Source organism: Panthera pardus, unplaced genomic scaffold (genome assembly GCF_024362965.1).
Source record: "Panthera pardus isolate Hobbes unplaced genomic scaffold, ASM2436296v1 HiC_scaffold_12, whole genome shotgun sequence".
In the NCBI taxonomy this organism is placed as follows: domain Eukaryota; kingdom Metazoa; phylum Chordata; class Mammalia; order Carnivora; family Felidae; genus Panthera; species Panthera pardus.
Genome location: NW_026526677.1, coordinates 111,459,278 through 112,578,950, shown reverse-complemented (window position 1 = coordinate 112,578,950; position 1,119,673 = coordinate 111,459,278). Strand labels below are relative to the sequence as shown.

Sequence of the window (1,119,673 nt, the reverse complement as noted above, 5' to 3'; positions counted from 1 at the left end):
GATTTCTTTTGGAAATCTATTTTGTTTCCTTTGTTAAGCTTTTCCATCTCTCTCTCTCTCTCTCCCTCCTCTTCTCTGTCTCTTTCCTGCCCCACCCCCCTTTTACCACGGTCTATATATGTGGCTTTATCAAGCTCAAATGCATTTTAAATAGTTGTTGGAAAAAGCACGTGCAAGAATAACAGTATTCTGCAAACTTTAACGGGCGGATACTTGAAATATCATTCACTCATGTGTGTGTCAGCCCCCCTCATCTGCGGTTTCCCTTTCCAGAGGTCAGCCGAGGTCCAGACCCCACGAAACCTCCTCCTGCCGAATCTTTGGAAAGTCAGCAGTAGCCTAGCTCTGTGTCACCGTGCCTGCGACCGTCCTCACGTCCTACCATCTCATCTGGCAGGCATTCGCTCACGTCAACTCCTCATAAGAAGCGTGAGTCCAGCAAGATATTTGAGAGAGAGACCACATCCCCATAACTTGTAGTACCGTATAATAAAATTGTTATAATTGTTCACTAGTTACTGTTGTCAATCCCTCAATGTGCCTGGTTCATAAATTAAACTTTATCATACACTCAAAGGTTCATTTATCATCCAATCCTAATAGTTACTTTTGCTTTCAAAATTCTGTTTTCTCTACAAAACCAGTGGTTCTAAGGCATAACAATACAGACAAGGAGAATATGTTTTAGTGGTGGAAATAATGAAGGAGATGAAATATAACTGATTAAAATCACAACAGACTTAGAACAGAGACAAGATAAACTGTCTGCTTTAAGACAGTTAGCAAAACGATTTCGACCTATGCTTTGGCTCAGAAAAACCGGATTAAACTCAGTTTATTTTTGTAATTGAATAAAAGATAATGTTTCAATCGTTGGTGCCAAAAAATTAAATTGAATATTCATAAGATGACAAACCGTGGTAAATTTTCTTAGTTCCGAACAATTTGAGGGACCTAGAATACCAGCACGGTTACAGAATATTTTATATCAAGTCTGTGCAAAATATGCCATTAAATTATGACTACTCATCAACAAAAAGCACATAATTTTTTGACCCATTCAATGCCTGTCTTTTAACAATTAAGTTTTCCTCTTGTTAAACTCTGTCACATCTTTAACTGACTCGTTTGCTACATGTATCGTATTTATTCTTTTATTCCCATTATTATTAATAGTAAAATAATGTGCAAAGACTTTGAAAGCACCTTTTCTTAAAAGTATCACATTATCTGTGTTTAAAGAGGGAGGAAATGACTCTGAAAATATGTCTCTTAGGAGACTTGAAACTTAATGATTTATTTACTCTCTTCCAAAACAGCATTAATGTCTTCCTCTTCCCAATTATTAGTGAGGGAGCCCGACCTCTGAGCATTGTTCTTTCTCAATAGGCCATAGTACTGAGTTCCTTCTGGTTAAGTACTTTTAAAATTGTAACTGTGGGGTGCCTGGGGGGCTCAGTGGGTTAAATATCTGACTTCGGCTCAGGTCATGATCTCACAGTTTGTGGGTTCAAATCCCCACGTCAGGCTCTGTGCTGACAGCTCAGAGCCTGGAGCCTGCTTCCGATTCTGTGTCTCTCTGCCCCCCGCCCCCACCACTTTTGCTCTCTCTGTCTCTCTCTCTCTCTCTCAAATAAATAAACAAAATTTTTTCAACGAAGAATAAAATTATAATTGCAATGGCGCATACTAAATAAATGTATAGCATAAAATTATAAGACAACTCTTCTCTACTTGGTACCCTCAAATCGAAGCCCATTTCTATTTCCTGGGTCCTAACTTGAAGACAGTTACAGCACATGGCAATACAATCATAAACCCAGGGGTGTTCAACGTATACTACACTCTTTTACTCTGTGTGTAATGTATACGTACAATCACCACACAGTGTCTAGATTCCCAGGTAGCGATGTCACATACAATTCATCCAGCTGACATACTCTGAGCGCTAACTTCCAGATTTGATCTTTAAGAACTGGGTTTGTTGCGACGACCAGCTTGACTTTTTGACAGCTCACAGAGCCAGTCAGCCAGTCGGGTAGTCTGTCGCGTCAAGCGTCCGTTTTCTTTTATTTCATTGAATTGACCAGTGATTCCGCGTCATAGAATGAGTCGCTGAGTTATGCATCCGCCATGGAGAAGAATCGCTACATCTGGAATTTTTCTTCAGCTTAGTTGTACGTTTTATTTCCATGTATCCGTTCTTGAGCTGCAATATCTAAATTTAAGGTTTCAAAGAGGAATATGTTGCCTATCCTGCAGGATTCCTTCTTAATCGATCTGGGATGTCTGCCAGTCTCCTTCAGAATGCCTTGCTTTTATCTTTATAAGATTGGCTTACATCCAGCGAACTGTCATACTTTGCGTTCTCCTCATACCTTGGCATTTCTCGAGCAAGAAATTGGTATTCGGGTCTTTAATGTCCCTTTCCTGGAGTGAGAATTTTATTTCAATCAAGAAAATATTTTCTAATATTTATGCCCCTTGGAATTCCATATTATACATTTATTCTTTTCAGCTGAGCCCATTTTGAATTTATTAATGACAGTATTTAAAACTTGTGCATTTAATCCTTATTAATGACCAGATTCTTTTTTTCTAGCCAACTAATTTAACTCTTCTGATGTGTAATTTTCCTACATTCAAGGAGTTGCTTTTGAGGGGTTGAGACCGAGGCCATCTTTTGCGTTCTGAAATCTCAGTTATCTTTTCTGACTTCCCTCCCTACTTTTTTTTCTACAAAAGAAAATAACATTGCACCATGGAAGAGAAATAAGCATCAAAAGTCTTGCACAAAATTACTAATGCAGTTTACTTTTTTAAAAAATGATTATTTACCTATTTTGAGAGAGAGAGCAGGAGCAGGGGAGAGGCCAAGAGAGAGAGGGAGAGAGAGAATCCCAAGCAGGCTCCACATGGTCAGCGCAGAGCCTGACAGGGGGCTCAAACTCACGAACCGTGAGATCATAACCAAAGCCAAAATCAAGAGAGAGACACTCAACCAACTGAGACACCCAGGAGCCCCAATACAGTTTACTTTTAATAAGCTAACTTAATCACATCATTAGACACTAACCCTAATTTTTCTCTAAGATTTTTTTTTTCTTTTGAGGTCTCAAGGAATTTGTTTCCTGTATAAAGGCAAGAAGTGTCCCTTGTTTGAAATTGTTAAACATTTACCAGTGTGAGACTGTTTTGACAAAGTGTGGACAATATTTGCCTGTGTCATTGACATAATCTTACAAATACATTTTCGGTATTCTAATTAAAGAATCCTGCAGTGACCCTAAAGTCTAATATAATGTGGCATCTTTGCAAGGTCATGATGTGTGTTTCACGATTATATTTTTTAGGTTTGAGCATAGGCTAATAGCAAAGCTATGAAGAGTCAACACTAATTCAAGTTGTTTCTTGGCCATTTCTGTTTTAGGGTTGGCTGGAGTGACACTCCAAACCTCTCAGGAAGGTTGGAAGGAAGCAGCAACCTTGTAGAGTAGGACAATCAATGAGACGCAATTTCAGAATGGGCCGCACAGAGGGAAACACAATAAAAATTTAACAAAGAAAGGATGTGGGATACAATACCAAAGAAGTAGGTCATTTCAAGGGAACAAAGGCAAAAAAAATCCAGATCTGTCCAATTTATAGTTCCTTAAATGGCTTGGCTTTAAAATCTGCTTGGGCGCCCTATGTAAATGTCGGAAAACTAATGTGCATGGTAATGAGGCCATAGGAGCAGTGAAGTATCTGTGTGGAGACCCTGTCCTAATGATTAGGAAGATAAAAGCATGGGAGTGGGAGACCTGTGGTAGGGGTGAAGGTGCAGAGACACCGAGAGATGATCTGTAAACACTTGAAGACCCAATTTACAGAAGAGTAAACAAACTTTCCCTCCTCTGTAAAGCATGGAAAATTAGCGCAGGGGGCTGGCTAGGAGGGACATTCCAATTATTACCCTGTTTAAAAAGCACAAAAAAACCTAATGTGACCTGTTTCAGAATAGAATTAAATGTACCTGGGGGTGCCTGGGTGGCTCGGTTGAGCGTCCGGCTTCAGCTCAGGTCATGATCTCGCGGTTCATGGGTTCGAGTCCCACGTGGAGCTCTGTGCTGAACGCTTGCTCAGAGCCTGGAGCCTGCTCCAGATTCTGTCCTTCTTTCTCTGCCCTTTCCCCACTCGTGCTCTGTCTCACTGTGTCTCTCAAAAAAAAAAGAAAAAAGAATGAAATGTACCTGAAGATAGAGGTTGTTGTTCTGTTTTGTTTTGTTTTGTTTTAATTACTGAAAGCATTATCATGGGGACTTGGTAAACAGCAGGAACATTAAAAATGAAGTGGCTTCACCAAGGACAAGTTTTGGAAACTTTTTCCCAACTCTAGGATATTGTCCTTTTGTAGTTAGCTCCCCCCAAAAAATTATTTAGTTTTTGGACAATAATCCTATCATATTCGGCACAGCTGGGAATTTTAATAGTTCTGTTTCAGGTCATTTTCAAATGTTTGTAGTTATTAGGAGTGTTGGCCAGACCCCCAGGAAGCACAGCAGCATTCTTAATATGGCCCTAAGGCATATGCAGGACAACCTTATATTGAGAATAAAAAATATGCAAATTAATGATCTTAATCTGACCAACACCTTGAACAGGGCGATGACCACACATATATTTTTCCCTAATGCATTAAAGTTGACGTAATTGTTTTTCTAGTGCGATATTAATTTTACCAAGCTTGGAAAGTTGTTGAATTCACTTTTGAGGCCAAACAAAACTGCAGAAAATATGAAAACATTAAGGCCAATAAAATCTGGTATAACTTACTTTGCACGTTGTTTTGAAAATACTCATGCAGCAACTTAAGGAACTATAATAAAACCAAGGGGCCATCTCTGAACAGCCAAACTAGGTGTTCCAAAGATCATTCTCGAAAGTCTGTATACTTCACTCTGTGGGAAAACTTTAGGCCCTAAGTCAGAGCTGGCTTGGTCTTACTTTGTGCATCATTTTAAGCAGATCAAATATGAGGTTTCTCTATTAAGTAGCAAACTGGAGGGTGAAACACAAGAATAATAATATGGCAGAATTGAGAGTGAGAGAGGACTTTTACAAATGTATACAAGAAGAACCTAGAACTCAGTATGGGGTCTGTGCCTATTTACTATGCTTGCAAATATCCCGATGTATCTCTTTGGAGCTCAGAGATATCAATGGGATGTCCATTAATTGAAAAATATAACAATGGTGCTAAATTACTGTGAATACATTTGAATTCCATTGGCTATATTCTATTTAGTAGGGTAAATTTTTACATTGTCAATATAATGGAAATTTACTTTTAAAGATCAGATATTAGGGGCACCTGGGTGGCTCAGTGTGTTGGGCATCAGACTCGATTTTGGCTCAGGTCATGATCCCAGGGTCATGGGACCGAGCCCTATGCACAGCATGGAGCCTGCTTGGGACTCTCTCTCCCTCTTTCTCTCTCTGTCTCAAAAAATCAGATATTAGTATTATGACATATATGTATAGGTATACAAGTTAACTCCAACTTAAACCAAAGCAATAGTTGGTTAGCATTTGTACAAACAAATTTTGTCAGAAAGCAGCATTGCAGATTTTGAATACTTAGTTCTCACACACCTTTGTCTAAATAAACACATGAGGATTTTGTTAATTTGTATAAACAATACTAGAGATGAATTTTCATTGCTGAAGTGAATACGGTTCTAGATATGTGGTTGGTAGGAAATGTTGGTGAGACTCCCGTCTGGAATGAACGAAGTATAAGAATTTAGCAAGGTTAGCAGTCGAATGCCTTTGGTGCAGAGCACGGTCTTGACCAGACCCCATCGGACCTACATTCTCTCGCTTCACAGAGTTCCTTATCTCCTGAACTAGGTACAAGGCCAGCCAGTCCTACTTCCAGGATGCCACTGTGTTGACCTCAGAGTAAGTCTGTCATGCACGGCACCGGGAGCGTCTAAGCAGAATTAGACTGTGCCCAGAGCGGCTGTAAGAACTGGTTATTTGTTTTGTACTTGTTTACTAGTAACGTTTATCTGAAATAAAACAATTTGTGGGAAAGTTCCAGGGGGAAGAACATTTAGCCTTCATCTACCTTAACCCATTTTATTGGGTAAAAATGGGTCGCATTTACCCAATAAGCCTACCATTTGCTTCATGACCATATTAGGTCAGTTTGCAAAACAAACATATGTGATATAATTGTGTAAGCACACTGTATGATAGAAGGCCAATAATTTTGCAAAAAAATAAAATTCTATTACCTAAAATTTATATTATGACCACCTCAAATTTTGATAATACTGGATAAATATGCAATTATCTGTATTAAAATCAAACTCAACCTTTTATTTTTAGTAATTTAGAGTTCCACATAGCAAAGAGAATACACTAGAAAGAAACCTCACAAAGAATATTAGATAACTATAAAAGACTTTTTTCAAAGAGTGTTCCTTAAAGCACACATTTTATAACATATTATATTAATAATGTTCTATAATAAAATAATTTTCAGAAACACTACGTAATTTGCCACTCTTAGATAATCACAATATACATCAATTTATTACAGGCTCTGAGAAAGTTGTATTAAAGAATCCTGTTTAATTTTGCTTAATCCAGCATTTCCCCAACATATAATAGTGAATTAGAAGGAAATCTGACTTGGACGGAACTTTAAATTGAATTCTATGCTCAATATTTGGGTTGGGCACTCATAAACTAAACTTCATATATTTTTTAAAAATTTTTAATGTTTATGTATTTTTGAGAGAGAGAGAGACAGAGCATGAGCAGGGGAGGGGCAGAGAGAGAGGGAGACACAGAATCCAAAACAGGCTCCAGGCTCCGAGCTGTCAGCACAGAGCCCGACATGGGGCTGGAACCCATGAACCATGAGTTCATGACCTGAGGCAAAGTCGGACGCCCAACCAACTGAGCCTTCCAGGCGCCCTAAACTAAACTTGATATTTAAGAAGACTACCAGAAAGGTGAGGGACATGAAAATACTGAGTCACTAAAACAGAAGACATTGGAGAATACATGTAAAAGTAAGTTTCTGCACATAAAATCGTTGTCCTGGATAGGAAAGAGAAAATCTACTTGGCGTATTTGGCAAACAGTACGCCGCATATCATCAATTCTAAGATGCATTTCATTTTCTCATTTTGAACAGCTCTACAATCAGGACAAACCCTTGGTGTCTCTCAAATGCTCTTGGCCAGGGGCAGTCATAATATGGTCGACATCACTTGTGGCCTCTGGTAAGAGTAAGAACACGCAAGCATCAAACTTTATGAGATGGTGTTTGTGGATAGAAGAACGTTTCAAAGACAATAGTGGAGCATTTTGTAAACAAATGCTGTATTCTCGACACTCTTGATGACTCAGAAAATGACATTATATGGAAAAATACAGAGTTAAATCTTTCTCAACCAAAAAATTATTCAGGAGAGTTGGATTCTGAATTGGAACAAGCTTCAGGGATACTTAAACCAGTGTATTCTGCTAATAATTTCATTTTTATTTATGCACAGAAGTAATTTAAAAAATTATGTATGAATAAGTTATGTATGAAAATTATGTATGAAAGGGTTCTTTGAATAAGCATAACATTTCTAAAGATAACAAAGCATTGATTAGTTTAATTAGTAGTTTAATTGACAGCTTTTTTTTCTTTCTCAAGGGTACACAAAATAATGGCACATCTTAAGACTTTACCTTGGCTATGTTTAATTATGTTAATTCTCCAATGGATGCTAGAATTTTAAAATATCTGTCTTGCCATCAAATTTCTCAAAAGAATTCAACAATTTTTTACTAAATAGCTTTTATTTTCAGATAGACGTGTGTTCAGACTGACCATTTTTAGCAAGTCATAGAGAATTGATCAAACTGAAATATGTCTATACAATAGCTACAATGGCAATACTTGGCCTAAAATTTGGGCAGCCCAGTGGATTTTTGCCCCAGTGTGTTGGTTGGCGCCTGATAGGGATGATGGTGAAAACAATGAAGTTGACCAAAAAATGTGTTAAAGATTTACTGCCATATGAATCTGCAATTATTTGATAAGCACTTGGCCAAAAATCTGATGCATGCATTTCCTTTCTAAAATCTGCGATGAGATTTTTGTCTGCGCTGATGCATTAAGTGACTGAAGCTGCTTCCAGATTTTTTGTTTTGTCATTCTTCCTCATCACTGACTGCTGGTTGTGTTACACTTCAGTAGATTTGAAATTCAGTAGTAGGAAAGCTATGATCGCCAAAATACATACATTCTATTTTATCTATTGTATGTATTTTCCTCTTTTATAAATCAGCAACTTTAACATTTTCCTTTTAGCAGAGAGTTATTAAAAATGAAAACCCTATGGGAATGCAAGCTGGTGTAGCCACTCTGGAAAACAATATGGAGGTTCCTCAAAAAATTGAAAATAGAACTACCCTGCGACCCAGCAATTGTGCTACTAGGTGTTTATCCACGGGATACAGGTGTGCTGTTTCAAAGGGACACACGCACCCCCATGTTTATAGCAGCACTATCGACAATAGCCAAAGTATGGAAAGAGCCCAAATGTCCCTCGGATGAATGGATAAAGAAGGTGTGGTATATATACACAACGGAGTATTACTCGGCAATCAAAAAGAATGAAATCTTGCCATTTGCGACTACATGGATGGAACTGGAGGGTATTACGCTAAGTGAAATTAGTCAGAGAAAGACAAATATCATATGACTTCACTCATGTGAGGACTTTAAGAGACAAAACAGATGAGCCTAAGAGAAGGGAAACAAAAATAACATAAAAACAGGGAGGGGGACGAAACAGAAGAGACTCACAAACATGAAGAACAAACAGAGGGTTACTGGATGGCGTGTGGGAGGGGGGATGGGCTAAATGGGGAAGGGGCATTAAGGAATCTACTCCTGAAATCATTGTTGCACTACATGCTAACTAATTTGGATGTAAATTAAAAAAATAAAAAAATAAAACAGGTTAAAAACTACAAAAAAAAAAAAAAAAAAGAATGAAACCCCTAGCATATATTACGGGTTATGCCTCAGCGCAGTAGGACCATAAAATCCTTCCTTGTCTCTAGGAAATGCAGTGAATTAATAAAAGTGCCACCATCGTCTAGTGTTTCTCCCTCCCCACTTTTCTAATAAAAATGCAGAGAGAACATTGAGCGGCTCAGGCTTGCTCTAAAGAAAATAGGGATTTACAGAGCAGCTGTGTGTGGATTACGAAGGAAGAAAGGCATCTATGCTGGGAAACACGAGCATTAAAACATTCACCTCGGGGCGCCTGGGTGGCGCAGTCGGTTAAGCATCCGACTTCAGCCAGGTCACGATCTCGCGGTCTGTGAGTTCGAGCCCCGCGTCAGGCTCTGGGCTGATGGCTTGGAGCCTGGAGCCTGTTTCCGATTCTGTGTCTCCCTCTCTCTCTGCCCCTCCCCCGTTCATGCTCTGTCTCTCTCTGTCCCAAAAAAAATAAATAAAAAACGTTGAAAAAAAAAAATTAAAAAAAAAAAAAAAACAAACAAAAAAAAACATTCACCTCTACGGAGGTGCCACTGTGTTCGTCTGCAGCGTCTACATTAGGTTCATCTCGGCAAGAAGAACATGATGGATTTGGAAAATATTAAATTATCCTGATTTTTTCACTTTGTCTGGCAGTTTTTTTCCCATAAGGTCAACTAGCCGATCTTTAGTCTTTGTGATTAAAAGTGGGATGAACGTATCACGATAGAGACGCAGGTGTCCTTGTCCTCCAAAACCGTGTTAACATTTTGTCTTGGCTATGTCATTCCGATGGATGTGGTTAGCCAGCAAAAATTTAAGGGGAGATGCTTGGCATCTTTTCACTGCTACCTTTTCACTGCTCAAGTAACTTTGCCAGACTGACGCGCCAGTAATTCCATTCTGAAACAATGAGTTATCCAAATTTTCTGCTGACGTTGGCTCACACCGCCTTGCATGACACATTTTAAAAAGCAGGGTTGGATTTGAGGTTTAACTGTTGAGAGACCTGAGGAAGGAGACCGATAGGCTGAGAGAAAGGGGGAGACTTCTGGAGACAAGTGACGTAAAACTGCATAGATGAAAATCCTCCTTCCTTCAGAAAAGCTTTAGGAGAAGCGCACATGTAGGTTAAGTTTTAAGATACAACGGCTGAATGACAAAACAAAGTCAGATCTACTCAAGGACATCTTGGGAGGACAGTGCATCGTAATTAGGATCCGGGAGTGTTTCACAGACGGGACGGTTGCACATGAAGCCATGTGAAATGGCACCGGTATGAAAAGGTAGAGCATCATTTACGGAAAAAAGCCCAGGTTCAAAGGGTTCAAAGGGCGATCTCCATTACATGTGATCTCAGCCTGCTCACTCAAAGAATACTTTACTCATCTGTGGAATGGGAAGATAGCATTATATCAGAGGTTGATTGTATTAGTGCTGGGCACAGGGAAGGCGCTATAAAAGTAAAGACTACCATTTTTATAGGAAAAGAAGTTCACAGTCCAAAAAATATTAGGGTAGCAAGCAGAGAACTTTTTTGGGGGGGTCACATAAAGGTATTTGGTGTCTGGTTACTTACGGGGAAAAGACATGGGAAGATATAAGGGGAGAACTGGAGAAAATGCAGGAGGTAAATTGGGTGGATTGTGGGGCCCAAGGAATTAAATATTCATTTGTTAAGTCATCCAACCAGTATTTATAAAACATCTGCTGTGGGCCTGGCATTGTTCTAGTTGCTAGGGATATGACAATAAACTAAACACTCCAAGAACTAGCAGTCACCTGTAGCTGGTCCTGGTAAATACCTACCAAGTTATAACAAGAGCTACGAGTAGAAAAGAAAACAAGGGGTGGAAGGAGAAGAGTCAAGAGTTTAGGATGGTTGGGGGTGGGGGGTGGGACTTGACATTTTAGACAGATTAGCCAAGAAAGGTTTTTCTGAGAAAGTGACTTTTTAAGTAAAAAGCTGAAGGAAGTGAGACAGCAAGGCATGCCCATATCTGAGGGAAGCACATTCCGCAGAGGAAATGGCAGCTGCAAACACCCTGTGGCGGGAATGTCCTGCCATGTTCCCAGAACCGGGAAAGAGGCTGGTGGGCTGGAGCCGAAGGAATAAGTGGGCGAGTCTAGGGGCAAGGAGTGGCCTTGGGGGCAGATTGTTGGAGGGCTTGGGGGGGCATAGCACAGACCTTGGCATTTCCTCTGTGAGATGACAAGTCTGGGTTTTGAGCACCAATGTGGTCTCACTTATATTTTAACAAGTCCATCCCGGCTGCCGAGGTCAGAATGGCTCAGAAAAGGGACGTAGGTGTGAGAGAAAGGAGGTCAATGAGGATGCTTTGAATCTCACGGGTGAGAATTGGTGGTGACTGCTGGGGTTTGGGGTGGTTGGACGTGTCCAGATTATAAACGAATTTTTAAGCAGAACCAACGAGATTTGCTAGTGGATTGAATACAGGGTATGAGAGAAAGGGAAGAGTTTAACATAATTCCAAGAATTTTGGCAACGGGAAAGATGGAGAACACTGGAGGAGACTCGGGTTTGGAGGGATTATCGGGATCCGGGGTGGGGCATGGCAAGTTGAAAATGCTTTGTAGACATCCAAGGGGAGATGTCGAACAGTTGGACATACAAGCCGTGAGATGGATAAGATTACTTAGGGAGTGGTTTGGACAGGAAACAGAAAATATCTGAGGACCGAGGCCTGTGAGTACCAACCTGGAGAGCTTGGAGAGATGAGTAGGGACCGAGAAAGACTACTGAGAAGTGGCCAAAAATGCGAGAGAAAAAGATGCTAATGTGTGTTCTGGAAGCCAAGTGAAGATGTTTCATATTAACCAGTGTATGGATTGGAAAAGCAAAGGAGCAGTAAAGAGACAGCGAGACATCTAAGAACATTTTTTACAAATTGAAGGAAAACGTATATGTTCCCCAGGAGAAAACAGTGGTGGGAAGGCCTCATTAGAAGGAATTAACCAGAAAGAACAACAAAGCAAGTAGCAGTTTTTCAAGGCAGAGTAGGGCTGACCATCTGCACTAGAATCACCTGAGATGCTCATTAAGACATGCAGGTTCCAGGCACCTGGGGGGCTCAGACTCTTGCTTTCTACTCAGGTCATGATCTCACGGTTTGGGAGTTCGAGCCCCACGCTGGGCTCTGTGCTGATAGCATAGAACGTGCTTGGGATTCTCTTTCTCCCTTTCTCTCTGCCCCTCCCCTGCTCTCTCTCTCTCTCTCTCTCTCTCTCTCTCGAAACAAAAACTCGCGGGGCGCCTGGGTGGCTCGGTCGGTTAAGCGTCCGACTTCGGCTCAGGTCATGATCTCACGGTCCGTGAGTTCGAGCCCCGCGTCAGGCTCTGTGCTGACAGCTTGGAGCCTGGAGCCTGCTTCAGATTCTGTGTCTCCCTCTCTCTCTCTGCCCCTCCCTGTTCATGCTCTGTCTCTCTCTGTTGCAAAAATAAATAAACGTTAAAAAAAAAATTAAAAGAAAAAAAATAACTCGCAAGTCCCTGAATGAGAATTTTTCATGGAAGACTAGGAATTTGTATCTTCAGAAAGTTCTACAGACGATTCTTATACATGTTACTAAGAGTAACGAAAAATTTAAATAAGGGAATAGATCCCCAGGAACAGTTTAAAGAGTCACATGTACGTGTGCAAATGTAGGTTGTAAATATGGAGATGAGGTGACCAGTTTCAGGCTCCCACCCTCATGATCTACATTTTTATCCAAGAACAGGATTAGATTACAGCCACACAGGGAAGAAATGTACTGCTTTGACTTTCAAACTTAATATCCTTTCTCCCCGAATGTATTACAAAACTCAAATTGGCAACATTTGTTTTTCCATTTCGCTTCGTGCTCTGTGGGGGAGGAATTGAAAATTGAACTTTGCAAGGCCTCCTGTGGGCTCGCTGCTGCCTCCAGAGCACACGCAGACGACAAGTACAGTAGAACCCATCATTACATCGTTATTCCACGGATGCAGCGACGTTGCAGGTCAGAAAGGATCTCCTCTTCCTTCACGCACGCACAGTGCACGCACACCCACGCACACAACGTGCACGCTCACTCACGTGCACCTGATATGCAAGCAGCATGTGCAAACCCCTACGGTAGATTTTCATGTTGGGCTTATGGAAATCCATTTTACTGCCTCGTGAGTAATTTCAGCTGCTTACGCGTCCAAGCAAGTTTCTACCCTAATCTTCAGGATCCTGAGAGATCTCAGCTCTCACGGAGCTGATCAAGGACTGGGTGTCCATGAGATGTCCGGCAGCGTGAAAAACCATCGTGTCCATTCCTGGTTCAACAAACTCTGATTGCGTGTGGGGAAAGTGCCAGGGATGAAGGGGAATGGGTGATGTCCGAAATCAAAAGTGAGAATTGTAACAAGAGCCTCTAGTAATTATCTTGTGCTTTCTGGGTTCTGAATACTGTCCCCGGTAGTTTACATTCACTGTCTGGTTTTATCTTTTTAGTCCTATGGGGTAGAACAGATGAAGAAGCTGAGGCCCATTGACCCCAAGGTAGAAAGTGACCAAATTAGATTTACAGACCGGTCCGTGAGATGGTCACTTCTGTTTTTCCACTTTGCCATCCAAGCAAGCTCTTTTGGAATGCAGCGTGACTACTGGAGTTGCCAAATTGTTCTATAGATCCTGCGTTACAGTCATATGTGCCACGCCACTCGTATGTTTGCATGTTAACCACGCAGGAAATACCTACGAGGTGCATCATGGTGGAATAACTATGGTGAGGTATCGATCTAAAGAGACTGAAGGTCCAAGAGCAGCCTGCTGTTGTTCAGGAATTCAAATATACAGAACCACAGGGACACGAGAGTTGTAATGTCCTTACAGATAGACTTTCTCCGGCTTACTGCCTCTGGGCATCCAATCCGACCCTCCCTCTGGGCTCTAAGTCACTCGGTGTTCTTCTCACAAGGGATGGATGGTTACCAGCTATGCTGCTTCAAATACCTTTCCTGGCTGAACTTGTCCTCAAAATGGATACTCTGAAGGGTTAGTAGCCAGATCAATGTATCTCAAGTCTCAAGTTATTGCTTCCTTTATTCTATGTGCTTGATTCTATCCATAGATGGTTACATTGCCGATTGAAGGTTTCTCCCTCACTCCGGGTAGATTTTTTCCTACGCATCAGAGGTTCCCCCAGTCATTTCTTCCTTCTTCTGACATATCCCTGTTACCCTGACATCGGTAATGCTGCTGTTAGGCCTAAGGAGGGGTTCTGGGATATAGGAAAATGAGAATTCAGATATGGAGGCTTTAACTGGGTGTTAGGTGTAAGTGATGAATCCCTAAATTCCATTCCTGCAACCAAGGCTATACTACATGTAACCAGAATTTAAATAAAATTCTTGGAAGAAACAAAGAAAAGAGACGGAGGCTTCAGTCTCACTGCCGCCCTTAACTCATCGTTGGGTTCTTGGAAGGTTTCATATCTTTCCTGAGTCGTAGTCTCATCATCTTTAAAACAAAGTCGTTTGACTATCTTTCTGTCCTTTCCCTGTCTAATATCCCATCTTTCTGCGATGATTCTTTTCAAAAATACATCCAGAGAACTATGCATTTCCCTTGCCTTAGTTCTGTCTCTAGCCAAAGAAGGTGTACATGCAATTCCCTATGAGGATAACCCATCAGAGGCCATTTTATAAAAAGCAAGACATTTTTGAATGCAAACTTAGTTCGAAATCACCTATAATTTTTCAACACAGTGATAATCACTTCTTACCTCTCCATGTTCCTGTTTGCTTGCTTCTTTGTTTTCTCACTAAAATTAGGGCCATTTTTCCTTTTGCATACTGCTTTTTTTCCCTTCAATGTATTGTCCTTAGTATTTACTTTCATTAAGTCATGTGAAAATACCATTTTATTTCTGCATAAATTCCCAAGCTAGTGTTCTAACCACACTAATGCAATCACCTCTGTGGTGGGACACTGGTTTGTTTTCAATATTGCGTTATTTTGAATTATAATGTACGAATATGTGTCCATATATATAGATGCAATGGTTTCATCAATAACATAAATTTCTAGAATTGGAATCACTGGTCAAATATTGTAAATATCTGTCCACATGAGCTGGACCCTCTTTCTTTCCAGCCACCTTTCCTGTCTCACTCTGTTCCAGCCACATGCACTTTGCTGCTGTTACATCGTGCGAAGGTCGTTTCTCTCTCAGAGACCTTGACCTCACTGTTGGTTTTCTCCACCCTCAGGGCATCTCTGTCTCTAGATCTCAAGGCTCACTCTATTCCTCCATCTATTCTGTTCCAATGTCACCTTCTCGGAGGAACTTTCCATGCGTCTCCGGTCCCAAATAGCCTCTCCCCCGCCATTCTCTATCTGCTCCCCTTGCTTTTGTCTAACATACGTTTGCCACCGAAAATCATGTTGTTTAATTGTGTAACTGCCTCCGTGTACTTTTTACTGTCCCCCTTCTCCTTAGATTAGAAGCTTCCCGAGCGGAAGAAGTATGGCTATCTCTTTCCTTCTGGTATGAATTCCTACCACCTAGAACCCTGTCGAGCATATACTAGTCGCTTACTTAATATTCTTCCAGTGAATTATCTGAATTTGTCATTTACCCATTTGTCTTAGTCTGGGCTGCTATACTAGAAATAACGCAGACTGGGTGGCTTGTAAGCAACAGAAACTTGTTTCCCACAGTCCTGGAGTGTGGCCAATCCCAGATCCAGGCACCTACAGATTCAGCGTCTGGTGAAGGTCCTTTCCCGGTCCATGCATACCAGTCTTCTCACACTGTCCAAACAGGACAGGAGGGGTGAGGGGGCACTCTGGCATCTCTTTTATAAAAGGGCATTACTGCCCTGATGAGGGTTCCCTGAGCACGTCCCAAAGACCCCACCTCCTAATACCGTCACACTGGACTTGAGGGTCTCGGCAGAGGAACTTTTAGGAGACAAAGATATTCAGCTCATAGCATCAGCTCTCTTTGCGGATGTTTCTCTTTTCGTTGTAGAGAATATTTCAACAAAATAAGACCACTAACCTTATTAATCTCATTTCAGTGTCATTATGCTATTAATCTCAATGTAATTATCTTATTGTAATAATAATCCATCTATATATCCCCTAGTTTTCCTAGTTAGTTTTTTGTTTTTTTAGAGTGAAGAGTGGAAGAACTTTTTTCAAAAAATTTTTTAATGCTTATTTATTTTTGAGAGAGAGACAGAGCATGAGTGGGGGAGGGGCAGAGAGAGGGAGACACAGAATCCGAAGCAGGCTCCAGGCTCCCAGCTGTCAGCACAGAGCCGATGCGGGGCTCGAACCCACAAACGGCGAGCTCGTGACCTGAGCCAAAGTCGGACGCTTAACCAACTGAGCCACCCAGGCACCCCTGGAAGTCATGTTTCTATAGCTGTTATTTTATGGTTCCCTTCTATAATATTACACTCAAAAAGTCCGCAGCCCAGTAACTGACAAATATTCACATATTATTTCTTCCAGTTTCTTTATTCCTTTTTCTTGCTTCATTCTCAAATTCTGGGATTTATTTTGATGCATGTCATTTGTCTTATCTCCCTTCTTTAAATTGAATACAATGAAACCCAGAAAGAATTTTAATAAACTATTTACCGACCCAGAGTTCCTCCTGTGAATATGTCCCTGGCTAAATGAGAGGAAAGAAATGCAGTTTGGAAATTTCTTTTTCTTCAGCTTAGTGTGTCTGCTACTGATTACAGATGTATTCCTTTCTCACACAGCAGCCCCTGGAACCATTCTGATATGAATGCAGGGACAGCAATCAACTACAAGATATAACCAGAAAAGCGGTGAAACCACATGTTTCTTAAAATGTGGCTGCTGTTCCTGGGGAGGTGTTTGAATGTCGTTCTGTCTGCTTGAATGTGACACCGTGTGTGTTAGTAATCACGCATACGTGATCTCACTTAGTGACTTCACATATTTACCCCGCGTTGCAGGTTTTACAGACGAAGAAACTGATGCTCTAAGAGGTTAAATAACACTCCCAAGGTCGTATGGATAGTAAGTGGCAGAATTGCGGGGGGCCTGATAACAAAGCCAATGATGAAAATTGCACCTCAAATGTTTGCACGACCATAGGAGAGTGTACTGAGCTAAGTCTATCCCACAGGTCTTTCTGTCAGGTACTCACAGCAATAATAACACCTATTTGATGGGCAAGGTGATTACGATTTAGGCACTTGCTCAAGACCCCACGACGCTATGTACACTGTTTCTCCTTCTTTGTTTTTCTTTGAAGATGTTATTTAAATTCAAGTTAGTTGATATATAGTGTATATTGGTTTCAGGAGTAGAATCCAGTGGTTCATCAGTTAGAGACAAAACCCAGGGCTCATCCCAACAGGTGATGCCTTCATGCCCATCACCCATCTAGCCCATCCCCCCCCTCCACCGCCCTCCATCAACCCTGTTTGTTCTCCATCATTAAGAGTCTCTTGTGGCTTGTTTCCCTCTCTGTTCCCCCCTTCCCAATATGTTCATCTGATTTGTTCCTTAAATTCCACATATGAGTAAAATCATATGATATTTGTCTTTGGCTGACTTATTTTGCTTATCATAAAACCCTCTAGTTCCATCCACGTTGCTGCAAATGGCAAGATTTCATTCTTTTTGATTGCCGAACAATATCCCATCGTATATACATATCACATCTTCTTTATCCATTCATCAGTTGAGGGACATTTGAGCTCTTTCCATTTACCAACACTTGGCTATTGTTGATAGTGCCAGTATAAACATTGGGGTGCATGTACCCCTTCAAATCACTATTCTTGTATGCTTTGGGTAAATACCTTGTAGTGCAGTTGCTGGGTCATAGGGTAGTTCTATGTTTAACTTTTTGAGGAACCTCCATACTGTTCTCCAGAGTGGCTGCACCAGTTTGCTTTCCCACCAACAGTGCAAAAGGGTTCTCCTTTCTCTGCATCCATGCCAACATCTGTTGTTTCCTGAGTTGTTAATTTTAGTCAATCTGACAGGTGTGAGGTGGTATCTCATTGTGTTTTGATCTGCAAATCCCTGATGATAAGTGACGTTGAGCATCTTTTCATGTGTCTGTTTAGCCATCTGGATGTCTTCTTTGGAGAAGTGCCTATTCATGTCTTCTCGCCATTTCTTAACTATATTATTTATTTTGAGGGTATTGAGTTTGGTAAGTTATTTATAGATTCTGGATGGTAGCCCTTTATCCAATATGTCATTTTCAAATATCTTCTCCCATTCCATAGGTTGCCTTTCAGTTTTGCGGATTGTTTCCTTCGCTGTACAGAGCATTAATCTTGATAAAGTACCAATAGTTGATTTTTCTTTTATTTCCCTTGTCTCTGGAGGCGTGTTGAGTAAGAAGTTGCTGCAGCCAAGATCAAAGAGGTTTTTGCCTGCTTTCTGCTCAAGGGTTTTGATGGCTTCCTGTCTTACATTTGGGTCTTTCATGCATTTTGAGTTTATTTTTGTGTATGGTGTAAGAAAGTGGTCCAGGTTCATTCTTCTGCATGTCGCTGTCCTGTTTTCCCAGCACCACTTGCTGAAGACACTGTCTTTATTCCATTGGATATTCTTTTCTGCTTTGTCAAAGATTAGTTGGCCATACGTTTGTGGGTCCATTTCTGGGTTCTCTATTCTGTTCCATTGATCTCAGTGTCTGTTTTACTGCCAGTACCATTACTGTCTTGATGATTACAGCTTTGTAATACAGCTTCAAGTCCGGAATTGTGATGCCTCTAGCTTTGGTTTTCTTTTTTAACATGGCTTTGGCAATTGAGGTCTTTTCTGGTAACATATAAATTTTAGAATTGTTTGCTCTAGCTCTGTTAAAAATACTAATGTTATTTGGATAGGGATTGCATTCAATGTGTATATTTCTTTGGGTAGTATAGATATTTTAACAATAAATGTTCTTCCAATCCACAAACATAGAACGTTTTTCCATTTCTTTGTGTCTTCTTCAATTCCTTTGGTGAGTGTTCCATCATTTTCAGAATACAGATTTTTTACCTCTTTGGTCAGGTGTATTTGTAGATATCTTATTGGTTTTGGTGCAATTATAAATGAGATGGATTCCTTGATTTCTCTTTCTGCTGCTTTGTTATTGCTGTATAGAAATGCAACAGATTTCTGTACATTGATTTTATATTCTGCAAATTTGCTAAATACATGTATCAGATCCAGCAAGTTTTGGTGGATTCTGTCAGGTTTTATACATAGACTATCACGTCATCTGCAAAGAGTAAAAATTTGACTTCTTCTTGCTGGTTCAGATACCTTTTAATTCCTCTCTGTTGTCTGATTGCTGAGGCTAGGACTTCTGGTCCTATGTTGAACAACAGTGGTGAGAGTGTTCCTGATCTTAGGGGTAAAGCTCTCAGTTTTTCCTCACTGAGGATGATATTAGTTGTGGATCTTTTGTATATGGCCAGAATGAATCACATACTGGGCAATAAGTCTGGCCGCAACAAGTACAAAAAGTTGAGATCATAAGCATGCATATTTTCAGACCACAACACTATGAAACTTGAAGTTAGCGACAAGAAAAAATTTGGAAAGACCACAAATACATGGAGGTTAAAGAACATCCTACTAAAGAATGAATGGGTTAACCAGAAGATTAAAGAAGAAATAAACAATACATGGAAGCAGATGAAAATGAAAACACAACAGGACAAAACCTATGGGATGCAGCAGAGGCAGTCCTAAGAGGGAAGCATATAGCAATACAGGTCTTACTCAAGAAGCAAGAAAAGTCCCAAACACAGAATATAAGCTTGCACCTAAAGGAGCTGGAAAAAGAAGAACAAGTAAAGCCCAAAACCATCAGAAGAAAGGAAATAATAAAGATTAGACCACAAATAAATAATATCAAAATTTTAAAAAAAAGATAGAACAGATCAATGAAATTAGGTGCTGGTTCTTTGAAAGAATTAACAAAATTGATAAATCCCTAACCAGACTTATCAAAAAGAAAAGAGAAAGGACCCAAATAAATAAAATCATGAATGAAAGAGGACAGATCACAACCAACACCACAGAATACAAATGATAATCAGAGAATATTATGAGCAATTATATGCCAACAAACTGGGAAATCTGGAAGAAATTCCTAGACACATAAACTATCAAAACTTAAACAGGGAGAAATAGAAAATTTGACCCATGACAAGTAAAGAAATTGAACGAGTAATCAAAAATCTCCCAAAAAACAAGAGCCCAGGGCCAGATGGCTTTCCAGAGGAATTCTACCAAACATTTAAAGAAGAGTTAACATCTATTCTCTTGAAGCTGTTCCAAAAAATAGAAATGGAAGGAAAACTTCTAAACTCATTCTATGAGTCCAGCATTACCTTGATTCCAAAACCACACAAAGACCCCACTAAAAAGGAGAATTATAGACCAATATCCCTAATGAACACAGATGTAAAAATTCTCAAGAAGATACTAATAAATCAAATCCAACAGTACATTAAAAGAATTACTCACCACGATCATGTGGGATTTATTCCTGGGCTATAGGGGTGGTTCAATATCTGCAAATCAATCAACGTGACACTTCACATTAATTAAAGAAAGGATAAGATCCCTATGATCCTCTCGGCAGATGCAGAAAAAGCACCAGGCAGGGGTGCCTGGTAGGCTCAGTTGGTTAAGTGTCCCTCCAACTCTTGGTTTTGGCTCAGGTCATGATCTCTAGGTCATAGGATCAAGCCCTGTCAGGCTCTGTGCTGAGGGTGGAACTTTCTTTGAATGTCTCTCTCAGCCCCTCCTTTGCTTGCTCTCTCTCAAAATAAATAAGCGTTAAAAAGAAGAAAAAGCATTTGACAAAATACAGCATCCTTTCTTGATTAAAAACCTTTAAGAAAGTATAGATAGAGGAACATACCTCATATGCTGCATTGGTCCTAATAGGGCTGTTTCAAAATACCTTCACCCTTTGGGTAAAAGTGATTTTAGTGAAGGATCTATGTAAACTAGAGTAGGCTAACTCTTATAACATTGAGACCCCCAAATTTATAACGGTTCAAACGCAATTAGGGTGCTATAAAAACTAAATATGACCATTTTTAAATGATCACTCATTTTACAAAGTTGCACATTAAAAGGAACAGCATGTCTTGGAAAAATAGAGATGGGAAAGACCCTTTGAAGCCTATGGAGCTTTGTAACTCGAATGCTCTAAACAGAACACTAAAAACAAGAAGAAAAAATATTAGTGCGTTCAAAACACGTTTGTAACTACATGACATCCTGAAAAGGGAAGACTGGAGAAACAGTAGAAGTGTCAGCGTTTCCCAGAGGTACAGAGGACGGTGACATGGATATGTTGGAATACACGGATATTTTTCAGCTCTTCTCGATGACACTACAGTGATGGATACATGTCACCTACTTTTGTTAAAAACCGCAGAATGTTAAGAGTGAGTCTTTATGGACTTTGGATGTAAAGTATGGACTTTGGATGATAATGATGTGTCATCGTACATTCATCAATGGTGACAAAAGCACCAATCTGATGTGGGTGTTGATAGTAGGTGGAGCCTGTGTACGTGGTGGGGGTGGTCAGGGGTAGATAGGATCTCTGTACTTTGTACTCAGTTTTGCTGTGAATCTAAAACTTTCATAACAAAATACTCTCAGGGTTTTGAAAAGAACAGGTGAAACTTCTAGTAAGTAAGAAAATACTTGGAAGGTAGTTTTGAAAAAGTGGAAGAGTAAAGGTAGAAGGGTACGAGGAATAATTGAGCTTCAGTGTCACAGACACAAAGACCAAGGAGACCATGCAACGTTTGTGATGCAGAGCAGGTGACCAAATTTAGGGCAAACGTGGAGTGGATGGAAGTCACAGTTCTGTCCTGTTCTGTCACTCTGTCCAGCCATGTTAGTGGAGTTAGTGCTCTGGAGCTGTTGTTCCATGACACGAACCACGAACACACGGGAGAAAAATCACACGCAAAGACATCACCCGGGCCTGATTCTCATCATTTCCCCATGTGGCAACCTTATAGGAGCTAGTCCATCGTAGAGACTGTGGTAGGACAGACCGGAGTGCTCTGTTCCTCCCCCAACCTACAGTAGCATTCCAGTGAACCGGCAGGGTGTCTGGCTCCATCCATCCCTCTCTTATCCTGAAAACAGGATAAGAGACTTAGGGATACCTCCAGGGGGCCCTTGGACTGATCTCCATTTCAAGCACCCTGGAGGAAAAAGAGGTCAGAGAAGCCTTTGTAAAAGATTTTCCTGGGCCAATCCTTTCTCTCACTAAATCAGATGACTGGATTTGCACTACACGTACGGGCTTTCCCTACAAGGTCTATTACAGTATCACTTGCTTTGTAAAGAGATGGTGGTCACATCAAAACTCATATTCCTAGAAGGGTCAGTCATGAATATTTACACTGTATACTGATGGCAAGAATTTAATGCCTGATGTAAAAAAAAAAAAAAAAAAAAAAAAGATGTCTTTTTTAAAAGATCTTTTGTTCTTAAAACCTTCTATTGTGATACCTTAGTGTTGGGACCGTGACTCGAGAGGTGAGGTCTCACACGGTACAGAAAGGGATTCGAAATCTGACTGCACCACATGTCACCTGTGTGATTTGGGGCAAAAGGATTGATTACGCTGAGCCTGAGGTTCCTGGTCTATAAAAACGGAGATGGTCATACTTACCCCATAGGAGTTACCCTGTAACTCACCTCTGTAAGTTACAGGCTCGATGAAAAGGCCAAAGACTTTGGAGTCTGAATAAGTGACTCCAAACGAAGTGGTGTTAGTTCTGGCTCTGCCATTTATTATTCATGCAATCCCTGGCAGATTATCTAATCCCTCTACGCTTTGGTTTCCTCACCTACAAAAGATGAATAATGAGAATACGGCATATCTGCTCTTAGGACGGATGGGTGTCACCTAATAACGTGCCTAGCGTTTGCATCCATTTAGTAAGTATTCATCGTTTGTCCCCATCAGTGGGACTCCTGCTCTGGGTGTTGGAAGACAGCAGTGAGGACAACATCCGCGTCCTTCACGGAGATTACCTTCTATTTGGAGTTAAGGAAAGGAGGTGAAGGAGATACAAAATAAACAAATAAACAAATAAGAAAAACTTCAATAGTAATTAGCAGGAAAAAGAAAAGAAACCAAGAGATAAAATACAGACTGACAGCGAGGGGAGGGCTACTTTCCAGAGGAAATCATCCTTCACGAGACGGTATCTGGTCTGAAAGCCGAAGGACGGGGAGGAGTGGAAGAAGTGAAACTGAGAGGAAGGGCTGACCGGGCAGAGGACAGAGTCAATGCCCAGGTGGAGGCTGGAGGCACGTGGAGGTAATGGGCCCACTGCTCCCGTCCAGGTGAGACGCGTTGGTGTTTTAGAACAGGAGGGCGCAGGTGGCGGCCGGGGAAGACGGGGCAGGCCCAGAAATGGTTTGGAGGCCTGGTCCCTGGAAGGTGTGCGGTGACTGAAAGAAACAGATCGATCAGGGTTGACCCCTGGAGTCTTCCCCTGAATCACGCGCCGTGACAGCGGATTGCGCGCGGTGGGTACGTTTTAAGTGGCACTTAGGTTCAAATCGGACACCGAAGCTGCTTTGCGTGAATGAAGATCGGATGAACGCAATAATTGTTTTTCCTTTCTGAATAATTCCCCTCCCTCGCTCTGCCTTCAGTTTCCCTTTCACCTTTTGAGGGGGCTTGGAAGCTTCCGGGCTCAAATGCTTCATTTTTTCTTCTCCCTGTTACTTCCTGTGGGGATCTGGGGCCACGGTGAAGCAGATACAGAGAATACAGGGGGTATTTAAGAAAATAAACACTAAAAGAAGAGACTTCTGAAGACGATGACATCAGTGCCATGACCTGTGGAGTGCTAATTCATCAAGCCTTGAAGTGAAAAATAAAGAAGGTAAAAATGATGTCGTTCTTGGCTTTGCTCCCAGTGTCTTAAAATGATGCCTCCACTGAGCCACCTGACAGTGTCCAGAACCTGTAAGACTATGGCATTTCAACAAGATTTTCCCCCACCTCCTTTTTGATAATTGCATGCTAGGGGAGGGGAGAAAAGAATTCCTCACAGTATGTAAGTAAGAAATGCCAAAGTTGGGGGGTGGGGAAGAACTGCCAGTTTTCATGATTTCCCTTTCTCCCAATTTTCCATACTCTTCCCCTTTTGGTAAAAGAAGGGAAATAATTCTCGATGAGGAACCCTTCAGGTCCCACCAAACTGTAACGTGAAAAGTACAGTCCTCGCCTTTGCCTGTGCGTCTACAGGCGTGCTGTTTTCTTCAAAACAACTTCGCTAATGCTAAGATTGCTCCTTCTCCAAAGAAATGTGTTAATGGTGAGATAAATACAATTAGAGTTGAAGATGAGAGGGACAGTGGGAACAGAAGGTACTTAATCATGCAAAGGAGACTTTCCTTAAGGCTCGAAATCCCCTCCCTGCGGTCCGCTAGGGATAAACCAATCATAAAACACACCAGCGTAATTCATTATGACCCTTCAGGATTAATAGAAATTTCAATATAGCAAAATATTAAACCAACGTCTTTTAGCAAGTTTAAATGGGAGAATGAACGAGCCCATTGTAAGTAATCATGCTGAAACATCCACCGATATAGTCGACCATAAAAATATCACCCCAGAAAATGAAAATGAAATACTTGTCTGGTCCAGATAATTGGAGCAGTTAACATGCCAGAGACTCAGGCATTCAACCTAGATGAATATAAATTATTTATGCCTAACTCAGGGTCTCCAAACTGGAAGCTTCATCTTTAAAACTGTAGTTTCTTGGTGGGGGAAGAATGTGCTGGCTTCAAGCTTTGTACCTCACAATGCTTTCTAACAGACTCCCCAGTGTTTGTTTTACGTAGGCAGTACAACTGTTTTGCCCCAAGGTAATCCTGTGCTCCTCCGGAAATTACTATTGTTGAGGCTTGGCAACAGCTATCTATTTCAGAGAAGTTTATTCTTCAATATCAAATTATAAAAACAAATGCCTCTTGTGTGGGTAATGACACTCTTAAGTATCCTACTTTTGATAAGTTCAAAATGCATCATACATATAAACAAGTTAAGTCCATAAAATGCCATTTTGATCATCAAAAGTGCATTATAGAAGCATCTTAGGCATTGTTTTCCTGCAATTTTATTCTATGCTTAAAATTTCTTTAAAACCAGAGAAATTGGCATGAATAGATCATGAGTTACATGTAGGGATCCCTGGGAAGTGTATGAAATGCTTCTTGCCATTAAGGTCCCAGTATAAATGATTACAAGTAGTGATGGTCAGCATTTCTTAACGCCGTGAGTTTCTTAGTAAATGGATGTCTTGTCAGAAATTTTCTCATCTCCTCTCTCGAAAGAGAGAAAGAAAGAAAGATAGAAAGAGGAAAGAAAGAGGAAGGAAGGAAGGAAGGAAGGAAGGAAGGAGGGAGGGAAGGAAGGAAGGAAGAGAGAAAGGAAGAGAGGAAGGAAGGAAGAGAGAGAAAGGAAGGAAAGAAGGAAGGAAGGAAGGAAGAGAGGAAGGAAAGAAGGAAGGAAGAGAGAAAGGAAGAGAGGAAGGAAGGAAGGAAGGAAGGAAGGAAGGAAGGAAGAGAGAGAAAGGAAGGAAGGAAGGAAGGAAGGAAGGAAGGAAGGAAGGGAGAAAGGAAGAGAGGAAGGAAGGAAGGAAGGGAGAGAGAGAAAGGAAGGAAGGAGGGAAGGAAGGAAGGAAGGAAGGAAAGAAGGAAGGAAGAGAGAGAGGAAGGAAGGAAGGAAGGAAGGAAGGAAGGAAGGAAGGAAGAGAGGAAGGAAGGAAGGAATAGAGAGAGAGAAAGGAAGGAAGGAAGGAAGGAGGGAAGGAAGGAAGGAAGAGAGAGAAAGGAAGAGAGGAAGGAAGGAAGGAAGGAAGGAGGGAAGGAAGGACGAGAGGATGGAAAGAAGGAAAGAAGAGAGAAAGGAAGAGAGGAAGGAAGGAAGGAAGGAGGGAAGGAAGGAAGGAAGAGAAAAAGAAAGAGAGGATGGAAGGAAGGAAGGAAGGGAGAGAGAAAGGAAGGAAAGAAGAAAGGAAGGAAGTAAGGAGGGAAGGAAGGAAGGAAGAGAGGAAGGAAAGAAGGAAAGAAGAGAGAAAGGAAGAGAGGAAGGAAGGAAGGAAGGAAGGAAGGAAGGAAGGAAGGAAGGAAGAGAGAGAGAGAAAGGAAGGAAGGAAGGAAGGAAGGAAGGAAGGAAGGAAGGAGGGAGGGAAGGAAGGAAAGAAATGAAGTTTCCTCACCTCAGTACGCGCTGATATAACTAAGATAACTTCTGCATGGCCAGTCTTGGGCCACGTGGCAAGCCGGAAGAGTGGAACTGATACCCAGTGGTGTCGAATGAAGAGGCCGGTACTTAATGCAATGATGCCAGGTTCAAGCTCCCACGCGCGTTCTCCCACAAGTGCTTTGTAAAGAGAAAAACCTCCAGGTTTTCTGATCTGAAATGCAGATCTCAATTCTTTTGCTCATGTTGATACTATCCTCTGGTTACCAATAACGTACTTTTTCAGATTTGCTGCTGCCCCCTACGTATTCTTAGACTCGGCGTGAACACCAACAGTGGACAAAATTTGCCATCGGGAATGGCAGGTATGGTCCTGACTTGTCCCAAGGTGAGTGGACTGTGTGCGTGGGACTGGCCTGCAGCAGCCCCATTAACATTTCTGGGACCTGTGTTTCTCTATGATTGGCAAGGACACGATTTATTGGTAGCAAATATATTACTGATCCTTATGTTTTATTGATTTTTTTTAATATTTAATGTTTATTTACTTTTGAAAGAGAGAGACAGACAGACTGTGAGCAGGGGACGCGCAGAGAGAGAGGGAGACACCGAATCCGAAGCAGGCTCCAGGCTCCCAGCTGTCAGCACAGAGCCCGACACGGGGCTTGAACTCACGAACCGCGAGATCATGCCCTGAGCCGAAGTCACATGCTTAACTGCCTGAGCCACCCAGGTGCCCCTCTAACTTAAAGACTTTAAAATTATGCACTTAAAATTTCATCTCATGGCAACTCTGCTATTTCTTTGTATTTCATTTCATATTAGAAATCACATTTAAATTGATGACCCATTTGCTGTACTCATGGATGGTGTAAGGCTCGTCAATAATCCATAGACACACTTTTGCAGGGGATTGTAAACTGCCATTTTCCCAAAGTTTTGATTGGGAATGATGCTGAGCTGGGCACATGACGTCATAGCATTTGCCAATATGTAAACAAACAGCGCAAGGATCAGCTGGTGTCCGCCTAAAAAAATAAGGTAAAGTCTCTTCCTAAGCTTGTTAGTTCTGAAAAAAAGTGATTATATATTTTGTATGTGTTGGTGGATAGGTCGATCATGTGAGGGCAGTCCATGCAACATGAGAGCAAATATTTATTTGATAATATGTATCAACGCTGCTTTCTGAAATTGTCAGGGGACTGTACTAACTGCAATCCTGGCACTCTGCCTGGAGGCAGCAGCTCACAGAATGCCATCCATTCCTGTGTGTGTTATGCATGCCACTGGGGACTCACATTTGAGACTGTGGAAGAACCCCTGGGTTTGAGTTTTGTTCTTTTAACTTGTTAGCAGAATAGTGTTGGACAAATCAGTTAGCCTTTCTGGGTATCCGTTTCTATGTTTCCAAAATGCTGTGTCAAATAATTTGGAGTATGTGTGAGCGCTTTGCAAGCTCTAAAAGCATTACCCAAATGCTAAACGCTTTACTCCCTTTCGAGGTGTAGATAAAGGGACGGAGGGAAAAGAGACTGTCAAGTTGAATCCCATGTTCTTGCATACACATCATTTAAAAACGGATAACCTGTTGTGTTAAAATCATTAAAAGGATTGAATATTATAATTATACCTCTGACTTGCTGTGAACTCATTTATTGCAGCATATGTATCTTAGGTGGATTTTTCAAAGCTGATGCAGTTGTTCCCGCAATGTTTTGTGAGAAAAAGAGCAACTGAAGGAAACACGGATGTCGAGCGCTCTGTGCTTTCAAAGGCAAGAGTGTTTCTTGCTAGGTCGGTGGGATCAGGTAACTGCAAAATAATCAGTGCTTTGCTTCGTTAGCACAGATTTAGTCTTGTCTCCACAGAAACCTGGAGTCTTCAAATACATGGCTTCCTCTCTGAAATTTACTTACATACGTGTCAAACATTATTTGTAAGGGGATTGGGAGAACGCTCTCCAGCTAAAATTCTAGCGACCATAACATCTCTATCCTGATGCTGTTTCTTTCTGAAATTTACTTACATACATGTCAAACATTATTTGTAAGGGGATTGGGAGAACGCTCTCCCGCTAAAATTCTAGCGACCATAACATCTCTATCCTGATGCTGTTTCTTTCCCCACATTCTACGTTTTATGGTGAAGACTTAAGGAGAGATGGCCCCGGACCGCGCAGAGCAAAAATTTTAAGACCCAAGACTTGAACCCTCAGCCTGTGGAGGCAAGGCTTTGGCTGAATTATAAATTCAAGGTCTTACACATTAAGAAGAAAATGTGTGTGGCACTAATGTGACTCGTAGGGGTGCAGGGCAGAAGCTGCACGACTCCTTGGGCCTTTGCCCTGGAGGCTCTGCTCGCGGTGAGGCTGCTGTGATCACAGAGCTGGGGGGCTCGTCCGGAGGGCACCGGGGACCACACTCTTCAGCTGTCACCAGGTCCCTTTGCTTTCCTTTGCAGGACGTTTTAGCCTCCTGGGGAGTAAACCTTGAACTGAGTCCAGTTTCTGGTTTTTATCCTCCTTGATCCGGGACCCAGACGCTGGTCTGCTCTCTTGCAGGTACTTGAAGTTCATTCTTTAAAGGGGGCATGGAAAGAATTCCTGGAAATATGTCCCTTCCCTTCCGCCGTCTCCTGCTTGCAGCAGATGTGTGTCGGAGGCAAGTCTATTTCTGCTTTTGCTCTGATATACATTTTCCAGTTCAGATGGATCGCTGAAGCCACACACAGTTTTTCAAGGGCGTATTTCTTTTAACAGCAGAAGTAATTCATTTTCGTAAAACATGAGCAGGGAACCTGAGGGCTGAGGAAAAAAATTCTAGCTGGATGTTTTCCTTCATTTAGGCTGGGGATTTCTAGAAATATGGACCTATGGCTGACCTTCTCATTTTAAATAGCGTCATTGTTACTTACTTATTCAAATATGCGGACGGTGGTGTGGATGGCAGGGTAATATTTTTATTGGCGTGAAAACGGAAAGCTCTGAGATATATTTAGCTCTATTTTACTGCTTATTATTTCTACATGGCCTGTGTCCCCTCTTAACCATAAAGAAGCAATCAAGTGGGAAAAAAAAACAAAAGGCTTCTCTCCATAATTTTAAGGACAGTCAGTTCAACTCTAGCCTTTATTCACGATCCAACAGGTATAGTGCACTAGGTTGAGAAAGACTGAAGGGAAAATGTGAAAAGCACAGAAACCGTGGTCTCAGGTTAAAAAGCTTCAGCGACTTGCCTTTGTACAAATAATGAAGTTGGACTCTCTTAACGTGGCCCAAGCCGCTCGCCATCTGGACTCTGCCTTTGTCTCCAGCAACGGCTGTTCTCACTCTTGTCCTTGCTCTCCACACGCTAGACCCACTGGCCCCCTTCCCTTTGCACGAACACGCCAGGCCCTTACGCAGCTGGGTTTGCTCACATGCTGATTCCAGTGCGCAAACACTATTCCTCCACTCTTTCTGCAGGCGGCTTCCTGTCTTTTCGAGGTCGGTGTTAACGCAACGCGGGAATTTCCCAGCTAGCATCTGAATGCACTCCTACCCTTATCTTCACTGTTACGTTTTGAGTTTTCTCCACTGTCCTTACAGCTCTGTCGATCTCTGTGTTAGTGTTGTGGTCCGTCAACTCTGTTGTGTTCCTTCTCTCCGAGAGGTTGTACCCTGTAGTGGTTCAGAGCACACGGTAGGTTCAAATTCTCGCATGACTGCCTACCCGTCCTACCATTTAATTCTTCTGCCTCGGTTTCTTCATCCGTAAAGTGGGGCTAATAAACCCCCCCCCAATCTTTTTTAACAGCCCATACTAATTTTGCTATTTTTTTAAAGCATTACAATGAAGACATTAAATTATACATTCATGTGGTGTGTGTGGTCATGGAATTATGAAATAATACTTCTAGAGTGATGTGCCGACAAAGTTGAAATTTTTCTCATTGAGTAAGATGCAGATTTCCGGTTAGGTAACTGGTTTGAAAATGGTTTGAAATGAGCAAAGGGTCCATAAAGAAGTTATTTCACAGAAATCAAAAAAGGCAATTACGTTTTCGCATGGATAAGTTAATGTCCAAACCTGTGGACCCGGAGTACAGAATATACTCTTCGATGACAGAACTGGGTTTTTGTAAGCAGCAGCAACTTTACATAAACACTTCCTGATACGTGTATTGAAGTAACATTGCATGAAGGTGAGCAGTTTCGTGTTAAAGAGTTACAGAATGGATGTGGTGTTCGCTACTCATTTCACATTACCATTTGCACTCACCTACCTCCCCCGGTTTATTAAGAACTCAGACAAGCACATCATTTGGATATTAATTTCTCAAAATTTAAACTAAGTGAATTTCTTTTGACTAATTCTTTTCCAAATCCTGGAAGCACATAAAAATACTAATGCAAAGTATTCTGCAAAGAGGTGGAGATTACTGAGTTAATACACACAAATTATTTACAATAATATTTCGTGTGCAAAAAGACCTCAACAAATCGAGCTGTTATTATCACGTGATTGGCTACATGACTCTCCAGTGTCATGAACAAGGTGTGGCACGTGTTGGCTGCTCACTGAAATCTGTAAAATGAATGAACAAACGAATGAATGAATGAATGAATGAATGAATACATGAGTCACAAACAAGGGATCAATCCATAGAACTCAGGCTTGACGATCCATGCTCCTGGGTGCTAGGTACTTTCTACCATGTTTTTCTGTGAGTTGGGGTAAATGAATTAACCTTCTTTCACATCAGTTTCCCAACTAACAAACAATATGTTCAGACTAGGTGACTCCAAATCCCTTCCAACCTAAATATTTTATGATTTGGGCACCTAAGTGGCTCAGTCAGTTAAGCATCCGACTTCAGCTCGGGTCATGATAATTACGGTTCGTGAGTTCAAGCCCCACGTCAGGCTCTGTGCTGACAGTTCAGAGCCTGGAACCTGCTTCGGATTCTGTGTCTCCCTCTCTCTCTGCCCCTCCCCTGCTCATGCTCTGTCTCTGTCTCTTTCTCAAAAGTAAACATTAGAAAATTTAAAAATGTTATGATTCTACATTAGTCACGTGGGCCATGAATTGAACGTTTTACTTTCCTTAGAATTTAAGAATTCTCTAAAAAGATAAAGCATCCCTCCTGCCCCAATCTTCCTGGATCTTTAAAGGATTTCTGATTATCTGGAGTCTACCCTAGGCACAAACAGAACTCCACCTGATTCAGTCCACTTGAAGAGTAGTCTTCTGGAATTTTCTAAGGATTATATAAGACCACAGCACACAAAAAATGAAAGAAATTAATATTTTTCAAGTGACTATTACATTACAGTTCCTATCGAGGGTCCCCTGCATATAGTTTATAATTTAAGGCAACAACCCTACAGTGTAAGTACATTTATGCCCATTTTACAGATGATGAAACAGACATGGATTAAGCAATTTGCTGGTGCTGGAACGTGAGTCAAACCCCTTTTGGAATCTGTGTTTTGTTCTGTTATTTTTTTTTTAATGTTTATTTATTTTGGAGAGAGAGAGACACACATACACACAGAATCCCAAGCAGACTCCAGGCTCTGAGCTGTCAGCACTGAGCCTGACATGAGGCTCGGACCCACAAACCGCAAGGTCGTGACCTGAGCCAAAGGTGGTCGCTCAACCGACTGAGCCACCCAGGTGCCCCCCTGTTATTGTATTTTAAAATTGAAGTATAATTGACATATAGCATTCTAATAGTTTCAGGTGTGCAACATCATGATTACATATATGTGTATGTTGCAAAATGAGCACCACGATAACTCTGGGTTATTGTTATACTTACGAAATTCTTTTCCTTGTGATAAGAACTTTTAGGTCTACCCTTTAGAAACTTTTAAATATACAAGACTGTATTATTGACCATAGTCACCATACTGTATGTTACATTATTATTATTTTAGATTCCACATGTACGTGAGGTTATATAGTATGTGTCTTTCTCTGTCTGACTTACTTCACTGTGCACAATACCTTCAAGGTCTTTCCATGTAACTAGTGGCAAGATTTTCTTTTTTCTATGGAAGAAAAATATGTCAGTGTGTGTATACGGCACATTTTCTTCATTCATCCATCCGTCCACTGATGGCTACTTAGATGGTTTCCATGTCTTGGCTATTGCACATCTGCGATGAACTTGGGGGTGCAGATATCTCCTCAACATAGTGATTTTGTGTCCTTTGAATGCATTTCCAGAAGTGGAATTGCTGGATGACATGGTTGTTCTATTTGCAGTTTTCTTGAGGAAACTCCATACTGTTTTCCACAGTGGCTGCACCAATTTACATTCCCACCAGCAGTGCACGAGGATTCACTTCTGTCCACATCCTTGCTGATCCCAGTTTTCTTCCTTTTGATAACAGATAGCCATCCCCACAGGTGTAAAGTCATATCTCATTGTGGTTTTGATCTCTATTTCCCTGATGATGAGTGAGGTTGAGCATGTTTTCATGCGTCTGTTGGCCATCTGGATGCCTCCTTTGGAAACATATCTATTCATATCCTCTGCCCATAATGTAATTGGATTGTTTGTTTTTTGCTCTTGAGTTGGAGGAGTTCTTTATATATTTTGGATATTATTCCCCTATGAGATGTGTCAGGTGGAAAAATCTTCTCCCACTCTGTAGGTTGCCTTTTCATTTCTTTTTTACTGGTGTCCTTTCCTTAGCAAAAATTGGAAGTTTGATGCCATTTCATTGGTTTACTTTTGCTTTTGTTGCCCTTGCTTTTGGTGTTAAATCCAAAAAAATCATCGCCAAGAAAGATGTCCTGGAGCTCCCTGTCTATGTTTTCTTCCAGGAGTTCTATGGTTTCAGGTCTTATATTCCACTCTTTGATTCATTTTGAGCTGATTTTTGTGTGTCCTGTAAGCTAGTGACCGAGTTTCATTCTTTGGCACGTGGCTGTCCAGCCTTCCCAGCGCGATTTGCCAAAGAAGCTGTCCTTTTTCCCTTGTGCATTTTTGGTTTCTTTGTCATAAATTAATTGACCATGTATGTACGGGTTTATTTCTGGACTCTCTATTCTGTTCCACTGATCCTGTGTCTGATTTGTGCCAATACCTACTGTTTTCATGACCACAGATTTGTAGAACTTTTCGAAATGAGGAAGTGTGATGCCACCAGCTTTGGTCTTTTTTCTCAAGATTGCTTTGGCTGTTCGTGGTCTTTTGTGGTTCCATTCAAATATTAGGCTGTTTGTTCTATTCCTGCAAAAAAAATGCTATTGGGATTTTGACAGCATTGGCATTAAATCTATAGATCGCTTTGGGTCGGTGTGGTGGCAATATTAAGTCTTCTAATTAGCGAACCCTGAATATCTTTCCATTTATTTGTGTCATCTTCCATTTCTTTCATCAATGTTGTATTGTTTTTGATACACAGGTCTTTCACCTCCTCGTTTAAGTGGAATCTGTTTTAGAATGAACAACTGAACAAGAAATGATAGGAATGAAGGAGTGGGCTAAATAATGTGTTTCCTTAAAGAGAACAGTCTATGTAAGTGTGTTTTCAAAGAGAAGCAGAACATCCCTTTGCATGGAGTTCGGTAATTCTCTGTTCAGGTCTTCACCTTAGCTTCAACCACACTCCTCCCTTTCAGATGATTTCTGAGACTCTTACCAGATTTTCTCTATCTAGGAGTTCCAGCTGTAAAGCACCAGAGAATGTAATTTGAGCAAACACTTAGATATTCTTACATACACTATAATCTGAGACCCACTAATCTAGTCTTTAAGGTTCTTCCATTATTTTTTTCCTACATTCCCCATCGTCCAGTCTGGCTGGACTTCCCAATCTACTCAGCTCTGTGTTTGTCCTTTGTCCTTTTGTTTTGTCTTCTCAAAAAATGTTGGATCCAAATGTTGTCTTGTTTTTACACCTGAGCTCATGGATGTTGTTAGAGGAATTGCCAGGTGGGCAGATGGAACCCTCCCATGAACTGTGCTCACCAACCCAGATGGATTCTCAGGAATCATTGAACTCATCCCTCATCTTTTCTGTTCCATTGTCCACACATTTTTCATACAAATACACTTTCATCCTCTTAAAGCCTCCTCCTTTCTGCCTCCCTCTTCTTTTCTGAACACGCTGTGCTCACTTGTGACCTTGGACCTTGGCCCACAACTCTCGCTCCGTCTGAAAGTCCAGCCCTCTTCCTCCTTTCCTGGCCTGTAGCTACTTACATGAGACGTTCCCTTTAAATGTTCCCTCTGTAGGGAATCGTTCTGGAGCTCCTCAGGCAGACCCAACCGCCCTGTCCTTTGAGACACTGTGAAGATTTCTATTATAGCACCACATGTATCGCCCAACGTGGGACCTTTAGAAAGTGAAAAGGTGCTGGCAAAAATGACATTATCTAGCATGTATAAATTAGGACTGTCCTGAGAACATTGGAATGTGTGGTCTCTCTGTGTATAATTCATGTATATGTTTACCTGACTGTCTTCTCCCATTCGTGTCTTCATCAACAGTGCTGTTTTTACCTTTTTACCCCCAACTCCAAGCATCGTCCCCGGCCCCTCATCTCTGGTTGGCTGAGTGAAGGTTGGGTCTGTAAAAAGCTCCAAAGAACAAAAGGCATTGGGGCCCGGGCACCCCTTGAGGCTGGCAGGGAGGTTTTCTCGGTTTCTGTTCCTCTGTCTTCCTGCTCCTCACTTCTTCCCTGGAACATTATTCATTCTGTTTATTCTTCATCTTCTGCTTTTGTTCTTTGCTCTTAAGCTGGAGACCAGGAGTTGGAAAAGATACGACCAGCGATAGCTCTTAAATGTCAAATAAAAACATTCCTCTCCTGAGGGCTTTCATAACATCGAATATTTTTTTTACTTTTGTTCTCTTTCAGCAAATATTTTTGAAGAAGATCAAAGATATTTTCCCCATAATTGCTGTACCTAAATTACTTTTTTTTTCTGTGCTCGCTTTGAAGGAAAACTGGCCAAAAATACGCTGTTAATCTTGGTCTCCTAATGCAAGCTCAGTGAATAGTTATAAAATAACTTGAACTGTTGACCATGTTCTTCTCTCTTCTCATGTCACTGTACTCTCAGCCATCCACCAGTGTAGCATGTGCTGAGTCCTGAGGATAGGATGCTGTGGTACATGCCAGGGATTCAGAGATGAGTGAGACATAGACTCTGTCCACAATGACGCAAGTAGTTGCCTCTGAGGGTTTAAACCACTAACTTCAACTGCTTCTTTCATCTCACCCTTCCCCCCCGCACGTTAGAACATATCCATCAGCTGGAACATTTGCCAAACATTTCTTTGGGAACTGACATAAACCTCATGGCAATAACTAATAAGATCAGCATTAGTTTAGATAGAGGTTGAGGTGCTCTGACAAAAAGGCTACAAAAGATAATGGTTGACTGGCAATGGGTGGGGGTCTACAAGGTGGGGAGCAGGGAAGGATTCCAAAGGCGCACCTGGAACCTTGGAGGGATGATGGATTTCTTCATGAGTGTCACTGTGGCGATGGCTTCACAGGTGACTATATAGATTAAAACATACCAAATTGCATAGTCTAAGTATGTGCAGATTATTGTATGTCAAATATACGTCAATAAATCTGTTACAAATATTGTAGCTCAGATAAGATGGGGGTTTACTTCCCTCATATACATGTTTGCTCTACGTAGTCTGTCATAGACACACAGAGACCTGAGGTCACTCAGGAACCCAGATTCCCTCCATCTTTTTGTTTCTTCGTCTTCCTGGAACGTTGTCCTCACCTGCATAGTCTGTGTTGGTTTTCTGCTGTGCCTTCTGACCTCCTTCATGAGGAGAAAAAGGCACACATCAGGGAAAGTGCGTGGTCTTCAATCAGAGATAATGTGGAAGATGCACGTATCCCTTCTACTCATCTTTCTTCTCCCGAATTTAATCATAAAGCCACAGACACCTGTCTGTGAGGGAAATTGGGAAATGTGGATCCTAACCAGATGACTTTGTGCCCAAGGAGAACTCTACTAGAAAGGAGGAGAGTGAGAAGGAGGTTTGACGAAGCAACTAGCCCTGTGTGCAGTGACCTTATTTATTGAGCGTGTACTCTGTATGAGGCCCTGTGTTCACTGCCCTAATATATTAGCTAATTTGTTCTTCTCAGTTCTTCTGCGAGAAAGATGGGACCATTCGACCTACGTAAAAGGTGGAGTTCATCTGATTCTGCTTGCATTTGCTCCATATATTTTTAAAAATTTTGGGGGCACTTGGATGGCTCAGTCGGTTAAGCTTCCGACTCTTGTTTTCAGCTCAGGTTGTGATCTCACAGTCGTGATATCGAGCCCCACGTCGGGCTGTGCACTGACAGCATGGAGCCTGGTGGTATTCTCTCTCTCCAGCTCTAAACCCCTCCCCCCCTCTCAAAATAAATAAAAAAATTTTTTTAAGTTTTATTAAAAGTGTTTAAACTAAAGAAAATAGTTTACTCATGTGTCCTACCTCCCACGCCTCCTCTTGCAACAATCAATCTGTTCCCTGTATCTATGAATTTGGTTTGGTGTATTTTTTTTAGATTCTGCATATAAGATCATACGGTATTTTTCTTGTTCAGTCTGACTTATTTCACTTAGCATAATGCCCTCAAGGTCCATCCATGTTGTCACAAATGGAGAGATTTTATTATTTTGTATATATGCCACAATGTCTTTATCCATTCACTCATTGATAGACACCTAGGTCGTTTCCATGTCTTGGTTATTGTAAATAATGCTGCAGTGAACATGGGGGTGCATGCATACTTTCAAATTATCATTTTTGTTTTCTTTGGATAAAATCACAGAAGTAGAATTGCTTGATCATACAGTAGTTCTAGTTTTAAGTTTTTGAAGAAACTCCATAATGCTTTCCATAGTGGCCGCACCGATATACATTACCACTAATGGTCCATAAATGTTCCCTTTTATCCACATCTTCAACACTACTTGGTTTTCTTGTCTTTTTGATAACAGTCATTCTAACAGGTGAGGTGATATCTCCGTGGTTTTGATTAGTACTTTCCTGATGATTAATGATGTTGAACATCTTTTCTTATACCTGCTGGTCATCACTATGTCCTTATTGGAAATATGGCTATTCAGACCTTTTGCCCATTTTTAACCAGTTTTTCTTGTTTGTTTTCACCTCTTTGCTATTGAGTTACATGCATTCTTTACATATTTTGGATTTTAGCCATTTATCAGCTATATAATTTGCAATTATTTTCTCCCATTCAGTAGGTGGCCTTTTCATTTTTTTTTGGTAGTTTCCTTTGCTGAGCAGAAGCTGAAAGTTTGATGTAGTCCCACTTGTTTATTTTTGCTTTTGTTGCTTTGGATTGAAAAAGTATCACCAAGATGTATGTTACGGGCCTTACCGCCTATGTTTTCTTCTAGGAGTTTTATGGTTTCAGGTCTTACATTTGAATCAATTCATTTTAAGTTGAATTTTGCATATGGTGTAAGACAGTGGTCCAGTTTCATTCTTTTGCATGTGGCTGTCCAGTTTTCCCAACCCCACTGTATATTCTTGGCTTCTTTGTCGTAAATATTGACTGTATACGTGTGGGTTTATTTCTGGGCTCTCTACTCTGTTCTGTTGGTCTATTTATCTGTTTGATGCCAATACCATACTGCTTTAAGTATTGTAGTTTTGTAGCATTGTTTGAAATGAGTGTGATGCAACCAGCTTTGTTTCTCTTCTGTAAGTTTGCTTTGGCTATTTGGTTAATTTTCACTTTAATTGGGATTTTATAGAGGAAAATTCTTACCTGTTAGATCAGTGGTTGGTGATTTTTTTTTCTATAAAGGATAAATAGTAAATCTTTTACCTTCAAAGCATGTAAGGTCTCTGTCACAAATACTCAAATCTACCATTATAGTGTAAAAGGGTCCATAGACAATATGTAAGTGAATGAGGACAGCTGTGTTTCAGTAAAAAATTATTTTCAAAACAAGGGCTGGGCCAAATTTGGCTCCCAAGAAGTATTTCCCAATGCCTAGATAAATAGGAATTTTGGTGCAGTGCAGGATATACTAGGGCACACTGATATTTTGGCCACACCTCGTGCACAATGAGAATGATTTGTTTTCAAAAAAATTTTTAACGTTTTTATTTTTTTTTGAGACAGAGAGAGACAGAGCATGAGCAGGGGAGGGGCAGAGAGAGAGGGAGACACAGAATCTGAAGCAGGCTTCAGGCTCTGAGCTGTCAGCATAGAACCCGATGTGGAGCTTGAACTCATGGAGTATGAGATCATGACCTGAGCTGAAGGCAGACACTCAACCAACTGAGCTACCCAGGTGCCCCGAGAATGACTTTTATCTACATGTGTTGCCACCTTGATTTACTGCTGACCCAGGGACACAGAGCTATAACCTGCATCACAGCCATTGCCCTGAGCCAAAGACTTTAACTCTCAAATTTTATTATTTATTTATTTAATGTTTATTTCTTTTTGAGAGAGAGACAAAGGCAGAGCACAAGCAGGGAAGGGGCAGAGAGAGAGAGAGAGAGGGAGACACAGAATCTGAAGCAGGTCCCAGGTTCTGAGCTGTCAGCACAGAGCCTGACACGAGACTTGAACTCACGAACTGTGAGATCATGACCTGGGCAGAAGTCAGACCCTTAACCAACTGAGCCACCCAAGTGTGCCAACTCTCACATTGTAAACTCAATTTCCAGCTTGGAAACATTCCCAAGCAAAACCTGTTAAGTCTTTTTCTCTACATATCAAGAAATGATTGTGAAAAACTGAACCTCCCAAGAGGTTGAGATCATGTGACTTAGTTTTCTATTTTCATCCGACACCATCCCTTCCAGCACATTCTAGGCTCTATGCCTTGTTTCTTCATTAGGTCTTCAACAGTCTGTGTCTTCTGATAATTCCCCCAGCCCATTAATATTCCCATTGCTTCAAATTTGAAGACTCTTTCTCTCCTCTCTGCTTGGTCAATCCCCATTCATCTTTTAAGGCCATAGGGCAAATGGTACCTCTGTTCTGAAGCTTCTCTGACTGACCCTCCTCCCACCTGCAACAACATATTATTCTTGTCTTATCTTTACTCCTAAAGAATGTCTTACACCATCATGGAGTTATCTGTGCGCATGTCTGTCCTCTGATGAAGAACAAATACCCTGATGAGCAGAACCGTGGGTGTTCATTTTCCTGTGTTGTGCATCCGGGATGGTGTGGGGGGTCACAGCAAACACAAAGGGCGTGCTCCTGAACAGGTGAACGAATGATCTATTCTAGTGGCATGGGTGCAAAAACGTCATTAACCTTATGAATTCTAGACGAATTGCTATGCTTTATTAAGATATGTTAAAATGACTCAAGGATTAATAAAAGAGATGATGACCTGGCCACTTCCCCTTTCGGTTCACAAGCGAAAATGATAAGTGGTAAATTTAGAAATTTTTTTCATATTCTAATTCTAATTCTTTTGCCTGGCCATTTAAAAACCACCAATGGTTGCTCATGCTCCCTCAAAATGAGAGCCAAAGTGTTTCGCACATTGGCTGCACATTATTGTTACCTGGGAAACTCTAAAAAGATGCTCGAGCTTGGGGGGCGCCTGGGTGGCTCAACTGGTTAAGCGTCCCACTCATGGTTTCGGTTCAGGTCATGATCTCACAGTTTGTAGGATGGAGCCCTGTGTCAGGCTCTGCATTGACAGTGTGGAGCCTGATTGGGATTCTCTCTCTCTCTCTCTCTCTCTCTCTCTGCCCCTCCCCCACTTATGATGTCTCTCTGAAAATAAATAAACTTAAAAGAAAAAAAAAAGGTGCTCATGCTTGGAGTCCAACCCAGACCAATGAAATCAAGATCTCTGTGATGGAGAGACAAGAATCAGAATGCTTTGACTCTCATTGGTGATCACAATATATGCAGTCCCCACTATGACCCACAGTGAGAGTTCTCTCCCTTAGTTATTTTGCACGGTAAAAGGTTTCATGTTAACTCAAATGCAATGGGAAGTAACATGACCTACCTTACATATTATAAGGATAAGTGCAGATGGTCGACAGGGAAGAGTGGAAGAGAAGTGGACCAGTTAGGAGGCCATCAATATAGGAAGTTATCGTAACACTCCTTGATTCTAGACGGGAAAAAAAATGTTTCCTGCCTAATTTTTAGTTACTCATGTATTTCGTCTGATGACAAAAACACATTTTGAGAGCATTCTAGTAAATTGCTGTTATATTGTGCATATATGTCACATTTGCCATGCCATATATCCCCTTTTAATTATTGAAGGAGTTCAGGCACACTAAGCATCAGAAGCGTTATATAATTATGTCTGACGTGCACACACCTCACACGTGTAATCTGAGATAGCCACTGCCTTATAAACTTTTATGGTGCATTTTAAGGCATGTAAAATTTAATATGATTTTGAATAATCACTTTCACTTAAATTTCAGCAGTTAACACGCACACAAATTAAAGTTTATTAAGAAGGTAAATGCCTAATGAGCAGAAGGGCAAAAAACAATGCTGCTGAATTAAGAAAGAAGAATTTTTATTACACATTTCATTATGTTCGGTGCATTGTGTGATTTCTGCACAGCGATGCTTACGACTGGTTCTCCCAATTCTTAAAAGCCTGCCAAGATGTGTCATGGAGCTGCGTCTTGTGTTTCTCTCCCGATCTAAACGATCCTAATTGGAACATCCTCTAATTGGAACGTCAACATGGGCCATATGGATGTCCCACCCATTGTTCACCAACCAGATGTCTCCTGAGCACCTACTATCATTAACAAAATTAGCCCAGTCTCTTCCATAATAGACAATAGAATCTGAAAGATCCACTGTCTGGTAAATTCATGCATTCATTAAATATTCATTGAACTTCTGCAATATTCAAGGTATGTCTCTAAGAGTTTGGAAACTTAAAATGGAATCTAGCATGAACACACATACAGAAAACCAGTTCTGAAGTCACGTGTGACAAGGAGTTGGAGCACGTATCTGAATCAGCAGCCCCTAGTCAAAATTGTTATCTATCAGAAGGCAGGAACATATCAAGTGCTTTGAGAGTATAGAGGAGAGGGCGATTATATCAGCTGGAGGTATGTGGGGGGTAGGGGTGGTGTTGGGAAGCACTTTGAGAAGGTGAAGTGATCAGTTGTGGACCCAGAAGGATGAGCAGGGTTGTGTATCCAGAAATAAGAGGGGTACCTTCCTTCTAACGCTGCCATGGGCAAAGGCAGGATGCAGCAAAGCCCAGAATTAAAGTAGAATTGTGTATGACTCTCGCAAACATTGTGTGACTCAAAAAGCAGTCCTATTTCCTCAAAGGCTCAGTGCTTTCCCTTGAGAAATACATCTACTAGGAGTGACAGTTTTCTTGGAAGGTTTGGCACTGTAGGAAAAGGGACTCTGATATCAAAACAGCCATTCCCCCCCCCAACAAGATATGTTTAAAATCAACAAAAGCCAGCTTGTTTGCCCCTAAATTATTACTTGACAAGTACAGACTTGCTTCATGTTAGTTGTTAACCAGACCTGATAATTTTGACACAGGGAGGGTTATTTTCCTGTGTGTGTGTGTGTGTGTGTGTGTGTGTGTGTGCGCGGTTCTTGTCCTTTTTTATTTCTGAGTGCTCTTCAATATTGCATTTATCCCAAGGTAGTCTTCTGTTTGTCCCTGTGCTGTGTGGTCAGCCCGGGCAGCGTCAGTGAAGCAGAGGAGTGCGGAGTTGATGGGAGGACCACGTGGAACCTCACGGAAACAGACAACCATAGGGCCACCCTTCTGCAGTGTGTTCTGTGGGAGGCGCTCTCCAGAGAACCTGTCACCCACGCACACAGTTACTGCCGCCCTAGCCAGGTGAGGTAAATACTGTCCTCTGTCTCTTCTGCAAAGAAGAATATCGAAACTCAGGCCACTCTAATGTCTTTCTGAAGGTCACATAGTTAGGGTATGACTAAGCTGCTGCTCAAACCCAGGTCCACCAACAGCAAATACTCATCTCCACAGCACCCTGCTGTTTCTCCTCAGAGTTCAGACCCTGTGCAAGGCTCCACTCATTTGCCTCAATCCATCTTCAGGCTTCAGTAGGAACAGTGCCCAGCTTCCCTAATGGGCACAAGACTTTTTAAACAGCCATTGTCGTTCTGTCTGAATTTAGTTCTCTCTCAAGAACCAGGCCTACGCAGGCAGTCTTTAGGGCCAAGGAGGCATTGGGAAGAAGCCAAAACTCATCCAACAAAGGAGGCCATGAGTAAATCAACATACTGATGGCCTGGGTGTGTGTGCTGTGCAGTATTCCAGCAGAATTCCACAGGAGCAACCGAATGGAACTCCGGAACAGAGCAGTCCCTGCAAGGCAAGATCTGAGGTCTGAGGGGAGTGTGCAGGGTGCATCCCTGGAAGCGTGACAGCAGTGGAATGCTGGACAAACGGTGGTTGCCAGAAGTCATCGATCCTTGTGGAAAGAGCTTTTACACTTCTGGCACTCTCTTTCTCAGGGCCCGAAACAGCAGTCTTCCAAGTGGCAAAACTGGTTCGTAAGAGAACATTAATAAGGAGACATGAGAGGACAAGACACGAAGTCATCATGGCCACAGTGAAAGGAGAGCTGGGGTTGGAGTTGGAACAAGGTCTGGAAGGGCAAGATCACAGGGGACTGTGCTGAGGTTGTGGCCAGCGGCCTCTCCATCCAAATGCCCAGCCTTACTGAGTCATGGCGTCTTGGCCCGGTGCGCACAGGACGGGCATCTGGTGAGCATTTCTGCTGTGCCATTTCTTCAGCTTCTGCTTGCCTGGTTATCATGCAGTGTGATCACTCTTTATGTCAAGAACCAATGTAAACCAGTCCAGTCAGGGCCTCACCACTCACGATCAATTTCTAAAGAAGCTTAAAAGGCTTTAGAGACAACACAATTAAGGGAAGAACATTTGCTGTTAAAAAAAAAAAGAGTGAAATTTGTCATTAGGAAAATATTTTAGACTCTGAGGTCAGTTTGGCAGAAGAATAATCACCAAGACATCAGCATTTCCACGTCAAAGAGACTCCAGTTCATGAAGGAAGGACTGGCCCAATTCTGCACTGCCGTTTTAGTTAATGGAGCTCACAACTGTCTATGACTGTAGGGAGGTCAATTCTAAACTCATGTGACACACAAAAAAATTAATAAATAACGATAAAAATGTTTTTCAGGGGTGCCTGGGTGGCTCAGTCAGTTGGGTGTCTGACTTCAGCTCCGGTCATGATCTCACAGTCTGTGAGTTCAAGCCCTGCGTCGGGCTCTGTGCTGATGCCTCGGAGCCTGGAGCCTGCTTCAGATTCTGTGTCTCCCTCTCTCTCTGCCCCTCCCCTGCTCATGTTCTGTCTCTCTCTCTCTCTCTAGCAAAAATAAATAAATATTTAAAAAAATTTTAATGTTTTTCAAATTCCTAGAAAATAATATTCTACACCCCAAAATTGTTTTTAGTAAAATATTAGTGAACATACAACACTAACATATTTGTATGCAATAACTAAATGAAGGAAATGTTTTTACATGTGTATGCAATACCAGCATTTTCGTATGCAATACCTAAATAAAAGAAGTGTTTTATGTGTTTGAGATTGTAAGTGGGCTACCACAAAAGGCTATTCCTGTCTTTTATTTTTAGAATGAGAGCAATTTTTTTAATAAAGTTTATTTATGCATTGAGAGAGAGCATGAGCAGGGGAGGGGCAGAGAGAGAGACAGAGATAGAATCTGAAGCAGGCTCCAGTCTCTGAGCCATCAGCACAGAGCCCTATGTGGGGCTCGAACCCACAAGCCATGAGATCATGACCTGAGCTGAAGTCAGACGCTCAACCGACTGAGCCACCCAGATGCCCCAGAACAAGAGCAATTTTTTTTAAATAGAGTCTATTTATGGATTGAGAAAAAGCATGAGCAGGGGAGGGGCAGAGAGAGAGAGAGAGAGAGAGACAATCCCAAGCAGGCTCCGTGCTGTCAGCGTGGAGCCTGCCACAAGGCTTGAACCCATGACCGTGAGATCAAGACCTGACTGGAAATGAAGAGCCAGATGGTTAATGGAATGAGCCACCCAGGTGCCCAAGGCTTTCCTTTCTAAGAAGATACAAGGAGAATGATTTAAATTTGAAGTTCATTTAAGTGGACAAACTTGGAGGCAATGACTTGCACTACGCTTAACACATGCTGATTATGTTTCTATGACTGCAGTTTTTGCCATACTACATTTCATGTAAAATAATTATGCCTTGATAGCATCTTAATAACTTTTAGTATGACTCCATGAGTTATTGGATCTTTATGTAGGAAAAACTCCGTCATTATTTTTTCTTTGTAAGAACACATAAGTTATCTTAAATGCATTCACTTCATTCTAGAGGTTTAATAGTTTCGAAGTGTAGTGATCTTAGAGACGGAGCGATACAATAGGAAACAAGGCACAGACTTTGGTCTCAGGGTTTACAACATAGAGGCAAGGAAAGAAAACAAAAAAGTCACTGTATGTGCTGCACTTCTAGCATAACGGACTCATCTAAATCTGAGTGGAAGGAGTGGGCCTGGCTATCAGGGATACTTTAGGATCAATGTGCTAAGAAGTAGAATGGTTTGGGTAGGAAAAATGTGCTACCATTTTGGGCACCTGGGTGCTACATAGGACAAATCTACTTATTCATCAGTTAATAATGGCTTTATATTTCTGACCAGCATCTCCCAGTTTGATGATGGAGGCACACTACCTCCTGCCTTTGCCAGCCCTTAGGAGAGGCTTATGTCCTGCTCCAGGGAGCTCTGGACTGGAGCTGTGGTGAGCTGCAGGTGCACGGAAAGGTGCTACCCACGTCTGCTCCTTCTTCTCTACTCTTCTTCTAGGTCGGTATTTAGTTGGAATTTTTGTAAGAAATGATATGGGGTGTGGCAGGGGCATGGTAGCTCTCAGGGGCCGTCACATAAACACTGGTGAGCCACTGTTTTTACACCAAATTGGTCTATATTTTCTTTGTGTACATTGCCCATGAAACAGTATTTATGCATTTGAAATTACAACAGATGAGAATTCTCTACATTTGATTACTATCAGATGTAGTAATCAATCCATATGGCGGAGAAATACACTCTACTCTCTGCTTAAGAATTATTTATAGAAAGTTATATTATAGAGAGAGGAAAGCCAAAATAGAAAATATGTAGATAAAAATAAATAGCATGGAAGCAATATTAGTGTTTGTTCCAGTCAAAGTGCTTATATAATAATAATGAGAAATACCAGTTACAAATAATGCATGCAAAGCTATTTTGTGTTTGTGTCTAATTATTGTCAGGGCTGTGTAACTCATTAATAATGGGAAAATGGTATCAAACATTCGGACGGTTCCGCCACTGTTTATATTTGATCCATAAGGTCGAACAATCTTTGTCTTATGATTAAACAAGAGAATATTTATTTCTAAATGATGTTCCTTAAAAAATGGTCAAAAGGCATATATGCAAAATGGGCCCATCTGAAGTATGAGACTGTCAAAACAAATTCTTCCAGGAGGGATAAGAATACATACATGATTTAGCTTGATAAAAATCTAAAAGTTGTTCAAAGTTATTATCCTTCAAGTGAGAGAATTTATGAAAAATGCAAAACCAGGGGATGGTAATTGGAATAAATTAATTCGATTTGATTCAAATTATATATTAAATATGCATTACGTGCTCAGTGCTGAGCTCATCATGTCAACATTTCTCTCTGTCCTTTATGTAGATGGTTTCGTTTAAAAAGGTCCTACTTCTTTACAGATTTACAGAAGCAGGAGGCATTGAAAGGCTGAATTTACTATTTAAAGTCACGAAGACACTCGGTTTAATTGTGGGCAAATATACTGAATAAGAGGACAATATAATAATAGTAATAATCAGAATCATCACCACAACCACCACCGTCATCATCACCATCATCACCATCATCATCACCATCATCATCACCATCACCATCATCATCACCATCATCACCATCATCATCACCATCATCATCACCATCATCATCACCATCATCACCATCATCACCATCACCATCACCATCATCATCACCATCACCATCATCACCACCACCATCATCATCATCACCATCACCATCATCATCATCACCATCACCATCATCATCACCATCATCATCATCACCATCACCATCATCATCACCATCATCATCACCATCACCATCATCACCATCACCATCATCAGCATCAGCATCATCATATAACAAATTGGAACTTTTCCTAGTAATGCAGTTTCCCATTATTGTTATAGACACAGGTAAACCCAAACGAATGTGTCTGCATTCAGGAAACACAAAAACATCAGGACTCAAGGATCTACCATTGAGGCAAAAATGCCCTGGTAGAGATCATTTTTTCCTCTTTACTACATTATGCACCTCATACTTCATTACCACATTCTGTTTCCTTTTTTTGTTACCAAAGGAGAGTTGACACACAATGTTACATTGCTGATAGATGTACAGCGTAGTATTCCTCCAGTTCCATTTAAATGTTGTGCTGTGCTCACCACAAGTGTAGCCAACATCTGTCACCGTGCAACACTATTTGCGACACTGTGACCGTTTTGCCTATGCTGTGCCTTTTATTCTCATGATTGATTCATTCCATCCCTGGGAGTTTAAACCTCCACCTTTTCATTACTACATTATTAATGCAGTCTCTTTAACTGGAACATCATACTTTTTGGTTTAGGATGTGTTTTGTTGCATTCGTGGCTATTGAAAATCCCAGATGAACCTATTCCGTGGGCTGCTAGACAGTTCAAGAAGGTTAAAAGCCAGGTAGAGATGGGGGTAGGCAACAAAGAGCAAGAACAGGGCAAAGAAAATGGTTCAAGCTGATTGGTATGGGGTCCAAGTTTAATTTTATTGACACCTTTCTTTTAGTGCTCAGGAAGCTGGGCCTTATTTGAAGGTGGTTGTAGATTTGGCCATTGGATGAGTAATTGCTACTTTTCCCTATGAAAATCTGTTTCTGAAATTAATGGTATCGCTTGCCACGAGAGGTAGATAGTTCTTAAAACCTTTGCAGAAATAAAACTTAGGTAATTTGACATTAACTATAGTGAGTTTCCTGCCTGAGCCTCTAGTTTAACATGGAGGCCTTAAGAATGGGCCAATGTTTTCCAAGAAAAGATGCATTGTTATACTTCATCAATTAGTTTGACAAATCATTTAGCACCTCCTCTGGGCCAGGCACCAAGCCAGGCCCTGAAATTGGGTGGTGGGTGGAGAAGATATGCTGCTCTCTTGGAATTAAAGTCAGCCCTTAGATCCTGATTAAATGTTCTTATGCCACGTTATTCAGAGGCCCATAGTTTGCATCTATTTCCTCCCATTCATGTTACAATTCCTTTCTACAGAATTCTGGACTTCACACAGTCTATTTTACCATTGGTTTTCTGTCAACCAAGTTGCTTCAAAGAAGTTTATTTGGGAAAATACACAGGCTACTCACGAAATGAAACTAATAGGGCATGGTTGAATTTTCCAAACCTCAGTGGAAAATTAAACTGAGTGTACCCTGAATTCTACTTCTGAGTTTATTTCCCAGACTGATCTATAAGCTCTGCTGAAAGGCAGACTAACTTACTTATGGATCAATAATAAAGTTCAGGAAAGATGGATGTTAATGAAATGGCTGAATATGAAACACTCTAGAAACTTCAGTAATGATTGCTGTAAAGTTGAATAAAAATATCATATTTGGTGGCAAAATATATAAGCAAAAGGAATTGACACAGAATACATTTTTAGGTATTCGTTATGAGCTACAGATTTTGACCTAGCATTTGAAGTCAGTCACTTCTTAGAAATAATCTTCCAACAGATTTTATGACTGTTACAAAATAGAATATATACATAAAACCACCAAGAGCACCCACATCTTTGCCTTTTGCAGGATATTAGTATGGTATCTTGACATAGATAAGTCTTGAAAATGCCTAATGCATCCAAAAGCCCTCCCGGTTAGTGGGGATATTCACAGCGAGACCGATGAAGAAATTGGCATATCCAGATGAAGCATAGTTGGGTGGTGTTCATCCGTGAACCCTAGATCATTTCTCTGCTCTTTTGCAGGCTATTCCTGTGAGCAACAGGGCTCAAGCCCGTAGGAGACACCACAGAAAATGCTTTAAAGTTATCGAACCAAAGGGTGAAACAGTTGAGATTTTTTTTTCCAGCTTTCCATCTGTCATTGATTTGATGGCTGCTTGCGAGGACATTAATTTTCTGGCGCTTCTGGCTTGCTCTGCGTGTCGGCCACGTGTGTTCCCTCAGCCAGAAAAATAAAAATAGCCCTTATGTGATTGCAGTAAGAAAACTTGATCTTTTAGAGGTGAATTCTGAGGGGATATGAACACTGATACCACAACATCTACTACAGAGGCACATACCTGAAATACGTCTGTCATAAGGCAGATTCAAGCTGGCGGGCCTGGGTTTGAACGCTGATTTGCTACGTAATCTTGATTAAAGCTCGTAAATTTTTATAGCCTCGGTGTCATCTATAAACAAAAACAATGCCTCCATTAAAGGACACTTGTACAGATTAGATGGGACTATGAATGTATAGATTAACACAGAACTAAGCATTTATGACAGCCTAATGACTAGAAACTTGTTGTTTAGTGAAGTATTTACTAAGTATGTACTATGTGCCAAGCCCGTGGTAGATGTTAGAGATGGAGATGAATAAAACAAATGCAAAACCTCATGTAGCTGTGTTCCACTGGGAGAGATACATAATATTATATGGATAGAGAAGGTGGAGTTTAGAGACGCATTGACTTGCCCAAGGTCGTGCGGCAATGAACCCCGAAAACGGGGATTCAGAATCAGCTCTAACTCTGATGCATGTGCATTTTTGTAATGCATAGTACCACCTGCCCAACACACCTGTTAAGAGTAAGATGGTTATGGGGCGCCTGGGTGGCGCAGTCGGTTAAGCGTCCGACTTCAGCCAGGTCACAATCTCGCGGTCCGTGAGTTCGAGCCCCGCGTCAGGCTCTGGGCTGATGGCTCGGAGCCTGGAGCCTGTTTCCGATTCTGTGTCTCCCTCTCTCTCTGCCCCTCCCCCGTTCATGCTCTGTCTCTCTCTGTCCCAAAAATAAATTAAAAAAAAAAAAAAAGTTGAAAAAAAAATTTTTTTTTTTAAAAAAAAGAGTAAGATGGTTATAAGGCATGTGTCAAAGTGGGGTCCATGCAGAAAATGAGGTCTCTGGAACGAGTCATTAGAGGGCTTGCTTGCCTGGTGACTGGAGGGAGGGGGAGGTGGGGACTTCATACACATCCTTGCAGCTAATGACTGCTGCGTGGTTGGCTTAGAATTTGGAGGAGTAAGACTATTTGGCAGAAGATACACAAAGTTAAAGGAGAGATGCCATTTTCTGTTAAGCAGAAGAGACGCCAGCTGGGTATTTTCTCCAGATGCTATTCCTTGAAAACAGAGTACATACAAGTAGCTGGAAACAGCAGTCACCCTTTCCAGGGCACCCTGCTGGATGGGCTGAGCTGGCACAGAAATGGGACATTTTCAAAGAAACGTAGTTTTATTATCTTCAAATATATCTGTTACTGCTAGGAACGGGTGAATAGGTGAGGGAAAGAATGTGACATAGGGAAAGATAAAATTCAGCCGAAAACCATGCTTTTATATTTTCTATCGCTTTGCGATCTTGGGCGTGTTTCTTTCACCACTTTGATCCTCAGTGTTCTGTAGCATTGAGATTATATTTGAAATCACATGTATTTCATAAAGCTGTTATAGAGGCTAACCTTGATAATATGTATGTTACCTAGATCTCCACCAGCTTGGTTAAAAATGAAGTCAAATAAACATTAATAGAACTTTTGCTAATTCCATATTTTCCTGCCAATTTTCTGAATTCTTTAAGTGGTGCCTTTCTGTCAGTTTTTGCATCATTCGAAGTTGCCACGTGCTCCAGGCTTTGGTCCCCTAAAACTGCACAGATGTCTCTGGCCTCAACCACTTGGAGAACTCTCTGGATCTCATAATGTCCTTGGAGTGCTTAGAAGATGACAGTCATGTTAGGAATGAGAAGAAGACCACTCCCTTCTCCAAGCTGGCTCAGTTGAGAGAGGTCCAACGTCAGGTGTCTGGGCGCCTAAATGTTGAATAATTAATATATCCTGTCCATCACCCCCGCTCCCACCCATGTCTCCAAAATCATACTGGTGAACTTCTTTTACATCACATGGTCAAAAGAGGGCAGAGCCAGGAGGATTCAGAGTCCAGTGTGGCTTGCCGAGCCAGCACCCTCAAACACTCAACTGCATTTGCCTGACCGTGGAAACAGCCTTTCAGGTGAGATACAGCAGGTAACGCTCCAGAGAATCCAAAGAAGACCCTGTGCCTTCCCCCCGCTGGCCTGTGATTGCAGAAGCTCCTGGTTCATGTTTGGCATCCAGCTCAGTGAGGTGGATGCTCACCTCGGTGGGTCTGTCACCCCCCATAAGCCTTCTGTTCGCCAGGCTGGGGCTCCAGATCCCACACCAGATCTTTTTTTCTGCCATGTTCCTATTCTTTCCAGCAAACATATCTTCCTGCCACTATTCAAGTTAGAGTGACAATTCTCTATGAATTTTCATTGTCTTTCCCTCCTTCCCCCTCCCCCTAAAGCTATAATTTTTGCCTTTCTGATTTCACAGTTCCCTAACTTGGGGATCCCACTTCCCGAGGTTATGTATTAAATCCGCAAAAGAACATGACCTAGGACCCCGTCTACTGGGGAATCTTGATTGGAGGGAGTTAATCTTAGATATTCAGGTCAATTCCTAGACACGCCCCAGGCAACAGTCACAAGAATCCGGTTAATTGTCTAGGCTCTGCTTCTCGAGCTCAACTTTGAAATTGTGGTCTTTGTTCTTACCTGGTTTCCTCTCTTGCACCTTTTTATTGCCCTCCCCAAATGCCTTCATATTAACTCCTGTTTGGACTGAATGCTTGCATTTTTGATTAACATCTTCCCAAATACCCTGTCTGTTCAGCCTCCTAGATCTTAACCACTGTCCCAACCCAGACAACCAGGAAAATGATTACTACTCTTTTGGTTGTTGTATGTCACTACTTACTGTCAACTGTTCTAACTGTTCAGCCCACAAAGCTTTTTTATGCTTACATCAATACCTCTCACTCAATAACCCCTCTGGCTCTTGACTCATTTTTGCTTTATTTCCTTGCCTCTTATTTCTCCATATAAGCCACTAGATTTGGTGACCAGATGTTACATTCCCTGCCCTCCTTGTATCTTTAAATTTTTTTAATGTTTATTTATTTTGGAGAGAGAGCGTGAGCAGGGGAGAGACAGGGAGAGAGGGAGACACAGAATCCGAAGCAGGCTCCAGGCTCTGAGCTGTCAGCACAGAGCCCCACATGGGGCTAGAACTCATGAACCGTGAGATGGTGACCTGAGCCGAAGTTGGAGGCTTACCTGACATAGCCACCCAGGTGCCCCTTTTTTGACTTTTGATTAACCTCTCAGATCAATTGGATTTTAGAATCTCCTCACACACGGACTCATCGAGTAAGAGGTACTCTAACACCTCTCTCCCCACTTCAAGGTGGGTATATACTTAGCTTCATCGAATCAACCCATCACAGTATGCATCCGGAGACTGATTTCGATTTTCTAAATCTTTGCTCCAAATCAAGGCTCACACTTGTTTTCTATTTCTCTCTAGAACTTGAGGAAACAGTATCAATCCTAGCCCTGATCTTGCCCCCAGCTTCCATTCCCCTAGCTAATATCCAGCTGAGCCTAGTAGAGCCCCTCCCAGGAAGCCTAGGCGATTGCTCAATAGATTGCAAAAGACTGTCTTCAAGGAGGAAGGAGAGGCAGGAGAAGACCAGGATTTGTGGGACACGGTCCCGATCTTGTATGAACTTCCAATCTAATGAGGACATAAGATGACAAAAGCCCCTGTAATGCTGGATGGGGTGAAGAGAGAAGTGCTCCTTTGTCTCCCGGTGATTATAATGAAGGAAGACATTTCAAATGATTCTCGGAGATTAGGTAGGTAAGAACAATAGTTGATACAGATGGTATAATATAGTCAAGTTCGAATTTAGGTGATCTGACATCTGTGCTTAGCTCTCACTGTTTTCTAATGCCTCTGCATAATATTTAATAGGCGGGGTGGGGGGCGGGGGAAGGAGAGATTTCTTCCAGGAACAAACCAACAAAGACACACAGAGCTCAGAGCCTGCTCAATTTGGTGGAAACAGATGATACATCATCTGAAATAGCAAGAGATGAGACTAGAAATATATTTGGGACTGGTTATTGAGGTCTTTGAATGCTTTGCTAAGAGTTTTGAGAATAATTTGATCCTTAATTGATGCAGCAAAGTTATGCTGAACTAGGTCTATGAAGTATGAGGTTTTAGGAGTGTGTTAGTGAATAAAACAGTGTTGAGCCAATGAGCAGGAGAGACTCTGTTAAAGTAATTTCATTTCAGTTGTCAAGAACAAAAACAAATTTGAGTCAATTGCAGAGATGATGTGGAGTCAATGACATATTCTCTGAAAGAATGGATAGTGATGGAAACCATAAAGATGGAACAGTATCTGTGGAGGTTAGAGTGAAGGATTGAGGGTGGGGTGGAGATTTTGAGTGTATCTGTCCACTTGGAGGTAAGAGAAACCGGGGAGGGATAAATTGAATAAGAGTAGGGATAATTCAAAGGACAGTTGTATAGAACCTAGTGGGAAATAGGTGCAAGATTGAACAGGTAGAGGTCTTGACCTTACAACAGAGTAAGGCAGTTCCTTTACCAACATGGGAGTGAAGGTGGTAAAGATAGATAAAACTATAGCCACACTTGAGCTACAAGAGGGAAATTGAGGACCTTTACACGTACTCATTACTGTTTTTTAAACGAAGCAGGCTTTGTCATTTCCTGGAACTATCAAGGGATAGAGTTAAGGCTTCAGGAGACTTTATGATGATTGTTCTGGAGGCTAAAAGAGGGGCTTGGCTCGAGGTGGGTGAATGAACCACAAGTACACGTGACGAGCTCACAAAGAGTTTCATGAATATTGCCTTGACCACAAAGACAATCGAACGAAAATAACCTCTCAATAACCTCTGAGCATGTAGAGTAGCACCCGGCGGTAAGGCGAGTTCAATATTTTTATCTTTCAAAAGCGCTGCTGGCAAGAAGAAGTAGCCTAAAAGCAAAAAAGAATGCAAGGTGTCGTTATCCTGGAAAGTCAATGACGTGTAATGAGAGGTGGTTTTGATTTGTCTGCTTTTGAATGCAGGGTGTAGGTTTTACAGGTTTGGGGCATGGAGTTTTGCATCAATATGATATGTTCTGAAATCCAGGAGGCTGTTCTGCAAATGATCCCAGGATTTTCGCTCCTCAGCGCTATTGACCATCGGAAAACCAAGCATCAGAGATCGACATTTCAGAGCAATTTCCCTTGCATTAAATACCGCGTCTTCTTCCCTTCCCATTTTTCCTTCATCTCTCCTTCCTTCTGTCTTTTTGCTGCTGTTAATGTAAAGATTCTTCACATATTTTAGTGAGATTTTGATCACTCTTGTGGAGATTACAATCTCTTCATTGGCTGATGCCTATAGGATTATCCTAAGACATTTCTATAGCTTCACTTTTTGATAATGTTTAGTATTATCAGGCAGTGATATTCAGAAACCATCAAATATCATAAAGCAAAAATTGAATGAAGAGCAATGCATACCTTAAAGGATAGGGGCCTCCGTAACCATATCAAGACCAATTCCATTATGACTCCCGTCTTAGTACATGGCTTTGTTTTCCTTCAAGGATGGTTGAAAATCAATGCTCAGCCTGTGATTGGCCCAATTTAGAATTTCTCAAGGATTAACATCATGTAGCTTTTTTCTAGCTTGGGCATGGATTAGTAAATCTTCTGGTTGACATGGAGAGAAAGAATGCAGAAAGAAAATTTATTAGAAAGTGAAGTGGACCTTGACTAATTAAAAAGCAATAAAGAAAGAGTTTGGAGGACAGTAGCTGGGGCTGTGGTGTCAAAGACTGTAGGGAATCGATATCTTACAAGGTGTAGGGTTATAGTGTTCATGTTAAGCGGAACCATAATTGCCTCCCAGGAGTCCCTGAGGTATAGACAGCTGGATTTTCTCCACGTTTAGCCCTGAGGTGCTGAGGTGATTTTTTATTTCCTACCAAGTTGATTCAACATTCTAACTGCATTTAAGGTTTTCTCTAGACCCGTGCTCAGCCCTATTAGATGTAATGTCCTCTTTTTATAATAATTCTCTACACCAGTGCTCAGCCTTATTAGAGTTAATGTCCTCTTTTTATAATAATTACTTTTTTATGCCTGCTTTGCAATTCTGAAGTGAAATTAATAGATAATAACCAATCTACAGGCAAAATTTTCAAAACTCAATATAATGCCGTGACTATATTTCAGGGGCATAACTTCTCTGTATTTCAAGGAAGTTGGTATTCTGCCTTGTTATACACCAAGAGTTGTTTGTTGTTTTGGAAAATCATGTCACCAGTGGAAATACTGGTTATAGAATTTGAGGAGGCCACACAACGGTAGGCGTCTGCTTTTAAAGTCACAGATTCAAGGGTTTGACTACTTCAATATTCTTTAAGTGCAAGAGTGTTTATAGAATTAAATGCACATTGTATTATATTAAATTATTCTCTTTTATTTCTCCTTTGTATTATATATAGAGCACATTTTTGCATTTTTGAAATTTTGCCTGTAGATGGTCACCTCTTAGCTTCATTTTAGACTAATTAATCAGGCTGGACACTTATTATGTCCAAATTCAATTGGGGATGAAAGGTCCCTCATGCAGTTATTTACAGATTTTAGGTTCCTGTCCACTGGGGGACTGATGGCCTGTTTCTTCTACATTGGCCTCTCCGTACATTCTGCTAGAGCAGGTGATATGACAGAGGGAGAGAGAGGGAGAGCGGAAGGGAGAGATATCAAATATCGTATTTGATCTGTTTTAAGTTAGTTACTGCCATTCCAGTGTTATTTACCATCTTTCAAGGAAGATGTTTAATACTTGCTGAAAGAACGTTGAACATCCAGGTGACTTCATCAACATTTATGGAATAATACATTGTGGTGGAAATATTTCTCTAGGAGCCCCAAACCCTGAGTTCTAATTCCAGGCCTGCCGATTACTGGTCCATTCACTGGTCACATAACCTTGGGCCAGTCACACCATTTATGATAAAACAAGAAATAGTCTCTGACTGTGTTTCCTGATTCAGAGCTCCTAAAATGCTTGTAATTTCCTGAGTAATAGGGGTGCTAAGAACATCTTTTGTTCTAATATTTGGTTTTTGACCCTGGTTCCTGACGCAAGAGCTCCTCAGACCCTTGGAATCTCCAGAGTGATGAGTGTCTTTTTGTATGCTAATGAGATGAGTAGTGTCTGAGAGCCCCTGGATAGCTTCAGGGTGGTGGCTGGTCAGCAGAAAGACCAAGCCAAGTTTACAGCTTGGAACTTTCAGGCCCATCCTGCATTCTCTGTAGAGAAGAGAAGGGGCTAGAAATTGAGTACATAGTTGCTCAAGCCTGTGTGATGAAATCTTCATAAAAATCTTTAAACTATGCAGAAACCTAAGCTGCTGGGTTGGTGAATCTATCCATGTACCAGGATGATGGTGCACTCCAATCCCATGGGCATAGAAGCTAATTTGTTCAGGACCCTCCTGGACTTGACCTCATATTAGTCTTCATCTATATCCTTCTAATAAACCAGTGAACATAAGTGGGTTAGACTTCTGGGTCTGAGCTCTTCAACTGTGCAGTCTTAGCTAATTCTAGATAGTTAGCGTCATAACTGATTTGTAGGACATATACTTGGTGTTGGGAGAGTTGGAAAATTGGTCTGTGTGCGAAAACACCCCTCCTTTTGGTGTCAGGAATGTCCTGTGGGTAGATGAAAACAGGAGCTTCTGTAATCGAACTAATGTGAATTCGTTGTTTAGTGAGTCACAGGTAGAAACACACCAGGAGGTGTTACACAAAGGAAATTTTATTTGCAGCAGATAAGGAGATCATGGGGAATAGCTTCCAAAGCTGTGACTGCCCAAGTGGGGGTGAGTGGATTTCTTTTATTTAGGGTTTGGATGAGTAGTCAGCATGAGTTTTGTCATCCTACGTAGAGGCGGGCGTAAGGTGCACGGGTACTTAGGAAACATGCCCATAAGTGCATTGTATGTTAATAAAATCTCCTTGGGTGGAGACTTTAACATTATGAGGTATATGTAACTGCCAGACACTCCATGGTCCATCCCTGCTGGTGTGAGTCGGTGGTTGAGGTCAGATATTGGTCTAGGTTGCCGGATCTCTTCTTGTTGTTTGCCTCCAAAAGATAATGTTAACATTCCTGGGAAGAAAGGGGGTCCCCAGGGTCCTCTGGTGACAGTTTTAACCTCCTTTACCCTATGGGGTGTGGTTTCACTTCCTCTTAATCTTTAAGCCTGTTTTTGATCATTTATATAAAGGAAACCGCAATGGCCACATAAATTCCTAAGGGGTTCCTTCCAAGATGGGTAAAAAAAAAATTGGTTGTGAAGATACTTTGACAACTGACATGTCAGACAACCTCAAGGAGTTATTATTACAAGTACCATTGTTTCTGTGGGGAAGGGCCTTCCAAGTTCAAAATAGCACACACATAAATAAACTTGGGAAACACAATGTTCTTGTATATTGGGAATTTCCTATATTTAAAACCAAAGTTTAAGGGGGAAAAAAAAAAGAGGTTAGAGTGGGAGAGAGCCAAAGCATAAGAGACTCTAAAAACTGAGAACAAACTGGGGGTTGATGGGGGCGTGGGAGGGCGGGCAGGGTGGGTGATGGGTATTAAGGAGGGTACCTGTTGGGATGAGCACTGGGTGTTGTATTGAAACCAATTTGACAATAAATTTCATATATTAAAAAAAAAAAGCAACCCAAGTTAAAACAGATAAAATTGTCTGTGTAGTTCACACATACGTCCTGATAAGGAGGTTGGTGTGGAAATATTTTTACTGTGGTTAAATTTTAAGATTTTTGCCCGAATTATTTTTCAAATGAGATTCTCATGCCATTGAAACAGAGAAGAGAAAAGAAAGAGGAGTGAAGCTACAATATCTATGAGATTTGACTTCACTATTACAAGGAACCCACAGAATACTGAGTATACGATTAGGCAATTAATGAATATCTTTCCCGTAAGGCAGAATAAACTTAAAGTCACAACCATGGGGGTGCCTGGGTGGCTCAGTCAGTTCAGTGTCCGACTGTGGCTCAGGTCATGATCTCATGGTTCAGGGGTTCAAGCCCTGCATCAGGTTCTGTGCTAACAGCCTGGAGCTGGCTTCGGATTCTGTGTCTCCTTCTCTCTCTGCCCCTCCTGTGCTAGTGCTCTATTTCTCTCTGTCTCTCAAAAATAAGTAAATATTTAAAAAAATTTTTTAAGTCACAACTATATAGCCATAGGAAATCTCATACAAAGTATAGGAGAAACTATTGATTTTTTAGTTTGCTGCGTAGCAACAGCACAATAAAGCAATCAGACACAGTGACCTCTCAAGATAGCCTTCAGTGCAGATCAATGCAAATACTTGTACTCCTCGCTGTCCTCATATTCTGAATCAAAATCGTTTTTGAGTACCCATGCATATGGCACACCGTGTCTGTCATGGAGACCTTTTAGACATGATTCAGGAACGAGCTCCTCAAATCGCAACTTCGCCAATCAAGTTAGCAGGAGAGGCTTTGTTGTTTCTGCAAGAACTGTGTGAGTCATTTATGAAAACCAACTTTTAACAATCTGAACTAAAGCTTTAAAAATTTTTGGTGTTGAATATAGAATCCAAGCCTGATTAACTACTCACTCCTAAAAATTCAAACTCCGGATGTAAGATACAGGCAGAGAACAACAAATTAGCAATACTGGTCAAAATACATGCTCTGAATTTTCTGGTGTTATGACCACGGCCATCATTATAATTATCATGACTACTGACCATATATAATCAGTGAAGCAGTATGTTGTTTTCTGGGTTCTGCAAATTGCCCTATTGCCTGAAAATATAAAATCCAAAATTAGTTTTCCGACAGATGATGCGTGTGGGAATTTTGAAGATAAATGGATTTTCTTATAATAGGTGCCTATTAAGTGGGGCTGGAAGTTGAACAGGATAATAAAATTCTTTCATTTAGCTTGTGTGAACCTAATTTTTCCCAGGGCTGCTCTTTCCTTAGACTTTTCCTTTTGATTCTTTAATCTCTTCTCTCCCTTCATCCACACATGAAATAATAATATTCAGGGCAGTATCTCATATTCTCCTTCCACTATATAACCTCTCTAATGTCTTCCCATTGTTTAGCTTCCATTTACACTCAGGTGATACCAAAGTCTCTAGATCTTTCCCAGGCATCTTTCCAGACCAGTACCTTTAGTCCATTTCATTGGTTCTAATGACTCTTTATACAGCTTTAACCCATCGCTCATTTATGTGGACTGAGCACACTTGAATCTTTTACCTCACCTTCTTAGAAGGTATAGAAGAGGTATTTCAATGTGGAAGTAATCCTCACTAGTGTGAGAAAATAAGAAACAGAGTTATCCATAGTATTTGAGAAATTCCTGAAAGGCCCCAAGCAAAAATCAGCCTGAAATCGACTGAGCAATAACTACTACAGTGAATTGTTGAAAAAAGGCCAGAAAGAGTTCTGAGGGTGAACCACATACACACACAAAGAATTCCAAGGAGAGGAGAAGGGCCCAAGGGGGATCTATGTGATGATTTGAAAACTTCTATTCAGAGCAGAAAGTAGTATTGGGCCTTTTAATGTCCTTATTTTTTATTAAAAACATTTTTTTTATCATCAGCCCCACCTGCTTCCCAACTATGCTTGCCTCAAATGGTGAGCTACACAGGGATTTCCCATCCAACAGCAATGATGAGCATAGTTCTTGGCTCTGAGAGGAAGAAGAAGCCTCACCTGTAGAAGATGAGCTGGCCGCCTCCGTGTGGTTGCCAGTTCCAAATCCCATCCCTTCTGCACAGCAACTAAAGGCAGGCTCAAGTAAAAAAGCACTTCCCCTTGAAAGAAGAGGGCTCTTAAGATTGCTAAGGAAAACGATTGTCATGAAACAGAGGCCGTCAACAACAGAAAAACTACCAACCAGAGAAAGAGTTGCTAATAGAAGCAGGAAAACCCTAAGAATAATTGCCATCCTCAGATATTTAAAGGAAGACACATATGTTGCATCCATTAGACATCTTTATTATCAGGCCTCAGAAACAAACTGTGGTACATTTTAACAACTAATTTATCAGAAGTATATGAGGAAGCTCCTAGAATGGTTATGAGGCTATAGACATCCAGGATTAAAAATAGAACAAGAACTACAACAAGGGCAAAGGCAGGGACCAAGCCCTGAGAGTTCTTGCTCTGCAGATATGCACTTTCCAGTGAAGAGGCCTCATGAGTTTCTGTTTCCTTGATTTTTTTGGATTAATATTCATGTCACAGGAGAGAGATGATTGCCTAGCTTAGACTGCACATCCACCCCTTGGTTAGGAGAGGGCAGGGACCTTGATTTATAGTTCCATAAAGCCCAAGTAAAATGGGGGGAGAAGTGATAACTCAAAATAAAATTTGTGAACTAGAAAAAAAATTAATTAATTGTTAAAAATGAAAAAAAAAAGCCGGCGGGGGGGGGTGGGGAGGGCGCACCTGGGTGGCTCAGTTGGTTAAGCATCCAACTTCGGCTCAGGTCATGATCTCACGGTTCATGAGTTTGAGCCCCACGTTGGGCTCTGTGCTGACAGCTCAGCTTCGGATTCTGTGTCTCCCTCTTTCTCTGTCCCTCCCCTGATCATGCTCTCTCTCTCTCTCTCTGAAATAAATAAACATTAAAAAAATGCAACATTGGTGTGCTAGTAAGGCAAACACATTCAGATATCAGAAATATAACAAATACCTATAAACATCCATGAAATGAGAATAGCAAGTTATGAAAAAAGGAGTCAGTAAGAATTGGGGAAGATAAGATCACCACTATTTTAAGAAATTGGTGGATTTATGCTAACACAGAATGGACAGAGTTTAAAAGTGAATTTTTGAGCTACGTGATTGGGCCAAGGGAATTCTCCTGGAATGAAGTTCTAAAGTACAAAGGGAAACAAAGGAATATGTTCTAGACACTACCTAACGGAAGTTGTTGAAACAAAAGATAGAAAGATTGGTGGAGAAGTAATAAAATTTGTTGTATAATAAATTCATTATAGTTTAAATATATTTTCTGATTTCTACCATCATTACTTCTTTGGCCCACAGATTATTAGTGTGTTTCTGAGGTTAGATTTCTGTTACTCAATTTCTAGTTCAGTTGTACTAGGGCAAGAGAATATCCTCAGAATGGGTTTCAATTCATTTAAATGTGTTGACTCCTGTTTTATTGACTAGTATATGGACTACTATGTTTTTAAATATTCTCGGTATACTTGTAGAGTATTCTGCCCTTGCTAGATAGTGTTCTATAGATGACCATGTGTTGCCAAATTTATTAACTGTGTCGTTTAAATCTACATCATTATTTATTATTTCACATCAACTTTTGTTATTAATATAAGTATGTTATACTTTTGTCACTGTTATTTGTGACTTGCACTGTTCAGTGTACAGGTCTTATGTCAGATTTATCCCCATAATATTTCACATTTTGGAGGCTATTGCGAAAGTCACTTTTAATTTCCATTTTGGATTATTCATTGCTTGTATGTAGAAATACAACTGATTTTTGGACATTGATCTTGTATCACGTAAACTTGTTCACCTCATTTATTAGTTCTAGTGGCATTTTTGTTGATTCCATAAGATTTTCAAGTGGACAATTGTATCATCTATGAATAACAAATATCATTTTTTTCTTTTCCAATCTACACTCATATTATCTCTTGCTGTTGCCTTTTATTGTACTGGAAAGAACAAATACTGAAGTTCTTTCCAGTAAAATATTGAACAGAAATGATGAGAGTAAATGTCCCTGTCTTGTTCCTGACCTTTGGAGGAAAACATCTGGTCTTTCACTATTAATCCACTAGCTGTAGATTTTTACAGATACCCTTTGTCAGAATGAGGAAGTTCCCATGTGGTCATAGTTTTCTGAGAGTTTGTTGTTGTTGTTGTTTTTAAATCATGAATGGATGTTGAATTTCTTTCAAATGATTTTTCTGCATCTGTAAAGATGATCCTATGTTTGTTTTAAATCTATTAATGTACTGACTTACTTTGATTGCATTTCAAATGTTAGACCATTTTTGGATTTCTGGCATAAAATCTACTTGGAAATGATGCATATTATCATTGAAAATGCTGTTATCATTGAAAATCCTACTTGTTATATTTTTCTTCAAACCTCTCTGTCTGGTTTTTGTGTCAGAGAAATATTGGCCTCATAGAATGAGTTGGCAAACATTCCCTATTCTTTGTTTTTCTGAACATTTGTTATAATTGGTATAATTTGTGACTTAAATGTTTGCTAGAATTCTCAATAAACCTCTCTGAGTCAGGAGGCTTTTTTCCTAGGAAGATTACCAGTTACCAATTCAATTTCTTTAAGAGAGCTATTCAGGTGGTCTCTTTCTTCTTAAGTAAGCTTTGTCCAAGCAATGTGTCCATTTCAACTAATTGACCAAATTTACTGGAATTCAGTTGTTTGTAACAGTCCCTGAATTGTTTTAAAATCATGTGGCATATGTAATGATGTCACCTGTATACCTACTGATTTTCTGTCTGCTGGTTCAATCAATTGCTGGGAATGTGAGATTGAAATACCAAATTATAATTGCGGATATGTTTATATCCCCTTGCATTTCCATCAGTTTTTATTTCATCCTTGACACTGGTATTTTGTATCTTTTCTCTTTTCTTTCCTTCCTAGAAGTTCATCAATATTAATTGTCTTCTCAAAAAAAAAACAACCCATATTTTACATCATTGACTTTTCTATTGTTTTTCTGGTTTCCACTCCTTGATTTCTAGTCTGAGCTATTATTTTGTTTATTTGTGTATTTGTTTATTTGTTGTATGTTCCTTTTGTAGTTTAATTACATGAAAGTTGTGGTCATTTATTTGAAAAATTTCCTTTTTTATGGTATAAACGTTTATTGCTATAAATATGTATTTCAAGACTGCTTTAGCTGCATCCCACAAATTTTAGTATGTTGCATTTTCATGTTCTTGAAGTAAAAAATACTTTGTAATGCCTCCTTTGATTTCTTTGCTATCAGAAGGGTGTTCTCTACCATACCTCTACAGATATTTGGGCATTTTCAAGAGATGCTTCTGTTATCACATGAGTCCATTATGCTTTGTACAACATAGGTCCTTACAGATTTACTGAGGGTTGTGTTGTGGCTCACAATATGTTCAGTGAGCACATGAAAATAACATATATTCTGCTGTTGCTCTGCAGAGTGTTCTTTTTTTTTTTTTTTTTTTTTGCGGAGTGTTCTATAAATATTAATGAGGTTGACTTGCATTGGGTCTTTCATATATGGATGGCTTTTATGATTTCGAGGTATGAACTTTCTATCCCTCCTTTCTTGAGGATGTTTATCAAGAAACGATGCTGTATTTTGTCAAATTCTTTCTCTGCATCTCTTGAGAGGATCATGTGGTTCTTGTCCTTTCTTTTATTGATGTGATGAATCACATTGATTGTTTTGCAGATATTGAACCAGCCCTGCATCCCAGGCATAAATCCCACTTGGTCATAGTGAATATTTTTTTAAATGTATTGTTGGATCTGGTTGGCTAATATCTTGTTGAGGATTTTTGCATCCATGTTCATCAGGGAAATTGGTCTGTAGTTCTCCTTTTTAGTGGGGTCTTTGATGGTTTTGGAATCAAGGTCATGCTGGCCTCATAGGAAGAGTTTGGAAGTTTCCTCCCATTTCTATTTTTTGGAACAGCTTCAAGAGAACAGTTGTTAACTCTTCCTTAAATGCTTGGTAGAATTTCCCTGGGAAGCCATCTGGCCCTGGACTCTTTTTTTTGAGGGGGGGCTGATTTTTGATTACTAATTTGATTTCTTTACTGGTTATGGGTCTGTTCAAATTTTCTGTTTCTTCATGTTTCAGATTTGGTAGTGTATATGTTTCTAGGAATTTGTCCATTTCTTCCAGATTGGCCATTTTATTGGCATATAATTGCTCATAAAATTCTCTTATTATTGTTTTTATTTCTGCTGTGTTGGGTGTGATCTCTCCTCTTTCATTCTTGATTTTATTTATTTGGGTCCTTTCCTTTTTCTTCTTAATCAAACTGGCTAGTGGTTTATCAGTTTTGTTAATTCTTTCAAAGAACCAGCTTCTGGTTTTATTGATCTGTTCTATGGGTTTTTTTTTTGCTTTCAATAGCATTGATTCCTGCTCTACTCTTTATTATTTCCTGTCTTCTGCTGGTTTGGGGTTTTACTTGCTATTCTTTTTCCAGCTTTTTAAGGCGTAGGGTTAGGTTGTGTATCTGAGACCTCTCTTCCTTCTTTAGGAAGGCCTGGATTGTTGTCTATATACTTATGACTTATGACTGCCACTTATGACTGCCTTTGTTGCATTCCAGAGGTTTTGGGCTGTGGTGTTATTTTCATTGGCTTCCATGTACTTTTTAATTTCCTCTTTAACTTCTTGGTTAAAGTTCTTTAGTATTCATTCTTTAGTAGGATGTTGTTTAGTCTCTAAGGGTTTGTTACCTTTCCAAATTTTTTCTTGTGGTTGATTTCAAGTTTCATAGCATTGTGGTCTAAAAATATGAACGGTATGATCTTTATCTTTTTGTACTTATTGAGGGCTGATTTGTGTCCCAGTATGTGATCTATTTTGGAGAACATTCCATGTGCACTGGAGAATAATGTATATTTTGCTGCTTTAGGATGAAATGTTCTGAATATATCTGTAAAGTCCATCTGGTCCAGTGTGTCATCAAAGGCATTGTTTCCTTGCTGATTTTTTGATTAGATGATCTGTCCATTGCTATAAGTGGGAGTTTTGAAGTCCCCTACTATTATGGTATTATTATCAATGAGTTTCTTTATGTTTGTGATTAATTGATGTATATATTTGGGTGCTCTCACATTTGGAGCATAAATGTTTACAAATGTTTACAATTGTTAGGTCTTCTTGGTAGATAGATTCCTTAATTATGATATAATGCCCTTCATCTCTTGTTACAGTCTTTGCAAACCATAAGAGACTCTTGGATACCAAGAACAAACTGAGGGTTGATGGGGGTGGGGGAGAGGGGAAAGTGGGTGATGTGCATTGAGTAAGGCACTTGTTGGGATGAGCACTGGGTGGTGTATGGAAACCAGTTTGACAATAAATTATATATAAATAAATAAATAACAATAAATAAATAAATGACAATAAATAAATAAAGTCTAGATTGTCTGATAGAAGTATGGCTACTCCAGCTTTCTTTTGTCAACCATTAGCATGATAGATGGTTCTCCATCTTCTTACTTTCAATCTGAAGGTGTCTTTAGGTCTAAAGTGGGTCTCTTGTAAACAGCATATAGATGGATCTTGTTTTCTTATCCATTCTGTTACCCTACATCTTTTGGTTGGAGCGTTTAGTCCATTGACATTTAGAGTGAGTACTGAAAGATACAAGTTTATTGCCATTGTGTTTCTTATAGAGTTGGAGTTTCTGGTGGTGTTCTCTGGTGATTTCTAGTCTTTGTTTGCTTTGGGTCTTTTTTTTTTCTTTTTTTTTCTTTTTTCCCTCTTTTCTCCCCTCAGACAGTCCCCCTTAAAATTTCTTGTAGGGCTGGTTTAGTGATCACAAACTCCTTTAAGTTTTGTTTGTCTGGGAAACTTTTACTCTCTCCTTCTATTGTGAATGATAGCCTTGCTGGATAAAGAATTCTTGGCTGCATATTTTTCTGATTCAGCACACTGAATATGTCCCTCCACTCCCTTCTGGCCTGCCAAGTTTCTGTGGATAGGTCTGCTGCAAACCTGATCTGTCTTCCCTTGTAGGTTAGGGACTTTTTACCCTTGCTGCATTCATGATTCTTTCCTTGCATGGGTGTTTTGTGAATTTGACTATGATATGCCTTCTTGATGGTCGGTTTTTATTGAATCTAATGAGGGTTCTCTGTGCTTCCTGGATATTGATGTCTGTGTCTTTCCCCAGGTGAGGAAAGTTTTCCCTATGATTTGCTCACATAACCCTTCTACCCCTATTTCTCTCTCTTCATCTTCTGGGACCCCTATGATTCTGATGTTGTTCCTTTTTAATGAGTTACTGATTTCTCTAATTCTTATATCATGCTCTTTTGCCTTAGTCTCCCTCTTTTTTTCTGCTTTAGTATTCTCCTTAAGTTTGTCCTCTATATTGCTGATTTCCTGCTCTGCCTTATCCATCCTTGATGCCCTGGCATCCACTCAAGACTGCAGCTCAGTTATAGCATTTTTTATTTCATCCTGACTAGATTTTACTTCTTTTGTCTCCGCAGAAAGGGATTCGAATCTATTTCTGAACCCAGCTAGTGTTCTTATTGTCATGATTCTAAATTCTGGCTCAGACATCTTGCTTGTATCTCTGTTGATTAAGTCCCTGGCTGTCGTTTCTTCCTGCTCTTTCTTTTAGGGTGAATTCCTTTGTTTCATCATTTTGAAGGAAGAAAAGGAATTGATAAGCTTAAAAAAATAAAAAAAAAAACTAAAAAACAACACACACATACACAAAAGTCAAATAAGTGATGCTAGATTCTAGGTGTATTTTGGTGTGGTTATTGAAAAAAGCTTGATAGATGAGAGAAAAGGGGTGGGAAGGAAAACCTTTGAAAATTTGAGAAAATGACTACAATTAAAGAGAATAAAATGAAATGATGGAAGTAAAAAAGAATTTGAAAAACTTACAAAATAAAAAATATAGTAGAAAAAATAAAGAAAACTATTTTTAATGAAAATTTGAAAAAAAATAAATTTTCTCTCTTTCTGTATTCAAGAAAAAGAAATGAAAAAGAAAAAAAAGAAAATTGAGTAGATGGACCAGTGAATACACTGAAATACAATTGAAATTAGCTCGTTTTCCCCTAGAAATCAAGCTATGAAGTGCTTATTGTCCATAAACTAAGCAGGTGGAGAGAATCGTGTTCCTGAAGAGCAAGGTTGGCCCACTTGGACGGGGCTTAGTGTAATGGCTCCATTCTCCACTAGATGGCGCTGCTTAGCTTACTGGGGTGGATTGTTGTGGGGCCTGTAGGTGCGTAGGTGCATGCGCGGGAGCAGTGAAAATGGCGTCACCCAGCTACCCAGTTTCTAGTATCGGAACTCTCTTCTCCCTGACCAGCAATCGCGCACCCATCCTTTGTCTCCAGCTTCCACCCACTCCCCGCTTTTACACTGTCCGTGACCAAGCCTTCAGGCTGCCAGGCGGCACCTCCCTCCTGAGTTTTATCTCAGATGCGTCTGTGTTTCCTGCCCCCTTGCGTCTGAGAGACTGTGGCTTTGACCCACTCAGATCCTCTGCAGGAGGGTCTCACTTAACGACGACCAGCCGGGCGCCCCATGAAAGTTTGTGTGATCCTGTAGCAGCAGCACCTCAGGGATTATGGAAAATCACAACACGCATCTGGCACCAGCCTTCGCCCTTCCCACCAGAGCACCGCCAGGTATCAGCTGTGGAGTTGCAGACTCTACGCTCCCCCTGTTTATAGTCTGAATGGAATTTAAACCCTCTCCTTTCTCCTTTCTCCCTTTTTAGTTCAGTCCCTGTGTCTGTTCCCACTTTTCCACTTTCTCTGTGGCTGCTTTTGAGGGGGGGCAGTGATTTTCCCAAACTCTCCCCCCAACCCCATCTCCGTCCTCTCTCCACAAGCAGAAACAGCTTCCAGCCCTCTGTGGCTTCTCTCTCCCCCAGTTCACCTCTCCGCACCATGTACGTGCAGAGTTCTGTGGTTCAGGTTGTGCAGATTGTTGTGTTAATCCTCAGATCAGTTTTCTAGGTGTGCAGGATGGTTTAGTGTTGATCTCGCTGTATTTCATGGATGCCTCCTTCATTTCACTTTTAAACACATTTGTCTTTATATTTCAAGAGGGTTTCTTGCAGACAGCTTAGAGTAAGTTCTTGTGCACTTTAAAAATTAGTGTAACAGTCTCTTTCTTTATTTTTAATGTATGTTTTAAAAATTTTTTATTGTTTATTTATTTTGGGGAGAGACAGAGTGCAAGTGGGGGAGCGGCAGGGAGACACAGAATCTGAAGCAGGCTCCGGCCTCCGAGCTGTTAGCACAGAGCCTGACGCAGAGCTGAACTCATGAACTGTGAGATCATGACCTGAGCCAAAGTCGGATGCATAACTGACAGAGCCACCCAGGTGCCCCCTCTGTCTTTCATTTAGGGTGTTTATACTATTTATACTTAATGTAATTATTGATATAGTGGTTTTTAAATGAGCAATCTTGCTATTTGTTTTTTATCTTATTCTATTTTTCCTCTTATTTATGTTGAGTACAACTCTTTGTTGTGTATTTTAGTGGTTGCTTGAAGTTTTATAGAATATATCTTTAATTTCTAAGTCTTCGTGTGATATCATACTATTTTACATATAGTATGCAAGCCTTATAATACTGCACTTTAATTCTTCATCTGGCCTTTGTGCTATTGTCATAAGTTTTAATTTTACATGTATTTTAAACTCCATAATACTTTATTATTTTTGCTTTAAAAATGACTAAAATTTTAAAGAGATTTAAATAGTAAGAAAATATTTTGTATTTACTGATGTGGTTCCCAGTTCTGGTGTGCTTTATTCCTTCATGTAAATTCAAAATTTTGTTTTTCACTATTTTTTTCTACAGCCTGAGGATATCCTTCATTAGACATGAATGTCGGGGCACACGGATGGCCTGGGATGGTGGGATCAAACCCCACATGGGGCTCCATGCTGAGCATGGACTTTGCTTGAGATTCTCCCTGTGCTTCTCTCTCCGTGACTAGTATTCTCTCTCTCTAAAATAAAATAATTTTTAAAAATTTATTTATTTTTATTTTTTCTTTTAAATTTTTTTATTGTGGCAAAATAAAAATAACATTAAATTTACCATTTTAATCATTTTTAAGTGTACCTTTCAGTGGCATTAAGTATATTTACATTGTGCAACCCTCGCCACAATCTATCTCCAGAAACGTTTTTGTCATCCCAAACTAAAATCTCTATTCCTTAAACTAGACACCCCATGTGTCCTTCCCCCAGCGCCTTGCAACCATCATTCCACTTTCCGCCTCTGAGAGTCTGGCTACTCTAGGTACCTCGTTAAGTGGGATCCTATAATATCAGTCCTTCTGTGTGTGGTTTATTTCACATAGTGTAATGTCTTCAAGGTTCATCATCTGTTATAGCATGAGTCAGATGTTCTTTTCTTTTTAGGGCTGAATATTCCATCTTGTGGAATATTTTTGTTTTTCCACTCATTTTATTTTCTCCATGTTTATCCATTTATTTGTTGATGGGCCCTCATTTGCTTCCACTTTCTAGCTCTTGTGAATAATGCTGGTGGGAATATGGGTGTGCAAGAACCCATTCAAATCTCTGCTTTCCACTCTTTTTTTTTAATATGAAATTTGTTGTCACATTGGTTTCCATACAACACCCAGTGCTCATCCCAACAGGTGCCCTCCTCAATGCCCATCACCCATGTTCCCCTCCCACCCACGCCCCAAAAAATGAATGTCTGCTGGTGATGAATACCCTCAGCTTCTGTATGTTTGAAAATTTATTTGGCTTTTCTTTTGAAAGATATTCCAAACAGTAGGGATTATATGTTGACTTCTTTTTCCTTCAATGCTTTCAAATAAATACTATACCAGCATTTATAAGGTTGTGTTGTTTTAGATGAAAAACCTGTCTTTGACCTTATCTTTGCTTTTCTGTATGTAATGTGTCTTCTTTCCCTGGATGCTTTTCAGATTTTCTCTTTTAAAAAAAAATAATTTTTTTTTTTTTGAGAGTGAGAGCGCACATGTGGGGGCGCAGATAGAGATAGAAAGAGATAGAAAGATAGGGAGATAGAGAGACTTCAGTAGGCTCCACACTCAGTGTGAAGCCAGACATGGGGCTCAAACTCACAGCCTGACCTGAGGTGAAATCAAGAATCAGATGATTAACTGAGCCATCCAGGCACCCCTTAGATTTTCTCTTTAACCCTGGCTTTAAGCAATGTAATGATCATGTACCTTGCTGTTGCTTTCATTGTATCTCTTGTGCTAGGGTCTGTTGACTTTCTTGGATCTATGACTTTACAAATTTTCAACACATTTATAAAAAAAAGTGGCTCTTATTTCTTCAAATATTTTTGTCTCCTCTTCTTATCCTACACTACCAATCTTTAAGGGATTCTGATCATAAATATATCTGTCTACTTGAAATTGTGTAAAGGTTTATAAGGTTCTGTTCATTTTTTAAAAATCTCTTTAAATCCCTCTTTCTGCATGGTTTTTACTGCTATTTCTTCAGGTACATTAATGTTTTCTTTTAAAATGTCTAATCTATCTTTAATACCATCCAGCTTAGTTTTTGACTTCAGACATTATAGCTTTCATTCCTAAAAGTTTAATTTAGGACTTTTTATTCCTTCATGGGTTTAATTAACATATCTAATATTTCCTCTAGCTTCTCGAGCATAAAGAATAGAGTCACAATAATGGTCTCAATGTCATTGTGTACTAATTCTATGCCATCTACCATTTTTTCTCATCTTTGTGGGCTGTATTTTCTCACATCTTAGTCTTGCAGGTAAATTTGTATTGAATGCCAAATGTTATTAATTTTACCTTATTAAGTGGTGGAGTGCTACTCCTATAAGTATTTTTTTAAGTTTATTTATTTATTTTGAGAGGGAGAGAGTGAAAGCTGGGTAGGAGCAGAGAGAGAGAGGGAGAGAGAGAAACCCTGTACTGTGAGCATGGGGTTCAATCTCCCAAACTGTGAGATCATGACCTGAGCCAAAATTAAGAGTCGGGTGCTTAACTGAGCCATGCAGGTGCCCTTCATATAAGTATTCTGGAGCTTTATTCTAGAACGTGGTCAGGTTGTAAAGAGTTTGCTTTTCCTGAATTTTGGTTTTGAATTTGCTCTGTTAGGATAAAACCAGTGCTTACTCAAGGGTTCACTTTTCTCTATTATGAAGTGAGACCTTTCTTATAATTGTAACTGATGTTCTCTGAATTACGATTTTCTCTTCTACCTGTTGGAAACAGGCACTATGCCCAGCTGGATGTGAGTTTCAGCCATTATTCTATTTCTTCACACACACCTGCTGGGCAGTACTCAAGTAACACTCAACGGGACAGTCTCCAGGCATCAGAGCTGCCTCATCTGATTGTGCCCACAGGGAACACAGCCCTTCCCTGCTTGATGTCCAGTGTCTCGAGTGCCATTATTTTATATATTTTGTTTTACTCCTTTTCCGTTATTTAATACAGGGCTGTAAATCTAGCCTCTGTTTCTCCATCTTAATTAGAAGTGAACACACACACACACAGTTTTTAAAACATAATTTCCTGTGTGCCTGGGTGGTTCAGTTGGTTAAGCATGTGACAGGCTCCCGTCATGATCCCACGGTTCGTGAGTTCGGGCCCTGCATCAGGCTTTGTGCTGGCAGCTCAGAGCCTGGAGCCTGCTTTGGATTTTGTGTCTCCCTCTCTCTGCCCGTCCCCTGCTCGGGCTCTGTCTCTCTCTCTCTCTCTCTCTCTCAGTCTCTCTCTCTCTCTCAGTCTCTCTCTCTCTCTCTCTTTCTCTCTCTCTCTCTCTCGCAAAAGTAAATAAAAATTTTAAATAAGTAAACCCAAATTTTCGTGTCTTACTTCTCACTGATAGTGCACACCAGCCACAGGTGAGCCATGCTTCTGCCCGATGTGTGTTTTCCATGCTGGTGTACAAATTTAAGAAGTGGGTTCTACACAGTGGGTTCCTATAGAATTGCAGGAACCACTTCTGCTCATGGTTCTTTGGCCAAATCGAGTCACACGGATTTGCCTGCTGTCAAGAAAGCAGGACTGCATATAACCCTCTGCAAGGAGAGTTAGTTCATGTTAATGATATAAATGATCCTTTTCACACAATTTATTTTCTCTCAACTCTCTCTGTTAATGCAAAAGGAAACTGATTCAAATAACCAAATCTTCCTTGCTCTTAAAAAAACCAGAACGCTTGCATTGCTTCAAACATTTTTAAAAAATGGTGGTAAAATACGCATGACATTTGAAGTTTACTATTTTAACCATTTGTAAGTGTGCGATTCAGTGGCACTGATTTCATCCACGTTGTTGTGTGGTAATCATCACCATCCATCTCGAGAACTATTTGCATCTTGCAAAACTGAAAGTATGAATCTATTAAACGATAATTCCACTTTTCTCCTTCCCATCAGCCCCTGGCAACCGACATCCTACCTTCTGTTTCTACCAATCTGATTACTCTCTGTAAGTGGAATCCTACAGTGTTCATCCTTTTGTGACAAGCTGATTTCACGTAGCGTAAGACCTTTAAGGTTCAGTCGTGGTATAGTGTGGCAGAATTTTATTCTTTTTTAAGGCGAAGTACTCTTCCTTTGTATGTATGCCCTAAATTTTGCTTCTCCAGTCATGTGTCAGTGAACACACACATGGGTTGCCTCCACCTTTTGGCTGTTGTGAGTAACTCGCTGTCAACATGAGTGTACAAATAGCTATGTGAGTGTACAGATTGCTTTCACTTCTTTAGGGTGTATGTCCACCTAGCAGTGGAGTCACTGGATCACATGGTAATTCGATTTTTAATTGTTTGTGGAACCTCCCTACCGTTTCTCATGGTTTCTGCCTTTTTTTACATTCCCGCCACAAGGGCCACAGGGATCCTAATTTCTCTTCATCCTTGACAACACTTATTTTTTGTTTCTTGTTTTTGATGCTGGTGATCTTCCTGGGTATGAAGTGGTGTCCCACTGTGGTTTTGGTTTGAATTTTCCTAATGATTAGTGATGTTGAGCAGCTTTTAATATGACTCCCTGACATTAGTATATCCTTTTGGGAGAAATGCCTATTCAAGTTCTTTGTTCATTTCTAACCTGGGCTATTGGTTTTAGAAGGATTGAATTTTAAGAATTCCTTATATATTCTGGATATTTATCCATTATTGGATGTATGATTTGCAGATATTTTCTCCCATCCCATGGTTTGCCTTTTACCTCTGTTGATGTGGCTTGCTTTGATGTAAAAAAAATTTTAAATTTTGTCGTAGTCTGATTTATCCATTTTTTATTTTGTGGTCAAAGCAGTTTTTTTAAGACAAAGGAATGAAAAGGAAAAAAGTTTCATTTACATAAGGTTTAGAGTCTTTTGCATTCTGAAAAGTTCACCCAAATATTTAGACTTTAAATACAGTTGCATTATAGTGTAGGAAAATTTTAATGGAGGCATTTAGCATGACCCAAATACATCTTGATTTATCCATATTTTTTCCTTTTTTATGATGTTTAACACAATGAAAAAGAAACACTTAAAATTCTTCTGGCATTACACCTTTAGATTGTCAGTGCACTCAAAGGGCAGACATTCATGAATTTCAAAAGCCTACAATTTTCTCGCAATTTGACTGGAAGTGTTCAATTTGCTATATCAGTTCTTCCATTTTTCTGATTGGAGTAGAAAACCGAACTGACAAGATGTATTTTTGATACTTTATTTTTAGGTGATGCCTGGGACTCCCAACTCTTATCCCTTCGTTGGCTTATAGTATATGCTGTACTTTTTTCAGGAATAGAAGCAACATAGGAAAGCATTTGGTGTTATAATCACATCAATCAGGAGTGTACGTAAAACTAATATTGTCTGTTGGTCATTGAATACAACTTTAAGCATTATGCTTTTCCTTTTTATTTATTAAAAAAAAAACTACTGGGGCGCCTGGGTGGCTCAGTTGGTTGAGCGTCCGACTTTGGCTCAGGTCACGATCTCACGGTTTGCGAGTTCGAGCCCTGCGTCGGGCTCTGGGCTGATGGCTCAGAGCCTGGAGCCTGCTTCTGACTCTGTGTCTCCTTCTCTCTCTGCCCCTCCCCCATTCATGCTCTGTCTCTCTCTGTCTCAAAAATAAATAAACATTAAAAAAAAAATTTAAAAAGAAAAAAAAAAAACTACTGCCCCAGGAAATTGTTTTCATATGAACAGACTATTTTGTATATTAAGAAACGGTAGAGAAAATGATGTTTTTGCCTGGAGTGTACTTAAACGTCCTTGTGTAATGCAATTTTATTGATTCTCTTTGACCAGTGTGTCCTTTGCCCAAAATTTAAACAATAACGTTTATGGAAATGCTCTTAGTATTCCCAGAACACACCTTGTTTGCTCTTGAGACGAAGCTTTAACATTCAAATAATATGCTTTCTACTGTTAAGAGCCAATAGGTCGTTAGGCCAGTGAAGAAAGGACAGTTGCAGAGTTACAGGCATGTCATATATAATAGGAGTAAAATGTCAGGTGGACTTTCTTGGGGTTTTTTTTTCCCTACATTAAAATCGGTGAATCAGAGGAGTTAGGGTATTGAGGAATAGAGGGCCAGGGTTGCTTTTTCACTTTTCCTTGCATTTCTGTGTGTGTTCACCTTTGACATTTCTCTTCCTTTATTGGATATTTGTATATCTGACACATTTGCAGTCTCATCTGGCTTTTTATACTTCCCTCAAGAAATAGATGGTGTGGGGCTCCTGGGTGGCGCACTTGGTTTATTATCTGGCTCTTGGTTTGGGCCCCCGTCACGATCTCACGGTTCGGTGAGTTCAAGCCCCACATCTGGCTCTGCACTGACAGTAAGGAGCCTGCTTGGGTTTCCCTCTCCCTCTCTTTGCCCCTCCCCACTTATACTGTCTCTGTCTATAAGTAAGTAAGTAAGTAAGTAAGTAAATACCTTTAAAAAAAGGAAATAGATCTTAACTTGATGTAATTTCCATGAGAAAATTAGCCTACTGACTTATGATCTGAACAAGGAATATTTGACTGCAGGCGTCAACAGTTCAACATTACATTATGTTACAATTGCATTTCTGAAGTTCGTGTTTCTGTTTTAGTAAAGTCTCTGTCTTAAAATGGCATTCAATAAATGAGCATTCCCTATAACTTTGTAGGAATATTTGTTTGAATTCTACCAGTCCCGTATTGCACTCTCAGACCGACCATTTTGTGTGGCCTTGCTATGTGTGGAAATACGTATTTAGGTGTGAAGAAAACCTACCTCATTTTACTCTGAACACTAATGTCGTCTGATAATATCACTCAAAAGCAGACATTGTTGTTGGAGACCGAAGGAGAGGGGGGAGTCATCTCTAGATGAAGAATAGTTTTCTTTCCATTTTGTGCCCTTGGAGGAAAACACCAAAACACTCTCACCTCCACCACATGAGTGGAGACAATGTCATAGCTCAGGGAATTATAGTTGCTTATGACTGGTTATAAGTACTTTCCTATTAACCAAGTTTCCATAATGAAAAGTGTTAAAGGAACGTCAGACACGGAAGTCGTGCCAGCACCACATGGAGGGAATGTGGGTAAGAAACGGGTAAGGTGTCTTGGGAAAAGTTAAATTCCATTCAAGTTGAAGTTGTACTGCATCTAGGATTAACATTCCAGAATTTAGAAAACGGGAAAGTTGTAATTTGTTGAATTGTTAACTATACTGCTTGATATTTATTTAATTCAACCTAAGAATAGAAAACGCTTCCCTAACGTGCCTGTGTCCCCGGTCCCGGTTCAAGGACTTCACGCACGTAATCATTTATTCTTTTATTACCTCATGAGGGACAAGCAATTCTTATCCCCACTTTACAGCTGCCCCTGACACGCCTGGAGTTCCAGCACTTTGCTCAGGCGGACCGGGCAGGGCCGCCAGAGACAGTGGTGCGGGTTGTGCGCATGAAATCCAAAGTCCACGGTCCTCACAGGTAGGTCGTAAGGCCTCTTAGAAATGGCCCGTTAATAACTGGAACTCAATGCAGGTACTCCATATGGTATATATTACTTTCAAAATATTATGAGACAGATCTTCAGGTTTCATTTGTTACCTCAAAAGTTTTCTGATATATTTTTTTTATTAAAAAAATTTTTTTTGATGTTTTTGTTTATTTTTGAGACAGAGAGAGACAGAGCACGAGGAGGGGAGGGGCAGAGAGAGGGAGACACAGAATCTGACGCAGGCTCCAGGCTCTGAGCTGTCAGCACAGAGCCCGACACGGGGCTCGAACTCACACACTGTGAGATCATGACCTGAGCTGAAGTCGGAGGCCTAACCGACCGAGCCGCCCAGGCGCCCCCAAAAGTTTTCTGATATTTTAACAAATAATTTTTGCCTCTCATCTGCCTGAGACTGTGATGTCACAGTTATCCTGTGGTATTCCCAGGCCAGGACTCTAAGTCGGGGAGCTGACTGTCACAGGTTCGTCATGGAATTTCTCCCTACTGCCATTGTCTACAAACTTCCAGGTGTAGCTCAGAGTATCAAAGGTTATGGAAAATGTTTTTGATGGAAATGTGTTCCTTTTATATTCCACATATAGTATATGAGATATTTACTTTTTGGTTACTTCGAAAAAGCTGATAATTTACTACTCGATAAAGAAGTAGTCGAGAAAGGAGAAGATACACCTGTGAAATTCGATTATCCTCTTACACAACCAGACACTGTATTCTTCGGGTAGAATTACGTGAGTGAGAGAATCAAGTCTTTCTGTTTTATGCTTATATATTCCCACCAAATTATCGCTATTTTTCTCTTAAATTTTCATTTAAATTCCAGTTGGTTGACCCACTGTAATATTAGTTTCATGTGTACAATGTTGCGATTCAACACTTCTGTGCATCACCTGGTGCTCATCACAGCGAGTGCACTTCTTAATGCCCATCACCTGTTCTCTGCCCCCCCCCCCCCCCCCCGCCGCATCTCCCCCCCGGCCACCTCCCCTCTGGTGCCCATCAGTGTGATCTCTGCAGTTAAGAGTCTGTTTCTTGGTTTGCCTCTTTCTCTCTTTTTTTTTTACCTTTGCTCATTTGTTTTGTTTTTTCAATTCCACGTATTAGTGAAATCATATGGTATTTGTCTTTCTGTGACTTATTTCGCTTAGCATTATACTGTCTAGCCACATCCATGTCTTTGCAAACGGCAAGATTTCATTCTTTTGGATGGCTGAGGAATATTCCATTGTGCGTGTATATATACCACATCATCTTTATCCATTCATCCATTGGTAGACATTTAGGCTGTTTCCATAATTTGGCTACTGTAAATAATGCTGCTATAAACATTGGGGTGCATATAATCCTTTGAATTACTGGTTTTGGATTCTTTGGGTAAATACCCAGTGGTGCAATTGCTGGGTCGTGGGGTAGTTCTATTTTTAACTTTTTGAGGAACCCCCATATTGTCTTCCAGGGTGGCTGGACCAGTTTGCATTCCCACCAGCAGTGCCCAAGAGTTGCCCTTTCTCTGCACCCTTGTCTACTCCTGTTGTTTCTTGTGTTGTTAATTTTAACAACATTCTGCCAGGTGTGAGGTGGTATTTCTTGATGGTTTTGATTTTCATTTCCCTGATGATCAGTGATATGGAGCATCTTTTCATGTGTTTGTTGGCCATCTGGATGTCTTTTTTGGAAAAATGTCTATTCGTGTCTTCTGCTCATTTTTTAATCGGATTGTTCATTTCCTGGGTGTTGAGATTTATAAGTTCTTCCTATATTTTGGATACTAACCTTTTATCCGATATGTCATTTGCAAATAACTTCTTCCATTCTGTAGGCTCGCTTTTAGTTTTGCTGATGGTTTGCTGTGCGGAAGCTTTTTATTTTGATCAAGTCTCAAAGTATCTCTATTAATTATTAAATAAAGGCCTTCTGTCCACTTGCTTTCAGAGCTGTTAATTACATGGCTCCCTGCTGGTTCCCACTCGGAGTTTGTTCCTTCTCAAGCAGGCATTCTGTTCTAGAACCACATCTCCATTTCAGCTCAAACATTACAGCTTGGTTTGGACCACCCGCATATTTTTAGCCCTCCTGGTTTATGTGATTTTTGCACCTTTCTTCATCTTGGGGCCCAAGATAAGGCGAGTAATAAGCTCTGAGGCTTATGAAGTGTGCAGTTTTATTTCTGAACATCTGCCTCATTATGAAAGGAAGTCCCATTTACTTCCGGGAGTTTCTGTAAGAATTGGGTGATATATGTTTAAAATACGCAATGTAGATAAGAAATGTGTATCGGCGTGTCTGTTTTCTGTGGCCGCCATAACTAAGTGCCATAAATTGAGTGGCTTAGGACACCACAAATTAGTTCTCCTAACGTTTTGAAGGCCGGAAGTCCGAACTTGGCGCCAATGGGCTCAAGTTAGGTTGTTGCAGGATTGGTTCCTTCTGGAGGCTCCAGGGAAAGAGCCCTTTCCTTGCTTTTTCCAGCTTCCGGAGCCTACCTGTGTTCCCTGGTTTGTGACTTGCCTTCCATTATTCCAACCCTTCTCCTGTTTCCTCCTTCATCCTCTGTAGTCAGAGCTCTTTCTGCCCTCCCCTTATGAGGGCACTTGTGATTACATTTATTATCAATATAAGTAAGCCTCCATAGCATGCACATCTCAAGAGCCTTCCCTTAGTCACACCTGCAGAGTCCCTTTTCCCATCTAAGTAACGTTCAGTTTCTCTGGACCAGGGCATGAGCATTCATTATTCAGCCTACATGCAGAGTCTTTTCAGATCCTCTTTCTTATCCTCAAAAATGTAAACATAGCTGGCTTCACCTCAGGGCGGCCCAAAGAAAGTCCATCACTGACAAGCATCCCAAAATATTCCAACATACCCTTTTTTGGGAAACCCTTTAAAATCATATATACGACATCCTGGACATGTTCTGCTGTATATTCCAAAAGTTAGCAGTATCTGCTCTCCAAAAGCCGCCACGTTCAGATCTTTAGATAATATTCTGTTTTTCCAAGGGGCTACATCACATGACATGTGAGGGACCGAACAGCCAGGGAAGATGGTAGGGTGACCTATATTTTACCATCCAAACCAGGATACCTTTAAGAGGAAAGAGGAAGTCTTAACAATGACACTGAAATAACAAACTTGGACTATGTTGGACAAATTAGAATATATAGCTGTCCTACCCAAACAAAGGCTCCAATCATTGGAGTCCCTTTAAGAAAACTACTCCGCTCTGTCATTATTTGGTTCGTTAACATATTGAACAAAGTCTTTTATGTATTTATTTATTTTGTGGAAGATTTTGAAAACACTGAGTGTACATAAAAAGCATGAATTCATTGAACATCCTCCAGATCAAAACCTTCTGCTCTTCTAAAGGCAGTGTTAAGAAAATGAAAAGTCAAAAACCACAGGGTAGGAGAAAATATTCACAAGACATTTATGTGAAAAAGGGCTTGTAGCCTCACTGTTTTTAAAACTCTTGCAACTTAATAATGGGGCAAACAACCAATTTTTTAAATGTACACAGAATGTTAGTAGACATTCAGCAAAAGAATATACACCCAGGACTTGAATATACATGAAAAGATGTTCAATATCATTAGTCATTAGAGAAATAAAATTGTGATAATGAGACAGTACTACCCACCTGCCAGAACAGCTAACATTAGTAACACTGACAACCCTAAATTTTGTCAGGTATGTGTAGCGGCCAGAACACTGCTGGAGGGAATGTGATTCCATTGACATTTTCTCAGTTTTTTTTATAAAGTCACACATACAAATACAGTGTTACCTAGAGATTCCAATCCTTGGTATTTTCACAGGAAAAACTAAAACATGTTTACACAAAGCTGTATACATGCGTATCTTAAACAACTTTATTTAAAAAATTTTTTTACTGTTTATTCATTTTTGAAAGACAGAGACAGAGGACAAGCAGGGTGGGGCAGAGAGAGAAGGGGACACAGAATCTGAAGCAAGCTCCAGGCTCCGAGCTGTCGGCACAGAGCCCAACGCGGGGCTCGAATCCGCAAGCTGTGAGATCATGACCTGAGCTGAAGTCGGAGGCTCAACCGACTGAGCCACCCAGGCGCTCCTTAAACAACTTTATTTTTAATGGTGTCAAAGTGGGGACACTCCTGACAGTCATCAATAGGTGAAGGGTTAAATACATTATGGTTTATTCTCTCAGGGGAATACTAGTCAAAAATAAGAATGATACTCACAACAACCGAAATGAGTCTCACAACTGTCTCACTCAGCAAAATCACCACCACCACCACTAACAAAAAAAATCAAGACAAAAGGATATGTACAGTTGATTTTATGACTCCTTTTGTTGGTTACAGTTACTAGTGATGGATGGAATGCAAATTGGCGGTTGCTTGGGGTTAAAGGTGAGGGTTATTGTCTGGAAAGAGGCAGAGTGAGATTTCGGGGGTGATGGAAAAAGTTCTGAATGAGGACCGGACGGGTGGCCACAAGAATGTATAATAAATTCATCAAAACTTGTTAAAATGTTTACATAAAATGGTTACATTTTCATTGTATGCACATTAAATTTCAGTGTTTATCTTAAAACATATTTGTAGCTATTTTTGTTACAAAAGTTATGCGTTTCATTCTTCTCTGGAATTGAAAAAATACGAAATAAGCAAAGGAAGTGTGACAGAAATAATCCATTGCTCAGAATACACACAGGAATGCGGTCTGATCGCATAAAAATACCACACCTACACATCTTTTGGTCTTTCCTTTAATCTTCACTCCCTGTTTATTGATTCCTGAATTGTGTTGAGTTTCAGTCTTCCTAGGGTCAGAGGCGGCCTTCCCAGTTGTTCCTTAGACGTCATATTTTCCCTCAGGAAAATAAAAGCAAGATCTACTTTTCAGGCTTAATCCAAGTCGTGCTCCCTCATTTGTAATGTATAAAAAACGATACTCAGTTACTTATCGATACTTATCGTTATTTAACGATACACACAGCCCAACTTAAATACATTTAGATTTGCTATCAGAGAGACTCTTCCAAGGTTCTGTATTCCACCTCGTGATCTCCAATCTGCTTCTAGATTTGCTTCTTTTTAAAAAAAAAAAAAAAAGACGAGCTAAAAGTTTATTTTTTTAATTTGCAAAGTTTTATTGAAGTATAGATTGACACATATTATCCTGTCAGTTTCAGGTGTATGTCACCATAATGTGAAAGACGGTAATTACACATCATAACGTGATGCCCCTGGTAAGTCCAGTCAGCATGCAAAGGTATAACACTGTTATTGACTAGATTTTCTATGCTGTGCTTTATACCCCGATGTCTTATTTATTTATTAACTGGAAATGTGTACCTCTCAATCCCCTTCACCTATTTTGCCCATTCTTCCCACCACCTCTCTGGCAACCCCCGCTTTGTTCCCTGTATTTATGAGTCTGTTTCTATTTTGTTTAGTTTGCTCATGTGTTGTTTCATTTGCATGTACGAGTGAAATTGAATGGTATTTGTCTTCCTCTGACTTATTTCACCTAGCGTTGTGCCCGCTAGATCTATCCGTGTTGTTGCAAATGGCCAAATCTCGCACTTCTTTGATATCTTGGTAATATTCCATGGCATATACACCACATCTTGTGTCCATTCATCAGTCAGTGGACTCAGGCTGCTTACATGTCTTAGTGACTGTAAGTAACGCTTCAGTGATGATAAGGGTGCATGTATCACTCCTGTCCTGTTAGCCTTCTTTTCATTTTTGTCTTTGTCCCTTGCCTCTTGGCCTCAGTTGAGTTTGGTCGTCAGCTTGCTTCCCTTGGGCACAACTTCAATTCCCTTTGCTTGTTGCGGGCTCTAAAAACTACCCTGAGAGCCTTCTCCTGACCTGCGGATGATTCCTGGTCTAGAGTTCAGTCTTTATTCTCGGAGTAGAGTTTGAGTCCAAACCCCAGGTGCCTTTGATCCTTGGGGAATTTCCTTTGAATTGTTATTCTAGGCTTTCAACACTTCTTTCTCCCTTCAGTTCTCTCTTTCCTTCCCTCCCTGTCCTCCAACTGTTAGAGCCAGAACTCTCTGTTGGAAGTACATCTTTGGATCTTGTAAGTTTTTTGGTTGCTAGGCTGCAACTCAGATGGATCCAGGGACACCACGGTCAGATCCACTCGCCTGAGATCACTTTACACCTCTGTTGCTTACTTGTCTTGAACTCTAATGTCACTGGCAGCTCTGGGCTTTATTCACAGGGAAAATGCACACCGTTCACTGACAGGCATCTCTCACCCTTGACCTCACCTCCCGTTTCTCCTCCTCCTGAGCATAACAACATGGCAACAGGCACCTTGTGCTGCTTTGTGGATACTTGACCGCTGATTGAAATCAAAGTTGCTTTAATTAAATGTATGCATTATAAAGTCTGTTATACGATCCCCTCATGTACGAATGGATAACTTAAATGGAAATAATCATATTTTATTTAAAAAAAAACAGTTTTGTGGGTGAGGTTTTGTAAACCACTGCTTCCAGATCAACTTTTTACCTTCTGAATGTTGATCCTTAACACTAGCTTTATTCTTTTTTTCCTTTTATTATACTCCAGAGTTCTGAGTCTCTATGGACAGGGTACCTTTTAAACAATCATTCACAGCAGTTCTTCAGCGGTAAATATAAGAGAGCAGAAGAGATGAGAGCAGCCTATCGTTTATATTTGTGTTTGTATTTGTATTTGAAGTTGTATAATGGAGGTACTACCATACATTAATATTCAGACTTTTGGCTTGGTTTACTTCGCTATCAAAAGAGAAAAAGAAAAGAAAAGAAAAAGACAGGAGATTTTACCTGTTTCTGTCCAAGTAGTTTTATTTGGATCTAAATACATACCATTTGTAATGTGTAAAAACATCTGTGGGCACAAAAGCACTATACGAATGCCATCTATTTGATTATATGTGCTATGAAATATTTAATCCTTTGGATCAGAACTGGTGGGAATAGATTTATTTGTATTCTAAAAAGCCAACAAATTCACCTAAATAATTATAGGACAATTAGATAATATTTCAATCAAAGTCGATTCAGTACCACTGAAGATAGGGGTTTACCCTGTATAAAACTTACATGTTTATATATACACCAATGTATGTGGCTGTTGATCAAAATCATTTTTATAATGGAAAAGGTGGACACAATCCAATATTAATCTTCAGAGATTGGGTAAATTACCATGAGATAGTCATTTAATCTACTACTGGTATCCTTTGAAGAGAAATAAGGAGAAAGGGTGAGAAAAATGGCCACACTGAATAAGGTAAAAAAAAAAAAAAAGTTGTAGAACTAAAAATAAGCACGATCCCACTTAGGCCAATGATAGGTAGATGGATAATAGATAATAGATAGATAGATACATAGATACTTAGACAGACAGACAGATAGATGTGGAAAATCTCACACACACGTATGTATAACAATGTTTGGAAGGATACACAACTGCTAACAGTTAACTCTGGAAAATGAAAATGCAGGAAGTATTTCACCGTTATTGTTTTAAGCTGGTTATTTGCATTTTGCAACATAAAAGTACATCTTCTGTGATGAATATTTTAATTCAAAAACCAAATAAAAACAAAATTTCAATCTCCAATACCTAAGCCATATTTTATTTAATCATAAACAAACACATTAGGCAGAGGCAGAAGATTGAATTGCAAACTGGACCTGTTGCGTTAGGTAGAATTACTTGGCCTCAATAGTCTCTGTAGGCCTTCTCCTGCCAAATGTCCCCTGGAATCTGACCTCCCGAGCATCCAAATACTTGTAAGTTCTAGAACAAATCCTACAATTACATGCCTTTTTGATTTTGTTACTCTGGCATGCTATCTCAGGAATTAGTTTCCCTTGTCTGTATCTGCATAGGTAGTAATAGTCGTTCAGGATTGTGGCTCATTGTCAAGGTGTCAAGGAAGAACTTACCAGGATTGGACACCCTTGGTTCATGGTGCTGTAGTAACCTGGTATATATCTATCAAAGCATTTGCCTCTGTACTGTCATTAGTTACATGGTTGATTTTACTGCACCTGTATTATTGAAAGAAGGAATTATATCTTTTAATTTGGTCTCACAGTACCAATCTCAAAAAGCATTTTTTAAACAATTGAATGAAATTCTATGAATATCTTGACTTTTCATTCGGTTCCTTTACCAGTAACAAGGAAGCATGAGATAATCTCGATTTTCAAAATGCACTATTCTATCATATTTGCACTTTTGAAAAACACTGTCAATAAAAAATCTAGCTGAAGAATGCTGGCAAGTTCTTGGAGGAACATGGAGTGAAGGACCTGAGTATATGTCTTGCTAATTTATATTAGCTTCTGTGAAATGGAAAGACTAAGAGTTGCCTTTCAGGATTCTTGTGTGGATGAAAGAAAGCACTGAATGTGGCAGCTCTATGTAAATTATTATGAAATAAGGTATTACTGTATTTAATAAAAGTAACATAGATTTAGAAGGACTTAGTTATCCCTTAAGGGAATTTGCATAAAGAGTACAAATATAGGGGCGCCTGGGTGGCTCAGTCGGTTGAGCGTCCGACTTCGGCTCAGGTCACGATCTTGCGGTTCGTGAGTTCAAGCCCCGCGTCGGGCTCTGGGCTGATGGCTCAGAGCCCGGAGCCTGCTTCAGATTCTGTGTCTCCCTCTCTCTCTGCCCCTCCCCCGTTCATGCTCTGTCTCTCTCTGTCCCAAAAATAAATAAACGTTAAAAAAAAATTTGTTTAAAGAGTACAAATATATTATACTTCTTACTTACTGTATACCTGTCCCTTCTGGCCTGATGTCCAAATTTGACAATCTTTTTTCTACTTTTAAAATGTAATACTCTAAATTGACGTTGTTATAGTACCAGATATCAAAACAGGATTGTACAGGAAATTGCCAATAACTGTTAGAGAAATGAAGCTAATTACTATGCTCCATACTTTTAGCACAATGTTGAAATCTTAACAAAACACGGGAGGAGGTATTCTCATTACCACAGCAACGATTTTCAAGTTTGTTTTGCTTTTCTGAAAATGTAACCAGTCGAGCACAGTTAATTTAACTTGAGCAGAGTGAAAAATTGATTTTTTTTTTAGCAAGGCAATTAGGCTTCAAAAAAATCAACTTAAATAATGATAAGCACAGTTTAATTTGTTTACAAATCTTTAGGAACTGTCTTTTGAGTTATAGCCAACAAGGAGTGGACTATAAAATATGGAGAATGATTTGGCTGGTGGACTGTCCTAATACTTTTTGGTTGTTCATTTGAAATCAAAGACGGTTGGGGTAAATTCATAACATCCTTCGCTTATATCATGACCTCAGTGATGCTTGCGGACTGTTCGCCAATTATCGACACACTTAACATGATCCATTCGTCTGACTGAAAATAGATACATTTTTTTCTTAAACCTGTATATAGTCCAAACAAAAATTAGGTACATATGACAGTATCTTTGAAATTGGGAATGGTCAAATTCTATTGTTAACATAATCAAGAACTATAAACAAATAACAGAGATGGAACGAGGGATGATGATATTTGAATTCAAAAATTATTTCACTGAAAGTTGTACATGTGTCCTGGCACTTCAATCCTAAATTATATGAGAAAAAGTGAAATATTGATCATATGTCTCATAACACGATTATTTACCTACTCTATATTCACCAGGGTTCCCTTGGTATTTTCAAGTTATGCATTCCTATTTAAGCTAAAAAAATTTTTTTATGCTACCCTTCTACCTTCTGACCTTTTCACTGTCCTCAGTGAATTTTCTGTCCTAGAATTTTCTGTCCTCAGCTCTTTACATGATTGACTCCTTTTCTTCCTTGATATTTAGTTCAAAGGTCTTATTCCTTAGAGTCCTTTCCTGATTGCATTTTTGGAAACGCCCCTGCCTCCTCTCCCCAGGTACTCTGGCTTTCATTAACTTGTTAAATCTCTTCATCACACCACAATCTCTCAGCAGATGATCCCATTAGGGCAAGGGTCAGAAATCTAGGAAGAGTTAGAGAATGAATGAATGAATGAATGAATGAATGAATGAATGAATTTATGGATCTGATGACTTATAATTTCAGTCTGTGAATACATGTATTTTCCCATTCTCTGAAAGAAGCAAATCAAACACCAGTGATATTTATTGAGTGCCCTCTATGGGTTTGAGATTTTTTTAAAAAAGTATTTTTATCTTTTATGTCCTGATTACGAATGTGATACTGAGGCACAGGAAATGATGGCAAACAACAGAAACAAGCCTAGTTTACAGGCATAAACTGGCTACATTGCTATAGTTGCATTTGCGAGTTCAGGGAGAGAGAAATCAATGAGGGCTGGTCCAGTCATCGAAGGCTTCATGGAGAGTTCAGATCATCCTCAACGTGTGCCTTCTTTTACACGAACACTCAGAACTTTGGAGAAAATTAGGACTCTCACTCTCTTTTCAGCTACTCTTATTTTCATAGGCCAAATTCCTTCATAGAAGTAAAAAACAAAAAAATCTGAGCAGACGTAGGATACGTGATCCTTTGCCCGTGTGTACCCTGCTAAGGTCATTTGAATCCTCCCTGATCTTATTGCAGTAATGATGCTTTAGTCGTCCTGGATTCAGGAAGGACCAGCAGCATACAAATGATGCCTTTGATGCACTGTCAGTGCACACACCCAGGTTTAATGATGGAAACTATGGTTGCTACATGATCCCCACATCCCAAAGGACTGCTCAGCTCCTTGCCTCTGACTATCAAAACATTCTGCCTTTCAGTTTCTTTCAACATCCTGGTCTGTATCGAGCCTGTGATAACTCATTTTGTCAAGAGATCAGAGGGTAACACATACACTAATTATTATTTTTAAATCATGGAAGATAATTGAGAGAGAAACTCAGCGGCGACTTTTAGACAGTAATACATATGCTTTCTTTTACTAATATTGAAAGAATTTCTGTTTCAGTAAATAACAACAGTGATCCTGTAATCCTACCAGAGTTACTACATGCCAGGCACATATTTTTAAAGCAGATTCTTTTGTTTCAAAGTATTTAAAATGTGTAAATGTTGTAAATTCATACTAAGTTGGATGAGTCCCTAACTGAACTAAATTAGTCTTTGAAATCAATTGGTTACTCAGAGCTCTAATATAATACCCTGAAAAGGCGCAAAAGCAAATTAGACAATCTGGTTGATGGTCAAACAAGGTACTTCACTTACAAATCTGTTCCTTCATCCAACTCTACGGATTTTATGTTTGATGCGTTTCAGTATTTATAACACCCTTTCGCTCTGCCTTGGTCGACAGCAACGTAGTTTCTCTCTTTCAGGGGCCTGAAACATTAATGGACTCATTTGAAATGGATGGTTAACACGCAAAATTGGGCTGTCATAATGAAAAATGTAAATTCACGTTCTTTCACATCTCAGCCTAGTGAGCCTTCTTCTCTAATGCTGCATAATCAGAAGATGATGAACTTTGGGGTTAGATCAGAGGTCAAATCCTGACTCGTTTATTTCCTCCGTGACTGTCATTAAAGTGACTTTGCTTCTTGGAGCTTCAGTTTCGTCGTGTATACAACAAAGCGGAGATAGGAAAGAATGCTCCCTATGTCAGGTGGCATTGAGGTTGAGAGAGCTTGGTGGAAATGGGGGCACTTGGCAATGTAATCCAGCACTTCCCGCCTTCAGACCCAGCCCCACCATTACCACAGCTGCCCGAAGGATGGAAGATAAAGACTTTTGGACACAGGAGTGAATTTTTGTCAATGCTGTTACCAACTCTGCCTTTAATCTCAGACAAGTATATTTCTGGATTTTAGTCACCCACTGTGTCAGTAACAACCTATGCCTCTCTGTTCCCCGTTCACCTTTCATTTTCTCGCTTCATCAAGTAGCGGGCGCTAGAAGGACACTGGAGGAGGAAGGGGACCTCATTCCTGGTTCTGGTGTATACTTACTGTTAGCGGGCAACTTGAGGTCAGAGCACAGGAGAGCCATTCAGTGCAAGATACCCTGGACCCCAGAGGACAGGTTTCTAGGGAAATTCACCAGGAACACCCCCCTCCTGCCCCCAAATATCCCTACCATCCATTGGCCATCCCACACCCTTTCCAAAGATGTCTAGGTTCCAGGCCTGGGAGGGTGTAGGAGGCTGTTCCGTATTGGTCCTTTCTTTGGTTACTCTGTCTCAGCCCTACAACTAGAGGCTATTTCCTGTATCAGCTGTTTTTCTATTCTTTAGAGTTCTGAGTTTTACATTTTGTGCTTAGTAGGTAATCCACTATATTAATATTTGTTTAAAGTTGGCATGCTCAAATTCCATCTGCTAGTTAGCACACTTAACAAATGATTAGGTTACATTGCATCACCAGTGAGTTTTAAAAAACAATTTGTAGCTCTGATATTCAATAAGAATTAATGGAATATGCACATATTTTTACAGAAGCGTGCCTCGTGGATGTGTCCTCAGGAAGCCAGTCCCTGGTCTAGGCATAGGTTATTTTTTTATATATATATTGAAGGGAGCAATGTGAAACTGGGAAGACCCACGAGAAAAGGGACTGGAATGGGGACAAAAGTAGAGATCGGTGGGTTTGAATCAAAGATGATTCTGCTTGAGAATCAGACCAATTGGTTTACATTCGGAGTTCCCAAATGGTGGTAGTTGAAATGATCACCTGAGGAATATTTGAATAACAGAGATCTACAAATCTTAACCCAGTCTGCCTGAATCAACCTATCTGGGGTTGGCAAAAGGCCTACGTATTTTGAAAAACTCCCTAGGTCATTCTGATACATTGTTCCTCCCCATCACCATGTACTAGTCAATTTGTAAGACACTGCTCACTTGGCATCTATTTAGCATGTGCAAGGAGCAGTTTGGACGGTGGGCCAAACTGTCCCAGATGCTGTTGGCTCAAGGAATTTGTTGTTTTATGGGAAACAAAGAAAAGTATACTTTTAACTAATACAAAACCCCTACTCTGTGCCAGGCATTATGCTAAGCGTTTTGCTCAGATATCTCCTTGAGTCTTGAAAACCCAGTGATGTTGGTAACGTTATGACAACATTTTATAGATAAGGAAACCGAAGCTCGGAAGTTGAATCATGTTTCTCATTAGAGACACTCAGGAGGCAATATCAGGACTCAAAGGAGGAAGAGAGAAAATCTTTATGCAGAGGGGCCATGAAGCTGGCACACTGATACTTTTGAGTTCTCCACTGTTTTCTTCTAAGAAATAGAAAACTTATTTGAAGCCAGGATCTTGGCTCTTTTTCTTTGCTTTCTTTTAATTCATGACATGTTTCATTTAATTATTGTTTGGTATTCCTCTGCATTTTTTTCATCTTGAATGGAGTCTTGGATCAAAGATTGAAAACCCAAATAATTCATGGCCAAAGGAGGCTGGGTGTGAAGCCAGGAGTGGGTGGGAGAGGGAAGCAGGAGAGGGTCACGGGTGGATGTATGGTCTCAGTGTAGCGACTCCTGACTGCAGATGTATTTCCATCTATTGTAGGGGTCATACAAAAACAGTCTGCTGGAAGCTCCCAAGTTCCCAGACCCATCTGATTGTGAAGGGATGTTTACAGAGCGTCATTGAAGGTAACCATTTACGAACATCCTAGGTCAATTTTAAACTTCAGCTATTTGTGGATTTCTATTGCAAGATTTCCTCTGTGGTGGATCCTGCAGTGAGGTACGGAGAGTGAGACGCAGTCTTTGGGGTGTGGTGGAAACCATTGCATAAAGATTCCTGGGGCCTGTGGCGATCCCCTTTGCGGGGGCTTTTCTGTTCTCTGTTCATTCATACGGCCCCTCAGCAGTAGAGAAGATCCCGATAGGGAGGTCTACCTGACTTCAAGCCCATACTGTATCCCCTACATAAACATGACATCATTTATAGAAATTTCTTCACAGATGGAGGAGGGCTAAACACAGGTGACAAATTTGAAAAATAATAGCATGTCCAAGAGAGAGAAATAGAAGAGGCACAACGAGCTCACAGAAGGCAAGGTGACTGGGTTGGAAAAATCAAGAAAAGATTCAAGGGGCTGACGTTCTCTGCAATGGGTGTTGGAAGGTGAATAAGCTCTAATAGGTGGAGTTTGGACAGAAATAGAGGCAGGATGAACAAACGGGCTGAAAAAGGAATGTCTCCATGAAGTTCAGGGAACAGGAAATATAGAATGTATTTGAAACTTACAGTTCTGGGTCATGAACAGCAGGAAATCACTACGTGTGGATTGCCGTCTAGACACAGGCTGGTAAGTTTATGAGCAGGGAGGTAACCATGGCTGGACCTTTTCTTCAAGAAGGACAGTCACGTAATGCGGTCACTGTGTTGTAATGTCGAGAGAGTGCCTTAGGTGTGAGATGAGAGAGGCGTGTGCGTGTGTGTGTGCGTGTGTGTGTGTGTGTGTGTGTGTGAAAGAGACAGTGGGGCTGGAAAGATTCTCCAGTAGATACAGTGGAAGCATAATTCATAAAACCTACTGGATTAATCCATTAGACTTAAAGCAAAATGAAGTCAGTGATACTTGCAAGAATCTGAGCTGCATAACTGGGAACATGTGAATTTAAATAACAGACAAGTTGGGGCACCTGGCTGGCTCAGTCCATTAAGCATCAGACTTAGGATCAGGTCATGACCTCATGGTTTGTGAGTTTGAACCCCGAGTCGGGCTCTGTGCTCGCAGCTCAGAGCCTGGAGCCTGCTTCGGATTCTGTGTCTCCCTCTCTCTCTGCCCCTGCCCTGCTTGGGCTCTCTCTCTCTCTGTCTCTCAAAAATAAATAAACATTTAAAAAATAATAACAAAAGTTAAAAGAACGTCTATGTGAGGGGTGCGGGAGGAAGTTGAGTGAGGGAAGTTGACAACCTTCGTTAGTGACACATTGAAGTACCATTATAGAGATTCTTAGGAGCTAGAAACGTTTGGGGCTCAGAGAAGCATACAGGGTGTTCCAGGAAGATGTGTAGGAGCCTTTAGTACAGAGGGATGGTGTCATGTCACCGCAGCCTTTGCAAGTATGGAAGGAAAACTGTACAAAGAGGACATGGGTGACCATTCAACTTTGGGAATGTCCACGATGAGGGAATTAGTGATGGAAGTGGAGCTACAGAGGACTGTGAAAGTCAACAGAGTCCAGAACAGCAGGAGAGGACCGTGTGGTGGTAAGGAATTTGAGGGAGAAGAGGGAACAACGTCGGGGCTTGGGACCAGCCGTTCCTTTTGGCGACGTTTGAAAATGCCGTTTTAACAGTTGAGGTGAAAACCAGATTGCAGGGGATTCGCTTTTATTGGCTGGTGAGGAATCAAAGGCCAGGACAAGAGCCTGATGGTTCAAGCATTCTGATTATGAGATGTAGGGCAGAAGTAGGGCGAGGCTTGCATAGTCAGTAACGTCCAGGGAAGACGCTTTCAAGGTACAAGTGATCTGGGTGTGCTCAGGGACAGAGAAGTATCTTGATGCGATAAAGGACGGATGCAGGCGCTTAAGGGTGAGAGGGAGACATCCAGGTTAGAGCTCTCTGTGGAGCCGGAAGTAAGTTCTGTCTCCAAAGGCCGTTTCTGAATGAGGAGAGCAATTTTCATACACCTTGGCAAATTTGTCTTAAAATGGTTGGCTTGTTTGTGGAATATTCTCCATCTTTCTCTCATGCTCTTTCAACTTTTTTATTGGGAGAGAGAAATTCTGAGACTGTAAAATATCCGGTAGGTCCAACATATCCGGCTTTCCCCTCTAAACGAGCAGTTCGCATGCTGTATAGTCCCTGCCACGTGGGGACACCTTATGGGCTGCTGTCTGATTCTCAGAAACTTCTCAGCAGAGAGCATTCTTTAGGAAACTGAGGTCAACTCATGGCACGGTTACCCTACCCAGAGTGCTCTTGGCTTGGCAGAAATCCCTTTTTCTTAAATGCCTGCCTAGCGAACTCATTGGCAAATAGATGTTGAAAGTGCTTGAGCAGTGGACGCGGAGAGATGAATGAGTGTGGCCTCCATATGGTTTTCCCTGCATCAACCAAACTTCATGTGTTTTGGGATAGAACACTAGACATTCCTTCCTAACCATCCTGAACATGGTGAAATTGGTGTCCTGGGGGGTGTTTGGCATGGCTATGGAATTGTGATGGGCAGCACGCCTTTCTGATGGTCAGGAGAACATTCCCGATGCTAGTGAGGAATGAGAGTGAATTCTTTGACAATTTCCTCAGGTCAATGGAGCAACACTAATGCTTGGTAATCGATGACAGGGCAAAGCATTGCCTCGTGAGAAATATTTGGATTTCCTGGAGGTTGCTTTCATATAGGAGAGTCTGTGGGTTACACAGAGGGAGTTCTCTGTTCCCATGTGGGCTCACTCTAGATGGGAGAAGTCAAGGTGTGTGTGTGTGTGTGTGTGTGTGTGTGTGTGTGTGTGTGTGTGTGACGTGTATTCTATGAAAAAGTAGGACAAGTGTCTTTTAGTACATACACCCCATTTCTGTAAGTGGGCCTCCGTGGCCCCACAGCCAGAGGAAGGTGCTGGGCATTATTTTCACATAGAATCCCAGTGTTTATCTCACTACTGATTTTTTTTTTCTCCACTGTTTTTTTCGGAAATCGCTCATCAGACAGGCATGAATTTTTCTTTTCACTGGGGAGTATTTGGGTGATGTGTCCCAGATAAGGAAAGTGGATGAAAGGCAAGAAGGAAGGAAGGCTTCTCACCAGATCTGGAGTGCTCAGAAGTCAGAGGGATTGCAGGGCCAGCACGTGAACCCGGGGGCAGCCCCTCCATGGCACGTGCGTTGTTCGCCACGCAGACGGACATCCGTTCCGACTCAGGACGCGGTGTCCCCCTGACTCACCCATCCGTAGCTTCATTTATTCGCCCTTATTTATTTGCTGATTGTGCTCTTACCAGCTGCAACTTCTTCATGAGAACTTCACAATATCATTGCGTCTTCTCTGGCTTCTTTTGAAAGTCTCAACAGTCTTTTTTTTCTTTCTTTCTTTTCTTTTTGGATTTTCATCAGAGGCTTTATTTTACAATTCCTTTTCTTGATCTACAGGTGAACTTTCTAAAAGCTGCCCCAGTTCTGCTAGAATTTCAAAGTGAAATTGAAAATATCTGTCTTGTTTTAGGATTCGGTTCAGTTCCATGTTACAGATACGTGATCATGGGAATTAATAAAGTACGAGTGGGGACGCCCGGGTGGCTCAGTCGGTTGAGTGTCAAACTTCAGCGCAGGTCACGGGCTCATGGTTCCTGAGTTTGAGCCCCACATCTGGCTCACCGCTGTTATCCTGAAGCCTGCTTGGGATTCTCTGTCCCCCTCTTTCCACCCCTCCCGCTGGTGGAAAATTCATTCATTCGTTTAGGAGGAACATTAAATATATCACAAGGAGGGAGGAATAGTCTTGTACCAGAAAAACTGTGCTTTTCTCAGAAATCCTCTCTACCTAGCTCACTGCTTGGCTTGTGTCACACCAGCATCTCTTTTTGCGAACAGGGCTGGGGACGGGGGATGTCGGAAGGTCAGATTGCGATTTTAAACAAAATTAGAGCTCTCTTAATGAGGAAGGGAGGAGTGCTAGCAGACAGCATGGCCAGTGTCTTTTATAAGAACATCTTCTCCCAGCCTGCCTCGGACTCTGTGCCTCCCTCTCTCTCTGCCCCTCCCCGACTTGCCCTCTGTCTCTCTCCCTCTCAGAAATAAATAAACATTCCAAAAAAAATTTTTTTTAAAGTATCTTCCCCCCCACAAAAAAATTCTGTTTAAGGATAGTTAATAAGTAAAATGACATTTGGTAAGAAAACAGGGAGAAATAATTCAATAAAAGCAAGTCAGAAGTTTTGATCATGTTATGTTAGGTGATGTTATATTATATTACGTTGGGCAGCAAAGTGGATTAGACCCATCAAAAAGATATGAAAACATAGTGATATTTATTTATTAACCTAATTTGTGACATATCACTTTTCTGTAACATGTTTTGGTTTCTAGCCCGAGGGACTTTCCAGCTAAAACTACATTCTTTTGTTTATAAACAGAATTTCCTCTGAATTCTTACTCATTTCTTTGACTTCCGGACATGGTTTTCAATAGCAGCATTCAAAATGAAAAAGCCCTTTTATCGGATTTAATTGAGATCAGTAGTTGGCCCATTATTTAAAAGTGTTCTTCAAAATAAGAGATCATGAACATTGTGTATATGGGTTTTTTGTTTGTTTGTTTTTTCATTGTAGAAAAATATACACAACATAAATTTTACCATTTTAAGCCTTGTTCAATGTATAGCAGTGGCATTAAGTTCATTTGCAATGTTGTACATCCATTACCCCTAGCCATTTCCAGAACTTTCCATTATCCCAGGTGGAAAATAACTCCCCAGTACCCCCTTAGTTAGCATATTTTCAAAGTTCATCCATGTTGTAGCATCTATCAGAATTTTATTCTTGTTAAAGCAGAACAGAATTCCATGGTACGTAAATACCAACTTTTGTTTACCTGTTCATCTGTTGATGGACATTTGTGTTGTTTCTGCCTTGAACTGCCATGGATGATGCTGCAGAAGGGGTGCAAGTATGTGTCTGAATCTTGCTTTCAGTGATTTGGGGTTGATACCTACACGTGGATTTGCTGGGGTGTATGGGAATTCTGTGTTCGACTTCTTGAGGAACCACCAAATTTCCCACAGTCCCCGTTCTTATATTTCCATAAGCAATGCACAGAATTCTGGTTTTTCTACATGTTCACCAACGCTAACTTTCCATCTTGTTTTTTGCAATGGCCCTGCTGATGGAAGTGCAGAGATAGCTCATTACTTTGATTTGCATTTCTTAGTAACTACTGATATTCAGCATCTTTTCATGTGTTTATTGACAATCTGTATGTGATCTTGGCAGAAATGTCTGTCATAATCTTTTGTCCTTTTAAAAACTGGGTTTTGTCCGTTACTTTGTTGTTGAGTTGTAGGAGTTCTTTGTATATTCTGAATATTAACCCCTTATCAGATACGTGATTTATAAATATTTTCCCCCATTCTGGGGCTTGCCTCTTCACTTTGTTGAGTGCCTTCTAATGCACAGAAATTTTTAATTTTGATTATTGTCCAATTTACCTACTTTTTTTCCTTTCCTGCTTATATCTTAAAAACAAATTTTCACCTAAAGTACACAAATACACATGACTCAGTCAAACTATGGAGGAACAAAGACATTTTATTGTGTTTGAGTTGTTTTAAATTTTGTCTGTACTCTGGTAAAATCTATTCCTAGTCTATAATTTTTAGGTTCACATTTTGTAAAGTCAAAGGGAAACATGGTGAGTCACTCTGGAGGCAGAATCCTTTACTTCATATTTTAATTTTTATTCTTTGACTTTCTTGCCCACACTTAACTTTACACCTTTTTAAAAATTTTTTTATTTTGTTTTAGTTTTAGCAACTCACTTTTTCTTTTTTTTGTAGTCTTTCCAAAGCCCTGAACTTAGTTTCACGGGGATTAAAAACTCTCTTTGTACATACATTTCAATAGATTATACGGCTGCTTCTCAAAAGATCTATATAAATGCCCTTTATTCCCTTTCAGTGAATCTTTTGTTAAATACAGTAAAATTGAATCATTAGAAACAGTGAGATAAAATGTACTTTTGTATAAAACATAAACCCTAATTCCTCATGATTAGATGCAACAGATACGACATTGCAGCTCAGTACATATAAGGCTAAGCAAATATACCTCAGGGAAAAATGAAAAGAATTACAAAATCTGCCCAAGATGTCCACCGAAAGTGTGCACATAGACAATCAATATACACATTATGCATTATTATTATGAACATTGTTATGTTCATAACTCTGTCATCCTGTAATTATAGCTGAACACAAACTGTGAAGGAGGTAATAATGGACATTAAGGACCTACATGCAGCATTTGAGCGAGCACTGTATACACCAGTGTTTAAAGTTTCAGTGTGATAAACGTGTTTGGTTGCTGTTTTCGTACAGTTTGGGTTGACATTGATGCTATTCACAGAAGATAATGTGTATCTACAGAAGTTTCTCTATTCTGTGTTAAAACACAATGGGAACATAAAAAGTGATTTTGAAGCAATTTCAGTGAACTCAGGATATTTATTTTCAACTTTTATTTAAAATGATGTCGGCGGCCCTGCGTTTTCAGAAACCGGTCTTCAATCGGTCAGCAGTGGTTGGTGCCAACCATGTTCCCTGTGAAGGAAATGTTGGTGAAAGAAATAGATGCAGGATCCATGAATTTCTTCTCCATGAGTTTTCTTTTGAAGGAAAATAAAATGCAAAATGTTCTGTAAGATTATTATGGTGTTTGGTACTAGCTTTTCACAGATGTACAATATTGAAGTCATCACTTATGCCATTAACCAATGTTGCTAAATTGTGGGAAAGAGGGTAACTCTCTAGAAATTCCATCCTTCCACGCTTATAGTGATTGTTTTTGCCTTTCATTCCGCTCTTCTCTTCCAATGAAAAATATGTTACCTTGTTCTCTTTACATGGAAGTGTTAGCATTATTAAAAATATATTTATATCAGACACACAACGCCATCATCAACCACAGCTAGAATCAAACTAATTTTTAAACTTTTATAAATCACAAAGAATTTATTTTGTAGCTTAAATATTCCCAACAGAAAGTGTTTCCACAGGAGGCACTGTATATCAGCAAGCAATGACAGTATGTCTACTCAGCTTCCATATTGTGACTTACTAAAGGGGTTATTTTTCAAATTTAACATGTTACCCTTTATATAATTCACAGTTTTCACCATGCCAATAATCACATGGTTTGGTTTAGCTCACATTTTTTAATTCCAAGATTTTCTTCATGAAAAATGCAGTACCTTGATTCAATTTCTGGCACAAACTCCTTAATCTTGGTAACCACTTTCAACTTTTTTGAGGGGCACCTGGGTGGCTTAGTCAGTTAAGCGTCCAGCTTCGGCTCAGGTCCTGATCTCATGTCTTGTGGGTTTGAGCCCCTTTCGGGTTCTGTGCTGACAGCTCAAAGATAATTTTTGAGAGAGATGAGGGGAGGGGCAAAGAGAGAGGGAGACACAGAATCTGAAGCAGGCTTCAGGCTCTGAGCTGTCAGCACAGACCCCGGCGCGGGGCTCGGACCCATGAACCGCGAGATCATGACCTGATCTGAAATCAAGAGTTGTATGCTTAACCGACTGAGCCACCCAGGTGCCCTTCTTGGTAACTACTTTCAATGAATTCCTGTCACTATTTGTAAGCCATCGGAATGTACTTTCTCACAAAATGTAAACGTCAAATCATAACAGCTGACCCTGTTTATATGTTTGGTTGTTGTGGCAACATCAAATTATTATGAAGGATTCTAGACACTCTCAATTTCTGTACTTATGTCGCTTATTTCCAGCCAGTGAAGATCAGACAGCAGTCCAGCACCATTGTGACCACACTTTGAGTAGCACTGGTTTACATAATATCTCAATTTATTGTCTAATTACAGTCACAAGTAAAACCGGACAAAGTCCATAAGGAAATGTACAGCTGTCAACTGGTCAGTGTCAAAGGAAACTTAGATCTAGTTTCTTGGTGGAAGAAAAGACAAAGAATTCGGGGCTCCTTTTCATTTACCCCAGCACACACTCCAGTAACAACTATTTACATTCCTCCTACATGCAAAATATTCTTACCCCTCCAAGAGTGTCATCACGTTGTAGACTCAGGCTCAGATTCTGGGATCTCATCATATAAACAAGTCCACTTGTGGGTGAGGTTTCTATGGACCATATGGACTGAAGGGTCTTCCATAAACCCACGAGAGCTGTGAGGCAGGACCAGAATAATGATGACAAGTACTCCTGTTCAAGAAGTGGACAAGGGAAGGCACGTAATGCTTCTTCTTCAGCAATGATACCATCCAGCAAGCATGTTAACAGGTTCTCGTGGCCTGTACTTGGATGTACTTGTGAAATGGGGGCTAACTTCCCCCAGAGGGGGCACTCTGAGACAATAAGGAGGAAACCTCAGTGCTCTTCATGTCTAGTCTCTGAAATCAGACTCGGCCCTGTCTGCTTTGCTCTGTTGGTTAGAGGTGAGCTGCTAGTTCATCTCCACATGCAAGTAGAGGGGAATTCGGTTCCTCTCCTAGAGGAGAGGAGGGTCAAAGAATTTGTGGACATTGGCTAAAAGCACTTTGGAGGTCATCCAGAGTCTCTTCATTGGAACTACCTCTATCTCTTTGCTCTAAGCAGATACAAATTCCTTTAAAACTTTGTGGGATTCCTATGAATTTCACTAACACAAATCGATGTCACAATTTTGAAATAGATGAAAATGCATGGCAGAAACATGATTTCAATCACTCTCCTTTATCAAAAGAACTTCACAGCTCAAGTGCCCAGGAAGACCAGATTGGCACAATATTTTTTTTTCTGTCAGAGGGAAAAGAAAACAAAAGTCCTCTTGTATTAATGTGTTTAGAGTTGAGAATTTTAGTAATAATTAAATGGGTACTTCTTTATAGCAGGAACCAAATCTCTTTCACTTTTTTTTAGTGATTGAAGAAAAATCACACCTGCCAACAGGTTGTTAGGGAGCTAACCATCCTTCTTTAGAAATACTCAGAGAAGCTACAAGTTCTGAAAAAGGACACACTCTGAGGTCCTGCATTGGCTTGAGAAGAAATAATGAATGGGAAGTACACAAGACACAAATGGGAATTCTGGAGTTGGTTTGGAAGGACCTGTTGATGAGAGACAATAGAGAGAAAGAGGACTTGGAAGTAAGAGACAGTGAGGTAATTGCCAAGAAGTGTCGATCAACAGATTTGTCTCATGTTAAAGTTGTTGGCCTCCCTGTGAGATGACACTCCTTAATCTTGCCAAATTTTCCAAAAGCCTAGTATGTGCAAACGTCTTGTGTGAGATTCCATTCCATACCCACATTCGTGAGAAAAGAGGGGAGTTCCTTGGGATATGGGCTCTGATGGTGGTGAAAATACCGTAGGGGCAGCTCTGTGCAGCTGGGATAGACCAAGAACGTAGATCCCTGGGAATGTCCACAAGGAAACCTGATGGGGGGCAGGTCTGGGCTGCTTACCGTGTCACCGTTTTACTTTCCACAGCAACCAACGTGGTATCTGGAATATCAGAAGTACTGTATAGTGTTTGTTGAATAAATGGATGGATTAAAGACAGTGATTTCTGTATGGTTTAAAGCACTAAGCAAAATCACTTTGCAACTGTCACAAGTATTAATATTAATTCTCCATTGATTGCCCTTTCTCCATATGGTGTTGAATTATTAATTTAAACTGTCTGCGTGACATATTTCTTTGCTCTCTATAGAGCTTTGCTTTGTTTGAACAATTTATTCCCTCATCATATAATGCAGAACTGATTCAGTGAAAAATTGATTATCTACCTTTGGTGAGGTGGTATGCTCAGACACTAAGCCATACTTTTCTCTCAAAGAAAATGTCATGTTTAACATCAATATGTTACATGAGGAATTATGGTCAGAAGTTAAGTCGGTGTTTATTTTAAGAGATCAGAACTTTGAGATTAATGGTGGCGTCTCGTATGAAATCTAATCCCCACCTATCAATATAGAACTATGGCTGTGGGAAGATGCACCCTTTTCTTTGTCGTCTCATTGGGCCAGCACAAAGGAAAAATAATTTCTCATGTTTCCACAGTACCACACCCTGGAGGTAAAGTTCACAGTTCTGATTTTTAGTTTTGCAATTCTAGGGTTCCCCTAGGTGGTCGTATGTTGCTTCCAAACATACCCTCACCTTCTCTTGCCTGGCAGAAAAAGAGAGGGCTTACATACATTTTGCATTTTTTTTACTCCCCTCTTCAGTAATTAGTGAATGTAAAATAAAATTTGATATATCTTCAAAGGCAACTCAACCTTTGATTAAATTAGATGTGATTTAATATCACTACCCAATGACCTGATTCTTATTCACAAAAAACTGAAAAAAATAAACTGTACGTATTGAATAGTTACATTGGTAGATTTCATAAAGCCCATGTCACTGATTCATCAGGACTGTCACATACAATCTTAGTCTCTTACGCTGAATTAAAAGAACTGGGCAGTCAAATACTATTCTAAAAACTCACAGAGGTTTTAGGGAGTAGTTGTTACTGGGAATATGTGAACTTCAGCTGAACGAGTTACAAAACAGAAAGAAATGATCATTACTTATACAGAAATAGTAAGCCTCACTCATTTAGTGGAGAAGCTGAAAAAAGAAAGTGAAGGAGTCCCACTGGGAAATTCGTTCCAGTGAATTGGCCCTGAGACAGCTCCCCGTGTGCCTTTATTCATTGCCCAAAGTAATTGAAATAGATTGTATCCTGAAGCACTTTGGGGTTAAATTGACCCATCGAAAACCATTTTACTTTTTTCATTTTTTTTCTTTTTATCTTGTAAAATCGGCACATTTTCAATAATAAAGCAGGGTACCTTGTTTTTCTGTAAGATACTGAAATGTGAGCACTGCGTAGCTGTTTTTGGTATTTATGGAACTATTTTGTTTTAAGAAAACGAACTTGAATAGAACTATGTCTCCATGAGATCCTATTTGATTACATCAGAGTTTTAAATTGTGAAGCTCCGAAAAAATTAATTTGCACTTATCTTGAGAACATCCTGACCTAGTGCAATCGATGGCAGGTAACAAATACGGTATCTAAGGATATTAATTCCTGCCTTTGTTTCTAAGGGATTCTTTCTTTATTATTATAAAATACTGGAAGATATTTGATGATGTCTATCTGGGATGGAGTAAAGAACTACCTGGCATTGGGATAGAAAAAGAAATAGGCAGTTCAGGGAGGGATCTAGAAAGAGTAAAAGCAGCCAGCAATGTAAGTGGCCAAAAAAAGATGAGATTATTTAATATATTGTCACTAATAAAAGTCCTATTTTATTTCTGATTCTAAATTAATAATGTGTCTGATTAAAAAACTCATCATTCGATAATATGATATCAAGACTCTTTTTGAGTATCCAAATAACGAAATGGGGATGGATGAGTGGCTTTTGACATTTAATTCAGATGGGTACATCATTTTGATTAAACATACTTTAGAAGTTGGCTTATTCAGTTAATGGGTCATGTTTCTGAGGGAAGATGATCATTATAACTGAGTTAGTTATATATAGCTCGTTCTGTATATGAATCATGTTATATGTGGAGCATATACACAGTTTATATAGAGATATATATTAATATAACTGTTGTCACAACTGAACTATTTGCCTCAACTGTCATCAAGTTTTATTGCAGTGTAATTTGCATGCAGGCCACTGCGTATTGAGAGTGCGGTTAGGCAAGTGTTGATAAATGGATAAACCCAGGCCACCAACACTACCATCAAAATATAGAGCATTTTCGTGACCCCTTAAAAATCCCTGTGTTTCTTTACAGTCCATTCCCTCTATCTTTTCCTGGACCCAGACAACCACTAATACACTTTCTCTAAGAATAGACTAGGCTTGCTTTTCTTAGAGTTTCCTATGAATAGAATCGTATATTATGGGGTCCTTTGTGCCTGGCTCCTTTTGCTCACATAATTTTGTATATTTGCTTATTATATTGTGTATTTCCATAATTCGTTCCTTATTGCTGTGTAGGACCCATCGTGTGGATACATTAGTTTGTTGGTGTACCAGCGGTGGGTACAGCTTTCTTTCCAATTTTGGCTATTACGAATAAAATTTCTACAAATAACTGGGTATAAGTCTTGGTGTTTCTACAAGTCTTCATTCCCTTTAGGTAACTACCTAATAATGGAATGGCTGGATTATAAGGTCGGTGTATGTTGGCCATTGTAATCAACTGCCAACGACTTTTCCCAAGTGGTTATGCAATTTTGCATTCCCAGCAGTGAGGTACAAGGGTTCTCGTTCTCATGACCACTTAGTATTCTGTCACTCTTTTTATATTAACCAGTAAGCATATAGTGGTGTCTCACTGTGGCTTTAAGTCAATTTTCTCTGATGACTAATGATGTGGAACATTTTTGCATGTGCTGAGTGGTCATATTCTATCTAATTTTGTGAAGTGCCTCTTCAATTTTTTGTCAATAGTTTATTAGGGGTGTTTGTCTTCTTATTGATTTGTATTACAAATATTTTCTCCCAGGATGAAGATTGCCTTTTCATTTTCTTAAAGGTGTCTTTCAAAGAGAAAAAAACGATGTAGGTGAAGTCCTTTTTACTTAGGATTCCTACTTCTGATATTCTATCTAAGAAATCTTTACCTATCTCAAAGCCGAAAGACTTAATCCTATATTTCTTCTAGAAGTACCATAGATGTGGCTTTTACATTAGGTCCTGGATGCATTTGGCTTAGTTTTTGTGTAGGACATGAGGCAAAGGTGGAGAGTCATTTTTCTCTCTAGGAATATGCATTAGTTGAAAAAAAAAACTTTCATTTTCCATTGAATTATGTTGGCACCTTTACTGAAAATCATTTGACATGTGATTGTAATTTGGGCCTCTCTATTATATTGCATTGATCTATGTGATCATTTTTATGCCAAGACCACAAAATCTGGTTTGGGAAGTCTTGAGATCTATTGTGCATATCTTTAATTTTGTTCTCAGTCACACTTGTTGGCTATTCTCAGTTCTTTACATGTTTATATAAATTGTAGAATGGCTTATCAATCTTTACAAAAAGAACTAGTATCTTGGTTGGGAATGAGTTCAATCTAAAGATCAGTATGTAGAGAATTGACACGTTAACAGTATTTAGTCTTCCAATTCATGAATGTGATATGCCGTTTGGTTTGCTTGTTTTCCGTCATTTTGTCAGCCGTGTTTTGTGGTTTTTAATACGCATGTCTTACATTTCTTGTCAGATTTATCTCTTCATTGATCATTGTATGTTGGCTTCGTATTCTGTGATCTTGCTAAATGCACTTAATTTAATAGCTCTTTATTACTATTATTATGATGATGACAAATTCATTAGAATTTCTATGTAGAGGACATATCTTCTGCAGAAAAAGCAATTTTCTTTCCTCCTTACCAATCTGCATGACTTTTATTTCTTTTTCTTGACCATTGCACTGAGTAGGATCTCCAGGATGATATTTAACAGAAGTGGTGAGAGCCAGCAGACCTCTATACTTGTCCACCCCTAGGAGGAAATATTCAGACTTGCAACTTCATGATGTTAGCTCGGGGATTTTCCTGGATGTTCTTTATCAGATTGAAGAGGCTCCTTTCCATTTCTAGTTTTCTGTGAATTTTTTATCATAAAACATTTTGAATTTTGTCAAATATATTTTTGTCAAATGCTCGCCTGAGATGATCATATGTGTTTTATCCTCTATTCAGCTGGTATGTTCAAGTACATTGACTTTTTGAATGTTAAAATGACCTTGCATTGCTGTTATAAACACCATTTATGTGTGGTGTGTTATCCTTTTCATGTATTGTTGGATTTGATTTGCTAACATTTTTTAAAGGATCTCGGGTTCATGTTCATGTGGGATATGGATCTGTACTTTTATTTTCTTTTAAATATTTATTTTTGAAAGACAGAGAGAGAGGGGGGGAGAAGGGCAAAGAGAGGGAGAGAGAGAATCCAAAGCAGGATCCACGCTCTCAGCATGGAGTTCAACACAGGGATTGAACTCATGAACCATGAGATCGTGACCTGAGCACAAACCAAGAGTTGGACGCTTAACCGACTGAGCCACCCAGGTACCCCTGTAGTTTTCTTACAATATCTTTTTGTTTTGATATCAGAATAATGCTTGACTCATAAAATTATTTGAAATTTTTTTCTTGGTGATTATTTCATTTTTATAATCATTTATATTGTCCTAAAAGCAAAGGTGAGGTTTCCAGATCAGAATGAAACTATTACAACTCATAGCAGATGAGGAGGCTGGCATGCACAGAAAGAGAGTTTTTGCGCTACAAGAGAGGAAGGGTAAAATTATGAATCTGGGGGTCTTTATGGGCCACATACTGCCCAGATGCTACCTGCTCCTCCCAGAAGAGCCAGAGAAACCTGACTTCCATAATACAAACAAACACTCTCTGGAAGATGAGTAAGAGCGTCCTTAGTTTATAAGTCTTTGGAATGTAATGGATAGCTCAGGGACCCAGTCCCCTGTGATTCTTTACTTACTTTGGGTTTAATACCCTTAAAATAGGAAAAGCTAATGTTTCTGGGGGGACAATATGAATTATTCTCCTTTTATAACTTGTCAATTTCCACTGTTCAGGAGGCTGAGGCTGAGACCATTTCTATAATGACTAATAATGTCGAGCAACTTTTTGAACGTTTATTAGCCATTCAAGTATCTTTGTAGAAATATCTGTTCAAATCCTCTACCCATTTTTAACTAGGTTTGTTTGAAAAAGTTGTTGAGTTGTAAGAATACTTCATACATGTACACAAGTCCTTATTGGATATATTTGAAATTGTTTTCTTTCGGTTGTGGGGTTGTCTTTGTGCTTTCTTGGTGGTGTCCATTGAGACACAAAGTTTTCAATTTTGATGAAGTCCAGTTTGGCAATCCTCTCTTTATTTTGCTTTTGGTCTCATGTCTGACAAATCATTGGCTCACCTGAGGTCAAAAAATCTACTCCAATAATTTCTTTTTTTTTAATTTTTTTAATGTTTTTATTTATTTTTGAAGGAGAGAGAGAGACAGAGCATGAGTGGGGGAGGAGCAGAGAGAGAGGGAGACACAAAATTCGAGGCAGGTTTCAGGTTCTGAACTGTCTGCACAGAGCCCAATGCAGGGCTCGAACTCACCAACTGTGAGATCATGACCTGAGCCGAAGTCGGATGCTTTAACCGACTGAGCCACCCAGGCGCCCCTGCTCCTGTAATTTCTTTTTTTTTTTTCTTTATTTCTTTTTAATTTTTTTAACGTTTATTTATTTTTGAGACAGAGAGAGACAGAGCATGAACAGGGGAGGGTCAGAGAGAGAGGGAGACACAGAATCTGAAACAGGCTCCAGACTCTGAGCTGTCAGCACAGAGCCTGACTCAGGGCTCAAACTCACGGACTGCGAGATCATGACCTGAGCCGAAGTCGGACACTTAACTGACTGAGCCACCCAGGTGCCCTGATGTTATGTCTTCTTAAGTAGGCTTTGGTAGATGTTATTATTCAAGAAATTTTTCCATTTCACCTCAGTTGTCAGATTTGTTGGAATAAAGCTTTCATAATATGTCTCATTGCCCTTTTATTGTCTGATCTATCATTATGATCCTTCTTTTTTTCCTGAAATTGATCATTTATGCTTTATTTCTTTTTTTTCTTGATCCTTATAACTAGCTTTTTAGAAGTGTATTGAATAGGAAAAAAACTTCTGGTTTGTTTTTCTCTATATCATTTTTACCATTTTCTTGTTAATAATTTTCTACTCATCTTTTCCACTTCCTTGCTTCTACTTTGTGATTACTTTGTTTTCCTTTGTATAGCTTTTTAAGATGGAAACCTAGATCATTGCTCTTGGATCATTTAATTATCTTTTTAAAAATTTTTTTAATGTTTATTTATTTTTGAGAGAGAGAGACACAGCACGAACAGAGGAGGGGCAGAGAGAGAGAGAGAGAGAGAGAGAGAAACTGAAGCAGGCTGCAAGATCTGAGTTGTCAGCACAGAGCCAGATGCAGGGCTTAAATCCACCAACCATGAGATCATGACCTGACCTGAAGTCAGACGCTCAACTCACTGAGCCACCCAGGTGCCCTGGATCATTTAATTACCTTAATATAAAAATTTTAGTCATAAATGTCCCAGTACTTAATTACTGCTCTAGCTGCATACCATAAATTGTAATATATTCCCATTTTCATTCAGTTCAAAATGTTCTCTTCCATTTTCTTTTTTGGCCTATGATTACATCCAAGTTTATAGTTATTTCCCAAATATTTGAGTTTTTCCAGATATTTTTCTGAATTGGTTTTGAATTCAATTCTGTTGTAGTCAAGAGAACTTTGTATAATTTCAATATTGTAAAATTCATTTAAGCTTGGTTATGGCCTGACATGTAGTCTAGGTGGCTGACTATTTCATTCATGTATATCTGAAAACAGTATGCAATCTTCTATTTATGTTTAGAGTTGTCTATGAAGGTCAATTTGGTAAATTATTGATAGTGTGTTTTGTTTTATTTTTTAAGTTTTTTAATTTATTTTGAGAGAGACAAACAGCATAAGCAAGGGGTGGGGTAGAGAGAGAGGGAGCCAGAGGGAGAGAGAGAGAATCCCAACCAGGCTCCCCACTGTCAGTGCAGAGCCTGACATGGGGCTCAAACCCACAAAACCATGCAATCATGACCTGACTAAAACTGAGAGTCAGATGCTTAATGGACTGAGCCAGCTAGGTGTCCCCTGATAGAGTTATTTTAATATAATCTGTTGACATTCTTTCTACCTGTGGGTTTCAGATTGTTTGGTTCTCCCCTACTTTACATATATTTTCCCTTCCCAGCTACCTGACCCATGGATTTCAAACTTGAGTGTCTGGCATAAAGACACCAGCCTTATGGAGACTGTTTATACAGATCCCACAGTGACTTTAAATCTCCTAATGCTTTTCTAATTGAACCTTGACTTTTCTAATTGAACCTTGACTTACACACCTGTTCGGTCTTTTTAAATTTTGTCTACTGATTTCCACTCTTAATTATTTTTATTGTTTTAAGATGTGTTTATAAAAATGTGTTTAGAAAATTATTTGTAAAAATAACTTCAAGATAGGATGGATGGATTTATCTATTTATTGTTTCCGAATGGCACTTGAAGCCATCAACCTTCCAGGGTTATCTTTATTTAATTCTGGAATTAAAACAACTCAAAGCGGAATTTTAGTTTCTTATACAAGCTGTTCACTTCCATTTTAACCTCCCTCTGTGGGTGCAACTTGTCTGGGTTAATAATAGTATTCACCTCTTCCCCCTACACTTGATAGGCCCTGGAATCTAATTCTCGTCCCCAGGTTCTCAATGCTGTCCATCTCTCAGACTCTCAGCCAGTCTCTGTGGGGAAAAACAACCCCTATAGTTGGCCTCTTTTCTTCCCCAGATACTAAATAATCATGCACTATTTTACTGGTCCTTTGATGACCTCCTACATTTCGTTTAAAATTTTTTTTCAGTTATACTAGTTGCTTTCAATCAGAAGTTTAATCCAGATTACCTAGACCATAGTTACTGGAAGCAGAAGTCCTATGTAGTTGAATTCATATTATCTTTGTGTGTTAAATGTAGCCAAGTGATCATATCTTTCTTTTTTAACAGGTAGATACAAGCCAGTTCATTATAGGGTGAGTTCTGAACCCAGATTCCTTGTGTTTTTTCTTGGCCGTACCAATAACAAGCAATGTGACATTGCCCAAGCTACTTAAATCTCTCTGCTTTGCTTTCTTCATGCAATTCTCTTGAGGATTAAATAGATGAATCCAAGTTCAACTGTGAGATTATTGACTAACACATTTCAAGTATATGATCAATATTAGGTATTATTATTAGGTGTGAATTTATGTTAAATCCAGCCTGACTTAAAGTAAAATCAAAAGACGGATCCAACGTTATGAGCAAGGCAGCTCATTTTCGTTTCATTTTTTGAGATAGTCTATTAAAGAGTAAAGTTTCAGGTTTGACTAATTTATTGGCTAACTTCAGCCCCGTACCACCAAGAACTTCCAGATGCTAATGGTATACGTTCTGCATGCTTTTGATTTCCCTTGGGAACCGAATATATTACAAATAAGCTTTTCATTTTGTTCCAGTAAGATCTGTCCCCATGGCTTATCATCATGCCCTGACTCCCGATATCTGTATATCTCTTAGCACCACCACTTGGATAGTAAATGCTTAAGGTTAAAGACATACACACCTTTATGATAGGACCTTTCTTTATATACCTCTTTCTGCCTTAGTGTTTTATCAGAAAGGAAATACAAGTAACCTGCGTAGTCTTTCCATTTTTTCTCTTTTATATATAGAAACTCAATATTTCTGCATTGGGCTGAGGATTATCATGGCTTTCCTGTGTCTGTAAAGAGAAAGAGCCCTACGCTTTTTTTTTTTTTTCTGCCAGCGATCACAGGCTGTGACTGTGGCAGAAAATATATCAGGGCATGTCTCAAAATGTGGCAGAATGGATCATAAAGATCCAAAACTAAAGATCAAGATCACATTCTTCTCTTGTTTTTTTCTAATAGAAACTGTGAAGACCAGCGCAAAGGAAACACAGTCATATTGCTGGTATGTTCTCATTAGCAAATAGAACTGAGAGACTGCAGTTTCCATAATAGGCTTATGTTGATTCAACTTCTCCCAAGTCGACAGAGATTTTCACTCAGAAAAATCATCTGAAAACCTCTAAATATAGTTCAAACAACGAACATTTACCAGAATAAGAAGGATAAATCCTAGTACGGGTTCTATATGGATTCTCATTATTTGCACAGAACGCTAGGCTTCCTTTCAAATTCTGTACAGAAGGTATTTCTTGAGAAATGCTAGCTGAACCATTATGGATGGAGAATATTCTGCAGTCATTTAGAAAAGTAGAGGGATATCTGAAATAAAAGAGAAATGAATGATCTGGCATTTTCTTCAGGTTATACCCTCTGCCAAACAATTTTTCTTCTACCCACCTGAGTTTGCTACATCATGCATGTGAGTAGCAATGTTGGAAAATACCACTTAGAACAATAGGTTCTATTCAGGTCATTTCACCTTTATATCTTTCCAAATGTATGGGGAACATTTTATTTTTCCTGAAATTGACATTCCGCGGCCTCAGAAGTGAAGAAACTATCTTCCTCCCCAAAATCTGTGGTTTTTGTTCCTAATACCAGGAGTGGTTATGTAGGAGCTACCCGTTTTCCACCTGAAGTATCTGATAACTGATTGCACCCATCAGTCTTCTTCAGGTTGCACGTGACAGTCACACAGCTTGGGGGAAAGAGGTGGTGTTTTTTGTTTTGTTTTGAATTTTGCTGCTTTAACAAAGCTACAGAAAACCATGGCTGTGCCTGGCACTCCAGTGCCAGGTGACTGGGGAGGGTATGTGGAAAACACCAAGAATTCTTCTCCTCTCTTTCTTGAGAGATTCATTCCCCACCTGCCCTCTGTGAAGTAGCATCCAGGTTAGGGTCCCTTGGCGCTCCAGACTCACATCTCTTCCATTGGCCTCTGAGCAGACGCCGAGACCTGCTTTCCTCCATCTCAAGGTCAGAAATCCGAGTGGAGTGTGGGTTTACCCAGCCTTGGTCAGGGAGCCGGCCCGAGGTCGTCACTGTCACCTGGGCTGGGGATGGGGATCCATCTCTCTTGCCAGTACACCCAACGAGGGGGCCGTTCTGTTGTCATCACTCAATAAAAGGGATGTCCACCTTCGTTTATTTCTGATGTGATTGAGGGATTGTCTGGCTCTTCACTTCTTTAAATGACCTACATTAAACAGGCATGCATTTCTTTTGATTAACCACCTCTTGTCTATTTTCACGTTTTCAGTTTCCAAAAAAAAAAAAAAAATAGTGTCTAAGAGCTTTGTATGTGGTTGGCCATTTGATTTTTTCAAGAGAAACTGTGACGATCTGCCCTTATTATGACATCAAGAACTTGGAGAGCACCTAATGATAACACAATGAGGATAAGGTGACTGGGAACTCAGATCTCATAGCTGAAGCCCCAGGGCGGGAAGCATTCTGACTTGCCGAGTATTTGTGCACGTCTGTGCTTTCTACTCTCGGAGGGACGACCTAGATTTTGCTTGTCACTTCAGTCTTGTCCCTAAACTTTCCAGATTATAAATATCAACTGAAAAGCTTATTAAAGATATAGGCTCCCTGGCCCAACCTCGGATCCACTGGAAACATCATCTGTATTCTTATAATCAGTCAGGTCTGGAACAAGTGTGGTTTGTGGAAGGTGAGCTAGTGGGTTGCCTTGTCATCGTCTCTCTTAATGGAGGAATCTCTCTTACTGGTTTGGACAGAACCCGGAGGGATCAAAGTGGACTAAATGCAAGGATTTGCTTTCTGGTTGTTCAACTATTTATGTATTCTCTTACTAAAGCATTTTTTTTTCACAGTAAACAACATTATTTTTGGTTTTTTGAATTATTCATAAGTAACCTTGTTAATAAAAAGATACATATTCTCTTCATCTGTTCGTGGAAATGTTCTCTAAAACTCAAGATAACTACTATGAACATTAGAAGGTAGGTTTCTGTTTACACATTTCTTTACATGGAATAACATCTTTGATCTCTATCAAAATCCTGTGAGATTATTGGGATCAGTAACTTCTGCTTTTTTAAAATGTTGATTTATTTTAGAGAGAGAGAAAGAGAAAGTAGGAGGGGGGGGGGGAGACAGAGGATGCGAAGCAGGCTTTGTGCAGACAGCAGGCAGCCCAATGTGGGGCTTGAACTCGCAAACTGTGAGATGATGACCTGAGCCAAAGTTGGATGCTTAACCAACTGAGCCACCCAAGTGCCCCAGTAACTTCAGCTTTTAAAGGAAGAACAACATCAAATTTAGAAGAATGAAGTCATTGCTTCAGTTGACAGAGTTGGTGTCCACAGAGCCAGGGTCAAGCCCTGACCTTCCTCCCCCAAATCCTACCCCACCCCTCCAATGCCTTACTCCTTCCTTTGATGGCAGCTGGTGCTCTGCCGACCCCAGTTCATCTTATCCACTCATAAAATACAAGCAATGATGTATTAGAGATTTGTTGACAAGATGAAACGTGAGATCAGATTTGATAGACATCCAGAAAGTTTGAAGAAAAGTAGGGGGGAGAGGATTTGATTCTTAACAGATCAACATATAGTAAGTTTTATGGAAAAACATAAAGATCTCAAAGCATCAGGAGAACAAGAGACCAGGTCTGGCTCTTCCGGGAGCTTCTAGTTTGATTGTGAGCCACTAGTATCACTTTTTGAGGTTTTAAACTTTTACTTTGAGGAAATGAAGAATATAGACTAGATTAGCAGTTCATTCTAAAGACACATTTTTTTTTCATTTCAATTCAAGGTAGTTAACATATGGTGTAGTCTTGGCTTCAGGAGTGGAACCCAGTGATTCATCTTTTACATATAACACCCAGTGCTTATCCCAACAGGTGCCCTCCTTAATGCCCATCACCCATTTAACCCCCTCCCCTCCATCCCTCCAGAAACCCTGTTTGTTCTCTGTATTTAAGAGTCTTTTATGGTTTGTCTCCCTCTCTGTTTTTATCTTATTTTTCCTTTCTTCCCCTATGTTCATCTGTTGTGTTTCTCAAATTTCTCATGATAGTGAAATCATATGATATTTACCTTTCTCTGACTTATTTCACTTAGCAAAATACACTCTAATTCCATCCACATTGTTGTAAATGGCAAGATTTCATTCTTTCTCATCACGGAGTAGTATTCCACTCTGTGTGTGTGTGTGTGTGTGTGTGTGTGTGTGTGTGTGTGTGTGTGTGTGTATACACACCACATCTTTATCCATTCATCAGTCAGTGGACATTTGGGCTCTTTCCATACCTTGGCTGTTGTTGATAGTGCTACAATACACAATGGGGTGCATGCGCCCTTTCAAATTCGTGATTTTGTAATCTTTGGGTAAATACCTATTGCCATTGTTAAATTTGCTGTCTTGTAGGCATCGTCCATGCTTGGTTTCTGCTGGACCAGATGACTTTCCCCATGATCTTTCTAGGAGCCCATACGTTTTAATGTAGGTCAGCAAACTGCACCTTGAGACAAAAACAGATAGGAACAGAAGGTGGGTGAGAGGTTATGTTAGTTGCAAGAAATCAGAGAAGGAATTATAGAAGTTGGAAAATGTTTGTCCTGTAGAGTGAAGTGGCAAACAATTCCATATTCATGAAGTGTTTTCAACATGAATGTTACCATCTTGGCCAAAGAAACTACCCAAGAAATGATTTTGAAATGTGCATTTTTCTTCTCGCCTATGGGATTTCAATTTTCTTTCTTAAAATGCCTAAAAAGAATCTTCTTTAGAAAGATATAGTTAATCTGGGGCACGTGGGTGGCTCAGTAGGTTGAGTGTCTGACTTCGGCTCAGATCATGACCTTATGGTTCATAGGTTCGAGCCCTGCGTTGAGCTCTGTGCCGACAGCTCAGATCCTGGAGTCTGCTTTGGATTCTGTGCCCCCCTGTCTCTCTGCCCCTCTCCCGCTTGCGCTCTGTCTCTCCCTCTCTCAAAAATAAATAAACATAAAAAAAAGATATAGTTCAATAAAGCAGAGGGACAAAACAGAAGACAGAATGGGAAAATTGTTAACCTCATCACATAATACTTGCACAATGATTCCCAAAGAGGCAAGAGCTTCCAAACCTCACTACCTGGGTTCCCATTCTCATTCATTAATTCATTAAATACCTACTGAAACACAACCTTGTCTAGCAAATAATTTCTCATCTCAGTAAACTTTAGAAGCCACTCTCTCTAGTGTGTATACCGCCATAATACAACAGTGCACAGCAACGATTAATTTATGTGTCTGTCTTCCTTGCTGTAAACACCACAAAGTTCCCATGGAACAGAAAGTCAGTTCCTAATCCTTCAGTGAAGTTGAATGGAGGCCGGGATCTCAAAGATCTGCAAAACCCGTCTGGAGCTTTTTTAACATAAAGGACTTTGCACTGATTTTCAAGCTCACGCGGAGAATAACCTAGCTGCATTTAATGCTTCTCAGTTGGGGAATTGTATGTGAATTTTCCTTTACATTATGTATTTTGTGTCTGCTACATACTCCATCACTACCATCCATTTATTATTATATCCTAAGATAGCATATGGTTTCTCTAATCAGAACTTTTCTACTTCGCACCAAATGTTTTTTAGTGCACACTGTCTTGTATTTGATGCAGAAACTTACAGTACAGGGGTGCCTGGGTGGCTCAGTAGGTTAAACATCCAACTCTTGGTTTTCGGCTCGGGTCATGATCCCAGAGCTGTGGGGGCGAGCCCCACATCAGGCTCCCCGCTGGCAGTGCGAAGCCTGCTTGGGATTCTCTCCCTCTCCTTGTCTCCCTCTGCCCCTCCCCTGCTCATGCTCTCTCTCTCTCTCTCTCTCTCTCTCAGATAAATAAATAAACCTAAAAATTTACAGTCCAATGTTGATAATGCTTGCCTTTTAGTGTGTGGCCTGTTTAGTTCAGAACAGTAATGGGCGGAGAGATGAGCTAACCCCAAGCACGATGGCTGCGGGAGTTGTACCCTAAGACCCCAAGACCTCGAGCTTTGGGTTCACAGCCTGACAGAGTGACAAGAGGAACTGTGGGCCCAGTCACGGGGGACTTGCTGGCCACACTGCGGATATGCGGCCTTCCCAGAAGCTACATGTGTATCCTCACGAGACACGGTAAATCTGGAGAAGGGAAAATAATACATGCCACAGAGGGGGACAGCAGGCACACGTGTCAACCTTGGCTGTGGCACTCAGGGACGTGATAAAAATTATTCCCCTGACAACGTTTAATCGCCAGCTGGTCTGTATGCAGACATGAGGCCTGAAGGAATCGAGGGAAAAAGAAAAAACTGGAAGGAGATCCACAAATACTTGAGATATTGAAAGTATTTGCATTAACTCTACACTCACGTGTTTAAGATCATAAATAAAAGAGGAAATCGAGAGTATGCATAAAGCAACAAGATGCATAGTAAGTACCCAGGTAAAATGTTAAAACAGAAACAAATACAACTTACAGAAATTTAAAGTATAATAAGGTGATACAAATGAGGGCGATAAAAGTGTTCTAACATTGATTGTGGTGATGGTGTACAACTCTATGCATGTATTTGAAAACACTGAATTGTATATTTTAAGTAGGTGAATTGAATAGCATATGAATTATATCTCAGTAAGACTGGTGTGTTTCTTTAGCAACGTGGTAGGATTTATTCCGTTCTTGCCCAACGCGACAACCAGTTTCCCAGAAAAGAAATTCTGAACCTGAGAGAGACAGAGACAGAAACAGACAGAGAACAGACAACGTTAATAACGTGAAAGAGATTAATTAGGATGGAATTTTTCTGCTACTATACATGTGAGTTCAAAATTAGGAAGAACGTGCTGCTCAGAACGTACTTGGTATTTCTGGAAGACAGTGTCCTGAACCAAACCCGGAAAATTGGATGAGAGCAGTTCGTATGCTGATTATATATTTGCACTGTGTACCGAGCAGATAATTCTGTACCCTGAGGTTAGTAGGACATTAAAAAACTTCTCTTCCGACTTTTATAAAATATTTGAAGTATAATTTGCATTCAAAGAAATGCACAAATGTTATGTTTGTAGTTTGATGGATTTTGACAATTGTACGTATCTGCCACCCACGTATTAAGATATTTCCATCGCTTCGGAAAAATCTCTTGTGCCCGGTCCCAGTCAGTCCCATCTTCAACGAGAGACATTAATTGTTCTGAAATCTTTCACCACAGGTAAGTTTTTACTATCCTGTTTTTATGTTTGTATATGGATTTTTTAGAAACAGATAATGAGAATGAAGTTTGTACAAGGCTTCTGTCATTTAGCGTAATGTTTTTGATTTTCATGCACGTTGTTGAGGGGTTTATTCTCCTTTGGTGCTGAATAGTATTCCATCATATGGAAATAGCACAGTGCATTTATCTGTTCTCTTGATGGGGTGGACATTTAGGCTCCTTTGTGGCTTTTCACTAATTTATTTATTTATTTATTTATTTATTTTTTAAGGTTTATTTATTTTTGAGAGAGAGACACAGCATGAGCAGGGGAGGGGCGGAGAGAGAGGGGGACACAGAATCCGAAGCAGGCTCCAGGCTCTGAACTGTCGGCACAGAGCCCGACACGGGGCTCAAACCCGTGAACTGCAAGATCGTGACCTGAGCCAAAGTGGGACAGTTGACCGACTGAGCCCCCCAGGTGCCCCCTGGCTTTTCACTAATTTATATAAGGTTGTTTTGACACAGTGCATTCCAGGGTTTTTTTTTTTTTTGGTGTGTGTTTATTTTTGTAATTTCATTTCTTTGGGGTAAATGACTACATTCATGAGAAACTTCTAGACTGATTTCCAAATGTGTACCTTTTTATATTTGCACCAGCAACATGTGAGAGTTTCAGCCACACCACTCACTTGCATCACTTGGTGTTCTTCACCTTTTTACTTAGTAACTGTTCTAGTTGGTAGATGATAGTATTATGTTGTGGCTTAATTTTGCATTTTCATTTTTTTTCATTTTTTTTAACATTTTTAATTTATTTTTGAGAGACAGAGAGAGACATTGTGGGCAGGGTAGGGGCAGAGGCTTCAGGCTCTGAGGCAGGCTCTGAGGCAGGCTCTTCAGGCTCTGAAGCAGGCTTCAGGCTCTGAGCTGTCAGCACAGAGCCCGACGTGGGGCTCGAACCCATGAACCGTGAGATCATGACCTGAGCCAAAGTTGGTCGCTTAACCAACTGAGCCACCCAGACACCTCTTTGCATGTTTCTGATAACTAATAATGTTAAATACACTCCTGGGCTTATTAGTCAGTGGTATATACACCTTGGTGAAATGCCCATTTTTATAACTGGGTTGTTTTTCATTATTTCATTGTAAAAGTTGTTTATATATTCTTGATTGAAGTTCTTTGTATGTTATACTCATGGCATATTTTTTCCAGTCTGAAGTTTGTATATTCATATTTTAAACAGTATGGGCAAAATATTTTAATTTTGACAACAACTTATTTTTAGTTAATGGTTTCTCTGTCCTGTTCGTGAGCTTTTTTCCACCCCAATGTCAGTCCAAAGTCATGAAGCTAATCTGCATCAAGCTTTCAAATGTAAAATTTTACTTTGAGGTCTTTGGTCTTTCTCAAATTAATTTTTTTGTATAGTGTGAGATATGGTTTAAGGTTCTTTTTTTTTCATGTATAGCCAGTCATGCCAGCACAATTTATTAAAAAGAACTTCCTTTCCAATTTTATTAACTGACCCTTGGTTGAAAGTAAATGGATTGAATAAGTGTCAGTTTCTTTTTTAATTGTTTTATTCTGTTAAATTGATCTACTTGTCTATTTTTATGGCTATGGCAATACTACATTGTCTTGAATCAATGCAGCACTATAATAAATCTTGAAATAAGATAGTGGTTTGCCAGAAAACCACTTTTTAAGATTTTTTTAAAGATTTTTTTCTTTTTAAGATTATTTTAGCTGCTAGGCCCCCTTTTTCTCCCCTATCGAAAATTAGTGGAGTTAACATTGCAACAATATTGAGTATTGCAATCCATTGACATGGTATATCTTTCTCCTGGTATTTTGGGATTTCTCCCTTTATTTTTCTCTTGATTAACTTCCACTCTTATCTCTTTTCTTTCCTCCGCTATGCTCACTTTAATTTTTAAAATTTTATATTTCTAATATCTTAAGGTAGAAGCTTAGATCATTGATACTGTGCCATTATTCTTTTCCTAATACAAGCATCCTGTTAGTTTTCTAGGGCTACAGTCAAAAGTGCCACAAACTGGGCAGCTTAAACGACAGTGATTTTTTTGTCTTACAGTTACTCGTGGAGCCTAGAAGTCTGAGATCAAGATGGTGGCAGAATGAGTTCTCTGTGGGAGCTAGGAAGTAGAATGTGTTCAGGTCTCTTTCTTGGTTTCTGGTGGTTGGCTGGCAATCTTTGGCGTCCCTTCCCATGAACACACATTATCCCAATCTGCACCTTCATCTTCTTGTGGCATTCTTCCTGTGTGTGTGCTTGTGTCCAAAGTTCCACTTTTCATAAGGACACCAGGTATATTTGATTAGGGACGCGACCTACTCCAGGATGATCATATCTTAGGTAATTCCTTCTGTAGCGACACTATTTCTAAATAAGGTCACAGTCTGAGCGGTCTAGTTTAGGACTTCAACATATGAATTTGAAGGGAACAGAATTCAAGCCATAGTAAGCATTAAGTTCCCTTCTAAGTACCACTGAACTAAATCTGAAAGATCCTGCTAGGTTATATATTCATTATCATTCAGTTTGACATATTTTCTAACTTCCATTTTTATTTCTTTCCTCACCCACGGATTTAAAAATGTTTGTGTACTTTTGAAATATTCATTTTTTTCTTAGATATGCTCTTTTTATTGTTTTCTAATTTACTTCTGTTGAACATTCTATATGTGATCTGTTTTTAATGGCTTTTTAATATTTAATTCTAATATTCTGATTAGAACATGAAACAACATACATATTGAAAATGTACAATTTGATAAATTTTAAATACGTATGCGTCTGCCAATCTTTATGAAAATCAACGTTATGAACACATCTATCAGTCTCTTTGTGATCCCTTCCTCCCTTCCAATTACCAAGTAAACAGCGATCTCTTGTCTGTAACTGCAGATAGTTTGCATTTCTATATTTTTATGTAAATTCTATCAGACAGAATGCACAATTTTTTGTCTTCTCTCACTTACCATAAATACTTTGTGATCTGCCCATACTTATGAACAGCAGTTGGTTCTTTTTTATAGTTGACTAGTTCATCCATTTACCTGTGGGTATACCTTCAGATTGTTTTCAGTTTTTGGTTGTTACAAATAAAGCTGCTATGCAAATCTGCGTACTGATCTTTGTATGAGTGTATGCTTTCATTTATCTTGAATCAGTGTCTTGAAATGGAATGACTACACATATGCATGTGACCACACATTGCCAGGTATATGTTTAAGTTTGCAAGACACTGACAAAGTGTTTCCCACAGTGGTTCTAGAATTAATATTCCAAGCAGTGGTGTATGAGAGTTACATTTGTTCCACATTTATGACACCACTTGATGTGATCGTACTTTTTCATTTCAGACTATCAGAATGACAGTTGTGCAGTGGTATCTCATATTTTGGCCTTAATTTGCATTTCCTAATGATTAGTTATGGTGAGCATGTTTTCCTACAACCTATATATACTCGTCGGTGGAGGGATTTTCTTATCTTTTACACACTTTCATTGGATTATTTATTTTTTAATTACTGACGTTTAAGAGCCATTTATGTATCTTGGATACAAATCTTTTATCAGATATATGATTTGCAAATATTTTCTTTCAGTCTCTGACTTGTTAACACATTTCCTCAGCAGTGTCCTTGAAGAGCAAAAATTCCTAATTTCAATGAGTCAGCATTCATCAGTTGTTTTTGTTTTCTGGATCATGATTATGTTGTTCCAGGTAAGAAATCTTTGCTTAGCCATCGTCACAGAGATTTCTCCTATATTCATGCTAGAATTTTAATAATTTTACATAGTAATAACATTTAAATTTAAGTTTTCCATTTAGATCTCTGACCCATTTTGCATGACTTTTTCTGTATGGTGTGAGGTATGAACTGAAATTCTTTTTCTCTTAATGTAAAGATATCTAATTTTTCTCACTTATTTTAAATATGTTTATCTTGCTATACCATAATGCATTTTTAACAGATGGTTTACTTCTATTTTTGGATTCTGTTGTTTTATTGACAGAGTGTTGGCTTTGGTTCAGGTAGGCAGGTTGTTTATCTGCAGATAGACTTGACCTTTTTGAACCTGTTTTTAACCTTTGGTAGGACAGGTCTCCAGGAGCATTTGCTGTAAGTCTAGATGAGCTCTTCTCCCATGGCGGCTTTTTATGATGTACTACATGCTTGGAAGCTGCTTTTTACTGCCTCCCTAACTTGTACAAATTCCCATAGTATCTTATAGCTCCTTTTATTTCTTTTCCTGGTAGTTGTTTCTTGCACATCCTTGTGGAGCTCTGCCCTCAGCATGTGTATTTTAGTGTTTGGCTAAACATTCAAAGATTCATCCTGTGAAGGTTCTGGAATTGTTTTTCCGGCACAGTTCCCTTTTGTCTGGTACTCTGCCCTATAAGTTGCAGTCCCTCCAGGAGCCCGACTCTCATTTCTGCTTACTGAACTCAGTGAGACCACTCCATTATGAACGGACTTCCCTTCCTTGTACTTTAGTCTGGAAAGTGCTGCCTGGAAAAATGCAGGAACTTTCATGGAACTGAATTTTGTCTCCCTTCTTTCCGGGTTTGCAATTCTGTGCTACATGCTGTGAAACCTCTGAACACATTTACTTCATGTACTTGGTCCACTTTTATTGTTGTTTTCTGTTCAGCTGATGGTAACTTCATCATGGCTGACAGACGTCCATAAGTTTTAAAACAACCAGATTGTTTAGTTTCTGACTCGAACTACTTTCCCTGACCCAGCTTGCACTTCTAGTTTGTCTTACTCCTTTTTCACCCCCTTAGGACAGTCTCCCTTCAGTCCTAAAATAGCATTTTTAGTGATTTGACTATTTCCTCCATTTCTCTTTCATCAGGATGCATTCTTCAGCCATGCTGCCAAGAGCTACCCTGAATCGATATTTTGTTTGCTTGAGCAATTTTACAGGCTCACATACGTGACACCCTTTTCAGGCTAGGTCTAAACAATAACAGATGAGCACTGTTAGGTTAGATAGAATTGTTAGATTTTGTCTTTTAAAGATCTTTGTCTTTGAAGCCCTGCCTTTCTAGATAAAGCCTTGTCATGATAACAGATAGTAAGCAGTCCAATTTGGGGATAATCTTAAATACTAATAATTAAGTCCACTTATAGGGCTTGCAGGGAGGGATAAGAGAGAGGGGACAGGTGGGCTGGCGTTAGTCACAGGATGCTCTTGCCAGGGGTTGGTAGGAGTATGTATACCACGAAGTCGCTGGAACATTGAATGGTTTTGTCTTTAAAATGTATGGATCTGCATGGAGTTAACGTTAGATTGATTTGTCTGTGATCTTATCTTAGACCCTATGGATTTCATTTGACCGGTATTAAAAGAGTTTGTGCTTCACCTGTAATGTCCACAATGATGTGGTCTGGCACAGTTTACGTGTTGTGAGAATCAGGGTACACTTCACAAGTTCACTTCTCCATTTCCCATAGCCCAGATGCCGGAGGGGCGGTTGCATTTCATCTACATGCAAGAGTTACTAGCTGTGTTCTGGATATTGTGTAATGGAATTTAATTCCAAAGCTTAGAGAGAAATGAAGTATAACCAAATTGAGAATCTTAGGAAAATGTCTTTATGATTAATAATATTAATTTTCTGAAAGCAATTCAGAATTATATTCCCAGTACCAGACGTTTATTGAATGGATGAATGAATGCAATTTTAAAAAGGTTATGAGACAAGAGACGGGAATTGGTAATGTGCGTAATCTTTTATCCTTGTAGACATAATTAAGTGAAACATAATGTAGACACCTGAAGCCTACAATGTAAGAAGCTATATAAAATTAAGATACCTTAGATAGCTTCTCATGAAGGAGGTTCGAATCATTGGAAATGATTTGCCTCTTGGTTACAGATCTGATTGGAATAGGGGAGAGAGCCAGGGATCAGGAGTTGCATGGACAGTGGTCATTAGCCTGGTAGTCCTATAACTAGTTGTAAGACCTTTGGGAAGTAATGTTTCCCTAGTCTTCATTCCTTCATCTGAAAAATGGGTGGATTCCTATGAATGGGAAGAGAATTAAGTGATTGAGTACATACGCTGAACACCTTACAGCTGCTCAGAAAATATTACTCAGCTTTGCTTCTCTTTTCATCATGGCAGTCAATGTATAAATATATTAATACTTGCTTGCTAATAATGAAGATTTATTTGTTACTCTGTTTAAATGCAGATTCTCCCTATGAAAAGTGAAACTTCTGAGGAAAAATAGGAAAGAGAGGGCAAAAGAGAGGGAACAGAGAGGGAAGGCATAGAGGGCCATACAAGGAGGTCAAGTTCCACCCCAGATGAGTTACATCTCGTGCACCAAGTTTTGAGCACCTGTGGAAATAAAAACTCTTAGAAAAATTGGTTAGATTGTCTTTGTTTATGTGTGATATCATTCATTCAGTTTATTCAACTAGCATTTGCCATTAATTTACCAAATGCCAGACACTTTGCAAAATGCCAAAGATAAAGGAAGGGATTGGAAAAAAAGAGTTTTTGCCTTTATCAACCTTAGATCCTAGCAGGAGAGATGCATACAGGTGCCTGAAGATTCACGTTATGAAGGAGAAGAGTAATTGCTTTGGGGACAAGTAACAAGGACCCCTAAGCTGGAAGAGGACATCTTAGGAATCTTTTGTGTGGAAGGGATATTTGAGCAGAGGACTAAGCATTGTAGAGTTTTCTCCATCACAGGATGGACTGAGAAGCGAGGGGGGATAGTATTCTAGGGAGATGAGTATCTCCACAAAGACCCCGAGAAAGGAGAAGGTGTGGTTTGCACGGGACTGGAGCAGAGCTAGCATGAATGGACGTCGTAGTTCACCAAGGACAGGGCAGACAAGGAGACCTTAGGTGACGCTGAAGGAAGCCCAAGACTAAGTAACGGAGGGTCTTGTCTGCTATGTTAAATATTTTGGATTTTTTTTAACGTTTATTTTTGAGACAGAGAGAGACAGAGCATGAACGGGGGAGGGTCAGAGAGAGAGGGAGACACAGAATCTGAAACAGGCTCCAGGCTCTGAGCTGTCAGCACAGAGCCTGACGCGGGGCTCGAACTCACGGACTGCGAGATCATGGCCTGAGCTGAAGTCGGCCGCTTAACCGACTGAGCCACCCAGGTGCCCCAAATATTTTGGATTTTAAGAGCAACAGGAAGCCACTGAAAGGTTTGAGTCAGGTCAGTGCGAATGATTTGTGCTGTAAGTCAATCCGTTTCTGTGCGGCGGATTGCATATGTCTGAAGATAAAAGAGAGTGTTTATGCAAAAAGGGCCAGGCAAGGACAAAGATTTGTGTTAGGGCAGTGACAGTGGGGATGAATGGACCAGGATAAGTGAGGAAGGGAGTGAAACATTAGCATCAATAGGATTTTGCCCAGCAGGAGAATTTGGCTTCAAAAGCCCTCCCAAACCTCCTCCTCCTACCTCCTTACTTGGAGAAGTTCTCTGCATTCTTTTAATTTAAGTTCAAGCGCTACCTGCCTTTTCACGACCTCTCTCTCACAGGCCGAGTTATTGGATTATTTTTACGGCACCTGGCAAATTGAGGGATTTTTAAGGCAGTGGATTTCAACCCTGGGTACACATTGAATTCATCAGGGGAACTTTTAAACTCTTGTAATACCTGCCCCCCACCCCAGACCAACTCTTTGTGAGTGGGGACAGAGCAAGACTATTGCCTGAGAGCTCTCGAGGTGGTTGTAATGTGTATTGAGGGATGGGAACCAGCACTTAAAGGCAGGTACCGTATTGGCATTTGGGGTTGTTTTTGCATCAGGCTGCACCCCCACTATGGCTGAATCAGGACTGGTTCCTGGGGCTTAACACAGCAATGGTACATCTGAATTTATTGCTATGTATTTAAATAAATCCAAGTATGCCTCTTGAATTCTTTTTAGTCACTTGAGGCTTCTCTGCCCATGAAAATGACTGGGAATAATTCAGGGGAGATTCAGGAAGTATCTGCCCTAGAAACACCTCACTGAGGTAGAAATAGACATTTAAAAGGTATAAAAAGTGTGTAACGATTGCCAAAATATGAACATTGTTGCCCGAGGCAATACACCCTGGTGTGGATTTTTATTCTGAGCTGAAAGACAAACATTTTTTTAAAAATGTATATTTCAATAAATGTACATTCCTGTAAAATACCAAGCTGATGGGCTCCTTTGACCCTAATACCCCATCTGTTCGCAGGCACAGAGGCAATCTCTAGACTTACGGGCATAGGAAAGGTACAGACGAATTTCTTCTACCCGTCCCTGCTTCTTCTAGCTTGGGGAGGAAAGCATAGCCTGGTTTCTCTGAAAGTCTTATCATATTACCGGTTTTGGAATGACTCTACAGCTTGTCTATTACCGCAATTCATGGGAATGGATTTCACTGTCTCATAATACAGCACCTGTTCGGTTTTTAAAGAAGCCATTTGATCCCATCATAAAGTGACTGCCCGATTTAACAGGAAGCCAAATGGTTTATGGGAAGGGCCCCTGAGAAGGAGCGGAGGGACCCTTTCCATCCCAACTCTAAGACTCTGGCCCCACAGGGAAGTGTCTGAACACTGTGCAGATCGGTACGGAATTGAATTAGTGCTGGCCTTCTGCCCTCTCATGCTCACACAAGATGTGCTCTTAGAGAACGATGCTTCTATCAAGGAGGGGACAAAGGACCAAATCAGAGACCTGACTTAGCTCTACCAGCCTTCCTGTCAGGGAAGGCAGAACTCGGGAAGGGAATCGTAATGTGAGGACAGACTTTTGATGGAGACACAGGTAGACTGAAATCAGTGGAAGATGAAGACTGTGGCCAAACAGTCTGGGAGAACTCAGGGGTCTGGTGGAAATGAAGGTAGAGAGGGGTGGGGGGAAATGACAGAGCTGGGGCCAAATCCAAAGCAGAGGATTGAGACACAGTACAGGCAAGAGGTTGAGAGTAAGTGCAGCGGCCAAGCTCGAGGGACCTGCCTCATGTAAGATCCTAGCACAGGGTGCAGCTGTACCTACTCAAGTCAAAGCAATAGGCTTTGCCATGATTTTTTTTAAAGTTTATGGATCTCCTAGGTCTCAAATCTGGTCTTTCTAACCATGTTAATACCCTGTTCCATTCTCAGAAGCTTAGATCCATATTGCTGGTCTACCTCTGAGGGACTTCATGGCATGAGATCTGTTCACTAGTATTTTTTTAAATTTTTTTTAATGTTTATTTACCTTTGAGAGAGAGAGGACACAAGCAGGGGAGTGGGAGAGAGAGAGGGAGACACAGAATCCGTAGCAGGATCCAGGCTCTGAGCTGTCAGCACAGAGCCTGATGTAGGGCTCAAACCCTCGAACCATGAGATCATGACCTGAGCCAAAGTTGGACGCTCAACCAACTGAGCCACCCAGGCACTCCTGTTCACTAGTCTTATTCTTGGTTTCTATACCCACTTCCTATCATGATGTGACAAATTACTACAAACTTGGTGGCTTAAAACCATATATGCTTATTTAAAAAAACATGTTATGGATGGGAAGACTTCACTTTTTTTTTTAAGTATGCTCTGTGCCCAATGTGGGGCTTGAGCTCAAGACCCTAAGATCAAGAGTCTCGTGCTCTACTGACTGAGCCACCCAGGTGTCCCCCACCTCCACCAACACACACTTAGGATCTCACAGTGTCTGGGGGGGCGCAGAAGGCTGGGCATGGCTCAGCTGGGTACCCCACTCAGGGGCTCCCCGGCTGCAGGTAAGCTACCCGCAGGGGCTGCATTCTCGTCTGCATCCGTCTTGGGGAAGAATGCACTTCAGGCTCTTTCGGGTTGTTGGCACAGCTAAGCCCCTTGCGGTGGTAGGACCGAGCTCCTCAGCTCCTATAGACCACTCATAGTTCCTCCGTCACACAGTCTTTTACGTCCAGAGCACGTTTGTTTGATATTTCAGGCCAGCTGGGGGGGGGGGGGGGGGGGGGGCGGGATGTGTAGTTTCCGGTCTTTCCGCTCTCTTCTAAGGGCTCACCTGAGTCTGTCCCAACTGCCCAAAGTAATCACCCCAAATTAAAGTCAATGGACTGGAAACTTTGATAATACTTGGGAAATCCCTTCACAGAAGTACTAGGCTAACTAGCAGGCATCACTAGTAATCGGTAACCAGGTATTCTGGGTGCATGATAAATCACCCCCACACGTAATGAGTCAAACAACCATCCTTTTATTATCTCTCATAATTAATGCGAACCAGGAATTTGAGAACGTCTTGGCTAGGTGGTTCTGGTTTGGGATGTCCCATCAGTCTGCATTCAGGATGTGGCAGTTTTTGATTGTGGTCCCCAGTGAGCTTTTTTTCTCAGTGTATTTGCCTCTCTTTCTCTCTCCCTTTCTTTTTCTCCCCACCCTATCCCTGCAGCCTTAGGGATTCAATATACAGCGTCTTTACCCAAGTTTGGGGGGCTCCTCATGGATTCACAGTATCAGGGAAGCTTACTGTTTACAAGGGGGCTCAGGGCCCCAACACGAGGCCTTTACTGAGTGAAATGGAATCCATGTCACCTTTTCAAACCAAGCCTAAGGTGTCACCTAGTGTCACCACATTCTACTCGAGTCCCAAACTTGCCGTATTCAAGGAGAGAGGAGTTCTATTCTCTACTCCAGAGACATGACAAGGTGATAAAAAACCATGGGGCATGGGAGATGACATCAGGACCATCTTCGTCCAGTACAATATGCTCCAGGCGGGGAAAGCCAGACCTGACAGTGGAATATAAAATGTGTATGAAGGATTGCATGCATATTCACCTATTTAAGTCAAATAGTAACATCAGAATTGAGGCCACTTTTTAAGGACCTGGATATTTTTATGAGCATAGTGTTTATGGTTCTTTGCATATTTAAATAGGCAGCTAGTTCAGTATAATGAGATATTGACACTTTTATGTGTCCTAGACCAAAAACAATGTCAAATATTCACAGAAAAAAAGGATCAATTAGTAAATTCTGTTAAAGGCTGTTGCTTTGGAATGTTCAGATGAAGACATCTAGAAGGCAATTTTTTTGTTGTTGTTTTTAAAGAGTCTAAATTTCAGGAGAAATACCAGGATCAGAGACTGCGGTTATGGAGCACTTACAGGTGTCACTGAACTGGCACCAGACCAGCACTCTCGTTTAGACTTTCATCCATACGGGAAGATTTGAATCAGATTCTCTGCATGAATGGGATGTGGTTTGTGGTCATTATTGTCTGTTAGGAGGATTCTGTCTGCTGCATTCAGTTGGCTTTGCTTCTTTCCACCTTCTTTCCTTCTTTCCAGAATCTCTCACGATGATTCTGTGAGAGGCTATGTTGGTGTCTGAGAAGCCAAACCCAGACTCAAGCCCAATCTTTCTATTGGTCCATCACCTTTTGAGGCCAGGGATGTGCCTATCATTGCTGCCGCTATAAATGGTGGGTTTTGGTGTAAAAAAAAAAAAAAAAAAAAATTAGGTATATCTTTGATTCTGGCCCTGTTGGATGTCACCTTTGTGACCTTGACCTAGTTATTTAATCTTTAGGAGCCTGTGTTCTCATCTGTAAACTTGGGAAAATAATGCCTGCAGAAATTATACGAGATTGTGAATATAAAATGTAGAACTGTACTTGGTACACAGAAGCTAATCAATAAATAAAACCACACTTTTCTGGCTTAGTCTGGTGTGTAGGATGACTAGTGGGGAAAAGCACTGAGTGTCTGATCTGAACATTTTGGGCCATTGTAAATGTGTGTTGGCTCAAATGTGAGTTAATTCTTGAATTGTGAAGCTTCACCTGTAGCAGTGTTCTCTATAGTTAAGAGTCTGTTTCTTGGTTTGCCTCTCTTTCTCTCTCTCTTTTTTTATCTTTGTTCGTTTGCTTTGTTTCTTAAATTCCACATACGAGTGAAATCATATGGTATTTGTCTTTCTGGGGCTGACTTATTCTGCTTAACGTAATACACTCTAGCTCCATCCATGTCATTGCAAATGGCAAGATTTCATTCTTTTTATGGCTGAGTAGTATTCCAGTGTGTATATATATTCCACATCTTTATCCACTCATCAAGCGATGGATGCTTGGGCTGTTTCTATAATTTGTCTATTGCAGATAATGTTGCTATAAGCATAAGGGGTGCATGTATCCCTTTGTATTAGTGTTTTTGTATTCTTTGGGTAAACACCTAGTAGTCCAATTGCTGGATCATAGGGTAGTTCCAGCTTTAACTTTTTTTTTTTTTTAAAGTTCATTTATTTGAGAGAGAGAGAGCCCTGGAGAGGGGCAGAGAGAGAATGAGAGAGAATTCCAAACGGGCTCCATGCTGACAGCAGGGGTTGATCCCACAAACCATGAGACCATGACCTGAGCTGAAACTGAGAGTTGGAGGCTTAACTGACGTAGCCACCCAGGCACCCCTCCATTTTTAATTTTTTGAGGAACCTTCATACTTTTTTCCCAAGTTGTTGCACTAGTTTGCATTCTCACCAACAGTGCCAGAGGGTTCCCCTTTCTCTACATTGTCATCAACCCTGTGTTTCTTGTGTTGTTGATCTTAACCATTCTGACCATTTCAAAGTGATATCTCATAGTTTTGATTGGCATTTCCATGATGATAAGTGATGTGGAGCACCTTTTCAAGTATCTATTGGCCATGTGAATGTCTTCCTTGGAAAAAAATGTCTATTCATGTTTTCTTTCATTTTTAAATTGGATTATTTGTTCTTTAGGTATTAAGTTTTCTAAGTTCTTTATATTTTGGATAGTAACCTTTTATCAGATGTCTTTTGCAAATGTATTCTCCCACTCTGTAATTTCCCTTTTGGTTTTGTTGATTGTTTCCTTCACTGCCCAGAAATTTTTTATTTTGATGTATTCCCAACAGTGTATTTTTGCTTTTGTTTCCCTTGCCTCTGGAGACATATGTAGAAAGAAATTGCTATTGCCAATGTCAAAGAAGTTACTGCCTGTGTTCTCCTCCAGGATTTTTATGGTTTCAGCTCTAACATTTAGGTCTTTAGCTCATTTTGAATTTTTTGTGTGTGTGGTGTAAGAGAGTGGTCCAGTTTCATTCTTTAGCATGTTGCTGTTCGGTTTTCCCAGCATCATTAGTTGAAGAGACCATCTTTTTCCCATTACATATTTTTTCCTGCTTTGTTGAAGATTAATTGACCATAATAGTTGTGGATCCATTTCTGGATTCTCTTCTGCTCTTTTGATTTATCTGAACTCAGTTGAGAATGTTATTCAGTCTTCTAGATCCTTGATGATTTTCTGCTTAGGATTACTCTGACTGATTGAGAATTGGGCATTGACATCTCCAGTTATTGTTGTTCATTTTGGTATTTCTCCTTTCAATTGTGTCAATTTTTGTTTGTGTATTACGGTTCTTTGTTGTTAGGTGCATACCTGTTTAAAATTGCTATGTATTACGGATGAATTGACACTTTTGCTATTAAGACATGTTCTTTCACTCTATTAACTGCTTGTCTTAAAGTCTGTCTTTTTTGTGTAAAATTATAGCCACTCACTTAGGGTTATCATTTGCATAGTGTATATTTTCATCTTTTTTAACCCTTAACTTTTTGTGTCATTGAATCTAAATTGTGTTTTGTACCCATTACATACAGTTAGGCTTATAAAAAAATCTAGTTTGAGAATGTCTGCCTCTTGATTGGATTGCTTGGTGCATTTATATTTATTGTAATTTTTACTATGGTTGGATACACACACACACACACACACAATCTTATTTGTTTTCCATGTGCCTTGTGTAGTTTTCTCTTTGTTCCCCCTTAGTGTCTTGTTTGTGCCAAACAGATAAATTTTAGTATTCCATTTCATTAATTTTTACTATATTTTTTAAGTCATTTTGTTGGTGGTTGTTCTAGGGGTTACAGTATGCATATTAATTTAGCACAATCTACTTTAGGTTAATACTAACTTAATTTGGTAAAATGTGTAAATTTCATTCTAAATTATTTCCATTTCATCTCCCTCCTTTGCACTATTATTATTAGATATATCACATCTACATATGTTGTAATTCCAGCGATACAGTGTTCTTTTATGCATTCAACAACATTAGGTCAGTATTTGTCCTTTTTTGTATTATAGTCTCTGTTTGACAGCAATGATAATTATGTGTTTTCTTGAAATCAGATTTTAATTTTGAATGCTTAAACTGTTATTGGTGTGTCATTTCCTCATATTTGTTAAGCATGTTTGATAAATGTCAACCTTTACACCCATTTTTTAAAATTTTTAACATTTATTTATTTTTTGAGAAACAGGGAGAGATCGAGCATGAGCAAGGGAGGGGTAGAGACAAGGAAAGCAGAATCTGAAGCAGGTTATAGGCTCTGAGCTGTCAGCACAAAGCCAGAGGCAGGGTTCAAACTCCCAAACCATGAGATTTTGACCTGAGCCCGAGTCAGATGCTTAACCGACTGAGCCACCAAGATGCCCTGTTTTTTATACCCATTTTTAATCTTTAGCTTATATTTTCCACTTCCATAGGATTTTAATATTACAAAGACTATAGAAACTTTGGGGGGTAGAATGAACTAATCCAGATAAGGTGATTTCATTTACCTTTGAAATAATTCATATATTATTATATTTTTGAAAATTCTCAATCTTAGTATCTTACAAAAATTTAAAACATTTTATTTGAATGGCCCATCACTTAATGTAGAAATTTTATGGCTGTGTAACTGGACCTGAAAAAGTGAATTCTTTTCCTCTTTGAGTAAGTCATATCAGTTCTTCAGACCCTCTTCACATGTCATATATTTCATAAGTATTTCCTGGTTCAGATTAGGTCTACCAACTTCTCCCTTTTCTGAACTTCTAGGAACCTACTATTTTATTCACCTGGTTATTATTGTGCTGCCCAATTAATTTTTCCTTTTACGTTTATGTTTCTAAGCTTAATCATTGTCTCAATCTTTAGCACTATCATTATTATGAACATGTATTCAAACTTTTACAAGTGTTTTACATGCATTACATTGCTGAATATTTTTTAAGTTTATTTATTTATTTTGAGAGCGCAATCACAAGCAGGGGAGGGGCAGAGAGAGGGAGAGAGAGAATCCCAAGCAGGCTCTGCACCATCAGCACAGAGCCTGATATGGGACTCCATCTCATGAACCACGAGGTCGTGACCTGAGCCAAAGTTGGCTCCTTAACCCACTGAGCCACCCAGGTGCCACTACACCACTGAATATTTAAAGCGCCTTTTTAATGTGGATATTAAGTGATATTTGAAATATTTAACAACTTGTAAATCATGAGCGCTGGCCACGCTGAATGGATGTTGGCCATAAACAATTTTTACAATCATATTGATGGGCATTGGTGTAATATCACCTGGAAAGGCATTATTATTATTATAATTTTAATTTTGTAGATCTGTTGCTTGAAAACAATCTATAGTGCTTAGTCTGTGCCTGACAGAAGGCTCTGAAAGTATAAAGATAAATGAGAAAAACATGTTCCTTATTCCCATGGAATCTATATGCTAGTTGGAAGGACATAAATAACAAATAGTACCCTCTTTTTATTCTTATTTCCAGAATTTACCATAATGACTTCTGGAATAATAGACAATCAAAGATATTTGTTTGCTAGTAGTAATTACAACGATGGCCCTGTTAGGAGTTAGGTTCTGAAGCAGCCAGTTTTCATGTTAATAAGTGTTTTAAACTGTGCATCTGACCCCGATATATTCTGTACATCTATAAAAATAAATAGGAGAGAACAGCAAATAGGACTTGATGGTGAGCTTGTTTTCTATTTTAGTGGCTAATCTCTGATAAATTAGCAAAAATAGAAATTGCATTAGAAAGAGCATGAAACCCTGTTTTACCAAATGGATTCTACTTACCAACCCCATTATTAGATAGAACTGCATGCTGAGAAATCGTATTATTTCTTCAGCCTCCATTCATATTTGTAAAGATAATGAAGCTGTGTCAAATATTTATGTAAACCCATTAGAAAGCTCATTTTTAAAATATTGTCATAAATAATCATTAAATATTATTAGTAGGCATCGTCATTCTGATCCAAACCGAAGTGCTTTAAGTATTAATTAGGTGTTCAGTACCTAGTTAAACTAAATTAAAAATCCATTTCAAATTAAACATAGAGGTACTAAAAATATTGCAGAAGCAAAAATAGTCTTGTGGGAATAGAACAGTGAACAGAGTGCCAGGGCAGGGCCTTCAGTGTGGCAGACTCTGCTAGGCGTTTCTGGCCACAGATCTCCTGTCATATGTCTCTCCCCCTGTTCAGGACAGTGTTTCGTACACATCCAGTATCTTAGCCCCTATTTATGAGCATTGATGTATCATCACAGAACATTGTTATACTTCCGGAAGATTGTCTGCTCTTCTTTCTATTTGGAGAAGAAAGCCTCTATTTTAGTCCCAAGGTGGAGAGGTCATGAGATGTGGAGTCAAAAGACATTGACTCAAGTCCCTGCTTTGCCATTTCTTAGCTCTTGGACAAGACATTCTTTGAAGCTTCCGGTTCTTTAACTGCTCAGGGGGGAGAGCAGTCACATCCACTTACTGACATCCCAGAGGTACTATGGTGATTGAGTAAAATGCAATGTAGCTGCATGAAATGTAAAACTAGAGACATGTATAACATTACTTAAACAGTGGTGTTTATTATGTTATTAAATACAGTGACTACATGTTATTCAGTCACCTCTCATCTCATTTACTTTTCATATCCCCCGGAGGTAGGCATCACCAATCTTGTTCTAGAGACAATGGAAACTGAAGGTCAGAGAGGTTAAGAGACCTCCCAAGTGTAGCAGCAGAACCAGGACTTAGAACCAGGTTTGTTTTTTAATCCAAAAATCAGTTCCACAGCTCTTCTGTATGTTCACTGAGCCATGTATAGTCAAGGTAAGGGGCAGGAAGCCTGGCAGGTGGCAGGAAGGAGAGGTTGTGTCTATGAGACTGGAAGTAGGCGAAGCATATGCCTTGCTTTAAGGAAACTGAATTTAGGAAACATCCTAAAATATAGAAAAATGAAAATTAAAGATAGATACTATGTTTGTACTCAGATGACTTTCTAAGGTGACATGACCAGGGACATTTAAGAAGCTATTTCTTGTGTATAAAACAATGTGCATCTGCAAACATGGCTTCCATATCCTATTTATCTGTACATACCACACCTCTGTAATGCTTTGTCAGGTGAATTACTTCCACTGTTGGACACGAGTTAATCTCTACCCCCTCCTGAGTGGGAAAGATATTTTTCTTATCGTAGATCATAGGTATTGTTTTCCCAGATCTGGGTATGGAGCGGAGGACAGTATGTAAATGTGGTTGTATTAGTTTTCTATTATGGCTATAACAAACTACCACAAATTTATTGGCTTAAAACAATACAACTTTATTCCCATAGTTTTGGAACTTAGAAGTCCAAAATTACCCAATAAGGGGTTAATACCCAAAATATATAAGAAACCTCTACAACTCAACACTCTAAAAAACTATCCAATTAAACTATGGACAAAAACCTAAATAGGTACTTTTTCCAAAGAAGACATCCAGATGACCAACAGACACATGAAAAGATGCACAACATCACACTACATCATCAGGCAAATACAAATCAAAACCACAATTAGCTATCACCTCACACCTGTCAGAATGGCTAAAATTAAAAAAAAAAAAGAATAAGTGTTGGTGAGGATGTGGAAAAATAGGAACCCTCTTGACTGTCAGTAGGACTATAAGTTGCTGCAGGCACTATGGAAACAGCATGGACATTCCTCAACAAATTAAAAATAGAAATACCATACTGTCCAACATTTCTTCTACTGGGTATTTATCCAGGGAAAACGAAAGCACTAGCTTCAGAAGATATATGCACCCCATGTTTATTGCAGCGTTATTCACAACAGCCAAGACATGGAAGCAACCTAAGTGTCTGTCAACAGATAAATGGATAAGGAAAATGTGGTTTATGTATGCAATGGAATATTACACAGCCACAAAAAGGATGAGATCGTGCCATTTGTGACAACGTGGGTGGATCTAGACGGTATTATACCAAGTGAAATAAGTTGGTCAGAGAAAGACAAATACTGTATGATGCCATATGGAAAACCATACAGTGTGGAAAACCATACTGGTGCCTTCATTTCTGGCGGTAACAAAGTTCTGACTTAGGGATACCTGTTCCTCCCTTGCCTTTGTACTCTGGCTGAGGAGCATGGCCAGGGAAGGCTCATATGGAACCCTGTTGACGTAGAGAGAAGATGCTACTGTGTCAAGAAGATTCATTTCCCTTTCCTGGAATTTTTCTCACTCACTTCCCAGGGTGCACACATTCCCCAGTCAGTGTCATTTTCTCTTAGGACTACATCTGTGATCTGTATGTGCAATTGGTAATTTGTCACAAAGGTTAGCCCAGTTTATCTAGATTAATCCTGCTATAGATTCATCATCAATGACTTCAAATGGTCTCTCCCTACTGGCGAGCAAGGTTTATGTGGCCTTCATCAGCGCTTTTGATGTTGTATCCAAAACAAAACCAGTCTTCACCATTTTATTCCAAACGATGACCTTTTGTCAGCACTTTGCTTAGGAAATGGAAGCCCACCGGACGCAGATGTCACACGTTGAACTGACACACACCAGCTTCTTTCTCTGTCTCTGTGCTGGTTAACGAACAATGCCCCCCCCCCCCATTTCGGTGCAAAATGGTATTATTGCTTCTTTCGTCTTTCTTCTGTGGGATCATCACAGTCCTGTTATTTCCACGACCTTGATGGTTTATTTGGCAAGTCTCAACGAGCTTAATAACAGAACAAAAAAAATAATAATAATAACCAGAATGGAAATTAAAAACACGTGCTCAGAAGTCAGAAAATCTGGATTTGAATCCAGGCTCCTTGACAGTTTTCTGAGCTCACCTATGACTGTCTACCCTCATCTGTAAAACTGGATAGTTATGGCGTACTTCCTAAGGGTATTGAAAAAGATAAACGGAAATGATGGACACAAAGGGCTTTCAAGAATGCCTGGCATGTGGTCCACACTCAGGAAGTTAGTTCTTGTAGTTATTACCCTTCCTACCCAGCCCATATTAAATACTCATCAATGTTGTTTGCTGTGCTGTTGTGATTTGAGCTGAATGGTTTGGAAATCAAAGTCTACTTATGTTCCTCTCCGATAGCTTATTATCCATGGGATACAGTCCCAGCAGGATGTGACGCCCGTCCCCTGCTGCTCCATGCACTCGGTTTCTCTACTCCAGCCATACTGGGGCTTACTGAAGCTGCTTATTTAAATATTTCTAAGCTGTTTAAACGGCAGAGTAAGGACTCACCGCATGCAAGCAATTATTTGTGTCTTTATTATCATTAGCAACAGCAAGCTTTGCCAACTGTCACCTGTCTTCCTCCGTGGCAAGCCATTCTCTCTGTTCTGAATGCCTGTTGTCAGACTGAGTCTGACACCCCACTGCAGAGTGCTTTCCGTGTCTTTAAAATAAAGCCAAAGAAGAAGAAGAAGGGGTGGCATTGATCTGTGAAAAGAATCACACGTTTCTTGCAGATTTCTGGTTTTAGTTTTCTAGATTTAATTCTCGAGCTGTATTGAGATGTAAGTGAGAAATACCACAGTGTAGATTTAAGGTGTGATGGTTTGATAAACATCTATGTCGTAGAATGGTTTCCACAGGAAGGTCAGTTGATGCATCCATACATAGCCTCATCTAGTTTCCCTTGTTCCCCTAGGCCTGGTGCCTCTATCTCTCAGGTTTGCCTCATTTCCTGAATCGCTACTTGGCCCACAGGACTGGGCTCAGGTGCGAACTGTTAGCTGGAAACCTTCCTTCTCTCTGCCAATGGCCGTCAGCTCGCCTTCCCAGTGCTCCCATCCCACTTTAACTCTCAAAGCAGATATCGTAGCAAACTGTGTCCGGATGTTTCCCTTTGAGCAGACTGAGTTTAGAAACTGGGGTTTGGGGGTGCCTGGGTGGCTGAGTCAGAGGCACCCTCAGTCAGGGGGTGCCTGGGTGGCTCAAAATCAAGCGTCTGACTCTTGAATTTGGCTCAACTCGTGATCTCCTGGTTCGTGAGTTTGAGCCCCTTGTTGGGCTCTGCGCTGACAGCTCGGAGCCTGCTTGGGATTCTCTCTCTCCTCCTCCCCAGCATGTGTGTGTTGCTTTCTCTCTCTCAAAATAAACAAGTAAACATTTTTTTTAAACAGGGCTTTTCTCATCTTTTCCCCTCTGCTTCTAGAAAAGTGTTAGCCACTTAGTATCTCCTGATGCTGACAGAATGAAGTAATAATTTGGAATTATGATGAATGAAAAAAATGAACTGATTGTGAGTTGGGAAGAAACCCAAAGGAGGCTGAACAAAGGGGCGGGGGGGGGGGTGGATGAAAGAGAATGGGAATCGTTCCATTTCCAAAGTTTCCATCCACCTTTTATTCTCAGTAACCCTGTGTGTGACAGTCTCACTGGGGCCACCAGGCATGCCAGTCACATTCAGTTCCCAGTGAGCCGCTCAACAGTGTTTATGAAGCCTCCCCCCCACCAATTCTCAGAACTCAGAAGCGGTGAGATGCCCACGTTCCCAGCAGAACAAGTGGCTTCTTTCCAGGGTGACAAGCCCATGTTGTGGTTTGCTCCCAGAGATTCTGAGCAGTTATGCGCATTCCTCCTGCTCCTTTTCTCCTAAGGACACCTACTTGTGGGGGAAACTCTTAGTGGTAACTCTGTTTAGGAAGTTAGAGTTTCTTAAAGAAACACAGAGAAAGAAAATGATAATAGATCCCTATGGATAAAGAAATAAAGTGTTTCTTATGGCTTTGGATAGATGAGACCATAGCCCGTGTCACTCTGAGAGCATATGCTTGCTGAAGAAGGGACTCAGCCTTTATCGATGGCGAACTCAAAGATGCCTTTTAGGGAAGAACTTCTTTTCTGTCGCCTTCTCGCTTGTCCTAGATTCTTGTTGCTGAATGCTTTTCAGAGGGAAACGGTTACTTTGAACTAAGGAAAAACAGTAGTTGTAGTTAAGTCTGACGTTTAAGCTTGACATCGGTAATTCTTTGAATATCGTTGGGCAGAATATGTTATTGCTTAGACATCTGTCCTTTTATTTTAAGAGTTCTTTTTAACCCCACTATCAGTGGGATGTGTTGATATAATTACTTCTTGCTTAGAGGGGGTAGATTTTAAATAGGGTAACTCGATAATCTGCACAGTAATTTTTGTATGTGTGATGGTGAAACATAAAATTTTATATGTCATAGTCTGTTCCTCTATCGTTTCACACCCTCTAAAACTGATTTTCAATGTATGCATTAATAAAGTATTACTGTGTTATATTTTTAATTTTAAAGATCCTAAGGATTATAAAGTGGAGTGACGTCTGCCACAAGATGTGATTCCCCAAACGTGGCCTGAGACCACCTGACATCCTAACGTTGCGAGTCAATGGCTGGTTCAACGTATCATAATATACCTTAGGGAAAATCATCTTTACTTGTTTTTACACCAGACACCGTCGAGACCACAATCCCTTTTCTCAAGGAATTTATGACGCAGCTGTTGCTGGAGAATGACTTATTTTCATACAATTATAAGCTAAGAAGATAAAAATGTAATAACAGCTCAGTGGCTGGTGGAAAACCAAACATCTTCATGGTTTAGTGTCTGCTTCAGAAAGCAGGTGCACTACGTACCTAGATGGCAGGGAGGAATTGTGGAGAGGTGCCTCAAGCTAATTCAGGATCTCTTGTAGAAAGTCAAAGGGATCCAATTGACCACCGTCAGCAAATGCTCTAACCATTTTTCATATCTCTCTCTTTCTCAGTTTCCCACAGACCCCCTAACTCTCCTTCCTTCACCCACAAACCGGCCAAGCTCTGATCCTGACATAAAGCACAGAGAACTCTCTGCTGGCCCTCTGTTACCTCCAACTCTCATCGTTTTATTACGGACATCCATTTAGCATCTGCAGTTTCCTTAGTTTGTCTTCCTCTTTTACATCATCTTTTTCTCTTTCTCTTTCTTTCCTACATCCTCCTTTCTTTCCCTCTCACTGTCAAATAAGGCTGTTTCTCCCTGAAAGTCTCCACAGTCCTCAGTGTCCTCTTCTGGATCCCTGAAGCTTTATACTTCTCCGGTGATGGAATTAACTCACAAAATACACCTGACATGAGATGGTGCTATGGTATTCTTCCCCCAAATTGCCAAGAGTCACTGTGATTGGCCTCCTGTCTGATCAGTTTGGAATGGCCTCAGAACAAATATAATGATAGATGAGGATACGATCAGATTTAATCAAGTTATGAGGTCTTCCTAAATGGTTTTTTTATGTGACTGGTGATAAATCAACATACTGAGAAAATTAAGATGAAACACAGTCTCTGGAGCCATGTTTACTACCTAAGGGATGCATCCTTGTCCAACTCAATGTGGAGACTTATCAAAAAAGCCACAAAGTATTTCATTTCCCATTGATCCTTGTTTTTAAACTCCACAAAAACATGAACAATCTGTGTGCCATAAAAGTAAGTTACATTTGCTTAGTAAAACCAAACAAAGAGTTCGGCCATGATATAAATGTAAATAAAACAGCAAAAAATATTTCTTTTTTTAACATTTTACTTATCTACATGAGCCAGGCTTAAATGATTCTGACCTATCTAATATTGTTTAGTGTTCCGGATGACTTCTATTTTTACCACTAAAAGAAATGTTTTTCACTTTTAAAGACATGAAATTAAAACTCACAAATAATATACATTCGTACCTATGTATGGCAAATATCATTGTCAAATATACATATACACTTGTGAAAAATATTTTTGCCAAAACGTTTGTCAAAAATATTTACATGACGAATATATTGCACAGCAGGTTCCTGGCAGGGAAGCTGCCTTTTCTGCTGCTATATGGGCACATGCAATCACGATTGGCAAAGCTGTGTCAAAGAAATGGAGAAGTCAGTAATCACCCCAGTGGGTGTCATAGTGAGTTGTTTAAAAACCAGCTCATAATTGATACCAAGTAAAAGCACTGGGCACCCATTAAAATACGACGTGATTGAGAAACAAAGTACACTTGAAACTTTCGAAAGGAAAAAAAAAAACCACCTGATTTTAAGACTTGCTCTAAAGCTCATTAATCACGACACTGTCATATTGGTGTGAAAGGAACAGAATATAGAGTCCAGAAATGGACTGCCACGAATATGATCAATTGATTTTTGGTAAAATCGTCAGGGCTGTAAAATAGAGAAGGGCTCGTCTTTTTAAACATGGTGCTGGAATAATTGGCCGTCTGCTCGCAAAAACATGAACCTTGGCCTATACTTCACATCTTATGCAGACATAAAGTTATGATGGATCATGGGCTTAAATGTAACATATGAAACCATAAAAATAATAGGAAAAAGAGACAGTAGAAAATGTTCATGCCCTTGGGTTAGAGGAAGAGTTTTTAGATATGATACTGAAAGCATAATCCTCAAAAGAAACAAACTGACAAATTGGAGTTTATAGAAACTTAAAACTTTTGCTTTGTAAAAGTCATTATTTAAGAGAATGAAAAACGCATGTCACAGGTATTTATAAATTATATTTCAACACACAATTTTTATTCAGAACATATAAGTAATACCCTCCATAATAAATTAACAACCCAATTTTACAAATGGACAGAGACATTTGGCTAAAGAAAATCTATGGATTGCAAGTACTTATATAAAAAGATTCTCAACATTCAACAATAGGGAAATGAAAATTGAAATCACAGAGCTTCCATTCTAAACCTTTTAGAACGGTTAATCATAATAACAGGGGGATACTTGACAATTCCACGTGCTTGCAAGTATATGAAGCTACTTAAATTCTCCTGCTTTGCTGGTAGAGATGCAAAATTGCAGAGGCACTGTGGAAAACAACTTGACTGCCTCTTATAACATGAAGCATGCGCATACCACATGACCCAGAGATCTCACTGCTACATATTTAGCCAAAAGAAATGAAAAGTTGTGTTGGCAGAAAGCCTGTGTGCGAGTGTTTACAGAAGTTTTATTTCTCGCACTAAATACGTGGGAACAAGCCAGGTATCATTCACTTGGTTAATGGATAAACAATCAATGGTGCATCTACAAATGAACGACAGCTTAGCCATTTACAAAGGAAAAGGACGTTCTGGGGAATCTCGTAGTGGCAGAATGTGGGGAAGTACTTTAAGAGCAACATAAGATGTAAATATGTGGAAAGGGCGCAAATGCAGTGCCTCGTGGCCGAAGGTGAAACAGTTTGTGCAACCTAAATAATAATACTGGATTATAATCCAAAGAATAATGTAAACATTTTTGAGTCTAAACTGATATACAAATAGCTGTAAGAATAACTTAATGGAAGAGAATGGACAATTCTTCATTATAGAAGAAATACAATGAATAAGTGTGGAAAGAATGAAGGACATAAAAACATCTCCATTAGAATACCACGGTAATTCCTGGGGGCACCTGGGTGGCTCAGTTGGTTAAGCATTCAAGTACCTCATTGGGCTCTGTGCTGACAGCTCAGAGCCTCGGTCCTGCTTCAGATTCTGTGTCTCGCTCTCTCTCTCTGCTCCTCCCCCACTTGCTCTCTCTCTCTCTCTCTCTCTGTCTCAGAAATAAAGTAAACATTAAAAAAAGAAGAACACCATGGTAATTCCTGCAGCAGGCAAGATCCAGAAATGGATGCTAAAGTTAACAGGCAAAACCTTGAGGATAAAGAGTGTATTTGCCTAATTTCAAAGCATTTCCCACAAAACAAATGTTAACTACAAGGAGAAAACATAGCAACTTTACGTTAGAAGAATATGGCACATCATTTAACCAAGTGATGAAATTGAGCATCAGCAGAATATAATCTGTCAACATCATGTGCCTCCAGAAAAGATGCACTTAGGCACTTTGCCTCTGTGGCGTTCTTTCCAGTAATGTGTACCCTCAGTTGAATTATGAGAGAACGTATGACAAAGCCAGATTAAGAGACCTTTTATAAAATAATTGACCAGGACTCTTCAGAAATCTCAAGGTTAAGAAAGAGACCAAGGAGCCATCACAGATCAGAAGAGAGTAAGGAAACACGATAGTAACAAGCATTGAGGACCCTGGACTAGATCCTAGTGCAGGAAAGGACATTAATGGAGGAGCTCGTGAGATCCCAGTAGAGTCTCTGGTTTCGTGCAGAGGAACATAGCCATGCGAACTTCTTAGCTGTGGTGACGGGGCTGTGGCTCAGTAAGGTGTTGTCTTCAGGAAAGTCTGCATCACTGTTCAAACACTCTCTGCTACTTCTGTAACTCTTCTGTACCTCTAATTTTTTTAATTTGAAAGAAAATGGAAAGTAATCTTTAATCTTTAAATTAGGATTTCCTTTTCTGGGAGTCTCTTAAAATCAATAGTCAAAAAGATTATGGGGCACCAGGGTGGCTCAGTTAGCTACACATCCAACTCTTGGTTTCCACTCAGGTCATGATCTTATGGTTTGTGGGATCGAGCCTCGCGTTGGGCTCTGTGCCGAGAGCATAGAGCCTGCTTGGGATTCTCTCTCTCTCTCTCTCTCTCTGCACTTCCCCCACTCATGCTCAATCTATCTCTCAAATAAATAAACATTAAAATAAAAAGACTATGACCCAGAAGCAGAGCTACTAGAAAATACAGGTATGTGATAAGCCACATAACAAGACAATTCACGAAGATGCTGTAAGAACCAAGAGAAAAGTTAAGTGAAAAATGTGAGACATTGTTACAGTTCATGGAGCGGAATAGAAGGAAGTGTCTCACCTTCTCCAAGATTCTGCCCAGGATTTCGTAAAGCTTTATTTTGTAAATCAGCCAGCTGCCTTTAACAGGGCAACATACAGTTAGAATGGAGTTGGTTTTGTAAGTGAACCGACAAAAGGTCCTGAAAAGAAAGAAGAATTAAAAGGAGGTCCGAAAAAGAAAGCACCTGTGGAAAGACATCACAGATCCAAACAGAATAGGAACAATCCCCTTTGAGAAAGAACATAGCCACTGTGGGTGCTGGAGTTTCCCCTTAGACCATAGATCTTGACATTTGACCTAACTGATCTTCAGATGTGACATATCTTTTTGCTTGTCCAAAAGAAAGGACATTTGCTTTCCTTTTGTAGATTTACAAATGCAAATATATATATCCAAATATATCACTAGTTTATTAGATTCAACTCTAAAGAAGCATGTTAAAACAGCACTGCTGTCCAGAACAATAAACGTGAGTTCACCTTGTACTGGTGCCAACATCTCCCAACTGTGTCCCTTTCAGGCCATTGTTTCCATTCCCGGCTAAGAAAGCGCAGTCAAAAAGGTACCCTGAAATCGTCAAATTTGGGTCCTGATTTCCAAAATGCCTATGTGTGGTCCTATTGTACAGTTTTCGTGAGGCGAGAAGGAGCTGAAAGCTACAACCCTCTAATCATGGGTTGGTCTTTCTGGCCACCAGTCACCATCTGGCACCTATCTGGAGATCCCAGTCACCTGCCACCAGTCATTAACATACAAAAGACTCTCTTATTCCTCAGCAGATTCCAAGGATTTTAGGAGATCTTCTTCTAGCCTCCTTCTAGCTGCCACTCAAAATGACAACCAACCTCTCTTATTTACTGCAGCTGTGGGCTACCCTTGTGCCCTCGCTCATGAGCAAGAGAGGCAAAGGTGGCAATTGAGAAGAGCTCCATGTCCAGAGAGAGGTGGGACTGACCACCTCTTTGAAACATAGCTTAGAACAATAAACAAGCAGTAGGAAGGACTGGTTGAAAAGATGGCCAAGGGGAGGACATGACACCTTTTTGTGGTAGATAGCATCTGCAGTCTTTATCACTACTAAAAGAACATCTGATCTGAACAAATATCAGCAGTTACAGAATATTTACCTAGGTGAAAACCCGAGCTTTCTTTAGCAATAAATGCACCTATTTATAAATCTGAAATATCAGGGTAGAGCAGGAATGAAACCAAGGTTACTCCAGTCAATAATACATTAATGGTGTCTTACTGATTATATGTATATATATATATATATATATATATATATATATATATATATATATATATATATATATATATAAAAGCAGAGAGAGAGAGACAGACAGAGAGACACTTTGGCCCCAGTTTATGGCACAGATCTCCTAAAATCCTTGGAATCTGCTGAGGAATAAGAGTCTTTTGTATGCTAATGAGGAGACTGGTGACTGGGATCTCCAGATAGGTGCTAGATGGTGGCTAGTGGCCAGAAAGACCAAGCCATGACTACAGGGTTGTAACTTTCAGCTCCTCTGTCTACAAACCCCACCCTTTGGAGAGAAGGCCTGGGGATTGAATTCAATCACCAATGGCCAATGATTTAATCAACTGTGTGTATATAATGAAACCTATATAAAAACCCATTTGTAGTGTAGTTAGAGGATCATCCTAGTTGGTACACACATAAGTGTGCCGGAAAGGTGGCACGCCATGGGAAGGAATGGACCTACCTACTAGGCACAACCCTCCCCCCACTGAATACCTTCACCTACATTTTTCTTCCCTTTAGGTGTTCCTAATGTGAATCTCTTGAAATAAACTAGTAAACATAAGTAAACACGAGTTCTATGAATCCTTCTAGCAGATCGTTAAACCTGATGAAGGACTTGTAGGAACCCAAACTGATCAGAAATATGGTGGCCCTCTCTACCAGGACTTGTGAGTGGAGTCTGAAGGGGCAACAGTCTTATGGAGCTGAGTCCTTGACCTATGGGGTCTCCACTAACTCCAGGAATCGGTGTCAGATTTTAATCAAATTGTTGGACACCCAGATGGTATTGGGAAATCTGAGAAAGTGGATATCTCTTTCTTAATCTGACTGCCTGGATTTTAGCCTGTTCTATTAGTGGAAGGAGGGGGGAAAGATTTACTGCTTGAAGGTATCAGTAGGTTTACAATTCATACTTGTGGGAATATGAGCGAGAACATGGAGAGGTATAGCCACTTCCACCATCACCAAAAGAACCAGGGATCAACCTTTCCCACCTCACCCCTACCCTTCTGTCTTGTGGCAGGACTCAGGTGGCCAGAGACCAGCATCTACCTCATTGAAACCTTGGAGTGATACTCAAATTTGCAAGATGCAGACTTCAGTAAACTGTGAAAAGAAAGGGGAAAGAATCTAAGGGGATGGGATTTTTCTCTAAAGAATTGACATTTTTCTCACAGATGGAGGTCAAGATTCAGAACACGAGGTGAATATGGAAGGCACATGAACTTAAAGTAAGAGGAGCGAGATTAGGAATCAAACAAGCATTCTCAGAGGAAGCCCTATTATGACAGTCCATTGTCTTCAAGAGTCTTCGTCCTTGATATTCAAAAAAAGTTCACATTAGAGTCTTAATTTTCTTTTTTCTTTATAGCAAATCTCCTTAATCCTTTTCATATTATCTTGAGCTCTCTGAGGAGAGGGACTCTGACTACTTAACTAGATTACAAATTGTAGGTGAGGAACACTGTCCATGGTGAAGACTAGAAAGGATAAGCAGACTCGGGATCCTCAAAAAAAAAAAAAAAGGTGCAAGAGATATAGAAAGAGGCATTCTGCTGATGCAGGATGATTTTGGCTGTGGTCCTCTCATTGGGGAAGAGAGAGCACGTGGGGGTCTCTGTGTTATACTTGCTCTTCATGATTTGCTGATGCATTTCAGTGTTCATTCAGGGTTATTTCTCTGGTGACAAAGGGCCAGTCCTAAAAGGGAATTTGGGACTTGACATCCTAGATATTGGGAAGGATCCATGCTTTGAGCGTGTGTGTGTGTGTGTGTGTGTGTGTGTGTGTGTGTGAAGTGTCTGAATCCATTTTCTCTGAACATATTTGGGGACCACAAAAACAGTCAAGAGTTCCTAAGTATGAGAAGTGAGGTTGAAGGGGAATCAATATTCGTGTGTTTGTGCTACGTAACTCTCTGTGTGTGTTGAAGCATGCATGTCTGTATTTTAGTCCTAGATGACAAATTTTACTTTGACATTTGAGGCAACGGATGTAGGATAGATTGTAATAAACGGGGTGATCTCTAATTAGTTCAGTGCTAAATTATGGAATATTCGAATGGTCTTGCTCCTGGTGGGAAAGTGGGGAAATGACAGCAAGTTGAGAATTCTGTAAAAATTGACTCTGATGTGCATGTCTTAGCTTCCTAAACTCTTATACATTATGAGGGCTAAGGCCGTACCTTGCGTACTTCTTGTATGTTTTTGCTACCTACCCATAATAATAAGCATGTAATAAGCCCACATCTAATTAATTAGTAAGTTGCCTGAGTTAGGGGCACCTGGATGGCTCAGTCGGCCAAGAGTCTGACTTCGGCTCAGGTTGTGATCTCACGGTTCATGGGTTCAAGCCCCAAGTTGGGCTCGATTGTTGTCACTGTGCAGCCTGCTTAGGATCCTCACATCCTCTGTCTCCCTCTCTCTGTTCCTTGCCTGCTGTCACTCTCTTTCTCTCAAAAATAAACATTTTTTAAAAAGGTGGCTGAGTTAATAATAGAGAGGTATTATATAAATAGAACACTCAGATGTTCAATATTTGGCCAGTGATGGATGAGGGTTTTAAAAGAGCGTGGAGAATATTTGTTAGGAAATCTGGGTTTACGACTAATTGGATGCATAAATTTGTTTGTGTTTAAAATTGAAATTGGGCTAATAAAATCAGTACAATTCATGTTCACTTTGGTCCCCAAATTTGCATTATCTGATAAGCAATAGAAAATGTGAAGTCTAAATTCAGTACGAAGATAAAGTAAAGATTTATAATTTCCTTTTAATGAGGGAGTCAATAGTGTCTGAAGAAACCTAGACTATTACTTATTTCCCAGAACAGGATCCTCACTGAGCCTGGTGTTCCTCATGAATAAGAGCCTGTTGTCTACAGAGACACGACTTGCCTTTGAATTTCAGATCTGCCACTGACTATCTGTATGAACTTAGGCAAGTTTCCTAAACTTGCTGTGCCTCAATTTACCCTCCATAAACAGGGGTAATAATAGAAGCCACCTGTTAGCATCCTCGTGATGATTAATGGGTTGATTAATGGATTAGTACATGCACATGCTCAGTATGTAGAGATGGCCGGGCACAGATTAATTAATCAAAAATGTTATTCGTGAACAGGAGGATTATACTCATTTCCTGTTGCTCCTGTGGCAAATTATCAAAGTTAGAGGCTTAATACAAGTCCATTTTATTATCTGACCACATGACTTTAATATCTTACAATATTGTCTTTTTATCTATCTGTAGGCGACACGTCTGATACAGGTCTCACGAGGCCAACATTAAGATTCCGTTGAGGGCATTCCTCTCTGTAGGCTCGGGACGAGGATCTGTTTCTCTGCTGTCTGGTCTTGTTGTCAGAATTCACTTCCTTGTGGATGTTGGATCTAGGTCTCTGTGTTCTGGTTGGCTATGAGCCTAGGGCCATTTCCAGTTTCTGCCTCATTGCTTGGCTCATGGCCCCCACCCCCTATGTTCACAGGCAGATGAGGTCCTTGTCCTGTGGCTCCTCTTACACTCCTTTCGTGGCTGTAATCCCCGATGGGAAAGGATCTTCCCTTTCAAAGTTTCATGACATTGACAATGAGGAGCCCGCCTGGATGATCCAGGATCACCTTCCCAACTGGGAGTCCAGGCCCTGAATTGCATTGCATCCCTTTGTCCTTTGAGGTCACGTAGTCACAGGTCCGGAGACCGCTGTGTGGAAATCCTTCCACTGTTGAGGGGGGTTATTCTTCTGCTGCGGGTGGTGATAGCCTTACAGTTGAGGGCAAGGTTTCAGATCATTGCCGTTGCCAGGTGATCAGCAAGGGGATTTTTCGGTTTCTTGTATGTTTTTCAAAGTGGGAAGGAGGAAGTGACCAGCTACCCTGGGGTCTCTGTCCCAGGGAGTGTTTATAAAATATTCTGCTGACACATTATTTTTGTGAGATAACAGACATGAAATGAAACAAAAAAGTGTGTATAGGAGGGACTCATGGCTGTTTGTCAAATAAGACTGATAAATAAAGCACGTTCAATCTGATTTTTTAACGGAAGATTATTTACTACCCTTAATATGCTAATGTCCATTGTGACTTTCTAAAAGGGATGGATAGTGTTTCCTAATCTTATTTGACTACAGAAATTTTATTTTTATTTATTTCTTGAGGGCTTCTGAATTACCTTTAGAAAGTGATGGTCTAGGCACTTGGCATTCTAGCAGTGTACTTGGCAAGCAGTGAGGACAACATCTCATTGCTTACGAGGGAGACTCTACTCTGGACATATTTAAATGTTGTCTTAGGTATAACATCCTCTTTAGGGCTTATTTTTCTTTCAAAAGATATGAAGTATTTTCCCATAGTTAGTGTATTTGGAAGCATTTTTTTAATGTTTATTTTTGAGAGAGAGAGAGTGTGCACACGCACAAGCGGGAGAGGGTCAAGGAGGGAGGGAGACACAGAATTTGAAGCAGGCTCCAGGCTCTGAACTGTCAGTACAAAGCCTGATGAGGGAGCTCAAACTCAAGAACCCCTAGATCATGACCTGAGCCGAAGTCGGACACTTAACTGACTGAGCCACCCGGACACCTCTCGAAGCTTTTGTACTAGCGGACATAGCCAATGCCTTAATAATAATTATTATCAATGTTGGATATCCTAGCTGGGTTGAATATGTCCTAGGCACTGTGCTAAGGACTTCATGAGTAGTGTTTCACTGACTCTTCATGACAACACTTATGACGTAGGTACAGGAATTAGGGAGAAACTGAGACTCAGCAAAGTTACAATAGTAACTATTAGGTTGCTTGACTATGTTGTTTCACGGCATGTCCTCCTTCTTTCCATGTTCTACTGCCAGTGTAAGTGTTATTATAAATACAGCACCTGATGCCACAGTAGACTTACAGGCGGTTTTTCTTTGGAAGTGGATATTCGTGACTATGCGGCACTCTGAGCATAAGGTGGGCATGTCTAGATATGCCCCAGATGTGACAGTCATTGCTTCCCTGCACCTGTCCTTTTCATGAGAAACTGCCTCCTCCCCAAAGCCTCGTCTGGCTTTCTTCTACAACTCCTCATCTCCCTCTATCCTCTGACCCCCACGGAGATAACTGTACCAGGTAGAGAATCCAGGCTCCAGAATAACCAATCCATGAACTGGTCTGAGCCAATTAGATGATTTCTTGAGACTGAGTTGAGTCATGTGGGAACTGAGCTCCACTAAAGAGTCATCAGAAAAAGGACCTAGTATGAGGACCTGAATGGACCAGGGAGATGGGTGCCTTCTGGAAATGGCATTTGAAGGAGGTTTCCTTTCCAAAACTGAAGAGACTGGAAAAGACAAATACAAAAGAGAATATGGATTTCTACAGAGCAGGAGAGTGAGAATGTACAGTTTTTGTGAAAGGCTGAGAGTCCCTGTTGACCGGGAATTCTGGCCTATCGGTCAGAACCACCTGGTCACTGGGGAGGGCGATTCACCAAGCTGCCACTGCCTGATTAAAATATCCTGCAAAGTCTTCAAAATTCCCTTAGTGTTATTTTTCCATTTGCTGAGCAACGCTCTGATTTTAATTTGCTTTCCCACAGAGGCCTAACAGGTGGTGAATGTGGGTGACAGGAATATTCCTCACAGTGATTTAATAAATCAGCATTCAGATTGGTAAATCAGTCTTTCCTCAAGAGGGTCAGAGAGGATCATAAGGTTTGGTCACCGCTAGATGAACAAATTGTTATGAACCCTGAACCCCTAGGGGTGCTTGGTGGCTCAGTCGGTTAAGCCTTTGACTTTGGCTCAGGTCATGATCTCATGGTTTGTGGGTTCGAGCCCCGCATCAGGTTCACAAAGTGGGTAGAGCCCGCTTCGGATCCTCTGTCCCCCCTCTCTCCCTACCCCTCCCCCACCCATGCACAAGCTTGCTCTCTCTTTCAAAGATAAATAAATGTTTAAAACGAAGAACCCTGAACCCCTTGAGGAGATGAATGGCCAGATCCAGTCCACCACCTTGGAGACCTGAGCTGACCCCAGAAAGCCACACACACTCCTTCAGTCATGAATCAGTTCAGCACATATTTGGTGGCTGCTTCCTGCTCTAGATGTTAGACACCTTGTCGTAAGCTGAGCAGAAGTGCACACGGGCCTCAGAGAATTTAAATTTCAGAAAAAGGGAACAGACAGCGATTTGTTAAGGTAAAGAAATAGATACAGAGACAAACACCGAAACAGACAGGAAAAGTATCGGTGTCAGGAAAACTAAAACGGGTGACACGTCGAAGGTAACTGGGTCTCAGCTACCTCGGAGGCAGAATTCAGAACTGGTGACAGACATGGCCTTCAGACACAGGGCCAAAATTATTTCTGTGATCGTAGGCAGTCGTCTTAGCCTCTCTGTGCCTCCGTTTCTTCCTCTGAAATTGAGGTTCAAAACCATAGGATCTCCTCGTAGGTCTGTTACTAACAGGATTGGGCTCATGGACGGAAAGTACTTGGGATTATGCCAGGATTGTGGGAAGAACTGTGAAAGTGTGGGTGGTTACCACTGTGCCTACTTCTCTTCAAAGACATGTAGTTGACTGGACCCAGGGAGTTCCCCCCCCACCCCAAAATAAATAAATAGAGACATTTAGTGGAGATTTGAATGAGCAGAAGGGCTGTCCTTTTGAGTCATGCAGTACATTTCAAGAAGAGGAAAAAGCTGGTGCCAAGGCTCAAAGACAAAAATGCAGGTGGCCCTGTTCAGGATGGAACGGAAGGTCATTGTGGCCAGAGTGTGGGTGGGGAGGGAGTGGTGGTCTGAGAGGAGCCCCCTGTGTGGTAAGCCAGGCTGGGCCAGGAAGGGCCCGTCAGCAGTGGGTGGGATTTGCTTTGAAAACAATTACACTCGTGTTGCTGGGAGACTAGATAGAGAGGGTTATGGAGTTAGAAGAAGAGCAAAGATGGTCGACTAGTCAGAACACTCTGTCAATAGCCTGGATGCGTTGTGCCCATTTCAGAACCAATATGTGTAAGGGCTTTACCGTGGAGTACCTCAACCTGTATGCAATGATGTAGTGAGCAATGAAAAGGGAAAACAGAAACGCAGAATCTTTGTCCTCATGCAGCATTCATTACATCATAAATCTTAACTCTGGGCAAAAAAGCTGTCCCTTGGGGATCCCCACCCCTTGTCCTGGGGCTCATCCCAAAACTAATCAGTGATATTTGTGGGACACCCAGGGCTGTCATTATATATCTCTCTTAAAGATGCTCAGAGCATATGGACGCCATTCTTCCCATTTGGAAGGATCCTTCATCATTCCTTCGGTTTGTAGAATGATGGCTTAGGTATCTATTCTGGGTTTTGTCACTGTGGTAATGTATCAAAATGTGTGCATTTCCACCTGGGTCAAGAGTCAGCTATGTGTGGAAAGTATGTCATTGTTGCTATAAGACAGGAATTGTCAGGCTCTCCATTCGGTGGCTCTTCTGTCCTTCTTGTGTGCTCTTGGCACAATTTCCATAGTGTAGTCGGAAACATTTCTAACTAAACAACGTCAAATTGGCATAGATTTCTAGAGGTTTATTTAACAGGCAGCCAAGTGATTTTACTTCAAACCTAGAACCTAGTCTCATTCTATTTACTGTTTTGAAAATTATTCCGACATCAAAAACCAGAGTTTCCAAACTCTTGACCTGTCTGCTTGATCTATTTAGATCCCATCAAGTGATAACTCAGCTCTCAAACTGTTCATTCAACTCTGGTGGTTTCCTTTCCACTCATACCAAAAATAGATAGATAGATAGATAGATAGATAAAATAAGAGTGAGATATTGATTCACTCTTTTCCTTCTTAACAATAATCAATTCATAAAATAATTGTGAAATAGCCTATTTTTTGTATCAGTAATTATTTCTGGGGCTTAATTTTCTGCTCAGGACAATTTTTCAAAGTCTAAACATTTCCAAAAGATTGTTGAAATATACTCTAATATATAAAAGGAGAATGTGTCTTAAACACACTCTCCTCTCTGCAGAGATGTGGGAAGGCTGGGGCCTAGCTGAGGCTGTCTTGTCTGCCTGAACTCTCTTCTTCACACGGATCTTACAGGCTCTAAAACACACAATTAGAGATTAATTAATGTGTTTATCTATCTTTTGAGGTCTTCTTTAAAAAGCAATTAGTGCCGTAAAGAACTAACTCCTGCTGACCTAATATTTGACTTTATTCCAACCGGTAAGGGCAGGGCATTAGAAGACATGCCTAGAGCTTGGAGTTGGGTGAATAGCACTCAAAGAAGAAGAAAATGCTTAAATAAAGTGAAGACAAGAGAAACACTTGCCTTCTTTATCACAGCAATGGTTTGCATTTCCCAAATGGTGGCCATCACATACCCACTCAACCTTTTCAGTCCACAGCCTTGAGCAGAGTTTGTTATTGAACAAGGATCCCAACATAGTCCGATAAAGTTTGGATCATGACTCTGTTCTCTGTCTTGAGCCCTGCTCTCTCTCACTAATACTTTGGAAAAACCAAAACCCAAACCTCGATATATAGTTTCACTATTCAGGGCCTCCGAGAAGACAAACAAACAGGTGGCAAATCCAGGGAGAGGGGGCTGCATGTGAGCAGAGAGGCGATTGGATTCCGTAAATATTTAAGTGAGAGTTGCCCCCCTGTGACTGGCCAGCAGGAGCGATTTGGGGGGACCTCGGCCACCTGCCGTAATAAGTGCCCTAAATGCCGTGGAGAACAATGAGGAAAGATCCGCAGCGTTCTGATCAAAGCACGCAACATTCCGCATGAACACTTTGCCCTTAAGTGAAATCAACCCTGCAGTCCATATGGGGGAAGCCTCTGTAGATCCTTACTGCTGTCGGAGCAGATGGGTCTGGGGATGCACATGTAGCTCTCTGTTTTAATACCTGCAGGCCTGTAGGCACGTGCACACACACGTGCACACACACATACACACACGCACACATGCACAGACACCAAGGCACCATATGGTGCTGCCTGTTGACCTTTGAAACATCAAGCTACCAAAATACATATGCTTATTTTAGGCATAAGGCACATCTGCTTGACTTCTAATGAGAACTATCATCACACTCAATAGTCTGTTTTAACTTCTGGTTTGCTCCCGAGCCCCGTTTCATATGTTTACTACAACCTGACTGTCCTCAGTAGCCTGAAAACTTTCTCCCCAGAAGATACTCTGCTTATATCCAGTGAGGCAGGAAAATACAGCTCAATTCTGTTCTTTCCCACATCCTTCTAAAAGCACAGGCGCTAGCTGGGTCACGATTGTGAATTCATAGCAAACCCGGAGATGACTGTGGTCCGGTCGGCCCTCCGAGACCCGGGCAATAAAGACTTACTGAACCCCGGCGGTAGTAGGCAGAAACTTTATCGGACTAATGCGGCTGGGCCAAGCTAATCTATTGATGTTTCTCATGACATTGAGCCAATGTAAATCTCAGAGTGAATTCATTCACTTACTCACTTATTATAAATTATTCCAGGGCTTCGCTTCAGTTATTCAGTGAACATTTACAGAACATTTAATGAGAAGTAGCAATAACAAAAGAATAAAACCACTAACTTCGTGTGCCACTAATTCGCGTCCCGAGCTGACACTATGCAAGGACTCTGCCATAGTCTGTCCGCTCTGTGACAGCCATATAGACAGGCACTGCTCTGGCCGGGTTTACGCAGGGTGTACACATCGTAGTTAATATGAAGAAGCTCCCAGTCTGAAGGAGGTAAGACTTACGCATAAGCACTCGTGAGGCTGTGTGGTATGGGCAACACGTGAGCTCACAGAAGCTGGAGAGAGTAATCTGGGTATAGGGGATACGGAGTAGGGGTTCCAGAGGTTTCATCTGACCTGAGCTCCAAGAACAAGTAGAGCCATAACATGTCATGATCGGAAAGACAAACCTCTCAGTAGGAGTGTAGGCACGCGTGAAATTCTAAATCTAGGACACCACAGAAAACATTTTCTCCCATTAGTGGGAATAGCAGAGCTCTGCAAACAAGCAGTGGGAGAGCAGTAAGTTAGCTCATACGATGAGCGGTGACTATTGAGCGACTCTTCCACAGGCAGGCATTGTTCTCTGCTCTGGGATGTGGTAGGAAACACAACATGAAGCTCATATTCCAGAAGGGCATGCGACAAGCAGCTTGCAAAATGGCCCCAGTGAGCCCTACCTCCTAGAGGTCATGTCCTTATGTAATCCCGTCACTCTTGAGTGTCCACTGGACCTAGTGACTTGCTTTGAATGACAGAATGTAGCAGAAGAGACAGGATGTCCCTTCAGAGATTATGTTACCAGAAGACTGTGATCCTCATTTTGCTCATTCTCTCCCACCCTTCCTGGCAGCCTGTGAGGGGAAGCCGGGTGCCTCACGGTGAGCTGCGCCATGGAAAGGCCCACGTGGCCAAGAACTGGCCAGAGGGGAGCTGAGTGCAGCCTGCAGTGACTGAGCCTACAGGTGGCCCCTCCCCAAGTTAACTTGAGGTGACTGCAGTCCTGGCTGAAAATGTGATCACAGCCTTGTGAGGATCCGTAAGCCAGAGATAACCCAAATGAGACCCGACTTCCTACTCCACAGAACCTGAGACCACACACATTTGTTATTTGAAGCTGCAAAGCTTTCGTGAATTTGTTATGCCGGCATAGATACCTAACATAGGGGAAAATAATCTCTCTCTTTCAATCTCTCTCTGTTTGTCCTACGCATACATTTAACCTTATCGTGACTTAGAAGAAAAGTCATATAAGATAGAGGGAGCCACCTGGGAGCTGGGAGTTTCAAGGGAGAAGCTGGAGGAGGTCGCGTTACAGTTTTGTAGAGAGTGGTCAGCGACGGCCACTGCGATGATGAGGTATTTGAGCCAAAGCCTTAAGGAGGAAGAGGAAGTGGGCAGGATGGATTGCTGGGCTACCACAGTACTGGGTAAAGAAGGCCTCGTGTAGTACCACTTTGGACAGCAGTGTGTGGGATTGATTTGAGCAAGTGCAGGAGGCCGGTGTAGCTACCGGGGCAAGAATGGTGTGGAAGGGGCTGATTATCTGTGAGGTCAGAGATGTAGTGGGGAGACGGAATATGTAGGGCTTTAGAGGATATGGTCAGGCCATTGGATTTAATACTGAGTAAACTGGAAAGCTTTTGAAGGGGTTTAAGCAAAGGAATGATGTTACCTGAGTTACATTAACATATATATGAAACTGATGGCTTTATACCATGTTCTAGAGGAAGGCAAGGGAAGAGGCAAGGATAGTAGTCAGGAGCCCATTATAATAATCTTGCTAAGAAATGATGGGAGTGATTCAGATCAGAGAGGTAGCAGGTGGTGGGGGGAGAAGTTAAGTATATTTCAAAGGTAGAGAAGACATGATTTTTGGATGGATTAGATGTAGGTGAGAAAGAAAGAGGAGTCAATAACGAATCCAATGCCTTGGCCTGAACATCTGTAAATGAAATTTCCATCTACTCTTTTGGAGAAGACTCCTTAAAGAGTAGGGTTTGTGAGGGGTGGGTTGAGTGTTGTGCAATCAGGACATTTTATTTTTACCTATAAAGTTTAAGAGTTACTTCATAGGCATCCCTGGAAAGATGGCAAATAAGCTTTGGAGTATGAGTTTGGAGGTCAAGGAATCTAGGCTGAAACTCTACGTTTGGGGACTGTCGAAAATACAAGACAATATTATGAGGCCAGTGCCTGCACTGCATAATTTTAAGAGGTACCACTTTCTTTTGGTTCCTCAGAACAATATTCATACGGATACTGTGAGAATTAGGACACTGGAAATATGAAAGATAGTCACCCTATATGAGACAGGATGATTCATCTCAGGAGTTAATGATAGAAAAGAAGGAGAAAGGTCTATAGACTGGACCCTGGGAAGCCCAACATTGGATCTTTGGGAGCAAAAACAGACTAGCAACGGAGGCTCAAAAGAGGACGCCAGCAATGCAGGCGGGACGTATCAAGGGAGCCAGGCAGAGAAGTTGTGTCAGGAAGCATAGAATAAGCAACTGTGTCAAAGGCTATGGAGAGATTTAACATGATTAATATAACCACTGGACTGATTGATTGGACCGCATGGAGATACGTTTGTACACTGGTAGGAACAACCCAGCAAAGAGAAGAGAAAGTCAGATGTGCGGAAGGAGAGTCAAATTGTCAGAGGGAGGGCCTTGATTGTAGGACAAGTGAGGTGCTGTATCCATTGCGCCGACGTGATGGTTGGTGCTGAGGAGAAAGCAAGGTGTTCATCCACAGAAAAGGGGGGACCACACAGTAGGATCAGTCCTTGAAGGTGGATATGTAGCTGCAGGGGCCTGTGGGATTTCTCTTTTGATTGTGAGTATTTTGTCCGTGGAACAGAAAGCACAGCTCCTGAGAGTGAGGCTGGGAGGGGAGGAAGGAGGTGCAGGAAGCGTGTAGAGACATAAGAAGGTATCGAACTGCCATGTCAGAGAGAGGAAAAGTGGATGGACCAGTGGCAGGGCTACCCCATAGCTCCATGGGCCCACCCGGTGCTCGTCCGGTCTCACTCAGGGTCCACATGTGAAGTGAGACCAATCAGCATGAATGCATGTTTTTCTGCAATGTCTCCACTGTCCTGGAGCAAATGTAGGTTAGGTGGAAAGTGGGATTTAACCAAGGGTTGGGCTTTGGCCAAGGGAATGTAACAACCTAGAGAGGACCACACAGGTGGGGATGTAAGCTGTGTAAGGACAGAAACAGAACAGAAGGATGAGAGAGAGTGAAAGAGTAGTAGCATTGATGGGTGGTAGATTCTTAGAAAAAGCTAAGGGGTCAAAGCTTGCTGGGGTGGTGGTACTGGAAGGAGCAAGCAGGAGCGATGGAAGATGGTAATTAGTGGGTGAGACCCAGGCTGTAGAAGCCGGAAGCCCCTTCTCCATGATGCTCTCTTCCCCGAGGAAGGATAGGTCAAACCAGTGTGCCCAGAAGACCCATCCGATAGTTACATGCATGGCAAGAGGTGGACGAATATGTACGGGACATTCCAATAGCAAAGGTGATTTTTTTTTTGACAAAATGTTTAAGTTGCATTGTTTTATACTCATCTCGTCATTGGAGAGTGTTCCTTAATAGTTACTCTCTGAAAAAGGCAAAGATAGATTTCCTTCTCTAGAGCACCTGCAGCTGGTCTCTTGTCAGTTGTTCAAATATCATTTGCCAGCTGGTAATGAGACAAAGAAAATAGTGCTGCCTGGGTGTGCGGTGACATCTTATACCTGCAGGCTGTGTGTTCAGCCGAATCGGTAGACTTGCACGCACTTGGGATCGGGCACCCCTTTACGGGCTCTGACTTCTTCCACTGCAGGCTTTTGCAAAGCTGTGTGAGTGAAGCAATATATTTAATGCCCGTAGGAAAATATCATTGAAAGGAAACTCGAAAGCCATCCCTTTATTAAATAGAAAAACTATATTTCACAAATGATTGTGCTGTGGCATAATTTATAGCTTTACTTTCAATGTCAGTATTTGAACATAATGTTAGGAAGTCATAAAATTAAAACATACAGAACTTCTCCCCTGATTTCTCACCCCATAGAGGTTGCTAAGTGATCTCAAGAATACGAGTTTCAGATACTGTTTTTGAGATAAGCCTGTCCGGAGGAAAAGGACTCCCCTGTTTTAGTTACAGGCTCTCTGAAACTTAAGATGTAAATGCATAGGGGAAATAAAGTCTTCCTCAAGATCCAGACTTGCTCTACCCACATTTAGAACCATGTAGATTTAAATAAAAGATATTTATATTACATGACAGATAACCTTATTATAGGAAGTTCTGTTGACCTTTTCTTCTGCTATCCTCCTCTCAAAGATAATAGTATATTAAATGAGAGATATTTGTATTTCTTCTGAAATGACCTAAGATCATTTTTTTTACTCTTTGAATATTAATCAAAGTTAGGTCATTGAAATGTCATAAGCAAAAATTTTCTGTCTTCTAATGGGATCTTGGGAAAGACTTTCACATTTATTATTATTATTAATTATATTTTGGCTTCTCTATGGAATTGTGGGCATAACATTAAAAGATCTTCACTAGATATGACATAGCTCTCTGAGGCAAGGGTACATCTGGCTAGCCTCAGCGTGGAAGTTCCAAAGGACTGTAATAGAACTGAATTTTTCCTGTCCTATTCCTCAGAATTGTTGTGAAGAATTACAAACAAAAATCTCTGTTGAAAAAGTCTCAAAGAAGGAAAGGAGGGAGGAGGGAGGAGAGAGGGAGGAAAGAGAGGGAAGACAGGGAGGGAGGGAGGGAGGGAGGGAGGAAGGAAGGCAGGCAGGCAGGCAGGCATAACTGGAAGAAGCAAAAGAAAAGCTAGGTGATGGAGAACATTGGTGACCCGTTTATCAGGAAAGTCTTAGCACCCTGATTTTCAGTGTCTGGAACAGAAGACAGTAAAAGAACGAGGGCTGCCAAATAAGGTAGTGCCCTTGAGCTGTTCCAGTCAACTGGAATATGTTTAATTATATGTCACTTATTATGTTTCCCTAAGGAGGGAAATTCAGGCATTTTTCTTCTCCTGTCAAATTCAGAAAGTTATTCTTTTTACCGAAAGGGATAGAAAATAATCACCTATCTCTAAGTATGAATATGAGTGAAAACTGGTGTAGCATTGCATCACTGCGTAAGTAATTGAGATTTGAATACATAAACGAAAACTGTTTCTAGGGTAAGAAGAAATTAGCAGCAGATATCATGTAGGATGTTTTGGGACGAACAAATCTTAGGGCACATTAATAAGTAATCAAAGTTAAAAGGAACTTTGATTAATTCTAGGTGATGATTGAGAGTATCTGCAAACCGTTCTTTGAACCCTGGCTGCTGGAGGAGGCAATCCCAGGATACTCAACGTGGTCCCAAGTGGTATAAGAGAAGGAGAGAAAAACAGTAGACCTTGAGCAACACAGCACGAATACCAATATTGCTGTCATGCCTATGGCTGCTACCATAGCAAAGCCTACAGATACTTAAGCAGTTGCTGAAAGTCAAGCACTATCATGACATTTTACACACATTAATTATTTAAGGAAAAGGAGACTGTAAACTTCATGAGAAAAGAAGACTAACGCTTACTCAGCTTTGTAATTGAAGGCATCCAGTACAGTACTTGACATAGATTAAGGACTCAATAAATGCTGTGGAACCAGATGAAAGAATACTAGGGCTAGAAGAAAGCTTGATTCATGCTGCCCAAGGCCTTTTGCTAGTTCTTTAGTAAGAAGAGCGGAACAGTGGTATTGGAATATTAAATGCATGCTAGGTCTTCAGGGAAGACAAGCCCATTCTCTCCCTGAAAAGCCTGACCTAGTGCGTCCCATGCTTGATCTTTCAAACTTGCAGCAACTCATACTCCTCTGTTTGAGTTCTGAAATGCCTTCTCAGTCACCTCCCGAAATGTCAACTTGTCCCAAGAGAGTAAGTTATCCTTGGCTCTTATCTGTTACCTGTGAGACCCAGTGTGTGTATGTGGCAGGGAGTGGAGGGCGGGAGGGGGGGCTTGGTAATGCTCTGGGCATCAGATAGAGTACTTACAAGGCATTGCCTCAATAATGAAGAACAATTGACTCTGGAATAAAGGCTGTTGTGATTTAGTTCTCTGTGGCTGAGAACTCTTAAAAAAAAAAGGCAACCTTAAAAAAAAAAAAAACAAAGTGTTTCCATATAACTGCATTCCATTACAGAGGTCAAGAATATTTAAAAAGAAATTTTTTTAATGTTTATTTATTTTTGAGACAGAGAGAGACAGAGTAGGGGAGGGGCAGAGAGAGAGAGGGAGACACAGAATCCGAAACAGGTTCCAGGCTCTGAGCTTTCAGCACAGAGCCTGATGCGGGGCTCAAACTCATGAACCACGAGATCATGACCTGAGCTGAAGTAAGCCGGCCAACCGAGCCACCCAGGCACCCCAGACCTCAAGAATATTTATAGGAGTACAGAAAATGTCCCACATCAGCAAAGTACAATTCTCAATATCTAGCATCCAAAAAAATTACCAGCCATGCAAAGAGAGAGAAAAAATATATTAATAATGAGGAAATCAAGAAATGACACAGATGTACCTCATGCCTGTTAGAATGGCTATCGTCAAAAAAAAAAAAAGTTAGAGAGGGAGGGAGCTAAACCATAAGAGACTCTTAAAAACTGAGAATAAACTGAGGGTTGATGGGGGGTGGGAGGGAGGGGAATGTGGTGATGGGCATTGAGGAGGGCACCTGTTGGGATGAGCACTGGGTGTTGTATGGAAACCAATTTGACAATAAATTTCATATTAAAAAAAAAAAACTCTCACAAAAACACAGAAACAAAACCAAGAGATAACAAGTGGTGGTGAGGATGTCAAAAAAAAAGGAGACCATGTGCACTGTTGGTGGGAATGCAAATGGTGCAGCCACTGTGGAAAACAGTATGAAGGATCCTCAAAAAGTTAAAATCAGACCTACCATATGATCCAGTCATTCCACTTCTGACCGTATACCTGAAGGAGAGAAAAACACGATGTCCGGTGCATATCTGTCCCCCTACATTCACCGCAGCATTAGGTATAGTAGCCAAGACATAGCAACAACCTAATTGTCTATCAACCTATGAATTGATAAATGGATCCATACACACACACACACTCACACACGATGGAATATAATTCAGCCATAAAAAAGGAGGAAATCCTGCCATTTGTGACAACATGGATGGATGCTAAGTGAAAAAAGTCAGAGAAAGACGAGTGTGATCTTACTTCAATGTGGAATCTGAAAAAAAAAAAAAAAACACTCATGGAAAAAAGAGTTCAGATTTGTGGTTACCAGAGGTGGGTGCAGGGAGGGGGGGGCACTAGAGGAAGGTGGCCAAATGGTACAGACTTCCGCTTACACGATGATTAAATATCGAGGACATAATGAGCAACATGATGATTATAGTTACCGCTGCTCTTTGGGATTATTTGAAAGTTGTTAAGGAAGTAGATCCCAAGGGTTCTCATCACAAGGAAAAATTTTTTTTTCTCTTTTTTTGTTATCTATGTGAGATTATGGATGTTATCTAGACTTCCTCTGGTTATCATTTTACACTATATGTAAGTCAAATCATTACTATGACCTTAAACTTACACAGTGCTGTATGTCAATTTTAAAACAGTTCAAAAAAGCATAGCAATAGATAGGATTCAAATGAAACACAGAAGAAGAAAGAAAGAAAGAAAAAGAAAGAAAGAAAGAAAGAAAGAAAGAAAGAAGGAAAGAAAGAAAGAAAGAAAGAAAAGAAGTAAGGAAAGAAAGGGGAGAAGAGAGAAGGAAGGGAGGAAGGAAGGAAGAAAGGAAGGGGTATCTCATTGAGCTGCAGAGCAATTTCAGTCTAACGTACATGGTCAGAATCCCTGAAGAGGAAGGCCAAGAAAAATACTTGAAGAAATAATAGCTTAACATATTATAAATTTGGTTCACCACCATAATCTCACAAATCCAAGGACAGCAAAAAAATCCAAGAACAAGAAAATGAAACACGTGTTAAACCAATTACTCTAAGCCAGTGATAAAGAGAAAATCTTAAAATCAGCACGAGAAAAAAGGCACATTGAATAGCAGATAGGGGAATAAAGATAAGAATGCAGCAGATAACTCCGAACCAAAAGCTTACACAGGGCAGAAGAGAAACAGAGTTTTCGATCCATGTGCTAGAAGCTGGCCCATGGAAAATTCTTCCAATCCTCAGATGGCTAAAATATAAGTAGAGCACCCACAATACAAGCCAGAAGCCAGAAGAGCAACATGCTAAAAGGGGAAGAAACATAACACCTCACAACCCAAAATTCTTTACCCAGTGAACATATCTTTAAAAGTGAAAGGTAAAACAAAGGCTTCTTTCAGACATCAAAGGTGAAAGAGTTGATCACTAGCGGTCTTACACTGGGAGAAAACTTAAGGGAGGAACTCGTAGCGGTAAGAAAATGACGTCGGACAGAAATCTGCATCTTCACAGGAAAGAAACGGGCACCAGAAATGGTAAATGTGTTGAGTTGTAATGGGTTCTCCATTGTAGGAATGGCTCCATTCTGGCATCACATCTGGATTCAGGGCGAGAAAGCAGAGTGTCAGACGCTATCCCTTGACATAATATGCCCCCGGACACTTAGTACCAGAAGTCTACTAGTAATGGAAGAGAAACACGGTTTTAAACCCTACGTGCCAGAAGCTGGCCCGTGAGAATGTTTTCCAGTCATGAGATGTGTAAAATAGAACTGGAGGGTTTCATTCCTATTGACAAGTAGTCAAATGCAAATTTTCTACTTTTAGTCCTGTAATTGATATAACCATGTTTACAGTTACAAATGTAACATGTTTTTGGATGTGCATTTTTGGAGAAAGAATTGTATCGTAATTGTGCTTGTAGGGCAACACCTGTGGCAATTCAATTCTGTGACTCTCTACCATAACCTCATGTGAATCTGCTAATTATGTGTATATCCCAACATTTCAAACTGCATCAGTATATCTGACACATTTTTTTTTTTTTTCCTGATGAAGCCTGGTCCTTCCAGAAAAGTAAGAGGCTTGCAAAATCACCATCAGTACAGTTAAGAGAAGCCCTACCCGGACTCACCAATAAATGATTGCATGTAAACAGGAGAGTGATCGGATTAAATGCTGTGTTGTTCAGTGAAACAGGGCAGCGATTTTGCATGTTTTTGGATCGATCTTGAGCAGGATTTCATTTCAGATTGATTTTCTACATTATGAAAAATTAAAAACAAAGGACAGCTGTAGTGAGGAAGAGCTGAATTATCTTTTTACTTTCTCTATGGAAAACTCTATTATGATGGCTTCATCATATGAAGAGATGACCCAGTGTATTCGGCCAGAAACTGTAGAAAAGAAAGAGTATTCTAGAGTACAATTAAGTAATACAATATGACATTATTTCCTGAAACTGACGACAATGTGTCAGCTTTTAAAATTGATAATTGGCTTTTATGTTCTAAGTGTACATTTATTTTTATGTCCCATTTTGTGATGGTTATTTTGTTTACATTTCTTAGAACTTCACCTTAACTGGATAATCGTTTAGTCCCACAAAACCTGTGTCTGTGCCACAGCATAGCCCTGGTGGACATTAAACTTTGGTGGGGCGCCTGGGTGGCTCAGTCGGTTAAGCATCCAACTTCAGCTCAGGTCATGATCTCGCGGTTTGTGAGTTCAAGGCCCGCGTCGGGCTCTGGGCTGACAGCTCGGAGCCTGGAGCCTGCTTCGGATTCTGTGTCTCCCTCTCTCTCTGCTCCTCCCCCACTTGTGCTCTGTCTCTCTGTATCAAAAATAAATAAAAAGTGTAAAAAGGCAAATTTTAAACTTTGGTGTGGTGTCTCCCTAGACCTGTTTTAAAATGCAGCTCTCGTTTTAGACATTTTTGATGGAGGTTTTAATGTGTCTTCTTTAGTTAATTATATCAGGGATAGTATAATATAGTCTATCCAAAAGGAAGTTAGAGATGAAAAGAATTGTTTGTTAGGGAAAGGAAGGTGAATTCACATCGATCCTGGGTCTTACCAAGCTGAATGGTAATTACCGGATGAAGGATCGCATAGAATGTAACTTAACATTTGCATGTTCAGGAGTGATAGCCGAGCTGGGTGACTCTATTTTTATTTTCCTGCCAGCCATGAAATCCTGCTTTTCCCAGAAAACCCAGGTGTCGTCTGGAGCTCTGGATCCTCCGGAAAGGTAGGTTTTCTCCAAACACCCTTCCCTCTCTCACCCGTGGTTTCTCTGCGTCACTAGGTTTGTCCTTGTGCCAGTAATGTCTGTTGAGCTCACATCACTCAGGCAAAATTCTGCCCCACTACAGATTTCCACAAAATGTTCGCTCATCCTAGAACATTAATGAACCACTGTGAGAGAATCTGGGACTTTGTCCCGCTAGAATTCTCACCCCCATCTTTGAGCTGACTGTTGACACGTGGAACTTTTTTGACAGGTTCCAGGTAGAAACACAGCTCGCTGAAAGATGGATGACGCCGACGGGTCCCAGAGTCTTACCGTGGAAGACCACAATTCCCCATCACACCAGGCGAGGTGGGAGGAAATTTGCTTCTGTCTCACCCAGGGACATTGTTCTGGAATTACAGGTTCCCCGACGTACTTCCCCAGAGCCACCAGGAAGGAAGTGCTCACTGCTCGTGAAGGATTCCCTTGCCTGTTTCTAAATGGGTACCAGTCTTTGCGGTGCTGACTTCCTGGTTAGGTCAGGCATGATCTATCACCAGAATTTCCTGTCCTTATGAATTAGCGAAGGTCACACAGAAGCAAGGACTTTGTCTTGTTCGCAGTTCAGAAGGATGGAAGGTTTCCTTTCTCCTGTGCGATCCAGACGAGGAGCACTGATTGGTGAGTATCCAGTGTCGCCTCCAGAAGAGAAGATGACCGGGCAGGAGAAAGTTAAGTTTCCTGCTGAGCTTTGAAGTTCAATCTCTTGACAAAAAAAGATTAAACTGGATGGAGACGCTTTTCCACCTTCCACACACGTACAATAGACACTCTAAGATGATCACTTTAGTCTTCTTCTGTGTAAAAATGTTACATGCGGAGATGCTGGTGGTCATGACATCACACCGGAAGAGGGCATAATAGGACTTGTCCAGCAACTGCCTCTCTCTTCAAATTTAGGACAGGCCTGGGCCCCTTAAGTCATGAGGTGTTTGCTATTTCCGAGCCAAACTCGTTCTTCAGCGAGTGCCATTTCTACCTGTAAACGTGTTCTCACGAGCCATTTACAAAGCCCAAAGGAGAATATGTATCAAGAGTTGAGTGTCCCAGAGCCACTATATGAGGCATCGTGTGTGATGTTCAGGGTGTGCACACATTTCCTGGGCACACGTATCTACAGAAGGGGATAGTTATAATCTTTTTTTTGTTTTCTTTTTACCAGATACACTCTTCCAATGAGTTGTTTCAGAGGAACGCCTTTCTGTGTTTGGACATTCATCGGTAAGAGAGCGCGTTACGTGTCATTTATCTGGAGCTAGGAATTGACATAGGTGGCATACAGCTCGATAGATTAGTTTGTTATTTCTGTAAGTAGAAGTATTTCTCCTGGTGCCCACTGCCAGTTGAATCTCATGTAGAGAGTGAAGCAGCCCTTGGTCAGGTGAAAAGAGGAGAAAAACAGTTCTCTTGTGGTTTATGCAGACTTTCGGATCTTCTCTTAGTGAGTCTGTTTATTTAGTGTGACTTTAAAACGACATCGGATAATGTTTATGGACTCCCCCCTTCCGCCCTTCCCATCCCAGCCTACCTGCACTGAATGGCTAGTGGGGAATTTGACACCCTGGGAGAACTACTCCTTCTAACTATGATGTGTAGATGGGATCGGTAAGGACGGGGAAAAGTCTAGTTGATGCAAAAATGCTTCACCATCTGCTTGCCCTTGTGCCTGAAATTACTACAATGGATGGTAATTTACATAGATGGTAAAACTTTGAATGTATATTTATTTCTAAGCAGAATACCCGTCATTGACCCAACAGTTCTATCTGAATAGCCAGCAGAAACTAGAATGACTCCATACTTTTTTTTTTTTGAAATGTTTATTTTTGAGAGAGAGAGAAACAGAGCATGAGTGGGGGGAGGCACGGAAAGAAAGGGAGGCACAGAATCTGAAGCAGGGTCTAGGCTCTGAGGTGTCAGCAAAGAGCCCGATGTGGGTCTCAAACCATGAGTGAGCCGTGAGATCATGACCTGACCTGAAGCTTAGCCGACTGCGCTTAGCCGACTGAGCCACCCAGGTGCCCAATTCCATGGTTTTAAACGTCATGCCTTAACTTGGTATAAAGGAGGCTGGAACAGACGCTCGGCTTTTAAAAGGTCATGGTTTAGATTCGTGAGTTCCAGCCCCATGTGTGCCTTTCTGCAGTCAGCATGGAGCACCGTTCAGTTCCTCTGTCCTCCTCTTTCTCTGCTTCTCCCCCACTCACACACGCTCTGTCTCTCAAAAATAAATAAACATTAAAAAAAATAGTAAAAGGTCATGATGTACTCTGGAGACCTCACCTTGTATACACCTGCACTCTCTGGTCTGAGTAAATTCCTTTTTATCAGCACCTCCTGACTTTGGCTTTGATTACTTAAATCCATCTGCCTTGGGATCTTGCCTTGGCCCATTTTTGTCTAATATCTCTCATTTCCTCTGTCCCAAAATTCAATTCTCCAAGACCATTTTGGTTTGCTTTCTGGCCTTGATTTTGATGATTTGTCTCTCTTTTCTGTAATACTGGAGATTTTTAAAAATGCTGTAGCAAGGACAGCTTCACCCTCTGACACTTCCTGGAGTTTTACAAGGTTGCCTGCCGATGCCGTGAGAAATGGAGAAAAAGATTTTCATTCAGATGTCCGGGGAAACCAATGACTTGGGGGCGCTCCTAGTATGTCAATGGAGAAAGATCAGTAGTCCTTGGGGGAAGGATAGGAATCTAGAAAACACTTTGTCAGTTTGGTTATTGCCAGGAAGAGACCCTGCCCTGAGTAGGTACTGACCTTGCAGGGTCAGAACTCGCCCACATGCTAGGCCCAGGCTTAGAGGATTTCTACAGGGTTCACCAGCCGTTTCTAGGTAGACGAGACCCACCAGTAGATCTCACAGCTCCGCCTGGACTGCGTGTAAAGGAGTCACCACCACTGTTTGTCTCCTGGTAATTTGCCGGGAGACCCTAACCCCCCTAAAGCACTGCCCCATCATCGGTGATCTCTGGCCTTTGGGAACCACTGAAACATCTCCACGGGCTGCAGAGTTTTGATACAAGAATTAGAGTCTTCCTCGCTCCTTCTTCCTCTCAGCTCAAGTGTGTTCCCTTTTGTGGGAGTCTTGACCTGCTGTTAGGTACAGTTAGGGACCTCCTCCTTCTTGCCCCCAGGACCCGTTGTGCACATTGTAGTTGTTCTTTGTTTGCACCCATGCCAACTACTATTTGTTGAATGAATTACCTGTAACGGTGTTCCGAACTCGCAGAGCATCTTTTCCAAAGCTTCTAAGGTAAACGCTTGCCTTATTTAGTAATGCTGCTCTTCTTTAGAGGTGATGTATCGATTAAAATGTGGAAGTCACTGAGAGTGGTCTCAAAAATTTGCATTTCCCGTTTCCTGCTTGCACTTTGGTTTTGCGGTATCCTTTCTTTTTGCTGTTCATTTTCATTGCAGGAAAAGCTAGGAAAAAGAAGCTCCTGGAATACATCCTTATCTTTTGGAATTATTGCATAGAACATTTTGAAAAAAATATATATTGGCTCTATTGTACTTTTTCAACCATAATCATACTCAACCTGTGGTAGTTATATAAACAAATGAGTGACGCAGATAACAGCGTATCGTATCTAGTTCCACAACTGAGCCTCCTGACTTTTATGACAAGGTGTGTTACTTTGACAACGTTTGGGATGAAACCTGATATCCACTGCTTACTTTTCCGAGTACATTTCTCTTTTGGTACATAAGCCTTCTTGCTCTGGGCTTTACACTTGAACTTGGAGATTGCAATGGATGTCTTAAGTCTAGTTTTCCTCCCAGAGACTGGCTACACAAAATTAGGACCCTGAACAGCTGGCTGAACTTGCACTCCTTCCAAGGGCAAATTCTTCTAAGTTATTGTATTGATTTAATTTGCATTCAAATTGCTCAGAATTTTGGCGGTGTGTTTCCACTCGAATGATCTGCTATCAAGTGGAGAATGAATAGATGACATGTACAGACCTAAGTGTGGAGCTGAATCTTAAAATATTTACCGATTTTAATAGAACGATATTAATACCATAACAAAGGGTAAGCTATTGCAGCAAATGGTGGTTTAACATTATTTCTTAAACAAATCCTGGGAAGTGGCATTGATTGTGAATTATCTTTATGCATTTGGTTTTATTTAGCATAAGAATTCATGATACAATTTTGTTAATCTGGCTTTATTGAGCTTTAATTATTAATTTTTTCACTGTAATGAAATTATCATTTAAATCAGTAGTTCCTTTTGATGCATATTAACCACAGGATGCAGTAACTATCATTTAAATGTTCACTTTATAACGTGTGATGTATATTTAATGTGTGATATGTTTATTATTCTAACCATCTGACTGCTTAGAATACAAATAGAAAAAAACCCTTTCATTATCTGTCTTGGCATTCCTGCCAGTAGTTGAACCTGCCCTGGGACCTACTGAAAATGTTAATAGTCAGTAATATTTGAACCATCATCTGTCACCACGCGGTGCCAAACCCTGCACATGTAGAAGTTGCTTTTGGCTCTTCTGGGTTAAGAGAATGCAAGTGTTTCCTAGAGCACATATACTTAGATCGCCTGCAGGCTCCACGGACTACGTTCACTCTATGGTGAAATTTGTCTGTAGTGGTATATGTGTTTATAAGTGAAATGGATTAATGGCTTTGTTTTTTCAGGAACTTCCTTCTTTTTGCTAGTGTTGAGGCAATATCGTGGAGAAAAACGTCTCTATTTTACGGTGTGGCAGATGGCAGGAAGCACAGTGCTAACTATTTAACAGGTGCTCAAATATTTTATAAATAAATAAAAGGAGGGAACATGAATAAATGAAGTAAGCAAAGGCACGCGGTGGAAATATACCAGGTTCCTGACCTGTAGCAGAGAGACAGAAATCAATCTCTTCTTGTTTCTTCTTCAAAGAGATGAGGATTAAAGTAAACGATGAGATGTGAGCATATTACAGTGTTTGCAGTCAAAAAGAATAAATAAAATCACAATGTAACTATTGTGGTTTTCTTGTTTGTTTGTTTATTCTTGACAGAGAGAGTGAGACAGAGCGTAAGCTGGGGAGAGTCAGAGAGAGAGGGAGACACAGAATCAGAAGCAGGCTCCAGGCTCTGAGCTGTCAGCACAGAGCCCGACTCGGGGCTTGAACCCACAGACCGTGAAATCATGACCTGAGCCAAAGCCAGACGCCCAACCGACTGAGCCACCCAGCAGCCCCTGTAAGTATTGTTTATTTGCAACCAAAGGGCACCTAGAATTACACATTTAATCCTCAAAGATTTTTTTATGGTAACCACCAATATTATAATTTTGCTGTATTTGAGAAGGCTTAAATGAATTTTCTCTGGTTTAAACACCATGTTTGTTAAACCTCTTAACACAAACAGGCCTGTCAGATAGGCACAGTCCTAGAACACTGCTCCCTCCTTCATACGACAACTGAGCCAATATTTAGGATTTAATTAATTGGTTAATTATAGCTCCTATACTCTTAAGATAATGCTGCTTTTTAGTTGATTAATTTTCTTTTTTTTTAAGACTTATTTATTTGTTTGCTTGTTTGTTTGTTTTGAGTGGGGGGGCGGGGAGAGCAGAGAGAGAGAGAGGAAGAGAGAATCCCTAGCAGGTTCTGCACCATTAGTTCAGAACTCATTGCAGGGCTCGATCCCATGAACTGTGAGATCATGACCTAAGCCAAAGTTGGATGCTTAACCAGCTGAGCCACCCAGACATCCCATGTTGGTCCATTTTCTGATTCCTCCATTGACTGCTTCAGAAATGAAGGTAAATATTAACCATGTGTGTGCTCTGAGAGTGCTGGGGGAAATAGACTAAGCAGTGACTGAGAGAAACCACGAGACATCAAAGAAAGGTCAAGAAATGACTGGATACCAAGAGTGCATGGGCACTGTGGCCTCAAGGGTTCACAGAATTATAACCGTCGTATTATAACTTGGTAACTTGGCACGGCGTTTTGCATCCTGAATGTTTATAAATTCAATTCAGTCTTTCTAGAATAAAACACAAACAACAAAAAACACAAACTTGAGAAATGCAAGGTTTTGTTATTTTATGAATTCCTTAAAATTCTCAGAACTATGACATGAATTATATTTCGGAAAAAGTTCTCAACTCAGTAAGGAACTTGTTTTAGTTGAAAAAATGTCTTCCTTTTCTAGTGAGTATCTACACTCTATGATGATTACAAGTATTGGATAAAATCCATTAAACTGAGAGAAGCCTTGGGAAGAGATGAGAGCCAGTGAAAGAGGCTCTAGAAAGGCACGATAGTGACCCTTGGTTATGGGGGCACGTGGTGGAGGGTGAGGTAGGCATGCGGCAGGTTATGGATTTTCCGGGAAGGGCCAAACTATGTTTAGGTGTGATTACAAGTTATTGGACTTTGTCCATGTGACTAGTCTTATTTTTACAAGACATTTTTTCTCGAAATATCACATAGAAGACGTGACCTGCTTATCCAGAGATTTTATTTGCTTTTTGTTTGCATGTGTGAGGGATAAAGCCACTGAGGTGATCCGAGGGGTGGAGCTGGTAGGAGCAGAATGGGGACACCTCAGGATGAACTCAGTAGGATAGTTAAGAACCTTTTCAGTTGGGAAAGTGAGTTTTGACTGTCAATCATCTCCCTATCTCCTTAATACGAGATGCTCTTAATTACTTCCTAGACTAATTGTTCTCCAAAATGCAGTGATCTTCTGAAGAACACCTCTGATCAAGAAAGTCCTCTGGTCAAGAAGCTTCACTGGTTTCCATTGTGTATTGAACAAAGTTAAGGAGGAGGAAAGAGGTTTGTTGAATTTCTGGACACTTAACATAATCTCGTGTAACCTTCAGCAAAATTCTATGAAGCAGGTAAGACTGCACAGGGAGGCACTTGAGCTTTACTGGAAACAAAGCAGCCTGACAGGAGAGTCTGTGAAGCCCAGTACTCACGTACCTTGCTCATGTTGTCTCCAGAATCCGTTAACGTCCGGGAGATTTTTCAGACATATTTGTTGAATGAATGAATGATGTAGGACTGTGTTTATACCCTATACATTGGTCCCTACTATAGTTCATACCCCTACTTAGCACTTACTTGCTACCCCTACTATGGTTGTGTAGAAAAATTACATATGCAAGACTGGGAAAATAGTTGACTGTGTTTTCCTAACAGGCTTCTGAGATCTGACTCTACTACTACCCTACTGAAATTATACAGGTGGAATTTTCTTTGCCTATCTCTGATTTCAGTCAGAGTTTCAAGCTATGGGTTTCAATGTCTGTGATTTCCTGTTTCGGCATATTTAAATTAATGTGGGGATGTGAGGGCGTGTGGGAAGCCATCAGAATTCAGAATCCCTCCAGGTTTTATACATTTCCCTTCTCTATAACAGTTGTTGTGCTAAAAATAATCCTAGGAGTTGCTGGAGGATGTTGTTAAAATGCATATTCTAATTCAGTAGGTCTGGAGTCGTGGACTGGGATTCTGCATTTTTAACACATTTTCAGGTGTGGCTGGTGCTGTTGGTCCTTGGATCACAACTTGAATAGCAAGATATCGGCCTACTTGTTATAATCTTTCACAATGCCGTCAACATTAGTATTTGTTTTAAGAAAACAGAGAGTTAGCTTGTCACGTGTAGGTTTCTTAAAGGGAATGTCTCCTGCATAGTTATGTTTGGTAAGTAGAAAGCGGAGAATGAGTGTCATCTTTGTTTCTTACCGAGTATACAACGAAGGCACTATAAAATGTTGGCAAGTCGATCACATGTAACCGTAAACCTCATCAACATTATCAGTAAACATATGACCCAGGGATTGACGTTAGGTAAGAGTCTGTGTAAGTAGCTGGGGTTCAGCGTGTGAAAGTCCAAAGATGTCAGCAAAGTGCCAGGATTATTTTAAAGAACGAAATCTAAGGGGCACCTGGGTGGTTCAGTCAGTCAGGTGTCCAGTTCGTGATTTCAGCTCAGATCCTCATCTCACATTTCATAAGATGGAGCCCGTGTAGGGCTCTGACAGGGTGGAGCCTGCTTGGGATTCTCTCTCCCCCTCTCTGTCTGTTGCTCCCCTGCTTGTGCTCTCTCCCTCTCAAAATAAATACACATTCTTTTTAAATTAAGGAAAAAAAAGAAAGGAATTTAAAAGCAAGGACAATGTATAGGAGAAAAACATAATATGAGCAAAAGAGATGATTGCATAATTTGTCAATTTCTTTTTATTATGGTACCATGCTACATATGGTGTAACACAACAGAATTAGAGGGCTTCTAAAGCTTGAGTCTTCGGTCTGTGTTGTTTGTAGCTTCACTTTACTCTCTGGGCTGTAGTATCTTTTAGCAAATGCTTTACTGTTGTAAACAGTTGCAATAGCTAACCAGTTGTGCTAAAGGGCCTTCTGTGTATAATTACCAATTTAAATAAATTTACTCCGAGTATGTGAATATTGGAATGGCCTTTGTAGTAATAGCAAGGACAACCTTTAGCATAGAGGGTGAATTTAAAAATTGTTTTTAAAACTCTTGTAATGAGAATAAATTGTTGAAGAAAAATTGAAATTTTCCACCAAATTTACACCACGTCTCTAATGCCCAACTCTAACAAAAACAAGTCATTCTCCTGATAAGAGTTGGGGATTTTCCAGCAAGATGTGGGCACTGAGGAATGTGAATCGTGTTCTCGGTCAGGCAATGCAGCTTGAAACACATAAATTTATGAGCAGGAAAGAATGTAAAATGAGTAGCAAACAGTAATGTCTAGACACGTGCGAGCAGATTTTAGGGTTCTAATAAAACTCAGTTGGTTTTACATATACTTTAATCAAGTATAATGATGATGCCAATGATTGTTACAATAATTGAGAAGCAGAATGGTGTGGTGGAAAGAATAATAACTGAGGAATTAAAAGACTCGAATTTCGGTTCCAGTCCTGTGGCTCTGTGATGGGTACACAGCCCGTGTATAAGCCTCAGTATATGCACTTGCGTAATAAAAGGACCGACTTGAAGGGTTCTTTTATTTGTAACACTTGATTCTCTGGGATCTGTGGCAAACTCTATGTCCACTCTTGCAAGGTGTATGCTTAACAATGATGTACCTTTATTTGTAAAAGTTTTTTTTCTTTTTACAAAGACTGCATTCCCTTCTTTCTTTGTTTTCTATATTACCCCACCCTTGTCCATTAATTAAAAAGAGAGATAGAAAATATGTTCTGCCCTTCCCTTCCCTCCATGAATGTAATAAATACGGTATAGGACAGAAATTATGTGAAGACACACACAATAAGTGAGATAAGTATGAGAAGTATTCAATCAGATCATCCTGATCAGAGAGCACTCAGAATGTAAGTGCATGTGGGTTGGCTTTATGTGGAGGGGGTCAGGGAATGTTTGTATGAAGGTTTCAAGATCTGCTTAGCATCTTGGAAGACAGGAAGGAATTGAATATGCTGGGGGTGAGGGGTGGGGGCTCACTCTAAGTAGGGAAATAATGTACTTTAGAGATCTGTTTAAGGAATTCGTCCTTAAATATTTTTCTCTGGCCTTATTTCTTCCCTTCATTCCCCTACCTCTCATGTCCTTTTGTTTTTTCAAATCTCACTTTTATCTTCAAAGCCAAGTTATATATAACTTTGTGTGTAGAGCCTCACATAAGTTCTAGACTGTGACTTCCCAGAATGCATTATTTCAAAAACTCTTTCAAGACATGACAATAGGCATAACATGGGGAAAAAATAATCATTGTGTTGTAAGGATTAGCTGTGTACATCATGAAATCACAAAAAATGAGGGTAAGAGAAAGGTTGTAGAAAATGAAATTGAATCTTGAGCTAAAATCTTTAAGGAATGAAGGACAGTTATCTCCAGGAGTTAGTAGATGACTCAGATAAGGAGCCTCAATCTCATGTCAAGTGATTCCAAGTTGGGAGTTTTTAGAAAGGACAGAAGGGGACACTTGCCATACTCCAGGTTCAAGGGTAAGGGGAGAACAGTGGAGGCATCGTCTGGTCTTGCCAACTTAGAACAAGGGTTATCCACCCTCATCCAGGTCTGGAGGTGAGAGGGGTAGGGGAGAGGAAACAGTCCATTTTTGAGTGTGCTGTCAAGAAAGCGGCATCATCAGTAACACACTCAAGTTTAATTGCTGCATTAAGATGATAGACATTTTAGAGAGGAGACCAAGACTTTAGGGGGTCTTTCTGATGACTGAGTACAGGGCCCAAGAAAAGGGATTCTGGGTGTTGATAAGTAGAAGTTTATGGGGTTAGAAAAGAAGATGTATAGAGTCATATGGTTTTGGCAGTATGAGTATTGATGATTTAAGTTTGCATAGTTTTTCTTAGTAATGAGAATGGAAACCCAATTGGAGGGGAATAGGGAAGACTGAGAGATGAGGAAAAAGATACAGTGACTCTGGCCCCCACCTGAAAGACTTTGGTGTTGAAAGACACAGAGAAAAGAGGGCACTAGCTCAGAGGGAATGTGACGAATTATTTTTCTAACTTGGAGGAAAGAGAGTATGTTTATAGATGATACAAAGTCCCTTGAAGAAAAAGATAAATACTTTATGTGGGAGAGAATGACAAGAGAGAGGGTTCGATTGGATGAGGGGAGCTGGACTCCAAACCGAAGTGGATGGATTAGGCTTTGATTGAACAAGGCTACTCTATTCAAGTACTTCGTACAGTTTTTATTTAATTCCAAGGAAAACTGAATGATACGAGTGTAATTATGATCCTCATCTTACAGATGAGGGAGCTGAGTCATGAATCAATGAAGTAAAAATTTACCCAGTGTTGCACACCCAGTAAGAGGTGGAGTGAGGATGCAAATCTAGGTTGATTTGAATACAGGTCATGACATGTCAGTATGGCAACTCTCACTTGGTTGACGGTCACAAGGAAGATGCCTGTAAAAGTCACAGCTGGGCTGACAAATTTGGAAATGGCTACGATAATGACAAATATTATTAGCATTTTCCTAAAATCCCATTTTGCCTCTAATCTGCTCAGTTATTTTAGTCAACGTGTTCCTACACTAGTCACAGAACAACGAATCGACACGTAAGGATACTCGTTCTGGTAGAGCATGGCATTCTATGGAGCTGCAGGTTACTTGGAAAAGCCACGTAATTAATTCTCTAGGGAGCAATTTGAACTAAAGGAAAACAAAAATTCCAAAACTGGATGAGAGACCGTGCAGTAGGTTCCTCAAGAGTCCTATGACCTTGTTCTTCTGGAAAGAGGTAGAGGGGACGCATGGTGGAAATGCTATTCTTTCAACCAGTTCAAACTTAAATATGCACTAGTTTGCTACTGTGGCCACAAATATTTTCATAATTTTGCAGTTTAATTATTGACAAATTCAAATGTATCGTCTTCAGTAGTTGACACGCGTCTTTGGAACACACGCATTACGTAGAAGGCACCAAACACCGTGCGGTTTTATAAACTTTGGTGTCTTTGTTAACCCTCAGTCGTCTTGTTACAAGTCCATATGTCAGCGAGTGCTGCAGAACTCAGTCCACTAGCATGTGTTGGTCTGTAGGGTTTTGGAGAGCTGGGACAATGTCTATCTTTTATGTTGTTTTATTCTTAGCACCTGTCATACTGCTTCCTATTAGGTGTCCAATCCATATTTATTAAATTACAGAACAATGCACGCTGACATTAATAAGATATCTGTAATTCTGCAATAGCTTTAGCTTTCGGGTGATTTCTGGGAATCATGTGTCATCTCATTTCGCTCCAAGGGATCCTATATATCTACCAAATGGATAAAATCTATCTGAGGGCAACAGTAAGTGTTTAGTACAGATGTTACAAAACTTGTGTCGACACAGTTTTCAAGGGATAGGGATTTGTTCGTTTCAAAAACAAAATTCACAAGTAAAAAACTGAGTTGTGTGTGTATCAGAAATATCTCTGTGCCTGATGTGCTCAGTTTCTGTTTAGATGTTAGTGAGACAAATAGATATGATAATTCATTTTCCCAATTATTGATTCATTCATTCACAGAAAGATGCGATCTAGGAAAACAGTGAATTAATTATGAAACAATCAAAACAAAAACACTTTTATCACTAAAGACATAATACATAAGAAAGCAGAGAATTCTTGTTTTTAAGCCATTACTTCTAATCACAGGGAATACAGTGACAATGAAATCTCAGTGGAATTTGGTATGAAGTCATATTAGAGTAAGATATTTATAATATTATAAAAAATCCCTCAAACTTTTTGGGGTTCATATTGTGTTTACACAATATTAGAGTTTTTTATTTTACTCATGGAAATGGGTATTTCAAGAAACTCAAACTCATGCAATAGAACATTCAAATTAATCTTGAATTTACACAATCAAACTAATGTGAAAATCCAAAAGATAAGGGAAAAACTTAACATTTAACATTTTTTTCTGGAAATATTTGACTCATCCATGCGTTTCATGCTTCTAATGATGCTGAACATTTATAGCTGCTTTTCTGGACCAAGAGTTGACTATACTTTGGTAAAATAAAAATTTTCACTGGACTTTGGAACAAAAAAGACTATAAGTACAACACACAATCATATGAATCAACTAAAACAAATGGCCTACATGTTTTATAACATTCAGTCCAAAATTACTCAATTTTATGTCAGCAATAGAACATTGTTTTACTGATACTATTAGCCACGTATTAACACAGATATTCTAAAAGAGGCTCTCACAATAATTTTGTCATGTTAGGTAGATGCAAAGTTTTCTGTCCTTTTTGTATTGGAATATAAATTCAATATATCATGACTACCGAGGTCTCAGTGATAGGGATAGCACTTCTAATCAATTGTCTTATTTGTCTGAGATTAATTCAGATTTGGAAAACTTCTAGTTATAATTTTTGAGTTATTTCTTGGCAGTTGATACGACTTACAATAAACGTCTTCACCTGTCAGAATTGCCTTCAGACCTACATTCCCTTAGTTCCAGTTAAATATAGAAATTTTAGTCCCATAGAGCTCCATTCCTGCAAATCGTTTTCATATTAATACTGTTAATAGGAAAATAATCTATTAAGAAGAACACTTAGAATTTAGGGGTGCCTGACTGGCTCAGTGGGAAGAGCATGCGACTCTTGATCTCGGGGTTGTGAGTTCGAGCTCCACATTGGGCATAGAGATTGCTTTAAATAAATGAATGAATTTAAAAAAAAATGAATAACACTTGGAATTTAAAAATAATTAAATATTAGTTGAAATTAGATAATTATATATTAGAATAATTGATTACTTTTAATATTGCATCTTTGTTACACACCTAACAATACATCGTTAAAATTATTACTTTATACAATCTTATATCTTTTAAAGAAGCTGAGAGAGAAAACAGAACATGTATCTATTTATAGAGTTTGTTTTCATTAACATCTTATTTATCATTTCTAGCTCTCCTAATTCCTTCCTGTGGCTTCTTTCCATCTTGTGTCATTTCCCTACCCTAAAAGCTTTGTTCTCACCTTTTCCCCTTTGTGTTACTACCAGATATGTTACTTTTCTATTTTTGATAGACCTGATAATGCAGTTTTATACATCGTTTTTATGTAATTCCTTTTCAAATCAGTCAAGAGAAGAAATATGAAATGATATTGTCTTCTGTAATTACCTGTATACTCACCTTTTCTCGTACCTTTGTGTGCATGTGGTTTTAAGTTACTGTTCATTGTCACCTGCTTTCCACCTGAAGAACTTCCGGTAGTAGTTTTTTGCAATTCATGTCTGCTAGCAATGAATTCTCTTAGCTTTTGTTCATCTGGAGACGTCTTTAGCCTTTATTTTTTTAAGTTAGTTTCCTCAAACAAAAAAGATCTCCATTGGCATTTTTTTACTTTCAGCATTTTGAATATGTTCTCCCACTCTCTTTGGTGTCCATACCTTTCTGGTTAGAAGTCAGCCATACTCTTGTTGGGGTTCATTATACATAATGAGTCATTTTTCTCTTATTACTTAGATTGTTTTCTTCATCTCTGGCTTTCAGCATTGTGGCTATGAAGTGTCTGTTTGTGAATCTCTTTGGGTCTATCCTCCTTGGAGTTCATTGAGCTTCTAGGATGTTGTAGTTTGAGGTTTTTCAAACACCTTGGGAACTTTTCAGCCATTATTTATTTACATTTTTTATCTATTCCTTTCTCTCTTCTCCTGATACTCCCATTACACATACGGTGGTGAACTTACTAGTACCCCACATTTCTCTAAAACTCTTATCTCTTTGCCCTTTCTTCTGTCCATGCTTCATATTGCATAATCTCCATTGCTGTCTTCAAGTCTATTAATTCTTTCTTTTACCAGCACCAATCTGACACTAACCTCTCCTAGTGAACTTTTCATTTGGGTTATTATACTTCTAAATCCAGAATTTTCACTTGGCTCCTTTTTATAATTTATGTATGTTTATGTTCTCTGTTTGGTAAGACATTGTCATCACACCTTCCTTTAATTCTTTTTTTTTTTTAATTTTTAAAGTTTTATTTACTTATTTTGAGAGACACAGAGACAGTGCAAGCAGGGGTGGGGCAGAGAGAGAGAGAGAGAGAGGGAACCCCAAGCAGGCTCCACACTGCCAGATGTAGGGCTTGAACCCACAAAACTGCAAGATCATGACCTGAGCTGATAACAACAGCCAAATGCTCAGCAGTCTGTGCTACCCAGGTGCCGCTGGTTTTTTTCAAATTTTTTCTAAAGTTTTCCTTTAATTCTTTAAACGTGGTTTCCTTTGTTTTCTTGAACCTATTTACAATCAGTCCTTTGAAATCTTTGTTTTCCAGGTCTACCTGTGGACCCCTCAAAGGCAGTTTCTATTACCAGCCTATTTTCTGTGTATGGATTAAATTTCTCCATTTCTTTGCATGCCTCTTACATTTGTTGTTGTTGAAAATTAGATAATACACTGTAGAAACTCTGGATCTGGTCCCCCTCCTCATCCTCCAGTCCCCGGGAGTTGTGGTAGTTGGTGTTCACTTGGACACCTGTAATTTGTTAAATCACTTGGCTAAAGTCATCGTGCGGTTTATTTCCACAGCAGTGTGTAGTATCTGACGTTGCTGTTCAGATTTGTTTTCTCTCATTTTTAAATTTTGGTCTGGCGACCTATGTTTCGCCCTGAGATATGCCACTTACTGGTCAAAGGTTAGATTTTCACCCTTTACCTATGTGTGTGTGTGTGGTTTGGCACCTGCTATTGTAGTTCAGGGAGTTTACGTTTTGCCTCACATTCAGCCAGTGACTGGTAGTTTGGATGTCTCTTCTCTGAGTTTTTTGTTTGTTTATTTGTTTGTTCTTTTGTTTTTCTGTAGGTGAGAGGATACAGTCTTCCACACTGGCAGGGATGAATGTAACTTATCAGGAATTTCGTTTAAGCTGCTTCTTCTATTGAGGATTCATCCTGGGCTGATGGGTCCGTGTGCAGTTTGGGGAGTTTTCAAGTCTGTCGTGTGTGCAACTCTGCCCTCTTCTAAGTGGGTACAGCCTAGGGCATGCACAGACTTCTTGACCCCCAGCATGACTGTGATCCCAGGAGGGCTCCTCTTGGCTACTTCTTTTCTTGCCTCTACAAACATATGACGGTTCTAGTCTTTTTCTTATATCACAGAGCGTCAGCCTTCTCTTAATTACTTTCTACACGATCTCCACTGTTTTTGACAAATTCCTTAAGCATGGAGTTCTTCACTCTACCAGACGAAGTCAGTCCCCTCAGGTAGAGCTTTGGAACTCTTGGTTCTTACGGCCTTTATTCCTGAGCTGGAGTCCCATGCCATTGCACTGAAACTGAGGATGGGGACCCGCTTCCCCTGGAAGGACACTCCTGCTCTAGGAGTGAGTGGTTGCCACCTTCTGGTCTTGTTTTACCTATCCCACAACAGAGCTTTCGTTCTATGAGTGAGTTGGGGGTGGTGGCAGTCAGTGCCCACTTGTTCCCAGCCTGCCACACCTGGTGTGGATCTTCTGGTCTGCGAGTGGAGGCTGGGTAGGGGGAGGGAGAGCTGGTCCTCTTGGCCACACTTTCCTGGAATAAAGCTTCAGCAAAAAACGGGCCAGTTGGGCTGGATAGCATTGCTGGTAGTCTGCCCCTCCTGAGGTAAAACCAGAGCGAGACTGGCAGGTGGCATGAGAAGCAGTTCCAGGGTTTTTGGCCATATCTCGCTGGGGTACGGCATTGGTGATTGAGCTTCTGTAACGAGGAAATTGTGGTGGTAAGTGAGCTGGATGTGGTTCTAGTACCACAGATATGCACTTTAGTACTGAGATTTAGCCCACTTTTTTGAATGAGTGTTTTTCTGTTTGCTATATGCTCTGAGGGTAGTTTCCAGAGACTTTCATGTGTGATTGTTATATAATTTTCATTAGTTACATTGTTATTTTGCTGGCAGACGTCCCGCCGAGTGACTCTACTTGTCGCTGGTCAATGGATTTTTGACAGACGTCACAAGGTTGTTCAATGGGTAAAAGATTATCCTTCGAGTAATTGGCCCTAGGGCAACTAAATATTCATGTACAGAAAAAAAGGGAGAGAGAGCTTCTACCATTAACTCACATCATATACAAATACTGACTTGAAATGGATCATAGCTCTAAACATAAAAATATACAATGATACATCTTTTAGAAGGAAAACTTCGAAGAAAATCACCGTGGTCTAGGACTAGGCAACACTTTCTTAGAAAAGTCCCCAAATCATGAGAAAATGAAATGAAAAATCACAGATTAGGAGACTCTCTTCACAAAGCATAGGCCAGAATAAAGTATAAAAGTCTTTAAACTCTATAATCCAAAGGCCAGGCACTCAACTCAAAATGGGTAAAATAATGGACAGACGCTTCACAAAATAAGACGTGTGCATGACCAATAAGCCCACTGTAAGTTGTTCAAATTCATTAGTCATCAGAGAATCTCAAATTAAAACCACAGTGAAATACCACTATTCACACATTAGAATGAACCATCTTAAATAGACAGACAGGGTTTGGGCGGATGTAGGCCATCTTACATGGAATTCTCATATATTACTGGTGCTACAAGGTCTTGGGAAAACTTTTAACACTTTCCTATAAAGTTAAAGACCTATGTTTTGACGTAGCAACATCCTTCCTAGATATTATTACCTGGAGGGATGAAAATACCTATCTCCACAAAAACTTGCCCATGAATTTAATAGTAGCTTTATTTCTAATAGCCAAAACCTGGAAATAATCTCAATGTCCAGTAACAGATGAGTAGGCACACAAAACATGTTTTACCCGTTTAGTGAAACACTACTCAGGGACACATAAATGCGTGCCACAACATGAATGCACCTCAGAAACATTAGTTGGAGACAAAACCAAATTGTCACAAAGGGCTGTATATTGTGTGATTCCATTTAAATGAATTCTAAAGTGGCAAAGCTAATCTATAGTGATAGGAAGCATATCAGTGTGGCCAAAGTGAAGGGATGAATTGCAAAAAAGAATGTGAGGGGACATCTGATGGTGATAAAAATGGGTTTTGGAAAGGGTTATGTTAATGTATATATTTGCCAAAACTCACTGAACTATATACTTAAAAAGGAGGTGTTTTTAATATAAATTATACCTGAATAAATTGACTGAAAAGTGGTAATACGGTATAGCTACTAAGAAGCACAGTATGATTATTACAAACTATTTTGTTATATCGAAATGTGAAGCGTACTTCACTAAATTTTTCGAATGACATTTAACAAAACAAAACAAACGATGCCAAAAATGCACTGGGGACAGCTAGAGCAGAGATGTACTTACCGAAAGCTAAGTAACAGTGATCAGTAAAAACAGAAGTTGAATAAAACCATTCTTCATTTGAGTGTCTCCTGAGCATTTGAGGGAGGAAAGGAGAATAAATGAATTAAAACTGTGTATTATTTGTGCTAGGTTTTTATAAAGGAAATGTCTAGCCTATTTAGAGTTCTACAATTTTGGTTCATGGTTCAACAGTAACTAGCACCTCTGACTTGAGGTTTTGTTTTCATGATGATGATAAATATCTCGAAGCTCATTCTGGTTTTGATTATTATGGTGTTTCTGATTTCGTTTCAAATCCCTATAAGATGCCAAATAATTTTAAATGCCTATTTTTCTGAGGTATATAATTAATATGTTTGCACACACATTTGTGGAATGTAGGAACTAATGCAGATTTTAACCAGAGGACGTGATTCTTTTGACTCTAGTTATTTATTCAAATGAGTACACATTGAGCAAGCCATCTATTCCTTAATGGTGATTTTTGTTCTGTCCCTTTTCTTATTATAATATCCAGATGTGAAAAAAAAGTGTTTATATTCCTTGTCCTTTCTAGCTTACTTAGAAGAAACAAATCTGACGGGCAAAATAGGTAAAGGGAATTAAGGGAGAAGAAGGAGAGGGGGAAGAGGAGGGAGAAACACATTTGGAAAACAATCATTTATTCTTTCTAAGAGGGAAGAAGGGCAAGCTAACACATATGTGTTGGAACTGACAACACCGTTTTGAAACTGGGACACAAGTGTTCAGACCATTACAGTATTATTTAGCATTGTTATTTAATATGATACATTATTCTTGCCCCTGGAATACATCTCTGACTCTTTAAGCCTGAGTTAGGAGTCATCAGGATATTAGGAAACCCTGTGCATTTCATTATAATTCTGCATTAAAGAGTCTTATCTTTTCACTAGGTTGTGAAGGTGGGAGTAAAGTTTTACTCCTCTCTCCACTTCTATAACTACTACACGGCCTGGAACATTGAACTGATATATATTTCTTCCTGAATTTCTGGGAGAAGAGCCTGTGGAATAAAGCATCCACAGTCCAACAGGAGCACAGTTGGTTAGAGGCTGGTTAGAAGGTTTTCCATTGATGAGATTGAAGAACCAAATGCATCACCATGGAGTTCCCAGCTAATGCCACTGTCAGTTTTCAAGCAAAACCTCTCTCTGCGAGCTCACCATCAATTTTACATGAAGTAATCACAGCAGGTATTTGTGATATTTGTTTTTCACTATAATTGGAAATAGCATGGATACGATGTCTTAATTCATGTAGTAGGGGCAACATAGGGTAGTAGAATGGTAATTTTCTTTCACAATTGTAAGAGCTAGAGTTCATCTGACCATAATAGTAGAGATTACTAAAATAAAAAGATTCTGTCTACAACATTGTATTCCCATAGCTTTGAAGCATATTAATAAATTTTATTAATTATAAATCCCAATTTTCTATACAATGGCTTGATTTCCCAAATACTAATCACAACTGAATCCCAACACCAGTCAACATGGTGGTTGGTATTGCATAATGGTTAAGAGCTTGACCACTGGAATCAGACAGATGTAGTTGCTCAATTAAATGATAGCACTTATTAGCCATGTTACCTCAAAGAAATTGCTTAGTGATTCTGAACCTCAGGCTCTTTATTTGTAAGATGGAACAACAGTAGTACCTATATCTTGGCATCATTGGGTTAGTAGGTTAAATATCCTACTGCAGTCTGTACAGTATTTGGCACAATACCTGGTAGAAAATCCTCCATGAGTTTGGTGTTTATTGTTATTATTTTTAAAATAGTCTAATGCATAATTAATATAAAGGAAAGGGCATAACATATAAACAAAAGCTGAATGAAGTATCATAAAGTAAACATCAGTGCCAAGAAAGGAACACGTGCATCAAGAAAGAGAGAAATGAATAGAGCCCAGGACCCTGTGTTTGTCCTTCCTGATCACAACTTCCTTCCTCCGGTCTAGTTTTAACAACTATCCAGACTTGTATGGAAAATATTTTCTTGCTTTGTTTGAGTTTTTACTACCCATGTACGCATTTCTAAATAAAATTCCTGTTATTGACCTTTATGTAATAAAGAATCTCAAAAGTCAACAACAGAACCAAACAAACAAAAAATCTAATTAGAAAATCATCAAAGTACATAAAGAGGCATTTCACTGATGAAGACATCCAGATGGCAAAGGGGCACATGAAGGGATGTTCAACGTGGTTAACCATTAGGGGATTGCAAATGAGACCATTACAAGAGATCATTACACAACTATTGGAACCGTTAACATTTAAGGAAAAAGATGACCACAGCATTTTCTAGTGTGTGGAGAAACTGGGTCTTTCATACATTATAGGAGCAAATATAAAGTGTGGTACAGCCACTTTGGGTGACAGTTTAGCACTTTCTTAGAAAGTAAACGTACACTTTCCATAACACCTATCCATTGCACTACATTTATCCTGGAGAAATGAAAATTTATGTCTACGCAAAAAGCTGTATATGACTGTTCAGAGCAGCTTTATCTGCTAGAGCCCCAAAGTGGAAATGACCAAGATGTCCTTCAATGTGTGAATGTTTAAATAAACCACAATACAGGGGCACCTGGGTGGCTCAGTCAGTTGAGCGTTCGACCTCAGCTCTGGTCATGATCTCATGGTTCATGGGTTTGAGCCCCACATCAGGATCTGTGCTGACAGCTCAGAGCCTGGACCCTGCTTCAGATTCTCTCTCCCTCTCTCTCTCTCTGCTCCTCCCCTGCTTGCACTCTGTCTCTCTCTGTCTCTGTCTCTCTCAAAAATAAATAAACATTAAAATAATAAATAAATAAACCATAGTCCATTCCAAACAATAGAATACTACTCAGCAATAAAAAGGAGTGAACTACTGATAGACACAACAACTTGGTTGGGTCTTGAGGATATTATGCTGAGTGAAGGATATTATGATTTCTAACGGTTACATACTATTTATGTTGTATTCGCAATGTCAAAATAATCTAGATGATAAATAGATTAGAAGCTGCCAAGGATTAGGAATCATAGAGGGGGATGGGGTGAGTGTGTCTTTAAAGGCGTCGTTCAGTTAGTATCTTTGTGTGATTGGTAGTTTTGCTGTTGTAGAAGCGTAAAGGACACAGAGGTGCACACACACATATTATTCAAGTGCCACTTTCTGGGTTTGGTACTGTACATAAGGTTATCGTAACACCACAGAGAGAGCAATCACTGGCAGCTTCCCAGGATTCTCACAGATGCATTTGGACCCAAACAGAAGGTACCAAGTAAGACTGCCCATTGTGACTCACCGTGCAGATTTTCACAATTTCAACTGATGGACGTCCATGAAACAAAAAATAGGGGCGCCTGGGTAGCTCCGGTGGTTAAGCTGCCGACTTCAGCTCAGGTCATGATCTCACGGCTCATGGGTTTGAGCCCCATGTCAGGCTCTGTGCTGACAGCTCAGAGCCTGGAGCTTGCTTCAGATTCTGTGTCTCCCTCACTCTCTGCCCCGCCCCTCTGCTAGCGCTCTCTCTCAAAAATGAATAAAAACATTAAAAAAATGAAAAACTAAATAAATAATAAGAAAGAAAACTGTTCTGGCTTTTGTTTTACCTTTCTTATCTTTCATGTTTAAATCAAATTTCTCTAACTAAAAACAGATATAAAATAATACAATAAAATTAGCTGGAATACCATGGTTGCCATTAGTGGCTATCTGATCTTTGTAAAATCACTCAGCCTCTCGAAGGCTCCCTTTCTCCATCCCTAAAATAGACTAAATGTACCTACTCTAACAGTCTTACTAGAGAAATTGCAATAGAAAAATGTTACCTGTAACAAACACTAAGTATGTGTGTTATTATTGTGTTTCCTTATTTTCTTCTGAATAAAGATAGAGCTGGCCCCACATATGCTCTTCTAATAGACCAGTGGAATTTATTTAGGTGTTTAGACTGATGAGCTATTACCCCTGTTTTCATTTATGATTCTTTGAAAATGCCCAATGTGTCTTTGTAATTATTCAAATGGCTCTTGATTCTTCTTAACTGAAGGTATACCATACAGTTATTAGCATTCAAGAAAGTCTGAGCAAATTATGCGTGCCCTTGATTTACATTTGGTATTTCCATCGTTGGTTAACGACTGGAGTTTTACAAATAAACAGACATTAATAGGAAATTCATTAATTAAGGTAATCTTAACAATACTTTTGAAATTATTAAATGCTGGTGGGCTGTATTAAGATTTATTTAGTTCATTTGCAGTCATCGGTGACTGGTATTAAAAGAGAACAGAGTCAGATTTTTTATTTTGCATCTCTTGAAAGTGCAATGCAGTCACATTTAATGCTTTCACGCATTAGCAATTACAGTTGGGGTTAAATTCATAGGCTAGCTCTCCCATTTCCATGCAATCGCAAACAGTACTATTATTGATAAATGTGGTGATGGCTCTTCTCTGTTTTGTGATATAATTGCTCTCTTGTCTTCACTATAGAGTTCCATCTAGGCTTGGTCATATTTTTCTTTTAATCCAGTATATGTATGGCTAATTTAGGGGGTAGTAATGGAAGAATACCGCACAGGCTTTGGCATGAGACTTATTTTTTCAATATTTATTTACTTTAAGAGAGAGTGGGGGAGGGACAGAGAAGAGGGAGAGAGAGAGAATTCCAAGCAGGCTGTGTGCTGACACTGAGCTCGAACTCAGGAACTGTGAGCTCCTGACCTGAGCTAAAACAAGAGTTGGACGCTTAACCAGCTGAGCCCCCCAGGGGCCCTGCATGAGATGTTTTTTCTTTTTTTATTAAAAATGTTTTTTTTTAATGTTTATTTTTGAGAGAGAGACAGAGCGTGAGAGGCGGAGGGGCAGAGAGAGAAGGAGTCACAAAATCTGAAGTGGGCTCCAGGCTCTGAGCTGTCAGCACAGAGCCCGACCCGGGGCTCGGACTCACGGAGTGTAAGATCATGACCTGAGCTGAAGTCAGACGCTTAATCGACTGAGCCACCCAGGCGCCCCCCTACATGAGATGTTTTGAACGCACCCACTTATTACTAGCTATGAGACCGGGGTAGGTCATTATCTCCATGCCACGGGTTCTTCAACATTAAAATACAGACAATAGTAACTTTTTAGAGCTGTTGTAAACATCGAAAAGACAATTCCTATAAAGCACTGGGCAGTAGCTGAAGAAATGGTACCAATGATGATAGTGATTATCGTTATTTCTGACGCTATTATTATGTTTATTAGATCCTACGTATCAAAAAGGCAGGAAGGAGCCACATGTACACACAAGAACTGTTTAAAGTGCTCCTGGCCTACTGTCGCTCCATCAGTGTTTTGTTTTTGACGGTTTCTTTTCCCTAGATCAGTGCTGTCAGTCCTAATTTGTAAACTCTTACGGGGATGGAGCCACATCTCTTTATCTTACTCAATAAATCCACATCACTCTGACAAATATTTCTTGATTATGCTGCTGATTCAGCTGTCTTGTTTCCCCTAATCCAGCCGAGGACATTCTGGCACGCCTTCTCTTTTTGCACATACATTAATTCAAAATGAAAGAAAGACCATTGCCGGTTCAGTTGACTTGGCCCGACACTACCCCTAAGCTTCATTTTTGGATTAACATGGGCACTTTTGCCATTTCATTCTTTCTTTGGCCCCTTCTGCTATGTAGGATTTCAAGATGACGATTCCCTTTGGACTTTTGGCTGAAGGCACCTGTCACTTCCAATTTATTATTTCCTTGATATTTACTCACTGCAGGGCCTTTGTCTCCACGCAAGTGGCTTTGGTAGAGGGTACACATCTCTGTGATAGCAAGACAGATATGATGCCTGATGAGAAACTTAGGAAAATGAAAATACAGGAGGGCTATTTTAGAGTTTCAGAACCTCCCATTGATATGTCTTATCAACACTGCTATTTGAGTTTCTAGCAGGTATAATGCCTATGACGTACCTCCGGGGAAAAATATTAGTCATGGAAGGCAGGTTTACTTGCAGATGTTTTATCCAGCATTGTCTCCTGCATCACGTGACCTGACTTAGGATGATATTCATAACCTGGAAAATTTCATACCTTTGAATAAACAAAGGCTGGCATGCCTTGTATGAGGGAATAAACAAGCAATATCTATGAATATAACTCACTCATTATTTTGACTCATGACACTTGGTGCTAAATTTTGTTTGTACTTCTCCTTAAAAAAATGTTCAGAACATCCAACACCTTTCTTCCCAAGCAGGTCACCAGTTAGATGCTTACCATCCAGAAGCTACTAGCTTTCATATCACTTAATTCTGCTAAAGATGTAATTGTGAACTATTGGACAAATGATTACAGGCTGTGAAGCCCAAAACAATTGAGAATGTGGCATGTTATAGTTGGGAGAGCAGCGGACTTAGAATCAGGAGTCTGAGCATTTCTGTCTCCTGAATTTGTGACCTTAGTCAATAAGCTTCTCTGGGCCCATGAAATACGTGCTTCCCCCCGGATGACAGAGATCTTGGAAGATCTATAAAAAAATAGTAGATACGGGGGCGCCTGGATGGCTCAGTCGGTTAAGCGTCCGACTTCGGCTCAGGTCATGATCTCACGGTCTGTGAGTTCAAGCCCCACGTCGGGCTCTGTGCTGACGGCTCAGAGCCTGGAGCCCGTTTCAGATTCTGTGTCTCCCTCTCTCTCTGACCCTCCCCTGTTCATGCTCTGTCTCTCTCTGTCTCAAAAATAAATAAACTTTAAAAAAAATAAAAAAATAGTAGATACGAAAGTATTTAATGTACACAGCAAATTTGTTCTTTTGTGATCTATTATTGCGTGAAAGATTTCATTGTTTTTATTTTTTTTCTTTGCGATTATGGCCTCTGACCTCTACCAGGCATTCCTTGTGCTTTACTTTTACGAGCAAGCATTCAGTAATCCATTCATCGCCTGTTTTCGAGCACTTTCTGGTAGTAGGTGCTGTGGGTACAGCAAAATCGAACCAGCAGGGCCAAAACTAAGCACAGAAAGGACCCTTTAGCAGGTGACGGCATCTGGATGTTAAGTTTCAGCGTGTTACAATTTCATTAGTTTCAGTATTAGGTCATTAATTCATTAATTTAGGGCTACAATAGGAAAAACTACAAACAATTGTAATGCAAAAAAGATAAAGCTTATCTTAAAAGAATAATTAGTTTGAAATAAAAACAGTAACATGTGGGGCGACCGGGTGGCTCAGTTGGTTAAGCCTCTGACTCTTGATTTTGGCTCAGGTCATGATCTCAGGGTTCATGAGTTCAAGCCCTGGGTCAGGCTCTGTGTGGACATTGGGGAGCCTGCTTGGGGTTCTCGCTCTCTCTGCCCGTCTCCTCCCCACAACTCTCAAAAAAAAAAAAAAGTTTAAACATAGTAACATGAAGTTTACACTGAGAAAAATGAAATGTATTTTTTAAGTATTTTTTAATGTTTATTTATTTTTGAGAGAGACAGAGTGCCAGTGGGTTAGGGGCAGATGAGAGGGAGACACAGAATCCGAAGCAGATCCAGACTCTGAGCTGTCAGCACAGAGCCTGATGTGGGGCTCGAACCCACGAGCTGTGAGATCATGACCTGAGCCGAAGTTGGACGCTCAACCGACTGGGCCACCCAGGCGCCCCCAAAAATGAATACTTTAAAAGCTATTTTCTACATTGTGCAAGCAACCAAACACACAAACCCATGTGGCTATAAATTGAAATATTTAGTTCATCAGCCTGATGGTCATAGCGAACATGTCAAGGGATCTGAAAACGATGGCATTTGTCACATCTACCATGTCTTGAAGAAGCTGGGTATCTGGAAGGTTATGGAACAAGTATCGCTGAAGATGAAAGGACTTTGCACTTTTATCAACTCATGTGGGTTTCCTTGAGAAGACGTACAAATCAAGGTTTGCGATGAACGGCTTGCCCCTCCACACTTCGATGAGCATGAACAATATGGTCCTATGGGCAGAGAGTGGTCAGTAGGACTGGACGTCTCTCACCCTGACATCCCATCATCAGCACACACTAGTTGAGCTGAGTTATTTTTTACCTCTTTTCCTTGGGAGAAGAGCTGCTGATGTGGCTTGAACCCTCCGTCCTGTGCGTCTCAGCCTTGTTGTCCTGCAGATCATATGGAAAATCAAGGCAGAGACACAGCTGCTCACTGGACAAGGTCTCCTTACTTTTGAAATCTCTAAGGAGATTTTTCTGCCTAAGTATCGCTTTCAACAGAAACTTTACAGCAGGCTTTTTGTGGATGTTGAGTGAGTGAATCTAGAGATGACTTCTGTCACCTAGAACTTTCTAGTTCTGGAAACGGTGCTGGAGTCCAGAGGTAGTGCTGAGTGTGTGCAGTTCACGTGCTAGAGTCCAGAGGTAGTGCTGAGTGTGTGCAGTTCACGAGGAGCGAGGTCTTACTCAGTTACCCGGCCGGCTCTGGCTCTCTGTTTTTCTTTCTTTTTTTTTTTAATTTTTTTTTTAACGTTTTATTTATTTTTGAGACAGAGAGAGACAGAGCATGAATGGGGGAGGGGCAGAGACAGAGGGAGACACAGAACCGGAAGCAGGCTCCAGGCTCTGAGCCATCAGCCCAGAGCCCGACGCGGGGCTCGAACTCACGGACCGCGAGATCGTGACCTGAGCTGAAGTCGGACGCTCAACCGACTGAGCCACCCAGGCACCCCACTGGCTCTCTGTTCCATTTTCTGTAACATATCTCTTAGATAGATGCCTTTGCCTCTTTGAGTATTTATTGAGCAGCTCGGTGCTGAGGGTATAGGAGTGGCTGGAATTCTTTAAGTCATCAGAATGCTTTCAAAGGCACTGATACATAATTTTCCATTATTCTATGAAATATATTTCATACAGGTGGGGAATCTCACTCTTTCCAACATACAACATGCTTATTTCTCCCGTTGTGATTTTTTTTTCCTTGTAGAATCTTCTTTATCTGGCACACCTCCTCCATCCACCTGAATATGTAAATACCATCTGTACCTCAGGGACAGAGCTCAAATCTCACCCACTCCATAAATCTCTCCCATTTTCACTATTCCAATCCATGAAGCTCAATTCAATGTATCATCTTACTGTTCAGTTCCCCTTTGTTAAAGTGTGTTAGTTTTCTTTCCAGTTACAATGTAAACGCCTTTAGTTTATAAATTATATCCTGTATCCCTTTTGCTGATCCTCAGAACTTACCTAAGAGTTAACTGCACAAGAGATAGCTAATAAACACCAATTCTAATTGCTTAATCAGTTTTTAGCTTTCAGCACCCCAAATGCTCCAACAGATGAATCAGGTGTTGTTTCCCCAAATAACGCAATTGATGGACTGCTGACTCTTGACTAGATCGAGTATATTTCCTCTTGGTTCTGAAGTTAAAAAAGCAACAGTTGAGTATTCTTCTTATGTTTACCTCACAAGGACATTCAGTAACTAACCAGATAGTCCCCATTAGCTGTTGCAAACAAGTAACAGTTTAACAGTGTTGCACTGGAAGGACCCATGACCTGGTAATTTTGCCCAATGAGAAATTGTTTCCAACTTGAGCTCCAATGAGAAATTTGACCTTTCAGTAAATTTTTACTTTTAAGTAAAAGCCTGCTCGGAAAATGTTGTAGAGAATTGCACAAAAAAGGAAGAAAAGTCCTTACAAAGTTAACAAGCAAAACAGGGAGCCAGAATTTTTGAATAACATATTGAAAGCATCAAAAAGGCATTTAAAGTCTAAAATTTGAAAACTGGTGCAACGTGAGACTAATTGAGAGTTAGGTTTCTCAGAGGGGTGCCTGGGTGGTTCAGTCAGTTAAGCGTCCGACTTCGGCTCCGGTCATGATCTCACGGTTCATGAGTTCGAGCCCGGTGTCAGGCTCTGTGCTGACAGCTCGGAGCCTGGAGCCTGCTTCGGATTCTGTGTCTCCCTCTCTCTCTGCCCCTCTCCCGCTCGTGCTCTGTCTCTCTCACTCTCAAAAATAAAATAAACATTAAAAAAAAAGAGGTGAAAGGTACCCTGAAGAGACCAACACAGGACAGAGGGCTTTGGGGGCAACTCTGTCCTTTTCTAATTTTTTTTAAAGTTTATTTATTTATCTGAGAGAGAGAGAGAGCACACAAACAGGGGAGGGAGAAAGGGACTCTCAAGCAGGCTGCATGCTGGCAATGTAGAGCCTGATGTAGGACTCGAACCCACCAACCATGAGATCATGACCTGAGCCAAGATCAAGAGTTGGACATTTATCCACCTGAGCCACCCAGGCTCTCTCTGTCCATTTTTAAAGTGAAGGACTCTCCATGCTGTCCCCATCCTGAGACATGGTATGTATACCCATTTCCACCTGGGCAAACTCTTCTGTGAAGCCTCTGGCACCCAGAGTGAATAAATTCAGGTACCAGGTGTCCTCAGAGGACGTCATGTTAATAAGTGTTATTCAGCAAGCAGTAACTACAATTGTACCACTTTCACCGTAGATTATAAGTCACAGTTTATTAGTTCATAAGATAACTTATTCATTTATTTATTAATGCACTTATATCTAGCTTTCGATAAAAAATTAATATGTGACGGCTAGGTCAAGAAAACTGTTCTTTAGTTTTGACTGTGCTACAAACCAGTGCCTTTGGGCAATTCAGTCAGTCTTTCTGGGGCTCCTCAGTTTCCACATCCGAAAATAAAGGGATGAAGTGAAATGATCTATGACATCTCTTCTTGCATATTTCTATACAATGCTCTGATTTCTTTAATATGCTTAGCAGGAATCACCAGAAAGGGCTTGTTGTGAATAAAGTATCAGATGAAGAAGGAGGCTATATAAATGCAAAGTAATAATAATATAAATGCAAAACAATAATTATCCCTGAGATCTGCACTTTACTACCAGTGGTGTCATTGGTAGAAGGTGATTCATAGAAGCACAGCCGCCCTGATTAAGGCAATAATGAGAGAGACTTAGAGGGAGCAGAGCTAAGTAAACACAGCATGAATAAGCAATCACTAAGTGGTGGCAAGCTCTTTAAAAGTCAAAGCTGCAAGGAAAGAATGAATTTATGGTATCCAAGCATGGGGCCCATCATGGGATACAACGAATAGAAATTTGTAAGGAAATGCAGGCTAACCATGATCAAATCTCCACAGTAACATAAAGTCCTGTGTTTTGGAGAGCTCAGAACTTTATACATGGCTTCAGAGAGTGAGACCATTGCAAAACTTGCAAGATTCCACAACGAACTTAACTTCAAATAGAACAATCCTTGTTAATCTGCTTCCTTACCTCCATCAGGGCCTTGGCAGATCCCTAAGGAGGGACCAAAGCTGTTAACCTGGCTGCCTGCAGACTCTACTTGATGCTAACAGTCTCCGACCAAGATGCTTTCTCTCTAGTGTTCTCAGGGACCGGGCTCTCCCTGCTCAGTCCTACGAAACACAGCTTGAGACTTCAACTCCCATAAATGTGTGGCAGTGGGCTCATTGTAGGTGGGGGTGCGGATGGAGAGGGGCGGAGGAATAAAAGGGAATGAACACATTAATTCCTCTGTGGCTTGCCCTGTAATAAAATGCAAGTTCACAAACCACCGTGCAGATGGAAATATTCTCCTCGGGCTTCACGGATGGTGACCACCACACCCTGTTCTCTAGACTTGGATAAGCTGGTTGAACAACTACAGCTCAAGACATTTACCTGATGATCTTTTCGAGAACTTCCCTTATAGTAGGGACTTTAACCTGTCATAGAGTTTTATATGTGCTATTTATTCTTGTCACATCTTTGTTTTATTCATTTAAAAAAAAGTTTGTAGACAATGTCATCAAAGGCAATTTAGTCAAGTCCTTAAGTCTTTGTCTCAAATATGCCAATAATAATTAATTCAGTCAAGTCAGAAAAAAAAAATTAAATGAACTTCAGTTAAATTACCAGTTGGCACGATTGTATTTTTAAAAAAAGGTTGGTGGGGATTTTCACTTTAGTTAATTGTTTTGGCATACTGTAAGAGTCATACACAGATTTTAATTCAGTTATTGCATTTCATATTTAAAGTACATAATTACAATAAATATTAGTTTCTAGTTTGATATTCATATTTCTTTATATTCTTGTATATATCTTTTGGGAGATTAGCCACAAGAAGGATTGGTTTCTTTTTAAAAATAATTTATTGTAAGGGGAGCCTGGGTGGTGCAGTCGGTTAAGCGTCCGACTTCAGCCAGGTCACGATCTCGCCGTCCGTGAGTTCGAGCCCCGCGTCAGGCTCTGGGCTGATGGCTCAGAGCCTGGAGCCTGTTTCCGATTCTGTGTCTCCCTCTCTCTGCCCCTCCCCCGTTCATGCTCTGTCTGTCTCTCTCTGTCCCAAAAATAAATAAAAAACGTTGAAAAAAAAAATTAAAAAAAAATAATTTATTGTAAGATCAAACAAAAACGCAGAAAACCACACAAATCAAATGTGTGGTGAAACAAGCAAGTGAAGAAACATAACTTTGCAGTCACTCTAGAAGCGCCTTTCCTGTGACCCACTTCTAATTTTAATCCCCCTCCTCCCCACACGTAACCAGTATCCTGATTTTTATAGTAACTGCTTTCTTGTGTGTGTTTGATTCACGCATACCTTCCTAGACGCCATGTTTTAAACCTGCCATTTTGAAATTTCAATGTAATGTGTGCTTTAGGTAACCATCTGGTTCTTTGCTTAGAGGATGTGGCATCTGTAAAGGTTTCCATGGCCTCTGGATTTTGCAGGTTACATATTCACGGTACAGTCCTTGTAAGAAAATGTACCAGAACGATACGATCTCTCTTTCTCCCCCTCTCCTCTGCTTTCTCTTTCTCTGAGGAGAGATTACATCAGTACACAAGGAGAGGGGTGCGGTCATTAACTCAAGAGGAGAGACCTCACAGGATACTAACTCTGCCGGCACCTTGATCTTGGACCTCAAGTCTCCTGAACTGTGAGAAAATAAATTTATTTTGCTTAAACCCCCCCAACTGTGGTATTTTGCTATGGCAGCCCAACCAGGGTGGACCAAGACCATGAGTATTGAATAACCACCTTTCTAAAAACCAACTATTGCCATAAATGGCCAGATTGAAGCTATCCACATGACTTTGAGAATAGAGTTGCTAAGGGACCTGCACAAGTGGTTCATGAGCTACATCATGTGTGTATATCATCATTACACGCAACCTCTTTCCCTTGGAACCTTTGTTTCTCTTAATCTACAACTAGCTGTAGGTTTCACATTTACCCCTAACCTTCGTGTCTCTGATTCCTTAGTGGTTGTTACTGTGCTCACCCACGCATTGATTTCTCAGGAAGAAGTCTCTGCAACAATGGTTCCTGAATTCTGGCAATAGGATACCACTGTTCTGTGATTTGCTGGGTATGACCCCCTGCCCTCATGTTTTTGTCTACTTCCCTGCAACCCCCAAGAATCTAGAATATGCTACTCCTCTTTTCTTGTGGCATAAAGTGATATCAATGAAAATTTTGATGACAAACTCATGTCAAGTCACATGCCCTTGATTTCAGGATATTTTTCTCTTATTCTTTACTTTAAAAAAAAAATAGTAGGATAGATTTAATTTTTCTTTTCTGGCCAGATCAAGTATTCTCAGACATGGGGTACATTCTTTCAATGTATAGTTTCTTTTCTATTTCAAGATATTTTTATGATAGCCCCTAGTATTTATTTTCTTTAACTTCTTTCTTCAGACTTCTGTTTTTTTTTGTGTTGAATTATTCTTGTCTTCCATCAGTATTCTTATTTTTCTTTCAAACAATTTTATCAGTTTCTTTGTATGTATGTATGTATTTAATGTTTATTTATCTGAGAGAGACATACAGCATAAGTTGGACAGGGGCGGGGGGGGTGGTGGGGAGGCGGGCAGAAGATCCGAAGCAGGCTCCAGGCTCCGAGCTGTCAGCACAGAGCCCAATGTGGTGCTCGAACTCACGGACTGTGGGATCATGACCTGAGCCGAAGTCAGATGCTTAACTGACTGAGCCACCCAGGTGCCCTCCCAATTTTTTTTTAATGTTCATTTATTTTGGGGGAGAGAGAGACAGAGTGAGAGTGGGGGAGGGGCAGAGAGGGAGACCCAGAATCCCAAGCAGGCTCCAGGCTCTCATCTGTCAGCACAGAGCCTGACGCTGGGCTCGAACCCACAAACTGTGAGATCATGACCTGCACCGAAGTCGGATGCTTAACTGACTGAGCCACCCAGGGGCCCCTCGCCTTCTTTGCTTTTCAAACATGTTTTTGTTTTAATTTGTATGCTTTCTGATGTCTTCACTCCTGTGTTCCTTCTATTTTATTCTTTCCACCTGAAGTGATCTGTCTTTCCCTTTGTATCTAATTATTTCCTGTGCTCTGCCGTGTCTTCAGTTTGTACATTTTAATTGGCTCATTTTGAAATAATAGTTACATATCCAGTGTCATTTTTGAGTGTGTTTGTCTGGGGTCTGGGTGTGCTTCTTGTAGGAATACCTTCTTGTCTTGTTTCCTTTGTGTTTATAATAACAGGTGTGGGATTTAACCTTACACATTTGTATTATTCTTTCTCGTGTGATATTACTTTTGCTGAACTTTAGAAGGAGATGTGTTTCAGGGAAGTTTTTCTTATTTTTTAATGTACTTGTTTATTTTTGAGAGAGAGAGAGAGAGTGGGAGAGAGAGCGCACATGTGCAAGCAGGGAAGGGGCAGGGAGACAGACAGAGAGAGAGACAGACAGACAGACAGAGGCTCACATTCCTAAGTGCAGAGCTCGACCTGGGCCTTGACCTCATGAACCGTGAGATCATGAACTGAGCCGAAATCAAGAACCAAATGCTTAAATGAATGCCCCCCCCCCCCACAGGGCGCCACCCCCCCCAATCCTAGGCAAGCTTTTCTAACTTCACAGAACTTCTGTTGTTCCATACAGTGCTTAGAAATAGAGGGACTTTCTTTGTGAGAATCCTGAGCTCTGCTTCACTTCCATCTCCCCCCTTTTTTCCCCCCAGAACTTTCTCTTTCTTCCTTCTCCGCTAGTGTGAGCTTGCTCAATTTTAAATCCACTTCCAGTAGGTTTTCATCAGTATTAGATCCTATCCTGGAAAGGAAGGGGTTCAAGGGCAACAACGAAGCTAACATCTTATTCCCTTCTTACAGTGGGCCCATCGCACCTGCTGTTGGGTGGGGGAGGGTTCCTCCCTTTGCAGTTGGCTTTCTCAGATTGACCTGATGTGTTTTCTAGCAAATACTCATTGCTGCTGTCAGATTCTTGTATTTCAGGTCCATCAGCCTGCTTGCTTGGTTTCCCGTTTTTTCCCATATGGATGCTAATAACATTCCAGTCATGTAGCTGAGAAGATGTTGTGTGGCACCCTCCCTAGAGTTTTGATTTTGCCATTCAGGTTCTGTGTCCATTTTTTATGTGGAGATTTGGAAAGAGTCAAAAATGACGCTGCCACCATTACCGCCTTCCCACAACTTGTCAGTATTGGCTCCTTAGCCTACAATTCTTCAGATGCTTATTGTTCTAGTACTAGGCCATCTCTAGGCATTTGGTTATGAATCCTAAGATGAGCTGATCTATTTTCCCACAACTACAGAGCATGGTGTTCAATTAGGTGGGAAGTCCTGACAGCAAGTTAAAAGGAACATTGACCTTGCAGCACATGGGACAGCAGACAGAACATGGCTTAAGCTGGGGAAAACGTTTCTCAAGGGCCGATTAATAGGCATTGAAATCTGACTTGTGCTTTAAAGAAATTGTTGCAAAAAATAGTCAGACATATGCACACACATGTTGACAATTTTCAGTACAGTTCAGGGTAAATAAATATTAATAGATCAATGGATGCATTCTAGAAGAACCTATATGTCTGTTAGTAGGAGATAAGTGAAAACATGTTATGCAGTCACTGAAAATAATGATGTCCAGCTATACTCAATATTTAAGGGAAAGAGCTCTATAATTAACCATTTCCAGAATATTATTATTTTTTCAATTTGTTTTAACTCTCTATAGCATTCAGGATCATTTTTATATTTTTATTTTTATTTTTTATTTTTTTAAATGTACATCCAAATTAGTTAGTATATAGTGCAACAGTGATTTCAGGAGTAGAGTCCTTAGTGCCCCTTACCCATTCAGGCCATCCCCCCTCCCACAACCCCTCCAGTAACCTTGTTCTCCATATTTATGAGTCTCTTCTGTTTGGTCCCTCTCCCTGTTTTTACATTATTTTTGTTTCCTTTCCCTCATGTTCATCTGTTTTGTCTCTTAAAGTCCTCCCATGAGTGAAGTCATATGATTTTTTTCTTTCTCTGGCCATTCCCAGAATTATTAAACCAAAATGATGTTTACACAGTCATTGTGTAGATATGCACACATACACATATATAGAGAAAGACTTAGGTGATATAATTTTCGTTGGTTAAAAATTGTTTTGAGAATATTTTTTGCATGGCTCTCTTTTTCCCCATGAGAATGCATTACTTTTATATCCAAGAGAAAGAGGTGGAGACACAAAGAGTGGACATGCATTGGCATTCAACAGATCTAGTATCAAGTACAGTCATCACCATTATTTATGGATTCTGCATTTGCAAATTTGCCGATATGCTAAAATGTTTTTGTAACCCCCAAATCAAAACTCAAAGCCCTTTCCCAGTCACTCACAGACACCTGCAGAGCAGTGAAAAATTTGAGTTGCCCAAAGAGCATGTTCCTAGCTGATGTGTGAACAAGTTGACAATTTGCCTACTTGTGTCTGCTTTTACAGTGGAAACAAGCAAATACAAGTGTGATGTATTTAGTGCCATGTTTTTATCATTTTTTTGCTTTTTTCTTGCTAACTTCTCAGTTTGGCCTTGAGCATAGTGCTGAAGTGGGGTCTCACATTCCTAAGTGCAAGAAGGCTGTTGTGTGTCTTCCAGAGAAAATACATGTGCTGGATAACTTTCATTCCAGCATGAATACGTATTTTCCAGGAATTCATTGTGAAGAAAACAATAATATATATTAAATAAGTTGTCTTTAAACAGAAACACACATAAAACAAAGTAATGATCAGTCAATAGTGTGACCAGAGGATTGCAAGCATCTAAACCCTAGGAGCAAGAGGTCCACATTTGCTAATTAAGTGGTCACAGTCACTTTAGAGAACACAACTACTATGAATAGTGGGAATCAATTATATGGACTTGTCAAGTGCTAGTTATTTAGCCTTCCTGGGACTACATCTACACGTGCAAAAAGAGGTACTTCTTCTTGGGATTTCTGGGTATTAAATATCATTGTGTATGGAGAGCCCATGTTGTATGGTTAACACTGAGCGCATATGAGACTTCACTCACTCCCTTCTCGAACTCCCTCACACCATCACTGCTACTGATGATTTTTAACTCTGCATACTCGTACTATAAACAATTGTGACCAAGAACGTACTTTATCTTTGTTGGAACATCTGAAGCCTCTCACATTTACAGAACTTCCCATGGTGGATCATGGGAATGTGTGGGAGTGTAGCATGTGTAATGTAAAAGTCATAGGAATCATTTATTTTTAATTCAATAAAGTTTTTTTTACATGTTTGACATAGGAAAGTATTCCTGAATGCTATCTCTTAAGGAGAACATGGCCAATGATATTTGTTTCTGCTTAAAATTCTGCTTTTTTTTTTTTGGCTTTGAATTTGCCAAGAATGACTTGCTTCTCTGTGGGCAGTTCTGAACCCTCACTTTCAATGTGACCAGTTCTGGCTGATGAGTAGCAGATGTGTCTGAGTGCAGATAAGGGAAAATAATGACTCAACTCCTAAAAATCCCTAAAGATGAGACTAGAACTAAAGCTAAAATAAAGAGCAATTTCCTACCTACCAATCCTTTGAGAACCTATTTGTTAGAGACCAGCCTGTGGCTGAACTGGTAGCAGCTGTATTTAGGAATTCTAAAGTCAGTGGGATTTGGGATGAATGATTCTGGGGATAGTTTAGTGAGCATAAAAGAAATATGACCACGTAGAATCCCAACCAGTTTATAATTTTTTAGTGCCTTACAAATTATTTCAAAAAATTCATCTTCCATAAGGTGACTTTGGTCAGTGGGTCAAATGGCCAAAAATATATGATATCGTCTTCCAGATTTGGAGTTTTTCGAAATTACTGTGTATTAAGGTGTATCTTAGAGAAAAACAGGGATTAGGAACTTTAGCTATGGCCTACGGCAGAGCATATACACAGTACATTTTAACTTAGTACCGACATATAGTGCTGGTGATGATAAAGATTCCTTTATGCATTTATAACTTGCCAGGTATTAAGTAGATCATATGTTGAAACAAATGCCTCACTTCCTTCACCTTCCTTGGAATGTAATCATACGAGAAGAAAAACATATTCTGTAGGAATTTTGTTGTCATAAACTCTGAAACGAATTTGTTCTATTTTTGATCTTTTAACCTCTGTTGAAATAGCTAATTTAAAAAAAAATTTTTTTAACGTTTGTTTATTTTTGAGACAGAGAGAGACAGAGCATGAACGGGGGAGGGGCAGAGAGAGGGGGAGACACAGAACCGGAAGCAGGCTCCAGGCTCTGAGCCATCAGCCCAGAGCCCGACGCGGGGCTCGAACTCACGGACCGCGAGATCGCGACCTGAGCTGAAGTCGGCTGCTTAACCGACTGAGCCACCCAGGCGCCCCGGAAATAACTAATTTAGGTAGATTCTCCAAATGAAGAGAATAAGAGTTTAAACTTGAATATAAGGAAAGAGAATGGTTTGGTGAATGTGAAATGATGTAGTGATCGACGGTGAACAAAGGGTCGTGATATGTGACATATATGCATGTGCAGAAATATACATGTTCAGGATGAAGGAGAAGACAGACTTCTCGAGTTCTGGGGACAGGTGAGATGGGAATTATGGAGGTGATCAAAGGTATGATACAGCCAAATGCATCATGAAACTGTAAAGTTGAATCTAGAACAGAAGTATCTCACAATTACAAGTTACATTAAAACAAAAGTTAAATAGAATGCATATTCTAGGAATCCTTACTGCTTTTTACAGTGGTACCAACTATGCCGTTTGGAATTCTGGTCAGAGTCACAATAAAATATTGGATTTTCTTTGTTTTAAGATGAAAGATAGTTGAAATTGCTATTGGATTGTTGTCCTGCTGGCTATTCTAGGGTAATGTATCAAGTCACTGAGGACATTATTTTGTACAGCTTATATAAGAATAATTTTTTATTGGATTTCAGTGAGACCATCAGTTTTCAGTTCCAGTAAAGAAATACTTTCAAAGTTATTGGTGCATGTACCCTTTCACTGGATGCATACGCTCCTAGCAAAATCTGGGGAGACAGGATATTTAACTATGGCCAGACAGAACAAGAACACAGTGCATTCTTAATTTTAGGAGCATTTTCTTCCCTTATCACTCAGAAGAATTTTTAATATATCTATTTTGTTTTAAACTCAGTATCAATCACAGTAAAAATCATATAAAAGAAATAGAAGATTGTCATTATCCCAAAAGTTTATTACAACAACTGAGTGTTACAACACTTAAGGCTATCAGATTTCAGTACATTCAACTAAGCAAGGTCACCTTGACCCTGTAATTTTAGTGAAATTACATTTAGTGCCCATCTAAGATTTAATACCATTCTCCAATACTTTTTTTTCTCTCCCCCCTCTCCCCCCAGCTCTTTATAAATCTCTTGATATTCTTGGTTCACCTGTAACTTCAGCCTTATTTTTCCAGTTTCTGCAGAATTCTCATTACTTAATTTACAACATGCTATGCTAGGTTCGCCTGCCCTGGTGTGGCCCATCATTGGAATATGGCTCTTTTCATTACTGATTCACTCTCTCCCTACATTATCATTCACAGAAGAGGGTGTTCTTGGGTTTAAGGCAATCCAGTGATAGTCATTATCACAAAGCCACAGAGAAGATCCATTAAAAATTTGAATATTAGATATTTCTAGGTAAGGAGAATAGACTGAACATTTGTGTTTATCTCTTTCAAAACTATATTAAATCATATATATATGTGTGTGTGTGTATATATATATATATATATATATAATCTAACAACATATATACTCTCAAGTAAAAAGAGATTATTTCATTATCTCGAATAAACTTTATTATAGCAGTTTTAGATTTACAAAAAAAAATTTACAAGAATAGTACAGAGGTTGCCATATGTCCCATATCCAGTTTCCAGGGTAAGGAAGCAGAAACACCTATATTTAACAATATTCATTATTTCAATGATGAAGTAAACGGGAGATATTTTAACTATAAAATAAGAATAGAATGCTATTTACAACAGCAACAAAAATATCAGCAAGAACTTTTGCAATTAAAAATAGATTACACACATTTTAAAACAAATAAAGAATTCAAGGAAAAAGTTTATGAATAAGGTTGAGGAATTTTCCGAGAATAGAAAATATGTATGTATATATTCACGTATATATGAAGATGGATAAAGGAAATATAAAAGAAGCTAATTGTAGGAGGTCAAACATCTGAATGGTAGGCATTTCAAGAGGAGAAAACAGATGATACAAAGAAGGAACTCAGCAAAGAAATAATTCAAAACAAATTCCCGGAGTTTTTAGATGAAAAGGGCTCATTGAGGACTAGCACACTGAATGAAACGATCACCCAGGCACATTAGAGATAAATGTCAGGGCACTGGGGTACAAGAAATATTCTCAAAAATTTCCAGAGAGACAAGAAGCCTACATAGAAAGAATCAGGAATCAATTTGGATCCAGAGGTCAAGTATGTACTGGAAGCTGGAACATTAAAAAAATAGCTTCAAAATTCTGGAGGGAAATTATTTCCAAAAAGGTATTGTGCTCAATGAAACCTATTATTTACAAGTGAGTAGAGACAGAACGGGCATTTTTCAAAAAAAGCCAGCCTCTATACGACCCTCCTTAGGAACCATCGAAGTATGTGTCCACAGAAATAAAAACAAGAAAAGGCAGGAGGAGAAAGAAAGCAGGAAGAGGGAGCCCCAGGCAGGACCGTCCTGGCGGCAGGGGCTCCCCCGGCGGCTGGGAAGTGCCCACAATCCCCCACAGGAGCCATCTCTGCCGCCCCGCGGCAGGTGCGTCGAGGCGCAGCAGGTGCATCGAGGCGCGGCCGCAGGGCATCGGGATGAGCGCCCTGCGCGAAGGGATGTCTGGCGCCTTCCGCAGCCTTCTCCAGCGGGAAGCCGTCTTCGTTGGAGGACCGTGGCCCAAGCCGCAGAGCCGGGGCCCGGTCGTGGTCCGGGTGGGCCAGGGCGGGCTTTCCCCGGAAGACAGACGTGAGCAGAGCAAGCGGCACTCTGCGCTCTGTGACTTCTTCGTTAGGTGTGAGTCCCGATGGCCGCGCGAGGATAGGACGGGCTCGGATGTGCTGAGCCAGGCGGCGGCGGCCCCGAGAACGGCAGGTCAGGCCTGCGGCGCTGCAGGCGGGACCTACTTCCGGAAGAAGCCGGCCTTCGCAGGCTCTCGGGTTCTGGTTCTGCGGCCAGGCGCTGCCTGGAACGAGAGGCACCTGCGTGCCAGGTGCCAGAGGCTCCTCCTCCCAGACTCCGCCCACCACCGCGCAGGCAATCCCCGCTGCTCGTGGATTCCTCGCCCCGCCCCGGCCCCCCACCCCCACCCCAGGCCCCAATTAGAGCCACTTCGTGGCGGCACCTAACTCACAGGCCCAGGCGCCTGGAACCTCTGTGGCCGGAACGCTGAGTGTGGGCGGGACTTCCGGAAACCGGGCCCAGGGAGTGAAATGCGCAGGCGCGGGCTACAAGCCCAACCGCGGAAGCCTCTCAGTAACCCCCAGAAGTGCTCGTGTGGTGATATGGCGCTGGGGCTACAATCCGGGTCCTGCCTGAGCTTCAGCAAACGTTCTAGGCCAGTGCGGCCCTAACGCGTGGGTCCACGGTGTCCACAGTGTGCAGGCTCTCGGGGGTCCCCTTGGGGGGCTCCTCTGGGGAGATCACGTCTGCGGTCCGTTCAGCCCTTGCCTCCAGCGCAGGGGACATGACGCCCCGTCTTCCAGTCGCTGCTGTGGACCGAGTTCTTCTCGGGATGTGAACAGGTAAGACTCCGGCATGTCGATTGTGCGCACGTTTGCAACTGGTGGAACCTCTTGATTTACCTCTGTGGTTTGGAGACCTGGGGGCTTTCCGGGGGAAAAGCTGAGACCGCCGGATTTCGTGGAGCGCGAGGGGACGCTGCGGAAAGAGCCGGGAGCCCCACGGAGGAAGGTGGCGGAGGTGGTGAGCATTGCGCGTCCACACGAGACTCGTCCGCCGAGGACTTACCGGTTCGTACCTGTAAGATACACCAGCCCTAGGTTCCTTTGCGTCCCCTGACCAGATGACGTCAGTGCCACCTTGCCCTGCGCCCCCCCCCCCCCCCCCCCCCCCCGGCCGCGTCCTTGCAGCAGCTCCAGGTAGTGGGATGCTGGACAGGGGTGCAGGGCAAGGATGGGGGCTGGCGGGGCAGCCTCTGATTGACCGGGGTCACACCCCCTCCCTGACTTCCTCCCACCTCACTTTGCTGTTTGCATTTCCGCTGTTAGAATAGAGTCATTTCTTTGTCAAGATATAGGAGTTTGGTTCATAATTTGGGTGGTGAACAGGGATCCTTTCTATAGTCCATAAACATTTACCAGAGATCTTTATAGAATGTGCTAATTCAGTCTCCTACCATGTATTGAGTGACTTCTGTGCCACGTAATATGACAGGCACCTGGGTTGTGAAGGTAAATGGTATAAAGATGTGTGATCTGAGAGTTGAGGTAGTAGGGGAGGCAGTGTATATAATTGTGAACACGGGGCACCTGGGTAGCTCAGTCTGTTGAACTTGCAACTCTTGACTTCAGCTCAGGTCATAATCTCACAGTTCAGGAGTTTGAACCCCATGTCCAGCTCAGTGTTGACAACTCTGCCTGGAACCTGCTTCGGATTCTGTGTCTCCGCTTCTATCTGTGCCTCCCCTGCTTGTGCTCTCTCTCAAATGTTAAAAATTAAAAAAAAAAAAAAAAGTAAACTTGAAAAATAATTGTGAACATGTATATAGTGTAGTGGATTTAATATAAAGGTAGATGCAGGTTACAGAGCTGGGGGGGCAGTCATCTCAAATTCAGGAGCAGGGGTTTTTTGGAGACCTTACTGAACACCATGTACACAGTTTGAGGAGTGTGTAGCAGTTTGGCTGGACAAGTGAGGTAGAGCGCTTTAAACATGGAGGGCAGATCATGCAGAAAGTGACAAAACTAGTTTCTTTAGTAACATGCAAGAGATTTCATATAATTCATCACTATGGTTGGTATATTCCATACAGTTCTTGAATAGGATTTGTTATTTGAGTGGGGGTACAGACAAACAGTGGAAAGTAGGTTTAGGGATATGTGTATCAGCCTTACAATCTTGAAGATCTGATAAACACCTGTATCACATAATGGATAGTTCTTTTTTTTTTCTTTTTTTTTTTTTTCTTTTTTAATATATGAAATTTACTGTCAAATTGGTTTCCATACAACACCCAGTGCTCATCCCAAAAGGTGCCCTCCTCAATACCCATCACCCACCCTGCCCTCCCTCCCACCCCCCATCAACCCTCAGTTTGTTCTCAGTTTTTAACAGTCTCTAATGCTTTGGCTCTCTCCCACTCTAACCTCTTTTTTTTTTTTTTTTTCCTTCCCCTCCCCCATGGGTTTCTGTTATGTTTCTCAGGATCCACATAAGAGTGAAACCATATGGTATCTGTCTTTCTCTGTATGGCTTATTTCACTTAGCATCACACTCTCCAGTTCCATCCATGTTGCTACAAAAGACCATATTTCATTTTTTCTCATTGCCACGTAGTATTCCATTGTGTATATAAACCACAATTTCTTTATCCATTCATCAGTTGATGGACATTTAGGCTCTTTCCATAATTTGGCTATTGTTGAGAGTGCCGCTATAAACATTGGGGTACAGGTGCCCCTATGCATCAGTACTCCTGTATCCCTTGGATAAATTCCTAGCAGTGCTATTGCTGGGTCATAGGGTAGGTCTATTTTAATTTTCTGAGGAACCTCCACACTGCTTTCCAGAGCGGCTGCACCAATTTGCATTCCCACCAACAGTGCAAGAGGGTTCCCGTTTCTCCACATCCTCTCCAGCATCTATAGTCTCCTGATTTGTTCATTTTGGCCACTCTGACTGGCGTGAGGTGGTATCTGAGTGTGGTTTTGATTTGTATTTCCCTGATAAGGAGCGACGTTGAACATCTTTTCATGTGCCTGTTGGCCATCCGGATGTCTTCTTTAGAGAAGTGTCTATTCATGTTTTCTGCCCATTTCTTCACTGGGTTATTTGTTTTTCGGGTGTGGAGTTTGATGAGCTCTTTATAGATTTTGGATACTAGCCCTTTGTCCGATGTGTCATTTGCAAATATCTTTTCCCATTCGGTTGGTTGCCTTTTAGTTTTGTTGGTTGTTTCCTTTGCTGTGCAGAAGCTTTTTATCTTCATAAGGTCCCAGTAATTCACTTTTGCTTTTAATTCCCTTGCCTTTGGGGATGTGCCGAGTAAGAGATTGCTACGGCTGAGGTCAGAGAGGTCTTTTCCTGCTTTCTCCTCTAAGGTTTTGATGGTTTCCTGTCTCACATTCAGGTCCTTTATCCATTTTGAGTTTATTTTTGTGAATGGTGTGAGAAAGTGGTCTAGTTTCAACCTTCTGCATGTTGCTGTCCAGTTCTCCCAGCACCATTTGTTAAAGAGACTGTCTTTTTTCCATTGGATGTTCTTTCCTGCTTTGTCAAAGATGAGTTGGCCATACGTTTGTGGGTCTAGTTCTGGGGTTTCTATTCTATTCCATTGGTCTATGTGTCTGTTTTTATGCCAATACCATGCTGTCTTGATGATGACAGCTTTGTAGTAGAGGCTAAAGTCTGGGATTGTGATGCCTCCTGCTTTGGTCTTCTTCTTCAAAATTACTTTGGCTATTCGGGGCCTTTTGTGGTTCCATATGAATTTTAGGATTGCTTGTTCTAGTTTCGAGAAGAATGCTGGTGCAATTTTGATTGGGATTGCATTGAATGTGTAGATAGCTTGGGTTGTATTGACATTTTGACAATATTTATTCTTCCAATCCATGAGCAGGGAATGTCTTTCCATTTCTTTATATCTTCTTCAATTACCTGCATAAGCTTTCTATAGTTTTCAGCATACAGATCTTTTACATCTTTGGTTAGATTTATCCCTAGGTATTTTATGCTTCTTGGTGCAATTGTGAATGGGATCAGTTTCTTCATTTGTCTTTCTGTTGCTTCATTGTTAGTGTATAAGAATGTAACTGATTTCTGTACATTGATTTTGTATCCTGCAACTTTGCTGAATTCATGTATCAGTTCTAGCAGACTTTTGGTGGAGTCTATCGGATTTTCCATGTATAATATCATGTCATCTGCAAAAAGCGAAAGCTTGACTTCATCTTTGCCAATTTTGATGCCTTTGATTTCCTTTTGTTGTCTGATTGCTGATGCTAGAACTTCCAGCACTATATTAAACAACAGCGGTGACAGTGGGCATCCCTGTCGTGTTCCTGATCTCAGGGAAAAAGCTCTCAGTTTTTCCCCGTTGAGGATGATGTTAGCTGTGGGCTTTTCATAAATGGCCTTTATGATCTTTAAGTATGTTCCTTCTATCCCGACTTTCTCAAGGGTTTTTATTAAGAAAGGGTGCTGGATTTTGTCAAAGGCCTTTTCTGCATCGATTGACAGGATCATATGGTTCTTCTCTTTTTTTTTGTTAATGTGATGTATCACGTTGATCGATTTGTGAATGTTGAACCAGCCCTGCATCCCAGGAATGAATCCCACTTGATCATGGTGAATAATTCTTTTTATATGCTGTTGAATTCGATTTGCTAGTATCTTATTAAGAATTTTTGCATCCATATTCATCAGGGATATTGGCCTGTAGTTCTCTTTTTTTACTGGGTCTCTGTCTGGTTTAGGAATCAAAGTAATACTGGCTTCATAGAATGAGTCTGGAAGTTTTCCTTCCCTTTCTATTTCTTGGAATAGCTTGAGAAGGATAGGTATTATCTCTGCTTTAAATGTCTGGTAGAACTCCCCTGGGAAGCCATCTGGTCCTGGACTCTTATTTGTTGGGAGATTTTTGATAACCGATTCAATTTCTTCGCTGGTTATGGGTCTGTTCAAGCTTTCTATTTCCTCCTGATTGAGTTTTGGAAGAGTGTGGGTGTTTAGAAATTTGTCCATTTCTTCCAGGTTGTCCAATTTGCTGGCATATAATTTTTCATAGTATTCCCTGATAATTGTTTGTATCTCTGAGGGATTGGTTGTAATCATTCCATTTTCATTCATGATTTTATCTATTTGGGTCATCTCCCTTTTCTTTTTGAGAAGCCTGGCTAGAGGTTTGTCAATTTTGTTTATTTTTTCAAAAAACCAACTCTTGGTTTCGTTGATCTGCTCTACAGTTTTTTTAGATTCTATATTGTTTATTTCTGCTCTGATCTTTATTATTTCTCTTCTTCTGCTGGGTTTAGGCTGCCTTTGCTGTTCTGCTTCTATTTCCTTTAGGTGTGCTGTTAGATTTTGTATTTGGGATTTTTCTTGTTTCTTGAGATAGGCCTGGATTGCAATGTATTTTCCTCTCAGGACTGCCTTCGCTGCATCCCAAAGCGTTTGGATTGTTGTATTTTCATTTTCGTTTGTTTCCATGTATATTTTAATTTCTTCTCTAATTGCCTGGTTGACCCACTCATTCGTTAGTAGGGTGTTCTTTAACCTCCATGCTTTTGGAGGTTTTCCAGACTTTTTCCTGTGGTTGATTTCAAGCTTCATAGCATTGTGGTCTGAAAGTATGCATGGTATAATTTCAATTCTTGTAAACTTATGAAGGGCTGTTTTGTGACCCAGTATATGATCTATCTTGGAGAATGTTCCATGTGCACTCGAGAAGAAAGTATATTCTGTTGCTTTGGGATGCAGAGTTCTAAATAGATCTGTCAAGTCCATCTGATCCAATGTATCATTCAGGGCCCTTGTTTCTTTATTGACTGTGTGTCTAGATGATCTATCCATTTCTGTAAGTGGGGTGTTAAAGTCCCCTGCAATGACCACATTCTTATCAATAAGGTTGCTCATGTTTATGAGTAATTGTTTTATATATCTGGGGGCTCCGGTATTCGGCGCATAGACATTTATAATTGTTAGCTCTTCCTGATGGATAGACCCTGTAATTATTATATAATGCCCTTCTTCATCTCTTGTTACAGCCTTTAATTTAAAGTCTAGTTTGTCTGATATAAGTATGGCTACTCCAGCTTTCTTTTGGCTTCCAGTAGCATGATAAATAGTTCTCCATCCCCTCACTCTCAATCTAAAGGTGTCCTCAGGTCTAAAATGAGTCTCTTGTAGACAGCAAATAGATGGGTCTTGTTTTTTTATCCATTCTGATACCCTATGTCTTTTGGTTGGCGCATTTAATCCATTTACATTCAGTGTTATTATAGAAAGATATGGGCTTAGAGTCATTGTGATGTCTGTATGTTTTATGCTTGTAGTGATGTCTCTGGTACTTTGTCTCACAGGATCCCCCTTAGGATCTCTTGTAGGGCTGGTTTCGTGGTGACAAATTCCTTCAGTTTTTGTTTATTTGGGAAGACCTTTATCTCTCCTTCTATTCTAAATGACAGACTTGCTGGATAAAGGATTCTCGGCTGCATATTTTTTCTGTTTAGCACACTGTAGATATCGTGCCAAGCCTTTCTGGCCTGCCAAGTTTCAAAGGAGAGATCAGTCACGAGTCTTATAGGTCTCCCTTTATATGTGAGGGCACGTTTATCCCTTGCTGCTTTCAGAATTTTCTCTTTATCCTTGTATTTTGCCAGTTTCACTATGATATGTCGTGCAGAAGATCGATTCAAGTTACGTCTGAAGGGAGTTCTCTGTGCCTCTTGGATTTCAATGCCTTTTTCCTTCCCCAGTTCAGGGAAGTTCTCAGCTATAATTTGTTCAAGTACCCCTTCAGCACCCTTCCCTCTCTCTTCCTCCTCTGGGATACCAATTATGCGTATATTATTTTTTTTTAGTGTATCACTTAGTTCTCTAATTTTCCCCTCATACTCCTGGATTTTTTTATCTCTCTTTCTTTCAGCTTCCTCTTTCTCCATAACTTTATCTTCTAGTTCACCTATTCTCTCCTCTGCCTCTTCAAGCCGAGCCATCGTGGATTCCATTTTGTTTTGCAATTCGTTTAAAGCGTTTTTCAACTCCTCGTGACTGTTCCTTAGTCCCTCGATCTTTGTGGCAAGAGATTCTCTGCTGTCCTGTATACTGTTTTCAAGCCCAGCGATTAATTTTATGACTATTATTCTAAATTCACTTTCTGTTATATTATTTAAATCCTTTTTGATCAGTTCATTAGCTGTTGTTATTTCCTGGAGATTCTTCTGAGGGGAATTCTTCCGTTTGGTCATTTTGGAGAGTCCCTGGCGTGGTGAGGACCTGCAGTGCACTTCCCCTGTGCTGTGGTGTATAACTGGAGTTAGTGGGCGGGGCCGCAGTCCGACCCGATGTCTGCCCCCAGCCCACTGCTGGGGCCACAGTCAGACTGGTGTGTGCCTTCTCTTCCCCTCTCCTAGGGGCGGGATTCACTGTGGGGTGGCGTGTCCCGTCTGGGCTACTTGCACACTGCCAGGCTTGTGTTGCTGGGGATCTGGCGTATTAGCTGGGGTGGGTGGGCAAGGTGCACGGGGGCTGGAGGGGCAGGCTTAGCTCGCTTCTCCTTAGGTGATCCACTTCAGGAGGAGTCCTGTGGCAGCGGGAGGGAGTCAGATCCGCTGCCGGAGGTTTGGCTCCGCAGAAGCACAGAGTTGGGTGTTTGCGCGGAGCGAGCAAGTTCCCTGGCAGGAACTGGTTCCCTTTGGGATTTTGGCTGGGGGATGGGCGGGGGAGATGGCGCTGGCGCCTTTGTTCCCCGCCAAGCTGAGCTCTGCTGTCCGGGGGCTCGGCAGCTCTCCCTCCCTTTGTCCTCCAGCCTTCCCGCTTTCCGAGCAGAGCTGTTAACTTATGACCTCCCAGACGCTAAGTCGCGCTTGCTGTCGGAACACAGTCCGTCCGGCCCCTCCGCTTTTGCCAGCCAGACTCGGGGGCTCTGCTTGGCCGGCGAGCCGCCCCTCCGCCCCGGCTCCCTCCCGCCAGTCCGTGGAGCGCGCACCGCCTCGCCGCCCTTCCTACCCTCTTTCGTGGGCCTCCTGTCTGCGCTTGACCCCGGAGACTCCCTTCTGCTAATCCTCTGGCGGTTTTCTGGGTTCTTTAGGCAGGTGTAGGTGGAATCTAAGTGATCGGCAGGACGCGCTGTGAGCCCCGCGTCCTCCTACGCCGCCATCTTCTCCACTTACCATGGATAGTTCTTAAACCAAGCCTTGGATAGCTGATGTTTCAGTGCCATTAGAAATGATCCAGACCTTCTTGGATTAGTCCTAACTTCTACACATTTCACTCTTGTTCCCATCAAATATTCTTAACTCTTAGTTCTAGCCTCTTTCATTTAAAAAAAAAAAATTTTTTTTTTACATTTATTTATTTTTGGTAGACAGAGATAGAGCACAAGTGGGAGAGGAGCAGAGAGAGAGGGAGACGCAGAATGCGAAGCAGGCTCCAGGCTCTGAGCTGTCAGCCCAGACCCCGATGCGAGGCTCGAACTCACAGATCGCGAGATCATGACCTGAGCCGAAGTCAGACGCTTTTTTTTTTTTTTTTAATTTTTTTTTTTAACGTTTATTTATTTTTGAGACAGAGACAGAGCATGAGCAGGGGAGGGTCAGAGAGAGAGGGAGACAGAGAATCTGAAACGGGCTCCAGGCTCTGCACAGAGCCCGACGCGGGGCTCGAACTCACGGACCGTGAGATCATGACCTGAGCCGAAGTCGGCCGCTTAACCAACTGAGCCACCCAGGCGCCCCTAGTCTCTTTCATTTTTAACTTGAATAACATCTGTTCTCATTTTAACTGTTTGCTATTTTTCAAAATTTTTGTCTTTAGATATTTTCTCCTGGATTCCAGAATTTCCTGGAATCTTGGATCTTAGGGTTGTTTTTGACCATCAGTGGTAGTGATGCAATAGTAGTAACCTTTTATTTTGTTGTTGTTGTTGCATTTGGCACTGATCTATAGGGAACCACACACAAATCACGGATGTTTAAAATTCCTAGTGTATTTTCATCTCCTGGATACCAGATACCAGTAACATACTGGGTCACTCTAACCAGGTATACAGTTACATTTTCAATTTCACCTAAAGGATAGATGTTGATTAGGTAAGCATTCTTGTTTTTCCACACATTGGTATTTTGAAATTTCAAAAGTAATGTAAGATTGACTTGGCTACCTTCCAAAATAAAAAGAAGACCAGAAGCCCTCAAATAATGATAGGTATGGTTCCAGTGTCCACGTTGACATCTAAAGAACTTTATTTGGTGGTAATATCTCTTGTATGGTTACATAAAATAACTTACTTTACTGTTTGTGTGAGAGAGAGACAGAGACAGCATGAGCAGGGGAGAGGCAGAGAGGGAGACCCAGAATCTGAAGCAGGCTCCAGTCTCTAAGCTGTTAGGACAGAGCCAGAGACACGAAGCTCAAACTCACGAACTGTGAATTAAGCGTCCAACTCTTGGTTTTGCCTCAGGTCTTGATCTCACAGTTTGTGAGTTGGAGCCCCGCCTTGGGCTCTGTGCTGACAGCATGGAATCTGCTTGTGATTCTCTCTTTCTCTACCCCTCTCCCATTGCCTCTGTCTCTCTCAAAATAAATACATAAACCTTAAAAAAATTAAGTAACTTACTAGCATTTTTAACACTCCATAGGATGAAATATACATTATTTTCCCGTTAAAAGCTAACGAATCAAGGAAATTTCCAGCTAATTGAGAAATACAATAAAAATATAAATTTTGACAACATGCTTTAATTCTGCACCAAAGTATCAGTCTTAAAAATAACAGGAAGTATTTCAAAAGTATTTTTTGCTGTTCATGTAATAATCCTTAATAAAGTCATTACCTTCATTACTATTCTGAGGACATTCTTGTTTCAGGATCTGAAGCCACGGGTGAAATTAGTGCAGTGGAGTGCTCGATGCATTTAGTAAAAACTTAATAAATAGTAATTGATTGATGAAGTGTCAAAGCAGCTTTATTTTTTCCCCTTTGATCGTATCTACTCTAAAACACCCAATGGAAAAATACAGCTATTCAGTTGTTACATTATGCTCATGCAAAAAAATTAACTTCATATGAATGTAAAAATTACTTCAGAATTGACTCAAATTGATTTGTATACATAGACACGTCCAGAATATAGGTATACTTGTATTTAGTTAAGCTGTATCTGGTTATATAATCACTTTATTACTTCTCAAACTGTATCTTAACATGTCAAGGAATTAACATTTGACAGGAGTTAAGTTTTGCAAATCTTGATAATTTATAGGTAATAGTCACAAAGGCTATGTTATGAGAAACAAAAATTGTCACAGGCGTTAAAAATGACTGATTAGCACTATAATTCTTTTTATCAGAATTGTTAAATGCTGGCTTTCCCTATTACAGCCTTTTATATTACCTTTTAAAACTAATAATTTAATCAATATGATTTGATTAGTATGATTAATTCAAGTCACTGCAGTATGGTAAGGGTCTAGTCTTTGGAGCTCAGTGTCTGAGTATGAATTCTGGCTTTGCCACTTTCTACACCTAAGACCTTCAGCAAGCTATTTAACCTCTCTCTCAGTTTCTTTTATAAAAAAAAGTAGGTATAACAATATTCATTTTATAGTGTAGTTATGATAATTAGGTTAATGTTTATAAAGCACTTAGAATAATCCTTGGAATATAGTAAACTCTATGTAAATGTTTTCTCTGTAGTAATGTAGGTAAATGAATAAATTCTCAGTGAACAAAATTCTTACAACACTGAAAACTGTAAAGAGGGATTCAGTGAATCACATACCAAAACAGTTTCATTACCAAGATAGAACATTTTGTGAATATTATTTCAGAATTTTCTCTTTGAATATGTATGAAACGAATAATGGATTGATAACTTGGAAAGAAAAATAACTTTATAAGAAGTATTGTTGTATGGGCTTTCTAAAAATAAAATAGCATTAGATATGATTTTGAGTTTAATAGATGAAAAGGAAACTAAAGTGTAATTGATATAATTGCCAAAGTTCAGATAGTTAACTCAACGCAAATTAATATTTTATAAAGGATCCCTCTTTTAAGAAAAGAGATTGTAAAACTCATTAACATGTTAGAATCTTTATTTTTTAAATCTGTTTTAAATGACTTGTTATGAGAAGTGAACTGATTAACCTTCCCATTCATTTTTTTATACTTCTTCCCCTTACCAGTATTTCCTCCTTGCATTTCAAGGATTCAACCAGAATTTATCTTTAGGGGAGGACTAGGTGGCTTAGTTAGTTGAGTGTCCGACTCTTGATTTCTGCTCAGGTCTTGATTCCAGGGTCTTGAGATTGAGCCCTGCATTGGGCTCCGTGCTGACGGCTGGGAGTCTGCTTGGGATTCTCAATCTCTGTCTCTGTCTACCCCTGCCCTGCTTGTGCATGCATGAGTGGTTGCACTCTCTAAAAAAAAAAAAAAAGATAAAAAAAAATTAACCAGAATTTATCTTGAAATTAATTAGCGTGTTTGTCTTCTGTGGTGTGTTTTGTGGTATTTTGCAGCTTCGGCTCTCCCTTGTGTCCGACGACCTCTCTGATCACTTTTCCTGTTATGCGTGTTCCTGACTATTTCAATTGTAAGAATTACCTTCATGTTGAGTCATTCTCTGTCTACACAAGTGGTTGTCATCTTTCCATTTGTTCTCATTTATTTTACTTTAGTTTTTGCCTCCGTAGTTACTGAGATCACTCTTATCTGTTCTCCTTATCATCGATTTGATTTTTAGGAATGTCTTGTTTCCTGTTGTTTCTAACTTATTAGGTAAGAGTCAATGCTGTGTTTGTTGTCAACATTTTCCCTTGGTCCCCTACTTATCATTCTGATTTTAGTATGTTTTTTCCTTATTGAGGTCTTTTTTCATTTGTTACATGTATATTTTTGAGAAATTATCTAACATGAGGCAATTGAAAAAAACCTCCTTCTATTGCTTGAGTTACCTTTTCTTCCAGACTGGTTTCTTCATTTTTCCTTTGTCTGCCATTCTATTTTGACTTCGTATTTTTGCTGCACCATGCCTGTCATTTGTATGCCATTTATTTTCATCTTGTGCATACTCTGCTGTGATTCTAGAACGTCTGCTTGCTCTGATAAAGTTATGGGTAAGTTCTCCTTGACACGGCCCCATTTGTGCTGTGATCACTTTATCATCCTTCGGAACTACAGGAGCTAGAATCAGGTATTGCTTTGAAGACAACTGTTCTGTAGTTTGAGGGTTGAGTGGAAAATGAAGTGGTAGGCCGATTGAAAACCTGTATTTGCTCTCTGTTCTGAGATCCTGTTACGTGTGACCCCACACAGGGCTTCATCGGGATCCACCAGTGGGAACAGGGCCTGGAAGCTGGCACGTCCTGGTTATTGTTCTTTTTACTACTAAGATGTTGCTGAAACATGTATGGGCTTCTGATAGATATTAAGGGTTTTTGCCTTACTGATTAAGTTTTTTACAATTTCCTATTTTCTCCCTTGACCTGTATCTCTACAAACTGGAGGGTATTCATGAAAACTCTGAGAATTTTTCAGTCATAAACCTTGTGTAATCATGTTCCTTCCCTTTCTTTAATTGCTGTGTGTATTTATAAAATCTAGCCATCCATCCTTTTATCTGTCCATCAATGTTTTAATGACAGGAAACTCTGTAATGCTAATTTATTTTGCCATCGTTAGTCCCATTTTATTTCTCTTTATTTTTTTATTTCCCAGTTCTTTTTTCTTAATTTGTCCTTGTTACAATATGGCTTGGGATTTGGCCCACATTGTAACTAAACTTAATGACTCTTGACTCAAAGGTTTAAAACAGTGGTATGAAAACACTGCTTTTAGCCAAAATGTATACACAACCTTGAACCTGGAGTATTTGAATTATTGGTGGTACCTCCGTGACATCAGTGCCATGATGCATCATGATGGCGTGTCGAGTTCATTACCCAGTTCATTACAAGGATCATCATGAGGACAGGGGGAGCTCAGTTGTTCGTCATTGGTCTTTCCCAGGGAGGTAGATCGCCCCATCACTTCATGCCTCACAATGGAGCAAGCACTGCTTCAACTCGCAGAGGTTTACACACAGATGATGGTGACTTTTGGGGACAGTCCTGGACTTTGTTCTGATGCTTTCAGTGTTTAGACTTCCAGTAAGTAGAAGTGTGCTATAATGGAGTAATCAGAGATTTTTCTGAGTCAGATAGACTTGGTTTCAAACCCTGGATCTATTAGCTCTGTGATCCATTGTAAATTCTTTGGTCCCTGTTTTTATTGTGTGATCTGTAACTTATCAAAGCTATTTGCAAGGATTAAATTAGATTAATTACATGTGCACAGCACTTGAAACATTGTAGTTGCCCAATAAATACTGTCTTCCCCACTATTCATTTATGACTGTTTTTAGGATTGTTAGTGATTGCCTGTCAGTTCTATTCTATGGTAGAGAAAAGCAGTAATTGGTCTTTTTTTCCTCAATATTGTTTTAGGCTACCATAAAATAGATTTTGGCATCAAGGAAGGCACACATTTTAGTTTTGCTCTGTTCTGCCTGATCACGTGCTGTCATGGGAGTCCTCAGGACCAAGGTTGTCAATTACACTTTGACAAGGTCTCCACATAGGCTCTTAATCCCAGAGGTGTAGTTTAAAGGGTAGTAGTTAGGAGGCCAGATTTTGGAATCAGGTCTCTTGAGTTTCATTGTAGGCCACACCCACTTGTATTTTGGTCAACTTACTCTTGGCATTGTGTACCTCAAATTTTTTCATTTCGGCGGTAAAGTGGGCGAATAGTTGTTAAGTGGTTTTTATGAGTACTCAGCAAGCTAATTCATGTGAATTGCTTAGCATACTGTGTGACATGGGGAACATGTAATAAATGTTATTGTCTCTTACCACTAGGGGCATTGTTAAAAGGAAGATTCAGTTCAGTGGTTAACTCAACATTTTCTTGATATCTTCATTCTTATAGGTAGGATTAGCTGCTGTCTCCTTTGTAGCCCCAGCTAATGTAGTATATACTGCTATGATAGCATAATTGACATTTTATCACACCTTCCAAATTACCTATTGTTTCCTGCTCTCAGTCTGCATACCTTAAAGGGCAAATACTACATTTATTCACCTGTGGATCTTTGATACTTGGCACAGCCTAGTATGTAATACGTGCTTGATAGGTGTTGTGTAGTGATTAAGAATGAAAGCTCTCGAGAGAGACTGCCTTTGTTTAAATACTGGTTTGGTCATAGACTAATTACTTAATATCCCTGTGACTCAGTTCCCCTTTGGTAAAAGAAGGGTAATTATATGCCTACATCATTGGGTTGTTACAAAGATCAAATGAATACATACACATGCAGCGATTAGAGCAGGGCTTGGCCTATTTTGAGAGCTCAATAAATAGTAGTTTTCAAACACTTCTCTACTGTTGTAAAGTTGAATTGGTATATGAAAAGAAAATGGTAAGGCATGTCATGGTCTAACATGTAAACATGAAAGTTTCAAGTCCTGACTGTCAAGGGAGTATTACAGGATATTTCCTCACGGCCAGAACAAGTCCAGAGTCCACATTCAGAAGATTTTCTTCATCTCTTGTTTATCTTCCTCTGGGAAGGAGCCATTTTTTATCACTTCATAATCACGTGAACCTGGTCTGCCTTCTTCTCTCTGCCCTCTGAGTACTTGCTCAGAGTCCCACAGCTTTACTTGGGGGACATTGGTTTCCTCTTCCTGGCGTTAGTCTGTCCTGACTTCAAGATGGCGACATTTTCTGGAGACATTACTTTTTCCCATTGCATTCTTTCCTGACTTCACAGATTGGGCCTTACCCGGTGAAGAGACCCACTGGCTGTTTCAGTTTGCTGAGCTTTAATTTCATGGTCCACTAGGGAGAAGATTCTTTGATGTTATTCCTAGTAGCCATTGGAATGGGGTGACGCAGGGTGAACAGAGCAATAGAGGAGATTTATGTTGACTTGTGATGTCTAATAGCTGGCCATTTGTGGCAAACAATAATAGACAATTCCTTAGTGGAACAATTTTAATCAAAAGCAAGCAGTATTACCTTCATATTTTTCTCCCTTATTGACTGTTTTCAATTTATATTCGTTCTTAGTATCATTTGGTCAGAATTGGGAATATTGCAATTTAAAAATATATATATATATAAAAATCTCTCCCTGTTTTATCTGTATGCATACATAAATATACATGCATGTATCCTTTTCTAACCCATTGAGCCAAAAGAGGGGAATTGTTTTGAGGGTATGAATCATGCCATTGATTTCACCATCCCTGGTATCTAGCACAGGCCTATTATAGATAGGATAGGCATACCCGGTAAATGCTTATCAACTGAATGAATACAAGTTTTCTGTAAGGTGGTCCATTTCGACTCACTGAACACTCTGAATATTTGCCGTGTTCAAAGCCCAATAGCAAGCAGTGTCTCCTTCGTTTCCCAGTTAGTCCTCCTCATAATCTTCCCATAGATCAATTCTGTTAGTCTCCTTTTATAGAAAGAGAAAAATAGACCAGCTAGGTTAAAATCACATCCCCAGGACCCAGATTAGGGTATGTTTATAAATGAGAATGGCCAAAGGATCCAAGATTTCTTACATTTTTTTTGGTGACATAAGATAACTTCATGTCCATACAGAAAGGCAAGTCCAGTTAAAGCGTTTATATTTGCATGAGGTAATTATACAAGTGAGTACATGGAAACTACATTTCACGCAGTACACCAAAGCAGCGGAAGTGAGCTGTGTGTGTGTGCGTGCACGCACATGTACACATGTTCATAGAGGCGTGCATATATATTTTAGGTGAGCGAGTTTTTGTAAGTAATCGGTTAGACCAGAGGGAGGATCCAATTGGCATATAATGAATGTTGAGGGAGATTCAGAGAGAGGGTTGATAAAGATCTTAAACTCTAGGCTGAATAGTTGATATTTTACGAGAATGGATAAGTTCAGGATGGGTTCTTCTGCGGTGCATTAACAGCATGAATAATGCATCAGAAGAGCGCTCTGATCCTTATGCACAGTAAAGGTCTTTGGGTCGAACTCAAAGCTGTCACTTCATCTTGGCTTGCTTCGGGTTCATTGTAGTTCAGAGCGTTGTGCTGACTTAGCACAGGGGTCCTTTTTCTCTTGCATACCAATATTTCACATATTTAGTAAGCTTTTACGTATGTTTCGCCTGATACCTACTTAAGCTTGTTTCCGGAGCATAGTCCTAAGCAATCAGCAGTCCCTAAATGACTATCTGCGGGACTTGTGAGAATGCTCACAACCCAGTGAGCTGGAAGAATTTCCTGGAGGACTAGAAGCATATTGTAAGACCAGCTTTCAGGATCCTTGTGGTTTGTCATGCATTCCTGAGTAAAATAGATGGCATAAAATATTCATTTAATACAACCTTGCTTCATGCCTTTGGGGAGGTTACAACCCACTGTAATTATTATTAGCAGACCATACATCAACAGATAGGTAATGAAAGAAGTGCGGGACTTAAAATTACAGCCCAAGTTTAGTCTCACCACAACTAACAGTTACCAGAGAGGGATTTTTGAGGCCACAGATAACCTAACTGTTGACCTAAGGAACCCTACCAAGCAAGACTCTCTCTGTACATTTTGTTTTTCTGTTGAGATTGTTGTAACTCAGTCCTTTTGAGACCATAACTCTCCATGATTTAGTTCTTTTGGTCCCATGCCTTACTCTGTTTCATACTTTATGTTCCCAGTAATGCTACATAAAGCTTTCTGTAAGTTCTATGCTCTTTCTTGCTTTAGTGTTGAGAATAATGCCGTCCTTTTTGCTGGGAATGTTCTTTCTTCCTCTTATTCTTTCAGATTCAGCTCAGTTTGTCATGGCCTTCCATGACTGTAAAGACTGGGTGTGCCCTTTCCTTATCTGATAGTTGGTTCTCATTTTTGTAATAGTCATATAACTACTTTTTATGTTTTTTTTTTTTTTCTTTTGCTGGGTCAGATTCTGTGTCTTAATCATATTTTTAACTCTCAGTCCCTAAAACAATTGTAAGCACAGTCTTGGGACTCAGTAATAGTTTGTCGAGTCATTAGCTTTAGGTTGTCCCACTCCGTGCAGGAGGAGTTCCAGCTTGAATATTTAAGGAAATGTTTCTGGAAGACTTGATAGACAAAGAAAGCTTTTTACTCTGTCTTAACCAGTTAGATCCCAAAGATCCATCAGGGAGATAGCAGGGTACGATGCTTACATAATAGAGTAAGGTCTTTATAATTTGTTGGTTCCTATAAGTGAATAGTAAAGACACATAGCTATAGGTGAGGGTCAAATACCAAGAGTTGGTCAGGATGCCAACATTTAGTCTGGGAAGGAAGATCTGAGTCTTAGGGATGTTGGGACCTCATTTGTGTCTGACACCTGTGAAAGTTAGACCCTTAAAAAAATTTAAGGTCAAAATATGGCAAAACCTACCTGGGAGACATGGCTGGCAAGGCAGCAGACTGATTACAGTGGGTTCGACACATTGTTGTGGACACAGACGTTTTTGAGCATTTTTTTCCAAGGCCTAGTGTCTGGATCCTGAAGAGTCTCCCACGTTAAAAATTGTGGTGATCGTTGAGCCTTGATGTGACAGCATGATGGCAGGCTGGAATCTGCTAGGATAAGGAGGAGGGGTCAGATTCAGGCCAGAGTCTTTTGTAGGGTCCCATGCTGAGAGTTTGAGGGGATTAAGAATTCTAACTTCTGAATGCACACTTGAATGACTGATGTGGAAAGGCTGTGTTCAGAGGTAGAAGAAAAGAATTGAGATTCCAGATAAAATTCTCCGGTGGTCATTTTCTTGGGACCTGTCCAACATTGTTGCCGGAGATGTGGCTGTGATTAAGACTCTGGGGGACACAAGCAATAGATGGATCAGAAGGAACACAAGTGGAGAGGTTCATTCAGGATGTTTCGGAGACGGTGGTGACTGACGAGGACCTCCCCCTCCTCCTGTGTTTCACAGTTCCCGGTGATTTGTCTTTCCTCCTCCCCGAGTTTCTTAAGGTTTGATGAAGAAGTCCAACCAGATTCAGAACCAGGTTATGAAAGAGTCTTCAGCAAATCCACTTGGTGGTGTTCCATGCAGATTCTTGGAGAAGTCGCTGTGACTTACATCGTCTTTTATGGTAACTGTTGGAAGAGACCAATCTTTTCAGCTTGAGGCTTCCTCTAGTAGGAGACAGAATTTTTGCTTTATTCCGCGTCTGTTGAAAAATGGGAGCTCCTCACCCATGTGACTTTGCTTTCTTTCCGCTCTGGTTTCAACATCGTTCTCGTTGGCTTAGGTCGTTGATTGACATTGTTTCTTCAGTCTGTCTCCCTATTCTAACCATGCTTTGGTTTTTTTCCTACAGATTTTAGGACTCTCATTTCATTGTACAGGATGACTTTTAATTTAACAGTACTCGTTAGTTAGTTCTGTTGGTTGAGTTAGTTCTGTTTACCAAGGCTTCATCCTCCTGCACCCTGGGACTGCTTGTCTTTGTGTAAGCTGTCCTCCCTGGGCAGAATAGAAAAGCCATAAACTACAGAAAACCTTAGATAGTACTGATTTGGTAAAATTTAGATTGATAACTGATAGTTTATATTTTGATAAGTTCTGACAAATTCTCTCTACATATCCAGATTTCATGGGAAAATTAATATAAAGACAAAGTGCAAACAAAAAAGAAAAAAAAACCATTTTATCCAGGTTTTTAAAAGCCCCCCCCCCTTTTTTTAAAAAAAAAGAAAAAAAAAAAGCTCTTCCTTCTCCATGGTAAGCACTGAGGCCCAGATATGTTAATTCAGTTCTCTGGAGCTGAGCCGTTGGTCAGAAATAGAGGGGAACAGACAGCAGTCTCCAGTTTCCTAGTTCTGTGACCACAGGGACAGCCTGGGTCCCTTTCTCTGAGCTTCTACCTTTAAACTGATAGCGTGAAAGAAATTCCATTCTTCAAAATGAAAGAGAGTGTTGCTTTTGTGTAACGTTACAGTTCCTTTGTAGCGCTAAGAATGTGTTGTAGAAAATATATCATTCCCAACTGCAGCAGCATAAAAGATAAAATACAGGGAAATGCTCCCATTTTTCTAGGTTACCTGAGCAGCCAGTGTGCACATTTGGAATAGACTTGCTGTTTGGGGCTAAAACCAGCGTTTTATAGCATTTTTGGATGTCGCACATCTCACTTGGCTTTAAAGTTTGCAGTGTGTACTGAGAGGCATTTCTGTGTCTCTTGTTTAAGGCCTTTTAGGGAATTGTGGAGATGTTAAGTAGTTCAGGAAGCACGTTAGTACACTTGTAGATAGGCTTGAAGGTCATGAGAAATTTGTGTTTTGTCATTATTTCACTTATGTAGAAAAATGTTGAAGAACTCTCAATGTGCCCCAATAATCGCACGTTGAGCTGCAGTAAAAAATTACTAGTGGCTAAATTGTTGTAATTTTTATTTTTATATTATTGTGAGTTCAAAAGCAACCTGCCTTATGATCTTAATTCACCCTGTTTCTTTTCTTAAATGCCTTTCGTAATTTTTATTCCTGTTTTCAAAGGTTGGACAAAAGCTCCAACTAGACAGGCAGGCTGCCTTATTTGTTAAGCTTTATTAAGCTTTACAACACATAATATACTTTATTTCATGCCTTAGCCCGAGGCAAGCGTGGTAGTGTGGGACTTCGGTCTTTTATTGAGAGCGTACAACGCTCTGTCTACAGGCTTCACACACAATCACAAATAATGTTGTGTTATGCAAAGAAATTAAGAAAAAATGTAAGTTTGACTTTCTGATGCTGTGCGACACAAACATAACCACCCATTCTGCCCACGTACCTGTGTCTTTGGTTATAAAACAGCATGTGATAGGAATAAAAGTTAATTGAATAATTGCTTTTGACAGTTTTTAGTTCCGCATTTTTGAGGAATTGAATTAGTTTTGGACATAGGCTGTGTTGAGTAAAAACTCTCTGGGGCACCCGGGTGGCTCAGTCGGGTGAGCGTCTGACCATTGATTTTGTCTCAGGTCATGGTCTCACGGTTCGTGAGTTTGAGCCCTGTGTCTGGCTCTGTGCTGACAGTGCTGTGCCTGCTTGGGATTCTCTCTCTCTGCCCCTCCCTTGCTTGGCTCACTCTTGTGCGCTCTCTTTCTCTCTCAAATAAATAAATAAAAACATTTAAAAATTTATTTAAAAAAAACTCTAAGAAGGTAAGTGCAGAGCTCGGTGCCGTACCATCCTCAGATTTTCCCAGAGCCCCCAGTCTTGCCCCCTTTGCCCTATAAACCCCCCTTCACTCCTGTGAACAAACTGTAGTGCCTGTAATACCTCAAAGAAGGATCGTTAGGGAGGTGTTTTCTAGAAAATGTTTTCCAAATGGCGTATTTAACTAAAATACTACTTCCCCATTATAGGTAGCTTTAACTTATTACATATTAAAATAACAGACCAATGGAATAGAATAGAAACCCCAGAACTAGACCCACAAAGGTATGGCCAACTCATCTTTGACAAAGCAGGAGAGAATATCCAATGGAAAAAAGACAGTCTCTTTAACAAATAGTGCTGGGAGAACTGGACAGCAACATGCAGAAGAATGAAACTAGACCACTTTCTTACACCATTCACAAAAACAAACTCAAAATGGATAAAGGACCTGAATGTGAGAAAGGAAACCATCAAAATCCTAGAGGAGAAAGCAGGGAAAAACCTCTCTGACCTCAGCTGCAGCAATTTCTTACTTGACATATCCCCAGAGCTAAGGGAATTAAAAGGAAAAATGAACTATCGGGACCTCATGAAGATAAAAAGCTTCTGCACAGCAAAGGAAACAATCAACAAAACTAAAAGGCAACCAACGGAATGGGAAAAGATATTTGCAAATGACATATCGGACAAAGGGCTAATATCCAAAATCTATAAAGAACTCACCAAACTCCACACCCGAAAAACAAATAATCCAGTGAAGAAATGGGCAGAAGACATGAATAGACAATTCTCTAAAGAAGACATCCAGATGGCCAACAGGCACATGAAAAGATGCTCAACGTCACTCTTCATCAGGGAAATACAAATCAAAACCACACTCAGATATCACCTCACGCCAGTCAGAGTGGCCAAAATGAACAAAACAGGAGACTATAGATGCTGGAGAGGATGTGGAGAAACAGGAACCCTCTTGCACTGTTGGTGGGAATGCAAACTGGTGCAGCCGCTCTGGAAAACAGTGTGGAGGTTTCTCAAAAAATTAAAAATAGGCCTACCGTATGACCCAGCAGTAGCACTGCTAGGAATTTACCCAAGGGATACAGGAGTGCTGATACATAGGAGCACTTGTACCCCAATGTTTATAGCAGCACTCTCAACAATAGCCAAATTATGGAAAGAGCCTAAATGTCCATCAACTGATGAATGGATAAAGAAATTGTGGTTTATATACACAATGGAGTACTACGTGGCAATGAGAAAGAATGAAATATGGCCCTTTGTAGCAACATGGATGGAACTGGAGAGTGTTATGCTAAGTGAAATCAGAAATACAGAGAAGGACAGATTCTGTATGTTTTCACTCTTAGGTGGATCCTGAGAAACTTAACAGAAGACCATGGGGGAGGGGAAGAAAAAAAGTGGTTAGAGAGGGAGGGGGCCAAAACATAAGAGACTCCTAAAAACTGAGAACAAACTGAGGGTTTATGGCGGGTGGGAGGGAGGGGTGGGTGGGTGATGGGTATTGAGGGGACCTGTTGGGATGAGCACTGGGTGTTGTATGGAAACCAATTTGACAATTTCATAATAAAAAAATAAAATAACAGTAAACTGAATTATTAGGAAATTAATATCACCCTATGTTGCTTATTTCTTCTAAGCATTGTATTTTATTAAAAAAATTTTTTTTTCAATATATGAAATTTATTGTCAAATTGGTTTCCATACAACACCCAGTGCTCATCCCAAAAGGTACCCTCCACAATACCCATCACCCACCCTCCCCTCCCTCCCACCTCCATCAACCATCAGTTTGTTCTCAGTTTTTAATAGTCTCTTATGCTTTGGCTCTCTCCCACTCTAACCTCTTTTTTTTTTTTTTTTTCTTCCCCTCCCCCATGGGTTTCTGTTAAGTTTCTCAGGATCCACATAAGAGTGAAAACATATGGTATCTGTCTTTCTCTGTATGGCTTATTTCACTTAGCATAACACTCTCCAGTTCCATCCATGTTGCTATTTTTAAAATTTTTAATGTTTATTTTTGACAGAGAGAGAGCGTGAGTGAGGGAGGGGCAGAGAGAGAGAGAGAGAGATAGAGAGATAGAGAGAGAGAGAGAGAGAGAGAGAGGGAGGGAGGGAGACACAGAATCTGAAGCAGGCTCCAAGCTCTGAGCTGTCAGCACAGAGCCCGACGCGGGCTCGAACTAACAGACCGCAAGATCATGACCTGAGCCGAAGTTGGATGCTTAACCGACTGAGCCACCCAGGTACCCCAACATTTTAATATTATAATACCTTGGACTGTTGTGGAAATAATTTTATCATATATTACCTATTCTATTGAAATGCATTTTAAAAAATTTAGTTTGATGTAATCAGATATGACTGTTGGAATTAATCATTGTCTCCTAGTTTAGCTGCCTATTTTTATATAGTAAATCATTTCTTATTGTTTCTATTGATTATTTTACTATTGAGACCAAAAATAAAAATAATAAGGATTTCCATTGGAATGGAAAAAATGCTAATCTTCATGGGAATGAGAAAAGAAGAAATAAAGTCTCAGGTATTCATTCCTAAAGCCAATTATGAACTAAAACAACAAACTTGATAGCACATTTTACCAGATTATTTTGAAGGCTTTAACAATTTATTTATTATTAGGTATTTCCCTGTGTCTATAAGCATGTGCATGGTTCATCGATTTTACGCATCCACTCCTGCTGTTTCTGGAAATAACTCTCTACTTCAAAATGTATTCTAATCCCCTATCAAATTGTTTGAGTTCAAGAAAAATCATGAACATAAAAAAACGGCAACTGCGTTATCAAACTTATTTTTCTTCTCGAAGGGAAGGGGACATGTTAATAGCAAGTTGTACCGGTCATAGTTTTTTTTAAGTTTATTTTGAGAGAGAGAGAGCAAGCACAAGTTGGGGGAGGGGCTAAGGGGGGGGAGAAGAGAGAAGAATTCTGAGCGGGCTTTGTGCTGTCAGCACAGAGCTGGACGAGGGGTTTGAACTCACAAACTGTGAGATCATGACCTGATGAAGAGTTGGACTCCCAGATGAATGAGCCAGCCAGGTGCCCCAGTCATACTGGCTTTTAAAAAATTACGGGATACAGGGGCGCCCAGGTGGTTAGGCGTCTGACTTCGGCTCAGGTCATGATCTCACGGTTGGTGAGTTCGAGCGCTGTGTCCGGCTCTGTGCTGACGGCTCAGAGCCTGGAGGTTGCTTTGGATGCTCTGTCTCCCTCTGTCTCCACCCCTCCCTAGGATGTGCTCTGTCTCTCTGTCTGTCTCTCTCTCAAAAATAAATAAACATTAAAAAAAAAGTTATGGGATATAGACAAAGTTGATTTAGTGTACCTTCTTAACCTAAATTAATGGTCTTATTACCGTCTGCTTCTTGCTGGACCCCCCATCCAGTCCACCTCCAGAAGCAACTCCAAACGCTCTATCTAGAGCACCCCTACGTGCTAACCAAAGATATTTCCAGTATTTTATTGTGAATGTTGGGTTGGTTAATGATATATCAAGTAATAGCAATAGTCCTGACTTAATGAGCTGTCAACGTGTGGTCGGCATTGTACCCATCAGTGTATCATGTGTTGGTTTATTTAATCATCACAAAAATTCTGTGAGATGGTTGCATTATTCTCACTTCTCAATGAGGAAATTGGGTCCAGAAAGGTAAAGGCAGTGAGCTCCAGGGCTGGGATTTGAATTTGGGGCCGTATCGTTCCAGAGTCCATTGTCTACTCAGTGATCAATGAAACACCAGGCTGATCAGCTCATCTAGCGGTGATGTCAGTTCTATGAAGTACCAATAAACTGTTTCCATCCCCTCGATGGCGATTTGGAGACACGTAGGTGATGTTCTGGTTGTGACCATGATTGTGAGGGGTGCATCTGGTGCTGGTGGGGCCGGTGGAGGTAGAGGGCAGTGTTGGGCAAGGGCGCCAGACTTCCCGCACTTCTTGAGACAGTTTCATGCAAAAAGAACTTCCTCATGACCTGCTGAATTTTGAAATTCAGGTATCCACGAAAGTGAGGAATTTGATCACTTTTACCTGAGCCTAAAACCTACCTCTGCTTTACATATAAGTGCACATTTTTGCTTTTTTCTCAGTTTTAATATACACTAGATTTTCAAGGATGCAATCACCATACAAATTGAAGGGAGAGCATACTTTTTTCTTGAGGGGTGGGAGTTGTGCTTAGAATTCATGGATAGCAAGCCAATTGTGGCCTTTCAGTTGTCACTAACGCTCATGTATATCTTTCTTAGGAGCCGTCACATCCTGTGATTCTACAAATAGATGCTCGAATCTGCCCGTTCCATCATTTTTTTCTAGTATAGTCATGCCTGATGATTTAAATGACATGATGCATTTTTTTACTAAATTGCTTTTATTTTGTTACTGTTTGTATTTTTATTTTCTCCTGCAAGTTACATTAAGTGCATAATACTACTTTTCTTTAAAGAAATTAAGTGGGTAGTTAGATTATGTTACCTACTGGTTTCATTTTTGCACAGTGAAAAGTGAAGGTTATGTGAAATATTTGGTGAGGTGAAGTGTGTTGGGTCTGATAACCACCATTTCCTTGTCACTCCCTCCATAGGAGGGCCTGGTAAGCAGGAAGTAATGGCCCTTGATTATAGGAGCAGTTTCTGTCTTGTGGGGTCTCTACAGTCTAAATTAACTTTTTCTCTGTCCTTTGGGATGTTTCAGGACCCTTCATTATCCCAGCTGCTAATTCCTTGTTACTTGTACTGTAGTGAAAACTATGGTCTGGAGTCTAGGAGATGAAGCTTAAATGCTAGTTTTCATACTTTTCATTTGGGAGACTGCACAACAATTTTCATTTTTATGAAGCTTGTTTTCTTCATTTAAGAGCTAGAAGCCAGGGGAGTGTGGCTGGCTCAGTCTTTAGAGCGACTCTTGATCTCAGGGTTGAGAGTTCGAGCCCCACGATGGGTGTAGAGATTAGTTAAAAAAAAATCTAAAAGCTAGAAGCCAGTTTTCTATTCGACAAGATTGTGGTAAACAATAAACAGTAATTATGTGCTCATAAACAATAACTGACAATGATGTGTGTGTGTGTGTATATGTATTTATATGCACCACATAGGGTCTGTCACTGAGTTTTTAGTTAGTTACATGACACAGTTCCTCCTGAATCCCACCCAAGGAATAGTTGTACATTTTCTTTGCTCTGTGTGTGTGTGGAATGTCCTTGTTCCCTGGTTTTGTTCTCTCTCACGAGCTGCCTGCCTGCAGTCCTCTGGTGCGGCCCCTTTTGCGGTTCTACAGATACCAAGTGTTTGCTGACATGTAGCTTAACGGGCTGTACCGTTTTCCCCAGAAACTGGACATTCGGGAAGCTGGGGGACGGCTTGTGCTCCTGACTGAGGAGCAGGGCACTCTTCTCCTTCTCCTTTCCCAGCCAGGAAGGCCGTTCCCACAGGGTTCAAGACAGGCTTACTGTCTCCAGTGCAAATGATATTCCAGCCCCCAAGGAAGCCGCCATAGTGTGAAGTCCTTGAGTGGATGTGGAAGGAAGGCGTGAAGTGTGGGGGACGTAGCAATTTTACTTTTAAACCTTTATTGAATACCATTTCATGTGAGAAAATACACATGGGATATCACTCGTTCAGCAGTAGGAATAATGACAGTACTAATGACAAAAATGGTGACCCTTCATGAGTCTAGGTGTTAAACAGTTAGCTAGTCACTTTAAATGTATTATTAGGTCGATTAGTACATAGTAAATTAGGTGGTGAATGTGGTTGCCCCACCATTCTACAAATAGGGAAATGTGCCTCAGTTCACCTGGTTTATAAACTGCAAAACTGAGATTTGATCCTGGGTCTGTCTGATCTGAGACTCCTGCTCCTTCCAGATCTAATGGAAATCCCGATCTGTAACGTACATACATCTATGGCATAAGAAGTTCTCTGAAATATAAGAAGTTCAAGTCTGTAACTTTGGTCTTGTCAGTTGATGAATGAATAGATTCTTCTGATTACTGAGTTTAGAAAATAAATTGTTAATTGACCTTTTTTTTTGATGTCTCAATAGTGACTTTTTAGACATTTCCCAAAATAGCTTTCAGTGAACAAAATTTCAGAAGTCTCAGAAAAGTACACTAAGGTAGTACTTTTGAAACTCACTGCACTGACATAATAGAAAATAAAAAAATAGTGATTTTGATTGTAAAAGCATAAAGAAATTGAATTCAGCTTCAAAGGGATGCTGCAAAGGACTTTAAGGGTACCACCAAGATTTTATTAGACCACGGTGATCTGCTTTGGAAGCCTTTGAAGTTAAATACCCCTGCGAAACTTGAAAGTATACAGCTTAGAACCCAGAATAAAACTGCTGGGGGCCTCTCATCAACTACTTAGAGGAATTTTTGAATTGGCAAAGAAAATCGTATTTGGACATTGTGTGCGTTACTCAGAACAAATCCTAGAGAATCGACAAATTGTTGAAACTTAAACTGGGCCTCTCCACAAGCAAGCTTGTCTTGATTACATAAAACACTCCTCTCTCCTTCGAAAATGGAGACATGTGTTCAAAAGTATGGGCTTGAACCTTAACATTGCAGTTTATTGGCTGTGTGGCTTTGGGCAAATTTAACCTCTTCACCTCTAAATGTTTACATCTTTAAACCAGGGTACCAGTCCCTACCTCCCCTGTAGAGTAAGAGGTATTAATAATGCTAAGTGCTTGGAATAGTGAAGAGCACACAGTGTATCTTCCGTAAATCACTAGGAAGTATGCTTTTCCAGATTCAAAAATTCAGGAATAAAATCAGAATTTTTGAGATGCATTGGAGTCCAGAGGAAACACCCGAGTATCATTCTGCCTGATTTTATTCTCAGAATTCTTTTTTACTTAACAATTATTTTTCATCCTAACATAATGGGTAATCCTAGAAATTTTTATTTTTTCAGGTCTCACATTCTCCTCTTTATTTGGGAAATTAGCTCATATGTCGTTTGAGATACAAAGTATATTTTTGTATTATAAACTCTTACTATAGAAAATTTTCAATTTTGGAAAACAGAAAAAATTCAATGCCCACACCTCCAAAATAACTTTTTAAACATTTTTATGTCCTTCTCATTTCTTTTTCTCTATGTATTTGCACATTGTTGATTCAGTAAATATTTGATTAGCCATTTAATAGGCCTGAACTGTTAACCTAGGAACAATTACTCAATGCCTTTTTAAATTTTGCATTTTCACACTTTAATTCAGGGCGTCTCTTTTTATCCTTAATTTTTTCAAATGTTTATGTGAGTGAGAGGCAGAATGCGAGCCGGGAAGGGGCAGAGAGAGAGGGAGACACAGAATCTGAAGCAGGCTCCCTGCAGGCTCTGAGCTATCAGCGCAAGCCCGACGCCTGGCTCGAACCCAGGACCTGCGAGATCATGACCTGAGCTGAAGTCTGATGCTTAACCTACTGAGCCACCCAGGTGCCCCAAGGACTTCTCTGAATTAACACAGTAAACTGACAGTGTAGGAACTCAGATTTGGAACCTTCCTTGATGGTATTCAAGTAGTCCCTTTGGTTTTCTTCTTCCATGTAAATGGGATTAACTTCCTTTGACGCTATTTGGAAATTTTATATAAAATGTCTTTTAGCTGTGATTCTGTGCTACCCCCTAGGTTTATGTTGGCCTCAGATCTCCTGAATGTGTGTCTTTAATCTGGCCAGCCCACCGGTGTCCTGTTAACCAGTGCAGGTACTGGCAGAACCCCCAATCAGCCTTCTTAAGACCACTGCAAACCCCCTGAAATTCTGGACCATATTTGGTAATTTTACAGTTACTTTTCCTGTCTTTCCTGTGGTATGCTCATGATTTACCTTTTTTTAATTATATATGCAAATAATTTTACCCCATTAACATAGATCTAACCACATTGAATTCCCCTCTTCCTTCACCCCCAGATTTTTTACCGGAGCCTTCAGCTGTGCCTTAGGGAAGCTTTTATTCTGACCAAGCTAGTAATACCTGTTTGCAGCCAAGTAAGATCTTCCTTCCGGAATTATACTGTAGACCCCTATCCTCCTGCTATCCAAATCAAGTCACTTTATAGGAAATGAAAAGGAACAGCTGTGAGATCGTGAATGCCAAGTTTAATTAAAAAAACTTTTCATTTTCTAGTACTCCGTATACCCGAATGTGGATCCTGTGTAAATTGAGAGGTTTCCTAATTACTTAGCTCAGTAATGACAGGGAAGGCTTGGTTCCTACCTGGACATGGAGGTGCCAACACAATTACTGTTGCTGCACCAGTGACGATTCCTAATTTACCGTATGATAGTTCCACCAGCTAAGTGTCTGCTTCTCAGGTCTGATTTCCATGCAGATTTCACAGTTACAGTCTTGTTTACTGAGAATACAGCATATTTGGGAAATACGTGACAACACAAGACTTGGGTTATAACTTGATGAGCAGAGCTCAATTAGACAAGCCCCAGATACTCAGGATTGTGGAATGCCTTGGTATAAGACACTGTAGAGGTCTTCTGTTCCTCCTAGAGCCCCGTAAGGGAAGTTGTGTGGCCATCATCACAGATCTAGTAAACAGTGAAGCCAGGCCTTGAACTCCAGTCACCTAATGCTTGTGGGTTCCAGGTCCAGTGTATAACCCTTTAATGAGATTTGTTTTGATTATGCACCTTCAGCGTACAGATCCTGAGAGTCAGGCCCTTGTCACTCGTGTGTTATAGGTAAGTCTGGAAAAGATACCGACTCCATCAATATCAGAATTTTAGAGAGCTAGAATAACGACTTGCATGTGATTTGTATTAATGAGGGAAAATTGCATAGTGAAAAATAGAAGAGCGGTAATTGGGAAAGATTTACTGTTCCTATTTTCTTCACAATTCCAAAAGGGAACCGTTTGTTCTTAGTTTGTGATAAAATTGTACCGTGTGCCTTGCAACGACCTTGGAGTTGAGGCACTTGAAAGGTAGGCTCACTTTGCTGTTTCGGCGTCTCAGCCCTACATGTGTTCTTATAAATTCTACTTATTAATAAGTGTACAGCATTCAGATACGCTTACTTTGTTTGGTCTTAACACAGTTTAGGTACACCTGCTTCAATGATTTTTCTTGATGTCTAGAATTTTACTTTTATTTACAAAGCAAATGTAAAGGAGATAAGCATATAGCTTCTGTTTTCTTTCAGAATTGGGTATTCATGCAGTGTAAGAGTAGATGCTCACAATGTGTTTGGTTGAAATCTGTATCTAATTGAATGTGTCATAACATGAGATCACTTTTACCTTATAGGTAGGATTGATTGGTTTAGTTTTCAGGGACATTGTTAGATTTATCAGTCTAGAAACATCTGTGTTGTTTTTCCTCTTTTCTCATGATGATATTCACAAATAGTCCTCTAAACAAAGTACTAATCAGCTTAGCACAGCAACGAACATGAGTGGTACCAGGTGCAGAGAGTCCTACGGTGTTGCCTAACTGAGGTTCCTGCCTCCCTGGGACCATCACTCAGGTTTAGTCTCCTGAGGGATTTTGCACAAGGGATAAATAAGCATGTATCCTAGCATTGTTGTAAAGCAAAGTTTATTCCACAAATCCCTGGTCCTTTCTTAATTGTGACTTAGCTTCCATGGTCTAGAAAAGAGTCAGTATAATATGGGGCTTAAGCACTTGATGTTGAAGGCAAGCTGCAGAGTTTGAATTCCAATTCTGTTTTGTATTTTCCATGTGATTTGCATGTTATTTCACCTTTTCGCCCTAAAATACACACCAACTTCATAGCTTCTCTGCCCGAACTGAATGTAGAAATCCATGTGCAATGCCTAGCCCATGTGTGGCACGTGGCGGGTGGGCAATAAAACAATGATGATTATCCTGCGTAAGGAATTTTTTTCTCACCTTAAGCATTGACTCCCAGAGAGCTTGTTGGGTGAAACTGCCTTCTGCTCGTGGAAAACGTCCTGGTGTGTTTCCTAGACTGAGTGCCTGGACCCAAAGTGAAAGGGAGGTGGAAAGAGAGTGAAACGCTAGACTCGAGGCAGAGAGGGCTTTATCAGGATCTACAGAGTAAGACTGTGTGCTTGAGTTTTGACGTCTGTAAATATTTTTCATCCTACTTGTGAGAGTTACATTTCTCTAGGGAATGCTGTGGTAGGTGAGGATCTTAAACATTTTTTCGAGTGACCTTTCTACTTGTAAAGAAAACTAGGGCAAGAGAGGAAGAGAAAACCTCCATTTGTCAACAGGATCACAGTGCTGAGTAACAACAAACTCACTGTATCTGTCAGGTTGAAAAATACAGTTTATAAAGCCTTGAGAGGCTTCCAAAGGATTAAAGAGCTAACTCCTTAAATTTTAGTTTTAAGAGGGGCAAAAGATTAAGTAGAAATGTTTTTGTTTTGTTTTTATACAGTGAACTCTGTTTGCTTACAGCCTCAGCAAGGGTGCAGAGTTATATACATTTTACAAGGTTTGGTTTATTTGAACATATAGACTGGATTCAGCCAAGTTAAGGTTTCATTGTATGTTATTGTTATATCATAACGTTTACCAGGAGAGATACTTCCAGATTTGTTAAGCGCCGGAACATTTATTAACAAGTGTGCAGATGGTACGTTAGACGCCTCAATACGAGGCCGTTTTACCTCCGAGGGGGAGCACACACACTGTGTTCGCACAGCACTCGTATAAGCTTATTTTAGAGCGTACTTGCCCTGTAGTATCGTGAGGAACTGTCTGTGTGTCCGGGGCACAGAGTGAACTCTGCGTTTGTTGAGGCAAGGTGTTAGGCTTTTCTCGTTGTTTCCCAGAACCTGACATAAAAGAGCTTCTTAATAAAGTTGTGCTACATATTGAGCTGTTGCCTTTTAAGAATAAGGAAGATTAAAAAGTCTGCTTCTATCTAAAATCGAGTAACAGGAACCAGATTTCCATTTGAAACAATGAAAAAAAGAGACAGAGTACAGGAGGCAGTAGTTCTCAAGACACTGGACGTCAGCCACTGAAGGATGCTGATCCCTGAGAGAAGAGGGGCCGTGGGGTGAGTCCTAGGATTGCCCCCAGCCATCTTGTGGGCAGAGCTCCCTGCCACCGTGTGGGGAGACAGCCGCAGGGTGGACTCTGCCTCTGAGGAGTAGAGGGGGAGCTGGGAGAACAGAGACCGGACTGGACTTGCGGAGTGTGGGCCACAGTGCCGAGGAGAGAGCTGCAAAGAAAGAAGGCTCAGGCCGTTCGCAGAGGACCTACCTTGCGCATCTGGCAGGACCGTGGTTAGTATTGTGTATAAGGAATTACCTGGGAATAGGGTAGGAGGATTAGAGGAAAAGCATCCACCTCTCACACGGGCTCTGGAATAGTACCTGTTTCTACCGCTTAGAGGGGAACTTGGGATCGATGATGCTTTGGGTGGAGAGCTCAAAATGGTCTTAACCCGACAGGAAAGTTATTTGATCTGAAAGTAAATGATGCTCTGTTGCCTCCATTCAAGGCTTGAAAGCAAGACCCAAAGACTAAAACTATTTCCAACAGTTGACCTTGTGCAGTTTTAGTGTAAGGTCTGGTGTGACGGACAGACTCCAATGGGCTCCCTCCCGCCCTGCCCCCCTGAGTGTCCAGCTCCTAGTATTGCCACCATTGTCGGGTTCCTCCCTCATTGTACAACTAGGAGGGTTCTTGGCACAACCTGAACATCCCTGGAAGCAGATGGTTTGTAGCCCAGCCCCCGGATGGGAAGGCAGCTCAAGGGAGACCTTGATGGCGGGGTTGTGAAATCCTGAGCGGAGTACCCAGCTAAGCCATGCCTGGGTTCCTGACCCACAGAAACCAAGAATGCATTTGCACACGTTGCTAAGTCTGTGGTAATTTCTTAGGCAGCATAGTAAACTCCTGTTTTTGACATCCAGACATCACTACCAGGTACCAGAGAAGTAGTGAGAAAAGTCAGCCAACGCTGACTGAGGAGCGATGCAGATGACAGCATCAGTAGACAAAGGTCACGACAGTATGATGGCTTCAGCCTCTGTGTTCAAGGAACTCTGGGAAGGACTGAACACGGGAAGTGTGGACACGGAAGATACACAAATGACCCACACTTCATTTCTAGGTGGAATGGGGGGAGGGGTTGCAGACGACACATTGTAGAAGACAAGATCAGTGAGTTTGAAGATACAGCCCCGGGACCTGCGTAATGAGGCACACCAAAGATGAGAAGGTGGAAAATACAGTGAGCACAGCGTTAAGGAGCTGGGGGATGACTTCAAGTGGCCGGGCCCGCATACAACTTGAGTCCCTGATGGACATTTCTTTTCCACGGTGGTGGCAGAGGTGGTTGATTTGCAGGCTGCTCTCTCGGCGGGTGTCCGAGAAGCTCACTCTAAATCTGTACTCATCAGTACCTTTGCATCTGGCTCTCAGGCAGTGGGGTTTATTTACGATAACGCCGTAGCAGTTCTGAATTATTTACAATGTTGATAGACTGTGAGTGTCCTTGACGTGATTTCCATTTCATCATGATCAAGCTTCTGTTACTTAGGTTCCAAGTAACGCTCAAAACTGCATCAGCACTATTTTTGTTGTCTCTCATCCATTCCTTCTTTCTAACGAAGTGCCCCTGGGGAATCGCCTCTTTCCTACTTTGAGCCCATGTGGACCACATGGGGTGGATCCCCCCCTCCCCCAGCCCCACAGGAGTTCCATGACGGGTTCTACCTCCTGGCTACAGTGGTGGGTTCCAGACTCACGTTTCCACCTTGAGGCTTATTGAGATCTTGGACTGAGACTCGGGCTTCACTGGTTGGAAGAGAGAAGCTTTCTCTTTCCCACCAGGCGCAAAGCTGTGATTGGAGGTGAGTGCTGCCACAGCCTTCTGTAACCAGAACTGATAAGGTGACATCCCATATGAGAATGAGGCTCAGGCCGAAGGCTGTAGAGTCAGTTGGAGGAGAAGGAGGACGACGAAGATGATGACCACCACCACCAATAACAGCCTTTTGGTTTTAGCCAGTTTATGTCAGGTTTTCTTTCTCTCATAATGGAGGGATGTTAAGAGGAACACCTTTGTTCACTCCGTCTCAGATCTGTGATCTGTGACCCTGAGAGAGAAGGGCATGACTGGGGCCCACTGCTGACTCGTACACACCTTGGCCAGTTTTCTGTCAGACATGTGTGCACACAAAGGACAAAAGATGTGGAGAGGTTTGCTTTTAACTCAAAATGAGGCATGGCCGTCGTACATATTAGGGTATTTGAAGAGTGAGGGGACGCATTCACTAATTATTATGGATGTAATCATTTCATTTTGCTACTGGTTTCAAACTGGCAAATACCATGTCAAACTGGGTGAGTATGTGTGTGAACACCTTGTCCAGGTCGTCTGTCCCAACTTCATCTAAGGAGACCTTATTTTAGAAAACCAGAGCTTTTGATCACTTGTCTCAACCAAAACTCCAGCTACTAACTGTTTGGTTTCCTAATACTATTGGCTCAGAAACAAATTCCCGATGCCCTTCCCTGCTGGCGAGCCCTCCCGGTGTTAGGTTTTGGGGGGTGAAGCTTTGTGCTTCCCCTGGAGCCTGGAGGTAAGTCTGGCAGGTGGGATCATTTGTCAAGATGGAAAACACAAGTGTAAATAGTGCTTGACAAAGTCATCTAGGTGTGTCAGGCCTGGCCTTGTTCTGTCTGAGATAATCTTCATAAAGTAGTGTAGTTTGATGGGGTAGCTACCTAAACCCAGAAAGAGAAGGTCTCCGCTGAAATCTGGGTTCTTCCTTTCACTACCGATCATATGAACTTTAGTATCCCTCCTCTGCCTTATACTGGGAATTCCAACATTTCCCCTGCCTAGATCACCGTGTTATTTAAAAAAATTTTTTTAAATGTTTACGTTTGAGAGGGAGAGAGAGAGAGAGAGAGAGAGAGAGGTGGGGGAGGGGTAGAGAGAAAGAGTGTGGTGGGGGAGGGGCAGAGAGCAAGAGAGAGATAATCAGAAGCACAGAGCCCAACCTGGGGTTCAAACTATCGGACCATAAGATCATGACCTGAGCTGAAGTTGGACCCTTAACCTGCTGAGCCACCCACGTGCCACTCACAGTGTTATTTTAAAAATATGATGAAGGCACCTGGCCATCTCAGTTGGTAGGGCATGTGACTCTTGATCTCGGTGTTGTGAATTCAAGCCCCGCACTGGGTGTAGAGATTACTTAAAAAAAAATCTTAAAATATATTTTAAAAATACGATGAGATCGTTCTCTTCAAGGGCTATATAAATACAAAACATTACACTTACTGTTTATTTTCCTTTTATATTGCTAACTTGACTTACTGTTAATTTTTAACACTCTGGAGCATCAGTAGGTAATGGATGTTTCACTCCTTTCCTAGAAAACGAAAAACTAACATTGAGGCTTAGAACACTTAATCAGTAGTGAGTAGAAGAACCCGCAGTTCATTTGAGGTGCATTTTCTATAAATATTGTCAATTCATCATAGTTGCTATATTAGTAGTTCATAAACTGCTTTCCATCTCATTCACAGAGCATAATACACAAATAATGATCAGTTTACTTTTAAAATCTTGGATATTCAAACTGTTGAAACGTATCTATGTATTATCTTTTTTTCTCTTCTGTCATCTGTTTATTTATATCTGTGTATATCTGTGTGTGTATGCATATGTAGTCTACAGTGTACTAACAGATTTATATCGATACCGTGCTTCTCTCTTTCTCCAAACTTGACATTTTAAGTGTTTGTAATTATCATGGGAAAATATCTTCCCAATCTAAACTTGAGACATTCAGAGAAAGAGCAAAAAGAATTTGATGCCACAGGATGTCTCTTGCCTAAGACTTTACAAACTTTGGCTATACCAGCATTATGATATAGATGAGTTTCCTCATCTATAAATTGAGGAAAGTATTTGATTGCATCATTTCTAAGGTACTTTCCAAACCTCAAAGTTGATAGCACTTTGATTTTCTTTTCATTTGGGGCTTACTTTCAGACACATTTATGCCTAGAAGTTGCTTTTGTAAGTACATAGCTCTGAGATTAAATCTACCAATATCTTTATGGTGTCTTTTGCTGGAGTATGTGTTGCTGATATTTTCAAACACTGGAAAAAGCAAGTGAAAGAACTAAGAGCAAGCAGTAGCAAACAATGGTTCTTTATTACGTGACACCAAATAAACAGGCCTGCAAAACATGAGGCTCTTGAAGATGTAGACTGTATTGAATAAAAATATTGCCAGGTAAGGAGTTTCTATAAATGAATGTAAGAATTGACTGGACAGTGCAATGTTTAGCCCAGTGACTTGAATATTGCTGGTGTGTTTCTTACGGACTTATTCTAGAAGCAAAACCAATACTAGTTATTACTAACATTATTCATACTAGCAAACATTAATTATAGATTTGGAATTAAAAACTGATTTCTTTTTTTTTTTTTTTTAAATTTTTTTTTTTCTTTTTTTCAACGTTTTTTTATTTATTTTTGGGACAGAGAGAGACAGAGCATGAACGGGGGAGGGGCAGAGAGAGAGGGAGACACAGAATCGGAAACAGGCTCCAGGCTCCGAGCCATCAGCCCAGAGCCTGACGCGGGGCTCGAACTCACGGACTGCGAGATCGTGACCTGGCTGAAGTCGGATGCTTAACCGACTGCGCCACCCAGGCGCCCCTAAAAACTGATTTCTTAAAACAGTTTTCACAACCATTTTTATTTCTTATTAGAACAGTGTACCCACCACTAATAAACAAAACATTAAATAATAAATGAAACTAGATACCTGGTTATGAATGAAATGTAACCAATTTTTGCCAAAATTTTTATTGAAATATTTTTCTTGCATAGATCTTATCTACTTGGTAGTATTTGCTTAACATTGAATTTGAAATATTTAGACAATCATGTTCGTGATGCTCTTTTTTGTGTATTCTGAGTAGACTTAATACGGCATTTGTATACTCCCATTCATTGGGCAATCTGATATCAGTGTTAGCTGCAAAGAGGGTGGAGTCATAACCATGTCCAAAGCTAACATGAGTACTTACAGAAACTTCTAGAGAAAAAAATGTGTTTAGTTGTTTAATTACCTACTGTGTGTTTGTACTGATCCCACTGAAGTGAATGATCTGATTAAGAAAAGGTGCACTACAGAAATCAGCAGTCAGGAGGAGGAAATGCCAAGGCAGACTTGGGGGCGGACTGTCATTGGTCGCAGTCACATGGGACGTCGGTGGTAGAGCATCTGTGGTGAGAGTCAGAGTTCGACTTTCGTGAGGAATCCTGAAAGCTCTTGGTCCCTGCTGCCAAAAAAATGTTGTGTGAAATTTCACATGAAATGTTGTGTGAAATGCACATACGGAAGAAAAAGTAAAGGAAGGGAGTTTTAAAAAGTTAAAATTTTGGTTTTGAATACAAGTGAGGGTGTGCGTGAGGGACGGGCAGAGAAGGAGGGAGGGAGAATCCTAAGCAGGCTCCATGCTCAGCACGGAGCCCGATGTGGGTCTTGATCTCACAACTGTGACATCATGACCTGAGCTGACATCAAGAGTTGGACGCTTAACCAACTGAGCCACCCAGGTGCCCCAAGGAAGGGACTTTTAAATTGTGCTTTTCCTTTTGTTTTTAAGGGTCTTGTGTTTTAATGTCTAAGCCTAAACAATCAACATTTAGCTTTCAGAGTGGAAAATCATTGCTGAATCTCTATGACCTGATAAATTCAGGGCAAAATGATTGAACACCTACACTGTGTTTGATACATTTGAAACTGGTTACAAAAGATGAATCTCGTGGATGTAAGAAGATAGCTGAGAAGTGTTTCTTAGGCATCTTCAGTAGAATTTGAAAATTATATGAAGATAACGGGACTGTAGTTTGAGGCTAGGAGAATACAGATTCCCTCAAAACGGGAAATGCACAAGTTGGGGAGGGGCAGAAAGAGAGAATCCTAGGCAGGCTCCGTGCTCAGCACAGAGCCCGACATGGGTCTTGATCTCACAACTGTGAGATCATGACCTGAGCTGAAATCAAGAGCCCAACGCTCAACCAACTGGGCTGCCAAGGTGCCCCAAACATTATTCTTTTTAAAGTGAAGAGTTCCGCGGCATCATAGCGTTCAGAGACTCTGCCACTGTCCAGTTCATCATCGCCGTCGTTACTCCTGGAAGAGCCCTGTACCTGTTCCTCTCGGCCAGTTCGTTTCCGTCCTCCCCCCGCCCCCCCCAACTCCCCGCATCCAGTCTCAGGCAGCTGCCCATGTATTTTCTGTCGAAATGGATTCACCTGTTCTAGATGTTTCATACAAATGTCATTGTAAAATGTGTCATCTTTTCTGCCTCCCAAATTAAGTCATTTTTATCAGAATAACATAGTATAATAAACCCAAAGAAATTTTAACAGCCTAATAAAGACGGAAATCTGTGAAATTGAAATCAATGTTACATAAGAAAAAAATCAAAATTTGTTAAAATGAATCAAGTCAGGTGGGGAGAAAAAGAGACAAAGCAGTGTTAGGAATAATTACTGATGTAATAGAAATTAGAGAGTTAAGAGGTAAGAAGTTTCTATAACATTCTTAAGGTACACCAATAGACATAAATGAAAAGATCCTAAACTTACTGCTACTGAGAGAAATGAGATTAAGACCATTGTGAAAAACCACTCAGCAAAATGAAGACACCTTACTTGGTTAGTCGGTGTGGAGCTTTGCCTAATCAGTTTGCAGAATACTTTGTTTTTTTGTAAAATTGAACACGTACATTCTTACTCTCTGGTCATTCCTTTATTAGAAATACCTTAAAGGAGTGCATGGGTGGCTCAGTTGGTTAAGCATCCAACTCTTGATTTTGACTCAGGTCATGACCTCACACCTTGTGAGATCGATCCCCACGTTGGGCTTTGTGCTGACAGCGTGGAGTCTGCTTGGGATTCTCTCTCTCTGCCTCTCCCCTGCTTGTGCACATGCCCTCTCACTCTCTTACTCTCTCAAAATAAATAAATAACAGTAAAAACAACACACAAAAGAGAAATATACCTTAAATTTACTGTCATATTTATGTACTAGAAATATGCAGAAATGTTCATAGCAGTACTGAATGTAATAAAAATAATGGAAATAGAACCAAAAAGGAAAAAATCCCTTGGTAGACAAGTAAATGAGATGCGTATATGAAATAATTGTGGGAACATCATCTTAAGTGAAAAGCAGGTCACAGAAGACTGCACCCAGCATGGGAGGGTACCCAAGTAAACACAGTATTTAAAGATACATTTGTGTTTCAAAGATTGCGTAGTAATGATCAACACTGAGTTTCATGATACAGACCATCTGGGGTTTGGGGCCCAGGAGGACCACAATGGTGGATTCAAGGCTATCTGTAGGATTCTTTTTCTAAGGTTGTAAGTTCACAAATGTTACTTTCATTATTGTAATTCATAACTTATGTAACAGGTAGATGTGTGATTATGATATATTAGATTTACACACTTAAAAAAGCGATAATATTTACAGAGATTTGTGGGGAGTAAGGTAATGGGGGAAACTATACTGTCATACATTATGCCCAGTAAATGTTGGCTGTTACTATCACTTTTCTCTCAGAGGTCTAAACGTTTCTAACTCTGTCAGTAAAAAACACGTTCATACACAGTTCTAACATATTTATTTTTAAATTATGTTAGTACCACTGCTCTAAGAATTCTATTGGACCAATAAATATAAGTATATAAAATATCAATAAAAATATATGAAATAAACAATATTTTTAAATTAGTAAGTTTTATATATTAATGGTAAATAATACTAGTGAGTGTAGATTTCTGTTTCTAATAGTGCCCTATATCAGAACATTTTTATTTACTTTCTTTATAGAGTGTTTAGACACTTAATGTTTTCATAATGTGAGCTGACAAACTCACTTTAGGACAGAAAGAAGCATGAACTCTTACCTGCTTTCATTTGCATTATTAGGAATTAGTCTTTTTATTTATTTTTTAAATTTTTTTATTTTTTTATTTTAGAGAAAAGGATAGAGAATGTTCATGTGTGAGCCGGGAAGGGGGGGAGTGAGAGAGAGAGAGCGAGAGAGAGAGAGAGAGAGAGCACGCGCGAGCGAGACACAGACAGACAGTGAATCCCAAGCAGGTTCCACACTTAGCTTGGAGCCCAACGTAGGGTCCCGGGAGCCTGGGACCATGGCCTGAACCGAAATCAAGAGTTGGACGCTCAACCGACTGAGCCACCCTGGCACCCCAGGAATTATTTTTAATGTGTAGTTTCTTTAAAAAATTATTTTAAAGCTAATTGTCCATTGTTTGAGGATTGACTTCATGAAACCTGATACAAGATTGCATAAATCCGTAATAGCTTGCAGTGTGTAGCACTATGCTGAAAATGAGTGCAAGTGTGGGGCACCCATCCCTCCAGGAATGGCCACCCTTCCTGAAATTGTGGCATGGGTGTGCTTCAAATACAAAGAGATGATTCACGTTTCAGTCACAATAGTAAATGTCAGAAAACTTCTGTTTTTAAAATTTGGATGAAAAATACTTTAAGTTCTAAGTCTTCCATCAGTCACTTCCTGCAGGTGATTGTCTTGCTGGTCTCCACTTTGGGTTCATTAATGTCACAAGTGAGGAAGGCTGGCCTACCACCCAGCGTCCAGGCTTCCGTAGTGGTGACTTTTACCTGGGGGATCATTTGCGATTCTTTGAAAGTTTCACTCGCCTGCTGTCTAGAGCCCAATTGGTTAAAGTATTTATCCATTTAACTGTTGATGAAACCAACTCTGTTTCAGGCAACGTGTTCGGATATGAAGACGCTTCAGACATAATCCCTGGCCTGGAGAAGCTTTCAGCCTAGTGGGGAAGCAGGTAAGTGAACAAGTACAATGTCCTTTGCTAAGCACGATGGTGAACACTATTGCTGTGATGCCGTGAAGTCTGCTTATCTTCATGACACTTCGTGAGGTCAGTAGGGTGCCTGATCTTACTTCATTGTGTAGGTAAAAACACTGAGAGGTCATCAGAGTCACATAGGCCCCAGTACTGTCACGTCACTGTCCTAACCCAGGGCCACTGGGTTTTGAGGACCATGTACCTTCCACAGCTTGGTACTTGCTGCATCGATTTCCTAAACCTGAGCACCTGTGAGAGAAATGTTGTGCCTTTCTTTCAAAATCCTGTTGATTCTTTTCCTCATAAGGATCTAAATATGAAGTTTCATATTTCAAGAAACATCCTGATGAAATGAGGAAGGAATGATGTTGATAATCTTGGATGGATACACGAGAGCTTATTAAAAAATTGTTACTTGTTATGTGCAAGACATTTCTGTAGCCAAATGTTTTAAATTGTCATCTTGAGCTAAGCTTCATGATCTCTTTTCAAAATGTAGCCAGGTCATCATCAAGAACAAAGTTGAGATATTAGGTTAGTGTTAGAAATCCCTCTTGCACCAGCTAGGGGAAAAAAGCCTCGTTAGGTGATTTTAACTCTCACTTTTGTGATCGTGCAATAGGCATTCTCCCTACTTTCCACTAGTGCTTTGTGTACTAGTCACAACAACAGAGCCATATTTTCAGAAGCAATTTAGTTAGCCAGAATTCTTTTTTTTATATATATATATTTTTTAACGTTTATTTTTGAGACAGAGACAGAGCATGAACGGGGGAGGGGCAGAGAGAGAGGGAGACACAGAATCGGAAGCAGGCTCCAGGCTCTGAGCCATCAGCCCAGAGCCCAACGCGGGGCTCGAACTCATGGACCCTGAGATCGTGACCTGAGCTGAAGTCGGACGCTTAACCGACTGAGCCACCCAGGCGCCCTTAGTTAGCCAGAATTCTTAAAAAGAACTGCTAATCGCCCGAAAGAATTTGCAATCATTAATTAGCAAAGAAAGATTACAGTAATGAAATTATCATGAAATTTAGAGAGCATGAAAAGCATTTCAAAAACATATTTTAGAAATTAATTTGAAGGATAGTGATGATTTCCTATTAAAACCTCGATTTGAGTATAATCTGTTCTGATGAGCTTCTGCTTTTGAGTCTGCATAGGAGAGATTTTTCAGGAGAGAATATTTCATTGAAACAGTTTTAACATTGAAATTTTCAAACCATCAATCTCTTCTTCATTTTCTCACATCATTTGGTTACATTCGTAAATCATCTAAAATGTTAAGCTTAGGATATTAGGATCTAATGTGAAATAAATCACCACTGCAATACTTTTTCTAAAATTTCATGAGTTTGTACTGAAAGAAAGGACATGTGATAAGGGAAAACCCAAATACCACCTTGCATTAGGTTGAGTAGGGTTTAAATAAAATATTAGGCCTCTCTGTTTCTTCCCCTACACTGACTAGGAAGGAAGTTAGGAACTTAACTAAAACGTCCTTGAGGTCCGTGAGGTGGGTAGAAAAATGTGGCCAGGTCCGGGATGCTCAGTGGTGGCTCGCCTGTTGTGTTGCAGCTAAATTTTCCCTGTGTGGTTGTGACATATCCTTTCCCAGCCAGAGCATACAATAGGTGCGTTTCATCAAATTTCCTGTGTCAGACACAGAGAAATACCTGGGTGCCGATCGTGTCATCACGTCAGAGCACAGAACCTTAGAAACCACCTCCTCTGGCTGCTTTGTATTTCACATTCGGGAAGCTGGCTCCAGGAGGTGAGCTGTTGCAAAGCCCCTGACGCTGGAGAGGAGAAGTGGAGTGAGAACCCAGGACGCTTGTAACTCAAAGCGTTTTCTCCTCTGCTCTCTTCCTTTCACTGGTGTTCCTTCTGTTCCACGTGGAGCAGATGGTCCTGAAGAGACAATGTTTGTGAAAAAGGACAGACTCTGCGAATGTTTAATTTTGATTCTTCTGTCTCAAGTCTTCCACGTCTGTAATTTGATGCCCTAAGTGGATGTGCTTTGACCTGTTACTCTTGACGAGCTCCCTGGGGAGTGTGCGTTCAGCCAAGCCCGTGTTCACTCATCAGGAGAAAACTAACAGGGATTAACACGCTCCCCACTGAGGTTGTCTCCTTCTTCCACCCTCCACCCCCACCACCTAATCTGATTTCACCATAACCCAAACCCTACATGTCTACAAACAACTATTCCTTTAGGAAACAGACATGGGAACCAGAGGCAGACCCCAGACAGGGCCGTGGTCAGGTCACAAAACTGTGAACACTTTATGCGAGATGCTTAAAGAGCCAGCGTGTAAAAGAGCATGTCTGCTGAGATAGCAGAACGGCGTCTTCTGCTGGGCCGCTTAACTCGCATCATCTCCCTCTTGGCCCTTCATCTCCCTCCAAAGATGCAAACCTCTGAGCAGCTCTGTCCTCTTGGGAGGTATGTCATTCTCACTAGACTTCTGTTGAGCCCCTCGTACCGTTGTGAGCCTACACTCTGCCACTGCCAGGTACGTGGGACCCTGCCCCCGGGGGACACGCTGAGCTGTAGACAGTTGTGCCCCAGAAATCAGCTCAGTCTTCGGCAGTCGCGGTGTAGTCGGAAAGCCGTAACAAATCTATTAGAAGCGTGATTTTTTAAGGACATTTTGTCTTTTACTTCAATGTACTCATCTCTAAACTTCGTGTTCTGTTATTGGCCTACTTTTCAAGAAAACTAAGTAGCACTGTTTGGTCCAGCAATCATTTTTCTTAAATAATAATTTAATTCTGATTCTTTCCATTGCAAAGCTAATAACACACATTTCATGATGTGAAGTCCTTTTAAAGTATCAGCATGCAGAAAATGTTCTTTACCATTTTAATTAATGTGGCTGTCATATTCCAAATATTCTGAAATACTTTCAAGGGGTGTGAAGTATTAGGTACATAAATAAATAAAAATATTCATTGTTGCATTTCATTAGCACTCAGGCAATGAATAGAAAAGGAAATTTCCATAAATTGATGTATTGAATTTTCAGCTCATTCACTGAACTCAACTCTTTGAAGCCTGTAATTTTCCATCTCGAGTATTCCCTTCATCAAATAATTTACTTCTTCCTTAATAAGGCTCAACATTGAGAACGGCAGCAACTAGTGAGGAAGGGACATGTGCCATGTGTGTCTGTGTCTGTGGAGTGACCTGCGTCCAAAGTAGATGTTTTCTTTGTGGATTTATGGTAGAGGTTATGGCGTCACTGGTGTTCTGAGCGTGACGGGCGGGACAAAGCAGCTGCTCCTGGACAGCAGGTGCTTCTGGCGACAGCCGGGGGATGGGCACAGGTTAGTGACCAGGTCCTGCTCTCACCCTCACCCACACCCACAGCCGGGAGACGGGCAGAGGTTAATGACTAGGTCCTGCTCGCACCCTCCACTGCTGAGAGGACTCACCTCAGAGCAGGAAAGGTTCCCTTCCTGCCTCCTCTCTCCCCCTTTCAGATTTTCCACCATGTCCTTGCGTTGGTAGAAATGAAGGAGAGAGCCAGCTGGCTGGGAGCCTGGAGCCCTGACTGCACACCTGCAGGGTGGAGGGAAGAGGGTTGCGTCAGGCCTGTGAAGGGTTAGGACAGTGACGGGCTCGGAGATTGTGACCCATGTCCTAGAGGGAGCTTGCACGTGGATATCCACCTTGCCGTTGTTTCCAGTCGGTACATGCTGGATGCACTTACACGCTCCACAAGATGATGGGGAAATACGGAAAAATGGGTAGATAACTGCCTCGTGTCAAGTGGATAGACATAACAATATAAAGTAGAAAAAACTGGAATTGCTAAAGAATGCGCGAAGTGAGTTCACTTAGGTAAGGTCACAAAACACAGGTCACCCTGTACAGTGGTTTACGGAACAAGTAACAGATAGCGATGGGGGGTTACTTGTAGGAAACATGGTGATGGATAGAATTTAGGAAAAATTCAGAGGGGTTTCACCTGTACCTACTATTTGTTTCTTAAAAAAAATATGAGTCAAACATAGCAAAATGTTGTGGTTTATTATAGATGAATGGCCAGTGCGTTAATGCTTATTTTCTTATTGTCTATTATTGGTCAATATTTGAGTTATCCCGTAGTTTTAAAAAAGACATACAAAGAAGTCCGGTGCTCCTTTTCACGACTCCTCGGTGGTTCCAGCGCGGGCATGGGCACCCGCCTCTTAGCCCTGGTGGTCGGCTCTGTTCCCGGCTCTGATTGTCCTTGCATGGACAGGACAGGGAGATGTCCAGTGCCTCCCACGGGAAGGCCCTCAGGGATGCTCCCTTTGTATTGGTGATAACGTTTGGCCCACCTACAGTACACATTTGTTAAATACATGAAAACCAGTGATCTTAGGCAACTGGCAGCCTATTTTTCTAATTTTTCATATGAACTTTGTATTTCACAAATGCTTTGAAGTTTACTGGTTTCCGTTTTTATGGGTAAGAAAACTGTGGCTCAGATAAATGAAAGTTGCTTAGGGTCACCTGTTTGTGTCAGTACAAGATACACCTCCCTGCGTCCTTTTGCCTGTGATGCTCTACCACCCACGGTCAGGGAGGGGTGTCAAAGGCCTCCCTAACCAGCGTACACAGTGCAGACTACTGTGCGGGGACAGAGACCCTTGTGCAAACATTCAAACTCATCATAGACCTGTCATCCCCGTGTACTTGTTAGAACATCACCTGTCATCCTTCACAGCATCACAATTTGAGGTATCAATTCTCTCTTTATCTTCACACTCAGGAGAGCAGTCGGCTTGCTCTTAGTTCGTCCTGAGCAACATACTTGCTACATGCTGTCCTAGTTGGCTGGCAGTATTTTAACAAGGGTCTTGACAAAATATTCCATCAAAAAGGAAAAAAAAAAAAGACAAGACTGATAACCATTTAAGGACTGTTTGAAAGATTTAGGCATCCTTACAGAAGAACAGATTTGGGGGAATGGTGAAGTTTGTTGTTTTTGTTTTAGTTTTTGGTCAAATTCTCAAGCTGTCAGGTTAAAGAAGATTCGGGCGTAATCTTTGTGACTTCTAGAGCAAAATGAAGACTGCTGATGGTTGTTACAGAGAAACAGCTTCTCTCAAAGTCATGAACTTGCTAACAATTAGAATGGACATTGGTTTCTTGTGTCTGATAAATGTGTTGGGATTTCCAGGTACAGGATCGTGACACCAGCATGCACACCTAGCTGGCCTCTTCACTTCCTTTCCGGTAGAAATGCTCTGTTTTCTCTGGACCGATTGCCTTCGCTAAAGTCTCTCATGAAACGTCTACAAAATGGCAGCTTACGAGACATCTTTGTCTCACTCCTGATTTTAGCAGAAGTTCTGTCTGTGTCTGCATTAAGGAAATCTGTTTTTATTTTTACTCGGGAATGGGCGTTGAATTTGTTCAGTGTCCTTTGACTACGGTAATCATACTGTTTTTATTATTTATTATTTATATTTTTGAGGGGGGGCAGGGTAGAGGGGGAGAGTGAGAGGGAGAGAGAGAGATTGATTTTTAAGCAGGCCCCCTGCTCAGTGCAGAGCCTGACACGGGGCTCAGTCTCATGACTGTGGGATGATGACCTGGAGTGAAATGAACAGTCAGGTGCTCAACCCACTGACCACCCAGGTGCCCCACAACATGGACTTTTAAATCTTCTGTTTCAGGGTTATTTTCCTTGTCATTGTTGTTTCTGACAGTTGACTCTTTTCCATTGATTTTTACGAAGTTGCTACCTATTTATCTTTTTCAGGGACTTTTTAGAGGAAACAACTTTGTGGTGTAATTACTTGGCTGGATTTTTTTTGTTTCTAACTCATCTGCTCTATTACTTTTCTATTTTATCTTTATTTTTTATTTCATGCTTGCTTTCTTATTCAAAAAGATGTAACTGGTTTTTTAATTTTTATTCCTAATTTCTCTTGATTTGAGTATTTAAAATCATGAATTTAAAATTATGAATCTTGTATATCACTGCTTTCATTGTATTCTGTAGATTATGATTTATGTATTATCTTTATCATTTTCTAGCAAGGCTGCATCTAACTTTTTATCCCTTCATTAACTGAAGCTAATACACACACATGGATAGCATATATACGCGTGTAAATTTCTAGGAAAGATGGTGTCTTGGGTTTTTGTTTCTCTCTTTGAATGAAATTCCTATAATGTTTAATTTATGATAGTTAGGAGGCTTTTCATAATCCAAATGTTAAATTTTTAAAATATTTAGTATGGATTTGAAATGTATACTTTATCATAAGGATGCAAAGTTTGATAGATGTTCATAATATCTCTTCCGCTTATTGTATGCTTTAGGACTTCTGCATGTTTTTGCGGTGTCTGCATGCCATGTCATGGACGGAGTGGCATGTTGACCATAACTATTGGTGCCATTCTAGATATTTTTCCTTGCACCTCTTGCAATTTCTGCTCTTAAAAAGTTGTATTTTGGTTCATAGATATTGCTAATTGTTGGGCCTTTATGCAAATTGTGGTTTTTAGCATTATAGAATGTCTTATTTTTGGGGGGTAAATGTCTTTGGCTTGGGTTCTAAACTTTTAGCAAACAAAATCGTAACACAGATTCTTTCAAAAGAAAGATTCTATAAATCAACTTTATAGAGGTTTTTAATTTACTAGCTATAAAATACATACATTTAAAATTTATATTTTGATTTGTTCTGTTGAATTTATATACTTGATAAGGACCACCACAAACAAGATACAGAACATTTAGATCATTACCCCCCAAATTCCCTTTTCCCCTTGAGTTGTTTTCTGCCCCAGGTGACCACTACTAATCTGCTTCTGGCCGTTTATCAATCAGTTTTGCCATTTCTAGAATTTTATGTAAATGGAATAATATGCTGTATAATTATTTGAGGCTGCCTTTTTTTAGTGAAAATGATATTTTTGAGATTCATTAAAAATGTAGCAGGTGTTAGTGGGTCCCCTCCCCGTTAATAACTTAGCAGTATTTCATTGTATGGAAATATTCTAATTTGTTTATCTGCTTACGTGTTGATGGATATTTGGGTTATTTCCGGTGTTTAATTATTAAGGATAAAAGTCCTATGGATATTCGTATGTATCTTCATTTCTTTTGGTTAACAATTAAGAGTGAAATTCCCAAATTATATAGCAAGTGTTTTTTTTTCTTCATAAGAAACTGCCGACCTTTTTTCCAGTGTGATTGAAAGATTTTACATTTTTTCCAAAGTTAAAAAAAAAAAATCACCATGACTTCATGTCCATATCAACACCTGTTACTGTCACACTTTTAAGTTTCAGCCATTTTAATAGTATTAAATGTATTAAATTAAATAGTATGTATTAGTATCACATTGTGATCTTAATTTTCATTTTCCCATTGACCTATGATGTCAACCAGTTTTTATGTGTTTATCGGACATTAATATATCTTTAATGAAATACTGTTGAAATCTTTCTTCGTCTTTCATTAGGTTGCTTGTCTTCTTGTGAATAATTTATTAATATGGTGGATTAAATCTTTTGGTATAAGTATGTATATATAAAGAGAGAGCAAGAGAGAGCTTAGAAGTTTATAAGTATGTAAGAGAGAGAAAATTTTCTCTCCATCTCTGAACTACCTTTTCATTTTTATCGCAGTATCTTATAAAGAATAAACATTTTGGGTTTTGACGATGGCAACTCAGCATGGCACCTTCAGCTTCTGGGTATCAACTCTACTTAGTGTTTCTTTTAAAACCACAAACTTGCCACACTTTCCCTTGCCGAAGGCAACTTCTACCTGATTCTCTTCTCTGCTGCGATCTCGTGAGCTTCCTCTCTTGCTTTTGGGCTTTTATATCCGCCATTACGTTACATTATCACAGTAAACTCTGTCTCAGTTACACTGGATGCGTGCACTGTGGGTGATAACAATATTTGAATTGCTTTTGTTTACACAGCACACACACACACACACACAAAGTTTAGGAATTAAAAGTCAGGTTGCCTCCATTATTACACCACCTTTCAAAATTTGAATTACAACTAAAAATTTAGTAGCACGTTGATAGTCACAGGGAAATTATGTCATTTGTTATTACCACTATTTGTATAAGATAGGCAGAGAATTAATTTTAGCTTCACTTTATAGACAAAAAGAAAATCCACATTTTTTTATTTCATATTCCCACGGTTGTAAAGTGAAAATGCAGAGCCAGGAATTCATGATATACTCTTCCCAATCTACTGTGTTGATCCTCGATAGCTATTTTCCCTTTGGACAACTCTAACCTGTGTTAATGGAACCAAGAGAATGATACTGTAAATAGAGAAGGATTGTCTGTACTGGAACATGGCTCAGAAGTACCAGGTAGAAAGACAGAATCAAAGCAAGAGAATTAAATGTGCCAGTGAGTGAGTGAGTGAGTGTGTGTGTGTGTGTGTGTGTGTGTGTGGTGGGAAAGAAGGAGGAGATAATTGTGTGGGGATTAAGAGGTAGAGAGAAGATTTGATTGGTCAATTAGATTTCACAGTCTCAACAGTGTTTTCTAATTCATAAACTTTACGCTTACTTTTATTTACTAAGCCAAAAAAGCATAATAGCTTTAGTACAGTGGTATCAGGTGACCAGTGCACAAATTGTTGTGAGCATTCCTTTTTCATATTAAGGAATCATTATCCTAAGTGAAACTTTGCTAAGGGGCTTACCTGACTTTTATTTTCTGAAAGTGGTTTAAAGAGAAAGAAGAAATACAGAAGATGTTTTTAATTTTATAGAACCATTGAGATATATTTATTCCTCCAGATGTATTCGTGTAGACTATGAAGACTGATGAGAGAAAGTGGGGGTGAGAATCACAGCGAGGAATTCGTTCTCTGACTCTGCCCGTCTGTTGGTATGTGGCAACCCCTTACATAGAAATGGTTACATTTGTGGCCACTTAGCTCCTGACGCTGATTTACAGCTAGAGTCTCACAGAGTGGATTTTCCGTTGCCTAACTGCGATACAGAGACACACATAGATGTCGCGGGAGATGGGTGATCGCGCACAGTCGTTCTGATCAGGTCGGGGTGCTTGGTGTCTCTGTTCAGTGGCCTTCACACACAGGTCTGCCCACAGGCTCTCAGGAGCAACTGAAAACCGGCATAAAACATTACCCCACCTCCCCTCTCAAATTCAGTTTATGCGGTAATATTGCTGGTCAGTTTTAATAGTGGTTCACTTAAGAAAGCAGGGGTTCTTAAATAAAAGATTTTGTGATGGGATTAAGGAGATGAAGCTTATTTTACTTAATTCAAAAATGGGGGGGAGCTCTTCGTATGCGTAGGGAAAGGATGTAGAGAGGAGGAAAGGGACTTTATGAGAGGGGAAGACTGTTCTGACAGTTAAGGGGATGTTGCAAATATTAGCAAGATACAAATTGACTGTTTTTAATTACACATCCGTTTTAGATGATTCCAACTTTGTAAGGTGGTTTCTCATAAAATTAAATGCAGGCATCTATTAAAGGACTGTTTCTTATGTTTTCACTCGTATGTGCAAGACTCAGAAGACTGAGGGGAAGAGGAAAAAATAGTTACACACAGAGAGGGAGGGAGGCAAACCTTAAGAGACTCTTAAATACAGAGAACGCAGGGAGGGTTGATAGGGGTGGGGGAGGGGGAAAAGTGGGGGATGGGCATTGAGGAGGGCACTTGTTGGGACAAGCGCTGGGTGTTGTATGGAAATGATGAACCACGGGAATCTACCCCCCAAAACCAAGAGCCCACTGTACCCACTATATGTTAGTCAACTTGATAATTATGTTAAAATACAAAAATAAAAATTTCTGTATATATATTTTTACATTAAAAAAAGGACTATTTCTTAAAGGTCTTCTTTCTACCACCAAGTCACAGAACCAAACAAACTGCCTCCGGTTATTTAGACCTTTGAGGTATAATGATTTCATATGTTTCTTTTTACGGAACCCTTACCTGGGGAAAGGGGAAAAATAACAAACATGCATTCCTAGAGAATAAGCAGTCACTACACAAGCATTTAACCCTGACGTGATGATGTGACTCTGAAAAGCCGCAAATGAAGATAACGAATAACTTTTTGGAAACTCGTAAGTCTAGCATTAAGAAATCTTTTCAATTCCAGATCCGTTTACTCCCCTGAAAGTATCCAAGCTGAATTCTTTTTTAATTCAGCATCTAAGCTGTCTGTGTAGGGCAAGATCATTGCTACCAGTGATCTCTGTTTGTTGACTGTTGCCTTAACAACGAGCCTTTCATTGTTACATTGCAGTTTTAGAAAAGGTCTCTCCTTTTCTGTTTCTCCTTTTGAACCGCTTCAAGCGTGTGCCATTTAATGAAGTAGGGAGAGCCTTCTCCCCCTGTATCTGCGCCCTGAGAATCCCTGTCCGGTCCGGTAGCCATCCACCCGACCACATGACTGCGAACATGTCTCAGCAGTTTGTCGTCACGGAGGTTCATGCCCACGGTGGCTGGTTTTGTGTTCACCTACACAGCTCCCTGCTCAGGTTAGCACACCCAGAGGGGAGAAGTGAGCCCTTGTGTTTTAATTGATTCTCTGTCACACAACATTTCAATTTAGAGAATCATGGAGAAAGCTACGCACACAAAATACCCATATTTAGGTCTTGTTTATTTAAATTATTTGTGTAAACTGATCATGGGAAGTAGCTGATTCTGTTTTGTGCTGAGCAGATGTAACTTCAGAGAAAATAATAATTTAATCTTCCAGATTTTTGCAGTCAGAACGAGGCTGTGTCGTGGGAATAGCTGAAATCAGATCAGCCGTGGCCAGAACCAAACGTACATGAGAAATGTAGACACTGTTTTGCTGATAAAGGTTTTAGCAGAGGAGTAGAAAATAAATTCCTGCTTAGGTTAATACAAAATAGATCAAATGATCAGGGACCATAGTGGTTTCCTCCCGACCTGCTTCCTTGTGGGTTTTCTCTGTGAGGGTGTCTGGTAGGTAGGCAGGGGGTGTGGCGGGTAGGGGGTCAGGTAGGTGCCCAGAACTGAGAGAAGATGGGGCAACCCTGCCAGGCTGCATTTTACGGCATCCTGTCGGGTCTGCCGTTTGAGTGGGCCTGTCCAGGTAGAGCTTGCCTAGGCTTCATCATCAGAGAATTAAAGAAAGGTGACCTTGTTGAAAGAGAAATGCCTGGTAGAAAGTCAGTTTTCGCTTTATATCAGCCTATTTGCAAACTTCATAAACCTTGTGCGGGAAGAGCTTTGCAAGGGCAGCTGGATCTGAACGTGGCGTTGTGGTGCTTCAACACTCGGAGACCGTTTGGCCACAAAAGTTTGGAAAATTAACAAAAAATGGAAGCAGTGTTTTTTTTCTTAGGAATGGTTCAGAGAAATGCTCAAATTGCCATTTCTGTAAAGAAGTAGTCTTAGCAGAAAATTTTATTTTTAAGTCTTGTTTGTTTTAAATGAAAAAAAGCCGAGCATATGCATTCATGTGGCATCTTTATTTCCAGAACTTTTAAATCTACCAATAGAATTAGAAATACTGCACATTGAAAACACCATCGCAGAGTGTTTTTACCCTGCATTCAGTTTCGTGAACTAGGTAGAACACAGAGTCCTTGTGTGTAAATTGGGAATGATAATACCTTGCTCATGGGTGGTTTTAAGTTTATTTATGCTTAATTTTTAATTTATGAAAGAATTCCTTTCGGGGTGGGATAGTTGCCACGATTCTTTGGTAACCCCAAGTAAGGATCGCCAGTATGCATAGGATTAGTGGTTGCAAATAACAGAAACCAATTCTGCTTTGCATACAAAATGCAAGCTCTTTAGTGGAAGAGCATTGAAGAGATCATGGTATTTCCCTGAATGCCGGAGGACCTGACGACCGGTGTGGGGACTCCTAAGGGAGGAAAGGCAGAGGTAGGATCCTGTCAGAGAACTAGTCTGCTTAGGACACCTCCGTTCAACTCTTAAAGGAGATGGCTCCTGGAAAATAGTTAGAGGGGTGCCTGGCCCAGGAAAAGGACTTACTTAGGTAGGATGGCCAATTACTACTTTGATTTTGAAGAGTCATTTGAAAGCAGAACTTTAATGGGGCAGAATGGGATGGAGAAAGGAATGTCTTCATTTTGGACTGTGAGATGCTGCTCTGAGAGGGATAATCTTTGGCGCAGAACTGGTTGTCCCCAAAGCACTAGCCATGGGGGAGTCACAGGTGGAGGACTGCACCCACGCTGCCATCCAGTTACGTGCTCGGGCCACTTCTGTCGTTTTGTGTCAGGAATTGTGCTCAGAAAGGATGAAAGAAAATCATCAAAGTCAAGTTAATATTCTCTTACTACACTTCAAGTGAAGATATCCTTTGTGTGGGAATAAGCATTTTTGTAATTAGATAGCGACAGACAAATTGATTGGCGGATCAGTGGAAAGCATTTTTAAACGATGAGAACAAAAAAGCCAGCATCGTCCTTTAGGAGAAGCGTGAAAACAGATACTGGTTGGAGATGGTTTTAAAAAACTATGACTGAAGACCAGTGACTTCTGTCTACTGTGGACAGATGACAGCACCACTATTGAGTACGGGAGTAGATGCGTGCCTATGCGCTTTTAAATAAAATGTGTCTCTTTTAAAAAAAAAAACATATTTTTGAGAGAGAGAGAATGCGTGCGCGTGCACAAGTGGGGGAGGGGCAGAGAAGGGGGGAGAGAGAGAATCCCAGGAAGGCTTGACATGTCAGCACAGAGCCTGACGTGGGGCTCGAACTCACCAACCGTGACATCATGACCTGAGCTGAAGTGGGACAGTCAACCGACTGAACCACCCAGACTCCCTAATAAAATGTATCTTTATGTGAAAACACATTGAACGTCCAAATATAATAGAAATTCTGTGTCCTTCTGGTTTGCAGAGGGTCTCTGGAGATATAGTTTGACATAACTTACACAGCAATGTTTAGACTCTTTTAATTTTTGATGTGTCAGGGGAAAAATGGGGAGATGGGATAAAACTTAGGGTTTTTGGATTGTCCTGAACAGTACAAGACGTGTGGTCTGTGAGCCAGTTACGCTTCCATGTAAAGGAAAGGGTATTGTGGACCCACTGGAGATCAGTCAGTCTTAAGAAATTGTTATTATTCCTCTTGATGTTTCACCTGTGGTTTTGAATCAGATTTAAGTTCCCCCCATTTCTCAGTTTTAAACTAGAAGTGATACCGTTTTCAGGAGTCCTCTGTGGAGTATTATCTTACACAGTAATAGTTAACATTTCCGCCCGGGTGCCTTTCCTTGTATGATCTCTAGGAGGGGTGTATACGATACAGCTCATCAGAGGGAAATAATGTTTCTTTCTTGACCTAGCTACTGCAGTCTCTCATTCCATACCTGACGGTGATGGTTACATTTGTGAATGTGCCACCTGATGTCCTTGGAATACTGTAGCTTTAGAGACGTTTATACACCGACTGTGCTAGGAAATTATCTAGCTGAAAAGAATATCCAGTTAACTGGATTAAGAAAACTAAAAAACCAAAAACCAAAAACACATAACTATGCTTTATTAATTTATGATAGAATTCCTTTCAGGGCCTAGATATTTGCCACGGCTTTCAGGCAAGTACAGCTAATGCTTGCCAGCATACATCGGATTAATAGTTGCACATGACGGAAACCAGTTCTTGTTTGCACAGAAAATATCTGGTGGAGGAGTTGAACAGATCATGGCGTGTAGCTGAATGCTAGAGAGCCTGATGTGGGGATTCTTTTTTTTTTTTTTTTTTTAACGTTTATTTATTTTTGAGACAGAGAGAGACAGAGCATGAACAGGGGAGGGGCAGAGAGAGAGGGAGGAGACACAGAATCGGAAGCAGGCTCCAGGCTCCGAGCCATCAGCCCAGAGCCCGACGCGGGGCTCGAACTCACAGATCGCGAGATCGTGCCCTGAGTCGAAGTCGGACGCTTAACCAACTGAGCCACTCAGGCGCCCTGACATCTTATTTAATCCAATCACCAATAATCCATCCTGGTCTTACTCAAGTCATCCATAGCATTTTACAAAGTTGATCAGTTGTTGTCTCATTTTCATTAACTGATTTTTTCCTCTTCTCATTGGCCACTCTGTCTTTTCTTCTCCCTTCTTTTATCTTGCCAGCCTCTAAATACTGTAATAGTCCAACACCCAGTCCTTGGACATCCTGTCTTCTCTGTCTGCTCTCACTTCCCAAGAGATCTTATCCAGATTCAAAGATGGCCCTACCATAGCGAGGCTGATGACTTTCATCTACTCCTAATTCTGGCCCTACACCCTTCTTCCCTCACCTCTTCCCTAAGTAACATCTGGCTCATTCTAGCAGTGGCTCAAGTCACAACCCTTTTAGCTGTTCTTGACTTGGGTTTTTCATTCACACTCCAAACTCAAACCATCAAGAAAAAAAAAAAATTGGATACATTCAGCGTCTTACCATTTCTTTGTTTAAAAAAACAATTTTAATGTTTATTTTTGAGAGACAGAGATAGAACACAAGCAGGGGAGGGGCAGAGAGAGAGGGAGACACAAAATTGGAAGCAGGTTCCAAGCTCTGAGCTGTCACTGTAGAGCCTGACATGGGGTCAAGCCAAAATCAACAGTTGGATGCTCAATTGACCGAGACACCCAGATGCCCCAGCATCTCACCACTTCTGTTTGTTTTTAAAAAAATTTTTTTTAATATTTATTTATTTTTGATAGAGACAGAGCACAAGCAGGGGAGGGGCAGAGAGAGAAGGAGACACAGAATCCAAAGCAGGCTCCAGGCTCTGAGCTGTCAGCACAGAGGCCGACACGGGGCTCGAACTCATGAACCGTGAGATCATGACCTGAGCCGAAGTTGGATGCTTAACCGACTGAGCCACCCGGGTGCCCCAGCATCTCACCGCTTCTAACCACCCCCATTACTGCCACCTCTGACTCAGCCGCCTTCATCTCTCAACCTGGGAGTTCTAATGATCTTCTAAAATTATCCCCTCGCTTCTATCTTTGCCCTAGCCCAGAACATACTCCACACAGAAGTATGAGAGGTCTTTGAAGTTGTAACTTAGCACATACTGCTTTTCAGTTTGGAATCTTCCATTGGCTTCGTATATCACTTAGAATGAAATAAAGATCCTCACCAGCCATGTACCCCTTATGAGGTCTGGGTCCCGTTTGTGCTCTGGTCTTTTTGTCTCCCACTCTCCTCCCCATCACCTGTTGCACTCTTCCTGCAGTGGTGGCCTTACTGTGTCACGTTCTTGCCAGTCCCACTTCTTCATCAGTCATCACATGGCTCTTGTGTCTTACTGTCTGGTTTCTTTTGCCCTTACCCCACCCTATTCTTACTCTCTTTGTGGTTTTCTCCCTCCGTCCCTTCCTCCCTCCGTCCCTTCCTCCCTCCCTTCTTCTTTCCTTCTTTCCTTCTTTCCTGCGCTTACCCCACCCTATTCATTCTGTCTCTGTGATTTTCTCCCTTCCTTCCTGCCCTGCAGATTGGTCTCCAGGGCCGTCTTATCATATGACCTTCCCCTGATGGATCTGCTCACAGTGTGCCACCGGCTTGCTTCAGCTCTGGCATTCCAGGTCTTCTCTTCTTACAAGAGACCATTCCCTGACAGGTGCAAAAGCAAGTCATGAGCTCACCCGCTTTGTATCTTTTTCCTTGCTGTTGTATTTTCTTTACCAGCCAGCACCTAAAATAGACGATACGTAAATGTTTCTTAAATGAATAATACTGGGCACTCAAATCAATGCATTTCAACTATATCTTAATGTAGTATTAAACACATTCTTTCGATATGAATTGCTTTCAACTAAACAAATACTGTAAGAAGCTGGGAGCTCAGAACTGTACCTGCATCATAAAGTAGGAAGACATTTAACTTGAAGGTCAAACTCAAACTATGGAACATTTTTAAGCTGCACATGTTCAGGAATAAAGATTTTACGCATATCACATCTAAGAGCTAGTGATCTGCTTTAATCTGATGCTGTGAGCTTTTATCGAACCAGGACTGCACCTGCATTCATGGCACAGAAGCAGATTCTCCTTGTGATTATGGTTTCATGATTTAGTCCCCAAAATGAGTATGTTCTTCGGGCTTTTTGTTTGTTTGCTATTAGCAACCCTGAACCAAGTTCAAAAAACTTGAAGTTATGGATTCCAAAATGAGGCAATATAAGCACTAGGAATAAAGAGAATCTTCAGTGGCATTATTAATCACACGTACTGAAACCACACAATGCAGATCCCACTGGGTTATACTTTACCTCCCTGGTAGAGGACCACCTGCTTAAATACACATTTTTGCCCACCTAGTAGTTTAGTTGTTGTGCTAAGTACTGAAAGGGACTTTCAAAAAATGTAACTCAGTAGGAATTTCTGGGAAGTTAGAAGGATCTGGAGGCATGCTAAATGCTGAGGTGATTCTACAATGATTAAAACACACAGAACTTGTTTCTTGACTTTATGAAACTTATACATAGAATAAGACCATCTTTGTTCTTTTTTTTTTTTTTTTTTAATGTTTATTTATTTTGGGAGACAGAGTGCAAGCAGGGGAGGGGCAGAGTGAGAGGGAGACACAGAATTGGAAATAGGCTCCAGGCTCTGGGCTGTCAGCACAGAGCCCGTTGCGGGGCACGAACCCTTGAACGGTGGGATCATGACCTGGGCCGAAGTCGGATGCCCAACTGACTGAGCCACCCAGGCACCCCAAGACCATCTTTGTTCTTAAATGAGTTTACATATGAGTGATTGACAGATGTATATATGTGTCTGTTACAGATTTTGTGATGAGAACAATAGTGGTTAAAAGATGAAGGGATTCAAAGAAGAGTAAGGTCCACTCAAAGCCCATGAGTAGAGAAGGCTTTGTAAGGAAGTGTTATATCTACCTTGGAAAATAGCATGTTGGCATTTGGTGGATTGAAACAGAGATAGTGAAATCGAGTGGGGAAAAAAAAGGAAAGAAATTTCTAAGTATACCTCTTAGGAACATTAAAGATTAGAGGACTACAGGGGAAGCCATTACCAGTAATGCCCGTTCACTTAATTTTTACTATGTATATGACCATGTGTTTGTAATAGAGTGTGCATGCTTACAGGATTATACACCATTCTGAGTTAACTTGTCCGGAAGTACGATAGAGACCTGTATTAGATTTATGTTAGCATTGAGCTCATATTACTAATTAATCAGTAATTAGCTGATAATTAATCAGTAACATAGTTAATGTTCGTAATTAACTAATTACTAATATTGCCTTAGTAGTCAGTGAAACATGATGCAGTTCACCAAAAGATATTGTGTTACTATTAAAGAAGGAAGTAGGTTCAGCTTTATTTTTAATACTGCATGGTAACTAAAGTTTTTTTTTATAAGTGATTTTATTTATTTGCTTAAGTTTATTTATTTTGAGAGAGAGAGAGAGGAGAGAATCCCAAGCAGGTTCTGCGTTGTCAGCACAGAGTCTGATGCAGGACTCAATCCCACAAATTAGGAGATCATGACCTGAGCCAAAATCAAGAGTTAGACTCTCAACCGACTAAGGCACCCAGGCACCCCCACCTCCTAAATTATTGTTATTTTAACATGTAGAAAGTTGGATTGTTTTTCTCATGGTTATCAAATGTAAGTGAACACCTTAGCATTACAAAGGAAAACATACGTCTTTTATATATTTATTCAGTAATAACTTATTCACTGCCTGCCATTATAAGACATGTCTTTAAAATAACCGCTGTGCTTTAAAGTTGATTTCCCAAAGTGCTTCTTGAATAAATAAAGAGATTAATTGATAAGAATGACTATTGAGAATTTAAGAAAGAGCTAAAAATAACAATGGCATGGCATATTTTACCCATTGCACTGGAGAAAAAAAGTCATATCCAAATCTGGCAAAAGTATATGGAAATGAGCCTTATCACAAATAATCTTTGGAGTATAAAGTCCTATAGGAATTTTGGGAAGGAATTTGGGAGTATTCAAATTTAGGATGTAGATAACCTTTGACACATTTTGTGAATGTATGTTGAGATAAATATATTTTTTGGTAGAAAGTATTATAGGATTTTTATGTGGTTATAATAAAAATATATTTAATTAGGGATTAAGAATCTACATTTTAAAAATGTTTTTCCAAAAAATAATTCAAAATAAATGATTAGTATCATAAGTCCACTCCCCATGTCACTGGATCACTTTGTTTCTATTTGTTTTCCACCTCCTTCAATTAATAATGCTTCTCTGTGGAAAGGAATAGATTTAAAGTGGCTTAAGTTAAACCTTCAGAGATAAATTTATATATATTTCCTCACATATGTTCATGAAGTAAAGGGGCAGTAATCCTCAGAATATATTCTTGGATCTTTGACAAAATTAAAACTAAAATGCTGGTGCTAATAAAAAGCTCCTATTTAAAACTCTTGGCGCAGTTTTTCTCCCAACTTATTTTCTGCTGAATCTGTGCTTTTCCTGCCAACTGACTTCCTGATTTGGTGCCATCTCTTTGTAATGGACCGGATTTGTTGGTAGGATTTGTCAGGGAGCCCTCATGACTCACCCACGCTGAGCACTGATAGGTAATAGGCTTTAATTTAGCAAAGTTAATGGACAAGAGTCCTAATTAGGACCGTAAACTCTCCGTGAGAGCAACTGACAAGACGTTAAGCTATTCTTGTTTAATTACTTGTTACTTAACATCCTTAAAGGTAAATATGTTAGGATTCAAGAGAGTGGAAGGCCAAGCCATCTGTTGACATGTACTCTCTTGTTACTTAGTGTGACTAATGTTTGTGAATTTTGGATGCTGCAAGATACTAGGGAGCCAAAGAGAGCTTGTAGGTGTATCTGTGTTTTTCCTTACAGATGTGATCTCTCTTGCTAAGAGTCGAAACACTTACTATTCTGTTCTTTAATGCAAGTTTCAGTTGCTGTGTTGACCCTACTGATTCCCTCTTCGGAATTCTTCTTTTTTCCTCTTAAAATACCATTCATACCAATGATAGTGATATTATTCAATTCTATTTATCTATTTCTCATACATGACAATATTTTAAAATCCCATAGCTAACATTGAAAATACTTACAGTATAGGATAAAGCAGTGAAGTTTTCATGATAAATCAAAAAGCGTAAGTTAATTTTATTCAACACTTATGTGATTTCTCTGAAGTATGGAAGTCGACTAAGCTGTCTTTCTGAAAATTCTCCAAAGCTAAAAATCACCCTCCTAGTGGGACTAGGGTTCATACTGTCTTCCAGCTTTTTCCCACTTTAATACTGTCCACGTTTTAGTATTGTCATATTTCTTCATGGCCCCATGTTGGTGTACAGGTAGTGATGTCCACGAGAAAAAACCCATAGCACTGGTGAGGAGATAGTGATGGGGACTTGATTCATTTTGATAGCAACGAGTAGTTTTTTGAAAACGAGAACATGCAGTACATTTCTGAGTTACCTAACTGATTAGTCATCTTATTAGAGAAACAGGAGTAATAGAAAATTTGAGGAAAAGAAACTCTCAAATGGACAGACAAAAAAAAATAATTTGATCTGATATGCATGATATGAAAGGCAAGATTAATGAAAATGAACAATTTTATAGGAATAAATGCAAATACCTTATAATTAGTGTACAAAAGACCCCTACCCAATGTTTTATTTAATAGAACTTGGTGTATTTTTATTTTTTGACTTGAAGTTATTTGTGCATTGCTCGTGGAAAATGACTAAATGGTGATTTAATCTGGGGCTGGTCTCATGGGTTGAGAAAGTGTGCAGGGTGGTGGTGCATGGTAGCATCTGGACAGCTTGTGGGGAGGGCGTTGGTGGCAAGGCCAGGGGAGTGGGTGACCCTTACTGTGTGGGGTGTTTCCTCTTTGTGTCTACATTATCACAGTAATGACAGAGTAAGATCCTATCATTTCTTTTTTTCTATTTTAATTTATATTTTAGTTAATGTACAGTGCAAGATTGGTTTCAGAAATAGAATTTAGTGATTTATCACTTACATACAACCCCAAGGGCTCATCACAACAGGTGTCCTCCTTAATTAATGTCCACCCATTTAGCCCATCCCCCATCCACTTCCCTCTATCAACCCTCAGTTCTCTATTTTTTTTTTTTTAATGTGAAATTTATTGTCAAACTGGTTTCCATACAACACCCAGTGCTCATTCCAACAGGTGCCCTCCTCAATACCCATCACCCATCCTCCTCTTCCTCCCACCCCACATCAACTCTCAGTTTGTTCTCAGTTTTTAAGAGTCTCTTATGGTTTGGCTCCCTCCCTCTCTAACCTCTTTTTTATTATTATTATCATTTTTATTTATTTTTTTTTGTTCTCTATTGTTAAGAGTCTTTTGTGGTTTGTTTCCCTGTCTCCCCGCCCCCTTCCCATATATTCATCTGCTTTGTTCCTTAAATTCCACATATGAGTGAAATCATGATATATGTCTTTCACTGATTATTTCACTTACCATAATACTCTCCAGCGCCATCTATGTCATTGGAAATGGCAAGATTGCATTTTTTTGATGGCTAATATTTCATTGTGTATATACCATATCTTCTTTGTCCATCAGTTGAGGGACAGTTTGTCTATGGACAAACTCCATAGTTTGGCTATAGTTGATAATGTTGCTATAAACATTGGGGTGCATGTGCACCTGTGAATCAGCACTCCTATATTCTTTGGATAAATTCCTACTAGTGCTGTTGCTGGGTCATAGGGTAGGAACCTTCATACTGTTTTCCAGGGTGGCTATACCACTTTGTATTCTCACCAACAGTGTGAGAGAGTTCTCCTTTCTCTGTACCCTTGCCAACATCTTTTGTTTCCTGAGTTGTTAATGTTAGCTATTCTGACAGGTGTGAGGTGGTATCCCATTGTGGTTTTTATTTGCAATTCCCTAATGATGAGTGATGTTGAGCATGTGTCTGTTAGCCATCTGGATGTCTTTGGAAAAGTGTCTGTTCATGTCTTCTGCACATTTCTTTTTTTAAATAAATTTTCTAAGTTTATGTATTTATTTTGGGGGGGGAGGGGCAGAGAGAGAGGGAGAGAGAGAATCCCAAGCAGGCTCCACACCGTCAACACACAGCCTGATGTGGGCCTCGAACTCACGAACTGTGAGATCATGACCTGAACCAAAATGAAGAGTCAGATGCTTAACTAGTTAGCCACTCGGGTGCCCCTCTTCTGCCCAGTTCTTAACTGCATTGTTTGTCTTTTTGGGTGTTGACTCTGATAAGTTCTTCATAGATTTTGGGTACTATAACCTTTCATCAGATACATCATTTGCAAATAGCTTCTCCCATTCCATAGGCTGCCTTTTAGTCTTGTTGATTATTTCCTTCACTGTGCAGAAGGTTTTATCTTGATGAGGTCCCAGTAGTTCATGTTTGCATCTGTTTCCCTTGCCTTTAGCAATGTTTCTAGTAAGAAATTGCTCTGGCTGAGGTCAGAGAGGTTGCTGCCTATGTTCTTCTCTAGGCTTTTGATGGTTTCCTGTCTCACATGTAGGTCTTTAATGCATTTGGAATTTATTTCTTGTGTATGGTGTAAGAAAGTGGTCCAGTTTCATTCTCTTGCATGTCTGGTTTTCCCAGCATCATTTGTTGAAGAGACTGTCTTTTTTCCATTGGATGTTCTTTCCTGCTTTTTCTGAGTTGACCGTATAGTTGTAGGTTCATTTCTGGGTTTTCTGTTCTGTTCCATTGATCCATGTGTCTGTTTTTGTGCCAGTACCGTTCTGTCTTGATGACTACAGCTTTGTAATATAGCTTGAAATCCGGAATTACGATGTTTCTAGTTTTGTTTTTCTTGTTTAGGATTGTTTTGGCTAGTTGGGCTCTTTTGTGGTTCCATACAGATTTAAGGGTGGTTTGTTGTAGCTCTGTGAAGAATGCTGGTGGTATTTTGATAGTGATTGCACTACATGTGTGGATGATTTGGGTAGTATAGACTTTTTAACAATATTTGTTCTTCCGGTCCACGAACATGGAATGCTTTTCCATTTCTCTGAGTCCTCTTCAACTTCTTTCATAAGTGTTTTGTAGTTTCCAGAGTACAGTTCTTTTACCTCTTTAGTTAGGTTCGTTCTTAGGTATGTTACTGTTTTTGGTGCACTTGCAAATGAGATCAATTCCTTGATTTCTTTTTCTGGTGCTTTATTATTGGTGTATACAAATGCAACAAAGTTCTGTACATTGATTTTATATCCTGCAACTTTGCTGAATTCATGTATTAGTTCTAGCAATTTTTTGGTGAAGTGTTGTGGGTTTTCTACATAGAGTATCATGTCATCTGCAAATAGTGGAAGTTTGACTTCTTCCTTACTGATTTGTATACCCTTTATTTCTTCTTGTTGTCTGATTGCTGATGCTAAGGTTTCCAGGATTATATTAAATAGTAATGGTGACAGTGGGCATCCTTGTCTTATTCCTGACTGTACAGGAAGGGCTCTCAGATTTTCCCTGTGAAGGATGATATTAGCTGTAGGTCTTTCATATATGGCCTTTATGATGTTCATGTGTTCCCTCTATCCCTACTTTGTGGAGGATTTTTATCAAGAATGGATGCTGTATTTTGTCAAATGCTTTTTCTGCATCTATTGACAGGATCACACGGTTTTTATCCTTTCTTGTATTAATGTGGTGTATCATGTTGATTGATTTGTGAATATTGAACCAGCCCGCAGGCTGGTAGTATCTTGTTGAGAATTTTTGCATCCAGGTTCACCATGGCTATTGGCTATAATTCTCTTTTTTACTGGGGTCTTTGTCTGGTTTCGGAATCGACATTCTGCTGGCCTAGTAGGATGAACTTGGAAGCTTTCCTTCCATTTCTGCTTTTTTTGGAACAATTTGAGAAGAGTAGGTGTTAACTTTTCTTTATATGTCTGATAGAATTCCCCTGGGAAGCCACCTGACCCAGGACTCTTGTTTTTTGGGAGATTTTTGATTACTGATTCAATTTCTTTGCTGGTTATTTGTTCAAAAGTTCAATTTCTTCCTGTTTGAGTTTACAGTCCTATCATTTCTGTTAGGAATGGAGAATTCAATAAATGAGGCTGCCCTAGCAGGATGCTCCCCTTAACGCTGGGGACTGTCATTGTGATCTCAATTTCCAACCGCAGATATCTGCATGCATGTTTTATAGACTGCTTACTCCAAGCACAAGATGTCAGTTCGGAGCGCCCAGGGGGCTCTCATGAAAGGCTCCGGCATCCTCCTTCCTGTGTAGGATAATCCGAGGTACACGTTTGGTGCCATCACCCAGAGCTTTTCTTACGGATTAGTCTCCGACCACCCACTACGCAGGCCGCTTTAGTAATTTGCTCTTTTATCTGGTATCCCCTATTCCTCCTCCATTTCTCCTTCTTCGCTGTATCACCAGTGTTTCCTGTACCTGCCAGAGAAGCTGTTTGCACTCCTGTTCCTATTTTAGAATCTGCTTTTCAGGGAACCCAAACTGTCATGCACTAATGTGGCCACCATTCAGGCTCATGCCTGTCTCCGAAGCCTGTGGCCTTTTCACGATGCCCTGTGGTTTTCCTCCAGATAAATGGCTCCGGATGCTCCTTTATTCTGGAATCACATCATGTGATTCTGGGCCTGACATGGTCACATTTATGATTTTGAGCTTCTCTGACCAATAAAGAGGTGCACTGCGATGTTTTGTTCCCACTCTTCTGAGAATAATCTGATGTCTATTATTAATAACATCGCCCGTGTGCTGAACTAGCCATCCTGTGTGAGCTGGTTTTAGAACAAAGGAACTTCTGAAAGCTTGGCAGAGCTATTTGTTGTTTTAGTCAATCCAGCATATTTAATATTCGGAGGAAATGGTTTACTCGTAAATTGCCTTTATTACCTGTCACTGCTGGGACATTATTTAGACACCATTAACATGTTTGTGCCATTATTTTCATTTTTGCTTAGAGGCATTTATGATTTCATATGCTTGAAAACCCAGGAACTTTTTTTTTGCCTGTATATATATTGTCTAATCTCACTGAGTTTTCTAAACTGGATTTCAAATGGATCTTGTTTTTTTAAATAGATGCAGCGAAGTTTGTCTTCATTGAAGAAGACAAGACTATGGAGACTAACCACATGTGTAGGCATGACTTACTTTTATTCTAGATTATGTCAAAGCATAACCAAAACTAAATGACATTTGTCAGTGGAGTCTTTAAAGACCTTTTCCATTGCAAAATTCTGAGACAGTAGAGAGAAGACTTCGAGTGGTTCCTAGTTGAGCCGTATTCCACAGAGTAGGAAAAAGGTGCTGTTGTCATTTTCATTATAGTTAATCTTATGATCCTATTTTGTCCAAGAGTTTTATAAACTCTTCACGGGAAGAAATCCCTATCTCTTCTATAAATCCTGGAAAACCAGCCAATCCTCAAGGAGAGAAAACTTGCCATCTTACGAAACTGATGCATTCCTTTGCAGACATTTGTATTTCGTGCGATTTCTTTCTTACGATTATATTACTTAGCTACCACTAATTGGTCCTAATTTTACTCCTGGTATCACATAGTAAAAAAACAAAACAAACAACAACACACAATCCTTAGAACTGATGTCTTTGGGTGTGAAGGGTGGCTCTTATTTCTAAATCTTCTTCCATCCTCCCAGTAAAGTGCCGTCATCGCGACAGGCAAGTCAGGTGTGCTCAGGACTCGCTCTGGCCCTTTCTTCTCATCCAGGAGTGCTGGGCTTCTGCCTCCGGGAAAGAGCAAGTCGACGTGAGGGTGTACCATGAAGCAGAACGAAAACGAACAGTTCCCCTGTTTCAAGGAATAGAAACAGAGTATTGATTGGCTTATGCCACTTAAAATATTTATAGCTAATAGTATATACGGGTGATCTGTGGCTTGGCGTTCGGTGCCATCGAAGGCCTTTCTAGTTTACGCCGTCAATCACACTAGAGTGATTTCTCCTGCTTTGGTTGTATCTTCCAGGGGAATGTGGTAGAATGAGCCTGTGGGACCACTTTCTCAGAGTGACACAAAGCAGAATCGCTTTTTAACTCTGTGTTTTGAATAGACATCAATGCCATCCCTACTGGGACGGGAACTGCGTACCCATGGAATGTACTGTTTGAGCCCGGTGACACCACGTTGACTGGCATGCATAGTTTGAGGCCCTTACATAGAAAGTAGACCATTGGGGTTCGCGAATTCAACCTTTACTCTAAGATGGAGCAGTGTTACTCCCTCTCGCTTCTCAGTTGTACGTGAGACCTGGCCTTCTCTCACCTGACGCCTTTAAGGAAATCAAAAGAGAGACAAATGAGAAGGGATGTGTCAGGAGCAGCGTTTACAAATTTGTGATCACACATTCTTGCTGGCACTTCGTGGTCTAAAAGTTCTTCCTACCTCCAGAACTGTTTTAGGATTCCCCATCATTCATATCTCGCCAGGCCAGTCAGCTGAGTGGTTGGTAGAATGAGGGTGTTAATTCCATGTTCCTCTCATGACAGTGCTCATTTATCACTCTTTCCACTTCCTTACTCTCTGCTCTCCACCTGCAGTAATCAGGGTTTTGTCCTTGCAAGTATGTTACGGAACCAGGCTGGAACGTTGGCGGATAAACTAAGCGGCACTCGGAGATCTTGGTGGATCAGAGATTTATTTAACATCGGCAGGCCCAGAGGAGACCCTTTCCCCGAAGATCTGAGCCCTGAATGCAAGGGGGGAGGGTAATTTACAGTTGTCAGCTTCCACATCTGTGGGGGTTTTTGCCCACACAGCAAACAAAGGAAGAAGACACCGGAGGAAGGGTCTCTAAGCTAGAGACCAGAGTTTCTTTTGGCCCCATCGGCCATCTTTGGCGTACTTCATTTACTTCTCCAACAATTACACTGGTGTTTCTTTTTTGAATGCCACTCATGGCCTCCAAACGGATAAAACTTGGTTGTATTTGGCTCCCTTCCTGCCTCTTGCTGGATCCTTCTCTATGATGAAGTCTGTGCTCAAATGTCACCTTCTCTGACAGGCCTTCACTAAAAGAGCTCCCACCTCCATCGCCCTTACTACATAATGTTTCACATATTTGTGATTCCTTGCTTTCATAGCTTGTTTATGCGGGCGTGGTATACACATATGTATGTGTGTATTCACGTACACACATAATTTCATCTCTCCTTTCCCATTAGCAAGTAAATTTTAGAGAGGAGGAAGGATCTGTTTACTTTTTCATGGCCATGTACTCACTGCTAATAACATGATATGAACATAATAGGTCCTTAGTAAATACGTATGGATGACTAAACGTGGATAGGACGTGGATGTCATGAACACATTCATGCCATGGGATTTCATGTCAGGTAACGCCTTCCTGATTCACTTTATGTGAAAGTACAGGTTTGGTCGAAGAGTTCTTAATTGGTAGGATTAGAAATTCTTAGTGAGGTAATTTTGGTATCACCTTTGTGGAATAAATTATACCTGACTGTACCATCAATGACCTTCAGTTTAAATTTATGTACAATGGAACAAAAAAACTTTAAAAACAACATGTGAAAATCAATATTTATGCAGAGACGTCTGGATTTGTGTTATTTCTCTACACCCAACTCATCACCACTACTTCTTACTTGATTTCACTGTCTTTCCCCACCATTCAACTTAATTTTCATATGAACAACAGCTCTTTTGTATTGTATATCCCCTTTCACATACATTTAAATTAGATCAGAGACTTAACCTTCTAGCACTACAGGACTTAAAAGCACAAATCGGACTCTTGGGGAATTCAGGTTTAGCTCTGGAGGCAGAAGTGGGACTGCCCACCAGCTGTTACTGAGGAATGTGCCCTAGGGAACAGGGAGACTTTTGTAAGGAGAGGTTTAGTTCATTAGAGATCTGGTAAGAAAACTCCCGATGTATCAGTTTAAAATTTTTTTTATTAATTTATATTTACTTAGATACAAAGAATATAGTGGATTGGACATTTTAATATCAGTCTTTTAGCAAATTAGATTTAGGTAATTATATGAAATGTAAATGGAAAATATTTGCAGATAGGAATGCGTTTGTAAACTTTTTATTTTAGCCAGTTGTCCACTGGATGTTTCTTAGGACTTATTTGTTTGTGTACTGATTCAGCAAATGCTTACTGAATATTTCCCCTGCTAGTCGGTCTGTAGGAATACATCGAAGAACAAAACACAGATGTCTCTGATTTCCTTGGGAAGATGTGCTGAGGACCTTCTTTGCCCATCCATATGTACTCTACTCTTTTCCAGTCTAAGGTCCCTCCCGGGAGCTGACTCCTGTGGCTGTTAGACAGCTTCTCCGAGGCTGATTGTGAACACACAGGCCTCTCTAGGCGGCCGGCTCCACATGGCTTTCTTTTTCTTAGTCCTTGTAACCTTCCCATCCCTGATTCTTTGAAACCTGGAGGCAGGAAATGGTCCTTTGCTAGGAGACCTGGGGGTCCTTAACTGTCCCAAGTGATCCCTCCACCCCCTACTCTGAACCTTCTAGTAAGTCCTTTATAAATTAACTCCTCATAAATTATCCTAATTTAAGTGTGCCATCCATCTGTCTTCCATTTAGACTTTTTGTATATAAGATTCTTTGAAAAGTTTTGAAGTTTCTTTTGAGTTATGAAAGATTGAAACACTTTGGCAAATTTTAGTACCGATTTTATCTTAAGACAGTCTTGATTGTGCTTTGCAAGTTTGGCAACCAAATGGACTGTTAACTTGGTTAATTACCAAGAATGCCGTAATTACTAGAGTAAAAATCAAACTTGGCAAAATTTAAGAGGCTTGCTGGAGCATTTTTAGAGTGCGTGGAGCCTAAAAATACTATTTAAGGGTTTAGACAAGGATAAAGAACTGTAGGCCAGACTCAGGCATGAGTGTAGATCCATAGTATTAAGTAAAAGGTTAGCAAGTTGTATTTGGTATGTGTAGTGCTTTAAATTTTAATGAGTCATAGCTAATTATGTTTTATCAGATGAATGCAAAGATGGTTCAGCATTAAGAAATCTGTTAATATGATTTGTTGCATTAAATTAAAAAGAAAATCCGTATGAACACACATATGCTCAAAAAACAATTGAAAAATCAAACCCCAAACTATTCTTTTTTTTTTTTTATTCTTATTTTATTTTTGAAAGAGAGAGCAAGCGAGCACGCATGAATGGAGGCAGGATAGAGAGAGAAGGAGATACAGAATCTGAGCCAGCCTCCGGGCTCTGGGCTGTCAGCCCAGAGCCCGATGCAGGTCTTGAACCCAAGAACTGTGAGATCGTGACCTGAGCCGAAGTCGGATGCTTAACTGACTGAGCAACCCAGGCGCCCCAAACCCCAAGCTATTCTTAAGTTGTAAAGGGTGGAAATAGCCCATCTCTTGTAAATATACAACTCTGCCACTGGTATTATGTTTGATGTCTACATATTGGATGCATGCTCAATAATGTTAAGAACAAAACAGTATCCAACTGGCACCGCTGTTGTCTAACTTTATAATGGAGGTCTAGCTATTGTAATAGATCAAGAAAAATAAATAAGAATTATAAATATTTGAAAAGGAAAGATAAACTAACTTATTTCCACATATTATCTTAAAAACCTACAAAACATAGACAATAATTTATTAGAATTAATTTAGAAATTAATTTTGATGGAAATAGTATCAACAAAAAAATCAGTAGTTTTTTCATTCCATTGGTAGGAGTAATTATTTGAGATCTATATGACAAAACTACCGTTTACCATAGCAACCAAAAATACCACATTCCTAAGAATAAACATTAAAAAAAAAATCCTACAGAAAATAGAAGACATTTAAATTTTTTAGTAAAGGTTATACAAACAGATTAATCAGTGAAAATATTCAATGTTATTATCTGTTGCTCCTAAAGTATTCTCTATATTGAATGCAATCCCGGTCATACTAAATCTCTACATCATGTAGAGGAGAAAATGAGAGAGGATAGCAAAGTAAAACAAAAGACAAAAACAACCATGGTCAGGTACTGAGGCATGTTGCAAAATCAAAAGAATAAAAATAGAAGGGCAGTAACAAAATAGACTACACAATAACAGTGGGAACAGATTAAAGCCTCTTGAGTCATACCCAGTGCAGTAAGTTCCCTGACATGTTTTAAGAGAGAACACAACTTCAAAGCAATGGAAAAGGAATTTATTTTCAGGGGCAAATGCTGATCTATTAGAATGAAACAGATTTCTGATTTGTGCAATATTAAAAAAGGCATACCAATTTAAAAACTAATTCAATAAATCACTGTAAGGATATTTTCCACAGTATTTGGGTATGAGAGGCCTTTTTCAGTAGGTTACAAAACTGAGAGCCATAAAGAGATATATTTACAAAATAATGATTGTAAATATAATTTTAAACACTTTGTTAGGAGGCAGATAACTTGAAGTAAACAAAAACAAAAACAAGTCCTATCTTGTAGAAAAGATGATGATTTACAATTAGTCGTATAGAGGGTTTCCTTAAATCAGTAAGAGACCTATAAACAACCCAACAAGAAAAAACAGGCCGGGACTGTAACTCTTCACAGAAACTTACAAGTTTCTTAAGCCTACTTATAGTGAAAGGTATGAGAATTGTCATAGCATTCAGATTTTATGTAATCAACAAGATTTTCAAAACTTAAAACAGTAACTTGGTAACTTTCAGTTGAAACAAGAACAAAAGTGAATATTAACTTTCAAATATTGATTGGATCTAATGTTTAGAAAGTAATCAAGAATTTTTTTTATCAAAATAAAGAATGAATTTTCTTATTCCCTCTCTCTAAAAAAAATTACGTATTTTGCCCCCTCCCCCAAATGTTTATCGCAGCAGTTCTCCTAACAGGGAAAGTTGGAAATTACCTAAGTATCCATCAATAGGGAATGTTTAAATAGTTCTTTTTTTTTTTTTTTTTTTGAGTTTGTAATATAATCAGAAGCCAGTGGAAAAACATGGGAAGCAATTTATATTTACCTGTTTGTCTGTGACAGATTTTGTAAATAGCTGATGTTATCTATGGTGCAAGCTGTAAAATCACCTCGCTTCATGTGCTTGTGCATAGACATGTAGGTAAATAAATAGAAATGCTGCAAACCTGCAAAATAATTTTGGATGTTTGGATTTTTTTTATGTATTTCCTTGCCTATGGAGAGCATTTTCTTGCACAGTTTGTAAAAACCTGTCAAAGTTTATGCCGGCATTTTTGTCAATGAAGGAAAATGACTAACTTCATCGGTAATTCTAGTTACCTAATGTTTATTATAAGTCTAGTTCTCACATTCATACTTTGGTACCACGCAGTGAACGCATATCCAATTGCTGTGCTCGATTGTTAATTTTGTCCATGAGAAAACTCCAAGAGGTAAGAATATTTGCTAAAGTTACAGGGCTGGTATGTGTGAGAGACGCTGGTAGCCACTATCACTAGTTTATTTTTCTTGAAAAATAACATTTATCTTGCCTTCAGCACTTTCAATGGATTGTAAAATAGAGAGTATGATAGCATGATAGACCCCAGAATGTTGAAGAGATAAATAGGCTCCTTTCCTTCCCATGAAAATTATAAAGCTCTTGTCCACCTGATTATTCACAGTCATCCACTATGAGAATGGGAAACAGTGTCCTAGCAAACGCAGCATGGCATGAACCGTACCGGTCTAGATGGCACTTGATTCTAGGCTGCTTGAGTTCGGGGGTGCGGTTACAGACACAAGACGTTTCGGGTGCCACCGTCATATGCTGAGTAAGACGGGCGTGTTAAGGATGGAGTCTGAAGTACAAGTGGGTCCCTGGAGATACTGCTTGTGGAGGACGCAGGCGGGACTCTGATGCTGAGTGCCCTCTGTGCATGGAGGCTGGGGAGGGGGAGGCAGGGAGGAAGAGCCCGGGGGAGCCTCAGCCAGCTCTGGCCCGGGATTGGCCGCACAGGAGTGGACTCTTAGCTGAAATGGCCAGAGCGTCGCCAGGTCAGACAGGCGTTTGCTGGGCGCTGCCGTGGGGAGTGTGGCGTGGGGCCCAGTGCTACGGTAGATCTTGAAGGGGCTGTGTTTGGAGACGCTCGGGACACTGCTCCCCTGTGCCTGGTCCCCTTTGGAAGGGACATGTGAGAAGCGCACCTGCCTGGCTGCCGCACCGAAGGACAGTGCTTTGTGGCAACCTTCGCATGGAACTTAGTGAGTACGCCTGCCTCTTGTGTCCTTGTCTCCAGACAGTGTGCTGTGATTGCGACGTGCTTGTGTTGTGTCTATAGCCCATATCCGAGATAGTTGTGAACAATACATGAATTGGTACGTTACTAATGAATGAGGGTGATTCACCCCACTGAGCCCCCTTGGTCTTTAGACCACACAGGTAGGAGGTGGTGTCCTGGAGGAGTGAATTCACACCTCACACGTCTAAGGGCATCCCGTGTTGTTAACATGCTCACAGTGTCTAAATTACTGAGCCATGAGGTATTTGAGCGGGTGGTGAGAAAATCACTATATGAATTTAATTGTTTTCCCAATTGAAAAAAAAATACCTGTTGGAGGAAAATGTGTTACTTTGCTGTAGTGCTCTTCCATAGCCAATGGACAGATTTCTTCGCATGTGTACAAATGCTTTTTAATCATCAAAGTATATGACTGGCTTAGAGATACTTAATATTTTAGTGCCACCAAATATCTTTTTTAAAGAATATATCATTTCAGTGACTGTATAATAAATAAAGCTGAAAACTGTAATTCACTTATTTTTAGCCAAAAATGATTCCAAAGTTACGTTAAGTCATCTAAATGTAAAAGCTGAATTATAAATTTTTACTTAATTTTTCTAGTAGACTTAAGAATTTCTTTGTATTTATGCTTTAAATATGTGTTTGTAGGGATTGTTGCTACTATGGTCTGAATATGTGTGTCTCCCCAACCCCCGAATTCCTATGTTGACATCGTAACTCCTGAGGTGATGGTATTAGGTATTCGGGAAGTGATCAGGTCATGAAGGGCAGGGCCCCTATGGATGGGATTACTGTCCTTCTAAAGGAGGCCTCAGAGGGTACCCTTGCCGGCTGTGCCATGTGAGGATACAGCATAAACACGGCTGTGTTTCTACAACTGGAAACCCGTCCCTCACCAGACACTGAACCTGCCGGTGCCTTGATTTTATATTTCCTAGACTCTAGAATTGTGGGAAATAAATTGCTGTCTCTTTTTTTAAGTTTATTTCTTTTGAGAGAGCGAGAAAGAAAGAGGCAGGGAGAGAGAGAGAGAGAGAGGTAAGGGGATAGAGAGAGAGAAAGAGAGAGAGAGGGAGGGAGAGAATATGAATCCCAAGCATGCTCCACACTGTCAACACATAGCCTGATGTGGGGCTCAGTCCCATAAACCATGAGATGGTGACCTGAGCCAAAATCAAGAGTTGGACACTCAACCTACTGAGTCACCCAGGCACCCCCAAAGTTCTTTTTTAAGCCACTTTGTCTATGGTATTTTGTTATAGTAGCCCAAATGGACTAGGAAATTGGTTAAATTGATTAAATGTGTTTGAAATGTATTTATCCCTGTCTCTACCTCATTGTCTGGGACATTGCCACATACACAGAATGATCAAAAAATATTTGTTAACTGAGTAGTTGCTTACTTCAAATATATATTGTACTCATAACAACTTTTAGATGCCACCGACACCCAAGGATATATTAGAGGTAAATTTGCCTTAAAGGTTTCTTTATCAAAATCCTATAACTGTATTATTAATTTCATGATAACAAAGATAAAAAATGTTATGATACCTGATTTATGTCTCTTTCTTATATTGGTCTCTGGGAATAGGGCATCTGTCTTTCACATCCTTGTGTCATGAAAAGTGGAGATCTTTGTGGGGGGGGATCATCAGCACTTAGCAGTAGTCTTCAAGGGGAGAGTCTCTGGGGAATCCCGCAAATGACGTTTCTCTCACCTTTTCCATAAACGTTGCTATTTGTGTCCCCACTTAATGTTGTGCGCAGTGGTATTAGCTCCTCTCTGAAAATTAATTCTCATGCGGAGTTTGGCATTTAGATAATTTAATGGAATGAAGAGATGTGGTAAGTTGACCCTATGTATTAGGATTTTTCTTGGTTTACATCTGCTGACTGACAGGTAGTGACCTTACTCTCTTGTCCTTCCTGCACCTGTATTGATAACCTAATAATCCTGTCCAGCGTGGTAATGTTTAATTGGAATGTATCAGCTAATATAGCATATCCATTTTTGATAAATTATGACATGAAATACAGTTTCTATGACAATATGTTAGATGTTTATTATATAATATATAAAATAGAAGTTCAGAATATAAAATATAATGTAATATATTATGTACTATAATATAACGTATAATATGCGTATATATATTATTCCCTCCTTAGCTGCAGAAAACTCACCCACTGCCAGAAAAAGAAAGTTATAGAAGCTCCTGGGTAATTTCCTTGGATTCTTTTCGCATTTCCCTCATCCTGCATTTCCTATCAGTCTTTCTGTGACTACAAACCTTGGCTTAACACTGGGAATCTAGCTCTCATTCTGTTTTTGGCCCTCTGGTGTTTATACTTGGCCTTCCTGGAGTTTGGCTCATGGCCTCGCACTTAGACTTGTCTTCTGGTTTGCTTTTAGTGCCAGCCCTTGGAAGCCATTTCAGGTGCTGGTCAGTGGACAGACTTGCCTATCAGGTCATTTTTCCTCCATCACTCAGAGGAATGTATATACACAAACAAATTAGGACTCTTATTATTTTATAAGAAGAGAAGTCTTCATGAGAAAGAGACTAAGGCAGGTCTCTTTCACATTGATTATATTGAATTGGCATTAAGATTTGTCTCTGGACTCAACATCCTTAGCCCCTTCATTAAAATATGCTTTCTCAAGATGTGTAAGTTTCATATTATTCTTGGACTCTGGGTTCTGTCTTCTAACTTCACTGTGATTTTACTCCTTGCCTTTTTTTTTTTTTTTCTTTTTTCTTGGATAGTGTGTCACTGGTTACAAACTCTGATGAGCTAGTCTTGTTATCTGCAGGAGGGTAAATATTTTATATTTTAAGAAATTCAGTGACTGATTCAAATACTTGAAAATATATCAAGAGAGAATTAAGCTTTCTTTGTTTGATACTAGATAGAACTAAGTTCTGCAGAGGTGTTCTGCCAAAGATTTCTTCTGGCTCCTGTCCTAGAAGCCTTCTGAGAAAAGTCAACATGTGAACACTTGACTGGGGCAGTAGATGTTGACCTCTGCCCTGCCTTCGTCTAGGAGTCTTACCTTAAGCAAGTCCTATCACTTTTCTATGCCTTGGTTTCCTCATTGGTAAATTGGGTAGATGAAGAGAGAGTTTTAATTCTCTTGATCCTGGGATCTAGGCTTGGGAAGAATGGATTTGTTCTGGAAGATGGGAGCTTACTTGTATTTCTGTACCCTCTGAAGCCAGGATCTTACCTTCACTGTTGAATGCACCCATTCTCTATTTCTGGTGCCTGGTACCATGTGTTAAGATCCTCCAGTCCACGTGGTAACAATGAAATCACAGCAGATCTTACGTCCCAGAATACGTCCTGTAAGCCACAAGGTTCCAGACTACAGGAGAAAGAATGTGGCTCAGAATTTGGTTTAACCATGTAACGGCCTTTGTAGATTAGAGTCCTGTTTACCATTTGGCTCATCCATTGCCACTGAGCTGCTGTGGATCAACTCTGCCCATCTGTGCTGTGTTCTAACCAAAAGGATGGGAAACTTCCTTTCTCACATGGTGTGGATGTGCCACCTGGGATGAAATGGAAATACTGGCAGTCTGGGGGTCATGTTTCTCATTCTCCTCTGCTTTTGTCTTTCTTTTTTCTTCTCTTCCCAGTATTCCCCGTCCAGGTGTTTAATGATCTTGCACGGCCCTTTTCCGATTGAGGTTCTGGAGTCTGCCCCAGAATTCCTTTTTCTTCCTTCTTCCTCAACTACATCCCCTCTTGGCTAGTGGTTTAGAGAGGAAGCCACACATTAAACTCATGTCTATTATAAGTGAAGGGCTCCAAGTTTCTTAAGATAACTTACTCTTCGGAGGTGTCTGTATTTTAAAAGGAATTGACACCTCGGAAAAGGCTAGGCTAGGCGTGAGATATATAGGCGAGGCATATATATATATATTTACAGAAGAGCTTTTCCAGAGCCCCATAAATCATACCTAAGGATGCCCAGCACATTTGCTTACTTTTATACTTGTACACAGTAGAGTAGTGACATTTAAAACATAAAAAAGTAAACGGTCTCTCAGTTTTACCAGTTGTTTTGTTTTCTATGAAAAGACCAGTTGCTGACCCTCTTGTGTCCTTCATATTTCATCCATTTCTTTTACTTTTGTCTCCACAGTGGAAGCTTTGTCTTTAACTCCAGGCATTTTAATGACATTCTGCTGTTTTTGGAATGACCGTGTATTGAAGGCTTTAGTATTCCGGGAAATTTGAAAACTATGTTAAATCAAAATTTAAAATGTCCAGCAAGCACTTCTTTATGGGTTTCCATCTTTAAAAAAATCCTAATACTCAGCTATTAGGGTAATCTTCCACTCAGTCCAAGAGAACACAGTGTTTAAAAGTTTTCAGCACACATGTCTCTCTTTTACTGCTGACAAAGCTAATGATGATGATACCTTGGCTCCCTACAATTGTGTGGAGTTAAGTTTTTAAAAATGCTCTGAGTTGTCTTTTCCTGTCGTCTTCCTTGTTTTCTATTTTTACTGGCAGAAGAAATTGCTGTTCCTACCAAAGGAATCATTTTAGTTGGGAATGAAAGTTTGAGTGGAGTTGGGTCTGTGTGGCCATGAACAAAGGGTGCCAGTAAACTTCATATAAACAGCATGTATGAGAACTCTGTCCTTTTCGGTGACGACACACTTTCTTCACCTTCCGAGCCACCACTGACCATTGGATCCAGGGAGAACAGTGAATAGTCTCAACATTGTCTGTGGTGGTGGTTTTGACAGTATCCGATTACATCTCAGCAAGACTCCTCACTGTCCTTGTGTATCTTCGTCAATTCATGCAGTCCACCATTCCATTCTGTAAAATTTATTTTTAATTTTCCCTCTTCTTCTGTTCTCATTGTATTTTCCCTTTTCCTTATGCCAAGCCATCTATTAGCCAAACGGTATGGTCAGGTTTAAGGGTTATGTTTGTCTTGATCTAAAGTTTCTAGTTTGTGGTATTCTCAAGTCAGGTGACCTTAGGTAGCTTTTACAGGTTTTCTGGGACCCCTGTGAAATAGATACTATTATTGTTCCAGTTTCATAATAAAAATTGGGACTCAAAGTGTTAAATAAGGTGTTCAAGCTCTCACAGCAAGATTCAAGAGTTTGTGACTCTCAAGTCCTTGATCTTAACAATTCCCGTGTTTTATGTGTGTGTGGCGGTGTGAGGGCAGGTGCTAGGAAGGGCGAGGGGGTGGCTTAATCCTCTTTATGCAGAGAGAGATAGTAGAACCTTTGAGGTTGGGAGGGAGGCTTTAACCCTTAGCATTTCTAAATGCTTTATCTTTTAAAAGCCCATTCACTCTCTCTCCTGTGAAGGGCCAGTGTCCTATCTCTAAGTGATTTGAGAAGAGGATGGTATGTTTGGGGAACTGTTTTTCACTTGAGGCTACATGTTAGATTCAAGAGGGCAGGCGCAAGGTCCCCTTGTCCTGTGCTGAGTCACATGGCCCCTCGTTGACGCTAGGTGGGTATCAACTGAGTGAAAGGGTGCAGGTTATAGATGTTGGCCGTCGAAAGTAGACCTAGGACATGAATGTTCAGGATGCCAGGATTCAGGCAACAGAATGGTCGGAGTTGTGGGTGCATGCTAAATTCTGAATATTTCTCTGAGCTCTACTTGGGATGGTAATAAGCACACACCTGCACACACACACACATGCACTCACACACCCCTTATGAATCATAATCATTAAAAGAAAATACTAATTATTTGAGTGGTTGTTAGAAGAGTCAGAAAAATGGAAGGAATTGTCATGTGGACAGCGATAAGCTGCTGTGCAAATTTCTGATTGAATTATACCCTAAGGCAAAGATAGTATGGCTGAGCCCTTGGAAATATTAAAAAACTAATTAACAGGGATTATATCTTTAATATTCAGATTTTACCAAGTATAGAAGCAATCTTGAAAAATATAAAAGATTAATGTTAAATTTGTGTTCGTTTCTTCTCCTCCAGCTCCTTACCACCTCTGCCGTTCACCAATATTTGGTCCCTTTTCTCTCCTAAAACCTTGGATAACGTTCTCCCTTGACCATATTTTTTTCTTAAGCAATTAGCCATTTGAGAATTATAGCTAGGAAACAATTATCCCCAGAATGCATGGGAATAAAGTCCCCAATGTTTCTTTAGTTGTCAAGCCTTTAGCAGTGCCAAATTATTTTAGACTTGTGATCAGATAAGAATTGATTTTCCAAATTAATTGGGCAAGTTCCAGTTCTGGTTGAAAAAAAGTAACAACAGCAAAAAGATACTCTTATTTTTTAACACAATTTTTTAGAGCGGTTTTAGGTTCACAGCAAAATTGAGGGGCAGGTACAGAGATTGACAATATGCCACCTCTCCCACACATGCATAGACTTGCCCATTGTCAACATCCCCCACTAGAGCAATATGTGTATTACAGTTGATGTATCCACATTGAAATGTCATAGGTTACTGTAAGGGTCATTCTTGGTGTTGTATATTCTGTGGGTTTGGACAAGCATGTAAGTGACATGTATCCATTGTTATGGTGTCCCATGGAGTACTTCTGCTGCCCTGAAAGTCTTCTGTGCTCCACCTGTTCATTCCCCTGTTCCACACTGGCAGTCACTGACCTTCGTCAGGAGATCTATGTCTCCATAGTTTCGCCTTCTCTGTAATGTCACTTAGCTGGAGCCATACAGTATGTAGCCTTTTCAGATTGGCTTCATTCTCTTGATAATATGCTTTTAAGCCTCTTGCATGCCTTTTTAGGGCTTTGTAGCCCCTCTCTTTTTAGTGTAGAATAATACTCCACTAAATGGATGTATCACTCATTTACTGAAGGACTTCTTGGTTGCTTTCAAGGTTTGGCAATCATGAGTAAAGCTGCCGTAACCATTTGTGTACGGGTTTTTGCGTGAAAATATGTTTTCAGGTCTGTTGGGTGAATACCGAGAAGTGTGATGATTGAACCAGATGGTAAGGACATCTTTGGTTTCGTAAGAAATTGCCACATTGTCTTCCAGAGTGTTGGTACCAATCTCTTTCCCATCGGCAGTGAGAGTTGAATTGCTCCACACCCTCACTGGTGTGTGTATTGTCAGTGTTCTGGATTTTGCTTGTCCTCACAGGTGTGTGGTGGCATCTGATTGTTGTTTTTATTTCCCATTTCCCTGATGACATAAGACGTGGAGCATCTTTTCATATGCTTCTTTGTCATCTGTGGATCTTCTCTGGTGAGGCGTCTGTTAAGGTCTTCGGCCCAGTGTTTATTGGGTTGTTTTCTTATTGTTGAATTTCAAGAGTTCTTGGTATATTTTGCAAAGAGTCCTTTTTCAGATGTGCGTTCTGCAGATTCTTTTCCCAGTCTCTAGCTTATCTTCTCATTCTCTTGACATTGTCTTTCTCAGAGCAGAAGTTTCTAATTTTAATGAAGTCCACTTTATCAATTATTTATTTTGTGGATCACAGGTTTGGTGGTGTTGTATTGAATAAAAGTCATTGCCATACCCCAGGTCATCTGGGTTTTCTCTCCAATTTTATTTAAAGACAAGTAAATATTAAGTGAAATTAACCTCTTTTAAATCTCCATAATCACATCTGAGTCCTTTCTCTTAAAGCAAAAAATAAAAAGAAGACAGCACATCTTTAATATTTCATACCACGATGCAGTGATAGAAGGAATACTTGTCACACAAGTTCAAGTTTAACAGTCACCTATATATGAGGGTGAGATGGTCTGTTTTGTTATCTAAATTTTAGAATATAGAATAAAAAGGAATTAACATTCCTTGCTTATTTTTTATCATTAAAGTTTCAATAAACAAGATGCATGCTGGGGGCACTCTTCATGTACTGAACATGATAACAGTGCTAAAAATAAAAAAGTACTAAAATAGCCCTTTTGCCTTTTTTAAATATGTTCACTTTATATAATGTTAGCAGCAGTTCTGTGATGTAGATATTTTTATGTCCGTTTTAAAGGTGAGAGTATTGGGTTTCACGGAGGTTCCCTGGGTCTCCAAGGAGATGTGGCTCCAAAGTGGCTATCAGTGCTTATTGAAGTGAGTAGTGTGACTGTTAGCAGTGGTCGACATACTTGGGTTTAAATGGCCACAGGGCCTTCGGTTTTCTCACGTGAAGCACAGTGTAGATGTGGACGGCTGCTGGCCTTGCCTCAGTGGCCTGAGAGTAACAGGGCTGAATTCTCTGCAGCTCTGTGCCTCCTCCCTCTTGGTGACACAATGGCAGTGCCGGTATAGACACTGTCTTTCTGGAAGTTCAAAGAGGAAATGGAAGAGTAGAGGGGAGAGTGGTTCCTGTGTCAGGAAAGCAGTCTTTCTCTGAACTCTAATCCATCATGGATGGGCCACTTTGCAGTCTTCAGCCTCCGATGATCCTGGGATGGTCAGTGTTTACCTTTTCCGGGTCTGCTACAAAGGACAGCAAGGAAGAGGTGATTGGGAATGGGGACAGGAGAGCCAGACTGTAGTACCTGTCACAGTGGTACATTCACAGTGGTAAACTCCAGTGTCAGACGACCAGCTGTGTTTTTTAAAAACATACAGGCCTTCCAGATATACACATATTGTCCTTCAACTCTACGATCAAAATAATTAAGGAAAATAAAATTGTTGCTATCCAAAAGAATTCTTGTCTTCCCCTTATACAAGTAATTATCTCTGTACACTAAATATAAACATGACTTTATTGCATTTAAAAGGGATACTGGTCTAACTTAACATATCAGGTGTAAATTTTTTTTTTTATGAGGTATAACTGATGTACAATATCCTGTTAGTTTCAGGTATGGATCACAGGGATTTGATATTTTCATACATTATGCACTGATTCCTTGGTAAATCTAGTTACCACTGTTACCGTATAAAGTTAGTAGTATATTATTGACTATGTTCCTTGTACTGTACTTTTCATCCCCATGACTTACTATGCTTTAATGTTTTATTTATTTTTGAGAGAAAGAGAGAGAGAGAGCAAGCTGGGGAGGGGCACAGAGAGAGGGAGACAGAGAATCCGAGGCAGGCTGCAGGCTGTGAGCTGTCAGCACAGAGCCCCATGTGGGCTCGAACTCAGGAACTGTGAGATCGTGACCTGAGCTGAAGTTGGACACTCAGCCGACCAAGCCACCCAGGTGCCCCTGACTTACTTATTTTATAACTGTAGGTTTGTACCTCTTAATTCCTCCTCATCTATTTAACCCGTCTCTCCACCCCCTCCCCCTTGTCATAACCACCAGTTTGTTTCCTGTATCTGAGTCTTTGTTTGTTTGGTTTTATGTGTTGGGTTTTGTTTTTCAGATTCCACATATAAGTGAAATCACACACTGTGTGTCTTTGTCTGACTTCGTGCAGTTAGCATAATGCCCTCTTGGTCTATCCATGTTGTTGCAAATGGGAAGATCTCATCCTTTTTTTTTTTTTTTTTTTAAGTTTATTTACTTTTGGGAGAGAGAGCACGTGCACACTTGGACGCACAAAAGCTAGTTGGGGGAGAGGCAGAGAGAGGGGATCCCAAGCAGGCTCCATGCTCTCAACGCAGAGCCCAACATGGGACTAGAACCCACGAACCATGACTGGAGCCGAAGTCAGATGCTTCACTGACTGGGCCACCCAGGGGCCCTGAGATCGCATTCTTGGTGATGGCTGAGAAACTATAAATGATTACCAGAGGTTATTTTTAGAGGAGGATATGTGGTCCTTTGTGTGGCTGAAGCTGTTCATTGGTCACAAGCCTGTCTCCTCTTCTTACAACTCTCCCCTTACAATCACATTCCTTTGTTGAGCCTCCCTTGCCGTTAGCTGTGGCCTTACGCCATGTTCCAGCTGCTGGAAGTTGCCCAGAAGCGAGGTGTGGCACCTTTCAGGGTGAACCACATGAACGTTCTGTGCGCCTCCGTCGCGTCGCTCGCTGTCCACCCAACTCTTGTGGCAGACCCTGGTGGTTCTGGGAAGTGGGGGAGCCACCATGTGGGAAGAGCTGTCTGCAAATGAGAAACACTCACATGGGTCCATCAAGTGAGCAAAACATTAACATTTGGTGTGTTAGGCTGAAATTTGGGGGTTTTCCAGTGAGAGCATTTATAACACTTCAGAAACAGTTATGTTTGGACAAGGGAAGGAGGTAAGAGAGCTCATTTGCAGTCAGGTTTGGCCGTGGCCCAACCTTGTGCAGAATCACCCTCAGAGAGAGAGGCCTCTAAGTCAAGGCTGGTGGTGCCCCCTCAAGAAGGACTTGGCTTTGAGCGTCCCTGCTCAGCTCAGTCCATGCAGACCGTTAAAGTCTGTCCCACTGAAGCTTTTTTAAAAATTAGCTCTTGTTCGAAACTGTGTAAGTAAATCACAGTAACAGTTCGGTTGGATTTTCTAGGCCAAGAAGCCACACAGTTAAAATCTGTGAATAGATATAAGTATATACTTTAATATATCACTTTTGGCAAATATTTGCAGATGTGTTTGAAAAAAATACTTTGTAAAGCGTGTGTTTCCTGACCTTTCATAGCCTGGGTGTTCTGGCTCTGCGTTTATTTCCTATAGGAATTCCATAATGTCTAGACATTTATGAACTGCTAGATACCAGATTTAATGGCATCGTGATAGAACATTGTTGTCAGTGGCTTTCTGAAGAGGCTGGCTTGAATCTCTTGGAGGGCGTATTAAGCTCAGGTTGATATTAAACTTCCCGACTTGGGCACCTGCCCCTCCATACCGGGCAGTTCCCGGTCCTAGTTCCTTGAGGACAGGAGCCTTGTATGACTCATCTTTGTACTCTGAAGGCCTCTATCATGCCATACCCACTGGAGACATGCAGTGGATATTAGGTGATCAAATGAGTAAATGACTTAGGAATGGGTATAAACTGTTACAGTTCTGTTTCTGCTCTGATGGTTCATTTTTAAAGCATTCAGTTTCGTAACAGAGATCAATACAATTGAATTCACAGTTCAAATGCTGACATTCATCAGTGAAGTAATTTGCGATGACATTATGAGAACTAGCATTGAACATTTAACTTCAGGTGACCATAAAGAGAATGTGATCTGAAAAGAAAAAGGTGTCAGTGAGCCATAGCAACAAGCGTGCTCGCAGGGCTAGTGGTGATGGTGATGGGAAGAGGAACCTGTCACACGCTACTCCTCCCTGTGTTGGTCGTGGTCCAGGCTGCCGCGTGAGTCTGCCTGCCTCCCTTGGTTCTACCTGGCATCCTTCCTCTGGGCTTGTGTGTGGAACACGTGACGGCATACGTGGGAACAGAGAGTGTGGAAGATCCAGAAGTCGCCTGTCGTGGTATCCGGGAGCCGACCAGATCTGACTCCACCTGAGTTTGCAGCCCGTTTCTTTCTGGCTTGTCTTCCACCATCTATTCCTCCAGGTACAAAACTCTAGAAACCAGCGTTTACGTAAACGTGTCCACGTGGAAGGCCTAACCCGGGCTTGACGGTCTAATGACCTCCTCCTCACTGTGCAGATTATGGCACGAATGGTCAAAGAGCAAAGGGGGTGATTGTAGAAGTCTTCGGGGGCAAGGCAGACGGGAGCACGTATCTGTGATGGCTTTATGGGCCACCAGTAATCAGGGATTCATCAAGAAGCAACTATTGTGAACCACAGAAAGAGACGTGATATTAATAGTCGCTGGAACTTCTCTAATACCTTTAGGTCTTCTAAAAACCCATTGAACGAAACCACTCTGCACATCCCCAGAAGGCTCTGCTCATTTGGCGAATGGGAGCAATTCAGAAATAGTTTTATGCAAACTAAGGATTGCTGGGATAAACAATAGTGCACTCGTTTATTCTTCCCTTGGAGTCCCTGCAAACTGGAGTCGGGGGGGATGGAGAAGGCAGGACACAGAGCTGGCTGCCTTTATCTGGTGGCTGCTCTCATGTCCTGCCTCCTTCTCCCATAACCCGGGACGTGGATAGACGGCAGCCTCGATTCTTCCTGCCTCCCAGCACAGCAGCCCCTCGCCGCCCCCCCCTCCCCCCCGCCCCGGGAGCAGCCCCAACCCTGCCACTTTGACATCGGCCACGGTTTGGCACGTACCTGAGGGAGAGCAGCAGTTCCCCAACACTAGGCGGTTGTCTGCGCCTTCCGAGAAGATGCTCTGAAGTTTGGCTCTTCGGAAATGTGACCCAGAAATTGATGTGCAGAACGTTGAGGGTTTCTTCCTCAGTGACTTGGTCCTGTGAGCAGGATGAAACCCAAGGGACAAAGTGCTGTTTGAGTTCAGTTTCTCTGCACACAGGTTATTTTATGGAGGTTTCTTGCGTGCGTCCGATGTCTTTAAAGTGCCTGTGTGTGTGTGTGCAGACACACAACTTTATGAAGAACGGCCTTGAGAGTGCTTTATAAAAGAGGCTACGGAGAGATCAAAGTCATGAAGGCCAGGCAAACGGATAGTGGAAAACAGATTTCGGGGTCAGTCAATTCTCTGCTCTTCCTTTCCTCCTGTTAGTTGGCCCACATCCATGGTTGGTCTACACAGTCGAGAGAGGCTTCTGTAGGAGCTTCTGGGGGAACCATATGAGGTGCATCAGTTGGGCCACCCAGCCCCTCTGCTTCTCCTGACTGATGCCCTGAGCATTGCCCCAGAATCGCAGGATCAAAGTCTTTCCGCCCATTTCATCTGCATTCCCCTCTGGGTGTGTGTGTGTGTGTGTGTGTGTGTGTGTGTGTGTGTGTGTGTATGTGTATGTGTATGTGTGTGTGTGTTGTTCATATGTATGTGTACATTTAGCAGCCACAGCCTCTGCAGTCAGAAGGTGGACGCTTCCTCACTTGGAACCTGTAAAAGTGATCTATGCAGGGTATAACATTAAAGTCTCAGGCGAAGAAAAAATAAATCCTCCTGCTTCACGTGTTTCCCAGGCTTGATGATGGACAATTTTCTTTCCCCAATTCCTCCTAGCCTAATTATTCCTATCTTTGTGCCTCACTCAGGTTTGCAGGACTTTGCAAATTGTGGGCACTTGATTGAAGCCCATTTACTCACCGCTGTGCTGCACAGAAAACTTGCATGGCGAGGTCTGCGTACTGGCCGTCCCAGCCCTCCGCCTAAGACTTCATTCTTCATCTGATTTCCTGTTTGAATTCTCACCGTGCCGTAGATTCATTATGACATTCATAACATAGAAAATCTCAAGTAATTTTTGGTGTGGATTGTTTTTGGTTGGTGTACATGTAAGTATGTATGCATGTATGCCTATTATGTGAAGCCGTATCACTTTTACGTTTTTATTTTTGAAATTTTCAAATGGTTGAGTTGGTTCTGTGTTAAAAAATATTCTCAGTTATCCTAGGTCAGCAAGCAGATTTTCTCTTCGTAACAAGAGAACCCATCCTTGATTTCACAACCCCCAAGAGTAACGTCTGGGTTCTTTTTTAGGAGGGCACAGTTACCAACCCCCACCTTCTTCCCAGATACAGAATGTCTTCTACCCGTGCTATGTCACTATTTTCTACGAACCTTTTTGTGACGCTCAGTATGTTTCATTGTGCCATATTGATGTATGTGCTGGTGTCCTCTTCTGAACTCTCAGTGTCCAGGCAGACCTGTGTCTTTATGTTTCCGTGCCCACTAGCACGATGGCTGACATGGGAAAGTGCTCACATGAGGCCCAAGATTCTCTTCTGTCTGTTCCTCTTGTTGATTGAAACTCAGATGAGGGAAAGCAATGATAGGAGGAAGTTTCTCTCAGCTGCTAATAATGAGAAAGTAAGGTAGGTGCTTTCTGAAAACCGCCAGACAGAAAGAGCACCGTGGAGGTTGACACTCCGGATGGCGTCCCTGGTCCCGGTGCGGCAGTGCTCACGTGCGCCCGCCTGGCCCCTTTTGCAAGATGTCACTTCTTATTCTGGAGCGAGAATCTTGCTCTCGCCCGTTCCAAAAGAACGTCTAAAGCATCACAAGCAGAATAGACTCCTTCTGGAGCCAAATCACCCAACGTGGGTTTCAAGGAAGCAGATCAGGGTAAGGTGAGAGGCTGGAGAGAAGCAGCGGCGATAGAATCGCAGCCCTTTGGTGGCTGGAATGTGAAGGAGGTGAACGGCGTCTGATGCCGGAGACCGGCCCTCGCCGCGATCCTGCCCCCCACGAGGAGACGCCGTGTGTCCCCGAGCCTGTGTGAGCCTTGACCTCGTTCCACTCACACAGAGGAGTCTGTCTCTTCTCGTAGCTGCTGGACAGAAACGCGCTTAAAGTACATCTTTTTCTCGTGCTCATTGGTGCCGTTCCCTCTGCCCAGACGTCTTGTTGTCTGCTGGAAATGCAGCAGATAGAAGCACACTGCCGGCCGTGCACGCTGTGAAATGTGTGGGCTCCCATTCACGGCCAGGAGGCCCGGAGAGCTGCACCGTCCTCAGGGGAAGACAGGCCCTCCAGGTGACCACGGCGATGGCCAGAAACCAGGCCCGGAGAGCTACACCGTCCTCCGGGGAAGACAGGCCCTCCAGGTGACCACGGCGATGGCCAGAAACCAGGCCCGGAGGGCTGCACCGTCCTCCGGGGAAGACAGGCCCTCCAGGTGACCACGGCGATGGCCAGAAACCAGGCCCGGAGAGCTGCACCGTCCTCCGGGGAAGACAGGCCCTCCAGGTGACCACGGCGATGGCCAGAAACCAGGCCTGGAGGGCTGCACCGTCCTCTGGGGAAGACAGGCCCTCCAGGTGACCACGGCGATGGCCACAGGCCAGGCCCAGAGAGCTGCACCGTCCTCCGGGGAAGACAGGCCCTCCAGGTGACCACGGCGACGGCCACAAGCCAGGCCCGGAGAGCTGCACCGTCCTCCGGGGAAGACAGGCCCTCCAGGTGACCACGGCGATGGCCACAGGCCAGGCCCGGAGAGCTGCACCGTCCTCCGGGGAAAGACAGGCCCTCCAGGTGACCACGGCAATGGCCACAAGCCAGGCATCGGCCTCGTGCTGGCAGTTGTGAGTGCCTGGCACGTGGTCTCTTGTTAAGTCTTCCCCACAGTGCCCTGAAGAGAGAGCCCTGCCTTCTCAGTTTCTCTCGTGGGGAGATGAGGCGTGGAGCAGTCAGGGCGAATGTCTAATGTAAGGAGAGGTAAGCACCACGGATTCACAGCTACACAAGTGTGACGTCAGAAGCTGAGCTCTGATGCTTCTGTGCTGCTTCCTGGTGTGGGATACACAGACTGAAAGGATGGAACTTTTGGACCATGCTTGTCCTTCCCTCCTCCCCGCCTCCTCTCCTCCCCTCCCTCCTCTCCTCCCCTCCCTCCCTTCTCTCCTCCCCTCCCTCCCTTCTCTCCTACCTTCCTCCCCTCCTCCCTTCCTTCCTTCCCTCCTTCCTCCCTGCCTTCCTCCCTTCCCTCCTCCCTCCCTTCCTCCCTCCCTCCTCTCCTCCCCTCCCTTCCTTCTCTCCTACCTTCCTCCCCTCCTCTCTTCTTTCCTTTCCTCCCTTCTTCCTCCCTTCTTTCCCACCTTCCTTCCTGCCTTCCTCCCTTCCCTTGAGACACACAGGGACTGTCCCATGTTTGGTAGCAGATCCTATTGGTTGTCATTACATATGAATTTTAGGCAAGGAGGTACCCTCCTCGGTACACACGTGGCAGAAATACTCTAAGCTTTAGACTTTTCACTGTAATTAACAGCTGGGGCTGTAACTATTGAGGACTAGAGAGAGATCAGCAGGACAGTAGCCACAGGAAGAGAAGTGTGAAGAAGGAGAGAAGTGACTCAGAGTTTCCTGAAATTAGAGCATTTTTAAAATGTTCATTTTGAGAGGGAGGGAGGGATGGGGGGGGGAGAGAGAGAGAGAGAGAGAAGGAGGGAGGGATGTATGGGGGGAGGGACAGAGAGAAAGAGAATCCCAAGCAGGTTCCATGCTGACAGCACAGAGCCCACCATGGGGCTTGATCCCATGAACCTTGAGATTGTGACCTGACCTGAGCCAAAATCAAGAGTCACATGCTTAACCGTCTGAGCCACCTGGATGCCTCCAACTTAAAACATTTTGTAGACATTTTTTTTGACATTTATGTTCTCGTCTCTAAAAGTCCTTAGGTATAAACAGTGAACATTTCTTTATCCGTGAAAATAGCTCTGTGGTTAGCTCATTATATATGTGGTTAGCTCTGTGGATCACTGGATCCATCTCTTTGATCTACAATTGATGTAATTTATGGACCTTATTTCGCTGTCTTCATCTAAAAGGAACGAATTTAGCCTGAAGGGAAGACGGAATGATTATCAGTGGGATACTTGGCCCCAGTCTACAGAGGATGGAATAAAACACGACAGAAGTTAGGACGAAGAGGGGTCTAACAGGGAAAAGCTTTTATTATCAGAATGTATTAAGAGCCCGCTTACATGCTGCCAACAGAGCAGTAAAACGTTGTGGGGTACACTGTTAAAATGTATAGTCAAGTTTGTTTTAGCTGTATAGCCTATTAGAATTAATACAGATATGATTTTGATATCACACATTCCGTTTCTCTGTTCAATAATTATTATTCAGTTCTGTCATTATAAAGCTGGACTATACAGTTTGGTAGCTAATAGCCACTTGTGACTATTGAGCAATTGACAGGTGGCTTTTCTGAATTAAGGAATTCTGTAAATGTAGAGCTAGAACAAACAATCCTAAAATTTGTATGGAACCACAAAAGACTCTGAATAGCCAAAGTAATGTTGAAAAAGAAAACCAAAGCTGGAGGCATCACAATCCCAGACTTTACCTCTATTACAAAGCTGTGATTATCAAGACAGTATGGTATTGACACAAAGATAGACACACAGACCAATGGAACAGAATAGAGAAGCCAGAAATCGACCCACACACATATGACCAACTAAGCTTTGACAAAGCAGGAAAGAATCTCCAGTGGAATAAAGCCAGTCTCTTCAGCAGGTGGTTCTGGGAAAACTGGACAGCGACATGCAGAAGAATGAACCTGGACCACTTTCTTACACCATACACAAAAAGAAACTCAAAATGGATGAAAGACTTAAATGTGAGACAGGAAACCATCAAAATCCTACAAAATCCATCTTTGACCTCTGCTGCAGCAGCTTCTTACTTGACATGTCTTCAGAAGCAAGGGAAGTAAAAGCAAAGAGTATTGGGTCCTCATCAAGATACAAAGCTTCTGCCCCACAAGGAACACAATCAACTAAAAGGGAACAGACAGAATGGGAGAAGATATTTGCGAATGACATATCAGATAAAGGGTTAGTATCCAAAATCTATAAACAACTTAGCAGACTCACTACCCACCCCCCCCAAAATAATCCGGTGAAGAAATGGGCAGAAGCCATGAATGGACACTTTTCCTAAGAAAAGTGGCCTACAGACCAATGAAAAGATGCTCAACATCACTCATCATCAGGGCAATACAAATAAAAACCACAATGAGATACCACCTCACACCTGTCAGAATGGCTAATATTAACAACTCAGGCAACAACAGATGTTGACTAGGATGTGGAGAAAAAGGAACCCTTTTGCACTGTTGGTGGGAATGCGAACTGGTGCAGACAGTCTGGCAAATAGTATGGAGGTTCCTCAAAATATTAAAAGTAGAACTACCCTAAGAGTCAGTAATTACACTACAAGGAATTGATCCATAGGATACAAAAATTCTGATTTGAAGGGGCACGTGCACCCCAGTGTTTATAGCAGCACTTTCAACAATAGCCAAATCATGGAAAGAGTCCAAATGTCCATCAAAGTGGACTATTAGTGATGAAGAAGAATGAAATCTTGCTGTTTGCAACAACATGGATGGAACTGGAGGGTATTATGCTAAGTGAAATAAGTCAGTCAGGAAGACAGATACCATATGATTTTACTCATGTGTGGAATTTGAGAAACACAACAGATGGACTTAGGAGCAGGGAAGGAAAAATAAGATAAAAACAGAGGGGGAGGAAAGCCATAAGAGACTCTTGAATATGGAGAACAAACTGAGGGTTGCTGGAGGAGGCAGTGGGGGTGGGTTAAATGGTTGATGGGCATGAAGGGGGGCACTTTTCAGGATGAGCACTGGGTGTCATATGTAATAAATGAATCCCTGGGTTCCACTCTTCAAGCCAAGACTACACTGTATGTTAACTGACTTGAAAATAATAATAAAAACAACCCAAAATCTGTAAATGTAAAATACACACTGGATATTGAAGACTTCTTATGAAATAAAAGTATAAAATTCATCATTGGCAGTTTTTTGTATTCACAAAACAAAATAATAATTTTATCATGAAAATTATAATATAAATTGATAATATTTTGGATATTTTGCATTCATTAAAGTATATTATTAAAATTATTTTCATGTTTCTTTTACTTTTTAGATATGGCTACCAGAGAATGTCAAATGATGTGGGCGATGCGTACGTGGCTCATGTTATAATTCTGTTGGACATTCCTGCTCTGGATTTTTCTCTTCTTTCTGTTCAGCTCCATATAAATATTTTGAGTAATAAGTAGAATTAGATGATCAATACAGTTTCATTTGGCTCATGGGAGAAAACAGCTAAAAAAAATTGACCCCTTAGTAGATGGAATGTTTGCTTTTTGTAGAAAACAAAATACATTTCAACAAAGATATTTATATTTTACTTATTTAAAAATTTTAATTGGATTACAGGTGACATACTATATTAGTTTCAGTTGTATGACACAGTGAAATCAACATTTACATACATTACAAAGCGCTCACAACGATAGGTGTAGTTATTATCTGTCACTGTACAAAATTACTGTTTGTATTCCCTGTGCTGTGTACTTTTTAACCCCATGATTTATTTATTTTAAAGCTCAAAGTTTGTACCTGTTAATCGCCTTCACCTCTTTCACCCATATCCTCTTCTATTTCCTCTGGCAACTTCCAATTTGTTTTCTATATTGACAAATGGTTTTGTTTTTGTTGGTTTGTTCATTTGTTTTTTTAGGATTGCACCTATCAGTAGAATTGTATGGTACTTTTTGTTCTCTGACTTATTTCACTCAGTATAATACTCTGTAGGTGCAACTCTCTAGATTGTTGCAAATGGCAAGATTTCATTCTTTTTTGTGGCGAGTAATACTCCATTGTGTAAATTCCACATCTTCTTTATCCATTTATCTCTCACTGGACGCTTAGGTTGCTTCCTTATCTTGGCCATTGTAAATAATGCTGCAGTGAATATAGGGGTGCATATATATTTTCAAACTAGTATTTTCATTTACATCGTGTAAACACCCAGAATTGGAATTACTAGACCATATGGTCTATCTGGTTTTACTTTTTGAGAAGCTTGTACTGTCTTCCATAATGGCTGCATCAGTTTACCGTCCCACCAGCATTGTACAAGGCCTGCCTTTTTTCTGTGTCCTTGCTAGCACCTGTTACTTCTTATCTTTTTTTTCTTTTTTCCTTCCAATCTCCGTGTGTACAGTGTTACATTAGTTTCACGTGTACAATAGAATGGTTCAACAGTTCCATATATTAGGGCTCATCAAGAAAAGTGGACTTTTAATCCCCTTCACCTGTTTCACCAATCTCCCCTCCCATGTTCCCTCTGCTGATCACGTGTTTTTGTTCTCTATAGTTCAGAGTCTGTTTTTTGGTTTCTCTCTCTCTCTTTTTTTTTTTCTGCCTTTGTTTGTTTACTTTGTTTCTTAAATTCCACATATGATTGGAATCATATGGTATTTGTCTTTCTGTGATGGACTGATTTTGCTTAGTACTGTGGTCTCTAGCTCCATCTATGTTGTTGCAGATGGCAAGATTTTTCTTTTTTATGGCTGAATAATATTCGATCGCACAACTTCTCTATCCATCATCTGTGGATGGACACTTGAACTGCTTCCATAGTTTGGCTATTGTACATAATGCTGTGGTAAACATAGGGGTGCATCTGTCCCTTCAAATTAGTGTTTTCGTAGTCTTTGGGTGAGTACCCAGAGTGCGATTGCTGGATTGTAGGGTAGTCCTATTTTTAATTTTTTGAGGAACCTCCACACTGTTTTCTGCAGTGGCTGTACCAGTTTGCATTCCCACCAGCCCTGGAAAAGGGCTGCTTTTTCTCCACATCCTCACCAACACTTGTTCTTTCTTGGGTTTTTTATTTTATCCTTTCCTACAGGTGTGAAGTGATACCTCACTTTGGTTTTGATTTACATTTCCCCGATGATCAGTGTTTCGTATCTTTTCATGTGTCTCTTGGCCCTCTGTATGTCTTCACTGGAGAAATGTCTGTCTCTTCTGCCCATTTTTTAATTGGATTGTTTGCATTTTGGGTATTGAGTTGTATAAATTCTTCATGTAGATTAGATAATAATCCTTTATCAGATATGTCATTTGCTAATATCTTCTCCCATTCAGTGGTTTACCTTTTAGTTTTGCTAATTGTTCCTTCATTGTACAGAAGGTTTTGATTTTGATGTAGCCCCGGTAGTTTCTTTTTGCTTTTGTTTCCCTTGCCTCGAGAGACATATCAAGAAAGATGTTGCTATGACCAGTGCCAGAGAAATAACTGCCTGTGGTCTGTCCTAGGATTGTTATGGTTTCACATCTCACATTTAGGTCTTTGATCCATTTTGAGTTTATTTTTGTGTATGGTGTAAGAAAGTGGTCCGATTTTATTCTTTTGCACGTAGCTGTCCAGTTTTCCCAATACCATTTGTTGAAGAGACCGTCTTTTTTCCATTGTATATTCTTTCCTGCGTTATGAAAGATTAATTAACCATATGGTTGTGGGTTTATTTCTGTATTTTATATTCTGTTACACTGATAATGTGTCTGCTTTTATGCTAGTACCATATTGTTATGGTTACTACAGCTTTGTAATGTAACCTGAAGTCTGGAATTATGATACCTGCAGTTCTCTTGTCCTTTTTCAAGCTTGCTTTGGTTCCATACAAATTTTAGGATTGCTTCTTCTGGATCTGTGAACAATGCTGTTGGTATTTTGATAGAGATTGCATTAAATGTGTATATTGCTTTGGGTAGTATGGATATTTTAACAGTATTTTTTCTCCAAATCCATGAACATGGAATGTCTTTCCATTTCTTTGTGTTGTCTTTACTTTCTTTCATCAATGTTTTATAGGTTTTTAGTTCAGATTTTTCACCCCTTTGGTTAAATTTCTTCCTAGGTATTTTATTTTTTTGGTACAATTGTAAATGAGATTGTTTCCTTAATTTGTATTTATGCCGCTTCATTATTGTACAAAAAAGCAATGGATTTCTGTATATTGATTTTTGTATCCCATGTCCTTACTGAATTCATTTATCAGTGCTACTGTTTTTTTTTGGGGGGGGGGATGAAGTCTTCAGGGTTTTTTATATAGTATTATGTCATCTGCAAGTAGTGAAAATTTTGTTTCTTCCTTACCAATTTGGATGCCTTTAATTTTTTGTTGTTGTCGTTGTTATTGTCTGATATCTCTGGCTAGGACTTCCAGTACTGTGTTGAATAATAAAAGTGGTAAGAGTGGACATCCTTCTCTTTGTCCTGACAAAGAAATGTTGAGGTATGTCCCCTTTAAACCTACTTTGTTGAGGGATTTTTAATCATGAATGGATGTTGTACTTTACCCAATTTTTTTTTTTTTTTTTTTTGCATCTACTGAAATGATCATAGGGTTTTTATCCTTTCGCTTCTTGATGTCATGTATCATGTCGATTGATTTGTGAAAATTGAACCACTCTTGTGTCCTGGCAATAAATCCCACTTGATCTTGGTGAATAATTTTTTAAATGTATTGTTGGATTTAGTTTGGTAATATTTTGTTGAGAGTTTTTGCATCTTTGTTCATGAGATATATTGGACTATATTTCTTTACCTCTCTCTCTCTTTTGTTGTAGTATCTTTTTCTGGTTTTGGTATGAGGGTAATGCTGGCTACATAGAATGAATTTGGAAGTTTTCCTTCCTTTTCTGTTTTTTGGATTAGTTTGAGAAGAATAGGTATTAACTCTTCTTTCATTGTTTGATAGAATTCACCTGTGAAGCCATCTGGCCCTGGGCATTGGTTTTGGGGAGTAATTTGGCGTTCAAATTTTCTGCTTCTCCTGTTTCAGTTTTGGTAGTTTATATATTTGTAGGAATTTTTCCATTTCTTCTAGGGTGTCCAGTTTGTTGGCATACAGTTTTTTATAATATTGTCTTACAATCATTTGTATTTCTGTGGTGTTTTTATTTCTCCTCTTTCATTTCTAACATTTGATCTCTCTCTCTCTCTCTCTCTCTCTCTCTCTCTCTCATAATGAGTCTGGATAGAGGTTTATTAATTTTGTTGATCTCTTCAAAGAACACGCTCCTGGTTTCGCTGATCTATTTATTTATTTATTTTTTAGTTACTATATAATTTATTTCTGCTCTAATCATTATCATTTTCTTTCTTCTGTTGGTTTTGGTTTTGTTTGTTCTTTTTTTTAGCCCTTTTATGTATAAAGTTAGTTTATTGAGATTTTTTTCTTGCTTTTTGAGGTAGACTGGTATTGCTAGAAACTTCCCTCTTAGAAACACTTTGCTGTATCCCAAAAGATTTTGGACTGTTGTGTTTTCATTTTTATTCCTGTCCCTGTAATTTTTTATTACTTCTTTGATTTCTCTGTTGATCCATTCATTGTTGCTTTTTTTAAACTTTTTTTTAAAGTATAGTTACTTTGAAGGTGAGAGAGCACATGAGCATAAGCACAGGAGAGGGACAGAGAGAGAGAGAGAGAGAGAGAGAGAGAGAGAGAGGGAGAGAGAGAGAATCCTGAGCAGACTCCACATTCAGCTCAGAGTCCGATGCAGGCTCGATCTCATGAACTGTGAGAAGTTGACCTGAGCTGAAATCAGCAGTTGATGATGCTTAACTGGTTGAGCCACCCAGGAGCCTTTCCAGTCATTATTTAATAGCATGTTATTTAACTTTCATAAGTGTGCGCTCTTTCTAGATTTTTTTTCTTGTGGTTGGCTTCTAGTTTCATAGTATTGTCAGAAAGGATGGATGGTATGACTTTTGTCTTTATGAATTTGTTGAGACTTGTTTTGTGGCCTGATATGTAATTGATTCTGGAGAATATTCCATGTTCCCTTGAAAAGAATGTGTATTCTGTTGTTTTAGGTTGGAATGTTCTGAATATATCTGCTAAATACATCTGATCCAGTGTGTCATTCAAAGCTATTGTTTCCTTGTTGATCGTTTGCTTGGATAATCTGTATTGATGTAAGTGGGGTGTTAAAATTCCCTGCTATTACTGTATTATTATCGATTAATTCCTTTATATTTGTTAGTGTTTTTTTTTTTAATGTTTATTTATTTTTGAGACAGAGAGAGACACAGCCTGAGCAGGGAAGGGGCAGAGAGAGAGGGAGACACAGAATGTGAAGCAGGCTCCAGGCTCCGAGCTGTCAGCACAGAGCCTGACGTGGGGCTTGAACTCACGAACTGTGAGATCATGACCTGAGCCGAAGTCGGACGCTTAACCGACTGAGCCACCCAGGCGCCCCTATATTTGTTAGTGTTTTATGTCTTGAATGCTCTCATGTTGTGCATAAATATGTACAATAGTTATATCTTCTTGTTGGATTGTTCAACACAGTATCCTCCATTGTCTTTTGTCACAGTCCTTGTTTTAAAGTCTATTTTGTCTAGTATAAGTATTGCTGCTTTGGCTTTCTTTTGATACCCATTTGCATTACAGATGTTTCCCTGTTCCCACATTTTCAATCTGCAGGTGTCTTTAGATCTGAAATGAGTCCTTGTAGGTAGCATATAGATGGGTCTTGTTCTTGTATCTATTTTGTCACCTGTGTTTTGTGATTGGAGCATTTAATCCATTTACAGTGAAAATAGTTGTTGATAGATACGTATTTATTGGTATTTTTTAGTTGTTTTTGTAGTTTTTCTGTGATCCTTCTCTTGCTCTCATTCACTCAGTTTCTTAGATGGTATACTTGGATTTCTTTTTCTTTATTGTTTTTCTGTGTATTACTGGGTTTTGAGTTGTGGTTACCATTAGGTTTGTATATAACATCTTCTATATGTAGCAGTATGTATTAGGTTGATGGTCACTTAAGTTTGAACCCATTCTTTACTCCTTTCCATCCCACTTTAGGGATATGGTGTCATATTTTATATCCTCTTATTTTGTGAATCCCTTCCCTGATTTTTATGGATATACTTATTTTTACTGCTTTTATGTTTCTTACCTTTGTAGTCTTCTTTTTTAAAAAATCTTTTAATGTTTGTTTGTTTATTTATTTATTTATTTATTTATCTATTTATTTATTTATTTATTTTTGAGAGACAGAGTGCAAGCAGGGCCTAGGGGCAGAGAGAGGGAGACACAGAATCGGAAGCAGGCTCCAGGCTCTGAGCTGTCAGCACAGAGCCTCATGTGGGGCTTGAACTCACAGACCATGAGATCATGACCTGAGCTGAAGTCAGATGCCCAACCGACTGAGCCACCCAGGCGCCCCATATCCCAACTCTTGATTTCCGAGCCTGGAGCCTGCTTCGGATTCTGTGTCTCCCTCTCTCTCTGCCCCTCCCCTGTGCATGCTCTGTCTCTCTCTGTCTCAAAAATAAATAAAAACATTAAAAAAAAAAAAAGAGTTGGAGCCCTTACTGACCGAGCCACCGAGGTGCCCCTCTAATGCATTTTTAATTATATTTATTGTGTTCTTCATCTCTAGTTATTTTTTTATTTCTTAGTTAAGGGTCTCACTATTTCTTGCACTCTCTTCTCATGTCCAGTGAGTATCTTTATCATCATTGCTTTAAATTCTCTATCAGGCATATTATTTATCTCTGTTTTTGTTTTGATCTTTTGTCGTGGTTTCGGCATGTTCTTTCATTTGGGACATATTCCTCTGTCTCCTCACTTTGTCTAACTCTGTGTGTCTGTGTGTGTTAGGAAAGTCAGGTACTTCTCTTGTTCTTAGAAGTAATATCCTTATCAAGAAGAGGTCCTGTGGTGTCCTGCGGTGCAGGGACCCTGGTCCCCAGAACCTGGGAGTGTCTCCAAGTGTGTTCTCTTTGCCCTGCTGTGCCCTGGCTGCTGTGTCCTTCACTTGTCTGCAGCGTTAGGTCCCCAGCCAAGGTGGGGTGTCCATTGTTACCAAGGTGTCCCTGGGGGCACTGCAGGGTCCCCCCTCCACACTGCTCATCGGTCAGGATGTGTGATGTTGTCCGGGTGTGCACGGGTGCCCTAGGGTCATTGCCTCTACAGTGCTGGGACTCTGGCAGGGGTGACTGGAAAGGGCAGATGCACTGAGGTGCAGGCTGGGGGGAGCTTGCGCGAGCTAGGTAGGTGGTGCGTGTCGGGGCTCTGCTGGTTCCCACAGGTGTCCATGTGTTTCTGCTGGGGGCGGAGGAGGGAAATGGTGGCTGCCAGCTGCTTGGTTCCTGTGATCCCTGCCTGTAGGGACAAGTTCTGAGGAGAGTAAACAACTCGCCCTCCTGTGTGCCCCAGGTATTTTTCCAGCTGCTACTTCTGCACGACTTCTGAGGGCTCTTTGTCGTTCTTCGTGCGGGAGAGGACTCAGCTTCCTGTGGTCCTCCGGGCTCTCCCAGAAGTAAGCCCGCTCATTTTAAAAAAAAATTCCAGTCTTTACATCCTGCTGGTGGTAAGAACTCATGAAACGCGTCCCCTCTCGCTTTCACAATCGAATGTTATGGGGCTTTGTCCTTGCCGTGTAGGTGTTAGGAAAGTATGGTACCCGTGGAACCTAGAGAGAGTTATTTCACTTGGTGGGCATGTTGCTGGCCTCGCGTCAAGATTCACGTTGACATGTTACAAGTCAAACTCAGTAGACTGGGGACACAGAAGCCAGACTGCAGTGGGTGAGACAGTACATCAGAGGTGAGGGTCCAGAGACAACACATGAAGACGAGATGTTTCAAGAAGTGTGACATTGATGGGGGGGGGGGGGGTGGGGCTGCATGGCTCAACCGGAAGAGCGTGAGACTCCAGATCTCAGACTTGTGTATATGAGCTCCGTGTTGGCTATAAAGATTACTTGAAAATAAATCTTTTTTTTTTTTGTTTTTGAAGTGTAACATTGACAAGGACTAGAGAACTGCAGCCATAATTGGAAATGATTCTGAACAAAGAAAAATGAGAGGAACATTCTTTATATCCGGTTCTGTTACACCCTGACCTTCAGGAATAACCCTCATTTTATAGTTCTTGAACAATGCAGTAGTTTCTTATTCTAGCTTCCCAGTCTGTCCCTGGGGAAATCATGTATCTGTTGGCCCAGTACTGGAGAACCTATTACATGCTGAACCCCAGACTTGTCCTGTGATCCAGCAGTGAAGAAGGCAGTCCCCGGCCCAAAAGGCTGGGATAGTGACACAAGTAAGCAGGAAAACCGACGATGTGGATATGTGTACCCGTGCCGAGAGACCTGACAAGTGGCTGCTAGGCTTGGCGACCCAGAGTGACTTCCTATGACTCGAGAGAAGCCAGGCAAAGTCTGAGCAGCTAGGGGACCTGAAGCAGGGAGAGGGTGACACGGGGAGGAAGGTAAAGGTTCACACAGCAGTAACAGCCTGCAAAACGGCTTCAAGGGACAGGGGGTTCGATGGACTCTCAGCCTGTTAGTGTGACTGGAGCATGGGCTGGAGGTGAGGGCTGGGGAAAGCCGGGGTCCTGGACGCAAGCTCTGCTTGTGTGCCTCTTTCTGTGTTGGGACACTGACGGACCTGATTGAGGCTGGTCTAGAGTTGCCATGTTGGGGACCCTGCGGGACAGGACGGGGGCTGGTCTGGAGTGTTTGTGTTGGGGACACTGAGGGACATGACTGAGGCTGGTCTGGAGTGTCCGTGTTGGGGACACTGAGGGGGTGACTGGTGTTGAGTGTCTGTTGGGGACACTGAGGGACATGATTGAGCCTGTCTGGAGTGTCCATATTGGGTACACTGAGGGACATGACCGAGGCTGGTCTGGACAGAAAACCCTTTAAACAAATGTTAAGATAACAGCGGATCCACCTTTTTTCATAAGATTTTTCAAAGCAGCTTTGTAAATGTGAACCACTATGCCAGCGCTAAGGAGGTAGAAAGACATAGTGGGAGAAAGTGGTGAGAAGTGTTGAAGTCAGACCTTAGCTTAAACACTCGTTTCCAGCTGGCTCAACATTTAGACAGTGGAGAAATACTGGCCAGACATACACTCTTATTCTTTTAATAAAATGCTGTAGGTTTTCATCACTGTTGTTCATTTTACTCTTGTTGAGCAATGTGTGTCAGCAAAAATATACCCTATACCTATGAAGTAAGTACTTAGAACACGGTAGTTTTTTGTATTTCTTCTGGTGAAAGCAAAACACAGAAAGCATATATCTTATGGACGTCACATGCTGATAAGATTTCAGCTAATATGTGATCTATTCTTTCTTGTATAATTATTTCCTAAAAGATACAGTATTTCAAACAAACTACATAATAATTGATTAAAATATTTCTAAATAATAGGCATCCCTATTTCTAGCATGGTATTTTTTTTTACATTTATATATTTCCATTTTTGCCAGATCTTTAACATATAAAAAGGATTTTAGCGACAGATTTTTCTGCCTGGAAAAATAAGACAAATAAAAATGAAACCACCAGTCGATTCCCAGCTTCAGTCCATGTAATATAAAAATTATTACCTGACGTAACAACACAGCAGTGGGTTTTCATCTCTTAGAGTAAATGCATGCAAAGAACGTAAACTCTGCACACCTGAAAATCTTTTGAGTTGTTTCCTTCCCTATGAAAACCAGAATGTACCTAGTACTGGTTATCCCATATAAAGCTGATTGTGAAACTCATTAGAATTCAAAAAACATTCCAGAGGAGATGAATAAAAGCTTTGGTTATTTTGCATAAGTAATGGTAAGCTCCTGAAATAAATGTGGAAAAGTTTTTATATGTAGCAGTTAAAGTCTGTGTTCTTGTTCTCTTGTGGAAAGACACATTTATATGCTAATGAATTCTACTTCAACAGGATTCTGTATTTTCAAAACATCTCCTGGTATCACTAAGGGGCAAGTTGTTCCCGCACCCACCAGTATTCTTTCCCAAATGATAAATTAGAGCACTTGTCATGAATTGAAATGAAAACCTCTCATGTTTTGTAAAGAATTAATGATAATATCCTAGGTTGATATTTACTATTTACAAGACTGTCCTGTGTTTCCTGTGCGCACACACATACACACACATACACACACGTGCGCATATATATTTGCATAATATGTACATACTTCATGTTCTTCAAAGCAACCCTGTGCTGCAGGTACTATTATTACTTGGTACAGGTGAAGAAACTGACGCAGAGAGGTCAAGAACTCGCTAATCGTATACACTCACAAGTCCTGTAGGTAGGGCACTTGATCAAATACAGAACACCCAGGTAAATTTGAATTTCACATAAGTAACAATATTGTTTATAGAAATATGTTCCAGATATTCGGTTGGATATTATTAGATTTGAAATGTTAACAGTCTGTCTGAAAGTCAGGTTTAGCTGCGTACCCTGTATTTTGATTCGCTAAGTCTGGAAACCCTAAGCGGAACAGAGATTTCTAGTTTGGCCGCAGAAGTTGTGCTCTTTTCCATGACCCTGAATCAGTACTTGGTGTATCAGATAAGAAGGTTGAGGGGGCACCCCGGTGGCCCAGTTGGTCAAGTGTCCGACTTCGGCTCAGGTCATGATCTCACCGTTCCTGAGTTGGAGCCCCGCGTCGGGCTCCACACAGAGAGTGCGGAGCCTGCTTGAGTTTGTCTCTCTTCCCTCCCCCCACTCGTGCTTTCTGTCTCTCTCAAAAATAAATAAATAAATCTTTAAAAAAAAAAAGCTTGATAGACAAAATGAGGGGCTAAGGTACTTGAAATCAAATACTGGGCGAGGACAGCTTGAGGACCCAAAACACAGCACAGCATTTCTTCCTCGTTTGCAAGTCTGTCATCGGAGTCGTCATCGTGGGTGCTACCTGTGCTGGAAAGTCCTTCCTGGGCACCAGGCACGGTGCTTCCTGCCCTGCGTACGGTAATTCATGTTTTAATTTCTTTTAATATTTATTTTAGAGAGGGAGCGTGAGCAGGGGAGGGGCAGAGAGAGGGTGACAGAGAATCAAAGCAGGCTCCAGGCTCTGAGCAGTCAGCACAGAGCCCTACGCGGGGCTTGAACCCACGAACCGTGAGGTCATGACCTGAGCCGAAGTCGGACGCTCAACCGACTGAGCCACCCAGGCGCCCCTACATTAATTCATTAATTGCAGATATTCTTTCCATTTAATAGGAGGGTTCAGAGAGGTTAATGTGGTCTTCGAGTGTCACACAGCTAGGAAGTGGTTTGAATTCCAAGCAGGTGCCCTTGTGCTGAACCTGAGATCGCCTTTCCTACCTGGTAATGTTACCAGCCAGCGGTTGTCTGATTTTAGCTTCCATCACCGTCTCCCACATGAGGACTAGTTAAAACCCAGATCCCTGAGCCCCGTCTCCGGAGTTCCTGCCTCAGGTGTTGTGGTGTGGCACTCGGGGAATTAGAAGAGTCTCCAGCTGCTGGTCTGGAGATGGTCTGTGAGAGCTGTCTCCCGTCTGCAGTTCTGTCCCCTCTTGGGCTGCAGTGCTAGGACACCCCGGGTTGGGGGGCTTCTAAACACCAGAGATTTATGTCTCACAGTTCTGGAACCTGGGGAGTCTAAGCTCAACGTGGCGGCAGGTTCAGTGTCTGCATAGACCTGGTTCCTGCTTCAGAGATGGCTCTTGTCTCATTGTGTCCTCCTGTGACTGAAGGTGAGAGAGCTGTCTGCTCTCTTTAAAAGAACGCCAGCCCCGTTCATCAGGGCTGTGCCCTTCTGACCCGGTTGCCTCGCAGAGGCCCCACCTCCTAATACCATCCCATGAGGGGTTAGGTTTCCACGTAGCAGTTTGGAGGGACATAGTCCTCACAGGGGTTTTCCTACCAACGATCCAAACATCAATGAAATGAAGGTTAGAAAATAGAACCTTAACAAGAAAATTAATAGTATCTGTGAAAAGAAGACACAGAACGGCAAAGTGAACATTTAAGTAGCCACATGTGGTAACTACGTGGCATTTTCTGAAAATGTTTAAGCACGATGATGCAGAGTAACCACAACACCTGATTGATGGGTGCTGAGGGACCTCGTTCAGGGACTGCGATGAAATGAGGTTATTACCATTTCAGATGTTACACGTGTAAGCTGACTCTCTGTCCAGAAAATAATGCGGAAGGACTTAAGGACTGTTTTCTATTACGCATGACTTTTTGGGGATGAAGTTTTTATCTTCAGCATGGAATCAGAGGTGTACAAAATCCATCTGGTATTAATAATTGCTGCCCTGGGGCGCCTGGGTGGCTCAGTCGGTTAAGCATCCGACTTCAGCTCAGGTCATGATCTCGCGGACCGTGAGTTCGAGCCCCGCATCAGGCTCTGTGCTGACAGCTCAGAGCCTGGAGCCTGTTTCAGATTCTATGTCTCCCTCTCTCTCTGACCCTCCCCCGTTCATGCTGTCTCTCCCTGCCTCAAAAATAAATAAACGTTTAAAAATAAAAAAATAAAAAAAATAAAAAAAAATAATTGCTGCCCTTGAGTATGAAGCTAACCTTCCCCTCAGGAAGCTGGGGATTGTGTTAAAAACAAAAACAGAACATAAAAATACTACCTTTGACCCAGCGATCCCCCCTTTCAGGAGTCGATACAAGGAAATTATTACATGGTGACAGGCTTATAAAGATACTAATCACAGCTCTGCTTCCAATAGAGGTATCAAGCTGCCAGGGCACCTGTCAGGCTGATCTTTTCACTTCCCCGAGCCCGGGTCCTTTTCACCCCAGGGCCTTGCTGGTTGGCTCCTTCACACCTTTGCTGTGTCACCTGATGTGTTCTCGTGTTTCGTATGCTTTTTGGAATTAGTTACGTGTATATGCTGCTGCCCGATTCTATGTGTTCATCTCCAGTATGTAATGTCCTGCCTGCTGGACTCAACACCATGTAAGCACTGGGTATTTACTAAATGAGTTGATGCATAAATCCCTTCCAAGATTTCTGCCTTAGAGATTTATTGTTTGGAATTCTGTATAATGTTGATTGAGCCTTTGCAGTGAAAAGTGCCACAAATTGTCTGTGTTAGGTGACTCTGTGCCATTGGTATTTTATAGGAACTGTGGTATTAAGTTCTGTTTTTTTGTTGAATGATGGTAGTATCTCTCTGCTTTAAAGAAGAAAATGTTGCTTAATTAGTCGGTAGGTTGAACTGGAACCTCTATTTGCCAGTTAAATTTTCATCAACCTCGCTAATCAAAGAGAATGCAAAAAGTTGTCTTCCAGGCATAAACCTTTTGAAAAATTCAAATGAAAAGAGGAGATGAGCAATATATTCTATGCACCATTGGGTCAATGCCTTAGGTATATGAACGGTTTCAGGGACTAGAATTTATCTCCCCATATTCTTGATGTTGTTAACTAATTGAAAAATTAACAATTAGCCCTGAATAGGGACACAGATCTGTTCTGGCAACAAACACACGTAAAAAAACCATGTTCGTGTAAAAATACTCGAGAATACATTAACTTAAGGTACTTTTCACTAAAATCATCAAATACTCTGCAGTAACAGTGATGAGCCCAGTTTGTTCTGGGCTCTGTGGTAACTTTATATCTGGACACATTGTTCTCCACTTGTCCTTAGAATGCTGGGCTCTTTATGACAGTCCCTCCCCTGTTTGTTGATACAACTTACAAACTTTCAAGCTTGTGTATCCTCTGTTGTGTTGAAGCTGAAGTCTTGCTCGTGGTAAGTCCTTTGATGTAATTTTAACACTAGCTTGAAGATTGGGAGAGAATTTTAGGGGGTTGGGATTTATTTCTATGTTTGCAGTATCTGAGTGCAAACCCATGCCCCCGATTGTATTTTACTTTGTTAGTTGTGTTGGTAGGGTTCAGTCAGAGAAACAGAACAACAGGAGATATGTAGGGAGAGATTTATTGCAAGGCGTTGGCTTGCGTGATTCTTGGGGCCAGTAGGCGTGTCTCAAATCCATGGTGCGGGCTGTCAGGAAGACATGCTGTCCCTGGACACAAGTTCAAGCTGCCGTCCATGGGCGGAATTTCTTCTTCTTCTTCAGGGAAGCCCCAGATAAGCCATATAAAATATTTCACAGAAACACCTAGCTGACTGATTGAATTCCTGGGGAGCACAAGTTGAGAAATTAAACTATCGCATTAGTTTGCTCGTCTGAACTACAACAATTGTGTCTTGCATACTATTAAATAGAAAAAAAAATTCAACTATAGAAGTGAGGTAATTGGGAAAGAAACTCTTCAAATTCCCTTTCAGCTCCACATTATGAAAAGTGAGATATTTCCCAATGGTAAGACCGAGATTTCATTCCCACGTTAAAGGGTTGCTGGATAGAAGAAAGATGGTGATCCAGAAATAGGATGTTAGGTAAGGCTTTCAAGGACTATGGGAATGAAGCATTATTTTCATAATAGTTCTGTTTTTTGCATAACAGTTCATGAATCTTCACTGGTAAAATATCAAAACCTTGAAAAATAGGAAAACACAGAATGTGTGTGAAGTGATTATTTTTAAACATACCCTTACAAAAAATGTCTGCTGCGCTCCAAATATTTCAAAATTACCAAATATTCAGTAGTCCATGAATTTGTAGATATCTTCATGAGTGTAAATTTGAACACTTGGGAAAATTGCAGAAGAAATGGGGAGTGTGAGGGAGAGAGGGGTAGGAAGAGAAGAAGAGGAAAACTTCTTGGAGAAAAATGGCAAGTTGCTGTATTCTTTCTTTTTGCATAGACAGACTTATTCTTTTTTTTTCTTTTTCTTTTGTAAGATTTCGGAGATGTTTAGTAAGATTTTTTGTTTTTAGTAAGATATTTTGTAAGATTTCGGAGATGTTTATGTAAAGCAGAAGTCAGTGTGTCAGATAACACAGATGCTGTCCACACAAAACGGGGATTGAAAGATGTCCCTGGAGAATTCTGCAAAAAGGGTAGTTGCTCTACTGAGACGTTATGTTCTTCTTCCCCATCCCCTGTTTTGCTCTAACTTGGCATCTGGTATAGTAGAAAGGGGATTCATACGTTAATGTATTGACTGTTACTTTGTGACTTCTTTATTCTGCCTTTCTTGTCAGTACTTTATGGGCATGTTTTATGTGTTAACAGTTAAATTTTCTTTAGTCCCAATAATGAAAATATTTTTAGAAGACCATTAGATGTTGTTGAAAATGTGATGATAGGAATACACAGGCATGGTAGTCTGTTATATACTTCCAGTCATAGAAATGAGGGAAAAATGGGAGATTGCTATCTGCTTCTACTTTTTTGACCTCATTTTTTCCCTCAAAGTTTTGACCATCTACCACTCAGAGAAACTCTATGAAAGTCAGAAATAAGGGGATATATTGGGTGATGGGGATTTTTCAATACCATACAGGGGTGAAGACCACCTGAGAATTTTCTAGGTGAATGTCTTTGGGTCATCCCACTGTTCATTATAACTAAAGGTGCCAGACATTGTAGGGAAGGTAGGTGCAAATGCATCCCTTTTTTATTTTTAGTAGAGATGCAAATAAAGTCTGTTGCAGTAGAGCACATAATCCTGGTGACTCTGTTTTATGGCCCTGGATATTTTCTGGTATTTTTCTAACCAGGCAATTTGATCTTAGAATTTATCTCTTCCTGCTTAATTCACTCCTTTCTCAATTAATTTTGGAAATGAAAGATAGTGTGTACAACCATATTTAGCAGCTGTGTACAAGCTGAGTATACTTATTCTGTGTCATTTTATATTTTGTGGGGAGATTTTTTATTTACGAAAACCATTAAAATTAAATATCAGAATTAAATAAATATCAGACTTCAAATTCATGGATGGAAAGCTGAGAAGATTTTCACAACCAGTGGAGTATTTTTATATTTTTCTTATAGGGACACATACTACTTATAAATGAAATTAAATGTACTTAGGGTGTAATTTCATTCATTTATTTCTAATCAGTGGTCTTCCAGAAGAAATGTAAATAATCTCTAGATGACAGTAGCCTCATTTAGAGCCTCTGCACACTTTGATACACTATGTCTAAGACTCAATTCCTGATTAAAACAGGACAAAATGAGCAAACCCTAAAATAGGGGGAAAAGACCATAGAATAAGAACCACAAGTGATCCAGATATTGTAGTTAGCAGAGAGAGACTTTATAAATAACTGTGATAAACATTTGTAAAGAAATACGAAGATTTTTACAACAGAGATCCATAAAAATAGAACCAGATGGAAATTCTAGAAGTGAAAATAAGACAACTGAAATTTGAGATCAAAATTTTGGCTAAAAAGCAAGTAAGACATAACAGAATAGAAAATTCCTGAAATGGGAGATAAATCCATAGAAAATAACAGATTGGAAAATGAAGAGAGAAAAGGGTAGAAAACACACAAAAGATTATGAGACATATGGTACACAGTAGAGGATCTAAAAAATATTCAGTGAGAGTTCCAGATGGAGAAGATACAGAAGACGCATCAGGGCACTATTTGAAGAGACAGTGACTGACGCTTTTTCACAACTTAGGAAGCAGATTACATCACAGATTCAAGAAACTATGAACACCAAGAAGGATGAATACAGAGAACTACACTGTGCACATTATGGTCAAACTGCTGGAATTCAGCCAAAGACTGAAAGAAAATAAATTTAAATCAAAAAATGGGAGGGGGCATGTGTCCATCAACAAAACAATAATGTTCTTGTGTGTTTCTCCAGAAATGATGAAAACTACATGGGGATGATATATTCAGCTTCCTGACATAAAATAACTGCTGGTCTGGCTCTAGAGCTTCTGAAAATAAAATAGAAAAAATAAAACAAGGACATTTAAGGAAAAACTGAGATAACTCCTTGAAAGTGGAAGAAATACTGAGGGCAGCTTATGAGGCAGGTGGATATCCCAAAATCTGAGGGAATAAAGATTTTAGTAAAAATATATACACGTGTGAATTTAAATGTCTGTCAGCCATAAAAACAAAAATACTGTTTGCTGGTTTGAAACATATGTGTGTAGAATGAAATCATACGCAAACAATGGCACAAGCATAAAGAGGTTAAAAGGCAGTTCAGGTATTAAAGGTAAAAAGGAAGATAGCACCGATTTCGATTGGGACGTGATGGATTCTAATTCTAGTATCTCTCATGAGTCATCAGTACGCGTTAAAATATTTAGAGAGGATCCTGGGAAGATGGCGGCGTAGGAGGACGCTGGGCTCACTGCGTGTCCTGCTGATCACTTAGATTCCACCTACACCTGTATAAATAACCCAGAAAACCGCCAGAAGACTAGCAGAACGGAGTATCCGGAGCCAAGTGCAGACGAGAGGCCCACGGAAGAGGGTAGGAAGGGCGGAGAGGCGGTGCGCGCTACACGGACTGGTGGGTGTGAGCTGGGGCGGAGGGGCGACCCACAGGCCAAGCAGAGCCCCTGAGTCTGGCTTGCAAAAGTGGAGGGGCTGGATGGAGTGTTCAGACAGCCAGAGGGACTTGACATCTGGAAGGTTATAAGCTAACAGCTCTGCTCAGAGAGCAGGAGGGCTGGAGGACAACGGGAGGGAGAGTTGTTGAGCCCCTGACAACAGAGCTCAGTTTGGCAGGGAACAAAGGTGCTCGTCAGCGCCATCTCCCTCGCCCATCCCCCAGCAAAATCCCAAAGGGAACCAGTTCCTGCCAGGGAACTTGCTTGCCCCTCGCAAACACCCAACGCTGTGCTTCTGTGGATCCATCCCTCCGGTGGGTCTGACTCCCTCCTGGTGCCACAGGGCCCCTCCCGAAGCGGATCTCCGAAGGAAAAGTGAGCTGAGCCTGCCCCTCCCGCCCCTGTGCACCTTGCCGATCAACCCCAGCTAATACGCCAGATCCCCAGCACCACAAGCCTGGCAGTGTGCGAGTAGCCCAGACGGGCCACGCCACCCCACGGTGAATCCCGCCCCTAGGAGAGGGGAAGAGCAGGCACACACCAGTCTGACTGTGGCCCCAGCAGTGGGCTGGGGACAGACATCAGGTCTGACTGTGGCCCCGCCCACCAACACAAGTTATTCAAGACAGCACAGGGGAAGTGCCCCGCAGTCCCGCACCACTCCAGGGACTATCCAAAATGACGAAAAGGAAGAATTCCCCTCAGAAAAACGTCCAGGAAATAACAACAGCTAACGAACTGATCAAAAATGATTTAAACAATATAACAGAAAGTGAATTTAGAATAATAGTCATAAAATTAATCCCTGGGGTTGGAAACATTATAAATGACAGCAGAGAATCTCTTGCTACAGAGATCAAGGGACTAAGGAACAGCCAGGAGGAGCTAAAAAATGCTATCAATGAACTGCAAAATAAAATGGAGACAACTACGGCTCGGATTGAAGAGGCAGAGGAGAGAATAGGTGAACTAGAGGATAAAATGATGGAAAAAGAAGAAGCTGAGAAAAAGATAAAAAAAATCCAGGAGTATGAGGGGAAAATTAGAGAACTAAGTGATGCGCTAAACAGAACTAATATACGCATAATTGGTATTCCAGAGGAGGAAGAGAGAGGGAAAGGTGCTGAAGGTGTACTTGAAGAAATAATAGCTGAGAACTTCCCGGATCTGGGGAAGGAAAAAGGCATTGAAATCCAAGAGGCACAGAGAACTCCCTTCAGACGTAACTTGAATCGATCTTCTGCACGACATATCATAGTGAAACTTGCAAAATACAAGGATAAAGAGAAAATTCTGAAAGCAGCTAGAGATAAACATGTTCTAACATATAAAGGGAGACCTATAAGACTCGTGACAGATCTCTCTACTGAAACTTGGCAGGCCAGAAAGGAATGGCAGGAGATCTTCCATGTGATGAACAGAAAAAAATATGCAGCCGAGAATCCTTTATCCAGCAAGTCTATCATTTAGAATAGAAGGAGAGATAAAGGTCTTCCCAAGCAAACAAAAACTGAAGGAATTCATCACCACTAAACCAGCCCTACAAGAGATCCTCATGGAGATCCTGTGAGACAAAGTACCAGAGACATCGCTACAAGCATAAAACATACAGACATCACAATGACTCTAAACCCATATCTTTCTATAATAACACTGAATGTAAATGGACTAAATTCGCCAACCAAAAGACATAGGGTATCAGAATGGATAACAAAACAGGACCCATCTATTTGCTGTCTACAAGAGACTCATTTTAGACCTGAGGACACCTTCAGATTGAGAGTGAGGGGATGTAGAACTATTTATCATGCCACTAGAAGCCAAAAGAAAGCTGGAGAAGCCATACTTATATCAGACAAACTAGACTTTAAATTAAAGGCTGTAACAAGAGATGAAGAAGGGCATTATATAATAATCACAGGGTCTATCCATCAGGAAGCGCTAACAATTATAAATGTCTATGCGCCGAATACAGGAGCCCCCAAATATATAAAACAATTAACTCACAAACATAAGCAACCTTATTGATAAGAATGTGGTAATTGCAGGGGACTTTAACACTCCACTTACAGCAATGGATAGATCATCTAGACACACGGTCAATAAAGAAACAAGGGCCCTGAATGATACATTGGATCAGATGGACTTGACAGATATATTTAGAACTCTGCATCCCAAAGCAATAGAATTTACTTTCTTCTCGAGTGCACATGGAACATTCTCCAAGATAGATCACATACTGGGTCACAAAACAGCCCTTCATAAGTATACAAGAATTGAAATCATACCATGCATATTTTCAGACCACAATGCTATGAAGCTTGAAATCAACCACAGGAAAAAGTCTGGAAAACCTCCAAAAGCATGGAGGTTAAAGAACACCCTACTAAGGAAGGAATGGATCAACCAGGCAATTAGAGAAGAAATTTAAAAATATATGGAAACAAATGAAAATGAAAATACAACAATACAAATGCTTTGGGATGCAGCGAAGGCAGTCCTGAGAGGAAAATACATTGCAATCCAGGCCTACCTCAAGAAACAAGAAAAATCCCAAATACAAAATCTAACAGCACACCGAAAGGAAATAGAAGCAGAACAGCAAAGGCAGCCTAAACCAAGCAGAAGAAGAGAAATAATAAAGATCAGAGCAGAAATAAACAATATAGAATCTAAAAAAAAACTGTAGAGCAGATCAACGAAACCAAGAGTTGGTTTTTTGAAAAAATAAACAAAATTGATAAACCTCTAGCCAGGCTTCTCAAAACGAAAAGGGAGATGACCCAAGTAGATAAAATCATGAATGAAAATGGAATTATTACAACCAATCCCTCAGAGATACAAGCAATTATCAGGGAATACTATGAAAAATTATATGCCAACAAACTAGACAACCTGGAAGAAATGGACAAATTCCTAAGCACCCACACACTTCCAAAACTCAATCAGGAGGAAATAGAAAGCTTGAACAGACCCATAACCAGCGAAGAAATTGAATCAGTCATCAAAAATCTCCCAACAAATAAGAGTCCAGGACCAAATGTCTTCTCAGGGGGTTCTACCAGACCTTTAAAGCAAAGGTAATACCTATCCTTCTCAAGCTATTCCAAGAAATAGAAAGGGAAGGAAAACTTCCAGACTCATTCTATGAAGCCAGTATTACTTTGATTCCTAAACCAGACAGAGACCCAGTAAAAAAAGAGAACTACAGGCCAATATCCCTGATGAACATGAATGCAAAAATTCTCAATAAGATACTAGCAAATCGAATTCAATAGCATATAAAAATAATTATTCACCATGATCAAGTGGGATTCATTCCTGGGATGCAGGGCTGGTTCAACATTCGCAAATCGATCAATGTGATACATCACATTAATAAAAGAAAAGATAAGAACCATATAATCCTGTCAATCGATGCAGAAAAGGCCTTTGACAAAATTCAACCTTTCTTAATAAAAACCCTCGAGAAAGTCGGGATAGAAGAAACATACTTAAAGATCATAAAAGCCATTTATGAAAAGCCCACAGCTAACATCATCCTCAATGGGGAAAAACAGAGCTTTTTCCCTGAGATCAGGAACACAACTGGGATGTCCACTCTCACCGCTGTTGTTTAACATAGTGTTGGAAGTGCTAGCATCAGCAATCAGACAACAAAAGGAAATCGAAGGCATCCAAATTGGCAAAGATGAAGTCAAGCTTTCACTTTTGGCAGATGACATGATACTATACATGGAAAATCCGATAGACTCCACCAAAAGTTTGCTAGAACTGATACATGAATTCAGCAAAGTTGCAGGATACAAAATCAATGTACAGAAATCAGTTACATTCTTATACACTAACAATGAAGCAACAGAAAGAGAAATAAAGAAACTGATCCCATTCACAATTGCACCAAGAAGCATAAAATACCTAGGAATAAATCTAACCAAAGATGTAAAAGATCTGTATGCTGAAAACTATAGAAAGCTTATGAAGGAAATTGAAGAAGATACAGAGAAATGGAAAAACATTCCGTGCTCATGGATTGGAAGAATAAATATTGTCAAAATGTCAATACTACCCAAAGCTATCTACACATTCAATGCAATCCCAATCAAAATTGCACCAGCATTCTTCTCAAAACTAGAACAAGCAATCCTAAAATTCATATGGAACCACAAAAGGCCCTGAGTAGCCAAAGTAATTTTGAAGAAGACCAAAGCAGGAGGCATCACAATCCCAGACTTTAGCCTCTACTACAAAGCTGTCATCATCAAGACAGCATGGTATTGGCACAAAAACAGACACATAGACCAATGGAATAGAATAGAAACCCCAGAACTAGACCCACAAACGTATGGCCAACTAATCTTTGGCAAAGCAGGAAAGAACATCCAATGGAAAAAAGACAGTCTCTTTAACAATTGGTGCTGGGAGAACTGGACAGCAACATGCAGAAGGTTGAAACTAGACCACTTTCTCACACCATTCACAAAAATAAACTCAAAATGGATAAAGGACCTGAATGTGAGACAGGAAACCATCAAAACCCTAGAGAAGAAAGCAGGAAAAGACCTCTCTGACCTCAGCTGTAGCAGTCTCATACTCGACACATCCCCAAAGGCAAGGGAATTAAAAGCAAAAATGAACTACTGGGACCTTATGAAGATAAAAAGCTTCTGCACAGCAAAGGAAACAACCAACAAAACTAAACGGCAACCAACAGAATGGGAAAAGATATTTGCAAATGACATATCAGACAAAGGGCTAGTATCCAAAATCTATAAAGAGCTCACCAAACTCCACACCCGAAAAACAAATAATCCAGTGAAGAAATGGGCAGAAGACATGAATAGACACTTCTCTAAAGAAGACATCCAGATGGCCAGCAGGCACATGAAAAGATGCTAAACGTCGCTCCATATCAGGGAAATACAAATCAAAACCACACTCAGATATCACCTCATGCCAGTCAGAGTGGCCAAAATGAACAAATCAGGAGACTAGATGCTGGAGAGGATGTGGAGAAACGGGAACCCTCTTGCACTGTTGGTGGGAATGCAAATTGGTGCAGCCACTCTGGAAAACAGTGTGGAGGTTCCTCAGAAAATTAAAAATAGACGTACCCTATGACCCAGCAATAGCACTGCTAGGAATTTACCCAAGGGATACAGGAGTACTGATTCATAGGGGCACTTGTACCCCAATGTTTATAGCAGCACTCTCAACAATAGCCAAATTATGGAAAGAGCCGAAATGTCCATCAACTGATGAATGGATAAAGAAATTGTGGTTTATATACACAATGGAGTACTACATGGCAATGAGAAAGAACGAAATATGGCCTTTTGTAGAAACATGGTTGGAACTGGAGAGTGTGATGCTAAGTGAAATAAGCCATACAGAGAAAGACAGATACCATATGTTTTCACTCTTATGTGGATCCTGAGAAACTTAACAGCAACCCATGGGGGAGGGGAAGGAAAAAAAAAAAGGTTAGAGTGGAAGAGAGCGAAAGCATAAGAGACTCTTAAAAACTGAGAACAAACTGAGGTTTGTTGGGGGGTGGGAGGGAGGGGAGGGTGGGTGATGGGTATTGAGGAGGGCACCTTTTGGGATGAGCACTGGGTGTTGTATGGAAACCAATTTGACAATAAACTTCATATTTTGAAAAAAAAATTATTAAAAAAAACTCTTTAGAGAAACTACTTAAAAGTGGAAGATACAGTAAAAATATTTAAAAATCTAAAGGAGAGGAGTGTGGAAAAAAGTAATAACGATAGCACTTATGGTGTTGTAATTGTATTTCTTGATCACCTAAAAGAAATCAAGGAAGGACAAAAAAAAAAAAATGAGAGCAGCGGGGACCAATGGGAAATTAATAACAAAGTGGGAGATGTGAATCCAAACAAAGTGGTGATGATACTAAATGTGAATTAACTAAATATTCCTCATAAAACATCAATATTGGCAGCCAGATTTTAAAAATTACGGTCCAACTCTGTGCTGCTTAGAAGAAGCACATCTTAAGTACACTGACACAGGAAAGTTGAAAGTGAAATAATCAACGTATATTTTCACTTACAACCTCCTCTTTGCTTCCTCCACTTGCCCCTGAAAAACAGGAAGAGAAGAGAAGTGGGAAATAAATATAGAATAAAATTATTTTGAACACATTTTGGTCAATAAATAGGAAAATATAGATCAAATAAACATCAGAAGAAACAATCTAAAATATACTGTAATCTGTTAATGAGATTATTTTACTGAACTACACAAAGAACTCTCCGTGCTGAGATGCCTTCACTGGTGAATTTCAAACTCTTAACGAGTCTTTATCACTGATAATACACAAACTCTTTCAGATGAAATACATATCTACTCACCTTATAAAACACAATACCAACCAAAACTTTAAACGAGCATCACAAGAAAGAAAATTCCATACCCTTCTATCTCATGGAAAATGACACAGAAGTCCTAAGTGGAAAATTAGCAGATCAAATACCAATTGTTCCACTTACCTGTTGCTTTAGAAGAAGGACAACAACAACCCCTAAGACAATAGTTTATTATTATCTCCCCCAAGTCTGTGTGTTGGATAGATGCATGTGGCGGGTGTTTTCTTGGGGTCTTGCCTACAAGTGTAGTCAGATGGGGGCTCTGATGAGGGCCGTGTGCAGGCTTCTCCACTCTCCTGTCTAATGTCTGTGCTGGGGGGGCTGACACAATGGGTATTGGTGGGGCCTGTGGCCTCTCCACATTGTTAACCTGGGCTTCCTCAGGGTCTGGCCTTACAAGGTCTACGTGAGTTCTTCATGTCAACAGGCTTCCCCGAGAGAGAGTGACTCCTGGGGGGGCTTAAAGTCAGAATTCACACACTGGCTCTGCTATTGCAGTGGTCAACAACAGGTCAAGTCGCAGAGCTAGCCCAAAAACAAGGAAATGGGACTACATAAGAGAATAGATATGTGTTCATTTGTTGGGGACATATTGATCATGTTTATAGACGATATTATATAAGAAGCCACGATGTTTGCTCCAGTGATGGAATATTTTGTGTTAATTTTTCACATTTGAAATTCAGTGTCGTTCATCATGATAACAGAATAAAGAGGAAAAATATATGATCTTCTGAAGATTAAAGTTAAAAAGGATTTATAAACATCTGTACTCATAATTTTAAAAACTCAGAAAAAGCAATGTATGGAATTGATAAGTATTGAAAGCTTTCTTCCTGAGATTTGGGTGGGACAAGGAAGTGCTCTGTCACCAGAGTCATTTAAGAGTGCACAGGAGATGATAACCAATTTAGTAAACTGAGAACAATAGAGATTGACATAAAATAAACCATTAAACCTAAATGGTATATTTGTGCCTGGAGGAAGTTGAAAAGCATCAAAAACCGTTAAATGAGTTGTATTGAGCCGAGTATATATTCATATGGAAAAAAATTACTTCTGCCTCAACTTTACAGTAAAAACGAAAATTAATTTCAGGTGAGATTATGGACCTAAATGTAAAGGTTAGAGTAATAAACATTCTGGAAGATTATGCAAAAAAATCTTCATGACCTTAGATTAGGCCGTGACTTCTTTTTTTTTTTTAATTTTTTTTTTTTTAATGTTTATGTATTTTTGAGACAGAGAGAGACAGAGCATGAACGGGGGAGGGTCAGAGAGAGAGGGAGACACAGAATCTGAAACCGGCTCCAGGCTCTGAGCGGTCAGCACAGAGCCCCACGTGAGGCTCGAACTCAGGGACCACGAGATCATGACCTGAGCTGAAATTGGATGCTTAACCGACTGAGCCACCCGGGCGCCCCTAGGCCATGACTTCTTAACCAGCCATGAAAAGGAGGAGCCATAGAAAAAGTGGTTTACAAATTGGAATCTATTAAAATTAAGACTCTCTCTTCCTGTAACGATATCATTAAGAGAGAAAAAAACTTAATTCAGAGGATGGGAGACTCCATGGGCAATACATATATGTGGTAAAGAACTTGTTTCTCCAGTATGTTTATTTGTGCATAAATACTGCCGTAAATCAAAGGCGGTAAATATAACAGAAAGTCTGGAACATTTCATAAAAGATTACGTGCAGGAGGCCAACAAATGTGAAAATATCCTATTATCAGGGAAATACTAAAACAACGATGTGGTAACATCACTCACTCACCAGAACGAATAAGATATTTAAAAGGACCAAAACCCTGTGTTGGAGCGCATGTGGACATTTCCGTGCATTGATGGTAAAATTGTGAACTGTGGCAGCACACCGGAAGACTCTTTGCGAGTGTCATCGGCTCGATTTACATATGCGCGGAAGTAGCAATCCCATATGTAGGTATTGACTCAGCAGTGATATGTGCACCAAAATGCATGTAGCTGAAGGTTCATACATCTTTTTTGTTTTGTTTTTAATGTTTTCGTTTATTTTTGAGAGACAGAGCAGGTGGAGAGGGGCAGAGAGAAGGAGACACAGAAACCAAAGCAGGCTCCAGGCTCTGAGCTTTCAGCCCAGAGCCTGACGTGGGGCTTGAAGTCACGAACTATGACATGATCATGACCTGAACCGTGGTGAGATGCTTAACTGACTGAGCCACCCAGGCGTCCCTCAAAAATGCACATTTAGAAAGAAAGGAAGAGTGTGAGCCTGACTGTATTTGATCTCTATTTCGCACTGTCCTAGGCTTCCCTTCATCTGCAGGTGAAGACCACCATTAACAACAAAGTACACATGATCTGGGTGGGGCCTTTCTCACTGGCCCCATTTCACACCCTCTGTCTCTAACCACGCTGGTGGTTTTCTCTCCCTGGGATTTTTTACACTGTGTTCATCTGGTTGGGTTGACCTTTTCTGCTGCCTGCGTGCTGACCACACCTCCAATCACCTAGTTAACTTTTACTCATCTTTCGGAACTCAATTCAAAAGGCATTTCTTTGGGGAAGCATTTTCTTTTTCTTTTCTCTTCTCTTCTTTTCTCTTCTCTTCTCTTCTTTTCTTTTCTTTTCTTTTCTTTTCTTTTCTTTTCTCTCTCTTTTTTTTTACTTTAACCCAGATTAAGTCAGTCTTTCTTTCTATAATCTTTCTGAACACCTTGAACTTTATTTCACAGGATGTAACAAATCATAGTTACGGACCTAACTACAGAGCTTGTTGGTTTAGTCTTGACTGCTAGAACATAAGGTCCATTGGTTCAGACTCTTTGTTTTCTATACTGTTCTGCTTCCTCCATACCTAATGTCTTGCCTGTGTAGATACTCCATTCATATTTATTTAAATTTATTTAAATTAATGAAAATGATTAGACTAATGAAAACATTTGGAACCAAATAACCCTAAATTCAGGCCCCAGTTCTACCCATTTGTAACTTTTTACCTTATATTGTGTATTTTCTTTGTTAACCTTATTTCTTATTATCTCTAGAATGGGAGGAGTGACATCTTTCCTCAGGTGGGTTTTGTGAGTGTTGAACTTTATATGGGTAGAGTTCCTGGCACATAGTAGGTGGTTGGTAAGCATTAGTGCTCATAAAAACAAGTTTTCGTCCTTGATTATCTTAACCAACAACTGTCTTAAGCCCTTGCACTCACAGCGTGGTCAGCGATCCCAGGGGGCTTGTTAGAAATGTGGAATGTCCACCGAATCGGAATCTGATTTTGAACAAGATCCCTGGGTGATTGTTCCGTGTTGTGACCAGCACTGCGTGATGTGTGGACGTGTCGAATCACCATATTGTACACCTGAAACTAATATTACCCTGTGTGCTAAGAGTTTAAATAAAAACTTAAAAAAAAAATAAAATTTCAGATCCCCCGTATCTAGATTTCACTTGTTTCAGTTGTTTTCCCAGTTTTGGAAGATAGCTAAAGATGTTTTATTTGTCATCTGATCTAATTTGATGGTATGGAAAAGAGGCTAAGCATCATTTGATTATTAATGAGTCTTACTTTGTCTTTGACCCACCATTCTTTATTAAAAATTGCCTGTGCTTGAAACTGATCTGTGTGTATCGGTGAGTAACCTGTAATCCTGTAGCTAGTCCTGGTTGAGGAACGTTAGCTTTCTAAGAAATATTTGTACTTCACTTTGCTTTGAAACAAGTGGAAGTCTTTCCCTGCGTTGTGCCTGTGAAGGTGATGTCGGGCAGCACAGATCGAGTAAACTCCACCAGCCAAGCCCCTTGTGGGACCAGTGCCCAAATCAATAGTGTAGGTAACACAATTACCGCTTAACAAATCGTATCCGAGTTTCCCTGAGATGAAATAACCCACATTTCATTGTTGTGATAGAAACAATATTGTGAAAGAATGAGACCCAAGTGTCGGAAGATTAAGGGAGATTGTCAGAGAAATTTAGTAGCGTGTAGGGATGGAACACATTTTTCTTATTATTCGACTAAATAGCGTATAGTAATTTGTTTCCATTGTTCATCTCCAAGGCATTGGGCTGCATCTTGTCTTGTTTCATATCCCCGCAGAGCTGAACCAAGAAGTAAAAAGTACCTTTGAAGCTAACGGGAGCTCTGTGCTCAGGTGAGCCCTACAGGATTGGTGCAATAAAGCAAGAAGCAGGACTTTATTTATGTTGGTGAGGGTGTAATTGCAGGGGAAGCGACTCCTCCCAAGGACGGCTCTTAGAGCAGCCAGGGTGTTTGTAGTTTTAACTCTCCTTTAGTGGTTTGTGTGTTTTCTTTATTAGTCACTTGCTCTATGCTAGCAGTGTGTTCTTGGAATGCACGTGCCTCCCTTAACTGAAAGAGCTTTGGACAAATGGCCGAGAGTCTTGCCCTGGTCCCAGCCCTGGTCCTTCCCAGCAGAATGTCCTTGGGAAAATCGCCTCACCTCTCCAGGCTTTAAGTAAACCAGATTAGGTAATCTCTGAAGTCCTCTCCTGAAGAATTTTTGTGACTCAGGGTAGTAATTACGAAGGAGCCCTTTGAAAAGAAGGGTGTCAAGGGAAGTGTTCTTCCTACAGTCCGAAGATGGCACTCGTGGGTCCAGGAAGTACCTGTGTCATGTATACAGTTGTTTGCTTGCATGTGTTCATGGAGGGGGTCTGGCTGTCATCTGATCCTTGAACGTGTGTGTGACCCCACAATGCAGAAGGATCATGAGTTGAGACCACCTCTCTGAATGAAAGCTTAACATAAGTATATTTCTAAACTTTTAATAATGACTTAACAACTTCTGATAATACCACAAACATGCGTGCTACACGCTGCCCAGCATATACTACTCACATACACACACACCCAAACACACACACGTGCACACTACATACACACACCACACACAGACACATACTACAAACACTACACACATACACACACTACATACACCTACACAACACACACACACACACACACACACAAACTATATACACACATGTACATACACACACCACACACATCACATACTACACGTACCTACCCCTGAAATAATTTCCCCCATGTTTGGCTAATCCTATGAATTATTGCCTTTTATTTAGAACAGTTATAAGCTAATTCAAATAGTGTTAAAAACAGCATTTCAGAGACAACTGAGAACTCAAGGGGAATGAGAGGAATATTTAAAATACAATCAGCTTCTACAAGAGAAACCTGGGTAAGTTTTAAAGACTGGGGCTGCTCTTCTGGAAAAGAATAATTTTAAAGGTGTCATTTCATATAACGGAAGGATCTTGGCAACTGCTTGAGGTTTATTTCTTTCCCATTCTAACAAAATTGAATTCTCCTGAATGCCATACATATATTCCCGAGGAAACAGGATTCGCCCCAGCAGAGGCGATTTTGTTTACCGTGTCATTTGCGCGAGGGTGCCTCGTTGCAAAGAAGCCCGTGCACGTAATTTGCTGTTGGTGTTTCCCTGGACACCAGTGTCAGGGATGCGACTTGCTCCGTGCGTACGGCCCAGGCCGTAGTGATTTTGAAGGTGTTGGGCACATTTAAGGTAAAATATTTACAGGCAAAGTGACCCTGCCTTGTGTGACTTCCTGTCTCTCTAGGCTTGTTATTTTCATCTGTGTTTTGCCCGGGTGACAAGGAGGCAGAGTCTTTGCTTCCGGGGAGCCCTGCCTGGTGGACGTGTGTTAAGAATGGCGTCTCTCCAGCCACAAGGAGCAGGTGGCAGGTTCAGCGCCCGCGCATACAACCACCCTTCACTTGAGGGCGCCAGCTCGGACTCGTCGTCTTAACAAGGACCCTGAAATTCTTCCAGAAGATCTTCGTTTTCTTGGTAGTAGCAATCCAGTTCCATTCACAGTTGTGCTTTAGGAGACAAAACACTGGTTTCCCCTCTCTGCTTCCTCCCCTCTTTGCCTCCCCCCGATGTAGGATCAGACCATCCCCTCCCCTGCAGCTCTCTGCGGATCTGGTTCATGGCTGCTGATGGTTGGGATTTTTGTCCTGGGTTCGTTACCCGAGAGCCACTTTTGTGACTCCCAGAAAGCCATGGACCCGTCATTCTCACTGGGGGAAGGCAGGCTGCTAAGAGGTGTGGCCTCCAGGACCAGATGTTTTGGACCCAGGAAATGGACTCTTTTCCAGAACGCCTTGCGTTTCTGAGAGCTGAGAAGCAGTAAGAGCAGGAACAGAGCCCCGCCATTATCTCCCAATCCCCCCGAAGTAACTGTCTCCCACCCTCTGCCTCACGCTCACGGCCTGCTCGTGTTTGGGGGACAGAGAAGGCAACTGGGTTCTTTTCTTCACTGATCCAGTTCAGAATTCAGGCTTTGCTGACCATTTTTCTTTGGCTGATCACGCAAGTTGCTGGCACGTCTCCCGGCCTGGATGGTGGTCTGTGGACACATTAGGTTGTGTGCTAGTGTGATCAGAAGGAGCATAATGTTGGGCCCTCACCAGACGGCTGAGGCGCCTGGGGGGAGAGCCGAGCACCGCCCCACGGAAACGTGGGGTTCGGGGTGCCCTGCGGTGGCTTCGGGTTGGTCACGTGCGCAGTAAAGCGCGTAGAACGCAGTCCTGCATACACAAGTCTGTCCTCTTCCAAGGACAGTCCTCCTTTCAAATATTTGTCTATTTGAAGGTTTGCATACCTGTTGGGCCAGCTGGTATGAGTGATTCCAGCTGTTGGGTCAGGTGGATGAGTCATAGACTTAGTGAGACTTAGCCTCTGTGTTCTGGGGCCGTGCCTCTTGTTGGGAATGGAGGGAGACCGCGAGGGCCCTAACGTCACTGCGTTCGTGGTGTTAGGTTTTGAGGTCGTTAGGTTTGGTTGGGGTTTTGAAAGATGGGGGGGCGGGGGTGGGGGCTGGAAAGTAGGCGTCGCACAAATGGTGACAGGACCCTGTCAGGGGAGCTCTGGGAGACAGCCTACGGGAGCTGCTTCTGTCCTGCGGGGCTTTGCCCACCCTCTTGGCCCCACCCGGTTCTGTTCCACCTTCCAGTCCCCGCAAAGCTTCCGCCCGCGCCGACCGGCCCTGGCACACACTGGGCACAGCCCGGGCTTCTCTGTCTTCGCCGCTAACGCGTGGCACGCACGTCGTCTTGATGTGGGTTTTCATCATCACTCCTCGAGGCTCTCCGTCTCTGCGAGCAGGACCCTGGCCTCCCCCGGCCTCCGTCACATCAGACCGCCTCCTACCGGGCCTGGACATAGCAGCACGGCCACAGCTTGCTGAACGGCACTGCCTTCGTTGTGCTTCTCGGACGCCGCGGTGGGTACAAAGTGCAGGGCTGTGGCAGCCAGCCCTGCGTCGAGAAAGCCGGTCGCTCACACCGCCTTTGCCCACTTCATGTCTCCGTCACATCTGGCGAGTGCTCTCAGTATCGCGGACTTTTCATTATGATCATATCTGCTACGGTGGTCCTGGACCGGACGGGTAGAGAGAAGTGTTGGGAAGGAAGTTCCATTGAGGACTCCGAGACACCAGGATTCGGTGACTGGATATAGGAAACTGAAGGAGGGGAAAGAAAAGTAGATGTTGCAGGCTATTCAGGGAGGAGGCTGGAGTAGGAGGGGAAAGAAGAGACGAGGGCAGAGTCTGACGTGGCAGCCTGGCGCTCCGGTGGCCGTGATCACGGACAGGTGAGGAGGTCTCTCTTGAGCTTCCAAGGCAGGTGCAGGCTGGGAACATAAACCCGGGGTGGGGAGGTCGGCATCCCGACCGAAGCCACGGGAGCCGAGGGCAAGAGCGGACAAGGGGCCCCCGTGTCCACGAGAAGTGTTAGCGTCTGGATGTTTCCAGCCTCGGGCTTCTGTGCAGTACACTGCGTCTACACCGCGTGCCGGCGGTAGGCTTGTATGAGCGAGCGAGCGCCCGTGTCAGCCCCTGGCACCAGGGAAGCGTCTGGGAAGGGTCGTTGTTTCCCTTTGCCTCTGTGTATTTAATACGATTTTTAAAGGTAACCTCAAAACTGAAAGCTAACAAGAGGAGAGTTTAAAGTCTAAAACACGGATACGAGATTAGCGATGTCTAATCGACGGTGTAATGCATTGCTTGCCTTTTTACTTTAGTTTACTGTCTGTGTTTCATTTCTAAAATTCTTTGTATTTTCACATTGGCCCTTCTCTTATTTCTTTCTTACGGTTGTTTTATTTTCCTTTAATCATTATAAACACATTTATTGTTGACTGTCAGAGAGTGGATGCTAAACTTCAAGAATCATGATAGGAATTGGTAGGAAAAAGACAGGATTCTATCTCCTAATTAAATGTAGATTGCTATTTAAACCAAGAAAGAGAGAGAATCAAATTTAAAAACAAAACCCCAAAAGTGCAAAACACTCATTTAAGGTTTATGCTGGGATTTCCCTTTGATTTGTTTTTGTTTCACTAGATGTAAACCCTCTGCATTTTTCTTGTTTGGCAGTGATGCAGGGATTGGAATCCATACATTATACGATTAAAGAGCAAAAGTTAGTATAATAATAGAAAGGAAAGCATCTTTCCTGAATAGAAGGATTAGGATTCAGAGTTGCTAGAATGGATGCCAGATTCAAAATTAAAAAACAAAACAAAAAAGAAAGGATATTTTTGACTAGGTTCTTTAAGATAATATCTTCAAATAAGGTATTGAGTGTGTGGCTTAAAATGAACTGTAGATAATTGAAAAGATGCTGTCATCCCAAATTTAACATTGTCTGTCCTTTTATAAATTCACTGAGCTTTTTGATTAGATAAATTTATTATATTCTGTCCCTGCAAGATTCAAGGGGAAAAAGACAACACAGTGAGTGCATTAATAAGTTTTACACACACACCCTTAAACTGTTCCTTCCTAATTCATCTAGGGACTTGCTTTATGCTAAGTCCAAGCCCAAGAGTTGTATCAGCCGCCGAAATGAAATTATTACAGACATTGTGGCTGTAATTCATATGCTTCTGGTTTAGTGAAAGTTTTCATCATTCTAAAGTGCCTGCCCATAATGGAAAACGAGGGCATAATTTTTCCTTAAAAATCTCTCTTCATTTCACTGCACACATGGAGCGTTATCCTTCCGTACCCATTTGGAGTAGTTCTGAAGAAGTCACAGAGAAATTTCACACCAAGTTGGAAAATGTCAAGTACGTTTAGTATTATGTTTGACAGTTGATGGACAGATTCCTTCATTCAGTTTCTTCATTTTATTTCTTAACATGTGAAGACTTCTCCGATTAATATGCAGACGTCCTTTAAATAGGCCAGCTTTGAGACTTCTGTGATAAAGGTGCGTTTCGGGTCCTAATTTCTCTATTCCCTTCAAGTCACCTGTCGGTGATTTCCTGTCCTGTATTTTCAGAGCCTTCCTCTGGCTGTTTGTGCTGCAGGAGAGGTCAGGGGTCCTAAAGGCATATCTCAGATGATTCCGAATCGGGCCCCTTACCTACCCCCTCCCCCAGTTTCTCTTGTCCACTAGATTGTTTTAGAAAGCAGCATTTTTCTGTCCTCAGGCAGCTCAGAATCTGGCCACATAAGATGTTAATATAATGATTGTGGAGCATGACTGTTGACACATTTATGTTCTGTATTTGTACGTAAATGCCACTAATGCATGTGACGTCATGAGGTCACAGAGGTGCCTGCGTTTGGACATAAAAAAGTGCTTTGGTATCAAGTAGCATAGTTTGATTGGACCTGGGTGTGGGGATGTGTGTATGCCAGGGATCTCATCGGAGCTAGGCCCTCGTGTCAGTTACACCGAAACACAAAAGCCAAATCAGAAACATCTACAAATACGTGCAATTCCAGATGCATCCCTAGAGTCTGCATCCTTGCGCACTAAGGTCCCAGAAGCAGATGAGAAAGTTTTAAATGGACTTGCCCCCAGTTTTCTTTGTGACGGTGAAAGGTCATGACCCGCCCCTGGGAGTGTGCCCCGTTTGTCCTCTTTCGTGACCCCGAGCCCCTCGACTGTGGCAGGTCTCTTCCCCTACTTCACTGAAAAGGTGTAGACGGGCTGGGTGCTCCGCACGTGTCCTCACCCACTGGGCCGTGTTTCAGCATTGCTGGGATCTCATGGACGCCCACTCCCTCGTTTCCGTCTCCTCAGGGCTCGTCCCTCTTCTGCACCAGGCGCCGTCCCTTGGCCTCGGCCCTTGGTCCGTCCTCTGTGTCTCCCCCCAGACCTCGCGCTCCGTCACTTTCTCCTACGTTCTTGCATCTTTCTCTCTTTGTCTGTCTCTCCTCATCTCATACACCTGTGCACCTGTCTACGCATCTATAACTCAAAACCAGTATCTTTTTCTCAGCAACTTCACAAGTTTCTATACTCTCTTTCCTTCTTTTGGCCACAAATACTTTGACAGTCCCTACACCTGATGGTGATTGGCGATTTCTCCTTGAATCCCCATGTTGTTCCTGCATTTTCTCCCTTCCTGCTCTCTCGCTGTCGTTTGTCATTCTTGGCCCCCACTGTCTCCTCGGAGAACGAGGAGCTCTCGTTCGCCTTGACTCCTGTGTTCTTCTGTTTCTGTGCGGTCTTCTCTCTCTCGTCCTCGTATATTTAGGATTGAGCGTAAGCATTCTCTAACGTGTTCTTTACGACTTCTGTGTCTTCTGTAATCTCGTGTGTGTGTGTGTGTGTGTGTGGCTGCAAATATCATCTTCACTCGAGTGCCTTTCAGATGTAAGATCTCTGTTGAGTATCATCATTGGGATGTTGTGCACACATCTCAGACTCACCTGAAAGAGGTCTCAGCATCATCCTAAACTTCAGTTTTTGATCCCAGATTTCGATTGAGCTGTTTCTGACTTCTGTTTTTGTTAGGACTGTGGCTGTCATTCTCCAAGATACTTGGATTTAAAATCTGGATGTCACTTTGCCCACTCTCAGTGCTTCAATAATCCTCTGTTAGTGAAGTCGGTCATATCTTTTCTCTCCTTGAAATACTGTGGCTACCACTCTATTTCACATTCTCTGCGCTGTCTCATATAATTGAGAAGGTTGTGCCCATTGGTAAGGGTGCCGTGTGCATAGGATTAATGTGAATAGTGTTTCCCCAGTGCTTTCACACTACAGAATCTGCAGAAATGCACACAACCTCCTGCACACCATACGTGGACCACTGTCACAGACACCCCATACACGTGGATCACTGTCACAGACACACCATGCCACGTGGATCACTGTCACCCCTGGCCAGTCTTCTAACGCGTGCTCTTCTGTGTGAACTAAACCACACAACAAATTATCTTCTCTAAAGTTTGGTACCCGTCAGAACATTTTCCTATTTTGAAGCCTTCAGTGGCTGTGTTATGTCTTCCTGAAGGAAGCATCAACTCCCTTAATATCTTAATGAAGGTCTTTGTCAAAATGCCCCTACTTTCCGGGGCACCTGGGTGGCTCGGTTGGTTAAGCGCCCAACTCTTGACGCTTGGTGTCAGCTCAGGTCATGATCTCAGGGTTCGTGGGTTCAAGCCCTGCATCAGGATTTGTGCTGGTGGTATAGAGTCTGCTTGGGATTCTCTCTCTGTTCCTCTGTCTCTGCCCGTCCCTTGTTCATGCTCTTTCTCTCTCTCTCTCTCTCTCAATAAATAAACTTTAAAAAAATGCCCCTACTCTCCTAATGTAAATTTTTCATTTTTTTTTTTGATGATTACTTATTATTGGGAGAGAGGGAGAGAGAGAGAGAGTGAGCAGCAGAGGGGCAGAGAGAGAGAAGGAGACACAGAATCTGACGCAGGCTCCAGGCTCCGAGCTGTCAGCACAGACCCTGAGGTTGGGCTCTAACTCATGAACCATGAGTTTATGACCTGAGCCGAAGTCAGACACTTAACCGACTGAACCACCTAGGTATCCTTTAATCTCCCAAAGTATTTTGTGGTTTTGAAACAGAAGTATTGTTTTTTTTTAAAATTTTTTTAATGTTTATTATTTTTGAGACAGAGACCATGAACGGGGGAGGGTCAGAGAGAGGGAGACACAGAATCTGAAGCAGGCTTCAGGCTCCGAGCGGTCAGCACAGAGCCCGACACAGGGCTCGAACTCACGGACCACGAGATCATGACCTGAGCCGAAGTCGGCCGCCCAACCGACTGAGCCACCCAGGCGCCCCCAGGAGTACTGTTTTAAACATTGGCATGAATTAAGATCTATTTGTTATTTCAGATACAAATTGGTTGCTCTTTTTTCTTTTTTCTTTGTTTTTGGTTGCTATTTCAAATTCACATTGGAACTTATTTAACACCAATGGACTATCTCAGGTATCTAAGTAAGTGTAGCAGTGACACAACACAAAACAAAAAACAAAACAAATATCCTATAGTTTAGGAACCAGTTCAGCCGTTCAGACTCTCAGCATCAGGAATTCACGATGTGTCCCTTGTTAAAGAAAAAAGAATATGTATATATTCATGGTAAAAATTTTACCCACGGCCCTAGTTAAAGATGGCAGTGAGTCCCGGGGATGACAGTGGGGCTTTGCGGCAGGAGAGAGACCAGGGTCAACTCCGAACATGGCCAAGACAAGTGAGGTTTTAGCCATGGCTCCAGGTGGGGTCAGTGGATGGAGGTTCCCAAGAGGAAGCTTGAAGGCTGGGGCGTTGTTGCTAAGCTGACTCCGCAGGTGTCTCGCTGAAGTCAGGCTATGGGGATAGGATTCCCAGGAGACAGATGAGGGATTTGATCCAATGTCAAGGTTGGGGACTTTGCTAGTGACCCGGCAGAGTTGTTGTTGAACCTGAACCGCACTGGCCAAGGGCAGAGCCCAAGGGGAGGGCCTTGACGGTGTGGAGGACTCTGGGTAGAGTCCGGCCACGGAGAGAGTGGTTGTCACCATCCGGCACGCTCGGAGCTTGGCGCCCAGCGGCTCTGGGTCTGCGCATCTCAGTTCAAACTCCAAGGCCCTGGGAAGAACGGGTCTGTCTGCTGCATGTAGCAGGCGCTCTTACAGTCCAGTATCTGGGGCCGCTGCACAGTCATTTCCTTCATTACACTTCCCTGATCTCCCTAAGAGGTCGTGGCCCCCTTTCCTGCGAGTCCCCTAGAACACGAACCTATGTTGTCAAACCCGTATTTGTTGTTGTACCCCACACCTGGAGCACAAGTACGCGTCCCCGCGAGCGTCTTGCCCCTGTCCCCTAGCAGGCAGGGCAACACCTGGTTTAGAAGCACTTCTCAGTCAATGCTGGAGAAAAGTACATTCAGAGGGTTATGTCTTGAGTTACTGTATCCCGAGTCCCTTCCTGATACGGAAGAAGAACCCATCCTGGTCTTCGAGCTCACTGTCTCCTCCTCCACGTCGCCCTCCTTCCTGCTGCTCGGGACCCTGTTCGCATAGTCCCGTGATGCCGCATCGGGACATACTCTGCCCAGAAAACGGAGCTCTCCCTTGACAGCCTGGAATTTTCCTCAAGTACGCGCCTCCACATTTTCCCTTCAGTGTGATTCTCAGCGTGCACTCTGCACTTTATTGATGCCGAGAGTCTGAAGTGTAACATTTTGAGTTAAAACCAGCTACTTAATTACACTGCTTGATGCCTGATTATCAGAGATAGTGATTTGCGCATCTCTGGGATTGATCATTTTTGGAAGCCTGAGGTGCAACATTCCCACCTGCTGTCTCTGTCTCATGGGCAGATTTACATATTTGACTAAATGCTGTTCACACTTTGATGAAATTTAAATTAATTATACTTAGTTAAGGCTTATTTAAAAATGCCCAGTTGCCTGGGGCTCGGGAAGGATTCCCACTCAATTTTCTAAGTTCAGTGTGGACGACAAAAAAAAAAAAAAAAAAAGAGGGAAACCTAAGTGTCCTGACAAAACGGATTTAGTGTTGTACCCCAACACAATTTGCCAGAGTGACCCAGGCTGGTTAGTAACATGTGCTTCTGAGACTAGCCTGCATGGTAATTTGGTAAAAAAGAGTAAGCATTTAATGCTGATTACCATAAATAATAAGGTTTTCCTACACCAAAGTACGTGATCTGAGGTTGGCTCAGGGGAAAGCAGCAAGGAGGGTAGTCCAGGTTGGTTGTGTTTACCATGGCATTGGCTCTTGTGTCCTCATGGTAGAGAGCTCTGGAACCTGATCTGGCAGCAGCGTTTTGTGGCTAACTTGTGACTGTCACCTGCTTCATCCGGGCAGGAACGCCCGGTAAGGACTGCAGTGTGTCAGTACGTCTGCGTGGTTAGAATGCACAGAGAAGGGCCGAGTTCCTGCAGAATGTTCTGGTAAGTTGTCCACTCGCTGTATCCGGGGCAAACTTTTTCTTTAAGTGTTTAGACATTAACTTAACACCGTCTGTAGAGCTCGTGGGAATGGACAGTTGCTATGGAAACGGACGATGGGGATGACCTGTGGGGGGTGGGGTTGGGTGTTAGCACACTTGGGCCTTTCTTCTTCACGTCTGTCTTGCGTTTCCTGGTTCTTAGGCTTAGGCTGGCAGTGTTGTGTGTGAAATCTCCAAAGTGCTTTGCGGGGCTCCTTTTTCTATCACTCCTGCTGCAGTTTGACCCTGAGTAAACACCATCAGGGCCCCTTGGCTTGGGCAGGGCCTCCTGTTGCTAATTGCCGTTCCCTAAGCAGGACATGCTGTTCCCACGAAGTAGCATTGCTTTGCCCTGGGAGAATCCGTTCCGTGTCAGGTGGTGACAGGCGTGGCGAGTCCCCCTCCTGCTGTTCAGGCTCCGGTGCGCTCTCCCCGCTTCCCCGTCTCCCGTCTGTGGGTGCCCATGATCCCGGGCTTGGGGGCTTGGCTCTGATGCTGGGCCTCCGCATCCTGTAGGATGCAGGGCACCCCTGGCTTTCCTCTCCGGGTTGAGCCCCAACTTCTCTCCTGGGTTACCACTTTTCCTCTCCAGTGTCAGGACCCACAGTAAAGCCACCTTCCGTGTGCGTTCTAGAACAGCGTTAGCGAGGTAACAGGTGAACTCCAGAATCCCACGTGTCGCTTACACACGTGAAGTCAGAGGTGGGGATCTTGACGGGCAGGGTTATCCTGCACTTGGTGCCAGAATTCAGGTTCTCCCGATCTTGCAGCCAAGCCTGTTAGCTTCAGCATGTCACGTGCAAGGGAGTTCATTTTTCTCCCTCTCCGAGAGGAAGGAGCTTGGAGAAGGGAATACTGGGGGGGTTTCTAGGCCACCCCAGCGGGGAACACACATCAGCTCTGCTTGCGTTCCTGGCATTCATTCACAGGACGACTTCTTCGTACATGAGAGGGTGCTAACTGTGGTCCAGCTACGTGCCCCCAGATCAGAGGAGAGGTCTGAGGAACGGCTAGCCAGGCTCCCTTTACTGAGTGGAGGTTGCACGAATACATTTAGTTGAACAGTAGCACATTTTAGTAAATTCACCTTGTGCTTCACTTACAGCAGCTTTTATCCTGCCTAGTTAACGATTCCACACGGTTCAGAATGTCTCACAGGTTCAGATCACGCTAGAATTTAGAGGCTAAATAAAGCATGAACTCCGCAAGGGAGGGCGAGGACAAATGGAGGGCTGGAGAGAGGAGGGCAGGAAGGGGATCGTCAGGGACGGTGCCGTGTTGTATAGGCGGGTGCCTTTGGTTGCCGACTCACAGAGATGACGTCTGTCGGCTCTTCTGTTTGCAGGCACAGGATCCCACCTGAGCTAGCCCAGGGCCCAGCGAAACATGCTGAGGTGCCAGAACTGGCCTCTCACTTAGTACCCTCTCTTTTCTTACTCTCTGTCCCGGACCTAACTTCCCTTTTGATTGTATGTGCTATCAAATAGTTGCCCCAGCTGCCACACTGAAATCCGGACCTGCGGGATATCCAGGTCGGTGAGTAAAACCGAAGTCTTCAATTGGTCAGCTGTGGCCGGGAGGTCAGAATGTGTGTATCCATTCAGCAACATTTTATTAACATCATTAATTATCACTTACTTCTTTTATTGCATACGAAGAGCCAGGCACTATTCTGTATACGTGCTGTAAACACGTTTGTAGGGGCACCTGTGTGTGTGCCTGTCCTGTCTCTCATTCAGAGGAAGACTCTGGTTGGGCAGAGACCCCACAGGATGGAAGGGTAGAAGTCACAGTTGCATAGTCCAGTGTGTGTTGTGTGTGTCTTAACTCAGCTGTCTCTTGTTGGCTAGACTGCAGAAATAGCTCCCATGTAAAAACAAAAGAAAAAATTCAAGTATATAAAAATGAGCATCTAGATGTAAAAAGGACAAGTAGGGTCAGAGGATAGATTTAAAGGCAGACGCTTGTTAAACAAATCTGGCAAAAAAGAGTGTCATTTTTCTTTTAAATGAATTGTTTTGGACATTTTTTCTGTGACTGTTTGTTATTTAAATGGGGCTTGACACTGTGCCATCAAGCTTGTACCAGTCCAAATTGTCACTTGTGAATTATGAGATGGAAAAAAAATGTGTGTGTGTGTGTGTATAATTGTAGGAAAAAGTTGTTGAATTTTCAAAAATGTTTTCAAACTGGTCTTAGGAAGACATTCTCAAACCATTACCTTTGCTTAAAACAAACAACAACAAAACACTTAATGTTTTCCTAAGGGACACTACAGATTCATTTAAATGACATTAAATGGCTTTCTCAGAATCAAAATCTGTTTATAGGTATTTTAATTATCTTCACCCAACTGTGACCCAAAATCAGGATAGAAATGGGAACGCCCCTGGGCGCCTGGGTGGCTCAGTTGGTTGAGCCTCTGACTTCGGCTCAGGTCAAGATCTCGCGGTTCATAGGTTCGAGCCTCGCCTTGGGCTCTGTGCTGATGGCTCAGAGCCTGAGCCTGTTTCAGATTCTGTGTCTCCCACTCTCTCTTCCCCTGCCCTGCTCATGCTGTCTCTCTTTATCTCAAAAATGAATAAAACATTAAAAAAAAAAAAAAAGAAAAAAGAAATGGGAATACCCCTTAGCATTCACAAAATTAGTAGTTCTGCATGAACATGTATGACTTTGTAAAGCGTATGGACCTACCGTTTTTACAATACATACCACAGCAGTGGAACGGGATACACCCTCTTGGCTAAAGCAGAAGGCGAAGGGAGAAACCAGCAGTTGGGGCAAGAACACCACCCAAGGAGCTGGAATTGCCTGAGAACAGCAGCCAACAACCTTCTTGGGGATGCTTGTGATAAATAAACCACTCTTCTTGAAGCCATATCCCAATACTTAGCGAGCTTCTTTCTTTTTAAAGAACTTCCTGTATACTCTTTGCCCAGGGCGAGATGGAACCATCAGCTCCAACATACAAAGCAGGGAAAACTGACAAACATTGGTCTTCACCACGGGGTGGAAGCTCCCGCTGGGGGCCTCCCAAAGGCCGCCAAGTCACAACTAAGGAACCAGGAAACAAGCTGCAGGATTTCAGGAGAAAGTCATAAGAACCAGGATATATGAGCAGCGACTAGAGCGTCTATATGAGCACCCACCGCGTGTTGAGACGTGTAATGTGACCACTTAGTAGTTTTAATTCCTGTTAGGACTTACAGCAATGTGTTTCAGTCTCGTTTTGCGTATGGTAAAGTTGAATATCAGAGAACTTAAAAAAAGTCTAAAATCCTGTATCTGAGTCTGAGCGGCCTAGTGGAGTAGCCGTTAGGCACATGTGACTGCTAAAATGTGAATATAAATTAAAGAAAACTAAAAATCCCGGTCCGCAGCCATCCTGGTCACATTTCAAGTATTCCGTGATCGCATGTGCCCGTAGCTCTGGCATTGGATAGCCCAGATGGGACATTTCAGAAAACCCCACTCTGGGCTGGTTCTCCAAGAGCCTGGGTTTGAATCCAGCTTGTCCCCAAGTCAAGCTCTGTACCCTTCAGTAATGTGTGGGCGATGCTTACACTGACTCACTTGAGAGAGTTTGTATCATAGTATTTCTATTCTTTTAGAAATTAATGAATGCAAAAATCTATCTTGAATATTTCTTTGACTAGTAGTTATATATGATTACACACCTATTTTTCTTTTTGCATTAAAGAGGTGTTTACAATGATTTATTTATTTATTTATTTATTTATTTATTTATTTATTTATTTAAATGTTTATTTGTGTGAGAGAGACAGAGTGTGAGCAGGGGAGGGGCAGAGAGAGAGGGAGACACAGAACCCAAAGCAGGCTGAGCTGTCAGCACAGAGCCTGATGCGGGACTCGAACTCAAGAACGGTGAGATCATGACCTGAGCCGAAGTTGGACGCTTAACTGACTGAGCCACCCAGGCGCCCCTACAATGATTTTTTATTTATTTATTTATTTATTTTATTTATTTATTTATTTATTTATTTATTTATTTTATTTTATTTTTTTTATTTTTTAATATATGAAATTTACTGTCAAATTGGTTTCCATACAACACCCAGTGCTCATCCCAAAAGGTGCTCTCCTCAATACCCATCCCCCACCCTGCCCTCCCTCCCACCCCCCATCAACCCTCAATTTGTTCTCAGTTTTTAACAGTCTCTTATGCTTTGGCTCTCTCCCACTCTAACCTCTTTTTTTTTTTTTTTTTTTCCTTCCCCTCCCCCATGGGTTTCTGTTATGTTTCTCAGGATCCACATAAGAGTGAAACCATATGGTATCTGTCTTTCTCTGTATGGCTTATTTCACTTAGCATCACACTCTCCAGTTCCATCCATGTTGCTACAAAAGGCCATATTTCATTTTTTCTCATTGCCACGTAGTATTCCATTGTGTATATAAACCACAATTTCTTTATCCATTCATCAGTTGATGGACATTTAGGCTCTTTCCATAATTTGGCTATTGTTGAGAGTGCCGCTATAAACATTGGGGTACAGGTGCCCCTATGCATCAGTACTCCTGTATCCCTTGGATAAATTCCTAGCAATGCTATTGCTGGGTCATAGGGTAGGTCTATTTTTAATTTTCTGAGGAACCTCCACACTGCTTTCCAGAGCGGCTGCACCAATTTGCATTCCCACCAACAGTGCAAGAGGGTTCCTGTTTCTCCACATCCTCTCCAGCATCTATAGTCTCCTGATTTCTTCATTTTGGCCACTCTGACTGGCGTGAGGTGATATCTGAGTGTGGTTTTGATTTGTATTTCCCTGATAAGGAGCGACGTTGAACATCTTTTCATGTGCCTGTTGGCCATCCGGATGTCTTCTTTAGAGAAGTGTCTATTCATGTTTTCTGCCCATTTCTTCACTGGGTTATTTGTTTTTCGGGTGTGGAGTTTGATGAGCTCTTTATAGATTTTGGATACTAGCCCTTTGTCCGATGTGTCATTTGCAAATATCTTTTCCCATTCGGTTGGTTGCCTTTTAGTTTTGTTGGTTGTTTCCTTTGCTGTGCAGAAGCTTTTTATCTTCATAAGGTCCCAGTAATTCACTTTTGCTTTTAATTCCCTTGCCTTTGGGGATGTGCCGAGTAAGAGATTGCTACGGCTGAGGTCAGAGAGGTCTTTTCCTGCTTTCTCCTCTAAGGTTTTGATGGTTTCCTGTCTCACATTCAGGTCCTTTATCCATTTTGAGTTTATTTTTGTGAATGGTGTGAGAAAGTGGTCTAGTTTCAACCTTCTGCATGTTGCTGTCCAGTTCTCCCAGCACCATTTGTTAAAGAGACTGTCTTTTTTCCATTGGATGTTCTTTCCTGCTTTGTCAAAGATGAGTTGGCCATACGTTTGTGGGTCTAGTTCTGGGGTTTCTATTCTATTCCATTGGTCTATGTGTCTGTTTTTGTGCCAATACCATGCTGACTTGATGATGACAGCTTTGTAGTAGAGGCTAAAGTCTGGGATTGTGATGCCTCCTGCTTTGGTCTTCTTCTTCAAAATTACTTTGGCTATTCGGGGCCTTTTGTGGTTCCATATGAATTTTAGGATTGCTTGTTCTAGTTTCGAGAAGAATGCTGGTGCAATTTTGATTGGGATTGCATTGAATGTGTAGATAGCTTTGGGTAGTATTGACATTTTGACAATATTTATTCTTCCAATCCATGAGCAGGGAATGTCTTTCCATTTCTTTATATCTTCTTCAATTACCTGCATAAGCTTTCTATAGTTTTCAGCATACAGATCTTTTACATCTTTGGTTAGATTTATTCCTAGGTATTTTATGCTTCTTGGTGCAATTGTGAATGGGATCAGTTTCTTCATTTGTCTTTCTGTTGCTTCATTGTTAGTGTATAAGAATGCAACTGATTTCTGCACATTGATTTTGTATCCTGCAACTTTGCTGAATTCATGTATCAGTTCTAGCAGACTTTTGGTGGAGTCTATCGGATTTTCCATGTATAATATCATGTCATCTGCAAAAAGCGAAAGCTTGACTTCATCTTTGCCAATTTTGATGCCTTTGATTTCCTTTTGTTGTCTGATTGCTGATGCTAGAACTTCCAGCACTATATTAAACAACAGCGGCGACAGTGGGCATCCCTGTCGTGTTCCTGATCTCAGGGAAAAAGCTCTCAGTTTTTCCCCGTTGAGGATGATGTTAGCTGTGGGCTTTTCATAAATGGCCTTTATGATCTTTAAGTATGTTCCTTCTATCCCGACTTTCTCAAGGGTTTTTATTAAGAAAGGGTGCTGGATTTTGTCAAAGGCCTTTTCTGCATCGATTGACAGGATCATATGGTTCTTCTCTTTTTTTTTGTTAATGTGATGTATCACGTTGATCGATTTGCGAATGTTGAACCAGCCCTGCATCCCAGGAATGAATCCCACTTGATCATGGTGAATAATTCTTTTTATATGCTGTTGAATTCGATTTGCTAGTATCTTATTAAGAATTTTTGCATCCATATTCATCAGGGATATTGGCCTGTAGTTCTCTTTTTTTACTGGGTCTCTGTCTGGTTTAGGAATCAAAGTAATACTGGCTTCATAGAATGAGTCTGGAAGTTTTCCTTCCCTTTCTATTTCTTGGAATAGCTTGAGAAGGATAGGTATTATCTCTGCTTTAAATGTCTGGTAGAACTCCCCTGGGAAGCCATCTGGTCCTGGACTCTTATTTGTTGGGAGATTTTTGATAACCGATTCAATTTCTTCGCTGGTTATGGGTCTGTTCAAGCTTTCTATTTCCTCCTGATTGAGTTTTGGAAGAGTGTGGGTGTTTAGGAATTTGTCCATTTCTTCCAGGTTGTCCAATTTGCTGGCATATAATTTTTCATAGTATTCCCTGATAATTGTTTGTATCTCTGAGGGATTGGTTGTAATCATTCCATTTTCATTCATGATTTTATCTATTTGGGTCATCTCCCTTTTCTTTTTGAGAAGCCTGGCTAGAGGTTTGTCAATTTTGTTTATTTTTTCAAAAAACCAACTCTTGGTTTCGTTGATCTGCTCTACAGTTTTTTTAGATTCTATATTGTTTATTTCTGCTCTGATCTTTATTATTTCTCTTCTTCTGCTGGGTTTAGGCTGCCTTTGCTGTTCTGCTTCTATTTCCTTTAGGTGTGCTGTTAGATTTTGTATTTGGGATTTTTCTTGTTTCTTGAGATAGGCCTGGATTGCAATGTATTTTCCTCTCAGGACTGCCTTCGCTGCATCCCAGAGCGTTTGGATTGTTGTATTTTCATTTTCGTTTGTTTCCATATATTTTTTAATTTCTTCTCTAATTGCCTGGTTGACCCACTCATTCGTTAGTAGGGTGTTCTTTAACCTCCATGCTTTTGGAGGTTTTCCAGACTTTTTCCTGTGGTTGATTTCAAGCTTCATAGCATTGTGGTCTGAAAGTATGCATGGTATAATTTCAATTCTTGTAAACTTATGAAGGGCTGTTTTGTGACCCAGTATGTGATCTATCTTGGAGAATGTTCCATGTGCACTCGAGAAGAAAGTATATTCTGTTGCTTTGGGATGCAGAGTTCTAAATAGATCTGTCAAGTCCATCTAATCCAATGTATCATTCAGGGCCCTTGTTTCTTTATTGACTGTGTGTCTAGATGATCTATCCATTTCTGTAAGTGGGGTGTTAAAGTCCCCTGCAATGACCACATTCTTATCAATAAGGTTGCTTATGTTTATGAGTAATTGTTTTATATATCTGGGGGCTCGGGTATTTGGCGCATAGACATTTATAATAGTTAGCTCTTCCTGGTGGATAGACCCTGTGATTATTATATAATGCCCTTCTTCATCTCTTGTTACAGCCTTTAATTTAAAGTCTAGTTTGTCTGATATAAGTATGGCTACTCCAGCTTTCTTTTGGCTTCCAGGAGCATGATAAATAGTTCTCCATCCCCTCACTCTCAATCTAAAGGTGTCCTCAGATCTAAAATGAGTCTCTTGTAGACAGCAAATAGATGGGTCTTGTTTTTTTATCCATTCTGATACCCTATGTCTTTTAGTTGGTGCATTTAATCCATTTACATTCAGTGTTATTATAGAAAGATATGGGTTTAGAGTCATTGTGATGTCTGTATGTTTTATGCTTGTAGTGATGTCTCAGGTACTTTGTCTCACAGGATCCCCCTTAGGATCTCTTGTAGGGCTGGTTTCGTGGTGACAAATTCCTTCAGTTTTTGTTTGTTTGGGAAGACCTTTATCTCTCCTTCTATTCTAAATGACAGACTTGCTGGATAAAGGATTCTCGGCTGCATATTTTTTCTGTTTAGCACACTGTAGATATCGTGCCAAGCCTTTCTGGCCTGCCAAGTTTCAAAGGAGAGATCAGTCACGAGTCTAATAGGTCTCCCTTTATATGTGAGGGCACGTTTATCCCTTGCTGCTTTCAGAATTTTCTCTTTATCCTTGTATTTTGCCAGTTTCACTATGATATGTCGTGCAGAAGATCGATTCAAGTTACGTCTGAAGGGAGTTCTCTGTGCCTCTTGGATTTCAATGCCTTTTTCCTTCCCCAGTTCAGGGAAGTTCTCAGCTATAATTTGTTCAAGTACCCCTTCAGCACCTTTCCCTCTCTCTTCCTCCTCTGGGATACCAATTATGCGTATATTATTTTTTTTTAGTGTATCACTTAGTTCTCTAATTTTCCCCTCATACTCCTGGATTTTTTTATCTCTCTTTCTTTCAGCTTCCTCTTTCTCCATAACTTTTCTTCTAGTTCACCTATTCTCTCCTCTGCCTCTTCAAGCCGAGCCATCGTGGATTCCATTTTGTTTTGCATTTCATTTAAAGCGTTTTTCAACTCCTGGTGACTGTTCCTTAGTCCCTCGATCTTTGTGGCAAGAGATTCTCTGCTGTCCTGTATACTGTTTTCAAGCCCAGCGATTAATTTTATGACTATTATTCTAAATTCACTTTCTGTTATATTATTTAAATCCTTTTTGATCAGTTCATTAGCTGTTGTTATTTCCTGGAGATTCTTCTGAGGGGAATTCTTCCGTTTGGTCATTTTGGAGAGTCCCTTGCGTGGTGAGGACCTGCAGTGTACTTCCCCTGTGCTGTGGTGTATAACTGGAGTTAGTGGGCGGGGCCGCAGTCCGACCCGATGTCTGCCCCCAGCCCACTGCTGGGGCCACAGTCAGACTGGTGTGTGCCTTCTCTTCCCCTCTCCTAGGGGCGGGATTCACTGTGGGGTGGCATGTCCCGTCTGGGCTACTTGCACACTGCCAGGCTTGTGTTGCTGGGGATCTGGCGTATTAGCTGGGGTGGGTAGGCAAGGTGCACGGGGGCTGGAGGGGCAGGCTTAGCTCGCTTCTCCTTAGGTGATCCACTTCAGGAGGAGCCCTGTGGCAGCGGGAGGGAGTCAGATCCGCTGCCGGAGGTTTGGCTCCGCAGAAGCACAGAGTTGGGTGTTTGCGCGGAGCGAGCAAGTTCCCTGGCAGGAACTGGTTCCCTTTGGGATTTTGGCTGGGGGATGGGTGGGGGAGATGGCGCTGGCGCCTTTGTTCCCCGCCAAGCTGAGCTCTGCCGTCCGGGGGCTCAGCAGCTCTCCCTCCCTTTGTCCTCCAGCCTTCCCGCTTTCCGAGCAGAGCTGTTAACTTATGACCTCCCAGACGCTAAGTCGCGCTTGCTGTCGGAACACAGTCCGTCCGGCCCCTCCGCTTTTGCCAGCCAGACTCGGGGGCTCTGCTTGGCTGGCGAGCCGCCCCTCCGCCCCGGCTCCCTCCCGCCAGTCCGTGGAGCGCGCACCGCCTCGCCGCCCTTCCTACCCTCTTCCGTGGGCCTCTAGTCTGCGCTTGACTCCTGAGACTCCCTTCTGCTAATCCTCTGGCGGTTTTCTGGGTTCTTTAGGCAGGTGTAGGTGGAATCTAAGTGATCGGCAGGACGCGTTGTGAGCCCTGCGTCCTCCTACGCCGCCATCTTCCGGAACCTCTACAATGATTTTTTAAAAAAACACTTAAGGGAAAAATATTCACAAGTAGAGCATGTACCAAAATCATTCCTGACTTCTTCAAATGTTTATGTGCAGAAATTTTTCTGTTTCCTGAACGTATGGTGGTTCCCGGAGCAGACAAAAATTCCCTCGGCTTCAGAGCTTTTCGTTGTAGGAGGGAGACAGACAAGTTTATATAATCTACTTGTCATATGTTACAAAGTAATAGATGCATTAAGAAGTACAAGAAGGTGGTCTCGGGGAGGCTGTAATTGGAAATCTGATTTCAGATATTAAAGAGAAGATGATGTGTGAGTACAGGCATAAAGTAATTGATAGTTGGTTCCATAAGTGGTTCGGTCATTGCAGAGAGATGAATACGGACAGAGACCGCATGGCGGCTCGCCTGATGAGTTCTTGGACAGTGAGAGGGGTTGGGCTGTGTGCGAAGAAGGAGCGGGTAAGGAAACAGAGAGGTGAGTGGGGCAGAAGGGACTTTGGCCAGTTCTGTCGGACCAGTGTGAAAGTTTTCCCTGTCAACAAGACTGGGCCAAAGGATACGTAGGCAGATGGTAAAACATGGCCTCTGGGCCTGTGTGTGAGGGTGTTTCCAGACGACGTTAGCGTTCGAATCGAGACTGAGTGAACCGGTGGGCATCATCTGTTCTGTTGAGGGTCTGCATGGAACAGAGAGAGGAGGGGTAGATTTGCTCTCTGCTTGAACTGGAGCATTCATCTCCTGCCCTTAGGTATCGGTGCTCCTGGGGGTCCTTCGGGCTCAAGTGAGGCTTGCACCATCAACCACCAACTCTCGGGCCAGCCAGCTTGAACTGGAGCCTCCCCACCCGCTTCCTTCCTGGGCCTCCAGCTTGCAGACAGCAGGCCAGGGACTCCTCAGCCCCCGTGATCGCTCAGACCAGTCCCTGACAACACGTCTCTTTCTGTTTGTCTTTTGTTCTCCTCTTGGTTCTGTTTCTCTGGAAATTTTGATTCAGCCAGGTAGGTCCCTTAAAATACACTTATTAGCTCTTGTTGAGTGAACGAAGAAGACCTAGGAGTCAATCACCTCAAGTACAGAATGCGCTAAGAAACGCGCGTTTTGCCAGAGCCAAATATTTTGACAGACACCTCAGGTCCTCATAAGGGAGTTTTATAACCTGTAGGTAAGCATATGTCTGTATTTAGATTAAATTACTGTACTTTAGGTAGCCATTATATTTAAAGCAAGCTATTATGACCACACTTCAATCAGGAAGCGCCAGCTAAGAATGGTAAAGATCCTCATTTGGCAGACTGTGTTCTAAGTACTTTAAATCATATATGATCAAACACTTCCCGAGAACTTGAGTCATTCACCAGATGATTCAATCCTTTGGCCTTGGGGAGGAAGACGTCAGGGAGTCAGTCGGGTGTGTGTCTGTCACCCCAAAGCGTACAGTCTGCTGGGAAGAAACACGCAAGTGCAGACAACTAGCACTTGAAGGTCTTCCTGGATCTGTGGAGACACCTCCGATGTGCCTAGTACAGTGCCCTGTGGTTCCGTAGCGTCTCTGGTAATGCAGCTAGATACAGTGGCTTTATACGCGTTCTCTCTGAGTAAGAGCCAGAAGCAGATACCCTATTTATGAGTTCTCACTGTTACTTCCTTGACTTCCTACTTTTGAAGCCAAAGTGGTTCTCGGTGCCAATTAGAGACCGGCACATCCCCATACTACTAATGTACGAAGTTGTGGTTATGCCTCAGGGCGGATACCTGCAGATGCTGCTTTGAAAGAGAGTTACTGAAAATCACTGCGTATCAGCGCGAGGCGCCCAGTCCTGCAAATTAAGCTCCTGTAACCTTGAGGATACGTTAGAGCATTTTGGCTTTTGAAACCTTTGTAGTTTATATGATACTGCATCCAGCCTCCAAATATTGGATTGCATCCTTGAGATTTTTTTCTTCCCATCATGCATTTCATTCAAAACGTGGTACCTTTTACTGCTACTGATATTCTGTAAGGACGGACTCATACACAATGTCCATATATATGTGTGTGTGTGTGTGTATCATATATGTATATCATATATATATATATATATATGGACATTGTGTATGAGTTTATTTATATATATATGTATATGTGTATATATATGTGTATATATACACATTGTGTGTATATATATATATATAAATATATATATATATATATATATATATATATATATATAGAGAGAGAGAGAGAGAGAGAGAGAGAGAGGGGCATGATTATACAGAAGCTGAAATCCATAGGCATTCTGTTTAAACCAGTGGCAGCTCAATGTTGAAGACATTAATATATGTTTAACTGTTTATTAGCCTGCACTTTGTATTATTTGGAATAATCAGTATATTTTATAGTGAATCCAGGGATTACCAGCTCCAAACCATTTCCAAATAGATATCACCCTGGATTTATTTACTGTCTTGCCATAAATGAATTGCTGAGGTGAAGTCAGTTAGCTCATTATAAAACGGGATATCTGCTGCTTACACGGAGTATAGGGACAGTAAGTAACAAGAAATGGAGATAATAAATCCTTTCACCTAAACTCAGCTGACATAAAAACACATCTATTTAAAATTAGTTATCTAAAAACATTTTACCAAAATGTTCATGTGATGTTTCTAACAATTAAGTCGCTTAAAATTTAATTTGGGGGTGTTAATTTTTTGTGACCATATTTGTATGTTAGTGATTATTAAATGTGATAATTGTAAAAATTGAAATATTTTTCCTCAAACCTTTGCTCACTGCTGCATTTCAAACTATTTTGTATGCTCACAGTGCTGTATGAGCACCAGTGTTACAGTAGTCCACAGTGCCCCCATGGAAATAACGTTATGTCGTGATGTCTCGGGAACTTCTGATAGGAATATGACTCTGATAATGACTGTCACGCAGGATAGCCGAGGTTATGCTGCGGTGACGATCCCGTGTCTTAATGTCGTGAGATAGCAGTCATGTTTTCTAGTCATGCATCCCATGTGCCACAGGTCCCCGGGGTTCCCTGCTCCCTGTCGTCCTTGTCTGGGGACCTTGAGCCCAGGGAAGCCCCACCACTGCTGCATGGGAAGATGGGGTGGTCCACTGGCTCTGAAAGGTGTCTGCCAGAAAGAGGCACTCACTTTGCACACATTTCTTCGGGAGACACAAATCACGTGATCACGGTTAAATTCCAGGAATAGAGAATTAATCCTGGTAGTTGTATCATGTGCCCTGAATAAAGAGAACCAGAAATATAGTGAGAAATACTAGTAATGACGTCTGTTTCAAGGTTATTAGTAAAGAAAGAACAAAAGGGAGAAAGGGAGGAGAGGAAGGGGAAGGAGGAGGAGAGGAAGGGGAGAAAGAGGAGGACAGAAAGAGGAGAAGGAGGAGGAGAGGAAGGGAAGGAGGAGGAGAGGAAAGGGAGAGAGGAGGGGAGGAAGGAAAGAAGGAAAGAGGAAGGGGAGAAGTAGGGAAGAAGGAAGGGGAAGAAGGGGAGAAGGAGGGGGGAGGAAAGGGAGAAAGAGAGAGGAAGGGGATGGAAGAGGGGATAGGAAGGAAAGGAGGAGGGGAGAGTAAGGGAAGGAGGAGGAGAGGAAAGGGAGAGAGGAGGGAAGGAAGGAAGGAAGGAGAGAGGAAGGGGAGAAGGAGAGGGAAGAAGAGGGAAGAAGGGGAGAAGGAAGAGAGAGAAGGGGGATGGGGGAGGGGAGAGGAAGGGAAGAAGGAGGGGGGAGGAAGGGAAGAAGGAGGAAGGGAAGGAGGAGGAGAGGAAAGGGAGAGAGGAGGGGAGGAAGGAAAGAAGGAGAGAGGATGTGGAAGGAGGGGAGAGGAAGGGGAAGGAAGGGAGAGGAAGGGGAAGGAGGGGAGAGGAAGGGGAAGGAGGGGAGAGGAAGGGGAAGGAGAGGAGAGGAAGGGAAAGGAGGAGGAGAGGAAGGGGAGAAGGAGGAGGGGAGGAAAGGGAGAGAGGAGGGGAGGAAGGAAAGAAGGAGAGAGGAAGGGGAGGGGAGGGGAGAAGGAGGGGGAACAAGGGGAGAAGGAGTGGGGGAGGAAGGGGGAAGAGGAGAAGAAGGGGATGGAGGAGGGGAGAGGAAGGGAAGGATGAGGGGAGAGGAAGGGAAGAAGGAGGGTAGAAGGACGGGAAAGGAAGGGGAGAAGGAGGGGAGACGAAGGGGAGAAGGAAGAGAGAGGAAGGGGATGGAGGAAGGGGGAGGAAGGGAAGGAGGAGGGGGGAGGAAGGGAAGGAGGAGGGGGGAGGAAGGGAAGGAGGAGAGGAGGGGGAGAGGGAGGAGGTGGGGGAGGAAGAGAGAATAAAAAGAAAAACAGAAAAGGAAAGAAAAAAAGAAAACCTACCTAAAATACTTAAACTGTGCATCTGGGTGCGTCTCCTTAATGGCAAGTCACGGTGTTGGCATCCACATGCAGTTGACACGGTGGGTTTAGGAAAGGCTTGCGAAGTGGGGTGATGTGTGAGCGCAATCTTGTAGAGGAGGACCAGGAACTTAGCAGGTGACATGATCTCACAGAGGAGGAGCAGGAACTTTAGCAGGTGACGTTTGAGCATGATCTCGCAGGGGAGAACCAGGGGCTTACCAGGTGACTTTGAGTGGGTTCCAGAAGAAGAGAAACAGGGACTTACCAGGGGAAGGAGAGGTGAAAGGGATTCCAGCTGTGAGATTAGCATCACTGAAGATAGAGAATCAACAAAGGAGACAGTGACTCAGAAACTGCTTTTATCTAGTTTTCAAATGACTGGACATGGTAACTTGGATTGTTGGTCACCTTGTATTCCCCATTCTATCATCTGTGGGGCAAACACATATTTCTGCCCCGTTGATTTATTTTAGGCATGACCACGGACTTTTCTGGCCAGGAGAGCGTGGCTATAATTGACAGGGTGCAAATTCTGAGCTTTGACATAATAAGGTGTCACGTGTTCCTGTTTGTCTTCAGTAGCATCTGACCTCTTCGGTAAAGAGAACGTGCCCAGATAGCTGCTTTCTCTCCAGTCAGGGCTGGTGAACGGGCCTGGGAAGTCAGACAAATAGCTCACCCCCCCGTCTGTAAATGTGGTAATAGATGCGTTTTGTCATATCACTGAGTTTTGTGTTGATCCCTTTGTTACATAGCAGTATTGTATCCACAGCTAACTAATACAGTAGAAAACTTTCTAATGTTCTGAGTTCTTTGAGGCCAAATGCTTTAAGCAAGGATCCTGGATATGTAGTGTCTGTTTTACCTCTTTGTAGGCACGTGGGAGGGGAGGGGTGGCATGTCTATGTCTTCAAGAGGAAAGTTCCACACGGTAGCTCTTGGTCTGGATCGCTGCCAGCTTGTGCTGGACGGGGTGACCAAGATGGCGGGGAATGTCCTATGCCAGCTGTCTGCTTTGTGGGGCCCCCTGCCTGGATAGCCTATGCACGGGTTGTTAACAGGCTACCAAAGGTTGGTCGTCCTTCATGCTTCAAATCAAATTCTCTGAATTACTTCTAGAGGAACGTTCTCAGACGTAGATGCCGCATCCCTTGTTTTCAGCCCAGACTTGGAAGTGTGATGCGATGGTGAAAAACTTGGGTCTGGAACTTGACCCTGCCACTTACTAGCTGTGTTGTCTTCTGTAGATGATTGAACTTACTTAAACCTGAGTTTTGTCATGCCCAAAGTGAAATAATGATACAACGATTGCATCTGACTGTTCTTAGCTCCTCTTTGCAAAGGTATTTGGCATAATGCCTGGCGCAGTGGAAGAGCTCAGGGTTCGGCAATGATGAAAGCACGGATGATAATGGGTTTCTGCTGGTCGCTTTTGTCACAGCTTAAAGACAGAAAAGCAAATGTCCATTTTTGTTGTCACCTTATGGATTCTACAAACTTTGCATCATTTGATTTTGGGGTAGCCTAAAGGAGAAAATGTCTTATGCAGAGTTTGTTCAGAGAGTTGTAACCTGTTTGAATCTATAGTGTTTCTCGTGTACAGTCACTTTTTTTTGGTAAAAGTACAGAATTCTAAGTATTTTTAATGAAAACATGAGGTTAGGGTAATTGAGAATTTCCTGGTACGGTGATCTTTTACTTATTTATTTAAAAATTTTTAATTACGTTTATTTTTTTTATTCCAGTATAGTTAACAATACAGTGTTAGTTTCAGGTGCTACTTTTTTTTCAGAAGTTTTTAATTTTTAAGCAATCTCCACCCAACATGGGGCTCAAACTACAACCCCAAGATGAAGAGGCCCACCCTCTGCCAGCTGAGCCAGCCAGGGACCCTTCTGGTGCTACTTTTAAAAATAACATGAATACACTGTATTTTCCTAGTCTGCCCCAATTTAAATCAGCTGGGTAGAAATTTTTCATTGATTGATTTAAGAAGTTAATGTTTAATTGTTCTCTGCTCTTGACCCACATGAAGACCTTATCACATATTTGACTGGACAGATAAACAGACCATTGAAACTATTTTCATGTTTTGGTCTGGGCTCATAGAACAGTCAACTTTCATGTTGTGAAATAGACCATCATTTGAAACATTACACAAGAGGTGCATCGGAGAATAAAACATGTAAATCACGTAATTAGCTTCAGTAGTGAGGACTGAGTGTAAGCAGCCACATTTTGACAGATTGAAAATAATGACAACAGCAACAAAGCTCACGAACCAGGCTACATTTACCATGTCACGGGTGAGATAGTCATAGAGTTTTTCCCCTGCCATTTTTCTTTGAGCTCCTTTTTCTCCTTTTCTTTGTGCCCTTTTAAGTTCAGCTTTAATCATAGTCTGTGTGACTGATTCTTATATTGTAGTTCTTTCGGGGATTGTGTGTGTGTGTGTGTTATGGGGTACATGTACAAGTTGCACAGGATGGGGATTGTGTGGCGTGTGTTTGTGCGCGTGCGTGCGTGTTATGGGGTGCATGTATGTGTTGTACAGGATGCACAATGCTGTGTGCAGGGTGTGTTCTGGGCCATATGTGAAGGCTACATAGAATAAGACATAGATTTCTAGAACTGCTTTGAATTTTTTTTTTAATGTTTATTTCTGAGACGGAGAGACAGAGCATGAGCAGGGGAGGTACAGAGAGGGAGGCACAGAATCCGAAGCAGGTTCTGGGCTCTGAGCTGTCAGCACAGAGCCTGACGTGGGGCTCAGACTCTCAAACCGTGAGATCATGACCTGAGCCGAAGTTGGTCACTCAACCGACTGAACCACCCAGGCGCCCCTAGCTCTAGTTTTTTAAAAAAAAAATTTTTTTTAATGTCTGTTTATCTAGAAGTGCTTTAAATCAAGGGCAAGAGAAAAATCACTGTGATGGGTCAAGGTTCTTTTGGTTGTAAGTACCATTTCCAGTTAGTAGCTTAAGCAAAAAGTGAATGTATAGATCCTGGAAATAAAGAGTCTCAAACAGTGAATGCTAGATGCAGGCACAACTGTTACAGGGTCAGCAGTGGGACCTTCAGGGATGTCTCCCCGTCTCTCAGTTGTCTCCTTTGTGTGGGCTTCCTTCCCATGAGTACTCAGAGGGCACGGTGGCTCCTGGCAGCTCCCCACCATTCCCTGCCTTCCTGTCAGCACTTGCAAATAGATGTATATCTGAATGGACTGGTTGTACTTTAAACATTCCTTTATGATTTTATGGGCTATTCCTGGTCCCTGACATACCCTCTCCCCTTTATTTAACCAATCAATGATTAATATTTATTCAATTATTAATATTCAATTATTAGTTTAGATTTTTCCTCCAGGGAGCCCTCCCTGATCACCTGAGACTTGGATCTCTTCATAATGTGCTAATTACACCATCTGTTCAGCCTCTTTGGGCATTTATTCCATGACTGGAAATGTATACTTTTATTTCTTTGTGCAACCTGAAACTTGATGCCTGTGAGAAAGCAGGTGCAGTGTGCTTTTCTCAGTGCCTCAGTTCCTGTTTTCCTGGAAAAATCTCTGCCTGTTACAAGTAATTATCTGAAAAAATAATCAGTAATGTGTCTTTGATCTTCACAGGCATTTCTCTCCTGGTTAAGTATGGAATGAAAATATGTGTATCTTATTAATTTGTAAAATGCCTCTGCTCCCCTCCCCCTTTCTGCACCCCCTACCCTGTATCTATTGGTATTAGCCTGCAGACATTTTGCTCCCATCAAAACAGTCTGGTGTGGGGTGTGGATTCATTTAAGCAGTTTATATCTATCTGGAAAAAAATAGTGGCACTCCTCTGAAATTGTGTATCAGGTGAGGTTTCTCGGAGAAGATAAATAGAACATAAAAGAGCTTATACCGTAATAGGTGCTGACTATTCATATTATTGTAAGCAATAACTTATTACCTGCCTTCCCTTCTCCCTCCTCCTTTTATATCCTTTCCTTGTCTCTTTCTTCCTCATCTCCATCTCTTCCTCCTCGTACTATTTCTTGTCCTCCCATCGCCATCACCACCACCATCATCATCCATCACCATCTATCTATCCACCACCATCACTGTCATTATCACCGTCCTCCTCCTCCTCTTCATCATCACCATCATCATCACCATTACCATCATCATCATCACCACCACCACCACCACCACCATCATCCATCACCTCCTATCTATCCACCACCATCGCTATCATTATCACCATTGTCCTCCTCATCACCATCTTCTTCCTCCTCTTCATCATCACCATCATCATCACCATTACCATCATCATCACCACCACCACCATCATCCATCACCTCCTATCTATCCACCACCATCACTGTCATTATCACCATCCTCCTCCTCCTCCTCTTCATCATCACCATCATCATCACCATTACCATCATCATCATCACCACCACCACCACCACCACCACCATCATCCATCACCTCCTATCTCTCCACCACCATCGCTGTCATTGTCACCATTGTCCTCCTCATCACCATCTTCCTCCTCCTCCTCATCATCACCATCACCATCACCATCCCTATCATCATCACCATCCCCATCATCCATAACCACCACCACCATCATCATCACCATCATCACCTACCTGTGGATAACCATGGCTGAGTGCAAACTCAGGGGCCTGAATAGATCAGGCTGGGAATGCCTGTGCATGACATCATTTTATATGTGGTGTAAAGTTATAGGTGCCAGACTTCTTGGTGAGATTCTAAACCTAGCACCTGATTAGTCAAAGTACATTACAAACTCCTGGACAGACTAAAACAGGTTTGTGAAGATACAAAAAAAGCACAAATGATCAAATGAACCTGCTGGGTGAGTTCTGCCCCCTGGTTATCAGTTTGCTGTCTCTGCTGTACAGGCCATGTGGCTGCCAGGATAGGTGAAATGAACCACACGGCAGGAAGCTGCAGTCCCAACCACTGAGTTCACGGCCTTCGGTCTCACCAGAAGGTATATAGTAGTGGTTGAAAGCACAGCCCCTGGGGCAAGAGATCATCAGTGTTGCCCCCTGTCCCCAACTGTATGACTGCAGTCAAGTCACATGACCTCTCCTTGTCTTTTGTGTCATAGGTCATAGTGACAGTTAAATGAGGTCATAAATGAGAAATGCTAGAATTGTGTCAGGTACACAGTAGTATATGTCTCTGTATTAGGCTTCACTTCTTTCGCTATAATAGACACTTGGACTTGGGTTATGTCTAAGATACATTTTGGCTCTGATTCTTTATGCCCCAAAGAATTTGCATTGATATTGGCTTTAAAAAATTATTTTGAGAAAGCCTGAAAGGTATTAATTGTCCCAGTTAGAAAGAGAGAAATGGAGGGGCACCTGGGTGGCTCAGTCACTTAAGTATCTGACTCTTGGTTTCAGCTCAGGTCATGATGTCACAGTTTGTGAGTTCAAGCCCCATGTCGGGCTCTGTGCTGAGAGTAGGGCCTGCTTGGGATTTTCCCTCTCTGCTGTGTGTGCTCTCTTTCAAATGAATGAATGAATGAATGAATGAATGAATGAATGAAATTGAGTCTGATAAATGTTAGAATTACTGGCCTGCAAACGCTTGGCCAGCGTGTTGAAGTCCTGTCCTTCTGAGGTGGACCCTGTGGTCTGTCTGCGCCATGCCTCACCAGCTTCAGGCCTGGGTATTCGTTCTGTCCCAGTTGCTGGAGATGCAGGCAGGTGACAGGTCTCAGTAGAGCCTGTCTCCAGGACTGCCTTCTGCTGAAGGGAGTCGCCGCTCCCAGGGTCGTGCCCTGCTCTCCAGGTGCCACCATCCAGTGTCTGAACCACGTGGAGGTGCAGGCCCTGCTCTTCTTCCCCAGTTTGTAAGAGCAAGGCCTTCCCAGCTCTAGACATTTCCACAGATTCCAGGAAGGCCACTGCTGGGGCCACAGCTCAGCTCAGCTCCTGCCTCTGCTGTGTCCTGCTTTCTTGGCTGCTCCAGAAGGTCCCATCCAGACAGCTTCCTGCACACAAGTTCTGTCTCAGGGATTTTGTTCTTAGGAAATCCAACCTGTGACACTTTGGAATCCTTGTCAGCTTCTTTCTGTAAGACTGGAGATGAGAACACAGGTCTGTAAATAGACCGAAGCGGGGCTAACTTTACATTCAGTGTTTTTTATATTCTCATCAAAGTGAAGCTCATTTTAGGAGCATAGTTTTAAATTTATATTTACAGTCATAAAAATGGCTAAATTTCCCATTTTAAAAGATAATAACTAACTTTTGTAGAGAAAAGATGAATTGAAGTCCAACGGATTTTAAGACCTTAGATTTAAAACGACTAATTCACGGTTGCTTATCCTGAGAATGGGTCAGCCTGGGTGTCAGCCCCAGTAGTGGGTATATTGTGCCTCTGCTAAAATTAGACTTGACGTTTTGGGTATTTATACAAATCCTCAGAGCAGTAGTTATAGCATTGGGAAGAAAACAAAATATCTCTGCACATTTAAATCTATACAGTGACTGGGAAAATCACTCTTTATTTGAGAAAGAAAGTGGACCATCAGTCAGACAATTTCTGCTCTGTCTAGTCTAGATTTTGAATAATCCCAGGAAAGGAGTATTAGATTTTTGCTAAGTGTTCGTGGCAGCTGAGGGGCATTTAAATTCAAAGCAGTGTAAAGGACCAAAGTAACTTCATTGTTGCTTCTAAGGGGAATGGAATTAAATATAATACCGAGCAGAATTTCATGACGTGGAATCAAAATGGCAGATACGTTTCTGTTTCACTTTAGATGCTGATTTTCAGGGTCATTTGGATGTAAAATTTACCTGAATTTAGTTATTCTTTGAAAAGCATGATATGTGCCCACCAAATTAGACGTTATTTACTTTTCTTTAGTGTTTGATTGGCAACAATATGTTATATTGATATTTATGTATATTTATGTTAACATTTGAGTGGATTGTAACAGAAAATGGGAAATGGTTTCATAGACCCTCAGATAAATACCAAATAGAAATAATTACGCAGAGTGCATTAGTGTGCTGTGGTTTCTAGAAGAGGTAGTGTAGACGAAGTGGCATTAAGACCAGCATTTCCCTTCCCCAGGATTCTGAGATGAAGGTGTATACAGGGTTGGTTTGGTTCTTTGGCCTCTGTCCTTGTCTTGCAGATGGTCACCTTCCCCTGGGTCCTCACATGGTGGCCCCTCAGGCTGTGTATGTTGTCTGTGTCCTCGTCTCTTGTTGTTGGTCAGGTTGGATTAGGGCCCAGCCTTATGATGTCATGTCACCTTCTTTACCTTTTTAAAGACCCTCTCTCTAAATTGTCTTATACTCAGGTCCTGGGATTCCACCTTTATCACGAGGGTTTTGGGGAGACAGAATTCAGTCCATAACACAAGTTAATATATCCTTGAGCCCCAAAGGAATTCCCTGAATATTAAATAAGCACGTTCAATGGAATCATGAAAACAAAGTGCTTGTTTTCACCCCAGTTCTGGCATTCAGTAGTGGGTACTAACAGACGTGAGAGCCCTTCAGCCTCTGCTCTCATGGGTATAAGACACACGGAGTGTGCATCGGCGTGCATCGTACCGACACCAGCAGTAGATTAAAGAAAAGAAAGTTCGGTGAGGTCTGAGAGGAATGTGGCAAGTCTCCTGTAGGAAAGGGACCTCGGTTGAGGAACCAGATAAGTGCAGAAGGAGGAGAAGAGGAAAGGGCATTTCAGGAGAGTGAAAAGGTGTCCCCCTTGACATAGATATGCACAGAGTGCATGATATGATGAAGAGAAGGGAGTGAATCAGTCTGGCGCGAGGAGAAGGTCGCTGAAGGTTTTCTGCAGTAGAAAAGTATATTAAGAAGATTAAACTGGCAACAGAGTGCCGAATAGATTGCAGAGGGTGCGACCAGAGACCAGTCAGAATGTTAATGACATCAGTCAGACAGAGTGATGTTGAACTCAGACGGCGGTGCTCCAGCCCAGCCAGCGGTAGAGACGCCAGGGTTATTATGAAGGAGGCAGTGAACCCGCAGAACAAGAGCTATCAGAATATTCCAAGGTGGCTGGTAAAGACGTAAGGCACTTAAATGGAGAGTTTTGAAATAAAGCTTCTGATTTGGAGGGGGGTTGAGTTAACTTTTAAATACCTGAAAGGGCCGTGGATTATCCCGGTGAAAATACCTAGTAGGCACTTAGGAACTGGCAGTCACGCACAGCAGGGAATGCCCAGTGGAGACGCACATGTATAAGCGCGGGAATCCCTGTTGTACCAGGTGAGTGGGTAAGGGGTTATACAGGAGGGGGATATTGAGGGCGCCATGGTCTGAAACGCTGACAACAGGCTTGTAGACCTTAGAAGTCGCACAACACGATCGGATGGTGAGGTCCTAGATGTCGTCCTGTTGACCCAGGGAGTAAGGCGTATGGGTCCTCATTGGGATCAAGGAAGTCAGCAGTGCCAAAGTTTCATTAACATAAATACTCGAGTTATCGAGACAATGGTTGACCTTAAGGATTCCAGCCAAACCCTAAATTCACTTTAGGAAACCCAGGTGGAAGTTGCTAACAAGAGAGGTGAGTAGCTGCAGTGTTGGAAAACAGAAATCTCAGATAGCATACATTTCCCTCAACAGGACACACGTGTCCCAGATTGGGGGCCATGTTCACTTTTACGTCCACATGGCTTCAGTAGTAGTGACAATAGTGTGCTTGTGACAACACACCTGCGTGTGTAGGTATTAATTACAGGAGTGTATGTGTTTCGTCTTCTCTCGAGACTGTAGTCCTTCAAGGAGCTCCTCCTTCCATCTCTCCTAAAGAAATTGGTACTTTTTTTTTTTTTTTTTTTGTAGAGAGTAGTTCTAAGCATCAACTTTCTTACATTTCAAATGTTTGAAAACTGTAACTAAACCAGTAATTAATTTGACCTGCCTGCGAAAGCATGGACACACACACACACACACACACACACACACAAGCATGTATGTGCACATGTGAATACAAACATATTTAGAACAATAGAACATTGAATCTAGGAGGCCATGAAGAGGTTATCTGAGCAGTCCTCTTATTTTACGTGCTTCAATAAATTCTTAGGAAGTTTAAATACCTTATATATAACATTTAAGTGAATTAATATAATCAAGCCATTAGAATAGTTCATGGCACAAAGGAAATGTTCAACAAATATTGGCTGGAGTTAATATTTTAATCACTATCACATTCCTTTATTCTCAAACATCTGTAGGAAAATGAGTGGGAAAGCCAATAAATGACCAAACACCCATACAAATATTTCTGTACAATTGTATATCTTCTGGAATATTTTGAGGAGTCATAAGAAATTGAAAGAGTTTCAAAAACTCATATTTATGGAAATAATAGAGTCTATTTTCTAAGGTAGCATTTGCTTTATTTCACATCTATAATGAAGAATGAATGTATTCTACACTATAAAGTTGAGTATCCAGAAATATCACTATTATTACATATTATTATCATTATACTGTTTGTGAGTAGTATGTACATGGAAGTTTGGGATTAATGCACTTTTGGATAATTTCTATTTTATCTATGATAACACGTTCTTTAAAAAAAAAAAAGTTATGTGTTTTTTATTTTGAGAGAGGCATACAGAGTGCAAGCAGGGGAGGGGCAGAGAGAGAGAGGGAAACACAGAAACTGAAGCAGGCTCCAGGCTCCGAGCTGCCAGCACAGAGCCTGACACGGGGCTCAGACTCATGAATCGTGAGATCATGACCTGTGGTAAAGTCGGATGCTCAACCGACTGAGTCACCCAGGTTCCCCCTATGATAACACATTCTTAATGCTTTGCCCACCCTCAAAAGTACGGATTTCCTTAATACCCTGTAGTATATGAGTACTTATTTGTGGTTACCAGAAAATTGATGGTGTGTAAGGAAGTTCGCATGCACTAAAGAGATTCTTAAGTAAATAAGTGCTGGTAATATACTGGGGGCTGAGGCCTGGAATATTCTCTTTAGCCCTGGACATGAAGGGCAGCTGAGTGGAACTCGCTAAGTGTGTTTTTCAGCAGCCAGACATACAGCCGGCCCGTCTGAGGCTGCCGTTACTCAACTTCCTTCCGAATGCTCAAGAGTCTTCCAGATTGTGTGGAGCGCTGTTATGAACGTTGCCCACAGTGGTAGTGATTGTACCTCCATGGCTGGGCTTGACGCTTCGTACGGTGTTGGAGGTCCTCTCGTCTCCAATCAGCAGATCGTATCAGGATAATTGGGCAAATCAGTCAGTGATAGTGTGAATGAGTTTTATAAGCCAAATGATTGTATCGTTAGTGTTCATATTAAAACAGTCAAAACGGTCAAAGATTGCAGCAGGAAGGTTGCTTGGAATTTTGTGCTCGATGTACGTAATTTCCTGAAGGGATCTGATTTAGGGGGTGGTGTCAGCAGATAACATCATACAAATCTGGCTGTTAGTGAACAAGGCAGACGGCCTGGGAACTTGCCAGGTACCCTGTGTGACATGTTGCCAACCTCCATCAGAATGAGGCAGGTTACATAAGAGATCGGTTTTGTTCAGCCCCCTTTTTGCCACACCGCTCAGGGGAAGAGCACTTAATGAAGAACGGCTTGGCGATGCTTCCCAAAGGCAGTCAATACACATTAGCTCATTTAAGAAGTCATTTATTATGTGCAGCTGACCTTGGTCCTGGTGCATATGTATAAATGACACATTTGGCAGAGCACCAGGCTGCGTGCCACTTGTCGCGAGGGAGGCCTTGCACATAGCCGTGGCTGGCTCCAGGGTTTGGCTTTCCCATTTAATGAAACATAAGAAAGACACAGGAAGTAAAGGGCATACATGGTTTATTCATGGCACCTCGATCCACATTGTGAATGTCTGCTTGAACGTCGTGTGTGTGGGGAAAGGAGCGAGATGCCACGTGTGTCCTCAGTGCCACGTGGGCCCTGCCCACCGACTGTGGGAGAGCCAGCTCTTTGGAGCCCACGGACGGGTGTGTGTTGTGTGTGTGCGCGCATGTGTGTGTCTGTGCATGGATGAACAGGAATATACCCTGGTTCCGTTTAGGAGGGGTCTTCTAGAAGGGGAAGAACAAAGATTTTACAGTTTCCACTAGTGTTTACCCTGGGTAAGAAGTAAGCAGTCGTGATTTCTCAACATTTTTTAATAGGCGCTCCTTCCCTGCATTTTATCAGGTTTTGTTAATAAGGGTTAACTGTCAGTGTGAAGACCAGATCACCAAATCGGGAGGTTTCAGACGTGCTGTTTACCCGGCCTTGACCCGCAAGGCGGTCAGAATGCCTCACCTTTCTCTTGCATGGGGTCGCACGAGGCACGTTCCGAAGTACAGGGTCGTTCAGTGGTCACAGTAATTGTGTGCGGTGTCGGCTCCCCCACCTCACAAAGGAAAACGGAGACTGAGCCCAGCGGTCCACAGGCAACAAGTGGCAAAGCCGAGCCATGAGTCCGCCTCCCGCCAGTCCTGGAAGCTTCTTCCCACCTCCCACTTGTCTCTCCTGGATGGGAGGCGGGCAGAGAAAGTATGATGGCAGAGGTCACACTAACTTGCTGAATGCCCCCATGGGGTGCACGAGAATGAATCGTAGGTGAACTGCAGGAAGGAGAGAACTGAAGATCTGAATCTGTTCAAACAAAAGCACCAGGATAACATGTCACGTAGGGTCCGTGTAAATGAGGAAATGGCAGTTATTTTAATAACAGTGATCTCTAGACTGGTGTATCTGTGTATTTATTCGTTTAAAAGATTGAACTTCTGAGGAATCCCTCAGGTGCCATCCAAATCAGTGAAATGTTTCTGTCATCATCGATCTGAGGTGATCACCTTGGGAAGACCTTTGCCCTGGACTTGAATCTTAGAGCTCATCAGCGTTTGTCAATGTACCTCTCACGAAAGAGGTAAAGAAAGCATGGCGTTTCCAGTAAGCAATACCGTGGCTCCTCTCATCAGGTCATCTCTAACATGACCTGTAAATTCCACCTGCTGGAATTTGCACACATGGCCACTGTGGGTCCACCAGGGCATTCCAGCCTCTGTCAGTTTTGGGGCAACAGACCTTGAAACCCGTCGTAGAAGAAGAAGACAGCTAACACAGATTATCAGTTTCGGAGTAATTCCGTTTGACACACTTTTGTTTTTATTTAACAAACGTCTCTATGGGCTCCTTCCTCATGTAGTCCATTTTACACTACTATCCTCACACAGGTTATAGCTAGAACTTCAGCCCTCCTTCCTGTGATTTGAGGGTGCGAATAGGACTTTGGTGTATTTCACCCCCATTTTGGGCTGGATCGTGCCCTCACACCACCAGAGCCCCGTGTTGAAGCCCTGACCCCTGGAACTTCAGAAGGGAGTCTGGTGTAGACGGGGCCCCTGAAGGCATGAGGAAGGTAGCACCAGGCTCAGAGCCTGGGCTCTGATGCAGTCTGATCAGTGTCTTTCCAAGAAGAGGAGATGGGGACACAAGGACACAGCACAGGTGCGCACACAGAGCGACGTCCTGGAGATGCAGCCAGAGGGCCATGTGTAAGCCCGGGAGTGTCCTGGAACACATCCTCCCACGGTGGTCCCGGGACATGTCCTTCCATGGTGGCCCTGGGTCACGTCCTTCCACGGTGGCCCTGGACACGTCCTTCCCCAGGGGCCTTGGAGGACCCCTGTCAGCATCTTGATCTTGGACTCTTGGCCTCCAGAACTGTGGGAAAATACATGTCTGTCATGTCAGCCCCTCAGTTGGTGATGCTGGTTGTGACAGTTTTGGGACGTGAATACGATTCCTCAGCACCCGTCACTGTGCCCGGCACATTGTACGTGTTCCGTGGCCCAGTGGATGAAGTTCTTCTGCAGAAAATGACCTCCTTTCCTTCTGCTCCAAAGCAGGTGGACACCTTCCTGCACCACCTTCCCTTCCTCTCCCATCGCAGAACAGCCTTATGGAGTTCAGGGAACACTTGGGAGTAGCTCATGGGCTTGTGGACACTGCTGCTCACATACGGGATTCCTGTTTTCTCCTTTGCCGTTTACGTTGCATTCTCCAGAAAGTTCTTTCGTCAGAACTTTTCACCCTTTGCTATTATTATCTTTAATATTTCATATTATTTCCCTCAGAACGTTTTTAGCGTGATGTCCGTACCAGAAAAACACTGTATAGATCATACAGAAGTCATGGGAACATGACAAGCATAATCAAAGTTTTTTTTTTCCCCTGTGGTTTTGTTTTTCTATTTTGTGTCTTGGAATTTGGAGAGGACTTGGGGAAAAGGAAAAGAGCTTTGGCTTTCCTACATGCTCGTCAGGAAAAATAGATCCAGCCTTCAGCTTTTAGGCTTGCCGTGTGCTCCCAGGAGAGAGCATTCTTGTGTCCTACAGAGTAAGCTGTGGAGTGGTTTCTGGAGAGGAAAATCTCGTATCTGGCATCTAGTATAACTAATCATTCAGCTCGCTTGGGAAAACTGGCAGCTTGACATTTAAAACGATGGCTTGAAATTTGTATTTTGCAGACCACATTGATCTTTAAGACAAGCTGGGGAGGGTTTTAATAAATCTGGAAAGCATAATCATCCAATTATGTCTCATTGTGATGGTGACTATTTCTAGCAATTGTAACAGAAAGAACAAAGGCTACACATGGAAAAACATTCGCCCTTCTTTTTAGAAATTTGGCTACAAATGCTGCTTATAATAATTCACTAAGATCTTAAATTCTTTCTGCAGTATTTACCCTCAGAGGAAAAGAGTTACCCTATTTTCAATTAAGTCAGAGGTCACGTTTAAATAAAAATGAAGTTAGTGCTCTGGTGCAGCCACTCTGGAAAACAGGATGGAGTTTCCTCAAAAAATTAAAGATAGAGCTACTCTACGACCCAGCAATTGCACTACTAGGTATTTATCCAAGGGATACAGGTATGCTGCTTCGAAGGGACACATGCACCCCTATGTTTCTAGCAGCACTATCAACAATAGCCAAAGTATGGAAAGTGTCCAAATGTCCATATACATACATACATATATATATATATGTGTATATATATATATATATATATATATATATATATACACATATATATACACATACAATTGAGGATTATTCAGCAATCAAAAAGAATGAAATCTTGCCATTTGCAACTACATGGATGGAACTGGAGGGTATTATGCTAAGCGAAATTAGAGAAAGACAAATATCTTATGACTTTGCTCATATGAGGACTTGCAGATACAAAACAGATAAACATAAGGGAAGGGAAGCAAAAATAATATAAAAACAGGGAGGGGGACAGAACATAAGAGACTCTTAGATATGGAGAACAAACAGAGGGTTGCTGGAGGGGGTGTGGGAGGGGGGGATGGGCTAAATGGGTAAGGGGCATTCAGGAATCTCCTCCTGAAATCATTGTTGCACATTATGCTAACTAATTTGGATGTAAATTTAAAAATAAAAAAATTGAAAAAATAAAAACATTATTCTCTACAAGAAAATAAAATGAAGTTAGTGCTAATCCTTCCTCAGGAAAGGAGAGTCAATAATACTGCTTACAAGTAACATATCCTACCCACGATTAGAACACAAGTCCTTGACATATATGCATACATTTGTCATTTTTCTGATACATTGGAAAAAAAGATGGTGTCTGATGTGCTGTAGCACAAGATGGGATCATTGGGAATGTAGGAAATGTGGAGTCCTGGGGAGCTATGGACTTCCAATGTATCTATATGTAAGTCTAACATAGACTGCTCCTTTTATTGGAGCCAGGAATTAGCCTGTTAATCCAGAACCTTGTTAAAGAGGTGCCTGGGTGGCTCAGCCGGTTAAGCATCTGACTCTTGGTTTCATGTCTGGTCACAACCTCCCAGTTGGGGGATTAAGTCCTGCTTTGGGCCTCATGCTGAGCATGGAGCCTACTTGGGATTCTTTCTCTCTCTGGTTTCCCCCCACCCACCCCACACGTGCCTCTACTCATGCTGTTTCTGTCTCTCTCAAAATAAGTGAAATAAACAAACTTAAAAAAAGGAATATGTATAAAAAAGTTATTAAAGAAAAGGTCTTCATATATACATATACATGTGTGTATATATATGTACGTATATATATATATGAAAAAGATAAGTAGCTTTTAACTATATATATATGTACATACATACATATGTACATATATATATAGTTAAAAGCTACTTATCTTTTTTTTAATGTTTGTGAGAAAGAGCACGAGTGGGGGAGGGGCAGACAGAGAGAGAGAGAGAGAGAGAGAGACAGAGAATCTGAAGCAGGCTCCAGGCTCTGAGCTGTCAGCACAGAGTTGGACGCGGGGTACAAATTCACAAACTGAACTCAACAACCTTGAGATCGTGACCTGAGCGGAAGTCAGAAGCTTAACAGACTGAGTCCCCCAGAGGCCCTGAAGCTACTTACCCTAATGTATTTACCTGCATGTAAATGTGCTAATTCTTTAGTGTAGAGATCCGGCTTTTTGAAACAGTACGTGTTCTTTGGTAATCAGCATTGTTGGTTTTGTATTAATTCCAGTTAAAATGTATGTTCGACAGTTTCCCTACCTATGTAATCTTAGAGAAGAATACCATGTTATTTTCAGTTACTTTTTCTCCAGTTTTAACATTTCTTTCACCCAGGTAAAATTTACCAGCAAGTTTTTAGTGTCTTCTCTTCATTGAACCATTCCAAAGCAGCCTCCTTGGTATTCATAGAAATAATAACTCTCTTCCTTTTTGCCTTTGTGTTTTATTGTCTACTTAGAAATACAAGTCAGCTGATGTTAGCCGGTAAAGAAAGAACTGATGTGAACAGAGCAGAGTAAGTGGAAGGCACACCAGAGATTCAGCCAATAGCTATGAGCTTCCAGGACCCGTGGGCCTCTGCGTTTGTGTTCTTTGGAAGAAATGGAGAGCTGTAGGTAATGGTGACTTGAGTAAATGGAGGTCAGTGAAAGGTTATCTGGGAAGAGGTGAGGAAGCTGCCAGAAGATGCCCTGACTCGGCCCATGCCTGTGATGACAGGGATGCGGACAGAGTCCCTGGAGGCTATTGCTGAAATTACACCCATCTGTCTACTGCAGTTGGGCAAACACAAATGAAGATAAGTCTTAGAAATAGCTAACTATGAGTGGTACCCTAGGTTAAAAACGTCTTTGCTGTTATATATGCTGCTTAAAAATTAATACGCTGTATTAAGCTTAATAGGCTCAATTTGATCTCCCTTTTTTTTTTTATTATTAATGTTTATTTTTGACAGAGAGACAGAGCATGAGTTGGGGGAGGGTCAGAGAGAGGGAGACAACAGAATCTGAAACAGGCTCCAGGCTCTGAGCTGTCGGCACAGAGCCCGACGCGGGGCTCGAACCCACAGACCGTGAGATCGTGACCTGAGCCGAAGCCGGAAGCTCGACCGACTGAGCCACCCAGGCACCCATGATCCCTTTTTCTAGACTGAAGATCACCCCTTACAAAAGTCCAGGCAAACACTGTCCCCTTCATTTTCTGAAGTCACAGAGGTCATAGATGTGCACGGTTAAGTGTGGTTACTGGTTACTGCAGGCTCCTCATTGTTTAAACCTTCTCTCCTTTCAGTCTTGGGCTTCGGGCAGAGGAGATGTGGAGGGAGTAATGGGGCGGGTTCCCTGCCAGCTTCTGGGGGACAGTCGTGCCATACACTCCCCTTCATCACTAATCGCTTCTTCATCTTCATCAATTATTGAACACAGGCTACAAAATAAAAGATGAGTAGAAGCTGTAAAGTGAGAGTCCAACAGCACATCCGTTCCCTCTAAGCTATTGTGGTGCTAAATAAAGAAAATTCCCTTTAGTCAATCAGACAGTAACGAACATTGTTAAAAAAACAAACAACAAGCTTCCACAGAACCTGGTGGGTAATTGACAACAATATTTTTTTATTAGTGCTCCAGTGGTGATTGTGGGAGTCAGAAAAAGATGATGTTCATATCCCGAAGATGTTCACATCCTCATACCTGAACCTGTGAATCTGTTCCATTCCCTGGCAAAGGGAGTCAAGGTCACATTTGCAGTTGAGGCTGCTGGTCAGCTGACCTCAGGCCAAGCCAGCACCCTGGATTGCCTCTGTGGGCCCAGTGTATTCACACAGATCTCTATTTGCCATGATGGGTTCCCTTCTTGTCTGTTTGTTGTAATAGGAGAGAGCACCTTTTTTTACTTTTGGATTTTCCTCCCCTCCTTCATGTAATGCACTTACCTGAGCTATTTTGCCGCCTTTCCTGGATCCCAACTGAAGATTGGCACTGTGTTCTTGTGGGGGGACAATCTGAATTCATTTCTGTGGTCACTGCTAAAACAGGAACAAGCACAAGGCGTCGGATGACAGGGCTACGTGGGGCCTGTGTTTGGGGTGTGTGCCTGTGTGTCCAAAATGTGATCCTTGAAGAATCAGTAGAGGGTGAGGCATGAATCCTCAAAGACCAGAAGAGTGTGTAAACTGAGGCAGAATGGCAAATGGGAGTGGCTGTGCTCGGGAAAAGATGTTTACGTATTATGCAGGGGAAGTGGGGAAAACGCTTTGTGTATAGGATCCTGAAGAAGCTTTCAGAGGATTGCGGGTGGTTCAGTTTGACTGGAATGACAGGGATGATGGGAGGAAGCGGCAGAAGTTGTGTGAGGAGCTTAGAGACCCAGTGAGGGACTTTTGGAAGATATCCCAAGCCCACACCTGCAGAGAAGTCCGGCAAGTGGGATGTGGAGGGGTGCAGATGCTCGCCGGCCTCAGACAGTGTCAACCCGTTAGCTGTGCCTTATTTGAGACGTTGTTAAGCAAGAGTCCTTGAGCCCAGGAAGCTCCTTAATTTTAATTTGGATGCTCTGATTTTGAAATGTCATGTCGCTTATGCTTTTTATTTATTCTCGAAGTTTCTAGTTAATTTATTAATTTTTTTAATCTGTGTTTTTAAAATTTTTTTTTTTAATGTTTATTCACTTTTGAGAGGGAGACAGAGTGTGAGCGGGGGAGGAGCAGAGAGAGAGGGAGACACAGAATCCGAAGCAGGCTCCAGGCTCTGAGCTGTCAGCACAGAGCTCGATGCAGGGCTCGAACTCATGAACTGTGAGATCATGACCTGAGCCAAAGCCGGATGCTCACTGACTGAGCCACCCAGGCGCCCCAGTTAATTTGTTTTTTAAACTTAACTGATTTTCTCTAGTCTAAAAAGGAGCTTTCTGCTCACATGTGTCTGGGCTAGTAGAGAGTGATAGTACGGCATATGCTTGGCTGAGAACCTGGGGAAGCCGGGTGGAATCGGGCTCCTTGGGAGTAACTTGGGGAGAATTCTGAGTGCAACCCGGTGGCCACTAGAAGTGTTTCCTGCTTACTGACTTTTGAGTTACAGTGAAAGCATTTAGTTCCGTAAACGTTTTTATAGTTTGGAGCCATAAAAAGCAATTCTGACAGTAGTTTTCATGAAAAAGATTAGTAAGTGGACTCTAATGAAGAAGATACATTCCATTTTGCCATGTCGTAGTTGTTAAGCTTTTACCATCAGGGAATGAATTCTTACTTTTTGAGGATGGCCCTAGTTTTGTAAATTCGTTCTGGCAGTTCTAGAAAGGACCTATCCCTCAGAATGGAGCCAGAAGGTGAAGTTTTCATAACAGTATAGGAAGGAGCTAGATTGGTGAACCAACATGGATGTAGTTAAACAGGAAAGGTGGACAGGGGTGGAAAGCACTGGAAAAACCGCATTCACGATATTTATTAGGCTAATAGTTCACACTCACAGCTGAATCTGCAAATTACAGTGCACAGCTATTGAAAGCGTTCTTCAAGGACTTTCTACAGCAGTCATTTCTACTGAAGTTGAGAGTTTGTAAGAACAAAATGTCTCCTAGCATTGGCTCCTGAGTTCATTTTTCTCCTCTATCAAAATCTGTTATTGTGTGCAGTTAGCACAACTTACTCTCTTGCCTATATTTGATTCTATTAGTAAAAGTGGAAATAATCTTAATTAGGTAATTGAATCACCATATATTAGAATTATGCAGTTCCCCAGAAGTCTAGATTATTCCCTATATTTTCAGTAATCCTGTCTTGTGCTAGACCATATGAGACATGACCTTTTTTCCCCAGTATACTAGAAAATGGAAAGGATTTGCATTTTATGACTATGCTGTATTGTTGAGGACTTTTTGTGTTTTGGTGGATTATTTAGCCTGAAGGTCATGCTTATTCTTGAGTTTGGGTTTGTGCTAGTCATTGAGTCTCGTTTGCAAATGAATTAAGAAGTAGATTACTCATCATGTTTACAGTGATTATTCTGAAATTACATACTTTTTAGAGCTGAAAGAGACCTTCTGGATCCTCATGATAAATGAAAATGCTAAGTTCACTGAGGGTGCACATCGTAGTGATTAGGGGCACGGTGTCTGACGCCTGACTGCCTCTCTGTGAGTTCTGACATAGCCTGGCTCTATGAACTTGAGCAGGTTACTTAACTTAGGTTGACCTCAGTTTCCATATTGAGATACTGAAAATAAAAAGTGGGATATATCATGGTTGTGAGGTTTAAACAAAACAATGCACATGGACTTAATAGAATCTAGCTGGCTTGCATACCATAGGCATGCTCCCTTTTATTTACAGTAGGATGACTTTTCTGGGGTCTTTCACATTATTAGTGGTTGAGTGGAAAATAGAACACAGATCTCAGCTACGAAATATTAATAAACTAAGATACTGTTTGTAGCATCAGCTCTTAATTGATCTTGAGTAGATATAACTGTTACCATGAGCTATCTTACGTTTCTAAATTTGTTGTAGAATGTTATTTTAGCGCACCTAAGTGGCTCAGTCAGTTAGTTATGTGTCCCACTCATGGTTTTGGCTCAGGTCACAATCTTGAGGTTTGTGGGATTGAGCCCCATGTTGCGCTCTGCGCTAACAGCACTGAGCCTGCTTGGGATTCTCTCTCCCTCTTTCTCTCTGTCCCTCCTCCCCGTCAGCTGTGTGTTCTCTCTCTCTCTCTCTCTCTCTCTCTCTCTCTCTTTCTCTCTCTCAAATAAGTAAACTTAAAAAAATATTCACCTGTCCCTGGAAGGAAAGAACCAGGTTTTCTAGTTTTGAGCCATAAGAGTTCATGAAGCTTTTCTTTACAAATGCAGGGGGCCAAGTTTGGTGCCCATAGAAACACAGTTCCTGTCTTCAGTGAGCTTACAGGTAGTAAAAGTAAAAGTAAATAAACATGTATACATACCACACATATATTCGTACCCACACACACACAGCAGGGTATAGCTGAGAATTCCAAAGGGAAGATTGTCTCCTTTGTAGATGTGGTGTTTCTGAAAGATCGTTTTGTTTATGGTGTGTGTGTGTGTGTGTGTGTGTGTGTGTGCGCATATGTGTGTGTGTGTTTTCTGAATAAGTAGCTTCGAGACGTGGACCTAAAAGATTAGAAGTTTGCACACGCTCTGTGACTGGTCAGATGCACTAGTGAATCTTGATGTACGAAGGGACACATAAATGTTTTCTCACTCAGTAATCCACACATGATGGAAACGTAGGTTATGACTATGGCATCAAGTAATTGATGTGTCCAGGATTGTTAGGTAACTCATTTATAATTAAAACCCCTTGGTGTACGATTTTTCCCCGGCTGGTTCAAACACATTCTGTCCTGTAGCCATAGGTAGTTCACACAAGAGACTCCTCCCTGTTTAGTGAACGATTGGCCACTCCAGCGTAAATTTCATGGACTATCTTCCACAGAGTCAGGAAAACGTGATGGAGAGAGAGCTGTAGTTGGTGTCTCGCATCTCCTAACAAAGTGAAATGTGGAATTTTGTTCAGTTACAGTTTGCCAGAAAATTATGCTTTGAAGAGTCGTCATTGTCATTTTCAGGGTCCTCTGTCATTATGAACCAGGCGTACTTACTCCAGTTAACATCCACTGTCAGGGCATCTAGCAGAACTTTCCATTTAGTGATGAAAACAGCGATGGCAAACACAGGCCACGTAATGTGAATTCCTGAATGTTGGAGGCTGTGTTTCCTGGTGCTTGTTCAATAACTGGACCCTTAGTTAAACTTGGAGGGAATTGTAGGAACATGGGCTCTACGGGACTGCTTCCCACTGCCGTAGGCTTTTTTGGGAACCCTTTTCTTGAGGCCAACGGTGATCAAATTCAACCCTTAGGAATGATCACAATAACTTCCCTTAACGATTATCTTAAATTTCGCAATTCTTTTCCATAATTCTCCCCATCAGGGAATGAATTATTTCTCAATAAATAAATTGAATCAATCAGTGAATAAATAAACCTCCTCTCCAAAAGCTTCAATCTGAGGGACAAATATTGAGGCAAATTTTTTTCACAGTGTCTAATTGTCAAAAATGTGCATTTTCATTGGATTTGGTACTGAATTCACAGCAGTGCTGTCTGCCAGCCACACAGTCTAATAAGTCTTAGGCTGCCTCTGTCTGAGTGTTTATAACCAAGTCTGTCAGATAATATGTGGTCATAATATAGGTAAGTGGAAGAGAATAATAATAAAACGTTATTGTAATCTGTGAGCCTCAGTTCCTATTCCAGAGAGTTACTACTCATCATAGTTTATCTTCACAACAATCCTCAATATTGGTATCTTTAGTTCTTTTTTTCCTAAAAATGGTACACTGCATCATAGCAAAAGGATCTTCAATTACAGGCAACTAGATATATGTGGCCTATTTTATATTCATCCATATTCACGGTTTCTCCTGGAGGTGCTCCTCCGTGACGGAGAATGTCCTCTCCCACCTGTGGCTCTCAGGCATGACCACGTGACACGCTTGGGCCAATGACATCTAGGCAGCAATAACATCTGTCATTTCTAAGCAGAAGTTCTAAGACCCAGCATGTGATTCCCCATTCTGCCCTGTTGTGAGAATTAGCAATGTTCAGAATAGAACCTGCCCCATCAGCCAGGGCTCCGTGGAGAAATCACGCGGAACAGAGTTAAAGCCAGCACAGTATAGACACGTAATAGATGCCAGAAATAAACCTTCGCTGTCAGCTGCTGACATATTGGGGTCACTTGTTACTAGAGCAAGTTACTAACCCTTCTTCACTGACACAGAACCAAAGACAGGACATTCTCAACTCAATCTCAAGGCTCAAGTTTATACTGCTGTTACTTTCCTAAAAGAAAAAACCTCTTAGCATAGAATATTCATCGATGTTTTCTTCTTGACCGTGTAGCCTCTTCTTGTACATTTAGAGTTCTCTTAGTAATCAGTCTTCCACTCTGGGATTTCTTTTTTTTTTTTTTTTTTGGCCTTTATTTATTCCTATAAATGAACAACAAGTAGAGAATAATGTTTGTTTCTCTTTCCCTTTTATCCGAAAAATCTTTACAGTGCTCAAGACCTGACTTGTAATTTTCTTGTTCCAGAACATACTTTTGATTAACTGTATACCTTGCAGCGAGTGAATACAGTGAAAACCATCAAATGCATCCTTGTATCTGGACGTTGTTACCATGGTCTCTCAGTTCACGGGGCTCTCAGGTCACTAACTGACTGTGAATGCACTTGGACTCTTTCTCCATGAATGAGAAGGTCTCGTACTGCGGGGGACCAAAGTGCTGTTCCTACCACATGCCGGATATAATGCAAGCCATTATTGATGTCCCAAAGGAAGTCATGTTCCAAGAAATGTTGTTCCACAACATCTCTTCTATTATCTAAAGAGTCCAGAATTGCTAACTTCCTCATGAGCTGATGGTCTTGTAATTTTGTTGTTTGGCAAGGACTGGGTGAAGTTTCTGGCAGAAAGCAGCTGAGGGACTTTATATTCGAGGACCGGACAAGCTGGTCCTCATCAGTGGTCTAAGTGTGCAGGCATTTCCCTTGTGGGAAATATTTTTCACTCAAAAATAAGTAACTAGAACATTCCTGAGGAGGAAAACAGCAGCGGGAAAAGATGCTAGCTCAGTATTTGGTCGAGCCTGTTAGATAGCCCCAAAGGCCAGATAAAAATCCTAATAGTTTTAAGAGTTCTTTTTGGTTTCCTATCCATTTTAAGTAATGTTTTATTTTATTTTCTGTATTTTCTGTGGGTATGATTTAAAAAAAATAGTATTGTGTTAAGGAAGATACTGACAATGAGATTTATTGATAGGGCAGACAGATCTGCTTTTCTTTTAATTCTTGAAAGATTCTAGCTTTCTTTTTGAAGAGTAAGCTCATAAGATTGTATAACATTAAGTTAAAAGATAATTTACCTTACTTATAAGGCAAACAGGAAAGTGTCCGTTTCAGATACAAGTGACTCAGAATCCTTATAATATAAGGACTATATTAATAATATTGTGTTAATAGTATATTAATAATCCTGCTAATATAATGATGGTTGTGTTCTTGCCTCATAATAGCTGCCTGATGGTGCCCTTTTCTTTCTAGGGTTTAAGTGAACCTGGTATACAAGCATGCCAAGGTAAAAAGAAGAATACATCTTATTAACAGGGTCAGTCTTGGCTAAGAATTTTATCATTAGTTTTACTCTATAACAGTGTCCCAAATCCCATTGCTTGTTTTCTATTCATGATAATATTAATCCCAGAAAAACTGCCCAAGAGTTCTTGTGGGGAAACTTTTGAAAAGATCTCAAATGAGATATATGACTGCTGAAACTCCATTTATTTCATTTCGGTCCAATTCAGTTCTTTATATGCTCGGACTCTCCTCTCGCTAGCCAGTTAATTGGCACAACAACACCCTTACTATAAGCTTCCAGAAACGGTAAGGTAGCTCCATTGGAACCAAACTTCTCACAGAAAACAACCGTAAAATCTGGGAGTGGGGGGGGGGGGGGAATATTGTATGTTTAAAAATTGTTAAGAGAGTAAGTTTTCATCAGGAGAAAGAAAAAGTTGTGGCTATGAGTGGGGACACCTGTTGACTTCCTGGAGCGATCACTTTGCAGAGCGCACGTGCGTCAAATCCTGACGTATGGCTACAGTTAGTACCATGTTATAAATCATTTATATCTCAGTTTTTAAAAATGTGGGAAAAAATAAAACCACCCAGAGCCACAGGACAGTCCACACATGCAGACAGAAACTGAAGTGCAGTTGGCCTCTGAAAGAGAGAAATACTAAGTGAGTTTACTCCTTTTGCGGCCACCAGTCTGAGGGCACACTCCGCTTAGCACCAAGGTGACCATCTGAAACGCCCAGAGAAACCTCTAGTTTTCTTGACTCGGGGAACCCGAGAGTAAGTGTTGAGGCAACCATGGTCACAGAAATGTTAGGGGTCAGCCCCGGGAAGGATGTCACCAGAGCGGAACGCCCCAAGTTCTACGCAGCATCTTGAACTGTGCACCTGCTGTGGAGGGAGTGGCTGAGTGAGGCCATTAGAGCTGGTGGGCAGTCTGAGTCCGCCACAGGGCTACCAGCTTGTGGAGCTATCGGTCAGCCTCATCAACTGCCCGCGTGAAAATTAATAGCCCTCTTTGGGGAAACATAAAAAAAATTAGAGTTTTTTACAATAAAAATTCACTATGTCCGTGGTCTAATTCACAATGGCTTGTCGTATGAATAAGAAAACATATTTTCTCCAGAGGAAAGACAAAGGATCAAAACTTTGAGATAGCCCAGATACTGGAATTAGCAAATATTTTAAGGCAGTTACTACATTTATGCTGAAGGATTTTTTTTTTTAATCAAAGATAACATTAGATATTCCTTTAATAAAAATAGAGTCACTATGCCTGGAAAACATAGCACTCCCCATAATGTCCACACACATAGAAATGCCCTCTCGTTTAGGCTGTATGTGAACATTCTGAGAGTTTATTTCCCAGTGGATAAGAACTATCTGACAATACAATTTCCTGTAGTTATGCTGATAGGAAAAATTCCTTGGCAGTCCTACTCTTGTATTCTACCAGAGAAAATTCTCACAGTAAATCCGATGTCTCTGCCTTCTTCAGATATTTCTTAGTGGTGAGCAGAGGTCCCTCCAATGATTGGAGCCTTCTTCCATCAACCACTCAGCCCAGAGATAAAGTATAGGATTTTATAGCAAATCATTGTAACAGAGGGTATTTTAATGAAGCATGCGTACAAGGTTTATAGAAGGAAACCTTAAGAAATGAAGACAGACCACCTGAGATAGGTGTAATCATCCACGTGGATGCATTTAAACGCTGAGATCATGCATCAGACAAAAGCAGGGTATTTTGCCTCTAATGTTACCACTCACTGTTGCAAAGTTGCCACTCGGTACTTAGAGATTCAGATATTGCAGAGAACAATGAGAAAATCTATTGGCTCTCTTTCGGGGAAGACTGTTGAGGTACATAAATCATTGCACGTTATCATGAGGGAAGATCAAAACTGTATGGGATTCCACGTTTCTCAGGTATTCTGAACAAAAAGCGAGCAGGCAGAAAGCAGAATGGAGGCTGAGGGCATTGAGGTGTGCACCGTGTTCTGTGAGGTCGAGAACCTGTTCCCCTGGGCGGTGCCCAGCGAAGCTCAGAGCCAGCGCCCTCTCCCATAGGGAGCTTTCCTGGTGTGTTAGCTCCTGTGGTTCTAACCCCAGGCGACCTAGGGCAGAATTGCTGGGAGGAGGGTGACTGAACTTTGCCAGTTTCCATGCGTGTTCTGGGTGATCCCGACGCGGTGGCATGGTTTGGAACCATTGCTGTAGGAATTCTGTGAGGATCTACTTTTTGCTTGTAGGCATGTGAGTTGAGGTAACTGTGGATTTCAGTCCTGTGCTCTTTCTGTAACATTCGCATCACTGGTTGTTTCTTAGAGCTATCCCAGCTAGCGGGCACGCTCATGTTTTTGGTGGGATTTCAAATACCGTCACAAGAGCCCTGTACTTGAAGGAGGTGAATGGTGAAGCCGTAATTCACAGCTGTCCTCTGGGCCTCCAGAGAAAAGCCAGAGGCTGAGCCCAGAAGCCTTCAATACTGCTGAATATAATACCCCAGAATCTCGCCCCACATTAAGGTTTTAGATTAATCTTAGATGAATCTAGATGAACTTAATCAGGTTAAGTTTTCTGCCATCTACTCGCTGTAGCCAGATTCTTTGCTCTTATTCGACTTGGTCATTTTTCAACATTGCACAAGAAGGAAACTTGACTAAGGTACCATTCAGCTCATCATTTCCCCCAGATGAATACAGGCGAATACCGCTAACCTCTAAATGAATGATAGCTAAATATTTGCGACCTTCATCGAAATACTCTCAGGGAGTGTGTGAGTCTGCAGGCTCGCTGCCCGGCCGCTTGACGAGGACAGGTGTCCCTCTGCAGACTCTGTCACAAGGCTGCTGAGCACAAGTTCCTCCTGCTGTCTCGTGGACTCTGGGAGAGGGTGACGCGTTTCAGCCTTTGTGGAAAGGGCCGTTCAGTCTCCATGCTGTGTAAACTCCGCCTTTGTCATTCAGTCGCCTAAACGGGGGCCTCCAGCCAGAGCATGTCTGTTGTGCCGTGGCCCAGGGTGCAGGTGTGAGCACTTGACTCCTTTGTGGACTTGCTGTGACTTGTGGAGCGTGCAAAACAGACACAGCTCACTAAGCCACTTGCCCGCTGGACACTTGGACTTTTTAATAACCTGTGCACACGAACACCCGGCTGAAGGAGGTCTCATAAACACCGTTTTGATAACAATGTATTTGTGTGATGCATCCCTGAGTCACGCTTCCCACAGTGATGCATGAGGCTGCTTACGGGGTTAGACTTTTGTCCAACCTCAGAATATGTTTTGCTTTCAAAACAAGATACATTTCTTTGGTGTGTGCTGTGGGAGCTGAACAGATTTCCAGATTAATTATTTACAAGTCATTTATGACTTGGGATTTTCAAATTTCTTTAAAAAAATTTTTTTTAACGTTTATTTATTTTTGAGACAGGGAGAGACAGAGCATGAACGGGGGAGGGTCAGAGAGAGAGGGAGACACAGAATCGGAAACGGGCTCCAGGCTCTGAGCCGTCAGCACAGAGCCTGATGTGGGGCTTGAACTCACGGACCGCGAGATCATGACCTGAGCCGAAGCCGGATGCCTAACCGACTGAGCCACCCAGGTGCCCCGGGATTTTCAAATTTCAAAGCAAAGACATGGAAAATATAATCGTATCCGTTACTTCATACTATTTCGGTGGTTTCACAAGAGGAACGCCATCATTCAAAGCATGTTGTTTTCCTATATATGATACCTTTTAATACTGTGAAAGAGGGTGCCAGTTCACTATCAAGAAGTCACTGCAACTTCATCTCCTCTCAATGCGAGCACCCGAGTGTCTTTTCACATCAGCCTATCTTTCTGTAAAATTAACAGAAGTTCAACGTGGCGTAGTATTCCGTTGAGAAAGGAATATGATATCAGGATGCTATTGCTCAATATTTTTTGAGTTAAAAAAATATTTTTTGGGGCACCTGGGTGGCTCAGTCGGTTGAGCGTCTGACTTCAGCTCAGGTCAGGATCTCACAGTCTGTGGGTTCAAGCCCCGTGCCGGGCCCTATGCTGACAGCTCGGAGTCTGGAGCCTGTTTCAGAGTCTGTGTCTCCCTCTCTCTGCCCCTTCCCTGCTCATGTTCTGTTTCTCTCTGTCTCTCAAAAATGAATAAACATTAAAAAAAATTTTAAAAAGTATTTTTCTGGTTAAGAGGCAGATGATTCCTAGTGATTATTTTCATTCCAAATATTGTACAGTCTTCAGCATGATTATTTTTTTCCAAGGTATAACTGAATCTTGAGATGATTTATTTTCATGGTTTTGTGATTTGAACAAAGCTTTTAAACAATTTATAATCACGGATAAATCTATAAATAGATCACTGCAGTCAGTTCCATTTAATAAAAGTAGCGGCCTTGAGTTCTTGGGAGTTCTGATATCCTTTTATTAACAGAGAGGAAGCCTGTTTATAGACATAATCACCTGTATTTAATGAAAATAATAAGTCATTTTGTATGAGACTTAATACTCTCCGTGGGAAGGAAGGTGCCAATTAAGCAGGCTAATCAGTGTTGATGGGTGTTGAGTAGATCGCCTTTTCCAGTCAGTCTCATCTTCCATTAAATATGCTTCACAAGGAAGGTACATAGTAGTAGACAAAAACAACTTTGTACCATTTACACTTTTAAAGGAGAGATGGACAGAAAAAGGAAAAATTCTTTGCTTGGCTGAATTGTGTCTTCCTCTGATGTTGGGGATTCATTTCTTCCTTTACCATATACCAGTAAAGTGCCTTGCCCAGTGTTAAGGTATGTATGTATGTATGTATTTATTTTAACCTTTATTTTTTGAGAGACAGAGAGTGAGTAGGGGAGAGGCAGAGAGAGGGAGACCCAGAATCCGAAGCAGGCCCCAGGCTCTGAGCTGTCAGCACAGCTGACATGACTGTGAGATCATGACCCGAGTCAAAGTCAGAAGCTTAACCAACTGAGCCACCCATGCACCCCTCCAGTGTTAATTTTTTATAATGAAAACATGATAGAAATAGGGTCCTTCTGATTAACTCAAAAGGAAGCTGTGACCATTTTTCGGCCAGCTTAGAACTATCTAAATACTTTAGCACCAAAGGATTTGGTGTTTGGGAGTAGGAACCCTACCAGTATCTTTGTGTTCACGGGGAACTACCTGCTCTACTCCATGTTGTCAGTGGAAAGATGGGCTGTAGAGTTCTTTTCAAGGAATATTTTATGCGTGATATCATACATATAAAGTTATGCGAGTTTCAGATGTTATATTTGCATATAAATTGACCAATGTGAATACACCAGTGAGAAGTGAGGCATTTTCTTACATATATGTACATACATATACATCTATCTATATATATATATATATATATATATATATATATATATATGTATTAATTAAATGAACACTTCTCTTTCACATACAAAGCTTAAGTACTAGAAATTAGAGTTTACATATGACCATTGTAATGTAACTATTAGAACACTACTGAGTAAGTTGCATTCACTCATTACAGTACACTTCCATCTCCTGGAAATAATAACTTTTCAGCTCTTCCTGTAAATTCATATTCCCAAGTCCAAAAAATTGCTTAGCTGTTGAGAAAGCAGAGAACTTGAAGATACGTGCCTGAACCAAGGAAAAGAGAAGTATAGTCCCTGAAGACTTGGGCTTGCGACATGTAAGCCCTTCTGACCCCAAAGCCCTCTGCCTGCTGTCTGTGGACTCCCCTCTTTCTTTGCTCTTTGTGTTCTCCGGCACTGTTTATCCATATTTCTCGTCTTCCTTTACTTACCTCCTTGCCTTAATTACGTCCCAGTCTCCGCATGTTTCTGCCTCTGGCATGGCAGCTTCATCTTGATTCCTAGTAATGCCCTCGTTCGGTGGCTCAGTTTTGGTATTCTTCATCTTCAGCTGATTTCTGACTCTATCTATTCTAAAAAAAATTTACAAGTAAAAAAAAAATCTGTCTAATACGGATGGTGATGGTGGTAATGATTATCATGATGATACTGATGGTGGAAGGGACACTTTGTGACCAGATAGTAATTGTTTATATACAATATTTCTCTTCTAAAGTGATTCTGTGAGGCTGGCATTATTAGTATCATTTTCCGGAAGATAAAACAAGACATTGGATAGATTAAATAAATCGCCCAAAGTTGTGTAATTAACCGTGTTAAAGTGGGACTGGAGCCTCATCTGACTCACAGTACTGTGCTCCTGCTGTGAAATCCTGCTGTGAAATCCTCCTCTGAATAGAATTATTGAATGAAAACAGCATGTCAGGCATGTGTAATATGTCTCATATGTTACATTTATACATAAATAGATTTGTAAATATACCAGTGATAAGTGGATCGTTTTCATTTCTTTCTTATGTCAAATTTCATGTTTCTTTCTGGGATTGAATTTTCCACCTACAGATTACCTATATGCGATACTGGCTCAGAGTGGAACCAGATCTTTCTAGAATGCCATGCACGGGCATTTAGTGCCATCTCACTGTTGTTTACTGTCTTGTTTATTGTATCTCAGTTATGTTGAGATTTTAGAATTAGAGGTACAACAGCATGTATGATGAATTCAGTCAACAGATGATCATAGTCTCAGGGCTTTGAATGAACACACGTGCACACTTATGTCTATATATGTGTGTGTGTGCCTAAGTATATGTGTATGTATATGTGTATGTGAGCACCGTGTGTAAACACACTCACACAGTCTTCCAGTGTGACATAAGCCACTATTAAAGTGTTTCTGATTGTTTAGACTTTATTTCATTCAAAAAATGTCTTGCTTCCCTGGCATGTATTATATATGAGTGGTTTCTGGCAGTTAATTTATTGTGATGATTAGTAACACGTGCAAATCAGTTAGCTACATAAACATCCCTTTAAAAAAGCACATATGAGAATTGCTTGAATTTATAAAAACATGAATCAACATTTGATTCAAATCAGAATACAGATCAAGGGAAAATAAACATCAAATTTTTGTTAGGAGGCTATAGGTAGGAAGAAATAATGCAAGAAATCTCTCTCTCTCTCTGTTCAAGAGGATAGTGTGAAACCTTTGACTCAGGTCACAAACAGACTGCCCTGTAACCACCTACCCAATTTCCTGGAACCGTTTTCCTCTATAAATAAGAGCTCACCCCACTGACCCTATTATGGGGAAAGGAAAAGAGAATAGCCAAGTATATTTATTCAGGGCAGCTAGGCTACAGACTTCCAGAAAACATGCCCAACAAATGTCTTCCCCCACAGAATTCAGCCCTAGCAGCTCTGCTGTCCTGGCTTTCTGGACTTCTCTCTCTCTCTCTCTCTCTCTCTCTCCCTCTCTCTCTCTCCCTCTCCCTCTCCCTCTCCCTCTCCTTCTCCCTCTCTCTCTCTCTCTCTCTCCCTCTCCTCTCTCTCTCTCTCCCTCTCCTTCTCTCTCTCTCTCTCTCTCCCTCTCCCTCTCCTCTCTCTCTCTCTCTCTCTCTCTCTCTCTCTCTCTCCTTCTCTCTCTCTCTCTCTCCCTCTCCTTCTCTCCCTCCCTCTCTCCCCAACCCTCTCTCTCTTTCTCCCTGTCCTTTTCTTTCTTTCTTTCTTTCCCCGGAAACCTCCATGAGTGTGTCTGCGTCCACACATAAGTATGTCCTGTATTGCATTTATTTGACAATGATTCCTTATCCATCATTGTTACAAAGAAACTCTGAGGATAAGTATTGTCAACAGTGGTTCGCATACAGATTCCCGAGTTTCTATATCTGTGTGTTCACAAACTGACAAGCTAAAGAATGAAAGAGAGAAAGAGAGAGGGCAGAGGAGGGTGAGACAAAGGGCAGGGAGTAAAATTAGAGAATTAACCCAAATCACGGTCAACGTGTGTGCAACTGATGTATTGCACTATGTTCTCTGTGTCTGGTATGTCCTTTTAAAACTACCTAAGATCTAAATTCCTGTTGTGTGAGCACAGATTACACACTGGTGAAACCCTAAATAGAAAATACATTTCTTTTTTTTTTTTTTTTCAATATATGAAGTTTATTGTCAAATTGGTTTCCATACAACACCCAGTGCTCATCCCAAAAGGTGCCCTCAACAATACCCATCACCCACCCTCCCCTTCCTCCCACCCCCCATCAACCCTCAGTTTGTTCTCAGTTTTTAACAGTCTCTTATGCTTTGGCTCTCTCCCACTCTAACCTCTTTTAGAAAATACATTTCAATGGAAATTTCTGTTTAATACAGCTAGTTTTAAGTTCCAGTAGGAGGCCAACTTATTTCAATAACTATTTGCTGCCACACAGGTGCTGTGCAATGACAGACTTTAAACCATGTTCTTGAATATACTGTATTTACGATCACTTCTGCGCTTATTAAACTCAAATTCTTTTCAACACACAAAACATCAGTTTAAAAATGGAATAAATTATGTATAACTTTTAAGTAAGATGTTAGTGGAATAGAATGTGCTTCTTGCTGTGATCACAGAAGATACTTTGTTCTGATTTAAAAGTTATTTTCCCGATGGCTGCATGTTGGTGAGGTTGGCAACGCGAGCTGTGGTGTCAGGGTGATCTGAGGTTAGAGTTTGCCCCACAGTGTGCAGCAAGTTTCCTAACTTGCGCTGCACTGCACATTCCCCGTAGCACGTTGGGTTGTGGTAAGAATTACCATTACCTAACTTAGCATCATTTAACTGAGCATTTACGATAGATTTGCAGCGTTTTGTCCTTACACAAGTTTTTAGGTCATGCTTTTACCACCCCTGTCTTGCAATGTAAGAATTGAAACTCAAAAAGATTCTGTGACTTTTCTGAGGACACGGAGGTAACGAGTGTGGACTTGGGATTGAGACGCACAGAGTCTCAGCAGGGAGCGGAGTTTCTCCTTACCCGCTGTGATAAACTCCATCAGATCATGCTTGTGTGCGCGCACAGTGCTTGGTGTTAAGGGCTCAGTAGATGTGAGCTTCAGTTTTCAAGCCTTTTGTCCACCATTTCATGTGTCTGTTATTACTAATGATAAATTCTCTTTCAATTTTTCTGTTAATTCATCCAGTAAATGTGTCTTGTGTGCCCACTGTGTGCTAAGCATTGCTCTTGAATCAGCAAACACAAAGGAAACAAAGCAGCGAAATCTCCGTGCAGGTGGAGCTCATGTGACGCTCCCACGTGTGTGGGGAGATACACAGAAATAAGGCAAGGTGGATACACTGTGTGGTAGTGATGAAACACAGGAAAGGAAGTGCAAGGAATATACGTAACCGGAAAAATGATACAGGAAAGTGGAATAGTGCCAGGGTACGTAATTTCGCGTGAACTGTGGAATGCTTGTAACCATTGGCGTGAGCTGTTACATGCCTTTGTATCTTCATTCAGGATAGGAGTAGTAATGTTTACTCTGATGATTCTGACAAATTATGTGAGAATCTATTTTTTAGATAAGAGCATGCTTTAAAAATCATATGCTGCTGCTAAAAATATTCAGTGCCTCAACACTTCGTAACACCTGCATGTGAATTATGTATGTTTTTGAAAACGCATATGACTTACCAAATGTTGATTAACCATTGCATCTGGTGTATAACTGGGAGTAAAATTAGGGAAGAGGAACTCTAGGAAAACCAGATACTTTAGGAAAAGCTGCACGTGGCGGACAGAGAACGAACAGTGTTTGAGTGGCAGCTAATATCCTGCATTGCGTGTGCGTTCAGCAGGTAAGGTATAACTTAACTAGTAACGTAATGTAACGTAATGTACACCCATGGGTGATTCTCATGACATTCCTGTACCGAATCAGACCTGTGGGTTTCATGACTTTGTGCATTTTGTCTCCAGTTTTATCAGTGTAACTCAGAAAGTATCCCCCTGGTATTGCCGGTGAAGGGGCAGTCCAGTTTCTCTCAACTCGTGCCCTGACCTCTGCAGATAATTCCTTTTAGAGGCAGCATCAGATTGCGTTTTCTCCACAATTTCATGTTAGAGAAGTGGGCCTGAGTACTTCCATGGGGTACGTGAGAAGTAACATTGGAAAGTCTTCCAGAGGGAACTGTGGCTCCAGCCGGCAACACTGTTGCGTCCACATCCCTCCTCTTTCCTGCCCCTTGATGTTGGCCTCTGTAACGGCAGGCACCGTGGCGAGCATGAGGGGTGGGGCTGAGTGAGGAGCTGGTTCCGAGGGCACCTGTCCCTTCCGACAGTCCCTGGGCATTGAAGGACAGGTCAGGGTCAGGGGCGTGGGTGAGCATGCACAAACCTTGGGGCCGAATCAAGGAAGGACGGCACACAGAGAAAGCAGAAAGCAAAACATTGGGAATTTACAGGAACGGAAAGACTGGGACAGAGCAGGGGTCAGGAATCTCAGATTTGTGGCAGGGGGATGCTGGCCGGAAGTTGAGGTCACAACCACCACAGACTGACATTGAAAAGGGACGCTTCAGTTGAGAGACCTGTCCACCGAGGCCTGCAGGTTGCGTACCCGCTTCCTGCCTGGGAGAGGAGCAGATGGTCTGAAGCCCCAGCTTCCATGGCTGTAGCGCACCTGCTGAACGTTCATCTAGAACATCCATCTGGCACCGGGTCCCGACTCCCTGCTCCTTACAGCTTCCACGTCACTGCTGGATGAAAGTAGGAGAAATGAATGAATAGAGGGTAGCTGTAATTTTCCTTCTCCAACTTGGAAGGGAAAACAGTGCTGTGAAAATGTCTTCTCCGGGGTGCCCAGGTGGCTCAGTCGGTTAAGCGTCCGACTTTGGCTCAGGTCATGATCTTATGGTTTGTGAGTTCAAGCCCCGCATCAGGCTCTGTGCTGACACCTCAGAGCCTGGAGCCTGCTTCAGATTCTCTGTCTCCCTCTCTGTCCGTGCCCCTCCCCAACTTGCTCTCTGTCTCTGTTTCTCAAAAAGAAATAAACACTTGAAAAAAATTAAAGAAATAACTTCCCTCTGTGCTGTTGTGTCTTCCTCCTCTGACCATCCAACAGCTGCTCACTGCTGATGCTCAGTAAACTGAGCTAAGGAAGAGAGTGTGAGCACATCCGAGAAGGGAGTGAAGTACGTCTCTTGTGTGAAAGTTCAACACGCCATGTTTCATTGAGATTTTGCACCTACTCTTCCGATTTCTATGGAGTCAGCCCCGCATGAGCTGAGTGTTTCACGTATCAAAAAGCAGACTCATTATTATCTTTCTTGCATCTGTCCCTCCCCTGTTACCTCTCCACCCCTTTTGTTAATTGCTAGAGCCTCCAAGGGTTCTGCTTGAGGCAGCATTATCTTAGATGATTTCCAGCATCACATAAAACAGTGCTGAGTCCTGTCATTTCCACCTTCTCGGGAACTTTCATGTGTGTCTTCACTTGTGCAATTCACTTGTCTTCACGGGCTCTCGTTGAGACTTTTTCGCATCTTTTCCTTGGAATAGGGCATGTGGCTCCCAAGAGCTCTCCTTTCTAGTATCTTTCACTTCCTAATCCTCTTCTGTAAGTGGACTTCCTGAATAGCAGATCAATTATGCAATTCCCTCCTGAGACCAATACCCCAGTACCTCCTAATGCCTACAGGTTAAAATCAAAACTTATTAATATGGTTCCAGCCAAGCACCCAGGATTCCCCAAACACATTGTGCTTCGCTGTGTACAAGGTGCATCTTCTGCATTGAATTCTCATCTACTTTTTGCCTAATGACCTGCTACTTATCATTCAAGACCTTAAGTATAACTAATCTCTTTGATTGTTCCATCTTAAATAAAGTTGGTTACTTCCTTCAGTGAGTTGTCACTGTATTTTTATTTAATTTCTAATTTGGAATCACCATGCTCTGCTACACTTACTTGTTTATGTATGTCTCCCCTTGTAGATTATATATAAATGACTTGAGAGCAGATACCATGACTAAATGGTAAACATTGTTTAGCATCCTTTATATAGAGCTTGGCATATAGTAGTAGTGATTATGTAAGGAACACTGAAAGGCATAACTCTCAATTTCTCTGATTGCATTATTAAAGAAAATTTATATCCCCCAACATATATTATCTGTTTTAGTCTAATGTGTGTTCTACCAACCATACGATGAATAATTTTCTGCATGTTTCAATCGAATAAAAACATTCCTTCTCATATTCAAATATCGGAACTAATTTCTTCATAACATGTATATGTGTGTGTGTGTGTGAGGTGTGTGTTTGTAGTATGTGTATGCTCAAAGAAAAGTGTTTTCATTTCCTATAGAAAAAAAAGGACCAGTACTTTTAGAAACTTTCAAGGTCATCAAAAACAAAAATCTGAAAAACCATCAGAACCAAGAGGAGCCTAAGGAAACAAAACAACTACATGCAGTGTGGTGTTTTGGAATGAATCCTGGAATGGAGAAGAGCTTTGGGTAAAAACCAAGAAAATAGGAGCAAACTGTGGACTTTGTCTAATAACATCACATCAGCGCTGGTTCATTAGCTGAAGCAGATACACCACCCCAATGCAAGATGTTACTTAGGAGAACCTGTAGGATATGTAGGGACTCCTTGTAGTAGTTTTACAACTTTTCTTTAAATATAAAACTTCTAAAAATCAAGTCTGTCAGTTATTTAGGAATAGAGGTGAAATAGTTTCTGAGACAAAAAGTAAATGATAGAATGGTCAGCAAACTTGCATACTGGACTTGTTAAAAGGGAGGTCTTCGGGCAGAAGGAATATAGTACCAGATACTTGGAGCTTCCAGAGATGGTTAAAAAGCTTATAAAAGACATCTTCCCTATCTCTAATGACTCTAAACGACATGTTATTGTTCAAAGTGTAAATAGTAACAAAATAATGTGGTATTTTAACGTATAAAAATAAATGATGTGGCAACACAAGAAAAACAGTGGGAGATGGAAATAGGAAATGTTGCCTATATTGTGAATAAGGCAGTAATTTCTTTAAAAAGTTGAATAGTGATAAACCAGCGATGTGTACTGTAAACCCTAATACAACAACTAAAAAAGAAAAATGAGGCTGTGGTCTAACTACTAAGCCAGTATTGGAAATAAAAGGGAACCATTAAGTAAAAATCAAGTCAAAACTAGGGAGAAACCAAAACGTGAAAGCACAGAGGGCGCCCAGAGGAAGCAGAAAGTGGCTCGAAAAAATGGTTGAGTGTACTTTCAAACATATCAATGAGGTTTAGAACATTTCAGTTATGAAGTAAGGATTGTGAAATTGGAGGAGAGAACTAGGAGACTGCTTCACATGGACCGCAAGAACCCAGATTTTCAATACGCAGACACAGAGAAGCGAAGCACCAGTGGATGGAGACACACAGGCACACGGCCAGCGGAAAGGCGGCAGGAGCGGCTGTGCGTGTGTCAGGTGGAAGACACTCCAGAACAAGGAGCAGGACTCCCACTTGCAGACAAGGGGCACTCGTAGGAACCGGACCGACCCTCCTTCCTGAAACAACCAAGCACAAACACACAGTACACACCTGAAAATGCAGGGCCTTGACCTCCAAGTGGCTGGAAGACAAGGAGGGGATCTCCCCATCCTTGAGAGAGGTCCAGGTATGGGCGCGGGGCGCGGAGTGTCTGTAAGTGTCCTGCCTCAGCAGTGACCAACAGCCGTCCCCGGAAAAGACCCGTCGGGCGGCCAGATTCTCGCCCTGACTCAAGTGAGGGTAGCCAGGCTCCGCCGAGCCCCCTTTTGACGAGGCCTCAACCTTGACCTCTAAAAGCTTGCGGGAAACACTGAGCATAGTTTCTAACAGCCTCAAGGATGAAGTGCCTGCCTGGGAAAACTCAAGGCTACTAAAACAGTTGCCTGCTGTTCCCGTCAACACCTGAAGATTGGGCGCGTCTCCCAGTCTCCGTGGGACGTACGAGCCTAACTTCAGTAAGCGCCACTTAGCAAACCCAGATGGCTTTCATGTGGGCCAACCTGTCCTTCTTGCTTTTTGTAACTTTTCACTTCCCTGTAATTTTTCTGCTGAAGCCTTTCCCCTCATTCTCCTTTTCCAACGTCCAGCCACCTCTGCACGTCCAAGTTGAGGTCAGCTCATTCGGGACACCTTTCCTACGGCCACAGTACAGGACGCCACTGATTGAAATGTGCCCTTTTGCTTTATTGTGTTGGCCTTCTTTATCTTTGACCCTGGCCCAGCCCGATATTGAGCAGAGGGCTGGAGGCAGGAAGGAGTGGAGGGAGCCTGGCCGCAAGCGTGGGTCGGGTGCACCTGATACCAGGTCGGAGAAGGTTGGAGAAGGCTGGAGCTTGGTGAACTGCAGAAGCTGAACTCTTGTTAGCTCTTCGACTTTAACGGAATAAACTCTGGAGCCATTTGGTGCTTTTAAGTAGATGAGCAACATCATTTGACTGAATTTTAAAAGGACAACTGTTAACTTTTGTGACTGATGTGGAGACAGAACGTAGCAGGTAGGGAATGGACACGGAAGTGGAGTGACATCACGGGAATCCTGGGGGAACTTGATGCTGTTCCAGAGCAGGTGTGTAGAAGCAGATGAGGTAACAGTGGTTCAGATGTTAGAGGTGGTGTTACAGGCCCATAGTGCTCACAGATTGGATGTGAAGTTTGAGAGAAGTGCTGGGGCCAAGGGGGTTTCCAAGGTATTCATCTGAACAGAGAAAAGGGTCAGGTTGTCCCTCGCTGAGAGTGGAGAAACCCTTGGGAGGGCTTCTTGGAGGGGGGTGGTGGGACGCTTGGTGCGGACGTCAGTTTGAGGGTTCTGTTAGACGTGAAAGGGGGTGTGTTACATACAAAGGTGGTGTGCAAGTCTGGCATTCGGGAGTGGAGTTAAGCCTTTGAGAGTCATCAGCACGTATGCGTGTGTGTGTGTATGCATAGTGTGTAAAGCTATAAGAATCAGTAAAATTAAGACAGTGGATATAGGAAGAGAGCAAAGAGAGCGTCTCCGAACTGATACCCGCATCATCTGAAAATCGAGTAGTCAGAGAGGTCAAGGAGACTCAGCCAGAGGATGGCAGAAAAGTCAGGAGGATCGTGAAGAAAGCATTTTCACCACAGAGGGTGTTCCCAGCTGTGTCATTCGCTGCCGCTAGGTTTTGACAGTTGACCAGTGCACTTGGCAAAGTGGAGGTTCTTGTTCATACAGACAGGAGCGTTTTTAGGGGAGTGTAGGGCAGGGACCCTGATGTAAGGGGGTTAATGAGAAAAAGGGAGGAAAGAAGGTGTGCAGTAAACGTGATGATTTATCCCATCTATAAAAGAAATAAAGCACTTCACACAGAGGCTCACCTATCATAAATGATCTATTCGCTATAGTGATTGTATTATTGTCAATCAAAATAAAATTTATTTTACTACATTATGAGCTTATCCAGTCCATGGACTGCTGACATGTTTTAATACTCTCTGCCTTTTATAGGACCTTGCATTTAATGGATGATCAATTAGGCACTATCAAATGAATAATTAAACAAATATTCGACAGCTTAAATCATTGTGTGAGTTCTGGGTAAGGTGCAACTAAAACTTACCAGTTGCTGGAAGAAATTTCCCCATGCATGTGGAGAGGGAGCCTCTATCTGTGTTCACATACATAATATGAGGGAATTAAGCCCTTTGTGAGATCATTGATGTATACTCTGCTGGCAGAGTTAGTTTGGGTCATATTGGCTGTCCAAAATAGTCATATTTTAGCCTAAAGAACTGTTAACTTTTAGATGAAATTATGCTAGAGCTAAGATAATGGAGTTGGCCAGTTGTGTTTTTATTATGTAAGTTATTGTTTGTAGTAGTAAAAATTGGCTGTACTAGGCATTTTCTCAGTGTTAATAATCAAAGTTTAAATGGGAGTAATTTTAAAATGTCTTTGACATATCAGCTCCAAATCCCCCTGTGTTAATTCCGTGTTTTTTAAATTAATGACATGCAAGTTTTGCAAACTCATTGGAGATAATTGAATCCTGTTTGCATGGATACCAAATCAGGGCATCCTTCACTATTTTTTGACAAACTACTGACACTGATCAACAGGAAACAGCAGACAATTAAACAGAAAATAAAATGCCTGTTTTCTTAGGCACAGTGCGTGCTCTGAAAACCAAAGCACTTAATTTGGGGAATAATAATGAACTTTCAACATGTTGGGTGTTGGTTTTACTCTCAGCTAAATTTTAAATCCCTTCGAGTATATTAATATTGAACACTGGGAATCTAAATGAAAATATTTTGCTTATTATTTGTATTCACTGGTGCTGGTGAAAGTGAAAGCCCTTTTGCCAAAGAGAGTCCCCTTTCTAATATTGTTGAAAAATCTCATGGACAGAGAATCTCTGTTTTAACCTGTTTACCAAATCCACCTTGTAGACACAGTGACGTGAAGACTTCTCTTTAGAGAATACGTTTGCCTGAATTAGTCATAACGTGTTAGAAACTGTGCATTTTGTTTGGCACACACACCACTCCACAGCCCAGAGGACCAATATGCCCAAGGAATACTTGGGTTCTTCTGTCTAGAGGGAAATAAAAGGACACATTTCAAACGAAGCCCTGAAGTTGGGGCGAGGAGCACACAGATGGACGGGATGACCAAGCTGGACTTTTCCCATCTTGCCGAGTAGTTCAGACTATCCCCAGAGAAGCACCCCTTTTCTGTGTGTTGTTGACTTGGCCGTCCACACTGGAGATCAGAAGTCAAGGGGCTGATAGTTCGTATGGACGCAGTCTGGTGGACTCCTAGTCGTTCCTCAAGAGCCAGGTCCAGTAGCCCCTGTGGAATCTCCTTGTTCTGGGTGTCTCTGACCCTCTCCTTGGACCCACCACACAGCAAGGGGTGCGTCTTTCTCATCAGCCCATCCCCAGTCATCTGCACTTAGTGATTGCTCTGTTAATACTGAATGTAAAAACGTCCCACTGAAAGACTGACAAGAATAGGGACTGTGTTCTGTTCTCCACGGCTGTATCCCCAGCTCCTGGTATCGTCCTGTACTTACCAGGTGCTAAAATAATACCTATTACATGGATACACTGATGAGAATTATGCAGTGCATTATATCAGCGCTGGTTCCTGCCCAACTGGGTTGTTTTTCCGAAGGTCTGGCCGCTTGGTCCCTCCTACATCTGTCTGGTCCATCTCCGGGTCAGTGACTCTGATCTTGTATCCCCATTTCCTTCTTAATACATCTGCCTGCACACTCGGCTAGTGCTCTAGAGTGAAGGGGTTTAAAATTGAATTTGTAGGACGCCTGGGTGGCTCAGTAGATTAAGCATCCGACTTCGGCTCAGGTCATGATCTCGCGGTTCATGGGTTCGAGCCCCGCGTAGGGCTCTGTGCTGACAGCTCAGAGCCTGGAGCCTGCTTCTGATTCTGCGTCTCCCTCTCTCTCTCTGCCTCTCCCCTGCTTGTGCTGTGTCTCTCTCTCTCTCTCTCTTTCTCAAAAAAAAAAAAAAACATTAAATAAATAATAAAATAGAATTTCTAGCTACTTGTTTTAAATTTCTTTTCTGATAAACAGACCTCGGTTTACTGGATTGTCTGTAATTTCCAGAGTTCGTCCGCATCATCCTCTTCCTTGCTGCACTTCCCATGCTCTTCCCGGTGAGGCCCTTGACCTCAGCCCACACTCTCGCTTCTGACTCTGACCTTTCTTCTCGGAAGTGCATAGTAGAGTCCTCGCGGTCTTTTATCCTGGACTTCTGGGTAGATTTCTGTCTGCTTAAGTCCGTACCACTGTGTGTGCCCTGTGTACCCTGCTCTCTCTGCTTCAGGTTCCTCCGCCGTCTTCACCCCACTCCATCTGTTCTACATGGTTTTTAAATCTACCAGATGCTTCTATTTCCCATCTCTTTCCTGCTTAAAATCAGTCTTGCAAAATTTTTTACTTAAGAGAAGTTCACCTCCTTAGGGCACGCAAAGTTAACAGTATCTAGACCGGACCTATTTTTACAGTCTTTCTCCTCCCCTTGCTTTGTTTTATAATTATATTCCAGCCAAACTAAACTGAGCCCCTCTGCTCAAACATTCTCTGTAGTTGGCAAATATTTGCTTTGTGTCTGAAATAACACTTTCATTCCTTTCTGTTTAAACCCTACTTACTCCACTAAGATTCATCTCAAATGCTACTCCCTAAGAGCATGTCCGGACTGGAACTCGGATCCAGGACTGCTCACACTCAGCGGGTCCCAGCCCGCTGTCACCCCTGGTCCGTATGAGGCCCTCCTTCTGTTTCACCCAGCTACATAGGCCCTTGCAACCCACCCGTTGATCCTGTTCCTGCGCAGCCTTTCAAGAGCAACCCTTGGAAGGGGGTTAATCTATAGCCGTTGATTCATGTGTGTGCCAGTCGGGCCACCGGTATGTAAGTGGTGTTGGGCTGCAGGGCACGTCATGCCTTTTCCTGTCGTTCGGTGCCGCGGTTGTGGGAGTCCTGCCCGCCTCTCCGTGTGGACGTCTCGACTGTGGCTTTTAACTGCTGCCTCGTTTTCTGCCAGCCCACTCACTCCACCTCAGCCCAAGTGACCTTTAAAAACACACATTTGATCGTGTCATTCAGTCGCTTAGCATCCTTCAGCGATGTTTCATGTCATTTAGGATAAATACCACAATCTTGACACGTCCATGTGGCTTTCCAGGCTGTGGGCTGCAGGCAGCTCTTCAGTTCCCACCCTTACCCTTCTTCCTGTGGGTCCTTGTGCTGCAGCCACATCAACCTCGTGCTCCTCAAACCCGCTTCATTCTCCGTTTGGCTCTGTCTTCGTCGGGCTGCCAGATTAGCTTGCACTTCCTCAGGGAAGCCTTTGAGGCCTTGCAACCTCAGCTGGGTTCCAGAGTCTTAAATATTCTCTCCCATCATCTTCTTACACTCTGCATGGTCTGTATATGTATTTATCTCTGGGTTCAGTTCTTCACTGTAGGTCTGACCCACCCTGACATCAGCTCCATGAAGGCTCAACCCTTCCCCAGTCTGTCTTGTTTCTGGCCAATGGGCAGCCTACAGTAAAGCAAGTGCTAGATGAACAGATGACCTAAGAAAAGCGTCTTACCCAAGGTCAGACACCTAATGAGAAGTCAGGCTCAGGACAAGGAAGTGTAGAGCCTTTTCCCTTCGTGAGTGTGATGGGTCTTTGAATGTAGTGCTGTGGTGTCTTCTGTCCATTTCCACCTCAGTGCCTTGTGGACTACAGGTGCTCACTACCACAGAAATGCACGGAAGTAGCAAGAAATGAGACTGTTGATTATGTGGCCTTACCTTTGCACTGAATGGCTACTTAACTCTTCCATGAAATCTGCAAATCTTAGAAATCAGTGGCAAAAAAGGGCCATTGCCATTTTCTTACATTCATATGCAGACAGTAACTACATTTTCCATTTTTTACCAGGTTGAAGCTGTTTTTATTTTATTTATTTATTTATTTATTTATTTATTTATTTATTTATTTATTTATTTATTTTACAATCATAAGGTCAGAGCTACATTCTGAAAGTGTTGCCAGGAGATTCTGACTCAGAAAATGTCTGCTAAAATGTATGGAAGCTGAGTTGCAGACCACAGCCGAATAGAGAGAGAATCAATTTATGAATGTTCGCTTTATGCTCATTTTAATAAAGGAAAAAGACTAATGACCTCTGCTTAAAAGAGGATGGATGGATTCAACTTTCTAAGGATATTTCCTTCACTTCAGGAGAACTAGAATAATAAACCGTCATTCTCCCCAATTTGGTTTCTGCCTGAGCACCTCTTATCAATGGGCCTGTCACAATGCTGAAATTGGGAGCTCTTGCTATGTTGTTTTATAAAGCTAATTATCTTGACTCCTGCAGTATCAGCAAAAAAAAAAAAAAAAAAAATTTAAAAAGTGTCCCAAATAGACTTTTTCCCCGCTTACTTAAATTCCTAGCAGTATGAGTGACATTGCCATGTTTTCACCAAGTGGTGTATTTATATTACTTACTGAATCCAGACCTTGAAAACCAAGAATGATATTTTTTCCTGTTGTCTTCGAAAAGTTAAATTATTTGGAAGGTCATACTATTTTAACTTGGGGCGGTGTGGATAGGTAGGTGAACAGCCAATGTTGCCCCTGTTTAGTGTGACCGGAGAAGACACCGGGAGAAGAGTTCCTGGTCCCACTAGCCTGTGTCAGCGTCTGACGGTCTGTTATCTGGGACTCACTCCTTTGGTTTAAGGTATTATGTTCACGGGATTCTCGTATTGATAAAATTGTATCCAGTCTTCAGCTTTTACCTGTTCATTAAGTGTTTCATCTTCACACACCCATTAGCCAGATGAGGTGTTAATACCCAATAACAGAAAAGGAAAGCTGAAACTCAGCAAGGCTCGTTGATTTGCCCAAGGACTCGGAGCAAACATTCAGGCCTTCTGACTGGAGTATTTCGTCAGTATCACCAAGTGGTAATGAGTATTTACTGCACGTGCTTTGGGGCTTTTACGAGTCAGTTTTCATAAATGTAAACCTTTTTTCCTTTCCAGTAGACTCTCGTTGGACAACCTTTTACTTGTTTTAGAAGTGGCCGTCCCGCCAGGAGCTGCTTTGTCCAACAAGTTTTATCTGTCTGGTGCTGTCTGCACCTGTCAGGGCTCCCACCGTCAAGTCCTCAAGCTCTTGACAGGCCACCTGGTGGGATTCAGGAAGGCAAACAGGATGAGGATGAAATTCTTGAAGGAAAAAGAGGATGCTAGGCGGTTGCCTCTGGCCTCAGGTGGTTTAAAGAGGAGTCCAGGGGTCATATTGCATTTACGGACGTGAAGCAGGTCCTCGAAAAGGTGACAGAGGACTGAAGCCAGCGTGAGGGTGAGAAGTGGCAGTTGCAGTAGTCACAATTGTCTATTCACAAGTGACAGTTCTCTAGTATGGCAGCTTAAGCAAAAACAGGAAGTTCATCGCCCCCATCACTAGATGGAAGAAGAGAAGAGGGAGTGTGGGTGGAGGGTGGCTTCAGGGACGACTGTAGTCAGGGATCTGAACATCGGGATGCCCTCCACTTCTCATTTCTACTCTCCTCTGTACAATTTCTTCTTTCTCTGCTACTTTCCTGGCTGGGGTAGAGATATTTAGGAGATAAATCTGATGAACCACTTTGGGTCATATGCCATCTTCTTTGCCAATCCACGTGGATGGTCGCAAGTTTTGTGACAGCCCAGGTTGGGTCATGTGCCCACAGCTGCAGCCGGGGAGGAAGGCTGGATTGCCGGAAGAAGTGGAAATGGTGCATTTATTGCCTTTCAGACCAGGGATAGATCATGGGGAGCTCGTATGCCTTGCCTAAAAATTCACAGTTTATCCTATATGCAGAGCTTATCCATTGCAGGACTTAAAGCAGGGAACACGTAAGTTTTGAGGTCAAAAAATAATTCTGGTAATGATGTAAAGGATGAAATGGATTCCCTCCCCCCCCCCCCCAGGTTGATTGAGGCATAATTTTTCCAGCTTTATTAGTATCTAATTGACCTGTAACATCACGTTAAGTCTAAGGTATACAGCATGATGATTTAGCACGCGTATACATTGTGGAGTGATTATCTAAACAAGGTTAGTTAACACATCCATCACTTCATGTAGTTACTTCCGTGTGTGTGTGTGTGTGTGTGTGTGTGTGTGTGTGTGTGTGTATAGTAGAAGTGGGGGTACAGAGTAGGGTCATGCTTTAGAATTGGTATCGAGATAGAATCTATAGGATTGTCCAGGCTTGGAGGTGGAGAGTGGGAGAAGATGATATTTGTAGCTAATGTGATTGCGTAAGTGATGGTGTAATTCACAATGTATAGGAGGCACGAGGAAAAGCAGATTTTCCAATCATCTTCTTTATAAAGTCCTTGTAAGTCCTGCCCAGTTTTTATCTCTGGGTTACCGGGCAGTGACTGTGAGCTTTCTTATGTCTTATGTGTATGTATAGCTGTGTATGCATTGCACCTGAACTGCACACTACTTTTCAAATCTTCTGTAAGGGGAGCCTGGGTGGCTTATTTGGTTGAGCATCTAACTCTTGATTTCGGTTCCGGTCATGATGTCACGGTTGTGAGATCGAGCCCCACGTTGGGGTCCACACTGGGTGTGAAGCATGCTTGAGATTTTCTCTCCCTCTCCCTCTCCCTCTCCCTCTGCCCCTTTCCCATTCTCTCTCATCCTGTGAAAACAAACAAACTTCCTTAAAAGTTGGAACAAGGAATAGCTAGAGTGGATATGGGACATGTGTCTGCAAGGATCTCAGTGAAGAGCTTGCAGATTCTCCATGAGCATCACACATTCAAGATTCTGAAATGGTCTCAAGTTCACTTAATATCTTTCTATGTGGATATGGTTTTTCATGGAATTTTGCTTATGCTGCCACAGAGCTCGGGCTCACCGACTGTATCGTCTTGACACGGATAAAAACATCTCGTTCTTGATTGGATCTTACTGTCTCAAGCTATCAAGTGCGTTGTTTGTTTTATGGTGTTTTTACCCATAAATAACAGGAAGAATATTAGCACATACTTCCTCAAATCATTTTGACAAGCTTTCTAGTGTGATCTTTTAAGATTCCATTATATAACAGTTTCAGGTCATTTTATAAGAAGTATTTGTATTTCTGAATCTCTGCCTTCTAGACCAGGGATTTCAAACTATGGCCAACAGCCTGGTTGCTAGTTTTTGTTTTGTTTTGTTTTGTTTTGTTTTAATGTGGTTTTTTCGGAATACCGTCATTCCCATTTGTTTAAGTCTGTGGCTACTGTTGTGATAAAATGGCAGAATGGAACAGTTGTGATAGAAACCAGTTAGCCTTCAAAGCCTAAAATGTGTATTCTCTCTCTTTTTAAGGAAGAGTTGTGCCAGCCTCTGTTGTAAACTATGATTTCTTGATAAGGGGAGATCCTAATTACAGCTAACATTCTTATTAAAAGCATATAGGGGCGCCTGGGTGGCTCAGTCGGTTAAGTGGCTGACTTCAGCTCAGGTCATGATCTCGCGGTCCGTGAGTTCGAGCCCCGCGTTGGGCTCTGTGCTGACAGCTCGGAGCCTGGAGCCTGCTTCCAATTCTGTGTCTCCCTCTCTCTCTGACCCTCCCCTGTTCACGCTCTGTCTCTCTCTGCCTCAAAAATAAATAAACGTTAAAAAAAAATTAAAAAAAAAGCATATAAGAATAGGGCGGTGAAATACTCTTTAAAAAAAAATCTGTTTCCTCTGTCAGCTTCCTTTTCTTCCTGCAGTTCGTTCTGTGTCTGTAAGTTTGTGTGAATCTGCTGCATTTGCCCCACAAACCAGTCCAAGTTGGTACAAGTGGACCAACACCAGGGTACGTGTGTTGCACAGGTTGATTTTTTGGGTGAAATTGGAAAAAGAAAATAGATCATAAATATTTTCTGCTCCTGTTCTGCTATTGTCCCTATGGCAGAGAATTCTTTTTCATTCAGAGTATTTCTGGGAGGAGCTAACAAAACCAAGACATAATGCTCTTCTCCGTGCCTTCTGGTTTCAGTTTATTTCCAGGGAAACAGAGATGTCACAGTTGTGTCACAGTCCTTCTGTGTCTGGATATATATGAGTCATAAGATCTGTGGACTGAATGCACATTTAGTGAAATGACTTACAGTCTCTCCTGTGATGCTAACCTTTTTGTAATTCAGGTCCTCCCTTAGGCAAAATGAGGTCCCTTTCTGAAGGAAACAGAAGTTAAAAAATACAGGTAAAACAAACAAACAGAAGCTCGTTTCCCTTTGCTGAAACAGGAAAGGGAGAAAGCAGTGGTTAGAGTCCCAGTACCTGGGGGTGGTTTCACATAGTCTTCCGGGATTAGTTTGAGTCTCTGTGCGATGACTTGGCCGCTGTGTGACCTAAGATCCATTTCTTATCTGTAATGTGGGATAATAATAGATCCTATTTTGTAGAGTTGTAAAGGAGATTAAAAGAGTAATTGCACGTAAAGCACTTAGCATCGAGCCTGATATTTAACAAATGTTCAACAAACGTTAGCTCTATTAATAGGGGCAATAATACTTGGAAGGCTTATTACTGTCTTAGCTCAGTCTGCTGTCCCCAAATACCATAAACTGGGTAGTTTATCCACAGCAGGCATTTAGTTTTCAGAATCCTGGGGTTTGGAAATCTGAAGTCTTGATGCCGGCCAGCCGGGTCAGGTACTAGTTAAGACCATCTTCCAAGTTGCAAACGGCTGCATTCTCCGTGTATCCTCAGGTCAGAAAGAGCGCCAGCTATGTGTCTCTCAACGGCCTCACTTTGTAATACTGCCACACTGGGGGGTTGAACTTCCAACATATGGATTGGGGGAGGGCACAGACATTCAAATCATAATACCCATTACTCTTAGGGAACAAATTATGTTCCAAGAGACTCTGGAATAACATCTATATACACACATTGATTCAATGGGAGGCCAGGGGTTTAATGGAAATGAATGGCTACGCAGAAGCTGACAGACACTGAGAACTGGCCTGAAGGGGAGAAAATAGGACTGAATGGAAGACAGTCTCACCGGTATTTATATCTACGCTTTTAATCACATGCACTCTCGTCAGTAAGAATATGTCACCAGGTGAGTAGAATTACTTACTTAGAAGAGATTTTCAAAGTGGCCACTGCTTTATATAAAAATAAGTTGATTGCTCATATTTTTATAAATATGAAATTAAGAACACTATATTTTACTGTGGACATTAATTTTTAATAATGAATATGTAGAGTATTTCAATTTAATTGATATTTCTAATCCATCAACAGTGACCAATAAATATACATATCTTCTAAAACATTAGATAGTCACAAGGAAAAAGTAGTAAAGGAAATAACAAATAAAAACTAGGACCCTATCTTTTCCTACCTGAGGAAGAAGACGAAGGATTTCTACCCGAAGGCCTGGAGATATGGCCTTCCTCTCTGTAAAAGGAATGATGTTACTGAACAATATTACACTGACGATTATTCTTGTCCCTTTAGCTGTATGGTAAGCTTGTGGAAAAATCTGCAACCTGGTCATCCTTCTTGTTAAATTCTTGACTTCAGAATCCACTGGGGATATGATGGCGCCTTAACTTAAAAACAAACAAACAAAAACGATGTTTTTCATTATTACCAAATTTCAGTAAGAACATTTACCTGGTATTCCATTTCACAGATCTTCACGAGTTCTCCAGGGATCCTTCTGTACTTCCTTAGTCACATGTGGTCTTTCTAAACTAGCTTTAAAATGGATTCTTTTCGTTAGTAGGTATTTAGGCTTTCTTGTGCTAGTCATTTTTTCCCCCCAAAATAGGTTTATTTTAGAAATTAAAAACTCGAGATCCATTAATGTTTCAATTACCAGTGATCTTCCTACTGTAACTGACTGCTGAGTGTAATATTTTTAAAAACATTTTAAGAGTTATTTTAGAAATCTGATGATAGAGAGTAGAAGAGAATCCTGATTGTATTAGCAGAGTTGCAAGAGAAGCTGCAAATTAGCTAAAGTTATCTTCAAGAATAGAAAACAGGGATGTGTTTGCCAGACAGTGAGGATCTGTGGGTGATCCTTGAGGTCAGTCGATAAGCTAAGGTTTTACTTGAGTTGGGTTGTGATTATCTTCGGTAAGCTGTAGAGGTTTCCTTTGGAGAAAAATAAATATGAAGCAAAATGTGAATGGAGTCAACTGTGTAGTGTGTGAAAGTAGATTTCTTTTAAGAGATTACCTGTGTGCTCATCTGGGAAATTTAAGGCCATTTTTAGTATTGCTGCTTTAGAATATCATACCGCACATAATTCCATCTGCCTTATGACGAAGCTAGACTGCTCTAGCAGTCAACAGAGAAACAACAGAGAAACAACATGGAGACATTGTATCTGTTTAAGTCAGCATTTGTCTTTCTTTTGGATTGCCAGCCTCCCTGAAAGTAATTTAAGTCCGTGAAGTCACAAAGCCGCTGCTGTCTATCTCAAGTTCAAAGCTGTACCTACTCACTTACGGAGACTATAATCATAAGTTGTCTGATTTGTCAGCCTGTCTACTTGGTGGAAACCTGGGAATGTCAGGTCCTGTCATGTTTAGTCCTTTAATGAGCCCCGATGAGTCACATGAACTTCGTCTTTACTCTCCCCCCACCTGCCGCCATTACAAACACGCATGTGGGCGATTGGAGAATCTATAAAGGGGATCGTCCAAAGTCTGTTCCTGAACTCAGGCAATGCCTTCTGTGAATCTGGAAAGTTGGGAAAAGCTGAGATGCTAAAGGTAGAAAACTATAATCCAGTATTCTCACAGATTACAAATACTTGGGCTCTGAGAGGTAAATTTACTGTTGACCAAAAATTAGTGGCAAAACCAGGAAGGGAAACTAGATTATTGATTCCTGTGTCAAAAATATAACTTGTATTTTCACTTAAAAGCTACATTATAGATAAAATTTTTACTTTTAACAATATGTACTGAAATGGAAGGATTATGTTTAGATTTATGTGCATTCAGATTATTTTGGATAAATTCCTTCAGTTTTCGATTCAGTTTCTACTTTAGCTAGTAATGATTTGGAAAATTCCACTAAATTATTTTTTCCATTATTTACTTTTCTGTTAAATTATTAACTCCTGTTGCCACAATTTTCAAAATAATAATTGATTTTCTGATTATATAGTTGATAAAAAAATCACTTTATAAAACTCGTAAAATAAGTACATAAAGACTTAGATGTGACTACAAAAATGTGTATGATCTCAACGTTTAAATAACCCACTAGTACCGTTTTGGAAAATTTTCTTTTGTTTTTTATTTTTAAATTTTTTTTTAATGTTGATTTCTGAGACAGAGAGAGACAGAGCATGAGTGGGGGAGGGGCAGAGAGAGAGGGAGACATAGAATCAGAAGCAGGCTCCAGGCTCTGAGTTGTCAGCACAGAGCCTGACCAGGGGCTCGAACTCAGAAGACCACGAGTCATGACCTGAGCCGAAGTTGGACGCTCAACCAACTGAGCCACCCAGGTGCCCCTGTTTTTTATTTTTAATATCAATCAAGCAACCATTAAATCTATCAATCATTTGTATTCATTTTCTCAACCTATTCTGGAGTATTCACAAGTTTTAGATGCTGGACATACATTAAATGTAAGACAAATAGCCCCTTTTGTATTTATATTTTGTGTTTCTTGTGAAAGTTACCATTAAATAACTTGAAAATAATAAATGATAACTATAATTGCAAGGAAGAAGAACAGTGTGTCCTCTGAATATATAACAGAGGGAATTTGGGTGGAGAGAGGCCAGACAAAGCTCCTCTAGGAAAGTGACATTCAGGTTGATCCTGAATGATAAGTGAAAGCTAGGTAAGGAAAAAGTAGGGGAAGGGGTTAAGGCAAGTATATCACGTTATACACCTCGCTTTTTAATTTTATTTTTTATTTTGAACATTAAAAAAACTAGCAGTAGCTGTCATTTATTATGCCCTGCCAAATAAAAATTGCCCAGTCTAATCTTCACATGTTTTAAAAGTAATCTCTACACCCAATGTGGGGCTCAAACTCACAGTCCCAAGATCAAGCATTGCACGTGCTACCAACTGAGCCAGCCAGGTAGCCCCTCGTCTCAACTTTTTAAAAATAAAATGAATGTAAATATAACTTTGGTTTTTTGTTTGACAGAGAGCGAGAGAGTGTGTGTATGGGGGGGTGAGGGGCAGAAAAAGGGAGTGAGGGTAGGAGAGATTGAGAGAGAGAGAGGGAGAGGGAGAGAAAGAGAGGGAGATAATCCCAAGAAGGCTCCACACTGTCAGCTCGGAGCCTGATGCAGAGCTGAATCTTACAAGTATGAGATCATGATCATGACCTGAACTGAAAGCAAGAGTCAGACGCTCAACTGACTGAGCCACCCAGGCACCCCTAAGTATAACTTAATAAGTGAGGGATTTACAGGATGCTTTTAGTGCCCTTTATTGTATATTTTGAATATCCATTATTTCAGTTGTCTAAACTATAATGACAATATTTAATCAAAAATGCTTTTTGAATCGGTGACTATTTCCTTAATGTATATTCAGAAATCTGTAAAACCTTGGCTAAAAATTGTAATGATATTAATGACTCTCAATACATACTGAAAACATTATTTTAGGAAATATATCAATTATTCTAAAATTAAAAAAATTTTTTTTAATGTTTATTTATTTTTGAGAGAGACAGAGACAGAATGCGAGTGGGTTAGGGGCAGAGAGAGAGGGAGACATAGAATCTGAAACAGGCTCCAGGCTCAAAGCTGAACCCGACGAGCACAGAGCCCGACATGGGGCTCGAACCCACGAACCATGAGATCATGACCTGAGCTGAAGTCAGCCCCTCAACTGACTGAGCCATCCAGGCGCCCCATATTCTAAAATTTTTTTTAATGTTTTTGTTTTATTTTTGAGAGAGAGAAAGAGCATGAGTGGGGGAGGGGCAGAGAGAGAAGGAGACACAGAATGTGAAGCAGGCTCCAGGCTCTGAGCTGTCAGCACAGAGCCTGATGTGGGGCTTGAACTCATGAACTGTAAGATTATGACCTGAGCGAAAGTCGGACGCTCAACTGACTGAGTCACCCATGTGCCCCACAATTAGTTATTGTAATGGCACTATGGGCAAGTTTCTATGTAACTGTACCTGTAATATATGTTTTTATGTCCAACAATAATATTTAAATTTGAAATTTTTTGAATGCTTGAACACTTTATTTTTATTTTCTTCTTTTTCTGTTTATGATCATTTGCCACGAAGGTAAATTACTATTTTGTGTGCCCTTCCTCTGTATTAGTATAATTTATTCATTGCTGTCTTTCTTAATTTTATTCTTTATCAGAAAGTTTTGCATATTGAAACTATTAATACATTGGATGTTTGGCAAATATTTCCTTATTCTTTATTATTTAGCTTTAGTATTTAAATGTTATACAAGCATATTCACATTATCTTATTACAGATTTTGAAAGTAGTCTCTATCGTAGGTTATATATTCTGTGTAGAGAGATGTTTAGAGAAGCAAACCCCAACCCCACCGTGATCCACACAGCCAACCTTGCTTGGCTATTTTATGTGAATTCCTGCAGCTTTTATTCTATATATTTACATATGTGCACATTCATAGAAGCTTTTCTTTTCCACAAAGATCCTATTCTATAAACATGGTTCTTCATGGAATTGTTATGTCCTCGAAATGACTTCTTGTCGTAAATTTATTTCTTTTTGGTACAGATAGCTCTGCCTCATTCTTGTAAATGTTTACATAATGTTTCACAATGAGAAGCTAGAAATAAAAGCAGTGTTGTGCTGGGAAATGTGTAACCACCGCCTCATTGGGGAAAGAACACTAAAGCCCTGATCTCTACCTTTACGGACTTGCAAGGTGGAAATCATCTCACTCTTGGTGGTTTCAGGCTGCCAGTAGTTTCACTGTCAGATCACAGAATTGTGAAAATAACTCTTGGCTTTTTGCCCCTTGCCCAAAGCTGATCCTTTGCAGGCCAGCTTCCCGGCAGAGCCGACTGCTTGCGGGAGAAGTGCTCTGCAGCCCGGTGCTTCAGGGAAGTCATGGCCATGAACAACGCACACTCCTCCCTTTCTTTGGGGTGCAGAAACGGTGGCACAGTGCTGGAAATGGAGTTTCTGCCATCCTCTCTGGCTGGAGCCCTTGATTAGGCCAAGGAGAAGCAGACACTTCTATTCATCCAGGTTGTAACCTGAGTACCAGGGGCCTGCATCTGTCTCTCCAGGAATCTGACCTCTGGCCTTGAACCGGTCACCAAATTCTGGATGCATTTTCTCCCAATCAGTTCTGTTCCAGTGTGGCACCAATCTTTTAAACCAGTGCTCTATCAATGAATATTAAATTATTTCCACGTTTTCAGTTTTTTAAGTGTTTTTTTTTTTTAATTTTTTAATTTTTTTTTTGAAAGGCAGAGTGTGAGCAGGGCAGGGGCAGAGAGAGAGGGAGACATAGAATCTGAAGCAGGCTTCAGGCTCTGAGCTGTCAGCACAGAGCCCGACACGGGGCTTGAATTCACGATCTTTGAGATCATGACCTGAGCTGAAGTCGGACAGTGAACTAACTGAGCCCCCAGGTGACCCTCCAGGTTTTCAGTTTTTAAAATATTGTTTCATAAATGCTATTATATATGCAAATATAAGATAATTTCTGAATGATAGAAAACTGGAATTTGAATTACTTGATTCAAAAACTTTCCATAAAACATGGCAGCATATCCTCCTGGATATGAGTTGCACTTTCCCTCCAATTCTTTTGTGTACTTGTTTCTCTTCAATGTTTCCAGTATTGTTTGTCTGAAGTTTTGAATTGTTTCCAAAGTAGAGGACACAAAAAGAAGTATTTTGAGCCATTGTAACTTGCACTTTCTCACTTCTATCAGTATTGATCATATTTATACTTCCTTCCATGTGTTTTGTATTGATTCTTGGAAATCTTGTTCATATAATCTAATTTCTAGGTATGTTTTTTTCTTAATATATAGAAGGTTAATATATATTCTGGGTGTTAATTTTGATCGAATATTAAATACTTTCAAATTATCATTTATCCTTTAATTTTGACACTGGTGCTTTTCCTCCTCCAGAAGTTAATGCCAGTCTTTCTTCCTTACGGCTTTTGATTTTTATATCTAACTTACTGTGTCCTTTTTCATTTCATGTGGAAGAATATTTTCCTACATTGGCTCTGTAGATCTCGAAGAATTCCTTTCCTTTCTGGTATGAATAAGTAATAGAAGTTCCTAAATATTGCTTGTCTGTTTCTTCCAGTGATTTGGAATTCTCCCACCTTCGTTAATAAGGTTATGATTATAGACTCCTTACTTCCATGGACTTGTGTTTCCCTGTAACAATACGATAGCTTTATCATCGTCCTTCCTTTTGAAAGTTATCCTGTGCATTCTTGAGCATTTTATTTCCCGATGAACTTGAGAATCACGTCAGGTTCTGTAAACTGTCTTTGAGAAATTTTCTGAATTTTTTTGAGAAATTTTCTGAATTCAGAAATTGTACTGAATTTAGACAGATATTTGGACATTTGACTTCTCTGGTAATTTATTATTATTATTGAGCCTTCTTTATCTTCTTCAGTAAGGCTTTGGCATTTTACTACATACCTCGTAACAATTTCTCGTTGTGTTTATCCCCAGGTGCTCGTATCAGTTAGGATTCTAGTTGCAAGCAACAACATTCTCTGGACAAAAATAGGCAATAAAGACTTTTTCCAAAGATATTGGGAGGCTCACAAGTAGGCACCAGGAAGCTTTTCAGTAGGGGATAGTGAAGCACTTCCAGAGTGCTGAGAAAAGGGAAATACGGTGACACTGAACCAGCCAAGCACAAGCCAGGATCTCTGCCGCTGCAGTAGATCCGGTCCAGTCGTTCTGTGTGAACTTGAGTCGTGAGCTGGACGTGAAAGATCCTGGAGAGGCCAGGGGGGTGGAGCTGAGGCAGGATATGTGTCCTCTGTACTCCAAGGAGTTGGGAGGGAAAGATTTACGTCCTTCCGACTTCCACAGACGGAGTTGGACTCCTGGGATTATTTCCCACAAACACTGTATTTCCTGGTGAAGTGCTTCCCTCCGTGGAACTGGGGGTGTCTGTAGGCAGTGGGGGAGGGTTGGGTGGCAGAGGCAGCCCGCGTACCATGATACCTTCTGGGGGTCTGTAGGGAAGCTGCTCAGTGTTATATGCTTATCCTGTATTTGCTTACTGAACGCTTTTATTAAGTGAAAGAATTGTTCACTTGACTGGCATAGAGATTTTCTAGATACATCTTTGTATTATAAATATAAATTATTATACATATTTATAAGCATAAATTTTTCTCTTCATGTCCAATATTGCGTCTTGACTTTTCTTATTTTATTGCATTTCTTTTTGGCCTTTCTGGAGCCTGTTGTTTGTTTGTTTGTTTGTTTCCTTTCTTTCTTTCTTTCTCTCTCTCTCTCTCTCTCTCTCTCTCTCTCTTTCTTTCCTTCTTGTTTATTTATTTTGACAGAAGAGGGGGCGAAAGATACAGAATCCCAAGCCGACTCCATGCTGTCAGCACAGAGCCGAATGTGGGGCTCAATCTCACGACCCTGAGATCATGACCTAAATTGAGATCAAGAGTTGGATGCTTAATCTACTGAGCCACCCAGCACCCCAAGCCTATTGTTTCATTTATCTTTTATAGTTACTATGTCCTAAGTAATAATGCCATATTGTTTAGATAGAAATAGTAAATAGCTCTATAAACCTCATACTCAAAACCAGATTTTCCACAGCCACCCTCACTTGTCTTCCAAATTCCTCTCTCTAATGACAGTCACTTTTGATTCTTCCATCTATTTTTTCTGATAGTTGTATTCATATTTCTGGATGGTATATCTTTAAAAAAAATTTTTTTTATTATTTAGTTTTGAGAGACAGAGACAGAGTGAGGGTGGGGGAGGAGCAGAGAGAGAGGGAGACACAGAATCTCAAGCAGGCTCTAGGCTCTGGGCTGTCAGCACAGAGCCTGACACGGGGCTCAAACCCACAAACTGTGAGATCATGACCTGAGCCGAAGTCAGATGCTTAACTGACTGAGCCACCTAGGTGCCCCTGGAAGGTATATCTGTAGAATTCTTTTTGTTTGTTTAAGTGTTTATTTAAATTCCAGTTAACATAGAGTGTAATATTTGTTTCAGGTGTACAACATAGTGATTCTACACTTCATTACATCACCCGGTGCTCATCACAACAAATTTCACCCGTTCCCCACCCACCTCCCCTTCAGTGACCATCACTGTGGTCTCCATGGTTAAGAGTCTGTTTGTTGGTTTGCCTCATGCTCCCTCTTTTATCCACTCTGCTCATTTGTTTTGTTTCTTAAATTCCACATATGAGTGAAATTGTATATGTGTCTTGCTGTGATTAATTTCGCTTAGCAGAATACTCTCTAGCTCCATCCATGTCATTGCAAATGGCAAGATTTCATTCTTTTTTTATGGCTGAGTAATATATGTGTGTGTGTATGTGTGTGTATGTGTCTGTATGTATATATATTGTATGTGTGTGTGTATAAATCACATCTTCTTTATCCATTCATCAGTCAGGGGACACTTGGGCTGTTTCCATATCTGGCTATTGTAAATAATGCTACTATTAACATAAGGGTGCATGTATCCCTTTGAGTTAGTGTTTTTGTATTCTTTGGCTAAATACCCAGTAGTGGCAATACTGGATCATAGGGTTAGTTCCATTTTTAACTTTTTGAGGAATGTTCATACTGTTTTCCACAGTGTCTGGACCAGTTTGCATTCACACCCACAGTGCATGAGGATTCTTTTTTTGTCAACATCTTTACCAACACTTGTTATTGATTACGTTGTTGATTTTAGCCATTCCAACAGGTATGTGGTGATATATTATTGTAGTTTTGATTTGCCTTTTCTTGATGATGAGTGATGTTGAACATCTTTTCATGTGTCTTCTGGATATCTGGATATCTGGATTATTTGGGTTTTGTGTGTTGAGTTGTATAAGTTCTTTATATATTTTAGATACTAACCCTTTATCAGATATATTATTTACAAATATCTTCTCCCATACGTTGCCTTTTAGTTTTGTTGATTGTTTCTTTTGCTGTGCAGAAGCTTTTTATTTTGATGTAGTCCCAATAGTTTATTATTGCTTTTGTTTCCCTTGCCTTAGGAGACATGCCTAGGAAGAAGTTGCTACAGTCAGAGAAATTACTGTCTGTGCTCTCCTCTAGGATTTTCATGGTTTCAGGTGTCACATTTAGGTCTTTAATCCAGCTTGAATTTATTTTTATGTATGGTGTAAGAAAGTGGTCCAGTTTCATTCTTCTGCATGTTGCTGTCCAGTTTTCCCAACACCATTTGTTGAAGAGACTAACCTCTTCCCATTGGGTATTCTTTATCTTTAGAAACTCTTCAGAAGTTTCAATTTTGGTAGAGATTACTGGTTCTCCTTTAACTTCCTTATGTAATTTCCTCCTTATTTCCCTGCTTTTATTTTCCCAACATAATTGCAGTATAATTAGTGAAACCAGTAGCAGGCTCTTACACTATTCTGTGTAGGTAAATACATATGTATGTTTTCACTGATGAGGCCAAAAGTATAGATGATGTATTCTTTACTCATATTATTTTTCCTCATATTTAATTATTGCCTTATAGCTTTTATTTACATAATTATCTATTTATCTTCCATCACTTTTCCCAGAAGCGATGATTTTCCACACAAGCCCTAATTTTTACAGCGCTAGAACATACCACATCACACATCTGGCTTGTCGTTTTTAAACTCCTGGTTTTCCTCCTCCTCCTCCTCCTCCTCCTCCTCCTCCTGTCTTCCCTCCTGCTGCGGTCTGGACCGGTCACTTGTCACCTGCTGCAGGGCAGGTACCCTGGGACCCTCTTTAGCCGTCCTTCATCACGTGAGGCCTCTTTTCTGGATCCCGTACCTTCCTCTTGCTTTACTTTCCACGAGCGCCTTTTGTAAAACTCCCTCGGAAAGGGTACCTGGAAGATTAACTGTTAAATCTTTGGTTATTTTTAGATGTCTGTGATCTGTCGCACGGTTCGATGGAATTCAGTCATGACCCTGCACGCTGGGCTAAAAATGAATTTTCCGCAGAATTCAGAGGGTGTTTCTCCATTTTACTCTAGGAAGCAGACTTGCTGTTCCACAGTCTAATTTCGTGTTGCTTCTGACCCTGTCACATGCCCAGCTCCTGACCCACCACCTCATGCTTTTAAGATTATCTCTATTCCACGTGGTATCGAAACGTCATGATGACATACACAGATGAAATCCCTTGTTCCTTTTACTGGTCTTTCACTAAACCCTTTCAGTATTGACACTTAATGTGTGCCTCTTTTCAGAAATTTTCGTGCTTTAAAAAAATGTATATATTAGTTGCATACACAAATACATGTTGTTATCTTCTCCTTATCCTTGTTCTCCTTATTTGGGTTTCTTAGCTGTGCCTAGGAAGCATTATCTGGCAACCCTGCCCCTCACCGTTGTGCCAGAACCATCTGTCACTGGGTTGCATTTTATTGTTGCTCCTGAGGCCTGATTTTATCAGTTTTTATCAAAATGACTTTTCTTTTTCAAAATAAAATGTTCTTATTTGAGCATGTGTGCTCAGCAGTTAGAAGCACGCATTACTGCCGGCGCCTTACCGGCAAACACGGATATAGGACGAAGAAGCTGGGGTGAGGGTCTTGTTTATAATATTTTTAATATGTTCATTTCTTACATGGTATGAGACAACTCTTGTGGTCTTGGAAATAACAAAAGTCCAGTATCACATAGCCATGCCCTCATTTACGAATTTTTTTCAAGAAAATGAACCTGCTCTGTGGGTTGGAAATTGGAGGATGCTGACTTTGATGAAATAAAACCTGAAGCACGTTCCCTGGACCAGAGGGGCTCTCAGCAGGTACAAGGAGGCGAGAACATCAATGAATGAGAGCAAAATAGATAAATAAATACAATGGCACACCATTTTCTGTTGCCTGAGACAATTATGGTTTAGAATTTTATAACTAACTGTGACTCTGGAGTTTGTTTTGTCCAGAAAAGAAACAACAACAGTGATCACTCACTCTGGAAGAATACCTTTAGATATTTTCATTAAACCCCCAAACAAATAGGATACTGTATCACATTTGCAGGTGCGAAAAATATCCAGAGTTTCACCCACTCACCTGTTATTTAGCCCTTACTAAGTGTCAGACCCTATACTCTGCACAGTACAGTCAGTCAGAAATTAGACTCATTGACCCTGATTTCACAGAGCTTAGTCGGGTAGGTGTGCAATCCGTGTCAAATAATCACACACACAAAACGTGTAAGGGTTTAGGACACATGACATATGCTGTTGTCAGCATTCCATAGTGGACTTTGTCCTTTTTGTTCATTCAAGAAGTGTTTTAGAACTTTGGCTTGTGGCCAGGCTTTGTCCTCTGGCGGGAATACCACCCAAACAAGTCAGACACAGATCTTGCCCTCAGGGGAATTACAAGCTAGTAGATCCTTAGAAAGGACAGGAAATACGCTGGAGGTTATAAATTTGGGAAATAGGGAGCTGAAATTCCAAAATTAACACTTATTCTGATGCCATAGCCCATCGTCCTCTATCTCACACACCTTTCCTAAGTTCACATGTGTTTTTGTGAACACTGGTCTCTTTGCTTGGGTAGCTGCCCCGCAGGTGGACGTCCTTCCTGTGTTGGAGAACTCCCCACACTGTGTGAGTCTACAGACACTGAACACACAGGTACTTTTTTCCAGGTCGCTGTGCAGAAACAGGTCGGGCGTGTGGTCTTACCAATTCCCTATGCTCATCTCCATTTCATTTAGGGTTAGGTGTCTCAAAGGAGGGACCATGTGTGAGTGTATTGACGGAGAAAACACCTGGCTTTAGGGGATCACAGTCACGGAGTCCAGTTTGCGGCTCTCGCAGCCACAGAGTCTGTCTGTGGCTCCGATATTCAGCCACGGAGTCTGTCTGTGGCTCTTGCAGCTACCGAGTCCATCTGTGGCTCTGCTGTTCTGCAGTGGAGTCCAGTCTGTGGCTGTGATAATCAGCAGTGGCAGCGGGAATGGTCTCATTGTGCTGTGGTTTTGACTCCAGTTGTCCCTTTTTCTTACTACTGTTGAGTCTGGTTCTCCCTCTTTCTCACGGCTGATGAAATCATCTCATAGCGTCATTTTCTATTACTTACAACCAAGAGTCCAGGCTAATTCGCTTTGGATTATTTCATTGCAAACACCGACATTGCCTGGCCAACAGTGGGTTGGATGACAGGGAAATGAAATTTGTTGTGTGCTAATGCGGAGTTCTCTATAATTTCCTCCTTCCTTCCTTTACTGTAGGAAAAGGTACATTAATAAGAATTAAAGTATTGAAAATGCTTTCAGGACCATGACTTGTGTCCTGGCAAAGATAATCCACTTAGAATAATTTGGCTTATTGAAACCTATACATTGATTCGCCCAAAATGAATGTCTACAAATATCCAGACTTTAACTGATAGCATCTTCAAGACAATTGAAATCAGTGATAAACCAGAGATACTTTCCTTTTAGTCTGCTCCTAGTAGCTGTTAACCTTTTATTCTTATTTTGTAACTTGTCTTTCAGATTTTTGTGTGGACATAATCATTTTAAAAATGTGAATTGAAAAATCTGTCAGTCTTTAACCTCATATCACCAAATAACTGAGCACTTGTGATTTTTTTCACTTCTCAACCAGTAACTTTGATATCATCTGCATACAGCCTAAAGAAAATGTCAGTCAGGGAATTTGCTGATTCTCAGAGCTGTGTTCTAGCAAAGGAGGTTTCTGACTGCCCCTGCGTTTGTCTGTGCTGACTGGTTTGCTTACCAATGCCTCGTTCACCTTGTGATTTATGAGGAATTCGTTTTTCTGAGTTTTCACTAACATTAATCTACACAAACCTTCTTTGTGTTGTTGTTGAAATTTAAAAGAGCTTTATGTTTGCCCCCTGCAAAGTTTGTCAAAATAAATACCTATCTGGCTAAGTAGAAATTTTCTGTGATACTTATTCATGATAGAAATTGGTAAAGACTCTTTTGATTCAACGTGTTTAATTATAGGACCACGTTAATGGTTCTGAAAAGAAAAATGGTTACACTGTCCACATTGTTCATTCTGTCAGCCTTTCGGATCTTTCAAGGATATTGGGGAGCCCTGGCCACTGGGCATATGGTCTGTGGGTTAATACCAGGACATGTCAACCACCACATCTTAATCACATGCCGGTTAAACTCTATATGCAGTAATTTGGATATTTCTAGATATCTGGATGTTTGATAGATGGATACCTATGCAATTAAAACAAATTCCAAATGTTTATCTTTGAAGCCTATGTTGCCATGAACTGATGCCTTTAATGGCTTATCTAAAGTTCATGGAGAATAAGGAAAAGTGCTGTTATGTCAGTGTCCAATAAAAATAAAGTGCAGCACATAGATAAAAAGATACATCCTGGTCCCTAACCCTCAGATACAGGTAAACATCTCTATGTGAAAGCAGATGCTAGTAGAGCTTTGTATCACTTCCTTCTTGCCGCATTTACTCCATTGCCATCATCACTGTGTCTCTGAGTTCATCAGCGTTAGCTTTGCTGTTTCTTCTTTTTGATCAGTTTCTTTGGGAGTGATGTTTTTCAGATTGACTTCATGTACTTTTAGCCGTATTATTTATTTACGTTTTCACCATAGCTTAATGTACCAAAATACGTGAGTGCTATTGACCCTTTGTCCTGAGTGACATTCTGTGCTACAGTTAATATTTTGTAAGATAAAAGCTATTCACAGTAAGTTTGTTTTAATATTAAACCAAAGACTTAATGAAACCTTTCTACCTCAGATTTAGGGGTGGGGACAAAAGAGGTCCAGATAACTTCAGCAGGAGGCCAGCATGCATGACCAGTGCCTTCATCCATTCTCTGCCCTCGTTTTCTTCTTGCAAGATCTCTAAGTGAATGAAAGGCCTTTTGTCTTCATCTGTCATTGGGGAAGGTTTAGTTTCATTCTCTTCCAGAACGGAAGGGACTCACGGTGCCCTGAGATGTACCGAGTCTCAGCTTCCTTCTTGTTTTATTACAGATACTAGTACTGCAGTAAGCTTACATTTGCTTGTGCTGTTTGTATTGCAAATACTTACACAAACGTTGTCACTTTGTGTGTCCCACGCAGTCTAACCAAGTATCAGTTTTTATCTTCACTTTATAGATAACGACACTAAGGCCCAACGAATTCCGTAACATGTGATGGCTCGATGTGTAGATTCACTGTTGAGAAGGGCTGGTTCCAGAACCCGTGTCTCCAAGCTGAGTGGCCTTTGTAGTACAACACAGCATCTGTCAGTTACTATGCTCGTAATAAGTATTTACCTGGCCAAACCCCTATTTTTTGGACCCATGATAAAGCCCACAGCCACTTTTATTGCCTTATGGCGCCAGGTAATAGGGATTCAAGTTCGATGGTGAAGTATCAAAAATACTGCTTTCTAGATATTGCAGTGTAGTGAGTGCAGGCGGGAGCAGTTTGGTCGTATTGTAAGATGAGAATCAAATTCACTTCGGTATCAGAGAATTAAATCTCTGGGATCTCTCAGTCTCAATGGACAGCGAACTGACCCTTTAGTGTTACTTACTTACAGCTTTTCTCAGAGTTAGCTTCTTACGAATGGGGACCGATTTCAGCTTTTCTCAATCATCTTAAGAGTAAATATGAGACTATAGAATAACAGTGCTGTTCACTTGAATTGCATTTTACAGGTTTTTAACAGCCTGATCTGATAGGAATCCTGGGGGGCGGGAGTGAGTGGGTGATGGAACAAACAGGTTTTAGAATTCTCATTTTAGGGGCACCTGGGTGGCTCAGTTGGTTAAGCGTCCGACTTCGGCTCAGGTCACGATCTCGCGCTCCGTGGGTTCGAGCCCCGCGTCGGGCTCTGTGCTGACTGCTCAGAGCCTGGAGCCTGTTTCAGATTCTGTGTCTCCCTCTCTCTCTGCCCCTCCCCCGTTCATGCTCTGTCTCTCTCTGTCTCAAAAATAAATAAACGTTAAAAAAAAAAATTAAAAAAAAAAAAAAGAACTCTCATTTTAGAGATGAAAAACTGAGACGAAGGGTCTCGTCCAAGCACACAGATCCTGAGCAATCATCTTGGGGCTAGAAGTCCGTTTTCCTGACAGTCGGGTTTGCATTTCTCCTAGCTCCCTACCCCTGCCTCCCACCCCCCCCCCCCCCCCCAACCCCAGCCCTACCAGGGTTGGGGGCTATGCCAGCGCTCCCGGCAGGTGGCGTTTTGTGATAGCGAAGCGGCGGCCACACTGTTTTTTTCAGTTCTGTTCAAGAGAGGATAGGTAGTCTGGACACGAGCCTTCGTGTCATCAAGCGGTCAGAATTCCTTACGGTAAAACCCAAACGCTCGTCCTCAGGTGATGCGTGGAGGAAACGCTTTCTGGGGGTTGTAACGTGTAAGTGAACGTCTGTACCGCGTGGCCCTGGGTGCTGCTCGGTGCCCTCCCTCGATTGAACCCTCCCCCCCCCCCCCCGTGGGTCACGCCCGCGCCCTCGGGGGTCCTTGCCCAGTCGTCCGGTTTAAGCACACCTGCCTTGCAACCGAAGCGTGCGCACGGGACGGGATGGCCGACAGCTGGCCGTTTGTCCGCTCACACCCGGCCTGTTGACGCGTGGCTCGCCCGTGGGAGCCGACGGGTCGGGATCCCGGAGTGCGTCTTCCAGGACGCAGACATGTGGGGGACGGCACAGCCCCGTCCCCGCAGAGGAGGACGCGCCCCTGGGGAAAGGAGGAAGGCGGCAGCGACGGGGAGCACAGCCGGTGAGCGCGCGGAAGGGGGGAGGGGCGTGCCCGCCGACGCGCCTGCGCGGACCACGCGTCCCTCCTGAATTGGCACGTGAAGGACGGGTGCCCGGCCGGGCTGCCTGCTCAGGTCGGGGGGGCCATCGGCTGGTCGGTCGGGGCGCCTCCTGCTACAGCTGGCGCCTGTGGGCGGGGGCAGGTCCCCAGCCTCTGGCAGCTGAGCGCAGGCGCGAGCAGCCCTAGCGGAGTTGCAGCCGTCAGCCCTCCTTTAGCTGCAACGTGTCCGTGTGCACGGCCGCTTCTCCCTTATTCGCGGGCGAAGAGGACAGAGGGCCCTAAGACGCCCTCTTCAGCCTCCGAATTTTTCAAAGCGATCCTCATCCGAAAGTCGAAAGTCTTAGCGCCCTGCTCAGAAAATCCACCTGTGCAGCCCCGCAGAGACCCGGAGGCGGGTTCGGTTGTAGTGGCCGCAGGTTCCCTTTTGGCCACGTCCGGCGTCCTACTGCAGGGTGTCCTCACTGCCCCACCAGCGGTGTCCCGCCTGCGGGCCGGCCTCCATGGCGCTCCCGAACTTCAGCCCCGCTTGCTTCTCCCGTTTCACTTCCCTTAGCTTCTCCGTCACGTTCCCTGTTTTCCTGTCCCAGCAACAGCTTTCTCGTCCAAGGCCTTCTGCTCCTCCTGCTGCCTCGTGCCTCTTTCCCACGCTGGGGGCTACCCTGGATTCTTCCGGGAAGTTCCTATTCGGATGCATCCTCTCTCCGAAAGTATTTTCTCCTTGCAAATGGGCAGGGGGTCACCCATTTAATCCCAGTCACAGACGTCGGCAGGTTACAGCCCACAAGGCTCTATTGTGAGCGGTTCTCCGTCTTTCTCAAGCCTTCCTCGGAAGCAGAATCGGCAGGACTCTAGGTGTTGGGGGACAGACGTTTTGTTGACAAAGGGTCATTTTATCAGGCTGCAAAGAGCTGACCCAGAGTGCTTTCTCTGTGCTTACTGAGCGCCGTTTGAGAGCTCAGCCAGCTCTGTAGTGAAGATTCAAAGAGGCATGTTCTGTGTTTATATTTCCAGCACTTTGTTTCAGAAAGATGCAGGGCGACGGTCCATTCGCCTTCGCAGCATTGTAATTATCTTAATGATGACTAACTCACCAAGCTCTTTCTGTACAGTCATCAAGATTCTTGCGGTTGCCACGTCCAAGAACTTTGTCAGATTGCAATGGCCCCCAAATGTGATGGTCCTCAGAACATATTAGTCAGCTAGCGTGACACATCCATTCCAATTGTTTTTCTTAATTTGAGTTCCAGAAATTAGGAATAAGCCTTAAAAATGATTAGAGATCATAAAAAATTACAGGAGGTATTTGTATGTTTTCTTTATTTTGAAGCTACTAGGATGCATTTCCATTTGTTTAGCAAATAAATACTGAGTAGTCACTCTTTTCCTTAATATACTATTCCTCGAAGGTAGTATTGTGCAAGTGTTGGGGAGGGTCTACTTAAAGTTATATCTTTTTATGTCATTAACAAAATTATTTTTATTTTTAATTTATTTTTGTTAAATGTTTATCTGTTTTGAGAAGCAGAGAGAGAGTGAGTGGGGGAGGGGCAGAGAGAGGAGAGAGAATCCCAAGCAGGTTCCACACTGTCCACGCAGAGCCTGACCCGTGAGTTCGAACTCACAGAATCTGAGATGACGAATGGAGCCAAAACCCTGAGTCGGACACTTAACTGACTGAGCCACCTGGGCATGCTGAAAATGATGTATTTTTAAATAAAAATTCTGATACCTTAATGTAAAGTGATTGCTGATCTTGTTAAAACATTAAAAATGTTTCAAGCCTTGTGCTAATATTTGGCCCTAATGAGCTTATGTTCTGGTTACAGGAACTTGTTTACCTACAGAATCATAGGGAGCTAAAGGAGGTATTGCAGTTAGTGTTGCTTGTTTTTGTCCCAACAGACTTGGAGTGACTGCTGACGTCTGTGTCTTAGGATTCCTCACCCTCTGAGACACACAGAACAGTAATACCAGTTACTTCCCTCAGGAAGCTCACAGTCTAGTGGGGGAAAATAGTTCACATGTAATAGTATCTCATAATATCTATATATTTTACTTATTCGTGCTTAGCGCTGTTTCATAGATGGGACATTGAATGTCGTGAGTCATCGTTTGCCCGAAGTCACACAGTAATGGGGTGGTCAAAGCTATGTTTCAACAAAGGTGTCGTGCCTGTGGATCAAGGGAACCGCCTGCCGAGGATTTGACCTTACATCATGGGGCACCAGAAGCCCTGAGAAAATTAGAACCTGTCTTCTCTCAGACTCTTGAGTTGGGAAAATTAATGCAACGATGGCACTTCATTCTGGATAAACAATCACTGTCTTCCGATGTTTTCTATATTCATCTGTCCACTTGATCTCTTGAGTGTTTCATACCTTTTCAAGTGGGGGAGAAACAGAGACAGTGTTGTGCTGTCCTGAAAACTCTGTAAAAACTGCCAGCAATTCTGGAAAAGCCCAGAGTCAGTTACAAAGGCTCAGCCTCTGTTTTCTGGAATGAGTGTAGTTGAGTGCTATCCACACTTGTCAGTTGAGACAAAAGGATTCCATGTTTCTCAGTGGGCTTACATCCCCTCAGCCTCTCGAAGAACCACAAAGCCATGGGTCTCTCAACAGCCATGACTGTTGGTTCCACTGAAAACGAGAAAAATGCTAGTCTGGGAAGTATATGACCAATGGAAAGACAAGAACAACCAGTTACGGGCAGAAAGGTCCTCTGCCCCGTCAGAAAACACGAGTCAGGACACAGCTCATGAGAAGAAGCTCTTCTCGTGGTTCCAGCTGACCATGAACAGAGTAAGTGGACTGTGAGGTAGTGAGGTTCCTGTGGCTGGACGTTTCCCAGAAAGCTCTGTGAAAATGTTTTCGGTAGTAGCTGAGGCAGTCCTGGCAGAGGGTGAGGGGCTGACACACGGTCTCATTTTCCCTCCGTCCTGCTTCTCTGGCGCCCTCCCTAGGGTAATGCTTTTTGCTCCTGCCCCTTCCTTTTGCGGCTGGCGGTTTTGAAAAGTGGGTCTACAAGAGGCAGAAGGAGGATCATAAAAAGGAGAGAAGGCTAGGAGGAGGAGGAGGAGGAAGGCAGGTAGGAGATAAGGGAGGGAGATGCATGGTGGTGAGGTGGGGGGTCTTGTTGTCCTTGGCAGGAGCGCGCCGGCACAAAATTACTCCCGTCTACCTGTGTCACAGACGTGTTGGCGCGGCGTGTGGATGCCCGGTGGAGAGCTCCAAGATGTCAGGGTGTAGGGTAGGGTAGGGATGCCAGGGTGACCGCTGACACTCGGCCTGACCCCTTGCACACCTTTTGCCCCCACGGCCTGCACAGAGCCCGGTGGGGAGGCCCCGTCCCAGTACCGGTGGCCCTCTTGGGAGTAACGCTCCTAAGCTTCTGCACACAGCCTGCCTTCGGCTGTCTCTGTGTCTGTGCAGTCTCTCTGCCTGGTTTCTGTGGTCTTCTCCCTGTTCAGTGCAGTGGTTGCCCTCTGACGTTACCTTTGCTTCCTTTTAGGGAAAGTGTGCCTGTGTGTTTTGGAGTTGTCCAGAGAGGAAGTTGTCTAACTTAAGCCCCTGCATGCTTGCCTTGGCCCTTAAGGCCCTTTTCGTGGCAGGACATGGTCTCATGACCTGCCCTTAGAACTCTCCAGGTCCTTCCTCTCCTCCTCCCCTCCCCTCCCCTCCCCTCCCCTCCCCTCCCCTCCCCTCCTCTTTCTCTCAGGTCCCTGCCTAAGGTCTCCAGGCTCTAGTCGGTGTGGTACCAGACTCTCCCAGAGCTTTCTTCAGGATGGCAATGGTGAAAAACTCCACCATTAAAATTAAACACTGAAAGCAAAGAAAGACCTTCTGTTTTCTCTTGCGGTAAAGAACAAGGTAGAGACTTAAAGGGCAGTGAGTATGAGGGAATTGTGTAAGAAATGAAAGAGCGTCCATACTTGCGCCTTGCCGGGCACATCTGTTCCCTTTTCTCGTCTCAAATCACTGCACGTCGTGAACTTGATGTACACGTGTAAGTGCCACACGTGGGCAGTGGGCTCTGTGGGGGACCCTAAAGCCCACATGGGGTGTAGGAAGGCTGTCCCTCGTGTCACAGCCCACGCAGGGATCGTTCCAGTGTTTTGCCGAAGTTACTGTGTTTCTGCCTGTCGCTTCCTGCTAACCTTCCCTCATTGGGCCAAGGCTCTCTCTTCAGAGAGGTCGTGCGTGTGACAAATTGCTCTGCTATGTGGCCGGAGCCACAAGACAAAATATGGGAGGTTTTAGCATTTCTCAGAGTGTCTCTGAAGTTTGGAATTTTGATAACAAAACAAAATTGGCAAATATGTCTAGACTTGAATTAAATCGGAAGCAAACACTATTATGGTTTGTATCTTTAGAACCACAGTTGGGACTTTGGCTTCTATTTGGGAGGGAGTAGCTAGTATCAAAAAATCCTCCAGAAGGAAGGAAATGTCAGATCTGGATAGAAAACGAAAACAAAACATGGCAACTGTTGGAATTCGTTTGGCAACGATCACAGCAGCCGAGTTCTGTGGAGACGAGACCGAAGAGCAGAGGAAGTTGCATCAGGGTGAACCCCACGTGTGCCTCTGTTTCCCCCCATGTTCATCGGTGAATCTCAGCGATGGGGATGAAAGTGAAGGAGACTGTCAGTCGTAGAGTCCTGTCAGTCTTGTTGTGATGGGGAGAACGCATTCCGGGAAACCGAGGCAGCCAAAACGCGAGAGGAAATGGTCCTCGAGGAGAGTGCACTGCAGAGACACGAGCCTCACATTGTGCCGGCAGCTTTGCCTGCGGCCTGTGCCACCCACACACGCATGCACACACACTGCACACACGCCACACACATACACACGCACATATACCACACACACACCACACACACCATGGAGACTCAGGAAAACACCTCAGTTGAGATCTCAAAGGGCTACGTCGGCAGTAAGAGCTGCACCATAAAAACCTAAGTACCACGTTGAAACGTAAAGACAACGTGCAACTGAATAGGGCTAACAAAGCCTGCACCACATCAAGGTGATCTGGTCACCCACCAGTGGCTCGTGACAATTATGCTAAATTCTTTTTGCTGGAAGATCATATTATTCACTATCACTCTAGTGATTGTTATCTCCAAAGCCAAGTTAAAAAAAAAAAAAAAGTTGTCACAGAAGGAAAAAGAGCAAAATGACCAAAAAAGAAAAGGAAAAAAAAAAAAGACAAAAAAGAAAACTAAAAAAAAAAAAAAAAAAGACAATAGTAAAACACCTGTAAGAGATTTGATTATTGTAATTACCAGGCACAAAACTTCAATATAACTATGATTAATGGGTTTGAGTAGTAGAGAAAAAAATGGAGAATTTACCCAGAGAACTGCAATCTACTTAAATAATATAAATTCTAAAAACATATATAGTAACAAATTAAGACAGTGATAAAAGTTAAAATAGTAATTTAGGCACAATAAAACCAAGGATTAGTGAACTAGAAGTTGATTCAGCAAGAAATTCCTAGATTGAAGTCCAAAGAATACAAAAGATGAAAAAGAAAAAATTGTAAGAACCAGATACAACATAGTGAAAAGTCTGGAAATTTGTGTCATTACAGTCTTCGAAGACAGGCAACAGAGAATTGAAGGAAGCAACATTCACATAGCTTTCAAAATACCTCAAATAACACACAAGACACACACGCACACACACACACACACACACACACACACACACTTGTGCGGACCATATAAAAAGTCCTGTTTCCTTCAAGGGTGAAATAATAAGACAGCAAAGTTTTTATCAGAAACAGTACAAGACAAAGAGATGTTATCCTAAAACACTTGAGAATAAAATAAGTCGCACTTTAGAATTATATTCCTTCAGAGAATAAAGAAAATAAAGTCCTTTATAAACAAAGAACAGAGATTCATCTTGGGGTGACCACACTAAAAGAACTATGAAAAGATGTTATCATCGAGGTAAAAAGAAAAGAATATTCACTGTTTAAAACAATAATAATATGTTGTGGGGTTTAAAAAATGTAGAGAAATCACATAAAGGAAAATAAGTGCACAGAGCCAGGAAATAGAGTTCAGGTTGTGAGTTCCTTGTGTTGTCAAGGCAGTAGGGAAAGTATTCGTTTGAAATAAGATCTAATAAGTCAAGGATACCTATAGTTACATTTAGGTTAGCCACTAAAATAATTAAGCAAAAAGTCATAGAAGAAAATAAAGTGAACGGTTTAAAAATCCTAAATAAGAGGGCCGCCTGAGTGGCTCAGTTGGTTAAGTGTCCAAATCTTGATTTCAGCTCACGTCACAGTCTTATGGTTTGTGGGATCAAGCCCCATGTCGGGCTCTGTGCTGACAGAGTGGAACCTGCTTGGGAGTCTCTCCCTATCTGCCCCTTACCTGCTTGCACATGTGTGCTCACTCTCTCTCCCTCTTTTTCAAAATAAATTACTAAACCTAAAAAAAATTTTTTTAAATCTTTTTTGATTTTTTTTTTTAAATTTATTTTTGAGACAGAGAGAGAGACAGAGCATGAGCAGAGAGGGGCAGAGAGAGAGGGAGACACAGAATCTGAAACAGGTTCCAGGCTCTGAGCTGCCAGCACAGAACCCAAAGTGGGGCTAGAACTCACCGTGAGATCATGACCTGAGCTGAAGTCAGATGCTTAAACGACTGAGCCACCCAGGCACCCCAAAAAAATTTTTAAATAAGAGGGGATTTAAAAGGAACAAAGAACAAATAGGATAAGTAGGACACTTAAGTGGGACACTTTAACATGGTAGATTTAAAACTGAATATATCAGTAATTATATTACATACAGATATATGTCTTCAAAACTAAAGACAAAAAATTTCGAGTTGGAAAAATCTCAACTACTTTGATAGGTTATAGACAGTAAGTTATGTCCTGTAGAAGTCTGATGTAGCTTAATAAATTTATATACAACTTGGACTAAGGACAAAAACTATTGAAAAGATTGACATTTCATCAAAATAAAATTTTCCATTCATCAGAAAGTTACAATAATTCTAAATTTGTATGCTGCTCATGCAGTAACATAGACCAAAATAGTGTAATAACACAGACTCAAAGTACAGAAGGCAAATCCAACAAAAGGAAGAGAAAACATGGAAAAGATAGAATCATTGGAGCCGATGTAAATATTAGGACATGTAGGAAATAAATCATTAAGGATGAAAAATATAACATTTGTAACCATTGACATAAGTGAAATAAGTAAAAGATTGCATCAAACAACTGAAGAGTAAGTATACATAAAACAGTTTTCAAAGTAGACGATCTGCTGGATCAGAAAAAAATCACTACGTTTCATAGGATTGAAGTTCTTCAGAGTATGTACTTTTCTTAGAGGAAAATCATGCAAGAAGGCAATATGAAAAGATTACTTAAAAAATTCAAGTACTTTCAGAGTAAGCAATAAACATTTACAATAACCCATGAGTCGACAATATTAAGTTTTAAACCTGTGGGATTTAGTTAAATCTGCGAGTAATGGGAAGTTTATAAGTGTAAATACTTCTAATGGACAAAAATAGAAACCTTAATATTGTGATTTATGTGTTCCTCTCAAGAAGGTAGAAAAGGAACAGCAAATTAAATACGAGTAAATCAACAGAGAAGAACAGAAATAAGAACAGAAGTCAGTGAAAGAAACAATAGAGAAAATTAAAACTAAAAGTTGTGTTTTTGAAAAGGCTGATGCAACGTCTAGACCTGGAAGTGTGTAGGGAGAATTCTCTTTCAAAGGAGTTTGGGTCTGGGGGTGCTTGGCCAGCTCAGTAGGTAGAGCGTGTGACTCTTCCTCTCGGGGTTGTGAGTTTGAGCCCCACGTTGGGTGTAGAGATGACCCACAAATAAAATCTTAAAAAAAAAAAAAAAGACAAAGGACTTTGCATCCTGCTGTAGGGGTGAGGTGAGGAGAGTCATCATTTGTGGCCTCCTTCAGGGTCTGCCCCACCTGTAGAGATCCATGTGCTCTAAATCATTACCATCCTGGGGCAGCTCAGATCGACTCGAGGCAGGTATGTAAAGTCTCTACAATTTGAACCTGCTAGGGGGTAACCCTTGGGAAATTCTCACTTAATGCCACCTGCCATGTTGGTCAAGGTTTCGGCAGGCCAATATCATAATATTCATTCCCTATAAATTGCCTTTGTGGGCTGGGAGGAGTTGAAGAAAGTGGGTAAGAAGATACATAATTTTTGAAGTTGTGCTTTGAAGTTGGATCCTCTAGCAGCCACCTGACAGTAAGAGTCCCAGTGCTGCAGGTTGGAGTACAGGTAGACCTCCCAGAAGGTGGTGGCCCCCTTGCCAACCATTTCACTGCTGGTGAACTAAGAGGTGTAGTGTGGGTAGGGAAGGCAGCGCCACAGGAAATGGCGGCTGTAAGGCTGACATGCGTGTCTGGCTCTTGGCAAATGCCATTGAGGTCCCACAGAAAGGTAATGCAGGGGGGAGTCCTGGGAAACTGAAAGCCCGATGTGAAAGCCTCTCCTGCAGTGAGAGGAAGAGAAAGCTGAGGACCAAGTCAGCAACTTAACAGAGAGGCCAGCCTCAAAGACAGTTCAGTGCTTACCAAGGCTGTCCTATTATGTCAAGGTCATTTTCCCTGGCTGAAAAAAACGAACACGGGCTTTGACACACTGGATGAAGACAGCAGTGTGGATGCATGTGACTTTCTGTCTTCCCAGAATCCCTCTGAGTTCACGAAAGTAGCACCTCCCTCCAGAGCCGACATGCCTTGTTCCCCACCTCTTATGTTGGAAGACGGCTCCGAATCAGGTGTGCGGGATCCCACCTTCCATCGTGGCCACCACTCCTGTAACCAGGGTTAACTTGTTGCATAACCTGGGTGGTTTTAGAGCCCCTGAGAGCTGCAAGAAATGGATGTTCTATTCCAGGAGGTCCTGGAGGAGTAGGAGCAGGACTGTATTCTGAGGGTGCTAAATCAAGAGGCAAGAATATACAATAGGAGGGGAATGAGTTTATTCACTTGGAAATGCTTTCCTGGGATGTAGGATTTAACACAAAGGAGAAAAGGAAACCAAAGTGCTCATGAAAGTGGGCATCTGGGATGGGACACGGTATGTATGCCAGGTCAACCACGTAATCATGTTCTATGGAAAGGTGCAAAGGACATGCTGCTTCCAAAGGTTATCATGACAGGGACCCCAGAAATGCTGGAACTTTATGGTGATTTTACTCTGTAAGCCTGGCTCTCGGAAAGACTGTTATAAAATGCAGCTAGCTGATAATAACAGGGATGAGAGGACCTCCCTCAACACTGGATAGGCGCTGGGGTTAAATACTAACTCTAATAGGCTACAGTGATCCTATTAGCTAACAAGTTGAAGTGGAAGCCAAGAGATCTGATGGACAAAGGGTTTTGTACGTGGCATCCTTGAGGGCGAAACGGGACATGTGCAAGGGTGCCACTCAGCTCTTCTCAAAGAAGAAGGCAAAGATTGATGAGGGGAGGCTGAGGGCAGCTGCCTCAGTAAGAAGTGGGGGTCCCTTTCTCACTTTGCTAACTTGAGTCTCTTTCTCACTTCCCTAACATTTCAGGGGCCCTGGGACACCTGCCTGAACTGACGCTGATCCCTGGAGTCCCTTTCAAAGTATCATCATGGCTCCCTGCCAGGGTCTGGTCCTTTGGGGCCAGATGATATAGAGAGTCTTGACAAAGTTGTAGCTTATGGTGGATCTCTTGGCTGTGTGGGTTCATCCAGGAGCCATTTTTCAGTTTCCTAAATGTGTAATTAAAATACTTAGCAGTTGGGACGCCTAGGTGGCTCAGTCGGTTAAGTGTCCGACTTCGGCTCAGGTCATGATCTCGTGGTTTGTGAGTTAAAGCCCCACATTGGGCTCTGTGCTGACAGCTCAGAGCCTGGAGCCTGCCTCCCTCTCTCTCTCTCTCTCTGCCCCTGCCCTGTTCATGCTCTGTCTCTCTTTGTCTCTCAATAATAAATAAATTTAAAAAAAAATTTTAAAAATGCTTAGCATTTGGTAGAATCTGATGCCTTAGCCTTTGGAATAAAAACTGCCACACTGGGGAAGACAAAGTCATAGACTCTGGAACTACTTCATCCTTCAGCCAAGATAGTAACTAAAAACCACTCTCGTGCTCCAGTGTGATAGGGGAAAATGGGTACCATAAGGTTAATTTGCCCCCGCCCCTTTTTTAATGCACCCTGCTCTCCTTCCGCGGCTCCTTTCCCCAGGACCTTAAAGTAACTCACCCACTTGGTTTCAGCACACTCCTTACAGGGATTCTTGCCCCCGGTCTTCCGTGTCCTCATGCTGCGCTAGAGTGGTCATTCTAACACAAGTCTAGTCCGATAGCTACTCCTCTTCGGCTTCACTTTTGGGTTAGGTCAGAGGTCTATAACCTGGCACGTTCCAGTAGTGTGCATTTTGGAGACCCCTCCTCTGACCTCTAGTGTGGACTGCCATGGGGCTCTCCTTCATATCTTCCCAGACCACACTGTAAGTCTGTACTATAGCTTACCCGTTCCCTCCGGGCATCCTGCCCACGTGAAATTATACTCGGAGGCAAGGAGCCGTGCCTTTCTTACCTTTCTTCCCAGCGCCTTATCTAGCGGCTAGTCCTTCGTCAGGTGCTCGGTACACGTATGAAGGAATCCGTGCTTGCAAAAGTACCTAGCCCACATTAGCAGGAAGAGTCAACAGTGACTGGCTAAATCCATTAGTTGAGTACTGCCAGCAGGCACAGTGGAGGGGGCTACCAGGGTGATATTTGCTTTAGGGATGCGGGATTGGCTTGTTGTCTTTGCAGAATTTATTTGCTTTCATAATTAATTTTTAGCCTGGGCTAACATTAAAATTAGTTGTTCTCCCTAAGGGCATGGAGGATGCCAGTAAATGATGTCAGGGACAATTTTGTCGGAGCAGAAGCTCTAATAATGTTGCAGTGGCTAATTCATATGCAGGTGGTGCAGTTGGCTGCGATAGCAATGCTGATCGATAATGAAAAGGCACGTTAAGTTCTCTTCTGTGCAAGTGACACCTGCCCACGAATTCTTGCCACGTCGGTACCCGGAGGACACGTATGTAGCCCTAGTCTCATTTCTGAGCCCAGAGGTTGGAAAAGTGACCACTCACCCCTCTGTCATGCGGTGGGATATTCGGGACAAGAGGGCTGGTCCCGATCTGTGTACGGCTACCTCCACTGAGCTTGACTCGCAGATTTCTAGAGGCGCCATATGCCAGAAATGGAAGGGTTTTTAGTATTATTTTCATTTGACCCTGTTCCCATAGGTAGTCCATAAAGTTGGTCTGCAAATATTCTGGAGCTCTAGCCAGCAGCCCACATTCAGGGAGCATCTGGAGCCCTCGGGCATTTTTTTCCTTCACTGAATGATGCCTCTGTGAGTGGTGTGGCCTGATAGGGTCTCCTCAGGGTCTGATTTAGTGAGGGTCACGTAGCCACAGCATCAGGGACGTGGATCACAGAGGTGAACTCCAGCAGGTAGCCCACATCACGTGTGCTCGTGTACCTCAGTTTTGCCAGACGTCGTGTCATCTTAGACATATAGTTTGTTCTTTGGAACATTTCGTTCATTAATTCTGTTAGGTTTCCTTTTCTTCCTGAAAGTAGAAAGTAGAACGCTCACATGAAAGGCTTGGTTACACATTGGTTATCTCTTGAGGTTTCAGGGAAAGATCGTTCATTCTTTCAGTATGCTTCTGTGGGTAAATTTTGGGAAAACCATGAAACTAATTCCATTCCCAAAGTGTAGTAAAAAAAAAATCATTCAACAGCATGTTTTTTAATCTAGGGAAAGCAAAATAATTTCAATTAGAATTCTAAAATAATAATAAAATTTCAGTACTAAAACCTCATTTCTTGTCAGTGAGTATTTAAAGGCCCACTCTATCGTCGGAAATATTTTTAATCTATAAGTGACTATAAAAGGATATTTTAATTCCAATGGCATTCAGTTTGTTTGAAACTGTGAAATATCGTAGTCATTTTTATTAAAGTATTTGTAAAATAATCCTTTTATCTCTGAGTAAGCAGTTTGACAGTTACAACCCAAAACTGAGGAGCTGAGAATTCATCTCAGCCAGTGTATACTACCTGTTAGCATTCTCTGGGCGGTACTGATCTTGGTTGTAGATACAGCAATTATCGGTAACTCCTCTCTCTGTATAATTACAACAAAACAAAATTCTAAGAATGCACTGATTTATCAAAAAGTATTTTTTTGGGCTCCACCTTCTATCTGAAACTGCCCAAAGCAGTGTGTTAAGATTCTAGGTTCATTTCTGGAGAGGCGCTAAGATTCTGGGACCTAGACATTATTTTAGAGGCCCAAGTCTTGCCATTTTCAAAGTTTGTTTTTAAAATATAGAGAACAAAATTTTTGCATACATTGAAGAACTACCTTATCTTGCCCTCCAAACCTCTTAGGTTTCATTTTCGAGGAGTTTCCTTAAGAAGCCACTTAGTCAACCAGAGTCTGTGGAATTTCATGTGAAAAAAATATTAGGTCCTAAATACATATGTAAAATATCTATACCCTCAAAACTTCTGACTCCCTGCGTCTTCTCATCCCAATGGAAGATGGCATGTTTACTGCCTAGAGAGTTTGAGGATACCAGGTGCACCTGAACACAAGACAGAAGTGCCTTACCAAGACAGCACACCAGCTCGAACTTCAAAGTTAAGAATGGAAGAGAGCAAAAGCAAAATTGAAGATTAGTTGTGCTGTGAATGAGCTACCACACCAGCTCTGGAATTCCTACTTTGAGATTTCTTCTGTATCCAAAACCATTACATGTCTTTAATGCTCAGTCTACTCTTTTCTTTCATTTCTGAACTTCCAGAAACACTACCCACCAGCTTAATAGTACCTTTGTCAGGAAAATAAAGGACTGTTCTCTTGGGAAGTCAATTCAGTAGACAAGCCCTTTGTGGTCTGTCAGCCTTCTGTCCCGGTCCCCCTGCCATAATTCCTGGCTCCACTTAACTTTTTACCATCTTCCTAGTTTCACCTTTTCCACAATGCCACATGGCTGGAGTCACACAGCGTGTCGCTGCTTCATGCTGGCTCATTTCACTTGGGAATATGCGTTTAAGGTTCCTTCATGTCTTTTCATGGCTTGACAGCCCATTTCTTTTCAGTGAAGAATAATATTCCACCGTCTGGAGGCTTTACCTCTAATGGAAGGAAGTATAAACTGACACTGTCCAATACAGGGATGCAAGAAAGGGAATAATTGGGGCATTTTCTTTCTAAAATTTTAAACCAGCCCAGACAATTTATCTCCGTTACTCATTGCTTTGCTTTTTACTTTTAAGGTATAATTGACCTACGATCGAATATATATATGGAGTGTACAGTTTTATAAGTTTAGACGTATTTATATACTCATGAGACCATCACCACAATCAGGATATTGACTCTATCCATCACCCCCCCCCAGTCTTCCTTACAATCTCTCCTTCCTGTACACCCCACACCTGTGCCTGTTCTACAGTAACCTCTGACCCACTTTCTATCACTGTGCATTAGTTTGGATTCTTTAGGTTTTCATGGAAACGTAATCGTAGTAATAGATAATCATTTTTTACTTGCTTCCTTCCCTCAACGTGGTTTGTTTGAGATTCATCGTGTTATTTTGTGTATCGTTGGTTTATTATTTTTATTGCTGAGCAGTAGTTTATTTTTACTAAATTTGTTCATTCACTGGTTTACTGATGGAAATTTGGGTTGTTTCGGGTTTGGTCCATCATATATAACATTGCCATGAACACCCTTTTCTGTGGACGTAATCTTTCATTTATCTTGCATGAATACTTACAAGTGAAATGGATGATTCCACATCCCTCACCACATTTGGTGGAGCCCCACCCCCCCTTTTTCTTTCAATTTTAAACATCCCAGTGGGTGTGTGGACAGATGCCTTGTTGCAGTTTGCATTTCCCTAACGACTAATCATTTGAGCATATTTTCCTGTGCTTATATAGCGTCCACATACTTTATTTTTTCTTACACAACAGAAATTTTTTTCTCACATTCCTGGAGGTTGGGAAGGGCAAGAGGCTTTACTGGTAGGGGGTTCCCACCTCACCCGGTGCTCCTGTGAGCTCTTTTGGGGGTGGAAGGAGTGGACTCCTCCATCCGTGTTTTGTGAAGAGTCTGTTCTAAACTTCTGCCGAAGATTGAGTGTGGTTTTTGTTTCTTATTTTACAAGTTCCTTCTGTTTTCCAGCTGTAAATTCTTTGCCACCTGTATTTTTTGCAGATACTTTCCTCTGACCTGGGCTTTCCTTTTCTTTCCCTTAACAGTGTCTTTTGATGAGCAGATGTACTTAATTTTAATATGGGGTTTATCACTTTTTTTCCTTGGATATGTTTGTGCTCTTAGTTTTTTATGTAAGAAATCCTTCTTAATTCGATATAGCAAAGACTATCTTCTGTTTTCCTCTAGGAATTTAAACCGTTTCAAGGTGATACCTAGATCTGTGATCCATTTCGAGTTAACTTTTGTACATGGTGTGAAGTATGGATTAAAGTTCACCGTTTTTTGCACGTGGACATCCAACTGTTTCAGCATCATTTTATTCTGAAAAGACTATTCCTTCTGCACTGAATTGCCTTTTCACTTTTGCTAAAAATCAATCCTTGTATTCTTTAATCTGTTCCATTGATCTCTTTTGCTAATTCGTTCCATTGATCTACTTTGACGCCAACATCAGAGTCTTGATGCCTGTAGCTTTTATAATCTGTATTGAAGTCAGGTTATGTCATCATCCAACTATTTTTCCAAGGTTATTTTAACTTCTCTAGATCCTTGAATTTCCATGTGAAAAATTATAATTTTATCTCCATTTTCTAGAGAATAGCCTACTGAGTTTTAACTAAAATCGCATTGACTTGGGGCCAATTTGTGGAGAATTAATATCTTAACAATATTGAGTCTTCTGATATATGAGCATGGACTAACCTTATTTCCCTTAGTTTATGTTTTCTTTAATTTCTGTCATCACTGCTTTGTAGTTTTCAGTGTCAGGGTCTGCATATCTTTTATCACATTTATTTATAAGTGCTTTGTGTTTTTATATTATTTTTAAAAAGCTATTTTCATTTCTGATTGTTCATTGCTAGTGTATAGAGATACAATTTATTTATTCTAGATTGATCTTGTATCTAGCAAGTTTTCTAAACTCACTTATTAGTTCCAATAGCTTTTTGGGTGCTGCTATAGATGCTAATGAATTTTCCACAGAAAGGATTATGCTGTCTGCAAACAGAGTTTGACTTTTTCCTTTCCAATCTGCATGTGGGTTTTGTTTTTCTTGCTGTAGTGTATTGGATAGAATATCCAGTATGGTGTTGAATGGACGTAATGAGATTTTCTGATTCCTGATCTTAGGAGCAAAGCAATCAATCTCTTAACACTAAAAGTATGACGTTTTACATAGGCTTATCTTTTCTAATATTTTTAAAATCAACTTCTCATCTTTTCCTCATATACTGAGAGTTTTTATCAGGCGTGGACATTTGATTTCATCATGTGGTTTTTTTTTTTTTTTCAATTGAGATTATCATACGATTTTTCTTCTTTCACCCGTAATTATGGTAAATTGTATTGGTAAATTTTCGAACATGAAACCAGCCTTGCGTTTCATAGTGCCAGCTGGGTAATGAGATATTGCTTCTTTTACATATTGTTGGATTCCATTTACTTATTACATGTGTATTCATGAGAAATTTTGGTATCTGGTTTTCTTTTCTTGTAAAGCTTCCTTTCTGGTTTTGTTGTCAGGTTAATGCTGTCATCAGGGAGTGATGGGGATGGTTTCCCTCCTCTTCAGTTTTTGGAAGTCTGCGTAGATTTGGCATTACTTCTTCCATCAGTTATTCAGAGTAGGATGTTGTAATCTCTACCTATAATTGTGGATCTATTTCCCCTTGTAATTAGGTCTGTTCTTTCTTCATGTATTTGGCAGCTCTGTTACTGTATGCAGATGCATTTAGGCTTGTTATATCTTCTAGATAGCCTAACTCTTCTGGATGGTGGGAGGAGTCAGTATTCATGGCTCTTTATGAACTCCGCTTATTCTCCCTAACCCTTCCAGGATGAGACCCTCTCTTCAGCTTCAGGAAGATTTCTCACACACGTATACGGATCAGTCCTCTCCTAGAGAACTGGAGACAGGCCTTCTACGTCTTGTCAGAAGTTTCTTCGCCACTCTTTACCCTCTGGTGCTGTGTAGACTCTTGCTAGTTTGGCCTCTGAGCTCTCACCTTGGCCAGAACGCCACACTCCATACTTATTCTCGCTCACCTAGCTTGGAAACTGTAGCTGATTGCATAATGCTCGAGTTCAGTTAGGCTAATTGAGTACGAAGATCTGAAATCTCATGTGAAATCATTCTTATACTCTTTATTTAAGAAATAAGATGCTATGGGGCGCCTAGGTGGCTCAGTCAGTTAAGTGCCTGACTTCAGCTTGGGTCATGATCTCATGGTTCGTGGGTTCAACCCCACCTTGGGCTCTGTGCTGACAGCACGGAGCCTGCTTCAGTTCCTATCTCTCTCTGTCTCTCTGCTCCTCTCCCTCCTCCCCCCCCCCCCCCACTTTCTCTCTCTCAAAAAATAAATAAATAAATATTTGGAAAAAAATAAATAAGAGGTTATAATTCTGTTTTAAAACAAATTATGTAGAATATAAGGATTGAAAAAAGGATAAATAACTTAGGAAATAGTGACACCACTGAACTAATTCCGTTTCCTAGTGTCAGGGAAAAGAGAGTTTTCAGAGGCATTTTCAAAATCTAACTACTATTCTTACAGTGTGATGTATGGTCACCATGTTATAAAGAGAAGCAAGTATAAATAATCATTTTCTGAAAGACTGTTATAGATGCACACACTTTAAATAGAACAAGGCTAAAGAACATTCTGTTTCTGTTATTGCTTCTCCAAAGTCTGGTGGTTTGGTTGCGTTCAGATAAACCCTCCAGATATTTGGCTCCTTGTCTGAGCTCATAGCAAAGATGCTCAAATGCCTTGTCAACCGCCTGTGCCCTTTCTCTGCTTCTCATCTCCTGTCTTCTCATTTTCCCTCTAACTGTCCCCTGCCCTCGTGGCCTCCACATCTAATATTCCTTCAGTGAGGACTGAACAGCAGCTGGACAGATTTCTGGGCTGGAGTTTCCTCTCTCCACACATTTCAATTAAAATTCCGTGATGTTCTCATTGCACTGAGTCAGTAAAACTCCCTCATGTTTCCATTCTTTAGTATTTCCCTGCTTGTACTCCCCACGCCTTTTGTGACTTCTGACAAGTTCTTGATATTTAAAAAAATGTGAAAAAACACCATTGCTTATTTCTGCCCAAGATGACCTCAAAATGAGATACTTCTGTAAAGATTTGGATGGACAAATATACACATTTATTCCAAATTAAATGAATGGTGTTTGAATTGAGTTTCAAACTGCAAACTTCAAAGGATAACTAATTGTACAAATCAACAAAATTCCTTTATGAGAACATTGACACTCATAGGAATGTAAGCTGTTATATTCCCAGAGAAGAGACAGAGGGTCTGTGTTTAACATTTCTTGACCAAGATGTCTGGGAACCACCGTCACAGGCAAGACATTATTCTTAAGATCTTACACAGAATGCATTCAGGGAACGAGGGTGGTATGGATGCCTCAGCCACTGTGTGAGTTGTTCCTGGGGATGGTGGTTCTGTATCAAAGTATTAATATTATTTGATCTTTCTCATCAAAAAACAAAAGCCGTTCTACATATTGAAACCCATCTTCTGTCTTAGCAGTAGTGAACTAAGTACAATGATGAAACACAAGAGAGAGACACACATCATAACCTTAACTTGGCTCTAATAATGAGACGGAAGGAACTTGGGTTCACCATAAGTTGATGGAGTCTGGAAAATGTGGCTCTTATCCTAGGGGGAATGCAGAGTGGCTGCAGAGGGTTGACGTGGCAAAAGAAGAAGCGTCAGTTTATTTCTGAGGAAAGAAAAGCTTGGCTCTGGACAAAGGCAGTCATGTCGAAGATGTATTTAAGACCCTGCTCCCCTATTGTTCGAGCCCTTTTACACCATTCTTATGGTATTGTCTCCCCTCCCAGGACTGTGGCTGTGTTCAGCTTGATTGCTGTTATTCCTTGTCTCGGCAGCTTGTAGAATGACTAGTGCGCGTCATGGGACCCCGGCAAAAGACAATACAGACAACAGGAAAATGATACGGCATTCCTCAAACTGCCGTATGTTACGAGAAGGACTGTTCTAGACTCTCCAGGTCCGTAGAAGAATATGTCAGAATAAGGACCCGGGGAGAGACGGCTGATTGCAAGAGCGTTCCACGTACAAAGAACATAGCGTATCACTGCATTGTTACAGAAATGTTAAGAATGTCAGTATATGAATCTTTTGGTGGGGGCGGACGTGTTTTAAATTCATACACTTCTTATACCACCTTCCTACCTAGGTGGGGAGACACAGCCCATGGGCCTCCTGGCGATGGCATTCTGAGGCGAAAGCCCTCCATTCCTTGGTGGCTCAGTAGATGGCAGTGTGTCTGAATCTAGTATCATAGGAGGCGAGAGCGTTTTAGCATTTTCCAAGAACATGAAAATTTTGAAAGCTGTGAGGCAGCGTGGGGCCTAGAGCATGGGCCAGGAGACTTGATCTTTATTTCTGGCTCTACTCCTGAATAAATTTATTGGAATCAATGGAGGTTGGCCACTTAACGTTTGTATTCCTTACTTTCCTCAAGTTGAAATTAGAGAACCTATTCTCCCTCTTCCCGTCTCCCTTTACCAGGACACCGTGAGTCTCACCAGACTTCAGAATCATTTCCGTTCACTGAAGAAAGGCTCTTTATGAATTTGCTGCGCTGTTTATAACGTGGGTGGCAGAACTGATCGGGATTGTCTATTGGGACTTGAAGTAAATAAACACAGAGGCAGTTGGCAAGAAGGGACCTCTGTATTTCCATGCCATGGATGTTGGCGTATTTTGGTTTCAAGTGGCAGCATTGGATCTCGGGATGCAAAATAACTCCTGTTCCTTGGAATCGAAATGACTCCCTCAACGCCATGAATCTTGACAATGATGGAGTGAAGCCAAGGCCTCTGGCAGCCTCCCAATTTAAATGTCATCTGTTCGCTGCAAGGACAGATTCCGTCAGATTCGATAATGTTCACTCGTGCCGCCTCTTGAACGTGAGAATCTTCACCGTGGCATTTTAATCCAAAGCTGGCACTGTGATAAATGCCAGATGAGATTATAAATGGGGCACAGCGTTCAACGGTTACACCGCCTTTGTTTCCCCCGCTGTGACCTTCATCTGAAGCTGGGTCCCCGTTCCCCCCCCCCCCCCCCCCCCGCCACACACACAGCACAGGAGCACAGGCCTGTGGTGGTGTGGCACCTAAGTGGGTCATGACAAGATCACATTGGGACAGAACTAGCCGTGGCATCTGACCCGCCAGCCGGGCTCTGGCCATGTTCGCAGACAGACCGCTCTGCAGGGGCCCTGCCACTTGGAAGCCAGCATGGGGGGTCAGAAAGGGATGAAGTCTGTAATACCTTTGTGGACAGGTGGGATGTGCTGGGGCGGGTACACTGTATCTAGTGCAGATTCCTGTTTCACCCACTCCTCCAAGAGGTTATATTGGGGGGGGGGGGCCAGAAAGTACTTGCTGTACAAAAGGCAAAGTCACAAAACCGAAAGGATGTCATGACTCAAATACACACCAGCCCATTGCTTCTTGCTGGCAACCATTTCATTTATAGATATACAATTTGAAACGCTTTCTTTCTGTATCATCAGTCAGAGAAGCTGTGCTAATATCAGAATCCACTGTCAAAATGTTAGCAAACAGCTAGGCTTTTTAGAACTCTCTTGTGCCACGAGCAGAGATTCAAGACAAGTCAATTTTTTTTTTTTGCTGTGTGTCATCTTATTTTTCAGACATGCCTCATAGTTGGATGGTGAACGGCTTGTTGGTTTGAATGTCAGGAGGTTAAAATTTTAATTTAAATATGCATAAGCGTTAAAATATATTCCAGAGAATGTCACATCAACCTCAACCTCAAAGTGCCAATTATGTTGTTTGGGTTTCCCATTTGACACCGTTCTCGCTAAACTCATAGCCCCAGCTCAGAATTTCTAAAAATGCTTAGATCTCAGTTTCATAATCCATTCTATTTAAAGTAGAAACATTAAGAAGAACTGAACTATAGAAACATTATTTCATAGTGTCAAGGACATAAAAGTCAAAGCGTACTGCTCGCGGCTAACGAACAGCAATAAAGACGTAGAGGCCTGCACATTATCTGTTAGCGTTAAGAGAGACATACACTTGGACAGTTTGGTAACCACTCAACAGGAAGGATTCAAAACAAAGAAATTTTTAAGGTTGGAGTTTAATTAGAAACACTAATTTGTAAGTTGGATGAGAACATGTAACTGTTTTTAATCCTTAGCCAGTAAGTTTCATTTCTGCCAGTAAAGTTTCATTTCTCCCTGAAGCCACTTAGTGAAGAAAATAAATGATGCCGGAGGACCAAGAGGGGTAACTCTTAACTAACGTTTTGTGCGTATTTACATGCAGAGAGCTTAAGTGAGAAGAACTGGGGCGTAGTACAGTCATGTAAATAAGATAAAACTTACCTACCAGCCAGTGGATCAGAAGTGATGACCCACGAGCACTTTCTGATTGAAAATAAATAGGGGCGTGTGGGTGGCTCAGTAGGTTAAGCTTCCAAGTTCGGCTCAGGTCGTGATCTCATGGTTTGTGGGTTTGAACCCTGTGTCGGGCTCTGTGCTGACAGCCCAGAGCTGAAGCCTGCTTCACGTTCTGTGTCTCCCTCTCTCTTTGCTCCCCCACTCTCACTCGTGCTCTCTTTCTCTCTCTCAAAAATAAACATTAAAAAAGAAAAGAGAAGAAAAAAATGTTAGAAGGGGCTCAGTCAGTTAAGCGTCTGACTTCACCTCAGGTCATGATCTCAGGGTCCATGAGTTCAGGTCCCACGTTGGGCCGTGGATCCTCTGTCCCCTTCTCTCCCTATCCCTCCCCTGCCCACGTGTGTGTGTGTGTGTGTGCGTGTGCACGCTCTCTCAAAAATAAACATTAAAAAAAATAAATTAGAAGTTCAAGCGTGCACAAAATGTTTGCGTGCACAAAATGTTTGTAATGTTATGTATGTTTCATTATGTTTTATACTTTTGGATATTGGTTATTCTTAGCAGTTTGTGGCAGTCCTATCATTGTTACCATTGGTAATTTATAACGCTCCTTTCCAGGTCACAATTTGTTTAATGACACGTTGTGTTAAAATAGTGTTAAACTTTGGTACGGTGTCGTTGTTAGATGGCTGCTCTGACAAGCTGTGAATCAGGCTAGTAGTTACCCAAAGGCGTGGAATCTAAGAATGTGTTTTCTGCACATTAGCTGCATGCATTCATAAAATAAGTGTAAAATAAAAGTGAGAGAAATAAGATGACGCAGGAAGCTGAGAGACGGAGGGGCCGTGGAGATGGAGTTTCCCAGCCCCAGAAGAAAAGTCAGGAAATGAAGGGGGGAAAAACAAGGCAGCGACAGGCATCAGGACGCATTGAACTTAAATTCTCTTGGATGTTTCCTGGATTGTCCTGATGACCCGGGGAGAGAGCTGATGAAAACACAGACTGCTTTCTACAAACTGAAAAGATCTTGCAGTTTGGGAGGTGAAAGTTCACCCACAAGCATCGCAGCTGCTTGACAGAAACGACGATGGCATCCGTGCGGTTTCTTTCTGCTCTCAGTGATCAGCGGTTCAGCTTGATGAGATCGGTAACCCTGGGTGGAATGTTGTTGGCCAACAGAAACAAGTGATTCGGTTTAGTTGGAAACGAGAATTGTGGTAATCAGCGCGTGTCTCGTCCAGCACGTCTGTGCGGGGCTTGCTCAGCTGTCCCATGGGTCTTCCCTGCAGCACCACCCACCTCGCACAGGCTGGTCTCCAGCACGCCTAGCAGTTGTTGTCAAGGACGCACCTAGGGGACTGGATCCGGCTACTGGCCGGTGCCTGGGGCCGACCTGACGGCCAGGAAGATGCAAGTTGCAATGGGCCGAAGCCTGCGTTCGTACGTGAATTTGTGCACGCATCCCATAAATTAATCAGCATGTTGAAACCTCTCCTTGACCCGAGTCACCGTGGCCAAGGGGACGAGCCGTGCCGGTAAAACCCTGGGCAGCACCAGCAGACATGCACGACCAGTGATGGGGACGGGGTGATTCCCCAAAGCGGATGGGACATGCTTAGTTGAAGGAGGGAAAGTGGGTGCTCCAGGGGGAACTCATAGCTGCTCCCTGGATTTGGTGCCCACGGAGAGCGGGTAAGCGTCAACGAGTCGGGACACACAGAGCATGCCCCTCAGTACTGGTGCGGGCTCGGGAACAGGGGATAGAAAAGCGATGGCCAACAACGTGGACTGGTGTTACGAATTGAGGTCACACCAACGTGTTTGAGTCTCTTCACGGTCACTGTGTTCAGTTGCGTTTTCTTCATCGTTGGTGCTTCATTAAACCTCCACCTATCACTAAGGCAGTCCGGTGGTTCGGGTATATTCACGTAGGTTCCCCTACGAGAGCCGGAGGAGTATCAGGTTTTCTGTGGAGTCTGAGCTCATCTTCCTTCCTGTCCACCACAGGCAGGCCTTGCGCACGTCCTGATTCGCGTGTCGTCCTTATACTCGCTTCCGCCCCCGTCCTCCTCTCTCATCAGCTTCGAGCTCTTGGACGGTACGGTTATTCCGTTCATCTCCAGGGTATGGCACACCAGGACATAATGGCTCAGCAGATGCTTGGTTAAAAAATAAATGTGTAATTTAAGTTCCTCGTGACTCAAATCTCAGCAGTTTTATGTAGGAAAGCTCTCAAGATGTGGAGCCTAACACTTAGAAGCTGTGGCAGTAATGAACAACTTGTGTTTATTTCACCCCAGTTAGATATGGGGTCTGTGCCTCACGTGTCCCCGTGGTCTTCAGTCCTCTGGTCAGCCTTGCTCGGTCGACATCGCCGTCCCTGCGTTGAGGCCGAAGCACGTGTTGCTGGGGGTTATTGGCTGGTGCAAGTGCCTTCTGCCCACACCCTGTCTGACTTAAATGGCCACACGTGTTCCATAGCTCCTCAAATTTCCGCTGCTTGGAAATTTTGCAAGGAGGGGGGAAATGCCACAGAGGAAAAAGAATAGAGACAAGAAAAAAGCTTTCATCCCGATACCAAGAACGAAAGTGAAAAAGTCGCATAAATGGAAAATCACATGTGAGTCTGGAAGCTCATTGCATATAAAAGAGAGTGTACAAACTCAACACTCAGAGGGTGCTTGGAACGTGTTCTTTTTCTTTGAGGTCTTGCCCCTGTGAGCTGTTAACTACTCGTGTTCCTGCTGATTATACAGTGCTCAGGAGAGCGGGCCTGTGCTTCAGGTAGAAAAGCTAGGAGGCGGGTCTCTGAAAGTATCCAGAGAATAAGCCAGAAGGAAAGTGGGCGAAGGCTTCTGTTGTGAGGCCGTCCATGCACAGATTCACATGGTATTTGTGTAGACTGACAAAGATTGGTAGAAATACGGAGGTAAGCGCGAGGTGTGTAGAAAACCATGGGGTGTGTGAAACAAGAAACTGCTTCACCTCTTTCTTCCCTGCAAATCATGTTGATGTCTTAGGATTTGTTTCACAAGTGACTTTTGGAGAAGAAAGCAGAAGGTTTTGTGTTTCCGGTGGGAGGGGGATTTTACGCATCGAAACCTCCGGTCAGAAAGGCCATATCTGAGCTGGTGGTGAAGGACGGTGTCGTGAGGCTGCTCTGACAGGATGGGGGCCTGTAGGAGCCCCAGCCACCTCTGTGGGGTCTCGTCGTCTTTGGGGTCTGCACGGTGTGCCCTTCCTGACTGGCTTTTGTATACCTTCTGGGCTTAAATGTCCTGAGATTCATCTTTCGGTGACTGAGGCAGTCTGGTGGTTCGGGTATATTCACCAGTTCTCAGTTTGACTGTGGGCCTCACAGAATCTCATTATATAATTAGCCCCCGACTCACAGTTAACTTTGTAAGTTCTGATCTTTGTAGTTGCTTTCTTCACCCCTGCAAAAAATGGTAAATTCGTATAAACTTCTGACTTCTGACTGACTCGCTGATTTTTCACAAATTCCCTGACAAAGCAGCTTGGGTTTCTGTTTTAGGTAAATGCAGTCTAGCACCACGGAAACGAGAGAGACGGCCTCGTCAGTAGGACCTGTGAAGGAGGTCGTTCCTGGAATAGGTGCGGGAACTTGTACCTCATCACATTTCTAGTTGTGCTGGAGGGGCAAAGAGGAGACGTTAGCGGCCGACCGGCAGCCTGGTAGGCCCCTTTCCGTGACATCAACTCCACCTGCGTGGACCCAGTGGCTTTACTGATGAGGGAAGGATGCCCTCATCACAGACGCTTGGTCCACGGGGCCAGCCTCACATCCACCGCTAGTCTGCTGGTCTGTCCCCCCTCCCCCCCCCCCCCGCCCCCCCGGCTGGGCTCCCGTGCGACTGCCGGGTCCAAGCGCGCTGGACGGTTTCAGCCACATGTTGTGTCGGGGGCCGTGCGGAGGGAAGACAGAAACTCAGCCGTGAAATCAGAGGCGAGTGCAGGGTTGATAAGAGCCAGGCCTGAATATCAGGAAATAGGGGATAGTGTGACCCGAAGGGAGACCTTGGTCTCCCTTTTTTGCACCCCCGTTGCCTTCTCCCTGTGCTGCTCACTGGCTTAATCACCAATGAGCCTGTCCTATGGCGGCCCGTTGTGTGAGCCCGTGACTCCTGTCGTGGCTGTCAGCTCACATCTCCACGACGGTGATATTTTGTGACATTGAAGGCTGGCTGAAGACCGAAGAAAATCAGAGAGCGTGTCCACCAGGGTGCTGAGACCTGGATGTGCTAGAAACACAGAGTGAAGGCGAGGTCCTCTGGAGCCACGAAGAGCTGACTGGAGTGGTGCGGGGTACCCTGGGAGAAGGGGGTTGGTCCCCACAGAGAGCACAGCCAGCAACCCCGACATCTAAGTCTTAGCGATTCACGTGGATGAGGGCAAGAGCCTGGTGTCACGGGCACTGCGGAGGGAGTATGGGGGAGCATCCTTATTTTCCACTGAATCGAGAGGCCACACGTGGCCTCGGAGACGAGCAGAATGTCCGATGGCAGGGAAATTGGATGGCAGTGGGTCACTACAAATACGTTCTTGCTTCAGCCCATCAGAAGTTGGGAGGAAAGTGGGATTATACTTGTATTTGTAAGCATGTGTTCTTAGAGAGCTGTCTGGGCACCGTTTGGGCACCATTTGGGCACCTGTTAGAATGGGATGCCAAGCTCATGTGAAGTGTATGGCAAATGCCTCAGGTGCGCGGGGAGGGAAGAGGCAGAGGGGCTCATTTTCGTCCTGCCGTGTGTGCCGGAGAAGAGCTGGTGGGGAGAGCTGGTGCAGCAAAATATATTTATACTTCCTGGAGTAGCAGATGGTCCCCTGAATGGCGGGGAGGGTTTCCACTCAGCTGGAGGGTGTTGCTGAGGCTCGTACTTGGTCCTGACCCAATGACGAGGCTGCACGCTCACTGGTCGCTAAGGCCTGGGACACACATTTCGTACAGATCATCTGTTCCCGACCTGCTCATATGTCCCAGGACACGTCCCCGTGCTCAGCCAGGGAGGAGAGGCTGAGGGTGCGAGGCGTGCTTCCCACCCCAATACTCCTCCCGTTCTCACCCCAGTACTCTCAGGTGCCTGAGTAGGAAACTCCTGAGAGCAGGGCCGGGAGAATGAGTGTTTGGAGAAGGCAGGGAGAGAGACCCAGCCTGGCATCTGGTGCTCAGGAAGGCCCTGGAACAGAGTCGGGGACAGCCTGGGCGAGAACGGTTCAAATACAGAAAATAAAGTAAATGCTGGCTCTCCAAGCGAGCTCCCCAGTCCGCACCGGATGTCTGTGAATATCTCAAAAGACGCTATTCATTTCCTCTTGGCAGCAGGCTATGAAAAGAGGGGATAAACAACTTTCCAAAGGCTTTTTTTTTCTCCCCCCATTTCGGTCTAAAAAATTATTTTCATAAATCGGAAAGAAGAATGTTTGTTAAATACCCCTCCTCTTATTTTCAGGACCTACCATTTAAGGGGGAAGAATGCAGTTTTGTAGTTGTAAGAGACATACTAAATGTATTTTGAACCATCAGCAGGCTTACACTGTCTGCTCCAAAAACTGCCGGGTGGCTCTGGTGTCCTGGAGTGGATTCCAGAACTTAACTGTCGCGTTACGGTGACGCACTGCGAGCTGACCTGGTGCGCCCCCCTCGCTGCGGGTCTGGGCTCTTCTGCTGGCTGAGGACGGTGTGTGCTCCCCAGGGAGCGTCGTCAGTCTTCGCGGCCTCTTAACTAGTCTTCATCGTATTCCTCATTGCACTTCTGTCGGAGGGTGCTGACACGTGCGGCCAAGGGCACGTCAGAGCTTAGGGCTTGACGCTGTCTATGACTGTGTGATCTCCAGATGCTTTTATGCCCAGAGGAAAGTGACGCTCCCAGTATCAGATGGCAGCACGGCCTTATTGGGGGAGGGCTCTGAGCGCAAGGTGTTCGTGAAGTCTCCAGAGTTTAAAGGCCGGCGTTTTTCCTGCACAACCAAATGTTAGTTGGAGCTCTCCGGGCAAATTCCGAGAAGTTCCCGTAACCTGTATCCGCTGAGGAAGTGGGGGGGCTTGGCCCCACCATGTGGGAATCAGCAGACCTCTCCGGACCTCACCTTGTCCCCTGGAAGCACGTCTTGGAAACGATCACCAGGTGCAGGGGTCAGAGGACGTCTCAGTGCGCCCGCTCGTCCCTCCGGGAGCCTTCATGCGGCCGTCTCAGCTGGGGGAGGCCTCTTTGGGAGACCTTAAGGCACCCCCCTGCAGCCCGTCCCTCAAGTAGCTAAGGTGACTCCTGAGACCCAAACAGCCACAGTTGGAAGATGAAGTCTGACGGTCGGATGAAGCTCCTGCTTCCACACAAGTGCCTGTCATGTCCACAGTGAGGCTAGCGACAAGATGCACTGGCCTGGCCGTGCTTCCCTCGGAGGCTGCGGTGGCCACAGCCGGCTTCCCGAGACAAGGCTGGGTGGCAGGCCACCTCCCCATGTGCCCAGCGGCTCTGAGACCCAGGAGGGCTTCTGGTCTCCCCTGGCTTGTCAGGAGCCCCCGTGCCAGGATCAGGGGCACAGGTGGGAGGCACGGGAAGTAGGCCCAGAGCTCTGAGCCGGGCCTGCAGCGTTTTCCTCTCCCCTCGCAGTCCCCGTGGACACTTGTCCTACCGGGCGCCACGTGAGGGGCTGGGGAAAAGACCTTTGCCCGGACTCGACCAGTCACCAGCTCCGTGGTCCTGGGCTTGTCTGTAGGTCCGTCACTTCCTCTCACAGGGAGTCCTGAGAGCGATGGTACCATTTCCTGCGCTTCTGAGAACTAAGTGAGTTACTTTCATTAGTAAAGTGATTTTTAATTCAAAGGCTTTCTTGCCAGGGAGGGTTTGGGGGAGGGGGTGGCTAGTGCTTTGTTTAAAGGAGGATTTTCTAAAGGCAGCGTAACCTTGCGGGACTTCCCTTCACCCGAGCCTGTTCCACAGGGCAGAGAAGTTTAGTAACCTTGGTCATGAGAAGGGCAAACCGCCTCCATACATGGGCTGGGATTTGGGCCGAGTACATGCTCACGGGGCATTAACATTGGTGAGTCCAGTCCTGCCATCACTGACGTCTTTGTGGGGCAGAAGTAAGTCCAAGGCCACAGTGATGGAAATGGGCGCATGAAGGGAATTGCTTGAAGTCTGAAAAACTTGAGACAGCGACTGCAGACAGACCGAAAGTGCGTCTGTTCCATATTCCCTCCGAAACAGCAAGTCCCCAGGCATAGGGAGATGCGGGCCATGAGACCCGTGGTAGGCCCAGAAGCAGGGGACAGCACCGTGACACCAGGAAGGAGGGGAACAGAGTATTGTGGTGTTTTGTAAAGTACTATCACTGAAATGAAATGTAAGCTTTAGAAGACTATGTTTTGTATGTTATAAATGGATTATTTGCCCGCGCAAATGATCTACCTTGGCTGGAGGCAGGCATTGATGTGGGAAAAGGAGCTAGTTGCACAATAATAATCTTAGAAACTATGGGGCACCTGGGTGGCTCAGTCGATTAGGCATCCGGCTTCGGCTCAGGTCCTGATCTCACAAGGTTTGTGAGTTCGAGTCCCGCATCAGGCTCTGTGCTGACAGCTCAGATCCTGGAGCCTGCTTCGGATTCTGTGTCTCCCTCTCTCTCTGCCCCTCCACTGCTTGTGCACTCTCTCTCTCAAAAATAAATACACATTAAAAAAATACTAATAAACTAAATTTAAAGCATGAATTAATCTCTCCTATATATATTTAGTTTACTTGCTATCTCTCATTTTATAGTAAAAATGATAAATTAATACCTAAGGTTCTTTGAAGATCATTAAATAGTCCAATGTAGTATAATCCATACTTAATTGAAAAATTTTTAAGTAGTTGGTCATTAATTATGATTATAAGATTTATACAGCAAGGGGAAAAAGTAGTTTGAAAAAGTTAAAATGTAGTCGAAACATCAAGCTACATGTTTTATTTAGCACCTTGAAGTTAATAAGCTAATAAAATTCTTTCTCAACACGACCACCATCATTGTCAACACACTCACACATCTGAACCTTTAATCTCTGTGTCCTCTCCCCCTTGACTCTTTATCTTTTTCTTTTTACGTTTCCATCACATTTTCTGTGCCTGCTCTCTCCCTCCACCCCTTTAAGAATTAGTGTCCATCCTTCACTGACTGACCTTCTTGCTCCCATGCTGTCCTTGGGAGATGCCATCTTCTTTTAGTGTTCTAACAGTTGTCTACCTGCCTACTCTCCCAAATCCAACCTTGACCCTTCCCTAAACTGACAACTCTGGTATCCCAACTGGAAGTGTCCACCTGGATGGTCCACGGGTGGCTCAAACTTCACATGTCTAAGGACAAACAGTGATTTTTGTTTTCAGTTCACCTTTCTCCTCCTTCCCTACTTCCCAGTTCATGGAACCACTATTTGGCCTCGAATCCAGTGACATTGGATTAACACACATCTGTCCACTTGACTCTAAGATCTGTTCAGTTTTTCAAAGCAACTGGATCCAAAATTTTTTTTTTCTAAGACCTTGTTTTCAAGGATGCTAATTAAGAGATAAATAATCTGAAACACACCTTTTCAAATTTCTTCAATTCCCTTCATCCCCGTGGCCTCCAGCCACATCTGTTCTTTGGATCTTCAACTCAGAATCTAGCTTGGACACTAAACCTACCCTCTTTCATTACATAAATATGCATAGTGGAGTCGCTGAAGAGTAAAACTTCTCCATACAGATGGATCTTTAAAGTGCATGGTATTCATTTTATGTGTCAATCTTCTCACATTTCCAATACTTATTATGAATCTTTACTTCTTAGCTTAAGCTGTCTCCATCCCCAGTATAACCTTGACTTTTACTTCCCACGGAAGCAAAATCTAATGCCTGCCAACTTTCTTGATATCTTCTTTTCCTCTCAAAACTTCTAATATTATTCATTTTTACATGAAAGGATACTGTGTTCTGAGTAGAATTTTTCTGTGGTCTTAAAATTAGTGCTAAGCTCCAAAGTTAAGAACTGATTTTCCTAAACATTCCACATTCTAAACTCAGAAATCCATCACCTGTTGGACCGACCATTTTTCTGTTGTGGTGAGAATAAAGACCAACCAACCAAACAACAAAAAGCTTTAAATAAGAAATTCATTGATGATTTTGAATGATCACCATTAAAAGTAAAGATTTAATAAATTAGAGAGTGCTAGAATTGAGCTAAACTTTTTTTTTTTTTTAATTTTTTTTTCAACGTTTTTTATTTATTTTTGGGACAGAGAGAGACAGAGCATGAACGGGGGAGGGGCAGAGAGAGAGGGAGACACAGAATCAGAAACAGGCTCCAGGCTCCAAGCCATCAGCCCAGAGCCTGACGCGGGGCTCGAACTCACAGACCGCGAGATCATGACCTGGCTGAAGTCGGACGCTTAACCGACTGCGCCACCCAGGCGCCCCAGAGCTAAACTTTTTAAGGAGACTGCCACCAAGCATGAAGATATCACTGAAAGCAGGGATTCAAAACATTTAAAACCATCTCAAGTTTGTGTGACTGGAAATCTATTTTTAAAAGGTCTGTTTTCTTTGATAGAAAAAACATTCTCTTTTCCTTTTGTCTAGGCTAATTCTGAACTTTGTGATCTTTGCCCTAAGATGTTCTTTTCAAACCTTACATCCTTTCTATGGACTTCCTCTCATTAGTGAAACATCCTCAAGGTTCACTCCTCAAATCGATGTGACACAACACAACACAACACAACACAACACCTTTCAACTCCACCCTCCGCTGAAACTATTATATATTCTACTATGTTGTTCTTGGTAATAAAATCAACAGATAATAAAAATATCCGTGTTCAAGACATCTTGATCCTATGTTGATGCATTTTATGGGCACATCTGTTATATTATGAAAATATTTAAAGCCTGATTCTCTTTTATTTCTTTTCTTATTTCACTAAGGTGGGAGTCTCTAGGCATTTTGGATTGGTCTGATACTTCCCAGGTGACCACATATATTCCTGTAGTTTCATAACTCTTTATGTTCCTGTTCTCAAAATCTGCATCTCTGTTCTTGACCTCTTTTCCAAACTCTACATGTGTATACTGGTTTTGTATTCATTTTCTCTGCTTAGACCTTGCAGAGACAACTCCCATTCGTTACATCCAAAATTGAACTTATTCTTAGAACCTTTAAAGCATCTCCTCCTGAGATGTGCATATCAGTAAATGGCAGTAACACCTATTTCTTTTTCTAGCTTGTTTCTTGGTATTTAATAGGTGTTCAGTTTCTTAATTAAATGATATTAATAGATTAATGAATATTAATTAATATATAAATCATAAATAGCACAAGGCTCTGCAGGTATTTTTTTAAACTTCTCCTTAAACCTTAGTTATTTTCATTTCTTTTGAACAAAAGTATGAATCATAAATTTAAAAAATACATAGAATGAGTAGCCTAATATCCATTATTTAGTATTTTTTATTTCAAGTAATGTACTTTATTTTTCCTCTTTAAATCAGTACAAATGATTATTGCATATGCCCATGATGTTTCCATATTTCCTTCTCCTCAAAGTTTGTACATCTTGTAGCATCTAAGTCAAATCTCTTAAACTCTCTTTCCTCTTCAATCAAATTCATATTTGTTGTATTCATTATTTAAATGTTAAGTTCAATGAATGCTTTTTCTCCACTATTTTATGTGGTGTGCTTTATCTTTAATTCAATTTTCAACCCTTGGGTGTGATAAATATAATTTATACATCCCTTAGGGCAAATCTGAATACTCAGTAGGTACTTAAAAAATGCATGACTATATCATGCAAATAAGATCTGCTTTATTTTTCCAGAACCCGTTAGTATTGTTTCATGTACCCTTTCTTGAAGATTGGGAAATTGCCCTTGAAGAGAATTACTGGCTGTAGCTCAACACAGCCATGAGATTTGTTCAAAAAATGTCATTGTCACAATGATGGAGTTCTGGGGTGATGATGGGGGTTCAGAGCCAATGGCCAAGAAAGAATTCTTGAAGACATCTTTGGTGCAAAAAGGTGATTTTATTAAAGCATGGGGACAGGACCCGCGGGCACAAAGAGCTTTAATGGGGTTGTGAAGGGTAACTGATTATATACCTTCCCTTTGGGAGGGGGTTAGGGACAGAGTAAGTCTCTGAGGAACTTTGGAAGCAAGGTTTCCAGGACCTTGAGGGGCTAGCTGCTGTTAGGAAAACGTCATTTATTACTGTTTAGTAAAACCTCAGTCATGAGTCCCTTCAGATATGTATCAGGGGGCCATAAGCTTGGAGTATGATTGACAGCGTATGTCTGGCAAAATCCAAAGGAATTTTTATACGTAAAAGTAGACTTCCAGGATTCTGGAGGTTGGGATAATGTTAAGTCAAGACACACTTTTGCCCCTAGCAAAAGTGTCATCATCCAGGCAACCGAGCTCCTACAGGGAGGTCGCTCTTTCGGTTTCAGGGACTTGTCACTGGGTTGTAGGTAGTGGGGAATTTAATTTTTCATTTGCCTTAGTTTCCCACCATGCCAAGCACTTAAACCCCCTTACATCTTGATGAGGGTGATGTTAGGGCTGCAGGAAACAAAGTCTGTAGGTTTCCGGAGATTAGACTGTGGATAAGATTGCCTTTTTCTTGCAGTTTACTGTAAGCCGTAAAGCAAGGGAGACTCCTGCACGACTATGACCTCTATCAGTCACCTATCTGCTTTCTTGCCTTTCCTTTGTTCTTGGGCAGCCAGGAGTGTCTGAGGAAGATCACACATGTCCCACCTGGGGTGGGGGGTGCCGTTACCCTGTCCTCTGCCCTCAGCTGGCCCCCCCCCCGCCCTCCGCCATAAACAAGATATTGAATAATCCTATCGGCATATATCTGACTTCCCCCTTGACTCATTATTTGACCTGAAGGAAAACAATTCACTTTCTTTGCTGCAGTATTATCTTACGTGCTAGAGAGCCCAAACGAGATACAGTGAGCTGGACAGGCACAGAGGTCATCTAGCCTCAGTCTGAAACAGGTGTCCTGATAGAGAGCTCCGTCATTCACTTGTACAGTTACCTGCATAATTGAAAACTAAATTTAAATATTTTCTGGGAGGGTGTGTGGGAAATGCCAGTTTGATGTTATGTTAAAAAAGAAAAAAAAAAGAAAGAAAGAAAGAAAAGGAAGGAAGGAAGAAAAGAAAGAAAAGAAAGAAAGAAAGAAAAAGAAAGAAAGAGAAAGAAAGAAAGGAAAGAAAGAAAGAAAGAAAAAAGCCTTTGTGAATGTGAAGTGAGAAAATTATATTGCGGGGTGCAGTAAGTTAGCATGTGTTAAAATTAAGTATCTAAAATATCTACAGGGCCTGAAAAGGTACATGGAAATGAGCTGCTTTCCAAGTTAATGTCACAGGAAATGACAGTAAGGCGCTCTCTTTTCACACACTTTTCATGATACGTTTCTCTTAGGGCTTGAAAGAGCTTAAGATCTAGCAGCTTTTCCCTCTGGAGTCTAGAAGATTCACAGAGGTGAGTGTGGGCTCCGGTATGTGGATCTGGAAGTGATTGGTAGTTGCATTTACAGGTGCTCAGTCCCCCACAGGTGCGTAGGTGAGCAGGCAGCCCCCTAAGTGAGGAGCCCCCTAAGTGTGCCTCTGCCCCTTCGGCCTTGCCGCTTTCTAATTCGTCTTGATAATGTCTACACTTTTTCCATCTTTTCCTCCTCTCTGGAGATTCTCTCTGGTCCCGTACTCATACTAATCTAGACGTGTCAAATCTATGCTCCTTTCTCCTGTAAACCCTTTTTTGGTGGGTCCCTTCCATTTGTCTTTTAGAAGATGGAGAGGGGGTCCACTAAAGTGCTCCTAGAAAACAGAGACCCCTACCCGCCGAATCCCATCTGGTCTGTACAATACTGACCCAATAGTTTTCTCTGTTTTGAAACACGAAGTTTTAGAGTGTTTTGTTACACAGCAAGAGATCACTAGAACAAAGGACGATAATGTAGCTGTCAGGCGAATACCATGGGGAAATACATGGGGATGTTGTGTGTAGAAGGATTAAAAAATACTTATTATTGGAGGTAATGAAAAAGATGTGATTTTTGTCTCTGAAGTTCACTTAAGACATATTCTAAACCATGTTTCATCTCCGAGAACACTGATTACAAGTCAGGTGCAGAAACTAGCTGTATGTCAGTTAGCAGGTTACATTTTGTCCCAGTTGCTGCTTTCCAAATTCCTGAAAATACTCAATATGGAGGAAGGTAAGAATTAAATCGGTCTTAAGTGACAAGTAACATAAAAGTTAATAAAGATTTAAAAGGTACAGGAGGATTTACATATGACTTTCTGTCATGTCTATTATAGAGACATGAATAGACTCTGGTTTCTAAAAGGACACAGTCTGATAAAATGTCTTTATACAGCGTGTCTGTGTATTGACACTTATGACGTATTTTGACTGTGTTACCCGAATCATATACTGTTAGTAATCACAGAGGGAAAAAGGAAAATCTGGGCACCGTAGCCTCTTGTGTTACATGTGTATATATATATTTATACGTGTGAAAACCATATGGACATGCAGTCTGTTTTATGACTAAATTTAGCATCACAAAAGCGGGAACCTATAACATCATAGCAGGCTCAGTTTATGGAAGTCGATACGTAGATGTAATCAGCAGCATGACGCAGCCCTGGACCCCCTTCACATTACGTGCGTCTGATTCAGTGTTGAATTGTAGGACCAGATGTTCCGTTCTCGATGTCGTCATAGTTATGTAAAACACCATTTATTGCACATAATTTCAAAAGCTATAGCTTTGTTGGTAAAGGTAAGTTCCAAAGAAAAAAATATTATAAATTTCGAGTTCAGCCATGTAAGGAGTAATCCTGTGAAGGGGGAAAAATGTCCTAGGTAAGAGAAGCTTTACCGTATGGATGGAGACAGGACACCATGCCTAAGTGGTGTCATTTTTGAGGACGGTTCTGCAGAGCCCGGTTCAGAATCCTGTGTGGCCGAAGCTGAACTGTACACAATCCCAGCATCTCATTAATTCCTCGGAACTGTCGCTTCCTGCCTACAGGATAGGCCAGACCCCAGGAAGAGGTGAAGGCGCAGGAACCGTGGAGTCTGGGCTGATCGAAGCGTGTCAGGGTTTTGACATTAGGCTTGTGTCCAGGAAGGAGGGGTCCTGAGGCCAGACACACCTTCTCGTTTTAATGACTCTGGGAGCTCGGATTCGGCCCTGGCACCTGTAGCATTCTAGGGACTAATACAGCCCAGGAGAGGTGGGATACCAGCGGGTGTATTTCGTGTTAATCCCAGCTCAGGCCTTCAGTGGTTTTGTCTTTAGCAAGCAATTTCAAAAATGTTTATCCCAATTTAGTAGCATTCATAAAATCATTAAATGAGTACTTCAACACAAAAACGCATGGAGTTTCAGAAAATAAATTCTTAATAAATGGCAAATACTACTAGCTATTTTTTTAGGATAGCTTCTTCTCACGCACAAGTAAATATTTAATACAATTAATAAAGTTAATGTCAAGTTGACTAATACATGATGGATACAATTTCAGTGTACCGTTGTATTTTAGTATAAAATATATCAATCATGTGGAAAATATAAAGAGTCCTATAAAAAACCCCAGCTCTGTACCCACGACTCAGCTTTTTAAAAATCTTGATATTCATTCCTATTAACTTTAGAGTTTGTTTTGTTCAAAAAATAAACCTCTGTAGATCCTGGCAGCCCATGGTAGACAATTCCTAATCCCATTTTCTTTCCCTGCGATCCAAAGAGACCCTTGTGAGTACCTTTAGTGCATCATTCTTATGTTTTCAGTCCTTTAGAGGTATAATCACATCAATAAAGGTTTTCAAAAATTGTTTCTTTAGACTTGTGCATTTTTCTATTTATAGACTTCTCATCGTATAACTGTTGTAAACGTCCACGTGTGAATATATTAGGGTTAAAATCTGCTGTCTTATTAATGAGCATTCAGGGAGTTTCATTGTTTTGCCACTGTAAACACACACCTCTTTATGCCTCATCCTCATCATTTTTAAATTGGAAATAGTGATAGTAACCCCCCCCAAAGGATTGTTATGAAGAATTGGAAATATTGATAGTAACCCCCCCATAGGATTGTTATGAAGAACAAACTGCTTGATACGCGTCAGAATTTTACTTGGTGGAAAATAAATACTACACATCTCCTACTACTGTAAATAATGTTGGAAGGATCGTTTGTGTATTCTCCTCTTTGATTCCAAGTGCACTACGTAGGAATGACTTCCAGAAGTGGAAATATGTGGTCTTTCCGTGTCTACCTCGTCAAGTTTACTATAATTATCTGGTCTCCTCTCAAAATTTTATGTTGTCAGGATTATATGGAATCTGGAGTCAGAATCCCTGAGAGCTAGCTGTATGACCTTGACAAGATAATTCTCTGTGACTGTGTTTTCTCATCTGTCAAGTGAATATAACAGTAATGTCTGTGTCATTGGGTTGCAGTCGGGATGGGACAAGATATGTGCACAAAGCATTCGGAACAATGTCTGCATTGACCGGACAACACACATTAGCTATCAGAACCACTAACAGCTTAAGGCAGTTCTCATTTCTCTACCGGTAGCTGAAATTGTCTAATTTATTTTGTCGTTTCTTCCCTCCCTCCCTCCTTTCGCCAAGTTGATGGGTATGAAATAGTGCTTCCTGCTTGTTTTGATTTGCTTTCCTCTGATTAATAGAAAGGCCAACTTTACCGTCTCTGCCTCCCATCTCTGATGTCGTGATTTTAGGCCAGGGGCTTCAGCCTGATTCTCCTCCCTCTTCTGTCCCGTGGAGAGATTTATGTTTGTTTATTTTTTGAATAGGTTTACGTTCTTTTAACTCTTTTCTTTTTATATGTCGTATTTTCATATGACCTATTTTCATGGTCTTCTCGCTGCTTTGTGTTGGGAGCAGAGCGCTTTTTTTGACTGACTTGACTGGAATAAAAAAAATATTTATCCTGGCAAAATACTTGATGTTCCCTGTGGGCAACATGAAAATAGATGACAGGCATTAGTACAATAAATAAAAGTCACCTGTGGTTCTAGTCAAGAGACATTTTTTTTCCCCCTACACATGTGGTGGCCTCAGCAACCAGAAGTTAAAAATAACCTATGTTTTTTTCCAGGAGTCAGAATGATCCCTCACCAAAGCCCGAAGACTGAGAACCCGAGTGTATAAAACTAGTCTGGGCAAAGAAATGTCTGCTTTCCAGATGACCTGCTAATTATTTGCAACGCATGGTCGTTTGGTTTCTGTGAATTCCTAGAAGCAGGCCCACCAACAGGGGTTTTGTCTGCTCACCTGGACAAGTCCTTGTATAAATGAGTCAGTGGCAGTGGGGTCATTTGTAAGGTTGCCCCTTGTGGAAACAATTTTTTTAACACTATTTCATATCTCCATAAAATGAAATCTAAATAAGGTTATATATTAATGGTACTACATATGAAACTGTATGAATTGTGAAAACTCGTGTTGTCAGAAGAATGTTCTCCTTCACAGAGAGTTTGATTATATGGTAATACGATATTAAAATCAGTTGAATCAAAAAGCAAATCTAAAATTTGAAAGACTGTGTAAGAAAAAGCAGTTACAAGGACTTAAAAAGTAAAGTATATAAACACCTAAGTAGGAAATAGGGTACAATTTGTATTGTTAAATAAAGTCATGAATTAGTTGCTTTTAAATCATAAAATATATAAATCAATTTGTAATGTAAACAAAGTATACAGAGATTATACAAAATTTGGCATGAACAAAGAGATACAATGATCCTTCATAGTTTATCATGCTAATAAAATACTGAAATATGATTGAAATTATTCCCTAGGAAATACAGATAACCAAATGACCACAAAATGACGTAGTAAGCTGAGTAGAGAAAAAGGCTTGGGCGTTTTTTGTGACAAATATCAAAAAACTGCTAACAAAAAAGATGCTCACAGAAGCCTTCATAGTTCACTGTAAACTTTAAACAGATAATTCTGGGGCCATTTCACCCATTCAGAATAGAAAAAAAGATAAATTTCCCAATAACTTCCAAGTAACTTAAACATATGTAGCATAACCCTGTTATAAAAGTAGTACCTTTATAGTACATAAAATTTGAAATCTTACTCATAAGGTGCAAAAATCTCAAAGTTTTAACCGAGTGCAAGAGATTATCAGTTGAATGGTGAGCCGTAACCCATAAGCCATAAGGAGAAAATGAAATATGCTGAAGTATTCAAAATCTAATTTTTCAAGTTAATAAATCAAAAAGGAGGACCCTGTGCTTATCTCAGTGATAAAAGTACATGTAAATTTTTAAATAATTAATATTTTAAATACTTCTTTTAAGTCAAAGAATCTAAATTCTAAAGATTCCCACTTTCCTTCTGTGTACTTGCATACGTTATACGTACATACGTGTATGTTAAAGTTGAAAGAAAACCCTACTTGACCTCCAAAACTTTAGATTTTGAGTAGAACAATGTTAAATCTAGAAGTTATTTTATTTTAAAATTGTTATTGAAATTCCAGTTAGCGTGCAGTGTTATCTTGCTTTCAGGTGTACAATACAGCGTTTCCACACTTCCCTATATCACCTCCTCTCCCCCCCAGGCCACCGCCCCCTAGGGACCAGCAGTGTGTTCTCTGTACTTAAGAGTCTGTTCTTGGTTTACCTGTTTCTTTTCTTTTTTCCCTTTTCTCCTTTGTTTCCTAAATTCCCCATATGAATAGTGAAATTGTGTGGTATTTGTGTTTCTGTGACTGACTTTAAATCTATAAGTTATTTTAGAGAATCGTTGTAATTATGCAATACTATAACATTTCCTAAAACTATGTTCTTTAGAATGCTAGTTCTACCAGATATTAAGTGTCCCTTGAGTGAAAAATTTCATAACAAAATAAATTTGAGGTACACAGTTAAACATAATCTTGAATTTTAAGACTTTGAGAGGCAAATAAATTGAGTATGATTTCTAAAATGTATTTGGCCGTTAACTACTCCCAACTCATGTGTACACATATTCCTTTCATATTTCTTCAATGCCCAGTGACGAAATGTACAAGTAAATATTTCTAGCTAAGAGGAACCAAATCCTGCTGCTTGCTCTGTTAGTTTTAAGATTGCTTGCCAAGGAAATTGAATTTTATTTTGTATTAAAAGATGTTACCCCAAAATTTCTTTTATTATTTCTCAAACTGGATTTTATTAGTCTTTTGCCTTAAAGGATCCCTTTAAATTTCCATTCAAAATAAAATATGAACAACAGTCGTTTCATGGATTATGTCCTTCCTTCACTGAATGAACCTTCATGGGATGTTTAATAAGTGCCATACATCTTCTAGAAACAGTCTTCAAATTGAATAAAACAGGCAGAAAAAGGCCTAACCTACAATTACTGTCAGGCAATAATTGCTTAATTTGTCAAAAATGTACTCTCCTTCAGTAAAGTTTTTGAGTATGTAACTTCAAAATATGCACGTTGCCTTATTTATAAAGTTCTATGCATTCAACATTATGCGTATGTATTGAGTAAATTATAAACCTTACCTTTTGAAAACTTGAAGCTGTACAATATTTGGAACCATTTTGACAGATGTTCCAATACCTACAGTGTCTTTTCAGGATTCAAATTCTGGGGGCCATAATTCCATGCTCACAATGAGAGCAGAATTAGGTTGATTTATTCTTTTAAAATTTTTTTTTTAACATTTATTCATTTCTGAGAGACACAGAGAGACAGAGTGGTAGCGGGGGAAGGGCAGAGAGAGGGAGACACAGAATCCAAAGCAGGCTCCAGGCTCTGAGCTGTCAGCACCGAGCCCAACGTGGGGCTTGAACCCATGAACCATGAGATCATGACCTGAGCTGAAGTTGGACGCCCAACTGACTAAGCCACCCAGGGGCCCTACAAAATTAGATTTAATAGCAGTTCTGAAGTTACTTTAACACACCATATTGACTATTACCATTGATGTTTATTGAGTATTGGGAAGAAAATAGCCTATATTGGATAGGAACATACAATTTAAAGATCTCAGGTAGAATCCTTGGTAGTTTCCTAATCACCTGCATGGGGCATTTAAGTTACTTTAACTCTTTAGTGAAGAAATAGATAACTTTTCTTCTTGTATCTCTCTTTTTTTTTTAAGATTTTATTTCTAAGTGATCTCTACACCCAATGTAGGGCTCAAACTTAAAACCCTGAGATCAGTAGTCACATGCTCCACTGACTGAGCCAGCCAGGTGGCCCTCTTCTTGTGTCTTTCATATGGAAAATCTTAGGAACTGAGAGTATACCCTGCAATATTATAATAATAGGTCTCTGATTACTACCCATTTTATTCATGGATGATAAAGTAACCCAATATGGTTTTTCTCCAGGGTTAACTACGTTGTACGACATACTAATCTTATACTACATTATTTTGCCATTTCATGTCATGGAATGGAAAAATAAATTGTATTAAAACAAAATTATATATTTTAGTTATTTTGTACTTGTGTCACCCGGGCCACTGAATATACAGATGTGACTTTGGGGACTCCTCAACCGAAAGCCATTAGTGGACAAAACCTTCCAGTAATGCCCTCCCATTTGGAAATACACGATGGGCAAGGCGGCGATTTGATACAAAATGTAATAAAAATTCGTGGAGGCAGATGTGAATCACTCCCCTTTGTGGGAGGAAGGGGAGGTATTTCCCTTAGGATCCCTTAGGATCACCTGAGGCACAACCAGCAGTGAACATTCCCTTCTCCTTGGAAGTATGGCGGGACTGCCAAGGCTTCGGAGGCTCCGATCGCTGTGATTCCTATCCGTCTGGAATAACATATTAAAGTTGCCACTTCTTCGAGTGAATACAGGGTCCATTTTTGCAAAGCCTATAATGAACTACTGAGGATTTTTCTTCCCACTTCTGCCCTCCCCCCGCACTCCTGCCCCCACCACCCCCCCTCCCCCGGAAAAAAGTGACCGTTGATGGCCGTGAATTTTTTCAGAGGCAACATGACCTTAAAGAATTCTTATTTCATGACCGTATTTCAGTCTTGATGCATATTTAAAGCCAGACTTAAAGCCGGGGCCATCCAGGGTGCTTTCTTTGAAATGCGTTTATGATGTTGACATTTTTTATGAAGCCATTTTCTGACCTGACATCACATGGTAGATGCAGAGTTGAGCAAGCTTGAACGGTTTGGTTTCTTGGATATCCTAAAGATACATTAGGATTCAGCAGTAGCAACTCAGTTCTCAGCTGCTGTAAGCATTTTGTTATTACACGTTATTAATAATATTTGACCACGGGTCATGCAAGTGAATGACACTTGGCACAGCGATACTGTAAAAGGACACACAGGACGAGTGTCTTAAAGTAGGAAAGTGTTTGTGTTAGGCACTAAGTTTGCAAATTGGAAATTTTGAAGTAGTTCACTTAAAATGGGGAAAAAAATAGACCTAATGAATGAATTCAAATAATATTAGAATCTAGCTGCACAGAGAAGAAAATGAAGTCAGGACAAAGGGCATGGTTTTGTGTTTCAGCGCGAAGGCATCACTCTGTGCAATCTGTCTTGGCTTGAAATTGGCGACAATACGTTGTGCCGCTGTTACAAGTTGAATGTATTTTCTTTATTGAGATGCATCACTTTCTTTCATATAAATATTTAATTAGCCATGAGGGAAAAGCTCTTGGAATATTTCCTTCCTTTAAAGTGAGTCAGTCTTCGTTGAATATAGCAATGTTCCGCTAAAAAGCTCATACATTTTTAGCCCTGCCTCAGACGATGAAAAAAAACTAAAAATGTGTCTCCTGTAAGCCATCAAAGAAATGAAGAAAAGAATGGACAAATCAGGGTCCAAAGATATAGGAATTATTTAGATTTTCTCTACTGTCATTTAGGTTTTCTTCTTTCATTATCTTGTAAACAGATCTTGGTGGTGGTCCTTTTTCTCTGGAGAATCTGGGCTAATGAAGTTGCTTAAAGCAACTTAGAAAAAAATACCAGAATACCCTGTTCTTTAACTCTTTGGTGATGCTCTTGTTTACCCTATTAAAATGATATGTGATTATGAAATACTTGTTCACTAAAAGAGAAGAGCTGCATGGAAGGCCAAATGTCTGTGATTTTTTTCTTCCTCTCTAAGTAATGTCATTTTCATAGTCACTCATCACACTCAGAGAATAATCAAATTCAGTGTTACTGCTTTTGCTTTTCCTCAGTTCAGTTCCGTGACCCACAGAGGTCTGTCACGAGGATCGGGTGTTCACGCTGATTCTGAGTGTGTTCCATTTATTATGGCTCCCTGCGGGAATGCAATCAGGTCACCTCTTTCTGCATCCATTTCTATGAATCTGTTAGATTGTTTCAGATTTTTTCAACTTCCAAGTATACTAGGTCTGGAACAATAAAATCAGTGAATTCTCCCTTGCTGGAAAACCTATGAATCGACTTTCTATTCATTGGACTTCTTCTCATGTACATATCTGTGCGTGTCTGCCTCCATAATGTGCTGCTCCTGTGCCCAACTCAGTACTGGTGGCCCCCTCTCTCCCACTTACCCCATGACCCAACAGTTTAAAATGCCTTGCAGATACGGCTTCCATCTGAAAAACCTGTCCAGCTCCCTGACAGGTATCCTGTCATCCTCATTCTTGCTGCACATCTGGGGCACACAGCCTGCTAACTTAGCAGCTAGGAATGGTGGCAGCACCATGAGGGCCTTCTGCCATAGATTTCTGTCCAGCTGTCACTAAGTGTCCTGTGTTTTCTGAATCACTGGCTTCTGCTTATTACTCAACCTCTTCAAAACTGGCTTCTCTAAAATCTAAAGGTTCCTATTTCTAAATAATACTCTTGCTTTGATGAAGCAGGTTGAAAACACTGTAGCAAAAACATGGTTTTGATTTACATTCACACACATTCCTAGATTTTTCTTATGCATGTCCTGAAAATGATATCAGTGTATCTGAAATCAGTGACTTGTCTAATAGGAGTTTTCTGGGTGCACCCTGTCATCCCTGGTGTACCGTGAGATCTTTGAGATAAAGGACTGCTTTTTCTATTTCTTGGTCAACCTACCGTGCCTTGCAAGTCTTATAATAACAACATAAGGGAAAAATTACGGGCAGGTGTTGTATCTTTGTATTATTAAGGTGTGTGTGTGTGTGTGTGTGTGTGTGTGTGTGTGTGTGTGTGTGAAGGCAAATCTTCAGACATTGTAAATCTTGGTTAAAATTGCGGTGTTAAGAATATTTAAGGGGCGCCTGGGTGGCTCAGTCGGTTGAGCGTCCGACTTCGGCTCAGGTCATGATCTCGTGGTTTGTGAGTTCGAGCCTCACTCTGTGCTGACAGTTTGGAGTCTGGAGCCTGCTTTGGATTCTGTGTCTCCTCCTCTCTCTGCGCCTCCCCCACTTGTGCTCTGTCCCTCTCTATCAAAAATAAGTAAATTAAAAAAAAATTTTTTTTAAAGAATATTTAATACCCACTTACGAAGATTTAAAAATTGCTGGTTAACAAATACAGTTGATTTCACCTATGGGAAATTAGTGATATTCTTCATGTTTTCTTAAAGGTTCCTTATCCACCACTAATTATATGCCAGGCGCTGTACTAGCCAGAGTCCTTCCTGGAGGGCTGGGAAAGAATGAACATCCACTTGCGTAAAGGTTTGCTAATTGTTCTTGTCTATTAATCAGACGTTGGTCCCCATTTGGTCTTGTGTTACAAGACCTCTGTTATGCTGAACATCCGAGACCAGAGGATCAGAGCCTGCATTTTCTTGCCTCTCTGTGCCAGGAGGCTGCATTGCCCCTGCCTCTGTTGGCACTTCCACCCCGAAGCCTTCTCTTTAGTCTGCTTTTCCTCATGAAGGATCGTGAGATTCCCTAATGCAGCAAGTATTTATGAATCGGCATCAAATAAAGCTTTGCAAGCAAACTACAGGCAAATATCACCAAGTCAGCTCTTCCCAGCCTGCCTGTGGAATTAAATCGCAAGCCCTGAATGGACTAACGTCTAAAGATGACGGGCCAACCGTCTTCTACAGCTGCCAAGATGGCTGGCACAGTCCTGCAGATCAGAAATTAATCCGTCATGTATCATCTGCCCTGGTCTCGCCAGATTGTGCACAACAGCTGGACAGGAGCATCCCCAGGCCCCTCCAGGGGAGAGTTTTTAGACAGTGATAGCTCCTTGTATTGTCAGGTGTTTGTCTGGTTTTTTAAAAAGGTGTGTAATTCAAATAAATAAATAATTCAAGTGTACTCTGAGTCATTGATATACGTGGTAGTCTTGAATTTTTCATGAAGGTCTATAAAAGGTAATAATGCCCTTCTCACATCTACTGTATATTTTCATCTGTATGTGACAAACTGAATTCATGACCTTCCTCCACCCCAAAGCCTGTTCTTTCTTCAGAATTTGGCTTCCCTACTTTCCTTTCTCACACTGGTCGGCTCAGAGTACCCCATAGTTAAGAGATCACTAAGCAAAGATAGTTCTGCTTCCTAAATATACCATGAAACTCTCCTTTTTCCTCCCTCTGTCTCATCATTGCCTCATTGACTTCTCTCCTGTCTCTCACCTGGGCTAACGGAAGAGGCCACTTGGAGGGAGTAAGGGGCAGGACAGTGTCAGGACAGCTGGGACAAACAAGATGGGAGTCAAGAAACTCATGCAAGTTAAGGATGGAAATGCAGATTTACTGGGCTGGGTCCTGTGTGTGGCAAGGTCGTGGAGTTTGTCCTGAAAGTGATGGAGAATCACTGTGGGATATTAAAAAGTGAATGCTTATGCGAAAACAGGATCATTTTGGTGTAAAGGATTGTTTAGAAGGATTGTATGGTAGACAGAATCATGGTCACCACCAAGCTGTCAGTGTCCTAATCCCTGGACCCTGTGAGTGTGTTACCTTACACAGCAAAAGGTTAAGGAGTTTGTGATGGGGACAGTATTATTCTGGGTGATCCAGGAGGGTCAGTGAAAGAACCAGGCAGGAATCGGAGAGGGATGCATGTGTGTGTGCGCGTGTAAGAGTGACCGAGAAAGAGAGATCTGTAGATGTTATCTTGCTGGCTTTGAAGGTGGAGAGTGAGGCCAGGAGCCAGGCAATCTCAGTGGCTTCCAGAAACTGTTGAAGGAAACAGATTCCCCCCAACAGCCTCCAGAAGGAGTGAAGTCCTGTGGACACCTTGATTTTAACCCACTGAGAGCCATGTTAGACCTCTGACTTCAAGAACTATAAGAATGCATTTGTCTTGCTCGAAGCCACTAAGTTTAGGGTAATTTATGGCATAAGAAACTAACACAGAAGGAGAAAAGGAATGGAAAAGTGAAGAAGGCATTTTCTCGGGGTTCACATGACACTGCTTTCCTAATAACTGCAGCAGTTCTGAAAAACCCAGGTTTAGAAGGCAAACAACATGTTAACCATTATGCTTAGAAAAAAGGGAAATGCTTGGTGTATTTGAAATAACTACGCGGTTAGGCTAAGACGTAGACTTTGTGCATGAGCCCCTGTTCTTTGCTTGTTTCCTTGTTTGTGTGATGGTGCTTGTTTCAAGTTGCTTGAAACAACTTGTTTCCTTGTTTGTGTGATGGTGGTAAACATGGTGAAAAGGCGATTTAATCCTGTTACTAAATGATGTAATGCCTTTGAAATTTTCATCGTTCTTTTCAGCATCTCTTCTCGTTAAAGCCATTCCACCAGTTTGCATAATCCTTGATAGTGGTCCAACTGAGATGACTTTTGCTTTCAGTTTAGTTTCCAGTCATATGGCAAGGAGTAACAAAGCAGTGAGTATCTAAATGTTGAGCACCACCTCATGAATTCATAACTGAGTGGTTTGGTGTTGGTCCTGCAATCTGGATGCAGAACGTAGGGGAGTTCTAGGTGTGTGTTGGGGGAAGAGTGGTTCTTTTTTTCCTGGTTGTATCTACCATTGAAATAAAAATCTTTCCTAATATTTTAGGCACTGAAAGCCATTTTATTGGGCCCACCATTTTGCACTTGAAGAAGCTGAGACTCAGAAATCCTGAACAGCAATACCAGTAATGGATGCCGACAAGCCCGGGTCCTTATTCTAAACCTCTACCCTGCATAATTTACTGTCCCAGCTTATATATCATTGATGTATCTATCCTTTTGCATTTGTGAATAACTAGCCAAGTGAGTAAAGATAATTCTACTCAGGATCTTAATGGCTGCATAGTACTCAGTGCACTTTTACTATTGCACGCTTGGATTATTGGAAAATTCTTTTCTAATGAACAATTTGCAGTAACCATCCCTCTAACCAAATCTTGATGCTCATCTTTACTTATTTACCTTCAGCTCCTGGAAACAGACTCTATAAGTAAATTGTGTGCGTGGTTAAGCCTTTTCACTAAACAATCCTTTTTTTTTTTTTTAATTTTTTTTTCAATGTTTATTTATTTTTGAGACAGAGAGAGACAGAGCATGAACGTGGGAGGGTCACAGAGAGAAGAAGACACAGAATCTGAAATAGGCTACAGGCTCTGAGCTGTCAGCACAGAGCCCGACGCGGGGCTCGAACCCACGAACCGTGAGATCATGACCTGAGCCGAAGTCGGACGCTTAACCGACTGAGCCACCCAGGCGCCCCGCACTAAACAATCCTTAATTGGCCTAATCATAGGATTTATTTATTATGCCTGTATTTAAAATTTTCTTGCAGTAATGATTCTCTAATAGGGGTTGGCTTTGTAATTTCTTGTAATAATGGTTCACATTGGTACAGTCACATGCCTGTCCTGTCTCTGATCCCGTGGAGGCATTTCTGACCTCACCAAGCGGATTGGTGAAGACCGTCTGTGAACACTGAGTTTGAAATGACCCAGTGGCATCTGATACTTCACTAAAAACAGAGAAACACTTAAGTTACAAAGAAGGGAACTCTCTGCTATTCCCAAGGTAATTATTAAAACGCCTAACATGTTAAGGTCGGAGCCCACTCACATCAATGAGGTGTTAACATGCTCTAAGAATAGTCTAATTACAAGTCCTGTTGTATTAAGGTTTCTTGCCTTCTGGGATCCGGTCCACATTGATCCAAGTCAGTTTTCCTCTTCTTGTCAGAAAGTTACTCAGCATACCCGTTCCTCCCCTCTTCCTTTCCCTTCCTTCTTCCTTCTAGTTTGCATGAGACCTAGACCCTGGGCATTCCTCATTCTGGTATTTATAAGAGATGTGGGATAATGGCTTTCAGTTATTAAACATGATTTACCTCCCTGTTAGTTACTCTGCCATCATTTACGTGATAGACTTAACTGAAATCCTCAGCGTATTGGCGATAAACACAAAAGGCTCAGGAAATGCAGGACGGGAATCTCCATGATCAAGTTACAGCAATCACCATGGTTTATGTTCATGCATGCACACACATACACACACACACACACACACACACACACACACACACACTAAGCATTCATTTCTTATTCATCCATTAATTCACTTTTGTTACATGACAAATACATTGAACTGCTATGATGTGCAAGATATGATGGGAGATAAACATTAATAACATAACGTGGTACTTGCTTTCAACTAATCTAATAGAGAAATAAGAAATTACCCTAAAACTAGAATGCAAAATGAAACACTCTTTGGCATTATTAGTTTGCCTGTGCTCTTTTCTAAGTACAAATTTTTATTTTTAAATAATGAAAAATGTTAATGGCCTAAGGGATGCTTGCTCAGAGATGTGAAGACAGAGATGGGCAGGGCTGGGTAAAGAAGACGGAGTAATGATTTCTACTCGACTTGGGTGCACGGCAGCTAACAAGGAGCTTTCAAATAAGGTAGAAAATGAACCAGTGACAGAGACAACTCCAATTCACTCATTTGTCCATGAGGAGTGTGTGAAATTTCCAAAAGGGAATGAAATGATAAGTTATTTTCTCGAGATTAACATGCAATCAGAGGGGAAGACAGAATTAAAAGACCTGTCTTGGAAACAGTTATTATTATAAAGTGTTCACTCATTTGACAAACATTTAGTGGGGTTCTTACTGTATATTCCAGACAATACTAAACACAAAACTTTACAGAAAATTAAGGCAAAAGTCCCTGTCCACAAGGAACTTAATCTAATGGAAAGAGTACGAACAAAACCAGTAATTGAAGTGCAGTGAGCCAAAATGGAGATGAAGTACGTTGGGGCACTGAGAACACAAGGAAGATAGACTCACCCAGAATGGTCTGCGGAGGGGAGCCAGTCACAAGCTGCCATTTCAAGGACCCAGAGGAAACTGGTTCTAAACATTAACAGACGGCAACTTGTTTAAGGAGCTGAATGTGCACAGATGGCAGAAAATCGTGTACAGTAGCATGAAGAATGGCAGTGTTGAAGAGCTAGTTGTGGTCAAAGCCAGGAACAGGTGTGACGTCACTGGAGGTAGGAAGAGGCGTAAGGGGAAGAGCGGGTAGGGCTGATGTCATCAGACACCTAGCATGCCAAGGTAAGCAATTCACATGTTTCCCTGAAGACAGCAGGAAGGAAGGTCATGGTCATCTAATTGTTTAGATATGTCATTCTCATGCAGAGTGTATGATGGACAGGGCGAGGTCACTTCTGGAGTAAGGGAAAAACGTTCATTATTGCTGCAGCTGTCTACATGAGAGACCATATGGACCTCCACCAAAACAGGGGTATAAGGAGGAAGCATTATGACAGAATCAGCTAGTTCAACAGCTCTTGGAAGCTAGTTGGATTTAAAAGTAGCGTTGACAAAATGGGAAGGCTCAAAAATAAATAAGATATTTTGTGTAACAGAAATCGGTCCTTTCCAGTCAGTCCCTGACTGGCGCTTTAGGTAAGGTGTTAGCATGGAGGATGGGGCTCTGTTGGGCAGCAGAGTTCAGGGACCCTGAACTCAGCATTCACATTTCTGTAGTCACGTTTGACAGAGGAAATGATGTCACTCTGAGGTCATCAGTAGCCTCCTGTCTTATTGGCAGCCGTGATTTGTGCTTGGATTGTGTCTCTCCCAGCATATTTACAACACTGGCTCCCCCTCCGCAGACACCCACGATGCTGACTGCTAACCTTGGTAACGAAGAGAATTTGCTAGCAGGGCTGGGGACCCAAGGCCGCAAGTCAATGTCAGATTTCTTACCTATTTCCTAGCCTTTGCCAATAGTAAAGTTAAATTTTTTTTTTAAATACAAACCATCTTTAATTAAGAGAAAATGTCAACCAAGTTGCAAAAAGTTGAGTGATTTTATTCCCCAAGAAACAGAAATACTCTGGCCTTATGGTGAGGTGATTATTCCAGTGTGTGACATTCTTCTTGTTGAGCAGCAGAGGCTCCGTGCAGGTGGCTCTGGTCGGCAGACATGAAAACAAATTGTTGATGATTCTGCCAGTTTACTGATTCCTCTGGGTTTATTCATTTGTTCCTCTGTTAAGTTAGGGGGATATTGTATAATTGCTACAAATTCATCATGATTATCATTGTTCTGATATTCTTTAGAATCTGATGATAAACGCTTTCAGTCTTTATTTCCCTTCCAAGTTCTTGGTTGGAATGTGGAAAAGAGTAATAAATCCAGGATTTAGATCTAGCATGTGGTTGATGTTGAGTAAGTAAACAATGAATCCTTGAATAAAAGGTCTTGATTTTCTCATGGCAGGTTGTCCAGTAAAAATACACTAATATTTGTAATGTCAAGGGCAAAATGTGAAACATTTTATTGAGGAAAACTTAGAGGAAGTAAAAATGGAAGGAGCAGGGTGTTAGGAAATCTCACATACCCATCGCAGAACTTTAATAATGCTCTGCCCATACCCAATCCTGCTTCCCTCCGTACTTCTGTTCCCTTTTCTGCTGGGGAACCCACATCAATATTGCTGTTTTCCTGAATATTGCTTAGCAACAATGAACCCTTACCACGCTACCAATATATAATAATAATTAAGTCACGCCAGTGAATTTAATGCACCGAGCTTTGCACTTTAAGGCTTCTGTTTCTTCCCTATTCTGAATCCAGAACTCTTTAATTTAGCTCTTCTTTCAACATCTCAGTCTTTCCCTCTAAATATGTAATTTCCTTCTATATATATCCTGCAGCTGCTGTGTCTTTCACGGCAGTTAAAGTTGTTCATTTATCCACAGTGGCTCTTCTTCTGTGTTTTTTCTTTGAAACGTTTCTTCAGTTACTAAGATAATATTCACCTTTGGAATAAATTGCTTATATTAACCTTGTCAGATGTTACTTCTTCAAACCAGTCAATGAGAGTTGTGTCACTGAAAGAGTGATATAGCCAAGGCCTTGGGTGTCTCCATTTTGTATTTGGAGAAAACTTTTATTTACAGGAAAAAAAAAAAAAAAAACACTTAGGAATTTAGAAGTACATATATTTTTTTCCCTAAGAAAATTAAAGAATCTGTCTAATTGATATGGTTTTAGGCTTAAATAGTACAATTTTATAAAAATAACTGGTTTTAAAAATTACGGTGGTGTAACTCCAGAATCAGCTCTAGCCTGTTCCTGCAGATGTTAGCGAGCACCACTTGGAAGAGTTTTGAGGCAGGAACAAGAATATACGTTGTCACTCAGAATGCTGCCAGTATTTATTAATCATATCTTTTGTTACTAATCCGATAAAGCTTTTAAGTCAAAATAAACCCATCACAGTCTTCAGACTGTGTTTTTTCTTGCCTTTTATGACGTCTTGGAATTTTTCGTGGATCCGCAGCCATGGTGAGAGGGTCCTTGGTGTGTGGCTCTGTGGCAGGCCTGCCCGGGGCTGGCCTGCGTGTCGTGTTTGCTCTAGTGGGCGTCACAAGCTCTGTTTCTTCTCGCGTCCTTGTTTCTGTCTCTGCCATTGTTTTTGGAAAGAAAAACAGCCTTTTTTTTTTTTAATTTTTAAGTTTATTTCTTTATTTTGAGAGAGACAGATGGTGTGAGCAGGGGAGGGGCAGAGAGAGAGGGAGAGAGAGAGTCCCAAGCAGGCTCTGAGCGGTCATTGCAGAGCCCAATGCGGGGCTTGAACTCACGAACTGTGAGATCGTGAGCTGAGCCAACACCCAAGAGTCAGACGCTTAACCGACTGAGCCGCCCAGGGACCCCACAAAGAGCTCCTTCTTAAGTAGAGTCTTTGTCTTGAAACTCTTTGAGCCACTGTTGTTCCACTGAAAACCCTGTGATGTAGTGATATAGTATGTGTGTGTGTGGGGGGGGGGGGTGAGAAGTATTCTATAATTTTATAATTAAATGGCTGTTTTCTACTTTCTGCGCCTCAAGACTGCCACCCTAACAAGTGAGGTGTGACTGGAGAGCTAGATCAGGATGAGTGTCCCTCACCGGGCTGGACAAAGATAGGGTCAGCGGTAGGAGAGCAGGTCTTTATCATAAAAATGTTCTCAAGTATTTTAAAATGTTTAATTTTCGTCTCTTCCTGCCAGAAACTTGAGGGGATGTTTTTGGAGGATATGGTGGGGCTCCTGGAGGTAAAACCCATGACCATGTGGTTGTCTCTCAGAATTGGCCCCCACAGTGTGTCGTTCTCCTGTTACTCCAAGCTCAGCCTCCAGCAGTTCATCGAAGTCTCCATTCGCGGGGTCCTACCCGTGTATGGTTCTAGCAGCTTCTGTTCCAGATAAGCTGTTTGCGGCTTGATTCTGTGTATTTGAATCTCCAGATTCCGTGGTTGCAGTTTTCCCTGCCACCTTCATTCTCTGATGAGTCCAAGAAAAGTTGTCAATTTTCAGTTCAGCTTTTTTTCTTGTTAAAAGGACAGGAGTGATGACTTGGAAGCTCTTTACATGCCAGAGTGAACACCCGAAGTCCATAACCAACATTGTCAGCATTAGGAAAATTTTCAAACATGGAGGAATTATGCAGAAAAGCACGCAGAACTCTTACATGCCCGTCACTCCGTTGACCACAAATAATAGCAGTGAGTCACCTTGTTTTAATTTTGCTGAGTTTTTTAAAGCAAGTGTCAAATATATTATTTCACCTCTAAATATTATAGCATATCTTGAATAAATGAGGCTATTTCAAAAATAGAACTGCACTAAGACCCAACAAAATTAACGATAGTTCCTTAATATCGTCTAGTAATATGTCCATGTGCGATTTTCCTTCATTGTCTCAAGATATCTTTCTACAGATAAAGTTGGGATCCAAAGTTTAGGTCTTATTCTTAATGTATCTTTTAAGCCTTTTTAACCTAAGATTTTCCCCATTTTCTTCAGGGCATCCGTCGGTTAAAGGAAGTGGGTTCATGTGCCTTGTAGAATCTGCCATGGTCTTGACTTGGTACTCACTGTCCTCATGGTTTAAAAAACAAACAAAAAAGTTTATTCTTCCAACTTCTCTATCTCCCATAGGGAGTGTAGTTGGAGCCGGAGGCCTGGTTGGATTCAGATTCAAGTTAGTTTGTTGGTTAGTTTGTTTTGGGTGGTGATCCGGCATAGGCGGTGGTGTCGGTTCCCTACTGCGTCACCCCAGGCACTGTTTTGTTTTGTTCTGTTTTACTGCCTGCCTTTTCTTACTCTTAGAGGTGAGATGGATCAGTTTAGGTAGTGTCCGTGTGGCCCATCCATTACGAAGAGCAGATGGAACCAAATCTGAACTTGGGAAGGGACAGACTGTTGGAAAAGACCATCACAACAGAAGGTGCAGCACTACTGTAATGAGCGGACTGTTGTAATGGACAGCACTGCCTATAAGATCTGCGGGCTTCTCCAGGATCAGGCTGGAGGGCTTGGCTTATTTTTTTTTTTTTATCCAGAGGAATAAAGGAAGCTGGAAATGACCAGATGCATGTGTGTAGTGCACTTGAGCACTTGAGCAGAGGCTTACTTTGTGGTCTTTCTTTTCCTCTTTCATTCTTTCCTTCCTTCCTTTGTTCCCTACTTCCTCCCTCTGTCACTCTCTTTCTGTAATGCTGTAGGTTCTCTCTCTGTGTCTTTCTCTTTAGGTGTCTCTCTGTGTATCTCTCTTTTTTTCTTTCCCTTTTCCTTGGAAGGGGCCACTCAGAGGATTGTTCTGCATTGTGACGAGTCAGAGTGCAAATGGCAGCTTGGGAAGGGAGACTGACTGAGGTCTGGTTCAAGTCACGTCATCAGTCATGTTGTCCAGATGGGTCAGTGGGGACGAACCGCCCAGCTCATCATTTATGAGGCAAAGAATGGGAATCTAGACGGTCTGTATGGCCTTGTCAGAGGTTAACAAAAGGCGGAGTCATTTTTGAGCCTTTCAGTCTTACTTGGAAAGGTGATTCTTTGCAGTAAGTTACTTCTTGAAGTACAAAGAGGTGGGGGGATTGCTTAGTCATCACTGTTTTCCAGGAGCACAGGACTCAGGTTGAGTTCACAATTATCATGAAGTTCCCATAAAGCTTTCACCTGAGATTTCAGCAGCGTTGATAGGCGTTCCCTAGATGCATTATTTCATTGAGAAGTGTAAGTGTTCATAATCTCATTCAGGGTTTAGCCTAGGTGAGTTATCCTTTGCAGAGTCTTCATTATGTGTATTGTATGTATTATATTGAAAATGTCCTGTTCTTCACCGTTTCATTTTTCCTCTTTGAGTTTGTGTCTACAGGGACTACTTGAATGTTACGTAGCTCCAAAAAAATGAGCTCATTTTCTAAGCCGTAAACTGAAGATCTTCAGAATCTGTTCTTTACATAAAATGGTGATTTTGCATCAGACACATGAAGATAAGCTGGAATGTTGATATTGAAACAGGGTACATTATGACTTCAGAGGGTTGTGTGTTTGCATTTTTATTGTTGCTTAATAGTTCCATTATAAAAGGCACAGTTATTTCGAAGACCTAAAAAATAACGTCTGATCTTCCCACATACCTGAAATTTTTCTTACCACTGAAGTAGAAGGCACAATGTGTGTTTTCCCATTGCTGTTTAACTGTTCCATAAAGTTAATTTCTACTCTTTCCTATTCTAATGAAAACTGTGCTTTAGTTTTTTCCCTAATATAGTTTTTCTTCTTCAGTAATGCTACAAACCACTCAAATAATGGTCGAATAGAATGCTGATTTCACATGAGTTACCAAGATAGGGGTAACTCCTTGAAGAGGATGCTAGGAAATTACCCGAATATTTGGAAAATGATAAAGAATTTATGTTGGCACTATCGTCCAAGATCACCTCAGGTTGACGAGGGAATTTACTCTTCATGAGAACATTCATAATAATCAATGGGGAAAGAATGATAGAATTAGGGGATTACCACAGTGCAGCCTTTAAGGCATTGATGGGTCTAGACACTAGTCATCATTGGCTGAGGACGGTAGACAGACATTGTGGAAGAATACACTATCATCTCTGACATAGGTTTGTGGCTTTAGATGTATCGAGAGAGAGAGAGACAGAGACAGAGACAGAGACAGAGAGAGAGATTAGATACGGATATGGATATAGACATGCGTAACTCATTTTGCTATATTTACTCTACATCACGGCTGAAATTTAGAGCCTTGATCAGATGGTCTCTCTCTTTCCACTCACATGCGCACGTACACACGCTCACATAATCTAGTATTTCTTACATAACTTAAGAGTAATATCAATTTATTGTTTATGGTAATTTATTGACTATATACTATTATCCTATGATTACTGTGACAAATGCAATTTAAAAAAATTTTTTAATTGTATTACAATTGATTTTACCTAAACTGGATGGATAATACATGAATGTGTAAACTTGAAAATAGTTTTTATAACGAACACCATTCACCATCACATTGTTTTAATTGCCACTGTCCACCTGGGGTAGCCATACATATACACATTGTTTTTAAGGGGTGTCTTTGTAGGAATTTCCAAATAGTAGTAACAATAGCATCTAATGTGAGCAGTATGTTTGATTCTTCTATTCCGGTTATATACATATTCTCACTTATGTTGATATTCCCATCATGTAGATAAGGAAACCGGAGAGTAAAGAAGCTGTGTAGCCTTCCCAACATTATATAATTAGTCAGGTACAAAACATCGCTCTCTTTGACTCTCCTGCACATAATTGTAGTCACAAATTTTTTTTTAGTATTTATTTATTTTAGAGAAAGTAAGATACAGATTGTGAACAGGGGAGGGGCAGAGAGAGAGAGGGAGACACAGAATCAGACGCAGGCTCCAGGCTCCAAGCTGTCAGCACAGAGCCCGATGTGGGGCTCGAACTCACAAACCACAAGATCATGACCTGGGTCAAAGTTGGACGCTTAACTGACTTAACACCCAGGCGCCCCACTCACAAAAATTAATTTATCCTGATAATGCCTAAGTTAGTTTTAGTGACAAGTGACAGCAAAACTTTCCTCCCCTTAGCACACAGTATGTTTTAAGGTGATCTAATTATTTGAGATAATGCCACATATGTGCTACGTGACTCAGCCATTCTTTTCCTACACACGTAGTGCATAATGTGAAAACACTCAAACATGGACCAACCAGAACCTGTATTTGTCTCATTGCTACTGTGACAAATTACCACAAACTGGTGGCTTAAGACAACACAGTGTATTTTTTACAGTCCTAAAGGACAGAGTCTAAAATCAAGGTGTCAGTGGGCTGCATTCCTTCTGGAGGCTTCCTTGCCTTTTTGCTTCTAAAGTTCACCTGCCTTCCTTGGCTCATCACCCTTCTTTATATCACTCCTACTGTTGTTTCCTCCGTATCTCCCCCATTAGACCATGGCAACATTATTCCCAACAGCCAAATACTTTTAAGAAATCAAACATCTATCTAGTAGAGAGTGGATACACTAATGATTGTATTCCCCTACTGTGGAATACTACTCAGCAATAGACACTCCCACAAAGGTGATACGTCTTGGATTCATAGTGCTGCACTAGATAAATACGATAGACTAGAGCTGTACGATTCAGCTCGTATAAGATTATGGAAATCTAAAACCATTGTGACAAAAAGTGGATCATTTGCCAAGGGCCAGGACTTTAGTGAGGGCACCAAGTGCAGACTGACAGAAGAGAAATCTTTAGAATGAGGGAAATGTTCTATATCATGTTTGTGGTAATATTTACCCAACATTCTAAAATGCTCACAATTCAATAGCTGTATCCTTAAAATGGATGGGTCTGAGTCAATGTAAATTACGCCTCAATAAAATTTGAAAATTTTTGATGGAGTATATAGGTTATTTTACAATTTCTGGTTTGTGTGTATGTCACAGGGAGTTTTCAGTGATGAGATTTGCCAGTGATAGAAATCTTGCAAGTTCTACACTAGAACAGTTAAGTTTCATCTTCTCCATGATCAAGTACCAATAGGATTAGTTTGTGGTCATCAGAAATACAAATGCATTACTAGAAATTAAGGTGAGACATCTTTCTTTCAGAAAACGTGAGATTGAGCCTGCTAAAGTAGAACATGTTACTGATGAAATTCCAAAGCTTCTTGGACCATTTTCTCTTGTTCTTAACAGTATGAGCTCCCTGGCCAAGTACAGAGCATATTTTGGTCCCAGGAAAGTTATGCAAAGGGTTTAACGCAAGAGCCATGCCATTATTTTCCATAAGTCTTGTCTGACGGAATAAAGCACAGAGAGGCTAACTGTAAAACAAACTTCGGTGCCAGTCTCTCAGTGAAAGGAATATCAGCAAAGATGAACCTCGTTCTTTATAGTGTCTTTATTTATAAAATGGTCTAAGGATATCATTTTGATACAAGTGAGTTAACTTTGTAGGGTCCTCTACAAAACATCACGGGGACCTTTTCCTGTTTCTTATTACGAGAGCCATAAAGGTACATCCGTGTGTTGCTTTGCCTAAGTCAGAAGGAGGTTCATTTTCCGTCCATTCTGCCAAACAGACCATGGAGGAACTTTGGTTTTTCCTTCTGCAGAATCCTCTGCACAACAGGAGCAGTTAATTTGTAGTTATTTACAAGCGCTCAGTGAAGCACGTAGACTGATTTAGATGCCAGCTAAAGGTCTGTGAAGAAGGCAGTGTTCACTGATCACAGGCACCTGGGACGTTATCACCATGAAGTAAGTGACATCCAGAGTGCTCTTGAAACTGTCACAGAAGAGTTTACATTCATCAGAGGCACCGCAGAGCCTTTCTTGGAACCCTGAGCACCAGTGGCTAAAACCACCCGTCCTCCTCAGGGGTGAAGCCTTCCAGAAACTTTGATCTCAGTTAAATCGCCCTGCGACACTCAGCAAGTGTTTATCTTTAACTCCATATCCAAAGAGGTTTCTTGGAAACCTCATGCATGTGTTAGCCCCACTGTTCCCTTCTGTTGTGGCTGGACTATTGCAGTCATTTCATATGTACCTCGCCTGTCCTTACCTGACCCTCCTCTCCACATTCCACCGTCGTGATCTGTCTCACAGGAAATATGGTCATACCCCGTGCCACTGGATTCTCTGCCCTACCTCGTGGGGCTTCCAGTGTGAGGTTGGTTGGATGTGTCGACCTGACACATGAGAGCTCCGATGGTCCTGCCCACCCTTCCAGTCTCCTTGTCCACGGACCTTCCCCATGTCTGTGCTGCAGGTACATGCCAGTGACTTACAATTCAGAAGCACCAGAACACATTCCCTAAACACCTCATTCCATTTTATGCCTCAAATATACTTCAGGTATATCGAAAATAGTTGAGTATTATGAAGACAAATCTTCATGTGTCTTCCTGGTAAACCTTATCATACCTAGACATCCCCCCTTCGTGTTCCCTTCTCGCTGATGCATTCTCTGACCCAAAATGGAAGAACTATACACTCCCTCCTCTATGTTGCTGCTATATTGATGAAACAAATTATTTTGTATAATTGTGAACAGTAGACTAGTGTATATTACCTAAAAATTATTCATTTCCCTGCTATTTTTATATTTCTGTACTATTATTTTCTTGAGGGTAGGAAACATACCTTATTCACCATTGCAAACCTGGTGACTGGTACGTAGTTCGAACTTAGGATGTTTTGAAATGGACAGTGTAGAGGAAATTCTGTGACAGTGACAGATTAGATTAGGTGTTTTTCAATGTCCCTTCCAAAAGACGAAGTGTTTATATTTTCTGCTTTTTCATAATTTTTTCTACAACTCTGACTTGACAAACCTAATCCCTTTCTAGTCTCATTCTTTTTTTTTTAGGAGGTGTTTGTCCATTACAAAATATGACTACTTATACCTGAGGTAGAGCAAATATAACATTCTTTTCTATTTTGTTAACAGCATATAAATCATGTATAATGTTCTTCTTTTCAATATTCCCAGATCTCTTAGGGCATGCATGATACAAAGACAAATATTAATTTAATTTCGCTCCATTTCCTTGTATTTACTCTTCATCTTATTTGTTGAAAGATTCAAAAAGTGTAACAAAACGCAGAGAAATGACTCTGGTGTAAACCTACATGCTTTCCACTCTTTAGTCTGCAATATTATTTGAATCAATCACCTTTGCAGAAAAGTACGTTTCCAGTGGTTCTTAACTGAAGTATTAAAAACAAAAAGTCTTTGCCTCAAGCTTTTTTAAAGGTTAAACATATACCCTCCCTACATGGCGTGAATCTCAGTAATACACTTTGAGAACTCTGATTCATCCAATTTTCTATGTGGATAACGGACCAAGGATCCTTGCCCCCATAAAAACCATCAAAAAGATATTAGGCTAAAAAAAGGTCTCAGTGAGTCTTCTATTCAGTGAGATAAATGTTTAGGGTTCTGTTTAAACAAGCTGATTTTTCACGATGCCATTCATCAAATCACTTCACACCATTCACATTGATATTTATGACCCTTTCCTAACTAACTGCATGGTGCATAAAAGAAGTTTATGGGTATTGTCAAGTGTTGGAGATAAAACCCTAAAAACAGAATCTTACCCTTGAAAAGAAAACTATCAGCTGTATCAAGATGTTCTGAAATTGACTAGATGTACAGAAACAGCCTGTTGTTTTTAAAATGTCTAGCCTTTTCACTGAGGTGACCCGTTGTATTCTAATAATTAAATGGTGAATTCCAAGAAACAGTCTGTTGTATGTAACACCACCTCCTGGAGGTTGCCCTTCTTCCTCTTCTCTGAGAACTCGTTCTAGCAAAGCTTTGTTTTCTCTTATGTCACCTGTCTCTCTCTGTCTCTCTCATTTTTTAATCTTTTGTTCACCATTAGCTTTTTCCTTCTCTACACGTCCATTTCTTTACCTCTCTCTCTAAAAAGGTCTTTCTTTGACTGGCTTGACTGATTATTATCTTTCCTTTCTGTAACTGTCAAAAATCATGAAAAAATAACTTATTCTCACTGTCTTCCTTTTCCTTCTATTCCCACCTTAACCACTTGCAAAGTGGCTTCACATTTAATTTCTATAAGAACTTTTCTTAGCCCCCACTGTCCTTGAATGCTCTCTTGGGTTTGCTGTGTTGAAATCATAAATCCCTTTCTCTTTCCCTCTTGGAAATACTTCCTTCCCATAATTGTGTGCAGCTGGACTCTTTTGGTTCTCTTCTTACGTGACCAAAATCTTGGACAGACGGGACTCTGAGTACCTAGGTGAAATTCTTCCTCTGTCATGAACTGCCATGTGACCTAGCCAAGTTACCTCCTCTCCTCATGCTTAAATTTTCTCATCCAGGTAGGGTCTTACTATTATAGGAAGTTATCTGTCACTGTCACTATAGAATCAGTGATTGGCATTAAAGTAATGGGTCTTCTCAAATCAAGAAGAAAGTTCTCCAGAAGAAAATTCTCAGGGAATAAAGTTAAATATATAGCTACTTTTGAAAATCAATATTGTACCATAGGTCATGTGCTGTATGAAGCCTCACAGCTTTTGGTGACCAAAACAGATAATGCAAAGGTGAGATATTATAACTAGGCATTTTTTTTTAATTTTTAACGTTTATTTATTACTGAAAGACAGAGACAGAGTGTGAGCAGGGGAAGGGCAGAGAGAGAGAGAGGGAGACAAAGAATCTGAAGCAGGTTCCAGACTCTGAGCTGTCAGCACAGAGCCCGACGTGGGGCTCGAACTCAAAAACTGTGAGATCATGACCTGAGCCGAAGTCGAACGATCAACTGACTGAGCCACCCAGGCGTCCCATAACTAGGCATGTTTTTAGTCAATACTTAACATATATTTGATCAGCCAATAAGTACTAGAAACTGTCCTAGGTCTGGACTTGGAGTAGTGAGTAAAGCATATCACATAGTAAATACTAACATTACTCTCATTTACTCTTTTTAAAAATTTTTTTATGTTTGTTGATTTTGAGAGAACAGTGCACTTGAGTAGGGAAGGGGCAGAGAGAGGGAGAGAGAATCCCAAGCAGGCTCCACGCTGTCAGCACAGAGCCCGACACGGGGCTCGGACTCCTAAACTGTGAGCTCATGACCTGAGCCAAAATCAAGAGTTGGAGGCTTAACTGACAGAGCCACCCAGGTGTCCCTATGCTAATTTATTCTGTAATTTAACTAGTGCCTCTAATACTTAAATGTTTGAAAGTTTCACTTGAAGATTGTGAATATGCAGTTTATTAAGACAGAATTTCCTGTTGCCATGCAGAAATCCTTTCATATCCCTAAATTAGTAGTCTCTGCATCCGACATTCATGTTGACTATTATTTGGTATCAATTTACCCATTTTCCCCAGGGTCTCTGAAATGACTTCAGCAGTATTTCAAAACCTTTATAACATAAGTTCAAACCTAAAATGTTTATTTCCGTGTTCAAGAAGTACATAGAAACTTAAACCATATTACAGACTGTTCCTCTTGTGTCACGGGTGTTCCTGAGAGCATCCTTGGAGGAGGGGAGGGTTCTTAGCACCCATCACCCGTATTTGGCACTGGGAATTCTAGTGTATTTGCTGTTAATATCACTGCTACAAATACGTGCAAATGTGGAGCGGAAGCTTGGGTCGGAGAGAGGGAGTCTCCGCTTGCTAACTACAGGAAGATAGCAGGAGAGGAGAGCACAGTCTCTTATTATGGGAGCTAATCCATGATGCATTTATTGTGTGGAGCCATTTTCATGACAATGCAAATCTAGATTTTAATATACAGAACGCACTCTGGGAAACCCACTGCAGTAATAACATTACCCCATTCATTATATGGAAAGTCGTATCCTCTTGTCTCTTACGTTAATATCAGTTCAAAATATTTATTAATCTGCTTAAAATTGCCTGCCAGTTGGCATATTGGGATGTTCTACATGGTTTATGATATAATTTTCCTTTTCCCCTGTATTCTCTACATTTCAGCTGTACCCACAGAACTCATTACATTTTTGCCAGAATTAGATCATTCTCTCTGATAACTGTGAGGGCATCAGACAAGCTTCGTGTTGTATTGATATGGACATTTTTTTATATCTAATTTATTTTATTTTATTGATACAGTTTTTCCTGCTCTTTTCTTAGGCTTTTTAATTCAGTGTCTCTACTTTTAAGCGGCACAAACCTCTCAGCTACAACCTCGTTTGCTTTTTGCCGGCTCTTTCCTCAGTCTTCTCCTGTCCCTGCATGGATGAGAAGAGGGTTGAGGGAGTACATATGAACTTAACCCAAAAGGGTAATATGGGTGACAAAGTACAATTAGAATGGATGAGGTAGATTAATTCCATTTCCCCTCTTCCTCCTGTATGTCATGATTTTGATTTATTGTCTAACTGCAGAGTATCACCTAAGATTACTATTTGTATTTTCCATTTCAAAACAGGACAACATCCCTTTAATAGAGTTTGGGTTAAGATTGTCCTTGATCCCTCCTGTAAAAGTCAGGTTTCATGTCCTTCTGCCTAATAAAACAAAAGTCTTAGCCTTGGGAATGCAGGCCAGAGCAGTGATTTTCAAATTTGGGGTTAGAAAAACGACCACCTGGATTTCTCATAAAAGATTCACATTGTTCAGAAATATTATCAGGAATCTATAGTTTTATAAGTATTCCAGATAATTCTAGTTCAGATAATTTAAGGACCATGGCTGCATTTTGGTTTCCTGCGCTTTTTTAAAGCTCTAAACTGGTATTATTCAAACAAAAATATTAAGACCCAAACCCCCGGGCTTAAGAAAACTATGGGAGGAGGTGATGGTGGGTTCCTATCATGTCTTTTGTGAAACCTGTGGTTGGCTCAGCACCGTAGCAATATGTATGGAGCTGATTAACTCTATCCTGCATTCCATCATTCTCTACCAATCCAGGAAAGGTGAACAATTCCTAGAAAGAGCTCAAGCATGATGATGCATGAGGGACATAGTCGGAGTGTCATCATGAACTTGCCCAAAGGATTCTGCTAGTTATTAGCAAACAGTGTTTGATGGAGTGTATTAGGAACAGACTAAAGATCAGGCAGAAACAACCCCGTTTCATCAGGTGATGGGACACCGTTGAAGGCTCAGCCACGGAATTTCCCTGTGTCTCCAGACACGCTGAGTAGGGTGAGGCTGCGAGAACAACAAAACCACAACCAACATTCAGCACTGGGTTGATGATCGTATTTTTCTGAACGAAGTTCTCAACATGAGACTGACAGTTCCAAACAAATTATCTGCCTCAGACACACACAGTTTCTCCTTTTGTCTGTGTTAATAAAACGGCTAAGACGAAAGTCCCGAATATGTGAGTGTGGGAGGGAGGGTCGAGGCCTGCGTGCCTCCTCTCTCCTGCAGGGGCACAGGAAGGCAACAGAGAAACATGGATCTGGGTCAGATGCAAACTAATGATTGGTGGAATATCGTCAGGAACTCCAACGCCTGGAGCTAGAAAACCTTGAAAAAATCTAGAATTCTCAAAAAGAGGTTGATAACGTTTGTTACGTGTAGGGTGACTTTCAGAGGAGGGTCATTGCTGATGATTGAGGCCGGTTGCTACCGTGTGCCCATGAGGACAAAACACAGAAGACTGTTTCTGTTTTTGTGACAGTGCGGCAGAGGCCAACACAAACTTTTTTTCTACTATCGAGAACTTTCTGCCTGGCATGATTGGTGTTTCCAGAAATACAAGAGAATGAAATGTAGTTCTTAATGTTGAAGAGCCTACAGTCTGTCTGAATAAAGGATCTCACCTTCTCTCTGCTTTTCCAAGTCATAGGAAGAGGGACCCCACAGGTGTGTTCTTTTCATAGGCTACGTAACGTAGGTGTTGTTTTGTTTTCTTTCTAACATGAAAATAACAGAACAGAGGGGGTTGATTAAAGACACCAAGTTTCCAGGGTCCCTGGGTGGCTCAGTCAGCTAAGCATCTGACTCTTGCTTTCGGCTAAGGTCATGATCTCACAGTTGGTGAGTTCAAGCCCCCCACATTGGGCTTTGTGTTGATGGCGCGGAACCTGCTTGAGATTCTCTCCCTCTCCCTCTTTCTCTGTCTCTGTCCTGCTCGTGCTCTCTCGTGTTTTCTTGGTGAGGACACCCAAGTTTCAAAGTAATAAACTACAGAAGAAATACCTGTGTATATATATGGCCCATGAATTCTCTTTAATACCAAAATTAATAATGATAAAGTAACAACAAGCACAAAGGGTTAGGAATTCTGTTTTTTTTTTTTAATGTTTGCTTATTTATGAGAGAGAGGGAGAAAGAGTAAGGGAGGAGCAGAGAGAGAGAGACAGAGACAGAGCAAGAACCCCAAGCAGGTTCCACACTGTCAGCACAGAGCCTGATGTGGGGCTTGAACTCACGAACTGTGAGATCATGACCTGAGCCGAAATCAAGAGTCAGACATGTAACTGACTGAGTCACCAGGCACCCCAAAAGGAATTCTGTTCTAATATGTGAAAAATTATAGGAGAATTCATGGATGTTCTGAATGAACCCAGAATTCCAAGTCCACAAATTTGAATTTCTGTCCTAAGGACAAAATTTAGAGACAGTCTTGGGGAACAAATGTTCCATAGTTGTGAATAGTAAAACAAATGATAACTTGGAAACTAAGGAACTGTTTTCCCAGCTTTTAAAGGGGCGCCTGGGTGGCTCAGTCGGTTAAGTGTCCGACTTCAGCTCAGGTCATGATCTCACGGTTCAAGGGTTTGAGCCCCACATCCGGCTTTGTGCTGATAGCTCAGAGCCTAGAGCCTGCTTCAGATTCTGTGTCTCCTCTCTCTGCCCCTCCCCTGCTCATGCTCATGCTCTGTCTCTGTCTCTCAACAATAAATAAATGTTAAATAAATAAATGAATAAGTAAAACAGTTAAATAGAGTGGATTGTATATATTAGAGAATATGGGCCTGAAAAATAGTGACTTGTTTCCCTAGAAAGGCATTCAGTGATCAGCAGAACTCCTCACAGGTGCCATGGTTGCATGTTTCTTTATCGACAGAATTCTTGTGTTTGGGAATTGGGAAATGCTGCCTAGAGTCCTTCATTAGGATTCTCACAAGTCATTAATCTCTGAAAACTATTTGTCAGGCAAAGTAGTAATTGATAAAATCCTTGTATGTTGAAGTTATTGACTAATGATAAGTGCCCCCTGGAGGACAGTTACGGTTGGTAAACTGTGCACAATTTGTGCTTCGAGAGAGGACATCTCGTCAGGAGTGTGCACCAGGGAGAGAAAATCCAGTTTAGGGATGAACTGGACACTTAACTCAGAAAATTATTTATGTGATGGCCAGGCAGAAAGACAAGTTGAGATCAAGAAACCAAGTAACGGAGTTGGGGGTCAGAGGTCCAGAATGAACAGATCAGACCTTGGATCTGGAGAGACTACCTGTCAACAGAGAAAGAGTACGGGTTTGCAGCAGCTGGGGGCCCTGAAGGGAAGGATTTGGATGCATGCATCTCCCTGTGGTAGTGAATTGCGTGCCCCCTGCATGGGTGCTGGCCGCTTGACCAGGTATTTTTAACATAGGGACAAACGCGTTGGGCCAGTGACAGCCACCAGCAGGGGTCCGATCTGAACACCCCCCCTTTCCTATTGGACACTCTCCGTGGAACTTTGGGCAGGGGGCCAGGCAGTCAGGGATGTGTGGAAACCATGCAGGGACTCCTCCCGGGCACAGTGACCCTTATAATAACAGTAAGCCACTCTGTGTCTTTTTTACTGGGCTGACATTTTCACTGACGGTGCAAAAACAATGGTGGATAAAGCTACTGGCAACTCAGCACAAGTCAAGGCTGTGGCCACAGACGACATGTCGTCACTGTATTTCTCATTGCCGTGCAACACACGCATGTGCACACACTCACACCAATTTTACTTATGAACAACCTTGATGATGGGATAAAAATTACTACTCCTTGTACATGTTGAGCCTTGAGTATATGATATGTCCTTGTAATATTCTGTGTGACAAAGTGAGAATTGTGCGTCAAGCTGTTTTGCTGCTTGTCTCTAAGCAAAACCCGTGTTTGATTATTCCATTTGCGAGCTGAATGAGCCCCCTTATTCATGAAGCCGTCTACTTGAAATTCCCAGCAGACTGACAAATTATGATTATTCAGACTTGAATATTTTGGTGATATTTCCTTTAAAACAAACAAAAAACAACAAAATGAAAGATGAAGTAAACCCGTCCCTTTTAGGAAGCAGGTGGCAACGATAAAATTGGAGCTTTCAAGCAAAATTTAGATATTTGGAAAAATGGTATCTGCTGCCGTGGTCTGGAGAGCTTCTCAATGCTGAAAGATGTTTCTGTTGAGATTCATGGTAAATATTAACAAATGTGATGTTTTAAGATGTGGTATAATGAAATGTATCAAAGTTGGGAAGTTCTTTTTAACTCGGTGAGGCAATATTTTTCAAATGCCTTATGCGTGCTGCTACCAAATCCACATAGGTAAGAAGATCTATTCAAGGCGCACAATGGAAAGTAGTTTGCGTAATAAGCACATGACAGATAAAATTCCCACTCTCCTTTTGTCATACAAAACTAAGAACACACAGCCGCCCACACATGTACACACGCAATATGCGAATCACAATAACTCACAATATCCTGTTATCTCCCAGTTCCCTCCAGTATGCTCTGCTCCCTTAACCCTCACGGTCCTGTCGTCTGGGTGAACTTCTCACGTAGACTCTGTGTGCGTGTGTGCGTGTGTGTGTGTTCATCGGATTTCGCTGATGTGCTCACTGTGCTCGTATACTCAGAGCTGCAGACTGTGATGTCGGAGGGGGGGGCGGCTGGTCAGCAAGAGGGTGTGACCACTGCCTACCACTGCTCTGCGCCCCGCCCTCCGGAGGCCCTCACCCTCTCCTCTGTCTTTGGAATATGTACTCTGCTTCCCTTCCCGGCTTCCTGCAGCTGCCCCAAGGGAATGGCCTTAAGAAAGTGAGTGTGGAGATCATCTGAATGACGTGCATGACCAGACCCAGGTAAAGCCTGGAAAGAAACTTGGAGGACTTGGCGGGCAGGTGCAGAGATCTGCTCATCTTGTGGCCGCCCCAGACAAGCCTCGAAGGAAAGGCCCCTTTGCTTATAAAACCTGCCACCTACCAGTCTGGAGCGGTCGGCCTGTTTCTCTACTTTCTTCTCGTGTTCCACAGAAGGGGCCCTTTTCAGATTAACCTGGGAAGCTCCTGACAAAGTTGGAGAACCGTATGTGGGCCCTTCGATTCTCTGGCTGTCCAGATAACCACAGTTCAGAATAACTGGGGAAGGGAGAGATCCACTCTTTTTGACATTGCCTGCATACCCCGCAGCAGATGCCTGACCTTTGCTACTTGTTGGCTTATAGCAGGGTGCTCTCTTCAGACTGAAATGTGGACTGTTCAGTACTTGCAGAGACAGAACACACAGGTCACTCTTACAGAGACCCATTTGTCTGCATTTGTGATGTCCCAATGTAAACAACTCCAGGATCCCTACAATCCTGCCTGCAAGTTCCATGAAGAGGTGACTGACCGCTTGGGAGTCGTTCTATTTTTCCCATCATTGTTTGTGCCAACTCGTTTATGAAACTATTAATGGTTTGATCCTCCCTTCCCTTTGGCTTTGGAAATCTGATATCTGATCATACCCTCTTCTATTTCAAAAAAAATCTCCTAAAATGGGAAAACCATTGGGTCCATTGTCCCAGTCTCATTCTCTAGGTGGGTACATGTCTAACCTGCCAATAGAAGCAATTTTGAAAGGTGTCAGGCACAATGTGTCGAAACATACATTTCTTGTTTACATGACAAATACTTTCAGTAACCAAACATACTTTTTATCTAAGGAAATTCTTAGAGAAATTTTTCATTTTCACTTTATGTTGTTCAATTAGGTCAGCATTCTCGTTTAATAAATAGCTCTTAATATACTTTGAGACAGTTAATGGCACCCTGGGTCTTTGCTTTTTTCTTTCTTTCTTTTTTTTAATATCTTTACTCCATTAACCTTTCCTCACATGGAGTTAATTCTATTTAATCATTTTTGTTGCTTGTTTTTGGATCTACTTAAATTTCGTTCTGTTTTGTTTCCAAATACCATTTTTAAAATGTAAGAGGCTGCATTGAACTCAACTCAAGCCATGTCATGGATAGCGGCCAATCTATCCATAGCAATTAGGTACCATTCTTCTGCCTGTGAGACAGTTGGCTCCCATTTGTACTGTATTGAAAAGATTTCTTTTTCCAAGGCGCTTTAAGGATAAAGTAAATCAAACCTGTGTGCCCTGCTGGAAATAACATTAAGGAAAAAAATGAGAATTAGGTCATGAGAAAATGGTCATTCTAGTTATCTATTCCTTTTGTTTTATTTTATTTCGAAGTTTATTTTGAGAGAGTGGGTGAGGGACAGAGAGAGGGAGAGAGTGAGAACCCAAGCGGCCTCCACACTGTCAGTGCAGAGCCTGATATGGAGCTCAGACTCCCAAACTGTGAGATCATGACCTGAGCCGAAATCAAGAATCGGAGGCGAGGGGAGCCTGGCTGGTTCAGCCGGTTGAGCGTCTGACTTCGGTTCAGGTCATGATCTCATGGTTCATGGGTTTGAGCCCTGCGTCAGGCTCTGTGCTGACAGCTCAGAGCCTGGAGCCTGCTTCAGATTCTGTGTCTCCCTCTCTCTCTCTGCCCTTCCTCTGCCTGTGCACGCTCTCTGTCTCTCTCTCTCTCTTAAAAGTAAATAATCATTAAAAAAAAAGTTAAAAAAATTATATAAAAACCAAAAGAATCGGATGCTCAACCAACTGAGCCACCCAGGCACCCCTAATATTTGTTCATTTTATTTTATTATTTTTGATAGCATGTTTTGAAATATTTTCTAAAGATGCATATTCTTTAATCCTGAGAGTGCTCAGTTGGGTGTTAGTCTTTTAAAATAACAGTTATATCTAATGCCACTTCTCATCCCGTCTTTTAGACTAGTTAATTTGATTCTGATGGAGTGCTAACAAAGGCCCATTTGTTAGACATCTGCTCTGGCTAATGCACTCAGGTGTGCGCATGACCTGAAAAGCTCACAATTTCTTGGCAGACATAAGAGACGGTAGCTTTAAAATGGGTCACACACGTAGAAGAAGAAACAGTACCGTGGCAGCCCGATGCAGGAATGATTCTATCTAGGAAATTAGAAAATGCTCACAGAAGAAGCTGGGCCTTGAAGAATGCAATGAATCAAGGCATAAAAAGCTATAGGGAGAAAGATATGGGCTAGTGAGACCATGGGACCTTTCCAGGGAAGGAAGAATAACTCAGGGATAGAATTCTGTATGAATAGAAACAGCAGAGAAATGATAGAATCTGGGACCAGAAAAATCGGTTAAATGCTGCGTTTTTATGTCTGTGGCTCGTGAAAATATGTGAAGAGGCAGATGTACTTGCAACAAAAGAAGTGTGGGGACAAAAGTGGCATGAGATCCTGGAGAGTTTTTGAGCTAGGTTACAGAGCTTTGAAATAATAAAGAGACACCACAAAATGAAACTTAATTAAAACTTTGCGAGAATGCACGTGACGTAAGGCTTGGACGAAGGGAGAAGACAGGGTGGTCAGGGAAGAGCGTTACCCGTTCGAGGAGGCCGGATGAGGTGGGAGTAAGAGGCGCGTGATGGATAGGCTAGCTGATGGCACGGACGGTTCGTGATGGACAGTTGTGATGGGATCCCGTAGTGAAACATACGTGTGGAGGCTGGTGGCCAGCGTTGTGAGGGACCCACTCGTGTCTCCTCAGCATGTGTTGCTTCTCTGTCCTCTGGGCCAGCTTCCAAGTGACAACAGCTCAGAGTTTACCCTGGCTGCCCGTGCCTCTTCTGCCCACTTGGTGGGCGGGCTGGAAGTGCTGGTGCCTTGGCAGCACTCAGGATCAACCATCCCTCAGCCAAGGGCTGACAGGAATGTTTGGGTCATTACCTCGTCCCCCCATGTCTTGGGTGGAATAAGTCTCAAGTGCTTGTTCTTCTCTGACGTCCTCAGTGTTTCCATAAGATTAGCGTTTCCGGATGCCCACAGTGGTAAGGTAGTTTTCATTGGATTCCTTTCCTTCCTTGTGTTACTTACCCTCTCTCCAGTGGTGTTCCCTGGGATCACTTCCCAAATAGAGTACTTGCCTTCTAATTCTTTTTTTCAGGATCTGTTTTAAGGAGAACCCCACTTAAGACACATAGGCTCGAAGTAGCCTTATAGCGCGACAGATTGAAATCCTAACACCGAGCCTGTTTCCGGGAATATATCGCCAACGGTTCCCTTGGAATTGCTAGAGATAATTCCTGGCATTGTTTACATCACACTTACTCTGCCTTCTCCTGAGGAGAATTAGGACAGAAGGAGATGAAATGTGTTACGCTGATGCATCCGTAACAAACACTACCGACTTAATGGCTTAAAACCACACACGTGTTATTTTTTATTTCTGTAGACGAGATGTCTAGTACAGGGTCAGCGGGCCATCAGGTGTCTGGAGGTCTGTGTTCTCTCTGGAGGCTGGAAGAAAACAAGCATTTCCATGCCTTTTTTGGATTTTAAGAGTCCACCGTCAGTCCTTGGCTTCCTTCTACCTTCAGAACTAGTAATACTGCCTCTCTCTGACCATTCTTCCAATAGCCACCATTACCTCCGACCCTAACTAGTAAAAGTTCTCTGCTTTTAAGGACAAATGGGATTAGATTGGTTACTCCCCGATAATATAAAATAATCTCACCATCTCAAGGTCCTTAGCTTAGTCACATGTGCACATACCCTCTTGCCATGCAAACTAACAGTTTCCCAAATTCTGGGGATTCTGATGGGACATCTTTGAGGGGCACTATTCTACCTAGCCCACTAGCCTGTGGGGGCGATAAAAAAAACAAGCATTGAAGAGATGTGAAGGGAACAGTACTTACAAACGTTGTGTGGTTTGTTGGTTTGAGTTAACTGCCATCAAAGCATAGGAGGGGAAAATTATAGACTCAGGTCAGGTAATTAATAACTCAGGGTAAGATGTGAAGAACAGAGGATAGCTATGGTAACGTTTAAAGAGACCTTGTCTCCTGCAGGCAGAAGGCAGGCTGAGCCGAGAATGAGACTGGAATTGGATTGTGCTAGACACAGAGTTGCATTCATAGCCCCAACAAGTGTTGTGGGAATTACAAGGGTGTGATAGGCAGAGGGGACAAAGATATAGTTAAGGAACGTAAGCGCAGACCTGCTTTTAAACCTTGAATGTCCAAATTCCCTTCAAATTTCTGGGTCTGCAGGAACGAGTGGGCCATGTGGCTGTCGACAGGCGTCAGGTACCTGCTGGCTGTTGGCCAGGGACATCAGCTTCCTGCCACATGGGCCTCTCGATAGGAGAGGTTACAACATGGCAGCCTGTTTTGCCCACATAATCGTTGAGATGCTACATGTTTTTTAAGCTACTGAGTTTTGGGATAATTCATTGTACACCACTAGATAACCACTGTGATGCCCAAGAGAAAGCAAATGCTGTCGAGGAAGGGCGGAATAACAGAATGGTGGAATAAATTTTCCCTTGAGAAGCTGTCTTTGTCCTTGGCCACCTCTTTGCTTTCCGAACAGTCCGGTCCAGCAAATGGCCTGGTTTTGGTGCCAGAGTGAAGACTGTGCTTGGAGTAACAGCATGGGCTTTCTCACACCAACACTGATACCGCTTTTGGTCGTGATGAATGCGTGGCCTGATGAGGTCAGAGGAGGGCACTGAGCCCTCGGCGTGGTGCACTGCCTGGTGGATGCTGACCGGCTGCCTCCTGGCATATCAGATCACCCGTGCTTTGTCTTGACTCAGTCTGCTGTGTTGAGTGTGACTTTATCTTCACGGGCTCAGGTAGCATCACTACCTCAGGCTCACAAAGCATCTGTTTTATGATCATGGATGTTCCCAGTGTGGTCTTGGGTTAACGGACCTAGTTGAGGATGAAAGGGGTATTAAAAAATAGGACTGCGAGAGTCACTGGCCCTATATTACACCACATCACGTAGAAGCCTCTTCCTAGTAGAGCATTAGAATGACTTCATAAAAGATGCATTTGAATTGAGGTCTTTGGGGTGAATCCTTGTAGGATTGGAGTTTAAGCCAACAGCTACTGTGTGGTCCTGGACCCGCAGTAGTGGGAGATGCCTCTGAGATTAGAAGTGGGAGCTCGGCTCCTTTACCATTACCGAAGGCCAGTGACTCACCTGGGTAATATTTACCACCCGGTCTCCAAGCATCAGGCTCTGTCTGACTAGGGTTCTGGCTTTAGGAGGGTGGACAGTCATACTAAGGGACACAATAGGGGAGAGAATAGGGGGTGCTGTAGGGCTCCATTAAACCTAGAGGTACCTCCTAGTGGATATTGTGTCCACTCCTGTGCCAGTGGGTTATCAGACAAAGAAAGGAGTTGCTACTCTAGCAGAAGTAGTTGACTTACTGTACTGAGGGAAAGGATGATGTTCTGTCACTGGGGTGGAGAGGTGTCTGGAGTCGGGGACACTCAGGTTCCTCGTGACCTCTCACCAAGCCTCGTGATAAATACGAGTGGACCGTTGCAGCAAGCCTGGTCTGCAAAGGCCTGGGGACCAGGATGGAGATTGGAGCCATCCCGTCAGGGATAACAATCGGGCCCCTAGAACAGCAGGATTGTTGGCCGGGGTTGAGTAACATCTGGAATAGCCGGTGGGAGAAGGAGATAATGAATATGAGTTGGAGCCCTAGGATGAATTGCTCCAACAGAGACAACAGTCATGAATGTGAGAACAAGAACAAGAACTTTAGGTAAATCTAAGGAATGTCTACGCAGTGTTTCCAATGCATCACCTGTAGCCGTCTTGGAGATTAAGTCATGGAGGCGGCTCGCGAATAATACTCCATGCACGGACTCAGCCTTTCCTCCCCTGCCATTATGACCCTGACACAGCGTGTCTCTGGTTCCAGGGCCCCACACTGAAGGCGCTTCCCTGACTGGCGTAATTTTATCGAGTCAGCAGTAAATTACTGCTGTGTTAGGCTGTTAAAATTTCAGGAATGATTTGGTGTCACAACACAGCATACCCCAACCTGACTAATATTCACTGAAAGAAGAAAAAGCAGGAGGAGGAACGGGAGGGCACGCGGGTTCTCAGAAGACAGACTTACTACAATGGATGCAGGAGAAAACTCAACACGTTCTCTCACACTGGAAGCATAAGGACGAAGACCTGATGTATGGGTGGGGGAGTTAAGATACACGGAGAATCAACCCAGAGTTTCCCTAAATGCCTAAGGGTACTCAAGAGAAAGGATGAAGATAAAAATCTATAACAAGTAAGGAAGAGAAGAAACCTCTGTGGTGAGGGCTGCCTCCTGGGCTCAGGGTGAAAAGGACCACAGAAGGGGAAACGTGCCAAATGTTATGGGAAACAAACACTGGGGTGACAGATCAACCAGCAGGTTGGACCTGGGGTAAAGGTCGTGCTTTTAGGATGGAGTTGCACATTTTAAGAACACGTAAAAACGTGATGACCGTGCAAAGGGAGAGCGTCTCTCCGAGGAGAATACTGAGACAAACGCAGGGAGAAGCAGGAATCCCAGGCCACGTGGTCACGCTGCTCGCTGCAGAGAGCACAGATTCCCATGACATCCTAGTGCCTGTGAGTCCTGGCTGTGCTGTGTTTTGCGTCCCTGTGTCCAAGGAGAGCTCTTTGTGTGCCTTCGTGATCGTCTCTGTCTGTGGTCCTCTGTGCCCTGCGCTGGAGTGATGTTGTGACCACACGGACGCCTGACTCAGTTTACTCCCTCTCTGCCTGTGTCCTGTGACTGCCTGCAATGCATCCCTCTTGGGTTGTTCCCAGTGTTTGAGTCTTTTTCAAGGACATCATGACCTTTCCCATCTGCTGGCTCTTCTAACAGCTGCTTCTGTCGTAATGCCTTTTTCTCTTTATAAACCCAGCATATTCATACTCACTCTTTAAGAATCAGATTGGTTACCTCCACCCTCCGTGACGCTGTCCCCAGGGCCTCAGAGCGGGTTTACTTGCCCTTACCTATCACGCGCTCACGTTCACATAAGCATAAAGCTTCGCTGGGCAGTGATGGGTTGGTCACCCTGGCCACCTGTCCGCCTTGCCGGCTGGACTGCGTTCCTTTGCTCGGGGCCCCCATGGCAGTGGACACGTAGTGCCCGCCCCATGGGAGAGCCGTAGCTGGTGACGAAGGGCAGGATGAGGGGCGCCTGGGTGGCTCGGTTGGTTAAGCGTCCGACTTCGGCTCAGGTCATGATCTCGTGGTCTGTGAGTTTGAGCCCCGCATCAGGCTCTGTGCTGACAGCTCGGAGCCTGGAGCCTGCTTCGGGTTCTGTGTCTCCCTCTCAAAAATAAATAAACGTTAAAAAAAAATAAAAAAGGGCAGGATGAGTTGTCCTCCCTCTGTGACTGTGTGACACCCATCACACACTGTCACATCCAGGCATGGCTCCCATGTCGTTTCGGGAGCTGCTGCAGGCCTTTCGTGTCATCCATGTACTGATTTAGCCTGGGAATCTAAGGGATCTGAAAGCATTCGGGGTCAGGAGAGCCTAGAGAACGATTAATTCCACAACCACCAAGGCATCTGATCGCCCACTAGGGAGCTCAGAGCTGTTCCCCTCACCAGCTGCTTCCAGAAGCCTCCGCCAAGTAGCCAGACACTGTGGCAGGAGCATTTGGTTCCCGTGACACCTGTGATCTCAGGTGGACCTCAGTGCCCCTCGCGCTCTGAGGGGACCCGGGGACGGCTCCGACCTCCTCACCGTTTCCTTCAGTTGAACAGCAAGGGTGTCCTTTAGGTCTCCTGTTTGCTCCCCCTTAACAGTCCTGGTTGCTTTGCCTTTGTGCAAATAAGCGTCAGGAGAAAATTCTGGATGGGGCTTGAATTTTACAGTGTTTGACTGGAGTGAGAAAATATTTTCTAAAACAACATGGTAGTAGCATTTATTCAAGGCCTTTTATTCTGTCTTAAAAGTAACAGGCTGGTTAAAAACCAGCATGGGATTCTTATTTCTTTTGTTATAAATATGCATTTGGTTCAGCGTGTTTTGTATTTCGTTCAGCATGTTTCTAGAGTGTTGCTCCCAATTTCAACATATAGGCCCAAATTGCATTCCCAACCAATTCAGCTTGTTTTGAATCAAGCTCTCCAAATAGGCTGCCCAGCCATTAGCAGCTCGTTTTTCAAGAACAGAGAGTGGAATTACGATGAGAGCTACAGTGTGGGTATTTGGCCACAGACACTAAAATTGCTTTCGTGCTTCTCTCATCAAGCCAGCCACAACCGCTCACTCCATAAAAGTGGGGATTTTATTATATTATTCTATTTTCATTGTGTCCTTTACGTGCAGCAAAATTCACCCTTTCTCGCGCACAGTGCTGCGATTGTGACAGAGGCGTGTGCACATCCACGTGGGCACCAGGGCGTCAGGTACAGAGTGGTTTCCCCGTGTCCCTGGAACTCAGTGATGGGTTCACTCTCCCTCCGTCCGTGTCTTCAGAAGGTACCATGCCTGAAATCGTGTGTAGTTTTTCTACTTTGCCTTCCTGGACCTCGTACCCTGAATGTGAGGCTCTGTGATGTTGCCCACTTTACCCAAAGTCCATGTTGTTGTGCTGCTGATTAGAATATTCCATTCTGTGGATGGCCCCCAATTTGTTTATTCCCTGTTTGATGAATGTTTAGGCTGTTTCCAGGCTTGGATAGTTATGAATGAAACGTCTCCAAAGACCCACATCTAGGCTGTTGTATGAACAAAAGTGTTGATCTCTCTTGGTTAAATAGGAGTGGGCCTGTTCAGCTGTGTTGTAAACACGTGTCTGTAAGAAACTGCCAGACGGCCCTTTGCCTGCTTCCGTCTTTGTGGTGAGCCCCGCCGTGGAGGTTCACCAAGAAGAGCTTTATGAGTGTGGACCACGCCCCTGTGTGTCTGTGGCCCCAGAAGTCCATTCTGTCACGCATGTGGGCTAGCCTGTGCCCTCCCTTTAGCGTTGTGTTTAATACGTAACTGAATTCTTCATGCTTTTTATGCCACTGGGCGTATTTTCCAACTAGGCTGTGCCACAGGTAATCCTGGGCTCAGATCCTGTCCCTTCCAAGAAACATCTTTCTGTCTTCACAGTTCAGTCTACTTTTTGCCACACAGCACCATTTTTTCTGGTAGATTGAAGAAAACCTGTGATTCTGTACTCTTTTTTTTTTTTTTTTCTTGTTGATAACATGGAAGCAATGTTCCTTCTTCCAGTTTTGTCTGTCCCAAATGGAAGCTTAGCTAAGCCGAGGTTTTTAATGAGGCCAAATGATCATTTCTGATGCTCTTAAGCACGTTTAAATGAACAGTCTTTAGGTAAGTGAGCTGCCCCGTGAAGGCGAGCCTTGGCAGAAATGCTTTGAATATTTTAAATGTAAATTAGTCTCTTCCCTTTAGTTGTCTTGGAAACCTAAGGAGGTACCCTCTGGAGTTGACTTGGAGTTTTACAAAATATACTAATGTAATAAAAAAGAATTACTGCGTCCATCATTGGATATTCACATCCGGAAGACAGACCTGCATGTAAAAATGGAGACGTTTTGATGTAAATTAGCCACTAGGACCAGTTTCAAAGAGCTCCTGAGGAGCAGCCATCCTCTTCATGGCCTTGCCTCCTCACCACGTTATCGGTGGTGTATGCTTCCTTGCTTTCTCTTTTCCGGGTGCACTTTGCCCAGTTCAGCGTCCTTGCCCTGCTGGGGAGCTCCTGCGAGTTCCCTAAGTCCCCAACTATCTTTTTAAAAACTCTTGCCCCTCCCTCAGCAGAGGCAGCCATGACCTTGCTGTCCACTTCGCATGACCTTGCTGTCCAGTTCTAGGGTGGTGGCACACATTATTTATTGCCTTGGCTCTGTTCTCTCTGCCCTTCTTTTTTTTTTTTTTTTTTTTTAATTTTTTTTTTTAACGTTTATTTATTTTTGAGACAGAGAGAGACAGAGCATGAACGGAGGAGGGTCAGAGAGAGGGAGACACAGAATCTGAAGCAGGCTCCAGGCTCTGAGCTGTCAGCACAGAGCCCGACGCGGGGCTCGAACTCACGGACCGCGAGATCATGACCTGAGCCGAAGTCGGCCGCTTAACCGACTGAGCCACCCAGGCGCCCCCTGCCCTTCTTTCTTAATCACAGTTTTATTCACTTGAACTCCAGTTTTATTCACTTGGTAATTTTCTCCAGATTTATGACATCCCAGGCAAATTCCAGCATCTTTAAGTGGGAATAAGAGGGGCTCCACAGGGGCGCCTGGGTGGCTCAGTCGGTTGAGCATCTGACTTCAGCTCAGGTCATGATCTCATGGTTCGTGGGTTCGAGCCCTGCATCAAGCTTTATGCTGACAGCTCAGAGCTCAGAGCCTGGAACCTGCTTCGGATTCTGTCCTCCTCTCTCTGCCCCTCCCCTGCTTTCACTCCTTTTTTCTCAAAAATAAATAAATATTAAAAAAAAGAAAAAAGAGGGGTTTCATAGTGTAATATCAGCAAAGCCCTCCAGGCTCACCTTTGTCATTCCTTGCCTCAAACACTGGAAGACTTAGTGTGCATCACAGACCACATCGTATCCGTTGTCCATTCCCTGCCTCAACATACCCCCTTTTTCTGCAAAGTCACTTCCTCACTCACATCCTTTATATGTCAAATCCGAACACATTTTTTTAACAAGCTTGCTTCCTTCTCTCTGTTTTGTCATGTTTATGCTTACCCGAATACGTCCCCTTTATCATCCATGTCGTGACCTATGTTACGATGTAATCCTCTCTTCATCTGTTTTCTGTCTCTCTTCTTGCATTCTGGGCTTTGTAAAGGCAAACCGTGTCTTATTCAGCATTATTGCCTCTGCACAATGCCTGACAAATCCAATGAATATTTCTCTTTGATGGTTCACTTGGATGACTGTGCTTTTCCTGAATTAAAATTAAGTGTATTAAGAGATTAAAAATGTAAGCCACAGACTGAGAGGAAATATTTGCAAAAGACATATCTGATGAAAGACTGTTATCCTAAATATACAAAGAACTTTAAGACCCATGGACCAGAAAGACAACTCAGTTACAAACTGCGTAAAACACCTTAACAAACACCTCAACAAAGAAGATGTCCAAATGGCACACAAGTATAGGAACAGATGCTCAACATCCTATGTCATTAGGCAATTGAAAATTAAACAGCAGCGACAGATGACCACACACCTGTTAGGATGGCTGAAACCCAAGTCGCTGACAGCACCAAATGCTGATGATGGTGTGGAGCACACAGAACTCGTCATTATTCATTGCTCAAGGGAGTGATATGGCCACTTGGGGAGACAGTTGGGTCGTTTCTTACACAGCTAACCACATTTTACCATAAAAGCCAACAATCCTATCTCTTGATGTCTACCCAGCCTGCTGTAAATAGATGTCCACAAAAATCCTGCAATGAAGATTTATAGCAGCCTTATGTTTCATAATTGCCCCAAACAAGAAGCAACCAAGATGTCTTTCAATAGGTGAGTGTATAAACAAACTGTTATACCCACAGAATAGAATGTTGTTTTAATTGCTTTTTTAATGTTTATTTATTTTTGAGAGAGAGAGAGCCAGTGGGGGAGGACCAGAGAGAGAGGGAAACACAGAATCCGAAGCAGGCTCCAGGCTCTGAGCTGTCAGCACAGAGCCCGACGTGGGGTTCGAACCCATGCACCACAAGATCATGACCTGAGCTGAAGTCAGATGCTTAACCGACTGAGCCACCCAGGCACCCCCATGGACGAGAATATCATTCAGTGGTAAAAAGAAATGATTTAGTAAACCACAAGAAGACATGGTGGAAACTTAAACGCATATTGCTAAATTAAAAAAAAAAAATGCCTGAAGAGGCTACATACAGTTTGATTCCAACTATGTGACTTTCTGGAAAAGGGAAAATGGTAGAAACAGTTAAAAAAAAAAAAAAAAAAGTTATAGATGGAGGAGGAGGAAAGGTGAAGTTTGGAATTTTTAGGTCTTGTCCTTGTACTTTTCCCAAAACCCACAGGATGCATGTCACAATGAGTGAGCCCTAATGTAATTTGGACCTGAGTTCAGGATGGATCAACATTGGTTCATCAGTGGCAGCACGCATCGATGGCAGCTACACTGACACAACACATTCATGATGGAAGAAGCTCTGAGGGACATAGGGAAGCTCTGTACTTCTGGCTTCATTTTTCCATAAACCTAGAACTCTAAAGGGTATGAGTTTTCTGAAATCAATGCACAGCACGTTAGAGAACCTAAGCTGTCTTCTCCGTGAGGGCCACCAAGATGGTGAGGAAATGACTAAGGGCTGCAATTTGAAGACCACTGTCTGGTGTGTCCGAGAGAGAGGTAGATGGCATGGTAGCCCGACACACGTGTGCTGGCATCGCCGTGGGGCGCGAGAGCGGACACCGTCATGGTCAAAGCCATGTATGTTGCCCAGACACCAGTCCTGCTTTTCATAACATTTGATTTTCCGGGTGCATCCGTTGGCATGAGATGGCTTACGAGAGACGGAAAACCAGACAGACATCTGACTCACTGGGCTCCTCGTGACTTTACAGTCGCGAAGCCTTTCCTTACTCGGCAGACAGATGAAAGACAGGGGCTTGGAAAAGTTGTAGTTGCAGTAGGACTGAAAGTAAATGTCGAGCCTCCATGCCTTCCAGTGGACTCTCTTCTCCCGTGTTATCAGTATGATGTGTGTAAATCTCTGTGTCTCTCCGTCACCAGATAAGACACTTTGGGCAATAAAAATTACTATAAAATAAAGTTTAGAAAAATGTGTATTTCGTTATTGGTTTGGCACCATGATTTATCTTCCCGTGTACATTATTGCCCCAGTGTATGATGGGAGCCCATCCTTTCATGCTCCTTCTCTTTTTCTTCTTACTGTTTTTTCTCTTCTTCTCCCTCTCCCCTCCCCCTCCTCCTCCTCCTCCTCCTCCTCCTCCTTCTCCTCCTCCTCCTCCTCCTCCTTTCTATTTTGGGTATTTACCTGAACCATTGCATTCTGCTTTCAAGTATGATTGGCTTGAATATACTGAGGGATATTTGGTAAATTCCTTTTCTGTAGCCCTTTCCTTCATGTATATACAAATTTTCATATAATTCCAATTTAAACAAAATTTGGTAATGGGTAAAAACAAGTCATTCAGATTTACATTGGCTCATTTTAGGGTTGATATAGGACTTTGCCATACAGAGAACAATAAGGCATTTGACCAGGCCGTGTTTTTGTGCTGTCGGCATAGGGGTATGGAGTATTAGGAGTCAATTTGTAAATTAAATAGGGGTTAAGTGGCCTTGGTAAACGCCTTACCTGTACAGCAGCACTGTTAGAAATTTTGTAAATAAGCCGAGACTTCTGCTGGCTCAAACATTTTTTTTTTCGCCACATAGATCCTCCAGAGAAATCGTAAATCAAGTTTAGTTGATAAATGCATCTATGCACCTCTTTTACGCTCATACTACTTATGTATACAAACCATTTATATTTGTAATGTATGCTTTAATTACAGGTTGAGCTGAAGTGTACACTCTACGCAGAATGTGAAATTGCACTGATGTTATCACTATTTTTATGTGGATTGTGAAAATTATTTCACACCCGAGATTTGTTACGTTTAACAGGACCGGAATTAGAGTATATCAATTAAGTATATTACCCAGTAATTAAATTGAACTGATAATTGAATTGCTCCGTTTATTGCTTTGGGGAAATCCTTTTTAAAAACCGAGAGAATATTCTACCTTGAAAGCATAGTGGTTCACGGTGCGTACGTTCGTCGCGCAGGGCTTGGGGGTTACGCCTCTTACAACCTGTAGCTTTGCGTGCCTCCGTACTGGTACGTGATGGCTCTGTCGTGTATTCCATTGTGAGTTAGGTTAACTAGCACACATTTTTACGGAATCATGGACACAGTGGAAATCTGAAGTTCCACTCAGCTCTCAAATCCCTTTTCCTCCTGGAAATGACTCTTCTTTCTGCAAAAAGGGACTTTGATACAGAGGAAAGCAAGGTGCTCCAAACTTAGTTTATCTGCAGACCTAGTACGACTGACAAGTCCTAGTCCTCAGCACTGAAATCTCCCCATTATCCATCCTTTGCCTCACTCACCCATTCAGCAGATATTTACTGAGTGGCTCTTAGGTGTGAGGCACCATTATGAGCCCTGTGGATGAACCAATAGTCAGAGTCGAGTCTCCGCCTCAGGGAGATTACCCATTTGCAGGAAGAAGATGTAAAAAAAAAAAGGCGAAGAAGAAACAGAAACCATGGCATGAAGTGAGGTGTGCTGTTAGAGGTAACGTTGAGGCGTAAGAGAGTTTGGTTGCTCAAGGATGTCATCTGTGACGGAGTGGGACTGGTTACAAGCAAGAGGGGGAGAACGTTATGGAGCTTCTGCCGTGAAAGGGCAGAGGTCAGAGGCAACAGCGTGAGCAGTGATCCTAACAAGAACAAGTGTTCTTGGAGAGCAAGAGGAAGACGAAGAAAGCCCGTGGGCCTAGAAAAGAGTAAATGATGGTGTCAGTAGGAGGAGATAATCACGGAGCATAAGTGAAGTGATAGATCGTCAGGCTGTTGTTAACAATAGTCAACATGTTAGGTATTTGAATAAAATTTTTAAAATCCATTACAAGGCCTCATACTGCACGGGGAAAATAACTTTATCACTAGAGGTATATTCCAGAAGTATCCTTGTTTGTTCAAATTGAAAGAGTTTATGACTGACAGAAATGACAGTTTGGGGACGCTTAGTGGTTAAGGATTCAGCCGCGTAGAATCGTGCACTAAGCCAGAGAGACAGTGTTCTTCAGGAGAATACACAAAATAAGAAAGGGCATGGCTGAAGACCACAGGGATTTAAAAAATTGGGGGTTGGAACAGCCATTAAAAGCTAGACAATTGGATGGATTGAGGCGGCAATAGTTCCTCAGTTAAGTTCAGCACCGTTTTAGAATAGGACGGCTGCAGAAAATGTGCCAGAGAAAGGTAGTTTTATTGATTTCTGTTTATGCTTGGCTACCTCATAAGATGAGTCTGTTACACAAAATGCAGGGGCTTTTATATCTTTTCATGTTTAAAGTAGAAATTCAGTCCACTTAAACTATCCCAGAATTAGAGAGTTTTATTGGAATCTGGAGACCATTGGATTGACTCATTCTTGGCCATGGCCGTGTGGTAGATTCATCTGGGAAGATTTTTAAAAACACTGATGCCACTACACGATCTGTATGTATTAAATCAGAATGTCTGGAATGTGGAGTCCTGACATTTGCATATTTGATCACCTTCCCAGTTGACGCTCTTGCGTGAGCAGATTTGAGAACCTCTGATCCATTTCTTATCCATCTCTTCTAACTCCATATTTCAGAGATTCTCATGGAAGTGACGATTAGTTGACTATTTTCGGTTCTTACTTATATTGAATCAACATTTGCTTCATGAGAAGTTCTATCCTTTGGACATTTTTCCCTCCCGTGGGATTATACCGGACAGTCTGCTTCATAGTCCGCGGAACAGTCTTCAGATATTTGAGACTCTCCCAAACCTCTTCTCCAAGTATAAAATTCTTATTTACCACAAATATTTTTTAAGGCATTGTTTTTAGCCTTCTTGTCTGCCTCCCCTTTAACTCCTTCCTGTTTGTCAATGTCTGGTGTTGAAAATATTCTTCTGTCAAAGTAAGTTGAAGTAACTAAATGTTAAACACATAAGTGTTAAGCCCTGCGCTGAACATTCTGTCATGCATGACCACATTTAATGTAACTCTGAACAGAAACCATATACAGTGAAAGCAGGAGAGTCTGTTTTCACTCCCACTGAATATAGATAAAGGACCTGACTTAGGTCAGTGTTGGAAACACGAAACATAGGCAGTAGCGGGGCTGGAACTCAAATTCATTTCTTTCCTGTTCTAGCAGCAAAGCTTTTAAATGAGTGTTATACTCTTTCCAAACAATGCCAAGTCCAGGAGACCCCGAGAGAAGCCCCGGTCACCCTGAGGACAGTCTTTCCAGTTCCGCACTGTGGAAGTGGGGAGGGAATCTTGCCGTAAGCAGTGAAGGAATCTAGGATTGTGGAACATGGTACACTGACTAAGACAATGCATTCTGGAGTCAGACTCCCTGGTTCAAAGCCTACTCCTCTGGTGATTAATCACATGTTGGGTAACTTAATTCCTTGGATTTTTCTGCTTCCCCTTTATGTAGAATAAAGTTAATAGCAGCATTGAACTCTGATGTATAGTATGGTGACTATGCAACCAAGGAATTTTTTTTAGAAGCTTTTCACCCATGTAAACATCCTGGTTCGTAGTAATGTATTTGTAGTAGGAGAGATGGATAGCCAGAGCCCAGAGGATGATTAGGGCAGCGAAAATAATATTTATGTTATAACAATGAAAATGTCATTATACCTTTGTCCAAACTTATAAAATGGACACCACCAAGACTGAACCCGAAGGTACTCTGTGGACTTTGGGTTTGGGTGAGTGTGATGTGTCCGTGTAGGGGCAGCCTTGGCAAAACAACAGCACCACCACCACCAAAAGGCTGTTCTGCTGAGTGATGTTGATAATGAGGGAGGGAGGCTGTGCATGTGCAGGTGCCTAGGGTGCATGGAAAATCTCTGTATCTTCTGTTGAGTTTTGCTATAAACCTCAAACTGCTCTAAAAATAAAGTATTGAAAAAACCCCACCTGTCTTGGGGTTGGTGAGGTTATAGTGCCCACAGAAGGAGACTCAAAGAGACAACACACTCAAAGGAATTTTTGGTTAAAGTATTGGTTATTTTTTACGGTAAGGAAACAAAATATATACATGTGCATATAGAGAGTATGCATGTGTCTACTCGATATGCATGTAAGGCAAGGGAATGGCTATACACACACAAACATACATACACATATGTAAACATATGGAAAATATATCAGTATGCACTAAAGGTACAATAAAAATGAACACAGAAAGAGGAGGACCAGGAGCTTCTGTTCAGCGCGATAGAGTGAGATCCTTATTTCGGAGGCCGGACAGGAGGCGATCAACAGGTGAGGAAAAGGTTGTTGTGGAAAGAAAGAAGTTGAATTGAGAAAAAGGAACGGCTTTCCTTCTGAGGCACAAAGAGGTCCACGAGAGTCGATGGCGATAAGACTACCTTGACTACCACACGGGGGTGTGGAGAAATGGGGAAAGTGATCACGAAGGCTTGCAAATGACCTACTATTTGGGGACTGTGGGATGTGCGGGGAGACAGCTAGGTGGGAAAAGTTGGTTGAAGCAATCTTTGGAATACAAGGATTTGCTATTTGCAGTGAAAGCCAGTTGGTAGCTAGCAAGGACATAATTTGGATCGTTATTGTAGGTTCCTTTGAAGTTGTATGGTGTTGTGATTGTAGCCCACAGAAGCTACTGCTGGTGAAAGAGAGAGCTGTTCCCTAAAAACTCACTCTCCTGAGTGATCAGCCCCCATCTGTCAACTAGTTGTAGCTTTTAATTTACCGACCCACGCATGTACGATTCTTCTAAATTTGCTTTTTTTGTTGTTTGTTTCTTTTCACTTTGACGTTTGAAAATTGCAGAGAAATTGCACAAATAACACAAAGAACCCCAAGAGCCCTGCCCAGATTTACCAACTGCTTACGCTTGGCCGCTTGTGTCTTTTTCATATCTTTATATATACAGTTTGTTTCTAACTATTAGCGAGGATGTTGGAGACATGATGATGTTTACTACCCTATGTCCTTCCGTGTCTCTTCCCTAAGATCAAAGAAATAGCCTTATAAAACCAAAGGACAGTTATCAAAATTAGGAAGTGCAACATTTACACATCATTATGGAAACAACATTCCACGTACACATTTTCTTGATTTTCCCAATAATGTTTAAAGCTTGATACTTTTTCTCTGGTCCAAGATCCAGTCAACGATCACCCTTAGGAATTAACTATGTCTTTTAAGTCCTTTGCCAACGGGACAGTTCCTTAGCTTTGTTTTTGTTCCTTGATCTTAATTTTTTTTTTTGAGGACTATAGGGTTTTTGTTTTATGCGTTTATTATTTTGGAAGAATATTCCCAAATTTGGATTTGTCTAAGATTTCCTCATAATGAGACTTATATTATGGCAGGGGCGCCACCAAATAGATGCTCTGTTCTTCCCAGCACATCATACAAGTAGGCAGTTGAGGCCACTTCATCCTGATATTGGCCGTGTTCATTTTGTCACCTAGTCATGGCCATGTGTCCATGCTCGCAATATGTAGAAGGATATGTTGAGGAGGAAGACCTTCCTCTGCCCTATGGTCCTTCTAGCTGGACTTAGAGTCATATTGACATTAGACAGATTAACAGGACACAATCAAACTTACTAGTCATATGTATGGGGAATCCATGGAGACAAGAAATTCCAAAGACAGGAAGCTTACATGAGGTAAAGAGAGGGTAGGCTCTGAAGACCCAAAGGGGAGGAAGGCCATTAGCAGGAAAGTGAAAGAGGTTTTGAAAACCAAAATTTGCTCTATTATGCAGATAAGTTTCTTAGGTAAAAGGGAGTCTCTGTTAATAGCTCTCTTCTAGGTATAGACTCTTCTTTCCAATACAAATTTTGGTAGTTGAGGACCAGAAAAATTCTCCTTGCATTTGCTAGGTTTTGATTACGTGGAACTCAAAATAATGTTCATGCAAAAGTGACCCATTTGGGGGCAGTCAGTCCTTAGCCCCTACAGAATCTAAGATTCACATTATTTATTTTGTTTCTAAAACTGCCCCAGATTAGGCCAGAGAAAGTCATTTCCAGAAGGCTTCAATGCCATCCTGCCACGCCTCTTTGATTCTTTGAACACTGTCTTACTTTCTAGCACAAGATTACCCAGCTTCGGCTTGAACTTTTCCTTCCCCAGTCCTGGAATCAAGCATTTCTTTAAAAACAACAACAACAACAACAAAAACAAAGACCTTGGTTCCTTTTTGTGTTCGGTGGTATGCACACAAAACAAAACCCAGTTCCCATGTGTGCTCATTACTGTGAGTATGCTGTTGCTTCCATACCCTTTCACACCAGAGAGCTAACGTGTGTATACACACACATAGAAGCATGTATCTGTACTTAACATCTGTATCTACATATGAGTCTGTAATCCCTTACTGTCTCCAGTCAGATAAAAGTGAGTGCCTCCCAGTTGTCGTATCTCTATCTGTGCCTCCTCAATGGAGAGAAAACTGGCTTCCATTATTCTCAGTGTATCTATTCATTCGTGTAAGTGTGGAAGACACCAAAGTTAATTTCAGCTTTTCTACCCCTTTATCAATATGAAAAGCAAACTTATTAATGAAAGCCACTGTTTGTCTACAACTCCTCTCTGAGGTAAAATTCACCAGTGAAATGTACACACCTTAAGTTTATAATTCATTGTGTTTTTAGAATAGAGTTTTGGAGTTTTAGAGGTGACTTAGCACCTCTGTAGCCCACATCCCTATCAAGATACAGAATATTTCATAAAGGATAAAGATCCCTTGTATCCTTTATGATCCAATCCTCCCTAGAAGCAGCCATCCTTCTGATGTTTTTCTTCATAGATTAGTTTTGCCTGGATTAGAATGTTATGTAAACAGGATCAAATATGTACTCTTTGGTGTCCGACTCTTTTCTTTCTGCATAGTAACTCAGACTTGTTGACGTAGTTGCACGAATCGGGACTACATTCTCTTTGTTCCTAAATCGAGTTTCTTGGAATGAATATGCCACTATTTCTTAACTTACTCCCCTTTCAACAGACATTATGTTTGTTAGCTATTGTGAATTAAGATGCCGAGAATATTATATGATGTTTATAAATAGGTTTTTATATCCCTGTGCATTTATCTAGGAATGCAATTATTAGACCATAAGGACATAAATATTTAAGTTTAAAAGCAACTTTCTTTTCCCAGGGAGTGGATTATTTTACACCACCACCAGCGATTTTGTGAATCCTGATTTTGGTCATTCTCTTGCATTTCTACTGGTGTCTCATTATAATTAATTTAATTTATATTTCTCTGGAAACCAAAAATATTGATACTTTTTTATGGGTCATTGGCCATAGTGACATCCTTCTTTTCTTGTGCATTGACTGCTCAGATTCCTTTGTCCACATATTTCCTGAAATATTTTTTTTCCCCTAACTGGGAGGAATAGTTTATATCCTAGATTTAAGTCTTTTATGTGCTGTGACTCTTCAGTATTCTCTTCAGGTCTTTACCTGGTCTGGAATCAATATTTTTTGATGACAGGAAGCTTTTCATTTTGATAAAGTCTCTTTTATCAATTTTCTTTAGTTACTGGTTTCTTTGTTCTTTCTGGTAAACATTTGTTAACCCAAGGTGGTAGAATGTCCTCCTGTATTCCCTGTATGTATGTATGTATGTATGTATGTTTATTTTTGAGGGAGAGAGAGAGTGAATGAGTAAGGAAGGGATAGGAAGAGAGGGAGACGAATCCAAGCGGCCTCTGCACTGTCCGTGCAGAATCTGATGTGGGGCTTCAACTCAAGAACCCGTGAGATTATGACCTGAGCTGAGATCAAGAGTTGGATGCTTAACCAACTTAGCCACCCAGGCACCCCCTATATTTTCCTTTAGAAGTTATTTTAGTTTTGACGTATTTATTTCAATCTACAATCCATCTCAAATTGATTTTTTTTATGGTTTGTGATGGGGTGATGGTTTTCTTTTCTTTTGACATGGATATCCACTTGTTTCAGCATTGTTTATTGAAAATAGTTTCTTTTCATAAGTTAGTGGATTTAATGCCTTTGCAAAGAATCAAATTTCCACACGTGGGTGGGTGTTTCAGAATCTTTATTTTATGTAATTCATTGATTTGACTCTATGCCAATATCACATTGTCTTGATTACTGTTCAAAATTATGTAGTAATTATGTCTAAGGTTTTTGGATTTCTATATACATTTTTCAGTCAGTTTGTTAATTTCTCTTATAAAAACTTCTGTGAGTAGGACTGAGATTTTGAATCTATAGATTGATTAGGAGATAGTTGACATTTTAACAATATTGAGTTTTCAATCCGAAACATAATATATCTTTCCATTAATGTACTTATAAAATTTTATTTTGATAATGACTTATGGTTCATGGTTCAGTGATCTTGAACTTATCTTGTTAATTTTATATTGCTTTTTTTAAACTACTTTAAATGGAGATTTACATTTTATTTTTCAATTATTTCCTGCTGGTAAGCATAAATATAATTTTCTCTCCTGTGATGTGCTAAGTTTATTTGTTGATTCAGATAGTTGTTTTAGATAGTCCTTAGGACCTTCTGTATAACAAATTGTGTCATTTGTGAATGGTGAAATTTTGCTTCTTTGTATTCAAAACTTGAAGCTTTTAATTTGTTTTTCTTGCTCATTTACACCAGATAGAATTTCTAGTACAATGTTGGACAGAATTGCTGAATACTAGCACCTTACCTTATTTCACACATTAATGGGGACACTTTCAGTATTTCACCAGTAATTATTTCTGTTGGCTATAATTCTTCTTTGTTTCCCTCTCTCGGGCCTAAAATTTCCCTTTTCTTCCTAGTGTCCTAAGATACTTTCCCTCCATTATCTTCTTTCTTTAAAAAAAGAAAATGCTGATAGATCTTGCATTGTGTCAGACATTTTATTCTGCATGTATTTAGATGGCTTGAGATGTGCTTTTCCCCTTTATTACATTAATGTGATGATTACCCTTGAATGATTTTCAATTTTAAAAACATGTTATTTTCTTTTGCATTCTTGCAAACTCTGCTTTGTGGTTATGAGTTACTCTTTTATATATTATTGTATGTTAGTTGTTAGTATTTTAAGAGTGTTTAAATCTATATTTTTAGAGATTTTGGTCCCACTTTTTGATTTCTTCTCATGTCTTGTCAAGTTTTGGTACCCAGATTATGCCAGCCACATAAGACCAGCTGGGAAATGTTCCTTTTCCTGTGTTTTCTGAAAGTTTATGTACAAGTGGTAATATGTTCTCTTTAAGTGGTAGAATTCACCACTGAAAGCATCTGAACTTGTTTTCTTTATGAGGAAGGTTTTGATAATTCAACCTTTTTCTTTTTAAAAACCTATCCCAATCTTCTATTTCATGGTTTTAAATTAATTTTAAAAAGAGTTTGTACTATTTCATCTTAGTGGTCAAATTATTTAACTAGATTGTTCATCATATTCCTTATTCTAAGGCCAAAGGCACTTTAGTGATACCTCCTTTTTCATCCCTGAGATTGGGAACTTGTTTTACCTCACTTTTTAATTTAGCCTTTCTTTAGGTTTATCAATTTTTTTTTAGGATTCAAAAATTTTTTTTAGGATATATTTATTTTTGAGAGAGAGAGTGAGCAGGGGAAGGACAGAGAGAGAGGGAGACACAGAATCCGAAGCAGGCTCCAGGCTCTGAGCTGTCAGCACAGAGCCTGATGCGGACCTCGAACCCATGAACTGTGAGAACATGACCTGAGCCGAAGTCAGACCCTTAACTGACCGAGCCACCCAGGCACCCCTAGGTTTATCAGTTTTAATACTGGTTTGGTTGTTGGTTTGTTTGTTTTCAGTAAATCCACTTTTGGCTTTGAATATTTTCTCTATCACATTTCTGTTTCACTGATTTCTGTCTTTACAAGGATAATATTCTATGTCCTACTTACTTTAAGTTTAATTCGGTCATATTTTTCTAAATTATTTTTGGTAAACTTATTTCACTGCTTTTTTAACCTTTCTTGTTTTCAAATACAACTCGTCAAAACTATAAATTTCTTCTTTAAACACACCGTTAGTGGCATCCCATCAATTTTGATGCGCTAAAAACCTTCATTGTTGTTGAGTTTTAAATATTTCTAATTTTCCTCTTGATCTTTTTATTCAAACATCAGTGGTCATCCCAAAGTCTATTGTCTAAATTTTCAAATACTGGGAATGAGTTTCAACATATGTTATTTTGCCGCTTTCTAATTTAATTCTGCTTTTATCAGAGAATGTACACTGGCAGACATTCCGTATATCCTTGGAAAGAATGTGTTTTCTGCAGCTACTGGGTGTAGTGTTCTGTAAATATTTGTCACATCAGGGCGTTTATTGGGTTGTTGGGATCCTCTGTATACTTACTGACTTTTGTCCAGTTGTTTAATCAGCTTCTAACACAGAGTATTACATTCAACTCTAGTGTTGTATTTGTCTTATTCTTTCTTCCTTTAGTTCTGTCCATTTGACTTCATAGGTTTTGAAGCTACTTTCCAATGCAAATACTTTTAGAGTTTTTGTGTCTTCTACCTACATTGGTCATTTTACTTCTATGGGGTGCCTCTCTTTAGTCGAATTCCTTATATTTCCATTTATTTTGTCCATTGTTTCCATAAGCCAGCTTTCTTATGCTTCATAGTTCCATAATTTCCCTTTCCATGCTTTTGCTTTCAAATGAAATTGTATTTATATCTAAAGTTCATCTCTTCTAGGAAAAAAATTGTTGAATTTTGATTTTTCAACCCGTTTGAGAATGTCTGCTTTTCAGTTTAATACACATACACTTAATGTAATGTAAATAAAAATAATTTGATGTATTTATCACAATGGTTCTTTATTTTCATCTACCCCATATGATATTTTATTTGTTCCTCTTCTTTTTGTTATCTCTTTTTTTTTGACTAACAATATTTTTTAATAATACTTCATTTTTATGCCTCTGTTGACTTTTCAAGTATATCTCCCTCTGTTATTTTTTTTAATAGTTATTCTGGAGGGGGCACCTGGATAGCTTAGTAGGCTAAGCATCTGACTCTTGATTTTGGTCCAGGTCATGATCTCACGGCCATGAGATCAAGCCCTGCATTGGGCTCTGCGCTGGGCATCGAGCCTGCCTATGATTCTCTCTCCGTCTCTATGCCCCTCTCCTACTCCTCTCTCTCTCTCACTCAAAAGAAAAAAAGAGAAAGAAAAAAAATTATTCTGGGGATTAAAATATGCTTTTTTAACTTATGATAATGTACTTAGATTTGATACTGTATCACTTCATGTAAAATATAAGAGTCTTACACCAGAATGATTTCATTTAACCATCATCCTTTGTGTTAGTGCTCTTATTATTTTATTTTATATAATAAAAGAGCTCTTAGTGCTCTTTTATTACTTAATTCTTTCAGTAACTTTCTGTATCGTATTTCCACCTTATATTTTTGGATGTGAATTTGCTACAAAATATGGGCATAAAACATGTAAGGCCACACGAACATCTTAACATCTATTCTCTGTGTTTGGGATCCTGTAGGGTACCCGAAAGAAGGGAAGATCTCCTTTTTTTTAGCAAATGACAATGTCAAGATTGACAGAGCTTTAAAAAAAAAATACAGAAAGAATACCAATGAAAATAAATGTGTTAGAATGGTTACCTAATCCTGAGTCTTGGAACTTTAAATTTTAGCGATATTATTGAGAATCAGTCAGACTTCCTTGTTGTTCCCTTTCTCCTTCCCTCTCCCCATTCCTTCCTTCCTTCCCTCCTTTTTAAAAGTTGCCTCTTTTTCTTCCTTCCTTCCACTCACAAACATTTTTTGAAATCCTACTTTGTGATAGGCATTTAGACACAAAGCCTCTAACCTTGGTTTTCTCATCCATAAGATGACATTAAGTAACTAACTTCTTGTATTCGTGTGGAGATTAAACCAGGGGGAAAATCTGTGTGTTTTCCTAGTCACAGTCTCTACATTCAGTGGCATATCAGTCAATGATATTGGCCATAATTATTCAGCAAATACCGATTTCTTCCTCAGCCCCCAAATGTGGTCATTTGCGTGGAGTTTACTTTGCTAAGTAACACTCTCTAGGCAGTTGATTTTTTGCACTGTGCTCCTCACAGGTCAAGGAGAGTCCACAATAGCTAGAAGGATCAAAGCTCTGGAGCAAGAAGCAAGCCCATTCCAGTTTCAACCTTAAAATTTAGGCTGTTTAAAAGCAAAAATTATCATCATCTTCCACAAATAACAAAACCCCAGATGCTTAGTCCGCAAGCTACTCTTGTATTCTTGTCGTTCTTATGCATTCTCTATTTATTGCTGGTACCACTCATATTAAGGCTGACAATTATTCGTAGAAGGGTTTCAATATCTTAAATTTTCAGAATATTGAATTTAAAGGCATCTAGCGAACATATTAAAATGCAGGCAACCAAGCGTGACTAACATGACACATTCATTAAGCTTGCTGCCAGCAATTCTTTCCCAACCAAAAATTTACTTACTATTTTCTACATAATGAATTTTTAGTTCCCATGAGCAATCAGAAATATTTTACACTAATGTTTTCCAGAAGGCTGACAGAACCAATCTGAAAGTAATGCCTAAATATATGCGAATGTGCAACTCATGCTTATCCCAGGTTTTAAGGACTTGGTGCGTGAGAACCCAGAGTTAGAAGGAGAGTGATCAATTGATCGATATGCTTTATTAAATAAAAAAAAAATCAGTTTTGTTATTTGGAGTTGGAATTCCTATATAGCCTCCTCCGTGGAAACCAACTATTTATATTGTGTTGGAAAAAATGAGAGTAAAGAAATTTTCTTTCAAGATTTACTTACTTTACATGCTTCCTCAATTCTGCCACCCTATTTCTTAAGTTTATTTATTTATTTTGAGAGTGAGAGAGAGAGCGCGTGCTCTGTGTGAGTGTGGGAGGGGCCGAGAGAGAGAGAATCCCAAGCAGGCCCTGCGCTGTCAGTGAAGAACCAACCAGATGCAGGCTCATCACCCATGAGATCATGACCTGAGCTGAAGTCAAGAGTGAAACACTTAACCGACTGAGCCACCCAAACACCCCATCCACCCTCGTTTTGTTTTGTTGTGTTTTGTTTTGTTTTGTTGTTTGCTTGTTTTTGTTGTTTTGTATTCAAGGTTACGTTTGTCATTATCCAAAAATTTGTATGTGGAAGATAGGTCCAATAATCTGAATTTCCTTAATATTCATATCTGCTGTAACAAAGTATTGAAAACCGGGTGGCTTAGAACAATAGAAATTTATTCTCTTACGTTTGGGTGTCTAGAATCCTGGAATCAAGGTGTTGGCCAGGCCATGTGCCCTCTGACCCTCTGAGTTGAACCCTTTCTGGTCTTCTGGCCAGTAGTGCTTCCTCTTAGCCTACAGTGGCATCAGGCCAGTCACTTCCACGTTCATGTGGCACTCCGGTGTGTCTGTCCTGTCTTCCTATGAAGACACTAGTCATGTTGGATTAGTTCCCCCTCCCCAGTAGAGTCTGACCTCACTGTCATCTTGTGACCCCCCTTTCTGAAGGAGGTCACGTTCACAGGTACCAGGGGCTAGGACTTCAGCATATCCCTTTGGTGGACACACTTCAGCCCACAGCAATATTATCAATACAGTTTTCTTTGAAATGAGCCCTCGATGTTGACAATCAGGGAATCGGTACAAAATAAGCATCTGGGCAGGCAGGGTGCTAATCCAAAATTTGGTCAAAATACTGTTTCATTCCATACAGTGACTTTCACATGGTTGCTTATAGCCGTCTCATTCATAATTGACGGAACTCGGAAGCAACCAAGCCACCCTTCATTGGATAAATGGAAATAAATAAACTGGTGTCCACACAATGGATACCCTTCAGCACTGAACAGAAAGGGGGTCTCAGACCTTGGCCCAACATGGAGACTGAAATGCACATGACTAAGGGAAGGGAGCCACTTTGAAAAGACTACATGATTCAAATTATATGACCTTCTGCCAAAAGCAAAACCACAGAGACAGAAGAAAGATCAGTGGTTGTCAGGGATTGGGGTTGGAGTTGGGGGGAGGGGAGGGATGAGTAGGTAGAGCACACAGGATTTTTAGGGCAGTGAAAACATCGTACGATGGATGTTATACGTGTGTCCAAACCCACAGAATGTACAGTGCTGAGCAAGTCCTAAAGAAAACTACCGACTTTGGGTGACTTTGGAGTGTCAGTGTAGATTCATCATATGTAACAAAATGTCCTGCTGTGGAGGGGGTGTGGATGATGGAAGAAGTTATTCATGGGTGGGCGGGGAGCCAGGTGTGTATGGGAAATCTGTGTGCCTTCCTCTATGAACCTAAATCTACTTTTAAAAAAAAAGCCTGAAAATATTAGTTCATAACATAATTAAAGCTGTTTCTGGTGTATTTTCATATACACACGGCTAATCATACGCCATCCATCAAAACACTCTTGGCTCAAACAAGGATGTTCGGCTTCTGAGTTTTTCCTCTCGGGGTATTATAATCAGAGAGCCACTTCCATAGGTCTCTGCTGGGAGGAGCACTTGTGGAAAGCTGCTTCCTGAGTCAGCTGACTTGCTAATTTCTCTTCGGTTAGGAAGTATTCCTCTTCTTCTCCTCAGGCTTTCGAATATAAGGGTTCTGCTTTGCTGAAAATTCCCTTTGTGATGGGATGAAACTGGAAATATGTCTTGGGCTCCGTGTACCCTGATCCCGCTATCAGAGCCATTCTTGAGTTCCCCCTGGCTGGTTATTAAGTACTGCCTCTATGGTGGTATTCTCTTGAAGACAAAGGGAATGTCTTACTTCCCTTTTAGGAGATGGGAACTAATCATCTCGTAATGTTTCATCCCCTGGAAAAGTGTTGCTCTTGCTTATTTCCCTGATTTAATGTCCACAGTTCTTGACAATATTCAGTTATTGGAGACCCCTCACCAGACTCTGTACATGTACCTCAAGTACTGATGATTCACACAGTGGTCCTGGGAATTAACAGTGAGTTGCGTTTTTTAATATTCCTGTTCAATATTTCTTCTGCTTAACATGGAGGTATAAGGATTCAGATGTTCCTTAGGTTTGTTACTCTATTGGGTTCAGATGCACAGAGATCTTGAGTAAACCCATCATGTCTGGCATACATCAATTATTGCGGGAAGCATAAGAAGATATTATTTTATTTTGGTTGGCAAAAACAGCAACAAAACATCAAGGTACATCTATTCAAGCCTCAGAGTGATCAGTAGTAGGGAAGGTTTGATTGGGAATCTTCCAAATGGGGGACATGTAATCACTCATTATTGGACCAGACTGCATAGTGAGGATTTTCTTTGTACACCAAGCTTACATATTTATTAATATTTTGTATGTAACAGAATTATCAGTAAATTGTGTAGCTGGGGCTTTAAAATTGAGAGAGCTAGAAGGACTGTACGAGATCACCTAATTCAACCCACAGGTATGTGTTTGTTTGTGTTTTAACTTTTTATGATGAAGCTAATACCTAGGGAGAGCAAAAGTGTCTATCACAGAGCACCCCAGTGCACAGACGAGATCAGAAATCAGGTCCTTTGATGCACAGTCCAGATGCTTTTGGACTGTACTATCCTGTCTTTGGTTTGTATAATGCTACATATAATACTATTGGGCTGTTCTTTCTGAATCTGCCTAAATATCCTTCTGGTAATACTTGGTCAAATGTAAGTATTTCTACACAGTTTGGTTTTTCTGTTCACTGAAATGTACTCTTCCATTGCTGATTTAGTTTTTCATTGTTTTGGAATGTGAGGTTTTATTATATGGTAGCTAATCGCCAAAGAATGTGCCTTTGATGGCGGAACAGCAAATTCAACTATGCTGGCAATGATGATTCTTTTGGTCTGAATTATAAACATGAAAACTCTTCATCACAGCCATGCCATGAATTGAAAACAGGACTCCTAATGATACACAAATGAAAAACATGATGTAAATATTAAAGTTGCTGAGTTCATGCTGGAGAATTGCCTGTTTGTGCCACTAGGTTACCTTTTTGGATTTACTTATTTCATGGGTTCAGAAATAGGAAAAGATTCATGTAAATGATTCCCAGATGAGTGATATAGAGCCTTAGACTTGGTTTGAATGTCCATGCTTAACAAGATCAGCATTACTTAGGATTAATAAGCAATGGAGACGTGACAGATGCTTCTGTCTGTGTAACAAGGACATGGTGATGCTGTTTGACAAAATCCAGATGTGTTTATATAGCTTGTGGTGACGTTCTGAAGTCCCCAACTTATATAAGCCGTGTTGGACCAAAGGGCTGAGGAAAGTGTCCAGATGTTATTTTCTAAAAATCTGCTAGGTATCTAGACACTTCTAAATATTTTTATTAACCAAAATGAATTGAAAAATGAAATAAAGTTGGGATACCTGGATGGGTCCGTCGTTTGAGTGTCTGACTCTTGATTTTGGCTTAGGTTATGCTGTCATGGTTTCTACGTTTGAGCCCTGAATCTGGCTCTGTGCTGACAGTGTGGAGCCTACTTGGGATTCTCTCTCTCTCCCTCTTTCTCTGCCCCTCCCCTGCTTGTGCACTCTCTCTCTCCCTCTCTCTCTCAAAATAAACAAATAAACATTAGAACAAATTTCTCAAAAATGAAAAAAAAAGTTGACTCTAGGTTATTTGGGAAATAAAGACAATCAAAGATTGTGCATTTTACATAATTACTTGAGAAACCAGTTGAACACACACACACACACACACACACACAACTCTTAAAAAAGGCATATATAGTACAATGAGATTGTAGGGGTATAGCTCAGGGGTCGAGCATTTGACTGCATAGTACAATGAGATTGAGATGTACATTTTCCAGAGGTGGGACTGTGTGCAAAGGTTCAGATAGGGCTATTAGAATAAAGTGATTAGGGGTAGTGCTTATGTAAGGATTTAGAGCAGGTATTGGCACACTTTTTCTATAAATGTCTAGGTAGTAAATATTTCAGGCTTTCCAGTCCCTTTGGAAAAAACTCTGCCACTTTAGTGTGGAAGCAGTCACAGATAGTACATGAAAAATATATTGATTGTGTTTCAGTAAAACTTTATTTTCAAAAACACACGGTGGGCCAGATTTAGCCCATGGACAATAGTTTGCTGACCTATCCCTGATATAAATAGTAGCAGAAAGACCAAGAGACTTGAAGTCAGAAAACTTGCTTTCAAGATGAACATCTTCAGTAGTTTCAGTAGCATATTATGTTTTTTTAATTTTCTATCTTAGCTTATCACAATGTAATCAGTAGGAAACAGGGTTGTTCTAAAGATAAAAAGAAAGAAAAGAGACATCCTGGCAAACAGGGACCATAAGACACACAAGTAAATAAAATCATGCCACCACATCCTCCCACAACCGAAACATCAGTTGATAGAAAGTATGAATTCACAAGGATGAAGAATGGCACAAGAGAAGATGCCGGAGACAAGACACATCAGTAAAGGTTTTGAATTTATAATGCTGAGATATGAGTGGCAACTGCTTTGTAAGAGTTAGGAAAGTTAAAACCTATCTGCAGGAGCCAAAGTAAGAAGGAGGCTCACTTGTGCTCCCAAAACTTCAAAAGAAGTTTTGGAGATGGACAGATGGTGCATCCCAAAGTGAGCATGTCAGATGAGAGTAAACACAGAGAAGTTGGTGTATGGGGCCTGTAAACCAGATCCCACACACTAGCCAGCAGAGTGTTCCTTCTCTCCCCCTCCCTGTGACAACAGATGGGGGATTTAGTCTCTGTGTGTGTTGATACAGTAGGCTCTGAGCTCAGACAGCACATTGACTGATGATGGGCATTTGGTCTTACTGAATACAAAGAGGCTTAAGTCAAATTGTATTCTGAATTGATGATTTAGTCTTAGCTGTCTTCCCAAAATTCGCCCGAATGTTGACAACATTCAGACTCATAAGCCTGGTAGAAATAGAATAAGAGAAAAAGAAACAGAAAAAGAAGGGGAAAAAAAAAACACCTCCACAAAGCCTCACAATGTATAATTATATCATCAGAGAGGTCAAGTATATGTTTTCATAAAATAGAGAATGCTGTTATAAAAAGGAATATCCAGAAAACAAAAGGGGAAAAAAGGAAAAAAAATATGACAGCAGAAATAGAAAACTTCAACCTAATGAGTGAAGCACAAATCACAGTGATTGTACAGCAGTACTTCTTAAACGTTAGTGCACATTCAAATTAGTTGGAGAATCTGATAAAATGCAAACTCTGATTAAATGTTTCCAGGGTTGGGCTTGAGCTTGTGCATTTCGCACATGCTTGCAGGTGACGCTGGTAGTCCGTCTCAGGTACTCTTTGAGCAACAGGACTCTCTGCGGTAGCATAAAGTAGACAAAGAGATGGAAAAGCAGAGAGAAAATAATGAACTCGAGTGCGAATCTAGGGGATTTCGTGTCTGGCCAAGTGCAGACCCAGAAAGACGAAGGAGGCATACAAAGGAGAAGAGATTTTAAAAGATGAATTGAAAGAAAATTATTCAGACTGTGAGTTTCCAAATTGACAGCTCTGCCACGTGTCTGGCACAGCAACTGAGGAATGATCTACATCAAGGCATATCATAAAATTTCAGAATATCGTATAGGGATAAAAAGAAGACTGTGAAAACTTGCAGGATATAATTGCTCACATGCACACTCCTCATAGCAAACTTTTCAAAAATCAAATAGCCAGGTAGCCGCATTACAGCCAGGTTTTCAAATGTAGAACCTGACACCTAGCCTGATTCACAATTCAGTATGAACAAGAATAATGAACATGTTTCATATATGCGTGGTACATAAATTCTTTGGAGTAAGCAGTTGAAAGAGTGTTGATGTATTCTTTCTCAGGTGGATATGCGCCCCTCAAAAGAAGACATAAACTTCCTAGAATCTAGGAAGCAGGGGATTCAACAAAAGAGATAGGCAAATGGAATTTCTAGACGATAATGAAATTAAAGTCAGCATTGATAGCAAGTCTAGATGGTAACCATTGCAAATTGAAACAGAGAACTCATGGTTCCAGAAAGGATGTTTCCGAGAATAGAGAGGGATGCCAAGTTGAAGGGACCACAGAAAGAGTCTCAAGCTGGGCCCCCAGGAGCCTAGCAAATGAGTGAAAAGCCCTAATTGACTCACTAGGGAAAAGCACTGAGTATTTTTTTTTTAAGTTTTATTTATTTATTTTGAGAGAGAGAGAGTGAGCATAAGCAGAGGATAGGCACAAAGAGAGGGAGGGAAAGAGAATACCAAGCAGGCTCCCCATTGTCAGCACTGAGCCCGATGTGGGGCTCAATCTCAGGAACCATGAAATCATGACCTGAGATGACATTAAGAGTCAGATGCTTAACTGACTGAGCCACCCAGGCGCCCCAAAGCACTGAGTATTTTAAGGGAAGGTGAGAGATGGCTAGTGATAAGATATCCAAAAAACTCTTGGTTATTATGTAAGACTATATATTTCAGTGGCTAACATGACACTATTATTAGAATGAAATGTGACTGGTGGACTTTCTAATGTCCAAAGGATTCCAAAGAAACCAGACCTACCATAACCCTACAGGGTAGATTTGAATGATCTGTGGGAGAAATATAAAGGTAATTTCTGATTGCATCGTACAACTGCAACATGCTTAATGGAAAGGCTAGAGTAGAATTTTCATGAGCTAAGGAGTGTCGCAAGGATGGTGATACTCCTGATGCATATGGCGTTAAGGATCACTGGTCAGAAGCTAGAAGCATGCTGAGTCATTGGGAGGGAGTGAGGTGACATTCCATTTGATTCCAGACTTTGGAAGAACTGCTACCCCACTTTCTTAAGGAGGAAGATTCCTTTTACTTTCTGTACTTTTGAAGAGCAGTGACATTAAGGGAACAGAACTGAAATAAGGTTACATCAAAATGGATTCAAAGAAGGCCTCTGTTATCACCCTTCGGTGCTGAAACAGCAACCTGTGAGATTTTTTCCTTTCCTAATTTTCTTACTCCCAGTTATGGCCTTTTCTTTCTACTTAATTCCCTTTCACATTTCTTATAAGGCTGTTTAAGTGGTGATGAACTTCTTTAACTTTTGTTTGTCTGTGAAACTCTATCCTTCTATTCTGAGTGATACTCTTACCAGGTAGAGTCATTTTGGGTTGCAAGGTTTTGAGTTTGTTTTGGTTTTCCTTTTGGTACTTTGAATATATCTTGCCGTTCCCTTCTGGCCTACAAAGTTTCTGCTGAAGAGTCAACTGAACTCCTTATGCGGTTTGCCTTGTATGTGACTATTTTCTTTTCTCTTGGGGCTTTTAAAGTTCTCTCTTTTTCACTATTTTTTCCCATTTTAATTTTGTGTCTTGGTGTGGACCTGCTTGCATTAATTTTTCTGGGGGCTCTCTTTGCGTCCTGTATCTGGATTTCTATTTTCTTCCTCATATAAGGGAAGTTTCCAGCTATTATTTTTTCAAATAAATTTTCTGCCCTTTACTCTGTCTCTCCTTCTTCTTCTTCTGGGATACCTATAATCCGACTGTTACTATGCTTGATAATATTACTGAGTTCCATTAACCTGTGTTCATTATTATTTTATTTTATTTTATTTTAGTTAATTAATTTCCGTCCTCTTTATTTGCTTTCCATTACCCTGTCTTTTAGGTTGCTGAAGTTTTGTTCTTCGTCCTCTAATCTGTTACTGATTCCCTATAGGGTATTTCTTATTTCTGTTGTTGAGTTCTTCCTCTCTGTTTAAATTTATTTTTAAATTGTTCCCTTTTTTGAAGGTCTCACTGAGATCCTGTGCTTTTTTCATGTCCATTGAGTGTCTTTATTACCCATGAGTTTGAAATCTTTATCAGGCATATTGCTTATCTCTTTTTCATTTAACTCCTGCACTGTGTTCTTGTCCTGTTCTTTTATTTGGGGCATATTCCTCTGTCTCCTCATTTTATCAGTTCTCTGTTCTTGAATTTATATCTCAGGGAAGTCAGCTATGTGTGCTGATCTTGAAAGTAGTGGCCTTATGAAGAAGAGGTCTTTTAGTGATCCTTAGTGCAATGCCTCTTCTTCACCAGATCCTGGAGCTCCAGGGCTGTCACCTGTGTGGGCTGCCTGTGCTGTCTGTGGCAAAGCCATATTTGCCCTCAGTCCACTTGGCTGCAATGGCCCACTTTATGTCCTGTGGTACACCGGGCACGGTTTGGTCCCTGTCCTATTATGGGACCTGTCTGGGGCCATGATGGGCTTCTCGTTGGGTGGTTTCAGCATTCAGACCAGATGCCTGCCTTTGGTCTATTTGCTGGGGCTGTAATCACACTAAACTGCAGGGTGTTCTCCCTGTGCTGCCCTCTGAGAGGGTTTTGTCGGTGGGCGGGACTCAGATCTGATGTCTGTGCCCAATCTGTCTGTCAAGGCTGCTGTCACACTGATCGGGGTGCTTTCTCTGCACTTCTGCCATAAGTTTTGCCTGTTAAGGTGTGAGTACACTGTTGTGTCTGATTGTGTTTCCTTCTCCCTAGGACAGCAGTCACTTTAGAGTTCTGCCAATCCCTGCCAGGATTGTTTGTGGAGTGTGTTGGAAAAGAAGTTGCTTTGGAGGGACACCTGCCAAGTGGGCAGGGTGGATGGGTTGGATTTGTCGCCAAAAGCAGAGCTAGCCAGATAGATAGAGTGTTTACTGTCGGCCACACATGTGTGGCTCTCAAGGCAGTGGGGGGGAGAGAAATGGGGCCCACCAGCATTTTTGTTCTTGGAGAAGTCTCCTAAGGATCCTTGCCCCTCCAATGCATGTTCTGAGATTAGTTAATAAATCTCCATGCGTAACCCAGGTGCTTTTCAAACCGCTGCTTCCATTCTGTCCCTTGGCCTTGTCCCTTGTTATGCTGGCTTTTTAAGGACAAGGGCTCAGTTTCCTCTCACCCTCCGGCTCTCCTAGAGCTAGCTCACTGATTTTTAAAGCACGTGAAGTTAAGTGTGGATTGTAAGAATCTGTGAAGTTAAGCCCCAGTGTTTATCAAAGCCAGATGTTATGGAGATTCATCTTTCCAGTGGAGTCCTCTCTGCCGGGGGTGCCTGGTGTGGGGTCTGATTTGCTCATTTTTCCGTGTTTGTGGTGTCCCTCCCATATGTACTTAGTCTTGCTGCGGGTTTATTCCCAATCATGTCTCCACCTCTTCTACCCATTTGATGTGGCCTCCGCTCTCAGATTGACTGTGGAGATTCTGCCCTGCCAGTTTTTGGGTTGTTTTCAGAGTTGCACAACTGTAGCTGTGATCTCAGTGTGTCCATGGGAGGAAGTGAGCTCAGGAAACTCATACTCTGCCATCTGGAAAAATACATGTAACATCAGGTGCTAAGAAGAAGCTAAATGATAGAAATAGATTCTGGTTATATGGGACTTGGTAAGGTCCTAGGTTCTGTGTCCCTGCTGCCATAGAGGGTCCTTCCTCTTTCACCTCCCCTTCTGTCCTCAGGAGATACACTCAGTGGAGCAGAAGAAAGTCCCACAGGCAAGTTTTGTCTTCTCTGCCTTGAGGACACATAGGCCCTTCTCCCTGAGAAAAGGATGCCTCTGCCTTCCAAGTGTGACTCTTTTCTGGTGCTCAGTACTCTAGAACAGTTCTGCCTTGATGTATGTATATCAAGGAAGATAAAAGTTGGACCATATTACTTCACTACTAAGAACAGCTAGCTTATTGAATTAACTCTCTCTGGGACTTCCTTCAAGCCTCTGGTCTCCTGGTCTGAGCTCTGTCTAATTTCCTCCATCCCCTTAACCACATCTTCTGTTCAAACTACTGTAAGCTACTCAGTGTTTATCAAACATGCTGAAGCTTCCTCACTATTGTAGTAGTCTCCTGTCTGCTTAGTATTTCCTTAACTATACTGTGGCCAACTGTATTTTCTAAAGATGACCTCAATATGGTACATGCCCTTCTTCAGTGTGACTTTCCAGTTCCTCCATCAAGCAGTAGATCCTATGTCACTGCCCAGTGACCATTGTACAGCTTTGACAAATAGAATATGGCAGAAATGACTCTGTGCCAATTCCAGGCATAGTCCTACTGGCCTGTGAGCTTCTGCTTTTCTGTCCTTTGGTAGCAAGCCTGTACATGAGAGGTGTAGTTGCCTTAAGATCACTGTGCTATGAGAAGGTGCTAGAAAATGCAGAGCTATGTTCAGTGAGGGGAGAGATCAAAGAGAACTAGAGAACTATGGTATCAGGCATGTGAGCGATAAGGCCATCTTAGAAGTTGATCCTCCTGACTGGGGAACCCAAGTTGATACCTTGTGAGTGAATCAGAGCCAAATATCCAGCTGAAACTTTTCTGAATACCTGAGTCACAAGATAATGAAAAGAATAAAAGGGTTGACATAGGCTACTAAGTTTTAGGATAGTTTGTTACACAGTGATGAATAGATAATAGGAAAATATACCCAACTTCGCCTTTCAACAACCACGCTTTCACCGAAGGCATCAATAATCACCTAAGGTGCAAGCAGACAGCTGTTTTCTACCTGCTAATCTTCTCTGTGGTATTTTCCATTGTTCCCTGCCCTTTCTGTAAATACCGTGCTGGGGTAGTTTGTACCTCTGCTGTATTGGTTCTCATTCTTGACATGGGGTCCTCTGCCTCTGCTCATCTTCCCAAGATGAGTTTTCCCTCACAATTCTCTCCTCATGTTCACCAATAATGTCTCCATTATAACCAAGGTTAAAAACCACATAAGACTGAGTCCTTGCATAGTGAAGTCAAACACATTTCCAGGTTCAAAACTAGAAATTTGCTTCTCGATTTTTTTTTTTTTTGCTTATTACTTATACTTTTACTTGTAGAAATATTTTTCAAATCTTATTCCATGCCACAGTATTTTCAAAAGTTATTTAAAGGAGTTGGTTGGGGTGCCTTGGTGGCTCAGTTAGTTAAATGTCCAATTCTTGGTTTTGGCTCAGGTCCTGATTTCACAGTTTGGAGTTCGAGCCCCACACTAGGCTCTGTGCTTATATCATGTGGAGCCTGTTTGGGATTCTGTCTGCTATCTCTCTGCCTCTCCCCCACTAGCTCTCTCTCTCTCTCTCTCTCTCTCTCTCAAAAATAAAAAACACATTTAAAAAATAACTAGAGGGGTTAGTAGGATGGGAAAAGATACATAAAACAATAAACATTTATCTCCTGCACATAATATGATTACTAGTTACACAAGATCCTTAGAGAACAAAGAGGAGTGTCGATGGGTAAAATTTCAAGTATGCTTTCCTTTTTTTATTTCTTTGAAATTTTTAGTTGACATACAATATTATAATAGTTTCCGACTTATAACATAGTGATTTGACATTTATATACATCACAAAACACTGTGGTGGGTGTAGTTATTGTTTCTCACCGTACATAGTTAGTACAGCATTTTTGACCATTTTCCCTGTGCTGGACTTTTCGTCCTCATGACTTATTTATTCCATAACAGGAATATCTATTGTAAAAATATTCCTGAATATTAACATTTGTCTTTTACCAGTGTTTTCATTGAAGTTCTTACTTTAAAAGAAAAATAAGTATAACTATTTCCCCCATTTCCACTCAACTGAACTACGTATTTTCATTTTAAATGGAAAAATATAATCCATAAATATTTTTTCTCCTGATTTGACCCTGATGACAAAAATTTTAAAGCTGCGTGGCACCTTTGTATGTCCTGATAATGTCCACTTGCGATTTCCAGGGATTAATTTTTCCATATTTGTTGTCGTATTTTTGTATCACCAATTTTATATTTGCTCTTTTTATCGCATATGATATCTAAAAGTGTTTTAGGCATTTATGTTTGTTCTTTTTATTTTGTTTCCTTATTATTTTGTATAATTTTTACTCACCAAAATATATAAATTTTTGAAATAAGAGCTGTTTCCCTTATTCAAGGGCTTATATGCAATATAAAGTGCTTTCATCATCTCACTAGACCATAGCAAATGAATAAAAACATATCAACGCAAGAAATCAATCTGGATTGACGACACTGCTCTAGTGCTAAGTCCATATACACTCCTAAGTGAATAAAATGTACAAGGACATGTCCTTCCTGTAATATTTCTTTAGTTGAATACAGTATTTCGTGTTTTTTCATCTTGTTTCTGTTTTTAGCAGCAGACTTCCACAGGGCCTGAGCCCCACCTCTCTGTGTTCGCTCTTTGCTGAGACACAGTTGTAGACTCTGTTCTCTGTCCCAGTTGCTCGTTAAATAAAGTCTACAGTGGAACTTTTTTTTCTTTTCCCCAAATGGTGGTCTTTTGACTTCGGCACTGCCTCCCACATGAACTGAATGCATATTTATGGACCATATGACAGACGTCCTTTTGGTAATAATAATAAAGATTTTTAAAGACTGTTCACATTTTCATGTACAAAATCAAAATAATTTTTGTAAAAAATATTTTATGCATATCAACCTATCAGTGTGCTCAGACTGCATCGATATACCAAAGTCTATGCTAAGTGCATATTGAGCTAAATAAAGCAGGGTATCTAAGGGCGAGTCAGATAGAGGTGTAAACTTTTGAATATTTACAGGATGCACATCTTACATTTTTATTTTTGTCAAAAGTTCAGAAGGTAGCTCCTGTCGTCTTTCTGTCTGTCAATCAGTGTTAAGAAACTACCCAAAATGCACAATTAGGAGAAGCTTGGACTCCTAGGCTCCGCTCTGACCATCAGCCCAGCCTGCACCCCTGGATCTTGACTGCTGGTCACATGCCTGTCAGACAGTTTAGTTTATGCTTGTCATGCTGCCCATCAAAAGTTATCTCGTGACTTTAGAATAGTGGACAGGCTGTTCCATTAGCCTGATCTGTCTGTCCTCTGCTGACATTTTCTTACCTTCAAGAAAGGCCTGGATCAGAATTCCAAGCAAAAGTCCTATCACCGTTCTTCCTATAGATGACCTTGCACAATTTCAAGGAAATAATTTTATCAGATCTGTTCCATGTAGTTTTCACTTACCACTGTAGTCATGGTGATGACCCTGTATCAGACTCTGAGAACTAAGCCACAGGCATGTTCACATAGTTCCGGGTAGCGATGTCATTCTCGCACCGGGAAGCAGTGGGTCAACACGAAGAGGTTGTCAGCATGTCGAAAGTGAGCATTCAGGTTTGTGATGTTCACCTGGTGCCTGGTTTGGGGTCTACACCATGGCTGGTAATGCAGTGGGTTTGTGACCAACTACCTTGAAGGAATTTCCCCGGGCGAGAACATCTCTCGTGTCCCTGCAGTTCGCGGCTGAAGATAAAAGATACATTTGTGCAAACGAGGCAGAAGGACAAGGAATTCTTTAAGTGGCCTTTCTAGCTCCACCTGAGTTATTCTCGCCTTTTATGCTTTTCTGTATAAATTGTAGCCATGAGTCTGACTTTCTTTTGAGCCACGAGAGTCCTTCCAGCAGGTCACCAAGCAGTGGGTGGGACCACCAAGCCAGCCACAGACTTTCTTTATGCATCCGTTTTTTAATGTTTAATTTTAATTCCTTATGACTTGATATTTTTAACGCTTCAAGATAATTGAAAAAGCTAAACATGTTGAATATATAGTTTTGCTCCATTATTAGGACACCGATTTTTATTTCTAAGTGAATCAGCCTCTGTTATCCCATAACATTGGGTTATAATGAATCAAAGTACTTTCAAATACACACAGTTTTCCAAAACTACTTTTGGTCTATTGATGTCTATGGAAAAAGGGTTCATTAGAATATTAACAGGCTAACAACATATTTTATAACTTTCCATAAAGTACATACAGTAGAAACAAGATGGACTTTGAGCCCCTCAGTACGTAGTTTTACTCTGTTCTGTCTCTTTACGGCTGTGTCTTTTGGACAAGTAATATAGAAAAAGTACCTCAAAGGTGTGTTTTAAAAATGTTTATTTATTTTTGAGAAAGAGAGAAAGAGAGAGTGCAAATGGGGGGAGGGGCTGAAAAAGAGGGGGACAGAGGATCTGAAGTGGGCTCTGTGCTCAGAGAAGAGAGCCCCATGTGGGGCTTGAACTCATGAATTGTGAGATCATGACCTGAGCCTAAGTCTGATGCTAGACCAACTGAGCCACCCAGGTGCCCCTCAGAAGCTGTTTAGAAGATCAAATTAGGCTGCGTATAACATGCGTGTAGACCAACAAGACAGAATGCCCACAATCATTGGTAAATAAAAATGTCCCAAATACTTTGTGGCTCCTGATGCCACTGTATGTGGATTTTTAAAAATTTTTTAGTGTTTATTTATTTTTGAGAGAGAGAGACAGAGTGCCAGTGGGGGCGGGGCAGAGAGAGAGGAGACATGGAATCTGAAGCAGGCTCCAGGCTCCAAGCCATCAGCACAGAGCCTGACGTGGGGCTTGAACCCATGAACCATGAGATCATGACCTGAGCGGAGGTCGGATGCTTAAGTGAGTGAGCCATTCAGGTGCCCTGCAGTTTTAAATCATATTTTCATTTTTGAAATCTTTGCTGCTAATATATATTCAAAAAGCAGGGTTTCACCTGTTAGCCTTATATCCTGTGACCTTGCTGAATCCATTTGTTAGATCTAGCAGGAGTTTTTAGATGCTTAGGAGTTTTTACATAAGCAAACCTGTGGTACAGTGTTGAACAGAAATAGTGGGAGTGAGAATCCTTGAATCGCTTCTCATCTACTTGGGAAAGAGTTCGATATTTCACTAAGTGTGATGTTAACTGTTGGTTTTTCTTATGACACTTTTTTTTCCTATTGAAGAAGTTCCATTTATTCCTGTCTGTACAAAGCTGTTTTCAGGAATAGGTATTGAATTTTGTGAAATGCTTTTTTGCACCTCTTAGGATGATCATATGGTTTTTCTTCTTTATTCTGTTAATAGGGTGAATTACACTGATTGATTTTTTAGTATTAATACAGCTCTTCATTCTTCAGATGAAACCTACTGGGAATTATGCATCTTCCCTTTTTTATATTGCTGCTGCACTTTATATGAAACCACTCTCCTTTTGAATCGAACTCCTTCACAAATATATTTTCTGAAAATTATATGTTTATTTCAAAGCCCGAAGTTGTATCTGTCGTTACTCCCCATGTGGTGTCTCGGTGGTTTCTTTCCCTCATCTGTTTCTGCTTAAAGCCCACTGCATTTTTTGGCTCGTATGTGGATTGGTTTCCATCGGGTAGCTGAAGAACTTCCTTCTATGCGTGTAGAAAACCTCACTCTGAAATTGTGTGTGTTGTCATGAGAAATTAAATCCATTTCAAGTGCCATTTATTTCGGGCCAAATCGTGGGCTTGGAGTTGGTAAAGATACCTGTATCTGAGTAGTATCCACTTGGTAGTGTGGACCTTTGAGAGTGGCTCTGCCTTTTTCATTGGGATTATGACTTACAGTGCACTCCACATTTCTAATTAAAAAATGCAGGCTATTTCTTATCATCTAACATATAAGTAAATATACACACTTTATTTCCACATTTAAAAATTTGTGTTTTTTAATTTGTTTTGTTTATTTTTGAGACAGAGACAGAGCACGAGTCGGGGAGGGGCAGAGAGAGAGGGAGACACAGAATCCGAAGCAGGCTCCAGGCTCCGAGCTCTCAGCACGGAGCCTGACGTGGGGCTCAAACTCATCAACCGTGAGATCATGACCTGAACTGATGTCGGACGTTTAACTGACTGAGCCACCCAGGTGCCCCTATTTCCACATTTTAATCTGCTTATTTAGTAAACCAAATACCCTTAACCACTTCATTAAAAAAAAAAAAAAAAAAACTACCCAAAACTATTTTTTATTAAACTGTTTAAGCTTACACTCCTGTGATTAAAAAAGGAGTAAAAGAAGTGTATCTATGGGTTCACTGTTAGCCATTCTTATTAATGGATAGGCTGTTCATCAAACATGTATTGAACATCTATTACGTGCAGGACACTGGGTGAAGATCTATAGGGGAGTAAACAGTGGGAAAAACTTAAAGCACACCTAATCGTGTTTTTAACACATGTATACTAAAAGTGTACTTTTCCAAAGATTAAAAGCATGATTCATAAATATATAAAATGCACACATGTCAAAAATTTTATTCTATTCATTAATCAGTGAAGGTAACAGGAAGCTGTTCAACTGTTTCAGAGAGCATTTGTGGAGTAATTACATGTAGATAATTGTATATTCAGATCACTGGGTTACACACAGACTAGTTTATGTTCAAAAGGACAATAAAATTGTGGGGTCACATGTCCCCCCAGAAAGAAATTAGTTCATCTTCCTAAAAAAAATACAGTTTATTTTTTTTAATTTCTGAATTTTATTTTATTTTTTTGTTTCCATTTTTTCTTTTTTTTTCCAATACGAAATTTATTGTCGAATTGGTTTCCATACAACACCCAGTGCTCATCCCAACAGGTGCCCTCCTCAATGCCCATCAGCTACTTTGCCCTCTCCCCCACCCCCCATCAACCCTCAGTTTGTTCTCAGTTTTTAAGAGTCTCTTATGGTTTGCCTCCCTCCCTCTCCCTTTGTACCTATCTTTCCCCTTCTGCTCCTCCATGGACTTCTGTTAAGTTTCTCAGGATCCACATAAGAGTGAAAACATATGGTATCTGTCTTTTTCTGTATGGCTTATTTCACTTAGCATAACACTCTCCAGTTCTATCCACATTGCTACAAAAGGCCATATTTCATTCTTTCTCATTGCCATGTAGTATTCCATTGTGTATATAAACCACAATTTCTTTATCCATTCATCAGTTGATGGGCATTTAGGCTCTTTCCATAACTTGGCTATTGTTGAAAGTGCTGCTACAAACATTGAGGTCCAAGTGCCCCTATGCATCGGAACTCTTGTATCCCTTGGGTAAATTCCTAGCAGTGCTATTGCTGGGTCACAGAGTTTAAATTTCCTTTCTTAAGCCTGGGATCCTGGGTAAACAGTGAATTTAACCCTTTGCACTCCTGTGGCTAAGGCTTCGCTTTCCTATGACCTGCCCACATTTTTCCTCATTTTCAGGGTTTGGATAATGTTTCTGACGTAGGTAAACGCGATGCATCCGCACCGCATTTACCTAGTGCTAACCTCTGAGCAAGCATGTCAGGTGAAATTCTGTGGAATGTTCAGGAAAACACACAGAGGCTTAGCCCTGAGGAGCGGCATATGGGAACTGACAGAGCTGGGAAATGGATGCAGAAGAGATCCAGCCCAGAAGGCGGACCGTAATCCCCTACAACAGTTCACAATGTCAAGGGCTTGATTTCCAGCTGCCGGCTTCTCTCTTTCTTGTCCCCTAACTCTGGCCCCAGCACAGGAAGCCAGATACCAGTCCCTCCCCAGTCGCACGGGGTACCAGGCTCTGGGTGTCCGTTTTACAGCTTCCACAGGAACAGCCTCGGGCATTGTGCACCTGAAGTCTCATCGTTTTGCCCTCCAGCAGCTGCCTTTATGCACCTGCCGAAACGCAGGTGCTGGTGACTGATTCCTTCACAGACTGTCACGGTCTGAAAAAAATAGCTGCCGCTTGTCATCTGGGCTGTGTTTATTTTCACAAAATGCACGACGGAAAATGGGAGACTCTTTCTAAACCAGCAGATTCTTGGGGACACCCACACGCATTTGTCCACCTGCTACGGGTTGGGTCTCGGCAAGCCAGGCCCTGTGTCAGGCGAGGGGCGGATGGGATAACGAACACAGGCACTTTGGCCCTCACAGAGCCTCCCTGTTATGTGGAAAAGAAGCAACTAAATATGTATAGTACTCCTGTCACAGGTGAAGCTGAGCCTGGCACAGAATTAACTTGTACCCCGTCAGTGGTCGCTTTTACTCCAGGTTGAGGTTACTCCAGGTGAAGGTTAAGGGTGTTCACCTTCGCGATCTGGGAACGGTGACTCCTAAGAGTGTCCACTCCTGGCCAACTTCGGCCAGTGTTCTGATCCACAGGCCCCGCAGCCAGTGGGCCATCCCAGTGGGCCTCCTCCCGGTCACCAGAAACTGGAGAGGAAGAGAAGTAATTCTCCCTCCACCCTCGACGCTGAGTGCTTGGCTGAGACCCCTTTTTCTCCAAGGTGCCTCATGAATGGTTAAGTCCGTCTGTAAGGTTCTCTGCCGGGGCCGCTGTCGTTCAAGGTTACTTGGCACCGTTACCCCGCTTGTCAGCCTGAAAACAAGTTTGTATTCCCCAGAGGCCCCATGCTGGACCCAGTTCAGCTTTGGCCCAACCCAGTGTGATCCCACACTGGACGGGAGGCTTGCCGTAAGCCGCTCCATTTGGGGCTACTTGCCTTGGTTTTCACAATACACACGTGTTTGTGTGTGCTTGTTGTTCCAGAGCGCAGCCAATGCGTGGAGCAGAGCGGCCACCTGCGGTCCACGACCTGAAGGCCGTGACCAGTCTGTACTGCCTGCTGCTTAAGAAATTGAATTGCCATGCCATTAGCCTCTAACTGGGTTGGGCATCCTCCACGTAACCATGGTTACTGCCCTGGGGCTGTTCATGTAGCCTTGTTACCCGTTCACTTGGGCAAAGGTTGGCCATTGCAAGCCTTGGGGAAAGGTAATTACACACAAAATCTCCTCAACCCAAGGTGCTGTCTCCACAAAGGGAGTAGAGAAAGAGCACTTTTGTTATGGAATGAGCCTTCATTCAGAATGTGGTGCACCTGCCCGCGAGTCCCCTGGGAGATGTGGAGACCCAACGTGGGCTCCTCCCTTCCTCCAGCCAGGCGGATACAGGCAGCGTTTCCGGGATAAACACCAAGGGTCCTCCGGTAAGAGGCCTGGAAAAACACAGCGTGTTACACAGACTTCGGCCTGGCCTAACCTCATAATGGGAGCCACCATCCCCTGTCGCATCACGAGCTTCATGCCTTCCGGACAGGGAGTGGTTCTGCAAATTGGAACAAAGTCCCTGGTGGGCCACAGACCCTGGGAAATAGGGGCACTATCTTTCTTAGTGATTGCGTTTGGAGAAGGTGGCTCTCAGGTCCTTGAGAAAGACATTCTGAGATCACGAAGCCGACAAAAGGCCTGTCTCGTTTTCATAAGGATTTATATACATTTCAGAGAGGAGAAAGTTCTTACAAGGATAATTTTCCTAAAGTCAATGCTCTGAGAAAAAGGAGCGTAGAGGAGTCTCTTCCCTTGTTCTCCACAGAGAGAATCAGATCTCTCTTTAATTTTTATTTGTCCGTACACAAGATCCACCTGAATGTGCCCCCCACCAAAGTAGCTTAGAAAACATCTTAAAAATAGTGTTGCTGTGGTTTAACAATGCCCATTGATGACATGTGTGAAGGAATTCTAAAAGCTTAGTTTTAAACATTTAGAGAGCTTTTTAAAGTGCAGATTCTAGGGACCAGCTAGCTCATAGATGCTGATTGCCAAGAACTGAGATTCAGTTCAAATACCTTCATTCTAGTCAAACTGTCCCCAGGGTATTCTGAGACAGGTTACCCCCCCACTGCCCCTTAAGAAACACCACCTGGGGCTGGGCATCACAGTGAGCCAGTGGCTTTCAGAGTGGCTTTCAGATTTGCTTTGTGCTCCTTGGATGCTCCCAGGCTGCTTGTTTTTCTAAAATAATCCACAGTTTCTAATCACGTCTGGAGACACCTTTTTCATTTTAGGAAACCAGAGATATTTCCTGTTCCATCAGGGAACAGTTAACCATGACCTCAGTAATTCAGAGCATTTCCTGGAAGTCTCAGACCCATACAGGACGCGCTGCTTTGACTTTAATTTGTACCATGTCGCAGCACGCTACTGTGCACAATACCTAGTGAGCAAGTCTCTGACTTGTTTGAGGAGTCAGCTATCAGTTATTTATTTTTTTCTTTACCGCACCAGATTAGAGCCCTAAGGCATGGCTAGCTGTCTTCGACTCTGATGCTTTAGGCAATAAGTATCAAAATTACTAACACCATGAGGATGATTCATCTAAAAATAGTGACACCTACTTATAATCAGCGTAAGTGACAATAGCTCTTCCAGTGACTTACGTTGTGCAGAAGCTTTCAAATTAGCATAACCTGTATTGAATAATTTGTCAAAATATTTCATAAGATGGATAGCAAAAATATAATACAAATATTTAAGGGAAGGAGGCAACACTTTAACTCATTCTTTCAGGAAAGAAAGTAATGATACTGTCTTTGTTAAAAATGTGTTTGTTTTGCTTGTTAGTGTATCATTAAAACCTTGGGGAGAAAAGGCCTTCAATCATTCACTTAAAACTGTAGTGATCCGTTACAGAATTCACTAGGATAGGGAAATATTTCTGTAAGGCATGTAAGGGAAATGGGAATTATTATTGATTCTGTAGTTTAATGAAATTGTGATGCAGTTCCTATAGGTTATGGTTCTTTTTGCTTGGCCAAGGTCACTGCCTCTGTTTTGGATTTCCAGTGCCGGTCCCCTGCCCCCAGTGCCCCACCGGCACAAAACAAATCCGGAAATAGACTGTTGAGCTCCATTAATTCCTACCTCTCTGTAAGCTCCATGCTTTTTAGCCACAAGCAAATCATCACCTCCCCCATCCCTAAGAAGCCACTGTTTCACTTCTGTGGCTCTTTCTCCAATTCTTTCTAGCTATCCAAATTTAGAGAATTCAGTTCTTTTTTTACTAACCATTCTCTTTTCCTGCTGCTTTGTCTTTGTTTTTGGTGTTGATGGCCCTTCTGCCTGGAAGACACTTTCTACTGGCCGTGTTCATAGACTTGAGCGTAGCAATCTCTTGTCCAGCCTCACTGTTCACTCTTCAAAGATGGGAATGGCGTCTTATGTTTGCATCCCTACAGCACTTTGTACTATATCTGGAATGTAGTAGGTAGATGATCCGTAAAACAATCTTACCATGTGGACAAAAGATGCTATATTTCACAAAGGTACTTCTGGAAGTGCAGGTGGCCCCTGGTTTAGCGGCTTAGAACTTTTCTCCCTGATAAGGGCCCTTCTTTTTTAATTTTTTTTTTAATCTTTATTTTTATTTTTGAGGGACAGACACCGTGTGAGCAGGGGAGGAGCAGAGAGAGAGACACACACAGAATCTGAAGCAGGCTCCAGGCTCCGAGCTGTCAGCACAGAGCCTGACGTGGGGCTGGAACTAACGAACCATGAGATCATGACCTGAGCCGAAGTCGGACACTCAACCGACTGAGCCACCCAGGTGCCCCGATAAGGGCCCTTCTTGATCCTTAGCCTGAACCCAGTCTCTGCTATCACAAGTTTGTGAGTTACTGTAAAATTACCTGGGAGTTTTAAAGAACTGTTTGGGAGGGCGGTGTGCCCTGAGAAGGTCTAGTGGGCACTGGGATTCCAGTACTTAGGAATAGATCTCTCACTGTAGCCAAAATACATTTTCTAAGCTACAGATCTGGACCCTCCATGTTCTTATTTACAACTGTTTACAGTCAGTATGTCAGGATAAAACATAAACCAATTAACATAGGTGACCGGTACGAGCACAGGATAGACTGCTGAAGTCTTCATTCCCTTGCTCCCATTTGGTCAGCCTGGCTCCCACCTGCTCAGCTGAGTGGTCACTCTGCTCTCTCCCACCGACCACACTGTGGTCCTCTCTTTGGGATCCCTCCTTTCCTCTCTCTCAGCCGTGTGTTAGGAGAGAAATTGCACCTGACCGTCTGAAGTCCATGTGCATTTCCCTTTCTCCTGACCATGGTGAAGATTTCAGGGGTAGTAGGCCTGTTACGAAGTCCTGACCGAATCATCATGTTTCTCTTGTGTTCCTGCTGTGGTCATCGGTCCAGAAGGAGAGGCTAACCATGGGACCTACACTGATCCCCTCTGCGAAAATCTCATGAATTCTCCTGGAAAGGTTGACCTGCTGAATCTCTTTTGTCTCTTCAGCATGAAATTTCTTCAGCTACAGGGAAAAGCCTGGAGCCAGGGGTTGGGGAGGGCAGAGGAGGGAGAGACAGTGTGTGTAGCCTGGGTGATGAACAGATCAGAGCCAGTGGAGGTGACATAGGTCTGATGGTACCGTTCCCGCTCAGGACCCAGCAGTGGTTGACCCTTGTCTACCCCACTCATGTTTTAGTCAGTATTGTAGACCTTGACCTTTTCACTGGCAAAGTACAATCTGTAGAAAGATAAAAGCACACAGGCCAATAAAGTTTTTAATACAATAGCTTTATTAAAGTATAATTCACATAGCATACAAAGAAGTACACTTAAAGTGTACAGTCCAAATATTTAATATATTTACTGGATTTTGCAGCTATAATTACAGTCAGCTTTAAAATGTTTTTATTGACCCACAAAGAAACCCTTTATCCATGAACAGACACACTTCGTGTCCTTCCCAGCCCCCTGCTCTAGGTAACCACTAATCTCTCTTCTATTTATTTTGTATACTTTTCATAAATTATACACACACACACACACACACACATATGTATATAATATATAACAGGTAGACTTCTTTCACTTAGCATCTTTTTGAGATTCATCTATGTTGTGGTGTGAATCACCTCTTTGTTCCTTTGTAGAGATAAATGAAAGAGCATCGTTTGGGTAGACACCATTGTATTTACCCACTGACATTTGAGTTGTTCCCTCTGTTTGGCTATCGTGAATAATTCTGCACCGGACAGTCACCTACAAGTTTTTGAGTGGACATCTGGTTTCCGTTCTGTTGAGTATGTACCTAGGAGTAGGATCGCTGGGTTGTATGGGAACTCTACGTTGAGCTTTTGTAGAGCCTACCAAACTATTTCCAAAGTGGATGCACCATTTTATATTCCCACCAACAGTGTATTAGTATTCTCATTTTTCCACATTTCTCTGATTTCTTACTAATAATTGCTATTATCCATCTTTTTTTTTTTTTTTTTTTTTTAATTATAGCCATTCTGTTGGGTATCACCAGTCTCATTATGGTTTTGAATAGCATTTCCTTCATGGCTAATGATGTTAAATGTGTTTTCATGTAGCTCTTAAACATTTGTATCACTTCTTTGGAGACACATCTATTAAGATTGTTCATTTTAATTTTTGTCTTTTTATCATTAGTGGAGAGTGTTCTTTTTATATTCTGGATACAAGTCCCTCATCATATACATGTTTTGCACATGTTTTATTCCATTCTGTGGGCTTTGTTGTCATTTTCTTGATGGCATTCCTTGAAGCATGGAAGTTTTTAATTTTGATCAAGTCCAGATTATGTATATTTTCTTTGTTGCGTGTGCATTTGATGGCATACCTAAAATGATTTGACTAACCCAAGGTAACAAAGATTTATTCTAAAATTTTTTCTAAGACTTGATAGTTTTGACTCTTACAATTAGGTCTGTGATTCATTCTAAGTTAATTTCGTATTTAGTGTAATAAGGGGATCAAGTTCATGCTTTGCATGTGGATATCCATTGCCCTACACCATTGATTGGAATACTGCTCTTTCTCTATTCAATTATTCTGTCATTTGTGTCAAAAGTTTACCATAAATACAAGGATTTGTTTTTGGAAACACATTTCTAGATATGTCTAAGCTAGGTCAGGACCACAGCATCATGGTGATTGTAGTTTGGTAGTAAGTTTTGAAATTGGGAAGTATGAAACCACCAATTTTGTTCTTTTTCAGTATGATTTTGGGTATTCTGGATCTCTGCCATTTTGATATGAGTTTTAGGAGTACGGTTGTCCATTACTGCAATAATGCCATCTGAGATGCTGATAGAGACTGGGATGAATCTGTACAACACTTTGGGAGTATTGCCATCTTCCCGGTGTTAATTCCTCTGAATCATGAGCACAGGTTGTTTTTCCATTTACTGGGTCTTCTGTAATTTTTTTCAAAAATGGTTTGTAATTTTCAGGGTATAAGTATCATACCACCTTTATATTAAATTTAATAATAAGCATATTAATTTTGATGCTATTATGAATAGAATTGCTTAACTTTGATTTTGCATTATTCATTGCTTGTTTATAGAATTATAATTGATTTTTGTATATTGATACTGGACATTTCAACCTCACTGATCTGGTTTAAGTTCTAATAATTTTTTAGTAAATTCCTTAAGGTCATCTATATACAAAACCCTGTCATCTGCACATAGAGATAGTTTTGCTTTTCTCTTTGAAACCCAGATGGCTTCTATTTCACTTTCTTGCCTAATTATCCTTGCTATAACCTTCTATACAAGATTAAATAAAATAGATGAGCGCTTGGATGTCCTTGCCATAGTCCTCTCTTGGACGTTTTCGTCTTTCCCCATTAGATATGATAATAGCACGGTTTTTTCTTAGATGTTTTTTTATCAAGTTGAGGATATAGACTCCATAACTGATTTTTTAAAATTTTTTTACCATCAAAAGCTGTTGGAATTAGTCAAATGCTTTTGTGTGTGTGTGTCTATTGAAATGATGTTGTGAGTTTTGTCCTTTGTCTAGTGAGAGCGGATTACATCTTTTGGTTTTTTATGTTAAGTCAGTGTAACATTCCTGGGATATATCCCATTTTTTGCGGTATATCATCCCTTTTATATGTATGGATTTTGTTTGTTAGTATTTTCTTGAGAACTTTTGTGCCTGTATTCATAATAAGTAATTGGTCTATAGTTTTCTTGTTTATATTTGTGTGATTTTGGTTTCAGGGTATTACTGCCTTCAAAAAAGGAGTTGGGAAGAATGACCTCTTTTGTGTTTTGTGTGAAATTGTAAAGGATTAGTATTTTTCCCAAAACTGCTTGGCAGAAATCACCAATTTAGTCCTTTGAGCCTGGAAGTTTCTAGGTGGGAAGTTTTGAAATTTCAAATTCCATCTCTTTAGTTTTTGTGGCTCTGTTAGGGATTTTGTATTTCTCTTGAATCAGTTTCACTAGTCTGTGTCTTTGCCAAAACCTGTCCATTTCATCTAAATAATCTGATTTGTTGACATACCGTTATTCACAGCATTTCCTTATAATCCTTTTAAGTTTTTGTAAGGTCTATCATGTTTCCTTTATTCGGTCATGATTTTAGTAACTGGAATCTCCTCTCCTTTTTCTTTATCAGCCTAACTAGAAGAGCGTCAATTTTGTTGATCTTTTCAAGGAACCAACTTTTTACTTCACTGCCTTTTTCTATTATTTTCCTATTGCCTATTTCATTAATTTTGATTCTCATGTTTATTATTTCTTTTTTCTGATCATTTTTGGGTTTTGTTTACTCATTTTTACAATGTCCTCAGACGGAAGGTGAGTTTTCTATTTGATATCTTCATAAAAAAATTTTCAGTTTCCCACTAGGAATGCTTTAGTTGAAGCCTAGAAGTTTTGGTATGTTGTAGTTTGCATTTTCATCCACCTCAAGATATTTTCTAATTTCTCTTGTGATTTCTTCTGTCATCCATTGATCATTTAGGAGTAAGTTTTTAATTTCCAAATATATTTGAAATTTCTTTCTGCTATTGATTTTCAATTTCACTCCATTGTGGTCAGAGAAGATATTTTGTATGTCCGTCATTGTAAAGTTATGTTTTATAACCTGACAACTGTCTATGTGTTTCCTGTGCACTTGAGAAAAATGTATATTCTGCTATTGTTGGGTGGAGATGTCCTTTAGGTGTAGTTGATTTAAAGTGTTGTTCAAGTCTTCTGTTCCCTTGCTGACCTTGTTCTTAGTTTTATCCCTCACTGAAAATGGATATTGAAGTCTCCAGTTAGCATTGTTAAATCGTGTGTCTCTTTCGAAATCTGTCAGATTTTGCTTCATGTATTTTGGGCTCTGTTGTTACGTGCACATATGTTTATAACTGTTATGTATTTTTGATGGTCTGGTCATTTTGTCATCCTAAAACATCCCTCTTATCTCGGGTAACTTTTGTCTTAAAGTGTTTCTTACCTAATATTAGCAGGAATACTCTTTCTTAAGCTTGTTGGCATAATGTCATTTTTTTCTCCTTTTAGTTTCAAAATACTTACATGTTTGAATTTAAAGTATGTCCTTTATAAACCACATATAGTTGGATCTTTTTTTAATCCAGTCTGACAATCTCTGCCTTTTGAATGAATTATTGAATCCATTCACATTTGACATTAGTATTGATATATGTGAGTTTATGCCTGCCATTTTGCCTTTTGTATTTTCTATATGTTTCTCCTTTGAAATACATAGAATTCTTTTCAATCATTCATTATTTCTTTATTTGTTTATTTATTAAAATATTTCTTTTTAATTTTTATTTATCTTAGAGACACACAGAGCATGAGTGGGGGAGGGACAGAGGGAGAGAGAGAGAGAGAGAGAGAGAGAGAGAGAGGGAGGGAGGGAGGGAGACAGAATCCGAAGCAGGCTCCAGGCTCAGAGCTGTCAGCACAGAGCCCAACTTGGGGCTCGAACCCATAAACAGTGAGATCATGACCCAACCGACTGAGCCACCCAGGAGCCCCTCTTTGTTTTTTATTAAATGAATAGTTTCTAGTTTTAATTTCTTTAAATATTTTTCACACTTGTAGTTATTTTCTTAGTGATTGCACTGGGGCTTACCATATACATCTTAACTTATCAGAATCTCCCTTAGATTTATACTCACTTAATTCCATTGACATATAGAAATATTAATCCTGTAGAGCTCTATTTACTCTACCCCATTTTGTGCTGTTATGGTTATACATTTTATATTTCTACTGATATCATTCCAGTAGTATAATTATATACACATTGTGATGTACATTTGCTTTATAAATTAATGGAAGAAGAAAGAGATTTTATTTTTTAAATTTTTTTTAATGTTTGTTTATATTTGACAGAGAGAGACAGAGCATGAGCGGGGGAGGGGCAGAGAGAGAGGGAGACACAGAATCCGAAGCAGCTTCCAGGCTGTGTCTAAGCTGTCAGCACAGAGCCCGATGTGGGGCTCAAACTCATGAACTGCGAGATCGTGACCTGAGCCGAAGTCGGAAGCTTAACCGACTGAGCCACCCAGGCGCCCCCAAGAAGAAATTTCTTTTAATATTTTATAATGGAATAATTAGTTTTCTCAAATCTCTGTTCCTGTGGATTCAGAACACTTTCTAGTGTTTCTTATTTTCAGTCTGAAGGAATTCTTCATGTTTTTCTCATAAAGAGACTGCTAGTAACAAACGTACTCATCTTTTATCCATGGTTCGTTTTTTTAATAACTTTTATTACGGTTTCATGGCACGGGGTGCTCAGAGCTCCTTATACCACCATTCCCCACTGCTACATTTTTAATTTCTGTATCTACTTACATTTTCTTGAAAGCACATATGTGGTGTCTGAGACCAGGGCAGTTATTGTTACGGCAGTAACCGTACCATTTCTGCTCATCGCGTTTCTTTACACCTCAGGGAGATGTGATGAGAGCAGGTGGTTAGGCCTGCAGGTGTAGGGACTCTACTACTGGCAAGAGCACCACAAGCATGAGTCTAGGACCTTCTATGAGACCATCTGGATGGCAGTCCTCCTTTCCTGAGAGAAGTATGGAAAACTAGTCTTCCTAATGAAAAAAGTCCATGGAAAGTAAAAAGTCAAGTCCCTTGGTTCTTGCTCTTTGGAATGAAAATAAATCTCTTCGGTAGGGTTGTTAAGATACCTCTCTGGTGTACCATTCTTGGAATGTCCCCACTGTTCTGGACTCCATCTCCCTTTGAAATGTAAATGGGCGCCTCACAGGTAAATCTCTCCGGAGTGCTCTCTCTAGCTGTCCCTCTCTGTCCCTCCCTTTCCACACATCTTTTAATATTTCATGCTTGTTTTTCTTTTTTTTTAATTTTTTTTTAACGTTTATTTATTTTTGAGACAGAGAGAGACAGAGCATGAATGGGGAAGGGTCAGAGAGAGGGAGACACAGAATCCAAAACAGGCTCCGTGCTCTGAGCTGTCAGCACAGGGGCCCGATGCGGCAGCACAGGGGCCCGAACTCACAGACCGCGAGATCGTGACCCGAGCCGAAGTCGGCGCTCAACCGACTGAGCCACCCAGGCGCCCCCCATGCTTGTTTTTCAAGCCGTGTTCCAGTTTTCATTGCTCAAAAATTCTCACCATGTGGAAATTTGAAGCTATTAGTATTGTTCTAACAGCCAAGGTGGACGATGAAAGGTTGCCCTGTGATGTAGACAAGTTCATGAGGAAAGTTGAGAGTTCTCTTCCTGGTATACACTCTCGTTCCCAGTGTAAATTCAGGCAGTTGTAGGGGAGGCAGGGAGCTTTTTCTGCAAGTGCTGCGTTTTCATTACTTTTAACTAGAAATGATTTCTGTGCCTAAGTGACATTTTTGGGGGTGTCTCATCCTGCACCCCTTCACATGTAAAGTGGTTAAGGAAAACGTAAATCCTTTAATCGGTATTGTACTTTGTCTTGAGGGGAAAAAAGCTGATCTTTGTGTAAATGGGCATGGGACAGATTAAAGTCTGTGAGTTACTGTGAAACGGTAGAGGAAGCATTACACGGTTTGTAATCTTTTGCAACTTTAAAACTGGAGGCGTGCTTTCTCTTTGCCTGGGAGATACGGGTCCTTAAAGGCATGTGTGTATGGAAGATAGGTATTTCATGAAAATTTGAATTTGGTCTGATGTGTGACCGTCTTCAATTAACTTCTCTATCACTTCTGGAAATTCCTTTGCTTTTTAGTCTTAACTCACGGCTTTGCTCAACAGCTGAACACTTTGGAAATTTTCCTGATTTTCTGAAATCACTGAGCCAGGCACTTCTGGTACTGATAGGAGCAGCTGCCGTAGGGGTCGGCAATTTGTACACAAGGTCTTAGTTTACACATAATGCTTCATATTGGATTGTGAGAAAAAATGATCCTGACTTTTTGAAAGTTTGGTCTTCGGTGCATAAGCTCAGCGTCCCTTCCATTCCTTTCTTGCCTTGTTCTTTCTGACATCACGGTGCACCTCTTATTCCAATCGTAGATGCTCTTTTGCTTTCACAGCATGGTCTCTGATGGTCCCCGATGTGAATTCCTTTACGCTTGTTCCTTGAGAACTAGCCTCACAACACGTTGCTATTTCAAGCTTCTTCTCAGCACTGAAAGCTTTCTTTGTTCATGTTCTGCTCTGTGTTTCCTAACCAGAACACTCACATGTTTTTTGGATGTTGAGTGAGGATCCACAGATGCAAAGTAATAGCAAAACATCATCTTTTAGAATAACACATGCAGTGAACGGTGAGCTGATAGAGGAGATATTTGAGGTGTGTATATATGTATACGTTCTGTGTATTCTTCTGTGGCTCAGTTGAGTTTTCGGCATTCACCTAGTATTTCTTACAGATGAAACTGCCAGAAGAAGGTACAAAATTTGCATTGTTTTCGAATTGTTTTCTAGTCAACGAATTGCACTGGAACAGTCTTGTGTTTTCAAGACAAGTGTGACGGCAGAACTGACTGTGTTTGCGACCCACAGTACCTTCATTAAAACATGTACATCAGTCTGTTTTTATGGGCAAAAGATATCATGTGGCTTAAATTTTTTTTCCTTTTAATTGTATGTAAAAGTAAAATAGCCAACTTTAAAAATACAAACAGTCTAATTTAGATTTTTAGGAGTTTTGGAATATAGAGTGTTAAGAGAAGTCATTATTCTGTAGGCAGAAGCATGTTTTTTATTTTGTGGCTAAGATCCCAGACCGCAGAGACTGCCTTCTTTAGTTGAATCGGCATATTACCACATAACCTTAGGCAAGTTACAGTAAATGATTGCTGTTACTATCTTTAGAGTAATCACTAACTCTTTCAACTGACTTAATGGAAAAAAAATCATTGTCTAGAAGTACCTATTTTCTTTTAAGTAATTGAAAATTGATCAGGAGACATCATCTTTACATAATAAAATGTAATACATAATCAATGTCACATTAATGCAAATAAAATCTTGCTTAATTACTTTTGAATTTACCCCTGTTCTTTCTTGTCTCCTCTTAAGTTCATCGTGTTGAAATACAGCATAAAAAGCATTGGAACAACTAATAATAAATATGGAGACTAACCCCAGTAAAAAGAAAGTCTTTTGGTATTGGGACAGCCCAGGACTTGGCAAACCTCTTCAATGGGACAGATATTAAACATTTAAGGCTTTGCAGACTATATAGTGTCTGTTGCAAATAATTCAATCTGCTGTTATACCTTAAAAGCAGCCGAAGACAATAGAGAAACAAATGGGCAAAGCTGTGAAGCATGGCAGAATTTGTCACCCCCAAATTTGCTTTGGCCTAAGGATTATTTTAGGATGTTTGCCTTGAAAAAAATTTTAACGTTTATTTATTTATTTTTGAGACACAGAGGGTGACAGAGCTTAAGTGGGGGAGGGGCAGGGACAGGGAGAGAGGGAGACACAGAATATAAAGCAGGCTCCAGGCTCTGAGCTGTCAGCACACAGCCCGATGCAGGGCTTAAAGTCATGAATCCAGAGATCGTGACCTGAGCTGAAGTAAGAAACTCAGCCAACTGAGCCACCCAGGTGCTGTAGGGATGTTTGGCTATAAAGAATAGCAGACCTGAGAAAAGCTCTGAAGACAGAATAGAAGTTAACCTTTTGTAAGAGACATTTACGTTTGTAATGGAAATCTCCATTTTGGAGAGTGTCTCCCTCAGTGTAGCCGGGAGAGGGGGTGACTCTATCTAGAAACTGTTTTCATTGGAGAAGGCACAGACGTAAATCTGTGTAACAACCTATTCTTGTTGACTATGCTTTTTTTGGGATCCTCTGTAACTGATGCAACACCTCCAGCATCTTCCATTTTTAGCTGAAGATGGTATTTAAGGTGATGACTTCAGCCAGTGTGGAGAGTTACTCATTTCTGGGTCTTTCCCATGTGCACAGGAGGTATACATGTTATTAAACTTTTGTTTATTTTTCTCCTGTTAACATGTCTCATATTGGTTTGATTCTTGGACCACCCAGAGGAACCTTCGCGGGTGGAGAAAATTTTTTTCCCCAACAGTGGGACAATTACTTTACTTCCAAAACAGCTGTGTTCTAATAAAATTGTGTTTACAGAAAAAGACATGGATCCAAATTTAGCCCAATGACAGTAGTTTGATGGCCCCTTGGAATTGATCATTCAAATTTAAAAATTGATTTTTAGAATACCTACTTTTCAGTTATGGTGCTAATCTGTACCTGTGTACATCTCTACATCATTAGTGAAAAAATAACTTTATCTCACTAGTACAGTATCCACTATTAGCAGGTTACTAGAATCAGTTCAGTAATTCCAGCAGAAATGCCACTGTAGTGGCTCTCAAAACCACTAAATGTGATCCTTTCAACTATACCAAACTGGAGCCTTACGTCCATAGTGGCTAATTAGTTGCTTTGGGAATGTGGTTCTAGTATCTAGTATCTAGTATCTATATTTAAACAATCAAAAAAATGTGCTGATAACTCAAACATGCAGGCAGCAATAAGAACCATGGTTGTAATTATTAAATCAGATTTTATTGTAGAATTGTTTGTAGATGTTTTAAACCCTTTATACTGTATGACTTCTTTTTTGACATTGGGCACATTGCTTAGTACGTCTATGAGGTAAAGACTGGTAAGCAATTCTCTCTTCAGCAAAATAGAGATAAGTTGGCTTCTGCACAGACACCTCTATAATAATCATTTCATGTAACACTTGTATTTCAGATTAAATCAAGTCAGTGATTAGATATGTTACTTTATTGGATTGGGCATATTTTACCTAAAGAGCAACCCAGGATTTAAAACAGTAACAACAGATTTAATATCAACTTATATGACTAATCTTAATATTTACTAATATTTACAGGGTTTCTCAAACTGAGCAGTATTGCTGTGTTGAGATGGAAAATTCTTTATGGTCAGAAAATTCTTTTTGCACTGTTCTGTGAAACGTAGGATGTTTAGCAGCATGCCAGGCTTATATAACAATTAGATACCAATATGTGCCCTTCCACTGCAGTTATAATAATCAAAAGTATCTCCAGATACTGGAAGATATCCAGAGCAAAACATCAGTTGGGAGCCCTTAATATGTATTGAATACATATGACATTTGTGATATTATTCTGGAGGTGCCTATGGTAGTCATCTTCTAAGATGGTCACCCATGATTTTCTCCTCCCTGCCTTTATGCTCTTGTGTAGTCTCCCTTTGAGTATCAGATGGACTTAATGATTTGCTTCCAACCTTCTATGACAAAGGTGGTGAAATATTACTTCACAGATGAAGTTACACAACCCCTCTGTCTTCCATCTTGCTTAGCCTCTCTTGCTTTCTTACTTGCTGTCTGTGATGATGGGCAGCTGCTGTCTTCTCAGCTGCCTTATGGAGACCCAGGTGGAAAGGAACTGAGGGAAGCCTCCAACCAAAGTCCATAAGGAAATGAATCCAGTTAACAGTCAACTGAGTGAGCATGGAAGTGGATCCTTCCTCATTTGTATCTTAAAATGACTGTAGCCCTTAGTGATACTTTGTTTACTTCCTTGTGAGAGAATCTGAGCTGGGGGTCCCAGCCACACTTGACTGCATATCCTTGATCTCAGAACTCTGTGATAATAAATATTTGTACTTTTAGGGGCTAACTTTTGGGATAGTTTACTCTGCAGTTATAGTAACTAATACAGTGATATTTATTTAAATGAATTTATTAAGAACTTTTACACTTCATTTTTTTCTTTTTAAAATTATTTCATGAGGTCATTTCCAGGGAGCAAAGTCATCCAGCCCTTGGCAGTCATGAATTTTTTTTTTGTTTTGGTGGCAGGCTGTCAGTGAGGGGAAGCCTTTATTTCCTCTTCATAATTTATCTACATTCTCAAATATATTCCTCACAAGACACATGATCACTAATAGTTGTAAAGAATATATGGAGAAAAAGAAGATGTAGCAGAAAACAGTAAAAACACTGATATGCATTCTAGCAAATATCAAGAGACCATTCGTTTTAGTAATATTGAGTATGTTGTTTAAATATAGCAGCATAATATGAATTTTAAAAGAGAAGGAATCTCTTTCATATATTTCAAGAAGAAATAGTGGAAACATGAAATCTCAAAGAATTAGGGAGAGAACACAGAATATCAGTTTTGCTTCCATATTACTGAAGAAGGGAATGACTGACTTCCCGGTTGTAAAAAGGGGAAGAAATACAAGCCTAAATTGAATTAAAGACCTAGAAATAAGTGGACAAGAAAAGGTTGACACAGCAGGCCGGGGCTGTACTTCCAAGTAAAGGTTTGTCTTCAAGACTGGCCTTTCTCTGTCTCCTGGGAGATAACCGCTGATCTCTTGGACTAGTCTTTCTGATAAGAATGCTTTTTCATGCCTGAGGCTTTGGACTATGCTGTACCAGGCTGACCAAGTAAGTTTATCCCAACAGTGTGAGGTCTTTTGTGCCAGTGCTGGATGCCCACACGACTGACATCCAGTACAAACTCTAGACTCCAAGGCTCAAGTGAACTCCCCTTGTTGGCCTTACCTTTTATGTGTTATCACACAGCACTGCTAGAACAATTGTGTCTCTGTATGACTCCACTGGGAGCTTGAGCTTTATCTCCTGTGCCTTTTTCCTTTTCTGATTTTAATCCACGTCCTTTGACTAATAAACTGTAAATGTACTTCAACCCAAGGATGGTTTGGGGGGCCTTGGTACAGAGAAGATCTTAAGAATCACTATGAATGCATTTAGGCCTTCAGTTTCAGATAAAGTACATGCCAAGGTACTAAAGTAACTAGTAATTATATCATCGATATCACATAGTACTTTTTGAGGGGTCCTAGAATAGAAGTACCCGAACACATGTTAGCATCAAATGTGATCTCAGCTTTCCAAAGAGTCTGTATCAGACACTACAGATACGTGAGTTTGTTATCAGATTTTGAAAATACTTTATAACATATTATGGAGGAGGTAATGAGTATATTGAGGGCAGGAGTTATAGAGTAGATATTGTTATAACCTCAGAACCTAACATAACACATGATACGCAGCAGGTGCTCAGTAATTACAAAACTGAATGAATTCTAGGGACCTAAAAACATAAGGGATCATACTAGGAATCAACATAGAGAATCAGTATGGAAACATAACTCACCCCATTCACTTTTAAAACAAGGTGGTGCTACGTCTAATAGTAAATAATAAAACAAAATAAGGTGGTATCTAATAGAGTGGCCAAGCAGAAGAAGGTCACAAGATTACGTAGATTTCGGAAAAAAAAACTTTCTGAAAGTTTTTCATGATTGATTTGTTTACCAATTGGAGAAATGTAGGCCAGATGCGAAGAAAATCAAGTTTTGTCAGAGCAGGATGAGAGTACATCCAGGTGATTGAATGATGTCTCTCCAAGAGTGATCACACAGGACTCTGTCCTAAGCCTTGTCCCATCTAGCATTTTTATCAGCAACGTGGATAAAGACAAAAATGTGTGCTTATAAAATTTTCAGAAGACAAAAGGCCGAGAGAAATAGCTAATGTGCTGCATAACAATCAATATTTGAAAAGTTCTTGACAGCAATTTGTGTGAAAAAGACTTTCAGGATTGAGTTGACTGCCAACTCAAAATAAATCAGCCATAGCTGCCAAGAAAGTTAAATAAATGTGCGTTGGATGTAAATGCAGTAGCGCGCGCGTGTGTGTGTGTGTGTGTGTGTGTGTGTATTTCCCTCATGGCTGTTAGAAATTACCTCTTAAAGAAACACTGGAGCTGATATTATCTACCCACAGAGGTTGTCCTAACCCAAGATTCTTGGTTTTTCTCTTACGTGTCAGCTATTCTATTTATGATCAACCACACAGGACACAATCTTAAGCTTTAGGCTTCAGCAATTTCTAGGAGTCCTAGTGCAACTAAGAAGGAAGCTGTTCTGCATGACTTTATTACATCAGGACCGTGAATTGTCAAAAGGTATTAGGGCTCACCTCAATTAATATGTGTTCAATTGTTTTCGGTGACCCACTTGAGCAAGAATTGCACATGAAGGGTTGCTTTCAGGTCAGAGGGATGGAGGGATGAATGAGTTGCCACACGGTCACCTGCAAGAGGAGGTTGGAAGGCAGGAGGATTATGTACGATGTCTGAGAAAAGAAGCCTGTGTGTTGAAGGGGAGGGAATAGGGGCGGCTGCGTGGCTCAGTCGGTCGAGCGTCCTACTTCAGCTCAGGTCATGGTCTCAAGGTTCATGAGTTCGAGCCCCACTTCGGGCTCTGTGCTGACAGCTCAGAGCCTGGAGCCTGCTTCGGATGCTGTGTCTCCCTCTCTCTCTGCCCCTCCCCTGCTTGTACTCTGTCATTCTCTCTCCCAAAAAATGAATAAAACATTTAAAAAAATTAAAAAAAAAATGAAACAATCAAAAACAAGCGAAGAGGAGGGGACAAGCAAATATCACCATAAAGGCCACAACACTAATAAACAAGTAGGTTTGAGGGGAATTAAGGAAGTTAAAATTTTTAAAAAAGTGTTGGATTGCTAGAGGAAATCCTGGTGTGGGGTGTGCCTCTCAGTGACACCCACACCTTCTGTGATGATCTGCCAGGCCCAGGGGCTGCTGTGGGTCCTCGCCCTGTCCCCTCCTGGTGTCTGTGCTGGGCCATGTCACACACCCTTCGGGAGACCCAAGAACCACATGCCCCGCAGCTTGACGCCTGCTGTCTGGAACCTGCAAGGCCAGCCCGTGACACTGTAATTACCTTTGCTGCTAGGAGCCTGGGAATGAGAGGGCGGGTGGATTCCATGAAGGGCCTCTGAAGCAGGCTGGGGGACACACAGGGAGGACGGCAGCAAATGCAGGGGGCAGGCACTTCTTACTCAGGTGGATGTTAGTGGGGTGTTTATTGTGGCCATGCTTGTCTTAAAGGAGATAAACATGTAAGGAAAATCAGCATAAAGTGATTCAAGGGTGAGATCGTGAGAAGGGGTAACAAACATAGTTGAACTAGAGCGATCACGTATCAGCCACTGTCCTAAAATGTGATACCACCAAAGTGGACACCAATGCTGCTTAGAAGGCTGAGTCCGATTTAGACCCTATAGAATAATAATAATCATTACCATATAAATGGTATAATACTTATAAATTATTATATAGATATAATAAGTTACAAATAAAATGCAGTAATTATCAGAAGTTAGGGAGGGCTATCATTTCTGTTTCTAGCTGTCTGAGGATTAAAAGGTTTAGGTCGTTCATTCATCTATACCAAATTATTTGATTGTCTAATACATACTTGACATTAGTGTATTATATGGATTTATTAACCTCTTATAGTTGAGAGGCTAATGACAGGAGAGAAGGAATACCCTCAATTAAGAGAGATCCATCACCAATAAATTGTAACTCACAACATCCCTGTTTTCCTCAGGACCTGGCTCCTGCGATTAAAGGGACAATGTGTATGTGTCACAGAAAGAAAGGGAGAGGGGAGAACAGAGAGGAGAGAGAGAGAGAGAGAGAGAGAGAGAGACTGGCTTCTTAATTTCTTTTTACTATTGAATTAGTTTGTAACGGCATCACATCACCATTAAACAAGGCAACTCCTGTAAACAGAATTTTCCATCTTTCATTGTGGATGCTTTGCCTTTCAGAAGGTAGAGGGAATGAGATTTAGAGAAGGAAGGCAATTGTATGTACAGCTCAGTTAAAAAAAAAAAAAACACAGGTGCGGTTTTACAGAATTAAATGTAGTCTGCAAGAGCTCATTTCAAACTCGTCTTAGGCTAGTTTCCTAGAAGCGGACGCTGAGCTGGCAGCTTGTAGGCAGGAGGTGGGCTGGTGAGCACGCTCAGGGATGGTGCTTGAGCGGGGGGAAAAGGAATGAGGCAGAGGGAGAAGTTGACCTGCAGCCCAGTTACCATGGAGGGCTGGAACCTGTCGTAGCCGTTTAGCGTTGTGCCACGTTGAAGGAGAGGCCTTGCCCCTGCCCATCAGGTGTTGGGTATGGGCTGCCCTTGGGACAATGGAGTCGCTTGGGCTGAGGTGCTCCCTCCAACTAGAAGCAGTTTTAGAGGAGGCATCGGCTGTGAGCAGTCAGCAGCTGGGGGAGTGTCAGGGAAGGGGTGAGAAGGGGGCATCTAGCCTGGGCGTGGCAGCGTCCAATAAACCCCTCTACACGGATCCCATTCCTAGATTCTCATTCAGCTCTCCCAGGCTTTGCCTGTTCAGACAGAGACCTTATCAGCTTTAAAGAGGTGTATCTCCTCCACTCAGTCTTCCAGAGTCCAGCAGAGAGCTCAGGTATAGACTGCCTAATCAAGAAGTGTTTGAGGACAGTTTTCAAGATGGATTGCAAGAAAAATGTGGTCGAGATTTGGAAGAGAAAAAAACAGAATAGCGGAGCCAACATCCATAAAGGGAGTGTGCCAGAGGGAGAAACCTGCTTGGGTTTTTTGTTTCCTAGAGTAACTTTCAGAGGTGCAGCAGACAAATTACAGAAGATAGAATTAAAATTGATTCAGCCCATGGGGTCTGCCTCTGCTCCACGTAAATAACATCGCAGAGCCAGGAGCAGGCGTAATGAGAATTCATAATTTCACAGCTTAAATGAAAGCTATGAAAGTCATCACAATGATAAACCTACCAGAAGAGAGAAAGAGAAACGTGTTGTTATTTTTAAAAAAAAACTTCGGTGCAACTCAAAATAAAGAGAAAAATTTCTGAGAGGTCAAGCACGGGATTACAGGAACATGGAAAGCTAGGGGGCAAGGTAGGTTTTCCCAGAAAAAGAGCAGATACTTCTAAAGAACCAAATGCTGCTGAAAGTATTTCCTCAAACAAGATTCAGTTTGTGCAACCCTAATTAAAGCCTACAGATCTAGATCAGAGATTGATATCTTTAATTTGTGAATGCATATGAACGACCGTGAAGTATGTTTATTGGGCCATGTTTCAATTGTGGAATTGTTGCAGACTGCTCTGTGTTGTAAGATGACATAATTAGGTACATCCAAACTTAAACAGCACCAGAATTTAAGTCTTCTTGCAAATGTTGTGTGTGGGGGGGGTAAATGCATCTTAGAGGAGCAGAGATCATTCTAATGGATGCTTGGTGAAGGGAAAATGCTGTCGTGTGGATTTTGTGTGTTAAAGTGGCCCTAGAGTCTAGGTGCCTGGTTTCCAATCCCATGCCTCCAACTTACTAGATGAGTTCACACAAGTTACTTGAACTCAACTCAGTTTCCAGAAGTGTACAATTGGGGATATTGTTTGTAATTCCCTCACGGGGCTGATGGGAATATTCAGCACACTAATGAATGCTCAGAACTTGTGTTGTGTCACGCATGTTACAATAAGTGACAGCTCTTACTGTTATCACCGTTCATGTTTGTGGTGAGCAGAAACGTCAACAGACTTCTCTAGAAATGTCTTAGAACCACAGTGTGGATACAGCGTGGCCTGTGAGAGCGCAGTGAGTAGAATCAATGAGGGTTTATAGAACAGAGCTGCCTGAAGCATAAAAAAAATTAGAAACCCATCCTTTGTCAGAAATTAGTTTGTGTCCTTTAGAGAAAGCCCGTCAGTAGTATATAAACACATTCCCAATATTCGATGGGTTAATGGTTAATTGGTCCGAGTGGTTCTTCACTTTTGTCTGTAAACATTTATTAATTGCCCACTGTGTGCTTGGTACTATTCTAGGCACTTTGCATGAATAGACACAAGTAACCTTTCCTTAATGTGTATAAGTGAGGTACCTAGTAGTCCTATTTTAAGTGAAAGAAAATACAAGAGAGTTTCTCGTAACTTGCCTGTCAGTAAATTGTGATGGCAAGATTTAACCCCAGGCACGCTGGCTCCAGAGCCTGTGACCTTAAAGTGTATGCTGTACTATAGGTACCTGCTTGTGTATGTGTGCTTGAGTTAGTAGAAAATACTTATGGGTCAGCATATTATTAATTAAGTCAGTTCAAGATGAAATATACATTCTTCGGCTTTTGCAGCGTCTCCTCTTCGTAAAGTTGGTAAACAGTGACCGTGAAGTAGGATTTTGGATTTTCTACACTCACTGCAAGCCCCGAATGGGTTCCTTGGCCAATGGGCGGCATGGCAGGCCCACGTGATATTCGGCACAGGGTCGGGCAGTGGTTGAGGGTTCGCCTCGTGAGTACTGGAATCGATCTGCGAGACATGAGGCCACAACCAAAGCAGCCTAATGGACCAGCTATCAAACACACTGAACTGGAAGCCGCAAGTGCGTAACAGTAGATTCCAGTCAGAAGGATTGACTGGGGTCCCCCATTGTATTATACGGTCACACACATTTGAGGTCATTGAAATCTTATTTTTAGATGTAATGGGTTTTTTTTCTTTCCCTCTAACATGAAAACATCAATTATTTTTCTAACATGATGTTTCAGCCAGGGCTGCAATAATAAAATGCCACCAGGACAATTTTAAGTGCCAATGGGGGCATTTAAAAAACAGAAATGTATTTTTCTTATTATTCTGGAGGCTGGAAATCTGACATCAGGGTGTTTGAGGGTTGGGAAGCTTTCCTCCTTGGCTGATGCGTGGCCATCTTCTGGCTTTGTCTTCACATGGTTTTCTTTCTGTGCAAGTGTGTGTCCAAATGTCTTCCTATAAGGACAGCAGTCGTACTGGAGTAGAACCCACCGTAGTGGCCTCATGTTAAATTAATTACAGTTTAAAAGACCCTCTCTCCAACAGAGTCACATTTTGCAATACTGAAGGCTCGGACTGCATACGAATTTTAGGGAGAACATAATTCAGCCCATAACACATTAGAAGTGAAATAAAAATACACTCTACCACCCAAGAGCAATTACTTTCTACTGTCAGCCAAACCCACATTTTACTCAAGTTCAGCAGAAGCTTCAAATTAAAAGAGGTAATTTTAAACTTTCTCAACATTGTCTCCTAATGAGCCAGCTGCACAAAACTGAGGTGCAGTTTCTTCCTCATGTAACTGGAAGATGGCAAAGAGGAGAGCTTCACAAAGTCAGATTTCGTTCTGTATACCTACTAGAATCAAAGAAGAATGTTCCCAGTGTACACAAATGAATAGAATGTCTGACCTTGCTGTCATTTTTATTAGAATGTACTGGAGCTTTTGTTTTTCATCTAGCAGTAGCTATGGTTACATTTCTCCTATTTTCTGGAAGGCATTTGTCAGAGCAGTTATGTGTCCAAACAGTCTTACAGATCTGGAATACAAATGCCTAGACACTAAATTTTTAATGCGTCAGGATCCTCAAAATATTACAAAATGGTTGGAATTAAAAATTAAAACCAAAGCGAAGGTAAGAGTTGGTGACAAGAAGCTCAAAAGGTAGTTTGCGGTAGCCATTTTTTGTTAAACTACAGAATAAGGGAAGAACCATTGTTCTTCATGTAACTGAAATGTTGATCTCTACTATTTTGCCCTGTACTTCTTTGTTTCTGCCCCTAAGTATTACTGTGAAGGAAAGAACAGATGGAATCATTTCCATGTTCTTCCCCATGGCAGTGATTAGAATATTATTTTTTAAATAAAGATACAAGGAATAAGCCTGAGCCTAAGTAGAACTCCAACGAATATGGAAGATTAAACTCTGATAGGCTTAAGAAAGACTTTTGAAATCTCAGTTTTTACTTATTTATTTTTTAAATGTTTGTTTATTTATTATTTATTTATTTTGAGACAGAGAGTTCAAGTGGGGGAGGGGCAGAGAGAGGGGGACAGAGGATCCGAAGCAGGCTCCAGGCTCTGTCCTGACAGCAGTGAGCCTGATATGGGTCTCGAACTCGTGAACCAACTGAGCCACTGAGGTGCCCCTAAAATCTTACTTTTTATTTTTTATTTTATTTTTTTAATGTTTATTGACTATTGAGAGACAGAGAGCGTGAGCAGGGGAGGGGCAGAGAGATGGGGAGACATGGAATCCGAAGCAGGCTCCAGGCTCTGAGCTGTCAGCACAGAGCCCAATGCAAGGCTCGAACTCACAAACTGCGAGATCATGACCTGAGCCAAAGTCCGCCACCTAACCAACTGAGCCACCCAGGCGCCCCTAAAATCTTACTTTTTAAAAGATTATTTCCACTTTGTTACAAAAGTAGAGGATAGCGTAATAATTTTCCCTGTACCTGTCATCGCCTCAGTGGTCATTCCATCTTGTCAATTTTTTTTTTTCAATAACCTCACTCACACCCCTTTTCCTCTCATTGTTTAGAAGTAAGTGCCAGGTATTGAACATCTTAGAAATAAATATTTGAGAATGTGTCTCTAAAATATAATGGCTCCTACTAAACATAACTACAATAGTATTAACATGCTCCCACAAATTAAAAATCATTTCTTTTTCTGTAGACTTCACTTTTGAGGCAGTCTTAGTTCCGCAGTAAAATTGGGAACAGCATACGGAGGTATCCCACGTATTCCCTTCACCCCCTCATGCCCAGCCTCCCCCATTATGAGCGTCCGCCACCAGAATGGTGCATTTGGTATGACTGATGAACCTGCATGGACATCTCATTAGCCCTCAGAGACCAAAGTTTCCATTATGCTTTTCCCTTGGTGACGTACATGCTGTGGGCTTGGACAAATATATAAGGACATACGTATGCCGTTGTAGTATCACACCGTTTACTTTCATTGCCCTAAAAATGCTCTGTGCTTCACTTCCTCATGCCTCCCTCCCCACTGACGTCTGCATCCACTGATCTTTTTACGGTCTCCATAGTTGTACTTTTTCCAGAAAGTCATGTAGTTGGAAGCATACAATACGTAGCCTTTTCGTAATGACTTCTTTGACTCAGTAATACACATTTAAGGCTCCTGTATGCCTTCTCACCGCTTGACAGTTCAGTCTTTTAATGCTGAAAATGATAGTTATTTTATGTTATGGAATAATTTCCTTTAAAATATACATTACCCAAGTTATCATATACATGAAATATTTAATAATTCAAATGGAATTCATATATTGCAGTTGGTTGAAATACTGTCTAAATCTTAAATTAATAGTTACACTTCTCTCTTGCTTCCTTTTTTCTGACATTTTTGATGTTGTTGTTGAGAAGACGAAGTGATTTGTTGTAGAAAGTTCTCACAGAGACTGGATTGTGCTCATTGCTGTTACTGTCCGAGAAACAGTTGCCTAAGCTGCTTGTCCTCATGAGTGTCTTTCCCTGGTTGATAGCAGCAGCAACAGGAAGGCAGAGGGAATGTCTGGGCGTGTTAAAGGAACACTAAAGAGAAGAGCTAATTACTGAGGCCAATATTTGTACCACAGAAACATGGGCTAGAAGTCTGACTCCATGTCCGTGACTTTGGATGGGTGTTGGATATTCATGACTCTCAGTTTCCAAGTATATAAAACTATACCCAAGTACATCACAGTAAAATTCCTCAAAACAGAAGTCCTTCCTTCTTTTCCTTCTCTCTTTCCTCCCTCCCTTCCTCCCTCCCTTCCTCCCTCCCTTCCATCTTCCCTCCTTCCTCCCTCCCATCCTCCCACCACTTCTCCCTCCCTTCCTCCCTCCCATGCTCCTTCCTTCCTCCCTCCCACCCTCTCTTCTTCCTCCCTCCCTCCCTCCCTCCCTCCCGTGCTCCTTCCTTCCTCCCTCCCGCCCTCCCTTCTTCCTCCCTCCCTTCCTCCCTCCCATGCTCCTTCCTTCCTCCCTCCCACCCTCTCTTCTTCCTCCCTCCCTCCCTCCCTCCCTCCCGTGCTCCTTCCTTCCTCCCTCCCGCCCTCCCTTCTTCCTCCCTCCCTTCCTTCCTTCCATTTTCCCTCTTTCCTCCCTCCCACCCTCCCTTGTTCCTCCCTCCATCCTCCCTCCCTTCCTCCCTCCCTTCCATCCTCCCTCCCTTCCTCCCTTCCTTCCTCCCCTTTCCCTCCAGGATGTGAGGCAGCCAGAGACAAAAGACACTGTTCCTGTAAGGCAGTAACAAGAATGACACTGGTGTCGCAGCACATACGTAACACAAGTGATCTTCAAAGAAGAATGCAGGAAAAATGTTTAGTGACGTTAAAGGTGGGTCACTGAAGGGGACTGCTCTTGAGTGAGGAACAAGCCAACGTTTCTGCTATGCTGAAGTTGAGAGTTTTGGTTTGGGCCAGCAGACCCAAGGTCGCACCTCATCTTTGCCATGTTCTTTGTATATGGCTTTTGCAAGCTATACTTCCTGATTTTTAATTTCCCTCATCTTTCAAATGGATGTAATCATTGGCTACCTTGTAGAGATGTAGTTAAGATCAAAAGAGAGAAATCAGTGAGAATCGTGCTTAATGAAGGTCACAGTCATCAACACTTGTCTGGTGTGGTTGGAGGGAAGAGACTCTGCTACGGAGAAATACGTAAAGTCTTCGTACATTTATCTCCACTCTCGTTCAGGTCCAGCCATGTGTGAGCCCGTGGAGGCTGCAGTGACTAGAGTCACCGAGAACACATTATTGGAAATAATTCATTTGAACGATCCCTGAAACATTTTCTTCACAAATATTTTATAGCTAAGTAATAGAGTTACACATTTTTTTTTTTTAATGAAGAAAACAGGAAGAGAGAGGGAGAAAGAAATACACATGGGGTTGCACTTTGTTGGCGATGGTTTATTAACTTGGCCGGGTAGATCCGTCTATCTGCCTGTCTGTTCCTATGTCTATAATCTTTCATAATAATTTTTAAATTTATAATTCAGTTCTAATTAGCTAGCATTCAGAAATGACAAGTCTTTAACTAAATTATGGAATAATTTAGTTTCAAGTTTCAGTTAATGATGTTTGGGGGTGTGCAGAATGTGTTAATGATAAATGACATTGTGGGTATTGATTACAAATACCTTCACTTCCTGTTCCTCTGCTCTGTGTATGTTTAATATCCTGTCTTTCTCGTACATCCAAACATTTCTCTTCCTTTACGGATATTAAATCTCCTTTTGTGTTATTAATGTTACACTGGCTGAAAGAATTTAGGGAATAAATAAGGTTGCTAATATATACACTGGACACTATGGCTCCTCGACTATAATGTTTGGCTGCTGGTAGCCAGTGAGGATTTCCTAATTCATGGGAATCTGGCAATTTTTCTTCACTAAATCCCAAATAGATTCTCCTTAGTCCAACCTGTACTGAAAAGAAAAGTCAACCACAGTTGTAATTAATAGTTTTATGGTGTCCAACATATTATTTTAATGAATGATAACAGATATTTTCTTTATATATGCTTAATTTTTTCGTAATTAGTAAGACAAGCTCTCATATGAATTACTGAAGGTACATTGATTTCAGCAGATAGAAATGCCCTGAGGTTTTCACTAACCTCCACAATGATTTTTTCAGGATCATACTTTAGGCTTACTGGTCAGCTATCCCTTCCATCTCGATACGTGTTCATTCATTTGGAGAAACTGTTGTATTGAATTACTTACAGGTAATCTTTAATGAGAAATAAACTTGATGTGAGTTCAGATAATTTGGTGTTTTCTGAGAACATTTATTCATTTATTTTTGCCAGTTAGAATACATTCCAGGTTCTTCTGGTAGCTTCAGGTCCCAGTTATTCAGCCCATGTTCTTTAAATGATGGCAACTTTGAGTCATTCACAGAGGCAGATACACACTGGAGACCAAGCCAAGTGTGGATCCCTTCCCTATGACCACGGTGGTCGGTTCACACATGGGCACATGGCCTAAGTCAATCCAACCAGAACTGACCAGCTGCGTGCAGGTTCTGAGAATACAGTTCCAGAGCCCCAGGCCTCACGTGATAATGACAAGAGAGTCTCTTTGATAATAAAATGGAAAGTAGGAAAAAGATGATAGGAGACAGGGAGAAAAACTGAATTCTTTTGACGTTTCTTAAATCAGTGGTCTAATTATGTCTGAGGCCAACATGTTCCTGAAGTCAGGTTTGACTTGAATTTTCTGGATTCACCACTAAATGAGTTTGAACAAATACAGTTGCACTGCTAGTATTTAAACTGAAAGTGTTGGGGCACCCGGGTGGATGAGTCAACTAAGCCTCAGATTTCGTTCGTCTCAGGTCATGATCTCATAGTTCGTGAGTTCAGGCCCTGCATCGGGCTCTGTGCCCACAGCTCGGAGCCTGGAGCCTGCTTTGGGTTCTGTGTGTCCCTTTCTTTCTGCCCCTCCCCTACTCATGCTCTGTCTCTCTCTCTGTCTCTCAAAAATAAATAAGCATTAAAAAAGTTAAACTGAAAGTGTTATTAAGAATTAATAAAATATTTAAGAATTGTTTGGACTCTTGATGTCGGTATGAAGACAGTTTTTGGAAACCATCTATCTTCCTAACTTGTTTTTTTAGTTTTTAACTGATGTCTGATGTAGCCCCCAAACAGCTTCTCCTCTTGTCCCATACTCAGAAGCACACCGCAAAACTTTTAAGACCCTAATGTGATCAATCCCTTACTGCCCACCGAGTTTGAGCCACTTTGTTTCTCAACTGCCATGTATATTCCATGAAAATGTTTAATCGTACGGATCATTAATTTGTTCATCACTAGATATTCCTATGGTCTCAGCATTTTGTGAATCGCTACAATTTAGAAATGTCACATTCTCAGTGTTAGGCATACACCGAAGAGCCTGTCATGTTGTGTACACTTTCCTTTCTTCGTCTGCCAGGACACCGGGGTCAGACTCAACAACTCTCTTTTCTCAGGTTGTCGGCAGAAGAACTAATTCTGTGACAACTGCTCTCTCTGTGTCTCTGACCTCTAAAACTGTGCATTTCTGATGAATGGCATCCTAGGAAATAAGGCTTGACATGTGTGCTTGTTTGTCTGACATCAGTGGAGGAGAAAAAGTGAAAAGCACTTTAGGGATGCATGTGGTTTTCACTTTGATTTAGTTGTTTAAAAAAAAAAAGAAGAAAGAAGGAGTCCCAAACGGAGTCACTTGTGCTAAGCACCGGGTCCACGAAGGAGAGACTTAATACCTAACCTAATTTCACTTTCAGCCTCTCCCAGGAGAGGAACTTTAAACCAGTCACTGTGGAATTGCCTGATAAACGCTAGTGAGGTCATCTGTGTGTTAGGTACTCTCCCTTCAAAGGAAGGTGACCTTGCCTGAAATAATCCTTTACATTTTGTGACTTTCTTGCCCCTGCCCCCTTTTGCCTCTAAAAGCCTTCATTTTGTGCAGCTCCTGGGAGCTCCTCTCTACTGGTTCCATGTAATGCTGCCTGATTTAAGAATCATTGGAAAAGCCTATTAGATCCTCAAATGTACTCAGCTGAATTTTGTTTTGTTTTTTTAACATATTGCAGCACAAAATATATTTGTTTTCTAATAATTCACTTCCTGCGTTGGTTTTTAGGCATAAAGATCCATTTGTGTTTCAAGAGGTATAAGCAAGAGTTATGACGGAGAGCTTAATATAGACATAATCCCTAGCTCCCACTGATTAGTTCTCCATGGATCTCTGCCATGGATTAATGCACAGCTGCAAAAATTTGCACAGTAATCCTCAGCTATGCAATTTGATGGCAGGCTTTATTTTAGTGTCATTGTCCCTAAAGAGAATAAGGACATAATATTAGTCAGTTCTTGGTTTACACCTTCTTATGGGTAGATAAACAAAGGGAATATAATAGTGTAAAGTTATAAGGATGCCAACACAGAGATAAAATCGGATGGTGAGAAACATGAGTAAAGAAACTGGGTTATAATGCCGTTAGGCCAGGGTAGCTCCAGGGCAGTGATGGGGTGTGAGTTGTGTCTCCACTACTGGGTTGGGTTCGAGGAGAATTATGTGTTCCCATTGGGAGTAGGGGTGGCATGAAGAACCAGTGTAAACAAGGCATGTTTGGGAGCAGCAGATAAAGTCTGATGGAACGGAGTGGTCATGCTGGGTAGAAGTGTGACGTAAGGTTGGAAATGACACCCAAGCACAACAGTGTGGAGGTTGTATAATGACAGTCGGTGGAAGAGTTTTGCAATGTGTCCTGTAAACAGTGATGAGCTTTATTGGTTTTAAGCCTTTGCAGGTAGCTAATGAGAAAAAAAAATGAGGTTGGCAGGTATTGCTTTTGCATCTGGAAAACCAAATTAATGAACATTGGGAAAGCTCCTTTCCTCACAGTCGCTTATTCTAACCTGCAAGAATGGAGTAGAAAGTGGGCAGTGTTCCAATCTCTCTGACTGTGTGGAAACTATATAATTAAATTCAATTATAGTTTTTAAATCATCTCCTGGGACTGCAGAAGGGCACTATTGATATCTCATCTCTTTAATTGACCTTAGAACGGAAGGCAACGTTATGCTAACTTAGCTTTGCGAGGAAGACGTGGAATGGATAAGATAGTTTGACACAGCATTGTCGGGATGCCTCGAGGTTACCACTGATCTTGGCTTCAAATGTAGACGTGCTCAGGAAACAGCAATGGTGAACAAATGAATATTCTGTTTAGCAGATGGGATGAAGGACCATGAGATAAGTCCTCTTGAAGGCACACAGCAAGAGCAAAGGATCCAATATCGCAGGCTTAGCATGGAGTTAGCACACAGATCAGAAAGCACTGTAGGGAGAAACAAAGAGACATTGGTCAGGCAAAGGGAGGAGCGAATAGTGTTCTGGATTCAGGTACGGGATGAGAGAAGGTGTGCAGCTGGTGGGGACTGTGGTGCATTTCAGAAACTAGAAAACACGGATTGTGCCTGTAGTGGCGTTGGAAGACGTGCGTCTAGACGTGAGTGACCAAAGACCAGGTCTTTGCGATGCTGATCACAAGAACGAATGATCTTTCCAAATATCTGTGTCTGTACAAAGAGGAGATTGTTAAAAAAATATTTTATTGGGTAACTTATGCGATCTCATAAAATTTCTAGTATGCTTATTTTGTTGTATACAACCTAAAACATAAGCCGATATACACAGCTTATCAAAATGGACAACTCTGAATCTGGCGGGATGGTGTATGTGCGTGTGCGTGTGCGTGTGTGTGTGTGTGTGTATTTAATTAAAAACACTTAGTGACTTTCTGCCGTGTGAAAAACTCTATGTTAGTTACTGGCAGCATGCAGATGAAAAATAATTACTGAGACATGGTGTAAAGCCTAAAAGGTGAGAACAGATGAAAGACAAGTCGTCCCAAGGGACAGCTGAGTTAGAGGTGGAAAGGAGGGGGTGACACCGTGGGAAGAGCTTTGGTTTTTCAGTTTTAAACGTGCGTTTGTAAGGAGAGATTATCCAGTTCCAACTCGGTACAATATTTGATGGAAAGTCCCATATAGCCACTGAAAATAAGCATACAAGCTGGAAGCAAAAATCACGGAGCAGATACAGTAGGAAAAACTGACACTGAGAGGAGTTGGAGTTGAGCTGAAGTCTGTTCTCACGTCCAGGCGTTCTCCCCGCGACCATGAAGAACACGTCTTCCTTGCCCTTTTTGAATCTTACATTCTAATAGCGGAATGAGACATTGAACATATAATTCCATTATTGGGTGGTGATGAGGTTTATGAAGGGAAAACAAAGTAGGGTTAGGGCACAAAGAGTATTGGGATGTTTTAGAGGTTACGTCAGACAACAGTCCTCTGTGGCATTTGAACAAAACCCCCAGGAGGTGAGAGAGCCGTGCACGTATCTGATGCACACGTGGCCTGAACAGAGGGGAGAACAAGACGGTTGGTGCTGAAGGGGAGCTGAGTTTTCAGGTTCCTCCAGAAGGCCAGGACTCTGCATTAGGTACTCAAGAAACTTCAGGTGAAATAACCCCAAACGTTCATATTAATATGTCTGTCTACGTGTTTAAAAAAAAGCCGCATCCCTCTTAGAGCAAAAATCTCAGCAGAGGAAGCTGCTGGACATTAAAGCCACGGAAGACTTTGGAGAGAACTTTTCACAACCACTTCAGTTTGCAGATAAAAACCAAAACAAACAACAACAACAAAAACCTATGCAGAGAAGCGAAATTATTGGCAGAGTGGCGCTGGGACTAAAGCTAGGTCCTTTCAACCAACCAGTTTATTCTTTTCCCATTGTCTTTGCTGACACATCAAAAGGAAAAGGTCCCAGGAGTTGTCTTGCTATAGCATCAAGTTTAGCCCTGAATACAGTAAGCTGTGTGATTCATGCTCCTTGTTCAGAGTGACATGACAGTTCTGAACCTTCCTGTCATTTTCACCATCAAATAATCACTATGTTTTATTGAGGGCAGAAAAGCCAGTTTGTACGTGGTGCAACTGCTTTGTACTTGTGCCTCCAATATGAGTAACAGAAAAACATTTCTTTTAATCGAGGGAAAATTCAATCTTATTTTTGGAAGAAAGTTTGGCTACTTTCAAAAAAAAAAAAAAAAAAGGCACGTTGTTCCCTAGGCTCCCATAACTCTCCAGGAACACTGAACAGGACTAAGGCTGACCTTTTGCTTACTTTTGAGGCTTTTGAAACAGGAATCAATTTGCCGTTTTCTATCCGTTCAGTCTTCATCTGGATTTTGTGGATTTGCTACAAGGCCTCTGTCCTCAGCAGGAGTCTGAATCGTTTGCCTCTCCTAAAGGTCCATTATTGTTGCCGCACTGCCCAGCTACTACCCCACATGTTGCTGTTACACTGTTCCAGAAAATGTCAGTGTGTGTCTGTGTCAATGTAGCACTTAGAGTAAGTGATCTTGGCACAGGTAATAATTATTTGTCTGGAGTTAATCAGTAGTTTTGTTATTGACAACAGTCCATCTGTATCTGACTTACAAACATGTTTTGTTAAAAAAAATAAAGATTTTTAAAGAAAAAGAGTGATAAATGGCGGAGCTTTTTTGTCTATCCTGCTCAAACCTGATTTAGCTCATTATATGGCTCTACGGATAAGACTGTGCCAACCCTGAGATTGCAATCCTGCAGAGAGAGGCATTCTGTATCTTTTAGAAAGGAAGAAAGCACATCAGCAAAAGGGGGAGACATTGGGAAGAGTGACTTGGCTTTCTTCCCTGTTCCTAGTTTTAGAAATGGCAGTACAGTTCCCAAAGCAGTGAAATTCATGGTTTTGACCTCGTGTTTGCTCTCGTTCTTGCCGAGAACCCTTCCCCCAAGAGTCAGGGGTTTCAGGACTAAAACAGATGAAAGATGGACTCATCTTCTTTTCCACGCTGCCATTAACAGCTGGGGTGTCATGCTCTCCCCCTTGGACCCGGGCAGGGATCATGACCTGCTCACCCAGTAGGATACCGTGAAGTGATGGTGCTCTGGTTTGCGCGTCCAGGCTTAAGAAACTTCCAGTGTCTCTCTCTCTCGAATACTCACTCTTGGAATTGAGCTGCCATGTTCTGAAGAGACCCAGCAAGCCCTTTGTCGATGCCCTTGTAGAAAGGAACTGAGGTGTGTCACCATCCCTGTCGAGTTCGCAGCTAACAGCCAGCACCCACGGGTGGTGAGCCCATTTTCGGCTCCAGTCAAGGACCAGTGGTAAGATTCCACCGCCAGTCCCTGGACACATGCCAGGTCAATGAAAAAATTATTTTGTGGTTTTAAATCGAGAAGATTGGGTGGCTTTTTAAGCAGCGCAGCAGTGCCCGTTTGCGACCATGTGCACATCAACCAGCCGCACTCTGGGTCAGAGTGTTCTGCACTTACGTGCCCCTAAGGTCGTACCTTCTCCGCAAACTTGTTCTTCCCTAGATCAAGGTTCACCTTCTTTTAGAGCAGGTAGGCTAATTGTTAGGACGCAATTTGACTGAAGTAATTTGCATTAAGTCTTGAGTGAGTAATGTGTAAGCTGCTCGGAAAGCTTTTACCAGCACAATTTCAGCGAAACTAATAACATAAATTGAAAAAAAATAGTACACAGAATGGGAAGGATATTCTCAGATGGGGTCATAGTTTAGAGTCTACAAAATATATAGACCGTCCTTACGTTGTACTTTGGGCCTCTAAACTTGAGTAGATTCAGTCAAAGATTTACATTTTGTATTGTGTTACTTGCTAGGAAAGAGGCAAGATATATTGTGCACTGTGTTGTGTTTTAAAATAATTCTTTGTTCTCCCTACGACTTTGAGATAGGAGTTAACTCTACCACATCCTTGTATTGTCCACCACAGCTACAACAGTGTATTTTGCACATTTCTGGTTTTCAATAAATATTTTTGGGTGAGATTATGAGTAGTATTCCTTGTACACATATTCACCATTTGTTTGATGTCAAAAGTGCCCCAATCTTACAAGACGTCAACATAAAATATTTAAGTGGAATATATATGTGAAAATATTTATATCTTTTTTTGCCTCTTTATTGCATTGACTAAAATATCTAGGACAGTGTTGAATATATTGATTAATTAAAACATGGTAATAATTCCTTCATATTCCTTGAATAACCCCAACCTAGCAGTATGAAATAATTCTTTTTCTGTCTATCTTGGTTCACTTTGCTCATATTTTGTGCAAGATTTTTGCATCTATGTTCATGAGCTTGGCCTATGATTTTTTTTTTTTTAATTGTGATTTTCTGGTTAGGTTTTGTTATCAGACTTAGGCTATTCTTCTACAACAGATTGAGAAGAGTGTTATCTCTTCCTGATTTCTGAGATAATTATATATGGTGCTAATCACTGTTAAAACCGTCTGGGGCTGGAGTTTGCTTTGTATGAAGCATTTAAATAATGTATCTAATTTATAGGTAGTCATAGGACTATTCATTATAATAAGTGGAAAGGAAAAACATATCCAGTTATTATAATGATGTTGTTATATTTGTAGAAACATAAATCCGAAGAATCTGTAGGTCAGTAACAGAAATAATAATTTGATTTGGACACCTGCTGCATACAGTTTCAATACATACAAATTATAATGTAAGAAAAAAATGAAATTGAACAATAAGATATCTCATCTCTAATAGAATAAATGACATAAGATACCAAATAATAAATTTAATTTAATTTGAAGATCTCCAGACAGAAAACTATAAAATATTTCTAAGAACATTTAGAGAGGACCTTAGTAATTAGTCGTGTCCAAATAAAATACTTGAAATAATCCATGTTATAAACAGGCACATTCTTCTAAAACTGACTTGTAGTTTTAATGCATTTCAAGTCAACATTCTATCAGCTCTATTCCTGTGTTTGGCCAGAGCTGATGTTTAAGTTTATAATGATAGAGCGACAGCATTAGCTGCCATAGGCCAGATGAGTCAACAGCGGAAGAGCACGTATTAATGCAGAAACAGACTCAATCTTAAAGGTGTACTTACGACAAAAGTGAAATGAAGAAAACAGGTGTGAAGGACATCTGTGTATTAAATTGCTAGGTTAATTGGACATCCATAGTTTTAAAAATATGAGATTTCTATATCTTAGTGTTCCCAAAAGTTATTTCTGAAGAGCTTATAGGTATTAATGCAAAAGGGAAAAGAGTGAAGCTTTTAGAAAATGATAAGAGACTACTGACATGGGCCTGAGGCAGGTAGGGACCTTTTTGCAAAGAAAGTAAATAACGCAGTCTGTATAAATGTAGTTGGATAAATGGGACTAAAAATTTGTAATTTTTTAAATTCAGAATAAGAGTGAAAAGGCAATCCACAGAGTGGACAAGATCGTTCTCACAAATGTAACTGACAGCTTGCATCCTGCATCTAGGAAGAGCTTCTAAAGATCAGTAAGGAAATTACAGAAAACCCAATACAAATGAACATGACCCTAGAACAGGCACACTACAAAGCAGGATTCCTATACGTGGCCAATAAGTACACAAAGACATTCTCCGTGTTTTTGGTAGTTGGTGAACGTTGATTAAAATCATAATATGATACCACTGAAAACCCAAGTGATTAAAACTAAAAAAAGACAGTGTGCAAATTAGCAGAATGTAAAGAAACCAGAATCCTCATGCTCTGCTTTTCCAAGATGAAAATGGCATAGGGACTTTTGAATACTCTTTGACCAGCGTCTAAGAACATGTATCAGCTTTATCATGATTCAGCTATTCCACATCTGAATATAGACCCAGCAAAAATGATTGATTCAATAGAAGGATGGATTGATGGATGGATGGATGGATGGATACAGAGAGAGAGAGAGAGAGATGCAGAGTTATATAGTAAAAGGAGCACTCATAGTAGTATTATTTGTAATAGCCTATTTTGGAAACAACAGTCTAAGGTAATAGCCCACATTGGAAATGTCTATCAATAGTGATGTGCCATATTCATTTAATGAGGAAGTATATGGTAATATAAAAGAATAAACTGATTAATGCACAAACATGGACACATTTTTCAGATATTATGTTGGGTAAAAGAAACCAAATGCAAGAGAGATAACACTATTTGATTTCATTTGCAGTTCAAAAATACAAAAACGAATACATGATAATGATTACCTTATAAAATGATGGTAAAACTCTAGTCAGGGAAGCAAAGAATTTTTCCACACATTTAAAGGGCAGGTAATTCATACTGTAGGATCAATTGTAAATTATTCTCTTAAGGTAACATTACACTCATAGTAAACCCCTAGAAAGATTTTACAAAAAAGAATGTCCATTCCACTTATGAATGTCAAAGCCAGGTCCTAAAGTATCTAGCATTAAAGCCCAGAGCATATTTAAAATAATAAAATACATATCAAATGGAGTTTCTTCCAAAGAGTCAAAGATGGTTCAAGATTAGAACTCTTTCCGTATCACACAGTGGGAGTTATTGAATGTAAATAGATCAAAATATATATAAAGCCTCATTTCTTAGATAGGAAGACACACTGTGATGTGTGTTCTGCCCTCAGCTAATTACATTTACATCAGCCCCAACAAATTGTCAACCAGTTTTATTTAACTAGGTAAAGTAAATGTAAAATTAATGCTACAATGATATTCAAGTAAAAAAGAAGTGTGGACATCTCTGCAAAAGGCCGATGCTGGAGGAGCGACAGGAGAGGAATAGTTCCCAGAAAATGTTAAGATGTGCTTACTATGCAGCTCGAGACGTTACAGGGCACTGCCACAGATTTACCCAAGCTGGTAGATCAGAACCAAAAGCGTAGAAGTACAAACACATTTCTGCAGAAAACAAAGAAACTAACTTTCTTATGTGTTCCAGATGACATTTCTCATCTGCTGAAGACAGACCTTTCAGCAAATGATGTGTGAAAACAATTTGCTGTCTGGAAAAGATAATGAAGTTTGGTTTGTTCCTCATAGTATATACTAGGAAATAGTCAAAACTGGTGAAATATTTACATGAAAACATGAAATAGTAAAAGCTGTAGAAAAAAAGGGGAAGCGTATTTAATCTCTGAATTATGCAGGCCTTTCTAGCTGTAACATAGAAGAAACAGAAAGACGCAAGTAAACCTGGACAATTTAACAACATAAAAACCAAAACAACAACTCATATACCAACACAATCAAGGCAGCTGAGACGATCGACATGTACATTTACCAGGACAAATGGTGATCTTTTAAGTATATGATTGTAGTAGTTCTGGTCCACACCCAGCAGAAAGATGGGCAACGTCCATGAACAGTTTGATCCCAACCCAGGAGTGCTGAGTGCAAAAGCGATCAGCTCTAGTCATGATAAGAAACATGCAAATCAAACTAGTAAGATGCAACTTATCACCTATCAGATAGGAACACGCCGTGCAGCTTAATATTAGATTGTCACTGAGATATGTGAAAGTAAGCACTCACTTACGTTGTCATATTACAGTGAGAAAGTAAGTAGATATAATTGCTGCGTAGGGAATTTGGGCTTTATCTTTTCAAATCACAAGGGCACATACTCTTTGCACCAGCAATTCCACTTCTAGGAATTCCCAAAAGCGTACTGCCATATTTGTGACGAGGTTGTTGAGTGCGGTTACTGGAACAGGTGCCCAATGCCTTATCAAAAACCTTTGGAATAAGTGCGTATGGAATGCAGGTTTAATTTTTTAATGTTTATTTAATTTTGAGAGAGAGAGTACAAGCTGAGTATGGGCAGACAGGGAAACAGAAAATCTGAAGAAGGCTCTGAACTGTCGGTGCAAAGCCCCACATGGGTCTTGAAACCAGGAACCGTGAGATCATGACCTGAAGTCAGAGTCTCAATCCACTGAGCACCATAGGGTCCCCTTTATGGTGGTTTTTTTGAAAGTAGTCTTTTTTTTTTTTTATAGCTTTTGAATATTCTCAAATGAGAGATTGCATAAGGATCAACGAAAGACTTATGGAAAGACAGATTGCTGGGTCCCAACTTTAGCTTACATGATTCAGTACATCTGGGGGTAGGACCCTATACTTTACATTTTTATCCAGGTATCAGGGGATACTGATGCCACTGACGGTAGGATTCACCTTTTGAAAACATGGATACAGGCTCTAAACAAGGTGTGCTGAATCTTTCCATGAACATTATCTAACAGATCTTCATTCTGCCTGCTCTTGTACGCATACTGAGCATTTATTTTCTACATCAGCGTGTCTTGGAAAAGTGAACACAGCAACATGACCTTTGTAAGTAGATCCGAGTCAGATGTCTGAGGATGGGCCAGGAGCAAAACCCCCCCAGGGCTTACCAAACCTCATTATCAAACCTCATTATGGATGGTCTGGTGGAAAGCTTCTGATGTCTGCCATGTCATTATCATGGATTTCCATCTAAGAAGTTTTGTTTAATTATGTAAACTACAGTAATGACTTGCTCACCGGTAAGTGAAAATTGTGTAAGTACAGCAGTTAAGTGGTCAACCATTGTCTTTCCATCTTCTAATGAAAAATTTGAACATTTACACAACTTCCCCAACATTCAGGCAATACACAGCAAATGCTTTTTATCTAACTTTTCTTTTTTTAAAAACATAATTTATTGTCACATTAGCTAACATACAGTGTATACAGTGTGCTCTTGGTTTCGGGGGTAGATTCCCATGATTCATCACTTACGTACAACACCCAGTGCTCATCCCAGTGAGTGCCCTCCCCAATGCCCATCACCCATTTTCCCCTCTCTCCCACTCCCCGCATCAACCCTCAGTTTGTTCTCTGTATTTAAGAGTCTCTTATGGTTTGCTTCCCTCCCTCTCCGTTTGTAACTATTTTTCCCCCTTGCCTTCCCCCAATGTATGCTGGCATACATTCCCCCATGGTCTTCTGTTAAGTTTCTTTACTATGCTGAATGATATAAGTCAGTCAGAGAAAGACAGATATCATATGTTTTCATTCATATGTGGAACTTTAACTTTTCTATACTTTTGGCTGAATTACTTGTATCTCATTGATGAGGTGGATATCATGTATCATTACGTAAAAGGATCATTTAAACTCTACACCAGCAGAGTTTTCCAAATGTCACTGCTAGCCTGTTGGCTGTGCCAAGCATTTGTTAATGTAGGTTTATCGACATAATTCCAAACATTAGCAACAGTATAATTGGTGTCCTACAAACCAAATGCTTTTGAGAAATCTTGGATTCTTCAACTTGTGGTCATTACAGCAGCCTTATACTTTCAAATACAGTTACATTTGCCCATCATAAAATAGAAGGGGCATATGACAGATGTCCTACTCGGGCAAAAATATACTCATCCATGAATAACAACACTGTAGGTTTTTTGTTTGTTTGTTTGTTTGTTTAAGACGGCATTTTTCTTAAGCATTATTGTAAGAAATTTGCCAAGAAGCTTTTTCATTATAGATCCTCCGATTAATTTCACCGAGGTACTCGTGCTTCTTCATACTTGAGAGTCAAACCTCATAACGGTCCACACTCACTGTCGTCGTTCATGTTATCACAGTCACTTCTAGCTGGCTTCATGGGCCACAGACCGGTTGCTGGCATACATCCACCCGTCACCCTTGCATCCATATGATCAGCACAGGGTCACTTGTCACCCCGAGCAATTCCTTTTTCTGGTTCCTTAGTTCTTGCTCATCATTGTCCCGGAGTAAAAACGAACCATGCTGATTAATGTATCACTTGTTATTTTCTGATTTTAACTGTCACCAAATGCGCTGTAGACTTAATTCCAAAAGCATTTTCACAGTTTAATTAAAACTGAGGCAAACGTAAGAAAATGTTAAAGAATAACAATTAACGAATAATATGGCTCAATATGGAAGAGCTAATAATACGTTCTTCACAAATGTCAGCAGACAGAGGCCCATGTGACTCTTGGGAACACAGAGACACAAATAGTGCCTCTTATCAGGAAAGATTCAGTTTTGTGACCAAGTGAGTTTTGGCCCAAACATTATTGTAAAAATTGGCTTTCAGAAATTAGCAGATTTAAAAATACTGAATATGAGACTATGAACCGATATAAGCAAACTATGGGGAAAGAAGACTTCAATGTCCGTCAGTAGGGGTTTGATTCAGTAAATCATGAAATATGCTGTACAGTGTAGTACATTATTGCTCTCAAGCTAGGGGAATTAAAAGCTAATTAAAGCTTGGAGCTAATGGATTGAGATGCTGTTTATATTTTTATGTGGAAAGAACCCCAGGATTTATTATTAGCAAGCAGTGTGCTGAATAATATTTATAGTCTCTTTCTATTGCTGTAGTAAAAGAGAAGATACATACAGAAGTGGGTGCCCTGTACAGGGAAGCAGAAGTTGGTGTATTAGAGGGAGAGGGAGGCTGGGAGAGAGGGCCTTCACTGTATTTGTTTTCCCCTCTTTAGTTATTTTCACTACTTAAATATGGAATTATGGTATGTATTTATATTTATTCTATTCAAAAAACCAAGTACTTGAGGAAGTAAAAGAATTCTGTGATGAAACCGTGGGGAGGAGGCACGTGGGTCCTCAAATGCTGCTCTACGACACAAAGCCAAAGTGTTGCCACCACGGGTTCTCGCATCACACGTGTCGATCGCTGTGCCTTCTTTCTGGGGCAGGTGAATTCTGCTGCTATATCAAACATCCGTATTATCACTAGCAGTGGAAAGCTAACAGGATATCTGTATGCTGTCAGTGGGAAAACGGTGGAAAGGTGAATCTAGGCAGGGACGAGTCTTCAGGGTAAGTGGGATTTTGTGAGGACAGGCACTGTCACATTCAAGGTGCACAGACTTTAGGCTCTGTTTCCCAAAGGTACGTACCAGCCCCACATCTGGTTCTGGCATGCTAACGGTCAGCGGCTGAGTTGCAATAAAGACGAACGCTCGGAGATCTCCTCGTGTTAGTTACTAGGCTGGTCGGTCAAGGGAACTTCATTGACAGAGAACAGCTGGTGTTTTCCAAAGGATTTGGTAATGTCTTCAGTGGTGTTCTGATGAATGTAATCGAAATACATGAGCTCTGTAACAGTATATTTAGGAAGATACATAACTGTTTATTACTTTCAAAAAGGAACGGATGAATGGATCCTTGTTTGAAAGAAAAAGGCGTCCTTGTGGGATAGACAGAGTTTTGTGGGCTGTGTTCCGTTTAAGTTCTTAAATTTTGATTTCCTTCATCTATTTATTCTATAAAGGATTGTTGAGAACCCACCAAATGTGAGATTCTGCTAGTCTACTAAACATACTTAGGGGCACTGTGTCAACACACAAAATCACAGCCTAGAAGGGTCACTACCTCCAAAGCTAGAATCCCTCTGTGTGTGTGTGTGTGTGTGTGTATTTTCCCTCACTGTATTCAAGCAAAGAACATGTCTTCCCTCCCCATTGAAGATCTTGGGTTCTGTTTACCATTAAGGCCCATCTCTGGGACAAATGATGCACAAACCATATTAACACATTTTATTAGGATGCCAAAGTTAAATACATACATATCCTGGTAAATTACTCACAATTATAACAGTTTAGAATTTGGACACATGTCACATTACTGGCCAAAGCAATTTGTGAAATAGTTGACGGAAGGTATGGGATCCATCCGTCCTTTCTTCTGTCAAATATGGTGATAATGGAGCTAATGGGATCTTGTTTGATTTCAGACTTTAAGTACACGTTGCTCTGATATTTCTATTACGGTCTTAGGTCTGCGATCTTGAAAAGGAATTCACTACATAAATTAAGACAGTATTATTATGAAGAAGATGTTCAAGGGACACTTGCATAATAAAAGTTTATAAAATATATCTCTAGATAGGTTTTCAGCATATTTTGAAGCTTTTCCTATTAAAAAACACACAGTATTTTCCAGTAGAAAACCTTAAAACAGTTATTGCTACCTTCAGAATTATTATAGGTAAAGGTTATATTATTTTGTTTGGAATATTAAACATTTATATATAGCGTATGATTTTAAAGAGATCATCATGTGCAGAGTATTAACCACCATAACTCCTAGTGACTTAAACATTTATATATAGAGTGTGATTTTAAAGAAATCATCATGTGCAGAATATTAACCACCGTAACTCCTAGTGACTTAAACCATCTTCAGGAAGAATTCTGAACACTAGTCCAGAAATCCTGCAGCAGGGGTGTAACAGGTTATATATATATGAAGCTATATATATAGCTTCCTCAAGGCAGGAAGGAGAATGTTCCATCTCACTCTGGGGAACTTGAGAAGAGTTACCATGTTTAATTCAAGTTTCCCTTCATGCTTACCTACTTGGCTCTGAGGAAGCCAAACCAGTTACCCAGAAATGTATACACAGAACTAAATTTCTGAAGCGGACAATACAGAGTTTCAGAATGATGCAATATGTAGAAGCAGGATGTATTTTTGGTACCCACCTCCGATTGATGGCCGACAGGCGATCCTTCCATTTTCACCCGTTCACAAGAAGCTTAGGGGCACACATAGACATACCCTCCCTCTAAGAATACTTTTGCTCTAGCATAAGCCAAAACGTGGGGGTCGGGGGGGGGAAGGTAAGGACAATCTGCAGACAGTGCAGCTATGGGTATCGAGTGACCTTGAACTGCAGGTGAATAATAACGGTGGTGTACTGGGCCAGCAGGATGACTCCAGGTAGAGTGGGGCCTGAAATTCATAGAGCTCAACATCACACACGCAGAATTAGGGATGAGAGTGAATATTTACGGGGAACAAAAATAAATTACAAGTTATAAATTTTTAAAATCGTAATCAGCTTCTAAATGTAAACAAAGCCGGGAAATAGTAATAATATTTTTCTTATTTAACTGCCTAGGACACCTTTACAATACTTTTCATCCTACGCTTTTGGCTGCATACGCTTCGATGACTTTTTCCCAGTGTAACAGTTTTGTGATACCACTTTCTCTAGAGAAAACGGAAAGTGAATTCCTCTTCAGTTTTAGCACGGTTGATTGAAATTTGCTTTCATTACTAATTATAGAGAGAAGAGGGGCAGAAGCCCTTGTAGAAACTTGGACGGGGTCCCAGCAATATGTTAACATGTTTTCTTTTTTAATTCCGCACAATTACGATATTTTAACCGTAATCCGTTCAGACCCCTGTCTCTACTCTGTCTTCTCCTGTCTCATTTGACCCCATGTCAGGTGGTATTCTTATGGCTGTTGGGGGCTTTAGAATCTAGGTGAGGGAAATCGGAGGGTGTGTTTAGTTTGGGGTTAGGATGTATTGTGTGGTGTGCAGTCGCTTCTGCTTTTACTTGGATTACTTCATCACGGCGTGGGAATGGCTTCCAGCAGTCACACCTCCGAGTGTGTGCGAGGCGAGTTACTGCACAGAAACAACCCAGTGCCCCCATGGCGTACAGCTGATATAGGAAGAAACTATGTGGCAGTTTCCCTAAATTTGACAGTCATTCTAAAATTTTTATGGTATTATTATTATTATTATTATTTTAAAGTTTATTTATTTTGAGAGGGAGAGGGAGTGTGAGCAGGGGAGAGGAGAGAGAATCCCAAGCAGGCTCTGCAGTGTCAGCACAGAGAGCAGTGCTCGGCTCGATCCCAGGAACCGTGAGATGATGACCCGAGGTTAGACCAAGAAAGAGTCCCACGCTCAACCACCTGAGCCGCCCAGGTGCCCCTTACATGGTATTATTATTAATGAATTGTGAGGCTGTAGCTGAAAGTGTAATGAAGGGAAATCAGAGTCGAAAGAGACAGCGGTCTTGACCAGCTTCAGTTAAATTATCTGATTTGTGAAAAGCCATTAGGGTCTATGATTCTGTTGCTGTGGTCCTTCCTGAAGCCCACAGGCTCACTGGCCTCGTGGTAGACCCAGCTCTGTGTACAACGACCGCTGGGCCCTTGGAGAGAGGTTCACAGCCTCAGTCTGTTACTTCGTTTGGGCCGGTGAGGACTACTTACTGGACCTTAGTGTCCTCACTCATTACATACTTGATTTGAAGAGCCTGAGGGATTCATTTATTCCTGTGCTGACTGTCTGTTTCTTCCCAGGAGCAGGTTGGGTCCACACCATGTGCCCGAGAGAAGGTCCGCGTGGATGAATGAAGCAGAAAAGGTTAAGAAGGCAGATCTGTGAGAAGGAGCCTCACTCGTGGTAAGGATGTTGATACTCGTTTAGATTTCAAGGAGCTGACTTTAGGATTTTAAGCTGGGGAATGATGTGCTATGATGATGTACTTTGTCCATGTGGAGAACAGACATGTTTTAAATCCACTTGTTTTATGGACCGTGTCCTCTGTGCCAGGCAAGGTGGTGATCACCAGGAACCCGTGCTTTCTTCTGTAGTCCTCCCAGCAGCCTTCCGCAGTGGTGATCGTGGTCCCCAGGTTGCGGTTATGGAAACTAGAGACTGAGAAAAATTAACCCGTGGAAGGCCAACCAGTTCCATCCTGACAAAATGGAATTTACACCCGGGTCTGTGACTCAACAGCCCTTCTTCAAGTGCTGATTCCCGGTGTCCCCGCGTCGGGACTCGGGACTCAGACCCCTGCCCTGTCACTGGCATTAGAAAGGCGCTTCCACACCATTTGGAAGAATATTATTGGAAACTTCTTGTCTGTGCTCCAGATTCTTCTGTGGGGAGAAATAGGCTTGCCTTTTAAATTGAGAACATTTTCAAATGTTTTGGCAGTTGGCTCAGTAAAGAAAAGGTGTTCTTTTGCAGTTAAATTGGAGTGTGGCTTTTTGCAAATGTGATGGTATTTTAAAATGGCTCCTTCAAAAGGAGTATTTTCAGAAAATATCAAAATAGACTTAAACTCCTTGTGTCATGAAGCTGAAACACGGTCTTGATATACTTTCAAAATGTTTCCCTGTATAACAGATGCTTACGTATCACAGTAAGCTCATGATGGGGGAAGAGGAGGGGGAGGACAGAGGCCAGCCCACAGACTCTCCGGCCATAACTCCAGGTCGTGGTTAGCTTTTCCATACCAACGGTCCCCTACAAATCTCCCTGATTCCTTCCTTTTTCTCTCCTCCAGCATTCAATCTGTATCACAAATTCCTGGCATCAATATAAGTGCTAATCAGATAAAATGAATCAGAATATCTGGTAGGAGATTCTGACTCCTCTCCTCAAAGGCTTTTTCTCTTTAAAGAAAAAACAGGGACTCTTTTACTTTATTGAAGATCATTTTAAACCCAATTCTTTGTTTTGTTTTTCTTTTTGACCACCTTCACCCATTTGCCTACTCGGGTCTGTCTCCTTGGGCTAAACCAACTGGGAACCTTCCTCAAGGTATGAAATATTTGCCTACTCTGCTGCGCAGGCTTTATGGTTTCCACGTAGAAATCCTAAGCGAAGAACGAATGGCAGCCCTTGGCAGATCCCCTAAAACAACTTGGGTTTAATACAGGCAAATCGAATACTCCTAGATTCATACAGGAGCAATGTAATAATTTTAAAAGGCAGAGCATGGAGATGGGCCACGGAAAGAGAGCAGATGTAGGCAGGGCTGTTTGAGGTCCCCTGTGGTGGGGGGGAGGCTTGCATCCAGACTTTCCGGGGCACCTCACCAGCATCGGAGCCACCTGGATCATGTAGTGACACGGGGAGTCTCTGTAGCTATTTCTACAGTCAGGCACTGCCTCCCTTTCTCCTTTTCCTTCAGCCAGGGAGACCTGGAGATTATTCCATTTTCTGTGATATTCAAAACAAAAAAAAATGGTTTTCTGATTGATTTCATGGTCATGTCTCATCACTAGGACTTTATTCTCCGAAGATAGAACCCCCCTATTTCTTCACTAAGTGATTCTTTTCTTAACTTTGGCCGTTAAGATTTACCATCCAATGTTTTCACTTGGCCAGCCAAATACGAGCAGGTACGCAGCAACACTGAGGCCAGGGCACCATGTGGGAAGTACAACCTCAGCTACTGTTGTGAGTTTTCCTATCCTCTGTCAGTCATCCCAGGCCGGTAGTACCACGGCCTGGCTTTTTATTCATTCTTCTTTTGGTTAATCAACCTGTAAAATGGAACACTTACACAGAAGTCAATCATACTGAAGTAGGGGAAGGAATCTGTAATCAGTTGGAAAGATTTGAATTTCTGGAAGCACTGTAGATGTCGGGCCTGGTTGGGAACAACCGATTGTCACTTTAAATCGCTCAGCATTTCAGACAGAAAACCATCCAGTTATTTTAACGGCCTCAGAAATGGGAATACATTCTGCATGCAAGTTAACTTACAGAAAAATGTAGGTTGCTGTGTGACTCTTTTAAGGATAACCTGCCTGTTTTCGGCCCTACTTTAATAGAAGTTAATTTTAAAGAATATTTTAAGTAATGTTTTGACTAAAACCTCTCGCATCTGATGAAACCATATGACGAATGGGTCTGTGAGTTGACGTTACAAAAGGAAAACTATTTTTGAAGACTTGCAGAGGTGTTAATCCCGAAGCTGACAGTTTTATTTATTTTTATTTTTTTAAGTTTTTATTTATATTTGACAAAGAGAACTAGTGTGAGCTGGGGAGGGGCAGACAGAGAGGGAGACACTGGATCGGAAGCAGGCTCCAGGCTCCGAGCTGTCAGCCCAGAGCCCGACACAGGGCTCGAACTCATGAACCCTGAGATCACGACCTGGGCCGAAGTCGGATGCTCAGTTGGCTGAGCCACCCAGGCGCCCCAGAAGCTGACAGTTTTAATTGTTGACAGTCACTGCTGGGACACGGTTGAAATCTCATACCAAAGTAACAGCCAGTAAATGGACAATGGCTGTGATTTCTGTGACAATACCAGTTATACTAAGCAATTATATTCTTGAAGGCTGTGTTGCCCAACGCTTGGCATTTGCTAAGCGTGTGTGGCTATTGGGCATTTGAAATGTGAATGGTCTGAATGCAGACAAGTTGGAAATGTAGAATAAACATTGGCTTTAAGGATTTTCTGTGAGGGGCACCTGGGTGGCTCAGTTGGTGAAGTGTGCCTGACTTTTGGTTTCGGCTCAGGTCATGATCTTACGGTTTATGAGTTCGAGCCCTGCATCGGACTCTGCATTGACAACGTGAAGCCTGCTTGAGATTGTCTCTCTCCCTCTCTCTCTGCCTCCCCGCTGCTTCCTTGCTCTCAAAATAAATAAATAAACTTATAAAACAAAGGCTTTCTGTGAAAAAAAATGTCAACATAATTTTTGTTAGAATATAGGAGGAAATAGTATTTTGGGTATATTGAGTTACATAAAATACGTATAAGTTTATTTCACTTATTACTGCCTTTTAAATGTCAGTAGTAGAATATTTAAAATTCCATGTGTGGCTTATAATTGTGGCTTTCATTGCAATTCTGCTGGGCAGCACTGCTCCAAGGAGACCGATAGATGCAAATACATTGTTAAGAGTGAATTCATGGGGCGCCTGCACGGCCCAGTTGGTTAAGCGTCCGACTTCGGCTCAGGTCTTGATTTCACTGTTCGTGGGTTCGAGCCCCATGTTGGGCTCTGTGCTGACAGCTCACAGCCTGGAGCCTGCTTCACATTCTGTCACCTTCTCTCTCTGTCTCTCTCCCACTCATGCTCTGTCTGTTGCTGTCTCTCAAAAACGAATAAATGTTAAAAAAAATTTAAAAAGAGTGAATTCACATTCCTTTGAACAAACGTGGCAGTTTTATTAACCTTCGGGACACGTCTGAGAAACTGTTCTGTACTTTGCCTTGTAATTCTCTCCTTCTGGTAACTGATCCTTATTAACATACATACACATTTCCCCGCCCCACACACTGTATCCTCAAAAGAAGGGGGAAGAAACCAGGTGACTGATCTCCTGGAAGGAGAACTGGAATGAGATTCGGAAGATGTGGCTTGTAGTTAAAATTTCTACCAACAGCTCTCTGTACTGACAGTAGGCACTTAGCTGACCAGTTCTGGGTTTTCCAGTCTGCAATGACCCTCTCCTGCCCTAAAACAAACACTACAGGTGCAGGAGTGACAGGAAAATTGATGAAGAAGCTGAACTTGGGTGGAAGAATTGGAAAGAAGGCGCCACTGGTACCTAGAGCAAGGTCCCTCTTCAGCTGTATGGAGACAGGCATCCACAGGAAAAGATTTCCTGTTGGTTTCTGCCCTCTGCGCATACATTTTATCTGCACAGGAAGAAATACATCCCTCTCCTCCCAAGACAGTCCCCTGTGAAAGGAATTCCTTCTCTGCAAACTACCACAGATCATGGTTGTGGCCTTCCCACGAGCCATCCCTCCGCTTACGTGGGGTCGTGGGCTCATCCAGCCCAGCGCTATCTGTTGTCCTGCTCACAGGCAGCAAATTCTCCTCCCGGTGATGTTGCATCTGTCCCCTTCCTGACTGGCCTTCTGAATGTGCACCCCTGCCTTCAGGTCAAGATCCATGGCCATGTGTCTGGGCCTTCCAGCCTCTCGTTTCCAAGGCTCTTGAGGCTATGCTGCCCTCGCTGCGAGTGTGCTCGTAGGTTCCGACTCCCTGGCAAGGCAGAGATGGGTCTGTGGGGGGATGCGGGATGAGGCGGTTGCAGGAGGAGAGGTTTGTCGCTGGGGGCTGAGAAGGAACAGGGACAGGTGACAAGGAGAATGATAAGAAGAGGGAAAACCTCCCTGACCCACAGCATGAGTGTCTCCTTTCCTCATTTACTGACTCAACTTATTTAATGGTCTTTACTGAATACCGGACAGACTATGGACCTATGAGTACATATGTGCAGACAGAACGTCTTCTCTGCCCTTAGAAATCTTTAATTTGCAAAATCATCTGAATCTTGTTTCTGGATCAAAATAGGAGGTCCCGTTTTGGTTCTTGATACATGTGATGATTAATACTGCGTTCCTATTGTTCTACACAACCTTGCTCTACTCTAGAACGTACCCCAACTCTATATTTTACTACCGCAAATCAACTACACTCCAGTTTATCCATAAAATTAATGAAAAAAGAAAAAAGAAAAGAAGCTGAAAAACATCTAAAGTCTGAAATTATATGGATTGATCAGAGCCTGTCTTTTGTACTTAAACGTTAGATAGTCTCGGACTACAGAAAGCATTGGATGTAATCAGGTATAATTTATTTTGTTGTTTTAAGTATGCTTTTTACTTACACATTTATGGTTTCCTCAAACTCACACACATACATACACATCTAAGTTGGTCACTGTTGATGTTCATTACTGTTTATATTTTTTATTTAATTCTCTATTACATTACACTCTCTTACGATATCACTAACAGTTCTTTCTGGGATCCTCATGTGAGCCCACACATTGTGTCTGATTCCCTCTCATGATTCCTCGGGAAGCCTTCAATTGTCACTGCTCTGGGGACTGTCCTGGTGGCCGTATCCCCATGCTGCCTTCACCGAGTACCTGGCAATGAATTCATGCTCCCACATTCTCCACTGAGGCCACCTTAACTCCATCTACCTCTGACAAGTATTTGTAATCAGAATATTCAGAGGAAAATGAAAGGCTTCAAGTAAATAAACCTGGGGTTTTCCCTGCCTTAGTCCAAGAATCAGAGGTTTTTATCTACTTTAATAAAGAAGAATTGTCAATGCTCCTCCACACACTTTCATTTATAACGTCATAAGACCATGTGAGTAGACTATACGTAAATACGACAGACATAAGAACCAACCCAGCCTGCCCCACCCTTTCCAGGGGATCTTCAAATTGTAAATGCCTTCGAGCCCTCCAGAAAAGCTTCCCCACACTGTTGCACTTAGTAGGTATGAACACCAGTAAGAAGAAATTCCCTAGTGTGCAACCAGGGACAAGTGGCAGCCAGGCTCTGTTACAAAACCTGCAAGCTGGGTCCTCTTGTGGACCATCTTAGCTGAGAAGAAAGTATGAGGCCTGGTCCTGGTGTGGAGATTACAGGAGAGGTCTAGGGAAGGAGCCATTTGACTGCCAAGGAGCCACGGAGAAGGAGAATCAGGGGTACGGGAGACTCTGTGGTGTCTGCAGCTAAGTGGCGAAGTTGGAAATGATTAAGGGGGGAGAGCCTTCAGTTGTAGGAACTGAAGGTTTGTCACAAGGAGATAACAGAGGTGCCCTCGATTCCCAAGGCGCGTGGCTGTGCTGTGAGCGCAAGGGCGCATAAAGGGGGAGGGGAGCACCTGGAGAAGCCCAGCCTGGGGTCCCTGGGTCATCATCCTACACCAGGAAACAAAAAGCAAACCCACCTGCAAGCTCTGGGCAGCACAGATGATTTCCTTGTGGAGTTTAGTAGTTGGTGTGTGGAGTTTACGTAAGGACTCAGCATGACATTTATCACCCAAAGAATTTCCGGCTGATATGTGCTACATGTATACGGATGCTTGACCTCAAGATAAACAGAAGGGAGGAGAGGAAGGGGTTTTGGTGATGATGTCTTTGGAAGTACTTCCAGAAGGAGAGTTGCTCAGCGTTAGTGGTTACGTCCCTCCCTCCCCCATAACAGTGTCTTGAGCCAGCAGGTTACAAATCTGTGTTTCTCCCATCCCCCCACCATGCCGTCCCTGCATAGGAGACCACTAAGGACAGGAATGAGCCACATGAATACAGATGACTGAACGCCAAACATCATCATTCTCATTTCTTCATATAATAGAAACTGTGACCTTAAGGGAACGTATCCTAGGTAACAATGTGACTAGTGACATAAATGTTACAATACTGTATAACAATTAATCACTCTATACTTGGACATCATTGTTGTGGCATTTATAACAAAAAACTTCTCTGCTCGCTCCTTTGTATTACATTCACATACTTAGTTGTGTCTGTTTGTCTTAGACGAAGCTGGATCTTGGATAAATGTGTTTTAGTAAAACTATTGCAGATTCCACTTTCACTCTGCAGAAGCAGTCGGCCTACTGCTGAGTGATTTATTTAAGTCTTAGATAAAATAATCATTGCTTTCTCACAAGGAATAAAATTGCTTTGCTTACATGGGGAGACAGAGAAAAACAAAACTAACAAAAAATGCTTAGTGGAGATTAAAAGACTGTTTAAACCAAAAACCATGTGCATATCAATTTTTACAGTGAGCGAGGTGGAAAGAATTATTTCTAGGAGGAAAAAAAACCACACCTGAATATGGGGTACACCTGGGCGGGGGGGGTGGGTTGTGCCATGTCCTGTGCGTAAGTGTAAGCATGAAACCATGAAACCGTGGGGTTAGGTTGGAGCTGGTCAAAAGCAGCTTGCAAGTTTTGCAAGGAGTGATTTGCTCATTCGTCAGTGATTCTCAGCCGTTCACACAACTGAAGGAACCTGTACTGTTTACAAAGTCATATGATTTTAATTTTAAAAAGCCTTGAGATTCTCAGAGATGTAAAGAGATGACAGATTAATAGACTTCTCATGCAGCCTAATACTTGAGCAAATCCTTAAAGCTGCCTTCTGCTAAATTAATACGAAGAAGAAGTGTGGCTTGCCACCGTCCCGCCAGCTTCTGTTATCCATCTGATTGGCTTGTGGCTTGTTGCTGGATTATGATTAAAGCAGGGGGGAACAGATGGGTGATATAGGTTGTTTCTCCGAGAAATCCAGAGAACACATCCTGAGTCAATGAGACCTAAACAATAATGTTTCCCCATCTAAATTTCCTTCTCTTTGTATGGCACCTTTGAAATGAAAATTAAAACTGTAGTAAGATATCACCTCACACCTGTTAGCATGGCCATCTTCTATTTTTGATAGAGAGAAACAGAGAAAGACAAAGTACAATCAGGGCAGGGGCAGAGAGAGAGCGGGACATACAATCTGAAGCAGGCTCCAGGTTCTGAGCTGTCAGCACAGAGCCCAACACGGGGCTCGAAGCCACAAACAACGAGATCATGACCTGAACTGAAGTCAGATGCTTAACTGACTGAGCCACCCAGGTGCCCTAGTATGGCCGTCTTCTAAAAGACAAGAGATAACGAAAGCTGGCAAGGATATGGAGAAAAAGGAACTCATGTGCATGGTTGCTGGGAGAGCAGACTGGTGTAGGTGCTTTGGAAAACCTGGAGAATCCTCAAAAAATTAACAATAGAATTAACCCTGTGCGCCAGCAATTCCACTCCTGGGAATGTATCCAAAGGAAACAAAACACTAACATGAAAAGGTATCTGAACCCCCATGTCCACAGTAGCATTATGTATAAAAAGTAAAATGTGAAAACAATCTAAGTGTCCATCAGTGGACGAATGGATAAGGAAGTTGTGTGTGTGTGTGTGTGTGTGTGTGTGTGTGTGTGTGTGTTATGCAATATAACAGTCATTGTGGGGGAGGGACAAGGAAATCCTGCCATTTGGAACAACATGGATGGACTTTAGAAGTATTATGCTAAATGAAATAAGCCAGACAGAGAAAAACAAATACCGTATGATATCACTTATATATAGAATATAAAAAAAAAAATTTCTAACCATATGTGATCTACAAGAGACTCACTTTAGATCCAAAAACGCAAATAGGTTGAAAGTGAAAGTCTGGAAAAAGATTTTCCATGAATATAATAACCAGAAGAGAGCAAAGGGGGTACATTTTTATCAGGCAAAGAGTCTATAAATTGAAAAAAATACTTTACAAAAGACAAAGAAGGCCATCATCAATTAGTAAAAATTTCAATATAGGAAGAAGCTATAACAATTAAAGCACTTACACACCTAATAACAGGGCACCAAAATGTATGAAGCAAAAATCTACAAAATTGAAGACAGAAATAGTTCTACAGAATTAGTTGGAGACTTCAATATCCCACTCTCAATATGGATAGAACAGTTAATCAGAAGATAAGGAAGCAAATAGAGGACTTGGACAACACAACAAACCAATTCGATCCATCAGACATAGAGAGAACACTTTACCCAACAACAAGTCTTCTGAAGTATGTATTGATACCTTTCCCAGGTTAGAGCTCATGTTAGGTCCACAAAATAATTCTCCATAAAATGCAAAGGATGCTATCATATAAAGGATCTTCTCTGATCATTATGTGATAAAGTTAGACATCAATAACAGAACACGAACAAAAATTATAAGTATGTAGAAATAGAAAAAATATATATATTCTTAAACAATTAGTGGATCAAAGAAGAAATAACAAGGGGGATTATAAAATATTTAGGGCTGAATGAAAATAAAAACATAGCATACCAAGATCTATGGGATGCAGCAAAAGCAGCACTAATGGGAAATTTCATAGCTGTAAATGCTTACATTAAAAAATGAGAAACATCTCAAATCAGCAGCCTAGCTTTAAAATATAAGTAACGAAAAAGAACAATCTAAACTGGAAGCATGCGGTAGAAAAAAAACAATACAGATTAAAGCAGAGGTAAATGAAATAGAAAAATTTAAATAGAGAAAATTAATGAAACCAAAAGTTGTTTCTTTGAAAAAAATCAAAATACTTGTCAAACCTTTAACTAGGTAGACTAAGGAAACAGAGGACTCAAATTACTAAAGTTAGAAATGAAATTGGGGGCATTACTACTGATTCTACAGAAATAAAAAGGATTATAAGAAAGTACTAAGATGAACTGCACACCAATAAGTTGGGTAATAAAGATGAAATAACCAGATATCTAATAACAAAAAAAATTCTAAAATTAAATCAATAAGGAATAGAAAATCTGAATAGACCTATAAGTAGAAAAGAAGATCAAAACAGTAAATAATACAAATAAAATCAAAATGGATTCAGTGACGAGTTCTACCATTTGAAGAATAACACCAGCCTTCTTAAACTTTTCAAAAAAAAAAATTGGAGAGAAAAGAACTCTTCAATACTTATTTATTTTTTGAGGACATTTTCCTGATACCAAAGATAGACACAGACACCAGAAGGAAAGAATACTACAAACCATTGAAGATTGATGTAAAATCCTCAACAAAATTCTACCAAACTTAATTCAGCATATTAAAAGGATTACATATCTTGAGCAAGTGGGATTTATTTCTGGAATTCATGGATGGCTCACCATATGAGAATCCATCAAATGTAATATGCCACATAATACAAAACAAAGGGGCAAAAAACACATGTCATCTTGATGCATAAAAAGCATTTGACAAAACCCAACACCCTTTAAAAAAAATCAACAAACTAGGAATAAAAGGAAAATATATCTCTACCTAGTGAAATCAATTTTTGGAAAACTGACAGTGAACGTCATACTCAATGATGAAATACTGAAAGCTTGTTTTCTAAGATCAGGCACAAGGCAAGAGTGACTGCTTTCACTACTTCTAGTTAATATAGTACTAGAAGTTCTTTCCAGAGCACTTAGGCAGGAGAAAAAAAAGATGGCATCCACATAAGAAAGGAAGAAATGAAATAATGTTTGCTGGTGATATATGTAGAAAGGTATGAAAATTCCACAAAAAGTTATTAGAAGTAATAAATAAATTTGGCAATTTAACGATAAAGTCAACACATGGAAATTAGTTGCATTTTGGAGAGTGACATCAGATGGCAACACAGTTCTTTCTTGACTTCAGCCTCCCTTACAGGAAGACAAACCAGCAACTCCCCATAGTCAAGACACCACTGTAATTATTCCAGAGCCCAGTGGTGAGGTTGAAGCATCCCCCAGACAACAGACTAAGAAGGATCACATTAGAAGTGTAAGAGCCATTTCACTTAAACAGCACCACCCATTCTTCAGGCTGGCACACCACCAAACCACGAGCACCCTGTTGGCCTATAAAGTTAATCCAGTGGGAAAAACATAACCCAAGGTGGACACCCAGCTTTCCCAGCATTTCATGATGATTCCTGGGAGGTTCACTTGGGTCTCACTTCACAGGGCTTACTGGGGGAACCTCACAGAGTGATTCATTGGCATATTCTATAAGTTCTGCAGTCCAGTATCCCAAGCTGAGCTGACTGATGAAGGTGCTTCTCTGCCAACACTTGTAAAATCTGTTAGAGACTAATGAATTCAGAAAATTTGAGGAGAGAAAGTTAACATGCAAAAATTAGTGATGTTTCTGTACACTAACAACAAACTGTCTGAAAAAGGAATAAAGAAAACAGTTACACTCACAGTGGTTACAAAAAAAAAAAAAAGAGAAAGAAAGAGAAAGAAGGGAAGGAAGGAAGAAAGGAAGAAAGAAAAGAAAATAAGAGAAAAGAAAAGAAAGGAGAAAACAAACCAACAAAAAATGTAGGAATAAACTTAACCAAGGAGGTGAAAGATCCATACACTGAAAACCATAAAACATTGATTAAAGAAATTGAAGAAGACACAAATAAATGGAAATATATCCCATATTCATGAAATAAAACAATTGACATTTTTTAAGTGTTTGTACTAACCACAGACATACGTAAGTTCAGTGTAATCCCTACCAAAATTACAATGGCATTTCTTTATAGAAGTAGAAATTACAGTCCTAAAATTCATGTGAGACCACCAAAGACCTTGAATCGCCAAAACAATTCTGAGAAAGTAGAACAAAACTAGAGGAATTACACTTCTTGACTTCTAACGATACTACAAAACTCTAGTAATCAAAACAGTGTGGTACTGGCATAAAAACACATAGACCAATGGTAAAGAATCAAGAACCCACAAATGAACCCATGCATGTATGGTCAGCTGATTTAGGACAGGGAGCCAATAATACTCAATGGGGAGAAGATGGTCTCTTCAGTAAATGGTGCTGGAAAACTTTGATAACCAAATGCAAAACATTGAAAAGAGGCTCCAAACTTAACACCACTAAGAAAAATTAACTTAAAATGGATCCAGTAATAATTAATATCTGAAGCTATAGAACTAGAGGAAAACCGGGACAAGCTTTTTGATATTTAACTGGGAAATGATTTTTTTTTTTTAAATTATACCAAAATCACAAGCAACAAAAGAAAAAACTCATTCATTGGGACTACACTACACTAAAAGCTTCTGCACTGCAAAAGAAATGATCAGCAAACACAAAGGTAACCTATAGAATGAGAGAAAATATTTGGAAACCATATATATCTGATAAGGGGTTAATATCCAAACTATATAAAGAACTCCTGTAACTCAACAACAACAACAACAAAAACAAGTAATCCAGTTATAAATGGGCAAGGGACCTGCATAGAGAAAATATACAAGAAAATATAAGAAAATATACAAATGGCCAACAGGGACAGGAATGGCGCTCAACATCACTGATGATCAGGAAAAGGCAAATTAAAACTACAATGAGATATCACCTCAATCTGTTAAATTGGCTATTATCCCAGAGACTGGAGATTTTAAGTGCTGGTGAGGATGTAAAAAGAAAAGGGAATGCTTGTGTGCTGTTTGTAGGAATGTACGTTGCTACAGACATTATGGAAAACCGTATGGAGGTTCCTCAAAAAACTTAAAATATAATTACCATGTGATTCATCAATCTCACTTCTGGGTATAAATTGAAGGAAATGTAATCACTATTTAGAAGTAATATTGGCATTACTATGTTCATTACAGCATTATTTATAATAGCTAAGATCTGGAAACAATCTAAGTATTTATTGATACATAAATCAATAAAGAATATGTGATATATATATATATGTATATATATATATATACACATATATATATATCATAAAATGAAAGAAATCAGAGAATGACAAACTCTGTATGATTTCACTTATATTTGGCATCTAAAAAGCTACTCATAAAAACAGAGTAAATTAGTGATTACCCGGAGCAGGGCATGGGGTAAATGGGTGAAGGTGGTCAAAAGATATAAACTTACAGTTCTAAAATTAATAAGTTTTGGAGAACTCATGTACAAGGTGGTCAGTATACTTATCGATACTGTATTGCATAATTGAAAGTTGCTAAGTGAGTAGATCTTTAAAGATCTCACACACATACACACACACATGGTGACTTGTAAGGTATTGAATGTGCTAACTAACCTTATCATGGTAAACATTTTACAATGTATACATCTGTCAAATCACATTGTACACCTTGATCATTTCAAAATGTTTTGTGTCAATTGTATCTCAATAAAAATCAGAAAATAATTAGTTGCATTTATATATGCCAATAATGAATAATCCAAAAATGAAATTATGAAAACAAGTCCATTTATAATAGCATCAAAAAATAAAATAATTAGCAATTAACCAATGAAGTGAAACGTTTATACAATGCAAAAACATTGACTAAAAAAAATTTAAAGAAGACATAAATAAATGGAAACTCATCCCATATTCATGCATTGGAAGACGTAATATTGTTGACAATATTGCCCAAAGCAATCTACAGATTCAGTGTAATCCCTATCAAAATCCTACAAATTTGTTTCTAGAATTAAGAAAAGTCCTAAAATTCAATTTCAAGGAAACTCATAGAGCCAAAGATTGATTGATTTAGAGAGCATGAGTCAGGGACAGAGGCAGAGGGAAAGAATGTTAAACAGGCTCTATGATCAGCACAGAGCCCAGCAGGGGACTCGATCCAAAGACCCTGGGATCATGACCTGAGCTGAAACCAACCTAGGTGGTTCAGTTGGATGCTCAACCAGCTGAACCATCTAGGTGACCCTCTGAAGTGATCTTTAAAAAGAACCATGCTCTTCAGACTCATACTGTCTCATTTCAAAACGTAACTACAAAGCTAGTGATCAAAAGAATATAGTACTGGCATAAAGACAGACATAGTGATCAGTGGAATACAATAGAGAGTAGAAATAAATCCTCGAATATAGTTTGAAGTGCTTTTTGACAAAGATACCAAGACCATTCAACAGGGAGGGATAGTATTTTCAATAAATGGTTCTGGAAAAACTGGGTATCCACATGCAAAGAATGAATTTAAACACTTCACACCACATACAAAAATAAACTAGAAATCAATCTAAGACTTAAATGTAAGACCTAACACTCTACAGCTGTCAGAACAGAGCAAAATCTTCGCAACGTGGGATTTGGAAATGATTTCTTGAATATGACACCCAAAGCATAGACAACAGCAACGAAAAACAGATAAATTGGATTTAATGAAATTAAAAATTTTGTAAATTAAAAGACACTGTGAACTGAGTAAAAAGGCAGCGTGCACAATGGGAGAAAATATTTGGACACAATACCTCTGCTGTGGGAGTTATATCTGGGATAGATAGAGAACTACTAAATTCAACACTAGCACCACAAAACAGCAATAACAAAACAGTTCAAAAATGGGCAAAAGATTTCAATAGACATTTCTCAAAAAATGGTATTCTGATGACCAACAAGCACATAAAAAGATGTTCAACGTCAGTAATCACTAAGGAAATGCAAATCGAAACTATTTGAGATATGATCTCACACCCACTAAGATGACTATTATGAAATTAACAAAAAACCATAAAATGACAAGTATTGGCAGAGATGTGGAATAATGTGCTTACTTTCACATTGCTGGGAATGCAAAATGGTACAACTGTTGTGGGAAATAGTTGATATTTTCTCAAAAAGTTGGGAATAGAATTACCATATGATCCAGCAATTTGACTTCTGGGTAATTGAAGAATCTAGCATTATTCACAATAGTTAAATTGTGCAAGTAACCCAAATGTCCATCAGTAGATGAATGGATAAGCACAATGTGATACACACACACACACACACACACACACACACACACACACACACACTGCAATATTATTCAGCCTTAAAAAGGAAGGAAATTGTGGCATATATGCTAAAACATGGATGGACTTTGAAGTCATTATGCTAATTAAAATAAGCCAGTCACAAATAGGCAAAGGATGTTTAATTCCAGTTATATTACACTTACGTAGAATAGCCAAAATCTTAGAGACAGAAAATATAATAGAGGCTCCTGGGGGTTAGCAGAAGAGTTATTATGTAATGGGTAGAGAGTCTCAGTATTACAAGATAAAAAGAGTTACGGAAATGGATGATGGAGATGGTAGCACAACACTATGAATATTCTTGATATGGTTTAACTGTTAACTGTAAAAATGGTTAAGATGATACATTTTATGCATTTTATTGTGTATTTTACCATAATAATTAAAAAAAACATAAAAAGGACAGGTGGAACATGCTTATGGTATTAATACAGTTAGAATCCCATAAGGAGAAAATAGAGATAATGGGTCAAAAATATTTGAAGAGATGGAATCTAACAATTTTTAAACTAAAAAAATCAACATAGGGATTCCAGAAGCAGTTTGTTAGTAAACTTCTAACAAAACACATACAAAGGAAAGTATACGAAGTTACCTCAGATCAAAACTGCTTGAAAAGCAAAAGCAAATGTCTCTCTAGGGCTGGAAAAATAACAGCTACCAAGCAAAAATATACACAATGAAAATATTCCTTAAAAATAATGTGAAATAACAATTTTCAGACAAAGACTGAAGAACATTGTCCCTAGCAGATTTCTCAGTAGAATTAAAAAAAAAAAAAAAAAGAATGAACAATGTATTCAGTCAGAGTCAGGAAGAAAATCACTCAAATTAAAACATGGAAACACAACTAGAAAAGGGTAGGGTCAAATGGAAAACAATAAGCCGAGAAAAGGGAAATACACAGATGAAAGTTTGTTTTGCAGCAATATCACAAAATGGTTAACTACAAAATTATATTAAACTATAATGAGATAAAGATGCTTATTATAATCTCTAGTGGAACAATTAAAGAATAGTTAAAATGTTTTGCTAACAAATTACTTACAGGACAGAAATGAATCACAGAAATTGTTTGATTCACCCAAAAGAAAGCAGCAATGACATAAAATGGAACAGAGCACAGATGGACCAAATGCAAAAAAATCTATAATAATAATATGATCACAAATGTTATCTATTTATATCTATATCAGTATTTAGTAATTATACTAAGTATGAATGGACTAAACCCTCCAAATAAAAGGCTAAACTTGTCAGATTTGACTTAAAAATTGTATGGTACTTAAAAGTGATACATTAAAATAAGGCTGTACAATGTGAATTTAAGACACAACCAGATACTCAAGGATAAGTTACCCACCTCAAAATCTTTAGGTTAAATGCATTTCCACATATCCACTGTTTTTGCCAACTAAGGTAACATTCACAGCTCTAGGCCGTGGATATCTTTGAGAGGCCATTTTCCAACCTCCCCCAGATACGCATCCAGATGTCCTTTCCTATCGGAACCTGACTTTACTCTTGGAGACTCATAATCGTATCTTGAGCCTGGTCTTCTGCATGGCTAGCCCTTCACCTGTAGGAAATGAGTTTCTCTTTAAACACTGTCAAGGAGTTGTGTCTTGATTTGATATTTGGCTGACAAAAGGCTTTCATTTTCCGTGTTCAGTACGTCATTTACACCCAGATCTGATAATACTTTTAATTGCAACCCCCCCCCCCCCCCCGCCCGCCGCATCTCTCCCCTGTATAGGAGATACTGCATATACTACTTGGACCCATCGCAGTTCACAGTGGGTGACAATCTTGGTGATATCCGTGCTACAGCATGGCACAGGGCATATACACTTCACTTAGCACCAGTGCCATGCTCATTAATAACATCTGACCATTGAGGAGTCTAACTCCAGGTTTCAGTCTTAGAGGATTATAAACTGCTTCCTAAAATGAACCGGTTTAGGTTACTGAATTTCACTTGTCTTAGAGTGAGTTCCTAAAAGACACACCCTGAAATTAGGATTCATGTGTAAGCCTTTTATTAAGAAAATGCTCTTGGGGAAAAACAGTACAGAGGCAAAGAAAGCAGGGAGGTGAAGGGAAAGAAAACAAGCAAGAGGGCACTTCCAGACCAAGTTCTGAGGGAGGCAGTTCTAAAGCCATGCTACCCAGAAGCTCTGGAATGTAAATTATGCTTGGTTCCAGCTCAAGGCTTAGGAGCTGGTTTTTATTGTGCTGCACCCATCAGTTACTGGCTGCCCTGGGGAGACTTAACTCCCCATCACTGTAGTTCTGTGTATATGGAAAAAGGACAAAGAGGACCCAGGGACTTGAGAACAGTTTTCCAGAGACATGTTCCCAGAGCCAGCACACCAAAACCTGCAAGGGTCAGTAGAGAAGGTAAAGGATCTGAGGGTGTCTGAGCGTGTCATTGACAGGGGCTGCGGTGACAATGAACATGGTTAGTCGTGTGCCACCAGCACCTCCCTACTGCCCCCCTACTCGCTCTTACCACCTTCTCATTGCTTTCCGAACATACCTGTCTTCAGCTGTGTTCGCCTTTCCTGTTCCCTCTCTTCAGGATGCTTATCTCTTGGATTTAAGAATGACTCCCTCTTGGCTCATAATAACCCTCCCAAGAAAGGCTTTCCATAACCACCATGTTCAGAATTATACTCTGCTCCCCACCATGAGCAACTTTGATAGGCTCCCTTCTCCTGCTATGTTTCCTTCATGACTCGTTACTTACAACATCTGAAGTTTATGTAGCTCGGCTTCAGATTCTCAGAATTATTACTTCCTGGCTTTGTAAATTACCTTCTTTTTTCTTCAGTATCTTTATGTTTCCCATGTCAGGGCTTTTGTTAATATTAGATGGGGTAATGTGGGTAATGCATGTAAACTTCTGAGAAAAAATGTGCAGGCACACATCAAATGTCCAATATGTGCAAGTGAGGGTGTGATTACTGCCTTTTCCACTCAGGATATGAGCTCCAGTAGGCACAAGGCTTTCATCTATTTTAACTGCTTGCTCTCAGTAAATAGAACCTTTCCTGGCACATAGTAGGTATTCCAAAACACTGCTGAATTAATTCGTTTAATTAATTACACACGTTTATCTTTTTAACAAATTAATCCTTTCACTCTATGGTTTCTCCCAGCTTTTCTTCATAATCAGTAGTGATGTCGGTGGCTGAATTGATTGTGAAAGCAACTAAAATCAACAGATCAGCCATGCCTCAGAAACTCAATTTTCTGAGAGACTGCACTGCCCCTGCCCTTTGCTACCTCTGTGGAAGACGGTGAAGAAGTGAAATCAAATGCAACAGATGGCATTTGAGTGTCTGCACATGGCAATTACCCATTCTTTTGGAAAATTGGACACTGATTATTTTGGCAACAATTTTTATACTTCCACACTTCTACACTGGTTATTATTATTTTTTTACTGGCAGCTTATTTCATTGTCCATGTTTCACAAATTGACATCAGGAACAGTGGAGCAAATGACTCAGTGATGCCAACATGTCCCTTCCCTCTGCCGCCATCTCATACCCCCATGTTAGTAATTTGATTTAGGAGGAGTTAATTCTTCCCAGTTTGATAAAAAAATTATAGTGATGACTGAAGCTACACTCATAAGTATCGCTTAACATCCATGAAGCACAAGTCCTTTGAAGGGATATCTTCCAGTCCCCAGTATTTCTAAATCATCCTTAGAAATGTTTGTCACAGTTAAATTTGATCCCCATTAATATATTGGCCCCAGTGTAGACCAAATTATTTTCTATTTCCTTCCTAACTAGCTTTATTTTATTTTATTTTATTATTATTTTCACCACTTATTTCTTTTTGGGAGACAGAGAACAAGCTGGGGAGGGGCAGAGAGAGAGGGAGACACAGAATCCAAAGCAGGCTACAGGCTCCGAGCTGTTAGCACAGAACCCGATGTGGGGCTGGAATCCACGAACCATGAGATCATGACCTGAGCCAATGTCAGACGCTTAACCAAGTGAGCCACCCAGGTGCCCCCTTTTTAAAAATTATTTTATTTTTTATTTTTATGTTTTATTAGTTTTAAATCTTCTTTTTCTTCTTATCACCACAAGAATCCACAGCTCCATGCAAACATGCATGTCTATTAAAAGCAAACAATCAATTAAAGAATCTAGTCCTGAAATCATTGCTGCACTGTATGCTAACTAACTTGGATGTATATTGAAAAAAAATTTTTTTAAAGACAAAGCAATCGCACAAACAACAAGAACAATAACAGAACAAAGAGGATAATTGCAGAAAAAAAAAAATCCCAGAGGTCATCAGCCTTAGTTGTGAGGTTAAGTGAGTGCTCTAAGTGTTTGGACCTGTGCACTTAGAGCTTAAGGTTATGGAAGTCAGGACACAGAATGGCCTTCTCTGACCATTACTGTAGTTCGTATTTATGGTGGTTTGCAATTTATTGTTTGTTTTTGCTGTTGTTTGGTGAGGCCAAGGGAAAAAAGACCGAATTGAAAGCAAAAAAGTTTTGAAAATAAATTAAAAAGACACTGCAGAAGGATTTCCTTCTGCTCTCAGAGAAGGCATTAAAAATTCCAGAATCAGAATTTTGCTTGTTCTTCCTACAAACTCCCTCTAAAAAGTGAGGATCTATTAAAAAGTTCCTGAGGGAACATGTTACTGTTTTTGTAAAATGTCCTTCTAGTTTTTGGTTAGAACATGTCGTTTTTGGTTAGAACATGGGAAGCTACCACGTCATGTTGTCAATTTAGCCCTTTATTTTCTGATGAAAGTAATTAATACATTTAACTTCTATATATCTTCATCAATTTTAGATATGATTTTCTGCACTCCTGCTATGAAAATCATCTGTGCCCTTACTACTTTGATAGTCTTTATTGTTCAGTCCAAATTGTCATTCTTTAACATTATTTTCCAGATTGTCGTAAAGAATCTTGATTATATGCACCAGACAAAGTTTTGTGGCTCCTTTTCTACTTTGTGACAAGCATGAAACTCAGGTTATGCGAAATGACTGAATCACATGGCATTAATTCATCCCTTTCTCTCCATTAAAGAAACCACAAGTGAACAAGAAAAGGAGCTAGGACAGCTCATGTATAAAGATACTAGCTTAATCCATTTAATAAATGTAATGTGCCTCTAACACGAACACCAACAACCTATTTTTATTTTTTGAAAACAGAGTGTTACTAAAATTCATATGAAAAATTAACATGAAAGAATGGTAAGAATTCCTGAAAAAAAAAACGCTAAAAAACTATGTGAGCAAACTGTAGCAACCAGGCATTTAAACATGCATATAATTCCTCGAAATGTTCCTGGCACCGACTGGGCAGAAAGACCAGTGCAGTAGAGTCAAAAATCTAGGAAGAGACTCAAGTGCAAATGAAATTTCAGTGCATGAGAAAAATGGCATCGCCAATCATTGCTCCAGAGGTAGACTTTTTCAGCAAATCGTGGCAGAATGATTTGATAACCATTTAGAAAAAGAGAAATTTAGGTCCCTCTCACAGCATATACAAAAAGGAAATTCATACAAGTCATTAATGTAAGCAAAAATGAAATCACACACACTAACTGGAAAATTGAATGAATTCCTCCATGCAAGAAAAGGCTTCTGAGCCATGACCAAAATTCAGATGCAGTAAAGGAAGTATTAATAAATACATAATGCTTAGAAACATACTTTTGCCTGAACATTTATCTAACTTAAAATACACATGATGTATGTAAATGGAAAGAGAATGAGAAGTGGCTGCTGATGAGGTCTGAGTTTCTGGGATGAAAATGAGCATCCTCTAGAATGTGAAAATGTTGTAGAATTGGTTGTGATGGGGCTTGTATAGCTGTATGAATACATTAAAACTGTTGGGTTATACATGTTGAATTGAGGGAGTGAATTGTATGTGAATTTTTTCTCAATAAAACCATTACCTTTAGAATGGAAGACATAGTGCCTTTCCATGGGAGAAAACTGGTGTGTTCTTACCTAGCCAAGTGATCAAAATTGATACTTGACTGACAACAAGTCAGAATGACACCTGTGATTTCAGATATACGCCTCTAAGAAGGACGTTATCACTTATGTAGTATCCCTGCCAAAAACACAAAAGTTATGAATCTGATTATATGAGAACAAAACCAAATCGGGGGATAGTTTAAAAAACAACTGACTTGTGCCATTGACAATCATTAACGTCATAAAAGACCAAGGCTGATCAGGAACATTGGTGGTAAGGAGGCTGCTGCGATGATGATGAACTATATTTCACCGTCTTGGAATGGATCACATATCAGAGAGGATACAAATCTATAAAGGGCCTTGAGATAACTGGTAAAATTAGAATTAAAATGTATCATAGATAATAATTAGTGGACCAATATTAAATTACTTGAAATTAGGGGCGCCTGGGTGGCGCAGTCGGTTAAGCGTCCGACTTCAGCCAGGTCACGATCTCGCGGTCTGTGAGTTCGAGCCCCGCGTCAGGCTCTGGGCTGATGGCTCGGAGCCTGGAGCCTGTTTCAGATTCTGTGTCTCCCTCTCTCTCTGCCCCTCCCCCGTTCATGCTGTGTCTCTCTCTGTCCCAAAAATAAATAAAAAACGTTGAAAAAAAAAATTACTTGAAATTGAAAGTTGTATTGTGATCTTCTAAGAAAACCTCCTTATTAAGAGATATTCATTAAAGCATTTCTGTGTAAAGCATTGAGTCAAGATATTTGCAACTTAGTCTCAGTTGGTTCATCGAAAATTCCATTAAAAATATACATATTCCATATAATGTAATGTATATAATACACTCATATATAAATATCTATTATAAAATATAAATTAAGAGACAGATGGAAACAGAGAAAGGAAGAAAAGGACAAAGCCAATATGATAATAAGTAAATGAATCAGGAATCCATGTGGAGCTCGTAACTGTACTATTTTTGTTAAGTTGAAATTTAGTTTATTTTTTAATTAAAGATTCAAAAATGTATATATTTTTTATTTTTTTAATGTTTATTTATTTTTGAGAGAAAGACAGTGTGAGTAGGGGAGGGGCAGAGATAGAGGGAGACAGAGAGTCCGAAGGAAGCTCCAGGCTCTGAGCTGTCAGCACAGAGCCTGACCCAGAGCTCGAACCTCTGAACCGTGAGATCATGACCTGAGCCAAAGTCAGATACTTAACTGACTGAGCCACCCTGGCGTCCCTTGTTTCTTAAGTGAGAGTGCAATTATTAAGGAAAATATTAAATTTACTGTTTCATGCATAGATAAAAAAATTATTTGGAAGCTGGTTTTCCAGGGCTGTTCTTAAGTTACTTGTGCGCATGCTTCTGTGATGAGGGCGCAGAAGAAGGGCAGGGAGCACTGTGTTGGGGACCCTCTGGGATGGGAAAAGGAAAGTGGTGAACAGTCGCCATTTCCTCTTGGGGGGCTTTTCACGATTTGGTAAAGTAGCAACAAGTATTGCTTCTGAAATGTTTTCAATATTTGCAGATCCTGGAAATGAGGTTTTTAAGTATCGATTAACGAGTACAAGTACTTAGGGTGAGAGGAAAAAGTAGTATGACAAATTTAATGGATTCAGTGGAACATTCGTTATCCATTCTGAAGAAAAGGAAAATGTTCCGCTTCTTTTTTTGCTTTTCTAGGCGACCTTGCATTTATTTGTTAAGTTCTAGGCAGCAATTTCCCAAATCTCAAACTTAACTTGGCTGACAAAATGGTTCTATAAAGCTGTTTCTTGGAACAGATCCATTTCTCTGTTCAGTGAGGTGACATCCAGCCAAAGCATTAATTAGTCACTAATCAAAACACCCAAGTGGTTTGTCTGAGTTCACACTTACCCCTCCACACTTAGCTGGGTTCTCACCTTGCGTGCATGTGTGTGTGGTGACGAAAGGAAAGGCCGGACAGAATATTTACTACACAACCAGTAGCTGTTTGCAAGAGCCAGTGTGATAGGATTCCCTTTCTAGTAATTGAAGGTGGGATTGGTTCCAGCAGAGTCGGGAGAATAGTTACGTTTGGAAGCAAACAGACACTTTTACTCATTTTTGCCTTGGTACAGGCAATACTGGCTAATCACGCGTAGGCCGAGGACTGCGTGCGTCATTCTGGGTAATGGAATCAGTTATCAATGACTGGAAATCTTTACAGCTATTTCTGTGTGACAAGGTTACCACTTACACCCCAAACCTCCAAGTGTATTACAAAATAAGGAAAATGTCCTCTAATCTCAGTGACCAGTGATTAGACAGTCCTGAAGGAGACCCATGCATGCGTATGCATCTATTATATGATTAAAGGTGGCATTTTCAAATCCGCAGTTGAGGGGCGGGGGAGGATTAAAAAATTGACTTGGAATTAAATGGCTGTGCATTGTGAAAAAGGCAATGCAAAACAAAACAAAACACATGCATACCTCACATCATATAATAAGATGTAATCCAAAACCAGTGAGCAGTTAATATGAAAAAAATATATATAAAGTATAACACACTATAGGAGAATATTTTTATAATTTTTGTGACATGGGCCTTTAAAAAAAATTTTTTTTTAACATTTATCCATTTTTGAGAGAGACAGAGCATGAGTAGGGGAGGGGCAGGGAGAGAGGGAGACACAGAATCCAAAGCTGGCTCCAGGCTCTAAGTTGTCAGCACAGAGCCCGACACAGGGCTCGAACTCACAGACTGTGAGATCATGACCTGAGCTGAAGTCGGACGCTTAACCGACTGAGCCGCCTAGGCACCCCAGTGACATGGGCCTTTTTAAGCATGACACGTTTATCACAAGTCCTAAGGAAACAACTTAGTAATTTGTGTTCTTAAAATTGAAAAATATATATATATATAAAAGATTATATATAGTTCAAAGAATCTCAAATTGGTGAAAATATTAACAAAGTACGTAATAAATGATACTTTTTATATAAAGAGTTCTTTGGATCAATATTAAATGATTATTAAAAGTAGAGAAGATATAAAAGTATATTAATAACATATATTGAGCACTTAACATCTTAGATGTATGTTAGGTGCTATACATAGACCGTGTGTGTGTGTATGTGTTATTTAACATTTATTATTTATTGAGTCGCTGTGTGCCAGCAACTATGGTAAGTCGTTGTTACTTATATCACTCAATCCTCACAGCACTTCTATGCTGGAGGTACTCATTATCTCTTGTCTACAGTGTAAGAAAATGTGCCTCAGAGAGTTAAGTGCGTTGCTGAGGAGTTCTTACTCCTTACATGGTAATCAGACCGTCCCAGAGCCCAAGATGTTAACCGCTATATTATTTGACATTATAAACCCTTGTATCATTATTTATAACAGTGAATATTTTGGAAATGGGAGTCAACTATATTATGGGGTGCATCCATAATTCGGAAGAATAGTGGATGAACAGTACAATGTAGATCTGTGTTTGTGAGCATGGAAAACACTTCCAGAACATACTAGTAAGTGGGGGAAAGTGTTAGAGAACACACCGATCGATCGTGTGTTAAAAATCTAACATGTAGATATGTTCACATGTCCCTCAAAAGCATAGGGAAGGCTAGGGAAGGCATTGAGATGGTACAAATCGGTTGTGAATATGGTTTTTCCCGGAGTGGGGAGAGGAATACAAGGGAGAGGAGGTCAAGGACTTTCCATTAGTTTTTCTATGAGTCTAACATTTAAATCTTATACGAAGAATAGACATTTATAGGGCGCCTGGGTGGCTCAGTCGGTTAAGCATCCAACTTCAGCTCAGGTCATGATCTCACAGTTCGTGGGTTCGAGCTATGAGTCATGCTCTGTGCTGACAGTTCTCAGCCTGGAGCCTGCTTCGGATTCTGTGTCTCCCTCTCTCTCTGCCCTTCCCCTGCTTGCACTCTGTCTCTCTCTCTTTCTCTCTGTTTCAAAAAATAAATCAACATTAAAAATTTTTTTAAAAAGAATAGATATTTATATTACCATTTTAAAAAAATCACAAGCCACATCCACAGTGAGAGTTAAGAACACATTGTTCTGTGTTTTTTTAGGAATTGTAGGTCTGTGTGTGCATGCATAGTGTTTGAAATAGGTAATAGGTTACTGTTACAGGAACAAATTCAACCAGACACGTTGTCACAGCGTTCTGTGAAACAGAACCTACTGTAACAGTGTTAGTCTTGATAAGTATATACTTCTCTTTGGTCACAAATTAACTGATGGAGCTATTTGGAAATTTTTATGACTGATTAATCTAATAACAAATATTCCCTATATTCAAAATATTGTGTTAATTTTCTTTTAAAACATAGATCTGTTTTTTTTTTATGGATCAGCATGTTACTCTTGATATGTTTAATAATGTTTCATCAAAATATGCTTTTTAGATTCGGCATGTGTTTAACCTCTATGGCTCTAAAATGGGTAAAAATGTGTCAAATAGAGCAAGCCCTAATTCCTTTCCCATGTACACTTTGTACTCTTAATTTTCCCTCCAAGTAGAAATCTTCCTGAGATTTCCCCCCAGTCCACTCTCTGACCCTCAGGTCAGAAAATGAGGCTCATTTTTCTCTCCCTATAATTCTTTCATGTGCCACGTTTATGGCTTCCACCTTGAGTGCCATTACCGCTGAAGCTGAGTTATTATATACCAAATTGAAATGAACCAGGAAATGTGTTTCTCACAATATTTCACAATTCCTAACACAGGTACAGGCTCTGATAGAATCCCCAAAATTGCCATCAGAGTTCAAATTGAATGTGAACCATGGAATGCTTCAATTTACATTAGAAAGATCTATCACTGCCCGGCATTTGGCATGGGGTCAATTTAAAGCCGAGATCTTAATCAGTGGGGTTGCCATTTGGATATCCATAAATAATGCAGATGTGAATTTATCTTTGATCACCCTTTGTTGTCTTTCAGCATCACAACGTAGACTGATGTTCCTTGTTTAATAGAAGCACATGTCGAAAGGCGGGCAGATGCCTTTCAGCACATCCTCAGTATTCTTGTTTCCAGTGTAATATCTTACTGAGGTACAGTAGCTCATACACAGAAAAGTACGCTATGGTATACAGCTTAATGACTCCCACACATTAACGCTCAAGTGACCCACAGTCAGATGAGGAAATTGATCATTACTACCGTCCCAGTTTGCTGTCAACCCTGCCCTACAAATTGCCTGAAATTTGTAGGCAAAATCTGGTGCTGCTGTCTGTCAGTGACCACACGAATGCTTGTATGTGCTTTTGCCGCTGCTACAAGGAAGTCACGGTTTTGCCTTCCTTCCCCCCCTCCCCCGTCCATCGCATTCTACCCAAGTGCTTCCAATGGCAGAATTAGAGCAGAGAGCTGTTAGCAAGGGCATGTGGTAAATGGCCTTGTGGGACCTTACACCTCTCACTCAGAACAACAGGCTCAGAAGAGCAGGTGTGGTGTTACCAACAAACACAAGCAGCACACCTTCTACGGGTCTTTGAAAACCTAAAAGAACCGTGTTGTGCACACAAGGAAGATCTCATGTTGCCTGGACCCTCCTTGGGAACCAGACATTTGAGAGAAGAATTGAGGTGCTTGAAAATTAATTGTAGGGAGTCAAAAAAGACTCGTGGGTTCTTTGTGTTGCAGGTTTAAAAAAAAAAAGCTCCCCTTATTTTATTTTACTTTACTGTAGAAATTCAGTATTCCCAGATGTCGGAAGAATGATGTGATGATTCTCACCTCCCAGTTTCCATCTTCCTTCGTCTCTGCCCCACCTCCACATCCCCTTCCTTATGGATTGTTGACATACATCCAAAATATGACATTGTTTCATGTGTGAATATGTATCACTATACCTAAGAGATAACACTTTCAAAATATAACTGCAGTATTACTTACCATGCCTAAAATATGCATAAAAATTGATGCCTTCACAGAATAAAATATTTAGACACTGCTCAGATATCTCTATATCAAAATTGTTAAAGGATTTTTACACTTAAGGACCCGATGAGGCCTACACGTTGCAATCGGTTGATAAGTTGCTTCTGTTTCTTTTAATCTATAGATTTTCTCTCTCTTGCTCTCGTTCTTACCCTTTTTCTATCTCTTGCAGTTCATTTAGTGAGGACTCAAGTGGTTTTCCACAATATGGTTTTAACTGATTGCATCTGTGGGGTGTTATGTAACGTGCTTTTCATTTTCAGTCCCTTGGTTACTGTGAGAGGCTTGATCGGATTCTGGAATGTGCTACTGTGTACTTCGTCAGAACACACACATAGTCTAGTTTTCGCTCCTCTGGTGGTTTTGGCTGTTACTGATAATCATTTCCTGTTATTTATCTTGGATTCACAAAATTGTGATGTTTTGACTGTACTGTTTTCCTTTATAGTTTTGAGTGTATCCATAAAGAATCCGTAAGGAGAAATCTCAACACTAGATTATCAAGTTACCCCTTAGTTCATATTAGAAAAGCTGGATAGACACTCAGTTCTTTCCTTACGGTTTCAGATAGTTTCCTTAGAAGCTCAACTGTGGCCAAAGTGTGCCTAGTCCCCACCCTGCCACTTGAAAGGTGTGTAACATTGGGAAAATTATTTTTCCTCTCTGCAGATAATTGGTAAAGATTTTGGACAGTTAGATAAATTGTGCATACAACTCATACCGACCTTCTTGTATATAGTAAGAACTCAGTCCATCATCATCATCATCATCATCAGTTTGCTTAAATCTCGCAGATCCAGTCTTCACAGGTGGATAACCTAGTTAGGAACTTTGTTAGAAGCCATATGGCCTGAGGACAGAGGAGAAAACAGGGAATCCTAGTTTTAAAAGTAAATATAGTCATGAAACTGCAGTCTTACTGAGTTAATGATCACTTAGGTCCCAAGCAGATGAAAATAAGCTGCAGCCATTCTGGATTTATGGATGTCACATATGGAAAAGCAGAAGTACATGCATTGCTGACTCATCCCCTAAACAGAAATGAGAACGTTTGTTTTTCCTGTTGTTTGGTTACTATACAGCTCTGGAAACATAGAGAAAAAATGTTGGGAGTCACAACATTAAACAAATTGATCTAAGAGCTGAATGAAATATATATGTGTATATATATATATATGTGTGTATATATATATATGTGTGTGTGTGTATATATATATATATACATATATATATACATATATATATATATATATACATATATATGATGTATATACATATACATCACAAGCAAGGGAGGGGTAGAGAGAGGGGAAGGAGAGAAAATCCCCAGCAGGCTTTGTGCTGTCAACATGCAGCCCAGTGTGGGGCTCGGACTCACAAACTGCATGATCATGACCCAAGTGGAAAACAAGAATCAGATGCTCAACTGACTGAGCCACCCAGGTGCCCCTGAATTGTTTTCATGGTACTTGGAAAGAATATCCAGACTTCAAGCTTCTCTGCCTTTCTTATATGCCCTCTCCTGGGTGAATGGGTCTCAAAATGCTATGGAGTAATATGGGATCACAGCACGGTAATAAGGGATTTGAGATAGCAAAATAGAGCTAAAAAAACAAACAAACAAAAAAACCCCAAATAATTGGGGCGGTGGGGGGGGGCTGGTAAGAGGAGACAGGGAATCAAACCACAAGAGACTCTTAATGATGGAGAACAAACTGGGGATTGATGGAAGGAGGAGAGTGGGGGGCGGTAGACTCGATGGGGGATGGGCACTAAGGAGGGCACCTGTTGGGATGAGTGCTGGGTGTCGTATGTGAGTGATGTATCACTGAATTCCACTGCTGAAACCAACACTGTAGTCCTGTATGTTCAGTAACTAGAATTTAAATTAAGATTTGAAAAGAGAGAAAAAAAACAAAGCAGTGTGACAGCATGCATGTAAACTTGACCTATGCTGCAACATGTGTACAACTGTCATATGATATGAAAATACCTGTAACTTGTAATTCACAGGAACTGCTACTGTTGCCTGCGTTCCAAACTGAATGAAGCAGGGGCGCCTGGGTGGCTCGGTCGGTTAAGCGTCCGACTTCGCCTCAGGTCATGATCTCACGGTCTGTGGGTTCGAGCCCCGCGTTGGGCTCTGGGCTGTCAGCCCAGAGCCCGGAGCCTGTTTCAGATTCTGTGTCTCCCTCTCTCTCTGACCCTCCCCTGTTCATGCTCTGTCTCTCTCTGTCTCAAAAATAAATAAACGTTTAAAAAAAAAAAAACTGAATGAAGCAAATGCTCAATTTCAGTTGGGGGTTAGTAAAAATAAAGACGTAGTTTATCCCCCCCCCACAACAAAAGAACAAACATACATACATACATACATATGTACATAAAGTTACTTGCAGTTATAACATTATGTAACTTTATTGACACTTCCCAAGCAGAAGTAAATACAAATAATAATTTTAAAATAAAGCCACATCCATTATATTATGTCCATCATGTTAACTAATGTGGTCCCTAAGTGACTGTACTGCTGAATGCCATTTAAACACAGGAGAATTGTAACGAAATCACTGGAGAGCAGAGTTTAAATCTGTCTTCCCTCTTTCTTATTAATGGATTAGTATTTTCTTTAAAAGTATTAAAAGGAATAAAAGCCCTCTGAGATAGTCACCTGCTCTATTCTGTCTTCCAAGAATGTAACCTGTAACCATGAAAACGGAGATGACCCTAGAATTTGTCTGTTGGATTGCAGCACAGCCTCCGACTCCCTCTCCGCCTCATTGGGGATGGGGATGCTGTGTGCATTCCGTTTGCGTATCCCGAGCAGGATGGAGCTCCATTTGCAAAGCTCCTGGTCTGGTGTTGAGATCTGACCAACTTTAATCCAGATGCTGATGCAGGTCTGAGACTGTACATTTTTAAGTCTCACCTTCTGACCTGCTTTTACTCTAAATAGATGCAGTTCGTGGGAAATAACAAGACTGTCACCTTCTCCTGCGAAGTAGGATTTTTGTGCCTGCAAGATATAACTCCCCACCATGACTTCCTCCCTGAATCCATCTTGGCTGATTCTCTCAGTGTCTCCGCCTTCTGATCAAAGTAAAGAAAAAAATATTGATGAAAGACTAAAAGAGGATTAGGAAAACAAGTATCTGGGAGGCAGGACAGTTGCTGTTTGAAGGATGACACAGAATTACTTTTCAACCCAGAGTTCGATGATTGAGAAATGAAGGGTATGTCTACCTATTTGGGGAAGGTGTGGGTGTGGTCACCCACCTCTGCTGTTTTCAGCTTGGCTCAGCATGTGTGTGTTTGTTTTTAAACATAGTTTCTTTCCCAATTCAGTTATTGCATATTGCTCCTTAATTTTGACAACTGGTTGGCCTTCAGTCTGGCTTTCATGTATTTCTGTCTTCCCAGGTATTTTTGTTAGAGGTTGCTGGACCAGTGCCATTTTTTAAAAACAGTTTTATTGAAATATAATTTAAATGCCATACAATTCATCCATTTAAGTATACAATTCACTGTTTTACAGTGTGTTCAAGGAAATGTGCAACCACCACCATAACCAATTTAAGACATTTTAAAAGACATTAAAAATAAATCCCACATTCACGCTTCATTTTTCCTCCACCGCCCCCCTTCCACTCAGTCCCAGACAACTTATAATACATGTTCTGTCTCTATAGATTTGCTTTTTCTGGACATTTCATACAAATGGGGCCATACAATATGTGGTCTTTTGCAACTAACTTATTTCACCTAGGAAAATGTTTTTAAGGTTCATCCATGTTTTAGCATGTATCAGCACTTGATTCCTTTTTATGGCCAAATGATCTTCCTTTGTATCTATCCCGTTTTGTTTATCCATAAGTCAGTTAATAGACATTTTCTTTGGCTCTACCTTTTGGCTATTATTAATAATGCTGTTGTAAACATTTGCGTACAAATTTTTGTGTGATGTATTTGCCTTTTACTTTCATTTATCTTGGGAATACATCTGGCAGTAGGAATTCTCAGTCGTATGGTAGCTTTATCTTTGTGTTTAACTTCTTGAGGCCGTGTGGTTTCCGATATGGTTATGCTATTTTATACTACTATCCGTGACGCATGGGAGGCCCACGTTTTGCACATCCTCATCAATGCTTTTGATTATCTGTTAAATTATAGCTATCCCTGTAGGCATGAAGTGATGTCTGATTGTGGTTTTGATTTTAATTTTCTAGTGGCTAATGATGTTGAACATCTATTCATGAGCTTATTGGTCACTTACAAGTCTTCTTTGGAGAAATATCTAATCAGATCCTTTAATTCTATTTTTTAATTGGGTCTTCGATTTTTTTTTTTTTGTTATTGAGGGATAAGAGTTCTTTATATAGTTTAGATATAACTCGCTTATCAGATATATGATTTTTAAATACTTTATCCCATCCTTTGAGTTGTCTTTTCACTTTTTTGGTGATATCCTTTGCAGCACAAAGGTTTTAAAGTTTAATGTAATACAACTCTTTTTTTTTTTCCTTTTGTCACTTGTGCTTTAGTGAGTTAGTGCCTTACCCAAGGTCACAAAGGTTTACTCCCGTGTTTTATTCTCTAAGGGTTTTATAGTGTTACTTCCTACACTTAAGTCACTAATCCAGGGTGAGTTAATTTTAGGGTGTGATATGAGGTAGAGGTCCACCTTGATTCTTTTGCATGTAGATACCTAACTTCATGCTACCGTGTATTGAAAAGACTACTTTTTCCCATTGAATTGTCTGGTGTCCTTGTTGAAAAATAACTATCATAAATGTAAAGGCTTATTTCTAGACTCATAATTCTATTCCATCAGTCTGTAAGTCTATCCTTAGGCCATTACCATGCCGTCTGGATCATTGTAGTTTTATCATAAGTTCTAAAATCAGGAGATGTGTTCTCTCCAACTTGGTTCCTCTCAAGATTATTTTCACTATTCTGAAACCCTTACATTTTTACATTAAATTAAGATCAGTTTGTCATCAGTTTCTGAATCAGTGCTACTTGAGTTTTTGATAGGGATTATATTGAACCTGTAGATCAACTTGGAAAGTACTGACATATTAGCAATATCAAATCTTTTCATCAATAATCATAATCATTTAATTTATTTAGATCTTTTTCTTTTCATTTCTTTCTTGCTATGTAGCTTTCAGTGCTTAAATCTTACACTTTTTCCTTTAATTTTAACCTGATTATTTTGTTCATTGCCATGCTATTGTAAATTGTTAGTTTATTTTTCAGAATGGTCATTGCTACTCTACAGAAATATAATTGAATTTCTGTATATAGATCATGAATCCTGCAACCCAGCTGAATTTATTATTTCTAATGGATTTTTTGTGGGTTCCTCCAGTTTTTCTGAAGATAGGTTTGTCATCGAGAGAAAAGCTAGCTTTATTTTTTTCTTCTTTCAAAGTGGATGACTTTCATTTCTTTCTTTCCTTTCCTTTCCTTTTCTTTCTTCTTTTTTCTTTTCTTTCTTGACCATTTGTCCTGAGTAAAACCTTTTGTATAATGTTGAATAGAAGTGGAGAGAGAAAAGACCCTTCTCTCTTTCTCAGTCTTATGGAGAAAACATTCAGTATTTCAGCATTCAGAAAGATATCAGCTGTAGGTTTTTCATAAATATCGCTTATCAGATTGAAAAAGTATCTTTCTATTTCTAACTTATTGAGTAATTTTTGTCACAAAAGAGGTTTATATTTAACAAATAGGATTTCTGAATCTACTGACATAACTGTGTGGCTTTTGTACTTTAACCTGTATTACTGTTGTGCATTACATTAATTGAATTTCATACGTTAAAACAATCATATATTCCTAGGAAAATAGAATCATTTATATGCGCTGCTAGGTATGCATTGCTAATGTTTTGTTAAGCATTTTAATGTCTTTATTTTTTTCAAAAAAAGATACTGGTTTATAATTTTGTTGTGGTATTTTTGCATGGTTTTGATACCAGTGTAATATTAGCCTCATAAAACTAACAGTATCACATTTAGTTTAATTCTTGGAAGACTTTGTGAAGAGCTAGTATTAATTGTGCTTTTAACATTTGGTAGAATTTACAAGTAGAACCATCTCTGCCTAAGGTTTTCTTTTTAGTAAGTGCTTACATTACTGATTCAACCTCTTAAGCTCTGGTTCTAGAGGTCAGAAGTCTGAGACGTGTATCACAGTCTGTGCTCCTGCTGAGGGCTCTATGGGAGAATCAGTTTCCTGTGTCCCAGGTTCTAGGTGCCGTTCTATTCCATGGCCGGTGGCCCCTGAACAATATCTTTAAAATGCATCACTCCCACTTTTGCTCCTGGAGACAGGTGTCCTGTCTTACCCTGATGCTCCTGCCTTCCTCTTACAAAGACCCTTCAGATTACACTTGGCACACCCAGATAATCCAGGATAATCTTTCCATCTCCAGATCTCTACCTTAGTCACATCTTCAAAGTTTATCATTTAAGATAACATATTTGCATATTTTGGGGAATTAGGACAGGGACATATGATTGGAGTTTCCTCCTATGTGACAAGTGTCTCCCCTCACCCCCTGAAATTTTTAAAGTTTGCTTTTTGTCTTTTACCTTTTTTACTGAGATATGCCTGTTTGTGGATCCCTTTGTGTTTATTCTGTTTGTAGTTATTTGAGTTTCTTGGGTGTGTAGTTTAATATTTTTTCAACAAATGTGGGAGGCTTTTAGTCATTATTTCTTCAAGTATTTTGTCACTCATCTGTTTCTCCTGTCTTTCTGGTTTCCATTAAGTGCATGTTGGTGTACTTAGTGCTATCTCACATTTCTTCCAGGCTCTGTTCATTTTTATTCAGTTTTTTTCTCTTTGCTCTTCATATTTAGATTTAGATACTTACCTGTCTTCGAGTTTGCTAATGCTTTCTCTGCCAACACAAATTTACCGTTGAGCCAGCATCTTGAACTTTGTGTTCACTCTCCAGTATGTTACAACTCCGGTATTTCCATTTTTAAAAATAATTTCTACTTTAATGATATTTTTTGAATTTAATGTGATATGGCCATCATACTTCTCCTTATTTCTTTATTCATCTTTCCTTTTCATTCTTTGTATATATTTATGATAGTTGCCTTGAATTTGTTTCTCATTAAGTCTTACATCTGGCCCCGCTCAAAGGCCGTTCTATTGCTGGCTTTTATTGTTGTATATAGGTCACCCTTCTATGTTTCTATGTGTGTATCGTAATTTTGTTGTTGATGACCAGATTTTTTCGATCCTATTTTGTAGCAGCTCTGGATATTGACAGCCCTCTCTGACCACTGTATCTAACTCACAGCAGTTATTCTTGTAGTTTGTAGTTTGCTTATTTCCTTATTTGCTATGTTACTTGGTTGGACTATTTTATTGAACTGCATTTACCCAAGAGTGTTCCGTCTTTGATGTTTCTCAGAAGCTGTAGCCTTTCCCTTTTCTTTACCAGGGATTAGAGTAATTTTAGCGGGACTCGCTTGAAAGTCTCCTTTTCTGATCTCTCTAATACATTGCTAACTAATCTGCCTTTTTTCTACTTTATTTAAACATAACTGACACATAATATAGTGTAAGTTTAAGGTGTAGAATGTATTGATTTGATACACTTATATGTTGCAAAGTGATTACCACCATAAATAGAAATTTGGTAAATAGAAATTTATACTCTTGGACCAATATCGTCTCATTTCCTCTGTCCTCAGCCCCTGATAATCACCATTCTGCTGTATGTGGCTATGAGTCTGACTCTTTTAGATTCTACATGCAAGTGATATCCAAAATATTGATCTTTGCCTTCCTTATTCATGTACCATAATGCCTTATGGGTCATCCATGTTTTCCCAAATGGCAGGATTTCCTTTCCTTCTTTCTTGTGGCTGAATAATATTTTACTGCATCTTACATAAATGTATCACATCATTGTTCACTCATCCATTGACAGACTTTCAGGTTGCTTCCATATCTTGTCTGTTGTAAATAATGCAGAGAGAGTGCAGGTACTTCTCCAAGATCCTGTTTTCATGTCTTTTAGATAAATACACAAAAATGAGATTGCTGGATCGTGTGGTAGTTCTGTTTTTAACGTTTTGAGGAACCTCCATACTGTTTTCCAGAGTGGCTGCACCAGTTTGCAATTCCTACCAGCAGTGCCCATGGGTCCGTTTTCTCCACATGCTTACCATCACTTGTTGTCTCTTGACTTTCTGATGACAGTCACTCTAACAGGTGTGAGGTGGTTATCTCATTGTGCTTTTGATTTGCATTTCCCTGATGATGACTGATGGTGAGCACCTTTTCATGTTGGCCATGTGTGTGTCTTCCTTGGAAAACTGTCTGTTCATTTACTCTGCCCATTTTTTAAAGTGGTTTATTTGTCTTTTTGCTATTGAGTTATAGTTCTTAATATATTTTGGATATTGACCCCTCATCAGATATATTATGTGCAAATATTTTCCCCTATTCTATTGGTAGTCTTGTTATATTGTTGATCATTTCTGTTGCTGTTCAGAAGCTTTGTAGTTGACATATTCCCAGTTGTTTATTTTTCTTTTGTTTTCTTATGTTACTTTTGTTTGTTTGTTTTCTTTTGTTTGTGCTTTGGGTGTGATATTAAAAAAATCATTGCCAAGATCAGTCTCAGGAGATTTTTTCCCCATGTTTTCTTCCAGGAGTTTTATGTTTTCAGTTTCTGAGTTTAAGTCTCAGGCATTTTGAGTGAATTCTTGTGTGTGGCATAAGATGGGGTTCCAACGAGGAGCCTGCTGCAGTCGCCACAGAACTCAGGCACCCTGGACCCAGTGCCTCCACTGGGGATGCTGAACTTGGACGTGGCTCTTGGCTGCCTCTAGGCCTCAAGGGTTTGCCCCTCCTACTAGAGCTGCATGCTGCCATGATGGGTTCTTCGTCCTTGTCTCTCAATTCCAAGTCCAAGGCTGGTGAGTTCCATGGACCAAAACAGTATTTCATGCTCTGAGTAAACCAGCAGCTGGTATTTTCAGCTTGCATGTTGGAAGGCGGGCTCTGTGTCTGTTAATACTCACCAGGTGAGGAGTTGCCCACCCATAAAAGGGAGACTGGATGCTTGTCAGGGAGAACATGATAAATGTCCACTACTGTGTACTTGTTTGTCTGACAGGTTTGTTATTTCTGGCTGTACAGCACAGAGAATTTTCTTCACATAGTTAAACTTCAAAGACAAAAACAAAACAAAGCAACTTCAGCCTAATGGAATACACCATCTTTCGTGACTTTAAAATGCATTCTCGCCTTCCCCCAAGGAAGGGCAACTGAATGTCTCACCTGTTACCCATCCAGCAGGATACCTGCGGAAGTGAACACTGCTACTTTTCTTCTGGCTTCAACTTGCCTTCATATTTTTTTTAATGTTTTTATTTATTTTTGAAGGATAGAGACACAGCATGAGTGGGGGAGGAGCAGAGAGAGAGGGAGACAGAATCAGAAGCAGGCTCCAGGCTCCAAGCTGTCAGCACAGAGCCCGATGCGGGGCTCAAACTTACAAACTGTGAGATCATGACCTGAGCCGAAGTCGGACGCTCAACCGACTGAGCTACCCAGGCGCCCCATATTTTTTAACTACAGAATTATCACCACAAATATGCCCTATAGAAAATTCTGGGAGGAATGAAACTGAAAGAAAACGAAGGAGGAAATAAAACACAGGACTTTGGGACTCCACGTACTCAAGAGGCTGGAGTGATTGAGACCTTCCTTCAGACATAAAAAAGAGAATGTGTTCCACGTGCCTGTTCCCCAAGTTGGTGCACTTCTCCCTGTACCCTCAATGGAGACACTTCTGTCATTTCAGCATCCGTTAGTGCAAGGTACCACCCGATCTAGCTTCAGTTAGCTAATCAAAGGGAAAAAAATCACAAAGGCCCCAGGCTGAGTTAGCATAATAATCTATAATCTCTGATAAAGTCTGTGACAGAGACAGATTGACTTTCTGAGAGTGTGCTGGGCAAGGAGATGCCAAAGTGGCCTGAAGTGCACACCAGGTTGAATCCAGGCTGTTGGGGAACACGCTTCTTATTTGGCATTGGAAATTACAAGAAAGAGAGGGGGTGGCTGCAATAAAAAAAAAAAAAAAAAAAAAAAAAAAAAAAAAACCGAGCAAACTAAAAATGATCATCAGCTTGCATTGTCTTTGCTTGAGATCGATTACTCAGCTACCGAAACTCATAATTGCCTTTTGGAAAGTGAATTTTTTTTTTTCCAGTGCTCATATTATCACCCAGATCACTGTCAGCAGCAATTAACTGGTCTGTGTAACGTAAAGATTCTTTTAAAGACACAGCCATATGGTATCCGCGAGTTTCTTTTTCTTTTGTCTCATGCCAGCAATGAGCATTGAGTAAAATGACTTTCTCCATAGTAATTTGCTTTGTGTTGGTAATAGTTTATCAGCTGATCCCTGCTCCTTTCGCTACATTTGAGCTCCTTCTGAAGATGTTTTTGCTTGGTGTCAATCATTTCCCCAGAGGCTTGAAGTAAAAGCAAACAGCCAGATTATCAACAGAAGCTCCTTAACTCGTGCTCTGTCTTGAATTCGCTGATTCTCAGTTCCCTCACTAGATCATCCTCTTCCTCCCCTGAGGCCTTATTCACATCTTCAAATATATCACACTATCTGCAGGGTCAACGTGGTGCTTGGTCTCATCCTATCCTGACTGACTGTCCATGCACTGGGCAAGTTAATTCTGATTTTTTTCAAAACTAACACGTTGAAATTTTCCAGAACGAACAAGACTTTCCTGGTTTGTTTTTATTTTCTCATGCAGAGAAGCAACTCTTATGCACAGTAGATAGGAATACATGCACAGGCACGGTTATGTCTCATAAGTGGTCACCTCTCACGATACACTTTCCTATTTCTAACTTTTTTTCCAATGCAAGAGTTGTTGGTGTCTCGTAGGCTCACCTATCTTCTTCACAGATGTTTCTCCTTTCTTCAAAAACCATTTAAACTTACTTAGGAGGGGAGGATCATAGCAAAAATACTGAACATGTTTTTTTTTAAAGCAGGCTCAAGACAAGAGCCTATTGAGAGAAGTGCTGAGCTACAATTGTGGTATATATTACACCCTCTCACGTCCATACTCAGGCATCTGAGTGTGTCCAGTGATACCTGCATAGAAGTGTGTTAGGTCAAGTTTTAAATTTAGATAGTGAACACTGTTCAGATTTATTTGAAAGGTGTTATAACATCTGAGCGGATGATTAGAGTGCAGATAGCAAGGGATACTCTTGTTTTCCTTTTCATGCTAAAGATGGACACAGAATTCATTCATTCCCCCAAATACTAGTTGAGGTGTCCATTTCAGCCCTGTCCAGAAAATCAATCTCAGATTATCTGCATTTCCCCAAGGGTCTGTGATAACTCCCCCTACCTATTAAGGTTCTTTGTTTCATACAGAAGAACTAAAGTCACTGATAAGAGGGGTGAGGTCACATGCTGTCAGTCTACCTGCAAGGGAGACTGAATCTTTCATGATTATTTCAGGGAAAATGGGCTTTTTGTCTATGGATACTCCAAGGGAACTCCAGTAGCAACCCGGGAAGGGTGATCCGATTCTGGAAAGATTCACATCAAGTCATATTGACCGCAAGACTTGTGAATTTTCCACTCTTTCACTGACTGAAAGGGATTGGCCTGAGAGTAAAGAAAAAAATTCAACAGCCCCAGATACAAAGTAACAGATCAATGGGACTCGTCTATAAAGAAACTGGGAAATAATGTTCATAATAACATCAACCTTGGCTTTGATTTGAGATTGAATCTACCAACCCGGCATTTTATGGGTGTACTTTAAATTATTTTCGTTACACAGTTAGAAATTCAAGAATTCACTCCTTATAACAGTATGGGCATTTATGAAATGACGGACCTGGGTTAAACATGTACTCCCTGGACATGAAAACATGTGAAAATAATGAGCCCATATGACACCTGAGGTCTTGACCTTAGAACGATCAAGTTATTACCTGCTGAGTTAGCCATCTATATAAGCACTCTTACCCTTCTTTTCTTGTAAGCTCATATAAAATTCCAATTGAAAAAATAATGATTTCCTTTCAGACAGAAGCTAGATTTTATCAAAAGATTCAAAGATTATGTTTCTTTCTTTCTTTCTTTTTTTTAGTCTTAAGTTTTACAATTATAGTTAAAATGTAGTGTAATATTAGTTTCAGGAATAAAATTTAGTGATTCATCACTTACATGTAACATCCAGTGCTCATCCCAACAAGTGCCCTCCTTAATGCCCATCACCCATCTAGCCCATTCCTTGCCCACCTCCCCTCCAGCAACCCTCAGTTTGTTCTCTGTCATTAAGAGTCTTTTATGGTTTGGTGCCCTCTCTGTTTTTATTTTATTTTTCCTTCCCTTCTCCTACATTCATCTGCTCTGCTTCTTAAATTCCACATATGAGTGAAATGATAGGAGATTTGTCTTTCTGACTTATTTCACTTAGCATAAAACACTATAGTTCCATTCACATTGTTGCAAGTGGAAAGATTTCATTATTTTTGTGCCTGAGTAATATCCCATTGTATATTTATAGCACATCTTCTTTATCCATTCATCAGTTGAAGAATATTTGGGCTCTGTCCACAGTTTGGGTATTGTTGTAATGCTGCTGTAAACATTGGGGTAAATGTACTCCTTCGGATCTGTATCTTATCCTTTGGGTAAATACCTAGTAGTGCAATTGCTGGAGCATAGGGTTGTTCTATTTTAACTTTTTGAAGAACCTCTATACTGTTTTCCAGAGTGGCTACACCAGTTTGCATTTCACCAACAGTGCAAAAGGGTTCCCCTTTCTCTGCATCCTCATCAATACGTGTTCTTTCTTGTGTTGTTAATTTTAGCTATTTTATCAGGTGCAAGGTGGTATTTCATTGTGGTTTTGATTAGTATTTCCTGGATGATGAGGATCATTTGTTGGTTGGCCATCTGGATGTCTTCTTTGGAAAAGTGTCTGTTCATGTCTTCTGCCCATTTCTTCACTGGATTATTTGTTTTTTGGGGTGCTAAATTTGATAAGTTCTTTATAGATTTTGGATACTAACCCTTTATCTGTTAATGTCATTTGCAAATCTCCTCTCCCATTCAGCAGGCCGCCTTTTAGTTTTGTTGATGGTTTCCTTCACTGTACAGAAACTTTTTATCTTGATGAGGTCCCAGTAGTTCATTTTTGCTTTTGTTTCCCCTGCCTTTGGAGACATGTCAAGTAAGAAGTTGCTCAAGCCGAGGGCAGAGAGGTTGCTGCCTGTATTCTCTTCTAGGATTTTGATGGTTTCCTGTCTCCCATTTAGGTCTTTTATCCATTTTGGCTTTACTTTTGTGTATGGTGTAAGAAAGTGGTCCAGATTCATTCTTCTGCATGCCACTGTCCAGTTTTCCCAAAACCATTTGTTGAAGAGACTGTCTTTTTTTTTTTTTCCATTGGATATTCTCTCCTGCTTTGTCAATGATTAGTAGACCTAACTAGAAGTAATTTTAGTATTTTGAGGTTCAAATATCCTTTAAGAGAAAATTAGCTGTGTAAATTGTTTGTATAATGTTAAATAACAATGGCTAACACTGTTCCCTTAAATAAAGTGGTCTGAATTTCAATATGATGTTTTTTTTCTGCATCTAGTATCTCTTAACTAATAGTAAGATTGGTTAGATTGACACTTGGCCCATTGTAGTGATCAGTAAATGTTTTTGAATATTGAAAACATTTGGAATGTACTAGGATATGTGGCTTATTTTAAGAAATCTTTGGTGAATATCTTTACGTAAAAATTAATGGTAACACTCTAATGTTTTTACCTTCATAAACCAACATTCTCATTGAATTTTCTTTTTACCCTGTGGTGCAAACTGTAGTACATGTTGCTTATACTCTGGATATTGAATTTAAACACAAAATCAAACAAAATAAATCTGTATATACTATCCTTCCCTCGTGTTTGAGAATCGCTTATTGGAGACTGGTTCTTTCTCTAACATAACTAATCATATAGACAGTAAGAGTACAGAAAGCCATTTTCTAGGACTTATGCAGCCCATTAGTCTGGTTCAAGATCTGTTCCCGTACAGAAAGCCTAATCTAGTGTCTGCGTGTTTCTGGGGAAAAAAAAAAAATGCTCAAGTGTGTGGCCAGTTAACTGCTCCAGAAGCAGAAGAGATTAGATCCAGCTGTAGGCTCAGAATCCATTCTAAAAATCAGATAAGCAATGACTATATCTTGCCTGTCCTTTCAGTTGTTTTACTGGATCCTTCAGGATAGAAGTAATATTTCTCAAACACATTTTATTGACCTTCATGGTCAGCTCACTCTGCATCACCAAGAAACACCATGCCTTCACCTGGGCTAAAGCAAAACCTATAATATTTTAGCTAAAACTTCTCCACCATTTCTTATATTTTGGGTTTTGTTCTAAGCAATTTTCAAGCAGTAGCTCAGTTACTTGTCCTTATACTGTGGGCGAGGTCTTTCTTACTGCTCTCATTTTACAGCTGAGAACAAAAAAAAAAAAAGTGAAGCATCCAGAGGCTGGGTAACATGTGGCATTTGAGTCCAGGTCCTCAGGGCGGTGGCCTTCTGCTTCTACACCATCGCATCACATTCTCCTGCCTCCCTGCTGTGGCCTTTCCCCTCCCCCTGTCTTGCATGTAGAGTGGTGGCGGGTGTGCTCTGAGGTGCCCGTACGTGGTGAGTCAGACTGAAATTCAGCAAGTACCCTCCTGCAAGGATTTGTCTTGGCACACTGGGAACAGATTGTTGAGGGTGTGCATTCTAGCACTTATTTTCGAGTTCCCGTAATTGCAGAAAGAAAAGACAATGTCACTTGTGTTTTGTTTGTTTATTTTTCCTGGAAGATGAGAAAACAAGGGGAACATCCATATTTTAGGTCTTATTTGGCAAGCTTCCTTCCATCGTTTTTCTATTTACTTGAAAATTAATGCAACGTAAAAATGTAGGAATGATTTGTGAGGTGATTCTTGTGACACAGTTTTTATTTTTATTCTTTTGTTCATGTTTATTTATTTTGAGAGAGAGAGAGTGTGCACACAAGAGTGTGAGCTGGGGATGGGCAGAGAGAGACGGAGGGAGGGAGGGAGAGAGAGAGAGAGAAAAGGGTAAACAGGGAAGGGCAGAGAGAGAAAGGATCCCAAGCACCCTCCATGCTCAACATGGAGCCTGACATGGGGCTGGATCCCATGAGCCTGGAATCATGACCTGAGCCAAACTCAAGAGTTGGACGCTTAACACTCAACCCACTGAGCCACCCAATTGCCCCTGTTTTTATTCTTTTCTCAATTTTCTCCAAAATTTTTTTTCTATTATATTGACCCCCCACAATTCTCTTTTTCCAAAATGAAGATTTTTCAGCACTTTGAAGTGCATTTTGTGGGGCGCCTGGGTGGCTCAGTTGGTTAAGCGTCCGACTTCAGCTCAGGTCACGATCTCACGGTCCGTGAGTTTGAGCCCCGCGTCGGGCTCTGGGCTGATGGCTCAGAGCCTGGAGCCTGCTTCCGATTCTGTGTCTCCCTCTCTCTCTGCCCCTCCCCCGTTCATGCTCTGTCTCTCTCTGTCTCAAAAATAAATAAATGTTAAAAAAAAATAAAAAAAATAAAGTGTATTTTGTTTTGTATAAGATCTTTAAAACCTTTTTCAAAATATTACTTAGAGTTATAAATATATTTTAAAAGAGTCCTGAACTCAATGAAAAAAAGTCTTTAAAGCTTATGTTTGCAGCCAGGACAGTTTTTGTGTGAGAGAAATACATAAACATAGTTAGTACACAAGTCTAATTCTGTGAGTAATTCTGACACATTCTTTTGGGTACCTGGGATGAATAATGCTAAAGTCCTAATACAAATAAGAAAAAAAGAAACTCAGAAAATGTGGGTAAAATATGTTTATGCCATCAGATTTATTTCCTTCAGCTGGTGTATCTTCCTTCATGTAACTAGGATATGTGTTAAAATATTTTGGTAGTTTTAGTTGAAGTGAGTCCTAGTTAGTCTTGCCTTTGACCTATCTTGTTATTTAGGACATAATGGTAACCTTTATTCCAAGAAGTGGCCAACGTATGAGAATTTGTGGAATGCTTTGTAGTTTTTTCTAATATGCAACTCATTAACCAGTGACCTCAAGCATCACCATCTCCATAGCTATGTAAGAATCCTAGACTTAGTATTACTTGGAGCTATCGTTTAGTGATATCCATCCCAGATGGCATTCCCAAACTCAGAATGTGAAGAGTAGAGGAGCAACCCCAAGGTACTAACAAGTTACTTTCTCACTCCAAGGACGAGGCAAGTAATGCTTTCTCTAGAGTGTTGAAGAGTTCATTGTAAACATGCCTGATACTGCAGAGATGCTTCGGGTATTCTAGAAACCTGCCAGTGAAGACAAAGGGAATCCCATAGCTCTTCATGCTCATTTAACGTTTGCAGAGCCCCTTTCCCCACCGTGTTTATGGGGACAAGAAGCAGAAGGCTTGGCTCGTTCTTCTGGAAGGCAGTGCCATTTCAGGTTTCAATGCTATTGTTTGCAAAATGCCTGGAGACAACTAAAAATCTTTCTGTAAGTAATTTGAATAGACGTTGCCTATGGTTGTTGGTAGTTATTTGCCTCTGACCAGAAACCAATGAGTAGAGACTAATAAAGAGCATGTAAACATTTTTCAATATTATATAGCAAGTGATGAAGTTTAGCATAAGCCAAATTTAAGGTGATTACCATCTGATTATTTAGAAGCACAACGTTAAAAAACAAGAAAACAAAACACAATCTACTGACCGGAGTGGAGCGTACGTTGTAGTGATGCTGTGAAAACGATAACAAAAGGAACTTCAGTGACCAACGGAACTATTGTAAGGTTGGCTTCTTGAGACTCAAAGCAGGTCAGAACAAGTCAGAGTGGTCCAAGTACTAGATGTTTTTTACCGCATGTGCTTAAATTTTCCAAGATGGTATCTCACAGTATCACGTGTGTCTCATATTTTACCACACATGACAAGGCAGGATTGTCAGTGATGAGGACAGTCACTTTATTAATGCCAAAACAGTACTATGTGCACCACTGTTTTTGACTGTTGAATACCTGGTGAGGTACACATAGTTGCTGGAATAGTTAACAATGTCTAAGAAGGCTGGCATTCTTACCCTAAGGTGACCGAGATTTAGAATTCACCTCATATATAAAGAAAGTTTTGCTCTGTCTCTTGACCTCAATCCTCAGGATACTTTAAATTCTCATCAGTGGTCCAGCAAATTTGTGTCCTTAGAGTTTAGTTTAAGTTGTTACTGATAATTTAAAAAAAAATTCCCCTTTGTGGAGAAAATGCTATCTCCTGTTCTGTTTAGTTGGGTCAGGAGCATTTACTTAGCCCTCAAAAAAGTTGTGTTAGTAAGCCGAAGAGTGATTGTGGTACATTTGATTAAATTGAAAAAAAAATGTTGATCTTAAGAGAAAATAATGGAAACAGTGGTTGCAACCTTAAAAAATCTCACTAAATATTGGTTCTTAAATGCATATTAGAAGATTTCATTACAAAGCATGAGCAATTTGATTTTTATTTAATGAACTTGAGCTTGTTGCCAGTATGAGTCATTTTAGCAGTACACCTGAATGCACCAAGTGCGGCCACATTGGTCTCTGATAGATTAGTAGGCAGTGGGAATACGCAGGCTTGATTAAGCTGGGTGATTGCACATTCTTATTCCTGATAGCTTAAATTCTGTTCCATGTAGGAAAATCATTCTACTGAAGAAGGCAATGAAATGGTATTTTAATTAAGTGCTCAAAACAGCTAATTTAGAGCTAACGCTTAATATATGTCATGGATATTTCTTGTGTGTACATTTTCTTCTCAAAAATACCCCCAAAGCAATGGTTTTCAAAGTGGTCTATTGAGTGTGCATGGAGCACAGCAGTTCATATTTAAAAAGTAGAAAAACAGTACCTGTCAAGGTATTGACGTTAGGTATTCCCCCAGGCTAAAAGCATGGGGAATCTGTAGATAGGTACCTGCGTCTGGACGCCGATTTTGGCATTTCATTATAACATTTGTCGAGATTTTTCAGTTGAGTAACCATAGAAGAGTTATAACTGTTGGAAACGTGAATCCATGCACCTTCATCTCAACAGCTCCTGAGAGCAAAGATTGAGAGAGTCAAAAAGAAGGTCATGGGACTTTAGGGGCGCCTGGGTAGCTCAGTCACTTAAGTGTCTGACTCTTGGTTTCGGTCATGATCTCACAGTTTGTGAGTTTGAACCCCGCATCGGGCTCTGCGCTGCCAGTGCGGAGCCTGCTTGGGATTCTCTCTCTCTCTCTCCCTGTCTCTCTGCCCCTCCCCCCACTCTCTCTTTTCTTTTTTTCTCTCTTTTTTTTTTTTTTTTTTTGGACTTTGAATGTCTACTAGAAGACCATCATCTAGAAGGTTAAGAGCTTATCTAAGAATTTCTTCATTCTGGTTTTATATGACGTTAGGAATTTGGAGTTGTTCTTAATCTTGGGTTCATAGATGCCCAGGGCTCACGCCCAAAGACTGATTCAGGCTGGGTAAAGCCTGGGTGTCATGGATAGGGGATTCTCATATGCAGCAGGCTGGAAAACCATTGCTCCTGTCCAAGAGCAATGCTTCTCAAGTTGTAAAGTGCACACAAGTCATCTGGGGATCTCATTAAAATGTATATACAGACATAGGACGTCTGGAGGAGTGCCTGCCATTCTTTATTTATAACAAGCATCCAGGTGATGCTGCTGCTGGCGAGGACGAGTTGTCCTGGTTTGCCTGGTATATGGGACTTTAAATGCCAAACCGAGAATGTCCTATGTAAACAGGGATAGCTCTAAACCTAGTTGTGGGTCCCTGGACTACATTTTATATGCTAAGGCCCTAGAGCACCTGGGAGTTTTATGTACTGCCGAATCACCGGGAAGGCTTATTGTAATGCGGATTACTGCCTGCCCTCACAACTTCTCTTTCTGCAAGGCCCGGGGAGTTTTGGAGACCTTACGTTTATTAAAAGTACCTCCTTGATGCTGATGCTGCTAGTTGAGGACCATGTGAAATAATTATGATCTTAGTTTGCCTGCAATTTGGAAATGCCTGGAGAGCTTTTAAACCACTGATGCCCGTCCTCGTCCCCAGAGATCATATTTTGAGGTCCAGCCTGGGATTTCCCAAAGCACCCCAAGTGATTTTAATCTTCAGTCTAGGCTGAAATTCATAGTAGATGCATATGTTACAATTATCTACAGTTCAAATATAAACTAATTTTTGTGTATTTGATGTTCATGTTTATTCATGCCTCTCTCTGTTCTGTCAACACAGACTATCATGATTGACTGAGCAAAGACATTAAAAGTCTGAATCCACACTGAGCTATCTCTTTTTCCTGGATGTTCCCATCACTCTAGGCCTGAAGAAGGAAGGATGTGATAGGATTTGTAATTCTCCCACTTGAGAGCAGGCTGGGCTTCCTTCTAGGTCTCTTGGTACTTTTAGTCCTCCCACGTTATTTGAGCAGAGCTGGGGCAGGACAGACCTCTTGGAACAAAATGCAATTAAGCATTTTCCTTGAAAAAAAAAATTACAAAAGAAAAAAAAAACTTCACCCTAGAATCCTATTTTCTCTAAACTGGTAAACCTAAACTTTGACTCACTTTTTCTTGCTGCTCCCTCCCTTTCCCCTTTCCTTCTGTATGTCTTCCTCTCTCTCTCTCTCTCTCTCTCTCTCTCTCTTAAACTGGACTTATAACAACTACCACCACTGCTACATCAGAAGAACAGATGGCTGATATCTATTTCGCTAGTCTGGTTTCTCGTTCGTTGAAAGAAACCATATTAACATTCTTCAACTGCCTTTGCTGATGTTCAACCTCTCATTTCTCAGTAATAACTCATACTGCTATTTGAGAATTTTACAGGTTTTGACTCTATGTGTTGAATTTTTATAAGGAATATAAGTGTTTAACTTTTTACATGCATCACTGTCCACAAAAAAATCATAACCTGTCCTTATCATTCTCTCAGTATGTTTATATCAACCTTTTTTTGATTCAACCAATATTAATATATGTGGTTACGAGTATGTAAATGTTACTCACAACTGAACCACAGATCACACGTAATCACATTACTGCTCCTGTAGAAGTTTTGTTTTCTCTGGTATTCATAATTGCCTCTTCCTGTTTGTCTTTATTTATTTGCTTGCTTTTCTATGAACCCATCAACACATCCTCCCCAAACTCTATTACATTAGTAAATATGTGCACTCGTATTTGTACAGAGCACATATTTTCCAAGTTTTGCTTTTCTTGTTTTGCTCATTTGTTTTTAGTAAATTCATCTTTTAATAATATAATATAATCTCTTAGTAATATAATTCGATCTTTGTTCTTTGTTTCAATCTCAACTGAAGGTTCCATCAGCCTGTAGCCTTGTTATGTTGAAGCATGCACGTCTGTATCTTTCTGAGAATCCGTGTGTGGGAGATAAATTTCTTGTGGGTATTGCCTGCGTGAAAAAGTTTAGGTTTACCAGTTTAGAGAAAATAGGATTCTAGGGTGAAGTTTTTTTTTTCTTTTGTAATTTTTTTTCAAGGAAAATGCTTAATTGCATTAAATTATAGCAAGCAGTGCTTCTGAGGACTGTATTGCCATTCTGTGTCTTAAGTTTTTTTTTTTTTCTACGTTTATTTGTTTTGAGAGAGAGAGAGCTTGAGTGCAGGAGGGGCAGAGAGAGAGAGAGAGAAAGATAGAGGATCTCAAAGAGGTTCCACGCTGTCAATGCAGAGCCCAACACAGGACTTGAACTCATTAACTGTGACATTATGACCTAAGCCGAAATCAGGAGTCAGACACTTAACTGGTTGAGTCACCCAGGTGCCCCTTAAATTTTGTATTATAACAATTTTTTTTCTCTTTTGGCTTTAAAATGTACTTTTAATCTGATGTTTTAAAATCCCTTTACGAGGGATTAAATCATTGTCCTCTGGGTATATAATTTTTCTGGAATATTGAGAAATAAGTAAATTAATAGATAAAATAACTATTGACAGCTGTGGGCATTCTCTCTCTCTCTCTCTCTCTATATATATATATAATATATCTTATTAACATATATGAATGCATATGAATATGTTTCCTTTTTTGTATTTGTATATACAATGTATACAGAAAATTTTTAAAAATACGACTTTCAACAAGGCTGCACTGCCGAGTATTACTAATGCATAAACAAATTAATTATAGAAATTTGCATGTGTTCTTTGTTTATATTTTCCAAGATACCTGCTATAGAATATGCACTGCACGTTTAATAAAGAAAAAAGTTACAAAGACATTGTAACTCAGGATTTCCAGCTTTAGAATTGTAACTGTGTGTTATTTCTTGAAAAATTAAGGAAAATGAGAAGAGGATCATGAGAGAAGTGTGAATTGGGAGTAACGTTCCCACCATATTTCAAGTTCAGTTAATAATTTCCGTACTGGTGGCTGGGAGAAACCTAGTTAAAATCACCTTTTTGAGAAGCTTGGTGTTATCCCGAATTTCTCTTTTCTTCATGAAAACTTGAAGAGGCCTTAGGGATGGAAAACACTGTGGCAACATTGATTCCCCGTGTGGATGGTCCCATTGCTCTGATCTCATGCCATCACTAGACCTCAGTTTGCCTTGGTGTTTTAACGCACAGGACACATCTTCTGGTGAGGGCCTTATAGATTTTCCCTCTGTGTCTCATCAACCTGCACAAGAAAATGAGGACTAGAGGGGGTTGTCCTGCACATCATTCAGGATACTTTGTCTGCCAAATTATATTTTAATATTCCACTCAGCCCAGAAATGAGTTTTACAATTTACTGTAGCACAGTAATTTCCAAAATGCCTGTGTGAGGTCACTGAGCCGTTGTGTTCCTCATCAGAGTTAAAGGAATTGTATTAATCTTTTCATTGTCTTTCCTCACATAGAACAAAATGACTGATTGTTTGGCATATGCTTGAGTACCAAATGGTGCCCAGCAGATGGAAGCAGTTCAAGCAGAAGCTGAGTCGGGCAGAGATACACTCCACAATTTTGTGTTTGTAAGGAGAAACAATTGAATGGGCCTCTTTTTCTTCCCCCTTTGATATTTGGATACTGAACTGCAGGGGGGAAAAATCCTGAGTTAATTGCTGTCTCTTTTATTGATCTGGATTCTATTGAATGAGAACACATTTGCAATTATTCCAGCACTCCAAATGAAATAGAAATTTCAGAAATAGAAAATTATTAATGTCACTGAAACCCCACTAGCAGGATTTGATGATATATTAATTGTGGAAGAAACAAAGCTTAAAAGAATACTCTTTATAATTATAGTGGAGGCTGTCATTTCTGGAATGATGGCATGCAGACCTCTGAAAAATTCTCTCTTCCAGATAAGCAGTGAAAAGACTGGCAAAAGTTGTCAGAATAAAATGTTTCACAACTCTGGAAATTAACCAACCATCACAAGATGGAAGGAACATTTTTTTAATGGTTGAATCTTGGTAAAACCTGTAAGCTTTGACGTGTTTTAACTTATTTTTCCCTTTTTCCTTTCCAATTTCATGGTAGACTTGAAAAACAATACCAGCCTGCTATCACAATCATAACCAGTGTGCTGGTAGCCATCCGAGGATATAAGAACAGAAGTGAAAGCTGTGTTCTTAGACAGTTGTCATGAATTGACTTTTTGGGTGATTCCTTGAGAGACCTCAATTGCAAGGCAGTATATATATGACCTGATTCCGGGTTTGCCCTTGGCTGTTGGAGGGTGGGGGACTTTTCCTTAGGGACATTGTGTAAAACAATAAGAGACAATTGCCTGACAGTAGGGGTTAGCCGAATATTTTAAAAATCTAAGAAGTGAGATGCCCATAGGATTGTTGAATACTTTTGACAGTTTCCTGGAAAAAAGAGGATTTGCATATGCTCAGGAAAGGCATGAGAAAGTTTTAAGCTCTTATCTTCAGTTGACTTTGAGGCTTTATGCAAGCAGAAAGTGAGGTGGAGGAAGAGTTGTCAACTGCTTCCCTGATGTTGAATGACTATCTCAACATAAACCAGCAAACAAAGACCTGGAGAATTAATTGTTCTAGCCATTTAACAAATTCAGTTATAAACTGGCCACTAGGTTACATGCAGAAAAATCTTCAATGGCCACAAATGAAAAGATTTTGTAGAATTAGTTCAACAAATCACTAAAACAAAATAAAAACAGCAACCAGGGAGGGGGAAAAACCCTCAACTTTGAGGAGAAACAAGACTGATTTTTATTCCCAACGTTTTTTTTTTTTTTTTTTTTTTTTTTTTATTTTTGGGACAGAGAGAGACAGAGCATGAACGGGGGAGGGGCAGAGAGAGAGGGAGACACAGAATCGGAAACAGGCTCCAGGCTCCGAGCCATCAGCCCAGAGCCTGACGCAGGGCTCGAACTCACAGACCGCGAGATCGTGAGATTGTGACCTGGCTGAAGTCGGACGCTTAACCGACTGCGCCACCCAGGCGCCCCAACACTGATTTTTAGAGTTTTTACATTGTATTATCTAAAATGTCCTATTTAAATAAAATTGTATATAATTTTTCAACAAGAAATTAGAAGCAAAAATAAAATAAAGATAAAATAAAATAAAATAAAACAAACCAAAACCTATACAGAAAGAGAAAGAAAACCAGTCTATAGAAACTGTCCTGGAAGGAGTCCGGACATTGGGTTTACTGGACAAACACTTAAAATCAGCTATTATAATACATTCAAAGAATTAAAAGTTACTGCATCTAAAAAAAACAAGAACATGAAAATGATATTCCACCAAAAAAGAATATCAATAAAGTGTAGAAATCATGAAGAAGGACCAAATTGAAACTCTAGAGTATTAAAGTACAATAGCTTAAATAATACATTCAGTAGAGAGGCTCAACAGTGATGGGTGGCATAAAAATAAAACCAACAAATCTTAAAATAGGTCAGTTGAGATTCTTTAGTCTGAGGACCATAAAGAGAAAAGGATGAAGAAAAATAAACCAAGCCTCAGGGACATAAGGGACATTATCAATATACTCATAATAGGATCCCAAAAGTAGGGAAGAGAAATAAGCAGAAAGAATGTTTGAAGAAACCATGGTCAAAAAACTTTCTAAATTTGATGGAAAAAACAAAACAAAACATTAAACTGCAAATCCATGATCCTCAGCGGACTTCAAGCAAGATGAACTAAAGACATCCACACAAAGATGTTATAGGCTAACTATTGAAGTGTTGAAAGCAGCAATAGAATATATTATAATAGCACTGTATGGCGGCAGGTGATAGCTACATTTGTGGTGGGCACAGCATAACATATAGAGTTGCCAAATCATTGTGTCATACACCTGCAACTAATGTGACATTGTCTATCTATTACACTTAAATTAAAAAAATATCCTTACAGCTTAGGAGCTAATAAGAAAGAAAGGGAAGGAAGGAAGGAAAGAAAAGAAAAGAGGAAAAGAGAAAAGAAAAGAAAAGAAAAAAGTAAAGAAAAGAAAGGAAAGGAAAGGAAAAAATATATATAAAAAGGACAAGGAGAGCGGGGCTCAGATGGTTAAGCGTCTGACTTTGGCTCAGGTCATGATCTTGTGGTTCATGAGTTTGAGCCCTGTGTCAGGATCTGTGCTGACAGTACAGAGCTTGGAACCTGTAGCCTGTTTTGGATGCTGTGTCTCCCTCTCACTCTGCCCCTCCCTTCCTTGTGCTCTGTCTCTCTCAAAAATAAACAAACATTAAAAAAATAAATTAAAAAAATTAAAAGAACAAGGAGATTATAATGGTAAAATAGAAAATATCTACTTAATATAGAAGACAATTGAAACAGAGAGAGATACACCAACAACAAAAGAAACCCAAATAACACACATAGGAAACAAATCACAAAATGGCAGACATGAATCTTACCTTGTCAGCAATTACATTAAATATAAGTGGCTTAAACATTCAAATTAAAAGGCTAAGACTAGAAGAATGGAATAAACTAAAACAAATGGATTAAATTAATAATTGAAATAATTGAAAACAAATTAATAATTGAAACAATAATAAAAACAATTATTATTGAAAACAATAATTGAAAACAAACTAAACCAAAATTTCACCCAAAAAGGCCCAAACAGTATCAATGGTGAAGTCTATCAAAACTTTAAAGAAGAGCTAACACCAACTTTACAAACACTTCCAAAGAATAGAAAAGAGTGGCACATCCCAACTCACTCTATGGGTTCAGAATTATTCTGTTACAAAGGCATCCAAAGATATCATGGTAAAGAAATTAACACTATTTCTTATGAACATAGACGCAAAAATCCTCCATAGAATACTAGCTAGCCCAATGCAGCAACATATAGATAGAATTATATACTATGACCATGTGGGATTTGTTCCAGAAGGCAAGATTTATTGAACATATGAAAATCAACCAATGCGGAATTCCATATTAGTAGAATAAAGGACCAAAAACACATTATCTACTTCAGTAGATTCATTTAAAGCCTTTGAAAAGTTCCAACATCCTTTCATAATAACATGCAACAAAAAATAGAAGGGAACTTTGTCAACTCAATAAAGGTCATTTAAAAAAAAACCACATCTAACATCATATTTAATGGTTCAAAACTAAATGCTTCGCCTCTAAGAATATGAACAAGACAAGGATATCAGCTCATACCACTTCTATTCAACACAATACTGGAGGTTCTGTCCTGAAAAAAAAGGAATCTAGATTGGGCAGAAAGTAAGTAAAATTCTCTTTTGGTAGATTATATAATTTAGCATGTAGAAAATTGTAAGAACTGTGCGTGCACACACACACACACACACACACACACACACACACACCTACTACAACTAATAAATGGATTCAGCAAGTTGTAGGATTCAGAATCACCATACAAAAATAAATTGTATTCTGCACACTTGCCATGAATGATGTGAAATGAATTTTAAAAACGAGTCCATTTAAAATAGCACAAGTATAAAATATTTATGATTAAATTTAACAAAAGAAATGCAAAACTTCTATATTGAAAACCATAACAGTGTCATTGAAAATAATTAAGAGATTAAGTGGAATGATGTATCATTTTCATTGGAAGACTTAATATTGAAAAAATAGCAGTACTCCCCAAATTGTACAGATTTCATACAGTTTTTGTCAAAATACCAGCTGATGTTTTTACAGAAATTGATAAATTTACCTTAAATTTTATATGTAAATCCACTGGATTCAGAAAGAAATATGATGTTGAAAAAAAAAAAAGTTGGATGACTCACAGTGTGTGATTTCAGAACTTAAAAGGTATAGTAATTAAGACTGTGGTACTGGCTTAGGGATAGACATATAGTTCACTGTAACAGAATTAAGAGTCCAGAAATAACTTCATATTTACTGTCAATAGATTTTTAACAAAGTTGTCATGGTAATTTAATTGAGAAAGAATAGTTTTTGGTTTTGTTTTTTCAAAAAAATGGTGGTGGCACAACTGGATATCCACATGCAAGGAATACAGTTGAACCCTTTCCTCACATCATACACAACCATTGACTAAAAATGGGTCAAAGACCTAAATACAGAGCTGACTCTAGAAAACTTTCAGAAGAAAATAAGTGTAAACCTTGTGACTTTGGATTGGGTAATGGTATCATAAACATGACATCAAAAGCACCAGGAACATAAGAAAAATTAGGTAAATTGGGCTTCATTAAAATTAAAAAATTTGTCCTTTACATAATGGTGATGTAATGTGAAAAGGCAAGTCAAGGAGTGGGAGAAAACATTTGCAAATTATACATCTGTTAGTAGTCTAGGTTTCTGAATATATGAATTATTACAACTCAAAAACAATAATACACACAAAAAATGGGAAAATGATTTGAGTATATATTTCTCCAAATAGCCAGTAATCACATGAAGTATGCTCACCATCTTTAGTCCTTATGGAAAAGCAAAGTGCACAATGAGAGTGGCTTGCACAAGTGTAGGTGCTCTGCAGGATGGTGTACTGGATCAAGAGTCAGCAGATCAAGATAGCATATCTGTTACCTTCTGACAGATGCTGGACAGGATAGGAGAAGCAGTGTTGAGTCTGCTCTGGGGGGCCAGGTGTTTTGGGATGTGGTCTTTGCAGACCGGGAATAGCAGTGCACTCTGGGCCAAGTTTATGCTGGTGAAGGCTATGGGAAAAATTAATTTGTAGGTTGTCAGAAAGAGGTCCATGAAAGCTTCATGGTTGATTTGATAGCCAAGCAATCTGTAAGTGAATTGGAGAGTCCAATGATAGCATGTGATAGGTGGGGGAGGTCTCTTAGCTACCTGAAAGTGTAATAAACTTGGGCAAAGAAACAAAAACGGGATGGGCAGTTGTTGTGGACTCCAGTTATGACAACACTGTCACTAGACCAAATTGTGCACCTTTTGGTCTTAGGAAGTGGTACATGTGAACATTTCAGGTACCTGTGAACATCTTCAAATGCGTGATGATCCTAGTGCTGTCCATAGGGTATTACCAGAGCTGAATCAAGGGTACAGTTATCAAGGGGGAAAAAAAGCACAATAAGATGCCAGTTTATTCCCACTTGGTTAGCTATACTGTTTAAAAAAGTGCGGAAGGGGCACCTGGGTGGCTCAGTTGGTTAAGGATCTGACTTTGGCTCAGGTCATGATCTCACTGTTCGTGGATTCGAGACCCATGTCAGGCTCTGTGCAGAAAGCTCAGAGCCTGGAGCCTGCTTTGGATTTTGTGTCTCCCTCTCTGTCTCTGCCCCTCCCTGACTTGTGCTCTGTCTCTCTCAAAACTAAATAATTAAACATTAAAAAAAAATTAGTGAGGGGAATAAAAAATTAGTAAAGATGTTGATAAATTAGAGCACTCTTACATGGTGGGGAGGTATAATGGTGCTTTGGAAAATAGTAGTTCCTCAAAGAGTTAAATATAATGTAATATTTATTACCCAGCACTTACACTGATAAGTACATACCCAAGAGAAATGAAAATCTGTGTCCACACAACAACTCGTGCACGAATATTTATAGAAGCATTATTTATAGTAGTCAAAAGAGTGGAAACAACCTAAATGAACATAAACTGATGAAAGGATAATCCAAATGTAGTATATCCATACAATGGGATATTATTCAGTCATAATGAGGACCGAAGTACTGATGGGTGCAACAATTAGCATGAACCTTGAAAACGTGCTAAGAGAAAGAAGCCAGATACAAAATACCGCATAGTATTTAATTCCATTCATATGAAATGTACCTCCTCAGATCCTTTCAAGGATCAGCTCTAGGCACTGTCCTGTGGTAAAGTGTGACCACTGAACTCCTAGCCCCATCCAACTGGACCAGAGTTGGAGGCCTTACCTAAGGACAACTAATTGAAGGCTGGTCAGGAATTTATGTGGTGACCGTTGAGTTGGATTGTTGGTAAGTCATGTTCACAGACATTTAAAGTAGGAGTATTGAGATAATAAGGCATTTAGTCAGGGTCTCATCAGGGGATAGATGGCACCCCTGAATTAGGATAATTCAAGGAAGACCTAATAGAGTCAGAGAGATGTGGGAAAGGGAAATCAGGGTTGGGTGGGATAAAGGGAGGGCATGTCTGACAGAGGAGGTGACAGCTGGCTGGCCCCAGAAGATTTAGGGCAGTGGAAATAGTACCGAATGATGAGCATAATAAGGCACTGGTGAGAAAATTTAAGGAGAGGAGACTTAAAAAGTTGAAAAGACACACAAAACAAAAGCTCTTATTTACATGTGGCAACGTGAGATGTACATGGGTTGAAAACTCCGTTAAAGGATGCTAAAAATGTGTGGGATCCAGAGTTGTGTGTAATCTCTACAAAGGTTACATTTCCATTGTTCTGTGGGGTCAGAAACTTATGTCTGGGTCCTTGAGTTGAGTGAATACCCACATATTCCTCTAAAATAAGCTAGACCTTCCTTCCCTTCTGAGAAGGGAAATGCTAGTGAGATCAGCTTTCCTCTTGTGACCAGCTCTTCTTTTCCTTGTACCTCTTCTTTTGAATCTCTTCTGGGCTAAATTCTCCTGTTGAATATGTCTGAGGAGCCTGTGATGCCTCCACGATAGAGCACTAATTCCGAATAGGAGAGTCAAATCTATCCACACTCACCTACAAAATGACTAAGCATAGCAATTCCCATTAGAATGGACTCCTGAAGAAAATTCTTAGTGTCTTAGTGTTGTTGAGAGAACTGTCATGTAGTGGAAATAAACTTTTCTTTTATTTAAAAAAATTTAAATGTTTATTTATTTTGAGAGACAGAGAGAGAGCAGGGAAGGTCAGGGAAAGGGCAAGAGAGAGAATCAGAATCCACTGACAGCAAGGAGCTCAGCACAGGGTTTGATCCCATGACCATGAGATCATGACCTAAGCCAGAATCAAGAGTTGGAACCTTAACTGATTGAGCCACCCAGGCGCCCTTAAACTTTTCTTTTAAAAATCTACTTTTATGGACACAAAGCAGACACAACTGGGAAAATGGAGCAAATGTGAACTTCCCTCTTTCTCCAGCTAAGTACTGGAAGAGGGTCAGCCTAGCAAGACAAACTTATAGACAATAGCTACCCTACTCCAGCCAAACACTCCAGAAAAAAAACTGTGGCTTCAGCCCCACCCATTACAGTAAAGACTAAGCATAGACTTCTACCTTCATCAGGCTGTAATGAGTTAGCCCTGTCAGGTGTGAGAAATTGGACAGGGAATTGGAACTTCCATCCTAGAAGGCTGGTAATGACCCCAGGCCATGGTCCAAGGGAGATAACATAAGAAGCTTGGATTTTCATCCCCATTGAGTACTAATGAGATGCTGCTATTCCTTCCTGATGAGGTGGTTACAGGGGACATTTAGTAGATAGGACTTTGATCACCACCAAGGTGCTAATGAGACCACCTGTCTGAGTGTCAGTGAAAGCCAGGTGGGGAGCAGTAATGAGGCCCTCTGACCCCTCCAAGCAGGGATGTATCAGTGAAGGGCTGCTGGGGAGCTAGGACTCCCAGCCCTGTCTAGCAGTAATGAGGAGCCCACTCCTTGGGTGAGACGGAGTGAGGAATGTGAACTTTTACTGCAAACTTTGCCTGTGTGGCCACCATAGGTGAACTCAGTGAGCAGTGTACTCATCCAAGTGGTAAGTGTTTTTAAGATCCAGGATCATCTCAGTCTAAAAATATGTATATATATAGGTGACTGGATCAGAATTATGTCTGAATTCCTTAAGGCCCCTTTTATTCATTCTCATGGCTACTTAGAAGCAAAATCACTTGGGCTTCATCAGAGTAGGAGTCAAGGGAAAGAAAGAAGCATTGTATTTAGGACTGTCCATCACAGAATTTCCAGTGTGCAAATTAGGCATATGTAACCCCTTACCTCCTTCATTAACCTGGAAATGTCCAAAAGGAGCTAAAACTTAGTTGAAAACAGCCATTTTCAGTGACCACATGGCCAGGTGTATATTCAGGTGTGTAGAACAGAAGGTGTTGAGAGTGGTGGACTCAGAAACGTTTTCAATTGAGTTTCAGAAGTCCCTTCCACTTTGTGTCAACTCCCGCAACCTACAGACAATACGGGGCGCAAAGCATTCACTAAGCCGTATAATTGATTTATTGTGAAGTGGTCTTTGGGACAAAATGCACACCCATGTCAGAATGTAGATGAAAAGCTGAAAACATGGCATAGTTTTGTTTCAAGGGCAAATATGATACCAGAGTCAACTGGTCAGACAGGAAGCAGGGAAGAACCAACAGCGGCCCTGAGAGAGGGCCAAATATTTCACATGGGCAGTTTACCAGAAGCACGCAGGCACATCACCCCATGCAATGTTGGCCTCTGTCGGCATGAGACAAATGGAATCGTCGTGGGCAGAAGTCACAAGTGTGGCGTGCATTGGTAGGTTTTGCATTAGAATCATATAGTCTTTGGCTGCAAGCCCAGTTTACGATGGCGGATGTGTTAACAAGTCTGTTTGATGATGGGGTTTAGGTAGAGGTGGCAGTGCCTGGGTGGTGCTGGCTTGCTCACTAGTCACTAGTCAGTTTCTTCAGGGCACAAGTCCTTCCTGTGGGAATCCACCTGAGTCCGGTCAGCAGAAGAGATTTATTTCTTCATTTCATGGCCCTAAAGATGGGAATCTTTGATATGCCAGAATGTAGTCTTCCAAGTGGTGGCCCAGATGGCTAGGTCATTGGCTGTAATCCAGGAGTTAGTAAAAAGTGTCCTAGCTGGCTGTTAAGAGTATGGTCTGGGGCAGTGGTGATGACTTCAAGTTTAGCCTGTTGTGCTGACTGGCGTTTCCACAGTGATTCATCCAAAGACGCCATTGCTCCAGGTCAGCTCCTTAGATGACCCGTTTTTGTTTGTTTGTGTTTGTGGTGGTTCTTTCTGTGGATCTGGTTGGTTTCTCACATGTATACTCAACTGACGGCACAGGGTGACCATCTGCCCATGTCCAGACTTCTATCTTCCTTTGACTTCAGACCGTTTTCCTCCAGCCAGTGGGACTGCTGAGCTCTGATGAGATTCCCAGCTCCTCTGTACTCGCCCCAGGCAGTCAGCTGGAGTATTGTTGGGCACGTCCAGTCCACTCCTGTGTTCTCAGTGTTCACTGACCCGTGCTGCTGGTTACTCAGTGTATGAAACCATCAATTCTGACATTTTGTTCACTTTTATAGTTTTTCTGGATGGAAGGATAAGTCCGGCCCCTTTTACTCCACCATGGCCCCAGGTGGAAGCTCCCTCTTTTCTTACAGAGTTAGAACAGTAACAAGAAGGTTTTCCTTAGAAGATCTTTCCTACTGGAGAAAAATAAGGGCCAGGGTGGTTGGAGGTTGAAAAAGAAAGAAAAAAAAGTAAAATATATCCACAAATGAAATTTTTCCAAGGGCTTGGGGTAGTTTTTTGTCCTACTTTTAGGGAGATCCTAATCACCCCGCAAGAATTTAGGCCTGCAGATTGCCAGCCTTAATTCTTAAAATGATAAACCAACCCAAGTGTCCACACTTCTTCAGGGAGTGTGGTGCATCACCAATGACACTAGAGGACGCTCCCGTGATTATGAGTTAACTGACCCCCTCCCCATCCTGCTGTGCACACTCTCTTCCTGGCAAACACACTCTTTTCCTTGACGCTGATGGATTACAGTCTGCGCAGGAAGCACTGTCAGCATCACAGCCCCAGTGTGATGGACCACGGGCTGAAGATAAATGACTGGGGAAGATAGCCAATTTATTTATTGGATATTCCCATGTAACTTCCAGCCAAAATCCTTTACAGAGCGAAGGCAAAGCCAAAGTAGACACCAGTAACTCACTAACTTTTTTCCTCCCAATTATGGGCTCTTCTGTCTTGACACATATGTGTTTTTGCATAGCCACATACCTCAATGCAGATCCCATCTCTGCCTGCATTTTCAAGTTCTTCTGTTTTCTTCTTCCTTTTTGGAGCTGTTCCCAATGACTAGGCCTGAAACAAATGTTTTGCTAGACTTTTAAATAGTGAGAGCTTAGGCCAGTTGTTGTGATTTTCTTGTGTGGTCCCTAGGTTTCACTCATCTTTTGGCCATTTTTCAGAACTGTGGTGGAGATCTGTGAGGGAGCATTCTCTTTTTTAAGTTCTACATGTGTGAGCTGGTAAGAGAGAAGGGAAAGCTAAGTAGTAGCCATTGAGGGCTTTTTTGCCCCCTCGCTGGCGGGCTCTCTATTTGGGATTGTGTGTAGACCGTCTCATTCAACAGCCTTGTGATGTAGCAGTTACTGTTCTGAATCAACTGATGAAGAAACACAGACTCACATAGCACCAAGATCTGTGCCCACGCTTTTTTCAGTTCTCCACATTCACAAGTCTTTCCCTTTTATGCTTTTCTTCACACATTTATTTTGTAAAATCAGGAAGACATTGGACTCTTTATATATTTTTATTTAAAAAGTAATCTTGATTCTCATTGGTCTCTTGCTAGAGATATAGAATATGTATACTTTTTGGTATTCTAAGTAACACTTCAGCCCTCATCTATATAGTCACACACACACACACACACACACACACACACACACACACACACACACCAACGTGTTTTTCATTTTCCTCCTCTGTTTGGCTCTATTCCCCTTTCCATTTAAGAGACTGTAGTTTAATTAGCAAATGCACCATCCAGTAGCTCTTCCAGGTTTACCTCAATCTTGCTAGGGAGTTTAAATGATCCCTCCTCATTCTGGCAGTTTCATGCTGACTGATGTTGCCAGCAAGTCATCAAATTCCTGATCCATTGTCCTACAGCTCCTGACACTATTGGTCATTCCAGTGCTCATATTGTCAAAGCAGCGTTCATAGAATTCTAGAAATTGGGTCAACTGTTCTATACACCTGATAGCACAGGATTATTCCTTACAATATACATTATTAATGGGATGAACTGGAATATATATTTTAGAATCAGTCCTTCCTCTCAAACAGAGAAAGGAAGAGGTCTTCAATGAGAACAGGGATACATCCTAATTAATGATCTCAGAGTCACATAAAGGATGGGGATACTGTCTTATTACAGTCCTAACAGAATCATGTCAAGCAATGTCATTTTTGTCTTATTTAAGATGTTCCAAAATCTATAGAATTTCTACACTTCTTACAGGATAGTAATTCATTCTTTAAGACTTATTACCAATAGGGGAAATTTCCATCTCCAAGGTAAATTTCTTAATATTCTTCAGTTTTGATTGGAGAAGGTTTGGTAGCTGAGGGAATGGGCCATATTCTGATTTCAAAGATGATGATCTAAATTAAGAATTCTGTAGAGATCAAGAAAGACTTCATAGAAATTAGATGGGGCAAAAAAGATCAGTTTTAAGCACAGTGCCTATCACATATTCAACAAATGTTTTCTTTCTCATCTTACTTATTTACCCTTCTTACCACCTAAATTCAAGTCCTGGTCCCTCCCTTTATAATCCTTTTACTGTTAGCCATTCATTCATTTATAGAGAATGTACTGAGTTCCAAGTCTATTCCAACCATTGTGGGAGATAAAACAGGTACAGTGAATGAAAAAGTGATGGCCCTTCCCTTTTGGAGATTATAACCTAGTTGATAAATCAATTACTGATCAAGGAATCACACAAATGAATGAAAAAAAAAAAAACAAAAACAGGTCCAACTGTGGTAGGAGAAGGAAACAAGTAACATGATGGTTCAGGGCGATTCGATCTAATCTTCATAGAGAAAAACTCCTGAACGATGAATCTAAGATTTTGCAAGATGGGAAGGAGAGGGCAGAGTCTCCCATGCAGAAAGAGGGAAGAATTATGAGCAAATGTTTGCTGTGCTAGGAAGCATGGGACATGTGCTTATTGACTGAAAGATGTCTTGGCCAGTGAGGAGAAAGTAGGAGAATAAAGGACCAGATGAAGCTGGCAAGAGGATAGAGCAAGCCATGGAAAGGAAGCACGTTGGACAGGAGCAAGGAGGCAGCTGGATACTAGCTAGGTCCAGTGCTCTGGGGAAGATAACACAATTGCTTGGATTAAAACAGAGGAATAGTAAAGTATTTCTACAGAAACTAGAATCTGACACTTTTCAATTCAGAGAGCATAATGTTCAAAGATAAAGTAGATCTTTTTATCTTACCCCATGCATCCTCAACCTTCAGGCCTAACTTGAAGATTATATCAGAAAAAAAAAAAAACACTACAAATCTAATTTTAGAAGGACTGTATCAGCTTACAATAAACTATTATTTACCAGTTTACTAAAAGAGAGTGTAATAGGAAAAGTGACATTTTAAGATCTCTCTTTTCCCACTTCCATTGAAGTCTTTTGTTTAAGTGAACTCTTAACTAGAGTTAACAGTAGACGCTGATGATTGAAGATGAAAAAGACATTGCTGATATACCAAATCCTTCATCTTTAAGATGTGGGAATACAGCATTCACTTTTCGGGAAAGTACCCTGCTTCTACCTACCCTGTCTCGTCTATTCATTAAATAATACCTGTGAATTGAAATAATTTTTAACTCTTGATATATGAAAACAGAAGTCTGTTTTTTGCATGAAAAAGAAGATTGTGTCAAACAGGTTTCCTTCTTGGCTGTATTCTAGATTCAGAAAACTATACCTTGTATAATTATTTACATGAATGTATTTTTTTACAGTCCTTTAGTCTCTTTGAGGGCAAGATCTTTATCTTACTTATATTTGTAATTTCAGGACTTACTACAATAGCTAGTAAGCCAGAAACAACAAATAGATACTTGATGAATACCTGGAATAATGAACCACAATTTCTTGCTTCTGTAAGTTGAATCAATACTCTCGAATCACCATCACTAACCTGTGGAATTTTATAAATCTAAAATGTGCTTAATAGATCAATGACTATAACACAACTCTCATTTTAAAGATAAGGGAATAGAGACCTGGGAAGATAATTTATAAATTACACCTGGTTCTTAGTCAAACAATGTCTTTATTAGGTTAAGCGTCAGGATGAAATGCGGAAAGTAAACGTAAAAGTATTGTGATGATACACCCATTTAATAATTTACTAATTTCAACAGAGCATGCATGGCCATTATTGTATTATTGAAATGCATTCCACTGATACTCGTGTTAATCAGATGTTGGGATTTTATATACCTAGAAATGGACGACCAATTCCATGGAGTTCCTTTCTCTTTCTCTTTCATGTTCTGAGATGTTCTATTATTTTGACCCTTAGTTTTATTCTCTGGTTTCATCACAAGATGGTGCCAGTGTGTCTCTGTCACCGCAGAATAAAAAAAATGAACATCTGCAAGTACTTGCTTTGGAGGTTGGATATAGATCTAGTAAAGTCCAGCCATTTTTACATTTTATTCTTTCTCTTAACTTTCCAGTATGCCCGCTCAAGCAACTGGTGAATATTTCTGTAGGAGTTGTTCTTCAGAGATCAGATATTTCTGTATCTAAGAGATACCCATGTTCATAAATGACTATGACCTCTTCTTATTTCAATGAGTTTCACTTACCTATAGGAGCACACACAGCATGCATACAAATTCAGATCATTTTTCTTATTCTGGCCGATGTACTGAAATGTTCTGGTGACTTCTACATATTGTATATCAATCTCGGTTCATAAACCCATCTCTTAATTTCCTCAGACTAGTGGAAAATTTAACTTCAATCATGTTTGTGGTTGTCAGTCAAACTTCTGGAATCTTAAACCATATTAAACATCTTGAGGAACTAATTGGTCACTGGTTAACTGTATCCTTTGAAAATTCCATTCTTTCAGTTGACAAGATCAATTATCCTTAGCTCCTGTGCCTTCCTTGGATGTGGGGATCACCATAGTGGTTGGAAGTGCTGGGTTTTTTGCAGTCTTCTCAGCATAACGTGTGGCCATTTGTTCTGAGGTTCTGTCACATCTTCAGGGACACTGCCAAATCCCTCTTCTTGAAGGGCTCCCCTTACACCCATGTGCGCACACACACACACACACACACACACACACACCCGCAGTTCTAGACTTCTCTCAACCTTTAGGCATCTCCTTTTAGTCTAGAGATAAACCATGTCTCCTCAAGTCCTGTTCTTTTCATTGGCTTTAGACACTTGGAAACAAAAGCCAGAAAGCCCAGACCTCATCTGAACAAAGAAAGTATGGGGTGGCAACCTACTTAAAGAGGAGAAGGACGAGGCATAAAATGGAAGAATAGGGTAGCAGATCCAAGGAGGAAACAAAGATATGTTTCAGAAAATTGTCTTGACAAATATGCGGAGAAAGTCACTCACTAGCTACAGATGCCGCGTTTTCCCCATTGTATGTATTACCAGATGCGGGGGACCCTGCCAGGTCTTGCTAAAACAAAGAATACTTAACAATGTCTGCAAATGGCAAAGTACACTAACTACTGAATGTCCCTGAATCAATGATCTGGTAACTAGTTTATGATACGTAAATTAATTATATAATGCCTGAGTCACAAAAGGGTTTAGTACAGCCCTGAATTATTGAGCTACAGTCAAATATGCACCATTCTCCACGATTAATCTGACGTGTGTTTTGGTCAGTCCATAGTGAGTCTGCATCTGGAGACAGGATAGTGATAGAATCGTCTGTATGCATGGAGAAGCCACAAGACTCCTTGATATTTCATATTCCAGTTTTTAATCTTTTCACCTGTATATATTTTTTTTCAACTTCCATTTATTTCACAGATCATTTCTTAGTATAAGAGACCATTTTTCCATGAAGCATTCCATGCAGAAGTCCTGCTTACTATTAATTTTAAGTTGAGAAGCAGTAGTTAACAAATATTTTTAGGAAAACTTTTTCTTTGACAGTTCTACCAATGCTTCCCCAAACCAAGTGCATGTGTGTGTATATGTGCATCACACGTGTTAATGAATTTGATCCAAAACAGGAAAATGTCCCCTTTTCCAAGAGACCTTAGGGCCCACTGACTTAATAAAACATTTAAGCAATGAAATATTTTTGGATGTCAAAACCACAGCAGTGAAATCACTTTGTGCCTCAGAACATGCAAGTCTAGGGGGAAAAATAACAGGAAAAAAAAATAACAGTAGTCATGTATCATACCCTGAAGGTGAACAGTGAAATGCTTAATATAGTCACAGCCCCTGAAACTAAGCTACTTCCTGGAGCTAAGGAGAGAGATGTATGTGTATGTATATGTATATATGTATATGTGTGTGTGTATATATATATATATATATATATATATATATCGCAATATATATCTACATATATTTTTCCTTATATAAGCAATATATATATTGCAATATATATATTTTTCCTTATATATGCAACATATATATGCAATATATATATTGCATATATATTTTCCCTTATATATCCAATATGTATATATTTTTTCCTTATATATGCAATATATATTGCAATATATATATTTTTTCCTTATATATGCAATATATATATATTGCAATATATATATTTTTTCCTTATTTATGCAATATATATATTGCAATATATATTGCAATATATATATATTTTCTTATATATGAAATATATATATTGCATATATTTTTTCCTTATATATACAATATATATGTAATATATATATTTTTCTTACATATACAATATGTATATGCAATATATATATTTTTTCCCTTATATATGTAATATATACATAATATATATATTGCATATTTTTTCCTTATATATGCAATCTATTTTTTCCTTATATGTGCAATATATATATTGCATATATATTTTTTCCTTATATACACAATATATATATGCAATATCTATTTTCCTTATATATGTAATATATATACTATATATTGCATATATTTTTTTCCTTATATTTGCAATATATATATATATACAATATATATTGCATATTTTCCCCTAATATATGCAATATATTGCAATATATATCTATTTTTTCCTTATATATGCAATATATATATACATGTAATATATATATATTGCATATATATCTATATTTTCCTTATATATACAATATATACATATGCAGTGCATATATTTTTTTCCTTATACAATATATATATTCCTTATTTCCTTATACAATATATATATTTTTCCTTATATATGCAATATATAAATATATTACAATATATATTAATATATATTTTTTCCTTAGCCTGTAGTTTCTGGATGATGATCACATCAGCTTCAGTGACAGCTTTCTTCTTCCCTGTCTAGTCCTCAGCCTCTCAGAATCTGTGTATTACTTTCTTTTTCTATGGTTTCAACCCTCATAGAATGCATAATTTTTCAACATGTTCTAGTTTCTCAAACTTATAATCTCAGCTTAAAATAGTTTCTCCCTAATCACCTTCCCTGCCCAAAGTACAATAATTGAGTTTGTTTTACCCATATTTTTTCTCTCTCTTGCTACTACATTCTGTTTTATCTTTAATATTTATTTAATAAACTTCTGTCCCCATTTTTAAGCAATTTTTCATATTGTACAGAGGGCTAAGGGGGGGCAAATGAGATGTCCTATCTTTTGTTCAGTCACCTATTTGTTTTTTTACTCGTGAAACATTTATTGGCGGTTATGAGGGAGGCCTTGTATGTAAAGAAAGGCACAAGGGCCATTCCCTGCTGCACTCCAAGAACTGATGGAAACTGTATAAATATCAAATTTGGAAGGATATTAAAGGTCATCTAGGTCAGCAGCTCCATGGACAAGATACATCAGAATCACTTTCGGGTTTTTTAAAAAAAATACAGGGTCATAGATTCTATACCTCAAGATACTCCATGAGTATCAAATGGATTTGGAAATTTATGCACTTATTATGCATCTTGGATGATGTTGGAATGTCAGAATGACAATAAACAATTTGGAGCTGTGGATTTAATACAACCCCCAGTCCATGTCTTGAAATCTTTCTTTTTTATAATATGTATATAATATAGTATAGAGTTATATATTACATGTATAATATTTACATGTTTATAAACCACACACACATTTACTACCTATGGATTTAGGATATGAAAATGTCAGTATTCCTGAGATGCACATTCTAGCTGTGGGCAAAGCTGAGCAGTCCAAATTCTTCTTGCCGTGAACAAAGTGGTCTCCTTATAACTTCTACTAGATGATCCTTTTTCTTCCTCTGCGTCTCTGAACTGTTCTACAAGTCCTGAGAATACCCAGATTCTCCTGTCTTTCCATCAGTCCTTTGTAGTTGAAATATGATGTTCCATTATGCTTAGTTTACAGAAAGCATATTACACTTACAGAAAGTAAATGGCTTTTCCTTAGATTTTGTGATTACTATTTTCAAAATATTTTTATGGAAGCTGAAGTTTTCTCACATTTCTTCATGACCTTTTTAACTAGTAGATATGTTGTATACTTACTCTGGTATATAATCCAGAAACTGTTGCCATCATTAGACAATCAAAGTAGCAGTAAACATACCACAGTATTTCCTAGGGAACACTCCATGTTTTATATTTTCTTATCTTATTCATTCCTACATGGTTCTTGTTTTGTCCACATAATCCAAGCTGTCTTACTCAAAACATAACTTTACTCAGTTATCTTTTAAGTATAGTAACAACGTCTCATAATATTTCAAAGATTTGTTTCACAAAATTTTAATGTGAAGTGATGTCAGTCAATCAGACCTGCAGCAGAGGTCTTGCAACCTAGGACTTGCACTTGGCCTCTTCTGGGCCTCGCTAGCAGTACCCAGTGGGACCTGCTGAATTTGGTCATCCCCTTGAGCCCTCACAGGCGGTGGGTTCATTGGAGCTCTGTGCTCATGTTCCAAAGCCGTACGTCTTTGGATTCTGATGGGTTCAGTGGGGAGCTGAGAGTTGTAACTGGGTCTTTTGAAACCGAATCTTGCTTCAGACATGAGGAATAAAAAGGTAATAGTGTTCTCACAAAGTGAAAGGCCTAAGGAGCACTACTGGATATGTCCTTTCTACATCTTTTCCTGTATCAGCCACACAGTGATGCTGAAAATGATAACACACTTCCAGAGCATTTGTGCCATTTTGCCTTCCTATCAGCGGATTCCAGTTTCTTTGCATCCTTGCCTGCACTTTTTGTCATTTTTTTGGATTTTTTTTTTTTTGGTGGTAATCATTCTTTATAGGTATGATATAACATGGTTTTGAATTCCCCTGATGATTAGTGATGTCAAATATTTTTTCCTATACAGTATGGAGGTTCCTCAAAAATTAAAAATAAAACTGCCATATGACTTAGCAACCCTACATTTGCGTATTTATCCAAAAGAATTGAAATTTGAATCTCAAAGACGTATCTGCACTCTCATTGCCACAATATTTACAGTAGCCAGCACGTGGAAACAATCTAAGTATCCATCAACAGATGAATGGATGAATAAAATGTGGTGTATGCACACAGCCTTTAAAAAGAAGAAAATTCTTCGATATGTGGCAACATAGATGAGCTGTGAAGGCATCTCAGTAAGTGAAATAAGCCAATCACACGAAGGTAAATACTGCACGATCCCATTTATGTGAGGCATCTAAACTGATCAAACTCCCAGAAGCCAAGAGTGCAATGGTGGCTGTTGGTTAGGGCGGGGAGGCAGAGTTAGGGGGATACAAATCAAAGAGCATAATGTTTCAATGAAACAGTATGAATAAGGTGTGGAGATCTCCTTTACAACATTGTATCTGTAGTTAACATTAATGTACACCTAACATTTTGTTCAGAGGCTAAGTCTCATCTGTGTTACTACCACATTGAAATAAAATTAATGATAACATGCAAAGAAAGGGGAAAACAGAGCAATCCATAGTTTCATTTTCTTATGATCCTTTCTTACTCTTCAGTAGCTGAAGACAGTGTTTAGAATGTGTTTATCAGAAGCTCAATGAAAACAATTTGGTGCAGTCTTTCTAGTGTTCTGGTAAAATTAAATACATATTCATGTTTAAGCTAAACATGAATATGCTGCACATAAGGAAGATGCTTTTATATAGGTACTTAAAGCTGGCATTACATAGTATGAGGATAAACAGTAAAATTCATGCTATTCATTTGAAATTTTAATTCTTCCTTAGTTAGGCTGAGAATTAATTTGTTAATTGATTTGTATCTGTTTGTAAGAAATAACACAGAAATCCTGTGTGCCCTTTACTGTCTCCCAAATGGCCACATCTTTCAAAATTATACTACAATATCATAAGCTGGGTATTGACATTGGAATAGTAAAGATATGGAGCATTTCTTTTCTAGGAACGCTTATATTATGAATTCAGTATTTTTATAGGGCTAATCAAATATTTCGTCTGGTATCAAATGAATTGTGGTAGCTTCTGTCTTTCTGCAATGTGGTATGGCTCGTGTGAGTCGTCAGATTATATGTGGAAAGTTGCTGGTAGTGTTCCCTTTTTATTCTTTTGAGGTTTATAGGCTAGTTATATGCCCTGTTTCATTCCTGATATCGACAATTTGCATTATGTTACGAGACCCCACATCTCATTTAATCCTCCTGTTTTGTCATCTGAGTGAGGCGAGGCCAGCTTGTCACGTTCTGATTCCTCACATGGTTTCCACTAGCATCATGGGAGACGGTATTTATAACCTGAAAGGAATGGACAGCCAAGGCCGCCATTTGGCCTTCTCTGACATTATCTCCTGGGGAGTTGGGAATTCTTATTATACCCTTGTGAGTCCAGAAGTCTAGGCTACGCACTGGCCCTTGACTGGTGTGGTTGGTATTGGAGCCACAGCTTTTTCTGGGGTGTTCGCCTCATGCTGAGCAGTTATTGTCTGAGAGTTTTCTGCCTTACTAGGCTGCCCTTTTTCTTCTTCTGTTTAGAGAGGACATCCACAGGTCTACACCCGTTGACATTTTTGGGTGGCCAGTTTCTTCAGTTCAAGGCTAAGATATATGAGGCAACAAATGAAACCCAGAAAATTCAACCCAGTGTCTTGGTCCGGTTCCTCGGTACCTGCCTGGGTCTGTTTGTGTTTGTTTTTCACACTCATGTTGAGGGTGTTCAGTGAGCTTAGCAAGAGGCATAGTGAAAACTGCGCCTACCCCGTCTTCCTGGAGACGGAAGTCTACTGTTGTATTTTATAGTGATACACGTGCTCATGGGAAAACTTTGTATAGTATGACAGTCCTTTATTCCTTTTGAAATGGGCTCTGCACTTACACTTTGCGTCAGCCCCTGCAAATTACGTAGCTGCCTCTGCCTGGGTGTTTGCCACAGGACGGGGGAGTTTCAATGTGTGTTTTGTATGCCATTTTGAACTTGAAGACCTGGAGTAATTTTTGGGGATACTAATCTCCAGTGCCCTCCGTGGTTTTGATCACTCTAAGGACAAAGCTTGAATTCTTTAACAAAGTCAGTCTGGTTTTTCTGAGTGAGGACCCTGGCCCTCTCTCGCTTCTCTTTGTATCCCTTGCTCATTATTGTCTCCTCGCCGCTCATCCTCTTGGTCCTTCGCAGGCCCTCTCTTCTCCCACGTGTGGCCTCTGAGCATCGCTGACCTCCATGGGAAAACCTCTTTTTCTTTTCACATGGCTAATTCCCATCCATCTCTTTTTTGCCAGCTTCACGGGACTTCCCTCAGGGATGCCTTCCCTAGGTATCAAAATGAGATTAGGGCCATATTAAAATCACCCAGGTTGGCCTGTGCTCTCTTCCCTAGCAAACCTGGAGAAGTTCACTCAACCGTCTGTTACCCTCTGCAGGGTCCCCCCTCTCTCTCTCTCACTCTCTCTCTCATACTGCCATTACTTCCAATGTGTTGCACTGTCTCTTGCACAGAATGATCACTCATTAAATATTTATTAACCATGTTAATTTTTTGACATGTAAACCTAAAAATTACTCTTGGAAATATATAAAAAAAACTATCCCGATATTTGCAAAAATTCACTGGTTATTTAATCATCGGTGTTTATTTGGTACCTCCGGTGTCAGGCACAATCTGCCCATGTGGTAAGAGTTGTAAAAGTGATCCAGAGAAACCCTATCCCTGTCATTTTAAGCATGAATCTCAAGGAAACAAATATGTATGTGTGTGTGTATATATGCACACATACATACATAAATATATAGATGTATATATTTAAGGTTATAATACTCATACATATACACTAATAGTATATACATATTATGCATACATATTAGTTAGGCAATGTGATAAGTTGTAGGAAAAGTATGAATAAGGTAATAAGATGGAGAAGCTGTCTGGACAGGAAATCAGGAAGAAAACTATTTTATCCAGAGTATACCAGAAATGCAAAAATTCTAGATTTATTTTGCTGTGTATGTGTTTTTGCTTTTGTGTATGTGTTATCTTGTGTTGTGTTATTCTGTTTTTAACCTAAGGAACTGGGCAGACAAGAGTTCTGTCCTCGTGCTGGGAAGGACAGGTTGGTCACGTTACTTTGGAGGGACTCAGAGAAAGGCAAAGATTAGGAAATTACCAATTTTCTTTTGAAAATCTTAAATTTGGTTAGCAGTACAAGAAGATACGTGAGGTAGAAAACTTTACATATGAGACAGGAACTCGGTTTTTACACAGTTTTGTATATTCTGATGATTCTTATGAAGTGTCACGGATACTTAGAATAATCCTAGATACACATCAGTATCAGTCCGAGCTGAATAGAATAGCCCAGAGGTTGTTGGAAGAGTTCAAAATATAGCCAAAGATACTAAATTTCCTCATTTCTTTTTTACATAAAAAAGAGACATTCACCCCTTGAAAACATATGAGTACCAAGGGCATAAATTCTAGTTATTATAGCTTTCAAAGAAGTTTTTAACCAGGAAAGCACTGGTCTCCCTAAGAAATCTATTAGTGGACAAATTGCAAATATAAAATATATTCATTCTGTGTACCAAAAGACTTGATCATAACTGAGGTGTATTTTGCACATTTATTGTTTAAAATTTGAAATATTTCACGTTTTACTGAATTTGAAAGTATGCATCCTTGTTAGATAAATTTGAATATATTTGATTTTTCCATTCTTCTTCCACAATACACAAAAGGAAAACAAAAGTTGCCCTTTAAGTTGTTCTGAACCAATTCAGAAAAATAAGCCCCCATGATATGAAATAGATTTTTCCCTCTTGACTCATCTTTCTTTTTATATTATTTTCTCTTTAATTATAGTTGATAATGCACTTGAAAAATGTTTTTTGTAGGCATTAATCCCACCATAAAACTTTGTAATTATGTCATGTTCCACACCTGCCTTTAGGAGTTTGTTGTTTACAAAGTGTGTTGCCTTACAACCAACGGAATGGGAAAAGATATTTGCAAATGACATATCGGACAAAGGGCTAGTATCCAAAATCTATAAAGAGCTCACCAAACTCCACACCCGAAAAACAAATAACCCAGTGAAGAAATGGGCAGAAAACATGAATAGACACTTCTCTAAAGAAGACATCCGGATGGCCAACAGGCACATGAAAAGATGCTCAACGTCACTCCTCATCAGGGAAATACAAATCAAAACCACACTCAGATATCACCTCACGCCAGTCAGAGTGGCCAAAATGAACAAATCAGGAGACTATAGTTGCTGGAGAGGATGTGGAGAAACGGGAACCCTCTTGCACTGTTGGTGGGAATGCAAATTGGTGCAGCCACTCTGGAAAACAGTGTGGAGGTTCCTCGGAAAATTAAAAATAGACCTACTCTATGACCCAGCAATAGCACTGCTAGGAATTTACCCAAGGGATACAGGAGTACTGATGCATAGGGGCACTTGTACCCCAATGTTTATAGCAGCACTCTCAACAATAGCCAAATTATGGGAAGAGCCTAAATGTCCATCAACTGATGAATGGATAAAGAAATTGTGGTTTATATACACAATGGAGTACTATAGGGCAATGAGAAAGAACGAAATATGGCCCTTTGTAGCAACATGGATGGAACTGGAGAGTGTGATGCTAAGTGAAATAAGCCGTACAGGGAAAGACAGACAGATACCATATGTGTTCACTCTTATGTGGATCCTGAGAAACTTAACAGAAACCCATGGGGGAGGGAAAGGAAAAAAAAAAGAGGTTAGAGTGGGAGAGAGCCAAAGCATAAGAGACTCTTAAAAACTGAGAACAAACTGAGGGTTGATGGGGGGTGGGAGGGAGGGGAGGGTGGGGGATGGGTATTGAGGAGGGCACCTTTTGGGATGAGCACTGGGTGTTGTATGGAAACCAATTTGACAATAAATTTCATATACTGAAAAAAAAACAAAAAAACCCAAAGTGTGTTGCCTTAAAGTGCAAAACTACAAACATGTATAGGGTATACAGTATTTCCAACAGGTTAAATTACCTGTAATGTGTGGGCACCTGGGTGGCTCAGTCACCTGAGCATCTGACTCTTGACCTTGGCTCTGGTCATCATCTCATGGTTCATGAGTTCAAGCCCCACATCAGGCTCTGTGCTGGCAGCAAGGTGTCTGCTTGGGATTCAGTCTCCCTCTCTCTGCTCCTCCCCAACATTCACCACTTTGTTTCTCTCAAAATTAATAAATAAACTTAAAAAAAATAGAAGCTTGGAATTAAAAAATAATAATAATAAATACAAAATGTATATATGATGTTAATCAGAGCCTTTAGCAGAAAGAAATACTGTATTTAGACTCCAGGCCCACCCACTGTCACCCTTGTTCAAGTGCAAAGGAAGAATTCAGTGTAGTCTGCGGGTGGCCCCTAGATAAAGTAGGCTTCCCTCACAGATTAAGAAACCTCAGAAATTATTTAAGAATTCATCAGCTACTACAGCAATAATGCTATGTACCAAGTGATCTCACAATTTCAGTGGCAGGTTTATTTTGTTGAGTTTCTTTCCCACCCTCGGATGTCCTTGTGAGCTGGGGATGCCTCTGTTCCCTAATGGAGGTCCGGGGCGGGGCATTGGAGTGCGTCTTTTCTGTGTTTCTCATCCTTCCCCGGAACAGGTGGGCTCCTGTCACGGAGATGGAAGAAACCACAAGGATGAGTATCATCACTTAAGTACATTGAGGCCCCTGCTCGTATCAATCCACTGGTCATTTCAGCCGCAAATAGGTGCATTTCAGCCACAAATAGGTGCATTTCAGCCACAAATAAGTTTCTGTGGAAGACCCGACGCGTGCCCAGGTGACTTTTCTTACCCTCTCCTTCTTGAACGTTTCTCCGATGGGCCCAACCCAAAGACCTTTCCCTGTCAGTGTCTTGCAGCAGTATTGGCTAAGCCACTTAACAACACGTGTTCCATAAACTTTCCTCTAAGGTAAATTCTCTTCAATGTGTACTTGCTCCTTTGAAAGCACCTTGAAAAAGTATGCTAAAGAATACAAAAAGTATTCTCCATTTTTATCACAGGTGTTCAGCACAAAGCCTTAAGTGAAATAAACTCTTGTTATTGATAATGGAAACTATACATGAGAGGGTAATGCATCAGACGGTTTTGGTTTGACTTCTGTTTATCCATCGTATATCCGTCAAGGTAACTACATACTCTCCATCATGCATGTGCTTATAACACACCAAGGTTTATGACTGGCTCCATGCCCAGTGCAGTCCACAAGTCTACGGTCATTGTGGTGGTTCAGGCACCTGGGATAACGGAAACTCCATCTTGACGCATGGTTTCACCACACCAGATAAAGGAAGCATCATAAATCGTGCCCCAGATCCTAACCTATGTCTCCAACTGGAAGCTTTAACCTACTACTGTATCTGCTTCTATTGCGTTAATGAAAGCAAGTCCTGTGGCTTCACCTGACTAAAAAAGAGGTGATCAATGCAGTCTCCAACCACATTTCCAGAGGCAGAACCATGGCCTAAGAACCTTCATTTCTCATACAGACGAACAGCAAGACAAGGCTGTGGGGTAACTTTGGAAGCCACACAACTAGAAAGCAGCCAATTTGGAATTTAAATCCATGTTCTAAGAAATGAGAGCTCAAGCTTTTTCTTTTAAGTTTTTTGATTTAATTCCAACTAGCATACAGTGTAATGTTAGTTTCAGGTGTACAATGTAGTGCTTCAACACTTCCTACATCACGCAGTGTCCCGCTTTGAATCATAGCATGTAACTACTTTTCTGTGTGAAGCCGCCTCTCTGTTAGAGAGGTTACGTATCTGGTTACGATGAAGAGGGTTTGTCATGTGAAAATTAAACAACAATAAAAAAATAAATGTTCCTCTCAGCCTGTGGGGTGTTCAGGTCTGCCTGAGAAGGAAGGCTGGTGGGCTGTCTCTTGAGAGACCCTGGTGGTAATGCATGCACCGTGGTCCACAGTTTAAGGTGTATCTGCTCTCAGTGGAGATGTTCACTAAGCTGAAGAGGCCATTAGATAAATCTAAAGTATCGGTTTTCTCACGAGACTGTAACTTTTCTAAGAAACAGGATGCTTGTGTTCATATAGCAAGACCATTTTATTTCAGTTAGCTGGCCCAGACTGTAATCAAAAAATTGCTCAGTCAAAATGGAATTAAATAAAGGAAGATAGACAAACCCATGTGTAGGGGCATCAAGCTACTAACTCCACGTTACCAAGAAACATTCTCATGTATGAATTAGGATGTTCAGGGGCGCCTGGGTGGCTCACTCCGTGGAGCGTCTGACTCTCAATTTTGGCTCAGGTTATGATCCTAGGGTCTTGGGACAGAGCCCCATATCGGGCTCCACGCTGAGCATGGAGTCTGCCTAAGTTTCTGTCTCTCTCTCTCCCTCTGCCCCTCTCCCCTACTCATGCTCTTTCTCTCTAAAATAAAAATAAATAAGTAAATAAGTAAATAAATAAAATTTTAAAAAGCAAAAACAAAAACAAAACACACGTGAACACACACACGCGCACGTGCACGCGCACACACACACACACACACACACACACACACACTATTGTCTGAAGTATTTAGTTTGAGATAGTATAGCTGTCCTAATGGCATATATGGCCATTGCAACCCCTTTTTCTACCCCTAAAAGCATTTCATTTAAGCAAAATCAGGTAAAAAAAATCCACAACAGGCAGACTGTAACTCACAAGGAAAGGTGAGGAGAACAAGATTGAGAGGGGCCAGGAGGGAGACTTGGGGGAACCTCTTTGTGAGGCTGACAGCACAGAGCTTGCTTAGGATTCTCTCTCTGCCTCTCTGTGGCTCTCTCAAAATAAATAAACAAAAGAAAAAAGAAGAAAGAATGAAGAAGACAGAAAATGCAGTATTAGTAATGTGTCTCAGTCTTTCCTTCTAGATAAGCAGATCTTGTAATGTTACCATTTTTTGCCATGTTTTACACAAGTGTATGTTATGCATCTTTTAAGTACTTTTCAAATAAGGATTTTTAATGGATGTGAAATGTTCTACCTTATGGATATGTTGTATTTTCTGGAAGAATTTCCCTATTATTGGACTTTTATATTGATTATAATTCATTAATAAAAAACAGATATCAAATGATATAAATCTTTGTTACTTGGAGATTTTCAAAGGCTATATAGTCCAATAAATGCAATCACTGTGCCAGACTACATATATTTTAAGCCACTTCATACATTTTGCAAATCCTTTCTCCTAAATTTAATGGTAGTGAATACTGCTATCATTTATGTATGAGATTGCCCAAGTCACTGCATCCTTCCTTGTAAAAGCTGCATACACGTATTGTGATGAGCACTGGGTAATGGATGGAAGTGTTGTATACCTGGATGTAATATAACACTGGGTATTAACTAACTGGAGTTTCTCTGAAAACCTGAAAAAAAAGAGAAGGAAAAAATAATAAAATTAGCCAATTACACAATTTAGGGCAGGGAGGAAGAACAAAGCCCTGTTCTCATTTTTTGGTCAAGAATTTCTCCTAAGTGATGTATGATGATAAGACAGTAGTCATTTCTGTAACGTATGCTCATACTTTCATTTTCTCTATTCTCCAGTTTTCTAAGAGCCTGTTTAGAAAAACATTTCACGTGAATTATTTTATGCATGTTGAAAAGCCGTTTCAAATAATTTACATGAAATACGGGTGATGTAGGAGGAAAATTGAATGGTAAGATTTCTAAAAATCCTACATTGTTTTTGGGAAAAGCAATCAACCCCGAAGATATTTTGAAAATAAAGGGAAATAGGAAGTAAACGAGAAAGCTGCACATAAATTCAGTTTTACTTAAGGAATATAAAGAAGGATACCCAATATTATTTGCCATATTTATCAATTTATACTTTTCCCCTGGTTTCTCTGCTTAGATCTTGCAACCAGATTTCAATTTGAGTGTTATTTATTTTAATTAATTAAATTAGGTGTTTATGAATTAATGCTGTCTTGTCCTCTGTTATCTACTGCCATCTACACGCCGTCTTCTCCCTTCTGTGTGCTCCTCTGTAAATATTAGGGGTTGTAAGCCTGGGGACTGTATTTCCCCAGATTCCTGACAGTGTCTCATTGGGCTTGGTTTTAGCAATGTGAGTCACTCACACAAGATTTGGGAGGTTGAACAGAAGGAAAAGCCATTGTTGCTTCTGCTGCAGTTTCATAACCGGCATCTGCAGTGTGCAGGGGACATCTATGCAATGTGACCAAAGGCTTCTGAACATCCGTTCACACATTGCCCACTTGGGTTCTGTAGACAACGGATATTACAGAGGGAGGGATCTGGTGCTCTCTGAACTTGCTGATTTCCTAAACATGGTCAGTCCTGACTTTGACTCCCTGACCTGTCACACTTTTTTACACTGTACCACCTTGCTTCTACTAAGTCCTATGTTTATATTTTCCTACATGAATCTTACTATACATCTTAATATTTACCTCACATGATTCCTATTTTATTTTTACGTTTTCAATTTTGTTCATTTCAAGAACGTTTTGATTTTACACATGTAAAAACTTAGCATGTCATTTTTTATTAGACCTTTATTTAAAAAAAAGTCTCAAAGCTAACAAAATTGTTGCACACATAGTACAAATGTAACTTTTTGAGCTGTAGCATTTGAGACAGATAGGTAAACTGATGTCTCATTCCAGCTGAACACAGGAGTGGTTCCTATGAGCAAGGACACTATTGTAATGTCCCTTTGCACGGTACAAGCATCACAATCAGCAGATGAACATTGATGCTTCATACATGTAATTCTTAGACTTCATATAACCTTCACTACTTATCCTACCAGTGCCCTTTACAGGAAAGCACTCCCTTCCAGAATCATATGCTGCATTTGGTGGTTTCTCTCTCTTCTCTTCAAACCTGAATACTTACTTAATCTTTCTTTGACTCATGATTTTAATACTTTCGAGGAGTGAAGACTCTTCCTCATTTTGGATTTCCCTGATAGTTCCTTATGAATATATCAGGTTATCCTTATCGGGTAGGGGTATCACAGAAGTATTGATGTGCTCTGTATATATTCATCTTTTTATGCATGTAAGATGGCATATGATTTCAATTCATTTTACTACTTGTGATATTAACTTTGATCACTTGATTAAGAGGTGTTGACCAGCCTTCTCCAAAGTGTAAGGTTATTTGGTACACTACCTTCCTGTCTAGCATAGGAAAATGTTTGGGTTTCATCTTTTGTGCTTCCTCTTTCCCCGGGCTTGAATCAGCCGTTTCTCCAAGGAGTCCTGGTTCATTTTAGTAACCACGTTCAGAAGGAAAATTTAAAAAATCTGGAAAGTATATTTGCTCATTTCTCTTAAGGTGTGGCTGTTCCCAGACCTCTCATATGACAGACCTAGGGTATATCTATATGTGTATCTGTTTATTCATATCATTTTTCCTTTAAAAACCACATGTTCACCCTATCTTCAGTTCAGTCAGCACTGTAGGGTTCATTCTACATTGCCTCTTTCCATGATTTTCTCTTTCTTCTCCATCAATGAAATCTGAGCCTCTTTGGCTGAATGTATTTAATTAATTGACCAGTTCACATGTTAGTAACCAATCCTGCTGCTGTGTGGAAACAGTCCTCACCCTACTCCAGATACCCTGCAGCGGCCAGCCATAGCTGTCCCTGTGTGGTTGCCTTTCTCACTTTGCCTGGACGTCAGCACCACGTGTTAGGCCACCCACCATGCCGTCTTCCACATGCTTGGCTTCTGACACTCCGTGCTGGGCCACCACTGTCAAGGTCTAAGGGGAAACCTTACCGAGCCCAGCAGAGCTCTGAAGTCGTGCATCCGGCTCCCCTCCGCACTCCACTGTTCACCTGGGACCGTCACATCCCATAAACATCCACCTATGCTCTGACCACCAGGCCAGCGCTTGGCCACGGCAGATACACGCCTTGTTTGGTTAGCAACAACTGATTTTTGTTTTTCGACTGAGTTGCCCAAGAAGAATGATTATTTTTTTTTCCTACTCTAAAGGGACTTACTCATTTTAGTATCAGTGAAACATTCACAAATCCTGTCTTTTATTGGAGAATTTACATCATTTATATGTAAGGGGCACCTGGTGGCTCAGTGAGTTAAGTGTCCAACTCTTGGTTTCAGCTCAGGTCATGAGGTCACAGTTCATGGGATCCAACCCCATGTTGGTCTCTGCACTGGCAACACAGAGTTGGCTTGGGATTCTCTCGCTCTCGCTCTCTTCCCCTCTTCCCTTCAGGCATGCATGCACTCTCTCAAAATAAGTAAGTAAACTTAAAAAATCATTTATATTTAATAGGATTACGGATATGACTGAGTTTAAATATACCATCCTGTTTCTTTCCTATATGTCATGCTTTTTTATTTATTTTTCCTTTTTTTCTACCTTTTTAAGATTATTTGTTTATTTTATATGCTTTTCTTTTATCTCCTTTGTTGGTTTATTACCTATAACTTTGTGTGGTGTTACTGTACTTGTCAATTAATTTATTAATTTATTTATTTTTGGGGGAGGAGAAAGAGAGAGAGAGAGAGAGAGTGTGTGTGTGAGAGAGAGAGTGCAAGCATGCGAGCAATAAAGGTGTAGAGGGAGAGGGAGAATTGTAGGCAGGGTCCATACTCAGTGTGAAGCCTAATGCAGGGCTCGATCCCACAACTCTGGGATCATGACCAGAGCAGGAATCAACTTAACCAGCTAAGCCACCCAGGCACCCCTGCAGGTTAATTTAATGTTTACATGATAGATCTTTACCGTGTCGTGTTATATATACCTTATCATGTTTTGCCTTCAGTTGACATGGTACCATTTCATGTTTGGAATCAGAACTTTTTTTTTTTTTTTTTAATTCGAGTAAGCTCCGTGCCCAACATGGGGCTCGAACTCACGACCCTGAGATTAAGAGTCACACGCCCTGCTGACCGAGACAGCTGGGCACCCCAGTAGAAGAATTGTGCTTTTATAATGGTGTACTCGCATTTCTTCCCTCCTAGCCTCGGTGTGATTATTGTCAAACATTTTATTTCTGTCTGTGTTATAAACCCGACAATGTAGTGTTATTATTTTTCCTCAAACAATTATATTTTAAAATGTTTAATAAGAAAGCTGGTCTTTTATATTTACCAGTGTTTATCATTCTTGTTGTTCTTTCTTCATCTGGGTCCTTATTTTCTCCTCTAACTTTCCTTACGCTGCAAGTCTGCGGATGATGAATTGTGTCAGTTTCTATACGTGCCCCTCCTACTTCTCCCGTACTTTGGAAAGATCTTTGGCTTGATGCAGAATTCTGTTTTGGCAGAATTTTTTATTTCACTACATTGAAGATACTCCTCTGCTATCTCTAGCTTACAATCTTCTGACACGAAGTCTGCTATCATTTTTATCTTTTTTCTCCTGAATGTACTATGCCTTTTTCTCTGTCTGTTTTTTTATAATTTCTTATCATTGGATTTAAGCAAGTTGATTATGATATGTCTTAATATAGTTTTCTTAATATTCCTTCTGCTTGAGCTTCATTGAGATTCTTGACTCTCTGCGTTTATAGTTTTTTATCATAGTTGGGGAAAATTGACTTCATTTTTTGAAAATTTATCTTTTACTTCTCTGTGTGTGTTTCTTCCTGTTCAGACACTCAAATTACACATATATCAGTTTTTTTGTTTTGTGGGGTTTTTTTAAGTGTATTTATTTATTTTGATGTTGAGAGAGAGAGAGAGAGTGCAGAGGAGGGGCAGGGAGAGGGGGAGTAAGAGAATCCCAAGCAGGCTCTGTGCTGCCAGTGCAGAGACCAACATGGGGTTGGATCCCATGAACTGTGACATGACCTGAGCTGAAACCAAGAGTTGGACGCTTAACTGACTGAGCCACTCAGGCACATTTCAGACTTTTTGAAATTGTCCCATGACTCACTGAGTCTTTGTTAATGTTTTTCTCAGTCTTTACTTTTCTGTTTCATTTTGGATGTTTCTATTGGTATATTCCCAATCTTTGCTTCTTTAATGGTTAAATTACTGTTAATTCCATCCAGTTCATTTTCACCTCAGGCATTGCTTTCGGCTCTATAAGTATGAATTCGGTCTTTCCAGTATCTTCTACCTCTCTGCTTATCATGTTCATTTTAGCTTTTACATGTATCGAATATATTTTAGTAACTATTGTGATGTCTTATTAATTCTATCGTCATTATGTATTGTATTTTTTATTTCTTTTTATGCCTGGTAATTTCATATTGGATGCCAGCCACTGCTAATTTTATCTTCTTGGTGCTAGATATTTTTGTACTTCTCTATATATTCATGAGCAGTTAATTTATGTGGAAATTATTTGCTCCTTTAATATTTCTTTTTAGACAGGAGAAGCTTTTAGTCTAAGGTTAATTTTACCCCCCATATGGAGCAATCTTCTTTGTTAGTACTGTATCTGTATACCCAGTGCATCATGAATTATGAAAGATTCCATTCTTGGGAGTGGACACTATATACCTGGCCCCACGTGAGTTCTCCTTATTGTTCCCTCTAATTCTTTTGGATGATTTTTCCTTCGTCTCTTGTGGTTACCTCACATGCATGCACTGATTAGTCTGTTTCTCATCTCAGAAACAGCTGTCCTTTATTATCTTGGTATGCAGTATCATGAAAATTATAGTTTCATATTTTTCTGTGGTTTTTATTATTGGTTATTTTGGACAGAAGGGCAAATTCAGTCTCTGCCATTCCACATGGACTACAAATGGAAGTCATTTACGCTTACTTCTTTAGTATGCTGAAAATCTATACCATGTCAATGGATATAGGATTTATCCTATGCTGAATCAGAAACCAATGAAAAACCTCTTAAAATATACTCAGATATATTTTTTGAACTTTTGTTTTGTATTTTAGCAGTCATTTGGCATTGTCTAAACAGGATTTGGGGATGAGAGATACAGGTATGACATAGATTGGGTATTTATCATAAATGCATAATTGACATAATTACATAGTACTGCAAATTCTAAGTCTACATACTTGTGAAACAGTTCAGTACAATCAGGAACAGATAAGGTGGAAATGATAGAAGTTGAAGCTTATTTTAAAAAGTTACACAAAATTGCCTTGGCATGGTGACTGTCCAAATTTGGGCTCCCCTGAATGTGCAGCCTTAGTTGAGGACTTTTGTAGAGAGAAATTTTTGAATGTTGGTTCTTTCATCTTACTCCCGTATTTATTTTATTTCTCAACAATTGCCTTAATTCTCCCCCTTCATTTTGAGTTACAAAACACCTTGAAAAAATTCTAGAAGAATCTACCAGGTTGCACATCTAAGTCTCATGTTCAAAGTTAGAATTGTCTCTGCAGCCTAAGACAGGTGGTGCTGACCCACAGTTCAGGGATGTTTCTGTTACTTTAATCTGAAGGTGTGGTTCAAATGAAGAGTGTGAAGAGATTTCTCTTCTTATAGTTAGGGTAGTGAGTAGGTAAGACTGTGAATCTTGGAGGCATTCTGCCTAAATTCAAATCTGGAACCTTTCTTGCTAGCTTTGTGAGCTGAGACCTGCTACTTACCTCCTGTGTGCTTCAAATTTTTAATCTATGGATTAGAGATTACATTACTACCCATTGCATGGAATTGTGAATATTCACGGATTCAGTACTTGTACAGCACTTAGAAAAGTACTTAAATAGTCAGCACGCAGAAATGTTTGGCTATTTCTGTTTTGTTAGCTGCAAAATGGTTAATTTTTCCTAGATAAACTTAGTAGTGCTTTAATGCAACCATGATTATTTTACTGCATTTAACTACCTAATTACCATAAGTCTATAGAGAGAGGTTATTACCTTATTGACTGCCCAACAGTAATCCCCAGGAGACTTTGTGATTAAAAGAGATGGGGCCAAGTTCTTTCCAAATGATTTGTGCTCTCATCTGACCCTTTATGACTTCAGGCAGTAATATCTGTGGAATAGTATTAACATAATATGTCACCTAATAATCACAGGAAAATCATTTCATTATGAACAATTTAAAAGAAGGAAGTGGCTTATTCTCATCTTAAACTTCTATATTATGTTTATTAAAATTAAGAAAGAAAAGATTGTATTTGAGTCCTGCTTAGGACTTAATGAAAAGTTTTGAGGTAGTGTCTTGAGGACAAACTAAGACATAAATGTTTGCAGGTCTAACCACGACACTGCAGTTCAGAAATGATGGTCAGTGACCCTGCAGTGTCTTCAGTCTATGACTGTATTTCTCAAGTGTTTCTCTAGAGTTGTTGAGTCTATAAGCAGTAACTGGAAAGAAACATACTTCCTGTATGTCCAACATATGCTAAAGAAAAACAAATAAATGTACAACGAATAGTTCTTTGCTTTATAGGCCTCTTTCTCAAAGTGAAAATTAGTTGGAAAAAAAAACAGAAAGAAAAGAAATCACAGGGTGCCTGGGTGGCTCAGTTGAGTGTCCGACTCTAGAATTCGGCTCAGGTCATGATTCACAGTCATTCGTGAGATCGAGCCCTGTGTCAGGCTCCACACTGGGCACAGAGCCTGCTTAAGATTTTCTTTCCCTCTCCCTCTGCTCCTCCTCTGCTTGTGCTCTCTCAAGAAGGAAGGAAGGAAGGAAGGAAGGAAGGAAGGAAGGAAGGAAGGAAGGAAGGAACTACAAGATAATCCTTTTAAATACATATTCTTAGAAAAACTAGAACACTAACAAAACATATCAATTCACAGACTTATTAGGTATTCTAATACTGTACAGACACAGTGGATAGCAATCATTTTTAAATTGTAGACTAAAGGTGATCATATATTGGACAATTTAACATAGAAGCATGAGACTCAAATATAGCTTTATCTTAAAGTGCATTTTCCCTCACTATGAATTATTCATCATAGTCTTTGACATTTGACCTAATCCCTATTATTATTTTCTATTACAATGTTCTTGAATTTTACCATTCAGTAGACACTGATGTCTGTTTTTATTAGTACTTTGATTGTTTTTATGCACAAGCAGTATTATAGAATTGAATATATTTGGGGACTTTTTTCAGAAATTGTGACGGTAACTATGTAGATTTTCATTCATTACACCTTGCAGGCTCCCAGATTTTTTAGCACATAAATATCATAAAATAATTTGATTAGATATCTTGGTTTGGTCTTGATCTCGAGAGAGAGAGAGAGAGAGAGAGAGGGAGAGGGAGACAGAGAGAGAGAAGGAGAGAGAGAGAGTCTCTCTCTCTCTAGGATCAATCAATTACCTCAATGTGGCAAAAACCTTTCTAAGTGTGCAAGCAAAGGTGTAATCAGCAAAGGAAAATCCACTCAACTTGGCTAAAGAACATTAGAAAATTCTCAAGTTCAGAGAATATCATAAGCTGTATTAAAAGAAAAAAGACAAATAGAAATAACATGGTGGTACCAGATATGATACTGAAAAAGTTTGATATATCTTAAAAGTAAAGAACTTTTGCGAATCATTAAAAATATAAAATTATTATAATTTTGAAATGTCTTAAAAATAGACATGAAATTCACAAATAAACATATTCAAAGAATGCAAAGAGAAGTTCAAAGTAATTTTAGAGCAGCAATTTTAGACTAATTTCTACTGTTTATTAGGCACTTAATATGTACCATGCTAAGTCATACCATTTAAACATCATAGTAGAGGTAAGAAGTAAGCATTTCTGTCATACCTGTAATAATTGTAAAATCTGCTTAGGTAATAAACCTGAAAACGAAAAGGGCTATTAAACTGCCCAGAGTTACTTAATAGTAGGGCTGGGTCACACAGCTAGGGCTGACCAATTCCAGCACATGGATGGTTTTCTTAACTACTCTGCTATAGAAATACAATTTAGCAAGAGATGCCTTTTAAAAATTTTACCTAGGAAAGTAGGAAAAAATAAATCAAAAGTCTTAAAGGGTGATTTCGTTAGTCAAGTGACTTTGTATCATTTATACTCTAAGATTTTAACCAGCAAATTGTCAAAGATTAATCTAGAATTGTATATATTTTAGCATTGTTTATTAAATACAAAATTAAAACCCCAAATAAAGCCCAATAACTAAGAATTTATTAAGTATGGTATTATGTGACACTCATACAATTAATAGCTGTTAATCTATTCAAATTTGAGTTTTAGAAAAGAAACATCACAGGAAAAGTTTCAATGTTTTTAAGAGAATAAATAGCAATAATATGTAAACCCAGTTATATACCCACACACAAAAAAACCATATATGCTAAAAAACTGGAAGACTATATCCTCAGAGTTAATCATGGTTATCCATGAATCATAGCATAATGAATATAAGTTTTATAGTTTTCTGTATCCTTCTCTGTACCTTCCAAGTTTTCAAACATGATTAAAAATGCTAGTTTTTCAAATCCTTAAAGAAACTGTATCAAGTCTAGTAACTGGCCCCAAATGGCCAGGACTTAGTAACTGACTCCATCCCTGATTTTGTCGCCACTTCCAAGTAAGGAGCAACCAGAAAGAAACAAATATGCACCCATCACTGATCACATAGGATGCCTGGCTTTAGGTTACTGTCCAGCAGCTCCCCCACGCTAACAGCCTCTAGTCTGGCCATACCCGAAGTCTTTCACTTTTTCCATTATAAAGCTTTCCCATTTCTCTCTGCCTTTGAGTCTCTGCCAAACACAAGTGATGGTGGCTGACATCTTTGCTCTAGAAGACTCTGAATAAATAGCCTTTGCTTTTCTCAAAAAAAAAAAATTATATCAGGTAAGATTTTAAACAGTTATACTAGTGTATGAATTAACATTTTGCAGGATTTATTTATATCAATCACATTTTTATGTGGGATAAAGACACAAAATGTTTAGTCTTGTTCATAACTTGCTTAATGTCTTCATTAAAAGTCAGCTTTCTCAACATACTGCAAAAGTTGTAACGATGCCAGTGTTAATGAGCCAGCTTCCAAGATGTCATCTCCCAGGTCACTCAGAGAAAGGGAGGCTTGCTTGTGTGTGTGTGTGTGTGTGTGTGTGTGTGTGTGTGTGTGTGTGTCTCCTGTGTAGTATGTGGGGGTGAACTTTCACGTGTTGGGGGCATCAAAATTTCTAAGCTTTGTTTGCTATGTTATTAGCAAACACAAGTGATTTCCACTAAGTAGGTCAGGTTCCTCAGATTCTTGGTCCTTTGGTCCTTAAACCTTTCTGTGTTTTTCCTTCTCTGAAGCATTCCTGGAGTGTATATAGAGACTCATTAAAAAGTCATGGTCAGTTTAAATATTATGATAAAATTTCCTTTCATTTGTTTTGAGGACATATGGTCCGTGTTTTAAATCATATGTGTATGTCTGAAGGTTATTGTAAGCTTGAAAATGGAGTCTTTGAATCATTACCATAATGCTGAGTAGACGGCATTGAGAGCAAAAGTTCACAGTATCGAAACTTAAGTTCCACCTTTCTTAACTTCTGTTTCAATTTCTCTGAAGTGCGGTGATCATCTAACACTGTGTGCAGAGAGTAGAGACGTCTCTTTGTCTCCACAAGAGTCACAGATTCAGTGACAGTTCCCTAACCCAGCTGTCCTTAGAGCAAACATTCTAACAGCGGGCTTCTGGAAATGAACATTTCATCCGCATGGAATCTGGTGCCTGGTTGGAGAGATGGGCAGTCTGAGATCACAGATGGAAAACAGCGGTGTTTTGAGGTGGTTTCACAGAGATTTTGTGTATCTGAGCTCGTATTTTGAAACTTGTCTTAGCCCTGTTTCATTCTGAGAAGCTTGAACTCATCACATTTCCTTTCTGCTTGGTTCTGAACGTTTTACATGAGATGCTGTGTTTCCTGTGTTTGCAAAGGGTTTTAATTTATCTGCTGTCTTGGAGAAAACATGTAAAAGTATTATTTGCTATAATAATACCTTTGGGGGACATAATTCTTAAAGAACTGCCGTATGATTAAATGATTTGATTCTAACAACAACGTGAGTAAATAGTGTAAATATTGTAGTAGCTATTTAGTGACAGAATGTCCTAAAAATCTGGATGAAGGTGTATAGTTGAGCAGAGGATTCAGTAAAAAGCCTTGTCTGTGAGTAGGTCAGGTAGATGGCTGCATGGTGATGGCATCTGAAGAGCATTCTGTTGAGCTTTTGCTCCAAGATCTCTCCCCCCCCGCCAAAATGACCTTCAAGTTCTCCCTATAAAATTATGTCAGGGACGCCTGGGTGGCTCAGTCAGTTAAGCGTCTGACTTCGGCTCATGTCATGAGCTCGTGGTCCAGCCCTGTGTTGAGCTCTGTGCTGACAGCTGGGAGCCTGGAGTCTGCTTCAGATTCTGTGTTTCCCTCTCTCTCTGCCCCTCCCCCCCCCCCTCTCTCTCCCCCTCCCCCTCTCTCTCTCTCAAAAATAAATAAACATTAAAAAAATTATGTTGTACAAGGGATGCCTGGGTGGCTCAGTCACTTGAATGTCTGACTCTTAATTTCAGATCAGGTTATGATCCCAGAGTCATGGGATGAAGCCCCACATCAGGCTCTCTGCTGAGCATGGAACCTGCTGGAAATTTTCCTGTCTCTCTCTCTCTTTCTCTTTCTCTCTCTCTCTCCCCGCCCCCCCACCTGCTACTCTCCCAGCACACTCTTGCTGTATCTCTAAAAAAAAAAAAAAAGTATATAGGTTGTACTCTTACAGTGGGTGAACTTTACATATGTAAATTATTTTTCAATAAAGCTGTTAAAGCAAAACAAAGCAAACATACCCTGGTCATTGTGTCCTTGGGTGACTTTTTTTTTTTTTTAAATGATTATGTGTTGAGAGAGAGAGTAATACATTAGTATAGGGAACATACATTGACAACTCACTCATTTTAGACTCTGATGGGCCCTGGTGCCGAAAGAGGGAGAGAAATGGTTATGGCTAGTGCTGTGTTCCAGATCCATCTGTGTTCCAGATCCATGTTGCTTCCTGCTTTTCACCTGGGGCACATCTTTCTCCACAAGGACGTGCTGCCTTCCAGTGTAAATTAGGTTCTCACACGGCTACCTGCCACCGGGAGTGAAAACTCTTGATTTATACCCATTTTGAGCAGCTGTGGCAGCTATTTTATTCAATATTAAGCCTCATAGTCAATCATACATAATAAAAGTGACGCCTGCATAACTCATGGAGATACAGGAGAGCCAGCTCCTTGTACGCTTACAGAGCTTACAAACAACTAAATGGCTGCCATTTCTGAGTGGCCCTATATCATAAAATTTACATTTAACTTTTATGTAAAGGCAATCCAGATACTTTGCAATTCTTAGAAAACGATAAGGGTGGAGAACAGAGGGCCTTTTGAAGTGTACTGTGCAAAAGTGGACGCATGCAGGTTTTTGGTGAAAAGAGCGCATTCAAGAAGACATTGGTATGACTTCCATGCTAGAAGAAGAAAGAGGAGGAGGGCAGCTAAGTAACCTGAGATTCTAATTCAATATGCAGAGTCCATATCGTGGCCCGGGTTTTTGTCAACATTATGTAAAACCTTAAAAAAGACTTTATGTAAATTATAAAGAAAACAATAGCTTTTTAGAAGATCAGATTCTACCAACTGTTTTATATTGAGCTCTTACCCTAAATCTTTATTAGATATTGTGGTAAATGCTGTAAACGTGACAGAAATTAATTTAGGTTGCTAACATTTTATAAATCACTGGCACCATGCAAATGTTTTTCTTTCTTTTCTTCTTTTTTTTTTTTGTTTCAGTGTTTAAGGAAGCAAGGGACAAAAGCCTATGGATTTAGGTAGAAAATCCCTGCAGGTGGGGGCAGGCAGTAAATAAAGTCTTCACAAATACAGACTTCAAGGCGGTTCTTAAAGGATAGGTTGTATTTGTGAAGAACAACAAGAGCTAGAAGGATTGGTTGGCTAGATTTTTAATGTAAGAAAGCTCAAACTGTGTTCGAAGTCTGTAATCATTCACTTAAATTTTACTCTGAACCTCATTTCCAGCAGTATATATTGGGTATTTATAATTTGCTACTTAAATGAATAACATTACTGGTAGGTTTCTTTCATAATTTTAAAAGGTATCTTTATTTTTTAATTTTTTTAAAGTTTATTTATTTTGAGAGAGAGAGAGACAGAGACGCCCATGCGCAGGGGAGGGGCAGAGAGAGAGAGGAGAGAGAGAGAATCTCAAGCATTCTCTACACTGTTAGTGCAGAACCCATTGTGGGGCTTGAACTCAAGAAGTCTGAGGTCATGACCTGAGCTCAAATCAAGATTTGGATGCTTAACCAACTGAGCCACCCAGGCGCCCCTAAAAGACATCTTTAAATAAAAAATATACCTTTGCTTTTGAAAAGGTGATGTAATATCCAACAAAAATTAATCATAAAACCCATTATCCTACCTCATTATATTTATACTTTTTTTCAATGTCTGTTTATTTTTGAGAGAGAGAGACAGAGCGTGAGCAGGGAGGGACATAGAGAGAGGGAGACACAGAATCCAAAGCAGGCTCCAGGCTCTGAGCTGTCAGCACAGAGTCCGACACAGGGCTCAAACTCATAAAAGGCGAGATCGTGACCTGAGCCTAAGTTGGACCCTTACCTGACTGAGCCACCCAGGTGCCCCTATACTCTTTTAAGTTGACTTTTAATGTTTCCATGTCGATTTCCTTGCTTATATTTTTCAGGAAATGTGTATTTTTTTCTGAATCTTGGATCTCAAGAAAAAATTAGTAGAGCAGTCAGGGAAGTGATTGTTCCAGAGACATTACTGGTTTGAAGGAAGAAAAGCTGACATACAGAGGCCAAGGTTAAGGTTGCTGTTTCACAGGCAGGGGAGGAGAGACCATGACCGCATCACCCAGTCCTGTTCGTATCCATAGCTACGTTAATAGGCACGTCTTTATGGTCCCATTTTTGGCTAACGGTGAATTATTCTTGCAAATAAGGTATCCAAGAAATAACAAGTTTAGGCAACCAAGTAAGTGCTTACAGTGGTGGTTTGGAAACACCACACCTTGGGATTGTTGTTCACAGGAAACACTGCAAATAGCAAAATTTTTAAAGTTTAATCGTGACGGAGTTTCTGATGTTTTCCTGTGCATCATGGTGTTATTCTTAGAACGTAATACTTACCTCTGACTCCATTTGAGTTCTTTTTGTGACTTGGCAAATTTGCAGTCTCTACAGACACAGATAATGGATGGTGTCCTTCTTCATTTGCCTCCTTTTTATGTGATGTCCCTGTGCCCACCTGTCCCCACAACCAAGATCTGTTACGTGACCTTCTATTCCTGAAAGCCACTTGAAGACGTAAGGAAGAGTTCAGTGCACCATGAGATATTAAAGTTTTAATCTGAATATTCTAGACTTGTGTATCTTAAATGGATGTTTCTGATGATCTGTTTGGAGATTTCAGCAGTCTTGTTTCCTATGTGGTAAGAAGTGGGCTGAGGACATGGTGAAGACAGAACTCTAAGAATTATAATGAGCAAGATGCATTTTGCTAAGAGTACAGGAATGATTTATCACTCACATCAGGCTGCATTTAATATCCTTGCTTGTCTTGTGGAAATTGACACATCCTTTTCTTTCACATTTCCTTCTGCCCCTGAAGCAATCTGTTTTGAGAAGAAGGTCAAGGAGGGAGAGTGCTGTCTTCAGCATCCCTCCGATTTCAAGCCTAAAATTACATCTGCCCCGGATTCTAGAAAACATTTTTTAACTAATAAAATGCTTCATCTAGTAAATCTGCTCTAAGTCCATAGTCACATTTCAGGTGAATACTTGGAAATCTGAGAATGTGTGAGGCACAGGTGACAGAAAATAGTAGCTAACTGTGTACCTTTAATTTAAAAAAAATAGTTTTTTAAGAGATAGTAGGTTTTTGAATGGGTTGCAGTGAGGTGATAGCAACTACTTTTACTAGAAGTCAATAAAATATTCCTAAAAAGTGATTCAGTAAAGCAACATGACTCACTGATTTACTAATGAATCACATGACTGTTTCCATATGATTCACATGTTGCTTCCTTATTTCCATCTACCCAAAACTACTAATTTGCTTGAAGAGTGAACACTTATTTTCTGTGTATGTTATGCAAAGAGGAGCACGTGAAGCCTCCTTGAAATGAGGCCTCAGTGTTCCTTAGGAGCCCAAACAGTAAGGACCGGGGTGCAGACACGGGTTAGGCAGGTGTTGAGACCTCGCCTGTAGTCCCAACCATGGTGCCATTTATCTCAAATTTCCACCAGTGATTCCCAACCTACTAGGTAAGTGCAGACTTGCTTGTTACCCGCAGAAGAAGATAAATACGCTCAAAACAACAACACTGCCTAGCAGAGCCGAATGTTTTCTTCTGCATCTATTTGCCATGTATAGGGCCAGGCTGCATGGTTGAACTGTGGGCCCAGCCATCACACTCACAACTAGCTAAATGTGAGTATCCTAAAGAAAGCAAGAAGAAATCAGAGGAAAATGTGAAATAAATGAGTGGGTGTCATAGGCCATCCTTAGTGTGAAGAATGAATTGTTTCCTTATCTAAATTGTAAAAGCAATCTCAAAAAGTCTTCTACTTAAGGCATTCCAAATCAGCCAAAATTTTAGGTATCCCAGAAAAAAAAACCTGAATCAGTTGCTTTCTCACATACCCCCACTTTCCAGAAAACTAGAGAGGGTGTTCGTCCCACCTGCCCTTGTAGACATGTCCTCCATGTGGTCTGCCTTTTGCTCCTGTTGTGATTGTCCAGGCTCAGGAAGCCCTTTACTGAGCTAAAGCATGGCTGAGCTCTAGCCATGTTCCTTTACACCAATCCCAGAGTAACAACTAGTTTATGTAAGAACTTAATTACGATTTCTAGGTTAATATAAGATTAGAGAGAGATCTTCCCGTTCCCTTGTCCTTGTCATTACTGTCCATAGTAGTTAGGAGTTTGAGCTGTGTGATCTTGGATAAATTATCCAATTTTTGTGTTCCCAAGATTCTTCGTTTATTAAGACTAATGCAACCTTTTTATTAGGCGATTATAAAGATTCATTAAGATCAACTTGGCAAAGTGTTTATCATCATATCAGGCCCATAGAAAATACTTAATAAGGAGGTAGCAGTTGTTATTGTGAGTTTGTAGCTGCTGCTGTCCTTGTCCCCGAATGATGGGTGCATGGAGACTTTGGGGGACGAGAGAGAAGATCTTGTGCCATGAATTTATCAAGGACCTGTTTTTACTGACTCATCTCCGCATCCCTAGCAGTTAGACGGTGTCTGATAACTCTACTTCTTACTAGAACTTTACCATTGCACCTAAAATATAATTCAGATGGCAGGCATTTGAGATCAGTTAAGAAAAGGAAGAAGTTAGCTCATGCCAGAACATGTGAAGCGTGCCCAGTGCGGGGGTCTGGGAGCGGCCCTAGTGATTCAGCACCTCTGGCAAGCTGATGAGTGAATCTGGGGTCTGCTATAACACCTGCTGTTAAGGTTGGATTCTTCCCCCCTCCCCCCTCCCAGAGAATTGAGCCCCATGGAGGGTGAGGGAAGTAGTTGGAAGGGTGAAGGACCCTACAGAAGCAGCTGGTAGCATTCCAAATGAAAGGCAGTTAAAGGGCTGTTATGAAGATGCTGGAGGTTATTTTTCTGCAGCTTTGGCTATCGGATTACCCTTTACTGTCAGTGGCGGAAGCTAAGATTCATGTTTTCTCATCTTCACGGCCAGGAGTATACAAGTGCCTCTTCTCTGTGGATGAGAAATTGCGACCGTCTCTGGGAGAAAGCCTCCAGGCAAGTTTTCTTCCTCTGCACCACAGCCAGCAACTAGGTAAAACAACCGTGCATTCACTGGAATGGTCTGCACTTTCCACAACATGCTGGGCCGTCGAAAAGATGTTGCAAAGGCCATCTTTCAGAAGTTAGGGGTTAAACTCAAACCATGAACTGCAGTAAAAGGTGGGAGTGAACCATCATACTGGTTGTTTTGAAGATTAAATGAGTTAATCCCTATAGAACTTTTAGAGCAGTGGCTGGTCTGCACCTGTACTCATTCATTAATGGCAAATAGAAGTGTCTTTTACCCTCCCCAGGAAAGATCCCCCGCTAGTAATTTGGTTATTAAATGTCAACAAATCAGGCAATTGGGTATGTCTCTTACTTTATTAAAACCTCAGGAATAGTAGTCAGCCAACATCCTACCAAAGGCCTCTTTTAGCACCACCTAAAAACCTGGTCCTGTATCTCAATTTACAAGTCAAGGTTGAGAAACTGCCTGGCAGGGAGATAGAGGTATTTTCAAATTCTTCCGCATCGCTCTTCTCCCCTAAAACAAACGCCTTTGTGCAGCTCACCCAGCCCTACCGAAGAGGACGGATAATGGCTACAGATGGCTATTGATTAATTGCAATCCTCCACAATTTAGTTTTCATAATTCTTGAGGTAATCATAGAAACCTAGACTCACAAAGTTGAACAGCGCTATATGGTCATTGAGTTCAAAATTCACATTTTACACTTGAAGAAATGTGTCTTCATTTGGACTAAATTCAGCCCTTTCCCTTTCATTTGGAGGAGGAGAGTCTGGAACAGGAATTCTGGTCCCTAGCCATTGCTTTCCCGCTGTGTGCACACCCAGGCACTGTCCTGAGCGTGACTGCTGAAGGCTCTTCAGGGCAAGGGCCTTGGTGACTCTGCTTTGCCAGATGTGTGGTGCCTCATCGAACTCGTCGCAGCCATTGTGTGATCGCCAAGCCCGTGGGTACCGTTTTAGCCACAGAAATCGAGGTTAAGCTTCTCTCCTCCCAACGGACAACACGGCTACCGTAGATTTGGGTCTCTTACTGACCTGGAATTCCCTTGAGTTTTTTTAATTTGCGACCGGGCATTAAAGTGTTCTGGACTTTACAATGTTCATGGCAATATTTATCCCTAATTGCACTGGGTTGTCAGTAATGGGCCCCCGCATGGGATGGTGCTGAGGTCGTTCAGTTCAGATTTAGAGTGGCTGGTTGACAAAGAGAAAAGCAAGTTGATGCAATGCAGTGGATCCCCTGATAGGTGACAAAAGTCCAGCTCAGCATACGTACGCACTCGAGCACGCATGGCAGACCATGGGCCGGAGGAAACGTGGAGGCTCACATAGTACAGATGACTCTGTGGCCTGCGGTAGCCAGACAGCACCCTGTTCCCACGCAGGTGATAGAGCAAAAGTCTCCCCACGGCCGTGGCACGTTTTGAAACCATGTTCTTGGAGCTGTAGGCTCCTGTGACTTCTCAGAAGGAGATTACACTCTCACACCACTGCCTCCAAAAAAAGATATCGCTTCACATGCCTAGGTAATGGAAGGGGAGTGTTATTATTTTTTAATGTTTATTTATTTTTTGAGAGAGTGTGAGAGAGAGAGAGCGAGTGCGAGCAGGCGAGGGGCAGAGAGAGAGGGAGACACAGAATCTAAAGCAGGCTCCAGACTCTGAGTTGTCAGCATGGAGCTCGATGCGGGGCTCAAACTCACAAACTGTGAGATCATGACGTGAACCGAAGTCAGAGGCCTAACCAACTGAGCCACCAGGGTGCCCCAGGGAGTGTTATTATTGTTTTAAATATCGAATATAGTGTACTTTTATACTCCCCAAAATAAAATATGCACGTGTGTGCACATAGCCCATAGGAACTGGACGCAGGTCGTGTCCCTTCTTTGTGTATATTCAGACATTATTTGAAAGCTTCCTCTAATCTGCAGTAAAAGGTGGGGGTGGAATTGGAATGAAGGAAAATGCGCACATCTTGTATATGGTATGGTATCAGGAGAGACGAGAGACCAAATGGAAGATTACTGTTGTCACTACATTTGGAGAAAGGTTTCCTTTTCTGGCCTTGATTTTTCTTGTTTAAATACTGTTTGTAGAAATCAATCTGTAGGGCTCACGACTACCATCTCTATACAACTGTATTAACAGAAATTATCAAGAATACAGATGATTCATAAGAAGTATCATCCTGATACCTGTACAGCTTTGTACTGCCTTGAAGAATACAGATAGGACAAGCAGACACGTGCACACACCCCTTAAGAAAGTGCAAATAAAACCAGGTTACACTGCTGTAATTTACAGATGCAAAATAGAGCTGTTTTGTTTTTGTTTTTCTTTCTCAAGTGCAAGGGCATGTAATCTTGAATAAAATTAATACTGATGTCACTGTAGACACTTAAATAAAATGGTACAGCGTGTATGGGTATGATGTAAGGTATGAAAGCCTCTCAGTGAAATAGCTACACAATTGTCTTGTGAATTACAGCGCATCTTTCTAGATCTTTCTAGGTCTCCATGCAGTGCTGCAGGAGACTATCATGAATTAACAGGTTGTAAGGAAATAGTTCACTCAACAGGAACATCCTGACCTCTCAATTCTCAAGACTTCATAAGAAGTAGCTCCCAACCACAGCTGCCAACCACATTAGAATAATCTGGAAAGATTTTTTTTTAAATACTCGCAACCCAACTCCACTTAATTTTCATTTCCTGAAATACCAGAAAACAAATTGTACAAAAAGAAATAATACCTGACCTTTAGACCTCAATATTCCAGTCACTAAAATTACCTTAGGTATGTCACTTAATATCTGCAGCACACATATTTGTCTATAAAAACGGTTTGCTTATTTGCAAAATACTAAATTCTTACAGGGTTGTGAGTTTATGTGAGCATTCATTGAGATAAGGGATGCGATAGGGTTTTGAAATGCAAAAATGCTATACAACTATAAAATCTTAGAGTAATTAAAAATTTTTTGTTTAACTCTATAGACTTTTTTTTTTACCATCTTTATCATTTTAAAGAATACAGTTCAGTAGTGTTAATCTCCATCAGTGTTTAGATTTTTTTATTGAAGTCTAATTGACATATAAAATTGTAAGGTATTTAAAGTGTGCAGGATGATGATTTTTTTTTGCTGTTTAAAAATTTTTTTTTATGTTTATTTATTTTTGACAGAGAAAGATAGAGTGTGAGCAGGGGAGGGACAGAGAGAGGAACACACAGAATCTAAAGCAAGCTCCAGGCTCTGAGCTGTCAGCCCACACCGATGCGGGGCTCGAGCTCATGAGCTGTGAGATCATGACCTGAACCGAAATCAGACGCTTAACCGACTGAGCCACCCAGGTTCCCCTCTAATGATTTTGTATACACACACAATCATGAAAAGTTTCCCCCACTAAGTTAATTAACACACCCATCACATATTTTTCCCTTTTTTCTTTATGTTGACAACATTTAAGTTGTACTTTGTTAGCACATTTCAATGGTACAACACAATGTTAACAACTATAGTGACCATGTTTTACATTAGATTATCAGACCTTATAAAAATAACAAATGAAAATTTGTACCCTTTACCAGCCTTTCCCTATTTCCCCCATACCTCAGGCTTTGGCAACCACTTTTCTACTCGCTGTATTTATAAATGCAACTTTTTTCTTCTTCTTTTTTTTTTTTTTTTAAATAGATTTCACATATAAGTGAAACACTGCAGTATTTGTCTTATCTTTCACTCTGGCTTATTTCACTCAGCATTATGTTCTCCAGGTTATTCCATATTGTTGCCTATGGCAGGATTTTCTTCTCTTTTTAAGGCTAAATAGTATATATTTATAGTATATACCACCTTTTCGTTATCCACTCATCTGCAGGTAGACATTTAGGTTGTTTCTGTACCTTGGCCATTGTCAATGGTGCAATGAATATGGGAATGCAGATATCTCTTTGAAATCATGGTTTTGTTTTCTTTGGGTATATACCCAAAAGTAATAACGCTAGATCATAAGTCCTATGTTTAATTTTTTGAGGAAACTCCATACTGTTTTCCATTAGGGCTATGACAGTTTACATTCCCTCCAACAGTGCAAAAAGCATTCCCTTTTCTCTACATTCTCACCAGCATTATTAGTCATCTCTTGTATTTTGATAATAGGCACCCTAAGAGGTGTGTGAGGTGATAACTCCTTGTATTTTATTTACATTTTCCTGATGATGAGTGATGTTAAACACATTTTTCATGTCCTGTTTGGCCATCTGTATCTGTATGCCTTTTTTTTTTTTTTTTTTGGAAAAAAAGTGTTCAGATCCTTTGTCCATTTTTAAATCCTATTGTTTGTGGGGTTTTGTTTTATTTTGTGTTTTGCTGTTGAGTTGTATGAGTTCATTAAATATTTTGCACATCAACCTTTTATCAGATTTATGGTTGGCAAATATTTTCTCCCATTCTGTAGGTTGCCTTTTCATTGTGTTAATGGTTTCCTCTGCTGTGCAGAGCTTTTATAGATTGAAATAGTCCTATTTTCATTTTGCTTTGGTTGCATTTGTTTTTGGGGTCAAATCCACCCCGCCCCCCCAAATATTACTAGACCAATGTCAAGGAGCTTACCTCCTTTGTTTTCTTGTAGAAGTTTTAGTTTCCATTTTTACATTCAAATCTTTAATCAATTTTGTTGATTTTTGTGTATGGGAAAGATAGGAGTCCAGTTCATTATTGCAATATGGCTATCTAATTTTCTAAAAACATTTATCAGAGACTATCCTTTCCCCATTGTATAGTCTTGGCTTCTTAGTTGTAAATTAATCAACCATATATGCATGCATGTATTTCTGGGTTCTCTATTCTGATATCTTGATCTATGTGTCGGTTCTTTCTTTTTCCTTCTTCTTCTTTGAGAGAGAGAGAGAGAGAGACAGAGAGACAGAGAGAGTGAAGGGCAGAGGAAGAGAGAAAGAGAATCTTAAGACTCCATGCTAAGCACTAGCCTGATGTGGGCCTCAATCCCATGACCCTAGGATCATGACCTGAGCTGAAATCAAGAGTCGGACACTCAAATGATTGAGCCATCCAGAAACCCCTATGTGTCTGTTCTTATGCTAATACCATAATATGTTTATTATAATGGCTTTGTAGTATAGCTTGAAATCAGAAAGTGTGATGTCTTCAGCTTTGTTCTTCTTTTTCAAGATGGCTTTGGCTATTCAGGGTCTTTTGTGGTTCAATACAAATTTTAGGAATGTTATTTTATGTATCTCTAAAAAATTCCATTGGAATTTTGATAGAGATTGAATTAAATCTCTACATTGCTTTGGGTAGAATGGATATTTTAACAATATTAATTCTTTCAATCCATAAACACAGGATATCGTTTCATTTATTTGTGTATTCTTCACTTTCTTTCATCGTTGTCTTCTAGTTTTCAGCATACAGATCTTTTACCTCCTGTGTTAAATTTATTCCTTTGTGTTTTCTATTTTTGATGCAATTGTAAATGGGATCATTTTCATAATTTCTTTTTCTGAGAATTTGTTGTTGGTGTATAGAAAGGCAACTGACTTTTACATAAAGATTTTGTATCCTACAACTTTACTGAGTTTGTTTATTAGTTCTTACAATCATTTGGTGACATCTATAGGTTCTTTTCTGTTTTAAAAAAATTTTAATGTTTATTTTTGAGAGAGAGACAGAGCATAAGCAGGGGAAGAGCAGAGAGAGGGAGAGAGAAATGCAGAATCTGAAGCAGTCTCCAGGCTTTGAGGTGTCAGCACAGAGCCCTACACAGACCGTGAGATCGTGACCTAAGCTGATGTCGGACATTAAATCAAGTCACCCAGGCACCCATCAATTATGTTTTAAAAATGTTTAATATGTTTTCTGCAAAAAAGGGGGCTATTTTACGTCTTTCTTTCCAATTCGAATGCTTTTATTTATTTTTCTTGCCTAATTGCTCTGGCTAGGATTCCCAGCATTACTTTGTATCAAAGTGGCAGTAGTGGCCATCTTTGTCTTATTCTTGATATTAGAAGAAAAGTTTTCAGCTTTTCACTATTGAGAATGATGTTAGCTGTGGGCTTGTCATATATGGCCTTTACTTTCTGGAGCTACATTCTCTTTATACTCAGTTTATTGAGATTTTTTATTATGAAAGGATGTTGAGTATTTTTAAGTGTTTTTATGCACTTATAGGCCAGATGGACCTAACAGAAATACACAGAACATTTCAGTATACAGCAGTAGTACACACATTCTTCTTGAACACACAGGGAACATTCTCCAGGATAGATCATATATTAGACCATTAAACAAAATGGTCTTATTAAATTTAAGGAGACTGAAATCATATCAGATATCTTCCCTGAACACAATGCTGTGAAACTGGAAATTAATTACAAGAAGAAAACTGGAAAATTAACAAATATGTAGAGATGAACCAACATGCTTCTGAACAACCAGTGAGACAAAGAAGAAGTCAGAAGATCAATTAAAAAATATCCTGAGACAAGTGAACATGAAAATGCAACATATCACAACCTATGGGATGCATCAAAGGCAGCTCTAAGATGGATGTTCATAGCCACAGATACCTACGTTACAAAGAAAAAAGGTCTTAAATAAGTGACCTAACTTTATATCTCAAAGAACTCGAAGGAGAAGAATAAATCAAACCCGAAGTTAGTAGAAGGAAGAAAATAATGAAGATTAGAATGGCAATAAATGAAATAGAGACTAAAAAGACAATATAATTGATCAATGAAGCTAAGACTTGGCTTTTGGAGAATATAAACAAAATGGGCCAATATTTATTTGTTTGTTTGTTTGTTTTTTAGAGAGAGAGAGAGAGAGAATGCAAGTAGGGGAGAGGGGCAGAGGGAAAGAGAGAGAGAATCTTAAGCAGGCTCCATGCTCAGTGTGGAGCACAACGTACAGCCTGATTCCATAACCGTGGGACCATGACCTGAGCCACAATCAAGAGTCGGACTCTTAACCAATTGAGCTACTCAGGCGCTGCCACAATGAACCAATCTTTAACCATATCACCAAGAAGAAAAGAGAGAGGCCTCTGACAAATAAAAGTATAAATGAAAGAGGAGATGTTACAACTGATACCACAGATATACAAAGGTTCACTGAATAATTTTATGCCAGTAAATTGGACAGCATGGAAGTGGATAAATCCTTAGAAACAAGCTGAAGTCTGAACCAGGGAGAAACAGAAAATCTGAACAGACCAGTGATTAGTAGGGAGATTGAATCCGTAATCAAAACCTTCCTAATGCAAATAAGTCCAGCGGCAGATGGCTTCCCTGGTGAATTCTACCAAATATTTAAAGAAGAATCCTAATCCTTCTTAGAATCTACCAAAAACATAGAGGAGGGAATAGGTCCAAACTCAATTCACAAGGCCAACATTACCTACATACTAAATCCAGGCAAAGAAACTACAAGAAATGAAAACTACAGGCCAGTAACCCTGGTAAATAGAGATGCAAGAATTCTTACCAAAATATTAGCCAAACAAATTCAACAATATAATAAAAAGTTCATGTACGATGATCAACCTGGATTTATTATAATTAAAAATAATCTAAGTTGAGTGATCACTGAACCAGTACCTAAATGCTTCTGGGAAAAAAGAAAAATCAGGGCTATTTGTCAATATATATATAAATTCAGTATGGAAGTAGAGGGAATATGTAGAATGAGAAAATAAAATAGCAGAATTTAGAGAAACAATGGTATTATGGGAAAAGGTATGAACAAAAAGTAAGTTTCAATGGAATAAATTTCATAAAGTGTTATGAATTGTCTACATATAGCACAGACGTCTAGGAATTATCAATTCTAACCTTTTGTTGACTTTGTTCTATATTACAACTCTTTGTCAATTGTAGGTCACTGATATACATGCAAATTATGTCTTGTCTGGTGGAGGTTTAATTATCTTCATGTCTACCCTGTGGAAAAAGTAGTCCTGCCACCATTTGCATAACTACCTCCATACTCTTGATCTATAAATGTGCCCGTTTTTAAGTTATCTTTGAACCAGTTATAATATCTGTCTGATCCCCTCACTAAATTGGTAGATCTTTAAAAAATATTCATTTGTCTGTGTGTATGAAAGTCATGATCTTATCCTTTACTGAAAATTATATTTTAAAGAGACCAAAAGAAAAGTTAGCTGAAAAGAGGGTGATTGAATGGTTATTCAGAAAAGCAAAAGGGCACCCAGAGTACCTTGTTCCTGAGATCCAGGGAAGAAAAGGTTTCGGGAGTCAGGGAGTATGCACAGTGCCCCAGAGGTCTCTCCTAAGTTGACAGAGTTTAAGAGCTTCTTGCACCTGGCAACCAAGTGATCCCTGATATCTCTGCAAAAGAGTATTTTCACAAAGTGGTGGGGTTATCAAGTACAATGCAGAATTCTAAGGAATGAATGAAATATGAAAACAGAAATTGAAGGGCGCCTGGGTAGCTCAGCTGGTTGAGCATCCAACTCTTGATTTCAGCTCGGGTCATGATCTCACAGTTCGTGAGTTTGAGCCCCACGCCGGGCTCTGCGCTGACAGCTTGGAGCCTGCTTGGGATTCTTTCGCCCTCTGCCCCTCCCCCACTCATGCTTACTTCCTTGCGCTCTCTCTTTCTTTCTCTCAAATAAACTTTAAAAAGAAAATATAAAAAGGAATGCATAAAGGGAGACAATCTTTGTTTTAGTTTTTTTCTTTTGACCCTTATTCTGTAACTGTAAAAAAAAAATGATGAACAGCACTGTCAAAAATATACATAATCCAAAAACATTAAAAAAACTAATGCAAACCCCACCTGAAAACACACCAGTACTTTTTGAACATCTTTCTCTATGTTCCTTTAAATGCACATGATTTAATATAAATAAAATCATAATATGTCTCCCTGCTATTAGGTCTCTAACCTAATTTTTAATCTTCTAATTCTCAAACTTCTTATTTCTTTTTTTTTAATTTTTTTTAATGTTTATTTATTTTTGAGACAGAGAGAGACAGAGCATGAATGGGGAAGGGTCAGAGAGAGAGGGAGACACAGAATCGGAAGCAGGCTCCAGGCTCTGAGCCATCAGCCCAGAGCCTGACGCAGGGCTCGAACTCATGGACCACGAGATCGTGACCTGAGCTGGAGTCGGACGCTTAACCGACTGAGCCACCCAGGCGCCCGTCAAACTTTTTTTTTCTAATTTTAGTGTTTTAGTTGAAAAATATACTTATGGCAAAAAAAAAAAAAAGAGATAAATAACAAGATAGGCTATTTGAATCTGTTTGCATGATGGTTAAATTCTTATATCACTCACATCTATATAGTATTTTACAATTTACAAAGCATCTCCTTTTATTTCATTTTATTTAAACCTCAAATTCTTTGAGGTACCCTGAGGAGGAATTACTGTCTTTATTTACAATGAGGAAAGTGAGCTTTAATATAAATACCTTGCCCAAAGTCACAAAACTAAGTGGCTAGTTTTATGTTTGTATTCACAGAAATAAAGTAAGTGTTATTTAAGCCACTAATTCAACAAAAATATGATGGAGGCCATGAAAATAAAAATGAGTAGAAAATGGTTTCTTCTCTCCTCTCTGCAATTCAGTTTAATGAGAAAGGATTATAAACATAAAAAATCAGTCTGAGAAGTCTGTAGGAAAGGCCTGAACACTGTAGGAGAGAAAAGTCACTTCTTGTAGGATTTGGGGTTCAGATCACAACAGAATACGTCATGTCCTAGACCTCCCGCCCCAAATTGGACAGTCCACTCAATCTCACCAAGGAGTTCTGATGAGAAATGAACTGATGCCTTTCCAGGGATCTCTTCTTCAGAAATGGATTAGTCTTTAAAGAAAACAACAACAACAACTTGATTCCAAGTTCCTCTTGACTTTGAGTGAACAAGCGGAGCACAATGAAGGTCTAAGTCTGTGGACTTCTTTTCAAGGTAAGCCTGTCATGTAGGCACAATGAAGATGGATTAGAGAGTTTTACCAAAACACCATTAAAGTATGCATGCCATCGCTTCAGTTTCAAAGATTTGTGCTTTCTGTCTTTACCCAGAAAAATTGCCTATTGTTAAAGAAAAACTCTTTGGAGCTAAAATATTCAGCAAGCTCAGGCTATTTCAGCTATCTCTTAAAATGGCAGAGAGCAGGATGCCTCAAAATCTGACCTGCTCCAAAGCTAGGAAACATTACTCTTTAAGCAGACCACCAAAGTCAGCTGTCTCTGTGCAGGAAGTGAAGAGTCTGTGGCTGGTAACAGACAGGAAGTGTTTGCTTCTGAACGTCATGGTAATGAAAGAGAACTGCAGACAAATAAAAGGGTCTACTCTGAACAGAGTGCAGCCAGTACCCCACTTTAGAATTGAATTCTGAGTTGATTTCAAAGAGGTCCTACTGACCTATTTAGGTACAAAGAGTTTCTTTTGTTTTTGTTTTGTTTTTTTCCTTTCAAAAGACAATACGAAAATAATTCTTCAAAAGGACCACTGAAACTGCTTAGGGACATCAGCCTGACCTGGAGATACGAGACTGTGTTGTCATCAGTTGACAGTGTTAGAAGTGCACTATCACATAAATGATGCAACACATTAATATTTTTTCTGTGAGGATTAGCATTTTCATTATTTTAAGGAATAAAAATTTTTAAAAATATTTTTAAAACTCGGCATTCAACACCCAAGGTTTCACTGAGCATCATATCAGAATGTACATCTTTTTCAAAGAACTCGCAATCTTTAATTTTCAGAATTCTTTTAAGCTCTGAAGAAAATTGCTATGCATGTAAACTCAGCTTTGTAGAAATGAACAAATAAAAACAAAATACTGAATATTATCCCCTTTAATGTATGTTAGACATCTAAGTAAGCTAATCCTAAGTAAAGCATTGTATCAACGTAAGTAGGTAAGAAGATGGGTTTCTTTTTTCATTTGCAGTCATCGTACTTTTAACTTAAACAGATAAACTCAAAACTACAATGTTAGTTCAAGATCAAGAATGACATTTTGTGCATTAAGATCTTATCCGGGAAAATAATTTATATGTGAGAGAGCAGATTTTATGGATAGGGACTGGGGCTTCCTATTTAATTAACTTAAAGCTCAATCGCAGAAAATCAGTGCCATAATAGAGTGGAAATATGTGCACTGAATATCACTTTGTAATTGGTGTAACTGGATGAAAGTCTTTCATTTTGAGACGGATTTCCATTGTGTGAATCCCATAAAAATGCTATACAATGCAGTTTGAGATATAAAACATGAAATTTCTAAGTGACTGTAATGTTTAATCTCTTTGATTTGGAAAAGAACATGCATCACTCATGGCCCAGTCACTTTCGTGTTCCTGTGGCAGATAGGAGTTTTGATCTGTGAACTCAGGTGATCATGTATTTCCAGATTATTTTTTATTTATTATAAATCGACTTAATTTCTACTCCGAGCGCAGTGCCCAAAGTCAGAGCGAGATTCAGCTGTAGTTTTTACTCTTTGGATTGTACTCTCTGTCCCAGCTCTGGAGATCTCTTAAGTGCTGAGGTCTTACTTGGAGCCTAGACATTAGCTTGTCTTGGCAATTAGTCTCCATGGACACTTACTGTTGCTGGCAATCCCATCGTCCTGGCCTGTTTAGAAATCCCCCAAGCCGGCGTCCATTCTGCCGCTACCATGTGGAGACAGTGGTCCTTGATGAGGCTGGGAGCCCCAGGCCTGCAACCTCATGAGTCAACCTCATCTTGTGCCAGGGGGCCTGGCACAGCCCACGGGTTCCCTCGGTGGTCCTCTAACAGCCTGCAAGCTTTAGAAGAAACCATCTGCAACCCTCTGCCTCTTACTGGTCCCCAGACTTATATCTCTGTTCTCCCACGTCAGGTAATATTATTTGAATGTCACAAATCCCTTTCCCTTCATACATTTTTCTCCAGCTTTTGGAAAATAAATCCAAGAAACACTGCTACTAACTTCTTAAGCATGTATGAAGCAAGGTGTCTCCCTACTTGCTAGAATAGAGGGGATGGGAGAAAGTGAGAAAAAAACCTCAAAAATTACCTTTCCATACTCTGTTTTTGTTTTGAGAGAGAGAGAGAGAGAGAGAGCCTGCAAGCAGGGGAGAGGGGCAGAAAGAAAGGGGAGGGGCAGAGAGAACGGGAGAGAGAGAATCCCAAGCAGGCTCCACACTGTCAGTGCAGAGCCTCACACAGGGCTGGATCCCATGAACCACAAGATCATGATCGGAGCCAAAGTCAAGAGTTGAATGCTCATCTGACTGAGCTGCCCAGGTGCCCACGTTTCCATACTCTCACACAAGAATTTGATTTCTGTACTATTCGTACATCCACAAAGTCATGTCTTGGTTTTAATGGATCTGCCATTAGGAATGTGCCCTTCAACAACAAATCAAACTGGTCAACTGCTTTGACTTTCTCAGACCTGGATGTAGTTCAGCCAGCTGGAGCTGACACGAATGTGAACATGGACGTCATGTTACTCAGTATGTGTGTGAACACGTATGTTCACAGTTTCTCTTCTGTATGGTAGATTGCTCATATTCTCAATCAAAATGGTTTAAAGTTTCCAGCACCTTCAACTATTGATCTAGAGGCAATGAAAATATCGTTCCTCTGTTTTCCATATTCCCTTTACATTGCATTTATACTTCTGTTAATGCCTTCTCATACTCTCTTTGCTTGATTACCCACGTGATTACATGTCTTATTTACCTTATTTACTTTAGGTCAGGCCTAATTCAAACATTTTCCAGCTATGTGACATTGAAAGGCTTCCTTACATAAAGCTTCCTTAAACCTCAATTTCTTAATTTGAAACTGAGATTATAAAAATTATCTTGCAATGTGGAATAGGGGATTCTGTAGAAATAGGAAATGCATACAAATCTCTTAGCATGTTTTCTGAGACATAGTTTGCACTCAATATTACATAGTAACTTATCCAACCACTAGACAGCCATTTGCTTAGCAGATAGTTGGAGGATTTTCTTGTCTTCTTTTATTTTCTTCATACACACACACACACACACACATATCTATATGTCGATGTACATATAAACATCGCTTTTAGCTCATTTCTGATCTAAAAACATAAACTATTTTGAATTAGATGGTAGATACTAAATAAATTAATATGTAAGACACTTAAGGTATCTTTAAATTTGGAATTTTAAAAATATTTATGCTAACCTAGAGTCTGCTTCCATCCAATTTGAAATACCATCTTGGATTTTTAAATCTTCACTGTAGTGAGGTTACAATATGCTTTAAAAACTCTGAATGTTTTTAAAAAGTGAAATATTCAGATAATTATAGCCCATAAAGTAATTTGTGACATAGCTGAAAAGAAAAAAAAAGGTATTGCTACCTACTTAAATACATGAGTCAACCTCATCTTGTTTATCTCTGGTATTCCAATAGCATCGGCCTTGAAAGTGGTCATTTTGGCCCAGTGGATTGTATTCAATCTGTGCAGATTCGGTTGGGTTTTGTTTATTTCCTCTTCTTTTATCATTACCCTCACTACAGAAAGTATTGGATGATCTTCCCAAAAGTTACATTTGTGTTTTGTCTTCCATATATAGCATAATACATAAAGTCCAGCCATTCTCCATGTTGCTACAAAAAATATTTGTGAATCATTTTTTGTTTCATTAATGATATGGTACCTTAGAGTATATACATACTTTTTAACCTTATTTGTGCTGAAGCATCTTATGGAAGAAGTCTGTTGGTGAACATTGTTCAATGGCAAGAGTTGTGAGTAAGAAAGAAAACAGGGCTGGACCGAGAGACCAGCCTCTGCCAGTGTCATGGGGAGCATATCCAAGCTGGGGTCAAACTTTAGGGACAGAGTGTGTCAAGGGGTTGTACCCTTGTACCTGGCCCCATTGAGCAATTGAATGCGGGCTCTACCCAGGGAGGAGACATGCTCTTGGTTTGGATGTTTTCTGCATCATAGGTTAATTCACGGGGATGGGCTTAGTAGGGGAGCCTTGAGCAATCAACATTCTTTGCATTTGGGGGATACACTGCCTCTGTCTTGGAGGGGGATCTGAGGCATGCAAAACAACAACCTGTTGAGCGCTTCACATATACTTCCTTTGTAAAAATAAGTCTGTTCCTTATAGGAGCAGCACCTTCAGGATTCACAATGATCTGTTGGTGTTTTGTTTTGTTTTGTTTTGTTTTTTGTAAGGAAACTTAGATAAAGCGGGAGGAAATCTACCTCCAGCTAGGGGGTAGCTGGAGGGGCTGGCAGTGGCCAGGGGCTGCCCTTGGAATTCAGCATCTCTTTCTTCTCTCCTTTCTATTTTCCCTTCACGGTCAGCTAGCATCAGCTAGTTTGGAGTGTTACCTGGTGGCATGACCCAGGCCCACATCATTAAGGGGTCCAAGATTCAGTTCAACCAGTATCCTTCTGAGTTTCTGGCTGCTATACTTTTTTATGCCATCTAAGTTAAAGAGGGGAGTACTGAGACATGCCCCCAATAGACCCTTGGGTGCCAGGGGCGTTTGCCTTGCCCTCCACCATCAGTACAGCCTCAGTCCTGTCTTATGAAGGTCAAGGCTATTTACCCATACCTGGAAGCGGACTCCATTCCTTGTCTGATAGTCTCTGGACACAAGGAGCCCAAAATGACTAGGTAACAACCATGGCTAAAATATAATGAGATTCTTCCTGGGTGCTCTGAGACAAGTATTTCCCCCCTGGAGGCTTCTAGAACCAAAGACACTTGAGTTGTAAGACAAAGAAACACAAACTCTACTAATTGACTCATTAGGAGTGTCAGGGAATGGAACCACTTTCTATTTCCAGCCACAATTCCAGGACTCCTGTGTTTTACCTATCCAGTACCTCACATGATAAAATAATATTGATCTAGGGTATAGCCTACATCCTGGAGACTGGTGTGCTATTTTTACGAAGTATGATATCCAAACTGGCGCTTCTGCTGCACTCATAATTTTTTTCAGATTGGCTTTGTGTATTTCAGTATGTGTTACAGCTGGTAGATTTCATGATCAGTATCATGCCCATCCCCATACTTCCTTTTCCTTAAAGCTGATTCTTTGATTGATAGATTGTATGGGAATCATAGGCAGGCGGGAGTCTGTATTCTCTTGGATAGTATACTTGTTTCTGTCTTGTTGATAGGAAATAAATGTAAACTTAACCAAGAATACTTACTTTGGTCAAGATACCTCACTGTCCCTTCTAGGACAGAAGGGATTCAGTGTGGTCAACATTACAGCAAGTACCTTGGTGTTCTCCTCTGAGGTTAATGCTGTATCAAGGGGTCAACATTGGTCTCTATTTCTGACATATTGGACATTTGATAGTGGCAGTGGTCTTAGATATATCAGTCTTTTTGGATCTTTGATAAACATTTTTTTTTTTGGTTTTTACTTTAATAGGCATAATCTACAAATCAGGGGATCTAGCTGTGAGTGAGCTCACACAAAGCCAAATTTTCTGATAAGAAAGGGCAGGAAGAATATTAGATGACCAAAGAAAGAAAAGATCAAACCTAGATTAATAGATTAGTCAAGAAACATCCAGATGTAATGTTTGGAGTGAAATGCTTGTGATGTGTAAAATAAATTCTTCTGTCTCTCTTAAGAGAAAAATATATTAATATTTTTACTGTGTGCTAAAATTTATGGTATATCTTTTCTTGGGGAATGCCCAGAAGGGCTTTTCCCTGCTTCAGGGCTACCTTTAAGCAAAAATAGTGTTTCCACAAGAGAGAGTAGATTTTACTATACTTCTATATGAAAAGTGAAATGGCATAATGTCATAAGCACATTGTTGAGCAGCATTTAATAACTGGACATTACATTCTGGGAAGGGCGGTAGTACCTCTATCTTCTTTATAGTGTATATATATTTAATTCTGTATGACTTAGATAAAATGTACTTGATTTATTCAGTTGTTACTAATGCATCCATTTATTCAACTAATATTTATGGAACCTATATTCGATTTTAGCATTATACTAGTAATCAGGGGTAGACAATGTCTTTCTTATACTTAAAAATTTTTAAGTTTATTCATTTACTTTGGAGAGAGAACGTGGATGTATAAGCACCCTGAGGGGAAGGGATAGAGAGAGAGAGAGGAGGAAGAAAGAATTCCAAGGAGGCTCCATGCTGTCAGCACAAAGCTTGATGTGGGGCTTGAACTCACGAACTGTAAGATCACCATCTGAGCTGAAAGCAAGAGTTGGACACTGAACCAACTGAGCCATCCAGGTGCCCCTTTTCTTATACTTTATTTTAATTTTATTTTTTAAAATTTTTTAACATTTATTTATTTTTGAGAGAGAGAGAGAGAGATTGAGAATGAGCCGAGAGGGGACAGAGAGAGAGGGAAACACAGAATCCGAAGCAGGCTCCAGGCTCTGAGCTGTCAGCACAGAGCCCAACACCGGGCTCTTACCCACGAACTGTGAGATCATGACCTGAACTGAAGTCCGGTGCTTAATGGACTGAGCCACCCAGGCGCCCCATTTCTTCTACTTTAAATTTAACAGAGATATATACTAGCAAGCAACACTTCAAATGCAGAATCATAAATGCTATGGTAGGGGGTATTATAGGTTTTGGTACCTGAATGTCTTATAGATGATTCAAAAAAAATAGGAAAAGGATTTTTACTAGGATATCATCGACTGATATTAAGACCAAAATAATTGTTAAAAATTATCCAATGAAAGGGTGAACAGAGATGCACATCAAGTGGTCACCACATTCAGAGTTGTGGTAGATGTCTAAGGGAAAGCAGGAACAATGAGAGGTAGAGGGAGTTTGTTGTGACTAGATCGTAGTGTACAAGGCAGACAGTAGCTCAAGATGATGGTAGATCTTATAATCAAGCCTGGTATTATTTTATCCTGTGGGCAGCTAGAAAATATAGGAGAATTTAAAGCAGGAAAAATATCATAGAGGCAAAGGAGTCCAGTAAGGAGATATGAAAAAATCATCCATGTGAGACATAATATTGGCCTTCATGAAAATTGTGTCAAGGGAAATGGAAATAATGGTTAGCTTTGAGAGACCTGGGATTTAGACTGAAGTGATGTGGATTGAGAGAGAGGAAGAAGACAACCAGGCACCCGGTTTCTGACATTGTTGCTGGTACCATTAACTTCAACTGAGAAATCAAGATGTACGGCAGGTTAGTTATTCAGGGATAGGATGACGTCACATTTGAACTTGTTGCTTTTGAAACATATCCACTGGAGAGGTTGAATGAAGGCTTGGATTTATGGATCTAGAGCTCAGGAAATACAGATTTTGGAGCCCATATCTGTAGACATGGCCATTGAAGCCTTAGAAGTAAATAAGATATTCCAGGTAAAACTTGTAAAACAAGACCTAGAAATGAGAAAATGGGAATATCAAATATAAAGGGCGCTGTAGAAGAAGGGCCTGCCTTTGGGGAAATCATGAGAGAGGTTCCTCAGCATCCAAAAAGTACAGGAGGGTAAAAATCAGCCATGACATTTGCTGGAGAGAAGTCAAGTAATTAAAAATGTTTCCTTTGAGTTTAGGAATAATTGGTGACCCTGGCAAGAGCGTTATCTGTGAAATAGTTGTCGGAAAGGCGTCAGACTCAAGCTGAAATTCAATTGAGTCCGACTCGATGCAGAACCATTAAAAAAGTGGAGAATGTACATTACAGCAAGCTATCGAATGGTGCCACTGTGCAGTAATTTGAGATTTTGAACTTGGAGTAAATGTGACCACAGTCATAAGATGTCAGCAGAAGAGGAAAGCTGCAATTATACAGGATACCTGCAGAAGAGTTGTACTAGGGACATGTGGGTCTAAGTAGAAGATAGGAGAAAGTGGCAGGATAGCATTCTGTATTCAGAAACTCCTGTTAATTTCCAGCACCTCCCAAGCAAGTGACACTGCATTCATCCTCTCTAATTTGTTGTGTCCTTATTTATTGTTATAGGTGTGTTTTTCCTCTTGTTGTTGACCAGCCTTCACATTGTTTTGCTGGGGTGGGGGTTGTGGAGGGGGTAGAATCTCATCATATAAAACGATGGAGAAATTAAACCTTTACCTAATAGTCTTTCAGGAATAGGGAGCGTCTGGGTGGCTCAGTCGGTTAAGCTTCCAACTTCGGCTCAGGTCATGATCTCGGGGTTCGTGAGTTCAAGCCCTTGTGTTGGGCTCTCTGCTGACAGCTCAGAGCTGGAGCCTGCTTTGGATTCTGGGTCTCCCTCTCTCTTTGCCCCTCCCCTGCTCATGCTCTATCTGTCTCTGTCTAAAATGAATAAATATTAAAAAAAATTAATAGTCTTCTAGGAATAAAAATGCGTGTAACTAACTGCTCCCACCCTGGTACCTCATTCATTAAACAAACATGTATTGCGTGTCTACTAAGTGTGAAACACTGAGGATATAGAAAGAAAGAATTTTTTTTTTAAAACAAAGACAAGAGGTTCTAGTTCAAGATGGAAACATGGGAAGATCATGAACTCACCTGTTCCCAAGACACACTGAATCTACAGCTACACACAGAGCAATTTCTTGTGAAAGAAGTCCAGTAACGAAACAAGGAACTCCTACACATCTGGCAAACAACCCCAGAAAATACACCGCCCATATTGAAACAGTCAGGAAAAGCTGAGATGCACTCTTGCCAACTCTTGCCATAAACTTCACCCCTGGCATAGTCACGTGCCATCAGGAGGGAACGCACAACTCCCAGCTTCAACATGAGGAGGAAAGGGTTTAGACCCAATATCTAGCACCTATCGTTCAACACTTCACCTGAAGAATAGTCCCCACAACACCCAACTCTGAGAAACACTGAAGCTTGCATCTGTGAGACCGCAAGACTATAGTAGACTAAGAATGTAGTGGATGACTATGTAGCCATCCATGACTGTAGTAGACTGAGAAACAGTTCCTCCCAGGTTCAGCACAGAAGGAGTTGACCAAAGCACTAATCTCCCGATCTTTCTCTGGAAGAGCCCTATTTCCATAGTTTAAAAGCTGCTGACTGACAGTCAGGCTTCTAGGCTAGCACACACCTACAAGACAGATCCTCCCCAGAGACCTGATAGGCCTGTGACTGCACTGGCCTTGTTTTCCCTCTGGCCTCCTCCAGGTAGCAACAATCTCCCTGGAAGGACTTTGTGCACGTGTCTAGTGCTCCTGCTTTTGTGGCTACCGCCCAGGGGAAGCACCTCTTGATTAACGGCCTCTGGTGGATAGAAGAGCTTCAATTCCCTGGTCCCACAGGACTGGAGCAAACAAACAGTTCTGAACCAACTATCCCCCAGAGTTCAGCACAGAGAGAACAGACAAAAGTGTCCATCTTCCAGTTTTTCCCTGGTAGAGGCCTATTTGCATACTTTAAAAGCTGCTGCCTGAGCATCTGGCTTCTAATCAACCTAGATCCAGGTATTGACTGGGATCCTCTCCCTTGGGACACTGACGCATCTTGGTACTCAACTACTGGGAGCCGCTAAGAACAAAGAAGGTAGCTTGGACAATCCCAAAGGTTTGAGAAAGTATCAAAAGCTTGAGCCAGGCTGAATGATAAGTTTCATCTCCTATATGAGACCAGTTTGTCAAGAAGGGAGGGGTGGCTGTTATGTCGCACAGAGAGTCAAGGAAAATGAAGAAGATGTTCCCCCCAAAAAGAACATGTGAAAACTCCAGAAACTGATCTTGATGAAATGACAATAAGTGATTTACCTGGTAAAGAGTTCAGGAGGCAGAAGTATTAAAAATAATGACAACTACAATAATTTGTTAACGGATCCAAAAGGGAAAGATAAGTTGTGACATCAAGACATAAAATGCTGGGAGGAAGAGTAGTATTCTTTTGAACTTAAGTTGTTACTGGCTTAAATAGAAGGTGTTTTATGTAAGTCTCATGGTAACAACAAGTCAAAAAGCTAGAGTAGATGCACAAAAGATAAGGGGAAAGGAATCCAAGCATACCACTGCAGAAAATCATGAAATCTTAAAGGAAGATAGCAAGAGAAGAAAGGAACAAAGGAATTACAAAACAGACAGTAAACAATTAATAAAATAGCAATACTAAGGCCATATTTATTAATAGTTACTTTAAATGTAAATGAATTAAATTCCCTAATCAAAAGACATACAGTAGAGTAGGTGAATGGATTGAAAAACAAGAGTCAGTTACATACTTCCTATAAGATAGTCACTTCAGCTTAAGGGCACACACTGACTAAAAGTGCAAGGATGTGAAAACATATTCCATACAAATGTACAAATGGAAACCAAAAGAAAGCAGGCAGGGGGTGGGGAGTATGATAGATGACAGATAGATAGATAGATAGATAATATAGATTTAGATTTATATAGATATTAGACTTTAAGTAGACTGTAATATGAGACAAAGAAGGTCGTTATATAATGATAAAGGTGTCAATCTCTCAAGAGGATATAACATTTATAAACATGCATGTGCCCATTGTAGGAGCACCCAAATATACAAAGCAAATATTAATAGACCTAAAGAGGGAATAGATAGCAATATAATAATAGTAGAGACTTCACCATAACACTTTCAACAATAGATAGATCATCCATACAGAAGATCAATAAGGGGTCATTGGACTTAAACTACACATTAGACCAGATGGATTCAAGAGACATTTATAACATATTCCATCCAACAAATAACAGAATACATGTTTTTCTCAGGAAATGTGATGCCTACAGCTTTTTCTTCTTTCTCAAGATTTATTTGGCTATTTAGATCTTTTGTGTTCCATATGTATTAAAGGGTTCATATCCAAAATATATAAAGAACTCAGTCAAGTCAATAGCAAAAAAAAAAAAAAAAAAAAAAAAAAAGCAATTAAAAAATGGACAGAGGAACCAGATACTTTGCCAAAGAAGACATCCAAATGGCCAACAGATATATGAAAAGGTGCTTATATCATTAATAATCAAGGAAATTCAAACCAAAATCAGTGAGATGTCACCTCACATTTGTTAGAATGGCTGTTCTCAAAATAATAAGAGATAGCAAGGGCTGGTGAGCACGTAAAGCAAAGAGAACCCTTGTACATTGTCCATGGGAATGCAAACTGATACAGCCATTATGGAAAACAGTATGGAGGTTTCTCAAAAAAATAAACATAGAACTATCATATGATCTACCAATCTGTCTTCTGAGTGTATACCTGAAGGAAATAAAATCAGTACCTCTAAGAGATATGTGTGTTCCCATGTTCATCGGGAACTGTGTTCATAATAGCCAAGCTATGGAAACAACCTAAAATATATGTCAATGAATGAATGGATAAAGATATATATATGTATATGTATGTGTGTGTGTGTGTGTGTGTGTGTGTGTGTGTGTGTGTAAGTGTGTATGTATTCCTTAAAAAGTTTGATTCTTACATTTGTGACAATATGGATGAAACTGCGGGACATTATGAAATGAGCCAGACACAGAAAGAAAAATATTGCATGATTTCACTCATATGTGAAATCTAAAGAAATTGTATATGTAGAAGTGGAAATTACAGTGGTAGTTACCAAGGGTGGGGAGGCGTTGATGACCAAAGGATAAAAATTTGCAGTTATGTAGGATGAACAAATCTAGAGATCTAATGTAGAGTATGATGACTATCGTTAAATACACTATATTCAAGAAAGTAGATTTCAAGTGCTCTGAGCACATATTCAAAAAAAATGGCAACTATGTGACAAGATGAATATGTCAGTTGGCTTGAATGTAGTAATCATTTAACTCTTTGTATGTGTAATAGAACATCATGTTGTACTACTTAAATATATACATATTTATTAAGAGTAAAAATAAATTTAAAAATTGTATTGTGATTTCATTTTCAAATGCATGTTGTAGATGCATACTTAAAATGAAAACAGTTTTTTTTTTTAATTTGAGTAGAGTACAATTTAGTGCTCCGAATAACCTTTACATGATTCTGACTCATTGGTCTAGAGGAGGCGTTGATATGCAAGAACTGTCACTGTCGAGCTCATACCATCTGTAAAGCATAGAAAGTAGTTTAGTTATGGGATGATGTATTTGAGAGTGTAATTTTAGTTTAGTATATTTTTCATTCCACAAATTTGAAGTATAAAGGAGAAAAGAATATGACAAAATCATGAGGCTCTCAACACAGCGAGCAAGTTGGAAATTCTCCAATTAGCAATAATTGCAGAATCAGCACTTACTGTACTCTTGAAATAAATGCCTCTTTAGAGAAACTACAATTTAAATATTTCTCATACAAATATAGAAAACAACACTGTCTCAAAAGGAAATAAAATAAAAACATGCTGATTGGCAGCTGAGGTAATTGCTGCGTTCAAGTTATCTTATCTGTTTTTATATTTAAAAATATGCCCTACTTTTTTATTCCCATTGCCAGACCTGGAACAATGTGTATATTTTGCATTCTGAATAAAAGCCATAGTTCAATAGTAATGCTTCTTTAAAGATAGCAACAGATACTTGACGTCTCATAATTATTAGGGAAAGAGTAGAATTGGGAAAGGAATAGAAATCCACATTACCCATTCTGAGAGGTAACCCACATGGCCATCATAGATGACTAGAGCATTTCCTCCTGGGTGGACCAGCCTGAGCTATGTCTCCTGCCATCTTCTCATGGGTTCTGACGCGGAACAGAAGGAAATATCACACCTCAATGATTTTCAGACATTATAGACAGCCTTCTAAGGCCATCTTGGGAAACAAAACCAAAAAGGTCCCAGATACCAGATTGATGATTACAAATTCAAGTTTAAAATGTTGTGTGTATTTCACCATAATTAAAAAATAAATACGAGTTTAACTTCCAAAATGAAAAAAAAGAAACCCGCATTAAATTAAGTTTTTAACATAATTAATGTATTTGTGCTACTAAATTCTCTACCAGATTTTTCTTTAACAAAATGGACAAAATTTATATAGTTTAACATTTTGACTGTTGGAAAGAAGCAAAAATATATACATATTTTATCATTTTTTTTCTTTTTTAGCAAGTTTTTATTTAAATTCCAGTTAGTTAACATTCAGTGTAATATTAATTTCAGGTATGCAGATATCTGGATTTCTTTCCGAAGATACCAATAACACCTACTTTATACATAAGATATGTTTTTGTGTTGAGTGTTGAGAGTCATGACTTGGGGTCATAGGTTGATTTGTTGTATTTCTGAAGACAAGTGCAATATAATGAAGCTGAGATCTTTATAACTGACTCTGCTATACTCGAAGAAGAAATGAGAACTTGACAATATTTCTGAGTTCTTCATGAGGTTACGTTATAGCTTCCATGTCTAACATGACCCCCTCCATGGGGGTATAACGTAGATCACCTCACTGTGTCAATCATAAGTCAGGAGAGTTTCCACATGTTATCAGCATGTCTTCTGCTGGTGCAGGGTGGGTCTCAAGGTTCATCCAGTGATCTGAGTGGAAACTCAATGTTTCAAGCTTTGCGTTGGGGAATCCATTCTGAAGGCATTTGCACATCTCTTTGTTCAGAAGATTTTCTTTTGTTCATATAGAATTGAAAAGAAGTGGAACAAATCTCTCAAATCACAGCTCTTTTTGTTGTTGGAATCCTTATCAATATGTAACAATCTTAAAAGAATCATGAGGACCACGTGCCTAATGTTTCTCATCTTCTGGCATGAAGATAAAACACGTGGAACTTGAGTCAAAAATGATGTTTAAGCTCTAAGCTCTTATCTATACATGATTGTATTTCCCTCCCAACTAGAATAATCTCCAGTCTATCTCATATTGGTGAATCTGCATAATTTGGGGGAACATATATATGAGTTGGGGATTTTTCTCATCTTGTAAATATTTGTGAGCATGAGTTCTGTTTCATGTAGGTGCTGTGCATATGGGAATAAGGGGGGCCTGGTCCTCACTCCAATAGAGCGGATTCCAGCCACACTGGAAAGTGCATCATTACCAATCATGACAATTTCACTGAAGGAAAAAACAAATCACTAATTTTAATGCAAGTAGATAACAGGGTATCTAGTTTCGATCATGGGTCAGAGAAGCCTCTGTGAAGAAGTACCTCTCAAGATGATGGCTGACGGAAGCATGGACATTAGCCCTATAGACAGTGAAGGGTTATTTCAAGCAGAGGGAACTACATGGGAGTGTGTGAAGGCCCTGAGGTGAGCAGTCGCTTGGCGGAGTGCGGTTCAGAGAACACTAACGGTATCAAATGGAGTTAGAGGCATCAGGAGTGCCTGTTGAAGATTTTGCATTTAATCTAAGGTCATCGAAGCTATTGCTGAAGAACTGATCAAAGGCAGGGGTGGGAGCGGGGATCTAATGCCACCAGGAGACACGGCCTCTAATAGCAGTTGAGCTTAGCCAGCCTCTCCGTCCTGTCACTTGCTGGCCTATGAGCTTATCGCCTCCTGCCTGATGAAATATGAGTCTCTAGGTTTCTCATGCTCAGGGGGCACGTTCTCTTCTGTCGTTTTCTTCAGATAGGGAAGAAGGTCAAAGCCCTCCTTTTCCAATTCTAAGGTTATTAGAAAATAGGAGTGTGTTTTTCCTGAAAATTGTCACGTCAGGCCAAAATTACACTGAGTTCCAGGAGAGGATTAAATGGTTCCTAGACTGAAAGCCCAGACAAATCACGACCGAGTGGGAGGTGAGAGGGGTGTGCCTTCCTTCCCTAGCATCTCCGGGTGTGTGAGTGCATGTGTGTGCATGCATGAACCTGTTTGTGTGTGTGCATGTGTGTGTGTGTACGTGCACCTTTGTGTGCTTGTGTGCATGCATGCACCTATGTGTGCACATGTGTGCGTGTGCACCTATGTGTACGTGTATGTGCATGTGTGCACCTGTGTATGTGCCTGCATATGTGTGGGTGCACCTCTGTATGTGCCTACGTGCATGCACCTGTGTGTGTGTGTACGTGCGTGTGCGTGTATGTACCTGTGTGTGTCTGCGTGCATGTGTGTGTGTGCACCTACGTGTGTGTGCCTGTGTGCACTAGTTTAGGAATTCCCATGTGTGTTCTATGGAAATGTCGGGTACTTACATATTTTCTCCTTATCTTCAAACTCCAATTCTTCGTTCAAAAGACCCCTTTTAATGGCAGCATTTTTTCGACTTGCCTTCCTTCAGGAACTTAAACTCTCCAGTGAGTCCTGGGCTCCCGTTTTCCTCCTTGGAAAGGAGGAAAGTCTTTCCTGTTACCAGTCTTTCAAAGTCTGGTGGCTCACATGGACTGATATCAGTGGAGGCTTTCTTCTGCTAACTCTGATAAACACCAGCGGCTCCATTCTCTTGAGATGGGGAATTTTCTTCATTCTCTCTAACAGTAAAGGTTAAAGATGGATTTCTTCTCCAGTTACTTAAGGGCAAAAATACACGCTTAATTCAATCCAAGTGTATTAAATTTTCTCCCAAGAATACATGGTTTAGTCTCATAGATTGTATAAATTTATCTTATTAATTTGACTTTAACCTGATTTTGTAAATAACATCCTTGGCATTGTGCTGAGAAGCATTTGCCTCCTTCCAATGTCTTCTTCCAAGACAAAGGGCAACTCCATTAGCTGAGGATTTGTTATGTGTGGGCTTCCCTTAATGCAGTGGTAGCTGTCCGGTACACTAATTAACACGCTGTCCCAGAGGTCAGAAAACAACAAGGCTTTCAGGCCAAATTAAAATGACCAAACACTATGGCTTATTAAACTAATTAAAATACTGAGCAAGAAGCAAGAATGAAATAAGTTAATACACTTAGCTAGAGCAAGAAGAGGGTAAAAGAACTCCCTGAGTCCTGGTGGTGACATTGTTCACAAACCCTGCCCCTCTTGCTGCGTCAGCCTTCACGACGGATGGTTTGGCCCCAAGAACCAGAGTTGAGGTCAGAATGAGGGGGGACCACGGAGGACAATCTTTCCATCTATGGCGTGCCCCTACTCTACCCAAGAGTTGTAGGGCAAGTGTTCTTGGTGCAAGAGTTGGCCTGTTGAGCAGCCTCTGGTCATATTTGTGTTTCTTGAGTAGAGCTTATGTGGGATCAGAATGGAACTCTGTTGGGTGTCAACAAACCCAATGGCCAACTTCGAAGTGGAAAAGTGGTGGTCAACTTCGAAGTGGAAAAGTCCTTGTCTAAAGGCGGCATGATCACGATGTGGCTCTGTCCATCCCTTTGTATCTTTAAGCAGCATATTTTTCTTCTATTGCTTCTTCTATTTTTTCTATCTTGGGCATCTCTTACATATTATTCACTTACTATCTATATTAAATCATATGAATTCTGTATCGTACAAGCTATTTCTTATTCATTACATACACTAATCCCCTCCTGTGAGTTTTACCTATAACTCATATGTTTAATTTCTGGCATATTACTGTCTGTGCTTAATATTTCTTATGAACTACACCCATCCTATTTGTTTTCCTGTCTTCTATAGCAGATTGAATATTCTCAGCCTTACAGAAAATCCCCATCACAGAATGCCATTAGCTGAGCCATCTAATTTGATTAGTGTCATAATCACCAAATCTATTCTTTCTATTCCCCACTGTTTCCCCTGACAATAAAGGAGAATTTGCATAATTTAAGGACATTAAGAGACACTGGGGGTAGTTCAGGTGGGCTGAAAGCACAGGCTGTTGAGAAATTGATAAACTTGAGTCAACAGATACAAGTGACCGATTTAAGTGGAGTTCACAGGAGAGAAAGGTAACAAGGGTAAGTCTCCAGTTTCTGTATCTATTATATGTATTATTTACTAGAAGCATAAAATAGAAGAATAAATTAAGGAGTAGACTGAGGGGGATGAGGGGGGCGATACATTTTTTTTTTAAACAAACTGAAGGCTTGTGGCAACCTCACGTAGAGAAAATCTCCTGGCACCATTTTTCCGAGAGCATTTGCTGACTCGATGTCTCTCGTGTCACCATGTCACCTTTTGGTGATTCTTATAACTTTTCAAAATTTTCATTATCATATTTGTTACAGTGATCTGTGATCAGTGATTCTGACTCACTAAAAGCTCCAATGGTGGTCAGCATTTTGTAGCAATAAAGTATGTTTTAATTAAGGTATACACATTGCATTTTTTAGACATAATGCTACTGTACACTTAATAGACTATAGTATAGCATAAACATAATTTTTGTATGTACAAGGAGACCAAAAATTCATTTTATTGACTTTATTGTGATATTTGCTTTATTGCAATATTTGCTTTATTTAAATGATCTGGAACTGAAGCCACAGTGTCTCAGAGGTATTCCTGTAATGTATGCAAATTCAATTTTGGAATTATGCTCCAAGGGAGATGGTGAGTTGGTAATTAGTTAAATATTAATGTGAAACTTAGAAGACCAATCTGTTGAGTATATACAGTGAGAATATTTCTACATATAGATGATATTATATATCATGAAATTTAATGATAGCATCTAGGAAAAGAATGCAGAAGGGAAGAGAAACTCAATGAATCATATTATAAGCATATATACTACATATTTATACTATACTATATGCAGGTCCCATTTTTAGTTTTTTATTGTGTCAACATAGCTAAGCTAGAGTTAAGTTTCTCAGAATTTCCTTCCATGCAAATTTTCAGTTAGCTTCCTGCACATGGGATATTTTTCATGAAATTTGGAAGCAGCAGCTATGTTCTTTTTAAACACAGAAGGTCAGCAAAGGACCCAACCACCTTCCAGCTCAGGAACGCTACCACTCACATGCTTGGCTAGCGAAAAGAGTCAGGTCCAGCCAGAATTTCTCCCTCAGCTTTTGCAACTCCTGGGTCATACTGATATGAACCACTTTTCTCTGTATTATTTTGTTGTGGTGGTGGTGGTGGTGGTGGTGGTGATGGGAATACTACTGTAGCATCAAGAAAAGAGGAGCAAGGGGCATTGGGGTAGCTCATTTGGTTGAGCGTCTGACTTTGGCTCAGGTCATGATCTCACCACTTGCGAGTTTGAGCCCCGCTTCAGGCTCTGTGCTAACAGCTCAAAGCCTGGAGCCTGCTTCGGATTCTCTGCCTCCCTCTCTCTCCCCTTCTCCCATTCACACTCTGTCTCTCTCTCTCTCAAAAATAAATAAACATTAAAAAATTTAAAAAAAAAGAGAGAGAGAGGAGCAAAATAAACTTAACAGGCTACAGAGGACAGCACCAGGCATGATACTCTATGATACTGGGGCTGGAATTCTACAAATTCCAGTTTACTTTGGTCAGCCTACCTCCCATTAGGTTCTGCCAATAAGGAGCGAAGAAAGAGGTAAGAAAACATAAGGACAAGAGAAGAATTTACCTGTTTCTTGATTCCTGTCAGCAGTGACCCTTCCCTTAGTTTCAGGTTAGGGATTGTCCCATTACTCCCAGAACCTGCCTCATCACACCCCCTGAAGGCAGTTGGTGGGGTCCTTTCTGCAAAGGTCTCGATTCTGCCTCGTGGGACTCCCATGTCCAGGCTTTCACACACCAATGGCTACCCCACCAAGTCCCTCATCAGATGTCCACATCCTGATTTGGCAGCATTTTGGTTTTGATAACTTCGGCGCCTCCGTCAACACCCCTCAGTCTTAGAGCTGACTGGTAGTTGCTTCCTGCAGATGCCACCTTCGTGGTCCCTTGGTATCCCGTTTCCTCGTTTTCAGACTTTGAACACTGTACTTAAAAATCTCTATGTTAAGTGTAATCTCTTTATCCATGTGGAGTTAATTCTTTTGTCTTGCGTGGACCCTGTCTGACAAATACTGTCTCTCAAAACATGTGACTGCATGGTGGAAGAGTACCCAGTAGTTGGGAAAAAATTATGAAAGAAAATTTCTTGGAGCAGCTGGTACCTGAGCTGAATCTTCAGTGAGAAAATGTTTATAAGAATGTTTTACCAAGTTCTTAGCATAAATAAAAACATTCAGATGAATATTTCTTCTCATGTTTGCTCATATTGCCACTGTTATTGCTGTTTTTGTTCAGTATTATTATTATCATTATTATTAACACTACTATTACGAGGAATAATCAGGGTTTAGACAGTTGCGAGTGTTTTGGACGTGGGGTATGTGGTCGATCCAGGAAGGAAAAATGAGTGCACATAAAGGCACGTAGAACGTGTACAGGTACATGGTGCCTGACACGGCTCAGGTAGTTCAATGGAAATGGGCTTCTGGATGGAAAGGTTGAGGGGAATAAGGACACAACAGAGTTTGTGAACTGTGAGAACATGTGTGCGTCCTGTCCTGCAGAAGATAAGGAAACAGCAAGCTGATGACTGACACTCCTTTCTGAGCAGTGTCTCTCCAATGGAGGTCTGCTTACTTTTTGGAAGACTCATGTGGATTTATGTTGACCAGGGATGAGTCTATGCACTATTTCAGATGACAGGTACAGGTCATTTGATGGGAATTGATGAGAGGGTATGGGGAGAACAGAATGGATTTGGTGATGAGGAGGTAGAATTGGCAGCATTGGTGATTGATTTGGTATCGAAGGAGAAGCAGAAGGTAATTAACATGCAAAGTGAGGTTCTGGCAAGGACAAGTGTGTGCTTGGAAATGCCAGCCGTCGACACAATGGTTCTACAAAGGGGAACAGGGCTGGACTAACATTCTTAGTTCACTGTAAAACATGGCATGTGTTTTGGTCCATTTGGGCTGCTTTAGTAAAATAGCACAGCCTGGGTGGCTTCTAAACAGCAGAAATCTACTTGGAAGTCTGAGATCGGGATGCCGGCACATTCAGGTGGAGCCCCAACAGAAGTCTCCTTGAGTCTTCAGGTGTGGGAAGGGGCCGGGGAGCTCTCTGGAGCCCCTTTTATAAGGCACTAATCCCATTCATGAGGGCCCCACCCCCTGACCTTAAACACCTCCCAAGGACCTTCTCATACCATCACACTGGGCATTAAGATTTCAACATATGGGGGCACCTCGGTGGCTCTGTCAGTTAAGCGTCCAACTCCTGATTTTGGCTCAGGTCATGATCTCAGGGTGGTGAGATTGAGTCCTGTATTGAGCTCTGCACTGACAGCATGCAGCCTGCTTGGAATTCTCTCACTCCCTCTGTCTCTGCAACTCTCTCTCAGTAAACAAACAAACAAACATTCTTTAAAGAAGATTCCAACCTATGAATGTTGTAGGGACACAAATATTCAGACATAGCAGTGTGTTTTAGATATCTATTTACATAAGCTCCGTGTATGTAGTAAATACTTCTTTTTCACCGTGACATTCTCAACAGCTCCTATTAAATCAGGCAGAGAACAATCATACAGACACTGTTTATGGAAGGTAAGATGTTTGATTGTGAAGGAAGGAATGCATTATGAATTTTTACCACACAAATAATAGATGTTCCCAAAGAAGAATCTAGAAAAAAAGGACTAGGTTTGATAAAATATGAAAAAAACTAATCCCCAATTAAACCAAAACCTAAGTTTTGTATCACTGAGAAAAAAGGTTGTATTGCGAAGCCATTTGGAAAAACATACTGTATATTTTATCTCCGTAGGTCCACATCATGATGATTTTAGATGGATTCATTCATCTAGTTGAAACTTGAATGTCTGCTCTGCACCAGGCACGGCTCTAAATTCTGTGAATACTGTCACAAAGGAAACAGAGTCACCACCCTCACGGTGCTTATATTCTCATGGAGTGAGATGAACATATAAATAGTAGACAAATTACGTAGTGTGTCATAAGTAATGAGTACTGTGGAAAAATCAAGAAGGGTGAGGATGTTAGGAGTATCAGGGGCAGGGGAAGGCTGGCTGGGTCATTTAGACAAGTGAGGACACTGATAAGGTCTTAATTTAGTGGAAACCCCAGGAAGGGCAGTAGTAAGTCATACAGTTATGGGGTGTAAGGGGCGATTGGTTTAGGCAAAGGGGTTAGCAGATTCTGAGATAAGAATGTGCCTGTCAGGTGAGAGGCACAGTCCTGGCTGGGCTGGAAGCCAGAGAGGTGGCCCAGTTAGTGGTTCCTGTGAGTCTCTGCAAGACCCCCCATAGACCTGGTGGACAAGAGGAAGCACCAGTTAACATTTAACTTGTTTGCAGTGACCTATAAGCGTGGGATGAGACGCTTAGCTGGTTTAGAAAGCAAACAAACATCAGAATAATTTTGATTTTGGGCCTGAGAAATTAACAAGAGAGAGTACACATCGTGCTGGTGCAGATATAGGAAAATGAGCCATCGTGCATTCAGCTCAGGGGGAGTGCACATTCAGACAATTTTTTGAGCTCTACCCTACGTAGAAAATTTGAATTTTAATGCTTTTGACCCTGTCATTTTAGTTCTGAGAGTTTATTCCAATAGTATTATCAGAGAGCAACTTAGAGATATATTTAGGAGGAAACTTTTATTATAAAATTGCATAAGATAACACATTTGGAAATTACTGAACTTAGTAAAATACATTCTCATCCATCCATTAAATTCAATATTAGGCAGGGGCGCCTGGGTGGCTCAGTCAGTTGGGCGTCCGACTTCGGCTCAGGTCATGTTCTCATGGTTTGTGGTTTGAGCCCCGCGTCGGGCTCTGTGCTGACAGCTCAGAGCCTGGAGCCTGCTTCGGATTCTGTGTCTCCCTCTCTCTGGCCCTCCCCCACTCACACTGTCTCACTCCCTCTCTCAAAAATAAACATTAAAAAAAATTTTTTTTAATTCAGTATTAGGCAGCCATCAAATGTGGAAGCAATCTCTGGCAGAGACAGTCAAAGGGACCCAATATCTGCTTTCCCCCATTTCTTAATAGAAACTCCCATGGGTTTTTTTGCTAGGAATTTGACACATGGAATAAATACTTCATTTCTCAACTTCTATGCAGCTGTGAGTTACTTTGGACCCAGTGGTGGTTCTTGGTTTATAGGAAGAGAAGACTTCCTGAAAGGGAGGGGGCCTGTGTCTGCTGGTTCTTCCTCTTTCTTGCTGACTAGGCTGCACTTTTGTTGACCTTAAGAGCTGTAGCTCCAACAGCTGGAGATGTGACCTTTAGAATATAAGGGGCTGAGTGTAAAGGGACAGGAAGGAGACTCTACCCAGCCCCCAGTCAGCCCTTGATCGCCTTCCCCCACCCTCTTAAGCTTAGGCTATGTATATTACTGATGCTTCACATCTCCCTTTAATCCTAGATGGTAATTTTGAATCAACACAAGTGCAGGTCCTAGAGTATCTTACACAGTTAGCTTTCTAAATTCATCTGTGAGTTTGTGTATGTAGAGAGAGAGGAAGTAAGACCACAGGATGGAAGAGAGAGAACATAAATCATTTCATGGAACTTGATTTTCACTTCCCTCTTTGTCACTTTCAGTTCTAAAGGGATATTTTTACATAATCTCCATGTCCTCAAGATTCAAACAAAATAAAGTTTTTTTTTGTTTTTTTGTTTTTTTGTTTTTTTTTTTTACTGATTATACACATTGGCTTTCATCTATAGTTTGAAAGTTAATGAGTATACAGATGCAGATACATATGGGTACTTTTTTTAAAAAAATCAACATTTTGATAATAAAAACATACTACTAAGAAATAAATTCACACTGGCCTTTGTATATGTTTTTAGGAGAACTCATAAGTGAACTCAGGGACAAAGATTTTTCACATTCTAGGAATCAAAAAAAAAATACTACTTGTAGTTCATTAAAAAATATTATCAAAATATCCTATGGCCAAGTTAGAAATGAGTCAAAATAAATGAGAATTCAGTCTATAATGTAAATGTCCCAAGTCAAATGTTAGTAATAGTCTTCCAAATGGAGAGTACGTGAATGATCCTTTATAACAGAGAAGAGTTTATCCCGAGAATATGATCCTTGCCTAATACCAGGACACCTATTAATGTAATCACTTAGTCATTAAATATTTTTTAAATGTTTTTCTATACTTAAACTTTGTTTTGCAATGAAAATGTTTTACCCTTACAATAACGTGAGAAAACAAACATAATTTTTTAAAAATGTAGTAAGTACTAACTCAGCAACAATATGACATTGATTTTCACTTGGCCTTGGTTGAAGGTGGGCATTTGGGAAGTTTCGTATAAAAATAGTCACGAGCAGACATTGCCCTTTTAAAGTAGTAGATTCGTCGAGTACATAATGGCCCAGTTTCCCTGGAAAAGTAGAGAGAAGGAAACATAAGGAAAGGGGTTATAGGAGGTAAGGTATAAACAGAACTGATGCCTACCATGAGTTGTGCCTTCACAAAAGGGCTATGGGCCCGTCACCCCCAGAAGGGGAGGTCCGCACTAGGGTCTCATTGCCTCGGTGCAGACCCAGCAGCCTCCAGCTGACACTGTGGTACAGGCAGTCCTCATCACAAACACAGGAGGAATGAAACTCAGCCAAACTGACTTCTCTGGGAGGACGCCTCACGCCAGCTGTACATGAACATCCAGTTTTTTTGTGCAAGCTTCGGATCTAAATATCTTCCACTCACTAGGTAGGTCCTTGAGAGACATTAAGACTGGAGGGAAACATTAGACTTATAATTTCTTATAATTTCATATGAAACCAGGGTTTTCCCAAGGGTCATTAAGAACATGGGGACGATGGGAATGCAAGCTGGTGCAGCCACTCTGGAAAACAGTATGGAGGTTCCTCAAAAAATTAAAAATAGAACTACCCTATGACCCAGCAATTGTGCTACTAGGCATTTATCCAAGGGATACAGGTGTGCTGTTTCGAAGGGACACGTGCACCCCCATGTTTATAGTAGCACTGTCGACAATAGCCAAAGTATGGAAAGAGCCCAGATATCCATCGGTGGATGAATGGATAAAGAAGATGTGGTGTATATGTATACAATGGAGTATTACTTGGCAATCAAAAAGCATGAAATCTTGCCATTTGCAACTACATGGGATGGAACTGGAGGGTATTATGCTAAGTGACATTGGTCAGTCCGAGAAAGACAAGTATCATATGACTTCACTCATATGAGGACTTTAAGAGACAAAACAGATGAACAGAAGGGAAAGGAAGCAAAAATAATATAAAAACAGGGAGGGGGACAAAGCATAAGAGACTCTTAAATATGATGAACAAACAGAGGGTTACCGGAGGGGGTGTGGGAGGGGGGATGGGCTAAATGGGTAAGGGGGCATTAAGGAATCTACTCTTGAAATCATGGTTGCACTATATGCTAACTAATTTGGATGTAAATTTAAAAAAAATTAAGAATTATGTTGAAAAAAAAAAAGAACATGGGGACAGGACAGTACTAGGCAGCTACACCCTGTCACTGTCCTCCATTATGTCTGTATTTGACACACAGGCTCTGAGCAGGGAGCTCCCAAGTCCACTTCTTGGAAGCATTTACCTGAGATGCTGTGTATGAGTTTTAATTCCCAGGGAAGAGGTAGAAGTATCGTGTCATGGAGAGTCTCTCAATCGTGGGCATCTGGGTAATTATATTTGGAGTCTCGAATGAATATTGAACCTAAGGCAGGAAAGAAAATCTTTAGATACTTCCTAAAAGGGAAATCTGGACTTGTCTCTCAGGAGTCACAGAATTTGTGGTATGTTTTAAGGCTGTGGCCAGGGGGGTATACACAGAAGAAACGTTTAGCTTTTCCTTGGCTATAGTACATCCATGCATGATAGAGTATCCTCAAGCATTTTCTGAATAAACAAGGCCATCAGAATCAGAGAAACTCACACTGGTTCCGTGCAATATTTCCCCAAAACCTCCTCTTTAAACAAATGTGGAGTACAGGAAGGAATGCCAAGATGGCCTAAGAGCTTTCAGGATTCCCCACCCACCCACCCACCAAAAAAAATTGAGAATGGTTGCCCAGTCATGACATGGAAAAAAACAGAAGACCTGTACCTTTCGGAAAATCTCCTCCAAATGATGACAACAAGAATACATTTTGAAGTAGCGGATAAGATGGGAAATGAAGACAGAGCCATCTGTGTTCAGTCTCCAGGAAACGTTATCTGCAAATAAAAGGTATTAAAATACTGGGAGATGTGGCCTTTGTGTTGTGTGTGGAAGACTCTTAGAGTCAGAGCTTTTGGGCATAGTTTGATTTTAGTGCTTTGGAGGAGAGAGAAAGGCAAAGCTGGGACCTCCAGTGTCCCCAGGAGGCGCAGAGAAAACCGTCATAGACTCTCAGTCATCAACCCTGTTCATGCTCTTAGAGCCAAAGTTACCTGCCTCGGACTGCAAGTAGTGGAAAAGAAACTAATTCCTGTCGTGCCATTATGGACCTCCTCTTTGTTCTGTTTTCTCCTGTAATATTTTGCTCGTTTTTTATTGTGAACATCTCTTGAGCTACCACTTTTCGTGACCATTGCAATGTGATCAAATCTCTCCCATCGTCAAAAAGCTAATAGTCTAATGGTCACTTTATCTGCAGCTACCTTCCTGTTCCTTCCTCCTTTTAATGGTTGCATTCCTCAGGTTTGTCTCTCCCCACCGTCTTCACATCCTCAAGCCCTAGCCTGCTCACCCGTCTGCTGTCTCCCCCACCACCCTGACTTTACCAAGTCACTTTCCCCAAGGCCATCCATGGCCTCCACGTCATTTAATCTCATGGTCACTCGCTGGGTTTCACCTGATCTCTCTCATTCAAATCAGAAACTGGCCATAAGTCCAGTGGAGGCTTTCTTGGTCACACTGACCACACATACATACCCTTACTTTTCTTTCTTATGCCCTGATAGGAAACTTCCTGAGCCCAACTTGCAAATACTCTGCCTCCCAGCTTGACCTCTGCCATCCACAAGCCTCAGCTTTGGGATCTCGTCTCCATCTGTTCTCTGCTCCTGTATAATTTCATCCATTTTTAGACTATGAGATATAATTCTCAGCCACCACCTCCCGAATCCTGGTGCCATTCTCTTTTCTGAGGTACACAGCTTTGTAACTCTCTCTGTTTCATCTGGAAATATGCCAAAGGCATCTCACACTTTCTGGCAGGATTCCTGTTTTAATGAACACGCCATGACCATCCCTTGAGTCCTCTGTGTCATCCCTTCTTACTCACCTGCCACATCCTCCCAACACTGGGTCCTAGACATTTTATACACTAATTCCTTCTGGATTCAACAGCTGTGTCTTCCCGAGACTGCCATTAATAGCTGTGGCCAGTAACCCTGCAGTAGCGTTTTAACCCGCCTCCTTTATTTCCTGCTGTACTGTAATCCATTCCCCACAGAATCCCCGGAGTAGTTATATAAAAATGATAATCTTGGGGCGCCTGGGTGGCTTAGTCGGTTAAGCATCTGACTTCGGCTCAGGTCACGATCTCACCGTTCATGAGTTCAAGCCCGGCATCGGGTTCTGTGCTGACAGCTCAGAGCCTGGAGCCTGTTTCGGATTCTGTGTCTCCCTCACTCTCTGTCCCTGCCTCACTCGTGCTCTGTCTCTCTCTGTCTCAGAAATAAATAAACATTTAAAAAAATTAAAAAAAAATAAATAAAAATGATAATCTTACCATTTCATTGCTTAAGTTTCACCAAAACTTCCTATTACTATTAGTATAAAGTAATATTAGTAATAAAGTATGTAAACAGAAAAGATCAAATCCTTCCCGAACCTATGAGGCCCCAAATCGCATGACCCCTCCTGACCTCTCCAACCTCCCTCTCAGCACTGAGCCCCAGCTCTGTGCTCCAGATATACTGGCCCAGTTTTCCAGGCTCCTTTCTTTCCCAGGTCCTCTGTGCTTTTTCTGTCTGGAATGTTCCTCGCTTACCCTTGACATAGTTAACTCCTTCATCTTTCAACACGTTTTTCCTCAAAGCACCTAGCACAGTCAAGAGACAGTCAGTATCTACTTGTGAGACGTGGGTGTATATTTTCCCCTGAGTTAACCTCTGCCTCTCTGCTCCGACCATATGCTCCATGAGGTTCAGTAAGCACATCTGCTTCACTTGTGGATCCTACACCCTGTGCTCACTCCACCTTAGCGGGTCGTTACGTGTGCAAAAATGAAAGCAAGAACTTTACATGTTAGACCGCATTTCCTTAAGTAAGTTAAAGAGTCTCTTAGATACATACCAGCCCATATATGCCTTCTTAACTTCCTTTAATTGCCAAAAGTATAGAGCTCTTTTTTCAAATAAAGTTTTATTTAAACTCCAGTATGTAAAACAAAGAGAAGTATGACTGTTCCAGGTACCGAGTGGGTGTTCCCTGCATAGCCTTTTCCTGTCAGATGACACTCAGAGGGTCCTCCAGTCCCTTGCTGCTCATGTGTGGCCATGGGCGGACAGCACTAGCCTCACCACAGGGTGTTTTGAAAGGCACCATCTCGCCACCCGCCCAGACCCACTGAATCAGAACCCTGCCTGTAATATCATTCCAAAGGGATGTCTGTGCACATCACAGTTTGTAATCACTGCAGTAGAGGACTTATAACTGTGGCTTTGTAAACAAGATTCTTGAAAGTGCCCTGGTTCTCTAAATCACCCCAATGTCGTGGGTGACTGTTAAATAGATTTTCTGCAGGTTTGACCACGATCAGCTCAGTATATCTTGTGTTTCTATCTCCTACTTTGTCTTTGCTGCCAAAGGAGGATTTTCAGTCTTGGCTGCATGATGCTGAAGTCAGGCATTTGAATATTAACTAATTTTTTTAGATTAGAGTCAAATAATAATGTAAGAGGTTCTGGAATGTGTGAAGAAAGTACTACAGTTTTACTGATTACCTGTTTAATTGCTAGCAGGTGATGAGGTAGACCAAATCATGTGCCATTGCTGTCTGAACAAACAAAAACAACTCTGATTTATAGTTAGACTATTGTAACACTGGATCCTCATAAAACTCCGGTTTATTTTGAATGTTTCCTCCAAAATGAAGACTTCTAGCTTTCTAGTTATAAAAACCTCCATATTTTAAATCTATTCTCTGCCTAAAATCTATCATGAAGGAAGAGATGTTTTTCAATCAGCAATCACATAGGATCACAGCCAGGCCTGTGATCTGGAAACTAACAGGAGATCGAGAAGCTTCTGTCTGAAGTCACTTACGTGGAGTCGAAGATTTGAAAGCGATGAAGTCCTTCTCCACATGGGTCTTTTGTACGGCATCACTGAAGATGTACGGTGCTGAGGGCTGGTTTTCCGGCCATGCACAGGCTTCTCCCACATCTGTCACCCAGACAGCCCCGTTGCCTTCTGGGAGAGACACCCTTGTCTTACAAAAGATGTTACAGACACAGACACACAAAATGTCTCTTAACCCTTATACCTTTACTTCAATACATTTCCATCTGGAATTTATTAAAAATGCCAGTATCTTCCTGATAGAAAAACTGCCTCACTGACTGGGAACTACACAGAGGCCACTTAAGTTTAGTAGAACCTAGTCCCAGATGATCGGGACACGTGCTGTTATTCTAGCGTACTTAACACTTGTTCAACAACGATACGGGCTTCGTATCTTTCTGGAGCAGGCCAAAGTGCCGTTCTACAGCGTGGTTTCTCTGCCTCAGCCCTGGGAAGGCGAAGGCTGGACACCAGGCTAATCACAGAAAAAAGTGGATGGCCACCCCCTGCGTCGCCCAGCTCCAACTCACTGCCTCGGCAGGCCTGCATGATGATGACCTTCGGTTTGTCTTTTAGGTTCCTACAGTTGCGGTTGTTGAAAATCTGGAAGATGGTGTCGTCTTGAAGGATATCTGGCTCTTCCTCCCTGTGCTTTGTCCCACAGATCCCGTCCAGGATGCCGTGTGACATCAACACCAGGAACGTGCTGTCTGAGAAGCGGTGCTCTGGGCGGGCGGCAAAGTGCTTCAGCTCGACCTTCATTTCCTGAAAGAGTTTCCAGACTTACCACCTGGGAGCTGTCTGTGTCTACTTTGTGCTCACACGGTACATGGACTTTACACACACACACTCAAGAGGGAGAGAGAGACAGCAGAAATGGAGTGATCAGACGATTTGGACAGCATGGAATTGTACGAGAAATTATGTTCTGACATACAGCCAGAAAGCTGGATGCATGGAATGGAAAAGCAGGGTTTTTTCATACAGCGTGTAGCCCGGTGGTGTTCAGTAGATCCTTAGACTGAGGGAGATGCTAGGAGGTGGAGTACAGGGAGGGACACGTGAGGTGATGGGTCTCCTGCCAAAGGCTTTGCTTTTCACAACCGTGTTACAGGCTGCAATTGCCCTGAGGTTTCATTAAACAAAGAGTGAGACAGAGACAGAGACGGAGGGACTGTTTCCACTGACATAGAGACGTGAACAGATTCCTTGCTAGGTTTAAAATGGTTTGTCTAAAGCCTCCCGTGGTATTTTTTTTGGACGAAGCCAGAATCACAACTTCTGTGTATGTATATGTACAAAACTTGTTTTGTTTTGTTTTTTAACCGCCTACTTGGCTTCACATTCACACACATGATACTGAAATTATAAAGGCCTCAGAGTCGTGTCTCACATAGACTATCAAGTGATGGGTGTCTCCAAAACTGAGAGCATTAGCAAGAGCCAGCCTGTTTAGTGAACTACTGCCATCTAGGTCTTGGCCTTCAGAGTGTACGTTGGGAGAGGCTGGGGTACAGGATGCCCGTTCTAGAGAAATGCAGTTTCTGTAACATGCGCTCCGTTCTGACAGCCGCCAAGGAAGAAGTCCAGGAAGGAGATGAAAGGAGGGACACTCATCCCAACTCATCCCACTCTCTGGGGCCATTACCTGAGCGGTGAGATTTTCCTTTATAACCACTGAATATCCAAGGTTCTCCAGCAGATCTCGCATCCCCGAAATGTCCTTTTCACAGCCTACTCGCTCAGAAAGATAATCGAATGTTCTATTGCAAATGATGAGAGCCAGGCGCATTCGGCTCTTCTTCTCCATCACTGGATAGATCTGCAGTTAACCGACACAGAGTGAGTTGCACCCAGCCTCCCCACTTTTACCTCCAAATCCTATGCAAAATAAGCCCTTACAATTATAGATTGGATGGCTGGAGGACTTGGGGATGGAACTAGGGATTCATGAACAAGGCACCAGACTAAAAACGTGTAGTAGTTCTGAGTACACACTCCGGAAACCTTGCTTTGGTTCACTGGTGGTGAGGAGTTTAAAGTATGTTTGAGGATGGGATGAAACAGACAGGAAACCTGATGTAAGGGCCCCTTAATTAGATAACATGATTGAATAGCATCCTATGCCTTTGGGGCTGATCCTAAGGCATCTGTAGCAAGAACTGAAATTTCCAGTGAGTTCCATGTTGTTTGAGTGGACAACCTTGTGTGCCCCTATTCCAAAGTATATTACCTCATGTGCCATTATTGTCTTTGGTTCCTTAAAATGGATACAAGGACAAAGCTTCAGCACATTGATTTGGGAAGCCTGGGTTACCTGAAAAACTACAAGAGAAAAAATTACTCATTAAGGAGTAGCACCCACTATCTAGCAGTCATGAGGATCTTTTCACCGGGCTCTCATTCTTAGCAAATGCTCACCGCCATCCCTTCAAAAGGCTTAATGAAACAACAACAAAAAAATCATTTTGTATTACAAATGACAAAAAGAGAAATCTTCAGTACTACCATCTTTCTTTCTGCTTCTTACTGACCCCACGGACAACTTTTGTTTTTGTCAGTGGTCATGGCATTGAGCAACCTTTCAATCCCCGTGCATTAGTCTCACGCAGACACAGTACCTAAGATTTGGAAGGAAGCCTAATGTTCATGTGGCCTGGTCAAGTGATTATTCAGTTATTTAACTCCACTAAAATATCCCTACTGTGCACATTATTGCCACCAGTGCAGTGTCTCCACTAACAGAGACCCTGCAGAATTCTAAAGCATTTTGACCAATTCTGAGGATCCTGAAGTGTGAGCTTTCTAAGCACTGGTGTATATAGTTCCTGCATTGGAACCATCGAGACAAATGTCTCCTTCCTTTTCCCGTGAAAGCTCACTAATACTTCTACGGCTTCTCTCCTCGTGTTTCGATCACTTTATGTAAATGTGCCCCTAAAAACTATGAACATAATTGCTCTTAATTGTGCTTGCTGTATGGTAGGCTTCATTAGGACAGGGAAGATGTGTTTAATCTCTGTATTTCCTATGCCTAGAATGATTATCTGGCACAGATGAAAAGCCTACAACCACTTATTAATGAGTAGTTACCTTCCAATACTTGAAAATAGCTACCAGGCATCTTTCCCTTTTCTTGTTGTAGTTTTCCCGTAGGGAAACAAGCCTTCCGGTCCTTCCAGTATTGCTGGGTAAGAACAGTTTCATCTTCTGAACCAACAGGTCTGTTCGTTTTCCCACACGTCTGCCCACCTGCTGTCCTTCCCCTCCTGTGACAAAGGACGGCACATTCTTCCTCCTGGCCGAGGGTGGAGACTGTACTTACGTTCCTGCTCCATTTCCTCTCACCTGCGAGAATTGTACTCGGGTGTTTCCTCGTCCCCGTCTTCTGCATCATCTGTACCCCTTCTTGCCTCTGCTGTGCTCTCCCTGCTGGCGTATCACATGCCTTGATATCCCTTTATCTGTTACGCACTCTGCCCCTGCACTTGGTGTCCCATCCAGCTATTGTGTTTCGCCGCTCTGCTTCTCAGTACAATTTGTTAATTGTACTATTTTCATCTCTCATTCTCTTTTCTTCACGCGGTAGACACTGACTGTCATTTTCAACACTTAAATGCTTGAGATTGAGGTCACCACTGGCCATCTGTTGCTTCTTGAGCATTCAAACGTGGTCGAGCACACCTTCCTCCTTGAGCAGGGTTCACCAGGCTTCAGAGGCTCTGCGTGCGGTAACCGTCCTCTCTCAAGCTGGATGCCCTTCGCCGGCCTTGTGCTTCCTCCACGCCTCCCAGAGTTGGGTCTTTCTACATTGAACCCTCTAAGATGTTCTGTCAGCATCTCTCCCCAGGTGGCCTCTTCCAGACATGTCATCCTAAATACTGTCTACATGCTGCTGAATCCTGAGATTTACTCCCGTGCCTGGTCCCCCTGTGAACCACGCGGCTGAATCTACCTGTGTATTCAACACGTACCCTTGGATGTGATCCAGGCAACAAAGTAAATGTGTAGAGAGAAGGACTCCTGATATTCGCCCACTCCTACAAATAGGTTTTTCCTCAGATTTCTCTCTACTACAAGTTTTTTGCTATCTCAGTTCCTCACACCCTTCACCTAGTTGCCTACCCAAAACACAGAATCATCCTTGGTTCGTCCTCTTCCTTATTTAGCCCACAGCCAGTCCAGCATAGTTTTTGTTGACTCTCCATCCCAGAGAGCTCCAGATTTGACTACCTGACATCTTCCCTACCATGACACCAGCCGAAAGCTATGATCTCTTCACTGAAACATTTGAACACATTTGACCTTTCTGATGCTATGCCGGTTTATCACTCCTCCACCTAAAAACTTCTAAGGGCCTTTCTATTGCAAATACAATCCCGATACTTTCCCACTCTCTAAAAGGCTCTAAATAGTATGGTAGCTCCAAGCTGAGACCGTAACAGCTCCTTCTACCACGTCCCTCCTAATCTCCTACTCTCCCATCAGATTGATCTTGGGACATGGTAAGACCATTTCTGACTGAGAGCTCTTGGGATTGTTTCCTCCTTCCCTGCAAGGCCTTGGCCTCAGAGTATGACACATCCCATCCCAACTGGTCACATTGTCCTGAATATCACATCAGATGAGTTCTCATAGCTCTTCATCCTGGCCCACATGCCTCGCCTCTTTTCTCTCGTCCATCCCCTGAATTACGCTTGTATTTTGGTCATTCTTACTATATAAATACCTTCACTGCACCGTAAACTCCATAAAAGCAGGATCTTTATTTATCTCGCTTCCTGCTATAAACACAGTGATTAGAACAGCATACATAGGTTTTTAGCTAATATATGCATATATACATATGGATATATGAATAGATAAGACAGTGAATAAAGATGGCAAAATGTTTATGCCTTTGTAAGCTTGTCCAGAACTCCTGAAAACATGCTAATCCAAACACAACAGCGCTATCACTCCTTCCTAGACGCTATGATTCTCGGATGTGGTTCAGTAAGTCATCAGTTTCTTTAGTGATCACACGGTATATGTGACCAGTCTTGTTGTGCTTTTCTTAACGTGTTTCTTTTCCCTTTTTTATTTTATTTTTTTACATTTTATTTATTTTTGAGAGAGAGAGAGAGAACAAATCGGGAAGAGGCAGAGAGACAGGAAGACACAGAATCTGAAGAAGGCTCCAGGCTCTGAGCCATCACTACAGAGCCCGATGTGGGGCTCGAACCCACAAACTGTGAGATCATGACCTGAGCCAAAGTAGGACACTTAACCGACTGAGCCACCTAGGGGCCCCTTAGCGTGTTTTTCTTAACCACATCCTTGTTCTATTTGCAGTTGTTAGTTGATCTCTCTTTGATGCTTTATTTATCTTTATAGATGTTATTAATCAATCTCATTTAAAAATAGGAGTCTCAGAAAAGTTGAGGTAATTCCACCGGGGAACGTGGTTAGTCAGGGGCAATGATGGGCTCAGTGCAGAGATGGCTTGTGTTTTATTCCAGCTCTCTTTCTGTTGCCCAGTAGGGGCCTCTCTGTCTGCCTCAGCTCATCTAGTGTCACCACGTGTCCATGATGCTGCCTGTCCTAGGAGAACCCATGCCTACGACCCCCAGCCTTCTTCCCCAATTCATGATCTTCACTTTCACTTCCAGATTCTCAGAAGATGGAGAGCAGGGATGTAAGTGTTGACCTTGCTTGTGACCTGGGGGTTGTGAGGAAGTCAGAAAAAACCCAGAGTTTCTGGGGCACCTGGGTGGCTCAGTTGGTTGAGCGTCCAACTTCGGCTCAGGTCATGATCTTGCAGTTTGTGGGTTTGAGCCCTGCGTTGGGTTCTTTGCTGACAGCTCAGAGCCTGGAGCCTGCTTCTGATTCTGTGCCTCCCTCTCTCTCTGCCCCTCCCCAACTCATGCTCTGTCTGTCTCGGTCTCAAAAGTAAATAAACATTAAAAAATTTTTTTTAAATAAATAAATAACCCAGAGTTTCGGGAACCGATCCCAGTGGTCTTTCCCCTGTGACTTAGGGCCTCTGTAATGTAGGGCCTTATCCTGAGTGAGCTTTGAAGGTTTCCAAGAGCCATTTGGTTTGGTGGCTTCCACTATAGGGAGAGCCAATGCCTGGGCTGACAGCATTTTTCTTTTTCTTCACTTTGTTCACATTTACTTCAGATTCCAAAGTGGAATGAAGAAGAAGTTAAATATCAATGCTCTTCTCTGTAGATTATTTGCAGAGATGGTAACTGAAAATTCAGGTTTCCTAGCTCTTTAATGCAGGGCCTGAGGACACCTCTAGAGGTCTGAAGGTTTTCATTGTGGTGTGAGATTTGAAGGCACTTACCTGTTGAGGAGGAAAATGATTTGATTTTGCCAGATTCATCCCTCTCATTTTCATCAAGAATTTCTGAAATAATTGAAAAGAAGATTTGTTAGCAGACCTAAGTTTCTAGAACCTCCATACTTGAAACTCTTTCCCTCGTGATCACAAGTAAATGACTCTGTTCAGCATGGGCCTTCCCTATGAAGCATGGGAATTTGGCTCATTTTCTAAGCTCCAGCTTTGCTTCTTAAGGCCTGTGACTTTATGCCAAGTGAAGGAGGAGGCAGAGGTTCCATGAAACAACGAAGGGCTCATTATGCTCCTGCTCATGTGATTTCAGGAATAATCAAATTCTTTAATCACAGTTTTCTGCAATAGCATTTTTCGTTCTGAGGAAGGAAAGTGCACATCTCTGTAAAGTTAGTCTTTGAGTAACGACAGAATAATCCCAGAAGGATGTTGCAGGCTTTGAGAATATACTCATGTGTATATTATACTGTAGAGAGGGACAGCAAACTGTGGCCTGCAGGCCAAACTCCATCCACACCAGTGTTGGCCAATAAAGCTTTATTGGAACATACTCACACTCACTTTGTATTTATTGTCTGTTGCTAATTTTATGCCACAGCATCAGATTGGAGTTACTGTGACAGAGAACGTTTGGTCGTAAATGCTTAAAATGGTGACGCTTGACCCTTCATAGGAAAAGTGTGCCTCCCATGCTTCAAAGACATATTGATGCGCCACGGCCCCTTACGTTCCCTCTGTACTCCTTTAACAAGGACGGATCTAGGTGCTTAGAGATTTATTCCTTGGGCTAAGCCACACGTGAGCAGACGATGTTGGATTTTTTGTTTTTATTGAACATTTCACATCTGGGAATAGGTCTCGAGTCCACAGCGTATGGCCAGTGTCCCACAGACTGGCTAAAGGCTGTCCCAGAATTTCCTAGAGCCCAAGCACCATTTACACATTGAACAGACGTTCACTCAGCACCTATTATGTGTCAGGGCTGGTTTCCAGGAGCTCGGGCTACCTTCTGGACGAAGCCGACACAGATCTATGCCTCATGGAGTTTATGTGTTAGCTGGGGAGACGCGGCACAGTGACTGAGAGAGGTTATGGAATGATTGAAGGTGACAGATGCTGAAGAGAAAAGAAAAGGTGCAGCAATATAAAGTGATTGCAGATGCTGGCAGAGGGTCTGGGGCAGACCGGGACATTTTACAGTCTTAAGTACGATAGGCAGAGAGGGGACTAGACATGTGGATAGTTGATTCTCCACTTGCAAATAGAAAATAAGAACACAGAGACCGCATAAGGAGAGCAGATACCAATGAGTTACCTGTCCTTTGACTTCAGATACTCACTTATAGTCGCCTCGCTTTTGGAACTGAAGAAATGGTTCTTTAGCATTTTGCCCACCATTTGAGTTTTCTCAGTGAGATCACCAACCAGGCCTTCAGTCTTATCCACAATGACATTCACTGTTTCCCCTAGTGTTTGTATCTCTCGTTCTTTTAACACCTTCTTTTCCTTCAAGTCCTCAAAAAAGGTACCAAGCATGCCATGGGCAATCCCCTTTTTGTCATTGATCAGATCTTGGGGTGATTTCTTGTCTGTGAGAACAATAAGATTTTAAGTATGGAAAGGACTTTGGATGTCTGATTCTAGGCCCATGGGTCTCAAATTTTTAAATGCAAAAGTATCCGAGAGCTTGTTAAGCAGAGCTCCTGGAGCTCATTCCTAGAAATCTGATTTGGTAGATCAAGGTGGAGTTTATTATTTTTATTTCTATGTTTTTGTCAACTCTCTGTCCAAAGGTGCTCCAGATTTGACCATGTGACAACTTCCCTACTATGGCAACACCAGCCGAAAGCTATGATCTCTTAATTAAAACATTTGAACACATTTGACCTTTCTGATGCTATGCTGGTTTATCACTGCTCCACCTAAAAACTTCTAAGGGCCTTTCTATTGCAAATACAATCCCGATACTTTCCCACTCTCTAAAAGGCTCTAAATAATATGGTAGCTCCAAGCTGAGACCATAACAGCTCCTTCTACCACGTCCCTCCTAATCTCCTACTCTCCCATCAGATTGATCTTGGGACATGGTAAGACCATTTCTGACTGAGAGCTCTTGGGATTGTTTCCTCCTTCCCTGCAAAGCTTTGGCCTCAGAGTATGGCACATCCCATCCCAACTGGTCACATTGTCCCAAATATCACGTCAGATGAGTTCTCATAGCTCTTCATCCTGGCCCACATGCCTCGCCTCTTTTCTCTTGTCCATCCCCCGAATTACACTTGTATTTTGGTCATTCTTACTATATAAATACCTTCACTGCACTGTAAACTCCATAAAAGCAGGATCTTTATTTATCTCGCTTCTTGCTATAAACACAGTGATTATAACAGTATATGTAGGTTTTCAGCTAATACATGCATATATACGTACGGATATATGAATAGATAAGACAGTGAATAAAGATGGCAAAATGTTTATGCTTTTGTAATCATGTCCAGAACTTCTGAAAACATGCTAATCCAAACACAACAGCGCTATCACTCCTTTCTAGACACTATGATTCTTGGATGTGGTTCAGTAAGTCATCAGTTTCTTTAGTGATCACACGGTATGTGTGACAGGTCCTGTTGTGCTTTTCTCAACGTGTCTTTCTTAACCACTTCCTTCTTCTGTTTGTGCAGTTGTTAGTTGATCTCTCTTTGATGTTTTATGCATCTTTATAGATGTTATTAATCTCCTTTAAAAATGTGAGACTCAGGGGGGCGCCTGGGTGGCTTAGTCGGTTAAGCGTCCGACTTCAGCTCAGGTCACGATCTCACAGTCCGTGAGTTCGAGCCCCGCGTCAGGCTCTGGGCTGATGGCTCAGAGCCTGGAGCCTGCTTCTGATTCTGTGTCTCCCTCTCTCTCTGCCCCTCCCCCGTTCATGCTCTGTCTCTCTCTGTTTCAAAAATAAATAAACGTTAAAAAAAATTTTTTTTTTTAAAAAATGTGAGACTCAGAAAAAAAAATGAGTCTCAGAAAAGTTAAGATAATTCTACCAGGGAACGTGGTTAGTCAGGGGCAATGATGGGCTCAGTGCAGAGATGGCTTGTGTTTTATTCCAGCTCTCTTTCTGTTGCCCAGTAGGGGCCTCTCTGTCTGCCTCAGCTCATCTAGCATCACCACATGTCCATGACGCTGCCTGTCCTAGGAGAACCTATGCCTACGACCCCCAGTTCTCCCCCAGTTCATGATCTTCACCTTCACTTCCAGATTCTCAGAAGATGGAGAGCAGGGATGTAAGTGTTGACCTTGCTTGTGACCGGGGGGAAAGTGAGGAAGTTAGCAATAACCCAGAGTTTCTGAACCTATCTCAGTGGTCTTTCCCCTGTACTGTAGGGCCTTACCCTCAGTGAAGTTTGAGGGTTCACGTGAGCCAGCAAGTTTGGTGTCTTCTACTATCGGGGGATCCATTTCCTGGGATGACTCAGCATTTTCCTCTTCTTCACTTTCTTCATATTCTTCACTTTCTTCACTTTCATCTTCATATTCTGCAGTAGAATGAATGAGAAGTTAAATATCCTTGCTCTTCTCTGTAGATTATTTGCAGAGACGGTAACTGAAAACTCAGGTTTCCTAGCTCTTTACTGCAGGGCCTGAGGACACCTCTGGAAGTTTTTGTCATCACATGAGATTTGAGGGCACTTACCTGTCGAAGAGGAATATGACCCGCTGTTGTCAGAGTCATAATTCTCAATTTCATCAAGAATTTCTGAAATAATCGAAAAGAAGATTTATTAGCAGACCTAAGTTTCTAGAACCTCCATACTTGAAACTCTTTCCCTCGCGATCACAAGTAAATGACTCTGTTCAGCATGGGCCTTCCCTATGAAGCATGGGAATTTGGCTCATTTCCTAAGCTCCAGCTTTGCTTCTTAAGGCCTGTGACTTTATGCCAAGTGAAGGAGGAGGCAGAGGTTCCATGAAACAACGAAGGGCTCATTATGCTCCTGCTCATGTGATTTCAGGAATAATCAAATTCTTTAATCACAGTTTTCTGCAATAGCATTTTTCGTTCTGAGGAAGGAAAGTGCACATCTCTGTAAAGTTAGTCTTTGAGTAACGACAGAATAATCCCAGAAGGATGTTGCAGGCTTTGAGAATATACTCATGTGTATATTATACTGTAGAGAGGGACAGCAAACTGTGGCCTGCAGGCCAAACTCCATCCACACCAGTGTTGGCCAATAAAGCTTTATTGGAACATACTCACACTCACTTTGTATTTATTGTCTGTTGCTAATTTTATGCCACAGCATCAGATTGGAGTTACTGTGACAGAGAACGTTTGGTCGTAAATGCTTAAAATGGTGACGCTTGACCCTTCATAGGAAAAGTGTGCCTCCCATGCTTCAAAGACATATTGATGCGCCACGGCCCCTTACGTTCCCTCTGTACTCCTTTAACAAGGACGGATCTAGGTGCTTAGAGATTTATTCCTTGGGCTAAGCCACACGTGAGCAGACGATGTTGGATTTTTTGTTTTTATTGAACATTTCACATCTGGGAATAGGTCTCGAGTCCACAGCGTATGGCCAGTGTCCCACAGACTGGCTAAAGGCTGTCCCAGAATTTCCTAGAGCCCGAGCACCATTTACGCATTGAACAGACGTTCACCCAGCACCTATTATGTGTCAGGGCTGGTTTCCAGGAGCTCGGGCTACCTTCTGGACGAAGCCGACACAGATCTATGCCTCATGGAGTTTATGTGTTAGCTGGGGAGACGCGGCACAGTGACTGAGAGAGGTTATGGAATGATTGAAGGTGACAGATGCTGAAGAGAAAAGAAAAGGTGCAGCAGTATAAAGTGATTGCAGATGCTGGCAGAGGGTCTGGGGCAGACCGGGACATTTTACAGTCTTAAGTACGATAGGCAGAGAGGGGACTAGACATGTGGATAGTTGATTCTCCACTTGCAAATAGAAATAACACAGAGACCACATAAGGAGCGCAGATAACCAATGAGTTACCCGTCCCTTGACCCGAGATACTCACCTAAAGCCAGCTCGCCTTTGGGACCGAAGATACTTTTCACTAACATTTTTCCTACTATTTCTGATTTCTCATTGAGATCATCAATCAGGCCTTCAGTCTTATCCACGATGAGGTCCACTCTTTTCCCTAATGCACGTAACTCTTGCTTTGTTAACGCCTTCTTTCCCTTCAAGTCCTCAATAAAGTCGTTCACCCTATTGCCGGCCATCCCCGTTTTATCGTAGGGCAGGACCTTGGGGTAATGTCTTGTCTGTGAGAACAATAGGGTTTTAGGTATGGACAGACTTTAGATATTGGATTCTAGGCCCATGGGTCTCAAATTTTAACATGCAAAAGAATCTGGGAGCTCGGTAAATAGAACTTCCTCATTCCCAGAAATCTGATCTCAGTGATCAGGGTGGAGTGTGTTATTTTCATTTCTCCCAATGTCTCAGATCATGGCAAATCTCCTCGCCCAACGACCACACTTAGAGTAGCACCAGTCGCCTTCAAGATTCTGCTCTTTTACAGGTGGAGAAAGTGAGGCTCACAGAGAGAAAGCAGCCTCACTAACTAGCTTGGTGATGGCTGACTCAGTTCTATCTCGGTGTCACCTATGATCTCTTTACTTCCTGTCACTTTTATCACTACTCGTTTAAAAACCTGCCATCATCAATAGTGTACCAGTAAAGCACGGACATATTAGCATCTGTGAAAGGACCCCTGTTTGTGTTCCGAGGAAGGGCTGCAGGGCGACTCTGGCCTCAGAGACTGAGAGAACACAGTGTGGCTGGTTTGGTCCCTGCTGTTCATGAGAGGTCACACGGGGAGCAGAAGCATGGAGGAAATGAAATGCCCCATGGACAGCCCCTCACCCTGCTGAGGACACTCGTAAAACGGGTAAGAACTCTCAGTGTGAGTTCACAGAAAGGGCTAAAATCATAGCAAAGTGTTAAGAAGATAGCTCCAGATTTTTTACATCTCCTTCCTTTTCCTAGAAGGTCTAACTTCTTGCCTAAAATACTTTGTCTGCTCGCGTACTTGCCACCGTGCCCTGAGCCCCTATCCCTTACGTCCCCAGAGTATCTCGCGAGTCCCCCTTGTCTCCCCCACTCCTCCTCCTCCTGTAATTCCCTCAAACACGGCCATAAACGATGGAAAACTGGAGCCACTCACCGGCTATTGCTGCTGAGGCTCTCTGGGCAGGAAAAGGAGTGAAAATGAAAGCAGCCTTCTATCTTTGCTCTTAGTGGATTGGCTGCTATTACCTAAATCTGAACGGGAAACTACAGCTTTTCAGGTTTCTTTGTCTTTGCAAAGAAAGAATTTGACTCGTCTTCTGATCTATACCTTATTTCCTTTGAAAAACAGGAGGCAAAACCTGGCTTTTCTTTCTTCTGTCTCACAGTTGCTGTGTTCTGTTTTGCAGTGTATTTTTGACACAGTTAATAAGTCAAATAGACCCTCGTTTGTCTCGGTGCCATCTGTCAGCCACCCAATGGCAGAGAGGCCTCACTGGACGGAGGTCTGCTCAACCCCTGAATGACGTGTGAGTTTGCAAGGCTTAACTGGAGTTGGAAAGTGACAAACAGAGGTACTCCCTGTCACTATTTTTAAAAACCCAGATAAGCGATCTTTTTTCTTCTCTTGTTCCTCATCTGCCCGCTTGTCAGTTCTGGGGAAAATGTGTATATTTCTCTTGGTTGACTCTTTTACTTAAAATTAGAGTTTTTTTTTTTTTTAACATGGGTTTGCAATTGCAATTAAGTAACACAGTTTTATGAAATGAAATAAGATCATCCACCCAAATAGTCTCACACTACAAAGTAACCCCAGTATATGCTTAGCTCGCATCATTGACAGTTTAGTTCCTGTGCTTGTAAAAAGCACTCAGTACAATACTGATTTTGTTGATGGCCTGCATCTCCAGTCTCTTTGAACCCTTTGCTCTGACTGGGAGCTCACCTATGACTTGATCTTGCCATCATCATGCAGTAAATGGACACTGCAATTCTCTGTGCCCGGGTCTTCAGAGGCACGGCACTCTTCCCCCTCTTGGACACCTGGGGTGGATTGCTAGAAGATGACAGACGTCACGTGGAGAAGAGCCCAGTGGCCCCGGGCAGGCCATCGGAGACCAGCTTCAGGCTTCCAAAGCCAGACGTTTTACAAATACATAAACGATCCCAGAAATGTCAGTAGGTTCCCTTCTGTGTGCCGGTGATCTCAGACAAATGGAGAATCCCAGAGACGAGAAGGACCACATGGGTGACTGACCCACTGAGTTTTGGGACAGTTTGTTATTCCCCAATAAATAAACACATTTACCTCTAACTTTTCCCTCATCTCGTCAGCCATTTGGTTTTTACAGTTTCTCAACGTATGACAGATATTTATAAGAATCAACACATTAGGAACTGTCTCAGTTTTTTGATGTTAGAAGCATTTCCTAGAGATATTTGCTCCTCTTCCGGAAACCCTTCATTCATTTGCCTTCCAGATCACAAGCCTGTCTTCATTCTCCCATGACGTCACTGGCTGCTTTTCTTGGTGAACTTGGCCAGTGACTTCCCATCTCAGGGCCTCTGCTCTGTCTGTCCTCCTTCACTCAGCAGCCTCAGGCAGCAGCTTGGTTTTTGGTACCGTTTATACATAGGAGGACAGCACAAAAGTTTCCCCTCCTGCCCATGCCTGCCCCCTGAATGCCGGGCTCATATAGCTGGTATCCAATGGGCATCTATTTCACTGCCTACTAGATGTCTCAGTGCCCCCAAACCTACCCCCTGTTAGAATGTTTTCCATTTTATTCTTCTAGTGTCCAAGAGTAGAACATTTAAGTCCTACACTCTGTCTCATTTTCTCCAATTCTGTCGGCTTTACCTTCAGAACGCAAGGATTGCCCTCTGCATCTGTCATCCAGATCTGGACTGCCCTCAACTCTGAATTTTTGCCATAGCCTTCCAAGTCCTCTTTCTGGGTCTACCTTGGCCTCATCCTTCCCATTCTCATCTCCACCCGGGAGCCAGACTGATCTCGATAAAATGTGACTCTGACCATTTAATTCATTCATCCACTCAACACTGTCTACAGTTTTCTATCTTAGAGTAAAAGTGGAAGGTCTTTTATAGCAATGGCACGTTATATAGTCTGGACATGGTGAATTCCTTGATCTCATGTCCTAACTTTCCACCACTCCTCTTTGTCTGTGGATTTCCAGCCATCATCTCCTTGCTCCTGCTCAAACACATCAAGCATGTTCCCTGTCTCAGCCCATTTCTCCTCGCTTTTCCCTCTGTCTGGAATGTTCTTCCTTCCTTCCCATGATGGGCTCCCTCTCTACATCACGTCTACTCTGCTGATAAACTGTGTATTTATTTAGTTTCTATATATTCTCTCCCTGTTCCCTGTTAAAGTACAAGCTCCATAAGGAGAGGAACTTTGTTTTGTTCTCCAGTGCCAAATGCCTGCCATATAGTCATTATTGGATATTTGTAGTTTTACTGAGTGAGTGGATATTTTATTGATTTTGTGCATTTTAAAAAGTCCTGCCCTTGGTTTATGCACCTTGTTTTTTTTATCATCTTTGAATTCACTTTTTAGTTTCATTTTTTAAAATTAATTTCTAGTTAGTTAACATACAGTGCAGTATTGGTTTCAGGTGGAGAAGTCAGTGATTCATCAACATACAGCACCCAGTGCTCATCACAAGTGCCCTCCTTTTTTTTTTTTTAATGTTTTTTTATTTATCTTGAGGGAGAGACAGAGAGCACAAGTAAGGGAAGGGCAGAGAGAGAGTGAGAGAGAGAATGCCAAACAGGTTCTGTCAGCACAGAGCCCCATGCCAGGCTCAAATTTATGAATTGGGAGATCATGACCTGAGCGGAAATGAAGAGTTGGATGTTCAGCCTACTGAGCCACCCAGATGCCCCAACAAGTGGCTTCCTAAATGCCCATCACCCATCTAGCCCATCCCCCACCTTCCATCAACCCTCAGCTTGTTCTCTTTTGTTAAGAGTCCTTTGTGTTAGGGGGTGACTCAGTGACTCAGTCGGTTGAGCATCTGACTTCGGCTCAGGTCATGATCTCACAGCTCGTGAGTTCAAGCCCTGTGTCAGGCTCTGTGCTGACAGCTCAGAGCCTGGAGCCTGCTTCAGATTCTGTGCCTCCCTCTCTCTCTGCCCCAACCCACTCGCATTCTGTGTCTGTCTCGAAAATAAACATTAAAAAAAATTTGTTTTAAGGAAAAAAAAAGAGTCTCTTGTGTTTGTTTCCTTCTCTTCTCTCTCCCCTCTTCCCATATGTTCATCTCTTGTTTCTTAAATTCCACATGAGTGAAATCATACAGTATTTGTCTCTCTCTGACTTATTTCACTTAGCATAATACATTCTAGCTCCATTCACATCGTTTCAAATGGCAAGATTTCATTCATTTTGATGGCTGAATAATATTCCAGTGTATACATATACTACATCTTCTTTATCCAATCATCAGTCAGTGGATATTTGGGCTCTTTCCATAACTTGGCTCTTGAACATAGTGCTGCTATAAACATTGGTGTGCATGTACCCTTTGAATCAGTATTCTTGTATTCTGTGTGTAAATGCCTAATGCAGTTGCTGGATCATAGGGTAGTTCTATTTTTTTTAACTTTTTGAGGAGTGTCCAGACTGTTTTCCAGAGTAGCTGCACCAGTTTGCATTCCCACCACAGTGCAAGAGGGTTCCCTTTCTCCACCTCCTCACCAGCATCCATTGTTTCTTGTGTTGTTAATTTTATCCATTCTAACAGGTGTGAGGTGGTATCTCGGTGTGGTCTTGATTTGTGTTTCCCTGATGATGAGTGATGTTGAGCATCATTTCATATGTATACTGGCCATCTGTAAGTCTTCTTTGGAAAAGTGTCTATTCATGTTTTCTGCCCATTTCTTACCTGGATCATGTATTTTTTGGGTGTTGAGTTTGATAAGTTCTATTTAGATTTTGGATACTAACCCTTTATCAGATATGTCATTTACAAATATGTTCTCCCACTTCACAGACAGCCTTGTAATTTTATTGATTGTTTCCTTTGCTATGAAGAAGCTTTTTATCTTGATGAAGTCCCAGTAGTTTATGTTTGTTTTTGTTTCCCTTCATAGAGTTATATATCATGTCTTGATTCACATTTAGGCAATCTCCATCCTTTTAAAACAAAATTGTTTTCTTAGCTATTCCTACTACTTCACCTTCCAAACAAAGTGTATAAATAACCTATTAAGTTCAATAAAATATGCTATTATGTTTTCTTTGTTGTTCTCTTGGGTTTATAGATTAATTTGGGTGGGAAATTGAAACCTTTATATTTTTTTGTCTTCTAATCAATGGGATTATATATCTCTCACAGTAGTTAAATCTTTTTTTTGTATATATATCACTCAGGGATTTTTTAAAATATATTTTTCCATATATGCCTTGTGACTATTTGTTTAGGATTATCTTCAAGTATCTTATGTTATTCTCTTCTTACTGCAAATAGAGGCTTTAAAAAAGCAAACACTTCCTGATTTTCTTTGGAATACAAGAATGCTGTTAAATTTTGTATACTGATTTGAACTCTTGCAAATCCAAGGAGTTTATTATTAATTGGAAGAGATTTTTAATGAATAAAATCATATTTTTCAAAAGCAGTAATGATTTTATTTCTTGTGTTCCATAGTTTTTACTTTTGGCTTAATCGGCTTGGAACGCTAGTGCAAAATTGATTAGATATCTTTTTTACTTGTATGTTATATGAAGATAATACTCAAATACTTCTGCATAAGAAGGCTACAGATTTTCTCATATTGTTTTTCCTCTATTTTTATTTTATTGGTAGGCTTTTTATTAAATATATGCGTTAGATTAAGGAATTGGTTTTCTTCCTGTTTTCTTAAGGTTTTAATTTTTAATCTTTTATTTATTTATTTTTTTATGTTTATTTTATTTTTGAGAGAGAGGGAGATGCAGTGTGAATGGAGGAGGGGCAGAGAGAGAGGGACAGAGAATCTGGAGTAGGCTCCAGGCTCTGAGCCATCAGCACAGAGCCCGATGAGGGGCTCAAACTCACAAACCTTGATATCATGACTTGAGCCAAAGTTGCTGCTCAACCAACTAAGCCACCCAGGTGCCCCTATTTTTTATTATAAACAATTTCTGAATACTACAGAATGCCTTTATAAACTTCTTAAAATTATTGCATCTACTTTTTCATCTTTTTTTGAGGAACGCTATCATAAATATGTCTGTTATTACACTGTCACCCCATTCTTAGTGTAAATACTAGTATCATTAAATACTAGTTAATAAGTATTAATATTATTTCAGTTATGGCTAGATTTTCTTTGCTAGCATGTTTTTTAGAATCTTTACATAAATTTAATGAAAAATCAGCTAATATTTTTCTAACTTTTCTTCTTCTGTAATTTTGTTTCAGTTTTGGAGAAGCCTTGTAAAACAACTTAAGAAGTGTACTTCTCTTTTTGATGTGGAAGTGTTTATTTAAAGTAGAGCTCATCAGTTTCTTAGAAGTTTTGTAAGACCTGTCTACAACGATTTGGGTCTATTAACCTTTTCTGCTGTTAGATATGACAAATAAAAATTAATTTCTTGAATTTTTATGGATCCATTCTGCTTACTTTATTGTGTATTAATTTACCTTTTCTGGAAAATTTTCCATATATTTCCTGTGTTATGTATGATATTCTCTGTTTTTTTTCTGTATATTTTTGTCTGTATTTATTGTACCTTTGTATTTCTGACACTGTCTTTGTGCTAATTCTGTTTTTTCATTTTCAGTCTTGCTGAATGTCTGTGATTTGATTCGTCCTGTTAAAGGGCCAGCGTTTGCTTTAATGACCTGCTCAGTCCTTTGTTTCCTTACCATTTTATTCGTGATTTCTTTTTAATCTTTATTATTTGCTTACTTCTTTTTATGTATTGGTTTACTATTCTTCTGACTTCTCAAGTTGAATGCTTCGTTCATATGTTTTTCTTCCTTGTTTTTTATGTGTTGTACATCTACACTTGTATATGTATATGAATTATGTATGTGCATTTATTGACTGATTGATTTATATATTTCAATTTTGAGTTGAGATGTGAGGCAGTCTTTCTGCTAGTGGATTTCTAATATTAACACTCAGTAGCCAGAGAATGAGGTGTATATAATATGTGTCTTTGGATGTTTGTGATGTGGCTCATGTTTCTACATAGGTAGGCCAAGTCCAGAAATAAAAACATCATTAATCTTTGTAACATTAGTTAACCCTTGCAATTCAAAATTCACTTAACCCCTGTGGTTCAGAATCCCTGCTATTCTAGTCTCTCCTTGCTTTGAAGAGGCAACACAGCACAATGGTTAATAATTCTGATTCCAGAGTGAGTCTGGGCACTCCTATCTTGTTGTGGCCACGTGCTGACTGTGACTTTGGACAAGTCAGTTAAGCTCTATGTTGTTTTGTTTCACTGTCTGTAAAACAGGGATGTTGATAATTACAGGGCTGTTGTTATGATTAAATTAGTTGCTTATATACAAAAATCCCTCACAATAATCAAAATCTTTACATTAATCCTGACATACAATTGATCTGTATAAATTTAACTATTATAGTTACATTTGATATCTAGAGCATCCTTTTATTTTTTTAAATTTAGTTCAGCCATGTGTTAAAATATCTGTCCAGCATTCTCTGTACGCATAGCAGAAGTGGTACATCTCCTTCCATAGTAGTTCTGATGGCCATGTTGCCCAAATTCCTCTACCAACATTCATCCCTCCAGAACTGTGGATGTTGTCTTTTCCATTACTAACACCCCCCTTTCACTTTACTGCCATTTATGCAATTATATTTGTATTTCTCTACAAATACACTGACTTTTTACCGTCTTGAATCAAAGCCCAACTGATCTCAATAGCCAAGAGCTTGCAAGGAATAAAATTTTTCTGAAATGTGGAACATGCAGAGTCTGAGGAAAACAATAACAAGAAAATTAACTTATGGGAAGAAAGATATATGGGATTAATTTGCTGAAATCATAATAGTTTACTGAGGAAAAAAAAATGAGCCCAACAGATCATGTTGATTAAGTAATGAATTAGAAAATTTGTTCTACATCATCATATAGATCCAGGGTTTGAGAGTGTACAAATGGGGAGCTAATTTACAGTGTTGGTCTCCAGATGGGCACCATCTCCTTTCACCTTGTACTGAGGGCCAAAGTCATGGCCAGCTGTCTTCACCCAGTGACATGCAGACACTATAGGAGTCATTAAGCTGGAAAACCCAGCTTGCTTCTTACACTTCATTTCCAACCAGCCACCATTTTAATTGAAATTGTATTCTCTTTTGGAGGATTTACAGGGCACAGTTTAGTTGTTTTCATTTTTATTGAGATACCAAACGTTAAATGAGTGTGTTGTGCTAGCTAAGGTACTTTTCCAAGTTGGTCAAGAAGGGCTGGACTGCCCATGATTGCCTGAAGGAGAGAAAAAGAACAGAAGGTCACGATAGTAATCCCCAGAGGCCTTTAGTCCATCCCTTATTATGATTCTTTTTTCATCCTCTTCTGGGTACTTTTTGCCACTTCCTTTGGTTTATATTTGTGACCCTTATAATCTGTCTGCTAAAAATACTCAGTGTGATCTTTGCCAAATCTGTTATGAAATTACATCATTTCTCTGTGCAAAGCACTTGAAATATTGTCCATCTCACTGGGCATAAAATATGTAAAACATTTACCATGTGACCACCAAGGTCCTTGTGATCAGGCTCCCCACTGCTTTTCTTAGGTTGTTTCAGCCATTTTCCCCAATCTCATCTGCCTCCAGTCTACCATCGTTTTGCAGTTCTTCAGACATGTTAATTGCATTTCTGCCTTAGGGTGTTTGTACTTGCTATTCCCTGAGCTAGGACACTTTTCCCCGTGCCCATGATACCACAAGGTTCCCTCCCCAGTCTGTCCATTCTTTGTTCTGATTTTACCATTTTATCACTTCAAAGAAACTTTGTCTGATTAATCTATAGATAGCACTGCAGCATCCACCTTCTTGTGTCTCTTTAGTCTCCTTTATCTTTCTTCTTAGCTCTTATCCCTCTCTGACATAGGATATATTTCCTTGTGTATTTAGAGTCTGTTTCCACTCCCTAGAGTATGAGCTTTCTCAGAGCAAAGACTCCATTTATTTTGCTTACTGGTAGGTTACAAGCAACTGGAACAGAACCCGGAACATAGTAACTGCTTGAGAAATGCATCACATCAATAATTCAATCCCCAAATGTGGTTCTACTGAACTAATTAGGCCTTAAAAGCTATTATACTGAGATATCTGTGCAATTATGGAACCAAATTGTCAGAAACCAGAGTATGGGTAAATATTTAAACTACTGAGATAAACGTTATGATAAAATATAATTTAAATTATGTGTCTGAGAGGGATACTAAGAATTGTTTATAATGTAGAATGATATAAAGCTGCTATGAGGGAGTAAAATAATTGTTGGGTCTAACCTTGATGTACCCATTCTAAAGTAGTTTGCCTAATAATAATAATAATAATAATAATAATATGTTGAGATGGGTGCTTGAAGGGGTTTTGATACTTGAGTAGTATTTGCAGATCTGAGACCACACTCTGAGTGTTCTGAGATCCACACTGTGAGAACAGCTGGAGAACCAGAGTTGGCCTCACCACAAGCTTTACAGTCCCGGATAGATTTCATACTATGTGATGATGATAGCTCAAAGTAGTGAGGGAGTGCATGCCCTCAGAGGACCAAAGTCCTGCTTTCTCCATGGTCAGCTCCTCTGTGTTCTGTGTTTTCAGGATCTGAGGCACTGTGTGGTGACTGAGCGTGAGGGAGGGGAGGGCAGGTAGAGAATGAGAGATGAGTATGAGTAATAATGGAAGCGTGAGCACATTTCTATGTTAATAGCTGCTACCGTGTGTCCTTCGTAGGTTATTACTTCCTGTCTTGCTTTGGCTTCTCTCACTGATTGACTGATGGATGGATGGATGGATTGTGGAGGTTGAGGTAGGGGCCAGATGCACATTAAGTACAGTAAAAAACAGCAACTGATCGCCAGACTACATCAACAAGGCACACTACTGTGACCGTCTCAGCTGTCAGCTGCCATGGGTCACTGGACCTCACCACCCGTATTACTCTCCCATTCACTTCACCTGCCAACAGCTCTTGATACTTACTATTTTCAATTGCCAGGGAAGAGATAGAAGTATCTTGTCATGGATAGTCGTTCAATGGTGGGCATCTGGGCTCTAACATTTGGTTTTTCAAATGACTGTTGTACCTAAAACCAAAAAGAGGTGCTAGGTGAGGCCTACCTCTTACGAATTCTCAGAAAAGATTTTCCACCTCGAGCCCGAAAATTCTGGGCATGCAGGGTGCTCCCAGGACTGATGAGGCTGGTCCCATGGATAGTCTAATTTCCTGCCACTGCTGCCTTCCCTCTTAAAAGTGACACCCTCTGTCACAATAGCTCTTTGTCTCACATACTTTATATCTAATCCAAGGCCTTTCAAACTTCCATTTCCTGTTTTCTGATCTATAGGTCTAATGACCAATTTTCCTTTGGGGTCTGTTCGTGAGAACTCGGTTTCGAGAATTCTCTACGTTCTACATCCACCAGGGCTAACTCCTCAATTTAATGAGACTCAAATCCCAGGATTTTGTTCTTAAGTCTGGAACAATGAACAACTTTCACATCCCCTCCACCAACCTGACCTGAAGTCTTTTGACACGGACTGATCAATGAGATCCTACTTAACCTAGATCGACTAGTGCTAGTCTTTTCCTAGAGATGCCCTTCAAAGTGCAGTGTATAAATCCTGTTTGTCAACTTGCTAAGTTCTTACACAGACCCTGACTCATGTCACACTGCAGTCTTCTCCAATTTACTAATGGTGTAGCCTTCTTTTTCCATAAGAGTGTACCTGTCCTCTGTGTTTTTGAATGGAAACACAACACACTTTTCCATGTTCTTAATACCAATCCCTTTCTCCCTAAAAGAGAGGGGAGGAGCATATATTTATTATTCATGCATTTATTCACTCAATGAATATTAATTCCTATGTGCCTGAATGTTGAGGTGTTTGGCAAATCCCTGCCTTCATTAAGGTCTCATTTGAGTGAGTGAATGCAGTTGAAAAAGAAACAAATAAACGCATACCCTGAAGGCATGCATGCTTGCGGGAGCTACAGAGGGAAATAAACTAGAAGAAGGAGGACCCAAGTATGTCCTGAGCTGGGGAAGGAATATCACGTCTTCCCTTCTGGACCACTCCATTCAAAGAACGTCTTCTCCTGTCTTCTCTTTCACATGTCCTCAGTCTTTGTCTTTACGGATCCTATCCCAGCAATCATCCCTCTTACAAGAGTGTAAATGCTCCACAGCCTTATGTCACATATGTCTCGTTCGCCCCCTTGTTGCCAGGATAGAACCCACCACCAAGTATGCCACCCAACCCTATTTATTTAATAAATTAAACAATGAAAATTAATCTAAATACCTCCCACTCTTTGAAATGTAAGAACTTAAATCCCATGAGAGACAAGCTTATATTTTCTATTATTGTTTAATATATTTTGATCTCCTGCTTCTACACATTGATATTTTTTTTCTGCATCAGGTTTTAAACACCTAGATGACAAAAACCAGGTGCCACTCTACTTGTGTTTGCCTGACATTTCTGCCACTGTCCCCTGAAAGGCAGATAATAACAAAGCCCTCCTAAGCAACACGTGACTAGAAGAGGAGAGACAAGCTTACCTTCCGAAATACTTCCTCCAGATGAGAGCACCATGAATACTTTTGGAAGCACGTGATGAGTTGTGTAATGAAGAGAGATCCCTTGTTCACGTCTCTCCAAGACACATGATCTAAGGAGACAGGAAGCGGTCACCCTTGGGCTGTGGCCTTCGCCCTTAGGTTGCTTACATTTGTTTCTAAAGCATAGCGTGGTAATTCTCTCGACATGTTGAGGAGAAGCACTTATAACCCTTTTCCACAGAGGGGAAACAAACCAACACACCAAAAGCTAGTAGAGATTGACCTAATGGGGCAGCTCATCAGAATTGTGGGAGATGGCACTGTATTGTTAGGACTGACTGACTTTTTATTACATGCCCTGTGTTCATCTGCTTGAGAGCTAACTGGAATTATCACATTTTAAAACAGAGGCAACAATAGAAGCTCAAATGGATTCAAGAATGTCCCCGTGTTTACACAGGTGGCTCTTCACAGATTTCATACTCTCCTTTCACAATATAGCAAATAAAATAGATGAACAGACCCAAAGGAAACTCTTGGAGGGGATCGATATGTTCATGGCATAGATTGTGGTGATGATTTCACAGATACATACTTATCTCCAAACTCATTACATCATATACACTATATATGCATAGTATTTTGTATGTCAATTATGATTCCATAAACGGGTTAAAAAAGATGAGGGGCGCCTGGGTGGCGCAGTCGGTTAAGCGTCCGACTTCAGCCAGGTCACGATCTCACGGTCCGTGAGTTCGAGCCCCGCGTCAGGCTCTGGGCTGATGGCTCAGAGCCTGGAGCCTGTTTCCGATTCTGTGTCTCCCTCTCTCTCTGTCCCTCCCCCGTTCATGCTCTGTCTCTCTCTGTCCCACAAATAAATAAAAAAACGTTGAAAAAAAAATTTAAAAAAAAAAAAAAAAGATGAAAAATAAAAATTTGCAAATTAAAAGCACTCAAATGTCAGGCTTCTTCAGGTAATTATGTTGAGCTCAAGAATTCTACACTGTTCTATTAGTAGGGTCTAATAAGCCCCCTAGTACCATTTTGTACTCCTCTAACAGGGCATCCAAATCCCTTGCTGGGGTGTGTGATGGCATACCGACAGAAAGTATCAAATGGGAAATACAGAGGCAAGGCTTGCCCTGGATCCCTGGAAAAGGGCAGCCAGTCCCAGGATCCATAAAAACTCTTCTCAAAATGTTGACTGGATTCAATAGAAAACTGAATCCATCATTTATGTTAAAATGGCTTATGGTCAGGGGGGTTCCTTCCATTAGGTTGTTTTAATGTTTGGTGTGCCTTTGACTATAAAGCATTGCACTTATAATAAAAGCACAATTTTAGAACGTATGGGGGATAAAAGAATCTTTATCCCCATAGAACAGACAAGACAAAACATAAAAGACATCAACCCTTAAAATTTGCTTCAGGTCATTGTTGCACAGAGCCTGTCTTGATTTTCTAGAATCACTCAGAGCTGGCCTCAGGCCCCCCAATCCCTGTCTGCAACAGAAGGACACGTACGTGGGGTTGAGGAGCAGAAAGCGATGAAGTCCTTCTCCACGTGGACCCTGTAAACGGCGTCGTCCTCTAGGTTGTCACCCACCTGTGAAAGGCTGCTACCCATCTGTGTAGTGCTGTCCATTGGGGCCGCTGGAGAGTCACTGACCAACAGTTCCCCCAAATTTTCTGTGGAGACATCGACTTGCTTCACACTGTACAGCTCCGAGTATGTCTGGTCCAATTACCCACCTCTTTCTTGTTAAATATTTATTCTAACCAGTTTCAGACACACACACACACACACACACACACCACTCTGCCTTTCTCTCGTGTTGTTGAGCAATGTGCCCACTAATGGTGAGAATGTCATAAAACTGGAAGAACCCATTTGCTAAGACCAACAAAGGAGTTAAAGCCTCACTTGCATCATTTCAGAGAGCAGACTTAGATTTTTCGCTAAATAATTTTTGTTTCCTTTTTATCCCCCCAAATGCCACTCCACAAAACCTAAAAGACCCTGGATTAAGTCAAGTAGAGATGTGTCAGTTGACAGGGCACATTCCCGTGCTACCAGCCCCCTAGGTGGACTCTCCTAATAGTTCAGTTTGGTTTCTGTGGCCTGAATTGGGTCTACAATCGTTTCCTCTAGAAAAAAAGTACACATCACAGTTCTCTGCAAACAGCTTCATCTCAGAACTCACCACCTCTGCAGGCCTGGACGATGATGACCTTGGGCTTGTCCTTTAGACTAAGGCAGTTGCGGTTGTTGAAAATCTGGAAGATGGTGTCATAAGCCAATACATCTGGGTCTCCTTCAGCACTGTACTTCGTCCCACAGATTCCACTCAGGATGCCATGAGACATGAACACCAGGAATGTGCTGTCTGAGGACTTGTGCTCTGGACGGGCAGCAAATGCCCTCAGCTCTGATTCCATGTCCTGAAAAAGACCTCCAAGTCTCACTTTGACAGGGACAAGCATTTCAATTAGCCTGACCTCCTACTCCTCATGCACAGTGTTAAGAAGCATCCGTGGCATTCCACGTGCTGTGCCTTCTCCTGGTGGCTGCCCCATCTTCCTATCATGGAGCATTGGGTGGAACTTTCTGCTCCTGAGGACACTATGTAAACCATCCTCTGGATACATGTTGCACTCGCCTCCCGTCCCTTATGTAGTTTTTCCTTTCCATCTCTGTCTTTTCTCTCATTACCTGATCAGAGTTTTGTGTCATAAAGGCATCACACAGCTTCCCTTGTAAAACCCATCCCACGGTGCTTAGAATGAAATTGAACCGTGGATGTACGAACACCCTCTCTCGCCCTGCCTCCTCCTCTCCTGGGCTGCGGTCACCATAGTCTTTCTGTGGTGCTCCTGTGCCAGCTTTCCCATTCCGTTCAGACTTGTCACTGGGAACGTATTTCATCCACGCCTTTCTGGACCTGTCTTGTTCCAAGCACTGGTGTGCCTCGTTCTCTGTTATCTCCTCAGAGAGGTTTCTCTCGACCACCCCGTCCAACGTTCTTGCTCCCCACTCACCAGTTTGCTCTCATGTTTCCTTTTCACTTGCTTTTGACTCTTTTCGCTCTTCTAGAGACACCCTGAAATTTTCTGTTTTGCTTACAGATTGATTATTCTCGCTAAGTGCACCTGGATTGTGGCAGGTGGGAGCTTCCTGTGTCATTCACAGACCTGTACCCAGTGCCAGGAATAACCCCTGGGACACAGTTGGGACTCAGTACATTCGTGGCAAGTACATTCTTGCTAAACGCTCGTTACTCTAGAGTTTTCTGGGCAGTGTTGGGGCCAAGTCCTAATCATCCCACTTTGGAACATGCCAATCACTTTGTTCATTTATGGAACTGACGACAGTTAGAGCTCAAAAGAGGCATAGATTTTACTTTCTCGTACTTCCATTTTATAAATACACACACACACACACACGGCTTAAGGTTGTCAAAACATTTGCCTAATATGGTAACACTAATGTGTTAGTAGCAGTATGAATGTTGAAGACGTACTTGTTTGGGGCAAGTTAGGGGTCCCTACCTTAGCAGTGAGTTCCTCCTTTACGTGCACACTATAGCCAAGGTCTGTAAGCAGCCTCCTCATCCCTGCAACGTCAAGGTCAGCCCCCTTCCTGAGAGAAAGATGATCGAACGTCGTATTGCATATGATGAGAGCCAGACGAGTACGATCCTTTCTCTCCTTTATTGGGTAGATCTGCCAGAAATGGATTTGCAGTGAGTTCAGTTTGTCTCCCTCTCCTTTGAAAGCCTCACCCACCAGTCCCTGTTACGTGCTAAGGGCTCATGTAGCTGTCCCAACCCCTGAACCAGAAGAACCTGCCTTCTTAACTCTTTACAGTGGATTGAGTTGACAATGGAAAGAATTACAAATTGGAAGTAAAATGATCTTTTAAGAGCCTGGAACAGGACCCAGTATATATCTGCGATGGTTACTCAGGAATCTCGAGGGCCCTTGAATACTTCCTACTGTCTCTTCCTCTCTCTTCTCTGCCCGGTCTCATCTTTCTTAGAATTCAAGATTCAGATCAATTTTTGTCAAAGCCGGGAGACACCTGCCAGTGGCCCCGGCTAAAAACGATTGCATCAGTGATCCTTTGCCTTTGGTAACATTATTATTCTGGTACTGGTTTTTGAAAACATAGCAACATACAGTGCTATGCAGGCTTCAATTATATTTTAAAAATATGCATTATATCTAGGATTTTCACTAGAATGCAAACAATTATTACTTGGCCATATTCTCTTATACATATTTTGCATCCATGACTACACCTAAAATTGTCATAAATCACAAATAGATACTAGAACAAATAGATGAACAAAGTGAGAAATGTATATTTTATCATGGGGTTGAAAGAGAATTAGAGTCTATGTGAGGCCCCATGATTTCCTCCTTGCCCAAAGCATCTATGGGTAAGATGACCACTGCCCCCACTCCCCAAACTTTGCAGGTAGTGCTTTAAGAAACCGTGTATTTCGTGAAAACAGTTGTTTCTCTCTTATTCTCTATTTCACGGACGAGCACAGCACCTCTTCAGCCCTCTGTTTACACAGTTTCACGAAGTTTTCACGAGGACAAAGCTTGAGAGCATCTACAGATTCTTCTGGCTCAGCCGGCCCAGGCATGTTATTCACGCTAGCTGCAGGATACATCACATGACATAAATTATGAGATCTGCCTTTGTGACCCAGTTACCACTTCAGAAACTGACAGAGAAGGGAAACTATGGGCAGAAGATTTTTTAACACGTAAGGGTTGTGACTATATCTAACCTCTAGTGTGAGGAGATGTATTTTGACTAGGAAAGAAGGGGGGGATTTTTAGTAGAGAAAGAAGATCCACCTGAAATTGCAATAGTAGATTCTGCTAATTCTGAAGAAAGCGCCTTGATGATTTGGGGTCAAATGGAGCCTTTCCACCTTCAGCAGAAACAGTTTGATTTTTCTAGTGGTTTTACTGTAGGGTCCTCACTCATCCAAGTAGACTTTCTATCGTCTCCGAGCAAGAACATATTGAGCTAATATTTATTGGAGGGCTAGCCATTAGAAATGTAATTGGGCCACCTGTGCAATTCAAAATTTTATAATGTCCATTTAAAAAAAAAAACTAAAAAGAAACAGATGACATTAATTAATATTAATTGGCATTAGTACTAACATTAGCACTACATTTTAACATGATATGTCCAAAATATCACCCTTTCGGCACGTGTTACCAGCGAGGAGTCAGGCACCCAAGCCAGGTATGGCTAGTGGCCGTCCTGTGGGACGGTGTGCAGTTTTGAGCCCGTTCTTTTTTCATGCAATACACCCCAGACACGTAATGGGATCTTGAAGTGTGTACCATCCAGCTGTCACTTGGCCCAGACTCTTGACCTTTCCAGAGGAGACAGGCTTCGGTGACTTGTCGCCAAGTTGTGAGGTCAGCTATGTAGAGGGTCACTGCTGTGTAGTAACTCTAGGGCTGTGTCCAGAGACTCTACTGTGCTCTGGTGACACTTGCCGCCAGGTTGCTGAGTAACTCGCGCTCAGTTTTCAACCAGGTTTAAAAATGTGAGGAAATCCCTCCTCCCTTGTGGAGAAGTTTGTCTCCGGCTCATCCTGACCCACTCCCTGGAGAAATGTAGTGCTCTCAGACCCCGCTTGGCCTCACTTGACGGAGATTGTGCAAGACACTTGGAAAGTCCAGAGCTCCCCGCACCCCAGAGAAAAGAGGAAGAAGAATTCATAAACAGAATTTAGAAGTTTGCCAAGAGCTATTTGAAAAGGAAGGATTTTGTCTATGAAATGGGTAAACCTTTGTGTTCACTTACATGAACGAAGAACACCTCTGATTTTCTTTTATTTAAATGAGAAAAGCAATGTTACCCTGTATAAAATTTTCAGTTGTTTATATTCTACACTTTTTTTTTCTATTTCACTCATTTGTTTCCATTAGTTTTTAAATAATATTTTTCTGATAAATGTCTTTCTAAATGCTAAAAACCTGGAGAGGCAGCAGATTACAAGTCTTTAAGGAAACCCAGCTTTCTGAATCTTTTTTGAACAGTGACACATGCTCTTCCTTTGTATTCTAGAAGATTCTGCCAGTGGGAGGACATATAGGGTCCTGGGATAGTCTCTGGTCAGAGTACGTTTTCTCATCAAAAGAGTTCTTGCTTTCCAGATTGTGTCCAGCTTTGGGGAACACTCTAACTTAACAAATGTTGGCTCCTAATGACCATTATGTATCTACAAATAGATACTGTGTTTGCAGATGAAACTGGGAATAGATAGGATTTCCATCTCATATTTAATGGTAAGGTTGGCATGGAGATGAATCCATTCAATACCACATAATAAATATTATAGTGCAGCCTGCTTCCCAAAGGGAGTTCTACTCACCTAGCAGCACAGTGGAAACAAATGAGAGAATTACGAGTTGAGATAAAAATTTCAATGTGTTTGTCTTATCTGTTACCTAATGAAATGCTCCAAGAACCCCTTAAACTGATACAAAAAGAGAGGGTCTGGTACCAGGTATGACAAAGCCATCCCTTTGGGAGGTAGGAACCCAAGTAGTTATTTTTTTGTAGGAATAACCAGTGTGTGGCACGTTAGCCTGCCCAAGTGTGAGCTTGTTACACGAAATGAACTAGTAGCTTGGATTCCTCCTCTCCCCACTCCCCTCAGTACCATGCTAGGAACCCTCAGAACCCTATCCATGTCCAGAAGTCTTGGCCAATGTCCAGAAGGCCTGGCCAAGGTCTTTATGTCCTACAGAAGGCCAGCTCGCCCAGCTTCCCCACCTGCCTGCATTCTGGGATCTCTCTGGAGGCTCCGTGTGCAGAGGGATCCCATGGAACCCCTGTGCCTGCCTCCCACCTGCCATGGATTCGGCTGACGGCCTGATGTATTTTCCATTTAATGTGCATTGTGATGCCTGGAGTTACTAAAATTATTTTGAAGCTCCCGTGACTTCAGTTTTGATTCCCATTTGCTGAATTATCTCTGATTTTTTTTAAATCCACATTGTCTCCATTCCATGTCAGATTTAAGGGAAAGTAATAAACCTGCCGAGGGTCCAATTTAAATATTAATGAGGACACGGCCCAGGCCACCACGTTGGACGTCCATCAGACGGGCGTGTGAGTCCTGCTGGTCAGGGGCGCCCCACCTCCAGAAAGGACTCTTTGAAAAAACTCATTTGCTATAGTGAAGTCTCTACAATTTCTGTTATCGTTTGTTAATTATTGTTTATTTTTTATTAGTATATTGATAAGCTCTGGTATGCAGGACTGAGAGTTCAGGTTAAACACTGTCGTAAATTAAGTGTGCCACTAGTGACCTTGGACCCGGCGAGATTTGGGCTCTAGTAATATAATTCAATGTAGATCAGAAGTTTTAAAATGTCCTAATAGATTGGACACGTTATAGGTGTTCTCCTGATCCTATTTTGTAACTTGCAGAAATGAGTGAGCCCTAGAAAGGTCTAAATATCAGAAGCAAAATCATAATTATGATAAGTAACATTTGTTGCCTGCACATTCTTCATTTGTTGTATTCATCCTGTATTAATTACGTGCCTGCTCTGTGGCTGGCACTCTGCTGAGAGCGATTACTCACTTGTGAAGAAAACACTTATGCTCTGGGTGAAGAGACTTGGTGGATTATAATCCTGTGTAATCAGAAGGGAACCCTGGAGAAGAGTGACTGTCTTAGCACAGAGGTTACCAAAATTGTCACCATTTCAGAGATGCTGAGACTGGTGCCCAGGGAGGGAAAGAAGCTTGAATGAAATCACAGAGTGTCTACAGTGACAGGACCTGGGTTCAAGGTCAAATATCCCTCACTGCAAAGTGTCCACAAGTACCTCTTTCTGAGAGCAACGTACATGTAAAGACTGGGCTTCTTAGCTCATTGGGGATTGGATCCCTGCCAGCAAAAGACAGGATGGCCTCCAAAAGGACAACGACAGGTTTAGTGAAAACCGCATTCTAGTAATGAAGGATGGCAAGATTATAGAGGACCCTGGAGGGGCTTTGGACGTGACTAGACTCCAGAAAATTTGAGATGCCCATTGTAAGTGACTTCAGTTTACCTTCTAAACTGGTAGAATGCTTGTCCATATTAAGGAAAGTTTGGACAATGGCTTGACCTGCCTCCTTGGGTTTCTGACGCACTGAGTTCAGAAAGACCCGGGGCTTGTCTCCAGGTTTGGCATCATGAAATTTTTTCTTTTCTGCTTCCTCCAATTTCAGGACATCTTTCTCCACCAAGTCTTGCAAAACGCCAGTAAGGAGCTCTTTGCCCACAGATTCCAAAATCTTAAATGGGTTTTTGTCGTGTTTGTCCTCTGTAGGAAATACAAAGACCCCTTCAACTATGGGCACAACTTAGAGTCTTGCTCTGTCTCTAGAAGGTTCTCCATTATGGGAAATAACCCTGAAAATGCCTTCTGACTATTTCACCATCTACCCCATAAACTACCTGTACTCTTGCACTGTACCTGTTGAGTTCTCTCAGCGCATCAAATTCACACTGGGCCCACGGGCTAGTATTTAATGGCTCATCACCACCTAAGATGAGGGGAGGGGCTTCTCATCTCTCCTCTTTGACACTGGGCCTAACGCTAACTTCCCAGCCACCTACTGCTTTTACATTTCTCTTTCTCACAGTGATGGTGATGGCCCATTTGTAATATCTGCTCCAAGGAAAGTCCATGCTGTTACCTACAGCTGTAAATTTGTTTCCACTAGAATTTACTATCTTTTCTTTCCTCTGTATGTAGTTTCCTTGGTAAAAGCACCATGTCTTTGAATCCACATCTCATTCCCACATCTTTGTGCTTCAGATACTGACAAACCTGCATATGCCTCCCGAATGTATAAATTAATGAATAAATGAGCGAATGCATCTAGAGTTCTAATGTTCTAAGATCTTGTCTCAAAAAGAATTCTTAATTGAAAATAATCTGATGACTCATCTTTCAGTATGGTAGATTAATTTGCTACTGTGTGGGATAGCGTTCTATCCCATCTTTGCCGAAAGGGGTAAATGTAGTGTCATTTCCATCCCAAAATTTTCGGCTAGCTTTAATCTGATGGTGGAAATTCCTAAATACCTATCTTTCATATTTCATGTACTTTCATAAGATCATTAAAAGCAGGAGCTTTGTTTGTCCTGTTCGTTACCTAGAGCAAGATCTCTGACACAATTGGCATCTGTCAAATATCTTTTTAATGACATGGTATACTAGCAATTGTGATGAAATGAGTCAGTAAAATAGTATTTTAACTAACATTTACTGCATGCATCCTGAGTCAGCTACTGTGATGGCATTGTACCTATGAAGAAGTGAGACACTTCCAAATTCCTCATAAAGCTTAAAGTCCAATGGGGGGACCTGGGGGAAGGATGGATTTATTTTTATTTTTTCCTTTCTTTCCTTTTTTTTTTTTTTAAAAGACAAGAAAAGTATAGTAAATGGCTGAAGAATCCTAGGCCACTATAGGAATAGGGGTTCTGAAAAAGAGTAGTAGAAATAAAAGCAGAGAGCAGGGTCTGGATTTGAGAGAGGAACCAGTAACCTTGGCCGCTTCTTGAGTGTCGGAAGTGAGGAGAAAGAAAGAACTGAAGATGATTTCAGGTTTCTGGTGTGAATGACTGGGTGACAGTGGTGTCATTAATCAGGACAGAGGAAACTGGAGGGGAAGCAGGGCGGGGGGAAGGATGACCAGTTAGGCTCGGGGCGCAGAGAGATAACAGCTGTCTGAGGGAGCCATGAGAGCATATTTCAGTAGGCACTAGAACAGGGGAGTGTGGTGTTCAAGTGGGTAATCAGGTTTGGGACACAGGTTTAGAACTTGTGAGCATAAACATGTTAGTAAAGCTACGGGGATGGCCTCTGCTAAAGCACATGGATTAAGAAAAGGAAAAGGCATCAGATCAGTTCATGAGAATTACCCATTGCCCTCTCACCCTGAGGTCATCCCATGAACCTGTATATAGTTAACATCAGGAAAGATGCAGTTCGATGTTCTTGCTTTGGAAATACCAGTACCTGGAAGAGGAGGAAACGCTACTTCAGAGTCCGTGGTGTTCTGAGAATTTCCAGATTGTGGGCCTGAGGAAAGATTAAGGACATTAAAATAGTCACTTCTCATGTCTCAGGAATCTTGGCCAATGTGATGGAGGCTCCCCTTTGAAAGTACCTCCTGCAGGCCTGTTCAAGATGCAACTAGCTGAGAACCACACCCACCACCGAGAAGCAAAAGCCTATACACCTTCGTGGCAGAACAGATGAGTCTCTGAACGTGGCTCTTTCTGCTTTCTACGATGAAAGACAGAATCAGATGTAGCATCAAGAGGTCTCTTACTTTATAAGTTTCACGGTGGCTCCTGGGGTGACCCCTACTGCCTACCAGGTGTGTGCAAGGAGTGTCTAATGCAGAGCCGGGCCGGGCTTTAGAGATACCTAAAAAGGACAGGCATCTTCTCGTGGACACTTAACTTTGCCAAGACGTACCACAGCAGAAAATCAGGACGAGGTGACCTCCTGGTCGCCCCTCAGTCAGTGTAAAGTCAGTTTCCCAAGTATCACAGAACAAGAGAGTGGCCAAGCCAGGCTATGAGTGCAAACCTGTCTTTGTTATCATGCATAGACTCTTAATCAAGTATGCCACATAGGGCACTGCACGATAACACAGGTGCCAGGATCCCTAACCACCACCTCAGTTGCAGTATTCGGTCGCATAAAATCACTCAACATATTAGTAAATCCTCTTCGGTAACTTTTTTGATTGTCAATTTTAAAGATAAGAATTTAATTGAAATTTGTTTAAGGTTTTATAAGGATCTCAGTAGAACAACACCCACCCGAGAAGCTTATTCCGAAAAGTTTAAGAATTGGCATAAGCTGACAATTGAGAAATACTCCCAACTCTTTTTTTCATGGTACCTATTGGAGACCAGATTTCCATCTACAAACGGTGGTCCATTTCCCTGCTGTGAATGGAGGACAGCTGCAGGGAACCCCATAAAACTTCAAGCCCAAGGTAGCACGCTTGGCTATCCCACCCATCTAGACTGCTGGAGTAAATTAACCATCAGTAACTTCAAGAGCATTTTCTGGAGGAGGCCTTTTATGGTAATAGAAAGTCGGTCTTCTTATGACCAAGAAATTTCTCTTAGAAGGATCTCTCCCATTAGAGTGCATCCGAAAATTACATCTAATTGTCATGTTCTATGGGCCTAAAAAGATTGGCAGAGAGATGAGGGAGAGACAAAGCCCTATACCCCTCACTGAGGAGGCACCATGGGACAACTTGAGAGGCACACCCCACACATGGGGAGTCACAATGGGTTATACAAGTGCCTCTAGGGTCCATGAACTGTGGATGGGAAGGAATGGGTCAAGGATGAAGGCTTTGGCTATTCTAAAAGTATTCTGGGCCCTTATTGTTATTTGTTGGTTGTGTCTAATTTGGGGGATATGTTAAATGAAAGAGTTACTGAAAGATAAATGAGAAGTTCATTACTCATTGGTAAATGCTTGCTGGGTCACTCAGCAGGCATAGGCTTCCCCCAAGCCCCAGGAGAAAGAGGCTTCTCATTTTCAAAGAACATCTTCTCTTTCTAAATGGCTTTGGCATGTGCAAGAGAGACCAGGGGCTGGACTCCCCTGGATCTCCTGTGTTTGCTGTGGGGAGGGACTAAGTGAGCACAGGAGGGGCTGCTCAGATGTCTGAGCCCAGGATTAGGCCCTCAGAAGGACTGGAGGTGGGGGTTTGGGGAGGCTCACAGAATGGTCTGCAGCCGGGTCCCACACTAGTGGACAGTCTTACTTCGAAGAAGGTGGGAGGGGGTAACTAGAAGACAGAGTCCACTTAAAATCTTCACTTTTCTGTAAGCGCTGAATTTATTCTCTGAGGGCTTCACCATCACCGAAATACATTTTATTCCTCCTGGAGAGCACAGTTTTGGAGAGGGGTTACAAAGTGAATTTGATTACAGACCTGAAGTTCTTATGTCACATGACTATGTTCCCTGGACTTTAACGAGAGAGAGAGAGAGAGAGAGAGACAGACAGAGAGAGAGAGACCTTGGCTGATTAAATGCCTTGCCAGGGTAGCTGGAGAATACAACATGAAACTTTTCAGGCTGCTCTCATGAACTTCAACAAATCAGCTGCCACATATTCCGGATGGGGAATGAGCTTCGATCCAAAGAAGGCTACTGAGGCCAGGAACAAAAAAGAAAGAGGAGACACAGAATAGAGCCACTGATAGAGAAATGGGGCCCCGAAGCCAGAAACCAGGAAGTTGTCCGCAAACTAACACGAGCAGGGAAGAAACCCAGTGTCAGGCACAGACACAGGGCCTACATGAACTTCGGTCTGAGTCATTGACTCTTACTTGAGGAGAGCCCCAGCGTCTCTGCAAGGTGGGTGTCTTCCTCACAGATGTGACAGATAACGATCTGGCACGCCCGTGGCCCTTTTCGCAGGACGCTGTCGATCAGCGCTCGGGCCTTATCCATAACTGTAGCGTTTTCACATTTCACTCTCTCCATCTCCTCCTGGTTCAGCACATTTTTCTCAAAGAGTTCATCCAGCAAGCCGTTGACCGTCCCCATGCTGACTGAGTTGATGAACTGCTTCCTCTTGCCCTTCAGATCCTTGTCTGGTAGGAGAACAAGGGTTCGTCAAGTCACAAAAACGGGCTGCCCGCCTCTCGTGTCAGCAGCAAGGGGTAGCCTACTTTGGGTTGAATCAGTAGGACGCCCCCTCCAAACAGTGCAGGAATCCTCCAGCCATGCACACCCGTCAGTGCTCCCTGGGCCTTGCCCGTACGTGCTCCCTGGACGGCCTGAAATCACACTGGCTCCCTCCCATTCCTATCTGGAAACCCGGCATGGTCCTGACATGCCCCGTGTTTACTCAACCCTGCACAGGAAGATAAAGAGGCAGCGCTCTGTTCTCCCATTCCCTGTGGTGCCCACCCCAGGCCCATCCCTCACCTTCTACCAGACTGTGGCCCTTCGAATTCAGTTAGGATTGCAAAACCACAGGATACCAGTAAAGCCCCAGCTCCCTTCTGGCCCTTGCCTTTCCTTTCTGCAGGCTGTGGAATTCTCTGGAACCCCTCTCCTTTCCCCCTGTGCCCTCCCCCCTGCCTCTGTGCCCTCGCCCTCAATTCTGATCACCTGAACATTCCTAGAAGTAAAAGCCAAAACTGTTTTTCCCCAAGAGCTGTCCTTTTAAGACAGTGCACGACTTACCGGCCATGGCTTTTTCCTGTCAGCCTCGGTGGTATGAAACCGAAAGCATTTTCCACCTTCCTTTTAGCAGGGTGTGTACATGTGTTGAGAAATAGCCACTGTTCACGCATTCGCATCCTGTTTTGTTTTCCTCCCCCCTCTGCTTCAAGAGACAGTCAGTTCTCTGAAACTTAGACTGCATCGGGGAGTGTATCTTCGGGAAATTTCTTTCACTTGCACTTGGAGAAGGTCGGAGTAGGAAGAGAGGGGGCTCAGAGAGCCAGGAACCAGTGGGAAAAGCTGTATACAGTGAAACTCACACAGTGCAGACTTGCCCATTCATTAGGAATCAGCAAGTGTGATGGGGAAACGTAACTTCTGCTTTGGCATCGTATTCAGTCCATTCTGGCTGGAAGAGAACAGCATAGACTGATGGCTGATGAACCACAGGGGTTTGCTTCCCCCAGCTCTAGAGGCTACAAGTCTGGGATCAGGGCCCCAGCACCCTATTGGGGTTGTGGTGCTGGCCCCTCCCTGGGTCTCAGGCTGCTGACTTCTGGCCGTGTCCCCATGTGGTGGGAAAGGAGCTCTCTGGAGCCTAATTCTGTTCAGTTCTGCCCCTCATGACCTAGTCAGCTTCCAAGACCTCACCTCCCAAAACCATCAACCCTTTGGGCCTCAGCTTCTCAACCTACGATTCTGGGAAGGACACAGACATTCAGTCTATAGCATTTGGGGAAGTTGAGCCACGGCATCCTCTGTCCATCCTGCAGCTCCTGGCTGTGCTTCTGGGAAGTAGGTTTGCTTTCAGGGATGGACACATTTTTCCCCAGAATCTAGTGTTTTCTTTCCTGTTGCTCTTCCCTGACTCTGAATTTACGGACACCGTAGAGTCTGAAAGCCCAGCTGCGGACTCCAAATCTCTGACTTACCTTTGTAACCACTCATTCTTGGGCAAGATGCTGAAGTTTCCCCTGCTTTGCTTCCTCTCTCTGTAAAATGATTTCATAAATAGTGCACACTGACACGGTTCTGAGCATGAAGTGGGTGAAAATGTAGAAGCTGCATAGAACAGGTCCTGGCGGGTTGTAAGCCTACGATCAGCGCTATTGTTATTTATAACACAGATATTTCTCACTAGAAAAAATGGCGAAGGTTAATTATTCTCAGATTATCTAATTAAGCTTGTCTTTTTAGGTTTTTGACATCTGGGTATAGTTGACACACAGTGTTACATGGGTCCCAGCCTACAACCTAGGGATCCCAGAAGTGTGTGCAACACACTGTGCTCACAAGTAGCCACCATTGGTCACCACACGACACTGTCCCAGCCCCACTGACTGTGTTACCTGTGCTGTGCCTTTAACTCGCCTCAGGTTAAGTTTACCTCTGGCGAGAAGCCTCCCGCCTCTCATCCATTCACTCAGTGAGCAAATACATACAATGACCTAGTCTGTCAGACACTGTGTCTGGATGCCAGGGGTTCAGTCAACACAGACCATGGTCCCCTGCCCTCGTGGTCGCAGACTCCAGAGGAGAAAACAAACAGGAAACCTAACAGGTAACTAGGATATTCAGAATGTCATGGCTGTGGTGAATGCTAAACAGAACACAGGAAGTAGGAGGTGAGCTGTGAAATATTGGAGGACACACTGAAATGGAAGACACAAGAGAATGGCAAGACCCAGAGAAGCCACTGCTTTCTGTAAGCACATATTCAATGTCCCGGAAGTAAAGTCAATAGAGCCATTTTATTTTCTAGATCGATTTTGTGGAAGATGGACTGATAGCAAGACTAAGAAAAAATGCAGATATTAACCTTCACACTTATCAATTTATATAATGAAAATACTTTTAGGGGTCACCTAGGTGGCTCAGTCGGTTCAGCGTCCGACTCCTGATTTCGGTTCATGTCATGATCTTGGGTTGTGGGTTCAAGCCCTACATTGGGCTCTGTCCTGACAGTGCAGAACGTGCTTGGGATTCTCTCTCTCTCCCTCTCTCTTCCCGCCCCCCCACCCCCGTACTCTCTCTCAAAATACATAAACTTTTTTTAAAAAAGATGTGTATGTAGCAAATTCCATAGAAATTCCATGGAAATTACATAGAAAAAAATCATCTTAACACACATTAATTGCAGCAGTCCAGTTATAACTGGAACGTAATGATTTAACAATGCTCATGTCAGAATTGCCTGTGCTAGCTGGGCTGTGCTATAGTATGAGTGTTAAGAGGGTGTGGAAAGCTATTAGGAGGCAGAAGGTCCCTGTGCTTGTATTCTGGCTGTGCCATTTTCAACACTTAGAAAGCCACATACCCTCTCATTTTCTCCAAAACGTATTCTTCTTGATATTTTTAGAGCTGTTCGGACCTCATGGTGAATGCATCTCAGTGGGAGCACTAACCAACTATAATATATTCTTTTATGTTTTCTTTGTCTGAACCTTCCCTTTGCTGCATCCTGTCATCAAGGACTTTGAGGTCTAACAGCCCTGGGGTGGATTTCCATTCATTATACGTAGATCTTGGAAACCTTATTTTACATCTCTAAGCTTGTCTTTTCTCCCCCTTGTGGGAAGGGTGGGCTCATATTCTTACTTTTCAGGATGGAGTGGCCACAGTGCCTCCCACCTATAGCAGTCACAAGCTGTATCCTGGAAGCAAGGTCATGTCCAAATACACATTTTTGTAAAATGCTTCTGATTTTTTTTTTTAATCTCATGTCCTGTCACAGCAAATGTGTAAGTTAGACAGTTACCTAAGCATGGATTCCATGTTACAGATGAGAAGACCCAGGTTCAGAGACTCAGGGAGCACAGGCTGTGGAGCCTGAGTCAGAAGCCAGCTCTCCTCCCCTTTCAGTCCTTCCTGCAGGCGGGGGCTACTCCCGGCCTCCCTGCTCCAGGGAGTGTGGAGCGTAGAAGCAGAGGATCTGGATGGACTCTGCACCTGCTGCTGCGAAACGAAGATAATGTGAGGAGATAAAGTATAAGCATTGAGAATAACTATAATGGCAATAAATGAGAGCATAGATAAAAGTGCTGTGAGAAAACCAATTAAATATGGCCCTCTGACCCGAGGCAATTAGGGAAACTTGCAGAGGCTGGCGGGACCCAGTCTGTAGAGCAGCAGGAGGGGGATGGTTTGCAGATGGGTAATGGAGGAGAAAGAAGATAACTAACTCGAGAACTTTCTGTGTTCTAGGCACTGAAATAGGCTCTTTTACCCACTCACAATGCTGGAAAATTATTACTAGTAGCTCAGTTTTAAGGATCAAAACATGGAGGCCCAGAGTGGACAAGTCTCTTACTCAATAGCAGAGTCCATGAGTATGTGGTATAATTTGATTGCTGGACTCTAACATCTATTATCTATCTATCTATCTATCTATCTATCTATATCTATGTGTCTAACATCTATGTATGTATGTATGTATCTGTCTATGTATCTGTGTGTCTAACACCTATGTGTCTAACATCTGTCTCTCTATGTCTGTCTAACATCTATGTGTCTAACATCTATCTGTCTATCTATCAATCGTCTACCATCTATCTGTCCATCTATGTATCTACCAAGAGTAGAAATGTGGGACCAGAACAACCCGGTGAGAAGATTAATATAAACAAAATGCTGAGGCCAGAGTCATAGGGAGGAGGGAAACGCAAGACTGCTTGAATTAAAGGGTTTTCGTTTGGGATCAGTGGGAACTGAGTTTTGAGAGGTAGGTTAGGTCTAGATTATGATGATTTACAACAGTCCGCCTCAGTGAGGAATCTAGGCTGATGTGACTGGCAGGAGGGAGCCGCTGTGGATCCTTGAGTGGGAGAGTCATATGGATGTGTCTCCAAAATAGCTATTTTGCGTTGAGTGCTTAACAAAAATAGGCCCTGGGATAAGTACAGATATACCTTGTTTTGTTGCCCTTTGCAGGTGTATTTTTTACAAACTGAAGGTTTGTGGCAACCGTGCCTCAGGCAATTCTGTTAGGACTGTTTTCACAACAGCCTCAGCAAACTTGCTGTCTCTGTCACATCTTGGTAATTCTCACCGTATTTTGAATTTGTTTATTATTGTTCGTATGTTTGTTACAGTGATCTGTAATCAGTGATCTTTGATGTTACTGTCATAATGGTTTTGGGATGCCACAGACTGAGTCATTAAATGCTATGTGTGTTCCGACTGCTCTGCCCACCAGCCTTCCTGTTCTGTGAGACCCAACAGCATTGAGATCAGGCCAGCGAACAACCCTCAGTGACCCTGGGAGTCCAGGAAGAGTCACATCTCTCACTTTCAACCAAAAGCTGGAAATTACTAAGCTCAGAGAAGAAGGCCTGTCAGAAGCCAAGACAGGCTAACAGCTAGGCCCTTTGACCACACAGTTAGCCAAGTTGTGAACTATGAAAAAGAAAACCACAGGCCCAACATGATGTCCTTTAGGACAAGTCCACAAACTGGTGCTTCACCCCTGTCCTGACTGCCGTTCCAGACTTCCCCAGAAACGCTCTCTTAACTGCAGCAAGGAATTTTCTGCTTCAGTGAGGTAATATATATTACGTGGGCCCTCTCCGTCCTCCCTTCCTCCCCAAAGGGAGCTGAGGTAATCCACCTAATGAGAACCACCCCCCCCCACCTTCCCCCTAAGGGAAGATGACCTTGCCTCCAACAATCCTTTTCTTCTGCAAATAACTTTCTTGCCCCTCCCTCCTTCCTAGGAAAACCTTCCATTTTGCACCTCTCCTCAGAGCTCCTCTCTACTTTGCTGGGTGAGATGCTGCCTGGTTCATAAAGTGCTTAATAAGGGCAATTAGATCTTCAGATTTACTCAGTTGAATTTTTGCTCTTCAACAGATTTGGTGGCAGCACTGGGATCCGAAGGAAACCTCTGTCAGCATTTGGGGATGAAGGGAAACACAGGTGTTGCCCCCTACACACTCTTAGAATTCACAGTCTTTCTAGCCATTTCCAGAGGCCATTGGTGAGTTCCTGTTGGCTTGAGCTCTGGTCTTTTGTGTTCAAACTCCCGATCTGATTGGTTCACGGAGGAGTCTAGACCAATGGGAGTCTCTGACGGAGCACCAATCCATAGCCCTTGGTCCACTGCACAATTCCATGTCAGAATCCCTTCTTCAGTTGTATTCTGCAGTCCCACTAAACTGGGGTTTTCTGGCCTTTTACTAGTCCCAGTGTACAGCGCCATTTAGTAAAATGGCGGATTTAGTCCACACTGAGAACTACTGGTAGTTACTGGTCACATGTAAGAACTGGCCTGAGCCGAAGATCAGATTGGCTTTGCTTTTAGCTGGACTGGGTCCAATGGTAGGCCTCCAGTATTGTTTTACATAAAGGCCACTTGCTAATGGGAATCTTAGAAGCCAAAATTAAAGCCACAAACATTGACGGGCATTGGGTCAACATTTAAAAAGTGTCAGAGCACTCACCACCTCAAGAATCCTGTGAAGGGATAGTTTGGTCATGGGGCAGGTTACATGGCACTAGGTTACCTGCCAGTCAAGAAAATTTCTGTGCAGTGAGATACACTGTAAAACACCCCACAATTCCCAGCCCTATGGCATGTCCCTTTTAGGTATTAGCTTGGTTCTGAGAAAGGCCCAGCTAAAAGAAATGGGATGTTTCAAATCCTTCCAGCACACCTGCTTATTTTATTTTATTTTATGTCCTGGGCACCTGGGTGGCTTCTGACTTTCAATTTCAGTCAGGTCATTATCTCATGGTTCATGGGATCGAGCCCCATTTCAGGCTCTGTGCTGACATCTCAGAGCCTGCTTGGGCTTCTGTCTCTCTCTCTCCTCCTTTCTCTCTGCTCCTCCCCTATTTGTGCATTCTCTGTCTCTCTGTCTCTGTCTCTCTCTCAATAAATAAACTTAAAAAAACAAAAGAAAACTGTAGTCCTGGAAGTTGCCTATATCTAGCAGTATGGAAAAATTTTGCTAAAGGTAAACTAGAATTACAGGGGCCAATTGTGGGGAACATTCTAATTAAATAAGATTTTTTAAGAAGTGTGCTGGAAAGCAAGGGTTCCCAATTAAGCAAACAGAATGGGATACTTACTGTGATTGGCATACAGAATCCTCCAGAAGCTTTCAAAATTCCAAAGTGGTTTTGTCGAAAGATATATTACAAAAGGCTAACGCAAAAGTAAACAGAGGAAAGGTACATACAAAGAAAGACCACAGTATCCACCCTGAAGAGACCAATTAGGCAGACAGCTGCCTTGTAAAGTAAGACCACCCTGGGCTACAGGCTGTCCTCTGCAGGTCTTTTTTACTCTTTGGTCAAAGGCCACACTAAGGGCCATAGTTAAGGAATTTCTTAAGCGTGGGTTTGGGGGTGGGGATCCTTAAAAGTTCTTGGAAACAGATTCCCTCCTAAGCCTCCCTGAAAGAGGGAAATAAAACTCGACGTCCCTTCCGTCCCCAATTCAGATCCACCAGTCAGTGATCACTTCTCTCCTGGGAATAGCTCTTGCCTTCTTACTTGCGTGCTTTTGTGTCTTAGGAATTGGGTTTGGCTCTCTGCCTGGGATGTGCAGGCTGTTGGTTCTTTCTTTGGCTGTCTTTGGAAGCAGCTCTGGATCTGGCGCGGGCGGTCCTGTGGTAGAACCCCTTCCTAAGGAACGTGGTGGAGGCCTTCACAGAACAAAGGAAGACAGCATGCAGTATGGCCCAGTCAACTCCTGTACACGTATCGTAGCTCTGACACGACTCTGTAACTTGGAGTGTGTCCATTCAGACTATATGTGTCGTCATATATGGGAGACACAGAAGTAGAAATTGCATAAAAGACTACACACCGCTGTGCTCAGGGCTGTTTTTCGGGTACAAACCCACTGAGCCTGTGCTGGCACAAAGAATGAAGTTGCCTCCTAGACAAAGAGAGCCTCAGTGTCCCGACTCTCTGTGCGAGAATCCTGCTATGGTCCTTTTTGTGTCCTCTTTGTGGATAACTCTTGGGTCTCTCTCTATATATATACATATTTTACCAATTCTAAAACCTCCTTATTTAATCTCCCAAAGATTTCAAGTATTGTAAAACTCTGGCCTTAGGGAACCAATGTCCTTCTAGGAGGGGCTATCGTTTCATTCCTGTGCCTTTGAAATGGTAAATGATCTGCCTGCCCTCTTCTGGGACTCTCATCAAGGCCATCCCTTTAAAATGCAAATTTGAGGGAGGTAATTCTTATCAAGAAAAAAACAAAAGGGGGAAAGGTCTTTTGGAACTGGACCTGTCAAGGACAAATACAGATCTTGTGTCTCCTCCACAAACATTAGTGGCAAAATCTTTAACCATCTAGCAGAAAATCCTAACTTCTTCCAAATACCAGAAAAACGAATTTAAATCCAACTTTGATGATGAGTGAGTTTTGTTCATGGCAGTGGTTTTAAAATAGGAGCTATGAAGATTTGGTTTTCCTCTGTCTGTATGTTCATGTGTCCCTATATGTGTGTGCTCCTTTCTACCTCCATAAGGGTTTGTTGAAATGTTGTAAAAGAGCTCTCTGCACTCTCTTAGTTTATTGGTCTTAAACAAACAGGAACTTACATAAATTGGTATTCATAAAAATTCTCAGAGATGTAATAGAAATTAACCCAAATGTTTTCCAGGTTCACATCACCTGGGATAATCTTCAGTAACGTTAGTTTAAGTGTGTATGTTTAATTAAAATAGTCATGTGTTGAGAGTTGCAGTTAAACAGGTTTTATTCTACCTGAATTTACTAGTTATATTCACGTTACCTGTTATAATTTGCCAGCAAAAAAAATCTACATTGATGGCTGATGTTGTCTGATGTCTCATGAAGTTTTTGTGGATAATCCGAACATACTTCTGGGAGTGAATAATTTAGATTTAAGTGAAATGAGAGTATATAGATAAACTTCTGGCAACAATTACATTTTATGATACGTGTACTCTAAAATAGCTTTCCAAAACTTGTGTTAAGTTGAAACTTTAGAGTCTTGCTAAATTAAAGTAAAAGATAGAAATTTATGGAATATTTAGATCATGTCCAAATAGGATAAAATAGTGACAGAGTAGTTACTAATAAGGAAAAGCATAGGACAAAATCTGAATGCAAAAGTGAAAGTTGTAGAAGGTTGGTGGAAAAAAAGATTCTTTGCAAAGGAATTTTAATGTGTGGTCAGTCAGGCTAATATTCAAATGCATTTTAGTTAAAAAAGTAAACTGGTGCAAAATTAGAAATTGGTTTTCTTTGTAGGACAAAGTTTTCTTGGAGTATTGGTCTGCTTTTGATAAGAGTTTATAAGAGTTTTTTGTTTGTTTTCCTTTTAAGTAATATGCCTCAAAAAAATATTTCTGGGTTTTGTCAGAATAATTTTATGTGTCTTTATCAGGTCTTTGATTCCTTAAAAAACTGAACTCACTTAAAATCTAAGGTTTTCTGTTTTTTTGTTTGTTAGCTCAACTGTTCACTGTCCTATGTTTGCCTGCAAAATCTTCAACTGTCACCGTGGTTGAGTAGATAAAGTATTGTTTCAGTGACTTATGGTCCTATTTGACAAGTGTTTTGTTGTTTTTTTAAAACTTTTTGGTATTTTTAAAAAACTTCCCAAAATTGAATTCTCAAGGAAGTCCTTTTGACCTGGAAATAACTCTGGGAATTTTTCCAGAGTACTTCTTGGAACATTTCACAGGTACTCTTTTTTTTTTTTTTCTTGAGATACAGGGAGAGTGTGAGCTGGGAAAGGGGCAGAGGGAGGGGGAGACACAGAATCTGAAGCAGGCTCCATACTGAACTGTCAACAATGAGCCTACATGGGGCTCAAACCCACCAACCGTGAGATTGCAACCTGAGCCTAAGTCAGACACTCAAACTACTGAGCCATCCAGGTGCCCTGTCTTTGGAACATTTCAAAGGATTTGCTAAACTAACCAGGATTGACATGTTAAATTATATGGAAAGTATCAACACATACGAATTGATACTAAGCCCCCTCTATGTTGTATTTGTTCAGATGTGTAAGTGTTCTAGAAATTCTGTGAAATCCCTAGAAATCTGGAATGTCCTGGTATAATGTTATCACTTGTGATCATTGTCTTATTTTCTGAAACTGCTGTCATCAAAACTGAGGCTCATGGTAAAAGGACAGAACCTAACCAAGTGTTAAGGAATACCCTTGCTGGTTTTTGTCCAAGGGTAGCAGCAACAGGTAAATATTGTGGCCCATGTGGATCAAGTCCATTCTGCTCCTGCGGGAAGCGACCCCAGGGTGTCAGATTTCGGCCGTCCTGACGTTCTTCACCACAGCAACTGTCTGCTCCTGACCCAGAGAAATCCAGATATGTAGACGGTGCCTGTAAATGAAGAGCCAGGGCTGTGGGAAACCCACCATGACCACTTGGTTCTCCCCGGCTTTCTGGAAAACCTCATTTTTTTTTATGGTTTTTGGAATTCTGCTTTATGCACTTAGATGCACTATGTATTTAAGGTGACCCAAATTGTGAATAGACATTGGTGAGGAGACTTCCATAAAATTGCAGAAACTGTCAACCAGCAATGTCTGACCCGTGATGTCCATCATTTTAGAAAGCCTTTTTTGGTCCCAGAAGCTTCAGACTTTCTTTGTCCGGACCCTTTGAACACCACTCAGTGAGAGTTTCCGATACGTTCTTCTTGTGCTTTCGTTTTCTGGATGGGCTGAAGCTTTCCCCTGCTGCAAGGCTGATGTGCTCACCTGCCAAAGAAACAGGTAGAAAATGTGTTTCCCATTTGGGGTTTGCTGTCCGTGATCTCCAGTGATGGAAGCAGCACCCACTTCACTGGGTAAATCATGTGAAACTGATGATGTTGAATGTAGAATTGCCTCTGTACCCATTACTTCAATCGTCAGACAAGGTTGAGAGAACTGAGATCCTCCAACTCAAAATTTCTGAACTTGCCACAACTGCTGAACTTCCCTGGCCTCAGCAAATGCCTCTGGTCTTGCTGACTGTTCACGGTTCCCCCTTGGCAAAGACATAAACTGGCTCCACATGAGATAGTCACCTGCAGCCAGGTGTCTAATGATATACAACTTTCTGCTGATCCCTGTTGTCTCAGGCTAGAATGACCAGCTACTATAAGTATAATGCCTTATACTCAAGCCTATCATCAACAGGTCATAGAAGTTTTCCCAGATCCCAATTCAAAGGACCCTGTTGGCCACAGGCTGGAGGCTGGTGAACTGGGGAATTCTGGAAATGTCATGTAACATTCTCAAGGCCTCTCTGAGGGAAGGTGACCTAGCCTGAAACACGTCTTTTCTTCTGCTAATAATTTCTTTGCCCTCCCCTCCTTCAAAAACCTTCCCACTTTGTAAAACTTCCTTGTGGTCCTCTCTGCTTGCTAGATGGGATGCTGCACCATTCATGAATCTCCTATGAAAGCCAGTTTGATGCTCAGATTCACTCAGCTGAATTTTTGTTCTTTGACAGAACACGAAGGAGAAATTCTTGATAAAAATTAAAAGTGCTACTCCATTGAGCACACTAGTGATAAGAAAGTTAAACAGGCTTCTTGCTGATATGGGGAATGTTTTAGTGGTCTGGATGGAAGTTCAAACAAGCCACAACATTCTTTAAGCCAAAGCCTAAGGTGAAGAAGCTTCACAAGAAGATTTTGAAGCTAGTAGAGGTTTGTTCACGAGGTTTAAGGAAAGAAGTCAGCATTATAACAAAAGTGCCAGGTGAAGCAGTAAATGCTGATGTCAAAGCTGCAAGTTATCCAGAAGGTCCAGCTAAGAGAATTAATGAAGGTGGTTACACTAAGCTACAGGTTTTTAATGTACATGAACCAGCCTTCTAGTTTAAGGAGATATCATCTAGGACTTACATAGGCAGAGAGTAGAAGTCAATGCCTGGCTTCAAAGCTTCAAAGGACAGGTTGACTCTTTTGTCACGGTTAATGCAGCCGTTCACTTTCAGTTGAAGCCATGGCTGTTTCACCATTTTGAAAATCCTAGGACCCTTAAGAACTATGCCAAACATACTCTGCCTGTAATCTGTAAGTGGAACAATAAAGCCTGCATGACTGTACATGTTTATAACATGTTTACTGAGTATTTTAAGCCCATCGTTGAGACCTCCTCCTCATAATAAAAAGATTTCTTTCAAGGGGCGCCTGGGTAGCTCAGTCAATTAAGCGTCCAACTTCGGCTCAGGTCGTGATCTCACAGTTCGTGGGTTTGAGCCCCACATTGGGCTCTGTGCTGACAGCTCAGAGCCTGGAATCTGGATTCTGTGTCTCCTCTCTCCACCCCTCCCCCCAGTGGTGTGCGCTCTCTCTCTCTCTCTCCCACTCCCTCTCTCTCTCTCAAAAATAAACATTAAAAAAATACATTTCGTAAGGTTACAACTGCCGTTGAAAGTGATTCATCTAACATATATGGGCAAAGTAAACTGAAAACCTCTGGAAAGGATTCACTATTCTGGATGCCTAAGAATAACGTGATTCATGGGAAGAGGCCAAGACATCAACATTAACTTGAGTTTGGAAACCATTGATTCCAGCTCTCACAGATAACTGAGGGATTCAAGCCCTCAGTGGAGGAAATCACGGCAGATGTGGTGGAAACAGCAAGAAAGCTAGAATCACAAGTGGATCCTGATGAAGGGACTGAATGCTTGCAAGCTTGTGATAAAACTTGAACAGAAGAGGGGCTGCCTTTCATAGACAAGACAAAGAAAGTGGTTTCTTGAGATGGAATCCACTGGTGATGATGCCGTGAAGATTGTTGAAATGACAACACAGGATTCAGAATATGACACAAACTTAGCTGATGAAGAAGCAGAGGGTTTGAGAGGATGGGCTCCACTTTCGAAAGAACTTCTGCTGTGGGTAAAATGCTGTCTGACAGCCTCCTGTGCTACAGAGAAATCGTTCATGAAAGGAAGAGTCAGTTGATACAGCAAAGCTCATTGTTATCTTATTTTGAGAAATTGCCACAGCCACCCCAGCCTTCAGCAGCAACCCTGACTAGTCAGCAATCACCAACAGACAGGTAAGACCCTACACCAGCAAACAAGATGATGACTCACTAAAGCTCAGATGACGGTTAGCATTCTTAACGATAAAGTATTTTGTAATTAAGGATTACATTGGATTTCTTTTTGTTTCTATTTGTTCATTTGGTCATTATGATACTGTATACTTAGTAGACTATAGTATAGTGTAAACATAACTTTATAGTCATTGGGAAACCAAACATTCATTCAACTCCCTTTACTGTGGTATTCACTTTATTGTGCTGGTCTGGAACTGAACCCACAACATTTCTGAGGTATGACTATACTTGTTCTACATTGGTTCTGCTAGAAGAAACTTTTGGAGATACTGATATTCAGGCTCACTCCAGATGTCTAACTCAGCACCTCCAAGGGTGAGGCTTAGGTTTATAAATACATCAAAATAATCCTAGATATTTGTGATATATATCCTATATTAAAGATCACTCTAGGGGCTCCTTGGTGTCTCAGTAAGTTAAGCTTCCGACTTCAGCTCAGGTCATGATCTCACGGTTCGTGAGTTCAAGCCCAGTATCAGGCTCTACACTCTCAGTGTAGAGCCTGCTTGGGATTTTTCCTCTCTTCCTCCCTCTGCCCCTGCTGCACTCATGCTTCCCCCCCCCCCTCAGAATAAATAAACTTTAAAAAAAAAAAGATCACTGTTGAGTGTCCTAATATCATATCTGGAATAATCAGAGGCTTTTCCAAGACCCCCATGTATCATAACATGGATAATTTAGTAGGACATGCTCTTAGAGGCATTTCTTGTCCCATTGGAACTAGGAGCAGGGCCCTGAGTGGCCAGGGCATTGACCTCTAGAGATGGAATGGAAGTACCTGGGAATCAGGGTTGGGTGGGAAAAACAAGCTACAGACATCGTGGGCTGGAACAGAACAACAGTGAGCTTGTCAGGACTAGTCGGCAGACAGGAGAGGTGTGTTCTCTATGCATCAGATTTCTGTATCAACAATATCATGAAAATAACTGAAATGGGACCTCCATGCGGGAGAACTAATGACCTTAAAATAGCAGTGGAGCCAAATCCCTGAGGAGAGACGGGCAAGGTCTTCAACTGGTGTGTTGTCTGTAAGCAGAAAGAACACTAGGAAGTGAGCCACGATGGGAATATCAACAGAAACAAGAAAACACAAATTCATTGCCCAAGGATATTCAGATGTTGGACTAATCAAATATGGAGTGTAGAATGGCAGTGTATGAGAGGTTCAAATAAAGGGAGCAAGAAGCAAATATTTTATAAGGAAAATCAGAGCAACTTAATGAAAATGGAACATGTAAAGGAAATCTATCAGTTTTACTTAATAGTGGCTAGGTTGAAAGGCAGGTACACAAAGTTTGGGAGAACCTAAGTGATCTAGAAGATATATTCAAGTAATTTATGTGGAATGCAATAAACAGAGGTGAAGAGCTGAGAGTTTTGAGCGAGGGATTCAGAAATATCAAGGATGAAATGAGAATGTCTCAGATACAACTGATTAAAATTCTGGAAGGACATAATTGAAAAAATAGATGAGAGACAACATTTAAAGAAAAATGTCTAGAACTGAGGAAAAATATGAGTCTTCTGAATGAGGAAACACAGTGTAAAAACAAAGAATAACTGCTTTCCAAAACGGCCCCGTGAATTAGGTGTTGTTACTGTTCGAATTGTGTGCCACAAAAATAAATGTTGAAGTCCCATCTCGCGGTAAGTCAGAATGTGCCCATATCTGGAAAAAGGATGCTTGCGAATGTCAGTGGTGAAGATGAGGTCATATTAGAGCGAGCTCTTTGCCCAGTATGACTGGTGACCTCATGAAAAGAAGAGAGACTGGGGAACAGAGGCAGAAGGGCACATGAGCACAGATGGGACGCACTGAGGGAAGACACTGGTGTGATGAAGAAAGCAGAGATGGGAGGCTCATCGTGGCCATAAGCCCAGGAGTGTCAGAGGCTGTAGAGAGAGCGTGGCCTGCTCACTTCTGGATTCCAGAACTGCAAGAAAATATGCTTCTGTTTCAAGTCTCACAACTGGGGATACTCTGCCACAGCAGCCCTAGAAAGGAACACAGACATTAATGGTTCCACATTGCAGCTGAGGGAACAGTGTCAGAGAGATGACCTCCTTGGTCCGGGGAGTGAGGGGAAGTCTCAGTCCCTTGGACCCATAATCTCGTAGCACAGCTGAGGCTGCCGGTCAGAACAGAAGGCAAACGTTGGGACCTCCAGGCTCCCTTCATGAGCACAGATGTGTTTTCTTTGACCCTCATGGATTTGGTTTCTTTTGGTGTTGATTATTTATCAGAAGTTCAAAATTATGAGATTTTAAATGTCTTGGATTACAGGCCCCCTTTCATGAATTTCCACAGAAGAGTAATTACCTGGAACCCAGCGCATATGCTACCATTTCGTATTCATATGCTCTCCTGGTTTGCCTGTCCCCACGTAACATGATTCATGTGATTTATGCTTCTTGCCAAGCCTGTGGGGTGTTCACATTTATGGCCTCTGCTGAGGAAGGAGATTAAAGACCAGACTTTGGACTTAGCCGTTCTTAATAACATCAACACCTTACAGTGGTGTCATGAATGAGGGGATAATTATCCACCTCAAGTATCCATTTCCCTTGTTGGAAACAACCTGCATTGGAGAAGCTGGTGGATTAAATTTAATACTTGAAAATCAATATCACCTGTTGCACAGCAGGTGTCCAGTAATGTTAATCATTACCCTCATATAACTCTCGAACTATCTATAATGCAAGTGGAATATAAGAAGTGTCATAAGAGAAAAGTTCTCATAAGAGCCAAACAGTGTATTTCTGCAAGGACTTCAAAAGATTGAAGAATCACATCCATTTCAAGGGCAGAGGCAGGTTGACCTAGAAGTTATGTTGATGAAGAAAGAAAAGAAATTGAAGGCATCGGTAATACAACACACGCCTCACAGTGTAGTATGTGGAGTTGATTTGGACTGAGGATCTGAGAAAATCCGCATCACATGCACAGCCCTTGAACCTGCCTAATCTGAGTGCCCCAAGGTGGAGAGCTCAGCTCCTGACCAGTGTCCCACATGGAGCCAACAAGCCTTGCTGCCTGGAGATGGTCACCAGAGAGCTGAGGGATGGGTGCTCAGAGGTGAGCACACGCTCCCAGAAATGTGGGTGCAAGTATGGGCTCCCCCCTGGAGGCAAACTTCAACCAATGGAGGGCAGTAGTCGGTTGATAACTGCCCCCAAGTTCCTATAAGGTAGCTTCTACACTATTCAAGAGGATCCCTCAGGGAGACTGAACTCTGGTTGCTGGGAATAAGAATTAATGCATTAATGAAATGTTTTGGGGTGATTTTCTCCTTTTCACCTCCCTTCCCAGCTCCCTCACTACTTACTGCTTCCTGGGAACCCCTCCCAAAAAAGCTACCTGCATGCAGGTCCCCAGACTCCATCTCTGTACTCAGCAGCATCTCCGCTGAGACAATTCAGGTGACCCTCATGGTTGTTACCGTCCTCATCTTTAGTGAGCAGTTAGTTACGGTGCGGAAAGCCCTCTGCTTAATTTCCTACATAGATCATATCATCTCATGTAAGCCTACTACACTATGAGATCGGTAGTGTTAACTCTCCATACAGATAAAAATTTGTAGCTAAGATTAATGGCACAGGTAATCACACATCCACTATGGGTGAAGCAGAGGTGGGTTTGAATACATGTCCAGGTTAGGTTAGCAACCAAAGTCTTATCTAAACAGAATAATAAGTTAATTTATCTGTAAAAGCCCATGCATCTCCATACAACCTTCGTTTCTTAGGTTTTAAAGGCTGAAACTATGACGCTAACGTGTCTTATCAGACTTATTCCCCACTGCTCTCCACAATATTCATTCACTAACTTGAGGCGTTGCTGCTGAATAATCCCTGAAGTGTTTGTCTAGCCTGCCTAGTCAGACTACGAGCTTTTTGTTGTTTGAGTTTTGTTTTGCTTTTGTCTGAGTGATCTCTGCATGTTCCTCTGTGATTCTTCCACTGCTCCCTGAAGAGATCATTAAATGGTAGGTAAACTACATTTGGCAGGGATACGCAGGCTTAGTTTCTGTGGATAAGCAGCAGCCGAGGTAGTACAGGGAGGAACACGTAAAATACACACAAAAATCGCTATTAAGAACTAAGACACTCATTTCAGGTACATAAATGTCTTCACTGAGGTCTGTGTATTGTATGACCTCCTACTCCTTCCATTTATTGAAGTCTGGGTACTTGTGACTTAAACTTGTAAAAATCAAACAATTCCCTTGAGATTGAAGGGAAGAAAGCAAAGTGTTCCTCCCATGGGCTTTGTTAATGGCATTATCTGGGCCCCCTAAAGAAGTAACCGCAGGGATCCTCGTGACTTCTTTACCCACGTGTGGTTTTCCACAAAGCAGACTGTTGTCACTTTTTGCTACTTACTGAAAAGAATGAAGGAGATGTTGGGGTGACCATCCTGCTAGTTTCTTCCTCTCTTATGGTCTCCTTTCTTCTCCATCATTGTCTCTCTGCTGTTTCTCCCCTACCCCCTGTTCCTCACACACACACACACACACACACACACACACACACACACACACACACTCACACATTCACACCATCATTTAAAATCCACTGCCTCTCTTTCCCACAAACAGTCAAGGCTACATTCTGCTCTTGCTGAAAAGGATGCTAATCTAGCACAGTAGGTTTTGAAAACTGATATAACAAACTCATTGTCCAGCAGTAAATATCAGATTAAACATTCACCTTCAGGTGGCTCTATTACCTGAGAGCAAGATAAATGCAGCAAGAAGGTAACATCCCAAGAAGCATGCATCTGACACATTCTTTGACCTTCATCCGGCTACAAGTACCACTGGATGACAAGTACTGGTGACAAGAAATTTTCAAATTCTCTGATCCTTGCACGAAGGCAACACAGCATTTATCCAAAATTAGGGCCTAGATGATGATGGTCCTCAATCTATTTCAAACTTGGGAACAGTTCTGGGTGTCCCATATTTGGAAGACGGTGTTGCAGAAATCTGGCATCCACTGGAGCTCTGATCATCAGAGATCATCTATAGGCCAGCAGTACTGGAATTAGCCGTAGATCGTTAGAAATGTAGACTCTCAGGTGCCTGGTTGGCTCACTCAGTTAAGCATCTGACTTTGGCTCAGGTCATGATCTCGGGGTTCATGAGTTCGAGCCCTACACCAGGTTCTGTGCTGACAGCGTGGAGCCTGCTTAGGATTCTGTCTCCCTCTCTCTCTGCCCCTCCCCTACTCACTCTCTCTCTCTCAAAAATAAATAAACATTAAAAAAATGAAATGTAGAATCTCAAGCCCCACCCAAACTAGTATGAACATATTTAAGAAGATTGAAATCATGCCAAGCATCTTTTTTCCAACCACCATCCACCATGGAATAGAAATAGGAATAAATAGCAAAAAGAAAACTGAGAAAATTAAAAAAAAAAAGGTGTGGAAATTAAATAACACAATCTTAAGCAACCAGTGAGTGGGTCTAATTAAAATCGCAAGGGAGGGGTGCCTGGGCGGCTCAGTCGGTTAAGCATGTGAGTCTTAGTTTTGGCTCAGGTCATGATCTCATGGTTCATGAGTTCAAGTCCCACATCGGGCTCTACACTGCCAGTGCAGAGCCTGCCTTGGATTTTCTCTCCCCTCTCTCTCTCTCTGCCCCTACCACCCTTGCATGGTCTCTCTCTCAAAATAAATAAACTTACAAAAAATCACCAGGGAGATCTGAAAGTTTCTTGAGACAAAGGGAAATGAAAATACAACATATTGGAGTTTACTGAGCAGCAGAAGCAGTACTAAGTAAACTCTTAGACAGAGCTACATCTGCAAATAAGACCAGCACATTCACTGTCTTCAACGGAAGTCTAGTGGGGAAGAAGAATGGATTTAGAAAATAAAATGGCAATAAATGTTGTGGTGGAGGAAATACACAGTACTGTAGGAACATGGCCAATAACATAGGATAATGCTGGGGAGGATGGGAAATCGGGATACACTGGAATAAAGAATAAACAAATTGCCACTACTTGGATGCTAGGACTGCAGGAGAAAGAAAGGTCCAGGGTGAGTCGAAGTTCTGTTTGAAATGCTGAGTGGATGATGATCCCTTTGTGCACAGGGTCAACTGAGAGAGGAACAGCTTTGTGGGAGGGTAATGAGTTGACCTTTGGTCATGTTTAGTTCAAACAGTGGGCAATGTATAGTAGGCAGCTAAAGACAGATGCTGGGAACTCGGGGTGTGGTCTGGATTTGAGAATGTGATGTAGGAAAATATAGAGATGCAAACTTCCGCCATAGGGAGGGATGAGACAGCTCAGAGGGATCATCTCGGAGTAAAGCTTGGTGTCAGCCCTCAGAAATCTCCATTGTCTTTCCATCATTTATCAACTTTATGGATCTGTGGATAATACCAAGTGACATGGGCTCCAAAGGATGTGGTTGCTTTGGAAATGCCAATCACTACTGGCAAGGGAGGACCCACTTCTGGGGAGCCTTGTATACCATAGTCATTTCTAGAATGGGCTTCTGGATGAAAGAGGAAAGCAATTAAAATACTTAACAATGCTGAGCGTTATTTTCCCAAACGTGCTGGGCAGTCTTCACTGACAACTCCTTTCGTAGACCGGCTAATAATCCATTTCAAGGCATGACTATCTGGAAATAATGGGATTTGCTGATGTCCCAAAATAAAATTCATCTCTTAAAATGGGCATGTCTGGGTGGCTCCTAAACTGACCTCCAAGGTGTGACAGTTACCTCATGTGAAGCCGTCCAGGTCAGAGCTGCCTAGGCTATGGGAAAAGAAGAGTATGAGTAAGAGGCATCTCCCCTGGGAGACTTGCAGAGATTTCTCGCAGAAGCGTGTACTCAAGCGATCCCCTTGCTTTCACCCAGTCGTAGGGTACAGACCCCAGTCGCAAGCCTGGGGTGAATGAATGAAGTTTCTCAAAGGAGCCTGTTTAGAGATTAGGTTAGTCAGGGATCATAGAAATATTGTACCTCGTAAAGGCTTTCACTGTGCTTTTGGGAAGAGAGGGTTAATGGAAATATATCCTTTATTCCACACTCACAAATATTTGTGCACATCAGTAAAATTACCCACAGAGACGTAAACAATCATCAGTCTTTTTTTAGGAATTATTTAATAAGTTGTCTATGATAGGATGTGCTTGTGGCCAAGGTGAGCACAGTGAATGAAAATTGACATGGCATCCAATATCCTTATGGGGATATGTATCTACTTTAGGAGAAAAATATACAAATAACCACATTAAAAAAGGTTTGAACATACTCCAACCTAAATAAGTATTATGCTCATGAGGCAAATGGCTCTATTTTCACTGTAGGTTGCTGGGTTTAAGACAGGCATCAACGCCTCAGCTCTCTCACTTACTGGCCTGGTAGGACCGAGCATGTTACTTATTCTAAGAGGGATGATAGGGACCACCTGGATGGCCCAGTCGGCCGAATGTCCAACTCTTGATTTAGGCTCAAGTCATGATCTCACAATTCATGGGATGGAGCCCTGAGTCATGCTCTGTGCTAATAGTGTGGAGCCTGCTTGGAATTCTCTGTGTCCTCTCTGCCCCAATCCAACTTGTGCCCAAGCACTCTCTCTCGCAAATTAAACATTTTGTTTTAAGTGGGATGATAATAATAATAGTAACATCATAAGGCTCATGTGAAGATTACGTGAGAGGATTCTAAATGACAGCACACAGTAAAGACCTCAAAAGTCTGGTTGTGGTTAGAGGGGAAGATCCTAAAAGCAAGATAAGCCAGCCCGGGTCAGGGAGTGCTTTCATGCACGAGTGACAGGTGACTTCAGTATGACAGGTGGGATGAGGAGAATGTCATTCAGAGAAGAGGAGACCATGTATGAGAAGGTAAGCACAGAAACGGAAATGAGGGGAAAGTCTGAACAGAGGATTTCGCACAAGGGTTAATGTGCCCCCTTCAGGCACTCGGTAAGCAACAAGGCCCCGCAGAGGAAGGCATCAACTGTGTTAAAGGCCATGGAAGCTGTTGTTACATTTTCAGTAGGGGGTCTCACAGGTATTTCCCAGAGGATGTTCTGGCTTCAAAAGTGGGGTCCTAAACTATTTACACAAGAGATGCTTGTGGATGGCCATCAGGTTGAGGGACATGGGAGGCAGGAGAGCTAAAGGTGTTGCTTTGAACTATGTTCTTAGACTTCATTGGTTAGGACGGACCTGTCTTGACCTGAGACCTAAGCTCTTAATCACTGAGCTCACTGCCGAAGCGCCCTCCAAGCGCGATTCCTGGAGCAACGTGTGTTTCTACTAAGAAGCTATCTGCTCATATATGACAACGGGGCCCTAGCCCTGCTCTCTGGTGTCTCACAAATACGCACTGGCACAGACCCCCTCAGTGGAGGGAGGCACCGGAAATCTTCACCTGCTGTACTTTGTGTCTACCCAGAGTATTTTTTTCCCAGCAATTATGACCAACAAATTCGAAAAGGAAGAGAACCACATTAAGTTTTAGTTTAGCTTAATGAGAAACTCATCGACAGTGCACAAACATGGTAAAGCCAATGCCTGGTTTGGTCTTAGTTCCTGGCCTTGCATCCCTTGCTACAGTCTTTGCCAGAAACTTTTAGTTATTGGAATGAGATACCAAAGTAGAAACCCTCCCAAGGTTTCTGGAACATAATACCTTATTATTTATTACTTTATACGCAAGGAAGATGCAGCCTAGTTGGAATTAATGGCTATTTCCCGGCTCTGAAAAGTGCAGAGCCATGATGTGCCTCACACTGTACTGATTCCACAAATCTTCATTCCTCAGGTACCAAGCCACATCTTGTTCCACCGTGCACATTTGGTCCTGAAAGGCTGTATTTATTGTCAGTACTTTCATGAACATTTTTTGAGGAAGCTTTCTTTCTGGGAATGGAGAGTATCTGTGCATGGGTTTCCTCTGGTACTCTCCCAGCAAAGAAGGTTTATTACTTTGGGTCGTTGTCATAGACCTGGTTCTGGAAAACTAGCAAAAAGGTGAGGGCATGACCAAGAGTTGATGCTATGGAAGACTGACTGAGGGCTTTGTTTCCCATTACAGCAGAACCCAGGAGCTGGTAGCAACAAAGTGGGATGTATGCATGTCTGTAGGATTACAAGGGAGCCTATAACAAGAAGCAAAGACAAGGGGGAGGGATTTCTCAGTTGGAATATGGTCATCCAGGGCCTTCACTCTTACTGATGGAGTTGGGTTGGGGAGGAGACGATGAGAAGCAAGCACCTTAACAGAGTGAGACGCTTATTTAAGATAGATGGCCCCTGGAGACACTGGCCAGCTTTGCAGAAGCAGATAGTTTTTCTCCCACAATAGCATCATCTTTTCCTGAATGGCTTTGGGAACAGCAGAGAGCCCACCAACTACCCCATCTTGACTGTGTAGAGGAAGCAGAGGGTGATAAGAATGGGCCGCTCAGACACCAGAACCTGGAATGAGACCTTAGGGGGAGTGGAGGTAAAGGAGGTAGACCTCCGATTTCCACCCACAGACTGGCACTATCCAGTATTACACAAAATAAAGAGCAATAGAGTTGACAAGGAAACTGAATCCATGTGTGAATTAATGCACATGTGATTGTGTTATGCACACTTAATTTTATGTACATACTCAGTTTGTTCTTTGATGATTCCGCCATCACTGTATAATAAATGCATGAGTTCCTAGGGCTCCGGGACGAGTGATGTACATTGCATCAAAGGATTCAGGATAAAGACCTTTAGACTGAATGAACTACAGTAAAAGAGCTGCTCCCTGCAGAGGACTGGAGGGGAACTGTGATCAGCAGTGGGAGGCAAGAGAAAAGGCACAGGGACACACAACAGTAGAGGCTAGAGAACATGCACTTGGGCCACACATATAAGAATGGGGTCTGAGCCTGTGATGAAAGAAACTCTGCTCTAAACTGACAAGGTGCATGAAGATGATAGATCCTGGGCTCAAGATACGGTCACTTCTTGGACCTGAGCTTGAACCGTTGGACCTCACCTGAGTGCAGCCCCATCTTCTGTGCGAGGTCAGGGTCTGTCTTCTTCACAGGCACATACAATAAGTGTCTGGTAGGTATTGCATCCTTTCCCCATCAGTCAGGTCTCAAGCCTTATCCATGACTCTGGCATTTTCCTCTCTCACTCTGTCCACCTCTCCCTGGGGCATCAGTCCCTCTGTTACTAGGACATCTGACCCAGCGAGGCATTTACAGTTCTGTCGACTTCTCTTTCTCAGGACTTTGTTAGAAGCATAAAGAGACTTCAAGTAGTGATCACAGTTTCCCTCCCAGTTCACCAACAGGAAAGTGATCGTTCTCATCTTTTTTAACCAAACTTTTATCTCCATGGGGGTCAGTAGTCTTGAAGAATGATCTACTACCTTTGAATCTTGCAGGCAAGATGTGGAAGTATCTACTGCCCATAATTCTTTCGGATCTTAGCATCATCTGCGTGTGCTCACTTGAGTGAGCTGGGAGAATTGACTTCATGATTTCTCTGCTGGCTTCCTGAAAGTCAGAGGTCATTCTGCTCTGATACACCCATCTCTTGCCTTCTGGAGGGTTTGACAGGCTGTTTCCTTTGGGAACAATAGCTGCAGATGCCCATCCTTTCCCCATTCTCATCCATGGGTGATTCATAGCTTCAGCTTCAGATGAGACTAGGAAAATAATAGCAGGATGCTATAGAGCTTCAGATTCTTCTTGGTCTTTATCTTCTACATCAAAAATGCTGTAAAAGGCTCCCTGAGCTCCTTCCTTTCCTCCACCTGTTCCCCCTCCACCCCAAGGTCACCTGTGTGAGTCTTTCATCAAGCCTAGAGAGGAAAGCATCCTTTTCCCAAGCTGAAAAAGACTCACCAGCCATGGTACCTCACACTCACCTTTGATGTGCGGCTGAACTGGCCAACAAGGGGTCCCTATCTTTTAAGGCAGGGTGTGTGCACAGCCTGAGGAATAATGATTACACCTACATATCCGTGTTAGTAATTATTATGTCCTAAGAAGTTTTAAATTATTCTCATTTCCCAAGACATTTTCTGGTTACTGAACCTGAGACTGTAGCAGGAATCGTTCCCATAAGACATTTGCCTCCATTGCTTGGGGAACTGAGACCATAAAACAAATAAGAACGTGCACATAGAGTGAAATATATGTACTAGAGAATCTGCTCTTCATGGAGGTTTCGCTAGATAGTTAATCCAAGTGTCCAGGATTTTGTCCACTTAATCCAGTTCTAAGACTTCTTTTTTTTTTAATTGTGGTAAAATACACAAAACACACAATTTACCGTCTTAATCATCTCTAGGTGTTCAGCTCAGTGGCATCCTCACATTGTGCAGACATTGTCACCACACCTCTAAAACCCTCTATCCTGGGAAGCTGAAACTACAGTCGTTAAACACTAACTCCCCACTTCTGCCTTCTGCCACCATCTCCTTCCTTTCCGTCTCTGCGAATCTGACCGCTCTAACAAGCTGGTACAAGTGGAATCATAACAGTATTTGTCCCTTTGTGGGTGACTCAGTTCACTCAACAGAATGTCTTCCAGGTTCACCCACATGGTACCTGTCTCAGAATCTCTGTCCTTTTCAAGGCTGAGTAGTATTGTGCGTACATGCGTGCACTGTGCATATCCCTGTATCCATCAGTGGACGCTTGGGTTCCTTCTGCCGTTTGCCATTGTGAATAATGCTTCTGTGGGCATGGGTGTGCAGATATCTCTTTACGTTCTGCTTTCATTTCCTGTGGCTGTAGACCCACATCTGGAATTGCCAGATCATGGGGTAATTCTGTTTTTAGTTTTTTGAGGAACTGTAACACTGTTCTTCGTAGTGGCTGCACCATTGGGATTTCCACCAGCAATGCAGAACAGTACAGTTTTTCCACATTCTCACTCATGCTTGCCATTTTCTAGGTTTTTGTTTATCTGTCTTTTTCTTTTCGATAGCACCATCTTAACGTGTGTGAGGTAGATAAGACATCTTGACTCCTTTCCATTGTGTTTCATCTAAGCTCATAACCGCCTCCAGCCACAGATGTGATGTGTGTGCCTGAGAAGCACTTTGATTCCAGGAATGAAAGTGTTTTCTTTCTTCATCTGAGGCTCTTCCTCTTCAGATGGCTACATTTTAAGGGACACTGTATAGCAGAGACAGGGCATGGGTTCTGAAGCCAGAATGATTGAATTGAAATATTAACTGCTGATCTCAGGCAAGGAACTTAACTACAGTTCGGTTTCCCTATCTGCCAAATGGGTGTCGCCATAATTCCTATCTTGTAGTGTTACTGTATAATGAGTATTTTAAAAGTCTTTAAAATAGTACCTAGCTTGGAGGAAGCATTCAACAAATATTGTGTGTCTATGTGACAACCCCTATTGATTTCATCAAGTCGTTCAACATAAGTGTTCAGCCTAACAGTATACTAAGAACCATTTTTATGTGCCAGACAGTATTATGGATGCTGGGGATAGAGTAGTGACCAAAACAGAGAAAAATTCCTACCGCAATAGAATGTAAATTATAATGAGAGAGACAAAAATACTCATTGATTGCACAGAAAACACTTTGTGTTAAAAGTGATACATGTAAGAGGCGCCTGGGTGGCTCAGTTTTTTGGACGTCCAACTTCAGCTCAGGTCATGATCTCACAGTTCGTCGGATCGAGCCCTGCGTCAGGCTCCGAGCTGACAGCTCAGACCCTGGAGCCTGCTTCAGATTCTGTCTCTCCCTCTCTCTCTGCCCCTCCCCTGCCCCTCTCTCTGTCAAAAATAAAATAAACATTAAAAAGAATTGGAAAAAAAAGAGTAATACGTTTAAGGAGAAGAAAATTAACCCAGGGGAAAGACTGGATTACATATAGAGGGGCCAGAGAAAGCTGCTTCAAGGAGAAAGTCCGTGGTCTTTACAACACATGTTTAATTAAATATTTCAAAAATGAACTCTGTGGCCAACTGCTTCATCAATATACTTGTTGAAAACTGGAGGCAAATCTGGATGATAATATAGATATTAGTTCCTAACAATTAGTTGATGTTTTAACAGTTAAAAGGAAAATAAATTCTCAGAAGAATTGAGGAATGGCATTTTTCACTAGTCGTTTACATGTGCGACATAGTTTGGTCTATCCTTAGAATCTGTGACAGGGGCCACTGGTCAGGTGCCTGCGGGCTGAGGAATATGCTACCTGAGCGAGGTATTTTATGTCATTTATAGATATAAAGGGGGCACCTCGGTGGCTCAGTCATTTAAGTGTCTGACTCTTGGTTTCAGTTCAAGTCATGATCTCATGGCTCATGAGTTTGAGCCCCACGTTCGGCTCTGCACTGACAGTGCACTGACAGTGCAGAGTGTGCTTGGGATTCTCTCTCTTTCTCACTCTCGCTCTCTGCCCCTCCCCCCTCTGTACATGCACTTGTTACCTCTCTTTCTCAAATAAATAACCATTAAAAAGTAAATTAAAGAAATATATATATACAGTTCCAACTGGTTTACTGTTGTTTTACAACACTGTGTAGGTAAAACAAAGCTTGTCTGTGGTTCACATTTGACCCATGTGTGGGTCACCTATTTGACTTTTGTACTCTTGGCAAAAATGGCGTTTACTTTCTTTGGGAAGAAAATCCGCTGTCTCAGCAGTGTTAGTAGAAAATATAATCTGTGCTTTTCTCAAAGTATTTTTTCCTTCCCTTCCTACTTCCCCACCTAAACTGGAGACTCTGTGTGCTCTGGTCATAGGGACTATCTGTGGCAAGGCAGAAATTCGGAATGTCCAGGAAGACACGGGGTTCTAGAAAGAAAGAAAGGTCCACATGCACACACATACACGCACGCACACACATGAAAGGAATGTCACTGTGGAAAACAGAGCGAGAAGAAGAATATCCTCATCATAACAGAGTTTCTGTCTCATGGACAGAGGTGTTGGAGCCCTGCACTCATCTGGGACAACATACCACCCTGTGGAAGCACTGTGACGTGTGTCCTTTCCATGGACTGTGGTCAAGCCATACTTGTAGGAAGCAAAACCACAGGCACCAGGATTGCCAAAGTCAGGCCTGGTTCTCGGTATTTTGGAAGCCCAGTAGAGCAGGAATGGGTCTCAGAGTCCTATGCTGGCTTTAATAAAGATGTCAGTGATTATAATGTTTGTATAGAAAGAATAGGGGTTTTTTTCCCCTCATTTTTTGGAGACTACTCAAGCATGTGTAAATCTGGTCAGACTTCAAGAAGAGGATGGGCCTCCGTCAATGGCTGAAATCGGAACTTCCCACCACTGTTTGGGTAGAGATTTGGATTCAGGTTTAATGATCATGTAACAAATGAATGATGGAACAAAGGAAAAGTAGCCTTTTAAATGACAGGTAATGACTTGAAAATTTAGATCTAGGCCTGTGTCCAATTTCTGGAATTTGATTTGCTGCTGATGGTTCAGATTTATGATCAGATTTGTGCGGGTACAGGGAACGGATGGGATACAGGAGGCACAAGTTTCCTAGACATAACCTGTATCATTTGGAACCCTCTGAGAGACCCAGTTTTTCATCATTCATTCCTCTGTCTATTCTTAGGTATATACCTTCTGGAATACATCTAGTGAATCCCACTTAGTGGGAACACTAATCAAATATGAGATTTTTCCTTTCCTAGAATTTTTTCCTGCCTACCTGGTTTGGTAATCCTTGTTCAGGTTAACTTGACTGTTGTGGGACGCTGAAAGAGTTAGTTACCCATCATAGGCTTAGTTGCCTTCTGTGTACAATTACCCCATCTGTGTCATTGCTATTATCTATGTTTGTTTTGTCACTTTAGTATGATATGTATAAAATCATTGCCTGGCCACAAATGAGAGTGACCGCCATCATACTGACAGTAGTCTTGAAGGAAGGTATTTATTCATAAAGTACTTACCAATTCTTCATATCCCTTATTTAATTTTCTTTTTAAAATGCCTCTCTATGTTAGACAAAATATGTCTCTGTTTAATGAATATCTTAGAATGCTAAGTAGCAGTGGGCCAGAGACTTGCCCAGGGCGAGGGGCCCCTCACTCAAGACTGGGCTCTTTGTGATATGTGGCTTGCGCTCCATCCTAGACTGTGGTAGGAAATGCAGACACCATCAGCAGGTAGCATAGGACCCAGATCCCAGTCTTAAGAAGCTCAAAATAACTCGGGGATGATAGGCATGAGCACAGGAAGAGGTTGTATGTCAGGGGAGGACCCCAGACCAACAGTGCTGTGAGGTCTCAGAAGGGGGCATTGAATGTGGTCTGGAGCAGACAAGAAGGTCTCCCACAGGTGCTAGGACATGCTTCTGGAATCTGTTGGGTGTAGGTATCCAACTAAGTACCAGGGGAAGAAATAGGGTTAATATTTGTTCTGTTCTTTCTTGCCCAGCAACCTGGGAAAAATGGCATTTGGATGCAGCTTCGCCAATAAGGAAATGGAGACTTCCAGAAAAATGAGCTTCTTGTCCAAGAATATAGAGTCAGTGAATGTGACTTCCAGGGAGTTTTGAAATATACCTTGTTTTGAAAGTCACTGTCTGGGCATCTACTTATGTAATTGGGAATGAAAAGCCTCTCTAGGACTTTCTTATGCTCCACAAAGGCAAGATGGTAATGTTTCCCAATCTATGAGAAATTGCTTCTAACTTAAAGGGCAGGAGTTGAGTCTGAATGGTTGGGGCATTGGAGACAGGAGGTGACGACAAATGGCCCACAGTGGTCCACAGCAAGGAGTTTTCTTGGACTGGCAGAGAACCAGGAGGTGGGTTGAGGCTTGCAGAGGTCTGTTTCTGTAGTGGGGTTGCCAGGGGGCTGAATGTGAGATTCCATCAAGTCACTTGCTGTCATCCAGAGCCCTTGAGAGGGAGTGAATCTGAAGGGACACTTGCCTTTTTTAGAAATATAAACAAAACACATTCTGGAGGAAAGTGTCCTTAGACTCCCTGAAATATCAAGAAATAAAATTACACAATTACAGATGAGCATTAAAAACACACTAGGAAACAACCCCTTATGAATGGAGGTTGGCTGAAACAAGAAGCCAGAAATTCAGACTCAGAAGGATTCCCAGATGTTGGGATATTCAGGTAAAAACCACAGATGATCACTGTAGAGAATGCTCAAACAAATCCATGAAGAGAGAGATGTGTAATCGTCATGAAACAATCACAATGAAGGACTGTGAGCCGGAAATAGAAAGTATAGTCAGTGAGATAAAAACTCAAAGGACAAGCTAAACACATACCCCATCGACGAGAGATTGGTGAACTGAAAGGTAAGTGCTCTCTAGAATGGAGCAGGAAGAAATGAGGAGGTGGGAAGTAACAGAGAGAATAAGAGATGAGTAGGTGAGAATAACGAAGTCTAGCATGTAAGCCATGTTAGTGGCCTACTGATACTGTGGCAGATCACCACAAACATAGTGGCTTAAAACAACACACATTTATTATTCACAGTTATGCAGGTCAGTTTTGGTTTCAGTGGCCTAAAACCACAGAGCTGTTTGTTACTGCAGTCTGGGGAATTATCTACTGCTAAGCTCAGTCAGGTCGTTAGCGGAATCCTATTCCATGTGTCGTAGAACTGAGTTTGTGTGTCCTTCCTGGCTGTAGGTTGGGAGGTACTCCTAGCACCTTGTGACCTCTCTCCAGTCCTCACACGTGGCCCTCTGTCTAGATCCGGCAAGAGGGTGTCAAAACCTTCTGAAACTTGGGGTCTTTCCCACTTCTTCTGTATCTCTTATGCTTCCAGCCAGAGAGTTCTCTGTCTTTAAGGACTCAAGTGATTAAACTGGGTCCACTGAGACAATCCAGGATGGTCTCCCTATTTTATGGTCAGTTGATCAGTAACTTTTATTACATCCATCGGGACTCTTTGCCATGTGACATCACATAGTCACAATCATGATGCAAAGGTGTGAAGACCATAGAAGCCAAAATTCATCTTATCTCCTCTCAGAGGAAGAGGCACTGTTTAAAGAGTTCTCAGAATCATGTCAGAATTCAGAATGTCAGAGCTCTGAAAAATAGAGAGCCACAGCTAATGAAGGCCCACTCCGTTAAGTGTGACCAATACAAAGCAGGCCAGTGCCTTGAGCATTGAGATCCATGCTAGCGTTCCCACTTTGCAGTGGGAGTGCAGAGAGCTCTTTGTCAGAGACCATCCAGACTGGTCGAATTTGGGTCATGAATAGGGTGTAGACGTCCCTTTGTGCCTCTCTTCTCATGAAATTGTGAATGAAGAAACTCCTGGAACTGGCATTTGTGGTGTCACCGAGCACGCAGAATACACCCCCATGAGGCTTTGTGAGTGCTCTGGTTACGGTTCGTTTGCGTCCAGCAGAAACCACTTTAGCTGGTGTAACTAGAAAAGGATTCATTGCTGTGCGTAGCTGGCCGCCACCACTACAGCTCACTTCCCAATGTTGTGGTGTTGTGGCCTTGTGCACTACCTTTTCCTTAAGGGGGGGCCAAACCTGGCATTTTGATGCGAATAAACAGAATAAAGTAAATGCGATGAGGTGTGTTCTGGAAAATCAGGTGATGACAAGACCGGTTTCCATCTTGTCCATTTCTCTTTGTTCTCGCTCATTCTGAGGGAAGCTAGCTGCCGTGTTGCGAGCTGCCTTGTGGAGAAACTCACATGTTCAGGAAGTCAGCAGAGCCTCTGGCCAACAACCAGTGATGCACCAACTCCTGCTAGTTGACGAGCAGGGTTCAGCTCACCCTGTGCATGAGTCTGGAAGCAGATCTGACCCTCTTATGGAGCCTTCCAATGAGACAGAAGCCTTGGGTGATGTCTTGTTTGCTACATATTGCCTGGATTCCTATCACATGTAAATGGGGAGGTAGCAGTTCTCTGTTGTGTCAAGCCACTGCATTTTGGGGGCAATTTGTTACACAGTGGTGGGTAATTACTACATGATATCATGGGTAGACAAAAGTCTCCATGAGAGCTTAAGAGCAGAATCTAGACTAATTAGGAAAGCTATATCCAGGGAACACCAAGTCCGAAAGTTAGTGACTAAGTTCATCCATGCATATTCTCTCACAGATGATTATTTCCGTAGGAAATAACATGAGTAAATTAATCCTTATATCCTTCCTTATTAGTTAATTTTGTCCTTCCTCTGTTTACCAACTTTATACCCTTCGTTTTGTCTCGTTTTTGTATCTCTTTTTGCTCTTTTTCTGTCTTACACACATACACACACCATTAGCGACACACCTTTACTTCTTTTTTCTACAAACATCTAAAGATGTTTTCTCCAATTCTAAACATAATGCTAACTTAGCATAATAGGTTTTGAGAAAAGTATATATATACACACATATATGTACACGCATATATATATGCACACACATATACATATATGTATATAAAGCAATAAATATATTTTTATATATACACATACATATATACACATATGTATATATAAAGCAATAAATATTTTATATATACACACACATATACATATAAAAACACATGCACATATATACATATATGTATATAAAAACAATAAATATACATTATATATATGCATATACGTGTGTGTGTGTATATATACATATACATATACATATACATATACATATGGCAATAAAATATGGGAACACATTCTCCACTTTGAATATTCACTGGGACAAAAGAGAGTATACCACAAAGGGAAAGTCCCAAGAGATATCTCCCCCAGAGCATAAGGACTGGGTAATTACAAAGCACTACACAAAGGTTAACTTGCAAATTATTTTATATTTTCTACACTAAGACAACACAAAGTTTTCATTCCATTATCCAGTCTGGATAATAATGATCTTCAGCTTATTCTTAAGATCTGAGGCTATCCTAGGTGTTCAACGCTGGGAATGTAGTGTGGTTGCTAGATTGGGACTATCCCATAGATGAGTCATAATCCTGACTACTACCTGGGATATTATGAGATTAAAACAGTAAGAAGGGAACTGGCAGAAGTCTAGAGTTTGAGGCAGGCAACGAATGACAGGTATGCTACCACGTCTTAAAAGGACTGCATGGCCACTAACTTTGGAGGGTATGCACCATTGTAGCAGCCTTAGCTCAAAGGCAGTGTATTCCATTAAACTTATTTAGCTCCTCCTCCTCTCCTGTACTCTCCAGACATCCCTAACCCTCCTCCTATGGGAAACTGGTTTTCACAATAAGTGGCACATAGATACCTAGTGATTAAAATTATATATATCAGAATACAGAGTGATTTAAAAAAAATTACGATGGACAGGTAAATTTCCTTCAGGAAGTAGATACACAAGGACTAGACTCATGACTTTCTGCAGAACAGAGAGAAATGAGGGTGGCTAGGTGTGGCAGTAGGTGTGACCGTAGGTGTAGTAATTGCTATAACAATGAATAGCTTCAGCATTGTCATGTCCCAAATATGTCTCTACTAGTCCAGGAAACATAAGGAACGTAAAGAGGTGTTTATACTGGTTCCCAGTGCCATGCTTGCGCTTACCCAACATTAAGCTACTTATGTTTATGTAAGAATAATATTTGGAAGTAAAATGTAATAAACTAAAGATGTACATTGTAAAATCTATAGCAACTTCTAAAAAATAGTGGTATAGCTAGTAGTAAGCCAAATCAATACTAAATAGAAATACTCAATTCAAAAGAAAGCAGGAAGAAAAACAGGTAAGACGTATGGAAAACAACCAGCAAGATGTCAGATTTGAACTGAACCAAATTAAATATAAATGTTTAAGTTAAATATCATTACTTTTTTGTGCATTCTGAATAAAAGACACAGATTATTAAAATGTATTAAAAAATAAAACACAATTCTGTGCTGTTTAAATAAATACACTGTAGATTTAAGGATCTATATCCATTTGATATTGTCAACAGGAAAAGAGACATGATTCAAACCCATAGCACAGGACCTAAAAATCACAGACCACGGAAGGAAGGAAGGAAGAAATGAGGGAAGGAAGGAAGGGGAAGGGAGGAAAGATAAATTAATCATTGTAAATTAAAAAAATTTGCTCCTCAAGATACCAATCAAAAATTAAAAACAAGCAGTAACTTGAAAGAAAATATTTCTAATACATGTATCTGCCGAACGTGCTGTAGCAAGACTATTTAAATCCTTACAATCAATAAGGAAAACTACTCAGTAAAAAATGGGCAAATGATGTGGACAGAAGGAAGGTGCACAAACAGCCAAGTATGTGAAGCAATGTTCCACAGCATTAATCATCAGGAAAATACAAATGGAACCCACAATAAGGTATCACTGTGGTGGCCAAAATCTGTAAGTTGCCCAGATACCCATCAGCATGTGAATGGACAAACATATATATTGATACAGTGTAATGCTGAATAATGTTTATACCCTAAAAACATACAAACTACTTACTTCTGTATTCATGAAAGTAGAAAACCCTTAACAGTATTTTATTGATCAGAAGAACATTTACACAAACAGTACGTACCATACAATTCCTTTTACATGAACATAAGGAACTAGTAAAACTGACCTCTGCTTACAGAAATGCTATCAGTAGTTTCCTTGACCTTAGACTGGTGCAATTGACTGTAGTTTGACTTGTTAAAATGATGGAAATATTCTGAAAGTAGACTTTGATAGGGTGTGCATTTGGCAAAGCACGCTGAACTTTATACCCAACGTAGGCTGCATTTTATTGTGTGCAAATTATACCACAGTAAAGCTAATTCATGATAAACCGAGGCAAAAAGTCAAAGGATATGTTCTATCACACAGAGGCAAAGGTTTAAATGCAGGGTTTAAATGGTATACAGACTTTTCAAATAGATGATAATTCACATGTACTAACCCCAGCAAACACATGCTAGAGATTAACCACTGTCAGATATCAGTATCTTATCCATTCTAAAAAGTGTTCATTATTAATCACTTCAGTTTTAATCTGCTTTTTCCTCATGACTTCTGAAAATCTTTACATACTGATTTGCCATAAGCCTTTTTGTGTTTTATGTATGTGTGTGAATTGTCTGTTCAAAGCTTTTGTGGTTTAGTTTCATAGTTTGACTATTGAGAGTGGTTTGTTTCATACACTGTGTATAAAAGTTTTATATATTATGAATAAACGTTCTTTTTCTATTATGAAAAAATTAAATATTCTCTCCCAATCTAGAATCGTCTCTTCAGTCTCCTTAATGTGACTTTAGATGAGGAAACAACCTTATTCCTGATAAAGTCAAATTTATTGTTTTTAAGAGACTGTGCTTTTGATGTTGTGGCAAATAGTTGTATATATAACCCAAGGTTGCAAAAAATTCTCTCCTCACTTTTCCTCTAGAACATTCCTAATTATAGGTTTTATATTTAGGTATCTGGCAGATTTGGGATTCATTTTTACATAGAGTTTTCGGGTGAATAGGAGTTTACTATTTATATAGGGAGGTCCAGTTGTCTTTGAAACATTCACTGAAAGCTCTCCCTTCTCCACTGAATTGCACTCATAGTGTTTCCCAAACAAATCAGTTGCCCTTATATGTTTGAGTCTGGATTCCAGTTTTTTCCTCAAAACTTGTTACTGTGAGGCTTTGTTTTTTTTCAACCATACAGAAAAACTGAAAGAAAGGAAACAGTACAGTGAACAACATTACGTCCACCTCCAACTGTTAACATTTTTCTGTATTTGTCTTATCTCAGTTTCTCCAAGGTGTGTGTGTGTGTGTGTGTGTGTGTGTGTGTGTGTGTGTGTGTAACTGCTTCTCCCCGCCACTGTGCAGGCTGTCACCAGCCTTCCTCCAACACTTGCTTTCTTTGTGGCAGAGCCCTTGCTGGGGGACTCGTAAGGAATGTTTCATTAGGTTGTGCCTCAACTCCACCAGATAGGTGCTATTGTGATTTCCATTTTTATGGAAGGGACTTAGGCATGCCAGTGTCTCATTTCTGATCTCATAGGATAAACATTCAGTCTTATGCCATCAAATATGATATTAGTTGTAGAATTTTCACAGCAATTCTTCATCACTGTAAGAATAATTTTCCTCCTAAGTTGCTGAGGGTCTTTTATAAGAAAAAGGTGTTGGATTTTGTCAAATGGTTGTTCCAGGTCTTGAAATGGCCACATAGGTTTTCATCCTTCCTTCCTTCCTTGAATTCCTGGGATAAACCATACTTGGTCATGAGGTATTTCATATATATATATATATATATATATATATATATATATATATATACACACACACACACACACACATACATATATATACACACACACATATATATGTATATTTTATTTATATATAAAAATTATATATTTATTTTTATATATTTATATTATATATTATTTATATTTATATTATATATTTATTTTTATATGTTTGTGTATATATGTGTACATGTGTATATATACATTATATTATATTTATTATATCATATTATATTATATTATATTGTTGGAAATGCTTGCTTAAATTTTGTTGGGAATTTTGTATCTACATTCATGAGGAATATTTGTCCATATTTTGCCACTCTTATTATATCACTATCTGGTATTGTTATCAGTGAAATGCTGGCCCCATAAAATGAGTTCTGAAGTATTTCTTACTTTTTAGTTATCTGGAGGAGTGTATATAGAACCTCTATTATATCTTCCTGAAATGTTTGGTATAATTCACAACTGAAGCCTTTCAAGCCTGGAGTTTTCTTTGTGGGAAAGTTTTTAAGCACAAACTTAATTTGTGTAATTTATATAGGGCTCTTCTGGCTATTTATTTCTTCTTTATTGAGCTTTAATGGTCTGAGTATTTCAAGGAGTTTATTCATTTCATGTAAGTTATAGTAATCATTTACAAAGTGTTGTTAATTATATTCCCTTATTGTCCTTCTACCATCTGTAGGATCATAGTGATGTCATCTTTTCCTTCCTGATAATAGTAATTTTTGTTTCTATTTTCCTGTTCAGTCTTTTTGGAGTTTTACCAATTTTATTAATCTTCTAAGAGGGCCACCTTGTGATTGCATTTGCTTTCTGTATTGCTTTTATATTTTCTTGTTTATGAATCTCCATTCTTGTCTTTCTTATTTCCTTTTGTTCTTAGATTTCTTTTCATTTGTTCTTTCTCTAGTTTCTTAAGGTGGATGATGAAGTCATTGTTTGGAGACATTACTTTCTTATTAATTTTATCATATAGTGCTTACAATTCCTCCTGAAAGCTTCTTTACTAGCATCCCACAGTTTTTAATATGTTTTAATTAACATTCAATTAAAATTGATTGCTAATTTCTACTTCAGTATCTCCTTTGATCCCTGTACTCTATAGAATGTATTATTTAATATCAAATATTTGGAGATTTCTACAGACCATCCCATTATTGATTTCTAATTGTATTCTAGTTTGGTTAGAGAACATGTTTTGTATGACTGGAAATACTTTAAGTTTATTTAGACCTGTTTTGTGGCCCCAAATATGGTTTATTTTGGTTACTATTCCATGTGTACTTGAAAGGTTGTATTCTATTTTTGACAGTTTTACACATACCAGTTGGGTCAAGTTGTTTGATTATGTTGTTTGTGCCCCCTTTCTGTCGATCATTGAGAAAAGGTTAACAAAATCGCTGACTTGAACTGTACATTTGTCTATTTCTCTTTGCAGTTCTATCCATTTTTGATTCTTATATATTAAAATTGCTTTTAAGTGTCTAAGTGTTTAGAATTTTTATGTCCTCCCCATGGATGGATCCCTTCATCCTTATGGGTTTACATATTTTTATTCCTGCTCATATTCTCTGATAAGAAATGTACTTTATCTGAATCTAATCTATTCCACTTTATTGTTGACTAGTGTTAGCATGATATACTTTTTATATTATTTTATTTGTACACTGTTTGTCTCATATATAAAGTGTGTTTGCTGTGGGGAGCGTTTAGCTGAGTCTTGTGGGGTTTTTTAATACAATCTCATAATATCTAACATTTAATTGGTGTGTTTAGACCACTTACATGTAATGAAATTATATACAAGTTAGGTTTAAATCTATTTTGTTACTTTTTATTTTTATTTATTTGTTTATTTTTTAAGTAATTCCTGTGCCCAATATGGTACTTGAACTCATGACTCATGACTCGAACTCATGATCAAGAGTCACATGCTCCACGGACTGAGCCAGCCAGGCACCCCTGTCTTGCCACTTTGTAAAATTTGTTTTATCTGGTCTTTTTTTCCTTCTTTCCAGTGTTTCTGCTTTCCCTTGGATTGTTATTATGATTTATTTTATGTCTTTTTTTGGCTTATTAGCCATAATTTTTTATTTTGTTCTCTTAGTGGTTAACTCAGTGTTTATAATGTACAAATTTAGCTTGTTAGAGTTTCACCACACACGTTATTATTTCAGAGTAACCATCAAGTTTCCTTTGGAGGATGTTTGTAAGTAATAACATATAACATTAAATATCATAACATTTATTATATTAATAATACAATTTAATATATATATTATATATTATATATTATATATTATATATTATATATTATATATTATATATTATGTATATATATATTTTTTCCATGTGGTTACCATTTCTGGAACTTTGTATCATTTCGATAAATCTATATTTCCATATGGTATCATCTCCTTTTGTCTGAATGACTTACATTAACATTTCTTACAGTTCATGTTGGAATATTTCAGCTATTGTACAGTTGAAAAAGTCTTTACTTCACCTTTGATTTTGAAAAATATTTTCTGTTTTTCTCAACTTAAAATTTTTCCGATGACTTTTTTTGGTTTCTTTGTTTTTGTCTTTCACTACTGTTTTCTAGCATGGATTGTTTTGATAAATAGTCTGCTGCTGTTCTTTACCTTGTTTCTCTATATGTAGCATGGTTCTATTTCTCTTTATTTGTTTTCCTCTCTTTACTTTTAGGACTATCTTTATCAGTGGTTTAGAGAAATTTAATGATGGACCTTGCTATATGAGTTTTCCATTTTTTTAATAGTTCAGGTTTGCCCTTTTTAAATCTATGGGCTTGTAGTTTTCATTACATTTGTTAAACATTTGGCCATTATTTTCTCGAATATTACTATCTTGCTCCTTCCTCTGCCGGGCACCATTTACAAATATCTTACGCCTTCATAGTGTGTCCCACAGCTCACTGACCCTTTATCTTTTCTGTTATCAGCTTCTGTTCTCTGTGCTTTGTTTTGTGTAGTCTCCTCAAGTTCACGCATTTTTCTTCTAAATCATCTGACCAGCTATTAATGCCATCCAGTGTACTTTCCACTCACACATTCTAGCTTTCATATCTCAAATGCAGTTTAGATCTTTTAATATCTTCCATGACTAAGTGTTTGAACATATGGAATACTGTTGCACTAATTGGTTATTGTCCCTTTCTGCAAATACTAAGTTCTATACCAGTTACGAGTGAGTTTTGATGGATTATTTCACAAACTTTCACTTTATGGATGCTCATATTTTACATGGGATTCTTCTTTGTTCTTTCTCACAGAACTCTCTTATTCCATAGAAATTGGAAATGGCATATTTTTTAATATAGTGTCGTTTACTGTTTATATCTCCTACTAGAATATTAGCTAAGCAAGGAAGGACTCTGTCTGTTATCTTTTATTGTTTCACCTGTATCAGGTAGCCCTAGTTCTTATTTGTAAAGGGAGTGAATAAGTATTTATCAAAAATAAATGTTTACTCCAAATTTTTTTCCATAATCTGAATATTTAAGGAAATATTGTTCTATACCACATGTGATCTTCATAGATCATATTTTTCTTGATAATATTCTGCATCCTATATTTCTTTCACTTTCTTATAACCCACATTTTAAAATATTTTGGATATAGAAATTTAACACATAGTAACTCTCTTTGCCTACCGGAACTTAGTTGCAATTATTTGAATTATTTGCAAATAATTACAAGGCAAGATGTGCTGCAGTATGAATAATGTCCTCTCATTTGTGTAAAATATGCAGGTGGGTTTTCCTATAAATTGATTTTGGCTTGTGAAATAAACAGAATAACAGGTAATACAGTACTTACCATCACAGATATTTCTGTCAGATGACAATACTACTGGACAGAATGTTTTTGAACATAATTTCTGAGTTGTGTGATGATGACAGTGGGGCCACTTGCCCTTCTCCAGGAAACATTGTCTGTGCATAAAGGAAATTATGCATTTTGAGTTACAGCCTTCTTTAAAAAAAAAGCCATATATTGTATTTGTCCCCACACAGGCTTACAGAGGTAGGAAAAACAAAGATTTCTGTGCCTGGCTTTATATACAGAGTAACTTGATGAACTTAGATTGAACTATAAAAGATACTATGTAAGGGTTACAGGATCACAGATGAAGGGAGCGGGTTCTAGAATCATAGTTCTGAGGTTCAAAATGTAAAACTGATTAAGTTTAGACTGATACTATAGATAATATTTTCTAGCCAATGTTTTCTCCTTTAGTGTTAAAAAATTTTCTGGAGGTAGAACAGCTATAGACTGATGAAGTAGGTATTAAACCCACATCTGTCTGTCTCATAAGGTGCTTTAATAACATCAGTAATCCCTGCTTCAGATACCAAGCCAGCCATCCTGTACCCCTCTGGATACTCTTCGTAAGTTAACACTGGGTGGTCCAATTCCTAGATTAGTCATAGACTGAGATTGCTTTTGCTAAGGCTGCTGGATTCTGGTTTTTTAGTAGCCCATTCCTGGGAACAAAAGCCTACATGTTTGTGACTTTGGAATGGTCCAAGGTTCTAAATAATATAGACTTTTTTTGTTGGTTGAGCTAAAATAGTCTAAACATCCAGTCAAACAGACTTGGATTTATATCTCGTCAAATGCCCAGTGTTTACTCAGGCAGTTTATGACTTCTGTGAGCTTTACTTCCCTTTTCTATGTGAGTGAGATAATAGTGTTTACCTAATACAGATGTGCTAAAGAGTAAATTCAATGTACTTACATATAAATAATGTATTTATTTTATGTGCAACATGTTTATATTCATATATATAAAATGCATGCATACATATATATGTATTTGCATAAAATAAATAAAATTATATATATTAGGTAAGACTCGAACTTTTGCTTGAGCATTTTAGAAATTCTGTCTGCCTTTTTCCAAGCCTTGGAGCTCTCTCTATCATACTATCTTTAAAAAAAAAAAATTACATCACCTTAAATATGATGATTTTAAGAAGTGATCCTCTCAAACTCTTTGCTCTCCCTAGGTTCTAGGTTATAATCTCACTTTACCAGATGCTACTAATTATTTGATGATTTTTTTACCAATATTTCATACCTAGATTTCTTATTTTCCAAGCCAGAAAATATGCTTTCTGAAAAAAAGGTCATGTCCTCTTCTTTTAAAAAAAGAAAGAAAAACGAAAAACAAAAAACAGCTCTTCTGAGCAGCACAAGCAATGCCATTGTGTGTACTAGACTCACTAAGCCACTGCTGTTCTGAGGCTGTTGGGTGATCCCGTACTCAGAGATATGGCGGTGTGGTGTCTCTGTGGGCGGGGCAGAGCTTCAGGGGAGACTGGGCTTCCAGAGAGAAGCTAGAAAAGAAGGCTGCAGGAACCTGGACGGGCCCTCCCTTCCTTCACAGGCACCCTTCAAGTCGCTCAGCTCATGTGCTTTCCTGGGATAAACCATGTAGGCAAAAGCTGGCCTCATTCCTCCAAATCCTTGCCTCCAAACACACCTTTTAAGTGCACAGTTTAATTACTTTTGATAAATATATACAGTCATGTAACCACCACCACAGTCAAGGTATAAAACGACCCTTCTTCTTTCCCCTCGGACCATCGTTGACCTGGTTTTGTCCCCATACCTTTGCCGTTTTTCTAATGCCATATCAATGGAGTCTTGTGAAATGAAGACGTTCGGGTCTGGATTTTTCCATTCATGTAGCTCTGTATTAAATGTTGATCTCTGTCATGTGAAATACCTGAGGCTCAGGGATCATCAAATTTTGATCAGCAGATGTTGAAATTAAAGCCATTTCATGCCACAGTTTTAATAATTCTATGTAAAGATAATTTAGAGTTAATACCATCTCGTCTCTTATGGTTTATTGAAGGTGGATGATGTCTCTGTTTAAGCTGGATACCAGTTTCTTTTTCCCACCCTCTGAATACTCTTTCCAAAGACATCTGTTTGGTACAGTAGCACAAAAGTGAGCTGTGGGCTCCTTTTCACTAGATGTGAACCACAGTGTAGCCCTCAGCCTGCATGACACATACTTCCCTGACGGCTGGACCCCATCTGAACTTACCACCTCTGCAGGCCTGGGTGATGACCTTGGGTATTTTCCTTCAGTGGGAGCAATTGTGGTTGTTGAGAATCTGGAAGATGGCATCATAAGGTAGCGTGTTTGGCTTTTCATTTCTGTGCCTCGTCCCACAGACTCTACCCACGATGCCATGAGACACGAACGCCAAGAATGCGCTGTCTGAGGACTTGTGCTGTGGGCACGCAGCAGATGTCCTTAGCTCCAAATCCATGGTCTGAAAGAGAGTAAATCTTTAAACATCAGATCATAATACCTACCCTTTCTACCATCCATGATTTGAGCAATAAAAGTATAAATGTAAAGTGCCTGGCACAATATTTGTCACATTAACCACTTGGAAGTGTGCAATTCAGCAACATTCAATACGTTCACAGTGTTGTATAACCATCATCACTATCTATACCCAAAACTTGCATCGTTTCCAACAGAAATTCCGTACCCATTAAACAATACCTCATCCTTATCCTGTTTTCCTGGCTCTTGATATCCTCTATTCGCCTTTCTTTCTCTATGAATCTGCCTATTCTAGGTACGTCATGTGACTTGTCCTTTTGTATCTGGCTTATTTCATTAAATATGTCTTCCAGATGCATTCAAGCAATAGCATATATCAAAATTTCATTCCTCTTTATGGCTGAAGAACATTCCATTTTATGGATATACTACATTTTGCTTCCGCATTCATTTGTTTTTGGGTATTTAGAGTGTTCCCACCTTTTAGCTTCTGGGAATAAGGCTGCAGGGAGCATTGGTGTACAGATATCTATTCAAATCCCTGCTTTCAATTCTGTTGGGTATATACTTAGGGGTGGAAGTGGTGACTTTTATGATAGTATAACATCTTGAGAAGCCACCAAACTGTTCTCCATCGTGGCCGCACAATTTCATATTCCTACCAGCGATGTTCAGATTTCCAACTTCTCCACGTCTTCACTAATATCTGTTATTTGTGGTGTGTGTATGTGTGTGCTTTAATAGCCCACCTGGAACATGTGACATGGCATCTCACTCTTCCAACCTGTACTTCCTTGTGGACTAATGGTGTGGAGCATCTTTTCATTTGCTTATTAGCCATTTGTATATCTTTTTTTGGAAAAATGACTATCCAAGTCATTTGCCCACTTTTAAATCAGATTATTTATTTTGTTGTTGTTACTGAGTTTTAGATGTTCTTTATGTATTCTGATTGTTAATCCCTCATCTGGTCTAAGGTTTGCAAATATCTTCTCCCATTCTGTAGATTATCTTTCACTTGTTGATTATATTCTGTGAGGCATAAATATTTGTAATTTTCATGAAGTCCAGTTTATCTATCTTTTTTCTTTTATTGCCTATTCTATTTGTGACATAACCAAGAAATTGTTTTTAATGTCATAGAGATTTCTATAATGTCTTTTTCCAGGAATTTTATAGTTTCAGCTCTCAAGCTTAGATCTTCGATTCATTTGGAATTAGGTTTGCATAGGGTGTAAGGTAAGGATGCACCTCTGTTCTTTTGCATTTAGATACCCAATTTTCCTAGCAAGAATTCGTCAAGAATAAAGTGTGTTTCACCCCTTGATTAGTCTTGGTGCCCATGTTGAAAATCAATTAATCATACATCCAGGGGTTTATTCCTGGGTGCTGTATTCTATTACATTGATTTATATGTCTGTTCTTATGCCAAACAAGTGTATTGTTTTAATTACTGTAGCTCGGCGGTACACTTCGAAGTGGGGAAGTATAAGTCTGCTAACTTTATTCTTTTTACTTTTTTTTTCAACATTGCTTTGGTTATTCAGGGCCCCTTGTAGTTTCATATAATTTTGAGAATCAGCTTTTCCATTTCTGCAAAATCAATAAACACAATAAGAAGTCTCTTGGAATTCTGATAAGGATTATGTTACAGCTGTGAATGACTTTGTGTAGTACCAACATCTTAACGACATTGTCTTCTTATCCATGAAAATGAACTCTGTTTCCATTTATTTAGATCTTCCTTAATTTCTTCAGCAATGTTTTTAGTTTTCAGTAGATAAGTCTTTCACGTCCCTGGACAGATTCATTCCTAAATATTTAATTATTGGGGGCGGTATAGTAAATGAAATTGCTCTCCTAATTTTCTTTTCAGATGTTCATTGGTGCTGTGCAGAAACAAAGCTGATTTTTGTGTTCGTGTTGGTGTCATACCCTGCAACTTTGCTGAATATGTTTATTAGTTCTAGTAGATTTCTTGTGAATTCTTTGGGATTTCATCTGTGAATGGAGATAACTTCACCTCTTTACTTATAGCTTGGATGTCTTTTATTTAATTTTCTTATCTAATAGCTCTGGCTATAATTTCCAATATAACGTTGAATAGCATCAGTGCAAGTACCCTTGTATTGTACCTGATCTCAGTGGAAAAGTTTCCCATCTTTCACCACTGAGATGTTATTTGTGGGTTTTTCATATATACCCTTTATCATGTTGAGATATTTTTCCTCTATTCTTAGTTTCCTGAGAGTATTTATCATGAAAGGATGTTGGATTTGGTCATATGTTCTTTTATGCATCATTTGAGATTATCTGTTTTTTTCTCCATTCTATTAAAATCATATATTACATTGATGGATTTTTTTTTAATGTTGAAACACCCTTACCTTTTTGTGATAAATCTCACCTATCAGGGGGAATAATCCTTTTAATATGCTGTTAGTCATGATTTCGTAGTATTTTGAAGATATTTGCACCTATATGCACAAGGGATATTGGTCTGTAATTTTCTTCTCTTATGATGTCTTTATCTAATTTTATTATTCTGGTTTCAGAAAAAGTTGGAAGGCACCCCCAGCTCTTCGCCATTTTTTTTTAAGAGTTTGAAAAGGATTGGTGTTACTTCTTTAAATGTTTGGTGGAATTCACCTCTGGTCCAGGACTTCTTTGTTATGCAGTTTTGGACTGCTAAGTCAGTTTCTTTAGTAGTGTAGATTTATTCCGAATCTCTCTGTCTTCACAATTGAGTCTTACTACATTGTGTGTTTCTGAGCATTTGACCATTTTATAATCTGTTATTCAGTTTATGGGTGCACAGTTGTCTCTGGTACCCTCTTTATTCCTTTTTTATCTCTGTAAGGATAGAAGTAATGTCCCCACTTTAACTTCTGATTTTAGTTATTTGAAACCTCATTTTTCCTTCTTTGTCCGTTTGACTAAACATTTTGCCAGTCTTTTCAAAGAAGCGAGTTTTGGTTTTATTAATTTTCTGTCTTATTTTCCTGTCCTATTCAGTTTTCCTACATTTCAGCTTCAGAAATACTTTCCGGGTCCCTACTCTCACTTTGTTCATATATCTTGTTCCTGTCTTTGCCCATGTCTTTTTCTGGCTTTTTGAATATCTTTAAGTTGTTTAAAGTCTTTGATAAGTCTTCTACCTGGGATTCCTCAGGGATGGTTTCTTTACATTCATTCTGTTCCTTTGAATGGTTCATACTTTCCTTTTCCTTCATGTACCTTGTGATGTTTCATTAAAAACTGGATATTTGAATTCTATAATGTTATAACTCTGAAAATCAGGTTTTTCCTGTCCCCCAGGGTTTATGGCAGTTGTTATTGTTCCTGTTGTTGTTGTTGTTGTTGTCATTATTGCTTGGTTTATTTCTGGGCCAGAGGTCTGCTTAAGGTGAAAGCTTAAGGTTTTCTCAGGTATTTTCTGATCATGGGCACAAGCAGCGCTTTCCTAAATTTTTGAACGTCCAAAACAAAACAAACCAAACAACAGCTAGCAGGTGCAGCTCCGTTAAATTTTCTGGAAGTCACTTTAGTCCATGGGGATTGAAACAATGGCAGCCAGCTTCTCTGCCGACCAGAGAGGGATCCAACAGAGCAAATACGTGGAGAGAACACAGAGCCCTGATATTTGGAGGATCAGGTCCTGATTGCTCCCCGTAGGCCCTCCAAGTGGCACCAACAATGCAGCCTGCGGTCCCCACAGCTGCCTGCCGTGGGAGTGGAGGAGGGAGGGGGCATCGCTAGGTAACAGTACATCCACAGCTGAAATTGGTGGAAATGAACAGCAACCCACCAGTAGGGCTGCTCCCTGGTTGCTGCAGAGTTCTGAAATCATCTCTTCAGATTCTTGGCATTTCCTACTCCTCTGTCCTCCCTGCTGTGTCTCCTGTGCTGGGTATTTTTTACTTGAACTTCCTAGGTCCTTCCTTTGCTCTTATCGTCCTTGTATTGTCACTCTGTGGATCGTGCTCCTGGGGCTCCCTTATCAGCAAACCTGAACACCAGCAGGAGATTGGAAGAGATTTGGGAGCAGAAGAGGAGTGAGGGTGTCTGCCCTCTGCATACCCACACACCCCAGTGTCATGCCCTGACGACAGTGCCTCCCGGGACCACTCTTTGCCCAGCTCCCGCCACATCATAGCATTCTGGAAAAAAGTGTGTGTATGTGTGCATATATGTGTGTGTGCACACGTGTGTGTGTGCGTGTGTGTGCACATGCGTGGCTTGCTTGTGTAATGTCTAAAGTGAGCAATTTTTGGTTTAATAATAATAAAATAACTGCAGTAATAATGACAGTATTATGACTCAGATATATACACACACGCACACTTACATGTGTGTATGTGTGTGTGTGTACTTATATGTGTGTATATACACCACTCAAAGGAGTTATGGATTATAGATACTGGCTCTAACATTTTCATCTGAAACTTTAAGAAAGTGAGGTTCAGATATCATATATTTTCACCCATATGTGGATCTTGAGAAACTTAATAGAGGACCGTGGGGTAAGGGAAGGGGAAAAAATAGTTACAGAGAGGGAGGGAGACAAACCATAAGAGACTCTTAAATACAGAGAACAAACTGAGGGTTGATGGGGGGGATGGGGGAGAGGGGAAAGTGGGTGATAGGCATTGAGGAGGGCACTTGTTGGGATGAGCACTGGGTGTTGTATGGAAACCAATTTGACAATAAATTATATTCATAAAGTAATAATAATAAAACTAATAATAATAACAATAGATTCCAACATACTTCCAAAAGAAAGAAAGAAAAGAAAAAAAAAGAAAAGAAAAGAAAAGAAAAGAAAAGAAAAGAAAAGAAAAGAAAAAAGAAAAGAGAAAAGAAAAGAAAAAAGAAAGAAAAGAAAAGAAAGAAATAATTACAGGGGCACCTTGGTGACTCAGTTGGATGAGGGTCCAACTCTTGATTTCGGCTCAGGTCATGATCTCAGAATTGGGGGATTGAGCCCTGCATTGGGCTCTGTGCTAAAAATGGAGCCTACTTTAGATTCTCTCTCTCTCTCTCTCTCTCTCTCTCTCTCCGCGCCCCCCCCCCCAATCATTCTCTCTCTCAAAATAAATAAATAAGCATTTTGGAAAACGAGTTCCAGAGAAGTTAAATGACCAGCTTCATATTACAAAGCTGGTTAGTCATTATGCACTTCCGGATGTGTGGGTGCATACGTACTACACAGGGAAGGGGCTCTCCCCCATGACTGTGAGTCCCTTCTACAAGCACAACATAGCCCAGGTCTTCAAGTACTCTTTTCATCCCAGTGATGTCCTGGCAGGGCCCATTAAGCCTGGAACATGGACACACTGTGTCACTGGTGATGAGAGCCAGACAAGTGTGACCCCTGCCCTTGTCTCATGGTGGATAAATCTTCAGAACAAAAGCAGGTCAGATGTATCACGCTTCTTCTCATACACCCACAGCATAGTCAGACCTACACTTTTGAAGATCAGTCAGCTCTTTGTTTACCTGCTAATTTTGGCCAGAACTATTTCTGTACTCTCTCTTACTAATGGACAGTGGGAGGAATTTCTGAAAAGAAGCAGAGGGGATGGAGAATCGACTCTCACCCAAGGTATGATTAAAAGAACAAAACCCCAGAGCAGTGAGCAAGAACAGGTGTAAGCTTTTTATTCATTCATTTTTGTGGAATAACTAGAATATTTTTCCTCCTTCTTTCTCCCCTCTCTTCTCTTTGGCTAAACTGTATCTATTATTCAAGATCCATCTCAAATTTTTTGAACATTAAAGATATTCTCTACCTACTTCAGTCTACACTGATCAGAACTGACCTCTTTTGTGGCAGGCCATTACACATCTAGCCCATCTCCCTGTCCACCAGCCCTCAGTTTGTTCTCTGTATTTAAGACTCCCTTATGGTTTGCCAAAGTGGCATTTTTAAAAGGAACTCTTTCTTCAGTTCTGAACTTCATTTATTGAACCTTCTGCCCTTAGTGATTGCACTAAGATCTACAGAAAAACACATGAATATCCTCAAGAATAAAACTTGCATAGACACCCATCAGACAATTTTATGATCCCTTCTCTGTGGAGATACTTTGGATTAACCTTGCCTTCTGGGCAGTTGACATGGAATGAAACACTCCACTGGATTCTTATCACACTTAAAATAATATCCATGTGGCTATATTGCCATTTGAGGAGCTCTGTGATCAAGTCTCTGCCTCAACTGTGGCTTTATTTCATTCTTGCTCAACAACAGAAACAATTTTCCTGTGTGTTTCTCACACACCCCCTGCCTGTTGCTGCCTTGAGAACTTTGCTCTTATCTTCAATATTTGTGGTTTTCTTTCCCTGCATCCAGGTAAGACTGACTTTTGTCATTCATGTCATTAGCATGACCGTAATGGATCACCTACTCCAGGCAGCCTTTCACTCATTTGCTACCTACCCTATCCTGTTATTATCTTTTGTTTTTCTTTATAGCTCTTACCAATATCTGCACATCTTTTGTTTATTTTTTTTACTTCTAATCACGACCCCCTTCTCACCAGAGTCTCAAATCCATGTGAGTCTTATTTTAAAGTTATATATGCCCAAGATGAGAAACAGTGATTGGCAATAGTTACTCCAAGTTACCAATGAATAAAGAAATAAGGGATGGAAAGAAGGAAGGAAGGAAGGAAGGAAGGAAGGAAGGAAGGAAGGAAAGAAGGAAGGAAAGAAGGAAGGAAGGAAAGAAGGAAAGAAGGAAGGAAGGAAGGGAAGAAGGACCAAAAACAGGGAGGGACAGAGGGAGGGAAGGAGGAAGGAAGGAACTGTAAGTTTTAAGAGTTTCAGATTAAACTTGACCTAAATTGTTTCACACACTGCCTCCCACGGGCAAGGTGGGCTGTAGGACATCTGGGCCTTATTATCAATTTAGTACAAGGCCCTTGAAATGAGAGTGAGTGTGTTTTGCTAGAAGAAGCCCAGTGTGACAGGAGCATGGATTGCTGTGCAAATGGGGTCAGAGCTGAGACAGGGGAAGTAGCATGTGTGCCAATTTAGGAACTGTGGGCTTTGACCTCAGGAAAATGAGAGGGCAAAACGTTTCAAGTTATGGAAAGACATTTTTTTGAGCACTCTATTTTGTCCACTGTTACCTTATTGTCATTAGCATTTAGTATGTTTCCTGAAGCAACAGTGTTGGATCTGGCACAATGAAAACCATGAGAAACATGTCTAGATTTGTAATAGTAAAATTAAAATAATAATAAATAATAAAACAAGAAGTAGGGAAAAATGGCACTTTATTTATGCAGAATAAATGGCCTGTAGTTTCTATCATTGTCAAAAAAATGTGAATTGCATATTTTAGGGTGGGGGGCATATTGCCAGATATTGACGTGATTTGAAGTGGGGGGTCAAGAGCCATCGGTCAAAAAATAATTTTTTAGATGTCTTTGGTTCAAAAAGGTGGTTTTATTACATCATGGGGACAGGACCCGTGGGCAGAAAGAGCTGACCGGGCATTGTGAGGAGTGACTGGTTATATACTATGGAGTTGGGGGAGGTAAAGACAAAGGAAGTGTCCAAAAGGATTTTCCAAAATCCAACACAAAAGTGTCCAAAAGTTACAGAAGACTCAGGGGATCCTGGTGGCCTACCTCTTGTCAAGTTAAGATTGTTTTTCCCTCTAGCAAAACATTAACATTTAGACAGTTGGGATTTTGGGGAGAAATGTTATACTCTGCCTGTAAGTATTTGTCAGTAGGCTATGAGTTATAAGGAAACTTAATTCTATCTACATTTCTTTTTGCCCTAGTTCTCCATATCAAAATGGCTTAAGAGTGTATCTCAGTCAGGTGAAGAGAGAGGGAGCCAGGGGAAAGTCCTTCTAGTTTCTCTTCAGGAACCTTCAGGAACCACAAAGGTGTACTATTAATGACCAAAATAAAGGTCTTTGTCTTGTATTTACTTGGGGAATTCAGAATAAAGTCTTTCAAGTGATTTCTGGAGGACTGAATTGCTACCCTCTAACAGATACTTCAAACAAAGAATAAGATGTGGTATAAACATTGGAGCAGAGCACTAGAAGAATTTTGTAGAGACAGAGCAAAGGAGAACAAAGAGAGCAGGTCGGGTGATTTGTGGCCTGTGAATGGGAGCCCGAGGGTGAGTAGATAAAGGAGGTTAAGAGCTGTCTAGTCCTTTATTGTCCTGAAAGTGAATAAGAAAGCAGAAACTGGGTGCCCAGAGACAAGGGCAACTTGAGACATTCCTTAAGCAGAATTGAGGAATCTTACCTAAAGAAAATCCCAACTCGCAAGTAGGGATGGAACCTGTCTTGCAGATACAGTCAATAAATATTTGGCTGGCACGAGACCTTTTGCACACCATGATGTTGACCAAGTCACGGGCCTTCCCAATAGTTGTGATAATTTCCTTTATCACTATTTCGATCTCCTCCTGGTTCAGTACCTTTCTGCCTAGCACAGAAGATTCAATGAATGAGGTTCAGAAATGAAGAAAGAGTTCCAGCAATATATTGTGTCCTCAGATACTGAGTTAACAAACGTTTGCCTTTTTTCCATGAACTTCTTATCTCTTGGAAGCACAGAAATGTTGAGATTTATAAACACCTTAAGAAATACCACTCTATCACCTCAATACTGGGATACTCCTTTTTCTATATTTCCTCTTTATTGGTTAGTTATCCCGAAGAATGGCTGACTTACCAAATCCAAGAGCCCTCCCATCAGTGCTCATGGCCAGAATTCTAACCCAGCTAAGTCAAAACAAGGCTAAACTTATCCAAGCCATTCTTGTTCTGCTTTCTTGAGTTATCATGAAGAGCCCAAGGAGCTTGACCTGAGCTATGGCCCTGATGAATATGTCTGTGGAAATCAGAATCAGTAAAGGTCATATTCATATCATTTTAATTTCTCTTATTTAAGGACAGCAATTTGAGCATTCAGGGAAGATTCACAGAAGAACCTCAGGAAATGAGGTCACCCACCTTCCTGGCATTTACTTTTCCCTCTGAAACATCAGGAAAAGCCAGCTAAATACCTGGCTTATGGACACCCACACCTCATACCCTAAGAAAACATAAATGAGTAAAGAAGGCCCCTTCCTCTCTTCTCTAGACAACTACTGTTCATACAAACTATACAGAGTCCAGTTCAACAACAACTAAACTTGAAGTGAGTCAATATTGTCCCCCAAAATCCCTCCTAAAAACACAGCTGATAACAAACAAATAACCAAAGACCTTCCCAGCCATGGTGTCTATGGCTTTCATGGGGCTGGAAAAAAAAGCGAAGGGGAAAAAAAAAACAAACTCAAAGTAATCAGGGTCCTCTTGTCAGATAGGGCATGTTCACATCTTGGGGCACAGCTATGTGGATGGCTCTATATCTGCACGTTTTTGTTTGTTTAGGAGACTATTTTCACCTCTCAAGAGTTCTTTTAATGAAAGAAAGTCCGTAGGTTGCTTTTTCATTTTTGTGATTAATTCCTTTACTGTGCAGAAGCTTTTCAGTTTGATGTTGGGCCAGTAGTTTATTTTGTGTTTGTGCTTGTATCATTGCCAAAACCAATACTGGGATCTTTCTTGCTGTTTTCTTGCAGGAATTTTATACTTTCAGTTCTTACATTTAAGTCTAATCCATTTTGAGTTCATTCGTGTGAGTGGTATAAGATAGGAGCCCAATTTCCTTTTGCCTCCGAGTGTCCATTTTTCCCAACACCATTTATTGAAGAGACTATCTTTTCCCTGTTAAGTGTTCCTTACTCACTTGTCAAATATTGTTGACTGCGTATGTGTTGGTATATATCTGAGCTCTCAATTCTGTTCATTGGTCTGTATATCCATATTTATGCCAGTACCATATCCTTTTGATTATTACAGTTTTGTAATATGGTTTGTCATCAGGAAGTTTGATGCCTCCGGCTTTGTTCTTCTTCCTTAATATTCCTTGTCTATTCAGGGTCTTTGTGGGGGGGGGGGTCTTTGAATTAAATGGGTTAATATGCAAAACATATAAGGAACTCATACAACTCAATAGCAAAACACAAATAATCTGATTAAAAATGGGCAAAGGGCACTAAAAGACAGTTTTTCTAAAGATAACCTACATGTGGCCAACAGGTACATAAAAAGGGAGTTAACAACATTAACCATTCAGGGGAATACAAATCAAAACCACCATGAGATATCATCTTACATATGTGAGAATGGCTCTTTAACAATGCCAGGCGAAAGAAAGTGCTGGTAGGCATGTAGAGAAAAGGGAACCCTTGTGTGCTCTGGGTGGAGAGATAATCTGGTGTGACCACTGTGGAAAACAGGATGGAGGCTCCTCCAAAAAATTTAAAAATATAGCTACCAGGTGACCAGAAATCCCATTTCTGGGTGTATATCTAAAGGAAATGAAACCACTGTATCAAAAAGGTGTCTGCCTCCCATGTTTATTACATTATTCACCATAGCCAAGACATGGAAGCAACCTTGGTGTCCATTGACATAAGTGGATACAGGAAGAATGGGATACATACCATAGAATATCTTTCAGTCATGAAAATGAAGAAAACGCTGCCATTTATTACAACATGGATGAACCCCGGAGCATTGTGCTGAGTGAGTTAAGTCAGACAGAGAAAGACACATAGTGCCTGATCTCACTTATATGTGGAATCTAAAAACGCTGAACTGAAGAGAAACGTAGTAGAGTGATGGTTGCCAGGGGCGGGGCACGGGGGGGTGGCAGAGAGGGGGAATGAGATGTTGATCGAAGGGTACAACTTTTCATCCTAATGTGGTAGATCCCCTCCCTAAGGAATGTGGTGGAGGCCTCCCTAGGACAAAGGAAGGCAACATGGCCCCATCAACTCCTATACACGTAGGCGTAGCTCTGACATGACTCTGTAACTTGGACCGTGTCCAATCACACTATATGTGTCACCATACATGGGAGACAAAGAAGCAGAAATTGCATTAAAGACTACACCCTTTTGGGTCACAGCCTGCTGAATCCATGCTGGCAGGAGTAAAGCTGCTTCCTAGAAAGAAGAGGCTCCGTGTCCAGTCTCTCTGTGTGAGAATCTTGCTACACTGTGAATAAGTTCTGGGAACCTAATGCATAGCTTGGTGACTGTCCTTAACAATGCTGTGTTATGTACTCAAAAGCTGCTAGGAGAATAGATTTTGAATATTCACACACACGTACAAAGACACCTATGTGAAGTGACAGATGTTATTAACTAACCTGATTGTTGGTAATCATTTATGTGTGTGTGTGTGTGTGTGTATGCATAATCACATTATACGTTTTAAACTTACGCAATGTTCTATGTCAGTATCTCAGTAAAGCTGGGGCACAGGAAGAGTGAAGCAGGAGAATTAAACATTGGCATGGGGAGATCACTAAACTGAAAACCAAATCAGTTGGATTTATGATGGACTCCCAAACCCACAGGCACCTTCTCCCGGCTTTCCAAGCCAGGGAGCCACTACAGGCAGAAGTCCACCCCCGACCCCACAGCCCTTCTGTTCCCAGCCTCAGTAAAAGGAAGACCTCCTATCTACAAGAGGCTCGAGTATACCTTAGAAGGAAACAGACTTAACATGACGTTTCTAGCCAGTTTTCACAGGCTGTTGCATCATATGGGGACCCGTGAAACAATTTGTGCTACTCACTGCCTCCGCTCACAGGCTTGTTGTGTTTATTACAGGAAATAAATCCCAGGGTGTCCTTAAACCCCATTTACAACTTTAATGAAAGGGGACATAACAATACTGATGAGGGAGCATAAGGCAAGCTGATAGGCCACAAACAGGAACCCCCCACCCCAACCAGGTAGGATATGTGTGATATCCCTTGGGCACTCCTGGCTGCCCAAGAACAAAGGAAAAGGAAAAAAACAAATGGTTAACTGGTAGAGATCATAGTCCTGCAGGGCCTGTCTCCATCTACTTACAAATACCTTAGTAAATCACAAGAAAAAGGCAATGGTAATCTCCAGAAATCTATGGACTTGGTTTCCTAGAGCTCCAGCATTATCCCTCCGTAGTGATGTAGGAAACTAAGGCAGAAGGAAATGGCAGATAGAACTAAATTTCCTTATAACCTGCAGCCGATTGACAGATTCTTGAGGCCAACAGAGTGAAACATTTCTCCAGGAACTCCCTGTGTCTTAATGCTAATGCTTTGCTAGAAGGCAAACAACCCTAGTTTGACAAAAGCTAGGCCTCCAGTATCCTGGGAGTCTTATTTAGCATATGAAAGTCTCACTGGAAACTTCCCCTGGACTTGACCTCCCCCCAGCTCCATAGTATATAACTAGTCTCTCCTCAGGCTGCCTGGGCAGCTCTTCAGCCAGGGCCACTGGTCCTGTCTCCGTGCTTTAATGAAATCACGTTTTTGCACCAAAGACGACTTCAATAATTCTTTCTTGGTTGTCGGCTCCGGACCCCACGAACCCCACTGTCACCCCAAAAACCTCATCAAATACTTTAATGTTTGTCCTTGGCCTCTGTCTTTATTTTAGCAGAAAAACTACAGAACAGCTGCGAAAACAACTCTAAGATGAGGTCTGTAGACAGGCCTGATGCCTGGGAGTGACTGCCAACATTTCCTCCAAAGACACAACTCGGCTCAGGGGCTCCAAAGACCACTTGTAACAAGAGTCGAGTTTGATCATTCTCTGTACTAGTCACTTGCTTCTCTTTAATCACAGCCCATGTTCTGTTGCCAAATTCCCGATGTTAGGGAAAAATCTGTTATATCATGGCCAACAAAGCAAACCGATCAGGGAATTTCAGTCCCTGCCTGAAGACTTCCCTTCCAGATTCTTGTTCCCACCCTGCTTGCCTCAGGCACCAAATTACTACTGTTGGGAAAATAAGTAAAGTTCGGCACCATAAGATGGCCAACGGGACTAAAACAAGCTCTAGTTACTAGCTTAGAGACTCCTCTTCCTGATTCTTCCTGCCCTATTTGCCACACGCGCGAAAGCTGCCACGAATGTGGAAGATGACGCTATAAATTACCCTTCTTGTCTGCATTCGGGGCTCACATCTCTGGAGAATGATCTCCTCTGAGCCCATCGGTGTAAAATAAACCTCCTTCCTTCCAAGATCTGCGAGTGCCACACGGTTCTTCTGCTGGGTGATCCAGACCAGTTTCTGTCCCTCTGAAACAATAAATGAGTGTAATGAAAAGTCATTGATCAGTGAATTTACAAGATTCCTATATTCCACCTGTTGCTTTTCCACTTTCCAGCTCCATGGATGTGGACACGTAAGCTAACCTTTCTGAGTCTTCCTGTCCTCACCACCAATGACGTATCTTATACACCATCAATTCATGCAGGCTTTTGTGACGAGCTGATGACTTTCTAGCTAGCAAGATTGAGCTAATAAAAAAGATATGACTCCCAGTTAAATATGTCCCAAATATTTCATGGGCATACTTAATCCAAATATTTGGGACTCCTTTATAGTAAAAAGATTGTAAGTTGTTTACCTGAAATTTAAATTTAACCAGTGTCCAGGTCTTATCTGGAAATGCTAAGGACATTTTGGGTCTGGTAATTCCTTGTTGTAGGGACTGTCCCTGGCCTTCTAGTGTGTTCCCCAGCATTGCTCTCTTTTACCCACCAGATACCAGGAATGCTCCCCAACTTTGACAGCCAAAACTGTCGACATTGCCTACCGCTGTGCCCTATCCTCCCTCCGCATTGAGCCTCTCTCGATTTTGAGTTGGGTGTAGGTGGGTAAGGCCCCTGCCCCCTCTCTTCAAAGTGTGTCACCTTGGTCTTAGCGTCAGTTGCCTTAACTGTAAAATGGGGATAATAATAACGTAAGCATTGATGTGTAGGTGAAATCACACAGTTTATTTAATAAACACTAACATAGTGCTGTGTGCACGCACATTTCAATTATGTGTTAATTTAATACACATGATGTTCTGGCGAAGTGGGTGATATCATGAGGTCCATTTTGCAGATGGGAAAACCAAGACACAGAAAGGGTAAATGAGTCTCCCAAGGTCACACGGCAAGTCAGTGGCAGAGCCAGAATTCAAACCCAGGTGGTTTGGCCCCTGAAGCCCGTTCTTCAATGCACCAGGCTGCCTCCCAGAAACTGGGTGCAGATTCCTTGGCAGATGTCCAGCACAGGGTAAGGACTGAACGTATTGTATTGATTATTAGATTTAGATTAGTTATTATTTTATACAGCCCCGGAAGCGAGTGCTACGTCCGATGTTTCCTTTTGTACTTTTCGACTCCGTGTCCTTACGACCACCTTGTGAGCTAGATAGCAGACGAGTAATAGCTTCTTCATCTGATAAGTAATGAGCCTGCATACTTTGCTGAGAGATGAGATGAGCTCAATGAGAACCTTGTTTGTCTCTTTCCCGGGCCAGCTCTCTGCTGTAGCACAATCCACTTCCTTCTGGAGCACTGTGCTCAGTCTTCTGAGGACACAAGGAGGGTCATGTTGTGGAAGGACCTGCTTTCAGAAGGCTTGAGATAGGCTGAGGGGACAAAAGCATAGGCACAAGAAATAATGCGTGGTGATAGAAGAGAGTGGAGGATCCACTAGCTGGGAAGACAGAGGAGGGGTGCTATCATAGGGTTTCAGAAAAAGAGGGATTTACAACTGCCCGGGACTTTCCAGAATGGCAGAGGTCTGAGTGCACAGGAGAAAACAGAAAGGGGGCTGTATTTAAGGAGCTCCTACTGAGGGCCAGGCATGATGGGGGGTGCTTTCCACACAATAGGGCATTGTTCCCTCAGCGTCCCTGTGAAGAAATGTTAGTGCCTGTGTCTCTTTTACAGATGGGTAAAAGCTCTTTCAGGAAATCACATTGTTAGTATCTGGTAGAAATCAAATTTCAATTCCCTCTTCCAATTCCTCAAGCTGAGCTATTTCCTATGCAAATACAAAAGAATGGTGGGGCCTCACGTGCTTATAGAGCAGCATAAAGAATGAAAGTATGCAAATCAGAATGACAGAGGATGACAGGAAGAAAGACTTGGTGATGGAGCCTCTTTCCTTTGAAACAGGGAGCGCTTGTTACAGAGAATGTGGAAGCAGACTTGTCTAGGTAAATTGGTTTCTTTACAAGGACTTCTCACTAACTGATACTTTCTGTCTTTTTTTCGTTTTTTCGTTTATTGTCTGGCCCTCTCTACTACACAATGAGCCCTCAGGAAAGATTGACCTTGACCTTTTCCTTTGCTTCTCTTTCCACAGCCCCCTAAAATCATGGTTGCTATCTAAAAGGTAATAAATATATGCTGTAAAATATGAATGGTAAGGAAGAATAAGTGATAAACATCGCAAGTTTGTGAATGAAAAATAATTTAGGAAAATATCTGAGAATGTAAGGCAATTAATTTAAAATTCAGAATTAAACCATGAAGATTAATGTAGGAAAGATAACTATGAACTGTTGAGTTTAATCATAATACGTACCCTGATTTATTGTCATTCATTAAATACATATTTATAGAGTGTCTCATAAATGTCCAGCCGTGAATTAGGATCTAGGGATTCAAAACAACAATAAAATACTGTCCTGGTTTTTAAAGACTTTTACTGAGTCCTAGGGATTTCAGATATGTGAGTTATTTATCAGTGTTACTGAATTAAAATCTGCAGAAGTTAGGCAAGTAATGCACGTAATCATCTGTTCCACTGCTGGGTGAACAGGTTTGGAAATAGCTTTTCTGTAGAATAAAAGTTCTGGGCTATTTTTTTCTCATAAATTGTTGAGTGCGAGGACAACTCAATACAGTCGTAAGCTGTATTCACCTTAATTCACTATCTACATCACACCCAGAATATTTCCTTCATCTGTAACATCAATGTTAAGAACTTTTGGCAAAGTAAAGAATATGTAATGTTTTAAATCTGGAAGATGAGGCCTAAGGGAACTGCAAAGAGCGATACAATTTGGTTATTTTGAGCCCATTTTACAGTAGATTGTAAGATAAAGAAAGTCTTTGATTATGTCATGGCTGTTGCCACCAATATTATCAGGATAAAAGCAAAGGGTTGCAAATGTAAAATCAAATATATTAAATAAAGACTTTGGGATCTTAGATACGTAAATATCTCTGTGAGTTCATCCTATCTTCGTTTTTAATAAAGTGCACATTCTTAACTCTAAGCAAGTAGGCCATTGTGGTAGCAGTGGCCACGTCTGGTATCCAGATAGAATTCTTAAATACCCTGTGCCGCCAACAGGAGTAAGGGCTCCTTGTAGAAAGAGCTGATCCCACGTTAGGGACCAGAGGTGTAAATAAATGTGGGACGTCTTCTTGATCCTGCAAGCATGGCCGTTCTCAAGGGGTCACCAGGGGAGACACGGAAGCCAACCTGGGAGACTCCCACTGGTCAAAGGTGGGGAAGTTTTTACTCAAAAAAAGTGATGTCTTCAACTGATTTAAAAACGTGGAATATATTTTATTTTATTTAATTTTTAACGTTTTTATTTATTTTTGAGACAGAGAGAGACAGAGCATGAACAGGGGAGGGTCAGAGAGAAGGAGACACAGAATCTGAAATAGGCTCCAGGCTCTGAGCTGTCAGCACAGAGCCCGACGCGGGGCTCGAACTCACGGACCGTGAGATCATGACCTGAGCCGAAGTCGGCCGCTTAACCGACTGAGCCACCCAGGCGCCCCATAAAAACATGGAATATATTTTAAAAACCAGCGTGTACCAATTTGTTTTTAAGGAGTAGGAGAAACAAAACCAAACTCTTGACCACCAGTTAAAGTTACTAAGGCACTCATGAATTCTTCTGACGCTTGATCATTAAAGTGAAATGAATTAACCCTTTGTCTTCTTTTCCTTGTGTGAATTATATTTCAGGGTAACTGAGTTAGACCTAAGTATGTGATGGAACATTCTTATATTAAGAAGAATTTAGCTGATTAATAGAAAGTCATCGTTTCATAATTGGTAATGAAAGAGATGTCATGGCAATGGCACCGAATGGCAAAAATCAGGAGTTAAAGGTTGACAGGGATCTTTAAAAAGAAAAGAGCACACTGTCATCACCTGAACCTATCGATCATTTTTAGCTTTTGTGAAAGCTGAGGCATCCGGATATGATGTAGCTTCTGAGATGGTGCGGTATGGAGTACTCAGTGTCACTCAAGTAATGTTCTTGCAAAATAAATTAACTTGAATCTAATCAAGATTTCAGAACGAACTTCCAGTGTACAGGAAATCTGGGGGAAGAGATGAACTTGTTAACTGCAACGACCCGTCAGTCTAATCTAGAATGGAGGGTATTCTTTAGGTCAGTTTATCCAATTTCTTCAAAAAGTTCACTGCACTTTAAAAGGAAAGGAGTTTTTCTACGTATATTTGTAAGACATTTAGATATAACCAAATGCAAAGAGTGTACTTTATTTGGATTCTAATTTAGACAAATCAAGTGTAAAAATGCATTTTTCAAAATGAATAATGAACTAGAGTATATAACCCAAAGAAAAAAGTATGCATTAGCCCATAATGATGTGAATGAATGAATGAATGAATGAGAGGGTAAAGACAAATCTTCTTTATAGGAAAACTCAATATATATATATTATATATACATATGTATATATTATATATATTTATGTATATCAATATAGGAAATAGGATATATATATCATCTTTCCTCAAGGAGATTGAAAGTATGGAAAATAGGAACTCTACAGTGGAGAAATCCAGCATATACCACTATACATTCATATATACACATGCATGTGTACGTGTGTATATGCACATGTGTATAGGTGTACATGAATACATATGTACATGTGTGGTGATATGCCCCGATTCGAAAGACCCCCCGAAAACAAACCACCAGAGTCCAGAGTCAAAGCCAAGCGGCAAGGGTCGTTTATTGCAGGTTCGAACCTGGTCCTCCGTGTACTGGTTGCCGGTGACGCTAAGAGGCCCCGAGCAAGGATCTTACAGCTTCTTTTATAGACAGGCACAAACAAGTTAGGGATTTTTTGAGGTTACAGAGCTGTTATTGGTTGACATTTAAATTTGAACGCTCAGCAGAACTTGATTGGTTCCCGCCTTTATTTCAAACCATTCAACAGAACTTGATTGGTTCCCGCCTTTATGTCAGACTACGACCCGGCGCGCCCTGGCTGGTTTCAGAAATGGCGGGGGGGAAGGGAAAGATCATTTCTTTGCAGTTGTGAGTACACCTGGTAATTTTTCTCTTAGCCTCTCAGTGGCACACACACCCACACATGTCACTTTAACCAAGTGTTCAAGGTTAGCCTTGCCCATGATAAGTCATGTGGATATCAAGTGCCCCTGCTATGACGCGTTGAGAAAGGTACTTGATTCTTGTCTTTCTGCCAAAACTCTGACTCCTATCTATTTGTGGAAAAACATCAGACAAACCTCAGAGAGGAGCATTCTATAAAATAGTTCTTTTAATGTGTCAAGGTTCTAAAGATAACTTTAATTTTCTGTTGTAGGTTTGTAGTCATTCTGTAAATCTAAGACTTTCCAACAGATTTATACTAAAATATGTGTGGTATCTTTTTTTCCCCAAAATTGAAGGTATGGGGAGGTACTATAATAATTTCTATATACAATTTTAGATTAGTGGTTCTCATGAGAAATCTAGGATGGATTGGTCTAAACTTTGGAGATGATGAAAAAACTACAAAAATTGTGGTGGAAAATGGCGCAGAGTTAGGCTGCTGTAGAAAAACCCCCGCTGTCGTCGGGTACTTTAGAAAGAACGAAGTCTAGCGTTAAGAGCCTTGGATCCCGCTAAACAGAGTCTAGAAATGGGAGAATTTATGTTATGTATTTTACTTTCCTGATAGTAGGAAGATACTAATATGTTCACTTTATCCATGGAAACATGATGCCTGATGGTTAATCGCTTCTAAACTTCAGGCATTATACTGTGTCAGGTGCCATACCTTGCTGCGAGTATCCGGGGTAGACAGTGGGAGATCCCATAAACCAATACGGGCAATAGAGAAGAGTGTGAACACTCACCCAGGGACAATGTTACGTTGACTTAATTACAGGTCAACCCCGAAAAATTCCTGGGAACTTCCAAAGCAGTATCTCAATACAGATTATAGATGGATATGTAGAAACACAGAGTAGACCAAGAAGTTCTGCTATCATTTTTCAAAGATCACATTCTCCCCTAGTTACCAAGCCCAAGAATCAACAGGAACAACAACAACAACAGAAAGTAGAAAAATGTGGAGGGGTGTGTGTGTTTGGGAGTAGCGAGGTTCTGTTCACTCTCCAGCTCTGATAAATCTTCCCTAGATCCCTTTCTCTCTGTCTCACTCTCTCTGTCTCTGTCTCACACACATGCATGTTTTTTTCTTCCTTTTCTTTTTCCCTTTTTACTACCCCTTACAAGTGAGTGGAGTTGCTAATTATATTTCTTCTGGGGGTGTTAGAGAGATAGGCAGGGAGGCGCTAGGGAAGTAACACCTCAGGCGCTGGGCAGGTGCGTCCTGCCCAGGGGTGACCATATATATGGCTGCAACAGTAACTACTATGGCTGTTATTATGGCTGGCTCAAACCCAGCCAACTTATGTGCATTGTGTTTTTAACCCTGTTTGCAAGGGACAGCTGCCATGACAGTTCTGATAAGGACCATACTGGGCCCCAAACCCCCCGTCCTGACCTGTAGGAGGAGACATTTAGGATATCGGAAGCAACCTCATCAAGACCGAAGACCCACACGAGCATAAAAGGAAGAAGACCACCCTGCTCCCCAGCACCACTGGCTGCCCCAGCCTGCCCGCTCTCCCACCTTGACTGTACTTGCCCGTTTAGTGAAGCTGGGCTGCATAACTGCACTGTTCTGTCCTTGTATTTTCTTGCAAGGAGAACAAGAGCCTTTTGGTGACAGGGGACATCCTCTCAATGAGTGTTTGGGACAATGGAGGGACTTTGCCTTGCAGTGGATGAGTGCTTGCATCCACTACCCCTCTCTAAGCGTCTTTGATTTTAGACCCTTTAATCTAAGAAATTCTCATACTGCCTTTGGCCTGAGATCCACGAAGTTTATTTCCCCTCATTTCCCAACCCCTAACGGCCCATGCAATGAAAGCAGCAAGGACCTTACTTACACTGGCTGGCAGAAATGGTTTTCCACACACTCCATCTGTTTTGGAAACCTCTATGAACTTCCAGACGTTTCTATGCCTTAAAGATTGATATTTGAATAATTGTAATTTTTAAGTGTTTGTGGGTGTGTGTTTGTGTTAATGATTGCAGACTCTGGCCGTGGAAACCTAATATCTTCATTTTTTAGAAAACAATTGTCCTAAATGCTTCTGAAAACATTCTTCCTTTTTGGGAAAAAAATTTTTTTTTAATAAGGATGTCCTGGGTTATATTGATTTCCCCTGCCCAGGCAAGGAGGTAGCCATCTTTCAAGGGGCCCTGGTTTCTTTTCGTGGAGAAGAGTATTAGAGACAAAAATCTTGGGGCTACAGATTTGTTGTTGAGATGGCTGTGCAGGTGGACATTGTAATGTTTTACATTAGCAGTCAAGGTAAAGTAAAGTGGTGTGCATTAGCCTTTCCCAAGATGAAATTTTCTTTTTCTCCAACAGCCAGTTCACATTTATGTTTCCAATTTAATTCTATTTCTTTCGACCTTATTCTAATTTGAGAGCTAATTTCCTCTTTTATTCCCTCTAATATATCAAGTTACACACTGCCGTATGTTTATACTGGTGCACCTCCCCCCTACACACAGACTTAATAGTATTTATTCATTTCCTTTTTTATTGTTTTATATCTGACTCACGCATCTTAGAAAAGGTACCAAATTGTACAGGTCCAGGTGATCTTTTTCCTTTATGATTGCTCAAATACTAATTGATTAAAACTAAAAATAAGTCTCAGGGCACTGGGTGGTTTAGTTGGTTGAGCATCCAAGTCTTGATTTCGGCACAGATCATGATCCCCCAGGGTCATGGGTTCGAGCCTCATGTCGGGCTCCCCACTGAGTATGGAGCCTACTTAAGATTCTCTCTCCCTCTCTCTCCCTCTCTCTCTCTCCCTCTCCCTCTCTCTCCCTCTCCCTCCCTCTCTCTCTCTCTCTTTGCTACCACTCCCACTCATGCACACTCTCTCTCAAATTAAATAAGTAAATAAATAAATAAAAATAAAAAATAAGCCTCAGCCTCTCTCTAAGCTTTAACATAAACAGCAAACAAACAAAAAAAATCATTCACAAATAGAAACCACTTAAAATATCACACCAAATGCCACATGGTCAGGCCAAAACAATGTCTATTATAAAACAATCAAATATACATCATTGAGATTTTGTTGAAACCAGTCCCTGAAATATTTTCATGGGCATGAGTGTCAGGCTTTGCCTTTCTAGCTAGTCGGCTTGAATATTTCACTCCACTACAGTCACCTGGGTAAATATTGATACTTGTTTTTGCTGTATCCTAAGATCCAACATTTTACACTTTCATTAAGAATGGCATAATGTAAATAAAAGAAGAATGGCATAATGTAGGGGCACCTGGGTGGCTCAGTCGGTGAAGCATTCGACTTTGACTCAGGTTATGATCTCAGGGTTCATGAGTTCAAGCCCCGCGTCAGGCTCTGTGCTAACAGCTCGAAGTCTGGAACCTACTTCAGATTTTGTGTCTCCGTCTCTGTCTGCCCTTCCCTGCTGGTGCATGCTTGCTCTTTCTCAAAAATGAATAAACATTATTTTTTTAAATGCCATAATGTAAAACTGATAAGAATCAATAATAAGAAGAATTATCCAAGTGTTTCAAAGTGTACTAAAAAAATTTAAGTAGAGCAGTTCCTTTGGTCTCAGTATTCTACAAGGTCCGGCTGATGAAAGACAGCATGATACATGGGCCATGACACATCCTGATGGAGCCAGTGTGCCTTGTCCCTGGGCCGAGTGTCTGCAGGGCAAAGGTCAGCTCCCCTCCTCAACTAGCAACATGGCGCTTGGAAGTCTTTCTCACCTGGTCCTGCATTCCATCGCCCTTCCTGAGATCCAGGTTTCCCCTCCTTTCTGGAACCCAGCAGCACAATTTCTATTTTTGTGGGTGATCGTTGATGCTTTTTCCAACTTTCACATTCCTTCTTTTAGTTTGGTTGGGTCTGAGCTCTCTGTGCACCGAGTTCGGCCTGACTGAGCACCTTCACTCTACAACCTACTTCTGTACCAGATTCAATAATCTTGATACTTCAGAAAAAAATTATGTCATGTTATGTTATGTCATGTTATGTCATGTCATGTCATGTCATGTCATGTCACCTATAAGTAAACATCCATCGTGTCATTTGAAAAATTTAGGTTTTGACCAAACATTGGTCCATATCCCTCCAACTCTGTTTAGAGATTGTCAGGTTCCCCACTCACTGAGCTAATAAAAATTAATAGCCAGAGAACTGTACTTGGGCTTTCTGGTCTCAGCTTTGCCCTTTTCACTTGTTAAGTGGGATCAAGTTGGGTAGATAGATGAGCAGTGGTCAAATTTTGCAGATAGACTGATCAAATTCCTCCAGAAACATCTCTCAGGTTTTCAGGCTTCTCTCCAAATGGCTGGCTCATGCTTTCACTGACTTCCAACACCTCTTCCAAATGAAGCCATACAGGTGGGAGCGTCTTCCTTCTGGTCTGCAGCATCCCAGACTGACGGGACAGACTGATGGAAAGACACCAAAGATAGGTCCTGGATATGAGGCCCAGGAATGGGGCCAGAAGTAATGGGACGTGAGGGGGTCCTCAGAGCAGATATGAAGGAGCACACGAACATGAAATTGCCCTGGCCCCTTGTGTCTTGTGGAGTTCCCGGTGGTTGTCTCCCAGTGGTCGTCTTCTTGTGACACCACTGCCTTTTTCTCTTCAAGCTTATGTCACCACGCGGGTGGACTTTACAGTGACACATAGGACCCTTTTGTTGTGGGGATAATATTGGCTGGTGCAGGGAAGACAGGCTTTTCGGGGACCTACAGGCAGAACTACTGTCCAGGTCACCTGACCTTGTCCCTGCTCTCTCCTCCAGATGCAAGTTGGATTCAGGAACTAGCAGGTGCTTGTGTGGCCTTGACCATTGTCTCTTCTGACAGGATCACAGGAAGGAGGTGTGTCAGTACCGTTGGCTGCATTCTTGCACTCTTCTTTCTTGTCTATCAGTGCCCTGTTGTGTTAAGACTGCGAGGGTCATCGCAACGCACACTGAAAGCTAGGTAGCTGCAGTAAGTCCATTTAAATAAATTAGCTGAATATCTTTATTATGAATCTTTGTTTGTTTGTTTGTTGTTTTCAGGTAAGTACATTCTGGGAGGAATAGCAGGGTGATCCTGATGTCCCCCTCTGTTTTGGATGCTCCCTATGTCAGGAACCTTAAAACTTCAGGAACGTAGCCATCAATTGCTGAACAAAGGCTAATTGTGAGAAAGACACTTTCCGCATAGTGTCCAGCAGTTTCCATGTTTCTGAACTTCTTCTGACATCCTGATTCACAAAATAGCATGTGTGTGTTATCCGTAGGAGCACTTCAAATGCTGTCCGTAACTGGCCTCTACTTAAGTGTCCTGTCGGTTCAGCTACCCTGCACGTGCAGGGTCTCGCGGTGAGTGAGATGTGCCCTTGAAAGTAGACGCGATGGCCATCTGAGTCCTGGCCCCATGTTCTTTTCACGATCCCAGGGCTTCTCTGGGGATCTCCTAGCACCTCATGCATTTAGTAGTGTAGTAAAGAGGGCCAGCTTAAAAAGCTACCATTACTTTTCAAGGAAGTCCCAGTTGGGAGGAGTTCATTGTGATCCCTCCCTCCTTGGGATGCTGAGAACAAGAAAAGTGCCAGAGGACCGAGTCCTCGATGTGCTGGGGTCTCTGCTCTTGGTAATGGCGTTCAACTAGCGACAGTTACGTGTCTTCCCTTCTTCAGGCTCAACCCTGGTATATAAATTAAACCTCAAAGTGATTGAGGAGACCATGCTTACATTATTTGAACTTGAATTATGAATGGCCTCAAAGTCCTTTATTATTCTGGGGTACAACTCAGAGGATGATCAGAATCTAGCAGTGTCTAACGAAGTTCACTCCCCACTGGCCAGTGAGCTGGGATTGGCTGACACCCTTCATGGAGCCCTGCTAGTGTGGAAGGGAAGGAGCGAGATCAGGATTCTGCCTCCAGGGAGTGGACACCCTGTGTTAGTCAGGATACATGTTCAGCTGCTAGACAAAGTCCACATATTAGTGGCTTCAACAGGGTAGAATTCTATTTCTCTCCCAACATCTGAGCAGCCTGGACACATGAGAGCTCCAGGGCTCAGATCTTGGGGTCTTAGCGATGTGGTTTTGGGGTGAGGGTGGGGTGATCTGGAGCCAATGCCCAAGAAAGAATTCTTGAGACATCTTTGGTGCAAAAAGGTGGTTATATTAAAGCACAGGGACAGGACCCATGGGCAGAAAGAGCTGTACTGGGGTTGTGAGGAGAGACTGATTATATATTGTGGAATTGGGGAGGTAAAAAAAGGGAGTTTTCCAAAAAGACTTTGATATGCTAAAGATGACTCATAAGATAATGGAGACCTGGCTGTTGTCAAGCTAAGGTTGTTTTCCCTCTAGGTATTAACATTAGGACTGTAGGGGGTTCCAGGAGAAATGTTACACTTTGTATTTGCCTCAAGTATTTATCAGTGGGCTGCAGATTATAAAGAAATTTAATTTTACCTGCCATTTCCTTCATGTGTTTGTTCCCACATGACTATGGAGGGGAGGGTGATGTTGGGGCTCCAGGAAACTGAGTCTTTGGGTTTCTGGAGGTTAGGCTATTGACAAGATTGCCTTTATCTTGTAATTTACTAAGACATTCATAAACTGACAGAGACTCAGTCCTGTATGGCTGTCATTTCTGTCATTCAGCCATTTGTTTTCTTGCCTGCTTCCTTTGTTCTTGGGCAGCCAGGAGTGACTGAGGAATGTCACACATATCCCATGGCAGTTGGGGGGAGAGTGAGTAGGGGATGCTAGATTGCTTTGCCCTCAGCCTGCCTTTTGCTCCCTCATCATTAGGGACCCAGGCTTACTCCATCCTGTCATGGTTTAAGATGAACCCTTCTTCAGTTTATCCCAACTTGTCTCATTCCACTCTGAAGGGACAGCGCACGGGAAAGGGGAGAGGACATTCCATCCCTTGTAGGCACATCAGGCAAGCTTAGCACATGTGATGTCACCAGCCTCCCTCCAGATAACATGTAGTCATTTGGCCACAGCCAGCTGCAAGAGAGGTGGTAGGAAAAATAAACTTGATGGGATACTCTTCCAATTTTACCTGAATCAAACGATTCTAAATACCATTTCCCGTTGGCAGTTTATTTGTGTCGTGAGAATCTCCCCATTACCGCAGTACCACCAAAGGTGGCCTTTGACGTCGAAGGCAGTCTGTTAACTTTATCATCCCTGAAAGGCTTTTCTTTTACAATGTTGGAGGTCAACACTGGAAAAGAAAAAAAGAGCAAGATATATAACTGGAGACGGGAAAAGGCTGATTAATTGTCCTCCCCTCTTAGCTCTGTCTATAAAGCGACCAATGAAAAAGTTGTCATGTTTCTTTTTTCCCCTCTGGGGCTATTGAGGACTCCAAGATGAGGCCTTCAGGGTACACCCAAGATTTGGGAAAGGTGGATAAACTGGACAGGAAGTAGATGTTGACCTATAAACAGGAAATAAGGACCTAAAAGTCATGTCACAAGAGCAGGGCCAACTTGGGACAGCCTACCCCAGGATGTTGGATATGGGAACTAGACTCTGAGCTTGAGCAGTACTAGGTTTACCTGAACTACTGAATGGTCTGTGAGTTGGCCAATAGAATATGGAAAGCAGGTGTTGGTCTCCATGATATGGCCCCTGGGCCATCGCACCTTTAGAAGAATAAATGGAAACTCACTTGGAGAGAGTTCTCGGCTGGCAAGACGTGGGTCTGCGGCACTGTAGTCAATAAAGCTTTCGCTGACCTGGTGCTGCTTCCCAAGTGATGGTGTTGGAGATCAAGCCAGGTCCACTGCTGTATAATTTTCACCTCCCTCTTCTCCCATCCCTTCCCTATTTAGCACTCTGCCCTCCCCAAGCCCCTGATTGTGCCCTTGCTCATGGATGCAGAAAAAAAGACCTGATCTGCCAAATGCATTAAATTACCAAAAGTCAAGAGTATGGTAGGAGACGTACCCGTTCCCTTCATGTTGTGGTTCAAGAATCCCATGAAAATGACCTGTGAGTAGTTGAATATCCCCCTTGTCTTTTATGTTCTCCTGGAGGACTCCTATTCCTTATGTTCCAGTGCAGACAGAGCTGTACAGCTGTGTTTATACACACGGGTGCCATTCTTTTCGTTCGTCCTCCCCTGGTGAGTCACTGGATTAGTCCTTGGAAATGAGCAACCAGCTTCCACTTGAGCGAGCCTGCAGTTGATAAGAACCAGTTGTGCCTTCCTATGGGAGCTGAAGAAATCCCCCAAGGCCTTCCTAATGAGGCCAACAGTCCATGGCCCTCTTCCCATGCAAATGAGGTGACCTCAGTCAAATGTGGCCCATTCGGGAAATCAGAGGAGAATCTTAAAATCAGCAAAGACCCCAATCCTTCTAGATTTTGTCATTCTCTTCCAGGAGCCTGGGGGATGCTTGGCTCATCCCCCTGTCCTTCTGCACTTGCCAAGGAAAACAGAGCCTCCAGCTCGAGAAGCAAAGCAGCTCAGGCAATTTTATGATAGAGAGAGAGCTTTTCTTCCTTCATTTCTCTGCCCCTTTTGCTTTCCCTCCTTGTTTCCAGCACTCAGGAACTTGACAAGAAGATAAAAGATTTTGAAAACATGTATTATCTTTCTCAAGGATATTTTAAAAAAATTTTTTTTACATTTATTTTTGAGAGACAGAGACAGAGCACAAGTGGGGGAGGGGCAGAGAGACAAGGAGACACAGAATCCTAAGCAGGCTCCAGACTCCCAGCTGTCAGCACAGAGCCCGACACAGGGCTCGAACCCACGAACTGGGAGATCATGACCCGAGCTGAAGTTGGACACCCAACCGACTGAGCCACCCAGGCACCCCTCAAGGATACTCTTAAATAGCAACCTTTTTGGATGATAAAGGCTCATCATTGTTCATGGCCACGAGCTTTTGGAAAGTAAAGGAGAAGTTAAAGAAAAGCCTGTTCACTCTTTCTTTTTCTTTCTTTCTTTCTTTCTTTCTTTCTTTCTTTCTTTCTTTCTTTCTTTCTTTCTTTCTTTCTTTCATCAAGCTGTGTATGTATCCTTCCTGTTAATTTAGGCCTCCTGTGGGATAGACAAACATGTTCATATCCACATCCTAATTACATTCGGCACGTTCCTTCTCTTTCCTCAGGCTCAATCTTGTGGAGGATAGGATTGTCCTTTGGAAAGGACAGAACAGCTCTACACATTTGCATATCAGAAACTTCATTACATGCAGTTTTTCAGACTCATTTTCCCTGATATTCGTATAAGGTGGGAGAGGAAGATCACTCTCTGAATTCCAATGAGAGAGAAGAGGGGCATGCCGAATACACAGATTCCCAGAGGCTGTGAGTGTAACCTAATTAATGAACCTGAGATATTGGGGAACACTGAGTTGGAAAGTTGCAGAGGTGGAAAAATAATCATGTCTTTGGTTTTCATGCATACCGAAAGGTCAGGTTTGATGAAAGGTGATACTGATCGATACACCTTGGCAGATGCGTGGGCTGACTTGCCACAGGATGATTAGAACTAGAAGAGGAATTTAAATGGTACCTCTGAAAAATCATTTTAGTTATTGTGTGAATAACGTATAGGATTAAGGAGAGGAGAAGTCTGGGAAATGAAACTTTGGAACTTCCTCTCTGCTTTGGTGGGTGAGACGTGCTACACATTAAAATTAATAAGAAAATGAAGACTTGGGGTGCCTGGGTGGCTCAGATGGTTGAGCGTCTGACTTTAGCTTAGGTTTTGATCCCTCAATTTGTGAGTTTAAGCCCTGTGTCGGGCTCTGTGCTGATAGTTCAGAGCCGGGAGCCTGCTTCGGATTCTGTGTCTCCTCTCTCTGCCCCTCCCCTGCTTGTGCTCTGTCTCTCTCTGTCTCTCAAAAATAAATAACTGTGAAAAAAAAATTTTGTTGGAAAAAAAAAGTAAGAGAATGAAGACTTAAATATTACCCATGATTTTCAGTGGCCCCAACCCTCTTGCAGACTCTTGAATGCATCTCTAACCAACTGAGGACATAAGGATTCATGCTGTAGATGTGGGAAGCAGATTGAAGTCTGAAAGGCTATCAAACTTTCTTGAGGAAAAATTAGTTAACCCATTTGATCTCAAAGCCTGTGCTGCTGTGCTCATTTGTGTTACAAATGTGATTCGTTATTCATCTCAGTTTAACACAAATTGAGACATTGATAGATTTTTCCAAGGAAATAAATGAGTCATGACCAACCTTTTCCTGTATGAGGTTGAATGTGGGGTACATAATCATCGTTTGAACAGGATGTTCCTTTAAAAAGCAGTCGGGATGGCATGTCTCAAGGCTGTTTGGATGGCAATTTAGCAGCATGTCTGGCTACAGGATTTTGTCCCTCTCTCCTCAGAAATACTTTCAGAAGTCAGGAAATTAAATCCTTTGAGTCACAAATACCTGTCCTTCCTATCTCTACTTAAATGTAGTAAATGAACTCCTAAGTTGTCTGATAGAATTGTGTGATTTGTTGAATTTAAAAAGAGACATACAAAGAATAATATGGAGGGATTCATGGTAAAAGAAACTTATGCTAAAATTTAGAAGTAGATATACAATGCTTCCATATTTAAAAAAAACTGCATATTTATTTTTTGAGAGACACAACTCAGGGGAGTGGCAAAGAGAGAGGGAGACAGAATCCCAAGCAGGTTTCGCACTGACAGTGCAGAGCCGGTTGCGGGGCTTGAACCCGTGAACCGTGAGATCGTGACCTGAGCCAAAACCAAGAGTCAGACACTTACCTAACTGAGGCACCCAGATGCCCCAGATATAAAGTACTTTGAAATTTTATTGTGTGTACGTGTGTGTGTATTCATTCCTAGTTATGATGATTATAATAAATCACTTCTAGTGAGAATTCTAAAAAAAAGGAAAAAATATGGTGAAACGATTTTTATTTCCTTAAAACAAGACAATTTCATGATGGGAAATTTGGACACTGTGGAAGTTTCAAACAAAAGAGAAATACTGTCTACATTGCCTCTATATGCACACATTGTATCTTCTGTATTTGTGTTTGCTTCAAAAAGCACATCAAGATAAAATTGTATTTATTTATTTTGTTCTGTAAAGACTGTTATACTACCTGCACATTAGTGCAAAGTACATTTGGACGGCAGGTCCGAAATTAGAAAACTTTACCAAAACACTGGAAACTTCCCAAACATGAACATGCATCATCACACACGTACTGTTCTCCTCGATGGTGGAGTCAGTAAGAGAATCCAACAGAACATTCAGAAAGCAGTGAATGCGTGTGCTATAAACATCAATGCATAGAATTTTTTTTTAAAGAAAGAATACAAAGAGAATGGCATCACGTTTGTTACTGTTTTTCCAGTGATTCTTCAAGTGGGTCAGGTTAGCTTTTAATTTCCCTGCAGTCTCCTTCCCTCGTAAGTTAAATTAGCCATCTGTCTGCCACACATTTCATGTGAGAATCACCTAAAAAGGTAAAGCTTTTGAGTCGCTAAAGACAGGGTATTAAAAAGCATTCTGATGCCTGTAAGCCATGTTAATTTTATATTAACTGAAATTAGTGACCTAGATTTTCATGTCTCATTTATGTAGCTTGTAATCTGTTTAGAGCCTTGTATTTTATTATTTTATGAAAATTCTATGATGCTTTAAAATTTTTCTAGTTATAGAAAAAAAATGGCAGCTGAAACAAACAGAAGGAACTCCAATAAGTTTCATAAATACTTGGCAGAACTAACAAGAAGGGAAAAAAATTGACGGTCCTATAATCAGGACCCAGTGGAATGTAGCTGTGTATCTATCAACCTCTCATTTCAATTGTGTCTCCACAGCACATACGAGAAATGAATCGGTTTACGTCTTATAACTATAATATAATAATAACACTTACAAGTGTTTGGCTTCTAAATTTGCAATGTGACCTTGGGCAAAATCCACAAGATGTGCTATAGATCACAGGGGGAAATCTTAACCCTAAAGAAAAGGAAAACATTTAAAATTAATATGCTAGCAACATATGCCACTCACTAGTGACAAATTGATAGGCATAATGTAAAACTAATTCTGAGGAGGGGTAAGAAGGATGTTAGAAGCTCAGTACTGGACAGATCAGGAAAAATATGAAGTGTTAACAGAAAAGGCATGGTTTAGAAATAGTCTCTCTTTTTTAAAGCAGATAGGAAGGAAAAAAAGTAACATTCAAACATCACCTCTTTGATATTCTTACTGCTGCTACCTAGGTAAGCGATGGCATCTAGAACACTAAACGCAACGATTTAGATTTTTCCAATCTTTTCCTGTTGTATGTCCGACTGAAATTCTACAAACACATCACAGTATAATTTTAATGTAATATGGAAAAAACGTGTATCAAAATTACTTAGTTAACCTCCAAACCACAGTGGATGCCCACGTGTGAAAGTTAAAAAACGTAGAAAAGACTGTGAGATAAGCTTTAGAATTGATGTTTCTTCTTTCCCTTTGAAGACCAAGGTGTCAGCATTGATTCAAGCATTGAGAAAATTACCAAAAATAAGAAAAATACTAAGTAGGACCAAGTCTCAGGCTCCACATGCAGCACTCTCTTTTAGAAATGTACTCTATGTGGAAACAAAGATCATGGTGTCTCAAAAGCAGCCTGCTCTAGCCGGATTGGTTAAAACTGTTTACTTTTTTAAGCAAGATACACATTCAATCTCTAATATTCTCCTCAGTCTTCCCAGTATATATTTTTTTCTTTTTGTAAAACCTGGTTCTTTTTATACCAACTGCAGATTATTATAATACGAGAAGTCATTTGAGGCCAATCTTGATGGTACTGTCATTTTCATCAGCTTTGACTTCATCTTTGCTTTGCCCTTAACGTTCTCTGAGCCTTTTCATTTCATATGTAAACATAGTGAGAATCGTCTGCCTGGCTGCTGCTTTGAATCTCTTAGATCATGCAGTTGAACATACTTAACATATTGCCTGGACTGTAATATGCAGAAAACTCAATCCCATTTTCTTCCCCTTTATTCAAATATAGACTTCCAATATTCAGATAACCTTTTTCTCCAAATCTTAGTCTAACAGAGATTTATGTGGGGGAAGAGTCATTTACCATAAGAATTCCTGTTCTCTCTTGATGTTTTTTTAAACTTTTAATTTATTTTTGAGAGAGAGAGAGAGAGGAAGAGAGAGAGAGGGAAAGCATGAATGGGAGAGGGTCAGAGAGAGGGAGACACAGAATCTGAAGTAGGCTCCAGGCTCTGAGCTGTCAGCACAGAGCCCGATGCGGGGCTTGAACCCACGAACTGTGAGATCATGACCTGAGCCAAAGTCGGATGCTTAACAGACTGAATCACCCAACCAGGCGCCCCTGTTCTCTGTTGATTCCTAGTGACTACATTTTAAGTTCCTGGAATTCTAATCTTCAGATAAGGGAAATGTTACTGTACCTCCAGATTTTCCAGGCACACCTCTTCTCCTCTCTTTACATCATTTTCTATCCTGCCCGTCATGCATTCTTTTCTGGGGGGTCTAGAATATATATCACGGTCCTGTCTAGTGCTCACTGGATTAAAATTTTGGGAGCAAGTTTGAGGCTAGCGTGTCATTAGCACTCATGTATGTGTGTTGAATGAACCAACGTGTGACATTAATTATTTGATGACTTGTTAATAAAAGAAATTCTTCCCTGTTAGTTTCTCCAGCTCACTCGAAGCAGATTACTTCTTTGTTCCTCCAGCTAAACGTCACAGTTTCGACTCTGCCTTTTCTCTGTAATAAAAAGTGTCTTGCAGAGTAGTGCTCTGCACAGCAGCAACTCCTCCTCTAGAGATATTATTTTTAATAACAAGCTTGTAATTCTCATTAAAGTATTAAAACCACAAATGATACTCCCCACTTGAAAGCCCTAGGTGACACTCTAATTTTTGTCTTGGTCTGTACCCACTGGGTCTCTCTAGCTGTCACAGATCACAAGACAGGGGAAGTAGGCAGCATTTCTTTGCCAGAAAAAGACCGAAGTGTAGGCAGTTTTTAGTGGCGCGTAAAGCTTTTCCTATCATCATTCTATTTCACAGGAATTAAAAAACCGAGACAAGCAAGCAGCAACTCTGTGAATGACTAACAGTTATTACTAAAAACAAGTGTTTCACATTATTGACCAAGAAGGTAACCAGATGACCAGCACTTTCCGTTGCTTGGACTCATCACGCATCGGAAATTATTGGCCACGAGTTTCGCTGCAATACTGGTGCTCAGGGGCCACGGTGTGGCAAAGAAGTCAAATGGAAGGAACTCTACGGTAACTTGAATGCAAGAAGAGGAAAATGTTTTTCTCTTCTTTTAAAAAATAATCACAAAGACCTGCTTAATGTATTTAAAAATAAATTTGACTTAAAATCAATTTCAGGAAGCCTGGGTGGTTCAGTCGGTTGAGCATTTGACTTTGGCTCAGGTCATGATCTCACGGTTTGTGGGTTCGAGCCCCGTGTCGGGCTCTGTGCTGACTGCTCAGGGCCTGGAGCCTGCTTCAGATTCTGTGCCTCCCTCTCTCTCTGCCCCTGTCTCTGTCAAAAATAAATAAACATTAAAACAAAATTAAAAAAAAATTGATTTCCATTTTGGTAAAATTAATTTTTGACATAAACGTGGTTTGGAGTAATATATATCTTATAGTGCTGAAATGCCTTTTTTTTTCTCCATTCTTTTTGTTAACACAAAAGGTATTCCAAGGATAAATTCCATAAGTCAGGTGGCTCATACTTGTATTTAACATTGTCGTGAATTTATTTCTAATGAAACAGAAGATGGGTTATTTTCTTTCTGAGCTCTCTCTCTATATTTATAACGACTATGAAGGGTGGGAGGAGGAGAGGTGGGGAGAAAAAGTAGAAAGAGAAATATATAGAGAACGACTGAGTGACATTTTCAGAAGTGGAGAGCTCACTACTTCTTGACCTTTTTTATAAACATACATTCTCTTCCCTGAGATATCAATTCATCTTTTTATTTGTTTTAATTACCTCTGCAATGCCAGGTGCTGACCTATCTCCGTCTCATTTTTTATTCCTTTTCATTAGGAGAGTTCTCAAATATATAATAGCTTGCTTGACCAGATGTCCTGATTTACTCAGAAAGGTTTAAATTTAATTCTGTTGCCCCCATGTAATTATTAAAAACACTCTTCCTTTTGCTTGCTAAAGTGTCCCTATTTGGGTGATAAATTACATGTCACCCCAGTAACAGATGTTCTAGAAGCATATTCCTGGCTCCTTCAGACACTCCTCTAATGAAATACAAAGATAAAAATAAAGATCAGACACCAATCTGTAGCCCAGTTTTGTTCTTAGATAGTAGTACCTCTGGCAAATGAGGAAGAGTGCTCCCTCAAGGCCATGACATCCAGCCTGGCAAGGACAGTGTGGCTTCAGTGTGGCTCCCCTCATCTCCTGGGCTGACACCCTTGGGGGTCAACAACCTGCCCACAGGGTCCTACTACAAACCTTGTATCTATCAGAAATTGATCAATTAGAATACATTATCATTTTAATCTTCAAGGTTTCTGTTATTGTGTCTTATTGTCACAGGGTTGTTGAGCCATTACCAGGTTATACTTAAGGAATCAGAAGTAGATAAGAGGGGATGATGAAACATTTCCTACAGAGAAAATCATGATGGCGGGGGGTGCCTGGGTGGCTCAGTCAGTTAAGCGTCTGACTCTTGGTTTCAGCTCAGGTCATGAACTCATGGTTTCATGAGTTCGAGCCCCACATTGGGCTCCAAGTTGTCAGTGCGGAGCCTGCTTGGGATTCTCTGTCTTTCTCTCTCTCTCTCTCTCTCTCTCTGCCCCTCCCCGACTTGTGCTCTGTCTCTCTCAAAATAAATAAATAAACTCAAATAAATAAAATCATGATAAGGAGAATGGTGTTAGGTGGTAACCTATTAAAGAATCTTAACTGAGAACTGACAGATGGAGGGTCTAAGGATTTGCAAACTCTGTTGTATGTGAAATTATTTAGTGGCCATTCACTAGGGGATAAATAAGAAATTATAAGGAAATGATCAAAACCTCTGAATAATTTTGTTGAGCAAGTATTTTAAAAACTCTCTTAGAATATGTTGACTTAAATATTTAAAACTTATTTAAAGGCAATACGAGGAAGACATATCAATCTGTATAGATTCCAGAAAAAAATGAAGCGACTTTTAATAAACTTTTGATAGGAGATAATTTATATACTGATTTAAAACATCTATTTTGAACTAGTACCCACTTACATCATTAGTTGGGAAAAAATAGTTATTGAAAAAGACAAAGTCTTTCTAATACCATAATTCTGAAGCACTTTGTTAGCACAATGAGTTATGTAACAGAAATTGGGGTGCAGCTATTGAAAGATGACATTCTACTATTTTAGAAAATGTAAAAGGATCAAAGAAAACTATTTAGAACTTTTGTAAAAGAAGTTAACGAAATGAATATTAAACAAATAACAATTTATAGTCCACTAACAACCAGTTAAATGTATAAAAGGAAAAAATACCATATTCACAAAAGCAACAGTCTGTATGTAATATCTAGAAAGAATATCTATAGGAATGGCATCTATAGCAGATTATTATAAAATATTGGTAAAGAACAATAAAGACCTTAATAAAAGCAGTGGGAACTTGCTGGATTACTTACTGGAAGTGATCAATACTGTGTCTACAGGAACATTGTCTGTAATACAGAAAGAAAGAGAGACAGGGAGGGAGGGAGGAAGGGAGGAAGGGAGGGAGGGAGGAAGAAAATAACCTATATATTCAACAGTAGTTGAATGGATAAGTAACTTACTTTAGATAATTGGTAAAATGAATGAATTATAGTTTTATAGGAGGACATACAGAAAAATATCCAAAATAATATTCAGGAAACAAAACGAAAGTTTTAAAAGAACATACATAATACAACATTTAAAAAATGTTTCTAAATGTTTACTTATTTTTGAGAGAGACAGAGACAGAATGCGAGTGGGTTAGGGGCAGAGAGAGAGGGAGGCACAGAATCCGAAGCAGGCTCCAGGCTCCAAGCTGTCAGCACAGAGCCTGACGCGGGGCTTGAACTCCCGAGCCATGAGATCATGACCTGAGCCGAAATCAGACGCTGAACCGACTGAGCCACCCAGGCGCCCCCATAATATAACATGTTATATAACATTTTATGAACATTTTATAAAAGAACATACATAATAAGAACATTTAGACCATGGTACTTTGTACCCTATATAAAAACATTCCGGGACGTAATAAATAGCAAATACCTCACTCTGCAGAGGAGCAAAGGTAACAATACTACACCCAGGCGCATTGAGTTCCTGTTTTTTTTTTTGTTTTGTTTTTTTTAAACAAGCTTTATCGGGTATAATCCACACACCATGCATGCATCATACCCATTTAAGGTGTATGACTCAGCTGTTCTCAGTATATTCGCAAAGTTGAGCAACCGTCACCATGTCAAGTGTAGAACATTTCCATCACACCAAAACTAAAAGAAACAGTGGACTTGTGGCGTTCCCTTGCAATGTCCCTGAGCATCCCTGGGCCCGAGCGATCGATAATTTACTTTCTGTCTCAGAAGAATTCCTCCTTCTGGGTGTTCCACATAAGTAGGATCATACAGTTTATGGTCACTGTGACAGGCTTCTTTGACTTAGCATGATGTTTTCTAGTCTCATGCCTGGTGTATTAGGGTGTATCATTACTCCGTTCCTCCCCCCCCCCTTTTTGCTAAATAATATTATTTAATGACTGTACCACATTTTACTTATCCATTCATCTCTTGATAACATCTGGATTGTTTTGACTTTTTGACTGTATTAATACTGTGAATATGCATACATAATACTTGTGAATATGCATACATAAATTTTTGTGCGGATATTAATTTGTCTTGGGTTCCTGTGGATTTTTAAGGGGTGTGCACATGCAAGTTTCATTTATATATAAGAGGTAGGCTTAGAGTGCCTGCCTGGGTGGTTGAGCTGGTTAGGCGTCTGAATTTTGGTTTTGGCTCAGGTTGTGATCCTGGGGTTGTGGCATTGAGGTCTGTGCCAGGCTCCACAGTGAGCGTGGAGCCTGTTTGAGATTCTCTCCCTCTCCCTCTCCCTCTCCCTCTCCCTCTCCCTCTCCCTCTCTGTCTCTCTCTGTCTCTGTCTCTCTCTGTCTCCCCCTCTGTCTCTCTGCCTCTCTCTCTCTCTCCCTCCCTCTGTCCCTCTTTACTGCTCCACTCTCTCTCTATATATAAAATTTTTAAAAATGTTTGAAAAGATAGGCTTATCTATAATGTTTCAAGAAATGTAAATGCAGTAAGATGTACTCCCAAATTAATGTGTAAAATTGCCACAATTATGGTGCTGTCCCACGTTAATCTTAGAGTTATCAAATAAAGTGAATCTGGAGTTCATCCAGAAGAAAAAAACATTGAAAAGTGAGAAAAAAATGATGGGAGAGTTTAAATTAAACTATCAAAAAATATTAGATAACTGCAGTAATCAAAGATTATCATACTACTATAAAAATTAACGGAATAGAAAATTTAGAGCAGACATACAACTTCCTACGAGTAGAAGTTTAGTGAAAAAGAAAACTAACTAAATAGTGCTCAGATTATTGGTTTAGTATTTTCAAAATTTAAAGACAGATAGCCAAAGCCACAAAATAACTAAATTTAACTGAATATATATGATATGTGTTTCTATCTATCTATCTATCATCTATCTATCTATCATCTATCTATCTACATATAGAGAGAGAGGTGTCTTTTTTTAATAAGAGGAAAAAAGGTAAACAAGAGAGAAGGAAAAGGAATGAGTCACAGACAATGAAACACCAAGGCTTCTCATTGTTTGTTTGTTAAATGAAGTTTTCGTCTGAACCCAATATGAAAATACCACACCATGAAATTTATAATATTTTTGTTTGACTTAGGAAGACCTCTGCTTTAAACGTTAGTCTTCCAAATTTATTTTTAATCAAGGAAATATTTATGAAAACGCATTAGTGGTTGGAGAATGAGAAGACAAGCCACAGACTGGGGGGAAATATTTGCCAAGATCATGTGATAAAGGAGTGTTATCTAAAATACAGGAAGCACTCTTAAAATTCAACAGTAAGCAAATGAGTAGGCAATCTAGTTAAAAAATGGGCCAAAGACCTTAACAGGCAATTCATCAGGAAGGTATGCACATGACACAGAAGCATATGAAAAGATGCTCAACATCCTGTGTCATTAGGGAATTGCAAATTAAAACAACACCACACCTGTTAGAATGCTGAAAACAGGAAATGCAGGCTCAGATGTGGAGCTACGGAAGCTTGGGTTCCCTGCTGCCGGAAATGCAAAATGATACAGCCTCTTTGGGAGACAGACCGTCAGTTTCTTACAAAAATAACCTTCTTATCTCATGATCAGCAATAGTGTCCCTTGGCATTTACCCAGAGGGTTTGAAAATATGTGTAAAACTGCAGAGTTTCTATTATAGAAGATGAATAAGTACCAGAGAGCTAATATATGGTGTAGTGACCATAAGAAACAAATACTGTTTTGTATGCTTGAAATTTACTAAGAACATAGGTCTTCCGTGTTTTTATCTCACACGCACTCACCCTCACACAGTAACTATATGAAATGATGGGTACATTAGCTTCATTGTGATGATCACTTTATGGTGTATACATAACCCAAAACATCAGGTTGTTACATATATCAAAACATCAGGTTGTATACCTTTACATGTACAAAATATTGATTTTTGGTATCAATTATACCAATAAACTATTTTTAAAAAAGAAAACTTATGTCCACGTAAAGACCTGTGCAGAGATATTTATAGTAGCTTTAATCATGACCAAACTTAGAGCAGAGATGTCTTTCACTAGGTGAATGGTCCAACAAACAGTGGTACATTTACACAACGGACTGTTGTTCATCACTAAAAAGAAATGAGCCACCAAGCCATAAACATACCTGAAGGAGCCTTGAATGCATATTCCTACATGAAAAAAGACAACCTGAAAGGCTATCTAGTATGTGATTCCAACACTGTAACATTCTGGGAAAAGTAAATACTACCGTGACAATAAAATAATCAGTGGTTTGTAGGAGTTAGGGAATAAAGAGGGGTGGGTACACAGAGATCAGAGGATTTTAGGGCAGTGAATCATTGTTTATGGTATTCTCATGATAGATACATGTCCCCCATTTGTGAAAAATCATAGCATGTGCAACACCAAGACTGTGGACTTGGGGCAATAATGATGAGTCAATGTAGGTTTATTGCAATGAATGTACCACTTTCCTGCAGGATATTCATAGATGGTAGGCTATGTGTGTTTGGGGCAAGGGGTATATGGGAATCCTACTTTCTGTTCAATTATATTATGAAGCTAAAAAAATTCTGTAAAATATAGTTAATTTTTTTAATTAGGATTAAAAAATAATAATTCATATTTTCTAGAGTATTATATCTAATGGCTATATATTTTCTTTATAGTGATTTTGACTTCATACCAATTCTTTAAGATATGTTTTAAAAGCATCTCCCAGTTATTAAGAGATGAGATATTTTAATTTTAGACAGTAGCTATCTTGAAATTTTTAATTGTCCACAAATTTCAAGAATATTTTGACTTCAAATTTTTAAAAAAAAATTTTTAATTTTTATTTTATTTTTGAGAGAGAGAGAGAGAGAGAGACAGAGTGGGAGCAGGGGAGGAGCAGAGAGAGAGAGGGAGACACAGAATCTGAAGCAGGTTCCAGGCTCTGAGCTGTCAGCACAGAACCCGATGCAGGGCTCAAACCCATGAACTGTGAGATCATGACCTTAGCCAAAGTCAAACGCTTAACTGACTGAGCCACCCAGGTGCCCCAACTTCAAACTTTTAAAGTAAATTTTGTGAAATTATACATGGTTATGCAGCGGAAAACTCCTTTGTATGTAAGAAAATGTAAAATTTTAAACGTAGGCTTTTTGTCTAAACGGAAGCCACTGTAAACAAAGTGGCTTCGAAAACCATGGAAGAAAATCTCCTATGCTTTTTATATAGAAAATAAAAATGAGGACTCATAAGAACCAGAAATTATTTCATCACAAAAATGGCAAGATAGAAAACAAATTTGTTTAGCAAGTACTGTGTATTATCAAGAATACTGCTGACCCTCCCTCCCTGAAAACAGGATGACATAATTGACTGTTCTGTGGATATAGCTACAGCACATTTATTTATCTTTGCATGTTCTTCAAAAGCTTCTACCATTTTCTTTTTAAGTCCAGGTTCAAAATCCTTTTAAGTGTCTGTTTTCACTTAGTGTCTGTTCTAAATTTAAAGAAAATACTTTAAAACTTTTTTTTCATCCTTCTCCATTCAATTCTGTTGGCTAAATGAGCAGATAGCAGTATTTCTTAGGTTTGTATGATTTCCCTACACATCGTTCTAGAACCAGCTTCTGGCTAGCCAGATTTTGTTTCCATCATGTGTATATATGGTATCCACCATTTTCTCCTTACAGAAGAAATGCCCCAGCTGTGTTCTTTGTTTTATTTGTTTATTTATTTATTTATTTAGAGAGCACACATGTGTCCTGTGTGGATGAGTGGGGAAGGGGGGCAGGGAGAGAGGGAGAGAGAACCCCAAGCAGGGCTCCGTGCTGTCAGTGCAGAGCCCAACACTGGGCTCCAACTCATGAACCCTGAGATCATGACCTGAGCCAAAACCAATAGTGGAAACTTACCTGACTGAGCCACCCAGGTGCCCCCCAGGTTGTGTTCTTTGATTTCAAATTTGGGAATGGTGAACCCCTGAGCCTGGGTGGCTCAGTCACTTAAGCATCTGACTCTTGGTCTCGGCTCAGGCCATGAACTCACAGTTCGTGAGTTCCAGCCCTGAGTCAGGCTCTGTGCTGACAGCGTGGAACCTGCTTGGGACTCTCTCTCTTCCTCTCTCTGCCCCTCCACTGCTCGAACTCTCTCTCTCTCAAAAAAAAAAAAAATTAAATTACGCATTTAAACATTTTTAAATTTAGGAATGGTGAAATTAATCCAATATGCTTTTCTTTACTAAACTCATTGGGAACTTTCATATACTAATATATTGTGTGATTCTTGAAGCTGAACTGCTGTATGCAGTGCTTCCTGACCACTTTTATTTTACAGAAGAAATTTAAACATAAAAAAAAAACTTTTGATTTTGAAATAATTATGGACTCACACGAAGTTGAACAGATAGTATGGAGAGACCCCCCGTACTCGTCCCCCAGTGTCTCCCCGTGGTTACGTCTGACATGATTATCGTGCAGTGTCAAGGTCAGGAGATCGACATCAGCACAGTGTATCATTCCGTGTCAGTTCATGACATACATCGATTCCACCTGTCACAGCATTCAAGGTACAGAATGAGTCGGTCACTGCACAGAGCTCCCTCAAGATACCCTTTTCAAGTTATACCTTCACCCCCTTACACCCACTCTTCCTAAACCCTGATAAACACTAATCTGCTCAACGCGTTTATAATTTTATCATTTCAAGGGTATTGTGGAAGTGGATACACACAGTATATGATCTTTTAACACTGGCTACTTTTCTCTCCTCACAATGCTTTTGAGAGTCATCCAAATTGGTGCACATATCAATGGTCTGTCCCTTTTTATTGCTGAGGATGAGTCCATGGTATGGATCTACAACTGCTCGTAAAACTTTACCTTTTGAGGAATATGTATGTGCTTTCACTTTTTTGGCTCTTACAGATAAGCTCTTAGGCACATCCAGGCACAGGTTTCTGTGTAGACATAGTTTTCATTTTTCTTGAATAAATGTCCACGGGTGCAGGCTGCTGGATTCTGTGGTAAGTGTATGCTTGCTTTTTAAAGAAAATGTCAATATTTTCCAGGCTGGCTCTTCCATTTTATATTCCCAGCAGCTACGTATGACTCTGTTTTTCCACATCCTTGCTGGAAAAACTTGGTAGTTTTTGTGTTGTCCATATTTTTTTAATTTTAGCAACCCTTATAGGTATGTAAAGATATCTCACGGTGGTCTTTAACTGCATTTCCCTAATGGCCAGTGATGTTGAATATTTGTATTATATGCTTAATCTCCACCTGAATATTCTCTTTATAGAAATATCTCTTTATTATTTTTGCCATTTTCTAATTGGATTACTTGTGGTTTTTTACTGTAGAATTTATAGAATTTTTTTATTTATTCTAGATATGGGTCCTTTGACAGATGCATGGTTTGCAACTATTTTCTCAGAATCTATAACTTATATTTTTTTCCTCTTGAACAGTCTTTTGCAGAATACATTTTTGTTTTAATTTTGATATAGTTCTTTTTAGCATGTTCTTGCCTATGGACCATGTGTTTGAGTTTTTGTCTAAGAAACCATCACCAAACTCTATATCTCAAAAGATTTTCTCTGACGTTGTAATCTAAATTTTTTTAATGTTTTATTTATTTATTTATTTATTTATTTATTTATTTATTTATTTATTTACTGAGAGAGAGAGAGAGAGAGACAGTGCGAGCAGGGGAGGGACAGAGAGAGAGGGGGGCACAGAATACAAAGCAGGCTCCAGGCTCTGAGCTGTCAGCACAGAGCCTGACGCAGGGCCCGAACCCACAAACTGTGAAGTCATGACCTGAGCCGAAGTCAAACGCTCAACCGACTGAGCTACCCGGACACCCCATCCAATGTTGTAATCTAAACGTTACACAGTTCTGAATTTTACAGTTAAGCTTACGATGAATTTTGAGTGAATTTTTGTATAAGTTGTGAAGTTTGGTAAAGGTTTATTGTTTGTTTGTATATTGGTTTATATGATTTTTAAAAAATTTTGCCTACGGATATCTAATGCTCCAGCACCATTTGGCTCAAAGGTCTTCCTTTCTCCACTGAATTGCTTTTCCACATTTGTAAGGAAATGAGTCACCTGGTATGAGGTCTGTTTCTGAGTTGTCACCTCGATTTCATCCGTCTGTGTGTCTACCCCTTGGCCAATACTTCACAGATAGGTCATTATAGCTATGTGGGATGCCTTGAAACTTCTTAGAGTTATTCCTTCCACTTGTTTCTCTTTTTTCAAAATTATTTTAGCTATTCTCGTTTATCTTCCCAAACAAATTTTGTCTACATCTATGAAAATTTTTCCTATAATTTTCACAGGAATGGCACAAAATATGTATAATACAAAAATATAGTTTCCATGTTAATTACATATTTCCTTTCATATTTATATAAAATATATGTATGTGTTTATGTTACACACACACACACACACGTTTGGTAAGAAGTAAAATCTTAAGTGTGTGAATCTTCCAATCCATGAACGTGTCGTGTCTCTTCATTTATTTAGACCTTTTATTTATTTCATAGTTTACAAGTTAGCATATAGGTCCTTTACATGTTTCAATGGATTTACACCTGAGTGTTTAATTTTTGTTGACGTATTGTAAATGGTAGATGGCATTTCATTTTATATTAATTTTGGTTTTTCCACAGTTTCCATATTTCGGTATTTCCTTTTTATTTTCACCAACTCTTTCAGTCATGTTTCTGCTTGCTCATTGAGGCATCATTATGGCAGGCACTTTTAACTTCTTGTCAGATGATCTAGCATCCATGTTGTCTTCATGTTGGCATCTGTTGATTGTCCTTTGTCATTTAAGTGGAGGTGTGTCTGGTTCATGGTGTGATGTGTGACTTCTGATTGAAATGCGGACATTTTGTGTACAGTGTTATGAGACCATGGACCTTATCTAAATCTTGTGTGTTTGCAGGCCTCCTCTGACACTTAGCAGTGGAAGAGGTGTGTTGTCTTCTTTTTGCCCCGGGGAAATGGAAGTCTGGGTCCCCGGATGGGTCTCCAGGGACCCTGGGGGTGAGGGCTGCTTCTGAGTACTGCTCTGTGGGCATGGAGGTGCCCAACCTACCCGTCAGGGGAGGGCACCTTGTTTCCATCCCCAGCATGGCTTTTAATGCCAGGAAAACAACATGGCAGCCTTATTGCTGTTGATGGCTGGTGAAGGCCCAGTTTCAGTAGGTTTCCTGAGATACCGCCATGCAGGAAGTGATGGGAGAGGCTCACTAGATTCAGGTAGAGGTTGAGGTCAGACTTCCACCTGCTCTCCACTAACACCATCTTGGGATGGGGCTCAGCAGGCGTGACAGTCCAGGCTCCTCATGCTGCCTTCCTCAACACTCTGGGGATGGAGATGCCGGTCGTGACCCTGCCAGCGCATAAGTCTAGGTCATGACCCTGCCAGGGTACAAGTCTGGGTTTTCTACTTGGCCTTTGCTGGAGGAATATGGGGGTGGGGGAGCTCTACATTGTTTGTTTGAAGTAGGGTGACTGTTGTCTAAATGTTTTCTGTTTTGTCAGGCATTTCCTTGGTCCTGGCTAGAGAGAGCAAGCTTGTCTTGGGAGTTTTCTTGGTCTGTGCCTCATGATGTTTCTGGATTGCTAGTTTCTCCTATTCCCTGTCTGGAATATATATGGCCTAAATATTATCCTAAACATTACCCTGTTCATAACTATATTCCTGGAAAAATAAAGAAGTTTGTGACTCTTTCAAAAAACTTAGGTATGTCTGAATGATTCAGTTGATTAAACATCTGACTCTTGATTTTAGCTCAGGTCATGATCCCAGGGTTGTGGGGTCCAGCCCTGGGTTGCGCTCCATGCTGGTGGGTGCAGAGCCTTATTTGAATTCTCTCTCCCTCTGCCCCTCCCCAGCTCATGCTCTCTCACTCTCTCTTTCTCTCTCTCTCAAAAAAAAAAATAAATAAAACAAAAAAACCACAAAAACAAAAACAAGACCTTGAAGGTTAGGAGGAAAATTCTTGTCAAAAGCAGATTACTAGGGGAAACACAGGATTTGGGAGGCAGTGAAACTAGTCTGTATGATGCTACATTAGCAGACACATGCCATTATACGTTGGCCAAAACCCTTAGAATGTACGCCCCCAAGTGGAGGACCCTAGTGGAGACGATGGACTTGGGGTGACGGTGACATGTCAGTGTATCTTCATCAGTGTTCCCACGGAGGATGGTGACAGCTTTCGAGGCTGCACCCGTGTTGGGGCAGGAGTGTAGGCGACATTTCTGTATCCCCCACTCCATTTGTCTGTGAACCTAAAACTGCTCGAAAAAATAAAGTCTATTAAAGGTAAGGGGGCAGGGTGGGAAAGCTTATTACATAAGTTGACATTCCAGAAAAATGTAACTACAAAACCTTTATTTTCTTTCCTGCAAGTCCCTAGAGTGATCTTGGATTTGAGAGAATGAGTTAAGCATTCATTGGGCTTAATTTGTTTTTGAATGGGATTCCATTTTAAGGAAACTAAGTTTCCCAATTGCGGTAGTAATGAATCATCATCTCACGTTTATAGTTATTGGAAGAGTTACCGTGTCAGCCAAACAGAGCCATCTGGACAAGTCTTTCCTATCATATTAAGTAGCTTTTGAGGAAATGTTTATAGAAATCAAGTGTATAACTACCCCCCCGCCTTGGTCTCTTTTGAGGAATATTTTCCTGGCAGAGAGGCACATCTATATGGTCTTTCAAATGACTCTGAATTGTAGTTAGCATTTGTGCAAGAAATATTTTGCTAAACTAAATCTTCAAGCTGGAAACCTCAACAGGGATGTACGTTTCCCTTCGGGCTTGGTGACGTCTGTTTTCTGGCAGTGTCCCATAAAGCTCTATCACTAATTGCTCTCAACAACGCAAATAGATGGGACTGCAAGGTAGCAACTGGAAACTGCTAGGAAGACAGTATAATAACTAGTGTGCATGTCCTGCTACAACCAGAGTAGTCACAGTTCTGTGGGGATTCGATCTTCAATTTGCTTGAAAAAGCAAAAACAGAAACAAACCAAAAACAACACATGCTAATAGTCATAGTTACCTTTGAATATCCTGTAAATCGTCTGTGAAGTTAAGCGTGCAGTGAAGAGCAGAAGGGAAGTGTGTGTGCCGAGGTGTGGACACCACAGCCATCTGCCATTCGGAGAACTCTCTGGGATGACAGTGAAGGCCAGAGGAATGGGTGATTTTCTTTGTTCTCTCTTACTATGAAATAATACATAACCTAGTGGACTGTCATAACTACTTTTGGATTCAAGGATTAAGGGAGACAATGGATCAACTTCTTAGGGACTGGTTAAGTCTTGAAATCATCCTGATGATGCCATAGATACATTTTGGATTCTGGACACAGACCAGATGTCAAAATGAGAGAAAGTTCAGGGCACCTGGGTGGCTCAGTCACTTATGTGTCTGACTCTTGATTTTGGCTCAGGCCATGTTCTCATGGTTCGTGAGTTTGAGCCCCAAATGGGTCTGTGTGCTGACAGTGCCTGCTTGGGATTCTCTCTTTCTCTCTCTCTCAAAATAAATTAAGTTAAAAAAAAATAAGAGAAAGTGAGAATTCCTTTCAGTGTCTCAAACATTGTTTCAGCCCTTTCTAAACTAGAGATACATATTTTAATGGAAGTGACTTCTTTACTGATGTCTCCAGTCAAGCATAAATACATTAATTCATTAATTGGCTGATTGATTAATTAATATTTATGTATTTCCATATGCGTCTAAGGCATATTAATTTATCTCAGGAAAGTACGTCTGAATACGAGCAACATTTTCTAGTATAATCTGGTTATCTGGTCAGTATTTTCTCTATCAATCTGTTTACCTATGTAAAACATATTTACAAGTTCTTGGCCACAAAACTTTCTACCTAGATGCATAGGTTTATAAGGATTTATAAGAACTTACTTTTAAACTTTGCATAAGACACGGATCCATTGTTTCAGCCATGCACTGACACAGGTGCATCTCAGGATCTTTCTGCTCAGATCTAGCCCCAAAACCTGTAAGAAAGTTATGTAAATATCATATTACACATTACATGGCATGACCTGTTTCAAGGTAGGAATATGACACTTTTTGAGATTTCTTTATGACTTTCAGAATTATTCTGATAATTTAATGTATCCCCTAGTCGGTTTTACAAATGCTAGACATTTAAACCCTGCTTTCTGACATTCACATAATTAATTTTAGGCCAGTGGGTCACATGCCTTCCTTTTATTCTCTGAGAAACTGGAGCTTACCTCTAGAATGATGCATTGCAAGAAACCTAATAAAATTGATGATAATGCATTCACTGGCAAGTTTCATCAAGTGTGACAGGCACATCTTTATGAACAAAATGAAACTATTGCTGAAAAGCATTTTGTATACTCCCAAAGTTGTATGGCCTCTGTACATTCATAGGAGGAAAAATAAAGTGTAGCTTTTTAAAGTATTAATTAATATTTCAACTTTAGGGCCATGAAACACCCCAGAAGCAGCTGATTACTTTTTCTTTTAAGTCCTTTGCGTTTGTTCAGGTACTCTCACAAATAGTCAATTAACAGAGTACACATTTATTATATGCTAACTGTCTGCCCAGAATAACCTAATTAGAAGACAGTGGGCAGAAAAGTTATGTCAAAACCACATTTGGAGAAATATTAGCAAAATGGTAGGTATTTCCTTGTTAGGTTTTGAAACAATTAGTTATTAAAGTCATTTTCACCTCACCCAGATCTGCTAGTTCTGTTCTAAAATGTCTCAACATTGTGCTCGTTTTAAAAGTCAAATAAACAATATTTATAATAAAAAGACAATAGCTGAGCCAAAGTGCTTTTTTAAAGAAGTTGCTGGCAGGATCCTTCTCACTGAACAGAAGTTTTGTGTTTATACTTGTTAGCAATTGTACCTTCATTTCTTGGTCTGTTATTATTGGTTACCTTTTTGTGAAGACTGAAGAGATGTTTTCTCCAAATATTATTCTTATATGATTTATTCTTGTTGGCAGGTTTTAACAACAATATTTATGTGTGCACTGGACTAGGTATTTTACCTAAGGGTTCCATAGATGTTATCTCATTTAATTGTTGAAGTAATCCTTTGAGATTGTGAACTTCCAGAGCTTAATGGTAGAAATGAAAAAATTAAGCTGTGGGCAAAGCGATAAAGGCTTATTAAAGTCACACTACTACCAATTTGGTGAAACTAGAATTTGAACTCAGGACGGTAGGAGTCCAGAGCCTGTGATCTTAACTAGTCACAAAGGTGTTTTTTTTTTTTTAAATGTGTACTTTCCTTTAGAGAGTCGTTGAAGTAAAAGCAATGATCTTATCTAACTATTGCTTAACAGATATTCTATGAAGATACTTCATGGCCTTCTATAAAGATAGAACTAAAATAAGATTCATGGAAATTCCTCTAAATTCCTTGGCCTTGAGCCAACTCAAGTCTCAGAAAGAATGTGAATGGTTCAGTCTGTGCATTATAACTGAGATCCAGAAATAGCTTTGAAACTTAATAAGAACTAAGGAAGTTCATTCTCTATCAGACAATGGGAAATATTGAGATTCCAATGAGCCATATGGAAATAGAAAATCATGCAATTTTTTTTAGTTTATTTTAAGATATAAACATGTTTCCAAAAACACAAAGTATGTTTCTGCTTATTCACTTATCATTATTCGGTGATCTGGCTAAGGCTCTTCACAGAGTCGAAATATCGGGACTTATTTTTCTTGTGAAAAAGGAAAAGGACACTCCAGTAGAAAAGCCATGCAGGGTCCCTAGTGCAGGGAAATGATATGAAGATGGCCCGATAAAGTCACTGGGGAAGTACTCAGTATAGAAACCTACTTCTGCAACTCTTGAGCAAGAGACACTGGGGCCAACAAATAAACTCTCGTCCGCATCCTGGCATTATGGGAATTTATTCAGTCTGCTTCCTGGACATCACTTGACTTAAATATAAGCAACAGACATTACCACTTGTGGTTTTCAGACCCTTTCGAGAAGAAAGGGAAGCGGAAGTCAAGCTGTGGTGTTATGATGCTGGTTGACTTTGAAATTACTTCTGAAATAAAACTAGCTTTTGATGAAGACCGAATCTGATGTTAGTGCACAGGAAATGAAGAAACAGCAAGTCCATTGACAAAGAAGTATGATTTAAAGTCAGAACACTTACACTTATGGTTGCAGAGATTAGGAGAGTTAATTGCCTTACAAACTTGATTAAACGCGCAGAAGGGAAGAGCCTAGTGTTGAACGAAGAATTTAAGAGACAGCTAAAGCATTTACTGGAAAATTCCTGTGTTCTTTTGTTTGACATGTCAGCAAGGTGGGAGATTGCCATGACTTTAAATCAGAAAAAAGAGTGCAAGGAACAGAGAAAAAGCAAAAATGAAAAATATATATATACATCAACCTTTGTTCTGAGCATTTCCTCCTCTCTAGAAAATGTCAACTTTTATGTACATATCATTCAAGCTCAAATAAAAAAAAATTACCTAAAGCTATGTATCATTCTTTTTTGTTTTGCTTTGTTTTTTTTCTTGTTTTTTGTTTTTAATTTACTTTTTTAAATTTACATCCAAGGTAGTTAGCATATGGTGCAAAAATGATTTCAGGAGTAGATTCCTTAATGCCCCTTACCCATTTAGCCCATCCCCCCTCCCACAACGCCTCCAGTAATCCTCTGTTTGTTCTCCATATTTTAGAGTCTCTTCTGTTTTGTCCCCCTCCCTGTTTTTATATTATTTTTGCTTCCCTTCCCTTATGTCCATCTGTTTTGTCTCTTAAAGTCCCCATATGAGTGAAGTCATATGATTTTTGTCTTTCTCTGACTAATTTCGCTTAGCATAATACCCTCCATTTCCATCCACATAGTTGCAAATGGCAAGATTTCATTCTTTTTGATTGCTGAGTAATACTCCATTGTATATATACACCACATCTTATTTATCCATTCATCTATCGATGGACATTTGGGCTCTTTCCATGCTTTGGCTATTGTTGATAGTGCTGCTATAAACATGGGGGTGCATGTGTCCCTTTGAAACAGCACACCTGTATCCCTTGGATAAATACCTAGTAGTGCAATTGCTGGGTCATAAGCTTGTCCTCTTTTTAATTTTTTGAGGAACCTCCATACTGTTTTCCAGAGTGACTGCACCAGTTTGCATTCCCACCAGCAGTGCAAAAGAGATCCTCTTTCTCCACATCCTTGCCAACCTCTATTGTTGCCTGAGTTGTTAAGATTAGCCATTCTGACAGGTGTGAGGTGGTATCTCCTTGTGGTTTTGATTTGTATTTCCCTGATGAGTGATGTTGAGCATTTTTTCATGTCAGTTGGCCATCTGGATGTCTTCTTTGGAGAAGTGTCTATTCATGTCTTTTGCCCATTTCTTCACGGGATTATTTGTTTCTTGGGTGTTGAGTTTGGTAAGTTTTTTATAGATTTTGGATACTAACCCTTTATCTGATACGTCGTTTGCAAATATCTTCTCCCATTCTGTCGGTTGCCTTTCAGTTTTGGTGATTGTTTCCTTCACTGTGCAGAAGCTTTTTATTTTGATTAGGTCCCAGTAGTTCATTTTTGCTTTTGTTTCCCTTGTCTCCAGAGATGTGTTGAGTAAGAAGTTGCTGCAGCCAAGATCAGAGAGGTTTTTGCCTGCTTTCTCCTTGAGAATTTTGATGGTCTCCTGTCTTACATTGAGGTCTTACATCCATTTTGAGTTTATTTTTGTGTATGGTGTAAGAAAGTGGTCCAGGTTCATTCTTCTGCATGTCACTGTCCAGTTTTCCCAGCACCACTTGCTGAAGAGACTGTCTTTATTCCATTGGATATTCTTTCCTGCTTTGTCAAAGATTAGTTGGCCATACGTTACTGCGTCCATTTCTGGGTTCTCTATTCTGTTCTATTGATCTGAGTGTCTGTTTTTGTGGCAGTACCATATTGTCTTGATGATTACAGCTTTGTAATATAGCTTGAAGTCCGTAAAGCTACGTATGATTCTAATGAAAATTTGTAATGTGAATGAGTCTTGTTTGGAAGCACTTTATATCATCACAGCTTCCATAAATGCTGAAAATCATCCTTCTCTAACAGCTATGGCAAGACAAAGTGTATATATTAATCAAAGCATTCTTTGTTTTTCCATACCGCAGAATGAGAACACAATATTATATTCTAATATTAAGTTCTGTGTATTGGTCCCTAACCATATTAATGCTGTTATCCAATCTTTATTTAAAGCACACTGTGAGCAAGACCTGTTCTAAAGAGAGAGTAGGCACACCTCTGACATTCAATTTTCAAACATCCAGAGCCATTCAAGAATACAGTACTTCCATTTAGTACAATATGGCTTTTGCAAACCTGTTTAGAATTTTACATTTGCCTCGTTTTTTTTCAACTTTATTTTGGCTTTTCCACCACGCACCATATTCTCTCTGTATGTAACCAGGGAGCTGGGAATTTGCACACCCGAGTTATCACATCCTTATCTGGTGTACAACACAATGGCTTCTCTGTGTTTGTGACAGATTAAAGTATGCTAAAGAGTAGCTAGTATACAGTAGGCGCGCGATAAAGTTTTGTAGAACTTGGTAAAGATCTGTATGTCAACTTCACACTAAGGATTAAAATGCATTAATTTATGACCTTCTCAGTTCCTTATGGGATTCTTCAGACCACGTGGAAGAGAATCGCAGGATGATTCCGCCCGAGCATATTTCCTTTGTATGTCATTTCTCTTCATTCGACAGTTTGAAGAGAAGCAGAAACCAATTCCATATTTTCTTAATTAAGATTTTCCTGAGAAATCAGGACACGCTCCTAGGCCTCTCTCACATAAGGACACTCATAGGGAACTGGTTGCCAGATCCAAAGAATTGGGTAATATTCCCTGTTAGCTATATACTTGCTGACCCAGCCTAATTAGTAGTGGACTGGAAGGTAGTCCTACACAAAAAACATATGTCCACATCCTAATCCCTGGAAACTGTGAATGGGACCCTACTTGTAACAAAGGGTCTTTGTAAATAAGTTCAATGATTTTGAGGTGAAATTATCCTGGATTATCCTCATGGGTCCTAAATCCACTAGCAAATGCCCTTACAAGAGACAGGAGAGAAGGTATGGGACAGAGGAGAAGGTCATGAGAAGATGGAAACATAGACTGGAATTTTTCAGTCACAAGCTCAGGGACACCAGGAGACCCTGGAAGCCGGGAGACGCAAGAGATCCTTCCCTAGAGTCTTGAGAGGGAGCGTGGCCCTGCCAACACCTTGATTTTCTACTTGTGGTTTTCGGAGCTGTGATAGAATACATTTATCTTCAGTCATCAAGTTAGTGGTCGTTAAAGCAGCTGTAGGAAACTGATATGTTGTTCTGCCTCAGTAGTGATGACTTAACAACAAGCAAGGTTCTATGGAAGCTGTCATATGCTCGTGTTAATACTTCTCTTTTACTTCCTGCCCACATTCCCATCAAAGGGATTCCCTGTTTCTGGAGATTTTACACCCAACACACACACGCATGCACACACACACACACACACACACACACACACAAGCACCACGCATGCACGCATGCTCACACCAGAAGTAAAGTCCCACAGCAGTAGAAGAGGTTGAGAAGGCATCTGTAGTCTAAAATGTGGATGTGACTGCATTATCTCTGATCCATTTGATATGGACCACTTATGGCAACTTATGGAAGACACCTTGTGCTCTGTTAAATCTGAACGCTCACCTATGAATGAAACACGGATTCTTGGTACCCTAAAGTAAGCCGCTTCATGCATTTCTGCTTGGAAAGGAAGTACAGCATCATTACTGCCATACAAAACCACATGATGACAAATAACACTTGAAACTATAAAAGGTGGGAAGGAGAATGTGTTCCCGTATTTTCTCTGGTTCATCAGCTACTTTCAAGATGGTTGAGAGGGTTGCTGTGAGGTTTTGTGTGAGCCTGATAAAATATATTTTGGCACCCAGATTATATTCTTAAATTGGATACAATTGGATCTCTTATTTTTCCTTTTAATGCTGTGTGAAGGTTCATCCAGAATCAGCTTGGCTACAGCTGGAAGCAATTAGAATATGCAGGAAGAATTAAAACCCTAGGAAATTGTTTTTATCTCTAATAGATTGCAGCAGAGCCAAATTATGAATTGGTCACAAGAGAAAACGTGTCATGGTGGCTCATAAATTACTGACTGAAACTGCTTTAGTTTGGGAAATAGACCTCATTAGTTTTAGATTTTACCTTGTGATTTTCCCAAGGAGCCAAATATATTATTTCTACTAAAGTGAAGCTCTTGATATGGTTTCATTCAGTAAAAATATATTATTCTTATATTATTTTATATGATTTCGGTCATAACTCAAAATGGAAGATAAAAGGAAAGCAAAGTGTCCCACAGTATGCCTTCTTACCATGGAGTCATGGTTACAGTCACGTTCATAGAAAATGGGAAATCAGGGGCGCCTGGGTGGCTTGGTCGGTTAAGCGTCCAACTTCGGCTCAGGTAATGATCTCACCGTCCGTGGGTTCGAGCCCCGCGTCGGGCTCTGTGCTGACAGCTCAGAGCCTGGAGCCTGTTTCAGATTCTGTGTCTCCCTCTCTCTCTGACCCTCCCCTGTTCATGCTCTGTCTCTCTCTGTCTCAAAAATAAATAAACGTTAAAAAAAAAAAAAAGAAAATGGGAAATCAGTCAGTTGCTCAGCCTGGCTCTCCACTTCTATCTCCCGGGACCGGATGCCTGTATTTTAGCTCTTTAGGAAAAAGAGCTACTGATATCCAGTCAGCCTATTAGCTTGTAAGTTTCTAGAAGACTTTTTTTTCCCAAATAGCAGCTAACAAACCCTTAGAACTTCTCAGAACTTTGATGCTTGTCTAGTACAATTTCTTCATCCAAAAAAAATGAAGAAACGAGAGAGCTGGAGGGCTGAATTAATATCTTCAAATTCAAGTTCCAACATAGAATCTACCTTATTGAAATCAGTGTTAAGGTATAACTTTGTCATGAGTTAGAGTATAGTAGTCTTTCCCACAGCTGTGAATACAGGTAAATTTTCAAAAGGAAATTCTCTTTGTGAAACATATGTGAGAGCAAAATATTTGAAAGAAGAGCAGAAGTCAACAAGCAAAAAAATGCTAAGTTGTAGAAAAATGTCTTGGTAAATCAACAGACCTTTATTTATTTTTTTATTTATTTTGCCATCTATTTTCCTGGTACCACATGACTTTCTGAGGCTCTCCAAATAATAAGACTGTTCCTGTCTTTCAAAAACATAAAACATCAAACCAAACAATATATACTGATGAACAAACTGTTTTATAAACAGGCAGATAGAAGTTGTTATGACTGAAAAATGAAATATTGGTCATTCCATCCCAGGGAGAATCAGGAAGGGGGTTTAGAGTTTGGAAGCTATATCTAGTCCAGAAGAATAGGAGTTAGCTAAAGAAAAATAGAAGAGCATTCTTGGCAAATATATAAAAAACAAATCCACTGAAGTATGAAACAGTATCAGGTTTGCAGAAAACCACAAATAAGTTTGTATCCACTGGAGTGAAATCAGGGAAGAATGATAGAAGATGCCTCTACAGAGATAGTTGCTGTAAGCATGGTTCTTGCATGCTATTCTAGGAAGTGTGGTCTTTGGACTATAGGTGATGGATGGCACTGAATGTCTACAGTAAGGTAGCAACGCTGTCAGTTTTAAATTTTAAATAGTTCATTCTAACAGTAGTAATCAAGATGAACTCAAAGGAAAAGAAGGAGTGTCGCATAAACCTAAATGCTGGGTCCGAAGAAAGGGGCTTAAATCAAGGGACAAAAAATCAGAAATAAGTCATGTATTAAGTTGCAAACGATTTAGTGGGCATGATAGCAAGAGAGAAAGGGGGAAATCTTGATTAACTGCCTTTTTCTGATGCAAATCCAAGTATTTTTATTCGGAAAAAAAGTTATTCCATAGCATGCTTTTTGTTTTGTTTATCGAAGCATATAGTTGACACAGTGTTACATTAGTTGCTCGTGTACAACTTACTGATTCAACACATCTATACGGCATGCTGTGCTCACCACAGGGGTAGCGACCACCGCCCCTCCCCATGCAGCACTGTTGCCGTGTCACTGACTGTGTTCCTCATGCTGTGCCTTTTATTCTCGTGGCTTATGCGTTCCCTAAGTGGAAGCGCATGTCTCCCAGTGCTCTTCATCCATTTTGTCCATTCTCCTACCCTCCTCCGCCCTGGCAGCTATCAGTATGTTCTCTGTATTTACAGGTCTGTTTCTGCTTTTTGTTTGATTATTTATTTATAAGTGAAATTATGTGATATTTGGCTTTCTTTGCCTGGCTTATTTCATGTAGCATAATTCCCTCTAGCTCCGCCCATGTTGTCGCAAATGGCAAGATGTCATTCGTTTTTATGGCTGAGTAATATTTCATTTTGTATGTGTACATAGGTGTGTGTGTGTGTGTGTGTGTGTGTGTTACATCTTCTTTATCTATTGATGGATACTTAAGATGCTCGTATCTTGGCTATTGTAAGTAACATTGCAATACACATAGGGGTGCATGTATCCTTTGGAATTAGTGTTTTCATTTTCTTTTGAGAAAATACCTAGTAGTAGAATTATTGGATCATGTGGTATTTCTTTTTTTTTTTTAAACTTTTTGAGGACTCTCTACACTGTTTCCCACAGTGGCTGCACCAGTTTACATTCCCACCACCAGTGCACACGCTTTCCTTTTTCTGCACATCCTCACCAACACTTGCAACTTCTTGTCCTCTTAGCTATTCTGACAGGTGCAAGGTGATATCTCTTTGTGGTTTGGGTTTGTATTTCCCTACTGATGAGTGACATGGAGCATTGTTTCTTGTGTCTCTTGGCCATCTGGATGTCTTCCTTGGAAACATGTCTATTCAGTTTCTCTGTCCATTTTAATCAGATTATTTGGGGGTTTTGGTGTTCTGTGGTATGAGTTCTTTATGTATTTTGGATGTTTAGCTCTTTACCTGATACATCATTTGCGAATATTTTCTCCCATGCAGTGGGCTGTCTTTTCATCTTGTTGATGGCGTCATTCACTCTATAAATCTTTTTATTTTGATGAAGTCCCAATAGTTCATTTTTGCTGTTGTTTCTCTTGCCTGAGGAGGCATTTCAAGAAGCATGTTGCTAAGGGAGACCTTCAAAAGATAGTGCCTGTTTTTCTTCTGGGAGTTTTATGATTTCAGGTCTCAGAGTTAGTTCTTCAATCCATTTACAGTTTATTTTTATGTGTGGTGTAAGAAAGTGGCCCAGTTTCATCCTTCTGTATGTCACTGTCCAGTTTTTCCAACACCATTTGTTGAAGAGACTGTCTTTTCCTCCACTGAATATCCTTGCCTCCTTTGTTATACGTTAATTGACCCTATAAGTGTGGGTTTATTTCTGGGCTCTTTATTTTCTTCCACTGGCCTATGTGTTTGTTTCTGTGCCAGTACCTTACTGTTCCAAGTACTGCAGCTTTGTAGTATATCTTGAAATCTGGGATTGTGATACCTCCAGCCTTGTTCTTTCTCAAGACAAGATTGCTTTGGCTATTTCGGTTTTTTTGTGGTTCCACAGAGATTTTAGTATTACTGGTTCTACTTTTGTGAGAATGCTATTGCCGTCTTTTTTTTTTTTCTACCTTAAATGCTCAGTGCTGCCTTCAGCCGAACTCTAGTACTCATGAGAGGGTATGTGCACGACATAGGAGATGGTGACCTCATTATTAGACATATTGGATTTGAGCCGTTCATGTGATATCCATATTGAGATGGTTGGCAGGACTGAAGTGTCTATCACATGGTGGAGGGACGTACATCCAAAGGTTAGGAATTCAGTCATGGATGGAGATTCAGACTTGGTGGTCACCAGCATGCAAGTAGCAGTAAAAATAATTAGAGAAATGGGATGACTTAAGAGGTAGAACGAGATGAGGACTGAATACAGTCAGAATTTCGGTGAATGCCAAAGACTGGTGGGAAGACAGAGAAACCAGGATACAGGCAGGAGGCAGAGAAAAACACTGAGAATAAGAAAGCGTTGGAGAATGAGAGGTGTTTAAAGAGAGAGAAGGGTCACAAAAATCGATGGAGGCACATTTTCTGGAAAGGGGCGTGTGTCACCAAGGCAGTGTCACCATGTAGAACCCACTGGATCTGACAAAAGAAGGTTATTGTTGACTTCTGAAGAGAACGTTCATTGCAATAAAACCTACAGAAAACATATTGTTGGAAAATAAGTGAGGACTTTTCATTTACAAATGAAGGACCACGCATTTCTGGGCCTGCTGGAAACCCAAATGAAAAAGGCATTAAGTAATTTTTTTTTTTTTAATGTAAGACCAAGAAGGCAAAGGAAAAGCGAGATGATACAGTACACTACACTGTTGACTTCCGAACATGGAGATCACGTACAGGAATAGTAACTGACTGTATGTGAAAAAGCCAGAACATGACAGCCTAAAGGATGCCAGTAAAAAAAAAAAACATGCTCATTTGTGCTGAAGAACCGTGCAACGTTTCAAGAATTGGAGGTGCCAGTAACCTCTGAGTGTGCAAGTAACGCTGAATATGTGGGGGTGCTGAAAGCGAAACTTTTGTTAAAAGTTTGTCTTCACTAGTAGGTAGCTTCCCAGGTGTTTTCCCTCAGCCCTAGCAAACAGGCAGCTGTCCTACCCTGAGGTCTGCAGTAGAAAATGGGTGATTCTCTGGAGGTGTTATGTCCCGGAGACTCTGATTGGAGACACTTGGAACAACTGATGTCAAAGATGAGGCACCCGTGGGAGCCCCGGGGTAAGGCGATTGCTGGTGCACTGAGTGCTGACAGTCGTGCCTTAACACTGCCGGCCTCCCACAACCTTGGCCCCTCTGCTCTTACTCTGTGGGCAAGTGTTTGGGGGGTTACTTTCTGGGGAAACTGCCCTGAAGAAGTCTAGAAAACCACTGATGTTATTTAAAAGAATTGGTATACCATCCCAAATAAACAGTTGTGAGGCTCATGATTCAAGAAGCCATTTGGATAGATAGGTGGGTGGGTGGGTAGATGGGTGGATGGATGGATGGATGGATGGATGGATGGATGGATGGATGGATGGACAGATGGATGGATGAATAGTTGGTAGATGAATAGATAGGCTTCACATCACAATTTTAAGGCCTACTTCTTAATTTGAACTTTAATTTGATTGGCTTTCTCTGTACTAATATGAATACAATGGATAGAACTCACGCAGCCTTCTTAATCTACTTTGGGGAAGCCACATGCCAATACAAGTTAGAGGAATGTAGTCATGGACTTCTTTTATGGGAAAGAAAAGCTTCTGTCTTGGTTAAGCCCATGTCATTTTTTTTTTTTTTTTTGCTACTCATAAAAAAGCCTCATTCTGATATATATTTCCCCCAAATAATCTCACAAAAGTAATATTTTTAATACTTAGTTCAAATAAGATTAAATATAGTCAGATTCTCTAGTGCTGTACCTTCTTTAATACGTTATTTTCAGTCTCATGGAGATAGTCATTTTCCACTATAAAAGAAAGTGTTAACAAAGCTGCAGCATTCATTGAGAACATAGACCGGTCTTTTATGCAGATGAACTGGTTTTTCCACTTATAAACAATATGTAGCATAAAGATGTAGGCATAAATCAATGATGACTTAAAACTAGGTTTCTCCCCCCCAAAAAAACAACTCATATTCTGTTTGTGTGTGCGTACACACATGTATTTGTGTAAAGTGACCCCTAATCACAGCATAAAATGAAAAGAGTCACAATTTTTTTATATGTGAGACTAATCATCCGTTTTTTGTTTGTTTTTAAGAAATCACCAACATCATACACAGGACAGCTACATTAATGATTGAACCTGGCTCCCAGTTGTGCAAATCACGTAACAAATAAACATCACACGAAAGGACTCATAATGGTGACTGGACTAAGTAAGAGGAGCCCGATCGCACAGCGGTTTAGACACTGGGGTCTTATGTCAAGTAGTCTGGCTTCAAGTCTCAGCAATGCCATTTAGCTCTGACCTACTCCTGTCTTAACCTCTGAAGCCCATTTTCAAATGTGTGAAATGGGGATAATACTAGTAATCACCACGAGCTTGGTTGTCTGGATTACAAGAGGTGATTCACGTAACTAGATTAGCACAGCACCTGGAATAGGACGGACAGCTAATCTCTGTTGTGGTGGTGGTGGTATGCCCAGTAGACGTTTGCGTGGACGCTTCGTAGTCTGGATTAGAAAGATCGGCACTGGGGGCTAATACTTTCAGAAGTACGTAGCTAAAGCCCGTGAACGTTAGTGTCTGAGCTGCTGAGCCTCACACAATCCCAGGAACTTACATGACATGTTCCTAACACAGTCTGTCATCTTCTCAAGGGTGAATTGCAAGAAGAAAAAGCCTCTTAAGGGCCAGTGGATGTAGGCAGGGGAGGGGCAGTAAAAATACAATGTGAAGACTACTGTTTGGAGCCGCTTTCCTCTCAAGGATGAGGGAGGGCAGCCTGGGGCCATGACTCAGTCTCAGGTGCGTTGCCCAATGGAGGAGCTCAAGGAGGGCCTTCGTAGGAGTTTCTGAGAGAGGCTGAAGAGCTCAGCTTGAATCAGTCTGTCAACGAACACCTTCGTAGCACTGGCCTCTACGAGATGCGGATGCAGTTTGGGGAACAGATCTGCACGGCCGTGGTTCCAGGACATGAATAGCAAGGCACCGGTCAGCTGTGCGTGAGCAGTGCAGGGCACCGCCAGCCACTGTCCACTGCTGTGGATGGCCTTCCTCTTCTTCCCTTTCTGTTTTATAATTTTTTTTTAAATTTTTAATGTCTGTTTTTTAGTGTTTATTTATTTTTGAGAGAGAGAGAGAGAGATAAGGACAGAACACAAGTGGGGAAGGGGCAGACAGAGCAGGAGACACAGCATCCGAAGCAGGCTCCAGGTTCAGAGCCATCAGCACAGAGCCCGATGCAGGGCTCGAACTCACGAACCATGAAATCATGACCTGATCCGAATTCGGATGCTCAACCCACTGAGCCACCCAGACGCCTCTCCTGCCTTATAAATGTAAGCACAGCATCATTTACCACTGAAAACACATGGTAAATGCATTAGGGGAATATCTCAAAATGAACAAAGGATTAGTCTTAACATGAGCGTTGTGAGTGACCCTTATGAATTTGCTAATCATTTTCCCTTCTGTAGATATTAGCAATGTCTTTTATGTACATTTGCATTGACATATGCTTACACGGAACTCATTTGTGTTGTCTGCATTTATAAACAACTACCTCCTGACAGACCACCTAAATAATTGAGCAGTCTCACTCCAGAGAATGCAAAGCAACCTATTTACACGTGCTCTCGCATGCCACCGACATACACCTGAGAAAGAAAAACAGACCAGCTCAAAATTGTGACTCAGGAATCTAATTGTCAGTCTATTTCTGCTGCTGTAAATTGAGATTTGTCTGGGCACCTTGCCATATTTTTATTCAGTCTTCTGTCTCTGTATTCAGTTCTGGTTTTCCACTTCTTCCATGCGATGATCTTGATTTGGTTATAACTCTGAACACACTTGCATATGTTTCATTGTTTCAGGAAATAATATGCTGTTTTTCTCTGGGGAGTGCTTATAAGAAGCAATAATTTAAATAGTGGTTTGTTCTAATAATAACTGGGCACCAGGAATGCTGACCATGCTGACCAAAAACTTACAGAAAACAAAAGCACTTCAATATTTTCTTTTGATAGAATCATGAATAAGGCCTCCCTGATTATTTATGTAATAGATATTTATTAAGAATTCAATAAATTGTTAGGCTCTGGAGATTCTCCTGTGAGCAAGATAGTGTTTATAATCTTATGCCAGGGTCCAAGGGTTCCTGATGAAGAGTATATTCAACAAAAATGTTTCGTTTCCCACTAAAGGACAGCATACAGTTGTGTCTGATCCTGCTGTGGTACAAAGTGACTGAAAGCACATGGGGGAGGCATTAAGCCGAGTAAGACGTCAAAGATGTTTTTGTGGAGGAGGAGATGGCTGAGATGTGTTCCAAAGCTGACTAAGAAATGCAGAACGGAAGAGGAGGTGGACAGCCCCAGGAGAGAGCCAGAGCTGAGGTGGGGCACGATCCCCACCACGGCTGGTACAAGAAGGTGAGGGCCATACTGCAGAGGGGATGTGTGGGCGAAAGAAGGTTGGTCAACTCCTTCTTAAGTGGACCCACCTGGGTGGCACCCATGGCCACAGTCAAGCTGAGAATCTCATTCTAACTTCCACGTGGGCCTGTATCCTTGTGTAAGTATCAACAGCAGAATCTTTCCCTGCTGGAAGACCTATCAAGGAAGGTGGTCAGTCAAACTTAGAAGCTTGTTTAGGGAGGGCCACCTGGGTGGCTCAGTCGGTTAAGCATCCGACTTCAGCTCGGGTCATGATCTCACGGTTCATGAGTTCAAGCCCCGCATCATACTCTGTGCTGACAGCTCGGAGCTTGGAGCCTGCTTTGGATTCTGTCTCTTCCTCTCTCTCTGCTCTTCCCCCACTCATGCTCTCTCTCAAAAATAAATAAAGCTTAAAAAAATTAAAAAAAAAAAAAGAGAAGCTTGTTTGGGGATAAGCGAGAATCAGAGTCAAGAGATGTAGAATGGATTCACATATTGGGGGTATGATCGTAATATGACTTGATCCATTACTCTTACAATGCGTAATCCATTACTCTTACAATGCCAGTGCGGTGGGGGGGGGGGGGGCAGCGGTGATCACATTTCATAAGCTAATGCTTTTTTGTTTGTTTGTTTTCCCCTTGTGAGTTTTTGGAAGGGCTTGAGTATTTTACTATTCACTTTTACTCATAAATGGCAGCGCACAAAGTATTTTGTATACCGTCTCCCACCATACAATATTACAGGCAGTATGTGGCTGGGCTAAGATTTGATGTTTTCAAGAGCTGTGTCACTTGTGTGCTTCAGTGATCAACACATTTTCGTCATCAGCAGCACATCCTTTATTTCAATAAAGGTAGAATTTGACTTGAGTTTGAACCTGATTCTGTGTGGGGCCTTCTATAAAGGACTTTAGCTCTTTGAACCCCAAATTCCTGTCCAGCAAAAAGACAGAGAAATTTATCTATCTATCCTGTCCAGCAAAAAGACAGAGAAGTTTATCAATCAATGGATCTGCCTGTGTAGCTATCTATCTATCCATACACACACACACACACACACACACACACACACACACGTTACATGTTTTCATTTTTAGTATGTACTAGAGTACAAATCTTAATAACAAGTATCTGTTATATTATGCAATAATAAGTTCAATTACAAATAACTCATTGAAGTTCTTTAAACCCATCTGTCCCCTTTCAAGTTATTTTGCATCTATCCTCTTTGATCCACTAAGTCTTGCTTTCTGACTATCTCTCAAAGGTGATATCATCCGCTGTTTTCTGAGTCTTTGGGGAAGGCTTCATTGAAAACCCTGGTAGGATGGCATGCTGACAATAGGGGAGTAAACTCTATATGGTCCAATACACGCACCTGTCCAGAGTGCCCAAGGGCATGACAATTTTCTCCCCAGGGAAAAAGGCGGGTGGTGTGTTACTGACTTTTCCTAGAGGATAAAGAGGACTTCTAATTTATTTGAGTACATCTTGTTTTAAAGGGTCTTAAAATTCCCTGTAAATATGGCCACAGCGATTCTCAAATCTGCAAAATAAGCTAGTCATTGCCCTCTGGAAAATCCGCCATATTTGCAGATGACTCCCATTATAGCCATTAAGGGGAGTTCAGGATGGGGCAGCACTTCCCAGAAATGGGGCTCAGTTCAGCAAACAAAGGAGTAAGAGAAAATCTGGAAGCGGGCCATCCCCCTGTGAGCCTCGGTAGCCATGTGCAAGCCAGTTCTTCATGGTTATATCCCTATAATCAAGCAATATGTAAGATACCATATCTTTGTTAGAGCACGAGGACCAGTGGTCTCTCCCCAAGCTTAAATAGAAAGCATTTTATGTCATCTTTAGATTGTTTAAGTATTTTATTGAAAAGGAAGTGACTTTCATCTTCAGGTTTATTGCTCTAGCACCCACTTTATGGTAGTTACCTTCAGGGAAAACAGTGGAGGGCAGAAAAACTGACTTGCATCTTCTGTATCATCCTATATGATTTGAGAGGTATTTTTTTTTTCCAAAGTGTGTCCGTACGATGTTTTGATATCCTTGTTAGTTTTCTGAAGTTATTACATTTATTCACTTTTTAGTCATCTGAAAATGAGCCCAGAGATTTGGGAGATGAATTTCTAAGAAAAACATTAAGTTGTTTGAAGTCTGCGAATGAACCCAGCAGTGAGGAATTCACCTGTAAAGGAAGGCCTCTCTGTATGCCTCTGCCTTTGGCCATATACCTAATAGGAAAGATCTGTCCTTCCCATTTATGCGCCCATCTTCCACAAAAGTGGACAAGTTAATTCTATTTATGAGTGCTTGCCCCTGAAGAAGAAAATGTTCTCTTGTATTTATTTTGTGACAGAGTAAAAACATTTTAAGAAGAATATAATTTACTGTGATTTGTCTGAGACATGTGCAATGCTAAATACACATCAACTGGAGGGAAGCCTGAGGGGTCGTGTGGATATCAAGCCTCCATTGGACCTCATCATTACTGGCATTAAATACAATTTTATCATCATGATAAATTTATGTTCCCATGGGTGTATATCACTCCTTTCCTCATTTCTTTGCTCTCTACACACTGCTTAAGAAAAGTTTGACTCATTCTTATTTTGCATTTTTCTTGAAAGATTTCACCTGATGCATTCAGGTAGGCAATTTTAGTTAAACATGAAGGTTCTTCTCTCACTTTTCCTTTTCATCAATTGCCATGTTATTTCTTTTTTTTTTTAATGTTTATTTATTTTGAGAGAGAGAGAGAAAAAAAAAGAGATAGAGATAATGGGCAGGGGAAGGGCAGAGAGAGAGAGAATCCCAAGCAGGCTGTGTGCTGTAGGCTTGGATCCCAATGGAGGGCTCACTCTGAGGACCATGAGATCACGACCTGAGCCAAAATCAAGAGTTGGTTGCTTAACTAACTGAGCCACCCAGGCACCCCGCCATGTTATTTTTTGATTAGTGTGTAAAGTCACTTCACAAACCTTGAACTCTTTAAATTAGCAGGACCTTAATGGTTGTCTTGCCAAATGACCACATTGTTTTGCTTTACACCTGATGAGAACCTAAAGTCCCAGGGATTTAAGTTGTCCCAGGTCACATGGCTAGTCCTTAGATTGAATTATTATTAATAACTAGAGTTTAGAAACAAGGATTTCTGTCCCCAGTTCAGTTATTGCACTCTTTAGGTTCTGTTCCTCTCCCTGAGCAAGCCCAGCAGTGCAAGAGTTTTGTGAAGGTCATGTGCTCAATTCATTGCAAGTTTTTTTAATCTATAATTTAATGGCTGTGTGACCATTAAGTCAGTTAAGAGTCCATCCATTCATTAGAACCTAAACAACTAGAAGAAAACTCTCACCCTAGCAAAGGGTGCCACTCACGTTTTTTCCCATCAATGAGTATATTTCAGTCCACGAATGCACTCTCACGTATAAATTCTTCACCGTGACAATGATTGCTGGGCTCTGGATGTGTGAGCTGCTTCAGGGCAGAGACCATGTCTCCCAGCTTCAGGTCAGACCTGTGCTTTCCCTCAGCACATCTTGGGAGTGCATGAATCACCTAACAACAGAAGCTGGTGCTAGGGACTGCTACAGTTGGACCGTAAAGTGGGGTATTTGCTGCAGAAGAGACTGTAAAGGCCAATTCTTCCTTTTAATGCCCCCCAACATCTTGAGTTAGCCAAGATCACCGCAGAGCTAAGACTTAGAAAAAAGGTCAGCTGTGGTTGTTCTGTGACCAATGCATTTGTTTAAACCCTGACCTTGCTTTGGTCTCTTTCAGAGACGCTACTTGCTGATGTGCTATCGGATAATCTCCCTCCCTTAGAGTCAGTCGTGTTCTTCCTACACCTCATCTCAGAAGGACAAACACCTCACTAGCTGCTGTAGGCTTTTCAGGTGCCGTGGCTGCTGCTGTGGTTTTATTTGAACTTTGTCTTCAGCGAACCTTGAAAGCAGTTCTTTGATGTGCCCTCCTTGCCTTCCTGAGGTCGACACAAGGAAAAGTTCTATTCTTTCACTCTAGATCATTCTGAACTTTACCCACTCTTCCAATCTGCTCTATCCCAAGTAAAATCAATGCCATGAGAGTCCCAAGTATGACCAAAGGAAGTCTTCTAACCCATGTTCTGTATTAAACCAATCTGTTCTCCTTGTGTGCCCACATTCTGAAACTGTTCATTTCGTGAAAGCAAAATCTCATCTATGAAGAGGAAAAACCAATCTGTATTTGCTCCAACTACATACACAAGTGACAACTCACAACAGGACTATCACTAACTGCAAAACAAACAAACAAACAAACAAACAAACAAACAAAAAACCCTTCAGTTCTTAGTATCGTGAATAACACAAACCACTTTTATACCCTTTGTGAATGATTCCAGGATGCTGAGGGCAATTATAAGTGTCAATACAGAACAAATGTGGAAAAATGAGGCGCCTTTCCCTTTGAAAGAACTGTACAGAATAGTCTTCTTCAACTACACAAACTCTGTGTCCAGTTTCTTTCTTTTTTTTTTTTAATTTTTTTTAAGTTTATTTATTTTTCACAGAAAGAGAGAGAGCATGAACGGGGGAGGGTCAGAGAGAGGGAGACACAGAATCCGAAGCAGGCTCCCGGCTCTGGCCCTCAGCACAGAGCCCGACATGGGGCTCGAACTCACAGACTGCAAGATCATGACCTGAGCCAAAGTCGGACGCTCAACGACCTGAGCCACCCAGGTGCCCCATGTGTCCAGTTTCTAAGTGGGCTTTAGTATATTTGGGGTCTCCTTTTCCTTACTGAAGAATTTTCTAAGTTCTCAATGTTAAAACAAAAGGCAAAATTTTGCATAAACTGGGGTTTTGAAGCTATGTCGAAGTAGCAAACACAAGAATTTCAATTAAGTTTAGCACAGTAGAAGTTTTTGTTACTCAGGCTACGGTCACCATGGGGGCAAGAGACTGCCTAAGGGTTCTGTCCTCTGTGCAGTGTCTCAACAGGCCATCAGGCTTTGCACCTACTACCTCCAGTGTAACACACACTTCCATCATTACCACGTCAGAAGAAGAGATGGTTGAAGGGTTGTACACCAGCCCTTGAATGCTTCAGGCCACAATGACCCTAATGACCGTGCCATTTCCTCTCACAGCCCCCGTGGTCCAATTCATCACGTCTCTGTCTACCGGCCAGGGGACTAGGAATTGTAATTATTTCACAGTGAGAAGAACTGACTGTAGATTAGCATGATAGATCCTGATTATATCATAAAGTAGTGATTGAAAATGGCTAAGTGGAAATCACAAATCCATAGATTAGCATTTTGTTCTAGCCTTACACTGTGTTCTAAAACCTACATAACCAGTGGTATCTGCCCACAGTTTCTGGCATACCTTCAGGTTGCTTGTAAACTTCTCCTTTAAATGGAAGATTATCATTATAAATTTCTACACAGAGTATGGTGGGGATTGGGTAAGATAATGACCAATGAATAAGGGTATAAATGCAAATGCTGAGAAGTATTAGTTATAATTGGTATTCCTGATTTCAGTGGCAAATAATTTAATCTCTCTACATCATAGTTTTAAAAATATTTGGTATGTTATTTGTCTCACATTCTAAGTCTTAGGAGTTTATAATCAAGTTCACCAGTCTCTTGAATGTTCATTGACAGCACACCTTTATTACACCTGAAAAATATATTTAATAGTTTAGAATTCAGTGTTTGGTCCATTGTTTAATATTATTTTTCAAGCTGAGAAGCAAAGCTAGTAAAATTTTGCCACCACAGAGAACCGTTTGGTGCAGAATTGGTGAGAGAGCAAAATATATGTTTTTAATATAGCCCTTATCTGAGACTTATCTATTGTATAGCATCGGGTGTGTTGTGCTTTTGATGATTGCATTAGCAATACCTTGGGAAAATGGGACCATGCATCAAAAATGTCCCTGACTTCCTTTCCAGAGTGCCTATTTAGATATGTCTAGATGAGAGATTGAACACAGTATACTAGATATTTAAAGAACTTATATAAACTTATTATAAATTTGGGAATGCCACTAAATTAATGCAATAAGCTAAAATACCAATGGTGTTTTTATAAAATAAAAATGATAAAATGGTAAAACAAAAAATCTTAATAATGCCTGGGTTTCACATCGCTTTATTGGGGTTTCTTGCCTAGTAACTGGGAAAAAAATTCTTCTAGATTTAGTTTGAGTATAATATTTTTGCAGTAAAATGTATAGGATATACCTGCCACACACATTTTTAATAAAATGTGTGGTTTTTTAAAAGAAATTCCTATTCCCTAAACCATATATATTTTTTTCTGGTATACTGTTTATGTGAGATAAGTTTTTCTAGCAGTAACATAAGCCTGTATTGCAAAAGTCATGAGGGTGAATTTTGCTTTGAGTCTGTTTCTGTTTCCAATTCCACTATAATACTAAAAAATGTACAGGTAAATCATAGTCATTTTTCTAATGTTCACAGGATGTTTTTCTGTTTTTATACGTGGAACATGCATGTCCTGACCACTGTTCAAATGTGCTACCTCTTTAGCCCAGGTTCAATAATGAGAAAGAAATACACTTTTTAAAATTATAATCTTTTAAACATAACATTAAAAAAAAGCATTATAAATAATGTTAATAATCAGACTAAGCCTAAAAGGATGGTATTATCTTGGTAGTACTTGGGACATTGTCTTCATATTTGCCAATGCACAAACATGAGTTTATAAACAGCGCCACCAGACCCCAACTTTACAAGAGACTGATGCATAAATCAGAATGTTGTTTGTTCATTTTACAGTTATGTTGGGGTGATCTAGTGGATATTTCTAGTGTTCCTTTGTGACAACATGAGTGATAGGCAAGATTTAGGGTTTTCCCTTGGTATTTCTTATTTAAACGAGAAAGCAAAATGAATCAACCACAAGATATTTTAAATGTAGCTGCTCTGGAAATTCAAAGTCAGACAGTAGTTTATATAGAATGGAATTAGAACAACTATTTGAAGGAGGTATGTCTAATTGATCTATTTCTTTTTAACAAGTTGAGATAGAGAGAGTATTCATGCCCATGATGGAAAAAAATAAATACTGATAAGCAAAGAAGTCACTTGTTTTTTCATCTGTAGATAACCACAGATGCTATTTTGATAATAAATTGTGCACACGTACACATAGGACATATGTACATATATATCCGTGTACTTTCTCTCTCTCTTGTTTTATTTTTTAAGTTTATTTATTTATTTTGAGAGAGAGAGAGCAGGGGAGGGGCAGAGAGAGAGAGAGAGCGAAAGAGAGAGAATCCCAAGCAGGCTCCTCACTGTCAGTGCAGAGCCCAACACAGGTTTCGAAATCATGAACTGTGAGATCATGACCGGAGTTGAAATCAGGAGTCGGACCCTTAGTCGACTGAGCCACCCAGGGCCCCCATATCTCTGGTTTTAAAAATCAAAGAATTATATCATACACATTTATATCTAAATTGCTTTTTACTCTATCCTATTATCCATAGAAATAATGGACATGTGTTGTATGGGTCTCATTCTGCTGGTGGTGATACCACTGGTTCTAAACGCCTGAGGTACTTGCCAGAGCTCACAGTGCTTGTGACAAGCCGCCACAGGTATTTCCCCCACCAGACCCACTGTTGAGGCTGGACCTGCCCTTGCGGTACTTATGACTGTAGGATGCACCTCAATCACAAGCATCAGGTCATGTTGGAAAATAGAGACTTATTACTCATGTGTCTTGGAGGCTCCACCATGCCCAAGGGTCACACAACAAGGCTGCTGCAGGTGGTGGCAGAAAGAGAGACTATGCATACCTGGGGCTTTGCCCTTTAGTGGGGTCTGGAGTGGGATGTTTAGGATCCCCAGGGTTTGCTCTTTATTGGCTAATTAAAAACATAAGAATGGGCTTTAGGGTGCAGGAGAGGAAAACCAGGGTTACCCCAGTGGTCAGTTATCTAGGCTCCTTTACAGTTTCTAGAGGGGGAACTTGGGAACTTACCGGGTGGGAGTGGCCTGATTTCTCATCTAGTTTTGCTGGTACCCATGTCATCTAGGAGGCAGTGTGTTTTTTCCAGATGGTTGTCTTTTATTTTAATGTTTTATTTAATTTTTGAGTGAGAATGTGCATAAGCAGAGGAGGGGCAGAGAGAGGGGGACAGAAGATCCAAAGTGGGGGCTCTGTGCTGACAGGCTGACAGCAGCAAGCCCGAGGTGGGACTCAAACTCATGAACCATGAGATCATGCCCTGAACCAAAGTCCAATGCTCAGCTGAGCCCCCCCACCCCAGGTGCTCCCACGTGGATGTCTTTGAAATGGATGTCTCAACAATGAAAAGCTGAATGTCAGGTGCTTGCATGGCATCTATAACAAATTTTACTGAGTGCAGTCCCTTATGTGGATGAAGCACAGTATAATTTAAAATGTTCTATGATGGAATGTTAACAATATTTACTGTGTTTTTACAATTAGAAACAACTCTTCATTGAATACATTGATACGTAAGTCCTTTCCTTCTTGTATGATTATTTCCTTAGGATACATTTCTGGAAGGAGCTATCTGTCTAAAAGTCCGTTCTTATTTAAGATTCTAGAAGTATTGACCAAGAATTCTCTGGTAAAGCTGTAAAGTGACGCTCCCACCAGTATATAAAATTTTGTTTTACCACACTCTCTTATACACTAATTATTAGTACTGTCACTTTTAATCTAAAAAGTGAAAACCGTTTGTATAACTTTCATCTATGTGTCACTTATTTCTAGTAAGGTTGGACGCTCTTTTTTTTCTTTTTGTTTTGTTTTTTGAAGTATAGGTAACACACAGTGCTATCTTCGTTTTAAGTGTGTAATACAGTGATTCAGTAGTACTGTAAATTACTAAGTGCTCATCACAGTAAGTGACACCGTCTGTCACCAAGCAACCTGATTATCGTCGTATTCACTATATTTCCTGTGATGTACTTTTTATTCCCATGACTTATTTATCTGGTAACTGGAAGTCACAGCTTTCAGTCCTCTTTACCTCTTTCACCCATCCCCACCACGTCCATTCTGGCAACCACTGGTTTGTTCCCTGTATCTAAGGGTCTGTTTTTATGTTTGTATCTTTTTTTCTTTGTTTCTTCATTTGTTTTGTTTCTTCAATTCCTCATATGAGTGAGATCATATGGTGTTTGTCCTTCTCCGTCTGGCTTATTTCACTTAGCATAATACATTCTAGTTCCATCCATGTTGTTGCAAATGGTAAGATCTCATTTTTTTTTGTTTTGTTTTTCATGGCTGAGTAAGGTTCCATTGTGTGTATCTGTGCATCTTTGTGTGTGTGTGTGTGTGTGTGTGTGTGTGTGTGTGTGTGTATATATATATATATATATATATATATATATATATATATATACCACTTCTTCTTTACCCATTCATCTGTCACTGGACACTCAGGCTCCTTGTATATCTTGGCTGTTGTAAATAATGCTACAGTAAACACCAGGGTGCATACGTCTTCTCAAATTATTGCTTTTGTTTTCTTTGGGTAGATGCCCAATAGTGGAATTACTGTATTATATGATGTTTCTATTTTTAGGTTTTTGAGGAACCTCCATACTGTTCTCCTTAGTGACTATACCTATAAACTTGCATTCCCACCAACAGTACACAAGGGTTCCTTTTTGTCCGCATCTTTGCCAACCCTTGTTATTTCTTGTCTTTTTGATCCTGGCCATTCTGACAGGTGTAAGGTGGTATCTCACTTGGTTTTTATTTGTATTTCCATGATGACAAGTGATGTTGAGTATCTTCTCATGTGTCTGTTGGCCATCTGGATGTCTTCTTTAGGAAAGTGTCCATTCATGTCCTCAGCCCTTTTTTAATTGGATTAGGTTTGTGTGTGTGTGTGTGTGTGTGTGTGTGTTGAGTTGTATAAATTCTCTCTATATTTTGGATATTAACCCCTTATTGGATATATCATTTGTAAATAACTTATTCCATTCAGTAGGAGTGTTTTGTTTTGTTTTGTTTTGTTTTGTTGCCTTTGCTTTGCAAAAGCTTATTACTTTCATGTAGTCCCAATAGTTTATTTTTGCTTTGGTTTCCCCGGCCTGAGGAGGTACATCTAGAAAAATGTTCCTGTAGCCACTGTCAGAGAAGTCACTGTCTTTGTTCTCTTCTAGGATTTTTATGCTTTCAGGTCTCGTGTTTATGTCTTTAATTCATTTTATTTTAGTTTCATTCTTTTGCATGTTGCTATCCAGTTTTCCCAACACCTTTTATTGAAGAGATATTCTTTTTACCCTTTGTGTTTCTTTGCATCCTTTGTAATAAATTTGATTGACCTTTTTATTTCTGGGCTCTGTGTTCCATTGATTTATGTGTCTATGTTTGTGCCAGTACCATACTATTGTGACTACTATAGCTTTGTAGTATATCTTAAAATCTGAGATTGTGATACCTCCAGACTTGTTCTTTTCTTTCTGAAGATTGCTTTGGCTATTCAGGGTCGTTTGTAGTTCTGTACAAATTTTAGTATTATTTCTAGCTCTGTGAAAAATGCTGCTAGTGTTTTTTAATAGGGATTGCTTTAAATGTGTACATTGTTTTGGGTAATATAAACATTTTAACACTGTTAGTTTTTCCAATTCATGAGCATGGAATATCTTCCCATTTTTTGGTGTCATCTTCATTTTGTTATTTTTGGTTCAATTGTAAATAGGATTATTAATTTCTCTCTCTGCTACTTCATTTTTAGCATATAGAAATGCAAAAGATTGCTCTATATTAATTTTGTATCCTGCGACCTTACTGAACTCACTTGTGAGTTCTAATAGTTTTTTGGCGGAGACTTTAGGGTTTTCTCTATATAGTTTCATGTCATCTGCAGATAGTGACGGTTTTACTTCTTCCTTACCAATCTGGATGCCTTTTATTTCTTTGTCTTGTCTGATTGCTGCAGCAGGGACTTCCAGTACTATATTGAATAAAAGTGGTGAGAACAGACATCCTTGTCTTGTTTCTGATCTTAGAGAAAAAGCTCTCAATTTTTCACCATTGAGTATAGTGTTCACTGTGGGTTTTTCATATATGACTTTTATTATGTTGAAATACGCTCCTTCTAAACCCACTCTATTAAGAGTTGTTATCATGAAATGATATTGTACTTCATCAAATACTTTTTCTTCATCCACTGAGATGATCACATGTTTTTTATTTTTACTCTTGTTTATGTGATGTATCAGGTTGATTGATTTCTAAATATTGAGCCATACTTACATCTGTGGAATAAATCTCACTTGATCATAGTGAATGTTAAAAATGTATTGCTGATTTTGGTTTGCTAACATTTTATTGGGGATTTTTGCATCTATGTTCATCAGAGATATTGGTAGTTTTCTTTTTTGTTGTATTTGGGGGGGGTTGTTATCAAGTTAATACTGGCCTCATAGAATGAATTTGGAAGCTTTTTTCCTCTTCTATTTTTTTGGAATAGTTTGAGAAGAATACATCTTAACTCCTCTTTAAATGTTGGGAATAATTCATATGTGAAGCCATCTGGTCCTAAACTTTTGTATTGGGAGTTTTTAATTACTGATGCGATTTCATTGCAAGTAATTGGTCTGTTCAAATTTTTTATTCCTTCTTGATTCAATTTTAGAACATTATATGTTTGTAGGAATTTATTCATTTCTTCTAGGTTGTCTAATTTGTTGGCATATAATTTTTCAAAAATTCTCTTATAATCCTTTGTATTTCTGTGGTGTCAGTCATTATTTCTCCTCCTTGGATATGATTTTACTTGTTTGAGTTCTGTCTCTTTCCTTCTTGATGAATCTGGGTAAAGGTTTGCCCATTTTGTTTATCTTTTTAAAGAATCAGCCCTTGGTTTCATTCATCTGTTCTATTGTGTCTCTATTTCATTTTTTTTTTTTTTTTGTGCTAATTGGTATTATTTCCTTCCTTGTGCTGGCTTTGGGCTTTGCTTGTTCTCCTCTTTCTATCTCCTTTAGGTGTAAAGTTAGGTTATTTATTTGATATTTTTGTTTCTTTGTGTCTTAAGGTAGGCCTGTATTGGTGTAGACCCCTCTCCTCGAACAGCTTTTCCTGCATCCCAAAGACTTTGGATTGTTGTGTTTTCATTTCCATTTGTCTCCATGTCCATTTGTTAATGTCCTCTTTAATTTCTTGATTGACCTACTTATTGTTTAGTAACATGTTATTTAACCTCCATGTGTTTGCATTCTTTTGCAATTTTTTTCTTGTGGTTAATTTCTATTTTCAGACTGTTATGGTCAGAAAAGATGCATATACAGTTTCAGTCTTTTTAAATTTACTGCAACTTGTTTTGAAGCCTAATGTGTATTTATCCTGGAAAATGTTCTGTGTGCACTTGAAAATGTGTATTCTGCTGTTTTTGTATGGAATGTTCTGAATATATGTTAGGTCCATCTAGTCTAATGTGTCATCCTAAGCCACTGTTTTCTTGTAAATTTTTGTCTGGATTATTTATTCATTGATGTATATGGGGTATTGAAGTCTACCATTATTGTATCAGTGTCAATTTCTCCCTTTATTATGCTTAATAGTTGCTTTATGTATTTAGGTGCTCTCTTGTTGGGTACATAGATATTTATAATTACTATATTCTCTTGTTGGATTTTGCTCATTATAGTTATGTAGGTCCTTTTTTGTCTCTTGCAACACTCTGTCTTAAATTCTGTTTGTCCTATATGAGTATTACTACCCCACCTTTCTTTTTGTTTTGTGTGTTTGCTTGATTTTTCTTTTATTTGAATGTTAAATATTTTCCATCCCTTCACTTTCAGTTTGCAGGTGTCTTTAGGTCTGAAGTGAGTCCCTTGTAGGCAGCATATAGATGGGTCTTGCTTTTTTATCCATTTAGGCACCCTATGTATTTTAATTAGAGCATTTAGTACATTTACATTTAAATCAATTATTGTTAGGCATGTACTTGTTGCAATTTTGTTACTTCTCTATGGTTGTCTTTGTAGTTCTGCTCTATTCCTTTCTTCTCTTGCCCTTTTCCCTTGTGGATTATTATTATGTTTTTTATTTATGAAGTTTGGATTCCTGTACTATTTATTATGTATGTGTATATATTATAGGTTTTTGATTTGTAGTTACCATTGAGTTTATATATAACATCTTATCATATAGAAGTTTATATTAAGTTGTTGGCTGCTGAAGTTTGAACACATCCTAAAAGCTTTAAATTTTTACTCCCTCCATTTTTTTATGGATCTGATGTCATAATTTACAGTTTTTCATTTTTAAATCTCTTGGTTGACTTGTGTAGGTTTAATTGATTTTACTGCTTTTGGGATTTAAACTGTATACAATTTATAAGTGATTAAGCTACTATTTCTATTCTATGTTTGCATTTACCTGTGAAATTTTTTTCTTTTGTAATTTTCTTACTCCTAGTTATGGCTTTTTTTTCCAATCAAAGAATTCTCTTTAGCATTTCTTGTAAGGCTGGATTAGTAGTGATGAAATCCTGTAACTTTTATTTCTCTGGGAAACACTTTACCTCACTTCTATTCTGAATGAAAACCTTGAATATTCTTGGTTGCAGGTTTTTTTCTTTTCAGTACTTTGAACATATGATGCCTCTCCCTTTTGGCCTGCAAAGTTTCTGCTGAAAAATCACCTGACAGCCTTTTGGAATTTCCTTTAAATATAATTGCTTGCTTTTCTCTTGCTGCTTTAAAAATTCTTTCCTTCTCACTACCTTTTTGCCATTTTAATCCTATGTGGTGTGGGCTTCTTTGGGTTGATTTTGTTGGGGATCTCTGTGACTCCTGGATCTGGAAGACTATTTCGTTTTCCAGATTAAGGGAAGATTTAGGATATTACTTCTTCAAATAAATTTTTTCCTCCTTCTCTCTCTCTACTTCTGGGACTCCTATACTGTCAGTATTATTACAGTTGATGATGCCACTAAGTTCCCATAACTGATTCGCATTTCTTATTATGTTTTTTGGTTTTTGCCATTTGGCTTGGTTGCTTTCCATTAGCCTGTGTTCCAGGTCCCTGATCTATTCTGTCTCCTCTGCTTTGCTACTGATTCTCTCTAGTGTATTTTTATTTCAGTTATGGAGTTTTTCATCTCTAACTGGTTTGTTTTTATATATTCTATCTCTGCTGAATATCTCACTGAGATCCTCTCCTCTTGTCTCCAGTCTAGTGAGTATCTTTTTGACCATTACTGTGAATTCTTTATCAGGCATATTCATTTCATTCAGCTGTAATTTTGTCCTGTTTTTCATTTGGAATATATGCCTCTGTCTCCTCATTTTGTCTGACTCTCTATGTTTATTCCTGTGTATTAGGGAAGTCAACTATGTCTCCTGCTCTTGAACGCAGTGGCCCCATGAAGAAGAGTTAGTGCCCTGCAGTGGGGTTTCCCCTGTTCACCAGGAACAGGTACTGCAACATTGCCTCCTGTGTGCATTGCATGTGTTCTGCTGTGGCCAAGCTGTGTTGCCTTTGGTCCAGTTGGCTGCATTGGCCCACTTTGCCTCTTGTGGGTGTAACAGGCAGGCCTTTGTCCCTGTGCTGTTAAGGGGCCTAGCTAACGTCACCAGGAGCTTGTTGTTGGACAGCACCAGCAGTCAGACCGATGCCTGCCCTCAGTCGGTCTGCTGGGGCTGTGTTTCACTAGTAGACAAGGCACTCTCCCTGTGCTGCCTCTGAGAGGCTTCCATTGGTTGGTGGAGCTGGCATCAGACCAGATGCCTGTCCTCGGTCCATCAGCCAGGGCTACAGCTGCTCTTATTAGTGGTGTGCTGTCACTGTGTAGCCAGCTATAAGGTTCGGCTCTGGGACTGCAGGCGCAGTGACATGTGTGGTTATCTTTCCCTCTCCCCAGGTCAGGAGTCACTTTGGAGTGGTGCCAGTCCTTGATGGGGTTGCTTGTAGGGTGGCTCAGGGAAGAAACTGCTTTGGAGGGATGCCTGCTGCATGGGGTGGGTTGGATGGGGCAGATTCACAGAGGAACACAGGGGCAGGGTACACAGTGCTAGAATATAGTTGGAGGGTGTTCACACTGGTTCTTGCAAGTGTCTGACCATGCTGCAGCAGGGGAATAGAAATGGTGACTACCAGCACTTTGTTCTTGGAGGATTCTCCCAAAGATCCCTGCCCACCACCCCCCTCAGGGATTTGTAAAGAAATCTCTTTCACATATACCCCAGGTGCTTTTCAAACTACTGTGTCTATACTTTGTCTCTACAGGGTTGTTTATTATGCTGTCTCTTTAAGCAGGGCGATTCAGTTTCCTCTTGCCTTTTGACTCTCCCAGAGCTAAGCCCACTGATCTTTAAAGTTCGCAGAAGTAAGCCTTGCTGATTGTAAAACCTTGTAAAGCTATGCCCCATTGATTTTCAAAGCCAGAAATTATGGGGGATCATCGCACCAGTGCAGGTCCCCCATGTGTGGCATTCCTGGTGTGGGGTCTAATGTCCTCATACCTCTGTGTGGTGTCCCTCCTCTTTGTGGATATTCTAGCACGATATTTGGCTTCCAATCACATCTCCACCCCTCTCACTCTTACTGATGTGGCCTCCTCTCTGTGATTAACTGTGGAAAATCTGTCCTGCAGGGTTTAAGTTGTTTTCAGAGTTTGTTGTAGAGATGTAGCTATTAACTCGATGTGTCTGTGGGACAAGGTCAGCTCACGATCCTTCCACGTTGCCATCTTCCTGACCTCCCTGATTTTTGTTTCCATTTTTAATAGCCCATTTTTATTTTGTTCCATAAAATTATTACCCACAACATATAGTAGATACTTTGTAAACACTGGTTTGCTAACTCTTCTTCAGTTTTTGCGAAGAAATAAAGATGAATTCAATACAATAGCTAACAAAATTCCAGGGAGGTTTTCTGAGGGAACTTTAAAAAGTGATTTTGAACTTTGAACACGAGAACAACATTTTGTAAATACTTGGAACAATTTTAATGACAGTATTTGTATCACAACTACTGATCACTGGGAAAGAATATTTATTTATTAAATGATGTCATGGACACTAAGCAGGATCTAATTCATTCTATATACAATAATAAACTCTAGATGGATTAAAGCCCTAATTGTGAAAGATAAAGCTATTAAGTTAATGAAGAAAATCTAGGATGATATTCTCTTGACCTTGGTAGGAAATTACACATTAATTAAGACCCTAATAGTAAAAACAAAAAAACATTCAAATTGATAAATCTTTCTTTATTAAAATTAAGAAATTCTCTTCAGCAAAAGATACCACAAAGTTATTAGAGAGATACATTCAATGAAAGTATTTGCAACATTTAAACTTCCCTAAAATTGTACTATCTAGATTAAAACTGCTCTACTCCAATGACTTAGAGAGGACCCAGCAGAGAAAGAAACAAAACCAGTGTTTAAGAAATTCACAAAAAGAGATTTGGAAATGACCAGAGAGTGCATGATGAGGTTTTCAATCTCATTAACCATTAGAAAAACACAAATTACAACAAATATGTAGCACTCACATTCTCTAGAATAGAAAATTTACAAAATCAGTATCAAATGTTGACCAGAATATGGAGTCCTAGGAAACTGCATGTACAGCTGGTAGGAATTTAAAGTTCTAACCACTTTATAAATCAATCATGTAGTAGGTAAGTGAAATAAACATGTGTATAATTTATAATTCAGCCATCATACCTCAGGTTATATCCTAAAGATGCTCTGTCTCAGATTCATATGATAGCATGTACAAGGTGATGCTTTCCAGTATTTGTTCTGATGCTAAGCTATTGGAAGCATTGATAGGAGACCGGATAATGGAATATGCTTGAATTTTGAGAAAAGTTGATGGAGACTTACATCAGGCAATATAGGTATACATTTCAAACATTGGGTGGATTAAGAAAAAGAAAGCAGATGGAGATTTATAGCACGAAATACCACTTGTAGAATCACTTAAGTAGGCATCTGGAGCTAGAATAATCTCACACGTATTTCAGAATAAATTATCTTATTTGGGTAAGGACACATGTAATTATATTAAAATGATGCCTACAGTAAGGAGAGTAAGTAAAGATGCAGGAGAAATGGATCAAAGACTAAAATGAAGAAAGGCTTGGAAAGAATGAGGACCATGTGAGATGAGGTGTAGTGTAGGATACAAGCCTAAGCACGTATATCACAATAGCAATCAAGAGGGTTGAGACAGAAGATAAGGAAAAATAAAAACAAAAACTTTGTCACTTGAACTTCTTGTACTTTTTGGCTCTGTTGGTTAAAATAAGTTAAGGCGTAGGCCCCTCCCTCTGGCCCTCAAGGCTGTCCAGTCTCAGTCATTGATCTACGATGTCTCACTTTCTGTATTAACCATGATTCTTTATTTTCTAATTATAACTGCCAGGAACAAAATGAAATGAGTTAGATTATATCTGTTATTATTTTCTGTATAACACTAGTTTCAAGCTACCAAAGCCTACCATGAGGCTCAGTTCTCACTTTCTCTTCCTCCTTCTGCTAGGAACTACACATAATTGGGGAAAATCTGGCTTGGTTTATGTGTTGGCCCTTCCCTGATCAGCCTTTCTATGAACAAAATAAATCACACCCTGTGTACTGAGCTCAGCCTGTGGTTCGAAAGCTCATCCAGGTGTACCAGGATAGACTGTTTTACGAAAAATACAAGGAGGTGAGGAGAAGTGTACTTTCTCATCCAGAAGTACATCATAGTACACAGCATTAGGCAGGTATAGGGAAGTGTTGAAGGGATGTGGGCAGGGCAAAAATAACATTTGCTAGAAATTACCCATTGAAAAACTCACTTGTACTGCAATTATTTCCGCTCTGCCCTGTAACCAATTTTTTTTCAGACACTGGTCGGTTACAATTTCTAAATAAAATAAAATCAAAAGCCTTAAAATAACAAAGCATTACCAACGCCCTGAATCAGAACTTATTTTGCATTAACTTGCTTCCTATCAGGTTTAACACTGGCCATGGCAGTAGCAAGATAGGCTGCTATAAATCCTTGAGATCCAGTCACCTTTTGTCATGTGCCTTGTGATAATCAGCGTATGGGTCAAGGTTCTCAAGAAAAAACAAACAAACAAAAAAAAAAAACAAATAGGAGATCTGCAGTGAGTAAGCTGTAGCCCAGGAGAGCCAGTGCTGTGGTCTTGGTCCATGTTTGAAACCCTGAGGACCTGGAGAGCTCATGTGTGAGTTCCAGTCCAAAAAAACCAGGAGGCTCAAGACCTTTTAAGACCTAGTGCTTCAGTTCAAGTCCAAACGCAGGTCTTAGAGCTGGAATAGAGCAGCTCTAAGAAGCTGAAGAGATTCTCTTTTATTCAAAGAAAGGTCAATCTTTTTGTTATATTCATGTCTTCAACTGATTAGATGAGACCCACCCACATTAGAAAGGGCATTCTCCCTTACTCAGTCTATGGATTCAAATATAAAGCCCATCTAAAAGTGTCCTGATAGACATACCCAGAATAATGTTTGACAAAATATCTGGGTAACCTGTGTTTCAGTCAAGTTGGCACATGAAATTAACCATCACAACAAGATCAGTTAACCGTATCAGTTTATTAAATGGTTTCCTTGCCTATTAGTTTGAAGAATCTAGAATAAACAGGTGGTAGTCATGGCTTTAGACTTAAGAGGAAGTCTGATTTTGTCTGTCCCCTTAGAGTGTTCTGATCCAAGGGAGCCTAAAATTCCGGGGATAAGCACAAATTTCAGAGTGGGTCACTAAGAATTATGACAAGAAATGGTGCATTTAGTTCCTCCCTTTGGTTTCTTCACCCATGAATGCTAACTATGAGGTAGAAAGCACCATTGTTCACCTCCCTTCCGTGGGACATGATCACCAAGATGCCACTTCAACTGAGCCTCTAAGGGCTTTCCAATGTCTTATCATGTTGGAATCTTCTGGGTAGTGTGGTATATGGTATAGCTAGTGGATTTCATCATTATTTAAATACTGTCACACTTCCTTTGCTGAAACATGTTATGGGAGGTCCTATAATGATAATTCTGGTAACTCGCCACAGGTAGATGTCTTAGAAAACGGTACAACATCTGGAGCTTAATGTCAGTTTATGTTCCTAACGTTTGGACATTCAGCCATGACACTAGCTACTTCAGACTTGGTTGGAGGGAGCCATGATACTGGACTGTGCCCTGCCTCCATCCGTGTCCCCACAACTACCGCGTCTATCAGCCCAGCAGTGAAAATAATGGGGCCAAAGGCAGAGACTGGCTGAACTCCACCAGACCAGTCATCTTATCATCTTATCAAGTAGTTGCTCAATACCTTCTCTGCTCTGGATGTTTTTTGGTAGGCATTATGTGAGAAATAAAGATTAACACACTTTTTTCCACTCCTGTAGATCCAATCATAGGCTTCTTTCCCAGGTGACTTTGTCTTCAGTCTTCTAATCTTGCTCCTTCTTAGACCCTGAATAACTAGTGAAGCCAGTGGATATGCATTTGTCTGTAGAGTATCTTGATCCAGGCCATTGGTCTCTTCCACTGAGTTGATGATTGGGTGTATTGCTCAAAGCTCTGCCACTGAGAGACTTGTCACTGTCCCCCACTGGCCAAGAGTTGCGTCTAGATTCCAACTCTCTGGTGCTTTTGGATTGTCCTGCCTACAAAGATGGTGTCTTCACTGGTCAGAATAAAACCCCTCAGGTGTAGAATCACAGATATTTATTTTCAGTAAGCATGATGGGCTTATAGGGGTAACTGCCAGGGCAATATCAGCAGGGTACTGGTAGCCTCTGCTTAAGCAGGAAAAATCATCGTACTTGTCTCTAATTTCTTTCCTTAATCTTTCTTACTCTCCAGCCATCTATGAATTTGATGTGAAATATCTGTACCCCCTCAGTCGCTGTCTTCATGATCTGTTCAGTGTAATAATGGCCTCCCTGCATTTAATTGCCCTTCTTTAAAAATGCTAAATATTTGTTTTTCTTCTTTAATGCCACTTAACATATTTAATCTGACTCCGGGTATTTTTCAACTATATTATAACAGCCCCCAGATACTTACATGCATTGCAAGTAAACTGCAAGGTTTTTGAACCCGAAGATAATTTCTTACTCACCCCTGCATCTCATGTATCTAAAAGAGTACCTTGTGGAAAGTAGGTACCCATTAAGTAAACATTTGCTGAATTATGTTAAATTGAACATTCCTATATTTGTGTTCCTTCAAGCAACAGTGACAATGTTAAGTGCAGAATAGGTATTCTGAATTATCTGTTGGATTGAGTTGCATTAGTAATTCCAAGTTCTACTTTTCCTTCTTGGACTTTGGGTTAACTTTTGATTCTCTTTTAGATTCTCATATCCACATAAAACAAGTCCAAAAAGTTGTTTATCTTGAAGTTTTACCACTGTTCAATAAAAGCCGATGTAAGAAATATTAAAGTGGGTGGAAAGTTGATGTGCTATTGATTGGTTGTGCAATTGGATAAACACAGTGATATGGAATGTTTAGTGACACAGCCAAAAAGATTCAGAGTGGAGGAGGGGATCCAGCCTCATTCTCTTTTGAAGTTATTACTGTCTGTTACCTTCATGACCCCAAGTCCAACACTGATAGTACATTTTTTAATATGTAGGCTTAAAATCCTTTTTTCAGAGAGTATTTGGAAATTGGATCCTGGATTTTTATTATTTAACAGCCTGCTCCTCTTACAGTCAACAGCCATCCCATCCCAAACCAACCTGCTTTCCAGGTAGAGGAGGTATTTCCTTAGGATGTGAAGCGTGCAGAAGGATTGGTGACTTATTTGGTTGTCTTCTGTGGAAACTGAGCCCCACGTCAGGCATGCCACTGTCATCCAAAGATGAGAATCTACAGTATCAACTCAGTATTAACTGCCAGTTGGATGCGGAAAACACCCTAAGAATACTCAGCTTTGCATGCGAGATTGTCGCTTGTCAAATAATTACAAGATATGAGGCACTGTCATGAAAATGGGATAACTTGCTGTCCCTGAGTCATACTAGCCCTTGATTATTTGCCTCTGACCTGGTGGGTTACACCATGGGACTTCACCACTTGCGTTCAGTTTGATGCTTCATTTTTTCTTCCCCATGTTTTGTTTCAAGGATTGTTCTATTTTTATCCTTATGTGAGCACTTTCACTGCACATCTTGTTTCTTAGCTTTACCTGCCCCCCACCCCATCTGTTCATCTACCCACGTTCGCGGTGATGTCCCTTTTCTCACATGCAGGGAGAAGCCTGGAGCACTTCACCCCAAAGCTACCCCCACAACTGAAACAATACGTGTGTGATCTTCAAGGCAATTCTGCAGATATGGCAGCTCAATTGTGCCTTTTCTTCCTACATATTTGGAAATAAATTTTTTTATGTTTATTTATTTTAGAGAGAGAGAGAGCAAGCAGGTGAGGGGCAGAGAGAGAGGGAGACACAGAATCTGAAGCAGGCTCCAGGCTCTGAACTGTTAGCGCAGAGCCTTGTGTGGGGCTTGAACCCCTGAACCGTGAGATTGTGACCTGAGCCAAAGTCGACACTTAACCGACTGAGCCACCCAGGCGCCCCCATATTTGGAAATAGAAGCTTAAGATTAAACAATTTAATGTCGCAAAATATTTTAATAGCACGGTCAGGATCAGGATTCAAGTCTTTCCATTTTCAGCTCTACTTATGGTTGATTTCTGAGTCTCCAGTGCTTTGCTCAATGCCTGGAAAAATAGGTGTTCAATAAAGTATATATTTTATTAACAAATAAAGGTACATAAAAATGAAATAAAGCTCAGAACCCTTCATCAATTGCTTATGTTTTATTTTTTTATTTTGCAAATACTATATTCACCACAGAATGTAATTTAATATACTTAGAGTAAAAGGAGAAATAGCAAAGTAGTTTAGACCAGTCATCTCCAGAGTGAATTGCTTATATATGCGGAGGAGTTCTAGCATGCAGTTATGGCACAGGGGAAATACATCAGGGTTTTAGATATGATTTTTGTTAAAACAATGCCCTGTATTGTTTTAAAAGTCAGACAGTTCAAAAAGTTTTAATGAAAATGTCAGTAATCTTCACCTCCTGTCCATCATTCATCTCTGTTGCCAAGTAAGCCGTCTATGTTCTTTTTAGTTATTTTTCTTGCCATTTAATTCCATATTTCTATTTGTATTTGCTTTTTAACTTGTCCTCTTAAATTGCATATTTGTACGTTTTAAAATTGTGCATAAAATGATAGTAGGATAGGACATGTGTATGTAATTTATAAATATCTACATATCGAAGGCACCTACAAAACTGTGGTCTAGACTAGAAGCGTGAACCTCTATCTACAGTGATCAGGTAGATGATTGTCCAGGGGCCTGAGCAGAGCGGAAAGACCATTTATGTTTTTGAAATATGCTCTAGAAAAAGGCCACATTTCCTCTGCAAGTATAGTATAAAGGGTCTTGGGAAAATGGTATTAGGGTCTATTGGAATCTTTCACAACATGCCTTGTTACCATCTATAATTGAACAGAAACAAGATAAATGTAGAGTAGACACCAGGGTTTGAAATCAAATCTCTAGGAAGTGCACTTGTCTTTAAGCCAAATGCTCATCACTATCACTTCTCACCCAAAGGCTTTCTTTTGTACCGAATGTAGTCTCCTTCACAAACTCGGGCAGTGTGAGTTAATGTCATGAGTGAGACTTGGCACAAGTCATGAAGCCACAGGGGAACAGGCAATTATTAATGGCATAAATACTCATAAATTTATTTCTTAAACATGGAATGCCTGCAGCCTTGTTTTTTCCCCAGGCCGCTGAACTAGAATCAATTTATCATGTGTAGCTTTCTGGTATACAATTTTATTTCAAATGGTTTGCACTGAAAAGAACACCTCCCTTTTTGAAGGCATTTTTATCTCTCTCTTATCTAATTGTCAAAGAATATTCATGTATCATTATATCTCACTTCAAAAAAATCATATGATAATTATTCTTAACAGAAATTTATCTTAAAGCCTTATTCCAGCTTGATCTATAGATTCACTGAAATCCCAATCACAATTCAAGTAAGTTACTTGGTGACTCAGTTTGTGGACAAACTGATTCTACTCTACTTAGGGTAAACTCTTGTGCCGTGTAAGGCAGTGTCACCAGACGCTTGCAGACTTCATGGTGTTGTCTTGTTTGAGACAGGACATCACTGTCACAGTGTGGCATCAGCACATGGCACATGGCACTTATTGACAGAGTAAGAACTCCAGTATCTGGTGACAATCTTGAAGCCATTGGTTACCAGCTGCCTTAAAACATTTCATATCCTCCAAAGATTTGTAATTAAGAGCAAGGAGTCAAATAATCACCAAGAAAATAAAACACAGTATTTTGTCTATTTTTATTTTCTTTCCTAACTATCATTTGTATTTTGGCTATTTTCCAGAGGTGATGTTTCCTGGCAATGAGTATAGCAGAAGCTTGAGAGATACGAGTTGGATTTTCTACTGCTACCTGTAAGTAACTCCTGAACATATTTTCTGCATTTAGGTATCTGGGTTTCTTATTCATTCAGATGTTACAGAGAAATCTTACTAGGGCCTCCTGAGATGTAGATGGAAACGTAAGTCAGACAGTGTTTGCCCTCAAGAGCTGACGGCATAGTGAGGATGATGAGAAAGGTAAGCACATGTGAACAAGAGTGTGCACCTGCTGTTCCAAGGCAGGTGAAAAGTGAGATTGGCAGACAGAGTATCTAATTCTCTCGGAGTGACCAGGTCTGGGATTCCAACAGGAGTAGACATTGCTGTTGGGCTGTGAAGGATGAAAACAAGGTTTACAGTCAAAAAAGCAGGTGGGTTTCCAGAAAGAAAGAGTAGCTTGGGATATGTAATAGTGCCTGCCTGCCATTTGTTGAACATCCATTATGTGCCAAGCAAGGACTTTCTACAAACGAGTTTTGATTTTATTAAGATCATGATTGTGATTTCCATTTCACTGAACAGTTTCATGAGTCACAGAGGGCATGCCACTTGGCCAAAGTCATGCTTCTAAGAGTGGCTGAGATTAGATTTGAACAGAGGTACATCCAACTGGCTCTGAGCTTACCTGTTTCCAAAACACCACAATGCTTCTCTCTCTACACAAGTGTCAATTTCCCTTCCAGCTGAAGACTCTAACCTTTTAAATTTCCAACATGTGGAAACGTCGGGAAGAGTGACAGTGCACAGGAATGGATTGCTGTGATCATTGTTGAATGCTGTACTCTTTCTGTATTGCAACACTTTATTTATGCCACAGCTGCGGGATTTAAAGCACCATTCTGGAAGTCTGGAGGTTTATGCCATTGGCTGCATTTTAAATAGACACAAAAAAGGTTATATGAGGAGCCTTCTCAGTGAATGTTTTTATGGTTATATGCATACGTGTATCTATCTCTCTAGTTAATGTAGTATTCGTCTAGCATTCAGAATGAGGGGCATTAAAACTCTTGTATCTTCCATGAAGTTACCAATTCAAATGAGCCCTTTCATGATTCCCAGCTAGGTGATGAAATGTCTGAGATGTTTACAACTGGCTTTGGTTCTTGTTCTACCCGAGCTGATTACGTCCTCGTTGGGCAGTAATGATACTGTTTTGGTAAACGGCATGCCTTCTGGATGTGGAACTACCTGAGTATTAATCCCAGTTCTGCCATTAAAATATGTAACCCAAGACAAGTAAATCAGCCCCAAAAGCCTGATATGTAAAGTGGGGATTTATATTTGTTTCACTGGACTGTTCTGAGAATTAAGTATAAATAGATCCAGTGTGTAAACTCTCAAACATTTAGTGTGTTTTACCATAAAAAAATAGGTATTGCTCACGATTATTATGGGAATAATTGCAGTGTGTAAATTAGCCTTCTCCATCAATAGCTGGGTTATTTCCTGTTAACACAAGTTCGGTTATTCAACCAAATATTTACCAGAAAGTCAGCACTGTGTTAAAATTCAAAAAATTTTATCATAAAAATAGTATTTTCATTGGTTGAAGGAACTTGAGATCTAGCATAAAGCTCCTTGTGTCAGACACCACACAAAGCAAGGAGAGAGCAAGGAAAAAATAAATATGAAAGCTCATCACACTGTTTGGAATATATCTTCATGGGGGTTGAGATTTGGCCAGTAATTCTCCTTTTTTAGTGGGGTCTTTGTCTGGTTTTGGAATCAAGGTAATGCTGGATTCATAGAATGAGTTTGGAAGTTTTCCTTCCATTTCTAGTTTTTTGGAAGTTTGAACAGACTAGGTATCAACTCTTCTTTAAATGTTTGGTAGAATTCCCCTGGGAAGCCATCTGGCCCTGGACTCTTATTTGTTGGGAGATTTTTGATTACCGATTAAATTTCTTTGCTGGTTATGGGTCTGTTCAAATTTTCTATTTCTTCCTCTTTCACTTTTGGTGGTTTGTGAGTCTCTAGGAATTTGTCCACTTCTTCCAGATTGCCCGGTTTGTTGGTATATAATTTTTCACAGTATTCTCTTATAATTATTTGTATATCTGTGGTGTTGGTTGTGATCTCTCCTCTTTCATTTGTGATTTTTGTCTTTTTTTGGGTCCTTTCTATTTTCTTTTGGAGAAGTCTTATTAATCAGTTTTATTAATTCTTTCAAAGAACCAACTTTAGTTTTGCTGGTGTTTTCTCCTGTTTTTTGTTTGCTTCTATATCATTTATTTCTGCTCTAATCTTTATTATTTCCCTTCTTCTGCTGGCTTTCCTCTTTATTTGCTGTTCCTTTTCTAGCTCCTTTAGGTGTAAGATTAGGTTGTTTATTTGGTACTTTTCTTGCTTCTTGAGATTGGCCTGAACTGTAATGTATGTAACGATCAGGACTGTCTTTGCTATATCCCAAAGGGTTTGGGCTGACCTGTTTTTATTTTCATTTGCTTCCATGTATTTTTAATTTCTTCTTTAATTTTCTGGTTAACCCATTTATTCTTTAGAAGGATGTTCTTTAACCTTCATGTATTTTAGGCCTTTACAAATTTTTTCTTGTCATTGATTTCAAGTTTCATAGTGTTGTGATCTGAAAATATGCATGGTATGCTCTCCATCTTTTTGTAGTCATTGAGGGCTGATTTGTGACCCAGTATGTGATCTGTTCTGGAGAATGTTCCTTGGATACTCAAAAAGAATGTATATTCTGCTGTTTTAGGATGAAATATTCTGAATATATCTGTTAAGTCCACCCTATCCAGAGTGTCATTGAAAGCCATTGTTTCCTTGTTGATTTTCTGCTTAGATGATCTGTCCATTGTTGTAAGTTGGGTGTTAAAGTTCCCTAGTATCATTGTAGTGCTATCAGTGAGCTTCTATATATTTGTTATTAATTTATTTATATATTTGGGTGTTCCAGGTTGGGGGCATAAATATTTATAATTGTTAGATCTTGATAGATAGAGCCCTTAATTATGATGTAATGCCCTTCTTCATCTCTTGTTACAGCCCTTGTTGTAAAATCTGGTTTGTCTAGGGGGCGCCTGGGTGGCTCAGTCATTTAAGCATCTGACTTTGGCTCAGGTCATGATCTTGTGGTTCATGAGATTGAGCCCTACTTTGGGCTCTTGCTGTCAGTGCAGAGCCCAGTTCAGATCCTCTGTCTCCTCCTCTCTCTGCCCCTGCCCCGTCCATGCATTTTCTTTCTCTCTCTCAACAATAAACAAACATTAAAAAAATAAGTAACATTAAAATAAATGAATAAATAAAATCTAGTTTGTTCGATATAAGTATGGCTACTCTGGCTTTCTTTGGACATCCATTAGCATGATAGATGGTTCTCCATCCCCTCACTTTGAATCTGCAGATGTCTTTAGGTCTAAAATGAATCTCCTGTAGGCAGCATATACATCAATCTTGTTGTTTTTCTTGATCCATTATGACACCCTCTGTCTTTTGACTGGAGCATTTAGTCCATTTATATTCAGAGTGATTATTGAAAGATATGAATTTAATGCCACTGTGTTACCTATAGAGTTGGTGTTTCTGGTGATGTTCTCTTGTCCTTTCTAGTCTTTGTTGCTTTTAGTCTTTTTTTTTTTCCTCCACTCGAAGTCTCTCCCTTAAAATTGCTTGCAGGGCTGGTTAGTGGTCACAAACTCCTTTAGTTTTTGCTTATCTGGGAAATTCTTTATCTCTCCTTCTATTTTGAATGATAGCCTTGCTGGATAGAATATTTTTGGCTGCATATTTTTCTGATTCACCACATTGAATCTCTCCTGCTACTCCTTTCTGGCCTGCCACATTTCTGTGGATAGGTCTGCTGTGAACCTTATCTGTCTTCCCTTGTAGGTTAATGACTTTTTTTTTCCCTTGCCACTTTCATGATTCTTTCCTTGTCTGTGTATTTTGTGAACTTGACTATGATATGTCTTGGTGATGGCTGGCTTCTATTGAATTTAATAGGAGTTCTTTGTGCCTCTTGGATTTTATGTCTGTGCCCTTCCCCAGATTAGGGAAGTTTTCAGCTATAATTTGCTCACATAAACCTTCTGCCCCTTTTTCTCTCTGTTCATCTTCTGGGACTCCTATGACATGAATGTTCTTACACTTTAATAAATCACTGAATTCCCTAAATCTGCCTTTGTGAATACTGACCTTTGTTTCCCTCTTCTTTTCAGCTTTGTTTTCCATAATTTTATGTCTTATATTGCTACTTTTCCCCTCCCCCACTCATGCTCTGTCTGTCTCTCAGAAAAATAAGTAAATGTTAAAAAAATTATAACTTCATTAATTCTTTTATTTTTATGGTCTACAGTGTGTTAAATAATTTTTATAATGTCTGCAGTAGCATACAAAAACAAAGCAGTGACAACCTAATTTAGGGGTAATGTAGCAAGTAAGTAAAATACCAGCTAGAATACAAGGAGCTACCTGCTCTTAGTAGTAGTATGCATGTGCTAATACGGGAATGAGAAAACATAGTAATTTTGGGGATTCACAGGGCTGTAACATTTGAGCTAAGTCATGAAAGATGAATAAGAGACAAGTTCTGGCTTCATGGGTGAGTAGCCTGTGCAGTCACACAGATCCTTGTATTCAGTATCACAGACAGTGTTTTCCATTGGAAGCAGGGTTTGCTTTTAATGTGGAAAGAAGGTAAGATACTGCATCACATCCTTTCTTAATCATGTTACTTCCATGTATTAGCTAATTGCTTGTGCTGAAAATGAAAATAAAGAAGGATAGGGAAAGATAGGGCAACCGATAGTTTATTTTCCTTTTGTTTGTCCTTACTCATCGGTAAGCAGAAGGTACAGTATCAGTAGAATGGGTGTAAGGTAAAAACAGATGAGACAGAGCCAAGGAAATAGCCAACAAAACAAAAAGATGACCTACAAAATAGGGAAAAAAATTGCAAACCTTGTGTCTTTCGCTAAGTCGGAAAACAAAACAAAACAAAACAAATAGTCTAATTGAAAAATGAGCAAAGAAACTAAATAGACATTTTTCCAAAGAAGATACCCAGATGGCCAACAGCTATGAGGAAAGGTGTCCAATGTCAGTAACCATCAGGGCAACGCAAATCAAAACCACAAGATGATTTCACTTCACACATGTCAAGATGGCTAGTACCAAAAAGACAAGGAACAACAAGTGTTGTTGAGGGTGTGGAGAAAGAGGAAGCTTTGTGCACTGCTGTTGGGAATACAAACTGGTGCAGCCACTGTGGAAAATAGTATGGAGGTTCTTCAAAAAGTTAAAAATAGAACTACTGTATAATCCAGCAATTCCGTTCCTGAAGGAAATAAAAACTCTATGTTGAAGAGATATCTGCACCCCCACGTTCACTGCAACATTACTTACAATAGCCAAGACATGGAAATAACCCGTGTCCATCAGTAGATGAAAGGATAAAGAAAGAAGTTGTGGTATATTTACACACACACACACACACACACACACACACACACACACACACACTCACACAGGATATTACTCATCCATTAAAAAAAAAAAGGAAATTCTGCCATTTGTGACAACATGGATGGACTCTCTGAGAGTGTTATACTAAGCGAAATAAGTCAGATGGAGAAAGACAAAGACTATATGACCTCACTTATATGTGGAATTAAAAAAAACACCCGACCAAACAAAACAAAAACAACAAAACAATCAAACTCAAAGAAAATTAGACAAGATTTTTGGTTACCAGGTATGGGGAAGTGGGGCAGAGTAATTAGATCAAGGGGGTCAAAAGTTGCAAACCACCAGTTATAAGATAAATATCTCTGGGCATGTATTTGTAATGTACAGCATAATGACTATAGTCAATACTGCTGTATGGCATATTTGAAAGTTCCTAAGAGAGTGAACCCTAAAGTTCTCATCACAAAGAAAAGAATACTATTTTTTTTTCCTTTTTTGTATCTATATGAGGTGCTGGATATTAACTAAACTTATATTCATTACATGATATATGTGAGTGGTTATGCAGTGGGACTTTAACTCATATGGTGGTATATGTCAATTGTGTCTCAATAAAATTGGGGGGAAAATCTCAGATGACACGGTTGTGTGCAGTCTGTCCACTGTTCTTTCAGGAGTGAAATACAGACGTGTGTTCAAGCTATCGAATACAAATGGTGCGATACCAGTGACCCACATATGAGTTGAATGTTTTCAGACTGGCATTTCAAAACTGGTGTGTTTGTATTTAAGACTGGGATTGAACAACATAAAGAACAAAATGCATGCTAATTTTACTTGTCTTCAGTTAGGACATTAAATAGCAAATAAAAAATACAAAAACAAATAAACAAACAAACAGCCATGTCAAATCCAGACAGACTATTGAAGAAAAGAGAAAGTTTTATATTTTAATGCCTTGTCACCACACTTTTTTCCCCTGGGGCCTCCTGTTTTCATTTTTCAGTGGGCCCACAATTTATGCAACCAGCTGTGATGAGGATGTACACTGACTAATGTCCCACACCATCAGCTTGTGAAGAGAAGTAGGACGTGGGGCACATAAATGCTCTGCTTCCTGGAACAAACCACGCAGATGGATGAGGCGAGGGTGCAGTTGCCCTGAAGCTCACCGCAAGACTCGCTCTTTTTGCTGGGGATCCTCGAAACTATCTGAAAATTAAACCCCACTGTTGGATGTCAGTGACAGTTTATGATACTCAGTTGAGAAAGATGCATCAATGTTGCATTGATTCCTTTGGGAGAAAGCATAAGGAATGTTGGCCATATTGTCACAGAATTTTATGTCATCTGTGTTAACACACACACACACACACACACACACACACACAGAAGAGAATTTCCTGGATGTCACGCTGGTTTTTGATGATAAACAGAAGCAAAGAAGTCAGGACAAATGACAGATGTGACAAGTGGGGACCTGGGAGAAGCGGGACTGCATGTGTTGTGGTTCAGCTTCTAACCCGTTTCCCTGAACCAGGCCACACTTGGATTCCTGCAGAAGTGGTCTTCGTGGTCTATCCAGAGGGCCGTGGTGAGACGGGGAGTCACGCATTTAGAAATCAGTCGTCAGTCATAGCCAGTTAATGCTTATTCAACCTTGAGGATTATAAATCAGATCATTTTTAATTAGACAAAATTAATGATGTCAAGACACAAAGGCATTAATGCATTTTTTAAGACAAATTACGAAGGACTGTCATACACTGAGACTTTAATTGTCAGCTTAGAAATGCTATTGTTTTCAGATCCTTCCAGGAAAAGGCCATCTATTTTAACCAGTCCCAAAACATTGATGATTAACTTAAAGCTCTCCTTGGGAAGCAGAGCAGAAGACCATCATCACCCGAGTGTATAGAGGGTAGAGAATTTGAAAAGTATTTTTCCAATCAGTCCTTCACAGATGAAAGTAATTTACACTAATATATTTTTTGTAGTTGGTTAATTTTGCTTGAAATATGTTGCTAATGAAAACAAACAAACCAATATTTAGCACTTACTGAGAGCCTCTTATATGTTAAACATTTGCTAAGTATGTGACATGATTATATTATTTAATACTCATAATCCAACTAAGTTTTAAGATGCTCTTTTTTTGCCCATTTATACAAGAAACACTGCAGGTAAGAGAGATCTCCCCACTCTGCCTTTTGTATGATAGGAGATTTGGCAACTACCCCATTGGATCCCCTCACCTCCTCGTCTACTCGCTATAAATTGTTATACTTCCTACTCCAATTTAAAATGTCTGTGAATATATCATTTATAAGCATAAAGGTGGCCTACTGAGTGTGAGAATTACAATGTATAAATGTGTATGTTTTAGAATTCTGTAAGAGCTCATTTGTATATTCTAAGACATGGAGATAAGAGGAATAAACTAACAATTGAAGCCTATGTTGTGAGGGATGAAGGGAGGGCTATGAGTGCATTCTAGAAAAGAAACTTACCTAAAAATATCAAGTTTTTGGGCACCTGGGTGGCTCAGTAGGTTAAGCATCCCACTCTTGATTTTGGCTCAGGCCGTGATCTCATGGTTCAGGGAATTGAGCCCCACATCAGGTTCTGTGTTGACAGCTTGGAGCCTGCTCGGGATTCTCTCTCTACCTCCCTCTCTGCCTCCCCCCTGCTTGTGTTCTCTCTCTCCTTCTCTCTTTCAAAAATAAATAAGCTTAAAAAATAGAGTTTATAACAACAATACAATGACTTGAGGGACTCCTGAGGACAAAGGGTTAATGGGAAACTCTACAAATCCAAACAGAAGTAAGACCACCCCTATTCCCGGTGAGGAATCCCAGACTACTGGCTCAGCTAATTTGTTAGGCCCCCCCACCCCCCGCCTTGATCAGGCCACCCCCAAGAGCAAAATGTCACAGCTGGCTTCACTACACGATGCCAAGAACACACAAGACCCAGTGTGTTCACGTAGGTGCTCAAACTACCTGCACTTGCCATAGGACCCCGTGTGGGAACATCTGCCGTTCAAAGTAGGACTCAAGGGAAACAGCTCAGAACACACTGTCTCCCCCTATCTCTTTAATTCTTCTGTTGATTTCTTGTCAAATGGACATTTACTTAAACATTTTAAAAACTAAGCTGTATTTCTAAACTTGATGTCTTCTGAAGTTTGTTTCCTGTTTTAAAGAGGCATTTTGGCCCTTACAAAATTATTTTTAAAAATGTAAATTGCCCTTATTTTTATCTAGTACTTCTTGGCCTCATTTTTTCATTTAAGTATTTTTTCATCTGGAGTTTATTTTGATCTCGGGACCGAGTAGAGATTTAACAGTATTGTTGCTCTGGGATGGCTAATTATCACAAAATAATTTATTCAATACTCTATCTACCCCCCCCCCCCCCAATTTAAAGTGTCAGTTTTATCACATGCTCAATCTCTATGTGATTCTGGATCTATTTCTGGACTGTCAATTCAGTTCCATTGATGATAATCTATTCCTGGCTGGTAGCATGCTGCTTTCATTATTGTAGCTTTAGAACTTCTTTAGATATCTGGTTGAATTAGTTCCTCATCTTTGGTCAGGAACATTCTGAAGAAGATTTCTTAACAAGATTTACAAGATTGCTTTTTTGCTTTTGAATTTCATAACCAACTTCCTCAGAGCTGGAAAATCCTGATACATTTCATTAAATGGTGATGTTTATGACATTAAAACTTAAGTTTTCTTTTAGACTTTTATTAATGTGTATCCTTCTTGTATAGAAATTATATCTTTTACAGTTTTGTTATTCTCTATTTAAATAAATATCATTACAATTCCCTCTCTTCCATGGAAAAGACACATTGTTTTTTCCCTATAGGATTAAATATATGTGGGCTGGCTGAAGATACAAAGTATATAGAGAGACATGAAACATACTCAAGCAAAAAGAGACTCAGTTTAGAGCATCCCATTTTTTGTTTTGTGGTCAACCTGTCTCCCCACTCCTACTCCTGGGCTTTTACTTGGTAAGTTGCAAGTAGCTAGGCTAGTTTCTACCATGAGAATGAAGGTCGATATAAATGGAAGCCTTGAAGTCAACACATGCGTAATATACATGCCTGCATCAGGGGATTCGAAATCTATGGTAGCTGGCTCAAAGAGTCACAGTCTGCATACTCCCCATCTACCTTTAAAGCTGGACTTGCCCATGAATAAAGGAATCATAGTGACTTTGATTTTGTCAAGACTCATAAAAATCAGGAGTAATCTAAGAGTGATAAATTAAAAACTAATCCAGAGAGATCATATTGCCTAGGTGTTTGTATTTATTTTTAAAAAATGTTATAATGTTTAAATGAACTTGCGAATACCCATTACTTTTTTATAATTTAATAATGTCGTTTCTTTGCCATGTAAAGATCCAGCTGGATCACCTGCCTAGTTTACAGCCTTTCCTATTTTACTTCTCCTGTTGTTCAAAAATAGGATGCAATCCGTCGGACCCTGGTGGGTACACTCATAACCTAAGCTGAGCCAGCCAGAGTCTCTTCCTAGGGACTCTGACCTTAGAAGGAAAAGAAAACCAGTCTCTCTGGGTGATTTTTATATGTGATACGTGATCTCACAAGCTCAGGGCTCCATTTACACCTGCCATGTCAAGCAGTGAGGACAAGGATAGCTCCCAAAGCCCGCAGTCTGAGTAACGTTTTGCAGCCTAGCCAAACTGATCTTGCAGTCAGTGAGATGTGTCTGAGTTTTTTTCACTACACCCTCCCCCTCTTCTTTTATTTGGCTTAAATTAGCTATGACTTGGAATTTAAAAAAAAGAACAAAAGACCTACGTAAACCTAGTCAGTGGCTAGATTAATGGCCTCTCAAACCTGCTACAAATCCCAAACCTGTGATTTGGGCAAGTTGTCTGACTTCTTTCATTCCTTGAGTGTCTTCCACAGTAAACTTGGGATTTAAAACCTACCTTAAAAATTATAAAGAGGATTGCAGACTAATCTTGTGTGCTCAGGCAGGCTCCAACTGACTTTCAAGAGCCAAGTGTTAAATATTCAAATATTATGCCCCTTCATTGTTAATCCTGTTAATAGCTTGAAATTGGCAACGGGGAAAGTAGTTAAACCACGAAGATTGGCAGTACTGTTTAAAAAGCTGGAGGGTTTTTTGTTTTTGTCTTTTGTTTTTGTTTTTGTTTTTTTATGGCTGTTTACCAGCACACCCCTGATTATACTAATGGATATAAAGCGCTTCGTATACTGGCTGGCCTATCACATGTAGTCAGTAAAGTGTTGTTATCGTTATTACTAGAAAATTATACTGCATGTTCCACACCAATGAGCCTAAAGAAGCCCAGCTGTTTGTATTATGAAAACATATACCAGATGTCATTAGCAAATAGGGAAGCCATGATCATCAGAGCTTGTGCTCTGGTGCCAGGAACCGTGTTGGTTCAGGTCTCTTGAGAAGCAGACACCAAGGAGAAATTACACGCGCAAGGACTACTCATAGGGAAAATGCCTGCACAAGGAAAACAGGAAGAGCGTGGGTTGGGGGGCCAACAGACCGGGAGGCAACTGGACCTGAGTGAAGGAGGAGAGCGGAAAGGGTGCACGCAAGCTGCTGGACTGCCTGATTCTCCCCAGGGAAACACCTGAGGGCCCTTGCTCACCGGCGCCCCCTGCCGTTCAGGTCAGCCAGGCACATTTTCAAAACCGCTTCCAGAAGTAACTAGTTTCCTGTATGCTGGCTTCAAAGACGCTGCAGATGTTGCCAACTTTATTTTTTTTTTTTAAGTTTTTATTTAAATCCCATTTAGTTATCATACAGTGTTCTAGTAATCTCAGGTGGACAATTGGTGATTCAACATCTCCATACATCACCTCGTGTTCATCGCCCGTGTCACCCATCCGCTTTAGCGTGCCTAAAAACAACAATCCTTGTAACGTAAACAAGAGCTCCCTGGGTACCTGACCATGAATTTGGATTTTTATATGCACCTCAGGTAGTTTTAAGGAGTGGAAGGAATACTATAAAACCGCATTTTCGGCAGATTTTTTTTTTTTCCGTTAAAATTATGAGGTTATTTTAATCACCTTACGTATGGGGTCACTGTTGTGTGCATCTGTAAAATAATGAGGCTGATTGTTGAGATTCATGCAGGGACACAAGAACAGCAATGAAACCTGGGCTCTTTATTTGGAGTCCCTCTGTTCTTAAGGCCTGAGTCTTCCCATCCTTGCCTAAGCACCGTTTTTCTGGTTTTTCTCCTGTGCCAGGACAGCATGCACAGGGAGTTGCCTTCATTTCCGTTCCTTTCACTTCTTTTTTTTTAACAGTCTCCTTTTCAGTGATCTTGTTTTTACTATATCTTTTATTCTTTTGATACCATTTATTTTTTTTTCCATATCTCTGGTACTTCTCTCTTGTATTTGCAAAGCTAACCTCCTAATCCAATAGTTTACAAAAAAAAAAAAAAAAAAAGAAAAGAAAAGATTCTTAGAATTATCTCGTTAGTGGTTTTAGGATTTTCAGGAATTTTTCAGGAATTTTGTTTCCTCCAGTTCATCTCATACAACAGCTTTCTTAATATCTAAGCCAGATCACCGAAAATCTCCATAATTTTGCCCATTGAACAAAAAAATTTAAACTCTACACTGGCATTCTAGATTTCTTATGTTCTGCTCGGTGTACACAGTTCTTCAGTTCTTACCCTGTGTCCTAGAGGTAACTGTTTATGTGATGAAGGTTATGGTTTATATGGTCATTTGGGAGAATGATGGGTCGAACAAAAGTTAATGGTTTCACTTACTTAAGACCTCAGTTCCTTGAAGGTGCCACAGTGCAAGTGAATTTTTAAGACAGATATGCAATATGACTGTTTTCAAGACTGTTTTCAAAACACTTTTGTGAAAATCAGTCTGATTTTATTATGTCATTCCCGACAACCACCAAGGCTGTCAAATGCACCTCTTTTTGTACATGAGTTCATCATCACGTCTGTATCTTTGTTAGGATCTTTCCTCATCCTGATTTAAACATATATACAGATTTTGATGTAAGATGGACCTTCATAGAGGATGAGACTTGAAGTGTTTGACACATGATAGACTTGGACAGACTCTCTCATCTTTAGATTGCTGCGTTCAGTAATTTTGAGATACCTTTGGAAGATTACCAGCCAACAATGACATCAAATTTATTCTTCATTAACCATTTTATTTTATTTTTTGTATTTTTTATTATTCTTATTTTTTATTTATTTTTGAGACAGAGAGAGACAGAGCATGAACGGGGGAGGGGCAGAGAGAGAGGGAGACACAGAATCGGAAGCAGGCTCCAGGCTCTGAGCCATCAGCCCAGAGCCCAACGTGGGGCTCCAACTCATGGACCGCGAGATCTTCACATGAGCTGAAGTCGGACGCTTAACCGACTGAGCCACCCAGGCACCCCCATTAACCATTTTATTGATAGTCTATGAATCTTGCCTCTGACTGTGTTATGTTCAGGACTTTTCTAATTGGTTTGTTTGGTTAATTCCTGTGTCCCCTAGAAGACCATTCATATTTCAAGACCAGGTTCCAAATGTATGTTTTCTGTGGTACTAAGCAGAGATAGTGTGCTATGCATGAGGTGACGTTTGCTGGATTACAAAGTAGTAGTGGGGGCAGGATCTGGGAAGACTCAGGAGTCGGGAACACAAGAATGTGAGGGAGGGAAGTTGAGATAGAAAGCATAGCAATGCTTGCAGGAGAACGGTACTGGTGTGATAAATCTACAGTGTGCGCTGGGACACACGAATGCCTTTCTAATGTTCTCACTTGGCCCTGCATCATGAACTCGTTCACTGTTCACATAAGCCACTAATTGCAGCACTTGGAAAATAGGCTTTTGTCTATAAGAGCCCCAAATATTTCAAGGCAGTGGAGCCTCCCAAAGTAGCAGAGATCAATTTCTCTTAGACCGATGGCCTCGGTCTCTGCATATATGCTTCACAAACGCACCGTTTGTGTTTTTAATATATCATACAGAGATATGGCCTCCCTGCATTTATAGCTGTTGTAAGGTATTATGCCCAGGGGTATACAGGGTCTGGAGGAAGATTGCTAAGATAAACTAAGAGTTTTTAAACTCAGAAGTTACATGTGAAAGGGAAAAGGCTAACACATACTTGACTGAGGGTATTTTTTTTAAATGGAAACTAGAAATTATTACAACTTCAATGTGTTATCCCCGTAATAGCCCAGCTGATAGCACCAGTGTCTATGTGATAAGAGCCTCAAAGAAAGGTGAGGCAAAAGTCACTTAGAATGACTTGTCAATGAGGTCTTCTGTCTAAGTGACAGTTCTAAAAACAGTGAAGGGTCAATTTTGTGCACTTCAGCTGATTTGATTCAAGAGGCTAACTCTTTACTAAGGAGACTAATAGATAACCTTCAAAAGCTTTCCTTTAAAAATAGAGACACATTTGACTTCTGAATCTAGAATTAACTTGCATAAACGCTAAGTAAACTGCCATGGATGGAATGAGGTTAAGAATGCAGGGTTTGACAGGAAACTGAGTTCTAGTTTTTATCTTCTACTTATCACCCATTCTTTAAATAGATCCACATCTGCCCCCTGGGCACAATCAGTGGTGGAAGAGACAGGTGCCAAGCCAGGGAAGAGACTAGCCACAGCCAATGGAAGCTTCGGTCATCGGGTTGACCTATCAGTTCTGCGACAGTCAGGGTCTAATAAGGGCTGGGCCGAACCATGTGGAGGCTCCTTTTACCTAAATTGGAAATGTGAGAGCCTGTCCTAAAAGTGCATTGGGGGCTCCTGGGCAGCTCAGTTGGTTAAGTGTCCCACTCTTGATTTCAGCTCAGGTCATGATCTCACAGTATATGGGATTGAGCCCCTTGTGGGTCTCTGTGCTGATGGCACAGAGCCTGCTTGGGGTTCTCCCTCTCCATCTCCTCTCTCTGCCCCTTCCCCACTCATGCGCACATGCGCTGTCTCAAATAATAAAAATATTTTTTTAAAAAGTGCATTGAAAGGTCATGCTTCCCTCAGGCCTCCCTTGTCGTAGTGAAGCAAGGATTGTCAGGACCCACTGGTGAGTTGAAGAAGGAATTACTAGTGGTACAGCTTTTATTTTTCAACTCAACCCTATGTGTGCTCTCCCTGGTGAGGCTGTGCTTCTAGAAACTGTGACTACATCTGTAACTTTGACCTCCATCAGTGGCAGAGAGAACTCTGGACGGTACTGTGAACTTCTCGCTCTGGGCCCCACCCTATAAATGAAATAAGGGGGGCACAGGGGAAAAGGGGAACAGTGATCACCTTTTCGATAAAGGATAGCATTACATAAAACTGAAATGTGATTTTATTGAAACTTTTCTTCTGGTCATCCACTTATTTTCTCACAGAATTGTAAACAATTGAAGCCTTAACCAAACTGATTAAATTCGTGTTTCGGCACCATATTTCTGTCCCTAAAACATAGTCATGTACGTGTAACAAGTTCTAAGACACAGTCTATGGTGTTCTAATGTATGTAAATGTTTTTCTTTATGAAGATAGAAACATACAGAATGACCTCCTATACAGAGAGTGGGCACAGTCCCCAAGTAGATGAACTGTAATAACTTTAACAGTATCTTAAACATTATGGCATTTAAATTTTTTTTTTAACGTTTATTTATTTTTGAGACAGAGAGAGACAGAGCATGAACGGGGAGGGTCAGAGAGAGGGAGACACAGAATCTGAAATAGGCTCCAGGCTCTGAGCCGTCAGCACAGAGCCCAACGCGGGGCTCGAACCCACGGACAGTGAGATCTGTCGTTAAAACATTCTGAAAGGGTTGAGCCAAGTATGATAAAAAGAGGTCATACTGTGTAAATCACTCAAAGACCTGGTTTCATCCCTTACCCCCAGGTGTCTTTTTTTTTAAAGAATGGGAAAAACAATGTGATGGGTATCTTCATATTATTTCCTGCAAGAGTATATTAAAGCATATTAATTTAGCCCTTGACCGTACATGATTCCCAGATGATCAGTCAGAGCTAGTTCATGTCTGTGTTCAACAATCCTGAATATATGCTGGCCTCACTCAACAGCCATCCGTTTCTCCCACAGCTTGGGAGTTAACCATTCCTATGCAACTGTTGCCTCCTTACCAGCCCCAGGGTAAAGGATGCCTGCCAAGGGTCATCGTCTTCACTTCCTTTCATCTGCTGTCCTGTTTCCTTTGTGCTGCAAGGCATCTGGAAAGGTCAGCAATTCGGTCCGAATGAATGCTGACCACTATAGTCATTGACGTAAAAGCCATCTGGTCTCTCCCACTATCACTTACCTAAATTTATTTTCTTTCCTGTTCCTTGGACTTTCATAAAACCAAGCGCTCTTAGAGGACTGCTAGTTCTTTTCCATCACTGGGTATGGTGGTTGGACATTGGTCCTAATATTGCCAACCTAGCATCTGCTAATAAGTCCCTGTTTCTCTTACATCAAACAGCCTCCTATTTGACATGAGCCAGAAGGGCCTGTTAGGATGCCGCTATTGGCTATCGTACCAGGAGCATCCAGTTGTGATGAAGTTCCAGCAATTCTGACAAGTCCCAGTGGCCTTGCTCACCTGTGGGATTTAGCGTAAACTGTTGCCCTATGCACAATCTTCTCCTTCCATTCCCGCTGGTTCCTTAACTGCTGTGGTCATTGTGTCCTAAGGTAGATGTTGGTACCTCTGAAAAGGTGTCCCTGACTACCAAGAGTTGGATTGCTATGCCTTCTGTTCTTTAATAGTAGTCTGTATTTGTAGGCAATATAGACCTTTAAAAAGTGGCCTCATTTCACAGACCTGAGTTCAAATGTGAATATTGCTACTCACTAATTATTTATCTCTCTCGGATTCATCTTCTGTAAATTTAGAAGAATAATCCCTTCATAATAGATTTACGGCAAGGGTTAATGGGAACACAGATGTAAAAACCATCACAATTCCCGGAGCTGTGATATTTAAGTAGCATTCTGTCTGTTTTTAATGAATACAGACAACTCTAGTGCGGTCTGGCAGGAAGCCCCATCTCTTCCTTCCAAAACCTCTCTGCTAAGTTACAGCTCCTGGGTGCTTCTGAGAGACTTTTAACCAGGAGAAGCAAATTGGGTGATCACTACATTTAAACATCTCTCATTGCCCAAATTCTCATCTCTGAGCTAGGAGACTTTGTTGGCACAGCCCAAACACACTCAGAGAACTAAATGCCATCATTTTTCAGGGTGGCATAAAGACAGTTGCTTATGTGCCTGTATCCACTGCTTAATTTCACATTGAACATTGACATAACTGTGTGTGTGTGTGTGTGTGTGATTCAGTACATGTCGTGTGTTTTTATAAATGTATGCAAATTTATATTCTTATAACTTTTTTTCCCCATAGTGTTATATCAGTTTTGGGGGTACAATTTAGTGATTTGTCAATTCTTTACATTACTCAGCGCTCATCATGAGAAGTGTGCTCTTAACCCATTCCCCCCCGCTCTGGTAACCATCAGTGTATTCTCTGTATGTGAGAGTCTAGTTGTTGGTCTCTTATTTTTTATTTGTTTTGTTTTTTAAATTCCACATATGAGTGAAATCATAGGAACTTATTTCACTTTGCATAATGCTCTCTAGCTCCATCCATGTTGTTGCAAATGGCAAGATTGCATCCTTTTTTGTGGCTGAGTAGTATTCCATAATATCTAGATACCTAGATATAGAGAAATGGGGAGAGAGAGAGAGAGAAAGAGAGAGGCAGAGAGATAGAGATAATACAGAGATAGTATAGATGCATTTGATATAGATATATACATTTTTCTTATTCATTCATCTATCAGCAGACAATTGGGTTGTTGTCCTGTCTTGGCTATTGTGAATAATGCTCCAATAAACACAGGGGTGCATCTATGTTTTCAAATAAGTGTTTTTGTTTTCTTTGGGTAGATACCCAGTAGTGGAATTTATTGGATGGTAGGGTAGTTCTATTTTTCAGTTTTCAGAGGAGTGTCTATACCACTTTCCACAATGGCTGAGTCTGTTTGTATTCCCACCAACGGCGCATGAGAGCTCCTTCTCTCCACATCCTGACCAACATTTGTAATATCGTGGTCTTTTTCATTCTGGCCATTCTGGCAGCTGTGAGGTAATATATCTCATTGTGGTTAGCATTTCCCTGATGATAAGTGATATTGAGCATCTTTTCATGTATCTGTTAGTCACTTTTATGTCCTCTTTGGAAAACAAAAAACATCTATTCATGTTCTATGCCCATTTTTAATTGGATTATTTGGGAAATTTTGGGAAATTTTGGATACTAACCCCTTATTAGATATATCATTTAAAAATAACTTCTTCTGGGGCGCCTCGATGGCTTAGTGAGTTAAGTGTCTGACTTTGGCTCAGGTCATGATCTAATGGTTTGTGAGTTCGAGCCCCGTGTCTAACTCTGCTGACAGCTCAGAGCCTGCAGCCTGCTTCAGATTCTATGTGTGTTGGGTGTGTGTGTGTGTGTGTGTGTGTGTGTGTGTGTGTAAGTGCATGTGCATGTATGTGCTTGTGTGTGTGTGTGTGTGTGTGTGTCTGCCCCTCTTCTGCTCACAATCCATGTCTCTCAAAAATAAACATGAAAAAATTTTTTAAAGAAAATAACTTCTTCCATTCAGTAAGTTATCTTTTTTTATTATTATCTCCTTCCCTGTGCAGAAACTCTTTATTTTTGTGTAGTTCTAATGGTTTAATTTTGCTTTGTTTTCCTTGCCTTAGGACATAACTAGAAAAATGTTTCTATAGTTAATGTCCAAGAGACTGCAGCCTATGTTTTCTCCTACGAGTTTTACAGTTTTGGGCTTATATTCAGGTCTTTAATCCATTTTGAGATTATTTTTATGTATGGCATAAGATCGTGGTACAGTTTCATTCTTTCACATGTGGCTATCCAGTTCTCCCACCACCATTTGTTGAATAGACTGTCTTTTCCCCATTGTATGTACTTCCCTCCTTTGTTGTACATTAATTAAGCATATAAGCATGGGTTTATTTCTGGCCTCTGTATTCTCTTCCACAGATCCATGTGTCTATTTTTGTGCCAGTTCAATGCTTTTCTGACTACCACAGCTTTATAGTATATCATGAAATCTGGAATTGTGATGTCTCCAGCTTTATTTTTTCTCAAGATGGCTTTGGTTATTTGGGGTCTTCTGCGGGTTCCATACACATTTTACCATTATTTGTTCTAGTTCTGTGAAAAATGCTCTTGGTATTTAGATGGAGATTGCATTTTGTTTTGTCACGTGAGGACCCTCTCATCACCCTCCTCTTCTATAACACAGAGGGCACATGAGCCAATTATTTGTATGTATGACTTATACTCCCTTCCTTGACTCTAGCAATTGAGAAACTGAGCGCTTGAGTAGTCCCTGTAGCTTGTATGCTATTGCCCACAGAATAGCATACTTTTTGTCCAAAGACTTCCCTTGACTTTTTGTCCAAAGAAAGAACCACTGAGAGACTGAGTGTTTTCCCAAATGTTATTTCCGGTGGAAAGTGAGCTAAAATACTGCATCACCTTTTAGCAGAAGACTGTTTCCTTCACCTGTTCTAACATTATTAGATAGAGGGCTTTTCCCTGCTTCCTGAAGACCAGAAAAATGATTTCCTGTTGACTTTTCCTGGGAATATTGTAAGCAAGTAATTATCTCTTGTAGCTAACCTTTTAAACTCAATGTTGACATAAATTGGTTAATACTGGTTTTTAAAAATCAGCAGTATATTCAAAATCCCACCAATTTTGTGTGTGTGACTAAGTTTTTTAAGAATGCTTTAAATCTAAGCATATTATTCATTCTGAGGAATCTAAGCAGCAAAGAAACATCCATTGCCTCTGCTTTAGAAATAAAATATTTGTCAGATTTACTGATGCAACTAGCCTAGTCTGAATTTACCTCAAAGAAATATTCATTTCCCTATAGCTCATTCCAAGAAATTTTAGTTCAAGAAAATTTATTAGACCTTATTTCTGTTCTGAGAACTAATACCACGTGATAGGACAGACATGGTGTTAAAAAATTACTTGTAGTTAAATGCTTCTAGCGTTTTTCTTTGTGTCACAGCTTTTTCAGGGGTGTGTTCTGAGGTTTTTTAGCATTCAGCCTGTTCAGCCAGGGATGCAGTATTGTTACTTTTATGATCTGATAATGAGAAATGCCACCAAAATATTGAGGGTATCCTGATAGTACTGGGGAGCAGAGGCCATCCTGGTATCTCCCCCTGTGGCCTCACTGTGTTCTCAGACATGGCTTCATTGCCTGGGCCGTATATACTGGCTGCACTGAGCTTTCAGCTTCTTTGACAATCTGTGTATTTCCTTAAAGCAACAACAGCAGTGGCCAAACCTTAGCTTGCAATGCGACTAACTGTTACACTGTTCCTTCCTATTGCTACCTACTGCCTGCTACCACTAACTGCTGCTAACAGCTACTGCTGCTATAAAAGAACACAAATTACTAACAAGATAATATATTAACCAGTTCTTCCCCTGCTTTCACAAAGAAGCAAAATTCTGAAGGCCTGACAGAGATAAATTGAATGCAAGGAATGACTTTTCTGATCACATGAGTTGGTTGGTCGACACTGGGGCAGGGGTGAAGGCAGTCGGAGACTTCCCGCAGTCACCAGTATCCTCTTTAAATCGAGACACTTGAAACAGATGGCCACTTCATGTCCTTTGAGACTAAATCTAGTAATTTAGACTACTAAGAAGCGATTCACTACTCCCATTAATTGTTCTTTTATCACTCATTCACTAATTCATCAAGTCCTTTATTCAATTGACTTTTATCCAGCACATCCTTTTTGTAAGACTCAATAATAGGTACAGCAAAGTATACGAAGATGTATGTAGTGTGTTGCCATTAATTCTTTAGAACACAGTTTAGCTTTAGTAGGCTTCCTGCCCCCAAATTAGACTTTTTAAGAGCTAAGTGATCTATGTTACCCCCACCACTTGCTAGCCCACCATGGTGGCTAGAATGGGTTTACGGTGAAAACCATAGTTAATTCAAAGTAGAAGCAAGGAACAGCAAATCAATATTTTCTCTACAGAGAGCCTGCCTTAAGCTGAATTGTAAGAGCATCTCTGTCGCATCTCCATATTTTTTTTTGTAAGAGTACTTTTTTCTTTCTGCTGCCCATTACCAACCATTCAAAAGACTCCATGACCAATATACTCTAGGCTACTGAAAAGCGAGAGATTCCTGATTTCATTTTCCATGAAACAACAATAACAACAACAACAACAGAAAAGCCTTGTCTTTCTGGACCCTAACTTCTGAGGATGTTGCTCTCAACTAATTTATATAATAACACATTTTTAATAATGATGCCTCACAGGAAAGTTTGCTACACTCTGGTAGATGAACTGATGCTAATGTCTTTGGAGACCCACATCCCTATGAGAGACATAGCCCCATCCCAGAGGACTGGCTTCCAGAGAGGGGATTATGGTTGTATGTCTCAATGAAGACCTAATTACAGTGCCAGTAACTCCAAATTGAACATTTAATTCTTCACCACCAAACTTAACAGAATCTACTATTCACATATTTGCCCATTTTCTTCTAGTGTGTTATTTGCTTATTTGTTTTTATTGATTTGTGATGGTCTTCCATTGGCTGCTACAGGTGTTTCAAATATCTTGTAGTCTGACCCTTGTTTTTGAACTTTATACTATTGTATAAGATATTTTATTTAGATTTAGCCTAATTTATCATTGTTTTATTTTGCAATGTGTGCTTTTAATATCATGTTTAAAAAAATACTTCTTTATACTCTCATCACAAAAAATATGTTTTCTACTAGACTTCTGCTTTTTTAATTTGGAGAGATATTGAAACTTAGTGTCCAATGAATCAAAAAGAAAATTTGCCAGTAACATTTCCAAAAATTTTAAAAGGGCTTTAGATATGTACTACCCCAAATCAGTAAAATATTAAAATGTAACCAAGAAGATACATATCAAAACCATAACTGTGGTTGATTCTGAGTCAACACAATGACACCAGGTACAACACAATGCTTATTTATATTTGTATGATGAATAACATGGCCAGAAGATCTTACGTGATAGTAAAAACTGTAGCGATGGCAACAGTAGCAATAACTATCACCATGTATTAGCATGTCCTATTTCACAGATCTCAAAGATTTTGCATTCATTGTATCACTGAATCCAGTAATGTGAAGTAAATATCATTATTATATATGAAACTTCATTGATTAAAAAAAAAAGATCAAAGAGTTCAGTGTCATAAAACTAACGATTCTGTAAGAATTTGAAAATTGGACCAAAAAAGAGGTTGTCTTAAGGTCAGTGTGGACGACAGAAGTTTCTGAAGGTGGCTCCTGAAGGTGTTACCCCTAAATCCAGAGAACGGGTGCCTATGATTATGTTGTGTTGTATGGTGCACTTTAATATGGGGAGTCTGGATGGGCCTAACCTAATGGCAGGAGTCTGTGAAAGCAGAAAGTTTCCCCAGCTGGCGACAGAAGGGGCAGGCATCTGGAAGAGACAGAAAACCCAGAAGAACTTAGTGCATTGTCACTGGTTTGAAGTGGGAGGAGGACACAGGAGAAGGAATGAGGGGGTGGCCTCTAGGAGCAGGAAGTGGCCCCCAAATGACAAGGACCTCAGATGTACTCCCACAAGGCAATGGATTATGCCAAGGACTTGAATGCACTTGGAAACAGATAATTCCTCAGATTTCCCAGAGAAGAACCCAGCCAGACTGCCTTATGATTCTGGCCTTGTGAGGACATAAACAGAGAATGCAGCCAAATCCATCTGGCCTTGTGACCTCCAGAACTGGAAGACATTGATAAGCATGGTTTTAAGCTGCTAAGTTTGTGGAAACTTGTTATAGTAACAAAGGACCATAGATTCTCCTTGTGGCTACCTGACAATGCCCCCTGAATATGTAACTCCCCTAAAGTTTGTCCCATAGTGATCAAATTAAGCTTTGAAAGTTCTGCCTTCCATCATCACTGATAGACATATTGCTATTATCATGAAGCTTTCTACGACTGCCACTACTGCTAAAAATGACAATAATAATGCCCTGTACTGGGTGACCATGTGCCGGGAGATAGCCAGATCCCAATTACAAAGATTCTAATATAATAGGTCTCAATAGGGGTGGGAATCTGCATGTTTTTACAGTTACTAAGATAATACTGTTACACAGTCAAGATTAAGAAATCACTGGGTTATAATAGGCTGCCATAACTTCTAGTGCCTCAGAATGTGACTGTATTTGGAGATAAGGTAATTAAGGTTCAATTAGGTCATCCGATTTGGGTCCGAGATCAGTATGATGGTGTCCTTGTCACAAGAGGAAATCTGGACACAGAGAGACATTAGGGATGTCCATGCACAAAGAAAAGGCCATGTGGGGACACAGCAAGGTGGTGAGCCAAGGAAGAGAGGCCACAGGAGAAACCACACCTGTAAATACCTTGAGTTTGGATGTGGAACTTCCAAAACTGTGAGAAGATAAATTTATGTTGTTTAAACCACCCAGCCTGTTGTATTTTGTTATAGAAGCCCTAGCAAATCAATACAGGTGCCATTCATTTATTTTTTTATTGTGGTTTTGGTCCTTATTTGTAATAGTAATTTATGCAGATAAATCAAAATGCCATGCATCACCGCCCTCCAAACATACACAGAAAATAAATTTATATAAATCTTCTGAGGAATCGAATATCTTCTAGAACTCAGAAGTTGTTAAATCAATTCTCAGGTTAACTGCATATATATATATATATATATATATATATATATATAACCTTTTTATATATAAGGTTTATATATAGGTTTATATATATATATATAAAGGTTTATATATAAGGTTTATAACCTTTATATATATATATATATATATATATATATATATATATGTATGTTATATAACCTATATAACTGCCTATATATATGTGTGTGTGTGTATGTGTGTATATACATATATATATATATATATATATATAAAACCTTTTTTTTAAATCTAAGACAAAAATTTAATTATTAAAATTTTAAGATTGAAAAACACAAAAAGGCAATATTTTATACATTAACTAGGGAAAACATAGCAAATTCTCTTGGGTCATTTTAGTTTGGAAATATACTCTAGTCTTGCCTTATATGAAGTAATCAGAATAGGGTTCAAATTTTCTGAATAATAAGAAGAATGATTTTTTTCCATGAAATTGTCTATTAATGTAAAAAATGTAGAGTTGAGTTAGATAATTTGGGAACAAAAATTAAAACAGCTCAAGGAAAATCATGTCTATGAGATGAGAATTCATTTTTTTAAGGAATTATTTGAAAAAGTTTGAAAAGCTTCATGTCTGTAATTCCATTTTATTGTCATTATATCCTAGATTTCATTAGAAAAGGTTTCTTTGGGCATAGTACTATTTTCAATTAATGTGCTATTTTTAATTACATTATAAATAATACACTTGCATTGTTAACATTAATGACCAACTTTTTTCATATTACAAGTAAAAAAACAAGTTCTTTTTTCAATTAGCTTTTAACATAATAGTTATAGATCATATTCCATTGTTGCAAGCTTCTGTTCAAAGGCTATGATGAGAGCCTCTTTGAAACAAGGAATGATAAATACAGGAAAACCTAAGATCAGAGGTAGGTCAACAGAGCATAAAAGTCAAGACAGAACAGGATTTTAGAAGCAAATTGCTAAAAGGAAAATGCTTTCCAAGCTCATTAACAGACAAATTGAAAAGAGTAAAAATGGACCTGATTTCATGTGAAAAATAGCAAATTTTAGTCCTTGCTAATGCAATTAAATGGTTCATTTAGAAAAAGTCTACTCATTTTAAGGAATGGACTCTTGCTATTACATGCTATTGAAACATGAGGTATTATTATGAGGCCAATTTTTACAGTGCGTTTACGTAAGACCCTCATGTTCATTGTAATTTTGCCAGTAAATATAGCTATATTTGATTCTATGTTCTTTGTTTTTTACTTACGATTAAATAATACAGTGACTACAGTGAGGTCAGGATGAACTCAGTACTAATACCTGTGATGTGTCTGTTTGCAAACTGAAGTCATTCCAAACATTAAAAGTGGTGACATTTGAAATAGCCTTCAGAGTACGTGTAACATTCACCTGGAAGAGAAGAAAAAGATGCTGAAAAAACGTTTCCTCAGTTAAAGGCTGCCATAAATTTTGATTTTGGGAGGAAAAAAATGCCTATTTTCTTTCTTCCCACCCTGCCTTCTGTATCCCGTTTTCAGCTTTGCAGAATTGCTTTCTCTAAGAGAAGCCTAAGTATATTTTTGCATCAAATCTCTTCAAGGCTTCACCACACAAAGCCCATTATAAATAAAAGAGGAAATAGTAAAATTATGGGGACCGTATCTGTCAGGATTTACTTGGAGAAGCGGAACACTGAGTATTGTGGGAGTTGGTGGTTTATTCAAGGAAAGGAACAACTGAAAGAGCGAGTCGGAGGGTCAGAGAAAAAGTCACTAAGTCACTCCTCCGCAGGTGCTCAAATGGATCACACAGGTAAATGTGAGAAACCTACCAAGTAGAGCCATCAAAGTAGGACCGTGGGAGGGAAGACGTGGCAAAACCTAGGGGAAGTTGTCTCAGTGCCACGTCTCGGGGTCGAGGACACGTCTGGGGGGCCTTGTGTCCTGTTGGTCAGTAGGGCCAATTTGGGGGCAGACCAGCTGGGGGCAGAAAAACAGTGAAGTAAGTGCGGGTTGGATGGCACAGGCTGCCTCTGGCCATCACTGTATCGGCTGCAGTGGCCTGACATTACTGCCTTTATTGTCACTCACAAGCGTGCAGTGAAGGGTGTTTTGGAAAGTGTAGTTCACAAGCCTTAATCCAGTTGCCAGAACGCAATGTTCCATAGAAAAGAAAAGATGGTGGTCAGATTAGGTTTCTTAACATATGGTCGAAAGGAACTGAGGAGTGCCCATAAATTAGCTTAAAAGTGTTTGTGAAACCATAAAACCATAAAAGATGAGATTAGATATATACATATATGTTATTAATATATGTACATTATACATATATTATATGCATATATGCATATGTATATGTGTATGTTGTATAGTGCATGTATATATGTATCATATGTATCTACACATTGTATACATCTTCATATATAGTATATGAATGCACGTATGTGTGTTATATCCACACATCAATGAATGAATGTGCATTTTTCATGGAAGTTGTTTCAGATCTTTCCTCAGCTTATCCCAGACACCTGAGGTACAAAAAGATTTGAAACCACTTCTTCTAAAACGATCTTTTTTTGGCAAGCATGAAATCTGTCATTTGCCACATCGTGCATAACTGGTGACGAAGCGGTAATTCATGTTTTAAATTTGAGCATTTTATTTTTATTGTGTGCATGCAATGAAAGAAGAACTAGGGTTTTTAAGTGAAAAGGAAGTTATTTTCTTGCTGTTGAGAAATAACTAAAGTATGTAGACTAGCAGGGATACTTACATGTAAATTTTCATAATAACAGAAATGTATAAATATGTTTATGCACATACGTGTTTATAACAACCATAGATCAAAGAGGGCTAACATTTAGTGTCTTGGAGCTGTGAAGAACTGCAACAACATGGATGGGTCTTGAGGGCATGATGCTAATTGAAATACATTGGAGAGAGACAAATATTTTAAGATTTTCCTCACACGTGACATCTAAAAAATAAAAAAAGAAACTCAGAAAAAGGACCAGATTTGTGGTTACCAGAGGCTGAGATCCGGGGAGAGGGAAGCTGCATGAAGGATGTCCAAGGTACAAACTTCCAGTTAAAAGATAAGTAGGTACTGGGGATACAACGTATGGCATGAAGGTCATGGTTAACGCTGCCATATGGTATATTTGAAAGTTGTCAAGTGAATAGGTCCTAACAGTTCTCATCACAAGGAAAAACACATTATTATTATTTTTCTGCTTTTTATCTATATGAGATGATGGTTGTTAACCAACCATTGCGATAATCATTTCACAATATAAGTGACAAGACATTATGCTGTGCAACTTAAACCTAAAAAGTGCTATATGTCAATTATGTCTTAATGAAACAGAGAAAGAATAAAAATAAAACTAGCTAATTTAGGGGGCCTGAGCTCTGCAGGAGTTTTTTTTTTTTTAAAGAAAAAAAAAGAAAGAAGGGAATTTTGCAATATGTAAAATCATGGGAGCCTTGAGGACATCGTGCTAAGTAAAATAAGGAAACAACAGAAGGACATATATTGCATGATCCCACTTACATGAGGCATCTAAAGTAATCTAATAGAATCAGAGTAGAATGCTTGTTGCCAGGGGCTGCAAGGTGAATAATTTCTAGAAATTTGTTGTACAACATTGTTGCTGTCATTAACAGTAGCATACACTTAAAACTTTCTCAGTGAGGTAGATCTCCTGTTAAGTGTTATTACCATGATAAAATATACTTCTAAAAAAACAGAATAAGCACAGATTTCCTCCATTTTGACAATGGCATTTGAGACAATGAGAATAGTGTACAAAGTGTTTATCAGAGAAAAGCATATTTTTTGTGTGTATATATTTATTTATTTACATTATATACTTATATGTAAGTAATATATAATGTATGTATTATAATTACGTTATTTATAGTTATTAACTATATATGTGTGTGTATAAATTTGGTGCTAGCATAAAATCTAAGGGACAAATGATGTTTAAAACAGAAGTTGAGATGTAGAATAAGAATATCTCTCTCTCTCACAACCTACCCCTCCCCATCACTCTGCCCATTATAGCAACATGCAGTTTAGAATGTTGAAGGTTTAAATTGCACAAATATGAATTGCATGTATCATTTCCTTTGACAGTCATTCTCATGTTGCAAAATAGCGCAGAGGCAAAATGTCTGGACTCTGGAATCAGACACATGAGGTTTGAATGTTGGCTGTGTGATATAGTAGATAAGAGACATTAGGCAATTTACAACAAAAATAGTTAATTCTGCAGTGTTTTCCAGAATGTTGTTATCTATGTGCTTTGGATGAGTACAGTAGCCTCTTTGGGCCTCAGTTTTCCCATATGTAAAGCCAGGACTATAAAACATTGTTTAGACAAAATATGTGAAACTATTATCGAAATGCATAGCACATGGAATATTGTTCATTGGTTTATGTTTTGATGTTCTAGCTGGAGGGAACAGCATGTGTAAAGAGGTGGAGATGGGAATTTGGGGGTATTGAAGAAACAGAAATGAGGCTAAACTCAGGGGACACTAGCAGGAAAGGGAAAGAATTTATATAATAAGGCAGAGATGTAAGCAGAGTGCAGAACATATAGAACCTAATAGACCATGGAGTAGTGTTTGGGTTTTTATTCTAGAGATTTTGTTGCAGCCATTGAAGGACCCCCTAAGAGCAGAATGCACATCTTCTCAAGTGCACAGGGACATCCTCTGAGGTCGATCATATGTCAGGCTATAAAACAGCTCTCAACAAATGTGAAAATATTGAAATCATGCAAAGTGTGTTCTCCATCCAGAATAAGATGAAATTATAAATCCATAACAGAAGGAAATTTGACTGACTCCAAAATATGTGGAAATTAACAACACACTCTTAAATAGCCAATGAGTCACAGAAGAAAGAAAAATTAGAAAGGACTGTGATATGAAAGAGAGAGAGTGAGAGAGAGAGGCAAGCCATAAAACCCTCTTAATTATAGAGAACAAGCTGAGGGTTGCCGGAGGGGAGGTGGGTGGGAGATGGACTAGATGAGTGATGGGAACAAAGCAGGGCACTCGTTGGGATGAGCCCCGGGTGTTATATGTAAGTGATGAATCACTCAATTCTGCTCCTAAAACTAATATTATGCTGTATGTTAACTAACTAGAATTTAAATAAAAACCTATTTAGCCAAGAAAGAGAAAGCACTCTGATATGAGTGAAAACAAAAACACAACATAACAAAATTGATGGACTGCAATGCTTAGGAGGAAATGCATAGCTGTGAATGCCTGTATTAAAACAGAAAAAAAAAAACAATCTCAAATCAATAACAGAACATTTGGCCTTAAGAGCTAGAAAAAGAACAGCAAATTAAACCCATACCAAGCAGAAGGAAGAAAATAATAAAGATTAGACCAGAAATAAATGAAACAGACACTAGAAAAATAGGGGAAACGATCAAAACCAAAAGTTTGTTCTATCAAAACATTGGCAACATTGGCCAACTTTTAACAAGACAAGTGGGGATAAAATAAAGACAAATTAGTAAAATGAAAGAGGAGGAAAAACTGTAGGTCTTAAATAAAAAGGGATTGTAAGAAAATACTATGACCAGTTGTATGCCAACAAGTTAGATAACCTAAATGAAATAAATTCCTAAAAAGACACACTCTAATGAATCAGAATCCAGAAGAAAGAGAAAATGTGCATGGATTTACAACAAGTAAAGAGACTGGATTAGCAATCATAAAATTGCAACTCCCACAAAGAAAATCCCCACATCAGGTGGCTTCACTGGTGAATTCAGCCAAATGTTCAAAGAACTAAGGACAACTTTTCACCAACTCTTTCAAAAACAGAGGAAAATGGATCCCTTCACAAGTCATTCTAGGAGGCTAGTATTATTTTAATTCCAAAACCAAGCAAAGACATCCCATGAAAAGAAAACTACAACAGCATCACAGGATTGGTTCAGTATATGAAAATCAATCAACATTCATCATTAATAAAATAAAATACAAAACCCACATGATCATCTTAATAAGCACAGAAAAGTTAATTGACAAAACCCAGCAAAAGACAAAAGAGTTCTTTTTTCTGAGATCAAGAATAAAACAAGACAGTATTTCTCTTCAACACTGCACTGGAGGGTTTTACTAAGGTACTTAGGCAAAAAAAAATTGTGTTTTCTATGTTGAAAAGAGGAAATAAAACCATAACTATTTCCAAATGCCCTTGTCTTGAATTTAAAACCTTAAGGAATTCACACACACACACACACACACACACACACACACACACACACACACCTTGATAGACCTAATGCACGAGTTCAGTTTGGCTGCAGAAAGACAGTTGATCTACAAAACCAGTTATTTTTCTACACACTTGCAATGAATAATGTAAAGAAAAAAAACAAAGAAAACAATTCAATTTGCAATAGTATAAAAAAGAAGAATAAAATAGTGCAGAATGAATTTAATAGAAGGAATGAAAAACCTGTACAATGGAAATGACAGCAACCTTTGAAAGAAATGAGAGAAACGAAAAACCTAGATAAATGGAAAGACATCGTGTGTTCATGGATTAGAAGTCTAAATATTTTTTAAAATAGACCTGATATTCAAATTCATCTACAGTTTAAACCTTATCCCCGTGAAAACTCCCTGCCTTTTTTGCAGAATGGTAATCTGACCCTGACATTCACACGAGAATACAAAGGATCCACAACAGTGAAAACATTTTTGAAAAACAACAAAGTTATGGGCTTTACACTTCTTGATTTCAAGCCTTCCTGCCAAACTAAGAGAATCTACAAAACGAAGAGAATTGAAAAACATAGTTCCAGCAAACATGTGCAACCAAACGTCAGAGCAGCATTTTACATATTAGCCAAAAAGTTAGAACAACCCAAATATCCACCAACTGATGAAAGGATTGTTTTAAATGGGCATATTCCTACAATAGAATATGATTCAGTCATAAAAAGAAGTTCTGATACGTGCTAAAATACTAACGAACCTTGAAAATATGAGAGGAGCCAAACACAGAAGGGCATATGCTGTATTATTCCGGTGATAAAAATGGTCCAGCAAAGGCAAATCCATAGAGACAGAGGGCCACACCTACCAACTTTGTGTAGACCACCAGTGCCCACGAGAGCCTGTGGTCCCCTGCTACTCACTGCCTTTAGGACTACCCTACCTACTCTACAGGTTTCTCCTGGGTACTTTATAGAGAAAAAAAGTCCCAGGAAGGCTTTAATTCAAATAATAAGCCACGTACATGGAATGGTTCCAAGACCAACGCCCTGAAGCATGCGATCATAATCCCAGGGTGCCAGATGGCCATTAGGCATGTACATGCCAAGGTGCCATTGTGGCTATCAGGCACTCTGTCTCCTGACCTCCTGTCTCCCGACTTGGCCACTTCTGCCAAGGATGTGTTGGAAAAGAGGGCCTTCTCAGGGAAGCATGATGATTTGGTGGGAGATGCAGCAGACCAGCAGGTGCGAGAGTGGCATAATCAAGTCTGAGTTGTCCCAAAAGATGCCATGGGAACTGCTCAAGAGAAAACCATTCTGAAACACAGCTGGAACAAACACCAAGCAACCATAACTGTAGCTGGTCAAAGAGCTAGAACAAGGTCAGGTCCTGGCGGGTTAGGGGGCGGGGGGGCTCTTGCAGTCATTAACCCTTTAGGTGCTGGGTTGTGGAAAGTTGGGGAGGTAATTATATAGAAGGCCAGAAGACTGGGTCAAATTGTAGAGGGTAAAAAAAGGGGGTCTTGTTTAGAGCAGTGGGTGTTTATCAACCAATCCAGAAGTAGTACAGTGTTTTCACAAGCAGGGTGGTCATCCCTTTGCATATGAGCTGGATGTTAGCACTTGCTGATGGGCTCTGAAGAGTGAGCAAAGGGAAGAAATGAATCAAGAATAATTCCTAGGTATTAGTCTGAGCAAACGGGTGGTTGCACTTAGCTACTATTATGCTGATTAATGAGAAACAGGGTGGGGAGAGGTAATAAAAAGAGGTTTAGAGCAACTCACATTCATAAAAGCATGCATGTTACATATGAGGCTTATCATTTATCCTGAAATCCTTGGCAAATTTGGGGCTAGAGATACAGATTTTGGATGGTGCTTGAAAGTCTAGGACTCTGAAATCATCAACCCAGCCTGCATACCTAGCAAAAGGGGACCAGGAATGAGGCCCTGAGCCCTCCAGTACTCAACAGAGAGGAGCGAAGGAGCCCATGGAATCCACAAGACCTCCTTCACTTCTAACATCAATTGCATGTCTAAGTGGTTCCCCAAAACAGGCTGAGTTTTGATAATTCTGTAGAATGACTCACAGAACTCATTGGAAGGTGTTATTTTCTGGAATCTGTGAGTAACAGTATTCACAGAGTATTGCCACCCAGGTCAGCTCACCCGAGCTGTGGTGTCCAAAATTGTTATTGGATCCATGGTTGACTGCACATCTGAGTGACCTTTAGTTTCCAGGCGTTCCAGAAGTAGAGCAGACACGGGAGGCCCCAAAGCCCCCATCATTAACCACATGGTTAGACTGCCAAGTGGCCAAGGCCCCCTGCTGAACAAAGACACTTTTATGAGGCAGGACGTTCCAAGAGTCTAGATACCACATCCAGCAGTGCAGGGAAAGGGCTGGACCTCTCTGTGTAAGGCCAATGTTTACCACACAGAGCCAGTAAACACACCGAGGTGATAAACGCAGAAAGGAAATCTTGGAATGCCACAGTTTCACAATAGCCACAACATGAGGATATTTCAAGAAGGAGAAAGTACTCATTTGTCTCAAATTCTGTTACAGGTTTAATGAAGGTCAGAACATGGATGTGAACAGTGGGCAAAGCAACACCAGTGACAACTGGCAACCTTGATAAGAAGTTTCAGTGGAGTGGGGACACCTGGAGCTGTGGAAAGTGAGACTGTGAGTACCCAGTATAAGTCTTGCTTTAAAGAGAGACAGAGAAATTGGACAGTAGCAGAGACAACGTGAGGTTATGAGGAGCTTTTAAAAGATGGATGGTTTTCGCGTGTGTCTATTCATCACCATAAAATATTGAGTAGATGAGGAGTTGTTGAAATGCAGAAAGAAAGGAGCCGAGCCCAGGAAGCAACCAGGTAGTGAGGTCAAGAGCTGCAGAAGAGTGGACCTTGGTGGGGGCAGGGCTCCTTCATTCCTCCTAGACATGCAGGTCATGGTGATGGATGGTGAGGGAGTGTTTTGTTGTGTCGGTGTCTGTTAGACCAATGAAGGGTGAGATGATCATCATCACACAAGAGTGAAATGGAAGACCCTGCTGGTGGGTCGACAAAGGAAACGTAGGTGTAAATAGTTGCCTCTCAAAGTGGAGAAGTAAACTCACCAAAGAAATGGTAGGAGGGTCGGGAAGTGTGGAGTGCCCTTTTGAGTGTGTGATCGAGATTGTAGCTGACACTGTGAGCAAAATGGAAGCCTTGTGTGCTTGTAGCCGTTCCCTGTGACTGCGGTGGAGGTAGGAGGGGAGAGTTAGAGGTCGCACTGAGGAGGTAGTTGGGTTGATGGCCGGTGGAGTCTTTACCATGTGGGTGGGGATGCCAGAGAAGGGAACTGGGGGCGTAGCCATAGGGGATGAGCATTGACTGGAGGCCTCAGTGAGCCAGTCACTGCCATTTGATGTCTCTGTTGAAAATTGACCCCACACTTTCTGTAGATGCTTGTGCATCAATATCGAAATGAGGTGGTTCTCCTAAATATTAGCATAACACACCATCTTGGTTTCTCAGTTCGTAGCCTTTCTGGGTCACACTTACGTGCTCAGCCAACATTCCAAAGTCCAACCGTTGTGCCAAAGTAGCTGGGGGTCCGAGTGGCTTCTAGCCCATGCGACACCTAGACAAAACTAGGTCTCCTGCCAAGCACGCCCTAGCCATGGCGGGGCTCTCTCTGGGACCCTCAGCTTCCTTCCCTGACCGTCTCAAGACTACCCCGATTACTCCAAAATTGTCCAGTTTTATGACCTCCAAAATGACAGGCTCAGGTGCTAGATGCAGCATCGCTGCTTCACATTCAGCATCTCCCTCCTTCCCGTACTCGGTGAAATGCCTCTCTCTCACTGGTGTTTCCTGGGTACGTACTGCTAAAGGAGTTAATGCATTGATACAAGATAGTGTTAGAACAAGTTGGAAAACAACGAGGGCTTTTAAGAATTGAAAGAGATTTAGGGCCGCCTGGGTGGCTCAGTCGTTTGAGCATCTGACTTTTGTGTTCAGCTCAGGTCATGATCTCATGGTTCTTGAGTTCAAGCCCCACATCAAGTTTATATATATATATATATATATATATATATATATATATATATATACACACACACACACATATATATGTATATATATATGTATATACACACACATATATATGTGTATATATATATATACATATATGTGTGTATATATGTCTATATGTATATACATATATATGTGTGTGTATATATACATATATATGTGTGTGTCTTTATATGTAGACATATATATGTATATGTCTATATATATATGTATGTATATGTATATGTGTATATATATGTATGTATGTACATACATATATACATATATATGTGTGTGTATATATATGTGTGTGTGTATACATATATATGTATATATATATATATATACACATATCTATATCTATATCTATATCTATATCTAAACTTAAGACAGAGTGCCAGCCCTTAGGCACTGACCCTAGATGCTTTCAGCCAGGGAACAGTATAAAAACAAAGCAGTAAGGAAGGTCCTCTTCAAGATTGTCAGAATCAGGTTCTAACAAGAATTACAACGCTTTTACTAGGTCAACTAACAAATCAGTATTAGAGTAATGACTAAAATATCCTTTGATGATTCTTAGGGTCTCATGAAGAATGTTCTGTTAAACTCTCTTTGGTAGAAAGACAAATGATTGTAATATGAATACACATCAAACTTTGCAAATTAAAGAGCAGGCTCTATAGTTAAACGCGTTATTTTTATAAGGAAAAGTGGCGATACTCTACTAATCTATTTATCGTTTATCCATTGATTCATTTATTTTGAATCTTGTATATAACAAAAGACCTCTGGTGGCTAGGGAGTCAATATATGGTTTAAAATAACTTGAGCTGGGTGGAAACACCAAAAAGTAAGACTTATTTGTAAGTCTGAACGTTATAGGCCAAATTATAGTTGAACTCCTACTAGAAAGGTACTCCCTTTTTCATTTGACACTAATTGGCAGAGCTGCTGAAAATCATAGCAGTTAAAGAAAGTCCCCATTGGGGACCCGTGTATATAACATGCAAGAGTAAAATAACTTTAGCCTTTCTGCTGATGTGCTAATTTTGCGCATGGAAAATTACATTTTCTTGGATTGTATGTCTTGCTCCATACATTTGTGTATAGGATCAGATATGAGAAATATATTTTCCAAGTAATATAACACACACATTTATTGTGATGCTGTTTAAAAAACCAAATGCTCTCTTGTTAAGAAATCTCTAAATGACTGGAAATAATTGAGCTGACTTTCCTAAACCAGAATAGCTGGGCTCAAATTGATTACATTCATGCTCTGAATATTCCAATTTGCTTGGATCCATTTACTGTAACCAAATTGAAGAAACCCTGCTTTCTAGGTCATACATTGTTCGTGACAAAATTACACTGGGAGTTTACACATTTGTTCTGTCTAATACTTTCTGGGAACATAATATATCTCTTGGTGAGCAGAAGTGTCAATTATGGTAATTATGATAATAGACTTGTATTTAGGTTGTTGTATATATTCTAACAGTATTAAGACATTTGAAAAATTATAAATTTAGTAGCTTTAGCTATAGCCTAGATACATTGCTCTGCTGTGATAGAGACTCATAGAGCAAAGGGGAAAAGAAAACAAAATTAGTTAATATTTCCACTCTCTTCAGAGGCAAAATTGTTAAGATTTTCCTTCATCTATAGGATTTTGAAATACCACATACAAAATGTTAACCGGTTATGTGAAAATATTTATAAATCAGGACAGATAAACACTAGAGATTACTGTGATAATGATCCCTCTGTTCTGCTTAACATTCTCCCTCAGAAATGCATACTGTCCCCATCACCAAAGCTAGCTGACCGTAGGAACCTCACCTAATGACAAACTAAAATTAGCAGCAACATGTCCTTTGCCTAAAGCAAGCCACAGCTGAAGGATAGACAGAAACAAAGGGAGCCCTATTTCTGACTTGACATTGCATCCAGTACATCGCTAGGTGTATATTCATGATAAGCATGAGTTTTTACATGGGTTTTACAACGGAACCAGGAGGTTCAAATAAACCTTGAAGGTTTAAGAAATCTGAATCTCTGCCTCTGGCTGGAAGTTTAGAAATATTACTGAAAGAAAACTGCAAAGCATTGCCTGTCTCCCTTGAATATAATTTCCTTCTTTGTAAAGCCATAGATGAATCCGTAATCACTGTAGCAAACTTCAAAGGCTCGTGGAAAATGTGTAAGTAAAAGCAGTTGTATTCCTGTAAGATCCTGTGTGGCCACCTAAACGGAAAGCAACAAAGAGGATTGTCTGTGACTCAAATAGGGTAAGAGAAACCAGGAAACTCAACTAAAAGCAAAGTCTCAGGTCTGTCTTATTTGATTTGTTTGCGCGTTGAAGCTTTTATTTTATTTTATTTTATTTTATTTTATTTTATTTTACTTTATTTTTTAATTTACCGTCTATAAAAGCAATTTTTAATTGTTTATTAACAGTAAAAATATTTTGGACATGGACCAATTAATTTGTTCTTCTTTCTTTGCTGTTGTTGTTGTTGTTGTTTTTGGCTTATTCTTTTCGGTTCTTCTGTTTTGTCTTCAGACTGGTGTCTAATGATAACATTAATCACAATGAAAGTGTTAAGTGTTAGAGATCATGATTATTATCCTCCCATGATGAGACACACTCTGAGCTAAAATCTTGCTATCACTGGTGTCCAAACTTTGTGACGCTTTAGAATCAACTGGGGAGCTCAGACACATCTCAAAGCCCGGGTTGCACCCGTGACAATGAAATCAGAATGTCCAGGGATGGGAGCCAGACATCAGTATTGTTGGAAACCACTGCTGTGCCTCAGTGCATCCTATGTGGCCTTCTGGAACAGTGCGACTGTGGTAGTGGTCCTGGGAAGTAGAGCATGCCTGCTGTGGTGTTCAGCCCTCTGGCATGGACTGTAGGATACATGGTTCATGAACTCGGTGACACCAAATACTCTCTAACCTAGCTGTGCCTTAGTTTCTTCATTCATAAGATGAGAATAACAATTTATAGCTACCTCGCAGTGTTTATTTAAGCCTCTTGACCTCATGAAAAGTTCCCAATACTAATACACAGAGTTGGGGTGCCCGAATGGCTTAGTCCGTTAAGCGTCTGACTCTTGGTTTCTGCTCATGTCATGTTCTTTTGGTGAGTTCGAGCCCCACATAGGGCTCTGTGGTGACAGCATGGGGCCTGCTTGGGATTCTCTCTCTCCTTCTCTCTCTGCCCCTCCCCTGATCACTCTTTCTCTCTCTCAAAATAAATAAATAAACTTAAAAAAATAATATACAATATTATTATATAGCAATAAACAGGAGTAATGGGTTTTGGAATAAGGTGTACATGGAGTTTAATCCCATTTTCTGAATTCCCTAGGCATGTCGCCTCACATAAGATCCTTCCCTTCTCAGAGACTGTTTCCTTTGGTAGAGATAACCAAATCTACCCCACAGGTTTGTTTGTTTTAGGGATTTAATAATATTGTGTGATGTATTACTTAGCCCAGCACTGGAACATAAGCCCTCAAAAATTACCTGATTTGTATTGTAATTCAGTGATAAGTGTGGAAATGGAGGTATGATGCAACACAGGTGGGGCCCCCAAAACACAGGTGGATGTGGAGGAAGGTCAGTTTCATGAGAGACACATTACTCACAAATTCAGAGTCTGATACAGACTCTTATGATGTATCTCCAATCAGCTTGCTGAAGTATACCCTCAATGACAAGTAAACTCACAATTATTTCACCTTCTGTTTATTTTCCTGGGTTTGCACAGTCACTGGGTTAAAAATCAACTCATCTATAAAACTCTTGACCCACTGTGACCTCGTGTGCTGCTTATATAAGCATAGCGAATGGACAAACAGAAATAAAATGGAAACTATTAAAAAGCAACATATGGTACTTACAAATCATACTTAAAGTTGCTTAAGAAATGCCTCCTCCACGTGACCCTTGGAGCCATTTGCTGCATTGTACTGGATGACTTTTTTGAAATCAAGTTCCATATATGTGAGGATTCTGCTAATATTGTTTCTCTAAATCAGGGTTGTTTCAAGCTCTACCTAGAACAGAGAACAAAAGGGAACAGACCTTGTTTAAACTCTTTTAGGGCCATCACAGCAACATGCCCTAGTAACAACTTCAGTGAGGTTTTCACTTCCTACATAAATACCCGAGCACACTGTTGGTGTGCCTGCCCGTGAGACCTGTCATATCTTCACTATTCACTTACTCATTTGTAGATGTTGAAACTGTTAACTAGTGTCATGTACTCACCGTTCCTGAAGTCACTTTCCTTCCAATCCCATGGAATTTTAGAACTGTATAATGATGGGGACAATGTTGTAAGCATTTGAAAAATCAATCCTATAAGAAGCATCTTTATAGAAATGGCTTGGAAGTTATGGAGAAACTATTGTAAGTCTGCATTTGAAAATTATTCTCTGCAGTATACCCACATGGCCCTGTCAGGTAAGTGTCCAACTCTTGATTTTGGCTCAGGTCGTGGTATCACGATTCAGGAGTTCGAGCTCCATATCTGGCTCAGCGCTGACAGCGCACAGCCTGTTTGGGATTCTCTCTCTCCCTCTCTCTCTGCCCCTCCCCCACTCATGTGCATGTTCTCTCTCTCTCAAAACTAAATAAATAAACTTCAAAAATAAATAAATGAATAAATAGATAAATTTATTCTATGCTATTTTCCCCAGAACATTCAGAAGGTAGAAAACACTGGTTTATTTTAAATTTTAATTATTTATTTTGACAGAGAGAGAGAGAGTGCAAGCCCACATGAGAGAGAGAAAGAGGGACAGAGAGAGAAAGAGAGAGAATCCCAAGTGGGCTCTGTGCTGCCAATGCAGAGTCTGACACAGGGCTCGATCCCATGAACCATGAGATCATGACCTAAGCCAAAACAAGAGTCAGACACTCAACCAGCTGAGCCACCCAGGCACCCCTGGTGGTTTATTTTAAAAGACAGTCTTATCCAAAACATTTCTCAAGACCTTCTACACCTTATTAAACATTCACGGTAAATAGTGCCGAGAAATGAATGGATGGCTTCCACCCCACCCCAGAAAGGAAAGAGAATGAGGACAGCCCGCCTTGGGGGAATAGCTGTCATAAGCAATAGCATTTCATATATAAGATCAATTAATAGCTTTATATTACACGATTCTTCTCTGTTGTCCATTAGGAAGGAGCTGTTTATTTACAAGGTCAAAATTTGACTTCATTTTAGAATTGTTTTTTCCCCAGTGAAAGGGAACTTTGTTGACTATTTATTCCTAGAGTTATTGAAACTTACATAAGACCTTTGTGAGCAAAATTAGAACAGAGCTGTGAGTGGGAAACCTAGAGGCTGTCCTCTTTGGCACTCAAAGCACTGTCAGCAAGGAAAGAGAATTAAAGGCACACTCCAAATGGAGGCTTCTTTCTCTTTAGCCCATTACTCCCTTTCTGGGATAGAACAATGTCTAGCACATAGTCAGTACTCACCGAATGTTTGCTAGAAGAACAACATAAGTAAAGATTTCACCTAATGCAAAATGTGAAGTATGCTCTCAATGTTGTGGACGATTACTACCAGTATCAGCTTCATAGGGGGTGGGTACTAAATTTGTAGTCAGGAGTTTGATACTGTTTAATGACAGGTTTGGTGATCTGGTCCTTGTCTACCTCTCCCAAAGTGTCTTGAATCATTCTTCCCTCGCTCAACCAACTCTAGATGAGCTCGTTTCCTTTCTGTTCATTAAAAACCTAGCCTTTTCCCCACTTGAAGGTCTTTGCACTGACTGTCTCATTTGCCTGGAAGGCTCTTTCCCCAGCTTTTAACATGGCCCATCGCTTCTAATTCTTTGTTTTCAGCTCCAAGTTTACCTCCTCAGAGACACATATCCTAATTGCACATACCACATCTCCCCATTCCAAGCACTCTTATCATATCACCCTGTTTGACTTATAACCTGGACCACAATCTGACATGATATTGTTATACTATTTGTTTACTTGTTTATTGTCTGTCACCTGCCACTTTAGAGAGCTTACCTCCTTGAAAGCAGGACATATTTTATCTTATTCTTCATGGTCTCTGTAGCATTTAGAACACCAGAAACCCTATGGTGCATGTTTTTGATCATTTAAAAAAATTTTTTTAAACGTTTATCTATTATTGAGAGACAGAGAGAGACAGAGCATTAGCAGGGGAGGGGCAGAGAAAGGGGGGGACACAGAATCTGAAGCAGGCTCCAGGGTCTGAGCTGTCAGCACAGGGCTTGATGTGGGCCTCAAACTCATAAATCATGAGATCATGACCCGAGCCAAAGTCGGACGCTTAACCGACTGAGCCACTCAGGTGCCCCTGTTTTTGATAATTTAATGTTAATATTTTAGTCATCTTTATGTCCATACTTAATATAGAATTTAACTTTTAACTATGCTAAAAGAATGATTTTTCTTCCTCTTTAAGATTTACATGTGAAAAGCTTAACCCACTGAATCTTTAAATACCTAGTAATACAGATACAGGTGAGGAAATATTTGCCTTATGTGGAGATGGTTTTGTGAATCCAGGCTTCCAAGTACCATAAAGGTTTTTACACTGCTATAAATACCATCAGAGTGTTATATTAGGCTTCTGACTATTCAGTACAAACATAGGGGTAAACAGTGAAAAAATTAGGCAAACAGTTGAAAAGTTCTGAAATATACTTGTTTAGAATCCTATAGGAAAAGAAATCTGTATTTCTTTTCAGGACTGAAACTGAAATAGAAGTGTAAGTGATCATATGCATCTTACTCCAAAATCTGCTTTTTGGTTACTGTGCAACTAAGACAAATTTAAAATCATATTTTGGAGCTTCTGTTTCAGCTTGAAACAGTGGCCATAGAGCCTTTTACAGGGTCAAAGAGAGTATCTGTTAATTCAGGATAGAATTAATAGGTGGAGTGAAGTCAAGCCTTACTTGTCTGCTGTGATCTGGGAGTGAAGAGTATTTCAGTCAAATAATAGATACTTCATTTATTTGCATTTGCTAATAGCATCTACTTTGGTTTAGTGACACCATTTCGTCTTTCTTTTAGATGCAGGGCAATCTCACAACTAGCATGTATTTGTGCAATATGCATGACAATTATTTTACACATCCCACAAAGACTGTTCCACCCATCACTGCTGGACCCATTGAAAGACCTGTCTTCCTTTTATTTAAGATTGGCCCATATTTGGCACACAGATTGCACCCCCAGAGACGACTATACCAAGATGGTGAAAGAATTAGCACCTGATACTAGAATTTCTTCTGGGAAGTTCTTAGGTAGTCTGTCATTTCTTCAAAGCCTTTGAGCAGAGTGTGATGTGCCTATGTGTGTGTTGGTTCTAATCTGCAACCTATGAGTGGTCAGTGCCCTAATTCAGAGCGCACACTTCAGGTATGGCTAACGGCCCCCCTACTCCAGAGGCAGAGACTGAACATGGTTTGGCTTTATGGCTATATTTTTCTCAGATCAGCAGTACATGGTTTTTTAATGAAGCAGTTAATATTAGAAATATTTGGTTTTTGGTTTTTTTTTTTTTCTTGGTTGGGGACGGGTGAGATACTGGCATTCAGTCTATGAGGAATAACTACAACTAATATTCTGGAGACAACTCCAACTGCCCTTGCAGTAAGAGGACATCAGGAGCCTAGGACCTCAGTACACTTTTCCTCTCAGAATGGCACCTGAACATTGACTCAGAAACAGTTTTGTGTCTGACTGCTAACCCAACCCGTTCTTTCTGTCTGATAGCCACCAGATTGCTCATAAAACTTCCTTTGGGGAATTGTTGATATGCTTCTGGTGCACTTTTCATGAAAGATGTTATTGGAGTAATAGAAGAACAGGTAACTGGGGCCTCGTGAAAATTATAAAACAGGTCGCGTGACTGTCTTTGTGCCTATTGGCTCATAATTGTTTATATGTAAATGTAACGTGCAACTATTATGTTTATGAGTTTATGAGTTTTCTAAGAATCCAGTCCCCCTCCTGTGGTGTTTCTCCTTTACTCTCACATAATGACACTAGATTTGTGGGGGTTCATCCCTTCTGAGCAATTCTCTGATAATGGGTATCCTATAATTTAACTCAATTTTGACTCTGTCTAGCTGGGGTAGCATCAGATCCTGCAGGGTAAGGTCGCATCCCAGGAGACTGCCCCATGCTACATGCAGGTGCCATTGAAAAGCAGTAGGTCCCCAGGTTACCCACAACTTCCATCCGACGTAGCTACAAATTAGAGGTTTAATTTGCCCAGGTTTAAGTTGCAACTTACAGAACTCACAGAAGTCAAGAAAACACTTACATTCACTTACCAGTTTATTAAAGGATGTGATAAAGGGTGTAGATGGACAGCCATATGGAGACATTACATAGGATGAGATCTGGGAGGGTTCCTAATACCGGATCTTCTGGCTCTGGAGTTGAGGTATGCAATACATCGATGTGTTCAGACCTAGAAGCTCTTTGAACTCTGTACTATGGAGATTTTTATGAAAGCTTCAGGTAAGCATGATTGACCGTTAACTCCATGTTTAGACAACTCCCAGGGAATTGAAATGGGACTGAAAACTACAGGCTTCTAATCATGGCTTGGTCTTTGCTCAGACCAGCCCCCATCCAGAAGCCATTCAAGAGCACACCCAGGGTTGCCTTGTTACAACAAGACACTCCTATCACCGAGGAGGTCACAAGGGTTTCAGGAGCCCTGTGTCAGGAACTGGAGTCAGAGAATGATAGACATATTTTCTGCTATCCAACAGTTTATGAACTTGCTTTCTTTGTAATTTGGGTGCAAAGTGGTAGGAAGGAGATCTAGAACGTCAGAGACGTTACCATATTTACTAAAATAAAAAGTGAACGGTCAAGAAGAACTAGTAATTATGTGCAGCATAATTGGTTCAAGTTTCTTCACAAAAGAATAGATGTATGCTTATGTGGGAATAAAATAGATATATTTTTTAATTTTTTTAAATGTTTTTATTTATTTTTGAGAGACAGAGAGTGAGCAAGGGAGGGGCAGAGAGAGAGAGGGAAACACTGAATCTGAAGCAGGCTCCAGGCTCTGCACTATGGGCACAGAGCCCGACACGGGGCTCGAACTCACAAGCCATGAGATCATGACCTGAGCTGAAGTCGGACACTTAACCGACTGAGCCACCCAGGTGCCCTTTAATTTTTAATTATTGCCTCATAGTCCTTCAATTCTTCAGTAAAATTGGCATGAGTAATAAATATTCAGATTCTATTGTGAACCTTAAAATTGAGGATTCAGTCCAAGGTTATCTAAATCTCTGACCTGAGAGAAGTCTCATGACATCTGAATTAGAGGAATAATGTTAATCTTGTATTTCCTATATGTGTATTTTTTCCCACCTGGAATTTAAAACAAACCAAACTATAAACTAAAATCAGCAAAGCATGTAGATTGCATCACAGTAGAAATAAACTTCTTTTGTGTTGATTAACACAATAAGAAAACCATTCTTCCTTTCACTTCAGGGTTAAAATAATTTCTCAACTCCATTAATTCATATTAACAAATACTACATACTACATATAATCAAATTTTTATTGGAAAATATAGGACAGACACTATCCAAAAGTCACCAAATATATATCAGTTCAATAACTATAGACTGAAATGCTGTGAATCTGTATTATACTGGATATCAGTCTCACATTTTATTGAAATCAGAACATATTAAGGAACTTTTTAAAAAATATGGTCTAAGACTCATCTTTACATTTCTATGCCATTCCTAAAAGAAAAAAAAATTACTATTACTTAAGGGTCTCTGTGATTAAAATAATACCAGTTATCGACTATGCATTATTTGCTTTTACATTTGTTGAGGGTTTTTTTCTTCTTTTTATAAACAATTAAAAACACTAAAGCTATGTACAGAGAAAAGGAAAGACAACTTGGCATTTTCTAACAAAGTGTTAATAAATAGGACTAATTCAGAGGGAAGGTATTCTGATGTAAATTGCTTATAAAAAGTTGATTTATTCAAATTAAGGTCTCTATTGATGCCCCTATAAACAAGCCATTAATTTACTCATTCAGTCAGCAAACATTTACTGAGTACCTACTTTATGCTAAACACCAAGGAATAGAGATGAATATGACAAGATTTCTGCCCTCCAGATGTTCATACCCCACAGCGATGATAGATTTGTAAATAAAAAGAGGTACACTATTACATGACAAGTGCGGTAATAGAGTTATAATTGGAATTCAGGGAAACTGGAATACAAAGAGAACAAATAATTGTCTGGGGGGGATGGAAAGTGATATGAGAGCCAAGTAGAAGAGAATGTGTTAAGTGCAAAAGGAAAAAGGGTCAGATGAAGTTAAAGAAATGAAATGGCAAAGCTACAGAGTTTAAAAGAGCGATGACATGTGACAACACCACCATTTATCCAATGGGCAGAAGCACAAACAGTGAAAGGTAGCCTTTGTGGTTGCCATGGCTGTGAAATTCACATGCTGTGCAAACAAACCTAATGCAATAAAGCAAGTCACTCATGGAATTGCACTAATACCATCTCAAAAATAATGCCTATTGGATCATGAATAAAAAATCCTGTTGAATACATATGACAGTTTGTTTATGGAAGTAAAAGAATCAGGCATATAACGGATGTTTTAACATTGTTCCTGCCTTAAGGACATTTGCTTCTCAAATTTAGATACAAGCTGCAATATAGCCCGAGGACTAAAAATGAAAGATTATGAACAATGGCAACTTTCACCATATTGTCTCTAGATAGTTGACGTATGGTCCAATCTGCCCAGCATCTTCATTAGTGAGTTAAAAGAGGGTGTAAATAACACCACACTAATGATATTCACAGATGATAGCAGATTGGAAACTGTCTCACTTACACTAATGTTGACTGTGAAGTAACAACAGGGAGACAGAATAGCTCGGAAGTATTGGTAGACAAATCAAATGACGGAGAACATTTAGCTTCAGATAAGAAAAGGAGCAGTCGAACAATCTGGAGAGGAAGAAATAAAATGTACAGAAACACAGACAGTGACAATGCCGAATCTTAGTAATATGTTAAAGCAAAACTCATTTAAACATCTCTACAGTTCCTCTCTCTCTCTCTCCCTTTCTCTCTCTCTCTCTCTCTCTCTCTCTCACTCTCACTCTCACTCTCTCTCTCTGCCTTAGTCTGGAGAAGTGCATCAAGGAATTTATAGAATGAGAGGCACTGACAAATGGAAGGTGATCAAAAGAATTAACTGTCTATGACACGGAGGATAAGAAATATAGCATCTACTTCCCTGAAGAGTTAGGAGGTAAAGGACTCTTTTAATGCTAAAATCAATACAGTAAAATGAATGATGAGCTGACATTTGGAAGGAAAATACCTTCAACAAGAGCATGTTTTAAAGGAGACTGAGAGAACAAACTCCACAACTAAAGGGAGAGAAGAGGCCACATCTAGGAAGGTAGGAAGTGTGGAGATGTGCTTGCTTTAGGGGAGAATGGATTGTGGGTGCTGTAAAGGGAAGGGAGCCATTGTCATGGATCAGGGCAAGAGAGAGAGAAAGGAGAGGAGCACACAGGGAAACACACACACACACACACACACACACACACACACACACACGACATTTCCACAAAGCCGTTGGCTTGGAAAACAAGAGGGGCTGAATTTCATGATTTCTTGCAACCAGCAGACTTAAAAAGCCTGGAGCTTTAAAGGTCAGTGGGCTTGGCTGGGATGGAGCCCTGAGGACACTGCCCTACTGGGGAGAAGGCAAGCAAACAACCAGGAGGCAAACAGTGTGGAAACAGTGATATGAAAAAATGCCTGGGGCACACAGGAGAGAATTTGCTCTTCTCAGAATTCTTCCCTGAGAGGCAGCATTCACAGAGACACCTCTCCGGAAACAGGGGAGCTGGCTAGCGCAATATCCCTCCCCACCCCACTCCTTAGCATAAACTCAGAGCCACTAGTGGGAGGCAGAAAAGCACCAACATTGGCTGTCTAATGTGCTTACACCAAGCCCCATGACCCTGTGCTCTGGTGGAACTGCCCTTCTCAGTCACACTTTCCTTAGTCTCAACATGGTGGGCCCCTCCCCTAGACCACCAGCACAAACCCCTGCCCACACCATGTCTCCAAACCAGAGAGTTTTTCAGGCTCTCATTTGTGATGGAGGTGGTGTCAGGACTCATTTCTCAAGCAGACCAGAGCACACCTAGTGTGCCAGAGACCAAAAACTGCCTACAGCAAGTGAGGACAGCCTCTGCAGATGACTGGCCTGGAAGATAGAGGAGACAAAACAGCACAGTGCATGCAGGATGCACAGGAGATATTCCCTGAAGCACCAGGTCCTGGACACTATATGATCTCTTCTTCATAAGGCCATTACTTTCAGGAGTAAGAAACATAATGGGTTTTTCTAACACAGACAGAAAGGCAAAGGCTTATACAAAGTGCCAAGACAGGGGAATTCATCCCAAAAGAAAGAACAAGATAAAGCCACAGCCAGAGAGCTAAGCAAAACAGATATAAGTAATATGCCTAATGGAGACTTTAAAGCAATACTCACAAGGATACTTAATCAGAGGCAAAGAAGACAATAAACAAGATTGGAAACGGGCTAGATGCAATAAACAGTAGGCTGGAAGAAGCAGAGGGACAAATTACTGACCTAGAAGACAAAATAATGGAAAACAAAGAAGCTGAACAAAAGAACAAAGAATTAGGTAACACAAGAATAGACTGATGGAACTCAGTAACTCCATCAAATGTAATAACATTCATATTATAGGAGTCCCAGAAGAAAAACTGAGAGAAAAGGGGGCAGAAAATTTATTTGAGGAAATAATAACAGAAAACTTCCTTCATCTGGGGAAGGAAACAGACATCCAGATCGTGGAGGCACAGAGAACTCACATAAAAATTAACAAAAGGAGGCCAACACTGAGAAATACTATAATTAAATTTACAAAATATAGTGATAAGGAAAATATCTCAAAGACACCAAGACAAAAGAAATCCTTAACTTACAAGGGAAGATGCAGAAGGCAGGCTGGAGATTTCTCAAAAGAAATTTGGCAAGCCCGCATGAAGCAGCAGGATATATTCAACATACTGAATGGGAAAAATTTGCAACCAAGAATACTCTATCCAGCAAGGCTATCATTCAAAATAGAAGGAGAGATAGAGTTTCCCAGAGAAAGAAAAAATAAAAGAGTTTGTGACCACTAAACCTGCCCTGCAAGAAATATTAAAGGGGACTCTTTGAGTGGAATGTGGAGACCAAAAATGACAAAGAAAAAATCAGAGAAAATCTCCAGAAATGGCAAAGAAAGTAATAAAATGTCAATAAATACATATCTGTCAATAGTTACTTTGAATGTAAGTGAACTAAATGCTCCAATCAAAAGACATAAGGTGTCAGAATAGATGAGAAAAACAGGTTCCATCTATATGCTATCTACAAGAGATTCTTTTTAAATCTAAAGACATGTCCAGATTGAAAGAGAGGGGATGGAGAAATATTTATCCAGACAAATGGATATAAAAAGAAAGTTGGAGTAGCAATATTTATATTGAACAAACTAGACTTTAAAGATTATAAAAAGAGACAAAGAAGGACACTATATAATAATAGTAAAGGGGACAATCCAACAAGCAGATAAAATAATTGTAAATATTTATGCACCCAATAGTGAGCACCAAAATATATAAAACAATTATTAACAAACATAAAGGAACTCACTGATAATAATATATAGGGACTTTAAAACTCCACTTACAACAATGGACAGATCATCTAAACAGAAAATAAACAAGGAAAAATGGTTTTGAATAACACACTGGACTTAACAGATATATTCAGAACATTACATCATAAAGTGGCAGAATAAACATTCTTTTCAAGTGTACATGGGTTCAGAATAGATCACATATTTGGTCAGAAAACAGGCCTCAACAAATACAAAAACATTGAAGTCATACCATACACCTTTACTGACCACAATGCTATAAAACTAGAAATCAACCATAAGAAAAAAAATTGGAAAAACCACAAATACATGGAGGTTAAACAACATGCTAGTAAACAATGAATGGGTCACCCAGAAAATCAAAGAAGAAATAAAAAAAAAAATACATCAAAACAAATGAAAATGAAAACACAATGGTACAAAATCTTTGCAGCAAAAGCAGTCCTAACAGGGAAGAATATTATAATACAGGAGTACCTCAAAAGCAAGAAAAATCTCAAATAAACAACCTAACCTTTCATCTAAAAGAGCTAGAAAAAGAACAAGAAACAAAGCTTAAAGTCAGCAGAAGAAAAGAAATAATAAAAATTAGAGAAAAAATACATGATGAAGAAACTAAAAAAAAAATAAATAAATCAGTGAAACCAGGAGCTGGTTCTCTGAAAAAAAATCAATAAAATTGATAAGCCTCTAGCCAGACTTATTTAAAAGAAAAGAGATAGCCCCAAAATAAATAAAACCACAAATGAAAGAGGAAAAATAACAACAACACAGAAATACAATTATAAGATAATATTATGAAAAACTATATGCCTACCAATAGATACTCTGGAAGAAATAAATTTCTAGAAACATATAAACTACCAAAAATAAAACAGGAAAGAGTATAAAACTTGAAGAAACTGGTAACCAGCAAAGAATTGAATCAGTAATCAAAAAACTCCCAACAAACAAAAAGTCCAGGGCCAGATGGCTTCACAGGGGAAGTCTGCCAGACCTTTAAAGAGGAGTTAATACCTATTCCTCTCAAAGTATTCCAAAAAATAGACAAGGAAGGAAAACTTCGAAATTCATTCTTTAAGGTCAACATTACCCTGATACCAAAACCAGAAAAAGACTCCACTAAAAAAGAGGCCTGCACTCCAGTATCTCTGATGAACGTGGATGTAAAGTGTCTCAGTCAAATATTAGCAATCCTAATACAATAATACCTTAAAAGAATCATTCACCACAACCAAGTGGGATTTATTCCTGGGTTTCAAGGTGGCTCAGTATTCATAAATCAATCACTGTGATATACCACATTAATAAAAGAAAAGATAAGAACCATAGGAGCATTTCAGTAGATACAGAAAAATCACTTGATGAAGTACAACATCTTTTCATGATAAAAACTCTCAACAAAGCAGTAAAGGGAGAATACCTCAATATAATAAAAGCCATCTTTGAAAATTCCGTAGCTAACAACATCGTCAATGGGGACAAGCTGAGAACTTTACCTCTATAGTCGGGAACAAGACAAGATATCCATTCTTACCACTATTATTTACCATGTACTGGAAGTCCTAGCCACAGCAATCAGACAACAAAGAAATGATCCAAATTGGCAATAAAGAAGTAAAATTTTAACTATTTGCAGATGACATGATACTGTATGTAGAAAACCCAAAAGACTCCACCAAACATCTGGTAAAATTGATACATGAATCAGTAAAGTCACAGGATACAAAATCAATGTAGAGAAATCTGTTGCATTTCCATACACCAATAATGAAGCAGCAGAAAGACAAATTAAGGAATCAATGCCATTTATACTGCACCAAAAACATTAAGATTCCTAGGAGGGAACCTAACCAAAGAGGTGAAGGACCTGTACTCTGAAAACTATATAATACTGATGAAAGAAATTGAGGAAGACACAAAGAATTGGAGAGACATTCCATGCTCATGGACTGGAAGAACAAATATTGTTACCATGTCTATACAACACATTTAATGCCATCCCTATAAAAATACCAACAGCATTTTTCACAGAGCTAGAATAAACAATCCAAAAATTTGTATGGAACCATAGCCAAAGCAACCTTAGGAAAAAAAAAAAAAGGAAAAAAAAGGTAGAGGCATCACAGTTCCACACTTCAATTTATATTACAAAACTCTAGTGATTAAAACAGTTTGGTACTTGCACAAAAATAGACATATGGATCAATGGAAAGACTAGAAAACCCAGAAATGAGCCCACAACTATATGGTCAATTAATCTTTGACAAAGCAGGAAAGAATATCCAATGGCAAATGTCTCTTCAACAAATGGTGTCGAGAAAAGGGGATAGCAACATACAGAAGAACAAAACTGGACCACTTTCTTTAAATTGTCTTTTTAAAAAATGTTATTTATGTATTTATTCATTTTGAGACAGAGAGGAAGAGAGAGGGAGGGTAGGGGAGAGGCAAAAAAGGGGGAGAGAGAGAGAGAGAGAGAGAGAGAGAGAGAGAGAGAGAGAGAGAGAGAATCCTAAGCTGGCTCGATACTTACAATGTGGAGTGCCTCTGACATGGTGCTTGAAGCCATGAATTATGAGCTCATGACCTTGTGAGCTGAAGTCTGATGCTTAAAACTGAGTCACTGAGGCGCCCTTGAAACTGGGCCACTTTCTTATACCATGAACAAAAATGAATCCAAAATGGGTGAAAGACCTAAATTGAAATAGCAAGTCATCGAAATCCTAGAGAACACAGGCAGTAACTTCTTTCACATTGACCATAGCAATTTCTTTCTAGATATGTCTTCTAAGTCAAGGAAAACAAAGAAAAAAATGAACTTTTGGGACTTCGTGAAAATAAAAAGCTTCTGTACAGCAAAGGAAATAATTGATAAAACTAAAAGGCAGCCTACAGAATGGGAGAAGATATTTGTAAATGATATATCCCGTAAAGGGTTAGTATCCAAAATATATAAAGAAACTTATAAAAACCAACCCCACCAAAATGAATAATCTAATTAAAAATGGGCAGGCAGCATAGACAGTTTTTCCAAAGAAGACATCTAGATGGCCAACAGACACATGAAAAGATGCTGAACATCCACTCATCATCAGGAAAATACAGATGAAAACTACAGTGAGATATCACCTCACACCTGTCAGAATGGCTAAAATCAACAACATAGGAAACAACAGGTGTCGGTGAGGATGTGGACAAAAAAGAACCCTCATAAACTATTGGTGGGAATGCAAACTGGTGCAGCCATTGTGGAAAACAGTATGGAGGTTCCTCAAAAAGTTAAAAATAGAACTACTCTACAATCTAGCAGCCACACTACTAGGTATTTATCCAAAGGATACAAAAATACTAATTCAAAGGGGCACATGCCCTCTGTCTGGTGTTTATAGTATCATTATCTACAATAGCCAAATTATGGAAACAGCCCACATGTCCATTGACTAATGAATGGATAAAGAAGTGGTGTGTGTATATATGTATGTATGTATGTGTGTATATATATATATATATATATATATATATATATATATATGTATATATCTATATCTATCTATCTATCTATCTATATATGCACATACACACACATATACACACACACACATATACACACATGCATACATACATACATACATACATACATACTGTGGAATATAACTCAGCCGTCAAAAAGAATGATATCTTGCCATTTGCAATGACATGGATAGAGCTAGAAGTATTATGCTAAGGAAAATAAGTGAGCCAGAGAAAGACCCATATGATTTCATTCATATGTGGAATTTAAGAAACAAAACCAATGGGCAAAAGGAAAAAAGAGAGAGAGAGGCAAACAAAGAAACAGACTCTTAGCTACAGAGAACAAGCTGGTGGTTACTAGAGGGGAGGTAGGTGGGCAGAAGGAGGAAGTAGGAGAAGGGGATTAAGGAGTGCACTTCTTGTGATGAACATTGGGTGATGTATGGAATTGTTGAATCATTATATTGTACTCCTGAAGCCAATATAACACTGTATTTTAACTAACTGGAATTTAAATATAAACTTAAAAAAATAAAGGAGAATGTGGTAAATGTGTCCCAGTACACCTAGAAGATCTTTAGAGTATACATTGAAAAAAATCCACGCTATTATTAGCGTTCTGTCTTGGAGGAATTTATATGCTAATTGGGTGGGGGATAATTTAGAAATATTAAAAGTGGGATGAAGAGTGAGTGAGCAGAAATGGAGAGCAAGGGAGGAAGGAGCATGTGAGTGGGGACTCAGCAAATCCTCTAAGGCCAGGCATTGAGATGAACATAACAGAAGGGTTTTTTACAGCCAGCTTTGGGAGGGTGGAGGGCATTGTTACTGATTCAATGACTTATTTTTTCAGTATTTGCTATTCTTTTTCTTTTTCTTTTTTAATTCTGGAGTAACCTAAAGGAAGATACATAAACTCTCATGGAAATTAATATATTGTGATCCCCTGAGAATGCAAAATGCCATGTAAGAAACATACAGTGTGATGCCATAAATTTCCACGTGTAGTAAAAAAATATGTATCTGCAGGCAGTCCTTCTCTAGTCAGTAATTCACAACATTCCCCCAATTGTAGTCTGTTTTCTGCATAACACAATGACAATCCATACAGTGGAATCAAAGAAATCTCTTTTGAACTCACATTTGTGCTCTTAAGAGGTTATCTGTGTCTTCCTCTTGGGTTATTTGCATCTTATGATCCTCTGTCCATAAACATGGATGTGGCCTTTCTCAGAGGTCCTGTCCCCTGAGTGGTACCAGGAAACGTGCAGGGAACACGCCAACCCTGAGAAAAGCAAAGAATTTCAAGGCAAAGTCAGTACAAGGTGCTGGGACAATGCTCTGCAGCGTGTGAATGGGGCTGGATCCCCCGGCAGAGCGGCTTGACCCCAGAGCCCTCCATCCCCCTCAGTCCCTGCTAGATAGCCAGGCCACAGTGTCTTTTGTAGAACCAAGCCACAAGGCATTTTGAGAGAAGGAGAGAGGGTGGGAAAAGGCAGGATTTGTGGATGGGTGAACCACACCTGCAGGGAAGCATGGCCCCACGAGGTAGGTTACATAAAGGAGATCAGCAGAAGGGTGGACAGTGAGGGGTGGGGGATTGTGCCCTTTTGTCAGTGGCATCAGAGGTTAGGTTGAGGACTTAATTTTCTGAGCTAGGGAAAGAACTGAATGTTTCTGAGAAGTGAAGATATAGAAAAGGAAAAAAGGATTCTAGGAATTTTGATCTGGTAGGAAGGTATAGGGTTTTTCAGGGAAAAGGTGGCGGGGGGGGAGGGGAGGTGGGTTTGATATTTGTGTCAGCTCAGCTTCAACCTCCCAAGACGAAGCCTTGAACTACCAATGACCTGGGAGGCTGGATGTCACCCCGGCACTGTGGGCACTGAAGCATGTCCAAATGAGGGGTCTTATTCAAGAAACAATACAAAACCTTAAATGAAAAATTATGCAACTAAAAGACCCTAAAGCTTCTGCTTCTGCTTCTGATAACAGCATTAGAAAATCCAGACTCTGGGCGCCTGGGCGGCTCAGTCAGTTAAGCATCAAATTTTGGCTCAGGTCATTATCTCACAGTTGGTGAGTTCGAGCCCCACGTCAGGCTCTGTGCTGACAGCTCGGAGCCTGGAGCCTACTTCAGATTCTGTCTCTCTCTCTCTGTCCCTCCCCTGCTCATGCTGTCTGTCTGTCTGTCTCTCTCTCTCAAAAATAAATAAATCATAAAATATTTTTTAAGAAAAGGAAATCAAAACTTTGGGAAACTACCTTTTTTTTTTTTTAAAGAGCAGGAAGTTTTTTCATTGTTTTAGATTTTCTGTTTCAAATTCTTATCTTACAGTTTCTTAGACACAGCCCATGAAATAAGCATAGGAGAATGCTTTTCAGTTAACTTGAAAAAAAAATAGGCATATATTTTTCTCTCAAACACTCTGGACAGAAATAAAGAAAGGAAATCTGAATTATTAAATCATGCCTTCTTTCATTCAACATATTTATAGAGGTCTTTTTGATACCCAGACAATGAAAATAGATTAACAAGATCAGGTGTGTTGATGACTATAAGGAAAAAATAAGAAAATTAACAGAAAAGAAATTGAAGATAAATGAATCCAGTGGGAAGAGTTCTACATCAGATATGGCAGAACAGAAGCATCACTTCTAAAGAAACAACAGAAAGACAGGATTAGTGATTCAGGATCACAACTGGAGTTTTCAGTGAATGAATAGATGATCACAACTGGAGTTATTACTGAATGAATAGATGATCAACAACATAAGGACAGAAAATGAGAATAAAAAGGCATATATTGAATTAGGTGAATGTGTGATGGAGAGGACAACTCGTTTAACCACTCTTGATACAAAATGCACTGTGTACTGTTTTGAATTTGTTAAACCTGGGAAAAGAATGAGAAAGAAACAAGTTTTATAGCTGTATTTTTTTCTGGTTTTTGTATAGTGAACAAAATCAAATCATCACCAGCTCTCAACACACAAGAAGGCCAAAAAAGGAATTCCTGTCCCAGAAAGTACTTGCAGTATCTCAGACTAATCTTTTATTATAATATTCAAGTGCTTTTCTTTCCTTTTTATTTTTTATTTTATGTTTTCTTATTTTAGAGAGAGAGCATGAGGGGGAGGGACAGAGAGAGAGAGGGAGAGAGAGAATTCCAATCAGGCTCCATGCTCAGCACAGAGGACAATGTGAGGCTTGATCCCATGACCTTGGGATCATGACTTGAGCCAAAATCAAGAGGCAGGCACTCAACCGTCTAAGCCACCCTCGAGTACATTTCTCTCTAATCAAGTTGCAGATACAGTCCATGTTACTTGTGATAGATTTCTTACAGTGTCAATAAACCAGTGAAATATTAGTAATGACTCAAATATCACAAAGAGGTTAATCAGTGTTTGTCACACTTTTTATTTGTTTTTCTCTCTCCTAAAGAGATTTTTAAAATATTTTCCCAATAATTGCTACCCCCAAATGCTATTTTAATTCCAGACCCACTGGGCATCTCTTTATGGACGGTAGCCCTTTGAGAATGCATGAGTTACTCTAGATCATGTTTTTAGGTCATTTCCACACTTATGAAAGAAATCATTTGTGCATTTAGCTATAAATTATCCCTACCATACACTCTCAGAAATAGATTTAGAAACCTCTTTTCTTTACTTTCTTTTTTCTTCATCTGCTTTTTCTTTTTTCTTTTTCTTTTTTTTTCTTTTTTTTTTTTTTTTGCTTATGCTTTAAGCTGGCCTGTAAAAGTCCTTTAAATCCGGGATGACGTCTTGTTCACAGTTGTATCTGTAGCACCTATCTCAGTGTCTGTCACATAGATGAACCCTGATAGAGATTTGCCGAATGCATGATTTATAGCGATGGCCTGTCTGTATTTTCCACAGAGCATTTCCAGAAAGGGCTGTGTCACATCTGGGATGTGCTATGGAACATCTGGATCTAGCTTCATGACTAATTTTCCACTTAAAGTGAAAAAGGCATTTCTGGATTTACTTTTCAAAATGATTATTGTAGAAGTAAAATCTATGTCCTGAACTTCTCATCTTCGAGATGGTGCATCTAAATATGGAACAGTGATGTTAATCAGAAAGACCTGAGTCTTGGATCCATCTGTTTCTACTGTTCTATTTGATCTTAAGCAAATGATTATTTTTTTTATTCTTCTGCATTTGTTTTCTCACCTCTAAAATATGGTAGTGAAATAGCCTCTGTCCATTGCTTGAGTTTTCTTTCAACACATTTGAGTAGTTGATAGGGATGGAGGGAAGCAGTGAGAAATGTGGGGTCACCTGCCGTGGTTATCTGCAGTAGTAACTACAAGGAGAGAGAGGTATCTGAGTGGGGGTGGGGAGGAGAGAGACAGATCCAAAATGTCAGGAACCAGGTAAGTCTAGGAACAGAATAGGAGGTGAGAGGGCAGAGTCAGAGCAAACCAATCCCCTGGAAGAAAGGAGACAAAGCAAAAAAAGCAAGAAAGAAAGGAGGGAAGGAGGGAGGGAAAGAGGAGGAAAATAGCTATTGTCTGTCAACCGGACTCGGGACCCCAAGTTCACTATTACAGGCTGCTTGCCCATCACGTCAGGGGACTGGCCTAGTTAAAGGCACAATAGGAGGCAGATACTTCATCTGTGAAAGATAAGTGTAAATTGTCCCTAGAAAGTTAATCTTAAATATTAATGAAGACCTATGTACTCATTTTTTTTCCTTTTAATTCTTAAATCTTTATAGGGTAGAAAATAAATGGACGCTCTACTCGGATATTATAGAATTAATTTCCCTCTAGTTAGGGTGAGTCAGAAAGGTACATAAGGATGAATTAATGATTGTAATTCCCAGTGAAACTAGTCTTTTAGGGAAGCTGTGGTAAACACCAGGAATAAAGAAAACTAGTAGAGAGCACAGGCAGAATCACAAAAGAGCTTGCATGAAGGAAACCACAAGAATGAGCCAGGCAAGAATATGGTAGAAGGTTAACCAAATAGAGCCAAACATTCATTATCTCCTCCTGCTACTGAGAAGGAACTACCTTATCAGTAATGGGTAGTGGCCTTATAATGGGGCAAGGCATTAGGAAAAGGAAAAACATTTTTCAATTTTAAGGAAACTCTAACTACATGTAAGTGGGGTAAATAGCAGTGAAAAGTCCAGTGAGTGGCCGCATACAAGTCCAGATGGCTTGACCTTGGAGGGTGGTCTTGGCAAGTGTGTGGGAGGAACCATATTTCAGAAAGTATTATTATAAGGGAGATGAATGCCACTTAGAGGCAAAATAGCTTCTCATTTTAACTGACCTGTTTTTTCCAGTCTCTTGTCAAGTCAGGGTGATGTTAGATCATGTATCCAAATGCGTATATCCACATTTTCTCTTCCATTCTGCTTATCACGCAGAGGACCAGAAGGAATCACGCACTGGGAAAATGTGGAAGCCCATTCACCAGATGAGCCTGGGTCATGAAGAAGCTGGGAGGCACATCCACTGCTTAGATGCTCCCTCAGCTCTTAAACTTGCTCTGGCCGAGCTCACCAGGAGCGGACCAGATCAGAGGCTTAGCAGAAGAGACATAAGCATCCCTGAGATTTTCAGTTACAGTCTGTATCAGAGGTCTCTGGAGAAACAGGAACAATACGATGGGCAGATATATATATATATATATATATATATATATATATATATATATATATATATATATATATATATAATCTATATATATATATATAGATATATTATCTATATATTATATAATCTATATTATATAAATATAGAAAGAGATTTACTTGAGTCCAAAATCTGATGGGATGGGTGAGCATTCCGAAGACACAGGGAAGAATGGCAGTTTGAGTCTAAAGGTTCTCTTCCGGTCGAGGTCCCCCTTGATCCGGCAGGTGCGGAGTGGGGGCGGGGCGGCTTGTTTTTTGCTCGGTCCATTCACTGGATGAAGTACATCATGTTATAGAGAGCACGCTGCTGTACTCACAGTCCACTAATTGAAATGTTCATCTCATCCGAAAAACACTTTGACAGAAATAAACAGAATAATGTTTGACCAAATATCTGGGTCCTGTGGCCCAGGCAAGCTGATACGTAAAAATAGCCATCATGTTGCCTGTAGGAATGAAGGGTGTTTTCAGTAGAATGAGGTAGAAAGAGATATAAAACTAGTTTAAGGGTTATCACCTGGACGATTTACTGTATGTATGGAGAAATCAATAAAACTCAACTAGATTTGAGATTGCTAAATAAACTCTATGGATATATGAGTATATATTTGAGTATATACCCTTGTCCGTACCTATGGACTCATTGGGATCCATTCAGATCTTTAAAGTATTTTTAAAAAATGTATTTTATAGAACACTAGCATCACTTCTTAAATGCTTTAGTTCTAGAAATCCTAATACACTTAGAGCTACTGGTAAAATACCACAAATAATTTAAGCCCTGTTTTTGTCACCCCTTTCCCGAGGAATTTCAAGCAGGATTTTATTTTGGGTTTAGTAAAATGCTTATCAGTTAGCTTGATATTAGTTTTACCAGTGGGAATTTTTAAAGCTCCAGTTATTTTTTTCTCTTTTTCTTCACAAAGAATTCTGAGATTCCCATAGGTAGGGGCACTATTTTTCTTTGCAGAGTTTCCCAGACATTTAGAAAGTATTCAGTAACTATCCATTTGTTGAACACATATTCTTTGCAGCCATTTTCTTTGGCAGCATATCTATTTTATGCACATCAATATGTGTTATTAGTAGCACAAATGAAAACTGCAACATCCTGTTATAAGCCTAATAAAAGCAAAATGAAATTATCTATCTTGACTTTTACCATGCCTTGGAAACAAGGTAGGTGCTAGGCTTTCAGATTCCATCAGAAAGGAGAGTTTGTAAATGAAAGCTTTTGTTATAAACACAGTTTGCCCCTTTGTTAGAATTTAGAGCAGGACACATTGGCTCGAGGAGCAGGTGATGCACTGTCAGCTCTGGGTGACCACGACAGCTGGAGAGAAAGGTCTGCTCTGGCTGAGTCCGGTGTGACCCAGTGGTGTGGACGAGCCAGCTGGTGTTATAAGGTCATTGGCACTGTGTGTCTCTGCCTATTTAAAGTATCCAGGTTCTCTTATGTAAGTACCATTTTGACCGCGTCCATGAAGCTTTCCATGCCTTAAGGGGAGCCCTTTTTATGATACAGGAAATCTAGTGTTCTGGTGATTCTGTGGTTTGCTCACAAGCAAGGAGCCAAGGAGGCAGGGCTGACTCCGGTTTTCTGACTGTGAGTCTGCTGTTCTCTCTACTGGTGTCTGTTGTAGACTCCCGAGCTTAGGTAAGAGCTGTTTCAAATCATTGTAGACACTGAGTGCTCCTCGTATGTGAAAAACAAAATACTTAGGAGAAATGATGAAGACTTTAGAAATTCAAAAGCTTTGAGAAAAGCTAAACAAGACCATGGAAAGCGGTATGTGTGTATCCTAAAGGGTTAAATGCATACACAGTGCATCCGTCCAACATCCAGCATTTTCCAGGACACCTGGAGAGGTGACTGAAGCTGTCATGTCTCAACTCCAGTCTCTCATGAGGGGTTTCCACATAAGAGCCTATCCCTAGTGAATATGCGTTATTTATATTAACCAGTCCAGGCCTGGCCTGATGGAACCCAGGACTCCTTCGTAGGTCTGGCCTTCTTTACAATTATAAACTTCAATTTCCTGATTTGCAAAATGGGGAAACTATATTGCAGGGTTTTTGTGACAAAAAGATAGCCTCTATGAAGAGCATACAGAAAACACACTGCCAGTGTTCACTACTCCTTAACCCTTCTTACGGTCCTTGTACTGAAATGTTCTGCTGTTTCTCTTGGCAATATAATTGGTAGAGCTGGCCTCAGAGTCTTCCCAAATGTCGTTAGTGTTCGAGTCTGTTTTCTAAACTGCAAAGATTTATGCACTTATTTCCCCTTAAGTTTGTTTCTTCCGTCGGCTTTTCGCCTCTTACCCATCTTGCAAGTTTATCCCTTGCTCCTTGTACTGTGCTGCTAAGCCGGGAGACAAGACTCTTCTGTTCCCTTCTGTCGTCGGCATGTGTTGTAAACTTGAGCGGTTTCTTTTCACGTGCTTCATCTCACTCCTGTGTTGCAAGAAGCGTTTTATTGGTCTCTCTCTTGTTATGGTCAGCCCCTCGCGCCCCACTCCACAGAAGATGATGGTATTTGTATGCTGCCTCTAAGTCCTGGCACAGAATAACTCCTCCTCGTACGTAGTAACCTCCTGACTCCAGGCAACAGCTTCTCAGGGAGGGTTCTGCAGGATGCGTGTGAGTGGGAACTCTGGCATCTGCTTGTTTCTGCTTTGCACGGGGTCAGAGAGATGCATCCTGCCTCTGTGATTCACAGAAGGAAGAGTTTTATGTCAAAGCTGGCCAGAAATTAGTTTCCAAGTAAGAAACAAAATATGAGTTTCTCTTTGGTGTTTCATGGTTCCCTTTCAGAATGGTTACCTGTCTCCCACACTGGTGGGTCAAGAGATGATATGATTCCACTGAATGAGCAAAAGCCCCTATTTAGATCTCTATTGTCAAAATAGAAACATCCTCTTTAAAATATAAAAAAATGAACCCCGTCTTGTCTGTGCATATATAGCTTCATTTTTTTTAAGGTGGAGATGGAAATGTGTCACAGAACGCTTTTTCCCTGGGTGTGGTAGGGAGGCTTTGGGTCTTCTGGTTGGTAGAGATACAATTATATTCATGGAGCTTTGCTCACTACTCACTCTGAACGCCATCTGCAGGGCTGTGCCTAGGAACTTGAAAATCCCTTGGTTCAGGAATTTAGGAACACCTCCACATATTGGCAACATACAAGTGAAAAACGCACAAAGCATAAGCCATCCTTGTCAATAACTAAGACAATACAACTGGTTCCTCCACCCCACTCCCACCCCCTGGGTAACAGGTGCGTGCTTTTCTGGAACTAGCGAGGAAACACATGAAACAGACAGAGAAAGTGAATGCAATGTCCTTCTCCCCAGACTTCAGATCATTGGGATCCTAGACTCATGTCACAACGGAATCTAGAGAAAGGGGAAAAAAGAAACCACTGTTTCTGCGGTGGCAGAAAGGGTCTGTTTTCACGATAGTGTTTGAAGTAGGCCAGAATCTACTTTTTCTATTCTCAGAAGAGGTGTACTAGAATTACGTGGTTCGCTTCCAAAATGCACCTGCCCCCCATCAGGTCTGGAAGCTCTGTTCCATTTTTTTTTTAATTTTTTTATGTTTATTTATTTTTGAGAGAGACAGAAAGAGACAGAGCATGAGCAGGGGAGGGGTGGAGAGAGAGGGAGACACAGAATCTGAAGCAGGCTTCAGGTTCCAAGCTGTCAGCACAGAGCCTGTCGCGGGGCTCGAACCCACGAACCGTGAGACCATGACCTGAGCCCAAGTTGGACACTCAACCCACAGGGGCCCCTCTGTTCCTTTGATTCAGGTGGTACAGGATGTGCATGTTGGTAAGGTCCCTCAGGTCACTCTCAGAACCCCATCCCCCTTTTACTCCTCTCTCCCAGACCTAGCCTTCAAATCACTGTCCTGGAATAATATCAAACCTCTCTTCCTGCTTCAGCATGGAGCTGAGCAGTTCCCTAAAGGTTGACACTTACTCACAGTCTCTATTAACTAATTTTTTTGATACTATGTAAACACAAATACTTGCTGTTTTCTCGTTCCGCGTCAGGGATTTCATTAGGCAAGTCTTTTCAGACATGAACAAATCCTCAATACTTTCTTTCAGAGAGTTTCAAAACTTGTGGGCTCTTAACAAGTAACATCCCTATATAGCTTCTATTTCTGATAGACTTTTCTAGAAAAGAAGCATCACCTTTATCATTTTTTTTACAAAATTGATAATAAAAATGAAATGTGTTATACAACATTTTCCTGAGTACCTTAAAATGTTATATATCCAACGAAGCCACCTGAGATAGACTTATGTCTACCTAAGGGCTATGCTTGTGTTTATCAAAAGGGATACCCGGGTGGTCACATTCTCTTTCCAGCCCTTTTTGTTTCTAGATTCCCCCTTTTCCACACACATCTCCCCACCCCTTCATTGTAAGGAGTTTCTATAAAGTCATGAAATTCCAGCATCTCTTTTCCCCGGAATTGTCCCCACCTTGGACATTTTACTGCACTGAAGAGTTGTGATGTTTTAGTTATATATTTTAGAGGAGTCCTTAGCACTTAAATATTTACATTAAATATTTATGAGTGAAATAGCATAACGTCTAGAACTTGCTTCAAAATAAACCATTGGATAGAGAAGAGAGTCAGTTGGGATTATGCAATCAGATTATCTATGAGTTGGTAACTGTTGAGACCAGCAGACAGGTTTGTATTACATTATTTTATTGTGTATATGTTTCAAATTTCCCATAACCAAAGGGTAAGAAAGTATCTTGGTTTATGGGCGTTTTTCCCTCATGTTTACTCCTTCGTTTACATTTTGTTAGCTAGTATGATAGTTTGTTTTATGTGTCAACACGGCTAGACCACAGTACCCAGGAGTCAATTTAATGCATACCTAGGTGTTGCTGTGAAGGCATCAATTTTAGCTTGAGAGAGTTTTCAGCTTGCCAGACTGACCTACAAATCTCTGACTTGCCATTCTTCACAAGGTGAGCCAATTCCTTGAGATAAATTGCCATACACATGTACATAAACCTATGTATATACTTAAAGAATGAGTCTCTAATGGTAGGAACCCAAGGACAATGGTAGGTTTTCAGATAAGGCACGTGGTAAGAGATGAGCTCCTCACATTACTTGCCAAAGACCTACGTCTCTGCTACATGGGAAAGCTTATTCTGATATTGCTAAACTATGCATTTAAATTATAGGAAAGCCGATTTCGTATGTTAAACCCTTACACTGCCTTCCACCCCCTCCACCCCCCTGCCTAATTTTTATATAAACTAGCTTTCTTGTGATCTAGATATGATGTAACATGATAGTTGAAACAGCCAATTGTATCTTTCTTGGTATCTTCAAGACTCATCTAATACAAAAATCACAGAATTAAACAAGAATATTCCATTTGCCAGAAAACTTTTCCAGGACACCGCGAGAACTTTAGCATGCTGGACAACTTAAGATTGGAAGTCAAGTAACAGCATTACAAGATATTATCTACAGATGATGGCATTAATATTCAGAGAGGTTAAGTGCCTGCATTGTACAGCATAAGTGTTGTATTACTGTGATGTTTCTTAAATTGTTGTAAACATTAACATCAACCTGGAGAGCGTCTTCAAAATATGCAATCCTAGCTCGCCCTAGCCAAACGAACTGAATCAAACATCAATCCAGGCTTATATGCAGTGAAAAAATTTTTGGCCATGTTTTGGATATGCTAGTTAAGGACTACTACATTACCTACAGATATTCCAAACCACTGGTCAGTCTTGTTCTCTATAGTTGCTTTCCATTTATAGATGGATGTCCTTGGAGAAGCATTCACAGTCAGCAGGCCAAATGGCTCAGAAGAGGGATTTCTCATTGTTCTTATTGATCATTATGGAACCCCAGTGTCTGCCACTGTGCATTCAATGACCTTGATGCAGGCCAGGCTGTTAAGATATTTGCCCCGGGGCGAAGTTATGTTCTGCCATATTTGTTCTTTATTATGTGATTGTCCTTTACCTCAAGGAAAACTTTGCATCGTTTTTATATCACACTCATGCACGTATGTAACGTACATACATGTTTCGGGGCTGTCTCAGACGCACCTGCAGGAAGCAGCTACAACAGGGACAGCCACACGCGTGTGTGGACACTGACCCCTCGCCTGCCTGGCCAAACCAAGGTTTCTGTGCTGAACTCAGACAGAGTGTTTAAACGGGCCTTCGTTTCCACTGCTCTTTCTCACCCTTCCATTGTGTGGCTCCTGACTTACACGACAACAGACAACAAGATTAGTAAAGCACAGTCTTTTTAATGAAATCAGGTTTGGTACCAAAGCCCTTAACTTTCTCATCTGTTTTCAGCAGCTCTAAGTGCCATGTAACCACTTCTCGCATCTCCCCACAGAGCCCAGAGAGACATTCCTTCTATAGTTGATCTGTTTCTTGTCACTGGAAATCATCTGCAAAAACGCTCCACCAGAATTTCTTTCTACTAGTGCCATTATGGTTCTGAGAAGTAAAGTCCTTTAGATCCTTTGTTTAACATCAGATTGTACTTTGTATACTCCATCCTCATCATTTAAGCAGCATCTGATGGTACAAAGACCTGGCGAGGTATAAATAAACAAAGGAAATCCCAGGGCTGGTGTCTAAGATGGATGGCACTACTGTGGATAAACAGGGACAAAAGAACTTAGTCTCTGAGGTGGTAATGAGAAAGGTTGTCGCCTCACACATAGTTTAGGCTCCTTCGAAGGACAGGTAAACTCAGCAGGTTGAATTGCCCTGTAGAAGAGGAAGCCGCTTTGCATTTATATCCCTGCCAAGTCACCATGATGGAAGCCTAGGATTGCTCTATATACTCCCACCATGTATGTCTCTAGACGTGGGAGGTCTCACTGATTTGTCTCTTCTCTCCCTTCATCCAAAAGCACCTGCATCCTCAAAGACCACCAGTGCAATGGTTTCTTAAGGATGGTCCGGCCTCTCTTATTATTGCGGGCTCACCACTGTGAAACTCAACACGGCTCCTGATAATCTCATTGGAACCATAATCTCATCAGGTGCAAGTTAGAACATAAGTTTACTGTGGGCATGAGGTCGGCACTGTGCACAGTCAAGCTGTATACCACAGCCAGAATGAACTGCTGACTCACTGGGCATTTTCCTGCTGCTCCAACACTATGCTCAAAACTGCTGAGGGTTCAAAGAATATATCAGACACAGTATCTGCCCTCAAGGAGCTTAGAACATAATAAGGACACACCAAAGAACTCAGTAGCAAAGGCCCACTTTGATTTAAAAATCAATGTTCTAGGGGTACCTGGGTGGCTCAGTCGGTTAAGCAACCAACTTTGCCTCAAGTCATGATCTCACAGTTCGTGGTTCAAGCCCCGCGTTGGGTTCTGTACGAACAGCTCAGAGCCTGGAGACTGCTTCAGATTCTGTGTCTCCCCCTCTCTGTGCCCCTCCCCTGCTCATGCTCTGTCTCTCTCTGTCTCAAAAATAAATAAAAACATTAAAAAAATTTGTTTTTTAAAAATAAAATAAAATCAATGTTCTAAGAAGTCATAAGACAGAGAAAACTCTTAATGTGAGCAAAGGACAAGAGAGAAAGAGCACATCCTATGTTGTATTTTGGGGCTGTTTACACATATCAGTACTTTTTAAATCTCTTCTAATAGTAGATACACATTTCCACACTTTACAAGAAAGGCAGCAAGGATCAGAAATGTTGCATCACTTAATCAAGCCATAGTTGGGATTGAAATCCAGGTCTGTTGAATTTTTCTTATTACATTAGATTTTCTGAAGACTTCATGAAGAAATTGGCATTTGAGGAGGCTTAAGAAGACAAGCGTTTGTACCAGCAGAAAATAGTAAGGAAAATTGTAGCTAGTGAAAAGTGTTCAGCAAGAATAAGAGATTAAAATGCATATGCGGTTTTAAAGGAAATAGCAAATAAACCACCCTTTTCAAACAGGGCTCTCTTTCTCACACCAACAGTACAATAAAAGCATTCACCATTATTTGCATTGAGTTTCAACATTTACAGAGGAGTTGTACATGTAGTATCTTGTCTGAGGTTCATGGTGACCGTGTGAGTTAAGTAGGAGGGATGTTTTCATTAACATCCTCTATTTCATGGCTGAGAAATCTGAGGCACAGGTTGAGCTGTGGAACTAAGATCTTAAAATTAGTCCTGAGCTGGGATGAAAACTCAACCTACGTGTTTTGGGTCTAAAGTGCATACATTTTTCAGGTTACTTGTGAAATATCCATGTACTTCAGGGTTGAAAATAGATGTGAACCTGAACCAAGGAAGTCACAGAGGTAGTTTTGTTTTAGCGTAAGTGGTTGAATAACATGATCTTGGACCCTTCTAAAATCTTGTTGCTCCTACGTACACTTCATTGTAAACATACCAGTTTCTCACTGTTTTAGGAAGGCTGGTTATGTTTTCAAACCCACTTAACAACTTAGCTGACACTTTCCTCCTTTTTTGTGTATCTTTCCCCACCAAGTACGTACCCACCTACAGTGCCTACCACCTGAAAGTTGTATGGTAAAGAATAATGACACGATCAGGGTGCCTGGGTGGCTCAGTCGGTTAAGCGTCTGACTTCGGCTCAGGTCAGGATCTAGCAGTTCGTGAGTTCAAGCCCCACGTCGGGCTCCGTGCTGACAGCTCAGAGCCTGGAGCCTGCTTCCGCTTCTGTGTCTCCCTCTCTCTCTGCCCCTCCTCTGCTCACATTTTCTCTCTCTGTCTCTCTCTCTCTCAAAAATAAACATTTAAAAAAATTTAAAAAATACTGACACTATCTAACCACAAAAATTGAATGGAGATACCAATAATCATGGCCACTCAATGTTTGAGACTTACACAACTTGAGTGTTGCGCTCCATCCTGGATCTGGTGAGTGATAGACCGATTTGGATGCAGATTTGAATGAATCTGACTCTAAACCTTAGCCTTTTATTATAATTATTATTAAGTTTTTCTTTTAATTCCAGTATAGTTCACGTGCAACATTCTCTTAGTTTCAGGTGTACAATATAATGATTTAGCACTTCCATATATCACCCGCTGCTCATCGAAAGTGCACTCCTTAATCCCTATCACCTCTTTTCCCCTCCCCCCATCTGCCTCCCCTCTAATAATCATGAATGTTTTCTCTATAGTTAAGAGTCTGTTTCTTGGTTTGCCTCTCTTTCTCTCTCTTTTTTTCTTTTGTTCGTTTGTTTTGTTTCTTAAATTCCACATATGAGTAAGTCATATGATATTTGTATTTCTCTCACTGACTTACTTAGCATAATACAGTCTAGTTCCATCCACATCATTGCAAATGGCAAGATTTCATTCTTTTTGATGGCTGTGTAATATTCCATAGTACGTGTGTGTGTGTGTGTATACACCACACCTTTATCTGTTCATCAATCAATGGACACTTGTACACCTTCCATAAATTGGCCATTGAAAATAAAGCTGCAATAAACATAAGGGTGCAACTATCGCTTTGCATTAGTGGTTTTGCATTCTTTGGGTAAATACCCAGTAATGCAATTACTGGATAATAGGGTAGTTCTATTTTCAACTTTTTGACAAGCCTCAGCTTTTATTCTTAATGGAATTAATATAACAATAAGTGAGCCAGTGCCGGATAATGGGCTCATACATGAAGACTTGAAGACCGTAGATTTATCCTGTAGCCAATACTGGAAATCACCTAATGTCTCTTCAGTCTACAGTTTCTGTTGGAGTGGTGAATGTCCTTGCTCTTGGGTGGGGCTCTTGAAATCATGCTCTCTGTAGAGAGAGAGAGAGATGTTCCTTACCTACTTTAATGGTCTAATGTGGCTGGCCCACTTCCCAGCCCAGGACTTTGCAGACCTTTGAGGCATGATGAATCCATTGCCTGAGAGTTAGGCTGAGCCAAGCTGGCCTTCTGTCTGGAGTAACAGATTAGTAGAAGTCAAATGCTTAGCTCTGTCAGACCCAGTCAGAGGCACCCGCTGTGTCAGCTGCCCCAGGAGCAGTTTTGGCATTGGTCATTTACAGACCTAGAGTCTATGTATGTTTTCTCTTCAGGGATCCACAACACCATGAATTACATACTGGTTTCATTTTTTTTTCTGTTTTGTCTCTCAAAGATGAAAAAGTCTTAATTGTACCCATCTTGTCTGTGAATGGTGGTGAGGCGGTGGCCATTCACCTACCCCTTAGCTGTGATGATTTCGTCTGCATTTCACCTGCCCTGCCCCCTCCCCAGCCTTCCATGGAGAGTTCCCTTTGGTGGCCTTAGGGATGAGGTCTGAGAACTAAATATCAGCTTAGTAAATTGCCCATTGGACTTCAGAGTGGGAACACTAAAATTCTGGGGTGGGAACTGAGGGTGTAACTAATGGTTTATCTGGGGCATCCACATCCACTCTCCCCCAAGATGTTTATTACTGTCTTCCTGTTACTTTGTCTGCAGACCATTGGGGAAATGGGCAGTCTTCAAGGCAGATATACCAGAATTTCTGCCAGGACTGGATTCTCCAGATAAATAACTTCTGTATATTGACATGGAATACTGCTGGACATGTGTTGCTTTCCTAGGAATCTTCAAAGGCAGTGCAATCAGGCCAGCATTCTGAGCACATTTCAGACAATTTTTTCATGATAGTAGCTCTTCACAGAGGCTCTGTGAACTCTATGAACACATACCACATGGGCTCACGTTTTAAAAAATGGGTTGAAAGAAATATTGGAAGGTTCTGAAGGGCAGAGGCCAAGCTATATTAATCATTGTATCAACAATGCCTAACCCAGATTCTACTACACAGCTTACCTAAAACAGGTGTTTGCCAAATAAATGTTACTTAACAATACATATATAGCTATTTAGTACAAACCAAGAGAAATAATTATTCTATTCTGAACTGAAGATTGAGTTCTGAAGCATTTTAAAGGACACAATTGATCCACCCCTAAATGTAATCCCATTGTTTGCAATGTAAATTTGTACCTTCATGTCCAACAGGACATTATCTGAAATATGACTAGAGTTTTATACAAAGGGGTCTCTATTTTTAAATAAATGCTCAAGTTTAAAATCTCTAAAATATGGAAGTAAAGGACAACTGTAAGGTGTAAAACAACTTAGATTCATGTGAAATTTAATGACACTTCAGTTAAAGAGTCTTTTGGGCTATGAATATTGGTAACTTAAAATGACCTCTTCACAAGCCCAAATAATCGTATTATGTACAGGACTTCAGTCCCTCAGAAATATATAGGCTTTTGAAGCAGAACGGCTATTAAGAAAGCTATTTGGTATAAAAATAATATTAAAAGTACCATCTGGTTCTTACATATTAAATTACACTTTGAGAGCCCATGTAATATTTCCTGGGTGACCTTGAGGAGGTAACCTGTCTGTGTCTCAGATTTGTAACCTATGAAATGAAGATCAAAGGCAACCATAGGACACATCTAAGAAGTATATCATACTACATGCTTGGTCCACGCCTGACACATAGTAAACTTCCCATAAATTATAGAGTATTCTGCTTTTACACTTAGGATTTCAAAAACTCCAAGTAACATTAAACTTCTGGAACTTCATTTTGGTTCATTATATCAGTAAATTCCCTATGTACTTTTCTTTTCCCCTACCTCCCCAGTATTCAAGAAGAATTTCATTAACCATTAGTCAAGGTTATTATATTTTTTCCAGGAGGCAAATTCCAATGAGTTCACCTCCAGAGGAAAGGGGAAGAAATTGTAGACGGTAAGAAGCATCACCAGGTACTCCTTGGGAAAACACACACACACACACACACACACACACACACACACACACACACACACACATTAGGAATTAATATAACTTTGCGGCTGACAGAAGTTTCTAGGCCCATTAGGTTTGAGAATTACTTGCAGAAATCATCTGGTTCATTTCCAGCTCTTTAAAAAATATGTAAATTTTAAATCTATGCTTTCATTATCACAGTGCTATCTACTTGCCCTCAAATAGTCTTCCCAAAGTAGTTAATATAGAGGACAGTCGAGGCCCCGTAAAAAGTAAACCATGTTGAACAATTCATCAGCATTTATATTTTTCCACCCACTTCCTAATTCGTGTGTGTGTGGCAGAGGTGTAATGAGAATGGACATATTAGGGAATGATGGGATGATGCTGGCACAGTAGTGACAAATCCAGTGTTTTCCTAGTTTGCCTGGGCAGCTGTATTCTGTAGTCAGCACAGAAATCAGTGGCAGGTTTCAAAGGGAATAATAGGTGGTATTGCTCTGGAAAAAAAGAAAAAAAAACCTGAAAGTTGAGAAATTAAAAAAAAAAATGATAGCAGAGCCGACAAAATCTTAATTTACTGATAATGTGAGTACAGGAAATATCACCTGCTACCATTTTACGGTGTATTAAGCCACCAGATCTTTAATTTTTTTTAACGTTTATTTATTTTTGAGAGAGAGACAGAGAGACAGACAGTAAGCTCACAAGTGGGGGAGGGGCAGAGAGAGGGAGACACCGAATCTGAAGCAGGTTCCAAGCTCTGAGCTGTCAGCACAGAGCCCGATGTGGGGCTTGAACCCACAAACCGTGAGATCACGATCTGAGCTGAAGTCAGTCGCTTAACTGACTGAGCCACCCAGGCACCCCCCCTTTTTTTAATTTTTTAATGTTTATATTTTTTTTTACTACAAAATTTTTATATGAAATTTATTGTCAAATTGGTTTCCATACAACACCCAGTGCTCATCCCAACAGGTGCCCTCCTCGATGCCCATCACCCACTCTCCCCTCTCCCCCACCCCTCATCGATCCTCGGTTTATTCTCAGTTTTTAAGAGTCTCTTACGGTTTGCCTCCTTCCCTCTCTGTAACTTTTTTCCCCCTTCCCCTCCCCCATGGCCTTCTGTTAAGTTTCTCAGGATCCACATAAGAGTGAAAACATACGGTATTTGTCTTTCTTTGTATGACTTACTTCGCTTAGCATAACACTCCCCAGTTCCATCCACATGCTACAAAAGGCCATAGTTCATTCTTTCTCATTGCCAAGTAGTATTCCATTGTCTATATAAACCACATCTTCTTTATCCATTCATCAGTTGATGTACATTTAGGCTCTTTCCATAATTTTGCTATTGTTGAAACTGCTGCTATAAACATTGGGGTACAAGTGCCCCTATGCATCAGCACTCCTGTATCCCTTGGGTAAATTCCTAGCAGTACTATTGCTGGGTGATAGGGTAGATCTGTTTTTAATTTTGCACCAGCATTCTTCTCGAAGCTAGAACAAGCAATCCTAAAATTTGTATGGAACCACAAAAGACCCCGAATAGTCAAAGTAATATTAAAGAAGAAAACCAAAGCAGGAGGCATCACAGTCCCAGACTTTAGCCTCTACTACAAAGCTGCAATCATCAAGACAGCATGGTATTGGCACAAAAACAGACACATAGACCAATGGAATAGAATAGAGACTCCAGAATTGGACCCACAAAAGTATGGCCAACTAATCTTTGACAAAGCAGGAAAGAATATCCAATGGAAAAAAGACAGTCTCTTTATCAAATGGTGCTGGAAGAACTGGACAGCAACATGCAGAAGAATGAAACTAGACCACTTTCTCACACCATTCACAAAAATAAACTCAAAATGGATGAAGGAATGTGAGACAGTAAACCATCCAAACCCTAGAGGAGAAAGCAGGAAAAAACCTCTCTGACCTCAGCCACAGCCATTTCTTACTTGACACATTTCCAAAGGCAAGGGAATTAAAAGCAAAAATGAACTCTTGGGGCCTTATCAAGATTAAAAGTGTCTGCATTGCAGAGAAAACAATCAGCAAAACTAAAAGGCGACCGACGAAATGGGAAAAGATGTTTGCAAATGACATATCGGACAAAGGGCTAGTATCCAAAATCTATAAAGAGCTCACCAAACTCCACACCTGAAAAACAAATAACCCAGTGAAGAAATGGGCAGAAAACATGAATAGACACTTCTCTAAAGAAGACATCCGGATGGCCAACAGACACATGAAAAGATGCTCAACGTCGCTCCTCATCAGGGAAATACAAATCAAAACCACACTCAGATATCACCTCACGCCAGTCAGAGTGGCCAAAATGAACAAATCAGGAGACTATAGATGCTGGTGAGGATGTGGAGAAACGGGAACCCTCTTGCACTGTTGGTGGGAATGCAAACTGGTGCAGCCGCTCTGGAAAACAGTGTGGAGGTTCCTCAAAAAAAAATTTTTTTAATGTTTATATCTTTTTGAGAGAGACAGAGCATGAACAGCAAAGGAGCAAAGAGAGAGAGAAGCCGGCATAGAATCCGAAGCAGACCCCAAACCTTGAGATTGTAAATTTTTTGTTGTTGTTTATTAAATTTCTTTTAATGTTTATTTATTTTTGACTCACTAGCTGAGATTATGACCTGAGCAGAAGTCAAACACTTAAACGACTGAGCCACCCAGGTGCCCCTAAACCACCAGATCTTTTAAAAAGGCCTCCCCCAAAGTGTATGCCATGATAACAAACATAAACATGAACTGTTGAGTCCTCTTAAAATGAGTTTCCATAAATCAAGATAGTCCAAAGGGAGAATTATAAATAACAATCCTTGCTGGAAAAACAAACTATATACTAAATATAGGAACTTACAAATAATTGCCTTCAAATACCTAATCTTATCTCACAACATTCTTACCCTGTGTTAATCTTTTGTTTTTCCTATTTTTTCTTCAAATCAATGAGCCATTTCAAGCCTTTTGACCGATGGTTAACATTCTATGTATGCATATCTTTGTGGTACACACACGTTGTCCGCTATATTGTTGCATTATAATTACACAGGATAGCAACTCTTTAGTCTTTGGTTCCTTAATTTCATTATATGAATTATTTTATATGTATATAGTATAAATGTACTAAAATAGATTGATAGAGAAGTGAATATTGGTCTTTAATATACTGACAGCTTTTCCTCACACATTACACACATTATCTTATGATTTAGTAAACACTTTTCAGGAAAGAATATCCGTAGTAACTACACAATAAATGGAGTTGTTAGAATTTTGAGGTATTGTTTATAGTGAAACAGTCTGAGAGAGAATGGATTAACTACAAGTGATAACAAAGAGAAGCTTGAGATTCACAGACATGCAACCATCACTCAATCCTCAACATCTTTACCCAGGGAAAATAATTGGATTACTTCTCTTCTTCCAGAGAAACCTCTTCACATGTTATGGTATGACTTTATAATTCCAATTCTCTCTCAAGGTTTCAACAATGCACATTTTGCTTCACTTCACTTGAAAATAAATGGCATATGGATATAGAGTTGGAAGGGGGTATATCTAAGTGTGTTTTGGTTTCGGGTTTGCTATGGACTAAATATTTGTGTCCTCCTCACATTCTTATGTTGAGACCTAATCCCAAGTGTGATGGTGTTTGTAGGTGAGGCCTTTGGGAGGCCATCAGGTCATGAGAGTGGAGCCATCAGGAATGGGATCAGTGCCCTTATAAGCGAGGCCCCAGAGATCTCCCTCACCCCTTCCACCAGGTGAGCCAGGAAGTGGGTCCTCATTGGATACAGAATCTACCAGTGCCACGATCTTGAACTTCTCAACCCTTATAAACCGAGAAATAACTGCTGTTTTTCAGCTACTCAGTTTTTGGTATTTTTACTTTAGCAGCCAAACAGACAAAGACAGGTCTTTGATGATGGTTGGGTAATCCTAAGCAGACATCTTTCAATGGTGCCTATTGAAAACACGGCATGGGGACAGTGCTGGCGAGTATAGTTAGTACCTGAATGTTATGGAAACCAAGCTACTCTATCCAAATTCTTTTATTCTCTTAGTTTGGTAAATTCTTTATGTTTCTCATTTTTCCATCTTTTTAGCAAATATTTATGAGGTATGTGTATGTCTATAGAGGTATCCTATCCCTAACATATGTGTGTGTGTGATATATACATGCACCCATACACTACATGTATACACACACACATACAAACATTCTTATATACATTTTTTTTTTAAAGAATTGTTTTTTCAACGTTTATTTATTTTTGAGACAGAGAGAGACAGAGCATGAACGGGGGAGGGTCAGAGAGAGGGAGACACAGAATCTGAAACAGGCTCCAGGCTCCGAGCTGTCAACACAGAGCCTGACGCGGGGCTTGAACTCACGGACCGCGAGATCATGACCTGAGCTGAAGTCGGCCGCTTAACCGACTGAGCCACCCAGGCGCCCCACATTCTTATATACATTAAAGGCATACATATAAATTTAATTTTAGATGAACAATTTTATTTTTTTTAATGTTTTATTTATTTTTAAGACGAGAGAGACAGAGCATGAGTGGGGATGGGGCAGAGAGAGAGGGAGACACAGAATCTGAAGCAGGCTCCAGGCTCTGAGCTGTCAGCACAGAGCCCGACATGGGGCTCGAACTCACGAACTGTGAGATCATGACCTGAGCCCAAGTCAGACGCTCCACCGACTAAGCCACCCAGGCGCCCCTAGTTGAAAAATTTTAAGTGCCTCTCAAAAGAACACCACAGGTATTTCAAAATCAGGGTTAGAATTACTTTTATGAAAACAAAAATGTAAGGCAAAGATACCAGTAAAAGTTTCCGTGTTCAATATTCAGCATATGAATTTACTATGTGAACAGTATTGCAACGACTACTCACTGCATTTTAAAGTCTCTATATATTGTGCCCTTAAAAATGTATGATTATTCATGTTTTAAGATGTATGTTTTCAAATATAAGTCATACGCCTCTGATCCATCAAAGCTTTATATGTCAAGAGAAAAGACAATCCAAGAAATCAACCTTTAAGTTTGATCTGCTGATCTCAAAATCCCTTTTTCTCTATTTCCTTATATATTTTCAATTAGAGATTTTGTCAAAACTCTTTCACTTTGAAAATCTTCATGTTTAACATTGTATTTATGAAAGCAAATGATACAATTCTAAGTGCTAATAATGTCATTTTTTAAAAGTGATTGTTTTAAACAAATAAGTCCCGTAAACTTTCATGTGTAGGCTTGTGTAGAAATTTCTGCCTGATTGTGGAGCAAACAAAAGAAAGCCTCCAAGGAATCTCAGGAAGTTCTGATGAAGTAGAAACCCTACATAATTCAGAAAAAGAATATAGCAGAGAGGTGTCTGTTGAACCACATCAACAACTACATAAAATGGGCCATACTTTCTGAAATCTTGTGTTTTCCTTCCCGGAAGAGGTGCAATGTTTGTCAGGTACTGAAATAATTAATTAATTTATTAGATGATAGGAAATACCAAATAGTATATTATTTTGAGTATAATTATGTGGTTGGCTTAGTTTGGAACATTTCAGGTTTGGCTGTAGCCTCTGGCATTTATAGATAAGATTTTATTTATTAGTGTCTGTTCTCTTCTTTGATTCCTTTGTTCATTTGCAGATAATGGGCTGATTAACTTTTTCTTTGCTATTGAGATCCATCTGTCTCTGTTGTTACATTACAACTGCGTAAGATATGTTGGAAAACAGACATTGTAAAGATTAAAGGGGACTCTGAAAATAGTGAAACTGGTTTTGTGAATTTTGAAATGTAAAAACTGAGATTTAGACCCTGCTTTATAGACCAGGTTTTCAAATAGAAGCACATTACATTGTTTCTGTGTAAATTCACACTCAACTTTCTGGGGTCTCTCCCATTTGGAGAGACCCATTCTCTTCTATTTAATAAATACATAAAACTTGTGATTATTCCAGGCCATCATAAGTAATTTTTAGTGAGCTGTTTTGTAAATAGATGTTTGATGTTTCCAAGGTGTTCTTGTATTTTTAAACAACCAAAAAGGATTATTTGTGACTATTAGAAAAGACCAGCGATCATTATTAATTCCTTATTTATGATGAAATTAAGACATCCTTTTGTTTACGTTTTTGTTTTACAAAATTATTGATTGCTTAACTGCAGTAACAAGTGGTATCCTTAATTAAAATAATCTCATTCCATTTGCTACTTACTCTATGTGCTGGTCTTTTAAATGAGCTTAGTGTACTATATGGAAACTTCTCATCTGCAGGGCACCATGGAGATTCTGAAAGGGGTCAGCCTGGGTTCAGGAGAAACCAGCAGAGGGTCAAACACTACCTTTACATTTGGTAACACAATCTTCTGATCTGATAAAAAGTGATTGTCACCATCGTCTCTACACATGTAGCATAGGTTCCACAGCCCTTAGAGTGATGCTGAGTTGAAAAGGCAGTTCTACTAGCTGAAATATCTACAGTCTTATTTTAAGATAGATGTACACTATATATATATATATATATATATATATATATATATATATATATATATTCCTTCTCATTATGAAGCCTTCTTTCTTGTTGCTTTTGCTCGAAGTTGGCAGGAAGGCCAGACCCCTGGGGTAGGACCAGGGTGCTTTCTTTGATTCCCCTGTATGTAGACGCAGAATCGGTAGGTTCTTGGACCTAACTGGCAGGTTATTGGACCTCTGTGGTGCTTCTTTCCAGCTTACCATGTTTTAGTCAACTTACATAAGCAAAGCAAAAAATAAAGAGCAATTTAAAAAAGGCTAAGGTGACAGTGCTAAGTGCTGTTTCATTTGTTGTGATGATTTCCATTTTACACTTTAGGGACATTCTGCTATTATGGGTCCAGGTCAAGAAAAAAATGCCAGCTGACTGAACCTTGCCAGATTATGAAACACTGTTCACAAAAAATCTCATTTCATTCTCCAGATGGTCTGATGACTTTTTTTTCTATTTCTTTTAAATTCACGCTCTTTGGCAAGACTTTTATTAAAGTTCTTCAAAAATCGAGATAAAATATTGACTAGTTCTTTCAATAATCTGATGGCAGTGACATAATTAGTCATTGTTATAGTGGAGACTGAGAAGCGAGTAAGGAAGAAATTTGTGGTTATTTAACAAATGTGTGCAATTTTCTAGATACCTCATTTCGACAAAGATTGAAATTTGTATTTAAGGATATCTGCATTCAGTCCTTGGAGAAGGAAGCACCCCTCTCAATGACAAACCATATGCAATTATAATTGTAAGTTCTATTTCCAAGCGTGTGAATTTCAGTGAAATTCTTTTCTGTTTTTCTCAAGAGCTGACACAGTTTTCTTCAAATACAGGATCTATATCATCATTTAAGAGCGAATGGATATTCTGACTTATGCTCTAGCCAAGATGGAATAACACGGACTGCATTTATTCTCCGTTCTAGAACTACCCCTGAAAAGATCTACAAAACATATGAAACAATGGTATTTGAGACCCTGTGGAAGATCAGTGATGGGCAGTGACCTTGAGAGATGAGAAACAAATGAGGTAAGCCACGCGGTTGCCTCAGTTTACTGTCCTGAAAGAGTTTCCAATCCACAGTGCAAGGAGAAAGTGCCAGGTGGAGCCAGGCCAGCTGTCCGAGTTGAAGGGTGGAGCTGACCCGTTGGCTTACAAAGGACAGAGCCCTGGAGAAGAGATATGCACAGAAACAGAACTCAAGACCTGAGTAAGTTCGTCCTTGAGTATTCAGCTGAGTAGTACTCCACATTTGCATGGAAAGAAACTACAAGGTGCCAGAAGCAAATCACTGGAGAGGATGACAAGGTACGGTTTCCATTTCTCACAAAGGGTGTAAAACTCATCTGTACCCATCAGCCTTCCTGGACAACCTTATCATCTGCGGGACATGGGATCCAGTATGCAGAGAGGTTTTGCTTCAGTAATGTGGAAGGATTAGCCCTACAGGAAATTCTGATCTGATCCCACCTAATAGAACATAAATGTAAGACCTGAAAAATCAAACTGCTTTTAATTCACTTAACTGGGACCCAGGAAAAAAACTCAAGAATATTTGTAAGAGAATAAAAATACCCAGCACCCAACAAACTAAATTCACAGTGTTTGGCATCCAATGAAGTATTTCTAGTAATACAAAAAATCTGGCAACCATGACCTCTAGAGTGGAAAACTCAATTGATCCAAATTATCCTACAGATATTAGAATTAGCAAAGATATTAAAATGGGTGTTACAACTGTATTCCACACAGAGATTAATTGAACTAAATATAGAATTCATAAATAGACTTACACGATGTACTACTTTTGATCAAAGATGCAAAAGCAATTCAGTATAGAAATAATAATTTTTTAAACAAATGGTCATGAGGCAGTTGCATATCCCTTGGCAAATAAATGAACCTTGACCTAAACCTCACACTTGGTACAAAAATTATCTCAATATGGTTCATAGATCTAAAGGTGAAATATTAAGCTATAAAACTTAGAGTAAAAAATAGGAGAAAATATTCATGATCTGGGACTATCCAAATAGTTCTTAGATTTGACATCAATATATGATTTGTAAAAGGAAAAAATGATAAATTTGATTTTATCAAAATTAATTTTTTCCCCTCCTCTGGAAAGGTCACTGCTAGAGAACTAAAAAACAAAGCAAAACAAAAAAATAAACAAAAACCAACAGCAGCACACTGGGTGAATGGCAAAATATATTTGCAAAACACATATTCAGGATAGGACTCCCTTCTAAAGCTATAAAGAATTACCAAAACTCAACAAGAAGAAACAATCCAATGGGAAAGATACTTTACCAGAGAGAACACATGGATGGCAAATAAATACATGACAATATGTTCAGCTTCAATAACCAAGAATTTCCAAATTGAAATTCTGATTTGATACCACTGAATATCTATGGACTCTTTTTAGCAAATTGATCCAACAATATATTAAGAGGATAATACATCATGACCTAGTAGGATATATCAACTGGAGATGGCTTAAACATTGAAAACCAATCACTGTGATTAACCACATTAACAAAATAAAAAGAAACATTATCTCAAAAAATACAGAAAAAAATACAAAATCCAATATCATTTCTTGTAAAAATTCTTACAAAATAGGAATGGAAGTGAATCACTTCCAACCTGTTGACAGACATTGTACTTAATGTCAGTAGACTGAATGTTTACTAGCTAAGACTGGGAAAGGACAAGGATGTCGTTTCTCATCACTCTTATTTATACTTTATTAGATGTTTTAGTCAGGGGAATGTAGCAAGGCAGGTTAGAGGGGAGTGGCTGGGAATCCAGATTGGAAAGTAATAAATAAACCACAGTAGTTTGCCTGTATCATGATTATTTATGTAGAAAATCCAGTGGAATCTTCAAGAAAACAACTGGAACTAATAGATACAACTAATAACTGATAAGACCCTACAGGGGTCTCAGCACATAGTAAGATCAATACAAAAACAAAATCAGTTGTATTTCCATACACTAGCAATGAACAATCAGAAAGTAAAATTACTAAAGCAACACCTTTTCCAGTAGCATTGAAATGTATAAAATATTTAGGGATGAACTTGACACAATTGTGAAGGACCTGTACACTGAAATATGTACAAACTTGATGAGAAAAAATAAAGAAGTCTTAAATTAATGGAGATATGTACCATGTTGATAGGTTAAAAGGCTTAAATGTTGTTAGGATGTCAATTCTCTCCAAATTTATCTATATAATCAAGATAATCCCATGTAAAATCACAGCAGGATTTTTTTTTATAGGAATTGGCACTCTGATTAAAAGTTCATGGAAAAATACAAAGGGCTTAAAACAGCCAAAACCCATTTGAAAAAAGAACAGTGTTGGAAGATTAATATTACATTTTATCAAGAATTAGTAGAAGGTATGGTTTTCAAAACAGTGTGGCAATGTCATCCAGATAGATAAATGTATCAGTGGAACAGGAAAGAGAGCCAAGAAATAGATTCTCACCTGGCAGAAGATAGTATTTTGAACAGATAGTGCTTGAGTCATTCGATATCTATGTCTGTGCCTGTATCTCTTTATCTCTGTGTCTCTTTCTTAACTCTCTCTCTCTCTCTCTCTCTCTCTCTCTCTCTGGAATTTTATACCTCACTTCTCTTAATTACCCAAATTTGACCATACACATAAATCATAAAACCTAAACTATAAAATCATGGAAGACCACATAGGCAAAGATTTCTGACAACACCAAAAGCATGGCCCATAAAAAATTTTTTAAATGATAAATGGAGTTTGCTAAATGTTAAAACTCCTGCTCTTTGAAAGTCACTGGCAAGGGAATGAAAAGATAAGCCATAGACTAGAAGAAAATATTTTTGCAGATAACATAGCTGATAAAGGATAAATCTCTGGCAGAGATGTAGAAAAGCTGAAACTCTCATACACTGTTGGTGGAAATGTAAAATAGCATAATCAATTTGGAAAACAAATTCTTTCAAAGAGGCAGTTTCCTAAAAAGCTAATTATATACCTACCATACGATTTGGCCATTCCACTTTTTTGGATTAGGCAAAGAGAATAAAAACATGTGCACACAATGACTTGCATACAAATGTTTACAGAAGCTTTATTTGCATCACCGGCAAGGTGAGACCGCTCCCCTGTGTGAACAGGGAGCGTGTTGTGTTGTATCCTCACAATGGAATATGACACAGCAGTAAAAAGTAATGAACTGCCAATATATGCAGCAACATGGGGGTAATCTCACAATACAGAGGCAAAGCGGAAGAAGCAAGGCAAAAAAAGCACAAACTGTGAGATTTTTAACATAAAATTCTGGAAAACGTAACCAGTCTGTAGTGACACAAAGTAAACTAGTATTTGCCCAGTGATAAAAGGAGATGGACGGATAGGGAGGAACTAGGGAGAAGATTACAAAGAGGCATGAGATAACTTTGGGGAAGACCGCCAGGGAGATGGTGATTGTGGGATAATTTCCTGGGAGCACACATAACTCCAAATGACCAAATTATACATCTTAAATACATGCAGTTAATTATATGTTGATTATATATCAATAAGCACATTAAGTTAAACAATAAGTAAAAGTATAATGAGACGTAGTGAAAGCGTCTGGAAATTCAAAGCTGATTGATAAACACTTTGTAGAGAATAATAATGTACTTGTCCTCTTACTGTTGTGTTCTAACTCTTGCTACATCATTACTTTTTAAACTTAATTTAATATGGTTCCACTCTATCTTTTTAAATTCAGGAGAGAAATACAAGGTTTGTGTTTGAAAATCCCACACTCCTTGAATGTTCTGCCCCACCACGGTTGGAGGTGTTCAAAAATAATTTGTTGTAAGAATAAATAACATCACTAGGCTGAAAATCAAGAGATCCCATTTTAGACACCAACTCTATCACTGGCTAGTTATGCCAATTCAGGGAAGGTACATAAATCCTTAATGGCTGTCTTCGGTCTTTTAAAAATAAGAGAATTCTACAGAAACAGCGTTATTCAAGCTATAGGTTCCAATTTATGAGTAGGTTGTGAAACCGACTTATAGGCCACAAATGGGGGACAAGTATAACAGAGTAGGATAAATAGTGCATTGCTTATAAAAAAAAAAAAAAGATATCTATTGTTTCATGAAGCTTTAATCTCAGTTTTGAATATGAATACATTTGTATACTGGGATGCAATGTAAAATATATTTCTTTTTTTCTCTTAATTTTTTAGTCTTTATTTATTTTCGAGAGAGAGATAGAGAATCCTAAGCAGGTGGCCCAGACTTAGCTCAGTGGGGAGGATTCGGGGCCCAGACAGAGGGTTTGCAGTTGACCTCACCTCCCCCCAGCTGCAAGAGCAAGTCCAGGGGAGCTCTTAGTCTGCCTGGTGGTGTGGTGTCCCCGAGGGAAGGTGAGATGGAGCATTCATGCCAGTGGCAGCTGGATTAGCCGCTGGGAGGCCCCCTGAGCTGCCACGTTTCAGGCCGCAGGATTCCTGCCCCGGTGAGGACGAGGCCCGGATGCAGGTGTTCCCCGGGGAGACTCCCAGGATTGCACATCATGCTGAGCCTGCCCCCCTGCCCAGTGGGAGAGGCCTCCGGGGCTTTGATGGAGAGGGTGGCTGGGCCTGGAGACATCACTTCACTCTGAAGTACTTGTCCCCCTGCTCCGGCTTTCACAGAGGAGGCCTGGCCCTGGGGAGATGCTATAATTCGTCCTGTGGGATCTTCAGCTGTACCTAGACGCAAGACACGTGCACAGAAAAAGTAAAAGCGCCCGATCTCACAGGCTGTGTGGACAGGATCCTCTCTCCCCTGGAATGCTGCATGGTCACAGATGCACACCAGAAATCCAGGACTCTGGGAGCCGCTGGGGAAATCACCAGTGTTGGTTGGAACAGTCGTCTGTGATACTGTTGGTTAATTTTATGATCATACACTTACATGGAATACACTTATATGAAATATGGAATATACTGATATGGAATAATGATTAAGCAAACAGGCTTTGGAGCCAGACAGCTCGAGTTTCCCGTTCTGTTTTTTTCACTTAACTCTGTAATCTTTATGATGCTGTTTAATTTTGCATAAAAATGGCAAAATACCTGGCAATGCTGCTTCAAGGATTTAATGGAATAATGCCTGTAACAATAGTTTACATGAAATATTTACGGGCTGGCTGAACTGAAACTTGGACTACATTATGAGTGCCAGAATCTTATCATTGCTAAAACATTAAATAATCTGATTCCATCACTTTTAAAATGACCTTCCAATAATGCCACAGATGTTGCCATTCAGATACAGCCTAAACATGAATTTGGGTTAGCCTTCAAGAGGTTACTGAATGCAATCTCCAAAAGTGTGGAGTGCTTGCTCATTTACCCAGAGATGCATGCTTTATTTTTAATTTTTAAAAATTTTTTCAATGTTTATTTATTTTTGAGAGACAGAGCTCGAGTAGGGGAGGGGCAGAGAGAGAGGGAGACATAGAATCCAAAGCAGGCTCCAGGTTCTGAGCTGTTGGCACAGAGCCCGATGTGGGGCTCGAAACCACGAGCCGTGAGATCATGACCTAAGCTGAAGTCGGATGCTTAACTGACTGAGCCACCCAGGAGCCCCTATTTTTAATTTTTAAAATTTATTTATTTTTAGTGGTTTGAGATCTTGAGTGTAGCAGGAAGAGGACACTGACCATATAAGCACAGGCAATAACAGTCATCAAGTACCTTGAGTTACCATATTTTCCTTGTTCAACTTAAATAAGAATATGATGGGGCCATTTGAAAAAATAGTAAACCCCAAGAGAAGTGTCTCATTGAAGGTAGAGTAATCACAATTTTGTGGGTTAAAAATACATTGCAATCCATAAGACCATCTTGATAGCGTTGTGCATTCTTTTCACTTTTTTACCACTGTGTTAGTCGAGGTTACACAACATGATTTCGATACTTGTATGGATTGTGGAATGATCCCCACAGTAAGTTTAGCTACTAGCCATCACCTCACATAGGTAACAGTTCTTTTCCCTGTGATGAGAACTTTTAATATCTACTCTCGGCAACTTGCAGATACACAATACGGTATCATTAAGTATAGTCACCTCGCCATGCGTTCCGGACTACAAGTCATTCATGTGATAACCGGCATCTGCACCCTTTTCCCACCCCCGCAGCATCGTGCGTTGTGATGTTGCAAAGATATAATACTGCATCTAGAGTCACAGATGTTTCTCAGAACTCAGCAGGGCCTTAAGATGAGCTCCAAGCTGTCCTTCACTTTGGATTCTTATGATTCCCAAAGCGTGAGATCACCCAGGGGAGAGGAACCAAGAGTGAGGCTTCTGAGTACATGGTCAACGGTGGGCCACATTTCTGTTTAGACTCTTAGCATTGAGGTCAAGAGATGCCTAATGAAGGGAAAAGGTGGGCAGAAGTTTAATGTAACTCTACAAAATCAGGTTTAAAGCTGGCTACAGGGCTCACCCTCCTGGGTGGAAAAGCGCAGAATTAGCCTCAGGGATGGCTAATCCCCACTTGGAAGGTGGAGACCCATGCGTGAGTGCAGGCTCTGTCCTCTGCTATCTATCTGTCTATGTGTCTGTCTATCTATTTTTTATGTCTATTTATTTTTGAGAGAGAGAGAGTGCAAGAGCAGGGGAGGGGCAGAGAGAGAGGATCCCAAGCAGACTCCACATTGTCAGCACAGAGGCTGATGTGGAGCTCAATCTCATGAACCGTGAGATCATGACCTGAGCCAAAATCAAGAGTCAGAATCTTAACTGAGTCACCCAGGCACCCCTAACCTCTGCTATTTATGCCATGCTGCTTAATTCCAATGAGTCTTGATTTTTTCCATTAGGAATCTAAGGATACTATATGTTTGATCAACTCAAAAGATTTACATGATTTATACTGATCACATTATGTTAGCACCATCCAACCAGGATATATAAATTCTTCTGGGATGGAAATAAAATGCTGGCAACACCAGAGGAATTGCTATTAAATTATAGTGTCCTTGAAGAAGAAGCAAGCTGTGAAGCAACCTAATACTGCCTTAATAGTTACAAAGGAAGTAAACCTACTTTACCTGGAAAGTGAATGCAGCCTTTTAAAAAAATGAGGAAAGACCATTTAAGGAAATAGGTTGAGTTTAGGTTTGCAATGTAATGATTTCAAGACGGTGTAAACACTGAGACCGTGTTTGGCGGGATCATGCAGTCAGATTCTTGAGTGCCTACCTTGTTCTCAAGGGGGTGGCTCTCCCAGCATAGAACAGTGAATTGAAAGGGTACAGAAGAGGGCCTCCATGTCCTGGCAGAAAGCCCACTGGGAGTACATGGCCAGTCTGCGTTTTACAACAGGCATCTCCCCGCCCCCCGCCCCCGCAGCCAGCTGAATCTTGCACCTGTAACTGTATAATAGCTACAACAAATTGACTGTTCTTTCGTTGAGGAGGAGAAATTTTTATCTGTCCTTCCAGGTTCTCTGGCTGTTCTAAGAATTAAATTTTTTTTTTTTATTTTTATTAATTTTATTAATATGAAATTTATTGTCAAATTGGTTTCTATACAACACCCAGTGCTCATCCCAACAGGTGCCCTCCTCAATGCCCATCACCCACTTTCCCCTCCCTCCCACCCCCCCCATCAATCCTCAGTTTATTCTCAGCTTTTAAGAGTCTCTTATGGTTTGGCTCCCTCCCCCTCTAACTATTTTTTTCCCCTTCCCCTCCCCGATGGTTTTCTGTTAAGTTTCTCAGGATCCACATAAGAGTGAAAACATATGGTGTCTGTCTTTCTCTGTATGACTTATTTCACTTAGCATAACTGTCCAATTCCATCCACTTTGCTACAAAAGGCCATAGTTCATTCTTTCTCATTGCCAAGTAGTATTCCATTATATATATAAACCACAATTTCTTTATCCATTCATCAGTTGATGGACATTTAGGTTCTTTCCATAATTTGGCTATTGTTGAAAATGCTGCTATAAACATTGGGGTACAAGTGCCCCTATGCATCAGTACTCCTGTATCCCTTGGGTAAATTCCTAGCAGTGCTACTGCTGGGTCATAGGGTAGGTCTATTTTTAATTTTTTGAGGAACCTCCACACTGCTTTCCAGAGCGGCTGCACCAATTTGCATTCCCACCAACAGTGCAAGAGGGTTCCCGTTTCTCCACATCCTCTCCAGCATCTACAGTCTCCTGATTTGTTCATTTTAGCCACTCTGACTGGTGTGAGGTGATATCTGAGTGTGGTTTTGATTTGTATTTCCCTAATGAGGAGTGATGTTGAGCATCTTTTCACATGCCTGTTGGCCATCTGGATGTCTTCTTTACAGAGGTGTCTATTCATGTCTTCTGCCCATTTCTTCATTGGATTATTTGTTTTTTGGGTGTGGAGTTTGGTGAGTTCTTTATAGATTTTGGACACTAGCCCTTTGTCCGATATGTCATTTGCAACTATCTTTTCCCATTCCATTGGTTGGCTTTTAGTTTTATTGATTGTTTACTGTGCAGGTTTTTATCTTCATGAGGTCCCAACAGTTCATTTTCACTTTTAATTCCCTTGCCTTTGGAGATGTGTCAAGTAAGAAATTGCTATGGCTGAGGTCAGAGAGGTCTTTTCCTGCTTTCTCCCCTAGGGTTTTGATGGTTTCCTGTCTCACATTCAGGTCCTTTATCCATTTTGAGTTTATTTTTGTGAGTGGTGTAAGAAAGTGGTCTAGTTTCATTCTTCTGCATGTTGCTGTCCAGTTCTCTCAGCACCATTTGTTAAAGAGACTGTCTTTTTTCCATTGGATATTCTTTCCTGCTTTGTCAAAGATTAGTTGGCCATACTTTTGTGCATCTAATTTTGGGGTTTCTATTCTATTCCTTTGGTCTATGTGTCTATTTTGTGCCAATATCATGCTGTCTTGATGATTATAGCTTTGTAGTAGAGGCTAAAGTCTGGGATTGTGATGCCTCCTGCTTTGGTCTTCTTCTTCAAAATTACTGTGGCTATTCGGGGCCTTTTGTGGTTCCATATGAATTTTAGGATTGCTTGTTCTAGCTTTGAGAAGAATGCTGGTGCAATTTTGATTGAGATTGCATTGAATATGTAGATTGCTTTGGGTAGTATTGACATTTTGACAATATTTATTCTTCCAACCCATGAGCATGGAATGTTTTTCCATTTCTTTGTATCTCCTTCAATTTCCTTCATAAGCATTCTATAGTTTTCAGCATACAGGTCTTTTACATCTTTGGTTAGGTTTATTTAGGTATTTTATGCTTCTTGGTGCAATTGTGAATGGGATCAGTTTCTTTATTTGTCTTTCTGTTGCTTCATTATTAGTGTATAAGAATGCAACTGATTTCTGTACATTGATTTTGTATCCTGCAACTTTGCTGAATTCATGTATCAGTTCTAGCAGACTTTTGGTGGAGTCTATCGGGTTTTCCATGTATAATATCATGTCATCTGCAAAAAGTGAAAGCTTGGCTTCATCTTTGCCAATTTTGATGCCTTTGATTTCCTTTTGTTGTCTGATTGCTGATGCTAGCACTTCCAACACTATGTTAAACAACAGCAGTGGGGCGCCTGGGTGGCTTGGTCGGTTAAGCATCCGACTTCGGCTCAGGTCATGATCTCACGGTCCGTGAGTTCGAGCCCCACGTCGGGCTCTGTGCTGACAGCTCAGATCCTGGAGCCTGTTCCAGATTCTGTGTCTCCCTCTCTCTCTATTCCTCCCCTGTTCATGCGCTGTCTCTCTCTGTCTCAAAAATGAATAAACGTTAAAAAAATTTTTTTAATAAAAAAAAAAATAAACAACAGCAGTGAGAGTGGACATCCCTGTCATGTTTCTGATCTCAGGGGGAAAGCTCTCAGTTTCTCCCCGTTGAGGATGATATTAGCTGTGGGATTTTCATAAATGGAAAAGAAAGGATCTTTTCAAAAGAAAGGATGCTGAATTTTGTCAAATGCTTTTCTGCATCAATTGACAGGATCATATGGTTCTTATCTTTTCTTTTATTAATGTGATGTATCACGTTGATTGATTTGCGAATGTTGAACCAGCCCTGCATCCCAGGAATGAATCCCACTTGATCATGGTGAATAATTCTTTTTATATGCTGTTGAATTCGATTTGCTAGTATCTTGTTGAGAATTTTTACATCCATATTCATCAGGGATATTGGCCTGTAGTTCTCTTTGTTTGCTGGGCCTCTGTCTGGTTTGGGAATCAAAGTAATACTGGCTTCATAGAATGAGTCTGGAAGTTTTCCTTCCCTTTCTATTTTTTGGAACAGCTTGAGAAATATACATATTATCTCTGCTTTAAATGTCTGGTAGAATTCCCTGTGACAGCCATCTGGTCCTGAACTCTTATTTGTTGGGGGATTATTGATAACTGATTCAATTTCTTTGCTGGTTATGGGTCTGTTCAAGCTTTCTATTTCCTCCAGTTTGAGTTTTGGAAATGTGCGGGTGCTTAGGAATTTGTCCATTTCTTCCAGGTTGTCCAGTTAACTTGTTGGCATATAATTTTTCATAGTATTTCCTGAAAATTGCTTGTATTTCTGAGGAATTGGTTGTAATAATTCCATTTTCATTCATGATTTTATCTATTTGGGTCCTCTCCCTTTTCTTTTTGAGAGGCCTGGCTAGAGGTTTATCAATTTTGTTTAGTTTCAAAAAAGCAATTCTTGGTTTCATTGATCTGCTCTACAATTTTTTTAGATTCTATATTGTCTATTTCTGCTCTGATCTTTATTATTTCTCTTCTTCTGCTGGTTTTTGGGTGTGTTTGCTGTTCTGCTTCTGTTGCCTTTAGGTGTGCTGTTAGATTTTGTAATTTGGGATTTTTCTTGTTTCTTGAGATAGGCCTGGATTGCAATGTATTTTCCTCTCAGGATTGCCTTCGCTGCATCCCAAAGCATTTGGATTGTTGTATTTTCGTTTTCACTTGTTTCCATATATTTTTTACTTTCTTCTCTAATTGCCTGACTGACCCATTCATTCTTTAGTAGGGTGTTCTTTAACCTCCGTGCTTTTGGAGGTTTTCCAGACTTTTTCCTGTGGTTGATTTCAAGCTCCATAGCATTGTGGTCTGAAAATGTGCATAGTATGATCCCAATTCTTTTATACTTATGAAGGCCTGTTTTGTGACCCAGTATGTGATCTATATTGGAGAATGTTCCATGTGCACTCGAGAAGAAAGTATATTCTGTTGCTTTGGGATGCAGAGTTCTAAATATATCTGTCAAATCCATCTGATCCAATGTATAATTCAGGACCTTGTTTCTTTATTGATCCTGTGTCTAGATGATCTATCCATTGTTGTACATGGAGTATTAAAGTCCGCTCCAATTGTCACATTCTTATCAATAAGGTTGATTATGTTTGTGATTAATTGTTTTGTATATTTGGGGGCTCCCATATTCAGCACATAGACATTTATAATTGTTAGCTCTTCCAGATGGATAGACCTGTAATGATTATATAATGCCCTTCTTCATCTCTTGTTACAGCCTTTAATTTAAAGTCTAGTTTGTCTGATATAATATGGCTACTCCAGCTTTCTTTTGAGTTCCAGTAGCATGATAGATAGTTCTCCATCCCCTCACTTTCAATCTGAAGGTGTCCTCCTGTCTAAAGTGAGTCTCTTGTAGACAGCAAATAGATGGGTCTTGTTTCTTTATCCATTCTGATACCCTATGTCCTTTGGTTGGAGCATTTAGTCCATTTACATTCAGTGTTACTATTTAAAAGTATGGGTTTAGAGTTATTGTGATGTGTGTAGGTTTCATGCTTGTAGTGATGTCTCTTGTACTTTGTGGTCCTTGCAACATTTCACTCACAGAGTCCCCCTTAGGATCTCTTGTAGGGCTGGTTTAGTGGTGATGAATTCCTTCAGTTGATGTTTGTTTGGGAAAACCTTTATCTCTCCTTCTATTCTGAATGACAGACTTTCTGGATAAAGAATTCTTGGCTGCATATTTTTTCTGTTCATCACATTGAAGATTTCTTGCCATTCCTTTCTCGCCTGCCAAGTTTCAGTAGATAGGTCTGCCACTAGTCTTATGGGTCTCCCTTTATAAGTTAGAGCGTGTTTATCCCTAGCTGCTTTCAGAATTCTCTCTTTATCCTTGTATTTTGCCAGTTTCACTATGATATGTCATGCAGAAGATCGATTCAAGTTACGTCTGAAGGGAGTTCTCTGTGCCTCTTGGATTTCAGTGCCTGTTTCCTTCCCCAGATCAGGGAAGTTCTCAGATATGATGTGTTCAAGTACACCTTCAGCCCTTTTCTCTCTCTCTTCCTCTTCTGGAATTCCTGTTATACGGATATTGTTGCGTTTGATTGCATCACGTAGTTCTCTAACTCTCCCCCACACACTCCTGAATTTTTTTTATCTTTTTCTCAGCTTCCTCTTTTTCCATAATTTTATCTTCTAATTTACCTCTAATAATTAAATTGACATGGGTCAGAATAACAGGAGAAAATCAAATTTAACTACATATGCATACGGAATTCACATAAACATGAGAGCTTCCAAAAACAGGCAAAAAGAGGTATATGTGTCTTTCTGGACTGAGGAGAAGAACATGGGTATCTGGGGCTTTAAGGGAAGGAAGACAATTCACAGGAAAAACAAAGAATAAATGGTAAACATTTGCTGGGGCCACTCAAAAACGATGGGACAAACAGAACGTTGATGCAAAAGGTCTTTCTAGATGCCTCCCTGTCCATCATTCCCAATTGTATCATATTGTAGTTCTCTCTGCTGACAGCTCTCTTCCTGGAACAGGTCCTCTGTATAAACTCTTTTAGGCAGTCGTGGAGGAGGCAAGGAAGAAAAACTTCTTGAGTTTTCCATTTTATAAAAAACAAATAGCCCAAAATAATCCACATGCCAGTGGGGCACATTTTAGGATGGCGAATTTTGCTCCCCTACAATGGCATCATGATTCTTGCCACCTCCCTTAGTTTTTAGCTGAAATTTTAATTTATTCTTTTGTGGTAATATATCCATACTGTACATTGTACCAGTGTAGCTGTTTGAAAATGTGTACTTCAGTGACATTTAGTGCATACTCATTTTTGTACTCCCCTCACCGCTACCTAATTCCAGAATGCTATTCCCACCCTAAAAGTAAACCCCTACCCATCAATCCCTGTCCTTTATCTCCCCTCAGCCCCTGGTAACTGCTAATCTGTTTTCTGGCTCTGTGGAACTGTATATTCTGGATAGTTCATGTAAATGAAATTGTACCGTCTGTGGTCTTCTCTGTCTGGCTTCTTTCACTTAGCCTAATGTTCTAATTCTTCACAGATAAGTCACGTGTGTTCATTCACTAATCAATTGAGGGATATTTGTGTTATTTCTACCTTTTGGCTGTTGTGACTGATGCTGCTCCAAACACTCATCTACAGATTTTTATTTAATAAAAATTAAGACTGTGTCAACTTTAATGTCCCTCCTCACCTTCTACACTAATACCAAGCTCCCCTGTCAGTGTGGTGTCTGGAGTTTCTAGGCCCTGCTTGTCTCTCCACACTTTTCTCTCACCACTCCCCGCTTTATGCAAAGTTTTCCTCCCCACTCTCACGCACACCCCACGACCAAGTCACCCCTGTGACTTTGCTCACACTTTGCCACTGTCCCTAATGCCCCCATCAGCCTATTGAACCCCTATTCACTCTCCGGATTTTTCAGGAAGCTCTTTAGGCACCACCTCCTACCAGAAGCCTTTCCAGATCTCCTTCTTTGCTCACTCCTGCTCATCTAACCCATGCATACACTCATCAATAGGCTAATGACATTCTCTTATACCCATTTATGTGGGTTTAGGTGTCTGTGCTACCCCATGAACTCCAGGCAGGCATGGGCTATGTCTGATTCATCTGTGGACATGAGCAGAGGGTTTGGCCATGGTAGTAGATGCTCCATAAAAGTTTTTGAAATAAATATACTAAACGTGTACAATCTGAATTCTCTGCACCAAGAGGAGACATGAGTTCTTTACAGCTGTTCAGTCCTGTCTGAAGCGGTATTGGCTGTCATGTCCCCCGTGCCTCCCACTTCGACCAATTAATCTTTCATGCTCACCTTCTAGAAGATCCCTATAGAAAAAGATCAAGACCTAATGAAGAACAGTGGCTGTGGTCAGGAAAGATAAGGACTGTTTATGGCGTTTTCATCCTTATCTCTGTGGATCCATAGCAATTCACTTTGCTTGCTGATCGCCTAATAGAGACCAAAATAGACTCAGATACAGTATGGAAAGACTCCGCTTGGGTGCCACTCCATCTCCGAGACGCTGGGCGGCCGAGTGGTCTACAGCTACATATTTATTTTGACTCAGTAATTTGAAGTAGGCAGTGCAGTGGGTTATAAAGAGGTTTGTTTTTTTCTTTCCCACATGGATTAAAATATATTCAAAATGCATTCAATCCATCATCAGCCCTTAATTGGCTATGCTAATAAGGGACAAAACTGTATATTTTGTTTCAAGTGGAAAACGCTGCCCATGTCCTCATCCAACCAAATGATATGTTTTAGACAGGACAGAGTGCAAGCACCACGTTTTCTCAGAAGTGTTTCCAGCCAACCCAGTCTAATTTTAATGCCTGTTTCTTTGCCCTCAGTGTGCTTTTCGGTTTTCTCTCCCCTAGAACCTGCCACTGTCCCATAAGCACGGATACATTTGTCTCTATCCTCATATGTGTCACAAGTTCTCCAATGGCAGAAGCCAGGTTTTATCTACAGCGATCAGCACACTGTCTTATGCAGAAATGGTGCTCAATAAATGTTTGTTGAATGAATGTCTTACGCATTTCATCAAGTTTGATAAAGATCTGATGTTACTAGACAATAGCGAACCAAGTCAAGTAGATAGTAACAAGTACTAAACTTAATGCACTTTGCAGAATAGTAACTCAGGAGGCCAGAAAGACATTTTGCCATTAAAGTATGTCACGGAATAAGGTTTTGATCACCATTAGCATAGCTTATGGGATTTGAGAAGGGCTGACTTGTCAAGATACGATATAGAATCCCATGGAAAGGAATCTTGACCACTTTCCACCTTTTTGGAAATCATGCTTGTCCTAAAATCATTTCTTATAGTTAAATAACAATTTTAACTTGTAATTAACAGGTAGTGTCTTTCTCTCTTTTACCTTTTTGCAGTACTTTGTAATTAAAACAGCACTGTCATCAAAACTGACAGGATCAAAACCAAATATTTTTCAAAACCTTCTCCCTACTCAGAAGACCCCCTAGAATTAGTAAAGAAGAGTAACCATTGCATAATTGGAATGACCTCTACCATGTACCTCTTGTATTACAGAAACCAAAAGTGTGTCTGCATGATGGATGATGATTAACAATACATTGGATTTCTATAGGATTTTTCTTGTCCATAAAGTTCAGGGTAATTTTGCATGTTGTCATCTATTTCAAGTGTCTCTGAGTAATTGCAACAGCAAAGTGTTATTCTCCCCATCCTAAACTCCCTTTGCAACCTGTGCCATTTTAATCACTGCACTGCACTTTCCATGTTATGATAAAACTATCTGTTTATATATCAGTTCCCTTCACTAGACCAAAATATCCCCCCGGATGGGCATGGTGTATATCCATCTCTCTCTATCCCAGTACCTTGGACATTAACCTGCATATATTTTGACAAAGCATTCAGGCAAAGCAGTGGCAGCGGGGCCGAAGTTAGAATTCACTAAGTTGAATGGTCTTCACAGATACTCAAAACAACTATACGTAATCTAGAATGCGCTCCGTAGGGATCCTTTCTGCTGTATTAGAGGGTAGGTTTTGATGGGCTTTCAACTTGTCTCTTTTCCAAGTGGAAAATCATCTTTCAGTGATTACTGCTGAAATGACATAGGAAGATTTGTCAAATTCGTTTTCTTTGGAAGACATGATGTTAGAAGGTTGCTCCAAAGACGCTTAACTATTAATCTCTCAGTGGAACCAGTAGTATATGTAAATAAAGGGAGTAAATAAATAGTATGTGTAAATAGTTGTATTTGAGTTGCACACCTTCAAAAGACATCTTTTACCAAATGTCCTCCCGCTTTGATATACCACGTTCTTGAAGCTATCATACTATGTCACAGTTGTTTTATCAGTCATTTATTGGGTTATTTCCTGCTGAAAATGAGACACGGGTACGTTTTGATAGGGGCTTCAGGGATGCAGAGAGAGGGGTGACCACAGATTAATCACTGGTGTGGGGAGCATGAGGAGGGGGAGGCCTCGAATGGCTGGCACACTGAAAATGTGAAGCGTTCAGAAGTTTCCACCAAGAGTTTCAAAAAGTCTGAGGCAACTGGTAATGGATTTCAAAGGGATAAGTGGTTGCATTAATATTGGTTAAGATCCAGCAGTTTCTGTATTGTTAAGTGGCTAAATTAAATGGCAGTATTATTTTGGGAGGGAAAGATCATTATGTCTAATTTGATAGAATCTTCTGATTGGTCATAAATTTTGAATTTGCATCATGACCCTTTTCACAATATACTTATAAATCTACAAAACAAACCAAGAAGATATCATAAACTCAGAAATTACAGGGACTGCACAAGTTGCCAGTAAACATAATGCAAAAATTATTGAATAGAAACTTTATAAACCTGCTGTGGTCATAAGATGCCTGCTTATTTAGAGCTGAAGGAACATTCTTGTTTCAAGATTCTTAGGTACAGGAGCAAAATATGAGAAGTTATTTTCAAATTGTCTCCAGTGACTTGGCTGTCAGTGGAACTAAGAATTATGAAATAGCTGGAATAATGTGTTGGGGGAAAAATGCACTTCTGTAATTATTCAGTAATGATATTTTCATCGTATACTTAAATTTGAGGGCTTTTTTTTCCCCTTTGGTCATCTTAACTGTCAAAATATTTGGCATAGAAACAAAAGGATCCAAGAAGTTTAATTTCTATTGTTTCCCCTTCCATGAAAAGTGTCTGTAACCATAATCCGCTGTCAGTATTAAAACTCAGTTTTGTGAACACAAACCTTCTAAGTTTGGCCCAGGTTACTCATTTATGTCTTTGCTCTTTTGAGAGTTATTCCTAGAGAAAGGAAGATGCAAAATTCTGTTTCTCAGCTTTGCAGTGTGAATTTGGTTTTACCGAAGCACATCGTATTTATTTACACATGAACTTCACATTTATGATGTGAAACTGTTTGCTAATTCTCACGTATCCATAACAATATATCCTTTGCTTTGTTCTTAAATATAATATGTTACATTTACATAGCATTTCAGTGTCATTTATTCCACTTACTTCTGCTTCTGGCATTCAGAACTGTGAACGAAGCCAGCCACTGATTCCACATAAATCATCTTTGGTTTCTAGGAAAAGTATGACTGTTAATTGTATCCGGTCCTCCCATCGCAAGAGGGAGGACACAATTCAAAATTCACATTTAATTTCAGAGAGTATCGACTCATCCTCCCTGTGTGATGGTCTTCAGGAGCTACGGTTTCGCACTTGTGAACATTTTGGCCAGTAGCACGTGGTGATGTGTGCACAGTAGTCAGAGAAAGGAGAGGTTGGCATAGGCGTGAGTGGGCATAAATGTTCCAAGGAGCAGGAGAGTCATCATCAAGGCCTGGAAGGACACATAGAGTTTCAGGAAGCAAAATGAGGAGAAATAAAGGTTACGGTTTTTAAAGTCGACAAGGTTCTGTGTAGGAGAACAAGGAGTACCTTGTAGGTACTTTGTAGGCGTTACCAATATATCAAGAAAATGCTACAGGTTTAAAAATATTTACCCACCTTTATAAGTTTTACAGAGAATTTTCATCCAAATCTACAAATACTTTTGGATCTTAAGTTAGTATTAAGATGAATTGGAAAATAATTCTATAGTTTGAAATAGTTTACTTAAAATAGTTTATTTATTTAAATAAAATAGTTTATTTAGTTTGTTTAAATTAGTTTATTGCCCAAATCCTAGATCTGGCAGCTCCTTGAGAGAAATATTAATTTTTCCTATTTAGAGTGAAAGTGACTACTCAGAGATATGGCCTTGCTCACCTTTTAAGCCTTGGATTTATCTCAAATGAGGCTTTTTTGAGAAGCCACAGCAAAACCTAATCAGCCCTTCAATTTCTTCTTCATTTACGCTCCCCCTCATTAAAACCATATCACCTCTGACTCTGGCTTATGATGGCATTACCATTTTTGACTTTGCTTCTTTAATGCAGAGTGTCTTTGTTATTAAGACAATGGCCATTGAAACTTGATTAAGATGAAAACTTTGAAATATAAAACAAATAGGACTGACAAAATGAGCCATAATGTAGTGTGTATATATATATATATATATATATATATATATAGAAATATATATATATATTACATAATGTAGTATACTATACTAATGTAGTATATATATATATACATATATATATGTATATATATACATACACTACATTTATATATATATATATATATATATATATATAATGACAAATCACAAATGATGTAGTTCTGATTTTACATTATTATTTTATATTCTTCATCCAGATTGATATATGGCTAAGGCAAAATTCTTCCACATATGGGGGCAGTATTCATATAGTGCTCATTGCCTGCTAGTCTTTTACTTAATTCAGGTAAAGCGCCCAAGTAAAGTGTGGAAATAGAAAGGTTTAGAAATCAACAAGGAGAAAATATGATTTATTAAAAATGTATACAAAACATTACTTTTAAAGTATTGCAATGCCACATATATATCTAAAACTTAACTAGGCTTGAAAATACTTGGAGATCTTAGCAGGCTCCATGAATTAAGTACAGATTATAAAATCTCTTACTGCTTCCTGAGCAGTATATTTTCTTTTTTTTTTTTTTATTCTGTATATAGAGAAGAATTTTTGTTTTTCTATTCCAGGTTTGAAATTCAAGGGAGTGCATGTTCAATAAGAATTCAATATCTACTCATGTGACACAGTTTTAATTGCTAGATGCTAAGCTAGCCAAGCTCTCCAGGTCAAATATACTTTAATAGCACCTCTGTTCTTGAAATTACAACCCTGCTAACCACTAGATATATTCCCAAGTTCCAAAGTTTATACATTGATCCTGTTAATGCAAACATTTCTTTAGGCTAACACTCACTAAACTAAAACTGAAGAGATCCAGGAAATGATAAGAAAAAAGAAAGATATATATGTTTTAATTATTAAAAGATCCAATGACAGAATTTGTCAAAGGTCCAACAGCGTACCCTTGTTTATGCAGCATGCGTAAAGCTGCCATTTTCTTTTTTAAAAAAAAAAATTTTTTAACGTTTATTTATTTTTGAGACAGAGAGAGACAGAGCATGAACGGGGGAGGGGCAGAGAGAGAGGGAGACACAGAATTGGAAGCAGGCTCCAGGCTCTGAGCCATCAGACCAGAGCCTGACGCGGGGCTCGAACCCACGGACCACGAGATCGTGACCTGAGCTGAAGTCGGACGCTCAACCGACTGAGCCACCCAGGCGCCCCAGTTCACTTTTTAATTAGTTACTTTTTGTTTTTAAGAGAGAGAGAAAGAGAGACATGTGCACACGCTGGAGAGAGAGAGAGAGAGAGAGAGAGAGAGAGAGAGAGAGAGAGAGAATGAATCTGAAGCAGGCTCCACACTCAGTGCGGAGCCCAACACGGGGCTCTTATCCCAGGACCCTGAGAGCACGACCTGAGCCGAAATCAAGACTCCTATGCTCAACCCACTGGGCCACCCAGGCACTCCTAATTAGTTACTTCCGTTAAGTATAAAAATGAGACCACCTCTCTCCCCACCCCCAAGAAGAAAGAAAAAAGGCAAAAAACAAACAAAAAACCAATACAACAGTTTTCTGGCCAACTTGAACATGGAAACTTTTGGTGATACAGACAGAAGAATCAAATGTCTATTTATAACGTTCACTACGTTGGTTATACTATTTTAATTTTTTTTTTTTAACCTTTATTTATTTTTGAGACAGAGAGAGACAGAGCATGAACGGGGGAGGGGCAGAGAGAGAGGGAGACACAGAATCGGAAGCAGGCTCCAGGCTCTGAGCCATCAGCCCAGAGCCCGACGCGGGGCTCGAACTCACAGACCGCGAGATCGTGACCTGAGTTGAAGTCGGACGCTTAACCGACTGAGCCACGCAGGTGCCCCTAAAGCTGCCATTTTCAAACCTAACTGAAATTGTGCAAGCTGTAAATTATTGGCCTCCTTCCTAAGGCTGGGGTTGTTTCTTCTATTATTGTGGGCTTCTATATGGGCTAGACATGGAGCTATAGTCCCTGCTTCATCGTTGGGACCTTGGTGTACCTGTGCGTTGGTTCCATTCAGACCAGAAAGAAAGTCTCCAATCCCCATGTTCCCTCTGAGTCAAGTAAAAGATGGCCTTTGTCCTCATTTAGCAAGAGTGGGTTGCACCAATCCTAAAAATGTCTGATATAACAAAGAAGGGTAACGATTGATTTCCAAGATCCAAAAGGACAATCTGACAGGGAGCTGCATTTTCAAGAAATATATTTTAGCTATACAATTCTGTTGATCAGTAAAAATACCTCCGTTTTAAAAGTAGAAGCATCAGAGGACAAAAATGAAAACAATAATTCTAGGCCACATAAAATATATAGAAATTACAATGAAAAATTAAAGATCTCTATAAAGATTTAAATTAATTTAAACCAGGACGGAGGAAAATAAGAGAAAACTTGAATAAAGTCTAGGATAGGAAGACTATTTTTAAATGACAGTTCTCCCCAGTGTAAGTTAGAGGTTAAACACAAGTTTGTAAATTATTTCAGGGTTTCTTTCTTCTTTTTCTTATTTTTAATAGAAAAATCTTAGAATGTCCAGAAAGGTTGTTTCCAAATAATGAGTAAGAATTTCTTGCCTTTCCAGATACTAAACCATATTGTAAAGTTACAATAATAACAATCATCATATCAAATGGTGAAATTTTCAAAAAAAAATTATAACTTTAAATATATGAATGACTTTCTGACCTCTCAGTTTACAAGAACTGTTTTAAGTACGCAACAATCGAAGCTAAAATAGTCACAAGTGGAAAATAAAAAAAAACTCCATGAAATATTGACCAGCTTAGCAACATATGTTTTCTTAAATATCTTTAAAAGTAACCATAAATAAAGTGAAAATGCCAGAGAAATACGGTAACGTATGTGTAAGTTAGTATGTGTGTTGGTTAATGTGCAGGATATGTTGCAGACAACGGCAAAGACTCCTTCCAAATCATTAAGAACTTACGAATACTCAAAAGAAGAATTGCCAGTGTGCATCAGTAGTTAATCCATGGGAAAAATGCAAATAGCCAATTACGTTATAAAACATTCAGCCTCACCAGGAATCAAAGCAACTTTTTCATAGTCATAATGAGGTTTCATTTTTGTCCATCAAACTGGCAAAGATTACAACTGTAATTCAGCTTTTGCAAGAAATAGAGAAAATGAGCCCTCTGTATATGTCTGATAAGAATATGAATTTGGTGGACAATGTAGAGTAATATATTTCCATTTCGATCCCTGTTTCCATTTGTGGATAGTTATTTGGGGGGTAGGGTCTTAAAAGTGCTCATAGTCTATGACCCAATATTTCTACTTTTTGCAGTTAAGCTGTAGAAAATAACCAGAGATGTAAACAAAGAATTATGGAAAACAGATCTCATCACAATATTATTAATTTACTGAAAATTGAAATCAACATAAGTGTTCAATACTGGCTCAGAACACATTTCTACACAATGAAATACTTTGTAAAACAATTTCAGGGCCGCCTGGTTGGCTTAGTCGGTTAAGCTTCTGAGTCTTGATTTCAGCTTAGGTCATGATCTCACGGTCATGGGATAGAGCCCCATGTTGGCATGGAGCCTGTTTAAGAAACTCTGTGCCTCTCTCTGCTGCTCGCTCACTCACGAACATGTGCACATATGCACTCACTCTCCCACTAAAAATAAAATAATAATAATAAAAGGTAATAATTCTACACATGATAAATTGTTCATGATGTTATATAACAAAGTTAAGCTACTGTATTTTATATGTATTAGGATAATTTTATAAGCATTATAGAATAAAAATAACAAGAACCTATACCCACTCATTAATAATAATTATTGTTGCAAAGTTTGTGTGATTTTCATTTTCCTGTTTATACTTTAATGCAATTAAAAAGCAGAGATTTTCATATTGGATAAAAGATTTTTTAGAAGAAACTCAAAGATCACATTACCTGGTCTCAACACTTATTTAAAGGTACTGCAATCAAGAGAGTGTGGTATTAACATAAGAATAAACATCTAGGTCAATGGAAGAGAGAAACCACAAAATAGATCGACATATGCATGGTTAATTGATTTTCAGTAATAACTGTACAGTAATTCAATGAGACAGGGATTGTATTTTTCAATAAATAGTGCCACAACAATTTGACATTCATGTGCCAAAAAATAACAACAACGTCACTCATACCTCCCACCAAATACAAAATTGAATTTGAAATGGATCATATCCTTAAATGTGAGAAAGGAAGTCTCTAAAGTTGCAGCACTAAAAAACATGAGAGAAAGTCTTGTCACTTAGTTTAAGGAGAGATGGGTTTGTTTATTTTTTTATTTTTGGACAAAAATGTATGATCTATGAAATGAAATTGATAAATTATACTCCCAACAACATTCAAAACTCTCGTTCTTGGAATAATACATTAAGAAAATGAGACAAACTGGAGACTTGGGGAAACGTTTGCAAAGCATCTAAATTTTGAAAGTCTGTATCCAGAAATGTTTTATATAAAAAATTCCTCAAACTCAATACCAGGGAGACAAAGATTGTTGAAAAAGGAGGATGTTTTTTCCTCTTTTAAAAATATTTATTTATTTATTTATTTATTTATTTATTTATTTATTTAATTTTGGCAGAGAGAGAAAGAGAGAGCGAGAGAATAGGGGAGGGGGAGAAAGAGAGGGAGAGCGGGAGAATTCAAGCAGGTTTCACACTGTCAGCACATAGGCTGATGCAGGCCTTGAATTCACGAACTGTGAGATCATGACCTGAGCCGAAATCAAGAGTCGGACGCTCAACCGACTGAGCCACCCAGGTGACCCAGGAATTTTTTTCCACATCCTTCACACACAAGGATAAGACATTAATGCATGAAAGATGTTCTGCATTCTAAGTTGAAAATACATAGAGTCACAATGAGATAACTCTACACATATACTATATTGGCTAAATTAAAAAGACTGACAATATCAAATGCTGATTAAGAGGTACAGCAACTAAGGATGATCAGACCTTGCTGATTGGAATGCGCTTTGGAAAATTTTGCCAGTATCTTATGAAGTTAAACATACACTTGCCATAGGACTTAGGAACTCCCCACTTAAATACACTTAAATGTACCTACACTTAAATATTCATAGCAGCTTTATGCATAAAAGCCAAAATCTGGGGAAAAAAGTCGAAATTTCCATCAGTTGGTGAATGCATAAACAAATGCAGTATATCCATACCATGAAATACTACTCAGCATTAATATATATACATATATATACACATATATATGTGCGTGTGTGTGTATATAATGTATATATATATGATGTGTATATGATGTGTATATATATGATGTATATATGATGTATGATATATGATGTATGATATATGTATATGATGTGTGTGTATGTGTATATATATATATATACGTATATGTATATGATGTCAGAAGAACTATTCCTACTTCCAGCTCTGTGAATAACTAGCTAAGTAACTCACTACTTCTGATAGTTTCTCTTCTGTTTTGCTGTTCTCATGAAGTAAGGGATCATCTCTGACGTGTATTCTAATTCCAAAGTGTGGTCATCCCCTCTATACTTGATGGTTATAAAATCTAACATTCTCTAAGACATAGTTTTAATTTCTTTGGCTTGTTGTTGTTGTTGTTGTTGTTGTTTGGTTTGTTTTGTTTTTTTTTTTGTAGCTTACAAAATCTTTCTAGAATTCCCAGTTACCTAACATATAAAACCCAATCATGTACTCTTTGTTGGCTTTCTACATTCTGGTTCCGTCTCTCCCCAGGTCTCTAACACACTATTGCTAAATCGTTTTTTATACCAGTCTCTTGAAGCTGTCATCTGTCTATTTCAGTGAGTCTCCTTTGCCCCCAGATCAAATAGCACCTTCTGAATGTTACCTTCAAAATGCTGGAGCTATACCTGCCTTCCCTCCCTTACCTCGTCTCCTCATAACCTCATTCCTTGCCTGCTTCTCTTGCGAATCCCCACTCCTGTCGAGCGGCCTTGTGCCTGCGTTGCCCAGCTCACCCCTTTTTCGTCTTTCTGTTCCATGAAGTAGGAGTTCAATGCCAACTCCTTCAAACACCTGTCCTCAATTAACCTTGTTTCTCCTCTCATCTCGCTGAGCTCCCAAGGAACCTTTTCAAGCCAGTGCACCGTGTAATGAATAACCTGGCTAATCCTCATAGTATCTCAAGTTCATCACCACAGAATACAGTGGTTTGAAGAAGAAAATTTGGTTAGACTAAAATATGAAATGCATTAGGAAACACCCTGGTCCTGGTCTCAGAATTCCCCCACATGTGTTGGTGCTGTTCCTCGAATCCTCCTTGAGGAGACCCAGTGGCTTATCCTGAGGGACACAGCACCAGGCCCACCCATCCAGTTAGCTCTCCCAAGATGCTAGCAGGTGGAAACTTTCTGGTCCATGAGCTGTCTAATTGAAGTTCGAATTGGACTTGGATGATCTCTATTTCCTAATCAAAATATGTACAAATTCCAGTTCTCTAATACTTTCATAGGAACCTAAAAAAAAAATCAGCAAGGGCGCCTGGGTGGCTCAGTCAGTTAAGTGTCTGACTTTGGCTCAGGTCATGATCTCGCAGTTGGTGAGTTCAAGCCCCGCATGGGGCTCTGTGCTGACAGCTCAGGGCCTGGAGCCTGCTTCGGATTCTGTGTCTCCCTCTCTCTGCTCCTCGCCTACTCGCACTCTGTCTCTCTGTCTCTCTGTCTCTGTCTCTCTCTCTCTCTCTCTCTCTCTCTCTCTCAAAAAATAAACATTAAAAAAATTTTTAAAAATCAACAAATATAAGCTCTTCCGTAATTTGGTCCCAGTATCATCACAGCATGTTACCAGTTGAAAAGGACTTTATACGCTGTGCAGTTTAAACTCAATACTTTAAAGATGAAAAAATTGAGACCCTCTAAACATGAGAACATTTACTGAAGGACCGACTGCTTTTAGGTGTGCAGCCAATGTTAGGGCGTCATTCTCCTAACTCCAAATGCCACCTCCTTCTTTTCTTTCCATCCTTTAATATACTCTTGGACATAGGAGTAGTCATATCACACAACTGTTCTGAAGCTACATCTAAATATAGCCCTTCACTATTTTTTTTTTAAAAACTTAATGTTTATTTATTTATTTTGAGAGAGAGAGAGAGAGCTGGAGAGGGGCAGAGACAGAGGGAGACAGAGGATCCAAAGCAGGCTCGGTGCTGACAGCAGAGAGCCCCATGTGGGGCTCCAACTCATGAGCCCCAAGATCATGATCTGAGCCAAAGTTGGACGCTTAACCAACTGAGCCACCTAGGCGCCCCATAAATATAGTCCTTCACTATTCGATGTTGACTTGTACTTGTTAACTGGAAAAAAGTTTTATACCATAGTATAGTATTGTATAGAATATTTATGGTTACATTATAACTAGGTAATAGTTGTCCCAAAGTACAAGGAACACTTCAACATATTCATATTTGTACAGCAGGATAGGATTTGTATTAACAAATTATTCTCAATATTTTTCAGCTTTGCCTGTTACCAGTTCACTGTTAAGGTTACAAGGTAACAGCTTCCTTGTAAACAGGTAAACTTTGAGCTTTAACTTTTAAGATCCATATTAAACAACTAGACTCTTCTTAGGGAAATTGTTAAGAGGTAGTTAAGGTTCATTAGCAACAGATAAGTTTTGAGTTATAATTATTCCTCATAGCTATTTCTGTAGAGACATAGTCTTATTGAGCGTTAATTAAATAATCCAGTGCAGGAGTTTGAGGACATACTCCTAATACAGTTGTTAATTATGTAGATAAAGTGCATACCATAAATAATTGCTTTTCTATTTTACAGCTGCAGGGGCACCTGGGTGGCTCAGACTGTAAAAGTGTCCAACTTAGGCTCAGGTCATGATCTCATGGTTCGAGGGTCTGACCCCCACGTCAGGCTCTGTGCTGACAGCTCAGAGCCTGGAGCCTGCTTCGGATGCTGTGTCTGCCTCTCTCTCTGCCCCTCCCCTGCTCATGCTTTGTCTCTCTCTTTCTCTCAAAAATAAATAAATGTTAAAAAAAATTACATTTTACAGCTGCATATACTAGTGTTAAAATTTACTGTATCTTTTTCTAGTATGTCATCTTTAAAAAGTATATCCACGAGGGGTGCCTGAGTGGCTCAGTCGGTTGAGCGTCCGACTTCAGCTCAGGTCATGATCTCACAGTTCATGGGTTCGCGCCCCATGTCGGGCTCTGTGCTGACAGCTCAGAGCCTGGAGCCTGCTTCAGATTCTGTGTTTCCCTCTCTGTCTGCCCCTCCCAGGCTTGCGCTCGCTCTCTCGCTCTCTCTCTGTCAAAAATAAACAAACATTTAAAAAAAAATACCCACTTAGTTCTTCCTGATTTTAATCCCTGGTATTTATAAAATGAAAAAAGCAGAAACTTGGGAATTCATTGCATTTTTAACTGAATTTATACTTTTGACTTACAATCGTGGCTACTCTTCATTGACTACCAGGCACTTACCAGTTCATGTTGAGATATTTAACCCTTGAAATAATCTAAATCTTCATTTTGTAGATTAAGAAATTACTCTAATAATTAGTATGCAACAGCTAGTAATATACTGGCTAGTAAATACTCAAACTGTTAGTATTTTTGTTCGATGACCCATTTGTTGTTGGCTCCAAAACCTGCGTTCTGGGAAATAAGAGTCACGTTAACTTACGTGCCTGACACCAGTGCTGGCTGGAAGGAGTGCAGACATGAACTGCTTGGTTTTGGTCTCCAGAGAGGAGCATTTTTCTGAAGAACCTGTTAAGTTTTAAAACTGTGAAAGTGGGCATCTGGGTGACTCAGTCGGTTGAGCATGCAACTCTTGATCTTGGCTAAGGTCATGAGCTCGTGGTTCAGGGGATTGAGCCCCACATCAGGCTCCTTGCTGAGTGCGGAGCCTGCTTAACATTCTCTCTCTCTCTCTCTCTCTCTCTCTCTCTCTCTCTCTCTCTCCTTCTCTCTCCCTCTGCCCCCTCCCCAGCTTATGCTCTCTCTCCCTCTAAAACTATAAAAATAAAAAAAAATAAAAATGTGAAGAGACATTATAATATATAATGGGACAATATAATTGGGAATTCTTATCATTCTCAAGAAATAATCAGTCTTAGCCAATAACATTTATGTACAAAAATGTTTCATTTAGCATTATTCAAAATGGTAAAAGATTTTAAATAAAAATAAGGAAAACAATATGTGTCCATAAGTATAAAACAGCATTCCACCATTAAAGGACATTATAAAACAATTTTTTTATTAAGGGCATAGTTTTTTAATTCTCAAAAATATGTCTTATTGTGCTTGGTACATGTATTGTGCTTGGCACAATTCAGGGTACTGAGTTACAAACCATAAGCAAAATAAACAAGCTCGGGCCCTTGTAAAGTTTACATTTTCATGGTGGGAACATGTAACAAAGATAAGCAAATATAGTGGGAAGTATCGGGTAAGCAACAAACAAGGTAAGGGGACAGAGAACAGCAGGGATGCTGCTATTTCAGGATGTTTGAAGATACAGTCAGACATGTGACTATCAACATTTCAGACACAGGAAATAGTACCTTGCAGGGATCGGAATTGACACTGACTGAGGTTGGCATTCAAAATGAGTGGATGAATAAATTAACGACACGATTCACTCATGCTCTGATGTTTAGACTTGCTGAATTTTATCCATCATCTGTACAGAGACGTGTATTACAAATTATAGCTGGCCCCAGGCTTAAATTAATTAGCTGAGTGCCTGTCATATGCCATACTTTTCCTGAATTCTTTTAAATTCTTCTCACAAATCTACAAATTAGGTATTACTCAATTCCTTTTATTGGCAAGGGAATTAAGGAGTAGAAAACTTAGATTCTACCAGCAGAGGTACAAATCCCAGATTCAAAGTTAGGTCACATGTGTTTCTGATATAAAACTCACTCTGCCTCAGTCTTTCATGATTAATGCAGCTATGGACATTTGCATGTTTTAATTAAATAAAAAGTAAGATTTATCCCAGGTATGGATTTGTCAAGAGAGCTCAGACATGATCATTTGCTACAGAAACAAAATAATTTATTAGAAATTTGATATATGCAATTTATCACAGAGAACACTCCCAAAGATGCTAGCTGTCAAATATGCCATTTCTAACATAGATATCTAAAAATACATTGTGTTCCCTAAGGGACTTCAACAACTAGGGTTACTGCTTACTTTTGTATTCTTGTATAGCAGATCAGTTTACAAAACAGTCTAAAAGAATATTGAAATTTGAGACTTTATAAAGACAGGTAACAGCTTTTTAAAAAAAATTGGCAAATTCACATTTAATTGTAAATTATATAACGTATTTAATATATGGAGGCTCCTGGGTGGCTCAGCCAGTTAAGCATCCAACTCCTGATTTCGGCTCAGGTCATGATCTTGTGGATTTGTGGGATCGAGTCCCGTGTCGGACTCTGCTCTGGCAGCGTGGAGCCTGCTTGGGATTGTCTCTCCCCTTCTCTCTGCTCCTCCCCTACTCCCGCTGTCTCAGTCTCTCTCAGAATAAATAAATAAATAAATAAATAAATAAATAAATAAATAAATAAATTTTATAGGTATTAATATGTGTGTGTGTAGAGGTATAAAGAAGACCTGAGACTTCTGCTTTCATTGTATCAAATTTTATGTCACCCAAATATTGTGTGACAAGCAAACCAGAAAAGTTGAATAAAACATCAAACCTGCTTGACAGTATTTTTGGTGATGGCATGGAAGTAAGGACATAGAGGGGTGAAATCCTGAGGGAAAGAGGAAGGCAGAGATGAGAGTAACATTCAACTCCACTTTACCCAACGAGGCGATGGAGAAGTCACATAGCCAAGCAGACCTTGGGCAGTTTTGAGCTGCTCATGGAAAAGCTGGAATCTGGGACCACCTTGAGCACTTCTCGTTCCGTTAAGTAAACGCATATTTTCATCCACGATCACTTCTGTTCAGATGACTTTTTAAAAACATTTCTTGGGGCACCTGGATGGCTCAGTCAGTTGAGTGTCCGTCCGGCTCTTGCCTTTGGCCCAGGTCATGATCGCGTGGTTCATGGGTTCAAGCCCTGCGTTAGGCTCCACACTGACAGTGAGGTCCTGCTTGGTACTCTCTCTCTCTCCCTCTGCCTCTACCCCTCCCCCCCCCCATGCTCTCTGTCTCTCAAAATTAATAAATAGGGGCGCCTGGGTGGCTCAGTCGGTTAGGCGTCCGGCTTCGGCTCAGGTCATGATCTTGTGGTCGCCAGTTCGAGCCCCGTGTCAGGCTCTTTGCTGACTGCTCAGAGCCTGGAGCCTGTTTCAGATTCTGTGTCTCCCTCTCTCTGACCCTCCCCCCCTTCATGCTCTGTTTCTCTCTGTCTGAAAAATAAATAAACATAAAAAACACTTTAAAAAATTAATAAATAAACTTTAAAAATGTACAAAATACAAATTTCTTACAGTGTAGCTGTGTTGGTGATGAATTCCATCAAATTTTTTACATCTGAAAACATTTTTATTTCACCTGTGTTCTTGAAAGGTCCCCTCACAGAAGTCTAATAGGACAGTATTTTCCCTGTCACTCTAAGGTGAACTGTCACTATCTTCTCTTCTGCATGACTTCCTGCCGGAGATCGCCTCCTGTCACCATTTTTGTTGTCCTATCCGTAATACGTTCTTTTTTCTTCTGGATGCTTTTAAGAAAGATTTCTTCTTTGTCACTGGTTTTGAACAATTCGATTAGGGTGTACCTTGATGTCATTTTATGTATATTCTTTGTGCTTGAGTGTCATTGAATTTCTTGGATCTGTGGAGCCATATATATATATATATAGAGAGAGAGAGAGAGAGAGAGCATATATATATATATATATATATTTTTTTTTTTTTTTAATCAAATATGGAATACTTGTGATCTTTATTTGTTCCAGTATTTTTTCTACCCTCTCCTCTCTCTTTTGGGGACTGTAGCTACACATATATCAGGTTGCTCAGAGTTGTCCCAAACTTCTCTGATGCTGTTTATTATTCTTAGTTGTTTTGTTTGATTTTCTTTACGGTTCATGTTAGATAGGCTCCAATGCTGTGCCTTCGAGTTTACTAATCTTTTCTTATGTAGCGTCTCATCTATACCATCATCTCATTCTCTGGATTTTCCAGCTCAGACATTACAGTTCCATCTATAAATACCCACCTTGGCCTTTTTTTTTTTTTTTTTCTGTATCTTCCATGTCTCTATGTAAGTTTTTGAACATACAGAATACAGTCCTGAGAACTGTTTTAATATGTGTTTCTTCTCATGTAACATCTGTGTCAGTTCAGGCTTGGTTTTAACGGAGACATTTTTCTCCTCTTTATGGGTCACATGATCCTACTTCTTTGCAAGTCAGGTAATTTTTTTTTTATTGTTGCTGGACATTGTGGATGTTACTTAGTTTGGTACTGGGTATTTTTGTATTAAATATTTGGAATTAAAGTATTTTGTATTTCATAGAATATATATACACATATTATATATGTACAATAAGTATATATATATTGTTTGTATATATTCATAAGTATACATATATTCTATGTGCACATATTTGTAAGAATATATATATTCTATATGTAGAATAAGTAGAACATATTCTGTATGTATATATTCTACTGTAGTGTACATGTTCTTGACCTTTGTTAAATAATGCAGTTAAGTTACTTAGAGATAATTTGATCCGATTGGGTTTTTTTTTTTTTTTTATTTTAGAGAGAGAAAGCTGAGAGAGTTAGTGGGGGAGAGGAGCCGATGGGGGTGGGGAGAGAGAGAGAGAAAGAAAGAGAGAAAGAGAATCCCAAGCAGGCTCCACAGTGTCAGCACAGAGCCTGACACGGGGCTTAAACCCAAGAATCATGAGCTCATAACCTGAGCTGAAATCAGCAGTTTGTGGCTCAACGGACTGAGCCAGCCAGGTGTCCCAGGCGGGTCGTACATTTAAGGTTTAGGAAGTATGAGCAGTGCTCAGTCAAGGCTAGTAATTCCCCAGTGCTTAGTAAAGATCCTGTGTTTACCCTGTGTCATGCCCTGTGAGTCATGAGGTTTCCAGTATGCGGGGGATTAGGCAGCACCCCAGGCCTTCTGTGGGTGCTGGGACTCACCTCTCTGGTCCTTTCAGGCGCTGTATTTATTTTCCCAGCCCCAGGCAGTTTCCCCAAACACCTCTCATATCACTGGGACACCTGATCATTCCATTGCCTGAACAGCAGAGGGGGATCCTCTTTGGGTCCCCGGAGCTCTTTCTGTGTGAAGCGCTCTCCTCTCTGACACCTTCTGACAAATTCTAGCACCTCAGTGGGCCTGGACTTGACATCTTCCATTCAGGAAGGTCACTACGATGTGCCTTGGACCCACCTCCAGGCACTGCTGCCTGGAAGCTTCTTTAGTGCAGTAAGTTGAGGCAAAGAGCTAACCTCTGTTGTTTCCAGTATCATTTTCCTCATCACCCGAAGCCCAGTGTTTTGCAAACCATCATGTTATATATTCTACATGTTTTTTTATTGTTTTTGGGGCGTGGGTATTCCACGTCGGCCAGAAGTATAAGTCTCGAGGTAGGAATTCAGGGCAAGATTTAATTGCATCAGCCAAGATCCACTGTTCTCCAAATCTGATCCTGATTCCTACAAAATACGTTTCTTCAAGGAGACTCTTCACTGTATATTCAGAAGCACCTTTGTGTGTTTCCTGGTGTCATTCAGATGAAGCTTTAGTGTGGTTCCCTGCACCTTGGAATGTGTTGCGTTCACACCCATCCAGTCTTACTGACTTTTCTTTTTCTCCTGTTAAGTGGTTATAATTTTAACCACCAACCAGGACATGCAGATTGCCTTGCCTCTCTCAACTTGTCACAGGAGAATATCTCCTCCACATGAGAAAAAAAAAAAAAAAAAAACAAGTTTCTTTTTTGCTCCTGAAACTGGCAATTCTTTCACGGGCACTCTGAGTTTCTAGGCTTTTTTCAGTGGTCTGATGTCCTCTTCCTTACCTTGCTTGTTTGAGTACACTAACCTCTGCCTGTGCACGCCCATGGGTGCGTGCGTGCGTGTGTGTGTGTGTGTGTGTGTGTGTGTGTGAAGGTTAAAAGTGTTAAGTCACTCATTTTCAAAACTGTTTTTTCTGTGTAATCACTCACTCTCACTAAATCCTTTTTTTTTTTTTTTTTTGCTTTTGCCTGACATTGCTAGGCTTTTTATAGTAGGAAGGTGTTTGCAATTAATTTAATTTGGTTCTGAAAATAAGAAGCCCCTTCTTTATATTTTCACATATGGATAGCTTAATTTTCTGCTGACTATGAAGCATCCATACACACCAGTCCTGAATGATAGGAAGTATTCCCACAACAGCAAAATTTTAAGACATTCTGAAATAATAGTGACCCAAAGTCTCTTGCCTAAGTAGTTTATAAGCAGGGAAGTGTGCCTCTTTGGTTTATGTGTATGTTTATGTATGTGTATGTGCAAGTGTGTGGTCTATAAAATGATGCTTTCTTTTGAAATTATAATTAAGAAGAATAGGGAAAATACAAAATTCAGTGAGAAGTCATAGGTGTAAGTTAAGAAAGAAAAAGATTGAACTCATTTTAATGATCTGGCCAAGGTTTAATTTTTAGCCTCAGCTTAGCAAAAGGCCAAAAAATACAATTAACTAATGATGTTTAATATATTAATAAAATGATGTGCATCATTTCTAAATAGAAGCTGGAGAAATAGGAACTAAAGCTAAGAAGTGAAAAGGATTCTAACCTTAGAAAAATATAATCTAATGAATAGTAGAAGAAATATGATTTGAACTAGATATGAAATATAGTAAGACTGGAGAAAAAGCATCTTTGGTGGTAATAGACCACCAGAAAAAAAATTTGGAGGAAAGATATTTGATAAATTGCATCTAGTGATTTAAAAAGACATAACATGAGACATTTCTAAAAGTCAGTAATAAACCATTCAATATCTTACAGTTGGGCAATACAGTTTTGATAAATAAAAGAATTTCAAACTGATCACATTTTTATTAAGGGTGTAGATACTATTGTAGCATCTGTAACTAGAAAGATAACACTGGAACTTCAGGTTTAAAAACATATTTGAAATTGATACGTTCATTTCTTCTACATGTAATATTCCTTTAAATATTTGTATATAACAGTAATCTATGCAGGGTTCTGAGCTATTTTGTTTCCTCTAAAAAACTCATTGAGAAAAAGTTTTCCATAAAATTGAGATTACTATGTATATATCATCACCTGTGAGTGTTGGCTTTTTTATGGCTCCCCTAGAAGTGGGTACAAAGTCATTCTGACACAAGACTTAATACCTCAGATGACATTTGCTTTACCATTTCCAATGGAATTTGATATAAAACAAGTACCAGTAACATTTCTAAACAATATGAAGCAGATGCACAAATTCATTAAAAGTTAATGAAATGAGTAAAAAAAAATGATGTAAAAAGGAAAGGGAAATAGTACCTTCCTCAATAACGACATGGAAAATAAAAATGTATATATTGAATGTAAAAATGTAAGGTTAATTTTGAGTTAAAACTTATGGCTGTGACACAAGCCTGCTTTAATATCTGCCTGAGTCTTCCTAGTTCACATTTTGGCCAAGTAAGTTCACTTCCAAGAAGGGGCTTTAAGAAATTAAGCAACAATGGGGGCGCCTGGGTGGCTCAGTCAGTTAAGCGTCCGACTTCAGCTCAGGTCACGATCTCGCGGTCCGTGAGTTAGAGCCCCGCGTCGGGCTCTGGGCTGATGGCTCAGAGCCTGGAGCCTGTTTCCGATTCTGTGTCTCCCTCTCTCTCTGACCCTCCCCCGTTCATGCTCTGTCTCTCTCTCTGTCTCAAAAATAAATAAACGTTAAAAAAAAAATTTTAAGAAATTAAGCAACAATGATTGCGAGATCTGTGTAAGATGATACTCCCTTTCATGCACTAATATTTATAACAGCAATTTTGAAAATAATCTCAATATTAGAAATTTCAAATGATTAAAGATGATGGAGGCAGAAGGGCAATTCAGAGGCAATGGGAAGGCACACAGGTAAGATGTCATGGCAGGAAGCACAGCCCCTTAGAGGCCAGCCCCGGGCCAGGAGGGCATCTGGGCAGGCAGTGGCTTCGAGCAGCCAGGAGTTAGGCTACACAGAATGTCCTAGACCGGAACATGCATCTCAGGGGCCTTTGGAGTATTGTCCTTTGCAGTGCCATCTAGACGGGAAGCTCCAAGCCTAGCGTGGCCCCATGCAGGCCCGTCCTTTTTGTCCCCTCAGGGATATTCTCTAGCCTTCTGGTCCTCCACAATCCCGCATGAGATAGACCAGATGCCCCAAGGACCCAGACTCATGCCTGTGGGCTTTTTCCTGGACCGTACAGCTTCTCCATGGTTTCAGGAGAGCAGTAGGCAAGAGGATTGCTTCTATAGGCCCATACTTCTTTCATGGAATGGGGACAATTCATGTGTGCAAGAGATGCTGACCTGCAGAGACCTACGTTTAGAACCAAGCAGGGTTCAGGGCTCTGGGCAACTGGCAGTTCGCTGGCTTCAGCCAAATGTGTGGCCAGTGTACTGGCTCCTGCCGCTTTGCCTTCTGATGTCTGTGCTGCCCCTGTGCTGCATGTGAGGGCTTCAGAGAGTCCATCACCCCGGTATCACTTTGCAGGTTCTTCATCATATGTCAGGGACTCCTCCTCGAAAGTCTCAGTCTGTGTTCTCCACAAGCATTCATGACCGCCCAGTCTTTCCAATCCGTGTGCTCTCTTACCATTAAATGATGAGATGTCGTGCTTTTCCTGGTGGGTCTTAAGACATACAAGGTGAGAGACAGACATTCCTTGTCCAAATGGGACCATTCTTCTTGCTCTGTCCAGGACCCCTCATCTACCCTCCCTATGGTGATATTGTGTGGAAGGCAGGAAGGCAAGGGACATGGTAACATTGAGAGGGATTTTATTCTAGAAGTGCAGTGACTACAGCCTACAGAGTTCAAAAGAAGGATATGCTGTTCTATATTTTTACTAGAAAATTCTGTATGGCCATATGGCCATAAAATGAATCATCGTTTCTATTTTTTCTGCACCCTCTGGGGAAGACTAGCATTTATGGGTACTTTCAATGAAACACAGTAACAAACTTGGAGAGAGTCATTGGAAACCAATATTCATGAGGGGCAGGATGGATGGTACAGTGTCATGAGAAATTATGGAGTCAGCAATAAATAACTTATTAAGCACTGCAGAGACAAGATCATGTATATTGCTTTAATATAAACAGGTTCAGGGGGTGCCTGGGTGGCTCGGTCGGTTAAGCGTCTGACTTCGGCTCAGGTCATGATCTCGCGGTCCGTGATTTCGAGCCCCGCATCGGGCTCTGTGCTGACTGCTCAGAGCCTGGAGCCTGTTTCAGATTCTGTGTCTCCCTCTCTCTCTGCCCCTCCCCTGTTCATGCTCTGTCTCTCTCTGTCTCAAAAATAAATAAACGTTAAAAAAAATTTTAAAAAATATATAAACAGGTTCAGAAGTTCCTGTTATGAGTAATAATAACATTGTTCCTTTCTCCCGAGAGATAGGAAACTAACCAAGAATGGTGCATTTGATAATAAACAACAGGAAAAGCTGGTTCTTGGATGTGAATGGGATGGACAGTTTGAAGAATATCTACATGCATTGATTTGACAATAAACAAATACATATGTGCCTCTACCCATTTTTCTAAGTCTTCATTGATATATCTCTATACCTTATGTGAACCCATGAATTTTCTACATAATTTAAATCATATTATTTATATATGCAGAGCCCCCACATGAATATTTTTCTGGGACCCCACAAAACCTTTTGGTGTCCTTGTGGCTACACACAGGGGGCTAAGCAAATAAGGAACGATATTGAGTGTAATGGAATCCAGGCTTCTTACTCTTGGAAAAGAGTGTTCAAAATATGGAAAGAGGCAAATCTAGAATGAACTCTGTAGTATTGCATTAGAATTGGTGGTGCTGTATAATCTCATGGATTTCAGTGTATAAAGAGAACTATGAATTGGGTGGAGAGGTAGTTGTTTATAATAGATGTAAATGTGTGTGTATTATAGTTCTGTACAATGTGAAGGCCTCTGAAAAATGACATATTTTAGCAATGAACATGCCTAGAGCATAGGTCTTGGTTGCTAATTATGTTCTGCAGTTAAATAATCTAGAGCTTCCTGATAAAAAAAAAGTGATTGATTCAGACCTGGGGAAGAGAACATTCCAGATGAACATAGAGCATGCGATTGTGCCCAAAGTAAGAAAAAAAGCCCTCAAAAATGATGAGGACATGACAGACACCAGAGTTAGATTAAAGGTGCTCATAATAGCCAAATGGAAAACAATTTGAGCAGGAAATACATAAGAACAATAATGGGTTATAACACATTGAATAAATTAGGTATGTAAATAAGTGAATAGCTAGAAGAGACCGCTGTTTCTTACAGTAAGATGCCAAAACTGTAGAAAGATTGTTGGAATCACACAATCACTATGTGGTGGTCATTATAGTAAAATGTTAGGCAAGATAAAACCGTCAGTGGAGTCTAAAATATTGGAGAGTGTGGGATGAGGAACAGCATTTTATGTAGCCTCAGAATATTTCCTCACAAAATATTTATTGTTTACAGAGGGAAAACATGTAACTTTACACTAGAGATACTGAGAGATTCTTTCTTCCCTGAGTGACTCCAGTAAGGGTATCAGTAATGGGACAAATGACCCTTGTTGCCACAGTGGAGGGAAGCACTAAAAGTATGTTCATCAGTCTTGTGATATTCTAGACAAAAGTGCATGATGTGGGTCCAGTCATGAGGAAACATTGAACAAAACCACTTGGTTGACAGGAACCTAATGGGAGATTGTTCTTGAAGTCAGATTGCAAGTTATGTGAAGTTACACTCTCCATAAAGAAAAACAGAAAAAAGGGATGATAGTCCATGTTGTGACTTTTGCTGTCAACTTTGTTTTTTATGCTTTGACTCTTTTGGACATGGAGAGTCTATTAATCTTAGAGCTAAGCCCTTTTGTTAATATAGTCATCTTTTCTCTTTTTCAAATTTATTGTTACTACATTGTAGTATCCTGTTACGAGTTGGTAGATAGTCTCCTATCCAACTGAGCCATGTCTGCAGTGATCATTCGTCAGTTTTGATCTGACTGGGAGGTATCTGATGGAAACATTTGGCAGGTCCAAGTCAGGTCCTACTAAGTCAGGTTGGGAGTTCAAGATCCCATCTCCTACTGAAGAGTGGGCAGGACAGTCTGCTGAGTGAACATCACATAGAGGACCAGAGATCTTTCCCAGGAAGTAACAAAGACCAAGAAAGTTACCCACGTTAGGAGGAACAAAATAGGATAGACAAGATAATTCTACAGCATTGTTTCTCTAATTTACCATGGCAAAGATTCATCATCAAAGAGTGTGATAACAGTGTGGCTTCACTGGGCCCCACCTCCACAAATGTGGATCCTATAAGTCTTGTCTGGTACTCAGAAAAGCGTCATTATTATCAAGCTCTTAGGTGACGTTTGTTCCCACATTAAGTTATAGAACCAATGTCATAATATCTTGTAAAGCCCATCCAGCCATTGTTAATATTGCCATCTTTCCTTGTCTTTGTGATTTCTGGGAAGAATCTCTGGGAGGAGCCTCTGCATGGTTTCCACTCAACTAAATACTTCCTCACCAGTAAGAGAAAGGGCTACGTGTGCAGGTAATGGACCACACTTTAAAAAGCTATTCGTTGGGCCCAGTTTAAAGTAGGTGTTATGAGCAATAAATATATGAGATCGAAAGCAAACTTCTCTGTGTGGTTCCCCATATCATCCCAGCAAAACCATTTCTGACAAAGTCCCTGCTTCCCAAGGCTCCATACCCCCACGCCTTGGATGTTTCATGACCCTTTTCAGCTAGTTTCTAGCACATCGGATTTTACTCATGTGTTTCACAAAATTGTAAGTCTTCATCTCTCCGACAAGCAGGACCTATGACAGTGCCTGATGCACACCAGATGCCGTCAAATTATGTGTTAAACTCTAAGAAACATTCATGTGCGCTTGTATTTGGTTTATCTCATTGCATAACCAATCACACAAAGTTAGCCTAAAATAAAACACAGTTTTCATGGGAATTTTGCATAATTTAGTCAGTCCTCTGCTCAGGGTCTCATAAGGCTAAAGTCATGATGTTGCCTGAGCACGTCCTTATCTGGAAACTCAGCTGGGGAAAAATACACTACCAAGCTCCCTTCAGTAGGTGGGAAATTCATTTTCTTGGAGTTGTAGGACTGAGGTCCTAGTACTGCTTGTCTTGCTATCTGTTGGTCAAGGTCTGCACTCAGTTGTTAGAGGCCAGTCTCTGTCCTTGCCACACAGCCCCTTCCATCAGCCTTTCTCATATGCAGGTATACCCCAGAGATAATGCAGGTTCTGTTCAAGATCACCACAATAAAGCAAGTAGCTCAATAATGTGAGTCAAACGAAGGTTTTGATTTTCTGGTACATGTAAGAGTTATGTTTACATTACACTGCAGTCGATCAAGTGTTCAATAGCATTATGTTTTATTTTTTTAATTAAAAAATGTTTTTAACATGTATTCATTTTTTGAGAGACAGTGCATGAGTCAGGGTGGGGGGGGGGGGGCGGGCACAGAGAGAAAGGGAAACACAGGAACTGAAGCAGGGTCTAGGCTCTGAGTTGTCAGCACAGAGCCCAACGCGGGGCTCGAACTCACGGACCGCAAGATCATGACCTGAGCTGAAGTCGGATGCTTAACCGACTGAGCCACCCAGGCACCCACAATAGCATTATTATTTTTTTTTAAGTGTACCTTCATTAAAAAATACTTCATTACCAAAAAATGCTAACCATCATCTGAGCTTTCAGCAAGTCAATCACTGATCACAGATCATCGAAAAATATAATAATTAAGAGGGGCACCTGGGTGGCTCAGCCAGTTGGGTGTTCAACTTTTGATTTCAGCTCAAGTCATGATCTCATGGTTCATGGGATCCAGCCCCATGTCAGGCTCCGAGCTGATAGTACCGAGCCTGCTTGGGATTCTCTGTCTCCCCTTCTCTTTTCCCCTCCCTTACTCTATCAAAATAAATAAAGAAGCCTAAAAAAAATTTTTAAAGAAATATAATAATGAAAAAATTTGAAATATTGGGAGAATTGCTAAAACATAACTGACACCCAATGTTTTCCCTTCCCTCTACTTGTATAGATAATAATCATCTGACTTAGAGTGAGTGCTTGCTTTGACCAGGCACTGTCCTACTGTATATGTGACCCCATCTTAAATAAATCACATAAACCTTACTGTTACTGTCCCTACCATACCAGTTACGAAATCTAAGCTAAGAGAGGTAGGTATAGGATATGTATTTTGATTCCTTTCCACTACATATCTATTCTTTAAAAAATATATGTATATATCTGACTCATTTTGAATTTAGTTTCTATCCTTATATCTGTTCTTTATTACCTTTCTTGATCTTTCCAGAACTCACATTTGAGGTTGTGTATTAAAGAGATTGAAATAAAGATTATTTTCTTACTGTGTTTGCCCATAAATCCATGTTTTAAAACGGACTATTTTGTCAACTCTGGCAGTATACAATTGAAGGTGAACTTTGTAAAAGAATAAAGACATCATTTTGTTTCTAAGACACAGTAAGGTATTCACTATGACAAAAAGAATTCATATTCACTGACCACCTTTAAATTCTCAGAGAAATGTTTAAAGCCCAGATTAACTGGACAATTAATAATGTTTCCTTAAATTGAAACACTAAATTTTGAGTGTATATAATTAACTATACATAATTAGTTTTCAAGAGTAAGCAACTGAATTCTGCTTTTATAGGTGTGCTTCTTAGGACAAATATAGAAAAATTGTTTTTAATGAATATAAATATGCACACAAAAGTAATTTTCATTAGGTTGTATATTAGGATAAATAGGCATATAAGTGAATGATATTTTATTCTACATGTAATAAATTTTAAAGTACACAATATTACTGGGCAAAATATATATCTATGGGAAATTTAGTGAGAAATACTTTGCACTTAATGTGCATATAAAAAACTTTACATGAGCTAGTTCCCACAGCTAAATAAAAGTAGATCAATATATGAATTGGGACCCCATTACCCTTCCTATTATAAACTTAAGTTTATAACTTAATCATTTACAAACTTATGTAAGATTTCTATTTCCACATTGCTAATATCAGTAGAAGAGAGAATACAAATGTTTTGGCTAAACCTTTATTCCTTTAATGAGTACAACATAAATGGAAACAGAATCTAAATTCCAGGAACTTCAGTAAAAGTTTACTGAAACAAATTTGTGAACTGAAATAACAAAAGATGAGTTACATGTGTACAAAGCATAAACTCTAGTGTTTAATTTAAAGCTGATAAATTTTGGATACCCAGATCATGACATTTTCTTCCTCCTGAAACAGTAATAAACAAATTCTGATATGTTTTGTTTTGTTTACCATGGCATATATGTTATTTTTGTTAAGTATGATAAAAAGTAGGCCAGTTTTTGCTGATGTCTGCTCCTTTAGCAACTCTTGACCACTTCTAATAACTCCAAAACGTAGTTCTCTGATTAAATGAGCAAGTTTCAGTTGCCCTGAGACATATTTTGGGGGCCTATGGATGTGAACTAAATGTGGCATATTGTCTAATCCTCTGTGTAATGCTTAGTCTACATTTTCTATTTGTTTATTCAACAAATGTGGACACGTTTCAACAAAGGTGTCACGTTATGGAAAGTGCTAGAACCATAAAAAACAGCTTGCTTCTTGTCTCCAAGACTTTAGGTTTTGATGGTCTACAGGTCTCTATTACAAATATCATTACACCAGGTGACACAGTGATTCCCCTGAAGTGAAAGTCGACTGCCACCGGCCACTTTGGGCTTCTCATGACACTGATTAAACAGGCCAGGCAGGGATCTAGGGTAATCAACCTGATCCAACTGAAACTGAGTTGGCTACATGATTGGGGTGAGAAGGAATCAGGAGCCTGTACTTTATCCATCCCATATCTTGTAGTTCAAGTAGATAGAAAGCTAAATAACACTAACCTAAACACATCTAAGCAATTCAGGCAGGACAGCTGGTGGCCCAGAATCTTCAGGGATGAAGGGTTGGTTCACCTCACCAGGCAAAGAACCACAACCACAACCCTAGCTACTCACTAAGGGCTAAAGGAACATGGAGTGGCTTGTTGAAAAGAGTAGTGATAAAAACAGCTACAATTATGTGACTGGTTACAGAAATGAGAACTATAATAATTATGATGATCTCCTCTTTATTTTGATATGATTATGTTTATATATATGAATTATTTTTGTGTATTGTCACTCTTCTTTTTATCATCTGATGTAATAGTACATGTATATATATGTATATATTTAAGTGAGAGGATATCACAGGGGGAATATGAATCAGTAAGATCACCCAAAGACAAAAGAGAGATTTCTTTATACTTATATTGTTAGCACGTTTTGCCTTTCTACACTGGAATTAATTAGTTTCTATCTTTCCTGTTATCAAATTCCTCATCTTTCTTGAGCTCTATCAGAGCAGTCTTTATAATCTGCCTTAGAATTTCTCACGCACACATCTGTCTTCTCAATATCTCTCGTGCCCTGGGATTACAGGAACTAGGTCTTACTTATCTTTGTTTTCCTCACAGTGGTTGGCATAATTTCATCTAAAGTAAATGTTCAGTTAATGTTTGTTATATGGAAACATTTAGCGTTTAAACTGTCAGCATGTACATACATCATTAATTTAAATTAATCTAATCTGTGACTTTTGTATTCCAGGATTTTTTTTTTTTTTACTGTTTAATTGCATGATGTCATCACCGTTATTAAATGATGATCAGATTCTAGAATGTGAACATTAGGATACATATAAAGCTTCTATATCATAAGAATTAATTTATGAACAAATGCCGAGTTTTGTCATTATTTTAAATTAATTTTTCTGCTTACATGACAGGAATATGGTTGAAGATATTAAATTCAAGTGATTATTTTCATTGACTGATAGCACTTGATGGGGATTTAAAATAAATCCTCAAAAGATAGACTTACTGATCATTGAGGAATTCTTCTGGAATATGATTAGTAAGCTAGCGATTCACTCTACACATAACTGTTTTGAGCAAGAGGGGAGGGATAGGACACTTGGCAGGCATTGTGAGCCACTGGTCTTCACTAAACCCTTATTTGGTCTCATCCCTGTTTGGAGATATCTGATATCCTGGAAGGTTTTATCACCAGGACTCATGGCCAAATAAAACGAATTTCTTGAAAATAAGCATCAGTGGATACATTAATTAAGTGATTTGTATTAATAACTTCAGTCAGTACACCCCTCATTCACAATTTCTTCTCTGCAAATGGGAAAAACCCCTTACCCAACCAAGAGACCCAAGATCCTTGAGCGCCAAAATCATGTTGCCTTATCCACTCAAATGTAATGGGCGTTGCCTTAGATAAGATTCCCTAGATGTGGGGTCTGAGCAGGGTTTTAGGTACATGAGATTTACTGGAGGAGTAGGCTCAGGAAAAAGGGAATGAAAGAAGCATGATAAAGCAAGGGGAACAGGTAAACGAAGACATGGGCTCAGCTGGAGTCTAGAGTGTAAATGGAGCCTTTTAATGTTGGGGGGTCACCATCCATGTGCCCCTCCCATCTGGTGTTCACTGACTGCAGACTGTCCAAGGCCCGGGGGTAGGTGGCTGTTAAATGGGCTAAAAAGCTGGGTTGGCTCATATCCTCTAGGATATGACATCAAGATGGGATCGGCCATGCAAGATAAATACTGGGGAAAAAATCCGTGAGGGGAAAATGGGGAGTCCTGACCTTTGTGAAAACAGGACAGGAAGGGAGATTGGGAGACATGACAACTAAACACAGTGTTCACTGAGACAGAGAAAGACCATTAGGTTAAAAACTTAAGTGTAGGGGTGCCTCGGTGGCTCAGTCAGTTAAGCGTCCGACTTCGGCTCAGGTCATGATCTCGTGGTCCATGAGTTCCAGCCCCGTGTCGGGCTCTGTGCTGACCGCTCAGAACCTGGAGCCTGTTTCAGATTCTGTGTCTCCCTCTGTCTCTGACCCTCACCCATTCATGTTCTGTCTCTCTCTGTCTCAAAAATAAATAAACATTAAAAAAAATTAAAAAAACCTTAAGTGTAATTAGCTCTCTATGGATGCTATAACAAATGACTGTAAACTTGGTGGCTTAAAGCAGCACACATTTATTTTTCTTACACTTTTGTAGTTCAGATGTCCAAAGTGAGCCTCACTGAACTCAAATCAAGGTGTTGGCATGAGAATACACTCATTAACCCTTCTGAGGCTTCAGAGATTGCTCCCAAAGCCAGAGAGGGAGGATTGGGTGCTCCCAAAGCAGAGAAGGTGGATTGGGTGCTCCCAAAGCAGAGGGTGGATTAGGTGCTCCCAAAGCCAGAGAGGGTGCTCCCAAAAGCAGAGGGGTGGATTGGGTATTTCCAAAGCAGAGAGGGTGGATTGGGTCCTTCCAAAGCCAGAGAAGGTGGGTTGGATGCTCCCAAAGCCAGAGAGGCTGGATTGGGTCCTCACATTGCATCTGATTGCTTCTGCTGCTGTCACCTTCCACATTTAAGGGTCCCGTAACTACCCTGATCTCACCAGGAGAATCCAGAAGAGCTCTATTCTAAGGTCAGCTAGTTAGCAATCTCAATTTCTTCTGCAACCTAAATTCTTCTTTGCCATATAACCCAATATATACACAATTTCTTGGGGTTGGGGTGTGTACTTCCCTGGGGGACATTAGTCTGCCTACAACAGTAATAGATCTAAAACAGTTATAGAATTCAGTTAATAATAATGTGTCAGTATTGATTGATTAGTTGTGACAAACATACCCTACAAATTTAAGACGTTAATAATAGAGGAGGCTAGGTGCTGGATAATAAGAATTCTCTGTACATTTCACAATTTTTCTGTATTATCTAAAATTATTCTAAAATAAAATCTTCATTGTTTAAAAGGAGTAGATTAAAAATATATTTTTAGGGGCGCCTGGGTGGCCCAGTCGGTTGAGCGTCCGACTTCAGGTCAGGTCATGATCTCATAGTTCGTGAGTTTGAGCCCCGCGTTGGGCTCTGTGCTGACAGCTCAGAGCCTGGAGCCTGCTTCGGATTCTGTGTCTCCCTATCTCTTTGCCCCATCCCCACTCATGGTCTGTCTCCCTCTGTCTTAAAAATAAATAAAACATTTAAAAAAATTAAAATATATATATTTTTATTTTTTAAACTTTTAGTTTTTATTTTACAAAATTAGGTGATATTTTTTGTTTCACTTGTATTGTCAAAGCACAATAAAGTTTAAGAAGAGTGTTTACAAATCAGGATTATTAAAAGAAATACCAAGGTGGTGAAAGTGTAGAAATGGTGCCCTATAAGGACTCATGAAGCAATTGATATAAGTGGATATTTTTAGGCTGGAAAGAAAGGAAAACAAAATATGATAATCATTAGAGTTGACATATAATCTGTATGGACCACTTTTTACAACACTAAATTCCATTTGTAAGAATATTTAGATAGGACATTCCTACATTACATGGACATTTGAACATACTGCCTTCTGTGGTCAAACTTAATATTATTTTTATTTTTTAAAATATGATAGGAAAAGAGAAATTATATGTCACTAATTTTAAGCGGGGGGGGGAACAAGTTCTTTAGAAATACATTTGCAAGCCTATATTACAGAGTGACAGAAAAATGGATTTTGGACCTCACCACAATGTGTCACTCTCAATTACATCCAAGTAAACAGAAACATCTGCCTGTGATGTAAACAGTCTGTTATGAGAGGATTCATCTTGCACCATCAGAGCGTAATAGTTAATATTCATTAGGGACATGCAGATTTTAAGGTTTTGCTTTCTTCCTATTCTCAGAGGTACTAATTATATAGTAAAAGTTGAATGATTCTAGTTTCCAGTTTCTCAAATTAGAAGCTGCCACATGTGTTCTTCTTAAGAATTTGTTTGAAATCTAGTAAACCAATGGTACCATCCCACCTTCTACTTGAATAATAACAGGGATTGCAACACATGTGTACACACACACACACACACACACACAACGTATTAGATGATAATAGAGTATAACCCCAGAGCATGTTAATCGAAGGTCTTTTCTTAGATGAAAACAAGCAGAAGGGTTCGATTCCAAAATCTGAGGGTGAAGCTGGGTTGAGCCTGTTAAGAAAGGTGGGAAAGGTACTGGAGAGCCTGAATCCAGTCCATGGAGCAAAGGCAGTATATTCTGTTCAACAGAATTCAGAATGCAATCAGAAAGACACCAATTGTTATGAAGGTCTAGGACAGGGTCAAATTAGATTGGAGGACCATTGTGCTCAGAACCATTGCACATGGCGGCATATGGTGCAGGGATCTAACTAGAAAGAGTCACCAAGGAAACCAAGTGTGCATATCAATGAAGCAATAAATCATAACAAGACCCATACACCATGATCTGCCTTCAGCAGCACAATGATCACGTAGTTGAATTTGAATGTGGATGCATGGGGAAAAGGCAAGAGGGCTTTGGATGAAGACTTTTGGGTATAGACCACCATGCCTAGAAAATATGAAACATCAAAGACATGGGCAGAGAAATGCCTGGATCAAACTGGTTTAGTACTACTCTAAGCCATGTACAAGACTATATTCCTTATATTTATTCTGTTCGTGGGGAAAACAGGCTTCTTCAGAAGTGCCCTCACTCTCATAAAGATCTTCCTGTCCTCCTCTGGAAGAGAACCTGAAACATTTATTTTTACCAAGGTTTGAATGACCAAAAATCATGGTTAAAAGGACATTTACCATGAAGCAATTTGTGTTTTATTAGGTCAAATCAAAAATATTGATGATTTTTTTTAAATAAGGAAGTATGCAAAAAAACTTCTGTTGAGCAGTCAGCTCTTCCTTGTACCACTACAGTAGTTTACTGTCTTTGTTCAGTTAAATGAGGTCTTGAAATTATACTGTTATTTTCTTTATACCTAAATACATGTAAATGCTCACTAAATTCTTAAATTAGACAACGATTAAAAAATTGCGTTTGTATAAACCAGGATTAATTAATGCTATATGATTCTTGTACCTTCACTTTCGAGAACTCCTCTAGTTGCCAAGTTCACAAGAATATGCATCCCCTGACCCTGCTTACTACCAGCCCACGCCACAGCCTTGGCATGCTTAATAAGGAGTCATATAAGCTCTCTACATCCATGGAGCTATTAGGAACCAAATCCTCAAGGCTGTCCTCCCTAATGTCCTAAACAGGTCTTCCTCTGCTCCCCTTATGACTAACAGACCCACTGAGCCAATGCTCCAGATCTAAGCTGTCAGAGAGTACCGTGTGGCTAATATCCTACAGTAGGCTTTTCACTTAACTGGCTTGAATCCACACTCCCAAGTGCTCATCAATCATATCTGATATCTTCTCTTATGCCCACTAACATCTCAAACTCTTATATTGCTCAAAATTTTCATCATCCTGGGTTTCCTACCTTAGCTGTTGAATAACAACTTTTAACAAATTGGCTAAGTCAGAAACCTCAGTTCCATGACACTGTTCTTTCTCGCTAAATTCCTCCAGTTAGCACAGATTTAAGGAGAAAAATCAATGGCATTTGGTGACAACATTAGAAGCCTGAGAAGCACTCAATAAATGTTTAAGTCCTAGGATCATAAATGGATGCTTGTAAGATATGTACAGTAGTTATCATCAGGGAAAGCAGTCTAAAATGTGAAGAGAACAAGGGTGCTGAGGGAGGTCAAGTGACGTCTCTAAGTGACTGCTTTTAATGGCACAGTTAAACTTCACCTGTCCTTTAGTCCAGATTTTCACTTTAGGAATGCATACCATTGACAGCATCTCTGACAGGTAATCGCTGATGCTTAAAATCTCTCATTGTGGGGGCAGCTATTGTTTCAAGGCAGCTTATTTTATAATTTTGATATTATCCACTCTCTTTTAATTCATTTTCTGGTTTATGTTTCATTTTGGAATTAAAAGCCAGGTATGGGCTTTGAACTTTCTTTAAGTGATATATGGGAGGGTGGGAATTACATTCTCATTAGAAGAGGAAGAGCCCTGAATATGATTGAGAATACCATTCTGCAAGCTTCTTTAATATTAATGACTAACTCACAGAAACACACAAAAACAGCAAACAAGCTTATATTTCAAATTTCACAGTACGTAGAGAAAGGGTCGTCACTTCCTACAGACCACAGACGGCATTTGCCGCCTCCTACATCATGCTTCATTATAGCCTCTGGTCATCATGGTGATGGCAGTTTACCACACATAGTGTACTTACTTGTCTCACTTCTTTTTTAGCATCTCATTCACTTTGGATGCAAACCATTGTGATGTTTTACAGACATTTGTGCATGCCATGCTATAAGCTGACCCAATGTTTGTTTACAGAATCCTATGCCTGTTGGGAAAAAATCCACAGGCAGGAGACGTTCAGCTTACATTCTTATGCATTTCCTCCGTGACTTTTTGTTGATGGGGAATTAGAAAGAGTGCTCATGCTTGGACTTGTTGTTATTGACAAATATTATCAAATGCATGAACAGAAACTATTAGACAGCTGTTGGGTGTCCTGCAGAGAATCGATGAAAATATTTCTTTTACTTGACATAATTCCTTGCATCTTCTCTTGCAAGCAATAGCATTGCATTTAATTATTCTTCACTGTATTCACAGTGCCATGTTTATGTATTCTTTTTGTAATGGAAAGAGCTTTTTTTCCCTTTATAATGAGAAAGGAGATGAGATCTGCCTTCATTTTTTCCCTAAAATATAAAAAGAACAAAACATGTCCATTTCCCTATTTTCTCTCTTGACATTCTCCTTACTTCTAGATATTTTTGCTTGAAAGACCAGCTAAAATACTTGTTTTCGATGCACAAAAATACTGATTCATACTATATTACTGCATGTGTTGGGAGGCATGGAGATTACAGAGGGCAACAGGAATCCTTCATACAAAAACTATGTCTGATGTGCTTATAATGCTTGTCTCTGCTTCACTTTACCCTGAACTCAGGCCAGAAGAGGTGAGCATTGTTTGAAAACACTTCACACCAAACTAACCAACCATAGACTCTTGGGGCTAAAGGTGACGGTTGGAATATACAATAGAACCCCCGAAACATGCAATAAAATGTTGGAGAGAGTTTCTTTGAGTAATTTGGACTTTTAAAAACACCCAGGTATATTGGAGAATTTGAAAGGGCAGTGTGACTACTAAGATACACACTGAGAAGATTCTTATCTTTCGCCTGGGGCTGACCCCTACATTCAGGGCCTGGGTGAGCATTGAATGAACTTCCTGACAGTGAGCCAATCTGCATAGACTGGCAGAGGTGTCTGTTTCTTCCTCTGTAACTTACGTTTTTAGTCTTTGAAATTCAAGGGGATGTCTAAAAATACTAGCTGAACACAAGCTATGGGACAGAGACTTCAATAACCACTTAAAAGAAAGCAAAAAAAAAAAAATTAGTTTTTGAAAGTCACTAAACCAATAGAAAATTATAGGTATCAATAATTAGGGGAAAAAAAGTAAACCCTAGGAAATGGGAAGAATCCTATTTCTATAGTTTCTACACTATAGTTTTCAATATAAAAAAAAAATCCAAAGCCTGCAATAACCAAGAAAGCATGACCCTTCAAAGGAAAAAAAAAAAAAAAAAAACCTGACAGAAACCATCCCTGATGAAGTCACATTTACTAGACAAAAACTTTGAAACAACCCTCTTAAATATAATGAAGGAGCTAAAGGAAAACATGAAAAAAAAAATCCCAAAGGAAATCAGGGAAACAATGTATGAAAATGTGAATGTCAACAGAGATCGAAATTATTTTAAAGGGCCAAATGAAATTTGTGTAGCTGAAGCAATTTATGTGAAAAAAATTCACTAGAGGGGCTTGGCAGCAGATAGAAGCAGGCAGAAGAAAGAATCAGCAAACTTGAAGAGAGGAAGATTGAAATTATTGAATCTGAAGAGCAGCGGAGTGGGGGAAGACTGAAGAAAAGTGAATATAGCCTAATGGACCTGCAAAACACCAAAAAATGGACTAGCATACAAATTGTGGGAGTCCCAGGAGGAAAAAAGAGGGGAAAAAGAAAGAATATTGGAAGAAATAATAGCTGACAATATATCAATCTTGTTTCAGAACAGAATCTCCGAATCCAAAAAACTCAAAAAACTGCAGTAAAATAAACTCTATTAGCCCTGAATGTAGCAAAAGAGACACAACTTATCAAGTACAAGGGATCTGCAACATGATGAACAGCCAGTTTCTCCTCAGGAACCATGCATGTCAGAAGGCAGTGAGATGACATATTTTAAGTGCTACAAGAAAAAAAAAAACTATCAAGAATTCTGCAGTGGGTAAACATGTTCTTCAAAAAGGAGGGAGAAATTAAGACATCCCCAGGTAAATCAAGGTTGATGGAGTTTATTAGTATTAGACCTGCCCTGTAAGATTTGCTGAAAGAGGTCCTTTAGCTTAAAACAAGAGGACAATTGTGATTCAATGCTGTATTAGTAAAGATATGTGGCAATAATAAATACCTAACCAAATAGAAAATTCAATGTAATGATATTTTCAGTTTCTAATTTCACTTTTTATTTCCTACAGGACAAATTTGTGAAAAAATATTATACATTTATATCATTGGGCAATACATAAAGATGTAATATGTGATAATATAAGGAAGGGAGAGCCAAAGCTGTAAAGGAGCAGAGATCTTATAGTCAATTGAACTTAAGTCACTATCAATTTGAACCATAATTTTAGGATGCTTAATATCATCCCAATAGGAGCCATAAAGAAAATGTCTATAAAAACACATAAAAGGAATCGAGAAGGGAATAAAAACCTCTCACTGGGAAAAATTAACTAAACACAAAGTACCATAGTAAGGGAGAAAATGATGGGGAAAAATTGTTAGGTATGTAAAAAATAAATACAAACTTGGCAGAAGTCATCACTTTTATGTAACTACTTTAAATGTAAATGGATTAAACTTTCCGATCAGAAGCCAGAGACTAGAAGAATGGATAAAACAAAAACAACACAACAACCTAATCCAACCATACACTGCCTACATGATGCTTACCTTAGATCCAGAGACACAAATAGTTTAAAAGCAAAAGGATGAGAAAAGATTGCAGACATTTGGTAACCAAAAGGGAACTGGGGTGACTATACTAATATCAGAGAAAATAGATTTTCAGTCAAAAACTGTTACAAAAGATAAAAAAGAGTATTATTGATAAAAGGGTCAAATTATGACAAAATTATAACAATATATACCGCAAAGAATGGAACACCAAAATATCTGAACCAATCATTGATAGAATTCAAGGGAGAAACAGCTCTACAGTAATATTTGAGAACAATGCATCATTGTCTGTAACGAACAAAACCTCAGTACAGAAAATCAACCTATGACTTGAATGCTGTAAATCAACTATATATATGTAAACATAAGTAGACATGGAGAACTAATATGTTCACATATATAAATGTATGTAGAACTAATAAACATATAAAATACTTCACTCACAATAGAATGATATGAATTCTTTTCAAAGGCACATAGAACATTCTCCAAGATAGAATGTAGGTTATTCCACAAACAAATCTCAGTACATTTTAAAAGATAGAAAGCATACAAATTTTCCTCTTTGACAACAGTGGAATGTAGCCAGAAGTCAATGAAGAAAACTGGCAAATTTACAAATAAGAGAATCAAAAGACACACTTTGAAGCATCCCATAAGTTAAAGATATCACAAGGGAAATTAGAAAATACTTAGAGATGAATTAAAACAAGAACATAACGTATCAAAAAGTGATGGGATTTAGCAAAGGCAGTGCTCAGAGGGAAATTTATAGCTGCAAATGCCTTTGTTAAAAAAGAAGAAAGATCTAGAATCAGTAACCCAAAGTTACACCTTGAGGGATCAGATAAAAAGCAAACTAAATCCAAAGCTAGCAGAAGGGAGGAAATAATATGATTAGAACAGAGAAAAATAAGGAATAGAAAAGCAATCAGAGAGCAAATAGAGAGCATCAATGAAACCAAAAGCTGGCTTCAAGAAAAAAGATAAAACTTTAGCAGACTGATGACAGAAAGAAAGAAAGAAAGAAAGAAAGAAAGAAAGAAAGAAGGAGAAACAAAGAAGAAAGAAAGGAAGGAAGGAAGGAAGGAAGGAAGGAAGGAAGGAAGACACATAACTAAAACAAATTCAAATAAAAGCATTACTAGTTTTCTTATATATAATAAAAACATAAGAGCATGAACAAATGTATGACAACAAATTATTTAACCTAGACAAAAGGTACAAATTCCTAGAAACACACAAATTACACAAACTGGCTGTGATGACTATTTTTATGTGTCAACTCTGCTAGATTATTGTGACCATTTGTTTTGTGGAACACTTGTCTAGATTATTTGGTGTTAAAATATTTTTTGGATGCGATTAACCTCTTAAATCCATTGGTCTTAAGTAAAGACGATTAACCTCCACAGTGTGTATTGGCCGTATCCAATCAGTCCAAGGATTGAAGATTGAAGAATATGGTCTCCAAAGAAAGAATTTGCCTTCAGACTGCAACATAGAAATTCTTCCAGTTTCCTGCTTTCGAATCAAGCCTACCAAATCTCCTCCTCCCTGAATTGCCAGGTCTCCAGGCTGCAGCTTACCCTACAAATTTCAAATTTTCCAGTCCCCCCCTCCGCCACAAATCACCAAATTGCATACCCAATGCCTTGAAAGGACTCTCATTTCCTTGCACATTCTTTCTCTATCTTTATCTAGACACACACACACACACACACACACACACACACATATATATATATATATATATAACACACACACACTATTGGTTCTGTTTCTCTGGAAAACTGATTAATACAGATTTTGGTCCTGAGAGTGGTTCCGTAGGAATAGAATCTTAAGATGAGTTTTATGAATGTGTTCTGAGGTGCCTGGATTTGTTTCTATAATATGATTAGTTTTAACTACAGGAATGACTCTACTTCTGGTCATAAAGAGAGCATTGATAGTCCTTGATATGTTGTGGCAAAGGAGATACATAAAATAATACCACTGGATAATTGTAATTAAGTACTTATAAGAAGCCAGGTTTGGATGACCGTGTATTTGCTACCTTAGAATATCAGAGACCCAGGTATAGTGAGATCGACTACTTCAAATTGCACTGGACCAAGTGGGAAAAGAAAAGGATTAATTCATCGATGCTCCAGCACTGCATGAGTGCTCTGAAAGTTTCTATGTCTTTCTTAAAAGAAACCTTTATCTCCTGTAGCTACAGAGCTGAGATACCTGAAAACCAAACCCAGAGTCTCATTCTGCAAGTGGCTGAATTACACCACAAATTGAATTCCCAACCTTGCCCTCTGTTAAAGTGAGAGTATTGATTGGGAAGGAATGGGGCCCTGAAAACCGTAATACAGACTCGCTGAAGCTGCCTCATTGAACCCTCAAATTTGGCTCCATGTTCCCCCGGGGAGATTAAACCTGCTTTGCCTGGAGGAGAAAAAAACCTCAAAACTGTAATGGAAATCCCTGAGGTAGTTGCTTGATTCTTTTCCGGACCGACCCTCATCTTTTTTCTTCTACACATGAATTTCTGAGATGAACCACAGAACTCAGTGAGTTCTGTGGTCACTTTATCGGTAGCCAGAGGGTGGGGGTGGTGGCAGTAACCAGGTGGCAGCATGGCAAGGAGGCCTTGATGACCCTAAGGGACAGCAGTCAAAGCAGTAAGGGACAGTCTGACTTGCAGAAACCTAAGGCATTGGCTAGTTGATCATGGCATTCCTAAAAGTGACATACGTGGGAATTGTGCTAAATTCTTCCTTATCTGTGCAAGAAGAATCTACATCAAGGAAGCAGAAGCCTGACATGAATCATGGAAAGAGTCATGACCGTAGAATCAATTTCCAGACTTGAGCCAGTTTACAGACCCAGGACTTCTGAATGAGACTATGCATTGTAGAAAAGGATATAATCAGATTTTTAAAGAATTACTGGACACTGACTCAGAGTTGACACTAATTCCAGAAGACTCACATTATCACTGGGATCCACCAGTTGGAGTACAGCTTACAGAGGTTATAATGGTAATCGATGGAGTCATTTTAGCTCAGGTTTGTCTCAGATGTTGTAATTTTCCCTCTATGTATTTGAAATCCTATGTTTATGCTATGTTTATGAATGTTTATTTGGACATACTTTTATTTTTTTCTGTTGGCACTTTAAAGACACCTTTTATATGACTTTTTTGTTTTATAATTCAGAAAAAAATTCAGTCACTTTTTAAAGACTCTGTTTCTGTCATGATTCCAAATGTTTTTGTTTTATTTCTGTAAAATCATATGTTGACATTTGTATCTTCTGTTCAATGTTTTTTTGGCATCTTTTTCAACATATCAACCTCCATGTTTGCAAGTACAGAATTAGGAGTGAATTTCAGGACTATCTTGAAATAATTATTCTTCCTTCATGGAAAGTCTATAATTTATCTCATCTTAATTTTCTCTTGATGATATTGTTTTTCATTTCTATTATTTATAAGTGGTTATTTTGATCTCCAGCTATTTTTTATCATTGTTTTCTTTTTCCATTTGTTATGTTTTATTCATTTCTCTGGATATCATTCTTCCCTTTATCTCTGTAACACTGTTATATATGCTTTCTAAAGCTGTCTTTCCTCAACAGTAAATTTCTACATTATTTGAAGATCTAAAGTGGCAAGTTTCTCTCTTTGTTGAGTGATTTTTCTTAAGTTAATTTTCTTTGTTGCACTTTGACTTTATAATTTTGGGGAGGTTCTTCTTTTTTTTTTTTTTTCCTAAATCTTTCCTTTCTCATTTCTCCCTGATGGGTAGCTTTTGATTGCTTCCCCAAGACCCATGTAACCACCTGGTTCAGAACCAGGTCCTTTATGTAATAGCTATGTTGATTGGTTGACTTTCATTGACCTTGTCCTACTGGGCAAGAACTCAATACCAGCCACAGTCCTATCAGTTTTCATGGGTTATGTTCTGATTGGCCTACATTTTATAAAAATGATTAGGTTCCTTTCTTCCTTTATAGTTTGAATTCCTGGATGTCTCTCCTACTTTCTTCCCTAGAGACTAGCATCTCATTGACTTCAGTGCCACCTTTATCTGAGCTATCTGTTCCATTTATGGTCAGCAAATATGTCTAACTTGTTTTTGGGTGGTTCAAGTCTTTTCAAGCCATTTTTGATAATTTCTATGTTTAGGGGTGAATAAAGGTGACCACATATGTGAACTCATGTTTCCATTGTAGATCTGATGTTTATTGCTGTTTCTAAAAACCAGACAATGGTTTGAATGGTTAAAACTGAGTTCTCTTCAGAAAACTCACTGTCAAATTGTAAGGTCTAATTCAGTAATGTTGGAAATTCAATGTTTAATTTATTTTTGTACATGATATTTAAAGTGACAGCAACTTCAGAATATAGGTTATATTTCAGTTTCCTCTCAAGTTGATTCTTAACCTGGGGCCATCGGTGCGATCATTCTGAGTTTGTGTCTAAGAGATAGGACACATTTGTGAATGTCTATTCTAATTATACAATGAGTGAAAACACAAATGGTTTCTAACATGTCAAGCTGAGAAAAAACATCATCTGGATTTTTTTCCAGGAAGGAAGAAAGGAACCAGTCATTCTCCAACTGGCTAGATTCAACAATATTAACTTTAACAGGAATAAATAAAAATAACAGATTTTGTTTCATAAAGTTATACATATATAGGAAAGGGTGATCTGCTTTAACACAAACACAAATTTAAATGCAGAAAGTCATCAGGAATTCCACTTAGGCACTTTAAATGAAAGAAGAACTTTCATTTGTGTTGAATACTAAAAATTCTGGTGACTCCCTCCTTGGCATATAGACCCCTGCCTTCTCTTTGTGTACGTGCTCTCCTGGGGTCTCCTCCTCTTCTACTACAGACATCTGTTGGATTAGGACCACACCATTATGACCTCATTTAATCTTAAGTACCTCTCTAGAGGCCCTATCTTCAGATAAAATCATGAGCATTACGGCTTCAATTTACGAATTTTGGTGGACATCATTTAGTCCATAACAAACATAATGCCACTCTAAAAAAGATGAAGAAGAATTATCTTTTCCATATAGTTCAGTAAAGCAGTTTTAAGACCACTGTTTAAAAGCTGTAGAGAAAGAAAATTTGCTTTTCTAAAAAGAATTTTCTCTCAATATCCAACAGTGGTATTTTTTTTTGTATTCCGCATTATTTTCCATAGAAAATCTGATACCTTATTACTGGAATCCTTCAAGTAGAGGTTGCTAATCAAGAATCCGTGCTTCTGTGGTGGGAATTCTTGTACACAACATGGGTCTATGAATAACTTCAAATCTTTCTTCCCACATTTTACCTCGCAGTTATATCCCAAAACAAACTTCTTATAGGAGCTATGTTATTAATAATGGCTAGGCTCTGCTTGTTTTACACAGGTTAGAAAACAAAACGAAAACAAAAAGGGCAAAGCAAGCATGGGATTCTGAATCAGAAGAGCTTTAATTCTGTTATCCATAGGTGAATGAGTTCCGGCAGCTCATTTCGAAAGTAAAACGCTAATGAGGTCCATATCAAATAACTTAAGAGCCTGTGTGGATCAATAAGACAGCTCAACTATCTTACAAGGGTTACACACAGAAGAGTATGGAAGAAAATCTTATATAGGGTGTATTAGGTAGAGAAGTGTTGGGAGAGTATTTTAAATGTTTACAAAACTACCAAAAGTCAACTTCCTGTAATGACAGGAGAATGACACGCTGCTGAAAACCTCTACGGGTATCTACAAAATGCTGGATTAAAAAAATCAAGATGTAAAGAAAATGAGAAAAGCATCCACAAGTAGACAGTAATTGGAAATATTAATTTTGAGAAATCTGGAACAGGTAACACTTGAGAGTTTGGGGCCTCCGGACCCCACCACTCTGCTCAATCCCCGTGGCTCAATCCGTGAAAAGCCCCACTCTTATGGCTAGCCGTGCTAGAGATCAGAATTCAGGGGAAATCTTGGCAGCATGACAACCTCAGACAAAGACCAAAATCAGAACATAAATTGCTCAAATCTCTGGCTGACTGCTGAGATACTTAACACATCATGGAAGCACCAGGTGTCCAATTTATAAAGACAGTGAACGTCAAAGAGAAATGTCCTGAAAGAAAGAATCTGAAGGAGGCATGTGACTTTGAAACATCTGTGTGCAGTTCAGGTGGTGGAAATCTGAGACTAGACAGGCTTGATGCGTTATCCAGTATAGGTCAGAGCCTGAAGGGTAGCTGGGATGCAAGGAGCTAAATGCCTGGTTTCATTGCTGTGTGGAGAGACCCTTCAGACCTGGGTTCTAACTAGTGTCTCAGAGAGAGGATCCAGTGAGCCTCTGTTACCTGCTAACTAGTTAGCTTCTTTCTTTTGGCCCCTTCCCTTCCCTTCCCTTCCCTTCCCTTCCCTTCCCTTCCCTTCCCTTCCCTTCCCTTCTCTTCCCTCCCTTCCCCTTCCCTTCCCCTTCCCTCCCCTTCCCTCCCCTCCCCTCCCCTCCTCTCCTGTTTCCTCTCTCCTCTCTTTTTTTTTCTTTTCTTTTCCTTTCTATTTTAAGTTTATTTATTTATTTTGAGAGAGACAGAGAGCAAGCAGGGGAGAGGGAGAGAGAGAATCCCAAGCAGGCTCCTCAGTGTCAGCACAGAGCCCAAGGCAGGGCTCAAATTCACAAAACTGTGAGATCATGACTTGAGCCAAGATCAAGAGTCACACACAACCGACTGAGCCACCCAGGTGCCCCTTTTGGCTCCTTTTCTTACCCACTTTCTCATAAGGCTTCCAGGGTTCAGCTTACAAAGCAAATATTTGCATTCTAATGCTTTCTTTTACCTCTGATGTTGGAGGAGAAACCAAACAGGTAAAAATTGCACAAATCACAATTATTAATGAACATAAAGCATATGGTAAATTATACACATTTTCCTAGCCTCCATTTAAGCATAATTATGAAGTGTGTTTGTTACAATAAACATATTCACATAATTTACTTTTAATTGACAGTTATGCTGAATTAGAGGATATTTCTTGAATCATTGTAATTCTTAAATAGTTTTCAATTTTTGATTTGAGAAACTATGCTGGGCAGTAGCAACTGGAATTTTCAGTTTTAAATAAATGTCTAGATTCATCCATTTTAAATTTATGAACTATAATTAAGTTTAAATAATTACCAAACACTATATTCAAATAATATAAAAATCTTAAATATTGTTATGAGGGTGGAGTGATAAATTAGCATTAAAACAACTGCTTTACCAGCACGTAATGGACATTCCCATATTCCATTGTGGGGTTGTTTTAAAATGTTCTGGCAGATATAGAAAATATCATATGTAGCATTTTGGTTGGTCCAAGAAATATCACTTCTCCCACACTGCTGAGGACATTCCAGAAGTACATTCAGACTATGCCCCATGCTTCTGGATATCTGGCCAAAGCATCGTGTAAATCTTTTCCTGTATCAATCAAGTATGCATCAATAATTCAACTTGACCGTGACTGAATTTTAAAGCATTGCCTAAGTTTGAAAAACATTATTTTTTCAGTTCTTCACTGAAGTCCAAATCTCTACTTCTTATCACAAATCATTGAGATATTCATGAATTTCAACTTGGCTGTTCCCTTGTTCAGGGACTCGGCTGGACCGTTTTAGCGAAGTCTGTGTCCCCTTCAGTGTGAGGCCATCGATGTCCCTCTGAGGGTGCAGTGGTAGGCAGTGCACGGTCACCCTGGAATGACAAGTTTCAGCAGGTTGGGACTGAACGATCTCATTCCCTGATCTCTGTCAAGCTGCCTGCCCGTGCTGGTATCACTCCCGGCTTTTAGCCTCCATCAATTGCAGGCTGATCACTGTGTCAGTTTCAAGGATTCCTTGAGTTACAAGTTGCTTCTACAGCCTGATCGGACTCTGCTCCAATTCTGAGCTAGTTTTTGAGGCAAGTCTTAGAGGTGTATTGACCATACGACAGGTCTTTTTAGCCGACTCTCTACATGGTCCTCTGCTAATGTTCCTGGACTAAATTTTAGCATATTTCTACTACTAACTAACTACTAACTACCGAAATCACTACTACTAACTACCTAGTTCCTACTACTAACTACCGAAATCACTTTGGTTTCTGAGCAACTTTCACCTTTGAGATGAAGTCGGTTTCTTTAGTGAGAGCTTTGAAGCTTTCCGTCTTTAGCATTGCCTCTGTCAGGGCAAGACATGCGAGCCTCTGCTCTGGATCCAGGGATGAGGAGAGTGGGCTGATCCTGTCACAGTGACAGTCCTGGTTCATGGACAGGGATGGCAGCCCCTGGTCTACGTGGCTTGCCTCTCCGCAGTGCAGTCACATCCTGGGAGTGGGCTGCAGGAAGGGTGATCTTCTCCTCCATATCTTTGGCCTGGCGTGCCTGAGGTGCCTGGGCTGGAGCCTTCATCCTGTTAGTGGGGCATTGAGAAGAGGAAAAGACACCTTAACTTCTCAGCTTCAAATGGTAGGAATTTAGCCCCTGTAACTTGCAGCTGTTCTCAGTGAGAAATGCCAGCCTCCTGCTCTTCCTGGTGAGGCAGCTTATCCCAGTGCAAGGAGTGGAAACTCTCTTTCCTCGGCATCACCCTCCCTGGATGAGAGATTCTGTAAAAACACTGAGGCGAGTAGAGGGGAAGGACTCAAGTGCCAGAGATTCTGGCTGTTGGTATCACAAGTACAAGATGTTTAGAAAGGTTTCCTTGTTTGCTATATGCCCTGGGACAATTTCCAGAGACTTACATATTTTTTACTGTTTTTTAAAAGTTTATTTATTTATTTTGCGGGAGACAGAGACAGTGCAAGTGGGGGAGGGGCAGAGAGAGAGGGAAAGAGAATCCCAAGCAGGCTTCACACTGTCAGCACAGAGCCTGATGCAGGGCTCGAACTCACAAAGCTGTGAGATCATGACCTGAGCCAAAACCAAGAGTCAGATGCTTAACTGACTGAGCCGCCCAGGTGCTCTGAGTCTTTATTTTTTATTTTTTTTAAATAATTTCACCTCTTACAGTTGTTTTCCAGGGAGTGGTTTTATAGCACGCATCATGCTATCCTTCCAGAAGTCATGCCTTCCCATGGGGCACTTGGGTGGCTCAGTCGGTTAAACCTCCACCTTTGGCTCAGGTCATGATCTCACAGTTTGTGACTTCAAGCCTCACTTCAGGTTCTGTGCTGACAGCTCAGAGCTTGGAGCCTGCTTCGGATTCTGTGCTTCCCTCTCTCTCTGCCCCTCCCCTGCTCACACACTCTTTCTCTCTGTCTCTCAAAAAATAAACAAACTTAAAAAAATTTTTAAAAAGGAAGTCATGCCTTTCCTAATTATTTTATGTTCAATGTTATTTGTTCTCTAAATCCATAATGTCAGGCTAAATTCTTTAGGGATCATTTCTGTCGCTTAATTATTTTTATCCTTCCTACTGTGCAAAACTGACAGGACTGAAGGCTTTTTACAATAGAGCCAGACCAGCCACTGCAGGGAAATGGTCTTTGTTTGAACTGGACCATGACCTTTGGACTGGACAGAACTGCAATTGTTTTAGGCAATTGCTGGAGAAGTCAGCAGGAAAATGGACAGCCCGATCACAAGACTGACGGCTGTGGACTTTCTGAAGATAGAATCAGTATTCTGAACATACAATCAACGAATGACCAAGCGTAACTCTAGCCTATTTTTTTTTCCTTCTCTTCTTAACTGATGTTGTTGTCTCCTCTCCTTTTTTTTTTAATAAAAATTCCTTGCTTTTACCATATAAGCAGGCCGCTATTTGGACTTCTAGATGAATCTGTATTCCCCAAATTGCAACTCTTTGATTCCCAGAATAAATGCTAACTGTCCCCTCTTTGTGGCTCTTATTTTCAGATTACAATATATATTTGTCCACTCTAACATCACGTTTTATAATCACGTCTAATAAACCCAGATTTCTCATTTTTTACAGTATACATTCTGCTTTTAGGACCTCAGAATGTACACTATTCTGTGTGGCTGCATGTGGGATTCAAGATATGGGGTTTTTTTTTTTTGGTTTTTTTTTTAAAGGCTATCATGCTAGTGTTCTGGTTTCTAACACATTTGTCTCTTGAAATCTGTCATTTCTTGTGTTGCTAGCTTTGTTCTTCAGTTCTGTAATTAGATATGTACTCTTTTGTGTCCAAGTGCATTTTGTGATCTTTGGAGAACCTGAGTGTTTTGAATCATAGAGAACTTAATGAGGCAAGCTGATAATGAAGCCAGCTTTTTCCAAAACATGTAACAGTTGAAGCAAAATATGGTGTATTTTAAGTTAGTATTTAAAATCTAGCTACTACATTTTCTGTCTCCATTTTAAAAATGGTGTAAAATAAAATACTGCAGTTCCTGCCAAGTTCCTCCATCGCTTTTTCCTATAATTAATTGGAATCAGAATACGTGTTGATAGAAGCCTTCTCACAGTCCCAGAGGGATGTGATGGATATCGTCCAGGATCATCACATCTTTTGCTAGTTTTCTGAATATAATATTCTTCTTAATGGATGGGTCAGAGTTGCATTTTATTGCTTCTGAGATGTGAATTTGATGGGAATAATTGTCTTTTTTTATTTTGACTATACTGATCATAATTAAATGTTCTTTTAGGAAAGACTATATAAAATTCCTGGAATTTTATCTGACCTATTCAAGTTCTGGACTTAATGAGAATAATTTTATTGCAGTCTATATGTTTTATCGTATATTTTTGGTGTGTCTGTAGCAGGCAGACACTGCAAAGTCCTGAATTTAAGGCAGCGTCCCACCCACCCAGGTCTGAGGACAGTGAAATGTGTTATGTGTGACATTTAAATTCTAAAGGTATTCTTTTTTTTTTTTAAACACTTATTTATTTTTGAGACAGAGAGAGACAAAGCACGAATGGGGGAGGGTCAGAGAGAGAGGGAGACACAGAATCTGAAACAGGCTCCAGGCCCTGAGCTGTCAGCACAGAGCCCTGTGCAGGGTTCAAACTCAGAGACCGTGAGATCATGACCTGAGCCAACGTCGGACGCTTAACTGACTGAGCCACCCAGGCGCCCCAAGCTATTCTTTTATTTTAATTTTTTTTTAATGTTTTTTTGTGTGTGAGAGAGAGAGGGAGACAGAGCGTGAGTGAGGGAGGGACAGAGAGAGAGGGAGACACAGAATCCAAAGCAGGCTTCAGGCTCTGAGATGTCAGCACAGAGCCCAATGCGGGGCTCAAACTCACTAACCGAGAGATCATGACCTGAGCTGAAGTCAGACTCTTAACCAACTGAGCCACCCAGGCACCCCTAAAGATATTCTTTATTTATTTATTTCAGTCATTTTGAGGAAAGGAGAGCATCCATAAGGAAGATTGCAAGGGCTGCCTTCCTGAAATACTTAAAACGGAAACTTTGTGGCTCTTGTCTTTTATTTTTACCCCTGCAAGTTTCTCCACGTTTCACTAACACCCCAAAAATAATTGACAACGAGCAGAGAGGCGTCTGCTTCACAGGCGTCAGGGACAGATTTCTAGAAGCTTGCTTCTGGAGTTTCTGCTAAGAGTCAGGTTTAACTAAGAGGATGAATGGCAACATGAAAAAAACCTCACGTTGTCCTCGATTTAAACAACCAGAAAATCCGCGCATGTTCGTGCAAGGGCTGGAGTGAGCAAGTCCTGGAGCCCCCAGCAGAGGTGTCCTCTGAACTATGTTTCGGTAGCAGCAGCTGGTGTTCAGCACTCGAAGCGAGTCAAGCACCTCATCTAGAAAAGGGAGATCAGGACAAGGATCCAAAGCTAGACCTCATATTTGTGAATAACAGATCTTTGCACAAATGAACCACATGGAGTTCAGTTTTCACTAAGATGGCTGAAGGATGTCAGTGCTAAGCGCATACCTCCTCTTCCATTCTCCTGGGTCCTTGAGAACATGCACAAATATACCCAACAGGGAACAGACCAGGTGTTCAGTTCAATAGATGGTGGCCAAGATTGAAAAGAAAATCGTGGTGGACTAACCTGGAGCCCACCCAGCTCTGGAATGCCATCTGAAAATCGCCAGGTGTTGGGAGATAGGCCAGCACCGGAAAAGTAGGGACGTGGGTACAGAGAACGCCCGAGGCATTGGGAGAACACCCCAGGGTGGCATCCTCGACTAGGACATGGGGAGAGTATGGAGAATACTGCATGCCCCCCTGGGAGATGGGACCTGGCAGGCACAGCACATTTCCATTTATATAAATGACGTGATGGAGCACTAAATCATATGATGCTCACTGTGAGTGAATATGCTTGATTTGTTAGAAGGAGCCCTAGTGGAAAGATCACAAGACCTCATGGGGCTTTCACAGTGTAGGTGGATGTGAGTTTGCAAGAATGTCACTCACTAAATGATGTCTTTACTCAAAAAACGCTCTTGAAAGTTCCCCATAAAGTCTCCCAGTGATCTCTGTGGCGTTTGACGCTTCCTTGAAATACTTTCCAGTCTTCTCTTCGTTTACAAGTCATGTGTTGGTCTTTCTCCCACGTCAAAGCTTCTTCTGCTCAGATTTACTTGTCTTCTTCCAAGTCACTTACCAGGTATTTGCACTCAGTCTTTTTTATGTCTTTTAATTCTCAGATCTTCAATTTATATTCTTTAGCCTCTGACTTATATTATTATGAGTATTTGTATATGATGTCTATATCTGCCTCTATGTTTTTGGTTTGTTTGTTTGTTTGTTTGTTGATACAACAGTAACAAACTCTGCCTGAATTAAGCATGAAAAAATTTATGAAATAAATTTTAGGAGTGCTATATAGCTTGGCTTAGAAAGTAAACAACCAGGAGCAAATAAACCTACTCAGGTGCCCCAGAAATGGTCTCATGAAAACACCACCAGGCACAGACACTATGCCATAAGGTGATGGGAGGCCTCAAACATAGGGTGGTCAAATGCAGAAAAGCAACTGTTTCATTCCTAAATTTTCTTTCCTTTTTTTCTTAAGATTTTATTTTTAAGTAATCTCTACACCCAATGTGGGGCTCGAACCCACAACCCTGAGACCCAAGAGCCTCACGTTGTACTGACTGAGCTAGCCAGGTGCCCCTCCTTCCTAAATTTTCTAAAAAGATCTACTTGAATTCCAAACAGTTGGTTGGCTATCTTAAGGTTTATCCCAGTAAGAACACACCATACTAAACATCTCTAAATAAGGCATTACCCGATGGCCTTCAAACTAAGCAGTCATGATTTTCTCTTTACTCAGCCCCTTCTGCCTCACAATTAGCTTACATACTTTGCATTTGCATCAGATATCTGCAAGGCTAACTCTTCACTATCTTTGTGCGGCTACTTGGATCTTACCAGCCTCTGCGAAACTCTGATTTGCTTACTTTAGCGTGTCCACTGTTTGTTACATGTTACTCTTTGCAATAATATAAACTCCATGAGAACAAGGATCTTCACTGTTTTGTTGAAATCATGTACAGTTGACCCTTGAACAATACAGGTTTGAGCTATCTGGGTCCACTCATACACAGATTTTTTTTTTTTTTTTTTTTTTTTTGGTAAATGTACAGAACCGTGTGTATTTTCTCTTCCTCATAATTTTTCCTAATAAGTTTCTTTTCCCTAGCTTACTTTCAGAATACAGTACAAGAGTGCCTGGGTGGCTCAGTCATTTAAGTGTCCAACTCTCAGTTTTGGCTCAGGTCGTGATTTCACAGTTCATGAGATCGAGCCCTGCATTGGGCTCTGTGCTGACAGTGTGGAGCCTGCTCGGGATTCTCTCTCTCCCTCTTTCTGCTCCTCCCCCACTCACACTCTGTCTCTCTCAAAATAAATTTAAAAATTTAAAAACGAAAAAGAATACGGTACATAATACCTACAACATACCAAGTATGTGTTCGTTGACTGTGTTATTAGTAAGGCTTCCTGGTCAACAGTAGGCTGTTAGTAGTTAAGTTTTGGGGGAGTCAAGAGTGGATTTTTAACTCTGTCGGGGATTGGCACCTCTAACCCCTGCATTGTTCAAGGGTCAATGCACTTGAGGGGACAAGAGCCCCTGCCATAAAGGAGATGCTTAGGATGTATTTGTTGAGTAAATGTGTCATTGAACCATCTCAGAAAAGAAAATGGTAGAAATTAAAGTGGCACATGGGAGTCTTCATTTGGATCTGCCAAAAAACATTTTTTCTGATGCAGGGCAACACAGGATCAAGTGGGAATAAAGGATGACTATGTAGAGACAGTTTCAGAGAGATAGATATTAATATATATGCATAGTAATATATGCATATATTAATTTCTCTATATATGCATAGCCTCAGACCAAAAACCGAAAAGTCTAAAGAAAAAAACAGATGGAGGACTTGAGTTCTATGGTAGAAGAGACCAGTGGCATTTGAGATTAAGTTCAAGAGCCTGTTGCCAGGGGCAACAACCAGTAAAACGGATAGAAACTTTCTGTAACACCTACATATATCCGATTACAAATATCCATTTTTAAACATTTTTTTAATTCCAGTGTAATTAACAGATAGTGTTATGTTTCAGGCGTACAATATAGTGATGGGACAGTTCTGCTTGTTACTAAGCGCTCATTACGATAAGTGTGTTCTTAATCCCCTTCACCTGTTTCCCCCACCCCCCACCCACCTCCCCTCTGGTGACCATCAGTTTGTTCTCCATAGTTAAGAATCTGTTTTTTGGTTTGTCTCTTTTTTTCTTGTTTGTTTGGCTTCTTAAATTCCACTTATGAGTGAAATCATATGGTATTTGTCTTGCTCTGACTGACCTGTTTTGCTTATCATTATACTCTCTAGCTCCATCCACGTCATTGCCAATGGCTAGATTTCATTATTATGGCTGAGTAATAATATTCCATTGCACATATACACCACATCTTCTTTATCCATTCATCAGTTGATGGACACTTGGGCTACTTCCGTAGTTTGGCTATTGTAAATAATGCTGCAATAAACATAGGGGTGCATGTATCTTTTCTAATTGGTGTTTTCATATTATATGGGTAAATACCCAGTAGTGGAGTTACTGGAACAAATGGTAAGTCCACTTTTTATTTTTTGAGGGACCTCTATGCTCTACTCTTCTCCACAGTAGCTGCACCAGTTTGCATTCCCAATAGCACATGGGGCTCCCTTTTCTCCACGTCCTCACCAACACTTGTTGCTTCTGCGTCTTTGACTTTAGTCATTCTGACAGGTGTGAGATGACATTGCACTGTAGTTTTGATTTGCATTTCCCTGATGATGAGTAATGTTGATCATCTTTTCATGTGTCTCTTCAATATCTGCATGTCTTCTTTGAAAAATGTCTATTCATGTCTTCTGCCGATTTTTGAACTGGATTATGTGTGGGGTTTGGGCATTGAGTTGTAGAAGTTATTTCTCTATTTGGATACTAATCCTTTATCAGATTTTTCATTTACAAATCCCTTTTCCCATTCAGTGGGTTGTCTTTTAGTTTTGTTGATGGTTTCCTTCACTGTGTAAAGGCTTTTTATTTTGGTGTAGTCCCAATAGTTCATTTTTGCTTTTGTTTCTCTTGCCTCAGGAGACATATCTAGAAAAATGTTGCTATGGCCGATGTCAAGAAATTACTGCCTATGCTCTCTTTTAGAAATTTTATGGTTTCAGGTCTCACAGTTAGGTCCTTAATTCATTTCAGTTCATTTTTGAGTATGGTAAAGGAAACTGGTCCAGCATCATTCTTTTGCATTTAGCTATCCAGTCTTCCCGACACCCTGTGTTGACACCATTTGTGCATGTTCTTGCCTCTTGTGTTGAAGATTAATTGACTGATCTATCATGGGTTTATTTGGGGACTCTGTATTCACTTTCATTGATCTATGTGTCTGTTCGGGATGGGGGGGCCAGTACCATACTGTTTTGATTACTATAGCTTTGTATATACCTTGAAATCGGGGATTGTGATGTCTCCAGTTTTGTTCTTCCTTTTGACATTACTTTGGCTATTTGGGGTCTTTTGTGGTTCCATACATATTTTCATATTTGTTTAATATTTGTTCTCATTTTGAAAAAAATGCTGTTGGTGTTTTGACAGAGATTGCATTAAATCTGTAGATTGCTTTGAGTAGTATGGACTTTTTTTTGTTTTTAGTATTATGGATATTTTAATGGTATTTGTGTTCCCAGCCCATGAGCATTGAATATCTTTCCATTTGTGTCATCTTCAATTTCTTTCATCAGGGTTTTATAGTTTTCAGAGTACAGGTCTTTCACCTCCTTGGTTAAGTCATTCCTAGCTATTTTATTATTTGGGACAAAATTATAAATGGGATTCTTTTCCAAATTTCTCTTTCTGCCACTTCATTATTAGTGCATAGGAATACAACAAATTTATGTATGTTGATTTTGTATCCTGCAACCTTACTGAACTCATGTATTAGTTTTATTTGAGATTTTTCTTTCTTGTTGAAGTAGGGCTCTATTGCTATAAACTTTCCCTTGCTTAGAATTCCTTTTGCTTCATTCCAAAGATTTTGGACTATTGTGTTTTCATTTTCATTTGTCTCCATCTATTTTTTTTATTTCCTCTTTAATTTTTCTATTGGCTCACTCATTGTTTAGTGGATGTTATTTAACCTCTATATATTTGTGTTCTTTCCAGGTTTTTTTTTTCCAGAGGTTGATTTCTTGTTCATAACATTGTGGTCAGCAAAGGTGTATATGACTTCAGTCTTTTTGAATTTATTAAGACTTGTTTTGTGGCTTAACATGTGGTCTATTCTGGAGAATGTTCCATATGCACTTGAAGAGAATGTGCATTGTGCTATTTCTGGATGAAATGTTCTTTTTTTGTTTGTTTGTTTGGATAAAATGTTCTAAATATATTTGTTACATTCATCTGGCCCATCTGTTTTCTTGTTCATTTTCTGCTTGGATGATCTGTCCACTGATGTAAGTGGGGTGTTAAAGTCCCCTACTAGTATTGTATTACTACTGAGTACTTCCTTTCTGTTGTTACTAGCTGCTTTATGTATTTGGGTGCTTTTATGTTGGGTGCATAAATATTAACAATTATTATATCTTCTTTTTGGATTGTTTCCTTGATGATTATATAATACCCTTCTTCGTCTCTTGTTCCAACCTTTCTTTTAAAGTCTATTTTGTGCAATATATCTATTTATATCCTGAATTTCTTTTTACTTCCATTTATATGATAAATGCTTATCCATCCCTTGACTTTCAATGTTCCTTTGTCTTTAGGTCTGAATTGAGTCCCTTGTAGACAGCAGATAGATGAATCTTGCTTTTTTATCCATGCTTTCACCCTATGTTTCCTGATTGGAGCATTTAGTCCATTTATATTCAAACTAATTATTGATAGGTATGTGCTTATTGCCATTTTGTAACTTGTTTTATGGTTGTTTTTGTAGCTCTTTTGTTTTCTTCCTTTCTTGTTCTCTTCTCTCATAGTTTTCCAGCTTTCTTTATTGATATACTTGGATTTCTTTCTCTTTATTTTTACGTGTCTATGACCAGTTTTTGATTTGTGGTTACCACTATATATATAGTGGTATAGTTTCCATATATGTTTGTATATAACTTCTTATGCCTCAGAAGTCTGTATTAAGTTTGTGGTTGCTTCAGTATGATCCCATTCTAAAAACATTACATTTTTACTCCTCTCCTCCCCATGTTTTAGGTATATGGTGTCATATTTGCATCCAGTTATTTTGTAAGTCCCTTGACTGATTTTCAGAGATATACTCAATTTTACTGCTTTTTGTCTTCTTACTTTTCTTATTCCTGCTTATGGTCTTTCCTTTCCACTCAAAGAGTCCTTTGTAATGTTTCTTGTAGGGCTGACTTAGTGGCAATGAATTCCTTTAACTTTTATTTGTCTGCAAAACTCTTTATCTCTCCTTCTATTCTGAATGGTAGCCTTGCTGGGCAGAGTATTCTTGGCTGCAGATTTTTGTTTTGTTTTGTTTTTTCTTTCTGCACTTTGAATATATCTTGTCATTCCCCTCTGGCCTGCAAGTTACTGCTGATTTTTCAGCTGATAGACTTATGTGGTTTCTATTGTATGTAAATGTTTTCTTTTCTCTTGCTGCTTTTAAAATTCTCTCTTTGGGGTGCCTGGGTGGCTCCATCAGTTAAGCGTCTGACTTTGGCTCAGGTCATGATCTCACAGTCTGTGAGTTCGAGCCCCGCATCGGGCTCTGTGCTGACAGCTGGGAGCCTGGAGCCTGCTTCCAATTGTTTTTTTTTTTTTTTTTTCTTAATTTTTTTTAACATTTATTTATTTTTGAGACAGAGAGAGACAGAGCATGAATGGGGGTCAGAGAGAGGGAAACACAGAATCTGAAACAGGCTCCAGGCTCTGAGCTGTCAGCACAGAGCCCGACGCGGGGCTCGAACCCACGGACCGCGAGATCATGACCTAAGCCAAAGTCGGCCGCTCAACGGACTGAGCCACCCAGGCGCCCCATCCCTGCTTCCGATTCTGTTCTGTTGTGCACGCAAAATGCATCTGTCTACTGCATAGTGCTTCAAGCAGTGACTAATATATTTTTCTCACTTCAATATAATGTACTTACTCTCCAGACTGGCTTTTCAAGCCCACTTATTTTCTTTTGTATCCTATATTTAAAGCTATAGATTGAGAATTCAAGCCTTAGTGGTTGTCCGGTTTTAATCGGCAATTTCAGGCCAGTCATCACTGATCCACAGCATCACTGTCTATCAATCAGCTGTGAGAAGACACAAGTCCCTGCACCAAATGGTCTTTTCACAGAGCTCAACAGCTCAGTGGAGAGTAGAGAGTATAAGAATTCAGAGAAAGTATACAGCATCCTGGCCAGGAGTTTTTCTGGTCGCTGTTGTTGTTTTTGTTGTAGATAAGCTATTCTATAGATGGGCCCAAAATGACCAATCTAAGACTGCACGGATGACTTGGCTCTAAAATAAAAATGACTTAACTGAGAAAATTCTTGGAAAACTGGAATTTAGTGAGCATAGCGCAGTAGAAATTTACAGCTGTGCACTGAGGACAGTTATACACAGTGTGTGGCATATTTGTCCCAGAGATTCAATCCAAGTAAAGTCATCAGTGAAAACTTACGAGAAATGAAAGGCACCAGTTCTTGAAGTACTCACTTAAATCAACTTTTATCAACTATAATTCAAGGGAGCATATTAAGTAAGAAAGAAATAGTAGAATAAATCTCATATGCCTCAACCAATAAATAATATGTCTTTTGGTCAGAAAATTAAAAATGTGCTTTGAATATCTTTATGCTTTGGGTCATAAGAAATATAAAAGCAGAGCAAAGAAAAGCCTTGGATATAGTTCCCTTTCTGCCAAGACATATTTAAAATATAGTACACAGCATGATTAAGCAGTTAAGTTTAATAGAGTGTAAGTTTCTGCCCCCATAAAATAATTTTTCTTTGCTTGTATTGATTCACTAACACCTTATTGAGTGGAATGCATGTTTTGTGGGGTGTTTTTTGTAGGCTTATTGATTCACTGAAAGTTGAGAGGAGAGGAAGCATAGAAATGGCTTTGATACCATTTTTTCATTAAAAAGTCAGTTGTGATCCAACTTAAAACTCAAAGGTAATCTCAGTTTATAAACTATGCCCCTTTAAAATGGTTTCCCTATGAGGCCAAAAGAAGCTAATTAGAGATCAAGCTTCGTTAATGGAATGGAAGAAAGGTAATAGTCTCTTTCTGTTCTGAACTGGTGAGATCAAAGCTACAGAAGTGTGTTCAAATCTAGGTGATAAACTTCAAGGAAAACTAGAGATAAATCGGTGTGACCAAAATACTGAGGAGACTCAATGTCAGGTAAATGAGTCTATGTATGTGTTTGTTGTTGTTGTTGTTGTTGTTTTGTTTTTGTATGATTAGTGTCTTTATGCATTTGGAAGACTGCCATGAACAAGAGGGATTCTACTTCAACAAGTCTGAGCGTAACGTATTCAGGAAACTGATTCTGAACCAACAGAAGAAAGTATATTGCCAGCACTTAGAAAGATAGGCTGAACACACAGAGCTGCAGACCATTTTCATGAGATGTGCTAAAGCTGGAAGTGTAGCTAGGAAGAGTCTAGCAGAAATGAGCATCAGATCAGAATCTAAATTGTGTGAACTTTTAGTTTCACCTAAGCCATAATGTCATTAAAGGTTATATATGTTTATGGTAAGTATGCCTGAGAAGACATGAACAACTCTTATTTTAAAATTAATTACTTTATGTTTTCATAAGAAAGAATTATTCCATTATTGAAAACTTCTAGATAAAATGATAAAAACAGAGAAGAGCAAAAATTATTCCAATCTCTTTACTTGCACAATGTTAGTATGCTCATGTGTTAGTGCATTCCTCCATTTTATGATTTTCTACTTTTTAATATTTCTTTATTTACTTTTTAATTCCAGTAGAGCTGACACACAGTGTAATAGTAGTTTCGGGTGTACAGTGTAGTGATTCCACAGTTCCGTGCATCACCCCCTGGTCAGCACAGCAAGTGCATCCTTAATCCCCATCACCTATTTCCCCCATCCCTCCACCCACCTCCTCTTTGTCAACTACCAGTTCTGATCTCTATGGTTATGAGGTTTTTTGTTTTGGGCACTTGGGTGACTCAGTTTCTTAAGCATCAGACTCTGGATTTTGGCTCAGGTCATGATCTCACAGTTCCTGAGATCCAGCTCTGTGAGGTTGAGCCCGCGTTGAGTTCCGTGCTGACAGAGCACAGCCTTCTTGGGATTCTCTCTCTCTCTCTCTCTGTCTCTCTGCCCTGGTCCCCTCCCCCTCAAAAATAACTAGATAAACTTTTTTTTAAAAGAGGGTTTTTTGGGGGCGCCTGGGTGGCTCAGTCGGTTAAGCGTCCGACTTCGGCTCAGGTCATGATCTCACGGTTCGTGAGTTCGAGCCCCACATCGGGCTCTGTGCTGTCAGTCCAGAGCCTGGAGCCCGCTTCAGATTCTGTGTCTCCCTCTCTCTCTGCCCCTCTCCCCCACTCACATTCTGTCTCTATCAAAAAAATGAATAAACGTTAAAAAAAATTTTTTTTTTAAATAAAAAAAATAAAATAAAAGAGGGTTTTTTTTTGTTTGTATGACTCTTTATTTCTTTTATGTTAGTATAATCATTTTGTAATTATAGCATTTTGAATTTGATATAAAACTTTTTCTATTATACTACATAGTTTAATGATTTAAAATATCTTACAAATGATATATAATAATTTATCACTAATTCCCTTATTCCTGTATATTTAGTGTAAATTGGAAGTTTAATGTCATAAATAATACTGAGATCAAAAATATCAATGTATACAGATCTCCCTTATATTGGATTACTTTGCAAAAATATTTTTTATAATAAATGAAGATGAAAATATGCCCATTATGATTTTTCTTTAGGGAAATATAAATTAAAGCCATAATGAGACGCCACCACACATTACAAGACAGGCTAAAATTCAAAATATACAACACATGTAAGTGTTGAAAAGGAAGAACTAGGACTTCTGTACCCTACTGATGAAAATATAAAATGGGGGCACCAGGGTTGCTCAGTTGGTTAAGCATCCAGCTCTTAATCACATCTCAGGTCTTGATTGAGGGGTCATGAGTTCAAGCCCTGAGTTGGGCTCCATGCTGGGCATGGAGCCTACATTAAACACACACACACACACACACACACACACACACACACACAAAAAGAAGAAAATGTAAAATTGTACAATTTTGCAAGAGTTCAACAGTGTCTGAAATACCCAATATGCACTACCATATCAGAAATCAGATCATTGAACAGAAATCAACCTCAAGATCACATGGGTGTTGCATTTAGCAGACGACACCTTTAAAGCAACTAACAAAGAACCAAAGGAAAACATATTCCAAATAATAGAGTAAAGTATTATCATGGTCAGTAACCAGGATGTATCAACATTTTAAAAGTGTTTAAAGTGTCCAAATTAAAAGGAAAATTCCCCTAAATTAACTCAATAGTAGTTCGAAGATGTTAGAAAATTAATGTCAGTGAAATAGAAGACAGAAAAATAGAAATTATCCAATCTGAGGAATAGATATTAAAGACTAAGATCTGGGGCACCTGGGTGGCTCAGTCAGTTGAGCGTCCAACTTTGTTTGGCTCATGTCATGATCTCGCAGTTCATGAATTCGAGCCCCATGTCGGGCTCTGTGCTGACAGGTCAGAGCCTGGAGCCTGCTTCGGATTCAGTGTCTTTTTCTTTCTCAGCCCCTCCCCCACTTGCACTCTGTCTCGCTCTCTGTCTCAAAAATAAACATTAAAAAAAATTTAAAGAATGATATCAGAGAACAACGACTCTCAGGAACCTGTGGAAATGATTAAAAGAATTAATGTAATTAAGATACTCAGAAGGAGAAAATAATAAGGACGAAGCCAAAAATAAAATTATGGCTAAATAAAGCATGGTAGTCCCAAAGTTCGTTTAAAAAATTCAACTTAACTCCTTCAACAAACTTATGAAACACAACTAGGTTGAAGAAAAACAAAACTTCATATAGACACGTAGTTGTGAAACTTCTGAAACATTTAGAGAAAATAATGAAAATGCCAATATATTATTTCTAACATAATATATCCTTTAAATAAGATGTGGATATAGAAACATTTTCAGATTCATGGGAGCTGAAGGAATATGCTGCCAATAAACGTGCACCACAGGAAGTACTGGGAGGTATTCTTCAGGCTGAAGGAAGAAGATACCAAACAAAAGCTTGTGTCTATTAGAAGGAGTAAAGAGCTTCAGATAATTAAAAATTGCGTTTTTCTTTTTGTCATTTCTTTATAAGTAATAACTGTTTCAGAAAAAATAATGGGGGAAGCTTGGTGGCTCAGTTGGTTGAGTGTCCAACTTCGGTTCAGGTCACGATTCACAGTTTGCGAGTTCAAGCCCCGCGTTGGGCTCTGTGCTGAGAGCTCAGAGCCTGGAGCCTGCTTCAGATTCTGTGCCTCCCTGTCTCTCTCTGCCCCTCCCCTGCTCGCAATCTGCCTCTCTCAAACATAAACATTAAAAAAAAATTAAGGATAAAAAGAGAGGCCCTGAATTATAGGGTGAAAATGCAAAGTAAAAAAAGGCATTGAGTAATTGTTCCTAGGTTAACAGTTAAGGCCTATTAAATGGCTAGTCAAATATTTACTCAATCAATCATGTGCAAATACATAAAGAAGAAAAAATGAAAAGAAGTACATAAAAATGTTTTAAAAGTTATTTTGGAGGAATGGGCACTCTCTCTCTCTCTCTCTCTCTCTCAAAAACAGATAAACATTAAAAAAAAAAGAATGTTAAAATAAAGAAAAAGAAAAAATAACCATGCTAGGTGGAGATTACTATGATGGAAGGTATATGAAAAAAAAAAAAGTACAAAGGAGGAGGTTGGGTAAATGGAATCAAGCTGTTGCAATGTTGTATTTCTTTTTTTTAACAATTTTTTAAAACAACTGTTTATTTGTTTATTTTGGAAACAGAGAGCATGAGTGGAGGAGGGGCAATGAGAGAGGTAGAGAGAAAATCCCAAGCAGCTCCATACTGTCACGCAGAGCCTGATGTGGGGCTTGATCCCACCAATCGTGAGATCATGACTTGAGCTGTAATTAAGAGTCAGCTGTTCAACCAACGGAGCCACCCAGGTGCCCCTGTAATGCTATATTTCTGAAAAAGCAAGGAAAAAGTGTAAAAGGTAAAATATGCCTTTAGCAATGTTAAAAATAAACTTTTCAAGAAAAATACCATGAAGGGACGTGAAAAAGGGAAGCCATAAACTGGTAAAAGCGTTCAATACAGATCTCTGCAAGGACTTGAAAGCAGAATGTAAAAGTAGCTTGATTATAAGAAACAATCCAATAGAAGAAACTCAAAGAATGCTGGTGCAATTTTGATTGGGACTGCATTGAATGTGTAGATTGCCTTGGGTAGTATGGACATTTTAACAATATTTGTTTTTCCAATCCATGAGCATGGAATGATTTTTCATTTTTTTGTGTCTTCTTCAATTTCTTTCATAAGCTTTCTATAATTTTCAGCATATAGATTCTTTACCTCTTTGGTTAGGTTTTTACCTACGTACTTTATGGTTCTTGTTGCAATTGTAAATCAGATCGATTTCTTGATTTCTCTTTCTTTTGCTTCATTATTGGTGTATAGAAATGCAACTGATTTCCATACATTGATTTTATATCCTGCAACTTTGCTGAAGTCATGTATCAGTTCTAGCAGTTTTTTGGTGGAGTCTTTCAGATTTTCCATATAAGGTATCATGTTGTGTGTGAAGAGTGAAAGTTTGGCATCTTCCTTGCCAGTTTTGACGCCTTTTATTTCAGTTTGTTGTTTGCTGATGCTAGGACTTCCGACATTATGATAAACAACAGTGGTGAGAATGGACACCCCTGTCGTGTTCCTGATCTCAGAGGGAAAGCTCTCAGTTTTTCCCCATTGAGGATGGTATTAGTTGTGGGCTTTTCATATATGGCTTTTATGATGTTTAAGGTATGTTCCTTCTATCCCGACTTTCTTGAGGGTTTTTATTAAGAAAGGATATGGTATTGTGTCAAATGCTTTTTCTGCATCTATTGATAGGATCCTATGGTTCTTATCCTTTCTTCTGTTAATGTAATGTATCACATTGATTGATTTGTGAATATTGAACCAGCCTTGCAGCCCAGGAAGAATCCCTCTTGATCATCGTGGATAATTCTTTTTATGTGTTGTTGAATTCGATTTGCTAGTATCTTGTTGAGAATTTTTGCATCCATGTTCATCAGGGATATTGGTCTGTAATTCTCCTTTTTTGTGGGGTCTTTGTCTGGTTTTGGAATCAAGGTAATGCTGGCTTCGTAGAATGAGTCTGGAGGCTTTCCTTCCACTTCTATTTTTTGGAACAGGTTGAGAAGGATAGGTATTAACTGTGCTTTAAACGTCTGGTAGAATTACCCTGGGAAGCCATCTGGCCTAGGATTCTTATTTGTTGGGAGATTTTTGATAACTGATTCAATATCGTTTCTGGTTATGAGTCTGTTCAAATTTTCAATTTCTTCCTGTTTGAGTTTTGGTAGTGTGTGGGTGTCTAGGAATTTGTCCATTTCTTCCAGATTTTCCAGTTTGTTGGCATATAATTTTTCATAGTATTCTCTAATAATTGTTTGTATTTCTGTGGTATTTGTTGTGATCTCTCCTCTTTCATTCATGATTTTGTCTGTTTGGGTCCTTTCTCTTTTCTTTTTGAGAAGTCTGGCTAGGAATTTGTCAATTTTGTTTATTCTTTCAAAAAACCAGCTCTTAGATTCATTGATCTGTTCTATGAAAAGGTTTGTTTTCATTCTTTATTGTTTATTTCTGCTCTAATCTTTACTTTTTCACTTTTACTGCTGGATTTGGGCTTTCTTTGTTCCTGAATTTGTGGTTCCTTTAGATGTGAGGTTAGGTTGTATATTTGGGACATTTCTTGCTTCTTGAGATAGGCCTGAATCCCAATCAAAAATAACACCAGCATTCTTCACAGAACTAGAAAAAACAATCCTAAAATTTGTGTGGAACCACAAAAGACCCCAAATAGCCAAAGTAATGTTGAAAAAGAAATCAAAGTTGGAGGCATCACAATCCCAGACTTTAGCCTGTATTACAAAATTGTACTCATCAAGACAGTATGGTATTGGCACAAAAAAAGACACATAGAACAATGGAATAGAATAGAGGACCTAGAAATGGAACCACAAATATATGGCCAACTAATCTTTGACAAAGCAGGAAAGAGTATCCAATGGAAAAAAGACAGTCTCTTTAGCAAATCATACCAGGAGAACTGGACAGCAACATGAAGAAGAATGAAAGTGGACCACTTTCTTACACCATATACAAAAAATAAATTCAAAATGGATGAAAGGCCTAAATTTGAGACAGGAAACCATCAGAATCCTAGAGGAGAAAACAGGCAGCCACCTCTTTGATCTCAGCTGCAGCAAATTTTTACTAGACATATCTCCAAAGACAAGGGAAATAAAAGCAAAAGTGAACCTTTAGGACCCCATCAAGATAAAAAGCTTCTGCACTGCAAAGGAAACAATTAACAAAACTAAAAGGCAATCGACAGAATGGGAAAAGATATTTGCAAATGACATATCCAATAAAGGGTTAGTATCCAAAATCTATAAAGAACTTACCAAACTCGACACCCGAAAAACAAGTAATCCAGTGAAGAAATGGGCAGAAGACATGAATAGACACTTTTCCAAAGAAGACATCCAGATGGCCAACAGACACATGAAAAGATGATCAAATCACTCATCATCAGGGAAATACAAATCAAAACCAAATTGAGGTACCAGTTCACACAGGTCAGGGTGGCTAAAATTAACTCAGGAAACAACAGATGTTGGCGAGGATGTGGAGAAAGGGGAACCCTCTTGCACTGTTGGTGGGAATGTCAACTGGTGCAGCTGCTCTAGAAAACAGTGTGGAGACTCCTCAAAAAATTAAAAGTAGAATTACCCTATGATCAGCAATAGCTCTGCTAGGAATTTATGCAAAGGATACAGGAGTGCTGATTCATACGGGCATATGCACCCCAATCTTTATACCAGCACTATCAACAATAGACAAGGTATGGAAAGAGCCCAAACGGCCATCGATGGATGAATGGATAAAGAAGATGTGGTATGTATATATATATATATATATATATATATATATATATATATATATACGTGTGTGTGTGTGTGTGTGTGTGTGTGTGTGTGTGTGTGTGTGTAATGGAATACTAATTCACAATGAAAAAGAATGAAATCTTGCCATTCGCAACAATGTGGTTGGAACTGGAGGGTATTATGCTAAGTGAAATAAGTCAATCACAGAAAGACAGATATATGATTTCACTCATATGTGGAATTTGAGAAACTTAACAGAAGAGCATAGGGGAAGGGAAGGAAAATAAGATAGCAAACAGAGAGGGAGGCAAACTATAAAAGACTCTTAAATACAGAGAATAAACTGAGGGTTGATAGGGGTGGGGTTGGGGGGGTGGGGAAAATGGGTGATGGACATTAAGGAGGGCACTTGTTGGGATGAGCACTGGGTTTGTATGTAGTTGATGAATCGTGGAAATCTACCCCTGAAGCCAAGACTACACCATAGGTTAGCTAACTTGACAATTAATAAATTTAAAAAAATAAGAAGAAACTCAAAGACACTTCATAAAAGAAGATTCATAAATGATCAACAAACAGGAAAAGATGCTCAGTATCATTAATTATCAGGAAAATCCAAACTGAAGTCCCAGATTAGATACCACTGCACTCCTAATAGAATTTCTAAATTAAAAAAAAACAATTCCAAGTGCAGGTGAGGATACAGACTAATTGGAATCCTGGTACGAATGCAGGGGTGTGTAGACACTTCAGAGTTAAATATCCACTTCCCATATGACCCGTCATCAATCCTGCATATTCACCTAAGGAAATGAATATATGTCTACAAAAGACTTACACAAAGATGGCCACAGCATCTTTATTCCTAAAAATTAAGATTTGGGGACCAGGGGGCTGTCCACCAACAGGTGAACTGGCAAATTTACACAAAGGAATATTAATGAGCAAAAAAAAAAAAATGAACCAACCACAGATACAGGCAACAACATGGCTGGATCTGAGAAACATGATGGTAAGCAAAAGAGCCAGATGAAAATTATTATGTAGTGCATAATTATTTTATATAAAGTTCAGAAGTGATACACATATACTAAAATTTGCCAGGATCAACCCTAATTCTTAAGGCCACATTTCATATGTACTCACAGCTCCCTCATGTTTTTTTATGCAAGTGCAACTTTCAACACTCAGGGGAACTTTTAACTAAGGTGAGTGAATATGTGCGAGCAGAAAAGCTGAGATTTAAGTATCACCCCGATAAGCTGGGAAGGAAATATGGCAATGCTAATTTGGTGTAAGAGTTCAGACAGCATGCTGAGTGCCTTTGCTTTCTGAGTGTCTGTCGACAGGCATACAGAACACGGTTCATGCACTACAAGTGGATGTTGGGCTCAACAACACAGAAGAGTGAATCAGGAGTGTGCTTTGTATATCCTGTCTGAAAACAAAACTGCCTGTAAGAAGTCATTCTGGAATTATTTACCAAGGTTTGGCTCCTACTTTTCCCCCAGACACCATATACAGAGGGTAAATTTCATTCAAACTTAATGCAATCACAAGGCTGTTATACCTACTAATGGGAAACTAGGTTTACTGTCATTGATGTCGTCCATATGGTCTTTCTGATGACTTTGTTACAGAGTGAGTTTCATCAGATTTGGAGAGAGAAACTACTCTCCTTTTACATCCGACCTTACAGCATGGCAACCGTTCCATCTAATCTGTTGTGTTTTTTTTTTTCCAACCATTGCTTTTTAGACAAAGTGCATTGGAATTTTATTGTATATTAATGTGGAGAATATAAGAGTTTGTCTTTGGAGGCTGCTATATCGAAAAAAAGAAGCGTATGAATCACATCATGATGTTATTTATTTGGAGATGAGAGGTGGGTGAGGGGAGGACCAGCAAAGCAGGCTGTGCTGAAGTAAGCCCTCACTAGTTTCACACAAGGGACAACACTGGACACCGTATCACAGACGGCCGGGAAGATGACCTGATTTTCAAACCCGTGAGACAAGGGGGAAAAATAATTGTGTCCTCAAATTCATGAGGCAAATATCAAGTTGCTGTCCACTAAATACCTAGCATAAAATAATTTCAAAGTCAAACCTATGATGTTACTGTAATAAGGCCAATCACATGATTATAGGCATAGAATTATATTGAATATTAAAAGTCATACTTCTAATCCAGCAACATATTTTCCTCATTTTTTCCTAATCTGGATATAATATCATGTACCATTACGAAAGCCTTTATGTGCTCATAACAGTGTTAGGTTACCGAATAAGTATTTTCAGGTAAAGAAAAACGGAGAAGTAAATGCAATTAAATGTTAGCACTTTAATATCATCTATTGTGTATTCCCCATCCTAGATTCTAGTTTTGAAGAAATAAAAGCCCAGAGAAATTTATACAGTGGAGATTGCCACAATTTCCCGATGAAATCTCTTCCAAATACATCAGTAGACAAGGAGGGAGGAGGGAGGTCTTAGAAAAGGTGAGCTCCAAGCGTTTTCCTCATCTCATACAATTAGTATAACAAGAGATGTTACGAACTGATAAAATCATACATTTTCATGTACTGTGAAATCAGTCATTAATTAAAGCGTGTCCACATTTAAACCATCTCAGAAGGATTCTGGTTGCCGTGCATTAGAGTTGTTGGGTACTTGCTCCAACTCCTGGCTAGAAGTGAACTTCAAACTGATGGGTTCAATCAGATATCCAGATTTTTTACAGAATCAGGTTTTTGTTCTTATATGACTGCATCATCGTCGTAAAAGAGAGATCACAGAGTCTGCCACCTTTTGTTCATGGAAATGGTATGGTGCTGAGCCCATTTGGATGCTTAGAGATGGCAATGGCTAGCTAGAAAGGAAATCAAGTACATTGGCTACTGAAAAAAAAGAAATGGAACTTTTTTTTTAAAGTGTATTTATTTAGTTTTGAGAGAGAACGAGCAGAGGAGGGACAGAGAGAAAAACAGAGAGAATCCCAAGCAGGCTCTGCACTGTCAGCACAGAACCCAACACGGGGCTCGATCTCATGAACCGTGAGATCATGACCTGAGCCCAAATCAAGAATGTGAAGTTTAATGGACTGAGCCACCCAGGCACCCCCAAAAATAGATGGAACTATTAAATTACTTTAGAAAATATTGTTTAATATGTTTGAATTCCACTTCAGGAAAAAATATTCTAATGAAATTCTCGGCAGATAATTGGGAAAGCACCGTGTATAATATTCTATAGTTATCTCCCTCTACGTTTTTAGCTCAAGTGTGTTTATTTTGTTTCATTTGCCCCTTGGAGAGTCCTTTAATGTCTATGCAAATTGTGTCCACATTACCCTGTGGGAATTCACCTGCAAACCCCAGGGCTTTCTGGGAAAGAACTCATACGCAAAAATTAGTTCTGCTTCAGTATGTGAAGGGATATTCTTCTGTTATTCATGGTTTCCATTAACTACAACAACTCACAGGGCTGCAGGGCAATGAACATTAGCTTTTTGCTTGTTTTGCACGGAGGAAACATTCTTCGATTGCCTAGATTAAACACTCTGCTTTTCATTTGTATGTCCAAATTCTTCATCTCTGATGTAAACGTGTACATCAAATCCTGAGGATTTCCTTTACATTAAAATCTCAGTAATACATATTTTCCCCTTCAGTCATTGCCATCAACCCTCAGAACTCTCTAAACTCAAATTTACTGAGGGTTGATGGGGGGTGGGAGGGAGGGGAGGGTGGGTGATGGGTATTGAAGAGGGCATCTTTTGGGATGAGCACTGGGTGTTGTATGGAAACCAATTTGACAATCAATTTCATATATTAAAAAAAATAAACTCAAATTTAAATTACAGCCAACTAAAAATTTCACACTGTTTCCTTTAGAAGTAGGCATTTTATGTGTCAAATGAAAATATGGGCTATCATTCTAAAATAGTTGTTTTAGAAAATCTAGACAACCATCAGAAACTCTCCCACAGAGGAGGAAATGAGACAAATTAAACCTTCATCGAGATGAAATCCTGGAGACTTAGGTTGTCTACAAAGGTCACATAGAAGCATAAGAGATTTATGAGGAAATCTGTTGTATTAATACTAGTGAAATGCATTGGGGTCTCCCTTGTTGATCTGGTTCTTAATCATTCCAGATTTATACCAGTATTTTTTTTCTACCAATGTAACAAAATTATGTCCCTATAAAATCATAATTCAGGAAAAAGTAAATCTTGATATTCCTGTTTTTCAAGCACTGGGGTGTTGTGAGGAATTAAAATATTAAGCACTTACAAAGGTTCGAAGATCTGTTACACTCTGTGCTCACTGGATGCATTGTTTTTCTTAGCATGGGAAGAAACTAGTCACTATACGTATGCCTTATGTTGTGAACCTTTCTCTACTGTCCTGTACAAGGTGTTATATATTTCTGACAGTGTTTTACTTTTGTCCTTTTAAAAAATTTTGTTTAATATTTATTTATTTTTTTGAGAGAGAGACAGAGTGCAAGCAGAGGAGGGGCAGACAGAGAGGGAGACACAGAATCTGAAGCAGGCTCCAGGCTCCCAGCTGTCAGCATAGATCCCGAGGCAGGACTCGAATCCACGAAGAGGTCATGACCTGAGCCGCAGTCGGACATTTAACCGACAGAACCACCCAGGTACCCCTCCTTTTGCCCTTGAATCCATTGCTATGCCCCTGTATAACGATTGATTTGGTCAAGATCGGAGCTAAAGGGAATACTCATAATAGTACTCCTAATTCAGGACTATCTTAGGAGAAAAGAAGAAGCAAGGAAATATCCCTAAGGTCATGTTCGAGAAATTCTAAGAAGCTAGTTTTGCTAGAAGTAGGAATGGATTGAAATGCCATTAAAGTGTTACGTAATGGTGGGAGTTTTGTACAGAGAACCAAGAGTATTTAAATTCTGCCCAGATTCCACCAGCTCTTCTACTTGGCCAGGTTTTCAGAAGAAATATTTATGTGTAAGAAATAATGGAAAACAGAATAAAGTAAACCTGTACCTTGAATAGTGATTTGGCCACAAAACCCACTATAGAACTTTTGGACACTGTATTTTTTTCCTTTATAAACCCTCAAATCAGAGTCAGTAAAAATACTGACTCTGAGAGTCAGTAAAAATGCTTTGTGCTTCCTTAATGTGCTGGTGAAAACCTCACAGCTCATCATTCTGGTGAGTGAAGAGTCGATCCAACAAAAGTCAATGTACACAAATAGGCACATGTGTGAGTGCACCCACGGCGCATATGAACACATCCACATGCACATGCACACACACACTCAAAAAAGAAAGAAAGAGAGTACCTTTTCTTAATGTCTATTGTAGGCCTGTCCAAGCTCCAGAGTCCACTTTGTCAGACTGAAACAAACAAAAAGCCTGGGTTTAGACATTGTATGATCTATGGCAGAAGGAAATTCAAAGCAGGAAGGCAGGTGTCTGGTTCCCTAATCTTTTGCGACATCCTTACCCATACTTACCCACCTTTGTTGCAACAAGAGATAGCAGTATTGATTTGAATTGAGCTCTGAAGTCCTTCCTCTGTACAATTTGTATCCTAGTCATTGCCTAGTTCAGCTCAAGCGGGTTTGGCCCTGTGAAAACTAATATCCCAACAGATAAATGTGGAATTTGCTTTAAGGTTTTATCTGGGTGAACAGAGTACACAGAATATCAAATGTTCTCTCAGGGACACTGGGATGGATCTAGTGGCAAGGCCATTGTCAATGAGCTGGCATCTTCGGGCTGACTTAAGGTCTGTCAGAGTAAGTGTTGAGAGATGGAATAAGGGTATTAGGACATGTGGGCCAGTTTGACAAGAGAGAGGACAGTGCTCTTTCTCTGACTTCCGCCTCCCCTCCTTTCTCTGTGGGGGCCATCCTACCCTCTCTCACAGAAAGGGAAAGGATGTCTTAAGGACCCCATGCTAAATGCTTCCTTCCTAATCAATAACTTTCAAAGTATTGCAATGTCCATGGTCGTGAAATCATATGAAACTGATGTGAAACGTTTGCAAAGGAATAATTCTACAGTCAGAAATGAACTTAATCAGTTCTCAGAGCTTCTGCAGACAAGTAATAGATGGGCCTTTTTTTTATGTGTGTTCATTCCTCTACTAAATATTTATTGGGCACCTACTTAGGGTCTGACACATTTAATGATGCCTTCCTCTCTAGTATAACTGAAATAATCAATACAATGGAAATTACAAGATTCCAAGAGTCAGGGATGAGTCCATTACAATGCTAGGGCAGGAAATTCCCTTGCTGCCCTTGACGAATGATAATTTATTTAATCTTCTCTCTCTCACACACACACCACCCATAAACTTGGTTCTATTATTTACTCCACTTTCTAGAGCCAGAAATTGGGGTCCATAAATTACTTGCCCAATGTCACCCAGCTAGTCATGGTGAAGCTGTGAGTTGAACATCCTGCCTCCAGTGTCCGGGCACTTAATCCTCATGTGCACCATTGATATTCATGCATCAATATAAATAAGGATTTTTACTTACATGGAAGAAGTTAATAATGTAATACTGAGTATGAGAAAAATATGCAAGTAACCAAGTTAGACAGGGGGCAGGTGGAGAGACAGGGAGAAGGGGAAAAACAGAGAGAGAACTCCAAATACTTAAGTCACTGTTTAGATGGCTTTCCCTGCTGTGCCTGGCTCACCTGGGTAGGTATCCTATACCTCTGCACTCATGTAGAACCAAAAACCCAGTCAGGTTGAGATTTGGAAGTTTAGTCAGGCCTCACATCTTTTCATCCTCAGTGTTTTAATATTAAATTCCTTTGAAATGGAAACAGTGTCGATATTAGGTCCACAGAAGATAAGAACAATCCTATGGAGAGAATTTAAGTGAAAAAAAAATCTTTGGAGATAGCTATTTCTTGACTGTGAAACCATCATATCTCATTCAGCCTAACTTGATAACATCTTTCAATGATGACACAGTAACTGTTTATCCTCGCTCCGAAATCTGCCCTGAATTTTCTGTCTAGGGGCGCCGGTTCGGGAACGTTCATTTCCTCTTGTAAAAAACAAAAACAAAAACCCAAAAAAGCAAACAGAGAACTTTGTTTCTACCTTCTCAATTCTTATCAAGACTTATCTTTTTGACTCAGCCTGTCCTAAGAAGCAGCCCAAGACAATTTCCCAAACCTTATTCTTTATTAAATTGTGAATTTTAGGTTTTATTGGTGTAATTTTCAAATCCCCACATTAAATCTCTTTAGATTTGAAGTTATGAAAAGCATTTTAAATAAAAATCAACTTACGGAGATTTTCTATTGTAATTTTTAAATGATCTATTACAATTCAGAAGAGAGTATCCTCTGTTATGATTAGAGATGTATTTGGTGATTCTCAAAAGATTTTGCCTTCTGGAGTAGCAGCTAATGAAAATAATTCAATTAAAACAGAATCTGAGGAAGTGAAATTCTTGAGCCATCAATGACACCTAGAATACTACACAAATAGTTGATTTCCCCCCCCAAAAAACTTTATTAAATGATATTTTATTATGTTTTTTTAATTTAGTTAGTGCACGCACTGCTGAATTTGAGCTGCTATGTATTCAAGCAATATTTTAGAGAGCAACACATTAACTGTACACATTATTAACTTTTAATTTTTATGTACCCCAGACTTCCATTTAAAATCAAATGCTATCCTGCTGACTACTCGTAAGTCCTCTTTTCTAACACATCATAAAATTTTGTATCTCTTTACTTCTGTTCCGCCGTTCCATAACTGAGATTATTGCAGTACACACATGTGGTACCCCACCCAGAACTCCATTACCCACTGGTATAGCCACCTCCCACTTTTGCTAGACCTGAAACTCATGGCTTACATCTGGGCCTTCTCCAGAGAGTCACCTTGGCTATCAAGACATGCCTGGAGCCTTTACACTCCAGAGCTCCCCATGGATGAGCCAAGACGAGTCTTCACTGGAGACCACATTCCTGGTGGGCTCTTTCCCCTTCCCTATTCTCCTCCCCTCACTGTCTTACAGGATTTTCCAGAGAAGGACTCCTTTAACAAGTCACATGTACCTCAATACTTGCCTTACGCTTGGCTTTCAGGGAAGTTGACCTGTGAAATTACCATTCCCACTCTTTTCTACCATATGAATTACTCGTATTCCTCAGGATCCAGCTCAAATGCATTTCTTCTGAAATCTTTGAGTATATTCCCTCTACCTTGATATCCTTGCAAAATTAATGTGTTTTTTCTGTATTGTGAAGGAATACAGTGCATTTATATTAATTTTAATTTATCATCTACGTATTCATCCAAAAACCATTTGTTGAATACTTTCTACACGCCCAACACTATTTTGGGCATTAACAATACAGACATGGGTAAAACACACAAGGTCCTGCTCTCATGAAGCTTATATTCTAGTGAAGGGAAATGTGATCAATACAAGAAGACAAATTACTATATAAATTTAGACCGAAATGAATATGATAATGAAAGCCGAGTAGTGGAATGAAAATAAAAATTTCTTTAGACTGGGTGTTCAGGGAAATGTTATCTGAAGAGCTAATCCATGTAGTATTCTTCTATTAAGCTAAGAATTTATCAACACTGTAGACCATGCATGTTTTGCACAGTGTCATGCATAGCACATAAAAAAAGAAGACTGTCATGAATTAGAATAGTCTACTGGTAATTGAATAGAATTCCTGAAAATAGTGTTCAGACTCGTTTTCTTTGAAACATTATTTAGTTCTATGACCCTCAATGGTAATTTGAGAGTTCCTATTTCAAATGGTGTCTAATTAAAAAGACCTAAATTATCCTTACTTAATTTTCTTTGAAATATCCATTAAGACTGAGCAAGAAAAAAAAATTTGGCAAGTCGGGTCTTCCAGGCACAAAATTAGCAACGTCTCATTTAAATCTCGTAAAAATAGTCCATGGAACTGGATAAGAAATATTTGGGGGACACAGGCATATTCTAGCTCACAAAGTAGAGCACTCCTACCCAGTCAATAGGGAGACTTCTGGTTAGTACTCCTGGTTGCCCCTGGCTCAGAGATCTAAGATTTTCACCAATGAGAAGTGGGAGTTGCCATCCTACCAATAGGCAGGTTTGTTTCTTGAAGAGTCAATTACCTAGCTTTCATCCACTGACATCAAACTTACTCACTTCTCAGACTTACTCATATACCGGAGAAAAGTGTACATATAAAAAATAAAATTTTTAAATGTAACTTTCTTAAAGCCAACAATAACCAGTTAAAAAGACAGTATAAGAAAAAATTGCGTTCACAGCAGTAGCATAAACATAAAAATAAATAAGAAATTTTAGAAGTATATATTTTTAAAAATCTAAAAAGTGTACTATTAGAGTAAATATATATACACTGAGTTTCTAGGCTGGAAAATGGAATGCTTCAAAGATGTCTCTTTTTCTAAATTTATTTACATTCTAAAGTAATGTCACTCTCTTCCAAAAAGGAAACTAAGATGTTTTCAGATAAGCAAAAGCTGAAAGTATTCATCATCAACAAACTTGCACTTAAAAAAGTATTAAAGTTCCTCAGGAAAAAGAAAAATGATAGTAGAAGGGAATTTAATAGAAGTAGAAGTATAAATAGAAGAAGATATGAGAAGTGCTGGAAACTGGAAATGTGAAAGTGCACATTTAAAAAATTTGTTATTAGAGGCACCTGGGTGGTTCAGTTGGTTAAGCATCCAAAGCTTGATCTCAGCTCAGGTATTGATCTCAGGGTGGTAAGTTCAAGCTCCATGTTGGGCTCCACACTCGGGTGAAGCCTATTAAAAAGAAAATTTTTTTTGTTGCTCTTTTAAATCTTTTTAAATAGTCTTGAGTATTTAGTACAAATATAACAGTAGTTTGTTTTGGAATTTATAACATAAGCAGAAGAAAGAAAATGTATGACCACAGTGGCATGAAGAATGGTGAGGGAAATTGAAATACCCTGTGGTAAAGTTTTTGTATTATATATGAAGTGTTACATTATTTGAAAGTAGATTGTGATAACCTAAAGATGCATATTGTAAACACCTAAAGCAACCAGAGATACAATTCTTTTTTTTTAAAGAGGTATAGTTCTTAAAGCAATGGAGACAATGAAATGTAATCATAAAAAATGCACAGTCCATAAGATCATAGAAAAAATATTTTAAAAGGGGCAGCTGGCAACAAATGGAAACAAATTTAAAGAAGGTAGGCTTAAATCCATCCTATCAATAATTACATTAAATATAAATTATCTAAACACTCCAACTAAAAGACACGTATTATCAGATTGGATAAAAAAGCAAGACTCTACTATATGCTGCCTTAAGAAATCCGCTGTAAAGATAAAGACATGGAGAAGTTAAAAGTAAAAGGATTTTTAAAAAAGATATACCGTGAAAATAAAATTCAAAAGAGTTACTATATTAATATCAGAAAAAGTAGATCACAGAACAGGAGATATTCCCAAGGACAAAGAAGGGAATTTCACTAAGAGAAAAGGGTCAGTTTATCAAGAGGACATAATAAGTCCAAATATGTATGGACTGAATAACAGAATTTCAAAATACATGAAGCAAAATTTCATGAGAACAAGACAAATCTATAATTATCACTGGAGATTCCCACACTTTTCTCTCAGTTCTTGTTAAAGAATTGGCCAGAAAATCAGAAAGGATATTTAAGACTCAAAAAATACTATCAATCAGCTTGCATGTACATAGAATACTCCACCCCCCCCCCAAAAAAAACCATATTAAATGTGCTTTCTTTTCAAGTTAAAGAGAACATTCATGAGGCTGGAATACACTCTGAAGAACAAGCCAAATCTCAATAAATTTAAATGGACAGAACTTGTGTGAAATGTGTTTTTTGACCAAGTGAAATTATATAAAAAATAAAAAACATGAGATCTGAAAAATCTCCACATATATGGAAATTAATAAAACATGGGTTACATATGATTCATGAATTGAAGAAGAAAGTATAAATAAAACTAAAAAAAATACTCTAAATCAAATGAAAATCAAAACACAGGATATCAATATTTATGGGATCCAGCTAGGCAGTTCTTAAAAGGAAAATAAATTACCATCTTAAATGCTTCTATTGGAAAAGATGAAGGGTCTCCTGTCAACAATATCATCTTCTACCTTAAGAAACTAGGGGGTAAAAAGTCAAACACAAAGTACGCAGTAAGAAAGAAATGATGATTTCAAAACAAAACAAAAGAATGGAATCAAAGCAGAAACAACAAAAAAGAAAGCCAATAAAGCCATAAGGTGGTTTTTTGCAAAGATGATTAAAATTAATAAAGTTTTTTAAGTTTTATTGACCAGGACAGAAAACAGACACAAATTACAAATACTACAAACATCACTACAGATCCTACAAGCATCAAAAGATAAACATAGAACACTATCAACAACCGTACACCAACAAATCAACAATGAAATGTACAAATCACTTATAAGACACAAACTGCCAAAGCTCATATAAGGAGAAAAAAATATAACCTGGCTAACCTTTTATCTATTAGATAATTGAATCTATCTTTAAAAATTATCCCCAATGAAAAAGGCTGAGATGAATCCACTCTGGATTATTCTGCCAAACATTTGCAAAAGAAATCATACTGATTTTACATAAATTCTTCAGAAAACAGTCTCCACATCCTATTTTATGAGGTCAGCAATGTCCTGATACAAAAATCCAGATAAACACATTACAAGAAAAGAGAACTAGACATCAAAATCCTTCATTAATTTAGATGCAGATATCTTTAACAAAACTTTGGAAAATCAAATCCTGAAATATATATAAAAAATGAGGATCATTACCAGGTGTGGTTTATCTCAGGATACATGGCTAGCTTAACATTTGAAATTTGAACAATGTAATCCACTATATATTTTCCTTTGCGGTTTATTAATATAGTGGAGTACATGAATGGGTATGAATTTTGCCAAATTATCTTTTACATCTATTGAGATATATATATCTCAAAATTCATACCCATTTATGGTTAAAAAGATAGAAAAACTAACAGAAAGCTAGAAATAAGGGAACTCCCTCACCCTTATCAAAAGTATGTATGAAAATCCTACAGCTAACATCATAATTAATCATTAAACCTGAATGCTATCCCCCTAAGACTGAAACATTACAGGATGTCTGTTCATATCATTTTTATTCCACTTTGAAATAGAGGGCTTATAGTTAATGCAATAATCAAGTAAAAGAAATAAAAGGCATACAGACTGGAGAGGAGGAGATAAACTGTTTAATCACAGATGACATGTTTGTTTATGAAGGAAATTCTAATAGATATATGAGAAAGCAGCTAGAATTAACAAGTTTAGCAATGTTACAGCATGTGAGTTCAATATACAAAATTCAACACTGTTTCTGTATCTGAACAGTGAAGAATGGAAATTGGAATTGAAAAAGAAATGCTATTTACAATTGCAAATGAAAATAGGAAACATTTAAGAATGAATTTAACAATGTATTAAGATCTATACAATGAAAACCACAAAACACTACAAATAAATAAAGATGAAATATAGAGATTATATATACCATGTTCATTAATCTGGAAACTGAGCATTGTTAAGGTAGAAACTCGTGAACTATAGATTCAGTGTAATCCCTGTCAAAGTCCTGGCAGGCTTATTTTTGTAGAAATTTAAAAGCCCTGTTTTTAAAATTTATATGCAAACAAAAGAAACTAGCATAGCCAAAATAATTTTGTAAAAGCAGAGCAAAGTTGAGGCCCTTGCATATCTCATTTCAAGAGATATTATAAATTTAGGGCAACCATGAGTGTGCTATTTGTATAAGGAAAGACATACAAATCAATGGAAAAAGAAAACAGAGTTTAGAAATAGAGACAGACATTTGGTCAATTGATTTTCTTTCTTTTTAAAAAAAATTTTTTTTTAATCTTTATTTTTGAGAGAGAGAGAGACAGAGCGTGAGCAGGGGAGGAACAGAGAGAGAAGGAAACCCAGAATCCAAAGTAGGCTCCAGGCTCTGAGCGGTCAGCACAGAGCCCAATGCAGGGCTCGAACCCATGAACCACGAGATCATGACCTGAGCCAAAGTCAGACACTTAACCAACTAAGCCACCCAGGCACAGATGGTCAACTGATTTTCAACAAAGGAGTCAAAGAAATTCAAGGGGAAAGGACAGTTTTTCAACAAATGGTTCTGGTACAATTGGATATCCATATGCAAAAGAAAATAAACATTTATGCATCTTTCATACCATATATAAAAACTAATTTGTAAGAGACAGTAGACCTAGCTATAGTAAAGAGAAGAGTACAACTTCATGTAGAAAACAAACAAAAGTACCTGTGACCATGAGTTTAGCAAGGGGTTTTCTTACATGAAGATCACAGACCATAAAGAAAGGAATGGGAAATTGTATTTCATCAAAATCAAAAATGTTTCTTGCTCAAAAGACACCCTTATGAAAATGAAAAGCCATGCCATGCAGTAGGAGAAGTGCTTGTAGAATATGTATCTGATGAAGGGCACATATCCAGAATAAATAACTCTGATGACTCAACAATAGAAAGAAAGAAGGAAAGGAAGGAAGGAAAGGAAGGAAGGAAAGGAAGGAACGAAAGGAAGGAAGGAAGGAAGGGAGAAAGGAAGAAAGAAGAAAGAAAGGAAAGAGAAAGAAAGGAAGAAAAAGAGAAGGAAAGAAAGGGAGAAGAAAGAAAGAAAGAAAGAAAGAAAGAAAGAAAGAAAGAAAGAAAGAAAGAAAGAAAAAGAAAGAAGGAAAGAAAAAGAAAAAAAGAAAGAGAAAGAAAGAGTGGAAGATTTGAATAGGAACTTCTAGAGTGAAGATCCATGCTGAAACATGGCTGGAGCTCAAAGACACTATGCTAAATGAAAGAAGCTAGTCAAAAAACCCCACATATTCCATGATGTCATTTATATGAGATGTACAGAATAGGTGAATCTGTAGAGACAGAAAAAGAATTAGTGGTTGCACACTTCGGGGGATGATAAAAAATATTCCAAAATTAGATTATAGCAACATTTGCCTAACTCTGTAAATACAGTGAAATCCATTGAATTGTATACTCCCAATCGGGTGGCTTTTAAGAAATCTCACTCCTGGTCATTTATCAAATAGAAAAAAACAAAAACACCTATGCACATGCAAAGACTTGTATTTGAAGGTTCAAAGCAGCTTTATTTACAATAGTCAAATACTGGCTATACATACCCAGATGTCTCTCCAATTGTGAGTGGATAGATAAATTAACTGAAGTATGCTTTTATGATGGACTACTACTCAGCAATAAAAAGAAATACCTGACACATATAGCGACAGAGATAAATAGCCACAGCATTATGGTAATGGAAGGAAGTCAGACATAAAGAACTATATACACTGTGTAATTCCATTTATATGAAAGTCTGTATCTAGAGACCTAGCATATTAGTGGTTGCCAGAGGTGAGAAGTTAAGAAAGGTGATATATAAAGGCACCTGAGTTTTTCAGGTAGTAAAACTATTCTATGTATGCTATATGGCTATATGTATTTTTTTTAATTATTTTAATGTTTATTTATTTTTGAGAGAGAGACAGAGTGTGAGCAGGGGAGGGGCAGAGAGAGAGGGAGACACAGAATCCAAAGCAGGCTCCAGGCTCTGAGCTGTCAGCATAGTACCCGATGCAGGGCCTGAACCCATGAACCAGCAAGATCATGATCTGAGCTGAAGTCAGATGCTTATTGGACTGAGCTACCCAGGTGCCGCAGATGTATTTTTAATATGTACTTTTCATTACTCACTGAATCACACATTTTAAATTAGTAAATATAGTATTTATAAATTCTGCCTCAAGAAAGTTTATTTTTTAAATACCATTTAATTTTTTTTAATTTTTTTTTTGAAAGGGAGAGATGGCATGAGCAGGGGAGGGACAGAGAGAGGGGGACATAGAATCCAAAGCAGGATCCAGGCTCTGAGCTGTCAGCACAGAGAGAGCCATATGCAGGGCTCGAACTCACTACCATGAGATCATGAACTGAGCCAAAGCTGGACACTTAACCAACTGAGCCACCGGGGCTCCCCTAAATATCATTTCAATAATTGCCATCACTTTTGCTTATAACATAGCCTATTACTAATGTCATTATCAAAACCAAATGACACTGTAATGCTATTAAAGAATATTTTTAATTTTGTCCTTCTGGCCCTCTGAGTAACATAACTGTTTTTCCTACTTTGGCATTTTTGAATTAAAAAAAGGATGGATGTCTTTCTCCACCACAGTGATGATAGCTTTTCATATTCCATCATCTTCAAAGAGTCAATTTTGTGATTAAATCTGTTTACACATGTGAATTATTAGGTATTTTTGCGTGGTGCTTTTGTGTCCAAGCTCTGAGTCAGAATGTCTCTGTTAAAATAGTCCGTTTACTGTCTGCCTGGTCTGAACAACACTTCGAGTCTCTCCCTTGGTTAAATGAAGAAAAGAACAATATTTATTTCATTATCATGGAGATGAAATGAGTTAGAACAATGCCTGGTGTATAATAAGTACCTAATAAATGCTAGCTTATTTAAATGTTAACATGGCTAATATTAACTAAATGTAGTTTCTCTTCCCTGAGAACTCCTGTGCTTTGCGCAGACTTGCACTCTGTTCTCGAGACACCTGACATACAGGTTATCTCATATTCAAGCAGCTACATTTCTTGTGGCAATGAATCGGACTCTTCATTTTCAATTGCAGAAAAACACAGGTGTTCTTTGAACATGTTGAGCTAAACAGATAACTGCAATTTCTGGACTGTGGTAATATATAAAGATTCTAAAAGGCAAGGAGAAATTCTTGATTCCATAAGGTAGGCATGCCCTCATTTCTAACGTTTACTGATCTCTCCAAGTAATGAAATATGAAGAGAAGATCCAAGATTATGTCCTTGCTATTTTAACAACAGTGCAAGAGAGCATTTAATTTTAGTAGGAAAAGCTTATCCTTGCTTCTTATAGGGAATATTCATTTACGTACCTTCCAATTACCTATTACAAATAATTAATCAAATGATGTACTATACTAATATAGTCTCATTTTTCTCATCCTTATAAGTTAATGAAAAATACACAAACGAAAACACCTCTGTTAGCATAACAGATTCACTGAGAAATAAAAGCTTTCAAATCCACACATGCACACAAAAAATCAGGAAAAACATAGTGGGTCACAGGTAGAGTCAATGCTTGTAAAGTAAACACAGGATTTATATTTCAGAGTTTAAGAGGAAAAAAATTAGTCAATATATTCACATGTCAAATCCATTTTTGTTTAAACAGACCAGGAATGAGATGACACTTAGAAGTGAAGTCTACATTTACGAAGAACCAAATGGGGTCCCAGCACACTAAAGGTGATTTAAGGCCATTTCCTGCCCAGCTTTGTTGGCTGAGCAGGAAACATGCGAATGAATGCTTATTACACTTTTCTTGTAGAAAGCTCAGTATTTGGGAGGGTTGACCTCCACCTTTGTCACTGTTCCTCCTAGTGAGCTTAGAACACGATATGTTAGTAATAATAATGGCCCAAACTTATAGAGTTATTATTATTGGCACACGTCAGCCAATAACCACCCTCAATTCTGAGGAAACTGAGGCACAGAGATATTAAGAGGCATGCCCAAGACCACATGGTTTTAAGTAGCTAGAAATGAACTAATAATAAGTGAAAAACCAGTCTGACTCTGATAAGTAACTATTTTGCAATTTGACATCCTCAGTCATGAGGAGGACTTTAATTAATGACTCCCTTTTATACTGCCCCAAGTCTCTTCTCACTTCAACCATGGCAGTTGATAAGTGATCCATGACTCATTGGAGTAATTCTACCCATTGTGGTCAGACCATTTTTATTAAACACAGCTTCATAATGCCAAATTTCAGGTTAAAATTTTTCCATGGCTCCCCATTTCACAATCCATGATAAAATTGTATAACAACTAGAATCTAGGCATTTCACAGAAATACCCCCACTTTCTCACATTTCTGACTTAGCTCATATTGTTTCCTCTGCCTGTGATGGAAATCCAAGTAAAGATGACCATAAGCTAACATTCCACAATTTCCTCCCTCCCAACTTCTTATTAAAATATTTACAGAAATGTAGGAAAAGTCAAAGGGTATATAACAACCATCAAACCTAATAAAAACAAGAGGATATTAATAAAGTTTTGGAAGCAATTTCCAATAATATCAAGACAGATTGAGAAATTAAATCCTAAAGTAAGATCTCCTGTCAGTGATAATGGAAGAATACAGCAGCCAGTCCCCTGAGTCGTTTTCTGTGATTTCAGTTACCTGAGGTCAATTGCATTTGAAAGCAGATGATCTTCCTTCCCTCTGACATATCATCTGTAGGTCAATAGTGGTCTAATGTCACATCACAATGTCCACGTTATTCACCTTACTTAATCTCTTCACATAGGCATTTTATCATATCATATCATGTCATACATATACCATATATCAATCATATCATGTCATGTCATACATATATCATATCAATCATATCATCACAAGAAGAAGACGGATGAGTACAGTACAATAAGATATTTTGGGGGGAGAGAAAGAGACCACATTCACACAACTTTTATTGTAGTATATTGTTAATTGTTCTATCTTATTATTAGTTATTGCTGTTAATCTCTTACCATGCCTAATTTATAAATTAAACTTTATCATAGGTATGTGTGTAGAGGGAAACCATAGCATGTATAAGGTTTGGGACTATCCATGGTCTCAAGCATACCCTGGGGATGTTGGAGATAAGGGGAGATTCCTACCACTGACAAAGAGGCATCTAGGGGACTGTCAGCCTCTCCCCAATTCTATATATATCCTTTGGTTGAAGAACAGAAATCTACATCTTTCAGAAACCCTGCAGAATATATCAGACACAACTGTCAGACTTTCTTCCTCAACATACCACGTCAATGTCTTTCTAAATCCATTGAAAGGCTACCATTTCAATGAAAAGTCATGACAGGAAAAAGGTTTACTTCTGCATGTTATATGCAGGACTTGTGATTTTCATGCATAGGACATAATTCATTTAATGGAGAAAGACCACAGATGGCCTTGTACTGTTCTACCGTCCATGACCAGAGAACTTGTGAGAAGCAAAGGACAAGTGACCCAAGAGGCATTCAGCTGTGCGAGAAGCAACTAGATAAATGCCAGCTATGAATTTGAGGCAGGGCTAGGAACTGGACCCATTATCCCACTCTCCAGTTGCATATGTGAAGAAGTGCCTAAATGGAGTGGTTGAAAATCAATTCCAACACAGTCTTTCTTGATAGAGATAGTTGTGATAAAGAAATAACCAGAGCTCAAAAGAAAGGAAATACTGCATAAAGCCTGAGACAAAGAACAGACTTAAAGAAATGAAGAAAAAGAAGAAAATATTAGAAAATGTCTACTTATTTTCAAAGTTGTAAGAAAGTAGCAGTTCTAGGGAACAGTACACTAAATTTTGGGGTTACTCTAGAAATAGGTTATTATGGTATGGCCTCAAATAATTGGAGTGTCTGTGTAAGGAAACATAAAGAAAGATCCAGATATATACTAATCTGTTATATAAAAAAAATTATTCAGTGTCTACTACATACAAAAGCAATGTCTTGAAGCCAAAGAGAAAAAAGCTTGAGCATGTAGTTTATGTTTATCTTATCAGGCAACATACTAAATGAAGATAATTAATATATTATGGAAGCAAACAAATTAAAGAAGCACAGAAGCACATAAGTACGAAAAAAAGTATGCGATCCTCAGATGTAGGTATATTTTTATTCACGCAAGAGCTAAGAAATCACACTATTGATATACCATTAATAAAAGATAACTTAGGGACACATTTAAATCAAAATGTAAAATGTAATCTTGAGGTTGTAATGACGTGAAAGTTTAAGGTACAAAGAACATTGAAATATCTCAAATACAGAGCTAAGTTAAAATAATTGCTACAAATTTCTTCTAAAATCAATTGCAAGTGGAAATATTGCTACAAGGATATAAAGTAAAAGGTAAATTAGAAAACTTTATGTAAAGTACAGAGTTCATTTACATAAATAGATGGATAAGTAGATGGATAGAGAGAGATGATATCGATTAAATAGAATGTAGGTGATTTTATTTCATTTCTCTCAATTTTCTCCATTTTATTCAATGTTATTTAATATGTTTGTAGCCAGGAAATCATATTAAACTAATTGTAATATAATATAATAAAATCTATAAAGCAATCCTCCGAACACAGGGCTTTGGACTCAAATCTTTTATAGATAACCTTTTCAAATGCACACATTTCTGACTTTTCTGACATAAAAAAAGAAATAAGTTTCCAAAGTAAAGGAATAGGCAAAAAGCTAAATAATTCATGCTCTGATATGCTATAATGTTGATATCAAAATCTCAAATAATAGCCATAAAATAAATATTTTCACTTATGGCATAGATGAAAAGCTTATAAATGAGAGATTCAGAGAGATGAAATTAACATAATAATTTATAATTACTGAATTTGATTTTTCTTAGAAATGAATACATATTTTAATATTATGAAATATACTTATATTGAATATCACCACAAAGGAGTCATGAGAAAAAATATGTTAAATATTTTTAATGCAGTGAGTTCAGTTATAACCCATCATCTCATATAGTTTACAAAAATTTTTTTTCTTATGATGAGAACTTCTAGGATCTACTTTTGTACAACTTTTAAATACACTATACAGCAGTGTTAACTACAGTCATCACGTAACTCCTAGTAGAAAACATATGTAAAAAGCCTCTATACATGGATCTTGGCAATGATTTTTTTAGATATGACATATAAAACACAAGCAACAAAACAAAAGGTAAACAAGCGGGACTATTAAAAACTATCAAACTAGAGCTTGAGCACAGCAGGGAGATCATCAACTAAATGAAAAAGCAACCTACTCAATGGGACAAAATATTTGCAAGTCTTATATCGGTAAGTGGTTAATATCTGAAATATGTAAAGAACTTATACAACTCAACAGAAAAACAAATAGCCCAGTTAGAAAATGAGCAAAGGATCTGAATAGACATTTTTCCAAAGAAGATATTCAAACAGCCAATAGGCACATGAAAACATGTTCAATATCGCTGATCATCAGGTAAAGGCAAACCCAAAGCACAATGAGATATCACATCATGGTTTCTAGAATGTCTCCTATCAAACATACAAGAGATAATGAATGCTGGAGAAGAAGTAGAGAAAAGGGAACCCTGCGCGCTGTTACTGGGAGTGTCAACTGGTGCGGCCACTATGGAAAACAGTATGGAGTTTCCTCAAAAAATTAAAAACAGAACCACCCTATGATCGAGCAACTCCACTTCTGGGTGTATATCTAAAGGAAACAAAATTAGTATGTTGAAGACATATTGCACTTCCATGTTTATTGCAGTATTATTTACCCTAGTCAAGACATAAAAACAACATAAGTGCCCATCAACACATGATGGATAAAGAAAATATATGTGAGTATGTGTATGTACACAATAATATACTATTCAAAGGGCGCCTGGGTGGCTGAGTCGGTTGAGCATCCAACTTCAGCTCAGGTCATGAGCTCTTGGTTTGTGCGTTCAAGCCCCGCATCAGGCTCTGTGCTGACAGCTCAGAGCCTGGAGCCTGCTTCAGCTTCTGTGTCTCCCTCTCTATCTCTCTGCCCCTCCCTTACTCGTACTCTGTCTCTCTGTCTCTCTCTCTCAAAAATAAATGAACATTAAAAAATATTTTTAAAAATTCTATTCAACTATAAAAAGAAGGAAATCCTAGCATATGTGATCACGTGAATATACCTTGAGGGCTCTGTGCTAAGTGAAATGAGTCAGACAAAGAAAGATAAATATTGTATGATCTCATATGTGGAATTTTCTAAAAAAAGAAAAAAGTTAAACACATAGAAAAAGAGATCAGGTTGGTGGTCCAGATATGGGGGAGGGGAGTGAAGGTGGTCAAAAGGTACCAATTTCAAGCTACAACATAAATACTCATAGTAATGTTCGACTACTTAGTTGAAACCAACAACCAACAGCATTCTTACCAATGAAATCCCAGTGGCTTTCTCATTAAAATCATAAAAAAAGAAGACTTCCTGTTATGATTTTTCAAAGGCTATTCAGGAATTACTGGTCAATGCAATAAAGCAATGACAAAAAGAAGAAGAAGCCATTTTGGGAAGGAAAAAACATTATGCATCTTAAAAACTAAGATAATTAGTTCAACCAATTAGAGTCACTAAGTTTATGAACTAAAGAATAAATCTGCAACATTCAGAAACTTTCCTTCATACCATCAGTAATTATTTGGAGGAGATATACTGAGTAAATATTTCAATTACAGTACCATCAAAATATGTGAGACACTAATGTATTTGTAATGACCAGGGGAAATGACAAGAAACCAAAATCCCACTGAGATATTTAAGCAAAGACTAAAGCTAATATAGGTGTTTTTATGATGAACTTGGATGGAGAGCCTCAACAAATTATAAAGCCCAAACAATGAAATAAAGTTTGGTTTGGGCATGTAGCTGACAAAAATATAAATGGAACAGAACGGGCAGGCCAGTAGACCTGAGTATATGTGTCCTAAAGGAGAAATCACAAAGTAAAAGGGACAAGGGAGTTATTCAATAAATGGTGCTTAATAATTTATGCATTGTTCTTTAATAAAGCAGAAAGATCAATAGTTTAAGAAATTATCTCAAAAATAAAATAAACTGTGTATTTTGTATTTGATTGTTGGATGTTGAAGGATTTGACAGCTTCAGGGAAATGGATGAAACTAAACACCAAAGGGCTGGTCGAGTTGATTTATTCCATTTTAAATAATCTGATAGCCATAAACAGTACGATCAGAAACATATTTCAAGGAAATGTTACGCAGGATTACTATTTTTATCTATAATGAAATCATAGGATAAGAAATTAGACTCCAGTGTATAGATATCAACCTCAATAGAAGTGTATTAAACAGAAGATCTAAAAGGGGAAATCCAGATAGCTGACAAATTATTAGTAAAGTGCTTAATCTTTTAAATTGACGAAATTCATAGTTTTAAAATACAAAGTAATTTTTTCTCATTCCAAGCATGAAATATTCATCACCAAAGTAAAAATATCAAAGTAAGACTACATCGAAGCAGGCACTCTCACAAGCAAATAGTATTACATAGTGTTCACAATCTATTCAGAAAGCTATTTCACGGTGTTTATCAGAAGCTTTCAAATCGTTTGTCTTTTACACAGTACAATGACTGATAGCAATCTATTGTAAGATACTGATTTGACAAGCCATCAGGGCATTATTTACAATAAAGAAATTTAGAAACATCAAAATGTGATAATAATAAGGGATTATGTTGCAATGTGTAGGTAAAATATAAATTTTCTATATGAAAGAGTATTGTGTGAACAGAAAATATTGCTCTCTCTGACTTGGGGAAATGCTTCAGACTTAATAGTAAGTAGTAAAATTAAGTTAGGTAGCATAAATATGGTAAAATCCATCTTTAAAAAGCAATATGAAAGAAAGGATGGGAAGAGTGGTTGCCACGGTTATTTCACTCTTGTGACATGATGAACTGTTTTCATTCTTCTCTCATTCTCTTTATGATTTGAGCTTTATAAGGCTAGGAAATCCAACAATAAACAATATTTACTTTTGAATAGTGTTAACCGCGGTTCACTGTAGAACTCAAATTCTCCTACTCTTAAAGACTTTCTTGGGTGGAATAAATGATCTCTTTGGCCACAGGCATTTCTCAGTCCTCTAAAACCCTAAAACTGTTTTGCTTATAAATTTTGTATTCTACTACTAGCATTTTTTTTGTATTGCATTATATAGGGGTGAATCTGTTCTTTTCATTAAAAATATTAACAATCCAAAGACACACCTGTTATGGTTTATCAGTTCATTTTCTCCACCAGAGTTAGTAATTGAATATAGACACTTAAATCTTGAGATACACCATATCATATCATATCTGGGGTCATGTACAGTGGATGATCTCCCGTGGCTGGAGCATCTGAGGTCAGAACATGGGGTAAACTGTGCATTTTACCTGTTGCTTGCAGGGAGGAGGAGGCAGAAAAGACATCATGCTTCCGTTCTTGCGATCCCTAAGTAGTGACATAAGCCTGACTGTTTCTGTACTGTAAGTCCACATTTCCAACATGACCTTGGAGGTCCATCAGTAGTTCTCCCCACACCTTAATACACCGAAATCTACACAATCGTGTTCTCAGTCTTATCACTTCCATCTACTCAAACTCCAAATTTCAGAGTCACATAGCACTGTACTAATTTCATCCCCCCCTTTATTCACAAGCGTCTACATCTATTCATTTACTCATGGCAAAGTTTCTGCCTAATCTTGTTGCCTTTACTTAAGATCAGGCCCCCATGACTTCACTTTTGTGAGTTTTCGTTATCTTCCTGACTGCAAAGTTCCCCATCCCGAATTTACTCTTCATGTTGACCCCAGACAGATCCTCCAAAGTGTACCTCTGATGATGAGCTGCCTGTTCTCCAACAGCATTTAATCGTTCCAAGAATTAGCCACATTTAGTCTTCTCAAATAGCTTTCTAACCCCTCTACTCTTTCACATCAATTATCATCTTATCATTCTCTGTGGTAAAAGTGTGCAAGGATGCCTTTCTTAAAGGTTAACTGTTCTCTTAACTATACACGGGATTTATTTTCCTAGGGAACCAGGACATATCATATTTCACTGAAATACACGGTTTCACATTTTCACATCGTTGAAATCATGATGTATCTTGCGATTAATGGCACCTAACATTTTTTTCCTTTTAAATCACATATAAAATAATGTTGCATCTTAAAAGAGACAGCATCATAAATTTGTTGAAGTACGGTATCTTTTTTGGTCTTCACCGTATATAACCATGATTTTCAAATAGGAAATGTTCAAATATTGCTTGATATACAAATATATGTTAAGAAACAAGTCTCATGTTGAAACTCAAGGAATTAGCCCGGGATATTGGTTAGTTTTGCTGCACCCATTCCGGCAGTAATTTCAAATGCAACAGCTACAAACATCAGAATGAGATGGGAAATAAAAACAAATATACACACTTAACAAGTTGATTGAACCTGCTAGTGTGGACAGAGTAGAAAACTGCACAGAGCACAATAAATACTAAATCCAAGTGATAACTTTATGATCAGCTATTCGTTCCTGTATTGGATATTTTAGAAAATATCTCATTTTTCTAAACTGACATTCTCTCTGACATTTATCTTACCCAGGTCTTCACACTCATTTCAAAGTGTGCTATTTTTACACAGAAAAAAAAAAGTATCTACTTAATTACCTGATGCCAACAAGAACTATTGTCTTTCATAACATGAACTGTGCTTCCAAAACCTGGGTGTCTGAGCAACTGGGTAAAGAAGTTAATTCTTCGTAAGACATTTGCTTGGTGCCTTTAAAATCTGAATAAGCTAAAGACTGCATCACTTACTGCACCAGCAAAGTGAGACCATCCTTTGTTCTGGATTATAAGCAACAATCACATTCAAGTTCACCACACTGGATGTATAAGGTTCTATTTAAACTGTCTGATGAAGCATATGAAACCTCTGAACAATTTATCAATTTTCCAAATATTCTTGCTTCATACTATGTAAATCAAAGGCAAGGCATTCCTTCATACACAGTTGAGCAGGTGTGTTTTAAGTAATGGAGCACCTAGGTGGCTCAGTCAGTTAAACATCTGACTTCACCTCAGGTTCCGATCTCACGGTATGTGGGTTCGCGGGTTCGAACCCGTGTCGGACTCTTTGCTGACAACTCAGAACCTGGAGCCTGCTTCAGATTCTGTGTCTCCCTCTCTCTCTGTCCCTCCCCCACTCATGCTCTGTCTCTCTCTCTCTCTCAAAAATAAACATTAAAAAAATTAAGTAGCATGGACATTGTTTTGATTTATCAAAGAGAGCATCTAATCTATTCTTATTGTACAATACATGCTCATCGTAGATTAAAAGTCTATAACATCACTTGACCTCATTGCTAATATTCATTCTATCATTTAATCATGGATCTCACCTTATAGTCCCTTTCAGAATTCAAAGCTTCTTGGGAGGGAGAGCATTCTTTACACACTACCTTGGCGTGAATCTGGTGTGACGAGGCTTTCAGAGATGTCCAGAACAACAGGAAAGATGGTACTTGTGGGGTGAGCTGCAGAGAGGTCACAGCGCTGGGGTGATGGTGCAGACCTGTGTGGCCCTGTCCAGGCCTAAAGAGCCTGGGAAGCCATAGTCTACAGACTATGTGGGTTTCCAAGTCGGTTTGTAGTTGTGACTTTGTCTTCTAGAAGCTCTGTGACACTGAGCGAGGGTATAATTTCTCTTGGCCTCAGCTTCCTCATCTATACGGCGCTGATACTACTTTTGACCTCATACATCTGTACGAGGGGATGTATATACATTACGTACCCTAGTGAATTGTATTTATATGGCAACTATTTTCACTTTTCCTATGAGTATTAGGTGTTGAAGAAACTGCAATTATTCTGAAAAAGCACTACCACTTTTCTTAAAAGCAAAGCAGACAGATTAATGAGACTATGCTTTGCGCAATGTCACTGCATGCTCAAAATACACTATTCTACCTTCATCCCTCTTTTCATGTTTCTTTCTCTTTTGTTGTTCATCTTCATTTTTGATCTTTTTTTTTTAGCACTGAGGCTGCAGGAACTTAGGGTCTTGTAGAAAGAAGGAAAATGTGCACATGATAAGAGCAGAGGTAGAAAGTCTGTTTAAGCAGAGGTAGAAATATGCTATTTTGGCCACTCGGAGGAAAAAGATATCACAAAGTGCTTAAGGGAAGGCATCAAGGGTGGCAGAGAGATAAGAGAAAGTTTTGTGGACAAAGAGATGCTGGGACTGTAGGATTCAAATGTGAAATGAAAGGAGAAGGGTTGTGGTTGGGAGGGGTTGCCAGAAGGATCCACATACACAAAAGGTCAGTGGTGTGAAAAATACAGGCACAGCCCTGTTTTGCTTTGGCAAGAATGGAGAATGTAAGGAGTAGAGAGTCAGAACACGGATGCTGCAAAGCTAAGTGTGTGACTCATCTCCCTGTAAGTATGTGGACACAGGTACAGTGTCCATCCCGTTGGTAAAACGGAGCAGCAGGTGTATGAGGATTACATAGGTTATTTAAACCGCTAACACGTCTTCAGCTCACAGGACCTAGTGTTTCTCCTTTCTTCAATAGGCGATGTGGGGCCACTGAAGTGTCTGAGGAGGAGAGTGAGCAGGCCAGAGCTGTGACTCCAGACAAATACCTGGGGAGCCGCGTTCTCCATAGCATCGTGGGACAGAGACAGAATAAGAGAAAAGGTGTGTATGTGTGTTTAATACAGTGTGATTCACTCCAATCTTAGGACCTGCCTGAAACTATGCTAAGCCAGGCTTTCAGTCCATTTATTTCTCTGCACACATTCTCATCATGTTACATAAGACTAACAAGTACAAGGTTCCCACGGAGAATCTTTAAAAAGAACCTGTGACCTGGTGTAGACTGGAACACTTACTTAGTATTTTAACACATAATGGAAAAATTTAGGGACGACGGAAGTGTAAGGGTCGCGGCTGAAATTGAAAACATTCATTTAGACAGATTGAAAGCATTTAGCAGACTGCCTGAGCCCTGCGAGGAGAGACAGCAGTGGCCGACAGGCCAGCTTCGTTCCTGGCAGGCAGTGATGGGGTTGCTCTTTTGGAACAGGGATTCAAAACAGAGAGAATATAAGGCAGGTCTAGATTGCTAAAAGAAATCTGAAAATAATGTGTTCTGCAATAATTCTGATGTCATGGTATTTCTGTGTAGTTGGGAACACGTGTGGGCAATACTCGGGGGAAAAAGGAGACAAAAGTAATCATGTGGAGTATCATTTGATTAATTCTCAGCTAGCAAATTGTATAGACTTAGTTTCACCTGCAGGGGAGAGTGTCCTGGCTCCTTTCTGTGTGGTCCTAGTTTGGCCCTTGGTTTCCTTTACTGTTTCTTTTCTAATGCTTAGACAGACCCCCTACCCACAGAGCCCAGAAAATCTCTCTGCAAAACAGTTGGGTGGTTTTATCAGGCAATTGAGCCACAATACTAGCCATTAGCTGCACATTCATCTCTGGTTTCCTGCTGCCCTTCATTGAGCCTAACTGTACTTTTAATCACCTGCTAAAGAGGATTCTGCACTCTAGGAAAACTACCCTCACCAGATTTGGATCAGACCTTCCCTTTTTCAAAGATATGCTGGTAATTTTGTTCAACATAGGGAAAAAAAAGCAGAGTGACATATTGGAAGAATCTTCTTGTCTAATAGAAATGTAGCAATAGATTCCCTGATGAACTGATCAGATTTAGATGTGGACACACGTGTAGCTACAAATCTTCCTGGTCTTGATATCCGTTTTAAAGTCACTGGAATGGGGGCGTCTGGACAGCTCAGTTGGTTAAGTGTCCTACTTCAGCTCAGATCATGATCTCATGGTCCATGGGTTTGAGCCCCACATCTGGCTCTGTGCTGGCAGCTCAGAGCCTGGAGCGTGCTTCAGATTCTGTGTCTCCCTCTCTCTCTGTCCCTACCCCACTTGTGTTCTGTCTCTCTCTCTAAAATAAATGCTAAAAAAAAATTAAAAAGACAGCCAAACTTCCAGAGCTAATTGAAAATGTTTGCTCTGCTTGTCATTTCCTTCATCTCCTTCAGACATATTTTTCTCTCTTCATTCTCTCTTCAGACAAATTGAAGACTGTAAGTGGGGACAGTGTATCTGTTTGGAGTTCAAGAACGCATCAAAGCCACGTGACTTTGAATAAACTTTCTAAATGTCAATTCTTTCATCTGTAAAACTGAGATGGTATTATTAACCCTAAATGGCTTTCCCAGGAACAAGTGAAATAAGCCCCAGTTGTTATTTTTCCCCCGTTGATGAGAAATTAAATTTTCCGACGTCTTCTTAGATACTTTATAAGCTCAAGAAATGAAGCACACTGCTCTTCTTCTCGGATTTATTACAACCTCTGAGAAAGTCTTCACTGGCCTCCTTCTGGAACAGAGATGCAGTGGAACCAAGGCTCAAGTAGTTAAAGAAGACTTAGATGACGTCCCTCCACAGAGAGAGGGACACGAAGATTCAGAAATGATAACCCCAGAGGTGATGAGTCAACTCACAGGTGAGTCCTTCTCAATCTTACTTATCAGGTCGACACATAAGCAAAGTTATGTTTCTTCTTAAAAGCTTCTCTCCTTATTCCCTCTTTGGTCTGAACTCCCACTGTTAATACTATTCAAGGTGAAATAGCTCAAAACATGCCACAAGAAAGCTTTTTAATACTGTCCCTGATCATTACTTAAATCACATATCACTGTTTACTCAGCTGTGTTTATATATGTACCACCTCCCTACCAGACACGTTTTACATCCTTTGGGGATGAACACTCATGTTGATTAACTGGTTTTTCAATAAATTAATAGAGAAGGGTAGGCTAGTGCTTAAGAACACAAATTGGGTTCAAATTTCAGCTCAACGTATTGTCCAAATGACCCGATCGTGTTTCTAAACCTCTCCACGATTTAATTTCTTTATTTGCAAAAGTGGCCACCTTAGAGGACTGACAGAGTCTTAAATTCCTGGTACAAATTAATCCCTCAATAAGTTGTTGCCATTATAATGGTAACTGTTTGTATCCCTACTTTGAGTAAGACGCAGGTTGGGTGTTATATATGCATTATATCCAATTCTTAAAGTTCTATTATTGTTGTCAACTTACAGATAAGAACATGAAGGCATAGAGGGTAAGGCTTATACCAGCTGACTCAGCGTGCAGTAGCTCAGTTGAGAATTGAAACTCTGTGTTTCTGGCATAAAATCCTCTCCCAGTTAGTCTGCTGAACCACAGATGTCCTTTTTAGTGCTTTTGTGAACATTTACTGATCACTTAATACGTGCCCAACATTGTTTGAAATGTTATGTTTTGTCTTTTAAAATTCTCACACAGGGGCGCCTGGGTGGCTTGGTCGGTTAAGCGTCCGACTTCGGCTCAGGTCATGATCTCCCGGTCCGTGAGTTCGAGCCCCGCGTCGGGCTCTGTGCTGACAGCTCAGAGCCTGAAGCCTGTTTCAGATTCTGTGTCTCCCTCTCTCTCTGCCCCTCCCCTGTTCATGCTCTGTCTCTCTCTGTCTCAAAAAATAAATAAACGTTAAAAAAAAATAAAATAAAATTCTCACACAAACCATGAGATAGGTCCAGTTAATCTCAGTTAAAAACAAAACAACAACAAAACAAAACAAAACACCTGAGGCACAAAAGTCATTACTGTGCCCAAGGTCTCAAAGGTGGTAAATGGGAAGGCCAGGACCTCAGAGCTCTCCTCGCATCCCTTAACACATCAGTGATGGACGCACCCCTATTATGGAGCATGTACTGCATCCCAGACTGGGATCTGGAAGCAAGAATATAGCAGTTACCAAACAGATAAGACCCTGACTGTCCTGGAGCTTCATGCGAGTGGGAGGAGACAGACACACAAGTGTACATGTAATATGTCACATGATGTTCAGCCCTTTGGAGACACTTCAAGTCAAGTAAAAGTGATTGTAAGGGTTGAGGAACAGCTTAGGGCTTTCCATACAGTCGCCAAGGATGGCTCATGGATTCAGTGATATTCAGAAAAGACTGAAACTGAGCCCTCATGGAATCAGGGGAACAGCATGCCAGATTAGGGAAGAGCAGTGTAAAACCTGGACGAAGGACTACGCTTGGCATGGTTAAAGAACCACAGGTGGGCCCACGTGTCTGCAGTAGAGTGAGGGGAATAGAGTGGGGGCAGGTGACATCAGGGTGAAGGGTGATGAGGGTCCTCTGGGCAGTGGTAAAAATATTGTATATGAATGAAATGGACAATTAGCAGACTGTTGAGGGGTACGATCATTCGTACCACAGGATACATACCAGCACACAGAAGATCCCAGCAGATACGAAGTCTAGTTAGATTACTGCAGTTTGTGCAAACGAAGGGACTGCCTGCTTGTATTAAAGGGGAAATGGCAACAAATACACAAACAGGAAACAGCCACATATCCATAGATGGAAGGATAGGATATTTTGAAGTTTCCAGGACCTGCCATCAATTGAGCCAGGACTATGACTTAAGAGACAAGTCAGGGTCCCATCGACACAAGGAATGAAGTCACCATTTAGGGGGATCAAGAAAACTGAGGGAGGAAAAGCTTTGGAGGGAAACCATGAGAGACTTATTGGAGACACATAAAATATCAACACACAGGAGTTTAACAAAGAGCAAGTATGTGAGTTCTAGGGAAAAAGGAGCTTGTACCAGACAAAACACTTACTTATGCAGACATTAAGTGACCCAAATCTCAGTAAACACATTTTTATTCCTCACTCGTACTACATGGCCACCTTGGGGCTGCTGAGGCTCTGCTCCAAGTTGCCTTGATCCTGAGATCAAGGCTGCCAGAGCAGACGGGTTAACACTTTGCCAGTCTCATGGCAGAAGGCAAAGGCGCGATGAATCATGCACTCGCTCATAAAGCTTTTCCTTAGAGGTGACCAACGTAATTTCCATTCTCATTCCATTGGCCAGAGCAAGTCACATGGTCAGGTCTGACATTTTTGTAGTGGAGATATGTAATTGTCGTCTAGAGGAGACGGGAATACTAACTCAATCTACCTCAGGGATAAAGGATATAAAATATGGGCAATGTCTGCATGAAGAAACTAGCTGAAGCTGTAAGTCTGGATATCACCAAGAAGGTAATTGTAAGAAAGCATAGAAGTCTGATGTGTGGGGTGCTCCAGGTTTCTGAGGTCCAGATAAATCAGAAAAACAGTCTGTGGTGAAGTTGTCAATAATGTAGGAGAAGAGAGATGGGTGTCCCGGATGCCAACTGAAATAAATGCTTCAATAATAAAAGATTGATCAACAGTGTGCCGATCAAATACACTGAGGACAGAGAATTGACTGTTGTATTTATAAATGTTCAAGTTATCTGTCACTTGGAAATAAGAATCTCTCTAGAACGTTGGGGATGAAACTCTGGTTCAAGTGGGTTCAAGAGTAAATGGGAGGGGCGCCTGGGTGGCGCAGTCGGTTAAGCGTCCGACTTCAGCCAGGTCACGATCTCGCGGTCCGTGAGTTCGAGCCCCGCGTCGGGCTCTGGGCTGATGGCTCAGAGCCTGGAGCCTGTTTCCGATTCTGTGTCTCCCTCTCTCTCTGCCCCTCCCCTGTTCATGCTCTGTCTCTCTCTGTCCCAAAAAAAAAAAAAAATAAAAAAAAAAAAAAGAGTAAATGGGAGGGGAGGAAATGGAGCATAGACCGCTCGCTCAAGGAGTTTTACTGTATGTAACACAGTACTGTGTCATCAATAAAATGCCCTGCCCCGTCAATGGCAGGAAAAGGGCTGCAATCAAATCAGCAACCCAGACCAATAGAAGCCTCTAGTTCTTAAAAAAAAGAACAGGTGTCATAAAAACATCAGCAGGTATTCATTTTGTGAACTCACAGAAGACAGAAGAAATAACAGGAGTAACACTTGGGAAAGAACACTTCTTTTCTTAAAAAGGAAAAGCGTTATCTATGTTTTCATTTCAATTCATTCATATTGACACCAGATGGTGTTATAATAAATCATTCCTTTACTTCCCTGAACAACAATCTTCTTTCTTCTATGTTCCTTCCTGAGACTTCATTTTTCCTTCAGAAAGAGTATGAATTGTTGCCAGTTCAATTGTACATAAGCCCTAGACTACAGGGAATTGAAGAACTGACTCTTTGTCACTGCAGTACATTTACTATCCCATGTCCCATATGAAATATTTGCCTCTGATGCTAAGTGAACACATTAAACCAACTCATCTTTCAAGCCCTGTGTACATTTCTTGTCTCCATTCCTCTTTCTATAGAATCAGTGACCATATTCTGGATTTTGGTTGTCACAAGTATGATGACTTTTTCCACAGCTGGACAGCTTATACCTCACACCAGGGGTCAGGCTTGGTGACATCAGCACCTGTACGTTATCGTGCAGTCATCAAATATTTAGGTGCTTAAGAGATAATGTGTTAGCCATCATTTACTTACCAGGAGACCTCTCTCATTTTTGTTCTCATATTTTCTTCTTCTCTCTAAATGATGATGATGATGATGTTGATGATGATGATATGAGAAAGTATTTCCTCAGTTATCTGAAAAATAGTTTTCCTATACATATGAGATAATTATTATTGTGAAGGCAGTTGACTCCTGATTATCAGGCATATGAGACAATCATAGTATCTATGCACTGGTCATCAAAATCACAGGTAAAGTGTAATCTGCGATTGTTGTTCCCAAACATGCAAAGGTTTACCAGAAATCAGAGAAAAAGTAGCCATATGTGTTTATTAATTATTTCAGAAATGACTCTGCAGATCATAAAACTAGAGCGATCAAAATGAGTAGAATTTGATATTATAGAAACGATTTGATAATTAAAATCACTTAGTTTGGATTAATGATACAGCAATTTGATCATGTTTCGGCAGGCAGAGGTTGAAGACCAAAAGAATGAAGTAATTAGACTTCAATAAATTCAGTCATGGTATAAACCATTACGAGGATGTGCCAAACACAAATGTTTTTGTTATTGTGAGGGGCACCTGGGTGGCTCAGTCAGCTGAGCATCCGACTTCAGCTCAGGTCATGATCTCAAGGTTCATGAGTTCGGGCCCCATGTTGGGCTCCGTGCTGACAGCTCAGGGCCTGGAACCTGCTTCGGATTCTGTGTCTCCCTCTCTCTCTGCCCTTCCCCCACTCTCTCTCTTTCTCTCTCTTTCTCAAAAATAAACATTAAAAAAATAATAATAAATGGCTTGTTATTGTAAACATACACCTGAGTTTTCCATGTAATCTATTTAATAGCAATGAAACATCTACAAAAATTTGAAACTGTAAAACCGTTTATTACGGTCGTGTCTTTCTAGATATAGAATGTAAGGTTGTGTTTTCGTGCGTATACTGCTTAACTCTTCACAAGTCAATATTATATCTCTCTTGAGACTTCAGTATTTGGGCCCGAGAACTGTGGACTGCTACATCCGTTAAGTACCAAGTGATGCACACTTGTCACTAAATGGCTTCCGGCTTCCACATTCTCCAACCACTCTTCTGAACGAGAACGGATCAGCGGTAAGCCAGTCCTGCTTTTCTTTTCAACACTTAGGCTGAATGCTAGGAAAACTTGTCTGCCTCTCAAGGGAGGTTAGACTCAAGCCCTTACGCTACCAAGGTGGGTTCCAAGTAGCTGCTGTCAGTGTTTAAATGTTTCCCTTCCGGGAACAGAAAGCAAGACCCCAACTCCACGCCCTTCAGAGAAACAGATTCATCAGCATAAACCCTTGGTGTTGCCAGTACTGGATTTCAGTGCATTAAATGGACATCTCAGACGCTTCTCACAGGGAAATATACAGGGCACTACGAAAAAGTGAGCATTTGGTACAACCCATGAACGTTTGTGAAATCCGTGATTCGTATGAAATAAATAGCAACGACAACATAAAATGTAGTCCGTGCGGGGTTAAAGTGTGCATGCATATGTAGGGGGGTAGTAGCAATAACTATTAAATACGTTTTTCTGAATATTTATTTTTCTGACATTGAACATATATATGTATTTACTTTCTCTCAATTGTGACAGAGCTACATAGATATTGTATAGTCTTAATTTTTCCAGGAACTTAAAATCTACATGGAAGAAAATCTTCTCTTCGTACAAAGTTTTACCATGAACTGGACAAATGCTTTGACCAAATCCTGTAAGTGAAAAAGAGCAGCTTCAAATAACAGGGATATTAGAAATTAGATTTTTACAAATGTTTGTTGTTGAAGTATAGAGGAAATGTAGTTTCAGGTGTACCACATAGTGATTCGACAAGTGCGCACATTATGCAGTGACTGTCACCACCTGTCACCGTACAAGACATTGTTACAGTATTATGGACTATCTTCCTTACGCTGTACTTTTCATTCCTGCGACTTATGTTTTTACTTAAATTTTTTATGTTTATTTATTTTTGAGAGAGAGGAAGACAGAATGCTAGCAGGGGAGTGACAGAGAGAGAGGGAGACACAGAATCGGAAGCAGGCTCCAGGCTCTGTGTTGTCAGGGCCTGACGCAGGGTTTGAACCTACAGACTGTGACATCATGACCTGAGCCAAAGTTGAACGCTTAACCAACTGGACCACCCAGGTGCCCCGCATTCCTGTGACTTATTTACTTTACCACTGGAAGTTTGCACCTCTTCACCGGCCCGTCCCCCCCAACCTCCTCTCTGGCAACCACCACTTTGTTCCCGGTATTTATGAGCCTGTTTCTGTCTTGTTGTTGTTGTTGTTGTTGTTGTTTTTCAGAAGCCACATATAAGTGAAATCATATGTATCATATGTATTTCTCTGTCAGACTTAAGAAATCAGATTTTTATTGAATTGAAACCCACGGCCAAACACAAGTTCCATAAACTCAAAATAGAGCCACCGCCTAGAGAGTTCCCAAGACCACCCCTAGGAAGACCCCGGACTCGCCTGGTCCACCAGGTCTGCACATGTTTGTAGGGCGGCTCGTCCTGAAGGAGGACTGAGGGCTGACTCAGCAGCAGCACAGAGTGGGGCGAGACAGAGTAGACCCCCTATGGAAGGGAAGGCCAGCCCCACACCAGGAGCTGCCCCTGCAGGGGTGGGACTGAGGCTCCCGGTGCAGGTTCGCCGGCCCTGGGGCAGAGAGAAAGCTGTGGTTTAAAGCAGCAACTAGAAGCTAAAGGAATCAGCCTGGAAGGAACGCTGCCGGAGGGAGCTGCCGGAAGTCTTCCGGGCCTGAGGGGCTGCAGTGGGCAATGCTCACACACCTGCCCCTGGTTACCGCTGCTCACACACACCTGCCCCTGGTCAGCGCTGCTCACACACACCTGCACCAGGCTAGAGCCGACTCAACAGGTCCGGGCGTCCTGGTCCTGCAGCCTCAGCGAGCCTGGGCCCCTCGCACACACCCTCCTAGTGAGCCCCCCTGGCGGCCCCAGGGCAGCACACAGAGGGACACCCCAGGGCAGCGCTCGCTACAGCTCCAGTCCTCTCACCAAGGTGACACAGGTGCACAGCACCCCGGAACGTTCCAGGCCCGCACCACCTCGGCTCCAGACCCCCTCCCCCCCTCCCCCGACCCCGGGGGAGGGCTTTCCCTGCACAGAATGCTCCAGAACCTCTTGGCTCCTGCCTACCTTAGCTCCAGGGGAACCGTGCCCTCTCCTTCTTCATTGAGACGTGTTCTGGACAGAACTGGAGAGAGAATTTTCAAGAGCAAGAGAGCCTGATTTGGGAGTGAATCATGAAGGAACATTTGATCAGATTTCCAGCTTGGGGTGTCAGACTTTTTCAAGCAACTCTGGGCATGAGGAAAAAGGGATGTAAGAGTCCCCTGACGGCAGCGCACCGGCCGACACTGAGGTGACCAGCGACATATGTGCAAGACCAATGTACGGCCAAGTGTAAGGTTACTCAGACCGTGGACTGCACAAGAAGACTTTCTCACAATCCTTTTTCTTTTTCATTTTATACCTTGCCTGGGGCAAGGGTCTTAGCTTCTCTGAGCCCCACTTTTTAAATAATGAAACCTCCCTCACAAGGCTGTCGTGAGTAATGACTGGTCTGATTGCAGATCCCAAGGGCAAGTCCTAAAAACAACTTCTGAATAAAGGGAAGTGGCTTCTCAGCAAGGCAATGGGAAACACTCACACGTATGTTCCTCGCCTGCCTTGGAGCTGCCCAGACTGTGGCCTTGACCTGAGCATTGGCCACTTTACTCTTGCAAACCATCAAAGATGGAGATAAGATCTTCAGTAGAAAACCCATCTGTGCAAGTGAACAGAAGAATGAGATCATCCCCACTCTACAGTTAAAGGTAAGAGGATCCCATTCCATAGCAAGTCTCAATTACACACACGGATAAGGAGCAGACAAGGGTACTAATCCTCTCTGTCTGGGACTTTACCGTGCATGACCAAAATGCATCCTAAATACAGACATGGATAGATGTAGATAGAAAACATATATAAGAGAATCGATCCTTTTTCTACAACTGTATTGAAAATGTCCCTTAAGAAATACAGAAGAGCTAAGATGTTATTTCAGACTTATGACTATACCTTATCAGATTTTAAGAAGAGCAAGTATGACAGAAATTCAAAATATAAATTGATGTTTTTCAATTACTTATGAGAAGATAGAGGTGTATAAAGACATTATTCTAAGCCTGGAAATTTCTAATATTCATTTGCAAACCTGCACTTATATATGCCTAAATTTAAGATAATAGATACACCGTAAGCATTACTGTAATTATGATGTTCTTCAGGGAAGCATTAAAACTCAGTCTAACACTTTATAGTGCACAGCATTTTCTAAGAGTTTGAAAAGGCACTCATAAATGCAAATTCAGAAGTTCTGGGTTGTTCTGTACTTATGTTTTATCTTTACAACTAGATGAGTTTAAAAGTAAGGAGTAGTGAGTGAATGCAGTTTTCCCACAGAAACGCCTTGGCTATTACAGGGTCCTTTATACTAAAAGCTTTGGAAAGGTAGTATTTTAGCTTTTTATGTTTCTCACATTAATTGCTACTTCTATGCACTGTAACACTCTTAACTAGGTTTGTGATTTGTTTTTAAAGAATTTATTTTGAAATTATGATCTGAAAAGTCCTTGGGTTAAGGATTTTTATAGTGTTGACTTAAACGGCAATGACAGATCTGGACCATGTGTAAAACACAGCTCAGGGCTAAAAGGTGTAATCACAGGGATGCTAGAATGAAAGATGCTAGAAATAAGAAGATAGTCCATAAGGTCAATTGCAGTATCTCATCAAAGTTTGCATTACAATAAAATTATTTTGCTCCTGTTTTTAAATTAAATATAAGGAGCAACACAGGACCCTATTTTTACTAACCGAGAATTGCACTTTTGAAGTCAACATAAAACCTGTTTCCCTGGCTTGGGTGAGGGTAAGTTTCCATACTCTTTACCCTGCCTTTGTGTGAGAGAATAAAGTTGAGCAATGAGTTGTCCCGAATCCTTTATTGCAGGAGCAGACGGGGATGTGGTACAGCTGTGAAAAAAATAAACACAAATTATCCAGAGGCATGTACCAAACCACAAACTCTGGCAAAAGGAAATGACAGAGCTCTACTTGTTAAAAGGGGTATAGTTGGGGAGTGCCTGTCTGGCTCAGATGGAAAAACGTGAGAGTCTTAATCTCAGAGTTATGAGTTCAAGTCCCACTTTGGGTGTAGAGACTACTTTAAAAAACAAAACAAACAAAAACCTTGCCCCCCTCCCAAAAAAAGGTGCAGGTAAAGATTGTTTGCAAATTGTTTGGTTTTTCAAGTCAATTTCAAATACACTTCAGAGTCTGATGTTTTAAAGGAACCTCCTTTCTACTCCTGGACACTGCAACACTAAAGCATGGTACTGATTTTATTTCCTGGGATTATGCTGCTGGTGGTAATTGATTAGATCTTGACTTTCCCTGAATGCACTTCACTTCACAGCCCCAAGGTCCCCTTCTGTGCTGAATGCCTAGTGGGAGAACCCCAATCTTATCCCCTCACATAACCAGACAATTTTGAAGACCTTTACCTGAAATTCTCACAGTAAATTAAAATGTGCAGAAATGAATTTACTGTCTTTGTCCCGCCTATAAAACTTACATGATTAAAGGTCACCAGTACCCATCAGATAACCTTACATGAATCACTCTCTTTATTACGAAAGGAAATCTACTCAACTGACCCACCTGCTCCAACTACTCCGAAAGTAGCTCTTATTCCTCTCTTGAGTCACAGCGCCCCCTGGGGGGGGGGGTGTCAGGGCTAGGTACCTGACCTAAGCACTGCACCTCCTCCTCCAACCGCCCCGCCCCCCGCCCTCTCTCCAGCTGTAAGTGCGCATGTCTATGGAAGTGAGGGCTAAGGGTGGAGGGTAAGAGGGCTGGAAGTCCCAAACACCCTTGAGGTTTTCCTGGAGGGTTTGGGAAACTGAAACTTTGTCCTCTGAAATGGGCATGTAAGCCTGGAATGGCTGAGCACTAACGGACGTGGAGCCACGGGGAAGTTAGTGAGGACACAGCCTCCTAATGATACATTTCAGTCTCCTAGATCTCCACTTACAAGGAGCTAGATATGTCCCTGGAATTCAGTCCATTGCATGAGCCCTTCTGTAACATAAGCTATTCTCAATTGTTTTGTCACTTGCAGTGAAGGAAGACCAGCCCATACACACCCCATACCGCAGTTGTTGTTGTTTTTTGCTTTCTCCCCTTCACTTTCCTGAGAACGTGGACTTCAGGTGACCAGTGGGTGGGTCTTAGCATCTTCGTATTTACAGTACTTAGCCAACTCTGTCCCTCGAAGGAGCTCAAGGTTTGCTGATGGAGAGAGTGAATGAACACATTTTTAAAAAGAATTAAGTTCACAGAAATGAAATGAAACAAGACCATTTCCTCATGGTTAATTAATGCTAGAGAATAATTTTATTCTTGAGTCTCATGCTATATTTTACGAATGTATGAAAATTCATGTTTCACCTCTGAATAATAAAGGTATGAGTTTGAACTGAGAGAAAGTAGTGCATGGCAACATGACATCGCATCTCATAAAATAGGATTCTGATCAGACATTCCATTTAAAATCCCATTCAATGAAAGTCATCACTGGTGTGGGGGCACCTGGGTGGCTCAGTCGGTTGAGAATCCTACTCAATTTCAGCTCAGGTCATGATCCCCGGACCATAGCATCCACACTGGGCACACAGCCTGCTTGAGATTCTCCCTCTCCCCCTCCCCTGCTCATTGTCTCTCTCTCTCTCTTTCTCTCTCTCTCTCTCTCTCTCCCTCTGTCAAATAAATAAATAAATGACTAAACAAACAAACAAAACAAAACAAAACAAAATTGGTATGAAGATCTTGGGAAATAGACCTGTTGGTCCTGTCAGAACCAGAAGTAAATTAGGAAAGACAAGGCTGTTAGTTACTTCTGGTTTGTTGCTATAGATACAATTGTAACTGTAAAACTTCACTCCTCGGGGGCTCTGGAAATTGGGGTTATAAACCGTGTCATGAAATTCCCATCTCTCAATGCTCTTTATGCTTCAGTCACCTTACCCATGTTTAGAAATTCTAAAGGATGGGACTGTTCTAAGGTCTTGAGCTGGACTCTTACAATCTCCATGTTCTGTCATCTCTAGTTCTCCTGTTCTAAAACCATCTTATTCCAGCTCTTCTGAGTATTAATTTTATTACTAAATCCTAAACTGCTTATTTGAAAGACAAATTGTAAGCCTGTGTTTGTCTAGAAGTCCCAAATTTTTGTAGAGTAGACAATGTAGTCTTTTTCGTTCTTGTGTAAGAAATGCTTTGTCTATCCTAGTAATATCAATGTCTGTTTGGGTGTTCTTGTAAAAGTTTTAAAGATATACTTTGACATATTTAGGTTTTATCGTATAATTTATCATCTAAACCTGGATATCTCTGTTAGTGAAAGGCGGTAATAATTATTCTAGAGTTGCAGGTGTAAACTGGGACTTATCTGAGAAAAGCAAAATATATGGTCATCCTTTTTTAATTCATCAGGACTTGATATTTTGGAAAAGAGGGATCAAAATAAAATTCACCAACATAGGCAATTCTCCCATATGATCTTTTGAATATTCTTTTTTCAGTGATCTCAATGATATTACATCATAAATGAAGTCCCATGTATGTGGAACTTTTCTTATGCTTTATTCTTTTGTTTATCCATTTTCTTAATTATTGTACCTTTGTAAGGATTCTGTATGTAGTAGGAGAAGCTCTTGACTTTATTATCTTTATTCAAAAAAATTCTTGGCTAATCTTAACTCTTCTCTCTTCCATGTAAAGTTTAGATCTAGCTGGCCAAATTGCACATACAAGGAAAAAAATTCTATTGGGATTTGTTTGGAATTGCATAAATGTGTAAAAAACACATTTATGAGAAGAAATAAATCACACAAACTTTTCCTATCTGTGAATATGGTGCATCTCTCTATTTAGGTCTTATTGGATGATTTTCAGTATTTTTATACATTTCTTCATAATGAGCATGCATATTTTTTGCTACACATTTAGAGCTAGGTACTGAAGTAAGCTTGTTGATTTATTTTTTGTGATTTCTCTTACTAAGTTGTGTGCCTTATAAGTTTATTTTCACAATGTTGGTTTCTAATATTTAGGGATAAAATTGAATTTGGCAAATTAGTCATATATACAGAACATCAGCTGAATTCTTATAAAAACTTTGTCTCATGTGAGTTGTTAGTATTCTTTATATATTCTGTGTACAGGTCCTCTAGCAGATATATGTTTCACAGATATTTTCTCCCAGTCTGTGGCTTGACTTTGTTTCTGAACATTATTTTTTAAAGACTGGAATTTTTATTTTTGACAAAATTGCAAACTTTTTAAATTTTATGGGTCATGATTTTTGTGTTTAATCTAACCAAAGTTTTACCTTTTTTTTTTTTTTTTTTGTCTAGGAACATACATCATTATAGTTTTGGCTCTTATATTTAAGTCTGTGAACCATTAAGAGTTAACTTTTTTTTTTTAACTCAAGTCATATCATTGAACACATATCATGGTTTACATACCAACTCTTCCATTTATTAATTATATGGTTTTGGGAAATTGAGGATGACAATGCAAACCTCAGGTGGTTGTTAATAATGATATCATGAGATAATGCTTTGGAAACTCAGTCCATCACTAGGCAGACAATAAGTGCTCATTAACCAGTTGCTATTTGGTTACTTGTAGATGAATTTGCAGAACATACATTGAACATACTGAAGCTAAATGTATGTCACTTCATCTTATATGAAACTTAATCCATGTAGTTAATCATTTCCATGATTTATATATTCTGTAACTTAATACTATTTTTCAGTAAACTATAGTCTTTTTTTAAATTTTTTTAATGTTTATTTATTTTTGACAGAGAGAGACAGAGCATGAGTGGGGGAAGGGCAGAGAGAGAGGGAGACACAGAATCCAAATAGGCTCCAGGCTCTGAGCTGTCAGCACAGAGCCCAACACGGGGCTCAAACTCACAGACCTCGAGATCATGACCTGAGCTGAAGTCGGACACTCAACTGACTGGGCCACCCAGGCGCCCCTCAGTAAACTATAGTCTTAAAAGAAGCATCTCTTCACCGACATCTATCTTTTAATGACATAATGTATAAAAATCACTTTTCTGAGTATTTTAATGAAAATGCTATTTTGCTATACCCAGTGATATAGTATCAAGTAAGTACAAAAAATGGTAAGTTTGGTGGGAAAGCAAGTCTAAAGAGAAATGCAGTTTCTTTCTTATGTTTTTGTCATAAAAGCTGTTAAAAAGACAACATTTGCATCCATGGTACTTGGAGGCCTTTAAGAACTGGGTATTGGGGCACCTGGATGGCTCATTTGGTCAAACGTCCAACTCTTGATTTTGGTTCAGGACATGATCTCAGGGTTCATTAGTTTGAGCCCTCCATTGACCTCTGCCTGACAGCGTGGAGCCTTCTTAAGATTCTCTCTCTCTCTCTCTCTCTCTCTCTCTCTAAATAATTAAATAAACCTAAAAAAATAATTGGGTATTAGGAATCACTAAACAGTTAAAAATAAATCATAATAGTATAGTACTTACATTCTCCTTTTTGTGCTCATATGATAGACACTTGAGCTATTTGGAACCCATGGGGGAGATAACAAAGGAATTTAAAAATTTGAAACACACAGTACTTAAATCAACATTTTACTCTATTTGCCAAATATTTATTATAAAAAGTGAAAACCCAAAAAGAAACTACAGACCATAGTATTTATCACAGATTCTACTGTTAGTCTGGAAGGTGATCAGCTTTTCCATGGGTTGGTTCCACTGGTAGGAATTAGGACTTGTGCAATGCAATCCAGCCCCAAGCAGAAAGCACCCATATGTGGCTTTCCTAAGACTCTCTTAATACTACTTACTATATCCACATTGATTGAGGTCAATTTTGGGCACTAATCTCTGGCAAAGAGTTATCATCCTAACACCTGAGAGTATCTCTGTGAACAAGGGTGGCCTTTGCCAAGGAGGCACAGTCTAAAGTCACTGACAACACGATGACCAAAGGTTCCCAGGACCTCCACTAGTTCCTTTGTGTGGGCAAAAGTCCTGTGACACCTGTTCCCTCTACATTTCCTACGATTTAGTTCCCTCTGAAAATGCATGATTCTCATTATGGCGGAGATCCAGGAACAGGTGGGAGTGGAAGACTGAATTAAATAGATGATACAGATGCTTGGTTCAAACTGTGTTCTGACATGTAAACTTAGGTGAGCTATTTAAATTCTGTCTCTGTGTTTTTAAGTGCAGAATCAGAAAGCTTTCACCTCCTCAAGTGATTCCAGAGGTGAAATGAGGTCAAGTATGTAAGGTGGGCTGCATTTCATGGGTGCTCATTTGCCTAACACACTTAGGAAACAGCTTGCGTCTTCTGTGGTCTGTCAGTGATACCTAACCTCCTCGTCCTTATGTTCTGCTGCCTCAGACTTCTCAGGAAATAAGTTGATGTTCAGGGTTCTGTATTTATAGAGGTTATAGTTGGACACCGAATCTCTCGTTTTTGTTTTGTAATGTACGAAAGCATGATGAAACGTCTCTAAATATAATAACTGAATTGATTAAAAAGTGTTCTGAAATTTATCTTGGAATAGCACAAGGTACTTGGATGTATGTATTTTAAAATTGAACTTGGAGAAGGTGTTTATCATTTTGTAGAGACAAATGGATAAAGAGGAATATCGAGCTTTTGTTGACAACTCATCCCTTTGAAATATTGACACAATTACTTCCAAACTACCCCCACATCCCCCTGACAAAAAAAAAATGTACATTCTTCTGTACTTCTGCACATTAAGGTCTGGCCCTGAGCAATTTAAAGAAGCTTTCATAGGAATTCAAGAGTGAACTATAGCTTGAAATGATAGAAAGCCTCTTATTCTTCCAACTCCCTAAATTTGTAAAGAAAGATACCCCAAACTAGCAACATAGATACAAATTTAAGAGTGGTTTCTGCTACTAGAACAGAGTGATATTCATTTTCTCTTTGGATTGTGCTTGTAGTATTTGTAAGCAATATATTTGGACTCTTTCTCTCCATACCATTGTTCAAGAGCAAGGTTGTCTTTCCACAAAAACTGCTTTTGCTATGTCAAATATGTGCCTGTGGCCAATTAACAAAAATTTCCTAGAGCCTAATGAGATAACAGTCATCAGCATCAGTATATGCAAATACATGGGTGAAACGTTTTTGAAGGATACAGGCAAATGGAAAGCTTTATGTGGCATTAATGTATCTCTCATTTTCCTTGATTCCCTGTTAAATTTTAAATCTTAAAATTTGGGGGCACCCAAGTCACTCAGTTGGTTAAGTGACCTACGTTACCTCAGGTCATGATCTTGCAGTCTGTGAGTTCAAGCCCCACACTGGGCTCTGTGCTGACAATTCAGAGCCTGGAGCCTGCTTTGCATTCTATGTCTCTCTCTCCCTCTCCCTCCCTCTCCCTCTCCCTCTCCCTCTCCCTCTCCCTCTCCCTCTCCCTCTCCCTCTCCCTCTCCCTCTCCCTCTCCCTCTCCCTCTCCCTCTCCCTCTCCCTCTCCCTCTCCCTCTCTCCCTCTCCCCCTCTCCCTCTCCCTCTCTCCCTCCCTCTCTCCCTCCCTCTCTCCCTCCCTCCCTCTCTCCCCACCCCTGCTCACACTCTGTCTCTCAAAAATGAATAAATGTTTAAAAATTTTTTTAAATAAATCTTAAATTTTGGCAGCAGACTACTTAAAAGGAGAGAAGTTCGTAAGATCTAAAAAATAAAAATTATGGAGGCGCCTGGGTGGCTCAGTCGGTTAAGTCTGATTTTGGCTCAGTTCGTGATCTAGTGGTTTATGAGTTTGAGGCCTGTGTCAGGCTGTCTGCTGTCAGCACAGAGCCTGATTGGGATTCTCTCTCTCCCCCTCTCTCTCTCTTCCCCTTACCCACTCACGCTTTCTCTCTCTCAAAAATAAACATTTAAAAAATAAAAATAAATAAAACTTATGTATGAAGCAACTCGACTTCCAGTTCTCTGCAGAGAAAGTTATTATAATGATGTCCATACTCATTACTTGTTTCCAACCACAGAAGTTGAGATGATATATCCTATTTGGTCAAGGTCAGCCCCTTCACCGGCGCCTTTGATTTCATCTGCCCTCTTCCGGGATGTATTTGCAGTGAAAAACCCAGTCCTTTCTTTCAATGTTAATATTTCCCTCTGTATTGACTCCTTTCTCTAAGACCATGGACGTGACCAATTCTGTGTAATTCTTAAAAATAATTCTCACGGTATGGGCACCTAGGTGGATCAGTTGGTTAAGCGTCTGACTTCGTCTCAGGTCATGATCTTATGGTTCCTGGGTTTGAGCCCCATGTCGGGTTCTGTGCTGACAGCTCAGAGCCTGGAGCCTGCTAAGGATTCTGTGTCTCCCCTCTCTCTCTGCCCCTCCCTCACTCACACTCTGTCTCTCTCTCAAAAATAAACACTTAAAAAATTTAAAATTAGAAAAAAATAATAGTTCTGATGGTTAAAGTTCCAGTTGTTTCCTTTCTCTCCTTACCATCTAACAAAACTTCTTTAAAAAAGGACTTATGTCATCTTCTTGCGTTCTTCATTTCTCTTTTATATCTTGGTGCAAAGAGGTCAGGTTCGGGACCCTACCATCTTCTCTCCGCCTGCTTCCCAGGGGATCCTGAGTGGTCTCAGTGTAGCCACACTCCATGTGTTGGCCATGGGAAAACCTCATGTCACTGCTCTGTCTGCTGCATCCAATTTGGTCACCATCCCCCATACCTGTCAATCTTAATCACGTCCTGTGTGCTGATGACCCACACGTCCATGCATCTCAGTGGACATTTGAGCTCGGAAGTCATTTTCATAATGTGGACACATTCACAATCATCTTGAAATACATATTGTCAATTCCTAACTGATCATCTTTCCTCTTAAACCTGTCCTCCTGTCTTCCACAGCTCAGTGAAGAAATGACCATCACCCACCTCACAAACATCAAGTCAGAAACCTAAGAGAAATCTGGAGTCTTTTATGACACTCCTCAACGAAGTGAGGACCAAATCCTGCTCCTTCGATTCTGTAAAATTTTCTGAATCCTACCACCGTTTATTCCCTTTTGTGTTATTATTCAGGTCTTCATTAGTATTTTTAATTCTAACTGTGTTTCTCCCTGACAACCTTAACTGCAGCATTCTTTGCTCTGCTGTCAGAGGCACCTACATCGACTGTTACACGCAAAGTTCCTTCACTGGGTCTGGGTGAGATTGATATTCCTTGGAATTACACCCAAGGACTTCCAAGGCAAGTAGTGTGTGCAGTGATAGCTCAGATACAAATATTATCTCACTTCTAGTATCGATTTTTCTCCAAACCCCATGAGGCATTTAAAAAGCGTGTTTTCTAATTTCTAGACATTTAGCATTTCTTTTCTTTTTCAGTTGTGTGTGTGGATTTTAACTTAATTACATCTTAGAAAATGTAGCTTGCAATGAATTTGCTAATTAATTAGCAAAAGACAGAAAATGTAGCCTGCATGATTTCAATCCTTTGAAAGTTTTGAGGCTAATTTAAGGGCCAGACTGTGGCCTGTTTTTCAACCTAGGTTAGTCTAAAAATAATAGGTATCTTCCAATTACTAGGTTTCATATTCTAGACATGTCCAGTGTGTAGGGACTCATCAGTTGTTTAAAATGTTCTCTATTCTGATTAATAGATTGTGCAATTTCTGTGTCAGTTGTTTAGGTAGTGAAAGTACTTCTTCATAATGACAGTTTTTTTGTCAAGATTTACTAGTGGCTCTGTCAAATTTTATTTTATGTATCTTGAAGCTATATAATTATAATTAGGAGAATATACTTTATTTTTTAATTTTTATATACATCTGTTTGATTTAACTTTTTATCATTTTATGGAACCCTGCTTTATTTCTGGTACTGCTTTTGCCATATTGCCCAATTTTGTCTGATAGTAATGCATTCCTGCCATCTTCCTGTAAGTTGCTTTTTGCTTGTGTATTTTTTCTACCCTTTGACTTTCATTCTTTCTCTTTCTTTATATCTTTATTATATTGCATTAAACGCCAAATAGCTGAATTTTCCAAACATTCATAGGGTGGCAATCTGTCTTTTGTATTTTGAGACTTTAGTCTGTCTACATTAATTATGGTTACTGATATATTTGGATTTACTCTTATTATGTATCTCCTATTTGTCCTTCTTTTTCAATTTCGTTTTCCTTTTTTTTTTTTTTTTTTGTCTTCTTTGGCAAGTAGTTTGTAGTTTGATTTCCTTCTAATTTTCCCTCTACTTGTTGAGGAGTTTTATATTCTATGCCTCTTGTTGTTGATACGTAATTTATATACGTTGAATAGTTCAGGTCTTCCTTGTACAGTTTGATCGTTTTGAAAATGTACCTGTATAGGGGCGCCTGGGTGGCTCAGTCGGTTACGCGTCCGACGTCAGCTCAGGTCACAATCTCATGGTCTGTGAGTTCGAGCCCCGCGTCTGGCTCTGGGCTGATGGCTCGGAGCCTGGAGCCTGCTTCCGATTCTGTGTCTCCCTCTCTCTCTGCCCTTCCTCCGTTCATGCTCTGTCTCTCTGTGTCTCAAAAATAAATAAACGTTAAAAAAAAAAAAAAAAAAAAAAAAGAAAATGTACCTGTATAATCTATATCCCATCAATGTATAGAACACTTCCATCACTCTGGAAAGCTAGTTCCCACCCCCACCCTCCTGAAATAACCAAACAACTGACTTCTGTGGTGGCATGGATTCGTTTTCTGTATTATAGAACTTTGTACAAATTAAATCATATGGTATACTCTATTTTGTATTGGACTTTTTTGCACTCGGCATGTTTTTTGAATCCACGCATCTCACGTCTATCAGTTTTATGTTACTTTCGAGTTGATGAGAAGTATTCCATTGTATGAATGCACTAATTTTGCATTTTTTGTTCTGTTTTATTAAAATAAATTCTCTGATCCATGGCTTTCTCTGCGACTTCTAGTTTTTGGCTTTTGTGAATAAAATCGCTATGACTATATTCAAGCCTTTTTGGGGCGTGAGGGGTGAATGTTTCCATTTCTTTGGAAAAATAACGAATAGTGGAATCACTTGGCCATGGGGTAGATGCATGTTTAACTTTTTAAGAAACTGACCATAGTTTTCCAACGCTTTCAACTATATTCATCCTTCTCCCTACTCACATGCTTTATGGTTTAGTATTTAATTTTTATTCTTTTTCTCCTTAAATTTATCAGCCTTGTCATTGTTCCACACAAAATTTGCTTAAATGTATCCACACATTTGCCAATACCTTTGTTCAGTATTTATCCTGACATCACTTGCATAGCTTTCATGCAAGATTATTTCATTTCTTAATTCCTGACTTAGCCTGTTATTCTCCGAGTGTGGCTAACAATAATATCTCCCACATTTTGTCCTTATGGTGTCAGTATTTTCTCCTCATTCTTGAGAGATTGTTTCTCTCAGGATTTAATTATTGCTTGTGATTTTCTCTCAGAATCTGGAGGCTTCTCTTCCATTGGTGCTGTTAAAGAGGAGCCACTGAAGGAATGAAGATAGTTTTGAAGGTGATTTGCATTTGCTTCTGGCTACTTTTAAGACAAACTCTTTTCCTTCCTGCTGAACAGTGTCAGTATCACAGGATTTCCAATTATTGTCTCACATCTTCAAGTGTTGCTTTTCCTCATTCTTCCTCTTGTCTCATCCTGGGACTCTGAAAAGACTTATGTTGTATCTTCTTCATCTCCCCTGACTTTTAAACACTGTGTCATATCTTCATTTCTCTGCATTCTGGGTAATTTTTAAGACATATTTCCCTGTCTCCAAATTCTCTATCAAACTTCTATTTAATCCATTCATTGAGTTTTAAAATTCAATTAGTTGTATAATATATTGTGCATATAGATTCACACACACACACACACACACTATTTCTATGAGTCTTATTTTGTTGTATTTAACTTTATTTATTTGTAGATTTTTTGGTCCTTTTATTTTTATTATGCATTTCATTTCCTTAAATGCATTTAATGTAATTACATTATTTGCCTGATAATTCCAGTATCTGAAATCTATGTGTGACTCATTACATTTTCTGATATTTCTTGAGTCTCATTCCAGGGGTGGTGTTTCAATACATACTGTGTGACATTTTCTTGTAAGCAGTCTCTTCTCATTGGAATTGCATCAATGGGAAATTTTTAGGCTTTGGTTAATGTTATCTTTTGATTTGAGGGACTTTTATCTAGTGGCTATTTTAAATTATCTGCTTGGTTATTTTTCAGACCAAACGAGTACTATAAATTCACACATAAACTGGGAGTTTACTGGCTTGCAAAAAATTCTCTGGATAGATTATTTCCTCCTACCCACCTAGTATCAATCTCAGGTCAAATTTGTTTACTGTTCCCTCTGAACAGGAATTTATTTAGTATTTATTCATTTCACTTTTACAATGATACTGGCCCTTGAGGTCCCAACTTTCTAGAAGGGTCTTTTCTAAGACTTCCCATCTTTCACTGAGGGTAAGCTCTTCACCAGCTGTTCCCTGAAGCTCAGGGTCTCCACAGTATAACAAAACACCTCACTGGAAAAGATGGCTTTGATATACACTAATAGTATTTCAGCTTTTACTTTATAAGCAACACAGAATTCTTCCTTTTAGTGTCAGATCATAAATTCATCTAAAAAGATGTTTTTAGGGCACCTGGATGGTGCAGTCAGTTGAGCGTCCCAACTATTAGTTTCGGCTCAGGTTGTGATCTCACAGTTCGTGAGTTCGAGTCCCACATTGGGCTCTGTGCTGATGGCGCAGACCCTTCTTGGGATTCTCTCTCTCCTTCTCTCTGCCCCTCCACTGCTTGCGCTCTCTCTCTATCAAAAATAAGCTTAAAAATATGTTTTTAATATCTTATCAAACAATTTAGTTGTTTCATTGGAAGAGCATTAGGTAGTCTGCCATATTGCTAGAGATGAAAGATGTTGGTTTCCCTTACAAGCCAACTATTTCTCATATTTCAAGACTCAGTTCAGACATCAAGTCTCCTTCCAGGAATCCTTCCTCTGCATCCAGATTAAGAACAGTCCTCTGTTCCAAATGTACCTTAAAGATTGCCATTTTATATTTAAATTATCTGTGTAACCTCTGCCCCCGTTAGACTGTTGACCCTCTTGGGAAGGAACTATGACATATATTTGTACCTTCAAGAGCATGAGAGATTATGGTAGGGGCTCATTAATGTTGTTAAATTAACTATGTGACTACCCCCTCACACACAGATCTAAACAGTTCCGACTGTTTTCTGGCTACCTAGTTTCCCTTTGAAGCTTGTAAGTACCCCTTCTTGCATACATGTTGGATACCACATTCTAGTGCCTTTAGGCCCCCCTCCCAGGTTGTCATCTTACATAGTTACCATTAGTGTATGTGTGTGTGTCTGTGCATGTTTATACACATATGTATGTTGGTCAGAACACTTAAGTTCTATTCTCACAGCAAATTTCAAGTATGCACCAAATTTCTAATATACCACATTGCACATTAGATTCCAGAATTTATTCATCGTATAACTGACAGGTTTTTCCCTTTGACCAACATCTCCCCATTTCTCCCCTCTCTCTGTAGCCCCTGAAAACCACCACTCTATCTGTCTTAGTTCACCTGGCATAATACCCTCTAGCTTCATCTCTATTGTCACAATTGGAAGAATTTCCTTCTTTGAATAATATTCCATACACCAAATTTTCTTCATCTTTTCTTTTTTTAAGTTTATTTGTTTTGAGGGAGGGAGGGAGGGAGAGAGAGAGAGAGAACGAGAACACAAGCAGGGAAGAGGCAGAGACAGAGAGGGAGAGAGAGAGAAAGGATCACTGCCAGTGCAGAGCCTGATGTGGGGCTTGAACTCACTAATTGTGAGATGACCTGAGCTGAAACCAAGAGTCAGATGCTTAACTAACTGAACCAGCTGGGGGCCTCTCTTCATCTTTTCATCTGTCCACAAAGATTTGGTTGTTTCCATATCTTGGCTATTGTTAATCATGCTGCAGTGAATATGAGACTACAGATATCTCTTCACAATACCAATTTTATTTCCTTTGGATATATACTCAGAAATGGGATTGTTGGATCATTTGATAGTTCTATTTTTTATTTTTCAAGTAAGCCCTATCCTGTTTTCCCTAGTGCCCATGCCAGTGTTCGCTCCCATCAACACAGAATGAGAGAATATATTTGCAAACCATATGTCTGACAAGAGGTTAATATCCAAAATATGTAAGGAACTCCTATAACTCAGTAGCAGGAAATCAATCAGTAACCCAATTAAAAAAAACATGGGGTGCCTGGGTGGCTTAGTCGGTTAAGCGTCCAGCTTCGGCTCAGGTCACGATCTCATGGTTCGTGGGTTTGAGCCCCACGTGGGGCTCTGTGCTGATGGCTCAGAGCCTGGAGCCTGGTACACATTCTGTGCCTCCCTCTCTCTGCCCCTCCCCATTTTGCACTTTGTCTCTCTCTCAAAAATCAATAAACATTGAAAAATTAAAACACACACACACGTAAAGAACTTAAATAGGTCTTTTGCCAAAGAAGATATGTAAATGGCCAGAAGTTATATGAAAAGGTGTTCAACGTCACTAATTATGAGAGAAAAATCAAAACTGCAGTGAGATACCACCTCACACCTGTTAGGAGAACCGTCCTAAGAAGGACAAGAAATAACAAATGCTGGGGAGGATATGGAGGAAAGGGACCCTTATGCTCTGGTGTTGGAAAGTAAATCAATGTCTTTAGCTTTTCATCTGAAATACTTGTTTGTGACTCTTTTGACCTGAAATCACAGCCTGTTTTGGAAACATCTGGACGCAACTTTCATACTTAATCTAGGCTTAACCCTGGTCTTGATTCCAGGCTTATTTTTAGTCAAGGTCTGTATTGCCATTCATCCCTTCCTATTGTTTTTATTCTCTCGAAGTCTCAAACCTAATTTGGAAGTGGTACTTGTGGCACTGACCCATTAGTGTTTGGGAACTCACACTTTCAGGAACATCTGCCTGGTTGCCAGTCGTAGGGTTTGGGGTAGGATTAGAATGGATAAAACAAGAAAAGCACATACTAGAATCCCTGGTATATAACACACATGCAATACAGAAGAAAGCTATTCTTATTATTGTTATTACTAGGGCTATATGAAATTTAAAAAGGATCATTAGTGCAACTATTACTATATTATTAGGGAAACATCAGGACCAGGCTTTCAAGGGAGATTTTTTTCCCCCTTAGGAAACTTGATATTGGAAGATTTGATACTATCTTGTTGACACGAATGAATTCATCTTAAAAACTTCCAGTCAGGAACAAAGCAAAACAAAAATGTAATGTGGGGGAAAAAAATTGTTTTCATGCCCCTGACTCCTTTCTTCTCTCTCGCCAAACACAGAAGTACATCTTCCCTTCACAGATGCCCTGTGCTTCCTCATGGTATCTAGCCGATGCTTTCTGAGTGGAAAATAAATGAGGCATTTACTTAAAACACAGACGTGTGGAATTTTGATATTACCCCATGCCTTAGAGTTTTCTTCATAACAAAAGAACCAAAGGTAAGGACACTCCTTAACCCAGTGGAATAAGTCCACATTTTCCATATTTTAAGCACCAGCCTTGGCCCAAGGGCATTTCTAACTAGAGCCACAATTCTTCTTATGATGAGAGTGACCTTGGGCAAGTTTCTTAATCTCTAAGCTTCAGAGGGGACATCTGTGAATTGGGGAGATAATGCCTACCCCAGAGGGTTGCTGAGATAATTTAAATGGACAAAATGAGGGGCACCTGGCTGGCTCAGTCAGCAGAGTGAGCGATTATTCATCTCAGGGTCATGAGTTCAACCCCCACATTGGGCCTGAAGGCTACTTAAAAAAAAAGGAAAAGAAATTTTTGGGGGGTGCCTGGGTGGTGCAGTAGGTTAAGCATCCAACTTGTGATTCAGCTCAGGTCGTGATCTCAGGGTTTGTGAGTTCAAGCCCTGGGTTAGACTCTTTGCTGACAGTGCAGAGCCTGCTTGGGATTCTCTCTCTACTCCTCTCTGCCCCTCCCTCCTCCCCCTCTCTCAAAATAAATAAATAAACTTAAAAAACAAAGTGGACAAAATGAGCAAATCACATAGAAAATCCCTAGCATATACTAAATGCTCACCAGAAAATAGGGGCTGTTGCTATCATAATTACTATGGACATAGTTAATAAATGACTATTGTTCCAGCTATGATTTCATTTTAGGGAAAATCTCAGGACTGGCTCTCCAGCCAGGCTACAGGCTTACACAACCCAGACATTGGACTCACCCGGTGCTCTCCTTCCTGGGATCATCCCAGGATAAGTTGCCATCAGAGTGGTTATGGGTCAGACCCGTCCATGTCACAGACATAACTCCATTTTCCAGGATTTATTAAAGACAGCGAACTTAGCAAAAAATAAAAGCACCTAAGGGGTGCTAGAGCTAGAGGAAACTTGATTTAATAAAGAGAACTGATTTGTAATGGAATGACTCTTGCAGCCAAAACCCAGGGCGTGTGTGTGTGTGGGAGGGAAGAGATGGACTGGAATGAGAGCATTGTGAAGGCACAGGTTGCTCAGCTAGTCAATGGCACCTCAGGGAAAAGGCGAGGCTCAGAAGATTCTGTAGCATAATTGTGTGGTGCTGCCATCACAACTCACTCCCTCAGCAGGTGAGGCAGGAACAACTCCTTCCTCAGCTTTTCCTTGAGCCTTTGGGACTGGCGTCCAGCCATTTCTCTGCTTTCTCTAGCCTTCTTTGATTCAATGCTTGCCTCCCTCTGGTTGCTTCTCTTCCTTGGCTGCCTCATGAAAGCCACTCAGTACCTCGGACCCATCCATGTCCATTTGTCTCTGTGTCCATTGCTTTTCCTTCAGTTACAGGACATAAGCTCTGGGAGTCTTCAGCGGAATTGTGTCTTCTTTCTATGTTTCTCTTACAGACACTCTGTCCATCTGTATGCTAAAACCAACTTCTTTGTTTGGCCCCACCTCCCAGGGAGACTCCATTTACCCACAGCCTCCATGCACACAATGGCCAAACCCGCTTCCCCACCTCCATTCTTTGGCTCTGACTTCGGTTAGTCTGCTCCACTCACGCACTGGTTTCATGTCAAAACCAATATTACCTTTCAAACCTGATGTTATCGTATTTAACTCCAGGTCCATTTCCCTCCAAAACACTATTTCAGGATGCAGTGTGAGAGTTATTATGGCACATACTGGAAAAAAAAAGGCACTGACATTTATCAACCTTGTCACTGGATAAGGTCTGATTTACTGTAATTAATGTTGGACTGTATTGAAAATGTATTTTTTAAATATAGGGGATCTACTTAACTCCACTATTAATCCCAAATATCCAGAGCGCTGCAGCACAGTCATCGATGTGAATTTAGGTGTTTTAAGCTACTGTGAATATAAAACTGGAAAAGATTTATAGGCAATAAAAGGAAATGTGCTCATAATTCACAACTGGCCTGTGAGACCCAGGCTTTGCTTTGGAGCCACCAAGACAGTTCATTAGTTTCACTACACAGCCCTGGAATTGAAACAGAATGGTCAGGCATCACTAATGTGATTAAGGTTCTGGATTTCATGGTTTAAAACAAACATAGATGAGTTAACCCAGCTGTGATTTCAGAGTTTTTCCTGTGTGTATATGAGGGGTCAATAACCAGTTGTTGACAAGAGATAGGATAACCTTAAAATGTTCGCCAGTGACTAAGGTTAGCGCTCCACAGGAGGTTTTGAGTGCTTATTTTTCTTCAACACTGGAAATAAAAATCCCACTGGCACATTCAAAACAGTTGTCTGAAATGATGAAACAACTCTTCGTTTGGTAAAGGCGACTCATGTTCGTTTTCATACAGTGAATCACCGTCTATTCTCGCTGTCGTTTGAGTGTTTGATGAGGCATCCAAATGCAATTTAATGAACTTGCTGAAGTTAAATTTTCTACCATGGTTGGCAACACTAAAACATGTTTAACACATGAAAAACAATCGGAATTTTTTTACTGGAAATTATTTTTTAAAATAAGCACAATAATTCATTTCTATAAATTTCTGCTTATCTCTTTTCCATTAATTTTCAGTCACCAGAACTATAGGAGTCATGGTTGCAACATGTTCATGCTTGGTATTTACTAATCAGCCACTTTTTAGGACATAAGTTAAGACTAGACTTATATAGGTTACTCAAAATTATGGCCAATAATGTGGTGTAGGGATAGTCCATGCTTTCCTTCTCTCCACCAGAATCTGTATTGAAGAGGAAATATGAACAACTTTGACCTCCTAGAATTTGAATAGCGATGTGTAAACCACTTGTAGGCTGTACAAGATGTTACAATAAGATCTCACGTAGAAAGGGTTTCTTCTGCAACCCCAGGGAAAGACTACAACTATTTTAATTTGTTAAGGGATGCATTTTCTACAATGCGAATGTAAATGACAAAAATCATTCAATTGGCTTTAATTTCCTGGAAGAAGCATACATGATCTTATGTAAGGGCACAGAGTTATCTGAGGGGCAAGTCAGGGTAAGCCCTGGTGGCTCATATCACTCTTGGTGGCAGATGTGGGGCTGGAACTGGCTATGAGTCCGGTCAGTTTTCACCACAGCTCCCAGATCCTTTTTCCTCCCCTATAATCTTTTTTAGTGGACCTTTGCCATTCATATGTTCCATATTAGCTTTTTTGATTCTTTGAAAGCAACGTGATATGCAGCAATTGTTTTGCTTTCTGTTTGAGTACGAATTTGAGTTGGCCACGGGTGATGTTGCCTTAAAAGAGGGAGCCACAGGCTAGTAGACACTGGCTAGCACACGGGCTTGGGAAAACTCCAGTACCAGCCTCTCCGTATAGTTTTTGGGCTCTCCTACCAATCATTTCTCATTTAACCACTTTCAGAAGACAGCTTGGTTCCAATTCTTATCACTAGATTCTGAAAGAAACACAAAACAATAATGCTAATGAAGTGAGAACGATGCAAAGGGAAGAAAATTCTGTAAACCACAAATATAAAGTTGGAATTGATTAAGAATTTATTGTGAATCAATTATACATTGCTGATGGAAATGTGCAGTGAAACAGTGACTTTGGAAACCTCTCGGCTCTTATAAAACTCAACCTGCAGCTCCCACATCACCTTACAATTACACTCTGGGGTATTTATCCTGGAGACACAAAACCTTGTGTTCAAACAGAAACCCATCCACAAATGTCCATAGCAGTTTTATTCATAATAGTCCAAAACTAAAAGAGCCAGATACCCTTCAACAGAAGCATGGCACATGCAGACCACAGAATATTACTCAGCTATAAAAAGGAATGAATTATTGATACACACAGTATTGTAATTGCATCTCCAGAGAATGGTGCTCAGTGAAAATATCCACTTTCAAAAGGTTACATTCCGTAAGACTCCATCTAGATTGCATTTTTGAAATGATGAAATTTTAGAAATGGAGAATACAGTTGTTGCTGGTGTTAGCAGGGGGTGTGAGAGAGGCAGACAGAAGTGAGGTGGGTGTGGCTACAGGAGGGCTACCCAGGGGCTCTTTGCAATCAGGGAGCTGTGAGTATTGTGACTGGGTGGTGGGTACATGCACCTACCATATGATAAAAATTATGTAGAACAAATATCCACATGTATGTGCATTCAAATTAATACAAGAAAACTGGGCAAATCTGCATGAGATCAGTGGACTGTATCACTGTCAAAACATAGGTAGGTCGTGGGGTGCCTGGGTGGCTCAGTTGGTTAAGCACCCAACTCGTGGTTTCGGCTCAGGTCATGATCTCACAGTTTGTGAGCTCGAGCCCTGAGTCAGGCCCTGAGCTGACAGTCCAGATTCTGTATGGGATTCTCTCCCTCTCTGTCTGCCCCTCCCTGCCTGTTTCTCTCTCTCTGTCTCTCTCTCTCTCTCAAAATAAATTAACCTAAAAATTTTTTTTAAAAAACCTAGGTAGGTTGTGATATTGCATTATAATTTTGAAAAATTACACCATTGGGGGAAATTGAATAAACTATACATGGGATCCCTTTGTATTATTTCTCACGACTGCATGAGAATCCACACTAATCTCAATAAAACCACTGTGTGTTTTTAAAATTTAAATTATTTTCTTTCATGTAAAACAGTTTTAAATGGAAATGTTGATTTTTGTTGAAATTATTAGTGACTCATGTATAAACAATGTATACAAAATGCTATATAAGTAAATAATAAAAAGGCCATCTCTCAAATTGTTTTAATGAGAACTCTATGTAGGACAAAAATTATTTAGCAAGTAAGAGCTAAAATGTTAATTATATTTAAAAGTCAGTTAGTATGGTCTTGAGGATGTGCATAATAAACTTGATTTTCTTGCCTACCAGTGCTTATTTTGAGAGAAAGGCAGAAAACTGTACAAATAATACCAAATTTGAGAGTAAGAATTGGTGATCATTTCAGGAAGCATTCCTCACAAATACTTAACAACTACAGTTCAGATCCTGATAGTTCAAAATGGTAGAATATTCAGTTTTCATTGAAAATAATTACTTTTTCTTTCTTTCTGCTTACTCTGGGCTTACTTTTCTCTTATTTAATAGTTACGTGAATTAGAAACATAGATTATTGATTTGAGAACTTTCCTTTTTCCTAATGTAAGCTTTTAAGTGCTAGGCGTTTCTAAGCCCTGTGTTCACGGGAACCCACTTATCAATATATCATTTCTGTCTTCCAGTTCTGTGTATTTTTCATTTACTCAAGTTTCCCTCTTTTATGCATGGACTATTTGGAAATGTAGTGTTTAATTTCCACATGTATAGAGATTTTCTTGTTTCCTTATTTAATTAAATTCTTGTTTGATTTGATTATGGTCAGGGAATATGTTCTGAGTTATGTCGATTCTTCCAAATGTTTCCATGTTTCTCTCATGGCTAAAGATATGTATGGTCTCCCTTGGTGAATGTTTCATGGGCATTTGAAAAAAAAATGTTCATTTTCCTAATGTTGGGTGGCATGTTTATTTATGCCAATTAAATTGTGTTGGTGGTTTGCGTTCAGAATATCTACATCCTTGCTGATTTTCCATCTGGTAGTTCTGTTGGTTCTGAGAGGGAGGTTCTGAAGTTTCCAGCCACAACTACCGAGTGTATATTTCTCCTTTTGGATCTATCAGTTTTTGCTTCATATATTTTAAGACTCTCTGGTTTATACACATTTAGAATTGTTATGTTTTCTGGCCTTGATTAATGTATTTCTTCTTTATCCCTAGTAACTGTTTTGCGCTCAGAAATCTATGTTATCGCATATTAATATAACCACTCCTAATTTAAGTTTTATTTATTTATTTTGAGAGAGAGAGCACTCACAAGAAGTGGGGGGAGGGGCAGAGATAGAGAGGGAGACAGAGAATCCCATAATCCAGGCTGTCATTGCAGAGCCCAACATAGGGCTCAGTCCCACAAACCACAAGAACATAACCTGAGCCGAAATCAAGAGTTGGTTGCTTAACCAACTGAGCCACCTAGGTGCCCCATCTACCCCTAACTTTTTAAAGTTAATGTCTGCATGGTGCATTGATTTATTTACTCTAAGCCTGTCTGTGTCATCAAATTTAAATCAGGTTTGTTGAAAGAAGAATATAGTTGCATCATGTCTGTATCTTCTCCAATCTGTACCTTTTATGTGGTGTATTTAGACCATTTGCAATCAAAGCAGTTATTGATAAATGTGTCTATTTCTCCTTTATTCCATTCACTCCAATAGAGGTATTGACAGGCAGTACTTTGTCAGCACTTGGAAAATGCCATGCCATTTCCCTGTAGGACTTCCAGGGGGTTAGATAAGAAATCTGCTGTCATTTGAATTGGCGTTCCCCTTGCTGTGATGAGTCATTTCTCTCTGGCTGCTTTCAAGGCTTTTTTCATTGGATTTAGGATTCAGACATGTAATTATGATGTGTCTTGGGGTGGATTCTTTGGGGAAGGAGTGGTGAGCATATTTGGATTTTCTCAGCTTCTTAAATCTCTGGGTTTATGTCTGTTGCCAAATGTGGAAATTTTCAGCTAGTTTTTCAAATACCCATTCGTCTCACACTTTTTGTGTTTTCCTTGTAGGATCCCATGATATGAATGTGGCATCTTTTGTTAATATCTGGGATCTGTTCATTTATTTTTGGGTTCAAACTGGGTAAATTTATTGACCTGTCCTCCAGTTCACTTGTTCTCTCCTCTGTCACTTAACTATTGAGCTAGCTCATCTAGCAAATTTTTATTAATTTATGTTATATATTTTTTTACTTCTATAATTTCTGTTTGGTTCTTATTATAGTTTCTATATATTTACTGAGCTTTCCTATTTTTTTAATTTGTTTAATAAGAATTTTTAACTATTTAGATTATTTTTTATGTCAGTTATTTCAAAATTCTTTTCACATACTTTCTACAACGCAATGTTTGCATCAGTTAATTGTCTTTTCTCATTTAAGTTGGGATTCCAATGGTCCTTGGTAAGATGGGTAATTTGCAGGGCGGGGGTGAGGGAGGCATTTTGGCTATTATATTAGTAAACCCTGAGTTCTAATTTGTTGTTGTTGTTATTTTAGCAGGCAATCACCCTGTTTACCTATAACACACAGGTCTTTGCTTGATTATATGGGCTGTGTTTCCTATGATAATCTACTTTTCAGAGCCTTTGTGCTGTTATGGTGCTATTCTTGATTTATCTCATGCTAGTGAGGCTCCCCTTAGTTCCTTCTTATATTGCTTGAGGGGTAAAAAGAGTTTCCCAGGCTGAGCAGCTGATGCCTCTAGATGGGGAAATGGAGTCTCTAGCCCATGAACATGAAGTGTTTCTCAGGAAGGTGTGTAGCAGGCCACCAGTATTTGGGTGGAGTAGGGTGGCCTCAGGCCCGCAGCAATAAAGAGGTTTTCCAGGCTGAGTGCTTTTTTTTTTTTTATCAAAACCTCCCCTTCTTGCTTTTCTCCCCTAGTTGTGTGGTGATTTGAGTTGGGGAAGGAAATCTCAAGTCCAGCAGGAAAGGATAGCACTTCGGGCTGTGGCCCCTCACTTCCTGTCTGTCTAGCCACGTGGTATGTTTGAGTCAGGCAAGCAAATTGTCTTCAGTTTTGCAATAATCACTAGCAATGATCTGTTTCTTAACATAGAATACATTTATAATTTTCATATAACACAAGATAGTTCTAGTAAAATCTCTAAGTACTTGTTGCTGAAACTTTTAAATGGAGAATACATTTTGTCTTCTATAGCAATAATCTACAGTATTTCTCTTATGCCCAAGAGAGTCAAATAATTCTCATTTCATAATTAAATCTATTCAACACATTTTCCATTTGTAGCTGGAATGTGGACGTTCATAGAATTCCTTACTGGGCCTCCAAAACATACATTCAAGTTCTTACTGGCATTGTTTAGGGAAAGCTAAAATTCATGGTATGCTTTAAAAATAGCTACTGCAGCTGGTGCTTTCTGTGTATGTTAGATAATTTATGTTTGACAAACTTCTCTGCCTTTTGAAAGTTAAAGCAGACTGGGTTTTTCTGTCACGCTTAGGGTATACCAATGCCAAAAAGAGCTGATCATGTGGAACCAGTATTCTAGACAGCTCAGTAGCAAAAGGATGTACTCACAGGGACAAAAAAATTATAGCCCACTTCTTGTAGATACTACTATATATTGTGATAGAGCCCATTGATTGAAGACTTTGTCATAAAACCTATACAGTTGAAGTCTAATTATTGGTTTTTTTTAGCATCGTGATATTAAAACAAAAATCAGGACTTTCTTTTTGATACAGGATATTTCCCACAACTTGACACAGGAGTCATATTTTGCTGATGGCATATTATATTTTGCTACCAAAATAGGATAAGAGTAGTGTATGAACAAGCTAATTGTTATTCTCAAACATATATGAAAAATAAAAAACTATATATGAAAAGTACTTCTCGGATGAAAAGAAAAATGTAATATACATGCACAATGGCAGCCCAAATTTTAAAACAAGAAAGAAGTGTCATTTCCTAATACTTTAGTCAATCTTACAGTCACAAACATAGTGATATCTTCAATTTGGTAAAATAAGACATAGCATAATATATCTCAAATTTTAAATGCCATTTCCAAACATTGCTAAAATTTTCATAAATGAACAGTGGAAGCATCTGTTTCAAGAGATGCTGATTGCTTACTGATGAATATAAAAATGTTTCAAGACCGTATTTCCAAATATTATTACTTCCGTTTCTGTAAAAGTGCATCAAGTACCCAATGTGACCCACACTGAACATATTGTCCTTTACTGGATGGACTTATATTGATACAACATCCATTTAAGATAAACATGGTCTGTTACGTTTAAGAGTAAGGAATTTGACATGCAGGAAACAATCTGACACTTGCAAAGAGTTTCTTTTCTTAAAGGCACTGGTAAAACCATAAACAGGAATATTGTATTATGTCTATATTCATTAAACTGTGTCAGACACTCATCTAAGTAAATAAAGCACATAAAGTTTCTTTCTCTCATGAAGTTTACACATCTGCTAAATGGGAATACAGATGTTAAATAAGCAAAAGGAGACTGGGCAGTGATAAATGTAGAAGTGAAAATAAATTGGGGCAGTGTCATAAGACAGACTCAGGATGGGGAACTCTTATGGTGGTCAGAAAAGGGCAGTACCGATCCCGCCCCTAGGAGAGGGGAAGAAAAGGCACGCACCAGTCTGACTGTGGCCCCAGCGGTGGGCTGGGGGCAGACATCAGGTCTGACTGCGGCCCCGCCCACCAATGCAAGTTCTTCAAGATAGCACAGGGGAAGTGCCCTGCAGTCCCGCACCACTCCAGGGACTATCCAAAATGACAAAACGGAAGAATTCCCCTCAAAAAAACATCTAGGAAATAACAACAGCTAACGAATTGATCAAAAACGATTTAAACAATATAACATAAAGTGAATTTAGAATAATAGTCTTAAAATTAATCGTTGGGCTTGAAAACAGTATAAAGGACAGCAGAGAATCTCTTGCTACAGAGATCAGGGGACTAAGGAACACCCAGGAGGAGGTAAAAAATGCTATCATTGAGCTGCAAAATAAAATTGAGACAACCACGGGTCAGATTGAAGAGGCAGAGGAGAGAATAGGTGAACTAGAAGATAAAATTATGGAAAAAGAAGAAGCTGAGAAAAAGAGAGATAAGATAAGATAAGGGATACAGTACTCCTGTGTCCCTTGGGTAAATTCCTAGCAGTGCTACTGCTAGGTCATAGGATAGGTCTATTTTTAATTTTTTGAGGAACCTCCACACTGTTTTCCAGAGTGGCTGCACCAGTTTGCATTCCCACCAACAGTGCAAGAGAGTTCCCGTTCCTCCACATCCTCTCCAGCACCTATAGTCTCCTCATTTGTTCATTTTGGCCACTCTGACTGGCGTGAGGTGATATCTGAGTGTGGTTTTGATTTGTATTTCCCTGATGAGGAGCGACGTTGAGCATCTTTTCATGTGCCTCTTGGCCATCCGGATGTCTTCTTTAGAGAAGTGTCTATTCATGTTTTCTGCCTATTTCTTCACTGGATTATTTGTTTTTCGGGTGTGGAGTTTGGTGAGCTCCTTATATATTTTGGATACTAACCCTTTGTCTGATATGTCATTTGCAGATATCTTTTCCCATTCTGTTGGTTGCCTTTTAGTTTTGTTGGTTGTTTCCTTTGCTGTGCAGAAGCTTTTTATCTTCATAAGGTCCCAGTAGTTCATTTTTGCTTTTAATTCCCTTGCCTCCGGGGATGTGTCAAGTAAGAAATTGCTGCGGCTGAGGTCAGAGAGGTCTTTTCCTCCTTTCTCCTCTAGGGTTTGGATGGTTTCCTGTCTCACATTCAGGTCCTTTATCCATTTTGAGTTTATTTTTGTGAATGGTGTGAGAAAGTGGTCTAGTTTCAATCTTCTGCATGTTGCTGTCCAGTTCTCCCAGCACCATTTGTTAAAGAGACTGTCTTTTTTCCATTGGATGTTCTTTCCTGCTTTGCCAAAGATTAGTTGGCCATACGTTTGTGGGTCTAGTTCTGGGTTTCTATTCTATTCCATTGGTCTCTGTGTCTGTTTTTGTGCCAATACCATGCTGTCTTGATGATGACAGCTTTGTAGTAGAGGCTAAAGTCTGGGATTGTGATGCCTCCTGCTTTGGTTTTCTTCAAAATTACTTTGGCTATTTGGGGCCTTTTGTGGTTCCATTTGAATTTTAGGATTGTTTGTTGTAGCTTCGAGAAGAATGCTGGTGCAATTTTGATTGGGATTGCATTGAATGTATAGATTGCTTTGGGTAGTTTTGACATTTTAACAATATTTATTCTTCCAATCCATGAGCACGGAATGTTTTTCCATTTCTTTATATCTTCTTCAATTTCCTTCATAAGCTTTCTATAGTTTTCAGCATACAGATCTTTTACATCTTTGGTTAGATTTATTCCGAGGTATTTTATGCTTCTTGATGCAATTGTGAATGGGATCAGTTTCTTTATTTGTCTTTCTGTTGCTTCATTATTAGTGTATAAGAATGCAACTGATTTCTGTACATTGATTTTGTATCCTGCAACTTTGCTGAATTCATGTATCAGTTCTAGCAGACTTTTGGTGGAGTCTATCAGATTTCCCATGGATAATATCATGTCATCTGCAAAAAGTGAAAGCTTGACTTCATCTTTGCCAATTTTGATGCCTTCAATTTCCTTTTGTTGTCTGATTGCTGATGCTAGCACTTCCAACACTATGTTAAACAACAGCGGTGAGAGTGGACATCCCTGTCGTGTTCCTGATCTCAGGGAAAAAGCTCCCAGTTTTTCCCCATTGAGGTTGATGTTAGCTGTGGGCTTTTCATAAATGGATTTTATGATCTTTAAGTAGGTTCCTTCTATCCCGACTTTCTCGAGGGTTTTTATTAAGAAACGTTGCTGAATTTTGTCAAAGGCCTTTTCTGCATCGATTGACAGGATCATATGGTTCTTATCTTTTCTTTTATTAATGTGAGGTATCACGTTGATTGATTTGCAAATGTTGAACCAGCCCTGCATCCCAGGAATGAATCCCACTTGATCATGGTGAATAATTCTTTTTATATGCTGTTGAATTCAATTTGCTAGTATCTTTTTGAGAATTTTTTCATCCATATTCATCAGGGATATTGGCCTGTAGTTCTCTTTTTTTAGTAGGTCTCTGTCTGGTTTAGGAATCAAAGTAATATTGGCTTCATAGAAGGAGTCTGGAAATTTGCCTTCCCTTTCTATTTTTTGGAATAGCTTGAGAAGGATAGATATTATCTCTGCTTTAAACGTCTGGTAGAACTCCCCTGGGAAGCCATCTGGTCCTGGACTCTTATTTGTTGGGAGATGTTTGATAACTGATTCAATTTCTTCGCTGGTTATGGGTCTGTTCAAGCTTTCTATTTCCTCCTGATTGAGTTTGGGAAGTGTGTGGATGTTTAGGAATTTGTCCATTTCTTCCAGTTGTCCAGTTTGTTGGCATATAATTTTTCATAGTATTCCCTGATAATTGCTTGTATGTCTGAGGGATTGGTTGTAATAATTCCATTTTCATTCATGATTTTATCTATTTGGGTCCTCTGCCTTTTCTTTTTGAGAAGCCTGGCTAGAGGTTTATCAATTTTGTTTATTTTTTCAAAAAACCAATCTTGGTTTCATTGATCTGCTCTACAGTTTTTTTTAGATTCTATATTGTTTATTTCTGCTCTGATCTTTATTATTTCTCTTCTGCTGGGTTTGGAGTGTCTTTGCTGTTCTGCTTCTGTTTCCTTTAGATGTGCTGTTAGATTTTGTTTTTGGGATTTTTTTCTTGTTTCTTAAGATAGGCCTGGATTGCAATGTATTTTCCTCTCAGGACTGCCTTCGCTGCATCCCAAAGTGTTTGGATTGTTGTATTTTCATTTTCGTTTGTTTCCATATATTTTTTAATTTCTTCTCTAATTGCCTGGTTGACCCACTCATTCTTTAGTAGGGTGTTCTTTAACCTCCATGCTTTTGGAGGTTTTCCAGACTTTTTCCTGTGGTTGATTTCAAGCTTCATAGCATTGTGGTCTAAAAGTATGCATAGTATGATCTCAATTCTTGTATACTTACGAAGGGCTGTTTTGTGACCCAATATGTGATCTATCTTGGAGAATGTTCCATGTGCACTCGAGAAGAAAATATATTCTGTTGCTTTGGGATGCAGAGTTCTAAATAGATCTGTCAAGTCCATCTGATCCAATGTATCATTCAGGGCCCTTGTATCTTTATTGATCCTGTGTCTAGATGATTTATCCATTTCTGTAAGTGGAGTGTTAAAGTCCCCTGCAATTACCACATTCTTATCAATAAGGTTGCTTATGTTTGTGAGTAATTGTTTTATATATTTGGGGGCTCCTGTATTCGGCACGTAGACATTTATAATTGTTAGTTCTTCCTGATGTATAGACCCTGTAATGATTATATAATGCCCTTCTTCATCTCTTGTTACAGCCTTTAATTTAAAGTCTAGTTTGTCTGATATAAGTATGGCTACTCCAGCTTTCTTTTGACTTCCAGTGGCATGATAAATAGTTCTCCATCCCCTCACTCTCAATCTGAAGGTGTCCTCGGGTGTAAAATAAGTCTCTTGTAGAAAGCAAATAGATGGGTCTTGTTTTTTTATCCATTCTGATACCCTATGTCTTTTGGTTGGCGCATTTAGTCCATTTACATTCAGTGTTATTATAGAAAGATATGGGTTTAGAGTCATTGTGATTTCCGCACGTTTCATGCTTGTTGCAATGTCTCTGGTACTTTGTCTCACAGGATCTCCCTTAGGATCTCTTGTAGGGCTGGTTTAGTAACGAATTCCTTCAGTTTTTGTTTGTTTGGGAAGACCTTTATCTCTCCTTCTATTCTAAATGACAGACTTGCTGGATAAAGGATTCTCAGCTGCATATTTTTTCTGTTCATCACATTGAAGATCTCCTGCCATTCCTTTCTGGCCTGCCAAGTTTCAGTAGAGAGATCGGTCACAAGTCTTATAGGTTTCCCTTTATATGTTAGAGCACGTTTATTCCTAGCTGCTTTCAGAATGTTCTCTTTATCCTTATATTTTGCCAGTTTCACTATGATATGTCGTGCAGAAGATCGATTCAAGTTACGTCTGAAGGGAGTTCTCTGTGCCCCTTGGATTTCAATGCCTTTTTCCTTCCCCAGATCAGGGAAGTTCTCAGCTATTATTTCTTCAAGTACACCTTCAGCACCTTTCCCTCTCTCTTCCTCCTCTGGAATACCAATTATGCGTATATTATTTCTCTTTAGTGCATCACTTATTTCTCTAATTTTCCCCTCATACTTCTGGATTTTTTAATCTCTCTTTTTCTCAGCTTCTTATTTTTCCATAATTTTATCTTCTAGGTCACCTATTCTCTCCTCTGCCTCTTCAATCCAAGCCATAGTTGTCTCCATTTTATTTTGCAGCTCATTGATAACATTTTTTAGCTCCTCCTGGGTGTTCCTTAGTCCCTTGATCTCTGTAGCAAGAGATTCTCTGCTGTCCTTTATACTGTTTTCAAGCCCAACGATTAATTTTAAGACTATTATTCTAAATTCACTTTCTGTTATATTGTTTAAATCGTTTTTGATCAATTCGTTAGCTGTTGTTATTTCCTAGATGTTTTTTTGAGGGGAATTCTTCCGTTTTGTCATTTTGGATAGTCCCTGGAGTGGTGCGGGACTGCGGGGCACTTCCCCTGTGCTGTCTTGAATAACTTGCGTTGGTGGGTGGGGCCGCAGTCAGACCTGATGTCTGCCCCCAGCCCACCACTGGGGCCACAGTCAGACTGGTGTGTGCCTTCTCTTCCCCTCTCCTAGGGGCGGGATTCACTGTGGGGTGGCTAGCCCATCTGGGCTACTTGCATACTGCCAGGCTTGTCATGCTGGGGATCTGGCGTATTAGCTGTGGTGGATTGGCAAGGTGCACAGCGGGCGGGAGGGGCAGGCTCAGCTTGCTGTTCCTTCAGAGATCCGCTTTGGGAGGGGCCCTGCAGCACCCGGAGGGAGTCAGACCCACTGGAGGGATGGATCCGCAGAAGCACAGCGATGGGTGTTTGCGAAGTGCAAGCAAGTTCCCTGGCAGGAACTGGTTCCCTTTGGGATTTTGGCTGGGGGATGGGCGAAGGAGATGGCGCTGGTGAGCGCCTTTGTTCCCCACCAAGCTGAGCTCTGTCCTCTGGGACTCAACAACTCTCCCTTCCCTTGTCCTCTAGCCCTCCTGTTCTCTGAGCAGAGCTGTTAGCTTATAACCTTCCAGATGTCAAGTCCCACTCACTGTCCGAACACACTCTGTCCAGCCCCTCTGCTTTTGACAGCCAGACTCGGGGCTCTGCTTGGCCTTAGGGCTGCCCCTCTACCCTGGCTCCCTCCCGCCAGTCCGTGTAGCGCGCACCGCCTCTCCACCCTTCCTACCCTCTTCCGTGGACCTCTCGTCTGCACTTGGCTCCGGAGACTCCATTTTGCTAGTCTTCTGGCAGTTTTCTGGGTTATTTAGGCAGGTATAGGTGGAATCTAAGTGATCAGCAGGACGTGCGGTAAGCCCAGCATCCTCCTATGCAGCCATCTTCCTGAAATTTGGTGAATGATATTTTTAATGTGTCGTTGCATTCAGGTTGCTAGTATTTTGTTGAGGATTTGTGCATCTATGTTCATCAGAGAGACTGGCCTGTAGTTCTCTTTGTTAGTGGTGTCTTTATCTGGTTTTGGTATTGGGGTAATGCTGGCCTCATAAAATGAATTTCGAAGTTTTCCTTCCTCTTCTGTTTTTGGAATAGTTTGAGATGAATAGGTATTAGCTCTCTTTTAAATGTTAGGTACAATTCCCCCATGAAGCCATCTCGTCCTAGACTTTTGTTCACTGGGAATTTTTTGATTGCTGATTTAATTTCTTTCTTGGCAATCAGTCTGTTCAATTTTTCCATTTTTTCTTGTTTTAGTTTCAGTCATTTATATGTTTCTAGAAATTTATCTGTGTCTTCTGTGTTGTCCAATTTGTTGGAATGTAGTATTTCATAGTATTGTCTTGCAATTGTTTGTCTTTCTGTAGTGTTGTTTGTTAGTTCTCCTCTCTCACTTGTGATTTTATTTATTTGTATCTTTTTTCTTTTTTCTTGATGTCAAGAAGTTTATCAATTCTATTAGTTTTTTTTTTCAAAGAACCAGCCAGTGATTTCATTAATCTGCTCTTGTTGTTTTCTTGGTTTCTATACCATTTATTTGTGCTGTAATCTTTATTATTTCCTTCCGTCTGTTGGTTTGGGGTTTTGTTTGTTGTTCTTTTCCTAGCTCCTTTAGGTGTAAGGTTGGGTTGTTTATTTGATATTTTTCTTGCTTCTTGAATTAGGCCTATATTACTGTAAATTTCCTCTTAGAACTACTTTTGCTTGATCTCAAAAGTTTTGGATGATTGTGTTTTCATTTTCATTTGTTTCCATGTAGCTTTTTTATTTATTATTTTATTTCCTTGTTGATCCATTCATTGCTGAATAGCATGTTGTTTAACCTCCATGTGTTTATGGTGTTATCAGATTTTTTTCTTGTGATTGACTTCTAGTTTTATACTGTTGGGTCCAGAAAGGATGCATGGTATGACTTTGATCTTCTTAAATTTGTTGCAACTTGTTTTGTGCCGTAATATGTGTGCTATTCTGGAGAATGTTTAATATGCATTTGAAAAGAATGTGTATTCTGGTATTTTAAGACACATTGTTCTGAGTATATTGCTAAATCTGTCCCAGTCTGTCATTCAAAGCCATTGTTTCCCTGTTTATTTTCTGTTTAGATGATCTGTCCTTTGATATATGTGGGATGATAAAGTCCCCTACTATCATTATATTATTATTGATTATTTCCTTTGTATTTGTTATTAACTGTTTTATGTATTTGGGTGCTTCTGTGTTGGGTGCATAAATATTGCCAATTGTTATATCTTCTCGTTGGATTGTACCTTTCGTTATTATGTAGTGACCTTCTTTGTCTCTTGTTGCAGTCTTTGCTTTAAAGTCTATTTTGTCTGATAGAAGTATTGCTACTCTGTTTTGTTTTGTTTTGCCATCCATTTGCATGATAAGATGTTCTTCATCCCCTCACTTTTAATCTTCAGGTGTCTTTAGGTCTAAAATGAGTCTCCAACATACAGCATATACATGAGTCTTGTTTTTTACACAATATGTAATTCTCTGTCTTTTGATTGGAACATTTATTCCATTTACGTTCAAAGTAATTATTGATAGATATGTATTGTAATTTTATTATTTGTTTTGTGATTGTTTCTGAAGATTTTCTCTGATCCTTATCTTTCTCTCTTTCATGGTTTGTTGATTTTCATTAGTAATATATTTGGATTTCTTTTTCTTTATCCCTTACATATTTATTAGTGATTTTTGTTATGTGGTTACTATTAGGCTTGTATATAATGTCTTCTGCCTATACAGTCTATATTAAGTTGACTCCTCTCCACATTTTAGGTGTATGTTGTTATATTTAAATCATGTTGTTTTGTGATTTCCTTGACTAATTTTTACAGAAATAGTCTTTTTTACTGCTTTTATGTTTCCTACCTTTATACTGTCACTTTTGGTCTCTCCTTTCCACTCAAAGAATCCCCTTTAATATTTCTTTCTTTTTTTTTTTTTTAATTTTTTTGTTTAACGTTTATTTATTTTTGGGACAGAGAGAGACAGAGCATGAACGGGGGAGGGGCAGAGAGAGAGGGAGACACAGAATCGGAAGCAGGCTCCAGGCTCTGAGCCATCAGCCCAGAGCCCGATGCAGGGCTTGAACTCACGAACCGCGAGATCGTGACCTGAGCCGAAGTCAGATGCTCAACCGACTGAGCCACCCAGGCGCCGCCCCCCCTTTAATATTTCTTGCAGGGCTGGTGTAGTGAACATGAACTCCTTTAGGTTTTATTTGTCTGGGAGTCTCTTTATCTCTTTCCATTCTGAGTGATAGTCTTGCAGATAGAGCATTCTTGGCTGCAGATTTTTCCCATTGAGTACATTGAATATATTATGACATTGACTTGTGTCTTACAAAGTTTCTGCTGAAAAATTTCCTGCTAGACTTATGGATTTTCCTTTGTAAGTTACTGTCATTTTGTCTTACTACTGAAAAAAATCTTTTCTTTATCACTGTATTTTTGCCAGTTTAATTACAATATGTCTTCTTGTGAATCTGCTTTTGTTGATTTTGATTGGAAATCTCTGTGCCTCCTGGATCTGGATATCTGTTTCTTTCCTTAGATTAGGGAAGTTTTCAGCTATTATGTTTTCAAATATATTTTCTGCCTCCTTTCTTCTTCTCCTGGGACACCTATAATATGAATGTTATTACATTTGATGGTGTCACTGAGTTCCCAAGTTTATTCTCGTTTTTCATAATCTGATCTATCTCTTTGTTCAGCTTTATTACTTTCCATTCTGTCTTCTAGATCATTAATTCACTTCTCTGCCTCTTCCATCGTACTGTTCATTTCATCAAGCATGTTTTTTATTTCATTTATTGAGCACTTTATCTCTGTTATGCGTTCCTTATCTCTGTGTTAAGGGTCTCACTCATGTCTTCCACTCTTTTCTCAAGTTCAGTCAGCATCCTTATGATCATTACTTTAAATTCTCTATCACACATGTTACTTACATCTGTTTCACTTAAATCTCTGGCTATGGCCTTGCCTTGCTCTTTCATTTAGGATAAATTTCTCTGTCTCCTCACTGTATCTCATATTCTTGAGGGTAATGGCCTTATGAAGAAAAGGTCCTGTGGTAACCTGCCCTATGGCGTCCCCTGTTCCCCAGGGCCTGGTGCTTCCAGGAGTGTCTCCAATGTGTGCTGCACATGCTCCGCTGTTTTTTTTTCCTGGCCACTGTATCCTTCAGGTCGGTCATTTGCAGAAGCTCTCTTTGCCTGTTGTCGATAGTGTTTGGTCTCTGGCCTGAATGTGAAACATTTCAACTAGGTGTGCTCTGGTCTGTTTGTGAAATGAGACCTGTTGCCACTGCCACAGGAACTGAGGCTCCACAAACTCCCACATCAGGAGATGTAGCATGAACAGGGATTTGGACTAATCTTCTGGGAGAGGATGCCAGCCATGCTGGGACTGAGGCAAAAATTACTGAGAGTAGCAGTTATTTCTCTTTTGATATCAGCTCTTCATCTCCAAAATAGCATCAGTTGGGAAAGGGATTAATTGTGAATTTAACTTTAAAGCAAACACTCTTTCATTTTGTGTACAACATTTAAAGCATGATCACTACACAAGATATTTTTGTCTTTATTCTCATGGATTAATTAAGAAAAACTATCCACATGATATATTTATACATTTATGAATGCATATCAGCATCCATTTTCTTGCAAGAATTTATTGAGTGCCAGCTATCTCCAAAGAACCTTATTTGGCAAGATTTATCCATTCATGTTTTTCTGCAATTAGTAAAAGTTCTGCTTTTAAGGATACTTTTAAAAGTTGTTTATATATATACACATATATATATGTATATATATGTACACACACACACACACACACACACACCACGCTTTGCTGGTAATTCATGCAGGCTTCTATAAGCTTCCACTTCTAGAACATGGCTAAAGTAATAAGCCTAAATAGCTAAGGCTCTTATGAAGAATGAAGAGTAGTGAAGATTAAAGTGAAAAGGGAAAAGATGCTCCAAAGTAGTACATGCCTTAACAGAAGTAAAAATGAAGGAAATTGCCTTAGTCCCTTTTCTGTAAGAATGAGCTAGAAGCAACAGCAACTTCAGTGTCTTCCCATCATAGTTACACATGATCTATGATCGTCATAAGAAATTTAAATTTTAGAGTTAATGATAGTTATAAAAGTAATCAAAAAATGCATTTGCCTTTTCAAATATAAAACACAAATGCATCTAAATCACCCTTGAATCCTTTTCTTCTACCCCAGTTCCCCTTTCCTTGGGCCCCAGATCCCTGGATGTAACTCCCACTCTCAAGTTAGCTATGTGTCCCTCTAGACTTTTTTCTCTTAAAAAATATATGTATTTGCCCAAAGAAAATGATTAATATTGTTTCATTAATTTTTGTAAAAATTTTTCTACACTTGCTTTTTTTCTTTTTTTTGGGGGGGTGGGGTGGCAATAATATATAGTTACTTGGACTTAAAGAAACTTAAAATAGTGACTCTAAAAGGAAATTAATCTCATTAACTTATAATTGTATGTCATATATGACAATACATAAAATAATGATGATTTGATTTATAAATATTCACTTGGGGTAAAAAAAATTTAAGCACCATGATGTATGTTATCTGTAGAAGCTCTATTATCTCCCTGCCCCATCTGACAGTGAAACTGAGTCTGGTTATGGTAATCACTGATGTTAAAACAGTATCATCTAAAAAAGAATTCAGTTGTGTAGTTTCATTATTATAAATGAGTTATTTTAGTTGAAAATTTTATAATAAATGTCTTACTTGATTCTTTTACTTAATTACTAATCAATGAGGCATCCTTGGAAACTATTTTATTTTTATTTTTTATTATTTAAAAAATTTTTTTTTAATTTATATCCAAATTAGTTAGCATGTAGTGCAACAATGATTTCAGGAGTAGATTCCTTAATGCCCCTTACCCATTTAGCCAATACCCCCTCCCACAACCCCTCCAGTAACCCTCTGTTGGTTCTCCATTCCTTGGAAAGTATTTTGACTATTGTATGTAAACAGAGAATTTGGTCATTAGAGGCTTCCTGCATTCATTTAAAAATACTGCCTTACCCCTACTTTGTCAGTTGTTATAAATAAACAGTAACACATATACCATACTTGACAATGTTTTAAAGCTCTGTGAAGACATTTACTTTTTCGTAAGTCTTATTTCTGGTCAAAGGATCTGGTGGGGCATAATGGCAGTAATTGAAAAGCCAGTTTTTTTTTTCAATGCGTTTCATAGATGACCTATTTAAAACAATATGCTAACCAAAACCATGTCACTGGAACTGTGTTTCTTAAAAATGTCCTAAATTTAATTAGCACCAGCAATCATAGGATAGTTTTTTACTGTGGAAATCTTATCCCATAGTGTATTTAATTTCTAAGAAAATCCCAAGATAAGGAGTAAATAATTAATCTGGAAAAGGAAGATAAAGACAGTGATCATTATTCTATTTTTTTCCTCCAGATAGTCTAGGTGCACTGTTTGAGAAGCAGGTCTATGAGAACCTAGAGACATCAGTATTAATGAGTGTCAAAAGACCCCAGTTTAATGGTGATGATGACACTAACTTAAATGAATTGCACACGTTTTACTTTGTGTAATTCTCACCACCATCTCATGAAGTAAATAACTTCTTTGAAATTGGGAATGCCTCTTAGATGTTAAGTAATTTACTGTTGTCAGAAGCTATGATTCAAGCCTATATGTGTCTCATCTTAAAGCCAAATGTTTTTTTTTTCACTTCTGTGCCCTTGTTCCCATGCTACCTAGCTGTATCATTTAATCTCTCAGAGACTCCTTTACCCCATCTGTCAAAAGGCTCCAGTAATCTCTGCTTTCCCCAGAGTTTTTGTGAAAATGGAGAGAGCAATATCTTTTGCTACCCCATGGGAAGTACTATTAGGTTTTGCAGTGTAAACATAATAGGAAACATTGCAAGGAGGAAGCATCCCAGATTCTGGATACTCCTTTTGTTCCTGGATCCTGCCCATTTTACAAGGCAGAGTTTGGTAGAAAGCTTGATAGAAAGCCTATGGACAGTCTGCAAAGGATTGGCCAGTCAGTAATAAAATAAAATGCAATTTGGCAGTTGTTTCCAAATGCATTATGGAAAATCACAAAGCCAAAGCGAATCACTGCTTCCTGGGCTCACACATGGTGACAGGATCACATAGACCTGAGAGAGAATCTGGAAGAAATATGAGAAGCTCCATATAAATTACCAGAGCCTATGAACACCAGCATTATATGCCATGGCAGTTGGGATTGGTAAAAATATAAACTACTACTAGCAGCTATTTCTATTTAATTTCTCTACCTTGATAAAATGGCATTTTGACCCTGAGATCGTACAACATACTGATACATTCTCTACTGAGTCAATATTAAATTAACTGTGGCTGTTAGGCGAATTGAATTAAACTATTTTTTTGAAAATTAAAAATGCACATAATCTCAGTATATTTGAGACAGATTGTTCAAAGGATTTAATGCACACTTTTAAAGTATAAATAACAATTCATTTTTAGAGTATGTCACAGCTTACTATATACAGATAATTAAAGGATTGATTATATCCTAATTGGTTATAATATCCTGATTGATTATATCTATTGAAAGGAGGTTTTCCTTGAATACTGAAATGCTATATAGGTCATCAGATTGGAGACAGGATGTTAAGCAAATGACAGAGAGGACAAATGGGCAAATTAATTAGAGCATAAGTTATTATTATTAAATTATAAAAGTGCTTAAGTAGATAATTATTGTGATAATTAGATCAGCTCTATTTATCAAACACTTGCTCCTTCTGACAACATTTATTTTTGTGATATAACTTTCCTGTGGTTTTCCTCCTACTTTTCCGGCCACAGCTTCTCTGTTTTGTTGTGTGTGGCAATCCCTCAAATGCTGTGTGTCTTTAGGATTTCCTCTTCTCTTTTCACCTTCCATGCACTTCCTCGTGGTGTCCTTTACTCCGATGGCTTCAGGTAGCACCTCTTTGCTTTCTCTTCTCCAACTTCCTTCCCTAAGCAGGTGATGCTGAATCTCTGCATGGATACCTCACATGGGCAGAATTGAAATTAATGCAAGTAAACAATGGAACAACCACCTCTCATAAGTCTGTCTGAGCCAGCTCCTGCCCCTCTGCTATCACCTGCCCCCTGGATCACTCACAACTGTCTCTGGTCTTACCCATTTCTCATATATTCTCTAAGAAGCACTAAGAATGACGCTGTAGCCTACAAATATAATATCATTTTTCTGCTTAAAATCTTTAAGGTTTTGCTCCACCATTATAAAACAATCCAAACCCCTTAACTTGTCTCAACTATATGTCCCCTGCAGCCTTACTTCTCCCAGTGTTCCATCACTCCCGATGGACACCAGCGTGTACCATGCATCCGGTTCCTTGGGTGCACCATGCTTGTTTCTGTGAGAAGCCCACCATGCATCTCACCCCCCATGCCCTGGACAGTTTCCGGTGGTTTCTTCCACTATTCTAATTCTCTTCTCCCTCTACAGATCACCATTTCCTCTCAGACGCTCTCGTCCACATGCACTCACTCCTTTCCACCTTTGCCTGCTCTGCACTCTTTTCACATCCTTGTAGGAAAACCTCTGTTGCTATAGAACTTGTGAGAATTTAATTTTGAATGTAATTGTACTATTTTTGTGTATTATGAACAGTCATTATATAGGCATTGTATCTGTTTTTCACTTCATCGTATATTCAGTGCCCCAACACGCTGTCTGACAAATAACAGGCAACCAATAACATTTGTGGAATAAATTAATAAATACATGAATTATCAGGACACCGAAAAACTGCAAGTTTCTTTTATATACATGTTGAATTAACCTTCATTATCACCTTGTATCATAAGTATTGTTTGATTCTCAAATATTTCTGGTTTTCTCACATTCTCTTATGTTACTGATTTCTAATGTAATTAATTCCATTTTGGTCAGAGAAGATACTTTGTATGATTTCAGTCTTTCAGAATTTCTTGACAGTCGTTTTATGGCCTAACATATTTATTCTGGAGTGTGTTCCATATGCCCTTGAGAAAAGTAAATTCTGCAGTTGTTGAGTAAAATGTTCTATAAATATAAATAAATTAGGTCAAGTTATTTAATAGATTGTTCAAGCCTTCCATATCCTTGCTTATTTTCTGTTTTGTTGTTGTATCAGTTACTGAGAGTTAGGGTGTTGATGTTTGCAGCTACTGCTGATGAACTGTGTATTTCTTCTTTCAATTCTGTCAATTTTTGTTTCATTTACTTTGGGACATTATTGTCCACCCCACATATGTTTATTATATCTTCAAGATTAACTGATCCATTTATTATTATAAAATGTCTCTCTTGGTTTTTAGAAACACATTTTGGTCTTAAAATCTCGGTTTTCTGATGTTAGGGTAGCCTCTTGAGCTGTCTTGTGGTTACTGTTTGCATGGCATGTTTTCTCATTTTTTTACATTTTAAGCTATTTCTTTTCCTTGACTCTAAAGTCACATAGATGGACGTGCTCAACAGCACATAGATGGATTGTTTTTCATCCGGTCTGGTAATCTCTACATTTTGGTTTCAATGTTTAATCATTTTATATTTAACATAATTAGTGAGATGATTAGATTTACATCTCCATCTTCCTATATATTTTATCTGTCTCATGTCATTTTTCTTTCCCAGTCCTTCCTCCACTACCTTGTTTTGTATTATATGATATTTCCTACTGTGTCATTTTAATTGCTGTTAAAAATATATATTTTTTCTGTTATTTTCTTTGTTATTAACCTCAGGTTCCTCTGATAATTGAAAAATGCAGTGTTAATTCAAAATAATCTACTTTGGGGTGCCTGGGTGGCTCAGTTTGTTGAGTGTCTGACTTCGACTCAGGTCATGATCTCACAGCTTGTGGGTTCAAGCCCCACGTCTGGCTCTGTCAGCACAGAGCTTGGAGCCTGCTTCAGATTCTGTGTCTCCCTCTCTCTGTTCCTCCCCCACTTGCGTTCTGTGTCTCTCTCGAAAAAAATGAACTTTAAAAATAATAATAATAATAATAAATAAAGTAAAAGAATCTATTTCTGGTTAATACTAACTTAATTCAAATAGTATATAAAAATTTTGCTCCCTTGTCTGCCTTTCCTTTGTGTTATCATTGTGATACAAATGACAATTTTACATGCTTCACACCCAACAGTACATTGTTACAACATTTTGTGCATTTGGCTTTTGAATCAGTTAAGATAGGAGTAAATGTATATATACACACACTCTATCTTTTATGTTTATCTTTGTAATTATCGTTATCAGTACTTTATTTCTTTGTGTTGATTGGAGCTACTTCTTATCAGCCTGATGAACTTCCTTCAGTTTATTTTGTAAGACAAGTCTTCAAGCAACCAACTTTCCTAATCACTGTCTATTTGGGAATATCTTTATTTTGGTAGGTAGGAACTCCCCCCCCCCCCCGCCCCCACCCCCATAGCCAGCACTTTAAATACATCATCAGAGTGGTTCTGGTGCCCATTGTGTCTGAGGACAAGGCAGGCATCCATCAGTCTTTTTGAGGTTCACCTGTATGTGATGGTCATTTTTTTTCCTGCTTCATTCAAGATTTCTTATTCTTTGTCTTTTCAGTTTGACTATGTTGGGTTTAGTTGTGGACCTCCTAGAGTTTATCCTCCTTGCATTTTGTTGAGCTTCTTAGATATGTACGTTTTTCTTCAAATTTCAGATGATTTTGGTCATTATTTTTTTCTAATACATATATATATGTATATACTTGTATATATCTTTGTGTGTATACACACACACACACATATATATATTTACATATATATGTATATATATTTGCTACTTTCTCTCCTGCCTTTTTAGAATCCCTGTTATGTATATATTGGCATAATAATGCTATCACACAGGTCTGTCAGGATTTGTTCATTTTCTTCCATTCATTGTTCATTGTGTTCTTCAGACTGGATCATCTCTCTTGACTTATCTTTACATTCGAAGATTCTTTTTTCTGCTGACTCAAATATGCAGTCAAGGACTTTTAGTGAACTTTTCATTTTTAGTTACTATTCTTTTTAACCTCAGAATTTTTTATAATTTATTTATTCATATAAATAAATGAATGGTGAGTGTTTAGTCTCATAAGTTTCTTTGTTTAAATTTATTTTCCTTTTTTTCCTTAGAATATTTTTGTAATAGTTGACTTAAAGTTGGAGGCAATTTCTGCTGATTGCTTTCTTTCTCTCTGTGCTCCAGTTTCCTCTTTCTCAGTATGTCTCATAATTTTAAGTGAAGACTAGACATTTTAGGTAAATTATTGCAGCACATCTAGATGATGATGTCCCCCAGTTGTTGTTTGCTTGTTTGTTGGTGACTTAACTGGACTCATTCTGTGAAAACTGTCTTTCCTATAGTATTCGAAAACTAAAATCTTTGAATATTGTTTAACATTTGTGTTTACAATTACTTTTAAGTCCAGTCACCCAAGCAGAGCATAAGGGTCACCTAGTGATTGGACAAAAACAATTTTTTTTTTTCCCCACATCAGTCTTCCGCCATTTGCTGAGGGAATCTGTGCATGCGCTGTGGCACACGTTCAAAGTTCAGGTGATTTACATGTTTGCTCGGACTTTGACTTTCTTTTCATAAAGGGTCCTATGGTCTGCTAGATATGAGTGACTAATGAGTCATCGCAATTATTTCCTGAGCGTGCACACAGCCTGCACCTGCCCACAGCATGTAGATTCCCAGGGATAGGTGAGGCTTTTCAAAGCCCACATAGATCTCTCTTTTGAGTTTTGGGCCAGCCTCTTGCCTGGCGCAGCCAGCATCACAGCATCAGTCAGCTGAAATATTGGCTTTCCCTATTTGCCGCTAGTCGCTGTTGTTTTTGACAGTGGCCCTGGGTGTGAGTCTTGACAGAGCCTCAGACCAGATGAACTCTAACGAAACTGTGTAGGCACAAGTAAGAGCACCACACACTCTACTGTCATTCCTAAGACTCAGTAGTTTTTCTTAAATATGGTGTGTGTGTGTGTGTGTGTGTGTGTGTATAAATATATATATATAAGTATATATAATATATATATAATATAAATATATATAATATATATAATATATTAAATATATATAATATAAATATGCATAAAATCCACTCTATGCCTTTGGTTAATTTCCAGAGCTCTGAAATGGCTCTTTCTGTTAATTGGGGGTGGTATTGTTGCTTTTTAGGGAGGATACCAAGGTCCTCATTCCACCATCTCAGAAGGCCCATAGTTGCACTGAGTTTTAAAGCATGGGTGACAGGTTTGTTGGCAACTATTAAGAGAAAAATCATCCCAGACGGTGAGAAAAAGTAAATAGATGCGTGAAATTGTACAGTGGGGTTTAGGTAGCTACAAACCATTGACTGACAGCAGGGAATAGGGAAAGAAAAGGTTGAGCACGTACACAGGATGCTATGTATCGTGGTAAGGAAGTAAAATGTCATTCCGTAGGCATTAGAATGTGAATAGGGAATTCTGAGCAAGAGAATAAAAGTTATTTAGAAAAGTCTCTCCATTCCAAAATGATAAGGCTGAAGAAAGGGGGACTGTATTCATATTCTGGATGAGGAAGGATGAAGTTTTGAACTAGGACTGGGGCATGTGGATGTGAATAAACATGAAAAAAATTGAAATGTTTACAAGATAGTATTCATAGAATTATCAACAAGTAGAAGTTAAGCTCTAGCAGTAAAACAAACCTAGGATTCTAAAATACATTTCAGGTTCCCAGCATGAAAAAACTGGATGATACTTTCATTCTCTTATATAATATTAATAAACATTTTAGAAAAATAAAATGCACGTGGTAGTCTCTTAATTGGTACACAGTTTTGTATAAGTACGTGTTTTCACTGAGCACACGTTCATTTTGCTCATGAATATCCCACCTCTTCCTAATTACTTTATATAAATGTGTTGTTAAAAAATCACCAGAGGTGAAATATAATAATTTTAAACCTGACTGTAAAAATCATGTCAGTTGGTAATGGATTCGTTCATTCAGTCAGCCAACAAGCATTTGAATATAGATTAAATATGGATAAATTAATGAATGAATGTATCTGTATTATGTTCTTGAATATATAATTTTAATATAAAGCAGATGAAGGTATGCCTGAGAAGTCATCAAAATTTGTTTAAATATCCTGTTGTATGAAAAAGGAGGGAAAGAGATTGAGGAGATAAATTCCTAAGAACAAAGGAATATAAGTCTAATTTTTTTAATGCTAGAAATATGCTCTATCCTAGTATGTACAGTCTCAATAAGTAATAAATCTTTAATACTAAAATTTAAAAGAATCACATGTCTTAAACACCGAGTTTAAGAAATTTACTCTCAGAATAGTCAAGAAATAGGTAACCCCGGCTGAAAATCAAGTAGACAGATTCCATCAAGTTGTGTGAAGCCTATTTCCAAGCAACATAAGTATAATTAAATTATGAAAATCAGTAAATGTCTGGTTGTGGAGAATAAATACTAGATAATGCAAAATCCTGAAGTATCTATTTTATAGGAACATGCATACACTAACAAAGAGAAAAAAATTTGAATTAAGTATTGTTTTTGTGTTTTTTATCTGTGTGAAAATCTCTTGCTAGTGAACCAGGCCCAATTTTTAGATATTAAGCACTTAGCAATTTGTGATAACAAAGACAATAGAAATTTTGTTTTAACATATGTGAAACAATACTTATCACTACAAGTAAGTCCAAGATACACTGTTGTCAACTAAATAAATTCCAGATAGGCCCGTTCTTTCAAGTGAAGAGCAAGACACAAGTTTTCTCTTTTCCCAACTAATGGTGCTAATTCCAAGTTCATTTATACCATGTTTCTGCATCCCTAAAGATTTAGTTGATATCAGCAGTTAATGGCTGGTTTGCTCTTTAGGCCTGTGATGACGCTCAGAGCAAATGAATACTTTAAAAGGCTGCATGCTGGTTATGTTAATAAGTGATTTGAAAGGATTGATACCAATGAAAATTGTGAATATGTTTTTAATGACTAAAATACCCATTTCAATTACACTTCAGTTTCCATGAAGTGTGTGTAAGGGGAGTGAGGGGACAGAACTGAATGGTTTTCGTTATATTTATTGTAGACCTACCACTCTATGAATCTCGGTCAGTTTTCCCATCCCGTTTCTAAAAAATACTGGCAATTGTTCCATAATACAGCTCTAAAACAGTCCAGATGTCTTAAAGTCCAGAGAAGCAATAGACCTATATGCATACAGTCTGATAACTGTTAAAAGAAACCCATTCATTCTGTATCATTCTCAAGACACTTCAAGACAGCGTTTGCATATTGTAGGACTCAGTCCAGAATGTTATAATCAAAGAATAAGTTAGTCTCTTTTCTTTGATAGATTTACCAAAGAGTATTTTATTGCACAGGAGAAAAAATGCAAACATAATTTCAAAGAAGTGCTTCACATATAATGATAGATTTGGAAATATAGCATCATGAAATATAGACTAAACTATTTAGCATGTAAAAAGCAAACTGGCCAGACTTCACACTTCACTGGATTTTGAAGGGACATTTTGCCATTTCTGTTTTGTAAATGGTGTTATAAAGGAGGAATATAAATGATCCAAATTTCAATCCCATTTCCTGGATCTCGGTTTGCAAATAAATCATGGGTGAGGCCCAAGTATGAATTCTCAATCTCTAGTCTGTGTTTTCCCACTGACTCGCTAGGTATTTCTGAAATTGTCTCTTTATTAGTACAGTTACCTTCTGTACAAAAACAATTCTAAATTTACCTCCTTCTCTTGGTCTACTGTTCCCTGAAAAAACCCAGGCGCATCACTCTGCCATCTCAACTTTTATTGAAAACTGAAAATCTCAAAAGTCTAAAAGTGATCATACTTTCCAATAATATGTATTATGTTTATCCCCTATTTCTTCCCAATGTTCAAAAAAGGAGGGTTATTTACATACCTTAGGGTGATATCTAGTGTATAAATGCCTAATTTCATATGCCATGTGCTAGCTCAAGGTAGCTCAAATCCCAGTTACAACTTAATGGATGTAATAGCTTGCTTAGGCAAATTATATCTCCTCCTTGAACCTGAAAAGTTGGGTTTTATGAGAGATAACTGTATTGCTTAATAGTTACCTTTTTCAATTTAATATTCAAAGAAATAGGTCATTTTGAGCTATATCAAAATAATCTGGATTTATTTTCAAATAAAATAATTTCTTGTGTTCAAAAATTGCTCTTTAATTGTAAGAATACACATAAAGAATTATAAATCAAAAAGAGAAACAGCCAAATGCTTACATCACAAATTCACTGTAATCTTAAGACTGTTGTATATGTGGTGATGGGGACATGGTGAAAGATGTGTTTACAGAGACAAATGAACAGCTACAGAGCGTTCAGACAAATATTGGTCTCCATGGTTCCTACTGTTGAGTAAGATTAAGTTCAAAAATGATTGAATCTGACCTTGTTTCAACCACCTATCCGTTCACTTCTCATTGAATGGAGAAAACATACAGAATAACGCCTATATTAAAAAGTTTCTTGAAAATATTCATTTTGAAAAAGGTACCTTAAAATAGAAGAAGGGTTGGGGTGCAGTTGAGAGAGTCAGAACTGTGTCTTTGTTTGCATCCGGCCCCAGCAGGTGCATGGCCAGCACTGATTCAGCAGGGGAGCTTGCCTGGGAGATTCAGGACAGGGGTCCCGCTCCCCAAATGCTCCCTGGTTAGCCTAGTGACAGCTTCTGCTTCATGTGTCCAACAGCTACGTGTTCCTGCACCTTCTTATGAGCCAGGCATCGTTCAACGTAACAGTGATGCAGTTCTAACCTCAGAACTTCTCATATCAAGAAATGCTGATAAGAATTCTAAAGCCAATATTTTTATTTATTTTTTTAGTGACCTCTCCATCCTTTTTTAAAATCTATGTAGAAATGTTTGGCATGTTTCCTTTATCCTTGGTTTTCATATAGTTTACTATAAAACATTTAAATGCGTGTGTGTGTGTGTGTGTGTGTGTGTGTGTGTGTGTGTGTGTTTGTGTGTGTGTGTATATGTATTCTTCCTGTTCCGGCTGTGGGCTGTTCAGTGAACCCTTTCAAGGTTGGAATTTCTCCTTTATGAATTCACTGATTGTTTTCTCCTCTCCATTTTTCTGTTTTGTATTATTGGAATTTCTACTATTAGCTGGATGGGGCCCCTCCTGTATTTGATCCTCTCTATCAGATATCAGCAAACATTTTCTGTTACGGGACGGATAAGAAATATTTTACACTTGGGGGAAATGTCACAAATTTCTGTTCGTCCTTCCTGACCTCCTCATTCTCATTATTTTTTGCCAATCCTTTAAAAATATATTTTTTTAAATTCTTATCTCAAGGGCCATCCAAAAAATAAAGCATGGGCAATGTTTTGCGGACTCCTGCTCTAGTTCTTAGCTTATTTTTTCTTATATTCTGCATTTGTTTATTTTGCTGGAATATTTTAATTGTTCTTCTTTTTGGAGACTTTATACTTAGTTAACCACCAAGTTGGGAAGTCATTTAATTTCTCTATGTCTCATTGTCTCATCTGTCACTGAGGACAATAATAATTGTTGAGGGTTAAATGAGATGATCTATGTCATGCTTTTAGCACAGAGTGTGGCCAACAAAGTATACACAAAGTGAATATTACCAATTGCTCTCATGGATGTAATATATCTTCATAAGCACTCCAAGGGCACTAAAAATAGTTTTTTATATTTTCTTTTTTTTTTATGTTTGTTTGTTTATTTATTTAGAGAATTCCAAGCAGGTTCCACACTGTCAGTACAGAGCCTGATGCGGGGCTCGAACTCTCAAACAGTGAGATCGTGACCTGAGCAGAAATCAAGAGTTGCGTTCTTACTGACTGAGCCACCCAGGCTCCCCTAAAAATAATTTTTAAAGTACTTCTCTGTAAATTGTATCCTCTAGCATAAATTGTTGTATGTTTTAATAATAGAACTTCTCACTGTGAGGCCAAATTGTCCCAAATATCTCATAAGCTTGGTTGTCCATTTATTTTTGCATGAGGAGGAAAGTGGACTGACATTGGTAGGTATCATAGATTTTCTTCACTCACCCATATTTCTCTTTCCCTTATAGGTGCCTGCCTTGAATGAGGTGGCTGGCCAACAGCTCGGGGCCCCTAGGCTAAGCATGTGAGTGGGTGGGCTTTATTTGTATGTGTGAATGAGGAGTATGCCAGATTCTAGGAGGGGCCAACTCTGGGATATCAGTCTCCATTCTAGGGGACCCTAGATGATCCCAAGTAGATTGTTCAATTTCTTGGACATGATGTTCTTGATTTCATCCTACAGGCAATTACATTGCATCTCGGGAATGTGAGGAGAAAAAAGGGAGCCTTACTCATGCTGTCCATGAACAGATAGGCTTTCAGTCAAATCCTCCACCCCAGCTGACGGCCTGTACTTACTTATTTAGATCCTAGAAGCTTCCTAATACCCCATTCCTAACTGTTCCTAGGGAGGAATGATACCTTCTTTTTTTTTTTTTTTTTTTTTTTTTTGAGTTTAAGATGCAGAGCTTTGTTTTGTTTTGCTTTAATTTACATCCTAGTTAGTTAGCATATAGTACAACAATGATTTCAGGAGTAGATTCCCTAATGCCCCTTACCCATTTAGCCCACCCCCGTCCCACAACGCCTCCAGTAACCCTCTGTTTGTTCTCCATATCTAAGAGTCTCTTATGTCTTGTTCCCCTCCCTGTTTTTATATTATTTTTATTTCCCTTCCCTTATGTTCATCTGTTTTGTCTCTTAAAATTCTCATATGAGTGAAGTCATACAATATTTGTCTTTTTCTGACTAATTTCGCTTAACATAATACTCTCTAGTTCCATCCACATAGTTGTAAATGGCAAGATTTCATTCTTTTTGGTTGCCGAGTAATACTCCATTGTATATACAGATCACATCTTTTTTATCCAATCATCCATTAATGGACATTTGGGGTCTTTCCATACTTTGGTTATTGTTGATAGTGCTGCTAGAAACATTGGGATGCATGTGCCCCTTCAAAACAGCATACCTGTATCCCTTGGATAAATACCTAGTGGTGCACTTGCTGAGTCATAGGGTAGTTTTATTTTTAATTTTTTGAGAAGCCTCCATACTATTTTCCAGAGTGGCTGCACCAGTTTGCATTCCCACCAGTGGTACAAAAGAGATCCTCTTTTTCCACATCCTTGCCAACATCTGTTGTTGCCTGAGTAGTTAAGGTTAGCCATTCTGACAGGTGTGAGGTGGCATCTCATTGCGGTTTCAATTTATATTTTCCTGATGATAAGTGATACAGAGCATTTTTTTCATGTGTTGGTTGGCCATCTGGGTGTCTTCTTTGGGGAAGTGTCTATTCATGTCCTTTGCCCATTTCTTCACTGGATTATTTGGTTTTTGGATGTTGAGTTTGATAAGTTCTTTATAGATTTTGGATATTAACCCTTTATCTGATATGTCGTTTGTAAATATCTTCTCCCATTCCATCGGTTGCCTTTTAGTTTTGCTGATTGTTTCCTTCACTGTGCAGAAGCTTTTTATTTTGATGAGGTCCCTATAGTTCATTATTGCTTTTGTTTCCCTTGCCTCTGGAGACATATTGAGTAAGAAGTTGCTGTGCCCAAGGTCGAAGAGGTTTTTGCTGGCTTTCTCCTCTAGAATTTCTCCTCTAGGATTTTCTCCTCTAGATGGCTTCCTGTCTTATGTTTAGGTGTTTCATCCATTTTGAGTTTATTTTTGTGTAGTGTAAGAAAGTGGTCCAGGTTCATTTTCTGCATGTTGCTGTGCAGTTTTCCCAGCACCACTTGCTGAAGAGATTGTCTTCATTGCATTGGATATTCTTTCCTGCTTTGTCAAAGATTAGTTGGCCCCATGTTTGTGGGCCCATTTCTGGGTTCTCTATTCTGTTCCATTTATCTGAGTGTTTGTTCTTGTGCCAGTACCATACTGTCTTAATGATTACAGCTTTGTAGTATAGCTTGAAGTCTGGGATTGTGATGCCTCCTGCTTTGGTTTTCTTTTTCAAGATTGCTTTGGCTATTCGGGGCCTTTTCTGATGGCATACAAATTGTAGGATTGTTTGTTCTAGCTCTGTGAAGAATGCTTGTGTTATTTTGATAGATATTGCATTGAATATGTAGATTGCTTTGGGTACTATTGACATTTTAACAATATTTGCTCTCCCTATCTAGGAGCATGGAATATTTTTCCTTTTCGTGTGTGTGTGTCTTCTTCAATTTCTTTCATAAGCTTTCTATAGTTTTCAGTATATAGATTTTTCACCTCTTTGGTTAGATTTATTCCTAGGTATTTTATGGGTTTTTGTGCAACTGTAAATGGGATTGATTCCTTGATTTCTCTTTCTATCGCTTCATTGTTAGTGTATAGGAATGCAACTGATTATTGTGCATTGATTTTATATCCTGCCACTTTGCTGAATTCATGAATCAATTCTACCAGTTTTTTGGTCGAATCTTTTGGGTTTTCCATATAGAGTATCATGCTATCTGCGAAGAGTGAAAGTTTGACCTCCTCCTGGCTGATTTGAATGCCTTTTATTTCTTTGTGTTGTCTGATTGCTGAGGCTAAGACTTCCAATACTATGTCGAATAACAGTGGTGAGAGTGGACATCCCTGTCTTGTTCCTGACCTTAGGGGAAAGCTCTCAGTTTCTCCCCATTGAGGATGATATTAGTGTTGGGTCGTTCATATGTGGCTTTTATGATCTCAAAGTATGCTCCTTCTATCCCTACTTTTTTGAGGGTTTTTATCAAGAAAGGATGCTGTATTTTGTCACATGCTTTCTCTGCTATGGAGAGGATCGTGTGGTTCTGGTTCTTTCTTTTATTGATGTGATCAGTCACATTGATTGTTTTGCGGATGTTGAACCAGCCCTGCATTCCAGGTATAAATCCTGCTTGGTCGTGGTGAATAATTTTTTTAATGTATTGTTGGGTCAGGAATGATACCTTCCACACCACATCTCTTCTGTGCATGCTGTACACCCCACCAGGTTTTAAGCATCCATATAATTTCATCACCTTCCATATTGCAGAAGTGTATGACAATCTGTGGCACACCATTAGCCAACTGTGACCCCCACTTCATTCCACCAGTTCTAGTCCTTCTGTAAATATATTCTTTTTAATATTTCGTTACTGTTATTTCAGTGAGATTTGCTAATTCCAGCAGCCTAGTGTAGGTTTACCATGATATTTTATAATGCTTACATTTTCACCTCTAAGTGAAGTAACCTAGCCACCATGAAACATAGATCCCAAATTATGTTTACAATAGAGTTTTGAAATTGGTGAATGAAAGCCATAGTTAATTGCATGGTAAGTATTTGGTTTGTATGAATCTCTTAGAATAAATAATTCTGATCCACTTATTATCCATATTTTCTCTATGGATGTGAATTCTTAGCTTCTCTCTATTAAGCCTTGTATTTTGTAGCATACTGCAGTGGTAAAGAGTTAAAAATCTAGGGGCACCTGGGTGGCCCAGTCGGTTAAGCATCTGACTTCGCCTCAGGTTATGATCTCATGGTTTGTGGGTTAGAGCCCTATGTAGGGCTCTGTGCTGACGGCACGGAACCTGCTTTGGATCCTCTGTCTCCCTCTCTCTCTGCCCATCCCCTGCTTGTGCACACTCTCACTCTCTCTTTCTCAAAAATTAATAAACATTTTTAAAAACAGAGAAAAACTTTATTTAAAAAAAAGAGTTTATAATATAGAGTCATAGAGACCTAGATTCAAATCTTCCTCTTTCACTAACTTTTTGAACTTGAAAAAGTTATTGAACTTTTCAGGGCATTTTTGTGTCATGGGAACTATTTATTTATTCTTTCCACAAACATTTGCTAAGTACTTTAGTAGCTTTCTGTAAAAATTAATAGAAGAATAGAAGTAAAGTGATTACCTTAGTACACCATTGATACACATTTGCTGTTATTGGGATTATTTTCAACTCTCTCCTTTATTTCAAAGCAAAGAAAGAATTGAACACAAGACAATATTGTATTGTCAGTCTTTCTTCATTGTGCTATGTATCACCGCTAGAAGACAGACTATAAATGCATAACATAATTTCAAGGTTCTGACATTGATATTAGTCAGAAAAGAGATTCCTATTAGAGCAGTTATCAACCAAGGATAGACGTGAAAACATGCTGGATACCTGCACGAACCCTTCCACGTCCTTTAAAAACCCTTTGAAAGCAGATATTTAAATTGAGTCCCAAAAACAAATACTTGGAATGATTTCATGTCCAAACAAAATCTTCCATTTTATCTCTCAAGGTCACCTTTCTGAGATGAACACAAAGGAACTGTGCATAGCTTCCTCTGTGAACCAAAGAAAAGGACGAAATCATGCAATTTGGCTTCTTGTTTGTAGCTGGAAACTCAGCATCCCCTGAGAGGGAACCCCGGGCTGCCTTTGGCCTTCTGACTGCCAGTCTGTGTGCCTGTCTTCCCTGGGGTGGGGGGAGTGGGGGGGGGCTGTCATCTCCTTTCCTGGGGGATTACCATCAGCCCTGACTTGGCAGTGAGGGGGATCTTTGTTTTCCTCAAGGAAAGAGAAACAGTTTGGTTGAAGAGCTGAGGAAAAGGTAGAGGATTACTTTCTTTTCTAAATGGTCTCTCCTGTCACACAGAATGAGGACTCTCAAAGAGGGTGTCCCATGACCCTTCACAGTTCAAACACCCACAAAGGGGGTATCCTGAAGACACCAGCCTCACCCTCATTACCGGGCCTCTTGGTTTGCTGGGGCTGCCCTAAAGAAGTGTCACAGGCCTGCAGAGGCTTACTTCCGCACATTTCTGGGGGCTGGAAGTCCAAGATGAAAATATGAGCGGGGTTCAGGCCTTTCGTGTCACTGTCCTTGCCTGGAAGGCAGCCGTCTGCATGCTGGTGACCTTAGGGCCCCCTTCAGTGACCTCGCTTAACTGTAATTACTGCTTTAAAGTCCCTATTTCCAAATATAATCACGTTCTTTATTACTAGAGGGTCAGGACTTCAACATGTGAGTTTGGGAAAGGGGTGAGACACAGATGAGCACATAACACCTCATGACTCATTCCCTAATTTAAAAAGAACGTCCCCACCCCACATGCATCTAACCACTTTGCAAATTTTTCTCAAAAACTGCCTGAGACAGGCCTCCTAGATGGGAGCTGATACTTTTTTTAACCATTAACATTTTAGTAAAAAAAAAAATGTGGGGCGCCTGGGTGGTTCAGTCATTTAAGCAACCGACTTCAGCTCAGGTCATGATCTCAGTGCTCATGAGTTCAAGCCCCGTGTCGGGCTTTGTGCTAACAGCTCAAAGCCTGGAGACTGCTTCAGATTCTGTCTCCATCTCTCTGCCCCTCCCCAACTCGTACCTGTCTTCCTCTGTGAAGTTTAAAAAAAAAAAATCTAAATTACCACTTGGTAAAGGATCACCAAGTGTTTATAGCAAAGAAAATAAATGTTGTGGGATGGGAAAGGCAACAACAATCAAAAGATTTACTTCTCAGGAACCACTACTGAAGAAGGCTGGCTCAGATCCCCCCACAATGAAGCAGCGATGATAGAATGGATGTTTCAGCCTACCTTGAATAAGCAACACCATCAGAGGAAAGACTGGTGGCAACAGGAACAGCGCTGACAGTTTTGAGAGAAGGAGGGTATCCTAAACAGAATGCTTTCCCTTTGTCCTGAAAAGAGCCTGGACAGGAAGCACGACTTAAAAAGCAGGGACTAAGAGAGCATTAGAACAAATAGCTTTTCCCCTAAGAATGGCTTGGTCACAGGACTCCATCTGTAAACAGAATCATGTTTCCAGCCCTCTGTCGTCATGTTGAAAGTCAGTTAAACCTCAAGAGACACTTTTCACTGTTCTAAATTGCAGGATTTTAAACATCTTTTCTGTGTTGTACAGCATCACTTAGAATTTTAGCTAAACGTGGTTGGTTCAGGGCTGCTTCAGACAAAAAAAAAAAAAGTCCTTAGTGAGGACAGTGCCTCAGGTTGGTTCCAAATATTTTTTCTGGTACCATTTCTCAAAAAGCGTACATAGTTTTACACAGGTGGTGTCAATGCTGCTTAAAATCATGAAGACTGAACTTAGCCTGTTAGTGGCGGAAAGAAGAAATTAGGTGTCAAGGACACTTTAGCCCCCAACCCTGCTAAGAATTGGATAAGAGAAGACGGTCAGGAGTTTAGGTCTTGGTTTCAGGAGCAGTCTACACCTCATAACATGATCTCCTCATAACTAATTTCCTCATAAATAAGAAAGGGTCTAGTAAAAAATATCTGGTCCATCTTAAAATACCACACTATTATTATTAGCCATCCCATTATTATTAGCCTGTTTCCAAGTCATTATTACCTTTCTACCTGACATTACGGATGAACTTCCTTTTCCCAGATCCTGGCTCTTAAGAAATCATTGATTGCAAATAAGTCTTCATAGTTTCTGTACATATACTTCATCTTTCTCTACATATTTTTCATCTGAAAATGGGGGACAGATATTTTATCTATACCATCAACTGATCTGGATCACATGAGATAATGCTGATAGAGAGTTTAACAGTTTGGCACATACACGCACTCAAATATTGCAACTGATTTGCACCATTTTACTTTGGGATCGATGTTGCATATTTCACGCACCGCATTTTGTCTCAGGTCATAGACATGTAACAGAGAACTCACTGTGGCAGCTTCTGCGGATTGGGCAACATGTGACTGGGGGAAAGAAGGCAGACACTGGGCACTGGCTCTCTACTACCCTGCGTACCACTCAGCAGGTGCTGGGGAGACATTGAGAACCTACACATGCAAAGCAGCCCAGTGGACTAAGAGTCACTGACCAAGACTTCCCTTCTAAACTGTGGTAACTTGTCACTCCTGGGTAGACAGAGAGCGGTGCTAGTGGTTTGGCCATCATCTGGGAGACTTGTCCCTAAGGTCTCAGACACTAGGAATGAACAAGCCATCTGGTACCGGGAAGGAAATTGCAAGAGCAGATCAGGGATACGGGAATGAATGAAAGTCTGTTTCTGGAAATGGGGGTGTATGGCATTGGGACAGTAAGCGTTCTGTAGCCAAATTATGGAAAGAGCCTAAATGTCCATCAACTGACGAATGGATAAAGAAGATATGGTTTGCATACACAATGGAATACTATTTGGCAGTGAGAAAGAATGAAATCTGGCCATTTGTAGCAACATGGATGGAACTGGAGAGAATATATTATGCTAAGTGAAATAAGTCAGGCAGAGAAAGACAGATACCATATGTTTTCACTCATATGTGGATCCTGAGAAACTCAACAGAAGACCAGGGAGGAGGGGAAGGAGGGGGAAAAAGTTACAGAGAGGGAAGGAGACAAGCCATAAAAGACTCTTAAAAACTGAGAATAAACTGAGGGTTGATGGGGGGTGGGGGAGAGGGGAAAGTGGGTGATGGGCACTGAGGAGGGCACCTGTTGGGATGAGCACTGGGTGTTGTATGGAAACCAATTTGACAATAAATTATATATTGAAAACAAAACAAATCAAATAAAAAGTAAAAAAGTAAAATAAATAAAAAAATAAAAGTAGGCAATAACCGAATGGTCAGCTCTAGGCCAGTCACAGAGAGGATCTGGAGAGCCAATTTAATATTGAACTTACATGGGGCTACTGCGTGGCTCAGTTGGTTAAACCTCCAGCTTTGGCTCAGGGCATGATCTCGCAGTTCATGGGTTCGAGCCCCATATCGAACTCTGTGCTGACAGCTCAGAGCCTGGAGCCAGCTTCAGATTCTGTGTCTCTGTCTTTCTCTGTCCCTCCCCTGCTCATGCTCTGTCTGTCTCTCTCTCTCTCTCTCAAAATTAAATAAATGTTTAAAAAAAATGTTAATAGTATACTTTCATGCTTGGCACTTAAAATTCCTGCCCCGTAAGGATTATTTTAAGAATAGGGTGGAACCAAGTTTAGTGGAGATGAAGGGAGTGAGCACCCAACAGTGAGTTTCTGGAAAAGCGTCAGATGTATGGCTAGCACTTCCTAATTATAAAATCTTCCCTTTTCTCTTGACACTCATCATCAATCCCAAAAGTCACATTCCTAAACTGTTTTCGAGTATCCTTGTCCTGTAACAAGAAAGTATCCCAGGAACATTTCCATCTTTACTCTACAAGCTGTGTCTGCCAAAACACTTTGTAGAGTAGTGGAAAGAGTATTAGAAATCTGAGTTCTGGGGCACCTGGGGGGCTCAGTCAATTAAGTGTCTGACTCTTGATTTCAGTTCAGGTCATGATCTCAATGGCTCATGGGAGTCCACGTTGGGTTCTGTGCTTACAGCACAGAGCCTGTTTGGGCTTCTCTCTCCGTCTCTCTTCACGCCTCCTTCCCTCATTAAAAGAAAGAAGAAGAAATCTGAGCTCTGCTCTTTGGCTTACCATCGATTGTCTCCATGATGTTGGGAAAGTAGTAGAGACCTCTGGTCCATTTTCTGACTTGCATCATGAGATTGGACCTTCTTTGTTTTTCTTTTTTTCTAGTTTTAAGATACAACTAACATATAACATTGTGTAAGTTTAAGGTGTACAACATGATGATTTGATTTACATATATATTGCAAAATGATTGCCACAATAAGGCTAGTTAGCACACCCATCACCTCACATAGTTTTTTTTTTTCCTTGTCATGAGAACAGTTAAGATCAACTCTCTGAGCAACTCTCAGGTCTGTAATACAGTACTGTTAACCACAGCCACCATGCTGCGCATGAGGTCCCCAGACTTATTCCTCTTACAAGTGGAGGTGACTATCACTCTGAGTACTTTCTGTTGCTCTGAGTTAGGCTTTTTTAGATTTCACCTAAGTGAGACCATCTAGTACCTGTCTTTTCTTTGTCTGACTTCCACTTAGCAGAATGCCCTCGAGTTTCATTTATGTTTCCACATGTTGGCTATTGTGAATAATGTCACAGTGAACATGGGGGTGCAGATACCTCTTCAAGAAATCCTATTTTTAATTTAAAAAAAAAAAGCTCCATAGTGGCTGTACCAATTTACACTGCCACCGACAGTGAGCCGAAGTTCACTTTTCTCCACATCCTCAGCGCCCTTGTTAGCAGGCATTCTAACGGGTGTGAGGTGATAGCTCACTGTGGTTTCCATCTACGCTTTGGACCTTGTTACTGGACCGGTTTTTGTTCCACTTGTTTATCACACTTGTGTTAATTATATCTTTTATATCATCAGGGTGATCATTGAAAAAGCACTTACTCTAGACATCTTGCTGAGCCTTAAGGGTATTTATTCATTCAATAAATATTAATCGTTGCCTGTCATGTGCCAGGCACTGTTGTAAGCCATGAAAGGTATAACAGTAAATGAGAAGGGTGGAATCAGTATTTGCATGGCATTTTATATTCCGGTGGGCATAATAAAAATAATATGACAAATAATATAAAAAATGTATTTGTATGTGTATCTTCTTTGGTGGAGATGAGCTCTGAAGAGAAATAAATCAAGGATGAAATTGGTGTTGGGCTAGGGTGGGGAGGGTGTATTGGATATGGTGGTGAGAGAAGCCATCTGTGCAGGTGACACTTAGGCAAAACCTTGAATCAACTGGGGGATGAGGCACGCGATCTCACAAAAGAACCATCCACAGAAGAGAGAAATAAGAGAATACTCCCTGAGAAGAAACACATTTGGCAGGTTTTTAAAACCTAAGATCTGTTATGGCTAGAGGAGAATAGGCATGAAAATAATTGTAGGATATGTAAGATCTGAAAGGTAGCCAGGACTAGATGATGCAGAACCATCATATAAGGTGATAGGCCAGCCACTGGGGATTCAGGGCAGGGTCATGACGTGGCCTAGGTTCCATTTCAACAGTATAATTCCTGGGCGCCTGGGTGGCTCAGTCGATTAAGCGTCCAACTCTTAGTTTCAGCTCATGTCATTATCTCTTGATTCATGAGTTCAAGCCCCACATCAGGCTCTTAGAGCCTGCTTTGGATTCTCTCTTTCTTCCTCTCTGTCTGCCTCTCCCCTGCTCATGCTCTCTTTCTCTCTCAAAACAAATAAAAATAAATAAATTAAGTAAATGAATGAATGATTCCTCCTTCTTGGTGGAGAGACCTGGGAAGCAGTAGATAGGGAGGAAGAATCATAGACACCAATTAGGAACCTCAAAGTGGTTTCTTTGGCAAAATAGAAAGGTAGTTTGGATTAGTGTCATAACATTGAATGCAATGATAAATGGCTGAAAATATGGTACACTTTTTTGGAGGTAGATTCCTGATGTGTCAGTGGTTGGGAGAAGAAAGAGGTTAGGAACCACTGGGTAAATAATCTATGAAGCTAATTGAGAATTAATGATCTGTGACCTCACCTCTGGTGCCGGCTTAGAATAAGAAAAGATTTTACCTGAATCAGTTGCCTTTGTTAACCATTGTGCAGCCTGGGCCATTCCATGGGTCACTTCATCAACTTCACACTATAAATGGGACAAGTAAGACATCTCAGGATTTCTCATGTAGAGGTACCATGGTGGTGTAGAAGCTCATATGGGCCCGTATAATCCTGGCTCTAACTACTTATGAGCTGTGACCCTGGACAAGTTCCATAATATCTCCCAACTTGGGATGCTAGAAAGTTAAAAATATCTTCCTCTTGTGGTTGATGAGAGGTTAAGTAAAGTCTCTCCTTCCATAACTCTGTCTTACTATCTACTTAATGATGGACTGAAACATTGGCATCAAGGTGTTGAATGAGGAAGACCCAGTTCTGCTCCTCAAAATATTTTTTTCTTTTGCTTCAGAATGCCAAGCATGGGGCCTCACCTATAGCAGAAACACATTGGGAGCTAGTTTTCTTTCTTCCAAATTCAAAACTACATGCTTATGCAAGAGCATAGGGTACACACTGAAAACACAACATCCTTCTGGAACCCATATTCTAATCCAAATGAATGGCTCTGCAGTGTAACTTCAGAGTCATTAGCAGGTTAATAAAGGAGGTCATTATGAAAAAGCAGACATTTTGCCCTCCCACAGATAAACATTTTCCTGCACATTCACTCATTTTTTTCTAAAGTACTGAATTGCATTTAAAATTGTAGAGAATGCCCAGATGAACAACTTCCGGTGCCATAGTTATTTTTCTTTGTCAGTGAAATGATCCCACCCTGAGAATTTTGAATCCATCCACAAAGGTATTTTTTATTACCTATAAATTTATTTTTTAACGTGGCAGAAAATGAACAGCCAGTTCACCTGGTGACAGGCACTGCAATATTTTTAATAGCATTTTATAGGAATGTCATATTCAATTAGTAATTTCACCATGCCACCTCAACAATTAGTGAACTAATACAGGAAGTGCCAATAAAAATCACATCAGGTGATAGTTTCCTTAGCCATTTGCAAGTTCTTAATATGCTATCAGGTCTAGAACCCAAGCTGAATTCAAATCAGAGTCCCCGGTTTTCACACTTGCTTGGTGATACTGTGGACCAGTGACATGGAGGTGACAGTATCCACTTTCTTATTCCTTTTTCTCTAGCTCATAATCTCCCCATTTCCCTGTTGGTCTCTTCAGCCCTTCCTACAATCGACAGTCGTGTTCACACTGAACTAAATCTCCTAATCAATTCAGCTGCCCGTTTCTCTTTTCCAGTTAGGAGATGATGGGTTAGTCTGAACTGTCAAAGATAGAATATGCCATTAACATTGATTTTTTAAAAATCTGTAATAGAGTATCATGTTGGCATCCCTTCATTGAAATTCTCAGTATGCAGATGAATCACAAAAGCACATTCTTCAGAAATACCGAAATTACAATATTCATATGTTTTTGTATATCACAACTGCATTTGTGCTGTGTTCTCTCTTTTTCCCCCTTTTTCCTCTTGTAGTATACTAAATTTCAAGAGGCAGTTTCTGATTGTTGTTTTTCATAAATTTCAGGATAAAATAAAGATCTGATTTTTCTAGGACACTGTTTCAGAACACTTGCGTGGTTTTAGATATGTCCCCGCCACCAGGCCATAAATTAAGCTGTTTATTAACCAAACAATATTTTTCAATGTCTACTTTAAGAACACCTGAGGGGAATATGAAAAGATGCCAACATTTTGTCCTCAAAGAGCTTATAACTTAGTTTAGAATAAAATGCTCAGTCAAATGAAAAATCAATTAATAATGACTTAAATTGGAATGCAGTACTGGTTCAAAGGGTGTCATTATACATTATCTGTTAAGTGAATGGTGCAGATAATATTTCTGTGGTTCAGTGAAGCTTCAAAGCACTTTAGCTAGGCCTTGAAAGACAGCCTTAAAATGTGGAGAATTTCGTAAAGAATCCAGTCCTCTGCTTCAGTATCAGCACATAGGAAAACTTGATTCTCTCTTGGGACCATTTCACTTCATCTTGCCCTTAACTCACCATTCCAGTCCTTGAACACCTCTATGGAAGACAGATAATCCCCAATCCTGCTATACCCAAGATGAGCTGTTGTGTTGAATCACTGACCTACTTTTCCCTGTGATAGTTCAATTTCAATTAGGCAACGGCTATCTGTCAAAATTTGTGGTGGGTGCCTCAGGGAATATAAAAATGAGTATAATATGGTTGTTATTTATATTCTCATGCCTTGTGGAAGAGAGATATATAGGTAAAAACATTCCAAACCAAATAGAGTATGATGATAGCTGAAACGGAGGTAGAAATCAAGCTGTACGTGAACCAGACTTTAATCCAATCTAGTAAACTTAGTTCGATATAAAAATATAGACAGTCTTCCAAAATAAACAGTCAGATCCTTTAAGAAAGGTGATTAGTCTCTCAAATTTCTCCTCCCTCCTCCTGCTCCTTTCTAAAATAGCATTTGACTCTATGGTGGAGAACGGATGGTTTAATTGATTTTGCAGATTTACAGGAAGAGGGTTCTGATAGCCACAAGGATCTTCAGGAAACAAACAGGTTATGGCATTCAAGTAGTTTATCTTGTCTGAAACCTGAACAATTGACTGATGGGCTGCATCTCCTTCTACCTGGCTGTTTTAGGAGCTTACATGTGACATGTGTGTCCACTGCTGAAGTCTGTGGCCGTGGTCATTAATTCCTGGTCTTGAAGTTCAAACCTTCAGGAGCTACTCATCCTGCTCCAGGTTTCTGCCCTTTGTGTCTGGGCCCTCAAGGCAGGCCAGAGTTTGTGGGGTCCCTGAAGACTGCATAACTGCTAGGGGCACCCAAAAACCCCTCTCTGGATGCCTGCTGTCAATGAGTCTGTACTGTCTTAGAAGTGTGGCTTTTGGGGATTTCTTCAGAAGCTTATAGACCCTTACTTGCACCCCAACGGAAGCAGGACACAAGCTCTTTTGTCCTGAGCTAACCATGCCTCACTGAATACTTCCAAAGCATAAGTCGGTTTCTAAGTAGCAGAACATTTCAGGTTTAGGCATGAAGAGGCCCACTTAACTCTCTTTCTTCCTCTACCATATATTCTTCCTACCCTCCAAAAGCAAGCTTAATGACTATCATGGAGAGGAGGGATATCTTCCTTACACCTGCAGAAGAAATTCTGTCATTGAAGTCTTTACACTTGATTATTATTTTCAAGGAATTTGGAAAATTATTTTATTTGTTGTCCATATCTAATGTTAAAGCCTGGGGCTTTTTGGTCCAGAATCTTTTTTTAATTGTCAGATGTTTACTATTATTTCTGTTTGTATTACTTTTGAAATTATCCCAATTAATATCCATTTACTCACTCATGCAGATAGCTCAAGGTGGTTACATATAAAGTAAAATATGCAGAAACATGAAAATAAAAGCTATGTTTCAAGAAATATATTTCTCCAATTAGATTCTGGTAAAAAGAGATAAGGTCTGTATCAATCAGAGTTCTGCCAGAAAAGGAGAACCAGTAGGATTTGCATGATTAGAATGATTATGGGGGCGTCTGGGTGGCTCAGTCGGTCAAGTGTCCAACTCTGAGCATTTCAGCTCAGGTCATGATCTCTAGGTTCATGAGTTTGAGCCCCCACATTGGGATTCACCCTGACAGTGTGGAGCAGAGCCGGCTTGAGACTTTCTCTCTCCATTCTCTCTGCCCCTCCCCCCGCCTCTCTCTCAAACCTCAAAAAATGAATAAATATGTATTTATATATAAATACATATATTTATATAAATATAAATACAGAGAGATAGACTCAGACAGACAGACAATGAGAGATAAGTATTTGGCAAACTAGAAACTCAAGTAGGAGCTGCTACTATATCAGCAGAATTTCTTTTTATTCAGGGAAACCTGTTTTTCTTGTCAAGACCTTTCAACTGATTAGAAAACCTCATTTACTTAATGTCAGATGATTATGGATATAAATTACATAATATGTATACAGCAGTGCCTAGATCAGTGTTTGAGTAAACGGCTACTGTAGCTTAGCCTAGTTAAACAATCAAACTATCACGGCCAAAATTGATGGGAATTTAAAGGATTGACTATGAAGGAATAAGCAACTAACTAGACAAAACAAACAAAGGCAATAGATCATTTAAGGGTAACTTGAATGGTTTTACTTTGGGTATGTGAGAAGGTGGTATACCTGTAACGAAACCATACGGAGCTGATTTTAAGAAGCTAATTCATCCAGTTTTAGATGTTGATGGACATGAGTTAAATGGCCATTTATTGGAAGTGATTTGCTCAACCAAGGTATTTTAACTGATACCAAAAGCATGGCTATATACTTTGACTTCCCTGCCCTGGACACAGCTGAATGGACCAGTAGTGCACTCTTGACCCAATCCCCAGACTAAAGTTGTTCACATTTAAATACCATACACACAAGCTAGTCATATGGCCATGGGTCCTACAACCAACTATGGAGTTCTAGAGCTGGCAGCCATGGAGTTGCAAGTGTGCTGCATAGCCCAGTCCAAATAGAAAAGAACCATAGAAAAGCATAGATGAGTGAGATTAGGCAGCCCTTCAAGACAAGATAATGTGACTTTAGTTCCTCTCTTTGTAAGCACTTTTCTGTGATCCCTGGCTTTAGTTCATTCATTGTTTTCTAAGTCTTATTACTATTACAATCCTTGTTGTAAAAATACATTTGAGTTAGATTGGTTGGGTTTCTGTTCTTGTATCCAGGAAAAAAAGTCAAGTACTATGAGTAAATCTAGTTGGAGATATCAGCATTATCTATTTTAAATATTCTGCTACCTCAACAGTTAATTGATATGCTTGATAGTGGTAAGAAGGACAAAGAGAGAATTTTAAAACTGGGACAAATATGAGTCTTAATGTAATTGAACTGGAAAATAATGGACTCCAAGATCAGTTGTACTTGGTTCAACATGGTACTTGCAGGATCAAAACCAAACATTTGTAAAGAAATGCCTTTTACTGTCTTGAATGCAGCAACTATTCACCCATCCCTGGAATTATAATCCACCAACTCCACCATATTCATTGCATTGCTCATGGGCTCACCTCCCACATTGTCCACCTTAAATCCTCCATCCGTAACCATCACTGTTCTGACATATTCCCTAATTCCCATCCATTTTTTTTTTTGCTTTGCTACTCTAATCTGATAAATTCCCAACCACAGATAATCTCAGTTCTACCTACTCCGTACATCCCACATCCAGAGCATCATTGGAAAAATATACCCAGTTGTGTGTCTAAATTGAAATTGATGACCACTAACTACAAATGGGCTATTCATGATAACCAACAACCATACTACATTTATCAATTCACTCATACCTGTTTTTCTGGAAAATGATTTTATACTGTCTCCTACTATCATTAAAACCCCAATGCTTCTTTCTTCCTCCTTTATTCTTATGATGATAATCATGCTTTCTAATTTACTGAGAATATAGAGCCAATCAACTACATAAACCCATTGCCTCCTTTCCTTGCCTACCAGTTAGATTGTATCACTTCCCCAGAAATTCTTCTTTGTCACTTCTGCAGATCAATATTTCCTCTTCTGCTTGATTTCTATCAGCAATGACAACTCTCATTCACTGACAGTGCGAGTATAAAATAATACCAATTTGGAAATCTATTTGGCAGTTTATTATAAATTTCAATATTGCCTCCCTAAGACTCAATAATTCCATTTCCTATTTTTCATATAAGAGAAATGAAAACATATGTTAACAAAAAGACTAGGACAAGAATGTTCAGAGCCCCAAACTGTAAACATTTCAAGTGTCTATAAATAGAAGAGTAATTTTAAAATATTTTGGTATGTTTCCACAATGTAATACTAATCAGCAATTAAAATTAATTAACAACTGACATATACAGCAAAGTGAATGAAATAAAAAATTACATAAAAAGAAGCCATACACAAAAGAGTGTATTCACATGATTTGATTTGTATAAATATCAAGAAAAATATTTGTATAAATATCAAGAAAAGGCAAAGCAAACCTGTGACAATAAAAATTAAAACACAGGATGCCTCTTGGTGCAAAGACTAGAAAGGGATATAAGAAACTAGTTTGAGGAAAATTTCTAAATCTTGATTGTGGTATTATGCAAGTTTATATATTTGTCAAATAAACTATAGAGAAAAATCTGTGCATTTCTCAGTATGTAAATTATAACTCTTAAAAACAAAAATAGACTGAAAGTTAACATGCCTCAATAGGTTTACTTACCAGGTGGCAGTCAGAGGAAGCTGTCATTAGATGCTAGAAAGATAGGGATGCATATTGTTGCAATAGCTAAACATGTTCTGGATGGTGCAGAGGAAGAAGTCTAAATAGAATATGAGTAATGTGTGTTCTTTATAAAGTGATGCTTATAACAAGGTGTAACAAAAAAGAGATGAGCTCTGGGAAGAATTGGCTCCTTTGAGAGAAGGGGTGAATTCAGACTAGGAGAATTAAAAAATCTGGATCTTGCAGGATTGGAAAAGCCAACTCTTCTCGATCCCAAACTAGAAAAGGCACCCAAAGATCTTTTAGTTGAACAAGATTTAAGTCTTGGCATGGGCGGATTGAAGAGTGGTGACAGTGACTCACAGGGTTCAGATCACATAGTCTCCACATAAATGTCAGTGTTGGAGGGAGAGAGGGGAAGTCAAAGAGGCAATATAAATAAATGAATTATGCTAGAACTTGCATGTGGTTACACATGTGTGATACTGACTAAGGTGACTGAATTCATTTTTGCAATAATTGCATTGCCAATATTCAGAAAATTTCATCCTAAAACAGCAGAATACACATTCTTTTAAAGTGCAGATGGAACATTCTCCAGAATAGAGCACATATTAGGCTATAAAACAAACCTAAACAAATTAAAAAAAGATTGAAGTCATACCATGCATCTTTTCTGACCAGAACATTATGAAACCAGAAGTCAACCACAAGAAAAAAATCTGGAAAGACCACAAATACATGGAGGTTAAATAATATACTACTAAACAATGAATGGCTCAACCATAAAATAAAAAAATAAATAAATAAAAAATATGTGGGAAAAAAATGAAAATAAAAACACAATGATCCAAAACCTTTGGAATGCAGCAAAAGTGGTCATAAGAGAGAAGTAATATCAATACAGGCCTACCTCAAAACATGAAAAATCTCATGATACCTAACCTGATACCTAAAGTGATCCCAGGGTCATAGGATTGGGCCCCCCTCAGGCACCGCAGTGAGCATGGAACCCACTTAAGATTCTCTTTCTCTCCCCATTTGCTCCACTCCCCTGCTTGTGTTCTCTCTCTCTCTCTAAAAAATTTTTTTGATAAAAATAAAGAATTTATACATCTCAACAACCAAAAAACAAATACTCCAATTAAAATACAGGCAGAAGAAATGAATAGACATTTCTCCAAAGAAGATATACAGATGGCGAACAGACATGAAAAGATGTTCAACATCACTCATCATCAGGGAAATGCAATCAAAACTATGAAGTGTTACCTCACACCTGTCGGAATGGCTAAAATCAAAAACACAAGAAACACCAAGTGTTGGTAAAGATGTGAAGAAAAAGGAACCCTCTTGCACTGTTGGTGAGAATGCAAACTGGTGCAGCCACTGTGGAAGACAGTATGAAGGTTCCTCAAAAACTTAAAAATAGAACTACCTTAGAATCCAGGAATCTCACTACTGGGTAGTTAGCCCAAAAATACAAAAATACTAATTCAAAGGGATACATGCACCCCAATGTTTCTAGCAGCATTATCTACAACAGCCAAATTATGGAAACAGCCCAAGTGTGCATTGATAGATGAATGAATAAAGAAGTGGTGTACATACAATGGAACATTACTCAGCTGTAAAAAAGAATGAGATCTTACCATTTCCAACGACATGGATAGAGGTAGAGAATATTATGCTAAATGAAATAAGTCAGTCATAGACAAATACTACATTATTTCACTCCTATGTGGGATTTAAGAAACAAAACAAACGAGCAAAGGGACAAAAGAGAGAAATAAGAAACAGACTCTTAACTACAGAGAACACACTGAGGGTCACCAGAAGGGAGGTGGGTGGAGGCGGGGGATGGGAATTAAGGAGTGCACCTGTCCTAATTAGCACTGGGTGTTGCATAGAATTGTTGAATCACTACATTGTATACCTGTATGTTAACTAATTAGAATTAGAATAACAACTTAGGGGCACCTGGGTGGCTCAGTAGGTTAAGCATCCTACTTCGGCTTCGGTTGTGATCTCACAGCTTGTGAGTTCGAGCCCCAGGTCGGGCTCTGTGCTGACAGCTCGGAGCCTGGAACCTGCTTCAGATTCTGTGTCTCCCTCTCTCTCCACTCTCCCCACTCACAGTCTGTCTGTCTCTCTCTCTCACTCTCAAAAAAAAATAAGCATTAAAAAAAACAATAACAACTTAAAAAAGTTGTGGGGCCACCTGGGTGGTTCAGTCAGTTATGCGTCCGACTTCAGCTCAGGTCAGGATCTCACCATTTGTGAGTTTGAGTCCCAAGTGGGGCTCTGTGCTAATATCTTGGATCCTGGAGCCTGCTTCAGATTCTGTGTCTCTTTCTTTCTCTGCCCCTCCGCAACTCATGCTCACGCTCTCGCTCTCTCTCGCTCTCTCTCGCTCTCTCTCTCTCAAAAAAAAAAAAAAAAAAAGAATTGTGTTGCCAGATAAACTACAAGGCTGGCCTAACAATACGTGCAAATTTGTACTTGGTGGGTGTGGCTACAGAATGTGAATTCCCTAAGGCGGATGTAGTCTCTAATGCCCATTCCAAGTAGCCACAGGCTACAGGGGGTTAAAAATGGACAAAAGATTTATTCCCAGAGAACAGTCAAGGTCTCCTCAAGTACCTTTTTTCCCTACCAGAGCAGAAAGTCTATGAAGCCAGTCCCAAAGGATATCATCATTGCTATGAATTCTCCCGTCCTTCTGTCTCCTAAATGAGACTTTTCAATGCAGTTTCAGTTACCCCATCCCTGATACACAGCAGAGCTATGCCTTGTCTTTTGTCCATTGATTGTGAGAGTGGGATGTCATACCTGGTGAAGAGGGCTGTACAAGACCCACAGATCTCTTCTGAAGTTTGAGCTACATACATTACCTGGATGGGGCATCGTGTGGAATGAGGCTTGAGGGGCAGGCCAGGCAGGGATTTGTAAACTGAATTAACGAGTGTAACTTAGGAACAATGGTCAGCCATTGACTTTAGTTTACATGGGGCATAACCTGATGCAGGTTTTGAGAATGCCTCTGTAAGTGTATGTGTTGAGTAGATTGGAAGTAGATCAGAGGGAAGTTAGGTTTTACAGCAATTGAGACAAGAAGTGATGGTAGTTTGTATTGGCTGATGTCAGAGGAGATCTAGAATATTGGGTCAGTATGAGAAATATTTAAAAATAAAGTTAACTGAACTTGGTGATGCATTAGAAATAGGTAAAAGAGATTGGGGATAGCAAGACCGTCTTGAAACTTTGATATAAAAGTTTAGATGGATGATGCTGTTATTTGCTGAGGAAACAACTTGAAAATAACCAGGTTTGGAAGAAATTGCTTGAAATTGGACCAGTTGGATATGAGGTATTTGCAGTTACTTGGAGAGGTCTGATATCTTGATTTCAGAAGAGATGTCTTCCTGGACAATTCCTTTAAGAATAATTAGGATATAAATAATGATCAAGTCTTTGGACTTGAATTAGCCCAGGAAGAGACTATAGAATTAAAAAAACACACACACACAAAAGAAAGCATCGGTTGTTATGCCCAGAATTCGTGATCCCCAAATACCACCAGGGAGCCGAGTCTGATGTAAAAGCAAAAGAGCCTTTATTCGAGCTAGCTCGAGCTCAATCCCCTACCTGCACCGACGCAGCGGTGAGATGGGGGGGGGGGGGGGGCGAGTTTCAAAAGGACAAAGGTTTTATTGGGGCCTAGAGGCAGTTGGTGAGGTAAAGGCTATGGTCTCAGCCGATTGGCTGGGGAACGGTCGGAGTCCTGTTAGGCAGGTGAGTGGGAGGTTACTCAAGGGGAGGAGGTGTGGCCAAGGTGAAGGACACAGAACAAGATGGAGTCAGCCGGTGTAGGCCCGCCCTTTCATCGGTGAGTGGAAGAGGCAGCTTTGTATAAAATGATTATATCCAATGCCAGTTCTTTGCCACCAGAATGAGTTTGAATTAAATTCCAGTCATATATCATGTTACACAAGTCTTAGAGGAATATGGTGCAGTATAAGAATTTGGGCTCTTAAGTCAAGATATTATTTTTTATATAACAGCTATTGACCTTGGACTAATTTATTCAACCAATCTGGGCTTCTGTTTTTCCCATGAGAAAAAAGGGAAGTTAAGACTGGGTTAATGAGCTATTTTGAAGGATTATATTTATTAAAAAATGGGTAAAACATTTGATGTGTAATAGGAGTCCAAAAAAAGTAGCTCTTATGTTATCAATCCTGTGACCTTAGAAATACTGGGAAAAAAATGTACCTATTTAAAATTTTAAATGTTAATCCTTTTTTTTTATTTAAAAAAATTTTAATGTTCATTTTTGAGAGAGAGAGAGAGAGAGGAGGGGGAAGGAGCAGAGGGCGGGGGGGGGGGGTGGGGGGGGGGTGGGGGGAGACACAGAATCTGAAGCAGGCTCCAGACTCTGAGCTGTCTGCACAGAGCCCATTGCGGGGCTCCAACTCAGGAACAGTGAGATCATGATCCGAGCTGAAGTCGGACGCTTAACCGACTGAGCCACCCAGGCGGCCCTAAATGTTAATTCTTTAAATAGAAAATGTAGTAATAATTCTTACAAGCCAGTTATTAAAAATCTTTTAAAATAATATCCCAGGTTGTTTATAATCACTATAGATTAAAAGGATGCTTTAAAGTTTTAACTGCAGAAAACATTATTATTTTCCTAAGGACTGAGATATAAAGACAAAAGCCCATGACTTTGCTGTTGTATAATAGGACAACTCTAATAGTAAGCCAACTTTTTTTCAGTGATTGTCAATGTCATGATCCTGTCACATTATTTTCAACATAAGAGAAAAATCGCAACTCTTGGCTACAGTTACCCTGAAATATTTCATTAATGTGGTTCCTGTTATTTGTACATTTGAGCGTTCTCCTTTTTTCCCTCTTGAAGAAAGGCAATTAATATATTGGCTGGGAGAGGACTTGACAGCCAAATGCCTGCAAGGAGAAAATGCTTTTGTTTGCCCTTTCCATGTCTTCATCCTATTGCCACATTAGGAAATAAAGTCTTTGAGGGTGTAAAATGTCTAATTTTGTTACAAAGTTTTTATCTCCAAAGAGATTGTCCCACAGAGTCCTCTACATCAGTCGATACCTAATAAAGACTGCTGATTAAAACTAGGAAGGAAGATTTAAGAGCACAGTCTCTTAGACATTTGCCCACTCTATTTTCTACTGAATATTTTATCCATCCGTCATCTACATAGCTGCCTGTAAGAAATCCAGTTCTGCAGAATTTCCCGAGGTGGCCTGCGGTGTGGAGGTAAGGGGCTGGGTCAGAGGCTATAAACAGACTTGAGAAAGCGCGGTGTGCTATCCACTGATGGAGAGCAGCATGTGGAAAATTAACCAGTGTGGTGTTGTTGTCCTAGCAGGGGTGAGGGCAGGAGAAAGCTCCTGGGAACAGCACTTCGGTGAAATCAAAGGCACCGATCAGCCTTGTCTACCAAGCAGCTATGGTCACCACTTATGAGCAACCGGAGAAGGAGAGGCAAGACCGTTATAGCTAGCCTCCTCCAAAGATTCACTTTCTCTACACAGCAAGAGCGTCCCTCTCAGCTCAGAATCGTGTTACATTAGCTTTACTTTGAAATATCCAAGGATTTCCAACCTGATTGTGTTACTTACCCCTCCTACTTTTCCTAAACTGGCTACTGAGGAGTGGATTACTTTTTTCCAACAGGAAGAAAGCAGTTCTGTGTGGATTCCATCCGGTCAGAGAACAGCCACCAAATGAGTGGTATTTAGGATGCTTTGGGGATGCCAAATTAGTCATTTGTTGAGTAATGGACGTATGTCTCATTTACATTCTTACAGAAAAGAAAGCCAATAGAAAGGTTAGAATAGCTGCCATTTTTCCTTTGTTCAATTTAGGTTTGTTGACTTTTGCTTTAAATTTTAATATGGAGATTGGAAGGCTTTCCTCTTACTGTTTTTTGTGGGGTTTTTTGGCATTTTCTTTTTTTCTCTTTTCAGATTTTGAATTCTGTTTAAACTGTGTTTAGGTGTCTAATTAGGCATCCACTGTTTTGTTCTTTTTGTTTTTTTGTTTTTTTGTCCTGATGTTAGGACAGCTGGTTAAGAGCAATTAAACTATTCATTCATACTTCTTTTCTTGAGTGACTCCGATGTATAAAGGGGGGTAGATTTGACTCCTAAGACTGTAAGACTGAAGCCAACCTTTTGCTCCTTTATTTTCAGTCCCCTGCTCTGACTCACCACAGGGGACTTCCAGTGTTCATCAAGGCTGGCCGAACCCAGCTGGCTGTGCTGAGCCTCCAGAGTAACTGAGACACTGGGGACAATCTGGCTCATTTACTGGTTTCTGACTTTTTGGCCCAAAGAACAAACTCTTATAAACAGCCCTTACAAAAGACTCAGTATTTCAGGATGTCAAGTTTTATGACAGCCTTCCTCTTGGAAAAGATACATTGTTTTTCCCTTAGTCTAGCTCATTATTATATTGACATTTCTTTTTTGGAAAGAAGAGCTGTGGGATGTAATTGAAAACAAAAATTAGTAGCAATCATTCCCCCCCCCCACCCCCAGAAACCCTAAGCCATCCAAATGGAAGTGAAGGTAGAGCTAAATCAGCAATCACTCAAATAATTTCACCAACATTTATTTCCCAAACCACATTTTCTAAAGTAAATTTTATGTGATCTATGGATGCTTAGTGAGCTTGGATTCCAGTCCCATTAAAGCCATTTTTCAAAAATATAACTCAATATATCCATTGCTTTAAACTTCAGGTTTAAGCTTGAGGTTGACAAGAAGTCTTTGTGTTAGCAAAAGACTCCTGTGGCTCGAATACAGAAGATTATTTCCCCCAGATTTACACATGATTACAATATCAATAAACTAGCATTAAGCAACTTAATAGCTTTTAGATCCTGTGCTCTGCACAAGTGATAGTTTCTTTCCTTATTATTAAAAGGGTGAAACATAGGTGAAGTGGCTGAAATAAAGATAGCATAGTGGTTATATCCAAAACTTATCCACAGTAATTGTCATTTAAAACCTCCAAGGTGAACATAGCAGGACAGAGGTCAAAGGCATAAGAGAACAGCACTGACTCACCAGCAAATAGATATGAACGTGGCCATGGCAGAATCCAAGGTCCAACCACAGTTAAACAGCAGATATTGAACAGAGGACAGAAAGTCCAGTGGGTAAGATGGCCAAGGTGTAGGCGTAAGTAATGAAATCAGTAACTGGAAAGGGAAATGTTGTGGCCAAAGACAAGGTCCTGCAAAAGGAACGCCAAACAATGTCACTAGATTTTAACAGACATAGCTCTGCCTCAGAGCTACTATCTGTATACTGGGTCTTACCCTTAAAGACGAATGGTTGAGACTTCAGGCCCCAAAACACATTCTCCTGAATTAATTATCCTAAAGACTCAGTGGCCACTAAGTTAATTTCTGTCCCTGAGTGCTGTATGTATGTAATACAGGATGGTGTGTGGTTTTTTTTAAATTAGTTATTTCTCTGTTTTCTCTATTCTACCACTAGAATGTAGTAAGAGCAGCATCCTTTCCTATCATGTTTGTGACTATTTTCCCTAGCAAATTGGCCAAGACTGGCATCTATCAATGCTTTATAAATATCTGGTAAATGGATCAATCAAAAGCCATATCTCTTTTACGTGTTTAAACTTACAAATTGTATCTCCTAACATTTTTATATAATTTCAATCTCTGTTTTACTGCATACAAAAACTGAGCATCTTCACGATAGATAGATTAGCACTGGTCAGTAGCAACAGAAGTTAATGCCAAATACTATTTTTTTTTTATTGGAAACACATCCAAAATTCTAGAAGCTTATAAAGATGAAACAGTGACATATGGTATGATTGAATTAAAGAGGACAGAGTTTAAATTTACAACATCATCTCTTTAAAAAAAGAACAATATTTTTTAAAAGAAATATTTGTACCGTAAAATATCACAAATATGTAATTTTAACAATAGTTGCTAGGTGGTAATATAATTTTTAAGAATGTCTATAAATCATGAAGACCAGTGTTTTTAGCCTATACAGTCTGTAATTTCTAGACTACTATATATTTGTAAAAACCTGTTATATAATGAGCAAATAATTAATATTACAAATCTGGGATTTACTACTTGCCATTGTTTTGGTCTCATATTAACTTGCTCTAAAGTAAGCAAGCATTAGATAGCCTTTTATTAGATAGCCAAGGTAGTTGACTCATGCCAGTGTCAGGGCCAGTTCTGAAATCTGGCTTCAAGATCGAATCTGAATCAATCCAATTGTATGTTGTCAAATATTAGGTTATCTGATACAAAACATAGCAGAGGAGTGACTGTCCCCCCAACAGGTCTGAATGGAACAGTTCACTTAGCATAGGCAGAGTCTGAGCAGTCCCCACTGACAGCTGTACCATCCAAGGAAAGTTCAGATAGAACTCAAGAATTCCCCTTAAAGTACTCCACTGTTTACTTTTAGAGTTTTATGAAGTCCATAAATAACTTCTCTATTTTCTTGGCAAATATAAAAATAACGGAGAGATAGACTCAGGAGTCACACAAATGGAAATAAGAGTGGCAGCTTCATAACTTGTAAGGCTGTTTGAGAAGCTTGGCTTAGCTCTCTGGCGACAGTGGCCTTTTTAGTGCTGTACTCCAGAACCAAATGTATTCACTCTAGTCATTAACTATGGTGAAACACCCTAGCGCTTCTCCAAAGGGGATGTGCCTCTAAAACTTAGGGCACATAGAAGCAGAGAGAATTCAATGTCAATGGACAAAAACAAACAATTCTTTTTTTTTTTTTCATTCATTGGGCAAATGAATCTATCTTTATCCAATAGAGTAGAGCCCAAGAAGGCACAGGGAGATAGGTCAGGATTCCCCTAGGAAATCCTGCCCCATGGAAATCCAAGGAGTTGGGACTAAGCGTTAACCTCCAGCATCATTGTGCTCTGGTCTCCCTTGCTATTTTTCTTAATAGATAGCTGTGTAAAGTTACACAGATTGTTTCTTCCTCTTTTTGATTCTTTACTCTTTTTCTGCTATTTTATTCCATGTTTTCCTTTTTTTATAAGCTTCATTATTAGATAACAAATATTCAATAAATATTTGTTATTTATTATTATAATATTGAATAATATTCAAAAGCAAATCTCTATATGAGAAGATATCAGGGTACTTAAAAAACCAGAAAATCCCCATGACAAATGTCTCAATCAGAGCAAAGTTGGTCAAGAAGCAAAATCCCCTGTAGTTTAGTGAAAGCAGAGGGACTCCATTAAATGTTACTTGAACTTCGTTGTTAGGGAAGGTGGAAGAGAGATTACTAGGGAAACATAAGCTGAGTAAACACGGAGAAAAAGATCTTACATTCCATCCCTATCTTTGTATTACAGCCAGGAATATGAAAAAAAAAAAAAAAGGATGCTCAAGAGTAATGGGGATTTTTTCATGCCTAATTGTAATAAAATATTTCAGAAAATGTACTGGTTCACTCTTAAGACAGAATACTTACAACTAGTATAAAGCATTAAACATAGAAAGCTTGTAGCTTTGTAAAATTTTGTTAGCAAAGGTTGCAAATAAAAATTAAAAAAAAATATTAAAGTAGCTTTATGAAGTCAGAGAAATCTTAAAATGTCAAGAAAAAAATCTAGTCTGCTTTAAAATTGCATTTCACCCCCTACACATTTCTTACATGTTATGATTTTAAATAATCATTAAAATGTATGTTCTTTTATCCACTGTGTATTTAAAGAGTACCTTTGATTACCAACAATATAATACATACCTTTGAAGGCTCAGCCATCAGGGAATGAAGAAAGTCTATCCTAACACAACGGTGCGGCACAATAATATAAAGTTGTGTACTAAAATGAAGGGCCTTGAAGATTCTTCACCCCAATTCAGAAGTAGCAAGAGTCATTTCTCGTGTTTGATGTAAACATAAAAATCCAATCTCACTTTTATGTCCAAGACCTGAGGAACAGATGAATAAAGGCAGTCAGGAGGGGTCAAGTTGGGCAATAGCTCGTGCTCAGCTTACATGAACCCGCTGAGGGTTAAAGACTACCGTAGGTCAAGAACAGCCAGCGGTCTGGACCTCAAGTCCCAGAAATGGAGATTATATGATTTCGGTTCTGACTAAATGGGCGAAAGCAAAGATGGTGAAAGTAGTGATTTAGCATGACAGAGCAGAGACAGATCAAGGCAGACAGATGTCAGTGGATGTAAGATATCCCAAGCAAGCTGAAATCTCACAGTGGCTGAGTCTAGATCTAGATTATTTTTGCTTTGAGTATTTTAATACATTTCATCAAGCATGGGAATCCATGACTCATGAATAACTATAGGAAATAGTTACAGTCCAAGGAAAAGTCAGAAATCCCACAGAAACCATCTGTCCAAGCCTTTCCCTTTAAACAACCAACAGACATGCAGGCACACCTGTGCCTACCTCTCCATTTTCCTTTTTCTCAGAAAAAGAAAATAGAATGTTCCATTTTAATACCTGTGCTCCTTTTCTCAGTGTGTTGTGTTGCATTTGTGGCCTACAGATCTTCAACCTTTGATTCTGTTTTTAGTACTGAGGTTTGAAAATAGAATCCCACTTGCATAGACTCAGTCCTTGTACCTATGTTAATTTGTTAGGAGTTCTGTAACCAAGGACCACAAACTGGTGGCTTCTGGAGGCTGGAAATCTGAGATAAAGGTGTGGGCAGAGCTGGTTCATGCTGAGGGCTGTGAGGGAGAATCTGTTCCATGTTGTTCTTCTAGCTTCTTGTTTGCTGGTGATCATTGGCCTTCCTTGACTTGCAGACACAACACCCCATCCCTGCCTCCTGTTTAATGGAGTTCTCCCTGGGCATGTGCCTGTGTCTCAGTTTGATCATTTTATAAGAATGTCAGTCCTTCTAGGTTAGGGGTCTACCCCACTCCAGTATGACCCCCATCTTAACTAGTTATATCTGCAATAGCTGTGTCTCCCAACAAGGTCATATTTCATAGAAGTGAAAGATACTTCAGCATAGGAATTTTGAAGGGACACCAGAAAACCCTAACAATGCTTCCGATCACATGGTTTGCACACAAACCTTATGCATGAATCTTGTTTTAGACCCATTCATTCAAAGAGTTTAGTGTGGTTGGTGCAGCCACTATGGAAGATAGTGTGGAAGTTCCTCAAATAATTAAAAATTAAACTACCATATATATGATACAGCAATTCCGCTTCGAGGTATGTATCTGAAGAAAATGAGACCAGTCTCTCAAAGATATACTTGTAACCCCACGTGCACTACAGCATTATTACAAGAGCTAAGACATGGAAACAACCTAAGTGTCCATTGTTGGGTGAATGGACAAGGAAAATTTGGTACATATCAAGCAGTACTGTTGAGCCATAAAATGAAAGGAAATGTTGCCATTTGGGACAACATGAATGGGCCTTGAGCACATTATGCTGAGTGAAATAAGTCAGACAAAGAAAGACAAATATTGCCTGATCTCACTGTATGTGGAATCTAAAAAAACTCAAAAACATACAACGCTAGATTGGGAGGTGAGAGAAGTGGGGAGATGTTGGTCAAAGGAGAACAACAAACAGAATTAGTTCTTTTTTTAAGTACTCTTTTCTGAAGTTTATTTTATTTATTTTGAGAGGGAGGAGGGGGAGAGAGAGAAAAACAGAATCCGAACCAGGCTCTACACTGTCAGCACAGAGCCCCATGTGGGGTTCAAACCCACGAACCCTGAGTTCGTGACCTGAGTCGAAATCAAGAGTCAGGTTCTAAGTTAACTGAGCCACCCAGACATCCCAATATGTTGTTATTAAACTATAGTTATCGTGGTGTACATTGAATCTGTAGACACATATCCTACATAACTGCACACTTTTGACCATTTCCCATGTCCATCTCCTTTCCTGCCCCTGGTAGCCTCCATTCTACACTCAGCTTTTTAAAGATTACACATAATCTTGTTTGGCTTATGTCATTTAGTATATTTCTTAATGGTGTTCCTACAGTTTTCTTTTTTTCCTAACTTCAATTCTTCCCACACTTCTCTGACCCATTTTTACTTCAAAATAAGAGGTTCATTGTTATTCCTTATCTAATGAGCAGTAAGAATACATTACCCAGATCAAGGTCTTTGATTTTTCATCACCTCTGCTCCTCACTGTTTCCATACAGGTGCTCTCAGATCAAGATCAAGTGTTCTCCATAGGCTAAAGCTTTCCTATTTCTGTGATTTTGCTACAGCCATTCACTCTACTGGAATATCCTTTTTAAATAGTGTACTGGCCTATGTGTTAATGAAATTACCTTTAAAATGTGTTATCAGTTATTTTGCCTATTTTCTGACAGTTTTGTTTCCCAGAAGTAAAAATGTAATTTATTTTATTCTAGAATTTCTTAGATTACAGTAAATCTTAGTATTATTTACAAGTGATAGTATTGCTTCTCTTTCTCAGAAGTTCAATGGTTGTTTGTTCATTCCATACCTCTATAGAACTTTCCCTGTAAAGGCCACAGAATTCTATAACATTAAAAAAAAAAACCACTTACAATTCTAACTTATCTGGATTTTGCTGGTCTTAGGCAAAGAAGAACTAATACATGTTAGGCTTAGTAAACAATTAGTAAACAAATTGTTTATTTGAAGATAAAAATGTTTAGAAGACAAACTAACATAAAGGCATATGAGAATTTAAAAATATTTTAGTTTTTAGAATGTTTATGCATAGAAAAAGCTAGAATTTTAAATAGAAGGAAATTCACATTCTTCATAAGTTTCTGTCTTTTTTTTTCTTTTCAAAATGACCTATTTCTATTATGGCAATGTCACTGTTCTTGGTTACACTGAGAATATTGAAAACTGTTTTACATAAAGTGTATTGTTACTTGTCCTTGGAAAAAGACTTGAAAATGTCTTGAGAAAAATATTTATAACAACAAAATTGGAGAAAATTTAAAGGCTTTTCATTCAAGGCTGTTTTAAATCATTGTTATATTTTCTTTCACATGTTGCTTATGTTAAGTATGCCCTGAATACAAAATATCAACAACCTGATGCAAATCTTCATAAAGCAAACAGGAATTGAGTTTTACATTAAGTTTTAGCAGGGCGGAATTTGCCATAATCAGAAAGTCCATAGATAATTTTTACATAAACTCTTTGTAACAGTTTTAGATGTATAATAAAATTGATAAGACAATACAGAGTTCCATATTCCCTACACCCAACATCCCTGTAAGTAATAATATTACATTAGTGTATTATGTTTGTTAAAAGTAGGAAACTAACTTGATACATTATTATTAATTAAAGGGCATATTTTTTTTCTGATTTCTTCTGTTTTTACCTAATGTCATTTTTCTTTTCCAAGATACCACATTACATTTTGTCATATCATCTTAGGTTCCTCTGGACTGACAGTTTCTCAGACTGGCTTTGTTTTCAATGATCTGGACAGTTTTGAGGTGTCCTGGACATGTACTTTGTAAAATGTCTTCAGTTAATAGTTGTCTGATATTTTTCTCATGATTCAGCCAAGGTTATGGGTTTGCATAGGAGGATTACCGAAGTAAAGTACTGTTTTCATCACATCGTATCTGGGATACATGCTAACAACATGACTTAAAGACTGTTAATGTTGACCTTGTTCACCCAGGTGAGGGTGAACCAGTTTCTCAACTTTTTCTAGTCCCGCCCCCCAGCCCCCACCACACACACACACACACACCTGCTTTTCCATATCATATTCTTTGGAGGAAGGTCTCTTTGCACAGCCCACATTGAGGCATGGGGAGTTATGCCTCACCTCTTTGAGCGTAGCGTATGTATGTGAATAATTTGAAAATTTTCCTCCTGGGAGAGTTGACTCTTCTTCATTTGATTTATTTATACAGTCATTTATTTCTATCAGTTTGTACTTATGGGCATTTATATTTTACTTTAGATTATGTTCCATATTTATTTTGTTGCTCAAAATGTTTCAGCTTAGACCTTTAGGTGATGTCAGTTGACTCCTATGTACTTTTGACATACCTTATAATTGTTGTTACAGTTATTTTTTTCAGTACTTACTACTTTCTGGCATGCCCCAAATCATCTTGTATGTTTTCTGTCCCAGCCCTAGAATGAGTCCTTTTTTCCAAGGAACCTTGGTTCCCTTTACTGGAGAATGGTATTAGAAACCAAGATTCAGGTACTAGATGTGCTCATTGCTACTGGGGTGTTATTGCTTCTAGGATCTCTCAAATGACGAAGATTTCAGTTGTGTGTATACTAACTTAGGTGTGTATTCATATCTAGAAATAGTTCTGTATGTAAACACTTGTATCTGTCATAAACTAAACAGGAGATCTGCTGGTGTCTTCTACACATGGATCATACTAGTCTCCTCCTGCTTTTCTGTAATCCCCAATCCAAAAGTAAGAAGTTGCCTCCACCATCTGCCATTCATATACTTAATTGTTCAGTTCCAGCATATATCGTAGAGCAATATCAGCATCTTAAACCTGTACCCCCTTGGGAAATAGCTTTATCAGGCTAGAGTGCAGTGCTGTATACGGTTTACTTGTCTGTAGTCTGGTAGATTCCAATCATTTCCAGAGCAACTTAGGTCCTTGACTTTTCATTCTATCCCTCTTCACTGATAATGTTTCATATATTTGTAATACAGCTAAATTCTCTTGTAGAGCCTTCATTCTATCTCAGGATCCCACAGTGCCCATGTGATTTATATAAATTTGCGTATGTTTAGGCCATTACTTTGTATTGCAAAGTGCTATGGGTTTTTAACAAATGTATAGCATTATGGGGTGCCTGGGTGGCTCAGTCAGTTAAGTATCTAACTTTGGCTAAGGGCACGATCTCCCGGTTCACGAGTTCCAGCCCCTGCATTGGGCTCTGTGCTGACTGCTCAGAGCCTGGAGCCTGCTTCAGATTCTGTGTCTCCTTCTCTCTCTGCCCTTCCCCTGCTCATTCTCTCTCTCTCTCTCTCTCTCTCTCTCTCTCTCTCTCTCTCTCCCTCTCTCTCTCTCTCTCTCAAATAAAAATAAACATTAAAAAAAACCCAAATGTATAGCATTACGTATTCACCATTATAGCCTCATACAGAATAGTTTGATTACTATAAAAAAAAATCCCATGTGTTTTAATTATTTAACGCTTCCATTCCACACCCCCAAACCCCAGGTAACCATAGATCTTTGAGTTTTGCCTTTTTCAGAATGTCATAAACCTGAAATCATAAAGATGTAGCCTTTAAACTGGTTTTTTTCACTTAGCAATATGAGCCTAAATTTCCTCTCTGTTTTTCCATATCCCATTGTGCAGATGTTCCAAAGTGTTTTTATCCATTCACTTATTGAGCACAAATTGCGTGCTTCCAGTGTTTGGCAATTACCAGTAAAGCTTCCGTGATCATTTATGTGCAGGCCTCTGTGTGGACACAAATTGTAAAATTAGTTGGGGAAGTGCCAAGGAACACAATTGCTGGATCCTGTGGTAAGGCTATATTTAGTTGTGTAAGAAACCGCCAATCTGTGTTCACACTGGCCATTCTCAGTTTGCCTTCCCACCAGGGAATGGTATGTTCCCGTTATTTTAGTTTGCAATTACCTGATGATAAATAATGTTGAGTGTCTGGTGTATGGTTACTTGTGATCTCTAGATCTTTTTTGGTGAGATGTCTGTTTAGATTTCTTGCCCATTTTTAAGTTGGGTTGTTTGTTTTCTCATTCCAGAGTGTTACGCGTCCTTTGTATCCTTTGGATATGAGTCCTTTATCGGATATGTGCCTTGTAGATACTTTCTTTGCAGATATGATTGCTCTTTTCACTTTCTTAATAGTGTCTTTGGCAGAAGTTTGTAATTGTAATAAATCCAAAATGTCACTTTTCTTTCATGGATTATGCTTTGGGTTTTGGATGTAAAATTCATTACCAGCTCAAGATCACATAGTTTTCCCCTCATGTTTTCTTCTAGAACTTTTATAGTTTTGTATTTTGCATCCAGGTCTGTTTTTGGGTCTACAGGCTGTCTTGAGTCATTTTTGTGAAAGGTATAAGATTTGTGTCCAGGTTAATTTTTTTGTTTGTTTTTTGTAGATGGAGTGCAATTGTTTTCTCTTGCATTTGTTGAAAATACTGTCCTTTCTTCATTGAATAATCTTTGCTCCTTTATCAAATATCATTTTACAGATTATCTGGGTCTATTTTGGGGTTCTCTATTCTGTTCCAATATTATATGCCTTTGATTATCATAGGTTGAGAATAACTCTTAAGAGCAGGTAGGTGAATCATCCAACTTTGTTCCTCTTCAGCATTGTAGTAGCTATCTTAGGACTTTGCCTTCTTAGAGAAATTTAGAGTAAGTATTTTGATATCTAAAAAACAGCTTGGCAGGACTTTTATAGGAATTGAATTGAAATTCTAGAACAAGTTAGGAAAAATTGACATTTAAAAATATTATGTCTTCAAACCTATGAACATAGACTATATCTCCATTTATTTCGATCTTGAATCTCATTTATCAGAGTTCTGTAGTTTCTTTCTCCCTTTCCTCCCCTCTGAATATACATATACATGGATGTATATGTATCCTATAAATATTTTATTTGATTTACACCTACACATATTATTTTTGATCCTATTTAACTTTTTCTTTCCATTTCAAATGTTATTTGCTTATTGCTAGTATATAGGTAAGTACTTGACTTCAAAATATTAACTTTGGGTCTCCTGCAACTTTGTTATAGTCACTTATAAGTTACAAGACTTCTGTCACTTCTTTGGGATTTTCTACATAGACAGTCAAGTCATCTGCAACTAAAGACAATATTATTTCTTCTGTTACAATGCATATACAGGTTACTTCCCTTTTCATGTTATTTTTTTCCCAGCTTTATTGAGGAATGGTTGATAGATTGAAATTATATATATGTATATATGTATGTATGTATTGTATGTATGT

At 40.2% G+C, this 1,119,673-nt stretch overlaps 2 protein-coding genes and 3 long non-coding RNA genes across 9 annotated transcripts; 3 read left to right on the top strand and 2 right to left on the bottom strand.

The window, feature by feature from the left end:
• Positions 1–44,982: 44,982 nt before the first annotated feature.
• LOC109258460 (uncharacterized) lies at positions 44,983–49,028 on the top strand. The gene is made up of 2 exons (XR_002076328.2): positions 44,983–45,138; positions 48,392–49,028. It is a non-coding gene; the product is annotated as an uncharacterized LOC109258460 (long non-coding RNA).
• Positions 49,029–200,442: 151,414 nt separating this feature from the next.
• On the top strand, positions 200,443–881,586 carry LOC109258468 (uncharacterized). The gene is made up of 5 exons (XR_008421334.1): positions 200,443–200,835; positions 239,788–239,863; positions 558,328–558,430; positions 849,372–849,441; positions 881,474–881,586. It is a non-coding gene; the product is annotated as an uncharacterized LOC109258468 (long non-coding RNA).
• On the bottom strand, positions 681,876–701,354 carry LOC109258466 (caspase-12-like). Of its 3 annotated transcripts, none has more exons than XM_053900561.1 (13): positions 701,065–701,354; positions 699,910–700,159; positions 698,564–698,626; positions 698,262–698,405; positions 696,216–696,464; positions 694,867–694,929; positions 690,766–690,857; positions 690,181–690,354; positions 689,063–689,297; positions 688,515–688,661; positions 685,365–685,474; positions 684,855–684,974; positions 681,876–683,999 (listed from the first exon to the last, which is right to left on the bottom strand). In XM_053900561.1, exons 2-12 carry the CDS (start codon positions 700,115–700,117, stop codon positions 684,876–684,878), a joined length of 1,584 nt encoding a protein of 527 aa, XP_053756536.1. In that variant the 5' UTR covers positions 700,118–700,159; positions 701,065–701,354; the 3' UTR covers positions 681,876–683,999; positions 684,855–684,875. The 3 variants fall into 3 exon arrangements, with proteins under 3 accessions (XP_053756536.1, XP_053756535.1, XP_053756537.1); XM_053900560.1 differs by having other exon boundaries at positions 681,876–683,646; positions 701,065–701,350; XM_053900562.1 differs by lacking the exon at positions 699,910–700,159 and having other exon boundaries at positions 681,876–683,646; positions 701,065–701,348.
• LOC109258467 (caspase-1) lies at positions 707,929–725,116 on the bottom strand. 3 transcript variants are annotated; one of them, XM_019435282.2, is made up of 11 exons: positions 724,983–725,115; positions 724,118–724,384; positions 721,765–721,827; positions 719,803–720,057; positions 716,253–716,362; positions 715,243–715,416; positions 713,898–714,135; positions 713,218–713,382; positions 711,694–711,803; positions 710,111–710,214; positions 707,929–708,381 (listed from the first exon to the last, which is right to left on the bottom strand). In XM_019435282.2, exons 1-10 carry the CDS (start codon positions 724,987–724,989, stop codon positions 710,116–710,118), a joined length of 1,488 nt encoding a protein of 495 aa, XP_019290827.1. In that variant the 5' UTR covers positions 724,990–725,115; the 3' UTR covers positions 707,929–708,381; positions 710,111–710,115. The 3 variants fall into 3 exon arrangements, with proteins under 3 accessions (XP_019290827.1, XP_019290828.1, XP_019290829.1); XM_019435283.2 differs by lacking the exon at positions 713,218–713,382 and having other exon boundaries at positions 724,983–725,116; XM_019435284.2 differs by lacking the exon at positions 719,803–720,057 and having other exon boundaries at positions 724,983–725,114.
• Positions 881,587–1,030,781: 149,195 nt separating the features above from the next.
• On the top strand, positions 1,030,782–1,048,149 carry LOC128776119 (uncharacterized). Its single transcript, XR_008421043.1, has 3 exons — positions 1,030,782–1,031,016; positions 1,037,255–1,038,794; positions 1,047,993–1,048,149. It is a non-coding gene; the product is annotated as an uncharacterized LOC128776119 (long non-coding RNA).
• Positions 1,048,150–1,119,673: the final 71,524 nt, after the last annotated feature.

Excerpts from the sequence above, each read along its gene's own strand:
- LOC109258467 (XM_019435282.2), bottom strand. Across the intron at positions 716,363-719,802 it reads GCATTCTACCAGTTTAGAAG|CTAGCGTGAATAACATGCCT; the intron begins GTAAACTGAAGT and ends TGTATCCTGCAG. Across the intron at positions 710,215-711,693 it reads TGGAGGAAGTATTTCGGAAG|GTACAACAGTCATTTGAAAA; the intron begins GTAAGCTTGTCT and ends TTTTGGTTTTAG.
- LOC109258466 (XM_053900561.1), bottom strand. The coding sequence starts at position 700,117 with ATGGCCGGCAATAGGGTGAACGACTTTATTGAGGACTTGAAGGGAAAG. Across the intron at positions 698,406-698,563 it reads GTCATATTCCTCTTCGACAG|AATATGAAGATGAAAGTGAA; the intron begins GTAAGTGCCCTC and ends ATTCTACTGCAG. Across the intron at positions 696,465-698,261 it reads ACCCTCAAACTTCACTGAGG|ACAAGAAATCACCCCAAGAT; the intron begins GTAAGGCCCTAC and ends TTGTTCTCACAG.